Source organism: Purpureocillium takamizusanense, chromosome 5, assembly GCF_022605165.1.
Source record: "Purpureocillium takamizusanense chromosome 5, complete sequence".
Lineage (NCBI taxonomy): Eukaryota > Fungi > Ascomycota > Sordariomycetes > Hypocreales > Ophiocordycipitaceae > Purpureocillium > Purpureocillium takamizusanense.
In genome coordinates, this window is record NC_063072.1 from 1,738,035 (window position 1) to 2,729,646 (window position 991,612).

General features: G+C 59.0%; 290 protein-coding genes and 3 non-coding genes across 335 annotated transcripts in view; 150 read left to right on the forward strand and 143 right to left on the reverse strand.

The window, feature by feature from the left end:
* Positions 1-8,338: 8,338 nt before the first annotated feature.
* On the reverse strand, positions 8,339-8,659 carry JDV02_006108 (uncharacterized protein; the record flags this gene model as incomplete). The annotated part of the gene is made up of 1 exon (XM_047987462.1): positions 8,339-8,659. One exon carries the CDS (start codon positions 8,657-8,659, stop codon positions 8,339-8,341), a length of 321 nt encoding a protein of 106 aa, XP_047843447.1.
* Positions 8,660-14,438: 5,779 nt separating this feature from the next.
* Positions 14,439-14,760, forward strand: JDV02_006109 (uncharacterized protein; the record flags this gene model as incomplete). Its single annotated transcript, XM_047987463.1, has 1 exon — positions 14,439-14,760. A coding segment is annotated over one exon (322 nt), but the record flags the coding sequence as incomplete, so codon positions are not given.
* Positions 14,761-14,962: 202 nt separating this feature from the next.
* On the forward strand, positions 14,963-15,469 carry JDV02_006110 (uncharacterized protein; the record flags this gene model as incomplete). The annotated part of the gene is made up of 1 exon (XM_047987464.1): positions 14,963-15,469. The coding sequence occupies one exon, from the start codon at positions 14,963-14,965 to the stop codon at positions 15,467-15,469; it is 507 nt and encodes a 168-aa protein (XP_047843449.1).
* A 12,196-nt stretch (positions 15,470-27,665) lies between these two features.
* On the forward strand, positions 27,666-30,154 carry CCT3 (T-complex protein 1 subunit gamma). The gene is made up of 6 exons (XM_047987465.1): positions 27,666-27,903; positions 28,011-28,077; positions 28,168-28,376; positions 28,436-29,026; positions 29,080-29,717; positions 29,781-30,154. Exons 1-6 carry the CDS (start codon positions 27,879-27,881, stop codon positions 29,871-29,873), a joined length of 1,623 nt encoding a protein of 540 aa, XP_047843450.1. The 5' UTR covers positions 27,666-27,878; the 3' UTR covers positions 29,874-30,154.
* A 32-nt stretch (positions 30,155-30,186) lies between these two features.
* Positions 30,187-30,831, reverse strand: JDV02_006112 (uncharacterized protein; the record flags this gene model as incomplete). Its single annotated transcript, XM_047987466.1, has 1 exon — positions 30,187-30,831. The coding sequence occupies one exon, from the start codon at positions 30,829-30,831 to the stop codon at positions 30,187-30,189; it is 645 nt and encodes a 214-aa protein (XP_047843451.1).
* A 1,035-nt stretch (positions 30,832-31,866) lies between these two features.
* JDV02_006113 (uncharacterized protein) lies at positions 31,867-34,260 on the forward strand. The gene is made up of 3 exons (XM_047987467.1): positions 31,867-32,231; positions 32,301-32,756; positions 32,820-34,260. Exons 1-3 carry the CDS (start codon positions 32,177-32,179, stop codon positions 33,869-33,871), a joined length of 1,563 nt encoding a protein of 520 aa, XP_047843452.1. The 5' UTR covers positions 31,867-32,176; the 3' UTR covers positions 33,872-34,260.
* An 86-nt stretch (positions 34,261-34,346) lies between these two features.
* Positions 34,347-42,652, reverse strand: JDV02_006114 (uncharacterized protein). Its single transcript, XM_047987468.1, has 2 exons — positions 35,666-42,652; positions 34,347-35,605 (listed from the first exon to the last, which is right to left on the reverse strand). The coding sequence occupies exons 1-2, from the start codon at positions 41,282-41,284 to the stop codon at positions 35,387-35,389; spliced, it is 5,838 nt and encodes a 1,945-aa protein (XP_047843453.1). The 5' UTR covers positions 41,285-42,652; the 3' UTR covers positions 34,347-35,386.
* Positions 42,653-47,814: 5,162 nt separating this feature from the next.
* GLR1 (Glutathione-disulfide reductase) lies at positions 47,815-49,922 on the reverse strand. The gene is made up of 2 exons (XM_047987469.1): positions 49,450-49,922; positions 47,815-49,352 (listed from the first exon to the last, which is right to left on the reverse strand). The coding sequence occupies exons 1-2, from the start codon at positions 49,713-49,715 to the stop codon at positions 48,092-48,094; spliced, it is 1,527 nt and encodes a 508-aa protein (XP_047843454.1). The 5' UTR covers positions 49,716-49,922; the 3' UTR covers positions 47,815-48,091.
* Positions 49,923-50,832: 910 nt separating this feature from the next.
* JDV02_006116 (uncharacterized protein) lies at positions 50,833-55,905 on the forward strand. Its single transcript, XM_047987470.1, has 5 exons — positions 50,833-51,463; positions 51,538-51,689; positions 51,755-54,597; positions 54,665-55,316; positions 55,400-55,905. Exons 1-5 carry the CDS (start codon positions 51,436-51,438, stop codon positions 55,427-55,429), a joined length of 3,705 nt encoding a protein of 1,234 aa, XP_047843455.1. The 5' UTR covers positions 50,833-51,435; the 3' UTR covers positions 55,430-55,905.
* SEC6 (SNARE-binding exocyst subunit S6) lies at positions 55,765-58,711 on the reverse strand. Its single transcript, XM_047987471.1, has one exon. The coding sequence runs from the start codon at positions 58,466-58,468 to the stop codon at positions 56,156-56,158; it is 2,313 nt and encodes a 770-aa protein (XP_047843456.1). The 5' UTR covers positions 58,469-58,711; the 3' UTR covers positions 55,765-56,155.
* A 312-nt stretch (positions 58,712-59,023) lies between these two features.
* JDV02_006118 (uncharacterized protein) lies at positions 59,024-60,550 on the reverse strand. Its single transcript, XM_047987472.1, has one exon. It carries the CDS (start codon positions 60,490-60,492, stop codon positions 59,170-59,172), a length of 1,323 nt encoding a protein of 440 aa, XP_047843457.1. The 5' UTR covers positions 60,493-60,550; the 3' UTR covers positions 59,024-59,169.
* Positions 60,551-60,856: 306 nt separating this feature from the next.
* JDV02_006119 (uncharacterized protein) lies at positions 60,857-64,635 on the reverse strand. Its single transcript, XM_047987473.1, has 2 exons — positions 63,692-64,635; positions 60,857-63,631 (listed from the first exon to the last, which is right to left on the reverse strand). The coding sequence occupies exons 1-2, from the start codon at positions 64,085-64,087 to the stop codon at positions 61,334-61,336; spliced, it is 2,694 nt and encodes an 897-aa protein (XP_047843458.1). The 5' UTR covers positions 64,088-64,635; the 3' UTR covers positions 60,857-61,333.
* An 11,677-nt stretch (positions 64,636-76,312) lies between these two features.
* Positions 76,313-77,001, forward strand: JDV02_006120 (uncharacterized protein; the record flags this gene model as incomplete). Its single annotated transcript, XM_047987474.1, has 2 exons — positions 76,313-76,372; positions 76,510-77,001. 2 exons carry the CDS (start codon positions 76,313-76,315, stop codon positions 76,999-77,001), a joined length of 552 nt encoding a protein of 183 aa, XP_047843459.1.
* Positions 77,002-78,125: 1,124 nt separating this feature from the next.
* Positions 78,126-79,900, forward strand: PRN1 (RNA pol II transcription cofactor). Its single transcript, XM_047987475.1, has one exon. It carries the CDS (start codon positions 78,614-78,616, stop codon positions 79,862-79,864), a length of 1,251 nt encoding a protein of 416 aa, XP_047843460.1. The 5' UTR covers positions 78,126-78,613; the 3' UTR covers positions 79,865-79,900.
* Positions 79,901-80,888: 988 nt separating this feature from the next.
* On the reverse strand, positions 80,889-83,157 carry JDV02_006122 (uncharacterized protein). The gene is made up of 6 exons (XM_047987476.1): positions 82,879-83,157; positions 82,228-82,347; positions 81,985-82,168; positions 81,813-81,928; positions 81,351-81,755; positions 80,889-81,294 (listed from the first exon to the last, which is right to left on the reverse strand). The coding sequence occupies exons 2-6, from the start codon at positions 82,306-82,308 to the stop codon at positions 81,226-81,228; spliced, it is 855 nt and encodes a 284-aa protein (XP_047843461.1). The 5' UTR covers positions 82,309-82,347; positions 82,879-83,157; the 3' UTR covers positions 80,889-81,225.
* A 5,070-nt stretch (positions 83,158-88,227) lies between these two features.
* RNR1 (Ribonucleoside-diphosphate reductase) lies at positions 88,228-92,043 on the reverse strand. The gene is made up of 4 exons (XM_047987477.1): positions 91,476-92,043; positions 91,253-91,410; positions 88,682-91,193; positions 88,228-88,628 (listed from the first exon to the last, which is right to left on the reverse strand). The coding sequence occupies exons 1-4, from the start codon at positions 91,492-91,494 to the stop codon at positions 88,585-88,587; spliced, it is 2,733 nt and encodes a 910-aa protein (XP_047843462.1). The 5' UTR covers positions 91,495-92,043; the 3' UTR covers positions 88,228-88,584.
* Positions 92,044-92,274: 231 nt separating this feature from the next.
* On the forward strand, positions 92,275-93,804 carry JDV02_006124 (uncharacterized protein). 3 transcript variants are annotated; one of them, XM_047987479.1, is made up of 3 exons: positions 92,275-92,507; positions 92,567-92,747; positions 92,807-93,804. In XM_047987479.1, exons 2-3 carry the CDS (start codon positions 92,687-92,689, stop codon positions 93,736-93,738), a joined length of 993 nt encoding a protein of 330 aa, XP_047843464.1. In that variant the 5' UTR covers positions 92,275-92,507; positions 92,567-92,686; the 3' UTR covers positions 93,739-93,804. The 3 variants fall into 3 exon arrangements, with proteins under 3 accessions (XP_047843464.1, XP_047843463.1, XP_047843465.1); XM_047987478.1 differs by having other exon boundaries at positions 92,570-92,747; XM_047987480.1 differs by having other exon boundaries at positions 92,570-93,804.
* On the reverse strand, positions 93,406-96,078 carry CHL4 (chromosome loss- protein). The gene has a single exon (XM_047987481.1). It carries the CDS (start codon positions 95,346-95,348, stop codon positions 93,819-93,821), a length of 1,530 nt encoding a protein of 509 aa, XP_047843466.1. The 5' UTR covers positions 95,349-96,078; the 3' UTR covers positions 93,406-93,818.
* Positions 96,079-96,527: 449 nt separating this feature from the next.
* JDV02_006126 (uncharacterized protein) lies at positions 96,528-98,624 on the forward strand. The gene is made up of 2 exons (XM_047987482.1): positions 96,528-97,256; positions 97,820-98,624. Exons 1-2 carry the CDS (start codon positions 96,956-96,958, stop codon positions 98,353-98,355), a joined length of 837 nt encoding a protein of 278 aa, XP_047843467.1. The 5' UTR covers positions 96,528-96,955; the 3' UTR covers positions 98,356-98,624.
* JDV02_006127 (uncharacterized protein) lies at positions 98,561-99,411 on the reverse strand. The gene has a single exon (XM_047987483.1). The coding sequence runs from the start codon at positions 99,167-99,169 to the stop codon at positions 98,609-98,611; it is 561 nt and encodes a 186-aa protein (XP_047843468.1). The 5' UTR covers positions 99,170-99,411; the 3' UTR covers positions 98,561-98,608.
* Positions 99,412-99,469: 58 nt separating this feature from the next.
* On the reverse strand, positions 99,470-102,779 carry JDV02_006128 (uncharacterized protein). The gene is made up of 3 exons (XM_047987484.1): positions 102,457-102,779; positions 100,635-102,271; positions 99,470-100,526 (listed from the first exon to the last, which is right to left on the reverse strand). The coding sequence occupies exons 1-3, from the start codon at positions 102,693-102,695 to the stop codon at positions 100,219-100,221; spliced, it is 2,184 nt and encodes a 727-aa protein (XP_047843469.1). The 5' UTR covers positions 102,696-102,779; the 3' UTR covers positions 99,470-100,218.
* Positions 102,780-103,210: 431 nt separating this feature from the next.
* Positions 103,211-104,643, forward strand: JDV02_006129 (uncharacterized protein). Its single transcript, XM_047987485.1, has 3 exons — positions 103,211-103,646; positions 103,712-104,253; positions 104,327-104,643. The coding sequence occupies exons 1-2, from the start codon at positions 103,316-103,318 to the stop codon at positions 103,990-103,992; spliced, it is 612 nt and encodes a 203-aa protein (XP_047843470.1). The 5' UTR covers positions 103,211-103,315; the 3' UTR covers positions 103,993-104,253; positions 104,327-104,643.
* Positions 104,644-105,484: 841 nt separating this feature from the next.
* Positions 105,485-108,783, forward strand: JDV02_006130 (uncharacterized protein). 2 transcript variants are annotated; one of them, XM_047987486.1, is made up of 7 exons: positions 105,485-106,485; positions 106,898-107,373; positions 107,444-107,820; positions 107,892-108,015; positions 108,078-108,157; positions 108,225-108,455; positions 108,520-108,783. In XM_047987486.1, the coding sequence occupies exons 1-7, from the start codon at positions 106,392-106,394 to the stop codon at positions 108,536-108,538; spliced, it is 1,401 nt and encodes a 466-aa protein (XP_047843471.1). In that variant the 5' UTR covers positions 105,485-106,391; the 3' UTR covers positions 108,539-108,783. The 2 variants fall into 2 exon arrangements, with proteins under 2 accessions (XP_047843471.1, XP_047843472.1); XM_047987487.1 differs by having other exon boundaries at positions 107,892-108,455.
* A 780-nt stretch (positions 108,784-109,563) lies between these two features.
* On the forward strand, positions 109,564-111,742 carry JDV02_006131 (uncharacterized protein). The gene is made up of 2 exons (XM_047987488.1): positions 109,564-110,213; positions 110,296-111,742. The coding sequence occupies exons 1-2, from the start codon at positions 110,072-110,074 to the stop codon at positions 111,438-111,440; spliced, it is 1,287 nt and encodes a 428-aa protein (XP_047843473.1). The 5' UTR covers positions 109,564-110,071; the 3' UTR covers positions 111,441-111,742.
* Positions 111,712-115,657, reverse strand: JDV02_006132 (uncharacterized protein). Its single transcript, XM_047987489.1, has 4 exons — positions 115,642-115,657; positions 115,076-115,432; positions 113,265-114,957; positions 111,712-113,176 (listed from the first exon to the last, which is right to left on the reverse strand). Exons 2-4 carry the CDS (start codon positions 115,280-115,282, stop codon positions 112,623-112,625), a joined length of 2,454 nt encoding a protein of 817 aa, XP_047843474.1. The 5' UTR covers positions 115,283-115,432; positions 115,642-115,657; the 3' UTR covers positions 111,712-112,622.
* An 869-nt stretch (positions 115,658-116,526) lies between these two features.
* Positions 116,527-119,235, reverse strand: rsd1 (Phosphatidylinositol-3-phosphatase SAC1). 2 transcript variants are annotated; one of them, XM_047987491.1, is made up of 5 exons: positions 118,387-119,235; positions 118,009-118,314; positions 117,501-117,947; positions 117,123-117,442; positions 116,527-116,937 (listed from the first exon to the last, which is right to left on the reverse strand). In XM_047987491.1, the coding sequence occupies exons 1-4, from the start codon at positions 119,001-119,003 to the stop codon at positions 117,184-117,186; spliced, it is 1,629 nt and encodes a 542-aa protein (XP_047843476.1). In that variant the 5' UTR covers positions 119,004-119,235; the 3' UTR covers positions 116,527-116,937; positions 117,123-117,183. The 2 variants fall into 2 exon arrangements, with proteins under 2 accessions (XP_047843476.1, XP_047843475.1); XM_047987490.1 differs by having other exon boundaries at positions 116,527-117,947.
* Positions 119,236-119,535: 300 nt separating this feature from the next.
* Positions 119,536-121,885, reverse strand: SCS7_2 (4-hydroxysphinganine ceramide fatty acyl 2-hydroxylase). Its single transcript, XM_047987492.1, has 2 exons — positions 120,262-121,885; positions 119,536-120,204 (listed from the first exon to the last, which is right to left on the reverse strand). Exons 1-2 carry the CDS (start codon positions 121,017-121,019, stop codon positions 119,814-119,816), a joined length of 1,149 nt encoding a protein of 382 aa, XP_047843477.1. The 5' UTR covers positions 121,020-121,885; the 3' UTR covers positions 119,536-119,813.
* JDV02_006135 (uncharacterized protein) lies at positions 121,577-125,318 on the forward strand. Of its 2 annotated transcripts, XM_047987493.1 has the most exons (4): positions 122,229-122,503; positions 122,563-122,590; positions 122,652-122,812; positions 122,867-125,318. In XM_047987493.1, exons 1-4 carry the CDS (start codon positions 122,387-122,389, stop codon positions 124,085-124,087), a joined length of 1,527 nt encoding a protein of 508 aa, XP_047843478.1. In that variant the 5' UTR covers positions 122,229-122,386; the 3' UTR covers positions 124,088-125,318. The 2 variants fall into 2 exon arrangements, with proteins under 2 accessions (XP_047843479.1, XP_047843478.1); XM_047987494.1 differs by having other exon boundaries at positions 121,577-122,812; positions 122,867-124,083; positions 124,143-125,318.
* Positions 125,187-128,041, reverse strand: PTC6 (Protein phosphatase 2C 6). Its single transcript, XM_047987495.1, has one exon. The coding sequence runs from the start codon at positions 127,617-127,619 to the stop codon at positions 125,631-125,633; it is 1,989 nt and encodes a 662-aa protein (XP_047843480.1). The 5' UTR covers positions 127,620-128,041; the 3' UTR covers positions 125,187-125,630.
* Positions 128,042-130,155: 2,114 nt separating this feature from the next.
* JDV02_006137 (uncharacterized protein) lies at positions 130,156-130,650 on the reverse strand (the record flags this gene model as incomplete). Its single annotated transcript, XM_047987496.1, has 1 exon — positions 130,156-130,650. One exon carries the CDS (start codon positions 130,648-130,650, stop codon positions 130,156-130,158), a length of 495 nt encoding a protein of 164 aa, XP_047843481.1.
* Positions 130,651-135,077: 4,427 nt separating this feature from the next.
* JDV02_006138 (uncharacterized protein) lies at positions 135,078-136,405 on the reverse strand. The gene has a single exon (XM_047987497.1). It carries the CDS (start codon positions 136,349-136,351, stop codon positions 135,458-135,460), a length of 894 nt encoding a protein of 297 aa, XP_047843482.1. The 5' UTR covers positions 136,352-136,405; the 3' UTR covers positions 135,078-135,457.
* Positions 136,406-140,418: 4,013 nt separating this feature from the next.
* JDV02_006139 (uncharacterized protein) lies at positions 140,419-144,120 on the reverse strand. Its single transcript, XM_047987498.1, has 5 exons — positions 142,726-144,120; positions 142,611-142,665; positions 141,416-142,537; positions 141,048-141,343; positions 140,419-140,980 (listed from the first exon to the last, which is right to left on the reverse strand). The coding sequence occupies exons 1-5, from the start codon at positions 142,814-142,816 to the stop codon at positions 140,661-140,663; spliced, it is 1,884 nt and encodes a 627-aa protein (XP_047843483.1). The 5' UTR covers positions 142,817-144,120; the 3' UTR covers positions 140,419-140,660.
* JDV02_006140 (uncharacterized protein) lies at positions 143,153-144,023 on the forward strand (the record flags this gene model as incomplete). The annotated part of the gene is made up of 3 exons (XM_047987499.1): positions 143,153-143,239; positions 143,311-143,494; positions 143,573-144,023. Coding segments are annotated over exons 1-3 (636 nt in total). The 5' UTR covers positions 143,153-143,238.
* Positions 144,121-144,268: 148 nt separating the features above from the next.
* On the forward strand, positions 144,269-146,376 carry JDV02_006141 (uncharacterized protein). Its single transcript, XM_047987500.1, has 2 exons — positions 144,269-145,413; positions 145,509-146,376. The coding sequence occupies exons 1-2, from the start codon at positions 144,519-144,521 to the stop codon at positions 146,102-146,104; spliced, it is 1,491 nt and encodes a 496-aa protein (XP_047843485.1). The 5' UTR covers positions 144,269-144,518; the 3' UTR covers positions 146,105-146,376.
* FTR1 (high-affinity iron permease) lies at positions 146,344-147,766 on the reverse strand (the record flags this gene model as incomplete). The annotated part of the gene is made up of 3 exons (XM_047987501.1): positions 146,344-146,637; positions 146,753-147,394; positions 147,611-147,766. The coding sequence occupies 3 exons, from the start codon at positions 147,764-147,766 to the stop codon at positions 146,344-146,346; spliced, it is 1,092 nt and encodes a 363-aa protein (XP_047843486.1).
* A 4,259-nt stretch (positions 147,767-152,025) lies between these two features.
* On the forward strand, positions 152,026-154,399 carry JDV02_006143 (uncharacterized protein). The gene is made up of 4 exons (XM_047987502.1): positions 152,026-152,603; positions 152,687-153,266; positions 153,417-153,642; positions 153,806-154,399. Exons 1-4 carry the CDS (start codon positions 152,268-152,270, stop codon positions 154,077-154,079), a joined length of 1,416 nt encoding a protein of 471 aa, XP_047843487.1. The 5' UTR covers positions 152,026-152,267; the 3' UTR covers positions 154,080-154,399.
* A 365-nt stretch (positions 154,400-154,764) lies between these two features.
* Positions 154,765-156,980, reverse strand: pis1 (CDP-diacylglycerol--inositol 3-phosphatidyltransferase). The gene is made up of 3 exons (XM_047987503.1): positions 156,121-156,980; positions 155,625-156,001; positions 154,765-155,556 (listed from the first exon to the last, which is right to left on the reverse strand). The coding sequence occupies exons 1-3, from the start codon at positions 156,308-156,310 to the stop codon at positions 155,167-155,169; spliced, it is 957 nt and encodes a 318-aa protein (XP_047843488.1). The 5' UTR covers positions 156,311-156,980; the 3' UTR covers positions 154,765-155,166.
* A 3,580-nt stretch (positions 156,981-160,560) lies between these two features.
* URA3 (orotidine 5'-phosphate decarboxylase) lies at positions 160,561-162,891 on the forward strand. Its single transcript, XM_047987504.1, has one exon. It carries the CDS (start codon positions 161,439-161,441, stop codon positions 162,540-162,542), a length of 1,104 nt encoding a protein of 367 aa, XP_047843489.1. The 5' UTR covers positions 160,561-161,438; the 3' UTR covers positions 162,543-162,891.
* A 365-nt stretch (positions 162,892-163,256) lies between these two features.
* JDV02_006146 (uncharacterized protein) lies at positions 163,257-166,384 on the forward strand. Its single transcript, XM_047987505.1, has 5 exons — positions 163,257-163,612; positions 163,713-164,471; positions 164,521-164,678; positions 164,738-165,268; positions 165,339-166,384. Exons 1-5 carry the CDS (start codon positions 163,466-163,468, stop codon positions 165,991-165,993), a joined length of 2,250 nt encoding a protein of 749 aa, XP_047843490.1. The 5' UTR covers positions 163,257-163,465; the 3' UTR covers positions 165,994-166,384.
* Positions 166,385-167,047: 663 nt separating this feature from the next.
* On the forward strand, positions 167,048-170,094 carry JDV02_006147 (uncharacterized protein). 2 transcript variants are annotated; one of them, XM_047987506.1, is made up of 6 exons: positions 167,048-167,707; positions 167,954-168,142; positions 168,236-168,283; positions 168,416-168,701; positions 168,817-169,559; positions 169,669-170,094. In XM_047987506.1, exons 1-6 carry the CDS (start codon positions 167,618-167,620, stop codon positions 169,777-169,779), a joined length of 1,467 nt encoding a protein of 488 aa, XP_047843491.1. In that variant the 5' UTR covers positions 167,048-167,617; the 3' UTR covers positions 169,780-170,094. The 2 variants fall into 2 exon arrangements, with proteins under 2 accessions (XP_047843491.1, XP_047843492.1); XM_047987507.1 differs by lacking the exon at positions 167,048-167,707 and having other exon boundaries at positions 167,741-168,283.
* Positions 170,095-170,476: 382 nt separating this feature from the next.
* SEC65 (signal recognition particle subunit) lies at positions 170,477-172,086 on the forward strand. The gene has a single exon (XM_047987508.1). The coding sequence runs from the start codon at positions 170,855-170,857 to the stop codon at positions 171,788-171,790; it is 936 nt and encodes a 311-aa protein (XP_047843493.1). The 5' UTR covers positions 170,477-170,854; the 3' UTR covers positions 171,791-172,086.
* A 111-nt stretch (positions 172,087-172,197) lies between these two features.
* JDV02_006149 (uncharacterized protein) lies at positions 172,198-176,517 on the reverse strand. Its single transcript, XM_047987509.1, has 2 exons — positions 175,980-176,517; positions 172,198-175,930 (listed from the first exon to the last, which is right to left on the reverse strand). The coding sequence occupies exons 1-2, from the start codon at positions 176,379-176,381 to the stop codon at positions 172,319-172,321; spliced, it is 4,014 nt and encodes a 1,337-aa protein (XP_047843494.1). The 5' UTR covers positions 176,382-176,517; the 3' UTR covers positions 172,198-172,318.
* Positions 176,518-177,244: 727 nt separating this feature from the next.
* Positions 177,245-179,493, reverse strand: RFG1 (slightly ste11-like protein; the record flags this gene model as incomplete). The annotated part of the gene is made up of 2 exons (XM_047987510.1): positions 177,245-179,019; positions 179,181-179,493. The coding sequence occupies 2 exons, from the start codon at positions 179,491-179,493 to the stop codon at positions 177,245-177,247; spliced, it is 2,088 nt and encodes a 695-aa protein (XP_047843495.1).
* A 1,408-nt stretch (positions 179,494-180,901) lies between these two features.
* On the reverse strand, positions 180,902-182,982 carry RVB1 (RuvB ATP-dependent DNA helicase pontin). The gene is made up of 3 exons (XM_047987511.1): positions 182,102-182,982; positions 181,648-181,979; positions 180,902-181,433 (listed from the first exon to the last, which is right to left on the reverse strand). The coding sequence occupies exons 1-3, from the start codon at positions 182,828-182,830 to the stop codon at positions 181,301-181,303; spliced, it is 1,194 nt and encodes a 397-aa protein (XP_047843496.1). The 5' UTR covers positions 182,831-182,982; the 3' UTR covers positions 180,902-181,300.
* Positions 182,983-183,837: 855 nt separating this feature from the next.
* Positions 183,838-185,334, reverse strand: JDV02_006152 (uncharacterized protein; the record flags this gene model as incomplete). The annotated part of the gene is made up of 1 exon (XM_047987512.1): positions 183,838-185,334. One exon carries the CDS (start codon positions 185,332-185,334, stop codon positions 183,838-183,840), a length of 1,497 nt encoding a protein of 498 aa, XP_047843497.1.
* Positions 185,335-186,921: 1,587 nt separating this feature from the next.
* JDV02_006153 (uncharacterized protein) lies at positions 186,922-188,043 on the reverse strand. The gene is made up of 2 exons (XM_047987513.1): positions 187,724-188,043; positions 186,922-187,580 (listed from the first exon to the last, which is right to left on the reverse strand). Exons 1-2 carry the CDS (start codon positions 187,782-187,784, stop codon positions 187,117-187,119), a joined length of 525 nt encoding a protein of 174 aa, XP_047843498.1. The 5' UTR covers positions 187,785-188,043; the 3' UTR covers positions 186,922-187,116.
* A 283-nt stretch (positions 188,044-188,326) lies between these two features.
* On the forward strand, positions 188,327-188,901 carry JDV02_006154 (uncharacterized protein; the record flags this gene model as incomplete). Its single annotated transcript, XM_047987514.1, has 4 exons — positions 188,327-188,329; positions 188,415-188,524; positions 188,667-188,748; positions 188,884-188,901. 4 exons carry the CDS (start codon positions 188,327-188,329, stop codon positions 188,899-188,901), a joined length of 213 nt encoding a protein of 70 aa, XP_047843499.1.
* A 10,325-nt stretch (positions 188,902-199,226) lies between these two features.
* Positions 199,227-202,886, forward strand: SOK1 (Protein SOSEKI 1). Of its 2 annotated transcripts, XM_047987515.1 has the most exons (2): positions 199,227-199,804; positions 200,035-202,886. In XM_047987515.1, exon 2 carries the CDS (start codon positions 200,177-200,179, stop codon positions 202,160-202,162), a length of 1,986 nt encoding a protein of 661 aa, XP_047843500.1. In that variant the 5' UTR covers positions 199,227-199,804; positions 200,035-200,176; the 3' UTR covers positions 202,163-202,886. The 2 variants fall into 2 exon arrangements, with proteins under 2 accessions (XP_047843500.1, XP_047843501.1); XM_047987516.1 differs by having other exon boundaries at positions 199,227-202,886.
* Positions 202,887-206,128: 3,242 nt separating this feature from the next.
* On the reverse strand, positions 206,129-209,797 carry JDV02_006156 (uncharacterized protein). The gene is made up of 2 exons (XM_047987517.1): positions 206,812-209,797; positions 206,129-206,758 (listed from the first exon to the last, which is right to left on the reverse strand). The coding sequence occupies exons 1-2, from the start codon at positions 209,320-209,322 to the stop codon at positions 206,663-206,665; spliced, it is 2,607 nt and encodes an 868-aa protein (XP_047843502.1). The 5' UTR covers positions 209,323-209,797; the 3' UTR covers positions 206,129-206,662.
* A 1,446-nt stretch (positions 209,798-211,243) lies between these two features.
* On the forward strand, positions 211,244-211,359 carry JDV02_010888. Its single transcript, XR_007157338.1, has one exon. It is a non-coding gene; the product is annotated as a 5S ribosomal RNA (ribosomal RNA).
* A 685-nt stretch (positions 211,360-212,044) lies between these two features.
* Positions 212,045-213,306, reverse strand: JDV02_006157 (uncharacterized protein). Its single transcript, XM_047987518.1, has 2 exons — positions 212,741-213,306; positions 212,045-212,661 (listed from the first exon to the last, which is right to left on the reverse strand). The coding sequence occupies exons 1-2, from the start codon at positions 212,993-212,995 to the stop codon at positions 212,098-212,100; spliced, it is 819 nt and encodes a 272-aa protein (XP_047843503.1). The 5' UTR covers positions 212,996-213,306; the 3' UTR covers positions 212,045-212,097.
* Positions 213,307-214,360: 1,054 nt separating this feature from the next.
* Positions 214,361-217,982, forward strand: JDV02_006158 (uncharacterized protein). The gene is made up of 5 exons (XM_047987519.1): positions 214,361-214,827; positions 214,939-216,496; positions 216,555-216,813; positions 216,870-217,142; positions 217,215-217,982. The coding sequence occupies exons 2-5, from the start codon at positions 215,718-215,720 to the stop codon at positions 217,383-217,385; spliced, it is 1,482 nt and encodes a 493-aa protein (XP_047843504.1). The 5' UTR covers positions 214,361-214,827; positions 214,939-215,717; the 3' UTR covers positions 217,386-217,982.
* Positions 217,983-218,139: 157 nt separating this feature from the next.
* Positions 218,140-221,705, forward strand: JDV02_006159 (uncharacterized protein). Of its 3 annotated transcripts, none has more exons than XM_047987522.1 (4): positions 218,140-218,765; positions 218,830-219,344; positions 219,427-220,774; positions 220,886-221,699. In XM_047987522.1, the coding sequence occupies exons 2-4, from the start codon at positions 219,139-219,141 to the stop codon at positions 221,492-221,494; spliced, it is 2,163 nt and encodes a 720-aa protein (XP_047843507.1). In that variant the 5' UTR covers positions 218,140-218,765; positions 218,830-219,138; the 3' UTR covers positions 221,495-221,699. The 3 variants fall into 3 exon arrangements, with proteins under 3 accessions (XP_047843507.1, XP_047843506.1, XP_047843505.1); XM_047987521.1 differs by having other exon boundaries at positions 218,286-218,761; positions 220,886-221,705; XM_047987520.1 differs by having other exon boundaries at positions 218,286-218,761; positions 219,427-221,705.
* Positions 219,284-225,864, reverse strand: WDR88 (WD repeat-containing protein 88). Of its 2 annotated transcripts, none has more exons than XM_047987523.1 (5): positions 225,573-225,864; positions 224,648-225,515; positions 222,770-224,586; positions 222,648-222,704; positions 219,284-222,585 (listed from the first exon to the last, which is right to left on the reverse strand). In XM_047987523.1, exons 1-5 carry the CDS (start codon positions 225,835-225,837, stop codon positions 221,684-221,686), a joined length of 3,909 nt encoding a protein of 1,302 aa, XP_047843508.1. In that variant the 5' UTR covers positions 225,838-225,864; the 3' UTR covers positions 219,284-221,683. The 2 variants fall into 2 exon arrangements, with proteins under 2 accessions (XP_047843508.1, XP_047843509.1); XM_047987524.1 differs by having other exon boundaries at positions 219,284-219,670; positions 219,722-222,704.
* A 175-nt stretch (positions 225,865-226,039) lies between these two features.
* On the forward strand, positions 226,040-227,094 carry JDV02_006161 (uncharacterized protein). Its single transcript, XM_047987525.1, has one exon. The coding sequence runs from the start codon at positions 226,067-226,069 to the stop codon at positions 226,997-226,999; it is 933 nt and encodes a 310-aa protein (XP_047843510.1). The 5' UTR covers positions 226,040-226,066; the 3' UTR covers positions 227,000-227,094.
* On the reverse strand, positions 226,923-229,397 carry PTC5 ([Pyruvate dehydrogenase (acetyl-transferring)]-phosphatase). The gene is made up of 3 exons (XM_047987526.1): positions 228,528-229,397; positions 227,467-228,474; positions 226,923-227,409 (listed from the first exon to the last, which is right to left on the reverse strand). The coding sequence occupies exons 1-3, from the start codon at positions 229,181-229,183 to the stop codon at positions 227,298-227,300; spliced, it is 1,776 nt and encodes a 591-aa protein (XP_047843511.1). The 5' UTR covers positions 229,184-229,397; the 3' UTR covers positions 226,923-227,297.
* A 475-nt stretch (positions 229,398-229,872) lies between these two features.
* JDV02_006163 (uncharacterized protein) lies at positions 229,873-231,500 on the forward strand. Of its 3 annotated transcripts, none has more exons than XM_047987529.1 (4): positions 229,873-230,139; positions 230,196-230,435; positions 230,654-231,127; positions 231,192-231,500. In XM_047987529.1, the coding sequence occupies exons 1-4, from the start codon at positions 229,885-229,887 to the stop codon at positions 231,351-231,353; spliced, it is 1,131 nt and encodes a 376-aa protein (XP_047843514.1). In that variant the 5' UTR covers positions 229,873-229,884; the 3' UTR covers positions 231,354-231,500. The 3 variants fall into 3 exon arrangements, with proteins under 3 accessions (XP_047843514.1, XP_047843512.1, XP_047843513.1); XM_047987527.1 differs by having other exon boundaries at positions 229,873-230,063; XM_047987528.1 differs by lacking the exon at positions 229,873-230,139 and having other exon boundaries at positions 230,140-231,127.
* Positions 231,501-232,157: 657 nt separating this feature from the next.
* Positions 232,158-234,694, reverse strand: JDV02_006164 (uncharacterized protein; the record flags this gene model as incomplete). The annotated part of the gene is made up of 5 exons (XM_047987530.1): positions 232,158-232,685; positions 232,739-233,365; positions 233,418-234,353; positions 234,409-234,495; positions 234,572-234,694. The coding sequence occupies 5 exons, from the start codon at positions 234,692-234,694 to the stop codon at positions 232,158-232,160; spliced, it is 2,301 nt and encodes a 766-aa protein (XP_047843515.1).
* Positions 234,695-236,093: 1,399 nt separating this feature from the next.
* Positions 236,094-236,572, reverse strand: JDV02_006165 (uncharacterized protein; the record flags this gene model as incomplete). Its single annotated transcript, XM_047987531.1, has 4 exons — positions 236,094-236,119; positions 236,172-236,221; positions 236,279-236,484; positions 236,534-236,572. The coding sequence occupies 4 exons, from the start codon at positions 236,570-236,572 to the stop codon at positions 236,094-236,096; spliced, it is 321 nt and encodes a 106-aa protein (XP_047843516.1).
* A 190-nt stretch (positions 236,573-236,762) lies between these two features.
* JDV02_006166 (Ribonuclease III) lies at positions 236,763-238,185 on the forward strand. The gene has a single exon (XM_047987532.1). It carries the CDS (start codon positions 236,948-236,950, stop codon positions 238,007-238,009), a length of 1,062 nt encoding a protein of 353 aa, XP_047843517.1. The 5' UTR covers positions 236,763-236,947; the 3' UTR covers positions 238,010-238,185.
* A 1,012-nt stretch (positions 238,186-239,197) lies between these two features.
* Positions 239,198-241,312, forward strand: ATG37 (Autophagy protein 37). Of its 2 annotated transcripts, XM_047987533.1 has the most exons (3): positions 239,198-239,622; positions 239,719-240,016; positions 240,080-241,312. In XM_047987533.1, exons 1-3 carry the CDS (start codon positions 239,607-239,609, stop codon positions 240,627-240,629), a joined length of 864 nt encoding a protein of 287 aa, XP_047843518.1. In that variant the 5' UTR covers positions 239,198-239,606; the 3' UTR covers positions 240,630-241,312. The 2 variants fall into 2 exon arrangements, with proteins under 2 accessions (XP_047843518.1, XP_047843519.1); XM_047987534.1 differs by having other exon boundaries at positions 239,198-240,016.
* JDV02_006168 (uncharacterized protein) lies at positions 241,256-242,937 on the forward strand (the record flags this gene model as incomplete). The annotated part of the gene is made up of 2 exons (XM_047987535.1): positions 241,256-241,271; positions 242,126-242,937. The coding sequence occupies 2 exons, from the start codon at positions 241,256-241,258 to the stop codon at positions 242,935-242,937; spliced, it is 828 nt and encodes a 275-aa protein (XP_047843520.1).
* A 218-nt stretch (positions 242,938-243,155) lies between these two features.
* On the reverse strand, positions 243,156-245,985 carry NdufS1 (ndufs1 NADH-ubiquinone oxidoreductase subunit). Its single transcript, XM_047987536.1, has 6 exons — positions 245,790-245,985; positions 245,701-245,724; positions 245,594-245,645; positions 245,506-245,520; positions 243,542-245,446; positions 243,156-243,476 (listed from the first exon to the last, which is right to left on the reverse strand). The coding sequence occupies exons 1-6, from the start codon at positions 245,902-245,904 to the stop codon at positions 243,359-243,361; spliced, it is 2,229 nt and encodes a 742-aa protein (XP_047843521.1). The 5' UTR covers positions 245,905-245,985; the 3' UTR covers positions 243,156-243,358.
* Positions 245,986-246,499: 514 nt separating this feature from the next.
* Positions 246,500-248,968, reverse strand: JDV02_006170 (uncharacterized protein). Its single transcript, XM_047987537.1, has 2 exons — positions 247,547-248,968; positions 246,500-247,487 (listed from the first exon to the last, which is right to left on the reverse strand). The coding sequence occupies exons 1-2, from the start codon at positions 248,603-248,605 to the stop codon at positions 246,561-246,563; spliced, it is 1,986 nt and encodes a 661-aa protein (XP_047843522.1). The 5' UTR covers positions 248,606-248,968; the 3' UTR covers positions 246,500-246,560.
* Positions 248,969-249,084: 116 nt separating this feature from the next.
* JDV02_006171 (2-dehydropantolactone reductase) lies at positions 249,085-250,926 on the forward strand. 2 transcript variants are annotated; one of them, XM_047987538.1, is made up of 3 exons: positions 249,085-249,743; positions 249,866-249,995; positions 250,062-250,926. In XM_047987538.1, the coding sequence occupies exons 1-3, from the start codon at positions 249,423-249,425 to the stop codon at positions 250,769-250,771; spliced, it is 1,161 nt and encodes a 386-aa protein (XP_047843523.1). In that variant the 5' UTR covers positions 249,085-249,422; the 3' UTR covers positions 250,772-250,926. The 2 variants fall into 2 exon arrangements, with proteins under 2 accessions (XP_047843523.1, XP_047843524.1); XM_047987539.1 differs by having other exon boundaries at positions 249,085-249,995.
* JDV02_006172 (uncharacterized protein) lies at positions 250,908-252,042 on the reverse strand (the record flags this gene model as incomplete). The annotated part of the gene is made up of 3 exons (XM_047987540.1): positions 250,908-251,606; positions 251,657-251,838; positions 251,898-252,042. 3 exons carry the CDS (start codon positions 252,040-252,042, stop codon positions 250,908-250,910), a joined length of 1,026 nt encoding a protein of 341 aa, XP_047843525.1.
* A 7,734-nt stretch (positions 252,043-259,776) lies between these two features.
* Positions 259,777-264,573, forward strand: JDV02_006173 (uncharacterized protein). The gene is made up of 2 exons (XM_047987541.1): positions 259,777-263,486; positions 263,536-264,573. Exons 1-2 carry the CDS (start codon positions 261,059-261,061, stop codon positions 264,114-264,116), a joined length of 3,009 nt encoding a protein of 1,002 aa, XP_047843526.1. The 5' UTR covers positions 259,777-261,058; the 3' UTR covers positions 264,117-264,573.
* Positions 264,474-266,792, reverse strand: NOP2 (25S rRNA (cytosine(2870)-C(5))-methyltransferase). Its single transcript, XM_047987542.1, has one exon. The coding sequence runs from the start codon at positions 266,698-266,700 to the stop codon at positions 264,682-264,684; it is 2,019 nt and encodes a 672-aa protein (XP_047843527.1). The 5' UTR covers positions 266,701-266,792; the 3' UTR covers positions 264,474-264,681.
* Positions 266,793-266,958: 166 nt separating this feature from the next.
* On the forward strand, positions 266,959-268,004 carry JDV02_006175 (uncharacterized protein). Its single transcript, XM_047987543.1, has 2 exons — positions 266,959-267,360; positions 267,453-268,004. Exons 1-2 carry the CDS (start codon positions 267,250-267,252, stop codon positions 267,951-267,953), a joined length of 612 nt encoding a protein of 203 aa, XP_047843528.1. The 5' UTR covers positions 266,959-267,249; the 3' UTR covers positions 267,954-268,004.
* COF1 (cofilin) lies at positions 267,986-269,487 on the reverse strand. Its single transcript, XM_047987544.1, has 7 exons — positions 269,286-269,487; positions 269,136-269,186; positions 269,070-269,080; positions 268,717-268,900; positions 268,589-268,662; positions 268,484-268,532; positions 267,986-268,418 (listed from the first exon to the last, which is right to left on the reverse strand). Exons 2-7 carry the CDS (start codon positions 269,136-269,138, stop codon positions 268,278-268,280), a joined length of 462 nt encoding a protein of 153 aa, XP_047843529.1. The 5' UTR covers positions 269,139-269,186; positions 269,286-269,487; the 3' UTR covers positions 267,986-268,277.
* Positions 269,488-269,771: 284 nt separating this feature from the next.
* Positions 269,772-272,041, reverse strand: HSP60 (chaperonin). Its single transcript, XM_047987545.1, has 3 exons — positions 271,780-272,041; positions 271,582-271,723; positions 269,772-271,522 (listed from the first exon to the last, which is right to left on the reverse strand). The coding sequence occupies exons 1-3, from the start codon at positions 271,885-271,887 to the stop codon at positions 270,009-270,011; spliced, it is 1,764 nt and encodes a 587-aa protein (XP_047843530.1). The 5' UTR covers positions 271,888-272,041; the 3' UTR covers positions 269,772-270,008.
* Positions 272,042-272,800: 759 nt separating this feature from the next.
* Positions 272,801-274,351, reverse strand: JDV02_006178 (uncharacterized protein; the record flags this gene model as incomplete). The annotated part of the gene is made up of 1 exon (XM_047987546.1): positions 272,801-274,351. The coding sequence occupies one exon, from the start codon at positions 274,349-274,351 to the stop codon at positions 272,801-272,803; it is 1,551 nt and encodes a 516-aa protein (XP_047843531.1).
* A 1,003-nt stretch (positions 274,352-275,354) lies between these two features.
* Positions 275,355-276,521, reverse strand: JDV02_006179 (uncharacterized protein). Its single transcript, XM_047987547.1, has 5 exons — positions 276,415-276,521; positions 276,109-276,217; positions 275,995-276,047; positions 275,639-275,919; positions 275,355-275,567 (listed from the first exon to the last, which is right to left on the reverse strand). Exons 2-5 carry the CDS (start codon positions 276,202-276,204, stop codon positions 275,536-275,538), a joined length of 462 nt encoding a protein of 153 aa, XP_047843532.1. The 5' UTR covers positions 276,205-276,217; positions 276,415-276,521; the 3' UTR covers positions 275,355-275,535.
* Positions 276,522-276,951: 430 nt separating this feature from the next.
* On the reverse strand, positions 276,952-278,140 carry JDV02_006180 (uncharacterized protein). Its single transcript, XM_047987548.1, has 2 exons — positions 277,914-278,140; positions 276,952-277,839 (listed from the first exon to the last, which is right to left on the reverse strand). Exon 2 carries the CDS (start codon positions 277,828-277,830, stop codon positions 277,372-277,374), a length of 459 nt encoding a protein of 152 aa, XP_047843533.1. The 5' UTR covers positions 277,831-277,839; positions 277,914-278,140; the 3' UTR covers positions 276,952-277,371.
* A 611-nt stretch (positions 278,141-278,751) lies between these two features.
* On the reverse strand, positions 278,752-279,445 carry JDV02_006181 (uncharacterized protein; the record flags this gene model as incomplete). Its single annotated transcript, XM_047987549.1, has 2 exons — positions 278,752-279,186; positions 279,290-279,445. 2 exons carry the CDS (start codon positions 279,443-279,445, stop codon positions 278,752-278,754), a joined length of 591 nt encoding a protein of 196 aa, XP_047843534.1.
* An 851-nt stretch (positions 279,446-280,296) lies between these two features.
* JDV02_006182 (uncharacterized protein) lies at positions 280,297-281,089 on the reverse strand (the record flags this gene model as incomplete). Its single annotated transcript, XM_047987550.1, has 3 exons — positions 280,297-280,647; positions 280,721-280,954; positions 281,018-281,089. 3 exons carry the CDS (start codon positions 281,087-281,089, stop codon positions 280,297-280,299), a joined length of 657 nt encoding a protein of 218 aa, XP_047843535.1.
* A 2,968-nt stretch (positions 281,090-284,057) lies between these two features.
* On the reverse strand, positions 284,058-289,959 carry JDV02_010858 (uncharacterized protein). Its single transcript, XM_047992597.1, has one exon. The coding sequence runs from the start codon at positions 288,180-288,182 to the stop codon at positions 284,352-284,354; it is 3,831 nt and encodes a 1,276-aa protein (XP_047843536.1). The 5' UTR covers positions 288,183-289,959; the 3' UTR covers positions 284,058-284,351.
* Positions 289,960-290,158: 199 nt separating this feature from the next.
* Positions 290,159-292,062, forward strand: JDV02_006183 (uncharacterized protein). The gene is made up of 3 exons (XM_047987551.1): positions 290,159-290,736; positions 291,024-291,701; positions 291,773-292,062. The coding sequence occupies exons 1-3, from the start codon at positions 290,576-290,578 to the stop codon at positions 291,795-291,797; spliced, it is 864 nt and encodes a 287-aa protein (XP_047843537.1). The 5' UTR covers positions 290,159-290,575; the 3' UTR covers positions 291,798-292,062.
* A 396-nt stretch (positions 292,063-292,458) lies between these two features.
* On the forward strand, positions 292,459-294,313 carry JDV02_006184 (uncharacterized protein; the record flags this gene model as incomplete). The annotated part of the gene is made up of 4 exons (XM_047987552.1): positions 292,459-292,640; positions 293,034-293,297; positions 293,782-294,051; positions 294,136-294,313. 4 exons carry the CDS (start codon positions 292,459-292,461, stop codon positions 294,203-294,205), a joined length of 786 nt encoding a protein of 261 aa, XP_047843538.1. The 3' UTR covers positions 294,206-294,313.
* Positions 294,314-295,496: 1,183 nt separating this feature from the next.
* Positions 295,497-296,404, forward strand: JDV02_006185 (uncharacterized protein; the record flags this gene model as incomplete). Its single annotated transcript, XM_047987553.1, has 3 exons — positions 295,497-295,654; positions 295,869-296,231; positions 296,344-296,404. 3 exons carry the CDS (start codon positions 295,497-295,499, stop codon positions 296,402-296,404), a joined length of 582 nt encoding a protein of 193 aa, XP_047843539.1.
* A 185-nt stretch (positions 296,405-296,589) lies between these two features.
* UFD1 (ubiquitin fusion degradation protein) lies at positions 296,590-298,320 on the reverse strand. Of its 2 annotated transcripts, XM_047987554.1 has the most exons (3): positions 298,042-298,320; positions 297,656-297,979; positions 296,590-297,600 (listed from the first exon to the last, which is right to left on the reverse strand). In XM_047987554.1, the coding sequence occupies exons 1-3, from the start codon at positions 298,042-298,044 to the stop codon at positions 296,788-296,790; spliced, it is 1,140 nt and encodes a 379-aa protein (XP_047843540.1). In that variant the 5' UTR covers positions 298,045-298,320; the 3' UTR covers positions 296,590-296,787. The 2 variants fall into 2 exon arrangements, with proteins under 2 accessions (XP_047843540.1, XP_047843541.1); XM_047987555.1 differs by having other exon boundaries at positions 297,656-298,320.
* A 134-nt stretch (positions 298,321-298,454) lies between these two features.
* JDV02_006187 (uncharacterized protein) lies at positions 298,455-301,355 on the forward strand. Its single transcript, XM_047987556.1, has one exon. The coding sequence runs from the start codon at positions 298,634-298,636 to the stop codon at positions 300,041-300,043; it is 1,410 nt and encodes a 469-aa protein (XP_047843542.1). The 5' UTR covers positions 298,455-298,633; the 3' UTR covers positions 300,044-301,355.
* Positions 301,356-301,961: 606 nt separating this feature from the next.
* Positions 301,962-303,644, forward strand: GPD1_2 (Glyceraldehyde-3-phosphate dehydrogenase (phosphorylating); the record flags this gene model as incomplete). Its single annotated transcript, XM_047987557.1, has 2 exons — positions 301,962-302,307; positions 302,757-303,644. Exons 1-2 carry the CDS (start codon positions 302,179-302,181, stop codon positions 303,642-303,644), a joined length of 1,017 nt encoding a protein of 338 aa, XP_047843543.1. The 5' UTR covers positions 301,962-302,178.
* Positions 303,645-304,506: 862 nt separating this feature from the next.
* JDV02_006189 (uncharacterized protein) lies at positions 304,507-305,827 on the reverse strand (the record flags this gene model as incomplete). The annotated part of the gene is made up of 2 exons (XM_047987558.1): positions 304,507-304,936; positions 305,817-305,827. The coding sequence occupies 2 exons, from the start codon at positions 305,825-305,827 to the stop codon at positions 304,507-304,509; spliced, it is 441 nt and encodes a 146-aa protein (XP_047843544.1).
* Positions 305,828-306,324: 497 nt separating this feature from the next.
* On the reverse strand, positions 306,325-310,711 carry JDV02_006190 (uncharacterized protein). The gene is made up of 2 exons (XM_047987559.1): positions 309,032-310,711; positions 306,325-308,976 (listed from the first exon to the last, which is right to left on the reverse strand). Exons 1-2 carry the CDS (start codon positions 309,604-309,606, stop codon positions 307,143-307,145), a joined length of 2,409 nt encoding a protein of 802 aa, XP_047843545.1. The 5' UTR covers positions 309,607-310,711; the 3' UTR covers positions 306,325-307,142.
* Positions 310,712-312,918: 2,207 nt separating this feature from the next.
* JDV02_006191 (uncharacterized protein) lies at positions 312,919-316,197 on the reverse strand. Its single transcript, XM_047987560.1, has 2 exons — positions 314,973-316,197; positions 312,919-314,910 (listed from the first exon to the last, which is right to left on the reverse strand). Exons 1-2 carry the CDS (start codon positions 315,283-315,285, stop codon positions 313,151-313,153), a joined length of 2,073 nt encoding a protein of 690 aa, XP_047843546.1. The 5' UTR covers positions 315,286-316,197; the 3' UTR covers positions 312,919-313,150.
* A 516-nt stretch (positions 316,198-316,713) lies between these two features.
* RVB2 (DNA helicase) lies at positions 316,714-319,189 on the forward strand. Its single transcript, XM_047987561.1, has 3 exons — positions 316,714-316,825; positions 316,904-317,130; positions 317,207-319,189. Exons 1-3 carry the CDS (start codon positions 316,817-316,819, stop codon positions 318,384-318,386), a joined length of 1,416 nt encoding a protein of 471 aa, XP_047843547.1. The 5' UTR covers positions 316,714-316,816; the 3' UTR covers positions 318,387-319,189.
* Positions 318,845-321,008, reverse strand: JDV02_006193 (uncharacterized protein). The gene is made up of 3 exons (XM_047987562.1): positions 320,657-321,008; positions 319,369-320,572; positions 318,845-319,179 (listed from the first exon to the last, which is right to left on the reverse strand). The coding sequence occupies exons 1-3, from the start codon at positions 320,657-320,659 to the stop codon at positions 318,860-318,862; spliced, it is 1,527 nt and encodes a 508-aa protein (XP_047843548.1). The 5' UTR covers positions 320,660-321,008; the 3' UTR covers positions 318,845-318,859.
* Positions 321,009-321,574: 566 nt separating this feature from the next.
* JDV02_006194 (uncharacterized protein) lies at positions 321,575-323,662 on the reverse strand. The gene is made up of 2 exons (XM_047987563.1): positions 323,265-323,662; positions 321,575-323,194 (listed from the first exon to the last, which is right to left on the reverse strand). Exons 1-2 carry the CDS (start codon positions 323,335-323,337, stop codon positions 321,894-321,896), a joined length of 1,374 nt encoding a protein of 457 aa, XP_047843549.1. The 5' UTR covers positions 323,338-323,662; the 3' UTR covers positions 321,575-321,893.
* A 4,420-nt stretch (positions 323,663-328,082) lies between these two features.
* On the forward strand, positions 328,083-330,865 carry JDV02_006195 (uncharacterized protein). The gene is made up of 4 exons (XM_047987564.1): positions 328,083-328,801; positions 329,154-329,215; positions 329,369-329,639; positions 329,713-330,865. Exons 1-4 carry the CDS (start codon positions 328,430-328,432, stop codon positions 330,556-330,558), a joined length of 1,551 nt encoding a protein of 516 aa, XP_047843550.1. The 5' UTR covers positions 328,083-328,429; the 3' UTR covers positions 330,559-330,865.
* JDV02_006196 (uncharacterized protein) lies at positions 330,653-332,412 on the reverse strand. The gene is made up of 2 exons (XM_047987565.1): positions 332,093-332,412; positions 330,653-331,982 (listed from the first exon to the last, which is right to left on the reverse strand). The coding sequence occupies exons 1-2, from the start codon at positions 332,253-332,255 to the stop codon at positions 331,024-331,026; spliced, it is 1,122 nt and encodes a 373-aa protein (XP_047843551.1). The 5' UTR covers positions 332,256-332,412; the 3' UTR covers positions 330,653-331,023.
* Positions 332,413-332,548: 136 nt separating this feature from the next.
* Positions 332,549-337,054, reverse strand: SEC31 (protein transport protein S31). Its single transcript, XM_047987566.1, has 3 exons — positions 336,602-337,054; positions 333,057-336,543; positions 332,549-333,005 (listed from the first exon to the last, which is right to left on the reverse strand). Exons 1-3 carry the CDS (start codon positions 336,808-336,810, stop codon positions 332,961-332,963), a joined length of 3,741 nt encoding a protein of 1,246 aa, XP_047843552.1. The 5' UTR covers positions 336,811-337,054; the 3' UTR covers positions 332,549-332,960.
* A 76-nt stretch (positions 337,055-337,130) lies between these two features.
* Positions 337,131-338,041, forward strand: JDV02_006198 (Peptidylprolyl isomerase). Its single transcript, XM_047987567.1, has 2 exons — positions 337,131-337,634; positions 337,691-338,041. The coding sequence occupies exons 1-2, from the start codon at positions 337,314-337,316 to the stop codon at positions 337,823-337,825; spliced, it is 456 nt and encodes a 151-aa protein (XP_047843553.1). The 5' UTR covers positions 337,131-337,313; the 3' UTR covers positions 337,826-338,041.
* JDV02_006199 (uncharacterized protein) lies at positions 337,951-338,663 on the reverse strand. Its single transcript, XM_047987568.1, has 4 exons — positions 338,472-338,663; positions 338,400-338,415; positions 338,243-338,305; positions 337,951-338,183 (listed from the first exon to the last, which is right to left on the reverse strand). Exons 1-4 carry the CDS (start codon positions 338,556-338,558, stop codon positions 338,068-338,070), a joined length of 282 nt encoding a protein of 93 aa, XP_047843554.1. The 5' UTR covers positions 338,559-338,663; the 3' UTR covers positions 337,951-338,067.
* A 217-nt stretch (positions 338,664-338,880) lies between these two features.
* COX12 (Cytochrome c oxidase subunit 6B) lies at positions 338,881-339,432 on the forward strand (the record flags this gene model as incomplete). The annotated part of the gene is made up of 5 exons (XM_047987569.1): positions 338,881-338,935; positions 338,999-339,034; positions 339,097-339,209; positions 339,278-339,341; positions 339,398-339,432. 5 exons carry the CDS (start codon positions 338,881-338,883, stop codon positions 339,430-339,432), a joined length of 303 nt encoding a protein of 100 aa, XP_047843555.1.
* A 150-nt stretch (positions 339,433-339,582) lies between these two features.
* On the reverse strand, positions 339,583-340,850 carry JDV02_006201 (uncharacterized protein). The gene has a single exon (XM_047987570.1). It carries the CDS (start codon positions 340,593-340,595, stop codon positions 339,753-339,755), a length of 843 nt encoding a protein of 280 aa, XP_047843556.1. The 5' UTR covers positions 340,596-340,850; the 3' UTR covers positions 339,583-339,752.
* Positions 340,851-341,118: 268 nt separating this feature from the next.
* Positions 341,119-342,271, forward strand: JDV02_006202 (uncharacterized protein). Its single transcript, XM_047987571.1, has 3 exons — positions 341,119-341,224; positions 341,320-341,732; positions 341,845-342,271. Exons 1-3 carry the CDS (start codon positions 341,186-341,188, stop codon positions 341,888-341,890), a joined length of 498 nt encoding a protein of 165 aa, XP_047843557.1. The 5' UTR covers positions 341,119-341,185; the 3' UTR covers positions 341,891-342,271.
* Positions 342,272-343,732: 1,461 nt separating this feature from the next.
* JDV02_006203 (D-arabinitol dehydrogenase (NADP(+))) lies at positions 343,733-345,800 on the forward strand. Its single transcript, XM_047987572.1, has 10 exons — positions 343,733-344,015; positions 344,180-344,283; positions 344,347-344,351; positions 344,406-344,489; positions 344,546-344,650; positions 344,703-344,906; positions 344,959-345,142; positions 345,197-345,278; positions 345,329-345,426; positions 345,491-345,800. The coding sequence occupies exons 1-10, from the start codon at positions 343,981-343,983 to the stop codon at positions 345,631-345,633; spliced, it is 1,044 nt and encodes a 347-aa protein (XP_047843558.1). The 5' UTR covers positions 343,733-343,980; the 3' UTR covers positions 345,634-345,800.
* A 166-nt stretch (positions 345,801-345,966) lies between these two features.
* Positions 345,967-346,893, forward strand: JDV02_006204 (uncharacterized protein; the record flags this gene model as incomplete). Its single annotated transcript, XM_047987573.1, has 1 exon — positions 345,967-346,893. The coding sequence occupies one exon, from the start codon at positions 345,967-345,969 to the stop codon at positions 346,891-346,893; it is 927 nt and encodes a 308-aa protein (XP_047843559.1).
* A 934-nt stretch (positions 346,894-347,827) lies between these two features.
* HUL4 (HECT-type E3 ubiquitin transferase) lies at positions 347,828-352,419 on the forward strand. Its single transcript, XM_047987574.1, has 3 exons — positions 347,828-349,070; positions 349,126-351,195; positions 351,251-352,419. Exons 1-3 carry the CDS (start codon positions 348,482-348,484, stop codon positions 352,171-352,173), a joined length of 3,582 nt encoding a protein of 1,193 aa, XP_047843560.1. The 5' UTR covers positions 347,828-348,481; the 3' UTR covers positions 352,174-352,419.
* On the reverse strand, positions 352,226-353,414 carry JDV02_006206 (uncharacterized protein). Its single transcript, XM_047987575.1, has 3 exons — positions 353,325-353,414; positions 353,098-353,268; positions 352,226-353,020 (listed from the first exon to the last, which is right to left on the reverse strand). Exons 2-3 carry the CDS (start codon positions 353,259-353,261, stop codon positions 352,531-352,533), a joined length of 654 nt encoding a protein of 217 aa, XP_047843561.1. The 5' UTR covers positions 353,262-353,268; positions 353,325-353,414; the 3' UTR covers positions 352,226-352,530.
* Positions 353,415-353,620: 206 nt separating this feature from the next.
* GEP3 (Mitochondrial ribosome small subunit biogenesis protein) lies at positions 353,621-356,112 on the forward strand. The gene is made up of 2 exons (XM_047987576.1): positions 353,621-354,156; positions 354,221-356,112. Exons 1-2 carry the CDS (start codon positions 353,643-353,645, stop codon positions 355,909-355,911), a joined length of 2,205 nt encoding a protein of 734 aa, XP_047843562.1. The 5' UTR covers positions 353,621-353,642; the 3' UTR covers positions 355,912-356,112.
* A 180-nt stretch (positions 356,113-356,292) lies between these two features.
* On the forward strand, positions 356,293-357,394 carry YPI1 (Type 1 phosphatases regulator ypi1). The gene is made up of 2 exons (XM_047987577.1): positions 356,293-356,790; positions 356,903-357,394. Exons 1-2 carry the CDS (start codon positions 356,583-356,585, stop codon positions 357,187-357,189), a joined length of 495 nt encoding a protein of 164 aa, XP_047843563.1. The 5' UTR covers positions 356,293-356,582; the 3' UTR covers positions 357,190-357,394.
* Positions 357,334-358,236, reverse strand: JDV02_006209 (uncharacterized protein). The gene has a single exon (XM_047987578.1). It carries the CDS (start codon positions 358,125-358,127, stop codon positions 357,474-357,476), a length of 654 nt encoding a protein of 217 aa, XP_047843564.1. The 5' UTR covers positions 358,128-358,236; the 3' UTR covers positions 357,334-357,473.
* Positions 358,237-358,746: 510 nt separating this feature from the next.
* Positions 358,747-360,413, forward strand: SEC17 (vesicular-fusion protein S17). Its single transcript, XM_047987579.1, has 4 exons — positions 358,747-358,943; positions 359,042-359,165; positions 359,258-359,564; positions 359,637-360,413. Exons 1-4 carry the CDS (start codon positions 358,911-358,913, stop codon positions 360,049-360,051), a joined length of 879 nt encoding a protein of 292 aa, XP_047843565.1. The 5' UTR covers positions 358,747-358,910; the 3' UTR covers positions 360,052-360,413.
* A 187-nt stretch (positions 360,414-360,600) lies between these two features.
* Positions 360,601-363,460, forward strand: SYR1_3 (Arginine--tRNA ligase). The gene is made up of 10 exons (XM_047987580.1): positions 360,601-361,229; positions 361,286-362,130; positions 362,181-362,295; positions 362,346-362,433; positions 362,500-362,519; positions 362,602-362,714; positions 362,768-362,797; positions 362,851-362,911; positions 362,965-363,155; positions 363,217-363,460. The coding sequence occupies exons 1-10, from the start codon at positions 360,756-360,758 to the stop codon at positions 363,383-363,385; spliced, it is 2,106 nt and encodes a 701-aa protein (XP_047843566.1). The 5' UTR covers positions 360,601-360,755; the 3' UTR covers positions 363,386-363,460.
* A 229-nt stretch (positions 363,461-363,689) lies between these two features.
* JDV02_006212 (Glucan 1,4-alpha-glucosidase) lies at positions 363,690-366,646 on the reverse strand (the record flags this gene model as incomplete). The annotated part of the gene is made up of 5 exons (XM_047987581.1): positions 365,536-366,646; positions 365,302-365,449; positions 365,135-365,208; positions 364,921-365,052; positions 363,690-364,804 (listed from the first exon to the last, which is right to left on the reverse strand). Exons 1-5 carry the CDS (start codon positions 366,233-366,235, stop codon positions 363,690-363,692), a joined length of 2,169 nt encoding a protein of 722 aa, XP_047843567.1. The 5' UTR covers positions 366,236-366,646.
* Positions 366,647-368,182: 1,536 nt separating this feature from the next.
* JDV02_006213 (uncharacterized protein) lies at positions 368,183-370,980 on the forward strand. Its single transcript, XM_047987582.1, has 3 exons — positions 368,183-369,077; positions 369,138-370,444; positions 370,540-370,980. The coding sequence occupies exons 1-2, from the start codon at positions 368,258-368,260 to the stop codon at positions 370,289-370,291; spliced, it is 1,974 nt and encodes a 657-aa protein (XP_047843568.1). The 5' UTR covers positions 368,183-368,257; the 3' UTR covers positions 370,292-370,444; positions 370,540-370,980.
* Positions 370,914-374,011, reverse strand: JDV02_006214 (uncharacterized protein). Its single transcript, XM_047987583.1, has 3 exons — positions 373,095-374,011; positions 372,030-372,992; positions 370,914-371,892 (listed from the first exon to the last, which is right to left on the reverse strand). Exons 1-3 carry the CDS (start codon positions 373,828-373,830, stop codon positions 371,063-371,065), a joined length of 2,529 nt encoding a protein of 842 aa, XP_047843569.1. The 5' UTR covers positions 373,831-374,011; the 3' UTR covers positions 370,914-371,062.
* A 454-nt stretch (positions 374,012-374,465) lies between these two features.
* ARG3 (Ornithine carbamoyltransferase) lies at positions 374,466-376,209 on the forward strand. The gene is made up of 3 exons (XM_047987584.1): positions 374,466-374,971; positions 375,028-375,715; positions 375,770-376,209. The coding sequence occupies exons 1-3, from the start codon at positions 374,639-374,641 to the stop codon at positions 375,808-375,810; spliced, it is 1,062 nt and encodes a 353-aa protein (XP_047843570.1). The 5' UTR covers positions 374,466-374,638; the 3' UTR covers positions 375,811-376,209.
* Positions 375,884-377,123, reverse strand: ILV6 (Acetolactate synthase). Its single transcript, XM_047987585.1, has 2 exons — positions 376,219-377,123; positions 375,884-376,168 (listed from the first exon to the last, which is right to left on the reverse strand). Exons 1-2 carry the CDS (start codon positions 376,986-376,988, stop codon positions 375,988-375,990), a joined length of 951 nt encoding a protein of 316 aa, XP_047843571.1. The 5' UTR covers positions 376,989-377,123; the 3' UTR covers positions 375,884-375,987.
* Positions 377,124-377,789: 666 nt separating this feature from the next.
* JDV02_006217 (DNA-directed DNA polymerase) lies at positions 377,790-381,070 on the forward strand. 2 transcript variants are annotated; one of them, XM_047987586.1, is made up of 3 exons: positions 377,790-378,102; positions 378,178-378,475; positions 378,535-381,070. In XM_047987586.1, the coding sequence occupies exons 1-3, from the start codon at positions 378,043-378,045 to the stop codon at positions 379,887-379,889; spliced, it is 1,713 nt and encodes a 570-aa protein (XP_047843572.1). In that variant the 5' UTR covers positions 377,790-378,042; the 3' UTR covers positions 379,890-381,070. The 2 variants fall into 2 exon arrangements, with proteins under 2 accessions (XP_047843572.1, XP_047843573.1); XM_047987587.1 differs by having other exon boundaries at positions 378,178-381,070.
* Positions 381,071-381,565: 495 nt separating this feature from the next.
* Positions 381,566-389,117, reverse strand: JDV02_006219 (uncharacterized protein). The gene is made up of 6 exons (XM_047987589.1): positions 388,625-389,117; positions 387,745-388,570; positions 385,373-387,679; positions 383,985-385,307; positions 383,656-383,896; positions 381,566-383,594 (listed from the first exon to the last, which is right to left on the reverse strand). Exons 2-4 carry the CDS (start codon positions 388,403-388,405, stop codon positions 384,856-384,858), a joined length of 3,420 nt encoding a protein of 1,139 aa, XP_047843574.1. The 5' UTR covers positions 388,406-388,570; positions 388,625-389,117; the 3' UTR covers positions 381,566-383,594; positions 383,656-383,896; positions 383,985-384,855.
* Positions 381,734-383,887, forward strand: JDV02_006218 (uncharacterized protein; the record flags this gene model as incomplete). The annotated part of the gene is made up of 3 exons (XM_047987588.1): positions 381,734-382,313; positions 382,382-383,212; positions 383,277-383,887. 3 exons carry the CDS (start codon positions 381,734-381,736, stop codon positions 383,885-383,887), a joined length of 2,022 nt encoding a protein of 673 aa, XP_047843575.1.
* Positions 389,118-395,716: 6,599 nt separating the features above from the next.
* Positions 395,717-396,857, reverse strand: JDV02_006220 (uncharacterized protein; the record flags this gene model as incomplete). Its single annotated transcript, XM_047987590.1, has 2 exons — positions 395,717-396,716; positions 396,787-396,857. 2 exons carry the CDS (start codon positions 396,855-396,857, stop codon positions 395,717-395,719), a joined length of 1,071 nt encoding a protein of 356 aa, XP_047843576.1.
* Positions 396,858-397,162: 305 nt separating this feature from the next.
* JDV02_006221 (uncharacterized protein) lies at positions 397,163-400,078 on the reverse strand. Its single transcript, XM_047987591.1, has 10 exons — positions 399,587-400,078; positions 399,027-399,475; positions 398,917-398,969; positions 398,688-398,861; positions 398,402-398,610; positions 397,998-398,345; positions 397,746-397,941; positions 397,632-397,684; positions 397,498-397,567; positions 397,163-397,440 (listed from the first exon to the last, which is right to left on the reverse strand). Exons 2-8 carry the CDS (start codon positions 399,142-399,144, stop codon positions 397,661-397,663), a joined length of 1,122 nt encoding a protein of 373 aa, XP_047843577.1. The 5' UTR covers positions 399,145-399,475; positions 399,587-400,078; the 3' UTR covers positions 397,163-397,440; positions 397,498-397,567; positions 397,632-397,660.
* A 1,642-nt stretch (positions 400,079-401,720) lies between these two features.
* On the forward strand, positions 401,721-404,420 carry JDV02_006222 (uncharacterized protein). Its single transcript, XM_047987592.1, has one exon. It carries the CDS (start codon positions 402,671-402,673, stop codon positions 404,111-404,113), a length of 1,443 nt encoding a protein of 480 aa, XP_047843578.1. The 5' UTR covers positions 401,721-402,670; the 3' UTR covers positions 404,114-404,420.
* Positions 404,241-406,857, reverse strand: TRP2 (Anthranilate synthase). Of its 2 annotated transcripts, XM_047987593.1 has the most exons (3): positions 406,304-406,857; positions 404,775-406,191; positions 404,241-404,705 (listed from the first exon to the last, which is right to left on the reverse strand). In XM_047987593.1, exons 1-3 carry the CDS (start codon positions 406,313-406,315, stop codon positions 404,557-404,559), a joined length of 1,578 nt encoding a protein of 525 aa, XP_047843579.1. In that variant the 5' UTR covers positions 406,316-406,857; the 3' UTR covers positions 404,241-404,556. The 2 variants fall into 2 exon arrangements, with proteins under 2 accessions (XP_047843579.1, XP_047843580.1); XM_047987594.1 differs by having other exon boundaries at positions 404,775-406,857.
* Positions 406,858-406,881: 24 nt separating this feature from the next.
* JDV02_006224 (uncharacterized protein) lies at positions 406,882-408,457 on the forward strand. Its single transcript, XM_047987595.1, has 2 exons — positions 406,882-407,298; positions 407,414-408,457. Exon 2 carries the CDS (start codon positions 407,513-407,515, stop codon positions 408,224-408,226), a length of 714 nt encoding a protein of 237 aa, XP_047843581.1. The 5' UTR covers positions 406,882-407,298; positions 407,414-407,512; the 3' UTR covers positions 408,227-408,457.
* Positions 408,284-409,462, reverse strand: JDV02_006225 (uncharacterized protein). The gene is made up of 2 exons (XM_047987596.1): positions 408,936-409,462; positions 408,284-408,793 (listed from the first exon to the last, which is right to left on the reverse strand). The coding sequence occupies exons 1-2, from the start codon at positions 409,381-409,383 to the stop codon at positions 408,549-408,551; spliced, it is 693 nt and encodes a 230-aa protein (XP_047843582.1). The 5' UTR covers positions 409,384-409,462; the 3' UTR covers positions 408,284-408,548.
* Positions 409,463-409,658: 196 nt separating this feature from the next.
* On the reverse strand, positions 409,659-411,295 carry RPL3 (60S ribosomal protein L3). Its single transcript, XM_047987597.1, has 5 exons — positions 411,241-411,295; positions 411,100-411,185; positions 410,854-411,010; positions 410,125-410,798; positions 409,659-410,066 (listed from the first exon to the last, which is right to left on the reverse strand). Exons 1-5 carry the CDS (start codon positions 411,244-411,246, stop codon positions 409,814-409,816), a joined length of 1,176 nt encoding a protein of 391 aa, XP_047843583.1. The 5' UTR covers positions 411,247-411,295; the 3' UTR covers positions 409,659-409,813.
* Positions 411,296-411,610: 315 nt separating this feature from the next.
* Positions 411,611-415,292, reverse strand: SSN6 (glucose repression mediator protein). Its single transcript, XM_047987598.1, has 8 exons — positions 414,701-415,292; positions 414,435-414,638; positions 414,293-414,375; positions 414,057-414,236; positions 413,906-413,998; positions 413,693-413,849; positions 413,395-413,639; positions 411,611-413,332 (listed from the first exon to the last, which is right to left on the reverse strand). Exons 1-8 carry the CDS (start codon positions 414,840-414,842, stop codon positions 411,878-411,880), a joined length of 2,559 nt encoding a protein of 852 aa, XP_047843584.1. The 5' UTR covers positions 414,843-415,292; the 3' UTR covers positions 411,611-411,877.
* An 8,258-nt stretch (positions 415,293-423,550) lies between these two features.
* JDV02_006228 (uncharacterized protein) lies at positions 423,551-424,710 on the reverse strand (the record flags this gene model as incomplete). Its single annotated transcript, XM_047987599.1, has 2 exons — positions 423,551-424,268; positions 424,334-424,710. 2 exons carry the CDS (start codon positions 424,708-424,710, stop codon positions 423,551-423,553), a joined length of 1,095 nt encoding a protein of 364 aa, XP_047843585.1.
* Positions 424,711-429,208: 4,498 nt separating this feature from the next.
* JDV02_006229 (uncharacterized protein) lies at positions 429,209-432,535 on the forward strand. Of its 3 annotated transcripts, XM_047987600.1 has the most exons (6): positions 429,209-429,520; positions 429,709-429,725; positions 429,813-429,973; positions 430,156-431,349; positions 431,412-431,849; positions 431,909-432,535. In XM_047987600.1, the coding sequence occupies exons 1-6, from the start codon at positions 429,468-429,470 to the stop codon at positions 431,933-431,935; spliced, it is 1,890 nt and encodes a 629-aa protein (XP_047843586.1). In that variant the 5' UTR covers positions 429,209-429,467; the 3' UTR covers positions 431,936-432,535. The 3 variants fall into 3 exon arrangements, with proteins under 3 accessions (XP_047843586.1, XP_047843587.1, XP_047843588.1); XM_047987601.1 differs by having other exon boundaries at positions 430,156-431,849; XM_047987602.1 differs by having other exon boundaries at positions 431,412-432,535.
* A 398-nt stretch (positions 432,536-432,933) lies between these two features.
* JDV02_006230 (uncharacterized protein) lies at positions 432,934-434,701 on the forward strand. The gene has a single exon (XM_047987603.1). It carries the CDS (start codon positions 433,451-433,453, stop codon positions 434,225-434,227), a length of 777 nt encoding a protein of 258 aa, XP_047843589.1. The 5' UTR covers positions 432,934-433,450; the 3' UTR covers positions 434,228-434,701.
* Positions 434,658-438,261, reverse strand: JDV02_006231 (uncharacterized protein). Its single transcript, XM_047987604.1, has 2 exons — positions 437,701-438,261; positions 434,658-437,626 (listed from the first exon to the last, which is right to left on the reverse strand). The coding sequence occupies exons 1-2, from the start codon at positions 437,765-437,767 to the stop codon at positions 435,261-435,263; spliced, it is 2,433 nt and encodes an 810-aa protein (XP_047843590.1). The 5' UTR covers positions 437,768-438,261; the 3' UTR covers positions 434,658-435,260.
* A 3,078-nt stretch (positions 438,262-441,339) lies between these two features.
* ACS2 (Acetate--CoA ligase) lies at positions 441,340-444,890 on the reverse strand. Its single transcript, XM_047987605.1, has 8 exons — positions 444,715-444,890; positions 444,379-444,585; positions 444,275-444,298; positions 443,982-444,008; positions 442,569-443,731; positions 442,244-442,504; positions 441,777-442,181; positions 441,340-441,717 (listed from the first exon to the last, which is right to left on the reverse strand). The coding sequence occupies exons 2-8, from the start codon at positions 444,437-444,439 to the stop codon at positions 441,655-441,657; spliced, it is 2,004 nt and encodes a 667-aa protein (XP_047843591.1). The 5' UTR covers positions 444,440-444,585; positions 444,715-444,890; the 3' UTR covers positions 441,340-441,654.
* A 3,908-nt stretch (positions 444,891-448,798) lies between these two features.
* JDV02_006233 (uncharacterized protein) lies at positions 448,799-450,640 on the forward strand. Its single transcript, XM_047987606.1, has 3 exons — positions 448,799-448,934; positions 449,000-449,818; positions 449,908-450,640. The coding sequence occupies exons 2-3, from the start codon at positions 449,413-449,415 to the stop codon at positions 450,378-450,380; spliced, it is 879 nt and encodes a 292-aa protein (XP_047843592.1). The 5' UTR covers positions 448,799-448,934; positions 449,000-449,412; the 3' UTR covers positions 450,381-450,640.
* A 756-nt stretch (positions 450,641-451,396) lies between these two features.
* RFC5 (Replication factor C (RF-C) subunit) lies at positions 451,397-452,891 on the reverse strand. The gene is made up of 3 exons (XM_047987607.1): positions 452,755-452,891; positions 452,056-452,678; positions 451,397-451,995 (listed from the first exon to the last, which is right to left on the reverse strand). Exons 1-3 carry the CDS (start codon positions 452,839-452,841, stop codon positions 451,647-451,649), a joined length of 1,059 nt encoding a protein of 352 aa, XP_047843593.1. The 5' UTR covers positions 452,842-452,891; the 3' UTR covers positions 451,397-451,646.
* A 185-nt stretch (positions 452,892-453,076) lies between these two features.
* mrpl16 (39S ribosomal protein L16, mitochondrial) lies at positions 453,077-454,158 on the reverse strand. Its single transcript, XM_047987608.1, has 3 exons — positions 453,631-454,158; positions 453,431-453,572; positions 453,077-453,375 (listed from the first exon to the last, which is right to left on the reverse strand). The coding sequence occupies exons 1-3, from the start codon at positions 454,060-454,062 to the stop codon at positions 453,197-453,199; spliced, it is 753 nt and encodes a 250-aa protein (XP_047843594.1). The 5' UTR covers positions 454,063-454,158; the 3' UTR covers positions 453,077-453,196.
* A 78-nt stretch (positions 454,159-454,236) lies between these two features.
* On the forward strand, positions 454,237-458,000 carry rfc1 (DNA replication factor C complex subunit Rfc1). The gene is made up of 5 exons (XM_047987609.1): positions 454,237-454,535; positions 454,590-454,632; positions 454,682-454,726; positions 454,780-457,407; positions 457,466-458,000. Exons 1-5 carry the CDS (start codon positions 454,439-454,441, stop codon positions 457,764-457,766), a joined length of 3,114 nt encoding a protein of 1,037 aa, XP_047843595.1. The 5' UTR covers positions 454,237-454,438; the 3' UTR covers positions 457,767-458,000.
* Positions 458,001-458,392: 392 nt separating this feature from the next.
* JDV02_006237 (uncharacterized protein) lies at positions 458,393-460,639 on the forward strand (the record flags this gene model as incomplete). The annotated part of the gene is made up of 5 exons (XM_047987610.1): positions 458,393-459,015; positions 459,102-459,316; positions 459,563-459,705; positions 459,767-460,009; positions 460,121-460,639. The coding sequence occupies 5 exons, from the start codon at positions 458,393-458,395 to the stop codon at positions 460,637-460,639; spliced, it is 1,743 nt and encodes a 580-aa protein (XP_047843596.1).
* Positions 460,640-461,464: 825 nt separating this feature from the next.
* On the reverse strand, positions 461,465-462,268 carry mge1 (GrpE, mitochondrial; the record flags this gene model as incomplete). The annotated part of the gene is made up of 2 exons (XM_047987611.1): positions 461,465-461,896; positions 461,975-462,268. 2 exons carry the CDS (start codon positions 462,266-462,268, stop codon positions 461,465-461,467), a joined length of 726 nt encoding a protein of 241 aa, XP_047843597.1.
* A 467-nt stretch (positions 462,269-462,735) lies between these two features.
* RPN6 (26S proteasome regulatory subunit rpn6) lies at positions 462,736-464,523 on the forward strand. Its single transcript, XM_047987612.1, has 3 exons — positions 462,736-463,122; positions 463,195-463,277; positions 463,338-464,523. The coding sequence occupies exons 1-3, from the start codon at positions 462,941-462,943 to the stop codon at positions 464,342-464,344; spliced, it is 1,272 nt and encodes a 423-aa protein (XP_047843598.1). The 5' UTR covers positions 462,736-462,940; the 3' UTR covers positions 464,345-464,523.
* Positions 464,524-464,877: 354 nt separating this feature from the next.
* On the reverse strand, positions 464,878-470,051 carry JDV02_006240 (uncharacterized protein). The gene has a single exon (XM_047987613.1). The coding sequence runs from the start codon at positions 469,860-469,862 to the stop codon at positions 464,922-464,924; it is 4,941 nt and encodes a 1,646-aa protein (XP_047843599.1). The 5' UTR covers positions 469,863-470,051; the 3' UTR covers positions 464,878-464,921.
* A 262-nt stretch (positions 470,052-470,313) lies between these two features.
* Positions 470,314-472,209, forward strand: JDV02_006241 (uncharacterized protein). The gene is made up of 3 exons (XM_047987614.1): positions 470,314-470,932; positions 471,019-471,746; positions 471,819-472,209. Exons 1-3 carry the CDS (start codon positions 470,844-470,846, stop codon positions 471,926-471,928), a joined length of 927 nt encoding a protein of 308 aa, XP_047843600.1. The 5' UTR covers positions 470,314-470,843; the 3' UTR covers positions 471,929-472,209.
* Positions 472,182-475,148, reverse strand: MAK10 (N-alpha-acetyltransferase, non-catalitic subunit). Of its 4 annotated transcripts, XM_047987615.1 has the most exons (7): positions 474,870-475,148; positions 474,674-474,799; positions 474,548-474,615; positions 474,363-474,491; positions 474,065-474,295; positions 473,548-474,009; positions 472,182-473,491 (listed from the first exon to the last, which is right to left on the reverse strand). In XM_047987615.1, the coding sequence occupies exons 1-7, from the start codon at positions 474,898-474,900 to the stop codon at positions 472,244-472,246; spliced, it is 2,295 nt and encodes a 764-aa protein (XP_047843601.1). In that variant the 5' UTR covers positions 474,901-475,148; the 3' UTR covers positions 472,182-472,243. The 4 variants fall into 4 exon arrangements, with proteins under 4 accessions (XP_047843601.1, XP_047843602.1, XP_047843603.1 ...); XM_047987616.1 differs by having other exon boundaries at positions 474,674-475,148; XM_047987617.1 differs by having other exon boundaries at positions 474,065-474,491; positions 474,674-475,148.
* JDV02_006243 (uncharacterized protein) lies at positions 475,142-476,027 on the reverse strand. Its single transcript, XM_047987619.1, has 3 exons — positions 475,915-476,027; positions 475,677-475,791; positions 475,142-475,593 (listed from the first exon to the last, which is right to left on the reverse strand). Exons 1-3 carry the CDS (start codon positions 475,944-475,946, stop codon positions 475,519-475,521), a joined length of 222 nt encoding a protein of 73 aa, XP_047843605.1. The 5' UTR covers positions 475,947-476,027; the 3' UTR covers positions 475,142-475,518.
* Positions 475,861-480,023, forward strand: JDV02_006244 (uncharacterized protein). The gene is made up of 5 exons (XM_047987620.1): positions 475,861-477,082; positions 477,152-477,341; positions 477,403-477,995; positions 478,064-478,719; positions 478,790-480,023. Exons 1-4 carry the CDS (start codon positions 476,512-476,514, stop codon positions 478,639-478,641), a joined length of 1,932 nt encoding a protein of 643 aa, XP_047843606.1. The 5' UTR covers positions 475,861-476,511; the 3' UTR covers positions 478,642-478,719; positions 478,790-480,023.
* On the reverse strand, positions 478,750-480,072 carry JDV02_006245 (uncharacterized protein). The gene has a single exon (XM_047987621.1). It carries the CDS (start codon positions 479,865-479,867, stop codon positions 478,899-478,901), a length of 969 nt encoding a protein of 322 aa, XP_047843607.1. The 5' UTR covers positions 479,868-480,072; the 3' UTR covers positions 478,750-478,898.
* A 1,501-nt stretch (positions 480,073-481,573) lies between these two features.
* Positions 481,574-483,202, reverse strand: JDV02_006246 (uncharacterized protein; the record flags this gene model as incomplete). The annotated part of the gene is made up of 5 exons (XM_047987622.1): positions 481,574-481,908; positions 481,972-482,476; positions 482,535-482,669; positions 482,736-482,822; positions 482,891-483,202. The coding sequence occupies 5 exons, from the start codon at positions 483,200-483,202 to the stop codon at positions 481,574-481,576; spliced, it is 1,374 nt and encodes a 457-aa protein (XP_047843608.1).
* A 359-nt stretch (positions 483,203-483,561) lies between these two features.
* On the reverse strand, positions 483,562-483,903 carry JDV02_006247 (uncharacterized protein; the record flags this gene model as incomplete). Its single annotated transcript, XM_047987623.1, has 1 exon — positions 483,562-483,903. The coding sequence occupies one exon, from the start codon at positions 483,901-483,903 to the stop codon at positions 483,562-483,564; it is 342 nt and encodes a 113-aa protein (XP_047843609.1).
* A 730-nt stretch (positions 483,904-484,633) lies between these two features.
* ADE4 (Amidophosphoribosyltransferase) lies at positions 484,634-487,272 on the reverse strand. 2 transcript variants are annotated; one of them, XM_047987624.1, is made up of 6 exons: positions 486,670-487,272; positions 486,536-486,622; positions 486,373-486,419; positions 485,383-486,319; positions 484,915-485,330; positions 484,634-484,854 (listed from the first exon to the last, which is right to left on the reverse strand). In XM_047987624.1, the coding sequence occupies exons 1-6, from the start codon at positions 486,847-486,849 to the stop codon at positions 484,818-484,820; spliced, it is 1,704 nt and encodes a 567-aa protein (XP_047843610.1). In that variant the 5' UTR covers positions 486,850-487,272; the 3' UTR covers positions 484,634-484,817. The 2 variants fall into 2 exon arrangements, with proteins under 2 accessions (XP_047843610.1, XP_047843611.1); XM_047987625.1 differs by having other exon boundaries at positions 486,373-486,622.
* Positions 487,273-491,297: 4,025 nt separating this feature from the next.
* Positions 491,298-492,251, forward strand: JDV02_006249 (uncharacterized protein; the record flags this gene model as incomplete). Its single annotated transcript, XM_047987626.1, has 1 exon — positions 491,298-492,251. The coding sequence occupies one exon, from the start codon at positions 491,298-491,300 to the stop codon at positions 492,249-492,251; it is 954 nt and encodes a 317-aa protein (XP_047843612.1).
* Positions 492,252-493,611: 1,360 nt separating this feature from the next.
* On the reverse strand, positions 493,612-494,743 carry JDV02_006250 (uncharacterized protein; the record flags this gene model as incomplete). The annotated part of the gene is made up of 5 exons (XM_047987627.1): positions 493,612-494,117; positions 494,175-494,257; positions 494,331-494,415; positions 494,475-494,602; positions 494,658-494,743. 5 exons carry the CDS (start codon positions 494,741-494,743, stop codon positions 493,612-493,614), a joined length of 888 nt encoding a protein of 295 aa, XP_047843613.1.
* Positions 494,744-496,016: 1,273 nt separating this feature from the next.
* Positions 496,017-498,446, reverse strand: JDV02_006251 (uncharacterized protein). Its single transcript, XM_047987628.1, has 3 exons — positions 497,776-498,446; positions 496,777-497,717; positions 496,017-496,726 (listed from the first exon to the last, which is right to left on the reverse strand). The coding sequence occupies exons 1-3, from the start codon at positions 498,019-498,021 to the stop codon at positions 496,357-496,359; spliced, it is 1,557 nt and encodes a 518-aa protein (XP_047843614.1). The 5' UTR covers positions 498,022-498,446; the 3' UTR covers positions 496,017-496,356.
* Positions 498,447-502,322: 3,876 nt separating this feature from the next.
* On the reverse strand, positions 502,323-503,548 carry JDV02_006252 (uncharacterized protein; the record flags this gene model as incomplete). Its single annotated transcript, XM_047987629.1, has 2 exons — positions 502,323-502,811; positions 503,309-503,548. 2 exons carry the CDS (start codon positions 503,546-503,548, stop codon positions 502,323-502,325), a joined length of 729 nt encoding a protein of 242 aa, XP_047843615.1.
* Positions 503,549-513,068: 9,520 nt separating this feature from the next.
* On the forward strand, positions 513,069-513,629 carry JDV02_006253 (uncharacterized protein; the record flags this gene model as incomplete). The annotated part of the gene is made up of 1 exon (XM_047987630.1): positions 513,069-513,629. The coding sequence occupies one exon, from the start codon at positions 513,069-513,071 to the stop codon at positions 513,627-513,629; it is 561 nt and encodes a 186-aa protein (XP_047843616.1).
* A 466-nt stretch (positions 513,630-514,095) lies between these two features.
* Positions 514,096-515,126, forward strand: JDV02_006254 (uncharacterized protein; the record flags this gene model as incomplete). The annotated part of the gene is made up of 2 exons (XM_047987631.1): positions 514,096-514,346; positions 514,430-515,126. The coding sequence occupies 2 exons, from the start codon at positions 514,096-514,098 to the stop codon at positions 515,124-515,126; spliced, it is 948 nt and encodes a 315-aa protein (XP_047843617.1).
* A 730-nt stretch (positions 515,127-515,856) lies between these two features.
* Positions 515,857-517,578, reverse strand: TRM9 (tRNA (carboxymethyluridine(34)-5-O)-methyltransferase). Its single transcript, XM_047987632.1, has one exon. The coding sequence runs from the start codon at positions 516,897-516,899 to the stop codon at positions 516,093-516,095; it is 807 nt and encodes a 268-aa protein (XP_047843618.1). The 5' UTR covers positions 516,900-517,578; the 3' UTR covers positions 515,857-516,092.
* A 1,427-nt stretch (positions 517,579-519,005) lies between these two features.
* XYD1 (D-xylose 1-dehydrogenase (NADP(+))) lies at positions 519,006-520,992 on the reverse strand. The gene is made up of 4 exons (XM_047987633.1): positions 520,880-520,992; positions 520,510-520,744; positions 519,987-520,424; positions 519,006-519,927 (listed from the first exon to the last, which is right to left on the reverse strand). Exons 2-4 carry the CDS (start codon positions 520,574-520,576, stop codon positions 519,245-519,247), a joined length of 1,188 nt encoding a protein of 395 aa, XP_047843619.1. The 5' UTR covers positions 520,577-520,744; positions 520,880-520,992; the 3' UTR covers positions 519,006-519,244.
* Positions 520,993-522,499: 1,507 nt separating this feature from the next.
* Positions 522,500-523,877, forward strand: JDV02_006257 (uncharacterized protein). Its single transcript, XM_047987634.1, has 2 exons — positions 522,500-522,917; positions 522,994-523,877. The coding sequence occupies exons 1-2, from the start codon at positions 522,639-522,641 to the stop codon at positions 523,654-523,656; spliced, it is 942 nt and encodes a 313-aa protein (XP_047843620.1). The 5' UTR covers positions 522,500-522,638; the 3' UTR covers positions 523,657-523,877.
* On the reverse strand, positions 523,728-525,389 carry DYS1 (Deoxyhypusine synthase). Its single transcript, XM_047987635.1, has 3 exons — positions 524,743-525,389; positions 523,890-524,669; positions 523,728-523,830 (listed from the first exon to the last, which is right to left on the reverse strand). The coding sequence occupies exons 1-3, from the start codon at positions 524,956-524,958 to the stop codon at positions 523,765-523,767; spliced, it is 1,062 nt and encodes a 353-aa protein (XP_047843621.1). The 5' UTR covers positions 524,959-525,389; the 3' UTR covers positions 523,728-523,764.
* A 1,027-nt stretch (positions 525,390-526,416) lies between these two features.
* On the forward strand, positions 526,417-533,270 carry JDV02_006259 (uncharacterized protein). Its single transcript, XM_047987636.1, has 3 exons — positions 526,417-526,765; positions 526,945-530,791; positions 530,847-533,270. Coding segments are annotated over exons 1-3 (6,057 nt in total). The 5' UTR covers positions 526,417-526,763; the 3' UTR covers positions 533,055-533,270.
* Positions 533,271-533,674: 404 nt separating this feature from the next.
* On the forward strand, positions 533,675-534,379 carry DAD1 (Dolichyl-diphosphooligosaccharide-protein glycosyltransferase subunit dad1; the record flags this gene model as incomplete). Its single annotated transcript, XM_047987637.1, has 3 exons — positions 533,675-533,815; positions 534,003-534,065; positions 534,224-534,379. The coding sequence occupies 3 exons, from the start codon at positions 533,675-533,677 to the stop codon at positions 534,377-534,379; spliced, it is 360 nt and encodes a 119-aa protein (XP_047843623.1).
* Positions 534,380-535,193: 814 nt separating this feature from the next.
* On the reverse strand, positions 535,194-536,147 carry rho4 (the record flags this gene model as incomplete). The annotated part of the gene is made up of 3 exons (XM_047987638.1): positions 535,194-535,559; positions 535,614-535,817; positions 535,890-536,147. 3 exons carry the CDS (start codon positions 536,145-536,147, stop codon positions 535,194-535,196), a joined length of 828 nt encoding a protein of 275 aa, XP_047843624.1.
* A 1,576-nt stretch (positions 536,148-537,723) lies between these two features.
* Positions 537,724-538,471, forward strand: ELC1 (elongin C; the record flags this gene model as incomplete). The annotated part of the gene is made up of 4 exons (XM_047987639.1): positions 537,724-537,859; positions 537,929-537,977; positions 538,251-538,391; positions 538,450-538,471. The coding sequence occupies 4 exons, from the start codon at positions 537,724-537,726 to the stop codon at positions 538,469-538,471; spliced, it is 348 nt and encodes a 115-aa protein (XP_047843625.1).
* A 1,117-nt stretch (positions 538,472-539,588) lies between these two features.
* Positions 539,589-541,704, reverse strand: JDV02_006264 (uncharacterized protein). The gene is made up of 2 exons (XM_047987641.1): positions 541,309-541,704; positions 539,589-541,178 (listed from the first exon to the last, which is right to left on the reverse strand). Exons 1-2 carry the CDS (start codon positions 541,690-541,692, stop codon positions 540,768-540,770), a joined length of 795 nt encoding a protein of 264 aa, XP_047843626.1. The 5' UTR covers positions 541,693-541,704; the 3' UTR covers positions 539,589-540,767.
* JDV02_006263 (uncharacterized protein) lies at positions 539,776-540,907 on the forward strand (the record flags this gene model as incomplete). Its single annotated transcript, XM_047987640.1, has 3 exons — positions 539,776-539,893; positions 539,958-540,573; positions 540,650-540,907. 3 exons carry the CDS (start codon positions 539,776-539,778, stop codon positions 540,678-540,680), a joined length of 765 nt encoding a protein of 254 aa, XP_047843627.1. The 3' UTR covers positions 540,681-540,907.
* Positions 541,705-542,832: 1,128 nt separating the features above from the next.
* On the forward strand, positions 542,833-543,387 carry JDV02_006265 (uncharacterized protein; the record flags this gene model as incomplete). Its single annotated transcript, XM_047987642.1, has 3 exons — positions 542,833-542,952; positions 543,037-543,186; positions 543,325-543,387. The coding sequence occupies 3 exons, from the start codon at positions 542,833-542,835 to the stop codon at positions 543,385-543,387; spliced, it is 333 nt and encodes a 110-aa protein (XP_047843628.1).
* A 613-nt stretch (positions 543,388-544,000) lies between these two features.
* JDV02_006266 (uncharacterized protein) lies at positions 544,001-546,733 on the forward strand. The gene has a single exon (XM_047987643.1). It carries the CDS (start codon positions 544,165-544,167, stop codon positions 546,214-546,216), a length of 2,052 nt encoding a protein of 683 aa, XP_047843629.1. The 5' UTR covers positions 544,001-544,164; the 3' UTR covers positions 546,217-546,733.
* A 426-nt stretch (positions 546,734-547,159) lies between these two features.
* Positions 547,160-547,546, forward strand: JDV02_006267 (uncharacterized protein; the record flags this gene model as incomplete). Its single annotated transcript, XM_047987644.1, has 1 exon — positions 547,160-547,546. The coding sequence occupies one exon, from the start codon at positions 547,160-547,162 to the stop codon at positions 547,544-547,546; it is 387 nt and encodes a 128-aa protein (XP_047843630.1).
* Positions 547,547-548,357: 811 nt separating this feature from the next.
* DBR1_2 (lariat debranching enzyme) lies at positions 548,358-550,507 on the forward strand. The gene is made up of 3 exons (XM_047987645.1): positions 548,358-548,510; positions 548,572-548,673; positions 548,741-550,507. Exons 1-3 carry the CDS (start codon positions 548,457-548,459, stop codon positions 550,211-550,213), a joined length of 1,629 nt encoding a protein of 542 aa, XP_047843631.1. The 5' UTR covers positions 548,358-548,456; the 3' UTR covers positions 550,214-550,507.
* Positions 550,508-550,656: 149 nt separating this feature from the next.
* Positions 550,657-553,326, forward strand: JDV02_006269 (uncharacterized protein; the record flags this gene model as incomplete). Its single annotated transcript, XM_047987646.1, has 1 exon — positions 550,657-553,326. The coding sequence occupies one exon, from the start codon at positions 550,657-550,659 to the stop codon at positions 553,324-553,326; it is 2,670 nt and encodes an 889-aa protein (XP_047843632.1).
* A 591-nt stretch (positions 553,327-553,917) lies between these two features.
* JDV02_006270 (uncharacterized protein) lies at positions 553,918-554,691 on the forward strand (the record flags this gene model as incomplete). The annotated part of the gene is made up of 2 exons (XM_047987647.1): positions 553,918-554,299; positions 554,378-554,691. The coding sequence occupies 2 exons, from the start codon at positions 553,918-553,920 to the stop codon at positions 554,689-554,691; spliced, it is 696 nt and encodes a 231-aa protein (XP_047843633.1).
* Positions 554,692-555,330: 639 nt separating this feature from the next.
* On the forward strand, positions 555,331-556,556 carry JDV02_006271 (uncharacterized protein; the record flags this gene model as incomplete). The annotated part of the gene is made up of 3 exons (XM_047987648.1): positions 555,331-555,838; positions 556,016-556,108; positions 556,195-556,556. 3 exons carry the CDS (start codon positions 555,331-555,333, stop codon positions 556,554-556,556), a joined length of 963 nt encoding a protein of 320 aa, XP_047843634.1.
* Positions 556,557-556,999: 443 nt separating this feature from the next.
* DBR1_3 (lariat debranching enzyme) lies at positions 557,000-558,599 on the forward strand. Of its 2 annotated transcripts, XM_047987649.1 has the most exons (6): positions 557,000-557,176; positions 557,255-557,323; positions 557,563-557,726; positions 557,779-557,872; positions 557,931-558,064; positions 558,122-558,599. In XM_047987649.1, exons 2-6 carry the CDS (start codon positions 557,301-557,303, stop codon positions 558,361-558,363), a joined length of 657 nt encoding a protein of 218 aa, XP_047843635.1. In that variant the 5' UTR covers positions 557,000-557,176; positions 557,255-557,300; the 3' UTR covers positions 558,364-558,599. The 2 variants fall into 2 exon arrangements, with proteins under 2 accessions (XP_047843635.1, XP_047843636.1); XM_047987650.1 differs by having other exon boundaries at positions 557,255-557,726.
* Positions 558,600-558,858: 259 nt separating this feature from the next.
* On the forward strand, positions 558,859-560,250 carry ATP5 (ATP synthase F0 subcomplex subunit OSCP atp5). The gene is made up of 4 exons (XM_047987651.1): positions 558,859-559,088; positions 559,254-559,565; positions 559,667-559,759; positions 559,855-560,250. The coding sequence occupies exons 1-4, from the start codon at positions 558,924-558,926 to the stop codon at positions 559,966-559,968; spliced, it is 684 nt and encodes a 227-aa protein (XP_047843637.1). The 5' UTR covers positions 558,859-558,923; the 3' UTR covers positions 559,969-560,250.
* Positions 560,251-560,500: 250 nt separating this feature from the next.
* Positions 560,501-564,053, reverse strand: JDV02_006274 (uncharacterized protein; the record flags this gene model as incomplete). The annotated part of the gene is made up of 8 exons (XM_047987652.1): positions 560,501-560,849; positions 560,910-562,151; positions 562,209-562,668; positions 562,727-563,354; positions 563,482-563,578; positions 563,645-563,762; positions 563,820-563,858; positions 563,930-564,053. The coding sequence occupies 8 exons, from the start codon at positions 564,051-564,053 to the stop codon at positions 560,501-560,503; spliced, it is 3,057 nt and encodes a 1,018-aa protein (XP_047843638.1).
* Positions 564,054-565,794: 1,741 nt separating this feature from the next.
* Positions 565,795-567,797, forward strand: RER2 (diphosphate specific). Its single transcript, XM_047987653.1, has 3 exons — positions 565,795-566,571; positions 566,631-566,890; positions 566,947-567,797. Exons 1-3 carry the CDS (start codon positions 566,353-566,355, stop codon positions 567,584-567,586), a joined length of 1,119 nt encoding a protein of 372 aa, XP_047843639.1. The 5' UTR covers positions 565,795-566,352; the 3' UTR covers positions 567,587-567,797.
* Positions 567,798-568,405: 608 nt separating this feature from the next.
* JDV02_006276 (diphosphate specific) lies at positions 568,406-571,688 on the forward strand. Its single transcript, XM_047987654.1, has 3 exons — positions 568,406-570,069; positions 570,142-570,935; positions 571,017-571,688. The coding sequence occupies exons 1-3, from the start codon at positions 568,892-568,894 to the stop codon at positions 571,082-571,084; spliced, it is 2,040 nt and encodes a 679-aa protein (XP_047843640.1). The 5' UTR covers positions 568,406-568,891; the 3' UTR covers positions 571,085-571,688.
* A 4,034-nt stretch (positions 571,689-575,722) lies between these two features.
* On the reverse strand, positions 575,723-576,312 carry JDV02_006277 (uncharacterized protein). Its single transcript, XM_047987655.1, has one exon. It carries the CDS (start codon positions 576,184-576,186, stop codon positions 575,878-575,880), a length of 309 nt encoding a protein of 102 aa, XP_047843641.1. The 5' UTR covers positions 576,187-576,312; the 3' UTR covers positions 575,723-575,877.
* A 1,762-nt stretch (positions 576,313-578,074) lies between these two features.
* Positions 578,075-580,733, forward strand: JDV02_006278 (uncharacterized protein). Its single transcript, XM_047987656.1, has 2 exons — positions 578,075-578,928; positions 579,000-580,733. The coding sequence occupies exons 1-2, from the start codon at positions 578,445-578,447 to the stop codon at positions 580,334-580,336; spliced, it is 1,821 nt and encodes a 606-aa protein (XP_047843642.1). The 5' UTR covers positions 578,075-578,444; the 3' UTR covers positions 580,337-580,733.
* A 282-nt stretch (positions 580,734-581,015) lies between these two features.
* Positions 581,016-584,028, forward strand: VPH1 (H(+)-transporting V0 sector ATPase subunit a). Its single transcript, XM_047987657.1, has 5 exons — positions 581,016-581,226; positions 581,286-581,364; positions 581,422-583,452; positions 583,504-583,683; positions 583,743-584,028. Exons 1-5 carry the CDS (start codon positions 581,098-581,100, stop codon positions 583,913-583,915), a joined length of 2,592 nt encoding a protein of 863 aa, XP_047843643.1. The 5' UTR covers positions 581,016-581,097; the 3' UTR covers positions 583,916-584,028.
* YSH1 (endoribonuclease ysh1) lies at positions 583,936-587,659 on the reverse strand. The gene is made up of 4 exons (XM_047987658.1): positions 587,253-587,659; positions 587,062-587,159; positions 585,604-586,735; positions 583,936-585,531 (listed from the first exon to the last, which is right to left on the reverse strand). The coding sequence occupies exons 1-4, from the start codon at positions 587,403-587,405 to the stop codon at positions 584,137-584,139; spliced, it is 2,778 nt and encodes a 925-aa protein (XP_047843644.1). The 5' UTR covers positions 587,406-587,659; the 3' UTR covers positions 583,936-584,136.
* Positions 587,660-587,833: 174 nt separating this feature from the next.
* Positions 587,834-590,469, forward strand: JDV02_006281 (uncharacterized protein). Its single transcript, XM_047987659.1, has 2 exons — positions 587,834-589,352; positions 589,409-590,469. The coding sequence occupies exons 1-2, from the start codon at positions 588,116-588,118 to the stop codon at positions 590,086-590,088; spliced, it is 1,917 nt and encodes a 638-aa protein (XP_047843645.1). The 5' UTR covers positions 587,834-588,115; the 3' UTR covers positions 590,089-590,469.
* A 205-nt stretch (positions 590,470-590,674) lies between these two features.
* Positions 590,675-592,149, forward strand: NIT2 (Beta-ureidopropionase; the record flags this gene model as incomplete). Its single annotated transcript, XM_047987660.1, has 4 exons — positions 590,675-590,782; positions 590,872-590,964; positions 591,281-592,041; positions 592,104-592,149. The coding sequence occupies exons 1-4, from the start codon at positions 590,768-590,770 to the stop codon at positions 592,147-592,149; spliced, it is 915 nt and encodes a 304-aa protein (XP_047843646.1). The 5' UTR covers positions 590,675-590,767.
* A 3,729-nt stretch (positions 592,150-595,878) lies between these two features.
* On the reverse strand, positions 595,879-596,442 carry JDV02_006283 (uncharacterized protein; the record flags this gene model as incomplete). The annotated part of the gene is made up of 1 exon (XM_047987661.1): positions 595,879-596,442. One exon carries the CDS (start codon positions 596,440-596,442, stop codon positions 595,879-595,881), a length of 564 nt encoding a protein of 187 aa, XP_047843647.1.
* A 10,686-nt stretch (positions 596,443-607,128) lies between these two features.
* Positions 607,129-608,340, forward strand: JDV02_006284 (uncharacterized protein). Its single transcript, XM_047987662.1, has 3 exons — positions 607,129-607,590; positions 607,704-607,831; positions 607,911-608,340. The coding sequence occupies exons 1-3, from the start codon at positions 607,336-607,338 to the stop codon at positions 608,134-608,136; spliced, it is 609 nt and encodes a 202-aa protein (XP_047843648.1). The 5' UTR covers positions 607,129-607,335; the 3' UTR covers positions 608,137-608,340.
* Positions 608,079-609,579, reverse strand: JDV02_006285 (uncharacterized protein). 2 transcript variants are annotated; one of them, XM_047987663.1, is made up of 2 exons: positions 609,225-609,579; positions 608,079-609,135 (listed from the first exon to the last, which is right to left on the reverse strand). In XM_047987663.1, exons 1-2 carry the CDS (start codon positions 609,510-609,512, stop codon positions 608,314-608,316), a joined length of 1,110 nt encoding a protein of 369 aa, XP_047843649.1. In that variant the 5' UTR covers positions 609,513-609,579; the 3' UTR covers positions 608,079-608,313. The 2 variants fall into 2 exon arrangements, with proteins under 2 accessions (XP_047843649.1, XP_047843650.1); XM_047987664.1 differs by having other exon boundaries at positions 608,079-609,579.
* A 441-nt stretch (positions 609,580-610,020) lies between these two features.
* On the forward strand, positions 610,021-614,024 carry JDV02_006286 (uncharacterized protein). Its single transcript, XM_047987665.1, has 4 exons — positions 610,021-610,977; positions 611,039-611,373; positions 611,430-613,396; positions 613,460-614,024. Exons 1-4 carry the CDS (start codon positions 610,481-610,483, stop codon positions 613,592-613,594), a joined length of 2,934 nt encoding a protein of 977 aa, XP_047843651.1. The 5' UTR covers positions 610,021-610,480; the 3' UTR covers positions 613,595-614,024.
* JDV02_006287 (uncharacterized protein) lies at positions 613,923-615,599 on the reverse strand. The gene is made up of 3 exons (XM_047987666.1): positions 615,212-615,599; positions 614,753-614,924; positions 613,923-614,555 (listed from the first exon to the last, which is right to left on the reverse strand). The coding sequence occupies exons 1-3, from the start codon at positions 615,371-615,373 to the stop codon at positions 614,041-614,043; spliced, it is 849 nt and encodes a 282-aa protein (XP_047843652.1). The 5' UTR covers positions 615,374-615,599; the 3' UTR covers positions 613,923-614,040.
* A 434-nt stretch (positions 615,600-616,033) lies between these two features.
* On the reverse strand, positions 616,034-619,450 carry JDV02_006288 (uncharacterized protein). Its single transcript, XM_047987667.1, has one exon. It carries the CDS (start codon positions 619,160-619,162, stop codon positions 616,178-616,180), a length of 2,985 nt encoding a protein of 994 aa, XP_047843653.1. The 5' UTR covers positions 619,163-619,450; the 3' UTR covers positions 616,034-616,177.
* Positions 619,451-620,743: 1,293 nt separating this feature from the next.
* JDV02_006289 (uncharacterized protein) lies at positions 620,744-622,246 on the forward strand. Its single transcript, XM_047987668.1, has one exon. It carries the CDS (start codon positions 620,932-620,934, stop codon positions 622,051-622,053), a length of 1,122 nt encoding a protein of 373 aa, XP_047843654.1. The 5' UTR covers positions 620,744-620,931; the 3' UTR covers positions 622,054-622,246.
* On the reverse strand, positions 622,125-624,663 carry JDV02_006290 (Oryzin). The gene is made up of 3 exons (XM_047987669.1): positions 623,493-624,663; positions 622,949-623,426; positions 622,125-622,863 (listed from the first exon to the last, which is right to left on the reverse strand). The coding sequence occupies exons 1-3, from the start codon at positions 623,787-623,789 to the stop codon at positions 622,355-622,357; spliced, it is 1,284 nt and encodes a 427-aa protein (XP_047843655.1). The 5' UTR covers positions 623,790-624,663; the 3' UTR covers positions 622,125-622,354.
* A 182-nt stretch (positions 624,664-624,845) lies between these two features.
* On the forward strand, positions 624,846-627,591 carry JDV02_006291 (uncharacterized protein). Its single transcript, XM_047987670.1, has 2 exons — positions 624,846-625,741; positions 625,804-627,591. The coding sequence occupies exons 1-2, from the start codon at positions 625,334-625,336 to the stop codon at positions 626,968-626,970; spliced, it is 1,575 nt and encodes a 524-aa protein (XP_047843656.1). The 5' UTR covers positions 624,846-625,333; the 3' UTR covers positions 626,971-627,591.
* Positions 627,424-629,120, reverse strand: JDV02_006292 (uncharacterized protein). Its single transcript, XM_047987671.1, has one exon. The coding sequence runs from the start codon at positions 628,556-628,558 to the stop codon at positions 627,701-627,703; it is 858 nt and encodes a 285-aa protein (XP_047843657.1). The 5' UTR covers positions 628,559-629,120; the 3' UTR covers positions 627,424-627,700.
* An 874-nt stretch (positions 629,121-629,994) lies between these two features.
* On the forward strand, positions 629,995-633,121 carry JDV02_006293 (uncharacterized protein). The gene is made up of 2 exons (XM_047987672.1): positions 629,995-631,062; positions 631,118-633,121. Exons 1-2 carry the CDS (start codon positions 630,487-630,489, stop codon positions 632,819-632,821), a joined length of 2,280 nt encoding a protein of 759 aa, XP_047843658.1. The 5' UTR covers positions 629,995-630,486; the 3' UTR covers positions 632,822-633,121.
* Positions 633,122-634,190: 1,069 nt separating this feature from the next.
* JDV02_006294 (uncharacterized protein) lies at positions 634,191-635,316 on the forward strand. The gene has a single exon (XM_047987673.1). The coding sequence runs from the start codon at positions 634,263-634,265 to the stop codon at positions 635,259-635,261; it is 999 nt and encodes a 332-aa protein (XP_047843659.1). The 5' UTR covers positions 634,191-634,262; the 3' UTR covers positions 635,262-635,316.
* A 3,926-nt stretch (positions 635,317-639,242) lies between these two features.
* Positions 639,243-639,581, forward strand: JDV02_006295 (uncharacterized protein; the record flags this gene model as incomplete). Its single annotated transcript, XM_047987674.1, has 1 exon — positions 639,243-639,581. The coding sequence occupies one exon, from the start codon at positions 639,243-639,245 to the stop codon at positions 639,579-639,581; it is 339 nt and encodes a 112-aa protein (XP_047843660.1).
* A 308-nt stretch (positions 639,582-639,889) lies between these two features.
* JDV02_006296 (uncharacterized protein) lies at positions 639,890-642,311 on the forward strand (the record flags this gene model as incomplete). The annotated part of the gene is made up of 5 exons (XM_047987675.1): positions 639,890-639,930; positions 640,159-640,260; positions 640,329-640,912; positions 640,969-641,712; positions 641,770-642,311. 5 exons carry the CDS (start codon positions 639,890-639,892, stop codon positions 642,309-642,311), a joined length of 2,013 nt encoding a protein of 670 aa, XP_047843661.1.
* A 3,869-nt stretch (positions 642,312-646,180) lies between these two features.
* On the forward strand, positions 646,181-649,886 carry JDV02_006297 (uncharacterized protein). The gene is made up of 3 exons (XM_047987676.1): positions 646,181-648,271; positions 648,324-648,565; positions 648,623-649,886. The coding sequence occupies exons 1-3, from the start codon at positions 646,798-646,800 to the stop codon at positions 649,586-649,588; spliced, it is 2,682 nt and encodes an 893-aa protein (XP_047843662.1). The 5' UTR covers positions 646,181-646,797; the 3' UTR covers positions 649,589-649,886.
* On the reverse strand, positions 649,725-651,370 carry JDV02_006298 (Carboxymethylenebutenolidase). Its single transcript, XM_047987677.1, has 6 exons — positions 651,225-651,370; positions 651,100-651,142; positions 650,981-651,021; positions 650,741-650,892; positions 650,477-650,602; positions 649,725-650,380 (listed from the first exon to the last, which is right to left on the reverse strand). The coding sequence occupies exons 1-6, from the start codon at positions 651,286-651,288 to the stop codon at positions 649,955-649,957; spliced, it is 852 nt and encodes a 283-aa protein (XP_047843663.1). The 5' UTR covers positions 651,289-651,370; the 3' UTR covers positions 649,725-649,954.
* A 268-nt stretch (positions 651,371-651,638) lies between these two features.
* JDV02_006299 (Cystathionine gamma-synthase) lies at positions 651,639-653,485 on the reverse strand (the record flags this gene model as incomplete). Its single annotated transcript, XM_047987678.1, has 3 exons — positions 651,639-652,518; positions 652,617-653,368; positions 653,441-653,485. 3 exons carry the CDS (start codon positions 653,483-653,485, stop codon positions 651,639-651,641), a joined length of 1,677 nt encoding a protein of 558 aa, XP_047843664.1.
* Positions 653,486-655,055: 1,570 nt separating this feature from the next.
* Positions 655,056-657,411, forward strand: JDV02_006300 (putative NRPS-like protein biosynthetic cluster; the record flags this gene model as incomplete). Its single annotated transcript, XM_047987679.1, has 1 exon — positions 655,056-657,411. One exon carries the CDS (start codon positions 655,056-655,058, stop codon positions 657,066-657,068), a length of 2,013 nt encoding a protein of 670 aa, XP_047843665.1. The 3' UTR covers positions 657,069-657,411.
* A 475-nt stretch (positions 657,412-657,886) lies between these two features.
* SEY1 (Dynamin-like GTPase that mediates homotypic ER fusion) lies at positions 657,887-661,193 on the forward strand. The gene is made up of 4 exons (XM_047987680.1): positions 657,887-658,225; positions 658,375-658,809; positions 658,890-660,634; positions 660,685-661,193. The coding sequence occupies exons 1-4, from the start codon at positions 658,131-658,133 to the stop codon at positions 660,984-660,986; spliced, it is 2,577 nt and encodes an 858-aa protein (XP_047843666.1). The 5' UTR covers positions 657,887-658,130; the 3' UTR covers positions 660,987-661,193.
* JDV02_006302 (Ribonuclease H) lies at positions 661,069-663,240 on the reverse strand. The gene has a single exon (XM_047987681.1). The coding sequence runs from the start codon at positions 662,417-662,419 to the stop codon at positions 661,286-661,288; it is 1,134 nt and encodes a 377-aa protein (XP_047843667.1). The 5' UTR covers positions 662,420-663,240; the 3' UTR covers positions 661,069-661,285.
* Positions 663,241-663,720: 480 nt separating this feature from the next.
* Positions 663,721-666,722, forward strand: MIF2 (mitotic fidelity of chromosome transmission- protein). The gene is made up of 4 exons (XM_047987682.1): positions 663,721-663,982; positions 664,065-664,222; positions 664,299-665,870; positions 666,013-666,722. Exons 1-4 carry the CDS (start codon positions 663,912-663,914, stop codon positions 666,144-666,146), a joined length of 1,935 nt encoding a protein of 644 aa, XP_047843668.1. The 5' UTR covers positions 663,721-663,911; the 3' UTR covers positions 666,147-666,722.
* On the reverse strand, positions 666,595-669,900 carry YME2 (mitochondrial escape protein 2). The gene is made up of 3 exons (XM_047987683.1): positions 669,461-669,900; positions 669,135-669,398; positions 666,595-669,071 (listed from the first exon to the last, which is right to left on the reverse strand). The coding sequence occupies exons 1-3, from the start codon at positions 669,714-669,716 to the stop codon at positions 666,979-666,981; spliced, it is 2,613 nt and encodes an 870-aa protein (XP_047843669.1). The 5' UTR covers positions 669,717-669,900; the 3' UTR covers positions 666,595-666,978.
* Positions 669,901-670,041: 141 nt separating this feature from the next.
* Positions 670,042-671,063, forward strand: JDV02_006305 (uncharacterized protein). The gene has a single exon (XM_047987684.1). It carries the CDS (start codon positions 670,272-670,274, stop codon positions 670,980-670,982), a length of 711 nt encoding a protein of 236 aa, XP_047843670.1. The 5' UTR covers positions 670,042-670,271; the 3' UTR covers positions 670,983-671,063.
* On the reverse strand, positions 670,917-673,873 carry SSA2 (Hsp70 chaperone). Of its 2 annotated transcripts, XM_047987686.1 has the most exons (2): positions 672,977-673,873; positions 670,917-672,805 (listed from the first exon to the last, which is right to left on the reverse strand). In XM_047987686.1, exons 1-2 carry the CDS (start codon positions 673,721-673,723, stop codon positions 671,600-671,602), a joined length of 1,953 nt encoding a protein of 650 aa, XP_047843672.1. In that variant the 5' UTR covers positions 673,724-673,873; the 3' UTR covers positions 670,917-671,599. The 2 variants fall into 2 exon arrangements, with proteins under 2 accessions (XP_047843672.1, XP_047843671.1); XM_047987685.1 differs by having other exon boundaries at positions 671,400-673,873.
* Positions 673,874-675,388: 1,515 nt separating this feature from the next.
* On the reverse strand, positions 675,389-679,112 carry JDV02_006307 (uncharacterized protein). Of its 2 annotated transcripts, XM_047987687.1 has the most exons (7): positions 677,444-679,112; positions 676,523-677,381; positions 676,433-676,471; positions 676,318-676,375; positions 675,861-676,264; positions 675,756-675,803; positions 675,389-675,692 (listed from the first exon to the last, which is right to left on the reverse strand). In XM_047987687.1, exons 1-7 carry the CDS (start codon positions 677,653-677,655, stop codon positions 675,468-675,470), a joined length of 1,845 nt encoding a protein of 614 aa, XP_047843673.1. In that variant the 5' UTR covers positions 677,656-679,112; the 3' UTR covers positions 675,389-675,467. The 2 variants fall into 2 exon arrangements, with proteins under 2 accessions (XP_047843673.1, XP_047843674.1); XM_047987688.1 differs by having other exon boundaries at positions 676,523-679,112.
* Positions 679,113-679,503: 391 nt separating this feature from the next.
* Positions 679,504-684,026, forward strand: YAT1 (Carnitine O-acetyltransferase). Of its 2 annotated transcripts, XM_047987689.1 has the most exons (5): positions 679,504-680,225; positions 680,367-680,459; positions 681,124-681,525; positions 681,576-683,558; positions 683,616-683,876. In XM_047987689.1, exons 3-5 carry the CDS (start codon positions 681,273-681,275, stop codon positions 683,762-683,764), a joined length of 2,385 nt encoding a protein of 794 aa, XP_047843675.1. In that variant the 5' UTR covers positions 679,504-680,225; positions 680,367-680,459; positions 681,124-681,272; the 3' UTR covers positions 683,765-683,876. The 2 variants fall into 2 exon arrangements, with proteins under 2 accessions (XP_047843675.1, XP_047843676.1); XM_047987690.1 differs by having other exon boundaries at positions 679,504-681,525; positions 683,616-684,026.
* A 24-nt stretch (positions 684,027-684,050) lies between these two features.
* Positions 684,051-686,985, reverse strand: JDV02_006309 (uncharacterized protein). Its single transcript, XM_047987691.1, has 2 exons — positions 685,323-686,985; positions 684,051-685,251 (listed from the first exon to the last, which is right to left on the reverse strand). Exons 1-2 carry the CDS (start codon positions 685,757-685,759, stop codon positions 684,339-684,341), a joined length of 1,350 nt encoding a protein of 449 aa, XP_047843677.1. The 5' UTR covers positions 685,760-686,985; the 3' UTR covers positions 684,051-684,338.
* On the forward strand, positions 686,372-689,224 carry rhp57 (DNA repair protein rhp57). Its single transcript, XM_047987692.1, has 2 exons — positions 686,372-686,770; positions 686,832-689,224. The coding sequence occupies exon 2, from the start codon at positions 687,526-687,528 to the stop codon at positions 689,149-689,151; it is 1,626 nt and encodes a 541-aa protein (XP_047843678.1). The 5' UTR covers positions 686,372-686,770; positions 686,832-687,525; the 3' UTR covers positions 689,152-689,224.
* Positions 689,225-689,230: 6 nt separating this feature from the next.
* On the reverse strand, positions 689,231-693,155 carry rpc2 (DNA-directed RNA polymerase). Its single transcript, XM_047987693.1, has 4 exons — positions 692,883-693,155; positions 692,814-692,826; positions 692,644-692,745; positions 689,231-692,577 (listed from the first exon to the last, which is right to left on the reverse strand). The coding sequence occupies exons 1-4, from the start codon at positions 693,007-693,009 to the stop codon at positions 689,355-689,357; spliced, it is 3,465 nt and encodes a 1,154-aa protein (XP_047843679.1). The 5' UTR covers positions 693,010-693,155; the 3' UTR covers positions 689,231-689,354.
* A 1,342-nt stretch (positions 693,156-694,497) lies between these two features.
* On the forward strand, positions 694,498-695,063 carry JDV02_006312 (uncharacterized protein). Its single transcript, XM_047987694.1, has one exon. The coding sequence runs from the start codon at positions 694,526-694,528 to the stop codon at positions 694,904-694,906; it is 381 nt and encodes a 126-aa protein (XP_047843680.1). The 5' UTR covers positions 694,498-694,525; the 3' UTR covers positions 694,907-695,063.
* Positions 695,064-698,218: 3,155 nt separating this feature from the next.
* Positions 698,219-703,945, forward strand: JDV02_006313 (uncharacterized protein). 3 transcript variants are annotated; one of them, XM_047987695.1, is made up of 6 exons: positions 698,219-698,808; positions 698,891-698,911; positions 699,026-699,468; positions 700,262-700,436; positions 700,824-701,700; positions 701,765-703,945. In XM_047987695.1, the coding sequence occupies exons 1-6, from the start codon at positions 698,569-698,571 to the stop codon at positions 703,198-703,200; spliced, it is 3,192 nt and encodes a 1,063-aa protein (XP_047843681.1). In that variant the 5' UTR covers positions 698,219-698,568; the 3' UTR covers positions 703,201-703,945. The 3 variants fall into 3 exon arrangements, with proteins under 3 accessions (XP_047843681.1, XP_047843683.1, XP_047843682.1); XM_047987697.1 differs by having other exon boundaries at positions 699,026-700,436; XM_047987696.1 differs by having other exon boundaries at positions 698,786-698,911; positions 700,932-701,700.
* Positions 703,946-704,334: 389 nt separating this feature from the next.
* On the reverse strand, positions 704,335-706,171 carry RPL15 (60S ribosomal protein L15; the record flags this gene model as incomplete). The annotated part of the gene is made up of 5 exons (XM_047987698.1): positions 704,335-705,019; positions 705,142-705,298; positions 705,601-705,692; positions 705,765-705,842; positions 706,009-706,171. 5 exons carry the CDS (start codon positions 706,169-706,171, stop codon positions 704,652-704,654), a joined length of 858 nt encoding a protein of 285 aa, XP_047843684.1. The 3' UTR covers positions 704,335-704,651.
* Positions 706,131-707,383, reverse strand: JDV02_006315 (uncharacterized protein). The gene is made up of 3 exons (XM_047987699.1): positions 706,993-707,383; positions 706,812-706,925; positions 706,131-706,745 (listed from the first exon to the last, which is right to left on the reverse strand). The coding sequence occupies exons 2-3, from the start codon at positions 706,886-706,888 to the stop codon at positions 706,277-706,279; spliced, it is 546 nt and encodes a 181-aa protein (XP_047843685.1). The 5' UTR covers positions 706,889-706,925; positions 706,993-707,383; the 3' UTR covers positions 706,131-706,276.
* Positions 707,384-707,629: 246 nt separating this feature from the next.
* On the reverse strand, positions 707,630-713,633 carry JDV02_006316 (uncharacterized protein). Its single transcript, XM_047987700.1, has 4 exons — positions 711,436-713,633; positions 709,615-711,236; positions 708,901-709,555; positions 707,630-708,847 (listed from the first exon to the last, which is right to left on the reverse strand). The coding sequence occupies exons 2-4, from the start codon at positions 710,993-710,995 to the stop codon at positions 708,232-708,234; spliced, it is 2,652 nt and encodes an 883-aa protein (XP_047843686.1). The 5' UTR covers positions 710,996-711,236; positions 711,436-713,633; the 3' UTR covers positions 707,630-708,231.
* Positions 713,634-717,754: 4,121 nt separating this feature from the next.
* Positions 717,755-719,121, reverse strand: JDV02_006317 (uncharacterized protein). Of its 2 annotated transcripts, XM_047987701.1 has the most exons (2): positions 718,182-719,121; positions 717,755-718,118 (listed from the first exon to the last, which is right to left on the reverse strand). In XM_047987701.1, exons 1-2 carry the CDS (start codon positions 718,983-718,985, stop codon positions 717,996-717,998), a joined length of 927 nt encoding a protein of 308 aa, XP_047843687.1. In that variant the 5' UTR covers positions 718,986-719,121; the 3' UTR covers positions 717,755-717,995. The 2 variants fall into 2 exon arrangements, with proteins under 2 accessions (XP_047843687.1, XP_047843688.1); XM_047987702.1 differs by having other exon boundaries at positions 717,755-719,121.
* Positions 719,122-719,492: 371 nt separating this feature from the next.
* JDV02_006318 (uncharacterized protein) lies at positions 719,493-720,391 on the forward strand (the record flags this gene model as incomplete). Its single annotated transcript, XM_047987703.1, has 2 exons — positions 719,493-719,752; positions 719,854-720,391. The coding sequence occupies 2 exons, from the start codon at positions 719,493-719,495 to the stop codon at positions 720,389-720,391; spliced, it is 798 nt and encodes a 265-aa protein (XP_047843689.1).
* Positions 719,609-722,413, reverse strand: JDV02_006319 (uncharacterized protein). Its single transcript, XM_047987704.1, has one exon. The coding sequence runs from the start codon at positions 721,683-721,685 to the stop codon at positions 720,537-720,539; it is 1,149 nt and encodes a 382-aa protein (XP_047843690.1). The 5' UTR covers positions 721,686-722,413; the 3' UTR covers positions 719,609-720,536.
* A 4,022-nt stretch (positions 722,414-726,435) lies between these two features.
* JDV02_006320 (uncharacterized protein) lies at positions 726,436-731,050 on the forward strand. Of its 2 annotated transcripts, XM_047987705.1 has the most exons (7): positions 726,436-727,399; positions 727,506-728,091; positions 728,335-728,659; positions 728,721-728,936; positions 728,990-729,187; positions 729,244-730,727; positions 730,782-731,050. In XM_047987705.1, the coding sequence occupies exons 2-7, from the start codon at positions 727,624-727,626 to the stop codon at positions 730,869-730,871; spliced, it is 2,781 nt and encodes a 926-aa protein (XP_047843691.1). In that variant the 5' UTR covers positions 726,436-727,399; positions 727,506-727,623; the 3' UTR covers positions 730,872-731,050. The 2 variants fall into 2 exon arrangements, with proteins under 2 accessions (XP_047843691.1, XP_047843692.1); XM_047987706.1 differs by having other exon boundaries at positions 726,436-728,659.
* A 2,020-nt stretch (positions 731,051-733,070) lies between these two features.
* JDV02_006321 (uncharacterized protein) lies at positions 733,071-733,988 on the reverse strand. Its single transcript, XM_047987707.1, has one exon. It carries the CDS (start codon positions 733,560-733,562, stop codon positions 733,338-733,340), a length of 225 nt encoding a protein of 74 aa, XP_047843693.1. The 5' UTR covers positions 733,563-733,988; the 3' UTR covers positions 733,071-733,337.
* Positions 733,989-734,563: 575 nt separating this feature from the next.
* MRPS5 (28S ribosomal protein S5, mitochondrial) lies at positions 734,564-736,581 on the forward strand. Its single transcript, XM_047987708.1, has 2 exons — positions 734,564-736,055; positions 736,162-736,581. Exons 1-2 carry the CDS (start codon positions 734,744-734,746, stop codon positions 736,380-736,382), a joined length of 1,533 nt encoding a protein of 510 aa, XP_047843694.1. The 5' UTR covers positions 734,564-734,743; the 3' UTR covers positions 736,383-736,581.
* Positions 736,582-737,055: 474 nt separating this feature from the next.
* On the reverse strand, positions 737,056-737,619 carry JDV02_006323 (uncharacterized protein; the record flags this gene model as incomplete). The annotated part of the gene is made up of 2 exons (XM_047987709.1): positions 737,056-737,253; positions 737,443-737,619. 2 exons carry the CDS (start codon positions 737,617-737,619, stop codon positions 737,056-737,058), a joined length of 375 nt encoding a protein of 124 aa, XP_047843695.1.
* Positions 737,620-737,937: 318 nt separating this feature from the next.
* JDV02_006324 (uncharacterized protein) lies at positions 737,938-744,336 on the reverse strand. 2 transcript variants are annotated; one of them, XM_047987711.1, is made up of 2 exons: positions 743,926-744,336; positions 737,938-743,846 (listed from the first exon to the last, which is right to left on the reverse strand). In XM_047987711.1, the coding sequence occupies exons 1-2, from the start codon at positions 744,039-744,041 to the stop codon at positions 738,197-738,199; spliced, it is 5,766 nt and encodes a 1,921-aa protein (XP_047843697.1). In that variant the 5' UTR covers positions 744,042-744,336; the 3' UTR covers positions 737,938-738,196. The 2 variants fall into 2 exon arrangements, with proteins under 2 accessions (XP_047843697.1, XP_047843696.1); XM_047987710.1 differs by having other exon boundaries at positions 737,938-743,937.
* A 667-nt stretch (positions 744,337-745,003) lies between these two features.
* YHM1 (high copy suppressor of abf2) lies at positions 745,004-746,831 on the reverse strand. The gene is made up of 7 exons (XM_047987712.1): positions 746,663-746,831; positions 746,552-746,589; positions 746,450-746,491; positions 746,128-746,375; positions 745,881-746,058; positions 745,565-745,819; positions 745,004-745,492 (listed from the first exon to the last, which is right to left on the reverse strand). Exons 1-7 carry the CDS (start codon positions 746,727-746,729, stop codon positions 745,406-745,408), a joined length of 915 nt encoding a protein of 304 aa, XP_047843698.1. The 5' UTR covers positions 746,730-746,831; the 3' UTR covers positions 745,004-745,405.
* Positions 746,832-747,200: 369 nt separating this feature from the next.
* RPC82 (RNA polymerase III subunit C82) lies at positions 747,201-749,793 on the reverse strand. The gene is made up of 4 exons (XM_047987713.1): positions 749,616-749,793; positions 749,486-749,548; positions 748,700-749,407; positions 747,201-748,648 (listed from the first exon to the last, which is right to left on the reverse strand). Exons 1-4 carry the CDS (start codon positions 749,622-749,624, stop codon positions 747,479-747,481), a joined length of 1,950 nt encoding a protein of 649 aa, XP_047843699.1. The 5' UTR covers positions 749,625-749,793; the 3' UTR covers positions 747,201-747,478.
* A 253-nt stretch (positions 749,794-750,046) lies between these two features.
* Positions 750,047-751,896, forward strand: QCR2 (ubiquinol-cytochrome c reductase core subunit 1). Of its 2 annotated transcripts, none has more exons than XM_047987714.1 (3): positions 750,047-750,373; positions 750,430-751,500; positions 751,590-751,896. In XM_047987714.1, the coding sequence occupies exons 1-3, from the start codon at positions 750,098-750,100 to the stop codon at positions 751,683-751,685; spliced, it is 1,443 nt and encodes a 480-aa protein (XP_047843700.1). In that variant the 5' UTR covers positions 750,047-750,097; the 3' UTR covers positions 751,686-751,896. The 2 variants fall into 2 exon arrangements, with proteins under 2 accessions (XP_047843700.1, XP_047843701.1); XM_047987715.1 differs by having other exon boundaries at positions 750,430-750,604; positions 750,659-751,896.
* Positions 751,897-752,681: 785 nt separating this feature from the next.
* Positions 752,682-757,136, forward strand: PBP1 (poly(A)-binding protein binding protein). Of its 2 annotated transcripts, XM_047987716.1 has the most exons (6): positions 752,682-752,903; positions 753,086-753,202; positions 753,412-753,623; positions 753,701-754,070; positions 754,125-756,606; positions 756,671-757,136. In XM_047987716.1, the coding sequence occupies exons 3-5, from the start codon at positions 753,554-753,556 to the stop codon at positions 756,289-756,291; spliced, it is 2,607 nt and encodes an 868-aa protein (XP_047843702.1). In that variant the 5' UTR covers positions 752,682-752,903; positions 753,086-753,202; positions 753,412-753,553; the 3' UTR covers positions 756,292-756,606; positions 756,671-757,136. The 2 variants fall into 2 exon arrangements, with proteins under 2 accessions (XP_047843702.1, XP_047843703.1); XM_047987717.1 differs by having other exon boundaries at positions 753,412-754,070; positions 754,125-757,136.
* A 4,370-nt stretch (positions 757,137-761,506) lies between these two features.
* On the forward strand, positions 761,507-762,190 carry JDV02_006329 (DNA-directed RNA polymerase; the record flags this gene model as incomplete). The annotated part of the gene is made up of 1 exon (XM_047987718.1): positions 761,507-762,190. One exon carries the CDS (start codon positions 761,507-761,509, stop codon positions 762,188-762,190), a length of 684 nt encoding a protein of 227 aa, XP_047843704.1.
* A 1,061-nt stretch (positions 762,191-763,251) lies between these two features.
* JDV02_006330 (uncharacterized protein) lies at positions 763,252-766,247 on the reverse strand (the record flags this gene model as incomplete). Of its 2 annotated transcripts, none has more annotated exons than XM_047987720.1 (4): positions 763,252-763,431; positions 763,492-763,817; positions 763,887-765,252; positions 765,327-766,247. In XM_047987720.1, 3 exons carry the CDS (start codon positions 766,245-766,247, stop codon positions 763,807-763,809), a joined length of 2,298 nt encoding a protein of 765 aa, XP_047843706.1. In that variant the 3' UTR covers positions 763,252-763,431; positions 763,492-763,806. The 2 variants fall into 2 exon arrangements, with proteins under 2 accessions (XP_047843706.1, XP_047843705.1); XM_047987719.1 differs by having other exon boundaries at positions 763,492-763,794; positions 763,854-765,252.
* A 1,092-nt stretch (positions 766,248-767,339) lies between these two features.
* On the forward strand, positions 767,340-769,181 carry JDV02_006331 (uncharacterized protein). Its single transcript, XM_047987721.1, has one exon. It carries the CDS (start codon positions 767,554-767,556, stop codon positions 769,105-769,107), a length of 1,554 nt encoding a protein of 517 aa, XP_047843707.1. The 5' UTR covers positions 767,340-767,553; the 3' UTR covers positions 769,108-769,181.
* A 704-nt stretch (positions 769,182-769,885) lies between these two features.
* JDV02_006332 (uncharacterized protein) lies at positions 769,886-773,619 on the forward strand. The gene is made up of 4 exons (XM_047987722.1): positions 769,886-771,388; positions 771,484-771,831; positions 771,896-773,349; positions 773,398-773,619. The coding sequence occupies exons 1-3, from the start codon at positions 770,453-770,455 to the stop codon at positions 772,550-772,552; spliced, it is 1,941 nt and encodes a 646-aa protein (XP_047843708.1). The 5' UTR covers positions 769,886-770,452; the 3' UTR covers positions 772,553-773,349; positions 773,398-773,619.
* Positions 772,827-774,577, reverse strand: JDV02_006333 (uncharacterized protein). The gene is made up of 2 exons (XM_047987723.1): positions 773,464-774,577; positions 772,827-773,357 (listed from the first exon to the last, which is right to left on the reverse strand). The coding sequence occupies exons 1-2, from the start codon at positions 773,797-773,799 to the stop codon at positions 772,917-772,919; spliced, it is 777 nt and encodes a 258-aa protein (XP_047843709.1). The 5' UTR covers positions 773,800-774,577; the 3' UTR covers positions 772,827-772,916.
* A 321-nt stretch (positions 774,578-774,898) lies between these two features.
* TUB1_2 (alpha-tubulin) lies at positions 774,899-777,524 on the forward strand. Its single transcript, XM_047987724.1, has 7 exons — positions 774,899-775,610; positions 775,707-775,747; positions 775,816-775,842; positions 775,911-775,986; positions 776,056-776,586; positions 776,663-777,086; positions 777,138-777,524. Exons 1-7 carry the CDS (start codon positions 775,586-775,588, stop codon positions 777,361-777,363), a joined length of 1,350 nt encoding a protein of 449 aa, XP_047843710.1. The 5' UTR covers positions 774,899-775,585; the 3' UTR covers positions 777,364-777,524.
* Positions 777,525-777,751: 227 nt separating this feature from the next.
* Positions 777,752-779,102, forward strand: JDV02_006335 (Hydroxymethylglutaryl-CoA lyase). Its single transcript, XM_047987725.1, has 2 exons — positions 777,752-778,067; positions 778,129-779,102. Exons 1-2 carry the CDS (start codon positions 777,804-777,806, stop codon positions 778,957-778,959), a joined length of 1,095 nt encoding a protein of 364 aa, XP_047843711.1. The 5' UTR covers positions 777,752-777,803; the 3' UTR covers positions 778,960-779,102.
* A 270-nt stretch (positions 779,103-779,372) lies between these two features.
* Positions 779,373-782,655, forward strand: VMA2 (Vacuolar ATP synthase subunit B). Its single transcript, XM_047987726.1, has 7 exons — positions 779,373-779,751; positions 779,824-779,908; positions 779,963-779,982; positions 780,044-780,079; positions 780,136-780,297; positions 780,348-780,673; positions 780,743-782,655. The coding sequence occupies exons 1-7, from the start codon at positions 779,653-779,655 to the stop codon at positions 781,548-781,550; spliced, it is 1,536 nt and encodes a 511-aa protein (XP_047843712.1). The 5' UTR covers positions 779,373-779,652; the 3' UTR covers positions 781,551-782,655.
* A 1,890-nt stretch (positions 782,656-784,545) lies between these two features.
* Positions 784,546-786,809, forward strand: JDV02_006337 (Aldose 1-epimerase). The gene is made up of 2 exons (XM_047987727.1): positions 784,546-786,038; positions 786,122-786,809. The coding sequence occupies exons 1-2, from the start codon at positions 785,180-785,182 to the stop codon at positions 786,514-786,516; spliced, it is 1,254 nt and encodes a 417-aa protein (XP_047843713.1). The 5' UTR covers positions 784,546-785,179; the 3' UTR covers positions 786,517-786,809.
* Positions 786,810-787,017: 208 nt separating this feature from the next.
* On the forward strand, positions 787,018-788,757 carry DPH1 (2-(3-amino-3-carboxypropyl)histidine synthase). The gene is made up of 2 exons (XM_047987728.1): positions 787,018-787,418; positions 787,513-788,757. The coding sequence occupies exons 1-2, from the start codon at positions 787,166-787,168 to the stop codon at positions 788,703-788,705; spliced, it is 1,446 nt and encodes a 481-aa protein (XP_047843714.1). The 5' UTR covers positions 787,018-787,165; the 3' UTR covers positions 788,706-788,757.
* A 549-nt stretch (positions 788,758-789,306) lies between these two features.
* Positions 789,307-790,418, forward strand: JDV02_006339 (uncharacterized protein). The gene has a single exon (XM_047987729.1). The coding sequence runs from the start codon at positions 789,338-789,340 to the stop codon at positions 790,232-790,234; it is 897 nt and encodes a 298-aa protein (XP_047843715.1). The 5' UTR covers positions 789,307-789,337; the 3' UTR covers positions 790,235-790,418.
* JDV02_006340 (uncharacterized protein) lies at positions 790,330-790,773 on the reverse strand (the record flags this gene model as incomplete). The annotated part of the gene is made up of 1 exon (XM_047987730.1): positions 790,330-790,773. The coding sequence occupies one exon, from the start codon at positions 790,771-790,773 to the stop codon at positions 790,330-790,332; it is 444 nt and encodes a 147-aa protein (XP_047843716.1).
* Positions 790,774-791,202: 429 nt separating this feature from the next.
* Positions 791,203-793,043, forward strand: RPS6 (40S ribosomal protein S6). The gene is made up of 5 exons (XM_047987731.1): positions 791,203-791,328; positions 791,566-791,652; positions 791,770-792,132; positions 792,360-792,527; positions 792,620-793,043. The coding sequence occupies exons 1-5, from the start codon at positions 791,323-791,325 to the stop codon at positions 792,713-792,715; spliced, it is 720 nt and encodes a 239-aa protein (XP_047843717.1). The 5' UTR covers positions 791,203-791,322; the 3' UTR covers positions 792,716-793,043.
* On the reverse strand, positions 793,039-806,470 carry TOM1 (HECT-type E3 ubiquitin transferase). Its single transcript, XM_047987732.1, has 4 exons — positions 805,553-806,470; positions 793,945-805,489; positions 793,540-793,884; positions 793,039-793,479 (listed from the first exon to the last, which is right to left on the reverse strand). The coding sequence occupies exons 1-4, from the start codon at positions 805,598-805,600 to the stop codon at positions 793,385-793,387; spliced, it is 12,033 nt and encodes a 4,010-aa protein (XP_047843718.1). The 5' UTR covers positions 805,601-806,470; the 3' UTR covers positions 793,039-793,384.
* Positions 806,471-809,275: 2,805 nt separating this feature from the next.
* Positions 809,276-813,290, forward strand: JDV02_006343 (uncharacterized protein). Its single transcript, XM_047987733.1, has 5 exons — positions 809,276-809,905; positions 810,020-810,302; positions 810,362-811,587; positions 811,643-812,584; positions 812,654-813,290. Exons 1-5 carry the CDS (start codon positions 809,789-809,791, stop codon positions 812,714-812,716), a joined length of 2,631 nt encoding a protein of 876 aa, XP_047843719.1. The 5' UTR covers positions 809,276-809,788; the 3' UTR covers positions 812,717-813,290.
* Positions 813,202-814,548, reverse strand: RPS8A (ribosomal protein S8A). The gene is made up of 3 exons (XM_047987734.1): positions 814,468-814,548; positions 814,031-814,105; positions 813,202-813,942 (listed from the first exon to the last, which is right to left on the reverse strand). Exons 2-3 carry the CDS (start codon positions 814,092-814,094, stop codon positions 813,386-813,388), a joined length of 621 nt encoding a protein of 206 aa, XP_047843720.1. The 5' UTR covers positions 814,095-814,105; positions 814,468-814,548; the 3' UTR covers positions 813,202-813,385.
* An 801-nt stretch (positions 814,549-815,349) lies between these two features.
* Positions 815,350-816,422, reverse strand: JDV02_006345 (uncharacterized protein; the record flags this gene model as incomplete). The annotated part of the gene is made up of 3 exons (XM_047987735.1): positions 815,350-815,945; positions 816,018-816,162; positions 816,231-816,422. The coding sequence occupies 3 exons, from the start codon at positions 816,420-816,422 to the stop codon at positions 815,350-815,352; spliced, it is 933 nt and encodes a 310-aa protein (XP_047843721.1).
* Positions 816,423-818,508: 2,086 nt separating this feature from the next.
* TSC13 (Very-long-chain enoyl-CoA reductase) lies at positions 818,509-819,883 on the forward strand. Its single transcript, XM_047987736.1, has 2 exons — positions 818,509-818,587; positions 818,679-819,883. Exons 1-2 carry the CDS (start codon positions 818,554-818,556, stop codon positions 819,575-819,577), a joined length of 933 nt encoding a protein of 310 aa, XP_047843722.1. The 5' UTR covers positions 818,509-818,553; the 3' UTR covers positions 819,578-819,883.
* JDV02_006347 (uncharacterized protein) lies at positions 819,648-821,058 on the reverse strand. The gene has a single exon (XM_047987737.1). The coding sequence runs from the start codon at positions 820,869-820,871 to the stop codon at positions 819,879-819,881; it is 993 nt and encodes a 330-aa protein (XP_047843723.1). The 5' UTR covers positions 820,872-821,058; the 3' UTR covers positions 819,648-819,878.
* Positions 821,059-821,409: 351 nt separating this feature from the next.
* On the reverse strand, positions 821,410-825,548 carry SOG2_2 (RAM signaling network component). The gene is made up of 3 exons (XM_047987738.1): positions 824,587-825,548; positions 824,412-824,523; positions 821,410-824,344 (listed from the first exon to the last, which is right to left on the reverse strand). Exons 1-3 carry the CDS (start codon positions 824,976-824,978, stop codon positions 821,957-821,959), a joined length of 2,892 nt encoding a protein of 963 aa, XP_047843724.1. The 5' UTR covers positions 824,979-825,548; the 3' UTR covers positions 821,410-821,956.
* Positions 825,549-826,168: 620 nt separating this feature from the next.
* On the forward strand, positions 826,169-828,431 carry JDV02_010859 (DNA helicase). Of its 3 annotated transcripts, XM_047992600.1 has the most exons (5): positions 826,169-826,733; positions 826,797-826,915; positions 826,981-827,015; positions 827,075-827,419; positions 827,477-828,431. In XM_047992600.1, the coding sequence occupies exons 1-5, from the start codon at positions 826,654-826,656 to the stop codon at positions 828,272-828,274; spliced, it is 1,377 nt and encodes a 458-aa protein (XP_047843727.1). In that variant the 5' UTR covers positions 826,169-826,653; the 3' UTR covers positions 828,275-828,431. The 3 variants fall into 3 exon arrangements, with proteins under 3 accessions (XP_047843727.1, XP_047843726.1, XP_047843725.1); XM_047992599.1 differs by having other exon boundaries at positions 826,981-828,431; XM_047992598.1 differs by having other exon boundaries at positions 826,169-827,015; positions 827,075-828,431.
* An 88-nt stretch (positions 828,432-828,519) lies between these two features.
* On the forward strand, positions 828,520-829,425 carry JDV02_006349 (uncharacterized protein). The gene has a single exon (XM_047987739.1). It carries the CDS (start codon positions 828,621-828,623, stop codon positions 829,353-829,355), a length of 735 nt encoding a protein of 244 aa, XP_047843728.1. The 5' UTR covers positions 828,520-828,620; the 3' UTR covers positions 829,356-829,425.
* Positions 829,426-829,711: 286 nt separating this feature from the next.
* On the reverse strand, positions 829,712-830,395 carry JDV02_006350 (uncharacterized protein; the record flags this gene model as incomplete). Its single annotated transcript, XM_047987740.1, has 1 exon — positions 829,712-830,395. One exon carries the CDS (start codon positions 830,393-830,395, stop codon positions 829,712-829,714), a length of 684 nt encoding a protein of 227 aa, XP_047843729.1.
* Positions 830,396-833,279: 2,884 nt separating this feature from the next.
* JDV02_006351 (uncharacterized protein) lies at positions 833,280-836,543 on the forward strand. The gene has a single exon (XM_047987741.1). It carries the CDS (start codon positions 833,660-833,662, stop codon positions 836,312-836,314), a length of 2,655 nt encoding a protein of 884 aa, XP_047843730.1. The 5' UTR covers positions 833,280-833,659; the 3' UTR covers positions 836,315-836,543.
* Positions 836,544-836,947: 404 nt separating this feature from the next.
* On the forward strand, positions 836,948-837,019 carry JDV02_006352. Its single transcript has one exon. It is a non-coding gene; the product is annotated as a tRNA-Met (tRNA).
* Positions 837,020-838,485: 1,466 nt separating this feature from the next.
* On the forward strand, positions 838,486-839,775 carry JDV02_006353 (uncharacterized protein). Its single transcript, XM_047987742.1, has 4 exons — positions 838,486-838,673; positions 838,746-838,884; positions 838,974-839,229; positions 839,307-839,775. Exons 1-4 carry the CDS (start codon positions 838,532-838,534, stop codon positions 839,556-839,558), a joined length of 789 nt encoding a protein of 262 aa, XP_047843731.1. The 5' UTR covers positions 838,486-838,531; the 3' UTR covers positions 839,559-839,775.
* Positions 839,776-841,815: 2,040 nt separating this feature from the next.
* On the forward strand, positions 841,816-842,490 carry JDV02_006354 (uncharacterized protein; the record flags this gene model as incomplete). The annotated part of the gene is made up of 1 exon (XM_047987743.1): positions 841,816-842,490. The coding sequence occupies one exon, from the start codon at positions 841,816-841,818 to the stop codon at positions 842,488-842,490; it is 675 nt and encodes a 224-aa protein (XP_047843732.1).
* A 4,480-nt stretch (positions 842,491-846,970) lies between these two features.
* JDV02_006355 (uncharacterized protein) lies at positions 846,971-848,013 on the forward strand (the record flags this gene model as incomplete). Its single annotated transcript, XM_047987744.1, has 2 exons — positions 846,971-847,070; positions 847,181-848,013. The coding sequence occupies 2 exons, from the start codon at positions 846,971-846,973 to the stop codon at positions 848,011-848,013; spliced, it is 933 nt and encodes a 310-aa protein (XP_047843733.1).
* Positions 848,014-848,580: 567 nt separating this feature from the next.
* On the forward strand, positions 848,581-849,399 carry JDV02_006356 (uncharacterized protein; the record flags this gene model as incomplete). The annotated part of the gene is made up of 1 exon (XM_047987745.1): positions 848,581-849,399. The coding sequence occupies one exon, from the start codon at positions 848,581-848,583 to the stop codon at positions 849,397-849,399; it is 819 nt and encodes a 272-aa protein (XP_047843734.1).
* A 1,187-nt stretch (positions 849,400-850,586) lies between these two features.
* JDV02_006357 (Oryzin) lies at positions 850,587-851,933 on the reverse strand (the record flags this gene model as incomplete). Its single annotated transcript, XM_047987746.1, has 3 exons — positions 850,587-851,047; positions 851,101-851,551; positions 851,616-851,933. The coding sequence occupies 3 exons, from the start codon at positions 851,931-851,933 to the stop codon at positions 850,587-850,589; spliced, it is 1,230 nt and encodes a 409-aa protein (XP_047843735.1).
* A 1,735-nt stretch (positions 851,934-853,668) lies between these two features.
* Positions 853,669-856,448, reverse strand: JDV02_006358 (uncharacterized protein). Its single transcript, XM_047987747.1, has 3 exons — positions 856,041-856,448; positions 855,793-855,983; positions 853,669-855,734 (listed from the first exon to the last, which is right to left on the reverse strand). The coding sequence occupies exons 1-3, from the start codon at positions 856,245-856,247 to the stop codon at positions 854,213-854,215; spliced, it is 1,920 nt and encodes a 639-aa protein (XP_047843736.1). The 5' UTR covers positions 856,248-856,448; the 3' UTR covers positions 853,669-854,212.
* A 462-nt stretch (positions 856,449-856,910) lies between these two features.
* On the forward strand, positions 856,911-858,905 carry SIT4_4 (Protein-serine/threonine phosphatase). The gene is made up of 5 exons (XM_047987748.1): positions 856,911-857,495; positions 857,616-857,789; positions 857,865-858,054; positions 858,117-858,546; positions 858,599-858,905. Exons 1-5 carry the CDS (start codon positions 857,345-857,347, stop codon positions 858,788-858,790), a joined length of 1,137 nt encoding a protein of 378 aa, XP_047843737.1. The 5' UTR covers positions 856,911-857,344; the 3' UTR covers positions 858,791-858,905.
* Positions 858,877-860,775, reverse strand: CWC27 (Peptidylprolyl isomerase). The gene has a single exon (XM_047987749.1). The coding sequence runs from the start codon at positions 860,698-860,700 to the stop codon at positions 859,060-859,062; it is 1,641 nt and encodes a 546-aa protein (XP_047843738.1). The 5' UTR covers positions 860,701-860,775; the 3' UTR covers positions 858,877-859,059.
* Positions 860,776-861,316: 541 nt separating this feature from the next.
* ALD5 (aldehyde dehydrogenase (NAD(P)(+)) ald5) lies at positions 861,317-863,929 on the reverse strand. Its single transcript, XM_047987750.1, has 5 exons — positions 863,576-863,929; positions 863,102-863,501; positions 862,156-863,044; positions 862,056-862,078; positions 861,317-861,910 (listed from the first exon to the last, which is right to left on the reverse strand). The coding sequence occupies exons 1-5, from the start codon at positions 863,635-863,637 to the stop codon at positions 861,791-861,793; spliced, it is 1,494 nt and encodes a 497-aa protein (XP_047843739.1). The 5' UTR covers positions 863,638-863,929; the 3' UTR covers positions 861,317-861,790.
* Positions 863,930-867,863: 3,934 nt separating this feature from the next.
* Positions 867,864-868,555, forward strand: JDV02_006362 (uncharacterized protein; the record flags this gene model as incomplete). Its single annotated transcript, XM_047987751.1, has 2 exons — positions 867,864-868,296; positions 868,353-868,555. 2 exons carry the CDS (start codon positions 867,864-867,866, stop codon positions 868,553-868,555), a joined length of 636 nt encoding a protein of 211 aa, XP_047843740.1.
* Positions 868,556-868,820: 265 nt separating this feature from the next.
* JDV02_006363 (uncharacterized protein) lies at positions 868,821-869,039 on the forward strand (the record flags this gene model as incomplete). Its single annotated transcript, XM_047987752.1, has 2 exons — positions 868,821-868,871; positions 868,920-869,039. The coding sequence occupies 2 exons, from the start codon at positions 868,821-868,823 to the stop codon at positions 869,037-869,039; spliced, it is 171 nt and encodes a 56-aa protein (XP_047843741.1).
* A 729-nt stretch (positions 869,040-869,768) lies between these two features.
* CYP10 (Peptidylprolyl isomerase) lies at positions 869,769-870,351 on the reverse strand (the record flags this gene model as incomplete). Its single annotated transcript, XM_047987753.1, has 2 exons — positions 869,769-870,197; positions 870,274-870,351. The coding sequence occupies 2 exons, from the start codon at positions 870,349-870,351 to the stop codon at positions 869,769-869,771; spliced, it is 507 nt and encodes a 168-aa protein (XP_047843742.1).
* Positions 870,352-871,924: 1,573 nt separating this feature from the next.
* Positions 871,925-874,889, forward strand: JDV02_006365 (uncharacterized protein). The gene is made up of 3 exons (XM_047987754.1): positions 871,925-873,136; positions 873,234-874,118; positions 874,180-874,889. Exons 1-3 carry the CDS (start codon positions 873,050-873,052, stop codon positions 874,420-874,422), a joined length of 1,215 nt encoding a protein of 404 aa, XP_047843743.1. The 5' UTR covers positions 871,925-873,049; the 3' UTR covers positions 874,423-874,889.
* A 47-nt stretch (positions 874,890-874,936) lies between these two features.
* Positions 874,937-875,057, reverse strand: JDV02_006366. The gene has a single exon. It is a non-coding gene; the product is annotated as a tRNA-Leu (tRNA).
* Positions 875,058-875,202: 145 nt separating this feature from the next.
* SEN54 (tRNA-splicing endonuclease subunit sen54) lies at positions 875,203-877,107 on the forward strand (the record flags this gene model as incomplete). The annotated part of the gene is made up of 3 exons (XM_047987755.1): positions 875,203-875,287; positions 875,343-876,968; positions 877,097-877,107. Exons 2-3 carry the CDS (start codon positions 875,531-875,533, stop codon positions 877,105-877,107), a joined length of 1,449 nt encoding a protein of 482 aa, XP_047843744.1. The 5' UTR covers positions 875,203-875,287; positions 875,343-875,530.
* Positions 877,108-880,284: 3,177 nt separating this feature from the next.
* JDV02_006368 (uncharacterized protein) lies at positions 880,285-881,460 on the reverse strand (the record flags this gene model as incomplete). The annotated part of the gene is made up of 1 exon (XM_047987756.1): positions 880,285-881,460. The coding sequence occupies one exon, from the start codon at positions 881,458-881,460 to the stop codon at positions 881,062-881,064; it is 399 nt and encodes a 132-aa protein (XP_047843745.1). The 3' UTR covers positions 880,285-881,061.
* Positions 881,461-885,479: 4,019 nt separating this feature from the next.
* On the forward strand, positions 885,480-891,315 carry JDV02_006369 (uncharacterized protein). Of its 2 annotated transcripts, XM_047987757.1 has the most exons (2): positions 885,480-887,236; positions 888,777-891,315. In XM_047987757.1, the coding sequence occupies exons 1-2, from the start codon at positions 886,797-886,799 to the stop codon at positions 890,719-890,721; spliced, it is 2,385 nt and encodes a 794-aa protein (XP_047843746.1). In that variant the 5' UTR covers positions 885,480-886,796; the 3' UTR covers positions 890,722-891,315. The 2 variants fall into 2 exon arrangements, with proteins under 2 accessions (XP_047843746.1, XP_047843747.1); XM_047987758.1 differs by having other exon boundaries at positions 886,664-891,314.
* Positions 891,316-891,673: 358 nt separating this feature from the next.
* ZPR1 (nucleolar zinc-finger protein) lies at positions 891,674-893,226 on the reverse strand (the record flags this gene model as incomplete). Its single annotated transcript, XM_047987759.1, has 2 exons — positions 891,674-892,975; positions 893,047-893,226. The coding sequence occupies 2 exons, from the start codon at positions 893,224-893,226 to the stop codon at positions 891,674-891,676; spliced, it is 1,482 nt and encodes a 493-aa protein (XP_047843748.1).
* A 387-nt stretch (positions 893,227-893,613) lies between these two features.
* Positions 893,614-894,204, reverse strand: JDV02_006371 (uncharacterized protein; the record flags this gene model as incomplete). Its single annotated transcript, XM_047987760.1, has 1 exon — positions 893,614-894,204. The coding sequence occupies one exon, from the start codon at positions 894,202-894,204 to the stop codon at positions 893,614-893,616; it is 591 nt and encodes a 196-aa protein (XP_047843749.1).
* A 276-nt stretch (positions 894,205-894,480) lies between these two features.
* On the reverse strand, positions 894,481-895,253 carry JDV02_006372 (uncharacterized protein; the record flags this gene model as incomplete). The annotated part of the gene is made up of 5 exons (XM_047987761.1): positions 894,481-894,624; positions 894,739-894,861; positions 894,912-894,977; positions 895,037-895,151; positions 895,219-895,253. 5 exons carry the CDS (start codon positions 895,251-895,253, stop codon positions 894,481-894,483), a joined length of 483 nt encoding a protein of 160 aa, XP_047843750.1.
* Positions 895,254-895,473: 220 nt separating this feature from the next.
* Positions 895,474-897,831, forward strand: JDV02_006373 (uncharacterized protein). The gene has a single exon (XM_047987762.1). The coding sequence runs from the start codon at positions 895,551-895,553 to the stop codon at positions 897,717-897,719; it is 2,169 nt and encodes a 722-aa protein (XP_047843751.1). The 5' UTR covers positions 895,474-895,550; the 3' UTR covers positions 897,720-897,831.
* Positions 897,832-898,691: 860 nt separating this feature from the next.
* On the forward strand, positions 898,692-903,553 carry GDE1 (Glycerophosphodiester phosphodiesterase). 2 transcript variants are annotated; one of them, XM_047987763.1, is made up of 4 exons: positions 898,692-899,433; positions 899,507-899,625; positions 899,707-902,912; positions 902,970-903,553. In XM_047987763.1, exons 1-4 carry the CDS (start codon positions 899,417-899,419, stop codon positions 903,126-903,128), a joined length of 3,501 nt encoding a protein of 1,166 aa, XP_047843752.1. In that variant the 5' UTR covers positions 898,692-899,416; the 3' UTR covers positions 903,129-903,553. The 2 variants fall into 2 exon arrangements, with proteins under 2 accessions (XP_047843752.1, XP_047843753.1); XM_047987764.1 differs by having other exon boundaries at positions 899,507-902,912.
* Positions 903,554-916,438: 12,885 nt separating this feature from the next.
* On the reverse strand, positions 916,439-916,765 carry JDV02_006375 (uncharacterized protein; the record flags this gene model as incomplete). Its single annotated transcript, XM_047987765.1, has 1 exon — positions 916,439-916,765. The coding sequence occupies one exon, from the start codon at positions 916,763-916,765 to the stop codon at positions 916,439-916,441; it is 327 nt and encodes a 108-aa protein (XP_047843754.1).
* Positions 916,766-919,334: 2,569 nt separating this feature from the next.
* Positions 919,335-919,825, reverse strand: JDV02_006376 (uncharacterized protein; the record flags this gene model as incomplete). The annotated part of the gene is made up of 1 exon (XM_047987766.1): positions 919,335-919,825. The coding sequence occupies one exon, from the start codon at positions 919,823-919,825 to the stop codon at positions 919,460-919,462; it is 366 nt and encodes a 121-aa protein (XP_047843755.1). The 3' UTR covers positions 919,335-919,459.
* Positions 919,826-935,229: 15,404 nt separating this feature from the next.
* On the forward strand, positions 935,230-936,647 carry JDV02_006377 (uncharacterized protein; the record flags this gene model as incomplete). The annotated part of the gene is made up of 4 exons (XM_047987767.1): positions 935,230-935,304; positions 935,362-935,553; positions 935,606-935,685; positions 935,738-936,647. The coding sequence occupies 4 exons, from the start codon at positions 935,230-935,232 to the stop codon at positions 936,645-936,647; spliced, it is 1,257 nt and encodes a 418-aa protein (XP_047843756.1).
* Positions 936,648-939,484: 2,837 nt separating this feature from the next.
* YME1 (i-AAA protease yme1) lies at positions 939,485-943,142 on the forward strand. The gene is made up of 4 exons (XM_047987768.1): positions 939,485-939,554; positions 939,618-940,061; positions 940,135-942,147; positions 942,204-943,142. Exons 2-4 carry the CDS (start codon positions 940,035-940,037, stop codon positions 942,636-942,638), a joined length of 2,475 nt encoding a protein of 824 aa, XP_047843757.1. The 5' UTR covers positions 939,485-939,554; positions 939,618-940,034; the 3' UTR covers positions 942,639-943,142.
* Positions 943,143-943,412: 270 nt separating this feature from the next.
* Positions 943,413-945,447, forward strand: GRE2 (Methylglyoxal reductase (NADPH)). 2 transcript variants are annotated; one of them, XM_047987769.1, is made up of 4 exons: positions 943,413-943,773; positions 943,887-943,907; positions 944,161-944,382; positions 944,586-945,447. In XM_047987769.1, the coding sequence occupies exons 1-4, from the start codon at positions 943,752-943,754 to the stop codon at positions 945,347-945,349; spliced, it is 1,029 nt and encodes a 342-aa protein (XP_047843758.1). In that variant the 5' UTR covers positions 943,413-943,751; the 3' UTR covers positions 945,350-945,447. The 2 variants fall into 2 exon arrangements, with proteins under 2 accessions (XP_047843758.1, XP_047843759.1); XM_047987770.1 differs by lacking the exon at positions 943,413-943,773 and having other exon boundaries at positions 943,856-944,382.
* Positions 945,386-948,257, reverse strand: JDV02_006380 (uncharacterized protein). 2 transcript variants are annotated; one of them, XM_047987772.1, is made up of 3 exons: positions 946,925-948,257; positions 946,809-946,842; positions 945,386-946,747 (listed from the first exon to the last, which is right to left on the reverse strand). In XM_047987772.1, the coding sequence occupies exons 1-3, from the start codon at positions 947,190-947,192 to the stop codon at positions 945,514-945,516; spliced, it is 1,536 nt and encodes a 511-aa protein (XP_047843761.1). In that variant the 5' UTR covers positions 947,193-948,257; the 3' UTR covers positions 945,386-945,513. The 2 variants fall into 2 exon arrangements, with proteins under 2 accessions (XP_047843761.1, XP_047843760.1); XM_047987771.1 differs by having other exon boundaries at positions 946,809-948,257.
* Positions 948,258-949,297: 1,040 nt separating this feature from the next.
* JDV02_006381 (uncharacterized protein) lies at positions 949,298-949,699 on the forward strand (the record flags this gene model as incomplete). Its single annotated transcript, XM_047987773.1, has 1 exon — positions 949,298-949,699. One exon carries the CDS (start codon positions 949,298-949,300, stop codon positions 949,697-949,699), a length of 402 nt encoding a protein of 133 aa, XP_047843762.1.
* A 604-nt stretch (positions 949,700-950,303) lies between these two features.
* On the forward strand, positions 950,304-951,602 carry JDV02_006382 (uncharacterized protein). The gene is made up of 3 exons (XM_047987774.1): positions 950,304-950,549; positions 950,612-950,835; positions 950,899-951,602. The coding sequence occupies exons 1-3, from the start codon at positions 950,406-950,408 to the stop codon at positions 951,050-951,052; spliced, it is 522 nt and encodes a 173-aa protein (XP_047843763.1). The 5' UTR covers positions 950,304-950,405; the 3' UTR covers positions 951,053-951,602.
* A 212-nt stretch (positions 951,603-951,814) lies between these two features.
* On the forward strand, positions 951,815-953,418 carry JDV02_006383 (uncharacterized protein). Its single transcript, XM_047987775.1, has 3 exons — positions 951,815-952,330; positions 952,477-952,807; positions 952,931-953,418. Exons 1-3 carry the CDS (start codon positions 952,180-952,182, stop codon positions 953,385-953,387), a joined length of 939 nt encoding a protein of 312 aa, XP_047843764.1. The 5' UTR covers positions 951,815-952,179; the 3' UTR covers positions 953,388-953,418.
* A 2,288-nt stretch (positions 953,419-955,706) lies between these two features.
* Positions 955,707-957,348, forward strand: JDV02_006384 (uncharacterized protein; the record flags this gene model as incomplete). Its single annotated transcript, XM_047987776.1, has 2 exons — positions 955,707-956,246; positions 956,537-957,348. The coding sequence occupies exons 1-2, from the start codon at positions 955,997-955,999 to the stop codon at positions 957,346-957,348; spliced, it is 1,062 nt and encodes a 353-aa protein (XP_047843765.1). The 5' UTR covers positions 955,707-955,996.
* JDV02_006385 (uncharacterized protein) lies at positions 956,273-958,889 on the reverse strand. Its single transcript, XM_047987777.1, has 3 exons — positions 958,587-958,889; positions 956,506-958,515; positions 956,273-956,407 (listed from the first exon to the last, which is right to left on the reverse strand). The coding sequence occupies exons 1-2, from the start codon at positions 958,766-958,768 to the stop codon at positions 957,549-957,551; spliced, it is 1,149 nt and encodes a 382-aa protein (XP_047843766.1). The 5' UTR covers positions 958,769-958,889; the 3' UTR covers positions 956,273-956,407; positions 956,506-957,548.
* Positions 958,890-959,250: 361 nt separating this feature from the next.
* On the forward strand, positions 959,251-960,207 carry JDV02_006386 (uncharacterized protein). The gene is made up of 2 exons (XM_047987778.1): positions 959,251-959,444; positions 959,513-960,207. Exons 1-2 carry the CDS (start codon positions 959,309-959,311, stop codon positions 959,995-959,997), a joined length of 621 nt encoding a protein of 206 aa, XP_047843767.1. The 5' UTR covers positions 959,251-959,308; the 3' UTR covers positions 959,998-960,207.
* TRM12 (tRNA(Phe) (4-demethylwyosine(37)-C(7)) aminocarboxypropyltransferase) lies at positions 959,965-961,535 on the reverse strand. The gene has a single exon (XM_047987779.1). The coding sequence runs from the start codon at positions 961,386-961,388 to the stop codon at positions 960,141-960,143; it is 1,248 nt and encodes a 415-aa protein (XP_047843768.1). The 5' UTR covers positions 961,389-961,535; the 3' UTR covers positions 959,965-960,140.
* A 691-nt stretch (positions 961,536-962,226) lies between these two features.
* On the forward strand, positions 962,227-965,654 carry CTA8 (Heat shock transcription factor). The gene is made up of 2 exons (XM_047987780.1): positions 962,227-963,473; positions 963,531-965,654. Exons 1-2 carry the CDS (start codon positions 962,974-962,976, stop codon positions 965,278-965,280), a joined length of 2,250 nt encoding a protein of 749 aa, XP_047843769.1. The 5' UTR covers positions 962,227-962,973; the 3' UTR covers positions 965,281-965,654.
* Positions 965,655-966,054: 400 nt separating this feature from the next.
* On the forward strand, positions 966,055-968,944 carry RGP1 (Golgi membrane exchange factor (Ric1p-Rgp1p) subunit). The gene is made up of 2 exons (XM_047987781.1): positions 966,055-966,782; positions 966,839-968,944. Exons 1-2 carry the CDS (start codon positions 966,236-966,238, stop codon positions 968,761-968,763), a joined length of 2,472 nt encoding a protein of 823 aa, XP_047843770.1. The 5' UTR covers positions 966,055-966,235; the 3' UTR covers positions 968,764-968,944.
* Positions 968,945-971,085: 2,141 nt separating this feature from the next.
* On the forward strand, positions 971,086-975,137 carry JDV02_006390 (uncharacterized protein). Its single transcript, XM_047987782.1, has 2 exons — positions 971,086-971,365; positions 971,445-975,137. The coding sequence occupies exon 2, from the start codon at positions 971,797-971,799 to the stop codon at positions 974,842-974,844; it is 3,048 nt and encodes a 1,015-aa protein (XP_047843771.1). The 5' UTR covers positions 971,086-971,365; positions 971,445-971,796; the 3' UTR covers positions 974,845-975,137.
* A 593-nt stretch (positions 975,138-975,730) lies between these two features.
* JDV02_006391 (uncharacterized protein) lies at positions 975,731-978,577 on the forward strand (the record flags this gene model as incomplete). The annotated part of the gene is made up of 1 exon (XM_047987783.1): positions 975,731-978,577. One exon carries the CDS (start codon positions 975,731-975,733, stop codon positions 978,575-978,577), a length of 2,847 nt encoding a protein of 948 aa, XP_047843772.1.
* SPT14 (Phosphatidylinositol N-acetylglucosaminyltransferase) lies at positions 978,322-980,838 on the reverse strand. Its single transcript, XM_047987784.1, has 2 exons — positions 980,020-980,838; positions 978,322-979,940 (listed from the first exon to the last, which is right to left on the reverse strand). Exons 1-2 carry the CDS (start codon positions 980,499-980,501, stop codon positions 978,899-978,901), a joined length of 1,524 nt encoding a protein of 507 aa, XP_047843773.1. The 5' UTR covers positions 980,502-980,838; the 3' UTR covers positions 978,322-978,898.
* Positions 980,839-981,025: 187 nt separating this feature from the next.
* On the forward strand, positions 981,026-983,850 carry DBP6 (RNA helicase). Its single transcript, XM_047987785.1, has one exon. It carries the CDS (start codon positions 981,100-981,102, stop codon positions 983,821-983,823), a length of 2,724 nt encoding a protein of 907 aa, XP_047843774.1. The 5' UTR covers positions 981,026-981,099; the 3' UTR covers positions 983,824-983,850.
* Positions 983,630-985,688, reverse strand: JDV02_006394 (uncharacterized protein). Its single transcript, XM_047987786.1, has 5 exons — positions 985,458-985,688; positions 985,068-985,328; positions 984,934-984,962; positions 984,296-984,815; positions 983,630-984,187 (listed from the first exon to the last, which is right to left on the reverse strand). The coding sequence occupies exons 2-5, from the start codon at positions 985,095-985,097 to the stop codon at positions 983,942-983,944; spliced, it is 825 nt and encodes a 274-aa protein (XP_047843775.1). The 5' UTR covers positions 985,098-985,328; positions 985,458-985,688; the 3' UTR covers positions 983,630-983,941.
* Positions 985,689-986,246: 558 nt separating this feature from the next.
* Positions 986,247-988,424, reverse strand: JDV02_006395 (uncharacterized protein). Its single transcript, XM_047987787.1, has 4 exons — positions 987,732-988,424; positions 987,468-987,653; positions 986,884-987,396; positions 986,247-986,806 (listed from the first exon to the last, which is right to left on the reverse strand). Exons 1-4 carry the CDS (start codon positions 988,017-988,019, stop codon positions 986,618-986,620), a joined length of 1,176 nt encoding a protein of 391 aa, XP_047843776.1. The 5' UTR covers positions 988,020-988,424; the 3' UTR covers positions 986,247-986,617.
* Positions 988,425-988,974: 550 nt separating this feature from the next.
* JDV02_006396 (uncharacterized protein) lies at positions 988,975-989,286 on the reverse strand (the record flags this gene model as incomplete). The annotated part of the gene is made up of 1 exon (XM_047987788.1): positions 988,975-989,286. The coding sequence occupies one exon, from the start codon at positions 989,284-989,286 to the stop codon at positions 988,975-988,977; it is 312 nt and encodes a 103-aa protein (XP_047843777.1).
* Positions 989,287-989,802: 516 nt separating this feature from the next.
* JDV02_006397 (uncharacterized protein) overlaps positions 989,803-991,612 on the reverse strand; it is a gene marked incomplete at both ends in the record, with an annotated part of 1,842 nt that continues 32 nt past the window's right edge. Inside the window, 3 exons of the mRNA XM_047987789.1 lie at positions 989,803-990,194; positions 990,310-991,011; positions 991,542-991,612. The exon at positions 991,542-991,612 is cut by the window's right edge and continues 32 nt beyond it. Coding sequence (XP_047843778.1) covers positions 989,803-990,194; positions 990,310-991,011; positions 991,542-991,612 — 1,165 coding nt within the window. The remainder of the gene's footprint in view (positions 990,195-990,309; positions 991,012-991,541) is intronic.

Here is a 991,612-nt window from a genome sequence, read left to right on the forward strand (position 1 = left end):
CCACGCCTCGGAGCGAATCCATCCGGCCCAGCAGACCTTGGCATGGATCAAGAGTCGAGACGAGCGAGCCGTCCAAGCCGGGAGCCAGCCGCACGAAGCGAGAGCGAGTCGGGCACGCCGTTGGTTTGTTTTGGCGATGCACAATTGTCCGTCCGACGATGTGCGTGCATGAAAGGACAGCGTGGGTACTTGGTACGTACAGCACTACTAAATAGTGTGAGCGTGTACAATGCAGTGGCAGAGCATCGCCGACTGTTGAAGCCAAGGCAGGACCGACCCTGATGCCAAGAGTCCGAGTACGTACCTCCTGCACCTTGCGCACAGGTAAGTGTCAACTCTTCTTCCACAACAGCAGGCGTTGTAATTATTACGTGTACGTACCTCGCCATTGGCATCAACACCAGCCCCATGCAAGGCACCGCAGTTGCAAACGTGGTGGTCCCTGCACGCCAGAGTCCAGAGCTTCGACCGCGCGGACTCGTTCCGCCTCTGCTCTCTTCTCCCGCTCTTCCGCTGGCGATGGTCGTGCCAGCGCCGGGGCCCCGCGTCGTCCCGAGAGCAACTGGCGTGCCGCTCGTGTCTGTGTGTGGCCCAAGGGAGAGGTTCGCCGAGCAGACGGTGCCACGTTCTGGCCCTCGCGCGAACCTGCATCGTCATGTTTTTTTTCTTCTCCTTCGTTTTGTGATGATGCGAGCGAGGCCTGTGGCGGCTCGCCCGCAAACCAGGGTTGCTTAGGCCATGATGCAGGCAGGCAGGCAGGCAAGGAGGCAAAATGCCGCCTTGCCTGCTCGGGAGCAGGAGTGGCAACGGACAAGGGGCGATCTCCGGGGGAGGACAGGGTGTGCCTTGCACGGCTGCTGCTGCTCCTGCTGCCCTGCTGCCGCTCCTGATGCTGATGCAACTCCCAGCCTCACCTGCGAGGCCATGCGGCCGCAGCAAAGGCCGCGCGCCAGGAAGCGCCCAGCATCTGCATCGCCAAGGTATGAAGCAACGCCTCGTGCCAGGCGCCGCGTACTCTGCAAGCTGGCGAGGCTCGAGCTCGTGTGCCTGGCGGGCCACAAGCCGCAGGGCGCCTTTGCTGAAGCGTCGACCGTGTGGCAGGTGCGAGCACGAAGGAGCAAGGCTGCTCAGACCCCCAACGGCATCTCGGTGTTGGCATTGTGCAGCAGCAGTGGACACGAATGGCCCTGACTGCAGTATTCGGTCAGCATTGTTTGGCACGGTAGGTTGTCCGACTTGGGGGCGCACATGCGCATCACGGTTGAACGGCACTCACTCTCACATCTTCACTCATATGCCCTCCCTGCTGGTACAAACCAGATTCCATGTGCCGTGCTCCTCATCATCAAACCACGGCCGCAAGCCATTTCCCGCAGATCCTGCGCGGCCCCTGGCAAGCCGCGATGCCTTGCCCTGCCCTGTCCTTGCCCTGTCCTTGTCGGTCCTTGCCCTGACCCTGCCAACATGTTGCCCGTGGATGGATGGATGGCTCCCCCCTTGGCTCCAGGAGTTCGTTCGGCCGCCAGTATGCAAGGCAGGGGGGAGCTTGAGCCAATCATGGCCAGCGCTCGGAGAGTTGGGGCAATGCTCTCCCGAGTCGGACTCTGAACCCCGGGCGATATTATTTTAATCGATGCTTTTATGGGGTACATAGCAGCATGAATGGGCGCCTGGATTTCACAACTTCGTGTGCATGCAAGGCAAATCCACAACAATTGATTTCCCGGGCAGGGGCGAGGTTGTTGGGCTCGCAGGTGCACTTCCAAACGTCCTCGACAAGGGAACGGGGTAACTAGAGGGTGTGTCCGCATAGCCACGGGCGACACCGAGCTGCGAACGGGCCGTGGCAGTGAGCACGGTACGACATGAACGGGGCCCCGTGCTTCTTCATGTCGTGTCATTCATTGCGCGGACAGCATACCCTTGATTGAAAAGTTTTTTTTTTCCTTCTTCGTCTTTGGCCGTTCCCTTTTCCTTTGCCCCTCCACATCAAATCGTTATACGGCAGTACTTTAATCTACGGATCGGGGACCTGACTGGCAGGCTGCTGCTGCTGTGTAACGACAGGCAAATGTGCAACACCAAGGGAGGGGAGGCAGTCCCTTTGACGCATATGCACAATTGTGGATTCGCAACGAGCTGGAGGGATGTGATCATCCACCAAAGGGAACCATCCAGGGCAGGGCAGAGCAGGCCAGCCAAGGAAAAAAAAGTTTTTGAAATCTCTTGGCAATCGGCTGCCAGCAGGGCGATCTGACAAAATTGAGAGCCCCTCGAAAACCCTTTCAAACAATTTTATTCCCACACGCGCACACAGACACACAGACGCACACAATCTCTCTCCCTCTCTCAGATGCTCCTCCGCGCCCCACCAGGACCCGCCACGGTTGCTTCCTCTTCCGCGCCCACGGGGGGGAAAATGGGGGCCGCGAGCAGGGGGTGTGTGTGGACAATTTGTTTGTGGATCGTGGGGGGGACGGGGGTTGGGCAAGGCCCCGTTGTGCAGTACGCAGTGCAGTAGCAGGTAGTACTGCGGAGTTGTAATAACTTACACAACGTACGAAGCATGCATGTAAATTTTTGAAGATGGAACTTTGATGCAAAAGCGTTTTGCATTGCTTTGAACAGGAAGAGATGGTGCGTTAGTAGTGAGAGTGACAGTACTAGTAAGAGAAAGAGAGACCCGGTCAAGAAAAATTGTCAGACACCAGCTCCAAGCCGAGGCCGAGACGAGACGAGACACTGACGCAGGAACAGGAACGGGAAGCACATGGTCGCCTGCCCATCCGTCCGTCCGTCCGTGCCGCCGAGGCCGAGGCCAGCCGCGAATACCCACTCACCCGTCTCGTCGTGATGCAATGAATGCCTCACAAGTCGAAGCAACTCTTGCGTGCGGGAACGCTGCCCGTGTGGTGGTGGTGGTGGTGGTGGTGCCGGTGGTGGCATGCGAGTGTGCGTGTGCATGTATGCGTGTGTGAGTGTGTGTGTGTGTGCGTTTAAGTTTTTTTTTTGTTTTTGTGCCGCGTGCCCGCCGTCACTCCCATCAGTGCGGGTGCCGTTACAACCTCGGCCACGGCCATCCGACCATAAGCGCTGGTGGTGGCGTGCATCAAACAGACATACCTCGTACATACCAGTAGTATGTAGTATGTATGTGAGGCGAGCAAAGTGCACGTTTTTGCTTGCAGCCCCCACAGCCGCAAAAATGAAGCGGGGTTGCTAACGTGGTGTAGTGTTCTTATTCCATGCAAGGAACCGAATGGTAGCCCTCATCATCATCGTCGTCGTCGTCGTCGTCAGGGCGCCAAGGCAATTTGCACTATCACCAACACCCCACCCTTGGTTTGGTTTGGTTTGGTCTGGGTTGGCTTTGGGGTTGATGGGCATCGCGATCTTCAGGGGCCCCGCCGAAGCGAAATCGAAGTTTAAAATTTTTTTCTTCTTTCTCGTCCTTGTTTGACAGGTTCAGGAACCCACCGCCCAACGTGTCCGTGCGATAGTTTAGCTACCACGCAAACTCACGGACTGGGCTGCATACCAGTTACGGGGGCTCCTTTTTGCTTTTTCGGGGGGCCCAGACTGACGTGATTGGCAGTGTCTACGGGACGCCCCGCCTTGCAGCTGCTACTACTAGTAGCCAGGCTACATGAAGGAAAATGCCAATTCAAAAAAAAAAAGTTTCTCTCTTAGTTGATCTCTCGATCTGATCGCCATTCGTGGATCGCGGATGGAGCGCCTGCCAAACTGTCGATTCTGTGGAGACGGTGGATGGAGCGCCCAGGAATGAAGGATTTTCTTCGGCTTGGGGGTGACAAGGGCGTGGGGGTGGTTACCTTACCTAGCTGGGGGTGGACCTTTGCCCCAGACGGGCTTCCATCTCCACCGTCAGCTCTCTCTCTCTCTCTCTCTCACCGCTGACCGCCGCTCACCGAGATGCGATGCACGCCAAGAATGGACATGTGCAGTAGTTATAGTATTGCCCTGTACCTGGTGCATTGGTCATTGCAGTTCATCCTGCACCGCGGTTCTCGGGAACAGCCTGTGACTTTACCCATTGAGCCGGTTTACTTGTTTTTCGTCTGCCTGCCTGGCTTGCCTGCCGGTCGATCCAGAGCACATGCTGCCACCCAGCGGCGGCGGCGCCAAAAGCGAGCGCGCGGCGTGGCTCTTACATCAGCCCAAGCTGGGCCCTTCAGCACGAGAGCGTGGCCAGCTACTAGTAGGATGGTAGTTACTAGAAACAGCCAAAGGCAAAGAGATGAAGGCCTCGGGGAGAGAGGGAGGAGGGAGGGGCGTGTGTGTGTTGCTGGTGCGGCCTGACCCGTCTGCCCTGCTGCACACCATCTCGGTCAGCTCACCTGCGCCGTCGCCTTTTGCCCTCTCTCACGGGGGGGCTCGGCTCGCGACCTAACCGCTTGAAGACTTTTTGCTTTCCTCCTTGTGCGCTGCTGAGCGCGCGAGGCCATCACTGGAGAAGGGGTGTGGGAAGGGCATCGTCCATTCACGGTCTTCTTCCCACCCTCCCTCCTCCTTTCCGATCCGGGAGTGCCATTCGCTCCCGTGGGCTTAGCGTCGCACATCATCTGAGCCTCTTTCTGTCGCCGTCGCCGAGATGGGAGCGTGAGCGTGCGCGCGCGCGCACGCCACCCAGCGATAGTCCTTTCCCGTTCGGAACAGTCCGCAGGACGTGCAAATATGTACATATGCAGCGGCCACGAGGCAGGCGGCACGAACGGCGGCGGCGGCGGCTTCATCGGTGGTGGTAGCAATGTGGTGGTGGTGATGAACGGCTGACTGTGAACTGCGCCGTCTTATTCTGATGGCGCGGGCGCACGCCCCCCCCTCTTCCTCCTTCATGTCTTGTCGCTGGCAACCCGTTCGCCTCGTCGAGAGGCTCTGGAACCTTCTTGCTCGCCTCGCTTCCGGGAAGAGGGGGGGAGGGCGGAGCACGAACTGGGGAATTGGGGGACAACGGGCGCCGCCGTTGCACCGGCGTGACCTCGATGCGACCTGCTGCAGGAACCGATGGCTCGGGAGGAGGTGGTAGTGGTGGTGGTGCCAGAGGTGGAGGGAGGCCACCGGAGGTCCTTGGTGGTGGCTCTCACCGAATGATGGATGGGCGTGAGCTTCTCCAAATGAGCGAGCGAGGCCTCTCTTTTCGCCACTCGACATGGCACGGGGCAACACCATGCCCGTGTTGGGGCCTCCGTATACATACATGTGCATGCGCGTAGCAGCAGCAGCAGTAGTAGTAGCAGTAGCAGTATGCGGAGCAGTCTCCTTGTTCGGTCGTAACATCGTGCATCTCCAAGGGGCCCCCCCCTCCGAGGGAGGGCCACACCAACTGCCGAGTACGAAGACAAAAAGGGGACTGATGACCGGAGGCGGACGTGACATAGAATGGCATGGCATGGGGGCATGTGCGTACTCCGCACTCCGCATCACCGGCCGACCACTGCTACCTGACCCAACTACGTACTACTTCGTATGCCAAAGAGACGAAGTATGGGCAGAGTTACATTTCGGTCCCTCTGCGGGCTCCAAGCCCCCCAGTCCGAATGCCTCAAAGGACGGACGCATGCGCTTTGGTAACATAGCGTTAGGCAGGTACTCAATGTACTAAGCGCTGACTGCCAAACTACCTGCGCGACTCCCTTTCGGAAGTCCCGCCGACGGCTGGGCTGGGTTTGCTGGCATCGGGAGTTGCGAGCCGGGGCGGAGATTGATCCCAAAACTGGAACCATTAGTAGCGGAGTACTAAGTATGATACAGTTCCAGCATGTCGCCCTGCCTGTTTGTGAGGGCGCAGCGCGGGGCTGGGGCAAGGTTAGTAGGGCTGGATCGGCGTGGGTCCAACGGGACGACGCTCCTACGGAGGACGAAACATCCACACACGATTCACAGCTAGTACGAAGTACATACCCTACCTGCCTGGCACCGGACCAAAATAGCAGACGACACCAGGTCATCCCATCCTTTGATCCTTTCAGTGTGCATGTTGTGCCTCATCTCGCAGCGTCCCCTGTAGGGCAGTGGCGTCTCATCGCCGACCTCGGAGGTGTTGCGCACAACAACAACAACAACGACAATAACAACAACGCCTTGAGGGCAGCAGATCAGACAGACAGACAGACAGCCTGAAGCGTTGTACGACCATGACACGCCGGATACCAGTAACTACTAATCTGTAACGCCTGTGCAGAGTCAGCACGCTGTCCTGCACCTGCACCTGCACTTTGCTGAGACCGCAATCCGGGCGGCCCCAGCAGGGTCCCAGGCGAGCTGGGCCATGTCGAAAACGCCACGACCTGTCATGTCAGGTTTTCTGGCCCTGCTTTGCCGTCCCGCCCGCCCAACAATCGAAGAGGCGCCGCCGCGGGGAGCAGGCGCCACCAACTCGTGCGAGTCCTAGCGAGCTGGCACGCCCCCCCTCCCTCCCTCTCTCTCTCTTACGGAGGCGCCGTCGTCTGTCCTTCCCCTCCCCGGCCCCGTTGCCTATTGGGCGGGCGGGCTTCCAAACAAGGTCTTCCCTGGTGGTTGGGTATCGTGGCTTGCGTTCGAGAACAGGGCGTTGATGAGGGCGAAGAGGTCATCAGCGCCTACTTTGAAGGGGGCGCGGATATGAAAGGGGGAGGCCAACCCTACGGAGACGGCGAGAAGATGGCGCTTGATTGGCCCGTCGACTCCCAGCGCCCAATCTCGGCCGTTGCGAACGACGATGTGTTCGTCGACGGTGGAAGCCGACGTCCAATGATTGCGCGGCCCAGAGGGAGGGCTGGGCCAAGGTGTGCGTGTAGGTGTGTGTAGCTAAGTAGGTGGACGGTGAACGGTATCGGCGCCCATCTCGTCGCCCTGCACAATGTTCGCCCAAACAAATAGAGACAGACCAGCAAGAAGGGACGGACCCTTGGGGTCTCGACGGTGACAAGATTTGTTGAATGGGGGCGTGTGTGCAGTCCGCTCCGGCCACCGTTGCCTCTTCCGTAAGGAAAGAAACAAGAAAAAAAAAAAAGTCGACTGATAGTTTCTCCCTTGGCTTTCTTTTTTTTTAATCGTCTTACCTTCAGCGCAATATCGAGCATGAAACGAAGGGGTTTGCATTCCAAATCCCCCGATGGAAGCGCGTTAGAATCAGCCCACATCCCGAGCGTGGCAGGCGTGTGCGTGCGTGCGTTCCTCCCAACGCCCGCCCCTCCCTCTTCCCCGGCCCCGGCTGGCCGGCCGTCGATAGTCGCAAAATAGCCATGTGGGAAACAAGAACGACAGACAGCCCGCTGGGGGGGTCGTGGTGGTTCGTCGCGCATTTCGAAAAAAAAAAAAAGAAAGGCGTCTGATACAGTAGCCAGCTGAAGCTGATGCGAGACTGTCGAGATTCGCGCCAAGGCGCACGTCATGGAGTGCTACTACTGCTGCGCCACCACTGATGGTTCCGCGATTCCGAATTGCCAATATACTGACTGTACTCCGTACTGTATGTATACTGAATGTAGGAATTATGTTGTACGCAAGTAGGGTAGGTACTTGCCGAGACCCGGCGGGGGCAGTACTACGTTGAAAAGGAGCAGGGGCGGCTGCAGCTCATGATCGCTCGAGAACCCGCTCGCTCGCCAGCCGTCGTCGGTAGTGGTAGGTACGTAGTAACTTACGAAGTGGGCACCAGGAGCGGTAGTAGCGAGAATGCGCCATCCGAAACCGAACAGGGTTGATGATGAGCATCATCATCCGTCTTTCCGAGCAGTTGCGTGTGTGTGTCTCAGGCCACGACGACCACGACGACCACGACGAGCGGGCTTGGCGCTACATCCTAATGGGTCAGGTGCCTGGCCGGTCCCGAGGGCCATGAGCAAAAAAAAAGAGATGATGGTTCGCTGGCTGGTCTGGCCTTGTCTTGCCTGGTCCTGTCTTGTCGTGTCTTGGCCAGCTCTTGGATGCGTGCGTGCGGTATGTAAGTAGTCAAAACAGGTACGCAGAGGCAGGGCCCCTACGCGCGGCGCCAAAGCACTTACCTTAGTAACGCTAGTACATACGAAGTACGTATCGACGAAAATAGGGCTAGCCTGCGGAGCGGATGCCACACAGCTCGGGACCGACCACATGGGTCCCCAATTTCGGCCGTCAGTTTGGAGCGAACTCCGAGAGGGGACGACGGACGCTCTTTGCAGCAGTATCGCCGGCCAAAAAGGCACCAGGTAACTGCGGGTTGAGGACAGACAGGGCCTTGGCGTTGCTACTGTGCGTACTTGTGTATCGAGTCGTTGTTCGTCCATAGTAGGAGTACTTCGATTTGAGCAGACGGATGATGACGCACCACCAACCGACTGACGACAGCAGCAAGCAGTCACAGGGCTGCTGCTGACAAAAACAGAAGCAGCGGCAGCAGCAGCAGCAGCAGCAGAACGGACCACACACACACACGCACGCACGCACGCACAACGGCCGGGGCAGCCGAACGACGCCAAGAGCCCTCTCGCTGGTCGGAGCCGTTGCCGCCAGAGACATTCCTGCCTGTCTCGAAGCGCCGTCGGAAGCTGTTTTGGGCGCGAGCGCGCGCGCAAAAAAAGACAATTAAAATCAGTGCGCCCCAATTTTGGCGTCCGAATTCCAGAACAGGCGTGGCTTTTTCCGCCGCGGCGCAGGCGTCTCGTCCGTCTGTCTGCATTGTGTCTCAACAGGCCAGCCAAGCCCGCGTCAGAATTCAGCAGAGAAAGAGACTCGGAGCACGGGATCGAACCGTCGTACGTACCCTCCTTTCCAGGGCGCGGCGACTGACTCTCTGCCTCTCTGCACATGTTCCCAAATAGTAACAGCAGTCTCAAGCCCCGAGACGGGTTGATTCAGTCCCCTCGGGACCCCCTCCCGCACCAGCCACAGGAATCATCGTGTGGTGGTGAGTGAGGTTCTGGGCTCGGCCAGACCCCCTCCTCCGCTGCCCATGAATGCGCGCAACAACGGCAGAAGCGTGTTAGACAATCTGCGGGGCAGAAAGTCAAACCGGCAAGCAAGCATGCAATGACGGGCTGCTACGTACAGTACGGGCCAGGAGGAGGGACGGTTCAGCAGCAGGCACAGCAGATAACCAAAAGCGGAGGATTGGCTGATCTGTCTCTTGCAGCTGTGTGCCTAACAACAAGACAACAGTGTTTGTAACTCAAGTCTCTTGGGGGGGCGGGGCCCAGGTCCTCGTGGACAGCTGTGCAAAGTCCGGGGGAGGAGGTTGGGGTCGGAGTGTCGTGCCGACCAATGGTCCACAGCGCCCCCGCGAAGGTCTGCATGCGAAATGCTGCCGGTGCTGCTGCAGGTCAAGCAAGGTGCGTCAAGCGCGGCAGCGATGGCGAACTCGACTGCTTTCCTTTTTCCTTGCTCGGCTCGGCACCACGGTTCCACAGCAAAGCAAGCAAGCTGTCCGGCCGTTTATTGGCGCTGGTTCCGGTGCCTGATGGTACTAGTAGTTCGATCGTGCAGTAGTAGGACGACGAGGAAGAGGAGGAGGAGTGGCGTCTTTGAGCCAGGCCAGATGCGCTACGACAGCAGCAGCAGCCGCAGCAGCAACAGAAACAGCGCGGCCGAGGACGATGGATGGCAACGACGCAATCCTGCGTGACGCAAATGCAACGGAACATGTGGCAGCGTGGCCCGCCACGACCACCCACGAGGAAGGGCCCGTCATTCCTCCGGTTTGTTTCGTAATTAAAGGAGGGAGAGGGAGAGGGAGTACCGGTAGAGAAGGGTCTCGCGGGATGCCGAACGGGCTGTCTTGCTTGGCCCTGAGAAGCCGTTGAACGGAGAGAGGCAAGGTTTCGTCTCTGGCCCAGACATTGGATTGTTCCCGGTCGTCCACCATCGACCCAGCAGTGACTCTGTACCGAGATGTACGTACTACCTGCTGCTGTACGTACATACATGCGTTTCTTCATGGGCATGCGACGGAGTGCCGACAGCCGCATGTACGACCTGGTGCGTGTCGGCAGTGCTGTCCACCCTCCTCGTCTTTTGACACCCTCTGCGGTCCCTCCCCGTGTCTCGTTGCGCTACCCATCTTACACGGCCGAGTTCAATGGAGGCCGCAGCACACCGATGGTAGTAGATTTATTCACAAGGAGTAATCAGTCAATTTCTGCGCCTCGGGACGCTGCGCCGCGGCCGTCGCCCCCCAGGGGGGACGGCGTTGTGCTGCAGGCTTCTCTGGCTCCTCCTCGCCGCATGTATGTATGTATGCACGGAGGGAGCATGCATTGTATGTAACTTGGGGATTTACATACGTAACCCAGGGGCTCGTTGGTTGGCGGCGGGCATCTCGACTTTGCTTCCCATGAGCCCATGGTATCCAGACTCGGCGCCAAGGGGTGAACCGTGAGAAGCCCTCCAGTCTCGAGTGGAGTCGTCGGCACAGGTGGACCCCGCGTGCCGTTGGAGCAACGGGGCGGTTCGCTAACAAGGGAGCTTGGGAGGCTCATCAGTCGCGCAAGGGGCCGCTAAGCCACGGCGGGGCTAGCGCCCTCAGAAGGGCCCGTCTCGGGGTCCCTGGTCTCACCTACAGCATCGAGCGACGGGCGAAGTGGACGGGGACTGTCCCCCCCGGACAAATTAGCGCCCACCTGCTGGAGGATCACTAGCAGCAGACGGCACGGCAGCAGTGCGCGCCCAAGGAGAGTCGCCGTCTTCGAGCAAGAGAGAAAGAGAGAGGGAGAGAGAGAAGGGCATGGACATGAACGGCTTCATGTAGGAGTTGCTGCTCGGTTTCCATTCTCAACATTGACTGCGACGACGGATGCGCGCGGACGAGGGTGGTGGGTTAGGTTGGTCGAACGAAGCTCCATGCTGGCTTGCTCCTGCTTGGGCTTCTGCTGCTGCTGCTGCTGCTGCTTTCCACGCCCCCGTGCGTCCACTCATCGCCGCGCGCGCGCATTTCATCCATGTTCCTTTGGGCAACCGGGTACGACGCATTCCAGTGATTTCATAGAGAGGGGAAGGGTACGTAGGTAGGGGTAGGGTACTTGGTAGGATACGGCGGATACGCGGGCGTCAGGGTCTCGGTTGTCGCATGCTGCCGCGATTTGCTGCTGCGAGAGCCGCAGGTCTCGTTCTTTTGGCGCACGGAAAAACAAGCGCGGGTGACGGAGAGCTTGTTGCGGGCAGTGAGTGAGTGAGTGGCAGAGGAGCAGCCATCGTGCGGTGCAGTGCTGTGTGGTGCAGTGCGCCGCGACATGCGAGCGAGCCGCCGTTGCAACGGCCGCGGCGCCTTGTCCTCGCAGGCTTGGCGGCCGGGGCCGCGTTATGGAATTGGTGGGTAGTGGTGGTGGTGGCGGTCTTTGGTGGTCTTGCCTGTCGTTGGCTGTGATGGTTGAGGTGGTGGTGGTGATGGTGGCCTTTGGCCTTGGGTGCCTTGATGGATGGTGGTGGTTGTAGTAGTGGTGGCTGCTCCGTCGACGGCGCCAGGATCGACACCTCGCCCCTCGTCGCCCTACTGCACAATGTCGACCGCCTGGGTGGCCAGAGTGTCGGGCGGTGCACATGCCCGTCCGTGGGATGATGCCATGGCTGCATCGAAGGGGGGGGGCAAGGAGGGCACATCTTTTTCTTCACCATGTCATTCCATGCAAACGGCTCGTCCAGTTGATAGTAAGTCGCATGCCGGCAGCATGTAGAGATGCCCAGCCTGTTGCACATCACATAGATCACCCGCGCCCACTGACGAGTGGTGTGTCCGGCCGGACATTGCCACCACGTCCGCCGTCCCGGTCGTTGCTCTCTGCCGCTTCCAACGTTTTATGATCTAAGGGAAAGTAATTCTTTGGGTGAAACGAGCCGGCGATCCGGCGGCTGCGACGGCAACCACCATTAAGGTCCGACGATTGTTTTGTTGTGGCCCTTTCTTCGCTCAACCCTTTGTGCAGCAAACTGCATGCACGCGCGCGCACTCGTCCTAGCCAGACTGCCGTGTGACGGGAGCTACTACCGACTAACTCACTGCATATGTACGTACATACGTGTGCGGAGTGTATGTCTAGTACGTAGGTTACTAGGTAGGTAGTGAATGCTGTGTGTCTGAAGTCTGCCTCGATGTGTTATACACAAGTTGCATAGTCTAGTCTGTTACCTAAGGCATGTTTGAGCAAGTCGAGTTAGTGCCTGGCCACTCCCGCGAGCCACAAGCAGAGGGGGCCATGCAGCTCTGCGCGCGTCACTTTGCCTAAACCAGTCGATGGTGGCGAACCCATTCCGGGTCGCCGTTCTCTTCTCACGGCGAGCGACCGGGAGTTTTTCGCGGGCGGGCGGACGGTAGGGAGTAGTAGTAGACGAAAGGCTGCCTTATCGGACTCCGGCTCCGGGGTCTTTTCTTGCCCCATGATAATCCATGATAATATGACCGCTCGCTGTCTTGGCTTTTTTTCGCGTCCGGTGGCACCAAACGCTCACCGACGCCCGCTGAAAGCCCAGGGCCCCAGCAGCCGGCTGTGTGTGAGCGAGCAACCTGAAAGCGCACTGACTGCGGCGATGGTGAGAGGAAAAAGTCAGTCTCCATGGCCCCTCTTGATTGGTCTATTATCGTCGGAGTGTGCGCAGCGTGCGAGGATTTCCCCCCCCTCTCTCTCTCTCTGTCTCTCTCCCGAGTCGGGGTGGCTCTTTGAGTCACCTCGCGCTCCTCCCTTTCTCATCATCGCCGTGGGCCTGGAAATCACATCATGCCATCGTGAAGGAGCTGCGTGTTCCCGTGCGGGTACCCGCGGTGGGTGCGGAGTGGGGACCCTGAAGTAGTATTGAGATCACACGGGCAGTGGTCGTGGGCCGACTTTCTGGTATGGACGGGCGGCGATCGCGACATTTGACGTATGAGCACGACGTACGGAGATGCGCCTTCGAACAAGGGGCCCGGCACTTTTCACGCTGTTTTTTTTTTTTGCTCTCTGTCTCTCTTGCGTAAGGTACTGTAGTACGTACGCGCTCCATAAGTAGGTAAGTACGTACTGTAGCAGCCAAGGCGTATGTATGTATGTAACTTGGCATTTGCGTCAGAGAGATTGACGAGCATTGGCAAGCGGGCTCCGCATCGCTGCCGGTCCCGTGCCGCTGCACAATTTTCTGTAGCTTCTTTGTCCAGCAGCGTGCTTGTAGACGGGCGCGAACGGACACAGGCGACTGCACGCTGGCACAAAATTTTCTCTACTGCACATTCTGCCTGTGCGGTGCAGTGCCGGGCACTGGCACGGCGGTGCGTGGATGCGTGCGTGCGTGCGAGCTCTGGTGCTGTCCATGCTTCACCCACGCCAGTGTGTGAAAGCCCTGCAGCAACAGCAGCAGCAGCAGCAGACAGACACCCTGATTTCATGACGGGGAGGGGGCCTCGCGGGCGTGCTTGATGGGCTGGGCTGGGCTGGGCACGGCACCGCTCACACACACACACACACCCTTTCGGCCACCACCCAGCGCACGCCTCCCCTTTCGCACTCCCCGAGCTGCGCTTGCTCGCAGTGCAGCAGCGCGCCTGATCAGCGGATCGATGGAGGAAGAAAGAAAGAAAGGAACTTGGAAGGGGAGGAGGTGGTGGTGGTGAACGGAGAGGGGAAGGAAAAAAAAAAGGACGACACAGGCGAGCGCCGCCGCCGCTAGTGGCAGCCCAGCACGACCATCATGGTGCTACTCCTGCACCCTGTCGTCTGCTGCTGCTGCTGTTGCTGCAGGGCATGGGGGGAGCAAGAACCTGGAAGGAGGCTTGGTGGGCCAGGCCCGTCCATCCACCCTGCCGTCCTCCATCCAGGTCACCCACACCCACAGCGCTGCCCGCACGCCACTGAGCACCCCCGGCTGGTGCACGCCCCTGCCTCCTCCTCGTCGTCCTCCTCCTCGTCGACGATGCGCGCCCTCCTCCAAGACGGACCCCCCTTGACCACCACCCCCCTTCCCCACAAGCGTCACAGCCAGAGAGCCAGTCCCGAAAGTGGGCGTTCCGTCTGGGCTGGGCCATGGCCTGCCACGGCCGTTGCAGGCTTTTGCAGGTGGTGCTGGTGCTGATGATGCAGGCGGAGGAGGAGGCAGTCGAGCTGGAGCAGAGCCAGAAGCAGGAGCAGAGAAGAGCAGAGCAGAGGAATATGTACGTACGTACTGCCTATGCACTCACGGCGCTGAGTGAAGTGCGCCATGGATGGGCATGGGCAAAAATGGGCTAGGAGGGATGGGTGGATGTACCCTCCTGCGCAGCGCATCCCCAGGCAGGTACGCATCGGCGCTAAAAACTGCGTGCTTGTCTCGCCAAAAAGTGGTCATTCTGGCCAGCGCGCACACCACCGCTGCGTGCGCCCACTCGCTCGCTCACTCGCCCGTCCGCCCGCCCGCCCGTCCGTCCGCTCGCTGCCTGGTGGGTCCACTCCCTCCCTCCCTCTCATCCACACACCACTGGCACACACTCGCAGACACTCACACACGCCCACCTCTCTGGGTAGTCTGGCGACCACGCCCCCCCTCCCCCTCCCCAGAGAGCGCCCAGAGCCCAGAATGCACCTGATGGAAATATACATATGCATCTCGCTGCCCTCTTCTCCTCGACCCGACCCGACCTTCTCGCTCTTCAACCTCACCTCGACCTCTCGACCAAATCTTCAACTCCTCTCTCCTTACTTTTCCTTCCCTCTTCCTCCATTCCTTTTGCCGTTGAACCTCTGGACGTCTTTTGTCCTGTACCACCCTCGCCTGCTCCACCGTCCCAGTCATCCACCTGGAAGCCCGCTCGAGACGACGTCGGCGTCCCGCTTTCGCTCGCCTTGACTCACCGGCTCTCGACATCACACCCACCCCACCACCCCAGCTGGGTTGCTGCCTTGCGCAATCCACTGGTGCAATCCTGTCTTCGGAGCTCGTCAGACACGGGTAACGCTTATATACGGCCAAGTCGTCTTTTCCTCGACGACACAAGTCCTGCCCGTCCTCACCAACCACCACTTACCCTCTTCCACCACCCACCACCGCAATGGCTTTCGATCTCTGGACACACCAGTTCTGCCTCGCCTGCGACAAGCAGGTGCAGAGCGACGGGGCCTACTGCTCCGAAGCCTGCCGTCTCGCCGACCAGGAGAAGACGTCGACGCCGAGTTCGCAGGCCAGCTCGCCTGGCTGCTCTCCTCCCAGCTACGGCTACCCTTGGTCTACACCCGCACCCACCGTGTCAACGAGGTCAACACGACCCGGTCTCTACCTGTCACCACCCTACGACTTCCACAACCCACAGCCCTACGGGACCGCTCCCGTCCCTCGCGGCTACCTGAGCAAGCACGCCTCGGGCGAACGCTTCACCCCGTCTTCGTCGTCGGCCTCGAACCTCAGCCCATCGAGCTCCCACACCAGCCTCTGCTCCATGCAGAGCACGTCGTCCTCGTCCACGGACGGGTCTCGCCTGTCGGATCGATCGAGGCAGGAGCTTAAGGCTTACGCCATCTCCTTCGAGCAAGTCCGGTTACAGCGAAGGCGGTCATACTAGACGGCCCTTCGGTCTGACTATGCCCACGAAGCACCACAATAACACATTGTTTACAGCCTCCCCGAGGCATCACCATCAACCACAACGCAACTCACCACACATCTGATCTCTCATACCGCCATTGGCCAGACCGTGGCTCGAATCTCACCTCACACTACACACCCAAGATTTCTTTCCTTCCGTCACCTGTTGTATCAAAGAAGGAGCATCACTCGGAGCAATGCATACCCACACAAAAAAAGCTTTCATTCTTAATTTTTTTTCGCCCTGTTGTCTTTTTTAACGCCGCCCTTCAATTGGCTGGTGGCAAGCCTGTATCGCAAGGAGTTTTACGGGATGAAACTGGCATCGAAAGCGCTCTCGCAGCGGCTTGTATCACACGCGGAGACGGAGTTGACACAACATCAATGCTGACTTGCATGGCATGGGAGCAAAGGGAACGGCTACACGGGGAGTAGGTTATGACTGGGACACGATAAAATCCGCAGGCTGGAAAACGCCTGGCGCAGATGGCATTACGAGAGCGACGGCGCAGAACAGACCGTCTTAGGCTAGAGAGAAATGAAAGACTTGGGACAAGTGGCCATGATTTGGCCTCAGGACAAAGCGCGCGCATCAGGTGCATCAGGTGCAATTTGTGACTGGCATTGAAGACATGTGTTGCGCTCACGGGAAGCGAGATCAAACCTCGGGGAGGCTGTGGCCGACGATGCCACTCTCGTCCTATGTCTGCTCGTCTAATTTCTCCTATCCCTTGGTCTCGCCTGGACAGTTCAATTCTACCCTGATTCACGGTGCCGGAAAGTGGCGAATGCCAACCCGGTTCCTGTGCCTGGCAAAAACTCCTCAAGTCAGACAGACAGACAGACAGACAGACAGACAGACGACGACGACGGTGGTCCCGGGTCAAGTCAGCCCGAACAGCCTACGGTAGCCGACCCCGCCAACATGGCGTCTGTGTTGTTGGGTGTTGGTCTGGACGACATGATCCGGCAGTCTGGTTGCGCCCCCCTCTCTCCCCCCCTCCCCCCCTTTTCCTCGCTCGCTGGCAAGCCACAAGCGAGAGAGAGAGATAGAGAGAGGCTGGACTGGTGGTGGTGGTGGTGGCACGACGGGGGGCAATGACAAGACGACTTTTGCGCGGTGGTGGGCACTGGGAGACTACATTATACTTGGTACGTGCTAACTAAGTGTTAGTATGTGAGATGAAGCTTTTTGTGAGTTTTACTTGATGATAAGCTGCCGCGGCGGGCGGGACTGTCAAGATCAACTACGGCCCCAGGCGGAGGGTAGACGGACCACACGGTCCGGGGGAGGGGGCGCTTGGGGGGGACCCAGGTAGCCCACAAAAGGCAAGGGATCCCGCCACGCTGATTGGAACTACAAAGTGCAGTACGCACTTTCCACTGGACTACTCCTCCTCTGTATACTCCTCCTCCGTAATGTGGTGGCGATGGTGATGGCGACGACGACGAGAAGAAAAAAAAAAAACCAAGCGCCACATTGAAGATGCAGGTCGGGATTTGGGGCTGCGCATAGATTTGGGTGCGCCTCTCGAACCACTTCCACCACCCGTCGTCCTTGTTGGCCCCCAACTACATGGGCTGGATGGCGTTGTGGTATGATAATGGGTGAGTAACGGGGGTGCGTGGTACGCATCTGTAGGAGGTGGCGGCGGCATGGCGGGGGCCCACGACGCCGGCGACGGGTATGGTACATAGGTGGAACGCCAGACCCATGAGAGGGGTTTTTTTCTCTGTTCGTCCGCCATAGTCATGGAGTTGGCGGGAGGGCGGGAGACCTGACTTGGCTTGGGCGAGAGAGGGCTGGGTTGTTGTTGCTGTTGCTGTTGCTGTTGCTGTTGCTGCCCCATCGTGGGGGTGGCTGGGTGGGTCCTTCTTGCTGCTTCGCTGCGCCCCGGTTTTTTTTTGGGGCCGATGGACGGAAGGACGACGACTTTGTTGTTGTTGTTGTTGTTGAATGGATGGATGGATGGATGGGATGGCATGGGTTGACGATGGGCTGTGCAGTGCGTGGGCCGTTGGGCGAAACTGACAGACTGACGATGGCACCGGCGGCGGCGCCGCCTGTCCAGATTCCAGCCTTTCCAGACTCCCATGTCCAATGGACCGGTAAGTATCCACAAAAACCTTATCTCGGGGCCGGGGCAGGCGGCTGCGGCTCTGGGGCACAGAGCGGGCGCCTTCTCTCTCTCTGCCTGTCTCTGTCTGTCTCTCTCTGCCAGCGCATTCGCTATACATATACGCCACGCAACGGACGGGCGGATGGACAGACGCACCTATGCACGAGGCAGCGTGTAGGTAGGTATACTGTACTAATGCGGTGCAGCATGTCCCCCTTGCCATGCTTGAAGCGGCCCCGCCGCGATGGACCCTCGAGAAGGAGAAAAAAAAAACCCCCAGGGAGAGAAGATGATAAATCATTCGGGCAAAAGAGGAAGAAGAAAGAAAGGACACAAGGGGCTTGCTTGCTTGACGTGCGCAGGCAACTCCATAGGTAACTCCCCCACCCAAACACCAAGTATATGTGTGTGTAAGTCAGCGCGCCCGGCCGGCCCCCAATGGCAAAGGTCGGCCGGCCGGCACTATCCGTGGGTACACGTAATAAAGCCGGAGGAGGACACGGCGCGCAGAGGGCGTTGGGAGAGGGGTTCCAGCTTCAAGCCACTGAAGACTTGGGAAAAAGTAGTATAGAAGAAGGAAGAAGAAAGAAAGGGTGTGTGTGCATGCGCATGTTGTGTGAGGTGGCGACCGATGACCGGCGACGCCCTCTCTTCTCTTCTCCACACACTCTCTCTATCTCTCACACACACTCACTCTCTCTCACACACACTCTCGGAGTTCTAGACGTCTTGCGCGCGCGCGGGCGCCTTGACCACATAATGTCCGTCGCAATCCCGACGACCTCCGAGATAGCCCCACTACTACCCACCACGACGTCCCTTCCTCCCCCCTGTGCGTGCTTGGACAGTGGTAGGTGAGAGAGTGAATTGAGCAATACGTAGATAGTATCCCTTGAGCTCCAGGGATATCTGCCTACGCTCACGAAATGGACCAAGGCAAAGGAGGAAGAAACTGGCCTTGCTCAAACAAGTCTACGCAATCCCCACTCTCCCTGCGTTCGTACAGAGTTAAGAAAGTCACAGGGAGAAAAAAAAACACTTCGTTTCCCTCGTCCCATGCCATCATCCCTTGAGCTGAACCTTTTTTGTGGTCCAATTTACACTACGTATCAGTAGTATTAGTAGTAGTCGGCATTTGATGACGACAGTGAATCTTAAAATTGGAAAGAAAGAAAGACAGAAAAAAAAAAGAGCCCCCCCGGCGAGAATGCAAAATTTTTCTCTCAACTCAGACCCCCCGTTGAACCCCTTGTGTCATCGCAGCCTGTTTTTGGTCTCTCTGCTACGTATGTGACCCTCCAGGGGCCCCTTTCTTCCTCGTTTCGGTTTTTTTCTCTTCTCGCTTCTGGAAATTGCAAACACGCCTGTGCTGTGCTGTTGATAGACGCCCTTGGTCGGGGCAGCGCAGGTGGCGCAGTAGGAATTTCGCGTAATCAACGGCGCGAAGGGGGGGCGTGTGGTGAAGGAGACGAAGTAGAGAGAGAGAGAGAGAGAGAGAAGAAAATTGATAGGTAGAGAGGTAGGTACGTAGATGTTTGTTGGATTAGTTAGTAGATACCTAATGTAGGTACTTGCCTCCTCGGGCACGGGTGAACCCTGCAGCAGTGGAATGCTGGGGCTGCTGAAGCTGTGAGCTGTGTGAGTGAGCCGACGAGCCCGCTTTTGCGGCGACGAAGCGGGCCTGAGGGCGATGGTGATGCCGCTGGGGTCTGGTCTGGTGGTGGTGGTTTTGCAATGGTGGAGCAGCAGCAGCAGCAGCAGGTGAGGCTATGTATATCGTACATGCTAGATATCAAATGCACGTACGTTGTACGTACGTACAGTACTCGTGTAATGGCAACTGCTGCTTCTGCGCAATTGGCATAAGTGGTCGCGTGCTGAACTACCTAAAGGACTAGGTATCAACGCGGGCGGGTACTGTAACAACGTACTTCGTACCCTGCTACTTGGTATTAGACAGAAAAAGCCATTCGTAATAAGTCAATGTGCGTCATCGTCACCGTCGTCAAGGCGATACGCGATGGTGCCGCAGGTTGCGCAATCGCCAGGGCGCCATCCATGCCATCGTCACCGAGCACAGCTTTGCTGCGCTGCACCTAATTCATACCTGCCTTCCTGGTTCGCGCGCCTGCATCGCACATCACATCATCGCATCGCCGGGCGCCGCGTGTTCACGCACACCCTCCTCCCTCTCTCTGTCTTTATTTTAAATTTAATTTTTGCTCTCACACATATTCGACTTCCTACAGACCAATCTCTCCCCTCCCCACCTTCTGATATATCCTTCTTAGGTAGGTAGGTAGGTCAGTGGTGGTACTTTGTAGTAGCAGTGGTGATGGGTCGCAGTATTCTCTTCTTGGCCCCCCTCCTAACCCCGATCCAATACGATGATCGCCGGGAGCTCCCGAAGGCGCGAGAGAAACTACCTGTAGCGTTACCAAGAGGCTAGGATTCGCCCATTGCTACATACTACGACGAGCAGCAAAGAGACCGAAGAGACAACACGCCTCCCCTTCCCCGGGCTGGCATTCCACCCACCTCTCTTCGACAGCCAGCCAGTGTCTGGGGGGCGGAACCGTCACCAGCAGTGGGGGGAAGGAAACGGGTCAGACCTGTCAGACCATCTCGGACCACATCTTGGTTACGCACGCGCGAGATGTGCAGGAATCTGAAATTTGAGAAGCGAAAGAGAGAAAAAAGAAAGGAAAAAAGTTTTCCGCGGCGCCGCACGCCCGCATATGTACGTACATACACACACATGCACGCACGCACGAAACAGCGTGCCGCCTCGTTTTTGCCTCGTCGCCTTGTCCGTCGTGCGCGCACGCGTGCGGGAGCGGGAGAGCAGCAAAGAGGGTCCTTCCTTCCCCCAGTCTGTCGGCTGGGAATACCACGGCAGCAGCGAGCGCCCGGCAGCTGCCAGGAAGAAACACGCCATGCGACGTCGCACGAGAGAGGGGGCGGATGGGCGGGTAGACGGCCCCTCCCTCGACTTCCTCTGCAAGCAACAAGGGGCCTGCGGCGGCTCTCGTTGCCCGGGCGGGGGCGCCAAGGCCAGGCAGGAAAGCTCAGATACTTGGGTAGTTACTGGGTACGTAGGTAGTACTGAAAACAGTGACTGCATGCTTCGTGCGTACGGAAAGACATGCCATTGCAACTTCATCGGCGTCAAAAAGGGGAGGGCGTGCGTAACGCAAGGTACGTGGGCACCAACCGACATTCATGGGCACGTTCGTAGTACGTACGTACGGAGTACGGAGTACAGTACGATACGATACTATTTGGGGACAAGACGCTCTGCCCCAAGTTGGACCCTCTCTCGTCTCATCAGGGCGATCGACGACAGGGGAGGCAAGGGAACGAACAGGCGGCAAGGCGGGCAAGGGGATCTTTTCTTCTTCCCACTTGGAAATCTTACCAGGCACCAGCGGCGGCAGCTGCAGCTGCAGAGTGATACGAAAAAAAAAATTCTCCGCGACTGGGCTGGGCAGGGCAGGGGGTAGGGGTGCCGCTCAACTTCACTCAGTCATGTCATCCATCAACAAGGCACCATGGATGGCTAGGGTCTGGCCTGGTCTGGTCTGGCATCAGACCCCTGTCTGTGTCTTTTGTCTCACTGGGTGGGCGTTGAAGACTGGAGGGACTAAGTTACTTGCTGGTAATAAACCTCCCGCCTCACCAGCGAGTTCAGCTGCTAATACCGGAGCGGCCGATCTTGAAGAGGCGCTGCTGTTCGTTCCCGAAGCTCTTTGGCCGGGGGGCCCTTTCAATGATTGCGGGCGTCAAGGTGCAAGGAACATGCTCCTTCGCGGTTCCTGTTCGCACTTGTGCGGGCGTCACGCACAGCATTTCATGAGATTCGGCACTCTACACCGGACCGCTCAGCCAGCGCTAAGCTAGGGAACGCTGAAGACGAGAAACGGCAGTTTTTCGTTTCTTTTTTTTCATTCTGTTTTTTTCTTTCCTTTTTCTTCCGTTCTCTTCAGCGGTCCCCCCTGGCCGGCCGGCCCATGTCTGACACAGGACCGCATGAATGCATCTCCGATCCGATGGGCCCCCTTCGTCGTCCAGATCTGGACAGCCACCACTGCCGGTGCTACTACTGGTCAATAATGGTCAATATTCAACCCCAGGCCGCGGACAGCGTTACGTGTAAAGTGTATGCCCACACACGCGGGTGGCCGTCGTCACCTTGAGGGACAGACATCCACCGATGGGGACTGGAGGGGCGGCGGGCTGTTCCAGAAGCGCATGAAAACACGTTGCACAAGCTTACATGCCAACTCCTGCAGTCTGCCTGGCCGGGATCCCATGAGCAATTTGCCATGGATGGAGGCCCTATGGATATTGTCCGCTCGCTTGTTGTTGCTCAAAAAAAAATTCCCCCAGGGCTGATATGTGTGTCAACGTCGTCGTCGTCATCATCATCATCATCGCTGGTGCTAATTTGCGGCGGCTGCTGCTGCCATTGACCCCCCGTCCCCATCCCCTTGTCTCCGAGTCGCCCATCACACGATTTTAGTTCTTTTTTTCTTTTTCCTTCTCTTCTACTTGTGACGTGGTGTTTGAGCTCGCCCGTCGAAACGGGCACGCTGAAACACACTCTTTTGCCCGGCCTGCCCACACGTCCAATCACGATCCTACAAGACCGACTGGGGGGGGTGGGCGGGAGGAGATCTCCGTTCCCGGCATCATCCCATCTCCCGCAGGCGTTGTCGGCGACTCTGACACACGCGCGAGCGCCGGCCGTCCGTCCATGGGCGGCGCCGTAAGCGAATCGCCCGTAGGCGCGAGCTCGCGAAGCATAACATTGAATAAGGGCTCCGACTTTTCTAACGTTTGAACCTAATAAGTGCGTAGGTGGAGCAGGACGGGGACGTGGACGCAGTAAAAAGGGCAAGTCATACAGACAGACGGACGGACCAGCAGAGCGTCTGGTCGGTCCCCCGATGCCCTTGGTCGGGGGGCCCTGCATCTTGTTGCTTGGTGTTTGTGCATCTGGTGTCTCTCCCTCGTCGCACCCCCCCTTCCGGCGTCCACCGCGTTCGGTCCATCTGTCATTGTCAACCCTGTCCTGTCCCCGTTTTCCAGCTGCCGTTACGGATGCCGTGCCGTGTGCTGTGCTGTGCTTGTGCTGTGCCGTGCTGTGCGCGGTACATACATGTATGTACGTATGTGGGCAGCAGGCGTGTTGGCTCCAAGGCGAGCGAGACGGGAAACGCCGAACGGAGCGGGACGGAGGCCTGACGTTTGAGCTCGCGCCCGGCCGGTTACCAGACAGACATGGCCGCGTTCGAAACGGTTGGCTGTTGGTGGTGGGCCTTTGGCGTTGCGGGCCGAGGACGGCATATACCACGAATCACTCCCATTGACGGCGATGGCCATACCGTACGTACCTGAGGCGTGCAACGTGGACGAAACGAAATCGCCGCCGCGACTCGGCGCCCCCAAAAAGAACATTACCCGTCGTGGAGAACGAACTCATCCCGCCCCGGAACTCATACCCGATGGACCGTGAGACCACAGGATGAAGTACAGTACGGACTGACTTACTGGGGAAGGGGGGTTGGTTTCTTGTCTGCATCGTCGTCATCGTCGTCGGGCCCTGCCTGGCCTGACTCGGCCCGAACCTGCAGCGGCTCGCGGAGCGCAGGGCTCATTATGTTCGCGATGCCGCGGCCATTGGGTGGTGTCTCGCGGCACGTTTGTATTTCGCTCACCGTGATCCAACCACGTTACGAGGGACGCATCAACGACCGACCCCGTCACGGTGAGGCAACAATGTCGCCGCAAGGTGGACCAAAAGGACGGCATCATCGCCCCTATGAGACCCAGTGTTTCTGATACAGCTCTTGGCTCGGGCGTCGTTTCATCACCGGGCGGCGTGTGATGATGCTAGGCCAGGCCAGGCCCGCACCCGCCTCGTGTTGACGGTAGCTATGCACAGGCTAAAAAGCTAACCCTGAGCTGTTCTTAGGTTGCGCCTGAGCCTGAAGCATTCAGGCTGCACACGCCCGCAGGTACATTGATTCACCAAAGAGCACTGGGAAGGGAATCCTAGTGACAAGTGAGTAGAGCGGGATCAGCTTCCCGAAGGCTCCACAGAGGTTGTTGGTCGTACGTAAGGTATTGGCCTCCTCCTCCGGGCACGGTTGGTTGTGAGCAGGCCGGCCGGCAAATGCAGCGAAGCTCCGAGTCACGGCGGACCATGATGCAGTGCCGGAACCGTAGCCGGCTGCCAACACGTTACAGGCCACCGCAGCTGTATGATGAAGCAGTCTTTCTTCCCTAGGTAGGGGCGTTCCTGCGCGCGGGACAACCGCCAAGTGGTGCCAATGGCAGCAGTGCAGTTGCGAGTCTCCCTCCTACACGCGGGGCCTTTTTCCTCGCCGGCATGTACGTAATTCGGCATTGAGGAGTGTTGCGCGCGGCGGGAGCTTCTTATCAGTCGATCTACCTATGCCTCCAGTCCCAGACCCCCCTGTCGTGCGGATTCACGCGGCCGATGTGTTGGTTGAATGGCGGAGAACGGTTCTCTCTCTCTCGGCGATGGGGTGTGTGTGTATGTGCGATGACAGCACCGGGGCGGGATTGTGTCGCCCTCGTTCTTGTGTGTCTCGTCTGGTCTGGGGTGAGCAGGTTTCGACGTGGCCGAGTTGCGAGTCGCGCGGCCTGGAGTTTGTCGTGTGCCGCCGCGCTTGAAGTGGGCTTTGGTTTCGTCGGGCGACGACGCCCGATACAGCGACGACGCCTCGGCTGCAGTCTTTTGTTGTTGTTGTCAGTCAAACTGTTGCGAATCCTGCGGCCCAGAGGCTGAAAGAGGGCTCCAATGGATTGCTTCCCGCTGTTATAGGGGGGGTGTGAAAGCCACGACTCTTGCTTATTGCCTCATGGAAACCCGAGCGCCGGGCCGCCATGCGGCAGCAGTGGTTATCCATAACGCCCAGGCTCGTCTGGTCCCCCGTTATCCATAACGCCCAGGCTCGTCTGGTCCCCCGTGGAAAAGGGGGAGGGGGGTTCCGCTTCGGGCGTCAGTCGGGGACTCCCTTCTCCCCAAACCCGCTTCCGTACGGCGCCATCAATGTTTGTTTGGTTGCGCGGAATGCCACAGAGGGAAACTGCGTGTTCCCTCCATGGGAGGAGCTGAAAGGCGAAACAACATTACTTACTGGAGCGGCAACTGCCTCTTTGGACGAGCGAGACTAGTGTTGGGCTGCAAACGCGGCCTGAAGGGCGCGCTGATAGGGGGCCATCCGGGGAACGGGCAGCCATGCCAAGCCAAAGGTGCGGCTTTCGGTAGCTACGCGGCGGGCCCTACCTGTGTTGAGGAAATACATGCGTCCTGACGGACTGCACGATGAGGGTACGCTTCTTGTTGAGGGCTACGCCCTTGGGGATCGGGCCGAGGAGCTGCATCTTGGGGGCGGGTCTCGGGCGTCAGTGTGGGATTGAGCGTCGACGACTCAGTTGAAGGTGTGGCGTCTACTATGTTTGCGATCTTGGGAGAGTCCAATTGGAGAAAACTTGACGAGATGTTTTGTGTCGGTGATTTGTGGGTGATGGCTTGACACTGTTCACTGCTCGTCGTTACTTATGCACAGCAGGGGAGCGCAGGGTTATACAGTTTCCGGTAAGTAGGCCTTGCTGGTGGCGTTCCGTGGGCCTCTTGGTTTGGCGGTTCTTATTAGCGAGTACGTATGTCCTGAGGAAAGCATTTGACGCCGTAGAAGAGCTCCGGTCAGCTATGTTGCGCAGGCAAGGTGCTAGGCAAGTCCGTGTCTTTTGGCCTTGCGTCGCTGCGAGATGACACTATCGCATTGATGGTTGTCCAGCCGAATCACACGACTACAGCGGTGACTATCTTGCCCAACTGTATATAAGCAAGAGTTATCACGCAATACTCAATGCCAGTAACATACATAGGCTGTATGTGTGGGATGAACACGATGCACATGTTCTTGAACAGGCCAGGAAAGGTACCCGTCGAGGAATCGAGCATATTATTGAGCCAATATAAACATTCCGGTGACTGCAGTGAGCCGTCTCATTCTCGTTCTCTCGGGTAGCCAGGATGTGGGCTTTACCTGCGGCTGTCAGTTGCCGTAACTTCGTAGTGTTCATCACTTGAGAACACGGCAGCGCAGAGTTGCAAAGACATGCCTGAGTCCGCAGTTCATAGTCGCGAACTTCTCCTCTGTCCAGCTCTGGATGCTTCAATCTGTTTAATCTGTTCCACCGCTGCTGGTCGGTTCGCTACTCTCTAGCTACACTGGCCGCCCTCTCAGACGCGGAGTGTGTATCGGCGTCACGCAGAGTCTTGCCAAAGTTCATCTTAACTGATGGTGATTCATCGGTGCTCATCTCTTTCCTATGTTAAAGTAACTTGAAGATTTTAGCTAGCTGATCAACCAAGGCGCATGCTCAGTTGCTCTCTAGTGATGTCGGCTCGTGGAGTGTCTCTGCGAGGGATCGCATTCGCTTGCTCTTGGATTTTAGTGCTATGTGAGTCGTATGAGCCAGAGTAATTTCACGAGTTCCTAAGCGTAGGTCCATGGCTTAGAAATGAGGCAACGTTTGTTGTCAGGAGCCACACAGGAGGCTTACGGAGGGTGGTTGCCCATGAGGAACGCCTTCCTCTCCAAGTACGATTAGCCTAGCCTAGCTTCTTCTTCTTCTTCTTCTTCTTCTTCTTCTTCTTCTTCTTCTTCACATTACACACAAATGAGCTGTCAGATTGCATCTCTGTGCTGTGAGCCCTGTGCCACTGTCTTTTTCCCCCCCATCGTTGCACGCAAGACCTCACGTCTGTGTTGTCAACAGCGACCGTGAAAAGATTAAAGCCGCAGTCGCAACCTGGGGCGTCGGGTTTGCAGAAGTACAGACTGCGGTCTTCCCATTTCGCAAACAACATTGAGCTTAAACAGTCGGTGTAGCATACCTGTGGTAAAACACTTTAGGAGAAACCCGATTGAGGTGAGGTGACTCACTCATGGGCACCCAAACGTGAAGTGAGATGCCCGACAACTCGATGAGATCTTCATAGTCACGAGAAGAGGACTGATCGTTTCCATGCTCCGACGGCTAATGGCCTTCAACGCGGGTGTGTGTTCGGTGATGGAGTATGAATAAGAGAAACAGGATACACACTCAAAGGCCATGCATAGGGTCCGCCAAACACACTCCGGAGTCCGGACAATCACAGACTCATCACAGGCTCTCACTGACTAGTGAGTGCGTCTCGCCGAATTAGGGAGCCAAGAGGCTCGTTACGGGATAGCGGCTTTGCGTTGGTTCCCGCGTGTTGAGCTGACGGGATGGAGGCTCCGTGACTTATTGGAGAGGAAATTCCGGGATGACGGAGGACCGCCCAGCTCACGAGCACATGACATGCGATGGCTTGCTGCAGATGTTCCGGAGACAAACGCACTGGTGCAGGCGATGGGGCATCCTAAGCTGCAGCGATAACTTAGTCAAGGGGGGCCCGGAGGGATGGAGTTGTTGACGCCGTCGTCGTTGGGCCGCCGGAGTTTCGGAGAGACGTTGTGAGAGTCGCGTGACGGATCAGGACCAGACCAGACAGTCAGCCGCCGCGCGCTTTGCTATATTACGATAGACTGGCTCGCCGCGCACTCCCGATGCAGAGTCCTGCGTCGCAACATTATGTCCTCTCCTTCAGCCTTGCCAACCTCTGTGATCCCAACAACTATCGACACACTGGAGTGACAACGTGCTCACAGCAGTACAGACACAGACTAGGCTCAGTCAGGTCCAACCAGGCACGCAGCCCCCCGACAGGCATCAGACATATCGACACTTCTCGAAGCTCCAGTTGTTCGGCGCTAGAAAAAAGCCCCAGCTGGTCACAAGGTCTCGTCGTCTCTGCGCTTTGTTGAGCTCCCCGTTGTCAGTGATTGGCCCAGGGGTTTCCTGGACGTGGGGTAACCAATAAGTCGCAGCAAGCAATCTTGGGACTTTGCTTTTTTGCGGGACCGGGTTAACATGCACCCTTGAGGCGCGCTGGAGCTCCTCCCCGCCAAAAATCCCTAGGCGCACATCGTGGGAGGGAACTTTTCCGCCCGGCTCTCCGTGTGTGTGCGCGCCCCTCCAACCAACATCTCTAACACCTGTCCTACTCCTTTCCATCTCCTTCTCCCGCCCCCCCGAGTCCGACGAACACGCCTGTCCGTCCTCTCGAGATCCTCGGCGCGGCGCCTCACCCTCCACCGATCCCTCGACCGTCCGCTCCAGCGGCCAACGTTGCCCACCATGCAAGCTCCGGTGCTGGTTATGAGTACGTCGTGGTGGTGTCCTCTCCCTCTCCCCCCACGCGCTGCCTGCCGAGCGCATAGCTCGGTATCCGCCCGCCCGCCGCCCCGGAAGCTGACGCGACCATCGCAGACACCCAGAGCGGTGAGAGGCAGACCGGAAGGAAAGCTCAGCTGTCCAACATTGCCGCCGCCAAGACGTGAGTCGCTGCCTGCCTGCCTGCCTGCCTGCCTGCCTGCCTCCCTGTAGGCGCCCCTGCGAGCTCCGCTAATCCCCGTCGCAAACGCAGCGTCGCCGACATCATTCGATCATGCCTGGGCCCCAAGGCCATGCTCAAGATGCTGCTCGACCCCATGGGCGGCATCGTCCTGACCAACGACGGCCACGCCATCCTCCGAGAGATCGAGGTCTCCCACCCCGCCGCCAAGAGCATGATTGAGCTCAGCCGGACGCAGGACGAGGAGGTTGGCGATGGAACCACGACCGTCATCATCCTGGGTATTTCTATCGCTCCCGAGTAATCCTGTTCCCCCAAGGCTGACCCGCGCACCCAACAGCTGGCGAGATTCTCGCCCAGGCTCTCCCCCAGCTCGAGCGCAACATCCACCCCGTCGTCATCATCTCAGCCTTCAAGCGCGCCCTCCAGGACGCCCTCGATATCATCGACGAAGTATCGCTCCCCATCGACATCAACGATGACAAGGCCATGAACCAGCTCATCTCCTCCTCCATCGGCACCAAGTTCGTCTCGCGGTGGATGGAGCAGATGTGCGACCTGGCCCTCAAGGCCGTCCGGACCGTCACCTGGGAGGCTGGCAACGGCAAGACCGAGGTCGACATCAAGCGATATGCCCGAATCGAAAAGGTCCCCGGCGGCGAGATTGAGGACAGCAAAGTTCTCGACGGCCTGATGCTCAACAAGGACATCACCCACCCCAAGATGCGACGACGCATCGAGAACCCTCGCATCGTCCTTTTGGACTGCCCCCTGGAATACAAGAAGGGAGAGTCGCAGACAAACATTGAGATCACAAAGGAGGAGGACTGGAACCGTATCCTGCAGATCGAGGAGGAGCAGGTCAAGATGATGTGCGAGGCCATCATCGCCGTCAAGCCTGACCTTGTCATTACCGAGAAGGGCGTGTCTGGTACGTCGCATGGACAAATCCAAAAGACTAATTGGTGGCTGACCACATGCCAGACCTGGCCCAACACTTCTTCATGAAGGCCAACATCACAGCGCTGCGCCGCGTGCGCAAGACGGACAACAACAGAATAGCCCGTGCCACCGGTGCCACCATCATCAACCGAGTAGAAGACCTTCAGGACTCCGACGTCGGCACCCGGTGCGGCCTGTTCGAGATCGAGAAGATTGGCGACGAGTACTTTACCTTCCTCACAAAGTGCAAGGACCCCAAGGCCTGCACCGTCCTCCTGCGCGGCCCGTCCAAGGACGTGCTCAACGAGATCGAGCGGAACCTCCAGGACGCCATGGGCGTGGCTCGCAACGTCATGTTCCACCCGCGACTGTCGCCCGGTGGTGGTGCCACAGAGATGGCCGTGTCCGTCAGGCTCGCTCAGAAGGCTAAGGGCATCGAGGGCGTGCAGCAGTGGCCGTACAAGGCGGTGGCCGACGCCATGGAGGTCATCCCGAGAACGCTGGTGCAGAACGCCGGCAAGAGCCCGGTGCGCGTGCTGACGGATCTGCGGGCCAAACAGGCCGAGGGCAAGAGCTCGTGGGGCGTCAACGGCGACACTGGCACCATTGTCGACATGAAGGAGTACGGTGTGTGGGAGCCGGAGGCTATTAAGCTGCAGAGCATCAAGACTGCCATCGAGGTGAGATTCCGAATCCCTGAAGCTATGTTGCTAAATGTCGGGCACTAACACTGAACCCCTTAGGCTGCGTGCCTGCTGCTAAGAGTGGACGACATCTGCAGCGCCAAGAAGGCGCAACAAGGCGGCGCGCCGGGTGTCGGTGGTGGTGATGATTAAAGGGATGTCACGAAGCCGAGTGGCGGGGGCTGTTGCGAAATGGGACGATGGTGGAAGACTAGCATGAGTGTTTGCTCTGGTCATACCCCCTGTACTACGACAAGCGGACGAGACGGAGAAGAGAGCTAGACCACGCGGAGGACCCAAAATAGACAAGACTAACTAGGGCTTCAGTACAAGCCACCTAACTCAACGTAGAGTGGAATGCGCCGGCATGTGATGTTATGGGTATCATTGTATCAAGGAACGCTCAATATCGAGAATATATGCTAGCTCGCAGCCATGTCCACATATAGCCATATGGTGTCAAAGCTCAGTCATCGTCGTGGATGATGAGGCCTGCTGGCTGCGTCGCGGCGTTGGGAGCTTGGTCCGCGCCGCCTCGCTCTGCTCTGTCGTTCTTGTCATGGCCCGCGTGCTGTCCGTCCGTCGCCGGGCCGGTCCCTCGAGCAGCGTCGAGGCCATTATTATTGCCGCCGCCGACCGTGCCGCCCTTGCCCTTCTTCCCCTTCCTGGCCTTCATCTTCTCCCTCTTCTCCCTATTCTTGCGCGTCCTCTCGTCATCCCTGCGATCCCTCTCCTTCTTGAGGCGCTCAAACTCCTCCTGGCCCTTTTCCCTGCGCAGCTCCTCGTCCATGACGCGGAGGCGCTCGTACTCGCGCCGGCGCGAGGCCTTGTAGACGTGGAACTCGCCTGAGCCGGCGCCGGCGCTGGAGCCCTGCACATGCGCGACCGTCTCCGGGGGCGCGGCGGCGCGGCCACCACCGGACTTGCCGCCTCCTCCTCCGGCGGCAGAGGTAGCAGAGGGCGGGACGCGCACGGGGCGGTCGGGGTGGGCGAAGAGGGCGTCGAGGGAGGCGGCTTGCGCGGAGAGCGGGCTGAGGGCGCGTTTCTTGGTTGGGCGGTGGGAGCGCGGATCGGCGGAGGTGGGGACGGATTCGGGGCCTTCGCCGGACATGATGGGCGGTAGTGGTGGTGGTGGTGGTGGTGATACTGATGATGATGCTGAGCGGGTGGGCGAGCGGGCGTGCGTGAGAGGTGGAGGGAGTCGCGTTGGCCCCCCGTCTGGCCGAGGTGGACTGATGCGCGAGGCGGCAGAAAGGCGCGGAGTTTCGGTGCGTCGAATGGCCGCGCGGACCTGAGATCAAGGTGGCGAATGTAATGAAACAAGGCGCCAAGGGTGAGGGCGGGTGTCGGTGGTATACGAGGACGCAGGATCCCAAGGCAGCCAGGGGGAGGGGACGAGGTTGAGATTGTTGGCGATGAGGTGGTGTGGGTGACAAGGCTGGGAGGGATGGAGGAAGAAAAAACCTGAGCGCTGCTTGGTCGTGTTTGTTGGAGCAACTGGCGGCTGTAGTGTAAGCTAGCGGGATCCCCCACACCACGGACACTGCGCATCTAGCCGCGCTGGAGGGAGGGGCTGAGGCCACCCCTCCCTCCCCTAAAAAGGTACTGCAGGTTGTTAGGTATAGTAGCTTGCCGCACCATGACAGCCTGGCACCGCCAGGATCGGATGGTATGCATCCGCCCATCCATCCACACGGTCGTCGTTGGCCGCAACGGGCCTTGCGAACCACGGACTGATCGCGCTTTTCAGCGACGCACGCCATCTACAACCGGGGCGGAGGCAGCCCAGCATCAGAGGAGTACCAGTCACGTGGGCGGTTCCATTGCGAAAAGAGGTGCACCTGACCAACTGCAAACTGCACTGGAGAAGCGCATGGCTCGCCTTAGGGCGCGCTGTCGCCACTGGAAGACCACCAAACGCAACCCGTTTTGTCAGCAGCCCCCGGCAATGCATTCAATGCCCGTGGCGCCCGGTAGTGCCGGTACCTACGTTGCGGTTTGCCCCGAAGACCCGATGCCCCAACCATCACGGGGCGGGCCCCCCAGGCGTTTCAGGCGCCCGCCCCGGCACGGCAACCCACTGCGACCCGCGCGGCGCCTTCCACGGCGGAGGGGTCCATCCTATCTTTCTTTCTTTCCATTGCCTGCGACTTCCATTCCCTCTCCCCGACCACATCTTCCATCTTCTGTGCTTTCAGATACCCGACATCTTTTGATCTTTCGCAACCCCCTCCGCTCCCCCCCAGTTACGCCCTCCCCCGACGGAAGTTGTCTCTCCGTCCGCTCCGTTTTCCAAAACCGCTGCCCCGCCACTGTCTTGTGTAGACTACATCGCCGTCCTCGAACAACCCCGTGTCGAACGCATACAGTCACCGCTCCCTCCCCGTTGGCGAACTTCACCACCTGGCCTACCGGCTCTGGGAGCATCGCAGCCCCAACGGCCTCGTCCATCGGCCATGACGAAGCCGCGGCTCATCATCCTGGTTCGCCACGCGCAGTCCGAAGGCAATAGTGAGCCTTCCCTAGACCCCCCTCGACCACGCGCGAAGACTCCAGCCAGACCAACTGACACATGTGCAGAGAACCGCGAGATCCACCAGTCGATACCTGACCACCGTGTCAAGCTCACGCCCGATGGCTGGAACCAGGCGCACGAAGCCGGCCGCCGCCTGCGCAACCTCCTCCGCCCCGACGACACCCTCCACTTCTTCACCTCGCCGTACCGCCGCACGCGGGAGACCACCGAGGGCATATTGTCCACGTTAACTTCAGACGAGCCCGGGCCCTCGCCCTTCCGCCGCGCCAACATCAAGGTCTACGAGGAACCCCGCCTGCGCGAACAGGACTTTGGCAACTTCCAGCCGTGCAGCGCCGAGATGGAGCGCATGTGGCAGGAGAGGGCCGACTACGGCCACTTCTTCTACCGTATCCCAAACGGCGAGAGTGCCGCTGACGCCTACGACCGTGTGAGCGGCTTCAACGAGTCTCTCTGGCGGCAGTTTGGCGAGGACGACTTTGCGAGCGTATGCGTATTAGGTGCGCCCCTGACCCCCCTCACTGGTCACGTAGCGAACGGGTAAGCTGACCAGGCTGCCCAAGTGACGCACGGCCTCATGTCGCGTGTCTTCCTCATGAAGTGGTACCACTTCACTGTTGAGTACTTTGAGGATCTGCGCAACGTTGATCACTGCGAGTTCCTCATCATGCGCAAGCAAGAAAACGGCAAGTACCTCCTTGAGACGAAGCTGCGCACCTGGTCCGAGCTTCGTCGCGAGCGTGCTCTCACCCTCGCAAAGGATGGGGCTGGCAGCGGCACCGTAAGCAGCAGCAACAGTAACAGCAACGGCAATGGCAACGGCGCGGCCAAGGACGAGACCAAGCTCGAGCGCAACAAGACCTTCGTGGTAACGCGGCGCTGGGGCGGCTGCCCAGACGGCTGCAACCACACGAGTCACTACAAGAAGAGGCACGATCTCGAGGCTTTGCGCCAGAAGGACATAGAGCACAGCGCTCAGGCCAGCAACGGCAGCAGCAGCAACAACGCGGGGCTGACGATTGCGAGCCGGAGGCAGCAGCACCGTCATCAGCAGCTCATCAGCTCCGACGACGGCGACGACGAGCAGAGCGACTACCGCCCCGCTCCCACTGTCGAGGTCATCGCCACCCTCACCCCCGACGCGCCTCTGTCCTCACCTGACGGCACGCCCTCCTTCATCACCGCCGAGGACCGCGTTCGCGCCCTCAAGTCCCCGCACCTGCACGTCGGGCGCGACTTTGGCGGCACGTACTCGGGCCACGCCTCTCTCGCTGGGAGCGATAGCGACGCCTCTGAAGACGAGGCCCAGGAGCAGCAACGGCACCGTCTCGCGGCCATCAACGCGCGTTTCCGGCCACCAGCCCCTAACGGCGCCGGCGCCGGCAACAGGAGCTGTGGGACCAGGGCGGACGGCCGGGCCGGGGGGGAGAACGGCTCGGACAAGGGTTCCCGCGTAGGCGAGTTTGTCAACCGCCTTGGGGACGCACCTGCAGGCACCGACGACGCGCGCCACCGCGCGGACGCACCCGGCCCTGCGTCCGCGCACGACTCTGGCATGGAGGACCTGGACCGTGCCGAGAAGGAAGACCGGAGCATCCGGGGCAGCGTCTACTGAAGACGGCGAGGACGAATGCGACGCGGCGGCGGCGGCGGCGGGGCACCCACCTTATGGGCGTTTTGAAAAGCGCATCAAGTGATGGAATGACTGGCTGGGCTGGGCTGGGCTGGCTGGCCCTCCTTTGCTGCACCGACCAAACGATTCGAGAACCATGTTGGACGGACCTTTTGGCAGCGGCGTATATGCTCGTGAACAACAAAACGAGCATAGCGCACAGTACATGACAGTACAGCATAGTACGGGAACGGAGAAACGGGACGGGAATATGATGACGGGCACAGCCCGGTATAGCAGCGGCGTTGGGTCGAACAGATTACGTAGACGCACGTAACCGATGTCCTTCGGACCATGGATCAAATAAAACAAAATGGTACAAAGTGAGCGTGACCTGTCTAGTCGACGAACTCCCTCAGTCGGGCGGACACCGATGTGAATCAAACCTGGCAGACGAGTGTCATTATTCACGTGCGTACGTACACACACAGACACGCGCGCGAAGGCGGGAGGGGCATCCGTCCATCCGTCGTCACAGCTAGGCACCACGAAATGCACACCGACAACCAAATGCAGCAGCAGCAGCAGCAGCCCCATGCTCATTCATCATTGCATCCGTCCCTGCAGCTCTCCTCCTTTGCCTTTCCCGGCCCGTTCCCGCTGAGGGGGGTTGGGCGTAGCGTGTTGTTTGTTGTCGTTTACCTCGACTCTATCTATACATGACCCAAAAAAGAGGAGGAGTAAAAATAAAAAATTTGATGAGAACCTTCCCAGTGGTTTCTCCCTCCATCCCCCGCTCCCCTTGTGGCCCGTTGCCGTCCATCCGGCCATCTACTCCCCTCCCTCCCATCATCCAGCAAGCGGAAGGGTAGCTTCGCCGCGGGGACAGACAAGTTAAGGTAAACGGACAGGCAGACAGCGGCTCCAATGAGCCGCGTCAGGTGCGTCCGTCGTCTCTGTTCCCCCTTGCCACCGGTGTGTGCCCGGCCCCTCGGCCCTCTTCCATCGCTCAAACCTCCCGCGGCGCAATGCACAATGAGAAGAGGGGCAAAACGAGAAGAAGAAGAAAAAGAAGAACGGTAGACAGGAGGAAGAGCAAGATCCAGTCGACCCTCCTCCCTGCCTGGGAAACAATCATTGATCAGAAAAGGCAAGAAGCGCAGAACAAACCCCCACGCCTTGAGGCTAAACGCATGGCAGGAACGGGAGAGCATTCCATCGCGGAGAAGAAGAACAGTAAAGCGTTCAAGGTTGAATAGCACAAAGCCAAAATCTGTAAACCCCCGTGTCTCCGTGCTGTATGCAGGTGTAAACGAGACTTCGCTTTCCGCCATTCCTAGGCTTAGCTAGCTTCCAGCTGAATGTCACAAGCCGTTGCCACCAGGCAGATAGGCGCTGGAAGAGCCGAACAGGTATTAATAGTTTGTATAGCCGCCTTCTGGCCAGTGTTGTCTACTCTGCGCAGTAAGAAGGCGGCGGAACTGAAGGATGCTGAGGCGTCGACTCGCCCCTCCCCCTTTAGAAAAACTTGGCCATGGCTCTGCTCAAGTCAATAAAGTCGACTGGTTTCGTGACATAGTCGCTGAAACCGGCGCCTATGCATTTGTCCTGCACGTCAGACATGACATTTGCAGACAAGGCAATGATAGGGATCTTTGGCAACTGGCTCGCCTCTTCCCATTGCCTTATCTCACGGCACGCCTGGTACCCATCTTTGCGCGGCATGTGTAGGTCACACTGGTCGTCTGCGTTAGCCTTGCGCCCAAACAAACAACTTAAAGACGAGGTGCTCCCTACCAAGATCAAGGAGTAGTGGTTGTGGGGCATCGACAGGACCTTGTCGGTACACTCGACGCCGTCCACGGCAACGTCGACGTCCACGCCGATCTTCTTCAGGTACTTGATCAAGACCTTCTGGTTGACCGGGTTGTCCTCGACCAGCAAGACTCTGTATCCCTTGTTGCCCATGCGCCGTTCGATCTCTTGATAACTGGCCTTCTGGTTCTCCACCATCTGTTGCGCAGTAGACCGATTCCGATCCGTACTGAGGTCCCGTACTTTATCCGGATCAAATATGACCGCAAAGCGCGACGGCTTGACCGGCTTGTAGATAAAGGTTACCGAATTGTCCGTGAAGAGACGCTGATGCGGCGTGTCTGCGGCTTGCCTCAGCACAGCCTGGCGCTGCACAGAGTCGGAGAGGATGACGATGGTGGTCCTGTCGAGTTTCTGAGACTTGATGATCTGCTCCATCACGTTGATGATGGTCTCCGCCAACGGGAGGTTCAGCACAATGTGAGTAAACTTGATGGGGTCGTCACCGCCGATGAACTGCTGCGCCTCGTCGACCGTCCCCAACGCCGTGATCTGATGCGGCACGTCTTTGGGAAGTGTCATCTCAATGTGCTGCGTCGTTGCCTCCCGGCTGTGATACTGCGGGCAGATGATGAGTATGGAATACATGGGTGGTCTGAGATCAGGCGAGGGTTGCAGGGTGCTGTCAGGAGTCGCGGTGCGACCTGGCGACCCCTTGTCGAAACGCATCTCGAGTTGCATCTGAGAGAGATCTTGCCCACTGGCCTTGGCTGCCTCGCTGAATCGGGCCAACCCCGTGCTTGCTGTCGTGATGGATGAGGCGTCCGTGACGTGTGTCCGGCCCGAGTAGACAGACGCACCGGAACTACCGGCGGAAGTCGCACCCACGGCCGACGGCTCGATCTCGGCGGCGCCATGCGGCTTTCCTGTACCGCTCTGCACTTGTTGAACTGATGGAGCCTGCTTCTTTGATCGAGCCACGCTTTCTGACGAGCCTTGTCGGCTTGCGGTGGAACTGCTCGGCATCTGGTCGGGGTGGTCTTCGGACGTGGGGAGCGCAAACTTGGCTGTGAACGTGAACGTGGATCCTTTACCCAGCTCTGCACTCCCCTCCATCTTGCCACCGTGGAGTTCAACAAGCTGCCGAGAGATGACAAGACCAAGCCCGCTGCCGCCATGCTGTCGTGTGCTGCTGCCATCTATTTGGCTGAACGGCTTGAAAATCAGCTCTGCCTCTTCCTTGGAAAACCCGCGTCCGGTGTCGGTGATGGCAAACTGAAGCATAATCTCGTTCTCGCCATGTTTGGCAGAGCCCCCGGTGCACACCCGGCATCGACTAAACACCTCGCCTTCTGTAGTGAACTTGATGGCGTTGCCAATGACGTTGAGCAACACCTGCCGGATGCGGACCTTATCTCCCTTGACCCACGCGGGCACGTCCGCGTCCACGAGATAGTTGAGCTCGAGACGCTTCGCAATTGCCATGGTAGACACAAGTTCGTTGACATCCTCAATCAGAGACCGCGTATGGAACCACTCAAACTTGAGCTTCATCATCCCGGCATCGACTTTGGAGAGGTCCAAGATGTCGTTGATGATCATGATCAGACTGTTTGCGCTGGTTTGAATGGTGTTGGTGTAGTCGCGTTGTTCCTCATCCAACGTTGTGTCCTGAAGGAAGCTTACCATTCCCGAGATGCCGATGAGTGGGGTCCTGATCTCATGGGACATGTTGCTCAGGAACCTAGCTTTGGATTCCATTGCCACCTTGAGTTTCGTCTCGAGGATCTTGTGGTCATTGATATCGGTGGCAGAGCCAAAGTATGAACTGGCACCGCGGCCGAAGTCGATGGTATCGATTTCCACGCAGCGAATGAGGTGCCAGCGGTACTCCCCCGTCTTCGAGCGCAATCGAACCTCGGTTGTGTACGAGAGCCTGCCGCTCGTGTCGGTTGTGACCTTGATGATGCCCCTCCTTGCCAACTCGGTCAGGTCGGCAGGCGATATGAGCCCGTGGGAGTAATGCGAGGCAGACCTGTCGGCCGACTTTTGATCGGAGACTTGACTTGATGTAGAAGAGGAGCTCGAAGACCCGGGATTGTGAGCAGGCTTGCCTTTTCCAGGCTCGGGAGCTCCCCCTTCTTTGGACTCCTTCCGGCGACCCTCCTTCGGGAGTCGACAGCGAGCCAGGTCCTCTGGATGAACGTGGTCCATGAAGCCCAAGTTCATCGCATCGTCGAAGCTCTGGCCCGTGTACGAAAGCCACTGCTCGTTGGCAAAGGTAATGCCTTCATCTTCAGTGGCGGTGAAGATGATTTGAGGGATAAGGTTAGCCAGCAGGCGATGTTTCGCCTCCGATGCCTCAATCTCCTCTTGCCGAGCCGCCCTCAGCTCGGCAATGTGCTGATCATGGATATCCATGTACGAGCCGAGGAACTGCATGATGACGCCCCTCTTGTCTTTGGATGCCACAGCCCTTGCGTAGAACCACCGGTACACGCCATCGAATCGCTTGATGCGTACCGTCCTTGAGAACTGCTCTCCCGTCCTGAGCGAGTGGCCCCAAGCCTTCAGGTACCCTTCGCGATCATCGGCATGGATGCTGCCCCAGGGGTCGGCGGACAAGTCTGCGACTGTCTGGCCGCGGTATGAGAGAAAGCGGCTATTCACCCAGACGGTCTCTCCGGTTTGCGGTAGGGACACAAAGACATGAGCCGGTAACGAGTCCAGTATTAGACCCTTGAGCCTGTCGGAAGGCGGCGGCATGTCCACTCCCAGTGCCGTAAGAGAGCCACTGCGCGGCGGCGCCGATGGGGTCTGCGGCATCTGACGGTTGAGGTTAGAGCTAGGTGGGAGGGACTGGAAGGTAGAGGCAAAGTCTGCGCCATAGCTGTGCAGAACAGTATGGCCGTGTGAGGGGTGTGCCGGTTCGCCTTTTGCCGATTGGCCGAGTTTGTCGGCACCTTTGGCCGCTGCGTGATCGTTCAGGGATTCCGCCGCCGACACGAAGCTATTCCTAGTGGCGTGTTGACTCCTTGCCTGGCCCAACACTTCCTCGACCTCTAGCGTGGTCTTTTCGACGGGGCGGTCCACGTTCGACTTGGAAGCCAGGAAGAAGGGTTGTCTCTTTTCCCCAGGCGAGCTGTCCTTGGATCCCGTCCGCGAGATCTGGGCCCCTTGACCCCAGGTATCCTGTCTCGCAGAAGAGGGCCTTTGCTTGCTGCTGAAGTAGCTCTCGGCCCCCGGGACAATGGCTGCAGGGCTGCCGGCGGGCTGTCTCTTGTCAACGAGGAAGTTGAGGCTTCCCTGCTCCCAGCCAGGAGTCCCGAGCGGAGAGGCCGTGGCGCTCTTGGACACTCCAGAGTAATCGCTTGGGCTCGTTATGCTGCCGCCGAGAGACTGCTGCAGCGCGACGTCGCCAGGCGCCAAGTAAGGAGCGTTGTTGACATGCCGCGGGAATGGCGTCACGGCACCGAAGCCCGCTGTCGCTGGCCTACGGCGTTGAATTCCCGCCAACTCGGTTTCCAGATTCGTGTAATGGCGGCATATGGAGAAGGACGTAGCCATATGCGGAGCAAGGTGTTCTAAAGATTGCCGTAGATTGGACGGATACGGTATGATGGGGCTGAGTATAGACAAGATAGCGATGGGGGCGTGCTTGTCCTTTCGCAAATGATCAGGGGTCAGGCGCTCCGACTCGGGCGGCTCGTTCCGATCAGCAGACACGCCCTCCCTGTTGCGAGTGTGGGATCGCTGTTCCATTGCCGTGGCATCGAGCTTGAACGGCCGAGTGGGTCGAGAGAGCAGCACATGGGTGAGGGGTATATGCAGTACGGTCAACGAATTGTCGATTCCGATAGCTTCTGGAGGCCGCATGCCCGAGTACGAAGTTGGGGCCGAGCCGGGATTGAAGGAGTCTTCGTCCACCATGGCGTCGGTGAAGAAAGGATTCTCCTTCGGGTCAGCACGCACGGCGGGAGACGGGGCGGGTGATTGTGACCAGGGAGACGGCGGAGCTTGTTCATATTCCTCGTACCGCGGCGTGGGGGGCCGTGGTTCGCGGTCATCTAAGCACGATGCGATCGTGGCGGCGTTTTCTGCAGAGCTACTCTTGGCTCGCGAGGGCCCCGAGAACATGGAAGAGAGCTTCGATGTGGACTCGGATCGCTGTCTTCTAGGCCGCTTTGTCGAGTCAGCCGAGCTGGTCTTCGATCCCTGCTGCGCATCCGTTGCTTGCTCCTGGCCCGTAGGGTTGGTGGGCGGGAGGTAAGGATAGCTCCTCGTCAGCGCAACAGGCCGCCCGCGTTGGAGGACCCTCATCACACCGGCGTGGTCAATAAGGGGGTCCGCCTCATAATCCAAAGCCTGCAGGACAGGCAAGACCCGGCCCTGGCCTTCATACCGAGCCGCAAACGGCGTTTCCCAACTAGGGACTTGCTGGGCTTCGTCCGAAGCATCGTGCTGGTCCAGAGCATCCTTATTGAGCTTAACAAAGCCCCCGCTGACCCGACTTGGCTGGCGAACTGAGGGAAGATGTGTCTTGCTCCGTGTCAGCTGAGCGGGCCTTCGCATGGTGCTTGGTGTCGTGTCCTGCGATCTTTGTTTGCTATCCTCGTAGCTCGTGTATGAGTGTCGACTGGGCAAGCCAGGTCGAGCTGGCGTGGCCGGCTCAACCATGGCGTTCAAGGGAGGCAGGTTGTCGGACGAAGCGTCACGCTCGCTGCTTGCCATGGCGCTGCTTCCTTTGGCCATGTAGCCCATGCTTAGCTCGTCTTCGTAGTGTTCATTGTATGTCGCCTTCTGGCCCCAGGGGACGTTCTCGATGTCGGTGGTGTCCGCCGGAACAGCCAACGTGACGCGCTCAGCCTTGTATACATCTCGCATGATCTGAACAACTGTATTCCACCATGCGTCCAGGCCGGGCTCTGCGCTGAGCATCAGCGACAAGTCGTACAGATTGGGGGCGGGAAAGTCGAAGCTGTCCATTGGTGGGGAGGCGCCAGAGGGGTTGAATGTGTAGTTGGAGGCAGGTGTCGAGTTCTCGGAAAGCACCCTGTCCAACACGCCACGCTGCTCCGGGCCGAGCGAGTTGGGGAGCCTAGAGCCGGGAAGCGGTGACGCCAATGACTTTTGGAGAAAGAGAGGGCCGGTGTTGGGGGCTCCCATGCGCGGGAACGGATATGACGGTGTGCCCGCGGCGATTCCTGGCGTCACGCCGCCTCGAACCGTGTTCCCAGACTCGGTCGATGCATTGGTCGGCATAGCCAGATGAAACGATGAATTTGACACCGCCTCCTCCAATATGGGCGACACACGGGGTTTGTCGGCCTGCGTCAAGGAAACTCCCCTAGCCGACATCTCACGGAACTCCAAATCGCACGCAAGCTTCTCCCGGTATTCGTTTAGCTGCTGTTGTGATGCGGTCGAACGGGACGAGCCGGCAGGAGCATCAACACTGGCGACGGCCGGCCCCTTGGCCCTGGCGGGCGGAGTACCGAGGCTGCTTTCGTCGGGGCCGGCTCCAGCAGTCTGGACTGGAAATGGCGAGCCTGCGACATCGCTCGGCGTGGGCAAAGGATAGCTGGAGCGGCGTGGTGCCATGCTGCTGCACGCATCCCCGGGCACCCTTGCTGATGACGGTGATGCTGCTGGTGGTACAGAGCTCAGCGTTGCATGTCCATATCTCGCAGGGCGACTCTGTTCGGTTGCACTCGGCGGCGGATACGACTGGCGGCGTCGGTGGACGCGTCGTGGGCGGATTCGGTACGTCGGCTGCTGTCGAGGTTCCGGGCGCGTCTCGAGGTGTTGGCAAAGGCGATTTCCTTTTGTCGACTGCCAAAGCTGCTAATCCTAGCATGCGACAGCCAAGAGGGCTAGCGGTTCAAGTCGTCAAGGCGAGCAGGCAAGTGCGCAAGCAGGCGGGTGAGCAGGCCAGAGTGTCGCATGCGCAGGACAGGCCAAGGGCATGAGGTAAGCGAGCCAAGGACGCAACGACCGACGTGCGGTGCCCCGTGCTGGTACCGGCCCGCACGGGATCGAGGAGGTCGAGGAAAAAGCGCCGGCACCTAGAAAGGGAGAGAATATGGCGGCAGTGCCGAGGGAGGGAGGGGGCAACGACGTGGTCCCGTCAAGAAGGCGGCAATCGAGCCTAGTTGGCCGAATAGGGAGATGCAGCCACGCTCAGGAGCTGTGACGGATGAGATGCTGCTCCTGCTCCTGGTGAGCGAATCAGCGAGTCGAGTCGTTTCGGAAGATGCGAGGTGGTGAGTTGGGTCGTCGGCGCTCTGCTGCGAGGCAGAGTCGTCACGAGGTTGGACGGGGAGGATGGAGGATGACGCGGGCGAATAGTAGATGGGGGTGAGAAGAAGAGACGGTGGGCCGTCGGTCAAGGTGAGAGAGGGTGTGACGTGACGGGCTGGCGAGAAAATGGCGCCCGAAATGGAGTAACGGAGTACCTGCACAAGGGCAGCAGCAGCACTGTTTGTCTGTCTGTCTGTCTGTGCCTTTTGCTTTGGTACCTGCCCGTGTCAAGCGGTAACCTTATGAAGGTGGGAAGGAAGGCGGACGACAACGGCACGCGCCTTTCCGGGGGAGGGCGCCGCGAAACAGCAGCTTAGTACATACAGTACAGTACAGTACAGTACCACGTACGAGGTAGAGTTGAGGCGACAAGTCTGACTGACTGAGTGACGGTCCGTCGTCGTCGGGCAGGCCCAGCCGGCTCTTTGGAAGACCTGGTCACGCACGTACAGCAGGTACGTACGGTACGTACGTAGCGGGTGGACGGATCCAGGTGGGTATGGTCCCGTCCGTCGTGACGAGACGACGGAGGAGGCCAGGCTCTGGGACGCGCAGACAGACACACGGATGGGGGGTTGGAGAAACTGGGCGGCGGAGACGGCGCGCCGCAAAAGACGTGGACTGTGGACGGACAAACGACGGATTGCTTCGACTGTCGTTTGAGGGCAGTCGGACGGGATGGCAAAGCTAGGTGGCGCCTCCCCCCCCAAAACCAATCCAATCCAAGCCAATGGTGCGCGGCCACTGGCTGGCGGCGCTGGCAATGGGCGCTAGGGCCGACAAGGGTGGGGCCCGGGAGACTATGACGTAGGCGACAGGCCCTTCAGACAAACCGGGACCGCCTGTCCGGGGGTGCAGGGGGTGGGGAGGGGTCTCTGCCTCCTGCAGCCCAGCAGCGGACGGGCAGCCCTGATGAAGCAGCCCGCCCAGCGCTGGAGCGCGTCCATGCCTGTGCGGTACCTGGAGGGCTTGAGGTGCCGTGCGGTGCCGTGCAGTGCAGTGCAGCGCAGCGCAGCTCCATCCCTCCCCAACCCGGGGTATTTCGCCCAGTGGAAGCCAGCACAGGACACACACAGGCACCCGACGTCAGCATGCGAGCCCTCGCGCGGGCATGCGCCGCCCGGCATGCAGCGGCGGCTACAAGGCGGCTACAAGGTGGCTGCTAGGCGGCGTGGGACTGCGACTGGGACGCCCGGCTTCCATCGACGGCCCGAGGAGAACACTGCTCGTACTGCAGACACCCATGAAATCGTACCAGGGGGTTCCTGGAGAGGAGGGGAGGAAGGCAATTGACGAGAAAATTGCGACCCAGAGCAGCTACCATCATCAGTCAGTGACCGCCTACCACACGCCAGCCCATCCAATATGCTTCCAATCCATATCGTACCGCCCGCCCACGCCAGGCTGCCTTGTCGCTGCTTGTCGTTGACTGGCAGTGACTGCCCCTCCGGCGCCAGTGCTCCGGAGAGGCTGACGTCTGTCTGCGTGCCAAGTTCAGCCGCCTGGGGCGTCTCCAGCCCGTGGGGGCGGCGGGCATAACGTCGCGTGGCCGCCGCCATCGACGGCTGTCCACGTGCCGCAGCGGCGTTTGGCACGAATTAGCAGTGGCAGTCGGTACTACCTAGATAAGGAACTTACGAAGTCGGTTAGTGAAGACTACAGAGGTACCTCAAGATAATAGTCAGGATGCCTGGACCACTCGTAGTGCTTTGGTACAAGCGGCAGCTTGGGTCGGCGACCTAGCTAGGTACCTACCTTAGTAGTAGATGCCTTAGTACCTACCTTATGTACCTTGATTCGACCTTGCTTCCCACGCCTGCGCAGCTATCCGCCCCCCTCCTCCTTCTTCTGCTGCGCCATTCTTCTTCTTCGCATACAACGTCCATTCTTGATCCTCGAGTGCCGTGAGCGACTCACCGCACGTAGCGCTCGAAACCTTAGCCTGGCTCAAGTGCTTGCTAATAAGTGGCGGTCGGCATCCCCACCCCACGCATGCATGCCTCCTACATACATACATGCATGCACTGCAACCACCATCTCGGAAGGGTCCCAAGGCGGCTCACCGCGACTTTGCTCCAACGGCCATGTCGCATCCAAGGGTCGCCAATGCAGCCTGGCCTCTCCTGCTGCATCACGTCAAGATCCCGTCATCGCCGGCAACGGGCCAGCCCAGTCCAACAAGCCTGCTAACCCCCCCCCCCACACCACCCACCATCCAGCTTTCAGGAACCGGCCATCCGGCCCCGAGTCCCCGACGCCCGGCCCGGAGGCCATGGCCTGGTATCCCGATTCGACTGACTTGTTTTTGGATATACCACAAAGAAATGTTTGCGTGCGAAGTGGGCGGCGGCGTCTTGAGACCACGCATGCTGGACGACGGGACGATCCTTTGTTCTCGGCGATACGCGGTTGCCGTATCCACTCACTTAAATACCTTCGCCCCCATCGTCGTCAGCGTCAGCGTCAAAACCAGCCGCCTCCTACTCATACCGATACCTACCTAGTACCTAGCAGGCAGGACCTCGTACGTACTAACTTATGTGCTTGCTAACGCGGCAGTGCAATGCTTGACGACTGACGACACCGAGAGCTGTGCAAACGCCACTGTCCATCGAGTCAGTGCCTGCAGCAAGCAATCATGGTCGCATCTACTTCATACTTCTGGCGAACCCGTTCCTCTTGACATCCTCTGTGACAGGAGAATGGCGGCCTTCGTCTTCAGGCTGCCTGCCCCACGTCCGTCCCGTTGGTCCTCCACACTGGCTCAACATCAACAACAGAATATTGTGTGTGACGGCACGACATGGTTCGCGGTGCTGTTAAACATCGCATATATGCACACACACACACACACACACACACACATATATATATATATATATATGTGTGTGTGTGTGTGTGTGTGTATGTGCACATGGTCTTCCTACTACTCGCATCGCGGATGGGCCAGTCGCACAGTTTTCATCCTCCCGAACCGTCGTCGCAGTGCCGACGTATCTGATACCTTCCCCCCAAGACCATCTCTAGCCACCCTTGCATCCCGATTCCAACGCTGTTTCTGAGATTCTGGGAGGCCCAAGAGGCTGGATAAGCCAAACCTCCCAAGAGGCTCTCCTCGACCATGACGCAGAGGCTCCACCTGTCGGGCACGCATTTCGCGACGACAGCGGGCGAGTCGAGCCCATCGCCAATAAAATCATTAGAGAACAGGGGGGGGGGGGGGGGTCTCGCTGCCGCGGCCAAGCACAAACAACAGTCCTGTCTGTCGTGCGGCCAGCGTCTCACGGCAGGCCCATCGTTCGGTTCACGACGCACCCGCCCGGCGATCATCCGCAGCAATCTCCCGCTATAAAAGGGGGCTCGTGGGGGGAAGCGGCGCCGCTCGCGCCACACGACATACATGATTTAGCGAGGGGCCGGCTCTCACGACCGCCAGCCTGCCTGGTCCACGCCGCCTACCTGGTCATGTTTTACGGGTTTGTGTCGCACATGCACCCCCAGATGACCAGTTATGCCGGAGATGAGCCACACACAGTCATCAGTCAGTCCTCCGTCTCACGACCCCCGACAAACCTTGGTGCGTGTCTACCAGGGGTGGGGGGGGGGGGGCCGTCGCCCCTCGTTCGTCGCCGGGACACTTTCTAGACGAGACGACGATCCAATCTCCGGCCGAAAACCATGCACAGGAAAGACGCGGCTCGTGTTTGGTATCTACGTAACCGTTCCATCTCCCATACTGCTTCTACTCCTACCACTACCACGTATATTGTACTTCGTACGTACGTAGTACTTATACCCGAGCCATTGCTCTGTACAGAACGGTCCATCGCGCGTGCCCTTGACGGCAATCGTGTCAATCATCCGCAGGAAAACCGCAGTTACGTATAGTACGTATCGCCCGATCCCAGCTCGCGCCACATACTGTACGTACTTCGTATATGGCCCCAGCGTCCTGGGTGGCGTTGAGATCCCGCAACGATGCAGAGTGGCCACAAGCGACACCACCACCGCCGCCGCCGCCGCCACCAAATGCACCACTACGTATGTACACCACGCGTCCGTCGTCCAGGCCTGAACCCGCGCGCGCGGTCGGGGCGTGGTCGCGGCTCCCCCCTGGCCCCAGGGAGCGACTCGCGCGCGCGACCGGCGGCGACGCTGACTCGACACGGAGCGCGAGGCGGACGGAGGGGGAAAGGGGGGGGGGAGGCGACAATCGCGGCCCAGGCCAAGACGCCACGCCCCCCGGTTGCTCGCACTTCTCTCTGGCTCCGATACCGATGCCATGCGATGCCATGCCGTTGGGTCCAAGTGTCCGACGTCATGGCAAAGCACCAACAAATAAATACCTGCGACATGACGACGACGAGGGCAAAAGAAGGTGGTGACGTAGTAGTAGTACTATAAAGGCCTGTGTGTTCAGGGGGGCTTGGGGGGCATGGGGCAGCACGACGATCCGGCAAACGATAGTCCGGCTCTCCCGATCCCGAAGCCACAATGCTGCCAGAAGCTGTTTATACAGTTATTACAGTATAGTACGTGCCATCACGCGAAGGCGTAGCCGCGTCCGTGGTTTCAATGATGGCCGCAATGGCGGCGTTCAGGGTACCATTCCACGCTCATCAAGCGGAATACTTGATGCTACACTGCTACTACTATTACCTTGTTAGCACTGTCGGCATTTGATGCTAGCCCATCCCTGGTCTGCCACCGTTATTGAGGGTGACTCTAAATCGACACCTAGAAAGAAAGCCACGTACTAACCTACGTCGCAGCCCTATTATGCTTGGCGGCAGCATCAAGCGGAACCCCCGTCCGTCTCCATATTCTCCTTGTATATCATTGCATTCCTCCTGTTCGCGCTGACACGTGACGACGGATGCCATGCCCTTGTCGCGAGATCGCGTGGTTGGGGTGCAGCCAAAAATCCAAAAATAAAAAACGCATGACTACAAAAGACTAGTATTACTGTTCGCCCCTTACTCGTGCAAATTAGTATTGGGATACTACTAGCAGTATCACAGGAATGAACACGGTCCAGGGCCTCCCTTGCTCCCCTGATTCAGGAGCTGAAGCTACTACGTATATCAGTGGACAAACACGTGCGCGCGCCATGCTTCATGACGACTCACGAGTCACCAAGCTGCAGTGGGCCGACGAGCTGTGTCGTTTCCACGTGAGTCTCTCTGCCCGCCGGTTCTACTAGCATCCCTGTGCGGGATATCTTATAGCTGATGTCCAGACTCTATAGTTGGACTGACTCTCTTTCCTCTCTTCTCGCACCGGGGCAATCGTTCATGCAGAGTGGCAACGCGTGCCTGACCGGCGATGTGGGCACGCATACCTCTCTACCTCTCTCTAATGGCTCAGTTCCTTAAGAGCCGCCCCTCAGACACCACTCGGAGACTCCACGAGAGTCCATTCTTTTTCCTCCACGGACTATACATGTAGTGCCGCCGTCTGGCCCCCCTCCAGGAGCCGGGAACCCCGCCAGCAAAAAGTTTCTCGACGTCAAAGACGGTGGCCGCTGTCCGCTCGTCTAAACCCCAAACAGACCCCCTGTCCCGTCGAACGATATCGTCACTACCACCATGTAAGCACATGGACGACACGACGGATCTGTCTATCTAGGAGAAACGATCCGGCTCAGCGCTTTGAACCAAAGAAGAGACTGTACCGTCCCGACATACGGGCACGATTGTATGAAGGTACGCGCTTAAAGAGCACGCAGAATTCACGCCGAACTTGGCCGGCTTTTGCCCAACACATATGGCACAAGAGCGTGTCGGCTTTGTATGCCCTAGGAGAACTCTGAAGGAAGAGTCCAATTGACCGCTCGGACGCGTGGGGATAACATCAAAGCAGGAACCGCGTCAGGAAATCTGACCAGGATTTTGTATCGGAGCTATACAGTCATCATGGGCGGCCTGAGTGCTATGATGCACATGGCATAGTCGTTGACTCGTGCAAAGCAGCTCATACAAACAAGTATCTCAGATAGGGCCACCACCCTCATCCTCCATCCATTGCAGCGACAACACTCAAGTCCCGTCCCTGTGCTTTCTAAACACTCGAGACAAGCTCATTCCCATCTTGGCTCTCTATCGTCTATTACTTCAACGTCACCAACTCTTCGGCGCTCGTGGGGTGAATGGCAACACAACTGTCAAAGTCGGCCTTGGTGGCACCCATTTTGACGGCAACGCCGAAGCCCTGCAGCATCTCTCCGCTGCCCTGGCCCATGATGTGCAAGCCAACGACCTTCTCGTCGGGGCCAGTGGTGATGAGCTTGTAGTTGGTTGGGCCCTTTTGCTCCGGGTCCATCATGGCGTAGTACATGGCCGTAAACCCCGTCTTGTAGACCTTGATGTTATCCTTGCCGTACTTCTCGATAGCCTGCGGCTCCGTCAAGCCGATGCTTCCTACCTCGGGGTGGGCGAAGACGACGGACGGGATATTGCTATAGTCGAGCTTGGCCGCCTTGAACTCTGGCGGGCCAAAAAGGCGGTGCGCGAGCTTGCGGCCAGCGGCGATGGCAACGGGGGTCAACTCGACCTGACCTGTCACGTCGCCGAGGGCGTAGATGTTGTCGACGCTGCTGTTCTGGTACTCGTCGACAACGACGAAGCCTTTCTCATTCAGCTTAACGCCAGCCTCCTCCAGGCCGATGCCACTGGTCTCGGGCACGCGACCCACAGCCCAGATCAGCTCATCGACGTCAGATACAGAGCTCTCGTGTCCGCTGTCGTCCTTGTAGGTCACCGTGAGCTTGCCGTTGGCATCCTTTTCCACTTTTGTGGTGTTGGAGTTCTTGTGCAGGTGGACGCCGAGGCGCTCATACTCCTTGGTGACTGACTCCTGAATCATGGGGTCAAAGTGGCGAAGGAAGGTGTTGTGCCGGATGATCAGGTGTGTCTCGGTGCCGAGGGCGTTGAACATGCCTGCAAACTCGACGGCGATGTAGCCAGCGCCAACAATGGCCACCTTCTTGGGCTGTTTTTCGATTTCAAAGAATCCATCACTGTTGATGCCGAACTCGGCGCCGGGGATCTTGGGAGGCGAGCTCGGGCGGCCACCGACGGCGACGAGAATCTTCTTGGCGTTGACCAGCACCTTGGACCCATCGTCGAGGGTGACCTCGACCTGGTTCTTGGACACCAGCTTCCCCCAGCCGTGGAGGTACTCAACCTTGTCGTTGTTCAGGTTGCGCTCGTAGATGCCGTTGAGGCGCTTGACGTAGGCGTCACGCTTGTGCTTGAACGTGGTCCAGTCAAAGGGCGCCGTCTGCTGCACGGAGAAGCCATAGGCCTTGGAGTCGTGGATGGCCTCGGCGATGGCCGCAGCGTTGAAGGTGACCTTTTTGGGAACGCAGCTGCACAAGAGCAAGAAGGGGGCGTTGGTTGTCAGCCGCCACTCAAGCAAGCAAGCAATAGTACAGGCACAGCTGATGCGGGGGCTGCGTCGCTTACCCGACGTTGACACAAGTTCCACCCAGCCGCTTAGCCTCGACGACGATGGCCTTGGTGCCGAACTTGCCGCTGGCCATGCGGGCAGAGCCCAGGCCGCCGCTTCCGCCGCCGAGGACGAGGTAGTCGGCCTCCTTGGTTACGGGAGCCATGGTGGTGGTGGTGGTCGGCCCGGACGTGGACAAATGCCGGGAGAGTGAAGCTAGGCGCAGCGGAGCGGCTCTCGAGGCGTGGAACGAAGCGCGGGAGGAGAGGGCGAGTGGGTTCATCGACAGTGCCGGGGCGGACTGGACTCAACGGGGTCGACGGAGGGAGAAGAGGGGAGCTGCCGGGATAGATATACTTTGGCGGCATGCACGTTTGCGATGGAGGGGTTCAATGGGCTCGTGTGGGGTGGTAGCGGAATGACGTCTAATACTTGCAGACGGGATGGATGTGCTTTTTTGGGGGTTTGGATTTGTGAGCATGCACGCACGTACGCACGCCATCAAGAGAGCTGGGCCAACGAGACCGGCAAGCCCGACAGGCCCGAGTTTCGGCTCGCGGGAGCTGAGCAGCTGAGTAATCCGAGCGGCCCGCCTGCAAGAATGGAAGTGGTTCCAGAAGCTCGGAGGGGTGGGTGAGGTGCCTAGTGGGTGCCCAGCCGCGCTGCAGCTTGGGGTGAGGTGATTGCTTGATTGACGCCTTCTAGCGGGCGGCCGGCCCTGCCTTATGCGGATACCTAGCACTTCCATCAATGGCCAGGTGCCAGGACCCCCCGCCTGCATCCACCTCGCACACCAGTGCCTTGTTGAGCATGTCGATACATCGACCAAACAGACCTCGGGAGACGAGTCGCTGAATAGGCAACTCCTCGGCAATCCAGAGCTGCCCTGCGCGCCTGGCAGCGACGAGGCGGATTTGGAATCACTCGAGTGACGCCACGAAGCTTGAGGTTGAAGGGCAGCTGGTGGCGGCGACAGCAGCAGCTCATAGCAGCACATGTTGTCGAGTGTGCGTCTTCCGCTTCGCCCCGACTGCATGGCGGGTCCGGGTCGTCGCCGTATCCATCACCACGCACGAAGGAATCACCAGCCGTCGTCTCCCCGCACGGCAGAGAATAGCTGTAGTCACACACACTCCCACAGGGCATTATTATCCATAATCTCTAGCGTCTTTCGGACCAGAGCAACGCATCTTGCCAAATCCCAGGTCGCTCCTTTGCCAAGCCGGGACGGGCTACCCTACACTCCAGATGTCCCGCCCCAGAACAGCAATGCGAGCTTGGCGAGGTCAACCTGCTAGCTTAGTAGGCAGGAACTCCGTCGCCCCGCACCAGCTTTTCTTAGCGGCACGTTCTTAGCGGCACGCCGCCGCCGCCGCCGCCGCTACGACAGCAAAAGCACCATTGAAACGAACGACTGCACTGGCTTGGGTGCTGGTTGGGTGCCTCGTCCACTTAGGTTACGTACCTACAGCACGTCAGCCACAGGGGGGCATCAAATGGACGCGCCCGAACAGCAGCACTCAGTGAGGCACCACCTACCTCCTGCTGCTGCTGGTCCCCCAGGGCGGGCACGTCACTTCATCAGCCACGCCAATCACCAACCTCCACCAACCACCAACCACCTCAGCCTCCAGCCAACCCGGCCGTCCGACCCGTCGCCAGCTCCCCTACCGGCCAACCTAACCAACAACCTTAGCAGCAGCTGCGTGCTCCTCCTCCACCTCGGTCTCATCGACCAGCCCGTCCGCGCCTCAGAGTCGTGGCTGCCGTCTCCTGCGCGTGGCGCTTCCAGAAGGCCTCGACACCGCATACGCGTACCGACGCATCATCCCCTTACCGGACGAGCGTTGTAGCTGCGCCTCCCCCCGACCCGACCCGACGACGCTTCACCCGCCGTCACCGAGCACTGCGGCCTCGCATCGCGAGCCCAACCAGCTCACGCACACCTGCACCCGGCATTGAATCCGAGGGGACCGGCCGTGGCCCGGTCATCGTCTCGTGCCATGTCCGCAGAAAGCGGCGCTGATTCTGGTACACTCTTCTCCGGTGGCTTCCTTTGCGCAGCTGCGACACAAACCCGCTGACAGTCCATGTCGTTGGCACAGCAGCGCCCAATCTCAACCTGACGCCCGAGGAGAAGCGAGTCTACGGCGACCTCTTCAAACAGGCCGATCCCGAGAACCTCCGCGTCGTCACTGGCGATGCCGCCGTCACATTCTTCGATAAGACCCGGCTCGACTCCCGAGTCCTCGGAGAGGTGGGTGCCGGCTCCCGCGGATCTTGCCCCGTCTGCTGCCCCCGACTGACCACTTGCTGCTGCAGATATGGCAAATCGCAGACAAGGAGAATCGCGGGTTTCTGACTCCCGTTGGCTTTGGCATCGTCCTGCGTCTCATTGCGCATGCCCAGGCCGGCCGCGAGCCTCGGGCCGAACTCGCTGTTCAGCCCGCCCCGTTGCCCCGATTTGAGGGCATGCAGATGCCTGCCGCCGCCGCCGCCGCCGCCTCCCCGGCTCTCCAAGCTCAGGGAACTGGCGGCGGAATACGGATCCCTCCCCTGACGCCGGACAAGGTGGCTCAGTATACCAGCTTGTTTGAGCGGCAGGCGATCCAGGGAAATATGCTAGCTGGCGATCAAGCTCGGCAGATCTTTGATAAATCGGGAATGCCGAATGAGACGCTCGGCAGGATATGGGCGCTGGCAGACACGGAGCAGCGTGGTGCTCTTGTGCTGGCCGAGTTCATCATTGCCATGCACCTGCTCACGTCAATGAAGACTGGCGCGCTTCGCGCTCTGCCGACGGTCCTGCCTGCCGGTTTGTACGAGGCTGCCACGCAGCGCGGATCGATTTCCGGGCCTCGCCAGTCACCGACGAATACGGGACTTTCTGCCATTCCCAGGCAGTTGAGCGGAACGGCTCAACCACGTACCGGGAGCCCCCTGGGGCGAACCTCCCAGTCCGCCGGACCTGCTGGGGGTGATTGGGCTATAACGGCCGCCGACAAGGAGCGCTTCGACCAAATCTATGCCACTCTCGACAAGACGAAGAAGGGGTACATTACCGGTGACGAAGCCGTGCCTTTTTTCAGCCAGTCGAACCTGTCTGAGGAGGTGCTGGCTCAAATTTGGGATCTCGCCGACTTCAACAGCCAGGGAACGCTTAACCCTGACGCTTTTGCTGTCGCAATGTATTTGATCAGACAGCAGCGCAGCGGCCGCTCGGCGCCTCTCCCTTCTTCTCTTCCTGCCAACTTGATCCCCCCGAGCATGCGCAGCCAGCCCCGCCCAGCGGCCGCGTCTTCTGCGTTCGACCCGCCGCCCATGACCCAGGCCCCTCCACCGCAGCCCAAGTCTGCCCTGGAGGACCTGTTCGGTCTCGATTCGGGTGCCTCTAGCCCAACGCCAGCTGCGCCGCTTCAGACAACCATGTCCACAGGCGGTTCGAACGCCAACGACCCGTTCGCAGGAGGGTCCGCGGTCCTCTCGCCGTCTTCTCCCGTCCGCGGAGCCGCGCCGACCTCAACTTTCAAGCCCTTTGTTCCCTCCTCCTCTTTTGGAAGGGGCTTGACCGTGCAGTCAACAGGCGACAAGCCTGCCGTGCGGCAGTCGGATGATCTTCTCGACGACCATGACCCGGAAGCCAGCAAGAAAATATCTGGAGAGACAACAGAGCTCGCCAACCTTTCGAACCAGATTGGCTCCTTGTCCAAGGAGATGCAAGACGTCCAGAGCAAGCGGACCACGATCCAAAATGACCTGAATCAGTCCAACTCGCAGAAGCAAAACTTTGAGCAGAGGCTGGCGCAGCTGCGTGCCCTGTACGAAAAGGAAGCCGAAGATACCCGTGCCCTCGAGGAGCAGTTGCGGAAGTCTCGATCCGAAACACAGAAGCTGCAGGGCGAGTGCATGACCCTTGAAAGCCAATACAGGGACACCCAAGCCCAGCACCAACAGTTCCTCAACGCGTACCAAGCAGATCAGCAAGAGAACACAAAGCTGCGGGAGCGCATACGGGTGGTGAATGGAGAAATTGCACAGCTCAAGCCTCAGATCGAGAAGCTGAAATCGGACGCCCGCCAGCAAAAGGGTCTCGTCGCCATCAATAAGAAGCAGCTGGCGACGACGGAGGGAGAGCGTGATAAGCTAAAGACTGAGGCCGAGGATCTGACCAAGGCAAATGAGGAGGCCTCTCGACATATTGACAGCAGCTCTCCTGTTTCGACGTCTGCCCACGTCGCGAGTCCGGCACTGTCCAGCTCCAGTGGGAACAATCCCTTCTTTAAGAGAACGGCCAGCACGGACATCATGGGCGCATTTCCTCCCCCAGCATCCAGGGGCGTTCCCGACAAGTCCTTTGACGACGTCTTTGGCCCCTCGTTCCCAGCTGTCCCAACTAGCACCTCCCCGCCGCCAGCAGCAATGGCATTCAAGCAGCAGAATACGGGCAACTCCGTCGCAAGTGGTGCGTCGTACAACACGGCGTCGTCGACGCCACAGATCAGCCGACAGGGTACGCTGGCTGCAGAACCTCCGGCCCCTCCGGAGTCGAGGCAGATCAGTTCTAGCTTCCTGCCTTTCCCTGATCATTCAGAGTCACTATCGTCATCTCGCCAGGTGTCTCCCCCCGCATCCCGCGCCGAGGGCTCCGTGGCTGGCTCGGCAACCACGCCGTTGGCTGGAGAAGCAGCCAGTGCAGGCATTACCAAGGCCGCGTCTACCAGCGATGATGGCGACAAGACCGAACCGGCAAGTCCCGCGCCGACTTCTGGTGACGCGAAGGAGACCATTGCGGGAGAAGTCGCGCCCCAAACTACCACCTCTCCTGGCGCAGTGGAGTTTGGTAATACCGACCAGGCGAAGGCCAAGGCCGATTTTGACAACGCCTTTGCAGCATTCACCTCATCTAGTAAGAGTCAAAATTCCACTGCCGCGGATGGTGCGAAGACGCAGTCCGCCTTCGACTCCGAGTTTCCGCCCATCTCGGAGCTCGAGCGCGATGATGATTCCGACTCGGATAGCGAAAGGGGAGGCTTTGACGATGACTTCACGCCCACGTCGCCGAAGCACAAGGCGGACGGGAAGACGACCGGGTCGGAGCCGGCTCCTGAGGCCAAGCAGAGTGACGCGGCGGCCGCCAAGGAGCCTACAGACGGGTTAAGCCGAGGGTAAGTAAATTACGTGCCTCAGTGAGAAGACGGTGTTTTCCAGATGAGCGCTGACATCCTACTCCAGCTCCGAACAGCCCTCGTCGCCCGCCACAATCACCACTGCAAATGTATTGGCTGCAAAGCCGTCGCCGAGCGCCAACGATATTGCCGATGACATCTTTGGGTCTTCTTCCCTGCCGCCAGCCCCCCCGAGCTCAGCGCCGAAGAACACGGTGGCTAAAGGGGCGTTTGATGATCTAGACGACGACTTTGAGGGCCTCGAGGACGCCAAAGAGGGCTCGGCGGACGACGACTTTGCCAACATTTCTCGGGATGATTTCAATCCGGTGTTTGACAGCAGTCCTCCACCCAGCCAGACCAAAAGCGAGTCTACAGCGTTTGGCAACGAGAGCAGCTTCGACTTCGTTCCCTCGCACTCCGCCACCGGGCCAGCCGCCGGCGTTGGCGGTGCTCAGCAAAAGCCCGCTGAAAATCACGACTGGGATGCCATATTTGCCGGCCTCGACTCCCCGAACACAGTCACGCCTCCTGGAATAAGCAATACGGGGGCGACGGGCAACGATGACAAGAAGGATTCGCGGCCATCGGCGCCGGGACGTGCTCTCACAGACCAGGGAGAACACGACGACCCGATACTCAAGAACCTGACAGGGATGGGCTACTCTAGAGCCGACGCAGTCGCGGCACTAGAGAAATATGATTACAATTTGGAAAGAGTGAGTATCCCTGTCCTCCATACATGCGAATACCTAGTATGCCCTGGCTATTGACCCAGACGCTAACGGCTACGCCCTCTCAGGCTGCAAATTACTTGGCGAGCCAGTCGTAGGACTGCTTTCACGGCATATTGACCAGTTGATCTCGCTTGCCTCGGGGTCAGCCCCAGTCTATCCTGAGGCCTCCCATTCGAGAGTCTGAAGATGTTGTAATTGTCGCTTTCATGGCAGCGTATAGGAGGGAGCATTTCCTTTGCGCTGCCCTCATCGTCCTAGCCTTTGCTAGTGCTGCATCTTGAGCTGGGCCCACGCGGGGCTGCCGCGAGAGGATGGGTTGTTTGTTTGGATGTCGGATTTCAGACACAAAGACGTGTTGCCATTGTGTGTGTGTGTGTGTGTGTGTGTTGTGTTCTGTTGTGCGGCATGCCGTGGTGTGTTGTCAATAGTGTAGGCATACAGGCAGACAGAGACGATTGAGACGGTGGGGGAGTGGTTTCTCTTCCAATGATACTATTGCTCAAGTCGCTACTACTGCGAAGTACTCACGCACACTCTCTATCTATCGGGGGGCCAAACCGTCTCTTCAGAACGTACATTTCTCTCTGTGAGCATGCGTACGACTACTACTACCTGGGATCCCCCCCTCGCGGTTGAAAAAACAAACAAATCGTTGGTATCCTTGATGCGGGCAGCCCAATAACAGATACACCATGTCGACGGATATATCAAGGGCGGTGAGGGGGCGAGCGTGATGGAATAGAAGACGCCCATCGTCTGGCTGCGCCGTCCGCAAAAGTCCGCCTGAGCTCCCTCATTTGGGGATGGGGCTTTCGTTACATTCATTTCACCTTGCTCATGATGGTCTCGGGCCCCCTCGTCACGTCCATCTGGGCGGCCCTGGCCTTGACGGCGTTGAGCATGGCCCTGTCAAAGTCGTCCCTGGCGCGCAGGACGGCCTCGACCCAGCTGATCTGCAGGTCCCAGTACTGGGACTTGAAGGCGGCGAACTCGTCGGGGACGGCGTCCTTGTCGGCGGAGAGGAGGCGGAGGAAGGGCTCGGTGGCGCGCCAGGTCTGCTTGATGGCCTGGCCGACGTCGGGGTTGGGGAGGTTGTTGAAGAGCTCAAAGGCGGTGGAGATGTCGTTGAAGAGCTTGTCGCGGAAGGGGTCTGCGCGGCGGAAGCGGGCGCCCTTGTTGCGCACGGCCGAGAGGTAGTGGACGAGCAGCTCGTCGGCGAAGATCTCGGTGAAGATGTCGACGAGGGAGTGGTGCAGCACCTGGCGGTAGTCGTTGACGTACTCCTCAAACGTCACCACCATCTGCTTCATGGCCGTGTTGGGGTACCAGCGCGGCGTGAAGAAGTCGGGCATGACCGTCTTGAAGTCGACGGCGAAGACGAGCTGCGCGAACTTTGTGATGCACCAGGTGCTGAAGTCGACGTAGCCGTCGCGCAGCGCCGCCACCTCGTGGTCGGCGCGCTCGAGGTACGGCGGCGAGACGTGCGGCTCGAGCATCTGGCGGAAGCTCGACAGGTAGCCGAGGCGGTTCTCCTCCTCGTTGTCGTCGATGCAGGCGATCTGGTCGTTGGCCGTGGCGACGAGCCAGTCCTGAAGCGCCTGGAAGCCGTCGAGGCCGTCCGAGGTCCCCGTCCCCGTCCCCGCCGCCGCCGCCGCCACAGCCGCCATCTTGCCGGCCGACAACGACTCGTAGCGCAGGGCCTCGTCCTCGAGGAGGCGCTGCCAGGCCTGCTGGCGGGCGCGCAGGCGCAGGAACATGGCGTCGACGACGCCCTCGACCACGTCGGTGCGCTTGGAGCCGGCGCCAGCCTCGACCTGCTCGCGCAACATGCGCCACAGGGCCACCAGGTTCTTGGTGCGGAAGTAGCCGTACTCGTCCTGGTCGAGGTTGGAGCCCTCGACGTTGCGGTCGGCAAAGTCGCGCTTCTCCTGGTCGAAGATGCGGTCGATCCACTCGTCGAGGAACTTGATGATGAGCTGGCGGAAGTCGCGCACTAGCTCGGCCTCGCGGTTGTCGATGACGTGCGGCGTCAGGTCCTCCTGGCGGAAGCCCAGCTTGGCCATCTTCTTGTAGTACTTTTCGGGGAAGCTCACAATCTCGAGCGTGTGGGCCGAGCTGCCCTGGGGGTCCTCGACGATGCCGACGAGAAAGTCATGCATGAGCTGGTGGTAGGTGTCGGCGTACGTCTTCGCGATGCGCCACTTCTTGGGCATGAGGGGCGTCATGCCGATCTTGACGGCGTTGAGGTCGTTGAAGTACCACTTCATGATCTTCTCGAGCTGGGTGGCGTCGTCGAGGAACTCGTCGCGGGCCTGGTCGAACTGCTGCTCGGCGCTGAGCCGGATGGCCTGGAGGAACTTGTCCTTGTAGCCGCGGACCTTCTTGGCGCCGTCGGTGATGCTCTGGAAGCGGACCGCCATCTCCTCGTGGTCCTTGAGGGCCTCCTGCAGAGCGGCGACGCGCTGGTCGCTGCGCTCCTCGGCCTCCATGACGACGGCGAAGCGCACGACGAGGCCGTTGTTGTCGTTGACGACGAGGTTGATGAGGTTCATGGCGAGGATGCCGACGTGCTCGTCGAACCAGTCGATGGTGTCGTCGAGGCGGGCAAAGTAGTCCTCGAGGGTGGACTCGAGGCTGGGGTCGTCGGCCCGCTGGATCTGCTCCATGGCGTCGTCGCGGATGTTGCGCAGCTGCGTCAGCTCGTAGTGGCAGGGCAGCAGGTTGGGCATGTTTTCCCGGTCGTCGTCGTCCTGGCGCAGCATGCCCTCGACGACGGTCAGGCGCTCGTTGAAGGTCTCGAGGTTGCGGCGCATGGCCTCGACGGCGCCAAAGTTGCGGTGCGCCTGCGACACCAGGTTGATGCTGGCAAAGTCCTTGATCATGGTCTGCGACTCGGAGCACAGCCTGTCGATGCTCATCATCTCATCCTTGATCATCTGCACCGTCTTCTGGCCGTCGCTCAGGCCCGTCATGCCCGACTGCGTTGTCTCGAGCTGCTCCCGCAGGCCATTGCGCAGCTGGCCGTCGACGGCGCCCTTTTTCCGCGTGAACTCGAGCTTGAGCGCGGGGATCTTGTCGAGGTCGTCGGGGTGCCGCAGCAGCTCCGACAGCTTGGGCGCGGGTGCGTCGTCCATGATGTTGGCGGCGACGACGACGGTGGCAGCGGCGGAGAATGAGGCGGGCTGCTAGGCGCTGCTGCGCCGATCATACCATGGCGTAGGGTCGGTGCGAATCGGTGCAGAGCGCAGCGATTGTCGTCGGCGTGTGTGCGTGATGGGTAGGTGTGCGGTCTCGACGGCGGCGGTTGAATGCTTCACAGCTGGGTGGTGGTCGTGCTTGAGTCGGGGATTGGAAGGTCAGGGAGCGAGGCGGGCGGGCGCAACACGTGGAGTCGAGGGGCTGGCTGGTGGTGTCGTCCGCTGCCGAGTCGCGGCAACTAATAAGGGGCGGTTTCAGGGTGACGCGTGGGCGTAGCTGTGCTGAAGACGGCCTGTAAGGCAGCCCGAACAGGTACCTACAACACCTACCCGTCCAGCGAGGGGGCCAAAACCATGCGAACGCGCACCACTACTATGCTAGCTGCCGAATGACCTACGAATCGTCGTCGGCCAACATCAATACACTGCATTCATGACAGCTGGCTCCGGCAACATAGCAAACATTAAGAGAAATTGAACCATGAAAACTACAGAAGGTATTCTATGTAGTTGCGCATGTCGCACACTCACTACGTGGTGATCAGGTCTGCGCAACTGGGTATCTAATGCCGGGCGACGATATCGTCGCTGTCTGCACCGCTCGTGCCTGAAAGTATGGGATACAAGCTACCATGGCATCAGTCGGATTCGCTGTCCGTCCCGGAGCTGCTGGTAGAGTCCTCCTCGCCGTCGTCTTCATCGACGCCCTCTTCCAAAGCCTCTTCCCCCTCGCCCCCGGGTCCATCGACCGCCTCTTCGTCATCTTGCGCCTCGCCCTCCTCGCTTCCGGATTCAGCCTTCGCAACGTCCTTTTCGTCTTGTTTCCGCCGCTTCGAGGCCCTGTCATCACCCTGGTCAGTCCCACGTCCAGGGCCGGTCGTTCGTTTCTTGCCCTGCTGCCATGAGGAGGGCGCCGGCTCCTTCGGCCCCAGAGCGAAGCCGGCGGGAAGAGCCTCGCCGCTCTTCAGCACGTATACGGTGGGGAATTCGCGAACGGTCGTATTGGAGAGGATGGTCCGCAGGCAGTCCCCCGGCTCCAGCGACGTGACTGTCCGAGGGGCGTCTGATCGTGCGGGGGGCCCCGCGAGGAAGAACTGAAATTCGTGCCGCCGCGTCGTCGGCTCTGCAGGCGCCTTGGTATCCACGCCTTGTCCGGGTATCCAGCGGCCGGACGAGGGCTCCTGCACTGGGTAGGCAAGATAGTTCCAGATAGATGTATATGGCTGCTGCGGTTCGCTCGTTCGCTTGTCGCTCATTGCCTTCTTCGGCTGTCCGGTCTTGTCCTTGTCGCCCCGCGCTTCTTGGTATGCTTCGTGGAGTGGCACGTCCTCGAGTACCTTGGATAGAAGCCGCGTCGGCATAGTTCGGGCCTGGTGGTCGGGTGCGGATCGCTGGTCTTGGTCGAGCAGGAGCCATTCAACCTGCCAGTTGACGGTGCCGGTGCGGCGATTGAACGTGGTGTTGTTCTCCTTCTGCCTCGCCATGCCCAGAGGGGCGCACACAACGTGCACGTTGAGCTGCCTAAGCCTATGCGCCAGGTGCCGCTCGAGCCTCCTCTCTCTGCTGGCCTCGCCGTGACCGCCGCCACCCTGCCGTGGCACCATGGTCCTCCTCTTCCTCCCGTCGCGGCCCGTCGTCCACTTGGGCTGCATCACCGTCTTGGGGCGCAGGTCCTCCTCGCGCATGATCTTCCTGTCGTCGACCAGGACGCGCTGCGTCCGCTCCATGGACATGCCGAGGCCGTGCAGGAAGTTGTAGTCGTGGTTCACGCCGGCGACGGTGCGCAGCTGCGTCGGCGGCACGTACGTCGTGGGATCGCGCTCGCCGCTGCATTCCGACCACGCCTTGTGCTTCTTGATGCACTGGACCGAGCACGTTTGGATGTTGCACCGCGGGCACTTGTACTTGGGCGCGGAGACGTGACAGATGGCGCAGAGAGACGTGAGCAGAGGATCGGCCATGATGCGCGTTCCGTCTGGTGGGTGGGAGGCGGATAGACAATGAAAATGCCAACTGAAGCTGGATGGAAGAAAGAATCGCTGCGACGTCACTCACTGGCAACTTTTTTCCCAGGGTTGCTGTTGCAGCTCCAACAGGGGCTGGCGTTACGCTATTGGTGGGGCGAACATGCCCCCGCCGTACTCTTAACTACTGGCAACCCAGCAAGGCTGTTGTTACTCACACTCCCAACATTCAAGGCACGTCAGTTCAATCCAGATGACAATGAACGTCTCACAATAGCGCTCAGCTGGCAGCCGTGCAGCATTCACATGGGCATCTTCCTGTGGCAGACAGCCGATGAGAATCGTCAAGCCAAAAATCTCTCGCAAAAAAGGATTGAAATTCGTGTGAATTGAAAAGCTTTCATCGCTTTTATTTCTCCAACAAAGCAGTCCTTCCCCTCCCTGGGCGGTTTGTATTTGAACACAGTCCAAATCGAAATTCTCAACGGGAACCCCATGGCCCATGTCAAGATGCATACATATAGAGCATCTCACTCTTCTGTAAATGTACTATACTGTACTCGGAAATAGGTAACAAAAGAACGCCCAAGCGCAAAACAAGAGTCTTTCGCTTCGTCAATGGAAAGCATCCAAGTTCAAAGCCCATTACAAAAGCTTCGCATGAGCGGCACAAAGCAGGGGAATAAAAAAAGACAGCTCAGCGTGCAGGTATAGAGCATGTGCGTGATTGGAGTGTTCGTAAGAAAGAGAATCGATTCGCCCTATTGCTGGAATAGGTGCCCGTACGCTTGCGAAGGGGCTGGTATCTTTGGCAACAACACATCATCATCTCTGCGCCCTATCGCGAGCCTCCGAGGGCGCTGATCCGCGCTCCGGATGGGCGGTGAAGGAGCGACTCGGCGTGCTTGGAAACGAGGCCGTTCTCGTTCGACGCGCCGCCATTGTCGCTTCGGCTCTCCTCGTAATCCTCCTCCTCATCCTCGACAATCTTGGTCGGAATATCCTCCCGCGTCGAGTACTGCTGGCTCGACCGCTCCGGGGTCGTCGTGGCCGAGGCAAACGACATTGCCGTGCTGCTTCGGTTGGGGATCAGATCCGGTGTGGGGGGGATGCTGGATGCCCGTCCCGAGCTGGCTTGGAGGCGGCCCTCGTCGCCAGTCTCAGAGGTGGCGGTGGAACGCTCGTCCAAGCCGTCCTCGCTGTGAACGGCCGAGAGGCCGCTCTGGCGCCGCAGCGACCGCATCTCGGCATCCTGAGCCAGCTGCAGGCCCTCGACAGCGGCCTGGCACTGGTCCGCGATGTTGCGAACGATGTGGGCAATGGCATCCGTCTTGTCCTTGAGGTGTCGGTCTGCGACGTCGATGAAGCTCGACGACGACAGGCGCTTGCTGCTACGAGCAGGCTTGAGCGTCCGCGTCTCCTCGCTGTCGGCCTCCTCGGTTTCCTCCTCGTTGCCATATTCCTGATCCGCCTCGTCGGCCAGCTCATCTGGCTTGGTCAGGGACTGGATCAGGTGCTCCATGTGGTGGCTCTGGCCGCCAATGAGGCTGCGGAGATGCAGCACGACGCGCCTGGCCTCATCGCGCTGGCGCGTGATGGTGCTGTTGGTGTTGTGAAGCTGCGCAAGCTCCTTCTTGTTCCTCTTGCGCTCACGCTCGAGCTCCTCGGCAATCTCCTGCTGGAGAACAAGGGCCTCGAGGGCATCGTCACGCTGCTTCTCGGTGCCTGTGAGGCGGACAGAGAGGCGAGCGTTGTCGTCCTTTTGCTGGTCAATGAGACCCGTGAGACGACGATTCTCCCTCTTGTGGTTCTCAATCTTGATCTTGAGGTCCTGGGTCTCTTTGGTGAGCTGCTCGGCAAAGGCCTGGAATTTGAGGAACTGTTGTTTCCAGCTCTCGAGCTCCTCGACCAGGTAGTTATTCCGCTTGTTGACCTTGCTGAGCTCGGTGTCCATGCGGCCCTTGAGATTGATGAAGTCTTGCCAGGCCTCAAGAGCGTCACGCGAGTACTGGTTTCGCTCACGCACGATCTCGTTGAGGTGACGCATGGAGACCTTGGTCATCAGGGGCTTCTTGACTGAGCCGCCAAAGACAGCCTTGATGCCAGTGTTGCGGCCCATCTTTTCGCAGACGTGGTCCATGACGGCCATGACGGCGTCCTGGTTCCACCATTCCGGGTCCTGGATCGACTCCACCTCGCCGCGCATGACAATGATCTGGCCGGCTGGGACCAGCTTGCCACCACCGTAGGCAGAACGCAGGTGCTGCGGGACACCAGAGGGTGTGACGTCGCCGTTGAGAGCCTGCGTGAGGCGGGTGACAAACTTGTTGCGTTGGCTGGGCGTCAACGCCGTCGGAGGGCTCGACGTCAAAACAAAGTTGCGGTCCAGGTCAATGACCAGAGCGTCGTTGGGTGCGGTGAAGAGCGAGCGGCACTCGGCGGTGACACCGAGAATGTACGGGCCGGGCTCCTGGACAAGCTCCTGGGCATGGCGTGCATGGACAACGGGCACGTACAGGCCGCTCCATTCGTAGACCCTAACGCAGTAGCGAACAGTTTCGGCAGCGATGGTGAGCATTGCCGGGTAGTGGCTCACGAAGATGACACGACGGGTGGGCGAGATGGCTGCCTCGACCACACCAACAATGTTGGGAATGGACAAGCAGGTGAAGAGAGGCCACATGGCGAAGTTCTGGAAGCCGGTGGGAGACGACGGGAACTGGTAGCAGAGAGCATAGTCTTTCATGTCGATGCGGACAAGGTCGTTGAGCCGAGGGGCAGGGAAGCTCAGGATGCGGGACACCTCTTCAGCATGGAACAGGTTGGTGGCCTTGTTCCAGTGAATCCACATGCCACGGAGGTAGTCGCCGAGGAGGTTGTAGAGAGGATAGCGGGACAGGAAGGACAAGCAGTACGGGATCCAGTAGGTCTCGTCGGGGTTGTCATAGAAGTCGGGCTCGGTGCGTTTGCGCAGGTCACGTATCGTCTCCGCTCTCTTCTCGTCGGCGCGGGACCAGACGCGCAGGCAGATGCCATAGAGCGTGTGAGACGAATCCTGCTGCAGCACAAATGCGTGGTGAACACAGTGGGGCTGGCTGCGGCCTGTGCAGATTTCGACATCGTGAGGGAAGCATGCCTATAGAGTCGACTTGTTAGGAGACAGAGAGGCGATGGTGATGATTTGAGGGCCACTTACCCTCATGGCAGCATGGAGCGCGCGAGCAATCTCATTGTCTTGCTCGAGGCGAGGAGAGCTCCCCAAGATCTCTGGAAGCCAGAATTGACCGACGGCGCCCTTCATGTGGCTAATCTTGCCCTGGGCCGGAGGAGGGGCCTTGACCCATTGACTGGGCTCGCGGCCAACGCCGCAGACCATGTAGGCATGGGTGAGAGTTTTGGGCGTGCGCTGCTGGGGCTTCACGTTGAGCGTCGAGGGGATAGGCTGGGTGATGCGCGAATGCAGCGACGAGGTACGGCTAGGGATGAGCATGGTGTCGTTGGCGCCGCTCTGGTCGCGGGTGCTGGGTCGAGCATCGCGGTCTCCAGTCCTGGGGCGGGTGAAGGAGGCGTGGTTTGTAAGAGAGGGAGGCATCGCGACGACGGTCGTCGAGACAGACAGACAGACGGGTCCTTTAGGCCGTGGGGCCGATGTAGAGACTGACTTGACGGCAGAAAGGCTGCCTCTCGCTCGAATATCTCTCAGCACAGCGTCGAGAAAAGGGGCGCAAACGAGTGCGTTTAATGAGCCATTCGATAGCGCAGTAGGGCGATGGTCGGTGCGCGATGGCGGCTTGAGAGGAAAAAGCACGGCGTCCCGGGTGCGTGCAGACGGTCAAGAAGGTGAAAAGAAACGAAAGGCACAAGCAAATGAAGAACGAAGAAGCACGGTCAAGGAGGGGGACGGGTTTGCACGAGAAGTGCAATGGAGGTTGGAGGACGGGGAGAAGGAGACTGGGCGAGCAAGCGGGCGGCGGATGGGGGAAAAGGGACGACGACGGGGTCGGATGGACAAGGGCGGGCGGCGGGCTCGGATGATGGGCACGACGGCGGCGGAGGAGGAGGAGGAGGAGGAGGACTTGGAGGTGGAGGGCAAGCGGCGGCGCGGTCCATGGCGTTAAAATGGAGCTGGGGGGTGCCCGGTACATGGGTTGTGGGTGAATTGTCGACGAGGCGTGAACATGGGGGATCCCATCTCAGGGGCCCAGGCACCATGGAGTCGCATCCAATTGCCCGCAATCATTGGATGACCCCTGTCGTCGGGTCCAAGGTCCAAGTAGGCGGTACGCGAGCGGGTGCGGGCGGGCGTGGCCGTGGGGCGGGTTCTGGGTACCTGTTTCAGAGCTGCTGGAGCTCGGACGGCGCACACGACGACCCTTCTAATGATGGGTGGGAGGAGCCCGCCGTCCACTGGCTGCTGCTGCTGCTGCTCTCGGGCTTCCAGGTGTAAGGGTTGCCTCGCACTGCTCCCAGCTCCCCCCCCCCCCTTTTTTTCCTGCTGCCTCGCCGTCCGTGTCTCGTCTGTTCACCTGCCCTACCTGCCCCGCCCCCCCCCCCCCGGGACGAATTGCATCCCATCATCATCAATGAGCCATCTCATCACCTCCATCAGACACAGACACGGACCTCTAGCTACGCTCGGTGTCAACCTGACTCGAGGCAGACGGACGGGGGACGACGGGCCACAGCGTTGACGAAGAGCCTCGTGGAGCAGGTAGCCTGTCAGCGCCGCTCCGAGGTCTCGACGCACGCACACACACACACGCACACGATGGAGGGCGTCGTCGTCCGCCGCCGCCGCCGCAGGGACCCCCGGCTCGACTATCAAATTGGTATCGCCCCCCCACGGCCAATCGACGCTCGTGGCTGGCGGAGCGGCCCCAACACAGGAAATTGTTTCCTTCTTCCCCCATCCTTCCTGCGACGTTTCCGCCACGTCGAAAGGGGTGTGGTGCCTGCGCCCAGAAAGAAGCAACGGCTGGGCGGTGCGGGTGCAACTGCAGTGCAGAGACCTGAGCAGAGGCAACAGGGAAAAGAAAGCGGAGCGCGACGAGGTAGGTACTGCTGTACATGACATCCCTCTGCATCAACCAGCCATGCAAGGGCAGTAGTCATCGAATGGTGGGCGGGGCATCGCAGGAGCCCTCACCATCATCATCATCATCGACCAACACCGTGCTCGTCCCGCCAGGCGGACGCACGCTGGGCCTCTCCAGGGATCCGTCACGCGAACGAGGCGAGGCACGTCGCAAAGTCCAATCGCCCGGGAACTCCGCGGCAAGACCAAGCCATCAGAGGCCCAACAATGGATCGTCCTCGTCACCTTCGGTGAGTGGGCCATGATCCGATGCGGCAGGCACAGAAGCATCAAAGAGAAACCAGCCCCCCCGCTCCAATGTCGCCCGAAACAGGGCAGGTAATGTATGAACATGACGTACCTAGGAAATCCAAAGTATCAAGTATAGGGCAAGGACACGCACTATCAGTCACACGCTGACCCGACCAGACCAGGCCAACGACTGCAGGCAGACCCGACGCCTCCTCCAAACGCGCGGGAGTGCATACATAGGCGGTGCTCGCCCTGCAGTATGCCTATATGTAGGTATCAATTGGTGATCCTCTCGCTCGCTCGCTCGCTCTTCCCGGGCTATCAAGTCCCGTCGAAGCGAGCCGCAAAGCTGTCGCGGACTCCTCCGCGTGCACCCGGCCCGGCAAGACATTTACGAAGGTATTCCGCCATCGGCAAACGCGAATGCGACGCCACAAATGCACGCGAGACGGATGCGCGTTTAAATGTTCGGCAGATGGCGACTACAGCGGCGCATGCACAGATCAGTAGCGTATCCAGCCTGCGTCCCACTTATGGCGATCGATTTACAGTAGTAGTAGCATATACGCATCGCGCAAGAAGCATTATGGTGTCAAGGGCCTGCCCTCCTCTATCGACGAGGACAAGGAGCTTTCCCGTAGTAACTTATTAGTGTCTGCTACTGTATATATCTGGCCTCTGGTCCAAGAAAAATTTCCCGCAGCCATCCATGTTTGCGTGCTCGGTTGGCTCTTTGTGCGTCCTGGAAAAAATCATTTCGTGCTCCGCGATCGTGCATGAAACGCCATGCATTGAATCGGATCCGTCAAGACCAGCGGGCATCTGTGCAGACCTGTCTGTCTGGTCCTTGCGTCGTCCCCACCATTTCTGCAGCTCTCAAACGCAGGCACTGATGAGGGAGCGACGCTCCCCCTGATTCGGGCGAGCCTTCAGCCGACAGGGCTTGTCGTGGACACTTTCACTTCGACGACGACGACACGACGCCATGTTGCGGAGCCCTCTCGCTGTTAGGATTTCCCGCCAGGGTGAACAACGCTTCAGTTTGCTCCCCCTTTCCCAAGCAAGCCCGCTCCCCCTTACTGAAAAGGACATCAGTCGATTCGGGGGCATGGCGGCGCCCCGTCCGTCTCGACCCCGGGTTACGACCCCGGGTTGCGAACCCGGGTTGCGACCCCAACAAGCCACCAACGGGTTCAAGATGCAAACTGCCGGCTTGCCTCCAAGGGGGCAAGTCGTCAAAGTCTCGCCACAGGTACGGAGACATACATACATACATACATACATACATACATACATACATACATACATACATACATACATACATACATACATACATACATACATACATACATACATACATACATACATACATACATACATACATACATACATACATACATACATACATACATACATACATACATACATACATACATACATACATACATACATACATACATACATACATACATACATACATACATACATACATACATACATACATACATACATACAGTACTGTACACGCATTGCTACTACCTAGTATAGTGGTTGAAGACGAGCGGCGCATGGCTTGAGCATTCGGCCGCTTTATTATTACTACGCCACCACGTTGGAGAGCTTCTTCACTCGATGCCGACGCACCAAGTACGTACATGCATACTTCGTACGTACTAAGTGAACTTGGGGGGAGTAGGTACTATTCCCACTCTCGGCTGCTTTTCGTAATGAGGGAAGGGAGGGAGGGAGGGAGGCGGGACGTTGCAACCTCGCCAGTCCGGCACTCGCTTGCTGGGGAGCGGAGGTTAGAGGGGAGCACAAAGCAATTCTGAGACCGCCGGCAATTCCCCCTCTGACAAGACTAGACAAGGCTCGCTCCGTCGTCGTTGGCCTCCCCCCCCCCCCCGGCCATGCCGCCTTCCCTCCGATCCATCATCATCCCCCCCCCCCTCACCCCGCGCCTAGTGTGCCTGGGAACGACTCACGCTAAGGTTATTCTCCCGGGTCGGTCCTCGACTCGTTTGCCGGCCCGCCCCCCTTGGCCACGGGCAGCCATCGAGAGGGAGCGAGCGGGACGTCTGCGTCGTCGTTCCTCGCCGCCGCGAGCGAGCAGCTCCCGGTGATGCCGGTCAAGCCCCAGCCACTTGGTTGCCACTGATACAGTACACTCCGGAGTCACCTCTAATTTAGTACGTAATGATCGTTGCCGATGGCTGGTACAGTAGCGTGTACACACACCCGAACTGGTGAATATCAGTTGAACTAGATGTGACTGGTCCTCATGGCGCTGGCCTGCCGTTGCCACCATTCCGCAGCTCACCGTCATGGCGGACTTGGTAGATATTGATTACCGAATTTTCCATCCAACTCCGAAGTACGTAGCACATCGCGATTCTGTCCCCCGTCCGAAGGGACGAAATAGAAATGTTTGCCGATTTCCCTGAACCACGTAGCACGTTGAGGCTCCGTAACTCGTGTGAAGTGACACAAGCGTTGGTTGTGCGAAGTCCGAACCCATTGATCTAACTAACTTGGGTCGTCTGGACCTCCCCCGATGCCGTGAAACGATTCGTACCTCGTCGTCCGACGCGTACGAAACATGTAGGCTTGTGTCGCAGAGATTCGATCGTCCAGTCGTGCGCCGCGCCGCGCCGTGCCGCGACCTCGGGTCCGAGTCCAGCTCTACACACACACACACACGGGGAGCACGGAGTGGCTCTGAAGACGTACCTAGCCCTGCCTGTTGGGAAGTAACGTTAATAAGTGAATTGGGATGGCGCGAGTTCGGGGGACACAGGTTGCCTAAGACGCCCGCGACTAATCATCCAAGCCTTCGGAGGTATGGCATGAAAGCTACAGTGTAGGACCGGGTCAACGAGGCGCCACCCCTTGAGCGGCGTTCACCACCAAGCACCACCACCGCCCGACATCTAGGTCGAGTTGCCTCCAGAGCGGCGAGTGAGCTCACGAACGGCTGCCCGAAGCCCGGCATATAGGGTAGCTGAGTTTAGCACTGTAATGGGAAAGAGGTTGGGGGGTTTATGAATCACCAAGCGGAATAAAAGGAGCAATACTGTTAGTAAAACAAGGCTTATGGAAGTGAAGTAAGTATACGAAAATCTACTCATCTCGTCGTTACGTCGAAAATCTTGCGCGTGCTGCCCTAGCACTTCCCCCGACTCAACGCTGGCGTACTTATTGCAAGGGCTACATGGCTACGTAGGAGCTCTCCTAGAAATGCCGACGTCTAAACGCCACGAGGAGTGTCGACTCCGCCCAAAAAAAAAAGCCTTCGTCATTCTTCTAGAGTTTTGTTCGAAACAACAAAGTCATTTGCGTGTGTGTGTGTGTGTGTCTGGCAAAGGCCAGCCAGGCCCCCCCCCCCATAAAGTGTTCACGATGTCGGCCACACGAGGTCCTCTGGACAGAGGAAGGGTTGCTGTTGCTTGCGCCTTTCAGTGCGGCCATATCATTATCTTATGCGCGATTCAACGTACAAAGGACGCCGTGCTTGAGTCACAACATAGGTGTCAGTGTTACACGCCAGGCTCACAGTCTGCATAGCAGCCGCACTTTCAGCCAACATCGACGCCACGCGTCATTAAAATCCCGGGGCTATAGTTCTCCAGGCCCCGTTCTAGCTTTTCGTTTCGCTTCGTGCGTATACCGCCCGGTGCGGCGCAACGTCCCTGTTGCCATGATGCCTCTCCATACGTCGACGTAGGACAGCAAAACCGTCAAGCTTTCGGCTTCTCCCACCCATAACGGTAGCAGGCTAACCATTCAATGCCGAGATTAGAAGGAGCGGAACAATATGCCATCTGTCCGAGAAGACGTCCTTCTAGCCTCCTTCCCCGGCTGGGTTGCAGTCTTCGCTCGCAGGTAGCCCGGATGTGGGCTGCTACTACCTACCAGTACTACTACACACGCCGGACCGTTGCCGCTGAAGCTTACACAAAGACGTCATGGAGGGCACGCACATATCGCGGTTGTGAGAGTAGGTCGTCGTGTATAAAGGGCGCACAATCACATGTCTTGGCGCACAGTTCTTGCTGACTGCTGGAAAGGGGGGAGAACGTTTGGCATTGTGGGAGGCTGCGCACCGCATCACCGGCTCCCCGTCACACGTGAGACCATCCTCGAGGGACGCAAAGGCAGCCTCTGATTGAAAAATCCTGTACGAGCACACGTAACGCTGACTGGCTTGTCAAGTCTGGGAAACGGGCGGCTCCGAGGTGTGTGTGCCCCGGGAGTGACTGCAACCCAAAGCCAGGCCGTTTTCGCTTTCGTCGCCGCCGCCGGCCGGCCAGCCGGTGCGCCATGCGACAGAGGATTTGCACATGGGTATATTGGGATCGGGGAGGGGGGGCAGAAGTAAGCAAGCGCGGAGCAGAGGCCACGATCGTCAGCCGGGTAAAGAGTCAAAGAGGAAAGGGAAGAGGGGAGAGGGGAGAGGAAAAGGAGGGTTGGGGGGGGGGAGAACGGATGGATACTAGGAGGGGTATCGTGATGCAGCCACCAAGTTAGCACAAGGGCTTGTTGCCGCGAGGGTGATGGACCATGGCAGACCGAGCTTGTTGCTCATGCAGGAACCGCCAAGCCACCTGGACCCTGACATTAGGACGGGCGGGACGGACGGGCGCCAAAGATACGTAACTAGTACTTGATAGAAGCAGCACTTACATGAGTAGTAGTAGTCAACTTGACCGGGCCGAGGGGACGTTGGTTTGCGAGAGCTGTGGGATCTCGTGACGAGTCAGATATAGATACGTATGCTCGTAGAAACGGCTCGTAGGCCGATGAGCCCGGGTATAATAGCCGGATCAGTGCCCGCAGGCTTAGCAATGGAAGCGAGCAACGATGTTCCTCTGTACTTTTCTGTTATTACCGCCGCCGCCGCCGTCGTCGTCGTAGTAGTAGACGCCGGTCATGGGGCCCTTTGAAACTCGCACACACGGGGACAACCAGCCACTCTGCTTATTGCTCGCCCGCGCGTTACGGGAGTTCGGCACACAGAAGCCCGGTAAGCGGTCGAACGATGCGGCAGAGCCTCATGAATGTCATGGTTAGGTCATGCGATCCATGGAGAGACGCTTGCTCGCTTCCTCCATGATACATGGTCCCACGTGCGCCCGTGCAGCTCAGCTCACGACGGCGGGCCCCCGAACCCATGGCTCGTCTCTCGCCTGTTGAGTCAGTCTCTGAGGGCTCGACGTTTGACCTGACACGAGCTGCCAGTGGTGGTCGTGGTGGAAATAGTAGTAGTAACAGTAGTAGCAGCGTGGTCTGCCGGCTTGATGGGTCGTTGATGTGCGAGCCGGGAGGCCGGGAGGCAGGTGACAACCGCTAGGCGGCGGTGGGCAGGTTTGAGAAGTGACTCGTGAGTGCGTGCGCAAGTATGTGCGTTGCCGTCGTAGTCACAGCGGATAATGATACGAGCCGCCGAGGCGGGACAAGCAGCAGTGGAAGCGACGACAGCCGGGGAATCGGATATGCTTGCATGCTTGCTGCTGCTGCTGCTGCTGCTGGCGCTCCACTGGGGATGAGGCTCCACCGCGGCACGATGTAATGCGATGGACAGATGCGCGCGCACGAGGACATGGATTGCGGAGTTTTGAGGACCGTCTGTGAAACGTGGGTAGTGGGCAGGCGCGCATCATCGGCCGTGCCTGCCTGCCGTCTATCCGCCCAAAATGGGAGGGGGTTGTCTGTTTCATTTCCGCGATATTCCGCTGTATAGGTACTTCGTACGTACGTACTGCATGGACCCTTCTCAATTTCAATGGCTTTTCGGCATCAACAGTAAGATTGCCGTCCCTGAAGGATGAATGGCTTCGCAGAAAAGTATGTCGTCCCGAGGGAACGAGGCGTGGCAAATTCTGTACGCGAGTCTCGTGGATGGATCTCGGATGCCGTTGACATGTGCTCTCCTTACAAATCCAATAAAAAGTATACGTAAAAAAGCACATAAAATTATAATTTTTTTTAAAAAAGGAAAGAAAACAATGCCAAAGCAAGTGATGGCATCATCAGACTACGTGTTGTGCGCGTGTCAGACGGGAGTCGTATGATGCTACCGCAACCAGCCCGGTCAAAGGCATCCGAGCTCTCACCTCACCTCGCTCTGGGGGCCGGAGTTTTGTCCTTTCCGCCGTTGAATATGCTGATTTAATTCATCCAATACGTGCGTTGTCGCATGTGAGAAAGGTGTCGTCCGTGCTGCTGGATCGACTCGAGGCATGGCAATTGCATCCGATGATCTTGCGTCATTTGACGTGAGCCTCTGGATAAGGCTCCCACAAGCATGGTGCATTACGAAGTATGTACGTGCATGTATTCATGCGTAGCCATCGTTTGAGTAGTCGCGCGCGTTCTGACATGTGAAAATGTGGCTGGTGCAGCCAGTGCATTGCACGCCAGCCAGCCATCTTGCCCATGCCCATCATGCAGCCAGGGGGAGAGGGAGGTACGAGGTACGCACTACCAGATGGCAGGTGGGGGGAGCGGGTTCCTCCTTCCTCCACTGCCTTTTGTTGACGTCCCAGGTCCGCCCGTCTGTCCGTCAATCCCTGTCCGGTTTGTCGCCCGCGAACTGATGTCGCTGCTGGCCTGACAGGGGTTGCCGAATCGTCGTCCATCCATCCCACTCCCCGCTGCCCAACAACCGCCATGCGCATCTAGTTTATGTGCCGAGCCAGACGGCGCCGCAACAAGGCCGACGACTAACGTCGTAGTGCACAGAAAACGGGCATCCAACAGCACTGGAAGCAAACCTGTGCCTCGCCTCGCCTCGCCTCGCCTCACCTCGCCTCGCCGCGGCCTTGATTCGGTCTGTCTGCCGCTGCTAGTTTTGCCACCACCACCACCACCACCGACCGCCACGCGCGCGTTGGTTTTTCCTCCCAGCCCTCGGCACTGGCCGTGGCTGCAGCCTCGCCTCGTGGCCCTTTGCCTTCCCGAGGCTGGCATGCGCTGACGGAAGGGGAGAGAAAAAAAAATTCCACAGGCGCGGTTCGGTTCCGGAAGAGCCTCGCGGGTCCGCGGGCCGAACGAAGGACACCATCTACGACTGCCATCACGGCGACCGCGCATCGGACCCCCTTCCCGCTAGGACCTGCTGGTACTAGTACGTAGTTTTATTATCGTATCGTCGTAGAGCCACGATTAGCCGCACGAGCTGACTGGACCATCTCTCTGTCGCCCATCGGACTTTGGGAACGCACCTCATCAGTTAGTTGCCTGCACTTACCTAGTATGGACAGGGATCCTGATACCAAGACCAAGCCCGCTCGCCCGCCCGCCCGTTCCCGCTCTCCCCGGCCCTGGACAAAAGCCCGACTGGTGATGAATCCCTGCTGCGAGCCGCCTTTACGTATGCTTCAACACCGCCGTGTGTGCGTTGGGTTGGCTCCTTTGCAGATTGACGATGATGAAAGGGTATCCAGTGCGGGACAGCAGAGCTGCTCTCTTCTTCGGTACCGAGCCTTCGTCTTGGGACGCTGCCGCGGCATGGCACGCCACCGCGAAAGATTCCACAGCGGCTGGGGCGTGCACGGGTGGCAGGAAACGCCCCCAAAACACCACAACTGTCCGCACGGGCGAAGCGTCATGGCTTTGTCGGTCTGTGACGGACGTGCGTTGTTGGTGGCGTGGCAGCCCCCGAGCGACGACAACGTCGGTGGAAGCCCCCCCTCCCTCCTCATCGTCTGCCGTTCCTGGAGTGACCTTTACCATGGCTGATACAAGCAAGGGGCGGCGGATGGGCAATCGTTGCGCATCGCGCAATTCAGGATGTGCTTGCGAGCGAAAGCCCATCACGAGCAAGATGAGACGTCCTAATCGCGGTGGCGTTGTCATCATCGTCGTCCCCGCCCCCCACGCGGGCGATCTCCAGGGTCCGCCGCGTCTTCTCACTTGCAGAATGAGAGAGGCAGAGAGGCGGGAGACTGGTAAGGGGACAGTGATAGGAAGCGAGATACGCACGTAGCAACTCTACCATACAGTACTAGTCCGCTCGCCCCCCACGACCCCCCCTCCCGAGATGTATGGACGGCTCGTTCGCCCTGAATCAGTGCACCTTGCACACGAGGAGGAAACCCGAGAAGGGGGGTTGCGGTTGCTGCCAGTCCCATGGCCACGATAAGGCGACACTGCTGCCGCGCTGTTGCGTGCTTGCTTGACGCCGCGGGATGTCGTCGCATTCGTGTATGACGATGGAATTCGAGGAGAGCTCGCCCATTGCTTCGGCTGGGTTGGCTTATTGGTACCCGGCCCTGCTCCTCCGCCCTTTCTCGTTCATCAATTGACACCACTCTGGTGCATTACGCGCACCGGATGGCGCGGAGGGCCTGTGCCGGGCGAAGGAGACCCTGCGGCGGTTCGTCCGTCCGACACGAGGCATCCTCACGTGTGGTATGAAGAGTAGCTGACTTGTTGCTTCGTAGGATGCCTTGCCTAGCTAGCAGCCTCGTCCTGAGTCAGTGACATACGTACATGCTGCTACACTGACCATCAGCGTCCTGAAAGAAGTGCCGCACGGCAATGTTGGGTAGTGTTTGTTGAGCGAGGGCGTGCTAGTTTTCAGTCGGCGGCGGCGGCGGCAGCGATCGTGCTGTGCCGGTTGGTTAAGGATGGACGCTCACCAGCCCCCAAGAGGCAGATCTCTCTCTCTCTGTTTTTCTCTCTGTGTGTGTCTGTCTGCTCCTTGCTCGCACTTGACGCTCCCAACACAGACACATCGATCAGGAGGGGGTGCGCAGCGGCGGCGATGGCGACGAAGAGGCGCATCTTCACATGCCAGCGTGCCCACCACCCCCAACAAGTCAACCACCACCAACAACACAAGCGGTTGCGCAATACGTAAATAGCAGCTAGGTGCAGCAGCAGCAGCAGCAGCGCCAGTGTGGGCGTGCGGATGGAAGGGAAAGGGGGAGGGGTGGATTGGGATGGCTTCGGTGGCTCTGAGCTGGGGGGCTGTGGCTGATGGCGAAAGGACTGGCCAATGGCGGAAGGCCGGGAGGCCTGGCTGGCGCTGCGCCGGATCGCGAATAGATGCATGGATGCATGGACGGGCGGCATCGCATGGGGCCCTTTCCCGGGCAGGGGCAGTTCCTTCCTAGCGGCAGAAGCTGGAAGAGGTTGAATTGATAGCGGTAGTGGGCCCTTTTCCAATTCACTGGGCCGTAGATTACCTGTACTAGGTCCGTCTTTTGCCCGCTGGCTCGCCGGCCGCCCGGGTCTTGGGGGGCGGGGGCACCCAAGCCCGGGCTGTATACAGTATACAGGTAGTAGGCACACTCCCCCCCGTCGCCCTGTATTCCCTGTCCGCCGCCTCTGCCCGTCCGTGCTCTGGCGCCGCGCACTGCTCGAATGCACGCACTGCTTCGCGCTTGCAATGCACTGCTGCGGGTTCTGGCTGCCCACCGAACAGCTATGGACCATGGATGGGCAATGCAGAGAGTCGCCATCAGGGTCAAGGTGGAAGAGGACGAGGAGAGGGAGGGAGGGGGCGTGTTGGTCCGCCGCCTCACATGGAGAGCCCATTATCAATGCTTTCCATGCCAGTGGGTCGCCGCCCGCCGTCCAGGCCCGTGACGACGACGCCGATGCCGCCGCCGTCGTAGTGGATTCCGTCTTTCACGGGCGGGTTCCACATTGGTGGTGGTGGTGGCCTGTGAAACCCGTCTGCGACCGTGATGATGATGATGGAGCTCGATGACTGGGAGGGGGGCTCTTCTCTGGCTGGGGGGGCGAGGGGCGAGGGACCAGGGAGGCGGACCCGCCGCTTTCACATGCTGGCGCCGCCGCGTGCATGTTGTCATCCAGCAGTCAAGTTAGTTGTTGGCCAACAAACAAGGGCATTGACTGATTGCATGGGTTCCCGTTCTTAGGTGCTGACTGGCTGGCTGGCTGGCTCGCTGTTGCATGGCCTACCTGCCTGCATCCGGCTCTCTCATTCCCTCTCCCCAGTGTAGCAGAGCAGCAGCAGCAGCAGCGCGCTGCCACGCCTGCCAACCCTGGAACACAAGGATTTTTTTTTTGGACATTCTGTTCCGGGCCCCTTCCTTCTCTTGGCGCTTCCACTCCTGTGGGTGCCCGTGGATGCATGCATGTGTACATAAGGTACCCAAGTTACGTGCAGTACTTACACGCAAGCAAGCACACATGCTGCTGCTGCACCTCACCTCTCCTCTCCTGATAAAGTCTCCAGTGGCGCTCCCGCATCTGCCTGCCCACACCCCCCTCCCCTTCAACCTCCTCCAGTTTATTAGCCTTGGGCCTCGCACATTCGTATCTCGTCTCTTGCCCCCCCTTCTTCCTCCTCCTCTCTCCCTCTGTCCTCCATCAGTCAGTCAACACACGACTTGCCTTTGCCTACCCTCCAGTCGCACCGACGACAAGCCTCCCCTGTGATACCCTCTCCCCCCCTCAGACGCTAGTCGCGACCTGTCGACCGCCTGTCCTTTCGTCCTACCACCTATCCCCTCCGCAATGGCTGTTCATCAGGTCAACGGCGACGTGAGCCCTTCTCACCAGTCTGCCTTTTTCCAGGTATGCACAAACTGCACCCCCAGTCCTCCCTTCCCTTCAGCTTGCCGGCAGAATGCGATACTGCCCCGCCCTATACCTTGACGTGAGACGAAGACGACCAGGGACGCGTGGCTAACGAGGCGTAATTGCTTGTACAGCACCTCCTCAACTACCCGCTCATCAACGACGGCATCACCACCTTCAAGTCCAACGAGTACGCCCAGCGCTCCATCAAGCTCGGCGACTCGGCCTACCAGACCTTTGCTGCCCCCGTCCTCCCCTGGATCGCCAAGCCCTACGGCTACATCTCGCCCTACGTCCAGCGCGCCGACTCCATCGGCGACAAGACGCTCGACCGCATCGACGAGCGCTTCCCCGTCGTCAAGAAGCCCACCAACGAGCTCTACAATGACACACGCAGCCTGATCCTGCTTCCCTACAACAAGTCCATCGAGGGCCGCGACCACGTCTTCCAGGTCTACAGCAGCGAGATCAAGAAGGCCGAGCAGCAGGGCATCGTCGCCCAGGGCAAGGCCGCCGTCTCTACCGCCCTCGTCGTCAGCAACGAGACGCTGAGCTGGCTCAGCAGCCTGCTCTCCGCCAAGAAGGCCGAGGCCGCCAAGCTGGTCAACGAGAAGGTCCAGCAGTAATGGAGGCGGCGCGCGCTTGAAAGTGCCCGGGTGGCGAAGGACCGGGGGTCAGAGCAAGTCGCATTGCGCAGCGACGGGAAATCCCTTTTTTTTTTTTTTGCGCTCTTCAGCACAAATTCGCGCCCTCTTTGTCGGCGGGTTCCAAATATGGCGTTTGGTTGCACGCCAGCCGTTATGGCGGCCCGTCGATGCAGCCGCCATCGACGGGCGCCGTTGCGAACGGTGGTGCTGGCGGCTGGTTGATACTTATACCTTGGACTGTGTTGGGCATTGTTGCATCGTTTTTCTCATCTCCAGAAATCTCTTTACTTGTGCTTCGGGCCTTTTTGGAGCAAATTCGTTCTTGTTCTTGTTCTCCTTGGAAATGGCTCTGCTATCTCTCCCTCACGTCGCCACACCTGGGTCGGCGAAATGAACCGAACCCGCACCATCTTTGCTCATGAAGCTCTTCATAACCTGCATCGCCTACGATACCGCCGCTTCCCGTGTGTGTTGCTTTTTGTCGCCGGGCAAGAAAGGGGACGACGCGCATGCACGAGTGACTATGACTGTCCTTTGTCTGGCTTGGATCGAAATGACGACCTGAATGATTGGAAACGAAAAGACACAATGGAGGCAACCAAAATAAAGACCAAAGGAAGAGCGAATAGAATTTCTCCTCTACCGAGTTACAACCTTCTTGACCGCGTCACAGGACCATGGGACTGGCCCGCTGCGCCCTCACCAGCTGAGCTGTTTTACCTTTTGACATGTGATTGTTGTGTGATTGCGGGTCCCACGACATGGACCCTCTCCCTGGCGGAGGTTGAGCTGACAAGGTGTCAGGCTGGTGATAGTGGAGAGGGGGGGTGAGGGGCGTGTCGTTGCTGCTTTGTTTGGCGGCTGGCTTCTGATGAGGTGAGCGTCTAAAACGGTGCCACTGGAGCTTTGTGAGGCAGAGACGCGTTTCTTACAACTGAGCCACACAAGGCGTGACTGTGGCTGAGGCAGCCTTATCTAAGCGTGGATATGGGGCTTATGCACTGTGGCTGGTTGATTATCGGTACGTAGCGGACGCTAGCGCCCTCCACTCTCGACGTTCGCAGACAGCAGGCGAATGTGCTGATGTAACTTTGACTAAGGCTAAGTAGGTCGCAATTGGGGGGATCACATTATTTCCAATCGCTGACATTCGACAGCTTCAGCCAGGCGGGGGGAAGGGGGAAGTAGTTAGTAAACCAAGCAACTTTACTTCTTCCACGACCTTGGCTAATAAACAAACAGTTTGGCGGTGGCAGCTGCAGTTAGTTGATAAGAAGAACGGGCGTGGACCGGTGAGTTTTGTTTTCCCTTACTTAATCCCCCCTTCTTTTTGTTCTACTTAGTACTTACCACTAATGATGACAGACAACCTTTAGGGACCGAGACGTTGTCAAGCTTTTATCAATCATTTGATCTTGGTTTTTGGCTCTCGACGTTTTTCTTCTCTGGATTTCTAGGAGTGTCTGGTGTGCGCTGGTTGGAACACACACAGACACACACATATATACACATACAAAGTGAGAGACATACGCACACAGAGCAAGAGAAACCTGGTCTATATATTGCCGTCGATCCTCCCTGGGCCCCCCTGATGAGGAACTTCCTGGGCATCACACTTGCAATCTTCGTTGGCATCGCTTCGACCCTCGTCGCCTTTGTCGTGATCAACAACGCCTGCAGCTACAGCTACAACTACAACAACTACCACCTCTACAGCGTCGGTGACGTCTCTGGGCGGATAGCATCTCTCTTCAGATCGCTTCTGTATACCGACACTCGCGCAGCGACCTCGTCTACGTTGGCGCCGTCTGAGAAGAAGATTCAGCAACAGCAGCAGCAGCAGAGGCACCTCTCCTCCACAGCAGCAGCAGTAGCAGAAATGTCATCGTCTGCCACCGCCACCACCACCACCACCACCACCACCAAGATGGCCCAGCGCGCCATCCGCAAAGTCTTGCTCGCCGCCGAGCAGTCCGAGGGCGCGGGCGCGCGCGTCCGGCGCTCCATCGGCACGCCCTCGCTGCGCAACCTCTCGCCCTTCCTCATGCTGGACCACTTCTCCGTCCGGCCCGGCGCGGGCTTCCCCGACCACCCGCACCGCGGGCAGGAGACCATCACGTACCTGCTCGAGGGCGCCGTCGACCACGAGGACTTTGCCGGCAACCGCGGCACCATCCGCGCCGGCGACCTGCAGTTCATGACCGCCGGGCGCGGCATCGTGCACGCCGAGATGCCCGCGCAGAACCCCGACGGCGGCGCCAACGTCGGGCTTCAGCTCTGGGTCGACCTCCCGCGCGAGCTCAAGGCCTGCGAGCCGCGGTACCGCGACCTCCGCGCCGCGGAGATCCCCCGCGTAGACGTCGACGATGGAAGGGCCACCGTCAGGGTCATCTCGGGCCAGAGCCACGGCGTCGACTCGGTCAAGGACCTCGCCTACACGCCCGTCTGGATCCTCGACGTCGAGCTGCGCCCCGGCGCGCGCGTCACCCAGCCCCTGCCGAGCGGCTGGAACGCCTTCGCCTACGTCCTCGAGGGCGACGCCTACTTTGGCGGCGGCGAGGGCGACGCCCGCACAAAGGTCGCGCAGTACCACAACGTCGTCTTCCAGCAGGAGGGCGACGCCGTCCACGTCGAGGCCGCCGATGATGCCGCCGCGGGCAACACGAGGCTCGTCATCGTCGCCGGCACCCCGCTGGACCAGGAGGTCGTCCAGTACGGGCCCTTTGTCCTCAACTCCAAGGAGGGCGTGTACCAGGCCCTCATGGACTACCAGAGCTACTCCAACGGCTTCGAGCGCGCCAAGGACTGGCAGAGCGAGATTGGCAAGAGCATGAAGCATTGACGTGTGGTGGCAAATTGAGATATGGTAGAAGAAAACAACAATAATTGGGGTATAATGAGTGGAGTTTTGTGTGCTTTCTTGGCGGGAAATTGGCATCATCGTCTGATGTGTGCTTGTCTCATGTACGGCTGCACTGGTAGTTGCGCCATTATATATCTGGCAGGCCTTGTTTATCGTGATATCTCTGTACCATACGTTCTCATTCAGCTTTCAAGAAATAGAAGCAAAGCAACTCTCAAGTCGTGCCTCATATGTATATCAAGTCGTGAGACCATCGTACCAGCCAGTCCTTCAACGCGAGGACACAGCGCCCGATTCCACGATCCATCCTTTAGTACGAAGTCGTGTAAAACACCGCATCCCAGGTTCAGCTGTGGTATTAAAAAGGAATGCCCACCGCCTGCAACGTGCGATAAACCCAGCCGCACCCCCTATCTAACGGCAGCCGGTACATGATCGATCCTCTCGACATGACACGGGCTCACACGGACGTGCCTGCCCAAGGACGAGGACGGCCCGAGGATTCGCCACCTCACAGACCGCTTGAAGACCATTGTCGTCGCCGTCGCCGTCGTCGTAGTTCCCACTCGTCGTCGAGTCGAGGCCACTTGACATTCTTCGTCGGTGGGGTTTTTTTCATCGACACACGAGCCATTCTTTTCAACAAAGGAGCCCATTCTCATAATCGCTTTAGGGGGACGGTGTGGTAAGAGAGCCCTGACAGGAAGAAGTTGGCAAGGAGAAAGCTGGCCAAGGGCAAAGTCGGCTCAACCATGAATAAACGAGACTTTGAGCCAGGTCCGCCACATACAGCTCAGCACATCGTATGCTTTCCTCGCTGCACATTGTCTAGCCCCAATGTGCGTTACGTCAAGGCTGTGACGCTGTGTGAAGTGTCCGCACAAAAGGGTTCCCCAGCTCATGGACGCCCTGCCCAGCAGCTTCAGCTTTGCGCTTCATATCAAGTGTGCCAAAATTATTAATTAAGTCTTCTAACGAGAGCAAGAAGCAGACGCCGGGCACTCAGGCTGCTGGAGACGCCGACGCTCCTTGTTCCGGCAACTCGAACCACACGGGCGCCACACCACGTTGCGTACCAGAGAAAACAAGATCTTTGGTGCATTAATCATCACCCCAGTTTGAGTGAAAGAATCCATGTACCTCATTACCCCTCCGCAGCCTGACCTGTCCCATGTCTTGCCCACGTGCTCTACACTCCACATCGCAAAGATCTTCCTGGCGCGCGGTCGCACCCCGATGAACTCGTCGAGATGGCGGCCGAGCATGAAAAGGTATAGACGGGTATTTTGTATCAAACATGTGTAGCGTAACCATCAAAAATCGTACCAGCTCGTGGCTCTCTACAGGAGGAGAGCGGCGAGACCGGCGGCGGCCAGGATACCCACAGGAGCGGCCGTCTTCTGGGGAGCCTGCAAAGTTTCAGTCAATACAGATACTAGCCTTGTTCGCGTGACAAGAAACTTACGGCAAAGCCGGTGCTGCTCGAGGTGCCCGAGCCGGTGCCCGAGCCGGTGCCCGACGTCTGCGAAGCACCGCCGTTGCCTCCAGTAGTGCTCGAGGCGCCACCGCCTTCGGTGGTGGAGGCGCCACCGGTCTCAGATGCGGTGTTGCTTTCGCCGCTCGTCTCAGAAGCGCCAGCCGTGCCCGACTCGGTGCCAGAGCCAGAGGCACCGCCAGACTGGTTGCTGGTCATGGTGGTAAGCGTGCGGATGATCTGAGAGCCATTAGAGGTTTCGGTGGTGACGACCGCGCCTCCATTTCCATTGGTGCCAGAAGCGCCGCCGCCGCCGATGGTGGTCGTGGCAATGGGAGTCGTCTGGACGTTGCCATCAGTACCCGTGACGGTGCTGAAGATGGTGGAGACCTTGGCCTAATGTAAATGTTAGCTGGCGCCCTGCCAGGCGATGTTGGAAGAGATTATACGTACGTCGCCGCTGTTGCCATCACCGCCCTCGCCTCCAGTCTTGGTGGCGCCGCCGTTGCTCGCAGTGTTGGTGGCGCTGCCACCGTTGCCGCCGCCCGTGGTGATGACGACGCCAGCGCCTGGACCATTGTTAGTCACCGTGATTACGGCACTGTGGTTTGCGGCGTTGACATACCTGCGCAAATCTTCTCGCCGTACTTGACAATCTCATCCTTATTCTTGCCGTTGCAGACGGCCTTGGTGCAGTCGCGAAGGCCGTACATAAAGTTGGGGTTGGCGCAAAGGCACTTGAGATCACCCGCCTTGCAGTTCAGTTCCTTTGCCTTGTCGGCAGCCATCATGTTGTCGGCACAGGTTTTCTGCATGCCGTATCAGCATCCAAGAGAACAGTTCCTTGGGCCGTCAGGGCAACACTTACCGCGCACTGCTCAAGACTGGCCGTGTCCTGGGCTAGGGCCACAGCGGCCAGGGTGGTGAGAGCGACAATGACAGACTTCATTGTGACGTTGGATCGTCGGAAGAGACTGTAGAGTAGTACCTAGAGAGCGACTTAGCACGAATTGCGAGAAAGAAAAAAAAGGAGCGTGAGTGGTGAAGGAAGATTGGAGAAGGTGGAATGCAGGGAGGTGCTCTGGGGGCGAAGGCTTTTAGGTGCCTGGGGTTGGAATGGGCATCGGCTGCGTCGCTCGTGCGGGAGAATGATCGGCAAGGGTTGATTCAGACGAAGTCATCCAACACCACCTGATCCGATTTGCCTCGCCGCCGAACTCGTCGGTCGCGCCTGAATGGACACGGAAATCACAGTGAATGGGCAAATCAGAAGGCGGTGTGACGTTGCAGTGGTCTTGTCGAGACGAGATGGAGGAACGCAAGCAGGCAAGCAGCAAGCAAGCAAACAGACGGGCCATCCGGTGTGTGGTCTTGGATGGGGGAGGGCCATCGCGACGACAAAGAATGTTCCCGCCGCGTGCGAGCCAGTCTCGAACGACGCGTTGAGACAGTCCGACGGGCCGCGTTTGAGAGCCTCGGTGTGGCAGAGGTGCATAGCAGCAGCGAAAGAAGAACTCACCCGAGGATAGTGACCGAGATGGCGGACGATGAAGCGGCACGAGGCTATGAGGTTGCTGTCGAACAAAAGTTTGGTTTGGTGGAGGTAAACAGCGGGAGGAAGCGGAGAAAAGGGAGGATCGAAGGTAGGTAAGGGCTGGGAGGAGGAGGAGGAGGAGAAGGGCCACGAGTTTTATTTTGAACGGCAGGAGCAGGTGCGGCCTGGGCTGCAACTGCCTCGTCGCCCAGTAGCGGCAGCCAACCCACTCACCCGCCAGCTGGCGGGGAGGGAACACGGACAACTTGAAGGCAAGGCCAGGCAGGGCAGGGCAAGGCAAGGCAGAGGGACGACGCATGACACCCAAGCCAAGCAAGCTGGAAAGGCACCCACCCACCCATTCAGTCATTTAGTGCTACCTTGCGAGTCGTACTATGTCATAAGGCACTAACGTCACTACGTATATCGCTCCAGCGCACAACGTGGAAACCCCGGTGGGCATTACGTAGAGGCATGGAAGGTACACACAGACACAAACACAAACACACACACACACACACACACACACACCTAGGTACCGTCCCCGCCAAGGCACGGACAGACTCTAGGGCATCACTCGTTCGGACAAATGGCGGAATCTTGATTGTGCCAACTTGTGTTCCCGTCAGCCAGCCATCCAGCCTAGCGGGATGGGATGCATGGTGGGCACCCGAACGACCAGTCGACCCTCCCATCTTGGGCGCCCTGCCTTGGGCGATCGGCCGGCCAGCAGGCCATGGAGGCTAGCCCGCCGCCGCCACGGCGGTGTTGGGGGAGCTCGAGGGAGGAGCAATATCAGACAGGCCTAATTCATTGCAATACATTCGTGCAAATGCCACATACTACATTACTTAGTACCTTCCATGATTACCCAGCGGGATTCAGAACCCGCGCAAGCCGCCTCCCCGGCGCCGTGCTGCGGCTGCCTCTTAGCTACAGACTACCTTACGTACACGCAGTTGCGCAACGGCCGTCCCAGGCCCGTGGCCCTTCAGAGGTTCGCCGCGCGGGGCGAAGCAAGAAACAAGAGCCTTGCCCACAGACGCTCGGCGGGGGCCTCTCTGTGCGCCGGATCGATCCGGCGGCGGCGTCACGCTCTCTGCCATAGTCTGCAGAGGGGGCCCTTCGCCTTGCATGGGCCAGGCGCGAACGAGGGCAAATGAAGGAAAAATAGAGTGAGTGCACGGACGCGGCGGGTTGGAGGGGGGGAGGGGGGGGGGAGCCCATTTCAGAGGAGGGCGAAACCGCTCTCTTTGTGTCGCTACGTACGTACGGCCCTGTGGGCTGGCAACGTGCCGTTCGCGGTGCACAATCACTGGCTGGCGTGTCACGACGGCCTCGAGCAGCAGCAGCAGTGAGTTGGTGCTGGGGAATCGCACCGGCCTGCTAGAGTCCTGCTGGTTTCACGGGCAGGGCAGCGAGACGAACGTGGACGGCGACGCCCAAAAGCATGATGACGAGGTGGTGGTACGTAGGAGGAAGTAACTTGGGTGGTGATGGTGGTGTAACGACCAGCAGTTCCAGCAAGGAAACCACAAGTCGAAATGAGGTCTGAGGTCATAAGTCAACCAAGATCCATGCGGGATCGATGTGCGTCGGCATTGCGTGGAGCTAGGCCAGGGTGGGTGGTGGAGGACAAGGTTGGGGGTGGGACGGCGGTGTGGCGACGCGCTTCCCGGATTCGTCCCTCCTCCTGAACCCATGTCTTGGGGCCCGTTCCCCACCACCACCACCACCACCACCACCCACCACCACCGCCCTCCCGAATCCGATACCCGACGGCCGACCTTGTGTGGCTTTATTATTTTTTTGTTGCCCTTCCTTCCACGAACTCTCCCTTTCAATTTGATCTTGTTCCGATACGTCGTCACAATAGCACCGAGGCGGCCCGAGAGGATAACATTGGAGTCGTGGACGTCTAGAGACGACTGGCCCTTTTGGTGCGCCTCGCGAGGAGGCGGCCGGAGAGATGCTCCAGACGCCGCCCAGCTTCGTTCTGTGCCAGGCTGGGGCTGCATGAGGATCGGCACCTGGGGCCACCGCGCCGACAGACCCGAGCGAGCGGTCGTTCCTTGTTGGGCTGGCCAGGCGCAGGCTATGCCCAGCTGATGGGCAGCCCTCGGCGATCTCGTCTAAACTCTGCCACGTCCAGCCCGGTTGGGCCATCGGCCGGGCTCATCACAGCGGCGGGCAGAAGCAGGCAGATAGGCAGGAAACAACCCCGCTGGTTACCGAGTCCTTGAGTACCCTAGCTGAGATGGCATACTTGTCCACCTTGCCGGTCGGTGTGTTTGCGCAGTTTACTACGTACATGATAACTACGCAGCACGTCGTGCTGCCCAGAGCCTCGACGCCATCCCTCGGCCTGCGTGGCGCCGCGACGTGCCTGTGGCGCATCGACGGCGCAGGGAATGAGGGAGGCGGGCGGGCGAGCGGGGACCCGGCGACGTGCCGAAGCTGGCGAGCTGGCGGTCGTGGCGCGCGCGCGCTGGCAGTGCTGCAGGTAGCATCCAGCTGAAAAAGGGCCAGCGAGGCCGCCGTTGCGCCACACGCGGGTGGCTCAGCCACATTGCCCCAGCGTCGGCCACCTAACGTCATCATTGCTCCATATCGCCGACGGCTTTCACCATCATAATTCCCGGTCGGCCGGCCGGCCGGGCCACCAAAGTACCGTGCAATTACAGTTTTTGGTCCATTGTGCATGGAGGCGTGTAGTGTGTTTGTTGGTTCGCAACCGGTTGGCGGGCAGACATCAGGCTATCAAATGGTCATCGCCCCGTCGGCAATGGCGAGAAGCGAGGTGAGGTGAGGTCACCGTCACACCCGACGCGATTGACCAGGGAACGCGGCTTCCCTCCCCCTCCCCTCCCCTGTCAACGATGCATCTCCTCCTGCAAGCGCCATTGGCCAATTGGTTTTGGGGCACCGGGGGTTCTCGCCTGCCTGGCCTGGGTCTGGCCTTGTCTACAGACATGGTCGCGGCCTGGACGAGCTGATTGGCGACGTTTCAGAAAAGAAAAAAATCCAAGTCAAATGATCGGTTATGCTGTGATTCGAGCAACGGGCCAAGAACTGAGCCTATTCATCACCCTCACTTGCACGCACACACTAATTCCATGGGAGAAGGGGGAGAAAATGGCGCAGGTGTTTTTCCTGTCAACAAACAAACGCACGGTGTTTGCAGCCTTGATGTCGTTTTTGCCGCTGTCCCTGCCGCAAACGCAGGGCTTTGAAGGCCCGAGAATCACCTTTTAAATGAGCATGTCTGCCTAGGACCGCCTGGGGGGACGGACGGTCACAAACTTACAACTCACCTTATTACTGCTATCATCAAGTTGGCCCCGCTCGCCGCCCCTTGTCCGGCTGGACGTTGGGATTGTCCAGCGACTAACTTGCTAGCTAGCTTACATGAAAGGCGTAGCGCCAACAACCGCCTGGGTGGCCCCGCCCAATCACACTCGGGCGCTGCGCTACGGAGGAAGCTGGCTATGTTTGCAGTTGGAAAATCGGGCCAGAGTCCAGACGAGTCCCGGTGTAAGTGGACGGAGCCCGCTCTAGCGAATTCCCCTCCGGCGGCCTCTCCGTTGAGGGTCGTTCTTTTGGGGGCATGCTTGGACGTGATGTAGTTCTGTACTCTGTAGTTAGTGCTTTGTGGCAATAGGACCACCATCTATGTGGCCTTTGACCCAGGCAGTCGGTTCGCTGGGTGGGCTCTTCACCACCCATCAGTCTGCTCTGGTCCGGGTGGAAGGAAAGGGGGGGGGGGGTGGCGACGCATCCCACTGCAGCCAGCCCGCCAGCCAGCCAGGCGGATGGTTGTCCTAGTGGGCTGTTTGTTGACAAAGGGTCGACGAACAAGGCATGAACGAAAAGTATGGACATAGTACAATCCTCCGTTTGGCTATATAGAATACAGGAGTCACTTTCTCGGTCTCTGGCGGGGCGACACAACCCCCGGCAGTCGCCGCGTTTCCAGTGGACTCACCGCTCACCGTGGTTTGTACGAAGTAGGTACGTTACAGAGAAAGGTTGATGATGGCTGGGTAGGTTCTTCGGCTGCCTGTACTTCGTAGTGGCTATCCGGAGACCCAACCCGCCTTGCCCTTGCCTCGCATCGTCATGCCCGCAGCACGCACGCCACGCCACGCCACGCCGCGCGGGTGCGTTGGCAGCGGAACCGTGCCGCCGCATGATGCATGCATGCATGCATGCATACATACTTGGTACAATACATATGCGCCTCTTTGTCACCAAAGCAACCTGGCAGATCGAGTTTTGCCCTCCCCCGCCACCCCGCGAGCCTCGTCTACCCGCCGCCCGCCTTGCTCCCTTGTGGAAGGGAGCTTGCTTGCCTCGATGCCAATGTCCAAAGAGAATTGATTGCGGCCGTGGCATGTCAACTCTTGAACATGAGCTAGACAGCGCCTTTACATTCATCCCTGCCCCGCGAGCTTTGAAGCCCCTCAATGAAGAGGCATCCTCCTCCTCGATCAATGCCTGTGGCTATCTAAGTACGTTTATATTGCAATCCCGGGTTGTAGAACGGCGCTTCCTTTTTCACGGTCCGTAATAACGGCACGGTCAAGAGTCTCCTTCGCATATCGCAGTTCGCCCGCACACGCGAGTCCACAGCGGGAGGAACCAGAGAGCCAGCTCCCTCCGCCTCGCCTCTTCGTATTCCAGCCAAGCCGCCGTCGCCACGCGAGCGTGCGCGCGCGCACACACACACACGCCGTGATACAAATAGACGGGCTGTTGTCCGTCCACCTCGCTCCCGTCTCGCTGACTGGCTGGCTACCTTGGTACCTCGCGATCCGCCTCCTCCTCCCCCTCCTCTTTCCTACGGCGCCACGACCACATCCATCCATCCACAACCCGCCGACTCCTCCCATTCGTACACCTGTACTCATAACGTACTTCGTACACATTGGCACTTGTTCATACCTCGTTTTCCCCTCCCTCGTGTGCGACCCCCCAGGCCAAAACAACGATTTCTGTGTGAGATGCAAGCCCGTCTCGTGTTTCGGGACCATGTGGCACGAATCGCTCCTGGGGGGGCGCGCTCGCTCGCTTCTGGCCGTGTACAGAGTTCGTACATATGTTTCTCGGGACGGGCCCAGCGACAGACGGACGGCCTGGCTGCATGACCTTACTACCTGCCGTGTTTCGATTTGTGTCTACGACATGCACCTCGTCACCCACGGTTCTTGCTGTGGCGACTGGTCTCGGTTCACGTGGCTGTTTGGCACTGTGTCCTCGCAAACGCCTGCCAGCACCACGAATACCACGTCCAAGTTAACTTTGAGCCGCGAGACAACACCTGGCTTGATTCGTCGTCATGTAAAACTATTGTGGATTGACATGATAGATGGGACTCGCGTCAAGCAGTCTGCTATAAACTGTGCTAGCAATCCTTCGAAAAGACTCGTTCAATGTGGCAAAATGCAGAACCCGCAGACCGACCCATAATCCCAAGTAAAAGAAAAGTGTACAAGATAACCGTTACATGCGAGGGAGCAACTGCCCAGCTGAATGCTGCACCCCAGACTATGCTTCAGCTGGGGCAACTGCATGTCAGCTCTTCCACTCTACTACCACTATGCACTCAATCCATGCCCGTTATGCTCGTCTCGTCAACTGTCATTAATCCTTCGGCCCCGCGGACCCAAAAGCTATTTAACCCAACACCCTCTAGCCGCTGCACATGACGCAGGCCTCAGGGTTCTCAATGCTGCCTGTCAAGTCTGTCAGTACCTCGTCGCAATTGAAAATCATCGGGACCTCTTACAAGCAAGAACGGCATCGGAATAGATGTCGCGCTCTCTCCCCTCGCTGTCCTCGTCCTTGTCTTCGGACTGAGCGCCAGCGGGCTTCTTGCCGGGCTCGGCCAGTTCCTCGTCGTTGATCTTGTCAGAAGGATCCGTGGGCAGCACTCGGGGGCTGTCGCCGTCATCGACATCAGCCTTGATGGTTGGGGCCTTGTTTGGCGACGCAACGGGCCGGGGCTTCGCCTCGGCTGCCAACGCAGGCGGCGGCGTCGTGCTAGGCGTCGGGATGCCGTTGGAGCTCAGCGAGTTGCCCGCCTCCTCCTTCAGGTATGAGGCGCGGGGGACCGCAGACGGGGAAGACATGTAGCTGGTCCCGGCAGGAGCTGTGCGCTTCTTCAGCACCCTCTCCTTGCCCACGTTGGTATCCGCGACCTTCAGAGCCTGCTGGTCGACCGTGAACTGAATCGGCGCCGCAGCAGCCTGGGTGCGCAGGTAGTACATGCCAGTCTTCAGGCCCAGCTTCCAGCCGGTGAAGTGCATGCTGGTGATCTTGCCCATGGTGGGGTCCTTCATGTGGATGTTGAGGGACTGAGACTGGTCGATGAAGGCACCACGGTCGGCTGCCATCTGGACAACCTGTCGCTGCGAAATCTCCCAGACCGTCTTGTAAAGGGCCTTGATGTCGGCCGGGATATTGGGGATGTTCTGGATGGAGCCATTCTCCGCAATGATGCGGTTCTTCATGGCGTCAGACCACAGACCCATGTCCACAAGGTCCTTGAGCAGCCACGGGTTGACAACCTGGAACTCGCCAGCCAAGACGCGGCGCTGGTAAATGTTGGACGTGTACGGCTCGAAGCACTCATTGTTGCCCAGAATCTGCGACGTGCTGGCCGTGGGCATGGGGGCAAGCAGTAGACTGTTGCGGATACCGTGCTCCTTGATCTGCTCCTTGAGGCTGTCCCACTCCCACAGGTCAGAAGGCTTCACGTTCCACATGTCGAACTGAAGAATGCCTTCGGACGCGGGTGAGCCCTTGAAGGTCGAGTAGGGACCCTGCTCCTTGGACAGCTCGACCGAAGCCGTGAGAGCAGCGTGGTAGATGGTCTCAAAGATCTGCTTGTTCAGCTCCCGGGCCTCGGGGGACTCGAACGGCAGGCGCAGGGCCAGGAAGGCATCCGCAAGACCCTGAACGCCCAGACCAATGGGCCTGTGACGCATGTTGCTGTTACGAGCCTCCTGTACTGGGTAGTAGTTGACGTCGATGATGCGGTTCAGGTTGCGGACGACCACCTGCGTGACCTCGTGCAACTTCTTGAAGTCGTAGCAACCCTCCGTGTAGTCAACGAAGGCAGGCAGAGCGAGGGAGGCAAGGTTGCACACGGCGACCTCATCGGGCGCCGAGTACTCCACAATCTCGGTGCACAAGTTGGAGCTGCGGATGGTTCCCAGGTTCTTCTGGTTGCTCTTCCGGTTGCAGGCATCCTTGTACAGCATGAAGGGGTTACCCGTCTCCGTCTGTGCCTCCAGGATAGAGTACCACAGCTTTTGTGCCCGGATGGTCTTGCGTCCCTTGCCCTCACGCTCGTACTTCTCGTACAAGGCCTCGAACTCATCACCGTAGCAGTCGGCTAAGCCCGGGCACTCATTGGGGCACATAAGTGTCCAGTCGCCGTTCTTCTCGACACGCTTCATGAACAGGTCGGGGATCCAGAGAGCGAGGAACAGGTCACGAGCACGAACCTCCTCCTTGCCGTGGTTCTTTCGCAGGTCAAGGAACTCGAACACATCGGCGTGCCACGGCTCCAGGTAGATGGCGAAGGCTCCGGGGCGCTTGTTGCCGCCCTGGTCGACGTACCTAGCCGTGTTGTTGAACACGCGAAGCATGGGAATGACACCGTTGGAGGTGCCGTTGGTGCCGGCGATGTAGGAGCCGGTCGCACGGATGCGGTGCACGTTCAGGCCGATACCTCCAGCCATCTTGGAGATCATGGCGCAGGTCTTGAGGGTATCATAGATGCCCTCGATGCTGTCTTCCTTCATGTCGACGAGGAAGCAGGACGAGAGCTGGGCCTGGGGTGTGCCAGCATTGAAGAGTGTTGGTGAGGCGTGTGTGAAGAGCTTGCTGGACATGAGGTTGTATGTCTCAATGACCCGCTCGATATTGTCACCCCAGATGCCGACAGCAACGCGCATGATCATGTGCTGCGGACGCTCAACGATCTTGCCATTGAGCTTGAGCAGGTAGGATCGCTCAAGCGTCTTGAAACCAAAGTATTGGTAGTTGAAGTCGCGGTCATAGACGATGGCGGAGTCAAGCTCCTCCTTGTGCCTCATGACACATTCGTACGTCTCTTGCGAGATCATGGGTGATGCCCGGTCGTTGCGGGGGTTGACGTAGTGATACAGATCACTGACGACGGCAGACCATTGCTTCTTGGTCTGCTTGTGAAGGTTGGAGACGGCGATACGGGCCGCAAGGATGGCGTAGTCGGGGTGTGTGACCGTCATGTAGGCGGCCGTCTCGGCAGCCTGCGACGCGATTACTCGTCAGTGACGGCACGGATTGAGCGGAAGGGGGGTTCACGTACGAGGTCATCGAGCTGGACTGTGGTCACGCCGCCGTAGACGCCGGAGATGACCTTTTGGGTGATTGCAACAGGATCAACGTGCTCCGTGTCCAGGCCATAACACAGTCTGGACACGCGGGCAGTGATCTTGTCGAACTGAACGCGCTCCTGGCGCCCATCTGATTCTGGAGTCAGCTGGTGATCTTGACTGTGGGAAGGAGGGCAAGGTTGACGCTGCACATACCGCGCTTTCTAACGAACATGATGGTGACGACGCGGCACGGTCGGCCGTGTGAGGCGGCAGGGAGGTGTAGACGGCAACGAGGAGAGACTGCAATGCGGAGGCTCTTGTGCTGCGCGTGTCCAAGAGAGAACGAGCAGCTGCCACAACTGCAAAGAGATTGCAGAAAAAAGAAGAGACTGGTGATGCCGAAGCAGGTGAGATGTGGAGGATCAAAGGACGAGGTACGCGTGTGTCGATGGCGGGATGGAGGTTTTAAGTGAGGCGCGTGTTTTGCACGCGCGACGCCAACCCGCTCATTAGCGCGACAACAACCTGACAGCACAGCACGTTCCAGCAGCCCAGTCCATTAAAACTGGCCCCGCGCAGCCCATGCGAGCGCCGCGTGAAAGACAAGGGGGTTGCAGGGATCCGCCGTCCGCCCAGCCGGCGCCCTGGAGATTGATTCTCGGAGACCGATCGGTCACGGCGAATGCTCGAGCGTGCACGCCGAGCAAGAGGGGGGCCTTGGAATGGAATTCCAATGGGGCGTTTCCCTGGGGATCCGTTGAGTCTTTGTTCGCCCCTCGTGTGTGTTTTTTACGCGGGTCCTGCGTGTCGCGCATCCCTGCCGCACTTAAATGGCTTGCAGCTCCGTGGCGTCGCGCGGTCACGTGCAGGGCATCGTCATTATTAATTGTTTCCCTTGTCCAGGCAAAGACTCGGTAGTCCCACGTGACCTTTAGTGGTGGCCAACCCAAATTGGTGCAGCAACACAAACGAAACAGCACGCTGCTCTTTTGAGAAGTGACCGAGTTTAGGCGGGCGGAACGAGGCCTCATTATGACTTTTGTGACTCAATGAAGAAGAGCCCAGGCTTTTTTATGGCTTCGTGACTCACTCGTCTCTATGTTCTCAAGACTATTTCAACACAGAGTCATCTCACGCTCAAGTTCACCTCTTTTCGGTCAGGCACTTTCCATCACAAGTATGGCTTCAGAAACAGCCGCGGCCATCGCGCCAACGGGCGCGACTTACACGCCCAGATATGCGGATGTATGTCTCAACCAACCGCTCACCAAGAGTATATGACCTTCTGACGCCATATCATCTAGTAGATTGGCATCAATCTGGCAGACCCAATCTTCCGTGGCAGATATCATGGCTCTCAGAGACACCCCGACGACCTCGCCGCCGTCATTGGGCGGGCGCGAGAGGTTGGCTGCACCAAGCTCATGGTGACTGGCTCCGACTTTCAAAGTTCTCGAGACGCACTGAAGCTGGCAGATGAACATCGTGAGTGGTCTCTCGGTTTGGGTGTGTCAATGTCACGCACCTGCTCACAGCGTCTATAGCCGGAACGGTATTCGCAACTGCGGGTATTCACCCTTGCAGCAGTTCCATCTTCAGCTCAGGAGGACACTCTCATGAGAATGGACATTCGGTGCCTTGCGATCCCGACCCTTCAACCCCTGTTCCTGAGCACCACTCACCCTGTCCCGACAAGTCGTCAAGCGTCATCGCAGATCTCGCGAGTTTGCTAGCCGATGCCAGGTCGTCCGGGAAAGGGCACCTCGTGGCAATGGGCGAGTTCGGTCTCGACTACGACCGGTTGCACTATTGCAACAAGACAGTCCAGCTACACTCGTTCAAGTCTCAACTTGAACTGGCTGCCTCTATCTCCCCACAGCTACCACTCTTCCTGCACTCGAGAGCCGCGCACGCCGACTTCGTGGCGTGTCTCAAGGCCGCCTTTGGAGACAAGCTGGAGAGGCTGGAAAAGGGAGGCGTAGTCCACAGCTTCACGGGGACGCCCGATGAGATGCGCGAGCTCATGGACCTGGGCCTATACATTGGCATCAACGGATGCAGCTTCAAGACAAAGGAGAACTGCGACGTTGTCAAGGAGATTCACCTTGACCGGCTCATGCTGGAAACCGACGGGCCGTGGTGCGAGGTGCGTCCTAGCCACGAGGGTTGGCGGTATCTGGTTGAGAAGACGGCGTCCGAGGCGCCCGCAGCAAATGGCTCCGCGACGCCGTCAGGGCCCCCACAAAAACAGCCCAAGAAGAATCAGAAGAAGGAGCCGGAGGCTTTTGAGCGTTACAAGGTCGTCAAGAAAGAGAAGTGGCAAGAGGGTGCCATGGTCAAGGGTCGAAACGAGCCGTGCAACATCGAGCGAGTGGCCAAGGTCGTCGCCGCCATCAAGGGGGTGGAGCTGGAAGAGGTTTGCGAAGCAGCGTGGAGAAACACGATACAAGTGTTCGGACTTGGCGAAGAGAAATAGACCTTGATTGCAGCGTGTTGAGGGGTATCATTGCGTAGAAGTAGAAGTCATCAAACATGAGCGGCGCTGCGTTGCTTGCATCATAGTCCTGCACCCTTGTGGCCCCGAACCCGTCCGTGCCTGATGATCCCCGTTGTCACACCTGCTTCTCCAGTCATCCAACCAGGCATACGCTCGCCGTCGACAATACCCGCCTCAACCAGCTGTCGGATCCCCGCGAAGACATGCGATCCAACAAAGGCGACCCTGACGGTAGGTGTCCATCGGGAGGCCTCCTCCTCATCGTCGGTGACATCGACATCAACGCGGGCCTGACGAAGAGCGGCGTCGACCTTGCTCCGCCTCCGGTCCAGCGGTTGCTCCTCAGACGTCTCCTGTTCACCGTCTGCCTCCTGGCCTTGTGCTGCACCACGCGATGCAGGAAAAGGGTCCCGCATCAGAAAATCGGCCCTCTCCACCCCTGTTCCATCTGCGATTAGGCCACTGTTTCCGAAGCGGGCTTTCGCGACAAGCCTCGCCCTCTTGGCTTCACGCTGTTGCTTGGACGACGTCGCTCCCCTCTTCTGAGCCGCGCCAGGACGCGAGGAGTCTTCTGACAGAGCAGGCTTCGGCAACACAGTCTCTAGCGGAGACTCCTTGGCTTTCTCGTCCGAGTATATGCTCCAGCCGCCGCCACACGCGTTGCTCCGTCCCGGCCCGCGCTTGTCGAGCAGGGCGGACAAATTCCTGCTGGTCAAGCTAGAACTCTTGAGCGTATAGCGCTGTCGGGGCCGCGACAATGCCTTGGGAACTCCATTGACTATGAGATTGTGTAGACTCTTGGAATCACCGGCGCCGCCCAGGCCCGTGGATTGCGGCCTCGATAGATAGAGCGCGGGAGAGCCATCTGGAAACGCCAAGTAGACTGTTCGCGAGGCGCTGAGGTTTGCTGTGGCGCTGGAGGAATCCCCGGTCGTCATGGCCAAACTGGTGTTGTACGGAGAGTCGATGACGAAGATGCGGAGCAGTAGTAAGGGAAGGTCTTTGGGACGATAGAAGTGGTAGTGCGCCTTGACATCTGGCAGGACTTGGTGCTGAAGGTTTTGGAGAAAGGTCGATGGATGGAAGCGCGGTATCGCCAGACTCTCGTGGTTGACCTTGGGCAGCTCCTCCTCGCCCTCCGTGGACGGCGGCTTCAGGGGTAGAATGCTATACGCAGTCCACTTTTGAGAGGTAGGATGCTCGTCAAAGTACGAAAAGTCGACCATGGCGAGCTGGAACAGGGTGAGACCATGCCGCCAATCGCCCTCCAGCACGCGGCTGGCAACATCTCTCTTCGAGCCCTTTTGTTGCTGCATGTCCGAATAGAGCTCCCGCAGCTCGTTGACGGAGCGGCATAGCGGATACAAGTCGTCGGGGTCATCGTCATCGTCATCCTCAACAGTACCACGCCTGCGCTTGAGGTACGGCAGCGCATTGGCGAGCGAGTTTTCGTCAAGCCAGTCGAGGACCAGTGAGATGAGTGACTCGCGTGACAGGCGATTGAGAGCCTTGACGACGGCCGGGTTGGACGACTCGACACGGAGGGACGACGGCAGCCGCGCCTTGGTTGGTATTGAGAGCCGAGCCATCGCCAGAGGCGTTGCGCGTGCGCAGAGAAAACGAAGAGACGAGCACGGCAGGCAGACTCCCTCAGATTCAGGGATACTTCTCAATCGCCATGAGAGCTCAAGTTGCAGTCAACAACCCTGTGATAAGTCGGCTCGCCCCACCACAATCGACGCGACTTTGGATTCCCTCGAACCAGACGCGTCGCACACTCACTTCCAGCGGGCGGGTCTGACCGGCGGATACCCGAGTACGTAAGCACAGCAAGATGCACGTGATATTGATCCTCAGCCGCCATGCAGCATGCCGATAGGTACGTACCTGCCCCGACATGCAGAGGTAATGCGCCGCATGGTCTCTGGATGGAAGCAAACTACGGTACGGAACTGAATCTGCGCTTGCCGTACCAAATGACCATGAACGCATCCAGGAGTGTGTTGAAATAAAGCGTGCCGCAACAGAGCGGGCGATGCTTTTTTCTGGCTACTGGGCGGCTGGACCTGCCCGCTTGAGCAGCGGACCGATGGTGTGGTGAAGCATGTGCGCGGACCCCGGCCTTCAGCCCCGATCCCGCCCGCGGGGGGACGCCAGATTCTGCGTGATTAACTTTGCTTAGGATCATCGGACCGTAATGATCCAGATGCAGGGTCCCGTAGCGGCCGCTGGAAGGACAGCGTCGCCTTCCACCAGTCACCGGCCTCGAGCAAAGCACCTGAACTTGCCATGCTGCTGGGTGCAACCAGTCAAGAAGACGTGCAGAGCTGGCACCGCTGAGGGACAAAAGACGTGCGCGACAGTCTCATCAATGAAAAAGCGATCGATGATCTGGTGCACAGACAAGCCAATTGCTTCATCCAGGCGTCATCGAAACATGTGCTCCGCCCGCCGTTGCAACACTGGCGTTATTACTGCTGCGATGGAAGTAGAGTTGCGGCAGTCCTCGGCGACCGGCGCAACCGGCGACGGCCTTAATTACGCCCGGCCAGCAGCCCTTGTCGCGCTGATAATCCGACGTCGTAATGACTTCGACAAATGATAAGAAACCCGTGCCCGGAGACCCGGCTGCTCATTGGCCGCTCGGTCGTGGGCCGGTGGAGGAAGGTGGGGGTCCGGACTGTCGATTGTTAAGCACGCCTTTTTTGCGCCCCGCCTCTGGTCTGGTCTTTGGTGCCTGCGAACGCCTGCGGGCGCTTTCGGCTTCCCCTCGGCTTGCCCATTCGGCTCTGCCTGCGTGCGTGGCCTGACAAAACTGCCACTCATGACCCTCCCCCACCCGCTGCCCCGGCCCCAAGCCTGCCTCTCGACACTTCCGCCACCAGTCGTGAACCTTCACTTCCACCTGTCAACCACCCATCGATCTCCACGACAGCGTTGAACGCCCACTTCATCGTTTTCGACGACGACGCATCACCGCGAGTGAGATACAATCGGCAGCGACGAAATCCGTCTCTTCCGAACCTCGTTTTTCGACCGTGAGGCGACTTTTTCGGTGGCGCACGCACAAGTTCACCCCGCGCTCGCATTTGCTGGCAATTCATAGCCACGACGGCATCGCCGAACCGAACGCCTGCTCGGTCTATGGGCACAGGTTACTAGCTCTGATTCCCCATAAACGACAAATCACATCATAATGTCGACTTACAACGGACGACACGGCCCCAACGTGTCGCAATACCTGCGGGACCTCAACACCATTAGCCCCCAGGACACCACGGCCGCCGACGAGGGCTTCAACATGGAGGACGACCTCTCCCTCTTTACCAACACCCAGTTCTTCGACTTCGACTCTGGCCAGAACCTGGATTATCAAGCCCAGCCTGTCAAGGTCGACGTCAAGAATGCCGGCCGCCACAGTTCGAATGCGTCCGATGAGGCGACCACGGCCGCGCCCTCGGTCATTGGCGACATGCCCAACCTGGACTTTATGTCTGGTAAGTGCGGAACTACTCCATATGTCTACCTACTTTTCTTTTGGCAACGGTTGTCGTCTCTTCTCCGTCTGTTTCGACGGACCAGCCGCGGGGGTAATCGCAGCCGCTTTTGGCCGCGAAACTCCTGCGGGGTTTGCGACTCCTCCCGTTACACTTGCCCAAAGCGCAAATCACACAATATGCACCCTTGATTTCCCTTCACCCCCCGCTGCATCCTGCGGCACTGCTCTACCTATCAAGCAGCGATGCGATCGTGTCCGCGCGCTGGTTTGGTCTGACCAGACCGTTGCATGCCGGTTTGAGTGGGGCATCTCACACCAACCACATGCGGCTGACAAATGATCTGCGATGGTGCAATTCCTCGTGATCTGCCACCCGCGGCTCCTTATCGCGCGTCTGGTACAGCGCTATCAGCCGGCGCTGCCCTCCTGCGATAGCCTCACATACTTGCACCCTCCCTTCTGTGGAGCCTTGGGCGCTCTCATGGAGTTGTTTTGTCCTTTCAGCAATGGCAGTACCGCGGATTGAGTGGAGCTTCCCTGGCTAACCACCTTTTGTACCAGGCGACTTCAACTTCAGCGAGTTCAACAACGCATATGCGTCCCCGTCCATGAACACGTTCCCTGATGGTGCCTCATCTTTCCCGCCGCTGCAGCCCAACCACGCGCCAGTCCAGTCCCACCCGTCGCAAGCCCAGTTCCGGCAAGAAGCCGCCCGGCCCGGCGAGAAGCGCAAGGCCGAGGCTATGGCGGCCCCAACCCCGCAGCTCAACTTTGAGGAGTCGTCGCGCGTCGCCGCTGAGGAAGACAAGCGGAGGCGGAACACAGCCGCCAGCGCCCGCTTCCGGATCAAGAAGAAGCAGCGAGAGCAGGCTCTCGAGAAGTCGGCCAAGGAGATGACGGACAAGATCACCGCCTTGGAGGGCAAAGTGTCGCAGCTCGAGACGGAGAACAAGTGGCTCAAGAACCTCCTCGTCGAGAAGAACGAGGGCAGCGACGACATCACGGCCCTGTGGAAGGAGTTTACGAAGCACGCGACGGAGAAGACCAAGGCCGCGTCAGCCGCGTCCGGGGCCGAGGGCGCCAAGGAGGAGCGGTGACGCAGGGCAAAGCCGGGTTGAGCCAGAGGTGTGAGAGCTTGAGCCTCTGGCGGCGTTGTGCGGTTCAGGCGTTGTTTGCTTCCGGGTGAAAAGGGTCGGCAGGCTGGCAGACGCGCTGTGGGACAACCGAGAACCGGTTGGCAGTCGATGACGTGAAGGCTATATATCACCACATACATGACGCGAAGGAGCGCATAGAAAGCCTACGGGCTCGGAGTGGACGAGTTATTGTTTGCACGAAATACATAACGTTTCAATTGTTACTCGATGAGCTGTCACTAGCGGCCTGTGATTCCCGGAGAGTGGTCAGACGAAGCTTATTGCGCTTGCCCAGGATCCTGAGCGTGTTCTGCCTCTCTATGTCGGTCATCTCGGCCCAGTTTGATATCCTGGACATGGTGCCGTCCCGGTTGACCACGAGCGGCCCGAGCCCATCGAGCTTGACGGTCGTGCCCTCGCCGCTGACGTCTAGAGTGGTCACGTCGCTCCCCTGTCCAGGCGCCGGGAGCGCCTTGTCCGCCGCCACGGTCCCAGACGGGCGCTGCTCGTCTTGGCCCTGCTCGGAGCCCTCTTGAGACTTGGTTTCGGCAGACTGCTGCTGCTGCTGCTGCTGGGAGGAGGAGGAAGAAGAAGAGCCGCTCCAGGACGTGGTCGACGCGGCGCGGCTGTAGCCGGCGGCGGACGGTGAATCGGCCATGGTGGCGGGGAGGCTGAAGCTGGGACGGATTCGTGGTGGTGCACGAGGGGTGGCGGCGGCGGCGATGCAGGAGAGGCGGGCGATGCAGCGGGCGGCGTGGCGGGCGATCAGGGACATTACTATCAGGCGGGCAGGCGGGCTACGCGCCAGGCGGCGGGTAGGTTGCTGTGGTCTAGCTTGCGGGCTGTACTCGTGCGGACAACAACCTCTGAAGCGAGCGACGTAGAAGGGGATGGTGGCACGATGGCAGTGAACAAGGAAGAAAAAAGTGTCAGATCCCGAGCCTAGGGGCTGGCTGGCCGTTGGGATCGCCGGGCCGACAAAGGGTTGTGGCGTGCGCGAGGTGTGGTGTTGTGGTGGTGTTGATTCGTGAGAATGAGATTTGAAGTCTCCAAGTTTCAACGCTGCGGATGTCGTCGGTAAGTGTTGGGCGGCCATGTCTCCACCACGGCCCCTCCTCCCCCCACGGGCGCAACCAAAGCAAACCCCACCCCCTGGTAATTTTTCTCGAAGACCCTAGAAGATGGCATCGCGGTAGCGCCCGCACCAGGCAGCAGGAGATGGTATATGCAGGGAGGGGTTGCGGGCAGCGTTTCACGACATGCCTTTTTGATTCCACGGGCGCGCAACACTGCATGTGCAGGGAATTGGGTGCGGTATATATACGGAGTACGTACATTTTGACGGGTCGCTAAAAGGGGCTGTTGGCAGGCAGAGGTTAATTCGTGGTTCGCGTACTCCGAAGTTTCAGGCAGATACTTCTCTAGCGTCTCTTATTACAAGGCGCATCTCACGCCTCACAGGACCGGATACGAAAAGTTGCAAGTAAGTTAGTACGTTACCATCACTAGTAGGGCAATCATGGCGGCCGATGCTCGGCAGCATGCCATCCCAAAAAGGGCTGTCCAACAGAGACGGGGGGCCGTGGAAGGCCACCCGGGTGAGAAGCTCAAGGTGAACAGGACCAGGAGCTTGCTACGCTGCGTACTGCTTACCTACTCCCTACTATCGACTGTCAATGCTGGAGGTGCTGCCGCTGAGTGGCACTATCACTGAATTCGTTCCACCTCTTAATCGCGTTTCCCCCTTCTCGCGTAACTTTCATCAGAGCTGCCGTGCAGGGGGGCTTATAAAACTCGTGCCTCCAAACTCTGTCAAGCCGCTACTCATTTGTCACGACGCCAAACTTTCCATCGCCTGCCTGGTCTTTTATCCGAGGGCCCTGGCGGCGATAGTTGCACCGCTGCCGCATCAGGCGGTGGTGGCTCATCATCGGCGTGCTGCACCAATTGTCTGTTGAGGCCGAGAATATGAATCCTCTGACGGTGGTTCCAGTACCTCTGTCTCTCCTTCTCAGCCGCCTGCGCTGTCTCGCGCTCGGCTGCAGGGAGCCTGGTGATAGCATCTCGGATCTCCTCCCGCCGCGCGTACTCCTTGACGCGCTGCGGATAGGTGAAGCCGTCCGGGGAGTTGACTGTTGCGTTTTGCGGCTTCCCATTAGCACAGGCGATGCGTGTGATGAGATGGCAAGGAGAGAAAGTTACAGGAAGCAGTTACGGAAAGCAGGTAGGACGAAACGTACTGTCAGTGAAGAAGTCGTCGGCGAGTCTGCCGAGTTCCTCGCTGCCCTCGGCAACCCGACAGATGCCAAAGATTTCCGAATGCTCCCAATCGACGGCCGTGTCAGCGTCGACGAAGCTGGCTTCGTGCTCGCCGCCAAAGATGTCGTGCTCTTTGATGTAGTCGATGCTTAAGATGGCGTTGACGCTCAGTCCCTCCAGAACATGCCACTCATAGTTAATCGGGTAGTCGTCGTCCTCTCGCAAGGCCCAAGACGCCGTCGCCACGCCGAGGGTTGTGGTCTCGGATCCGTCCGCGAACCTGACCTTGATCCTCCGTGTCCGGTCGATATCGAGACCGCGGTATGCCGCATAGGAAGCAGCCATAGCCATGATGGTAGAACCCGTATCCGGAACCGCCACGCACGGCAAGCCGCCAACGAACCCCGCTAGACGTGCCTTTTCCTCACCCCCGTAGGCAGTGTGACCGTCTAATAGCCGGAGGGAGACTCTCTCTTGGCCAAACGGCCCGATGGGCACGTCGTTCAGGCGGCTTTTATGCCGTGGTGAAAATGTCCCCGTATCGCTCAGAAACTTGAAAGGGAGGATGAGATCATGCTCGAGCCGTGGCATGATGGCACACCGTAGAGAGTACGACACCCCGCTTCCCTCCTCGTCTGCGTAGTTGAAGTTGACCTGGACGACGCCAGATGATTCGCGACTTTGTCCGCACGGAAGCTTTATAGGCTTCCCTGCGCTCCCAGGTTCTGGAGTCAGACCCAAACGCCTCGCTCGCCCTTCTGATATCGCCACACAGTTGGCGCCCGTGTCAACTAGGGCAGATATGGGAGTGCCGTTGATGCAGCCGTCGACGCGCCATTCAAATTGGGTTTTTGGGTGCTGCAATGCGTTTACCCGCGCTTTGTTCGCGGAATACTGCGAGGCGAGACGCCGTAGAGTCTCAGAGGCGGTCCGATGCTGGCTAGCCCTGAAGAAGTCGTGATGCTCATGAAGAAGGGATCGGTGCAGCGAAATAATGGCTTGGTACTGAGCTTGGCTGAGTTGCATCGTCTCCTGCGAGCGATCGTACTCTATGCACTTGCTCTCGATCATGACTAAACCGGCGTAGATGCCCTTTACCTCGGCGACAAGCTGCTCTGGGGAGATGGGTCTCGTCTCGGGCTGCCTTATCATCTCAATTGCCGAAGAAGGCTCGACGGGGGAGCCACGGATCCGGGGGGTGGAAAGTCGCGTCCTCGTTTGTTGGGTCCGATGGGCATGGTTGGAGCTGGCGAGCTGCGAGTGTCTCGGTCGTGACGTCCTTTGCTGCGCGTCGTCGTCTGGATTCCAGAGTTGGCGAGCGGTTGGCCGGTTCTTAGATGCAAGGCCACGCTCGAAGTCACTGGCGACGCTCGGTCTCGCGCGGCTGCGGCCTGGGGTGGGTGGTGAGGAACGACGCTGCTGGGCCACCGAGGCGGGCGGCGAGCAGAGCTTCTTGCTGCGACGCTGGTTCCCCTCGCGTTGGTCCTCGTCCACAGGGTCGTCCTCCGGCCGCTGCAGTCCATCATCGTTCACGGCAGCCCAAGCACTGGGAACAGGACGCTTCCTGGCTGGTCTACCGACACCAGTGGCTTCCGAAGACGGGGCTGCGACTTCGAGTCTGCACATGCGAGGCCAACGTCAGACAGAGGTCAGGAGTCAGAATAGGTCAACTGGTGGAGAGGGCGGGCATCCTGCGCTACAAGAGGGCTGGCTGGACATGGCATTTCATGACATGACAGCACAGGAGAAGAGGCATAAGGCACAAGAGCATAAAGCAAGACGAGGGCATCAGGACAGGCTTACCGGGGATTTTGTATCGTAACATGCTTGAAGGCCTCCTCAATGTCCGCGTCGTCGGCCAGGGCAGGATGGCGGGAGACGTCTGCGCGGACATGGGCCTTGAAGGCGTCGAGGTCGGGCTGGATCTCGGCCGCGCAGAGTGGGCAGCAGCCTCTGGCAGCGGTCTCCTGCCGGGCTGTTTTGCGCAGATGGTGAACCCACCCGCGCGAGAGTTGTTCCATTGCTGGAGCGGGCGGAGGCATCGCGTATGAATCCGGGAGATTTGCTTCGACGATGTGTACAGTATGTCCGCAAGGCGGGGCAGGACGCGGTCGGGCGACGGGCGGGAGTCGCTACTTGCGGGATTGGTCCTTTCTTTATCTGCCTCTCAATCTGGATCTTGTTGGGACCAATACCTAAGGGCTTTCTTTCGCAACTATTCAAGATGGATAGTGTGCGGCGAGGCAGCGGCTGCCCCAGGTCGTCCTCGACAAGAACGAGGTAGAAGAGCTCCTGATCAAAAGGATCAGATTTGCAGAACACGACCTGAGGGTATTTGAATCCGCGTGACTTTCTGTTGAGGCCTCCTATGTATGTATACATTTTGCTCTGGGGCTGACATGTCTCGAGCAAAAGAACCACTTACACGCCCCCACGTCATGCGGCTGAGTGACCGTAATCCCAGTACTTGATGCACCACTGCGATTTCAGTGATGGCTTAGTATGCTGGTTGTGACGTAAAGGCCTGACATGCACATGTCGCGTGGACGAAAGGCGAGCCGCATCGTCGTTGTTATACGGTCTTCTGTGGCGGATTGTTCTCGATAGTTATTTCGCTTAAAGAAGTGTGCATGCCCGAGCCTTCAATCCTGCAACCTCACCCATGGCTTCAGACGCGGCGACGCCCGCAGGCTACGCACAGTGGTCATCCTGGATCGCTTCGGACCATGATGACGAAGGCCTAGTCTTTCGTAGGTTCGACAACCTCGCAGCCGTCAACCTCCTATATCTTCAGAGCGAGATGATGGAGATCGAGAAGCGTCTGGCCGCGATGGACCGAGAGTCTACCAGGAGCCTGAATCCGGACGCAATAGCAGAGACGTTCAGTCTGGAGGCCTTGGTAGCGCATTGCCAGCCGAATCACCCGCGACGGCCAGACGCGAAGGAGAGAATGGACCTCATACTTGAACTAAGGCTTAAGATTAAAGAATACCGTGTGTTATCCCCTCTTATACTTGATTGAAAACTCAATGAATTGATCCTGGACTAAGATGAGTAGATGAAGCTCTCCTCCTGCGAAGTCGCCTGGCGCAGCTACGACGCCCAAACGCCAGAGTGGTCGGGACCCTGAGTGATATGATGCGACAGGGCGGAATCTACAAGATTCAGGGTAAGGCGAGACAGTATCTGGAAGCCGAAAACGATCTCGTGGCCCTGGGTCCTGCAAGCCACGAAGACTATCTCTCGCAGTTCCTGAGGAAACGGCTGGCGCGTGCCGTATGCTACCTACCACACGATCCCACCCCCCTGTTCTTGCTTTCTTGTTGCGAACTGGCCTGACCCCTTATCCCAGGAGTCAGACTTGGACCCTGAAAAGCCGCGGATAGCACGCTTTGAAGAGGCCATGGTCACCACGATCCTAAACGTAATCACCATCGCTGTGGCCACTACCTTTCTCGTCGGACCGATCGTTATACTGTATCTGGTGCAGACGCCTTGGGTCAAGCTCCTGTTGGTGACCTTGTTCACTCTCGCATTCGCCGCAAGCGTTGCCGTCATCACGAAGGCGAGGAGGCCGGAGATATTCGTCGGCACAGCGACGTGAGTTCATCTTCATTCACTCCATCGGGGGGAAGGTGCATGACGCATAATCTGCTGACCAAGCTGGTTACAGGTACGCCGCTGTTCTTGTAGTTTTCATTAGCACCGGGAGTCTGTCTGGCGTTTAGGGTGTATTTGCAGTCTTGGCCGTCGGGCATGCAGACCACAACGTGACCCAAGCGGATGGATGTCGTGCTTGTCGCTGGGCACGCCTCACCCGATGCCGACGAGAGATCGCCGCTTGATGGAAGGGAAACGAGCGGTCCATATGTATTCGTAGCGACGGGGGCGGCGACATCCTTTCCTTGGGTGCCGGGAAGGCACGCGAGAGCGATGTTGTGGCCACTCATCTCGCCGAGGATGTACATGTTCGAGTCGCCTTGCCTGGGGGGGGGGGGCGGGGATGCTCATGATCGAGCATGTACGAAGTACAGACTACAGACAGCCCGTACACGCACGGTCAAGCGTCTTTTTTTAATCAACCTAGGCACGTTCTCCCACAACCCACCGACCCACCGCACCCGCGGTGACAATAACTGGGGGTCGCCCACTAGCATTGTAGCAGTTAGTGCTAACGGTACTAACCACCTCTCGTAGCCGTCCTCCCCCCCAGCAATGGGAGGGCCCTGAGTCGACACGGGGCGCAAATGCCGGGGATACACCCTCTGTGCTTCCCATCCCTGATGTAGCGCAAGGGGCGGCGGTGGGTTCCATTCGTTTGTCAGTTTGCCTGATGATGCCCGGCGGCCGCTCGTCCCTCGCCGTGCCGACTTTGCCGTCTCAGCCAGCACACATACAAGGACGGCCCGATGGCGGCGGCGGCCCTGCAGAAACGAGAAACACACAGGCATGGAAAAGCGCCGACGTCATCATGGGCGGCGGCGGCGGTGCGTTGCAGCCCTGGCATGCATTCTGGCTGGGGTCCTTGGAGGGCGTGCGTTGCGTTGCGTTGCGTCCCGAGCGGGTGCGACAAAAACCCTGCAGAGAGGCATTTGCTTGCTGCATCGGGGTGGCACGTATGTGAAACGCCCGTGTCAAGACGAGTGAGTGAGAAACAGAGAAAACATTGCCTCAGCTTGCGTGTTGGTTGGTTGAATGGTCGGACGAATCGTTGGTTCATGAGCGCCTCTGCCGCGGCGAGGCCGTCCGCGCGCTTCTCGTAAAGTGCCTCATCGGGAGGGGGGCACACTGTACTCCGTATATCCGTATCGCCTTTGCTTCGTTGGTATGGAGGAAACGCATCATCATCCTCTTGCTCGTCTGCCAGCCGCCTAGCCCAGCTGCCCCAAGTTCGGGCGTCGCCGGCTCTCGTCATCCGCACCGATGCGATGTGACGCGGGTGAGATGGCTGGCTGGCTGGCTGGCTGCCGCCAAACCCGTTGGCTGCTCTCAGCGAAACCCGTTCCATCGACAGTCCTTGCAGTCTTCGAACGGCGGCGGCGGCACCCGAAAGGAGCGTTTTAGTACGCAAAACCAAACATGGGAGGCCCATGCAGGCAGCGGCGGCGGCGGCGGGGCCGCGGGCGCGGTGGCCTAAAAACGCAGCCCAGAGCTCGGTGAAGCGGGCGCCCGCGGAGCGATCATTGCCCATCCATACCTTTTGCCTCGCCTCGCCTCGCCTCGCCTCGCATTGCCTTGCCTGACAGAGTACAGTACAGTACATACAGTACAGTATAGGCTGTATTAGTACCTAGCGGTGAATACCAGGCCCGGCAGCAACAGAGGTACTACCTAGTACTAAGCCAACTTTGGTGGTATTACACATATACCTGTCTGAGCTTTCTTTCCCTCCTCCTCTGGGAGAACAAAAAGCACCGCACGCCCTGATCGGCCTTGTCTCCCCTCCAGGCCGACTGCGCGCTGCATCTTTTGTCATCTTGTTTTGCTCCTTCTCACGCGGTCTTTCCTCCGGTGCCTGCGACTCCTCCACGAATCTGGTTTTCCTGCGCTGCTGCTGCCGCTGCTGCCGCTTTCTTCGACATCCACGCTCACCGTTCCTCGACCTCTATCCCGCGGCGGCGCATCGAAGGGATACCAACCAAGAAAAAAACCTCTCCCTCCACGCCCCTCACCTCATCAACAAATACCTCCCCCCCACGCCTCCAAGCGTCGAAGCAACGAGCAACCCTAAGGTCACCATGTTCGGCGGTCGCAAGTTCTCGGTGAACCGCCACACTGGCGTGCCGAAGCCGCTGATGCGTCGTTTCAGCGGCGTCGAGCCATCGGCCAACGGTGAGTGGCACCCAACGTATTTTTTTTTCTTGCCCCCCCAGGCTTTGAAAGTTGGAACCCCTGGGGTCATGGGGGCAGGGGAGAGAAAGCTTTGCAGGCTTGTGCGGATGCTGCGCGCGATGTGCCTGGCTGGAGTCGCGGTGAGACTGCAGCGGAAGGAGCTGCAACTGCCTTGCCATCCGGGCGGGTTACTACCCCTCCATCCCACCAAACACCGGGCAGAGCCGTACTTTTGGTAGTTGCAGCGCGGGCAGGTCTTGGCCGCAGTGCGTCGGGCTGTCTCGCCGCGCCACGACACCCCCCCCCCCGCAGCGCCTGCAGCTGCCGCGCGCAGCCCGTACAAGTTGACACTTCGCGAATGGGCCGTGTGCAAAAGGCCGTGGACGCTGACAGGGCTCTCTCCGTCTTCCAGAGATCCAATCCAAGATCCATCGCCAGTTTCGAAACGCCCACGAGGGCCATCTGCCGCACGCCGGCCTCGACGCGAGCCGATCCTCGACGGGCGTCGTCTGGTGCACCGAGCGCGCCTCAGAGTATGGCTTCCTCGAGGAGCCCGATGCCTGGGCCAACCTGGGCCAAGGCGCTCCCGAGGTCGAGGACGACATCTCGGGGTGCTTCAAGCGGCCCTCGACCATTGACATCTCCGTCGCCGCCCGCGAGTACGGCCCCACGGCCGGCATCCGGCCCCTGAGGGAGGCCGTTGCCAAGCTATACAACGAGTCGCACCGCAAAGGCAAGGACAGCCTGTACACGTGGGAGAACGTGGCCATTGTCCCTGGTGGCCGAGCGGGCCTGATCCGCATCGCCGCCGTCCTGGGCAACTCATATCTGAGTTTCTTCCTGCCCGACTACACGGCGTACAACGAGATGCTGAGTCTCTTCAAGAACGTGCGTCTTGTTTGATGCCGGTCCGGCGTGGAAATTGGAGGATGTCGAGCTGACGTGGAGAGCGATGCAGTTTGCGGCCATCCCGGTGCCCCTGAATGAGGAGGACGGCTACCACATCCACCCCGACAAGATCGCCGAGGAAATCGCCCGCGGCACCTCGGTCATCCTGACCTCGAACCCGAGAAACCCTACCGGCAGGGTCGTCGCGAACCCCGAACTCGCCGAGATCCAGGACATTTGCCGCGGCCGCGCCACCTTCATCAGCGACGAGTTCTACTCTGGCTACAACTACACGAGCAATTGCGACGGCACCACCATCTCCGCGGCCGAGAACGTCGAGGATGTGGACGAGGACGACGTGCTCATCATTGATGGGCTCACCAAGCGCTTCAGGCTGCCGGGCTGGAGAATTGCGTGGATCCTGGGTCCCAAGGAGTACATTAGCGCGTGAGTCGTCTCGTTGATGGATCGATCGGGTTGCGTAAATGTGCGGCGCAGCTGACGGTGTTGTCATCTAGCATCGGCTCGTGCGGAAGCTACCTCGATGGCGGTGCATGCCATGCCTTCCAAGAGGCGGCCATTCCGATGCTGGATCCCACGCTCGTGCAGAACGAGATGGTGCACCTGCAGCGCCACTTCCGCGTAAGTCGTCAACGCGCACATGCCACGCGCTCATGGCCCTTACTGACAGACGGGCTCTGTAGGACAAGCGTGACTTTGTCGTCCGACGCCTGCGCGAGATGGGCTTCGTCATCAAATACGTGCCCGACTCGACGTTTTACCTGTGAGTGCCTGCTGCCAAGTGTGTGTGTGTGGGCGCGTCGTCCTGGGAGCTGACGCTCTGTTTGTAGCTGGCTCAACCTGGAGGGCCTGCCCGATAGCATCTCGGATGGCCTCAACTTTTTCCAGGCGTGTCTGGAGGAAAAGGTGATTGTGGTGCCTGGAATCTTCTTCGACCTGAACCCGTCGCGTCGCCGTGACCTCTTTGACAGCCCCTGCCACCACTTTGTACGCTTTTCATACGGGCCGAGAATGGACGTGCTGCGTATGGGCCTGGACGGCATCGAACGTGTCGTGAACAAGTGAGTTTTGGTTGTCATACATGACGTCTGCATCGGGGACGCTTGGACTAACAATGTATGGCAGGCACAGAAAGTCGAATTAGTTTAGGACGAGGGAGGCTGTGGTGAAAGTATGTTTTGCCCAGAGGTTGTTTGAGCCACTTGTGCGCAGCATTTGAGAGAGTTTGGGCTGGGGCGCTTAGAGGTTGCATCGCAGAAATATGTGATGGAGATGGTTGAGTTAGTTTTGGCTCTCGTGATGGGTCCAAGTCTGTCATGTGTTGTCCCTGGGCCTCTTGTTTCGTACACCAAGGCTGTGCGTGAAGTGTATTCGGTAACATGGGCAAGGCACGCCCAACGATCGCCCATGCAGTATAGTGTTTGTCCATGTGTATCGTGGCGAGGCGGTTCCCCGGAGCCGCTGCGATGGCCACGCATGCGTTTGATTCCACATTACAGGTTAGAGCAACGACAAACGGGAACATGATACACAGATGATCCTGATGGCCGAAAGGGAGGCCGAATTAGCCGCGGCCGAAGCCTTGCCCGATGCTTCGGTCGCCCGGCCACCCAACCCGCCGCCCCCTTTTGGTTGGGGCGTAACAGCAGTCGCCCGGACTTTTGACGGTTCAAAAAGGGGGCAAAACAAGTGCAGGATTAGGAAGGATGATGAGTCTGGGGTCGACTTTGATTTGACCGAGGTCTGTTATCTGAGGGGGCTGTATGTGTGTGTGTGTGTGTGTAATGCACGTATCACGACTAACATACAGTATACAGGTAGGACTCAGGAGGAGGCACGGGTGTAACTACGAGGCAGTCTGCCAAGGCAGACGGCGTGTGACGCGCTGAGGGCGTGTGGCAGACGGTGGAGGGGGCTGTAGAGGGGCGGCGGTGTGGCGGTGGTCGCTCAGCTTGCAAGGTTAGGTACTTTGCACGAGGTACAGAATAGGTGCGTTGTAATGTACTAGAGGCAGTTGCGCGCTGCAAGCAGACGGACCCCGGGGTGGCCCAGCGGAGAGCCGATGTGGCTGTGCCAGGGGCGCTGCATTTCTCCCGGGGATGCACACGTGCGGGCTATCTCTGCGAAGCGCCGCTGTAGAGGTAGACCTGCATTAGTCCCCTGTTGCAATGTACCTGGTGAAAAAGCCCTACGTACCACTGTATCGAGCGCGTCGCCGAGACATGTCCGACTAATCTATCTACTTTGTGTTAGAGCCTCGCGATGCACAGGTGATGATGCTTTGACCGTCATGGCGCATTTTGAATCTACCTTGCAGGGGGCTTACGGAACGGGGTCGGGCGGGCCAAGCCGACCAAGATGCTTCGTTGTTTATAAAAGTGTTGCGGTCTCGCAACCAGCCTGGCTTGTTGTTGTTGACCTTCATGCTGATGAAGGAGAGACAAGCAAAGATAAAAACAACAGAACATCAACAACAAGACCTACAGCTACGAGGAGTGAACCATCCCGCGACGGCAAGCCTGTTGCGCAACAACAACAACAACAACATTGTTGAACCCCTCAAGATTAAAAGAAGAATCAGAAAGGAAAGGAAAAGAGAAACAGGGCAGATCATCAGCCGCCGAGACTACAGACCACCCTCTGAACAAACAAACAAACAAACAAACAAACAAACACCATGGAGAAGCTCCTCAGCCTGTCCCATCGCCTGTCCCGCTCCGGCGACAAGCGGTCACGGCGAACAGGGACCGACCGCGGCGCCCGATGCGCTTCCTTTGGACGGCCGCACGGCGCTGCGCTCGCGCCTCAACAAGCTCCAGGTAAGAAACCAAAACCCCACGAGTTGGCTTCTCGCACAGTAAGAGACGATGTCATAACTGACATGTATGGGAAAACGCACAGCGCGCTGTCGTGGTGCTGCCACCGAGACGCCCCCTCCGGCTTACACGCCGACGGCATCACCATCATCACCACAAACACCACCAGCAACGGCATCGTCCTCACCACCTGCGTATTCCGCCGCCGCCGACTACACGATGGACGACATGACGCAGGACGGAACCGCCACCAACGACGACCCGCACTACCTGCTCTACCTCTTCGACACCGTCTTCCTCATCGACGACTCCACGTCGATGCTCGGCCCGCGGTGGCGCGAGGTCAGGTCGGCGCTGCGCCAGATCACGCCCGTGTGCACGAGCCACGACGACGACGGCATCGACATTCACTTTATGAACCACCGCAGCAGCAGCAGCGGCGGCTTCTCCTCCTCCTTCGAAAACGCATCGTCTCAGAGAGTCGGTGGCGGTGGTGGCAGCAGGGCGCCCGGCGGCTACTACAACGTGACGGACCCGTGCGCCGTCGACGCCCTCTTCCGCGGCCTGCGCCCCTGCGGGCCGACGCACACGCGCGGCCGCATCGAGGACATTCTCGACCCGTACTTTGCGCAGCTCGAGCGCGCCGACGACGTGCGCGACGTGCGGCCCCTCAACCTCATTGTCATTACCGACGGCATGCCGGGCCCCTGGAGTCCCCCATCATCACTACCGCCGCGATATCACCATCATCATCATCATTATCATGGTCACCAGCAGTATCAGCAGCAGTATCCGTATCAGCATCAGCAGGGCGAGGAAGATGACGAAGAAGACAGCGTCATGCACAACCCGCACCTCCCCGGCCCCGCCATCGCCCGCTACGCCCGCCGCCTCGACGCCCTCGGCGCCCCCGCGTGGCAGGTGGGCGTGCAGTTCGTGCAGGTGGGCGACGACGCGGGCGCCACGGCGGCGCTGCGCGGGCTCGACGACGGGCTCGCGGCCCGGCACGGCGTGCGCGACATGGTGGACACGCTCAAGTACGGCGACGACGACTACAAGACGCTCACGGCGGGGGAGATCCTCAAGGTCGTGCTCGGCGCCGTGAACAAGCGGCTGGACAACGTGGCGAGCGGGAGCGACTGCGGGGGTCGGAGGTCGCCGCTTTCTTTCACTTCTTCTTCTGCTTCTCCTTCTTCTCCTGCTTCGACTAGAAGGCGGCGGGGGCTGTGATTTACTTGAGAGACTTGGCGGGTTCCAACGTTTTTGTTTTGGGGGGGTCTTTTTGATATGGGGAGAGCGGGCACGAGTATGAGTTCCAAGGGACTCGAAGCTCAGACAGTCGATTTCGTTGACGCGGGTCATGACAGCCCCTAGGTTTGGATCTGTGTGGGCAGACATACATACATAGATGGGCGTCTTCACAGTCGACATGGGGGGAATCTCCTAACAGCTGCCAGAACAAAAAAACCGCTCCTCACATGGATGAGCACAAAATGTACAAGTACTGATCAATATTATTCTGTCGACCTGGTAAAAAGCTCCTCAAGTCGCAGCTACCTTTCGCGTCTTTGGTGACGTCTCTGCCCGTGTCCGTCTCTGCAGGCACTCTGAAAGACCGAGCACACAAATCCCATTCCCGCCTCACTGCGTGAGACTTATCGTCGAGAACCGGACCGCACGAGGTTTCGCGCAAGCTTCCTCGAAGAACCTCGACTCTCTGCCCTCAGTACCGCGCTCATTTCTTCCGCTCTTTCCTCTCACGCCCTCCATCCGTCCATGTCCAGCCCGACGCCTACGCAACATGCGCTGCAGGCAAGGACGGCTGCCTGCATGTGCCCCTGATTAATAGCGCCGCGGCCAGGCTGCGTGGGTAGCCTGCTGGCCCCAGTTGCAAAAAAAGAGAAAAAAGTATAGTGGTTTGCCGATGGGACTGGAGTCGAAAAGGCTCCTACCTATATGTCTGTGTTGTTGTTATATAGTATGTTCGATGGTGATGCGCACGCGTATGCCTTGTCGTGGCATCGAGTGTTTCTGCTTCGGGACATGCGGCCCGAATACCAAAGAAAAAAGAAAGAGAAATGGAGGGAGGAAGTAGAGATCACCAGAGTCAAGAGTCCACGGCCTCCTCTCCCCTGCCTGGGCGTGACTCCTCATCTCGAACCTGAAAGCAGCTGCTCCAAGGCTCACTCACCCACCCCCTGGGTGGCTGTCTGCTCTCCAAATGCCATGCGTGTCCAAGCAAAGGCACACACGAAAAGGAAAAGGAAGAAGAAGTAGAAAGAGGGAGGCGCATCGACGAAACAAGGCAAAGCCCGCCATCGAGCTCCGCCACCAACTCGACTCCGGCCGGGGGCCCGGCAGAGCAAGCCGTTCTGTTCCTCTCCGACGCACACATAGGCCACCCCCCAACGCCTACTGCATACAAAACACGTCCGCCAGCGCGATAGAGTGCGCCGAGATGCCCGCGCCCGTGTCGTTGCGGCACGTGATGATGGGCGTCGTGACGAGCGCGACGCGGAAGTGCTGCGCCTGCAGCTCCGCCGGGTCCGTGTGCGGCCAGATGGGCAGCATGCTCTGCGACAAGAAGCGGCTGCTGATCTCGGGGAACCGAAAGTCAAACGTCAGACGGCTCGTCAGGATCTTGGCCGACAGGTCCCACGCCGACTCGGCCACTGCGGCGAGGTCGCGGCGCGCCTCCTCCGCCGCCACCGCTGCTGCTGCTGCCGCCGCCATGGCCGCCGTCTTGGTGTTGGTGTTGCTGATACCGCCGCCATTACCGCCGCCGCCGCCGCTGATGTTGCTGTTGCCCTTGTGGTTCATGAGCGGCTGCAGCGACGCGTACAGCGAGCGCGTCGTCTCCGAGACGCGCGACTGGTGGCACGACGTGCCTTGTTCGTTCCTGAGAACCTGCCCGATGAGGACCGCCTGCCGGTTGAGCAGGGGCTGGCGCGTCGCCGATGGCTGACCTATGCATATCACTGCCGTCAGAAACAGGAACAAAAACAACCCATCGGGTGCGGATGGAGGGGAACAAGAACAAAAAAAGAAACGTACCTGCCGTGGCCTCAAGCTCGTGGCTCAGCTCCATCAGCTCGCACGTCGTCTTGCTGTCCGACCCGGCCCACGCGCCCGGCACCCACACGCGGTTGACGACGTAGTCGATGACGAGGCGCGTCACGACGCACGCCTTGGAGTTTTCGTTGCGCAGGTGGAACTCGAGGTACGACGCTGCCTCCGAGTCGGACAGCGGGCGGTACGTGGTCAGCAGCGTGTGCCAGAGGCTCGTCCCTGCCAGTTGCGCGATGGGACCGCGCTCCGCGTCCGAGGCGTGGCGCTCGACAAACGTGCGGATCTTGGCGTAAAAGTCCATGATGTCCTCGTTCCACGCCGTCACCATCTGCGGCGTCAGCTGGATGGGCGCCGAAGGGCTGCGGTTGCCGCGTGACACGGGGGCAAACGACTCGGCCGGGGACTCGGCCTTTGCAGAGGGCATGATGCTCTCCGACGCGCGGCCGTATCGGTTGCCGCCGCCGCCGCGTCCTGCAGACGTAGGTGTCATGGCCTGGAACTGCGAGCGGTGGCCAAACGCGCTGCCAGGCCGAGCGATGGCCGCACCCTGGGCCTGAGGCTGAGGCTGAGACTGAGACTGAGCCGCGGCGAAGCCCGTCGAGGGGTAGAACTCGGGCGCTGTAGGGCGGTATCGCGGGAGCGGCTGGAAGTTGCCGGTTCCGGGCCTGGTGGGAGGCGAAAACGACGAGCCGCCCACGTTGCTGCTGCTCGTGTTGATGCCGCCGCCGCCCGAGACGGCGCGGTAGACTTGTTGTCCCATGGTCCAGGGGGCCAAGCGGCGCTCCTGGGAGAACGCCGAAGGGCCACGCGGGGGCATCACTTGTTGAGGCTGCTGATAGGGGGCGGCTCCGAACCTAGGCGGCGCGTGAACCGGGGGCGAGCGAGCCATGGGCTGAAACGCCGTGGCCGGCCGGAGCGGAAGGTCGCCAAAGGTCGAGCGACTGCCCAGTCCCAGGCCTTGGGTCTGGCTCTCGAAGGCGCCGGCCGTGGAATCGTCCTCTTCCTCCTTGATAGGGGACGTGGTTCTCTGAGTCCATGCAGTCCGGGCAGACGCTGGAGAGAACATGGAGCTGGCGAGGGATGCGTTGCTCGTCTCCTCGGTCCGCGTGGGAGTCTTTGAAAAGAGCCTTCTTTCGATGGCATCGATGCACGACGCCAGAGTCTGTGTTTTCATGTGAGTCCCAAGAGCGTTGTGATTGTTGTTGTAGGCACTGGAGCTGCCACCCGGCTGCCTCACCTTGATCAGCTCAGCCTGCGACGGGCCAGTCTGCCAGGCAGTTCTCATCGTCTCCTTGAGGGCCTTGACCTCCGTCATGAGCTCCTCGAGCACCGCCCCCGTCTCCTTGGCGCCGGCCTCGGCCTGCTCGCACTTGTTCTTCTCCGCCGCGAGCTCCGCCGTCAGCTGGCTGATGGTCTGCGCTTGATCGTCTGTCTTGGCCCCCGCGAGGTTGGCCGCGATGCTGATGCGCGCGATGGCCTTGTCCGTGTCTTCCTGGTCCAGGCTCAAGGTCACCACCGCCTCGACGAGCTGCGCCGTCTCCTGGTTGACGAGCGTGCCGACCTCGCCGATCTGCGCGGCCAGCGCGGCCGGCTCCACGCCCGCCGGCGCGGAGCTCACAATGGCCTTTTGCACGGCCGCGAGAATCTGCTGGATTCGCTGGCAATTTTCAAACGCGGGCTACATTGGAAGCGGTTGTGTCAGCCATGTGGCCCATAGTCACAAACATGTGTAAGGGGTCAAGAAACATCCCGAGAGAGGAGACAAGGGGCCGCGGCTCTCAGGGCAGTCAACTTACGTGCTTCTCGGCCATCTGGCGGAGTTTGGCGGCGCGAGCAGGGCCCGCGAGGGGAGTCGAAAAGTCCACCGTCAGCATGTTGCTGTCCGCGGTGGTGGCGGTCTGGTCTGGCGTCTGAAGACTCGCCGAGGATGATCCCCGAAGTCGAACGCCGTTGTCGGTCCGCTTGGCCGACGAGGCGCTCGTGTCGTCCGCCGTATTGGACATGACGCCAGAGAGAAAGAGGGAGGAAGACAAAAGCCCCGGGCACGGCTGAGACTGAAAAGGTTGTCGTCGTAAGTCCCCGCGTGTGCCGAGAAGAATCGACGGAACAAAAAACGGTCAGGCACAACGACAGGTTGTCCCGATGAAACGGCCCTGAAGCTCGCGTCAGTACCCAGTCGCCTATCGTTTGATGGCGATGAACGTGTTGAATGGGGTGTTGAAGATCCTGGACAGTGGGAGGGGGAGTTTGTGTTGGAGAAGAGGCGAAGAGGGCTCGGTGAGCCCTGGTGTCACGACACGGAAGCCTTTTTGGAAGCCCTCGAGAGGAACGAAGAGTGAAGCCTGCAAGCCGAGAGACTGACCTTTGTAGAGCTTAACGAGACAAAGGGGCCGAAACTTGTAGCTTCGTCTCGCGCGCGATTCTTCTCAACACGCGGTATACTTGTTGATCACTTCTCTCCTGGGATAGGTGTTTGGGGCGTGAGGGATGAGGGAGAAACCAAAGCGTGATCAAGCGCAAACGAACGAGAGAGGCGGTAGGGCGCGGAAGAAGGGCCGCCTACCCTCTCCCCGGGCCGCACAGCAGAGGCTGGCCTAAGAAAGGCTGCCGCTCGCAGCTGCGAGCTCCACGGGGCCGTCACCCGCCCGCCCGCCCGTCGCCATGGAGAGCCACCCTGCTGCTCCCGCTCTCCTCATTTGCCTGAGCAAGGAGCCGACGACCCCCATTTGTGTGAACAACTGCGCGCGCAGACCGAACTGGCCACTCTTTCACTGAGCTCGCGCAGTGCCACAAACATCAGGTGAATACGAGAACGAACCATCCTGTGAATCAGAGCCACACAATCGAAAGCGAGAGCGGCGTTTGCAGTGAAACGGCGGCCTGACGATCCGCTCTGCCATATCACCGGCGCCTGACCCCTGGCCCTCGCATGCCTGTGGGCAAGATGTGAGCCCTCTGAAAATCCTCTTGTTAAGAGTAGAGACGAGTACACTTGGGCGACCTATGGCGACCTGGGGAAGCCATCAGGCGTTCTGTGAATCGTGGTGTCTAGAGACCGCCGGCCGCGCAGGTCTGACATGCCGTGAACGAAAGCTCGTATGCTACAGCCACTTCAGAGACGGTCCGCAACGCAGGAGGGGATGCCTACCGTAATATCGCGTTCCGACAGTCACCCCACGCGTGCTCGACGCCACTTATACCTTTGTCACCGACAATCACCGTGATGTACGACGCACGATCATTGCCAAGGGCCAGTTGTGCACTATGTACTTTTGACATTCATTTCCTTTGGAAAATTACCCTAGTCGTCGGGCATCCAAGCCTACGCCCTACCCATGTACCCTGGAAAGCAAAATTCCCCTCCTCGGCCAACGGAAGAGGCTCACTCCTGTGTGTTCGTACAGACATCAGTGTGATCACTATGTGACCTTGTCACATGGCGAAGAGCCGGATTCGTTTGGCGGTGAGCTTGACGAGACTCCAAACCCAGCCAGATCCTGGATCGTGTAGTGCATATTGGTACGGCGGTTCCGATCATTGCGTGCTCGGTTGTCGACTTGGGTCAATACGTCGCTGGACAACCACTTAATTGGAGGAATGGCCTCCTTTCAAAATTCCACCATGAGATGGTAGCAAATGGGTATCAAGGTCGTGGCATCTGAGAAAAGCAATGTTAAAATCTCAGCCACAGACGACCAAGTGTTGGCGGGTTGAGCGTCGCACAAACGAAAGGAAATTTGGGTATCAAACATAGCACGCAGGGCCAGACCAATTTGTATCTGGGCGTACTGCACGCGGAGCACTTAGTCAAGACTCTGCAATAGTGGATTGGACGCTACAAACCTGTCGAAAACCTAGATGGAGCCGAAAACGGTTCTCCCCATTGTCAATGAGTTCATCAAGATTAGACGGCTCGGGCGCGAGAGAAGATGCTGCTGTAAATGGCATCAACGACGGGGGATGCGTTGATCATGCGACCTCCGAAGTAGCGTCCGTTGAGGCCCTTGATGGCGTTCTCGCCGCCTTGGACCTTGTCGAACTTGAGGTAAACTTCGCCGGGTGTGTTTCGGTCGACGGCAATGTGCACGACGCGACCATACTTGGCCTCGCACTCAGTCTTGACGTCCTCTTCGAGTTCCTGTATGAAGTTCTCGTCTTGCTCCCTGGAGTCACCGTCAGCGCTGCTTACCAGTGGAGGGGAGTAGAAATGCAACTACTTACTCGGCCGGGTCGTACATGTTTCGCAAAACGATGCACCGGCTCGCCGTGTTGACGTTGACCGGCAAGGGCTTCACGTCGACACGGGGCTTCGCAGCCTGGGCATCGTCTTTGCCACCGGCGGGCTCTTCGGTCCTGGCAAGCTTTCTCATCAACGCGTCTCGACTGTAGTTGTTGAAGTTCACCCCTGCGACATCGGTGTCGTCCAGCGCGCTGCCACCACCGTTTCGGTCATCACGACCGCCGGCGCGGTCGAACCCTGCGGTCGGACCGCGGCCGCCTGCACCAGAAAAGGCGGAGCCCTGGAAATTTCCATTGGGGCCGTGGTTTCTTGCGTCAGCACCTGCACCGGAGCGTTCATTGCCCAGGCCAACACGGATGGGACGACCGGCGAGCTCGAAATTGTTCATCTTATCCATTGCGTCTCGCGCGTTCTCCGCATCCTTGTACCTAACGAGCATGAGTTAGCCTCTCGTCACGTCTAACGCCAGGTACGTGGGGTCATCCTTACTGCACAAAGCCATAACCCTTGCTGCGACCGTTCTCGTCCATCAGCAGCTGGGCAAAGTCGAGTTCGCCAAACGGTTCAAAGACCGCCTCGAGATCTTCCTGCGTAACATTGAAGTGGATGTTTCCAATATACAGGCGGTGGAAGGGGGCAGAGCTAGATTGACCGCTGTCGTCTGGCTTCTTGACTTGACGGTTCTTCTCTGCTTCAGTGACCCTTACAATGATGGGGATGTTTTCAAGGGGTCGGCCAGTGAGTTGAAGAGCCTTTTGAACGGTCTCTACATCCTTGAACTCAACATAGCCAACACTGATGGGCAGTGTGTCAGCACGGGATGTGGGAGATTTTGATGAAGGGAGGGGGGGAGGGGGGGAGGCGGACCCTTTGGATCTTCCGCTGACGCGATCTTTGACGATCTGCGCCTCGATGACTGGGCCGGCGTTCTCCTCAAAAAACTCCTTGAGCTTATGGGTTCGAACACGGTTTGCGAGTTGCTGAACAAAGACGGTGCGGCAGTCACGCTCTTCGTCGTTGGGGGGAGGCGTGTGGGAGCGGCGCTCTTCACGTCCTCGGCCGTGGTCCGCGGGGCGGCGGTCAGAGCGGTCATATCGGTCACGTCGGTCGTATCGATCACGACGGTCGCGGCGGTCGCGTTCATCTCGATAGTGGTGGCGGCGAGGGGAGCGAGAACGGGAACGGCCGCGTCCTCCACGGTAGTAGTCTCCGTCGCGTCGGCTGTGGCTGTTGTAGTCGCGGCGACCATCTCGGCTGCTTCGATTTCCGTGGCGGCTGCTGTTGCTACCAGTGTCGCTGCGGGCGGCGTCATCGCGGCGGTGGCGGTGGCGGTCGTGGTTGTCGTCGCGGTGGCGGTCGGTGCCACGGTCGGAGCCGTGTTTCTTGTCCTCTCCAGCATGGCTTTCATTTTGCATCGCCAGCTTCTTCTCGTTGGCCTCCTTCTCCGTGGCGGCCAGTAAGGCCTCGACGTCCAGACTCGACATCGTGCTGGCAGTTGGCAACAATCTGCTCTGGGGATCAACGACGGTGAGCGACGTCAACAGCGCACAAGAATTTGGAAGGGATTCGATCCAGGGGACGATGTGGAGAGAGCTTTCACAGCGGGAGTAGTGTGACGATCAGGAAGCCCAAGAACTCCGATGGATGAATGTGGAGGTCTGCGGGAGAGGGGGAGCGAGGCTGCGTTTGCAAGACGGTTGACTGGCTGGGTCTTGTTGGAGGCAGGTGTGGAGCAGGGTGCTCAGAAAATCTTGGACGTCTTTGGAAGACCGGGGTGCGGTGCGCCAGTCACGTGAGCTGTGATTGCTGCCCAGCTGCCAACACCCATCCGGCCGTCTGCAAGCGGTGGAGTCTGCAGTGTGATGGACTGCTCGCAGTTGTCTAACGCGCTGGGCGTTTAGCAGCCGTTCAATGCCGCTGCGTTACCCGGATACTGTACGAAGGTAGCAAGCGCGTAGTAACAGACCCAGCATGGCACAGCAATGTATGACGGCCACCAAATCCTTACAGGTGAAGCGAAGAGTAGACTTTCTTATTATTAGTGCTTTAGTACATGTTCCTCAAACGGAAACATCCAGTCTCCATTAATAGTTTCCCCTCGATACCTGTCTTCCGTCGTCATACGTTAGGTACGTGATGCACTTTTCTGGTATCGTCCCATTGCTTTCGTTCGTTTGTCGCTCAACAATAGTCCAAACGAGTAACCTAAACTCCATCGAATCCATATTCAATTACACAAACGACAGGCGTGAATAAAAAAGGCCATGTGCAAAAGGCGACCCAAGTCGGGCTGCTTATTTGGTCTTAGTGAGAGGCTGCAGCTCTGTGCCAAAAATTGTGTCCCAGAACTTGCTGGTGACGCCAAAGCCGAGCTCGTAGTCGAGGAAGTGATGCTGAAGGTGGTACTTCTTGAGTTGCTTGTACCATAGGGGGAGATTCTCGTGGTGCAGGAAGTAATGCGTCAGGTCGTAGCAGATGTAGCCAAAGATGCCGCCACAGTACACGGCCGTGCCTGCGTACCAGTTGTACGCAAAGACGAACTGAGCCAGCTTCCAGAAGGGAGTGGCGAGCACAACAAAAAGCACAGGCGGCATGACTAGGCGGTACTTATCCATGGGCAAATAGTGATGGATGCCGTGGAGCAAGAAGTGCGCGGTAATGCCGACCCTATTGTCGGGGAGATAGCTGCAGGCCATGTTAGCTCACTCTCGCGACTCAATACGCTAATGCATTTTAACTCACTCATCGAGGTGGAAGAGGAATCGGTGCATGCAGTATTCGATAAACGTCCACAGGAACACACCGAAAACCCAGTGAGCGGCGGTAATGGCAGGACGCTCGAAGCCTTGGTTTGCCAGGTAGAGGCCGTAGCCGACGCACGGCAGCCAGATAGTGGGCACCATCCACCATGGAGTCTTGGTGAGCGGCTCGAGGAAGTTTCCAAACAATGGGGCCGAGTCGCCGCCCTTGTAATGTCGCGGGCGATGGACTTGATCCAAGTAAAACTCTTTGCTGAAGCCGCCGTTCCAGATCTGGAGAAATAGTGGCCGGTTGAGATCCAAAAACTTGTGCTTCTTGTAGTCCTGGGAGATGTCCGTTTCCTTGCTCAAGTCCTCTTCACAGGACATACCAGTTCGAGGGTGAATATAGGTTGCGGACGTTCCGGTAGCCGTGGAGCCATTCAACGTGCCGTTGGCCTCGGCCTTGGGATGCGCGGAGCCGTTGGAGCCCACAGCTTTTTCCGGGACCACGAAGCCGACTAATGAGTCGTCCAAAACATCGTAAGCCGCCTCCGAATGAGGATGGGAAGTCGGGTCCTTTAAGATTTCCTCGACATCCTTGCCAGCATACTCGAGCAGCAAGTCGCCACCGCCGGGATGAACGTCGACAAAGTCCGTCACATCATAGACCTTGGTGCCGATGGTAACAAAGCACGAGGCGGCGGACGCGTGCGATTCCACCTCGGCGCGAGTAAATGTCGGCAGCGTTCGGGACGGCATTGCGATATGTCGAGAAGTTCGGAAGGGTCGGCGATGTGGTTGGCAGGGGGGCAGAAACGGCCCGGCGCGAACAAGGACAGGAAGAGGCTCAAAGGGCGACGCTCACACCACCAGGTAGGAGCGAAAGGGGATAGCAGCGACAGTGGCCCTTTTAGAGCGCCAGCAGACAGACAGTCGCTATATCGTAGGGCAGTCTCGAGGCGTAGGATGACGATGCATCGTTGATCAGGAGATGTCGCAGTCGAAGGGTTTTTAATGAGCCTGCTGACCTAGCGCGTCCTTAGTGGCCGGAGGCCCCTAAAAGTCCGGGACTGGAGCGGAAGCCGCTTGCCGTCCAGGAGGAAGTGGGCTCACTTTCCACTGGGCCCCACTGTCGTCCGCCGTCTGGGGCTTGCGCTGGCAGCGTGGCACTGTCGGAAGCGTCGGGCGAAGCCGAGGCCTGGTTGGCGCATATGGCCAGGCTGAAGGAGAGCGAGAGAAGCAGGTGATGAGTGGGAGCCCCTTCAATGGACGACGGCCCCCCGACGAAAAAAGTTATGGTTCGCTCTGCCGCCTATCCCTGTCGTTGGTTGATCTAACTACGAAGTTCGCGCAATGGTCGGCAAATCCCCTTTTTGGCTCCGCCGTGGCGTCCTGTCGCGACTTGCTTCACTGTGTGAGACGAACAACAGATGTTTCGAAGAGCTGCCCGTCTCCGTAGGAGTGAGGAGGGGATGGATCATGCATGTGTCACAGGCTGCCGCCAAGACGAGCAGCCAGGCGTAAGAGGCACGGACCAGAGGATGAAGCTTGGCTGATGCGACTGGCAGCAAACAAAGGCAAGTGGGAAAGCGCCGAGGAAAGGGTGCTGTAGGTGCAGAGCTACATGTCATAGTCGCCCGCCGGTGGCAAACTTGCGATCGACCGAGGTGGGATACAAGAGGTGACGACACCATTGAATGCACAAGGTTAGCAAGGGAGCGCGGCCGAGGCGGCATCGCACGGGCACACACCTCGTTCTGGTACCTGAAGTTAGTTGCCAACTTTAGTGCCTCGTAGGTTCAGAGGTACAGTTCTACGAGGAATAAAACAGCTGAGCTGGGCGTCGCGGCCCCTGCTGGAAATGGAGCTGGAGGGGTCGATGGTGGCGGGGCACGCGCGCTGACGACAGTGCTCTATCATCTCAGCAAACCCGCCCGCTACATCCATACATCAAAGTGAGTTTCTGGAACTCGCACCAACCACCCAGCTGCTCTCCTCACCGCACAACTCGCAGCGTCTTTCACAGACTCGTTTGTGCAAAGCCCCCGGTGGCACACCAAGCCCGACTCATTCGTTGACTCTGTGCACCTCCAACATCCCCTCCGTCCCGAGCCCGTGCCGACACAATGTCGTCATTACCGCTGCCGCGGGGCAGTTGGCTCCTCGTGCTCTGCGTCTGCCTCGTCGTACTGCCAGGCAAGGCCGCCGCCTTTGGTGCCGGAAACATCCCCTCCATCGCACAAGTGCGTGCTGCAGACCTTCGTCCCTCCTCAAAGAATCCATTGCTGATGACGAGCGGCAGGTCGAGGGCCACAACTGGCGCCATGGAGGTACGGGTCGCCAACGGGGGGGCTGTGCGGGCTAATGCGAGGTTATACTGACAAGCGGCAGACATCGAGGATATGCTTGCCAGCCTCGCCTTCCTCCACGGGAAGAAGTGGAGTTCGATGCTCATTAAGCGCACGTACTTTGGCAACTGGCTGCGCGACTACTCGCAGGCCGTCGACGTGGGCAGCTTGAAGGGCGTCAATGCCGCCACCATTCGCATTTTGGTAAGACGACATACCTGGCCACGCCTGTAATTGCTTCGGCTAAGTCGATCCAAGGTCTGGGTCCTTTCTTTCATGGCATTTGGCTATGCCACGGACGAGTTCGAAGTCAACGAGGAACGCCTCGGCTGCTACCGCCCCGAAGAGCACATCGACAACCCCAAGGGCTACGCAGATGGCCTTGATGCGCGCAAGTTCGACCCGCGCCTCCGCGGCCCCGTCGATCCCGTGGAGACAGAAGTCGATCTCAAGACCGGCATGAAGAATTACATCGCCAACGAGACGGGCCACTGGGCTACCAGCGCAGGCTACCTCCGGTTCAGCTTTGCTCGTAGCATCCACTTCGGCCGACTGTACACCTGCGGCGCGCAGGGCAAGGGCAAGGATGAGAACCTGTGCGAGGCTCTTCGGTGCCTGGGCCAAGCTCTGCACTGCATGGAGGATTTTGGTGCCCACAGCAACTACTGCGAGCTTGCCCTCCGCGAGCTCGGATACCATAACGTGTTCCCACACTGCGGCACGCAGGCGGAGATTAACATCCACGGCAAGAGACTGTACCCCATCGTCACGGGCACGTTCGGCGCGGTCGACTTTTTGCACTCGGTCATCGGCGAGGCCAATGATCACTTCACCCAGTCCGAGGTTGACGAGGTCGACGTCGCGCTCAAGAATGCGGAGGCGGCCCGTGGCGGCGGCGGCTCCAGCTCCAGGGGTCTCTTTGACGGCTCGGGACCCGGCGACTTCATCTCCCTCATATCCAAGCTTCCAGACGTTGGCTCCGGGTATGCCGATCAGGCAAGGAGCCTGAAGGCTGCCTCGGAGGCTCAGGAACGAGAGAACCAGGAGCGCAGCCGCGCGGGAGATAACGTCAACCTCGTCCCCGGCATGAGCCCCAACTTCGACCCAGTCAAGACCGCGGGTCAGATTTACCCCATTCTCCAGTTCAGAGACAAGATCGTCAAGGCGATCAGCAGGGGCATATCCAAGGTCCCGGGTCTCGAGAAGCTCATTGAGCACATCAGCGAGACGCTCACGGCCTTTGTCCTGGGCCTCCTTGCGCCCTTTATCCGACCCATCATCAACCAGGTCTCCAAGGTCCTGAAGGACGGGTCCTCGGGCGTCATCAGCGCGAGCTCCAACTCGCAGCTGGAGCCGTGGGACAACCCGCGCTGCTCCGACCCGACGCATTCCATGCTGTCCAAGGACCACTTCACCAACATCCTGAACTCTTGCGCCGGTCGCGTGGCCACCACGATTCTTCAGTATGCTGTGCCGTAAGTCGATAATCTCCCTCCAGCTGCGTACAGGATTTGTTCTGACCCTCCCCCTCCAGACGCGTTCTCTTTGCGTGGGAAAACCCCAACGTCCCCGTTGACGAGGTGGTCAACGACGTTCTTCGCGCGTTCCACCACCCCGCTCTCCGCGACGAGAGCATCGAGATCCAGCGGGATATGTTCAAGACGGTCAGGATGTGGGCCGATGAGCACCCTCGCCGCAACCAGCTGGACCAGCTCCTGTCGTCCGAGTCGGTCAAGAAGGGCAAGAACCACGTCCTCAGCCAGCAGAACAAGGGCGGTGCCGGTGGCCACGGCGCCGGCGGCCATTCGCACGGCCCATGGGAGTCTCTGAGCCAGCTCGGCCACGGGAAAGTGTCCGGGTCTCTGTGGTCGCAGGTCCGCACGCGCGATCTCGACTCCATGGAGGGCCGCGACGGAGACGCCTCGGCCAACTACATGTCCTCGTCGCCCGCGCCTCCCTCCAGCCAGCGGCCGACTCAGCCGAGCTATGGACAAGGAGAGAGCGCATCGTACATGTCCCAGAGCGGCAACCTGCAGCCCGGTCCGCCAGGCGGCTATTCCGGCCCTTCACCTCAGCCTAGTCAGTATTATGGTGGAGGAGGAGGGGGCGGCGGCGGCCCCGGCTACAATCAGCCCCCTCCTCCGGGACCGTCTCAAGGATACGGTGGCCCAGCTCCCGGGGGCCAGTGGGCGCCTTCGGGCCCGCCGCCGCCGCCGCAAGGGTACGGCGGTCCGGGGTACGGAGGCCCCGAGTACGGCGGGCCTCGGCCGACGGGGCAGTATCCCCCCTACCAGCAGGGTCCTCCTCAGCAGCAGCCGCCACCCTCATGGGGCACGTACCCCGGACAACAACGCTACTGAGATGCGGATGGCAAGGCATGGCGCTTGGTGGAGATGGCGGTAACTTAAGGTGGGACTTGCAGGCTGATGGGCACGCGCGCCATCAACGACTGTCGTGAGGGCTTGACGAAAAGGAAAATTTGGCTATGTGTAGAGTCCTTGGCTACAGGAAGGCACGGGTTTTAGCCTGGAAAGTAAAGAAGAGGAAAAGGGAAAAAAATAAAGCAGCAAGGCTTTTTTGCATATGCTTGTCGTCTTGTCTATTCTCGTGGGACTGGGCTCTCTACCTGGCCAGCCGGCATGTCTGTACGCTATGTAGCTTCATTATGCAAGTCGTCAAAGAAGAAGAAAAGACTTCTTCCTCCCTCCCGTTTCGTAGTGTCACCCCCGCCCCGATCCCCTCTAGTGTTTTCCCTTTTTTGGGTGAACAAGGCTCTATACCGCCGTGGTCTCTAGTATACAGGGAGGAAGGGTTCCTCCTGGACGCTCGTCCACCGGACAGGGAGATATATGAGTGTGCGTGTGCGTATGTGTGTGGAAGTGGAAGTAAGCCAAATTCTCTCGTGTCATTCGTCGTGTCGTGTCATCCTTCCGGCCGCCATCCGCCAGAGAAGAAAAGAAAGAAGGGAGGAAAATCTCGTGTACAGGTTACCACCCCGGCGGACCCGCGCGCGGGGTGCGTTTTACCGCTTGCCCCGGCGCGGATCCTGGGCCTCGGCGCGGCGAATGTCGCGAATCTCCTTTGTGCCCAGGCTGCCGAGGCCGCCCTCGGAGCGGCGCTCCCAGCCGCCGAGGCGGACGACCTGGCAGGTGGCGTTGTCGCCGTCCCTCGACACCTCGGTGGCGTAGTCGACGACGCGGCGGGCGCCCTCGTCGGGCGTCTTGGCCTCCTTGACCACGTCGACAATCTCCTGGTCGCTGAGGGTGCCCGACACGCCGTCGCTCATGAGGACGAGGAAGGAGTACTGCGCGGGGCCCATGTCGACGCGCGTGATCTCGGGCTCGGCCGAGACGCCGATGCGCTTGCTGCGGATGTCGCCAAAGGCGCGGCTGTTGGCCAGCCCCGCGATGCGCTCCTCGCCGAAGCTGTCGCCCGACACCATGGAGCCCGCGGGCGCGTACCGGCGGAGGCGCCTACTCTCCGTGGGCGTCGTGGGGTGGTGGTCCGAGGTCAGGGGCTGGGGCAGGCCGGTGGCCGTGTCGCAGAGGAGGATGCGGCTGTCGCCCACGTGCGCGACGAGCAGCGTCGACTGCGCGCCTGGGTGCCAAAAGGGCGCGGGGGTTGGCGTCGAGATGAGGGCCACCGAGGCCGTCGAGCCGCCCTTGAAGCGCGTCGCGCCCCCAATGTTGTGGCCGGACGGCGTCGCATGCGGGGCCCCGAGGATCTCGTCGTCGTTAACGGGCATGTCCGAGTCGTCGGGGTCGACCTTTCTCGCCTGAGCCGAGACGAAGTCCAGATCGGCGCGCAGGAACGCATACGCGATGCTCGACTCAGCGGATATGGGCGCCTCGTCGCCAGGCTCGCCCTGGGTGGCGAAATGCTCCGGGTTGAAGCGCCTAAAGTAGCCCCCGATGGTGGTCGCGTACGCCTTGACGAGATCTCGTTCCAGTTGAATGGCCTTGGCGGTGTCCTGCACCTCGGCCGGCTCCGACTCGGCACTAGCGAGCGGCTTGCCGTGTTCGACGTCGCCCACCGAGCCGTTGTCGTGGTCGGGTACTTGCATGTCCTGCTTCACTTCTTCGGGACCCTTCATGTCCACCGAGCTGAGAGCACGACCTTTGGAGACTCCGACCCTTGCGCGAGCCGTGGCAGGCCCGCTCTGTTCACGGCCTGGCTTCGTCTTGCGCAAGCTGCTCTGTAGGCCAAAGTTCTTGGCTGCCTCCTCAATGTACCCATGCAGCTCGTCGCGGAGGAAATGCGCGCACTGGGTGCCGCCGTGGCCGTCGAAGACGCCAAAGTAGAAGATCTGAGGGTCACCTGACGCGCTGCTCGCGGGGGTGGCCTCGCCGGGCTTTTTCTTGACGCTCATGGGAGCCCTCCTGGCGAAGGCGGGGACGGCGATGATGCCAGCCTGGTCGGCGTCTTCGTTGTAGGGCCGACTGCCACGGGCTGAGTGGGAGCCGAAGTGGTGCTTGGCCCGCCGCAAAGGTATCCTGACCACGGTGAGGTCTCTGCCAGGCATGTTGGGCAGCGCCACGGCGGGCGACGAGCCCGGATCGGGCGTATGAGGCATCGAGGCGTCGCGGGGCAGCTTATGGCCCGGGCCGGCCGAGTTGTGCGCATCCGGGTGAAGCGACGACGACGGGAGGTGGGTGACGAAGTAGGTGTGGAAGCACTGACGTGCTGCTGCTGGTTGCGCGGGGGCTTGCGTGTGTGTTTGCGCAAAGTGTCGTGGCCCGGCGGACACGACGGCCTGGACAGGGGAACGGCCGACCCGATGTGTTCGCCGGGGGGCGGCGGCGGCGGGGTGCGACGAGGCCAGAGTCCGTCTCGTGACGACATCTCCGAGCTGTTGGTGGGCGGCAGCGTCATCGCTCGCGGGCTGAGACCGACGCGAGGCTCCTACCAGGGCAGGAGGAGATAGCGCGAGTATCGCATCATAGGAGGAGAGTCGAGCAGCCGCTCTCGAGGCGTTTCGACCGGCCGTCTGGGCGACGGAGGACGACGCCATTGTCGCTCGGAGGCAGGGCTGGGAGCTTGGCTGTGGCGTGCTGGCGTCTCAGCATCCCCAACGGAGTAGGAGAGCGAGTTGTTTTCGAGGCGTGCGGTCCATGAAACGTGGTGCTGGCAGCTCGCGCAAACCTGACGCGCGTGAATGTCTGAGTATGGGGAGGGGAGTGGTGATGAGGAGGAGGAGGGGGAAATCCCAAGATGCGGCCCCGGCCGGGTACCGGCGGCTTTTGATCCCAGTCGAGTAGTCGGTTGCTAAGAGCGCGCTCAGACGGCCGTCGGCGGAGGACAAAGAGAGGTCTGGTCTGGTCAGGAACGAGGGTTGCTGTGCGGGATGATGAGATGAAAGAAAAAGCGACAAAGCAAAGCAGCACAGGCAGAGACAAGAGTGACACCGGAGCGGCATGGCAGACTGGATGGGACTTTGTCTGGTGGCAGATACCTTTACGCCAGAAGCTCCGCCGCTCGGGCCAATCGGGCGACCTAGGTGAGCCAGGCAAGGCACCAGCCAGACTTCTGCAGCGCTAGAGGAGGGGCGCCTGGCTTAGCACCTAGGATAGTCGTATTTTATTAGTTCTCGTTATATATATATTATCCTAGCTACCTCGACTAGATATATCCTATTAATCTTGCTATATTAATAGTTCTAACCTTAAACTAAAGTATATTACTATTATTAGCTTATTGAACCTATATTATACGTTAATAAAAAAGCTCGCTATAAGACTACCTCTCTTTAACCCTTAAAAAAAGCGAGTATTAATATAATATAATATCGGACTTAAGCTTAATAATTTACTTATTTACCTCTTTAAGCTATTTAACTAAATAGCCCTATCTATTACTAATAGCTTTTACTCGATATCTATTAATATTACTAAAGAAATTATATAACGCTAAGAATAATTAATATTTTAATAAGAGTTATATTATATACTACGCGGCGAACTTTAGATAGGACCGCGTTACCGTAGCTATTAATACTTGTCTAGTCGAACGCCTCCTAAAAGGTAGCCTCGTAATGTTTTTAAACTTATCTAGTAGAACTTAAAACATTAGCGTATATATACTTGCACAGTAGACATCTGAAAGGAGAAGTTGAGTAACGTACCTAGTGTGGAGCGGTGTGCAGCCTCAGGCCTTGGTCTGAGGCCATATAAGAGATGTTATGTGTGGCTCCTGTGGAGTCGGCTCCCTTTTGCCGTTGGAGCCACACATATCTCAACACCTAGCTTGTGGGAACTTCATCCTGGGGGAGCACTCCCGTCTGAGGCTTGCAAATACGCAAATTGCGACAACTAAAATTAACAGGCGGTATGCATGAGGTGAGCGTAGTGCTCTGGTGGCCGTTTTTGGCTTGCTGGCGATGCGAGTGAAGTAGATTGCGGGTGGGAAGCACAAGTGAAATGCCGACCAGTGAAATCAATGTTCACACTCTAGCTCTTGCGCTGCCTCGCGATATATCGTCTCGGCCTCCTCGTATTTCCCCTGGCCCTCAAGCACGGCCGCAAGGTTGCTCATGCAAGCGACCGCGTCCGGATGCTGGTCGCCGAGCCTCTGGTTAGCAATTTGGCATTGTATGTGACAGCACGCCATTGGCCATTCCTTCCCTTACCAAGTAATCATGAGTGCTTCTCGGACAGCAGCCGATACGGCAGTGCACATTGTGCACTGCACACTACCGTGTTGATCTACCAATAGCCCACTGAGGCGCAGGGCGACCAATATGTACATGCATCCTCGCCAATTCTAACAACCGTTACCAAGTTACTCTCCTGATCATCAACGTTTTCGTAGGATCAGGGAATGACTACACATGACCAATCAGTATCAGATCGAAGCGGATATGGAAGTGGACATACCTGCACTCCGAACTCCAAATTCTCGTATCTCTTGACCTCTCCACCAGGCATTTTAAGGTCATAATGTATCAGCAGCGTTGCCAATATTAACTTGATCTCGCTTGCGGCAAAGAAACGTCCTGGGCAAGCGTTCCGTCCGTACCCGAACGTCAAGCTCGTCTTCCCGACACTCGTGAACTGACCATTGGCCGACACCGCCCTAACGCTCCCTGTTTCCTTCTCTCCGTCGTGAATGCCCTTGCAGAAGCGAAATGCGTCGAACTGATGAGCATTAGGGAAGTACCTCTCATCTGTATATACACCTTTCACCGGTACTTCGATGATGAAACCTGCAGGGATCTCTTGTCCATTGGAGAGAATAAGCGGTTTCAGGGCTTTGCGACGAAACGTAACTAGAAAAGGTCAGTACACGGAATACATAGATTGGTTCTTCGGAGCTCCGTTGCGACGTACCGCTGGCTAGTGGGTGGCAGCGCGTCGTCTCCTTCAAAAAGCTATCGAGCTTCTTCATGCTCTGCAATGCTCCAAGTGTGAATTTCCCATCACTCTCTTTTAGGACTTGGTGAGCTTCCTCCCGCAGGACGGGGATGAGCTCGGGTATAGCCACAAGCGTGTAAATTCTAGCAATCATCCTCAGCTTGTGTCCCATGGGCAACCTCTCAAAGCAGCGGGGTCTTACGCATTCACAGTGATAGCGGTGGAAGTATGTATGGCCGCAAAGCTGACATCCAACTGATGCTTGACTAGCTGCTCGTCGTCATTGATCCCGAACCGGCTCCCCTCGTTCATGAGCCAGTGTAACATGTCGTTCGGGGCTTCGTGGCCCGGCATTAAGGCAGCTCTTTTGCGGGACGCCACAACAGGCCTTAAGAAATTGTCCGCCTGCTTGACGCGGCGCCGAAGCCGTCGTACAGGAGGCAACCAGGGGGACACATAGGTGCGCAACCAGGGCGGGACAAGGGTAACGACGTACGAAGCCCTCATCAAGTCGATGGTGTAGTTGATGGCGGTCTCGATATACATCTCGTCGCGGCAGAGCTCGGGGCCAACGAATATGCGGCCGGAAGCCATGGCAGTAGTGCGCAGGATCTTGTTGCTCATGTTGACGTTGGTCCAATCCGATGACATGGGGAGCTCAGAATGCATGGACCTGATGACTTCGTCGGCCATGATGGGGAGGAGGCGGCCTGGATGCGAATGACGAATTACAATTCGTTCGTTGATAGTAAGAAAGTCAAATGTTGGGTTATGTCCTACCCAATGAGGGACTCAAAGCCGCAACTGCACGTGGTATAATAGCATTATATTCCACGCCTTTTGTGCTCCTACTCTGCAAGATCTGTGTGGAAGGATAGTATGCCTTGATGATTCGTCGGGGAGTTGCAAGCCGCGTACCTCGTCCAGTGCTTCACCAAAGCTCAAGATGTCATCAGGCAACTTTTTCAGTTCACCTAAGAGGTCGGGGCTGATCGTGATGGATTTATACTCTGCAATAAAGTCAGGAATCGACAGCGCCCGGGATCAAGTTCGTTATACTTTTGGACGCTGCGGTGCGCAAGAGTGCTTGCTTGATCTTTAATAAATCATTAGGGCGAGAGTAAACTGCGGTAATTGTTTGCAGAAATCACCTTGTTGCATTCCCTCGAGACCATTCTTCCAAGGCTGACGGCAGCAACACTCCGATTTCGCTTCTCTCGCTTCCATCGCCCCAAGCAAAATATTGAGTAGAAAACGAGCCGCAGGAATAAGAAAGTACCAAGGGCAATAAGGATCGCCACGACCAAGTTCCATCGTATCGAAATGGCCTTTTGTTCGGCGCTAACGATGCCAAATTTTGCTCTCGCGTCAAACAAAAACTTGGTCATTTTTAGCTTAGATTCTGCTAGAGTGTCAATATCGCCTCGTCGGCTTTCGAGGCAGCAAGCTCTGATGAAATTCTAGCATTAAGTCCGAGTAGTTGTTCACGTGCTATACACATGTGAATGTATGAGTAGGATACTCCGTACACACTAGGACGTATCGTTCAATTCAGAGGCTCATGAACACGTCAGAATATGACAGGCTATCGGATCACAACAAACCTTTCGGCAAGTATCGCCGGCACGCAACAGCTCTTTATGAGCGTGTTTCAGACACGGTGAGTCGGCTGGGCGGAACTCAGCCACGTTTCAAGACACGGCTAGGTGCGGCGCAGAGACAAGGCGACAGCAAAGGCGACAGCTGCACTATGTACCAAGCCACATCTTGCCGATTTCCCGTTATTCGAGAGGCGCCATATGCGGCCTGATGAGTGGACTCTATGGTGACGATGGCCCGACAACCTCCCTCGCCTGATCGCGCAAGTCTTCATGTTGTGGGTTACCTGCTCATGAATTGTTCGCCCTGTTCAATGTTGGTTCTGACGCAACATCGGCTACCGCCCCGTCTTCAATACACTGCCTGATGGCGAAAGCTTAGTCTCCCTGACAATGAGCAGGTCAATCTGTGACCTCTATATCTCAGGATGAAATGATCGCCGTGATGGTCAAGAGAGCATGTGCCCGCACTACATGTATGAATACCTCAGCAGTCTTGTGGCGTTTCCTCCGGTCCCCAGCAGCTTTCCTACAATGCGATCTGCTCACTATTTTCCGATTTTGACAACATGACAGGGGCGAGGTGGTCAACCCCAAAATTGTACTCCGTACCAGTCCATGTATGACACGTCGTCCAGCCACTTATATCTGAGAACAACACAGGAGACCTGCATCGAGTAATTGCAGCACCAGCCAATGAGGATACACGCTAGAAGCTCCATTCTGAGGCAGAACGAACGTTGCAAAAAGGCTTGATTCAAGCTCCATGAACCTGAATAGCTAGCCACCACGGCCTATTCACCGGTATAAGAGCTGACGGTTGTGTGTGGTAGCAGTATGATGTCAACACCAGACCCGGTCAACGGCGCGCCTGTTTGAGTAATGGACATCTCGCAGTTGAAAAGCTTTGCAGGGCTGCTGGCCGCGTCAGCCGGAATGCATTTAGTGTTCCTGGCGCTGGCAATCTTGTTCGCTTGGCGGCTCAAAAGAACTTGGCCGATTTTCACTCAGACCGCCTTCTGGGAGTCTTTGCCATGGGTGAAACGCACGCTGTTTGACCCCCGGGACTTCTTCATGGATCGAGCCGAATTTTTGAGGTCAGGTAAAGAACGGAGCTTGAACGGGCAGTTCACCTTCTGGTATGGACGCCGACACGTTGTCGCCCTGTCCGGTCTGGAACCTAGGAGGATCTTCCATACCGCACGCGGGCTGGACCCTGTGGCCGGGTATGTCCCAACCAAATGAATAGCACCCTTCCCACTGTGGCCTTATGCTGAGGAACTGTCAGCTTTATGGAACTCTTCACGGACTTCCCTGACCTCAGCCGTTTCCAAGGCGGAGATACCCGTTCTCTCATCGCCATACTCCGGCGATGCACCCACAGAGACCGGCTGATTACCAATTTGCACCTCCTCATCACCGACAACATCAAGTCTCTCGCACAAATCAAAGCGCCGGGGGTAATAGACCCTTTCGACTTCCTGCATCGTCTGATGTATAAGACGACACATCGGTTGCTGGGGTGTCACGACATCGCCAACGACCAACAGCTACTAGACCGCACGTTGGCTACATATAGTTGTTTAGACGAGAGCACTTGGCTGGAGCACCTGTTTCCTATGTTGCCGACCTGGGGGAAGATGAGGAAACTTTGGGCCTTTACGAGTCTCCATTGGACCCTAAACAGGATCATGCAAGGCCGGCGCAAAACCGGCAAAAGAGAAGGCGACACCTTGCAGATGCTAATGGACCAGGGCCTGAGTGACTTTTTCACCACCACTGTGAGTACAGCCTGGAATGTGTCGAAGGCCTCCTTTGTCGCGTTAACTTTCTCTCCCAGGGAATCATAGGCATTCTGTTCGCGAGTCTATCTAACACGAGCACCGGAGCAGCATGGTATTTATGCTACCTGGCGAAAGACCCTGACTGGTATGCTCAGACGCAGGCCGAGGTTGACGCCGTGGTCGAGAAGTACAGGAAGTCGCCAAACGATACCACGGCAGATATCTTCCAACGTCTGACGCTACAGGAGTGGGAGACCGAATTCACGTTGATTGATCTAGGTTTGCGGGAAACATTGAGATTAGTTGTGTCCGGAGTCTCCGTCCGGAAGAACATCAGCAGCGACATTACTATCAAGGAGACGGGCATAGTGATACCAAAGAATAGCCTCGTCGTAAGTTCCCCTAATTTATCCTCCCTCTACATCCCAAGCATGAAAATTACGGGGGCACGGTGGGTCGCGAGTCCCCAGATAGCCGCTGATTCTTTTTGTTATAAAGGTGTACGGCGTGGAAGATGTGCACATGGATACATCACAGTATCGATCACCTTATAAATGGGACCCCAGCAGGTATTTAGAAGGACGAAATGAGGGTGCTAAAAATGCACATTCGTATCTAGGATGGGGCGCAGGGCTCCATCCATGCCGTACGTCAACGATGAACTGCCCCCAAAAAGTTTTGCGACGACCATTGACCTTATGTAGTTGGCATGAAAGTACGAGCGCTCTGGGCCTTTGTCTCGACAGCAGCTAACATGTCTTACAGTCGGCTAAGCTGGAAATCACCGTGACAGTGGCTATGATGCTCTCACTTTTCGACATCGAACCATGTGATTGCAGGGGAAAATGGACTCAGGATTCGGTTCCAGGACTTAGTCGAAACCGCATAGGAGTAGGGCATCCGGTTGGCGATGCACACATTATGTGCAAACAGAGGCACTTTGAAGCCTCCTAATGAGCACTGCCCGCGACTTGATGCTGTCGGTCGTTGCATGGTCAAGTATTAGCAACAAGTAGCCAGTGTGCTAGAACGCATCATCGGGAGGTAAGCACAATGCCTTCGTTCTACGCGGAGACCTCTTCACATGAGACATGATGTCATGAGTGCTATACTGCCACGTGCCTTCGCCAGACCACCACAGAAGATGAGCGAATGTGGTGCCGCATCGTTGTAAGACTGATTGACACGTACCAGTCCGGTTAGATCAGTGGAGCTTCGTGAAGTCATGCCTGATAACGCCATTCAGAGTATGCCGGCTCTTGAACTGGTCCAGAAAGAACTTCGGCATAGAGCGGCAGGGCTGACCAATCTCACCCATTCGCTGAAACCGCCGCCGCCCTTCTACCAACTATTGAGTACAGGAAGGGACGGATGCCACGGCTCATATCTTCAATATGGGCCGGGCCAAACTTATGTGCTGCGTGCTTCTGCGGGTACCCGGCCAGCCATCCCAAGCCAACAAAGTCCGCGTGGTAGGTCAGCAGCCGAGGACGCACATCAAAACCAACAGCGTCAACTCTTCTGCATTTGTTCAAGTAAAAGTCCACAAAACTTTACCCGACGCCTCTCTAATGAAGCTGGCAGATATTCGCCATTAACAATCATGGCTCCCCTCCAAATGCCACCATAACAATCAGCCCTCCCGCCACAATCCCAATCATACCGGCATGAAGACCTATCCGTTCAACGATACTAAGTGGAACCGCTGATCTATTCTCCCTAGCCAGCTTCTGCGTAGCTTCGAGATAGCAATGTGATGTCAGAGACAACCACGTCATAACCCAAAATAATCCCAGGATTCGTTGCCACGAGGAAGGTCCCCGCTTTGACCGGTTGGTTCGATTTATGGCGTTTAGTTTGTTCCAGGCTTCCTGTAGTATATCCTCAATTATAAATCCCAACGTGAAGAGAGGAAAGAAAGTCATCGCCCCGGATTGACTAGGCGACACGCCCTGCATAGAATCTATCATCAGATGTAGAAGACCTGATAGAACAAATACTAGGAAGTTGTTAAGGTATCGCTCCATAAAAGACGGTCGATGGAGACCGAGAATATCTCTAGTGATGTGATTGGTGAAGGATGTGAATGGCCATCGCAGCGACTGGTGCCAGAACTTCCTAGGAGTCGTATGCTATTGTTAGGATCAAAGAAGACAGAATAAACAGGCTGCTCTTATGCGCAGACATCAACACAATAGAGGTATAGTCCCCTTTGGGAGAGGAAAAGAGGAATTGAGCGATATAGCAGACATACCCCCAGAAATTCCGCAGCGTGTACGCATCCCACATACTTCCAAACAGCGGCGGACAGTCGTCTGGTGCGGCTCCGCCCAGTCCAACAGCAATCAGAGTCGCAGTTCGATAAATGGAATCGACGAGCAACCTGGCAACTAAGAACCATGTAACCAGAGCTGCTGCGGCCCGTCTCAACCACCCTGCTAGGTCAACACCTCGGTATTGAAAGTCGTGCACAGAAGACTTGGGTGAGCCATCTTGAAGAAAGTGAACGTAAACGAAATCTAGCACCAGGTACTGCCAGGTAAGAATCGCTCCTTGCCGAATAATATAAGCCTTCCGTGGAAGTATACCCTTCGCTCGTCGGATGAGAGCCTTCGGGTGAGCAGGAACATTCTTGACTTGCCAATGAGTGCCAATACCGCGCAGGGCAATAAGAAATCCAAAGGTGGACCAGATCTGGGTGAGCACTGGGGATGAATCGATGAATACCTCTGCGCGTAGGAGATCTCTCCGATCTAGGGGATTGAGTACAAGTAAGTTTGCAGCTTGGGCAACAACAACAAAAACATGAGCCCCAGCTTTGCTGTAGTGGATGGGGCTGGTCGGAATTCTCTGTACCAAGCGAAATGCTTGATATGCAATCCATAGAGAACAGGGTATCCAAACATAGCGGAGATAGGACTGCTTAGGAACAAAAACGATGCATAAGCTCGAAAGCACTGTCTGCGCGATCCAGAGGCAACTGACTGCAGCAGATAATACGATGTCTGCCATTACTTCTAGAGAGGGCAGTTGGGGCTCTGAGGCACGGTTTGGGGGGGGAATTGGATGTGCTGGAATTTTTCTGGGACAGTGGCCACAAGCTGTGGCACGAGGCAGATGGGCGTTATTAGCAGCCCTTATGAACAAAGATGCGCGTTATGCCAGCACGAACTCGTCGGTGACTCAAGAGCTCAACAGCGCTTGAGATTGTTGCCAAATTCCCCTGTGGAACAAACTAGTTAGTCATCCCGTATTTTGGGCTGAGACATTTCAGTTTGACCGACCTTGCCGCCGGGGTTACGAGTTACGAGTCACGCCACGTCATCCTCGATATAACTAAGGCGGCATTTCGAGGAGTGCGTGACGAGGCTGATAGCCCGCCTATAACGATTCATGGTACGCCACCCAAAATTGTTTGATTGGCGCAACATGTGTCTCTTGTTGACAGACGAGAGAACTGAGAGGCGTGGGAAAGCAATGACCAGCACTAGTGCAACTACTAGGGATACTTGGCAAGCAAAACAAAGTTTCTGAGGTCACGCATGGCCACGTATATAGCCCCGTCCAGGAGGTTGCGTGCATGTTCAATAACCCACGGATCCATATGCGGGACTCTATCTAGTAGTAGATACCTATGCGCTAGGAGGGCCAATCGCGCGACCTAGGTGAGCCAGGCACCAGACCTCTGCAGCACAGGAGGAGGGGCGGCTGCATGAGGCTCCCGTCAGCACCGAGGTCCGCACAGCTGCTATTCATTAGTTCTCGCCTCACACACATCGCTGCGGCTTTCTTTAGGTATCGAGCTCGCGGTCTCCAACCTCAAACCACAGCGCAAGACTACGATCGACGACGTTAACACTCTGCCTGCCCTCCTCGAGTAATGCGTCGTGGTCAGACGGTTCTGCCGACCGCCATTGTCCTCTGCTCGACATCAACAGACACTGCTTGGCTGATTGCGCAACCTGAAGGAGCCTGACGTTCCAGTCCATCCAACCCGCGACCAGTAGCAAGGAGGATGCGTCGCAAGTCGTTGGATGCCCTTCCTTACACGAGATATGACGCTCCTGTCGGAGGATTCACGCCATTAGACATCACATTGATGGTGCTGATGCTGAGTGAATGCATCCACAGGTATTCGCTTGCCCGCCTGATTGGCACCCACATGGGTCCATGCGATTGCTGCCAATACTCGCTGATGTCCTTTGATGGAAAAGCCTACAGAGGAAGTCCAACTCCAATGCCCAGAAATGTTACACCCGCAAAGCAAAACACGAGTAAAAACACCAGCCACCACTGAAACCACACTTTCCCGAAAACCTCCGTCTCCAGCGGCTCCGTCTCCGAGGGGTCGGGCTGGGGTTTCAACCGTGTGATCGCTGCCAACGTTGGAATGACAATAGCGCTGACCCTGGTGTCCCGTGCTCGAAACGTCTGTGCCCTGCGCAGTCCAGCCCGCTGCGGTTCTGCCGATGCTGGGCGTGAAGTGTCGTGGTGTTGATGGCACGACGACCCATGTGATTGGAGCTGAATGCCTTGCACCTCAGCGCTGTCGTCGGTATTCGCCTGTGTCTCGAGGCGGGTCCATGTCCTTGTGCGTATGTCCTGCGAGCACTCCAATTAGCCATTGACCCGTGTAAAACATCACCGCCATCAATGACTTTTGCGGGCCAAATGAGATGAGCCATACCCCAGAGCTCCTCAAGAAAGGAAGATAGCGGTATCGCCAGGATTAAAAGTGGGAGGATTTGGCCAAAGCCCCATTTGCTCTCGTCGTCTTCTCGCCCTTGGCTGGGTGCCTCCCGCCGCTCCTCAACTATACCTTGAATAGCCGTGATCAACAAGCCGTAAACTCTCAACAAGTCCAATGCTCGCGACAGCAATACTTCTCTGAATGAAAGGAATGCTATGTTAAGAAAAGATAAAACTGCCTTTCTGACAGGATTCGACTGGGAAGCGGCCTGGTTGGCTAGCGATAGGCGTCTTGCCGGCCACCACAACGCGTAGTAGACCCAGCTTATGATGGTCTTTGTGGAATGCCATTCCATGATCTCGGGAAACAAAAGGAGCGTGACTGATAAGAGTCCCCAGAATAGGACAGCGAGCGTGACCGGAAGATAAAAGGTGTTGGGCGGGGTGTACATGTCGGCCTTCCGAGAATTCAAGGCTTCAAACTCGCACGAGACCGGCTGTCCCCAGAGCCTGTCCATCATGAAACAGTTGTTGTACGCGACGATGAAATACACAAAGCTCCCGGTAGATAGGCAGACGATCCAGAGGTACCTCCAAAGGCGCATATAGAGCGGCGTTGCTTTGAGCTTGTCGGCAATGGCAGAGAAGATGGCCTGGTATGACACAAAGGCCAGGATGGATAGCTGCGACCCTATGAAGTAGTGATACTGGGTTATGCTTTCGTGTGTAGAGTAAAGGACGATAAAAATCGAGGCGCCGGTGATGAGCTGTGTATCTGCGAGTGCTAGGCAGATCGATTGAAGACTGTCCTTGCGGACTGCACTGATGCGGCCCCACGCTCGGCCGAGAGACTCATGTGTCGACCTGGGGCATACCCAAACCACAAGCCGAAGCACTCCACGGCGAATAAATCTGGAGAGATTTCGGGCCTTTTCCTGAGCAAGCCAGTCGAGAAAGTTGTTCCAATCCGAAGGGACGATGCCGTCGACGAATAGATAGAGGTAGCCGGTCAAAAAGCTCGTGAGAATTGCATAAATGCAGAAAGATGTAATGACCTGCAGGATCAGCCAATGATTATTTCTTTGTCCCGGTGATTGGCATCACATACCCCTACACCTGCCTTGAGTAGAATCAGTATCGACTAGACGGGAGTCTTGATGCGCGATCATCGCCTGCTGCTGGCATTGAATGGTGCACTAACAATATCAGGATCACCTTTGAACCCGAGGGGGGACTCGGCGAATTCCAAGCAAGACATCGATTGATGCAAAAAGGCTCACGTGGGTAGTAGTAGTAGTATTAACGAAGGTACTTATGCGGTAAACTAGGTATGGTGATGATGGAACTGATTGGCGCCCGATCTCTGCCGGACTGAAGCCAATGAATGCTTGCAGGTCAACACTGGCTCCAGTCCCGGCATCACCTATCAAGAGTTTTATAAGCCCTCCCGTAGCGAGAATGGACGGTTTGGCATTTTAGAGAATATAGCCGGTGATCGGCGACGGTTGACCATTGCCTCTTGATGCAAAAAAGGAGAGGCAAATTGGGACGGCACGGCAATCAGACATTCAGCCTCGCAGGCTGACTGCCGTGCATCGGGGTCCCTCCCGCACCAGAGTGTTGCCCGCCCCCCATGTTGGCGGCATTGCAGAGCCCGTCACCAGTCAGTGTGATGAGGCCAACAACGCTCCATACCATGGGCGGGAACGCATCCAGGTTCCTGCAGCGGGTGATCCGGCGGGCGAGGGAGGCGCAAACCGAATCACCCGCCTTGGCTTGGTCGAGGCTGCATAGTATTAATGCGGAGCGGTCAATGGTGTCGATCACCGCAGGCATCGTTTGGCCGTCTCAGAACGATTCGCGAAGCGGCGACCGTGACAGCCTGTAGGTAGCATCACCGCCCTACAAAGTACGATGATTGGCATCCAATCCTTTGTCGACGAGCTGTTCGACACTTGTTGCGGAACCGCCATGTCTCACCGTGACCGTTGGTGAGCTGACGACGAGACGGGGGACATGGACAAAGAAACAAGAGACATACATCCAGGCCGACGTGGTAACGTTAGTATACCCGTTGCACCGACCGACCGTCTTCGCGGGCCGCCTCAGCACAGGTGTCGCTGTCCATTCGACTCCTGGACTCTGAGAGCAAAGCAGGCAGGCACCAGTACTGTCATCAGCTGACAGCGCCCATCATCTCTGTCGCCTTATCCATAGCGCACACACGGATCGCGTAACGTACAGACGCAGCAGGCCCAGCGTTGGAGCGACCTGGCGCCACACGCACCGCACAAAACCGTCTAGGGTCGGCCCGCCCTTGCCGCTCCCCCCCTGCCGCAGGGCCAGGGCGATCAACAAAATGCCCCGTGGCAGCGACCAAGAGCAACAGTGTTGTGTACTCCGCATGTACCGGGGAGAATCCGACCGCACGATGCAAAGAGAAAGGCTGAGCAGGGGTAACAATTCTTCCTTCTCCGCCTCATTAGCTAACCAGGCAAGGAGCGGCTACCCACGAGGGCGCTGATGACATCGTACGTGCCGCTGCCCCACAGCTAGAACCTCCGAAACCATCCTCTTGGGACGCCGTGGCATCTTCTCAAATCCCGGAGCTCAGGGTCTGCTCTTACTCGTGCTATGTACTACTACAAGACTTCTTTTGCTGCTGGGCCAAGAAGCCGTGAAACTCCGCGAGAGTGTCATGTCCGACTCGTTGGAAGAAGGCATGTGGTTCGTCCCCCGGAACCAACGACTCGAGCATCCTCCGCGCCGCCCAGCACTGCCCGTCGCTGTAGCGCTCGATACCACAGCCGGCCAGGTCGCCACATGCCCCCTGCCTGCTCTGGGCCAGGAACTTCCATACATCTTGCCATCGACGCAGCGCCCTCTCCAAGGCCGGCGCGCTCTCGGCTATGGTCGACATGACGTGTCCGGACACGATGGCGCAAGAGAGCCCTGGGTTCTGTCAGCGCGCGTGCGCTTACAACTGTAGACTCTGATTCAGGTAGCAACTCGTGCTTACCAGTTATGATCAGATACATGTTCGACATGGACACACGGCGCAGGGCGGCGACGTGCGAAACCTCGATGCTGTCTTGCATTAGGACGCGGATATAGTCGCTGACGGAGCGCAGGCTGTTCTGCGCGCTTGTTTCTTCTGGTTGGCAGTCTTTCCCCTCGGACGTCAAGAAAGATTCAGCATCCCACGCGGCTCCCGCGCCAGGCATATCCCCAGTCAGTTCGGATATGGTCACCAGCGGTGGCATGTGAAACATGATGCTTTGGTGCCAGTCGGCCATGGCTGTCCAATGGGCGATTCTGCACCGAGCGAGTTGAGCGATGGGTTTGTTTTTAAAAGAGATGGATGCGCTCCCGGGCCTGTCTGCTTACCGGATACAGCTTTGTTCTTGGACATGTTGTGCCCAGTCCGCGGCGGCAGTGGACTGCCTCATCGCGAACAAGCCGAGCCGTCGGACGGAGGCAACCAAGGCCGGCAGCCTCTGCGTTCGGATCCTCCGCCGGGTCGCTATATTATTGTCCATGAACTGTACATTGTTGAGCAGGATCGCTGCCTGCAGCGTCTCCAAGAGCTCGCCCGCGTGCACTAGTGACAATGAAGTCCCAGGGTAAGTGGACATGATATCCGCAAGCCGAAGAAAAATATACTCTTCAAACAGTCGCGCCATGGCCCACACGGAAAGGGCGTCATCTCGGGGTGGCGATCGCAGGGCCCCAGCAAGCGTCACGGCGAGCAGCAGCGTCGTTGCGGTGTGTGGCGAGCCGAACGAGGGGCGGTGGACGATAGGGACGTGATGGTGACTGAGGTGGAAGTAGGTCGCTGCGAAGCGGATGATGCTTTCGGGAGCGAGCACTTGCTTCGCGGTAGGTCTGTCGAACAAAGTGTGGTAACACGGATCGTAGGCGGCGAGAGACTGATGCAACTGGTGTAAATCATGGATGAGGGGCTCGGTCTTGTTTTGCAGTATTGCCAGTGCCTCTGGTCGGAATACGGGCGACGGCAGATCAGAGATCAAGTCTCCAGACGGGAACGGCACGTCGATCTCGTCCGTCTCAGGGTAACCCAGATCCATCATAAAACTGTCAAGACTGCGCAGGAACGCCTCCTCGGCAGAGCTGGTAGTCGCCATGTCGGGCAACGCAGCCGGGTCATCGTCCGCAAAGGACTCCAGCATGGTTGCGGCTTTCGGGTTCGTCAAACTGAGAAGGAACGTGGCACCGGATCTTGTCGTACCGCCGTCGGACTCCTCATCGCCAAGCTGAGACGACTTGTTGGAAGCGGTCTTGGCCGTGGATGCGTCTCTTCGCACCCGGGCATAACTGCACGTGAGACGGCGAACACAACACCGTCCGCATGGTTCCGCCTTGTCGCAGGTCACCTTGCTGCGGGCGCATTGCTCGCAGGATTTTGGTTTCCGTCCGCGTACTGGCTGAGGCAGCTGCGAATTGTCGTGTTTCCTGGGGCACTTGGTCCAGTGCTTGCGCAGGACGTCGCTTTTGGGCGCGCAAGTGTTAGATTCAGTCAAGGTGGCTCTTTGGAGCTGATGAGTGAGAGGTCGTTAGTCACCTGCGAGAGAATGTCTTCTCACAGCCATGGCATTCATAGCGTGAGACGCGATCGTCTGTGGAAGGTGGTAAGCGCTTGAAGCATCTGGCCGAGGACTTGGTCTATGGAGACTCACGAGTTGCTTTGTGGCGGGAGAGGTGGTTTTTCCGCGCGTAATGCTTGCCGCAAGCGGTGCAGCTGTAGGAACGATTCGCAGGCACCGGCATGATGCGTGCGGGCGCCAAACAGGGACGAGCCAGCCGCAGGCTGTTGCCCTTGCCTTGAGCCGGGAGGGAGCATGCATGGATGAGGTCGACGCGTGGTGGGTTTTCACCGAGCCATCCCGTGGTGTTTAGTGCGTGCTGGTGGGTATTTCCCGACGGCTGGCCATTATTGTGGAGTTACGTGCCGAATAAGAGCTACACCCGGACTGTGTAAGCTGTCCGGCACCGACACTTATAAGTCACGGCTCGAGCACCGCAAAGCCATGGCCCTGTCTTGTTCATGTGTCGAATCAAGCCCCAGGTATTCTAGCTTATTCTTCTACACCAGTCTGGCTCCCACGAAACAATCGACGACCAAAAGTTTTGGCAGGCAAACCTTCCGCCCACCGTCCATCGAGGAGTCCCCTAACCAGGTGTAAGCCACAAGTGAGTAGTAGACTCCGTCGGCCGTACCAACCATTTGGCAACACAGCTTCCAATACTTATGCAACTTGCAGTGAGAAATAGAGCTGCGCTTCTTGTGCAGAGCCGCACCCGGCCGCAACTTCACCGGCAACCCATGCTGCCCTTTGTTCGCTTGAGCCACACCCACCAAGCCGACGCCGATGTCTCCGATACCAGTCCCGGAACGATTTCAGGCCGGACAGCTCTGTCTGTGCCAAACACGGTCGAATACGCCCTGTATGTGTCCTGTTGCCCATCCCCACTGGACACTGTCCACAGCTGGCAGTCACTACTGTTCTCCGCTAACAGCGGCAGAACCACCTTGGATTCCCTCATCAACTGGGGTCGACAGTCTTCGCTGTGGCCTCTGACGTTCGCGCTCGCCTGCTGCGGCGTAGAGATGATTCAACTTTCCATGCCGCGGTACGACCAAGATAGGCTGGGCATCATCTTCCGGGCCTCTCCTCGGCAGGCCGACGTCATGATCGTCGCGGGCACCGTCACCAACAAGATGGCGCCGGCGCTGCGCCAGTTGTACGACCAGATCCCGGACCCGAAATGGGTCATCAGCATGGGCAGCTGTGCCAACGGCGGCGGCTACTACCACTATAGCTATTCCGTCGTCCGGGGAGTCGACCGCATTCTTCCGGTGGATGTCTACGTCCCAGGATGCCCTCCGACGGCAGAGGCGCTCATGTACGGCGTCTTTCAGCTTCAGGCGAAGATGCGGCGAACAAAAGTCACTCGAATGTGGTATCGGAGGTGAATGAGGCTTAGGGAAGTGATCACACTTTTGTGTTGGACGGCCGGTTGAACGGGCTTGCACTGTGACTTATACGGTCGATAAATGGAGAGAGGGTTTAGGTCAATTGGACGTTGCCGCTGTTGAGGAACGGACCCCTAGCTTATTAGTAGCGCCGCGGGTGGCAAAGTGGGTACCTACTAACAGCATGCCATGTCAGAGTGCCTCCAGTGCCTGACGAACCACATCACACCCAGCTAAGCTTGAGAACTTCACCGCACCTGCGCGCCGGACTCTGTGCTGTAGGCAACCTTGAACTCACGAACTCTTCGTATCCTCTACGCACAACCGTCGCCGCCACCAGACTCACACCATATACCCATCTGGAGTACCGTCCAGGGCCGCTTCAAGGGCTGGCATGCCGTTCTCGCACGCCGCACAAGACGCACACCCTCTCGTCCTCAGCAGCACCCGCCGCAACGCCCGCCACATCGCCGCCCTGCCCCCTCCCGCCGGTCCATGTCCGCAACGCCGTCCGTGGCCGCAGACGGAGACGCATCCGAAAATGCCAGCGCGGATGACTCCTCCGGCGTCGTCACGGTCGCCAAGGACGGGGATCTCGTCCTGGAGGTGACGTTTGAGACGTCTCCGGCGACCCTGAAGAAGAACCGACAGGCAGCAGCAGCAGGAGTTTCGACCGCCCCCAACGGCAGGCTCTCGTCGTCGGCCGCGGCCACCGCGCGACTCGGGCCCAGGCCGGCGGCGGCGGCGTCGACGACGACGATGAAGACGACGCTCAAGGTGGCGTACAGGGTGAGCTCCCGGGCGCTGAGCCGGCACTCGCGCTACTTTGAGAACCTCTTGTCGAACCACCAGTTCCGCGAGGCGCGGCTCGTCGCCGACGCGCACGCCAAGCTCTCCCTCGCGGGCATCAAGCCCGCCGAGGCAGCCGTCCGCGACCTGCCCGTCGTCGCCGTGGCGGATGACGACCAGGCCACCGAGGCGACGGGCCGGGAGCTCGCGTTCGAGGTCATGTTGAGCATCATCCACGGGCGGCCGGCGCGCAACAGCAACAACGCCAAGTCGCTCATGTCGTACGCCCTGACGCTGGCCATCATCGCCGACCGCTTCGACTGCGTCGCCCCCGTGGCCCGCGCGCTCAACCACGAGCTCAAGTTCAAGTGGCCCGTCACGAGCAACAGGCCGTTGGTCGACGACGCGACGGGCCACCCGACCCAGATCGAGCAGGTGTTGCGGCAAAAGGTCCTGGTCGCGTGGCTGCTGGGACAGGCGATGCGGCTGCTGCAGTCGTCGCGGGAGCTCATCATGAGGGGGTCGAGGCTCTGGAGCGCATTCCATGAGGCGGACCCGCGCTTGAGCGCCGCCTGGTGGAACTTGCCCGAGGGCCTGGAAGGTAGGTAATGCGCGCTCTCCTCCTCCTCCTCCTCCTCCTCCTCCTCCCGCCGTGGACGTGCCTCTCGTACGATGGCTGACGTGAACGCGTTGCAGATGAGCTGCAGTACAGGCGCGAGTGCATCCTCAACACCGTCTCGTCGGTTCAGCGCCACTTCCTCGACCTGTACTCGTCGCGGGACAGGCAGTGCAAGCTCGGCTACGACACCAGCGCCGCCTGCGACATCTTCCAGCTGGGGCAGCTCCACCGCTTCCTCAAGTCCAAGGAGCTCCTCTTCCTCGTCGACTACTCCCAGTCGTCGCTCGACGCCGTCCCCGACACGCCGCACCTCGACCTCGAGGAGCTCATCGCCACGCTGAGGCAGTGCCCCAACTACCAGGTCGACAAGCACCACGTCAACTGCGGGCCGCAGCTGCGCATCAAGGCCATCCTCGACTACATACGAACCATGCTCTCCGCCAATGTCGTCTCCATCTCCCACGCGGACTGGAAGAGGCGGCGCGCGCAGGTCTCTTGGAAAAGCCGCACGACGAAAATAAGCTCGACGGATGACGACAGTGGCACCACGTTTGCGTTCACTCGAGCTGTTGCTCATGACAAACGTCTGCGTTATGAAGGGGCGATGCATGCGGACCACATGGCGTTGAGCCTCTTCACGGCGGACGCGTGGGACTGGACACCAGAGGCCTGATGTTTCATGATACGACGCCAAATGTTTACAAGCAGCACTTCGTGCAGATATATTAGAGAGACGCAAATCCCACCCTACCGGTGATTGATGGCCCGGCAGGTCCTTCGTAAGACGCTAGATGCGGGGCAGGCCCTCTAGAGCCAACCGGGCGGGGGTATAGGGTCGAGAAAGGGGGTCTTCCATAGACACACAGACAGCATGTGTGGAATTAGAGCTGGTCAGAGGACGTTTGCCCCTCCTCAGACGCTTGCCGTCGTCGTCTTCTCCCGCAGGGCGCCCTTGGACTCGGCGACGCCAGCGGCGTCGCTTCCGCTGCGGCTCTCTGTGTCCGCAGAAGAGGAAGCGGCCTTGGCCTTCATCAGGGGCCAGTGGCCCTTGAGCTCACGGAAGCGCAGCGCGACGAACATGCAGATGACAAAGAGCCAGTACAGGTTGTACGAGATGACGGACCCGTACGTGGCCGAGTTTGTCCAGCCGAGAATGGCGTTGAAGATGCCCCAACCACCGTCGGTGGCACCGTCTGGCTGGCAGCACTGTCGGGCATGTCAGTAATGGGCACGGACTCGCATAATGGTTGGCGGTGAGGGAGGCACAGGGAAAGGAGAAGGGGAACAGTGGGAAAGGGGGCTGCAATGGTCGAGAACGTACGTTGACGTGCCACACGCTCTTGTCAATGTCGTAAGAGCCAGCGCCGTTGCCCGTCTCCGTGGCGTCGCCGCCGACGGCCTCGTTCCACTTCTGGGCCTCAAAGTGCCAGACGGAGCGGGAGAAGAGACCCGCGGAGACGAGGTAGAGCAAGCATGTGGAGGCGACGAGGAAGATCTGCAGCTTGGCCGTGGAGCCGCCCTTGTAGAGGAGCCAGCCGATGAAGCCGCCGACGAACAGGCCGACGACGACGGGCAGGGGCACGGCGTAGGCGGGGGCGGAGAAGGAGACGCCGGCGACGAAGACGACAGCCTCGATGCCCTCGCGCAGGACGGTGATGAAGGGCAGGGCGAACATGGCGTACTTTTCGAAGAAGCGCGCGAGCCAGCGGCGGCGGTTGCCACCCCTGAGGGGCGCCTCGAGGGAGCGGGCGAGCTTGACGCGCCACTTCTCCTGCATCTTGCCGATGCGCAGGAGGGCGACGCCCATGACGGTGATGATGAGCGAGGCGACGAGGCAGAAGGCGCCCTCGTAGTAGTGCTCGTTGGCCTCCCACGAGTTGCTGCCGACGGTGTAGAAGACGCCGATGAGGGCGGCGGCGATGATCATGCAGATGAGGAAGCCGGCACCGACGCCGAGCCAGATCTGTCGAGGGGGTCAACTGTTGTTCATTTTACCTTTGGTATATAATGGTGCGGCAGGTAGATGGGGTTCGATCCTCCCTCTCCTTTTGCCCTTTCTTCCCATCTTGACGACGAGACAAGGGGAAGTTGATGGAGGAATGCGTTCGTATCATCAAGGGGACATGATGAGGGGGCATGACGAGGCGTGTAAACTGATCTACTACTAGAAGGAACGTACCTGTCGCCGCAGCTTCTTGTAGATCTTGACATCGCGATTGGGTCCGTCGAGCGTCTGCTTAAGGAAGGCCAGCAGGACGGAGACGATGATGACCGTCTCAAGCGTCTCGCGAAAGACGATGAGGAAGACGGGGACGGAAAAGACGTCCTTGGCCATGATGACGGGCAGCAGGGCAGGGAAGAGGGATGCGCTGGGCGAGGAGAGGGAGGAGGAAGAGGAGGAGGGCGAAGAGGAGGATGTACTGAGCGCGGGCGTGTATGTGTGTATCTATCTCTCTGCGCGTCACAACCAAACCCCTCCGAGGAGAATGAGAAGGAAGCGGCAGCTCTGCTGCTTTAACGTGATGCTTGGACAAAGTTGTCCAGGTCCGTACACCAACTATGCAGATCGGCGGACAAGGAAGCGTCGGCCAGATCCTATAGACAGACAGCACCGAAAAAGACAAGAAGAGACAAACAGGCGGATGGTTGACAGAGAGACAGCATGCGGGCAAGTAGGTGACATGCCTGCCGGTGCCAAGCGACTCCCTGTCTGATTATCTAGTAACTCCAGTGCCTGGGCATCGGGAGATGGGATGGGCCATGGGAGGGGGGAGGGTCCAGGCGGGTGGGCGTGGGCGTGGGCGTGGATGTGGTGGTGGGTGTGGGTGCGCGGGCCCGCGGCGAGGACCGGGATCTTGATTATCTTAGTAGGGCATGTATTCCGCGGTAGAGGACGAGAGAAGGGGGGAGCGGCTTCGGATCAGATAAAAACAAATTCATGTAGAAAATTCTGGTTGCGCGCGTGGTGCGGCTGCTGGCCTGGCTGTTGGTCCCGTCGGTCCATGTGCATGGATCCAATGTGGAAGAGGAGGGGATCCGCTCCACGAGCCGGATTCATGGCATCGCATCCAGAGGCTCGCTCGCTTGTTGTGGTACGTAGCTCTGCTGGCTGGCCTGGCTGCATCGTCATGCCACCAACAACTTACCCTTGGCCCATGAGAAAAACCCACTACCATCGAAGCCCCCACACCATCCATGCGTGCGTGGACGATGATGATGATTATGATGGTGGTGGTGGAGTGAGAGGTGAATGGCAGGAAGCCTTGGAAGGCACCTGAAGTGTGCGCCCGCACTTTCTGTCATGGATGCTGCTGGGCTGTATGGCTTGGCTCACCGGCTGTCGCTGGCGTTGTGACGATGCCCAGATGGACGGGATGGAGATGGAGCATATGGAGGCTCCAGCTGCCTGTGGACTGGGCGTTTGGTAATCCGCCAAGTGGAGCGGCAGTGGTGGTGGGTGGTGCGCTGCAGGGCCCCTGCCTCGATGGAAGCTAGTAGCTGCTGAGGAAGGTGCCCGGGCTCCACTGCGCGGGCAGCTGGCAGTATCCCTTGGCATGGGCGATGATGGATGAAATCACCCCACCTGTCGCCGCCAGCGGGGTCCTACTCTCAGCGACCCAGGCAGCGCAGTCAGGGCTAGTAGTTATCGTCAGATCAGAAATGCCAGCCGCCAGTTCCGTCCAGCCCAGCCCAGCAGCACAAGGCAGGTATCCCTTCAACCACCGGTCATGGGGAGGGGCCAGTCCAGCCAAGCCAAGCCCAGCCCAGTGCAGTGGGGGGCAGCCTGGGCAGGGGTGCGGCCCTGGTGATCGCCGCAATCAATCAGTCAATCAATCAATCACTTGTTGATGGCTTCTCCCCTCCATCTGCCTCCTTCCCAGCGTCGACGGGGGTCTTGGGGGGTTCCCAGTGGCCCCCTGCCCTGGGCTGCACTGCACTGCCCGATGCGGCATCGCGCTGGAAGCCCGCGCCAATCTGTGCTTGGCACAGGGACCCAGCTGGTGCCGTTAGCGCGGCAAGCCACCGGCATCTTTGCGCCGACAGGATGGAGCGAGCGACTTCCATCATTCACGCCGCCTCGGGTTGTCTTTTGCTCGGTCCCTCTGCGGGCGGCAGACTTTGTACACGCCGCGCGCTTTCTTTCTCTGTTCGTCAATCTCTTGCCCTCTGGCTTGCGCGCGGGGATCCATTTTCAGCTGCTGGGGCGGCAAGCGCAACACCTTCCAGCTTTGGCGACAGAGAGACAGAGAGAGGGAGGAGAGCCGACTGATTCATCAAGGTTTTTCTCTTCCCCTTGCTCCCATCCCCATTTCGCTTCCCACTGCGTTTTTCTGTCGTCACGCCCCGGCTGGCAACAGGGGGAGGGGAACCTCGGCCTATTTAGGATCTTGGCGTCGCGGCCAGCAACAGCAGCAGCAGCAATAGCATTGACCCGACTAGGGACCCAACAACACACCATGGAGAGTTGTAGTAACATCTACCAGTCAGTCATGTCGATGTCTGTCCAGTTCACATGCCCGACAAACAACAAACAACAAACGAAGGAACGACGGACGGGGGTGAGGGAAATCAGTCCACCGGAAAATGTCAGTCTGCAATGCCACCGCCGTCCGCTCTCCGCGGGCGGGGCTGGGGCGAGGCCGATCGCAAGGTTGCCAGCCGCCTCTGCTACTACTACTACTACTGCTACCACCAGGTACCGATAGCGGACCGATATAACGCACCAGCTGCAAAGTAACCGCACCGCTCAAGATTCTCGAACCCTTCCCGGACACGGTAATAACGGCGTCGGCGAACAGATGGTTCATGCACAAGTCGGCGAATGTGTCCGCTTTCGATGTTTTCGTTTACCCCTCGTGGCTCTCTCCCTTCCTATTGTGGGACGAAAGAAAGAAGCAGAACAAAAAACAGACAAAGTTCCGCCGGATATCGTTCGACTTCCATCCTCGGGTCACTTGCTTTTGTTTCTGTCGTTGCACCAAACCCCGGACCGCTCCACACGACGCCGCATGGAATCCACCCCAACACAACCCTCCACCTCCACCACCACGTTTTCTCTCATCAACAACCGGGCGGCCATCATGTGTGACCGCGGCCAGAGCCCGCCCGCACGTCCGTCCTTCCAGTGATCCATCCCATCCATCCGGGATCGCAAGGCCAGGCTCGTGTTGGAAAAAGTTTTCCAGTCCATGTCAAGCAAGGCCTGGTAGTTACGTGCCAACACAACATTCCCTCGCTTGGGCTCTCCCCACTCCCAACCTGACTTGACTTGACGCCTCTGTGTGTCCGGTTGTTGGCGCCATAGTTAGCCCCGCTATCCTTACTCGTCTCTCTCGTATGTGGCGCCAACTCGTCGGCTTATCAGATGGGCCTAGATGCTTTCGCGGTTGGGCCTTCAGCCTTTTTCGTTGGCAGTTTATCAATCAGCCCCAAGGGGGGGAAGAGGGTCGTCCACATGCGGCGGGTCGGGTCCATCCATGCATGGCGGCGCCATCTTTCCATGCCCATGTCCATGCCCTTCCCCCCTTCCCCTTGTTCGCTTTCTCCAGCTTGCAGGATATGCTGTACCTGTCCGTACGACAAAGATTTTGTCGTCAGGTGAGAAGACGAGCACATCGACAACGAGGGGACTCGCTCGCCTACTCATGCCTATCCCAGAGCCCCCTCAGGAACCCAATCATACATCATTCCTTCAACTACAGCTCCTAGCTCCCCCTGGCTCAGCTGGCTGCCACTTTCTTTCTTCACCCCCCTCCCCCAACCTCCCGTTGCTGCAAAGGTTCGTCCAGCCTGTCGGTCCCGCTTCTGCCCGCTCGCGCCCAAGCAAGTTGATATTGAGTCACTCGTGTAAATGATCAACGCTATGCGTGTGGGGGGGAATTAAGTCTCGAAACCAAAACTTGCCACTTTCCATAATCCCTATCCCTCGTTCGCGGACACATCCGTGCCAATTATCACCATAGCCGTTCGCCGGCTCAGGCCATACCGCCGGACCAACTCCCGGCCGTTTACGAGCCACGGTCCGCGATAATCGCGCAAAGGTAAAGCACATCGAGTTGATCTGCCCCCGGTACGGTGCGCCTGGTCTCGGATACAAAAAAAAAACTTGTGTTCGATTCGGACCAAAGCCCGCATCCCCGTCATCGTTGTCGAGGTCGGTGAGATCATCAAGGACAAAGGGCGCATCTCTTGACTTCCCCACGGCCACCCTCCTATTCCAAGAGACTCCCTCGGCCATCCAGCTGCTTGAAGTTGTCACCGTCAACGCACACATAGCAATGGCCGTCTTCACCAAAGTGGCAGCCTTGGCCGCTGTCGCGAGCGTTGCTGCCGCGGCCACGGTCAACTATGACTTCAACATCACATGGGTGACGGCCAACCCCGACGGTGCGTTCCCGCGACCCGTCGTCGGCGTCAACAACCAATGGCCCATCCCCAAGATCGAGGCCGACGTGGGCGACCGCATCGTCGTCAAGGTCAACAACCAGTTGGGGAACCAGACCACGTCGCTGCACTTTCACGGCCTTTACATGAACGGCACCAACCACATGGACGGGCCCGATGGCGTCACTCAGTGTGCCATTCCCCCAGGGCAGTCCATGACATACAACTTCACGGTGAGTGCTGGCATGACAATGCCAAACGTTCTTCAGGACGTGTGTGTCTGATGGAAGCAGATCAATCAACCCGGCACGTACTGGTACCACTCGCACACGCACGCCCAGTACCCAGACGGCCTTCGCGGCCCGCTCATCATCCACGACAAGGACTTTCCGTACAAGAAGGACGTCGACCATGAGGTGGTCCTGACCCTGTCGGACTGGTATCATGACCAGATGGCAGACCTCATCCCCATCTTCATGAGCAAGAACAACCCCACGGGCGCGGAGCCCGTCCCCAACTCCGCCCTCATGAACGAGACGCAGAACCTCAAGTTTGCCGTCGAGCCGGGCAAGACGTACCTCTTCCGCGTCATCAACATCGGCGCCTTTGCTGGCCAGTACCTGTGGTTCGAGGGCCACAAGATGACCATTGTCGAGGTCGACGGCGTGTACACGCAAAAGGCCGAGGCCGACAGCGTGTACATCTCGGCCGCCCAGCGCGTCAGCTTCCTCCTCACCACCAAGAACGACACGGGCGCCAACTTTCCCATTGTTGCCAGCATGGACACGGTGAGCAGCCCTGATATATATATATATATATAAACACATATATATCGCGCCCCCCAAGGACCCCCCGCTGATGTGCAAGACAGACGCTATTCGACCAGCTCCCTCCCGAGCTCAACTACAACAGCACCGGCTGGCTCGTCTACGACGACGCCAAGCCCAAGCCCGACGCGGCGCTCGTCGACGAGTTCGACCCCTTTGACGACATGACGCTGGTGCCGTACGACGAGATGCCGCTCCTCCCGGAGCCGGACCAGGTGGTGCAGCTCGACGTCATCATGGACAACCTCGGCGACGGCGCCAACTACGCCTTCTTCAACAACATCAGCTACAAGCCGCCCAAGGTGCCGTCGCTCTACAGCGTGCTCTCCGCCGGCGACATGGCCACCAACGCCGCCATCTACGGCGAGTTCACCCACCCCTTTGTTCTCAAGAAGGGCGAGATCGTACAGATTGTCGTCAACAACCTGGACACGGGCCGCCACCCCTTCCACCTCCACGGCCACGCCTTCCAGGCCATCCACCGCTCCGAGGAGGACGCCGGCACCTACGACGACCAGGGCGGCGACCAGAACCAGACGTTTGCCAAGGCCCCCATGCGCCGCGACACCCTTGTCATCTACCCGACGGGCAACATTGTACTGCGCTTCAAGGCGGACAATCCCGGTATGTTGGTTCTCCTCCCCCGTTGCGCTATATCACCTCTCTACATCCGTCTATGTCTCCATCCCTCCATCTACCCACTTAAAACACACACACACACACACACACACACGGGACCGTCACGATGCAAGCCGCTTACACGAGGAACTGCAGGCGTCTGGCTGTTCCACTGCCACATCGAGTGGCACGTCGTCTCAGGCCTCATGGCGACCTTTGTCGAGGCCCCCACCGAGCTGCAGAAGCAAATCACGATCCCCCAGGACCATCTGGACGTCTGCAAGGCCGCCGGCCAGCCCACCGCCGGCAACGCCGCCGGAAACACCGTCGACCTCCTTGATCTCCGCGGCCAGAACGCGCCCCCCGATCCATTGCCTGCTGGGTACGTTCATTACACACGCGCCCGCGCGCGTCTTGCCACTGTCACACTCTTCTCCCTGTCCCAGCGTCTTCTACACTACCCCTCATTGCCCATCTTCACTCCTTATCCTCTTGTTACCTCCAAGCTCAACGTAGCGCTGACCTGTTGCCCCGTCATCATCCAGCTTCACCACCCGTGGCATCGTCGCCCTCGTCTTCAGCTGCGTCGCCGGCATCCTCGGCGTCTGCGTCGTCGCCTGGTACGGCTTCGCCCAGCCCGCCGACGAGGTGCCCCCCGAGGTCGCCCGCCTCATGGACGACTCGCCGTCGGACCCTAACGGCCCCACCACCACCGCCGCCACCGATGGCGTTCACGCTCGCGCGGCGGGCGAAGACGATGCCCTCGTCACCGTGGCGTCCGGCAGCGCCCAGCACCACCGCGCGACGGCGACGTCTTGACAGACGTAGGGGGGAAACGGAATTGCGCTTGTGCATCCCCTGGGGTGCTCGTCGCCTGGCTGGGCGTTCATTCAAGGAGAGTGCAAAGTGTCATCGTCACGTCGTTGTCGTTCTTGTTCTTTTTCGCGGCATACAGCAGCAGCAGCAGAGAGAGGAAGAGATGAAGACGGGGGGGAACAAGTGTAGCGGGAAGAAGAAAAAAACACGCATGAGCCAGGGCTCAAAGCATTGTAGAGGCCGCACGCCCAGCATGTCAGTAATAAGTTAATCCGTTGTTGCTAAGTAGTAGTAGTATATCAATGATACCCCCCTCTCGGGAGCCTTTGCCATCTCTCCTCCATCACAAGGGCTCACCCGCAGAAATCAAGACCACGTCGCTACAGTAGTAGTAGTCGTCGTTAAAGTATCTTTTGCGTAGTATCTATACAAGCGACAGAGCTTCGAAATACGTCAGGCACATGAACCCGCTGATAGATTCCGATCACAGACAAGATCAAAATAAAAGACACCACACAAAAAATTCCTCGCCCGAAGGCGGACTCTTTCGATCCCACCGGGGCGTCCGTTCATCATCTGCGCTTGCCCTGTCCTGCTCGGCCCTGCCCTGCATTGCGCTGCACTGCATTAGGCGTGGGCCCCCCCTCGTCCTCGCGCACAAAGAAGATCGATGGGAGTATCATACACCGTCATCGTCCACGCCTCCCGCCTGGACATCCCCCCACCCCCCGGGTTCCCTCGAGGGGGGTAAGCCACCTTTTTGCGCCGAACCATGCACGCACATCACGTCCTGCCACCACTCACTCGGGGGTGGCGGACCCCTTCATTAAAAGTGTCGGGTGCCCTCTCCGGAAGAAAAAAGTCCGGGGTCGTCGCGGAGGGGAGGAGGCACCCGCTAAGTTTGGTAAAATAGATGGCCGTCGGCCGCCTGGCACGTCTTCCATCGCGGCACGTCGTCCGCCTTGATCGCAGAAAGTACTGCACGACACACAGCTGGCGCACATCCCCAAGGAAGGATCCAACGCACGCTGTCGCGGAAGCGGGGAACCGCTCGGGGCGTCGTGCCCTGTCCCCCGCAGTCGTATCGTGTTTACCCAGCCTTGACCTTCCTGGGGAGGCCCTTCGCCTTACGCGACTTGATGTCCACTTCCGCGAGTGACCTGCTCGCCTTGACGAGCTGCACGACGTTGATAAACTGCTTCATGGCCATGACGGGGAAGCTGAGTCCGGCGAGAGCCCAAGGGATGTTCGAGTCCATCTTGTTGGCCCGGGCAATCTCGAGAGCGGCCGCGCTGAAAGGATCGGGGAACAGCTGCCTCAAGAGCGACGCGTTGACCGGCACACCGGGCTGAATGAGGCCGCCGCTCGATTCCTCGACGCTCTTAATGAGGTGTGGCGACAGGAGGGGCGACGAGAAGGACAGTAGGTAGAGGGCGATGAAGAAGAGCTCATTGAGGGCGCAGAAGACGAATAAGACGTTCTAGAGGCGCAGGAATCATTAGTCCTCCGCAGTTTGTGGGATCTGGGTTGCAGGCCATGGTCACCCACCTTGTTCGAGTAGTACAGGTTCAGCAGTCGACTCTGGCTCTTGTCGATGTTCTTGTGGCTCGAGTCGGCGCCGCCCACAACGAGGGTGGCGTACATGTGCATGTAGTGGCTGGAGAAGTCGAGGGCGATGAGGCTCTGAAAAATGATGGCCCACCGCGGGAAGGCCGAGGACAGGAAGACGAGGAGGCAAGAGGTGGTGCAGCGGTCGGTGACCATGTCGAGCACGGCGCCGAAGCGGGTCGACTGTTCGAAGATGCGGGCCGCATAGCCGTCGAGCGCGTCCAGCAGGCACGAGATGCTGTACAGCAGAGAGCACGTCCGCGGGTGCAGCGGCATGTAGTAGAGGGAGGCGATGGCGAGGACGATTCGCCAGTAGCCTGCGGAGAGGGCCGCGACGTTAGCAAGGTAGGGGGCGGACTTGCGCGGACTTGGGGCGGGCCGGCGGGCAGGAGGATGCGGATGCTGGATGCGGCGGATGCGGCGGGATTCGACGTACCGATGACATTGGGCCAGAAGAGGAAGATGTTCTCCTTGGGCTCGGCGTCCGACTTATCCGACGCGTTGTGGGCGACGGCGGCGCTGCCATTCATGGGCGGCGACTGGCGCGTCCCCTCGTCTGACGATGATGAAGGCGTTTCGCGGGCCTTGGCGGCCGCCTTGCTGCTTCGAGTCTGCCGGGCTGGCATGGTCGCTGCGAAACCCTATCTATCCAGTCTCTCGTCAAATTTGTGTAGTATATTGTTCGCTTTCGCTGTCGATGCGCCGCAGGAGGGGGTGCCCGCGCGCGGGTCGTGGCGGGCGATGCAACGGCGGGAGGAGCGTAACCGAGCCAAGGGGGGATTTGTCGTCCCACGACGATGATGCACGAGCGCGTGCGCGCGCGGAAGCGAAGCCAAGGAAAGCTGCTGGCGGAGCTTGCGCGGCGATGCGAGCGCGAACGTGAGGGAAGCGGAGCTCGCGCCGACGAAAGCTGTGACGATGGAAGGATTCTGCGAAGGAGCGGCGGGACGCGAGAGTGAGCGTTTTCGACGGTTGAGGAAAATGGACGAAGGAAAAAGACCCGAGGCGATGATGATCAGGAGAAGCGTCGAGGCAATTTGGGCCAAGGTCTGCGGGTGGATTTTAGGTTTCTCCAGACAGCATGCATGGGAGGGCGGCCTGCTGCTAGAGGTGCTAAAGCTCCACCCGACGGGACGCTGCGGCCGGCCGGCTGGCCCGGCGATACCTGGTCAATGGCGTGTCTTGGTAAGGCAGCGAGGTACCTAGCCGACCAGCTCCAATGGCGCGGCTTGAGGCCGCTTATCGCGCCGGCCATGCCGTCCGGCCGGCTAGAGATTCGTGGGTAATGTTTGCGACCCCAAGACTGCCAGCTGACGTACCTACCTTGTGTGGGCAAGGTAAGGTAACCTACTAAAGGCACAGTACCTTACCTAGGTAGCTTCAAGCCTACAGGAGCTGCAGCTTGGGCCTGAGGTGGTGAGCGGCCCGCGGACGCGGTGCTGGGGCAGACGGGACCTGGGGGTAGCTTTGAGCGCGCTATGTGTTGTGATTGGCCGAGGTTTCCGCCCAGTGGTCCAGTTAGGTGGTCTTCTCCAGTGTGCTCTGGCGGGGCAGACAGCTTCCACGAGCCCGCTGACAACCCGACTGCTACCAACCTCGGCATGCTGCGTGTATGATGGCACGGTACTATAGCGGGCAGTACCTTAGGTAAGGGATGATGCCATGGAAAGTCAGCATGCGAGTGATCCGCCATGCCTGCGGGCGGCGACACAACCTTGGAACAGTAGAAGGATTGCCCTTGCCCTGATGCGAACGCAAGCAAAACGGAGTGACACAGCGCCCGCCGGGCCCCGACAAACACATGGCCCCGAGACGGGCCTCGGAGCCATGCTCCGATCAAGGGACCCTGCATACGCACGCCAGAACGCAAGTGAGGGGGTCGACACTTGGGTTGGTGGCCTCATCAAGCAACACACACCAAGGATGAAAATCGGCGGCTGAGGTCATTGAATGGCTGGACTGCAACAGAAAGCACAACGGGACCCAACGCGTGGGGTTGGACTGGATGCGTAAAGCCGGTGGCCCTTTCGATCAACGCTCTCCGGGGTTGCCAACAGCCAACGGTTCGCCATCCGGCTGGATGATCGGCTGCCCGCAGCGGCGAGAGGCCTGTTTATCCAACCCCTTACTAACCTCAGAGCGAGGACGACTCCTGAAATCTACAGTGTCGCAACTACCTACTGTATGTACAAAGTACAATCCATGCCCGTTGTGGCCTCCGGCCGGGGGGGATGATGGTTGCCGCAACGTCCTGAGAGGTTGAAGCATGCCCGCATCGCATGCCCACGTCGGGCAGCGCGCCGGAAGTTGCCGACATGCGGTCCCTCGTTTGTGTTTGTGCCTCAGGGGCCAGTCTACTACTAACTTGGTGAAGAGGAGGAGCATGGGTGGGAGGCGGTCATTGTGAGGATAGCAGCTACGTACGTACATATGTACGTGCATACATTAGTAGCTGGCTTTTGCCCACACACGGTGAAGTGGTCAGCTAGTAGGCCTGCGGGGCGCAGAAACGACTTACATGCAATGCAGCCTGCAGAGTGACTGTTGTTGCCACGTCCTTTCCTTATCCCAGCATGGAGGACGGCGCACCTGCAGTCCACTTTGCGACAAGACGTTAGTTAGGTGGTTAGCCAGGCATTACTAGGTACCTAGTAGTCGTCGGTCTCGAACGAGGAGCTGCCAGAGATGCCCGCCTGCCGTACCACCATCGCTACCTTATTTAGTAGTGGGTAAGGTAGGTACCACTGCGCCGAGTAACTTAGTAGCCGCCTCACTCACTCGGCCTCTGCTCCGTGTGCAACGTACACCATATCAGATCAGGCGCGAGTCCTCGGGCCATCCATCCCCTTATGCTTCCATGGCAGCTCTCGATGCAACCCCAACCTTTCCTGCCCATCGGAGATGATGCAGCCGTTACGTGCAGCGGGGAGACATTCCGCAGGGCGGGCAGCGTGGACAGGAGCCAAGCAAGACGCGATCATCAGCGCATCCCCGGTTCCATCCTTCTGGCTGCCAACCCAACCAAAAGCCTTCCGTCCTTCCATCCATCCAACACCACCAGAAGCGCCCGAGCGATACCCCGGATCCCAAGGATCCGCCTCTCAGGGCCGGGTGATCGTCAGACCGTGCATACTTGAAGACGTGCTGCTAGCCCCAACGGGACATCGTGCAGTAGTTGACCTGCGTTGCAGTAGTAGTAGTAGCAGCAGCAGCAGGACCAGGACCAGGCTTGCCAGGACGAGGCAGTTGGCAGCGCATCGCCCGGTGGGCACGACGCCACGACACGGATGCTTGGATGCTTGGGGAGAAAGCCACGGCAAATGAGGCAAGGTGGCGACCCAAGGGGACTTCAAGGGACAGCACTGCACCATGGCATCCTCTCCCGTATCTTAATGAACACTGGCAAGGCTGGGCCACCGGCACCGGTCAAGGTAGTTTGACGAGCGGCGTGGGTTGATCAGCGCAACGATACAGCCGCCTGGTCGAGAGCGGGACAGCTCAGCTCGCCCGTCGGCAGCTATGATGCCGCTGTCTCGCCATCAGGAGGGGGAGGGGGCCTTCTCGCCAGCACATTCGTCCATTGCATTGCCATCACGACCCAGTCGGCGCCATCCGGCGGATCATCTGGCCGTATCATTCTCCGTACAAGGCCTCTGCAACTCCTAACGTATTGTACAGAACCGTTGCGAGTATACGGGGTCTAAACCATCGAGCACCAGAGCAGAGCCTAGACAGGGATTGTCGTCAAAGGCGAGGCAGAGAGGCAGCGAGCCGCTCCGTCGTTGCATCGTCGCCCCCTTTTAACTCTCAGCGAATAGGCACCTCAGCCGCCACCATCCGGAGTCATTGCCTGACCACCCACCTTGTCGACGACAAGGGCTGGCCGCCGCGTCAGACGTCCACAACTTCGCGTCCCTGCTCGTCTGTTGCTCTCTCTTTCTGATCGAGGACAACGCAGACTCGATTGGCGGTTCCACAGCAGCCTCGCCCGCCGCCCGCGGAGCAGGGGAGGGACGCAGGATGGACGGCATGGGCAGGCAGGCAAGGCAGGCAGGGTACGGTAAGGTCCACACGGTTGGCCGTCCGCGGCATTGAGCCAGTCAGCAGGTTTGAGGCCCAGATGGATGATGGTGGATCGATGCTCTGGTGGCAGCTGTCTGTCTGTGCCCCCCTGCCCTGCGCGGCGGAGGTGGATCTCGGTGGCCATCACATCACAGTGCATCCGCGCCCCGGGGGGGGGGGGCACCACCCGATTGACAGCCTCGAGTCCTCCTCTGCTTTGGAGGTAACTACCGCTGCTACCCCGAGAGCTGAAAGTCGGATGGACACTTGAGACCTCACCTCGTTAACGAGCGGCTGGAGCAGGCACATGACAATGGAGCACTTACAGCGATGCAGACCAGAATTGAGGGAATGGGTCCAGTACACTTGCGATGTACAGAAGGTACTAGCTCAGGGCTTCGCCCCTAAGGTAATTACAGCTCAGCTTGGGGTTTGGGCAGGCCACCTCACCTGACCACGCACACCACCAGCGCAGCACTTGAGTTTCCAGTCCGGGCTCACCTCACCTCAGGGACTTGGTCCTTGACTTGATGCAGTACGTCCACTGCCTGATGAGGTACAGTGTGGCGCGCCACACGATGCGCCTCTCCCCCCACCCCACCATCAATCCATCCCCCTCCATCCTCCCCCTCCCTTCCCACGGTAGAGATCCCCAGCCAGCCTGGCCTGCTGCCCACCTAAACCGCCGCCGGCTTTTGCAGGGTCCTAGGCCCATCTCCCTCGCTTGTACTCCGTATGTGCCTCTCCTATCGCCTTATTAGCTGATGAGCGACTCGGTCGCGCTGCCGCTGCCGCTGCCACTTTGCTGCTGCTACCTACTTTAAGGTACCTTGACTACTGCCACTACTCCTGTAGGTGCCGCACCGATACGCACCACACCGCACCGCACCTCAAAAATTCTTCGCCCTTTGTCCCGCCGCCACAAAGTGGGCGCGTCTAACAAATCCTTCGACCAATTTTATCATCGAAACCCCGATTGCTTCTTCTCGCCCCTCTGTGGTTTGATGTGACCACTGCCTCTCATTTCGTCGCCCCCCCCCCTCACGCGCGTCCTCTGGCAAGCCGGCGCGGTGACCACCGGCTCATGCAGGCAGGCGACTTGCGCCCGACCCGGTGTTGCTGCTGATCCATCTCATCCTCATCTCACTACTACAACGACTACCACCACCGTCGCCAACTCCACATCAAACGTCGAGGGCTTGCTTCGACATTGCCGCCAGTTCCCCTCCAACCCGGGGCCCTTTCACCCCCCCTGTTACGTTGCCCTCCGATCCCTCCTGGATCGAGAAACTTCTCGGCCTTGGAGGAGCCGAAATCGACTCCGTCCCAACTCTCTGTTGACCAACAGCTCGAGACAGCTCACGCCAGTGGCACGCCTCCCTGGTGGCCGGCACTCTTCATTTAGGTCCGGTCTCGCCGTCTCATAATAGCGGCGCCTCCGTGCCACCTGCTGCCGCCCCCTCCCAACTGCTCTCTTATACACGTTTGGACGGCCGCCACGAGTCAGAGCGTCTGTGTGCCTTAAAACGTGTGAGACGCCGCCAGCGCACCTGTGGCTGAACGTGCCAGACTTCGAGTCATCTGTCGGTGCAAAGGCCGCAGCTCGTCTTTCTTCAGACGACGCGGCACCCGCGATCGTCTCCATCTTTTCATCACCGGCTTTGGGCAGATCCTCTCGGCACTTCCACCGCAATGGCTCCGCACCCGACGCTCAAGGCCACTTGCGCCTCGAGGGCCGAGACGGCCTCTCATCCTCTCACCTCGTACCTCTTCCGGTTGATGGAGCTCAAGGCCTCCAATCTTTGTCTGAGTGCCGACGTCACAACGGCACGCGAGCTGCTCTACTTTGCCGACAAGATTGGGCCGTCGATTGTGGTGTTCAAGACGCACCACGACATGGTATCGGGCTGGGACTTTCACCCCCAGACAGGCACGGGTGCCAAGCTCGCCTCCCTCGCCCGCAAACATGGCTTCCTCATCTTCGAAGACCGCAAGTTTGGCGACATTGGCAACACGGTCGAGATGCAGTACATTGGGGGCTCGGCCCGCATCATCGAGTGGGCCCACATCGTCAACGTCAACATGGTCCCCGGAAAGGCGTCGGTCGCCTCGCTCGCCAACGCCGCCACCCGGTGGTTCGAGCGGTACCCGTACGAGGTTAGGACTTCTGTCACCGTCGGTACGCCTACTGCCGAACAGTTCGAGGACGCCGATACGGGCTCAAGTCAAGAGGGAGAGGCAGACAGGAACGAGGGCAAGCAACGGGCCGACGACGGGCGCAAGGGCAGCATCGTCTCCGTCACCACGGTCACGCAGCAATACGAACCCGCCAACTCGCCGCGCCTGACCAAGAGCATGGCTGGCGGTGACGAGGTTCTCTTCGCCGGAATCGACGAGGCGCCCATGACCAGGGGGCTGCTGATCCTGGCGCAGATGTCGAGCCAGGGCAACTTCATGAACAAGGAGTACACGCAAGCCTGCGTTGAGGCCGCGAGAGAGCACAAGGACTTTGTCATGGGCTTCGTGTCGCAGGAGAGTCTCAACTCGGAACCCGAGGACCAGTTCATCCACATGACGCCCGGCTGCCAACTGCCGCCCGAGGACGAGGACCAGAACGGGACGGTGCAGGGCGACGGCAAGGGACAGCAGTACAACACGCCACAGAAGATCATCGGCGTGTGCGGCGCGGATATTGCCATTGTCGGACGAGGCATCCTGCGGGCTGGCGACCCCGAGGAGGAGGCCGAGCGGTATCGGTCAGCAGCCTGGAAGGCGTACACTGAGCGTGTGCGGTGAGTGGCGTTGGGTTATGTGGAATGTGAGGCGTACGGGCAGGTATTTGGATCGGATTGTGAAGGCCGAGGACTTGGTCTTGATCTTGGCCGGTGGTTGTGGAGGGAGGAGAGTCTATGGCAGTACGTGTATCCTGGGAGGAGCCCGACGTGAATAATCCATCAACCGTCTCTGGTAAAGACGAAGTGGGTGTTATGGCAGGGCAATACTGCGGTACTGTCGAGCTCTTCGTGTGTTTATACCGTTTAAGCCGTTCATGCCTCTTGCCGGGCCCGTACCGTGTCTACAAGCAGGTCGAATTCGGAGCGCACATGCGTGGAGGATTTACAAAGTGTATTACTTCGAATATCGCAATCAGTTTTCTCTTCGTTAACCATCGAGGATCACGGCTGGCAGAGCGGTTGCCGTCTCCTGTGGTCGGCAGCCTCGACAGTTCCCCCGTAGTAGCCGCCTGCGAGTCGTGACCCAAAGGCTGAGGAGCAACGAACTGGCGGGACGGCTGGAACGGCTGACATCCACACACACACACACCCGGGGTTAAATCGCCGCGGCACGGAGTTTAGTCCCACGTTTGACGACAGCCCAGCACTCAATCGTCATGCCAGGCGAGCCAAGCAGGAGCGTCGCCGGCCCCACCCCGGACCCTAATTCAGCCAGCTCCTTCCATGTCTTTCAAGCCTCAGCTGCAACAGCAGCATCGGCGGTGGCGGCAGGAGCAGCCGACGTCACCTTGCACATACATACTTCGTACTCGTACATAGCCTTGCAGCTCTCTCGACCTCGCTTGGTGAAAGAGGGTCCTTTCCATACTCCTTCTTCTTCTTCAGCTCAACGCGCAAACAGCGGCACCCAGCCACGGTAGCAGCGTCCCAAGTTGCCGCCATATCGACGTCGGACGCGCCGGGAGGAGTGTGGGCGCAACAGGCATGGGCAGTCAGCCAGGCGGTCCGGGCGCCGCAACGGACGGCCCCTCGGGAGAGGGCGACCACCACCCACCGTCTGAGCGAGGGCCACCAAGGAAGAGACGGCGCATCGTCATCTCGTGCGGCGAGTGTCACAGGCGCAAGCAAAAGGTTTTTTTTTTTTTTTTTTTCGTTCGTATCTTGTTGCCGCGGCTGCTGCTGCAAGCAAATGACAACAGCCATCCCGTTCTAACCAAATGTCGTCGCGCAGTGCGATCGCGAGCTGCCTTGCTCCAACTGCCGGTCCAGGAACCGGGAGTCGGCCTGCAGCTATGACCCTGGGGCACCCACAGCCCGGGACTATGAGATGCGCAAACCCTCACCGGGCCGCCATGATGACCGAGGCGACCGCAAAACGGACGAGCCGCTGTCGTCCATGGCCGCCACCTGGGGGTATGGCCAGACCGGCACCTCAACAATCGGCTTCCTCAAGAAGATTGAGATGGCCGACGCTGACTACGCCGATGGCCCCGTGGTGGTTCCCTCCTGGGGCTCCAAGCAGCATAGCTTCGCCATCCGGGAAAAGTACAAGGGCCTCATCAGGCAGCTGCCCGCGAGGACATACGTCGACAAGCTCATTCGTCTGTTTCTGCACGAGTTCAATTATCAGTACTCATACGTCGATCCGGGCATCTTCTTCAAGCAACTCGACGAGTGGCACAGCATCCCGTTCAACGTCCTCTCCAACGAGGGACCCGAGGCTCTCTCGCCAGACCTGAGAGCATTTCCGGCCGTGCTGTTTCAAATCATTGCCACGGCCCTGCTTCTGATATCCGAAGACGAGCCGTCGGAATTCCAGGGCCTCAAGTACGCAGGGACCATGACTTTCGAGGACCTGGCGTCAGAGTACAGCGACTCTGGTGCTGCGATTGTCAATCTCTTTGGCAAGAAGGGTCTATCACTCACGACCGTGCAAGCTGAGTTTTTGAGAGCTTCCTTTCTGAAATTTACCGCCAATGTCACAGAGTCGGTCAGTAAGCCACGTCATTTCTTGACGATATCTGCTGACGCAACCCCAGTGGCACACGATCGGAGTTGCGGTCAGGGACGCGCAAGAGCTTGGCATGCATCGCGACAGCCTAGACCCAAAGCCCAAGGATGACACCCCAGAGGCCATTCTAGAAAATCAGTGGCTTGTCCAAAGACGGCGCAAGATGTACATGATGTTGGTCATGTGGTTCGTCACCCCCTCCAACCGACGCTCACAGCCTTGGCCCCTGCGCTGACGACGGATAGGGATATCAATATGTGTGTCATGTTAGGCCGACCTGGGGCCGTGGATGCGAGACACGGCTTGCCGTCGGTCCCCATCGACGTACCGGCGTCGACTTTCCAGTCAAAAACGGCGCTGATACAGCGGAATAAGGACGATGACCCACCGACACCCCTAACGAGGGCGCTCTGGCTCCATGAGCTGGTGTTTCCGCTTCGAGACATTCTCGATCTCGAGCGGGAAGGGCCGTACCCGAGAGACTTTAGCAAAGTCGACAGGCTTCACCAGGTTATTATGGGCTTGAACGACAGGAAGCCGGCTGCCTTCCGGTTGGAAAACCCAGACACGAGATGGGACAATGATGTCGACACGCATTGGATTCAACCAACTCGGCTCTATGTGGCGCAGCTACACGAGTTCAGTCTCATGGCGTTGCATCGGCCCTACATTTTTCATCGGAAAGAGAGTCGCATCCAGGCACTTCGTGCCAGCCTGGACTTGCTGGAGCTGCAGCGGCAATTCTTCGAGAGCCTGCCTCCCAGAGCATGGAGGAGGTAAGCACGCGCATGTGCCCGCGCGCCCGCTGGGCCGCACAGACGAGTACTTGAGGCTGACACGAAGCAGCTTCCTGCTGTTCTTTGGAAGCTTTGACGCGATTGTCGTCATCGCGGCCATTTATATACTATTCCCGCACGACCACCCGGAGCTGCGGGAGAGCGCGACGCAGAAGGTGTACTGGGCGATTGAGCGATTCGCGGCGATGCAAGAGCGCAACCCCTTGGCCAAGTCGGCACAGGGAGTGCTACGAGCGATCCTGGCGAAGCTTACGAGGGCGGTGGGCGGGCAGGGGGCGGCGTCGACGACGACGGGTGGCAGCAGCTCACAGACGCCGGGCGCCACAAGCCTCGGACAAAGCAGCGCGACGTCGGTCAGCCCGCCGAGCAAACCGGCAGTGGAAACGGGTCGGGTCGCGGCCGGTGCGGGGCCACCGGTACAGGAGGTAGGGTACGATTCGACGGCGATGATGGCGGCAGCCGACTGGTCACTCCCGCCGATGGACAACCTCGCGGCGATTGCGCCCTTGTTTCCCACGTCGGACCTTATCTACCACGACCTCACGGGGATCCCGCAGCAGGGCATGGTGGCGGTGCCGCTGGCGGTGGAGGGCGGGGACGACGCGTCGCTGGGCACGGTCGTGTTGCCGTGGCAGTTCGAAGGCGACTTTGGCGAGGACACGGTATGGCAGATTCTCAACCAGTTTCAGTCGCAGGAGGCGTGAATCGATATGTATGTACGACGTACGTAAAGGAGAGCGGGCATGACGAAGCGGCCTGCGAGCCGGGACCATGGGCCATGGGGCGTGGTGCAATAAGGTGAAACCGTTGATGATTCAAGGGGGTGGGCGGGAAGAGGCGCGCGCTTGCCGGGATCCGCGTGATTGGACTGTGACAGACTAACTTACTTGGTACAGTATGTGCGTTGCGTTTGCTGCGTGCGTGCGTGCGTGGGAGCGAGCGGGCGCGCGCGCGTGCATCCACGGCCAGCCGGCCGCCCCAACTGGTTGCGTCGTGACACGACTCTGATTACAAGTGCGTGTGTGCGTGGGTTTTAGTGCCTTAGGTACTGTACCACTTTGTTTATTATTAGTTTGGCCGGGAGGGGGGAGGGGACAGCGCTCGCGCCTACGTACGTACGTACGTTCTACAGTCGTACATACTTTTCGTAGCTATGTAGGTAAATAGATACTGTAGTACGAAGCATGCTCATACAGGGAGGATCCGCGAAACAGGACAAGATTCATGAGCGCGCTGTGTGTGCCCACGAGGAGGAGGAGGAGCCGCCGTCGGGCGAGAGCAGACGCAGACGCAGACGCAGACGCAGAGCTGGCAGAGAAGCAGAATGCAGCACACAGTACATGCAATGCAGCACGGGGGAAAGTGCTAGAGGTAGATGCGTGCATACGTGCGTAGATACTCTACGTACAGCACTTTATTAGTACTTATTTGTAGGTAAGCAATACGTGAGCAGGAGCACCAAAGTTGACAAAAAAACTCGCGGCTCGTACGTAACATATCGGTAGCAAGAGCCTTTCCCTTAACCCCCCTCCCCTCCCCTTCCCCCCCGGGCGCTTCGCTTCGCTTCGCTATTAGTACTTCCATGCTTCAGCAGGACCAGCACCAGCATCGGGCTGGCACGAGCCACGCCCGGGACGCGCGCCCATTGCGGGCGGCGAGGCGAGGCGAGCGAGAAAAGCAACCATGACGCCGACCCGTGAATCACGTTATTTAAACATTTATGGCCGCCCGCGCGCACAGCAAGAGAGAAAGGATGAGAAGAGAAGAAGGAAAAAAATAAAGGGTTCTTGGGTAACCCTCCCTCCTCCTTGGGTTCTTTTTTTTTTCGTGTCATGTCATTCCATGTATGTTGGATGTGCCCTCCTGTCGACCCGCCCGTCAAATCTCGTTTTCTCTCTCTCTGTTTCTCTTCCCCGATAATTACGTCTGCAGCACGCGAGATCTCATTTCCCCAGAGTGAGCAGGGGTTCGCCGAGTAGTCGTAGCAGCGGCAACAGGAACAACAACGACAGCGGCACCACCACCAGCACCAGCAATAGCAGCAATAGCAGCAACGGCGGAGGCGGCGACATCCCTTCTTCCCATCTGCAACAAACAGCATCTGCGAAATACATTACGCACATACATACTTACATACTACCACCACCACCACCACTACTCGTACAACAAGGGTCCCCCCCCCCCCCCCCTTTTTTCTTCCCCACCCCCGTCTTCTTCGTCTCTCGTCAAAACCACGATTACGCGACCAAAACGATTGCCAACGGCAAAAGCGAGAAAGACTAATAAAAAAAGAAAAGAAGAAGCAAAAAACGACTCGCGTGTTAAACCATGGCCGCCCTCGGACAAAACGTTGTTGACTTTGTGCAACGATTCCATAAGCTGCAATTGCAGCACGATACCAGCGATACTCTTATTCGGGTCCGTACTCACGCCCGCCCACCTACCCCCCCCAATCCCCACATACACGTCCATCATCCATCTCTCTCTGCTGGCGTTGGCTCCCCCGAGGCGGGTAGTAGAGGGGCGTTCAGGACCTCGCGGGGGGCCATCTCCAAGCTAGCAAGCTAGCCATTGTTTGCTTCACCGGGGGCAGGCAGGAAGCATGAAAGTCTTACACGCATGGGATAGTATAAAAGTTGGCTCACGCGTCGGTTCTTTTGACAGGACCTCCTCTTGTACTGCGATCGGATCGAAAGCAGTCTGCGGCTCCAGAACAAGAAGCTCTCGGAGGAGCTGGAGACGTGCAAGTTCAACCTCAGCGACACGGTCAACTCGAGACGGGACCTCTTGCACCAGCTGCAGACGCAGGAGGCGCAGACCACCTGGCTGGTAGAAGAGAACAGGTCCTTGAAGGTAGGCGGCGGGCCCATCACCGGGGGTTGGGGGCTCTCTCCGTGTGGCGGCTCCTCCTTCAAGAATGCAGGGCGCTGAGCAGATTCATGGCAGGATCGCAATGCATACATTCTGGTCATGATTGATGGCGACGGCTTAATTGTACGTCACGCAACCCCACCCCCCCTTTGCCTTGCTTGTTCGTCGAAAGACCCCCCGCCAGGCAAGCAGGCAGGCAGGCAGGCAGGCAGGCAGGCAGGCAGACTCTTCCCTTCTGACCATCCGTCTCAACAGTTCCGAGAGCAATGGACCCGGCAGGGCTTGGAAGGCGGCAAGAAGGCCGCCAAGGCGCTCCGAGAAGCCATCACCGAGCAGTGCGGCGACCGCGCAGACGACATCGAGATAGTGTGCAAGGTCATGACCAACATGGGGGCGCTCGGCAGGACGCTGGCCCGCGCCGGCGGCCTGGAAAGCTCCGTCGATATCAGGGACTTTGCCGCCGGCTTCACGAGCGCGTATGCCTCGTTTGATTTTGTCGATGTGGGCGCCGCCCCGGGCGCCGCGAGCTGCAAGCTGAAAGGTATGCATGCCCACTCTTTGCTGGCTGCAAGACAGACAGTCTAGGCGTCTGTTGTCGGTCGACGTTGTTTTTGCTGATTTTGTTTCCGACACTCGATGGATGCCGCCTCGTACAGATAACACGCGCTGGCACCTGCAAAATCAAAACTGCAAGCACATTTTACTGGGAATATCGCACGACTCGTCCTATGCCCCGTTTGTGAGCGAGATTCTCGAGGACGAGAGCACGCGACAGTGCATCACCGTGCTGGAGGGGGTGCCCGTGCCGCACGAACTGGCGTCGACCGAGGTCAAGATCATGGACATTGGCAAGAACCTCTTTCGCTGCGAGAGCCTCGGCAGCGGTATGTGCACGGCATGGGCCAACGGCGGCGGCGGCCCTCGGACGGCGAGCCCGGCGACGAGCGTGGCGTCGAGCAACATGATGATGACGCCGGGCAGCGGCAGCGGCAGCGGCAGCATGTCGTACGCCAACGTCACGTCGAGCGGCAGCCCGCCGCCGCAAATCACGGTGGCCCTGGCGCCCAGCAAGGCCTTCAGCCCGGTGACGCGGGCCAAGGTGCAGTACCAGCAGGTGCCGCCGCAGCAGCTGGACTGGCACCCGGGGGCGCGGGGGCTGGACGAGCCCATCACGGTGAGCGTGGCGGCGCTCGAGAACATCAAGAAGCGCAAGGACCACGACAAGCTGTGCAACAACCACTTTTTGCGCGGGCCCTGCACAAAGGGCGACTCGTGCATGTTTGTGCACAACTACAAGCCCACGGCCGACGAGATCAACGCCATCGCCGTGCTGGCGCGCCAGAACCCCTGCACCAGCGGCCAGGAGTGCGAGCTCGAGGGCTGCATCTACGGACACCACGTACGTTGTCATGCGTGTTTTTCTTTTCTCTTCCCCTTTTCCCCCCCCTTTTACTGTCTCGAGAGCGAGTTGACAGGCTAACAACGACGACGGCTGCCATTGCAAAAAGTGTCCGAGCATTAAAGACGGCGTCTGCTGCCACCCGTTTTGCAAGTTTGCCGAGGACGCACACCCGCCCGGCACAAAGTTTAGAAACTCGCATATCCGCGCCAACAGTTAGAGCACAAGCAAGAAACTTCGGATGACTACTACTCGGGTTCGTACCACAGCTTGAAGGGGCGGACCCGGACGGGCTCGGGCGGGGCTCGGGAACAGAGTGAGAGAGAGAGAGAGAGAGGTCAACGCGGGACCAGCTGGGGGACTGGCTCTTATAAAATGCAAAAAGGGGGCTATATAACTAGCTCAAGAACCGGAAAAGGTGAGGGGGGAAGAGAGGAAGGCGGACGGGGACGGTCGTTATACGTACAGGACAAGGCCTCGTTCGTTCCAACATACTTTGTATAATGTCTTCAAGTAATGGGAAAACAAGGGGGGGTTCTTATTTCTTGTTTGTGCCTTGCAGTCCACCTACGTACGCAGGGCCCCTGGCCGACTCAAAGCCCATCCATGCCTCATGCCACAATTCATGTTGGTTGGTTGGCCTTTCAGATGCCAGAGGGGTCGGACGGAGGGAACGCGGCGAGGGTCTTGCCTTGCCCGGCCTGGTCTACGCGGTTCAACGGCCTGTGGTTGCGAACCCGCGAGACTTTTTAATTGATTCAACGGGGTTGAGGTTGAGCAAGGTTGAGGTTGTTGTTGCCAAATGCCAATCCATCGATAGGAGGTGGTGGTGGGTGGAGCTTTGTCCCCCCACAGTCTGACGGCCGACCCCACCATTTATTTGCATGCTGGTCAAAATCCACCTCATCCTATGCCAGCACGACCACCACCAGACACCAGACCGCTGCGTGTGGTCCAAGTTTCAACCTCACCTCAACCTCAACCTCCTCGCCTTGTCCAAAAGACGACCAACTACGAACCCGCCGAATCCGCTCTACCACTACGACCGTTTGAGCGATCCGCCGTCGTCGCGCGCATAGATTTCTACCTGCTCCGGCGGGGCGCCTTTCTGCCTGCCTGCCTTTCTGCCTCCTTGGCTACTTACCTACCTTCCCTACGAAAGGAGAGGAAGGGGGAAGTGCGGGAACGCAAGGGAAGAGATCAAGAAATCAGGGGAGAAAAGACACATCACGAGGGTGGGCCAACGCAGAGCAAGCAGAGCAGAGAAGCAAGAGCACACAGCAGCACCAGCAGCCATGTCCCACCCCCGCGTGGAAGAAGTCTCCGACAGCGACCCGGACGCCATCTCCGACCCGGACGAGGGCGACATTGACGACTTTGTCGACACGGACATTATCCGGCGCGTCGTTCCCGACGACGACGACCAGGCCCGGCGCTCTTCACCGTCGCAGTCACAGTCACATCAACGTGCCGCCGCGCAGTCCCACATCCTCGACCCGGCCGACCTCAACCCCCTGCGAGCAGGCAATGGCGGCGGCGGCGGCGGCGGCGGCATCTCGCCCGACGAGCACGCCGCGTACATGGGCTTCCAGACGCTGTACCCCGTCTACTTTGACGCGACGCGCTCCCGCGCCGAGGGCCGCCGCGTGCCCGCCCACCTGGCCGTGCGCAACCCCCTCGCGCGCGACATCGCCAACGCCTGCTCCCGCCTGCGCCTGCAGACGCTCCTCGAGCCCGAGAAGACGCACCCCAAGGACTGGGCGAACCCGGGCCGCGTCAAGGTCGGCCTCAAGCATTCGTCTTCTTCCGTCGCTGTCGTCAAGAACAAGCACCACCTCTACACCCTCGTCGCCAGGCACCTCGCCGACAACCCCACCACGGAGAGCAGCGCCGGCCTGCGCCTGCGCGTCGGCGGCCAGCTCCAGCCCCCCGAGGGGAAGCCCTACCCGCGCCCCGCCGTGCCCCGCGGCTGGAAGATGGGCGACCTGCTGCCCTACCTCAGCCCCGCCATGACGGGCGGCGGCGTCTCCGAGAACCTCTTCAAGGACATGATGAAGGAGATGCAGGGCGGCGGGGACCCCATGGCCGCCCTCATGGCGAGCCAGCAGGCCGGTGCAGCCGGCGGCAGCGGCAGCGGCAGCGGCCTAGGTATGTTGGCGGCGGACGAGGGCGGTGCAGCCGGCGGCGGCGGCAAGAAGAAAAAGGACAAAAAGGCCAAGGGGAGGGCTTGATGGATGCACGGACGAGAGAGCCTTCCCTGCTTCCTCGCTCGCTGGCCCCTCCCCCCCGCGTGGACGAGGTTGTAGGTACCTTGGATGGTCAGTCGGCTGGTGTGTAGGGTTGTGCCGGGAGTGCGGTTACAGGACGGGCTCTGGACGTGGCAAGACATGTGGTCGATTGTTCGCCATGGATGCAGAGGTCCCATCAGTCAGATATATACCTCTGCGTGGGGGCAGAGTTGAGCCACCACGGACATGGTGCGGACCGTAAAACACACCTAAAATTCAAATCACAAAACGAGCACACCACGTAAATGCCTTGCTCCTTCCTGAATCAAGGTCATGCATGTGCCTTGTAGCATACGTGCTCAACGCTTCAGAGACCTCCCCCCACAACATGATCGAGACACTTGCAATATATCCGGTGCAATACATCTATATATACAAGTATAAACGCAATGTACGCCTCGCATCTTGTCTACGAGACCTCTCGGTCCGCTGGGTATCAATCCTTGCCTTCGTCATGCGCAGTACCCCATCTCATACGGCGGCGATCCTGCTCCCCTGCAGCGCCTCCCACTCGCGCGATCCCACAACCTGCACGCCATCTCTTCCGATGCCCATGCCGGCCATCATCGTCTTGCCGTCGCCGCGCGGCAGCCTAATCTGCAACTGTGCCGCCGGGTTGCCAACATGCCGTCTCGGACCGTCGTCCTTGCGAAGCGCGGCCGACTTCTTGACCACGGCGTCTTGCCACGAAGACAGCGCGGCGTAGTCCTCCATCTGCCTTGCGGCGTGGTACTGCGGCGTCGTCTTGGCCGGTCGCCACGCGAGTTTGTCCTTTGGCAGCGCCGAAAAGTCAAAGAGCGTCGCCGACGTCGCCACCTTGATCAGCTCGCCGAGTACGTCTTTGCCTTCGGTCTGGAGCAGCTTCTTCCGCTGCTCCGCGAGGCCCGCCGGCTTCACCAGAGGTTCGGCCAGCCAGTCGTAGCCCTGCTGTTCCTTGGTGCGAGCACGTCGGCTGTCCTCACGCAGGTACCGCACGGCAGATTGCAGGCTCTCAATGTCCCTCTTCAAGGCGTCCATCTCCCGAGCCGTTGCAACTGCACGTTCCTGCCCGGCCTTCATCCCTGCTGCATCCGCGCCGTCGGCATACGCCCGGCTGTCGCTCGCAATCTTCTTCCACTTGTCGCGCTCCGACTCGAGGTTCTTGAGCTCCCGGTCTTGCTTCTCGATGTCTTCCTTCAGACTCGTGACTTGCTCGCCCGACGCCTCGAGCTGCTTCTGCAAATTCGTGATGCGATCGACGTTAGCTTGCGCATCTCGCATGCGCGATTCCAGCGTCTCAATTTTAAGCACAGCGGTACTGAGGTGCTCATCACGCTGCGCAATTGTGCGGCGGGCCTCGTTATGCTCCTCCTTGAGTCGTCGCAACTCTTCCTCTGCGTCCACGGGCACCGTCTTGAGCGCCTTGAGTTCTTGCGATCGGAGACGCCAGGGAGCAGGGTTCATGTCAAACTCTTGTGACTGCTCCAGATCCGTAGCCAGCCCGGCCAGGTCAGTGACCTGACTGTTGACCGCGCGGAGCTTGGACAGGTAGTGCGATATCGAGTCCGTCTCCATGACCGCCCCCGTCTCCGTGGCAGCGGCTTGAATGACATCCTGGACCTCTTCGTGCGTAAAGGGCTCATTGCGGCCCTCATCCTGTGTGAAGAGCTTGTGGACGCTGTTGCCAATTTTTCGCGCCAGCGCAGCCAGCTCGAGACTGCCACTCTCGCATTGTTCAAAGGCCTCTCTCGTGTCTGGCGAAAGCGACAATGACCGCGTCTTGAGATCCTCCAAGGCTCGCACCGCTTTGCCGGCAATCACCTTGGTGCTCCTGGTCTGCGTAATGATCAAGTCGAACTGCTTGGCGAAATCGTGGCCAAGCTTGTAGTTGTCGGCCTCCTGACCCTCTGCCGGTAGCACGCGCTGCACCATGAGCTTCGTGGTGTTGAATGTCACGGCCGCGGATTCAAGGTGACTTTGAACAACCAGCGACCGCATGTGAACCTCGTCAGCAAAGTTGGACAGCCCACTAGAGATGTGAACCTCGGCGAGATGCGACATGAGAGCCACGGTGCGGTGCAATTCGTCTGCGCAAGTCTTCTCTTTCAGGTCGTCTCGTCGTAGTCCGTCAATCCAGACATTCAGCGCCCGCTCCACGGGCTCGAGCTCGTGTAGGGCATTCTGGTACTTTGAGAACCGCTCCATCGAGCAGTGGCTTATGTCGTTGACGAAGCGGTCGCACATGGCGGACACCCATACCAGCTTGTCAACAGCATCGCAGCCAGCAAAGACATCATCCTCATGACCGGGGTGGGGCTGGCCGCTGACACGCTCCCGGATGAAACCGTTCAGGAGGTTGGCCTTGAACGCAAGTCTGCGGAATCGCAACAGCGCAAGAACCGAGTCTTGGTCTTCCACGTAGGTGTCGGGCAAGAAGAGCCTAACAATCTCGAGATGTTTGCCTGCTTCCTCCGCTTCTAGCCGGCGAAGCTCCAAATCAATCGTCTTGACTTGTGCCTTGGCAGCGGAAAGCTGAAGCTTCATGTTGAGATCCATCATGGCTCTCGAGCGGTCATTGAGCTTCTCTGATTCACCCTCCGTGACTGCCTGAGAGGCCCGCATGTCCTCCAGGTCACCTTGCAAGCTGGTGACGAGCTCGCGGAATCTAGATAGGGTGTACTCCATGTCCTCGAAAGCCTCTTCTTGTTGGGCGGCCCGGCGTGCCTGCTCTGCAATGACGCTGTCCTTGAAGTCGAGGTCTTCTTGCATCTCTTTTTCGTTCTGGACATGGTTGGCTTCCAGCTCGTCGTTGATCTCTTTAAGGTTCTCCAGATCGTCGATGACAGCCTTGAGCTCCTCGATCTGCTCCGACATGCTCATGTTGCGGTCCGTGAGGTCCTCAATCATGTCTTCGGCGCCGAGGGCGTTGTCAAGCTGCTGGCGGAGATCATCAACCGCAGCCTCGGATTTGTCCAGCTTTTCTTTGGTCTTTGCATTCTCAGCCTTTACGGCGTTGAACTGTTTCAACTCATCCTCCAGTCCAGCGATCTGATCCCGAAGTCCCTCTTCTTGTTCTTGGGTTATGTCACGGAGCCTCAATAAGGCGTCACGCAGTCGTTCGTTGGTACGTTCCATCTGCAGCCAACCGGTGCTGGCGCGTTCCTCGGGCGTCATGCCTTTGCTGTACTCGGTGTTCTCTTCGCGCAGAATCTCGACTTCCAGCTCAAGCTCCTCAGTCTTTTGCTTGAGGGTCTCGAGCTCCATTTTCAGGACTTCGGCCGTCTCTTCTGCCATCTCTCGGTCCAGAGCGGCGAGTTCTAGTGCAGAGTCATGCTCGGCCTGCATAGCTTCCACAGATTCAAATCGGGCCTCGGCCTCCTTGAGCTGTTTCCTTAGCTCGGCATTCTCTTGCTGCTGCGGCTGATACTTTTGCTGGAGCTTCTGGATGATGGTCTCAAACTTGTCGCGTTCCCCCTGAACCTTGTCGAGCTGCTGAAGCTTGTCACGATCTTCGATTCGTTTTCGCTCGAGGACTCGAAGCTTGGCCTTCAAGTCCTCTATCTCTCGGCTTGCTGCGGTCGTGCCTGGGGTTCGAGACGCCGGTGCCGGTGCAGCCGGCCTCTTCGGAGGTGGTGTAGCAGATGTCCCGGGTGATGTTGCGGCGGCCATCTTCTCGAGCGCATTTGCCCTCCCCCGAGCCGGGCTGGTTGGCTGTGGTGCAATGATAGGTGCAGTACCCCTCACAGGCGACACTGGCGTGGTGTCGTCGGCCGAGCTGCTATCCCGTCCAGCTTGGGAATCGGCAGATGGACGGCGAGCAGCGTTGGGTTGGGAGAGTGCGCGTACACCTCCCGGCAACGCTCGGCCGGTCGACATCCGCGCAGTCACGGTGCTGGCTCTCGAAGTCACAGAGGATATGGAGGACTGTCGCGCAGTTCGAGTTGAGGGAAGTGCCGGTGGGCCCATTGAGGTCCGCTGTCCGCTTATTGAAGTTCGTGGCTTACTTCCGACGGACGAAACGCGAGCGTTCGAGGGTGTGCCCGTTCGCGATGCTGAAGAGCTGGAGGGGCCGCTCAGCTGCTTGGTGGGAGATTTTGCAGGAGACTTGATTTTGCGTCAGAATCATGGAGGCGGCCACTGTCAGGATGCTCACCCTAATGGCGCTCGTCGGACGAGACATCTTAGGCCCCGGGCTCGGACTTGGCGCGTTGATGCTCCGGCGCTTTGTCGAGGCCACGTCTCCGGCAGCGGCCGATGTCCTGCCGGACACGGGATTGAGGCTGCTCGGACGTGCTGGCTTCCGCGCCGCGGGAGGCTTTGCACTGGGTGGCTGAGCAAGAATGGTCACCATCATGGGCTTAACGAACATGCCATAGCCCATGGGACAGTCGAAGTAGCGCTCGCCTTGGACGCTGCCGTCGTTCTTCCCGGTCTTGTCCTCGAGCTCGACGCCGACCCATTCTCCCACCTGGAAGTGGGTTTGGCCGGCGAAGCGGACGATGCCTTTGCGGCCATCGCTGAGCTGGACCGTCTGGCCTGGTTTGAAGTCGGGCATTATAAGAGGCTGCTGAAGGGACGAGGGCGCATCGTGCCGGAGTCAGAACGTTGTGACGCTGCAGTGCAGGCCGTGGGCGGCGTGGATTGGTGACGATGCCGGGTCGTTGTTGACAATGAGGCTGCGCCAGGGGATGGTTGATGGATGGGGTGGGATGGGATGAGATGGAGCTTGGGTGGATCACATGTGGCTCCCCTAACATTGACAAAGAAACACGGAGACACTGGACGCGTTTTGGTGGACGCGCCCCATCCATCGCTGGGGTGCTATGCTGACCCAGCACTTAGCAGTAAAACAATACCCGGCCCCACTTCTCGGCCCCTGAAGCAGAGCATCGGCCAGGGGGGGGGAGGGGGGGGGGGGGCGCCCACCTAACGATTGATGCAATGGAGTACTAGAGGTACCTTCGTACTGTGCGAAGTACTGACGGGCTGGGCTGGTGCTCTCCTTCCCACACCAGCCGCACTTACAGGGCGTCTTCGCCCATCCAAGCAGGAGGAGCGCTACAAAAAAGTCGGCAACACGCACCTTCCGCCGATAGAGTAGAGGCTTTGATGCGAAGCGCCTAACCAAGGTGGCACTATCTACTGTAGATACTTTTATGGGAGCAATACCTACAGTACTAAGGGTGGCGGCCAATCTACTGCGGACATTTTGCACTTCGCATCGCATGGCCTTTTCCACCTGCACACTGGCAATCATGAACCATGCAGCGGTTGTGCAACACTTCAACGGTCATTAATTGGTCTCGTTACGTCCTTACAACGATGTCCTCCCTACAAGCTCGCAGGCTTGCCTGCCTCGCTCGGCACACAGCCCACGACATTGCGGTCGTTTCTGTCGACGTGCGGCATCGTGGGCGCTCATAGAGTGTCTGACCTCCATCCCTGAGGCAGCGTCTCGCGGAACGATCCCTCTCTCATCCATTCCATCACTTCAAAGGCTATCCTCCTCTCGGTGCCCTCATCCATCTCCTTATTCGAGGGCAACTTGACGAGGATCGAGCCCAGCCGCCGCGAAAGCTCGACAACCCTGCGACTGCCCGCCTCGTCGTCTTCAGCCGGCATGACGTGGACCACGAGGTCCGGACAGACAGTCCCACGCCACAGTGACGCCATCCACTGCCAATGATCCAGTGGCGAGTACGAGTCCTGGATTGGCATCGTGCAGGCGTACCTGTCCGATACTGTCAGGCTGAAGCCATCTCTGGCCAATGCCACCGGCATCTTAACGGTCAAGCCAGGTCCTTTGTCGTCTTCGGGCGGCGTGCACGCTTCGGTCGACCGGGCTTGGGCCACCACCCGCTCCCCGTCTGCCCTCTGGTCCTCGGCACTGGGGATGAGGGCCGTCTTCCCAGTGATATGGCGGCCAATTTGCTTCGACTTCTTCTGCCACGAGGATACGACGTCGAAATACGGTTCAAACGAATCGCCAAATTTGCTACCAGCACGGCTCAAGGACGACGCCTGCATCACCGACTCATGCTGAGGCGACTCGTCCTTCCACACCTTCAAGTCGATGTCGCCGCACGCCACCAGTGTCTTCTCGATAGCCGCGCCCACCTCTCGGAGCAGCCTCGCATTAGAGCCCTCCACCGCAATGAAAGCACCCCTTGTGACCCCAGGCCCAGCCTCCCTTGCCAGGGGCGGAGCGGTCCGACAGATGCTCGCAAGCACGGACAGCTTGCGGCTCAGGGGAATGGCCTTGATGCTGCCCTCCAAAGATGAGCTGCATAGTCCACGAGATTCTCGGGGGGGTGATTCCATGACGCCTGCCATGGGCAAGCTGACGCGACGGGTATCCAAGGAGGGCATACGAGACGGCGAAGGTGGCACCGACGACTGTAGGGGCGGCAGTCGAAGAGACTCGTCGAAGCCACTGTGCCGTCGATTGGACGGGTCTTTCTCCAGCCAGGACGTCGACGGCGATGGCCGAAACGGTGGAGGCATCGGGCCGCTCTGAGATCTCGGCAAATTCCCAAGCTCAGGTAGAGACGTTCGAACATAGGCATGAGCAGGAGTCTGCGGCGGGCCGTCTGTCCGCGCGACAGCTACTTCTCCGGGCTTCCTGCTCACATAACCGCTGAGGGATCCGTTGATGGGATGGTATCCACCCGCGTCGTTGGCCCGACGTCTCTTCATGCCCGGGGAGGTTGGCTCGCCATTCTCGACATCTCTGACGGATGGCAATTTGGTCGGAAATGGCAGTGCACTTGTTGGCGACTGCTCGAAGCTCGATCGGCGAGATCTGTCCGTGTCTGCTCGCTGGAGGCTGGGCCTGCCTTGAGATCCGGCCCCCATCTTGGCCGCCGGAGATAATGCAAAGGGCGTTGACGGCGTTTGCGGGGTAGCAGCGGCTCGTCCATGGCACTTTGGGCATCGACCTGGCTCCTCTGTCGGCGACGTGGTCCCCCATCCAGCCTGGGGCTTGTTCCCGCGGCGCGGCTGGTAGCGGTAGTTGGGGTACTGTGTCTGGTGGCGCTGCTTCTCCTCCTCGGCGAGGTTCTTCCAAGTCTGCTTCACTTCCTCGTCTTCATTCTTCCACTTCTCTCCGATGATTTTGGATATGTCTGGGTTGGACAGCTTGGGGTTGTCTGCCGTTACCTGCGCCTGGTGATGCTGGCGATACAGAATGAATGCTGGCCAACGAACCGTCTGTCAGCCTGGTCTTAGCTCAGAGCAGCGGCAAGCAAGTCTGGACTCCCACTTAGGGACTCGCTGACCACTCCATGCCCCATAACCACATCAATACGGAATGTCAGGCGCCGGAGGCGGGTGTTAAACAACGTCTTTTACTCACCATTTCGCGGCCTCGGGATTTTGGGAGCTGGTGTGCAAAGGCAGATGAGGTCCCTGGCGGTGTCTTGCCTCTGGGCGCCTGCGCCGCTGGCGCTTGGGGACTCTTGCATGCCGCGGTCGGCATCCACGGCGTGTATGGTGGAAGCCCGCTTTCTTGATGACGCGGATCGGAGAGGTGAGGGTGAGTGGCCCCCATCAGCCGCGGCGGCGATGCCAGCTGGCTGCTTGTACTGCTGTCCCAGGTCCACGTGACGGCGAACAGGAGCTCCGATGGCTTCCATGTGTCGAGCAGCCAGGGCGAGCACTTGTGTCATCGTTGCGAGACGCAAGGACGACGTGAAAAGGGCGCTACTGGCGGGCCGCGAGACGGTCTGCACTTACACCTGGGCCCAGCCGACAAGGGCGCTCTCGGCGTTGGGTCTTCGGGACGGGAAGACGACGACGATGAGTACGACGACGAGAACAATGAGAGTATAAGATGAGGACTGGAGCTCGACGATTGAGGACGGGATGAGCGGCGGTGGCAGGAAGATGCCAAGAATGAAGATGGAACGAGCCGTTGCCCGAGTGCCCAGGTCCTTTCCCTTTGTGAGAGGACGCTGGCATTTGGCCATTCACTCAACGTCCGCTCAGTGGACAATAGCAAACCCGGCTTCGGACAAGCTCGCTCGACAGGCCTGATCTCTCCGGCCCTTCTCTGCGTGCTGCGCTGCTGCCTTCAGTGTGCAGAGGGGCCAGTAAGATCCCCCCTACATGTCTCGGGAGTCCACCGGGGGGCGTCGACTGGCGTTCGCCCGCAGTCCAGTGAAGGTTTCTGGCCGGCGGACAAAGCGTGAGCTTGTTGCCTTTGTCTTTGGGGGCGCGAGCGTTTATCCTCTTTTATTTCCTCTCCGGACGCCGTTTCGACCTCGGTCGGAACGTTTCTGCGAGGAGGAGGGGGAAGAAGCCGGACGAAAATCGATCTCCCTCTTCCCCCTCCTCGCCCCCTGGCATCCATCCCGGCAGCGATATACCGCCGCGGGTCCTCTTCAACGCCCAGCCTCGAGGCAAAACCGCATGACACCCAACATTCTACCGTTGCGTCGCGCCTATTCGTCCTTGTCCGCGTCTCTCCGCTTCTGCAGGCTGGGCCCAACCTCGCCCTCTCCGCCGCAGCGGGCGACAATGTCGGCAGACGGGCCGCAGGAATGCGAAGCAGCGTCGGCCTGGAATGCTGCGCCCGCCTGAGACAAAGGACGAATGGCTGGCGCCAGCCCGAACGCGGTTTAAAGGGCCCCCGTTCCGCACGTGATGCTTGGAATCGGTCAATCGGTGAGGATGAGCCCAACGTGCGATCGTGGTGTGCTCCGCATGCGTGACTGACTTGCGTGCGCGGTGGTGCGTCCCATCATCTGCGCCCACCTCCTCCTCCACCACCGCCATCGCCAACCCCCCTCCCCGGACGGCGCCAGCCTGTCATGGTCGTGTGCGTGCGGCCCCCAAGCAGGCTTCTGCTTTTGTCTTGCGCCGTCTGTCTCTGCTGGTTGGCTTTCCAGGTTCCTGGATGTCTCAGCCGGCGCGCGATGCTCACGACGATACGCACCTCTCGCTCGCAGGCGCCTGCCATCCCATCCCCCTTCACCTTGGGCGCCGCTTCTGGGATGGGATGGATGGGTGGGTAGGAGGGGCGGGCGGCACAAAGATGGGCGAGGCGTCTTGTCATTTTTTTTTTACTTGTCTTTCCCCCGAAAAAGCTTGGAAGGACGCCAGAAAACCCAATGACAAGGCCCCTTGCCCCGTTCGGTGTTTCGCCCAAAGGGGGGGGAGCGGCGCCCCGTTATGGGCAATAGTATCGTCACTGTCTGTTTTTTTGGGATTCTCACGAGGCGTTGTTGTGCCCCTTCCCCCCGTCTCCCTTTTGGCCTCGTAAAGCAAGATAGAGTGAAAAACAAATAACCGTGAAAGTGGCATAATCTCCCCGGCGCCGGACCATCCGCCAAAATCAAAATCCCGTTGAAAAACCCTTGGCTACTCTTCGGGCCTCCGTCTCGCATAGTTACGCTTCCAAGTCTAAAGGGGTACCCTCTCTCTCTCTTCAGATTTATTTGTCGACGCGGCCGTCGGCTCCGCTTGCCTGGCTGCCTACGAAATGTAACCCCGTCCAGCCTCGGTGCTCAACAGCGTCGCGCTGCGCCGGGCGTCGAGGAACAGATCCTCGCACTCGGCCACGTCGGCGACGTCGATCTGGGAACGGCCGTTGGCCTTTGCGAGAATGCTGCCCAAGCCATGTCAGCGAGCGGCGCGAGCGGTCAACCAAGAGCGGTGAAGGCGGGTGAGATAGGGGGGGGGGAAACGAGGAAGGAGGACTCTCCGAAATCAGACCGGGCAACACCTTGTGTAACCGTTGTTGTTCGTTGGTTCTTGGCGTCGACTCCGGAGGCGGGTGGTATTCGAGAAAGTGGAAAAAGAAAAGAAAAAAATCAACTTACCTGGCAGGGGTCAGCAGCTGGAGGCAATACCGCAGACTGATGCGGACGCCGTGGTCCGAAATCTTATCGATGGCGGCGTCGCTGATGGAGACGCCCTCGGTGGAGGCGCGTATCCGCACAATCTTCTTGATCTCGTCGGCCTGGTAGGGCGCCGTGGGAATGATGAGCAGACGGGCCAGGAAGTCGGTAGGAATGCCGTGGGCCGCAACAATGTCGTCGGTGCCTCTTATTGTGCACATTCCGCGGTTCGACGCCAGCACCACAATGGGGGAGATGGGCGATTCCAGTGCTCGGTTGAGGTAGGTGAAGCACTCCACATCGAGCATGTGTGCCTGGTGGTGAAGACATGCGAGTCAGCGGCGCGCGCGCCCCCCTCCTGCGGGGGTGAAACATCCACCGCAGTCGAAAACAGCCAAGGGAACAGAAGGAAAGGAAAAAGAAAAGAAGAACATACCTCGTCGATGAACAAAACGCCCGGAACCAGCTCGGCCACGCCCTGGTCAATGTACTTGCTCACGACCTTGTTGATCTCGGCGCGCAGCTTCTCCGTGATCTCGGTCATCTTGGGCTTCATGAGCTGGCCCATCATGCTCATGATGTCCTGGCCGCCCTGGGGCCGCGCGTTGGCGACGTCGAGGTCGTGCAGGGTCACGTCCTGAACAATCTCCTTCTTCTTATGCACCTCGCCCTTGGGGATGGGCACGTACTCCTCGGCCTCGAGGTCGAACTCGGTGGCGTACGCGTCCGACCGGCCGACGCGCTTGCAGGCGCCCGTGTTGGCCTCGATGTAGATGACGTCGCCGACGGTGACCCTCTCCTTCTGGATCGCCTCGTAGATGCTGGGGTCCAGGCGCAGCTTCTTCTGGCCCTTGGCGCTCTTGAGCCCGATGAGCAGCGTGCTGATGGTCTTGCCGTACCCTCCCAGCGGGTTCTCGGCCTCCTCGGGCGTGAGCTCCGTGACCTCGCCCTCGTACACCTCCTTCGTCTCGCGGACCTTGAGGCCAATGGCCCTTCGGAAGTTCTCCATGAGCATCTCCGTCTTCTTGACTTCGGTCGAGTAGATCTCGCTGCCGACGATGGGGCAGAAGGGGATCTTGGTGCCGAGCTCCTGGCTGATGGCCAGCGCGAGGGCAGTCTTGCCGGTGCCGGGACCGCCTGCCAGCAATACCCCCCTACCGGCCATCTTATGAGCTCGAATCAGGTCGACGACGACGCCGCATGACTAGAAGACAGGCCGCCGCCCTTTGTCAGCTGCATTGGCCTCGATGGCGAGGCTCGTGACTTCGATGTGCAAGGTTGGGGAGCTTCGTACCTCTCTCGCGGAGGCCTGGCCCACAAAGCCGCCGGCCTGCGTCTCCGCGCGTCCATCGGACTTGAGGCCAAGGCCCTTGATGTGTGTATGCGCGGCCGTCCGGTTGTCGCGCTTGTTGCCCTTGACCTCGCTGATCTGGACCATTTTGGCGGTTTCGGGGCAGGCGCTGCCGGGGGCGTGTCAATCCGAGCCTGGCGTGCTGCGAGCTGTTGAACGAGGAGACGGTTTTTCTCTCAATTGCTTCCTCGCTATTGCGTGCTCGCCGTCAGGGCCGTTACGGGTTCGTGGATGGCGAATGAGGCTGGCGGCGATACACGGGGCGGCGAGGGTTCGAGATCTGGAGGTTTTTACCACTGGATGGGACCCCCAGCCTTGCAGGCTCTCTCTCGCCCTTGCGCGGCTGGCTGGCTGGATGGAGCCCCAACGGCGACCCACTTTTGTTCACGTGACGGCGTGGACGCGCGACGGTGCCAGCCACGAGTCGGCTCCAGGTTACCCTGTAGCAGGGGAGTTTTTGTGCATGATATCGCCTCGCTTCAACGACGTCCACTGCTTCCTGAAAACAATGCAGTCATCTCCTGGACAGTTTTTTTTAAGGATCTTATCTGCTGAGACATGATACCTTCCATTGGTGATTTGGGCTGGGGAACCGACAGTTGTTTGTCCAGCCCACTCTCTCAACTATGAACTGTAAGAGGCCCGGCGAGTCCCCTGGCTAGTGAAGGAAGCCTGTCGCGTGTCAAGAAGGTAACTAGACGTCAATCATTACCATAGGCAGAGATGCATTCGCGAAAAGCTGGTCACTTGCAGATTCTATCAAGTAAGCCCCAAAACTACTATTCAATCACGCTTCGACATGCAGAGTTCTTGCGAGACCGCTACCGCATCCTCTCCAAGTGTACACTTTCTGCGTTGCCGCCGACGCCCATGAGCATCGGCGAGCCCTCGGCCTCGCCACTCAGGTTGTTTTGTCTCTCCACGTCCTCGAGCTTGGGCGGCGCGGGGGGCTTCTTCATGAGGACGACGCCGATGGCGCTCCCCAGGATCAAGGCGCAGCCGAGGAAGCTCATGACGCCCATGCGGTGGCCAAACACCCAGCGGTCAAAGGCCACGGCGAAGAGCATGTGCGTGTAGACCATGGCGTTGGCCCGGTTGGACTTGTCGGCGGCCAGCCCCGCCGTGAGGAGGTACTGCATCACGAAGCCCAGGGCGCCCAGCATCAGCAGCAGGAACCACTGCTTGAGCGAGGTGGGCGTGATCCAGCGCAGCGCCGGCTGGCCGATGTCGAGCTGCGGCGCGGCGCACAGCGTCACGACGCAGATGACGGTGCTCGTCATGGCGAAGAAGTTGACCGAGATGAGCGGGTGCGCCCGCTTGCCGATGGAGCGCAGCGTCGTGAAGGCCCCGGCCGCGCCCAGAACGCCTAGAAGTGCCACGCCGACGGCCACGAGCCGCTCCTGCGCCGTCGTCTGGTGGTCCGCCCCCGGCAGCCCTTTCTCGGGCGGCTCCGTCGTCGTCATCGTCGTCGTCGAGTGATCGTCGCCGCCCGTCGAGGCCGTGGCGTCGGAGAAGAGGGCCGTGGGCTGCGCTATCAAGACGACGCCGAGGAGCGCCACAACGGTCGCCAGCTGCTCGAATCGCGTAAAGGGCTCGCGCAGCAGGAACCAGCAGACGAAGCCAGCGACGCCGGGCGCCAGAAAGGTTATGACGGTGGCGTCGGCCAGCGGGAGGTACATCATGGAGTACCACATGCCGAAGATGCCAAAGAAGCCCACGACGCCCCTGGCGACGAGCAGCCACCTGATTTCCGGCTTGCCGATGGGGAAGTCGGGAACTCTCATCCACCACATGTAGGCCAGGCAGCACACGGCCGTCAGGCTCTGCCGGAGGAGGAGCAGCTGGACGGGGTGCATGCCCTCGCCCTCGAGCTCGAGCAGGCGGGCGCTCAAGTTCATGGAGGCACCGAACAGCTGGGACAGCGCCACGAGGATGGCAGGCTTGTTGCGGTCCCAGAAGCGACCCCATGGTGATGTCTTGTAGGGCTGCAGGACTTGCCCGTGGGCCGGGCTGTACAAGCCGTGTGGTGCCGGGGAGAGTCTGCCGCTGGGTGCCGGACTCAGGGACAAGTGACGAAAGTGCTCTCCGGCGGTCGGGTGCAAGGCCTTGTTGTCTCGGCCACGACGCGTGTCCGGGGAAGGGTCACGATGATGAGACAGAAATTGCTGCTGCTGCTGCTGCTGTTGTCGTTCCATGTCTCTTGCGTCATCGTTGTCGTCGCCGTCGCCGTCGTCGCCGGGCCGGGAAGGTTCGTGTAACCGAGCCGGCCGGATCTCCGTACCGGAGAGCGGCCGACCGCCGTTGGGCTCAGGTTGCATGGTTGGGGTCCAGAATCAACAAAGGGCAGTGAGATATTACTACGCCGACGATTGATGGACTCTGAGCAAAAGCAAAGCACAACGAGAAGAGACAAGACTGCGCCATTAAAGGCCAAGGCAGTGAACAGAGCAGGCGTGGTTTCGCCTTCACGGCCGTGCACCGAGGTTGGACGACGACAAGTGGCTCTCTCTTGTCTCTCACTCTCTAGGTCTGGAGATGATGATGCGGAGGGGAGTAGGTAAGTCAAGGCGCAAGCGTGGACCCTGCCACACCGCCCCAAGTTTCTTGACAGGCTAGAGGAACAAACAGAACCGACATGCGCCCGCCCGGGCCCCCCGTTGCTTGACTAATGACGAACAGCCTAATATAGGAAGTGATGCCCGCCCGCCAACCTCTTTGGATATCTTGCGGGCCGTAGAGCAGAAGAGCAGGGGGGAAGATGGGGGAGGGGCGGCAGGCGGGAATGGTGATGGACCAGCAGCAAGCATCCCTTGTGGCCGGAGCCAGTCGGGAAGGGTGGCGAGTGGAAGACATGAATCCATTTTGCACTTTGCGCGCGTGCGCGATGAGTGAGGATGAGGAGCAGCAAATCAGGGGGCAGTTGGATCGAAAGAGGAGCGGGCGGGGCACAAATTCCACGCCGACTTCCTTCTGTTTGGCGCGCCCTCCGGTGAGGGGGGGACTCCGTCTCTCGCTGTTCGAAGTAAGCATTGACAGGTCGGAAGGATGGATGGATGGGGTTGGTGAGTCTTGGCCGGGGCGCAGGAAGTTAGCACAAACGTAGTCCCCCTCCCCTCGTCCCGATATCGCAACCGAGCGCGGCAGTCACAATCGGAGGAGGAGGGGGAGCGAACGGAGGCGGGGCTCTGGACTGGAGAGCGAAGCGTTGGATCCTTGTCCGATTACCGCCGCCGCGGGGGGCTGCTCCGCTCGGCCTAGCTAACCGGCCGATCTGCCCCATCACGAACCATGTCACTCACAGCGAGGCGTACCCTGTCAGTCAGCTCGTTGAAGAAATCTCGCTCCTTGTTGCAAGACCAACTCACTTTCCCCAACCACTGAGCAAAAGCGTTTCTTTGAGTACAGTACTCGTACTTGTTTCAAAGTTGGGTACTTTTAGCTAATGCATTATACTACATCTCATATCTACTTGGTATATGTCCCGTCACCGTGCTCGCCAGGCGACTAAAAATGAGAGACGAGGCACGCAAGCCGGGCACGGGGTTTTGTTTGGAAACCAACAAAACGCCTCGGGCCGCGTCTCCTCCGCCCGCCAAAAAGGTTGTTAGAAAAATGCGCACGGCCTCGACGTCTCACCTGCCCGCCCGCCGAGAGGGAGAGGGAGAGGGAGAGGGACGGAGAGGTCGTCACGGACGAGGCCACACCCACACACACGCACGGTGTTGAAGGTTTCATGTCGTTTCCCCCGGTACTGGCCGCGTATACGTACTTCGTATACTGTACAACCGTGTGGCTTTTATTGGTAGTATGCCACACCGTGCCGTGTCTGCTCGGCCGAGCCAAGCGAGCTGCGTGCTTACGTACTGAGCCACGCATATCGTCGTAGACGCAACTTCCAAAAAGATTCTCTTGCAGAGACCAAGTCTGTATACCGAAACGCCGCGCTACCTGTCCATGGAGCCCGCAGGCCGCCCTAAGGCCTGGATGAATGCCGGCCCCAATGAATGCCCAAATTAAACGAAACCCGCCCGACGAGTGACGGACACAGCCCACGAATCTCCAGCAGAACGCTGCCGCAGCAGACGGCGCACTCTCTCAACTCATCTCTTCTTCCCCAGAGCATCGGCCTCGGCCTCGGCATCATCGTCCGCCTCGCCCAGCTCCTCCTCCTCCACCCGCGCAGCCCCCGGCCCCGGCTTCCCGCCCGCTCCCCCCGCTGCCGCGCCCGCCGTCTTGTCGCCGCCATCCTCCTTCTCGCGCCTCTTCTCCTCCTCGGCCGCGTCCTTCATGATGTCGTCGTCGTTATCGCGCAGAATTTCGCGCGCCTTCTTGATCTCGCGCTGCTTCTCAAACACCTCCTGCACCTTGCCCAGGAACGCCGGGTTCTTGCGGAACGCAAACTCAAAGTCCTCGTACTTGATCTTCTGCCGCCCCGAGTAGTGCGCCGCCCGCGTCGCCTCGAACGCAATCGACTGCATGAAGTCGGTCAGGATCTCGTCCAGCACCCGCACCGTCTCCGGGAGCGGGTTCTTGACGTCGCCGTGCGCGTATAAGAGCTGCGCCACTGCGTTGTGTATCGGGCTTTCGTTAGCCTAGAGTGAATTTTTTTGTCTTTCAAAAAAAAAAACAGGAGGACAGGACAGAGCAGAACGGGACAGCCCGAAGCGGGTAGGTAGGTAGGTAAAAGGGTCGGAGGGAGAGGCGTACGCTCAATGTGCGAAAAGTTCATCTTGCCGACATTTTTGCCGGCTCGCGCACGAGGTTCCATGGTGACGAGCTGATGGGCTCTGGCGACGAGCGCCAGGGACAAATTTGTGTGATGAACGGTGCTGGCCGAGCCTTGTTGCGAGTCGCGACGGCGCGTCTCGGGGTCTAGTCGTCGTCGTCGTCGTTACTGAGCAGCCTTGAGCCGTGTGCAAGCCCCAGTGCCCGAAGCAGATGATTAGGCAAGGTCCAGCCTCGCAAAAGCGCAAAATGATGCAAAGTGCCAACTGCCCGTCGTCAATTTGATGAGGGATCAAATCAAGCGTCGGCGATGATGCTGCCCCACGAGGAAGCGCCTCGAGAAAGCGGCCCCCCTTCCAGGCGGATTCTCGTCGGCAAATCCTCGCTTCCCCACAGGTAGGTAGGCTGTACGTACCTTTACTACCAGCTAAGCTCCTGGCGCCAGCGACATCACAAGGAGGCTGAGAGGCCAGCATTCATCACCTCCAACCACCACATGTCGCGAACCGCATCTCGCTTCCCCCGCAAGCTTCACTCCCGCCCTGACAATCCCACACTACTGTGCTCTCTCAGCAGGCTTTCACAATGGTACAGTCGAACCCAGTATACTCCCCCGCTCGAGAGCGTCGCCCAGCTAACTCGACCTGTGCGCCTCTTCCCCGCCTCCTCCAAGACCGCCCTCTTCAACTTCCAGTCCTTGCTCCAAGTCATCCTCCTCCTGATATGCACGAGCACATACGTGCATCACTTTGCCCCGGGCATCATGGACCGAAACAAGAACGGGTAAAGAACAGCCCTCGCCCTCCTCCATCCCCGGCGTGTACGCTCTCTCTATCGTCACGCCGCTCCGAGGTGCAGTGTACCCCTTTGACCGGGACTCCCTAGCTGACTGGTGGCGCCGCGCCCGCGCGTGCCGAAAACCCAGGGTTATGGGCATCTTCTGGAAATGCGCCAGGATAGGCGAACGGCTGAGCCCGTATATCAGCATCTGCTGCGTCCTCATGGCGGTACGCGCGACACCCCCCTTTCTTCAATGATATATGCTAGATCTATCTCCCTCCTCTATCTTGCGGAAGAGTGGGAGCGCGCGCGCCCAAAAGAGAGGTAGAGATGGAGAGACCGCGACTGACGCACGATTACAGGTCTCCCTGTTAATCTAGACGCACACGTAGTCGCACACGCACACGACGATCGAAACGACTTTCGAAGGAACGCATGCTGAAGCCACGAGCTTGGAGTTTTGAAGCGTTGGTGGAAAATTGTGGTGCACGGAAAGTACACCCGATGCCCTGGGGGCTTTGTTTGCGCAAATGGCCCGCCGGGCGACCAACCCCTGATGCTCTACGGCTCGAGAGACATGCCGCCCAATATCTGCCCCCCGCCCCACCATCTTGGGCAACAGGAGCCGCGGTAGGGCGATACTTACTTAGGCGCCGCAGCGGCAGAAGGGCGGCGCAAGGTTCACTATCAAGTTGAGCACAAGGGACCGAGAGCTGCTGCCAGGAATACTCTGCCTGACTCCCTGGCGAGATGTATGAGAACGCTCGTCTACAGGGCGGCGCGTCCCCGCCTGCCACGGCGAGCAAGGGGGCAATTCAAGTTAGGGCGTCAATACACTCATAATCTGTTCATATGCTTTGGCCGGCGGGGGGCGATGCCATACATGGACTTATGCGAGCATCAGACGGGCAGCAAAGGTATCAGGATACCCTATATAAAACGATGAACGCCATCCCACAGGGGCAGCTCGGTGCTTTGCTCAGATCTGTGCTCGGGCGCCAGACTGTGTCGTCTGCAGCTGCTCTCCCTGTCTCTTTCTCTGTCTTTTTGTGGATATGATGCAAACGCAAACATGGGCGGCCGCGTCATGCCACCATCTGCCCACGCATGCATCGCCTCGGGGAGTTGTGGCGATCGCCGACGGGGGCGCCAGCAACTCAAATATATGCGTACGTCCGGCAACCGCCATGACCTCGATGACGTCGAGAAGCCACTCGCTCGGCAGCGCAGCCTCGATGGCCATCCCGCGTCATATCCACAATGTTGCGCCTCGTTTGCGATTTTGACTCTCACAAAGAATGTGGGATCCTCGAAGCTTCATAAAAAAGCCATTCGTCGGTTTGCCCGAAACCGGAAAGCGGGCACATCACCCACGAGGGTTTCCCTCCAAAAGGCTGTCCCGTCTCCATCGAGACTCGGGTTCTATCTAAACTCGGATTAAGAGGTACAAGGCCGTCCCGGAATGGCAAAGGGGCCAGGCAGGCTGTGCGTTCTGGGAAAGAAGGATGTAGAATGAAACCTGCATCTTGGCCTCAAAAAGGGCCACCCAAAACCCAAAACCGCAAATCAACTCACCCGCTTCCCATCATCAGGCTGTAACATGCCGCATGTGACAGTCGCAGCCCAGAAAGACAGAGCGTCGGCAAACTACTTGAGCGACGGGAATCCAATTTGTTAGGGGTGTGCGGCACAAGTACCGGTACATTTGGCGTGCCATCGGCGAGCGCATCAGCCAGATCCCCGGAATGGGCAGCCATATCTGTCAAGCTTGGCCGATGATGGAGCGCCGGGCACCCATTTTTTTTCCGGCTGGGCCCAAAAAAAAAGGGAAGAAAAAAAAACCCCCAACCTGCCAGTAGCAAGCTCAGTAGGGGCAGTAGGGGGTCCGGCACACTCTGGCTTCCAGAACAACCACCGAAGAGGGTTGCAGCGGCGACCGTGCTCGGCTTGGTGTCGTGGAGGCAGCGGCGGAGCCCTACGGCCCAGCGACCACAAGTCGAAACGAGACGGTGACAATGGGGCGGGGTCTGGCTGGGAAATCGCCTGCCGGTGCTGCACTGTGACTACTCGTAACGCTGTCAGAGTGTCAGCCATACTAGGGTTGTGCGCCTTTGGGGTGGTGGTGGTAATACGTAGTGGCCACGACGAGAGCCGCGATGGAACGCATCTCGCGCAGCGCCCAATGCAGTGCGACGATGTCAGGCCCGTCGCAAGGCCGCCCGCCCGCGTCGTCGTCGTCTCTTGTCCGCTCCCCTCATTGACGTCAAACCCCCCCGCGCCGGGCCAAGAGCAGCAGGACGAGGAGGCGCGACGGGACCACCGGGCGGTGTGCGCTGAATGCAACTGCTGCGCCCGTGGACTCCCCCCATCTCTATATGCACCTGTGACATGCTCTGGGCACGCCGTCTGGTGCGGCTCGCCCTGCCCTGCCCGGCGGTTTCGCCGCTGACGCAGCGCATGGCCCTTTTTGACGCAAGGACTCGGATCTCTGCTTACCTCGGGGCTGCAACAACAACGGGGGGAGGCCGGATGCAGCGGCGGCGTTTCGCCTTTACATCCGACGTGCTCGGTTCTTCGTTTCTTCAGTGCAACTCTACTTTCAGCTCACTCACGCGGCCGTGTGGTCCGCACCCCGGCCTTGTCTCCTGGCGACCAGGCTTGCCGACTTTATTATTGCAGGCTGAGCTTGGATCATGCATCGAACCCAAGCATGGACGAGGTACTCACACTTGTCCGGTAACGGGCTGGCACCGGACCGCCAGCAGAGATCTCGGGGGGGCCACGTGAGGGTCCGGGCCGGACCCAGAAGGGAGGGATCCAACGACAGTGGGACGACAACGTGGCTTGCCACCCCTTCCAGGCATCGGCTCTGGGAAAGAACATGTTGATGTGCTGTGGATGGGGGCGGAGCCCTCCATCCATCGTTCGTTCGGTTCCCAAGTGTCTGGGCCAGGCCACGAGACGAGCAGCCAGCTCTGGCTCACCCATTCCATTCCCCGGTCGGTCTCGCCCCAACATTGACCATGTACTAAGTTAGTGATAATTTACTTGCCACGGAGTAACCGCATGAGTGCGATGCTGGCAGGTGGCAACTTGGCAACTAACTAACTTATTACTTGGTAGGTGAGGCGTGCTATGGACAGGCATATCTGGCGGGCTGACATGAGGCCGGGCTCGCGAGTACTGCAAGGTACCTTCGCAAAGCCCTGCATACAAGGTAAGCGTCTTCGTCATCCGACACTTGCATGCATGACAGTGCCCTGCGCCTGCCTGCTACGTAGTTAGTAGATGCGAAATGGCTGCACGAAGCAAGGTGTGCGGTGTGGACGTTCGCATGGATGTGCAGAACGGGCTCGGAATCGGTACCGCATCGTGAAGAAAGCAGCCCGGCCGGCCCTTGCCCTTGTGGGCGGCCGCAACCGTCAGCACTGCCGGCGAGCCTCCTCCCCGGCAGCCTGCCTGTGATTCCAAGCTTTTTTGCCTCCTTCGCAGGGCACCGCATGCCGTGTAAGATTCATGACGCTGCAGCGAACCGTGCTGCGCAAAGCGCACATGAGACGTGTGTCACTCTGATGACGAGGCGTTCCTCTCCGACATGCGCGCGACAGCGCGGCGGCGTGAAATGGTCCGACTTGATATGCAGCTGTCGCAAAAGCTCCCTGATCCGTGTAATGATGATCGCTGCGCCTGCGCGCCGCCGTGGCGTCAATCTTCCGCGCAAGGGCGACAAGTCCTAACCGTCCCGGCTCTGCGCGCCCGGCTGTAGGGCCAAAGGCGGTGATGATCCCTTCACGATCCGTTGAACTGTTGCGCGTGCGTGAGGGCCGTCCATAAGAAGAGGCCTGGTGAGTGCTCGTAATCGTTTCACCCCGTTCAACGGCATCGCCGCCTTCTCACAGACCAGCATACGCAACCGTAGAACACACACCGTTGCCACCAAACAGAGACAGAAGAGGTGGTGCGCCCGCCATGTTAATTTCGTGTTGCAAAGTCATCTGCAAAGTACCGTCCACTGCACCCCGTGGTAACTCGTATCTGGCGTGCAGGTTGGGAGCTCTGGCCCGCCCCTACTTGGGGCGTTGGCGTTGGTCTTCAACCCTCTGTCGAGAATGAGGCCGTCAAACTATTGGCGGTTACGCAATTGGCCTGGGGGTCTTCCCAACTTCCGCTTCGGACACTGGCGGCGCGCATCGCCGCCGCTGTCCGGGACTCGTCACTTGCATCCGCGCTTGAACTGGGAGGCGCATGGACCATCGTCTGCCTTTCTCCTGGCGAGGAACCAGGCGCTGAGGCATAAACGCCGTCAAGGTGAGAAGCCCCCGACGGCTCCGGATGTTATGCGCCTCTTGGTCATACATACTTCGTAGTTAGAATGTACTCTGGCGCAAAGACCGTGGCGATCCTAACACAACCTTCACCAGGCGATACGATCCTGCACCAGAAAAAACCACTCACTACTATATCGGGGCACTTCATGTGACTCGCCGACGAAAGGGGCGCCTGCACGTAATAACCCGCTGGGCGATTCGTGGCTGGCCGTGCGTTTCGGGGCTTGGCGGGTGCCGCACTCTCGCCGCATAACTTTGACGCCTCGCCATATCTGTTTCTGCCCTCCTTCGTTTGCCAGCCCCGCGCGAGGTCGTGCACGGCCATGGCGCACCAGGGCGCCCGGCGTTGGTCACGCTAATAATATTGCGATCCCGTACCTCGAATCGACTAATCGACTCCCTGTGCCATCTTCGATATTAGATCTGATGGGCGGTCCGTCCAACACGGAGGGTAGGTCAAGTGCTTCGCAGGGACACTGCTGGTGTAGCAGTCACCATACCTGACAGTAAAGATATCCGAGTACGAGGAAGCTTGTGAGTTCCCCTGATAAACGCGTGCTTCGTAGGCCCAGCCCCGGCTCACTACAGCCTCTGCCCCACTTCAGGGGCTTTTGAAGGCGAGGGAGCACGGGGCGCTGGAAGCCGTCCGAGAGCAGTGAGTGGCACTTGAATTGTGATCCAGTGAAGAGGCGGCAACGTAGAGGCGGATGCGTTAGCTGCGGATGGGTATACTCCGCAGCAGCTATTGTGTCCTGAGAGCTGAGTTGAGGCTGCTGCTTTCAGGCGTTTGGCGGTGACCATGGGTGCATTGTCATTCCTGGCCTTGGACCCCCGGCCCTGGAATTGCAGATTGGAAGTTTCACGCCGCACTTGTCGGCGTGCGGGCTCCGCCCAACGGACTGTCCCCAGTCAGTGACCTGCCCGGTCAGCCCTTGCTCGTAGTCGCCAAAGCCAAAAAGCGTCAGGGAAGAGAAATGTTGCCGTCTGTCTGAGTCCGAGTCCCTGCCCCTTACCTAGTAGTTCATCTTTATCGGAAGGAGCAAAAGTCGTTTGCACATGTTCGTTGCTGCGACCGGGAGCCGAACGACGGCAGGCTGGAGATGAGAGCCCCTGCTGGGGCCGTTTGTTACGGATCTCTCTGACACCCAGCGTGGTGTCGGCCTCCTGGTGGCGGTTGAAGACAGCCGCATCTCATTACTCGTGACACCTCCACCAAAGTCGGCATCGCTCTGACTAGGTCTCGGCAATAAGGTCAAGGATAAATAAAGAAGAAAAACCGAGCCCCGCCCGCAGGGATGCTTGCGCATGACGAGTCGGCTGTCCAGCCTGCCTTTCGCACTGTATCAGTAACTGACAATATGCGGTTGGCCAGTTTGCTTGTGTTGTGTCGCCTTGTGACCAATTTCGTCATAGGAGGGATGTCAGCGAAGCAAGCATCACCTTGTCATTGGAGCAAACGACCTGTAAGTTGGACGCCGATCAGCTGGACCGTCAGGGCTTGTTAGACGATTTTTCGAGTTTGCCGTATCGGGAAATCAGAGAAGTCTGTTTTGTTTTGTTGCCGTACCACGGGTGAACAAGGCCGTATCGCCAGTATTGAGGTGAAAGACACCGCTTGATTCATACCTACACAGTACCTTCACTCGATGGACTTCAATGTGCAAGCGACCTCCCAACGGCCATCATCTCTTGGGCCTGGACAGGGTCGATGGCCTGCCCTCATTTAATCACTCGGGCGCACCTGCCAACCTGACGACACAGCAGGTCGGTCGGTAAGGTAGGCACGATGGAGGAGTGCGTGCAGCAGGTGTGTGTCGGCAGTCGGTAGTAAAGGTTGTGCGAAGTATTTCGTACCTAACCACTTCGTGCTGGACAAGAGTACGTAGGTACGTACTTTGCTCGGTAAAGGCATGGCCCCTCGGCCAGGCAGCCAGTCCCGGCGAGTCGGAACGCCCAGGAGGGCAGGAGGCGCCCACGGAGCTCCCGTTATTTTAGCTCACCGACGGTGCCCACTGGGCACGGCCCAATCCAGTAAGCAGCGCTTGAAAGGCTGTTTTCAATCGCATGGCAGGCCGCGATGTATCCGGCCCGGCGGCCGGTGCATTTTGGTGGTGGTGGCAACCGATGGCAGGCATCATCATTAGCCACCGTCTCTGGACAGGCAGCTGTGCCAAGTCAAGATGCATGCTCACATTGCTCAGCGCCGCACGCAGACGACCGCTGCACTGGCTATGCAGCCACTAGGATGCATGCCGCGGCAGCTGCGGGCAGCAGCCAAGTGTGTGAGCACCAGACAGTTGGTGGCGATGCATGCACTGCGTGCTGCGTAGTAATCCGTATCGTACCGCAGCCTACAGTACTGTACTGTACCAAGTACTTACACGATACGGTAATATGGACGGACGGCCCTGTCCTCCGCGGGGACTTGAAGCACGTCCAGTTCGCGCGCGACCGTGACAACCTGCGCCCATCCGGTTCAGCCTCGACCTGGCTCTCCTGTCGAGACGTTGCTCAACATGATTCTGATACAGCCGCCGCCGCCTGCCTCTACCTCGCCTCCCTGCATGCGGCCGGATTGGACGAACCTAGGAGGTCGCCAGCGAACTCACTAATTCACCCCGTAGGGCACCTAGGAAGGTGCGGACTACCCATGACACGCGCCAGTCATGTGTCAAAAGCACGCTGACACCCGAAGCACGAACGAAACTCGTGCCCACCCGAGGCGCATCGTGCGGACGTGCGAGTCAGGCTGTGACAGAACCACGAGGTGCTGAAGGTACAGCGCAGTACAGCGCCAGGCGGGAACGTGTATCAACGTTACTGCCTTACGTAGCAACGCGCCCGTCGGAGGCTCGGCTCCGCGGGTGAAAACACCGACCGAGACGAGCGATGGCAACATGCTGGCTCGATCATCAGGCAACCGGATGCGATAGGCATGGACAAGAGCGAGCAACAAAAGGGCCTGTCTGTCGGCTGGCTCGAGGCTGGGGCGCACCCAACAACTCACCAGAACGTGTGATGATCGTTCCTTGAGCTATTAGAACCTCGTCAAAGACTGGACGCCATCACAGCGGGGCCTCAACTTCCACCACCGGCGCGGCTGCTCAATCAATGGCAGCGTGAGGTGTCGCTGGGTGCCGCTGGATGGTCACTGCAGGGACGGTGATGGCGCTGCACGGACGGAGGCGGGGGGGGGAAGAAGGGGGAAAAAAGAAGAAGAGGTCAGCTGGTGCCTCGCTCGGCGGGACCATGGGACATGCATGGGACAATGACAATGGGCGAGCGCTCTCTCGGGATCTCGAATTATTTTTCCCCTTGCTTTTTTGCTTCGTGGTCTGTGGCATGACAGCAAATAAACACTTGATTGCATATGCACGTCACCCGGCCGAGTATGCACTCCTTACAGAAGGTGTAGTACCTGGTGCCCCAGGGCGGTCTTACTTGCGACCGACACTAGGAACCCTCAGTCATGCCATTGCATCGGGCCGTGTCTCTTGCTTCCATGATCGACCATACCTCACCTTGTTGCATATGGTGCCTTGCCTCACCTCATTAGCCACAGCACTCACTTTGGGGCCGTGGGGGAGGAGGGACGGGGGAGCTGCGCACTCATCAGTTGACCTGGACACGGCCAAAGCCACTCTCACCTTAGTACACCTTCCTCGTACCGACCGACCTTACCTTAGACACCCATCCATTTGCTGCCCCTGGCGCGCAGACGAGACATGCAAGGGTCGGCCAGGCACTCAAACAGCCTTGGAGGGCCGCAGATGCCACCGTGTCCGGCCACCATGCCAGCCAGGCGCGCGCGCCTTCGTGCCAGGTCGCCGCCATGCTCATGGGCCAATGCCATTTTATGCTAGGAGTAGTAACTTAGTATATGCGATGCCATGCGCATGCCTCCCCCCACGGCTCCTGTTGCGATGCTGAGGCTCTGGATGGAGCTGGCTGCTGTCCATCAATGGCGCCGCCGGATTCGCGTGCTTCTTCGTACTTCGTATGTACCGACCGCCGCAAGAGGATGATCATGGATGGGCATAGCATCCATGCCATGGGCCCCGCAGGTCCCTGAAAACAGCCCACCCTGGCCTGGCCTGGCCTGGCTGGGCCGTGGTTGGTGGATACTGGGAGAAGGGGTGTGTTCCGTGTGGTTGCCACCACATCCCGCGCATCGCGCATGCCATCCTTTCTCTGTCTGCCTCCCTTTGGCTCCCTGGCCGGCTGGCGCTGGGCCCGCGCTGCAATTTGTGCTCCTCGGTGGTGGATGGATGGATGGATGGATGGATGGATGGGGCGGGCCATTGCCGGTATGACATCCCTGTGTGTGCTGCGCTGCGCTGCAGAGACACACGACGGCGCGCCGGCCTTTCACAGGCCAGAGACGCCGTGCCTGCTGGGCGTCCAGGGCTCGGCCGCGTCTGCGTGTTGCGTATGTATTGACAAAGCGTCTGCGTCTCTGACATGCAATGCAGTCTGCAGTCTACTGCTACAATCTGCCTCCTCCTCTGCGGCAAGAGACGACAGACGCGCACGCGTACAACAGGCCGTGCGCCCGTGTCAGAGGGCGTCTGGCCGCGTCGCATCACATCGCATCGCATCGCATCCATCTCGGCACGGTTGACAGGCGGCAGACGTGATGGGAGTTGCAGTCGCTGCGGCTGGTCTGACGCCTTTCCTGGGCCTGGGCCTGGGATTTTGCTGGTTCGTGCCGCCGAGCCCGGCCCAGCCCGGCCCAGCCCAGCAAGTCCGTCTCTTGCTTCTTGCTCGCCATGTCTTGCAGTGAGTACCCAAGGCCAACGTTAGTTCGTCATACTGCAGCAATAATACGCCCAAGCAATATAACCAAGGCAGTAGGGGCATCCCCATGCGTTAGGCAAGTCCCTTGAACTTCAAGTTGGCATCAGAGTCGTCGCAAGGTCGGTCAGTCTGGACGGCATGTTAGTACTTGCTAGACAACGCCCGTCCCAGCAATCCGGCCCAGGTGCTGCTGGAATCTCCCATCACGAACGCAAGCTTCAGCACTTGGCGGTGCCGGCTGTCCAGGACTTTGGCACCTGCAGAGCACGGCGTCCGGCCTGCATGCTCAGCTGCTGCTGCTGACCCGTGCCTTCCGCCTGCGGCCGTGATGGCGCGAAGTGTCACCGCCAGACGACCGTGGCGGCGCACCTTGTGATGACCACATTTGCTCCAAGTGGCGGAAGGTAATCAAGAACTCGCTGGACCCAACAGCCACGATGCACGCTTGGTTCCAGGACCGCACTGAGTCGGACTGGGCGACGGCGTGCCAATATTACAGAGCTACTGTACTCGCCAAAGGCTAAGACGGAGGCGGGCAGGTACCGCTTCACGCCTCGCGGCCTGCTGACCTCCATCCGTGCCCTTCTGGCGCGGCGCAAAGCGTGAACCCGGCCGCCCTTGACTTGCTTGCCTGCCTGCCTGACTGACGGATTCATGAGGTTTGATGGTGGTCTGCTCTGGCAGCAAGGGCAGTGGTAGAGGTACGAAGTAGGTAGGGGGCGGGGGCTTTCGGGGAAGGGGGGAGGAGGCACCGCGCTCGCTGTACCTTGTTCCTACGCTGCCGCGGCGCGCAAGGCAGGTAGCGCAGGGGCAGACAGACGTGCACCGCCTGGATGGGTCTCAATGGACGGCTGCACCTCAAGTTCAGCAGTCCGTGTCCGCCGAGCTGGAAGTACCAGGCCGCAGGCGGTGGGTGCCCGAGGTACCTCGACCCGCTGGCGTCCCCCCCGATGGATCTCACTTCAATCGCTCCGTACCCGCCTGCTGGGTCGCTGGGTCGCTTGGTCCCCCCCTCCCCACTGTGCTGCTACCGTACCCACCGCGCACTGGCAGGCCTCCCTCACTAAGGTGTCGCGCGCCCGTGGCTGCACGCTGCCTGGGAATGGTACCTTGGCTCCCTGATGAAGTAGCCCTGGGGGGGTTGCTCGGGGTCGGCAGCGCCTCCCACCACCACCTCGGCCAGCGCACGCCCCCCAGAAGGTACCGATACCAAAGCGAATGCCTACCAACCAGACACCCACCACATCAACACCAACGCTGGGACCTGAGGCGTCTGGCGCTCCCTTCCCCAAAAGCCCAAGCCCCCCTACCGCGGACGCAGCGCCATGGCTCAGCGGACTTGACTCTGGCGGGCGAGCTACACCCACTCTCGCGCATGTCCCAACTCCTCCGTCCACCGACACGGTGGCGGCTGCCACCACGCTAGCACTGCTCATTGCTCGTCGTGCCCATGCCAATGGAACGCCCCATGTCACTCTACCCAAGTACTCGGAGGTCTCGCAAGTCATGCACATCGTCCCTGGCGGCAAGTCCCAGGCCGGGCCCTCCCCCCCCCCCTTCCTTCCTTCCCCGGGTGGTGGTCAAAGACTTGTCTTTGGGTCCCCTTTTTCTCTCGCCTCCCTCCACGGGCAGTTTTATTAAGCCATGCCATGGCCTCCGGGAACCTCCTGCCTTCTTTTACTCCTTCCCTCCCCCTTCCGTTTCGAGAACTTGCCTCTTTCTCTTTCTCTCGTGATCGATTCCTCTTTCTCTCTCCCTCTCCCTATCTTCTCTTGCTGTCTTTCCTTGTTCATTTGCCTTGTCTATTCCCCCCCTCCTTCGTGACACACTCATTGCTTGCAACCTCGGCTCGACACTCGCCCCGTCCGGCCCGACGACGCTGCAAAACCACACTCATTCAACACGTTTCCGCCTCACGACTGCGTCACGCCATTGGCACCGGATAGATTCACTCAGCGAGCGTCTGCGACTTTCGTCCAACTATAGAATACATCGACCACACCGCACATCCGCCTGCTGGTCGATTTCTTCCCCGTTTGCGGCGAATTCTTTCACCAACTGGGCGTGACCGTACAGTGCAAGGAGGGCCACTTACAGCAAACGTCACCCGAAACCCTAATCGTTTGTCGTTTGACGCCGCACTCTCACACCGGGAATTGTATGTAAGAACGGCAAACCGCATTCCTGTCCCCTTTTATTACGTCGGTGCCCAATTGCCAGTGGCTTCATGCTCGCTTGGCCAATTGTGTCGAGGACTCGTACTCGGGCAGCCACACGTAAGCCGCAGGGCCTGCCCGAATGAGCGACTGGCGGCGCATCTCCCTTTGTTTTCAGGCTTCTCGGTGGACTTGGATCTTCGTTGATGGCCTCACTAACACCATTTTTTAGACCGCAAACTCACACACGCTGGTATCTACTCCCGTCACGGTTCCCCAGCCGCTGGGAGACCATTTGTGTTCTCGCCTCGACAGGCGATAGCCCCTGCACACCATCCGTCAGATCCGCTCGAACGACTTCTGCCTTTGGAAACATGGAGCAAGGCTACGGAGGACCGGTGGAGAGGTCTCGGACCCTGTCGACATCTGGTCCTGTGCCTAACGGGGACGGCGAGGGCATGAAGGACACCGACGTCCAGATGCAACCTGCACCGCAAAACGAGCCCGAGGGCAGCAAAGTCGTGCAGCCGTCACAAGAATCTCCCCGGCGATGCGAAGGCGCTGTACGGACGTCGTCCCCGGCGTCCGCCGCCCGGTCTGAGTCTGGCTCGGCTAGCGCCTCCGACTCGGAGCATGCAAGGGGAGAGGCTACTTCCACTCTCACAGGCCGCAAGTCCCGCCGCCATTCGGCCCCGCAACCGTGGCCCGTGGAACCTCCGGTCACCCGCTCTACACTCAGTGAGCTGGACGTGTCCAAGATCATTCACAACCCGAAACTACGCCACGATATCAATTTTGATCCCGAACTGCATTTCCGACCGAACTTGGATGGCGAAAAGGGCCGCAAGAAGCAAGAAAGGGCGAATCAGTTCTGGAAAACGCTCAAGGAGGAACTCACCGAGTTCCTGATGGACCGGCCGTCATTTGACCGGAAACATGGTGAACGAAACGACTGGACCTTGCCCGCCCTGCTGAAGGCCGTCAAGGAGATCATCCAGACCCTGGTGCCTCAGCGCGATCGACAGTTTCTCGATGAGGGCCTGAACGTGGAGCTGCTGATGCAGCAATTCAACAAGGGCATCGCCGATTTAGAGAAGCTGGCATCGTGGCTGTCACGCGTCCTCAAGTCACACTGCGCTCCAATGCGCGATGACTGGGTCGACACCATGTATGCGCAACTAAGCAACGGGAATCGCAACGGTGATCTCGACGAACTCGTGACGGGCATGCGCAGCCTTCTGAGCGTTCTCGAGGCAATGAAGTTGGACGTTGCGAACCACCAGATCCGCTGCCTGCGACCCGTCCTCATCGAGGACACGACTCACTTTGAACAAAAATTCTTTCTGCGCAAGATCCAGTCTCGCAAGGTGGACGTTACGGGGGCCAGGCTGTGGTACTCTGACGCTGAGAGGACCTGCGACGTCCCACCGGGCACATCACAGACTTTCGGCGACATGGGCGTTTTCTTTGACGGGCTCACGCGGCTGCTGCTTCCGTCTACGCAAGAAAAGCGCGTACCGAGCACCTTCCTGTTCGACGAAGAGCGCATCATGAAGCTGAGGTCTGACGTACTGGACGCTATAAACCTTGACGTGTGCATGCGCATGTATGAGGAGCTCGAAGGTTTTGGGTCGCTCAATTACAAAATTTTTGGCGCTCGACGGGCAATGGATGAGTTCGATCGTTGCGCAACCCCCGAGAACGACTTCAACTTCAACACGCCTCCGGCAAGCTCTCGACCTTCGAGCTTGGTATTCAGCTCTGCTGGCTCGGCCTCCTCATCTCCTCGATCGTCAGTTGTCGTCCCGTCATATGTTGCTCCAGAGAATACCGAAGCCCGGACAAAGGCTCGCAATCTGTATACGACGCTTGTGGCCCTTTTGCAATCCGCGAAGCCGACGTCGCGACCACATGCTCGCTGGGAGGAAATGGCTCCTTCCATGGCTATTGAGATATTCCGTTCCACCAGTGCGCCCCATGATATTCTCCCGGCCTTTGAAGAGAAGGTTGTCAACACGATCACCACTGCCAGTTCCGATCTCTACAGAGACGTCGAGTCCAAGTTCCAGAGACGACTGATGGCAGAGCTGAGCGGCCGTGTGCGCGAGTTGAAGGCGCTTTCCGGCGTATCTCTCTTTGCTGTGGCCACGGGTGCCCGCATCCAAAACAACAGTGGCGTGTTGCAGACGAGTCGAGATACAGAGGCGCCTTCACGGGACGGTTTGGAGGAGGGCGGCGTCGAAGACATGGCGACCCGCCTCGCTCACCTCGGTATCCTGCATTGGAGGGTCTGGTCCCCACTCGTGTACGCCGGAGATCAGGACGAAATGGTTCTCGATGACACGCCAAACCAGATTTAAATGGACACCAACCAGCACCGCTTCCAGCTACATTCGCGCAGCAGAATGACGACACACACTTTTCAACCGCACACACCTCACACATACGCACACACACACACACACTTACACTCACATCCCACAAGGTTGCGCCCAGTATTATTATATCCCGCTACACACTAATCCGGCATGGGCGGCATCACCCCTCGGCTCGACCAAACCGTCGGCCATTTGCCATCTCGACCATCATTCGACTTTACACATTGGAGTTTTCGATACAGGAGTTCGAGCCATTAGACGCGGGGACAGAACAGGCGGCGGGACTAGTTTTTTATTTGCTTTTGGCGTCTGCATTATTCCCATTCGACATTTGGTTCACAGGCAGGCAGGCCGACCGAGTACTACATTGCGACATGCAGTTTCGGACAAGGCCCGGTTGATCATGGTTTTTGCGCTTTTGACAAGTCGGCGTTGAGGAGTGGGAGAAAATGACGGTTGGGTGCAAGGCACGCCGTCTGTCACCGCGTGGGCCCACGTCAGGGGCCGGCACCCGGTGAGGAGCAACTCGAGCATTTTTCTTGTAACATTTGAGGTGGTGATCAGGATTTTGATAGACTCGCGTGGCGGCTTCGGCCCCGGTCCTTAGCAGAGAGAGTAGAGAGACAACTTATACACCGATTAGGGGCATTGATGGATGCCCCCTGTCATCGTCTTCCATGTTGCCTCGACATGCTGTGATATGGCGACACAGAACAGTGAATGAAGGAAGATGCTTGAATTATACCCGACATAATGAATGATGCACTGACTGCATATCAGGTGTGGCTTGCGACAGACCGTTTTTGTCAGCTGGTTGCCCCTTTCGGCAGCAGTACCTTTGCCAAGTTTAGACGCACGTCTCGACAGTGAGTGCAGCGTGAGCCAGGTGCCCAGCAGACAACTCTGTTCTGTGCTTGGGTTTGTATGTGAACTGCAACCGTCGCTCTTGTCTCGAACATCCTTCTCATAAGAGGGTTCGGTATCCACGCTTCTGTCTTTCTGCGTGGAACCTTTAGCCTGTGTCTCTTCGTCTTCTCTTTACATACGCTATGTTCATGTACCCGGAGCGTATGCAGTCTCGTGGACGTGAAGGTGGTTCGATTTTTTTTAGAATCTATCTATTTTTTTTCTTCATACTTGACGAGTGCTGCAATTAAATACTAACTTACGATCTGCGGTGTGTGCAGCCTGAGTGGAAGTCGTGGTGAGTGACTGTGACTCCTGACTCCTTCATGGTCATGGTGTTGTCGTTGTCGTTGTCGTTGTCGTTTGTCGTTGTTGTTCCCCATTCCTAGTCCATGTCATGTTCGCTGACTAATGATTTGTGGGGTAGGTGGGGGCGCTTATTAGGTGTAAGTGAGAGTTGTCAGTGCCATTGAGCTGAGAGAGTGATAATTGAAACTGTTACAAAACTACGTCAATGTTATGTAAACTTACAATGAAGTTTGTTGTGACGGCGCCAAACAGCTTCATGGTTGGAGGGCGAGGGGAAGGGGTATGTATGTGCGTCTCATGTTCACCAATCCGCGTGTGTGTGTGTGTGTGTTTGTTTGTTTTGTCTATCTGCCAGTGTGCGAAGCCTGGCTGTCTACAGAGCCTGTCCCTCAACATTTCTTCTCCTCGTCTACCTGCACGTCTGCAAAGAAGTCTGTCTAGACGTCTTTCCTGTCTGCACGAGAGGCGGGGGGGGGGCGAATGGCAACAAAACAACCCCGCAAAAACCAAATTCAACATGCACGATGCAGAGCGCACGCGAGGCCAAATTTGTCTTCGCAGCTGCCGAACTTAAGGTGTGAAGTCGAGTGGGAGGACCCCGTTCGCACGTGGCAATCAGCGTGGCAGGAAGCAGCCTCGCGTCTGGCCCGTCATGGTGCGTATGTGTGTCATGGATCTGGAACAGTAGCGGAAGTAGTAATAGCAGCGGCGATAGTAGCAGTGGTAGTAGTAGCAGTAGTGGCAGCGGCAGTAGCAGCAGCAGCTAAAAGATCCGCGGCGGCACGACAGAGGTACCTTTTTGAGTTGCCGAGGGACTCTTTTGGGTTTTCCGCTTTATTACATGCCGTTGGTCCGATTTGGGGTCGTCATTCCCGGCCGAGCCCATCCGGGATGCACTCGTTCGTGCACGCACAGCGCGGGCATGCAAAGGCAGCCAGGCGGAGCGGAGCGGAGCGGGACGGCACGGCACGGCACTGCACGCAGGCGTGCATCATCATCATGTGCCGGGCGGTGAGGTTAAAAAGTCGCGGGTAACTAACTCTATGCCTGCAGCGAAATCCGGGGTAATAGACGCGTATGGGGGTCATCGTCTGCGAGTACGTATACTGCTTCTGTGGCGCTCGGCTGGGGTTCCCGAAGCCGACCCTTTCCCACGGCTCCCGATGCTGCCGCCCAAGTCTTGTTGTTTGACCACCGTGGGACGCATGTCATGGACACCTTTGTTTTTGTTGGTGCCGGTAACGTTGGGAGATGTATATATGTATACTATACGAATACGCCATTGCAGTAACAGATGACCGCCGCTATGCACCTTGTCTCAACCTCAACAGCTCCCCCCTGATCATCCGCAACACCGCACGTACGACTTCTTAACCGCGCTGTGAAAACGCAGCGCACTTTGACGACTCTTTCACATGCCTCCCGTGTATTGGGATTTTATACAAGGTCCTCGGTCGAGGTGGGGAAAGAAAGATCTAGAAACCTTGGCGTCTTCCGTTTCGTTCACTAATCGAGGCGTAAGTGGCATCAGCCTTGTCGTTTCTGGGTTTTGAGGCTGGTGCGTTGTGGTTGTGGAATAGGAGGAGGATATACTATAGGAACATAGGGAGGAGCCCGCGGGGGGGGAGTGAGCGGAGAGAAATCACATGAAAACGTAGAGAAATCACATGAAAACACGGAGAAACAACAGCAAGCGGCGTCTTCCGTGTATATGAGTCTCTGACTCTGAGTTACCTCTGTACTACTTACTATTTGTTTACGCCGCGGACACGATGACGGTCTCACGGTTCTTGTTGTCAGGCGCGTCAGATGCCCCAACCTACCCTCCCCGTGCACGAATGCAGGTTGCGAGCCTCCTATTCTAGCCGCAGCTGAGGCTGTCCGTGGCTGCTAATACAAACAAACCCCCCGAGGAGCCTGCCTGACTGCTACCATCAGGGCCCCGATTTGGGGTGAAACGCCGCATCGTGCCGCGACCTGCCGCCCCTCGGGAGAAGCCGCTGCAGCAGTCTGTCAGTGGGCGGCGCCTCCCACGCCCGCGTCTGCGAGATCGCGTATGCAAGATGCAATCTAACTCATGTAGGATCAAAGCATAAAAGTTACAAACAAAAACCGTTGGACGTGACTCCAAAGGCTGATATACCGCTGAGGCCAGGCTCACCCTCAAAAGTGATGACGTGCGGAGTTGGGGGTACTTGCTTGCTTCGCGCTGGGGGCTGCTGGGTATGTGCTGCTGCTGTGTATTCTGGTGTGATATATCTGGCTGATGACGGTATCCGTAAAGTATGCATTAGATGTGAAGCTTCTCCCGATGGTGAAGAGCCTGGGTCCGTCATGAAGCATATGTCCGACGTGAAGCATATGTCCGACGTGAAGCATATGTCCGTCGTGAAGCATATGTCCGTCGTGAAGCATATGTCCGTCGTGAAGTTTGTCCCGTGAAGTAGCTGTCCGTCGTGAAGCATATGTCCGTGGAAAGCCTCACCCAGCAAGTCCCTCCTTGTACCTCATCCCGTGGCTTCCTGGCTTGCTTGCTTGCTTGCTAGTGATATCGCCCTCGCTCAGTGTTGCCTAAGAACGCCCACCCCATCAAGGGACTCGCTCGCTCACGGCCGGGCCGAGCACAGCCATTCAGCCTAGTGACGAGGTATTCAGTAACGGGCAACAAGTCTTTGGTGTCATGGACATGGCCTCCTGGGGGTGTCGATTGCGGGAACAACACGACGCCATGAGCTTCAACATGTTTCTATACAAAGGAACTGGGGTTTGTTTCGGTTCCTTCTAAGCCCTACAGCTGTCGGGACCAAATCCAAAAGGTCCGTCCCCCCGGCCTCTCCGGCATCCAACCTCCCGGATTTCTCGCACCTTTTTATATCAAGACACGCGCCCCCCCTTTTTTCCTGACTGGCCTCCCTCTTCTCCCATCCCTCCGTCTCTTCTTCTTGTCATCCTCATCGCCCCTTTGAAGCCATTTCCGCGGCGTTGCCCATGCAATACAAGTCTATAATGCCCAAAGCATCCCTCGTCAAAAGCCCTGAAAACAAAAAAGAAGAATAAAAACCATTCCCCGAAATAGCGATATGTTACAAGAAGTGAAAATAACCAAAACGGCCGGTGCCCAATAGCTGGCCTCATAAAAATAAATATGATACAAGAGACCGAGTCGGTGTGAATGGATATACAAGAAGAGTGGGCAGACTGATCTCTCTGCGAAAGTGATGATCCAATGGCGTGCGATCAAGCGGCGAGGATGGCGTTCAGCAGTGGTTACTGCCGGGGGCTGAGAGGGCTCTTGCCTGGCCCTTGACTTCTTTTGAGCCGGCCGAGCTCCTCTTCCAGCTTGCGGCACCTTGCACGCTCCTCCTGAGTCTGTGGTCAGCAGCTGCCGCTCGGGTCGTCAACAAATGGTTACTCACTTTCAAGTCCTCCTGGAATTTCTTGCGCTCCTCCCGCATCGTCGCGCGGAACTGCTCACTCAGCATAGATGCCCCAGCTCCGGGCCTACCTCCTCCGGCAGATGCCTTTAGCCTCTCCGCATCCAAGTCCTCTTGGAGCTTGGCCATCCGCTCTCGTGTCTTCTGCGCGTCGACCTCGAAAGATGCTTTGGCGGACAGGGCCTCGTCCAACTTGGCTTCCAGCTCCAGCTTCTCGCGCTCCGAGCCGATAGTCTCCTTGGTGATGGCCTCCAGCTCCTGGACCGTCTCGCCGAGCTCCTTCTTGAGCCGATCGACCTGATTCTGAAGCTTGACGACCTCGGCGCTGGTCTTGATGGCCGCAACTTCTGCCGCGCGTTCTGCACGGGATCCATATGCGCCGTCCAGTTCCGCCCGAGCAATGGTCACCTCCGTCTTGAGCTCCGCGAGGGTCATGTTGAGCAGCTCCAGCTCGTCCTCCTTCGTTTTGATGGCCTTGGCGTTTGCCGCAAGGGTCGCCGTCTTTTCGTCCAGCTGCTGTTGCAGCCTCTGCGCGTTGTCGTCGGCGGTGGCCTTTTCTTGCGTCAGAGCCGCAATTTGCGCCTCGAAAGTGGCCAGCTTCTGTCCGGATCCTTGGTCATTTGCCTCGGCGGAAGCAAGTTTGCTCTGCGCCTCCTTCAGCGTTGCTTCAAGAGCGCTGATCTTGGCCTCGCGATCCCGAATGGCGGCTCCGGCAGCCTCGGCGGCGCCTGCTGAGCCCCTCTCCTTTTCCAAATCCTGCAGCGCTTCTGACAGCATCCTTTGCGCGTCCATGGCGTCCTTCTCGGCCCTCGACAGGAGCTCGCGGCTTTGCTCGAGCTCCTCCTGCTTTCGGCTGAGCTCTTCGTCCTTCTCGGCATCAGACTTGTTGTTCAGCTCACGCTGCTGCTTGATTTGTCTCTTCAGCACGTATTTCTGATCTTTCAGTGTGGATGCTTGAGAGTGTAGCCACTGCACCCTGGTGGCGAATGAGTTCAGAGAGTACTGCTCGTTCGTGTCAAAAGCCTCGTCCTCGGACATGTCGTCTTCGTCGGGCAGACCCTTGTCCAACCGGGACCTCTTACGGTCTTCCTTGCGTTGCTTTGCGTCGATGAATCCTTTCTGGATGCCGTCCCACAGATCGTTAAGCACAGGGCCGGAGTTGTTATCTATGCCCTTGGATAACGCACGGCCCAGTTGCGAGTCAGCGAGGCGAAGCGAGTCCTCGAGGAACGAGAGGCCGCCCTGCACGTCAGACTCTGCGGGGATAGGGGTGGGCACGTAATGAGGGTCAGAGGACATGAGCAAATCCCGAACTTGAAGATTCAGCGACTCGATCCGTTCGCCAATGTCCTTGCCTCCCGCGAAGGAGTCTTGCTCGGCTTGTACAGCAACGAGACCGCTTTCGAGGTAGTCGATCTGGCTCTTGATGAGTTCAGTAGGCTTCGCGTCCTGCGGCACGGTGTCTCCCGGCGGTTCCAGATAAGCGCTGTTCACTTCGGGATTGAACCTGACAATGGTTTCCCGTAGCGACATATTGAGGCTCTGAAGCTTTTTGATGAGCATGTCCGTCTGGCCACGCAGCTGCAGGTTCTCCTCTCGCACGCGGTCCATCTGGTTCTGCTCTCGGATGGGGGACTTCATGGGAATCTCGATGGCGTTTTTCCGGACTGCCCGCCCGTTTACGCTCTCGAGCGACTCCAGCTGATACAAGCTGGGATCATCGAGATGATGCTCCTCGCCGGGCTGATCAAAGCTGTTCCTGCTGTGCGAGTAGGTGTAGAGGCTCTCGGGGCTTCCTGGAATGCCGTTTGGAGGCTGGCCATTTTGCAATGGTGCCCTCCTCTGGGAGGCCTTGTGGGTGAGCTGCAGAATGCCGGCGGTATGCTCGAGCAAGCGGCGCTGAGGAATCATGAGCCGCTTCTCCAGGTTGAAGAGCTCCGCGGCCAACTCTTCGCATTTCTGCTCGCACGCTTCCCTTTCCCGCTCGGCTTCAAGTGCGTTGGGGTCGTCGGGAGCGGACGCGTTGGCGCCTCCGGGTCGGTAGAGTTTCGCCATGGAGACGGCCGCATCTCGGTATTTTGACTGGATCGCGAGATTCGTCCGGGTTGATTCGACACGTTGCGCGAGGAGCTGCGACTGTTTCTTCAGATCATCCACCTCTTCTTGCGTCAATATTTCGTAGCCCTTGCTGTCTGATAGCGCCGTCTCGGTGAGCAGGTGAACCTGAATGGGGTCCTTGAGGTCCACGACGGCCGGTTTGGCTGTCGCATTGCCGGTGGCCCCCTGCGGACGTGTTAGGGCCAATTGTCTCGACGGCATCGAAGAGGAGAGCGCGCTCACCAAGTTGAATCGCGGGGCATCGCGACCAAAGATATTGGGAGCATCTCTCCTGTATCCGTCCGGCGAAATCTTGCTCTTGGGGCTCGTCATCGGCGGCGACAGGGCGGAGGCCCCGTAGCCATAGGGAACGCCTCCCGCAGGATACCCATTCATGCCGGGCGAGCGATCCGCTTCCAACTCGACTGGTCGTCCGAAGAGGAGTAGTCGTTTATCATATACACATTACACAGGAAAGAAACGGCGGCCGTAAAATGTCGAGGCGGGTCAGCTCGCCATGCGTCGCAAGGCCAGGACGAGCGAACGGAAAGGCAGGGACCAGGGGGGCTGCGGACGGCCGCTTCTGCGTTTTGTTCACGTCGCCGAGTGAAGCAGGATGTTCGTCGCTAAAAGGCAGGCAGGGCAAGGCTCGATCGATGTTCGTGTATGTGTTTGCGACCAGGGGCGTGTGACCCGAGAGTGGTCGTGATGCTGGTGCAGGCCGGGATCGCGACGAAGACGGGTGGTCGGTCGGGGGTCGAGGAAGCAAGCGGGAATGGGGCCCAGCACTAACTACCAACAGTCGTGGAATGGGGGGGCGGGCAGGATCACGGGCGCCTGTTTGCCTGGGTGGGCGGGACAAAGGGTCGCGTCGCCGTGGAGGGTGGAGGTTTGTTTGATGGGCGGTGGCTGGACAGTTTGGGGCGACCAGGACAGTGGAGGACATTGGAAAAAGGAGGCCCGCCCTTGGGGGGCAAAGGGCAGGGCGCGCAGGCTGGCCATGGCTTGCTGGCGGGCTGGCGGGCTGGAGCGATAGCTGGTAGTAGCGCGCAGCGCCGCGGCGTAGCTGGGGGCGGCTCTGTGACGCGCGAGTCGCGTACCTACGTACCAGGTACTAACTTGGGTACATAGAAGTTGCGCCGTATCGGGGTACTAAGCCACGTACAGTACCTACTAAGGTAGGTACTCCATTCGGACCTCGGTACTGGCCCGCCACGGGTCCCCATCGCTCTCCGTCCGTCAGGCAGACTGCTTGGTCCTTCCACCCGTCCAGCCCAGCCCGGCACCCTTCCATGCTAGGTAGTACCAAGGTCCCTGGGTAGGCGCGGGCTGGGACGGACAGCCTGGAACCGCCAGCGGCTGCCCAGGCTGAGAGTTGGAGGCGCCTGGGCGGGCAGCTGGACATGGAGGAAATAGTGAGTGAGGTGTGGCGCGCGGGGCAGCGCACCGTCAAGCCCCGGGCCAAACAGCGGGCGGGCGGCAGTGGTCCAGCCCGAGGGGGCGTCCAGTAGCATCGCTGTGCCTGGACGTCTCGCGTGCGTTTGGTACCTACGGTAGTACCTTATTACCTGGGCGCCCGACGCCGGCATGGGCGGGTCATCCGTCAGCCCGCTGGAGCGGCAGTGCTAAGCGGGCACTAGTGGAGGCCGGGGTCGGGGGTGCCTGCCGCCCACCTTCAGCTTCCATCCATTGCCTGCCATAAAGACGGTGGCCCAGACCGGAGCGCCGCCTTTTCATCCCAATTCATCATGATACACGTGCGACGGTGGAGCGGCGGCGGTCCCCGCTGTCAGGTACCGAGTACGTTTACGTAGCACGAGGCGGATTGAGTGATGCCCAGTCTCCTGAAAGGGCGCCAAGCAGAGACGTCACCGTGGGTAAGAGATTTGACACAATTCGAGCACATACCCTTCCCCTTCCCACCGCTTCATGCGCCCGGTGAGAGCACGCACACGTGCACTGGACATGCTGTCCCCCTCGTCAACCTCACGCGACGACCGACTGCTCGACACCGTATGACGCGCGGCTTCCGTCAGGTCGCTCGCTCATCAATAAGCCTTGAGGCGCTGACGAGACGCCAACGCCCACATACCTACGTGCTAACTTACTAACGTACCTACACCTCGTTATGCATGTACTAACCTACCGTCTAGCGCATGCCGCTCCTCATGTTCGCCATGCCGTTGCGGATCACGGCTAGCACCCATGCCATGCCATGCGTGCATGGGTGTGCCAATCACCAATTACTGCGTGACGTGAGGTTAGAACCAGGTGTAGATACCCTCATATATAGAATAGGCTCGCTGATCAAGCACATACGACCATAGCCACAAGAAAATTCGGGGTCCCGTTCGCTCCCCCCTAGACAAGCTTGTGAGCGGCAGATTAGTAGTTGGGTCGGTGACGACCAGCGAACACCGGCTGTTGTATGTTTTTTTGGCCGTCCGAGACGATTTTTTGGTATTTTGTGATGGCGGGGGGTGGGGCCAATATAAGGCAATTTGCGTCGCCTTCCAATTGCTGCCCGTATGATGCAGTAGAAAATTTTCCTTCCAGCCGAAGGAAGCCCCGCGATGCGCCGAGCCAAGGTCCAATTTCCCAGCATCTCGGGACGAGATTGGGCACGACAGGGGGGGCATGAGCCGCCCAACCGAGAGAGGAAAACGAAAAAGAGAGAAGTAACAGGCACATGCGCGTCACTGGGGATAAGGTTGACCCGCGCGCTGCTCCTTGCTTGAAAAAGTTGCGCGGCAAAAGGCGCTTTGCGAGAGAAAGCAACAAGAAGAAGAAAGACGAGGCTCTCGCGGCACTAGGAAGCGGCACGTAAAGGGCGTGTGATCAGCTACGTACGTATTTCCCAGCTTCGCATGACGTGCCGAAGGTATGCTTGCTTTTCTAGACGGTGGGGTAAGATGACGTTGTGCCGTCTCTGTTGCGGTAGTGGTACTCACTTGACCTCAAGCGACAAGGTTGTTGGGACGGCTGTTGTGCTTCATCTGGATGTGCCAAAGACGAGATGCAGGCTACATGCTTGCCCCTCTAACCTCCACCAGGCATCATATAAGAGTATACTCTACTTGGCGATAGCAAGGTTAAGACGACACGACGCAGGGAGGGGTTGTGCTGGTATAATGTCATATCATTGCCTGAGGGGCATGTAAAAGCAACACGCTACAGAGCCTCGCGGAACTGATCTACTATCTGCTGTCCCATGGTGCGCCTTCTGTCCGCCTGCCCACCGTCGGGCTGGCCCTGCACGCCCGTCGAGACGCCCGTCGAATTCTCGCCCTCGAGCCTTCGCCTCAGCCCTTCAAACTCGGCGCTGCGTCTCTGGGGGCTCAGCCCGACCATCCAGCCGGGCAGCCGCCACGACATCAGCGCCACCGGCAGCACGCCGCCCCTCCACGCGTGCCCCACGAGCCACCCCACGCCGGCCCCGATCACCGAGCCGGGCCACTGCAGAAGGGCCAGGTGAAAGGCGATGAGGTACTGATATGTCTTGTCCGAGAAGGTGACGCCGCGGAAAGGCTCGCTCGTGGGCGGGGCTTGCGACGTGGCCACTCGGTACTTGTACATGTGCGGCACCATGGCGTAGAACTGGGCGAGGACGGCAAAGATGATGGGTGTCGGGCCGGCGGGCATGTAGTTGAAGAGGGTGGAGGACAATGGGCGGAGGACGGCCATGACGAGGAGCGGGATAAAGGCCGTCAACAGGTACGTGACGATGAGGAATGACTGATGACGGACGCACCACGATGGTCAGCTGGGGTGATGGACACGGTCGCTCGAGCGACAACGGGGCGGAGAGACTTACAGCGTACTTGCGAGGCCCCCACATGCGCTCGACAACCCTCATGTTGTAGAGCGACATGGCCGCAAAGAGGACCTCGGTCGAGTTGGTGTAGCAGGCCTGGTAGGCGAGAAGCCGCCAGAACTGCCGGTAGCGCCATAGGTGGGTGTCGATGAGGACGTAGAAGTAGTGCTTGACGTCGAGCATGCTCGCGGCGATGGACACGGAGACGAGCCCGAGGACCGCCAGGCGCGTGACGGGCGCATTGGTGAACGTCATGTCGGGCAGCAGCCCTCCTTGGTGAAGTCGGAGGAGTTGGGTTGTGTGGTTGCTGGCTCGTCGTGATACGAACGCCTCAGCGGCGGCGGCATGCCTTGTGTGGCTAGCTAGCTATCGTCTATGCGGCGACCGTCTGTCCGTTGACGTTGCTTTATTTCCCAATCGGAATCGAAATCGGAGTAGTTTGTGGTGACGAGGGCTGCGCTGCATTTGCAGCCTTGCGGCCAGGTGGGCGCAATCGGAGGCGGTTTGCTCGAACGTCTTGCGTCGAGGAAAGCTGGCCAACTGGCCCTTTGTCCTCAAACGAGCTGTCGTTCGTTAGACGGTCCGCTTTCGGCGGGGCGCCGACGACGACAGACCAGACGCGACGGTGGCATGATGACGAGCATCACGTGCAACGGCCCCGCTTACAAAGAGCAATTCGACGCCCAAACAACAGCCAGTGTAAATTTAGGGAGTGGGCGCACTCTGCTGCACACACGCGCAGGCGCGCGCCCCCCGCAGTGCGACTTCTAGATGGGGCACCTCAGCACGAAGCACTGGGTGGGCGGACGGACGGACGGACGCGGCGCCGTGGGCTTGCAGACGGCGGGGCTGCGACCGTTTTGTGTCTCCAGCGGAAGAGGAAGACCGGACTCATGGATACCAAGATGGTGCCCTGTGCGCAACCCTGGGGAACTGCATCCCAACACCAACTCCTCTCCCTCTTGCTCCGCGAAATGAAATGATTTGGGCATCCGGCCTCGGGTTTGTGCCTGCACCCTCCTGTCATGGCGTATATATGACATGCCACGCATCGAGTCTTGTGCCAGCAGGCTGGGGCGCGCTTCGTGAAGGGCCACCTTGGTAGACATGATGATGCTGGACAGGCGAGGGCGCACCGGGATCACGCTCCGCGTGGTTCTCTATCCGAGTACCTACAGGGACGCCATTCCCGGCGGGCTGGGACCGGACCCAGCGCCGTTGTGGCCCCCCTTGTAGGTGCTACAGGACAGGAACACAGGAAGCCAGCCCGGCCGGCGGACCGGATAATGGCAGTCTACTAAGGTCGGTTGGTACAGCACTAACCTCTACGTTAGCAGTAGCCTTGGGCATCTCGGGCTGGCCCAGCTACCTGGGCGCACGCATTGGTACCTGTACTTGGCAAGCTACAACGCTCAAGAGGCGGAGAGGGGCCGCGGAGCCCGCACGCCACTGAAGACTCGGCTCTTTAGCAAACGCTGTGCCTGCCAACCTAAAGGTACCTGTAGTAGCAGGTACAATATACAGGTAAGGTTAGTGGCAGCCGCTCATCGCACGCGGCCAAGGGGAAAAGGAAAATGGAACCGCGTCTCGTGTTCGTCTCGTCGTCTTCACCATCCATCCACCGTCTACCGTCCATCATCCATCATCCATTCTCGTCCCCCCCGCCCTTTTGCAGCACGGCGGGCGCCAGTGCGTACAACATACGACCAGACCCGCCAGGGCTCGTCACCATCGTATCAGCACCAACATCTGCCGGGATCGATTCGTCGTCGTCGTCGTTGCTTGGGACCTCTCTTTTGTGCAGCCAACAAGCATCCTCATCGTGCCCTGTACTGTACTGCAGACAAACGCAGACAACGCAGACGCAGACCGCCCCGTCGCTCTTCAGGCGCAGACACCTCATTCGCCTTCTCCTCCTCCTCCTCCTCCTCCTCCTCCTCCTCCTCCTCCTCGTGCCTGGCTGCGTTGCCTCGTCTGGCCTGCTTTGCTTTGAGCATCGCCACCGCCTCATCAGAGGCTCCAGACACCCTCCGAGGGGCCTGCCTGCCTGCCTCTCTTGCTGGCCGCCAGCGCCCGGCTGTGTCGTTGTACGTTACCATTGAAGTTGCCGCTGCTGCTCTTCCTCCTTTTCCCCTCCCATGCTCGTCCTATCCGTTTCGCGTCACCACCAACAACAACAACACCCTGCATCCATCTAGTCTCCATCGTCGCCCAACAACATTCGTCGGCTCTCCGCCCTTGCCGATGACGACACGGGGGCTCCTTTTAGACCTCAGGGGTTTGCCGCTGTGCATCCATCCAGCCTACCAGGTTATTAGTTGACAAGTCAGTTACGTACGTACAGAGTACCAGTAGCTTGCCTTTGCTTCGGCTCCGCCTCGCGCTTGCTACCTATGCACATAAACTTAGGCCAAACCCTCTTCTCCGCCCGCCGGTCGCTACTACGGCCAGCCCATAATCTATCCCGTGTAGCAAACCCTCCCACAATCACCTCTCCATCCGACATCGCCCTCTGTTCGCTCACCCTCGTCTTGCCCCTTTAAATATCCAGCATCTCTCACCGTGCCCTGCCTGCGCACCCCTGATCCCGTCATCACCGATTTACGCCACACGCACGCATACATACTCAGTCGTTGTCGACCCCAACTGACTCCAGCCAGCAACCTTGCCTGCGGTGCAGATCGTCCGCCGGCTCCAATTCGTCGACTGCCGTTCCTACAAACGACTACTAGTAGCATCGCCAACCTTTAGCGTCTGCCTGACCTGCTGTCACCCTCGGCCAAAACTCCATCATCAGTCTCATCATGCCTCTCGCAAACGTGGGCTCCCTCGTCCTCAACCACGTCGTCTTCCTCACCCACCTCGTCTACATCAACCTCGCCTTCTCCCATGCCGAGCCCAGCTTACTCATCGTCCTCTACTTTGTCTCCAAGCTGGTCGCCCGCCGCCCCGAGGACCTGGATCTGGACGCGGGGTCATGGCCGCCACCCATCGCGCCCAAGTGGTGATGACGCATTCTCACCGAGCCTCGCCCGCCATGTCACCCCAGTCCACCGGATATGAGTCGCCCACCGAGGAGAACCAGCCCCCCTTCTTCTCATCACCGTCCCCGGCGCCGAGCTTCAACCAATCTCATGCGTCCGCTGTCGTTGCATCAGGCCTCGCGGCTCACGGACAAGTCTCCCGCGCCCCCTTCACCTTACGGCCGCCGAATGTCGTAGCATCGGCCCCTGGTGGCCAGCCACATCCAGTCCGCGATCCCGGCCGTCGGGGCCCCCATCAATCAAGCCTCAATGGCATGGTAGAAAAGACGGAGACCCCGTTGCCCGGCGCAAGAGTTACCCTCAAAGACCGCATCGCCTGCTACCAGTGGACCTACTTCACCATGACCATGGCCACGGGCGGCATCGCCAACGTCATCCACTCTCTTCCTTACCAGGCATCTTGGGTCACTGGTTTGGGTGTCTTCTTCGTCCTTCTCAACGTGTCGCTTTTCCTGCTTCACTGCGTCCTCATCGCCGCACGCTTCTATCTGCGTCCGGGCAGTTTCGTCAGGTCCTTTACCGACCAAGTCGAGTCTCTCTTCATCCCGGCCTTTTTTGTTTCCATTGCAATCATCATGATCAACACGTGCGAGTACGGCGTGCCGCGGGCGGGCGTCTGGCTACTCAGGACCATGGAAGTCATGTTCTGGTTTTATGTGGCGCTGAGCGTCTTTGCGAGTGCCGGCATCTACCTCGTCCTCTGGTCAACCCTGTACGTCGACAAATAATTCGCACGGCTCACGTCGAGGTAAACCAGCTGACCGCGACAGCATCTTTCCCGTCCACACCATGACACCAACATGGGTCTTTCCAGCGTACCCTTTGTTGCTCACGGCTCCTTTCGCCTCCACCTTGATCGCCGCTGCCGAGACCTCAAGCCACACGCTGTCGCTCAACGCCACAGCCGTTGCCCTCGGTGCCGCAACGACTCAGGGGACTGGGTGTCTTATTGCCTTTATGATCTCTTCAGCCTTTGTCTACCGGTTGATGACGCAGAAACTGCCGCGCGACACCCAGCGGCCCGGTGTTGTGAGTCTTCTGCCAAGCTTTGAACGGACGAAGTGCATGTACTGAACGTAGCCAAGTTCATGTCGATAGGACCATTTGGCTTCACCGCCGCAGGCATTGCACAGCTCGGGAACCAGGCCAAGCAAATCTTTCCTCACGACTTTCTTGGTAGCGACACTGCCGTCGACATCATCAGAGTCGTGTCCATCCTAGTTGGGCTCTGGCTCTGGGGCCTCGCCGTGTGGTTTTTTCTCGTCTCCGTGGGCTCACTTTGGAAGTACGCCCGGTTGCGGAGCAGCCTGCCTTTTCAAATGACGTGGTGGTCGTTTGTATTTCCCAACACAGCATTGGTACGATGTCCCCTGCCTTCGGCCCGGCCTATAAAGCTTCATGTCGCTGTGGAGATACTTACCTATACTTAGGTCACGGCTACTCAGGTCATGGGCCGAGTCTTTCAGAGCAAGGGCCTGCGGCTCTTTGGCTCCATCATGACGGTGGCCCTCGTCGTCGTCTGGGTGGGCGTCTTCGTCACCATGATTAACTGCCTGCGGACGAGGAAGCTGTTGTGGCCCAAGAGTAGTAACAGTGCCTGAGGCAGGGGGGGCGACCTACCTGTTGTCACGATTCTGTGTCTCTTTGCATTTGATGACGTCTTCTTCGAGAAATGTCGTTTTGAGTACTGTATGTACTACTGCATTGGGCGGCGTTTTGTAGGTATGAGCATATGACGAGGGGCGGCGGGGGCGGATAGAGAGCATAAAGGTATGGATAATGTTATCCGGACAGACTGATAGTCTACAAAGGTATTCGTACGTGGCCGTACAGCTATTGCGTCCGAAGTGACTCTGCGCCAGCCATTTTTGGTGTGCGTGTGTATTACTTCGGGCATGCAAGCAAGGGGCAGCAGCAGTAAGTAGGGTGCCGCAATTGCATTGCACAACCGAATGCATAAGCCCGCTCAGCCGCGAGCTCTGCTGTCCTGGCCTGGGCATCGACCACAAATGGTCATCGAGAGAGATCTCGCCCGCTTTGAATGAAGGAGGCTGGCTGGCATGTTCATGTCCTATGTATGTATGGCCTCGAGTAACTTGGTTGTGGACAACCCACAACCCACTTGCGATACCAGCTCATGCACCACCACTGGGCCATGGAGGTGCGATTCGATTCGCACATGAGATGGGACTGGAAAGGTCCCCCCCCGGGGGGGGGGAGAGTACGGCACGAACCGCAGCGGCAGCCGCAGCGCTTACATGAGTTTGTGCTACGCCCAGCAGCGAGACGGGGGTAGTAACTATGTGATGGGAGCGTGTCCTGAGCACCTGGCCTTTCGATGCTCGAATCCTGGTCATTGGTCTATTAGCCGCCCCCCCCCTCTTCAAGTCGGGGTCGTTGGGCGGGCGACCCATTGATGATCGCCACTGCGAGCGAGCGGGCGGGGTGGTTTCCTGCACCGAGGAGGCTGCAGACGAATCGTCAGAGCCCGTAACAAGGTAGCGTGCTTACTCGCTCATAGCCACTGTCAACGACGACCCTGGGTGCGACGACAGAAGCCGGCTCTCGCTGCTGCTGCTGCTGCGGGAGTTGTTGTTTAGTTTGCCAGACGAGCGATCGGGCGAGCATTCAATGCGCCCCCATCAGAATCAGGTGCTCTCGTGCCGCGCAGCCCTGACATGATATCGGCGGTCGGCCTCTGTTGTCGCTGCCACCGCCGCCGCTCCTCGTGATGGCTGCTTCTTTCTCCTCGTCGTCGTTGGACCCGCTGGATCTCGCACAGACGGCCCTCAAGCGGGTAGCCGACATTGCCTCGTCGCTCGGCGTGCAGCACAGGCGGCCCGTGTGCGGGCGTCTCGGCGCCGAGCTCCTCCTGGCGGCGCAGTATCTCGACACAGCCGCGGGCGTGCCAGCACAGGAGGAGCGGCTGCGGCTGCGCGTGACGAAGCTACTTAGAGATCTCGCGACTATTTGCTGCGTAAGTATGCGTGCGCTCAACGCGGTGATGATGTTCCTTGGCGCTGATCGGGGGACGTTTCTCGTCAGTGGCATCGTCAGACGTCGACGCCGTCGTCCTCGGGCAACAACAACAACAACGATGACGGGCATGCGCTTCTGGACGCCATAGTACGGCTGCCGCCCGGGTCGCTGCTGTATAGGACGGCACTGGGGGAAATTGGGAAAGGGCTTCTGCGGATTACGTCGCAGACGGCCGAGGCCGAAAAGGCCATCTTTCACATCCAGAGGTTCACCAAGCGCGATGGCACCCACAAACAGCAGCGGCGGCGGGAAGCCGCCGACAATGAGTTCCCGGCGAAAAGGAGCACGCCGGCCGAGTATCCCAACCACATCAACATGCTGGCCTACAATGCCCTGCGGGAGCACATGTGCTGTTCCTGTCACTGTGATGGCGAGCACCTGACACGGCTGCTGCTGCGGCCGCCGCCGTTGCAAAACACCGCGCATAATGGTCACGTTCAATTTGACATGCTCTTCTCCGCACGAGCGTGGAAGGGAGCTGGATCTGGTCATTGGCAGGATGTGCAGCTGTTGGTGCCGCGGTACGTGCTTTTGGGATCTCCTCCCCGGCCTGACACGAATGGTGATAGCATGCGCCGGATGGAGCTGACCATATATACTTAGGGCGAAGAGGTCAAAAAAGCGAGCAAGAATCCTCAGTCTCGAGAGCAATGATGATATCCAGCCGCTCCCATCGCCGCCGGAGCCTCTGTCCGTCCGAGTTGACCACGGTCAGTTCTGCAAACTCATCAGCTCAGAAACCAGGTCACGCGTCTGCCTCACCGTTCACGACGGCAAGCTGCACAAGACGGGCTTCGATCACCTGAGGCAGATCGTCCAGCACGCGCCCGGCATCTCGCTCGCCAACCTGCTCAGGATCCATCACCTGTCAGCCAGGATGAAAGTGACGCTGGCGTACATTCTTGCACAGTCGGTCTGGCAGTACTACGATTCGGACTGGATGAAGACGGCGTGGACGAGCGAGACGATACAGTTCATCGAGGAGTGCGCCGGCGAACAAGGCGGGATCTTTGCATTTAAGCCCTACCTCTCCGTTCGCTTCGGCGACGAGGAGGACCCCCTAGCTGGCGAGCGCAGTACCATCGACGGTGAGATCCACCACTACCCGCGGGTTCGCGCCCTCGGGACCATGCTGGTCGAGATTGGAATCGGCTCGCCGCTCCCTATGAATTATTCGGCGCGCACCATTTCGTCGTCGGTGGCGGCGGCCGTGAACGAGCATCTGCTACAGGCCATACAGCACTCGAAGAACGAGCGCCTCTGGAGAGACTGTGACTACCCCGACTACCTGGCCGCGGTCAGCAGCTGTTTGCACCCTTGCATCTTCGGCTCCGCGACGTCCATGCCGGCCGTTGGCGGCGAAGGAGAGGAGCCCTTTATTCACGGCCTCAAGCGGCGAAGGGACATTCTGTACGACAAGGTCGTCTTTCCGCTCGAGGAACTGCTCCAGAGGACTCGATGGATGGACCAATTGACGTCAATCAGCCCTCTCGAGACACCCACCGAGAGCGTCCCAGCACATGGCGTCGTCGCTGAGCAGCTGCCGTCCCCCGCCAAAGATGCAGATGATGCCGGTGCAGCTCCGCCGGCGCAGACGGATCCGGAGAGCAAGAGAAAAGCTAGGCGCTGGCTCTTACAGATGCGGCGGCTTAACCATGAACTCGCAGCGGCGCAGGCGAAGCCGATCAGCCCTGCGGCCCGCGTCCGGATCGCTGTGCTCGATACCGGCTGTGACGACAATGCCGCCTTCTTCCTCCACTCGGATCATGGCTCTCGTCTCCAGGAGTGGAAGGACTGGGTCGACGAGTCGGAGCAGTGGCAGGATCAACACGGGCATGGAACTCACCTAGTATCTCTGATAATGCAGATCGCTCCGGACGCCCTCATGTATGTGGCTCGGGTGGCCAGGAGCCCCGATGAACTTCTGGGCGCGAGCGACAACGTAGCCAAGGTACTCTACTTGTTAGGCCCTCGCGTCGAGCCCGACACTGCCGACTGATTTGATCAAGTCGGGAAAGCCAGATGATGATGATGATGATGATGATGCTAACTGCACTTGTAGGCTATCTCGTGGGCGAGCAAGGAGTGGAGGGCCGATATCATTTCCATGTCGTTCGGATACGCCGAGGAGCAGCGCAACATCAGCAGGGCGATCCGCGGGGCGCTATACGAGCGCGACGATGCCGTCCTCTTCTTCGCCGCGGCCTCCAACTATGGCGCCAACGAGAGGGAAATGTTCCCCGCCCGACACGACTCCGTCATTTCGATCCGCTGCACAAACTTCGACGGCGACTTTGAAGGATTCAACCCCGCACGGAGCCAGGACGAGGAGACGGCCTTCGGCACGCTGGGTATGGATGTCCCGTCTTCGTGGCTGAGCACCCACCATCAAGCAGAGGAGTACAAGTCTGGCTCCTCGGTCGCGGCGGCCGTCGCGGCGGCCATGGCTGCGGGTCTTCTCGGATACGCAGGGCTCAGGTCGGGAGGGTGTGCATCCCTAAACGTGGCTGAGAAGCTCCGCACGCGCAAGGGAATGTTAGCCGTATTCAGGGCCCTGGCCACACCGACGCTGAAAGAGCGCTATCTATATTTGGCGCCGTGGAAATGGATGGAAGGCTCCGATGAGGTGCGATGGGCGACACTGGTGGCGGCACTCTCTCGTGTCTGCTGACGAGCGAGGGAGTCACGAACGTCGTGGGTTTTCGCGTCCCTGTTCCGGCTCGGCCAGCATAGGGCCGTCATCCACGAGGTGATTGAACCTAGTCTGATATAGACCATGATGGGAAATATGCGGTGGCATAATGACAATGAAGTGATTGATTGCAGTACGAATAACAATAGAACGGATAGGATGGGGGAGTTATACTGATGGGGCCCGCGTGACTGTCTTTCCTTTTTTTGCCTTTCTTTGTTGTATATGTTCCTTGAGGGTGGCCTCGTGGATATGCAATGACTGAAGTGTCTCGGCCGCGTCCGGACGTTGGGTTGGATCGGGATCGAGAAGCTTCTTCAGCAGGTTGACAAGCCAAGTCGGCAGATCGGACGGGGGGATTTCCTCCTGAATACCCTGCCAGTTGATAATCTCCTCTTGCAGCAGATGAACGGTTCTTGGATCCCCCAGCTCCGCGTCGGCGTTCGCATAGGGGAGTTCGCCAAAACACATCAAGTAGACAATCATACCCAGAGAGAACATGTCAGACTTGGTGGTGAACTCTCCGATGCGGCGGCGGCCGCTTCCGTCTCTCCTCAGTAACTCGGGAGCACAGTAGGAGATGTTGCTTGCGGTCCGCGTCGACAAGGCCGGGGTCGCGTCGGCCATTTGAGTCTCGCCGATGCCACTGATGAGACACGAAGTCCTCGTGCCTTCACAGTGCAACAGGCAATTGCTAGGCTTGAGGTTGCAGTGGATGATTTTGACCTCGTGAAGGTAGCTCAGTCCCCTCGTGATGTCTTGGAAAATCAAAAAGATCTCTTCGAGGAAAAACGGCCCATGGTTTGTTCCATGTTTTCTCGGCCAGGTGACGTTTCCATTGGAGGGGGCTAGCAGTCTAGCTCGGAGTGATTTCCGCCTCATCCTCACCCGCGATGGGTCGATGATGCGGTCAAGCAGACTCTCCGAGTTGCAGTACTGCAACAGTATGAAGACACAGAGAAGTCCAAGGCCAGGGTGGCTGTTGACCTTGACCTCCTCCATCCAGACGTGTCGATAAGACACCAGGTTCAAGTGAGATAGTTTCATCATTGACACGGCCTCGGTAAGCACTTGCGGGACATGATGTTAGCAAAGGTGACCCAACCCGCGGAAATAGAGTGTTGCCAAATACGTTTTTCCACACGAGCCCTATCGTCTCCAACCGGGATTCGCTTGCAGGCGAAGTGGCCTGTTCATAACATCAGCTCTTGTCTGCCGCACTGGATCACCACCACCGGCTTGTGGATTTTATACCTAAAGAACACCCGTCAATCTCGTGGCGGACAAGCAGAACGACGCCTCTGCCACCGCTTTGGAGCACACGCTCCTCGACAAAGAATGTCTTGAAGTAATTAGGACTCATTGCTTTTTGGCAAAAGTGTCTGTCGCGTTCGACCTCTGCAGTGCTCGAGTCCGAATCGACACGTCCTTCGACGGTACCAGAAGGCAATTTGACAGGGATATTGAGGTAGGGGCCGGTCATGACGCTCAACTCTTTTACCATGTCCATCAAGCGAACACGGTTCCGTGTAGCATCGTCCATTTTTGTTAGCTCGTCCATAAAACTTTCCAGCTCTTGTACATCACCCTGGGAAACAAATTTTGCTAATTGTATCTTACCCACGTCCTTGAGTAGTTCCGCATAGGCTAGGCTGCTCCTGTTTCTGTGAGATTCGACCCTAAGGGCAAACCTCACCGTAGTCAAGGCGTATTCTAGAGTCTCAATCTCGCCTTCGTGATCGAAACGCACCAACAACAATTGAGCATGAGTATCCACTGCGTGTGCAAATTCCGGAAAGTCCTTTGTCAATCTGAGCGCGTCCTCAATTATCATGATCGCATCGAGCAGGTGGTTAAGGTTGTGTTCTCTCTCGAACAGGTCTGAAAACAACTGACCGAAGCGATATAGCAGACCAGGAAGATTGCCGAATCCGTTCATATAGTCGTATCCATTAGGAAATTCTGAAATTGCTTCTTTGATGGCCACATGCGCGTTCATCAGATTCGTCTTGTCTCTGCTCCTTTCGTATCGGCTCAACTCCAGCCCGGCGATGCTGGCGTTGGTGTATGGGCTACTGGGCCCAAGAATCTCCAGTCTTCCTCTCGCAGAAAGACTGTATATCGTCTCCGCCTCTTCAAAATTGCTCATCTTGAGAAGAGCACCACCCAGATGGTATAGAACACTGAGGGTCTCTGGATGGTTACGTCCCAGACTGACCACTCTCCTCTGCAGAAGTAGTCGTAGGTCTGCCTCCACCGTAGAGGGGTCTTGCACCATCCTGGCCACTATCTCATTGAGCACGTCGTCGCGGAAAGGGGCATCATGTTCATCGTCCGTCATCGTTGGCACATCATCATCATCATCATCATCATGATTGGCTTCACTGTCAGAATTCGTACTGCCTCCGAATTCCAGCGGGCCTTCCTCCGTGGTCCATTTCTGCAGCTCCGCCTCCCGAGACGCAACCGAGTCGAGATTGCTGGAGCTCGATGCCCCAGAGCCATCACCAAAATACGGATTCGGGGGGAAATAGTTGGAGGCGTACGTCTTCTTCTCAAGGGATGGTCGCTCCAACTCCAGCGTCCTCGTTAATTCGCTCCTGACAAGCCAGTCATGCACCTTTTCGGAGCTTTGTTCAATGCGCTCATCATTTTCTTGGCCGTTGTCATCCGCCCATGGTAATGCCCTAAGCGAAAACGCGTGTACCTCTTTGGCGATGTGGTCGAGGAGCACGTCTCTGTCCACTTGGCGATCCTCGTCTCCGTGCCATCCGCACAGCGGGCAGCAACTGATTCGCACGGGAGCTGAGTGTTTGCAAAGGCTCATTAGGGCCGGGATTTGGCTTTGCGGTACCGACTCTGTATGTTTCCTCTCTGTGTGCGCGATGAAATCATCTTCGCTACCGAGCCATACGCCGTCTCCACAGATAAAACAGATCCAGTAGTCGGAGCTTCTGTGCTCCTTCACGAGATGTTGCAGCCAGTTTTCCTTTAGCGTGAATAGAACGTCCGGCGTGGTGCATTCGGGCAGCACGCAGGTGTAAGGGCAGACGTCCTCGGCGACATGTTTTCTGGCGTTGGGTTAGCGACATCTCTCCGCTGATTGTCTTTCTCGAACATTGGGACTCATACTTCCATCTGTTTCCTCTTGAAAAGGCCACGGGAAGTGTCTGGCAGCAACATGGACAGGTAAACACACGAGCATCGGGCTTCGTTTTCGGAGGGTAAGGGTATTCGAGGTCTACAATGGTCGATGACATGATTGTCGATGCGGCCCGTACCGACATCAAGGCTTGCGGCACTGCAAGCGAGTCGCTGACGGCAGACGCACTCGTCCCTGTTCTAAGGGTGAGGTTTATCGACGCACTGCCCACTCTCTCACCAACAGAGGCGGTGCTGGTGGGTAGAGAACCTTGTCTCACACTGACAAGCTCTTCACCGGTTTTCGGAGGGGGTCCAGTTCGCTCGACTCTCTGAGTCTGATACGGAGATATTGCCGCGTCCGGGTTAAGCCATGCCGAGTGCTGCTGCGCATAGATGAAGCGGTTGCGGCGCTTCAGGTTGCAGCGGATAAGCCGCCAGTGCACGGGGCTCAACCTACTCCGGTCAAGCTGGTCATCCAAGGAGCCAAGGCGCGTAAGAAACATTACGACCAGATGCCTCTCTAGGTCCTCGTGCTCTTTTGGCTGGAAGCGCTGATCGGCTTTCTGCAGCCGTGACCGTACGCCTGACTTTCGGACGGCAATACCGATGCGCGCAAGCTGGTCGAGCATCTTCTCAACGTTTTGCATATGTCCGCGCAGCGGGTTCCCGGAAGCCACCTGGCCGACTTCCTCATCTGAGCACGAGCCCGAGCTGGAGTCATCTGACCAAGGCGAGAATGATCTGGCGGGTGCCTCGCCAAGCGATAGCGAGGCCATGCGACCGCGAGCGGTTTCATCATGACTGGAACCCAAAGCGAGGTTTGGGGTCCCGGAGCTGGCTGTGGCAAGTTGAAGCCCTGGCCATAGCACTCAGCAGCGGTCTTTGCTAACTGCGGCGAGGGGATTGTTCTCACCTTGTTCTTTGCACTCATCGACCTCGCCGGCCAGCAGATGCAGCAGGTTCGCTATGACATCGCGGGCCTCTCGCTTGAGGGCGAGTCTCGCGTCGAGGGACGCTCGGTTGCTCGAGCAAGCGCCGACACCCGAGACCCAGAGGTTGAAATCAGCCAGGCGGTTCTCGGCCCACTCATCCTTCATCAGCGTCTCGACTGCCAGGCAGTCTGTGAAGCTCCGAAGGCACGCCGTGGTGGCCTCGTAGATGACTCGACTTGGCTCCATCGAATGACGCAGAGATAGACGGTGAATGTTATGAAACCAGCAGGCCACCATGCATCCGTCAGTCAGGCCGCCCACGGAAAGAGACAAAGGCCAATATCACGTCACGTGGGGGTCGCACAGTCTGGCCCCCGCGGCAAGCACGAAGCATGCAGCTGCTGCCCGAAGCTGACAAGCAGGTTGAACCCTCCCTCCTGGGAGGAGAGGAAACAACAATACAGGCAGCGTCACCATGGCAAAGCAACCAACATACTTGCTCGCGCCCAATTTCCGTTTCAAGCCAGGCACTGGTCCGATCGCGCTTGGCAACATCATCGCAGACCCATTGAGGCCGCATCGGGCGTTGACGACGGTCGGCGCGGACGTCCTGAAGAGCGCATACCCCCGCATCGAGACCATGGCCGACTACCATCGCACTGTGTCTCATAGCACCAGCCGCGACGTGTCCATGGCCGTGTGGGCGCAATTCCTGCAGACCGTCTCCGCCAAGATCTCGGGCGAGCACGGGACTTCGGTGCAGACGAGCTACACCATGGACGCCCTCGAGACCTCGTACTTTGTCACCGACCCGACGCTCGAGGAGATAGAAGCCCGCATCAAGGCCCCGCGCGTACAGGCGGTCATCAAGGCCGGCAGGATGCCCGGCCTGCGGCAGCCAGTGTACATGGTCACCGGCCTGATGGTCGCCAAGGCCTTCGCGGGCCAGCAGGACCGACAGAAGCACAGGGCCGGCGCGCTGGAGGTTACTGGCGATGTTCCTACTCCTGCTGGCGACGTAGGCCTAGGAACCAGCCTTTCCCGGTCCTTGGGCACGGAGAAAAGCGACTCGTGGGTGGCCGGCGAAGATATAGTGTTTGCCTATCAGCTGCTCAAGATTGAGCTCAAAGGCTGGAAAGGAACAAGGATCGAGTACGACGAGCTCAGGCATAAAGCCGCCTTTCTCAACAAAGAAAAGGATGAAGGCGATGTGGACGAGTATGATGAAGACGACCAAGGTGAGGTTAGGCTGCAGAAGATAGCACATGTGGAGAGTGTGGACGATATACCACACTCTAGGGACGTGGTGACCGGTGCACGACTAGTTCCCACCACAGTCACCATACGGAAGGAACTGCGAGGGTGCGACGCGCATATTCTCTGTATTTTGGCTGTCGACAACGTATAGCATGGGTTCGTATGTTAACGCCCATTCCCGTCCGGCCCAGTCCCGATATCCTGGGTAAAGTCGGTAGTGGACCAGACAACATAACCATGATGAACGCTTCGGCGCTTCCTCCGCGTCCTTCTTTTCAATATCTGAGAAGTCGCTGGCACGGCCCCGCGCTCTTCACGCTGCTCTGAAGAGTCAACGGGTACTATTCGAGTCAAGCGAGGCACCACGCAGATAGGGCCGTCAAAAACACGCCGACGAGCGCTAGAAAGCTCCGACTGTACGGCTGCGACCATTTGCCCAGCTGGGCCGTCTAGAGCTTCGCCTTGGGCTCGTCCGGCTGGGCCGTGGCGTCGAGGTTGACCGTCACCTCGCCTGTCTTCTCGCCCTTGCCGAAAAAGATGACTTGCACGGTCAAATCGTCCCTATATTACACTGTCAGAGATTTGTGCGGTGAGGTGGACCGCGCTCCTGGGCCTTACCGATATCTCCTCGAAAAGGGCGAGGGGAGGGTGAGGAGCGCCCGCACTTGCTCGTCATTGTTTCCGCCCAGTGCGTTGCGCACAAGATGCGTCGCGACGTTTTTGTCCTGGACGGTGAAGCGATCCTTTGCATCCGGGTTGATCCCCCACTGCTGCACGCGGATGGGTGTCCGCTGGCCGTCTGACCCGTCACCCTTGCCTTGCTCGATGGGAAGCGGCTTGTTGGCGGAGCCAAATATTTTTGCCCAAGCGTTCTCGAACTGCGAGCTGGACGAGCCAGCCGCCTGGGATTCGATCCACTTCCCGACGAGGCCAACAACTTCATCGTTGGTCAACATCTCCCAGAGACCGTCGGTGGCGAGCACAACGAAGTCTCCGTTCTCCGGCTCAATTTTCGTCGTAGTGATGACGGGCTCGGCTGTGACGTATGGCGGCGTCTTGAGCAAAGGAGATGGGCTACGACCAAAAAAGCTCTGGCGCAACTTCCCAGCAACGTCGCGGCTCCATTTGTAGACTGCATCACCAAATGCGCGAGTCGGCTCCAAGCCGCCCAGAACTCGGCCATTGCGGACCACGTTGTCTTCTCCGGGGTGTTCCTTGCGCATGCGTGCTACCTCGCTTGGGGTATTGCCAGTCTGGTCCTCTGATAGCGCCGTCGCCGTCCATTTGCCCGAGTCCGACCGCCGGCCCAGAACTGCGCGGGAGTCACCGGTACAGGCAACGCGTAGTAGCTTGCTTCTACTGTCGTAGAAGGATAACAAGGCACAAGAACCAGACAGCGCCGGCTGCAGCAACTCGGCGGCGACAGCCTTGGAGCTTGCCTTGAAGACCTTCTCAACGCTCTTGTGAACTATCTCGTGGTCCAAGCGGTTAAAGCCGGTCTTGATAGCCAGCTCGATAGCTTCCGACGTCGGCAGACTGGAATCTGAGGTCTTGTATGTTTGGTTGAGCTCCCTGGCAACGTAGCTAATGAGGCTCTCTCGAAGCGTCGCAGACGTCGTCCACCCTCTGAGCGGCTGTGTCAGTTGGATATGGTAGTGGAACAGAGGCGCACAACTCACGAGTGGCCGTCGAAAACGCCCCAGAACATCCAATCGCTGCTTGCCTCGGCTCCTGCTGCGCGACTAGGGACCTCGACAATCTTCTCCGCGTGGTCGTCCTCGATGGGGTCGTTGCTAGGCAGTTGGACCAAATCATACCTCGTGACGCCCTCGCCACGGTTCACCGAAAATGACTGCTCCAAGCGACGCAGTTTCTGCGTGGCCTGGTCGGGGGTCAACATCTCGACGATCCTGCGACCATCGTCCGACGTCGGCTTCAAGATGGGGCCCTCGCCCACGATAGTTCCCTGCCTGAGCTCGTCTGCACCGACGACTAGGACGGTGCGCGTCGGTACGGCATCCCCAGCCCCAGCACCGGCGCCCTGCTTCGAGGTGAAGCTCCGCGCGGCCTGACCGCCCGGGACACTCGACGAATTGTACGAGTACCAGGCGCCGTAGCCGACGACGAGGCTAGAGACGAGGGCGACGGGCAAGCGGCGAAAGTACATGGAGGACCTCAGAGGCTCATTGGCGCTGGGTTGCTGGCGTTGGGCTAGGTGGCTCGCGGAGGAGAAAAGGGCTCGGCGCGGGGTTCGCGAGGCGGTCCGAGAGAGGTTGCGGACGACGCTGAGGTATGTCGACGTGGTGCGGAACGCTCTGACAGCTGCGCGATGCATCGGGGCGGAGTGTCGGCGATGACGCGAACGGCGACGCTGGCAGACTGGCGACGGCGACGGGACGCCCAGAGCTGAGGCCGCGTCGTTGCTCTCGTGGTGATGGCGGTTGTGGACGCGCCTGATGCGGATCACGGGATAGGTAGCGCGCCCGCCGTCTGGTTGGAGGGGATCGATGGCAGATAGCCCGGACCGCTGCTGCTCGGGGGGTCGCTCGTTCTCGGCTCGTCTCACTCGTGGCGGTTGGCGTGAAGGGGAGTCGGGGCTGCGAGAGAAGGAGACCGAAAGTGGGCGCCGCTGGGAAGGTGGTGGGTTGCGGCAGCAGCTGGAGATCTGGAGGTGGCAGGTGCGCCTTTGATCGGTGCCTGTCAGTCACCTGTGAATCGCTGCGCAGCGATTGGCGGCTTACCGAGGGCGTGGACAATCGACTTCGGTAGGCACAAGTACCTGTACCGAGAGGAAGCCAGCTTGCAAGCAAGTCACCCACCGTGTGCGTGCTGCAGCTCGTGGGGCGTTTGCAAGCCTTCCGAGGTCAGCTCCCCAGGCAGCCGGTGCTTGAGGCCCGGGGTGCATGAAGTGGCGAGCGGAGTCCAGTGAAACCCCACTGCAGCTCAGCGCCCCAGCGCCTGATGAAGCGATTGAGGGACCTGGGCCCCTTCATTCTCCCACGGTTCGTGCATCCAGGATATTGCCTTTAAACTCACATGCTACATGGTACAATTCGCATTCTCACGCGGCACAGCATCAGGCAATCCCAGATCATTACCTGCTTGATACTAGAGCTTGCACGCAGAACCTGTGCTACAGAATTTAGGCCATGGCCAGAACCGCCCGCCCTCGGCCCCCGAGGTTTTGCCCGTCCAGTCCAGCCTAACATAATAAGGTACAGTGCCTACCCGCCGAAGCACAGTATCCCAGACGCAGGGACCCCCCGCAAGCCGACCCCCAACTCGTCACATGCAAGTCAACCTAACCTCATGCTCACTCTACTCCGTTGACTTATACGCGACACCAGGGCCATCACAGCCAGGTCACGTCCTCCTTTGCCTCATCTTCTCTTTACCAAATAATCGTATCGAGTCTTATCTACTCGAACAACGAAACCCCCCACTTCACACGACCCGCGCGCCGCAGCATCATGGCCCAGCCGCCGCCCACGGCTTCCGGCGCCGACCGCATCCGCTCACTCACAGACCAAGACGCCATCTTCCAGGCCTTTGACTCCTATCCCTGGAGCAAGGATAAGGCCTTCCTGGTATGTGTCCCGGCAATCCTCCAGACTTGCGCGCTCTCCCCCTCTCTTACCGTCCGTTTGGACTCATGCCGACGGCGGCTGCTGCTGCTGCTGGTCTTGCTGCCACCATGAACTCTCATCATCATCATCATCATCATCATCAACATCACCGTCACCGTCAATCCCTCCCAACCCGCTGGCTGACACATCCCCTCGCCACCCTCTTCCCCTTCCCACAGGCCGGCCTCTCCGCCATCCTCGGCGAGCCCAGTTCCTCGCCGGCCCCAAACCCGCAGGGTTCCCCCGCGGACATCGCCACGCACGCCCGCGTCTTCTACTACGCCCAGCGCATCGGCGTCCAGATCGACTTCGCCCAGTACCAGCGGTGGCTCGCCGACCACCCCGACCACCAGCCGCCGCACGTCGTGCCCCCAGGGTACCTCTCCTCGCAGCAGGACTCGGCGGATTCCGCCGCAGCGGGAGAGACGACGACGAGCCCCGCGTCGCCGCCCCCGACCCTCTCCTGGCAGCAGGCCGCCCCCAAGGCCGACCTCTACGTCGATCGCAGCGCTGTTCCCGCTTCCCAGTCGGCTCCCGGCGGTGCGGGCGAGCCAAACTACCCAATGGGCTTTGCCGAGATGCTCAAGCTCCTGCAGGAAGGGAAACCGATTCCGGGGATCAGGCAGATTCCCAACACCCTTGCTAGAGATCCGGTGAGGCCCCATAGGCATCTGCCCTTCGGTTCGTAGCTTGTATGCTTACCACATACTCGACCAGGGAGTGAAACCCGTCGGCTCACGAGCCGCCCCAAAGAAGCCCTGGGAGAGAGACGAAGTCATCGCTCCCCCAGACATGGACCTTCCCCATTCACTCGACACAGAGTTTCCGCCGCTGGAGAGTGACACTCCGGAGGCCCAAACCGAGGCAGTCGCTTCATGATAATCTTTCAGCATACATACCCCTCCAAGTCAAGACAGCAAGGGATGCTGCATTACAGGCGTTGGGACTTCGCAGCATATCACCGACTCAATAGCTTTTTGTCTACCAAACGTTGTCAATGAAAGCTACAAGACTCTTGCTTGTGGCATCAACGACGTGGCTCAGGCTTCTCTCACTTTATGCACCATGTGCCAGTGCTAAAGCCAAAAGTTTGCATTAATGAGCGTCTTCTCTACTTAACACCTCTAATCGACCGCCAAACTCTGTCGTGAGCCCATGTCGCAGCATGCGAAAGACCACAATCCTAGTCCCCGTAGACGTGCCCAGAACACGCTCTCTCGTCCTCCTATGGAAGATCACCTAAAGCCAGCTGGGCCAGTGTAGTCGACATCGAAGAGGACTCTCCCGCCTTGTGCAAGAGAACCTCAACGGTGCCACCGCCACCAGCAGCCCGCTCAGGCATATGCTGACAGGTCACCTATGGAATGCAAAGCCCCCTCGCGATTAACAGCTGCGCACTCCTCCATATTGCAAAATCCATAACCATGATGTGTCCAATGCACCCAGAGAGGCTGTAGCCAGCTGAGTGTAGGATGACGGGTGATCTGTAAATTACCTGCAAGGGAAAATGTTCCTAAGTGAAAGTCGACAAATTCTTGCTCGGTGGTCAGTTCGGGCAGAATAAGGAGAGACAAAATTGGATAGCGGTTGTAACGTAAGCCTGCCTCGAGTCGCGGTCCCAGCCATCTGCCTCGGGCAACGTGATGCGAAGCGGCATCCATGCAGGCACCCAACTGCTCTGGTTTAACGATACGCGCCCCCAAACCGAGGTCCGGGGCCCATGCGGCTGCCCATACCGGGTCCGACCCCGGGTCCAGGTCGAGTGGTCACCGCATGGTTGGTGCACAGCATGCCGACTCGCGAGCCAAACTTAGAGCCCCGAAGGGATACCATGTGCTTGCGAATGTGGGCAGCCACCATCTCGCGGTGCTGTGGGGTGGCGTTGTTGAGAATCCACTGGATGAGGTAGTTTCCGTACTGATCGCTTGCGATATCGATCAGAGGGATCCGGGTTCGATCGCGGCGGCCTTCGCACACCCGGTCCAGATATCTGCCGAGAAAGTCCGTGCCGCCGATCTTGAGGCACTTCTCGACCACCTTTGAAGCGAATTGATCGGTGCTGTACTCCGCAGCGTAGCGTATGACATGATCGATGGCTCGGCTACGGTCAGGGGGCGCGCCGTGCTCGCAGATGTGCTGGATGCACCAGTTTCCAAATTGGCCATGGGCGACGATGTCAATGTTTGCGAGCACTTCTTCGATGCAGGGGCGCTTCAAAGCCAAGGTCAGTACTACCTCACTGTAACTTCCACTGTCCAATTTACCTTGTCCTCTTCGAGGCAATTCTCAAAAATATTCTGGACAACCAAGCTGCCCGTCTCTCCAAGGGCAACCTCGTGCCACATGCCCCTCAGGGCTTCGTTGACATACTTCATGATCTGAGGCGGCGTCTCAGTCCAACGGAGCTCAAATAGTTTCTGCCACACATGGCAAGCATATCGATGGATGACAGTCTCTGGGATGCGGCGGAGAAGCTCATGTACCATGATTGCCTTGTAGTCTTCGGGTACGGAGTCAAAGGCCTTCTGGACCACGTGGCACCCAAAGGGGTCCATGGAAAGGTTCAGAGTGTTTCCTCGGATGGCATCGGCGATCTTGATCACCTGCTCCGGAGTTCCATGCTCAAAGCAGCGTTGAACCAGGAAGTTACCGAAGCGATTGACCATGAGGGGGTACGCCTGCGCCACGATTGCCTCAACAATCTCGTACTTTTGCTCAGGGCTGCCAACCTTGAGCTTCTGCTGGAGGAAGATGGATGCCTGCTGATCGTTGTTGCAGACTATCTTGTCCACGATATACTTCCAATTAGCACTGACGTTTTTATCAAGGAGCCGGCGATAATTCAGAGGTTCCGTCGCGGGAAGGTAAGTTGGCCCTTCAGCAGGTACAGCCTAGCGGATGTCAGTAGGAGGCTACACGAGATGGGAGTCTCGCTGCATTCACCTCATTTTTCCAGACCGCTTTCGAGGTGAATTCAGAAGCGTGGGGGGACAAGGGCGTTCCGATCGGTTGCTGCTGATATGGTGAATACATCCCCATTCCCATGGGGCCAAGTCCCGGAGGGGCATTCATGGGCATCTGAGTAGCCATTGGATCAATCTGGTTCACTGGTCCGGGCATCGCTCCGAAGCCACCTGTGTATTGATTCGGCGCACTCAACCGATGGTCGTAGCGGCCACCACGACGACCAGCCGGGGCGCGCATCATCTGCACCGGGTCCGGCGCAGCCCGGTCAGCTCGAAAGCTGTCCATGACAGGATACGATTCGTTTGACTCTCCAAAGGGCTGGCCGTAGCCTCGGCCACCAAACCAGTTTGCAGCGGATGGCTCACTGGCAGGGGGTTGGAAGGTGTTGCTGTTGGGAAAACCTCCCTTCGACGGGCCCCAGATGCCGCGGTTTCGATTGAGGGCAGTGGCGGACATGGCGTCGCTGGTATCAGACTGTGAATCGTCTGCCGGTGCCCAGGTTGGTTCTCGGGATACCAATGGCATGCCTCGCGGGACTGTGAAGCTTTGAGGATCGGTTTCCGCCTTGAATGACTTGGTTTTGGCCAGCTCCTGGTCCAGCTTTGAAATTCGGTTCTGTGCTTGGGCCAGCTGGAGCTTCAGTCTCAGAACTTCATCGGTATCGGGACGAGAGTCCTCAATAGCAGCGCTAGCAGGACGGGTGCTAGGGGTAGCCGCGGGAAAGACATCGGAAGCTGGGGTGATGGGCAACGAGTTGCTCGACGACGCATGCTCGACTGTCCTTGCATGAACCCTGGTAATTTTATCGTCTTCGGCGGACCTCAACGCCTCATTCTGTTGGTTGAGAACGGCTTGCTGCTCCGTGAGCTTGGCGAGTAGCTTGTCCATTGGATACGAGCCAGGAGAGTCATCCTGGTGCTCCCCGTCAGTAACATTCAGCAGGATACCAGCTACTCAAGGTGCGTACCACTGGTCCCGGCTGATTGACCAACTTGGAGCTGGTCAGGATGGCAACATTTCTGAGCATAGAAGGGGTCGAGCCATCATCACGCGTCTGTGCGGGTCAGCAACTGCTCGGCGGGTCTCTATCCCATGCACGAGAAACAGATGAGATGGTGGGATGCACTTACGCCTCCTGAGAACGCTGAAGAGGCTTGTGTACCAGAGGGAGAAATGCCGCCCTCCTGGTGGAGGCCTGCAGCGTGCTGCCCTCCTTGCTGAGGGGTCGGGCCTCGAGGCTCGGAGGCCGACATGATTTAGCCAAGACGGGGTGCAGGGGCGCGTTGCTGAGTCCCGTCTTGCGATGATTGAAGAAGATCGGAAAATATGGTCGAAATGGCGCCGCAGGAAGAGGCCAACGAGATCAAAGGCGCTGGGAGATGGTGAGCCCAATCGCGTAGAGGCAGAGGAGGATGTGAGTGTTTGTATTACGAGTTTTTGGAGAAGATGCCTCGAGACAAACCAAAGGCGTAGATGAGAAGGAGCTGACGAGGGCGAAAAGGAAAGAAGAGATGATTTGGCAGACGCGAGATGACACCTGACGGTGGAGTTGACCAGCAGGTGGCACTGGAAAGATGTGTGGTGGGTGAGGACTGGGGCACAAGCGAGACGACCGAGGAGGGAAGGTTGGAGTTTTTCCGGGGAAGGGAGACGCGGAAGGACAGAGGAGGTGCTCGACGAGAACTGGGCTGGCAGTGCAGTGCAGTGCAGTGCACCACTCCCAAGTGCGCGCAGCCGCCCGTGCTGGACCTAGCGCTCTGGAAAGCGCTGAGCTGACACGCGCAGCTGGCTGGCGGTGTTCAGTGCAAGGGCGAGGACTGAGCACCTCGCCCCAGCAGAGCCTGAACAGTTGCACGGGACCCGTCTCTTTTCGCTGCTTGGGTCGAGTCCCCTCAGCGACTGGCGCTGTTACCTAGAAGCTCGGGGCGTTGTCTTGTGCCAGCAGGGCGCGGCCCGGCCGCTCCAGCTCGCTCAGGTCCGGACGAGAGGTCGGCATCCGGTTGGCCCAGTGCCTGGTTCCTTTGCCAGCAGCTCCTTGGCAATTCCCCTATGAAGACGTTAGATGGCAGTCCACAAACCGCCAAAGGCAAGAGTAGCGCGAGATGGAGGGCTTGGCGCGTGGCCAATATGAGATGCTTGCTGGTCGCGAATGCCTCTCGGCTCCATCCCATGTTGGTATGATGCGGGTATGTGCCCTGCAGTAGTCAGCAGTGAATGATCAGCCCTATGAGTAAAGAACCAGGAGGTCTGCTGCAGAAAAATTCTGTACGCAAATTCTTACCTGCACGTTTCGATCATTAGCGAGATGGGGTCGCGGTGATCCAGAGATCCAACCCAGACCACCACTACACTAAGAAAGCCGATAACCTGGCCTCACGGGTATGACGCCCATGCAACACAAACCAAGTTCAAAGTACTGTTTATACGGCACTGCTCCAAATACTCTTCATCGTCGGCGTATGGTACAATAAATTTACAGTGTCCTCGCTCAACCGCTTCCCAGCAGCCCTCGCACGCTCTGTGGCGCCTTCGTCTATAGCATTGCCAGAGCTGATTTCTTGCAGTCTAGCTTGAAGCTCTTCTTGATAAATTGCGGGTATAGTTGCTCGTCTCGCGCGGTCCGAGAACATGCTGGCGTTCGGCATCTCGAGATCATCGTTTCTTGCCATGCGTGGCAGCTAGCTGGGGGTTAGCAATGAGCCCCCGATACAAAATCCATCATAGACTCACCTGGCGGCGCCTTCTTCTTCTTGGGCGCACTCTTGCCTCTTTCCTTCAGCCTGTTCCATGCATATGAGCGTGCTGCTGCCAGAAAGTGGTGATCAGAGCTTGCATACTCCTCAATGTACTCGAACCGGTCCTCTTCGGCGTCGTCCCAGGTCGTAAGGTGGGGTCCGAATTCGCGCTTCACATCCCTGATGGTTGCCGTCTTCCTCGGGTAGTATGCGGCGACGGCAGGGCCCTTTAATCGCTGTCGCAGGATCTTGTTGCCCATGCGGACTCCCTTAGGGTTGAACGTCGTCGCGAAAACCTGGCATTGCGCCTGAGCGCGGTCAGCTGCTTGCGATTGTATAATCACTATGCAGTCTTGCCTTCATCAATTCTACGATCCGTGCGCGAGGGACGCTCATCTTTGCATGGCCGATCGTGCTGTTGTTGCCGTTGTCGCCGATTTTTCGAGGTTGAGGTGAAGTCGTTCAGATCCTGGTCTGTAGAGCTGCCCCGGGCCATCATTGGCTGAGGCGATCTGTGTGGGGCGGCGGGCCAAATCCACCCAGCCCCACGACCCTCCAAGCGTCGCTTCTTAGGAAACTTGGTTCACGTCGCAAACAGCAGACTTTACACTCTGAGCCCTGACGCGTACATATCAGGCCACCAAGGGCCCAACACGCTCTTTTCGACGCAGCTTTCACGTGAGAGCATCTTGAAGGTTAAGACTTGGCCGCCGCTTACCTACTCACTGATTGCTTTAGGCTTTGGATCTCACTGGCGAGGTTTGGCAAGCAATGGCCAAACGTCCAGCCTCGAGCCTGGAGGCCGGAGAGGTCCTCAGTCAGAGCGACCAGGCGAGCAGTAAACGGCCCAGACAAGATGGGTCAGAGCTCACGGAGGATGATCAGCCGCGCACCATCCAGCAAAGCTCGTTCGAGTCGATGCCCGGTCTGACAGACTTTATCCCTTGGAAGTCTTCAGAGATCTCCTCGCAGCTGCCTCCACTGCCGCAGGTCAAGGATCCGGAATTAGAGAAAAGAGCATTCACTCATCCCGGCGTTCCCCGAAACGGTGAGGAAAGCTACGAACGCTTGGAGTGGCTTGGGGACGCGTACATTGAGCTCGCGGCCACCGGCCTCATCTTCAAGACCTTTGCGAAAACGTCTGCCGGCCGCTGCTCCCAGCTGCGGGAGCTGCTGGTGCGCAACACAACGCTCGCCAGCTATTTTCGACAGTACAACATGGCATCAAAAGCGATACTGCCACCTGAATTCCACGGTGACCGTGGCTTGGGACGGGGTAGATCGAGCGACAAGGACCTGTGCAAGACGCAAGCCGACATGTTTGAGGCATACTTTGGCGCTGTGGTTGCGTCGGATCCCCAACACGGAAAGGCGAATGCCCTGGCCTGGATCCGAACGCTCTGGGGCCAGACAATCAAAGAGAAGATTGTAGAGTACGAAAAGCAACATGGCGCATCTGCCGGCGCTGCCGCAGCAGCATCAGCTTCGGCGTCCGCGGCCGCTCCTGCCACGCCTAACCTCAAGCCCAAAGACAAGCTGAGAGCTGCCATTGGTGCGAAGGGCATCCTGCTCAGCTATCTCGACATGCCGGGAAACAAGAAGGACAAGAACCACGGCCTACCGCTCTACACTATCGGGGTGTACCTCGACGGTTGGGGTGAAACAAAGAAGCTCCTGGGCACCGGCACTGCGCTGCAGAAAAAGGAGGCGGGCCACAAGGCAGCAGCCCAAGCGCTGGAAAACAAGAAGCTGATGAAGGTGTATGAAGCGAAGAAGAAGGCGTTCCAGGAGGCTATGGCAGCTACGCAGGAAAATGATGGGTCTGCAGAGTAGGCCCGGACAGCTGGATTGGCGATTGTGTGAATACCCAAAGACGCTGCCGAGGAAGTGCCAATGGTGTGCATAGCAAGGCGTTTATGCGGTCAATGTCCGGATCCCTTGAAAGCAATGTCGATGAAGGATGAACATTACTGAGGATCGCTGATCAATGAGACCGTGCTGTATTGATTACGATAAACTGCATGTGCAGTGGCTCTCGAGTGACTTGTACTCGCAGGGCAACCATCTCATAGTGGGGGAAACGGACTGTCGGAGGATCGTCCACGTGCAGTTGCTCCGACGGCGCAACTGCCGTGCGTCCAGATGCGACAGGCTTTGCTTGTGCTTTTTGTAGCTGTGGTAGTGCTCGCAAAGAGACTTGAGTATATATTTTCCGATATCGCGACCTGCTTCACAGAGCAATGGCTTTGTCTGATGTTGAAAGAGTCGATCCGTTGTCCAAGCCGTGTCCGTGGGGCTACGCGACGGCTGTCACATGCCTGCCGAGACGGTCCCTCCACGGTCACCGGAGTAGGGTTAGGGTGGGTGACACCTTGCGTGGGCCTAGTAGGCAGTAAGTATGTACACTTGAACAAGACAACAGCGGGCTAGAGGGGAATAATAACAATGTGAACATGGCTCCATTTTGGTCTCACTTTTGCACAGCACAAGCTGCGTCGTGCACTGCATGTAAATGGGTGGGTGCCACGGCGTGAGACGCAGCAGCTGTTGTTGCGGTGGTAGCGGGATGCTAGGGTTTCGCGTGTACAAGGATGGGCGATCAATGCGCCTCTGATTCCAGTGGTCCAGCAGGCTGTCGGCGGCTCCAGCTTCAACGGCGAGCGCCCGACGCATCACAGACGAGTCATGGAACCCAGTGGAGTTACGTCCATAGAGGTAGGTAGGTGCAACACAGCGCCACACACGCCCGACTAAGCCCCACTGGAATCAACAATTACAGGTACGTACAACGTCAAAGTGCCTCGGCCGACGCTGTTGTTGTGCTACCGTACTGCTGGAGGTAGTGAGGCAGACGCCGCCTTTCGCCAGTGCCGCCCGCCCGTCACACCTGCTAATACCCTGGAAACGCCGCAACCTGCCCAGCTTGGTAGTACGCACCTAAAGCCAGGGCCTCGGCACGCCGCGTCGGAATGTCCATTGTTAGCATCATCGTTTCCAATAATTCCGTCTTCGTCCCAGCCCAACCCGCCCACCCGTGCCTCCGTCTCACCCGTCAGCCAGCGTCATCATTGCACCCGCGACACATCTCGACGGCCATTCCGGACCGAGTCCCCGACTGACTGACTCCCTCCCTGCCTCCCTCCATCGTCGCCGCGCCCAATACAAGTTGCACGACTCTTGCACCTGCGTCCCATCTGCATTTGACGCCGTATCCCGCTCGCCCGCCCGCTCGCGCCGCCCTCGTGCCGCCGAACCCCATATCCGCAAGGAGGTCATCGCGTTACACCACGGCTGCTGAAGGACTGGAGGCGCACCCGGTCCTCTCTTTTCGTCTCTCTATCGCACGTCGCATCGTCTGCGTCGATCCAGCCCGCGAATCAAGCAATCGTATTCATAGGGGGCTTGCCGGCGGCGAGGCACAGACGGCACCATGGCCGACTCCGTGGGTGCGTGGCTCGAATCCCGCCTCTTCCGCCCACCTCTACCAATGCTGTTCCAGGGGGCGTATCTCCTTGACTGACATCGTATGCCGTCTTGCATAGATCGCGTGTTCGTTCACGCCCTCAACACAGTCAAAAAGATACCCAAGACGGGTGCGTCGCGACCGCCTCCATCGGACCGATTACGGCTCTACGGCCTCTACAAGCAGGCAATGGAGGGGGACGTCGACGGCGTCATGGAGCAGCCCACGGCCGGCCCAGGGCTGACGGCGGAAGAGCTGCAGCGAGAACGCGACAAGTGGGACGCGTGGAACTCACAAAGGGGCATCACGCGCACCGAGGCAAAGCGCAGATACGTCGAAGCGCTAATTGAGACGATGCACCGCTATGCGACAACCTCGTAAGTCTCGCACTCGTCATGCCGACTTGACAAATGACACGTATTGACGCCCCGGGCCGTCAGGGATGCCTCGGAACTGGTCACGGAACTCGAATTCGTCTGGAACCAGATCAAGCACAACTCTTCGAGTTCGACGGGCTCATCCCCAAAGGCTGGTGGCTCGACCGGAGCCCTGCGGCAGTTCCAACAGCCCATGAGCGGGAGCGACGGGCCGATGAGGATCCTCAGCCCGATGAGTGAGCAAGACGAGGCCGAACTGCGGTCGCAGCGACAGATGGACCTCGAGGACGAGGCCGAAGTGGAGAGCGCGCGCAGCAACCGGTGGCAGCGGAAGATGGAGCGTGCCATCACGAAACTCTCCGCCGAGATCGCTGCGCTGCGAGAGCAGATCACGACCGGGCGTGAGTGGAAGTCCAAGAAGGCGCGCAGCTACCCCGCGTGGGTGAGCTGGCTGGCCTGGCTGGTCCTGAGGCACCTCGTCATCGACAGCGTCATCCTTGCCATCGTCTTGTTGTGGCTCCGCAAGCGAAAGGATAGGCGTCTTGAGGACCTCGTCAGGGTGGCTCTCAAGATTATTCGGGAGTACGTCAGAAACGTGCTCCCGTCCAGGTGATGAGCGGCAACTTTGTCAAGATGCAGACCGACGCTCAAGTCCGGCGGCATTGGAGGCAGACACTTCGCGCCAGCTCCTGCCACATGGTATATGAGCCCTGTGAGTCGCGTTATAGTAAGTCGCGTTACAGCATAGCGACTGGACTTGGATGACCGGCACGGTGGAAGAAGCTCTGGCCCCGCCAACTCCATCTCTGTGAGTATCCCGAACAGCTTGGTCCATCCCACGCGATGTAGTATGACCACTGCTTGCACCACTTCACGACTGCTCGTCTCCGAGGGGCAAGCCGCGAGGGGCCGTAAGAACGGCGCCCGGCCCGAGGCAGGCCACTTCATGGAGTGATCCCATTTGTTCAGGATATAGGAGACATTCAAAGAGGTGGGTTGGCACAGGACAATGGCCCATGCGAAGCAGGCATGTCTCGATAAATAGAGCGACACATGATGTATGATAGATGGCGAGGCTCCTCAGCCCAGACTCACTTCGGGCGCACGTCGGCGCGAGCCATGATGCAACGAGCACTGTCATTTACAAAGCTGAGCTGGCTGGTGGACGGCAGAGTCGAACAACACCAAGCCACTTGAGAAGGACAAAGTACATACATAGACTCTCCTCTCACAAACATCATGGCGGCCGCGGTTGGTCAATGAGCCCTATGCGGGCAGCAAGTCCTACACTTCCACTACGTACCACCTTGTCTACAAAGAACCGTTCTACCCACCCACGCGCTTGAGCTGTCGTTGCTGCTGCAGGTGATGTTGCGCATGCGTGTGACGGAGCTCCCGTCACACTGCGTGTCGGTGTGCCATGCACGCGAATATGACGAGACATTTTCGTACTACACAACGTACTCCGTATATACATACTTGCATACATCTTGCGCTGCAGCTTCATGGGCGGTCAATTGGTCTCCTGTGAGGTGAGAGCGAATATCCGACTTCCTTTCTTCGTTTCGTCTGTCCTTTCCTCCTTCCCAACCAACCCAACCCAATTCCCGTCCCCGTCCTTGAAAGGGGAAAAAGGATCACGGACCAACACACCAGCGTTTATCCCCTCGTCCATCTCGTGACAACCTTGAAGTGTCCAATTAGAACAAGCCTATTCAGTCGTGTGTGTGTGTTTGTTTGTGTGTTTACGTCGTTTTTGTGTGTGCATCATCGAACGGACAGACTTCGCATAGAGAGAGAGAGAGAGAGAGAGAGAGAGAGAGAGAGATCCAAGCTCTTCATGGTTTTGGTTTTCGTCTCTTCCATCCTTTTTTTTTTTTTGAGTTCAAGGGGTAACAATGAATCACTTCAGCCCGCGGTCTGGGCCGCCAGGTCCCTCTCGGGGTCCGCTGCAACCTCGACCTCAACCACATTCCCGAGCGCATCCCCAAGCGCAACCGCAACCGCAACCGCAACCACAACAACGGGGACAACCTCCCACCGCGCCGGCCGCGATGCTGCGCGGGCGAGACCGACATGCATCTGCTAGCAGCCTCCTGACACAACCAGCCACGGCCGCGGGTGCGGGTACGGGTGCGGGCGCGGCACATCCGTCGCAAAATCACCCTCAGCAACAGCAGCAGCAACAGCAGCAGCAACAGCAGCAGCAGCAGCAGCAGCAGCAGCAACAACAACAGAGCGGCATCCCCGTCCTCGTCCACCTCACGCCTGCCGCCTTCTTCGTGCCCCTCCCGGCAGACGTCGCGGCCACTCCCCTCCCCCCGCCCGCGGACCGCGTCGCCCGCCTCCGCGCCATCCTCGCCCGCCTCGACGAGCACGCCGCCCAGGTGCGCTCCAACGCAATCGCCCTCGTGCGCCGCGACTGCTTCCGCCTGCTGAGCGACGCCCTCGCCGATGAGCCCGACCATCCCGCGCAGCCACCAGACGATGCTGGCCCGCCACCATCAGCGGCAGCTGGCGGTGGTCCTAGCCGTGGCCACTACCACCACCACCACCGTCGCCACCACCAGAGGCATCCGCAGCAGGCCGCTGCCCCCAGCACCATCAGCAGCAGCAACAGCCTCACGCCCGAGGATTACAACGCCATGATCGCCAACATGTCCGCCCCCAAGCCCCTCATGAGCATCATAGGCACCGGCGACTCCAGCACCTCCTCGTCATCATCTCCCTCCAACCTCCCCCGTCCGGACTTCAGCAAGGTGCCCGACCGCTCGCACAGAGAGTTCGCCACCCACCAGATCATGGCGTCCGTGTCGCGCCTCCTCGACGAGCTCTCCCGGCTCGACCAGCACTTCGCCCACACCAGGAGCGAGTACGAGGCTGCCCTCAAGCGCGAGCTGGAGGCCGACGAGGCCCGCTAGAAGCGGGACCCGTTTGGCCCTCGCTCCTCCACGAGGCCAGCCGTCACGACTACTACCTGGAGGCCTTTCCAGCCGAAGAAATCGAGCCCGGCGAAGCCGCTCCGCTCGTGCCTCAAGCGCCGTCCCGGGGATACGTTCTGATGAGGCAGACGAAACATTACCAGCAGGCCACGTGGAGTCTCACCAAGACACCTGCGATGGTTCTGGCGGGTTCAAGACCGCAACCCACGTTACACAGCAACCAGCAGAACAGATACTGGTAACATGGGGTATGACGGAGACATCTCGGTAGATTATTTTACCCTCATCGCCTCGCCTCCTCCAGTACGACGTCCTATATGTACAAAGCCGATCCAGACACCACCGTCCCGCAACATGACGACGCAAGGGAAATCTTTCTATTTTGGTACAGCAGCACGTCTTATACTCCGTACGCGATCTGGCCCATAGGCTTGTCCTCCTCCATACCGGGTGCCATGAAGTTTGTCCTCGGGTCACCCGTAGCCTTGGCTGCGGAGCACCGGGCCATCGTCGGTGAGCTACAGATTGCGAGTTAGCATAAGAGCGAGCAAAGAGCGGGTCAATAGATATAAAAAAAACATACCTCCGAGAGATGGCATCTGTGAAATAAAAGTTGTCGATAACCTTCTTCAGCGGCGCCCCACTAGCCTTGGATCCCTTGTTCTGGTCCACGAGCTGGACCTTGCTCAGTTGCCGCAGGGCAACGGGCTCAACCACGTCGTAGGCAGCCAGCGCCGGGCTGATCTCCACCATGCGGTCCCGCACCGCAGCAACATCGTCGTACGGTAAGGGAGCACCCAGGAACTCGCTGGCGGCCCGCAGGATCTTCCAGTCGGTTCGAGCCGCGCCGGGCAGGGAGGTGGCCGCACGGGTCATCTGGACGCGGCCCTCGGTGTTGACGTAGGTGCCCGCCTTCTCGGTGTACGCGGCACCAGGCAGGATGATGTCGGCAATCTGCGCACCACGGTCACCGTGGTGGCCCTGGTACACGACGAAAGCGTCCTTGGGGATATCGGCCTCGTTAAACTCGTCGGCGCCAAGGAGCCACACGAACTTGGGCTTGGTCTCCGCAACGGCAGCGGAGGGCGTCGTGAAGCCAACCTCGAAGGCGCCGGCTCGGGACGCTTCTCTCTGAAGAACGTTGTAGCCGTCCCACTCCGCGTTTGTGAAGTTAGCAGCGTTCTTCTCGACAAAAGCGCCAACGGTCTCGTAGAAGGCCTTGGCGTCAACATGGTCGGTGACACCGGAGCCGACGATGATCATAGGCCGCTTGGCAGCCTGGAGCTTCTTGCCGAAAGGACCAGTGAGAGCCTTCTTGAGCGCGGCGTGGTCGGCACCGAGGTGCTCGAACTCAAAGGTAGAGTCCCAGGTCTCGCCAACGACACCGATCTCAAGGTCGGAGAGGAGCCATTGTTTCCGGATGCGGGCGTTCAATACGGCGGCCTCGTGGCGGGGGTTGGTGCCGACGAGCAGAATGCAGTCAGCCTCCTCGATGCCCCAGATCCGGGAGTTGAAGGCGTAGTTGGACCGCACATCAATGCCGTGGGCGACGGGCTGGCTGCCGGTAGGAGTATCCAGAGCGAGGTTGTCAGAGCCCAGCTTGTTAGCCATGTCTTTGGCGACAACCAGGGACTCGACCTCGGTCAGGGCACCGGAAATGATCTTGAACTCGTTGCCCTTGGGCTTCTTCTGCTCCCAGGCACGGGCAACCTCGGCGAGGGCCTCCTCCCAGTCGGCCGGCTCGAACTTGCCCTCTCGTCGGACGAGCGGCATGGTCAGTCGCTGGGTCTTGAGGCCGTCGCAGGCGAAGCGGGTCTTGTCGTTGATCCACTCCTCATTGACATCATCGTTCAGACGGGGGAGGATTCGCATGACCTCGAGGCCGCGAGAGTCGACGCGAATGTTGGAGCCCAGACCGTCGAGGACATCGATGGACTCGGTGTGCTTCAGCTCCCAGGGACGGGCGCGGAAAGCGTAGGGCTTGGACGTCAGCGCACCAACGGGGCAAAGGTCGATCACGTTGCCGGACAGCTCGGAGTCGAGGTTCTTCTCGAGGTAGGTACCAATCTGCAGGTCGTTGCCACGGCCCGTAGAGCCAAGCTCAGGCGCTCCGGCGATATCGTTGGCGAATCGGACACATCGGGTGCAGTGAATACATCGGTTCATTGAGGTCTTGATCAAGGGGCCAATGTTCTTGTCTTCGACGGCGCGCTTGCCGCCAATCTCGTGGAACCGGCCACGGTCGGCGCCGTACCGCATGGACTGGTCCTGAAGGTCGCACTCGCCACCCTGGTCGCAGATGGGACAGTCGAGCGGGTGGTTTGCGAGGAGGAACTCCATGACGCCCTCGCGGGCCTTGTGGGTGAGAGGCGAGTTCGTCTTGACAACCATGCCGGGCTGCACAGGCCAGGCGCAAGAGGCCACAGGCTTCGGGGCCTTTTCCACCTCTACCAAGCACATACGGCAGTTTCCGGCGATCATGAGCTTCCTGCGGGCTTTGTTAAATTTCGGCTCGTCGGGACAACGGGAAGGCGGGCAGATTCGTACTCATGGTAGCAATATCTGAGTACAATGTTAGCAGCTGCACCTGTCACATCCGAAAAGGGAGAACCATGAGCGGGGGGGCGGTACATACCTGGGAATGGTCACTCCAGCCTTCTCACAGGCCTGGATCAGAGCAGAGCCAGCTAGCCTGGGGTCAGCAACGAGGTCCGTAGCAGCTCGCCAATCGACGCGGCATACCTTCAATCGAGACCTTCTTTCCATCTGGCAAGGTGTTAGTACTTGTGAGCATCTCAATGGCTCCCCCCCGGTCTCGCGGTTCGCCTTACCGACTGTCAATTCGACCTCCGCCTGGCGCTGGGGCGTGGTCGCAAATGTCCGGGAGACGTTGGCGACCCGCCGGCCGGTCCGCCAAGCCGAACGTGCCAGAGACTGTCGAAGCATCGTGTCGCCTTGACGGAGTGAAGGGGGGCGGTGATGACGATGCAGCGCGCTGCGGGCGGGATAAAGGCTCAGTGGTTGACGTCGAGACAAGAACTGCTCGTCTCCTCGGGTGGATGGGAAGTGCGCCAAACACGGATTACCAGGTACTTTACCCCCGCTGTGATTGGCTGGCCGGCTCCGACGTGTGTGCCTGAGGCCGCCGCCGCTGCCACGCCTAGGTAGCGCGTGTGGAGCCCCAGCCAGCGAGCCAGCCATAAACCCCAGAAATTTTGCGGACAGCTTGCCTGCTCTTCTTTTTTCTCTTCTCTCACCATAATTGTACCACGGGCACATTTTATTGTAGGTGAGCTTGAGCCGCCTGTTTGCCTCGCAGGCATGCGGTCCTCAGTCGAGTCTTCCTCTATCTTGTGCTCCAGATTGATTTCTATTACGCCGTTTATGGAAGCATGGGAGAGTAATTTCGCTCCTTGACCGCTGCCTCTTACCGCCGGTCGTTACATTCCGCATTGATGGACTCGCTTGCGATGCTTCGCAAGAGGCGGGTATCCGTGAAAGCATACGAAGTACGCACGTGTGAGGTGCGAGGGCTGCGTGAGGTGCATGTTCTCCTGTTGAGCAGGTCTCTCTCTATTTAAAGTTGCCAGGCACACGCCACGCTATGAGCTGCAGCTACACTGGAGGGCCCGTTCAGTCCTGGGCACCTCGCCAACCCATCGCTGCTCCTCCTCTGCATCGCCCTTCCACGTAGCACCATTGAAGGTGCGCCCGTCCCAGGCCTCTTCGAATGGGTTCAGCGCCATGTGCATGATGCGATCAAGGACGTCCCTCTCGCCTTCCTTTTCGACGCGTCGGATGACCTCGTCGAGGATCCAGCCGCGAGGGACAAAATTGGGGTTGACCTGCTTCATCGCCTGCATGCGCTCCTCGTCCCGTGCCGGGGACACAGTGCCGTCACCGTCCTGCCAGTCAGCAATGATCCTTGCCCGCCACTTATCGAGCCAAGACGCGAGCTGATCCCGGGCCTCGCCCTCGCTGGCCGTCTTGGGCGGTCCCTCCTGGTGGAAAAAGACGGAGGCCTTTTCCTTTCGGGCCTCCGGGGTGGAGAGGTCCGCCAGCTTGAGGCCACTCAGGCGGCGGAAGAAGTGGCTGAAATCTAATTCGAGGGTCTCCATGGTCGTAAAGATGGCGCTGATGAGCTCGTCATAATCTGACTTTTGAGCCTCTCGAAGGCCCAGGCGAGCAGTCATGAGCCGCTGGTACTCCGCAAGGGCGGTAGCCTTATACTCCTCGCCGGTCTGCATGATGAGCTTCTCCGCACGAGAGACGATCTCCTCCTCTTGGTTCTCCTTGACGCCCTCGGCAACGAATGTCTCGTCGTCCACCATGGCCCCGGCACCTATCAATTCGCCAATAGCCTCTCCGAACCGGACGAGGTTCCACCAGATGATGGTAACCTGGTTACCGTAGCTGTATCGCAGCATGTGGTCGTCGTGGTTGGGTGTGTAGGAGCGATCAAAGGTATCCATGAACCCAAACGGTCCAAAGTCTATTGACAGGCCGTAGATGGACGTGTTGTCCGTGTTCTGGCATCATGGTTAGCTGCGCTACCGGCGCAGGGAGATGAAGGGAGAGCGGGTCATACCAAGACGCCATTCATGAAGCCGTACGCCTGCCAGGCAGCGACCGTGAGGGCGTTCCTCCTCACAATCTCGCGGTACAGCCTGGTAAACCTGTTTTCCGCTGTCTCATCAGGTCCTTCAATGTCTTTTGGCCCTAACCCACGCTTCGGCGCCGGCGACTGGTCTGGCTTTTCGGGGTCCGCAAGCCGGCCAGGGAGGTTTTCCCAGCCCCCAAAGACATCTTCGGCAATGTACGTGGCGAGTTTCCTGATTAGGTCCCTGTCTCCTCTCGCGCGCAAGATATCAAAGTTACCCAGCCGCAGCCACGACTGGGCGAAGCGCAGGACGATGGCCCCGGGCTCGATGGTCTCGCGCCTCACCTTGGAGTGCGGCAGGAGCGTGAGCGACAGCGCCCGGGTCGTGGGGATCTTGAGCGCGTTCAGGGCCTCGGAGACGACGAACTCGCGGATGCTCGATCGCAAAACAGCCTTGCCGTCGGCGAAGCGCGAGTAAGGCGTCAGGCCGGCGCCCTTGAGCTGCAGCTCGTAGCGCGTGCCGGACGCCGGGTTGGTCGTCTCGAACAGCGAAATGGCCCTCCCGTCACCGAGCTGACCAGCAAACTGTCCAAACTGAAAGCCTCCGTAGCACTGCGCCCACGGGTACCCCCCCTCGAGCTTCTCCTCGTCCCAACCGTAGAGCTTGTTGCCGGCGACGAACTGGCGGAAGTCGTCGGTCTTGACCTCGCTATCCTTGATGCCCAGGTCACGCAGGGCAGCGGGGCTCACGGCCAAGAGCTCGGGGTCCTGTTGCTGCTCGGGGCGCACCCAGGTGAAGAGGGCGTTGCGGACCTGCCGCGGGCCGATTTGGTCGCGGGGCGTCTTGTGAGACTCGGCCGGCGTCGGGAACCGGGCGTCAGGCGGGAGTGACTGCGTGAAGGTCCAGGACTTGGGCAGGTCCTCGAGCGACGAACCGGCCTTCTGCGCCATAAGATTGCCGTTCGGCTGACGCGCCGTGGCCATGGCGGACGTGGTTCGGAAACAGAGCCGTCGGGTCAGTCCGGGTACAGCGGCTCGGAAGAGCATCAACGGCAGATGTTTGTCGGCGTGTGAGCGGGACCAAAGTCAAGAGCGGATTATTGCGTGCGTAGATGCGTAGGATCTCATCATCCCATCATGGCACCGAGAAGATTACCTGGCAATATGCGGCCACGATAGGATGGTGGCAATGATGACAAACTGACGATGTATACTCAGAGGGTCCAGTAGTGTGGATTGACATCACCAACGACCGCGGCCCTGTTGGAGGGTGACACCCACTCCAGAGCCCGGTTCGACCCCACCATTGCGGCATGGCGGCCGGTGTAGACGGAACTAGCCCCCAACCAGTGTCGGGCATGTTCGCCAGCATGGCTCCAAGAGTGTCACCCATGGAAATTATTATTTCTGGTAGATGTCCTCGTAGAGGAACGGCAAGCCTCTGGAACCACATATAGCTGCCGGGAATAGCAAGAATGCAGACATCTCACTCTTGTGTTAGCCAGCGAAAGAAATCACCCGACCCAAGTTCCGTTCCGGACCCAAGTTCCGTTCCGTGTTCCGAGCTGCAGCTCGACCCCGCGATCCGGCTTGCTGGGTGTAGGGTGGCTGCGCCCTACCGCACTGACGCCATCGCCAACCTCCGAGACGACTTCCACCAGCAGTCGGTCATCTGTTTGGGGGTTCGCAGAGCCGTGCATGAAGTTTTGGCGCGTTGCCGAGGCCGGATCGCCCCCTGCACTGGGAAAACCGAGCTGCCAAATACGAAAGATGCGCCTTCCCCTCTTGACTGGGCTCATCTCATCATCAGGGTCCCAAGCCAAAGAAAGGTTGTTGTTAGTTGGGCGTCTGGCGGGGTAAATAAATGGGCAGATTCCCCCATCCAAGCAACGACATTTGCTCCACGACTTGTGTAGTTAATGGTCTACGGGGCCACCACAGCTCCGCAAACCGGACGCATTGCCGACTACTTCAAGTATATTATGTAGAGGCAGCCAGCCTCCTACCCCCACCAGTCTTGATAACCGGCTCTCTACAGTTCTCCTCCCCAGAGCAAAGCACAACAAGCAAGACGAAAATGAACTCCATCGGCTCCTCGTTCCAACCAGACGCCTCGGGCACCGCGCCCAAGCAAGGCCCGTTCCTGCCGACCCTGAAGCTCAACGACGGCAACGAGATTCCCCTGGTGAGTACCTAGTAAAATACACACACGCACGGCGATGACGCCATCGATGCATGCTCTCTCTCTTCCCACTTCTCCAAGGTCGCGATCCGTCCGACTGTGTATTGACCATCTCGTGCCGGCAGGTTGGATACGGTCTCGGAACCAAGAGGGGCAAATGGGACGACGCTGCCAAAGCCCCGCTGGACCAGTCCATCGTCGACGTCACCAAGGAGGCCATTGAGCTCGGCTACCGTCACCTGGACGGCGCCGAAGGTGCGCGCCCCTCCCCGCTGCGTTCCAGCCGCCATCATCCCAGCATTGACACAGGGCCTCCCCTAGGGTACGCAAACGAGGAGGAGCTCGGCGCCGCCATCAAGGCGTCCAAGGTGCCCCGCGAGCAGCTCTTCGTCACCACCAAGATCCACGCCGTGCACAAGAAGAATGTCGAGGAGGCCTTCGCCCTCTCCCTCAAGAAGCTCGGCCTCGACTACGTGGACCTGTACCTCCTCCACGGCCCCTGGTTCGCCGACACGGAGCAGGAGCTGCAGCAGCGTTGGGCCGAGCTCGAGGCCATCAAGGCGTCCGGAAGGGCTAGGTCCATCGGCGTCTCCAATTTCCTGCAAGAGCACGTCGAGTCCGTCTTGAAGACGGCCAAGGTCCCGCCCGCCATCAACCAGATTGAGTTTCACCCCTATCTGCAGCACGGAGACCTGCTTCCCTTCTTGAGGAAGAACAACATCGCCGCTGCCGCGTACGGCCCGCTCGTGCCGCTCACAACGGCCACCGACGGTCCCGTCAACGCGCTCTGGAAGCAGCTGGCGGACAAGTATGGTGTCTCGGAGTCGGAGATTGGGCTGAGGTGGTGCATCGACCAGGGATTGGTGGTGCTCACCACCAGCTCCAAAAAGGAGCGGTTGGAACGCTATCTCAAGAAGCTCCCGCTCATCAAGCTGACACCCAAAGAAGTGTCCGATATCGCGGAGCTGGGTCAGCAAAAGCACTATCGCTCCTTCTGGAAGGAACGTTTCGCCCCAGACGACAGGCGGTAGATGGCTGGTACATATCCACTACGGTCAAGATCGCAGGGGGCCGTCAATTACACGATTTGACGACCAGTCGGGACCGGGGAGTCATGTGCTTCCATCATTCAAGTGTGTGTTGTGCCTCGAATGTATTTCCCAATGATCATAGCTCATCATCCGAGTCCGTGTCATTAGCAGCAGCTGGAGCCCGTGCACTGGCCCTTCTAGTGGCAAACGGTAGGCTGCGCGGTGCTGGTGGAGGATCTTGCACCTTCTTCTTGGGGGGCGTCTTTTGTCGCTTGCCGCCTCTTTTGCCACCCTCTCGGGCTGCTTCTGGCTCGGCTGCATCCTCGTCGTCCACGCTTGCTGTAGATGCTGTGCCCTCGCTTGTTTCACCGGGGTCTGTGTCCTCGAGCTCCTCCTTGATCATGTCCACAACTCCGTCTGCCTCCCCATCTTCGGCGTTGTTGGATGCCCCCGCTTTCCTTTTCGCTGGGCGCGATGGGGCTGCACGTCGGGCAGGTTGGTCTTCCTGCTGGGGTGGTTGTGAGGTCGGCCGCCCCCCGTCGAAAGATGACGATGCAATGATCTTCTGCTGCTCCCGGATCTTGACCTTTTTCTCGTTGAGCAGGTCCCGGAACTTTTGAAGCAAGGCTGTCTCGTCGTCCTGTTTGGCCTGTACTAGGTCGTCGAGTTGTGACTGTAGTTCCGTGACTGTGGTCTCTAGCTCCCGATTTTTGCTGAGGCAGGAGGATGCCTCGAGTTTAGCCTGGGCCAGGGCGTCAAGGGTTACGTCGCACCACTGGAAGAGCTCAATGCCCTCTTTCCAATCGCACTTCAAGGTGATGTCGCCCAGTCGTTGCTGTCGGAGTTAGCCGCCTACTCTCCGTCGGCGATGATGCTTTGCCCTACCGTGATTCCTTGCACCTGCTTACGCACGGTGACCGCAATGCTGGACTCGGTCGAGACCGTGGTGGTCACTTGGATGTCATCAGGCATCTCCTGATTGAAAATGGACTCAAGAATGTGCTCCCATTCCTTTTCTGATACGGGGCAGTTCTTGACCCGAAGTGATGACACCCGGTCATGTTTCACTACGCGTCGATTGGTCAGTCAGTCTTTGCCGAAGCTCGATGATGGCGAGGGTACTGACAGGTGCACACGTACGGCGCCTTCACTTCGGTCGCAACGAGCTTGAGGTCCAGTGCCTTGCGGCCAGAGGATGTGACTTGGACGAGAACTGATGAAGACTCCTCATCGCTGCGAGGGAACTTGAGGACCCGGGCGGTGTTTGCCATGGTGCCGTCTCAAGTGTTTCAAGGATGTGGACAAGCCTTGACGGTTTCAGCAGTGGCGCGGGACACAGGGTACAGTATGATCCGTTGCCCAACAAGTGCGGCTGCTAATCTCAAGCCTGAGCGCGCAATGTTGACCAAGACCTCGGCGTAGGTAGCTGGGACGGCGCGACCAACGAGACGAGGGAGCGTGACGTCCAGGTGCGTCCGAGCACGGCGGCACGGTAATGCGAAGACAGGGCCGCAGGCTTGGAGAAGAAGAGGCAATAAACCTGGAGGCGTTCCGAGCCAGGAATGTTTGCTTCCTTGCGCGGGCGGCTGGCTGGTAGGTGGTGATGCTTCCTCATTTGAACTGCCCAGCTGAGCTGAGTGTGAGTACGGGTGAAACCACGCCGAAGCTGCAGCCCAGGCAGCAGAGCAGCGGGCTGGGACACACCGCCCGTAGCTCCCCGCCGCCAGGCACCTTCACGTCATTATTAGGTGCGTTTTGGTGGGGCGCGGGCGGTGGACGCCTCAGGCCTCCTCGAGGAATCGATGGACAATTCAAAGGGGCAGTAGCCTAACTACTTAGTATTCTGTACTCAGTAACTACCTAGTACACCTGCAAACGAAGCAGACTGGCTCCGGCTGCCGCTCGGATATCGGAAGACAGCGCTAGCGATTCGCAGTAGTAACCAGTAGTTATTCAGGCCCCCCCCATCCGCGAGGGCACCTATGGACTCTAGCATTTGAAGAACGCAAACTGTCTTAGCCCGGCGCCCGATGCGCCCAACAAGTCTTGTTCACGGCGAGAGAGTCGATTGGTTGACGCACACGCCGTGACTGCTCGGGACGGGAGCCATGGAGCGCGGCGCAAGCGATGTGACGGCGGAGCGGGAACAGGGCGAATTTGAATACATACATACGGAACATGGCCGGCGCATTCTACATCATCGCCCTCTACTCAAGACTGGCATTGGCCTGACCACTGACACCGACGCCGCTGGCACCTCTGTTGGACCATACATACCTCGTGAGGCCGGGCTATTTCTTCAAGTCTCAGGGGGCGCCTTTCTACATGTCTCACGGGTGTCGTGTCTCGTTTGCCTCATTGATTCTATCTATGCTCATGACCACCGGCCCGGGATAACTGGGACTCGTCCCACGGCCGCCCACGAATGATAAAAAGTCTTGCCCTCCGCCTTTTCTGCGAGTTACTAGTCGCTCCGCCGCCAAGCGCATCACTTAATACCTGCCAACGGACGATGAACCTGTCCATTCTGGCTCTCCTCGCTGCAGGAGCAACGGCTCTGCCACTTGCCCGTGTACTGCTCACAGAACACTAGCCACTTACAAAGCTAATCCGAGTCTAGTCGAACGCGAGAGCCACATCGATACCCCCCAATGACTCCGCCATACTCAAAGATGCGGCTGAGTTGTCTGCACCGGCGAATGCTCAGGCACACCCTGGCCTCATCGAAAGGAGTATAGGCCCACGACAGCTCGATCAAGTAACAGGATTTTTGGGAAGCTTACTAGGAGGGCTAGGAGGGCTAGGAGGGCTAGGAGGAAAAGGAGGATGATGACGACTAGAGCCAGGGCGAAAAGAGGAGGCGAGGTAGGACTTTGTTGAGGAGGAGGAAAAGAACGCAGTGGTAGGGGATCGGCTAGAGGTGTTGTCGGAAGAGGAAGTATAGGTAGAGGAGGCAGCGGCGGTCTTCAAGACTGTTGAAAATGCCCCGGGAACTTGGCCATGGAGTGATGAGGCCCGATGACGTGGTGAGCAATGAATATAATACTCATGGTGTCGAGGCGCCTTACTTTATACAAATGGACTCTGACACCCACACGGACTAATGGCAGTACGTAGTAGCAGCTCTGTCGTCCATTGGTGACGGGCAAGGCATCATCACAAAGTTTATTCGCACAGAGAAGATGCGCCAGTGAGGCATGGCGAAATGGCCCCACAATCGCGGCTCCCGGCCGACTGGTACGAAATACTAGGTACGGAAAACCCGCGACATTCAGGCCCTGCTCGGCAAGCCTCTATTAGCATAACAGAGGTAGCAAAATTGGGTTTTTGAGGACGCAGATAAAATGAAAAATGCCTCTTGTCCTCTTCTGGCAATAGAAAATTAGGTTAGACGAAGGGAACGGTAGGGGTCTTGAGTTATGCAGACGTCGCGATATATCTTCTACCGCCATACCTAAAAGGACGCATTTTCTTAGCATCTATACCTTTTCAAGCCATAAGGTAATCGTTATAGCGCTATAAAGAAACCCGCGCTTCGAAGGTACGGTTTCTTAACTAACCCTTCGTAATAACCCCTATCGGCGCGTTCCTCTATACTATATGCATTTTATATATATATAAGAGAGTAGCCTCGACGGCTCGAATTGTCTTACCTATCGCGCTATAATTATATATAAAGATATCTTTCTAACTATAGTAATTACGGTAACGGTAATTTTTATTCTTTCGCTAATAGCTTACGTTAAATACTACTATCGTAGCCTTAGTCGGTAGCCTCGTTATAATATTATGCGATATACCGGTTTAAAAGTCTCGTATCCTATATAAGGCTCGTAAAGTCGTTAACGCCGGCGGACTTAAAGCTACTCTTATAAAGGTCAATAATCTACTTAAAGGTCTAGAGTTAACTTTCTTTAGCCTATTTCAAATAGATAAAGAGACCTTCTATAAGCTCTATAGCTAGCTAAAGGTAAATATAAACCTAAAGTAATTACGATATTAGTCCTTAAAGATAAAGGTTATAATCTTCCTTTATATATATAGCTATAGGTAGGTTTAACGGTCTATAATAGCCCTATTTAGTATTAATAAAAGTACTATATCGATTATCTTTCGAGTAATCTTAGATCCTATACGGAAGTTATATATTACCTTCGTTCGTTAGCCTTTAAATAGCTTTATATCTCTAAGTATTGCCGAGTCTATAAAATATTATACCTTTACCGGCTATATTAGCGCTATTAATAAGACCTTAATCGCGGCTTAGATATTAAAGACTTATTAACGCTAGTTCTATAACTATAAGGGTAACTTAACGTAGAATATACTTACCGCTATAACGCTCGATAGGCTCTTTATATATATTCTTATTAGCGTAAAAGGTAATATAAATAATATAACGCTCTTATAAGTTACGATAAGTATAAGCTTTAAGGTATTAACGAACCGTTATTATCTCGGCGATTAAGGCTTCCCTATATCTAAAGGAATCCTTATACTTTTAGTTAGCATTCGTTATTATCTCGATAATTAAAGATATATACTAAATAAGCCCGCTAAAGTTAAGGAGCTTTTTAATCTTTATTACGTAAAGCTTCGGGTTATTATAGAGTAGGTTTTCGGTCGGCTAAAAAGGAAGTTTAAGATCGTAAGGTATAACCTAATAGAATACTATTTCCGCGGCTAGATAAAGATTATATATACTATAACGGGCCTCTAGAACTTTATTTAGCTCGATAGTAATATTAATACGTTATTTAAAGCTAGGTTAAAAGAAGATCTTAATTAACTATATAAGAAAGCAATTTAGCCGGCTAGCGAGATAGTAAAGGAGTTTCGTAATACTATCGTAAAGGATAACTAGGATATATATAAGGTATACCTTATAGATATAATAGAAAGCGAGGATATATTTAATAATAGCTCTAACGAGGAATAAAGAGGTTAAAAGGTTAAAAATATAGCTATAATATATTATATTATAAGGGAGCAAAAAGGTATACTTTATATATATTTAAACGGCTACTTAGCCTATAAGGCTAGCTAGCTAGCCGCCTATATAAAAAAGTCATTATCTTTATCGTTAATAAGGCCTACCCTTTTAACGCTTATATTAACGGCTTTATTAACGCCTATATTAATAGCTTTATTAATGCCTTTAATAAGTAGCCTTATCTAGCTATTAAGGTATGCCTTCTTTAAGGCCCTATTATCGCTAGCGCTATTCTATATAACTACTTAGTATCTCTCCGTTATAGTAATAGTAAACTCGACGAGTTAATATAGCTATAGCTACTTAAACTAACTTTTATAGTCCCTTAAAGCCTTCTCGATATCGTTAGCGCTAGGCTCGCGATTTAGTATTATAAATAAAGTCTATAACGATATTAAATTACGAAGAGATATAGAGACTAAATCTAACGAGCCTATAATACTATCGTCGATTACTTACTTCTTCCTTAGCCGCTATAACGACGATATAAAGCTCGTAGTCTACTTTATTGCCTATTAGTTAAATAACGAAGAGGTAACTAAAATACCCTATATAGCTAGCGTTATTATTAATACCCTTAATACCGGCGTTAGCGTTAGCGGCTATATACCCTTATTTCTAACTTTATCTTTATCTCTAGCTTCGTCGTTAGCTTTAGCTTCTTTAATAGTCTCTCGGGCCTCCTTTACTTATAAGAAGCTATTAAGATTAACTACTTCGATCCCCTTATCGTTATCGACTTTAATAATATAGCCGGCAATAGATATATTCGATAGGAAAACGGTATTATATAGACTTACCCGAGGTAAGCTAACTATACGTAATTAATACCCCTTCTCTTTAAATCTTTAGTTATATTTAGCCTATTACTTATCTATAGCCTTAAGTATACCCGTCTCTTCGTCGTATATATAGCCTATACCGTAGAAGTCTCTTATCTATAAGAAATAGCGATACTTCTTCTAAAGGTTACTATAATAGTTATATAGTCTCTTAACGGTCTAGTCTAGGCATAGCGATAGAAAACGGTCCTTAAGTAACGGTATAATCGTCTCTATTGTCGACTTTATATATATAGCTTTATCCGACTCGAGCCTACCTTTATTTTGAGCCTTACGTAAGAACTTAAGGAATAATATCGTTATCTCGGGCCGCTATATATACCTCTTCGAGGCCTTTTTTCCCTTAGTCTCGCTAGCTACGCTATCGTCGTTTAGGATAGCTTCGGTAGCGCTTATCGAAGCTTACTTTAGTCTCGCGGGCGGCAGCGGCGGCGGCATTAGTTCCGTCGGACTAGGCTCGTTAGAGACGTCTTCCGTAACGATAGATATCTCTTCTTTAGTAGCGGGCTCGGTAGCAACGGCGGCGCGGGTCTTCTTACGCGGTATCGTAAGGGTTATAGGTATGGTGTTTTGAAAAGTAGCAAATTCAATAACCCCGACAGGCGCGCCCACGACTAGAATACTGCCACAGCCGGTCTCAATAAGGAAGGTAGTGAGGGAAAGCATGCATAACGCGCTGACAGGGGTTGAAAACGGTACTTTAACCCCCTAGCAGCTTTTTATGCAGTGGGCCGAAGTCACTCTCTAGACCCCAAGGTGATGCTAACAGAGGCAGCCGAGCAGGGCCTCAACTGATGACGGGGACGTGGATCGCCTTGTCAGGCCTGGGGGAGTTGAGAATGACCCTGAACATTCGGCGGCATGGATGACAACGGGCAAAGAAGTCAAAAGATACGAGTGGGTGGTACCTGCGCAAGCCGCGCACCCCAGCGGGTCCCGCACGGGGTTGATTGCCCATCCAAGCCATCTTTGAACTGACGGTTGTGGCAGCAACGAACACAACCTTCGGCGGACACTCATCATCAGTGATGAGGGATCAGCAGGCGCGGTCCGTGCAGGCGGGCGGGCGGGCGCGCAGGCGGCATCCGCAGAAAGCAGAAAGCCGGGCGGCCAGCCACCGCTGCTGGGCCAGCCAGTGTCTGGGCGACCAGAAGGCACGCGCGCGCGTTGAAACCACGTGCCCGCCTGTGTCTTTGGCCTGCCTGCCTGCCTTCTCAGACATGAGTCAGGCTTCTTTTTTCCCTTGATCGCCAGTGCCCCAAAAAAACCTGCGAGACCCTCGTGCTTCCCCAATCCAAGGGTCCAGCGCACCGTGCATAAACGAGGGCTTGTCGTCGCTGGCTCCGGTGGGCCAGAATTGGGGCGCGTCGAGCTCGCGTTCTAGGTTGGGTAGCTTCTAGGCTTGTTGGAGACGCACGCGACCTGCTCGAGCTCCTGGTGGTACCAAAAGCGCCCTAGTAGGCCAGCGCCGCTTTTGGCCCCGACTGGCCGCCCCTCAAAAAATGTGCAACCACTCAAATGACCTCAGCTCCCGGCTTTTGTGAATGTTTCGGCGCATCGAGCAAATCGAGCGCACGTACGTGGTAGTAGTGGTTATGGCTCCTGACTCTCGCGCTGATCTGGCCGTGCTTTTTTGACTTTGTTTCTGGCGTGCCCGTCTTTGCGCTCTTTTCCTCAGCTCAGTTCCTTTTTCTGTCCTCAGGCAAAACCCTCGGGCCGGTTGGCGTGGAAGTCGGCCGAGATGCACTACTAATGCTTTATTTATACGTGTCCTTCCCGTTGCGGTACACGGGGTACCTTGTATGTATCAACGCGTATGCTCACATCATGCTCGTTCGATATATACGGGGCAACGCCGGTTTTATTTTTCAGGGCTGTTGTCGATCGCCAGGTCTGGACGCGGTTGTGCTCGCAATCGACAGGTCATCCATTCGCGGCAGCCTGGACTGTGGCTCACGATAGCATGAAAGTCGGCCACACCAACCCAAGCTCTGAACAGGCAGCCCCCGGAGCCTTGGCAAAGGGGCAGGCGGCCCGCGAGCAGCGTCACCACCGTCGTTTCGAGGCAGGTGGACGACGAGATGGGGCCAGAGGTAACCCCGGTGGTCACTTGGTGCTAGAGGTGAAAAGGAAGTCAAGTCGTACGTAGCAGCAGCAGCAGCAGTAGTAATAGTGCAAGCGCTTTGCACAAAGCAGCTCCGCAGCGACCCCTATTTCTTCTTGATCAGCGGCAGGATGCCGCCAGAAAGGTTTCGAGTCCACAGCGGCGAGACCCTGTTGATGCGACAACCGGCTTCGAAAAAAGATAGACGGACCGTATATGCGGGTCGACCGTTGCCGGAACCTACTAGTTGGACATGGTTGAATGAATGAGCTGCAGCAACTCGTGCTCGATTCGGATGCCGGGACTGGTAGCACGGGGGCGGAAGCGGTGCCGAGCGGCGTCTGGCAGAGACATACATACTGACGTAGCATACAAAGTACGCACGTACATACGTACGATCGCTGTACCTGCGTCCGGGGCCTCCATGGTTCGTAGTCAGCGGCCTCTTTCACGGCCAGGAGCGGCACGAGCAAGGGCCCTGGGAAGACTGGTGAGAGAGCACGATGGCCCGGCTGCCCGGCTGGCTGGCTTCCTCCTCGGAGCCACGGACCAGGAGGGGAACAGTTACAGATATATTGCTCGGTCAACGAGGCCAGAGCCAAGCGCACACGCCCCAGAGCAATCTCGCGTGCAGCCCCAACGTCCTAACCGTCGTCGTCGTCGTCGTCGTCGTCATCGTGGTACTCCGGCAGGCGGCGCCGCGGCCGCGAGCTAAAACCGACCGAGTCGCCGGGGGACACACACGCACACACACACAAGGAAAAAAGAGAGAGAGAGCAAGAGACAAAGAGAGGAACGAGGCGCGCTGGAAGACAGCCGACAGGCAGCCCATGGGCGGGTCCGGGCCGCCGGGACGGCTTGCGTCTCAGTGCGTCTTGAAGGCTTCGATATATTAGTGGTGGGCCGCTTTTGATTTGGCAAAGAAATGACGGTAATTTCGAGTCATCCGGGCAACCGAGCGAGGACCCCTAGATCCTGAATTCTTTTTTGACAGCGGGAGGGGCTTGTATTTCAAGAGGGCCCGCCCGCGCTGCTGCTCGAGTCGCGCCGCCGCCCGTCGCCGCCGCCTCGAGAGACCATACGACCTGTCTGTCTGTCTCCTCCTGATTCCTGCTGCTCGGCAAGAAACAAGATCTTCACTCCCCTCCTTCTCGTACGAGTGCGCATACGAAAAATTTCAAGCGGTGGTGTGGGCGCCGTTGCCTCGCTCATCTCCATCTTCGCAGTCCAGTCCATCCCAATTGCAACTGTCAAGACCACCCACGACCTCTCTCTTCGGCACAGCTCCCGCTTCCACCACTACCTGATAAGCACGACCGCCCGCCGCTCCCGCTGTCCCCCGCCGATGAGCTGCAGCTGCAGGTGCACATCGGACTCGTGCATTGACGACGCCCAAGGGCGGCAGCGACACTAGTCCGCACGCGGGTAGCGCTCAATTGCGGGGAGACGACCCAGCCCGGTCCCTGGCGCCCGCTCTCCATTGGCGGCCTGACCCGCGTGTCCAGGCACATCCCCTCGGGCGACGACGTAGGCACTTCCACTTCGGTTTTGCCCTGAGGCACCAACCTGCCTGCCCGCTGGAGCCGAGCGAGCCCCCTCCCGTCCCAGCCGGTGCTGCGTTTGCACCCGCACCCCGAGGCCGTTCCACCTCTGTTTTTTAGGGGCCTTCCAGGCGCGTTCTTAGCGTGCGCCCCACCGTTGCGACTCGACCAGCCAGCGCCGGTGCACCTGAACTCCAGCTGGCCCAACGCCTCCCACGCTGCCAGCCACCACAAGCACCGCACCGTTTCTGAGGTCGGCCCCCCCCCCAGCCTTTCACCTTTTCCCACAAGCACCACCATCACCAAACCAGCCTGCATCCGCCTGGCCTGACTTTGGGCCTGCATCATCAACCTCGCACCTCGACCTCCTGCATCCTGCGTTGCGCAAGCATCGCCCTCAGTACGCGAGCCGGCTTCCGTCGACAAGCCTCGGCCTCGTTTGCTCAGCACGGTCTTGTCGCCTGTCCGTGCTGCTTGGGGGCGCACTCGAACCCGAACCCCCCCCGCCTTTGACACCATTCACGTCGCAACCCTCGAAACACGACGGCCGAATCCAGCCGGCAGCATACCACACACGACCTCGCCTCGGGAACCTCGACATTTGCTCATTAGAAACGTCATAGAGCGTCGCTCAACACTCTCGCACCAGCTGCGCGGGACGGGAAAGCACTTCACTGGCTCATCTGGCGATTATGAGTCCGCCTAACTGACCTCCGTGTCGGTCGCACATGCAAGCAGCCTCAACTTGGACGGCTGCTTCGTAACTACTCGCGGCCCGCAGCACCACAACCACTGATACACGACATCATGGACACCCTACAACTGAAACCACGCCTGCCAGTGGCGGACGAGATTGAGAATTGGGATGACGACGATTTCGTGGTCGACGGCGACGAGCTGTCGTTTCGAGGCTCCGTCACCACCACCACAAGCACGAACCAAGCCCCTTCGCGTCGCCGTGACTCCAACTCGTCACACGTCTCACTTCGCTCCGATCTCGAGTCCTGGTTTGGCGAAGAAAAACAGCTCCACATCCCCGACGACGATGAAGCCACAACGCTCGACGCCATTGCGGCTGCAGAACATGCCGGCATTCCTTTGCCCAAGAATATCCCCTCGTCGGCACTTATGGGCGGTACCATCAAGCGACTGGGTGGGAGGAAGATTAAGAAGATTATTCAGGAGGACTGGGAGAATGATCTCGAACTGCCCGAGTCGTCCCAAGGACTGAAGATAAAGACAAAAGATGAATCTGAATTTCCAGAGTCGCTTAGACAAGTCAGCGCTGGCTCCGTACAAACGAGCCCTGCGAAGCTCAAGACTTTGCCTGGGATCACCGCAGGTCAGTTCGAGCGCAGAAGCTCAACACAATCAACCACGAGCGCCTTGTCGGCCGCGCTCAACCTCGACAAATTCAAGGACACGGACGACGACGACTTCTTTGGCGATGGCTGCGAGACTATCAAGGTCTCCAAGAGCCGACCCGCGCCGGAGCCCGTTTCCCTTGTCACACCGCCCACGCCAAGCAAGTCTGCCAACGCTGGCAAGATGAAGGATGCGGAGGATGATTTCGAAAATGATTTTGAGCTGCCTTCAGATGGAAAACTGAGACTGTCAAGTAGGAAAGACATCCCCAAGACACCTTCAGGAGGCGAGGATTTGGATTGGGGAGAGGGGAGCCTCGGCACCAGGTACGGCGGAACCCGCAGGGACGGACGGTCCAACAGAAGCTCCTCGGCTTCCGCATTGAGCCCGAGCGTATCAAGCTCCATTACGGCTGAGAGCGAGGATGAGACTTTTGATGGTCTTGTTCTCCCTGCCGGGCCGGTCAACTTTCGCGAGAGGCTGCAGCACCGCAAGAAGAGCAAGTCTCCAGAGCGGATCCCCGAGGAACCTGAGCCGTCTCCCAAAAAGACTACGTCGGCGGAGGCGGACCGTCAAGACTTTTTTGACGGGCTCGACATTGCGGATGGCAAGGTTTTTGACTCGGGAAAGCTTACGCTTCATCGCAACATCAAGATTAAAGAGTCGGCCCCCGCTAGCCCGGCCCGCCCTAAGACGGCCATCTCCTTGACCTTTACTAACAAACCAGCAACCCAAACTCGGATTCCCCGCCTGAGCCACGAGAGGGCACACTCCACGCAGCTCGAGCCCGTCTATGAGAGCGGTGGCTCCACTTTTGCCCATAGAGGCCTACGCTCGCAGTCGAGGATGGGACATGCTTCGCAGTCATCCGTCACGAGTCTTCCAACACCCACCACGACATCGCCCGGTCGTTCGTTCCCTCCCTTGACTCCCCAGCGCCGAGAAGTCGGCACCAGGTCATCTTTCTCATCTCTTCGGAACGAGCCGTCCACGACCAGCGCGCAGCTTCTCAAGCAGAAGCGATCTCTTCCTGCCGTGCGTGCTTTGAATACTCCTGCCAAACCGTCGACTGGCCGCACCTTTGACCGGCCGCCCTCGAGGACCGACAGCAACCGGCCACAGTCGTCGCTTCGGCCGAAGACGCCGGTCGAACGCCAGCGAGCTGGTATGACGGACAGTCCCGGCACCCAATCCAGGAGGACTCATCTGCCGTTCCTTCCCGCTGGGGCGTCCCAGTCCCAGTCCCAACATGTCGCGTCTAAGACGCTGCGGCAGTTCCGTCGCCACGATTCAGACAACGCCATTGATATCCGGCCATTCTCTCGATCGTTCTCTCGGTCCGGAGCGCGCTCGCCTAGTCCTCAACGATATCGGGTGGCAGCCGACACTTGGGAGCGGTTGAGCAAGCCCAAGAACAAGAAGCACTTTGGTGACGGGCATGAGCTGGACGGCTTTGACGACCTCCCTACCTCTCGAGAGGCCGAGACACGATATCTTAAGCAGCCTATCGTGGGCACCGCCAAGCCAGCTGCAAGGCCCAGGGGTTACCAGAACATCCTTCCTGACAGGACATGCACTCCGGCGCCCCAGACTCCGTTCACGGCCAAGCCATCGCAGACGCCCCGATTTGCTCGTGATACTGCCGCGAGCCGGATTGCTCGCGAGACGGCACGGGCCCAGCGTGTTCCCAGCAGCGGCCCGCTCGCCCCTGTCACTGCTCAAAGAGAAGCACAACTGGCGACTCGTGGCAATGCGGGACTCCATTCCCTTCTCCCCCAACCAACTATTCGTTCCAAGAAGCGCTCCAAACCACCTCAGCAACTCAAACCCCATCTCATCGCCAACCTCAACTCGGGCAAAGAGTCAAAGGGTAGGCGTCATCTTCCACCAACATTTGAGCTAAAACTAATGGATCATAGTCGTGAATGGAATGTTTTACAATGCCGAGACCTACCGCTGGGAGGGCAATGAGAACGTCCTGAATGCCTTTGACAATGCCCCAGCCTCGACCCCCTCCACTGTCTCTGTTCCCCAGCACATGATTAAGGAAAAGGAGGCTGCGACACCCCGTCCCGCATTGATCACAAACATTAGTGCGACAAAGGGAGTTCAGGTCGTGGGCGGCATGGTGTTCGATCCAGAACACATGTGCTGGTTGAAGCTTGGTGCACAAGGTAGTGCCAAGTCGGAGGCGGGCGACACTATGGATGGGTTCAACGCTCTAGACGATGATGAGGACGTTTTCAAAGACATCCCTGATCTGGAGGACAAATCGGCAGCCGACGACAAAGGAGACGGCCGATCGACTGACATCAAAGACGACTGGCTCGTGGGCGAGGAGTTCGATGTTGGGCCGGAGTTTGTTCGGCGGCAGCGCGAAGAGGAAGACCGTTGGCGCAAGAGGTGCGAGAAATGGGTTGGCCGCGGACTCCGAGACCGCGAGGTCTGGAGATGGACCATCCGCGACCTCGTCTCCCAGTTTGACGAGCTCACAATGTGAGCTTGGCGAACTGGACTCAACAACACAATAAAACTTCGCTACGATGGGGAGGCCGGCCGACTCGGGCTCGGCTCCCTTCCTTCACCTTTTGGCATCCCCGGCTTCACACACCACCGGGGTGCCGTATCGTTGTAATATGCATTGGGCGGCTGGGAACTCGAACAGGCTTGGGCGATAGAAAAAAACACGAAGAGAAACAACCACAACCAACAGACAAGGGCGATCCATCTCAGGGGTCGCCCTAGCATGCAAGGCAGGGTGCGAATGGGCACTGGGAGGGTTTTCACGACGAGACGAATGCAAATGATGACTGACGACCTCTAGTTACCTCTTTTTCGCATGGAAAGCAAAAAGACGGGGGGTTCTCGATGGGGGGCGCGGCTGGCGAGTATAATAATATTGACAGTTTATTGCTTTGCTGTGACATAGCACAATCTGACATTGGCTTGGCTTCACCAACAAATATGCTTTTTTGCCCGCACCGTTCATACCTGAAAAAAACAAGAACAACACCGTGATGATGAAATAAGAAACCAAAACGCCCTGGTGGTATTAAAGTGTACTTCTATTTGGACTGCTTCTTGGCCGCCTTTTTGTTGCTTCTGGGGTCCAGACCTCTCCTGCGCATGGCGTTCCTCCTGCCCTTTTCCATGTACTCCTTGTCCTCCTCGTCGTCCCACCCGCCAAAGTCGTCCTTCTTCTTTCTGGAGCCCGAGGCATCGCCATCCTCGCTGTCCTCGTCGGGGATGGGCGTCTTGTCGATGATGTCGGCGTCGTCGGCGGCCGCGGCGGCCCTGTCGCGGGCGGCCGACGTCTTGGGCGGGGTGGGGCCGAACTTTTGGAACTTTGCGACGTAGAAGCCGTCGACGTTGTAGGTGTGGGGGTAGTAGCGGCGGGTGAGGCGGAGGCTGGCGTCGAACTTCTTGCCCATGAAGCTGGTGAAGCCCTCGCGGCCAAAGGAGATGCCCGTATCGACGAGGCGGACGTTGGGCCGGCGGCTGAGGGCGTACTGGACGACCTGCTCGTTCTCCTCGACGGTGACGGAGCACGTCGAGTAGACGACGTAGCCGCCCGACTTGGACGAGTGGTTGACCGAGTCGATGGCGGCGAGGAGGAGCTGCTTCTGGGTGTGGGGCAGCTGCATGAAGTCCATCTCCGTCTTGTTGGTCTTGACGCTGGGGTCCTTTGCGATGACGCCGGTGCCGGAGCAGGGCGCGTCGAGGAGGACGCGGTCGAAGCCGCCCATGGGCTTGGGGAACTCACGGGCGTCGTAGTTGGAGACGATGACGTTGCGGGCGCCGAGGCGATGGATGTTGCCGATGAGACCCTTGGCACGGGCCTTGTTGGGGTCGTTGGCGATGATGATGCCCGTGTTCTTCATGAGGGCCGCCAGGTACGTCGTCTTGCCGCCGGGGGCGGCGGCCATGTCGAGCACGCGCTCGTTCTCCTGCGGGTCGAGCGCCATGCAGGGCAGGAAAGACGACGCGGCCTGGAGGATGTAGTGGCCGGCGAGGTACTCGGGCGTGGCGCCGAGGGGCACGTTGCTTTCAAAGATCTGCAGGCCGACCTTGGACCACTTGCCGACGGGCTCGAGCGTGACGCCGCGGTTGATGAGCGCCTGCGCCAGGTCGCGCCGGTGCGTCCGCAGCGTGTTGGTGCGGATGACGACGGGGCGCGCCGTCTCGTTGGCCTCGAAGAAGGCGAACGCCTCGCGCGGCGTGAAGAGGTTGTACAGCTTCTCGGCCAGGTACTCGGAGTAGCCGTAGTAGGAGCAAATGTCCCTGAGCAGCTGCGCCGTGTACTCGGACCGCGACCGGCCCTCCTCGGACAGGTTGGCAAAGTCGTCAAGCACCCTGATGTTCTCCGAGATTCGCGTGCGCAGGAGCTGCAGGTCGGGCGCTAGCATGGCGTTGGGCTTGCCGGCGATGTCGTCCTCGTCCTCGTCGTCGTCCAGGATGTGCGGCCTGTCCCCCTCAATGTTGGTCTTCATGGCGCTCTCCGCCAGCTCGGCGGCGTTGGCGGCCTCCTCCTCAGCCCTCTGGAGGTCCAGCTTCCTTGACAGGCCGGCAATGTTGGCGGCCGTGAGCTTCTCCTCGGCGTCCGACTCGTCCTCGTCTTCAGAGAAGACGTGCTTCCCCTTGCCGCCCTCCTCGTCCGAGTCGAAGACCGATGACCCCGAGTCTGAGCCCAGGAAGTCGTCGCCGAGCGCTGCGGGCGCCTCCTCATCGTCGTCTGATAGGTCCGCATTTTCTAGGTCAAATTCGTCGCCGAGTTCTTCGTCTGAGTCGTCCTCGAGGCCGGGCATGATCGTCTTCACCACAGGCTTGGATCGGCCATTGGTCTTGACCGGTTTCGCCTCCTTTGCCGGCTTCTTCCCGTTCATCTGTTTGGCCGCCGTGGCCGCCGGCTTCTTTCCCGCGGGCTTGGCGTCCGCATTCTTCCCCGTCCGCCGTCGCTTGTTGCCAGACGCTTCGACGGGCGCATCGACGGGCAGGCCGGCCTTGCGCTTCAACCTGGCAAAATGTTCCTCTGACAGGGCCTCGGGCGGGCCCTGTTTCCTGGCCATGCGGCGTCCGGCACCCATCGTGACTGAATTGGGTGGAAACGGTGGAAATGGGGAGGGGAGAGGGTTGGAGAGTTGAATTCTCCAGGCGAAATGCTGCAGAATTCCCAGCAGTGTCTCGTTGATGCTGCAGGATAGACCGCCCCGCCGAACTTTTTTTTCGTCAACTTGCGCCGGCGCAGGGGTCCGATACGATCGGCGAAACCTCGTATCAATCTGGTAGTGGGCCGCTCAGTTACATAAGCGCCCTTGGTGGCGCGCAACCACCACCGCCGCCACGGTGGAAGCTCCGCCGTGCGCCAGGGCGTTTGCCTCGTCGTCACTAGGGAGCCGAGGAATGAGACATTAGACTCTTTCTGAAGTTGAGAGGTTTCATCGTTTGTTTCTGAATTTTTAAGAGGAGCTATTGATTTTCGTCGTCCATTTCGCAGCTTTCAAAGTTTGGCGGTCGGTCGTCCTCCGGTATCCAATCTGTCTGCTTCAGCCCACCTTCAACCCCGCCTCGACAGCTTCCTGCAGCTCGCATACCGATTTCATTCAACAGCGCTTCGGCTACGAACCTCGCCCAGCATGACAGAAGTCGCATTTGCAAGGACATTTCTGTCCTCGCTCGACTCCCGTCCCGTCAAGCTGTCCCCCGATCATGTCGAGGACCCCAAGAACTTCCCGGCGCGGCCGCCGGTAAGACATCCATACCCCCGCCCCCCGTTGTGCGGCGCGCGAAGTGACGTGACATGCTGCTGTGTTTCGTGCAAGTTGCTGACTAGAGGCAGTATATACTCCCCCGGATGCCGCACGCCATGAGCAAGCCGACGAGCCTGGCCCCCGGCCAAGAGCGCAGCATCACCGTGACACTCAAGTCCCTGCGGAACCCGCCTCTCGACATCAAGCTCACGTCGCAACCTCTCGCTACGTCCTTCCTCGATATGAAGAGTGCCGTTTCCAGTCAGACGAGGATACCGGTCGACAAGATGAAGATCCTTCACAACAAGAGGCCCCTGACGGATAGCAAGATTCTCAAGGACATTGTTGGGGACAGCGACAAGGCCGTGGAGCTCGCCGTGATGGTGATTGGAGGCGCATCGGCCATCCCGCCAGAGCAACCTGCCGCCACTGCGCCCGCCGAAGCAACGGGAACTGCAGCGGTGGAGACTGATGCCTTCTGGGCGGATCTCAAGGGTTATCTGATGCAGCGGTTAAAGGATCAGGCAGCGGCTGAGGAGCTGTCGCGCCTCTTCAAGTCGAGTTGGGAATCGAGCAAGTCAGCGCCATAATCAAGATAAATAGTTGAACGGAAGCACACTACAATTTCTACGAGCCATTGGGGAAATCAGGAACCCTCGTCTCTGTGTTCTTTATTTCTTGGCGTGATATCAGAAGGGCTGAAAACAACAATTTGCATTGCGTCTCCGTCAACACCAGCGACCAAATAAAATGGTCCTCCCCCCAAGCACCGCGCACTGGCTTCTTTTTCACCTCTCACCGTCAACTCTGCATCATAATCATAGGCTTGTCATGTCTAGAGCCGAACACAAGGTAGTCAATTCATGCGCTCATATAGACGGCTTGTCCCGGCTGCGACGCCGAGTGGAAGGGGTTTAACCAGCAAGACCCTTGCTGACGACCTTGATGATGGTGTCGTACTCGATGTCGTCGGGGTCGTTGGCCTGCAGCTCGGTCGCAATGCCGGTCAGGGATCGCTTGAGGGCCTCCTTGGAAGAGGCGTAGATCATCTTGGGCTATTTTCAGGGAAGTAACAGGTCAGCCATGCGGCCCAGCAGTGGGTCTCGCGCCGTTCACATACCAGGACACCGGCATCATCGGGAGACCAGGCAATGAAAGTGAGCTTGTTTCTAGAACGAGGGTTAGCCGGGTTGCGAATCTGAGGTCGCAGATCTTAGATGCATACCGCACACCATCTCCGGAGGCCAGGTTGTACTCGAAGTCGTAGACGGCATATCGGGGGCCCTTGCCGACGGCGCCCTGCTTTCAGTCAGACGGAAGATCGCTGCCGCTAAGCTAACCAAACTGGCATACCGATTTGTTCTTGGAGGTGGCGTTGATGAGCTTCTCCCGGAAGTTCTCCCAGTCCTTGTCGGGGGATGCCTCCTCAACGACAATCTGCTTGTTGTCGTCCGACAGCTTGAAGACGATGTACTTGTACTTCTTCGCCAGCTTCAGGTCGTTGTAGGCAGTTATGCACTCCTGCGAAACGGTGGCTCTGAACATCGTGTTGCGTTAGTACCTGGTCGATACTGCGCCACTGCAGTCCGAGCCCGCCGCGCACCCTGCCTGCCCCCCCTTCATCGCCGAGGTGGGGAAAGGACGCGCAGAGAGGGAGCGAGGGGAGTCGGCGAAGGTTGCGCGATTGAAAGGAGGCGGCTACGAACCCGGATTGAGACTATATTGTCGAGTTAGTGGTCGGCATTGGCTGTTGAGGCGGGACGGCGACGTACCATGATTACGGTGCTCGTCAGGAGACTATGGTGGGAATGAGGGGTGATGGGCTAAGACATTGTTAGCTACCTCTTCTTGCGACGCTGCGGGGAAATCTGCGAGTCGCAAACCGCGCGCAAAGGCCCCCAAAATTGGTGTTGAAGTCTTACCGAAAGAGATATGCGATTAGGCGCCGCAACGTCGTGGTGCGAGGACGAAGCGGATGGGAAAGGGTGCGTCTTTACCGATGTATCCAGGAGAGGTGGAACTGGGCGGGTGTTTATTAGCAGATAGCTTGGAGGGGGGGGGCGCTGCCCAGCGGAGAAAAACACCACATCATCATGGTGGGGTTGGCCGTGAGATGCACCCCACGTGACTTTTCCGCAGTGCGCGCAACACAGCCTGACACGACGACCAGGCCAGGCACCAAGTTTCGGTGGAGGCATCCAGATAAATAAACACAATAGTGGCCGCGCGGAGGCAATGCAATGCAAGGCAGCTGCAGTTGATCCTTTCGGGCCGTGCAAACAATCCGAAGACCCTCGGCACTCTTGCGCCCCGTACTTCATACTTCGCCGCGACTACTTGGCATGGAAGGTTACAAGTCACTGGTGTCAGACGGACCATACACGCCGCGTCACGCGAGCTAGACTGCCCTCTTTTCTTCTCAACACAATGCTTTTCAGCTGTTCTACACCAGGCCTAGTGCTATATAATACAGGGACTCCAAGGTGTGCCTCAAAATCTGCAAAGGGGGGGTATGAAGACATGTCAAGAGATGGAGCGGAGATTGCAAGGCCACTTGAACCATCCACCGTAACACCGAATCCATGCCCAGTGATAATTCTTTTATACAACGCCGCGTCTGTCGTTGCCCAACGTCGTCACACACCTTACATCATGCCGCCCATGCCGCCCATGCCGCCCATACCACCCATGCCACCCATGGGAGGGCCAGCAGCCTTGTCCTCGGGGGCCTCGACGATGGCAACCTCGGTGGTGCCAAGCAGGGAGGCAACACCGGAAGCGTCGATGAGACCAGTGCGGACGACCTTGAGGGGGTCAAGGATACCGGCCTGGATCATGTCGACGTACTCGCCCTTGGCGCTGTCGAAGCCCTTGTTGAACTCGGCAGCGTACTCGTCAAGAAGCTTGCCAACAATGACAGAGCCCTCGAGGCCGGCGTTCTCGATGATGGTGCGAGCAGGACGGGTGATGGCGTTCTTAACAATGGTGATGCCGAGCTGCTGGTCAAAGTTGGCAGCCTTGACCTCGTTGAGGGCCTGGCTTGAGGCCTTGATAAGGGCAGTACCGCCACCGGGCAGGATGCCCTCCTCGACGGCAGCGCGGGTGGCGTTCAGGGCATCGACGAAGCGATCCTTCTTCTCACCGACCTCGACCTCAGAGGAGCCACCGACACGAAGGACGGCGACACCGCCAGAGAGCTTAGCCAGGCGCTCCTGGAGCTTCTCCTTCTCGTACTCGGAGGTGCTGGGGTCGGCAATGACGCCACGAATCTGCTCGCAGCGTTGGGCAATGGCGTCCTTGGAGCCCTCGCCGTTCAGCATGATGGTGTCCTCCTTGGTGATCGTGATGGACCCGGTGGAGCCGAGCATGTCGGCGGTAGCCTTCTCAAGCTTGACTTCGAGGTCGTCGCTGAAGACGGTACCCTTGGTAAGGACAGCAATATCACCGAGGATGGACTTGCGGTTGTCGCCGAAGCCGGGAGCCTTGACGGCAGCGACCTGGAGCTGACCGCGGAGCTTGTTCAGGATGCAGACGGCAAGGGCCTCACCGTCAATATCCTCGGCAATGATGACCAGGGGACGGCGCAATTGGGTGGAGGCCTCGAGGGCGGGAATGATGTCCTGAACAGCCGAGATCTTCTTCTCGGAGAGGAGAATCAGAGGGTTCTCGAACTCGACCTTCTGAGACTTGGTGTCGGTGATGAAGTAAGGCGAGACGAAGCCGCGGTCGAAGCGCATGCCCTCGGTGACGTCGAGCTCATCCTGCAGGGTCTTGCCCTCCTTGACAGTGATGACACCCTCCTTGCCGACCTTCTCCATGGCGTTGGCAATCATCTTGCCGACGTGGCTGTCACCGTTGGCGCTGATGGTGGCGACCTGGGCAATCTCCTCGCTGGTGGTGATGTCGCGCTTGTTCTTCTGGAGGTAGTCGACGACGGCATCGACGGCAGCCTGGATGCCGCGACGGAGGTCCATAGGGTTGCAGCCGGCGGCGACGTTCTTGACGGTCTCGGAGAAGATGGCACGGCCAAGGACGGTGGCAGTGGTGGTGCCATCACCGGCGGCCTCGTTGGTCTTGTTGGCGACGTCTGATAATAACCGGGCGCCGAGGTTCTCAAACTTGTCCTTGAGGGTGACTGCCTTGGCGACAGTGACACCGTCTGATAGCGGATCAGCAGAGCTCACAATGCCATTGCTTCCTGTCAATGGAGAAATTTACCCTTGGTGATCTTGGGCGAGCCAAAGCTGGACTCGATCAGGACATTTCGGCCCTTGGGTCCCAGGGTGGTAGCGACGGCCTTGGCCAGGGTGTCGACACCAGCCAGGAGGGCGGCACGGCCCTCGACACCAAACTTGAGCTCCTGTACGACGGGTTAGAGGCCCGATGTGAGGCACGGCGGCGCATTCTCGATCCTACCTTGTGGGCGAAGCGCAGCTGCTGGCCGAGGCCGGCTCCGGCGCGATACCGGGAGGCAGCCGAGGACAGAGCCGTGGCCCTGGCTCGCGAGCTCAGTGCGCGCTGCATCTTGCGTGTGTGGAAGAGTGTGTCGGAGGGGTGATTAAAAGAAATAAAGTGTTGTACAAGGAAGCAGGAGAAAGGAGTCGCTGAGCTGAGGCTGGGGAGATGCAGCTTCGACGGGACGTGGAGAGGGAGGAAGAAGAGGCTCGCTCAATTGGAGAAGCTCCCTCTGCCGCCCCAAAAAATTGCACGGAGACGCTCGGCAAAAATGTGTTGCCCGGGGATCGCGGCCTGCCCAATCATGGGGGCCCCAAGGCTAGCAGCGGCCCCACAGCGCATTCTACGCCGGGGAAGTCGCGAAGTAGCCTACTTTCCATGTCGTTCTAGAACCCACGACTCCAAGACTCCAAGACTCCAAGACTCCAACTATCGTCACATTTCTGAAAGGAGGAGTCGTCGTCAACGCTATGCGGACGCTTGTGTGGTGGTTGCGATGACCTGGAACGAGGATGAAGTAGCCTTCGGACCATTGACATTGGACTGCTGTGCGGCTGTAGCGCTCAGGAACTGGGAGGGCGGCGGAGACAGGACGAGGACCGTGAAGTGATCCAGTGTCCGCCCTAGCTACCGTCCACCGTCGAGGTTTTCTTGGGCGTTTTCTTCATTCAAACGTTAAACAACAACTTCATGAGACCTGATGTCAGTCTCGCAGTGTGAGACTTGTCCTGCCAGCTGCTCACCCAAGTCACCATCCCGTGTCAGTCATGCTATCCCCATCTACAACCCAGCACCGATCTGTCCCACCTACATCGTCAGAGGCGCCCATCAATAGTCACGGGAAACATCATGTTTTATTTTTTGGAACTTTTCTTATTCTTGTACCTATCTGCGACCCGAAGCCCGTTGTCCCCCGTTCCCTGCTCCATACACTTCCAACGCCTCCGGACTTTCGGCAGATAGGTAAAACTATTCCCGGCATTTACTTGCCCCCAAACTTGAATACCTTCTTGAAGAAGGCCTTAATTTTGTCGCCGCGCTTCTTGGCCGGCTTCTCCTCGTGGGGGAGCTCTGTCCCCTCCACGACCGTAGCAGCGTCGGCCATGTCGTCAAGGCCAAAGGTCTGGGCGTTGGAACTGTCGGGAGTTCCAACCTGCGTCTGCTCTGATCCAAACTCGACAGAGCGCTGGATATGGAAGCGGAGGACGTTGTCAAATGCCTCTCGCTGGGTGCCGACAACGACCTCGAGAGCGTTGCGAGTTTGGGTGTTTGTTGCTTCACGCATGGAAGCCTGAGCCCCCTGGAGATTGTTCTGGGCAGCATCTTGGACTGCGCGCAGAAGTGAATCATGAGAAATTTGCATGGCCTCCTGGATGGTAGCCTGGATGGTGCTTTGCACCATGGTCTGCACAGTATGCTGAACGTGATTCTGAATGGCATCTTGCACTGCATGCTGAACGGTGGTCTGAACAGCCTGCCGAATAGCATGATAGAGAGCAGGAAGTGTGGCATTTTGAGTTGAATGTTCCATGACATTGACAATGTATCCGGGAATAGCGGTAACCATCTGAGTCATCTGGTTCATGAGACCACTGACAGTCTCGGCAGAAGCGCACTGGCCATGTGCGTGGCCATTGTCATTGTTCTGGGCAATGCCCTGGATATTGCTGGTCTGACTTTCAATGAGGTTGAGCAGAGCACGGATCTGAGCATTGGCATTCTCAGAGTGCTGCTCGATCTGGCGGTACTGAAGATCCAGCTGGCGGCTGAGAGTGTTGTTCTGCTCATGAAAGTCCGAGTTCTCCTGGTTGGTGGCCCGGAGAGTCTGACTGAGGTTGTTGGCAATGAAACGAAGAGGAGCCAAGGCAGAGGCAAGCTGCTGCTCCACAGCGCTCTCGACGCTTTCCGCGACGGTCTTAGCATTGGACGAGGCGGTAGTTGGGGTGTTAATGTTGGGAAGGGGCGCGGAAGCAGCGCCATTCTGAACGGTAGCACCCTTGACGAAGGCAGAAGAAGCATTGCCAGTAATGCTGGCGCCGGGTCGGCAAGTTCCAATGGGAGCCGGGATGCTGCCACGGCCATCTTGCTGCTGACGCTGATTCATAACTTGATGGAATCCCTCAGTCCAAGGGCCATTGCTGACGGAACGACTGGACTGGTTACTTCCGGTCCAAACGTAAACGTTCCCGTTGCTGTCGATGGCAGTCTGAGGAGCAGAGACGGATCGCTGGTTGACAGATCCAGCGCCGCGGACATTGTTGTTGGCCACATTATTGGCGTTGTTGATGTTGTTGGAATTCATCTGGTTGTTGGAAACGGAGGTGCCATTGGCATTTGCTCCGGCATTGACAGTAGCAGCTCCATTGATGGGCTGAACAGGGCCGCCCTGCTGAGCAGTGGCGTTTTCTCCCTCAGAAGCGACGAGGTTCTGCTGAGAAGCATCGCGAGAAGGAGCCTTGTACACAGTGCTGGGAAGGCGATAGCCATCATCGTCACCTGCCGCTCCGCCAGTGTTGCTCGCCTGAGGAGCCATGAGGAATACTCGTTTGTGATCGAGTACGAGAAAGTAGTATGTGCGGTGCAGCTGTTCCGTCTGAACGGATATCAAGCCTGAAGGTTGAATGGGGTGTAAGACAACTGATGACTTATCAAGTCAAGATAGAACGTCTTGTAGTTGGACTTGAGTTGCTGTTGCACGAAGAGCTGTAGATTGGGACCACCAAGAGCTTCGCAGAGAAGATGGGAGATGGTGAAGAAGGAAACAAGAAGAAGTTGGGAGGGGGGGACGGCCGCAGGCTTTTCGAACAGTGAACAGCACCAGTCCCGGGGAAGAACCTGTTCACCACGGGTGGCTCGGGGCGTTGGGGTGCTGAACAGATGAACGGGATGAGGCTGGATCCCCCCCCCCAAGCAACATAAACCGGCAGTGAACAGCGGCCTCAGGGGCGTGGCATAGCCTGTAGAAGCCCGTCCCCGGGGCACTTCAGTGCTGTCCGCGCTGAACAGCCGAAGCGTTGCGAGTTTCGATGGTTTTGGGACTGCTAAGGTGAAAATTTCGATGCGCCAACGCTGCAGGAGAAAGTGCGGTGCTTTCGTGCTCGAAATGTTTGCCATATCAAAAGTCCATCCCATGAGCATAGACTTGTGCAGGCCGAACACTCCGCCACCACCCACGACTGAGAAGAGTTTTGAAAGTTTTGAGTTTTGTCCAAGGACGTGCTTGCTCTGAAGAATGCATCAGTGGCTTTTAATTTTTCCCAGAAGCGCCATGCTGTTACGACATGTGGTTGCCACATGCGCAGCGGTAATGGGAAACTTTGCGGGCAAGCAAAACCGCCGCCTCTGGCTGTTCACCGGGCACCAGGTACCCCGCGAAACGCACAAAAACGCACCAACAAAACCAACCGGGCTTTGCCCAAGCTTGTGTGGCTGGTGAATCAAGGCCTGAGGATGTTGAGTGCATTCACTGGCGAAGTTGGTACGTCGCAGCAGCGTTGCAAAAGCTGAGTTGGCAGATCAATTCATGATGGGTGGTGGGATGAAGAAGAATCTATCTGCACACAGGGTTGAGTCCCAACTATAAACGATTCCCCTTTCCGTGCCGTCTCCCTATTGCCAACCTCGTAGTCCCAGTAACCCCTATAGCCCCTTGTTCAGGCATCCCAAGCAATTCGCACCGCCGGCACCGAAATTTGCATTTTGAATTAGGTCCAAAATTCAAACTCCCACCTCGGTCTCGGACGGGGCATCTGTAGGGAGGGTTTAGCGTCTTTGTCCAGCTGATTTTGTACTGGGAGGAGTTCAGAGGCAGCAGACGCACCGGAGAGGTCAGACTCGTCCTTGGTTTCCTGCTTGACGACCTCATCATCGTCCTTTTCCTTCTTAGGCTTCGGAGTAGCCTTGGGAGCTGGCTCAGGGGCGGGCTCCTCTTCCTTCTTGACCTCCTCGCTTTTGATCTTCTTGGCGCTGACGGGGGTACTGCGAACGTTCTTTCTCTTGACTGGAGTCGTCTGGGGAGTCTGAACCGTGTCCGTTTCCTCAGACTCCTTGGAAGCAGTCCTGGCAGCGTGGGCCTTGAGCAAGCGCTCGTATCGTTTCTGGCTGTTGTGGGAAACGATGAGCGGTTGTGTGTCGTTGGCGGCTGAGATCAGGATCAGGGGGCATTGCAGGACTTACGCAGCGGCCTTGGAAACGATGCTCATCTCCTGGGCCACGGCTTCAAAGTTGGGCTGCGCAGGATGTCAGATGGTTTCACAATGTCGAAATAGCGAGCGAGGGAAAGCAACATACCTTGCCATTGTTGGCGTGCTTGATGCAGCAGACCAGGAACTTGACCTGCTCGTCGGCACGGTTGTCGACCTTGTTCGACGTGGGAGTGGTCGACATTTTTCGTGGAAAGCTGTGCTTACCATTTAGCTCGTGCAAACAACGAAGATGGAGGTTCTCAGTGCTCTGAGAATTTGTGCTTGGGGGAAGGGAGGAGAGAGATGTAGACTGTGCAGGGACGAAACTGGGGTCACGACCAAAACGCTGGCCAGAGGTGAATATGACGGTTGGGACGAGGGTGATTCGTTTCCCTGGATAAGAAGAACATACGCTTTAGCCTGATAAAACGAAGCAAATCTGAATGTCAGAAGACTGCAGAGGGATGCAAGGAGCCTAGACAGGTAGCTGGCGGTTGCAAGCGGTGGTAGACAGTGGTGGGTGCAGGAAAAGCAGAGCCCAAGCAACAGAACACGGGGTGGCAGAGCAGGGCTTTATAGTCTGGAAAAGAACCCGGTGGAATCAGACTTCAGGGTACGGACGGAATATTCGCAGTGCTGTGTCGAGTGGCCTGCTTGCTCCGAACACGTCTGGTCTTTTTTTTTCCGCTTCCGCCCAGCAACGCTGCATCACAGAGCGCCTGCTGAGCTCTCAACAGTGGAATTAGAATTGGACTGGGGAAGTCTGGCGTAGTGTGTTTGCTCTCAACTGGAGTCTGTTTTCGATATTGCAGATGCCGACCTCTCGCAAAAACATTGATTCAGCCTCCTCGTGGTATGTGGACAAGTGCTTGGCCGCTGCTCGCTCTTCACGCAGCAATCGACTGAACGGGCCGCGGAAGGTGATTCTCCTACAGCCTGCTATACATTAGGCTACCAGTATTTCATTTGCACTCAAGGCTCCTTTCAAAATATATGGCTAGATATGAGGGACGAAGGCTATTTTGTTACCAAAAGACTATGAGGTTTCGCAAATAACCTTAATTGTGCGGCGCCGTCGTGCAAACGGCCTCGGTTCGCCAGTCTCATGACAGAATTACATGAAAGACATGAACAGTAATGTTTCTCTGAACGATAGCTGGTATTAATTTCGGTGTCCCCGGTTGGCGTTAAAAGCTCAGCAATAACTCCTGTAGTCCAGCCCTCGTCCGAGACGCCAAATAACAGTGCATGTAACCCTTAAAGAATGCCGTGATAACACTCACCATGGGTGCCACAATCGAAATTGTTGCGCCGTGCCCGCAGACAACACAATGCTCTACTGCAAGCCCCAAAATTGATATTCCGAGGCTCAGTTGCCGCTATCAGAAGCCTCCAAGTCTTTCATGACCTCGTCTTTCACCTCAAGTTTGACCTCGTCTTTATCTTCGTTTTCTTCGACGTCGTCATGCTCCTCCTCCTCCTCCTTCTTGACGGGAGGAGCGGTGGCCTTCTTGCGGGGAGAGCGCGTCTTCTTGACCTTTGCATCGCCGGCCGATCCGGTCGCCGCGCCGCCCTTGAGCTTGCGAGGCGAGGGCGCGGGCGTCGTGCCGTCGCGCCAGCCGTGGCGGACAGACATCTGGCGGAAGCGCTCCTTGGCGCACTTTGCGTCCTTGAGGCCCAGGTCTCCGGCGACCTGGTCCCAGTTGGCGTCGGGCTTCTGGGTCATGTTGTCGAACAGGGCCTTGATGAAGCGGAGCTCGTTGTCGGTGAGGCCGTTGGGGGCGGCGTCGCCTCCGTCGGCGCTGACGGCGACCTTCTTGGGAGGCATGATGGGTTTCTGTCCCGAGTGTTAGCCCCAAATGTGAGTGCTCGGGTCTGGTGGGTTTGAGACGAAGGGGTGTCGGAACTCACTGTGGGATGATTATTGAGATTTGGACTGAAACGCAGCGGTGGATTTATAGTAGGTTTTAGAGGTCTTGGGAGTGATGTTCTGCGTTGTGGAAAGGATTTGTCCAAGGTGGCGCGCAGGTGAGAGTGGAAGATGCGCGGTGGAGGTGGGAGTTTGAGGTTTTGCAAAGGCGGTAAGAATAGCAAACCCTCAAACGGAACGCAATTTGCTCTAGAGCTCACTGGTGTGTCATGGCCATTCATGAGCAAACGAGGGACTCAGCTCGCTCCGGCATTCACTTGCCGACGACCAGAGTCCCCGGAACTTGCAACGGGGCCAGGCCTGGTGCAAACACTGCGGCACCCAGGTGGCGGTCAGTTAGCAAAACATACCTTGACACTGTGCGAGAGAAATGTCCTAGGAGCGAGAGCTGATATTGGGTAGCCACGCATGCTATAGGATTGTTCTTAATGTTGCCAGGACTGTCCAGGGAGACGACATCCCGGAGCATGATTATTTTGGTAAATAAGAATCACACAGTCAACCACAGATTGTCGAGCGCGGTTTAAAAGCACAAATATAGCGACAAAAGCCGCCATGTCACATTCGTACTATGATCCTTGCCCATGGCCTTCATTGGCAAAGTGTTCCCAAGCAAGCCTATCGAGTCGTGTCTGGTCTGGTTCCGGACCGCCAAACCCCCCCAGACTCCAATGTCCGTCCGTCCGTCCGGCCTCGTCAAAAACAAACCCAACTCCCAAAAAGAAATCAGAGCCGGTCTTAACTGTCGGATGAAAACAACGCAAGTCCATCACATCACATCGCTGCGAACAGGGACATACGCTATCGTCACGAGGAGTTTTAGAAGGGATCCTCAGTCTCATCCTCAGCCTCGGCGGCGGCGGCCTCGCGGCTGCGCATGATGGACTTGAGCTCCTCCTCAAACTGGGACGGGGTGCCCTCGTAAGTCTCGGACTTGACGGCGGCGGGCTTGCCGCCCACGACGGTCGCATCATCATCGTCGTCCTTAGCGGCGTCGGTCGCGTCCTTGTTGGGCTCTTCCTTCTTGACGGCCGAAGCGCGGGCGCCGCCGCGACCCTTGGCGCCGGTGCGGCCGGTGTTCTTCAGCACCTTGCTCGGGGTGGCTGGGCCGGCCGTCTTCTTCGGGGTGGCGGCCTTCTTGGGGGTGGTTGCCTTCTTGGGGGTCGCGCGGGTAGAGGTAGTTGCGCCACCGGCGCTGGCGGGCGAGTCGGTGGTCGAGATGCCAAGCTTGCGCTTGATCTGGCCGAAGCGCACCTAGTTCAAGGGAGCGGGTGGAACATGTCAGGTTGAAGCTTCTTGCTGTGCGCTCTTCAGGGGTGAGAGGAAGGAGGGGAGGCGGGCGGAAGGTGGATAATACCTTGGCCACTTCGGCGTTCTTGAAGTTCTGTTCCTCGGCGACGGCGGACCAGTCAATGTCGGCCTTGTTCTTGGTGTGCTTGACGATGGCGAAGAAAAACATGGCCTCGGCGGTGGTGGGCTCCTTCTTGGGAGTGGAAGCCTGTTCGTCGGCCATGGCTGCGGCAGGTAGGAAGGTAGCTGCAAATATCAGCACATGGAGTTTACGTATATAGCCTCACCATAATGTTAGATACTTACTTGGCTGCTGCGATAGAGACGAGAAGTGGTTTGCTGTGAGAGCAGTCGGGCCACGTGCGTTGCCGAAGAAGGTGGGTGGAACGCGTGGGATGTTGATGCGTGGTGCGGGTTGTAAGAGAGAGAAAATGAGAGTGAACGGGCCAGGAAGATGCAAGCCAGCTTTATCCTGCACCCGGTGGCAGCGACTAGGGCCACCAGTGAACAATATGTGCCAGATGCTGAACAGCTGGCGGGCTGGCCTTGGCCGTGCACGCAACTGGCACTGCACCGGCCGCGTTTGGCACAGTCTTTTGGTGGCGGTCAATACGCGTTGCCCTAGTCAATAGTGATACACGGCGTGAACTTGACTCACTAAGGAGTAAAGAAGGGACCAAACGCCATCTCGTCTATAGTGCGGGACGGGGCAACACTGGGGACGGGCAAGATCGGATGGGCATCAGCCTTGGCTCTCATGTTGATTCTATATACCAACAAGCAGGAACTAGAGTTCAAAAGCATCGACGTCCCTCCCATTAGTGTACAATTTGTTCTGCGACGCATTGAGGCCGGCACTCCCAGGCCATATCCAGGGGTCGTCAAAAGCAAACGCAGCCGAGCCAACGGATCCTCGGTTTCAAAAAGAAGTCGCGCGCCCTCGGGGTTGTTTTCTTTCTTCGTCATTAGGTCGTGAAAATCTACCAAACGCCACACCGAGTTTTTGGATTGTGATGTACGAGTCGTCGTTTACACCCGCGGCATCATTATGAGAGCCTGCTCGCCACGGGGGTATCAAAAGAGTTTTGGGTCGTGGAAGCGATCGCTCCAGTCCTGGCTACAGTCGATGAGGGACTGAGTCGCGCCAATGTCAGAGACGTCCTGGGTTTGGAAGTCGCCGGGCTCGGCACCGTAGCCGGTCATGTCATAGACCGGCTCGAAGGTGTCGAAGAGAGGGAAATCGGGGCTTGCGTCTGTACTGGGCGTGAAGACGGATGGGGGGTTGCTGGCACCATTCTCGACGGCAGCGGGATGAACCAACATCGCCTGACCCAAGTCATCACTGCTAGGAGTCAGGAACCGCGCTTTGCTGAAGTCGCCCAAGGTATCGCCCAGGTATGGCGAGACCATCGAAGCGGGCGAAAACTACGAGACCGCCATGTCAGTGTCGAGCAGGACGCCAGGCGGAAGAGCCATGGTCATGGTCACATGAACATACCTGTGCAAGCGGAGACTGGCTGGCGAGCGATTCCGACTTTATAATCGGCTCCTTCTTCACCTGTGTGTCCTTCTTGGGCTTGGCTATCTTCCCCTTTTCGCCGTGGCGGCTCCTCTTCTGCGGCTCGTGGCCAGTGACGGTGGCACGAAAGCGGGAGTATCGCATCCTGGCAGCATGCCCGTTCGTAATGGGCTGCAGCAGAACCGGATCTTGAGCGACTTCGTTCCAATCAATCTGCAGCAGAAGTGTGGTCAGAGACGTTGATCAGCCTAGGACGGAGCGTGCTGCACCACTCACGTCCTTGAGGTTCTTTTGCTTCAGGATAGCGAAGAGGAAGCGGGCCATGGCGTTGTCACTGTTGGGAGACATGACGGGCGGTTGAGACCTCTGTGGTGTTGACCGGATGGATGTGAAGTTGACGTTTGTTGGTGACGAGGGGTTGAGGCGGGCCCAAGGCAGCTTCAGACGCCTCAGCGATTTGTGTGGCCGCGGGCGGGGACCTGCCGACTGTGGTGACGCAGCTGTCGGGAGATAGTGTGTGTGTGTGCGTGTGTCGATGATGAATGAGGTGAGTCAGCGTGAATGTCGACTTTCACGGTGTCGGCGTGATAATGGGTGGGCGGCAGAACAAGGGCCGGTCGGAGGTAAGGATGCTGAGGCCGAGGCGACAGACGCTGTGTTGGATTAGTAGATGGGCGAATGGTCTCGGCCGATAAAAGACATGAAGCCAGAGAGGAAATGTTCCTGCGTGGCCTGAGGCACTGCACTAAGTAACAGATGGCAGGAGAGGAGGAGACGAAGCATTCAGGGGAACAAGCAAATGGGAGGCGAGGGGGAGGTGGTGGGATATAAGAAGACGCTGGGATTCGGATCTGGTCAGCCCGGGATCCGTCCATCCATATGTATGCACATACAGTATCCATCGCCGTCATGCCGTGATCCAGGAACATGGAGACGCACACCCCCCCGTGGGAGGCGGAGACGGCCACGCCCTAGGCTGGCATGGGACAGCCCTGGCATCTGGGTTGCCATTCATATCCATGCCTTGCCATGCCACGATGGAGCAACAAAGTCGGCGGCGGCAATCACCACCTCACACTCAATAGGGAGCCAATGGACAGAAACCAAGGGCGGCAGGCTGTCTGAGATGGGGAGGCTCCAGGCCCGTGGCTGCCTGGCCCGGTTGCCTGGACCACCCACCGCCCATCCGCGGGCTGTTCGGTCTCGCTGCCGAGTGCGCTGCGCTGCGCAGGGTCGGAGGAGAGCTGGAGGCGTAAAGTGGTGGGGCGACCGCGTAAAGTGGCTGCAGCGCTCCGCCAGTGGGCCAAAGTCACTCCCCCGCCCGCTAACCAAGACCGCTAGCGGCTGTGATGCGCCAATGGAACCCTGCAAGGCAAGGATGGCGAGCCTGGCCCCCCCCCCCCCCCCCTTCTTCCGCCAAACACTCGCTCAGGGCATTATCACGACCACCCGAGCGCCGTTTGACCTGGAATGGCATCATGCATGCCCATCTTCGCCGAGACGACCGACGTCGTTCCGCTCTGGAACAGCGACGACAACTGCCCTTTCAAAGTGGCGTTGTCGCGTTGCTGCTCCGTTCGCCAACTCGGCGCTGACGAATTGACCTTGTTCCGTCGCAGCAAACCCTCCATGCCCCGTAGGTCCGCAACAACCTAGCACCTGCCACGACAATCCGCGAGCGGCAACATCGTCGATGCACCGTCGACGTCAATTGCGGAGGACGTCGTCTCCATGCAGGCTAGACTGAAACCTCCGTGTGACTCATACGTACCACCACCCCAAGGGGAAAGGAGCAAGAGAAGGAAACGAGAGAGGAAAAATGCGGGAGGGTCAGATGCAGGTTCATCATTCCGTCAGCCCCGGCGCAACCGCTGCCGTTGGGGTTGGGGCGGTGCGATGCCGCGCTAGCTGCGCTTCGGCCGGGAGGGAGGGGAGGGGTCGTCCTCGACTGCTGGCAAGCCCAGCGAAAAAAAAAAAAAATGCGTTCAACAAAGGAGCGAGGCAGCCGTTGCCACGACCGACCAGACTGCAGTGTTGCGTGATGGAATCGCCGCGCATTCTATAATTATGTACTCGCGACAGCAAATGCTGTCGCACAGCGCGAGGCTGCTCGCCGGCAAGGTTCTACTCTCCCCTTGTGCGCCGCCGACAACGAGCCATTCTTTACGCTCGGACAAGACGACGCTTGCCGCCGAGCCTGTCCGTCGCCTCATTTCCCTTGTCCGTCAAAAAAGGGATGCCAGAAACTAAGTTAGAGTGTGGATGAGACGCCCCCTCCCCAGGCCGTGTGTATTTTGCCATCGCTGCGCCCACACCGACGATTGCGCAGCCCGGCGTCCGGCGGAGAGGGGCTGCGTCGCAACCCATCGCCAGGACGCTTCAATTGCAACTCGGCGGCGAGAAAGGCCCCGAAGATGCGGAAAATTTGTCAAGAGGCAAATACAGCGCTCGCGAACCATTGAGAGCGTTTTTGGAGGCCCCCATGGTCGGGGTGAGCCGCCAACCCGGCATCTCGTCGAGGAGGGGATGGGGTGAGGTGGTCGGAAGACGCGACGGGCGCGAACTTTTGCGGGGCACTGTGTGACGAAGGGGAGCGCCAGGTTGCCACGAACTCACGTGAGTCGGCGTGTACGAGACGGGGTACGTACCCATCCAACTGCCTGGCTGGGCTCTGCGGTCTGTGCTCTCTGCTCTGTCTGCAGAACAAGGCGAGGCGAGGCAAGGCGCCGCGTCTGCCGCCACCGGCCCCAGTCCCCGGGTGTTGCGCCCTTGCGTCCCGTCTGGTCCATTCCCTTCTGCAGCTCGAGATGACTCGACCGGATCCGTTCACGACCAACTAGCTCCGGTTGTTGGCAAAGGTCGCCTGCCATCTTCTTCGCAGGCATGCACTAATACATATGGAACAAGGTCGCTGGTATGACTGCTCTCTGTTCACGTAACCAAACTCTCGTGTTACGTCATGGCCTTGATGGCGGTCGCCGCGACAAAGCATTCGAGGCAACAGACTTCATACAACAGCAGCGGCGATGGATGGCATAAGGCGCGTTTTCACGGCACTCGTCGCGATCACGCGCAGTTCACAGGGGTGGCGACTTGCGGCGGCCAACCGCTGTGCCCCCATCCTCTTATTTCCTGCCGTAGCAACCGTTGATGCGTTTGCCTGCAATTGACCATCCGGCAATGTGCTCGACCCAACATGTTGGTGCTACTTTGTGCTAAATGACAAGCTCGGTGCTCCGTGTCCTGTGTCTCGTACCTGCATCCCCACGGCCCTTGCCACGCCGACCCTCTGTGAACTGAACTGAACTGAACTGAATTCCTACTCGGTTGTAGCCGCTAATTTAATGCGCAGCCATGCCCGGTGAGCGGGGTCTGGCAGGCAGCCGACGCGACCGGATTAACCTCCAGCCGCCCCACTTCGCCAGTGCAATGTAAACAAAGCCCCGACCAGCTGCCCCCAAAATTCCCGCTTTGCTCCTCAACCTCAATCTACATTTGCCTGGCCGCTCCTGCAGATCGTGGTTCTCTCTAATGCTCAATGTTTGCAGGCTCTGTCGAAGCGATATGCCTCATGTCTTGGGTCTGTGTACCTACAGTCTCCCCCCAATGCTCAGCTTTGTCTGGTTTGGGACGCGATCCTGAATTGCCCAAGGATCTCCGTCAGTTCCATGAACTTGATGGCCTTCGCGGCTGCTTTGCGCTCGTTCAATATGTCCCGGAGGTCGTGTCGTCCTGGAAGGTGGCCTAGTTCCTGGTGCCGGAGTTGTCGATACTTGCGGCATCGCAGCAGGACATGCGATACCGTTTGTCGTCCTTCCCAGCATGGGCAGCTGGCGTCCGTGGCGTCCGGTACTCTTCGGTTGAAGAGAAAGTCGTTGAGCCCTATCTTCTCTGTTCGCATCTGGACGAGAAGCGCACTCTGGCGCTTGCTCAACCCGTCGTGTAGCTGCAGGACCTTTTTGGTTGGCTTGGGTGTGTAGCGGTACGAGGTTCTACCTCGCTCCTCCGCCGCCCACTTTGCCGCCCATGTCCTTTTGGCTTCCTTGTGTGCCCACGTCTTCAACGTGGAATGAAGAGAGTAGATATCTGCGGGCATCTCTGCGCGCGGTCCCGCTGGTCCCCTCTCGCGCCATCCAGTGGCTTCTTTGGCCGCTTTGTCTGCGTCTTCGTTGCCTTGTACCCCGGAGTGCGCTGGGATCCACCGTATTTCGACCGGCAGGCCTTGCTCTCGTAGTGCTATGGTTTGTGTGGCAATGCGTTTCAGCAAGTAGGACCCAGACTTACCCTTAGGCTTGGCTGAGGACCGGATGGCTGCTTGGTTGTCTGTGTAGATGAGGACTTTGCTTCGCCTGTAACCTGCCGTTCTGTCCTGCTGTGCTATCTGCAGTGCTAGCGAGATGCCTTGCAGCTCGCCCGCGTATACCGTTGAGGTCTCCTCGTCTCCCATGTATGAGCTACGTGTTTGCTGCGTTGTTGGGCATACCGCAGCGGCTCCGATCTTGCCGTTGATGCCACTACCGTCGGTATAGATGTGCAGAGCCGCTGTCTCCCTTCTCATGAGGTGTAAATGTATTTTGCGCGCCTTTTCTGCTGTATCCTCAATGTAGACTCGCAGCCCTTGCCACCATGGCGGCGTAACGAACGGCTCGATCCTTTCCTGTTTGTCCATGTCTGGTCCATGCCTTGCTTGTATGCCGTGGCTGATTGCTTCTCTGGGCGTAGCTTTTCTTCGACAGGTCTGCATTGTATCGGCTACCCGACACACTCCAGTATTTGTGCGTCCTAGAGCTTCGACATTGTGTTTCCAAATCTGCTCTTCGACTGGAAGAAGGTGCATCTCGACGTCCAGTGCAGGTAGTGACGTCGCCTTGTAGGCGCCGCTTATGGCCCTAGCGGCCCTCCCTTGCAGACTTTGCAGTTTCTTTATGGTCCTGTTTGTGTAGCCCTTACCGCCCCATCCTGCGTTAGACCAGGCTGAGCATGCATACATCATCTGTGGTACTGCTACGCCTCGGTAGATGACACGCATGTCCCTGGTCTTGACTCCCCAGGCCGAATTCCCGAGGCTCGTGAGCGCGGCAATCGTGTTTGAGACTTTGCGTTCTATTTCGTCGACGTGTTGTTTCCAGCGCAGTGAGGCGTCCATTGTTAATCCGAGGTATTTACATGTTGGTTTCGGCCTGATCTCGCCCCACCTGGTTTGCACCGGCTTGCTCGTGTCGATTCTGGACGTTGCTCTCGTGAAGTGGGTCAATTGAAACTTGTCTGGAGCGAAGATAGACGCGTGACTTGACGCCCAGTCATCCGCTCTTTGAAGTGCTGTCTGTAGCATCTCACATGTTTCTTCCGTTGTGTCGGCCCACGCCAATATAGCAACGTCGTCGATGAAGCCCGTCGCAGCCGTGTTCTCGGCTTGATTGCATCGGTCCAACAGGTCTGCGTTGTAGAACAGGTAGAGGATTGGCGAGAGTGGAGATCCTTGCGGCTCTCCTGTCGTGAGTATATACGGTTCGGAGCGGAATCCGTCGATGCACAGTTCTGTTTGTCTCTCTCTCAAGAAGCTTGCGATCCAGCGGACTGTTCTCTCGTCGACCCGCCTCTTTCGCAAATTGTGCAGCAACCGTTTGTGTGAGACGTTATCAAAGGCCCCGGAGACGTCCAGCAGAAGTAGGCTCGCCACTTTGCCACGTTGGTTCCAGGCCTCGTAAATTTTGTCAATAACAAAATGGAGGGCATGTTCTGTCGATCTCAGCTTCCTGCCCCCCATATGAGTTGCAGGGAGAAGTTGGTATGTTTCAGCCAGGTAACTCAATCTTGTAGCTATGATGGCGTCCATGATCTTTCCGATGGTGTTCAGCAGCGCTATGGGCCGGTAGGCCTTCGGCACTGTATAGTTATCCTTCCCTGGTTTTCGTAGAACAACGGTCGTGGAGTTCCTGAAGTGTTGTGGGCAGTATCCAAGCGCCAGGCTTTGGTTGTAAATCCGGGTTAAATGGGTCCTAATCCAGGGTGCGGCTATCTGTAGAGCTCGGTTTACGATGCCATCAGGTCCCGGTGCCTTGAAGGAGGCTGCGGTACGGATGGCATCGTCGACCTCTTGCTCAGATATTTTTGGTAACAGAATCTGGCTATCGTATGCCGCATTGTCGATGTCTTCCAGGCTAGCTTCCGGTGGTTTGGGGAAGAGGGCCTTCCTGAGAAGGTCGGCCTTCTCATTAGGCGTGATCGCTGTCGCGGCGGTTGTAGGGTCCGTCAGTGCTGGTGTGACTGTGGGTGTTTGGCTTTGTCTAGTTCGTGCCCATTTGGCTATGCGCCACAAGGACTCTGGGGACTCTGCGGCCTGCTCTACTCTTTCTCTGTGTGCCTTGCGCAACGCCTTGCTGATGACTCTCTTCTTTTCGTTCCTCGCAATTCGGTATGCCTCCCAGCTTGCTTCGTCGTGGTAGCGGCTGTATATACGGCGTAGTCGCTTGGTTTCTGCGAGAATGGTCTTGCATTCTTCGTCCCAGCCTGCTTTTGACTTATTACTTGGGTGGCTTCGCGGTACACTTTCATCAATTGCAGCAAGCAATGAAGTGGTAATTTCGTCGACGTATGCGTCCAGTGCGGTCTTTGTTCGCGGTCTTCGTAGTGGTGGCAGCCGTCGCCGCAGCGTTTTCGTAAACGTTGCCTCGTCGACTGCCTTCCAAATCATTCTCGTCCTGGGCTGCAGCGGAACGACGGTCAGATCTAGCGCCGTGATGATGGGCAGATGATCCGAGTCGTGGCTAATCCCCTGGTCTATCTCGCACTTGATCAGTCTATCGACCAACCCCACTGTCGTGAGGCTGAGGTCGATAGTCGAGCGGCGTTCGGCTTCCTCATATGTGATTGTGCCGGCGGGTAGGTGGCTGGTCAGACTGAACTCATCCATAATTTCGAGCAGCTCCTGAGACTCTACATCTGGTCTCTGTATATCACTTCCACCCCAGCATTCGTGGTGTAGGTTGAAGTCGCCCACTATGACCTGCTCTTCTGTGTTTCTTGCTTCAAGCTCGGCTTTGAGCTGAGGTAGTATGCTTCGTCTATCTCCTTGAACTCTGGTGGGGTTGTATATATTGTGGATGACAATTTTGTTGGTTTCGTCCTGCTGCGTCTCTAGTACGAGAGTGCAGAGATCCTTGTTGACTTCGTGGAAGTGCCAAGTGGAGTGGTCGATGCGTTTGTTCACGAAGAAACACACTCTTGCCGTCTCCCCTTCCTCGGTAGATGGGTAGCATAGGTGGAAAAGCTCCTTGGCCGGCTGGTGTGTCGTCGCGCTAAATGGGTTCCTCCATGGCTCCTGAATGGCCAGAACGTCGTACTCCCGTATCCGTGGGTCTCTCAGCAGCGTCGCCATGACCGTGTCCTTGGACTTTCTTACGTTATACTGCAGTATTGTGAGTGTCTTTTCTGTGATCATTCCCTGTTGTCAACGTCCATTTCGGTGCTGTCTTGTGTCCACTGCATGTTCACGTCGAGGGCCTCCAGTGCCCGTCGCGTTTTCGTCACGGCTCGCCTTGGCCGTGCGTTCTCGGTGTTGACGTTAATGGATAGGTCCGCATTTTCGTTGCGTCCCTGGCTGCTTGTTGGATTCGGGCGCTTTTGCGTCTTCTTTGTTGGCGACCTGCTGCGACCCGGTCTCGCGCCCTGGGATTGTCGCGGCTCCAGGGGTGGCCGCCCTAGCCTTGGCGCCTCCTTAGGTTGACCTTGGATGTCGTCCATTGGGATTCGTAGCATTGGGATCTCTGGATGATATTTGGGTCGTGCCTTGTAGGCGGCCTTGATCTTGGCCAATTCCTCCTTCCTTGTCGGGCACTGGTTGTTCCAGGCCTCGTGGTCGCCTCTGCAGGAGGCGCACTTCCTGGGGACAGTTTCGTCGCTTTTCGTGGGACACTCTCGAGTCGAGTGATCTTGCGCGCAGTAGCCGCATGCTGTTGTTGCCTTGCACTGGGTTCCTATGTGGCCATATTTGTGACATCTGAAGCACTGTCTCAGACGGCACTGTCTGTCGTATCGTTCGCATTGGAAGACCTCGCCCTGCCAAATCAGTCCTTCGTCGATGATTCTGTTTGCGTCCTCTGCTTTCGCGAATTCCACGATCACAGATGATGCCGACTTTGTGGGCGATGACTTAGTGAGCCATCCGATATATTTGATCTCTGCATTAGGAATGAACGGTTTGTTGTCCTGCAGAAGGCCGTCCTTTACTTCGTCGAAACGCTCCATATCCATGGAGCTAGTGCGGATACCGTGTGCTAGTACGCCGTAGGTCAAGATGCGCACTGTGGCGCCGTTGCCGATCCTTTGTTCCCAGTCCTCTGCGAATTGTCTAAGAGCTTCCATGTCTGCGCTAGTGGCGGTCTTTATGCTGAGGTCACCACTTTTCAACTGATTCGACGAGGCTACTTTGATCTTGTTGATGTGCTCGTTGCTGCTTTGTTCGATAGCTCTGTCTATGTGCGCCTTTAGGCTACGTGGGCCCATCGCTCTGATGCTGGCGATGGTGACTGGGTCTCGGATGTTTACGATAACTTCACGTTGCGATTGGACTGGCGGTGCTCTGTGATTCACGGGGTTGTGCATGCTTGCAGCGAGCCCTCCCCTAGCAGCTATGGTGGCGTACGTCTGAACGAGGGTATTCTGCGGTGCGGCTCCTGCTGGCTTCATATCTCTTACCATTTTCATGGTTGCCTTGCTGACTTCCATTGCCTCCTTGGCCGCAACACTTGCGGCCCTGGCGGTATTGGCGTTCTCTTGTATGCTTACAATGGTCTGTTGTGTCATGTTGTTTGTGTTCTTGAGTTCGTCTCGGATGTCGTTCATGGCTCGGTTGGTCTTCTCGACGGCGGCCTTTGCTTCGGTCTGCATGTCTCGGATCGCCTCTCGGACGCGGCCCAGGTCGGCTGTACCCTGTAGTTTGACGATCAGGGACAGCGTCCCGAGGATTGAGTATCTGACTTTGGTTAGGTCGATGGGCGGTCCGTCTGCGTTGATCGACTTCAGTGCTGCCTGTAGGTAGGTGCTCAATTTCGCGGCGTGCTCTCGGTAGTCGGCGGGCCAGGTTTGGTCCTCAGGCCACGGGGTCGCCATGGTGCGTGCGTCGCACTTGGGCTATACGACGGGCACCTGGCTATCCAATTAACCTTTTGGAGCGTATTGCGGCTCGGTAAATGGCTATTGTTTCAAAAATTTCGTACTCGCTGGTGATGATGTTTTTTGCCGACCCTCTGTGCTGAGTTGGCGGCTCGTATCGTGGGGCTGTCGCATCGGCTAAACGCCGCCTCAGCTCCGGCTAAGCCATTGCATCGCGTCGCGTGAGAGCTACATGTCCACGCGACAACGCCCACAGAGAGCGCAACCTTGCCTTGGGCGCATCTTGGTTTTGCCTGGCACAATCTCCCGAGTTCCGTATCTATTTGGAGTGCAGATTGGCCCCTCAGCCAAATTATCCTCGTCGCGGCGCCGTCGCACAGGGCCATTGAGCTGAAAGGCGAGTGCCGGGAAAACAGTTGACCCAGCCTCCGGGGTCTCCACGTGCCGCGCCTGGGAGGCCGCGGGGGCCCTTCATTAACCCCCCAAACCTCCCCCGACAGCGCGCCACCCGCCCGTTCCTCACTATCAATTTTCCTATTGACCAGCCGCCCCTCCTAACACGACCTATCCTCAACCAGCTCTTCTACCTGCACCGGGCGCTGCAACCTCTCCTGGGCCACCACCGCGATCAGAGCGCTCGCTCTGTGTGATCGCCTGCCTGCCTGCAGCCAGACGGACGCGACCCACCAAGCATTTGTTATTTGTACGGCAGTCTAGGCCATGGCCATGAATAACAAGAACTGGAACGACCGCGCAGACAAGGACCTATTCTTTACCATTTTGTCAGTAAAGAACATTGGCGTCATCAGCGGCGCGGAATGGACCACCATCGGGAACCACATGCGCACGCTTGGCTATGGCTTCACCAATGAGGGCTGTCGGTGAGTTGCGCCCGTGTACATCTCATTTCATCTCATGGACAGGAAGCCCAAGTAGCTGTGCATGTCATGCAAGCGCATTGTCCATGCTGCGCCTGCCATGGTCGTCGCGTTGTTCGGCTACAGCTTGTCTCCCCAGACGGCCGTTTGCGCAGAGTCGACTCTGCTCCTGCATTCGCAAACGCAGGAGATGTTGAAGTGGCTCATCGCCTTCATCCATTGCTTGTAATTCGACGTTGTGGCGACCTCATTGATGGACACTCACCAGGCTGACCGTTCTCGACCCGCAGGCAACACTTTCAAGGGCTGAGACGCGCTCAGAACAAGGCCGAGGCCAACGGTGCCGTTCCCGAGACTACCCGGAGAGTCGATCCAACGCTGAACCCCATAACCAGGCGGCCCGGCCCAGGACGCGGCCGGCCTCGGAAACACCAGCAGGAGCAGGAGCAGGAGCAGGAGCAGCACAAGGACACGGACCAGAACTCACAGCAGGGCACGCCGCAAGACCAGCCGCAAGTCCCTTTCCCGGGGGCACAGTACTACGGCCACATCCCAGATCAAGTCTCCAGTGAAGGAGCTCAAGCCGCGCCAGAACATCATGGACAGTCGCCAGCTTTGAATGCTGGCGGTGACACGGCACCGCCTGAACCGGTAACGGCCGCTGGGATTGAGTCCTCAGTCCCTGCTCCAGCGACTGCCGCAGTCCATGCAGATGACTTGCCTGTGACCCATGAGGAAGAGCCTGACGCTGATGTAGACGCCGATGGCGCGGAGAGCGCCGGGCATCTGGACGCCACAGAGCACACGGTGCAGGACGTCGACGAGCATCCCGCCAAACGCCAAAAGCTGGATATCCCTGAGCCGGAACCGGAACCGGAACCAGAGCACGATTCAGCGCTCGATGACGAGGCGGTGCTCGCGCTTGCCGTCCACAACGGTGCCGGTCCAGGCGACCAATACGGCTCAGAGTAAGCAGCTATCCATCTGCTCTCCGCCGCTGCTGCTGCTGCTACTGCTTCGTCTGCTGACTTGGTGACAGGTTCGACAACTACGGCGAAGCCTAGCCAAGGCTTTCGCGATTACTTTAGCAACGCGATGTGCACCAACATCGGTATAGAGGGGTCTGACATTCCATTCGACATACTTACTTATCGGTGCTTTTCTCTTTTTCAAGGCCTTACTGCTGCAAATGGAGTTTGAGCAAATCTAATATTGGGCTGCGTTCTAATTATCTTGCATGGATGGATGGGGTCCGTCAGGTCGAAGTAAATGACGACAAGGGAGGGCCGCCGCATTGGGAGACCCAGGGGGGGGGGGGGACTTTCGCCCTCTCAGGCGTGGCAGTACACGCATGGTGTAACAACAGAGCCCTGAGCCGTTCGAGCGTGGGACAAAAGATACCTTGGCACTTGCTTGTTCAACGGGCCGGCCCTGCGCCTGGCCAGGAACCACTATCATAATCGCCTGCTCTCCGTCTGCCCTCGTGACCTTGACCCTCTCTCCCACATCATCACATCACATCTCCATACCTTTACTCTGCTCTTCTCTGTCTCTCACTCTCTGCCCCTCTCCCTCTCTCTTCCTCTACCAGCACGCGCATCTTCAGGTCTTCTCTTTGCGTCCCTGGATGCACCTTCGCCCCCAACACCACCCTAACTGAAGGCCGTCGTCATCGCCGCGACCGCAAACAAACAAATAAGCACAACGCGTTCAACACCCGTCATCATGCCGCCCAAGGGAGTCCCCAAGCAGCCATCGCCGTGGAGCAACGCGGAGCTCCTCGAAAACCTCACCCTGGCTCTCTACGAGACGGCGAAGAACGCCGGCGGGTTCAGCACGGCCGCCAAGGAGGGCGTCGAGGCGTTTATGAAGCAGCAAGGCCACGCCATTACGTGGGAGGCGATCCGGTAGGTGCAGTCCCCGAGTTCGATTTCCAGTCGTCGTCGTTGTCGTTTGCAATGTACGCAAGTACGCTATCATGGCTGCGTGCCCGCGCGCTGCGTGTATCTCCATCATCCCCCCCCCCCCCGGGGTGCCTTGTCAGATGCAGCATCCGTCGCCTTGCCAACTTTACCGGTGCTGCTCCCGCCACCTGTTCGTGAATGCCTGCCAGGGAACCCGGCCGGGGAGTGCACCGGGAGAGAATAACAGGTGGTGGTGGTGGCGACTTTGCCCTCCCGCCAGACCGCACTCACGTGTGTTGCGAGTGCAACGCACATTGAATCCAAAAACTGCACATCTCGTTCTGCACTCACCCTTCATTTCCTCCTCATCTCCCCTTCAACACCACCCGAGAAAAGCTGCAAACGCAACTGCATCGCCAAAGACTTGCCATCTTTCACTCCTCCTCCCGCCCCGTCTACCTTCAAACTGCACTCACCGCGATCATCATATCGAATATCCTGCGCAATGGGTGGTCGCCAGGTCCAGAGGTGGAATCCTACGGTTCACGAGGATATCCTCATTGCGATTTTCCAGCACGTCAACCTCTCCACGGTGAATTGGTCCTCGATCATGAACGACATGCGCGGCAAGGGCTACACCTTCACCGAGGGTGCTCTGCGGTATGGCCCCAGCATTTCTTGTTACTTGCGTGTTCGTTGCCATCTCGCCGCGCATTGGCCAACAGTTGGCAGCTGGTTACCTTGTCTGCCAGCTGGCCGTTCACTATATATTCCACTCCTCCGAGAGTGACACACCACACCTCCCTTTTTCCTCTCACACACACACTCGTCTCACAACCTTCAACCTCAAGCTCCCTGTCTCTACTATTGCCGCCACTCCCCCTGTACCAAGTCCCTTCCTCCCAAACATGTCAGGTCAGCCTGCCCGTGGCTGGAACGCCGCCACGCACGAGGCGCTGCTGCTGTGCATCATCGACGAGGTGAAGCCGAGCAAGGCTCTCTTCGCCAAGGTGACAGAGAAGATGCAGGACCGTGGCTACACCTATACCTACACGGCCATCATGTACATGACACTATCCTTTCTTTCATTGTTTCACTCTATCCCGTCTGTTGCCATGTCTTGGTCGCTGACTCCATGGTCTAGCCAGCACGTCCAGAAGCTTCGCAAGAACCGCGACATGTCCGCCCTCGAAGGCGCAGCTGAGGACAATGGCGCCACTCCGACCAAGCCAGCTGCTGCCAACAAGCGCGGCGGTCGCGGCCGCAAGGCCGTCTCCAAGAAGAACGTCCGCGAGTACAGCCCCGTCGACGACACGGAGGAGAAGCTCCAGCTGAAGCGCGAGGCTTCCGACGATGAGGATACCCTTGACGTCGAGACGCCTGTCAAGAAGCAGCGCATCAAGCGGGAGTACATGTAAGTAGTGGGCCTGGCTCGGGAGAAGAGATTGAATCATCCCATTTGGCACGTCCCCGTCTGTCTGACATGTTGGGACCGCAGGGAGGAAGACAACGAGGGTTTCGGTGCGGAGCTCGGCGAGGGCTACCATGCCGAGGCCGGCGAGGTCTAATCGTATTCTCCTTCCATCCTCCCCCCACCAGCGGCCATGCCGTCGTCTTTCATGTCGGTGCTGCGTGCTCGACACATTGAGAGACCATTCGTCCTACCGGAAAGGAGGATTTTTTTTTTGGGGGGGGGGGGGCGTACACATGGGCCCGGACTGGAGGAATGAAACGGGCAACGTGAATCGGCTGGCGGATTGCCTTTCTTTTGCATGGAGGAGGACCACCGAGATGGGATACCAATGATGGAGATGACGCGTGGCCCGTAGGCATGAGAAACATTTCGTCGTGCCACAGCTGTGAACTTCCAAACCTCGCTCGATGATGACGGTGATGTTGTCTGCCAGCCGTGACAGTGCCATGGGCAAGTCACGCCCTTCTCGGCGATTACACTATCTCTTTAATCGTTTGAGGCACCGTAGATGGAAGCCCAGCTGCTAAGGATCCTGCTCTAATCGCACTTGCAACCACAAGACTCAGCGTTTCTGCCCACCTCCCATCTGCCTACGCGGGACACTAACCCGCTGCAGCCAGTTCAGCCCCCTTCCCGTCCAATCGACCTGTGAATTGCAGCTCGGAAGAGCCGCGCCGTCCTGGCAGAACGCACATCTACGGAGACAGGGGGCCCACCTCTGAACAAGCGAGCACTTGTTTCGTGCCTGCGCGTTGCCTAGGGCCGCTCGCCAGCTGTCGCCGGCTGCCCTGCCGGCGCGTGTGTTTCCGTTTGTGCCGGTGCCTGTTCACTGGTGACTGCGTCACTGTGCTCGCGGCCCGTTCAAGAACAAGGAACCCCCCCCCCTTATTCGTCCCAGGTGCCGCTCTCGCCGCTGTTCAAAGCCGTGCCGCGTCTCCTCCGCGCGGTCGCGTGTCTTCTCCTCTTCCTGTTTGTTTACCTCTCCACCACGCAGCACTGGTCGGGCACCGCAGCTCCTGTGACAGACCAACCTACCTATCTACAACATCTATCAAAGCACTGTTGGTAAGTCCCCCGACCCCCTCATTACCTCCCGGCTGCCATCCTACTCAAACGACCTTGATCACTCTTCTATCCTATCGCTCTTCACTCCGAAGCCTGTCCCGTCCCTGGGGCTGTTGGCCAGCAGGTCCTCCGCCGCTCGCCGTCTCACCTCGCGTCACTCACTTCCATCGTTCGCACCACTACCACGGTACGGCACCCATCAGACTAACAAAGATTAGTTTTGCAGACGTACACGCGCACCCCCCTCTCCCGGGCACTCAGTCTGCCATCATCATCAATAAGCCGGACGTATTCAGAGCCGCCACCAGCCGCCGCCCATCATGGCCGCCGGAGAGAAGAAGTGGGACGCCGCCGCGGAGCGCGACCTCTGCGTCGCCATCATCATGGGCAACCAGGAGGGCCGCACCAACTACAACTGGCCCAAGGTACACGCCTTCCTCACCAAGCTCGGCTACAAGTTCACCAAGGATGCCATCTCGTAAGTCTTGAATCTCAAACCCCCACCCCTTTCTTCCCCTCAAACATCGACGACGACGACGACGACGACGACGACGACGACGACGACGACAACAAAACGTCAACCTAGCCTATCATGTTGTCAAACTGAGGAACAAATCCAAAACACTACGGAATCAAGTACACTAAAGAAAGAACAAATGCTAATGCAATCCTCTCTGTCATGCACACCACAGGCAGCACTTCACCAAGGTCGTCATGAAGGACTTCAAGGTCCGCCACGGCGAGGATCCCGTCAAGTCCGGCCCCTCGACCCCCAACAAGAAATCCGCAACCCCTCGTCGCGCCACGCCCGCCGCCGGTACAGCAGCAGCATCAGGCACGCCCTCCAAGCGCAAGACCCCGCCCACCAAGGCGGCAGCGGCCAAGTCAGTCGAGCTCGCCTCCCCCGGAAACGACGAAAAATCGAGCGACAGCGAGCCTCTCGCCAAGAAGCAGAAGAAGCAGAAGGTACTCAAGGCCGAAGCCGTTGAGGAAGAGGCCGCCGAGGCCTCCCCCGCCACCAAGAAGGAGACGTCTAGGGCTGCTCGTGCTCGCAGGTAGACGCGCCCCCTACCCCCTATCCCCCCATCCAACCAACCAACCCTCCCTTTCACCAAAACGTTACCAGGCAGGGTCGGATCATACTGACGCGTCGTCGTGGCTGTCTAGCCAGACGCTGGCCCCCGGATTCGACGCTTTCGAGGCTTGGCTGAAGAGCACTGGTAGCTGAGCGATGGGCATTGGGCGGTTCAGATGGGGGAGAGCGACAATATTGGATCCCAGGTGGTGACTGGTCAGATGATATTCAGAGGGTGGTTTTCTTTCATCCACGATTTCGGTTGCTCTCTGTTGTCCCCTTCCACGGTTCTCTACTGGGTCATTAGGGCACACAGGTTAGGATCAGTCAAGTATGGGGCCAAGTCAAATTTTCACTCCCGAGGCGATTATAACGGAACACATGTGACCGCTTATCACTTGTCAAACAAGATGGTGTATTTGGACGATCCCGGTTCCACGACGCCAGGGTCCAGCCAGTTGCTAAGGAAAGATACCTCGCTCACATGTCATTATTGACGCGAGTCCCGAACGCCATGCAGTCTCCCCTCTAACTCGTCATTTCGGGCGCCTCCCATCAAGCCTGTGGCCCTCGCTCGGCCCCTTCTTATCCGGAGCCTTTGACTTTTCGTCAGATTCTCCCTTGCGCTTTACTGTACCGCGCAAGCTCTGCCCTTGGCCGGCGAAATGTGGCTTCTCGGAATTCTCCTTGTCCAACTGCTTCTCCTCATCCGTTCTTACTTGCTTGAACTCGTAGCCAAAGAAGAGTTTGTTCGGCGGCAGGCGGAGGGGAGCCGGGGCGCCAGTCCGTCGCCTCGGTACAGCTGCAGGGTCGACAGGGACTGGCGTGGCTGGCTTTGGCGTCGAATTCTTGCTGCCCTTCTTCGCAAGCCGCTGTCCTTCGCCCAAGAAGTTGGTCGCGGCGCTGGTGACTGACGGTGCGATGGAGTTATAGTTGATCGCCTGCGCCATGGTGCCTTGACTGTGTACGACGCCTCCGGCAGCGATGCCTGCCCCTCCGCTTTGCGGTGTGCTGGTGCCGCTCTTCTTCTCGGGTTCGACATAGCCCACCGGTGGGGCAAAGTCGACCGAGACGTCTGTCTCGATCATGCAGACGCCCATCTTGTCCGTTTCTGGCTTGACATCCAGGACGGCCATTTCGTACACCTCGTCATTGTACTCGAAGTTGAAGACGTCCCCCTTGGTGAGAGCGGCAAAACTCCTAAAAGCCCTCTCAAGCACGGCCCTGGGGTCGCTTATCTCAAGGAAGTTGACGGACTGAGGCTGAAGTTTGACCAGCTTGGCTAGCTCCAGGGACGTGGTTCGGACTTGAATCATGTCGCCAACCTCCATCCCAAGTGTCTCCATCATCTGCGAACAAACGTCAGTAAGGGTGCGTACCTTTCTATGTGGCACTCGCACGAACCCATTGAGGAATATATGCTCGACCCTCCTCGGCGATGAACTCGAGGACACCCGCATGTGAGTGCTTGCCCTTGGCTCCGTTGATGAGTTCCATCAGAAGTGGCCACTGGACATGAAGCTTGGAGACTTTGTCCAAAGCAGACGGCGGCAGGATGATCTTGGAGCCGTAGTTGAGATCCGGCCGCTCGGTACCTGGGGCCATGATGACTGGGTAGCATCGGTAATACTCATCGAAGCGTTGGACGATCGGTCGACGCCCATGGCGGGCCATGTTGTACATGTGTTCCGGATTGCCAGGGTCGAAGCCCCCACCGAACGGCGAATACTGCAATGTGTCTTTAGATATGCACAACCAGTCGACGGAGTTTCACGGGCATCGCAACGAACCATGGTAGCTCGTTTGTGTGGCGAATCGCGATGACGCCAGGCCACGAGTCCAGCACGACACGAAGGGCGGGAGGCGCCTGATCTCGACAAAACCGAGGAAGCTGTGGAGTATGCGGACAGTACCTCGGAGGCTTTGTGTTAATGTAGGCTTCGCGAGCGCGTCGTGTCGTGTGCCGAGTTTGGAAATGTGTGTAGGTTTGAAGTCGGGCGTCGCTGGAGGCTGCTGCCGATGGGTGGTGCAGATGATGTGGAGTGGGTGGTTGTGGCGGCAGCGAAGTCAGCTTGGGGGATGACGCAGGCACTAAGGATAGAGCTCTAGCGGATCCCCGGCGCCAGATATAATCCGCCAGCCACTCACACTGCCTCTAGTACCTGAGGTGATGCACCCCCACTCGCTCGAGCAGAGCTTCCAGGGTCCATCACCAGCGCCTGCAAGCCTGCTTGTGCATCACTGCGCGAGCGCAGATCTAAACTGCGACTACCCCGTCCTCCTCACGCCAACATACGCAATTTGACTATTTGATCGCCCCATCACCAAAGACTACGGTTTCCTGGACCCTGAGTCTGCGTTGTGGCACCTGGCAGGATCGCAATGTCGTCACGCTTCTCGGCCGCGAGGCCAAAGCGAGCCGGCGAGAACTTCGCGCGAACGCACCACAACGAAGATGACCCCGACAGCAAACGTGTCAAATTCGACGTACGAAATCCATCGACCCTGGCACCGGACGCCCGCGAGGATGACGCGGTCCTGGATGCGGATGTCATCGGTGGAAGCAATGCCATGAAGCGTGGTGCCGTAAACCTCGATGGCTACGACAGCGATTCCGACAACGAAACCTTCAACGCGAGAGCCGCAACCCGGCAGACCGGCGATGTCAACTGGAACAAGCTTGATAATTACGACGCAAAGGGTGGTGGTGCGGACGGCAAGACGTCTGCAGCCAATGCCGAGGACGATGATGATGATGACATGTTTGCCGCAGGCGACAAAGAGGATGGTGGGAATGCAGAAGCGGAATCCGCAGACTTCGACAAATCTGGCCGCAAGAAAAAAGATGTACGATTCCTGGACGAGTCAAACATTCAAGGCCAAGAGGACACAAGCAAAAGCGGGGGTCACGTCAGGCTGGATGAGCAGGAAAGCAGCGACGACGAAGCCGACGTTGAGCTTGCCATACAGGAAGAAGGTCTGGACCAAGAAGTCGGCGCTGGCGGCTTGAAGCGCAACGCGCCCAAGGTGGAAGCCTTCAACCTGAGAGAGGAAATGGAAGAAGGCCGCTTTGACACAGAGGGTAATTATGTCCGCAAAGCCGGCGACCCCGACGCCCAACATGACAACTGGCTCAATGGCGTGAGCAAAAAGGACATGAAAAAGGCTGCAGAGGCGCACGAGCGGCGCGAAGCTGAGGCTCGGAAGCAGCGCATCCAGGAGGACGGCGTCCTGGTGTCAGATCTCCTCAAAACGCTTATTTTGCAGCTAGAGAAGGCCGAGACACCACTGGAAGCACTGGGAAGGCTTGGAAAGAACCAGGTCAAACCGGCAAAAAAGGTTCCTAAATGGAAGCTCAAGAAGATGAACAAGGGTGCGGACGGCATGGACGTCGACGCCGACGCCACCGAGGATCCGGAGCAGGCCCGAATCAAACAATCCATTAACACCATCACCGACGCGGCTGACAAATTGCTCAGCCGCGATTATGAGGACGTCTACGACCAAGAACGAGAGATGCTAGTTCGGGAGTATCGGCGCGAAACCGGTGAGGATTGGGTCGAGCCTGAGCCTCGCGAAAACAGGGAAGGTGGTGATGACGAGGCATCTGGTGACGATTTCGAGTGGGAATTTCGATGGACAGACGGTCGCGACGGCGGAGATACGCAGGGCCCATTTGACAGTGCCATGATGAAGGCGTGGCAAGATGCCGGCTATTTCGGTGAAGGCGTCGAGTTCCGCCGCGCTGGCGATGGTGGCAGCGGCTGGAGCCAGGCTGTCAGTTTTACGTGAGACGGTATAGGGCGGTCGAAGTTGCAGCCGCCGCGCTCACGTGCTCTTTTGCATAGATCGGGTACGGTAGGTCTCGGCGGGATCTGCGAGACCACCGTGATGCCGACGGTCACAGGGGGCGGATTGCTAGCTCTCGGATGGCGGAGGTCACCACCGCCTCGGCCAGCAGCGCTGCTCATGTGGGGACGACGGGAATAGAGCAAAGGGGGGGGCCTTCTTTACGTGAGTGCAGGCGATTCCGCACCGGGATCAAGGAGACAGTGCCGGCCGAGACGGGCAAGTAGACAGCCGACGAGAACTGGTTCCTGGTGTTCCCGAGCGAGGCCCGCATGGCCGCGGCTGTGGGCGGCTGTCGTCGCCAGCGGCAGCCCGTGAAGCCCCGGCCGCCTCCACGATTCGCACACGATGCACCCGATCCGTTGCCGTGCTGCGGGACGGCAGCCGCTGGCGTTGGTTTAGGCCCATGCAGATGCAGACCTGTGCCACACCTGGGCAATTTTGGGAAGATGAAGCCATCGTGAGACGGGAGGGCACAAGCAGCTTTTCTACACTGTTGACAGACAGTCTGCCCACGCGGGCGATTGACTCATTAGGGGGAAAATCGGTCGCCGGAAGCGGAGGACATTTTTGTTGAGTGATTTATCATCACTATTACAGCACGACACTGCACACCGCACGCGCGCGCCTTGTCGGAGCTCTGCGCCGACCGATAAGCACAACGAAACCACCCACGCACACGCACCTGGGCTGGGCGGGCTCTACCGCGGCGGTACCTCGACCGCGGGCGGTGGGCATCGGCACGGCTTGGTATCTCCCATGTTGTGGCGGGCACGGCGTACCCGCCGGTTCCGGTAAAAGACGCACCTCAACTGGGCTGCCAGTGGAGCGAGGCCAGCGAGCGTTCGTTTTGCTGGGCTGAGGTTGGCGGTCGTTCGTTCTAGCGGGTTGGTGGGGTCAACCTTGTTGGCGGGACTGCCGCCCACTGCCAGCCATTGCACGCACGAACATGACATGAGTTTTGGGCGGATACTGTACGTGGATGGGTGGTGGGCGTCATGGCGAAATGGAGGAGGGTGGTGTATGTTCGTACGGACCATTGGCAGCGCTTGGCGAGAGCATGCATTCTTTCACGCACGCCCTGCCTGCCTGTATGCCTGCCTGCGAGAGACGGAACATGAGGTTACTCGCGCGAGATAACGGCGGCATCGCGGAGGAACCAGGTTTAGGATACGATAGGTACATACACACAGCAGTGCTAAACGTCACAGCGTAGAGTAATGCGCCGCCTTGGACCCATGCCGCGACGCACCGTGTTTAGGAGACTGGCCACGGATGTCTTGGCCGGGCGACTCCATGGGGACCCATGACGACGTCGAGAACGAAGGGGTGAGGTCCAGTGCAGGACGAACATGCGTCCATGCGCCCAAACAAACGACACGACACAGAGTCGTCAGCGGGTGGGCGGATAGAAGCTTCTGTGGTGGGAAGCCTGCTCCTGGTGCTACTAATAAGGTATCAACCTGAACTTGGGTCTCCATTAATAGGAGCCCTGAGTCGGGTGGCTCGACTGGAACCCGACCCAGCGCCGTGGGTAGCGTGTTGTAGCGGGTGGTAACGGGCAGCAGCTTCGCCGCCTGTGCTTTCACCCACCTAAGGTACCTATCGTCCGGGCCGCCTGCGCAGTGCAGTACAGCATTACCTTAGTGCATTAATAAGGCAGCGCAGGTTAGTAGGCGGGCAGGCAGGGCAGGTACCTACGGTGGGTGGTGGTATCAAGGTACGAAGTACCCTCCTTCGGGCTCCTCGTTCGGAGCTCCTGGGTGCCTCCTGCCACGCCACTTGCCTTGCCATACATATTTTTCTTCCCCCTCCCTCCATCTTCTCCTCTCTCTTCTTCTCTCCCTCCTTCTCTTCCCATACCCTCCAAGCATCTCACGAGAGCCTCAGCCTTGCTTCCTCATCCCGCCACACAGGTATGTCCTTGACCCCACCATCACCGCCGGCAAGCCTACAGCGCCATCTGAGCACCAATTACCCCGCCACTGGTGCTGGCAAGCTTGCCCGCCGCCTCCCTTGCTGCCGCTGACGTGACCGGCTCCCTACCAGAAATCACCGCCACCCAAGAACAAAGCAAAATGGCTCCCATCAAGGTCGGCATCAACGGTTTCGGCCGCATCGGCCGCATCGTCTTCCGCAACGCCGTCGAGCACCCCGAGATCGAGGTCGTTGCCGTCAACGACCCCTTCATCGAGACCAAATATGCTGTGAGTTTTACCCCCTCGTGGTGGCGCCACACTCATGGCTGCCCCTCCCCCTCCATGCCGACCGACGCGCCTGCAGGCTGCCCCTCCTTTGCCTCAAAGTCATGGATTGCGACGCCCCCCAACCGTTGTCTCAACAACAAGAGAGAATTGTCATTTCGTCGTTGATTTGCTCTTACTGTCGCATGGGAGTGCTTGATCAAGCAATGGCTGGGACTCTTGCAGGCGGGGGGCACGCGTCGCGCGTTGCTCCTCAAATTTTGATGCAACCCAAGGGTCGCCATTTTGCAAAAGCTCCATGGCGGGGTTTTTGTTGTCGAATTGACCGCTGGGATGTTCTGCCTCAACCCCCCGCCTCTGGTGCTCGCGAAACCTTGCAGTGTGCCACTCACTCATTGCACCTCGACACAACTGTGGCGTGGACAGGTGACTGACTTTTTCTCCGTCAACAGGCGTACATGCTCCAGTATGACTCCTCTCACGGCAACTTCAAGGGCGAGGTCGCCGTCGACGGCCAGGACCTCAAGGTCAATGGCAAGAAGGTCAAGTTCTACACTGAGCGCGACCCCGCCAACATCCCCTGGAAGGAGACTGGTGCCGACTACATTGTCGAGTCCACCGGTGTCTTCACCACCACCGACAAGGCCAAGGCTCACCTGAACGGCGGCGCCAAGAAGGTCATCATCTCTGCTCCCTCTGCCGATGCTCCCATGTACGTCATGGGCGTCAACGAGCAGACGTACGACGGCAAGGCCGACGTCATCTCCAACGCCTCGTGCACCACCAACTGCCTGGCCCCCCTCGCCAAGGTCATCCACGACAAGTTCACCATCGTCGAGGGCCTCATGACCACCGTCCACTCCTACACCGCCACCCAGAAGACCGTTGATGGCCCCTCGGGCAAGGACTGGCGTGGTGGCCGCGGTGCTGCCCAGAACATCATCCCCAGCAGCACCGGAGCCGCCAAGGCTGTCGGCAAGGTCATTCCCGACCTCAACGGCAAGCTCACTGGCATGTCCATGCGTGTCCCCACCGCCAACGTCTCCGTTGTCGACCTGACTGCCCGCATCGAGAAGGGTGCCTCGTACGACCAGATCATCGCCGCCATCAAGGACGCCGCCAACGGCCCCCTCAAGGGCATTCTCGCCGTCACCGAGGACGATGTTGTGTCCAGCGACATGAACGGCAACACCAACTCTTCCATCGTCGATGCCAAGGCCGGTATCTCCCTGAACGACAACTTCGTCAAGCTCGTCTCCTGGTACGACAACGAGTGGGGCTACTCTCGCCGTGTCCTCGACCTCCTCGCCTACGTTGCCAAGGCTGATGCCGCCAAGTAAACGTCGCTGCTACGGGGTGCCGCGCGGCCGGACAGTTGATATGGGTACGAGGATATTCGGGCGATCTTTGAGACGCAGGACAGGTTTGCTCTGTTCATTCTCGACGTAAGAAAAGAAGCGACAAGAGAAGCTTCGTAAAACCGCGAACATACCAAAAAGATCCTCGAGGGTTGGAATCTGGAAACAAGTTCCGGCGCTGTGTTAGTGTAACGCTGAGGAATAGACGCATCCTTCCCATCCACCAAATGCTTCGTCGTCTTGTGCAGTCTTGTCGGTCTGTGACATGGGTCGATTTGTTCCACGCACCACGTCACCCCATGTCTCACTCACAATGCCCGCGCAAGACCTGAGCACGCATAGTGCGCCTGCGGTCAATTTTTGCAAGTTCCCAAAAGGGCGTGCGGCGCATATTTCCTGGAGCAGGAGTCACGTAGAGCACGAGTACACAGGATTGGAACACAGCCCTGAAGCCGGCGCAAAGCCGGTGGTGTCTAGGGGCGAACCGGCAACGGCCAAAGGTCATTTGTTTCGACAGAAGAGCCCACGAATCGACGACGCTCGAGGCACTTGTTCATTCTAAACAGTTGTCTATTCTACATGACGAACATATATATTGTAGGGGTACAAGAGCTCGTCGCCCACTCGCCCAGGGGCCGAATAGCCACGAAGAGTCTTCCAGACAAAAAAGAAAATGGAATAAAGCAACGCAATTGCGCCAGCGAAAGGCCACGACCCAAATGCTGGCATCAACAGAAAACCGCCCACTACTAGTGTAGGTGAATAGCAGGTGTGCGAGCAGGCAGGCAGGTAAGGTTGGTACTTTCGTTCTTCGTGGGAGGAGGGCGAAGAGAGAAGGCCCGGATCAAACTTTTCTCGTTTTGATGCACTCGCACCCGTGCTGGGAGACGCAACAATGACGTGTGTCCATGTTGACGTTAACGTATTTCCCGTCGGTGGTACAGGCCGCTCGCTGGTAGCATGCAGGCTCGGTGGCGGCGTCCACGCTGCACTTGGGCTTGTAAACTTCCACGCGGCGGCAGCGGTCGACGAAGCGGTTGACGAAGCGGATCACCGTGTGATAGCCCTTGCGTCGGCACCCGGAACAGCACTGCCCGTCGTCGCAGTAGTCGTCGTCGCCGCCGCCGTCGGCACGGGGAGAGAGGCGGTGGCGGGCGGGGACGTGGGCTTCTGCCGGGGCCATGGCCGTGCCGCCCGAGTCTCTCCCTGCCGAGGAGGGGGAGGAGGCGGAGAGGGCGTGGGCTTCGACCGGGGCCATGGCCTTGCCGGCGTTTCTGCCCGCCGAGTAAGGGGAGGAAGGGGGGAGGGCGTCCGAGGTGGCCGCCTCCAAGGAGGACTTGTGGGACGAGGAGGAGGGGAGCGAATGGGCCGTGGCGCCGCTGATGGGCACGGCCTGGCCTTGGGGAGCAGGGGTGGCGACGGCGGCGTCGACGATGAGGACGACGACGACGACGATGGCCAGGACGACGACGAGGACGATGACCAGGACGATGGGATAAGGCGTGGCGTGTCGTGGGCCGCTCGGTCAGTCGGTGGTGGTTCGTTCTCTCGCGATGTCGTCGCTCGCGGCCAGCAAGCAGCAGGCAGCAGGCAGCAGCAGCAACGACGATGACGACAGTAACGGCAACGGCAACGAGGAAGAAAGAACGACTATAGGCGACGGGTTCAACCCAGGAGGGAGTACGTCATGAAAGGGGGCGTAAGTAGGACGAGTACGAAAGAGAAAACAAAACCCTACGTTTATTCTGTCAAAAACCTCCCTCCCAACCTTCTTCTTGTTCTTCTTCTTCTTCTTCTTATTCGTCTTCCTCCTCCTCCTCCTTATCCTTAGTATCAAGCCCCCCCCCCCGGGGCCAGCGTGAGGCCATCGCACTATGGCTTCTACGAAGTACGTTTCGCCTTTTAGGTACTCACTCGTCCATGCCATTGCCGTGCCGTGCCCGGGTGCCCAGTGCACAGCGCCCGGGCGGACGACGTTCTTCTCTTGTCATAGGTGTGTGCGTGCGTGCGTGCGTGCGTGAACCGGACCAGCGAGGCGTCGTAACAACGGTGGAGGAGGAGGAAGGGGGGGCCTGGAGATGTTGTCGCAGCTCATATATATATATATTTGTATATATATGTATATACTCAGGCAAACTCTGTAGAAAGGCGCACACGTACAGCATACGTACCGATCAATTCGCCCTCGTCCTCGTCCTTGTCCTCGTCACTAGCATCAACGTCCGTGCCGGTGGTTCGTAGTGGTGGTGGCAGCAGCCGCCGCCGCCGCACCAACAGCAGATCCGTGCGACGAGTGCGTACGTAACTACCTTATATCTACCCGAAACCCGCTGTCGTCGTCGTCATTCTCGTCAACCCGTGAGAGACCAACCCGCACGGTGGGAGTGTCGCGACCAACGCCCACCTTCCTTCTTCTATCTCTCTTGGAGAGAGTCTCTCCTCTCAGCAGCGATCAGTCAACCAGTCAGTCAGCACTCAGCACTCAGCGGTCGGACTGAACAGATCAAGGTCGCGCGGGCGCAATGGACGCGCGGCAGCCCGTTTGAAGCGGCAGGGCGGGCCAAGCTTTCGACGCACGCACACACACCACCGTCCAGGCGCGTGGTGCAAGAGTCCGTCACGGAAAGTCAGAGTCACCGAGTCATCTGAGAGTCAAAGTACATGCAAGAGGCTAGGCTTTCTTAATATTCCAGACACTGATGGCCCTTGTATTCTCGTTCTGCCAACGTCCAGCAGGACGTCCGGCTATCTGCAAAACTAGAAAACAAAGCGGCGAGCGCGTGTCGATACACGCGCGGGCATGGTGGGATATCATCATAAGTATACAATAATGACGCCAGGCGTCCCAGCGAGCAACATGATGGGGAAGAAAAAAACAGGAGACCCCCTTCGTCCCTAGCGAAAAGACAGGTGCGGTGCTCAGGCCGTGACGAGCATCAGCGTTTCCTACGCCATGCCGACTACCACCGGGCGGATATCCCCCCTTCACTCGTCGTGTTCTTCCATGCGTTCCATGCGCTCTCCCCGTGCATGCCGGCCGTCCCAGCTGCCGGGGGAACCCCAGACGAGAAGAGTGTCGAGTCATGATGAAAGGGTAACGGTAAACCCCGTCCCGTGTGTCGAGGCAGCTGCGACTGGAAATAGTGACAGATGATGAAAAAGAGAACAAGACGCATTCTTCGCCATCTCAAACGCCGTGGTGTGACCACTTGACCTTCCTTCCTGGCCCTGGTCACTTGATATATGTCCCGTTGCCAGAACATCCCTTTGCCGTGGAAACGCCCCGCTCGAGACACAATCGGGAACTTTAACATAAAAGGGGACAGGAGACGCGGGTAGTTCCCCATCTCTACATTCTGATTCTCATAACGCGTGGCTTGTCGTTGTGGCGGTCCGCCTCTGCATATTTACCTCTTGTCCGTCTGTTGGTTTCGTACGGGCAAAGCCCATCGCCGGTAGCCTTGGGTTCAAAGCCCAGGCTCAAGCGTAGTCGCGTTGAATGGGCCAATACTCCAAGAGCATGGGGTCCGGCGTCCAGTCGACGTTCTCGTCCGCACACCAGTTTCGCAAGACCCGGAGTGCGCCGCCCGTCACCTGATCGATGGTGTACCAGGGCCGGAGCTCGATTCGCATCTCGGGGTCGTCGATGGTGCCGTTGAGCTCGCCGATCCAGGGCCAGAATCGTGTTCGCTTGCGTTCCATGCTGAGTACGACGTCGTACATTATGGGGCAGACGCCATCCATGTTAGAGGCGTACCGGAGGACCTCATCGATGCACGTACAGTGCAGCATTAGCAGCGCCACAAAGACATGCTTGCAGCTGTCGATGCCATCTCGCCGCATCTCGGTGTGCACAAGGTCGAGCAGCGGTAGCATGCTATACCAAGAGGCGTAATCGCCCTTGCGGTTCGAGAGCCGTCGAGCCAGGTTGACGGCCTGGAACGACATGGAGAACGTGATGATGCACTCCAAAGCCACCGCGAAGCCATACTTGGCCTTGTCCTCGCTTGGCCTTGCGGAGGGCCGGAAAATGCTGTCGGCAACGTGCTTGAGGCCCTTGGCCCGGAGTCTGAGCCGATCATGCCTCTCGTTAAGGATTCTGATGTCCTCGTGACGGTCCTGCCTGCCTGCTGCAGCACCCTGGCCGTTGGGGCGCCTGTCGGCGGCCGATGTCGTGGGCGTGGCGTTGATACCTTCGCCGGGAGTGTTGGCCATGGAGTTGCCGGAGCTGACGCGAGACATCGCGGTCGATCTGCGTGACGGTGTCGATGGCGTGGCTGCTACTCGAGATAGATGAGAAGCGTCGGACGGTCGTGGCTTCTTGGTGGCCAGTGAATCTGCTGCAGAGTCGGCAGAGCCGATGGGGCGCTTTCTGGCGGGAGGCTGGGGCTCGTCACCACTGCCCACGCGGTCGCGCTCGCGCTTGTCTCTGTCTTGCTTCGTCGCTTCCTTCCGGGTGGGCGGCGGGGCAAGAATCTGCTTGACCTCGGACCGCAAGTGCTTCGGTATGTCCATCGTCAAAAGGAGCCTACGACGCTGGACGAGCTTTGCAGGTGGCTCCTCGTCGCCGTTGTCAGGCGCAGGCTTTCTCTTGATTCCCAGCGCGTCTCTGCCATCTCTACCCTTGTCGTCCGAGGGCTCCGACGATGCCTTCTCGTTCCGTCGCAACTCAGCCTCCACAGCAGGTGGCAGCGTGGGTGACAGCAGCGGCGGAACGACTGCCTGCGGCCGATTCTTCTTGCTCAAAGGTTGCGTTTCGGGCTTCTTTGTCTTCGCAGCCGGGGCGGCGTCCCCGGAGTCGTTCCGCTTCTTCTTGCGAGCCATGGAACCCTCGTCATTACCACGAGCACGGTTCTGGTCGTCGAAACTCAAGTGCAGGGGGGATAGCAGAGGCGGCACGAACGGCTTGGGGGCATCGGGCTTGGTAGGGGTGCCGCGATCATTGCCACCCAAGCTCGGGCGGACGCCATTGATGGAGTCGCCTCGCGGACGAGCTCCGGGGGAAGAGTTGCGCGCGGAGTTGACGGCGCCTTTGAGAATGGAACGCCCATTTGGCAATGAGGAAGAGGCTGACAGCCGATCCTCTTTCGGCGGCATGCTATCTCGCGTGCTCGACTGATGTCTATCCTTGCGACGCTGCGCGTCGTCTCTATTCGATGATGGGGGTGGCGGCGGCGGCCGTTCATCGCCGGGTCGCCTATCGTCGGGCCTCGAACGCTTCTGGGGCCGCAACTGGTCCTCAATGTCGGCCACCCGCTTCCTAGCAGCTGGCGATGGGGGTTTGGGAGGCAGCGAGGGCGGCTTGGGCGGGAGACTAGATGCGACATTAGCAAGACATGGGGGTTGGGTGGTTGACGCGGTCAACGCACGTTGTGTCTGGGCCGTCGCGGGGTGGTCGTGGCTTGCCATCAAGCAAGGGTCGGGAGTCGAGGGCCTTGGACCCATCCAGCTTTCTAGAGTCTGGAGTGTATTTGTTTGGTTTGGGCTCTGCAACGGTGTATGGATTCGAGGTCGCAGCCCGGTCTGGGTTCGGCGGCAGCACGGCGCGGTCACCATCTGAGGACTTTTTGGCGCCAGCAGGCTCGGGTGGGGAGGCTGACGAGGGCGTGCCCGTCTTCTTGTTTTTGTAGTCGGTGAGGGACAGCTTCTTCTTCTTCTCTCCCCCGGCGGCCAAGGCGCTGACCTCGCGGGGGACGGCCTTGGGAGGCTCCTCGCGCATGTCGTAGTAGGGGCGCGTGAGCAGGGTGCCGCGGTCGGCCTGGGACACGAGGGTCATGTACTGGAGGCGGGTATTATGCCATTCCTCGAAGCGCGGGCGAGAGCCGGGAGCCGAGTCGTCTGGGCGCGGGCGATATCGCCAGTGGGGATGGTATGAGAGGTGATGGGGCTTGTCGGGCAAGATGTGCTCGGACAGCGACTCGACCGTCTTCGCCGCGGCATCCATGGTTTGCGGGGGCTAACCATGCCTGGAGGCAAGGATGCGCTGCGACAGCCGGCGATCGAGCGCGCGCACGGGGGGCGTACGGCGTGCGCGCTCGTTGATGTTGTGGTTTTGTAGTTTGGTGGTGGTGGTGGTGGTGGTGATGGCAGACGGCCTGGGTCGGTTTGCTAGTAGGCGACTGAATGGCGAGTTTCGGCAGTGATGGTAGTGAGTCCAAGGAGCGAAGACGGATCGCGCGCGAGCGAGCGGAGCGCAAGGCAAGGCAATGCGCCGAGGGAAGACGAGGCGATGGCGGCGATGCGAGAAGCGGTGCCGCAGCGACGACGGGGGGCGTGTCGGCGCGCGACGAGGCGAGGCGTGGAGTCAGGTTGGGGGAAGTGGTTGTTTGTGGTGGTGCGACAGGCGACGGCGGAAACGAAGCTTTGGCGTCGTCTGGGGCTCCACGTCCCGCGATAGGTGGTACTAGTGGTACCTCTAGAGGCACGGGCACCACCAGAAAAAGGTACGCACAGGTACGTACCGCGCCCACCCCGGAGAGCTGGGTACCTTAGGTACTGTAGGCTCGAACTTGGCAGGCGGACAAGGAAGGGCCCGGGCAGCAGCGGCGGCAGCAGCGCGCCCAGCCCAGACACAAAAAGACGAGACGACGAAAGAAGACAAGGATTGAAAAGAGCGGCGGGAGGGCGCAGGGGTCGCGGGCAGAGCCGCGCGATAGGTGTTTCTTCTTTTCTTCCGAAATCGACGATGTTGCCGCCGCGAGTCGCTGCGCAAAAAGGGAGCAAGGAGAAAGTAAAGAGAGAGTGAGAGAGAGAGTGAGAGAGAGTGTGAGAGAGAGATTGAGCGAGAGAGGGTGCGCGCGAGAGTGGTGAGAGTGTTGGTGTGAGTTGGCAAACGGAGGTGTGACGATGGCTCCAACGGGGAAAAAAGAAGTGGGCTGGCTGGCTGGCTGGCTGGCCGGCAGTGGGCGCTGAGAGAGAGAGTGCGTGAATCGAGGCAAACGGAGCCTTGACTGCTGGGCTGCTGCTGCTGCTCGGGGGCAGGTCAGCAGCAGCGGTAGTCGGTCGGGTGAGTGAGTGCAGTGCGCAGCGGGCCGGCGTTGCTGGGAGAGTTCAAGAGGACCTAAAACCGTATCGACACAATCGCACAGAGCGGCGCCGGCGGCTGCAGCCTCAGGCGCACGGCGTGTCGGGAGCCGCAGGCTTTGGGTTGGGTGAGTAACCTGGCAGTTACTTCGTCTGGGTGGCAGGCCTGCCGCTGACGCTCTCCGATGGCAGTGATGGGGGCCCGCCCGCTCTCATCAGCGACAACGGCGGCGGTGGCGGCGGTATTGGTGGTAACAGCGCCGGCCTGAGAGCGTGGGGGGGGGGCGTGGAGGCCGAAAGCCCAAAAAAAAAAAAAAGGAACGCGGGCAAGATACTGATGCGCACTGCGCCACAAGTATGGCATATTGCCTAGTAGTTACTACGTACGGGCAAGGGGAAACAAGACACGACGGGACCCCTGCCCTGTCCTGTCCTGTCATGATCTGGCCACCAGCTGACCGGGAGGCTGGAGGCTGGATGGCTGGCTACGAACCTGCTGCAGGCACCTTGCCCAGCACCTATTGAAGCACAGCGTTGAGAGGGAGGGAGAGGCGCTAGCAGAGGCGCATGATGATATGGCGATGGCTGCGGCCCCTGCTGACGGCGGCTTATTGGTACCTGGGTTAATTACGTACCTACCTTGGCCTTGGTAGGTTACTACGTAAGTGACCAGGTCCGTCCCCTTGGGTCGGTGAAGTGCGCGCCGCCGTGCGCCATTGACGACTTGCCCATCATCGCGTGTGCCGTTCATTGTCTGCATTGAATGCGTAGCAGCAACGGTGCACGTCACGCTGCGGGCCACCACTCGCCAGCCACCCCTTTCAAGGCTCTTGCCGAAGTCTACCTAAGTACCTACCTACAGTGGGTGCACTTTTCTACCTCCGCGGCAGTCTGCGCTCTGCAGGCCCCAGAATACGGATGCGGGGACGAAAACCCGCAACGGTTCGTGCCGTCGTTTGTACCTACTAATCCAAGTACTAACGTTACTAGATGTACTAACCGTTCCTCCGGGGGGGCCACCGAGTACAGAGGGGCCGTCGACCTGCCAATGCGCGCAAGACGGCCAAAGTGCCAGGCACGCCCAAAAAAAAAGAGGGAAAGAAAAGACCTGCTGGCACGTGGTACGTATCGTATAGGTAGCACGAGCACGGTACCGTTTCGGGCATTTCCCCACCGTCATCTCGGTGTGCAGCACGTCAGGAGTTGGGAACATAGTATCAATCGTTGAGAAATGTCCGTTTGCCTCACAGTCCCAGGTACTTCGTATACTTTCGTAGTGGGCGCAACTTCCATGGGGTCGACGACGACGGCTTGGGAAGAAGAGAAGCCCTTCCCCTTGAATTCTCCCTCCGACGAACGGCGGACATGAACGAGACAGAGACAAAATATTGCGGTGTCATGGTTGCGTGCCTGAAAAGGTGTAGCCTAGTGGTATTCGTATACATAAGGTACGTAGTATAGGTATATTGACCTTTCCACAACTCGGGCCATTGCGTGAAAAGTGGTGGCGTCCGGGGTCGGGTCGATCCAGCCGTAGAAGCGGGACCGCCGCTAATAAACAAACTCCTACCAAGTACAGTCCCTACCTAGCCACTAACCTATATATAACAAAAATAGGGCTCGTGGCGGCGTGTCGGGTTGGACTCGACGAATACGAAGGCAACTTGGCCTCCACCGGAGACAGCAGGGCAAGGCAAGGCAAGGCAGGCCAGCCCTATTCGTGAGTTATCTCGGCAGACAAGTGTCACCCGCCCACTCCGTACCAGTGCCCAACATACTACCTAGGTACCTATCTTGCTCTGCGATATAAAGTGTGTACGTATTCTTTAACGCATAGCACACTCGGGACTAGCATTGGCCGGGACATATGCGAAGAACCTACCAAGTACCCAGCAGGTAGTAACGAAACCAAAGTAGATCACTTACCCTGAGGCTGCTGTGCTCATTGCATCCCAAGACTACGACACAATGACGAATATAGAGCACAATGGTAGCAATGGAACCACGCCCACTTTGGATCTCATCGATTTTCAGAGGTTTCCTCTTTTTTACAAACACGCCGTGAGCCAATGCCGTCCCACGGGTGACCAGTGGCACGGGCGCATCGCACCGCCGCAGCGGGCAGCATGCAGTATCACGTCTTCGTCATACACTGCTTCGAGTACACATGTGCCTGCTCCGGGTGCACGCTTCACACATCACACCACGCGTCAGCAAGAATTCGGAGAAGCGCCTACAGCCTAGGCATTTGTACTCTAATCAAAAACAGGCATCAAAACCAGCAGTGCAACAAGCCACCAACCCGTCTTGTCCCAAGGAAGGGGTATATCCCGCAGCACCGTTCCTGCCAGATCCACACTTGCGCCTAAACACCAGAAATCTTGCCGCCATCGGTCCTGCTCATCACAGCTTGCCCTTCTCTCTCACCGTCTGACAAACACGCTACAGCGTGGAGAATCCTAGCACTAGGTTGGCACATGGCCCCCGTCTGACGGCAAGGGCCCTTCATGGTCCGTCTTGCGTCGCTTTGCTCCGCAACTTTCGTCGGTCCTCAACCGGTTCTCAATCGACTCTACCCGTGTCTTCAACTGCAAAACTGTACCATACCCATTGGGCACCACCTTGTTCATTTCGCCCAGGATGGCATCGTGCAGCTGACGCGTCGTAAAGTTGTTTTGCCATGCCTGCATGGTCTTGATCTGGAGCTGCAGTTCGTCAAAGAAACTACTTGAGTCGTCCTTGATAGCCGCTAGGCGAGAATCCACAGTACCAACCCTGCCGTCTAGCGATGCCAGATCCGAAGCTAGGCCCGACTGTCGTTCATTCTGCGTCTTGAGAAAGTCTTCACACTCCGTCTCAAGCTTCGCAAGGGATGATGCGGTTTGCTTGACCTCGCTGGCGGTCCTTAGCCTTTCGGCCTTCTCCGCGTCCAGGAAGTGCCCTATGTTGGCGCTAAGAATCTTGAGTGGCTCCTTGGTTGTCGACAAAATAAATGCTTCCAAGTCGCTACGCGACGAGAAATCCAGCACAGACTGTCGCTGCGTTTCCGGTGCGCTCGATTTCTCTTGAGTTTGGACAAGTGAGCTCCTCAGTTCTTCAATGGCGACCTCGGTCACTTGTCGATGCTCGATCTGCTCTCGAATGGCTCGCTCTTGACCACTGACCGACGCCATGAGTGATCGTATACAAGCTGGAATCTCGTCGGAGTCTTCCTTTGGCGCATCGGAACAAAGCCCTTGGATGAATTTTTCCATCGAAGCCAACTTGCGCCCAGTCCTTTCACCAGCAGACCCGTGGAGGAGTGACGACTCATCGTTCTGAGGCATGTCCGTTGCCGAGAGTCGCATATCGAGCTCTTCAACGGCATGATTGAGCTGCTCCCGTGTGACGAGATCCTTGACCCCCTCATTCACTATGGTGGCGAGCTGGGCCCTGTCCTTGTCGTCCAGTTCTCGCTGCTGCACTGGTACTCCAGCAACATGCTGGGCCTCGAGTCTTTCGAGACGTTTTTCTAAAGCTTCCTTTTGACTTTCGAGGCGTTTCTCAAGAGCCTCGTTTTGAGCCTTCTGCGCAAGCAGCTGCGCCTCGAGTTCTGCTATCCGACTTTGGCAAGGCGCTCGTTCTGATTCACACTCGTGATGCGAAGTCTTTGCCGTCTTGTTGTCGGACTCCAAAGCACCCGACTTGACGATCAACTGTCCAATTTCTCGTTTTATGGCTGCCGAGATTGACTGAGACAGTTTCTGAACCTTCTGATCCGCGGCATCTACTCTGGCGCAGCACTTGTCTCTGTCTTGCGAGGCAGCATCCTTTTGCGCCAATAAGACGTCGTACGCGCTGGCATAGTCGGCGAAGCTTGACTTGCAGCGATCGACATCGAACTTAATCTTTTTGAACTTTGCGTCGGCTCTCTCTCTCTGCATGTACCAGAAAAGCCTTTCGCATAGTGTGTCCACGCCGCACCGCACGGTCTGATCTAGCAGTGCAGTAGTAGGAGCAGAGACCTGGCTTGGCGCAGGGGGTGGCGCAGAGCCCTTGGGAGGCGGCGCCTTGGCCTGTTGGCGGACACCCGGTGACGTCTCAACGTTAGGGCCTCGTCGGTCTGGGGCGGGACCGTTGCGAACAGAAGAGGGCGCGGAGTCAGGTCTGATAGGCGGTGGCGAGCTGACTCTCTCGCTAACAGGACGACGAACGTTCCTAGAATAGTCGTCTCTGTGCTGTTCCACTACCCACGTAAGTGAATATCAGCTTGAGCGTTAACCAAACAGCGTGGACAGGGTAGCGAACCTCGAGCACCGTCACGACCTCGGTCACGAGCAATATCTCGATCTCTGCCTTGGTCTCGTTCATCGCCTCGATCTCGGCCCCGGCTTCGATTTCCTTCACCTTCCCAGCCCCTGCCCCGGGTATCCCGGTCGCGATCACGGTCGATTCCCCTATCCCTCTCCCGAGATCGGGACCGGGACCGATCTCGTCGGTCTGAAATCCGTCGGTCAGGTTCCCATCGGTCCGAGTTCCGTCGATCAAAGTCCCTTCGGTCAAAATCCCTTCGATCCGAGTCCCTTCGGTCGGGACCGGCGCGAGAGGACGCGGTTGCCATCTTGACACATGTGGCTGAGGCTCCTGAAAGAGGGCGACAAGGCAAAATGGAATAAAGGAGGGGAATAAGAGAGAAACCAATAGGAATACCGACGTGCTCGTCGAGTCCTGAATTTAAGGACGCGAGCCACTGGTGCAGTGCGGCGGGGCAACGCTTTTAGGACTTTGGAAAGCGTGACCCGGGGTCTGTTCCGCGAAAATAAACAAGGGTGACGCGCACGCAGTTGGGAAGAGGAAAGAGGCAGCTGGGCGGTGCAGCTGCGACCTGTGAACAGAACGGGGAGTGAATCTGAAGGTGCAGAGGTCCGCGCAACGCGCACGTGAGCATGGAAGGACAGAGAAGGAACGACTGGGGGGGAGTGCCAACGAAGGCTTGGGCTGCCGGTAGTTGCCCCGGGGGACGCGGTTGATAACACTGCAGTGGATTTATTGCTCCTCAGCCTTGATTTCCGAAGCATCAATCTCAAATACGCTGGCCGCGCTGGCACTCTGCGCTGGCTGCAGAGGGTGTGGCGAGGTGGGCGGAGCCGCCAGGATCTGAAAGTAAGGTAGGCCTTTGTACTACCTCAGAGGACGGCACCCGGGCACACCATGCCCATGCAGCAGATCCGTGACGGTGTCTGCCGCTGTCGAGTTGGTTGGGGGGTCGGTGGAGGGAAGGAGGACAGAGAGTGTCCTAGATGGCCAGTTGGATCGATACTCGAGGTGCACGTCCCGTTGGCTCCGGTTTTGAGCGTCAGCTGCTCATGCTTTGAGTGTTTTGGGTGCCGTCTGTTCAATCGTCACAAGGTCCGCTCTTGCAAGGGTGATTCGATCCCCACAGATAATATATCACCGGCCTTGCTTGTCGATTTGGATGAGTTGCGGCTATGTGGTCGTCATGTTGCGCTCAAAGGGAAGAGCCCGCAACGGCTCCACGGACTGAAGAGATGCGGTCAATATGCAAACCGATGAGGCGCCTCTAGGCTTGTCCCTCCTTGGGGCTGGTATCTAGATTCAGGTATCTTATCTCTGAAACTGGGTGCGACTGTACATGCATGTGGTAGGCGCCGTTCATGCCTGCTTGGTGGTGGGTGACTAAAACCGGTTCCAGGCATGGCAGCTTTCGACGTCCACAGGTTCATCCCAGTGGTATGGGGGTCCACTTGTCGCTGCAGCCCAGGGCACCTTACAGCCCACTGGACATCTCCAGCACTCCAGGGCCGCCCCGTCCTCCGCGGGCTCGGGCTGTCGTTTGCGTCAAGCGCGCTAGCCGCAGCGAACGATGGACACGCACTCCAGTGCCAACAGGAAGCGCTCAACCGCCTAGAGTGGGCCACATTAGGTCGGGTACCTCTAGCCTAGCGTGTCCGTCTCAGTGTCGCGCGGCGCAGGCACCTCAGCCAGCCAGCCAGCCTCGCAGGCTGGTGCTCCTCCTCCACTGCGGCTGGCATTTTTCCAAGGGCGACGACCCCCAAGGCTGCATCACCAACCTCACTCCCTCTCGCCCGCACAAACCCCCAGCTATCGCGCCGAGAAAATCACCATTCACCATGGCCGCAGTAAGTCGCCTGAAGCCGCCCAACGCTCTGCGCCTCGCGGGAGCTTGAGACTTTTGCTAATTGCGCTTCCTCACCCAGCCGCTGATGACCGTGTCCGAATCTAAAGACCTCCGTGGTCTCAACCTCATCGCCGCGCATTCGCACATCCGGGGCCTCGGCGTCGATGCCACCAGCCTCGAGCCTCGCGCCGCGTCGCAAGGCCTGGTTGGGCAAGAGAAGGCACGCAAGGCCGCCGCCGTGATTCTGCAGATGATCAAGGATGGCAAGATTGCCGGCCGCGCCGTGCTCATCGCTGGGCCGCCCAGGTAAGGAAGGCCTCGCGCACCCGCGACTCGTCGCACCTCCTCGACGCGAGCGTGCGTCGCGCTGACACCTCGGCAGCACCGGAAAGACGGCCATTGCAATGGGCATGGCACAGTCTCTCGGCCCCGACGTCCCCTTCACATCGCTCGCTTCGTCCGAAATCTTCTCCCTCGAAATGTCCAAGACCGAGGCGCTCACTCAGGCCTTCCGCAAGTCCATCGGCGTCCGCATCAAGGAGGAGAGCGAAATAATGGAGGGCGAGGTTGTCGAGATACAGATTGACCGGAGCGTGACGGGCAGCGCCAAGCAGGGCAAGCTGACCATCAAGACGACAGACATGGAAGCTGTCTACGATATGGGAAGCAAGATGATTGACGCCATGACCAAAGAGCGCGTCATGGCTGGCGACATCATCTCCATCGACAAGTCGTCGGGCAAGATCACCAAGCTCGGCCGGTCTTATGCCCGGTCCCGGGACTACGACGCCATGGGCGTTGACACCAAGTTCCTGCAGTGCCCCGACGGCGAGCTTCAGAAGCGCAAGGAGGTGGTACACACTGTGACCCTGCACGAGATTGACGTCATCAACTCGAGGACCCAGGGCTTCCTCGCCCTTTTCTCTGGCGACACGGGCGAGATCCGCAGCGAGATCCGCGACCAGATCAACACCAAGGTGGGCGAGTGGAAGGAGGAGGGCAAGGCCGAGATCGTGCCCGGCGTGCTCTTCATCGACGAGGTGCATATGCTTGACATCGAGAGCTTCTCGTACATCAACCGCGCGTTGGAGGACGAGCTGGCGCCGGTCGTCATCATGGCCAGCAACCGTGGCAACTCCCGCATCCGCGGAACCGACTACCGCAGCCCGCACGGCATGCCGCTCGACTTTCTGGACCGCGTCGTCATTATCAACACGCACCCGTACTCGGGCGACCAGATCAAGCAGATCCTGACGATCCGGGCGCAGGAGGAGGAGGTGGACGTGTCTCCGGATGCGCTCGCGCTGCTCACCAAGATCGGGCAGGAGGCGGGCCTCCGCTACTCCAGCAACCTCATCAGCACGTCACAGCTTGTGTCGGCCAAGCGGAAAGCCAAGCAGGTTTCGGTGGAGGACGTTCAGCGCAGCTTCCAGCTGTTCTACGACTCGGCTCGCAGCGTCAAGTTTGTGTCCGAGTCGGAGAAGAGGCTGATTGGCAACGACGGGGCCGTAGACCTGTCGGCGACGAACGGCACGGGCGAGGAGAAGATGGATCTGAGCTAGAGAAAGAGAGAGCCTGGAGGTGATGGGGCACGGGATTGCTTTATATGCGAGAGAGCTGGCTGGCGTTAATATTTGGTGTTCAAAAAGTGTTGGGGACGACGGAAGGACTCGAAAGATGTCCGTTTTCCCCTGTACCATACAAGGCCTGGGCGTCAAGGGAAGGGGCCGCAAAGAGACAGCGAGACGTGCGGTCGGTTTCGTCAGTTGCACACGCGAGGGACCCATGTCAGCATGACCCGGGTGATGACATGACACTGTTTGTCGAGCCCAGAGAGCATACCATGTGCAGCGCAGAACAGCACATGATTGGAAACTCTTGGGATAGAAAAGTCGGCCAGACGCTATCTCTCCAACTACTGCTGTTGGCCAATATCTACACGAACCAAGATTCTTGGATGACGATGCCCCAAGTTCGCCGCCGCCACCACCATCAACCGACCCGTCTCCCCCTCCCCCCTCCCTCCCCTGCCTGCCTACGACAGCACCTTGGGCTTCTGCCAGCGCGTCCCGTTCTGGGCCGAGACGACGAGGTCCCTGCCCTGGAAGTAGTAGACGCGCGTCTGGCGGGCCCAGGCGGCGGCGGCGAGCCCCCCGTCGACGGTGCCCCAGTCCGGGTCGCTGCTGGAGCGGAAGTCGGCCCCGGCGTCGTCGACGGGCTTGTAGTAGGCGACCATGGTGCCGCGGGAGGGCCGCGCGTAGAAGAGGCGCCGCGGGCTGAGGCCCGGGACGAAGACGCCGGCCATGGAGACGGAGGGGTCCCACGACGACCCGGGGGCTGTCTTGACGGGTTGGGCTGGGAGGGGGAGCCTGTTAGCGAAGCGTACTTTTTTCCTTTGTTGTCTTTCTTTCCGACTGGCTGTACTGCCGATCCGCAGCACGCCGTGCTCATAGGCTGACGATGCTTCTCGTTGAACGGCCTCCCGGGGGGGGGGTTAAGGGGGGAAGAGGAACAGGGAGGGAGGGAGCGGGATAGGAAACCTACCGCGATTCGGCCCCAATATGTCGCTATACTCCAGAAACTGCAGCTGATTCGTACTGTTAATGTAGTAGACACTCAAATCGTCCTTGGCCGGCCCATGCGCCACAATGGCCGAGCCCATGTGCACCCCCGTCCGTACCAGCGTCGTCGTCCACTCTCCTCCTCCTCCTCCTCCTCCTTCGCTGCCGCTGCTTTTAGTGTCCGCCCTATCGCCGTTGAGCACCGACAGGCTCCCGTCCTCGGCCTGGTAGTAGACGCGCACAATGCTGCTGCTGCTACCTCCGCCTCCGGCATCACCACCACCGCCAATGCGCAGGGCCGCCAGCCGCGTCCGCGCATTGACCCGGTGCGTCGTCACGTTGGCCGACACCACCGAGTTGGAGCGCGTCGCGCAGCCGTCATCACCACCACCGCACTCGAGCGTCGCCTGCACGACGCTGGCGTTGGTCCGCCCCGCGCTCGACACGTAAAAGAGCTGCGTCCACACCGTCGCCGTCGCCGTCCCGGAGCCGGAGCCGTTAAACGCCGCCGCCGCCGCCGCCAGCGCCGTGCCCCAGTCCGGCCGAATCGTCAGCTCCACCCGCCGCTCCAGCCGCGCCTCGTCGTCGCGTATCCGCCGGAGGAACACGTCCGTCGTGTTCAGGTCCTGGTAGAAGAGCTGCAGCTCCGGCGTCTCACCGTCGTTGGTCGTTTTCGCGGTCGACATCGACATCGTCATCGACACCGCCACGGCGCGCTGGCTGGGCTGGATCGGGCCCGTGGCTATCGGTGCCGGGCCGGTGCCCGTCCACGTCGGCTGCGGAACATCGTCATCGTTGTCTTTATCCGTGCCGCCGCCGCCGCCGCTACTGTCCCCTCTGGCGCGGCGCAGTCCGCCGACGACGCCTCCCACCACCGCCGCGACCATGACGACCGCCGCGACGGCCACGACGATGAGTAACGTCCGCCGCTTCAGGCCACAGCAGCATGTCCGTGGTGGCGGAGCGGCCGAGTCGTCCCCCGCCGGCAGCCCGACTGCCTGCTTTTCTGACGTGCCGTAGTATGCTTGTTTGTCGGCGTCGTCGCCCCTTTGCACCGCCTTCTCCTCCTCCTCGGGGAGAAGCTTGTCGTGCCCCTGACGGTCAACATGCTCCTGGTGCGCCACCTCGAGGCCCGACGAGGCGTAGTTATCCGTCACAATCGCCGTGGGGTATCGCTCGTCGTCGTGCTGGTGACCGTCAGCCAGCTAGCCAGCCACCCAGTTACTCACTCACTCTCCCCCCTGCCACCACAATGCGATGTTGGAACATACCATGTTGGAGTTAATCCGCCGTCTCCTGCCTCAGAGACTCTCTCACTCACAGCACAGCCAAGCTCATACCATGGAAGCACGCGCCACCAGCCAGCAGCAGTGCGATCAAGAGAGGGAGAATGGTGAGGACGCGGGAGATGCGAACCCTCGTCGCGAGCACCCAAAATTCGTGAGCGACGAAACCCACACATCGCACATCATCCTCGGCCAGCGGCTCAGCCCACTTCACGCTCCCATCAACCCGCTGGTTCGTCGACGACCCAAAGTCCTGCCACCCATCGTGCCAAGGATCGACAGACACACCACCAAGGAGCGGCACATTGCTACTACTCTGTGCAGTAAACTACTGCTGCCACAACCACAACCGAGAAGTAAACCACCAGGACGTATCCACAAAGGCCCTGGCAGAGCCGCCCGCCCCCCGTAAGCAGCATCCCTGTCGGCTCGTTCCTGGCGCGCGAGCCTCACCCGCGAGCCAATCTCGAGAGCCAATCTGGACACGGCGGCGCAGATTCGCTTGCGGCGGGGGGGGCGGACGCCTGCGACGCTGACTGACATGGACGAGCACAAGCCCCAGCCACCTCTCGTGCATCGTGCGATGCAGAGCTGCGTCATCGGGGCTGGCTTCGGGCACTCGTACCTCGAACCTTGCCCCCCCCCGTACAACAACAGGATGATGCAAAGCACCGAGAGTTGTCGGTAAAGAAAGACTGACGGGCTGGCAAGGGGAAACACCCACGGGTTCGGCCCGGCCCAATGTCTCGTCCCCTTGACTGTGAGTCGTCGAGGGATGCTCGGCCGGCTGTCTTTTGGGCAATCCTCTCCTCATTTGGCTCAGTCAGAGTGTAGGTGGCGCATGCCACAACGTCAGAACCACATCACCCGACAGCCGGTCGTGAGCAAATCACGTACTTCGTACTTAGACAACTTTTTATTTCTTGACCCCCTGTGCCAGACTGTGGGCCCCGTCATCTTCATCAGTCTCGCCTCCTTGTACATGTTGAAACGAGATCCGTCGCTTCCAATGCCAGTGCAGTATTACATAGGTATCATCATAGTAGAGCTCTGCACGCCTGCCCCCAAACAAAATCCGACCACCTGGTATCTCGTGCACAAGTGGGATGCATCCTCATAAGCCGCCAGTGGTAAACGCCATGGTATCCAGCCGTGGGGCCCGTTGCCCCTTCCATCAAACACGAAAAGACGCTCAAGCGGAAACATGTATCGACCAACCATCTCAGCTGCCACCGAGGGAGGCTACCTGCGCTGCCAAGTCCTTGTTGCCCCGGAGGAGGTCTTCGAGCCATTCAGCGGCCATCGCCAGCGTCGTGCTCTTGCTGAAGCCGCCGCCCTTGAGGCCGGGAACGAGGTCACCGAGGTCGTCAAAGCCCTCCTTGATCAGAGTGCGTCGCTTCTGCTCGCTCTTGATGTGATTCTCTCGCTTTTGCTCCTCGGAAAGGTTCTCGCGTGGCGGCTTGGCTCCATTGGCCGTAGACTTGCGCCGCCTGCTGCTTGCTGTTGCATCGGAGAGTGGCGAGGTTCCGTTTCGCTCCGATCTGGGCTTCCGCTTCTTGCCGGACTTGGACGAGTTGTCGTCTTCGTCGTCCTCGTCGGCGGCCTCCTTGACGTTTTTGCTCTTTCGCCTCTTGCGTGGCGGCGCATTAGGGTCGTCTTCGCGCTTGATGTAGTCAGAGCTGTCTCTGGTGTCCAGAGGGCTGCGGGCATTGCCGGGACTACTAGGCCGAGTGTTAGCAGCGCTCTTGTTAACCTCAAGGCACTCGAGGCATTTGAGCTGCGTTTGCTGCTGAGATTCGACTGACTCCTTTTGTTGCTCGGGGACGTATCCTTGTGGAGTGCCGAAGTTGGAATCCGACCCCCATTGGATATCGCCCAGGTTGACCTTTGGAACCGGCGTCCGTTCCTTGGGACCCCACATCCACTCGGTGAAGGTGTGGTCGTGCTCCGTCACGAGGCTGCTCTTGCGGTTCTCTTCCTTGAACTCCTCCAGTGGCTGGTGGCGAAGATGGCCCACGGGGTATCCGACGGGCCGCCTCGACTGCGGCGAGTCCCCGCCCTTGGACGAGACGCTGCCCCGAGGGTTGGAGCCGTTCTGTAGAAGGGTGGCGGCAGCACTGAGGACGTCGTCGGAGTGTTGTTGTTGAAAAGCCGGAGGCTGTGATGGAGGAGGTGGTGGAGGGGGCATCAGGCCGGAGCCAGACATCATCCTCTGTAGGTCGAGCTGGGCGTTGCTGTTGCTGTGGCTGGTGCCGTTGCTGGTGTAGCTCTGGTCGCCCGAAGAATCTAGCGGACCGGACTGGGGGCCGAACGAGGTCGCCGTCCCCATGAACTGGGGCGGCATCTCGAACCAGGCGTCGCTGAAGTTGAGGCCCTCGCCAAAGGAAGGCATGTTGTACTGGTTGGCCGTCAAGTCCTCGAAGAATGAGCTGAGAAACTTGGTGTCGGTCTCGCTGAGGAGCGGCGCCCCCGGCGCAGGATCGGGGGCATCGAAGAGAGCCTCCTGGGTCGGATCAACGGCATCTGCAGCGACGAGGCAAGCCGGTCAGTATGGAAGGCTCGGGGAGGAGGGCGGACGAGGTGGGCAACGCACAGCCGAAGGGTAGTAAGGGATCGGACTCAGGCTGCGAAGAACCCATCCTGGGAGCCTGCTGCACGGCGAGCATGAGGGCGTTTTTGTATCGCGCCGCACTGAGGGGTGGTCTGTCGGGTGGTGTCGTTCGTCGTGGCGTGGTAGTGGTGGTGGTGGTGGTTTTGGTGGTGATGATGATGGCGATGATGGTGGTGGATCACAAGGAATGCAAAATCGAGGGGCTGCGGTTACTGTTGCTCGGTGCCATGCGAACGAGGGAGGGTAGGTATGATGATGCGAGAAAAAGAATAAAGCCCGCGAGTGCCTAGAATATGTACGAGCACATGCTTGGGGTTGGGGAAATCCGGGGTAGTGGGCAGGAGGGCAAGGTGAGATGGAAGATCGCGGAGTGATCGAGGGGGGGACGAATGTGCTCGTTAAAGAGAGCCCGTGCAAGGCTGGGGCTCAGGGCACTAGGAGGTAGACAACCCAGCAGCCCGTCAGGTCAGGTCTGGTCAGGTCAGGTCAAGAGGCGTAATAATGGGGTGGAGGATGGAGCGGAGGCCAAGGTTGGAGGCGGTGGGGCGCCCTAGCGGTAGTAGCAGGAGCACCAGACAGCGGGCACACTGGAGGCGGCCACCTTGGGACACACACACACACACACACACACACACACACACACACCTGGCAGAGCCCTGGAAATGGGCGAGGCCTGGCGCATTTGGCGGGTGCAAGTACCTCAAGGTAACCACCACCACCACCACCACCATCACAACCACCACCACCATCACAACCACCACCACCATCACAACCACCACCACCTCCATCCATTCCCTGCTGGGCGGACAGGCGCGCCCAACGCCAGTCGCCTTTCATCTTGTTCTGACACCGCCATGGACGAACGGCGGGAGAGGAGGGATGGACCACGGCACCCGAATTGGGCCCAGTCGCGAGGATTTGGAAGCCCCTGCGAAACTCGTGCAAGTCATGGCCAGCGACAGCCGACGTCGAGTTATCCCATATGAGTTCCATGTTCGACATGGGCCTGCGTGGGCTCTGTCTCGTCCGTCCGGGGACTAGACTTTATTACTCGCTCGTGAGCCGGTCCTCATACACTCAAGATACCTTTGGATACTTGGCTCTCTGGCAGTGCCGCCAAGGCAGCTGAGGTAACCCCAGGTACGGGCCGGCGCCGCAAGTGACGCTTCAACGTACGAGTAGCTGTACGGGCAGGTACTCGAGGGCTCGCAGCATGGACCTCCTCCGAGTCCAGCGATGCGGCCGGACTGGCTGGGCATTTCTTCTAACGCAGGACGTGCATGATATAGCCCACCCCGCCTCTCTCTCTCCGCCGCCCCTCCCACCTTCCGTCCCCGCAGTCTCGTCTCCGTTGCTCCGTGGGCATGAACTCGCTCGACGTAATAACGAACCGACCACCGATGCTGGGTGCGTAGGACCGCATGGCAAGGCAAGGCCAACAGTGATCCAGACACGGAGAACACTTGCGTTGGTACGATGGAGGTCATCTATACAGTATACGGGTGCGATGGCCACCCCACCAGTGGTGACCATCAGAACCCCCGCTAAGCTGGTCCATTGCCACTGCCACCGCCGCCGCCGCCGCGACTCCCGTCACCATCGCGAACCAGACATCATCGCCAGGTTTGCGAGCGGGCCCTAATAAGCACGCCAGGAATGGATGAAGCGCATGGCGTTGGCGTCAGCCTCCGGGACAGCGGGCCACACCCCTGTCGGTGAGCGAGCTGGCGCGCCCGGAGGCTCCCCGGGAGGGGTGGTGCAGAAACTCCCGTGGATCGTACCCGCCGCCTGCTCGGTGGAGGAGGGTCGGTCCCGCTTGTCTGCTGGCTGGTCTGGCTGGGACTGTCCCCGGGTTGGGTTTGAGTCTTGACAGCCCAGGCTGGGGGATGGGCTGGGGAAACGGACCTTTTGGCTCGGATAGGCCGATATCGACGTAGCGGGTCCCTGAGCATCCCGTTCGTTTTCTGGCTCCTCCGCGCGCGTGTCATGTCCCCATCTGCCACACATCTGGCGATTGGTTGGACGAGCGCCCGGACATTCCCGCTTACCTTGGCTTCGCACATCGTGTTCTTTGCTGTCCCGACACTTTGCTGGCCACCCACCTCCCGAAGCCTCCGATGCGGGCACCTCGATACAGCGATGGGTCCCGCCCAGATGACGCATCTCTGGTTCTCCACGCCCCCATGCAGCAAAGGCGACAATCACATGCCAGTGCTCTGCGCTCTCCTTCCCCTCCCCTCCCCTCGTACGCACCGCCCGCTCCCCGCTGTCTCCCCAGAGCGGTGCAGATTCCGTCCGGTACTGTTCCGCAGCATCCTTTCCTTTCTTCACTCGACGCGGGTCTCCACGTCCATCCCCCCCGCCGCTGGGTAGCGAGTGGGGAGCGCTCGGGCGGGCTGCCACGAGTTTTGCTCGGAGGCCCGGGCCCGAAGGCTCGCGCCACCCAGGGATTCCTACCTGGCTTGGGATAATTGGGGGGAGTGCCGGCGTGAGGCTTCGTGTCTCGGGTCTGGTCTTCTGGAGGCGGGATCTCGCCCGTTTGGACTCGCTGCAGGGGGATGATGAGGATGGCAGGTAGCGCGGACATTGTTGGGTCCAGTGGCGATGGCTCACGCAGTAGTCTGGCTGGCTTGGAGAAGAGCATGCAGAGAGCATGCAGAGAGCATGGCCAGGTCATTACAGCCTGCATCAAGCCGGGTCCCAAGTCGCGTGGTTTGGGAACCGGTTCTGCGTCTGCGGTCCGGCGAGTGGAGCCCCTTGCTGGTCTTGTGCAGCGAGACCATGCAAAAGCAAATTAGTAGTTTGTGCGCCTTGAGCGTCCTGCCTGGCGTTGGCATGCAAGGCACGGGCGGCCATCAAATCTCGCCGTCCTGAGAGACTAAGGCGAGACCAAGAGAGGCGCTCTCAAGGGATACGAAGTCGGTACTTGTGCACCACGGCATGAGCCACCTAACCTCGCGATATCTCGGGCTGCTGCTGCTGCTGCTGCTGCTACACGTCGGTCGTTACGAAGTAACGTGTGTATGTAGGTAACTAATCGGTTGTAAGAAAGGCGGTCCAGTGCGAGGGCGGCGAGCAAGCCACCCGGCACGTTGATTTCGGGGACGTGTCGTGCGTGGCCGTCCACCACCCAAGATCGTCGTCGAGGCGTGGATGAGTGGGTGGGTGTGGTGTGTCGACGTCGACGTCGAACTGATGTGCATGCACAGTTGCACACGCACACACACACACGCACACACACACACACAACACGCGTGGCACACATGACGCTGCACGACCAAGGACGCAGCAAGAGGTGATACGTGTGAGCAGTTGGGTTACACCTTCCGCGCCTGCCCTGCCTGGGCAGCCTGTCCGTCACGGCGGTGTTACAATACCTGCAGCAGCAGCAACAGATAGATTCCCATACCTAGTAGTAGGCGGCGGCGTTCGTCGCAGGCACGGGAAACTTACCAACTACAGCGACAGCCCGGCAATCTGCGTTCCCCGCCCACACTGCATCCCGGTACCTCATTTACACGTCAAACTCGTCGCCGTCGTCCAATTTGTATCGCCTGACACCGGCGCCATGGAGCCCGTCCGGCGTGGCTGCACTGCCGGCGCCAGCGTGTTCCCCCGAGGGGTCGGTCTCATGTCTTCATTTCCATTTCCATTTCCATTTCCAGACGCTCGCCCGCCCGCCGCCCTGACCTCTCCTCTCTCTCCGCGTGCCTGCGTGGACAATTGACAGTGGACGCAGAGCGGTCCCAGACGCCCGGACCCGGACGTCGGCCGGGGGCGCAGTGCTCATGGAATCCACTGGCGGTGCCTCCCAGGTACCCTTGCTTGGGCAGATCTCCGGGCGGTGACAGCCCTAGCCTCCTAAGGTACTCCGTAATGCTGCTGCAGATGAGGGAGCGCAGTGGAGCGCAGTGGAGCGCGCTCCGTTACAGCCAACCTCACTGCAAACCCGCGTCTGGCAAGTCGACCGAGCGAGTGCGCTCCACCCCCTGCGCCGCGCCTGCCCATAACCGTCCGCCAGACTGGACCTACCTATCCATGCCACTATTTTCAGCAGAGCCCCGGCTGTCGCAGGGAGGGAGAGGACACCAACCTAAGATGAGATGGGAAAGCGGAAGGCCAGCAGCGGCCCTGCTGGAACCCGCCCGGGTGCCTTTCTCCCCCTTGTGATGACGAGAGCCCCACGACAGGCAGACCAAACCAAACCAAACCAAACCAGAGCTCGCTGACAGCCGAGGCTTGTGATTGCCGGCAGTTGCGCCTAAAGAGGGGGACCGCTAAGTTGGACGGAGTCTCGTTCAGCCAAGAGCCAACAACAAAGGCATCTCTGTCTCTGGCGGGAACGAGAGCTGCTATGCTAAGCGCGCGTTCGTTCATCGTCCTTTCAACTGAGCTTCGCCTACCCAAAAAGCCCCTCCTACCCCCGCAGCATCGAGGCCGTTCCGTCGAATGTTCGGCTGCCCGCAAGAGCGGATCAGGGTAGCAGCAGCAGCAGCAGCAGCCGCCGCCGCTCGCCTCGACCAGCTTGGAGGAACCTTCCCTAGCTAAGGAATCAACGAGCAAGCTCGCCTGTCCTGGAGCACGCGACACGTCACGACACAACACGCTACGCCACGCCGCCCTCGCCGACTTCACCAACGACCAAGGCAAGCGTCCTGCCTACCTACCTACCTGCCACCAGAGGAGGACTCCCCCCACCGGTGGCTTCTGCCCGGTCTCTGACGTCGTACCTTGACGACTTGCCCTCATCGCTCGCTGGGCAGGGGTTTTCGTTCGCGTCACTGACAGCCCCCCCCCCCTCTCTTGTCTCCCTCCCCGCAAGCAGCCAACCGCATCTCTTCGCCTTGGTGATCTGATCTGGTGACACTGCCAAGTACCACGAAAGTGAAGTAGCTGGTGCTTCCACTTCTCTCGTCTGCAAGGTTGCACGATTCCCCATTTACCGGCTGTGACGCCCTCGCACCGCCGCTAGTCCCTGGAGATCAGCCCGGTTTGTGCCGAGGCGCCGGGCTGTCGTCTTGTGTGTTGTGCGTACAGTTGCTGCATCCATCCATCCATGGTCAAGTCGTCGTCGTCGACGACAACGACCATCCCCGCCAGCCTCGTTGTTTGCGCGCAGCCGCTTGTTGCTGCAACCACCATCCGACATGCAGCAGCAGGCATCGCCCTCACCACCACCAACACGGCTGCGCCGCCATGCGGCTCGTGGAACGCGCCCCGGGAGCACCACCACTACCAAGAAGCCTTTCCCACTGCAGCTCCAGTCGCTTCCGCCGGTCCTGCGGCCCCTGGTTCGCGCCTACATCCTGGGCTTCGCATCGTCGGTGCTGCCACGACTCCTGACCGTCATCCTCCAGCACCTCTCCCGTGCGAGGGCCAAGAATGAAAACTGCCTCCCCGCCGAAAAGGACCACCGAAGCTTTGTCGACTCGGTCCTTCACGTCCTTCGCATCGGCCTGGAACCGCAGCGCTTCCCCACGTTCTGCGCCGTCCTGGTCGGCGGCGCTACCGTCTTACAGGTGCGACTGACTACTACCTCCGCCGCCGTCATCCTTCCGCTGTCATCCCTCCTCCTCCGTTCCGTTCCTTGCCTTGCCTTGCCTTGCCTGCCATTCCTTCCCCGGATCTGGGAACAGTCGAGATCACGCATCCGTCCCCGCATCACATCTGGAATCCCCCCCCCCTGGTGTGTGGGGTCCAAGGATTATTCCTCGACGGCGCCAGTCGCGTCCTTCTCTGATGCGGCGTCTCGGAGCAACCCCCATCCTCCTCTTCCTATTTTCGTAGCGCCCGCCCACTCACCGCACCTCACCTCACCACCCACTTGCTCAAACCACTCGCTGCCCGCTTCTGTCGGCTGATGTACCCCAGGAGCCCCTGAAGAGAATCGTCGCTCGATGCGCTGCAGGTCTTGGCGAGACCGCCCGTTTAAGGTACGTGTAGCGAGACCGTGCTTTTGTGTTTCAGGACCTGCAACTTCACCACCACCACCATCACCTTCACCACCACCACCGCACTACCTGCGTAGCTCCGCGGTAGGTTCCCGGCACCTAAAGGACTACTTGGACTGACAAGGAGCGCAACAGAACTGCGAGATGGCTTGCTTCGTTCTTCGCCGCGTGGCTCAGCCTCAAGCTTCTTCAGTCGAAGCAGCAGGCGCCTCGGAAGAACTCGTCGGCGCCTTTCCGGCCGCCCAAGCCGACTGATGATGATGCCGTCGCCCCTCATCAGGGGAAACTTGCCGGTCGGACGCTCGACCTGACGCTCTTTGCCGCGACCCAGGCCGTCGACGTCATCGTCGGCGAGCTGTGGTCCCGGCACAGGGCCCGGCGCACCGCTGCCCGAACATGGACAAAGGTATGATGCCACTGTGCGCGCTCGTTCACTCGCCGTGACGCGTCAGATGCTAACATGGCGGTTCTTGTTACAGGCGGAGCAGTTCCTCTCCCAGATGATTGACCCCCTCTCCTTTGTCGCCTCGTGCGGGCTCATCATGTGGGCGTGGTTCTACGCCCCGGACAGCCTGCCGCGGGGATACAACAAATGGATCACGTCGGCCGCCCACGTCGACCTGCGGCTCATCGAGGCTCTCCGCCGCTTCAAGACCAAGGAACTTCGGTACCGCGAGGAGACGGGGCAGACCTCCCTCCTTGGGTCCATGTGCGAACACTACGGGCTCCCGTACGAATGGGGCGATCCCACCAAGTTCGTGCCCTTCCCCTGCGACATCGTGCACATGGGCAGAGGCCCCTCGTGCGAGTACCACGCCTGGCGCCGCTTCTGGCTGTCGTGGAGGTGGTCCATGTACACGTACCTGCCCCTGGCGCTGGCCCTCCAGCTGCGCAAGCCTACGCGCAGCAGCCCCTGGCTGGCGCTCAAGTCGGCCTGCCGCTCCTCGGCCTTCCTCGCCACCTACATCACCCTCTTCTACTACGGCGTCTGCCTCGGCCGCACGCGCGTCGGCCCGCGCCTCGTCGGCACCGACACCGCCTGCCGCAACCGCATCGACGGCGGCATCTGCGTCGGCGTCGGCTGCTTCCTCTGCGGCTGGAGCGTCCTCATCGAGACGGCCAGCCGCCGCAAGGACATGGCCCTCTTCGTCGCCCCGCGCGCCATGGCCACCCTCCTACCCCGTCGCTACCCCCTCGAACGCCAGTGGCGCGAGACGCTCGCCTTTGCCGTCAGCACCGCCGTCGTCTTCACCTGCGCCGCCGAGAACCCCAAGCGCGTCAGGGGCATGATGGGCGGTATCCTCGGCCTGACGTTGGGACAGTGACGGGGCGCCATTCCAGACGACTGTCGTTGCGGCATCACGTTGAACCCTCCGCAGGGCCTCGTTGTACTATACATACACTACACAGTGAAGAGACTTTTTTGCGGTCAGCGATCAGCTAAGGCGGCGCGGGGCGGGAGTCTCGATTAGAACCGGAGACGCGTGGTGTGTGGCAGCTCACGCTCCTGCATCCCGTTCACCTAATGCATAATAATACAACATAAATCAACAGTAGACATGACTACGACTAATAACACTGAAATGTGCCATCCCTCAAGTCTGCCAGCCAGTCTGCCGCAGTGTGTGAAATGTATTATGCATTGTGGGCGAGAAAGAAGGCCAGATGACGACCACCACCATCACCACCACAACCATCCATTCCCGCCACCCATCCGAGCTTCCCGTAGTATAATAGTATACAGCTACTACAGCACTCTTCAGCCCCTACCCAATCCAACCCGACCCGCTTCACGACTTCCACCAGGAGCACACGCCCAGCACAAACATGCACGCCAGGATGTCGGCCCTCACCGTCGTAAAGATCTGCCCGTACCGCAGCGCCACCAGCAGGTACCCCCTGAACGGCTCGGGCACGAACCCGGCCACGGTCCAGAGCATGCCGGTGGGCTGCCCCCGCTGCGGGCCGCGGGCCTTGTCGAGGAAGAAGCGCGTCGTGAGCAGCACCGCCTCGCCCGTGGCGAAGATCCAGAAGAACATGAGCTTGCGCTGCTCGTTGGCGGCGTATTGGCCGTCGTAGTCGAACGATGGTGACGGCGCGCCGGCGGCGGCGCCGGCGGACGCAGGGTCGTAGCCGTGCGCGTGCGCGACGGCAACGTCGTGCGCGAGGGAGGCGCGCTCCCGCTCCAGCCGCGTGCCGGAAAAGGGCGTCAGGAGCGTCACGTACAGGCCCAGGCCCAGGGCCAGCAGCGCGTGCAGGATGCGGAAGAAGGCGGCATAGGCGTCGGGGCGGGCGGCCTGCTGCTGCTGCTGTTGCGCGCCGGGCATGCCGGGCATACCGGCGAAGGGAGAGGAGCCGGCGCCGCCCGCACCGCCCATCATCTGGGTCATCATCTTCATGAGCGGGTCGTCCTCCATGCCGGGCGGCAGGGCCGGCCCGTCGGGTCCGGGGCCGGGGCTCGGGCTCGGCGATGCGCTCTGCCCGGGGCGGTCGAAGCCGAGCATCATCTGCCGCAGCTGGGCGTCCGAGATGGACGGCTCGGCGCCCGAGACGTTGCGCCGAGACGGCGTCCTCGTTTGCGGTTCGTAAAAGTGCTCCGAGATGTCCACCTCCTCGGGGTCGGCGGCGGCGTGGTGTGGTGGTGGTGGTGGTGGTGGTGGTGCCTGCGTGCCAGACACGGAGCGTGACTTGGGCGACGATGCATCGGCTGCCACCGGGGGCGTGACGACGGGCGAAGCCTGTTCTGTATCTGTGATGACCATGACGCAGGTCAGTCTCCGAACTCTCAAGTATATATGATCCCCCTCTTGCGTTTCGCACGGAGGAGAGGGCAGGCAGGGCAGGGCAAGGTAAGCGCACCACCGACTACACGGCCGCCTATGCCGGTGATTTTGTTCAGGCGTGCCGAGCCGCCGGCCTTGATCTTGGCCTCGCGCCGCTCCTTGCGCAGACGGGCCTGCTCCGAGGCCCGCGCGGCGGCGGCGTCGGCGTCGTTCGACGTGGCCGCAGCGCTGTCCGCCATGGCCGAAGGGAAAGATGCAGGCGGCTTCGACCGATAGGTGAGGGCGGCGGCGTCTCGTAGGAGGATGAATTTCTTGCTCGAACTACGCAAGGAACGAGGTGGCGGTGGTGTAGCGACGGAGGGAGTTGAGGTCCGGGGGATGGATGGAAGAGCTGTCGTTGGAAGCTTGCCCCGAGGTGTGTGACGCCAGGTGTGGGTGCGGATGGAGACTCTGAGCTGGCGCCATTGGGAGCCCCACAGTGGACGACGACACAACACCTCACTCAAGGTTATCTACGAAAGCACTTCTGCAGCTCACATCGACCAACTGCGAATTGTGCCTATCTTCGCGCAACTACAATATCAATCCGAGGCCAGACCACTGTGACTCAACCCAGCGGTGCGAAATATGCCGCCTGCCTCAGTCCGATGCGTCCTTATAGGCACCAAGTCCAACCTGGCCTCTTGGAAGAGAGGGCCGCAATGGGCATGCTCGCCTGATCTGGCACGGCCAATGGAGCAGCCTATTTCGGCGTCCCTTCAGTGCTTGATGTTGGATCCACCGCAGGAATCAGTTTAAACATCCCTTGCTCTTTCATTCATGGCTTTTCTGCTTCAACTACCTTGACCATGCTTCTATCCCCCAAGGCCCCCTTCACCTGTACATCATTCGTCAGATCGTCTTTTGCCTCCTCCAGTATTTAACTGCTTGCATCAAGTAACAAATCAAGGCGTTGCCTTGCTCATGCTGATCAGTCGCTTCACGCCCACCTGCAGGTTGGGTTAGCACGCTTCTAAACCTTGTTGAGCACCATCGCTTACCATCCAGTTTCCGCACTCCTCCGTCTTGTCGCGCTGAATGTCCAGCTGGATCTTCTGAGCCGTCGCGTAGTCCTTTGACTGGATAGCCTGCGCAAGCTGAGAAAGTTGATCAATGGTCGCCGCTTGGACAAGCTCCTCGTTGTTCAAGTGATCGAACAGCAGATTCAGCCGCTTCTGCGTGTCCTTCACTTGCGGTGCAAATGTGGCGGGAGCCTTGGATGCAACCCGCTGCATGTCCTGGCTAAGTATATCGACAAGCCCCTGAGCGTTCGCAGGGATGTGCGAGCGATCACCGGGCGGGTGCTTAGCCTTTGTAGGCGGTGCGGCAGCCTTGGGCGGCGGCGGAGTAGGGGTTGCCCCGCTGCCCATTGGTGGTGGCCCGGTCGGTGGCGGTCCTTGGGGAGGCGCCGAGGGCTGGCTTTGGGGCGCCGCGTACGGGGATGGCGCATACTGTCCCTGGGGGGTGGCCTGCGTTGGCGGAGGTCCATACGGGTTCGCGGGGGGCGGGCGGCTGGCGGGACCTGGAGGCGGTGGCATCGTTCCCATCGGGGGTTGACTAGGTTGTTGCGGTTGCATCGATGGGGCTGGTGCGTATCTGTTGGAGGGCGGTGCACCCGACGGAGGGGCATTGTACGGCGAGGCCGTTCGAGGCACCGTCTGCGGCATATGCGGCGTCGGAGCGCCTGCCGCTGGCGGAGGCGGCGCGTACTGGTTGGCCGCGCTGGAGGACGGCCGCGGCGGCGGGGCCTGGAAAGACTGGGGAGGACCGGCCAATGGAGACTGCACCCGGGGCGGCGCCGGACCCTTAGGGGGTGGCGGCGGCGGGCTTGGTCGTTGTCCATAGGGAGTGGATGATGGGGGAGCTGATGGGGGGCCCGATGGGCTTTGCTGCCCGGGGAATGGCGAAGTGATGGGAGCCGAGCTGGGCGTCGGCCTGCGCGGAACGGCCTTTGTCACCACAGGGACGTCGTTCCAGACATCCATCTTCTTGGATTGAGAAGGAGGGGGCTGGGACGGCGTGGAGTTTCTCGGAGGAGGCCCGCCCATCGGGGGAGGCTGATGGCCCATGTTGGGATATCCGGTCTGATATTGAGGCTGGTAGCCACCCTGGGGTTGATACGGATTCTGAGGTGCCATGTACTGTTGCTGCTGCGGTTGCGGCGCCGGGCTGTGGGTTTGGCTCAGGCCGACAAAGGGGCTCGGCTGGGGAATGCTAGGTCCAAGACCAGCCTGCGGCGCCTGGTAGCCATAGGTCGGCTGCATTCTCGACGTTGCGACGTTGGACGTCGCTGACTGTCGTCCAATGGCGGGCTGGGCAGCAGGCTTCTTTGTTGCCATCTGTACCCGGCTCCTGGCAATCTCGGCCGCGGCGTACTTGGTGGGAAGCAGGTCCAGGTATTTCTGAGCGACTTCCAGCTGACCGTGTCCGGCAAGGATATCGGCGTACTCTGTATACTTGTCATACAGTGTCGCCAGCTTCCAGTCGGAGTCCTTGCTCTGCTCAGTGTCTTGGAACTTCGTCACCTGCCGGAAGACGGTGACCTTCTCGATAAAGTTCTGGAGCGATCTGGCGTGCACGGAGAAAGTAGAGTCGTCTGAGGTCTGCTTCATACCAGCTTGCTCCTCTTCCTCCAGTTCAGTCACCCAGATGTCGACGACCTTCTCCAACTTGGACCCGACAAGGTAGCAGAATGAGGCATCCTTCCTCTGGCCGGCCTCGCCGATGCGGTCGCCGAGAGCTTCGCAAAGGTCTGGGAACTCTTGTGGGTCAGAAAAGGTGCAAAGAATCGCCATGGTCTCCTTCCAGTTCTCCAGGTTCGCGTTGTACACGATGTCCCAGAGGTTCTTGCCGATGACAGAGCCAAGGAGACGCATGTAGCTGGGCATGCCGCTCTTCTTGGCGAGGTACGCAGCCTGAACCTTGTCCACCAGTTCCTGGCCGCCGCAGTTGGCGATCAAGAAGGCGTCGGCGATACGCTCCTCGGCAAGGCAAATGTCGCTGGCCTTGGCGAAGTTGCCCAGCATCAGGGCCCTGGTAATGGACTTCTCGACAGAGGTATCGCTGTCGCTGAAAAGGTGGAACGGATTGTCGGTCTTGGCTCCCTTCGTCGCGGCCACCCCGGAGAGGAAGTCATCGCCATCGCCATCGCCATCATCACCGGCCCAGAAGTCAGATTTTTCCTTCACGGGGGCTTCCACAGATTTAGCCTCAGCCTCATTCTCGCCATTCGCAGGCGCCTCCTTGGTTGTGCCGTTGGTGGCAAGCTCATCCTCCTTAAAGCCAAGGTACTCGATGATCTTGCCGCGAGGGTTGTCACCAACAAGCGTCTCCATGACCTTCCAGTCTGCCTTCTCTTCTTCCGTCTTAGCTTCTTGCAACCGATCCTCGCAGATTGCCGTCAGGTCGCCAGTTGCAAGAGCCTCTTGGAACTTCTCAGTGGCAGCTGACACCGCAGAGTCGATAGAAAACTGCGAGATTGTGACCTTGGAGCTGCGCTTCTGCCCTGGTTGCGAAGGCAGGGCCTTGAAGATGACAACCTTACCACCAAAGCCAAAGGAGGCGCCGATTGGTCGCTCAAGCCATTTCGGTGCCTTGTTCAAAGTGAAAGACGCGCCTTGGGGCTGAGTCTGCGCTGCTCTAAAGAAGTCCTCTCCGTCCAAGCTTTTATCCGCCTGGGTCTTGGCGGTGTCTGGGTTGGTGTTTTGCAGCGTCTGGATGGTGATTTTGCCATCAAAGCTGGCAGAGGCGGACAGGTTGGGGTTGTGCGGATTAAACTGAGCTTGGAAGATCCAGTTGGTCATTTCAGGGAGCTCCCCGAGACGTTCCCCCGTTTGCGGATTCCAGACAAGTGTGCGGTTGTCCTTGCCGGACGAGAGCAGGATGTCACTATCCTGGGAGCACCAAGACAGCGAGAGGACTCCCTGCTCGTGCCCCTGAAGGGTCTTCTCCGGCGCATTGGAGTTGCGCAAATCCCACAGCAAGATGACCGGGGTGGTGTCGTCAGGGGTTGCCGTCAAAAGCTTAGTGGAGTTGTTCGGGTCCCAAGCAATGGCGCTCACAGGTCTCCGACTGTTGTTGAGCGTGAGGGATGCCTTCTTCGTCTTCAAATCCCACACAGTCACAAAGCCGCTTTGTCCTCCAGTTGCCAGAATGTGGGAGACTTTTCGGTTCCAAGCCAGGCATTCGATATCGTCTGCGCGAGCTGCTGGGTTGCCGAGACGGAACGGGTTCGAAATGTCGTTCACATCGTAGATGAACAGCTCGCCTTTGGCACCCGCGGTGGCAAGAATTTGTGGCTTCAGAGGGTTGAACTGCAGTGCCTTGATTGGCCCCGTGTGCTTGGATGTCTGGGAAATCAGGGCGTCGGAGGCTCCAGCTTCCAGCTTCGCGGCATCCCAGAGGTCAAGGGAACCATTCTCGAGCGCGCCGGCAATGATGCCCTTGGGGTGGTCGGAGTCGGCAGGTCCCCAGGCAATGTCGTAGAACCTGTCTTCGGGGTCAGACACCACAGATCTGGTAATGAAGCCACGGAAATAACGCGTACTTGGCGTCAGTGGTGATGCTCGCCACTGGCTGAAGCTCCAGGCCTTGGCCCTGGTCGTCCAGGGACAGGTCCCAGAGCTCGAGCTTGCTCTCGTCAGAGAAATCGGCATCTACAGCACCGGCACGCGTGCCCGTGACCAGTAGAGGTTTGCCTGCGCCCGGCGACCAGGCAAAGGTGGCCGTTCGGGGCACTTCGCGAAGGCGCACCATGATGGCGGGGGTGGGTTACCGACACGTCCTGACGGGCGCCGAGACGGATTGGCCTGGTGGTGGGTTCGTTGGGACAAGAAATGTGAGGCAGATCAACGTCTAATTGCCAGGGCTGAACATGGGCGAGATTCGGAGAGGCAGCCCGCAGCTTCGGGTAGCAAAAGGGGAGGAAAAGCCGTCGTGGTGGAAGAAGCAACGCGGATCTGGCTTGGTGTGACCCGGGGCACGCACGGTATGATGCCAGATTGCAGGCTCCCTGGCTCCGGACCTCCTGAGCTCCAGGCCAGGGACACGACAGCGGCTCTCTAACAAGTAACAACCAGCGCCCTGAGGGTGAGGTGGGGTGTTGCTGTCACGTGATGTGCGCTAACACTGCTTCACGGTGAGGAACCCAGGCAGGCCAATTAGACCGACGACTCTTGAGGCGCAAGAACTCATGAGAGTGACAACTCAGCACCCAGACTTTCGCATCACCGCTGTCACGCAACCGGCAATCGTATAGGATGGCTGACGCCGCTCGCTGGAAAGCGACTATCTTCGTCGGCGGACTCGCGCCTACAGTCACACAGAGCCAGGTTTTGGACGCCTTTATCCCGTTCGGCGAGATTGTTGAGACTCAACTTCCCAAACCCGATTCGCGGAACTCGACAGATACCCACAGAGGGTTCGCGTACGTTGAATTTGAGGATGCCGACGACGCCAAGGAAGCCATCGATAATATGGACCAGTCCGAGTTCTTTGGCCGCATTCTCAAGGTTTCACAGGCAAAGGCGCCCAAGAGTGCAGAAGAGGGCCTAGGCAGCAAGAAAGCTATCTGGGAGCAGGTGATTGCTCCCGCTTTGATCCCCGCATCGGAGCGTATCGCTGATCATTCATGTAGGAAGGCTGGTTGGCCGAGCACGCTGGGACGCATGAGAACGGCACGACGAACGGCCATGACCAGGCCGTGGACGACGCGCCAGATCCCATGCAGGGGCTGGAGGGACTGGATGTTGCCGGACCAAAGCCTGCTTGAGATTTTACTGTTTCCTGTCACATTTTTGCATAGCGATGGCGTTGCGAGAGCCACGGGTTGTACGGCGAGCGATGGGGGTGGAGACCACCTAAATTCACGGTCGCGGCGCATGCGGGCAGTTGAATGGACAAGATCAACTCGTGCGATTGAGTCTCTGTTTGCCTTGTGGAGATATACAGTAATCCACCTTCCGCGACAAAGTAAAACATTGCTGGCGCGGGCCTTGGAGTATTTGACAGTTTCTAGTGCTCAGCTCGGCCAGAGGGTCCCTGCCGGGACAGCCGCAGGTTCTTGTCGACGAAGAATTTCCGGACGCTCGAGTAGCCGGCAGCACAAACAGCGAACCCGACGACGACGGCTACAGACATGTTGTCAGTGGTTAAATAGGCGTGTCGGGCCAGAGTGGGCGGTATTTACCGAGGGGAATCAGCTCAGCGGGGATTTGCTTGAGCTTGCGGAGTCGCTGGGAGACGGTGTGGCCTTTCGCAGTTGTCAGTCCTCGATTGTCGCATAAGAGCTCCAGGAGCTTCGGAGGGGTGCTAAAGCCCTTTGCGCTCCTTCTTTCGTCACGTACCAGCCTGGTCTTCCTTCTGTACGTCGATTCTGTTAGCTATGTCACGGCCACATCGGTCGGCGGGAACCCTACGGGAATGGGGCGCATCATCCGAGTCGACGGCCGGAACATCATCCGAGCCGTCGGCTGGAACGTCCTGAGAGCGGCGGTAGAGCGCATCGTGAGAGAGTGGAGAGGAGCTGGCAAGGCGCTTAGCAATGGTTGTGATTCAATTGGAAATTGTCGCCTTTCCGAGGTGGTGTTTGGAGGTTGCCGAACACCTGATGCTGCAACGGACCCGCTAGCGTCGTGGTTGCCTTATGTAATTGGCTATGCAACCTGAGGCACACAACCGAACACCCGCCAGCGCCGGAACATCCAGTCGTGCTGCAATCATCGACGCATCCATTCAACCTCATCATCCACCACGCCCGGAGCTCTGAATTGCCCACCCACCTCTCAGCAGAACTCCCAGACGTCCGCCGACGCGCATCAATTCACAATGGCAGACGACGATGGCCAGGAGCTTGTCCAGAAGCCCTTCAAGTTCGTGACTGGTATGGCTGATAATCCCTCCCTAAAAAATGAGCTGATCTTGACCCGAGGCTAACGATGCACAGCCGGTAAGCTCACCCGCGACCACCCGACGAGCGCGAGTGCACGAAGAGCACCGCGCCGCACGACGAGACATCGAGAGACTGACTTCTCAATTGCTCAGGCACGGACGCCCGCTTCCCCAACCAGAACCAGACCAAGCATTGCTGGCAGAACTACGTCGACTATCACAAATGCATCAACGCCAAGGGGGAGGACTTTGCCCCTTGCCGCCAGGTACGGCTCTGGCCGCTCAAGGAGGAACGCTCTCGACTGTGCAGCCGCAGATGCTAACACAGGTGTAGTTCTGGCTCGCGTACCGATCACTGTGCCCCTCTGGCTGGTACCAGCGCTGGGACGAGCAGCGCGGTAGGCACAACCTATGGCATACGTATGTCTCAGGATGCGCTAACATGACTCAACAGAGGCTGGAAACTTCCCCGTTCGGCTGGATGCTTAGAGGACTCAAATGTAGATTTGGTGATGTAGTTATTAGGGAACAGGGTGCCGGAGGGGATGGCTCTGCAGCAAGGCCTGCAATGTACTACTCGCACGTTCTTGTAGGCAATCGACACTTGCGGTTGTTATTTGATATCACAGGCGAGCAGTATGAGCAGTGCACAATTTCGATTGTAAAATGCAAGGCCGTAGGCAGGCGACCCCACTGGTATCAAAATGTCGTCGTGACGATCCCTTTCCCACCTATCCCGAACGCCGCAGAGAGTAAAGCAAATGCAGTTTGGCCAAACCCAAGACTCTTAATGTCCGCAGCCCAAACGCTCAGTCCTTTTTAGAGCCACCCTCATCATCGTCCGAGCTCATGAACTCATCGTCATCGTCGAAGCCAAAGAAGGTGCGAGGCTTGTCCTTTTCCGTCTTTTCAGGCTCAGACGGGGTAGATTCCTCGGAGCTCGATTTCTCTCCTTCGTCAGAGCCAGAAGCATTGTTGCTCTGCGTAGACACAGACCCGTGGGATGTGCTGACCAGGTTGTCCTTGTAATTGCCGGCCTTCATGGCAGCAATCACAGCGTCGCGCGTCCTTTCGCTGGCTTCTTCCTTGTCCTCGACCCATTTCCCGTCCAAACGCCCCTTTCCGCCGGCCTTAATTTCGGCCTCCTTCTGCTCAGATGCTTGAACGATTTGTTCCCACCGCTCCCGCCGCCTGTCCTTCTCCTTCTTTTCCATCTCCGGCTTGATGGCGAGATATTCGGCGAGGGCCTTGGCCTCGTTGACGGTCCTGAGGCGGCGCCCATCGAGGTTCCGGCTTGATCCGTGGTCGTCCTGGCTCTTCTTCTTCCGCGACGACATGCGGCCTCCGGCGGCGCGCAGCTGGGATCCGAAACCGCCCTTGCCACCGCACAGAGGGACAGTCAGGCGGAGGGAAAGGAACTCGTCATCGCTGGTGGAGAGATATGTTGACAGCGGGGCCTCGGACCGCTCCGGCAGTTGTCTGTTTGACAGCGTCGTCAGGATGAGCCTGGTGTCTGTGACGGGCAGTCTTTCGTTGATCTCGTCCCGGAGCTGTGAGATGGTCGTGGTCGCCGGGACCGGCACTACCAGCGTAGACGGTAGGCCAAGTCCCTCAAAAGTTGAAATGAGAACGTTGAGTTTGTTAGGAGCCATGTTGATGATGCGACGGCTGATGCAGTGACAGTTCGAAGTACGTCGTCGCAAATGTTGACTGGGCCTTTGACACCAGCGCTTTAGCGGCCGGGCGGGAGATGACTAATACACCCAAGCAGGTGAACAGTCTGGATGATGATCACCACCACCTTTGTATCCGTTTTGCCGCGACTCGAATAACTGAGGTGGAGACTTGCGGCACAGGGGGTCGATTCAAAAGTCGGGAGAGTTATACTTCTAAGTTGGTGTCGTTCTGGCTCGCGACGTCGAGGCTCTCAAAACAAGGACAAGTCCCACAGTAAAGTTAAGGCGTTGCGCGCTCAGTCGGACTCACGTGATCGTGTCCCACTTCTGAGCCGTGACAGTTGCCAGAATCGCTGCACCGCCACGAAACGACACCCTTTGCGCCGCATCACGTGCATATCCAGCCACAGCGCACAACAACTTCGGGGGCCCCACCACCTCGCTAGGTAGGTCGATTTTCTCGTAGGGTTTCCGCCCACAAATGTAATCCATTTTGAGACCTTTGCACCCGCCGCCCGAAAAACTGCCCATTTTCAACATCGACCTCAGCACCGCAAACCGCCACGATGTTGATTCCCAAGGCCGACCGCAAGAAGATCCACGAGGTATTTCGAACCCTCCCCGCGAGTTTGACGAGCGAGCGACTTCTCTTCAATTTCCTGCGTTCGGTGTGACTGATCGATGTGTGTGTGTGTTCCAGTACCTGTTCCGCGAGGGCGTGCTCGTCGCTCAGAAGGACTTCAACCTCCCCAAGCACCCCGATATCGACACGAAGAACCTCTTCGTCATCAAGGCTTGCCAGTCCCTCAACTCCCGCGGCTATGTCAAGACTCAGTTCTCTTGGCAATATTACTACTACACCCTGACCCCCGAGGGTCTCGACTACCTCCGCGAATGGCTTCACCTCCCCGCCGAGATCGTCCCCGCCACGCACATCAAGCAGCAGCGATCGCACGCTCCTCCCCGTGGCATGCTCGGCGAGGGTGAGCGCGAGCGCCGGCCGTTCGGCCGCGGCCGTGGCGGCGACCGTGGCGACCGCGAGGGCGGATACCGAAGGCGGGATGCTGGCGAGGGCAAGGAGGGTGGTGCTCCCGGCGAGTTCGCTCCTCAGTTGTAAGCTCGCCCCTCCCCGTCGGATTGCACGGCAGACGCCTTGAGGGCGGCTGCTCGGCCGGAACATGCGCATCAAGCAAACAAGGCAAAGCTAACTGGATATTTCTTACAGCCGTGGTGGCGTTGGCCGTGCCCGCGGTGGCGCTCCTCCCTCTTAAGCGATGCGAGTTTCCTTTGGGGTTTTCACTATCGAGATGCATGGCGAAAGGTACCGACATGTACTCTTAAAAATGAGGGCAATTCTTTACCATGAGAGTCCGCTCGTGAGAACGGCAGAGTGGGGGACATCGTGGGAGTTTGGAGGGTAGATCCTCGGGAATTCATTTGCATCAGGGTCAATGTTTACCGTCAAACGAGAACATTTCGCTCGGATAACCGTGACCGTGAGCGTCTGTCGCTCCTCTTTTGACGAAATTCGAGCTGCATGGTCCCGGCAGCTTCATCGCGACTCCGAAACGGGCTCGACTGCCATCAACAGTTGGCGAACATGCGCTACGAGAACCTGGCTCCTCGTAGACCATGCCCAAACACAGACGTCCAGACAGGACCAGACTGAACGTTTCAGCGGCTCAATATTTGTCCCCGAGAACCCCAATGGAGGACCTGCTGCTACGATGCTGTGCGCCGGTTGTTGAGCGTCGGGCCGGTGGGTGTCCCCACGTCATCCAAGACGCGGGAGGAGCGTGTGAGATGACGGGAAGTCCTTTGGCTCGCTCAACAAAATATGGCCCAAGCGGGCTAACGTCCGAACTGTCGCTGCCCGCAAGCCTGGTCAGGTTCCACAGACGGCAAGATCCTTGCCGCGAGCGCATTTGCATTCATCAGACGCCCCCGTTGACGATGTTCCCGACAACTCCCCGCCGACCCCGCCGGCAGAAGGTCCGTACTATGCGACGCCGTAGGACTACATATCTTGGCGTCCAGGTTTGTGGTGTTTCAGAGGCATCACATGACCCTGCAAAGAGCGGTGTCCTCTGGCGTGCAAAAGCCACCAGGGATGGCGACAGGCTAGCAGTGCAGGTGCCGACCGCGGGAGCTTTCCGGGATGCGGAGCGATTCGGGTCAAAAGGCTGATCCCACATGCTCAGGTGGTGATGACGGCACCTCGCGTCACACCCACTGATGCGGTGGTAGGTCAAGTAACTAGTATTTCCCAGGCACAGCACAGTAATCTGTCTGCAGTTCGGCAGAGACATTGACGAATTGAGTGCCCAGGGCCGGCCTCGGAGGATGCCTGCATGCCTTGTGTGCCTACCCCTCCCACCTTGCTTCGGCTTATCCTTGAAGCTGTTGCTCCTGTTGCGTCGCAGGAGCTGAGCTTGCATGGCCTGGGCCCTGCAGTAGTCTAGCTCGCGGCGTCGGTGAACAGCATTGTTGCGACCTTGCAGCAAACAATGATTCCCGCCTCTCAACGTGGGAAGCGGCTTGATGGTTGCTCATCAGACGACATGGATCCCGCTCATCTCCGCTCGGAGGCGACCCCGCGAGATGGTGGCGAGTTGCTTATCGACGCCCCAGAGTCCTGGCTAGGCACCCATCACCCCGCCTCGGCGCTTTCTTCGCACGCATAGTACTTCGCACCCTAGCCGGATATCCTTCACAACCAGTCGATGTTGGCCAGGGACGCGGAGGCGGCGGCGCACATCGCAGCGGGTCGAAACAACCAAGCTCATCCTCGGTCTACTCCAATAAGCAAAGATCTCCCTGGACTCACTTTCCACCCGCCATCCTACGTTGAGAGAGAGAGCAGCCACGCCTGTCGTGTGGAGCGGCTAACACTCGATGTTGGTGCTGGCTGGTGGGGCGTGGAGTGTGGACTGACCACGACAAGTCCGCAGTGTGTGCGCGCACCCCGTCTCAACCAGTCAGCCAGGTTGACAAGCGTCCGGCAATGCGGGAGGGATGGAGTCCAGAGTCGCCCCCCTGGCGTGTGCCATGCCAGAAAACGTACATAGAAATAGCGCTCGCCCTCACGGCTGAGAGGCGGGCCAGCTCGCTCTCGTCCCCATCGGCCGCCGAATTTCTGCTGTCTTGTCGAATTGAAGGTATTCCCACCCAGGTGTAGTGGCCTCGGTAGCAGCTGGCGGCCTGCTCAAAGTGGTCAGGGCGAGTTTGTGACGTGAAAGGGACTTGGTGGCTCACTGTTGTTCCTTTTCCCAGCTCCGATAAACAGACGTAGCGTCCCGTCGAACTGCCTTTGTTCGTCCACAGTACAGTACAAGACTGCAACCAGACACTTTTACCGAAGATGGCGTCCCTTCCCAAGGAGATGAAGGCTCTCAGGTACGTCTTTATATACCCGCTGCTAGAGCTGGCCCGGGGACCCTGTCGAACCATCAAGGTCCGCCGCCATTGCCCCCAACCGTCCATGCGTTGCGGCCTAGATGAGCCCCGTGGTTCGTGCAGCATGGAGCCTACTCCGCATTTCTCACTCACATGCTCTGCAGGTATGAGAAGCCCGAGGACTTTTCCATTGTCACGGTCCCTCTACCGAAGCTGCGGGACAACGATGTCTTGGTCCAAGTCAAGGCCTGTGGTGTTTGCGGCACAGGTGAGTTAGCTGCATGCTGATGATTCAGTCCGCATGGTGGGAGACTAACAGTTGTGTCCACAGATCTAGTATTGCTTCTCATGGCTTGTGTGCATTATTTAACGTTACTGACAGTGCGTTAGCACATCCACGAGGGTGAATTCATCGCCAAGTTTCCCCTGATTCCGGGACACGAGACTGTTGGCGTGATCGCTGCCATTGGCAAAGTATGCTCCCCAGTCGAGCATCGCAGCAACAAACGGTCCCTGACATGACTCTCCAGGATGTCAAAGGCTTCGAGATTGGCGATCGTGTTGCCGCTGATAACAGCGAGCTCTGCAACGAGTGCTTCTACTGCCGACGTGGCCAATTGCTGCTGTGTGAAAACGTGAGCTTTCTCCCAATAGAGGGCCTCGGCCACTATTAATCGTTACTCGCAGTTCAATGCCCACGGCGTCACCATGGACGGCGGCTTCGCCGAATACTGTGCCTATCCCGCCGCAAAGGTCTTCAAAATCCATAACCTGAATTGGGTCGACGCCACCCTCCTCGAACCCGCCTCCTGTGCGTGCCACGGTCTGGAGAAGATCCGGCCCAAGTTGGGATCTCACGTCCTCATGTTCGGCGCTGGTCCTACTGGTCTCGTGAGGTCTCTCTTTCTCAAAATTGCAGGATGTAAGCTGATAATTGCCGTAGATGCTTGCTCAGCTGTTGCGTCAGAACGGAGGCTGCCAGGTCACAATTGCGGCCCCTCAGGGTCTCAAGATGGAGCTGGCCAAGAGCCTCGATGCAGCTGACACCTATATAGAGCTGTCCCGCGAGAATCCTAGCGCACAGTTTGACAAGCTGAAGGCCGATAACCCATATGGCTTCGACATTGGTGAGTCTTGACGCACACCCCAGCTGTCGTTATATGGTCACTAACAAACTGCAGTCGTTGAGGCCACGGGTTCCGTCAAGATTCTGGAGGACTCTATCAACTATGTTCGCCGCGGCGGCACGCTCGTAGTCTATGGGTACTGCATTTCGAATCGTCGATTTATGGCGGAGTGCTAACCTCATCCAGTGTCTATGCCAACAAGGACAGAGTTTCGTGGCCGCCGTCAAAGATCTTTGGTGACGAAATTACCATCATCGGTTCCTTCTCCGAGACTTACATGTTCCGTACGTGCTCCCTTTCTGTCATGGACTTGCAGGAGACGTTGCTGACGGGACTGTTGGGATACAGCTGCCACGATTGACTACCTTGACTCGGGCAAGGTCAAGACCAAGGGCATCGTTAACAAGACGTTCAAGCTTGAGCAGTTTGGGGAGGCCCTGCAAAGCATCAAGGACAAGACTGCCATCAAGGCCGCGATTGTGTTCGACTAGATTGATGACTTGCCAGGAGGCGGCACGGAAGTCGCTTGGTGGATAGCTGCTTCAATTGACGGCGTATGAGCGTCACGGTCAATGCCACAATATGGGGGTGTAGAGTAGCATTTACTTAGGCCATAGACCTGAAGGGACGCGGTCGAAACCTGGCATAGACGATGAGGTCTCGCGTAGAATGCAGACTTATCGGAGCTCCGATTCACGGCCCTGCAAGCCGGTGTGCTTTTTGCGGCAAGTTGCCTGGATGCACCTTCCAACCTCTGTTCCTTCCTACATCATCGGCAATGCTGTTTGTGGAAAGAACAGAGCGTCTCGCACCTGCCATCCAACATGAACATTGGCGACTCTCCACTCTTCAAGGACATGGCACGTCCTGTGCTACTGCAGACCTCCGCGCCGCACGACACGGAGCCCAGGGCTCGTAGGGGCGCCATGGACTCGGTCGTTCAGTTCCTTCTCAACCGATCCCGAATAGACGTATCCAGAATCCGCATCGAGAGAGCAAGTGAAGAGTACGACGCCCAGCAATCCGTTGCCCTTCATTGTGCACGTCTGATTCACATTGGCAGCTCATGCGATCTTACCGTGGAGTTCCGTCTCACCAAGACTGGACCGATTAGGAGCACGGTCAGCGAAATGGACGTCAGCCTGGCCTTCAACGGCTTCTGCTTCGCCAGAATTCGACTGCCTACGGTGAGGACCAGCTTCTGGGGGGCCAATGTCAGGATCCAGGAGCAGCGACTACACATCGCCGACATGGCCACGTTCAAGTCATACATGCGAAGCATCATAATGGACGACGAGACCAACTTTCAGCTCGAGCAAGGGAGATGCACCGTGGCTGCTCTGGGGGTAACAGCGAATTGCGACTATCGCATGAACATACCCATCCGCGGCATGGGAGGGCCCGAAGCAAAGGTGCAAAGCTTAAAGCGCGTCGGTGAAGACTTGACAATGGTGCTCATCGTCGAGAACCCGAGTCCGGTCGAGGTGGACCTTGGAACCACGGTCTTTGCGCTTCGAAGCGGCTCCTCACAGCCGTATGCTGAGCTGAAGGGACCCCTGACAATCGTTCGAGGAAAATTTGGCTGTGTTCTGCAAGGCAAGGCCAGGACCGGGGCAACCTTGTCAACCAGAATGAGACTGACTGGCATTTGTGCGGAAGAGGTGTCGTGGTGCCGCGAAGCAGTGCCGTTCTTGGATCTGGCTGTTGATCTGAGTCCCGGTATCGTTGCGGCAGCAGATGCAGGGCATTGATCGATACTGGACTGTATGGGGCCGCATAAGTGCCATGACATGAAAGTCATGCGAGGTCTGGGCTCGTCGTGCGGTCCACGAGTCAAACCCCTGGGGAGTCAGAGCTGACTGACGTTGGCCACCTGTTTACAAAGCCCACATTCTCTTTCCGCTCCTACGAGATAACTACCTGGCACGTCTCTAGCAATGCAAAAAGAGAGCCGACCGAAATACAATTGGACGGCGGATATAAATTCCTTTCAATGAGGCTTGCACGGCCGACCATGACGCATGTGGCCGGTGAATGGCGCAGGGCGGTTGTGGGCGTCGTTGATACGTTGTCGGGTAGGCTGATCAAGACTTGGCGATGGATAGTTGCGTCGGGTACTACCTCAGTAGACATGGAGTAGTAGACCTTGGTGTCAGTGCCCCGCACGACGCCCCTCCACTGCTTCGTCCAAAAACCAAACCAAAGTTCCTAACGTACTACCAGATACCTATAGGTAAGCTACAGGTAGTAGAGGTTCCGATAAGGTACAGTATGTCCTGGTAGGTGGGCTTTACTTTTGCCCTAGGGCTTCGCGCCAAGGCGTCTGCAAAGTACTATCTCCCCAAGCAATAGATCCTCTGAGCCCATGCATCTCCACTGATGAGTTGCGCTGGGGAGTCCGGTCGAATTTTGGTTGGGCCCCGTCTGGTGGGCTCCCTGTCTGTCTGTGAACGTCAGTGTCAGTGCCGGCGGGAGTGGGTCAGGGCGGCATGCAGCCAGCTTGCTGTCTCTACCTTACGAAGTACCTTTCTCTTCCATTTCCTGAAGTGGGCTAGGGAAGCCTGGAGGGGGGACGATACCAGCAATTTATCAGGGACAGGTGCAGGGGTGTTGGGGGGAAATAATCCGCTTGATGGGCTTCCCTTCCCTGCCTGCTCTCGCTCGCGTGTCAGGAGACCTTGTTACCTATAATTGGAACCCACTTATTACGCACTCAGCGACGCGGATCGCGAAGTGCAAGCATTGCGACGACAGCACGACACGACGTTCTCCCAGTGCGCCGGTCGTGCAACTGCCGTCCACCAGGGGCCGTGCGGTCGCAATACTATCGTTACAGGCTCTCTCAGGCGGTCTGCCTAGTTGACGCCTCACCTCATTCGTACAGCCCGCAGCGGACAGCTAGCCGAACAGCGCAGCGCAGCCGCATTTTCAGCCCCAGCCGGAGCTGCAACTACTCTCCGAATTCCGCCTTTTTTGCGAACGAGTCTGTCTTGGCTTGACACGTCTTTCTCTCTCGAGGCCCAGCTGTTGCCTGCTTGCCTCATGTTTTGCGCCCTCTCCGTCCCTTCCCTGCTGCATAACACGTACTCCCAAGCTCGGGGCACCGCCGGAGCGGCCTCGCCTTGCCTTGGCGATTGCGCACCCTCCACACACTGGCTGTGCGATTGGAAGTACCTACTAACTTACAAGTTCCACGTCTTCCCTTTTCCACTCCATGCCACGGTCCTCGCCATCAGTCGCCCTTTCCCGCACCTCGCGCCCCAATGACGCTCGCTTCCAAGGTGGTGTCATCAGTCACAGCAGGAGCGCCTCGCGTCTGGCCCATCGTCGGCGGCGGGAATGGCTTCTCGAAACATGACCGGGAACAACCCTCGCAGCGGGTCGCGACGGCCGCCAAAGCACGACCTGGTCGCCCGTATCCACAATAGCGCTCTCCAGACGCCCACGGCCCTCGCCGGCCACTTCGATGTCTCTAGCTCCAACACCAATCCCGCCGACTCGTCGAGCTCTTCCGAATCCGACGCCCACACGCCCCGGCAGCGCAGCTCTCGCCCGCAGCACGCACGCTCTATGAGCAACCCGTTTCCTTCGCTCTTCAGCAGCACCAGGAAACGGACGCAGGATCACACGAGCCGCCCCGCACCCGACTTGCACCTTGTTGACGGCGATGACGTGGGCGTCATGGTTGGCGCCAACACCGGGAAGCCCAGGCCTGGCGCTTCCGCTGCGACCACCAAGGACTTCGCCACGGGCAACTGCATGACTTGCGCGTCGCTCGTCAAGTGGCCCAAGGATCTCAAGGTCTTCAAGTGCACCATCTGCTCCACTATCAACGACCTCGTCCCCGCCCAGGGCGACACACGCAGGAACGCATCGGCCGGCAGGGCTCGCGGCACTGGCAACGAGCTTCCTGGCACGCATCAACGAGGTAGCGTGTCCCGTTGTGATCCATTTGCCGCCGTGTCTGACATATTCCGCTCTAGGGGCTCCTATATCCCTACAGCACTCCAAGCGCCTGGTGCAGCAGTGCATCCGCTCGTATCTCGCCAGGAAGCTGTGCCCGAGGTCACGATCAAACTCGGACACTGGCTCGGTGAAGCGACCCAGTTCCCCGTCCCACGGCCCCCAACTGCTACCGGGTGATGCGGCAAGAGGCTACGAGAAGTACCAGCAGGATGGTCATGGGCCGCGCACGAGCAATAGCCAGCCACTGTCCGAAGCCAAGTACGTTTTCGACGAAGAGCCGACCTTGCGACCCAACCCTCTGCGCCAGAACAATGCCATGCCTCGGTCCTATTCCTCATCCTACCCGGAAAGACCTACACTGGCAGTACCATCGGTGGAGCCGAGCAGTGGTCGAAGCGGGCCGTCGACATCTCGAAACGAGAACCCGAAGCGCATATTCAAGCCCCTCGAGGACTACATCGTGTCTTGCTTCGGCTCCTTTGACTGCATCAACTCGTCCTTCTTGAACCAGTCCATTCGTCAAGCTGGGCGAGCCGGAGGCGACCACTTGATCCGAAGGAAGCCTGTTCCTCGTGAAACGCAATCCGCCCACAAGCCTCTTCCTGAGCTCCCACGTGACGCATCGTCACATCCAGACAATATGGTTGAGGGGCTAGACCCGAAGATGCTTCTTCTAGGCGACTTCGCGGAAAATGGTACCTGGTGGACCGGTGGTCAGCATGGCGGGAGTGCGGCCAGCGCCCCATCTGCGGGCAGGACAGAGCAGGTTGCAAAGGCGATCACCTCAGCCAAGTCTCCACATATGAATTGGCAGGAGCTAGAGGACTGGTATTCTTCCATCATTAACGCGGCTCAGGGCTGGTTTGCGATCTATGAAAGCATCTCCCAGGATCCCAACTTCCAAAATCCCGCCGAGCTGGGCCTCGAGGCACTGGAGCGCGACTTACTTGAAGCGCAGGCACATGTTCAGCGAGTCTTGCTTAAGGCTTCGGAGCTACTCCTCAAAAGACCTGGTCGGCCCATATCAGACCCCAGCAATCTTCGCTTTCTCCTGACACTCATGGAGAACCCGCTGCTGTACTCTGACGACCGGGTCTTTGAAGGCATTCTTCAGCAGGATAGAAACCTGGATTTCGCGCCTGTTCCAGCTTCGCAAAAGTCTTCAGGCCCCAAGAACGGCGTGCTATCTGGCCATCACTCCGGCATCATCAAGAGGATCATTGGCCTTTTGTCCAACTCGTCAGCAAACTGCCACAACCAGCTCATAGTCTGGTTCGCCAAGTATCCTCAGATGCGCTTTATTCGCACTAAGGACTTCGTGTCCGGCTTCCTGACATATCGCATGCTTCGCCAGGGACATAGGACCCATCGCACCGAGGTAGACATCACAGCTGGACTAATACCTGAGATGCAAGCCGGTAGGTCTGCTGGGGCCTATCTCTACGACGAAATTGGATCCGGCTCGAAGAAGCAGAAAGACACGGACAAGGTAACTGCCTACTCGGATGACTGGCAGGTCAAGGCTGCATCTCGTGTTCTCGCTCTGCTCTTCGCAGCCAACAATCTTCCCGGCATGAGACACGGAGACGAGGTGGTGACAAGCGGTGGGGACGTCCAGATTTCCGCAGTGCGCGATGGGGTGCGTGCTAGCGGACAGATCCTTCCGACGAGCGACTTTTACAATCTCATGATCGACAATGCCGATCTGGTCAAGGATTTCGAGGCATGGGAAGCAAAGAGGGCAAAGTTCTGTTTCTGCCAGTACCCGTTTTTGCTCAGCATCTGGGCCAAAACGAGGATCCTCGAGTACGATGCTCGACGTCAGATGCAGAACAAGGCGCGCGACGCCTTCTTCGACAGCATCATGACCCGCAAGAACGTGAAACAGTACCTGACGCTAGACGTTCGCCGGGACTGCCTAGTGGATGACAGCTTGCAGGCTGTGAGCGAAGTCATTGGAAGTGGCAGCGAAGACATCAAGAAGGCCCTCCGAATTACGTTTGCGGGTGAGGAGGGCATCGACGGCGGCGGACTGCGGAAGGAGTGGTTCTTGCTTCTTGTGCGCGAGGTGTTCAACCCCGATCACGGTTCGTGCGGGCGCCATGTACACTTTCCCGTGAAGCACACTAACGTTGTTGACAGGCATGTTTCTCTACGACGAGGATTCTCAGTATTGCTATTTCAATCCGTCCTCCTTTGAAACCTCGGATCAGTTCTTCCTTGTGGGCGTCGTCATGGGCTTGGCCATATACAATTCAACCATCCTGGATGTCGCACTACCGCCGTTTGCGTTTCGCAAGCTATTAGCCGCGGCCCCGGCCCATGGCCAGGGTACTTCGGCACACCCGAAACCGTCTATGAAGTATACGCTAGAGGATTTGGCAGAGTACAAGCCGCGTCTTGCGAAAGGACTGAGGCAGCTGCTTGATTATGATGGAGATGTTGAGGAGACGTTTGCTTTGGATTTCGTGCTCGATATGGACAGATACGGGACAACGGTGCAGGTGCCGCTCTGCCATGGCGGAGAGCGTAAGCCGGTAACGAACGGCAACCGACGAGAGTACGTCGACCTCTATGTCCGCCACATGCTGGATGGGTCTGTTTCGCGGCAGTTTGAGCCCTTCAAAAGAGGCTTCTATACAGTATGCGGCGGGAATGCATTCTCGCTTTTCCGACCCGAGGAGATTGAGCTCCTTGTGCGAGGCTCGGACGAAGCCCTCGATATTTCCTCCCTGCGAGCGGTTGCCGAATATGACAACTGGGGTACGCGGCAGCCGGACGGCAAGGAACCCGTTGTCAGCTGGTTCTGGCAAAGTTTCCAGGACGCTACCCCGGTAGATCAACGCAAACTGCTTCTCTTCATCACCGGCAGCGACCGGATACCTGCCATGGGTGCGGCCATGCTGCCTATCAAGATATCGTGCTTGGGCGACGATTGCGGGCGTTATCCGATAGCCAGGACCTGCTTCAATATGTTGTCGCTTTGGCGATACCAGTCCAAGGAGCGATTGGAGGCCATGCTATGGCGCGCTGTGCGAGAAAGCGAGGGATTCGGTCTCAAATGAGGCGACGCTCTGCTGACGACTTTACGAACCGTATGGCTGAATGATGTGTGTGGGATACGAAATTGTTACAGCCAACATTTGCCACTGAGCATTCGCGGCATGGTAGGACATGGATGCCACAAAATAGCATGGGACGGCGCAGATACATGGGGGTTTTGGATTATCGGGTCTTCCTGTCCCGTCTCTCTCTTTTTTTTTGTATGGCTGGCATAAGATAGAGGCCTCAGTGGTCACACATACACCCGAAGGTGCATGGTATATTTCAGTCGTGAAGCTCAATGTAGCTGTTGGTGATACTCCGTACATTTCTCCCACGTTGATGTGTAGACAGGGATATGATGCATGGCGTTGATCGCCTCATGACGCCTCTCGTTCGGCCATACCTCCCGCAGCTCGGGCCCGCTTGAGCATGTCCTCTTCCTTCTTCCGCTCGGCCCGCAACTGCCGTACACGCTCACGGTCAACGCCAGCCTGCTTCTTGAACGCCTTTAGGGATTGCATCTCGGCAATTTCCTCGGTTGTAGGTTGCAGAGCCTTCGCACGAGTCTCGGCGGCGAAGAAATCGAATATTTGGCTTGAGTGCTTATTCTTCATGTCGATGTGGACAACGCGCTCGTCTGAGGCAGGAGGTTGCGCCTTGGAGAGGTTGTTGATGGAGGAACCTGGCTGCGTGTGGGCCTTGGCGGCCGGGAGGTCTGCGGAAGGTGAATCTGCGCTGGGGCTGGTGGTTTTGCGGAGGTAGATGGTCATGGTCGGAGGGGAGGAGTTTTGATCGTGGCGGTTGACAATCATGGGGATTGCCGGGTTGTGATACTTCAGCCGGGGCAGGTATTCGCGCCAGAACTTTCTGAAGAAGCACGTTTCGGTGAGCAACGAAGCCTATACTTGCCCCCTCCCCCACCCAAAAAAAGACATGGAACGTACCTGGCTCCCATGTGGCCTCCATTAAGCTTGGTAGCAAAGTCCATGTGTATCCTAGTTACCTCCGGGGGGATAATGGCAGCGCCGGGGCCGCATTTTATGGTGATGAGCTGCGCGATTGTGTGAGGAAGAGCTTTGATGTCAGGCATGGGGTGGGCAGGACGCATTTACCCTCTGTTAATCGAGTTAGCAGCGCGCACGAGTGAGGCTCGAAGAGGGCCCAGGCGTACCTGTCTGAGAAGATTGAGGCGCGATCCTAATGTCCTCATCTTTGCGACGGGGCCGACGGTGGGCGTGTCGATTACGGCAGAGCGTTTTCCCTTGCGAAGCTCCGCGATGTCGTCGCTAGAATGGCACTCCGTCTAGAAAATCGACGGACCCCTGCCGGGATCCGGACCGGCTAATCATCCGGGCGTGTGAGTCGGCCACTGGAGTGGAGCCGACAGTGACGCCGCCAGGGACGCCTGCAGGGTCCGCTGGGAATTTTTTTTGGGAGAAGCCGTTGTCGCGACATCGTTTTGCCAACCACGACCACCGCAGCAGCGACCATGCATCGAGCAGCCGCTGCGCGATGGCTCAATCGGGCCTTGCGCATTGGGGACACGGGTTCGTTCACACGGCTGCCCGTATATTTGTGCCCTGCGCTTCGGTTTCCCGACTGCGGCGCCCTGTCACGCGAGCGGCGCGCGCCGCCGTATAAGTCGGCCGCGACGCAATGCCGCATGAACCACACCGAAGTCATTGCAAGCGAGCATGTCAGCGCGACACCGCCGACAGAGACGCCGACGCTCCCGGCTCGAAAACTGCCGGTGACGTGCAGCGGCTGTGGAGCCTTCACCCAGACCGACGATCCGCAGCAATTTGGGTACTACAACCCGGACAGCAAGAGGGTGCGGACCTGGCTGAGGCCGAAGGTATCCGACAGAAGGGTGGAGGAGGCCGAGGAGGACAAGATTGTGGACGAGGCGCTCAAGAACGTGGACAGCAAGCTGCTCGAGGAGCTTGGACTGAACACTACTGCCATGGTCTCTGGCGAGGCGGCGCAGGAGGTCGCTGCAGCCGGTATGCTTGGCCCTCACCTCACACGTATATGACGTGGCAGAAATGTTACTGACACAGAAGCCAGCTCTGACGTCTGCCCAGCCTCCGGTGTGCGACAGATGCCACAATCTCATTCATCACAGTACGACCAGCGACACGGCGAAGCTCACCATGTACCATCCCACCGTCGAGTCCCTGCGCGAAACGATCGAGGAGTCGCCGCACAAGTACAATCACATATATCATGTCATTGACGCCGCCGACTTTCCCATGTCTCTGATACCGCGGCTCAATGTGCTCCTGGGAGACATACCGTTGAGGTCGCGCAACCGCCGCTCCAGGTCGGACAAGTACCAGCATGACCGCAAGACGGAGATGAGCTTCATCGTGACGAGAGGCGACTTGCTCGCGCCCACCAAAGAGATGGTGGACGGCCTGATGCCGTACCTGAGGGAGGTCCTGAGAGAAGCGCTGGGGCGGCTTGGCCAGAGAGTGCGGCTCGGTAATACCAAGTGCGTGAGCGCGAAGAGGAGCTGGTGGACCAAGACGGTCAAGGAGGACATTTGGAAGCGGGGTGGTGCCGGCTGGATGGTTGGGAAAGTCAACGTCGGCAAGAGCCAGCTCTTTGAGGCCGTCTATCCAAAAGGTCGGGTGACGGAGGCTCAGCAAGGCAACTCTGCGGCCGGCGCGACACGCTCGGGAGACACTACCAGTGGCGGACCTGTGGCTGACGAGGTTACCCGACCAGACGAGGTGTGGGCGGACTTGAACGTTGGCGAGCTTCTCCCGCCCGCCCAGCCGGCACAAAACTATCCCGCGATGCCGGTAGTGTCGTCATTACCGGGGACTACGGCGTCACCCATCAGAGTCCCCTTTGGCAACGGCAAGGGGGAGCTCATTGATCTGCCGGGCCTGGCACGGAGCGACCTTGAGCTCTTTGTCAAAGAGGAGCATAGGCAATCACTCATCATGAAGAACCGGATCGTGCCCGAGCAAATCTCAGTCAAGTCGGGAAAGTCGCTTATCCTTGGAGGGGGCCTCATACGCATCACGCCAAGCACGCCCGACATGATCTTTCTCATGTATAACTTCACGCCTATCAAGGAGCACCTGACGAGCACGGAAAAAGCGGTCGAATTTCAGAAGCAGACGAGGCAGTCCATTGGCGTGGAGACTATTGCTCTGCCAGAGGCCGCTGAGAGGACCAAACTTGCCGGCAAGTTTCGGCTGTGTCACGATGTGACCAAGAAGCGTGCGGGACCCCTGACTCGCAAGAGTGCGGTTGGCCTGCAGGTTGACCGATTGCCTTTCCGCGTGCTCTCGACGGATATCCTGATTGAGGGTGTTGGATACGTTGAGATAGTGGCGCAGGTCCGGACCCGTGACTTTGAGCGGTGGTCCGCCATGCAGGATGCGGTCGATAGGCACGCGCAAAAAGGCGAGGAGGCACGGGGGGAATCAGAAGATGGCAGCCCGGCGGCATCAGATGACCCGTTCGCGGAGTTGACGAGGGATAGACGAGACGATTCGGGAGGGGAGCCGGTCCGCGCAACAGCTCGCCCACGACCACCTAAGCCGGACTGGCCGTCGGTGGACGTGTACACACCTGAGGGCCGATTCGTCGGCTCGCGTGTGCCGATTCACGGGTGGTTGAACAACAAGCCGCGCGTGCTGCCCAAGCACAAGAAGAGCCGGCCGAGGCGCAGCATGAAGGGTGAGAAGAAGAAGGAGAAGAAGGAGAGGCGAGGCGCAGCTGGCATGGGCGCGACGGAATGACCGTGTGAGACCCGTGTCCGTTTCATCGTTGACGTTGAAGACGCTTAGATACTGTATAACTACCTACCTGTACGGACGTTACTACCTTGTAGCTTAGGCAACATGCCCCTCTTGTGTGTCTGCGTATTCTTGGCGGCGACCAGGTGATGCCGGCACGGATTGACAGTTTGCTCCAGATTCACCTCGATTATATTTCTTTGACAGATTCGGAAACCCAACATGTGACGTCGTCAGTAGTTGGTGCTGCTGGAGGGGCGTTATGGCGGGCTTCTGCTAGCGCTATGCACCTAATCAGGTTGTGGTGGCGTCGAGCCTAAAAAGGGATCGCGGGGCCTTTGATCGATCACTGTCCACGACCTGACATGACGCGAACCTTTTCAACCTTAAACCAGACATTCTCCTTCCTTCCCTTTCTCATTGGGCGCCCGACACAACGCGCACCGTCACAGCTAGACTCCAGAGCAGACGTGTAATCCATTTCGAGGATTATAAAAGAAGGAGCAGTTCCGCCTGTCACTGCAGTGTCGTTCCTTTCCTCTTGGACCCTAATTACCTACAACCCGATTGCCACCATAGAAATCTCCCCACCAGCGATCTTTGACACCTCGCACGCGACTCCCGCAAAATACCTTCTTCTGCCGCGGCGACGATAAAGACGACAAAGGGCGATCATGGGCGATCGTACACAGCGGCGGGACAACACGCCGACCACGTCGCAGACGATGACGACGTCGACCCAGGCTAGCACGGACTCGGACTCGCGCACCGAGTCGCCGCGGATCCTGCGCCTGCGCGGCGGCCACACCTCGAGCGCCCGCTCGGTGCAGTGGGCCGAGGACGTGGTGGACAACGAAGGGCTCGGGCGGAAGAGCTCCAAAGGTGCGTGTTGCATGAAGGCAACTCCTCCCCGACGGCGACGTCTGCGTCCCCGCCGGCCGCCGCCGCCGCCCGATCGACGTACTGAGCTGACCGCTTGTGATTCTGCCTCCAGTGTGCTGCATATACCATAAACCAAAGGCCGTGGGCGAATCGAGCGACGAGTCCTCATCGGACGACTCGTCGTCCTCTTCAGACTCCGACTCCGACTCCGGCGCGGATGGCAAGAAGCGCAGCGGCGACGCCAAGAAGACGCCTGCGTGCGGGCACTCACACAGGCACGGCCGGCACCGGCGGAGGGACCAGGGCGATAAGCAGAAGCGACCGCCGAGCCCGAACGCCTACGAAAAGGTGCCCAAGTATAAGCCGAAGGAGGACCAGGCTCCGGCCTCGAAGGCCTAGTGTCGGATGTGCGGGAGTGGTCTGAGAGACGATAAGAGACTTGAAGACCGAGAGGTCGTGATATCCAGAACAGGGGCGTAACGGATACTACAAAGGAAGAAGCGCATACGTTGTCGTCACTAGCATTTCAGGCGTTCGTTGCATGGAGTATTCAGCGCGAAATATATTGCTTATGGGCCATGCATGCAGGAAAAGAATCCTATGCTTGAGGATGCCCTCCCTGAACTCATGGTCAAACATGAGGGTATCATGAGGGGCGGTATGTTGGACCTGTGCTGCTCTCTTTACGGAGCGCCGCCGTCCTTGCCCGTCCCGCTGTCCACCACAAAGTACTTGCCCGCCTTCTTCGATGCCGTAGCCAGGGCATCCCACTTCTCGGCCTCGGACTCGACCCTCTCCCTGACCCTCTTGGGCCGCCTGTAGTGCCCCACGAGCTGCTCCTTGTCCAGCGCGTCCTGGAGGTCCTTGAGGCCGATGGTCTGCTCGCGCACGCCCTCCTCGGTCTCGTCGCGGATGGCGCGCAGGGGCTCCACGCCCGCCGTGTCGACGCGCTGGACGGCGCGCACGAACTGCAGCTGGCCCTGCAGGGTGGCGATCATGGACGCCTCCTCAGCGGGGGTCTTGGGCAGGGGCAGGGCGGCGAGGCGGAGCAGGTGGTGAAGCTGCGAGGGCGTGATGGGCTCGGTGGGCTGGTCGCCGCGGAGGGTGCGAATGGACCACGTCGGCCCGCCGGAGAGGATGTCGGCGACGGAGGAGGAGGATGAGGACGGGAAGGACGATGGCGCGGACGGTGCGGATGCAGCGGAGGCTGCTGATTTGGTCGAGAGAAAGGCCGTGGACGTGGCTGCCGATGCTCGTCTGGTTGAGGTGCTGGAAGGCCGTCGCCGCTGGGTGACCAGGCGCAGGGCCTGGCGGCAGTTTCTGCACAAAGACATCATGTGTACAGATGATGCGGAGGTATGCGTATGTAGTTGCTGGTGAAGGTATCCGTCAAGTCGAACGGATCCCAATATGTGTTCCACTCGAGAGGTGGTAGTGGAAGTTACCTACTAATGAACCAGGCATGCCGTTGGAAGTGGACGGCGAGGAGGCTGGACAGGCAAAGCGGTCGACAGAATAAGCGGCACCGGTATTGCAACTTTGCGTGCGAAACGATCAAAGCGCCGCAGAAGTCTTCCATGAAAATTACGATAAAAGCAACAAAAAATCGCCGTCTTGCAATACGATATTAAATAAGTTCTTTAAAGGCGATCATAGCTTCCTTTTTTTATATCCTCTATAGCTATTCTGTCTATAGTAGAGAGGGCAGAGAGTGAGGAATTTCGCGGTGCCGCTTTTTCTGTCGACCGCTTGACAGGGTTCAGCGGTCACTACCAGCGAGGCCAGCCGCTGCAGAAGCTGCGAGGTCGTAAAGTACTTTCGTCCTCACCAAGTTCCCAGCTTTGTTAAAGTACCTTGGCGGGGCCAGCCAGCGGACTGACTAGGTGAAGACGGGATGCACCAGCGGCTCGGCTCCCCCTCTACCCCCACCGCTGCGCAATGGCTCAGGCATGACACGTTCAGCGTCATAGTACCAAACTAACCGCAGGTGCACCTGCCGACCCTCAACATACTCCTCCTGCAACCTCCATCGACGAAGCCACGTGTACTGGCGCTTCGCCTTCAACTCTGCTCTCCCGCTTCTCACACACGCACTTGGGAAACGCACAGCGTTCATCATCATGGCTCAGGATCCACGTGCGCTGCTGCAAAAGGTGCGACCGCCTCGGGCGTTGCCTCCGTTGCCATGCCCCTCCCCCGCCGCCGCATGCGAGGACGACTAAGCTGACCACTGTTGTGTCCCTCATCACAGGCCGAGAAGGCGCTTCAAGGCGCTGGGGGTGGCTTCAGCTTCTTCGGCGGGCGCGAAGAAAAATTTCAGAATGCCGCCGAGCTGTTTGTTCAGGCCGCCAACGCCTTCAAGATGCAGAAGCAGAGTACGTATACCTGCTGTGCCGACGTCGCGTGGGGGGGGGGGGGCGCGGACACCCGACCGAGAGCGCTTGCCGCTGACGAGACTGCAATATAGATGTCGAGGCCGGCAAAGCCTTTGAACAGGCCGCGCAAATACAGACCAACAAGCTCAACGAGCCCGACGACGCCGCCAACACCCTCGTCGACGCATTCAAGGCGTACCGCAAGGAGGACCCCCAAGCTGCGGCGCGGTGCCTCAATGTCGCCATCGACCGATACTGCTCAAAGGGCAACTTCCGCAGGGCGGCCACGCACAAGGAGAGCCTGGGCGAGCTATACGACCAAGATCTGGGCGACACCAAGAGCGCGCTTGAGGCCTACGAGGCGGCAGCAGGGTGGTACGAGGGCGATAACGCCAACGCGTGAGTTGAAGATCTTCCCGTCTGACGCGCGCAGTCAGTCGGATGTTGAAGTGCTGACGGTGGTTGTGACAGCCTTGCCAACAAGCTGTGGCTCAAGGTGGCCGACGTCGCCGCGCTCGATGGCGACTACAACAAGGCCATTGACAACTACGAAAAGGTGGCCGAGCAGTCCATCAACAACAACCTCATGAAGTACAGCGTCAAGGAGTACCTGCTCAAGGCGGGCATTTGCCATCTTGCCAGCGGAGACCTGGTGGCGGCGCAGCGCGCAATCGAGCGCTACCGCGAGCTCGACCCGGCTTTCGCGACGCAGCGCGAGCACATGCTTCTCGTGGACCTGTGCGAGGCGGTCGAAGCAAAGAGCCAAGAACAGTTTTCGGATAAGCTGTTCCAGTACGACCAAGTCAGCAAGCTGGACAAGTGGAAGACGACGATTCTCGTGCGGGTCAAGAATTCCATTGAAGAGGCTGACGACGAGTTTGCGTAAGCTGGGGAGAGGCGCAGGCAGGGTGCGGCTGCCAAGACAACATTGATACCGGGCGTTGGACGTATGATTCAAGGCTATTGCTTCAGGGATGTGACTACACTGGATGAGTTGGGACGAATGGGCGGATCATGTAGAGCAAATGGGCGGTTCCCACGCATCACATAACAAATGCCGATCAGTGCTTGGCTGTATTTTACTGATGGTGACGATGGATGCGCGGGCAGGGGCAAATTTCATGAACTGAGTCGAGCTCGAGGCAGTGATTCTATGTCCCGGGAGGAAGCGAAAGACAAGACTTGAGCAGCAGTGGGCAGCAAGGTATTATGGCTAGTCGTCGTGCTGGCGCATCGAGTTGAATTCGTAGGCGAAAGCTTGCTGGCCAGTGCCCGCTGGGGGTTAGACCGGCCCGCTGGGCGTACCAATCTTGGGTACCTAAGGTTTCAATCTGCCTTACCTCAGGCAGCGCGACGTCCTGACTTCACGCGACCAATTGGGCTTCATTACCCACTAAGAGCCAGTCGCTGCCTCCATCCGTCATCCTGCCCTTCCCTACCACAGCTAGTCGAGCACGGGTCATTGACAGTTGAGAGAGCACACGTCCCGTCACTATTCACTCTCTCGCACCGTGCCCGCCGCTCATTCAGATCGCAGCGCCAGTCGGTGCATAGGTTGTGGCCAGGGCTCATCCTTTAACGGCGTGCCCCATGCCGGCGTCGCACGCCTGCCGGCCGCTGCTCGCGCTTCCCCTTCGTTCTGCACTGGGTGCTGGCACCTTGTCCACTTATCTCGGGCGCCCCCGCCAATTTTTACCACCCCGCCAACCCTCCTCAAGGCTCTTCTTCCTCCCTCTACTACTACCCCACCATCGTCAGACTCACCGTCCGAGGACTTTTGCCAACATGGTGGCCGACGCGTCCTTTGACAATCTCGCCCGTCAGTTTGAGCACTTGCCGCTCATTGACCGGTTCGACAATTGTTACCCCGACATCAACCCCGTCGACATCTACCGCTCGCACATCACGAGCATCCTCCACGACATCACGGGCGTCGATCCCAAGATCATCTACAATGCCCTGCAATGGACCGCCACGCTGGAAAAGGGAGATTTGATGCTCGCCATCCCGGCGCTTCGCGTCAAGGGCAAGCCTGATGACTTGGGCAAGCAATGGCTGGACAAGGTTCGTTCGCTCTCGTCCGTTGTGTCGCTGACCTCGGACTGACATCCCGCCTGCAGTGGCCCGAGTCGCCTCTCGTCGAGAAGCCCGTGCAGAGCGGCCCATTCATCCCATTCTTCTTCAAGGCCGGGCCGCTTGCCAAGACAGTCATTCCCATGGCGCTGTCCCACCGAACCGACTTTGGCACCAACAACTCTGTTGGACTTCGGGACCAGAACGACGCCTCCAAGGGTCGCCAGCGCATGATCGTCGAGTTCTCGAGCCCCAACATCGCAAAGCCCTTCCACGCCGGCCACTTGCGAAGCACAATCATCGGTGGCTTCTTGGCCAACCTCTACAAGAGCGCCGGCTACGATGTTGTTGCCATCAACTACCTCGGCGACTGGGGCAAGCAGTACGGCGTCCTGGCCTTGGGCTTTGAGAAGTACGGCAACGAGGCCGAGCTCGAGCAGGACCCCATCAACCACCTGTTCCAGGTGTACGTAAAGATCAGCCGGGATGTCAAGGACGAGAAGGACCTTGCGGACAAGCTCAAGGCCGAAGGCAAGGAGGACGAAGCCAATAAGATCATCGACGAAGGCCTGGACGAGCAAGCTCGCAAGTACTTCAAGAAGATGACCCAGGGCGACGAAGAGGCCTTGGCCCTGTGGCGACGATTCCGCGACTTCAGTATCGAGCGATACAAGAAGACTTATGCCCGTCTCAACATTCACTTCGACGAGTACTCGGGCGAGAGCAAGGTGTCTGAGGACGATATGCACAAGGCTGCCGATAAAATGAAGGAGATGGGACTAGCTGAGGAGCATGACGGCGCGCTTCTCATTGACTTTGTCAAGAACATCCCTGGCAAGGAGGGCAAGCAACTCGGCAAGGCCATTCTGCGGAAGAAGGATGGCACTGCACTGTGAGTCAAGCCGCAGGTTACAATCCCCAACTCTTTCTGACTTGGCGCAGATACTTGACACGAGACATTTCCGAGCTCTTGAACCGCGAGAAGAAGTACCACTTCGACCGCATGATTTATGTCATCGCGTCGGAGCAGGACCTTCACGTCAAGCAATTCTTCAAGGTGATTAGAACGTCTTCGCAACGGCTAAGCAACGGCTGACAACTGTGTAGGTTGTTGGCATGATGGGCCATAAGGACATTGCCGACAAGTGCCAACACATCAACTTTGGCCTTGTGCTGGGCATGAGCACCAGGAAAGGTACGCCGGACTGATCCCCATACAGCGCCCGCAGCAGGGTGTAGTAGCTAACCACCCCTCACACAGGCACCGTCAAGTTCCTCGATGTAAGAGATATCTCGCATGGGCGGTTCAGCGTGCAGCGTTTTGCCTGATCCATAGTCTTATCGCTGCTGACACCATATCCAGGACATTCTCCGTGACGTCGGCGACCACATGCACGAGACCATGAGGAAGAACGAGGAGAAGTACTCACAAGTTGCTGATCCCGCAAAGACTGCTGACATTCTGGGCATCTCTTCGTAAGTCGCAGTTGGATTGTCAAACAGCTCTGATTCCGCTAATGCAACCACAGTGTCATGGTTCAAGACATGTTAGGCAAACGGTACGTTCTCCCACATAATTATGCCAGTGCAGCCGGCACTAACTGAATGGTAGAATCAACAACTACACCTTCAATCTGCAGAGGATGACTAGCTTCGAGGGCGACACTGGCCCGGTATGTCGCCCATTTGGGTACCTGCTTTTTGTTCAGCCTCTAACTGATAATAGTATCTCCAATACGCTCACGCCCGACTTTGCTCCATCACACGCAAGGCTGGACTCAGCGCGGACGACATCGCGACCGCCGATCTCTCTCATCTCACTGAGCCCATGGCGGTCAACCTCATCCGGGTCGTGTGCCAGTGGCCGGATGTCGTCTCAAACACGCTCAAGACTCTGGAACCCACCACCATCCTCACGTATGGCCTTTCTGTGTTCTGCTTACCCACATGGAGTGCTGTCACTAACATTTGTGCGTAGATATCTCTTCAAGATGACGCACATCTTGAGCACCAGCTACAGCCATCTCCGCATCGTAGGCAGCGAGCCCGAGGTCATGAAGGCCCGCATGGCCCTCTACGACTCCGCTAGGGTGGTTCTGCACAACGGCATGGTCCTGCTGGGTCTGACGCCGCTCGACCGGATGTGATGAAATTTGGTCTTTTATGATACCTCGAAAGATAGTGAAGGGTGGATGGATGACTGGAACATCACTAGACTAGACATCTGAAACATTTGATGTTTGCCTCATGACAGTGTATTCCTTCTACCTTGTCGCTGGTGTTGGCCTGCTGTCAGATAACGACAGGTCCTTGCAAGCCTAAACGTGTGTCCTCGCCTCGGAGTCTCCTAGAATCTTGACTAGAGGCTTCTCATCATCATTAAAGGGTTGTAGCATTCCTAGCTTATGAATAGGATTGGTGTCATGAGCAAGCCATCGCGGCCGGCGCACCCTAAGCCTGCCACTTGTCGGACTGGATGGCGCTCGTGGCGCAGGACTTTGGGACCGTGTAGGTGTGATTTGGATCCTTCTCCCAGGTTACCGAGCCGTCGGGATTCACGTTGATATACTTGTACTCGACGACCTGGCCGGCCGGGAGCGTCACGGATCCCTTCCACAGAGGGTTACCCGACGTGTACTCGGCAGCCTCGAGGGCCACCGCCTTGCTAGTATCCCAGTTGCCCAGGGCGCTGGTGTCGCCCACAATCTTGATTGTCTGTCCGTACTTTGTCGTCGCAAGCTCCTTGAACGTCACGGCGACCGACGTGGCTACCTGGCATGAGGACGTTGTGGTCGACGTGGAGGAAGAGGGTGGCACGCCCGTCGAGGGTGTCTGGGACGGGGGAAACGACGTGGCCGTGGCACTCGAGTAGGATCCCACGACCGACGTGGCGGAGCACGTGCCCGGAACGGACGTGGCCTTGTCATCTGCCCAAGACGGCGGCAGGACGCCGGCTCGGCGAGCGGCGGCCGTGAGGAAGGCGGCGTATGACCACGTGAGGTCGCGCGCGGACAGGGGGCCGCCGTCGTCCCGGGAGAACTGCTCGGCGAGCGACCCGTTGGCGGCGGCGTACGTGGCGACGACGTCGACGAAGCCGTCGGCGTAGGCGGACACGGCCTCGACGATGCTGGCAAAGGTGATGTCGTCGTCGGCGGAGGCGCCCCGCGCGTAGTACGTGCCCTTGGCCACCCCGGGGGGGCCCAGGTCCAGGTCCTGGAAGAAGGCGAGCGACGTGTCCGTCACGGTGACGGAGCCGGCGCTCCGCCAGACGAACACGGCGTCGTAGAGCTGCTCGGCGGCGGCGAGGGTGGTGAGGTACCACGGGTTGCCATTGTAGTAGACGTCCTCGACGTAGCGGCCCACGGCGGCGGCCTTGCCCCCCTTGCTGATGGCGTTGATCTTGTAGTGCGCCCGGAAGGAGTCGACGGTGGCCTTGTGGTTGGCGAGGGCCCTGTCGCTGCAGGGCTGGAAGGTGGCGGCGTCGCAGCCCAGCTTCGGGTCGAAGGCGTGGATGGACGCCAGGATGGTGTTGGCGTCCTTGCCGGTGCGTCCGTTGTTGACGTTGACTTTTTTTTTGTTTACATTTCGTGTGAGTGTGTTTTGCGTCCAACTCGTGTGCGGCAAGGTGTGTCTTGTTCAACGGGGTTGGGGGTGGTGGACCATCAAGGGAGAAGAAACGTACTGTTTGCCCGGGCGTAGCCGCCAGATGAGTCCCAGAAGGTCTGGAGGAAGCACAGAATCTGTGGCGCGACCGCGGCGTACGACGCGGCGGGCTGTCCGAGGGTGGCTGCTAGCTTGCTGCCATCGACGAGTGCTTGTTGCCGTGTAAGCCAAAGGGGGGGAGGGATCGTCGCAGAATGTCTGAGCGTCTTGGGAACATGGTGGGATCTACTCACCTCTGTACTGGTTGGCGACGGTGAAGAATGAGCTGCCGTTGACTTCCTCCCACAAGTCGAAGCCAGTATGGTTCCTGGGGACCCCTTTGGTCAGCGTACTGCATAACATAACGTAGTACTGAGATTAAAGAAGCAAGCGGGCGAGCGAGCAACATGTTGGGACGCACCAATACTGCGCAACGTAGTTGAGGTCGTTCTGGACGACCGGCCAGACGACCGTAGCCGCCGTGGAGGAGTAGCCGTTTTGCACGAGCCAGTTGGCGTACGTGATCATGGCGACAGCTCGCAGGGCTGGGCCGTCCCGCTGAGGCCGACCTATCGAACGGGGAGGAGGGTCAGAAATGCGTTCCCGTGTTGCTGCTGCTGCCGTTGTCCCTCTCCATGACACGGACGCAACGCACCCCATGAACCCGTAAAGGCAGTCAGGTCCGCGTTATACTTGGGCTCCCCGAGCCCTTGGCCGTCAGACAGCGGCCCCGAGGGGTCCGAGATGCCCTGGAGCTTCGCCTGGGAGGCGATGTACTCTTGGATGCGACGCTGCAGACCGGCATCGTACGCGGTGGTGAACCTGTCGACGATGGCCTTGAACACCAGGGCGCTGTCCCGGGTCCATGTGTAAAAGTCTAGTGCATGGGTAACGTCAGCTCTGGCCCGACGTCTTATCTTGGAAGGGGAGACGCGGCTCTGCTGTGCCGCAAGGTGAGAGGACATGGATGGATGGGGGGGCAGCGTTTTACAGTCGGGGTCCTGCATGCTGGGAGAGGCAATGACGGCACCAGAGGCGACCCCCCGGGCGTTGCAGCCGTCGGGCCCGATGTTGCAGAGCAGCTGCTCCAGGGCGATGGGGGTCTCCGCGGCGATGAAGGAGTCGACGGAGCGCTTCAGCAAAAGGGGCCGTCTGTTGGCGGCGCCGACGCGTCCTCCGAGGACGGTCTGGGCGGCGACGGAGCCGAAGAGCAGGGCGGCGGAGAGGAAGTGCATGATGGGCTTCACGAGAGACGCCGTGTCGTTGACGGACAGGCCGGGGAAGTCCTGGTCGAGCACCTCCATGGTGTGTCTTTTATATATAAGATTAGGAAACAGCCAGCATGCGGGGCGCATACAGCCGTGAGGAACAATGGCGGTCCAGCAGCAGCTCCCATGCAAGAGAGGCCTGCCTCGGCGACGTCTCCTGCGCGGACTTCCCCATGGGGCTCCCGTGTGAGGTTCCAACGGGCCGATATCGTGCGTTTACATGAAGCGCCGAGGAGCATGCGGGCGAGCGGGCGGGTGGGTGGGAGGCAGGGTTTGCCGGGTGAGGCTAGAAAGGTGATGCCGTCGTCCCTTGAGTGTATTCTTGGCTCGGACTCCCGTGAGTGAGGCTCACGATGGTGCGGTATGGGGGGAAGCTATCGCCAACAGAGAGGTGCTCGTAAGTAAGCTAAGGGCTAGCTATGCCGTCACTCGGCGGTATTGATGATCGACTGATGCGGCGGGCCAGGAATGCGACGGCTCCAAAATCGACAACCAGGAAAAGGGGGGGGGGGGGGGGGGAAAGACCAAAGATGGAGGGGGGCAATCTGTCCGGGGGGGTTGATGGGGAAGGAGCCGAGCCGGGCGTTCATCCCCCGCGATGACGATTTGGGATGTTCTGCGCGTTCAAGCCACGGCACATGCAGTCACCTGCATGAAGGCGCTATGCGCTTCGTACGATCTGGATGGATGAATGGATGGAATGGGCGCGGCGCCGTTGTGGGGTCGGACAGCAAACTCAACTGCCGCTCCCAAGCGCCGCCTGCTCCCCCATCATGTGTGGAGAGTCGTGTCGAGAGATCCGGGTCTGTAACCAGCACGACGCAACAAGATTACCGTGATAATAGTGACGAGAGAATGCTCGAAGACGAGGAGGAGAAGAAGAAGAAGAGGAGGAGGAAGAAGAGGTGGATTGAGACAACAAAGATGATCCGTGGCACGCGGCATGACAAAACTCGTGTGTCACAACAAGCAGCAAATACTTGGTTCGATAAACGCCGCTCCCAGATTTGGCCCTCGTGGGATGCTTCGTACCCTGTGTAACAAGGCACAGCCCGTCCTCAGCCGCCATGCCAACGGGCTTGGTGATTTCTACTAGATCAGAAAAAAGCATCTTGTCTGCCTTCCCGTTCGGCCCGTGTTGCAACATCGCTTACGGCTAAAGTCCAGGTATCGATGCATCTCCGGCGTCAACGGCCTTGCACCTAGGCCCGAACGAGCACCAGGACGACGGTGTTTACAACATTCACGTGCTGAGAGGTTCTGGACGGCCAACATCGCGTCCTCCTTCGGGGGCCGTCAAGACCTTGGTGCGCCCTCAAGCCACGAAGCCGAGGATAGTATGAGCCTCGACCCCAGACGGGCCGAACGCCAGGCACAGCCAGCTTGCGGAATTGGCAAAACGAGCAGGCCGTGCATGCCGAGTTGCTGCAGCTTCTCGCCAACCCTGTTCGCGATCGACGCTGCAAAACGCCTAGTGCTCTCGAGAGCTGTCGTTTGTCGGTCCGACGAAGCGCAGTTCAGCGCAACCCGGTCCAGCCTTCCACCGCCAATAGCTCCAACGAGCTCCTCTGCTCTCCGAACTGAAAATGTAGACAGGCAATGGTTTGCCCCAACCTCACCGACCGACGATCTCGGAAAAGGGGTTTGGAATATAGCGCCTCCAACCACCGACGGTCAAGCTCAAGCCGTCTTGCGACGACAAGCCGGACCGCCGGGGCCAGTTGTTCTGGGACCTGTCGATAGGATTGTGACCACCATAGCAAGTTGATGGCTCCATGGAGTTATCGAGCTGCAGAGCAGTCGACCCTGACATCCCGGAGGAGCAAGGGACCGCAAAGCACAGATCCGTGTTTGTATGTGAAGAAGAGAAAGGGAACAGAAATTTTGGCTGGCCGAGCTAAAAAGGGCACGCGTGCGCGGACGGCCCGGTGGGGCAGGGGCACGTGACACGGTGCCTCGTTTTACTCGTCTCTTGGCTTGAGGCTCATGTCCGCCTGGCTGGTCGTCTTATGTAATGCCGTCAACGCGTTTCGACTCGAATTCTTTCCACGCCCCGTGCTCGACGCGACCATCTCTTTCCCACGACGTGACGCAAGGACAGCCGAAGCCATGGACGCCGCGACTATCGAGGAGACGAACCGCATCCGCGTGTCGCTGGGCATGAAGCCGCTGCCAGTGCCCGGCGCCGACACTACGCAACATGACAGCAGCGACGCCTCCGACAGCGACGGCGAGCCCCCGGCGAGCACGCTGGAGACCCGGCAGGCCCAGGCGTACGACAACTACGCCAGCCACATGGAAGCTGAGGCTCTGAAAAAGAAACGGGAGGAGCGCGCGGCTGCCATTCGCAAGGCCCGCGAGAAGGCCCAGCGCTTTGCCGCCCTCGAAGGCCACGGGCTAGGCGAAGCTGAGCAGGGCAGTGAGCTCGACGCCAAATCATGGCTCATGGGCCAGAAGAAGCGCCAAAAGAAAATCGCAAAGGCTCGGCAGCTCGAGGAGGAGTTGGCGGCCGCGGAAGCTGCCGCCGCCGCCGCTGTCCAGTACACCTCCAAGGATCTTGCCGGTATCAAGGTCGCTCACGACTCCTCGGCCTTCCTCGAAGGAAACGACCAGGTCCTCACCCTCAAGGATACTACGATAGACGAGAATGAGGAAGAGGGTGATGAGCTAGAAAACGTGGATCTCCGGGACCAGGAAAAACTATCAGCTCGGTTGGACCTCAAGAAGCAGCGCCACGGCTACAATCCTAATGACGACGACGATGAGGAAAGGGGCATCCTCGCTCAGTATGATGAGGAGATTGATGGAAAAAAGACCAAAAAATTTACGTTGGATTCTGATGGCGCCATTGCCGAGCTGTCAGATATACTGGGGCAGCCGGCACCAAAGGCCAACAAGTTGCAAAGTGTCAGCCTGGACGATGTTCTTGGTGAGTTGAACCTCTGCTACCGTTCTTTGTGGCCATGCCAGCTAACATGTCTTGTCTCAGGCGACGCCCCCTTATCCTCTGACTACTTGGCACCATCAGAAATCAAGGTCAAGAAACCCAAGAAGAAAAAGTCCAAGGGCTCACGGCAACGACAACGTGATGAGGACGACTCCTTCCCTTTGGAACCGGTGGAAGCTGAAGAGAACTCTATGGACATCGACAACAAGGATGCCACGAGTGGTACCAAACGCAAAGCGACGACAGACACGTTTGTTGACGATGATGATCTTCAAGCCTCTTTAGCCCTGCAGCGGAAGTCTGCGCTGAAGAAACGCAAGAAGATGCGGCCAGAGGATCTCGCCAAACAGTTAAAGGAGCAAACAGACGAGCCATTGGACGAGAGTCAGAATGGCGGATTGGTAATCGGGCAGACCTCCGAGTTTGTCGCGGGACTCACCAAGCGTGATGAGGAGGAAGAAAAGAAGCCCGGGCGACAGAGGAAGGACGAGGCTCCAGAGAGCAGGGCTGATTGGCTAAGCCATGGTGATGATGAAGACCACCCAATGGAGGAAGCGGACAACGTCGACAGCCGTGACGGAACGGCAACGGAAAGGAGATCGGAAGCTCCCGACGACAACCCTATTGAAGAGGAGAAAGCAGTCGGAAGTGGCATGGGAGCGGCTCTGTCGCTGCTGCGGGAGCGAGGCTTAGTTCAAGAGGTAGGGGCAGACGGCACGCACGAGAGCCTTCTCCGACGCCAGGAGTTCTTGAGGAAAAAGCAAGAGCTGGAAGAGGAGCTGGATGAAAAGGCGCGGCAGCAGAGAGAGCGGGACCGATCAAGTGGCAAGTTGGACCGCATGTCGCGCGCTGACCGGGAGGAGTATGCCCGCCAGCAGAATGCCTGGCGTGATCACCAGCACTCGCGGCGCGTCGCGGAGCTCATCACGGCGACGTACAAGCCCAACGTGCAGCTCAAGTACACGGACGAGCACGGCCGCAGCCTGGACCAGAAGGAAGCGTTCAAGCACCTGAGCCACCAGTTCCACGGCAAGGGCAGCGGCAAGGGCAAGACGGAGAAGAAGCTCAAGCAGATTGACGACGAGAAGCGGCGCGAGGCTCAGAGCCTGTTTGACGCGAACCAGGGCAGCGCCATGAACGCCGCGACGGCACAGCAGCTGAAGAAGCGGAGGGAGGCGGGTGTCCGACTTGGGTAAGACGATGAAGAAGACTCCGGGTCGCGGTGCCCCAAGGTGCGCTGCCTCGACCGGACCAACCCAGAACGGACATGATTAGCAGCCAACACAAGCTTCCTCCCCGCCCGCTCTTGCGGGTTCGGAACGAACAAGAGAGACAAAAACTACCGAAAGGTGCATGATACCCTTGATTTTCTCTCTTCACCACTGCCATTCCGTTGGCCTCGTCTCTTTCGCTTGTTACTGACACGGCTCTGTGCTCTAACTAGACGCGCGACTGCGTAAGCCATGAATGAACACCCATGTACGGTGAGGGTTCTGTGTGTTTGCGTCCAAGCCATGATACCCTCACACACACACACAAGTACGCATGCACGTCGGTATCGCGCATGTCCTCGTACACTTGTTGAGACCGCGGCGGCATAAAGTTATGCCGCCGGGCTCGTTTCCCGTAGTCTGCCTGATCTTTGTGTGTTGAAGCGTGTGGAGTGAGTCTGCTGGGCCACTGTCGTGGCCATTTTCAGGCCATCTCGTGACAGGTCATTCATTGCTTTCACTGGTGAGACCTCCACCACCGAGGCGTCCCAAGTATCTTCTCATCCTACGATGAGCACCAAGCCAAGTCTTGCGAAGAGTTGGTTGTACATCTTTACTTTGTAGTCTATAAAAAGATAACCGCGCGCGCGCGCGCGCATTTTGTTTCATTCGCTATCCCAAAAACCTTTCCTAGATGTGTATACCTGTGCCCCCCCAAAACGCCACACAAAGATGTCAAGAGACATCATCTATCGTTCAGAGCGAAACCCTCGCGCCAATCCCCTTCCCCTCGTATTTCACCTCCTGTATCCAGTTCCCCACCCTCAACGTGACGTCCGCCACGGCGTCCAGCTTGAGCGAGCCTCCGAGGGCATCCTTAAGCTTCTCGAAGCCAACGCTGCTCGTGGACCACGTGACGGGCAGCCGCGGCGTCTGCGACAACCCCGGCGGGGCGTCAAAGGGCTCGTCGTGGACTATCTGGCCCACCGGCTCAGTGTGGTTGTAAAAGGCCGTCGCGTTGATGCGCTCTATGTGGACCGTGTTGTGGCGCAGGGGCGACGCGAGCGTGAAGGCCGCGGTCGATGATAAGATGTGGAACACGGCGTCGCGGATGAATCCATGGCTGTTGCCACCGCCGCCGTCGTCCCCTGGAAGCTTCACGCGAGGGGTGTTGACCGTGATGTTGATCTTGGACAACGCCTCGCCGATGATGGGCATTGTCGGGATAGTACCGCGATGCGTTCTGATCTCCAGAGTAGTGTTCTTCCCAGAGAGGTATTCTGACAACAGTCGACGGCTCACTTCCTGCCCGTGACTGCCGCTAAAGGCCTTGGGGTCCCACGTCGCGCTGACGCCTATATCTGCGTTGTCCCCAAGCTGGAAGTCAACATCCCTTGCAATCGCCTCTCCAATCATAAATCCGTGCTTCATAATATGAACGTTGATATAAGGTACTGTAGCCGTGTAAGGCGTAGGATTTGTCAAAGCAATCTTTGCTTGCAGATTTACACCTGATGTTGATGTGTTCATGATTCGTACGTCGCTGATGTGCGGATCAAGAGCCGAGACGGTGTCCCCGGGAATGTCTGCATACGCACTCATTAGCGAATCGACTCTCCGGCAGCATGTGGGACGTCCGTCAAGAAAACGCTTGGACGGACCGGAGGGAAGTCGGCATGGCCTCCACATGCAGACATACAAGACTACCAAATCGAGGACGGACGTTTTACTGGGACTTTCCCTTGCGCAGGGACGCCTTTCAGAACCAGTTTCCCGAGCACCGTCGCTACTCTGACGTCAACAGACGATTTGACATCAAGGATGATATCTTCGTCGCCAAATAGGAGCTTCTGCATCAAATCGCCGAAGATATCGCCGTCCGTGATATCGATAGGTGCGTCGGCGATGTGGGATGTGATGGTGATGATATCTTCGTCATTGCCGGAACCGGAGGCGATGCTCGAGTTTGCCTTTTGCCATTGGTCAAGGTTCAATTCGCCAAATTTCTGATCTTCATAGATGAGATCGCCGTTTGCTCTCAGACTGTCGACCTCGATGTTGATGTTCAGCTCGGCTGGGAGGCCCGCCAGGACCTGGACCGTGCCCGACACACGGGGCTTGCCGCTGGGGTCACTGGGGTCCGCAAAGGGGCTCGGCATCTTGAAGTCGACATCGGTGAGGGAGAAGTTGCGAATGAAATTACCGAAATTACGGCCCGGAAATTCGACCGGGACAGTGATGCTCTCCAGGAGCTCCCCGACCCACTCAGGGAGATCAGATTGCTCCGACGCCTTCCCACGCACAAACACTCGAGCGTCTTCTCCATGCAGGTAGTGCTTCATGAAGTTGTCCAGTGGAGAGAGCTCCGTGTCAGGGCAGGCCCGTGTCAGGGTCTCGGGCAGCTCGCGAATGACGCCTTCGGCCTCGGCCGTGACGTCTGACTTTGGCCGAATATGGATGATGCTCGTGACTGCAGACGCAACCTTGATGTTGGGCTCTGAAGGGTTGCAATTAGGGACGAGAACCTCAAAGGCCAGCGAAGGGACATCAAGGCCAATAGGATAGTCGTTGTGTGCGGTGATGGACACATTGGCACCGACGCCCATGCCACTCCCGTCGCCAAGAGGGACGTCGTGGAACACCAGGTTTTGAATCTTATACTCGGGAATAGAAGGAATTTCCTTGGCTGCGAGAGCGTTAGCCGGAGAACAGATCAGGAGGGTTTTAAACTATCTAATTGTCTTCTGTCCAAAATACAATGCTGCAAAGGTGCGATAGAGAGATTGACCTTCGAAAACCATTGTCTCCACCACGTCGTGTGTGCCCAGAGGCAAGAACCCGGACTTGAGGCTTAGCGACGCCGCCCCGTTGACCTTGAGTTGGTCAAGCTTGCCATCAAGCCACTCATTGACAATTTTGCGCATGAGTTCAGCATCACCAGGCGTGACATCGGCCACGAAATCCAGTTCGTTGTTGTGGCCGTCCACGAGATCCAGGGAGAGAGGCGGCACAATGGCTGAGCCGAGGAGAGCGTTGTCGTAGTTGGGGAGGCGCACATAGAGCCTCGTTTCCTCCGTGCCAAGATGCCTCATGATTCCCGTGGCGAGCCTGCCTATCCGGCGGGCATTGTCGTCGGTGACGCGCGCCCCATCCAGACGGAAGTTGGCTTGAATGCGGGCCCGCACGCCGTCGGCCGTCAGAGACTCGAGCGACAAGCTCGTGGGCTCTAGGACCGCAGCGGTTTCTGCGTATTGCTTTACGGCAGGCGGAACGATAAATCCAAGAACGATGATGACGATGACAGATGCTGCTAGGACCAGGATGGCGATGAGGGACGGCCACCTCCACTTGCGCTTGGTGCTGTGGTGCGCCTTGGTTGCGCTTGACGACGAGTTGCGGCGCTGGTCGTTGCTGTCGCCATCGTGCTCTGGTTCATGGTGGTTGGAGAGGAGAGGCGAGGACTCGTTCGGGGCTTGGTCGTCGTGCTCCCGCGCGAGGAGCGGCGATCGTTCAGTGTCAGACATCGTGGCGTCGTGCGGGCGTTGCCGGGTGCCAGCTCGAGCCGACTCACGACCCCGGCGTCGTCAACGAAGGGCGGTAGCAGGACGAAGCAGCGAGCAGAGTTGAGGAAAGACCAGGTCGTCTTCGAACGGGGTTAGATGGCGGAAGTATGGCGAAGGTTGGAGCGATGAAGCGGCGAGGATGACGACGACGATGCAGGTGTAAGAGGCGCCCGCAAAGGTCACGCTCCTAATGCCGCCCGAGACCCCAGCCGCTGGGCCGCTCGCTGATTCAGTGTCCCATCATCAGGCATGGTCGCCGTCGCTGGTTGGTTGACACGCGCATGGAAAGCTAGTCCTGAAAAAGACTAGCGCAGACAGCTTCGCCAGAACCCCAACATCGCTCCGATTGTCCACAGTGTGGGGTTTTGGGGGTTCAACGGGATGAAAACCTGGAAGGCAGCTCCAGTGGTAGGGGTACTGCTGCACAGCTCCCGTTTAGTGACCGCTTCAGTGGGCCTCGGGGCCTTTGCAGCCACTGATTGCGCTGGAGTGCCTGCCGTGCAACACCATTATTCAGTGGAGGCCGGGGTCGCGTGGCCCGTGTCGGAGCGTGGGCCGACAAAGGCCGTCTGACTCCCTCCAGCACAAGTGCCGGACTCGGGGGTTCCTCACTCTTGAAAAGACCATTCTGTTCCGAGCTGCTCCTCAGCCTCCTCCTCGGCCATTGAATCTCATAAATTCACTATAAGCCTGATTTAGGGCTTTCCATTGAGTCTATACACAGCTTCATCTCCGGGTCAGAGAGCTGGCAGCGGCACCCGTGTCCATCATGGTGCCCACGGCCTTTCGTGTCGCGCGAGGCGCCGCGAATGCCTTCCAAAAGCGCAGCTATTCATCGCAGACATTGGCCCCTAGGCATCTCATGTCCATCGGTGACCTGCAGCCGAGCGAATTCTCCAGCTTGGTGCGCAATGCGGCGGCGAGGAAACAGGCCGTCAAGGCCGGCCAGGCGCCGACATCGCTCACCACGTCGCTCACCGGCAAGACAGTTGCCATGATGTTCAGCAAGCGCAGCACGCGAACCCGAGTCTCGACCGAGGCTGCCGTGACTATACTCGGCGGGCACCCCATGTTCTTGGGAAAAGACGACATTCAGCTTGGCGTGAGTAGACTCCGGCTTTTGAGATGTGAAATCCACGCGCTCACGATGCCGCACAGGTCAATGAGTCGCTATATGACACGTCTGTAGTCATCTCCTCAATGACCTCCTGCATGGTAGCTCGTGTCGGTCCTCATTCGGATGTCACGACCCTGGCCCAGCATTCCAGCGTGCCCGTCATCAACGCGCTTTCCGACGATTTCCACCCGCTTCAGACAATTGCCGATTTCCTCACCATCCACGAGGCGTTCCCCTCGTCAAAGGGCTCCGATTCCGGCCTCGGCCTAAACGGCTTGAAGGCTGCGTGGGTCGGGGATTCAAATAATGTGCTTTTCGACCTTGCCATAGGATGCGTCAAGATGGGCGTGGACATTTCTGTCGCCTCTCCTAAAGGCTACGGCATCCCAGATTCCATGAAGCAGCTCATCCTGTCTGCTGCCAAAGGTGTCTCATCGCCCGGCAAGCTACTGGAAACCACGGTACCAGAGGAAGCTATCAAGGATGCCGATGTACTGGTCACCGATACGTGGATCTCGATGGGCCAGGAGAGCGAGAAGAAGAAGCGTCTCGATGCCTTTGCCGGATACCAGATCACCAACGACTTGGCTAAGCGGGGCGGCGCCAAGGAAGGATGGAAGTTCATGCACTGCCTTCCGCGGCACCCGGAGGAGGTTGCAGATGAGGTTTTCTACAGTCCGAGGTCACTGGTATTTCCTGAAGCAGAGAACCGGCTCTGGGCTGCAGTTTGTTAGTGTACCATCCCCGCCTGCCTGTGCTCCTGACTAACGATTGCTAAACCAGCTGCTCTCGAGGGCTTTGTTGTGAACAAGGGACGGCTTTAGAGGAAGTAAGAAGATCATATCCTAGCAGCATGCAAGGGTCAAAAAAAGGAGAGTGGAGTGCAAAGATGATGGCATCAGCAATTAGTTCATTCAAGTTTTACATTTCAACTATCAAATCCGCTACTCGCCAGACGCCAACAGCCGAGGAAGCCCCAGTTGTGAACCATCTTGGGTGACTTAACCAGGGGGCAGCTGGCTGATGTCGACAACCTCGTCAGCCTCCTTGACCAGAGGCTCCTCGCTGGGACCGTGCAGGGGCGATCGGGGCAGTGCCATCAAGCCAGTGCGAGCTGACTCAAGGATGCCGAAAGGAGCCACGAGCTTCAGGAAAGAGTCGATCCTTGACTGCTTGGCAGATCTAGTGAATTGTTAGTCTTAGTCGCTATGTCCGTGAGCAGGCCGACTTACAGTTCCACGATGCAGCTGATGGTGCTGATATCCAGAACCTTGCCGCCGAACTGGTGGGTAAAATAGGTGATGGTCTTCAAGTGCTCGTGCTTGTGTCGCAGGGCTTCACTGGCAGCGAGCTTGCTAGGGTGGAAGTCCTGGGCGGTCTCCTCAAGGGACCGTGTCTGTCGCTCAATGCCTTCCGGAGACTCGGGCTCGCCAGCCGTCATCTCGCGGTGGTGAGCCAGAAGCTCCTCAAAATATTCGGGCCCGAGAATGTTGATCTTGGCAAGAAGCAGCTCGCGCTGGACCAGGGCGGCATTGCTGTAGTCCAAGACAGCCCAGACGGGGACGAGATCCTCGAGCTGCCGCCTGGCTTGCTCAACAACTCCATCCTGGCCCGTCAGGACAATCGTCATGCGTGACAGGTCCTCGACCTCAGTATTGCAAACGACGAGAGAGTCGATGTTGAAGCCGCGGGCGGCAAGAATTCCGGACAGACGGGACAGCACGCCAGGCTCGTTCTGGACGAGGCAGTTGAGGATGTGCCTCTTGGGAGGGGCCATGGACGGCGTCGGCGTCTCATAGAGGATATTGGACACGGCCGCCTGGGCCGACCATGCGGGCGGCGCGTTGGTGACGGGCAAGGGCGCGGAGCGGTTTCGCAGGGCCTTGTAGGCAATGGCCGAGGTCGAGCTGCTGTTGGAGGAGTAGCGGACGGCGCCGAGGGTCGAGGTGCGCGAGGCAGCAAGCCGACGAAGCGGCGCGCTGCAGGACCGGAGCGAGGCCATCTTGCGATCAATCGAGGACACTTTCACCCTCTCTGATCAAACGAGATGCGTCGCGATGCCAGCTGATGGTGGCTCGGTGTCAATGGCTTGGAGGTCGTGAGTCAAATGGACGGCGGGCAGGGCGCCAAAAACTTGGTGGACCTGCTGGGGGGCTCCGAAATATCGGAGGCGGCCAAGTTTGTTGGCTGAGCACGGGCAAGAGCGCTCTCGGCCCGCACGACACAGAGGCGGACAGTGCCAAGTAGTAACGACTTCCCCGCTCACACGGCCCAATCTATTCCATCTTCGTTACGCATGAATTCAGTACGCAATGGCTTGGACCCTCGGTGACCTCCTATGGTTCGCTATTCTCTGAAGCCTCAGAAGCAGGTTGCATACATCGGGCCTAGGAGCCGCCGAATCGTTGAATTTCTGAATGGCCCTTGGTCATGAACAACTTACGTGGGCTGGTCGTCGCTGTGTCCGCAGGTCCGTAATCGGACGAAGGGTTCCCTCCCCCAGGTTGGCTGCTGGTAGAGCATAGTGGCCACCACAACGCTGCTCGATTGGCTTGCACTACAAGCGAGATAACCACTCCTAGAAAGTCTGGAGGAATCATCTGATACTCCTGTATTTTTGCGTTGACGTCAAGAGGAAAGGGAGAAGGCCCTGGCCGGGCTCTCCTTTGGCCTCGAGGGTAAAGGACAGTGCCACATTTCAGCTTAGCACGGTAGCGTCTGTAGGTCACTCAAGCGTCAAAAGGTTCCTCTGTATTATTATTGGCTTTGGTGCCAGCCATCGGTCGTGACTTCGTCCATACAACATCGAACACCCTGACGAACGCTCCCACGAAAAAGGAAACCCACGTACAGAACTTGGGTGCGAACACTTTGTGCGACGCGCATCCGTCAACCATCGTTGAGCGATATCGGGCTTTGGCGCGCGTCCTTCGCCCACGTTTAGAACACTAGATGCACGCAATTGCCAGTGAACGACGGGGACGGCATACACACACAACACCCCGCTCTGCTCCGTGTCTTCGCCATGATCAAGCACGCCAAGACTGTGACCCAAGATGAATGCGCACCCAAGAAAGCCGCCGAGACGTAGAGATCATCGCGTCATACTGCAGTTTGTGAGGCCTCCTACATGGGTTCAACCCTTCACTCTCAAGCTACAGGAGACATACTTACCCGTCGCGCCCGACTAGGACTATGACTGTTTCTACGCTCAAGTATTCGAGAACAGAAACCCGGCCTTGCGGTCTAAACCCCTTGGGGTCAAGCAGAAGAACATCCTGGCAACATGCAACTACAACGCGCGCAGTCTCGGGGTCCGCAAGCTCATGCTCATATCCGAGGCAAAACGCCTGTGCCCGAGCCTCGTTCTGGTAGATGGCGAGGACTTGACCCCATTTCGGGATACCAGCAAGACTCTGTTCAACTTCCTCCGCTCTCATTCCTGGAACGGAAAGGTCGAGCGACTCGGGTTTGATGAAGTATTCATGGGTAGGCCACTGCAGCCGCCCTAACCAGGAGTGCACGACTCGACTAGCTGACAAGACCAGACGTAACGGACATGGTTGACTACAATATTCTCTGCTTGAACCGTAACTCACTGGGCGATTCGTTCTTCCACCTGTCCGAGCAAGATCCAGAACGAGGCTTCCTGTGCGATCTCAACGCGATTGTCGGCTGCGTCGCCGGACCGGCCACTGCCCAGGCAGATCTCGACAACCATACCTATCTACGTCTACTTCTTGGGTCCCACCTGGCACACTACCTGAGAACGAAGCTCGAAACCGACTTTGGCTACACCTCAACGTGCGGCATCTCAACCAACAAGTTGCTAAGCAAACTTGTGGGCAGCTGCCACAAGCCTCAGAACCAGACCACCTTCTTGGCCTGGAGCGATGAGGGCGTGATGGCATTTATGGATGCACACAAGACGAGAAAAGTGCCAGGGCTCGGATTCAAGACAGCTATGCTACTGGAGTCACACGTTCTTGGCCAGGACGTCGACATCGACACTGACTCACACTCTTTCGACTCCCTTGTCACCGTTGGGCAGGTGCGTCAGCATCCGTCCATGTCACCAGCATTCATTGAGACTCTTCTCAAGGGTCCTGGCTCAGAAAGGGGGGTGGGAACCAGAGTCTGGGGCCTGCTCCATGGAGTGGACGAGTCAGAGGTCAAGGAAGCGAGCGACATCCCTTCTCAAATTAGCATCGAAGACACGTACAAGGGCCTCGAGACCATCCCTCAAATCACAGAAGAGCTGCACAAGCTCTCATGCTCCCTGATACGAAGACTGCGGGTTGACCTGCTTACCGCTAACTCAAACGCCGATGTTCCCGGTTGCCGCAAATGGATCGCGCGGCCTAAGACGCTGCGACTCTCCATCAGGTCGTGGCCGACACGCCAAGTGCCACATTCCACTCAAGCTATGAATTTCAGCAGAGCATCTCGATCAGGCCCCATTTCGCCCTTTGTGTTCGACCTCGAGACCGACATAGATTGTCTTGCGCAGCGCCTCGTAGCGGAGACACTACTTCCACTTCTCCGACGTCTACAAACCGAACAAGGGCCAAACCATAAATGGAATCTTCAACTATTGAATATTTGCGCAGCCAACATGGTTGCTGGAGCGGCGGATGACAAATTAGGGGTGGGGAGAGACATCGGCGACATGTTCAAGCATCAGGACGAGATGTTACGCCCGTGGAAAGTAACGCAACCCGCCGATGAGCCGTCTCACAGTCAGGTCGAGGACGGCACGAAACAGGTGTCGTTCGACGATGATGATTACGAAGGTGATGTAGCTTGGGACGGCGCGGCGCATCCTCAATGCCCGGCTTGTGGACACCCCATACCACACTTTGCGATGGCTGCTCACGCAAGGTTTCATGAGCTGGGGGGCTAAGGTTCTGGTCGACATCCGGAGATTCTCAACACTGATGTGTCGACCAATCTGAAAAACCTCCATTTCGAGCGTTGCTACGACTTCTCACATGTAGGGGAGGCATACACCTTGACTTTGAAGCGAGACGCTATTTCACACGGATGGATAACCGCATGGTCAGCCATCCTGCTTTGGCCAACGGTACAACCGTAATAGTCAAAGAAGCATGTGACGTTCGCAGCACACTGCACGCCGAGTAATTGGACGAGATCACACAACCTGAGGACGACGTATAGCTTGTTTCCCCGAAGCGGTGTGGCTAGGATCGAGCATTAACAATCTTTCCCCTCCTTAAATGCGATTTCCGGCGGAAATGGCACCAGAAGGGGGCTGGGCTCCGCGGCAACGATGAAATCACGCGCCAGTCGCAAACGTCTTGCTCGTCAGATCTGCTCCATAGAGGTGCGATGCTGTCGTCCCGCGTGTTACGTGGTGCCATACACACATACACACAAGGATAGCTCCCGATTCGAGCGAAAACCTAGTGGTTTTGTTACTGAAACGCTGGTGGCCGGCGTCGGTCATCGGGTTCGTGCATAGCTCAGCCCAGGGCGTCCAGAGATGTGCGTGATTCAGTGACCGTCTTTCGTCTAATCAACTTGGAAAGGAGCATTCTACTTCGTGTCGAGGCGGGTCTGCATTCAGCTAGACAATCACGGGATGTGATGCCGTTTGGTGCAACGTTTTCCGTTGTACCATTGAATCACCAGTGTGTGCGGAGGATGAGCCTTCTGTCGGCGGCTATCCGCAGGGCAACCATGTACCAGAACTTGCTGGGGCCAAGGTGCAGTGGATGCTCGAGAGGTGTCCCGGGAAGTGGGAACGACAGATTCCAGGTCATGTTCGTTTTGCCGAACAGAGAAGACGCGGGAGAAACAGATGGTCTTGTGCTTTTGTGGAAGAAAGTGAGACGCGCAACGAAGGAGGGAGGCATCACATTCATGGGGAGGGAGGCAGCACAGCGGCGCACGAAGCAACAGAGCACACGGCCAGCAACTCGCTCGCTCCTGCCATTCATTGTTGGACGAGAGCTCAGCAGTAGCAGTAGCAGTAGCAGTAGCCGTAGCAGCAGGATAATCGCGGTGGAATCGCATGGAGTGGCAGGAGCAGCGAACGCAGCTGGGCTGCACCTTCCCTCCGTCAACTCGACTCTTCCCTTCCCTCCCCCCTCCGTCATCGCGAGCCAGCCAGGGCAGCCATACATCGTATCCGCCCGTCCGTCCGCCTTCCGAACTTCTTCCCTCGAGATTGAATAAGCGCAGCCAGCCTCAGGCCGCCCTTCGCGAACACACTTGGGCCCCAGGCGACTGAACAGCACCATCCCTCTGACAACGACCCGGCGCTGCCCGAGCAGCTGCCACCTGCCACCTGCCAGCCAGATGCCAGCCCCAACTGCCATGGCCTGTTCGCAAACGGTTCCCTCGCACCTGGCAGCTGTTCCAGTGACAGCTGTGCTGCGACTTTTCTTCTCCCACTGAGCTGAACTGAGCGGATGGAGCCAGTCTCGCTTCCGCCAGCTGCACAGGTTTGCCTCCTTACCTCTTCACCTCCATCACCTGCCGTCTGTCTTCACCTTCACCCGCACACTACCCGCACACTCCACCACTATTTCCTTCTTTTGCCTCCTCATCAAGAGCGGGCTTCGTCTGGTCGAGACCTGCTATCCACGTTCGCGTGCACAGGTCTACATCCTGCATATCGAAACACTCTCTTCGAGCATCGGCCAGGGCCAGTGACCGGCGCTTGACCATAGCACTGTTCCTTTTCTCGCGATCCTCAACGAGACCCCATCAACAACTGCAACCATGGGTCGAGGAGGTCGCGGTGGCGGCCATGCCCCCTTTCGTCGGCCTGTCGACTTGACCGGCATCATTTCCGCCGCTGAGAGAAACGACTTGATCACTCTGGCTAATGCCATCACGGAAAAGATGCACAGCGACATTAGCCGTGTTTTCGACTCCCCTAAAGTGAGCACCGTTGACGACAATGGCGAAAAAAACCCCTTCCAGTCAATTCTTGTCGTCTTCCGTCGACATGAAGGCAACACGTCCGACAACCTGGGAGTCGCTGAACAGTCCCCTGCTATCCCTGGCGGCGATGGATCCAAGACGTATAGCAAAGTGCATGAGATTGTCGAAAAGGAGGAGAAACAGGCCATGACACCTCAGCTGGGCGAGCTCAGAAGAGAGGCCCTTATGTTCTTTCGCAAGTGGCAGCATGTGATCACTCAGAGAATCCGGGAGATCGCCGTCACCGAGCCCACCGGCCACATGCCGGGCGGCGGCACTCGTGGCCGTGGTGGCCGTGGCTCTCGAGGTGGTGGCCGCGCCCGCGGTGCGCGAGGTGGTGCTGGTCTGGGTCGTGGAGGTCTGACCCTGGCACTTGGTATGGTTTTGCGACGCCCTATATCCATTCTACCCCCTTCGACTGTACGGAGGCTAACCCAGCCCAAGGCCCGCCCCGTGTCCCTGTAAACCAGATGGACCGTGAGCTGGCCGCAGCATTCCCGCCGATTCCTACCACTCTGTGGACACTTCACGTGGAAAAGCGAAAGCTTCTTCTGCATGTGGTCCTCTTGCTTGTCCTGTCGCTCCAGGACTACAATGCCAACGCACGAGTCTTTCTTCTCAACCTTACATCTGCCCTCAATCTTTCCTTGGCCATCTATCATGGTGAAGAGCTTCGAATCTCTCAGGCCTTGGCAAAACTTGCTCTCGAATATGCTCCCCGGGACGAAGCCGGTCAAAGGGTCGAAGAACAGAAAGGCCCAAAGCGATGGAAGGTCGGATTCACTTCTCCGAGTCCCAACTCTACTATTGCTTCTGCGCTCAAGGCAGAAGGCATCGGAACCATCAACGACGGGCTGACCCTGAGCGTCGCCACCATTGCAGGGCTTCTTGGGCCCTTGGGAGAGTATGGGCACTTACTGGGTAACATGTTTGGCATCAACGCTGTTCGGCCCACTAGCAAGCTGCTGGAGGCATGCGGCAAGGACGTGTCCGATTTTGCCTTCCTCCGCTTGCACGACCCAGCCAACTCCGAATACCGAGACATGAAGGAGACTCCAGCGGCCGGTCGCCGTCTTCGTGTGGTCTTGGCCATGAGCGGATGCTATTCCGAGACTGAAGACCTGGTTAGACCCTGGCGTTTTCTTGGCCAGCAAACCGAGAGCTATGCGGTCAGATGGGACGTGACGTCTCTCACAAACCTCGGGAGCGCCGTCGAGACAGTCATCAAGAGCACCGCTTGGGCAAATGCAGCCAAGGAGATCAGATCGCGATCCCGTAAGAGGCCCCTCATCATCCTAGTCCACCAGTAACCCTCCAGAGGTTTATTAACATGCTGCAGTCTTCGCCAGTCTCCTGCACAATTCGTGGCCCGTCGCTCTACTCAAAGTGAGCAAGATCATTGATAATCCGTGGAACTGGGGGATGGTTCGAGCCGAGAAAGTGGGCGCTTTGCTCGCGGACGCTCTTGTGCGACACAAGTTTCAGGGCGAGAGATCGGTCTCTCTCATAGGATACAGCCTTGCAGCTCGAGCGATCTACACCTGCCTGATGGTGCTGGCCGAACGCCGCCAGTTCGGCTTGATCGACTCGGTAGTTCTCATTGGAACTCCAGCACCGTCCGAGAGCCGGGTTTGGCTGACGCTGAAGAGCGTTGTGTCTGGCAGGCTGGTCAACGTTTACTCGGAGCACGACTACATGCTGGGTTTCCTCTATCGCACCTCGAATGTCCACTTCGGAGTGGCGGGACTGCAGGAGATTCAGGGCGCCAACGGCGTCGAAAATCACTGCGTCAAATACCTGCCCCGAGGACACTTGGGCTACCAGGTCCTTACTGGTCAGATTCTGAAGGACATTGGCTGGGACTCTCTGGATGTGGATGCTGTCAAGGCTGATGTGGCCCAGCATAGGGGTTCGGGACGTCGAGGCAGGGGCAGAGGCGGCCGAGCCTAAACCGGCTTGCTGCGTAACATGAGCCACCACGGGGTTGGGGACGTTCGGGGGTCCATGGCAATGGGGTGGCAGGTTGGCGTTGAAGTGAGACACGCACCGTGACCATGGGATAAGGCGAATAAGGGCATGGCGTTAAAGTAGCTGCGAAATAGTCGCAGCAAAGATACCAATTTGACTTGATTGACGTAGTTTTCATTCCGAGAATGCTTGGTGTTAGGTTCCATTATCGAGGGTATAAGGCAGGTCTGGACTGCGGTTGTCTTGACATGACAAGACTCGTATCAGGCTCGCGTCATACACCACTATTCATACACCACTATCAGCCTGAATGGCCATGCTCAGATTTCTCCCCCGGTGCGAGCAAACTGATCTCGCACCCCGGCGCCTCCATTGCCTCTATATCATGTTCGTCTCCGGCAGGAAAGTACGGGACGGAGTAGGTGTACGAAGTAGGTGGGTAATGTGGTGATAACAAACCCACCCCAGACAGAGACTATCTAGCCGGCCGACCACTTGCGTGTACGTGTGCCATGTCGCGACTCTCGCCCCTCGTATCCATTGTTTCCTCCCCCGGCGGTCCCGTTTCTCTCAATCTCGCGTTCTCTTGAGGCCTGCCTGCCCTGATCCCACCCTTGGCGGGGGCATTACTGATCCGGTAGGCCTCCCAACATTCCCGACATGCTTTGTTCCAGGGGCCCGCTGGGCGAATATCCCTCAAAATGGTGCACGCTTACGCTCCCAAACCATGGACCTTGTTTTACACAATCGTGATGACAGGCCGGATAGGAGGCCGATGCGGTGGGGCGGAAGACGGTTGGTAGAAGGGTGGTGTTGTACATATGTAAGTGTGGTCTTACTCGTGAGTGGTGCCATGATGCGACTTGGTTTGCGTTCTGACATCTTCGCTCAGTCGTCTTGATGCTGACCATAGACATTCATGGCCGTGGGCAGGTGATACAGGCTCAGATTCATGTCGGTGGCGTCGTCCCGAGCATGCTGGGAACCTGCTTCCGCACCAGCCCTCTTGTGCCACGCTGTTCCATGCGCGGAACGCCTTGGATGGCCCTCGGCTCGCGCATCAGCGTGCGATCGAGACGAGATGGAATGCGGGTGACGACGGAGCGGTACTCCCCCGGAAAACTGCCTTTAGGCAGGGGCACCGATGCCGTGCGCCAAATGTGATCCGTCGTGTCAGTCAAGAAGGTTGGGGTCTTGCCCGTCGCAGTCCGGGAGGAGACTCCCAGGCCCCAGCCGTTGGCCGATGCACCATGAGAGGCCCGGATGGTCGACAGCCGGGACAGGCCGGACGACAGGCCCGTTCGGCCACGGGCCTTCTTGGCCATGATAATTTCATCGAAAAGCCGCACTGACGCCTCGGATGCGGGCTTCATCTCGCGGTGATGAATGAATTCATTGAACGCTGTGTGATTCCGGTTAGCCAACCAACGCCCAACACGTCGAAACGTCTGTTGGGCGACGACTCACCCTGTGTGTCCCGAAGCATGGTGGTATACTCTTGCTGATCGTAAGGCAGGCTCTTGATGAAGCCATCCATGTCGAAGGCGTACAACTGGCCGTTGTTCTTCTGCTGCCTCGAGGGCTTACCCAGGTACTTGCGGTACGTATAGAGCAGGCTGGCCATGCACCGCACGAAGGCCGCTCTGACGCGATCAGCGTGAAAGGCCTCTGGACAAACCAGCGAGACCTGCCCCAGGCACCTGCCATGGGCCCACGTCTTGCACGAGCTGCACTGATACATTCCGTCGCCCTCGGGCTTTTCGTCGCAAATGGTGCACGGCGACGATGCGTCCCTTGCATCGAGGCTGAAGCAGTGGCCTTCGACCCAAACGGTTGTTTCCGTGTTTTGCACCGGCTGAATCTGCATGTTGGGCATGATGGTAGAGGCGGCCAACGTCGACTGAGCATAAGCAGACGGCGCATAGCCGGCACCAAAGGATGACGTGGTGTCGACGGATAGGCCCGAGATGGAGGCGTTGGGTTGATGGCCGTTGAGGAAGGGCAAAGCCGGTCGACTGTTTGGATGGAACTTGTCGAGGCCAAACGATGAGCTGCGGCGTCCCTTCTCCTCGCCAAAATGGCCCGAGCGCTTTTCACGAAGGGTGGCAGTCAGGGCAAAGCCAGAATCACTTCGTGAAAGTGGCGTCGTTGGCATTGGTGGGAAGTGTGTGGAGACGGGGGAAACCGACGATTGCGGGCTCGTCCTGCTAGACTTGCTAGTCCCAGGCCTATCAGCCTTGCCAGTGTCGACGGATGAGACGGTGAATGCGTTGAAGACGGGCGGACGGATGTCAGTTGCGGGGTCGGGCTCAGCAAAGCTGGACGAGTTCTGCGTGACCCATTTGCCTAGCGACGTACGTGGCGGCGTCGGGGTGAATACTGAGCCGTTTTCCGAGGAGAAAGCGTCGTAGGGAAAAGACTCGATGGCGTATGGAGGCGGACCAACGGTGACACCGTAGCGAAGAGTGTGAGGTGCGGCAACCTGCAGAAGCGACATGAGCTTTCGACGATGCTGCCTGGGCAGTCGGTGCGGCTGCGACGTAGCGTCAATGGTGTCCCTGTCCAGGTCCACGAGGACGTAGTCATCATCTGGCAAATCTATCCGCTCATACCGGCGCTCGACACCGACAATATAGGGGCAGGGGGCCTCCAAAGCCGAGATGAGGCGCGCCGGCAAGACGGGAATGAAGATGCTGGCCCACTTGAAGGGGTAGAGAAGGTTGGCCAGGGCATGGCAGGCCAGGTGCAGCATGCTGGTGTGGGATGAAAGGAAGATGATGCGGGATTCGGACATGGCGTACTCGAAAAGCGCGACAACGTTTTCGAGCGAGAGGCACCTGAAGAGGGCATAGAGGTCGATGGTTCGGGACCCGGGAAGCTCGTTACTGGCTTCTTTTCGCGAGAACATTCTCAGATCCCTCACGCCCAGCTCGACCTGAGTCTTGGACCCCAACGGAGTAAACGCCTCGGTACACATGTTGACGACATAGCGCTCCAAGGGCTGCCATCGTCCGATCTTGGGGGAGCTGGGCAGTACTCTGAGGACGCTGCCGTCGGTCATGGGAACGAGGATGGCCTTGAGCCACTCCTTCCAGAATGCCATATTGGCAGGGTCGCGACCCAGAATGCCGTATGCCCGAGGGGCCCACAGTCCGCTCTCGCCTGCTGTGAGGCCCTCTATCTTGGATGCTGCGCCGTGCCTCAGCGGCCTTAGCATGTCTGTCATGAGGGAGATCTTCTCCTCGACGGTGCTGATTTCGTCCTCTAACCTGTCCCTGGCCGGGGATCCGGACGGGATGGTGGGCAACTTGGAGAGAAGATGTGAGAGGTGCGACCTTTCCCCAGCCAAGCGAACGCCCAAGCTCGCAGCCAGTTCTCGCTCTTCGTTGGACATGTGGCTCTGTCGCCACTGCTCGCATTTCGTCTCCACCTCGTCAGCAACGTCCGCCGTCAGCGCAGTCCAGATGATGATGGTGATGCCGTAAAGTTTCGAGTTGTCTTCCGACGTCATGGTAAAGCCATGCCATGTTGACCGCGGGCGGTCATCCGACGAGACGATTTGGATGTCGTTGGGGAACGCAAACATGGGCACGTAGTCGGGGAACTTGCCACGCCTGGGGATCTCGTCGACGGCCGTCTTGGGCGGATACCGGTCGAGGAGCACCGGCTCAAACCTGCGCTTGAGTGGATGCATGTCCGGATCGGTGTTGAGCGGCTCTGGCGGAGGAATAACTGAGTTGTAGTTGCTGAGCCTCCTGGCTGTGCGAACCGACGCTGCGACGGGTCTGTTAGTGGGAGAAGGACATGGGATGCGGAGGAGTTGGCTGGCTGTGACGAACCTGCCCTACTGGAAGCCCCTGGTCTTACAGAGCTGGGCGGCTTGCGCATGCTGTTCATGTCCCTAAAACTGATCTTGCGACGGATGCTACCCTTGATGCTCTTCAAGGGGCTGACTCTGCCGCTGGGAATGCTCTCCTCTGCACGGATTCGCTCGGCTCGGGGATTGACCATGGGAGGCCGCGCCTGGGTCTTTGCGCCTGCGGTGAAGGACAGGTCCTCCAAGAAGTTCTCCCGCTCGGCAGCGAACTTGAACAGGGCCTTGTCGAAGTCAAATTCCCCCATGAGGAGACCATGCCCTCCTCCGCCTTCGGCGGCGCTGCCGTTTGCTGCGCTGCCGTTAGGCCCAGGCACCTTGACTGCCTTGATCGTAGCACTGCTACGGTTGCTCCTGGTATTGCCGTCTGTCTCATCCAACGTGTGAATGGAGAAGCGCCCGTCGCTGGAGATTCTCGAGAGGCGATTGGCCGAATTTTGCCGCGAGTGGCGCGCCGCAGCCGTTCTTTGTTGCCCATTGACAGCGACTTCTTGAGGCTCGCCATCTTCGGTGATGGTGGACTCGACAGGTAGAGAGGCGGGCTGCGGCAGCTGGTCGTCGTAGCGAATGTATTCTACGCCGGCAATCCAAAAGTAGTCGGCCAGGGGGGTTGATGAGGCCTCCATGACATGTCAAGTTTGCTCGCGATCGAGCAGGGCGACTGGAGGTTTGGAAAGCCCCGAGGGTCAGAACGGGCGGGCGGAATTCCTGCCCTCTATCTCTGATCGATTCGGTGCGCCGCCGCCTGGACCCGTGTGCCGCGGGGGAAGCGAATCGGAAAAGGGTTCTGTCTAGAACATCCGTCAGAACGACAACGAACCTAAGACACTTGCGCCACCGCTCACCTCAACAGACGCGGGTCAAGCGAGATCCGCGCTGGGGGCGGCTGCCGAACGACTCGCCGCGGGCCCTGGTGAAGCTGGCCCTGAGCTGACTGGGAGAAAAAAAAATCGCGAGTCGAGACGAGGCCGCGACGTACGACGCGAAAGCAGGTGGAGGCGGACAGGATCGCCCACCCTGGCAGCCCCAGAGGGGAGGAGGGGGGTGTTCGTTCGCACCCGAAGGGTGCTGTCTGGCGCGGTTGGTGGGCTGCGGCTTGAGAACGGAGCGGGAGCAGTAGGAGGTATTACGGGGTGGACAAGGCTCGTTGGGGGTCGCGGGCGCCGCACGCGCGCTTTCGTTGGAGAGGGGAAGGAGGCCGCGGTCGGAAAAGGGGGAGCAAAGTATGCCAGAAAGAAGTGACAGCAGACGCGTTCCGACGATGCGCCTTGCGATGATCAGTGAATGGTTGAGGTGAGGTAAGAAGGCATGGTTGAAAGTGAGTGAGTCGGCCTGCCGTGCATGGGAGAAAAGGTAGGAGGAAGGTGCATCTCGCCGCAGGTACGAGAAGGCGCGGCGCTGCAGCTTCCCTCCCAGGTGGTACAGCACATGGACAAGTGGAAGGGGGGAGGGGGGGGGGGTGGGTTCGTTGGTCGTCGGCGTGTGTGCCTCGAGTTCAACCTGTACCTTACTTAGTACCTTACTGGGCACAGCACGGCACAGTACGTAGTACCTCTTGGAACCCCCACTAGAAGGCAATTGGGCTTGGCTTCTTCCATTTACTGGATGGAGGTGGTGGCGGTCGCCTCCAGGGCTGCCTGCCTGCCTGCCTGACCCCCTCGTGCTCGTCGGCCCGTTGGGAAGTTGGGAAGTTGGTACGGTGCCTTACCTTACTACCAATACAGTACCTAGGTACCTTTCTAGCAGGTAGTAGATTAGTATGTACCGCTAGCGGGCACTAAGCCAGGGCGGCAACCTAACGCTGAACAACAATCATGGATTGCCCGATTCCACGCCGACGGTTTGTGAGCAGGGGCAATTGATCCGACCCCCGGGCTGGACCGGCCCCTTTCAGGTTTGCACAGTTGAGGCTTCCACTCCGTACCTCAGTCTGCGAAGATCGGCGCAGGCCCAAAAGGGGGGGACGTTCATCACTCGAGTCCAAGCACGGCGACCTGGTTGGTACCGGCGAAGGCTTGGGTGCGTGGTACTCGATCGTTGCACCAGACCTCGCCCGGGGTCGCAACCCAGGGCATCCAGGTTTCCATTGAGCATCCACGAGAACCCCTGCTGCCTGGTCGGGTGCCTGCCTGCCGCATGGTATTACTGAGAGGTGTGTGTGCACGCGCGTGTATCCATGAGAGTGTGTCCACGACGGCCAGCAGGCAAGGGGGGCCCGCTGTGCAGAACGCGCAGTACGAGGTAGGCAGGTAGTAACCTTGCGAGGTGAGGTGGTAGCAGATGGCACTCGGGCACCAAGCCAGCGGCAATTGAGGTTCTACTATAGTTGACGTGCCTGGGCCTAGTAACCTACAAGTATGTATGTAGGTGCATTAGTACCATACCTTACTATTGGGTAGGTACTTGTAGGCACTGTGTCAGACCTGGAAAAATCCACCCCGTGCGTTGAGCGACGCAACGCCGCCCAAGATAGCCCCGTCTCGATGTAGTACAGGTAGCTCGAGCGGGCGGTCCGAGGCCTGGGGGAGAGCTGCTGCTGAGCATCGGTTTGGTTGTAAAGGTCCTCGTCCACTTTTGCAGCCGACAGACAGCTTTCCCCCTATGCCCCAACCTAGCGGCCACCTCGACCAAGCTACCCGTCCGCCCAGGCCCCTCTGCCCCGTCCCTTCTTTCCCCAAGTCCCCCAGCGTCCATGGATCCGTGGGTGTTCGGGCGGGACGCCCACAGGGGCCGCCAGAGGCGCCGTCCACCCACAGGGCCCATTGAGCGCCCCCAGCACGGATACCTCCAGGGGCCAAGACCTCCTCAGCCGGGCAGGCTGTGAGGTCAGCGCGCGCGAGCAGCCCCCTCCCCCCCGGAATAGGCTCAAGCCGTGAATGGTTGAATGGGAATGGAACCCGTCGAGCCCCCACCGTGGTGGCCTTCCATGGGGCCTGATGGCTTGCTTGGTGGCTGGGCGCTGGGCCTGCCCTGGGATTTTGGGGAGGGACGGATGCCCGGCTTGGTACGGTATCTTTCCTCGATGGAGGAGCCCGGAGTCCAGGGGTCGTCCCGAACCCCTGAGATGCACCCGTTTTAGGCGGCGCCTGGGGTGCGCTATCCATCGCTGCTCCCGCCGCCGCCGGCGAGCGCCAGCACATCCGCCATGCCCACCGCCATGCCCGTCCGTCTCGCCATGGATGGATCCATCCTTCCGCCTGTCCACTTGCTCACCCCACCCATCCCCGTTTGATCCCCATCGACCGACTTGGGCGCCGCCGCCGCCGCCGCCACCGCCGCCGCCGCGATGCTAGCCCGGGCGGCCCAAACGGCACCAACAACACCACGACCACCGGGACGAACCTCTCCTCTACGGTGCTAACGACCTAGCTGGCAGTCCAGCGCTTGGAAGCGCCCGAGGCGGCGAACTTTGCTGTCGGGTAACATCCACCACGACCCGACGCCCGACCAATTCACCCGTCCACTGGCGAGCCGCGAGCCGCTCAGGCCGCCTACTGGGAAGCACAGTCTGCTCTGCTCGTCTCCTCGTTAGAGATGTTCTCCCGGTGCGGCGGAAGATGGCAGCAGGAGCACGAGGCGGACGAGCCGTGGCGAGGCGAGAAGAGGCAGGGGTTCGTGGGCGCAATACAGGGTCAGGTCCAGGTGACGGACAAAGTAGGCAGCCCGAGAGCACGAATTTGGCAAAACAACCTGGACCCTCGCAGGCAGGACCCCTTTTACTAGGTGGCATCCAGATGCCAGGCTAGCTCTCGCTGTCGTGATCCCATCCACATCGACGTTTGACGACAACGACAGCCACGTATGACGATGGAGCGCCGGCTGGTGGATGCGGAGGGGCGAGGTGTCCCTGGCATCTCTGCTAATCATGCCCAGTCCCTGCCACGCCGAAACCTTCCAGCCCGCCAGCACCGCCTCGTCCCGCCGCCACCCTCGTCCCCGTAGCCGTCCAATGTTGACCAAAACGGATTTTGTTGAACAGGGCCCCCGGCTTCGCCGTCTCTCCACACAATGTCGGCGGGGGGGCTTACTTACCGCCCAGCGTTTCTGCTAGACAGACGTCATCCAAGCCGGGGCTCCGGAGGTCTTGGCTGTTGCCGACAACCCGCTGCCTCCTCTGCGTGTCGGGGAAGGATGGATGGCAGCGAGTGCTGGGGGATTCGGCCTGGCGTTTTCCTGTTCCGTCCCGGATATCGTCAACCGCGAGCGACATGCCCATCGATTCTGCTCCGTCCGGATTCTTGTGCACAGGCCGTCGGGACGCAGCTGGGCCCCTTGGGGTTGGAGCAGCACACCCGGCACACACATGGATCGGCCAACATCCATCCATTCGATATTCACATGGGACGAGCTCGCTCCTACTGTGCCAGCAACCCTTTTCCCGTCAAACGAGATGAATCCTGTTGGACAACGGGATGAACGTCCTGCAACCCACGTCGCGGCATGTGCTGCTAGTGTACGTGTAACGTGGGTTTGACACTGATGGCGCATGCTGAGGTGCGGTGTTGAAGTCGACCTGCCGCCTCCCACTCCCTTGGTGGTACTAGTTAGCACCTGCAAGGGCTCGAGGTTACGACACCCCTGTACGATGATGCCGTGCCTCCCCTGGGGCCGATCAGGGGCTTGCAGCATGCGAAGATTGACCACAGCTGACGGGCCGCCGCTGAGTGCAGCTAGCCTGGGGCCATGGGGAGGAGGGAGGGGCCCCCGCCGGCTGCCGCAGGATACGAAGAGCCCAAGCACGGGCGAATTGGAGCGAAGGGAATGCATGAATGGGCATGCAGGAACAGGGCCACTGACGGAGGAGGTCCAAGGTCGGGCAGAAGAACACTTGGGCCAATATGCACGCCGCGTGGGAAACCCGCCGCCGCCGATTCCAGCTGCTGTGTTGTTGCGACGAGGGGAGAAAGAAAAAAAACGACAACGATAACGCCACATGCAAGGAGGGAAAGGGCATGAAGGGCACAGCAGTGAGTAAGTGAGTGGGCCGACATGGATGATGGTTCCGCGCCGACGCACAGCACAGACGACGAGATCGTGATTCCATTGGCATGGTCAAGGGAGCGAAGGAACCGAGAAGGACGGGACAGCACAGCACAGCACAGCACAGCACAGCGCGGCACAGCGCGGCACAGGACCTGGTTCCCTGCTCCGATGCCCGTGATCGGCTTCAGATTCCCGGTCCCAGCGGCGGCGCCGGCGGGCCCACAGGCTTTTCTTTTTTGTTCGGGGAGATTTTTTGGACACGAACAGCGCGCAGCAATGTCTCGTCTCGCATCTGTTTGGGAGCTACGCTACCTTTTCGCACCCAACCACCGAGACGCCAAAGATGCCGTGAGCCTCCTCCTCCTCCTCCTCCTCCACCACCGTCATAGCGTCGGTCGGGTTAGTTACGGACGGACGGACTAGACTGGTTCGTGGAACGGGGTTCGGAACGGTGTCCGCTGCCAATAAGGTTTCTAGGGAAGGGGGGGGAGTCGGTCGGCCGTTGGAATTGTACGAGCGTGTCCAACCTGAGGGGCCGAGGCAAGGCTCCCGCCACGTCTTGTTGTTGTTGTTGTTGTTCTTCTCCTTTGACTTCTTCGTCTTCTTCGTATCCTCGTCCTTGTTTTCGTCCTTTTCGTCGCTGCTGCTGCTGCTGCTGCTGCCTGCGAGGACCGCCCCTTTCCCCCCCCTCCTCTGCTCGTTGATGACCGGGCGCCGCCAGCCAGAAACTTTAAAAAAGAAAAAGCATGGCCCTGTTTCAGAGTCCGGATGGTGCAACCATGCGAGCAGCGTGGATGGGGACGTGTCGGGCCCAACTTAGTAGTCCAGTCAAACGGGAGGAGGGCCAAGAGGGCAAAGCGGGCGGGAGAGGGGATGAGGAGGGGTTTCCAGCAAACTGGGCCGCCGTGCATTGCACCCATTCATTCCATCATTGACCCCCCACTCACTCACTCGCTCACTCACTGCCTCTGAGATTACGTATACACGGGCGCGGGCTGCTACCGTAGGTATTACTGTACCTTAACGACCCTAACTTATCCAGGGTACGTATCTGGCAGTACTAGTAATAGTAGTAACCAGAGATCCTCGTATAGCCACGGATGGTACCGTGTTAGTGCCGTCGTACGTGCGTATTTATTAGTATTAGTAGAGTCTCTCATCCGTGTCGCGTCCGTGCCTTACTTAATCTTTGCCTGTTTTTTTTTTACTTTCCCCAACTCCCGGAGCCGGCATGGTGTGTTCTGGGGGAGGGGGAGGGGGGAGATGATGATGATGTTGTAGTAGGTTGCTTCTTCGGCTTGAGACCCGGTTGCATCAGCACCCCCCAAGACTTGATCAACAATGCCAGCCAGGCGTTTGACCCCCTTCTGCCTCCTTCCTTTTCCCTATGCCCACTGACTAGTGAAAATACGTACCTACATGGCTCGCGTGCCCAGCCCAGCCCAGCCCAGCCCAGCCCCCCGCCAGCTTGGCTTGCCAGCAAGACGTCTCTAGGTAGGTTAGTTACTGCGTACCTTAGTAGTAGCTAGATGCGATGGCCTCTCAACAATGCAGGGCTGTAGTTAGTAGAATGGACCGGACGGACGTGGGGTCCCCGCCCACTCGTCGTCGTCGTCGTCGTCGTCGATCAATCAATTGATCGATTCGCATTGATGGAAAATGTCTCTTTGGACCTCTGATCTGCCACTACTAACGAACGTAGTATTTCACTTATCGCGGGGGCAGCGGGGTGTCTTTTTTTTTGTGGCCGCCTTAGTGCCATCGTCGTCGTGGGCGGGCCATTAAATATGTGCCTGCCTCTACGAGACCCCCTTTCCACCACTAACACTCTCTCTCCTACGTACATACGTACTCCGTACCTCATCTACGAAAGTAAGGCGAGGTACGCAAGGTAGTAGACTGTTTGGTTCAGTCACGACTTGAGACATTGTACCGTACAGCGCATGATCGCTTGCTCGCTTGCTCGTCCGCTCTCGCCTGTATCGTGCCTCCAGCCCAGCCAGACTTCAGAGAGGGACAAAGAAAAGCAAGCAAGCTATCCAACATGCTCCTTTTCTCACCTTCTCCGACACCACACACATACCAAGCCGTACGGTACCTGCCTACCACTACCGTAAGTTTATTGGTGGTTAGTGCGTGCGTATCTACGTCCGTACCTGAATACTACGACTATACTATTGACTACAAGTGTCTGTGCGGCCGCATGGCGCCGCGTCTCCTTTTTTTCTCTCTCCCCCCCTGCGCCATCGATCGCCAAGACGGGGCCGCCACGCGAGTCCTGCTTGCTGGAGCTGGGGCTGGAGCTGGAGCTGGAGCTGTTGCTCATCACCCCCCGGCTTCTGCAAGCTTCCCATCAACGGATACAGTACAAACGACCAAAAGGACACAGCCCCAATCCTGCTTGTGCTGGGCAAAGTGGCTGGCCATGAAGGTTTGCATCTACATAGCCTCCCCACCCTCTTGCCGCGGCCATCCAAGCCCGCCCTCCCTGTTCTTGGATCGTGCGTGTGCGTGCGTGCATGCATGCGTGCGCTCCTCGTGTTTGTGCCTCTGCCCCTGGACTTCACGAAGCGTGCCGTGCCGGCCTCAGCCGAACGTCCAGCTACCCGAAGGCTAAAATGACCCATCTGCAACGCCATGAGCAGGCAGGCATTACGGATGGTAATACGCGCAGTCGTGTCAGGCGAGGCGTGCAACACGGACATGTATCCGCCCGCCAAACTTGGGTAGGACGGGGCATGCCCAGTACTGGCAGCGTGCCCGCCCCCCCCCCGCGCGGGGCGTAATGACCGTCTTGCCACAGGTTAGGCAGGCAACAAGTAGGCGTCCGAAGGTCCTCGGCTTCCTCCCCATCCCTTCACGCCCCGACTATCCAAGCTCACATGTCGCCATGATGGCATTCGTGAGATAGGCAGCATGGCGGTCTGGGGTCTTGATCATGTCTCGAGGCCCCCTCACCGTGCCGAGACCCGCGCCCCGAGTCTGCCCGTCGAGAGAAAGCCCCTATTGCCCATCTCGCCCCTCCAGCCGATGCCCAACACGCCGAATGTGACTCTGCCATCGGCTCCGCGAGGCCGCGGCTGCTCCCCGTCCTCCGCTTTGCCATTGTCGGCCGCCTTGTCCACCTGCTGCTGCTGCTCGACCAGGAAGCACACCTGCTCCACCTCGCCGGGCTGCAACACGGGCTTCGCGCTCCCGCTCGACTCCCAGTTGCAGTCCTTGTATCGAAATCCATCCTCGAGCTCCATGGCCACCTTCTCCAACTGTACCACGTCCTCGCTGCAGTTCTCGAGCTGCGCCTCGAGCACCCACCTCTGACCGCCGCCGCCGCCGCCGTCGGTCTGCTCGCCCTGCTTGTGCAGCGACGTCGGCAGCGCGCCAACCTTTGTCCGCACGATGAGAGACGCCTTGCAGATAAACTGGTAGAGCTTCCTAAACGTCCGAGTCCGTCCGCTTGTCTCCGTCGCTTCGTAGTAGCTCACCGTCACGGCGAGCACGTGGTTCCCCTCTTCCTTGAGGTCGAATGAGACCACTTTCTGCAGCGTGCCCGCTGGTTCGAGGTCAACGCCACCTACGGCCACTGCGGCAGCTGCTGCGGCACCGGCCTCGCCGTGGGGCGGCGCGGGCCCCAGGTCGAGCTTGTGCGCCGCCCCGAGGCCCGGCGTCTTCATCTCTGCCTCGATGCGCACATCGCGGATCTGCTTGCCAGCATCGGGCGTCAGGTCGTTGTTCGCGCAGAGCGTGCAGCTAAAGGTCTCCCCGACGTAGGCAGAGCCAAAGGACACGGGCAGGTTGAGAATCGGGCTGAGGACAAAGGGCGCTGGGTTCGTCTCGGGCGCCGGGGCCGCGGCCGACGCGTAAGCGAGGGAGGCGGGTGCCGCGGTCGGAATCGTCCCGGGGACGGAAAGAGGAGGCTCGACGGGATACTGTGACACGAGAGAGGGGCGTGAGAGGCTGCAAGCCCCAACCTCGAGGTCAGCCTGCCGTCGCCTATGTAGTCGAAAGACCCGCCGGGGATACTTGCCGGAGCACCTTGACGGAGACAGAGTGAGGCTCCTTTATGGGGTCATGAGACGGATATCTTTGGTGGCTCATTTTGGCGTTCTGGTTGCTGGGCCGGCAGGCGGGGGATGCAGACGTAAGAGACGGGCCCCAAGTCTCGACGTGAGAGCAGAGAGGGAGAGAGAGCCAGTGCTTGCAGGGATATGCAGCGGAGATGGGGCGGACAAGGGCCGCCAGGGGCGGTGGGGGAAGCACACAGCTCTATCGATAAGCATTTCGCCCAGGGTCCGTCCGTATCTTCTCCACATACGTCACAGTTGTGGGCGGGGGTCTCACTCACTACGCACGTACTTGGTACTACCTAATCAAACAGTTCGACGTCGTACATACTACGGTACTTCGCATAACCTACTTCATGTCATTGCATTCAACCACGAAACTTTGTCTATACCTTGATGAGTTGCTCTTCGCCTCAAGTCGCCGCGCGATGGGTTGTTTTCTTTGAGCGTGAGGTCAAGTCCAGGCTCGACTGGTCGTGCGCCATCTCCATGCTGATGGCTACTATGCAAAGGCTCCTTTGTCTAGGTCCGGTCTATAAATCCACATCATCACCATGGCCGTTGTTGACCTGTCGCCTCGTATTCAACTTGACGGGTTTTTAGAATCTTTTACGTGTCTGAATGGAATCAGCTCATAGCTCCCGCCAGCAGCACTGCGAGGTCAATATACTAGCATTAGCAGACGGCGCCGTTACCAATCCAGAAGCATCCTCTTTCCACACAACAAAACAGTCGGGTGTGTCCCTATCCTTTGGTCAGTCTCGGGGCCTAGAGCCCACCCGACAGCAACGCAGTAGCCCAGTCTCACCATCCAATTACTTGCCCTGTCTCTCACCTTTACAAGCCAGGCGGAGGCGGGACCTACGGTGGAACAGATTAGTGGGCTGTTCGTGATTCCTTGCCAAAAGAGAACTTAACGCACAGCATTGTAGCCACCACTGCCCCCAGGAGGTGGCGGCGGCGGAGGATTGCCGCCCGGGGGAGGAGGCGGGGCAGCATCCGAAGGGGGTGGGGGAGGCGGCGCAGATTCACTGGGCGGCGGCGGAGGTGCCGCGGCAGAGTCCGTGCCTGACTGGCCCTGTGCCTGTTGCTGATAGTAGTAGTACCATGCAAGATAGCTGCTCATTGTTAGCCTACGTTTCTTCTCTGGCTCGACGCGTGCGCACAAACGTACTTCTGGTAGCCACCGTAGGCAGCATAGGGGTCCGCGCCATTCGCATAATACTGAGAGTACTGCGACCAGTCGGCAGAACCCGCGGTGCTAGCTGTCCCAGGAGCGACAGGAGATGATCCTGGAGGGGCCGCGTGCTCGGAGCCTTGTCGGCCGTACGAATACGAAGACTGGTCTTGCGACCTACCTCCGCCACGGTAGTGGTCGCCACCACCACCATAGCGGTCCCCGCCAAAGCCGCCTCTCTCGCGCGGGGGACGAGACTTGTGGGCTTCGTACTGCTCTCTGACTGAGCTTACCAAGTCCTCGCAGAGCTCCTTACCCTTCTCGACCATATGGGCATCGGGCCCACTGAGACATATTGTTAGCCGCTTGCAAGTCTGCGGCAGGTGTTATCGGAGACATACGTTACGTGGAGGAACATGTCCTCTTCGCTTTCGCGACCCGTGGCATTCTCGAGGTATCCAGAGCCGCGGCCCTTGATCTGCACTCGACAGCCCGTCTCGGACTGGATGTGCTTCACGTATGCGCCACCAGCGCCAACGATCTGGGCGCGGATGTTGAAGCCGGGAAGAGACTCGAGGCCAATGGTGATCTTCTCCTCTGGCCATTTACGCTGTCCAGAATTGAGCGTAAGCAATGAATTCGGGGCAAAAGACCAACGCCATCGACACCAGGACACCAAGGACTTACACGACCATACTCGTCACGCTCAACTTGCGGCTGCTGCTCCTGATCGCGCCGTCTGAAGCGGCGCTCGTCTACTAGCTGAGGGAGCTCTTGTTGGATCAGCTCGTCGATCTTGGCCACCGCAGCCTCCAAGCCTTCCTTGGTCCGACTGGTGACGTGAAGGTACAGAGGAGGGTTCTGGCATAGTCAGTAAGCCATTGTTCGTGTCGCGAATGACTGTGGCCCAACGTACCGACGGGGTGGCCATGCTCTTGTTCGGGTAGTAGCTGCCACGCGTTGTCACGTCTGGGGCTCAAGGTCAATCTTTGACTCGCAAAAGAGTCTCCCGGAATCGATACGTACCAGCGCCGGTTTCGTCCTTGATCTGTCGGAGGGAGGGTGTTAGTAGAGGCAAAGATGAGGGGGTTTGCATACGAAAGATGGCGGTGGCGCGCGAGCGTGGGAGCAAGCGGTACGTCATTCGCGACAGGTGCCCGCCGTGGGACTGAGCTGAGGCATCAGTGAGGATGGTTTGAGGGCAATATTTACCATTTTTTGGGTGGCTCCCTTGGTGAGCGTGTAGCGGTTGCGCAAGTCGTTGACCTCAATGTCCTTGATGTAGTCGCCGTCCGAGACGTACATCTCGCCGTCAATCTTGCGATGGGCGCCCGCGCTGCTGGAAGACGCCGGCGCCGTGGCGGAAGCCGCAGGCGGGGGGGACTGGCTGTCCGGCTTCTGAATGGGGGGGACGTCAACGTGCTGAATGCCTTTTCGAGCCTGGAGTTGAGCGTTGATTCGAGCGGCCGCGGCAGCTGCGCGTCCATCAGTCAGCACGACGCCGCCGTACGTACTGGGAGGGGGGCTTTCATTGCAGAGCAAATGATGCGTGGGGAGGAGGGAAAATTCGATCGATGCTGACTTACCTGCCGCAGCGGCGGGATCAACAGAGGGCGACTTCTTGGCCTCGGCCGAAGCGTCTCGGGGCAGCGGGCTACGATCTCGCGCGTCGGAGGTACGGCGGGCGGGCGGCGAGCGCGAGCGGCGATCGAAGCGGGAGGGCCTCTTAGGCTCGGGCTCCATCTGGTCGAATCGCGACCGCTTGGCCGTCGGGCGGTCTGCGTCGCTCATGATGGCGGCGGCGGCGGGCAAAGGTTGGTGGCAGGTGAGAGAGGGCTCGGAATCTCGCGTCGGCCTTGCTGTGTAACGGATGTTGAAACAATGCCAGGTGGCAAACGATGCGAGGCCAGATGACAGCAGTCGGCAGCCAAGGCCAGGGGGGCGGCAGCAGCAGCAGCAAGGCTGCGGCGCGTTGCAGAGGTGTGGTCGCACGAGGGTGTTGCGGTGACGGAGAGCCAACCTTGATGTCGAGGAGATGAAGATGCCAGAAAATTATAGTAGCGAGGCTGCGGTGCCTGTGCTGCCTGCAAACGGCAAGGTGAGTGGTCGGTGGATGGCCACGGCAATACTGTACTTCTTATTGCGGGTACGTACCGAACGATTGTGGGGCCACGGATGTTGCTGAGGCGGGCGCAGACTCTGGAGCAAACCGACCGAGAGTCACTGAAGTATGGATCCCATTCATTGTCGATTCGGCATCCTCTCAGCCTTGCATTGCAGCCTTGCGCGTCAGGCCGCTGTGATGCACCCGTGCCATGAAACGCCCAGGCTCATAGTAACAGGCAGGTGCTGTCCGGCGTCTTGATGCCGGGTACTTGCTTTGAAGCAAACGACGAAGAAGAAGTCGGTTGGCCGAGCGTCCGGCGTTGCGTGTGTCAGAACAACAAGCTCCTGCGGCAGACCACGTCGTCCATCGTCTCGCAGCAGGCGTAAGTTTTACCAGCGATACCATGAGAGCAGCAGCCGCAGCAGCAGCAGCAGCATCAACACCAAGTATTAGATGAAGGTGCCGCTTTGCACGCAGGCAGTCATTCTTCTTTTGTGGCCAGGACATTGTACATACGTAGCTTGGGTTCCGTTCGATCAAGCGCGTGCCGGTACGTATGCCGCCGTTTTTCGAAGACGGTCAAGGCCAGCAGGTCACTGCGCGGGACGTCGTCGCGCATTTGTCTGATCGTCATCGGTATCCCGCTTCCCGTGGCCTGGGGAACCGATCTCGAACCTTTTCTCGTCGACTGTGTTGGAAGAACCGTCCTTGACCACCCATCTATCCACCCCCCGCGCGATCGATGCGACAAACAACCAACAAGCGGGAAGCCGCTGATGATTGATGGCTTGCGTCCACTAGCCAACATGCAATGACTGGATTATGCCGCGGCTCGGTCGCCCGCCATAACGTACTTTGTACATGCATCGGCACGACGCGGTGTCGCACAGCAGGACGAGAGACGGTGGGCGGCGCCAAAGGATTATTAGGCGCGGTCCGCGGTCGTGCCGCCGGGAACCAGCCCAGATCAGGCATTGATCTCTCTCTCTGTCTTTCTGTTGACCCATTCGCCCTCTCACCTAACTTGGTCTCTGGTCATCCGTCCAGCTGCCCTTGTCGGCTGCATGTCGTTGTCTCGGCGATTGGGAGGCGGCCGCTGGGGGCAAGTTTGTCATTCAACCGGCTACGTACTTGGTAGTGCCTGCCACCTTGGTGAGATTCGCCAGCTGCACCTGCACCATCCAGCAGCTCGGGGAATTATTTTCTTCCTGGCAAAGAAGCAGCTGCCACCCAATACATTCCCGCGGCTATTCATTACCTGGATGGACTCCCATGCCTCATGGTCCACGCCGGGTGCTAGCTGGATGGACATTCTACCATGCACAACCTTGTCCCCACGCTCCTACTTATAAACGACCTGTCAATTCACTCCCATCTGCTTCCGACATGGCAGGACAGTTCGGGTTCTTCCCTCGTGTCTGCAGCAATTCAGGAGAGAAAAGGAAGAAGAAAACAGGGAACAAAAACAACATGGCGAGCACGATGCATGCATGCATGCATGGCAGAAGGATTCAGCCTGCAATTGCAAAACGCAGCAGCAGCCTCGAATCATGGACACGCCGACGCACCACCACCACCACCACCACCACCTCATCCTCCTCATCCTCCTCCTCCTCCACCACCACCACGTACCACCACGACACCACCCCCAAAACCCCGCGCAACAACAACAGCAGCAGCGAGGTGACGAGCTACAGAGCTGTGCATGACTTAGACGCCGGGCCCCCCCGCGCCCAACACAAATGGTGGACCGCATCATCCCATGATTGGCGTGCAGCCTCTCCAAGTGCGCGCCTCCGACCGACCTGCCCGCGGGGGGTTGGCGCTTAGACGCAGCTCGCCATATGGCACAAAGCCAACAACCAACCCACCCAACCAATGTCTTCAAGTCCTGCCCCGGGCCGCCGCCTTGCCCAAGTGAGTCGGTCAGTCGGTCGGGGAGCCAGGCTGATGACAGCAGCCCCATGTGTGCATGTCTGTCGTTGTTGCTTCGGGCGTCTGCGCGTCTAGATTCCCGCCACTATCTGCTTCATGCAGCGTTAGGGGCGCTTGCCTGCCCTTCAGCCCGGGGTTCCATGTTGCCTCCGCCGCCGCCGCATATTCCGTAACGACTCTCCCCTCCCCCCGGGTTTCTGTTCTAGTATATACATTGGTGTGCTTGCCCGACCCCGTTGTCGCCCTGTTGGTTCGTTGTCCGGTCTTGTGTTCTGCGACTCCCCGGTTCTGCTGCTGTTGCTGCTGCTGCTACTGCTGCTGCTGCCACTGCCGCTGCTACTCACATTGAACACTGCCCCGTCGTCGTCGTCGTCGTCGTTCTCGTCACCGTCGCCGTCGTTCCCCTCGAGGCAGGCAAGTTAGCAAAGCAGCGGCAAGTGCCGTCGTATTACCTAGTCCCTGGGCCTCTTGCAGTGAGGACGCCCTGGGCAGCGGCACCTCACCACCTCATCGACTATTCATTTCGTATCTCTCTTGCCTCCGTTCAGCCAACAACAACATCACGACGGTCTCATCCGTTTTCCGCTTTTCCTTTCGAGTAGTCTTTGCGAAACAAACCCGGTCGGCCATGGCCTCGCAGGGGACACCACCAAACACGGCCAAGAGGCCGAGGCTCTCTCTGCAGATCAGAACGTCATGCCTCTCTCCCTCCAAGGGACTGCGAGGAGGCCCCGTCAACCCCAGCGATCCAACGGCATTCAACACCCTCTCCAATGCCTACGTCACCGCCATCGAGAGATCCTCCGCCTCGTCATCGTTGTCGACGACGCAGTCAGAGCCCATCACCGCCATCAACACACTCCAGGCCTTCACCCTCGAGACCCCCGCCGAGCCCAGGCCGCCCCGCGTCTTCACCCCATACGTCGCCAGCTACCCCGAGACGCCGCTCACGGCCCTCTCCAACTCCCCGTCCCAGATGGAAATCAAGTTCCCCAGCACCATGACGGCCACCCCGCCGCTGTCAGCCACTGCCGACGCCAGCCCCGCACAGGTCTTTACTTTCTCTTCGTCGTCGTCGTCTTTGTCGAGCGCCGCGGCCAAGAAGGCACCCGCGACGTTGGCGTCACCTGTCGACGGCCGCCCCACGAGTAGCAGTATCACTCGCAGGAGGATATACGCCGGCCTCGCCGGCGGGGAGCTCCCGTACACGCACCCACGGAGCCTCCACAGCATCCTCCGCAACTCTCCCCTCCCACCGAGGACCGCCATCCCGCCGCCGTCGCCGAGGAGGCAATCGCTCCGGCTGCAGGAAAAGGCGGCCAAGAAAGTCGAGTACAACAACCCCCTAACCCAGGATATCATCACCAACACGTACGTCAAGTCTCACATCGATCTCTTGACAGACGATACGTCCCCCAACACCCCACCCTTGCCAACGGCGACGGATTCCGTCCTGGACGTCGCCCTGTCCTTCACCGCCAACGAACTCCGGGACGGCGGCCAAACGCCCGGCCCCTTTGAGGAAACGCGCCGGAGGATGGCTGGCCTGGGCGTGCCGCAATTGCCCTCGCCCGTAGAGAACGGCGGGCCGCGCAAGCGAAAGAGGGCGGAGAAGAAGCGTCAGTGGCGGTGGACGATAGGCCAGGAAGACGACGACGACGACGACGAGGGTGCGGCTGTCGTTACGGCAGTGGTAGATGAGACGACGACGACAACGACGAAGCCAGGAGACCCAACAGCGCCGTCGCACAAAGAAGGCAATCCCGCGGCAGCTGCCCCGCGGATAACGTACCTGGAAACACCAGCCCCCAGCATTGAGAGCGCCAGTTCCTTATCGGAGGCTGGCGATATCGACGTGGAAATGTCGGACACCAGCAGCGTCCTGTCTGCCGACGACCAGCGCGGCCGAGCGCGGCTCCGCGCCCCGAGCGAGACGGAGCCGGATCTCAAGACGCCCACCGCGCCCGGCAAGGTCAACAACGGCAGCCACGCTGCGGGGCAGAACCGCGATACCCCGATCCCGGAGCTGTCCGATAAGAGGGATACCCCGGTGCCGCCAGAGCTGGTGTGAGTGGTGGTGCGGCGCGAGGATGGAAGGGGGAAAGGGGGGAAGGGGGGAAAGGGGGCTAGCGAGGCGAAAAATTGTCAGCCAGGTGTTACACCGGGTATGCGGTTCACAAGGCGCATGGGATTTACAAGTATTGCTCAAGCATAAGCATGGCGGCGGCGGCGGCGGCAACGCATTCACGAAGACACGAATAACTAGCGCGAGTGCTCTCCTTGTTGAGGCACAATCAGGGTCCAGAGTAGTTAGCTAGCCCCTCCACCTCGGCCAGGGACAGCAGACAGGACTTAAATTGATACTCATATATGATCGAAATTTAATCGCCCGTTGAGATCCTGCCCTACTACTTTGATTTGGATTGTCAAGATCTATGTCAGAACCCGTCTAACCCACACAGATTTATATTCGCAACAAAGGACGCCTGGCATGCAATAGAACTGTTTCGGCTGTCACCTCCCGGCAGCCTTGGCAGCCTCCTGCTGTTGCTGTTGGTAGTACATTTCCTCGGCTGACTTGATGCAAGACATGTTGGCGCCCAGCTTGTTGATGGTCTCCTGCCACTCGTCGTACTCGTCCGAATCGAAGACGATACCTCCGCCTACGTTTTCAGGACAGGGTCAGTAGACATGAAGGGGCGCGTGATTTGCGTATAAGAACCAGGACTTACCTGCTTGGAGATATGCGACGCCATCCTTGGTCATCATGGTGCGCAGTGCAATGCACGTGTCCATGGCGCCCTCTACTGGGTTGCCATGCTCGTCCTCGCTGCCGTAACCAAAGTACCCAACCGCACCGGCGTATATGCCGCGCTTCTCCTTCTCCAGCTCGGCAATGAGCTCCATGGCCCGGACCTTGGGGGCTCCAGAGACCGTGCCGGCAGGGAAGACGGAGCGGAAGGCGTCGAACCTCGTCTTATCGGGCCGCAGGACGCCGGAGACCTGCGAGACGAGGTGCTGGACGTGGCTGAACTTTTCCACCACCATCAGGCGGTCGACGCGGACCGTAAAGGGGTCACCGACGCGGTTGATGTCGTTGCGGGCCAGGTCCACCAGCATGACGTGTTCGGCGCGGTCCTTGAGCGAGCTGCTCAGCTCGTCGGCGAGCCTCTGGTCCTCCTCGGGCGTCTTGCCGCGCTTGACGGTGCCCGCGATGGGGTGTGTGATGATCCTACCGGCCTCGCTCTTGACGAGCAGCTCCGGGGAGGCACCGACGATCTGGAAATCCTTGCAGTTGACGTAGAACAGGTACGGAGACGGGTTCACGGTCCGCAGGTGTCTGTATATGTTGAAGGGGTGTAGGCTTGTGGGGCGGGCAAACCGCTGCGACGGGACGGCCTGGAAGATGTCGCCCCGGACGATGTGCTCCTTGAGTTTGGTGACGTGCGCCTCGTAGCCCTCGCGGCCGACATTGGACTTGGCCTCCTGGCCGAGGACTATGGGGTCCTGCTTGGGTACCTCGACGTCGGGCGAGTTGAGCACCTCGACGAGCTCGTCGACGGTGGCGCGGGCCTTTTCGTACGCCTCGTCGAGGGTCCCGGCGGAGGGGTCCTCGGGGACGTTGACGTAGCTGATGACCTTGATGACGCCGAAGAAGCGGTCAAAGGCGACAATGGTGTCGAAGAGCATGAAGAGCGACTCGGGGATCTTGAGCACGTCCTTCATGGGCCGCGCCGTCTTGGGCTCGAAGTAGCGGACGCAGTCGTAGCCGACGTAGCCGATGGCGCCGCCCGTCAGCGGCGGGAGCTGCAGGTCGGGGACGCGGGCGACGACATGGCGGGCGAGCTCCTCCTCGAGGGCGGGCAGGGGGTCCGTCTCCGGGCCGTAGCCGGGCCCCGTGGCGAGGATCTTGCGCGGGCCGGCGCCGACGAAGCTGTAGCGGCCGACCTGCTCGGTGGCGGCCGACTCGAAGAGGAAGGAGTAGTCGGAGGAGGAGTGCGCCGAGATCTTGAGGTAGGCGGCGGACGGGGTGATGAGGTCGGACGAGATCTGGCGGTACACGGGGACGAGAGTCGGTCTCTTGCCGGGGCCCGTGTGCGGCTGGTCGACAATGGACCGGACCGCGTCGAGCGACGGGTGAAGGGCTCGCTGCGGCGCCATTGAGGTCAGCGGATTGCAGATGGCGCGAGCGGGAGCGTCCCGGGGGTGCAGGTGAGGTGAACGGAATTGGAGGGGGGGGGGTTCAGAAGTGAGTACTTACTGTGCCCGCCATGGCCAATGGGGAGGAACCTGTATTGTGCGTCGACTCAGCAGCTGGAGCGTCGTCACTGGCGAGGGTCAAGGGCGTTGTGAGTCACGGGCGGCCCGGCCGGTCGGTTTTCCAGGTACAAGACGAGGGGCTTTATACGCAGGCAACACAGTCCTCGTTCCGCAGGGGCACGAAATATATTGTTACCGTCGGTACAGTCAGTCGATACGAAAGCCTTGTTATCTAATCCGCAATTGAGCATCTCGCCGGGTCCGTGTCTGGCGATGTGGAGGGGTTCAGTCAGTCATTCATTCCGGCTTTTTTTTTTCTGGGTCGAAGGGTCCTCAATGGAGAGGGGGGTCCACGATACATGCCGGCCCAGCACACCTGAAAGCCGGTCCCGGTATCCGATACCTGGCCAGCCCTTTCCAGACCCTTGCCGACGTCGGTCTCGCGTGGTTGTCGACCAGCGACGACGGCCGCTGACCAACAAGCGGGCCCTGCGCCTCAGGAGGAGTCCGTCACCGCTTCCTTCGCGTGCATCATCCCCCGCCATCGTACATTCCTCCTCCTATTCTTCGAGGAATCACAACGGGCGTTTCAGTGCATCATCGTAGAAGACCAGGGAAGGTAGCACCTCGTTTGTATACGTATTGATTCGGCTGGTCACGAGGGCACGGGAGTGCACCGCACAATCTACCCCAGTCCCCGATCAACGCCGCGGTGAGGCGCGGCATCCTACCTATGGTGCCACCAGACGGTCCGGATAAGTCGTTGGCCGACCTTGCAGCATGTCCCATCACACTGCTGAGGGGCACCCGCAGCAGCAGGAGCAGTCACTTGGCGCCTCCTTCCTGACCTCATCATCCCAAACTCCTCCGTGAGATGCTGGCCCGAAAGTTACCACTGTCGCCTCACCGCTTTCATCTCCCACTTCATGTGCAATTGTTTCTCAGTATATTTCTTCAGTTCTCTCCATCACTCTAGACCTAGGTGTAAGGTATTTGGTAAGTCGGTGCGACCGTCTTCACTTCTCGTAGAGTAGCAATCGGCCCTAACTTTCATCGTCGTGCGGGTCCATCCGGTCGTTGGTTCTATAGGCTAACTACCCGATGCCGGTAGACTTGTTGTCCAGGGCTGGCTGTTTTAGCAAGAGTAAGATTTATTTATCGGCGGTGCCTTACTACCTTGCGACCGTCACCACCCTATTATACCGCTGCCATGTCTGGGAAAGAAGCTCAAGAGGAAGGGTGCATTGCCACGACCTTTGAGAGGAAGTACTATCAACGTGGGAGCGCGTTCATCAAGAGGAGCCTACGTCCTAATGAGTTTCGCACCGGATACCGTGGTCTTCACGTCCCTTGTCTTGGGAAGGAACGCCTGATGAACGAAGGAGAATCACTACAATTCGTACGACAGCACACCGATATCCCCGTCCCGACTGTATACTGCCACTTTGAAGATGACGGGGCATACTATCTGATCACGGAATACATCGAAGGCGTGAGCATGTCTGAGCTTTCAGAGGCAAAGAAAGCCGTCGTATACAAAGAGCTTGAAAGCCAGTTGTCGAAGCTGAAGATGCTAAAGTCCTACCGTATTGGTGGACCTTCAGGAATTGTGATACCTCCATATAGAGTTATGCGATGTATAGAGACCGACCACTGGGATCTACGGGTCTCGGACCAGGAAGAATACGTCTTCTGCCACAACGACCTGTCTCAACAAAATGTCATCGTCGACCCCGATACGCTCGGCATCAAGGCCATTATTGATTGGGAATACGCTGGCTTCTTTCCGCCCCAATTCGAATTTCCCTTCTACTCCAGGCTCGGCCCCTCATCGGCAATCAACGGCGAGGTGGATGATTCCCAAGATTTACTTCGGTTCCTTCGTTCTCAAGAACGCGCGAGTCACCTGACAGCGCAGGACTAGTACTTGTTGGAATAGCACAGCACGGGGAAGATCGAGACGCGGGGGGGCACCTCCCATCGAAAAGCTTGTTGGGTCCGCGAGGAGCAGCGATTCCGCGAGCCGGTGGCACAAATAAAAGCAGAGCAGCACCGGTTGCGACACAGACGACCGAGACCAGACAATGCCGCTCGATAGGCGGGCATAGTTCGCCAAGCACATGTTCTGGCTGGTGCACAGCAATGTACACTCGAGCTCCACGTATGCGTTCCGTGGCGGCGGCCATGAGTACCTACATACGTATCTTATATGACTCCCAAAACGTAGCAGCATCGACTTCAGTCCCTCAGCTTTCCACACCAAGGGCCTTGACGCCGACGATCCGGCCCTCCTCCCGCGTCACTACCCAGTACTCCACGCGCGTCTGGTCCCTCGTCACGCGATACACCCGCACGTCGTTGCCCCGGCTCGCCTCCCGCACCGCGTCGATGACCTTGCCGTACCGCCCGTTCGAGTCCCAGTCCAGCGGGTCCATGATGTCGATCTCGGCCGCGTTGGTGTCCCAATGGTGAATGAGCTTGGCGAACTCGGCTGGCAGCGCGCGAGAGAATTCCCGTCAGCGAATCGTCCCTTTCTCAAAAGAAGATGGTATTTTTCAGGCTTCGGGACAAGCAGCGGGCCCCCAAGAGTCGTTGCAGATAGGCAACCTCTGCGAGTTAGGGGGGAAACCTACTCTCGTCTGGCAGGTCGCTGCCCGAGTACTTGAGCGAAACCGCCTCAAACGGCTCGTCCGCGTCGCTCACGTACACCTCGCTCTGGCACACTTTGCTGATAGCACTGGGCGCCTCCATCCCCGCGTCCATGGCCTTGAACTGCGTCTTGGAGCCTCCCGCCGCCTGACTCTGCGCGTGCGCCTTACCCTCGTCCAGGTCCTTGTTCGCCTTGTCGAGAAACGCCATGTAGTCTTCGTCGCTCGCCATGGTTCTGCCGCGCGGGGCTGCTCGCCTGGCGGTGATCTGGCCACGGGATTGGCGAAGCTGACGGAGATGAGCTGGGGGAGGGGTAATGGCGATCGGAGCTGGGCCTCGTGGATGCGCAGCGCTGAGGAAGGCGCCGCCGGGATGCAGAATTGAGCGTCTGTTTCTGGTCGTGGTCACGCACTGCCTTGGACTAATCCGCATATGAAGTGCACTTTCGAGGAGAGTGGCTGAGAATGATGTTGTCGAGTGTGATGTCTGAGCATCTTTGGCTCCGGGTTGGGCTGCCCTGCTGGGAGCTTACAGGTGGGGTGACGTCAAGGTACCAAGGCAGGCGACACAGCCGTTGATCCCCACCAAAAATTTGTACTGCATATCTGGCGAGACTGACTGGGGTGGGGTTGGGCCACAGCACCACCGTACGATGACCTCGATTGCACAAGCGAGTACAGGACTTTGAGATGTAGACATCAACATTATTGGGAATCTCTTTTTATTTTTGTCGTTCGTCCCTCTAGCTGGATTCATTTTGTTCATCCCATTATGAAACCCAATCCAGCCCAACGCAAGGCAGAAACAACCCTCTGACACCGATGCAATGGCCAAGACACAAAAGGAAGCATAGCCGCCGCTTTTACGCGGAAGCCAGGTCCTTCTTGAGGGTACCCTGGTACTGCTTCTTCTCCGCCGGCGTCTGGAACGCGCCGTGTCCGAACTCGGACGAGGTATCGATCCACTTGAGGTTGATCTTCTCCAGGGCGCGGCGAGAGGTGTGGGTGAACATGGACTTGCGCAGGGTCATGACACGCTTCTTGACACCAGGGATGGAGCCCTTGAGCATGACGAAGTCGTTGTTGATCTCGCCATAGCGGACGAAGCCACCCAGACTGAGAAGAAAATGTTAGCAATTGCTAGTGATTTCGAGCAGGTCAGGCTGCAACTTACGGGGTAATCTTCTTCTTGGTGACATCGATCTCGGTAGAGGCGTTGTCCTCAGCATCGCCCTTACCAATGCGGTACACCTTGTGGTTGACCGAGGTACGGTGGTGGTAACCCATCTGACCAGCACGGGCAACAGTCCACTGAACGTGGGACGGGTGCCAGGCACCGATACAAGCAACCTTGCGGAGACCCTTGTGCGTCTTGCGAGGAAGCTTCTTAGTGCCCCAGCGGGCGGTGACACCGTTGAAGCCGTGGCCCTTTGTGACGGCGATGACGTCGATCATCTCATCCTGCTCGAAGATGGTGTCGATGCCGACGGGCTTCTCGAAGAGGTCCTTGCCGAAGTCGACCTTGTCGGCGACGGAGCCGCCGTTGATCTGGATCTCCATGAGGTGGGCCTTCTTCTGCTTGAGGGGCGTCTTGCGGATCTGGGTGTGGGCGAGGACGCGGACGACGGTGCAGTACTTCTTGATGCGCTCGAGCTCGCGGGTGATGGAGGCGCCGCTGCTCTCGGAGTGCTTCTTGGCGTACTTGGTGAAAGCCTTCTTCTTGCTCTTGTACCAGTTCTTGTAGAAGCGGCGCTTGACCTCGTCGCTCAAGTGCTCGGCCCAGACAGTGGTGAGGGAGCGGAGACCACGGGGAGTCTCGATGTAGCCAACAAGACCAACAACAATCATCTAGGTAAAGATGTTAGCCATAGGCACAAAGCCAAGCGGGCTGCATTGTTCGTACAGGTGGCGTATCGACGACCGTGACGGCCTCAACAACTTCCTTCTTGTTTGCCTTCGCGCCGGGTCGGTCGAGGTCACGAACGATCGTGGTCATACCGGCCTTGTAGCCCATGGCGGCCGTCAGGTGGACGGGCTTCTTGGGGTCATCCTTGGGGAAGCTGGGCAGGAGACCATGCGTTAGCAAATTTTCTTACGACTCTCGTCCTCAAAGTGTCACCCATGAGCCGAGGGGGGACCAAGCACTTACGACTTGACCTTGCCGCGGTGGCGGGCAGCGCGCTTCCGCGGCAGGAAGGCCAGGGAGCCATGTCGGGGAGCCTCGAACTTCCGGTGCTGTCAAAGCGCATCAGTATTTCCGTGAATGAACTCGTCGTCGAGATATACTCACACTCATTTTGGGCGGCTGGTGCTTGACAGTTAGTATGTAGAGTCCAAGCCTGTGTGCTGTGAGAGGACGAGAGGGTTTTTGAACAATTTGTGGGCGAAATTTTAAGCGAGACCAGCGAACAGGTAGTGCGTGGGCTGGTCCGTGCAGCGCGCTATCCCTGATTGGGGTGCCACTTGCTGGCCCACCAGGGCAAAAGTTTCACCGAGCCTCACCGCATTCTGGACCGAGTGTGGCGGGAATATTTCCCCAATCACGTGATTTCCAAGTTGCAGAATGCTGTCAAGCATATCTGCCAGGTGCAGAACAAACGTGAGCGGGAAATAGCCTAGGAGGCCGCACCAACTCGGTTGCGGGCTCCCTCCAAATGCCACGCATTCACGTTACGGGCCCCACCATTCAGAGTTAAATCCATCGAGTTGCTGAGAAGCTGCCGAGTGTAACTACCTACAGTAACGGATATCGTACGCGATTGGCTGTGTAGCCAAAAGAGACCTCATAAAGACCAAACCAACCACCCTGTCACCAAAGGCCGTCGGCCGAACTCCACGTGACAAAGGGAATTACATTTTAAGCGATGCAAGTGCAGCCGCCAGGGGAAGCCAGAAACTCGTCAAAATCAGCCGTACCTTTTCATGCCCTACTCCGTCTTGGGGACCGTGGCTGAGGAGCCGTTGACGCCGGCATTGGTGGGCGTCGTTGTCTTCCCGTCAGCCGAGCCAGGAGCCGGAGCGGACCCATTGGTAAGAACTGCCTTCTTATCGTCTTCGCCGCTGTCGTCGTAGTCCTCGTCAACATCCATCGTCCTCGCCGCTCTCTCGGGCTCAGCAGAGGCTGGGGCTGCAGGGGCGGGAGCGGACTGCTCGGCTGCGGGCCGCTCCTCCTTTGGGGCTGGCCCTGCAGACGCCTTTTCTTGCGAAACGCCTTGCATGGGTTCCGCGGCTTGTTGCATGGGTGGAAGCTGGCTGGGGCCAACTGGCTGAGGGTGATGCGCAGCCTCCGACGGATGATAGCTATCGCTGGCTGCCCGGCGCTCCTCTACCTTCCGCGGTTCCTCGACCCGGCGCTGTTCGTCAATGCGACGGGACTCGGATGAGTTGCGACGGTAGGCGTCACGAGGGGGAGTCGATGGCCGTCGATGTCTCATATCATCAAGGCGAGCGCGGTTCTCCTCGTTCGCCTGCTTCTTGGCCGCGCTCTCCTCCTCCCACTCACGCATCCGCTTTGGGCCAACAGACGGTGGACGATCATCCAGACGCTGAGCGGGGTTCTCCGGCGGCCCAGCTGTTGGAGCCTGTCCACCCTCTGCTCCAGCCTGGGGCGGAGCCTCTGGGTGGTGAGGATAGGCTGGCGGAGGAGGTTGGTGCTGGGGATACGCGGACTTGGGAGAGGGCATGCGGTTTTCATGAGCGCCGCGACCATCAGCGCGAGGGCTGTTGTTGGGCCGGAAGGGAGCCATGCCGTTGGGGGGAGGGTTGGCTCCATTCGCGGCGTGGGATGGAGAGGCACCACTCCAGAGGGGGTTGACAACCCGGCGATCACCACCCGGCGGCGGGGGTGGCCCCTGCTGCGACGGGGGAGGAGGCGGCGGACCCTGCGAATACTGATGACCGGCAGGTGCGGGAGACGGCCCACGACGCGCGGGGCCGGGGCCCCCGCGGCCTGCATCGGGATACTGCTGCTGTCGCATTTGTTGTTCCTGCTGAGGGCTGGGCTGTCGCTGGGGAGGCGGAGGAGGCCCGCGGAACTGCTCCCGGCCGTCATAGGGGTTCGGTGGTTGCGGAGGCGGGTTGACATTTGACAAGCCCCGGGCCCAATTCTCGCCGGCGCCGGCAGGCGGAGGCGGGGGACCCGAAGACGGAGGTTGCTGGGTAGAGCCTCCCCACTGAGGTCCAACAGGGCCGGTAGGACCCGCGGCCTGATAAGCGTGTGGGTGAACGTCGGCCGGCTGGGGCGCCGGGGGTGCGCCTCCATTGTTTCCACCGGAGCGGAGGAGCTGAAGACGGGCCTTGATGTGAGGATTGCCGGGGTCAAGCTCAGCGGCACGCTGATACGCGTCAAGAGCGTCGGCGATCTGGTTGTTACACGATTCGTACTTGAAGCCAAGTCAGATTTATAGTCCCATCGAACGCAGCAAGTTGGCAAACAGCAACTTACCAGTGTGCCAAGGTCATACCAAACCTCGGAGATGTACGGGTTCAGGCGGATGGCGCGCGAGTAGGCGTCGAGAGCATCACGGTATTGGTTGATCTGATAGTACAGCACTCCAATAGAGCACCAGAACGTGGGGTTTTTACCATCCCGATAGACAGCCTGCTGGTACGCCTCATACGCCTTGGGATACTTTTGCTGCGACATATAGCAGCGGCCAAGCAGATACCAGCTCTGGGCGTCGGAATTGTCTAACGCCTTTGTCAGTACACAAACCCACGATGGACGAGGCGGTGAAACTTACCAGCGCTGACAGACTTCTCCAGGTATTGGATTGCCCTATCCTGTGTTTCATAGGCGGTGCTCTGTTGATGGTGCAGCCAGCCCAACTGCTGCAGGACCTTGGCGTGGTTGGGTGAATGATCCAGCACACGCTGATAGGCGGCCTTGGCGCTGTCAAACTAGATGGAAAGGTTAGCGATCCGCATGAGATGAGCCTAAGGGTGTCATCACTTACGTCCTTCTGCTGCTCGTGCACATGGCCAATCTGGAACCAAATATCCTCCTGGGTCAACGGTCCAGGAGGAGAGTTGACGATGTACTTGAAGCACTGAGGGGGCGGTTAGTAGTCGCGAACGTATGTCCCTCGCTCGATGGCGGGGCCATACCTCAAGACTCTGGTTGAACTTTGACTGCTGTTTATAGATTATTCCGAGGCGAAAATAAATCTCGTTCGCCTTTTCGAAGTCGGGCTGGATTTGCATGACTTGGGAGAAGGCCTCTTCGGCATAATCGTAACTCCCATAACGATCATACAAAATACCGATGCCATACCAAAGCATTGGGTCCTACGGGGGGGTTAAACTGGGGATTGTTCGGTCGAATACTAGCAGGGTTTACAAACCTTGGGATCACGAAGGTTGACGAGTGCCTGTTGGTACGCATCGTACGCCTTCTGGAGGTTCTCAGTCATGAGATAGCAATGTCCTGTCGCAACAGTCAGTATGGTACCAAGGAATAGACTTTTATGAAGAACAGAGCTGTACCAAGGTTTCCCCAAGCCTCGCCATTGTTCTGTTCCAGTTGAACAATGGCCCGGAAGAACTCAAGGGCCTTGTCGAAGGCCTCACGGCCCTTGAGAAGCATGCCGATGGCGTTCATGGCGGCAGTCGAGCTGGGGTTGGCTTGCAAGGCGCGCTCGTAGGCATGCATGGCCTCGTCGGGGACACGAAGCAGTTCTGAGAAACTCCCTGGACTGCGAGTCAACATGTGATGAAGCCGGGGCGCCGTTTGCGCTCGAGGATGCACATACCAATCTGCAGCCAGACAGCCTCGTTCATAGCGTTTATCTGGTGCGCGGGTGCGAAATGGCCAGGCTGAACATTCTGCGGAGGGGCCACTTGGGCCTGATGCTGCATCTGCATCATGGTGGGCGATGGGTGATGGTTTGCCATTTCCGGGATGCGAGAGCGGGAAGCGACAGGCGTGGGCGAGGGACTCGGCGATGCTTGTGCGTCGCTGGCGGCCGACGGTTGTCGCTAAGTGCCGATCGATGGTGGCGCCAGCAGTGACGCAGCGACGGCGATGGAGGCCGCAGGCTCGCGGGGAGAGATGCGATGGAGTTCAATGCCTTGGTGGTTGGGTTGCCAGCGCAGAGGCGGTCGGCGCATGCACACAAGAGGTGGCCCGAGAAGCGCCCGCCACCGGGATTAAGCAGGGCACACGTCAAGGCCAGGCAGTGGGAAAATCGCAGAGCGGCGCGGATGCGGAAGCAGAGGCCAGTGGAGGGCACGCCGGGGCGCGGTCCAGAGGCGAGGAGCGGAGGGTGAGGGCGTCGAGGATCAAGTCTGGCCAGCGGCAACGAAGCCGTCTCGGGAGTTGGCAGAAATTGGGGGTGAAGGAGGAAGAAGGAGACGGAGACGGGTCATTGGGGAGAGGCTGTCCTGGCTGGTGGAGGAAGGACCTGCGCTGCTGGCCTGGCTGGCAAACTCCCCTTACCCATGAGAATTGGAGGGAACGGGCGCGCTACGTGCACGGGGGGGTAGCGTGGTGAAGCGAAGCGGGGCCACCCCTGCCACGCCCATCTGGACGGACGGAGGCTTATGGGTGTCCAGGTTGTTGACTGCGAGTGGGGCCGGGGGCCTTGAGCTGGGGTGCTTCGCTCGCCGCCAGGGCTACGTATCTGCGCTGAGGTGAGGTGAGGTCGGGTCGGGTCCAGTTCTGGAGCAGTGGGGTGGACCCGCGGGGGGGGGGGCGGCGCTGGAGGAAGCAGCACCAGGCGCCGGAGCCGGATGCTGCTGGCCGGGGGTTGGTAGGTTGGTTGCCCAGCGGGTTGGTTGGCACCTGGCGCCTCCCCTGTTGCCCTCCACGGGGTGCTGCCGCGGGACCCAGGCCTGCCGTGCGCTGTCGCGTTGTGCCCTGCCCGCCCTCCACTGTCCTCCATGCCCTGCCTGGGGTGGTTGTCATGCCCGTCCAGGCTGCCCTGGGCTGGGCGGGCCTGTCGGTCGCGCCCCAGCCTTTCTGCAGCTCACCACCGCTGCCGCCGCCGTCGCCGCCGCCTCCACACACAACAGCTCGGGGGGGGGCCCAGGGGAGGGGAGGGAACTGCCCGGCTGTGACTAGCGCGGTCGCGCCGGCAGCTTTATTTGCCCGTTGTGTGTCGTGCGCAGGATGAGCGGTGGCCGTGGACTCCTTGCGCCTGAGCATGTTCGACCGTCATAAACGGAGGTGCTGCAGGAAGTGATCGGTGGCGGGCGAGGCGAGCCTGGCGAGGCCAAACTCGACGCCTCTGTGCCGCGCAGCATGAGATGCGATAGCCGGGCATCAGAGACTGATTGCCTGCCTGGGCTGCATGTCGCTCGCTGCGCGGCGCCGGTACCACACACGCCTCGCCTTATGCCCACACACGAGCACACACACTCACTCACACTCACTCACACACACAGACGCTCGTCAGTCCACCCCGGCCCGGCGCGTGATCGTCAGAGCGTCCGTCCGAGGGCTCGTTTCGAACCACCCTTACTTACAGCCAAACAGTCGCGGCAACCGGAGGAAGCGCTGCCAGGGAGCGTTGCGGCAGCCTCATCACCAAGGCACGCAGGTCATGGCAAGGCAGGGCGACGCAGGGCCAAGGGCGAGGGGCAAAACTCTCGGCCGGCAGGCTGCGCACATGAGCGGGTGCGCCGCACCAAAGCACAAGAGACACCTCGCACAACGCCTGTGTGCCGACGACGGGCGTGCGACGTCGGATGGAGGACGGCCGCATGGCCGTCGCCGCCGTGAGCGCTCTCCGTCTCGACAAGCCGACGACTTGCCCGGGCGAGCGACGCCATCGGCGCACCTAATACTAACTAGCAGGAGCCGTCACCATCCCAGTCTGCGGCCTCATCCAGGCGCGCGTCCGGGTGTCCCCCTCCTCACATCTGCCGCAGACTGCTGCGCGTCCCATCATGTCCCACAAAGCTGCGAGTGCCTGGTCGCGCACACGCCAGATTCTGTGGAACGCCCTTTTTGGGTTGCTCCAAAGCAGCCGCGGGCACGGGCGCAGTTTGTGCTCGGTAAAACGACAACGAGGTGGGTGGTGCCGCTCCGCAATCGAGCTTCCCCCCCTCCCCGTTCAGCCGGCCAGCCAACGTGTGATGACGCTGCGACCCTGCGCGTGTTTGTCCGTCCCAAATGTCTCTATCTATCCGGTTCCCGTGCAAGCAACAACAGCATAGAGGGCTGGGCGGCCGGCCCCCTCCCTCGCTCCTATGTATTTCGTACTCGGGACTCCGTATACTGTACATGGGCGTCGAAATACACGTGCGTCGGCCTTCGTTGATAGATGTGAGTAAGGTGTGCCGGCCGACGGGCGCACCAACCACGCCTGGAGAGGCGCCGGGTGCCATTCACGGGTTCTGTCCGTCGTGCAGCAGCCCGCGCGGGCATCATCGGCAGCGATGCCCCCCAGGAACCTGCACTGCGGACCCGCACTGCTCTAGCCCGAGATGCCACTAGTACCACCTAGTTGCTGTGGGCTGCCCGGCTAAGTAAAGTACTAGGTACGTGCGTGTCATGGAGATGGAGGTGTCTCCAGCCCACTCCACATGGCAGGTTCACTTCCAGAAGCTGCCGGCACTGGTGCCTTCTGCCTGCCTCAAGCAGGCAAGAGAGCGACCGGGCATCATCGGGGAAGAGCAGCAGCGGCGACTTGCGCGATGGCGACAGTGACGCCGACACTGGTTCGGCCGCCGTCACTTTATTCACGTCACGCGGCAGCAAGGCCGGCCAGGACACGACGCTCAACCTGCTCGTGTGCGTTGCCGCAGACCCGCCTGCCCGGCCCCGTGGTGCCAGTCGTCATCCACGTGTCCGCACCGCCCTGCGGCTGCAAATGTGGTGTCCGATCCGCCCCATGATGAGGCAGGTGGTGAACGGAGCCCAACCCGGTACCGAACTGCCCGTGGTGAAGACTTCCGATGATGACTTGCACCAGATGCCCAAACATTCGCCCGAGATGGGCATCCTGATCAAATGTTGCAATATTCTTCATTCATCTAGAAGTTCCCCGTTTGGACCCCGCTGTCGCGAGGAGATTTAGGTCATGCCTCTCCCTAAGGCCGCTGGGACCATGGCGCAGGGTTTCATGTCATAACGTACATTACGTTTGGCTCCTGGGGCGCCACATCTCCGTCACCCTGGAACACTTAGCCGGCTGCTTCCATTTGAATCACCTCGGCCAAGGGTGAACGCAAGGCGCGACGGGAGCTTGTGCGCCCGTCCCCATTTTCGGTGAGCAAGGTGGAGTTCCATCGCACATTTGTTGGCGTTTCGCCCTGGACCTGTGGGTATGCCACTTTGGTCTAGTATCGCAGGGTCTCTCAACCGTCGGGTCGGCGGGGCCGCAACAGATGACGGTGGGTTTTCGGGCTTGGTTCCTGGACAGGATGCCCGGCCTATGTACTTGCTGCTACCTACTAGGTAATAAGGGCCCTATAATCTGAGCATGCACCAGTGACTAGCACTACTTTACTCCTCAAACTTCGTACTTGTGGCTGGCCACGAAGAAGTAGATACCCCTGGGCTGCAGGCCGTGGCTTGGAGGATTTTGGACCCGAGAGCCATGGTCCATGTTACGTACTCACAGAGTTTGTGTGCTGCGATGCAGAACATCTCCGTGCGCGATGGCACAGCTGTTGCTGAGCTTATTTGGCAGCTTAGTTCGCAATGCGCATGCTTAGGTTGGAGAAGCAGGGCCGGCCATCAGCGCGGACGAAAGCTTGCTACAGACACCTGCTGAATATTCGAGCGCCCCTGCAAGGCAGCGTCGACCCTAATCGCCGTTTTTGACGGCGTGGTGAACGCGCCCTGTGTCGGCCGCATTCCTACTTGCGCCTCGGTGTTTCGCGGTGACAACTCTTCGCCTCAGTCGCCATTGCCGATCATAGAATAGTTGGGCAGGGCAGTGCGGACGTGGGCATGTCAGAAAGAACCCTACGCCGCCAAACTGCGCTTCTGTCGGCGGCGATCATGCGCGCCACCAGCTTGTTGGCCAAGGCGAAGCCAGGTCAGAACGTCGAGGCCGCCCTGTCAGGCCCTGAGATAGGTGGGTGGCGTAGCGGAACTGACCGACACTGCAGGCGAGATCCAGACTCTTCGGGGGGATTTGTCCTGCACGTAGAATGGTAGCAACACAACCCCATCAGCAGCGCTGAACAGCCAGCCCTGCCCTTGCACTCGCCAGCTTCCCATGGAAAATGGAACATAAAACCATGAAGATCACCACAGCTTGCCGCGCCCGCCTCCAAGCACAGCTCCTCTCAACCCCCCCTCCAAAGCTGCGGCGGCGGCGGCGGTCGGCGGTGGGGCCTGGCCCTGGGCTGGGCTGGGCTGGGCTGCCTGCTGCGGGTGTCCCGTAATAAGGTAAGTATCCTGTGCAACAAGGGCAGGTTCAAGCTACTTAGGTAAGGTTGTTTGCCCCCGCCTGCACCTGCCAGCATCCATCCAATCCATTCATCTCTATCCGGGGCTCGGGGACCGTAGCCGCCGCTCAGGGCTGGCCCGAGAAGTGCGGCGTCAAACCTGTGCGTGCGCCCCATCCACCCGGGCACGCCACCCTGCAATCCGTGGCTGGCCGCCACGCGCACACCCTCCTCCCTCTCCCCCGGCAGGCCAGCCTGAGCCACGCCCCCTCCCCTTCCCATCATCCGTCATCATCATCGTCGTGGGCCTGCGTGCGGCTCCACTCCCTCGCATCCCCACACCAGTGCCGCCGCCGCCGCCGCCGCCCACAAGCAGCACGCACGCACGCACGCACGCACAGGGCACGGAGAGCACAGGCGACAGCCCAAGGAGGACAAGAAATCCATGCCCCTACACGAGATCCCGGACGGTCCAAGGTTCGTCTCCAACAGCCCAGGGGCCTCCACCATCTCGGCCTCTCTCCTGAGTCAACCCCTAGCGGCCGCTGACGTGCCACGCTCAGCCGCCGACGAATCTGGTCCTATTGTGAAGCCCGCACCGCACAAAAAGGGCTCCTCTCCCCGACTCCTGGTCAGCGGCGTCTCTTCCCTGGCCTGTTCTGTCCTTCGTTCGCAGAAGCAGATGGCAGCCCAAGAAAAGGTGGTGGTGGTGGTGGTGGTGGTGGTGGCGCCGACGGTGGCGTCTGCTCTTAGGCGTGCGGTTGCGTTGCGTTGGCGTCCGTCCATCTCCACCCCAAGAGGACAGAGCCGCTCGAGGGCATGAGGTGCCCGGCTCGGCGACGGCCCACAGGCTCATGCTCGCGCTCACAATTAGAAGGGCTCACTGCCGGCCTGGCAACACCTTGTGCCTACGTATCCATTGTCACGCTCCCGCCTCCGCCGCCATCGCGCTGTGACACCCCAACCGAAAAATGATCGCGAGAAGGGGGGCGGGCTCGACAAAAGTGACAGTCACAACCCCTCCACGCCATGTCGCCAGCCACGAGGAGCGCGCCAGCGAAGCAGCGAGCACGTCTGGTCCTTCGCCCTACCTTGGCCTCGCGCTGATCGTTCGATCTCGACGCGACCGAATGCGTCACTCGCCCGCTCCACGTTCGGTGACGCATCCCCACCCACGCAGCCAGCGCAATCCGTGTCTTCTTCCTCTTTGCGTGGAGAAGCCGCAGCCACAGCCAAGTCGTCTTGCACTTTGCCACGGGGAACGAAGTGTGTGCACCGCAATTGTGCAGCGGTTTCTTCCGCCAGTTTCCTCGCCGGCGCTTCACGCTCGCCCAAAAAAAAACTGTTTTGGAAATGCCACCAATTCTCCGCACCCCAACAGCACGCTCAGCGTGCTCGAACGCTGGGCCAGGGGCTACCATGCAGGTCCCATCTTTACGATTCTACGGGGCCGGTTGCAGCGGGCAACAACGTCTAGAGCAGACATATCTACGTCCAAAGCCGGCTCGCAACTGATGATGCCTCGCCGACGCCATAGCAGCAGCCGGTTCCTCCAAGCGACTCTCGAAGCACCGCGCATACAAGGTGGGCGTTCGTTCATGGGGCGCGACTTTGCTTGCGCAGGCATGCATGTTGCATCGTGCGTGTCCGCGACGATAGGCAAGGCAATTGCATCTTTTGTTGGCGCCCGATCATCTGCGCATCGGCCTTGGCCCCTGTGGCCTACGTTCAACGCAGGCGAAACCCCTGCAAGCACATCCGTCGGCTGCTGGGGACGCGGCGCGGCCCACTCCACCTCGCTGGAGGGTGGCATGTGGGCGCCCGTCAGTCGGGGCTACCCTGGGGTGCAGTGCAGAGCAAGAACGGCCGGCGGCGGACTGGCCGCGGTGCGCAGCAAATGCGCCATGGTTCTTCCTGGGTGGGTGATGATGGACGATGGTGGTGATGCCATGTGCGTGTCTCTCATGTCTGTCTGTTCCTTACCCCCCGCTGGCCCTCCATCACGGCCCGCCCGCCATGGTTGACTTGACGGCAGCCAGCGTGCGCACGCAAGCACGCACGACTGTCTGCCTCTGCTTTGCTCGGCTCTCAGCCCTGTTCGGCTCAAGAGGAGTTGCGTGTGTGACCCAGACCCTGGAATGCATGCCAGGCCGCCAAGACCAGTGTCTCACCGTGTAATGACCTGCCACGGGATGTTTTGGGGGGGATCTGCCGTGTGTTCAGAAAAAGAGATGCCCGCAGCCAGCCGGTGCTGCGTGCCACCACCCCCAACACAAGGTGGGTGGTACGGTGTGGTACGTACTTACGGAGTGGAGGAGGAGCAGGACGGACCGTCAGCTGGTGACACACACACAAAACCCCTGCCAGCGGTCCAGCCACATCGTCAAGCCCCCATCTGCCCGTCACCTCGCCTCCCGCAGCGCACCAGCCACAGCAACGCCCACCCACCAACAAAGAGTTCGGCGTCGAGGTGAAGCGGCGGTCGAAGCGGGAAGCCCCAGCGCAGGGTTTCAGGGGCGGCCGAGCTCCCTGCGTCATCCCCCCCCTTACCCGTCCCCCGTCCCCAGACGAGAAACCTGCAGTAGTGATTCGGACGACGCAGCCAACGGGCAATTCCTTTCGTCGCAACAGCGCTCTGCCGCCCAATCGTGGCATTGGAAACGCTCAGTTGTGGCTTTTCCACGCACATGACGTACATACGTACTTGGTAGGTACATAAGGCTCCCCGCCCCTCCTCTCTCATCCGTGCCCTCCCTCCCTCCCTCTAAGGGCTCCATGAAGCGACATTGGACGAACTCGAAACAACGACCTGGAGCAGCCTGGCCTACGAAGTGAAACGCTTGTGGAAAGCAAGCGCAAGGCCAGAAGGGAGTACCACCACATGTTTCGGCCGGCAAACCCTTCGCCGCTCTTCTCGTGCCCTCGGACATAAAAACAGCTACTCGTGACGCGGCGTCGCTGCGGCGGATGATGACGCTCGGCGACAAGCGCTGCGGCGGCGACAACGATCCTCAACCCCTCCCCCCCCGGGGCCGTTGTTCATTGTTTCCTTTTGTATGCGGCCGTTTGTGGCGCGCATGCGCGAGAGGAGAAGACATGGCGGAACATTCGATGTATGTATGAGTGTCCGCACGCCGCCGCCCCCGATAGCCACGGTGCTTGGTACCTTGAGACCAAAGTATCCCGTCCGTACCCGGTATATCGTAGAAGACCTCGGACCCCTTCCCCATCCAGGATCCAGCCAGCCACGGCGGCCGCGCGGGATTCTTCTTTGCTTTGCAGGCATCGCGCGATGGAGAAGGCGGCCCGGACAGTACGGAGGATCGGAGGCTTCCCTTCTTTTATATCATTGCTGCTGTTTTTTCTTCTTCTTTTATTTCTTCTTTTTTTTCCCTCCTGCCCGCGCAGCTTGTTTCTCCTTCTTCTCCTTGCTTCTTGTCCTTGCAGTACCCATCTCGTCATCTTACGCGGCGCCAGGTCCGCCGCCCGACCAACCGTCCGTCCTCTCGTGAAAGCTCAGACGAATGCTTTGTGTCTTTGTATGGTACGCGCTAGGCATGAGAAGGATGATCGTACGAATATTACGAAGTACATACGTATACTGTAGTCTCAGCATGGTCGCGTAGGATGTTGCTGAATCCCGGTAGAGGGGAAGGAGGGGCGGGGGTGGGCGGGCACGAAACGACCCGTGCCGACGGGTCGCTGCTGTCTTGGCACAGAAGCGGCAACAGCTCATCACCACTACGTATCGTACCTAGTAGTAATAAAGAACGCACGTACCACTAAAACACCAGTCCTCAAGCAACCCCCGACACGCGTCAGAAATAGAACGTCTAGAACGTAGGTAACCACGCGTTGCCGGACGGGAAGATGGGCAGCAGCAGCCAGCCGGTTAAAGTTCATTCGATTACCCTGTACCGCGCAGGCAGAAGAACCGACAACATGGCACATGTCCACGAAGCGGCCAAGCTTTCACGCCAGGACTTACACTTGCTCACAATGATCAGTAGAGTACGTGTATGAATTGTGCTCGCATTGCATTGTCGCTAGGAATGACATGTGACCGCCCGCCTCCCCGCTGCTCTCCCTGACATCGACATGCTACTACGTACTATATAGGTAGCTTGCCACACGCACATCAACGTTCATTGACCCCCCCCCCCCCCGGCCTTGGGTATCCTTGTACTAGAACATAGGAAAGGCAAACCGCCATGCGCATACGATAACCTACACACGAGCCCTCGCTACCCCTGTCGCCATCACTTCTTGCCAGGGTCATCGTCATGGTCCGGCTCGAACTTGGTTTCGCCGAGCATCTGGCCCGGCTGCGACGTCATGGCCGTCTGGGTGCTCGTCTGCGGCTGCGTCTGGACCGTCGGCCCCGCAGGTTGCACGGGGCCCGGAGCGGGCGCCCGGCCGGCGGCGCCGGCGGTCGCCGCGTTGAGCCTCTGGTCGAGAGCCTTGAGGGCGATGGCTCTCCTCCGCTCCGCCTCCGCGCGGGCGCTGCCAGGAGTGCCCCGCTGCAACGCCCGATCGCCGCGAGCAGCAGACATATCCGCCTGAGAAAAGGGCGTGCAGATGCGCATCGCGACGAGCACATCGAAGATCTGATCGGCCAACGCGGCCACAAACGGCTTGACCGGGCTCGGGAAGAACTCGGCAAAAGCAAAAGTCTCGCTTGCGTCACCACGCAGGGACGCCGGCTGCGACGAGTCGAGGTCGGGGAAGATGGTCTTGTAGAATCGGAGGTACGTCCAGCTCGTGAGGAGGCCGAATAGGGCGAGCCAGAAGGCTGCCCGCGACAGCAGCGGCGTCAGGGAGAGCAGGGTCACGACACCCATGTACACCAGTGGGAACCGAGGTACCCTCAGCGACAAGATGCCGCGGAAGAGCGTGACGGTATGCGCAGGAACGAGCTGGCTGAAGGCAACGAGGAAGGAGATTTGGAGGGATACGGTCCCCGAAATGACGGCAAGACTGCCGGCAGACCACACGTTAGCTTGCAGGCGTCGCGGCGCACGTGAGGCAAAGGGGAGTCTTACGTCCAGCTCTCATTCCTAGTCAGGCTGAACAAGAGAATCATGACAAGAAATGTCAGAACATTAGGGACCAGGCAGACGAGGACGACGAATTTGGCGAGCTCGGCCGAGGACCAGGCGCGCTCCAGGTACCGCCCGCCATGGTACAGCGTCAGGCCGGCAATGGCCAGGGTAAAGACGTTGCCCTCGACAAGCGCCGACGTGAGGAAGGTCCAGGGATAGACGAGGGAGAGCTGCGGCACGAGCGTCAGGTAGGGGATGACGATGTGTGCCGTCTCCGACCACTGGCGATACCGTATCGCGGCGCTGAGGAAGGACTGGAAAAGGAGCGCGCCGAGCAGGGCCCTCGTGACGGGCGGGATGTTTATCCGCGGAGGCATGACGGGCGGGCGGGCGTAGCGGGCAGCGCGCGTCGCTGCTAAGATGTCATCCGTCCGAAGGAGGTCGGTAGGTGGCCTCGCGTGGCTCGATATTCCTGGTAGCCAGCCTGGCGTTGTCGAGATATGAGGTTGGGAACTTGGGGGGCGGCGTAGCCCGCAGTCACGAGCAAGCTTCACAAGGAGTAGCGGGCCAGGCGCAAAGGCCAGCCTAGCCACATTGAGCACACGACAGGACCTTGGTTGCGGCCTCAGGCAGAAAGACGTACTGCGTACCCCTGCGGAGGTGGAAACGGGCAGCGACAGGTGCAAAGGGAGGAAAGCGCCGTCCCTATGAAATTTTTGTGGAAGCTGTAAGTTATTTTAGTCATATATAAAACACACTGACTCAACAGCGTGAAGCAGCATGCCGGTCGTGAGGCTCGCTCACAAGTCCCGAAGGTCCTGAGTGAGGCGTCGCGGAATGACGCTTTGGCGGTGCAGCTTCGATCACGTGACCAATGATCTCGAAGATGAACGGAAGCGGGACCGGCATACCGACCAGGGGTACTACCTTACCATGCCACCTACCGCGCCGCACCGTCCAACGGCACGGGTGGATCGCTGCCACAAGTTAGTGAATGTACGTATACTGTACGTCGCACGAACAACATTCGCCAGTCTTGAGACACCTGCCGGAGTCGAATTGTCCCCGATGTCCATGCTCTCTGCTGTGGAAGCCCACTCCAGCCCAGCCCACGTTGCCATTTTAAGGCTCAACGAGGGAAGCGACGCTGGGGCATGGCGACCAAGTAGTGGCTGCATTGGGCGGACACTTGAGCAAAGAAGGGGGAAACACAATGAAGGATTGGATGGGGGGCTTCTTCGCAGGCTGATGGTCCCAGCCAGGGGCTGGCCGGCTTGGGCGCTCGGGTGCATGGGCGGGCTCCTTTTTGGACGAGGCATCGAAGCCGCCAAACGGCATGGCGCAGCGCAAAAGGGGGTCGCCGGAAACGCCAGGTGGAGAATGCTCGCAGCCGCGCGATCGAGCTTGGCCATATCATGCTCCGAACACAGAACGGCTGCTGCATCGCCGACCGCACCACTCGGCGACGTGTGCCGTTTACGCACGGTTAAGGGTAAAACCCACGCGTGTGTGCCACTGTGTGTGCATTGCGTTCAGTGGGCCGCCAGGCCAGGGCAGCGTCCGTCACCACGGCCACGGTCTCGGACAAATCGTGTCCATCCCCGTCAATCCCTGGACTAGCCGGCAGAAACCACGCTTGGCCTGCTGGCCACGCTATCCCTGCAGATTTGTGCGACGACGCCTCTGGGGGAGTTTGCGAGGCTCACTGGCCTGTTGAGAGCGAGGGCCGCGCAGGTGGCGTCACCGCCCCGTGCAAGCCGTCGCAGATCGCTGCCCACCCCGTGGTGTGAGCTGCTGGGCCGGGCCGGTCGAGTTGCTGGGACATCGATGCGCGTGAGGCTCGGTCGAAAGCAACCTTCTTGCCCGCTTACGTGTCTACTGCCTTTGTTCCTACCTGCCTCTGCCGGGCAGCGCTGCCGAGCTGCGTGCGATGGTTGTGAGGCCATCGTCACCGGTTCTGGCCGCTGCATGTCAGGTGGGCGGATGGCAGCACGCGCGTGGCTTGCGTGGGGGCCGAGTTTTGCTGCTCGACGGGGAGCGCATCACAAGGCTCGACATGCTCGGGGTGAGTTGGCGGAGATTGTGCAGCTTCTGCATGCCAGTGTGCCACAGGACAGGGAACAGGCGCTGCAGCACGAAGTACGTACATGTACGTTTGAAGTGCAGGTGCTGCTGGCACAGCCGATCTGCATCAGTCTCAGATTCCGTAGAAACGCCCAGGCGGGGGACAGGTCTGTCTTACCTAGGGGCCTGGCCCAGCCTGCCCAGGCAGGCCTGGGGAAGTAAGCCGAGGGCTGGGACGTGAGGTGGTGCGTGGTGCAACTCGGCGCTTCCCATCACGGCGGACCGTCAATGGGCGCAGGCACGGTTGGCTGTTGGTGGTTGATTGACGGATGCCCAGGCAATTCAGTAGTGTACGATGCCTTACCTGCTAGGAGGAAGCCGGGCCATCCTGGTGAAGGTCGGAGCTCGTATAGGGTACAAAGTGTCCCATGCTTGCTACAAGTGGGACTCTCGTCACGCACGACATGGAGATTTAGACTGCCAGGGGCACAGAGCCCCGTGAGAGATGCGGCGCCACGGGGTGGGCAGGTTCGGACGGGCGAAGGCGCAGATGGTGACGAATATCGGTGGAACACCTTCAGCCTGCGTAGGTACGTTGTTCCGATTATCTGTATGCCGGTTGGTAGGTAGGTAGGTAGGCATGTGCTGCTTGCATGAGACGAGATGCAGTTTGACGAGGGGCCGGAAGTAATTATAACCAAACGCCAGCAGTACGTAGTAGTAGTAGTAGGCATTCGAAAGAGCCGTGCACCAACAAGTATCCATACCTCTTCCACTGCGGGCGGGCTGACCCAGCTGACGAGATGAGCTCCCCCGAGTGGCACGTCTCCTGTTTGTGTGCATGTCGCTGGGGCGGCGGGGGGTTCCATCGGCGTCTCGGCAAACGCCCGTCAAGCTTGCTCGACCACTCTATCTCGCCTTGGCGTGACGGCGGGACGAGGGGTGACCAACAGCACAGCCGTGCCTTGACGCGCTTTCGCCTGGTCCTGGGCCATGGTGCGAGAGGGAGATTCTGAGGCTCGTCATGCCCGATGGCGTGTCGGCAAGCACGAGTCCGATTTTATTACAGGTACGTAGGTGACCGCTGTGGGGGATGCGCGCGTGTACCGTTGTTCGTTGGCTGGCTGTGGGAGCCGCAGTCTCATTTGTTGGCGAGGGTCGGATGGAAGGTCTCGGGCGAGTGCTCGTGGGACGAACTGGAACTGCCGCCTCGTCCGTCGCCGCCCACGGCGCTAGCGCGACACGTTCCGCTCCAGGTGCGGACTAACGTAGTACCAGTTTTGGGTTGGATGAATGCTTGCTTGATTGATGACTTGGGGAAACGAAACCGCGACGCCAGACGGGTGGCGGATTCAAGTGGCTCGACGGGAGTACGTACTCACAAAACACCTCAGTACGAATTAGTACTTACCTAGGTATAGAGGTTAGTACCTTAGTTATGCAGTACAAAGGTACGAAGTAAGATGAGCCGAGAATGTGCCGTCAAGCAGAGAGTTCATGCCGAGGGTGTCGCTCAACCGTGTTCACTTTTGGGGACCAGCTGAAGACAGCAACAGCGACGGTGGCCGCCGCGTCAAGACAAAGACGGTTCCCCATGCGGCTACGTACGTACCCGCGCTCGTGGTGCATGCGATGCGCGGATGTGGAAAGGTGCTGCTGGCGGCAAGGTGTGAGTGAGTGCGGCGTGGAGCATCGCCACTCCAGTGTGTGCAGCAGCCCCATCGCAAAGGAAGGCAGGTTAGTATGGTACCTACGTAAGCAGCCTCAGGCAAGGCAATAACAAGGTACCTCGGCCCCCAGAACCCTCCGCAGGCGTGGCCATGGACCCTGTCCGTGCCCGCTGCTGCCAATTGCGCCCCAGGGCTGTCCGTCCGTCCCTGCCCGTCCGGCGCGCCCTCACTCCAACCATCTCACAATCTCACCCACCATGCCACCCACCCACACCCACGACGATTTGATGCACCCACGCACCACCACCGCCGCCGCCGCCACCACCCTTGAATGAGGTGCACTCACCCTCCCGAGAGGGCCAAGAGGCCCACAGCCCACGGGCAGTTGATCACTCACGGAACCTTGACGTGCTTTGCTTGAATGCTTGAGCACCCTGTCGAGTGCTCCGTGGCCCACTCAACCCTCTCCGGGCGCCAGTCGCCTGTTGCCAGTTGCAACCTCCCTATAGGTGCCTGGGCTGAGGCAGTTGCCGGTGGCTGTCGACGAGCGGGCGAACTCAACGAAGTGGACAAGGGGGGCAGCCCAGCCCACCCTCCACCACCCGACCCGGCGAGCCCCCCAGGGCCCAGCCAGGTGCCAGGTGCCAGGGTACTTGCCCGCTCGTACCTCCAGGGCTGCAGGTGCCTGTCCGTTCCTCCCAAGCCTCCTCCGTCTGGCTGTCTGCCGTCGTCTGTCTTGCCCACCGCCAGCCAGTCCGCCCTCCCGCCTCTTCTTCTAGTGTGGAACTGTCTGCACACGCCTGGCTGGCGGGTGTTGGTTGGCCTGCCCGTCTAGCGGAATCACGACGGGGAACGAATGGGGCCATGATGGATGGATGTGCCAGAGTCTGGAGTCCACGTAGAGTCCAAAAGTAGGTATGGGGTACGCGCTGGGCCACCAGCCAAGGCAGGCAAGGCCACACCAAGTCCAGGCCCAGCTGGGGGCGGGCTCCCGAGTACCACGGTACCCGCTACCTCTACCGGTCACAGCGCAAGGCAAGGTACCGCAGCCCCCGGTACCCTGCCTTGCCTCGCCTTGCCTCGCTCGGTACGCAAGGCCTAGTGAGATGTGGATTTCATCTCGCGCTTGAATCTTCACTCACTCACTCACTCCCGCAACCCTCACTTCTGCCTCACCCCAAACAGACTCGTCACCGCCGCTCCCGCCGCCGCTGCCGCCGACTTGTTCGCTCCCTGGCTGCCGCCTTTAGCTGCGAGGCTCGCCGTTGTCGAGCAGCCCTCGTCCGCCCGTTGCCTCCCTCGACACCCGCGCCGCTCCACACCCCGCCCATCAGCCGCGACCCTCGCCAGGACACCGCCGTGACACTGCCGCCACCTGCGGCGCGCGCGCCTCGCAAACCATGGTGGTGAAGGAGTTCCTTGACTCGGATAGAGTCAACTTTCTCATCTGGAGGTACGCTTCCGCCTCGGATCGACCCTCGCGCGCCTCCCCAGGCCGGCCCCAGGCCGACACTCTCCTTTCCCCCCCTTCCCTGCCTGCTTTGTCACCCTTGCTGGGCCCGATGGACGTTGATGGGGCACTGGTCCATCGGCGCCGCCCCCCGGCGAGACGTTATTTTTCGCTGACATTCCGGCACGCAGGTATCTGCTGGAAGGAAGTACGTGGCACGCCGACCCCGAAATGCACCATGACGCCAGCCTGGCAGTCCAAGCACTCTTCTAACCGCTTTTCACTCCCATTGCAGATTATCGCGAGACGGCCGCCAAGTTCCAGAAGGAGTGGCACGTCAAGGAGCCGCACCGGGACTTCGACTTTGCCCGCCACGTCAAAGGCCACGCCCTTGTTTCCGTCGTCAACCGCGGCCTTCTCTACTATGCGTTGGAGCGCGATTGTATCATCAATCAGGTGCGTTGTCTCATCTTTTTGCGTCGCCTGCGCCCGTGTCGAGCCTTGCGTGGCCGCCGCCGCCGTGCCTGCGCAACATCGGGCAATCTGGCCCTTGCTCATGCCCGGTTCCCGCTCCCTCCCCCTTAGCACGCGGCCGCAGACGGGGACGCAACGCCATTACTGACGCGGACGACGTGCAGCTGCCCCAGGAATCAACTGTCGGGGCCGAGTCGTCGCAGGTGGGCATTTTCGGACCTCTCACGGCGCCGCAGCTTCCTCCGACTAAGCGGGAGGAGGCCGACGACGCTGCAGTACCGGCCGGCGAGGATCCCGATGCGCTGAGAAAACGGCTGTCCGAGCAGCAGGTGCCGAATGGGTCGCCGGCAAAGCGCCCGCGACTCAGCAATGGCTATGACAACGGGCCCGACGCAGCGCCCCTCGCAACCGCCACAACCACCACCACAGCCACGACGCCCATGGACGTTGACCACCCGCCCCATGCCCTCGACGACCAGCAGAACCAGGACAACGCCACCAACCACGCCTACCCGTCACCGCTTGAGGGCGAGCAGCTGCCACCTCCTGTCCCGCAGACCGAGGGCCCCGAGCAGGGCACCCAGGTGGACAAGGTCGAGGAGCTGTCTCCTCTTACCAGCTTCATCCGCCTCACCGACGACGACCAGGAGGCTGCAGCCGACACGACACCGTCGCCCTCGCCCGCGGGCTCGGAGAATGCGCCTGTGCTGCTTCAGTGCGAGTGGAACCCCAAAGACCCATCCGTTTTGGCTGCTGCTGGCACCGACGCGCTAGCCCGTGTTTGGACGGTTTCGCGTGCCACTGCTCTAGAGCCTGGTCACGATCACGTGTCACCCCAAGCCCATTCGCTCATCGACGAGAACGCACCCAAAGCGACGACGGTGACGGCGCTCTCATGGACGTCGGACGGCTCGGCCATCGCTGTCGCGACGGATACAGGGTCTCAATGTTCTGTGAATATCTGGTCCCCCGACGGCATCCTCGGGCAGACGCTCGAAGTCACCGACGGACCCGTAATCAAGCTCACATGGAACCCGGCCAACACGGCCTTGCTGGCCATCTACCCAGCAAAGGGCGGCGGCGCGGTCGTCAGCGTCTTTTTAATACCTGCGGAAATCACAGTCACGTATCAGCTTCCAGGTCACGACATCGCAGCTACGCCACTCGACGGCGCCTGGACAAGCGACTCGGACTTCCTCCTCTGCGGCGGAGACCTGCTCCTCTGCCTCCGGTGCGTGGACATGAAAATTGTCCAAGTGCGCAAGTTCGAGACCAAGGACGACGACAGTTTTACACAAGTGCTCTTTGACTGGCGTTCGAAGCTCGCCGCGACGGCAAGCGACAAGGGCTCTCTCGATGTAGGACAGGCTTGATTCCACGATGATGAGTCTTGAGTGTCAATGCTGATTAATGTGGACAGCTGTGGGACGAACACGGGCAGCGTCGGTCAATACAGGCCCATCAAGGCGCAATCACGACCATGGCATGGCAGCCTCTGCCGCCTTCGCAACCCGAGGCCGAGGACGAGCGGCTCATCGCGACGGGTGGCGACGACTGCGCCATCCTGATATGGAATGCGCGGAAGCCCGACGCCAAGTCGAAATGTTTCTTGACCATGGACTCGCCCATTGTTCGACTTGCCTTTACGCCCGATGGCGCCTTCATTGCCGGGGCAACATCGCGGCAGGTGCTGATCTGGAAGGTGGACAACTTTGCCATGCCACGAGCGAGCTGGAAGCGGCCGCCACATCCCGGTTGGCTCAGCCCCAAGGGCTCGTCCGACACGGACGAAGAAGATGAGCATTGCTTGTGTTGGGATATGAGCGGACAGAAATTGGCTTATGGGTCTAATAGTAGAGTGAGTGGGCCAAATGGTGCCCAAGCCGATGCGACTGTCTGCTGACGAGATTCTTGAAGCTTGCCGTCATCAATTTCAGCCGGTAGCCAGACGATGCTTGGCTTGTTCGAAGTTCCGAGGCTCCGCGCATTCGCAGGCGATACACCACCACTGCGTGCCAAGATTCTGGGGCATGCCTTGGACGTGATGGCCGAGCACAGTGCTGTACGATGATGTGCACCTCACCGCTGCCCGAGGCTGCAGGCGAGCCTTTGTTGGCGTGGAGCACGAGAGGACGGCCGCGAGGGCCAAACAATGTCTATTGTGCTCCTCCGACGATGGTCATGGTCGTTGGGACCTGGTGCGATAAGGCACGCTGCCGATGCGTTGTTTCTTTTGTATACCGAGTGTAAGGCACGGATTAGCGGCGGACTTGGGCTAGGATCGTGACCTCGGGCCAGGTGACGAAGTGACGAGACTAGAGGACGTTTTGGAGTTCAGCCGCATGCATTGCTTATGCTTCGAGATGGCGCGGCACCGTTGGCAGGGCAAAGCCATGCCCGGGGGTAGGAATGGGGTTTCTGTTTGGGCCGTGCAACTAACTGTCTGGGACTTTGAGCGTGGGCACAGGAAAACGAAACATACGTGTCAGATAGTGTACTACAAGTATATACCAGGACGGCGTATAATGAGATGAATCATTCGACACATAAGGCGTGTATGATTGTGACTATCGCCTGAGTTGGTAGAAGCGACGCATGTCATGTTGTATATGCGAGCTTCATGTGTGGTGCCTTCGCATACGAATGTGAAGTCTTATCAGACAGATGTAGTAACTATTCGATAATGCAATACGAACATAGAATTTTGGACGGGTGTTTGAGCACCGTTGCATAAGGTATCTTAGGTACTAGGCAGGTACCTCTGACTGCACCTGCCTTTCCCATTGCATGTCGCGCACTCGCCTACAAGCAAGCACATACTCCGTACATAAAGAAGGGTACGTACAGTGCTAGGCGGGTGCACGCCACACGGGATCATGCAGCCCCCCGCCCCCACTCATCCATCAGTCGCAGTCCGCCCCTCGGTCTATTCTCCCGTCCATCCTGTATCAATCCACTCTCGGGATTTCATTTACCAGCTCTCATCGAGAACTCATTCTGCCTCGGCTCACGAAGTCGCAACTCTTGATACTCACAATCGTGCGGGCGCTCTCGTGCGCAGTAGCCCATCGCTGAAAGGTGGGAGGACGAGAAAGAGGGTGGGGAGACCATCCATTCACATCCGATTCACATCCCTTGATTACGTCGGCGGTACTGTAGCTCACACTGTCCAGCGCATCAACGCCAGACTGAAAAGGACGGTCACAACTACGACGACGACGACGACGACGACGACGACGACGACGACCAAGATTGCTGGATCCTCGCGGCCACGTTCGCTTCCCAACCCGTCCGTCGCAGCTGCGTAGGGGAAAAAGTGAAGACGGCTCGTTTGCACCTCGCTCGCTCGCCAGCTACCCGAGCAGACTGCCAGCTTGAAAGCCCGCCTGGCCGGGGGAAGGAGGACGTAATAGCGGGCAGCAAACCAAGACAGACAGACTCGCAGGGCCCGCCACCAGCATGTCCTCGTCCGGGGCCGGTCATCACCACCACCAACACCCTCATCACCCCCTTCACGGTGCGGGAGGCAGTGCGGCGGCAGCGGCATCGTCGTCGTCGTCTTCGCCCGCGTACCACCTCCATCATCATCATTTTTCATCCCCATATGCCGCAGCCCTCGCATCCGCAGCCGCAGCCGGCGCCTCCGCGCCCGCCATTCACTCCGGCTCGGAGGAGCGGAGCGAGGATGAGTATGACGAGGACGACGTGACGCCCGGGATGCGCGACCGCCAAGCTCGCGGCAAGGACCCGTATAAGGGCACGGGCCACAGCGACTCTGACGAAGACGAGGATGAAGACGGGGATGATGACGACGATGGGGATGAGGGGGATGACGATGATGGAGACGAGGAAGACGACGAGCTGGAGGTGGGCAGCGACGGCGTGACGCGGAGGCGAATGAGGCTCGGGAGGGGGTCAGTCCTTCTCTTTCACCTTGCCACCTTTTCCTTCTTTTGCCCCCCTCGCTTCGTTTTCCCGGCCAATGGATATGAGCTCACTACTGACCTGGGAGAAACAAACAGTATCAAGGCAGAGCCGTTCGAAGACCGCGAGCGCAGGGGCTTTGCCCTCGCCGTGCTCGACAGCCCCGAACAGCTGATGATGTACGCCCAGGGCGCCGGCGACGTGCGTTTTGCCAACTCCTTCCCTCCCCTTTCCTTACTCGCCCTTTCCCAACCCCCACCCTCGCCCTTTGGGCGTCACTTTGGGCGTCACAAAACAAGCCCATCCAGCTAGCTGACTACGGCCGGAAACCCGGCCTGCAGAGTATCCCCAGCCAGCGGCGGCGCTTCAGCGCCATGCTCGCCGGCTTCGAGCCGCTGCCCGCGTCGGCCGACAACGGCTTGTCCGGCGGAGGGCGCTGTCCCCGCAGGAAGAAGAGGCTGCTGCTGCCCCATCAGCAGCAGCAGCACCAGCAGCGGAGGAACGCGCGGGGCGGCAAGAAGAGGGCTGGATAGAAAGGAGGAGTACCGGCATGGGAGCTACGGGGCACGTGGCAGACGTTGTTGTTTGGGATTGGCATCGAGTTCGGGTTCGTCCCGACTCCCATGCCATGCCATGCCATGCCATGCTATGCATCATGGCAGCCACGACACATGAGAATGAGAAACACGCATAATAGGCGGGTTAGCACACGACCGTAATGGCAGTTATGAAACATTAAAGAGTCATGACACAGGGGTCCCGTGAACCGTCTCTTTCTTTCTTTAGCCCATCTATATACGGCGGGTTCCTAACGCGGGAGACTGGGCAGCACCAATCACCGTCGGGTACACCCGCCTCTCGACACCCTCGAGGACAACGAGGAGCACCGAACATACAGCCTATGTGCATACATACCTACGTACAAGGTTTGTACGGAAACTTTTGTACGAGATGAGGGGCGGTAGGTCTGCCTGCGTGCCTGCCTGCCTACTCGTCTGCCTGTAGTGGCTGCCCATAACCGGGAGAGAAAAAGGAAAGCCATGAGGCGCGGGGGAAACCCGTCTCCGCGATCTGTGTATCCAACATCCCCTCCCCGCCCGTATTGCCGATGCCGCGGCGCTGTATCCCAAAAACAAGTAGGCAACTTCTCAGTGCCCCTACCAAAAAACGCCTGTGTGATGATGATTCGTGATGCCCTCAGGGAAGAGAGAGAAAAGCCCCATTGATCTGCCTGCGTGTATCCAAAAAGAGGTATCTGAGGCAAAACACAAGCAATTCTTCTTCGAGCCCAAAAATTCAATAGATACAACGATGAAGCCGGGTTCCGTATTCCACTGGTGGTAGTTTATGCGTATCTCATGCTTCGCTGTCGGTTCAGCCACCTATCCCCGTCGCCGGCGGGTGGAGGCGGCGGCGGCGGCGGCGGGTACGCGTAAAAGTTCTGATGAGGGCCCTGGCCGCCGGGGGACTGCGCCCATTGCTGCTGCTGGCCCTGGTTCCATTGCTGGGGTCCGCGGTTCGGTGGCCCGCCGTGGTTGAACGACGACGGCCAGTTTCTCATCTCGGGCGGTGTGGGCTGCTTGCGGCGGTATGAGCGCTTGCGAATGGCGCTCACGATGCAGCTGAGGATGGCGATGAGGATGAGGCCGCCGACGACGGCCACGACGGGGATGAAGATGGACTTGTGGTTCTGGATCCAGTCGCCAATCTCCTTGGCCGTCGACGCGCCCTCGCACGCGCCGTTGGAGCACTTGCCCCCGGCGCCGCAGTCGGTTCCGTCCAGGAAGTTTTGATTGTACGTGACGCATTGGTTGGGCCCCATCTCGGGAGACGTGCAGGCGAGCAGGCAGCCGCTGTCCGGGCAGGCCGAAGTGTTGTTCATGCCCGAGAGGCTGCTGGCCATGTTCTTGCACTGCAGGTCACGCGACGTGCACTGGCCCGAAGCGCACGAGAGGCCGCTACCGCACGAGTCGCCGTCGCTCTTGTGCTTGTCCTCGGGGCAGCTGGCGTGGTTGCCGGGACAGACCTCCTCGACGTCGCAGACTCCGGTGCTGGCCCGGCAGACGGTGCCGTTGGACGCAAACTGGCACTTGTCCGTGCAGCAGTCTTCGTTGCTGGAGTCGCATACGGCGCCGCTGAGGAACTTGCACGTCTTGGGATCGCAGCACTTGTTGTCCTTGCAGCCAGCCTCGCCGCCGCAGTCGCAATCCTCGCCGCTCTCGACGATGCCGTTGCCGCACTGGCTGCCCGTGATGGTCTTGACGTTTTTGTTGTCCGTGAGGCAGTTGCCCTTGATCATGTTGGACTTGAGCCCCGAGCAGATATTGCCGATGCTGCACGGCGAGAACTTGGTAATGCCCTTGCCCGTCGAGGGGTTCATGATAAACTTGCCTCCGGCGTCGCAGCTGCTGCCGGTCAGGGGACAGCACGGCTGCTTCGACATGTCGGCAGGACACGTGGAGCTGGTGCAGTCATGGACCGCCCCGAAGGTGTGGCCCGTCTCGTGGGCAAAGATCTGCCACTCCGTGTCCGTCCGAACGACCACATTGGTTGCGGCGACCGTCTCGTTGTTGCCCTTGCCATCGCCGTTGTCGCCGGAGCCCGTGCGACACAGCTGCCCGCGCCAAGCCAGACCGACTGCAGAGTCGGTGGCGCATTTGGTGAGCAGCGACCAGTAGGCGTTGTCGTCCTGGAACTGGCCGCGCCACTTGGAGAATGTATTGAGGCGGTCACTGATGGTCGTCTGCGGCCCGCATGCCACGTTCCACGGCGTCGCGGCGGCGGCAGTGGCGGGACACGCCTTGTCGAGAATGGTGAGGTTCTGGATGCCCAGCGAGATCTTGAAGGTGCTCTCGTACACCTCGGACGCTTTGTTGACCATGCCAATGACGTTCTTTGTGAGGGCCTCCTTGTTGTCAAAGCCCTCCCAGTAGTTGCAGTCCGTCGCGATGCCGACGAGGGCGACCTTTCTCGTGGTTGGACAGCCGTCGACGGAGCCAATAGAGCTCACCAAATTCAGCCCCGAGCCACTGCCACCACCACCGTCTATCGATTGACGGCCAAACAAGGAACGGAATTCGACGGCACGCAACATGTTGCGGCTCTGGGTCTCTGTATGAAACTTGCTGTTGAAGTCGAGGGTGTCGGCTTTGCAAAGGGGATCGTCGCCAACGCTTCGCTTCAGCTCGTTGTGCTCGTCGGAGGAGTCCATGACGTCCGAGTCGCGCCATACAACCATACGTTCCTCACCGTCGGGCAGGATGTCGATGAGGGGATCGTCGTCGCCCCGGAGCTTCAAGTATTGCTCCGCCGTCTGAATGTGGTGGTTGTCGCCGTCAATGCGGAACGCGCCGTCAAAGACGGGGTGGTCTCCATCGCGATGTACGGTCACCCGCGCCCAGCCGGCCTTGGACCAGCCCCCATGGCCAGGCCGCTCGATGAAGGCATCGCCACGGTATACCCTGTGATCCGTCCTCGGCACCTTTTGCACCTCGCGGACGATGCCGTCCTGGCCCATGATGGTGATGGCGAAGTCGTCGTGGAGGATGTCATCGTTGGGCTCGAGGGCCAGTCGTATGCTCTGGCGCCCATTGTGAAGGGTGAATGTGAGGTCGAACTTGGAGAAGGCGTGGACGCGGTGGGAGGGGGCTTTGATGACGGGGTCGTCGATGAGGGAGACGTAGCCGACAGGGTTTCGCTTGACGGAGTATGCTAAGCGCGGAGGAGGTCAGTGCGATGCCGCGGAGTGACCACCTTGCGGCGATGGCGGCAGCATTGGGACATACCCAGCGACGAGGAAGCACACAGCGCGACGCTGGCGAGAGCGGACGCCAGGGTCCGCAGCGTCACCATTGTCACGCCGATGATGGACAGAGTCCCAGGGGATGGGAGAGAGGTGAAGGCGGCGTTACTACTGCATCCAGGCTCTTTGCAATATCGATGGCTCCGTTGATGGGGATCGTTGGAGATGGAGAGGCGCCGAGGTTTGCGTCAACCCGGCCGGCAAAGGACGGTGAAACGAGGAACGGGCGAGACGGTGAGCGAACCGAGAGCGGATGTTGGTGGTCGGAGGGTTTCCTGCGGACGAAATGCGGTATGTATGAGAGACGCTGGAATGAAAGCGAAACAGCAGCGCAGCACAGTAACCGGCGGGAAAGCTGCTTAAGAAAGAAGGTATGCAGGAAAGCCGGGGAGCAACGAGGATGAAGAGACAAAGAACGAAAGGTCGTAACGAGCGAGAGACGGCGGGCCAAGACAGGCAGACTAGCAGACGGGCGGATTGTCGACGGAATCCAGGGTGGACGGAGGAAGGCTGAGCACTTGGCCGGGGACGACGGAGGGCGGAGGGGGGGGGGGGGACCACCGCCACCCATCCAAGTCATCATCCATCCAGAGACGCAGCGCAACGCAGCGCAGAGTAGCGTAGCGTAGGCGTAGCGAGAGCGATGGGTGAGAGTGTCAGGGGGTGGGGGAGCGAGCGAGCGTGAGAGGCGCCGGGCCCAATGGGAGGCGGCCGGCAGGGAGGCTTGGCTGGAGGGGGCTTGAGGAGGCCACGCGGTCGCGGGCTTCTGTTTCGCCGCCCTTTTTTCTTCCCGGTCGGGTGTGTTCGTCCGTCTAAAACCGCCATGCACCCTTGGCACTTGGCGGGTCGGTAAGGCACGGTAGTGACTTTCATGGTACAGTGGGTTAGCGGTGCGTGTACGTGTGCCTTGTGTGTGCCCGTGGGGGTTTGCAGGCTGATTCAGGGCCTCTGCTTTGCGCCTGGAATTGTCTACGCAGAGCACTTTTCCATGGCTTGCCGCCTGTACTCGAGCAGGCAGACGACGACGACGACAACAGGCGGACAAGCCGGCAGCGGCTGGTGGTGGTAGTGGTGGTGGTGGTGCATGTGCTGCGCCGCATGCGGACCGATGGGTGGGTGGATGGATGGGAAACAGTCAGGTCCCGAGATACGTAGTCAGGGATCGCAGCTGTCGTTCCGGCATGGATCAATCAAGCAATCCACGCAATCCGTGCATCGTATTTCTTGTTTCCTTTGGCTGCGGCTGCTGCTGGCCACCTGGTGGGAACTGCCATTGGGGGTACGAACGTGCGATGTAAGAACCTCTCCCGCAGCGTACGGTAAGAGGCAAGGCAGAAAATCTCACCCAAAAATCCATCCAATCCAAAGGTATTCCATTTAGTAGACTGCGCCTGCCGCTATACCTACAGAACACACTATGATCCCAGCGCGTCGAACAGTACCCAGACATTCAGTCATCAGTGGCCCCCCCTGCCTCGGACGATGCCCCCGAAAATAGGCGCCCGTATAAGGCGGGCCAAGCCCGATATGCAAAAAAGAATGCACGGGTCGCCCGACCAGGCCAACCAAGCACCCGCTCGCTTGTTTACATGGATAAGGTAGTTAGTAGGTAGGTGCTTTGGCTGCTGTACTCGGTACCGGCAGACGGGGATTATTACGCACGCACGCACGCACGCACAGCCAGCCAACGGCTCGCTCCCGCCGAGCCCCCCCCCCCGACTCCCCTCTCCCACGGGCCGTTGGTAATCCATCATGTCCATCCATCCAGCCGCTTATGATCCCCGCACCTGCAGCGAGCCTCCGAGAGTACAGCAGCTTATTATTGCTCGGCATTATTACAGCCTCTCGAAGCGTCATCCCCTCTTTGACGATGAGACGCTCTCTGCATACACACACACACACCCAAACATGCCAATTGTTTCCCCTTTGTAAAAAGGAAATGCCCTCGCCAAGTCCCCCTCTCCCCCGTTTGGATGGGCAAGTTTTCGGTCCTCTTTTTCTCATGCACGCTTGGGCCAATGCCGGCTCCTCCCGGAAGCTCAAAGAGGCGGGAGAAGGGGGGGGGGGATCCTCAATAATAAGAACAAGGGGCGGCTCGCACAACACCCGCGCAGCAGAGGCTCAAACCGCAACGGTTTTGACGGCCGCTCCGGACCCGCTCCGTCCCTCCCAGTTGTTACCGCTCCTGCTGCAGCGAGCCAACACCGACCGTCTGCTGCAAAAAAAAAACATCTCGGCCAGGCTGCTTTTGCTGGTGTTCCGTGGCACATACTTAGTACCCTACGTAACTTGCGTTCGTGGGATCCCCACCGCCGTGGAACGCATTGCAGTCGCGCCGGAAACCTGCCAAGGCTCTCTTCACCTTCGTCGCGGTGCTGTGCCAAGGACGGCTACTGCACCACCAAGAGCCGGCCCCATGGATGATGATGAATAACCACCCTTGTGATCGCAGCCATCCATCCACTGGAGGAGGCTCCGTAGCAGTACTAAGGTAGTAAGTCAGAATCTGCTGCAGCACCACCCCCGCGCTGGCGACGGAACTGTTCCATATCCCCTCCCGAACCATAAGTTGGGCATTGTATTGATTGTAATACGTAGCAGCCCTAGACCAAAATAAAAACACACCCTGTCAAGCCCATCATCATCATCATCTTCTCACTCGCAACGGAACCACCGTAAGACCTACCGCAATGGCCATGACAGACATGGGGGAACAAGACACACAAGAAAAACAAGGCCCATCTACCTAGCATGATGATTCCATCCCACTGTCCGAACCCCCCCATCCCAGCCCCAAGGTCCCCTTCACCCCCCAACGACCACGTACCACGCACTCGTCAGTCACACCCGTCCGTCCTTGTCTGACAACGCATCGGACGCGGTGCCGAAAGGACCCCCCTCGACACCATCAGGGGTGCTGAGCCACGCTTGGCCCACGACAGCCCACGATGCCCCAGAGTCAAAAAACTCTCCTTCCGCCGTCAAGGAAGAAAAAGCGCTCTGCTACACCCACTGTAATTCTCATTCGTGCTCACTCCCACACCTCACACACCTACCTCACTCAAGTCACTCATCAGTCACACTCACTCACTCAACACCGCGCCTACGTTCTTTGCTTGCTTGCCCTTTCCTTCTTTTTTCTTCTCCGGAGAGAAACCCACCGATGCACGCACGCACGCACACCCACCCACCCCATAAGCCACGCTTCCCCGTCGATGACGACGACGACGACGACGACAACGACGTCGATAGTCTTGACTCTTGTCTGTCCCACCACAGCCACCAACCCCCCGCTGTCGTCCTTGGCCGACGTCGTGAGTCCCCCCCCCCCCTTCACGACTCGAGTCCCATCGCCGTGAGGCCAGACCTCGTGAATCGCGTCGTATTCTAAATCCGAGCCCTTAACTCCGCTGTCGTGCTGTACTGTACTGTGTTGTGCACTCATTTATCGTGGTATCTGTGGCGAGATGGACATCCTTGTTGCAGTCGCTAGCCGGGCCTGGAGCCGGGCGCCAAGAGAAGCATCCACCCCAACCTTAAACGCTATCCCAACGGCCGTCGTCATCCATCCCGTGTCCTCGATCGCTGCTGCAGAGTATGGGGGCCACCAGTTTGGATTTGAGCTTCGTCAATTCTGAGAGCTGGACAGTAGCTACAGTACCGTGCTATTCACCTACTACATAGAATCCGTCGCTGGCTGCTCAGCACTCCCGTTGCGCGTCGTCCAGCGCCACCACACCAGCCCACGTGTAACCCACAAGACCAACAACTCACATGAATCATGCAATGCATGTCCATGCCTATCCAAAAGCCCGAGGCTGATTTTGCTTTCATTTCCGTATATCAACAGCGCGCCTCGTCAGTTGGTCGTAAGTAATCACAATAATGGTATCAGCTCGTCAAAACAACCCGGGTCAGTCCGTCAGGGTCTTGCTTTTCATTTTCCTCGGGCCTCATGGACCGTCTTGATGATCTTGTCGACAATGCTGGGGTCCGAGAGCTGCGCACGTCGTTAGCCCCTGGGCCCGGTTACGGGGTTCAACTATCCAAACGACTTACCGTTGTGATGTCGCCGAGCTGGTCCTCCTCGCCCGCCAGCACCTTTCTCAGGATACGGCGCATAATCTTGCCACTTCGCGTCTTGGGCAGATCGGGCACGACGTAGATGGCCTTGGGAGCGGCAAAGGGTCCGATGCTCTTCCGCACCTGCATGATGAACTCCTTGCGCAGCGCATCGTTGATCTCGTTGCCATCCTTGACCGCTACGAACGCATTGACGGCCTGGCCGGTCAGCTCGTCGGCGACACCCACCACAGCAGCCTCAGCCACAGCGTGGTGCTCAATCAGAGCAGCCTCGATCTCAGCCGTCGACAGACGGTGACCGCTGACGTTGACGACATCGTCAACACGCCCACGAATCCAGTAGAATCCCTCGTGATCGCGGCCGGCACCATCACCGGTGAACTGGCCAAGTATGTCAGCGGCAGTGACGACCAACATTTGAACATTCACAATGATGAACGTACATAGTAGCCCTTGTACACATTCAAGTAGGTGTCCATATACCGCTTGTGGGCGCCGTACACGGTGCGAGCCATGCTGGGCCAAGGTTGCTTGAACGCGAGCACGCCGTCGACGTCGTTGCCGTGGATCTCTTCGCCCGAGACGGGATCGATGATAGCAGGCTCGATGCCAAAGAAAGGCAACGAAGCGGAACCAGGCTTGGTCGGGGTGATGCCAGCCAGGGGGGTAATGACGTTGGAGCCCGTCTCCGTCTGCCAGTAAGTCTGGGGGCTGTCAGTATTTCCACCCACGTACGTTTCTTCGTGTTGTCGGGGCCAGGAAACTCACATCAACAATGTGTGACTCCTCCTTTCCAACAATCTCAAAGTACCACTTCCAGACCTCGGCAGCGATGGGCTCGCCGACGGAGCCTAGGACTCGGAGGTGCTTCATCTCACCCTTGACGTGCTCGTCGCCGGCACGCTTGAGCAGGCGAAGGGCGGTCGGGGCGACGTAGAACTGGGTGACCTTGTGCTTGTCGATGATGTCCCAGTACCGCGAGAAGTTGGGGTAGGCGGGGGTGCCCTCGAAGACAACAGTCGAGACGCCGAGCAGCAGAGGGGCGTAGACGACGTACGTGTGGCCCGTGATCCAGCCGACATCGCCACCGCAGAAGTAGCGGTCGCCGTCGTGGATGTCAAAGACGTACTTGCCGGTTATGGCGGCACCAAGCAGATAGCCGGCGGTTGTGTGCATGACACCCTTGGGCTTGCCAGTGGAGCCAGACGTGTAGAGGAGGAACAGGGGATCCTCAGAGTTCATGACCTCGGGGGCGATGTAGCTGGGCCACTTCTCAACTTCCTCGTGCCACCACAGATCACGGCCGGCCTGCATGGGCACGTCGGCGCCGGTGCGCTTGTAGACCAGGACGCCGGTGACACCCGGGCACTGCTTCAGAGCGTCATCGACAATCTTCTTGGTGCCGATCAACTTGCCGCCACGCTTGCCCTCGTCGGTGGTGATGACCACCTTGGACTTGGCATCAATGACGCGGTCGCGCAAGGAGTCGGCGGAGAAGCCGGCGAAGACGACGGAGTGGACGGCGCCGATGCGGACGCAAGCCAGGATGGCGACGATGGCCTCGGGGATCATGGGCAGGTAGATGGCGACGGTGTCACCCTTGCGGACGCCCATCTGCTTCAAAGTCCAGGCCGTCTTGGAAACCTGGCGCAAGAGCTCGCCATACGTGACGTTGCGGCCATCCTCGGCCTCGTCGGCCTCATAGATGATGGCGACGCGGTCGGGGTCCTTGAAGGCATGGCGGTCAATGCAGTTGTACGAGGCATTGAGTTGGCCTTCGACAAACCACTTGACATCGCCGTCGTCGAGGGACCCGCTGGAGACGGTCTCGAAGTCGCGGTACCAGGTGAGCAGGTCACGGGCCTGGGTGGCCCAGAACTTGGTGGGCTCGGTAATGGACTCCTTGTATAGCTTCTGGTACTCTTCGAGGTCTGCATGGTGCGGGTAGGAACACACAGTCAGCGCGTGCCTGAGCAAGGGGGTGGGCGGCGGACGAGCGGAAGAGCACGGTGTGGGAATGGCGTCGGGCGGCGCGACCAACCACCGAGGCCGGACGAGAGCACGGTTGGCGACCAAAATCCAGGGCGGCAAGGCGCCGAGGACCGGCGCTGGTGCCGGTGGTGCTGGGAGTGCTGCGGCAGGCGGGGCAGGTACAGTAGGAGTAGGGTCTGGCAGACTTACTGGCAAGGTGGGGCTTGCTTGGGTGCTCTGGCAATCAAAAGGCGTCAGCTTTCCATGGATGCGTCAATGGGGGTACCACGCGCGTTTCGGCCGAGCTTTGACGATGCAGAATGTCGCGACTCTGCTCGATCACTCTCCCTCCCTGTCTCTTTCTCATGACGTGGTCGCTATGAAAAGCCATGACCACGCACGGATTCATCATCTCTTCAAGAGAGAGAGAAAGAGAGAGGGACGGGGGAGGAGGGACGGGGGAGGAGGGACGGGGGAGGAGGGACGGGGGGAGGGTGTCATACTCTCCAGCATCTTTTGGGGAGGATCTGCGCAGAAAGAGACAGGCATGTTAGCGACACGGCTTCTGGCTTCTGGCCTGGGTCTGGCGCCCTCAATTGGATCTTACGGAATGTGTCCACCTCGTGCGCCTCATGGACACGAGGTCCCTTCTGCTCGTCGGCGACCATTCTTGCAAGGCGGCGTGTTTGTGCGCGCTGGGCTTTGTGCGAGGCGCTGGGAGAAGGCGGTTACGCGGTTGCGTTCTCGACGCTGCTGCTATGGTTGCTGCTGCTGTGGTGCTTGCGCGCAGTGCGGGGTAGCTTTTAGTAGCTACCTAACTTTTTGGGGGGGCGGCTCCCTGTCAGCGGCTGGACTGGATGCGTTCGCTGTGACGTTGCGCCGGCCGCGAGGCGCACGACAGGAAGTATAAGTCGGGCGTGACGAAAGAAAAGGTCGCACGTACTTTGGCGCGCGCGCTTGTTCACTGCAAGACGCGGTCCGACGGAACAGCGTTCTGCAGGACAAGAAACGTCTTTGGCCGAGTGTGACGGCAGTGGAGGCGGCGAGTGGGATGAGCGACGACAACAAGGAGTGAAGGGATGAGAGAGATGAAAAGAGAGGTAGTGGAGGAGAAGGAGGAGGAGTAGGAGTAGATTCGAGGAAGTAGTCGAGGAAGAGAAAGGAGGGTTGCGGCGGAATGGTGGGGGCACGCGAATGTCTTTATACGGTGGTGGAGGCAAAGACGACGGACCGGCCTGGTGGTGGTGGTGCGGTACGGGTGCGGGTGCGGTGGTGCGGCAATGGGGATGGATGTCTCTGCCGGAAAGATGGAAGGCTGTGACAGCGTGCCGACCTTGGCTTGCCTTTTAGTAGCATCGGCAGGTGGAAAAGGCACTGATCAGAGGTCTGGTCTGTTACTACTAGCACCGTCAGTCAGATGGTCGCTCGGATGCAACGCAGGAGACAGGAGACAGGGTGCTGACCTGCTACGTACAGTACCTCACCTTGTTAGCTTTTCTTGCGACACAACACTCCAACACACAACACACAAGGCAAGCAAGCTACTAAGGTAGGCCATGTCAGGTACCAAGCGCACACGCGGCGATGCAGACGGGGTGCTAACGTATGTACATACTCTTCGCAGCATGCACGATGGGCCTGGTCCCCGTCCACTGATTGCAATCCTCGCCGCATCTACCCAACGCGGCAAGGTTCCAGTGAATGCATGTCGCGCCCCGTCGACGCGGGCAACAGCGACCACCTCATCAGCGGGCCGGTCAGTCGAATCGAGCCCCGGTGGGTGCCGGGGAGGAGCCAGAGTGCAGACAGTCACTTCAAGTCGTTACCCCTCCGTGGGGTAAGTACTGATGGTGGGTGGGCGGGCTGCATCCTGTTGAGGAATGGGACGGGATGGGTGGCATTGTGGGTAGGTTGGCAGATGGGTGGGCGTCCCGCCCGCCGCTTATTGCGAGGAGCAGCGTCATCCATCAAGCTTCTCAGTTGCTTCCACGCCCGTCAGTCCCAGTCCCAGTCACCTCACAGAGCACTCTGGACAAGCATGCCCAAACAAGTCGGTAGGCTAGTACCCAGCGTTCCTGGTTGCACCTGCGTCACGGGAGGTACCTACCTACTAAGGTACAGTATGCTACCCCAGCACCAACCAGCACGAGCACAGGTCAGGCCAGATTATAACTGCCCTGCCCGCTGCCGTTTGCCCAACTTGCTTTTGCCGATGCCACACTCCGGAGCGAATCCCATCCTGAAGAAAACCATGTCCGCCTCCAAGAACACACACAACCTCCCCCAGCGAGCAAGCCGCCAACCTAACTTAACCGAACCTAACCAACGACGCGCTGGGCAATCCAATCGCCATCCGCTGCGGCACCCCCTCCGCAGGTTGGCTCGGGCAGCCGGGGCAAAGGGTGCTGGCGCCCTCCTTGCCCCAACGCCGCCACTGTCGACGCCCGCACGTCTCATCCTTTCCCCCGAAGCCAGGGTTCGGTTCCGTCTGCTAGCTCGCCCTCACCCTCCACTTTAACCACGGGTATTTGTAACGTGAGGCAGAGAGCGTCGTCCGGCGGTGCACAACCGCCCGTCCGTCCACCGCGAGCGGAGAGCCGGGACACGCCCTCATCATTCCCTTTGCCTGGGTCGGGTCCCCTTACCCAGAGACAACTTGCCGAGGATCCAGCTTTGGATTACGAACCAAATTCGCGGGGGTGGGATACGGGCCGTCGCCTCGTCCATCTTCCTTCACCTCGTCGCGGGGCCTTGAAGATTGGGCGAAGGGACCGCGGGGGCTTCTCGCTGGCCGCCGGGGCTGCGGATCGCAGCGACCTGGCCGTCTGCCGCGCGAGCCACGCCGGGGCTGCCGCTGAAACGGCCCCCATCCCACGCGCCATGCTCTGTCACTCTCTGTCCTTGTCGGTGCCAGGAGGGGGCCGCTTGTTCGTTGCTGCGCCGCTTCATACAGTCCTTTGACGTCGTACTGTACTCGATCAACATTTGACACTTGGCACAATATCGTACAGCACGGTACCGCACACTATGCCCCAGGATCTACTGCAGCGCGTAGGGGATGCATCGAGGTTGTGGTGGGCTATAAAAGGATCTTGACTCAGCTACTAAGCGGCTGCAGCCAACCTGCATCTGCATGTTCGGGCTGGCTAGGAAAGCGCCTTGCTTGCTCGTTTCTCCTGCGGCAAGGATCGCCCAGCACTCCGTCCGCGACGTCGTACAAGCACGCGTGCAACCAGAGTTCCAGACGTCTGGGCCGTCAATGGCAACCGACCTGCATCGCAGGCGGCGCAGCGCAGGCTCGTCAAGCCGAGAGGAGAGGAGAGGCGAGGCAAGATGGCAGGCGATCGAGGCCAAGCCATGCTTGCCATGGCTGCTGCACAAAGACGGGCCTGTGCCGTGGAACCCGTGGTCACAGCCCTGTCACTTGTTGGAGTACATCCCATAGCCAGCCGCAGCCTCCCCACTCTGTTGTTGCATGCACTCTGACACTAAACCACTCGTCCACATCGCTGCCCTCTACTCTCAATGTCGATACGGCGCGCCGCAATTCGTCAAGCCTCTCCACAACCCTCGAGAGCCGCGTGGGCGTCTACGGAACGTAACCCTGCGCTGTCGTCCCTCTCTCCGCACCTTTTCAAACGTCGGACTTGTCACAAGTCAGAGAAGAGAACCCGGGACGGCCCATGCCCACAGAAAAAAAAAACGCTCACGCTCGGTCAGGAACCCGCCACAGCTGTTGTTGTCTCCCGCGCTCTGCTGGTGCTGGGCCTCTGGGAATCATCGTGGGGCACACTGGGTTGCACAGACGAAGTGAATTACTCAATTCGTCCGCCCGCAGTCACAGATTTGCCCGCGTGGATGTAACGAGACCACTCGTTGACGATGCCTACTCCATCATTCCATACGGCCCATCTACCTACCACCATGAATCTTACAGTGCGCGGGCTTGATTGCCTAATTGCCCGGCAAAAACTTCGGCTGCGGTCTATGGTGGCCACTGTTTGCGCCCCAGAGCGCAAACTGCTCACCTTGTGCTTCCTGGCCGAAGTCGTGGACGGCTTGGGACCCTTCGATGGCCCGTCGGTTTCAGGATTGATGTGCTCGCTACACGTACGAAGTAGTACGTATGTGTGCAACAGACCTTGTTCAGAAGCCCCTTCCTGGCCTTTCCCCGCATCCGATATGACCTCACTCAACCGCCCCCAGTTTATGCTGCATTTCTTGGCCTGCGTAGACCTGGACGCCGAGTCAGGGCGTCCTAGCATGCCATGTCGTTTACCCGGCCGCCCCGGACTGTCCGTCATTGGCACACGGTAACTTAGCTCGGAGGAGAGTCTGGGAGCAGGCTCGGCAGCATGGGTGAGGTTGGTTTTGCATTGCGCCCGCTGCTGAGCCGCCCTCCGGCTGCCAATAAGCTACGCCAATATATGAAGTAGGGGTATACACATACTTCGTAGACCCGAGATAAGCATAGTTGTGCGCGGGCGCCCGGGTTCCTAGGGATCGCCACATCCGCCCAGTACGGGGGTACTTACAAGTATGGAAACACGATGCCGAGTAAGACGCCTCTGCCGCCTGTGGCATCGACGATTGGAGACGATGTTCCCATGACCTCCCGCGCTGCGCCACCGACAGCGTCCTTGCGCCTCAGGGCTGAGGGGGGGGATGGCAAGCCTGGGACGATGAACCCAGCCAAACTCACCCACACAATCTTTCACCCCAGCTATCCGTTTTCCACGATGGTGGTTTGGCGTGAAGCCACCGGCGTCAATGGTATAGCCACTGATGACGAGCTGCTCCGGACCTGATTGCTGTCCTACGCAAGCCCTGCTGGAAGGGAATGTGGTCGAAAAGAACATGATCACACGTATGTCTACGCAATAATTTGGCTACTTAGTGGAAGTACGCGACTGGGTTGACTGGAGGGTAAGCAACGCCGTCTCCAGGGTAGGCTGGCTTCTCTAAGCCCAGAACGTGGCGCGCTCACCGAAGCCCCCCCTTCCACCCCTCATTTGTTTGCCGTCGCTCGCCAACGTACCAGAGGCGACGGTCCTCGCGAGGGCGTCCGTGCTTCACGCTGAACTCAGGGTTTGTCTTGTTGGGTTTGAGCAGCTAAGCCACGCCAGACGTGCATGCTGAGGCACCCCACACCTACCTCGTAAGGTTAGATCTTGCCAGCCTTATAATTACTTGCTCCCTTGGCAGCGTGCTAATAATGGAACATCCAGATCAGATAGTCAACAGACTCCTCGTTCTTGTCGAGAAGACGACGCATAGACACCTGACAGAAACGGCTCGCGCGCAGCCTGCTTGATTATGCCCACCAGGTTTATGTACCGCTGTACTAGCGCGGTCAAAGCACAGCACCCAGTCGTGATGAGAGAGGGTGGAAGGCCGGCGCCTCCCAGAGCACGAACCACTCAACTCCCACAAGTCCGAGATGGACAAAGACGGATGGCGCAACCGGGGACAACACTCGGACCAACAAACCCACGATTCGTGGGCGTTGTGCCTGGCGCCAAGGGCCCCTTGAGCGGATCTGCTGCTGCTCCTTGGTTTTCACCCATTCTCACCATTTCACCCTCGCTCGCCGCTTGAAACGACAACAACGTCGGTTATAGATGTGTTGCCGCAGACTCCGATGGATTTCACCATCATCACCATCGTCCTGACGCTGGCATCCACAGCCTGGTCAGCAAGCCCGCTATGCTACTGGCCTGGCGGGGGCGTCGCCGTCGGCCAGTTCCCATGCGGCACCAGCGGCCACTCGACGTGTTGCGGGACGGGCTACGCGTGCCTGAGCAACCACATGTGCCAGGCGGTGACGGACGAGGCCTTGATCAAGGGACCTCTGTACGCGCGCGGAGCCTGCACGGATTCCTTTTGGGAGAGCCCCAACTGCCCGCCCTTTTGCAAAGCCGTCGGTTACGATGTCATGGACGGGCAGCAGGTCATGCACAAGTGCGACAACAGCGACCGCGTTTTCTACTGCGAGTCGTCGGCAAAGCCTGACTGCGAGCACACCAAGAAGGTGATTGTCGAATCTAGTAAGTCTCAGCCCTTCTACTTCAAGGCCCGTGTACCAGTTTATATCTCCTTTGTGAGATGCGTGGCTGACAAGAGGGGGGAACTATAGCGAAGCCGACGGCCCAAACCACCATCACGGCGACCATGCAGAGCCTCGAGACGACTGCTACGGGAGCGTCGACTGCGACGTCTGCAAGCTCGACGTCGACGTCGACGTCAACCGCCGCGGGCGGCGGCTCGTCGGACGGCAACGGCGCGAAAATTGGCATTGGGGTCGGCGTCACACTCGGCGGCCTGGGGCTTATGGCGGGCCTCCTGGCCCTCTTCCTCGTGAAGCGACGCCGTGGAGGCCGCAGGTCAGATGACAAGTCCGAGCCGACCATCCCCGTGCAGGAGCTGCCGGCCGACCCCTTGCCGCCCGCGAGCGTCTCCATGCCCGCCTCCCCGCCTCCTCCTACTTCGAGTCCTCCCCCGGCCTTTTGGCCGAGCGACTGCAAGACGCCCTTCCCGCCTTACACGCCCTCGTCGATGACGACCCTGGAGCCCTGGTCGCCGAATCTGCAGGAACTGCCTGGGCACTGACGACGCCGACGAAAATCTTTTTGACCAGACCTGACCTGACCCCCTGGGAAGTCGTCGTAGAAACAGGTGGCGGCTAAAGAGTGGAAACAGACTCTGAACTGCTGCTAATATATCTTGTGGTTTGAGAAGGTGCGGGCGTTGGGGAGCGGCATATACTGTAATTCATGTACTACATTATTACGATTGCAGATGTGGCATCACGAACAGTCAATGGGGAAACATGACGGTGCTTCCACCCGCAGCTCTTGCAAATCAACACGTTATAGAAAGTCTTGTCGTGAAACCCCGTCCTCGTCATGCCCCCCTCACGAGTGTCCACTGCCATGTTGGCGTGCGACGCGAAACACGCTCCCTGGCGGGATCACGGGCGCGGGGCCACGCAGTGTGGCAACATCTCGGCCCTCCCTCCCTCTCCTGCCCGTCACTGCTCAGAGCCTGGCTTGAGCGTCCTGCAGGCGACGCCGCCCCAGGACGATAGACGCGCTGCGCGCGAAATGCACGGGACGCGCAATGCCCTCCCCTCCCTCCCTCCCATACCCAAGATCCAAAAGCCCTACCTACGTATTCCACGTCCCTGTACGAAGTACCGAAGTAAGCTGCAGTCCAAAGTCCCCACCGCCGCCTCCCCGGGGCGGGATCATCGGACAGGCTGCAAGCCAGGCCGCTGCCGTGTCTCCCTCTCTCCTGCATCGATGTGAGTTGTGACAAGCGCAGCAGTACGTACTTACATGGAAGTACGAAGTACTAGGAGAGGAAGAAAGTCCCTGGGCCCTTTTGTCTTGGGACTCGGCGGGTGGTACGCATTGGGCGTTGCACAGGCGCGAGACTGCACGAGGTAATGCATGTCTGACATCGCCGCAGCGATGCATGCGTGAGATGTGGGAGACGTGTTGACGCGCGCGCGGCGGCAAGAGGTGAGACGGTGAGGTGGCGTCACAGGACGTCTTACTGCCTGACGAGTGTTGGTGATGCCCCTCGATGCGAGAGGAAAGAAGCCTGACCATGCAAAGCCTGTGGACGATTGCAACTTGCATATATTTGCCAGATCATGCTGTGTACATGGGGGGATGGACGGGTCGGTAACTAGTACATAGGTCGCGTTGTGCAACGATGCACGGCCTCTGGCCACGATGAGTTCCTGCCCGTCCCGAGCCAATGCGGCTCCAATAAGTTTTGTTTTGAAATCGAGTAATTGGATGCAGAAAGCCAAAACACACGCCAGACTCCGATACCTCCGCCACGAGACTTGTTGGTCCGCTTCCCCTGTTACATGTCCATGCTCATCAGGTACATCTCGAATATCCGCATAAACTTGGCCACAAACGCCTCGAGGTGGAAAATGACCTTGGTGCCCGTCTTGATCCGGTGCTCGTAGAAGGCTGACCATTGGATCACCTCCCTCTTGAGCCCGTCGTCGATGAGGGCCAGAAGCTTGAATGTCAGGGTCTTGAGGATGGTCGTCGGCGGGATGCAGTGCGTGAGCAGGTCGTAGAGTTTCGACCGAACTTGCAGGATCCTGGCGGGGGTGTGCTCTTCCATGATTTCCTTGGCGATCTGGCCGATCAATGCCTCCCAGTCGGCAGGCGGAATCGGCGTGCTTTCCGTTACTTTTTCGCTGCAGAGGTCATGTTAGTCAGGACCCGTCTCTACGAACTGTTAAGGAACAGCAACCTACTTTTGCGCATGGACGGCTTCGTACATGAGGAGGGCTCTCCGAAGATTTCGGCCGCTATCCTCGGCGATGCGTCTGTGCAGACCCTTGACGACCTCCCAGCCCTCCTTCTTCGCCGACTGGGCGAGCACGTCGCATATCTCCTCGTGCGTCGGTGCCGCGACTCGCACCAGCAGCGTCCTCGAGCGAATCGGTGCGATAATGTTGGACGTTGAGTTTGCGAGGAGGATCAGACGCAGGTTGGGCGAGTACTTCTCCATGGTGCGACGCAGCGCGGCCTGGGCGTCGCGCGTGAGGTGGTCGGCCTCGTTGATGACCACCACCTTGAACCGCTGCTTGGCCGACTGGTCGACCTGCTGCGTCTGCGCCACCTCCTTCAGGAGGTCCTGTACGACGACTCTGTCGTAGTTGCCGACGTCAGAAGGGGTGATTTCGAGGTGGTAGATGGAGGCGACGATGTTGAATTCGAGCTTGCGGTTACTGCTCGTCTGGAACACGCGCGCGTCGATCTTGATCTTTTCGACGCCTGGGCCGTACAGCTCCTTGAGCGTGGCCACAATCCTCGTCTTCTTGCCGGCGCCTGAGGGACCGTACACGAGGAGATGGGGGAAGTCGCCGCTTTGAGCCTACATTACGGTTGTCAGCGGCAGTATGCGCAGGGCCGGCCGTGCAGGAACGACGACGAGGTGGTGGTCGACTTACGAGCGACCGGAGCCGCTCCGACAGCTCATTGTGATATGTCAGAGCCTCGAGCGACCGCGGCCGATGCTTGTCGACGATGAGGGCCATTTTTGCGACGCAAGGCACCCGTGCTGGGAGGTTGAAGCTGGCGCGGTGGGTTTTTGGTTTCGTTGGAGACGCGTTGGCGCGTAAAGTGTACTGTAAGGCAGGTGGGCTGGGCCACGGTGGAGATGGTACGTACTTCGCACCGCTGGGGTTGAGTATCAGCCCGCGGACTCCACTATACCCTCAAGACTGGACCGCTTGACCCCCAACTAGAGTCGTGACGCTGACCAAGTACTATGCCTAATGCTTTTATCTGTCACTACAAGGTCGATGGTTCAAGTTCGCGGCCTTTATGGGCCTCATTTGTTACAAAATATATGGTACATGACCGCGCTTTGGTATGAATACAGCTAAAAAATCATCGTGATGATTCGGAGGTGCTCCCAGCCTCCGTGATGGTGGTCGGCGAAGAAGCCTCCAGCAGCTCGGCAGGCGCGATTTGTCGCCTCGGTCTCTTGAGCTCCTCCAACGTAACCCCGTCGAGCTTCGTGATGCCCACCATCGGCGCATCTCCCCTCTTCACAAACTCCCATTGGCCTGCGGCATCGTCAGCGCGAGTCAATTTGACCACAAATCGTGCATGAAGACTCACCAGGCAACTTGTTCCCCGCCAGACGGAACGCATCCCGCACGATCTGCTCGTGAATGCGTCCTCTGATCTCGAAAAGGACTTGGCTCACGGCCATGCGCGTCGCCCAGTGGTCGAAAGAGCCCTTGCCTTTACCCATTCGCATCTACCGGGGCAAGTCAGCAACTATGCTCGTTCCGCCTCGAGCGCAGCTCAGTCCGTACCTCGTTACCGCTCACGTAAACGCCGACGTTGCAGCATTTTCTCTTGTAGAGCCGGTATTTCTCGCCTCGGAGCCGCACCTTGATCGTATCCTCGGCCATTTTCAGATGCTTAGCGCTGATTCTTCGGTGATGGTCGATCATTCGCAGCCCGTAGTCGCCCCATATGACCGTTGTGCCCTTTGTCGAGCCGCCAGTTGCGACGCGCGGACGACCCTTGGCCATCTTCTTTCTGCGATCCAGGCTCGGCTCCAGCCAGCTGCCCAGGACCGGGGCCGTCGTAGAGAAAGCTCTCGCATTCTGGAGTCGTGACGGCGCGGCGACCGTTCTCGATGCGTGCTGAATCGGGGCTCTGAGCTGTCGCAGCGGCGAAGAGCCACTTAGTCTCAATCCCTGGAAGGCATTGAGCAATGCCGTCGTGCTGACGGACTTCATCGTGGCGGCTGGTCGTATCGTCGTTGAGGCTGTTCGGCGTCGAGCTCCGGAAAATCTTCCCCAGCAGGTCAAGCTGAGCGCCGTCAAACCGCTGACTCATCACGATTAGTGGTGGTGGTTCATAGGCCTAAATTCTCAGGCCCAAGGACAGGCCAATTAAGCTCAAGTCACGGACTTCGCGTCAGCTTCGCGTCCTGCTGCGGGTCTGGCGTGCACGTCACCAGGCCATCAATTTCCAGGCTGCCGCGCTGCCTTCAACGACCGCTCTCGGGCATCAGGCAGCACACCGCCAATGGTGATAAAAGGACCCCGAGGTCCCGACCCGAGACTTGGAATTGGCTTTTGAACATCCGACGACGTCAATCTCGGGGACGAGATGCCTGACATTCGGTCGTTCTTTGCACCGAAAGGTGGTGCGGCTCCTCCAAAACCAGCTCCGGTCAAAAAAGAAGAGGCGCCAAAGGTTAAGCGAGGTATGCTCTGCGCCTCGAGCTTTTCATGTCGTCGCATGCTAATTACGCTCAAAGGTCGCAAAGTTATCGAAGATAGCGAGGACGACGAGGTTGTTGAGTAAGTTCACATTGATAGCAACATCGACCCCTCGGCTGACCCTGAGCAGAGAGAAGAAGCCCGCAGCAAAGGCGGCACCGAAGAAGAAGAAGGCGTGAGTTTGTGCTTGGCCGCTAAGCGCAGATATACTCTCTGACGCTATCACAGAGATGTCGAGCCCAAGGGAGTTGCAATTTCTGCCGACGATTATTTCGCTTCGACCAATGACAGCAAAAAGCCCAAAGTCCCAACGACTCCGAAGAAAGGCGCAAGCAGGGCGCAGGTGAAGGAAGAGGTCCCGGTTCGGTCCAGTCCTCGAACAAAGCAGTCGGCTTCAAAGTCCGATGCTCCCGCCGCAAACGGCACTCAGACAAAGAAGAAAGCGGTTTCTTATAAGCAACACAAAACGGAGGACGATGACGCATATATGGAGGATGCAGACGAAGATCCCGATGACATATATGCCGCTGACGCCAAAGGACGCAACAAGCGCAAGAATGACGAATACGTTGAGTCGGATTCCGAGGACGAAGTTGTCCCACAGCCTAAGAGAGTTGCGTCTCGCGGGCGACAGTCCGCTGGGACAAAGAACGTAAATGAATCTGCTAAGGCTGAAAAGACCACAGCTGCCGGTAGGAAGCGTAAAACCCCCTCGCAGGACTCTGATGAAGAAGAGGAAGAGGAATTGCCCAGAAAGAAGCCGACCACCGCGAAATCCCGAGCCCCAAAGCCCAAGAAGGCGGACGACCCTGAAGATTCCCAGATTCAAATCATTCTGGACAGCGTCGCCACAGTCCGCCCTCCAACGCCTCCGCCGAAAGACCCCAATGCCAAGTTCGACTGGCGGAAAGCAGCTGCTGGCGGAGGCAATGCGTCGGCCCAACCAACAGGCATGGCCGACGTTCCAGAAGGAGCCGAGGAGTGCCTCAGTGGACTTTCGTTTGTCTTCACTGGTGTTTTGCAGACGATTGGGCGTGACGAGGCCCAAGCGCTTGTCAAGCGCTACGGCGGCAAGGTGACTGGTCAGCCGAGCAGCAAAACAAGCTTCGTGGTTCTTGGTGAAGATGCTGGTCCAAGCAAATTGGCCAAGATCAAATCACATGGCATCAAGACCATTGATGAGAACGGACTCTTCGATCTTATCCGCAAGCTGCCTGCGTACGGAGGATCGGGCAAGGGAGCACAGAAGGCGCAAGAGAAGAAGAAGGCTGAAGAGGAGAAGGTGAAGCAGCAGGTGGCGGAGATGGAAGCAGAAGAAAATGCCAAAAAGGCGGCCGAGGCAAAGGCGGCCAAGAAAGCCGCAGCATCTCAAGGCGCTACCGGACGAGCGCCACAACCTACAACAACAACTGTTCAGCTGCTGACCTCCAAGTATGCGCCGACACAGCTTAGCCACATCTGCGGCAACAAAGGCCAGGTCGAGAAGATTCAGTCTTGGCTCAAGAACTGGCCAAAGTCGAAGAAGTACAATTTCCAGCGGCGTGGTGCAGACGGCATGGGTGGAGCGCGTGCTATTATCATCTCTGGCCCGCCAGGTATCGGCAAGACCACTGCTGCGCACTTGGCTGCCAAGCTGGAGGGCTATGACGTCCTGGAGAGCAACGCCAGTGACACGAGAAGCAAGAAGCTCGTCGAGGCTGGAGTGAGTGACGTGATGAACAACACGTCGCTCTTGGGGTACTTTGCGGGCGATGGAAAGGCTGTGGACACGTCGAAGAAGAAGATCGTCCTCGTCATGGACGAAGTTGACGGCATGTCTGCTGGCGATCGAGGTGGCGTTGGCGCATTGGCGAAATTCTGCAAAGTTACGGAAGTCCCCCTCATCTTGATCTGCAACGAACGCAAGTTGCCCAAGATGAAGCCTTTCGACCATGTCACTTTTGACATCAGGTTCAACCGGCCGACTGTCGACCAAGTTAGATCCCGGATCATGACCATCTGCCACCGAGAAGGGCTGAAGTTGCCCGTTCCCGTGGTCGACGCACTCATCGAGGGCAGCAACAAGGACATCCGACAAATCATCAACATGATCTCGACGGCGAAACTCGACCAAAGTAGCATGGATTACGACCAGGGGAAAGCAATGACCAAAGCCTGGGAGAAGCACGTCGTCTTGAAGCCTTGGGACATCTGTCAAAAGATGCTGGCCGGTGGGCTGTTTGCCCCCGCCAGTAAAGCAACGCTCAACGACAAGATTGAGCTGTATTTCAACGATCACGAGTTCAGCTTTCTCATGATTCAAGAGAACTATCTGCGCACGAAACCCATGGCATTGAACGGCAAGGGCTACACGAAACGGGAGGAGAACCTCAAGGCCCTGGAACTGTTCGATAATGCGGCGCAGAGCATCAGCGACGGTGACCTGGTGGACCGCATGATCCATGGTCCGCAACAGCATTGGAGCCTGATGCCGACCCATGCCATTTTCAGTACCGTTCGTCCTGCCAGCTTTATCGCCGGACAACTCATGGGTACCAACTTCACGTCTTGGCTGGGCAACTTCAGCAAAACTGGTAAACTGGGCAGATATGTTCGAGAGATACACTCTCACATGCGTCTCAAGTCCTCGGGTGATCACAACGAAATTCGCCAGGAGTACATGCCGGTTTTGTGGAATCAAATGGTCAACCGACTGCAAAATGAAGGGACAGACTGCGTTGACGATGTCATCGAATTGATGGACAGCTACTACCTTACACGCGAGGACTTTGACGCGATCCAGGAGCTCGGCGTCGGGCCGATGACGGACGAGAAGGTCAACATTGAGACGAAGACGAAGGCCGCCTTCACCAGAACGTGAGTCTTATTGTTCCTTGCACCGTTCTGCGCACCACTGAGCTGACACGCGACGCAGATACAATGCCATGAACCACCCTGTGCCCTTCATGAAAGCCAGCAACGTGCTGGCCCCGAAAAAGCAGACCAAAGAGGCGCCTGATCTGGAAGAGGCTATTGAAGAGGAAGACGAGGCGGACGTGGCCGAGCCTATCGAAGTTGACGACGACGAGATCGACTTCAAGAAAGATAAGTATATCAAACAACCCAAGGCGAAAAAGCCGGCCAAGAAGGCCACCAAGAAGTCCAAGGATGCTGCAGACGATGACGGCGGCGAAACCAAGGCCAAGACGGGCAAGGGAAAGAAGGGAAAGAGATGAGCCCGGAGTGAGGGCACTTTTGCATTTGTATTGAATATGCATATCTTGCCTTGGGCGCGTTGTTTCGAGTCTGCAAGCCGTGCGTGTGCATGAGCGGGATACGATGTTGGAGTTACCGGCGCAGCAACACGTTACTCAGGTTCTGGCGCCAATATCAACATAGTTGGACCTTCAGCGGTGTACCCCCTGCATGTGAAATCTGAACCATGAGAACAGGGCAACCAGCGAGGCGGGTGGTTGCCCTGGTGCCTGCTGGTGTGCGCTCGAAGCAGCTGTTCGCACAGCGCCACGGTAACGAACCGACTCTCTGCCGGTGGCCTTTTGTTGTTCTCGTACTTCCAGACGCGTCTGCACTTGCACCAGTCCTACCTCTTCTCTTCTGTGCATCCCACGCGCAGCTACTTGGACTCCGTCGTCACAACCTCACCGTGTGTGGCTGCTGCAAGCCGAGATCTCCATCCGCTTCCAAGGCGCGCTTGACACTTCAAGCTCACAATCATCGATCTACTCTTGAACGCACAGCTGCTTGCAACTGAAAAGGTTTGTCATCTCTTGCACGGAAGTGTGTCCATTCGACCGGGCCATCGCTGAACCTTGACAGGTGTACGAAACGAGCACGCGTCACGATGTCTTCGTTGGGCGACGGCGACGAGCATCGCAACCCGGATCAGTCTCTCATAGAGCAGGGCGTCCACTACAATCAGGGAGGTGGTTATTCTATGGGCTTCGCTGCCGGTCAGGTCTCTGAGGACGACCTCATCGATCACGCCATGGAGGCGGACGACGGCGACCCCCGTGCCCGTGCCACTCTCGAAGGCCTTTCCCTCAGCGATGACGCTGCTCCTGCGGGTGAGCTTGACTACGGAGCTGAAGATTTGGTCGCTTCCTACACCGAAGGCGAATATGCCATGTTTAATGACACGGCGGCCTTGTCGACCCCGAAGACTGTGAGATTTGCCGACGAGCTGGAGACGGTGATTCCTCCGTCGCCCGACTACTATTCGACCTCGACCTCCTCCTCCTCCTCGCCCCTTTCGGCGTCGGACAGCGATGAGCCGTGCCATCGGGTCGAAGGCTGCACTGAGAATACGATCGACGGAGGCGAGTGGCGCATGAGCAGCTCGATGATGATGGCGTACAGCGCCATGCGCGGTGGAGAGAGCATCACCGACTCGGGCTCGGCGGATCAGGCGGCGACTCATCCCGGAGTGTCGACGGGTGAGGCCAACATTTTTGCGCATCATGCGTCGTAAGTATCTTCTTCTTATTCTTTCCGTTTCTCTTGGATTTGCTTCCTGCCAAAAAAAAAAATTGTAAATGCTAACGCGTTGTCAGATCGCTTACGGCGGACGCTCGAAAGTCAGACAACGACAACCCAGGAACGCAGGATATCTTTGCCATCACTCGCCCAGACTATGAGCACCTGACTCTCCCCGCGGGCGCGGCGAACAACAACATCAAAAACGATGACAACAACGCTGGCCTTCCGGAACACATCGTTCAGGGCCTCAAGCGCCAGGCGCAACTCGAAGGCAAGCACAGCATCGACGGTAAAGGAGCCCTGCACCCCATCAAGAAGCCGCGGCGTGGCACTGACCGAGACGGTTCGCACCCAGTAGTAGGCCCCTCGGATGCCGAGTTCTAGAGCAGCCCGGATCAGGAGAGGCAGCCGGAGCCATCGTTTGCCGGTAAGCGGACCATAATCCATGCCGCTCAGCGTCAATGATGAGCCAGAGAGCGGGCACGCAACACAAAAACCCCCCAAACTAAAACATGATGTTTTTTTTAAATTGTAGAGTTGTATGATGTGTCTGATGGCGAGGACGACGTCGCGGACGGGCGTATCTCGCCTTGCACGTTCCGCCTATGGGCCGACGGCGCCGCGGAAGAGAGCGAGCGCGCTGGTCCCCATGAGGGAGTAACTGAACAGGTCGATGATGTATGTGTTTGCATTGTCTGGCGCCTCTGGGTGGCGACGATGGACTAAAAAGCGCTGTTAGGAGATTGACGATTATGAGTTGGATTCGGCCGTTGCAGAGGCGGGCTCTGATCGCGACTCTCCGCAGCAACATGACGACGCCGAGGAGGAGGCCAACACGGTCTGGCCGCCGGCTCGCTACGCCGGCAATCTTGATTTTGAGTTCTGGCTGGAGAGCATCGCGCCGGCCGGTGTCGTCAGACACTACCCTCGCCCGGTGACCATTCCCGCACAGCAGGAATACTTGAGCGTTCCCATCACCGATGTAAGTCCTGTTCTTCTTCTTTCACTACCCTCTTCCTTCTCCCCCTTTGTGTACAAATGTCCTAGAGCCCTGAAGCCGACCGCTGACTTGGGGTTCGTTTCGCTCTCGTAGGAAGAGATCCAGGCCGCGCTCGCCGCCCCGGACCTCCCGGAGGCCTTTGACGGCATCGCGCCCGAAGACGTCTACGAAGAGCTCCAAGACCGCCACCAGCGCCTCGCCGCCGCCAACCTTGCCGTCACCGACGCCATCGCCGCGCAGTGGACGTACGCGCAGCGCATCAACCGGCGCGCCCTGCTCGTGCAGCAGGCCGCCCGGGCCGCCGCGGCCGTCGAGCAGCGCGCAGAGCAGCAGCAGCAACTCCAGCAGCAGCAGGACCCGGCCGGCCGCCGCCGCAGGGAGGTCTACCGGTACGTCGAGGCGCGGCTGCGCGGCGTCGCGGCGCACGCCGACGAGGTCGAGGCCCAGGCCGTGAGGCTGTGGACCGAGGTGACGGACATGATGCGCGTGGACCGCGCACTCGGACAGACGGCGCTCGACCTGGCGCGCGCTGTTGGCTTGACCGGCCGTGATCTGGAGGAGGGCGATTTGGACGCGTTGTGTGAGCGCGTGATTCAGATGGGTCGCGAGTGAGAGAGCCTGAGTGATGCGCATGCTTCTGGTGAGAAGCGAGTGAGAGAAAAAGGGGGGGTTTGGTTTGGGTTTGGGATCGTTGTTTGTCAGGAGATGCGGAGACGACGACGACGAGCTCCTATGGCGTTGGATGAGAGCGCGGCTCAGTCCAAGACCGTTGTTTGATCTTTTTCTTTTGCGGAGGCGAGAGAGTCGCCAGGACGGATGGGCCCTTGGGAAACGGACGAAAGCGCCTCAATGTCAAGACTGGCCCGGCCGACATTGCCTTGTATCGCGTCTGGGAGACGCTGCCTATCCCGCGGTCTGCCGTCTTGCAGGGACTTGGTGGCGTCAATGTCCACGTCTTCAAAGGACTGGATCCCAACAACTGTGGACGACGTCAGAAAACAGTAAGGGTCATAGTATGGATGGTGGTATACACATGTGCAACGAGTGCACAGGGTGGATTAGGAGTAGTAGGTAGTCTCGCGGGCGTCCGTCCCGACCTGGGGAACAGGGGCGCGTCGTGAAGCAGGCTGCATGAGCATGTACATGGAAAATACCACTGTCCTCCCGAAACCCTTTGCCCCTTTTATTCTTTCGAAAGGTTGCATCGCCGTCTTTCTTCTTCTTGGTCCACCCGCCATGCAAGACGCAAAAGCTCGAAAACGAAACGTAAATCCACCGTCATGAGAGGAGCATGATGTTACATCTTGTCCAACAACGCCGGCCCGGATAATCCCCGACAGTAACAGTATATAATAGTACAATGGTTCGGTTTTTGGTGGTCCGACGACCCGCGTAACGGCACGGGCGAGCCGTTTATTCATGTCATAAGCGACTCGTCTAGCTGTTCTTGACGACGCCGACCTTGGCGGCGCGTAGGACGCGGCCGTTGAGCTTGAAGCCCTTTTGCTGGATGTGGAAGACGGTGTTGTTCTCCTTGTCGGGCTGCGGGGCCATAAAGGTGGCCTCGTGCTCGTTGGGGTTGAACTTTTCGCCCTCCGGGTCTAGCCGCTCCAGGCCGTGCTTGGCGAGCGTCTGGAGCAGGATGCTCTCCGTCATCTTGAGGCCGTCGTACAGGTTGACGAGGTCCTGGTTAACGGCGGCGTCGAGCTTGTCGGCGGGCACAGTGGTGAGGGCGCGGTCGAGGTTGTCGACGCTCTCAACGAGGTCCTTTGCGAACTTTTGGATGGCGAAGTCGCGGGCCGTTTTGACCTCGCGCGCGGTGCGGTCCTGAAGGTTGCGGAAGTCGGCGACGGTGCGCATGCACTTGTCCTATTCTCTCTTTGTGAGCGTGCCGTGTCTATAGTAGAGCTCCTATTTGCAACAGGTCAGGGGCGGGTGAGAGCGAACCTTCCACTCCTTGGCCTCGGTCTCCTTGGTCTCAAGCGTCTTCTTCAGCTCCGACAGCGCATCGGCGTCGCCGCCCTCCTCCTTGGTAGCTTCGGGCTTGTCCTTGTCGCCCTCGGCCGGCGTTTCCTTGGCCTCGCTGTACCAGCGAGCAACGGAAGGCTGGGCTGCCCGGGCGGCGAGCGGTGACGGCACAGCGGACTGGAACTGGGGCCGTAGCAGGGGCTTGCCGGCGGCGGCTAGCCTTGGGGCAGAGCGCAGAGCTCTGGAGGAAGAAGAGAGGACTTGTCGGAGCATTGTGGCTAGGCTGGGGGAGATGTGTGTCGAAAGGGGTATCTAGGAGGCGGAATTGCGGTCAATTCGTCTCTCTGGCGGCTGCGAGGACGAAGTGGAAGCTATCGCGTGAGCGGCAAAAGGTAGCAAAGCAGCTTCTTGGAGTCGGCCTAAGACGGGCGCTGAAATTTCAACGCCGGGTGCCGGAGGCGGGAGCACGGGAGGCTGCGGATCAACGACGGGCCGCCATAGGTGGTGCACTGCTCTGCTCGCTAGAAGCGGAAGGAACTCAGCGCTGCGGGAGGAAGGAACCTTGCTTGGTTGGAAGGGAGCTTGGAGCGGCGCCCCGGTTTTCCGGGAGCCGCCATTGCTTGCGCTGTGCCAGCCAGGTCCCGCCCCAATGGCTGACGCGCGCTGTGGCTACCTGCTGCGAGGCTGGCTGAGGTGGCTGCCGACACAGCTCAGACACTGACTGACTGGCCTGGCTGCGACTTGCACATCACCACCATCATCACCATCACCGCCTCATCAACCGTCACCAAAAAGTCTGCCCTCTGCAGCCACCGACGACGCAGCGGCAACTGATCTCGCGCCACTGATTCTGCGTGTCATCTCACTCGCACCTTGTCAGTTCCTTCTTCGCCGCCGCCGCCGCGCCCTCGCCTGCCCGTTGCGCCCGAAGAATCCACATTCACGATGGCGGCCGGCGACTCGAGCCGGATCCAGGAGGCCCAGAAGCTGGCCAAGACGGATCCTCGGCAGGCAGAGGCTATCTACAAAGATATCACCTCCAAGGCGCCCCAGGCGACTTCCGATGCCGCCACCAGAGAATACGAGACGGCCTTGATAAGCTTGGGCGAGCTCTACAGGGATGAGAAGTGCGTCTCCCCTTCCGTGCCGTGTGCCACCCGCGGGAGCCTCGCAGAGACGGACCGCTGACACCTGGACAGGAAGACGCAACAATTGGTAGACCTGGTGCGCGAGAGCCGCTCCGTCTTCTCGTCCTTTGCCAAGGCAAAGTCTTCCAAGTTGGGTGCGTGCGGACCCTGACGCCCTCGCTTGGATATAGTGGCTGACTTGTGCGCTCCCTCAGTCCGGCAATTGCTCGACCTCTTCAAGGACATACCAAACAGCACCGACACCGAGGTATACGTCACAAAAGACTGCATCGAATGGGCCACGGCCGAGCGCCGCGCCTTCCAGCGCCAGGACCTTGAGGTCCGCCTCGTTGCCCTCTACATGACCAAGCAATCCTACTACGACGCCCTGACCCTCATCAACGGCCTCCTGCGTGAGCTCAAGCGCCTCGACGACAAGCTTCGCCTCGTCGAGGTTCAGCTCCTCGAGTCGAGGGTCTACCACGCTCTCGGCAACATCCCTAAGGCCCGCGCCGCCCTCACCACCGCCCGGACGAGCGCCGCCAGTGTCTACACGCCGCCCATGCTGCAAGCCAACCTCGACATGCAGAGCGGTATGCTCCACGCTGAAGACAAGGACTTCAACACGGCATTCTCCTACTTCATCGAGGCCCTGGACGGCTATCACAGCCTCGACGAGAGCGCCAAGGCCCAGGCGGCCCTGCAGTACATGCTGCTGTGCAAAATCATGCTCAACCTCGTCGACGACGTTAACCAGCTCATGGCCTCCAAGCAGGCTGTCAAGTACGCGGGAAAGAACCTTGAGGCCATGAAGGCCATCGCCCGCGCGCACTCGAACCGCTCTCTCGAGGAGTACGAGCGCGCCCTGTCGTCGTACCGCTACGAGTTGGGCAGCGACGCCTTCATCCGCAACCATCTGCGGCGCCTCTACGACGCCATGCTCGAGCAGAACCTCATCAAGGTCATTGAGCCCTTCTCCCGTGTTGAGATTGACCACATCGCCAAGATGGTCGGCCTCGACACCCAGCAGGTCGAGCGCAAGCTGTCCCAAATGATACTCGACAAGGTCATCATCGGCGTCCTGGACCAGGGCGCGGGCTGCCTCATCGTCTTTGACGAGGCGCAGCGCGACGAGTCGTACGACGCGGCCCTGGCCACCATTGAGAAGTTGAGCAACGTCGTGGACGTGCTGTACACGAACCAGGCATCCATGCTCGAGTAGACGGACGGCGGGGAGCTTGGAGGGTCCCAGGGCGGTGGCGGGGGAAAGCGGGTGTCTTTTGTACTGTATCATGTATGTCACCGGTAGATATGCGGCGTTGAACAAGGACTCACCCGACGAGCTGCGTGGCGTGGCGTGCAAACAGCTGCGCTGGTATCTCATCTTGTCTCTTTCGTGAGCGCCTTGACGTGGCGTGAATGTGCTGGATACTCGTGTGACGTGATGGGTATCGGTGGCTTGTTCCAAGGATTCAATATAAACCAGGGAGGACGCTTCAATTGCGAGAAAAGGTATCTCCAAACAAGTAGCTAGATACAACGGATTCCAGGCTGAGAGACAAAAAACGATACGGATGTGGTATCTCGACAACCAAAACGAAAAAAAAAAACACAAAAGCTGGCAGCCCAATCTCCCAACCCCCCTTAAAGGACGAGGCATCATCATACACCCCAGACATTGCTGAGACCAGGCGAAACGCCTCGCCTCGCTTCGTCTTGTGATGCCTTGCCTTGCATCCTCGTTTCCTTTGCATATGTGTCTGTGCGTGCGCGATTTCATCATTCATCATAATACGTCGTCAGTGAAACATGACCGTGGTCGTCGCGGCGGCGGCGGCGGCGGCCCCCTTCCTCTTCCTCTGCTCCTCGCCCAGGATGAGCGCAAACAGGCGCTTGGCCAGGGCGCCCTCGTCCCAGCCGCCGACCTGCGCGCGGAAGGCGTCGACGCAGTCGAGGTGCCAGCGCTCGAGCCGCATCGCCTCGCCCTGGCTCTTGACCGTCTTGCCGAGGTAGCGGTCGGCGCGGCGCGGGTAGGGCGTGCGCAGCGGGCCCTGCCGCCGGAGCTGCAGGATCGCGTCGAGGAGGAGCCAGTGCCTGCGGCTCCAGACGGACAGCGAGAGGGGCCCTTGGTCGTCCTCTTCGTCCTGCTGCTGCCGCTGCTGTAGTCGCTGTCGCCGCTGCTGCTGTGCTTGAGCCGCCCGGGATGGCGCCCGCTTCTGGGCTGGCGGTGGTGCTGGTGGCTGTTGGGCCACGGCGTCGGTCATGAAGAGGTCCTCCGTGTCGTCGCTGTTGCTGTTGGAGGTGCTGTTCTCCTTGTCCTCCTCTGTGTCGACCTCGGGACCGGCTGCCTCGGAGCCGGAGCCGGCACCTGCGACGACCGGCTGCGAGTCCGGCTGCTGCTCGGAGAGAAACGAGCTGGAGATGCGACGCTCCTGGCGCACCCTGGCCTGCTCGGCCGGCGAGAGGACGCTGCTCGTAAACTCGACGACTCGTCCGGGGGTGCGGGGCTTCAGGGGCGACCGCAGGCTCGACTTTGTCGGCGACGCGTTCTTGGGAGGCAAGGGCCGGAGCAGGCGGCCGAGGCCGGGCGACGACTGCTCCTCGCTGGCGTTGGACGTCTGCTGCTGCCAGCGGTGAATGTCTTCGTGGGACAGCTGCATCCTGGGCGGGGTCTCGGTGATGGTGCGCTGTGACGAGGGCTGGAAGAAGGTCTGGCTGGCCTGCCTGGGCCGGGGCGTGAAGTTTTGCTTTTGCGACACCGTGATGGGCACGGAGATTCTCTCTGGGGTCGCGGGAGACGACGGGTCGGCCTCGACGGGAGGTACAGCGACGACTGGTGGCGGTGGCGGTGGTCGTGCGGGTGATGGTGCCCCGACGGACTGCTGCTGAGACCGGGCTGGAGAGAACAAGTCTCTTCGCGGACTGCTGCTGGGACGAAAGTCCTTCTGCGGTATCTGGGGGAACATGGAAGTCGTCGGCATGGCCGCCGTTGGCTGGGACGACGTCGCCTGGCCGGGCTTCGATCCAGATGCAGACGCGTCGTTGCCCTTGATAGCAATGGTGGCCTTTGCTGGGAGGAACTTTTGTGCCAGCATGCCGGGGATGGCAGCGGGGGAGGAGAAGAAGGACGAAAGCTCGAAGCGGCTGGCCTTTGATGCCGACTCGGGGAGCGCTGCTGGAGCTGTCGCGCCCTCCTTTTGTTGTCGTGATGTCCTCAGCAGCGAGTATTCATCCGCCTCGCTGGGCTGTGGTTGCGGCGCGGCCTGCTGCGGTTGAGGAACGGCGGGAGTGTCTCTTGCCAACAGACTCGCTGCTACCCCTGCGGGCTTGTTCCTCCAAGGGCTTGCTATCCCGCGGCGACGAAGGCTAGCCGCTGTGGTCGTCCTCTTCCCAAACGGCTGCTGCCGAGTCGTCTTGACCGGCGACTCGCGCTGGGCCTCCAGCTCCCAGATGTCCGTCTCGTCGTCTCGCACGCCCGCGCTCAGTTCGTCGGGCTCGTCCACAGTCTCGTCGGTCTGTCCATGGGACGCGGAACTCTTAATCGCGCCGATGGTGGACGAGTGCGAAGCGTGCTGAAGCGGAACGTCTCCTCTCAGGCGTGGGCTGATGGGTCCTTCTCGCACGATCCAGCTCATGGCCTCGCTTGCCGGGGAGATCCGGATGGAGCTGGCTGCCGACTCTCTTGAGCGAGGCCGCTGTTGCTTCTGCGGCGAGGCGTGGCCTCTCGCAGGTGATACCATGTGACCACCACGGGCCTCATCAGCAAGAGTCTCATCCTCGGGCCTTTGTCCTACGGCAGCCTCTCTGACCGGGCTGCTCGAGGCAGCTACGGGCTCGCCAAAAGCCATGGGCTGAAGAAGATGCTGCTGCTGCTGCTGCTGCTGCGGGCTCTTGCTCCTGTGCTGGCTGTTTTGGCTGTCGCGCGAGCCGTTCCACGACTCCTTGCTGCCGGAACTCCTGAACGGGCTGCCTAGCTGCTTCTCCCGGCCCTCGGGCGATGGCGGATCCGAGGTGATGCTCTGTAGCATCCGCCCAGCCCTGACAATGGCAGACAGAGCGGGCCGAACCGTCTTGTCCTGCAAGGTCTCTTGCTGTAGCGACTGCGGCTCTTGCAATGGAGACGAGATCTGCTGAACCGGAGTCGCGTCGACCGAGTGCTCCGACGCGACCACTGCCGCCTCCGGGGATCGCTCTGGCTCTGGCTCTGGCTCTTCCTCCTCCTCCTCCTCCTCCTCCTCCTCCTCCTCCTCCTCTTCCTCCAGAGGCTCTGCGTAGTCGACGGGTTCAGTCTCAGCCATGCTGAGTCTTGAGCCAGCAGACGCCTCCGCGTCAGCTTGGGATTGCACAGGCGAGGCAAGCTTTGAAGACGCCGTTGATCCTCGCACCGACTGCTCGGGCTCGCTTTGATCCTCGGCGTCGGGCTGCGAAAGGGTGTCGTCTGGCGTCGGCAGGCGACCGGCGTCGGACCGTGCTGCGGAACTGCCAACGGACGGGGCAGGCAATTCTTGCTCCTGGTCTTGTTCCTGCTCGTCCACTTCCACGTCGGGCTCGAGCTCATGCTCAACAGTCTCCACGTTGTCGTCATGATCGTCTTGTTGTTCGTCCGTTCCCATCTCGTGCTCGATGGCGGCCTCATGACTACTGAGCATGGCCTCTTCCTGACGATACCCTGCTTCGTCCAGGTGCAGCCGCTCTCCGCCTGCCTCTTGAAACGTTTCTTGCTGTTCTTCCGCTACCATCTCCACATCCTCCTGCTCATGGCCCTCTTGCAGCTCGTCAATCTTCGTCTCACCAGCTGGACCCTGTTCATCGCCGACTTGCAACTCGTCAATTTCCGTCTCGTCGCCAGCTTCCTGCTCTGCCGTGGCAAGGTGTCTCCCCGGCGTAGCAGCCTCAAGGATGTCCTGCGGAATCTCGGAGAACGAGTCGTCATACAAATTTGACGCCTCCGCATCAACACGAGGGGACCGCGCGTTTGCGCGACCCGACTTGGGCGTGCCAGACGCCGCCAGCTTCCGAGGAGACGGAGAGCCTTGCGCTTGTTGTGTTGTAGCTCTCAGCACACGGTACCGAAGCGGAGAAGAGGCGGGACCTTTTCGCGGGCTGCTGGACCATCTTGGGGCCGGGGTAGGCCGCGCGAAGCTCCGAAGTTGCGGGAGGGCAGAGGGAGGGTCGCTTGAAGCCAGCTCATCCCCATCTGCGTCTGGTCCCGCATCTCTTTGTTGCCGAGGCAGATCCATTGCCGAATGTTCCTCCCGGTTATTGCTGCGAACCTCAATTCCCCCATGCGGGGGATCGGAGCGTGGAGAGTCCAACTGTATTGCGGCGGCCTCCTTTTCTGACTCTGGCGCCGCGACCTGATCAGGCGTTTCCCTTTGCGCAACGCTCTGCCGTAGAGTCTCGAGCGTGTTGTTGATGATGAGGCTCGTCTCCTCACCGAGTTCCTCCTCCTCGGCCGCGGGCGCTCTAGGGGGGATAGAGCTGTTGAAGAAACCCTGTAGGGATGGGATTGAATCCATAAAAATCATGCTAAAGTCCTCTCCCTGGGCAATGGTGTCGTTGGTGGCACCTCCGGGTTCGTTGACAGAGGATACGTCGCTTGGCGCGGGAACAAGGTCGAGATAGTCGCCAGCCTGAGAGCTGTTGGCCCCGACTTCGCTCCGCCTTCGCTTGTGCCGCGGCGAAATCGAGGCGCGTCGCGGCGTTGGCGACTTCGGTGCCAGTGGTTGTCGCGGCTCTTGCGCCGCTGCTCTTGGTGTCGCATCATCGTCGAGTGCATCCATCCACATATCCGGCTCCGGCGCATCGTCGTCCGACGCCGGTTCTGCCAGTGGCGCGTAGCTCGCGGCTTCCGAAGGCGCCCCCACGAGCTCCATCTCGTTTTCGCTTGGCGCCGCGACTCGGGTGAATAGCTGGGGTTGGCTGTGGTCCGCAGCCGCATCGGCGAGCTCGATCAACTCCTCGGGCGCGAGCGCATGCCGCCTTCGCTTGCTCTGTCTTGTCGCACCGGGGGTGGTCTCTGTGCCTGTCTCGCTAGGGGGCTCGGGCGCAGGGTTCTTTCGAGGTCGTCCCCGTTTGCTAGATGTTGGTGTGGGAGCAATTCCGGCCTCGGATGGAGCTGCATCTTCGTCGTCAGTCTGCGCGGTCCGGGGGCGTCGCGGCGTCCTGGTCTTAGCAGGAGTGCCAGCTCGCCTCTTGGCGGCGCTGGGCATGGGCGTGCCGTTGGACTTGCGCGGGCGGCCCCGTCGCCTGGGCGTAGCGGGCGCGTCGCCGAGGACGTCTGCCTCTTCGGTGGTGTCGCGCAGGGGTACTGTCGTGGTGGTGACAGCGGGCGTTCTGCGGCGGCGCGTCACGGATCGGGGGGTCGGAGACTGGAACAGCTTGCGCCGCGGGCCCACGGTGGCAGGTTCGTCAATGCCCGCGGCGGCGGCGGCGCCCCCCTCAGTCTCGACGGTGACGAGCAGGCGCTGGGGGGATCTCCTGTCGCCGACCTGCAACTCGAACATTTGCTTGCGCGGGGAGCTGCTCAGGGCGACGAAGCGCTGGGAGCGCTGGCTGCGCGTGACGCGGCGCGTCGCCGAGGAGGGGGGCGCGAAGAAGTCGCCGCCGGGCAGGGTGTGATCGTTGAGGGGATCCGGCGACGACATGATGTCAGCGCTGGGCGTGGCAGGGTCGACGACGCTGTGCCAGCGCAGGTTGAAGGATTCGGGCTGGGAGCCGGAATACCGCGGCCGGGGCATTGGTGGCGCGTGAGGATCGTCGTCGTCGTCGTCGTCGTCGTTGTGGGCAGCGGCAGCGGCAGCGGCGGAGGAGGAGGAGAAGCGTTATCGATTTCGTCCGACATGGAATGTGGTCGCCGGGCGGTGGGCCGTGACGTGAGCGGCAGCAGTCGGCAGGCGAGAAGGGAGAAGTAGCTCAAGGGTGCGTGGTGGCGGCGGGAGAGAGCGCGTGCGACATTCTCACGTCTTCGCACGGCGGGCGGCCAACCAGTCGGCGTGCGTGGGGAGTTTTTGCCCAGGCGGTGTTGTGTTGCTGTTTACTTTGCTTCCCGATTGGGCTAGCGTGCAGACGTTGTCTGGGTCAAGGGGTCCAGTCAAGCGGGATGAAAGGCTCCACTACCGGGTAGGCGACTTTTGCCCCTAGAAGAAATAGAAGGGTCGGCCGCCTCGTTCACATGCGAGCGAACAAGACAATCGACACACCCACACCCGATCCCGACCGACCGACGCTCTTCATCCCGTCCCACTGCCGTGCATCCGCACATGTAGGTACACACATACACACACACAGCAGTCGGAAGAGCGCATGACTTCATTTCCGGCGCCCGCATTGTCAAGGACCCGAAAAGCGGGACGCAACATCCCGCCTGGCGCCCCGCCCCGCCTAATCAGTCGGCTTCTTGGGAGCTGCATCCATCCATCCATCCATCCCACCAACGACCACCACCAACGAAAGCCACAAGGGACCTCGGCTCAAGCAAGGTGCCAGGGAACGAAACCACTACGGAATTTCGTTTGATCTTCGCCCTCAATTATTCCATTAAATATCTCGACGCGAATTCTGCTTCGGGCGCACGCGGGTTGACCTGACGGCCCTTCCTTTTTATTACCCTTCCCTTCCCTTCCCTTCCCTTGTAATAAAACCACCCGCTTGTCACTGCGACTCACCCCCGTCGTCACTCTCTCCACCCTCTTCATCTACATCTGCAGCGCGTCATCGCCATGGCAGCCAAGGCCCCCATCCCGCAAAACGACAATGTCGCCCACGCCCTCGCCGGTGCTGGCGGCGGCATCCTCTCCATGGTCCTGACGTGCGTTTTCGGCCCCCCCCCGGGGAATCTTGTCCCGCGCTCCCTCTTGCGCCGCCGAGACTCTGACATCACCATCACCATTGTAGGTACCCGCTCATCACGCTGTCCACGCGCGCGCAGGTCGAGTCCAAAAAGGCAGAGACCAAGTTCGTCGAGGCCGTCCAGAAGATCATCGCCCGCGAGGGCGTCCCCGGCCTGTACGCGGGCATCAACTCGGCCCTCTTCGGCATCAGCGTCACCAACTTCGTCTACTACTACTGGTACGAGTGGACCCGCGCCACCTTTGAGCGCGCCCGCGCGAGCAAGAAGCTCACCACCATCGAGTCCATGATCGCGGGCGCCATCGCCGGCTCCGCGACCGTCATCATCACCAACCCCATCTGGGTCGTCAACACCCGCGTCACCACCCGCAAGCAGGATGCCGACGGCGACGTCGAGGCCGGTGGCGCCGTGGCTGCCAAGCGCTCCAGGGCGCCCTCCACGATCGGCACCCTCATGGCGCTCCTCAAGAACGAGGGGCCCCAGGCCCTCTTCTCCGGCGTCATCCCCGCCCTGGTGCTCGTCATCAACCCAATTCTCCAGTACACTCTCTTCGAGCAGATGAAGAACTACGTCGAGAAGAGGAGGAAGGTGACGCCCACCATCGCCTTCTTCCTCGGCGCCCTCGGCAAGCTCTTCGCCACCAGCGTCACCTACCCGTACATCACCGTCAAGAGCCAGATGCACGTCGCCGCCCACGGCAAGAAGAAGGAGGGCATGTCGCAGACCCTGCATCGCGTCATTAGAGAGGAGGGCTACGCCGGCCTCTACAAGGGTAAGCGAACGAAGCTTCGGCGCATTCTTGCGCATCTTCCTCGCACGGTTTGACTGACCTGAGATTCCCCAGGCATCGGCCCCAAGGTCACGCAGAGTGTCCTGACGGCAGCCTTCCTCTTCGCCTTCAAGGACGTCTTGTACGAGCAGACCATCAGGCTCCGCTCCCGCAAGAGCGCGTAAGCCTTTTGCAGAGCCTAAATACGGTCCCATGCGCGCACCGCTACGCACCTTGCAAGCTGGAGCCTGTAAACCAGACAAGACCACCCAAGCCCTTAGCGGCACGGCCAGTGGATATTTAGGAACATAGTCTCGCCAGAGACGATGCAACTGTATGATGACATGTGCCAGGGGGAAGTTGATACCACAGAGAGAGGAATAGAAATTGGGCTCGGGATTGGATACTACAGGATGTGCATCTACCTACGGTAGTCGTCTTAGACCAATGTGGACTTGATTATACCTATTTATGCAATAAGCCTCCACGGCGCTCGTGTCTCACGGCGCCACTGGGACAATCTTTGGCACGATCCACCACTCGTGATACGCCTTGTCTGGAGTCGGTACCTCGGCCTTGATCCCCAGATGGCTACCCTCGGCAGCCTGCTTCGACAGCGCCTTTTGCACGCTAGAGACCGCGATACCCGTGGCGATAGTCGATCGTAGGGCACCTTTGACCGATGCAGCCCATCGGTCGTGGGAGCCGACGGAGAAAGACTCCTTGGCTGATAATTTGCTCAGCGCCTCGAACCCGCGCTTAGCACCCGCCACAGCTCTCTCTGCGTACTCCAGCAGCTCCTGCAACGTAGACTCCGACTGCGCCACGCCCGCGGTGAACTGGTGAAAGTTGGGCAGTGCCGGGAATCCGACGGCCACAAAGGGCTTCATGCGCAAGTCGTACCGCAGCTCGTCGTTGCTGTATGGCCTGGGAGGCGGCTTGACCAAGCCGAGGCGGCCCAAGACGGCGTACACGCAGCACAGCGCGTCGGCAAGCTCCCAGGTCACGGCGGCGTCGAGCAGAGACAGCCGCGTGTAAGCAAGGGATCTCTGCAGCTGTTCGTCGGCGTTGGCGTCAGCCATGGGGGCCGGCTGGGATCGGGCCTCCTCAGTCTTGTGAACGATGAACCCCTTGATGCGCTCCGAATGCTGTAGGCGGGATTTGGAAAGGTAGTTGAGGTACCAGTACATCCCGCCCAGCTCATCCGGCTGATAAACCTCGAGCTCGAACCCCAGCTGCACGATCCATTCCATTTGCCGCAGCTTGTAAAGGTAGGTCCAGGACGACAACGGGAGCGCATACGACTCGACCGGTGGGGCGCTCATGGACGGTCGATGTACCAGGGGCGTCTCCTTTGTCTTGACCTGCAATACTTGATCAATCTCCTCGGCCTCGACCTGGAGACTCTCCCATTCTCGGATCGTGTGGCAGAGCGTTCGCCGCACCCGGCTCCTATTCTGGCAAGCGGTCCTGAGTATGTCTAGGAACGGCTGCGCTGCTCGTTGTCTGAAGAACTCCATTTGCTGCGACATGGCGAAACGCGGATCCTGCACGACCTCGATCTCGTCATTGCCGCGGTCCAGGAGCGGGCTTGCGGGCATGGAAATGATTGAAAAGTCGTCGTCAAGAAGTTGGCGAATGCTCATGGACCCCAGAATCTCCATGGCGTTGAAGAGAAAGGTCTGCAATAGTGTTCTCACATAGACCAAAGGCTGGGGCTTTTTGGCTTGAAAGGTAAGAACGAACGTCTGCCCAATGTCAGCATACCAGTGTGACGTGAGTTGCGTGTATCGAGCCGGCTTACCAAAAGGCATTGCGAGTCGACGTAGTCGAGGACACTGATGACTTCCAAGCCATCTGCGAAGAGACGACTCAAGTGGTCAAAGGCGGCGTCGAATCCCAACTCGACTATCGGTCGTGGAGGCATCGTGCTCGCGAGCTTGCGCTGAAGCTTTGCGCTGAAGGCCTCGTCCACCGGCTTGGACAGGGCGTGTGTCGCGTTTATGCTTGGTAATACAGCTTGTGCCTCTTCCCAGAGACGTCGGGCCTTATTTGCATCTTTGACATACTGAGGGCATTCTACTGCCTCCAGAAATAGCCACCGCAGCTCCAAGCGGCTCGTGAGAGCGTCAACCAGCTCCTCATCAATTAAGCCACGCTGTGAGGCAACAACAGCCTTTGCTTCAGCGAGCGTCAACAGAACGTCACTGGTGGGTATGTTTGTGAGCAACGTGCGATGGTACGTGTTTGTGACAAAATCTTCTTCCTGATTTCCGTGGTCAGTACCGGCTAAGTGACAAGCGAGAATAGGAGCGTCATGCCTCGTAAAAGTGCTCCGACTTGATGCGCTCGTTGACGTAGCTGCAGACTTTGAGCATGCCCAGACAATACGCCCGTAGAACCAAGAGCATCGGGTGTCGGTTGGCATCAAGATTTCCACGTCGGACAAAGTAAGCCTGCTCTATCGATGAGGGTACGGGCATCAGAAGAGCCTCGACGTAAACGCTGGTGAGGATTGTCTGCGCCAGAGGGTACCCCAAGTGCCAGGACATCTGAACCAAGTGTGAGACGAGCGATCATGTAAGCTTCAAGAGGTAGTGAGAGAGTGAGAGAGCCAACCTCATGGCAAAGCAGCTGGTCCATGACACCGAGAACCTCCTGAGCGTCCAGGGCACGTGATACGTCGAACAGCTCCTCGAACTCATCCCCAGGCTTGACACAACCACTGTCCATCTTTGGATCCATAATCTGTCCTCAGTTAGCCTTGCAGGTTCATTATCAGGAGCTATCGGGGTAAAACAAACCTCGAGGGCAGAGACCGACTCGAAAAGCGTAAAGAAGCCATCTTTGACTAGCTCTCCGGGCGCCAGTGCTGCAAGGGACACGGTTCAGCATCGACGTCTGGCGAGGAAAATCTCCTTGCCACTTACTTTTGGCAGCCTGCGCAAACTTGTGCGTTATGTCGACGGCGACTATGCCGGGGCTCGTGATGTTGGGCGGCGGGGCCGGCTCCGGTTCAGCAGCATCCTGCTGCCCCAGCGAGAGCCTCGCGATTTCTGCAGGCGTGTCAGACCGAGGGGGGAACTTTGGCGGCGGCGGCGGCGGCGGCGGGATCCGCAAACTCACCGTCCGCTGCACCTATACCATATTCGGCCATTTCGATGGACGTGCTGCTATAATAATCCCCCCATGGGTGGCGGCGGGCGAGACGGGAGGACGATGGCGAGGTGTTTGGTTGGCGGTTGGAGTTGGTGAGTGAGTGGCCAAGCGCGGGCGCTGTAATGAGGTGACTGTCACAGAGGGGCTTTCGCCTAAGACTGCGGCAAGACGAGTTAACGCCGCCATCGGCGTCAACGACGTCGATTGCATCGTTCGCGTTCTGCGCAATTTTCTACTGGCGCCGAGTTTATTTTTATTTATTTTCGGTCCTCAACTGCAAAGCGCACCCAAATACTTATTGTTTGCTGTCCTGCAGCAGAGCATCACGTTGCAGTAAGGAGGCTAGAATATCACGCCACCCACCCCATCCTGAACCACAGCACAGCAGGTCATTGTCGCCAAGACAACGCAATCAATCGACTTTCCTCTTGGTAGATTGTTGTCTATTGCAGCAATCGTTATGTTACAAGGGTAGAGGCGCCACGGGACCGAGCTACCCAGCGTCACCGTGCTTGTCTATCGCTTCGAATGCATCCGGCGCCGTCCTCGGGACTCACGTCACAACCAACCCACCCGCCAGAAATCCCTCCCCTCCGCTTCCAAGGAGTCGATTCGATTAGGATGAGGCGCTCTCGGCCATGGCGGCGGTGTTGGCGCTCGCAAGGTCCTTGACCTCGCCCTGCTTGCCACCCTGCGTGAGGTAATTAAGGCGTTAGCTGCGATCCCACGCCCGACCCGTCGTCTCGTCTCGCTCGGCGCGCATCGGCGACGTACCTGCCACTTAGCGAAGCGCAGCTCCATCTCGCCACGGCGCTCGGCGGCGATTCTCTTGTCCTCCTTGAGGCTGCGGCGGACAGCGCGGGCCGCGATGGCCAGGTAGCGGTTGTAACTGTTTCGGCAAGGCCCGGTTAGCTTCGTGTGCACACCCCGTCTTTCGCTCGTCGGGGGTCGCGGCGCATTGGGGGGGGGGGAAATTGGGTTCGGCGCTCGGAAGGGGTGTCAATTGACGTACGTCAAGCCGGCGGCTTTCCACGCAGCAGTCATTTTGGCGGATTGGAGAGGTTGCGTTTGGGGTTGAGGAAGGGAGTGGTGGTGTTGCCGATGGAGCGCTCGCCAGAATTCATCGCGGCCAGGACAAGCCGGTGGGGCCTGAGGCAGCAGATCTGGGCAGCATATCTGGGCAGCATAGCACGTGACTTGTCGACGCGCCCACCAAGCACATGCAAGGGTGGAGACGTCCACCATGGACGCCAGCTCTTCTGCAGTCCTGACTCTCGGCCCAGCTGAACCCTGGCGGGCTGTACGATGGCAGTGCCAAGATGGGATTAAGTCGACGCCATGATTCGAAGTTCTGGCCAAAGGCCCAAGCGGAGCGGCTTTCAGCTACGGGAGCAAATGCTTAAATTCGATTGATGGGCAGAGGGAGCGGAAGTGTCTTTTTTTTTTTCATTATTTGTCGTGTATCACACACCCTATCGTGCGGCTCGGTGCCTTGCACATTCTTCTGAGAGGGGTTTCCTGGGCCCTGATTCCTCATATTGGCACGGCCGTGAGCGTGCCTCTCCCGCTTGACGTCCCTTTCGAGTTGTAAACTCACTCGCAGCCTGCAATGTCGACGACACCGACGGGCAGGCGGCGCGGCCGCCCTCAGGAGTTCACCCTCCCAGACGGCAAGAAGGTCATCGTGTCGCTGCCCGAGGACATGGACGCCCTGCGGCGCAAGTACGGCAACAGCGAAGAGCTGCAGACCGAGGTGGTGATCCAGGGGTCCGCCGAGCACGCCAACTACCTCCGCCAGTCGCGAGAGCATCACGAGCGGCGCAAGGAAGCGTTGCGGAGCCGCCACGGCTCTGCCTTTGACGAGTGGGAGGACGTAAACGGCCAGCTCAACTCGGTGACGGCGGAGTTGGAGCGCCTGTCGAACCAGCAGTCGGGCTTGGGCGGCAACTTTGGCAAATTTGGCTTCGACGCGGCGCTGCGCACCTACGACAGCGAGCGCGACGACGGGGCGGGCTCCTCGGGCGCCTCCATCTCGGAGCAGGGCGAGGCGCGTCCCGCCGAGACCATTAAGCTCTTCAAAAAGCCCGTCGTTAAGCAGTGGTTTCATCGCGGGCTGCTATGGCGTGCGTCGGAACAGACCGAGGTCATGGCCATTGAGCTCTTTTTCGACCTCCTTTACGGTGAGATGAGAGGCCCGGACCTTCCTTGCGTGCGTGTGCGTGTGTTCGTCCTCTGACTTGTTGTCGCAGTCGGCATCATCCACACCAACGGCGAGCACATGACGGAAGAGCCCAATGGGTATGAGCTGCTCCGCTTCTCCGTCACGTTCATCATGTCGTGGAAGGTGTGGACAGACATCACCTTGACGTTGAGCTGGTTCGAGTCAGACGACGTCTTTACCAGGCTAGAAATCCTCTTCATGATTGCTTGTCTGCTGGCGTGCGTTTGCCCCCCTTTCCTTCGATGCCTCGACGGCGAATTCAGGAGCTGACTCGAGCAGTTTCACGACCAACATGATCAACAGCTTCAGCGAGGACCCCAGTACGAATACGTACATGCAGCTCGTCGCCTACTATCTCGCGGCGCGCCTCTTCGCGGCCCTTCATTTCGCGCTCACCGCCTTCACCCTCCCCATGGTCAAGGGGGTCATGATCTGCAACGTCTTCAACATACTCGTCCCCGCCGCCCTCTGGATCGGCAGCATCCACGTGGAGATGCCCGCGCGCCTGGGCCTCATCTGGACGGCCATTGTCCTCGACCTGTTCGGCGCGGGTGTCTCCCACTCGTTGTTCCGATGGGCGCGCTCCGCCGGAGCGGACTCGAAGCTGGGAGCCCGGCTGAACCGCGTCTTCGAGTTCTACCCGGCCATGAACATTGAGCACAGAGTGGAACGCATGAACGCCTTCGTCTCCCTGGTGCTGGGGTACTCGGTGGTCAGCATCTTGTTCCAGAGCGGCGGCGGCTACAGTGTCAACGCGTTTTTGGGAAAAGCCGTGATGGGGCTTGTTCAAGCCTTCATCTTCAACTGGATCTACTTTGACGTTGACGGGAAGAACCTCAATTTGCACGCGATTCGTCGGTCCGCCAACACCGGTATGTCAAAATTCTAGCCGTGGAAGAACGTACATGCATATAAGGAGCTTGGACTGACGCTCTCACAGCGATTCTGTGGCAGGTCGCCCACCTCCCCTTCATCATGGGCTATATTGTAGCCACCTCGGCCTTGACGACGCTTGTTCTGGCTTCAGATGTGGCCAATGCCAACCCCGCTGAGCTCGCGGAGCCCTACTCGGGGCACTCGGAGGGCCACTTTGGCAACGCCGTTCGCTACTTCTACTGCCAGGGCCTCGCCATCGCGCTCCTGTCCATGACGGCCATCTCCCTGAGCCACGACCACCGCGCCCCGGCGACTCTCCGCTGGGCGAAGAGGTACAGGCTGGCAAACCGCGTCGCCGTCTGCATCATCCTGTTCCTGCTGCCGCTGGCGCACTCGCTCGACTCGCTCGAGCTCATCGCCACCACCCTGGGGCTGTCGGCCTGGGCCCTCGTCGTGGAGCTCTTCGGTGACTCATGCACGGACGACCCGTTCATCGGCGAAAAAGGGGGCTGCCACGTACGATACCTGGCGAGATGCAGCAAGAAGGACATGGAAAAGGCGGCGCTGGCAGAGCCCGACGCTGCGGGTCGCCGGAGCGCAGACGTCTTTGCGCTCGACAGGCACGACAAGACGGCGGCCTAAGGGGCACCGGGTTCACGGCTTGCACTTGCAGCTATCCATGCGATGGGTACTGGTGAGCAATCTGGTATTGTTCGAAAGGTGAGAGACGAAAGAGATGCTGTCTATGAACCCCCCCCAAGATTGATAACTTGCTAATACGTAAAATCAGAAAAAGAAAAAGAAACAGGTATCTGCGTCCATTCATTCATAATCGCTCCACGCCCGCGTCCGTCGCCCGACGCTTGACTAGCCGCCCGGCGCATCACCCATGACGACAATCATGAGGCAGCACCCATGATGACAATCATCTGGTGCATCCTCCGACGGTCGACCTCCTTCTTAAGCATGGTGATGCAGCTCGCAATGACAAAAACCTCCATCTGGTGGGCGGCGCCCTTGATGTCGGACCAGCCGCGGAGGTCCATGATCAGGCGGCCACCGTTTCCGGCGGTGCTCCCGCGCGAGCCCTCAGTGCGCAGCTCCTCGTTGCGCACCAGCTGCGCGACGCGGCGGCGGCGCTCCTCGATCTTGTTACCGCCAGCGAGCGCCACGACAGTGACGAGGTCCAAGACGAGCAGGCTGTTGACTCCGCCGGCGGCCTTGCGCTCGGCGCGGCTCGCGTAACGCCACTGGAAGGTGCCGAGGTGGGTGCGGACGTCCTGGGCGCGCGTGCTGCAGCCGCGGTTGCGCACCTCGTAGACCTCGTCGCAGGCCACGTCGCCGAGCAGCTCGATGCGCGGGGGGCGGTTGGGCCCGAAGCGGTACGTGGTGCTGCACAGGATGCGCTCGTCGCTGGGCTCGTCGCCCGCGCGCACCAGCACGCAGTTGCCCGACCCGCGCGTCGACCGCAGCGACTCGTACGCCAGCGGGCCGACGGCGCCGCCCGTCCCCGGCAGCACGCTGTACACGGGGATGGGCACCGGCCTGGTCGGGAAGGGCAGCGCGATGAGCGGCAGGCCCTGCGTCTCGATCTGGAAGGCGGCGGTAACGGCGCCGAGGCCCGCGGCGCCGGGGACCGTTGTTGGTGTTGCTGCTGCGGCGGCGGACGACGACGGTGTGTCGTCGCCGGCGATGGAGTCGTACGCGGGGAGGGAATCAACCGACGTGGTCGCCGAGGGTGCGTAGCCGCGCAGCTCAACGTACTCGCCGTCGGTGGCGTCCTGATACTCGGGCGGGAGCGAGGAGCGCCGGCGGCGGAGGAGCGACGCCCCCTTGCTCTGGGAAGGGTGGACCTCTACGCTCGTCATTGCCGCGGCGGTGACCTTGGGGGGTATGTAGTATGTGCTTCGGGATCCCGTCGTATCGAGGTTGAGTTGCGGTCGAGGGATGTCGTGTAAGTCAAGCAAGGAGGCTGGCTCAGTTGCTGTCGAGTACCCCGAGGTGCGGGTAGATAATACGATGACGATCAGTGTTGCTTGATGCTAGCAAACTGTTTGTTCAAGTTGTTTCTTGTATTACAAGAAGACTCTCTCTGATATCTCCTGAAATCCCAACGTCGCGCCCGTCCCATCTATATACCCAAAAACTTCTGACGTCGGGCCCCCTGTCTCCGTCCTCGTCTGCATCGCATTCCCGAATCGACCCCTCCATCGTCAATCCACCAGCAGCCTCAAACTCTCCCCCTGTATTATTAGCTCGCCCGTGCTGAGAAGGGTGCCCGCCATGCCGGCTGCGCCCCCACCTCTACAGCACGTTTCCTTTACGCCCCGGACCCACAATCGCTCAACGCGAAATACGGCGGCGCCCTCGCAATCCTCGTTTACCCTTTTCAACCCACCTCACCCACCCCACCAACATGGAAGCTTCCCAGCCCAGCCTTGCCAGCCAGCCCATCGCTGCCTGCCTGCCTGCCTGCTGTACCACACCGCCACCGCCCCGGCCAGCCGGCAGTCGCCCTCATTGGTCCGCCGCCATCAATACGACCGATGCGAAGTGAAGAGAAATGCAATAGCCACCGGCAGTCGGTGCAGTCTCACCCATGATGACTGTACGTACCTCCACGGGCGGCGGCAGGGCAAGCCAGCGGGCGCGGACATGGCTTGCAGGCACGCACATGTCCTTGCTACACTACAGTATAGTGCACGCCTAATAACTTAGGTGCCCTACCACATTGCAAGTTTAGTACATACCTGGCCGCTGCGGCCCAGGTGCATCGCGAGGCAAAACCAACCTAACATGGAACAAACCTTCTAGAACGTTCCCGTGCATCCCGTGACATACTACTGACCTTTCTTTCATACAATGTATGTATGCACTTTACGGCGTACGTTGACCTCATGTCCCCTTGCCCATCCAGGCACACCCGCTGCCGCCAAGCATCACGATGATCCACGATGCTCGGTGTCACAGACCTACGACGATGACGGCGGGTTTCCCAAGGAGGAGGGAGGGGGGGAGGGGGGATGGCGACTTGCCTCTCTTGTCAACCGCTCTGGCTGTTGTAGATCAAACGTAGTAGTGCTTGCTCCTTCATACGTACGCTCCTCTGAGTCCTCTCGCGGGCGGGGGCTCATCTCAATCTACCTGCACGGCGGACGCAAGAGGAACGAGAGCCACGGCATGCATGTCGTAGTAATATCAGCCACAAGGCGACTGAGAAAACCGTCGTCATCCTTCGTTCCCTTACCCAAGTCCCCAGCAGGGGCAAATGTCCCCTTGTCGGGCTGTTGTTGCAGATACGCACGACGGAGTGAAACGGCCCCTGCAGGACGCCTGCCCAGGTCCACCGCCGTATTCGTCGGCTTGACAGACAGCGTCACATGAGATGCACAATCGCGGCACCTGATATTGAGCATTACCCGTCCATCGGGACTGCCTGACCAAAAGTGTCACTCCCACAAAGAATTCCTCTGCCAACAACGCCTGACCACGACCATTCGCCCGAAAAACGACCACGAGCCCGTATCATATACACACGACGCCGCCAGTCTCGTCCATCAATGGCCCACGCTCCTCATACCCGCTTTCCAAAAAATGACATGTCCCGATCCAACTGCTCGTCTACCCACATCGGCCACTGGTTGTATAGCTGGTGCTCGTAGTCGACGCGCGCGTTGAGGTACTTGAGCCATCTCACGAATCCCGGATCCGCTTCGTCCTCCTGCTTCAGGGGCATCTTCTCCCGCAGGTCGTGCTCCCGCTCTGTGATAAACGCCATAATCTGCGCCAGCGCAATCCAGTGCGTGTGTAGTAGCACAATCGTCTGCCGGTTGAAATTGATGAGCTCCTGGAACGAACCGTGCGGCAGCATCATCCACCAAGCGTATTCTCTCGAGTTGGCCTTGTACGCTACGTCGACGAGTCCGCGTCAGTATCCACGACGGCGACATCATGGCAATCCAGGGTACATACCATCAAAAGAGTTTGTATAAAGCTTCTCCGCAATCCCAATCAACTGCTCATAGTATTCCACCTCGATGGGATCGACACAAAGCGGCCGCAGGTTCGAAATAGCTTCTACCGCACCGTCCACCCAGCCTCTCTCGATCAACGGCATGTCCTGCATCAGTGGCGCCATCAACTCGTTTTGTTTGTCGTTGAACAGCGTCGTGAACAATGGTTTAATGCCCTTGAACATCATTTGCATACCCACGATTAGAATGCCGCGGATGAACGTCATGTACTCGGCCAGCCCGTCGTCCAGGCTCACCGACTGGAACGTCAGGGCGAAGCACGTCGCGACCAGCGCATTGGCCTCCTCGTATGTCGTGTCGCTCTTCGACGCTTCGCTGAGTCGCTTTTTGATGGCTTTGATGGCTTTGATTCGGTGGTTCATTGCTGCCGTCACTAGGCTGCTGTCTGTGGGCGTGAGCGACGAGGCCGCAAAGCCCAGAATTGCATGCATCAGGAACTCGTGCTGGTTTCCTGCAGTCAGCGACATTGTCTCGAGTCGTCCAAAGGAAGAAGTCGCATACATTGTGGGCTATACAGGGGATCTCGTGCGTCCAGATCTCCTCCTGCCTAAGCGGGTGATGTGGGTAGCACTGAGTGAGGAAGTGTTGGAAGAAACGCATGTCCTGCAGGCTGAAGAGTGGGATCTGATTGTGAGGCTAATTTTCACAGTGTCAATGCAAGTCACAGGCTTTTTACGAGGGAGGCGGCCGTATATGTCCTACCTGATGTGTGATCTGGGGCATGGAGGGGTATTCGCACTTGAGGCCCGTCTTGACGCAGTGTCCACAGGCCGGACGAGTCTCTTGACACTGTGAGACGCTTAGCTGGGCCGCTCGCTCCCGTGGAGAACAAGCGCTGGGTTGAGCATCGCGCATACCTTGATGCGCCGCCTCTTGCAGTTGTAGCAGCCGCGGCGGCTCTTGGTGTGGCCCCGCCTCTCCAGCCTCTGCTTCTGCGCCGGTTGCCGGCGTGCGACCATATCCGTGGCACCGCTCGCCGTGCTTCTATTGTCGGAGCCGGAGCTGGGCGGCGTTAACTTGCCCGACGACTCGGACAAGTGCCCGCCGGAGTGGCCGCCGTGCGACGGATCGTGAAAGGGAATATCCTCGCCCTGGAGGAATGACGAATAGTCAAATTCGGGTGGTTCTGGGTACGACAAGAGACCCGGCGAAAACTGATGCATGTCCATGGCGACGATGTCACGGCGTAGGCGAGCGGTGAGAGTATTGAGCTGGCGAAGTCGCTGTGCGCGCCGGTCGGGAGTGGTGGGATCGCAGATGCGAGGCGGAGGAGAGTCGATGGACTCATTCACGGTTGAGAACTTGAGACCAGACACAGACCCGGCAAGAGGCCATAGCCCGTCACGTGTAGCCAATCAATCTAACCCTGCGAGCGAGTCTAAACGGGAGACGGATGACAGCCGAAAGACCCCCCGGTCTGGGAGTTGATGCCAGAGGCGTAAGAGTGGCAGCGAACCGGGCCATCAATACCCCGGCTACCATGCCATCACGCCCTGTCGCGCGGTAGCTATGAGGGGGCTGCGGCGACTCAGCCCAGTGGGCCGCGCAAGGCGCCACCTCTGCTGCCAGCCCGCGGGGGCGCCTGGTCCGTTGCTGTCACTCGCCGACGAGGGAGGGTGTGAGCACTGAGGTCCTTGGGATGAGGCTTGACGTATGCCCTGTGGTTGACCGTCGACGTCGAAGCACGCCCGGAGGGATGGTCAGGGCGCAAGGGGTTCGCCGGCTTGGTGGGTTCGGTCGGAGAGTTCCCATCGCCCGTCTGATGGCCGTCGGCCGTGGGCTTGCGTCCTGGAGTCGTATACCACGGCTTCTTTAATGGCTTCTTCCCCGCGCCGTGCCGTTGCAGAGAGGCGCCGGGCGCGCTGTGCATCTTGGTGACAACCTCAGTCACCCAGCCAAGCCCATGCCGGGGCCTGCGGCCAAGCACCTGTCCACCTGTTTCGAGGCACCTGCCTGTCTTCAGCCCTGCTGGACAGCGGGCCGGCTGTCGCTGGCGCTGAAATCGTGCAGTACTACACGCTTCACAAGTTAGCAGAGAGTCGGGGGAAACGGCACAAGGTTACGGCTAGCGTCAAGAGGTGTCGATCATTCCTCTGGCGAGCCACCAGAGCAACCGTGACGTCGGTATCTTGTTCGTCCTTCTTTCGCTGGGTTTTGTGAAGATGACATCGAATGCTTTGACGGGCGTCAGTGTTGTCGCGTGGCGACGTCCTGGACTTCAGTTGTGGCGACAGCCGTGGCCCATGGCTCGAAACAACCTTACCTTACGCAACGAAGACCGGCAGATGATGGCGGTCTCGATCCATAGGTACCGGCGCATATTGTGTCTCCAATAGGCAAGACCAGGGCATTTTGGCACCTTGCGCCTTCTCCAGCAGCCCGTAAGCAGACACCACCACGCTGAGCAAGGTCGCGCTAGCACAAAATGGGCATTAACGTTGCGCGTGCGTTCCATCTCTAACGCGCCAGCGGGCCGATGTCGTTCGTCGTCTGTCTGGGCTGTTGTGGTAACTTGTAAGACGACAGGTCTGTGTGCACGCTCCTCGTCGACAAAAGTAAGAATCACACCACTACATTCACACTAGGTGATGCGGCTTGTACTCATAACTTGACTTGACATGCTTGGTTCGTGGTCTAAAACATCAATCCAGTACTCTGCCTCGCCCCTGTGGTGTGCAAACAAACGTGTGACACACCACGCCCTCATACATCTGTGACTGACACCCCCGCTTGGTACTACTACGTCCTTTCGGTCGTTGCCAACCCGTTTCCGTCCATTGCCTACTATCGAGTTTCAGGGTCCATCGCCAGGTTGTGGAGCCTGATGAAGTGACACGTCAGCAGGCAATTCGAAAACATCAAGCATGGCAGTGCATCTCACCCAACGTCTTCACGGTGCTCGGGGCTACGGGGCTCCATTCTGACAGTGACGGGGGTCGTCATGCCACCGTTCCCATTGACAACTGTCGGCGAGCCGTCGGCGGCCGATCCGACCGGCCCGCTGTTGCCAGCAATGGCCGGCTGATGCGCTGCCTCAACGACAGTCTTGGACTTCTTGCCCCGAATCTGGTTCAGGTGGTCGAAGTAGCCGTCCGGAACCAACGTCTTGTACTTGCCGCAGAAGACACCCACCTCAAAGTCCTTGATCTGACTTTGCGGTGAGGCTTCCGCGCACGCAGCTTTCAGGTCCTCCAGGTCCTGATAGATGACGTCGTCCGCCTTGATGTGTCTCGCAATGTCGTGCCTCGTCTTCTCATGTGCGATGAGCTCCTGTGGGCTGGCCAAGTCGATGCCATGCTACTCCAAGTTAGCTTCTGTAACACGCCCAAGCATGTCAGGGATGGCTTACAATGTGAGGATGCGTGATAGGCGGGGCGCAGCTGGCGAAAATGACTTTTCGTGCTCCAGCTTCCCGCGCCATGCTGACAATCTCCCGGCTGGTCGTGCCACGGACGATGGAGTCGTCTACAAGACAAACCACGCGGCCCTGGAACTCGGAGTCCATGGCGCTCAGTTTCCTGCGCACACCCTTTTCGCGAGCCTTTTGCCCCGGCAGGATGAATGTTCGATATACGTATCTGTTCTTGACAAATCCGTTGGAAAACGGTTTGCCGAGTTGTTCTGAGACGATGGCGGCGGCAGTGTTACTTGTCTCCGGGACGGGGATGATCACGTCGATTTCCTTGATGCCGTCCTCTCCCAGCGTATCCTTGAGCTTCTGGGCCAACTTGACACCCATAATCTGTCGGCTCTGGTGGATAGAGATGCCATCCATGACTGTGTCCGGCCTTGCGAAGTAAACGTACTCGAAGATGTCAGGCGAGTAGGCCTGCCTCTCCGCAACCTGATGAAATTGTGGCTTGCCTCCTTTTTGAATGAAGACGGCCTCACCGGGGAGGATATCGCGCATATTCTTGAAGCCCAGCTGTCGGAGTGCGATGCTCTCAGACGCCAGCATATAGTCGGTGCCACCTTCGACGGTGGTGGAGGGTCGGCTGCCCATAATGAGCGGACGGATGCCGTATGAATCCCGGAATGCAAAGATACCAAAGCCGGCAATCATAGCCGTGATGGCCCAAGCGCCCTCGCACTTCTCATATGTACGCGACAAGGCCTTGAAGATGTCGTCGACGTTCACTCGCGCCTTGCCAGTGTCGTTGAGCGCGTTGGCAAAGACGTTGAGCATCAGCTCACTGTCTGAATCGGTATTCACATGACGGTGGGCCTCTTGATCGAGGTAACGGCGCAGCTCCGGGGCGTTTGTGATATTGCCGTTGTGGGAGAAGCTTGTCACGGTCAGCGGCTGCCAGAGCCATGCCATTTGACGACGGGTACGTACCAGATGCCGTAAGGCGAGTTGACATAGAATGGCTGAGACTCGGCGCTCTTTGTGACAGTCAGTGTCTGTGTTACGCATCGCGAAGACAGCAGTCAAAGTTCCAGTTCCAACTTGGAAGGTGACTCAGTGATGCCGGTACTCCCAACTCGTGGAGGTAACATACCGAGCTCGTTCCCGCGGTAGGGTAACGGAGGTGGGCGATGCCCATGTATCCGGGCAAATCGGCACAACGCTTGCCATCCGCAAAGACCTAGTGCTGTTAGCGACATGTCACCAGACAGTTTGGGCGCAACATGCCTTTGCTACCATGCCGTTGCCCTTGCACTGGTATATTCTGCCGCCAGACCCACAAGTCGTGATGCCGCAAGCATCCTGACCTCGGTGCTGGAGATAGTAAAGGCTCTCGTGCAAGTCAACGGCCGCCTCGACGCCGGGCGAGTCGGTGTCGGCAAGGATTAGCCCGACAATGCCACACATTGTTTGATTCGGTCGGAAGCGCTCGGGATGATGCTGTCGGCGGCTTCGGATGATACGGCGGGGAGACGAGGCGCTCCGTAACTAAGCAAAGCGCTTTGCGACAAGTCCGACGTGCAGTGGTGCTGGCTGGTGGTACGAAAGTTGCAACTCGACTGAGCGGGGTGTTTGACAGCGACGCCGAGACGGCGGGTGGTGTCGATTGTCTCGGAGAAAGACGTAAGTAGAAGTGAGACTCGGTACTTGGTCGTCGCGGAGGGGCTGGACGGGGTGAGGGCCGAGAGAGGGACGAAGCGCGTCGAAGGGCCACGATCAGACCGTCACGATGCTTTGAGCGTGAGTGCGTTGAGCTGAGGAAACAGACGGTGGCTCGAGGGGCGGGACCTGGAACCTGGTAGAATACGCAACGTAGTCCATGGTTGGGTTGGGGCCCGAACATTCTGGCGGCGACAAATTTTTGGCATTTTGGAGGGGTTCTTCCTTGGGGCACGCGCTGCATGAGCCGCCGCCGCCGCCGCCGCCTCCGCGGGGCCAGACGCTAAAATAACCCGCAAATAAAGCCCCAATGGCGGGTCCAAGGGGAAAGCGCATCTTATCGGGGCGCTTCGGAAGCTTATCCATTGGCTTATCCGGGTCGTCGGGAGCCGGAACCCCTTGCCGCGGGAAACCGCGTGCGTGTGCCCCTTCCCGCGACTCGTGGGCCGCGTGCGGATGGCTTGCATCGATGGCAAGAGAGCTGTCGATGTAACCTGCCAAAAGTCCAAAACGACTCGCATCGGCAAAAGAAGCCCCAGGAGATTTGTGTCACCCAAGGCGTCGACAGATTGTGCCACCCTTTTATACTTTGACATGGCGGCGCGGATACCCTTGCACTACTCGGCGTAGCTGACATTTCCTGTGCGAATCGCGGTCAGTGCGATAGACCAATGCAGCTTGAGGCTTGAGCGAGAGTTCATTACTCACTCATCGTTAGCAGTCGTCTCTGTTGGCGCACAAAGAGACGCCACTCGCATCTGCATCGTGCTTCGTGCGATTCAACGGCCGCCGATCGAGGACCATCGGACGTCGCGTCGTCGTTCAACCTGCAAGCCGCGCTGATCCGGGTCACTACCCGAAATTGGCGCCTTTGATAAATCGAACAACGAGAACGTAGAGGGCATCTTCATCTGCTTGACTGACGACCCTGTACCTTATACTGTGCATCCCATCCAAGGTACCCTCCACGTGGACTCCGGATAGAGAGTCTATGGGTTGCGATAAAATTGTGTACTCACACGGGGACAGCATTTTCAGCAGGAAATAGGAGTTGCATACTTGGGATACTTAGCATGTGCATGTGCTTCGGCGAACCGCGAGTACTATTGTCGCCTCACCTGCGCTCCGACGCACGCTGTGCCTCGTCACACCGCTGCCGAGAACCGTCGCCGCACAAGCCTACCGAGCCGGCGAGCAGTATGAGGTCACACAGCGTGGGGACAACCTCGGACTGCAAGTTCCGGTTCCCCGCCCCGTTGCGACGGTCCGAATTTTTGCATATGTAGAATCTCAGCAATCGGAGCGAGTGCAACGCTTGACAGGCAAATACAGAAGGAGGCTGGACTGCCGGTGGCGCATGCTGCTTGGCAGACTTTCACCATTGACCCGCTCGTCAAACCGGTGGGCTTTTGATCCTCTGCCAGCTGAAGTCACCGCGAATTCCTCTACCGATTACTTCGTATTCGTACATCGCCATCGAAATAGGCCCTGGCACTGACCAAGTCTTCGCTCTTTGATAGTCGGAACAAGCACTGGTATTTCGCCAGCGGGAGATCAGCACGCTGGAAGCGAAATTGCACCTGCTGTGACGACAGAAATCGTCAATGGCACGCGAACGGTATTGACCTAGATCACCCTCTGTCAGTGCTCTACTGGGAGAACGTGACACCCGTTGGCATGAACGTTTCCGTCCCGAATCCCCGAGCTCTGCCAAGAGCCAGGCTGAATTACGAAGTACGTAGTACGAAGTATGCACTTGTGCGAACGGATGTTTTCCGGCCGACGCCGGTTCTAGAACCAGGGCAGCGTGGGCGACATGGTTGGTTTTACGAAGTAGGTCAGTTCTCCTCACCTCAACGAAACGATTGGTGCTGCGCCGACGCCAGGCAGTCGCTGTTGGCTCCCCGAAGGGGGCCTCACCGTCCTTGAGTAATAATAAGCTGATATAGGAGATGCGGCACACACTTGCAATCTAAATACTGCCTCCAACGCCACGCGTTCAACTCATGAGACGCACTCAAGCAACAGTGTACTCCATGCGTTCTGGGTAAACAGGCCTGGAATTGGCGCTTTTTTTTTGTTTATTAAAAGGAGTAGCCCAAATCGCCGACGTGGCGGTATTTTTCGGAGATGTGACACGTCGCACGCGACGAAGATGCCGCCTCAGGGTGAGCCGAAGTCAATGACGACTCGCTTTTCCGTGAATAGCTTGGATGATGGCTCGCTTTCGACCGTGGCACGAAACAAGATGGTGACCCCCTGCTCCTCGAAGATGCTGACCATACCGAAAGGAGATGCGAAAGAGGCCCGACTTGTGCCCAATACAGCAACAGTATGTACGAGCTGTATCCGTCAGAATGTGGCGGACGGCTGACCAACGGAGCGGACCGAGGCGCATACGGTCGTTCTCGGATCTCATGGCCGCACCGTTCTTTGCACAATTGTTCCTCCTCGTTACAAAGTATGATAAGTGCAATCTGGGGGGGCCTGTTTGCATGGGGCCGCATGGCAGAGGTGGAACGCGCATCAAAGCAGGACCAACAACGGCTGGAAGTCATATAGGTCGCGCCCTGAGCAGCCTTGAGGAGAAAACTGCGGTGAGCACTTTACCGTCATGAATGAGGGCAGCATAAGTGCTCGATTTACGCGTTGAATTGTTGCCGGGGTGTCAAGTGTCAACATCTTAGGTGAAAGGAACAGAGGTTAGTTACTCGACTGGCGGCGAGGTGGCGGTCCAACACGCCACGCCCCCTGGACAGAGACGAGGGCCAACCAGAGGCCAGTGCCTGGCATCAGTGGCTGTACCAACGACCCTTGATATGCAAATTCCTGGGGTTGGCGGGGCCCCTGCAATGTTACCGCAGCATCCTGTGCTGCAGACGCGACCCCAGCCGGCCCGGCCGACGACGACATCCGTCCAGTCGCCCACAGCCGTCACAGCCCGAGTTTGCTTCACAACAACAATGTATGGAGGCCGTTCCAGATTGAGTGCGGCTATTGGCTGCTTTTAATACAGGCAGTTGTCCGCCTAGAGGCAACGGGTGATGTCGTCTCGCGAGATTACGTTTGCCACGCCGACGGTGGCCTCTGTCGTTTAAAGTCTTGGGGATGAGAGCAGAAGCTGCTGCCTCATGACTGTTGCAGTGTCAACAGTTGTCCCTAACCTTAATGCTGTAGCTATCTTTTGTTCTTCGAGCGTATCCGTCAACGACCCGTTGGGCCGGTGCTCGAGAATCGAAGCATGGCCCTCCCCACGGCCCAGGCCTCGCCGGTCGCGTGGGCCGTGATGCCACATTTTCGGCGCAATTCTGGCACGCTCGTGCCGGATAGCAACCGTTGTGATCAGTCTTCTGCGTGTGTGTTGCAAGCGGTCAGTGCCTCGAGGCTACTTGTGCGGTGGCGCCTCTTCCGCTTCTGCGTAGGCACAGGCCATGGCTTTGGCTTCCATCTTCAACGAGAGATCTGGCTAGGGTGTCGTGTGTCGATGAGAGACTTCGCGATGCTGTGTGGATGGAGAAGGAGGCTGTTTGCACACCATTTTACCCTACTTAGTCCATTGTGTTGGACATGCAGGAAGAGGATGCGTAAGATAGCGAATACTGTACTTGCTTGCTGTGTAGGATAACAAGAGTTAGATACCAGTACCCTGTCGGTACTGGGAAATGGAAACATATGCTAAACCCGGCGAGCCCTGTTCAGGAGACCAAACCTCCAGCACCGGCGGCTCTTCTTCCACAGGCAAGTGCCCGTCACCCAACAGCCGGTTGCGCCTGCCTTATCAGGGGCATCTCCCGCTGGGTACGACGCACAGTACAATGTCGCGCCTCGCCTTATTGTCCACCGCCCATTCACAGGGCTCCTCCTATTTACTGCTTTCCCTCCCTCCTCGTCCTACACTCCATCGTTTTTCCTCTGATTATATATTTGCGCACTCCTTCGCCCTCGTGTTTGGAACAATCTTTCGCTCCAGCAACCGACAGTTCGTTTCAACCCAGCCGTCTTTCTATTTCCTGCTTGTGCCCGTCATCCCCTTCTTTCTCTTCAATCTTCTCGTACTTTCCCATTCGAAAGCAAGGTAGGCAGGTGCGAGCGCATGCACACCCAAGTTTGTGAAGTATATCAAGGCTTGGAAGCAATGCTAATCACGTCGTACCCTCTTAGATACTGAAAACCGACTCCATTCTGAACAATCCACGATGCTCGCCAAAACTCTTCTGGCCCTAGGCGCCTTCGCATCCTTCGCCGAACAGGCCATCGTGCTCCCATCCGAATACCACCTCAACGTAGTCCGCGACGAAACCGATGTAAAGCAGCCGGTCGAGGTGGCCCTCAATCTCGAGCTTGATGCCGGACACGAGCCCACCACTGATGAAACTGCCAACGAGGTGCCCCGGGCCCTCGCAGCTCAGGGCGACGACAATGGCAACAACGCGACAGTCGCCTCGATGTCCTTCTCCAAGCGCGGCATGGTCTTCAACGACGCTGGCATGGCTAATGCCCTTGGCGGAGCTTGTCAGAAGTGCGGCTGGGGCTGGAACTGGGACCAGACTCCCAACGGCTTCGACGGCAGATTCAGCTTCGTTCCTATGCTCTGGGGAGACCGTCCCGTCCACACCAACCGCTGGGCCGCCAATGCCCAGAGGGCCATCCAGAACGGCGCCAAGGCCTTCCTCAGCTTCAACGAGCCCGACAATGGCGGCCAATCCAACATGACTCCCGAGGCTGCCGCCGAAGCCCATATCAGGTACATGAATCCCTACGCCGGCAAGGTCAAGATCGGCGCCCCGTCCATCACCAACAGCGGCGCCCCCAACCAGGGCGTCAACTGGCTCAATGCCTTCTTCAGGGCGTGCAATGGACGCTGCCGTGTCGACTTCTGCCCCGTCCACTGGTACTCGGACGCCCAGTGGGCCGACACCCTCATCACTCACATCAACTCAGCCTCCAAGGCATGCGGCGGCAAGCCCGTCTGGCTTACCGAGTTTGCTCCCACCGGCGGCGACGTCAACGGCTTCCTCCGCAAGATGCTTCCCAAGCTCGACGGCCTCGGGTCTCTTGACGCCTACTCGTACTTTATGGTTTCCCAGGGCAGGCTCATGTCGGGCGGCCGAAGCCTCAGCAGCGCCGGACAGCTCTACGCCACCCTGTAATGCGTTGCGACGCGAAAAGGACCCGGTTATTTCTTTGTACACTAGCCAGGCGCCGTCTGGACGGCTTATCTTTCTTCGATCACATATTCTGCTGGCCAAATCGCACGGTCTGCGGCTGGTTCATCTCTTCGCCGTACATTCTTTGACTGATCCACCTTCAACGCCCCGCCAGGGGTGCAACGGCTCAACATCTCGCGAGGCATATATCGGCGAGAGATATCAGGGGACTGGGACTGCACGCCGCGGAGGAAGTCTTCTGGATGCTTGCGTCATCTTTGGCGAGATGCGGCCCATTTCCATATTTGTTTGTGCAGGAGAGGGTGGTGGCATAGGGGCAACAGACACAGCAAGACGGCGTGTCGGTGGTATATAGATTGCGAAAGCCACTACCAGTACATAGCCACACACACAACCCTTTAGAATGGAAGCACCGGATCGGTACCGGATCGGTACCGCCCATGCTGCATTGCATGCATGCATGCATTATAAGGCCTGCGTCGTACAAGGTATAGAACGGTGTTGCTAGTATCCCCGCTTGTCTCTCCGTTGGCCACACGAAGTCAAACCGCGCAGCCTGCTGCACCCCGCGGGCTCGTTGAGAAGTCTGGGACCCCGGACCCCTGGATACCGCAACGTGGGATGAGACCTGCATCATGTACGTGGAAACCGGCCGTCATGCATCTATCTAGTACGTGGGTAGTATTTTATTTACTACGATGCGCGCGTGACGGTCACACGCCCACTTGGTTTTTTTGGTTTTTTTTTCCCCGGGGGACAACACGAGTCGGGCTCCAAGCCTGACGGGGGAGACTTGCTGCAACAAAACGAAGCACACGTTGTACGTACTTCTTTGTACGTGTCGTAAAAGTAGGTGGGCGATGAGCTGACATGTGTGCGTGCGTACCAACTTACGTAGTGCGAAGACACGAGCGCGGGCAACATCACCATTGCTATGTACCCTGTGTATGTACTGCATCAAGTACGTACGTATTTGAGTTGGCGCGTGTCCGTGTCTCGGCAGCTCCCGCGGCTCCGTCGTGTGAGACAAGACAAGAAAAGACACATTGTATGTACACACACGGGCTAGCTTGTGCCGGCAAACTTGACGTGAGCAGCCAACGGGCACCCGTGACAAGAAGAGCGTCATTGCTGCACATGACCCATCTGACACAAGCTTTTGAGAAGAATAGGGGATCTCTAGAGGAGCGGAAACGAGTATATACAGAAGGTACAAAGTAATTAGGATCCAAGGCTTTGCTATCCAGCACCGTTTCCCAACAGTACGGCCGCCGCACTTCTCCAACCGCGCGATATCTGCCACCGTTCGTACAGATTCAAAAAAGCCCACGTCATCAAATCCTTAGGGATCTGGCAACGGATGGCTTGACTTGGAGCCAACGTCACCTAGTGGCTCTGCCACCAAAGTGCCCGTTGCCGCGGGCTTCGGAACGCGGTGGTTATCAGGAGTTGGGGTGCCGCAGCTCGGTTTCAGCGGTGGCGGATACTCGGCAAATCTCACGTCGCCGCTACGTCGCGCCTTTCTGTCGTACGCCGAGGGAATGTTTGGCTCACCCTGGTGCCTAATCCTCGCCGTGGGGATAGCTTCACCCAGCACCGTGGGGTCCCCTGGGCCGTCCGTGGAGCAGTCACGGGAAAACGGGGTTTGGGGCGAGCTGGGGGCGGATACATCGTCCATGGTTAAGAGCGATCTCGTGGCGTAGTTGCGTGGTGTCGCGAGTCTTGTGGAGCTCGGGGTGATGCAATCGGGAGGGATTGGGGCTCTGTGGCTCGAGGATGCTGTGCTGGACATGGCTCCCGCGTTGTCGCGGGAAGTGACCCATTGGATAATCAAGGCCGAGAAAAGAACTGGAACTCGACGTTAGGCCTCATCGAGTACGAGTGCTAATGTCCATGGTCTCATACTGTCGCAATTGCAGCACATCAGACATACCCAGCCGGGCTCTCCGTTGAGCGCCGTGAGAACCGTGAGGTTGCTTCCGTCGGAGCTTCAAGTTAGTATCTCTGAGACAGGTAAGCAAAGGGGCGAGGACTTGCACAATACTGCTGGTCAGCGTGCACAAAGCACCGACAAATGTCCTGACTGCAACTATGCGGAGGCGACGGTTTGCCGGTGTGCGGGCCATATTCTTGAAAGTGTACAGCTCTGCCCCGTGTCAACGGTGTCGATTCGCGCGCCCTTGCCCTTTGCTCAAGGATACTCACTGCTTAGCGGTATGAGAAACAGGAGCGTCAAGTACACATTGGCGATGGCGTCAAAAGATATGAGAGGGATCATGGCCTGGCTCTTCATGCCGATGATGCAGTGCCCCTCCCTCAGCTCAACGATGCGGCTACGCCCGTCAGCAATTCAGGAGGACAAGGAGAAGCACACTTTGATGAGCTCACAATACGAAATTCGGAATCGCCACGATGATGTACATGCTGAGCATCCCACACGAGTTGAAGAGGTACAACTTGGACTGTACCCTCATTTTCGGAGTCGCGCGAATGATGTGCTGGCAGTTGCAGTTAGAGAAGTACTTCGCGCCCAAGATGGACCACGCACGCTTTTCTCAACCAAGAAGAGGTAGATGAACTGAACGATGAGGTCAACAAGTAACTTCGATCAATGTCTTCGAGATGGTGTTCCGGGAATCTCACAATCTGCGACGCGTCTCCGTGTCAGCCGGGTGTTCAACGTGCCCATCGGGGGGTTTCTGCTGCCCATCACCTTTGTCGTGACGTAGCACACAAGGCAAAGCAGTATGGCGCTGTCGCACGTCTCGTGGCTCGCGTTTATACCAAGGGCGTGCTGCAGCGTGGCCGTCCCAAAGACGAATAGGTACGAATCGATGTAAATCGCAAAGACCACTGGCATTTGTCAGGCATCAGCAGAGGCCTCCCTCTCTGTCGGGAAAACAAGCTGGACGGCGGGGAAAGCGCGAGGTCACTCACACCAGGCGACAAGCGGCAGACGGCGCCATGATCGGATAGCCAACACCCTCTGCGCTGCGGGCGAGTCTTAGCACAGGGCAGCAGATCTTGGGGGGCCGGGGGGCCGGTGAAACCGGTGCGAGGAGAGAGTGAAAAAGCTCACTGAGGAATAGAGTGAGGATCGTCGTGGCCGCCAGGGACAACACCATGCTCGCGATCCGACCCGCCTCGGGCACACTCACAGGCGGCACGCCCGCTGTCGGCGGTATCATGTCCTCATCGAGTAGGAGACGAGGCGAAGCGGCGACATGTGGCGAGACTTCACTGAGCTGGTCGAGCTCTAGGTCTGGGGGAGGGTTCAGGATGGGCGGACGGGCGACAAGGCAGGCCAGATCGTTGCTCAGGGTCGTCCCAAAGAAGCGAAGAGGTTTCAATAAAGACAATGAAGAGGGAAGACAAGTCAAGAAAGCAAAAAGGTAGCTTCAAAAGGCCCAAATGCTGCCGTCGCCTTGTCGTAAGCCCTTTTAGCCGACAGACGTTCCCCTGATCGAGAAGGAGGGCAAGATGCTTTGCCTCTAGGATGATGGGCAAACAAAGGATGTCCACCTCGCTCCACCAGGGCGCGGAGACGAGTTGCGCGACCGGCCAGGGCGGCGATTATCTGCCACAATAACGGTTCGTGCCGTGGCCGTGCCATTAAACAGGTAGGCACGCTTTCTATAACGAGCAGGCGTGGACAGGAAAGCAGAGGAATGGCATCCGAGGTCGCCCCTGACGCCTGTGATACATGCGGTGGACCAACGAAGGAAGTGCGACTCAGCGGCATGGCTACAGTGCTTGATGCCGGCAAAACACTATGGTAAATCAATGGCACATGTACTCCGTATACATTCATTCTGATTCGAGCACAACACATTGCTCTCATGTGTCAAGCAACAAACGCCGTGCCATGCTCCTCAAATGCTCCTGTGCCCATCCCGTGTTCTGAATGTCCCAAACGCCTCCCATAACAGCGCAGCCCAAGATCGAAACACGCCCCTCGCCCCCTCCCCCCTCCTCGGTCTTTACAAATTCGCCGAGAAACAGCGAGGCCCGGCCGTTGATGGGGTCCAGCCCGCCAGACCTAGGCGGTTAACCTCGCACAGGCTCTCATGCCGCTCGCGTAGCCTCATCAGCCTCGACTTTCCCGGTGGCGCTGGGCAGGCTGGGCACGGGTCCGAATGCGAAACTTGTCCTTGAGTTTGTCAGTCAGGCGTGCGCCATGCGGCCTGTCGCTTGCATCCGTCGCCTCCGTGTCGTGAGCCTCGTGGCTGTGTTCGTTTCCCTGTGCCCTCATCTGTCGGAGAGCTTCGATTCGCTCCTCCACGGGCGCTTGCCGCAGCCTGTTGACGTCAAATAGGCGCGACAACCGGTGGCCATGTGTGCTAGAGGAAGCGTGCTCGTCTTCGCCTTCCATGGCCAGGGGTGGCGCCAGGGACTCGTTGTCGCCGGCGGTGGAGCCTTCGTTGGCGTTGCCCTGACTAGGTCGAAGATCCAGTCGGCTAATTCACGTTAGCAGCCGCTGCCGACTCTCAGGTTTCACAAGACTCACCAGAGCGGACATGTCCCAGACACGTTGACCAGCCAGGGGTCGACGCAGTGGGGGTGGAACTGGTGGTGACACGGCAAGACCCTGACGTCCTCGCCCACCTTGAAGTCTTCGGTGCAGATGGAGCAGCCTGGGTGGCTGTCTTCGCCATGCCCGGCGTCGGTCAGGGCTGAAGAGTTGCGTGTGGACCTCGACGTCTCCCCGCTCTGTCGCCTAGACCCAGGAGCGGCCGCTGCGCCGGTGGCGGTGTCGGGCTGCTCCTCGTTGACGGATCGCTGTGTGGCCGCGTCGTGACCATCCGTCGTGGCCGTGTCCAGCTCGAGTTCAGGGTCCGGCTTGGTAGGCTGCTGGTTCCCAAACTTGACAATGGGAATGGTGTCGAGCACGGCACGGGCCAGCCCCTTTGCTCGGCTCTGCCGGGGCCGCCCACCGAAGGCGCCCCTGGGTCCATACCTCTCGGGGTAGCGGTGCGCTCTTATGGCACCCGTGGCGATGATGATGAGGAACAGCAGAGTGATGAGGCCCGTGATACTATATAGAATGCTCATCGCCACCGCCGAGTTGCTGCCTCCACTGCCCGTGTCGCCGCCGCCGCCGTGGTTGTCGGTCGCATTGCCAGAGATGAGGACCTTGACGTCTCGCCCAGCTCTAGTGCCATTGAGGAAGCTCAGGACCTCGGTTGCCTCGCCCGCGTCCGCCATGGTCAGTATGCTGGTGTACGGGAGGGAGTCGGTGTCGCTGATGGAGCACCAGTTCTTATTGGTGGAATAGAGAACGATTGCTTTTGGCTTCTGCTTCATCAAATCATTGAGCATCTTGTCAGGGTTGATGAAGCTGTCATCGCTCGGCTTGTCGCAGGATAGATATGCGACGTCGTCGTGGTCTTTGATCTCGTTGTAGTTGGTTACGTTGGCGGGCTTCATGTTGCCGTATATCCGGACAATCTGTCAGAACTCCCACGTCAGCAGCGAGACTTGGTATGTGGCGGCCGAGGCAGCTCACCCCGCGAGCCGGACTCGACTCGTTGAGGCCAAGATTCGACGTCAACGGGATCGTGGTCAGTTGCAGCCCCGGCTGAGACGACAGCGTCAGCTGTAGGGCATTGTTGGACGCCCACTCCGGAACATCGCTCTCTGCCTCCGTAGTAACGCCTCCATCATCGGCACCGACAAAGGCAGCAGCGAAGAGCAGCGCGAAGAGCAGCACCATCAGCCGGCTGACCCGGTCCAATGACGGCGCGGCGGCCATGGCCGATCGGAATGTCGCGAGGAGCCGATGCTGCTGGGGCGATGTCGGGCCGTGTGCGGACAGCGGCAACGGAAGGCGAAGAAACTGATCTCAGCGTCCGGGAAATGCGTGCCAGTGGCGTCTGGGGCGAAGGGGGTGGTGGATGGGTTGCGTGCGTATGGATGGCGCAGGCGACGGGCAAGTCGAGAGGAGCCGCGGAGGCCACGGGCTCGGGCTCTCTGTTAGTGTGAGACGAGCGACGACATTGGGCGAGTGATTGGCGGTGCCGCAGCTGGATTCGCCTGCGGCGAGACTGATTAAATCAGGCGCAAGACGGCAGGGACGGAGACGGTGTCGGAGTCGTAGGAAAAGGTTGAGCAAGAGAAGGGTGCACTAGGGGGGGGGGGGGAGGGCGAGTGGTTCGTGCGGTCGGGAGGAACTGCGCGATGTCGATGCAGGAAAGCGGATGGATCGAGCCCAGAGACGGATGGATGGGACCAGGAGCTCTCAGCGGGTAGACTGGAGAGAGAGAAGGGGGGGCGGGGGGGGCGGGTGTTCACCAGTGCCATGGATTGATTGATTGCCTTGCGGGCGGGTGCGGTGCGGCACAGGCGAGCGGGGAGCCGATGGAACGGCCGGCAACCGGCGCAGTGCTGGAAGACCTCAAGACTTGGGGGGGGGGGGCCTCATCATGGAACCGGCGGGCAGCAGCAGTGACAGTGGAAGAGTGGCAAGGCAAACCGCCAAGCCAGCCAGCCAGCCAGGGGACAATGATGAGAGGCGCCCAGGCGAGTCGCGGTGGAGCCCACCCGCGCCACCTCCACGGGCTAGAAAACAGCCGCCGTGGGGGCTCGCTGCGAACCTTAGTACTGTAACCTACTGTACTACCAACGCTACCTAGGCTAGGTACTAAGGATCCATTGCTTGGCCAAGGCTCTAAGCGGGCATCGAAGAGCCTGGGTCTTGAGGTACTTGGTCGCAGCAGCCAGCAGCCGCCCACAGCGCAGGTACCGCACCGCACCGCACCGCACCACCCGGGGCAGCATCCCGACGCCGCCACCTCAACCTTGTGAACGCAGCGATGTCTGGGCATCCAGCGCCCGCAACCACTAACACACAGCGCCGAGGCCCACGGTGCAGCTGCCCACCGCCACGACACGCTACCGGCTGGGCGCGAAGACTTTCTCGACTCAGGCTCTACCGATTCATGGAAAGGGAATTATAAAGTACGTACGTCAGGACCGAGTTAACAAGTTGCTCCGGCCGACGGGCCCAATGGTCGTCAGTCGGGCCCGGGTCGGCCGGCATTGACCAAGGGCGCGGGCTGGGCGTCAGAGATCAGTCAGTCAGTCGGTCCGTCACCATCTACCAGCCAAGCAACAACGAAAGCGCGCCCAGCCCAGCCCAGCCCAGCGGCGAGCGGGCGTCTGTCTGTCTGTCTCTGTGGTGCGTCTGGTGACAGCCGAAACCCGTGCATGCGCGGTACACGTAACCAACTATTGTCTTGGCCGGAACCAGGTAAAGAAAGCTGCGTGTCTACCACGTACATGCAAAACTCATCATTTTTTCTCTTCTAAATCATCGTCAACTCCGCTGTTGCTCGACCGCTCATCCGGCACTTTTTTTTTGCATACACTTTCCTTCCATGTCTCTGGTACAGCAAGTCAGACTCATCTCTCCCCCTCTCCCAAAGTGCCGGAGGAGGCGGCGGTGGGTGGCCCCATCCATGCGTGAGGGCAACGACTGAACGGATGGGCGGCAGCAGCAGTCGGAGCGCTCGGGAGGAGAGAGGACGGTGGCGGTCGTCATATCCATCGGTCGTCAAAAACGCTCTCGTGACCCAGCCAGGGCAGGGCAGGGCAGGGCAAGGGCACCATGGAATCATGATTACCACGACGCGAGATGATGACGACGGGAAACGTTGCCGCCACGCAAAACGCGCCTGGCCCAACCAACCCTGTTTCCCATCCCATCGCGTCTACGTCCATGTACAAACAAGCGTTACCGAACCCGAACGTTGAGTGAGCACGGCTCTGTGCAGGGACAGGTAGAAAGAAGCGGCAGCAAGCTGTAGTAAAAGTTCATAGCTTGTACTTGCTTGGCCTCCCATCAAAAGGTCGACGGACGGACAGACAAGGCAGTCTTACCAACAACAAAGGCGAAACCCCCCCCCCCCCTCCCAAGCACACGAAACGGCGGGCCCCCCATCCGCCGCCCCTGCCACTACCACCACCACCACCAACCATCAACCACCTCCCACAGCCAGTGCCGCAGAAGCCAGCAGCCGCTTTCCGAGTGTTTGGAACCTCCATCCCTCGCTCGTAGTGTGTACTCGCGCCAACGGCGACTGCATGCGCTTCACCTATTGTCATCGTTGTCGTCGTCGTCATCGTTACACCGGTTTCCCCCCCCCCCCTCACAACGGCGTGATCCATCGCCGCCATCCCCTTTTCTCACTGTGTGTTCCATCGTTATATGTGCGCAGTCGCGCGAGAGGAGAGAGATAAAAGAAAGTCCGCAACCACTTACTTTGTTCATTTTAAACGGAGTCTCTTCATTTCACCCTCATGCACCTCTGCATCACCTAGTGGTACTACTACTTTGCACTACGTACGAAGTACATCGTGACAGCGCGCGCGCACGCGCAAGAGCCTTCCTCCCCGTCTTCCGTGTCTACCCGCGACCTTCAATCATACTACGACGTACTTACTTCGTACCTATCGAGCGTTGGCCCCGACAAGAGTCGCGCCCCCCCCCCCCCCTCCCCTCCCCCTCCCCGCCCGTCCGCCCGCAGTGTGCGAGACAAGACTCGTTGTTGGTGAGACTTCCGACCGAGCCCACCTGCCGGCGTACATACGTACGTAAAACTACAACTACCACTGGAGAGTGTGAGACCCTCGAGGGCCCACGAGACTGGGCTTCGCAAGACCAAGGAGGAAACACAAGGCTTGGGCGCCCCCCAACCCACCGCCAACAAAGAATGCCCGCCGCCCTCCTAGTAGTAGCGGGAACGGCCCGGTTTTCAAGACCTCGTAATGACGACTTACGACGCCCTCTCCTACTAGTAGTACTAGGTAAGTAGCAGCAGTAGTAGTAGTAAGTAGCGGCTGGAGGGGTAGCATCTCTTGCGCTTGGGCTGTCCAAGTACGTAACGGGAAAATGAGAGAGACCGCGTAAGAGCCAGCCTGTGTTGTAGGCGGAGCTCATTTGTTGAACGCGTTTCGACGCCGTGCCATGGATCCGACCAACGGGCGAGGTGTCGATTTTCCAGACGACGGCGCGCATCGTCTGCGACACGGGGTGGCCGAGCCCGAGACTTGCTTCTAGTCTCATGCTTGCGCATGGAAGACTGGGACTTGCCTGGCGGGATGCATGATCGAATCGTCCGAGTAATGGCAGGAGCAATTCTGTACTATCGTAAGTTGTCGACAAGTACAGTATATTGTATGCGGCCGCAACCGAGCAACGCATCTCGACTCCCACTTGCCGTTGTCGTCCGGGCCCCGACCTATCCGCCCGGCCCGTCAAGTGCCGGGTCTCGGAAGCGCCCCATGCCAGCCACGGTACGCACTTGGCTGCTTCACTCTTCCGCAACTCACGCCCCCTCTCTTCGCCCGTGGACGCTGAGGTAGGTGTTAGGCGGGCACTGCACAGATCCCCCACGGTACGGTACGGTACTCACGGACGATCACAACGGACACTGTTCCACGCCAGCCAGCCTAGTCGTTCCCATACAAAAAAGCACCGCGCGACGAACCGTCGTCCCGTGCGCCCGGATTCGCCGCGGCCGCCGCCACCTTTTTGCTGCTCCTCGAGGGTGAGGTTAAAAGCAACGAGCGCAGCGGCCGGTTTCTTTTGCCACGCGACCATGGCCCCCATGTACGTGGCCCTTTACGCCACACTCCCGGTCGACGGGTTCATGTCTATCAGACGTACCAGGTTGCATGTCGCGGCAAGACAGGACCAGCGGCGCATGTCTGTTGAAATAGCAAGAAAACAGGCGTGTCGTGGCCTGGATCCGACAGTGGCGCCCAGTGTCGTCATTAGTCACATAGCCCGGACTCCATGTATAAATCTGCGGACCGGGAAGCACAAGCGTTACCCCAAGTTATGTGCGTGGGCTCGTATAACACTCGTGGATATGATCGACCGCAGCCTTGAGCGGCGGTGGCGTGACGCGGCCACTGCCGAGGTGACTGGTCAGGCATGTCTTTTGTGTGGCGTCGGTGTGAGGTCGTCCGCAGCATACCGCACCCTCCCCCTTTTCGCCCTCCCCCTTTTCGCCCGCCGCCCAGCGTACCAAGGCGTCCCGGCCGGCCTGCTCAAATCTCTTCCATGTCCTCCAAGTCATCCAGCGGTGGGAACTCGCCCACCTCGACCCTCTCCGGCCGCACAAAGACACCATGCTTGAGCTCCACTGGCTCGCCCCAGTATCGGGTTCCCGCGATGCTGCCGTCGTTTTTGCCCACCGGCTCGTCCAGCTGCACTCCGACCCAAGTTCCTCGGCCCGAGGGGATCTCATTGACTTCGCCCACGTATCGGACCACGCCGCGGCGGGCGTCTTCGCCCCCAACCCGGCACCGCTTACCCACTTGGATGCCGCGGCGGCGCACCTCGTCGTCTAGGGCTGCGAGCTTGGCCTGCTCGTGGTCAGGCGCGTTGGGGTCGAAGCGGCCTAGCTTCTGCGCCTTCTTCCATGCCAGCACAGAGTCCGTCTTCTTCTCGTACTCATCCTCGGGCATCACGTACTTGTCCACCCCGGATGTGTCGGTGTAGTTGGGTCTCGCACCCGGCGGTCGGGCATCTCCCACCTGCAACGCGACCGCTCGTCGTCAGCCTATGTTCTCGGTCATCCCACGCACCTTCGCGGCCAGAGACACGCCCGTAGCAATGCAGTAGCGGAGATGGGTAGTGATGCGCGTTGGACCTGGCTGGACGCATGGACAAAGCCGTCGGCTGGGGAAAGCCTCACGCCGACCGACCCATGCACGCCTCTCTGGCCCTTCTCCTTGCTCTCTCTCTCTCTGCGCGCGCAATGTGTCGCTTCGGCGTCATCGACACGGTTGGTCATGCGGCCGCTTGCCCGGTCCGCTGCCGCAAAACGCCTCGACAGCCAAGCGTCGCATCGATCCAGCAGGCAGAGCGGACGCATGAGACATTTTCCGACATGCACATAGGGCAGGACGGTGAGAGCTTGGCAGCACGGGAACGACGCTCGTGGCCGGGAGGAAAACCCAGGATCCTGGACGACGTCCCGTCACGCTGGGGGCGGGAGCAAATCAGAATGAGGTAGAGGCCCAAGACTTACATGCAGCTCCGCGTAGGGAGCCAGGGGGAAGCTGGACAGGCGCACGCTGTCCTCGTCGTCTCCGTCAATGAGGACGCGCTCCGCCCCCGCTGACGGCTGGAGACTTAGTATCTGTGACGAAGGGGGAATGCCGGTGATGGTCTCGAGCTTGGCGCGCAGCTGCGTGATGGTCCACGAGGGCGTGATGCGGCGCTCCGAGGCCGCGTTCTCCGAGATGACCTGGAGGGGGACGTCGGCCATGATGTCGGTGTCGATGTCGATGTCGATGTCTGCTTCCTGCGACAGAGAATCCCCCGTTGTAGTAGTCCAGCCCGTGATGAGAGCAGTTTCAGGACGATCGATGGCCCGTCGTCGTGGGGCGCGTAGGTCGGATGGACGTCGTAGCCTTGCTGGTCTCGGAAAAAATAGAGTGGGGTGGGGGCCAAAGGGGGGGAAATCAGGGTCTCCCCTCTGGACGCTTACAGAGCGAGTGGCTCACAGAGCGGTGCTGCCGTACAGTACGAAGTACCTACGTGCAGGCAAAGCAGAACAGAACAGGCCAAGGGAAGGCAAGATGAGGCAAGCCGGAACGGAGCGAGGGTGTTTGTTTGTCGTCAATGAAAATGCTTACCTTGATACCTTATGGTATGTAAGGCAAGGCAAGGTAAGGAAGGTACAGTCAGTCAGTCGAGCCACGCTCTCCCAAACAAGGTCCCCGAGGTATCAAGTACCGCGCCATGTCTGCGGAGTTGGTTCCGGTGCATTATCATTGGACCCCTCATCAGTTGGACGGGCAGTCCGTCATACTACTTACTAACGTTACTGATCAAGGCACCACCTCACCTTGGCCTCTGGAAACCACCCACGGCGCACTGCGACTCTGAAACTCTACCGCCTACCGTAGGCACTGCAGGTAGGTAGGTAACTAAGGCATAGCAGGCCCAGTAGCCATAATAAGGCACCTAGAGCAAGGCGATAACTTGCCGCCCGCCCGCAGCCCCACGAACAAAGTGCAAAAAACCTACCCCTGGATTAGTACATAGCATCTGCCATGTTGTTGCTTTTGGTGCCTGTTCGAAACACATAGCCACCATGACCTTGCCCATACCTCGGACATGTCCGTGAAAAGGGGTGGGAAGAAGGGGGGGAAGTTCCTTGGTCTTTCCTGAGACTCGGCTATCATGCTCGCCGAGTCGGGACGAACCACCCTAGAGCTCTCCAAAAACGCCAGCACGCTCATCATCGTGTTTCTCGTGGGCATCATCAGCGCCAGGCCTCTGCGGATCGTGCCCGGCAAAAATGGCTGCCGGGTTATTTCGTACATACAGTACAGTTCGTAGTAGTTCCAAAGGTTGAGTGAGTCAGTGAGCACAAACGCACCGCACTCCCCCCCCCCCCCTTCCCCCGCTGTTCATTCACCATCTCAAACTCGACCTCACCTCATTGTTTTGTCTCGGAATGGCGTCATTTCCATTTGCCCGCTCCAACAGCACGTGCTGCCCCGTCCGTCCCTTGTTGACCGTCCGTCCGTCCATTGGAAGCCCGGTCCAGCCCAGCACAGCCCAACAAGACCCTTCTTCGGTTTCCTGTATCAGCCACAATGGCGAGCGAGCGACCTCATGGCAACCAAAACGATCCCGCCTCACCCCATTTCTAGACCCTCAAGTCAGTCAGTCAAGTGAGTCCGTCACTCGGCGAGTGCCGTTCATCATCAAGGAGCAAGTAAGCAATCAAGCCAGCAAGCCTCGTCTTTGCATTGGTTTCCGTCGTCACCGCCCACCACCGTTGCCCTGTCCTTTGTCCATCATCGTCACAGTCGCACAAACCGCGTCTGCTGCTCGGCAAGCAAACTTTACACTCCCCCGTCCGACCAACCAACTGCCCCAACCATGCAAGCTCTTTCTTTGGGTTTGGGTTGCGCGCTGCCGCATCGTCGCCGCCGCCCGCCCGCCCGCCATGCAGAGACTCTACATACATACATACATACACTCTTGACGTAGCAGTCACAATGCAAACCGCTTTGCTCGGCCGTCAGCTCGGCCCTTGGTGTCATGCTGTACGACGACCAGCCCCCAGGTATTGAGTACCGCCCGCGCCCTCCCGAGGTGCTCCATGCCATGCCGGACAACAGCTCCGCTTCGTGAACCCATAATATCGCATCCTCGCATCCGGTGGGCTGGTTGCTGGTGGCCAAGGCCGACCATGCGGCATCGATGCAGCCCGCCCGCCAGCCAGGCATTGATGCGCCGCGCCGTACGAACACGCGCAGCATGTTTGAAACCGCAGGTGAGCAAACCACGATGCGCTACTTCGCACACAACGTATACTACAACAGTACAGCACCTGTGCCCATGCTGCGGGCGTCAAACCGAGCGACCTCGTCGCCGGCCACGGCTCTCAGAGCCCTGAGTGCAACCCCATCTGCCTTGCCGGTCCGCCGGTGACCCGTGTCGCCCTGGCATGCTGGCCTCGGGCGCCTGTTGCCGCTGCTAACATGGAAGCGGTCTGCCGCCCATTGGTCCAGACGGTCGACACATCACGATGCTGCGCTGCAAGAGCACAACTCTGAAACATCCCCCTTTCACGTCCACTGACAAAAAAGTGGTTGTCTTGGCTGTCAACGTGCTCCGTCTGCCCCCCCCCCCCCGCCCAGCCTTCTCGTGGTGTCACCCAGACATTGGGTAGGAACCGAGATACGTACGCACGCCTATGGTGCCCCAAGGCATTGCTTTGCATGGAGCAATCTCGAACCAAGAAACAAGGTAAAACGCCCAAGTTAGAAAAAGCAAGTCGTCCCCGATGACTAGCGCATCATCCTACCGCCGCCATGGTGAAACGGGACAGCGAGCCCTCAAGAAGAAAGCCTTGACGGCCCAAGCACCATCAATCAGTTCGCGGTTTGAACGAGCGAGACGACGGCCTTTGTGCGTCTTGGTACCTGATACTGACACCCGGGAGATGCCCAAGGTCAGGAAAAGAGAGGCCTCTCACCGCCACGTTTGCGCGGCGAGTGGGCTGAACCGCCGCCGGCGTCATCGTCGACTACGTTGGGCTGAGCTGCGTTTGCCGTCGAGCACGCACCTGTGCTTTCTGACTGCGCCCCAGCACGTCCCTTGGAGTTCTGCAGTCGTCGTGCCAGCTGCCTCGAGGCGGTGGAGGTTGATGTCCTGTGTGCGGCGTGTGGGGTGCCTGTAGCGCCCGAGTTCGTGATTTCTCTTGCCGTGGCGGCGTTCGCATCACCTTGTGCTCACCGATTCCATGGGCGACGGATGGACTTGGAGGCGCCATGCCGAACCTCACCTCACCTTGAAGATGACGTCGGATGTTCGCACGGGGGGTCGAGCCGTCGCTCCGCGGAGCCGTGCCGTGGGCTGCCTGAGATCAGAAGTGGGTGTCTGTCATGCATGCTGGCCAACAAAATGCGTACGAAGTACATGGCCTACAACTACTTCGTAGTAACTCAGTAGGTCCTTGTTGAACAAGTTGGCGCTTTCCTCACCGGGCCGCCTCAAGCCCGCCTCCGGGTTCGTTCTCTCCAAAGCCACGTATGTATGTGTATGGGAGCCCAACGGCCCATTCACCCTTTCTCTAGCCTGCGTAGCTCTGTGGCAAGTGCGCCAAAGGCACGTGTGGGTGTGTGAGTGTGTTGGTGCGGCGTCGCTTGTTCGCGGTCGCTCCCCAACAGCCGCACGCCACCCTCCCGAATTAGTACATGGGGAACCAGCCTCGCGCAACGATAGGCCACGGGAAGGCGGCCGCCGGCACTGCATACATATGCCTCGACTCACTTGACTTGGCTGAGTGTGTCGAGGCTTCCAGGCACGACGCCTGAGCAACGGGGTGGAAACGCTGTGCCTAAGAAACACTCGTCCAAAACCGTCGCAGCTTGCACCAAGTATGTAGCCCGACCAGAGCATCTTGTCTTGCAGAGACGGTCCGAGGGAAACAGTTGGCCTCCTCCCTCGGGCATGTCCTGCGAAACGGAACGGAGCAGGCGTGACGACTCATCGCCGCCATCGTCGCTTGGGCATCAAGATTTGGGTTCGCCTTTGCGCCTGAGGCACGACACCCACGATGCCACGCATCGCATTACACTAGAGCCACGGGACGGCATGACCGGGAGCGACGGCCACTCTCGCCGCAGTCGGTCTGTCGTTGCCAATGATCGACCTCTCTATATGGCAGCGGGCTTCGCCTCAGTCGCGGCTTACACGTGTTAACCCGGTGATGCGTTTTTGGCCGATAAGGCGGTGTCGAGTCTGCTGCCCTGTCTAGCGGTCACGGAAGAGGGGCTGGTGCTTGCTTGCTAAATATGTGTGTAGCCACCACCCTTGGACCATGTGGCGTTGGTGCTAGGGGGACGCTGGATTGTAGGTCCGGACGGAGAGAGAGATGGGGGGAAGGGGGGGGGGGGGGTCCGGTCCCGTTGGCAGCATGGAAGCAGGCGGCTCCCAGGCCCGGCCAGGCCAGACCAGGGCGGCGCTGAAGCGGGATGCGTTCGATCTCCAGTGTGATGACGCTGGTAGCTGCATCCATGTGAAGCGCCAGCGGGCGCCGAGCGAAGGCTCCAACCTGTTGGTTGCAATGCGCGTGCTCGGCCTGCATGTTGGTGGTCCGGGGGGCATGGCGGTGATGAACAGGCGTTCGTGTGGCTCGCAGTTTAATCGATGAACCCTTGGGCATCCCTGGTCTGACGTGGACACGGCGCCACGCACCCGGCGTCCGCCCACACACCCACCCATCCCATCCCATCGCGAGCCTCCTGCTTCGCCCTCGAGGAGGATTCGCACTCTTGCCTCCCGCAACGTGTTACGGCTGACCGCCATTCCCACGCCGCGCCTCCACGACCGGTGCCGTGTTGCCTCCTTCCGCCTGGATGGCGCAGTCCCGTCCGCCCGCCGCTTTGTCTTGTCCTCGAGCCGAGTTGGGGCATCAAGAGGCCCTTGAGGGGGACGGTGGTGCTCCTCCAACGGAACAAGATGCGTCGTCGCGTCCGCTCGAAACGGCAGTGCCGACCACCACCGCAGCGGTTGCTGCTGACCATGAATAGTACGTATGTACTGTATGTGTATCCCCGGGAGCAGGCGATGGTGGCAGCACCTTGATCTGGGTCGGGCAAGCTCCAGCCGAGAAACATGGCTGTGAAAATAGCCGTCGGTGCACAGACGTCGATGTCGGCTGCGACAGTAGGTACATACATAGTGCGTAGCTAAAATCCCATCCGATCAGAGGAGCATCAAAGCTTCTCCATGGAGGACGCCCGGGCAGGCTAAGATCGGTTCCCCATGTCATGCTGCTGCCCGGGCCTTGCACTCCACGAGGTTGCAGACAGGCTGCAGGCTGCGAGTCTTTTCACACGCGCGCTCGACCTCGATGCGAACACAGCTGCTCGCAGCGCCTGCCAGAAGCAGACGGCCATGGTGGATGATGCACATACAGTACACACAACGTCGGGGTGGGCGTTTCTGGTGACAATGCGGCAGCAGCCCGGAACGGTGCCACAGCAGCCAGGAACTGCAGATGGTGCGGGCCAGATCTCCGGCGGCCATGGACCGACGAGGGAGCGTCCCGGCGGTGAAGGGTCAGCCGCGCGTTGCCGTCCAGACGCTGACACGCCCCCCGAGCAAGTCCTGGATCGCATCGTGTCGCATCGCATCGCTTTGGTACTGGTCCGCTGCAGTCCGTCGGGGGTTCGTGCCCCACACAAGGACCGGTCAACGGCATTACTACTACTACGTAGCAGTTCCTTTTCTTCCGGGGCAGCAGCTTTTCCTGGGCAGTTCAAACGCGAACGCACGGGAGTCGGTGCCGGCTCCGTCGTGTGCTGGGGCCCCTTTCGGCGCTGCCCGGGAAGAAGGTTCGTGTCGAGTAGAGTGCTAGACCAGACGCATCAATAGACCTGCGACGCGAGGATTTTTGGCTCGCAATTCCAGGCACACCCCTCCTTCCTCCGTTGGACGTCAGGCAGGGTGAGGTGCTTGGTAATACGTACTCGCTCGGCGCAGTAAAGCCAGACTGGACCTTTCAATGCCTTGCGTCGCGAGACAGGGCCTTAGTGTTCATGGGCCGGCAAATATCTCACCCTGCTATCAAAGGCCCTCTCCCCCCCTCCATATCGCGCCTTGTTGCGTGGCTTCCATTGTAAGGAAGTGCATGCGACACACACAACAGACACATCGCAGCTCCTGCACCCCCCCTCCCGAGGCTGGTGGCCATGTCGCCCTCCACGGCGCGATGACGATGGAGCGTGGCCAGCCAGACACAAGGAGGTACGGCATCTGGAGACACGAGCATGCATGGCTTCGTGGCCATGCGCTGGCAACCGAGCGAGCGAGGCTCTGGCCTGGCCCTGGCGGCGGCGCCCGAGATGGTAAAAACTGGAGCGTTGGAGGGGCCGACTGCGAAGATCAGCTGCAGCGCGGATTGCGAGTGGAGGCCAGGGGGCTGCCGCCAGGGAGCCGACACGCGCTTTGTCATCGGCTGCTGGGAATCGCGACCGAAACGTGTGCGTCTGGGAGAGACGACTTTGTTGATGCTGAAGATTGCACAGCGCGTACCTAAGTACTGTGCATGCAACACTTTGTACAGCGCGGGAGAGAGACTAGTATGGCGGTTTGAGAAGAAGAAGAAAAAAAAAGGGTTGAGTCGTGCAACCAGAACCGCCAAGGCCGAGCCTACGAGTAAGTCGCGTGCAACAACAACATGCTCGTCTGGCATCTGGAAGTCGCAGACGGGGCGAGTGGTGGGCGAGCGCTTGCCTGTTTCGCATCTCGTGTGCGTGACAAAGCGCTGGTACCAGGTACCGCTGGGGGCCTTGGCTGGATCTCGAGGGGCAGGTGGCAGACCGTGGAGGGTCGCCAACGACCACTTACACGTCCAAAGTACCCGGTACGAGGCCAACCCCTCCACGAGTGCTTCGTCGTCGACGGGCGCGGCGCAACCAACGGCACCAGTCCGCACGTTACTAACGTTTGCATGGAGCACAAGGGGAGTGAGTGGGAACCTCAGTCATCCAGTTGTCACAAAGGTCGCGCCAAACAAGACGCGCAGACGAGCTTGGAGGCGTCTTAACGTACAAAGTAAGGGGCCGGGATGCCCCCTCCGGACCTCGCGGCGCGCGCTCTGGTTTGTCTGTCTGAACAATTCGGGCTGGGCAATCGTCGCAGAGACGGGGTCAGAGTAAGCCTGGGTTTGCGGCTGCAGCGGGGCCACCTTGCCTTGACCCAACATCAGGATCGCAGAAGGAATTATACGACGCATGTCTGATGTGAGCACCGAAGCGCATGGCGTGGCCCAGCAGGCGGCTCATTCCATAGTATTGCCTTGTCGGTACAGTACCTACGAGGGCCTCATCCTCATGCGCCCCCCTAAGCCCGCCGTGATCCGCTCAGCGGAACGGGCGCAGGTCTCGTGCCCGTGCGCTGGGGAGGGCCGACCCTCTCCCACGCCTGTGCGCCGGCGGTTGTGCTTTGTGCGGATGCTGGCGTTGGTGTTTTGGCCCGTCCAAAGAAAGCAAACGCCCCGTGGCGGATAAGGCCAGCACCGCCTGGAAGTGGCGGGCTCGAGCACAGGAGCAGCTGGAGAGAGAGCGTGAACACCTTGTTCCCTGCCCGCCTTCCCTGAGGACCTACCTGTAGGTAGTACCTCCCAGGTAAGTAGCTACTTGGGTAGGTACAGAGCAAGTATGTAAATGCAAGCCAGCCTTTGCCTTGCCGTTGTCTGTTCTTACTTTGCGCATTATGGGACCGGTACGAGTGGGCACATTGAGACTACCGAACAAGATGCCTTAGAGCCAATAATTACTAACCAAGCACCTCATCGTGTACAGGCCATTACGATGAATTAATTCATCGAGGCCAGGATTGGCGGCCGTTGCTTCTGCTAATTTACGTACCTAGGTACTACCTTAGCCAGGACGATGATTGCCACTGCCGCGGTCGCTGTCGTCGCTGTCCGGTGTCTGGGTAAGGAAGAATGGAAGGAAGGAACGAAGGGGAGGGATGGGGATTTTCGGGAGAGGGGTGGAGAACCAAAAAAAGAGAGGAGGGGGGGCGTGTCTGCAGCACAAGCCTGACAGGTACCTGACGGGGTCCTGCCCGGCCTCGCACGCAGCGTAACTCAACTGACTTTGTCCACACTGATGAGGCATGAGCGACCCGCGAGATGGTAATCAGGTCAGAGCATTATCCCTCCCCTCGTCGTTAATAATTTCTGCTTTTTACTTTTCCCTCTCGCTCGCTGTCCGTTACAACTTGGTCGCCAGCCTTGGCCTCACATCCTCGCGCATGAGTGCCGAGGGCCCGTCTTCATCAATCAAAACCCACTGGCAGGGGGGGACATGGACGCTCGCATTCATTCCATTTACTACCCAGGGCACTCGAGGTCGGTCCCCTCCCCTCCCGGCGGCGCTTCACGACAACGCAAGCACACAACAACCATCATCCCGTCATGTCCAGCAACAGCCCCAGCCGCTCCAACACGCACGTACATACCTATGTATGTACACGCAACAGGGGGGCACCGGACACACAAACGCCAGGCACCAGATGGGAGGCGCCCGCGACCAGGCGGCTGACAGGCACGCTGACAGCTGTTGGGTGGCGTCCAGGGCGCCCTCAGGGCCATCCAGGGCCTATGACGAGCCATCTCCATCGGCGCCCCGTCCCGGCCAAACGGCCGCCAATCCGACGCACACACTTCGCCACGGCGGCGCACAACATTCATGGATGGCACAGCGCAGCACACACACGCACAGCACAGCACATTGTTAGAGCACATGAGAGCAGAGGAGGAGAGGAGAGCACAGCGTAGCGTAGCGCATTGCTGCACCGCGCGGCTTATTCCACGGGGGGTGGCCGGCCCTCCTTTTGCGCCTCGCAAACGGTCGGTGGTGAGAGGTAGCGAGGGGCGTTCAACGCCGGTGGCCCACGATGCACCCGACCCGTGGCTGGGCCCGCTCACTCACTCACTCACTCACTGCTAGCCTTCGGCCCACGCCCCTCCACTCCCTCCCTCTTGATGCAAGAGAAGAGGGACCCCCAACCTGCTGGGCTCTTCTCACACACCCCTCATCATGCGTGTCTCTCCATGCTCTGGCTTGACGTTCATCATGCATAGGCAGCTAAGGTTGTTGAACTTGGATAGCCCTATGCCGGCCCACGCACTCTGCTCACGTCCGGCCCGGCCTTGCCAACGCGGCGTTGTATCGGCGCACCAAACCCATGCGTTGCTATACTTGGGGCTGCCTGAGGTGCCTCCATGCTCACTCACGCGCCTCCCTCCCGATCCCAGCAATGCCAGCAGGGCAGGCAGGGCGGGCGGGCGCCAGAGGCCAACCTTGGCTCTTCTCATCTGCCAGCGAGGCATTCGTTATGCTGCCCCCCCCGGCCTCTCCCTCCTCCTCCTCCTCTCATCCCTCCCCCCCCCACGGTTCACCCTCGCTGGCGTCGATGAAGTGCGTCGATGCCTGCCAGGCCGAGCCGGGCCCCTCCAGACCTAAAGACCCAGCCTGCTGGGGCCCTTTTTTGCTTTCTTTTTCGCCTCGACCGACCGACCCCTGCCCCCGGCCGTCGCTCTGTCGCCGTGCCGCCTCGAGCAAGACGTCGCGCAAGGAAGCGTCAAGTACCAGCAACCTCTCGGCCGGACGTCCGCCTCGTCCCTGCGCCGTGGGCAAAGGACCCCTGTCGGCGTTGGTGCCCCATACTCTCATGCTCGTAGTAGGTAGCCATACGTACGGCCCACGCAGTACCCAAGCCCACCTCGTCCATCCATCCATCCGTCCATGGCTTGGCTCGCCGGCTCGTATACATACCTATCGTCCCCTCTGACGTTGTCCCTCGTCTGCCGGGGCTGGGGCTCTTGCAAACCCTTCGACATTGTGCCGCCACCTGATGTCTGTGTCTGCTTCGCGGGAACCTGGTCTGGCCTTTTAATGTACTCGTACTGGCCCGTTGCCGCTGCTCACTCTGCTTCATCTCCTGCCCATTGGTTGACGACTGCCCGGCCGAGACCAATCACAACCCCAAGCTGGCCTCCAAACACGACTCCAGGAGCCGTTGTCTACTTGGGTCATCCCCAGACACAGACACCTCCAGAACGCTTCCGTTTCTTCTCTCCTCCTCCTCCTCCTCCTCCGCCTGCCCTCATCTGGTTCCCTCTGCTACCTGCCCCGAACTGGGCTGCCGAATACCAGTTCAGAGGCGCAGGCACTCAGCCGGCCAGCTCCAGCTCGCACGCATTCTCATCTTCGCCAAACGTCTCGCCGACTCGAGAGAGCTTACCTGGAGTCACCCGCCGGCCCAACGCGAGCCCGGACCTAGACGAGGACCCGACTGCCGTGTGATCCTCCGGAAATACGCCCATCGCTACACCAAGGCAGCTATTTGCTGGGTCTCGCTACACTGCGTCGCTTGGACAACGCAGTTTGCCCCCCAACCAAGTTCAAGAGCAGCCAAGGCCGCGCCTGGCAGCCAGTCGCGGAGCTGGCCCAATTCAAGAGCCAGACGCTGCTCTGCCTCCCGCGGGCGGAGCCCTTGTTCGACGTCATTCCCAACAGCGGCGACGTCGCCCTGCACCGCGGCTCCTGTGCCCCAGCCCCAGGCCCGGTTCCGTCACGCCTCGCAGGCAGCAGACGGCAGGGTCACGTCTTCAACGTGGATATCGGCTCCTTGCTCAAGCGCTCCGACTCAAATGAGTCTTCCGCGTATACCCAACAGCCTCGATCCGCCCTCGTGCCGCCATCGACGGTTGCCGCTCCGGTTCATGGGCAGCTGCCCGCGCAGGTCGCGCCGCCTGCTGCGCCCGGCCCGATGCCCAACGCCAGGCGCAACATGCCTCCCCTAGCATCTGATCAGCCCGTGAAAAAGCAGAGCAAATGGTCACAGGAGGAGGATAGCCTCATCATCGAGCTCAGGGGGAGTGGCATGAAGTGGGAGGACGTCTCCAAGCGGCTGCCCGGCCGCAGCGCCATAAGCTGTCGACTCCACTATCAAAACTACCTTGAACGGCGAAGCGAGTGGGACGAGGAGCGCAAGAACAAGCTGGCAAGACTGTACGAAAGGTAACGTAGTTCGGGCATCTTCCTCGTCCACGCAAGGAGGCTCGCTTCGTAGCGTCGCGACACGCTTGCTGACATGGTGACAGGTTCAAAGCAGAGATGTGGGCCAAGGTGGCCGAGGAGTTGCAGGTTCCATGGCGGGCGGCCGAGGCCATGCACTGGCAGCTCGGAGAGGTCGACATGGCCCGCAGAGCCGGCGTGGTTCCGTTCTCACTGGCGTCAGGCAACGTCGAAAACACGGCGCGAGCGGCAGGACCACGGCCCACGGCCCACTTCCAGCACCAAGAAGGCCTCGGACATCACCTGACGCCGCCCTCGCCGCGGTCCATATACGCGCGAAACCCCGGGCTGTCTGTCATGCCGGTAGGGGTCGGACAACCCCAGCGAGTCGAGAGTTTACCACCGGCCCCCCCTCCGCCTCCACCACCGGCCGCAGCCCCTGGGCCAGGATTTCCTCCTGGAATGCCGCAGGAGCACGGGGAGCTCTACTACACGTCTGGTCCGGGTCTCGCGCCCATCCAGACTCAGGGGCAACCTCGCAACCCGGGCCCGCTGCCCAGCCTGGCCGAACTCACGACGGGTGTCAGCCCCTACGGAACCCCTATCGAGCGCCCGCGATCCGGACCAATGGGGCCAGGTCCGGCCCCGGGCCCGGGTCCGAAACATGGGCCAAGCCTGCCGCCGGCGCCGGGTTATCTTCCCCCAGAGCCCACCAGGGCCAAACGGCGAGCGAGTCCAGAAATGATGCAACGAGAGAACAGCCACAGAAGGCGAATTGGATGACACCATCCGCCTCAGCATTCGGCAGCGAAAGAGCGAGGGAGAACCAGGCACGGAATAGAATGAATCCCAAGGGACCCGACGCCGCGTCTGCGGAGTCATAGATTTGAAGACGGGAAGACGGGAAAGCAAGAGGCTGCGGAATACACCGGGACTGGAGGTTGTGTTTTTTTCCCATTGCGAGCGAGCCAACGATTTTCATGTCGCATTTGTCCACGATGCATCGAGCGAAAGGGTCCACAAGGCTCCCGAGAAGACGAAATTCTGGGCTGGAGCGAGGTCACGGGTAGGAGCACGTTTACGAGTCCATCTTGTACTGATAGAAGGTGTTGGTGGCGCACGACAAAGGGATGATGGTCCCGGGCTTTGGGCATTTTGACATTACTTTTGTTTTGCAACTCTGCGGGCGGTGCGGGAATGGGGGGGTTCATGGGCTATAGAACCGGTCGCCAGCGGTGGCTAATGGTTGCGGCGCCAGTTACACCGCTTAGATCGATCATGGGAGGGCGATTCACCCCCTCCATAGGTACCTTAGGCTTGCTTGGTCGCCGGGGGTGGGTGGGGGGTTTGGGGGTCTTTGGGCTTGCGGCTTTGATCGTCGGAATAGATAATGACAAATATGATCTTGCATGTTATGACATGGCCGAGGGAGGGGCAGGGCGGCATAGAGTGAGAGACATGGGCACCAAGCCGTGATGTCCTATGCGTGCCGTTTAGGCAAACACCCTCCATACTACTATAGTACCTAAGGTAGGTAAGGTACCAACCCAGGTATTAAGATGTGACGTCCGAACCATTGCCACTGCGTCCCTCTCCGGCAATGCGGTAACTAAGCACGTACTCTTGTGCTACTGACCGCCGCCACCTTCTTGCTGCCTTGGGGCGGCGCAGTGACCGACGCTTGACGTGGACTGGCGCGGCATCATGTCTTTGTTTTTCTTTATTTTGATCCAAGAGAGACGACGACTACTATCTACTACAAATCACCCACCAGTTGTCCTTTTCGTAGCCGCTCTCGCAGCACGTCCCGCCCGCGGCGCGCACGTCCTCGTCCAGCTCACCCTCGCGGTACAGGTGATAGTAGCGCTGGAAGGTGGCGTCGGGCTCGCCCTTTCTGCGCATGACCCAAGGCACCAAGGTGTCCTGCTGCGACGACTCGTCCCAGCCGCGGCGGCTGCTGCTCTGCTCCAAGGCCCAGGCGTAGATGAGGGCGCGGGCCCCGGGCCCCGGGTGGAGGCAGGCAAGAAGCGCGGCGATGGCCTCCTGGCGACGATGGCGCGTGGAGAGGTGGTGGACGACGGCGATGCTGATGACAAAGTCCACGGCGGCGGGGCGGTAGGGCAGGGCGAGGCCGTCGGCCACGGCGACCTCGCCGGAGTGCCGGGCGGCGGCCAGGCGCACGAGGGAGGCGCTGCGGTCGGAGCCCAAGATGAAGAGCGAGGGGTTGACGGGCAGGTACTTGCCATTGCCGCAGCCGACGTCGAGGCCGATGCTGCCAGGTGGCTGGGAGAGGAGGAAGCGCTCAACGAGGGGCCAGGGCTTGTGGCGCGTGGCCGAAAAGTGCGGCGCGATGGCCTCGTACACGCTGTGCACGTGCGTGTCCTCGTACGCCTCCGCTGTCTCGGGAGGGTTATTCGGCTGCTGCATAGTCTCTTGGGACATCCCCCGGCCTTCTTCAGAGACCATGGGCGCCTTTGATATTGGAGGCCGAGGCTGTGCGTCAAGCTGCGCTCCGGTCGGCCCGTCCCCGGATGAGCCCAAGTCTAGCTGGCTCATGGTCCCGCTCCGACGACGCTCCTCCGCGGAGCAGATGGACAGAGGCCCCTCGGAAGCTTCGATTGAAACCGCCTCCGGTCAATGCTCGCGCCGTAGATCCGGACGGGGTGGTGTGTGTAGGTGGGTGGTGCTGGCCTCGCAGCACATATGCCAGACACGTGGGCCGCGGCTGTTACCTCTGGCCACGTATTCGACTGAACGTCGAGATGTCTTGGAATCCCCGGAAATGGGCTGAGCTTCCTTCTGCGGTTTCCGGGCAGTTACTTGGCTCTCGGGGTGCTCGCTCGAACAGCGGGCTGCCTTTCGTGCATGCGTCTGTGACCTGGTTGCATGAACGTTCATCAGCGGAGGGTGGGCGCCAGGATGGATTGGTGTCGGGGTCCCTGATGGATGATGATGGATGGGTGGTAGGGACAAGGTGGAGCCGGGGTGGGTGTCGACAAATTCCGGCAGTCGCATAAAGTTGGATCGCAGCGCCTGAGATTACACGCGCCGAACCATGCGCGGCAGAGGGTCACGCCGGCACGGGAATCCTTGCGCGACGTGCCTATCTGGCTCGTGCTCCGGATCGGAGGGCGCGCGCTCTCTGTCTCCCAGGCCCACGGATAGGCGCAATCCGGATTCAAGAGGATCAATGGATGCGAAAAGGGGGCCGTCTTTGACTGCGCGTGAAGCTCTCGGGACAAGAGGTGTGGTTGAAAATGCGTCACGTGAAGCTGGGCGCGCCGCGGATGTACGTACCTGCCTACTGGCACATGGGTACGTACCTACGAAGTACTTGTGAACAGGCAGGTGCGTGCTCAAGCGGCCGTCTGGCCAGGCGGCTCAGGAACGAGGGAACCTGGCCGGGAAGGAGACGGCCGGCCCGCTTGCCCGGAGCCCAGACCGTTCGTGACGGCAGGGCAGGAACGGTGGGCGCAGCACGGAACCTCCACCGGAAGGCGTGACCCAGCCAGCAGCCCCAGCAGGTCACCCACCCGACAGGAGACCAGATCCAGCAGGAGACACGGGCGGGGGACCCAGGAGCCCCAGCGGAGGCAGCAGAACAGAACCCAGCAGGGCTCCGCAACGATGGGATCGAAACACCATGCAACTATCCCATCGTCCTACTTAACCTTTTGCCGAGTCAGCATTGAAACGGGGCCTGCGATTCCGAGCCACACGCCGCGACGTGTGGGAGGAGGAGTGTTGTGAGTGAGTTTACACGCACACACGCACACGCACAAACACGTATACGTACGAGTCGGCGGCATTAAAACGGGCCACGGGACACGAGACGTCGTACAGCGAGGCCAAAACGGCGGCGCCCATGTCAAGTGCACGCGCGAATCAAGGGCCTGTCGCGGCCGGCACTTTGCCCCGTCAGTCACTCTCCGGGTTTGGTCGTGCTCGCACGGCGTCTAGGTGGACAGTCAGCGGCGGTCGTCGTGTGCGCGCTCGCTCCCTCCGTTGAGGCAGGGGGTAGAAGCCCTATGATGGAGCGGTTGACTTCCAGTCCGACTTCAGGCCCGACTCTCGAGAATGCCCACCCGTGACGGGGAAGGGGGCGATTGGCAAAGGCAAACCGGAATCCTACGGCGCACGGCATGGTTCACGCCACGACACCATCCCTGTCCGTCCCCAAAGTTCAAACGCTCACGACCCCAGAGCTTCATGCAGCTCAGGCCTGGGCGGGACGAACGCGAGCCACTCCCGCGCGAAACAAACCCCCAACCCTCCCTCCCTTTCCCCCTTCCCGCCCTGTGGGACCTCGGGCGGACGGTCGGTCGGTTGACGGGCCAAAGTATCCTGTACTTGGGCGCCCTCGCGCAATGTACCGACTACAAGGCTTGCTGCGTGTGACAGAGTTGCGATCGCAAACACCCCTCCTTCGGCCCCGTTTCTTCGCAGGGATCGAGGAACATTCCGTGGCTTTGAGTGACGTTACAGGGGTCCAGGGCCATGCATTGCCAATCTCCCGAGATTCGGCCAGCCCGAGTCGCCCAGTCAGTTGGGTCGACGAGCGGCTCCTCGAACGCATGGACTTTTGACATGGCAGCCGGCGCGTCAACGCGGCGGCGAGCAAGCAAACCGCGTTGAAGATGCATGGGGCAATTAACAACACCCCTCCGATCCGCCGAAATGAAAGTCTTTCGGGGCTTATGCATATTAAGTACATAACGTATATTATACAGGGTGGGACGACGACTGCTTCTGAATTTGCCCATTGCGTCTTCAGGCCAAAGACGGTATGTGCTATGTATAAAAGTATTGAATGCAACAAGGTGACGTTCATGCGCCGCCTCTCTACCGGATCCATACTCATCCCGTTCCTCTCTTCCAGGTTTGTGCAATGTACTGGCTCTTTACTGATTTCCGGTGTTGAGTGGGCTCTTGGCGTCGTACACGTCTGTCGTGATGAGCTCCGGGTACTCGACACTTCCCTGCTTCAACACCTCCTCCATTGTCTCCATGATGACAATGCTCTCAGACCACGGCAATGTCGCGCTCTCCTTCTTGCCATCCCTCACGCAACGGGCGCACTCGTCGGCCTCCCAGAACATGCCGTGACCCCAGTCCCGCTTGGGGTCCTTGGGGATGGGGCATTCGACGACGTCGACCTTACCCTCCCTGCCCTTCTTGATGACGCGGAACTCGGTCGGCCGGAAGGCGGGGTGCGTGACTTGGATCTCGCCCTTGGAGCCTTGGATTCGGATTGCCGGAGCTGTGGAGTTGTCGTCGGGGCTGCTGGCGACGAGGATGGAGGTGGTGGCGACGCCCATGCTCCTGTGGCCGGGGAACTGGCAGATGATGCTAGTGGTCTCGTCGGCGCCGGTCTTGTACTTGTTGATGGCAGCGACGACCTTGGGAGCCTCCTTGTCCTTCTCCGGCTGGACGTGGTAAAGGGTCTGAAACACCCAAGTCAGGGCGTAGATGCCGAGATCCAGAAGAGCGCCTCCGGCGAGGTCCTTGTTGACCATGCGATGCGTGTCAGGAAAGTTCACCGTGCCGTCTTGGCCATCCTTATTTTCGTTGAAAGACAGATCGGCTGCGTCTGTCAGCATGCTGTCGTGTTGTGCAACGCGAGTTCTGCCAGCTGACACTCACCTAGGGTCCTGTAGACGGTACCAATCTCGCCCGAGCTGATCAAGTCACGAATCTTGATGCTGAGGGGGAAGTAGCGGGTCCAGACCGCCTCCATGAAGAAGAGGTTCTTGGATCTGGCCTTTTCGACCAGCTTCCGCGCCTGGGAGGCATTGACGGTGAGGGCCTTTTCGCAGAGGACGTTCTTGCCGGCGTCGAGGGCCAGCATGGCGTTCTGGAAGTGGTGGCTGTGGGGGGTGGCGACGTAGATGATGTCGACGTTTGGGTCGGCGACAAGCCCGGCGTAGGAGCCGTACAGCTTGGCCGATGCCGGACCGTCAATCTTGGTGACGAAGGCGGCGGCCTTGTCGACGGAGCTGGAGGAGGAGACGGCGACGATTTCATGGCGGACATCGTGGACGTCGCGCGAGGCAGGATCGGTGAGGAGGTCCTTGCAGAAAACTGGGCGGTTGTCAGCGACGGCGACATCACCCGGGCCGACGGTGATGGGTTTGTTTGGGGGATGGGTCGGGAGGTCAGGCCGTACCCTCGGCGATCCAGCCGGTGGCCATGATGCCCCATTTCAGGGTGTGAGGTGCGCCGGAAGAAGCCATTGTGGCGGAGCGGAGCGGTCAATAGACGGGGGCGAGGAGGGGCGACGGCAATTGAAGAGTAGGGAGCGTATATGAGGAATGAATGAGGAGGGAGATCTGCTCTCGGTGAAGCTCTGGAGGGGTAGAAGGTGCCGGACGGCTTTTATGGCTTTACGATCCCGACACGAGCTACTAATTTGGTTACCGTTGTCACTAGTAGTACGGAGGGGATGGAGGGGATGGAGGCGTCGGCGGTTTGTGTGGAGCGGGACCGCGATGGAGAAGCTCATGGCTACGTACGTACACTAACTTGTTACTACGTACTAGCTTGCAGCTCGCTCCGTGTAGCGTCGCGGTCTCTCTCAAAAGCAGAGTGTCGAAAGCTCTTCGAATCTATCGTGTTGTTTGTCACGGGGAGGGAGGCTTTAACTCGTGTTGCCCCGGTGAGTTATTGCCGTCGCGGACCAAAAGGGCATCCGTCGGCTAATGGAATGACGAGCCGCGCGAAAGCCACGAAGCGCCCGCCAGCCTTTCTGCGCGCGTTTCTTACTTGCTCATTCTTTTAGAAGCAAGCACTCCCGGTCCTGACATGCATGCACTGACACCGGCGGCCGGCACGCCGTATCATTGGCGCGGGTGGCTTTCCTCCCACATGGGCGTGTTCTTCAGCGTCGACGAAGGTGATGGGCTTGGATGCGATTCGGAGTTCCAGTGTTATCTCGCACTGACCGCCGTACATGCGCGATTCGCGAAATTCTGCATTTGGGTCTCTCGGCTTCTTCCCGTGCCGGGCCGAGGATCTTTGGATCAACAAATCAACTGCCGTTCGGCGTGGCTCTTTTGCTTTTATTACCCGCTCTTTTCTCACCCTGGCGTTCTCCATACGGCATTCGGGGGGAAGCAGCTATGAGGCGGCGCCGGGTGCGGCGAGGGTGAACCTGTCCGGACGGTCGGTCGTCGAATGGGAGGGGGGGGATAAAAAAGCTGGAGCAGTGAGGGGCTCAGACTTTTTTTCTGCCCTTCCTGAGCAGATAGATGGTGGGGTAAAATTGGACGGACGGGAGGGGGAGGGGGAGGGGGAGGGGAGGGGAACACACAGTCGCGCGCGGTGGCGTCGACGTCATGAGTTGTTCAACGTTACATACCAAGTTTTCTTCATTGGGAATCAGATGAGTCTGGCTCTTTCGTACTAAGGCTGCAAAAGGTAGGTTGCTCTGTACGGCGCTGGGTGATTTGCGGGGACGACTTATAGGGCTTGCAAGCTCTCTGCTGTTGACGTATTCGTTTCGGGTCGAGGGAAGCGCAGTAGCTGGCATACGTGCGGCTGTTGAGGCTCTTTCTTGTGAGTTGGTCGTGGGCTCTGCAAGTATACGGGCTTTAGCTACAGGCAACTGTGGATGCTACAGTACGTACTTAGTTAGGTAGCCCATCTCTTCTGTGGTAGGTAACGTTAGTATGTAAGTTGATTTTCGTCTGACGACCAGCAGATTCCGTTCGCATGGGGCCTGACGACATGTCATCGCACGCTGGAGGCAGAAGCACGTCAAGTCCGCGACGACATACTCGTATGGCAGACATGAGATGTGTGAGGACGGCTGCCCTTGATTTCAGTATTACTATCCTAAAAAGAGATATCACGAATGAAGGAACAGGTTTGGAAGGGCAGGTGAGTCGAGTTGGCGTGGGAGGCTGTGGAGCAATCGCCTGACTCAATTGAATCGACCAAGCTGGAAGTCTGCAAATAAAGCCAACCACAAACACAACTGGATGAATTTCATCTCACAAGGTCTACTGACTGTTCAAGGTAGACGACAAAGATTTGTTCTGAGTGAGGGTGTTAGATGGGCATGACTAAGACACCATCAATGATCAAATATACTGTAGTGGCAAGACGTCTGTGTCACTGGAGGCACTGGTATTTGAACACTGAGTGACCACCAGCATCCCCATCCCAACGTCCATTCAACCCCAGCATCATCCCCGCCCCACGCCGGCCTCCTTCCAGAACCCAGCATCACACACTATAGCCAAATAGTAGAAATTCAACTAGGTCCATCTGAACTCACAGTAGCCAATCGCCATCATGGCTCCGCCCGTAGCCGCCGCCATCGGCGCGCAGGCCTCGCGCCTCGCCAAGGACCTGCCCCTCGGCGGCAGCGCCTCGTCATCGACCATCCCCAGGCTCGTCTACGGCACGGCCTGGAAGAAGGATCGCACCGCCGACCTTGTCTACGCCGCGCTCAAGGCCGGCTTTCGCGGGGTCGATACGGCCGCGCAGCCCAAGCACTACGACGAGCGCGGCGTCGGCGAGGGCGTTAGGCGCGCTGTTTCTGAGGGCATCGTCAGGCGAGACGACCTCTTTGTAGGCGGCCGGCCCCGTTCCCGACTCCTCACTCTCATACTCGTGGCTACGTGTGCATCTCTAACGAGGTGTCCAGGTTCAAACCAAGTTTACGTCGCCCGGGGGCCAGAACCACATCACCCCGTATGACCTCGACGCGCCTCTCGTCGACAAGGTGCACCAGTCCGTCCAGTCGTCCCTCAGAAGCTTTACGCTCAAGGGCCAGGAGCCGTATCTCGACAGCCTCGTGCTGCACTCGCCCATGGACACCGTGGACGAGACGCTGACGGTGTGGAAAACGCTTGAGTCGTATGCACCGCACCGCATCCGTCACCTTGGCATCTCCAATACGACCCTGGCCATCCTTGATGCCATCTACGCGCGCGCGTCGGTCAAGCCGGCGGTCGTGCAGAACCGCTTCTACGGCCAGACGGGCTACGAGGCGGACATGAGAGCCTACTGCCGTGAGAAGGGCATCGTGTTCCAGGCCTTTTGGACCATTGGCGCCAACAGGATGCTCGTGCAGAGCATGCCGGTGGGGTTCGTCGCGCAAAGCGCCGGCGTGGATGGCGTAGCCGCGTACTACTCGTTGATCCTCGGCTTGGAGAGCATGACGGTGCTCGATGGAACGACGGACGCGGCACACATGACTGCGGACCTGGAGGGCATCGAGAGAGTCGGCTTGTGGGCCGAGGGCGACGGCGCGAGTGACTGGGAGCAGGCACTGGCGGCCTTCAAGACCATGGTAGGAGACATGTAGGGAATGGACGACAACGCGACCAACGCATCACAACGACAAGCTCGGGTGCTTCCGCTTTTACAAGTTTGAATCGTCTTCATTCAGTCGTCATGGAGTTTGGTGATGCGTCTATATGTCCTTGGCAAACGTGTTGGCAACAATAAACGGGAAGCAGGCGGTGGCTTCAAGATAGACCTGCAGCAAAGTTAGTCCCGAAAGCGAACACCCGTGCTGCGGAAAGGAAAAAGACATGCCTTGACGTTGTCGGCCCCAATCTTGATCTTGCCCCACGATACGGCCTCGTCGGGCCTCGCCCCCGCGTCGCTCCCGTCAAACTCCTGCGCCGTGTTGATGTAGACGGCCGACTCGGCGCCGTTGCGCATCAAGCACGCGTTGCAAATGTGGTGCTTAACCAGGCCGCCGCCGAGGATAATCATGCCCGCCCGCTTGGCGCGGATCGCGATGGTGTTGATACGGCGGATGTCCTCGACAATGTCGATCTTGAGCTGCAGCGGCGACGCCTTGAAGGTATGAAAGTAGAGCATGTCGCCGAGGCTGCCATCGGTGAGGGCGGGGCAGAAGACGGGGATGTCATTCTTGTAGGCCCAGTAGTAGACGGAGCGCTCGTCGTTGATCTCCTTGCCGAGGCGGTGGATGACCTTGGAGGGCGTCCAGTTGATCTCGTTGTCGGTGCCCTTGCTGGCCTCCTGCTCCTCGAGCATCTTGTCCAGGATGGGCACGACCCAGTCCTCGAAGGCGCAGTAGTTGGCGTTGGGCACGAGGAGGTTGCCGATGCGGTTGAGGCCCTTTTTGCGCAGGTCGGCGCCCACGGCGCTGAAGGAGCTCATGTACGTGTGGCCGAGGCACTTGATGAAGTCCTCCTCTATGCCGCCTGCCGTGGTGACGATGCACGAGACGTGCTTGTGCTCGACCAGCCAGCGCAGGACGCCTCGGAGGCCCGACGATATCAGGTTGGACGTGTAGCCGAGGAAGATTGTGGTCTTGTCTCCCGTCTCGGGATCCCTCCACGCCCGCTAGTTTTTTGATGATGGCTCAACTCAGCCAACGAACCTACGACGCGCCATGATCGGTGTGGGCAGCACTCACCATGTCGTTGATGATACGTATCGCCTCAGCCATGGACGAGGCCTGGAAGCCCATGTGGCGCATGCCCTCGAGGAGGTCCTCGGCGGTGACGGGGCCCTTGAGCTTGTTGAAATCGAGCTCCTCGACCTGCTGCGACCCCGCAGGCATGGCCTCCGACTTGACTAGGACGGCATCTTTGGCCCCCGTGAGAACGGCGCCGTCGGAGTTGCTGGCCATAGCCACGCAGGGAAGGGTTTATGAGAGGCGCGGTCGCAAGTTTTTTTTCCCCTTGCCCGTTTCCGCTGGCGATTTTTTTTTTGGCGACGCCTCGAGCCGGGTCAAGAAAAATGGCTGAAAGGTTCGTATTATATCAAGCCGTGATGAGAAGATTAGCACGTGCCAGGAACCGAAGATTTGACCGATACGGCGCTGTCACAATGATAAAACAGTAAAGTGGAACGATTGTGAATGACACCGTCGTAGTCGTCGATGGACCGACCTTTGGGAGTTTTCGTGCCGTCCATCCAATGCCCCGTTCCGTGTCTAACCTTGGGACGCGCCGGCGGCTCGCCCAGCGGGCTCGGGTGGCCACTAGAATGGCGCGCCCACGCAGCCACTACCTAGTACGGAGCCGGCGGCGGCGGCGGGCGGCGGAGGCGGCGGATCGGGGGCAGGTATACTGTACACGGTACTGCAGGTGAATCAATCCGGGCTTCCATCGTCTCGGTCGCATCGCTTCGCCTCAGTAGCCGGACGTTTGTCTAAAGAGGTACAAAGTACCCACGGCCCGGCCTTGCCTGCAGCAGGCAGATTCCCGTTGGGAAGCCCGCGACCGGGGAGCGAGCCTGGATGGAACGAGCGATGGGACCGTATAGTACATCTAGGGGCTCATCTTGTACTGACACGCAGCGCTTAGGTCTGGGGGTGCAGGGAACTGGCTGCAGCCTGATGAGCGGCCCACCTGGGGGCACCAGCTACTGATGCTCGGACTTTCAAGGTTGCGTTTGTCATAGAAGCGATGGGACCGCCTCAAGGTTTCTGTTGGTGCATGTGCGTGCGCTGGGCTGCCCGAGGCGCCCCCGTTTGGCGGCTTGCATGCGCTACCGCTGCCAGTTCAATTGGTGGCCCTGGCAGCGGCAGCGGCAACGGCAGCGGCAGCAGCACACTGGTAGCCATGAACCCCCGTACCAAGGCACGTACATAGAGGCACGAAGGGAGGCACTAACTTATCAGGTACTAAGGTAACCTGGCGTCGGGTAGTACGTAGCACCAACAGCACGCCTCGCACGAACGTCGCTGCAGTCAAGGCAGTGAGCCAACTGCAAATATGAATAACGGAAACACGGGGGAAGGCTTACAATGCACGCCATCTTCGAAACCGTGAGCAGACTATGTTCCCTCGCGACTTCCAAGTCTCTTTCCGCATGACGCCGCTGTGCATCGCATCCAAACCCTTCCTTGCCGTCCGAGTAGACCGAAGTTGAAGGCATCGTCAAGTGATGATTGATGCCCCTCCTCTTCTCCCCCCAAAAACCAAATGGAACCAAACGTCGAGGCCCAGCGGCCACCCCGCCCAAAACAGCCTAGCGCGCGGCGGCAGTTTGGCCTGACCCAATCCAACCAAGCGCCACGCGATCCGGGCGTATTTTGAAGGGCTGACGGCCGGCAGGACCACCTCAACCTTCAATCCTGCACCCCATCCCATTCACCCTCACTCTCAGTATTCATTGCCTTGGGCCCCTGTGCCAGCTTGGCGACCCGCCCGGCCTTGAAGCACGCGAGACCTCGCCGTCGAGGCAGTTTACAGCCCTTTTGGACGTCCCTGGGGGTGCCGCCGCCGTCACCTGCTGGTTGCCTGCTCTTCACGGGGCGCGCCACTGCACGGCCTCGTTCATAATTGCCGAGGGTCAAACGCCGGGCCTCAAACCTTTTCTTACCTTGTTCATTCTGACCTCCTACGTCCACGTCTCCCTCATTCCCCTTCCCGGATGGGACCATAGCCACCTGCGCATCGAGTGTTGGGCTCCTGCCCGCCATACGTTATGTACGTATTCTCCAGCCTGGCTTCCTAACTCTTGCCATGCATCGAACTCCTCGCAGCCGTGGTCAAGGCCGTAACCACCGCGGTGGGCGCGGCCGCGGTCAGCGCGCGGGATTCTTCGGGACTGGCTGGGAGCCGCCCGGCCCTGGTGCATATCTTGCTCACAACATTTCACCCCTCAGGGCGTCCAGGTACTCCAGGTACGAACCCGACCGCCGGTCGAGGTCTCCTAGAGATCGTTCGCCGGACCGTTTCGACAGGAACTCGCAGTATGGCGATGGAGACAGGCGGCGCTCTTCAGCCGAATCGCGACCAAACGCGCCGGGCTTTCAGAGCCGCGATTCCTTCGGCCGAGAGCCCCCGCGCGGGCCTAAGGCGCTCGTCGATGCTCCCAGCGGCCCTCGCGGCGGAGGTTTTGCCGGCGACTTCAGAGGCGGAAGGGGCCGCGGTCGTGGACGAGCCTGGCCCGCGAGAGATGAGTCTCGGGATCGCGGTCGAGAGAGGGACATGGATTACCGAGACAGGTATCGCGACGAGAGGAGTCGAGACCGTGACCGAGACAGAGATCGAGACCGCGACCGAGATCGAGACCGAGATCGTGACCGCGACTGGAGAGAGACCAGAGAATTTCGATCCCGACGCTCTCCTCTTGGCCGAGCGCGGTCGCCAGCTCGCGACTTCAGAGACCGAGACCGAGATGGGTCCGCCATTGCCGACGCCGACAGGTCCCGACGCGGGTCACGGGACGGCGGTCCGCCTTCTGCAGGCTCTACGTCCTCGGATCCACAGTTTGGGATGCCTCCCTTTGGGCGTGGCGGGAGTTTCATGCGTGGTCGCGGCGGTAGAGGCGGTAGGGGCGATTGGTCCTCGGACAGAGGCCGCGGTCGTACCCCATATGATGAGCGAGGTGATCGCTACCCTCGGAGCCGATCTCAGGAAGGGCGATGGGGCCGAGATCGAGACGAGCGGGACCGTGGCGACAGATATCCTCCCGAAGCCGATGCGCGACGAGACCCTCGCGACGAACGAGAAAGGGGCGAGCGCGACTTGATACGGCCCAAGAAGGAAGCGCGGCCGTCCATCTCCCAGGAACCCTCACAGGTCCGCGACGTGTCACCCCCACCCGTTGCACCTTCGGCACCGGCGTTTGGGTCCGTGCCCAGTCGTAGTGCCAGCGGGAGTGACGCCCCGGCGGCTTCTTCAGCCACCGGCAAACCTCCTCCGACCGCTCCGCGTGCGTACAGCGAGCGACCTGTCTCCGCCGGCCACGACTCTGTCCTTCCGACTGGACTGTCCCGAAAGTCGGTTCACGATGCGGCTCAGATACCTGTCGGGCCGCGGGCGCAGCAATCTCATTCGGGTAGCAAGCAGTGGGCCAACCCCAACCTCAAAAAGGGCCCGCAATCGCCACAGAGTGCCAGACCGCAGACCTTTTCGCAGACTGGACCGGCTTCTGTACGTCGCGAAAGCTCTCAAATCGACCATACTGAGCAGAGTCGACCTCGGAGTAGCGATGCCAAAGCGGACTCTAGGCCATCGGGTTTTGAAGACAGGTCTCGGTCTCACTACAGCGCTGAACCTGGAGAGATCGTTAAGTTCGAGCCCGAAACTCGGGACCAGGGCGATTACAGAGACCCAGGCGCAAAATCCGCCTCTGCCGGCAATTCTCCTGCTTTTCGATCCTTGTCCAAATTTCCCAATGGCAAAGTCGCGGAGCCAGAAAAGCCGAGCAAACAACAGCCCGTGGAGGCACCGAAGCGACGTCGAAGAATGCCGACTGTCCCAGTTGTACGATTCGCAGTACCTGCCAAGAAACCGCCGGTGCAAGAACACGACTCCGAGTCGGACGATGACGACATGGCCGATTACTTCGATATGGAGATACAAAAGACCGAGGCCGAGCTCAGCAAACTTCCCAAGCCAAGCCTCCCCCGCGGCGTGGTGGCACGATACGCGGCCATGTCCCACGGTGCGATGGCCGAGTTGCTTAGCAAAAGCGAGGGCTTGACCGAGATGCTTGGTGCGATTCCCGAAGAAATCCGTGTTGCTGAAGTCAAACCAAGCGAGCAGTTGCCTCCTAAACCCAAAGCCGACAACGAGACGATGGCGCCGGGTTCGAAAAAGGAGGAGCCGACTTCGTCCGACACGCTGGCCAAGGTGCCTGAGCTTACAGAGGCTCCCGAGCCTCAACCAACGACAGATGCAATGGATATCGACGTCCCAAGCGCCGATGCACCAGCACCTGAAGTACCGCAAATATCTTCGGCCGAGACCAAGGCGGATGCGGAGGCAAAGGGAAGCAGTGTTGGTCCAGCGCCGTCAACGAATGACGTTGGTGCCGGGTCCGCTGAACTTTCGCGACGGTCCGTTCCATCGGAAACGACGGGTGTCGGGTCGAAGCCCCCGAGTACTCCGTCGCAAATCCCGGACGAGGACGATGACGAGACCGAATCCGAGGACGAGGCATTCGTGGATGTCGAAACGGTGCGCAGGTACATGAAGACGCCGCCGATCGATAGTCTTCCGAACTACTTCACTGGCCAGGATTGGTCCAAGGACGAAGATTTTCTCGCCACACTCGACTCCGATCCTGTTGTTGACAATTTCGTGGCCAAACATCTGGATAAGATACATATTCAGGAGAAGGAAGAGCAGATCAAAGCACAAAAGGCATACGAGGACAATTATGTTCAGTACCTCCACTTCACCCTGTCCAGCGACCCCATCGCCGTCAAGAGTCGAGACAAGTTCTCCGTTGCAGCCCCCGTGCCTGAGGTCCCTGGTACCGCGACTCCCGAACCCGTCCCGAAGCCAGAGGGACGCGGCGCCAGAAGATTTGCCTCTGAGCGCGATTTGGAACGCGTGTTGCAGGCATCCATGCGCGAAGACGAGGAGCGCAAGGAGCGAGAGCTTCGGGCCCAAAAAGAAAAGTACCGCAGCGAGAAGGAAGCTGTGATCCCCGACATGTACTGGGATGCCGAGCAGCGGGCAAAGGCACAGTACACGGATCGCTCAGGATACACGCCTGTGGAACGCCTTGTTTCGGCTTGGCAGGTGTTGCCCCCGGTCAACAACTTCACGGCAGAGGAGGCGGAGCTCTTTGAGAAGGCATATTTGGAGTTCCCCAAGCAGTGGGGCCGAATCGCCGACGCCGTTCCAAACCGTGACTTCCGCGCTTGCATACAGTATTATTACCTGATGAAGAAGGAGTTGAACCTTAAGGAGAAACTCAAGAAGCAGCCAAGACGACGCAAGAAGGGTGGCCGAGGCAAGCAACGATCTAGTGCATTGGTGTCGGAGCTTGGAAATGCAGAGCAGGATGGGGAAGAGACACAGGACACTGGGGACAACGGGGAACGGAGGCGACCACGACGCGCCGCGGCGCCCACTTGGGGTTTCGAGCAGCCGGCGACCGACAGCGAGAATGCGACTCCCGCTGGGACTCCTGGTCGCCGCGGGGCATCGGCCGCGGCGAGGGCAGAACAAGGCGAGAAGGTGGACGGCAGAAAAGGCAGGCGTAAGGCTGCCAAAGACAAGGAGGCCAAGGGCGCGAAGGCGGGCCAGAACCTCGCCGCTGCGGCCACACCGTCGTCTGCGCGCGGGCGCTCGCGATCCAGCTCGCGCGTGCCGCCCAACATTGAGGCTCCGACGCCAGCTCCGGCAGAACCGAACCGTGCGCCTGCTGCGTTCGAGCAGCCGCCGGCCCATGCTGGCATTCAGCCCCCGTTTCCAGTGCAGCAGCAGCAACAGCCCGTGCAAGCTGCTGAGCGGCCGAAGCCCCTTGCCGCGTCATCCATCGCCGAAGTCATGGCAGCGCCATCGTTGCGGCCGGAACCGCCGCCACCGCCGCAGCAGCCGTCCATGACTTCCTTCCACCTGGCTCAACCCCAATCTGAGCGCAAGACGACCACGCAGGCCTCAAGCTACTGGAGCGTGTCAGAGGCGAACGACTTTCCGCATTTATTGCGGGCTTTCGGGTCGGACTATGCAGCTATCGCCGCCCATATGGGTTCCAAGACGGCCGTCATGGTAAGTGGCAGTAGTCCTTCGTTCCCGCTACAACCGTCAATCTAACTCTCTATAGGTGAAGAATTACTTTGTTCGGCAAAAGGACCAGGGAAAGCCTGAGTGGGAAGCAATAGTCCAGGAGGCGGATGCCAAACGAATGCGCGGTGAGAAGCGACCTGATCCGCCACAACCAACCGCTGGAGGGCGAGGCAGGAGGTTCGAGAACACAACAACCGTCCCTGGCACATCCAGACCTCTGGCGGTTGCACCCGGAGTGGACGGTCATGGAGAGCCCTCACAGGCGAAGATGGATGTTCAGCCTCAACAGGCTCGACCCCAAGGGTTCCCGGGATATGGAGTGCCGATTGCACAGGCTCCTGCCCAGCAAGCTCTTGCGCAACCTGGACCCCAGCCCGGGCAGCAGCCGATTGCTATGCAGCAACACCCCGCCGCCGCCGCTGCCGCCGCCGCACCTCCGGCATCGCAAGCCATGTCCCCCGGCAATCGCCCCCTCCGTGCGCCGCTACAGCCTTTCGGTTTCCCTGAGCGCGAACGCGAGCCTGCTCCACCGGCTCAACAACAACAACAACAACAACAGCGGGCCCAACTCCCTCAGAAGGCTGGGAGCTCTGCGGTACCAGAGCTTCGCGAACAACGACCGCTTGCGGCTGCGCAGCCCCTCCCAGCAGCGCATCAGGAGGCGATGATGGAACGACAGAAGATGGAGATGCAGCAGAGGGAACGGGAGCGAGAAATAGAGAGAGAGCTCCAGCGCCAGTCGGAGCGCCAGGCCATGAGGATGACGCAGCAAGAGGCCGAGCTCGCTGCCCAGCGCCACTACGACCCGTACGGTCACCGCCAGCAGTCGAGCCTCGGGGGTGGCCCAAGGGAGCCCCTGTCGCTGGCTAGACCCCCATCTCAGGAGCCGTCTCGATCTGCTGCTGGGCAGCCGTATCCCCCTTCTATGCAGCAGCAGGCTGTCCATGCTGCTCGGGGCATGATGGGCGAGCTTGGCGCTGCTCAGTCGCCGCCTATGGGCCCCAACCCCGGCAGGCCGGCCTCGTCACTCCAGCAAAGGCAACCCCCTGGGCCCGGCCCGGAGCCATATGGCGTTGCGCCTCCAGCAGCGCCTCCGAGCCGACCACCAGAACCACGTAAGACGTCCAACATTATGTCTCTGCTAAATGACGATCCACCGCCCACGGCGAAGAGAGTCAGCGATGTTGCGAGCACCGCTGGACACTCGGCGACACCGCCACCGCAAGGCATGGGTCGCCCTCCACCTGGGCCGGCGCCGCCATCGCAAATGCGCCGCGAGCCAGAGCCACAATACTCTCCCTATGGGCGAACACCATCCGGCGGCCCAAGCATGCCTCCGTTAAAGCCGACGTACGGAGGGTCTCCCAACCCCCCACCGCCAATGGGTTCAGCCGCTTCGGAGAGGGAATATTATAGACAGCATCCATATCAGCCACAGCCAGGGCACCACAGCAGTGGCACCAACTCGCCCCAGACGTCACAGCGCTATCCACCCCCCGGACAGCCAGGCCAGGGCCAATATCCGCCACAGAGTGGCTATCCCACGGCATACGGAGGTGGTGGTCAAGTGCCCCACGCGGGATCGCCTCCGCCGCCACAATATGCAGTACACCAACCCGTCCCACGGGGTCGTGAGATGCCCCAGGGCGGGCGTGACAATGCATGGCCGCAGCAGGGCCATCAGCAGCAGCAACCGCCGCCGCCGGCGATGCAGCAAGCAACTGGGTGGCCGACGCAGGCCACCAAGTCTCAAGCTCCTCCGCCCCAGCAGTCATGGCCACAACATCCGTCCAGCACGCCGAAACCGTCGACGCCGGCGCCAGCATGGTCTGCCGCGCCGCCGCCTCAACAACCTCACCCCATGAGCATGCGGGACGAGCGCGGCGCATCGATGTACGGGGCCGGCTCTCAGCCCCCGCAGCACCGCTACGGACCACCCGCTTCTCGAGGACCGGAACAAGTGCCCCCGCCAGCACAGGCATACCCTCGGTATGTCTCGACACCAGGACCTGTCGGACCGCGAGACCCAAGGGAGCAGGGCAGGAGTTACACACCGGGTGTGTATGACGCACGCGGACCTCCACCGCCGGCTCCTGGGCAGGCGTACCCAGGACCGGACCCGCGAGAGCTGTCGCTCCGAGACAGCCGTGACCCGCGCGATCCTAGGGATCCCCGGGAGATGATGGCCAGGGGGCTCCGGCCCCACGAGTACGAGCGCCATCCGGAGAACCGATACGGACGATGAGGGAGCAAAGGGTGGGAAGAGGGGCTGCGACAGGTCATTAGACGGCTATGATGACTTACTCTTGTACAAATGACGAATGAGGAGGGGGCCAGGCGGGCTTCGGGGGAGGGGAACTGCGACGGCGTTGGACAGGGAAGGTGTATTGGACAAGCGGCCGACTTGGCTGCATGGAATTCGTGATGATGGGTGTGGCTTCTTACTGGTAGAATATGAAAGCGTACTACTGTACATGTGTACTGGACTAACCTGGCTGGCTTTCTGTGCATGAATGGATGCTGGTGGCCATGGTGAACTTGAGATCATGTTTCAGAGGAGCCTTGAGTTCCACCCCCACCAGCCCAAGAAGAGCCGCCACCGCAGGGCCCACCAGCAGCGGAGAGCTCAACCTAGCAGGCGGCCCGCGGCGCGTCATGGCCGTCGCGACGCGGGGTGAGAGGGGGGAGGGACCACACTGTACCTAGAAAGTCGCGAAAACGTCGACGACGCAACACAGCGTAGCCAGCCATCCACGAACCTGCCAAGGCAGCCAGCCAGCATCGGGCTCTGTCAATCTCAGTCAATCCGCCCTCCGGATCATTCGTCCGTCCTCTACATTGTTTTCCCTCTTGTGCCCTCCCTCCATGGCGTCATCCCACCAGCGCTCCGCCTCCACCGCCATGGACGCGGCGCCGTCGGGAGCGCGCGATCGGACGACGACGACGACGACGACGACGACGTACTTTGAGCAGCACCGCGAGGCGCTCATCGGTGACATTGCCATGGTATGTATGCTTGCCTACCTTGGCTTCCCCTTCCCCTTCCACTCTTCGCCCCTCGTCGTCCCGCGCGTCTCTTCTCTGCCGCCCCTCTCCTTATGCCTACATTACGACGGACCGGCGTCGCCCAGCCCATTCCAATTGACTAACCGTTTGGCTGGGGGGTGGGAATCTTGCTCCCCCTGTGATACAGAGCTTCGAGCACGTCCTCGCCAACATCAATAAGCTGAACCGGTCCCTCGAGGCCGTCATCGCGGTGCGTCTATTGACCCTCTCCTAGCCTGCCTACATCCCGCCTACTCGCCCGCGCACGCACGCATGCACGTACGCGGGTGGGACAAGAAATGCGACAGCGGCAGCGGCAGTACCAGCAGCAGGGGCTGACAGTAAAGGGGGAGGGGGAGGGACGTGCAGGTCGGCAACGAGTTCTCATCAGTCGAGGCCCTATGGTCGCAGTTCGAAAACGTCATGGCAAAGGACCAGGAGGGGGCCGACAGTGGCAACAGGCCGCAGGGCGGCGAGCAGCAGCAGCAACGACAGCAGCAACAACAACGCGATGGCGAGCGGTGAAGAGCCCAGTCTGCAAGGTAGTTGGTGGGCTTGGGCGATATACCCCGTGGCGGATCGGGTCTGCGAAGAAGCACACGCGAAGCAACCACGACACAATCTTGTTACGATACCAAAGACACACACCCAATTATAAAGGTGAAATTTTATTCCCCTATGCCAGTTCCGGGGGCGGAAAAAATACAAGGCAACGCAGGAATCTTCAGCAGACAACAAAAGAAAAGCAACTGCATCAGAAAAGACGAGGCCAAACAATGAAGACGACAAAAACAAAAAAAAACAAAGAGCAAGCTCGCAGAAATGTTCAACGTCTCGTCTCTGGTGAACCGACTAGCGGTCTCGTGTGAGCCGCCGTTCCATATATGCCCACGCCCATGCCCATCATGCCCAGCCCATGCCATTTTCCTTCGGGTCCTCGCCCCTCTGTACGCCGGCGCGCGGCCATGGAGGAGAGTCCGCGCTCTTCAGATATATTCATACTACGCTCAGCAGAGCGACAGCGCAGCAGTTATATACCATAACTCTGGGACAACGACGCCGGTGTTTGCGGGAGCAGGTCTCGTGGGGACTGCCTCGCGTCGGCCCGGTGTGTCGTCAATCCCGTCTTCCCCGACCTGCAGTTGCACCATGGCAACGGTCGGGGGCTCGTGTTGTGTTGTGTGTGTCCGTGTTGGTCGTAATAGGTCCAGTCGTGAAAAGACAAAAAATTTCATGCAATGGTCATTACAAGTCTGTAAAGGGCCTGCAAGTCAAGCACCCAGGCCATACGAGGCCAGTGGCGCTCTCTATACCGCCGCGGCCAAGGCGCAGGGCGCGCTCAGAGGAACTGACACTTTCTCTTCTTGCGCCTCGGAACGCCCATGCCAGGCAGAGGCGTCCGTGAACGCTCACCCGCAGAGGTCCGAGGCGGTGCCATGGCTTCCTGGTTCCTTCTGTCGTTGGCGACGACAGTGAGGATGGCGCGCTCAAAGATCTCGTCGACGCCGCGCATTTCCTTGCTGCTGCACTCCATGTACTGGGCACCCATCTTCTTGGCGACAGTCATACCTTGCTCCGTGGTGACGGGCGTAAGACCCTGGGTCTTGAGCATGTCGATGCATGTCTTCTTATGCCGCAGGTCCGACTTGAGACCGACGAGAACGAGGGGCGTGTAGGGGCAGAAATGGAGCACTTCAGGATACCACTGTGCTGGTCAGTAGGGCAGACGAGGTAGATGGGAGCGGTGCGGCACCCATACCTTGTCGAGGACATTGTCAAGTGAGTTGGGGCAGTCGATGGCGAAGCAGACGAATATGAGATCCGTCTCCGGGTACGAAAGCGGCCGCAGCCTGTCGTACTCTTCTTGACCGGCAGTGTCCCACAGGGCGAGCTCGACTGTCTTTCCAGTGGGGGAGTGCGTCGGGTAGGTGATGTAGTTCTCAAACACAGTAGGGACGTATTTCTGTCACGGCGCGCGCGCCCACTGTCAGTCAAAGTCGGTGCAAAGATTTGGGGCATGTTTTCTTGATCTCACCTCTGGGAAGTAACCTTGGCTGTAGCTTATGAGAAGGCAAGTCTTGCCGCAGCCGCCATCGCCGACAACGACAATCTTCTTGGAGTAGGTGGGCGCCTCGGTGATGTGCGTGCCAGCGGACTCGCGGCCCGAAGAGGAGCTCATAGTTGTGCTGACGGTGCCTTCGCTGGAGCGTGTGCGCTGGTCGCGACGCGGCGGCTGGTCATATGCCGCGGGGGCGTAGTATGAGTTGTTTTGTTGTTGATACGACGCCATCATGCGCGACGATGTGTGTGAAGGGAGGAGGCCTGGAGAGGCTCGCAGAAGTGAGTCGACTGCGATGGGTCAAGCCGGCTGCGCGTATGGCTGGCGATGGGATTGATGTCTCCGAAGCGTCTGCTCGCGCGCGTCTCCGAGCGTCAAGTTAAGATGACGTTGCTGCTGCTGCTGTTGCTGCCTACCCGTTGCGATCTCCACCGGTCGTCTGGCCGCCCGCGTGTTTTTCCTGGTACGGGGCCGAAGCGACGTCGTCCGGGCTGGGCAAAAGCTTGTTATGAGGGAGCGCAAGAGAGGCTGATGGTGGCGCTTCGAGAAATGAGATGCGGGTGGCGGCGCGATAGTTGTTGGTCAAGCCTCGAGGAGGATGTGTGTGCTTGATGGAGGGGGTGGATAGGTATGTTGACGGGGCCGCGACGAGGCAGATGGAGTGGAGATGGGACAGATGGCCGGCGACACGAGGAAGATGGAGTTGGTAGGATGGAGATGGGGGGAGGGGGGAATCGGGCGGGCAGAGAATGGAGAGATATGGGGGCGGTTCCGCGGAAGAGAGAGGGAACGAGAGACGATCGATCGAGGAGACGGAGCGACGACGACCGTCTTTTTGGGGGGCGGAGTGGGGGGAGGAGGCGGTGGTCGCCCTTGCCCTCGCGCAGGGCAACAGGTGGGACGCAGATGGAAAGATACGAGGCGAGGGAGACGGCCAAACCCGACAATAGAAGGGTCGGGAGGAGGGCAAAGGCAGGCCTGTGCCGCGACGGGTTGCGGGTGTGACGAGGCGACGGACACGAAACATGAGATGGAGGTGTAAACACGTTGGTGGGGCAACGCCGGGGGAAGAGGGGGGGGGGGGCCATCGCCCGTGGCGGTGGGGGGGATGATTGGCGCTGTTCCTCAGGAGTGGTGGCATCAATTGTCCAGCGTCAAAGAGCCTCCCCAAGCGATCAAGGTCGCCGCCTCCACTGGGCTGGCCGACACCTGGTTCCAGCCATGCAGGGGTCGCTGCGGGCTCCATGGCGTGCCTAGCGGGCGGGGCAACCAAGTCTTCTAGGAGGGGGTTCCAAGGCACTGGGCTCGCTATGAAGAAGGCCCCTGGCCATGGATGTCCACCGCATCAATGTCCTAAGTTAGTGGAGTCTACCGCTGTTGCTGCTGCTGCTGCTGCTGCTGCTGCTGTTCAGGTTCGTCTTTTTTGCGCGCTCCACCGCAAACAACCACCCTGGAACAACCCACCCAGCGAACCGACAGTGGAGTGATGGAGTGGACGGGAGGCGTGGGCTTGCCCTCCAGCGCTCGCCAGGCGGGCTGTTCCCCCCCCACTTGTCATGTGCTGTGCCACGGGCAGGCAGCGAATCCATGGACACCATCCTGGATACCTTGGCCGCCTGCCCTGGACCGGCGCGGTAAAACGATTCGCCCAGCCGAGACTCCACCCGCAAAGTCGTCCAAGCTCCAACCGCACGCAAACTTCACACACGAGCTCTCTCTTCTCGCAACTCTGCCAGCAAATCTCTGCGTCGGGCACCCCTCGCGTCCAACCGCCGTCCCTTCCGCTCCTTCCAGGCGGCCAGCTCCCGTCATGGCGACGACGATGCAGGCCCTGGCGCCGCCCAGCAAGTACGTCACGCTCGTCTCGGCTGATGGCTTCGAGTTCGTCGTGTTGCGCGAGGCGACCATGGTGAGCCCGATCCTCAAGGGCATGCTCGACCCGAGGAGTGCGTGACGACTTGGATCCTTCCTCTTGCCCTGCTCCTGCCAAGTGACTCACCGCAGCTTGCTCGCAGGTCAATTCGCCGAGGCCAAGAACGCGCGTTGTGTCTTTCAAGAGATAAGGTGAGCGAGCAACTTTCCGTCTGCACGCACGCACGCACGCACGCCCGTCCGTCCCCTTCCCATGGGCTGGTATGACGAAATCTTGGCTTCGCTCATGACGGGAGCCGCCGCCACGCTCTCACTCACTGGCTGGCTGGCTGGTTCCTCGTGATTGTCTCAGCTACACTTGACCTGACCTCGGCCTCATCTCTGGCCCCCCCAATTTCTGCTCGTCCCCGTTTCGCTGCGACTGGTTGCCCGCGGCGAGAGCTCGCAGCTGACGCCCCAACGCAGCGGCATGGTGCTTGACAAAGTGGTCGAGTACTTCCACTACTGGTACAAGTACCGCGACAGCGAAGAGGTGCCAGATCTGGACATCCCTGTCGAGCTGTGCCTCGAGCTGCTAGCGGCGGCCGACTACCTTGGCTTGGACCAGTAAGCCAGCTTTCTCTCGCCGTCATTGAGGGCCGCGCATCCTGACGTTTACGGGCAGAGCCAACATGAGCATGAAGTAACCACATACCCAGGGGGGCGTATCGTGGACACGGCGGCGTTCAGGCGTTTTGAGACACTCCTACTTGATAAACGGTTAAACCGGGAATGAATGACGATGCTCCAGTTATCCAGGGCGCTCGATCCCCGCGACCAGTGACGCAAACGTGAAGCGTGATGGCACCATTTCAGCATATGCGTTCTGCTCCTCTACTCCTCCGTGGGCCGAACGTCTATTAGAGATGGAAGATGAATGTACCTCCCCCTCACTCTGCGTTGCTCAGTTGACGCATTGGGTTTTCGCTTTTTCTGCGGGGACACATTTCCGTCGTGATATGGACTTTGACGTCTGAGTGACAGCGTCAAAGTCTGCGAACTTGTATACGCCCAGCTATTTGGCACGTGGACTGTGTCTGTCACGGACACCGATGTGCGGTGGCGCCTGCTGTGCGCCAATCTTAGCCCCAAGATGTGCATGGTGACACGATCATGAACGGGCCAGCAGGCCGACGACTGCGGTCCGCAAACCTGGCACCCGGGTCTGGACCGTTCCTTTGTGTCTTGCATCGTGTTGCCATATCGCTCCACGTGTACAACCCCGACGTCACTCGGACATCGTGGTAGGCGTCGCCGTCGATGTTTCAAACGCCAAGGTGGCTTGGGTCAAGTGCTGGTGTAAAGCGGGTCTTAGTTGACGAAATGAGAAATAATGACGACTATTTGAGCGGTGAGATGGCCATGTGCACAAGACCGTCGACGTTGGCCGCTTCACTTTCGTGATATTTATATCAAGTCGCAGTCATCCGGCCAGACGAGCCTGTCGCGGCTATTAATGTACTAACTTGATAACCGAGCCCGGCTCTGCTTTATGAGAATTCATGGCGCCACGGCCTACCGTCATCGCATTTGGTGGTCACGATTTTGAGGTGGACGATGTTGTAGATACTCATAAGGTCCACGTAAAGGTGGTTGAGAGGTGAGATGTCCCTGCAGAGCGCATTCATATGCAATGGCACTCACACCCACGTCTACTCTGCAGAGACGGCGCTGTTGCGGCGGCGGATGCCCTCTTGGCTGCCAACGGCCGGACGTACCACGGATACAACTCGGGCAGTATGTCTCGCTTCCTTTCTTTTGCTCATCAACTGTACTGTTGTTAACACGAAGAAGCATACTATCTGCTCAATGATGCTGTTGGTGTTGGACAGTCGTTACGGTCTTGAGCCGGGGTGCTGACAATCCATGCCACAAAGGAGGAACAGGACCGCCTCGGTAAGAGACCCGGCCCTGCAGATGCGGACTGTCATTGATTTAATGCGCTCTAGATATGCAACATGAAACCTGCCTGCTCTTGCTCGAAGGAAAGTTGGGCCTCGCTCCCGTGGTCGAGCCCAAGTACGTGCTCGATGTGGCGACTGGGACCGGTATCTGGGCCGTCGAGTACGGTATTGCCCCCTCGCCCCAAAGCCGGCATGCTGTGAGACTAGATGGCATGTTGATGTGAAACAGCTGAGAGGCATCCCGAGAGCGTCGTCGTCGGCAGTGACCTCAGCTGCATCCAGCAGGCCTCTCGCCCGCCCAACTGCTCCTTCGTGCAGCATGACGTAGAGCGCGACTCATGGGAATTGTTTGGCCGCATGTTTGACTATATACACATGCGCTTCGTCATCACCTGCTTTGACGACACCCAGGTGGTTCTGCGCCGCTGCTTTGACAATCTTCGCCCCGACGGCTACATTGAGATTTTTGACGTCTCGCACGACCCCATCGACTTTGACGGCTCCGCCCGCGGCTCGACTTTTGAGCGTTGGACCCATGAGATCCGCCGGGCCGCGCTCAAAAGGGGCCGAGACCTTACCGAGGCGAAGCAGTATCCGGCTTGGTGCCGCGACGCGGGCTTCGTGGACGTCACCGAGGAGCTCATCCCGGTGCCGTGCGGCCCCTGGGCCAAAGACCCGCGACTCAAGGCCATCGGGAGGCGATGGATGGTCACCTGGACGGGCGTGCTGAGCGCGCTCAGTAAGCTCTTCGCATCCGAGGGCTTGGTGCAGGATGGTATCGAGGGGCTCCAGGAGGAAGCGATGCGCGAGTGTCTGGATCCAAACATTCACCTCGGGTTTGTGCTGTGAGTCTTCACCAACCTGATGACAGGGCCATCTCCTCTGTTTGTTTCATTGACCAACGCTCCTTTTCATATTTAGGCGTGTTACGTATGGACGGAAGCCAGCCTAGAGGTCTTAGTTGATGTCTCGGGCGTCGCTGCTTTCTGTCAGCAAAGCTGGTACGAGCTGGTCGCATCGCAACATCCCAACGAGTGCTCTAGTGTTGTCCTTGTCGTATAGACACCTCAAACTCTTCTTGTCCTTCTTGTCCTTCTTCTTGGATAATCACCTCAAACTCCTGCTGCTCCCTCGGCTGGTTGAACAGGTCCCAGGCGCGGTCCGCGATGAAGCGCGGGTTCAGCCGCTTCTTCTGCGGGTCGACGACGCCGCAGACGGTCACGAGGCCGACGTGCACGCCCCTGGGCCCAAACTTGTGCTCCATCGACTGCGCCATGTTTCGCTGGGCCGCCTTGGTCATGGACAGGACGAAGGCTTCCGGGTCGGGTCGGTGGGGGAGGTGCGAGCCCGTGATGAGCAGCGAGGGCCGCGCGGAGGGGTCCGTCTCGGCGAGCTTGAGGAGCTGCGGGACGTAGTGCTTGGCCGTTGCGTGGAGGCTCGTGCACGTAACCTGCCGCCTGTTAGTTGACTGACTTGAGAGTTTCGTTCCATGGACACCCCCTCCCTCCCGATATAAGGCCTCGGGGGTCTCAGAGCCAAATGCGTCGAGTGGAAGAGACGAGAAGAAACAAAACACGCACCTTGAATTCCTGCTCCATGTCGACCTCGCTCGTCTCCAGCAGCGCCGAGGGCCGGACCGTCGCGGCGTTGTAGAAGACGCACTCGGCGGGGGAGCCCATGTCCTCGTCCATCCTGTTGAGGGTGTTGTGGAAGGCGACGTGGTCGGTGATGTCGGTCGCGTACGTGCCGACGTGGACGCCCGCGCAGCCTTCCTGCTGCTGCTCGACAATGGCGGCGCGGTCCCTGTTGAGCTTGGCCTGGTTGCGCGCGACGAGGGCGACGCGGTTGAAGCCGCGGGCGGCAAAGGCGGCGGCGACGTGCGCGCCGATGCCCGGCCCGGAGCCGATGACGACGAGCAGGCGGTCCTTTCGACGCGGTGATGGCGGCGGTGGCGACGACGGCATGGCGGGCGGGCGGGCGGGCGAGTGTCTCGTTCTGTTGAACGTTTTGCCGAAGCAATAGTCGACGATATCGCGGGTATGTGTACGCACGTGGAGGGCTGAAGACGGGGGGGGGGGGGGATCATGAAGTAGCATCCCGGCGTCGCAAGTGACGCCACAGCGTCGTACGTGATGGAGACTTTCCCGGCTTGCCTGATGGCGTCAAGCCCGGCACTCCCGGGTTGGCCTGCCCTTTCTATGTACACGGAAGCCAAGCCCGGCGAGCTGCTCAAACGACGCGGAATCTCAACCTGGCCGACGGGCTTATTCAGGTAGAGCCACCATGATGGGCGCAATGCATTTACAATCCCTTGCCTGGGATTCAATCACATGCCGCGTCAATGACCGTCAACGACGGCGACGACAAAGCATGACGTCGGCTCCGAACTTTGCCCCACTAATGCTCTCCGGTCCGGAAGACCCACCCGGAGATGACCCCCGGGGTCGCCCCCCACCTTCACTCGGGCGAACAACAGCAGTCGCCCGACCCCGCATCATCCCGGCAAGGCGTCCGCCGCTTCAGCCTGATCATGGCACCAGCCCCGGGGACATCATGTTCATGGACGCTCATGGGGAGAGCATGCATGACACACTTCAAAGTCGTTCCCCTCTTGTCCCCGCAGCAAAGTCTGGTTCCCTTTTTATGATTCTTCTCCTTCATTCATTTTTTGTGCTCTGTTCGTCTTCTTTTTTGGGCGCTTTTCCTTTCCGCGAAACGTGCTTGTAGCAGTCTGTTTCGAAAACAAGAGCCCGAGTGGGTGCGGGTTTCACGTTGGCGATTCTTTTGGTGGGTTCGTGGCTCGTGCTATGCCCGGTTTTGCCGGCGACCTGGTTCGAAGAAACCGTTGCTCGAGCCAAAGTCGGCGCACAGAGCTGACTTACACGCAAGAATAGACATCAGACAGATGTGAAGAGTGTCATGTATAATTTTAAGACGGCTTGAAGTATGTTTCGACATCGATATAAACCCAACGTGGAATGTCATCGTCGGCCATGACTCTTTTAAAACTCGTCAAGTTTGCACTCATCAAAGCGTGGCCCAAACCCGTAAACAGCACCAAGCACAACTTATTCGAAGCCTTTGTCAGAGGAGAGTGAGACAATATGAAGCCCAGTCTCAGCGCCGTCGTGTACATCCTGTTCGCCGCAGAATCGGTCTCTGGCCGAATCCTCAAGAGGCGATATTACAAGAGGAATAACGAGGAGTATTGGGCTATGGATGGTGTGAGTTGGGCAGCAGACTTCCGCCCCCCTCCCCCCCCTTGGGACTGTTTCTATGCTGACGGGCCCCGCCATGAACTTGACCAGACTTGCGACGCCAAGACCAACATGTGCTCGTACAGAAAGACGTGCCACGGCGGTACAGAGTTTTGCCAATTCCCGGGCGAGCGCTGGGAAAAATTGCACTTTGACGCCAAAACATATCATAAGCCTTGTTTTGATGGCCCAAAGGAGAGGGTACGTTGAACCAGAATAGTGTCGCCAACGCGTCCTACCAGCCCCGTTCCGAGGGGTTAGGTTGGCGGCTGACAGTGCCGAGTGGCGGTCCAGCAGACAGCTCAAGCTATGATGAGACCAGCTAACAGCTATGCTTAGTGCTACCGGACTGGCGACTATTGCAACGGCCACGGGGAGAAGCATGCGCAGACTTGCACGTAGACGGGCGAGAGGATGGGCGGTGATGGGATGCCTTGGCGAGGGCGTATCGGAATTTGGTGTTTGTCTGCAACAGCCACGGACGGCTTCTCCCGAGGCATCGTTGGCGTACTTTACTTGTTATGGGGCACGCACAAGCAGGTGAGCGGGGATGAGCAAGGCATGGGATGACGTGGGTAGCGGCGATCTTTCCTTGCGTTGACATCCCCCCTCTGCTCGTCAATGTTTTATACGCTGATGCAGCAAATTGGGGGTCACTTGATGTGTATCATAGGGAGTCACTTATAACAGTTCCTACTTTGGTCATGACCGGGCTGTTCACCCCCATCAATCAATCCCCCCTGCACGGCGCTCGGCCCTCCCGGCCGCGTGGATGTAGGACTCGGTTCCCGGCAAGTGCTGACAGGCGTCCAGGGTGCGCCCTTGGGGGCAATGGGGCTCTTCTGCCCCGACCTCTGCCTTGCACATGAGGAGTCCTAGGCAACAGAACAGCTGCCTCTCCGACTGGGTGAGGTGAGAGGCTCTGCGCCTGATTCGGGGACGCCATCCGGATGCGTCTTGGGCCGAGTGTGCGCGGCCTATATAGGCAGGGTGCTGCCGCCTTGCATGCGTTTGCCTTGGCCCAGGTCTATATAAAACAACCGCGTCGCCCCTCCCCGTCTTACCCATCTTTCACATCAACATCGGTGCTACGCTACAAGAAACATTAAAAAAGAAAAAGAAGAAAGAGAAGCACCAAAAAAAGACAGCAAATCAAGAACCTCATACTCCCTCGTCGCCATGGCACGAGGCAAGCTGTCAGGTCGGCGGATCCAGCGCCCCGAGGAATTCTCGGATCCTCCCGACGAGGAGGAACAGAACGAGATGAACGCCCTGCTCACAGAAGAGGACAAGCAGCGGCGCCAGGAGCTCGAGAAGGCGCCCATGCAGGCCGAACTAAAACATCTCGAGAAGCGCTGGACCAAAAAGGGCCGCGGGTACATCACGGAGCCCCGGGACGACGAGGAGCTGCCCGACGACAAGTTCAACTGGTACGACAAGTTTGCCCTGTGCGTGACGCGTCGTTACAGCCGCGACAACAGTTACGTCGATAGCACGTCGCTGCAGGTCAACTCGCCGGCCCTCAAGAGGGTGCTCCGCAACGTCATAGGCCATTACCCCGGCGTATCGTTTCACACAAACGACATCTCAATCCCGTTCCCACCTCGCTGTCTCTATCACTACCGTCCCGAGTTCAAGGCCGAGCTGGAGAGGCTCGTGACCGAGGATCCCGACTCGGAGGCGGCGAGGCACCTGCCGATCCTGATTGACTTCATCAACGAAGAGTTCCACGACACCATCGTCGAGGGGGACAACCTCCGCGACCAGGGGCTCATATCGTATGAGCACCTGTGGACCATCTTCAAGCCGGGCGTCTTGGTGTACAGCACCAAGCTTTCGCAGCCGCGAGGGTTCCAGCTCCTGTCCGCCGACTATGCCTGCGGCAGCTGCCCTGCGCTCGAGCTCTCCGTCGAGTTTGTGGACTTTGACGGGGACGGGTTCGGCACGCGCCAGGCAAGCCTCAAGATCCCGGCGTTTGGCGGGTCGGCGCCGATCCGAGGGCTCAACGTCATCCCCCTAGCGTGCAGCCCCAACGAAGCCGTCATCAGGAAGCGCCTCGTCGAGCGCGGCCGTCGGTGGGAGGCCCACGCCGGCCAGCACTTCCGCCACTACCAGGGCATCGCCATCGACGTGGATGGAAACCGGTACAACATCGACTCGAGGGTCATGATCGACGCGCGCACGTTCCACCGTCTCGAGGCGGACCATGCCTTTGGCGTGTCGGCTCTGAGCGACGGAAACAGCGACTGGTCAGACGACGAGGCAGAGCTGATCCCGACGGAGAACAAGGACTCGTTCCCCGCCCTGACGGACGAGCAGTGCCTGATGGCGGCCTCGTTGGTGCGCGGCTTCTCCATGACGGAGAAGAAGTTCCTCGACTTCTTCATCGACAACGTCTCGGACATTGAGTGGAACACCAAGTGCTTCGAGCAGCTCGTGCTGCCGCAGAGCCAAAAGGACCTCGTGCAGGCGCTGGTGGACGAGCACACGAAGCGCGCGACCGACCCCAACTCGGCCTTTGAGGACATCGTCAAGGGCAAGTCGCGCGGCCTGATCCTGGTGCTGCACGGGCCCCCGGGCGTGGGCAAGACGCTGACGGCCGAGTGCGTGGCCGAGTTCAGCCAGCGGCCGCTGTACATTGTCTCGTCGGGCGACCTCGACACGAACCCGTCGGTGCTGGACGAGCGGCTCGGCCGGACGCTGGACCTGGCGAGCACGTGGAAGGCGGTCCTGCTCATCGACGAGGCCGACGTCTTCCTGGAGCGGCGCTCGCTGCACGACCTGCAGCGCAACGGGCTCGTCAGCATCTTCCTGCGCACCCTCGAGTACTACTCGGGCATCCTGTTCATGACGACGAACCGCGTGCGCACCTTTGACGATGCCTTCAAGTCGCGCATCCACGTCCCGCTCAAGTACGGCGAGCTGCCGGCCGACTCGCGGGCCAAGATCTGGCGCAACTTTCTGGGGGCAGTAGGGAGAGAGGGAGGCAGTCGCGGCGACGGCAGCGGCAGCGGCGGCATGTCCGCGTACGAGTCCATCGGCGACGCGGGCATCGCCACGCTGGCCGAGGCGCCCCTCAACGGCCGGCAGATCAAAAACGTCGTCAGGACGGCCAAGAGCCTCGCCTCGCACAAGAGGCGCAGGCTGGACCTGGAACAGCTCCAGCAGGTCATGGAGATCCAGATGGCGTTTGAGCGCGACCTGGACGGGGCGGCCGACGGGGGTCGTTGACGTCGCGGATCGTCCCTGAGGAGAGGGCGCTTGGGGCGTCTGCATGTCCGAGCAGCGGCCCTCCCTTTTTCCCCCCCGGGAGGGAGGGGGCCATCATGGTCACCCGCAGCTCAGACAACTGGCAGGGCGAAAGTACGTACATGCGTAAGTGGGCTGTGTATCGCGCATGGGGCCGGCGGCTTGTTGCTGCGTCGAGTATCTGTGACAGGTTACTGGCACGCAAACCGCGTTTCCGGCAGGGTTGGAAGGGTTGAGCACAGCTCGCCACGCGGTCGGTACCGCTGCCAAGCTCCTGCATCGCTCAGTCAACGTAGGAGTTTCCCTCGATACGGTGGCGTGTTGCAGTTAGACAGTCGGTCCGGAACACGTCTCACGAGTCCGGGGTTCCGAAGGAGACTGAAGGGCGCGCAGCATAGCATAGAACAGAAGACGTACAGGATCCTGCCGCAACAGGCGGTTATGTATACCTCTTCGTGATGTCACTGAACATGGCAATGATATATCTGATGATCGGCAACTTGCAAGCAGCCCGAGGACGACGGGCTGAACATGAAGTCGCGTGATTCGTAAAATCGGCTTCCTGGCCCATTGAGCTTGTCAAGCTGCCTTCCAGAACTTTGTGCAGCATCGCTGCGTCGTGGAATATGTTGAGATGTGCGGAGGCAGCGCAGTCTGTCTGGGCCGTGCCTACGCACTGATGCTTTGGAGGCATAGACGGTCGGCTCGAAACGCGGACTCGGGCTCTCCTCTGTTCCCTTCAAGCACCGTTGGCTTCCTAGCTTTTCATGTATATAAAGACAACGGTGAGCCCGTGTCGACTCTCGTACCCTCTTTCGTGACTCAGATCATTATCAAACAATCTAATCCGGCTACTCTTGTATATAAAACATCAATAGTCCTCTAGTCGCCCTCTCTCTAGCAACAACACTCCTCAGCCGTCGCAATGAAGTCCTTTATCGCCATTGCTGTCTTCGCCGCCGCGGCCCTCGCCTCGCCCCCGGCCGATGAGATCTGCGCACAACAATGCAACGCGGCCTTGGATAGTTGCGTCGCGGCCGGCCAGGCCATCGCAGACTGCACGGGCACGTACATCAACTGCCTCGGCTTCAACCCTTATGATCAGGTGCCCTTCAAGAAGCCCACAGCTTGCCGCAAGGAGACTGAGGGGGCGTGTGCCGTCAGGTGCAACAAGAACATGGACACCTGCGTCGGGGACGGCAACGCCGCCCAAGCCTGCACCCAGACTTACGTCCGGTGCCTTGGTTACAACCCCTACGAAAACGTGCGATACAAGAAGCCGACGGCTTGCCGTGCTTCCCAAAACAACTAAGCCGGCCGGCTCACTATGGTTATCCGCAAGCGCGGGTCGCAGGCGGCAACACCATCAAGAGCTACACCCATACGCACGCCCTGTGCCTCGGGCACAACCCCTATGACGAGGCGCCGTTCAAAGAGCCCGCTTCTTGCCGCAGATAGGAGGATCGAGGACGAGACTGAACAGCCGTCGTGAAGCGTGAGGGAAAGGGGCGAGGCCGCAGAAAACCCAATATATATGACAATGGCACTGGCCGATTACCCATCGGCTGTCGAATGTGGACGGTTGCGGCTAGGACGATGAGGTGGGAGAGAGCCAAGCTGTAGTCAAATGCAAACTCGCAGAGGCCAATACGATACCATCATAGGCATCCACGTTCTGTCGAGCAAACCTTGCCGGGTCAAACAGACGATTTGCAATGACGATTGGATCAAGCCGCCCGTAAAATGGCTATCATCTTAGCAGGACTTATTGATGCAACCCTCTGATTCCCGTGGCAACGGAACGGGCAGCGACGACACTACACTCACGGATCCCCAGGGAGGGAGATTGATAAAGAACAAAAAGATAGGGAAAACATGGAGATTCTCATTTTAAATAAAAGCCCGTGTCATGGAGAATATGCCCAAAGCGAGGCAGGTGCAACTCCGGCTCCAGGGGCACCTGCCGTTCCAGTGGGGGATTTTGCCCCAGTGTAAATTGACAGTGGAGGCAGGTGCGGTCAAGGGGTGCAACTGCCACCACCTCGCGCCTGCCCACCCGCCCAGTACCAGGCAGCACCAAACAGTGCTGCTCACAGTGCTCAGTGCTCACCATCCAGTCGTCCCGTCTCACCGAAAAGTCATCGTCAACAAGCCCCCCATCATCCCTCCCTCACCACCGCAAACTTGACGCCCGGCACAAAGCCGAGCCCAACTCACTACCCATGGCCGCCAGCACTTTCGAGGCGCAGGGCGTGCGGGTTGCTGTCGAGGGTTGTGTGAGTTGAACCGTCGTACCGATTGATTCGTGCTTGCACGCGACTGACAGACAGCCTCTAGGGCCACGGCACCCTTCACGCCATATACGACTCCGTCGCACGCTCATGCAAGGAACGTGGCTGGGATGGCGTCGACCTGCTCATCATTGGAGGCGACTTTCAGGTACGTTGACCTCAGTGCGCGTGCGCTTTCCTCGATTCAACCCTTGCGTGTGCTGACTACGCCTCAGTCTGTTCGCAACGCCTCGGACCTGACGGCCATGTCTGTTCCCGTCAAGTACCGCCACCTAGGCGACTTTCCCGAGTACTACTCCGGGGCCCGGGCTGCCCCCTACCTCACCATCTTCATCGCCGGCAACCACGAGGCTAGCTCTCATCTTTGGGAGCTCTACTATGGCGGCTGGGTTGCGCCCAACATCTACTATCTCGGCGCCGCCAACGTCCTGCGGTTTGGTCCTCTTCGCATCGCTGGAATGTCCGGTATCTGGAAGGGACATGACTATCGCAAGCCACACCATGAACGGCTCCCGTTCAACTCGGACGATGTCAAGTCCTTCTACCACGTCCGCGAGGTTGACGTCCGCAAGCTGCTGCTGATTCAGTCGCAAGTCGACGTCGGTCTGAGTCACGACTGGCCGCGTGCCATCGAAAAGTATGGCGACTCGGAATGGTTGTTCAAAACGAAGCCAGACTTTCGAGCAGAGTCCAGAGACGGATCTTTGGGCAGCGTCGCGGCAGAGTACGTCATGGACAGACTCCGTCCACCGTACTGGTTTTCTGCCCATCTCCATGTCAAATTTGCTGCCTTGAAAAAGTACGAAGAGACGGGCGGTGATCTCGGCTCTGCAGCAAACAGCAAGGAACCTGAGATTACCGTACAGAAAGATGCCGAGCCCAATCCCGATGAGATTGATCTGGACATGGATGACGATGATGCTGGGACCACGGAACCCGCTGTCAAGCAAGACAACGCAGAGGCCGGTCAGGAGGACACGAACCAAATACCTGATGAGCTACGGGCTCAGTTACCCGCATCTTTTGCCCCTCCACCACCACAGCGGCCAAGACACACGCCGGGCCAACCAGTTCCTCCGAGCATCGCCAACAGGGAGGTTCGCTTCTTGGCTTTGGACAAGTGCCTCCCCAGACGACAGTACCTTCAGCTGTGCGAGCTTGTCCCGTATGATCAACAGGCGCTGTCACGTCATCCTCCTCAAGACTCATCGCCTCGCTATCGGCTTCAGTATGACCCGGAGTGGCTCTCTATCACGCGAGCATTTCACTCATCCCTCTCAATTGGCGACCGAAATGGCCAGGTAGCCGAGGATCTGGGAGAGGACAAGTATTTGCCACTGATCCACAAAGAGCGAGAATGGGTCGAAGAAAATATAGCCAAGCCTGGAAAGCTAGATGTGCCAGAAAACTTTGAGTTGACGGCACCGCCTCATGTCCCCGGGAGTCCAGAGATTGTCCATGAGCAACCGGAAGAATACACAAATCCCCAAACCGCGGCATTCTGCAACCTCCTGGGAGTCAATAATCTCTGGGACGCCACTGACGAGGAAAGAAGGGAGAGGAAAGAATGTGGCCCACCGCCGTCTGTTTTCCGCGGAGGGCATCGTGGCGGAAGGGGTGGTAGAGGTGGCAGAGGCGGACGAGGAGGCGGTAGGGGACGAGGGCGAGGCAATCGAGGACGGTGGTAGGGCCTTCGACACCAGGTGCCGAGACACATGTTTTATTCTGGCGTATGGCATTCTTGTTTGGAAGATTGGCGCATGAAGTGACTAACACGAGCTCGTATCAAGAAGGGGGAGTCGGAGCATGGAATACGGTCAGGCGACAGCATAGGGTAGGTGCTGAGCTGGGCATTTGAAGCCTCTAGGAAGGATGTGGCTGTTGACAGATACAACCAGACAATGTTGAGCGATTGGCTCATGGCCAAGTGGCACGACCTTTGATGTGTTCTCTGGCGATCGGCTGTGAGTGCGAGTTGGAGGCGAAATATGCGACGGCGCATTCAGCCGCGGGGACGCATCCCTGACGGCGCATCGACAGTGACCCGTAAAGGCTGAACAGCAGCGCAGCGCGCTAGGAAGTAACAAATAATCTCTCCCGAATCGCCGACAACGCGACGAAAGCGGAAGCCATGCCAGAATCATTGCCGTACGTATACTCACCGCTGCCGAGCACCTCGCACATCCGGTTGCTGAGGCGCGAGGACCCTGGGCCTGATGGGACGCTGCGCTTCTCGCTCACGACGCGGCACGTTGGCGACCCCAAGGCGCCCGACTACCACTGCCTGTCATACACATGGAGCAACCCGTTCGCCCACGGACGGTACTTCAGCGAGCATTTCGAGTCGGTGGCGCCGCGGTACGAGCCGGGGAGCACGGTGGCCGTCGAGCTGGACGGGCGGACGCTGCGCATCCAGCGCAACCTGCACGACGCGCTGAGCGAGGTGCCGCGGTCAGCGTACGTGGACTACCTCGACAGGCCGCTGGCGGCGACGGGCGGCAGAACCTATCTCCACGATGTCGTGGAGGGGGGCGACGCCGAGCTGGTGCGCGAATGGCTGTGGAATGGAGCGGCCGTGGACAACCTCGACGATAGGGGCAGAACGGCGTTGCACTATGCGGCGGGGAAGGGACGCGTGGAGGTTGTGGAGATGCTCTGCAGGGCGGGAGCTCTACGTGCGCGGAGGGACAAGGAGGAGAAGAGCGCCTCCGACCTGGCGAGGGATGGGGGACACGACGACGTGGTGGCCCTGCTCGAGGGGTTCGCCGGGCAGCAGCCGGATCCCCTGCCTCATGACTGCCAGTCTCCGAGGAACCCTGCCCCGGCCGACAGGTTGATATGGGCCGACGCGATATGCATCAACCAGGCCGACGTTGACGAGAAGAGCGCGCAGGTCAGCATCATGGACCGCATCTACTCCAACGCCGCCTACGTGGTCGCCTGGCTGGGCCCGCCGGACGAGCGGTCCTCGCTCGGGCTGCAGACGCTGAGCGCTCTCAAGGAGCACCTCGACGCCTTCAGGGCCAGCCGGATCGAGCCCTTTGGCGGCTACGACGGGGCCAATTACGAGGAGGCGGGCGTGCCCTTGATCCCCTGGGCCGGGTGGGCGGCGCTGGCGAGCATCTACCAGCGGCAGTGGTTCCGGCGGGCGTGGATCGTGCAGGAGGCCATCCTGCCGCCCGTGCTGCTCATGTACCTGGGCGACGCGTACGTCTCGTGGTACGACCTGGGCGGCGTGGCCGACGCGCTGCGGCACAGCAAGGCCAAGCTGGGCGCGAGCGGCTCGACGGCCTTTGTGCCGCTGCACGACGCGGCCGTTGCCGTCGAATGGAACATGGGCGAGGTGCACAAGTACCGCACCAACAGGAACAGGGCCCTGCGGAGGGACGTGGATGCTACCGCCGGGAACGAAGAGGAGGAAGTGCGGGCATCGAGGTCGCTGTTCGTGCTGCGCGAGCTCGTCTTCAACTTCTGGACCTTTCTCGCCTCGGACCCCCGGGACAAGGTGTTTGCGCTCTACGGCGTCGTCAACGCGTTTGCGGAGCGCCGTCTCCTGACCGACTACCGGCTCTCCCTGGTCGACGTATACACGGCGACGACGAGGCAGCTGATCCTGGACGCGGGGAACCTGTCGGCGCTGTCCGCGTGCGTCTACCCCGTCCAGCGGCGCGACGACCTGCCGAGCTGGGTGCTGGACTTTAGCCTCCCGGGGATCAACGGCGTGCCGGACATCTTCTCCGCCGACAAGGGGCTCGAGTACAGAGCGCCGAGGGCGGACGACGCTCGCGTCGACAGCCCGGTCCTCGGTGTGCGAGGTGTGAGGATCGGCATCATCACCGAAGCGGCCGGGCGGCCCAACATTGGACCCTCCGGGAAGCTGCAGTTCGACCCGTCATGGCTCCAACTGCTGCTCTCCATCCGAGCTCAGGACGCCTACGGCGAGCAGCCCGTCCTGTCCGAGATACTCTGGCGGACGCTGTGCATGGACATGTCGTCGGGGAGCCTCTTCGACTCCAAGGTCTACGGGGCGCGAGCGCCCGACGAGTTTGGCGCGCAGTTCAGGATGTTTATGCTCCTCATGATCCTGGCCGGGGCGGACCGCATGGTGCTGGACAAGGTCGGCGTCGAGCCGAGCCCGCAGAACGACACGATGACGGTCAGCACCCTCCCGTACGACCCCATGGAGGCGGACATGGAGCCGACGCTGGCGGCCCTCGACGCCGTGGCCGCCGCGCAAGACGGGGGGCCGCCCAACACGAACTACCTGCCGAGCCGCGAGGAGGTGCTGTACTTTTGGGACAAGCTCGAGTGCACCATGGTGCGCAACACGGCCGTCGACGCCGACGGGGGGCCGCACGACTTTTACGTCCCGCCCGAGGTGCGCGCGGGGCGGCAGCGCATCGTCGGCGGCGGGTACGTGGTCCGGGGGTCGCGCATGTTCCAGCGCTGCGAGGGCTTCGCGAGCGCCTACAGCAGCGTGTACGGCGGGCGGCAGCTCGTGGCCGTCGACGGCGCGTACCTGGGCATGGCCGCGCTGTCGGCCGCGCCTGGGGACGAGGTCTGGGTGCTGCCCGGGCTGACGGCGCCGGCGGTGCTGAGGTCCATGTCCATGTCCGGGTCCGGGTCCAGGTCCAGGTCCATGGGCACGGGGGAGGCGGAGGCGGAGGCGGAGGCGGAGGCAGAGGAGACGCCGCCGCGATATCACTTTGTGGGCGCGTGCTATGTCCACGGGCTGATGCATGGCGAGGTGGCTGCCAGTGGGCGGGGGCAGCCTGAACTGTTGGACGTGGACCTGGTGTAAAGTTGGACAGCAGCCTCAACCTCTGAGGAGTTGGACCGTCGTTGCGAGATGGATGTATCGGCATTGACAGACACCAGCGAGTCAGGTCCATTACCATGCGGGCCCCTCGAAGCGAAGCCGACGATCGCAGCCGCCGCTTCCATGGTGCTGTCAATGTCAGCTGACCATCCCTTTCTTCCTGCACCGAGGTCGTTGGGCCCTCATTCAGGGCCGAGGCTCATGAATAATCGAAGTGGGCTCCATGCACGTCAATACCTGGCATACCTCTTGACCGTCAGGCCGCTCGCGTCGCGACTGGTAGTAGGCCCACCAATCGCTATATCATCAGTGGAGGCACACCGCGGGGGACGCGGAGATTGGGGGACGGACTCTACAATACTATACTTCGTATAAGCCTGAGGGAATAACAAGCCCGCGCCCGAAACGGCTATACTGGCCTATGCCCTTGATGGTACTGATGTGGAGTCTGGTTGTTCCATCCCAAAGCACCGGTTCCCAAAACCAACTCCGTTCGCCATTCCTTCTTCAATTCTTTCGTCCCAAGCAAAAAGAGTTCAGCTGAAAGACGCGAAAAGCTCTTCGGCAGCAGCAATGCCATCAGACACTGCTGATCCGGCCGAGTCGGGGATACTGTTCGTCCTCTCCGACATCGTCGACACGGCGACACTCTCACCCGACGTATACTCCGAGTGGTATGATATGATTCATATTCCGGAGGTACTCAACACAGGAGGCGTTGCCAGCGCGGCGAGATATATGCTGTCGGATGGCGCAGGCGATGATCAGTATCCCTATTTGGCCCTCTACGTCATACCGGACATGAAATACCTCAACAGCGAGCCATTCAAGTCAATACGCGTTCATCATGAGATGCTTCCTGGTCCTAGGCACAGTATCCTTGACCTTGCCAGGTTTGACTTTGGGCGGTACATTCGCGTGCAAGGTCTCCCAAGCCAGCCCCTCGCGCAGGCCGGTATGCCACCACGCCTTGTCTTTTGCGACCGTAAGAAAAAGATCGACATTTTGATGCTGAAGCTCGCAAAAGATTTAGGTACGGGAGCAGATCTAGTGACTCTCGTCTTCAAGTCGCCTCGGGAGGCCACGGCAGCCAACGGTTGGACCGTCGCCAACTACATACGGCCCGTCATCGACGCTGCCAAGATCTCGCACGTGCAATGTTTCGGCAAGCTGAGCGAGAGCGCAACCGGTTCGTGGTCTTTGGGGGATGATGCAGAAAGTGGGATGGTTGAGTACCTGATTCTATGCTACGTTGGAAAAGGGGTGGAAGAAGTCATTCGGCGCCACGCACCCAAGGATTCTAGAGTCTCTAGTTACCGCTTGCTCCGGTCGTTTAGCAGGGACTAGTATAGAGAATATGTTTCTGGTGTCTCGAGTTTAACCTTGGCCGTCTGCGTTTCTAGCCTGCTGCCACGATTCATGTTGCCGCCTGCATTACGTGCCCTAATCAATCATAGCTACATGTAAAACTGGCGATACTGTCCGTGGACACGGTGCCCTGGCAGGAGGGTGTATAGCGTACACTAGAAGAGACTTGTAAAGGAAGCGGTCGTTTCTACTTCCTACCCCATGAGCTGACATGAATGTGGAACAGCAAAAGCTGAGACAACGCGGCTTGATCAGTAACCTATATCAAGTCGGCCGAACCGCGAGATGGCGACGATGCAACGCTGACAAACTCAGTTCGCGTCTCCGAAGCTACACGTCCGACCCGAGTCTCAAGGTAGCACTGGGTATGGACTTCGCGAGACGTCGCTCCAGCCGGGCGGCAAGCGTGCTTCTAGAAACGTACCTGGCTAGTAAATCAGGCACCTCGGTAGTCGCTCGCCCCGGATGCTTGCCTACCTAGCCCCGGCTGGTCGTGGCCTTGGTGTTGATCAGCACTCACTGGGATATAAAGGAAGCAGAAGGACCGGAGCTGCTTGCGCCACGACTTGCTCATCATCACAAGCCCAAACAACCATACGATACATCCAAACGACTACAATGACTGACCCAAAATCTCGAACGATTGCAGTGCTAGGCGCCACTGGTAACCAAGGGGGCGGGGTGGTGCGGGCTCTTCTCACCCGACACCCGGATCTCTTCACCATCCGTGCCATTACACGCGACCCGAATAGCCCTGCCGCGCAGCGCCTTCTTCACGAGCACGAGGGAAGCGGCAGGCTGACCTTGGTTCAAGGTGACGTATACGACGTGCAGAGCCTGCGCCTGGCGTTCAAGGAAGCCCATGGAGTTTTCGCCGTCACAAATCACCGCAGTCCAGAGGGGGCAATCAACAGCGAGGAAGACCTGCGACATGAAGTGCAATCCGGGCGCAACATAATTGACGCCGCAAAATACTGCAATGTGCAGCATTTCGTGATTAGCAGCTTGCCAAACATCAAAGAAGCAAGTCATGGCCAGTTCGGAAAAGTCTATCACTTTGACCACAAGGATGAAATTGAGGTCATGGCCCGCTCGCAGCTGCCTGCCGTAACGGCCTTGTTGCCCGGTATGTGTGCATGTGGCGCGCTCACGTATTGAAGGAAGAATCACGATCTGACGCGGGGGCTCCTAACAAAAGGCCTGTTTTATACGAATCATTTATGGGAGCAGTATACTCGAAGAGAAGGCAAGGAGACCGCGCTGTGAGCCCGATGGACATGTTGCGGAAGCTGACGGACGATAGATGATGGGACTGTCCGATTTTGCGCTGCCATCCCCGGCAATGTCCAGTCAGAATGGGTGGATCCTGGATACGACATTGGTGTCTACGCGAGCGGTGAGCATGCATACATACAGATGTGGCGGGTGGCCGGCTATTGATGTGACAACATGAGCCGTCGTGGCTAACGCAATTCACACAAGAGGTGTTCGCAAAGGGACCAGATCTAACGAGATCTAAGCGTTACCCTGTGCTTGGCCAAAAGATGGCTTTTGCCGACTTCGCCGACATCTTCACAAAGATGACATCTCAACTAGCATATTTCGATCCCATCTCGGTCGAGGAATGGGGTGACACTGTGACGACCCAAGTCGGCCCGGGATTCAACGAAGACATCAAAGAGATGATTGAATGGATTGCCGTGGCTCCAGTCGATAAGATTTGCTATGGCACAATGGATCCCTCTGAGGATTTGTCACGCGAAGACCTCGGCCTCGAGGCGTCGACTTTTGAGGACTGGATGCGCAGGTCGCAATGGGAAGGGCCGCCCAAAGTGGTCCGTTAGTTGCGAAGTATAGTACGAAGTATATACTGTAGCGGTATGCAGCTTCAAGTCGTCAGAGAGGAAGACTGGATCCAGTATAGGACAGGACAATGCAGTCGTATTGAAGAATCAAGTCCGATTTCTGCAAACAATGCGCTTGTTTCTCCCACACAAGTCATCACATAAGAACACTATACTTGGAATTTATACACGGTACTACTTGTAGGTGCCGCAATCGCAATCACAGCGCAGGCACCCAGGTGGGTACGAAGTACCTAAGAAGGTACCTACAGTATGGGTACTACCTTAGGCAGGCTGCGACTGCCAGCCCCTGGCAACCAACCCCCATGTACTTGGTACCAATCAGGAAATGCCGTAAACAAGCAGCCCAGCCCAGCCCAGCCCAGCAGCGCCCAAGGAGGGCCAGGGCGCCACACGCTATTCGTACCCCTGCATCACCATCATCATCATCGCCGCCGCCGCCCTGCGAGTGCAACTTACGCTTCATCAACAACACCGCCATCATCCATTACCACCACATTGCTGTGCCTTCAAACTGTCGTCTGCATCGCGCTACCCCCGCCCGACACTTGCGCCCTGCAGGACACGCCGAGAGGACTGACGCTTCCGCTGCCGCGCAGGTATGTGCCCTGTGCGACCGTTGCTGGCGCGCCCCTCGCCGAGTTGTCATTGTCCCGCTAACCACTGGAATGCCGCAGGCCTCGACATCACGACCCTTTGTCGGCGCTGCCCAACGTCGCCGCCATGGCTCAGTTCCTGACCACAGTGTTAGTTCTCTCCCCATCCTCGCAAACCCCCCATACATAGCCCATTCTCGCAAAGCAAACATCATGGGCGCCGCCGTCGCCGCCGCCGCGTTTCGCTACCTGAGCCCCAAGTCGGTCGTGACCATGTCGCGCATCGACAACACCATCATCCCCGTCCACGAGGACGGCTCGGCCGGCCGGCCGCTCTCCGACGCCTCCATGGACACCATTGCTAACGTCCAGGCCCTGGCCGACTGCAGTAACCAACGGACTAAGAATCAGTTCCGGCCGCGCGTCGGCAAGGGTGGCGCGACGAGCTACCAGCTGCGACAATATGCCGAGGTCACATTGGGAGGTGGCAGCCTGAGAAAGGTTGTCAAGCTGCCCGAGGGCGAGGACGAGAACGAGTGGCTCGCCGTCAACAGTAAGCAGGGAATCGCCGCACGACAAATGGTAGCTCGCTGACGTTGCTACAGTGGTCGACTTCTACAACCAAATCAACCTGCTCTACGGCGCCATTACTGAATTCTGCTCTCCGCAGTCATGCCCCGAGATGAAGGCGACCGACGAGTACGGACCCTCCCCACCACATCCCCCATGTCACGGATGAAGCAGCTGACGAGTACAGGTTTGAGTATCTGTGGCAGGACAGCGAGAACTACAAGAAGCCGACCAAGATGCCCGCCCCGGCGTACATCGAGCAACTCATGACGTGGGTGCAGGCCAATATCGACAACGAGACAGTGCTGCCGAGCAAGATTGGTTCGTTGTACTCCTAGCAATATGTAGCGGGCGACGGCCAGGCTGACTACCATCTAGGCGTACCGTTTCCCAAGTCGTTCCCGGCGCTGGTCCGCCAAATCTTCAAGCGCATGTACCGCGTCTACGCACACATCTACTGCCACCACTACCCCGTCATTCGCGAGCTTGGTCTCGAGCCGCATCTCAACACGAGCTTCAAGCAATACGTGCTCTTCATCGACGAGCACGGCCTGGCCAGCGGCCGCGACTACTGGGGTCCCTTGGGTGATCTCGTGGACAGCATGTTGCGGAGCGACTGAGCCGCACGGGCAGGCATCTCTCTCATTGAGGGACGCATGACTTTGTATAAATAGTTTTGGGAGCTCCGGCGTTGTGGCTTTCAAACATGATGACGGATATTAATGCTTGCAAGAATTGGCAGACACAATAGAGTCAAGGTTTCACTTTGTTTGCCGTGCGGCACTCTGTGCTGCTGCCGATCAGATCATGTCAAATTCCATCTGCCGATGTTGAAATGATGAACCAATGATCCGGGTTCGCTTCGTTGCGGCCTCAGGATGAAATGTGACCACGACCAACGAGTTCAAAAAAACACACAACCCGGGCTAGGCTGGCCCGTGGGTATGGTGGGCGTAGCCACACAACAAGGTGCCTCTGGTGGTGGTGGGCCGGTGGTAGGGGCAGCTTGGCGTGGTGGCAGTCGTGGCTTGTTGCCTTATGTAATAACATTGGTGCCTCACAGCCGGCAAGGCATCCACTTCCAAAATTGCCGACCGCGAGAACCTCAACCGCCGAGCTCCACGACTTGCCTCTCCCACGTCGAACCCTTTCCTCGCCAATTCTACCTCCCACGCCCGCCATGCTCTCCCGACAAGCCCTCCGTGCCGTCCGGGCCACCGCCCCCCAGCGTGCCCTCCCCATGCGCGCCGTCCCCGTGCGAAGCTTTGCCGCCGCCGCCGGCGGCACCGAGGGCCAGCCCCCCATCACCGTCTTCGGCCTCGACGGCACCTACGCCTCCGCCCTGGTACGGCCTCCCCCCCTCCCCTACCCCCTCTGTCGCTCGGAATAGGCGCGGCGGACGGCCCCGTGGCCAATTGATGCAGTGGCCGCCCGCCGGCACGCGTCGTGCGTGAAAGCGCTGGGGGAGCCCTGAGACTAACGACGCTGACGCCTTTGCGCCAATTTACAGTACACGGCCGCCTCCAAGTCGTCATCGCTCGACCCCACGGCCAAGGCGCTCGCCAACCTCGGCACCATCGTCGACAAGGACGCCAAGCTCTCGCAGATCCTCGCCGCCCCGACGCTGACCCCCGAGGACAAGTCGGCCATTGTCGCCGAGCTCAACAAGCACGCCGGCGCCAGCAGCGAGACGGTCAAGAACTTCCTCGACACCCTCGCCGAGAACAACCGCCTGGGCCTCCTCCAGGGCGTCTGCGCCAAGTTTGGCCAGATCATGTCCGCCGCCCGCGGCGAGGTCGAGATGACCGTCACCAGCGCTCAGGTACGGACCCCGCGTGCCCGTCGACCCCCTCCCCATCACGGAATGGTGACGCATCATCATTGATGGGCGACATGGCATATGGCTAACGAACCAATAATCAGGCCCTCGACAGCAAGACCCTTTCCCGCCTCGAGACTGCCGTCGCCAAGTCCTCCTACGTCGGCCAGGGCAAGAAGCTCAAGGTCACCAACCAGGTACGCGAGTGGCCCCACCCGGGAACTCCCGATACCCCAAAATGGGCAGCATCGCCAAATGTTCCCGAGATCAGGCACTGACGATTTCTTTCCAGGTCAACCCCGACATCGTTGGTGGGCTCGTCGTCGAGGTCGGTGACCGCACCATCGACCTCAGCGTCTCCGCCCGCATCGCCAAGATGAACAAGCTCCTGACGGACACCCTGTAAATGTACCAACCAAGACCTCAACCGCATGACCACCATAACAACAACAACTACATCTTATTTCCTCTTTTTGCGTCAAGTCCTCCCTCCAATCTTGATGTCATGGCGGCCCCTCGTTCGGGACCCGAGCAAGAAGCAAAGCGGAGGGGGGCAACGGTTCGAACACCCCTCGGTGGTGGCTGGACCGTGCCGGCGCGGGTGGCCTGGGAGGCTGCCCGGCCGTGTAGAAGGCTGTCGATAGTGATATGAAATAGAAAGCATTGTCTCGCCTTTCTGAATGCCTATGACGAATCTGCTCTCAGCGTGCCACCTTGTCCTTCCGGCGAGCAACGCATGTCGCCCCAGTGTAGCCTGAATGGTGTAGAACGATATATGTCAGTCTATCTATATGTATCCGTTTTTAATAAAGGCGCCCCCGGACTGTATGCTCTCCATTATTCGCCTCCCGTCTAGCGCCGGGCCACCCGCCGCTACCTGCCACCTCCAGTCCCAGACATAATCTATTCCCGACGGTACAAGATATCCAAACACGTTTTCAGGCCTTCGTTTCGAACTCATCTTCATGCTCAAAGTCGCCGTTTTGGGTCTTGTACCGCGTTAGCTGGTCCGCAATGTAATGATGCATGTGCTCGTCGGCCTCGGCCTTTTCTTTCGACCTGGTATCGTCGTGAACGGCCGAGTCAGCATCGTCGTCCGCGCCGTTGACGGACGTGTCAAAGTCACTGCGGGCGCCTATGGAGCGGGCTATCGAAGACCGGCGGACATGCCGCAGGCCGTTCGAGCGGGGGGTTCCGCTGTCGATGGTGCGCTGGAACATGTCGTCAAAGTAATGCGCCATGGCGACGGACGGCGTGCGAGGCGTTTGCGGCAAACGGCAGTTAACACTGCACGAGCTGTCAGCGATTGTTCAAGAGGTGGGAGGGATGGTTCGTTGAAAAACTTACCCCGTGTCGTGAATCATCCGCGCAATCAAGCCTGTCCATCCGCACTGATGTGACGCGCCCAGGCCACGACCCGAGTCACCATCGAAGAATTCGTAGAACCAGAGGTAGTCCTTCCAGTGTTCATCGAAGTCGAGGCGATCGTCTCCATGGTTGACGCTTCGTCGGCCGTCGTCTTTCCGCGCGAAGAGGTGCTGAAGACGGTGCTGAATTTCCTCGGATACCTTGCCTAGATGCATGTAATCGCCACTGCCTGTAGGGCACTCGACCTGAAGTTCCGGTCCGTAGAAGAGGAAGAACCTCTGGAGAGACTCAACAAGCAAAAAGTTGACACACAGCCAAATCGGCCCTCTCCAATTGCTGTTGCCACCGAAAAGTCCAGTGTCGGAGTCTCCCGGCACGTATCCCACACAGAACTTCTGGCCGTTGACATCCATAGAGTACGGGTGTTCCTTGTGATACTTTGACAGCGAGCGGATACCATGGTCGCTGAAAAACTCATCCTCGTCAAGCATCCGCTTGAGAATTTTCTCCAGACGATCCCTGCTGACGATGGAGAGCAGGATGCGGTCGCCCTTGCCCCTCTTCCTAATACTGGCCATGTTTCTCTCAGCCAGATCGACCCGGTTGTGCACGAACCATTCGACCCTCTTCTTGAAGGACGGGAGCTTGTTTATCAATTCTGGTTCCAAAGTTGTTGTGGCATAGAGAGGGATGAGTCCAACCAAGGACCGAACGGGGAGCTGCTCGATCCACGGGCCGCCCCAAGAGATGGCGTCGTAGTAGAAACCATCTTCCTCGTTCCAGAGGGACTTCTCGTCCTTGCCCGCCCGGAAAGTCATGGCGTCACTAATGAGGATAAAGTGTTCAAAGAACTTGGAGGCAATGTCCTCATAGATGCGGCGGTGCTTGGCCAGCTCGAGGGCAATGTTGAGCATGGACAGGCAGAAGAATGCCATCCAGCCGGTGCTGTCCGCCTGTTCCAAGACGCCCCCGGTGGGCAATGGCTCCGACCGGTTGAATAGGCCAATATTGTCGAGGCCGAGGAAACCGCCCTCGAAAACGTTTTTGCCATCTGTGTCCTTTCGATTTACCCACCAGGTGAAATTGAGCAGTAGCTTTTGGAACACACGCTCGAGGAAGTCGAGGTCCTGACGTCCATACATCTTCCTCTCAATCTTGAAGACCCTGAAGGTAGCCCAGGCGTGGACAGGCGGGTTCACATCACCAAAGTTCCACTCGTATCTAGATGAGGTAAGCATGGGCGTTTGAGACGTTGCGTGACTTCAAAGAGGGACTCACGCTGGGAGCTGGCCGTTCGGGTGGCAGTACCACTCCCTTGTGAACAGGTCGAGCTGTTTCTTCGCAAAGTCGGGGTCCAGCATGGCGAGCGGTATGCAATGGAACGCGCTGTCCCAGGCTGCGAAGAATGGATACTCCCAAGAGTCCGGCATCGACAGGATATCGTCACAGTACATGTGTTTCCATTGCGAGTTGCGCACTCCTATGCGATCCGGCGGGGGTGGGGGCATCGACGGGTCGCCGTTAGCCCACTGATCCCAGATAAAGTGATAATGCTGCTTTGTCCACATCATGCCTGAGAAGGCCTGCCTTTGAATATTTCGCAGGTCATCCGTCATCGGCATGGGGCTGATTCTGTAGTAGAATTCGTCGGCCTCTTCTCTGCGCTTTTCGATGATGTCGTCGAATTCCTCTTCGTCCAGGAAGGTCATGTCCTTCTTGGTGAACCGGAAACGGACCACTGCGCTCGTTAGCCGGGCTTTTATATGCATTGTGTGATGTTGGGAACAGGGTCATACCTGCGCACGCTCCAGGGTCAACGCCCCCGTCCTCGTTGAAGTTGAACCACGCAGCGCATTTGGTGCCGGTGTGAGCCGGGTTCACAGCCGCCTTCTCTCCGTCTACAATGTACCTATGGAAAGCATCCTTGACGTAGGGCTGCTTGTTCTCCTGCTTGTACAAAGCCTTGAAGTTGGTGTCATTCTCCGTATACATCAGTTCGGGCAGCACGTCGTCTCCGCTTGAGCCAACTCCAGGCGATGGTGACAGGAGAAAAAAGCGCTCGCCGAGGTCATGGTGATTTGACTTGGCGGCGGTCTCCGTATGCGTCGCAATCGAAGGCTTCTTATCCTCTGACTCTCTGCCCCAGCTCCAGGTGTTTCGAAACCAAACTTGCGGGATGATGTGAATCGGGGCGGGGTCAGGCCCTCTATTCCACGCCGTGACGCGGAAAAGGAGTTCGTCGGGATCATCCGTCTCTTTGGCCGTTTCGATGAAGATGTCCCAGTACCTGTTGTCGTCGAACACTCCAGTGTCGATGATTTGGTATTCCTTCTCCTTTCGCGACCGGCGAGCATTTTCCTTGATAATATCCTCGTAAGGGAACTTTTTCTGGGGGTATTTGTACAAGAATTTCATGTAGGAGTGCTGTTGTAAGGGTTAGCCATCGTTGCGGCAATTGTTGCTCCCGGAGCGGGATCGTACCGTCTACGGAGCGAGATATATTAGCACATTACGCCTGGCCGTTAGATTGTATGATATCATTGGTACTGACTGGTGTATTGTCAAGGTGAAAATGGGCTTCCTTGACGCTCTCTCCATGGTTGCCTTGAGGGTTGGACAATCCAAATAGGCGCTCTTTCAGAAAGTCGCTATGGCATGTTAGGCATGAATTTTTTACTTTTTTCGCAATGTTATCATGGAGTTTTTTCGCGTACTCTTCCTCATTCCAAAAGCTGAAACCAATGTTTTGTAGGCCATGCGTATCAGACACGCCGGCGATACCGTCCTCACCCCATCGGAAGGCTCGCGATCGGGCGTGGTCGTGGGGGAAGTCTGGGAGTAGAAGTTAACGGGAATCGTCGGATGCAACGGACGAGGTGTTCAGCATACGGCTCCAAGCGTCTCCGTCGGCACTGTAGTCCTCTCTCACTGTCGACATGTCAGCTTTATGCCTCATGGCAGGCGTGCAGCGAAAGCTCGCAGCGGCGGAGGGTGGTTACCTGTCGCCCATTGGCGTTCGGCGACGTAGGGTCCCCATTTCTTCCAGTATTTTGTGCGCTCGCGATCCTCTTTGAGGCGTTTCTCCTCCTCGGTGAGGTACTCGTGGCCATCAAAGACCACCATGATGGCGGCGCGTGCGAAGGCGGGACGCGGGAAGCTCTCTGCACGGAAGCTTTGGAGACGGGAAGCGGGGAGCTTGGAGTATCGTGAACGGCACAGGCAAGCTTCGTGAAGTTGCCAGACAAAGTGCCAACACGGACGGGAGCGTTTCCAGGGATGTTGGGGAGGCAATTGTTTCGCAGAGGCCGAGTTTTACGGAGTTGGCGGTCTCGTCATGACATCGACGATGGAGTTGGCGACTAGCTGCAATGGACGGCACTGCGTCGCCAGCGTGGGGCAGCAGTCGCTACTGCTGATACGGGCGGCGGGGCATTCTGGCTATTTTGCTTCGAGTGGCCACTGACAGGCGGGCTGGGATGAGGTGGGCTACGCTGGTTCGCTTGTTGGTAGCGGCTGCCGCATGTGCCAGTGATAGTGCCGGTGCCGGTGCCATTTTGATGCCGGCGGGCGGAAGCTGCGCGCGCAGTGCGACCAGCTTAGCGTTGGCTGGCTCCTGCCTCTGATGCCTTGCACACGAAGTACCTGTGATAGTGTGTAGCTTGGAAGGCAAGTCAATACTCCTATCATACTAGTACGCAGCGTGCGGAACGATGGGACTCTTTTTGCACAGCAACCCCCGCCTGCCAAGTTTCTGCGACGCAGTTGCCATGCGGAGGTGCTTCGTGCTCTCACATATAGGTACTAAGTACCCACTATGTCTTGCTTTACCATAAAAAGCTGCCAGAGGAGCCACAATGCGGTTCTGCGGTGCGGCAACTCGCAGATGCAGATTGGTGGAGATTCGACGTGGTCGGGATTTTAACCAAGCATTCCTATTACTCCGTCCCGCTGCCCGCCGAATCGTGGCAAGCGGAGAGGCTGGCGAGGTCGAAGCCTTGTTTACGGCGCGGAAAGTACGGAAACCGAGCTCCGGGTTGTCCAGCACGGCACGAGCACCTGTTGCTGACGACAAGGGCCGTGTTGCGCCTCGGAACCGTGCGCGCTCGTCGAACGTCCCACCGAGCCTCACCGGCTGCTGGTGATGGATAGATAACTCGAGTCGTAACAAGTTCACGAGCCAGCTTTGTAGATAGAGGTGTCACAGTGCCCACCGCGAGAGAAGTACATCTTCATCATATGTAGGAAGTCCTTGGCTGTCCTGGCCCGCGATTCCACGTAGGCGACTAAGATTAGATGAACAAGTGCTTGCACCAGTTGGCAAAGATGCGGCGAATACCCAGCTCGCCTTCAGGGGCCGACCTTGTAGTCGGCCCCTGTGCTTTGTTTGCATTCACGAAGTACGCCGAGGGACGAAGACGAGTGCGGGACGCGACTCGTGCGTCGGTGAGCATGACGTACACCGGCACGCACGCTTTTCCTGCGGCATGTTTCGTCAAGAGGAGCGATCATGGTCACCCGATCTTCGGCGCCGCGTGGCAATGCGCCTCAAGTGCTACAGATCTGAGCCACGATAGGCGGAGACGGGACAATCACGGCCACACTTGGCGGGCCCAGCCGGCCAACAAAGGAAGAGATGCTATGCAGTCTGAGATGGACGTGAAAGACGTGAGCTGTTCATGTCGCTATCCACCTCTTTGTGCCGCGCCGGGCGCCCCCAAGAACGCTCACAGCATGTGCACAGACCTGTCGACAAAGTGAACTTCAAAAGGCTCCAGGCACGAAAACATGGGGGTGCTAGCGAGCCGTTTCCATAAAGCCAGCGGGCTGCCCACCTCTGGGTACGAAGTACGAAGACCAACGTGCATGTACCCCGTAAGCCAACGAGGGCCGCCATATACATCGCCTGCCACAGCCACAGGCCTTCTGACCAAAGCTTGAAAGTGCGAGTTCAGGTGGCCCAGCGCCGCTCCCAGCAAGGCGTCCAATTGCGGCTCGCAAGCACCGCCTCCAGCCCGTTTTCGAGCAGCCCCCCCTGCGACCACCCAAGCCCGCCATCCTTCAGCGCCAAGGGGCCACATTGCCCCGAACAAGCTCTGCGGGACTCGGGAGCCCGTCTGCTCCCGTCGCGCCTCGTCAGCTGCAGCCAAAACTTCCCATCTGCCCTGGCCACCACCTCTCGACACCTCCAAGACACCGCCAACACTGCCCCGGGCTGTCGTGGCCTCTACTCCTTGGTCTCCTTCCCCTCTTGCCGCGTACATCGCCCCATTGCCGCCACCCTCATCCTACTTGCGACGATGCTGCGTAAAAGCGACGCTTCCCTCACCCGCTAACCTCAAGACCCCGTCGCGTTCCTCCCCTATTCCGAACGCAGCCTCGGCCCTCGTTTCCTCCAATCGACGCCCCAGCCTGCTCGCCCATCATGCCCAGCTCCGTATCTTTACTGCGCCGTCTGATCCTCGAGTCGCCGCCAGGAGAATGGGCTCTGAACCAGCTTCGCAGCCTGCTTATTGGTGCTCTGCGGCAGGGGCCTATTCCTCAACATGTCGCATTCGAGATGGACGGCAACCGGCGTTACGCCCGATCGCATCGAATGGAAACCGTTGAGGGCCATCACCGTGGCTTTGAGGCGCTCGCCCGGGTGAGTACCTTTCGTGCTAGACTTTGCGATCCGGAGACCTAATTAACGCCGTTCCCCAGATCATGGAAATCTGCTACAGGTGCGGTGTCAAGGTCGTCACCGTCTACGCATTCAGTGTCGAGAACTACAATCGCCCCAAGCACGAAGTCGAGGGGCTTATGCAGCTGGCCAAGGTCAAGCTAGAACAGCTGACCACGTACGGAGACATCCTCGACCGCTACGGCGCGTGCGTCCGAGTTCTCGGCCAGCGAGAGATGATACGGGAAGATGTCCTGCAGGTTGTGGATAAGGCCGTGGCAAGGACGAAGCACAATAACAAGTACGTTGAATATGCGCCGCGCGGACCCTACATGGTCGCGGCTAACATTTATCCAGGGCCGTCCTCAATATCTGCTTTCCGTACACATCAAGAGCCGAAATCACGACCGCGATCAAGTCGACGGTCCAAGAATTCCTGGCTCCCCCGCCCCCTAAGAACACGCCATTCTCACCGTCGCGCATAAGGCAAAAGATCTTGTCCTCGCAGCTTGATGGACGCGACCCGTTACCTACAATCCGGGATGATTCGCCGGATGATTCAACCGCGCGGGACGGCGACGAGGCAGAAAAGGAGGCCGAGGTCGATATGGATGGTGGGGACTCGTCCTCGGCAACACTACCACCGGACTCGCCCAAGTCACGCCTGTGGTCAGGAGAGGGCTCATACAGTGCGACCAACCTGCCCAATCCCGAGAGCATCACGGTGGAAACTCTCGAGAAGCACATGTACACCTCCCAGGACCCGCCTCTGGAGCTGTTCGTCAGGACTAGCGGCGTTGAGCGGCTCAGCGATTTTATGCTGTGGCAATGCCACCAGGACACGCATCTCTTTTTCTTGGAGTGCTACTGGCCCGATTTCGACCTGCAACATTTCATCTGGGTCATGCTGGAGTGGCAGTGGAGGCAGAAGCAAAAGGAGCGAGACGATAATGCAGAGCGGGCGAGAAACGGCAAGGGACGGCGGCTGGTGGAATAGACGTCGCATCGATACCCCAACGGTTCTTTTTAGCGGCTGTGCATGTCCTAGGAAGGAGCATGGGTGCTGGCAACACCCTTGGTGCTGTGCAGGGGAGGGGTTCGCGAGTGAGGTTTCATAGCGTCGTTTCGTCTTGTCTCTGCGCGTCCGGTTTGGCGGCGCCAGGTGTTCAATTACATGAAGTCACACTTCCATGCATCACACGAAGTCAGGTTCCTGCTCTTCGCATTCAATTGCTCATGCGCATAACCTGGCGGGCCACCGTGGGTCCGCCGTGCCCGTTGCGCACCAGGTGGGCAGCACGGTGGGTTTTGTCTCTTGTGGCCGTGATGACGACATGCGGGCGCACGTTATCGGCGAATAAAGCTTGCCAAAGCCGGCAGCTCATCCTTCCCCAAGCAGCCAATGGAGTGACAAATCTCGGTGCTGTGCACCTCGCGAACCTGGCATGCCCTGTCGCGGCAAGACACCTAACGTGCGCCCGAGGCAAAACCAGAACTCACCTGCTGTGACGAGATGGTCAGCCCATACTAACCACCAGCGTTGCCAGGTGCAGGGTGATAAGATAAGACGACGACAGCTGAGCGGGCGCGCGTATGGAGGCCAGCAGGCGCCGGACTCGTCGCGGTCGCAAGCAGGTTCCAATCGCTATGGAGTGGGCCCCCACCACCTGTCGGCCTAGCACCCACCACACACAGGGGCCTGAGGCCCCCGTTAGTAATTGCTGGAGTGCCCGCCGGAGGCACCTCCAGGGCTCATGGAGGCTAGCTTGAGCCGTGCCCAGCTGCTGTGGAGGCCCGCGCCCGGGCAGGTGCCAAATTCGAATGGAAGAATTGGCTAGGGCGGGCGGCATCTGATCTGCATCTCTCGTCGTTCCGGCTCGGTCGTCGTCCTCCACCACCACCACCAGCACTACCACGCCAGGTGCACCACCGCTTCCTCCCGCTCTCCGTCTTCCTCTCTCTCTCTCTCGTCACCCGTCCTCGCCACACGGCTTACCTTACCTTCATGATCCCGTCGACCGGTTGCTGGGCCCTTGCAAGAATGGACTAGACTATCCTCAATCTCAGGGCCTGCTTCTGCGTTATTCTTTTCTGAATCGTCTTCGCCTTTCCCTCGTTCTCGAGAGCCAGCCCCCCCGCCACGAGCGCGGAGAGACCGACAAGCAAAGCCGGAATCAGCCTTCGACTACGAGAGACACGACGCTTCCCCTGCGAGCCCTCGCGACCAACTCGAGCAATCCCCCCCGACACGCCCACGACCCCTCCCTACCACCGCGTCGCGACCGCCGCGCTCCTCCACACGATGAAGTCTGCCAGGCCGTCCCTTGCGGACGCCCCAGCGCATCGCAGAGCCCAGCCTGTCCGACAAGCGCGCACCAACCCGTCGCGAGGACCGGCCCACGCTGGCCGTCACGGCGGCGGTAGAGACGCAGCCGGCTCAGGCCCCGCGGGCGACCAGCCCATCGACATCTTCCCGGCAATCACGCACTTCGCCGACACCATCACCGCGCTCCCCAAGGAGCTCGTTCGACACTTCACACTGCTCAAGGAGGTCGACGCCAAGCTCTTTGGGCCAGAAGACCAACTTTTCAAGCTCGTCGAGCAGGCCGCGAATGCACCTGCGCCGGAGCCTCGACATGCCAATGACACTGCTGGCGTCGGCGCGTCCTCTTCGGCGCCCATGAGCACACAGAACAGCTCCAGCGGCTTCGGTTCCAGCCGTGCCGTGCGCTCGGCTCCCCCGTCAGACGGACCCAACGCCGCCGCCCCTAGCAGCGTCTTCGATCCGGCGAATATTCCTCGCCGCCAGCTCTTCCGACAGACGGCTTTCAAAATCCAGGAAATGTTGGTGTCGCTCGAGGAGAAGAATCATGTAATATCGACTGCCAATGAAGCCCTGAACCGGCAGCTTGCCCGCGTCGAGGACGTGTGGCCCTACCTTGAGAGCGAGTTCAGTGACGAGGCGAAATGGGGCAGCACCACACACTGGGCCTACCCAGAGAACCGCAACGGCAAAGCAGCCCACGCCGAGCGCGCCCGCCGTGATGGCGCCGCTGCCATCTCCGCTGCCGCTCAAGCCCTCGCCGAGGAAGCTGCCGCTAGAAGTGATGCGAGAAAGCAGGCAGTTCAGGCGAAACGGAACCAGAGAAATCAGCATCACGACTCCGACGCTGACGATCTCGCCGCTCGCCACAAAGCAGAAGGCGGCAAGAAATCTCAGAGCAGCAAGTCGAGGAAGGTCGCCGAGGCTAATGTCGGCCTGGGCATCTCTGGAGCGACCGCGAACGGGAACCCGCCGCCAAAGCGACGCAAAGTGGAAAAGACCACTAACGGCGGAGAGCCCATGGAACGTGCCATGAGCAGCGTCTTTGGGAACGCCGCACCCAAGGCCAAGACGAGCAGCCCGCGGGGGACACCGGCGCCAGATGGCCCTAAGAAGCGCAAGGCTCTACCCACTGGCAGCAGCCAGGCGAAGAAAAAGCCAGTACCCTTGAAACCTCTAAGCGCTTTTAAGTATACTTTATCATTATGCTAACAGATATTGCGATTCAGGAATGGCATGTCTCCCTCGATTGCTTCCTCGCCGGTCATGGGTAACTTGCCCGAGCCCAAGACACAGGCACGCGCATCGCCCGCACCTAGTAGCGCTCCACGGCCGGCGTCCTCGCGTGCACGACAGAACTCTATATCGTCCAACGCGGAAAATGGGAGGGCGAGGGCGCTGTCTTCGGCGTCGATCAAGCCCAACGGCAAGGAGTCCGGCACTCCAGACATGGCCTCTACAAGCGGGTTCCCACGGCCCGCGAATGAAGCCAAACCTGTCAAGGAGACCATTGTTCCACTTAAGCCTGAGACGATCAAGAAGGAGGCGGACCGACCAGACAGCAGCTCCAGGCCGCCGTCCACTGCAGGGAAGAAGGACAGCAAAGACGAAACCGAGAACAAGAACGAGCCTGTAGCACCACAGCCGCAAAACACTGCAACAGTGACAACAAAGAGCGGCAGGGCAAGCAAACCGTCGACTCCGGCGCTGGCAACCTTTCAAGAGGCGGCTCGGCCGCGATCATCCAGGAATACTGATAACGGTGGGGCGAGCAAGAAGAGCCATAAGAAGGGTGGCTCCGTTGCACAGGCTCTGGCACCACAAGTCATTGAGTCTGACGCAAACAGCAGCAGCCTTCAGGGCGACGAGGACGATGATAACGACATCGATGCAGACGAGCCAACGTACTGCTACTGTAACAGCGTCAGCTACGGCGAAATGGTGGCGTGTGACGCGGACGAGTGCGAACGCGAGTGGTTCCATCTGCAGTGCGTAGGCCTCAAGGTCGCGCCAGGCTCGAAGAGTAAGCATTTCCCCATGTTTGCAACTACTGCGCTCCTTTATGTCGCGGTCGTCCGTCCGCTGACACGGGGCGGGTCTACAGCGAAATGGTACTGCGAGGACTGCAAAAAGCGCCTCAAGATGGGAGACAAGAAGGCCGGCAGCCGATAGACGAGGAGCGGCCGGAGTCATTGAGGCGGTCTACGCCGAGTGTGAGGCACAGTCTACCGCCCTGACCTGGCGCACAAAGCAGAGCACGCTGGACACGGCAATGATCAGGCGCATGAGCGATACTATCGACTGCACCTTCGCATTGCTCCAGGATTTATTCAGACACGAGACGCATCCAGCGCTGGAGACGAAAAAGGCCCAGCCACTGGCGCATCACAGCGGAACCAGGCGCGCTGTACATTGCAAGAAGCGTCTTGAGTTTTGAGCCGTTATTTCTTTACATGCAGCACGCACGTCCCGCCTCTTTTTTCCATTCATTTTTCGTCTTCTTTGTTTTATGGACACTGCTGGAGTTTACGGATATCCGGAGCTGGGGGAGTCATTGCTCTAAGCACAAGGGCAACAGGTCTGTCCAAAGCGTTGATACGATAGCTGGAAGGGGGGATCAATGGGACCCGCCTCATCAGAACAAGAGGCGAGCTGCAACCACTTCAGGATGGAGGGTAATGTCCTGGAATTTGTCCCAGTCATGGGGTCATAGATGCACAAGAATGTACTGTTGACCGGGAATTGACGAAATAAGTCGGTGTGATGGATAAAATGCTTTCGCGTCGCTTCGCTGTGTCTTGGTAGCATGTGAGACCCGTCACGGCGGGCTGCTCAGGTCCGCCCACAACCTCCGTACCCCGGAACGACGCAACTGTCGACGATTCCGATGCGGGTCATCGCCTAATTACCATTATGTAAAGGCGGCCGCTGACTTGAACGAGGTGGGCGCAGCTCCCCACGTTTTGTTGTTGGGGAGCATGGGAGGCATGTCGGTTCCCACGCATCAACGTACTGCACGTACTGCATGTACTGCACGTTGACTACTGCAAGGGAGGGCGAGGGCCGGGGGGAATGGGTAGCTATGGAGGTGGTGGTGGTGGTGGTGGTGGCATCGTGAGCCCGCCGCTTCGGCCCAGATTCCAGATAGTACATGGATGGAGCGAGTCGTCTTGTTTCTTCGCCTCGGGCGCTTCGACGGACGGACGGACGGGCCACACACGGTACGAGGACGATGCCGATTACGTACTGCAACCAGCGAGCTCGGTCGGTCGGATGCAAGACAAAGGGGTAATTCTTTCACGCCGCGGGCCCCAACAGTCCGCCAGCCAGTCAGTAAGTAAGTCAGTGTTTGCCATGCAGAGGTGTCCCATGCTCTCTCATTGTCCGTCCCGTCTGTCTGTCCCAACGGGGAAGGCGGACGGCCAAGGGAGGTCCGCCGCCCGCACGCTCGCACGTACCTGGTAGGTTTGTGGCTTGCCGAAGAGCCAGCCTACCTTGGCCGGGGCCCCCCGCGCGTCGCCGCCCCTGGCTCACTCATTGGGGGCGGAAGAAAGGGGGGGGGGGGTGCCAGGGAGCCATTGACCCCGCGAAAATCCGGGGGGGGGCGTGTCGAAGCGCAGGGCCGAGAAGGCGCCTGGAACGCGGTCAGCCCCTGGACAGAGACGCGGTGGTCGAGGTCAAGGCTGTGGTGTAGGCGAGCGAGTACGGTGGCATGAAGGTACTCGGTTCGAATAGTTCCTATGTATGTACAGATGCCATCGCGCGGCGCCCTGCCCTTGGGAGGCAGATTCTGAGAGCGGCCGGTTGGTCGTCTCCATGGTCGCGATGGTTGTTATCTGCAGCGCTGTCGTCATAGTATAAAAGATCATAGCATTTCCAGGACGAATAATACGGCAAAGGCATCATCATCAAGCAGGTCGGCAAGAGAGTCGTGGCAGCAAGACAACTTACGTCAGAAGGATGGATGGTCCTTGAGCAGCAGCAGCAGCAGGGTGGGCATGCCAGTAAGACCAAAAAGCAAATCACGGTCGCGATATCGGAAACCCTGCGGTTCCGTCAAGTCGTCCCCCGGGTCTTCGGGCTACCACTCTAGTTGGTATGTTGGTGCAGCGAAACCGCAGATGGGCCGTCCTTTGTGTCACGCCAAGGCAGGCAAGGGGGTAGCTGGACGTCCTGATGAGCAATGCTGTGCGCGCACGTCGTGACGGAGGGACAGATACTCAGGTAGCACGGAAGATGCAAGATGGGCAACAACAGCATTACTAGTAGTGGTAGCGGCGGTGGTGCCAGCGGCAGTAGCTGTAGCAGTACAAGCAGCAGCGGGCAGGCAGGGAGGTGTGCGTGCATGATGACGTCGAGCAATGGCCACAATAAACAGTTGCTGTCTTGCAACGCCGCCTCGGCAGTCTCATCCGAAGGAGGGGGTTTGGCCCCCCCTCTGTCTGTAGGCCTCACTTCTGGAGAGAAAGCCCGGTGGGCAGAACCACGATGACAGAACGGTCGCACCGCCGACAACGACCCCGTCCACGCATATCATGGAGCAAGGAGAGGAGAAAGAAAAGGCTAAGGGCCCATCAATTCGAACGAGCCACACAGATGCCCCGAACGCTGCCGCGTCTGCAAGAGAGTCGTCCGTCCCCGAATCTCGTACGTCGTCGTCTGCCTGATCAGGAGAGACGACACCTTTGGCCCGATGGAGACGATGGTGAGCCGGCGAGACGAAGACGTCGACCGACCGTGCCAACTCATCAGCAGATCAGTGGTCTCGTGACCATTGCCTTGCCTGGCGCGCGCAGGGGATTGGAGGAGCCGTCTCTGGGGCGCCCTCGTGACATGGCCAGCAGGCTTCGGCTCGAGCGGCTTCTCAGCTGTCTCCTCCAGTCTCTCTCTCTCTCTCTCTCTCCTCTACCGCGGTCCTGTGCCGGCGCCTCGTTCTCTCGCCCACGCACGCACGCACGCACGCACGCAGAGCCGTTAGTTACCTGCTCATAACGTACAGTGCCTACCTACCCATCGCATCCCTACCCGCTGCCGTGACCGGACGAGTGCGACGACGATGCATATATTGAATGAGACCCCGTGGGGCAGCGTCTGTCCAACAAGAGACCCTGCATTGGCAAAGACTTGCGGTGAGACGACAGGCTTCGCCGACGACGACGACATGCACGCCGGTCTTCGGTTCGGGGAGAGAGTGGGAGCAATAACATGCTGCGCTCCGTTAGTACTGACCTACCAGCACACCAAAGGTGCCATGCTCCAGCTCCAGCGCCTTGTTACGAAATAGCAGGGAAGTATTAGGTAATTCCGTGAGCGGTTGATCCAGCGTACATATGCGGGCGGGCTGGGCATGCCATGGTGGGTTTTTTCCCCTTGAGTTTCTCCACAGCCTTCTAGCGCGCAACGAACCAACATCCATGCCATGCCCAGTCATCAACGACACAACCTACCTAGTCAAGAGAAGCGCGGCTGGCTTCGGTTCATGACCGCCTGAGACGGGCAAGATGTCGGGGGAGCCCGCCTCGGGCGCTACGTGCGTAGGTACCTTGTCTAACCCTCTAGCGCGCGAGCGCGGCTGCGGCGCGGGGAGGAGACGACGACGACGACGACGACGACTACGACGACTGATGACTCCGTCCCGCATCATCTCCACTCTTCGGCCGTCGCTCGCCCGCCGGGCCCCCCATGTGCCGTGTATACGAGGGAAGGTCCGTCACAGAGGGTGAGATGAGCAGCGGCTCATGTCGCCGTCGTCGTACGGCGGAAGTAGTACGTAGCGCCATTCGGGCACGACGGCAACGGAGCAAACCAGATTCCAGGCCGTGGGGTCCTCGCCCGGATCACCGGCTCGGTCGTGCGACGAGCGTCCCGCCGTGCAGGCACGTTGACAAAGACAAAGGGGGAGGGGACGGGCACGCAATTTGAAGGCCAGCTGCTCGTACCTCCGTGCCGATGGCTCCGAATTCCGGCTCGGTGCTCCCGTGCGCAGGGCTTATCTGGACATGGCTCGGCGTCTTCGGTGATGGAGCTCGGCGCACGTCAGAACGGGCACCTCTCCAGCGGGTGCGTTCTACTGTCTCAGCATATAGGCAGGCATGTGGGATTGAAGCACAGATAGGCGTCCGAGTCACTCGACAATTAATGAGACCACCACCGGGGTGCCCTACGCTGCCCTGCCCTGCCCTGCCCTGCCCTGCTGCACTTCGTGGGTCGTCATGACCCTGCCTCGCTGAACAGAACCATCGCCGCCCATCATGGAGAACGAGCGTTGGGCAGCCGCTCCGGCCACCGGAGCCGCTATGGAGCGATGTCGCAGACCTTGCGGCTCTGTCTCGCAGGCCCCAAGGAGCGGCAAATGCAACGTACATACGACGCTGCGGTCGGGGGGAGAGCTCTTGGCAGGTCACGAGGGACCGACAACAGGGCTGTGCACCGAGTGCGAGGCGCCCCAGCACCACCCAGCGGCTCGTGCCTCGTACATATGTTTGTGACGACAGACCACGAGTTTGTGCGAGGGGTATGGGCCGTAGTATGCTTGTTTGTACCTACGGAGCACGGGATGCAAGCGATGGTGGTTGGCAGCGAGGGGCTCGCACGCGCTCGCACGGGGGAGCCGGACTCCCGACGCCATGTCGCGGGACGCTCCCCTTGCGACGACAGAACGCAATGAATGGATGGAGGGCACGGGGCTCGGGGGGGCTAAGGGGGTAGGGGGGGACGGAGACAGACGGCGAGCGAAGCCGGTGAATCCGCTGACTGGCTGGTCGGGTTGGCGGTAGTATGTCACTGTTGTATATGCAGTTCCCAATTCGAGTCACTCGGGCCGTCGTCGTCGTCGTCGTCGTCGTCGTCGTCGTTGTCGACTGAACACTTTCAATACCCGAGTGTGTGGTGCGGTGCGGGGATCCAAGAGTAAAGAGTGTGTGAAAGAAGACCCTTGCCCAAGTTGGAATTTCCATTACCACATCCTAATGCTCGCCTTGTTGGCTGGATGACACGGCGTGGCGCCGCTGAAGTTGAAGGGGGGGGCCGCAAACCGGGCGGCGCTCTTTCTGCTTCCCCGACACAATGGCGCCCCCGCGGGTGCTGCTGGGAACGCTGGCATTGAGCAAGACGTGCCGACGTTGCAATGTTGGTGACCAGTGTGGCTGGTGTAGGTAGAAAAAGGTGGTGTGTCGGCGAGTCGCCGGAGCAGCAGTGCCAGCAGGTGGAAGAGGAGGAGGAGGACTGTCGCCGCAGGGGACGGACCCCGCTGGCGACGATGTGATCAGGTACATATACGATGAAGGGGATGAGGGGGTAGCGTTTTGTGTGTGTGTACGTGTGTGTGTGTATGGTTAGCGTATGGATGACCGGGAAAGCTCTGCACGAAGCTGATGTGTCGCAACGTCGTTGGAATCTTGTGCAAGCTGGAGACCTGGCGATGACGACGATTTCTTTGCCCCCGCGCCTCATCATCATCAATCAGATCATTGCCAAAACAACCAACGCCCTTTTGGGGGGGGGGGCGTCCCGCCGGACCGGGCAGCAGCAGCCGATGACGCCGCAGCGCTGGCAGCGAACAGCGCTCGATTACACCCCCGGCAACCTCGGGAGCTCAGGGCAGATAGCTGGCAGGGCAGGGCAGGGCAGGCGACTCCGTCCGGGGGCCTTTCAAAGCCTTGCGCCTGACTCCCTGCAGCCAGGAGCATCCATCCATGATGTGCGCTGGACGGAGCGGACGGTGCGGGCGGGCGGGCGGGCGGCGGCGGCGGTGCACTGCAGTCCGATTTTAGGGCTGCTGCCAGCGGGATGGGGGGCGAACCAGGACGTGGCACTTGACCTCGCCTCACCTCACGTCACTGTATGCGAGCAGCATGCGACAACCTTAGCTCGGCCCAACACAGGCGAAGGGGGGAAAGAAAAAGGCAGCAAGCACAAGGCAACGCAGGCAAGGTGCCTTCGGTATATCGGCATGGAGTACCGTGGCACAATAGCATAAGGTACCTATAGCATGACCTAGGTGAAGTACTACCAAGGTTGATAGTAGAGACTCAAGTACAGTATACTAGGTAGCAGTTTACTGTGAGGTGCCCTATTATGCGCCAATGCCACCGTGCAACACCGCACACACGCAGGGCACCGTCGTACCACGATACGCGAGGGGTGCCCGTCCTCCACCGACCCTCGCGTTGCCTCGCCTCGCCTGGCTCCGTCACTGCGCAAACTTGCGTCTGGTGTCTGGAGAAGCGAGAGGCGGCGCCATTCAGTGCCGGGCGGTGGCAGCACTGAATGTAATAAGTCGGTCGTCCATTATGTGGTGCAACTGTACATGCCCGTACTTGGCAGGGCAGGAGACGCGCCCATGGGCAGGACCGGAGAGCCGCCCGCATGCAGAACCTCACCTTGTAATAAGTTGGCAATACTACCAAGTGTGCCTTATGCCGGGCGCGCGACGTGCATGCTGCGACGGGACTCTCCACCCACGAACTGGGTTCTGCAGTGCACTGCAGCAACATGAAGCACCAGAGGCGCGTTGTGTGTTCCTACTGTATGTACTTGGACGACTGTCGTCTCGTCCATGGAAATAATAAGCCTCCCGCCCTGACAAGCCCAAACCCAAACCCGGACAAGAAAGAATGGCCCCTCCCCCCCTCCCCGCCCAGCAGTGCGTGCAGGTCTCAGAGCCAAAGTAAAAAAAACCAACGAAAAGGGCCGTCGGCGAGGTGCTCATGTGACCGCCGCATGGAGCGCGCGCTGGGTTTCCATTACCAAATCCTTCCAGGTTCGGCGCTACCGGGTCGCGCTAAGAGGCCAAGGCGCGGTGCCAGGCCAGCACGTTTTGCGCCCCCCGGTCGCCACCAGGAGCCCGGGGGCCTAGAGGAAGCGCCTGAGGTGGGCTGCATTGGGGGGGGAGGGGGGGGCTCCCCTGCTGCCGTCCGTGTGCCAGCAGCAAGCAGCTCTTGTTTGGGGGGCGGGGGGCAGAAGTGGTGTGGTGTCTGGCAGCGGCAATCCATCCATGCCACCATCTTGCACCGCAGCACCGGTGGCGTCTGTGGATCCCTGTCGCCCGCCCGCATGCATTGGCTTCCCATCCAGTTCCCACCTTGGACCCAGAACACGACGGACAGATGACTTATAACCCAAATTCTCGGCCAACGAAGAGAGTTACCACCACCACAAACCAAAAATCCGACCCGACCTGACCCTGACCCTGACCTGATTTGACCTGACCTGACCTTTGTCCTGGCCCGACCCGACTCGACTTATTTCTTTCTCTCCCACGCACACACGACCAGACCGGCTCGCCTTTCTCTCCATCGTCACTGTCGCCGGAACTGCCGTCTCTGACTCGCTGCCCTCGAATCGCCATCCGCCTTCTTTCTCGACTCGGGCGCCCTCCTCCCACGTCCGCGGAAAACGCCCTTCTCGCCAGGAATCAGCCCGGACCGCGCGCGACGACCCGCCATCGCGGTCCGAGCACGCCTCTCTAAGCGGCAGACGCGCCTTCAACACACACCTAGGCCGCTTCCTCGAGTCCGTCCCTTGCTCTTACATGGCCGTGCCCAACGGAGCCGGGCCCCGACGGGTGCTTGACTTCGACACGTCCATGATGATCAAGTCCAGCATGGCACGGGCTCTTTCTCCATCCGACACCGGCTCACGATCTTCCTTCTCCTCGGTCCGCGAGAACGACGATGGCCTCGCCCAAACCTTCACCCGCTCCAAGGTCTCCTCCTACATCGACGCCCCAGAGGATGTCTTTGACGAGTCGCCCACCAGCGAGCTTGCTCAGCCCAGCTTCCAGCCGCCCCTGACCCAGCCGCAGAGCAGGCTCCATGGTTTTTGGTACCCCTCGGACAGCTTCAAGGGCTGGAAGCAGATCCCCATCAAGGGCAAGACGGCAAGCCGCAGCTGCGAGGACCTCAGGAAGCTGTGCATGACCTGGGACAATGTCCCCGAGGTGACCCCCAAGAAGCTCGGTGGCAGCGCGCTGCCGGGCCAGTCCACTCTGGAGCAGCTTCCCGGCGAGGTTTTGGGTGCGTACACAAAAGAACCCTGGCCTCGCTCTTCCTCAAATTTCCTCGATCTCAAACTAACCGTCTGACAGGCGTCATCATCGACTACTTGGTGGTAGAAATCCCCCCCAATGGCCTCACTACGCGCAACACCGATCTCATGTCTCTCCTCTTGACCTCGCGCGCCATGCACGCCGCCACCCTCACCACGCTCTACCGGCACATCACCATCCCCCACTCGCGCATCTTCCGCAAGTTCCTCGCCACCATCAACAAGTACCCCGCGCTCGCCACCATCGTGAGGCGCATGGACTTTAGCCACTTCAACCCGTCTTTCATGTTCTCCACGGCTAGCGAGCGCGCCCAGGCGCGCAACCTCACTGCCGACACGCTGGCAGAGTGCCTGGACCTCATGCCCTTCCTCCAGGAGTTCCTCGCTCAGGAATACATTGACGACGACCTTGGTCCCGCCGTTCTGAGGAAGCTGTTGTTTGAGATGCCTCAGCTTCGGGCTCTGGACATTTGCGGCTGCTCGACGACGGCTTTCAAGAACTCGTTCAAGACGATCCTCGATGATCCTTGGCCTGACATGCTCTCCATTACGCGGTTGTCGCTTCACAAGTGCATCAGCCTGCCCTCCGCCGTCTTCGAGAAGCTCCTCCCACGCTTGGGGCGCCTCACGCACCTCGATGTCGCGGGGACGCACATCAACGACGAAGCGCTGCAGATGATTCCCACCACGGCCAGGCTGACCCATTTGAATCTTGCCAAGTGCAAGGACCTCTCCGCCGAGGTCGTCATCAAGTTCATTTCGACTCATCCCGCTGCGTCGAGCCTAGTCTTCCTCAGCCTCGCTGCTGACGCTACCAACCACCTGCTGCTCGGCAAGGACGATGTGGACGCGCTTTTGCCCGTACTCCCACCCACCCTCAAGTCCCTCAGCCTGCGTGGCAGCAGGATGCACAGCTCCCACATGCCCGAGCTGGTCCGTCTTTCTCAAACGCTCGAGGAGCTCGCCGTGGGACGCGGGCTGGACATGAGCGACATCCATCGCATCTTCAAACACGGTGACTCGTTCCTGCAGCACAACCTTCGATACCTGGACATTTCCGAAATCGACACTATTATTGGAAGCGCTAGCACTCTCCTCGCGCCGGCGTGCGCCCCGCTCGGCGTCATTGAGATCGAAGAGCGCGCCTATGAGCGCGCGGCAAAGCTCAACAAGAGCCTCGATAAGGTAGGCTGGACGGCCAGCGAGTTCGGAAGCCGCTACTGGCTGGTGCGAAAGCCGGCGCCCGGGACCGTGGCGGAGAACCCGCGTCGGAAGTGGAAAATGGGCGCCGAGAGCTGGGGTATGAGGAAGATCCCGGTCGCCGTCGCCGAGGTCGGAGGCATGTATGGGTCCTTTATGTTTGGCCGGCGGCTCTGATACCCTCGCATTCGCAGCATGTACGAAGTATTTCGTTGTTTATCGTTGGTTGCATCGCACGACACGCACGACAAGGCGATACGACTCGGACAAAGGCAGCAGCAGCATCATCGGCGCATCTCTCTACTCATGCTTCTTTTTTTTTCATTTGGTGTTTGGGAGGCTAGGAGATACCATCAAAACGCATTTGCTGAGTCGATACCTTCGGGGGGGCCTCAAAAGGAAGACAAAAAGGGTCAACCTCGCGAATTCGGGTTTGCAGACTGTATGTTGTTAATGGGTAGCGTTAACCACTCAGTAGCGTTAAGCACGATCAAAACTACCTAGTAGCCAGGCATCCCTGTCTGTGATGTTTTCGTAACTTGTCGATGCAAGGCGCAAAAATGCCTGATTGCTGTAGCTGAAAAGTTGACAGATCACCGAACTCAAAATATCCGTAGCAGTCCAGCAGCACCACTTCAATTGACATGTGCTTTTAGTGGTTTTCTTTTGTGCAATTTACGTGGTTTTGGGACGTAAAGGTGCGTACTGTCAAGATGCCGGGTTCGTATAGCTGTGCCTCTGATGGATGGAAGGCGTGACGTCGCTCACGACACGGGATCCATCACGTGATTGAGCCGGAACAACGAGTCGCCCGCGCGTCCAGCGGATCAGCTCCTGCGCCGCCTCACCTGGGAGTCCACAACCACACCTGGCTCGTTGACGAGCTCCAACTCAACTTTCCCTTCGACCGAGCCGTTTGGCGCTTGAGCTGCATCGCCATGGCTCCCAACAAGGACACGCCGTTCCGCTCGGCGGACATGAGCATGGTGCAGCTATACGTCTCCAACGAAATCGGTCGGGAGGTCGTTACTGCTCTCGGCGAGCTTGGACTCTGCCAGTTCCGAGACGTGAGCAACCATGACACAACAAGCCCTCGGCCACGGCGATGACTGACTGAGGTATACAGTTGAATGAGGATGTCAGCGCATTCCAGCGAACGTATACACAGGAGATCCGACGCCTAGACAACGTCGAGAGGCAGTTGCGTACGTCCGCGCCCGGCAATCACTGAAGGCCCGCACATCGTAGCTGACCATCCGCAGGATACTTCTATGCTCAGATGGAGAAGGCCGGCATCCCGCTCCGCAAGCTCGATCTCGACAATGAAAGGCTGGCCTCCCCGTCGACCTCGGAGATTGATGAGCTTGCCGAGCGAAGCCAGAAGCTCGAGCAACGCGTCTCGGACCTTAACGACAGTTACGAGACCCTCAAGAAGCGCGAAGGCGATCTCACCGAGTGGCGATGGGTCTTGCGCGAGGCGGGCAGCTTCTTCGACCGTGCCCACGGCAATGTCGATGAAATTCGGGCCTCGACTGATAACGACGATGCGCCCTTGCTCTCCGACATCGAGCAGCATCACCAGGCCCCCGAGGTCGAGAGATCCTTCTCTGGTATGAACATTGGGTTCGTCGCGGGTGTCATTGCGCGTGACCGCGTAGCGGCCTTTGAGCGCATCCTCTGGCGCACGCTGCGTGGCAACCTGTACATGAACCAGTCGGAGATTCCCGAGCCCCTGATCGATCCCACCAACAACGAGGCCGTCAACAAGAATGTATTCGTCATTTTCGCCCACGGCAAGGAGATTCTCGCCAAGATCCGCAAGATCTCCGAGTCTATGGGTGCTGAGGTCTACAATGTCGACGAGAACAGCGACCTCCGCCGCGACCAGATCCACGAGGTCAACGGTCGTCTGGATGACGTGCAAAACGTCCTACGCAACACTCAGGCCACGCTGGAGGCCGAGCTCAACCAGATTTCGCAGTCGCTTTCGGCGTGGATGGTGCTCATTTCCAAGGAAAAGGCCGTCTACAGCACGCTCAACCTCTTTTCGTACGACAGAGCTCGCCGAACTTTGATTGCTGAGGCCTGGTGCCCGACAAACGACATGCCTCTCATCCGGTCCACACTCCAGGACGTGACCAACCGCGCCGGACTCTCCGTGCCGTCTATCATCAACGAGATTCGAACCAACAAGACGCCGCCCACGTATCTCAAGACGAACAAATTCACCGAGGGTTTCCAGACCATCGTTAACGCCTATGGTACTGCCACGTACCAGGAGGTGAACCCCGCTCTGCCCGTCTTCGTCACGTTCCCCTTCCTCTTCGCCGTCATGTTTGGCGACCTGGGCCATGCCATCATCATGCTCTCAGCTGCGCTTGCCATGATCTACTGGGAGAAGCCGCTGAAGAAGGTGACGTTTGAGCTTTTCGCCATGATCTACTACGGCAGATACATCGCCCTGGTCATGGCTGTTTTCTCCATCTTTACCGGCCTCATGTACAACGACATCTTTTCCAAGTCCATGACTCTCTTCCCGAGTGCCTGGTCGTACGAGAAGCCCGATGGTTGGAAGGAGGGCGACACTGTCAGTGGCGTGCTGAACACGAAGGGCTACCGCTACCCCTTTGGTATCGACTGGGCGTGGCACGGAACCGACAATGACCTCCTCTTCAGCAACAGCTACAAGATGAAGATGAGCATCATCCTTGGTTGGGCGCACATGACATACTCGCTCTGCTTCGCGTACATCAACGCGAGGCACTTCAGGAAGCCCATCGACATCTGGGGCAACTTCATTCCGGGCATGATCTTCTTCCAGTCCATCTTTGGCTATCTGGTCATTTGCATTCTTTACAAGTGGTCAGTCCAGTGGATTGACTTGGAGAAGGGCGAGACGATTGCCCAGCCGCCGGGCTTGCTCAACATGCTCATTTACATGTTCCTGCAACCAGGCACCCTGGACATGCAGCTTTACCCAGGACAGCAGTATGTGCAGGTGGTCTTATTATTGCTGGCCTTTGTGCAAGTGCCTATCCTGCTCTTCCTCAAGCCGTTCTACCTCCGCTGGGAGCACAACCGTGCGCGCGCAAAGGGTTATCGTGGCATAGGTGAAACGTCTCGGGTTAGCGCCCTGGATGGTGACGATGAGAACGAGGGCCTGGTCAACGGGCACGGAAACAGCTTCGACGACGACGGCGAAGGCGTGGCTATGATCTCCCAGAACATCGGCGAGGAGCACGAGGAGTTTGAGTTTAGTGAAGCAATGATCCACCAGGTTATTCACACGATTGGTAAGTCAGACGCCTTGCATTGTTTGGAATGCACATGCTAACGGGCCTCAGAATTCTGCCTCAACTGTGTCTCGCACACTGCTTCCTATCTGCGACTCTGGGCCTTGTCCCTTGCTCATCAGCAGCTCAGCGTCGTCCTTTGGAACATGACTCTTGGGCCCGCTCTGGCCAGACCAGGCATCGTGGGCGTTATCATGATCGTCGCCTGCTTCTACCTCTGGTTCTTCCTGAGTACGCCTGACCCTGCAAACATCGTGCCTTTTATCAGTATGCTGACCACATCATTACAGCCATTGCCATTCTGGTGTGCATGGAGGGAACCAGTGCCATGTTGCACTCGCTGCGACTGGCGTGGGTCGAGTCGTTCTCCAAGTTTGCAGAGTTCGGGGGTTGGCCTTTTGTGCCGTTTTCGTTCAACTCATTGCTGGAAGAGTCAGAAGACTTGAAAGAATATTTGGGATGAGACGGCCATGACCATGGAGATGCCGTGCTGCATTGTTTCTTTTCTTATCGTGTAGACCTAGCCCTAGCTAGCTAGCCCCTTTGTATCATATCATACAAGCAATGCATCCCTAGACTCTTGTCTTGGTCCAAACTGCGCCTTGATTCGCTCCGTGGGCCCTGTTAAGTGACCTGCAAAAAATCCGTACGTATGGTGCGTAGCATGACCAACGCCGAGGAGGCCTACGCCCAGAGCGGAGCCGTGACCTCGACCGCACGCTCCATAACTGCCCTAACGCGGTCGGCGAACACCTTGTTGTTGCACTCGACCTCGAGATCCTCGAGCCAGACGGTGGCCTCCATCTTGTCCACCTTGATGCGCACGCCCGGCACGGGAATGCCCAGCTTGTGCAGCCGCTGGATCTCCCTGCTGCGCCGCTGCTCCAGCTCCGAGTCGGCGTTGGTGTCCTCGTCCATGGCGTCGGGGTCGGCATTGTCCTTGCCCTCCGCCTCTTGCCCCTGCTCCTCCCTTTTCGTCTGCGTCTCGGCCTCATCCTTGACACCGTTGCTCTCTTCCTCCTTTTTCGCCGTGTCCTCGCCGCCGCCGCTCTCGCCATCCTTCTCTTCTGCTACTTCCTCCTCCTTCATGGTGGCGTCTGCCGGCGCAGACGAGGGGTCCTCGATTTTGGCCACCGGTGCGGGCGCGGGCGCGGGTGGCAGCTTAGGGTTCTCGACGGGGGCGACATTGTCGGCGCCAAACTGCGCCTCGAGGAACCAGAAGAGGCGCTCGAGGCGCTCTGCGGGGGTGCAGTTGGCGTGCGGGTTGCGGCCGTAGGGCGGGCCGTCGGGGCTGCTGCTGTCGGCCTTGTCGTCGCCGTGCGAGTGCGAGTGCTTGCCGTTTGCGGCGGAGCGCTTCACAGCGGCGGGGGAGCTCTCGACGGAAAAGAGCACGGCCATGACAGAGTCGGCGATGCTATCGTTGAGCATGTTGCCCTCCCACTCGAGCTCGACCTCACCGTTTGTGCGGTATCTGACGGTGATGCAGCCCATGACGAGGTACGCGGCCACGAGCGTGCCACCAACCTCCTCGTCCGCGGCCTCTTGCTTCATCTCGTCGTCCTCTGCTTTGCCGTCGCCGTCGTCGCCGCCGGTCCCCTCCTTCGCGGCAACAAGGGCCTTGGCGCCACGCATTTCGGGCAGCTCCTCGATGGCGCCAAATGTGCCCTCGAGCGCCCAGCGGATGAGGTCGATGCCGGCAGCGCTGAGGCGCAGGCGCTGCTTGCACATGATGGTGGTGGTGGTGAGGCCGGCGTACTCGCGCAGGTCTTCGGGCGCCATGAGGGAGAGCTTGAAGTCGTTTTGGACGAGCACGCCGGTGACGAGCGGCGCGTCGGCGGGGGCAGCGGCGACGACGGCGGTCCCTGCGTCGTCGGGTCCGGAGCCGTAAAGGAGCGACGGTGGCGGGATCGAGGCCAGCTTGCCGACGACCTTGGCCGTCTTGTCGCCCTTGAAGGGGATGCGCAGCTCCTCGCAGTTGCGCGGCGAGTAGACCTTGACCTTTGCCGTCTTGCTGGCGTTGAGGGAGAGGAGCTTGGACTTGAGCCGCATCATGTTGTGCTGCTCGCCGTGGACGAGGATCTACGCGAAGGAGTTAGTAAGAAGAAAGTGGCTGTGGCGCAAAGGGGGCAAGGGGAGCGCATCAGAACGTACCACTACTGGCGCCGCAACCTCTTCGATGAACTCGCGATTCTCGACGCCGTCAACGTGCGCGGCAAACGAATACTCGGCGACGCTGCAGCGGCGAGGAATGAGCACCTTCTCCGAGTCACCTCCAGGGGCCCTGCGTGCGCCGGCGATGCTGCGCGACATGACGGCCTGGATCTGATCGGGCTCCTGCATGATCTGCCTCGCCATGGTGCCCTCGACGCTGTAGCCCGTGATGATGACGCCGTTCTTCTCGCTCGGTGCCCAGCGCTCGAAGAGCTCTCTGCTGACGCCGCTCTGCAGCATACCGGGGCTGGCAAGCATGACGCAGCCGCCCACATCGTCGAAGCGGTCGAGGTTCTTGAGCGAGCGGATGTATTTGAAGTCCCAAGGTCCGCCCTTGCCGGCGCTGTCGCCCGCGGCCTCGGCCTCGGCCATGCGCTCGCGGAAGAGGCGCTTGATGTTATCGTTCATGGCGCCGACATACGTCTGGTACACGACCATGCACTTGCGGGCCAGGTTACTAGCGTAGTAAATGGGGTACTTTTGAAACTCCGGGTGTTTTCCCCAGTACTCGTCGAGGATGAGGAGTAGCTCCTGCGCGCGGCCGAGGGCGAAGACGGGAAGAAGAGCGCGACCGCCGCGGTTGAGTATGCTGGTGATGGTCTTCATGAGGGCCTGCTCGCGCTCCAGGCGAGGGACGTGCGACGCGATGCCGTACGTCGACTCGGTGATGAGGACGTCGATCTTGACGCCCTTGGGCACCTCGGCGGAGACGAGATGCCTATCCTGCTCGCGCGAATAGTCGCCGGTGAAGAAGATCCTGAGACCAGCAATCTCAATGAGGAACATGGCCGCGCCGAGGACATGGCCGGCGGGGTAGGGGGTGATTCGGATGGAGGAGATGGTGTGTGTCGTGTGGTAGTCGATGGCCTCGATCTGGGGAAACGTGTTGAGGTGGTCCTGTTCCGTGTACACGGGCTGCGTCGTTGGGTTCGACGACGTGTTGCCCACGCGGACGCTGTCTTGGATGAGCCACTTGTAGATGGCCTTTGTCGGGTGCGTCATGAAGACGCGGCCCTTGAAGTTTGTCTTTGCGAGAACGTATGGTAATGACGCCGCATGGTCGACATGGAAACTAGGATAGCTCGTCGTCAGCGCTGGAGTCGGGTGATGTCGTTGGAGACGGTGATGGAAGGTAGAGCGGATAGTGGGCTCAGTGAGTCATGGCAGCCAGGACGGGGCGGCATCACGAGCAGCAGCGCAAGGACAAAGGATGGGAAACTTCTTGTATTGATCTGGCATAAAGGACGGATGCCCGCCGAGGCTCGAAAAGGTCGCCATCGCAGCCGGGAGCGACGCAGCGGCCGAGCCCGAAGCGTCCGTCCCATCACAAGATATACCATGGTTCCCCGCCACCGGGCCACAAGTCGCGGTTGGGAATATGCGTGGGCTTGAACTTACTGGCTAATTAGGAGCACGTCGACTGTACTAAGATCGAAGTCGTCGTAGAAGGGCAGCGCGGCGAGACCGTCATACGCGGGATGTTGGCCGGCGTCGAGCTATCCGGGGCGGAGCCTTGATGTCAATAACTCAAAAGCTACAACGAGTATGGATCGGTCGCCTGCGATGCAAATGACAGACGGGAGACGTACCATGACCGTCTTCCCCTTGTACTGTATGATATGGCAAGACCTGCCGACTTCGTTGCCGCCGCCGAGGCACAGGAACATGAGCTCATCGGAGGGGTCGACGGGCTCCTCGACAGAAGCCGCGTTCATCGCGGACGCCTTGCGCTTCGACGCCATGGCTGCTTGCGAGATCAGGCGTGGCAATCGTGGGATGAGTTGTGTTCAAGGGCGGCGTGAAGCTGGCTTTGCTGGTGGAATTAACGGGTAGTGACTCCTGAACGTGAATGGTGCCTTTCGCGGCCGCTGCAGACTGGCGACGCGCGTGCAAGCAACGATTCAATGCAGCGCTGAGCGCTGCATGCTACAATTGTTGTGTCCCGTCAATATAGCGATATTGGGGCGGACAATCGTGTATTGTGGGAGAGCTCAAGTCCGTTTGTCGTTGCAGGTCCAGCCAGGCGTGACGAGGCTGGCCAAAGTAAGACCGGATAAAGCGCGGTTCGACCGCCCATTGGCTGCACCGGCTCTGGGAGCTCCTTCTCACGTGACTTTAAATTTACGCAAACCCCCTCCGGGAGAGGCAGCTCCATCTTCCCTCTCGGTCAAGCAAACCTCCACCCTGCTCGACGACGCTCTCCTCCGCCGCCTACTTGTGCCTGTCGCATCGCATCAGCATCAACGACCGACTCGGTGGCGCTCACACAGATAACTGCATAGATTACACGTGTCTGACACGTCCTCGCGCGTCGGATGGGCCAAGCGACCTTGATCGAGGCAGGCTCTGTTGCCTGCTAAGTTCGCGGCCGCTGGCCACCCTTGCCGCGCCCTTCGCTCGCTCACGACCTCTCGCCGCCGCGATAGAACCGCCACGGCAAGATCCCGGCAACATGGCGCAGCCTCAGCACCAGGCGCCGCCCCCGCGTGCCTTCTCGCCTCCGCAGCACTCGCCATCACCGGCCGCCGGTACCCCGTCGGCGTTCGCCTTGCCCCCGAACAAGCGTGTCCGGACCGATGGCCCGCCGTCTCAGCCCGGGTCGCCGTACGCGCCCTCGCCATTTGCTGCGAGCCCCGGCGCTGCTGGCACGCCTCCGATGACGGCCGCGTCACCTACGTTCTCGGCGACTCCTCCGCTGTCTGCCACATACGCGACGCCATATACCAACGGCGCCGCGACGCCGGGCCTGAACCTGCCTGATGGTCGCGCAAGCAGCGCCACGCCCGTACAGATGCCACATGCCGCGCCTCCGCAGATGGCTCAGCCTCAGTATACCAACGCCATGATGACTCCCATCCAGCAGGCGGTCGCGTCTCCCGCCCCGTCCGCGAACGTTATGGGCCCTCCACAGCGCCCTGCGGATAGACCCACGAAAGATTATGAATACGACGTCACGGATTCGTTGGCCGGGACGGGAATCGATTTGCGCGCCGAGGAGCAGTACATGTCCGACTTGTACTCGAATGCGCTAGACTCCAATACGGCCGACGCCAGGACGGGACTGGCCTACAACCAAGCCGGTTCGAAGTCGACTTTCTACGGCGCAGGGCCCGCCAATCAGCCCGCCGAGCCGACGTCTACGTCCAACCAGGATGAGCTCGCCGCAAAGGCCGCCGAGCGAGCCTGGGCTGAGTCGTCAATGCGGCTGGCCGTGCAAAGGACCCAGGAAATTAATGACCCTTTCCTGTTGGTGGCTCTGCTCCATCAGCGCGCGGACAAGATTGCCCGAGAGCATGGCATCGGCCTCAACCTGGAGATGAAAAACCCGCAGCCTATGGGCAAGATGAGGCTGCCAGAACAGTTCCCCCAGCCGCAAGTCACTGTCCGCATGGAGCCAGGCCCCGACTCGGCCATGGTCCAAACGACCGGCTCCTACATTCCGCAGGAATCGTTCCTCGTCGATCAGCTCGCCCTTACGTCGATTGCGACAAAGCACAGGTTACGCGGCCTTGTGGAAGAGGCTTGCGTGATTGCCATTCATCGGCAAAAGACATCCCACGGAGACGTGCCCAAAGAGTGGGAGTCTGCAGCTGCACCCATGAACGCCGAGGTCTTGGAGCCCATGCACGAGCCAGGTGAACCCATGGATATGGACTGTGCCGAAGACCCTGGCACGAACCCGTTGAAGCGTATGCAGTATCTTGGTAATTTCTGTGTCGTGGTATGGCTAACACTACGTCAACAGGGTCCGCCGATGCAGCGATGCTGGGCGATGGCGCGTCTCCACCACCCGTGAAGAAGCTCCCCAAGATCGGAGGATCCAATGCCACGGTACCGATGAGAGAGCGAGCCAGGCAGGACCGCGAGTGGGAAGAGGCTCGGCTTCGAAAACGCCAGCGCCGCAAAGATGGCGGTCCAGATGGGACTGCGACGCCGACACGAGCAGGCAGCGTGGCTCCCGCAACACCTGGATCGGTCGCGCCGGAACCGGAGAAGGCGATGACCAAGAAGGAGATGAAGAAGAACCAAGCCTTGAAGGCAGCGGAAGCCAACAGCCACGCCAACCAGAACTTGACCAGCAGCATGTTTGCAGGTCTCGGCGGCAAAGGTGGCTTATTCGGGAAGAAGAAGACGGGCAAGACATACGACTGGATGAATGTCGGCCGAAGCGGCAGTGGCGCAAGCACCCCTACTCGGCCAACGCCCGGGCCCAAGGGCGCGAGCGGGATGCCTGGCACGCCGTCCGGAGCCAACCACCCCCTCACGACCGAAGGCCGCAATCGACTCGGCACGTGGCGTGAAGACAAGGAGAAGGGCAAGAACATCCAACTGCGAGACTGGGTTGTGGTCCTCGAGAGAGACGGGCGAGAATCCAAGGCCCTGTCAACAGCCCATTCGCAGCTGGACGCCTCTCTCCCAAGATAATTTAGAAGCACGGACCAGAAAATTGGATGACGACGGTGCCGCTACCACCACGTGGAAAAGGGGATACCAGGTGTGGGCATGGGAGACGGGGGGCTTGCGGGAGATACCCATCGCCGTGCATTGGTCTTTTGATTTGATTGTGATTTTCGTTAGCCCGGCGTTATACCAGGACAAGGTTGAAGTGGCTGTTTTTCGACAGCTTGGGCGACATGTCGAGCTCATGATGGGAACAGGGGCACGTGGATCAACGCCTACGCGAGTGAGAGAGGGCGAGAGAGCGCTGGTGTCAGCTTCGGAACGGAGTAGCTGGCGCCTCACAATACCTAGTCGAGTCGAGGGCTAGGAACCCGCGAGGAAAACGTCATACAACTATTAAGATATGGCCATTGACGATGCGATATGTGTGAAGCATGGTTTGTGACTCTGGCGCTGCTGAGGTTGTGCGCTGGGGTCCAAGACTGCCCAGAGGATTTGTCGTTGGAGGGGGTTCGCGACTTCCCAGCCAGGCGTCAGTACTGTAACCACAGTAAGTCGTCACAACGCTTCGCCTTATTAATAAGCGGCGACTCCTCTTTCAACCTCACCCACCCTCGATGCGCACTCAGGCTCATTTCCGTGGCTCAACTCACCCTAAAAAAGCCAACTTAGACCAGAGAAATCTTTGCATCCCGAAAACGCCATGGCAGTGCTCGCTGTATGTCCAGGAGTCGAAGACACGGCCCGCCGGCTCAGGCGATGCGAGGCGAGGGGCTGAAGGAGGGCGTGCAGCTAACTCGTTGACAGGCCGTTGGGCAGATCTGCGCGACGGGATCCCTCAAAGCAAACCTAGACCAGTGTGTGAGGCTCGTCAACAAGGCCGCCATCGGCGGGGCAAAGGTGAGTGAGAGTGAACACGCTGATGAGACGGCGCCGGTAGACTAGACATCTCCAGCTCTCTCCACCGACGAGCGTCGGTGGGGAGACTGTTTCACTGACGTACACCAACCGGTCTCTGCCTGGCATTGTTTTGATTTCTCGATCGCGCATCGAGATATTGTGAGACATCTGCAGGGCGGCGGCGCGGAGAGTGCCGATTCTGTCGGTACCAGAGACGAACCAACCCCCCCGCCCCCTCCCCTCCGGCCGACCCTCGTTGAGAGACATCTATGCACGCGAGCGATGGCATCCACTGACCTGCCCTGTTGATCCTCAGATACTGTTCCTGCCAGAGGCTTCAGACTACATCGCGCCCGACGCCCAGACCTCGCTGGAGCTTGCGGTGCCGCAGTCGACGTCGCCGTTCGTCCTGGGTTTACGTGCCGCGGCGAAGCAGCACTCGATCGCGGTCCACGTGGGCATCCATCATCCTTTAGAAACGACAACGGGCGGACCGGTCCGAAAGCTGCTCAATCGTGCGTTATACATCAACGCAGACGGCGCCATTGTCGAGGCGGCGACGTACGACAAGCTTCACGTGTTTGATTACGGGTCTCTCAAAGAGAGCAACACGGTGCAGCCGGGGACGAGGCTCACGCCTCCGTTCGAGTCACCGGTGGGCAGGATAGGCAGTCTCATATGCTTCGACGTGCGGTTCCCCGAAACGGCCATCGCCCTGGCGCAGCCGGGCAAGTCAAGTCGATGGTTCAGTCGCCCCGCACAGATCTTGACGTACCCCAGCGCGTTTACGATCCGCACCGGCGAGGCACATTGGGAGACGTTGCTCCGGGCGCGGGCCATTGAGACAGAGAGCTGGGTGGTCGCCGCCGCGCAGGTCGGGCAGCACAACGAGAAGCGAGCGAGCTACGGACGGAGCATGGTCGTGGACCCGTGGGGCACCGTGAGACTGCGGCTCAAGGGCGTGGTGGACGCCCGCGGGGAGGCGGAGGAGGGGGCCGTGGGGGAGATTGGGTTCGTGGAGATGGACATGGACGTGGCGGGCCGAGTGAGGGAGAGCATGCCGCTGCAGAGGCGAACGTAAGTACGACCGTATACGCCGGGCAGTCGCGAGAGTGCAAACTGACAAAGTCACGGCGCAGGGACGTGTACCCCGAGTTGCCCGGACGGGCGGACGGCGCGGACTGATGATTGGCGACGTCGGCACCCGAGGCCGGGATGGGATGGGATGGGATGGGATGGGATGGGAATCTAACAATGTCCCATGTAGGGCATGCATTGTGCACAAGAATGCATGAGCATTTGTGCCGCCTCTCGGCTGCCCCCCCTCCACACGAAGTGGCCGGAATCTGCGCTCGCCCCCGGATTTCCAGACAGTCGGGAAGACCCACCGAGCGAGGTGCTAACTTACGCCCTGCGTACACGTATCGAGGCGAGGCGTGCGGCGGTGCTCGACTGACCTCACCTGGTACGGCCGTCCCGCGTCAGGCAGTGTAGATGCCGCGCGCATGGCACTCTTGACGCGCGCCGGGGCAGCGGAAAACAAGTCAAGGTCCATAACCAGGACATGGACGCAAACTCGGCCGCCACCTGTACATGCACGTGTGTCGTGGAGTTGCTACCGAAGCCGCCCACCCATGCGCGCGCGTGTGTCCGTACAACACAAATGACAGATACGAACAAGTGCCGAACGGGCTTCTTGGCCTTGTTGGTGCGGCAGAACACATGGGCAGACGCGCGATGCGAACGAAGCATGATGGTCAGGAAGAAAGAGAGTTTGCCACGAGGCCATGTGGCCCACGCCCCGCGCCCTGTCGCGTGCGGCCGGCCGTGCTACATTGCGGACCGCAAGGGACGAGGCTTTGTGATACGGTGGCTCTGTAGTTGGTGATGGCTTCATCGGGCGGACGAGCTGCAGAGATGCCTGTTTTGCTTCTCCAAGTCTCTCGTCTCCCGCGGCCCAGCTAGCCCACCGAGGGTGAAGAAGCAAGCGCCAAATGTTGGTTCGATTCAATCTAGTGTTTTGCTACAAAGCACCGTAAGGACTCGGGTCCATCCGTGATGGATACCTAGCACTAGCAAAAAGCCACACCGGGTCAAAGGCGCCCAACATGGCGGCACACCGAAGGTGGTACCGGACAGTCGGTCCCAAACCTTTGTTTTTCTTTTTTGTCCTTTCCTGCCCCTTCCTTTCACTCGCTTGGACCATGATGGGGCTGCTGGCCCTCTCTCTCTCTCTCTCTGTCTTTCTCTCTCTCATTCTTTCTTTTTCGTTTTTGGGGGAGCGCTTTCCTTTTGCCATTGCCGCCGTGCCCCGCCTCTCCAGCCGGCCAGCGACCCGTCCCGGCCTCCTGGGTCCCGCGCCGCCGCGCAGGGCAGGGGAGGGGGGACGAAGAAGGGAGGGGCGAGATGGGGGTGAGAGGGGCGTACGGACGGGGGCGTGCCGCAAAAGGGGGGGGGGCGCAAGCGGGTGGGTTTGGGGAGGGATGGGGAAGGGGGGGGGCCTTGCATTAGCAACGCGGCAAGGGAAGCCGGTTTGAGTGGCTGCATGCTGCTGCCAGATGCGACTGCATGACGCTTGGGCGCGCGCGCGGTGCTTGTCTTGCTTGCTTGCTGCTGGGACGAAGGGCTGCAGAGCTGCTGCTACTGCTGCCGCTGCTGCTGCTGCACGATGCGAAATGCGTGATGCGAGATGCGAGATGCGAGATGCGGCATGCAGCAGGGCAAGCAGGGCTGGCTACGGTACATACATACTTGGGCTTGGGTAGTAGGTGGCCGGCCAGCAGGGCCAATGCTTGGGCTGCTTGAGCGCCGACGAGTCAACAAGCTAATGAATGGATGAACGAATTGATGAATAGATGGATGAGCGACCTACTTCAAAGGGCATGTCTGCCTGCGTGGGCTGCACTACTACGCGCGCAAGGTAGTCACTGCGCACCCACGATGCAGCAGCAGCACGAACAAAAAGTACTAGGCAAAGAACGCACGTACGTACGTACCTTGGCACGCCCTGGAGCGCTGCAGAGGGTTTTTTCCTTTAGGCACGCAGATACCTAGGTAGGCAACTACCGTACCCAGCAGATCTGCTGCTGCTGCCTGTGTAAGACGCCTTGTCGCTACCTTACCCTCATGGGCGACCGTTTGTTGGTTGCTTGCTTGCTCGGTTGCTTTCTTTCTTGCTTGCTTGATTGATTGACTGATTGATTAATTGTCTGCTCGGCACCCCAGCAGACCGACCGCCGCGCACCCCCCGACCGACCGAGCCGACCGAGCGTACCTGAGTAGAGTAGGTACGTCGTCCTGAGAAGTCTAGAGTCTGCCCTGAGACCGGACTCCCCCCGCCGCCCCCCATGAATCATCACCGTCACCCATCAGCACCACATCATGACACACGCACGACACACGACGACACACGACGACACACACACCGAGGGTGAAGCGGCCTTGGTTTGGTAGTTAACTGACTTAGTAGGTACAGTAGTACTCAAACTCAAAGCCGACGTAGTCGCACGCCCTCCTCGCCTCTTAACCCAGCCCCCGTTCCCCTCCCCCCCTCTTCTTCCCCCTCCCCGGGTGCCCGGCCCCCCTTACCTTACCCTCCCGCCCGCAACGCAACGCAACGCACCGTACCGTAACTACCGTAACTACCGCGCGCGCATCAGCTGGCGTCATCGCCAGGGTCCGCGCGCGCAGGCCGCTGTTTAGCAGCAGCAGTCAGTCAGTCCGCACGGTAACTTTGGTACGGAGATGACGCAGACCTCTCTCGCCCACCTTCCCTTGCGCTCCCCATGCCGTCTTCACTGGGTACTTCTCATTGCTTGTTTTTTTTTTTTCAGCGCGTCCTCGCCCCCCCGCCCCCCCGCTCCTATCCCCCTATTCCGAGGCGCATACATATGCATCCATCTACTATTCGAAGGAAATCCTCAACGTCCTTACAACACAATGTCTTGTTTCTCTGCCGCGAGTTACATTATTTCCTTGTAGCTGAGCACCGTTAACTGCTATATGCTACTACAAATCCTACTTCGCACGCACATGCTACTACGAAGTACACATGTGTGAATTCCATCCATCTCGGGCGTGACACCAACCCGGAGGCACCTCTGTCGTCTGATGGACATCAATCATAGAGATGCCTCACCGATGGCGTGCTCACACTCCCAACTACGCACCGTCTTCGTCGTCTTCTTCGTCGGCCCCACCGCTAGACATAGGTAGCCATTGAGTGAGCGACTAGAAAGAAACAAGACCACATATGAGCCCCCCAGGCGCTTTACTTCGATTACGCATACAAGTTACATACGCACTTATTATACACATGTCGTGCTCTCCGTCCCGTCACCGCGCTCTACCACGGCCCCAACGGCCCCAATGCCTTTCTTCCCCCCCCCCCCCTTCCGCAGCCTGGTCAAGCCACACCCGCCCTCCGCTCCCGGCATCTTGGGCCTGCGTCGCCGATCCGAGACGGTTGTGGCGGCGGCGGCGGCGGCGGCGGCGGCAGGCAAGCAAGCAGGCAGGCAGGTGTTCGGTCGGACAGCATGGCAAGGGCAGGGCAGGGAAAGCAGCAGGAGGGGTGGCAGTCTTGCCGCGCCATCGGTGCCCTGGTGTGCGTGCTCTGGCGAGTCTGGCATCTGGCCGCCGTTCACCAAACTCAAGTCTGAGACTTTGACTCGGCCGGCGTGTCTACTCGTTGTGGTACGTAGGTAGTCGTCACCGACCCCCCCAAAGCCCCCTTTCTCCCCCATCTGTGCTGCTGCCCGGCCCGGGCATTGTCGCGTCCCTTCCAAGCCCGCCCCCGCTTTGTCGATCTCCCATCGTCTTGTCACCTGAGAGAGCCTCGTCTTGGCGCGTTTCCGTCCATTGCAAACGGCCTGGGCCTTCATTTTGTATCTAGTCTGATAGGAAAAGAAAAGCCAACTATCTAGGGTCTCTTTCTCGCGCGTACCCAAGTGCACCGCACGCTGAGACCCGCCCCATGGCCAAGAGTCGACCCGAATCTTCTTGATCCGGGTACTGTACATTGTCGAGATTAAGGAAAGGGGGTATCATCCAGCCCACATCCTGAGTCCAGCCCAGAATTTGATCGAGCTGGTCGGCTTCTTCGTCGTCTCGCCTCCGCCTCGTCGCCAGCGCGGCTTGCCCGCGAAAATCGTACACAATCGCTCGAGACTGGCCCCCTCGTGACGTCGACGCCGGCGTGCTTTCGCGCGACCGGAGAGATGATGACGAAATGAAAAGGGAAAATAACCGATCCAAGCCAGAGCCCCAAAGTCTATATGCGCAAAATATCACCAGTCCGTTTTTCCCTTCCCGTTCCCATTTCCCATTTTTGAGCCACCCAAATCGCAACGGCAGGAAAGAGAAACGATAAAAAAGGAAATGAGCGCCTCGTCCATGGCTCAGCCCAACAAGATGCATCGGCCAGGCCTGCGGCACTCCGGGCCCTGTCATGAGCGGACGAGATTGCCTGCCTCTCGGCATGAACCCCGCCGCCTGTGGCCGATCCCAGACATGTCGCGAAATGGCCGGATCTGCATTCCGTTGGGAATGCACCCCTCCTAACGCGGTTGGCGCGATGTCTTGAGGGGCGAAAAGATGAAATATGACGGGGCAAGTTGCCTAGCTCGGCAAAAAAAGAAAAAAGGCAAAGAACGAACAGAAAGAGCAAGGAAAGAAACTCAAAAACTTCCCGAGATCCTCCGTCTATGGTCAAACGCCGCACATTCAGCCGTGCCAGAATTGTGAAGACAGAAACTTCCACGCGTGTACTGGAAATGCAAATCGTCGAGCATTGTGTGAACGGTCCTTCTTTTGGTGTATCTTGCTGCTGACAAGCAAGGTGGCTCCGAAGCCGGGGTGTATGTATACAGACGACAGCAAGTTGATTAAAAGGTCGTATCAGGAAAAGCGTTATACAACATTGGTACAGTCGATGACCGTCAGTGAGGCGGCCGAGGAGAGATGCCAGATAAAAGTGGCTGCGTTGGCTTAAAGAGCATCACCGCGGCTGCGGCCGAGGCGGCGGCTTGGGGACGCCGGTTGTGTCGTAGGCACCGCGGCCCATGTTGCAAAGGCTCGAGTCCTTGTGTATCATTGTGACGGAGGCGGTCGTGGGGGGTAGGTAATGGCGCATGTGCTGTCAGCCGAGGCGCAATGTTAGCCAAAGTGATCCCTTGACACCAAGCGAAACGACGCCGACATTGCGACTCTTATACGCAGACGCGTTGGCTTGACTCGATAACGGAGTTTACTGGTAGGCAGAAGGCTCATTTCAACGGCGAAGCGAGTCTTGCCTGGAGGCGAGTTCGGCAGGCCAACACGAGTCGGGCGGATGGTAGCAAAAAGCCTACAAGCGACAGTGACTCACAAAAGTAGATGCCGTGGTGTGACCGCGGTATGAGGGAAGCTTGCCCAGGAAGGGGCAGCGGAAGCGGGTTGTCGAGGAGACGAGGCGGATGCGATGTTCCCAAGGGACTGAAAGTCGAGGGACAGCCAAATCGGCGGCCGATTTGCGAGCGCGGCCAATATTACTGGGCTGTTTCGGGAGCGCAGCTGTGGCAAGGGAAGTCGTGGTCAACGAGGCGAGTAGATCGGCACCGGAGCGTTGGGACGAGGCGTTACACGAGCCAAGATGCTGTCGCAGATGTGGCGTGTGACACGGGAGACCTCGGTTCGGCAGGAAGTTGTTCTGCACGAAGCGGATAAGATTTGGTGTTGTCGGGGTACAACAGGACTTGACGTAGTCGCTGGTAGCCTAGGCTCCCGTATCGGCTCTACTTGCGGCCCGTTGATTCTCGAACTTTTTGTTGCTCGCGGCGTGGGTAGACGGAGCGTCACGCAAGGCGAGGCGGGTGTCGCAGGCAAGTACACGCAGCGCAGTGGAGTGGGTCGCGCGGTCGGGAGCGAAGCTGCGCGGAAGTCGAGTTATGGAGCGGTTGATTAGGTGGACAGGTTGATTATAGCAGTGCAATAGCAGGCAAGAAGGAGAGCAAGGGCAAAGAGAAATGAGCGTGCAGGTGCCCCGAGTGAAGCCGACGACGGACGATGAGCAAGAAGATCCAGGGGAGCGAAGGGACAGTGCAGTGGCAGGGAGGGAAGGGCGCTTTTGTATATCAGGGCGCAATCCAAGTGAGAGGAAAGCGCGAGACAGAGACAGAGCGAGGAAAGAACGGACCCAGCCTGCCGTCACCTCACATTTTGGAGGAAAGAGTCAGGGCCCTGCTCGCCCAGACCAGGGAGGGAGGAGTGGCCAAGGGGGGCGTGCCGTTGGTATGCATCGAGGCAAGGTACCTGCATACGGTACCTGCCTTGCCTTGCCTCGCGGTTGGGGGGGGGGGGGGGGTGGGGGGTAGAGCCAGGCATGTACAAGGCGTGTGTGGCGTGAGTTTATCCCATCCCAGTTGGCGCGGGAGGGCCTCCGTCAGGCAGGTACGTGCAGGAGGTGGTACCTTATTACCCTCCAGGGGCCTTACGTACCGCAAGGTCAGTACCTACAAGAAAGGCAACGCCCAGGGGCCTGACACTGACTGGCCAGGCAGGCAGGCACGATGGCAAGGTACTACCAAGGTAAGGTTGCTGCCACCCAAAGGTACTAGTAGTGCCTTGTTCCTGCGTTTTCAGGTCTGGCCTGGTCCTTTCCGGCGCTGCTTTTTGCGCCGCCTCGCTTTGCTTTTAGGTCGCTTCACAATTTTGCTTTGCCTGTGCTGCGGTGCGGTACCTAAGCCGTCCGTGCTTTCTCCCATGCTGCTTGTCTGTCAGAGGCGGTCTCATCGCCCAAGCCTGCAGCGTTGCGGGCTGCACGATGGCTCGCCCCTTGGACCCTCGGCCCTTGGCGACAATGCTCGTAAATAGCAGCCTCCACCAGGGCGGCCTCGCCAAAAGCAGCACGTTACGATGAGGCTTGAACCTCACCGGCGGGCCAGGCGGTCGCGCAAAGGGGAAACGAGCAGGCAAGCAAGCAAATAGCTGCAGGAGGCGCGGAAAAGGGAAAGAAAAAACTTTTTTTTCCCGACAGTGGCCCGGGAGACTGGGAAATTTCCCCTGGACCCTGTTTTTGGCGGAATTGAGAGAAGGGTAAGGAGGCATCCCTGTCTTTCGCATCCAGCAGTCAGGTCAGCCAGCGGTACTGGTGGCCGCTCAACCCGAGGCCAATGGTCGCTGGATGGAAGGAAACTGGCTGGGGAAAGGCGGCAGCATCCAATACCCATCCATCGGCCATGGCGTCAATCCAGTCGTCCCGGTCAGCAGAAGCCCAGCCACGCTGCTCCTGCTGCATCCTCCTGTCGCCGCCGCCAATGGGCTGTCTGGGCAGATGCTCGACCCGAGACCGCTGCAACACGGAACCGCCTATGGACGTCAGTGCCCGAAGGAAGCTCACATTACTCGTTCGTGTTGGAGCGACTCGCAATCGAAATGCTGGGGCCTGCTGCATGGGTGATGGCGTCGGGCCTCCTGCCTGGGTGGCGATCTGCCTAGGGCAAAACGCTGGTGCTCGTTTGGAGAGCCGTGCAATCCGTGCCCCGGCTCTATCATCGGGGTACATTAGTACCTTTCTTTGGGTACTAAGGTAGCCGCTCTGCCACCCTACCGCGTGCAATTGCAGCTGCCCGCACATGCGGATACAAGTTGCCTCTCCCGCCATCCTTCCCAGCGGACGGGTACCGTAGCTTAGCGGCCCCATTTGTGCCCCGTTAGCTTGGCTTAGCCAGGCACAGCAATGATGAGAGGCCGCTAGCGGGCCTTGCCTTCCAGGCTGGGACCCATGACGCACGGCGGGTTCTGGGGCCGGCCAGTCGGGGGGCCGTCACCTCGGACCATGGAGGCAGGCCAGGCCGTTGATGTGTGCCCGCCCTGAAAGTTAGTAGACTGGAGCCCATGAATTAGGTAAATTTGCTAACTTTACCAACCAAAGAGCACGGCAACTACTAAGTTACCAAGTGATTTGGCAGGTAATGATTATTGTAGTTTGGATGAGGCGACTCAAGTGCCGCCAGTCCGCCGGCCGTCTCTCGCAAATGGCGCTCGTTACAGCGTCCAAGCGTGTCCGCAGGCATATTGGATCATGCCGCGGCGTTGGCGTTCGCGTGGGCATGGGCATGGGTTGCTTGGGTAGGTAGTACCTTTACTTCCTTCCCACATCCGTCCGACCTTCAACTGGCGTCTACCCCCCTCCCGGTAAGACAGGGGTTAGCCAAAGGGGGATTTTGGGGGGGGGTGGCCAACATTGCCCAATCCACCATCGGCCGCCAAAAACACACAGCGACGCAAACACGGGAGCGTGACGGGGGGCCGGCTGCGCTGCCCGGAGACCTGGTCTGCCTGGGTAGATGGAGGTGCAGGGTTCTGAGGTTTCTGATCGCAGAATTCGTCAGTCTCACTTGAAGAGGGCGCATTGTCTCCCCAAATCTAAATCTGAGGACAGGATGCCGGGCTTTCAGAGTTGCTTTTTTGTCTTTGCTGAGGGCGGTCGGTTTGTCCCGGTGGTACCTGTCCTGCTCCAGTGCAGGTCTCCTTGTCGACGAACGCGATCGCCCAGTCCCTTGCCTTGCCTCATCAACAGGCAAGGTAGCGTACTACCTTAGTACCTACCTTAGGTAAGGTACCCTGGGTGCTACTAGGTACCTAGTAGATATTGCTTGCAGACCGCACGGAGCACGGGGTAACGTCCTCGCCATGGCCACCTGGTACATCACCCATGCCAACTCGACGAACGCACCGCACCTGCTGTGTGGCAGTTGAAACTGCAGTACAGGTTCAATGGAGGCAGGAGCGGCTTGGTACCGATCAATGACGGGACGGTGCCATTCTCCACCTGCCATTTCTCGCCTCTGCTGATTTCGCGACTAATACGGCAAAGGAGTGGCGTAGCGCTTGGTAACCCTTGCCATTTTGCACCTTTGGTACTGCACAGAGTACCGACGTGCAGGGCAAAGGACTACAGGCGTCTGTCTTTCATGTCTTTACCCACCTACTTAGTACTTCATATGAGAGAAGGACGCTTGCATTGGCGCGTCATCCATCTCGGAGCGCTCCGAGCTCATGCGTTACCCTCATGCGCACAACGCCCACCCGATGTGTTGAGCTTTACAAGTTGCGAACGTGCAAGTGCTTCTTACGATGCAAGCAACCACATTACCCTTTTAGGTACCTGCCTTAGGTACTAACTTACTGTGGGCGCCTCCCTCAGCTAAAGGACGTACTGACTGGTACGTACCTTACAAAGGCACCCAAGGTTGTGCTAAAGCTACTGCATGTATATAAGGAAGGAACACGCAGGACACGTCGGTGAGGCAAATGGGATGCTGCCCCCCGTTCACCTGTCGTCGCATGCGACTGCTCTTTCCCGTCCGCCCGCCCCTCCAGCGGCAGCTGTTGGAGAGACGCAAGGACGCACTGCTCGCCGATCTATCGGTTGCCAGCTGTCTGGATGCATCGTCCGGTTCCATTCAGCGCCCCTCCCCACCGCGCCTTGCTTCTCCCAAACGCCAGGCCAGGTTGACAAGGAACCTGATTCGGCCGCCCAGTCTGTCGGTTCCAGCCGCCCACCGGCGTCTGCCCGGGTAGGCCCCGTTCTCCTGCTTCCGCCGTCGCTTGCTTTGCCCACGCCAATCGGCGGGCGCCCGGTCCCTGCTTGATTTCCCGTGCAAGGATATTTTTTGTAGGTCGGATGGCATTGGCATGGCATGGCATGGACATGACAGGACGGGCCCAGCAGCAGCAGCGCAGCAAGGGTACAATCTGCGGACACCACGGCCACAGCAACTTGACAGCAGCCTCTGTTTTGCTCCCATGTTGCTCGACTCAGGCTCCCGGCCAGCTTTGCCTGGTACATACATACGTGTGTGTATGTACGTACGCAAGGTATGTACTCTTGACGTTTGCCTGTGTATCCGGCATGCCCGTCTTGTTGTACAGGCCTTCCCGTCCGTCGCCGACGCTCCTTCTGGCGAGCCACGATAGCTCCCGGTTCCGCGCCGACCCGTTCGTTGCTTTGGGGCGTGGCTTCTGACATCGGCCGGTGCGCGTTTACACCCCTTTGGCTGGCTGGACTGTCGCACTTTGCGTCGCGGCTGATCTCACTCTTGCAGATGGATGCGAGCTTGTCCGTCGACAGGGCCAAGCATTGTGGGCAGGTCTCGCTCTGTGCGATCCCCTTGCAGCTGTTGTCTGCTTGCGCCTCGGAGCCGAAGACGGGAGCTGACCGATCCTAGTCTCAGCTACTATCACGAACCGTCAGGCGGAGAGCTGAACTTGAACCGACTTTCGAGTGCCAGCTTCTGGAGGAATCCCGGGCCTGGCAGCGCGACGTAGTGTCCGCGAGGTCATGTAACGACAACCGGGCAAGCCGAACAGTGCAACGGCGTGCGGGCTCCATGGCCGTACCCGATCCGCAAACATCACAACACAATACGTACATCCTTGAGGCGAGCGATGGTGCTGTACAGTACCTATACACGACTCCTAGGAGCGGGCAGTGTTCAGGTGGCCCGCTTCCCCAGTGGTCGTTTGCGGGCCACCCCCCGTTCGCTCCAGCGACCCGGCTTTCTGGGTCTTTCCTCACGCATCCTGGCAACCCTGGCATCCCGGCTGGACTGGACGTCTTTTTTGCAGCTGTCCCGTCCGGACGGCCCACGTCCCGGATTGTTCGACATGTTGCGACCCGTCTCATTCTCTCAGGGACCAGCCTACGAAAACTCTGCGCTCCTTGACTCGTCCCTTGCATTGCATCACACAGCAGTTGGTGATGATACGGGGTGCTGGGGGCCATGATGCAGCCTGCATCGAAGCCGAGAACCAACCAACACCACCACCACCACCACCAGCAGCCCAGATGGCGTTGCCCCGACTATTGATTAGTAGTACGACAGCAGCAGCAGGACACCACTGCTTCGTACGTACCACAACGGCTGCGAACCCTCTGGCATTGCTACCGTAAGTACTTACTGTGCTGTACTGTATTGCACACACGGGGTACGCATACCTATGTACACCAAACATACCGGTTGGAGCAGCATGACGACGGCAGGTTGGTCCAAACAGACCGCGACCGAGTTGCTATTTACGGGCGTCATCCTGACATGGGTGACATCGAACAACCGCCAAGACGCTGCCAGAGGCACTCCCATCGCGCGCATAACCAGGCACTACTTCGTTCTGTATAAACAGGAATGTCATGGAAGGCGACTCAGACGCGTGGCTGTTCAATGTGGCAAAGGGTTATACTCGGTAGGCTGCGACAATGTATCCGCATCACACAGTTCTCCGTTAATGAATAGGCTGCGCAGTGCCACTTCTATCATGGTTTCTATCAACGCGACGGGGGACGTCTCATGCTGAGCGCATTGCCCGTCGGCCCTGATGAGCCCAGTCATGCTGGATCCACCCGAGTAAGTCTCCGACCTGGGGGTGGCAGCCTGGTTGCGGGCATCAGCTCGATGCAGGTGATAGTAGCCAACCCCAATAAGCAACGCCCCCATTGACGTATGTACAATAATAGCTGGCGTCGTGCCGTCTTGTCATTGACAAGCTCAGCTTCCGACTCAGCCTCGCTTTATTCCGAGCAATCCCAAAAAAAAGGGCTCCAGCAGCAGGCAGCCCACCAAGTTGAGAGTGCGTGCATAAGCGGGCCTCCTTTCCCAGAGCACCGTTCTCCTAGCGCACCCAGAGAAGGCGCGACGACTAATGATTGGCGCCTAACATGCAACTGGCCGGTGCTGCATGTCCATGGACCGCCAACTCGAGGCGCAACGAACGCCCTGACGGGCGCAGGAACGACGAAGAGTGTTTGCCTTGGAGCCAGGAAGCTGCAACGTCGACAAGTCCGTGCAAACCGCCAGGGCCATGTTCGAGGTACATACGTCTGGTGCAAAGGCATTCGTCGCATGAGATTAACGGCGGCCTCTGAAGAAGACGGCACGTAGCCCATTGTTTCGAGTTTGCTGCCAGTCCCTTGAATCTTCAGGGGCACCCCCCGGACGCCAGCCCCCACAGCCCGGCCAGGAGACGCGTGGCTTCCGAGCTGGGCTAGGCTGATGCCTCGGAAGCTTTCTAGAAAAGCAGGGGTGGCACGAATCCCAGTGGTTGTTGGCTGCGTTCAGCCAGTCCTGACAAGCACCACAACACAAGAAAAAAGTCCCTTGGGCTGCAGCCCGCGGGTAAGCATGTGCTGTTTGTCCACCCGCGGCTATCTGGTTGGTAAGGACCACATACTACAAAGGGGGGGCTGTCCGACCGCGCTGGTCAGCGACGCTATTATGGGTGATGGGGATTGCACGCTCGCAGCTTCGGCGGCTGATGCTCCCCGGGGCCAACACCAAAGAACCTTAACAATTCCTCATGACCCGGCTGGCGCGGTTGTGTTCTTACGGCGTGCCAGACATGGCCCTGCCTGGCCCATGAAGTCGGGGGCGCAGAAGTCGCTCATACGTGGTGAATGGTCTCACCAAGCGAGTATGGCGCGATGAGGCCCGTGGCACCGTAGGACTAGGTCAACGTATCCGTCGGCCATGCCCCTCGCCTGTCGATATTGGCCTTGAAACCACGCCAGGGTATTTGCCCGGCCAGTGGCTGAGTTCTCGCAGTCCATGGGCGGAGAGCGACGGCCGGGTCCCGGGACCTTGCTGGTCGTCAGCGTCTCATCGGAGTGTTGAGGCTCGACGCTGTTAGCCGATAGGTGGTCACGCTGTTGGCTGGTTGGTGCCACGCTCGACATTTTGTGCTGCCAGGAGGACGGCTACGTATGTACATCGCCACGTACGAATACGTACATATAGTACTCCTCCGCTCACGGTGTGTGAGTTGTCTCATGGACGGGCCTTTGGCAGCCGTGCTGTCGTCTTGCTCCCCCACTCGAGGGCCGCCGCAGGGGCATTCCTTGACTGCTCGAATAAATGTCCTTTTTCCGTCTCAAAATGGCCAATGTGTCATTTTGAGCAGCATCCGCAACGAACAATCGTCATCATATGCCACTTCGGAAAGCACCAAGAGCCGCAGGATCATGGCGTTGTTTCGGCGTACATGCAAACCTAGGCCGGCGCGATGCGGCGTTCGCTTCCCTACCCCCGGGGGGGTGCGCTGGGGCAATCATCCATGGAAGCGGAGCTTGGGGGGCAGTTGGCAGAACCCCATTGCGATCACTTTGACAGACATCGTAGCGGAAAGGCGCACAAACGGCACGGCGCGATGCTGAAGCCCCTGAGCTAGAACGACTGATTCACGGAGAATACGACGTTTGGTCCCATCAAGGCAGATCCAGGTACCGCGTACGCACAACGATCCGCAGACTTTCCGCCTGACTCGGTTGGGGCAAATCAGTTGTAAATTGAATGCCATTCTGGAGGGATTTGGTGACAATCGTTGAGCCCGGACGGCTGATCCCTGTCGGGTCTCGTTCCCTCTTGCCACGAGCACAAGCCTTCTCGAAAGCTTGGGGTGCTGAGTGGAGTGCATTAGCATTGAGTCTTGACGTGCCGTAAGGCGTACGTAGTTAGTATGTACGAAGTACTACTGCCACAGCGATGGAAGCCCGACAGCCCCATAGTTCTTGATCGGCTCGCGCCCCGTGTTGGCCGATGACATGCTTGGCGAGTTCGTCAATCGTCCAACTCACCGGCCTCCGGTCATCTCGAGTCACTGGCGGGCGGGCGGGCGGGTAGCTGCCACGGTTGTATTTGTCTACTTGGTAACTATATGCATACTTCGAGTCCCAGACGGAAGCTGTCGCGCGCCATGTCTTCGCCGCCTGCGGCATGGCCCTAACACGCACAGGGAGACGGAGACTGAGGGAGAGAAGGATTGCTGGGCCACGCTGTCTTGTCCGCATCGCCCCGGCGCGGCCCCATCACACACAGCGTCACGGTGAGGCGGCGGGACGAGGCTGGCGAGCACAGCCCAGCGCAGCCAAACCCCAAACCATCGTCAAGCCGACCCCGTTGCGTTGCCGTCGCGCCAGTTGGATGGGGGGGGCGCCGCCGTCTGGCTTTCATGGCCTGCCGGGGAAGCCATCCGCCAGCAAGCATACCCTGTTCCACGACGACGTCGTTAATTTTAAAAAATTTTCCCATCCCAGCCAAGTCAGCAGGCAACCCGCCCTCTTTTTCCCTCCCCTTTCGTTTCTGGCCTGGCTTGGACACGGTCCCTCTTCTCTGCCCGGTCGAAACGTGGGTGCAGGGCAAGGGTGCTCAATCCGGCAACTGGTCTTCTGGAAGGCCGCCTGGGAGGAGGAGGAGCAGCCCTGGGTGTCTAGGATCGGCCGCCTCTCGCGTGCGGGCCCGCGTTGCCGGGGGGGAGGGGAAGGGGGGGAGGCGGCCCGCGTGTGTGTGATTCCCAAAGAGATTCGTCGTTCACGCTGGGCCACGTGGGGTGGGCATGGTGGTGACTGTGTCACCGAAAGAAGAAAGACGGCGGCTGCTGCATATTCGACGATGCAGGTTTGCTGCGGCTGCGTGTCATCTGAGTGACCTCGGTGCCGCAGGTGGTTGGTGTAGAGTCGCGGCTGAAGCTTCTTAGACATGCGCACTCGTTTCCTACAAAATACTTTTGAGTGTGATTGCTTGAGTGGGATGACACTGGCGGTTATAGTGGTGGTGCATGCACCTGCCAGGATGTGTTGGTATGGGCAACGGCACAAGATGTTCCACCGCCACCATGAGACTCCAGGCGTAACCGACGACGCAAGAAACCAAAACCGACACGATGATTCAAGATTCGCATGCCGATTAACCGCCAAAAGAAATGCTGTTCCGTCTTTCTTCGGGAGGCCGGCAAAGACGGAATCTTCCTCCTTGACTGAGGACGTGTTGGATACAGGGTAGATGAGTGTTCCAGGCTCGGGCGGACATCGACGTTGCCCAAGCGAGAACCATGAAAGTGGCGGCGATCCATTGCATGGAGCGGAATGTGCTACCTGACAGGTCCAACTATACTCACTGAAGGAGACGTTGCGAACTTCCCCTGGCTTTGCTGGACGAGATTGCGAAGCCTTTCTTATACGTTCGTGAAGGAAGCTTGAAGTGAGGCCGTTGTCGCCTTGTCAAATAGTGGAGTACTCATTATGCCGCGGAATGGAAGCATGATTAGGGGTATCTCACTAATACAAGCTGACAATCAGCTCTTCTGGGTGCCCGCCCCACACATGGTCCTGCCAAGTCGTCAGCCGTGCTGTCCACCCCGCCATCCGTGACGCAGCTCCTCCTATCGTGACATGCGACGCAAACAGCTCTCGAGAATCCCTTGATTGATTCACCCTGCCCGACGAATTCCGCAGGAGCCTCACCCCGTTGACGAGAAGCAACGAACAAGCTACCTCCGACCGACCGCCCGCCGAAGACGGGGCACGCAAGCGCGCCGCGCGGGACAGCCAAGGCCGACACAAACATGTCCATCATCCAGCAGCACACGAGCGCGTCGCTCAGCGACGCCTGGCGCACCATCAACATCGACGCCCTGACCGAGGACTCGAGCGTCAACTTCGACACCTCGACGCTACACCCGCCGCAGCCGGAGATCTCGGAGGCCGAGGTGCGCCAGCTCGCCGGCCAGGTCAGGCAGCTGCTGAGGGGCGGCGACGCCGAGGGCGCCCTGCGAGGCTGCCTGGAGACGCCCGTCTACAACGGCACCGACGGGGCAAAGGTGCGTAGCAAGCCGCAACCAAGAAACAGAAGCCCCCCCCCGGAGGCTGTGGGAGCCGACGGCGAAGCTCGAGCGGAGATCAAAGGCTGACAATGCGTTGCGCGCGTTGATAGGAGGCTCACCTGCAGACGATCATCGAGGTCCTGCAATCCATCAAGGCCAGCGATATGAGCCCGCTCCTGCGCGGGATTTACGAATCCCCCGGCGGAAACGAGTCTCTGGACGTGCTCATGAAGTACATGTGCGTTCATACGGCGCCGACCCCTCCCCCCCCCCCCCAGACAAAGAGGGATTTGAAGTCGGCGGCTAACGATGCGCAGCTACAAGGGCATGGCAATGGGGCAAAGCGGAGGCGCCGGGCGTACGCCCTCCAAGGTTACGCCGCAGTCGACGGGCGGCTTCAGCCAGATCGGTGCCCGGCCCGGAGTGTCCAACGAGCCCGCAACGGCAGCCATGAGCGTCCTGCTGAGCTGGCACGAGAAGCTGGTGGACGTAGCTGGCCTGGGCTGCATTGGGCGGACAATGACGGACTGGCGCAGGGTGTAGAGGGGGGCGGGCGTGTTGGCAGATGGTGAAATGGCGCATGTTATACGGATGGACAGCAAAAGATGTAGAGTCGCTGCAGGGCACTCGGCGTTTCCCCCCACTATTCTACATACACCATGGTCGTCTGGCATCGTCTTTGATGCCTGTTGGTACAGCGCTCCGCGCCCCACGGGGCACTTACTTCTTTTCCAAGATATCCTTCAGGTTCAGCTCGCCGCTTCCTCTTGCAAGCGGTTTCGGCTGGTTCTCCCCCTCGCGCCAACCAATCATGTATATGATCCTAAAGGTTGCTGGGATGGATCCGTCCGGGTTTCCATGTAGCTCCCTGTATATGGCTTCGTTGGCCATGAGCACATCCCGTCTGATTGGGGCCATCTCGCGACCGAGGATGGCATTGTTCTCGCCCATGGATTGCAGGTCTTGCATCAGCGCAAAGGTGTCTGGGTAGTCGACGATGATGTCATCGACGTCGACGGTCAGCATCTTAAAGCCGGCCTTCTGGAGCAAGCCGCCCACATCCCGGACGTCGGCCAGCGGGGAGACGTGGGGGGAGATGCCGCCTCTGCGCTCCTGCTCTGCGAGCTGGAGGGACGTGCGCAGTTCGAAGAGGGTATCCCCGCCGAGCATGGCCCCGATGAAGGGGCTGTCCGGCTTGAGGACGTGGTTGATTTGCGACAGGATGCCGGGGAGGTCGTTGATCCAGTGCATGCTCAGGGAGCTCAAGACCAGGTCGAACGACTCTGCCTCGTAGGGGAGGGTCTCCTCGTCTTCGAGCACCTGTCGCGTGATGTTGAGCTTCTTGTTGAAGTCGAGGTCCGCATCGCGGTATAGAAGGGCCTCGGACGAGTCGGCGGCCACGAGCTCTGATATCCGCGTCGCCAGCGGCGGTGATTCCGGCTGTGAAGGATCCTGGTCCGGGTTCTCCTGGACCAGAGCCCGCGCAATGTTGCACGAGTTGGCCCCGAGGTCGAGGACGCGGGGGAAGTGCCGGTTGATGTCCTGGAGACGGGGTGTCAGCACACGACGGGCATGTGTCTCGTGATGCCATGATGCCATGAAATTAAATAGGCCGAACAGCGCGCGCTCACCAGCAGCCGATCCGTGAGCCGCAGGGCGACTTCGTCCTTTAGGTAGTCGGCCTGGCGGCCCTCTTCAGGCTTTGAGGCCGCGCGCTCCTTCTGGAGCCACTTTGTGCGGCGATTGAAGACCTGGAAGCGCGGCGCGCCACCGGCGAGGACGGCGTACGACGAGCGTTGTTGGCCGTTGAACTTGGTGATGACGGCATTAAGGGACGGCATTGAGGGGCCGCTGAGCAGGGGCAGGCGTTGCCAGCCCTTGCCCAGCAGTGCCGAGGCTGGCCACGCGCATGGCGACATTACACGACGCCGGTTCTGCAGAGCGCGTGCATCTGCCGACGGAGGAGAGGTCGTCGATGACGGGATGACGCCCGCGCGCCGCGAAGTGGGAGCTTGCTGTCGCGGACTTTTGGAGCAACCTCTATTGGACGGCTAACCCGGGCATGGTGGGGCATGGCAGAGCGGTGATGTTCTAATTGGCCTCGCGGCATTGCCTTCAGGTTCCCGCTGCGGTGGTTTGACTGCCCGGCCACAGGGCGCGTGCCGTGGTGGAGGGGTCACCCAAAAATGGCTGTTAAAACTGGCGCAGCATGCCCGCGCTGGGCATGCACCCCCGGGCCGGGCCTTTGGTGGGTTAGGTGCCCGCTAGAAGCCCTGCAGGCTGTGCTGAAGGGCGCTGTACGCGCCCGCCCATGCCGCCCTGCCCATTGCCCACGTCCGGGCAGTGGAGGGTTGCACCGGTGTGCCCGGGTGGTCCAATCCCATCAGCACCGCCGCCGCCCGTAGCCAGAGCTAACAACGACCTGGACCACGGTCCATGCCTCCGCTCCCTTTCTCTAGCATCACGACTCTCGCCCGCTTGACGCTTGCACCGCCTGCGACCGTTGGACGGCTGCAAGCTTGGCCATCGCATCGACACGGCAGCAACGTTCGTTCGCGCAGGCCGCCAGCTGCACGTTTGTCTCGGAAGCACGCCGCTCCCTCAACCGTCAAGACCCATCCGACCGACCCAGCCGCTTCGCACACGACCCCAGACAGACCCTGCAGCGGCAGTGACGACAACGCGCGCCGTTGACAAACGGTTGGGAGCCAACGTCGACGCCCTGCTCGAGTATGCCAGCGCTTCAATTTCCGACGACGTAACTGAGGATCCGGCCTCTCGTAACGAATTCCTGACGCATTCTACTTCTGCCGCCCTCGGGCTACCATCCACCGTCGACACAATAAGGGGGTAACCAGGCTGAGGGGCAGCCGCCGTCGCCACCGCCATGTCGTCCTCGGGCACCGGCTTCCTCGGCCGCTCGAGCAGCAGCAATGCCAACATGCGCGGCCTGGTACAGTTTATTGCGGACCTCAGGAACGCTCGCGCCCGCGAGCTCGAAGAGAAGCGCATCAACAAGGAGTTGGCCAACATCCGCCAAAAATTCAAGGATGGCAACCTGAGCGGCTACCACAAGAAGAAATACGTCTGCAAGCTTCTATACATTTACATTCTGGGGTGGAACGTCGACTTTGGCCACCTCGAGGCCGTCAACCTCATCTCGGCCAACAAATACTCCGAGAAGCAGATCGGTTACCTCGCCATGACCCTCTTTCTTCACGAGAAGCACGAGTTGCTACACCTCGTTGTCAATAGCATCCGCAAAGACCTGATGGACCATAATGAGCTGTTCAACTGCCTGGCTCTTCATGCCATTGCCAATGTGGGCGGTCGCGAGATGGGAGAGGCCCTGAGCGGCGAGGTTCATCGGCTCCTCATCTCACCGTGAGTACTCCTGCTTTGCGCTGAATGGCGCATGTCCCCGTGCTTACGCTGTGCTCTGCAGGACCTCGAAGCCGTTTGTGAAGAAGAAGGCTGCCTTGACCCTACTTCGGCTCTATCGGAAACATCCCGACATTGTCTCGCCGCAGTGGGCGGAGCGCATCATCCACCTGATGGACGATACTGACCTCGGCGTCGCGCTTTCCGTGACCTCGCTGGTCATGACGTTGGCGCAGGATAACCTAGAACAGTACAAGGGGGCCTACACCAAGGCGGCGGCAAGGCTGAAGCGCATCATTATCGACGGAGAATACACCACCGACTACCTCTACTACAAAGTCCCCTGCCCCTGGTTGCAAGTCAAGCTGCTCCGGCTGCTGCAGTACTTTGCCCCTTCTGGTAAGTACTTTAGCGAAACGGGACTGGTAATTGAGGGATTCTGACTCTCCGGATAGAAGATACCCACGTACGGGAGATGATCCGCGAGTCCTTGGAAAGAATCTTGAATCTCGCCATGGAGACGAACAAGAACGTTCAGCAAAACAACGCCCAGAACGCCGTCCTTTTCGAAGCAATCAACCTCATAATTCACCTCGACACCGAACACGCACTAATGAAGCAGATTTCCTCTCGCCTTGGCCGCTTCATCCAGAGCCGCGAGACCAATGTACGGTATCTAGGCCTGGAGGCCATGACACACTTGGCAGCGCGCTCAGAGACGCTGGGGCCGATCAAGCAGCACCAAGATATTATTCTCGGTTCTCTCAAAGATCGTGACATCAGTGTCCGGCGGAAGGGGCTTGACCTTCTCTACAGCATGTGCGACTCGACCAACGCCCAAATCATTGTCGGCGAGCTTCTTCATTATCTGCAAAACGCCGATTTTGCCATTCGCGAAGAAATGGTGCTCAAGATTGCGATTCTCACGGAAAAGTACGCGACTGACGTGCAGTGGTACGTGGACATTTCGCTGCGTCTCATCGCCATGGCCGGGGACCATGTTAGCGATGAGGTCTGGCAGCGGGTCATCCAGATCGTGACAAACAACGAAGAGCTACAGGTGTATGCCGCCCAGAATGCCCTGCAACACATCAAGTCAGAGCACTGCCACGAAACGTTGGTGAAGATTGGAGCCTACATCCTCGGCGAGTTTGGCCATTTGGTCGCCGACCAGCCGCGGTGTAGCCCGATCGAGCAGTTCATGGCTCTCCGAAGCAAGCTTGCGGGCTGCTCCCCGAGCACTCGCGCCATGATCCTGTCATGTTTCGTCAAGTTTGTCAACCTCTTTCCAGAGATCAAGCCGCAGCTCCTGCACACCTTCGACGTGTATACGCATACGCTGGACTCGGAGATGCAACAGCGAGCATGCGAGTACTTGGCCCTGGCTAGGATGCCTACGGATGATCTCTTGAGGACTGTTTGCGATGAGATGCCACCTTTTCCGGAACGAGAGTCGGCACTTCTTTCTCGCCTTCATCAGAAACACGCCAACACCAGCGACCGGCGAACATGGGTTGTTGGCGGCAAAGATGCCAACGCTGACGGCACCGAGCTGGGCATGGCCAAGACTGGTAGCCTTAAGAGGACTTTCAGTGCCGCTGTACCCCTGAATGGCGGCAAGGGGGGCCATGGCGGCGGCACCAACGGCAACGCGAATGGCGCCACGGATCTTGCTGGGCTGGACATGAATGCGCCAACGCCATCCGAGCCCAAGATGCTCAAGCCACCTAACCTCGCCAGCGCCGCGCATCTCTCCCCTGGGTGGGAGGCAGGCTTCGATAGACTCATCCTGCGGTCGGAAGGCGTGCTATACGAAGATGGCCAAGTCCAAATCGGTGTTCGGTCTGAATACCGTGGGCAGATGGCCTGTCTCATTGCCTACTTCACGAACAAAACTCCTGGGGCCATGACGTCTTTTACGACGACGCTAGACCTGGACGAAGCCGAGAAAGGAAAGCTCACGTGGGATGTCAAGAACCTCCCCGAAAGCACCATAGCCCCGGGAGCCCAGTCTCAGCAAGTGACAATGTTTGAGTCGAAGAGGGTGTTCGACAAGAGCCCGACGATTCGAGTCAGCTACCTGGCGGGCGCGCTGCAGGCGCTCACACTGAAGCTGCCCGTAGCTATTCACAAATTCATGGATCCTGCTGACCTGTCTGCTGAGGACTTCTTCAAGAGGTGGAAGCAGATCGGCGCAGGCCCTCGCGAAGCACAGGAGATCTTTGGTCTAGCTCCGGGTAAGGGTAGTGGGAGAGAGATTACGGAACGGTTCGTCAACAAGACGATCGAAGGGTTCCGATGGCGCGTGCTGGACATGGTGGATCCGAATCCCAAGAATCTCGTGGGGGCCAGCGTGTTGCACACCTCGGAGGGGGGCAAGTTTGGCTGTCTCCTGCGGCTGGAGCCGAACTACGGTACTCAGGTGAGTTGCGCTGAGGTGATGGGACACGAGTTTGAGCTGTTCAGTGCTGACCCAGGATGGTAGATGATCCGACTGACGATCCGAGCCACTGACGAGTCGGTCCCATCTGTATTGCTCAAACTCATGCAGGAGAGGCTTTCCGCGGGGCAGTCGACACGTGAACAGCCCGGAAGCCCAACTTTTTCGTGGGATGCCTAGGTGCTTGTTGTGAGTGTCGTTGCGGCCTGGTGGCGACAGAGAGCCACGACGAGGAGAGAGAAATGGATCGCGGGAAAAGCACTTGTGGCGCGTTTGAGGTCTAGGATGATGGGCGGCGCGAGGGGCGTATGCATTGATGCCTGGGGCTGGGGGAGTCGTCGGCACTGGTGGAACATGAGTTGGGGACGGAAGGACGCCAGGTCGGTAGCATCGAGACGCGAGGAAAGTCACGGCGCAGGTACAGACGGAATTGCACTCCGGCGAATTCGAGGAAGCGAAAGCCGCCATGACACCCGCGAGACACATGCCAACATGTCGGTTGCTGCGCCCGCAGAATAGCTGCAGTCAACGTGGTCCAGGACCAGTCCGAGCCGGACAGGCGCTTAATACATTTGGATGAAATCTATCATATACATTATTAGGTTCTTTGCCCTTCGTTTCATCATTCAGTCCTTGATCTTGGCGTCGGCCTTTGCCGGCCTCTGGCCAAAGATGGTGCTGCCGACCCTCACCTCGCCGCTGCCCATGGCGATGGCGCCCTCGTAGTCCTCGCTCATGCCCATGCTGAGCTCGAGCCTGTCCGGGGCGAGGCCGAGCTCCCTGGCGACGAGGTCGCGCTGCTCGCGGAGGGCGACAAAGTCCTCGTTTTCGGCGGCGTCGGCGGTGGTGGCCCTGCTGCGGGCGATGGCGCCAATGGTCATGAGGCCGAGGAGGTGGAGGCCGGGCCCGCAGTGCTCGAGGATCTCGCGGCAGAGGGCGACGGTGTCGGGGCCGGGGGCGCAGCCCGACTTGGCGTCCTCGCCCGAGGTGTTGACCTGGACGTGGACGGACAGCTTGGGGAGGGAGGGGTCGGCGGCGAGGAGGGCGGCGCGGGCCGAGGAGAGGAGGCGGGCCTTTTTGAGGGTGTCGACGCTGGAGACGCAGAAGAGGTTGGGGATTTTGGCGAGGGTTTTGCAGTGGCCTGGGTTTTTCCATCAGTCGGTTGCTCATAACTTCAGCCCGGTAGATAGTTGTGTAGTAATAAGAGGCTTGACTGCTCTCTGATTATAGTGACTTGCACGGTGAGAGATGAGGAGGGTCAAGGCAGGGGGAGGGGGGGGTTGGGTTGGGTTGGGTTGTTTGCTGTGAAAGTCCCGCTCGTCGGTCCCCCCAACGTACCAGACTGCAGGCCGCCGATAAAGTGCCACTGAATGGAGCGCGGCAGCAGATCGGCCTTTTGGCTCAGCTCCTGGGCGTAGTTCTCGCCAAAGTGGGCGTGGCGGGCGGGATCCTGGTGCAGGGCGAGGATGTCGTTGGCGGGCTTGAGCTTGGACACGGCGACGAGGCGGACCTGTGGGCGAGCGCCAGTCAGTCAGTCAGTCAGTCATCAGTGAGTTTGGACGGACACGCTCGTCAGGATATCGAATGGTATGAGGCGTGGATGATGGGGGAAAGTCGTCGTATAAGAAGACGTCGTGTGCAGAGAGCAGTGCCAGACGGGATGGGAGCGCCACCACTACTACCACTACCACCAGCGTCCCTCGAGAGAAGAATGAAATGCACATTGAAACGGAAGCGGCAGTGGGAGGCTGAGCAGCATTTGCACATAAAGACATGATCGAATATACGAGGACTCACATTGCGGCCGCCGGCCAGGGCGGCGAGGCGGTCCTTGACGGCCGCGAGCTGGCTGGCGAGAGCCTGAGCTCTGGCGGGGTCGACGCGCATCTCGTGGGCGGCGGCCGTCGTCGTCGATGTCGTCGTCGTCGTCGTCGTCGGCGCGGCAGGCGGCTCGCTCATGGCTCCCGTCGGCTCGGCTCGGGATGACGACGAGCTGTGCTGTTCTTGCGGGCGGTGGCGGCGGCGACGGCGGTGGTGATGCCCGGGGTGGGAGGACGAGTCACGGAGCAGTAGCAGCAGTAGCAGCAGTAGCAGTAGTAGTGGTATGTCAGTGGTATGTGAATGTGTGTGTGTGTGTCTGTGGAAAGCGGGCGAGTGTGACGTTGGGAGTGAAGTCCAAAAGTCGACAGACGGGGTGAGTGAGTGGGAACATGGGAACATAAAATGCGGCCCGCAGCAGCATGGTGGAACGTGGGGTTTTGCCCGTCCGGTTTGTAATGTTAGGCCATCAATCATTATCCTCCCTGTACTGCATGCACGTAATACATAGCACAACCAAAACCCTCCCTCAGAGGGCGCGGGCCCCGCTGTTTTGGGTGCATGCTGATTATTGGCCGTGCTGTAAGCGACTCTGCAGCGGGCATCGCCAACAGCATCAATCAATCACAACTCAAGCTGTCTTTGCAACGTACACCAAGTCGCTCTTTGGCGGCGGTCCAAGCATCACCGCAATGCCATACGGAGGAGCGATGCATGCAATGCACCAACGATTTATTCATCCATCATTCAAGGGGCGTTTGACAAGGAAAGCTGAAAGGCCTCCATGGCGAGGCTCAGATACGTCGTCACTTAGTATGTTTACGTTTCCAGACGTCTCAATGCGCCGTGCTGCAACTATGATATCCAATCATGCTGTGCTGTCGGTGTCCTTGATCGCAGAACCGCCAGTACGCTATAAAGAATCGCCGCCTCGCCGTCAACACACTACGCCAGCTTGACAAGCATCTCCTCGGGCCGCGCCGCCGAAAAGGCGCAGTAGCTCATCTTGCCCGCGCCCACCCTCCGCGACACGCCGTCGACCGTCTTGAGAAGAAGCACCTCGTAGACGTCAAACACGCTGATGACGTGGAACCGATCCTTGTCCCAGTGCGGATCGCCGTCCTCGTTCTGCGGAGAGCTCGACGACGGCTCCGCCGCCTCATTGGGTACGATGAGCTTGCTGGGCCCGAGACGCCACTCCTCGTCCATAAGCGACGACTGGATCTTGCGCGGCTCGTACCCCCAGTAGGCGTCCCAGCCCGGCGGCGGCGGCGGGACGTGCGGCAGGCTCCCGCGCGAGATGGCGGCAAGGTGGTACTCGCTGCCGTCGCCCTCGACGGGGAGGGCCGCCTCGTTGTTGAGGGTGAGGAACCCGGCGCGGTACCCCTGGTGGTAGACGATGCGCTGCCATGGAGGGCGGTAGTTGGCCGAGCGAGACTCGTCGTTGATGCCGAGCTGCAGGAACCGGTCCTCGAGTTTCATCTTGAACGTCGTGTTTTGCATATCGCAGGGAACCAGCGGCACCACGTGAGCGGAGAATATCAGCACGCCGTTTGCGTCCGGGCGGTCGGCAATGTCCTCGCCTGGGAGGGTGACTGGGTAGGTGAACCTGACACCGGGGTAGGCGTCGTGGGAATAGATGTGGTGGTTGTACTCCTCGTCGTGCTGCACCACCCAGCCATCCTCGTCGATATTGTCCAGGTGGCGAAGGGAGTCAACGTCGAGCTCCCTCAGGAGCAGCTTGGCCTGGGATATTTTCTGCGTAAAATCCTGCACCTCCTCTTCCGTCTTATCTCCTGCGGCGTTGAATCTCTCAATGAACCACTGCGGGCTCTCCCTGACGAACCACCGTATGACGGCTGCGGAACCCCAGAGCACCGAGTTCTTCCATCCTCTCCCGCGGTAGGACACTTGCCCTCGCCATGCAGCCCACGACCAGCTCGGGAAGATTGCCCTGTTGTCCCGAGCACGTCGCGTGAGGGGCTCTTTAGCCTGCCAGAGCAACGCCTGCTCGAATGCAAACTCGGGCAGCCCAAACCAGAACTTGGTGTTGATGCCGTGCCGGACAATGTGCTCCACGCCAGAAAATGCGTCCACGGCGTCAGACTCCCACGTCAGCTTGCGCTTCGTGTAGTCGTCTACTGCGCGGCGATATAGATCCCATGGCGTCGAGCCACCGCCCGTATCACCTAGCGAGCCCATGAAGTCGCGGGGCGCGTCCACCGAAATGTCAAACACGGGCGCCATCTTGTCTCGCTCCTTCGCCGCCATCTTCATAAAGTCTTCAATGTCAATGTCCTCGGAAATCATCATCGTCGCGCCTGCGTTTCGTGACGACAGTCCCACGTTGGCAAACCGACTGAGTGAAGGATGTGCCCAGGCCAGGTACATGAGATCAGACTCCGCCTGATCCTCGATCTTTGAATGCCGGAATGCCGGATCGGGGGTCGGGGCGGTCTCCTCGAGCATGACCGCTCCGTGGACGCACTTGAAGACCATTTGCGAGCGTGTAAAGTGAACCGCCCGCGTCGAGAGCGCCCGCTCCTGGAACGTCCACGCTCGTGAGCTCCACACCGAGCTTTCCAGGTCGGGGATCGGTTGACGCGGATCGTCGAGGGCCACGGCCAGCGTCATGCCTTGGATGGCTGCCACGTCCTGTGCCACCTGGCGGTGGGCGGTACCCATGCCGGGAAGACCATCGTGCGGATCGTCGTTGGCGGACGCAACGATGGTCAACGCGGCGCCGCCGTAGATGGGACCCATCTTTGATATGATTCTGGCCTTGTCTGCAGGGTCGTCCTGCAGGATGCACAGGGCGTCGACCCATAGATACCGCAGGCCTGCCTCTTTGGTGACCGTGATTGCATCCTTGATCGTCTGAGGCAGAGAAGCAGCTAGCAGCCCATTGGGCGCCTCCAAGCTGTCTCTTGTGGCGGTGGTGTACTGCGTCTGACTGCCCTTGCCCCAGACATATGACAGGCAGGCGTACCGGCATGGTGTTTTCACTTGACGGACGCGGAGCTCGTCCGTATCGATGACCCGCAGCGATGCCATGTCGACGGGCTCGAGACCCTTCTCAGAGGGCTGATGAGTGTCCACGCAGATCTGGAGCCACTGCCTCAGTCGATCCATGTCGGCTCGATCCTGCTGCACGCCTCGTCCCGCCAGAGGCTGCTGCGGGTCGTCTTGGACCTTTTGCACCACGAACCTGTCGACCGTCTTCCCCAGCCCTTCAACCTCAATCTCCAGCCTGAGGGCGTACCCCGGGCCCTCGTCGATGACGTTGATGTAGAACTGGCCGAGCTCAATGCCATCCTCCGTCATTCGAGATGCGATTCCGCCCTCGATGATTCGGCGGCGCAGGAGTCGACAAAAGGCACAGTTGTTGCCCTGCTCTTGCATCACTCTCCATAGGCCATGGATGACGATCTGGGTGGGTAGCGAGGGCACGTTGTTGCCCGGGATTCCGCGCTGGCTGAACAGGACCCCGAAGTCGAGGTGTCGACACATGTCGCAGAGATAGCCGGGATCATCCTCTTGGAGAACATCCGGGTCGGCGATGAACCATTCGTGGTCCAGCAGCGCATCGGAACTGTTAGACTCCCAGCGCTTCACAAAAGAATGATGCTTGTACTGCTTAAACTTGCGGCGTTGTTCCTTGGTAGCCTTGGCGACCACAGCGTTATCATCGCCGTCCTCATCGCCATCGCTCTTGAGACGGATGGTGAGGCGCTCCAGGTCCTGGTCTGAGAGAATGTCGACGTCGTGCTCATTCTCGCTCCGGGGCGCCTTCATCGCCGCCATGAGTCTGGCCCCTCGCTGTGCCGAGAGTTGGAATAGGTCACTGCGATATGCAGCATCCGGGGCGGCGGGTTCCTGGCTCGAGGTGCCGGCCTCGGACGAAGCTGCCAATGCCATGGCGTCGGACATTCTGCTGGTGTCTTTCTCCTGATTGATCAAGTTTGTGCTTCAGGGACAAGGGCGAGCAAGGTGGCTCAACTTCGAGTAGACTGTATTGAGCTGCGAGTGAGAGGCCGCCGGGGCAGAGACTCGCGACGCGGGTCGTGTACACGCATCTCTTTATACATTCCCAAACGATCTGTATGCCGGGCGGAGATGCATGTCAGACTGCCGCGGAGCAGCACGAAACAGGCTATGGATGGGCGGAGCGTGTCAGCATTGGGTAGCAGAGAGCGGCGATGGTTTGAACCCATGTTGATGTGACTGTTAGGCAACCAGTTGCCTTGTGTAGGGAGTAAGTACTAATGTAGGTTGATCGGGAACTACCTATACGTACCTAGCTAAAGTTGCCCGTAACAAACCACCCCTATAACAGGTACAGTACTAATACTAATAAGCTGCTGTACTGACCACAAATGTGCAAGGTCGGGGTGGCTCCGTGGTCCACCCCGTCCCATCAGCCCGGCCCCACGCGGCGCAGCAGCGGTGCTGCGACGTTGAGGCTCCGCGGCCTCCAGCCCAGGGCTCGATGGGGGCTTTACAGGCGCCGCCGCCGCCCACTATCTGAGCACACCCACTGCACGCAGCGACGGCGGCAGCGCATTGGTAAATGAGTTTTGCTATTGGCAAAGGAAGAAAAGTCTAGGGGCAAAGGTGTTCCACTTTTTTTCGGGTCCGCGCCCCACCCCCATGCCACGCCAGCCATTTTTGGTGCGCAAGCATGGGACGAGACCGGCGCGCTGTAACGCACGCCGACATCTCAATTGAACTTCAATTAAACTACATCGTCATAACGCAGCGCCCGCGCCCGCGCCCGCGCCAGCACGCCGGCAGGGCTCAATTCGCTCGAAAACGTATTTCCTCGCGATGTTACGATATCGGAGCATTGTTATTCCGCTCCGGGCTAAGCCTGTGCCCGTGACCGCGCCCGTGACTGCGCCTGTGAGGCGCCCGCGCCCGAGCCCGTGGCCCCGTCTGCCCCTTCGCCGGCAGGGCCTAATCTACCCAAAAAACGTATTTCCGCTATTTGCTCGAGATGTCATGATATCGGGGACTCGTTTTTCCGGGCCGGGCCGGGTGCCCGCGCGTGCTTAGTGCCGTCGCTGCCGTAGCTCGTGATGCCGCTGGTCGGGGTCAAGCAGCCGCGCCGCCGGCTACCTCGTGATGCCTTATTCGTCATCGTCGTCGTCGTCGGCAGCAGCAGTCTTATTCGAAGGGCGTCGCGAGAGAGCTATTCGATGGCATCGTGGGCATCGTGGGCATCGTGGCCGGCTCCGTAGGTGGGTGGCTTTGAAAGGCGTTGGCCACGATGTGCGAATTGAGGCAGCTGCTACGCGCCCTATCGTGGGGTGGCCGGGCGCTAGCCCCGGCGGCGAACGGCATCCGGGTGTGGCAGGCTGCGCGGCGCGGGATTGGTTACAAAAAATTAAAAAGTGGAACACCTTTGCCCCTAGACTTTTCTTCCTTTGCCAATAGCAATCCTCTTGGTAAATACAGTATACAGGGGGATCGGCTTATTGTCGGCCCCCCGCCATCTTCATTCAGCTTCGCCATCAGTAGTACCACGTATAGCCCGCCTGGCACCTCCACTACTATTCGTCTCACTGTTCATCACGCCCACGGTCTGCCTCAACACCTGTGACAGACGACCACCTCCGCATAGCGACTTGCATGGGCATCGCCCATTCGATTCTTGCGCACCGAGGAAGCGGGGGGCTTGACAGCAAAGGCAGTCATCTATGGCCTCGGACCTGAAGCAGGGCCGCCGGCGCGCGGCTTCGACGGCCTCACAGCGCAACGGCCGCTCATCATCATCGGTGGCGGCCAAGGCCATCATCGAGCCAAAGTCGAGCCACACCGCCGACGAGTTTCTGCGAGACTTTCTCAATCCGTCCTTTGACCCGGCCGCATATCTCAACGCGACGCTGCCGCCATTGGCCCAGAAGCCCGTCGCCGCCGCCTCCTCGGCAGGGTCTGACGCGGTGCCCCTGGCCGAGCTGTCGGCGCAGGCGCAGGCGCTGCTCTCTCAGCTCAACGCGCAGACAACGAGGCTGTCCAACACGCTGACGCAGCTGACCGACGACATCCTGAGGAGTGGCAGCAGGCTGGCGTACGAAGTGGAGCTACTGCGTGGAGAAACACTGACCCTCTCGGAGACGATGCATGAGACTCTGCACGAGGACATCAAAAAGTTTGTCCCCGGTGGCCTGCCGCAACGAGACGGCGCGTCAAAGGTGGCTAGCGGAGGAGAAGAGCAGCACACCACTACGCCGTCTGGGGACGTCGCCACCGTCAGTGGCGACGCTCAGGACCCCGAGTACATTAAGCAGCTGCAGACGCTGACGCTGGTGCGGTCACGCCTCGAGTCCGTCATCAAGACTTTTGGCGACGCCATGGAGTTCTCCTTCCCACCGTCCGAGGTCTCGGTTAGCTCCGGCTTCCTGTCCGTGTCGGCGCCGGAGCCGGGCTCGGAGCAGCAGAGCTCCGAGGAAAAGGGGCAGCAGGTGCTCAGGGGCCTGCGCGACGAAATCTCCAACCTCCTACACCGCAGCGACGACCCCGTGCAGGGCATCGAGCGTGCGGCGACGCGCATCGAGGAGCTCAAGGAGCTGACCACGGTCTGGCGCGGCACCGCCGAGGAGAAGGGGCGCAGTAGGTTCATCGAGAGCCTCGCCAAGATGGTCGAGGACCGGCACCGCGAGCTGGTGAGGGACATGGAGCAGGCGGCGAGGCGCGAGGGCAAGGCAGCCCAGGAGACGGCCGCGGCGAAGCGGGCCGCCGGCGGAGCGGATGACTCCAAAACGCTGCCGGGCGGGTTTGGCTTGATCAGCCAGCTACAAAAGCTGAGAAGCGGACTATAAAAAAAGTCTACCACATTACCGCAGCTTGCATGGAGACATGAACCTGCATACAATACGACCACAGAGACATCCTTGTGTAAGTCAAAGTGCTATAAAAGGATGTGTCGGGCCAGGCCTTCAAGGGTCGACAACGAACTGTCCCCCTGCGAAACCAACGAATCGATGATTCAATCTATCAACAGGAATTACCGTGTCTATCGAAACATGTGCCCCGGCACTTCTGGAAATGCCGTAGACGTGATTAGCGTGTCCCTCGCCAACGGATCGAGCAGGGTCAGCAATCGTTGAGTGAACGCGACCTTTAAGCTCTGCCATACTCCTTCGTGCAAAACCGGGGCAACGGATCACACGTCGACTTGCCAATGTCGAGGCCATTGTGCGCAAGCGTATTGGGGACGTTGGCCGCCAGCCCCTTCACCGCGCCCTCTAGACCATGTTCCAAAAGGGTCTTTACCAGTTCCTTGGGGTCCTTGTACTCTCTGCGGCCAAGCTCTATGGCGGCAAGGCCGGCAACGATGGGGGCGGCCGCCGAGGTACCGCTGGCCGTGTGTGACCGGCCCTCGGTGTGAGAGAGGGACTCAATGTTCACGCCGGGCGCGTGGAAGTAGACGTACGGCCCGTGGCTTGAGAAGTCGGCCTTGTGCCAGCATTCATCGACGGCGCCGACGGATAAAGCGTAGGGACTGCTCCCAGGGCTGGTCTGGCGAGTGTCCTTGCCGTCATTTCCCGCGGCGCTCACCAAGAGCAGGCCATAGTTGTGGAGAATCTCAATGGCCGCGTCCATGGCCGGAGAGGTTTTTGTCGCAGTGCCTGCTCAGGTTAACAGACTAGTTCTTTGCTTGACTCAGGAGACATGGGTATAAGGGGGGGAATGGGGAGGGGGAAAGGGACATACCAAGCGATGTGCTTATGACTGCGCGTCCGAGGAGGTTGTACTTCTTTGAGTGCTCCATGATAAACTGCATGGCCGCTACAAAGCCGGAGGCGAATGCATCGTCCACTCCCCCTACCCCTACTCCTCCTTTTTGTTCGGGCGTGACGGCAATGAGTCTAGCTTTCTTCGCAACGCCGTACGTCTTGGAACAAACAATGCCGGCGACCCAGCTACCGTGGGGGCGATTGTGATTATACTTGCCGGGGTTGTACACCTCTATGGCGCGGCCTTCGAACTCGCTGTGCCTCACGTTGATGTTGCTGTCGATGACGTACACGTAGGCGCCCTGGCCTGCGTTCTCCTCGTCGTACAAGTACTCTGGCGCGTGCGTGAGGTGATGCGGGCAGTGGTGCGAGATGGAGCTCTGGGCCCAAGTGCTCCCCTCCTGTCGACGGATGCGGCGGGGCGACAGCGGTAAGTCGACTTCGACGCGCCGAACCTGATCCGCGGGTCAACAACGGTGACACGAGGCGAGTGATTCGCTCCGTAGGGTGAGCATGCTTACGCTGGAGGAGTTCTTGATAGCGTCGACGGCATCGGGGTGGAGCTCAGCCACATAGGCGTGGAACGAGTCCCCGAGCTCGATCCTGTCCACGATGCCCGTGTGGTTGAAGCCGCGGCGTCCGATGGTGCTGTCGTGGATACCATGCGCCCAGTCAATGTGTGAGTCCACGTCGCGGGCGCTGATGCCTTCCTTCAGCGTGATGATGTATCGGACAGAGGGATGGGGCACTTGATGTTGGTCGTCGCCGGCGACAACAAGGGCCCAGAGCAGGCATGTGAAGCGTTGGAGGGCAACCATGATGAGTCTTGTGTTCCCTCAACGGTCCTAGAGAGAAAGTGGAGGAGGGATCAACCTGGTTTTGAACAGAACAAAACAATGTGAAGAAACGAGCGGAAGGGGGGATGGCCTGATCGCACACCAGCCGAGTCCAGGTTGCTGTACAGCACGAGACACTCGTTATATATTTCTTCCCATTGTGGCTCGACGCCGACGAGCAAGATATCTCGCGACTTATGGTGTGTACCGGATTTCTTTGTTGCCCCCCTGCGCCTCCACATTGCGTTGGTGTATTGAATGGTCCTATTCAATGTTGACCCGAGCCGAACTTTACTTCGCAGACAATAGAAGAACACGCCCTCTCTGCCACATCACCTCGAGAACCCCCACGACCGCGTTCAAATTTGGAAGCCTCGCTGCCTCAGGGCGATTGCATTGCGTTGAAATATCAAATGCTCCCGTTCCATATTGACCCAAGCTGTATCGAATTTGTAGAAGAGATGGCCGCGCACTCTCCTGCCTGTCGTCTCGAAGAGGCCCGCCCCCACGGCCATGGTCAGGCTTGGGACGATGAAGGGGCCATCGAAAGTTTGGTTCATGATTTACACCAAACAAACTTTGATCCAAAGTATACTGCATTAGTGTCAAAGATTTGATGCTGGCGATGGAAACGGCCGCGCCTCGGGCCGACATGTCAAGCAGAGAGAGTTGCACCCAATATTGCGCGTGGCGTGTTATTGCCGCCGAGAGGTGACGCGCTGGCCTTGATCTACTCCCGACGCCCGCCCTTGCGTCGGTCATCATGTGAAAGGAAAGAATATACGCAGTGCTATTCGGCGTAGAATAGCCGAGGTGCCTGATGAGTTGCCATCGAAAACATTCGCTTCTGTTAAAGGTTGAAAGACAAGTACAGTGCAGCACAGTGCCAGCCGTCCTCCCGACCGGCACACAGCATCGACGGCCTGGCACTGTGTCCGCGGCGTCCCCTTTCGGGACCAGCCGCCCGCCCGGGGCAGGCGGTGAAGCCGGGGCGCACTAACACCAGCCCAGACGCCGACGCCAACACTAACACGCGCGCGGCCCCGTCAATGGATGGATGGCGGGCTGGCAGTACTATTCAATGCGGTACAATCGATCACACTGCGACGGGCCACCCTCTCTCTCTCTGGCTGCCGGCTGACCTTTTCCCCCTCGACTGCAACAACACCATCACAACCACCACCATAGCACCGCTCCTCCTGGTTGCGCACCGCTGCAACGTCGCCTTCTCTCTTGCCAGTACAAGCTTTGCCTCGCTTCCTCTGTCTATTTTGTTAGGCAAGCCGCCTTGTTCATTCCGCCTCCGTCTTTGTCTCGGCGCCCGCAGGGCTCAAGTTTTGCCAACCGCCGACGGGCAGCTTCGCTTCAAGCAACCGGGGCAGAATCCAAACCGGCCCTTCCGGCCCCGTGGCCCCTCGCGACAGCGGTCCCCTCCTGCGACTGCCTCCCTGCGGCTGTGATCCGCTCGGGAGCTCTGTCTATACTTCCTTTCAAACTCCATTCGCCGTCTCCGACACCGACGCGCAATGGCCGCCAGCGAAGCCGCCGTCTCCTCCGCCCTCGGCGCAAGGGCCGAACGACGCTCGCCTCCCCCGACCACCCAATCCAAGCGAGACCGCAAGCGCCAGGCCGTCTTGGAGCGGCTCGCCGCCTTGAACGACAAATTCCAAGATGACAAGGACTCGACCTACCGCGACCAGCTGCAAAAGATCCAGTTCGAGATCAACCACATGCAAAAATTCGACCCCTACGCCAGCGACGCTCTCGACGTCGCCGCTCGGCTTCAAGACGAATACAGCCAGAACATGGGCACGCCCATGCATGCCGAGTCTGCAAGGAGTCTCATGGACATGGCCGGCGTCCAGCTGCCCCAGTTCATGTCCGACGTCCAGGACCTGTGGGAGATTCGCGACTTTTCCCTCACGCAGGCCAAGGTGAGCCACGACGCAACCCGCACAGCGACCGATCCGTGCTAATTACATGCCTCTCTCTGCAGAACGAATACGAGCGCAAGGTCCAAGAATTCCAAAACACATTTACGTTCAAGATGGAGACGGCCAAGCGCGAACACGAGGCGCTCAACAGCACCATGCGGGACCGCCTGATCAACCAGCTCACCAACAAGAAGAACCGCCTTGTTAAGGAAAAGGAGGCCTTTGAGATTAGTGAGACCAACGCGCTGCTTCTGCATCCCTCGCAGTTCAGCCTCGCCAACCCGGGCAGCCCCGGCGGCCACCCGGGCAAGCGCACCACGCGCAACCGCAAGGAGGCCGACGACTTCTCCGACGGCAAGAAGCGAAAGCGCAACGGCGGTGAGGACGACGGGTCTCCCGCGCCGTCGCGTCGTGCGCTCGACCCCAACAACACGACGCCCTTTTGGCAGTCGGAAAAGATGCGCAACGAGGCCAAGAAGCGCGGCGCTGATTACAGCATCGGCAGCCTCTTCACGGACAAGGAATTGTCGATGCACTACAACACCGCCGCCCTCGCGGCCCACAAGTCCATGGTGCGCCATCGCGTGACGGGCAGCGACTCGTCGCCTGAAGATAGCGACTCAGGCGACGGCGAGCAAGCTTCTTCAGCCGCCATGGAGCGGCAGGTGTCGCACCAGACCCGGAGCACTCGCGGCAATGCCAACCAGAATTTCCTTGACGACAAGCTTCTTGGAATTGAGGGTGTCACGAGCTACGAACTCCCTGCCAATCTGGACCTCATGCACTCCCAGGTGGATCCCAAGATCCCAGTCGGCCAGCCAAGCTACTACCTGAAGACGTCTCTCAAAGCTAGCAGCGAGAACAGCGCTATTCCACAAACGCGCGACGACGACTTCAAGGCGGATATGCAGATCATCGCGGCCCTCAAGCAGTACGACCAAAGCCGGAAGCCGGGCAGCCACTTGGACAACCCCAAGGGTCCGCGCAAGACGTTCGAGGCGGTCTCGACGCCCTATAAGTCGGGCAAGTACCTCGGCTTCGCGGCGTTGGCTCGCGACCCGGCCGACCTGGAGAACTACGCCGAGGTTCTTGAGGAGGCTGCACCGGCCACCAGCAGCCTGCGAGAGACGCTACAGCCAGCCAGCCGTCAAAGCAGCGTCGGCGGCGGCGTGGCTATGAGCCGCCAGGGAACAGCCGGCAGCGGCCGCGGTAAGCCGCGCAGATCTTGATTGATGGAATGAATGCACAACGGATATACCGTCGGCTATCTGGATATTTCGTTGCATTTACGGTCAGTAAGCGTGGCGTCTCGGTTGCTGTTCTTGTTGTTGGCCTGCCGAGCGGGACTGTATCCAAACGCGATTTTGGGTCTCGACGGCATGGTTCGCGTTGTATGTTCCGTTCTCGCCTGCCGTAGTGGGAGGTCATCCGTCTGTTGAGTGGTGGAGACTTGCCGTCAAACGTGCGAGGTCTTTTGCACAATTCTGGCGCGGCGGTTGGGATTTGATATGACCGCGTGGGATCTACCCCTTTGGTCGCACCCGGCCCCTATTCTTTGGGTTCCACTGGCTCGGCAGAGCGGATCAGGTTTCATTTCGTTTGATTGTGGCCCATTCGGCTTCTGTCTTGCGTCTGACGTTGAGGATTTCGTCACGAATACAGGGGGGGTTACGCTGTGCAGTGGTGGTTTCTATGCCCGACGGTCCTTTGACCGGATGAAGCCGGCGCACTACCTACCTACCGGACATTGCGGAGTGCCGCGCACCACGGGGGACACGGGAAGCATGTGCATAGTAGCTCAATCGGTAAGGACCGGTGTCATCAAAGATCTTCCATTACTTGAACAAGGGTGCTAGCTGTGAAACCTGGACGGTGACTAATGTCCAACGCCATCCCCTCGTTCCCGCATGTTCTATCATCATGTGTATCATTCATGTCATACAAAGCGTTTTGCAGGTCTCAAGGCCCAAATACCAGCGCGCGAACCTCGATGCTCTCACGGCCCTCGGCGTCGGGCCGGGTGCGGGGATCGACAAAGGCCGAGTGCGGGACGCGGCCGCCAATCTTGGAGCCGGGCTTGAGGGACTCGCTGTCGAAGCACTCGAGCAGGATGCGCTCGCTGCCCGTGATGCCGCTCAGGTAGTACCAGCTCTGGGCAGGGTTGTGGCGGATGGCGGCCGTCTGGCCGAGGTAGCCGTCGGCGTAGCGGTGCTCGATGGGGACGACGTCGGCGTCCTCGAGGGTCGAGGTGGAGGCGAAGGCGAGGGGGAAGGACTCGACGGGGTTCTTGTTGAGGGGCCGCCAGACGTTGACGATGCGGTAGCGGCCGCGCAGCAGGGTGTCGGCCTCGTCGGCGTCAAAGTAGCGGCGGACGCGCTTCTCGACCGAGGGGGCCGTCTGGTCGATGTGGACGCGGGTGACGGGGCTGCGCTCGGCGTTGGGGCTGGCGCGGCGGATGGTGTGGTCGAAGATGCGCACCTTGTTCGCGCCGGGGACGGCGTCGAGGAGCAGGCGCTCGACCTCGGGGTAGTAGTTGCGGCGGATGGAGTCGTCGTCGACGAAGTCGCGCTCGGCCGACTCGGGCACGCCGCCGAGGACCTGGAAGGCGTCGCGGTCGAGCGTGAAGTCGGCCTCGCGGCCGCGCAGGTCGCGGATGAGCGTCGCGTGCTCGGCGTCGGAGTAGTTGCGCTGCGGCTGGCCCGGCGGCGGCGTGTTGACGAAGTTGAAGGGCGCGGCGGACTTGTCGGCCGGCGGGTGGTAGTAGTTGAGGGTGGCGGTGACGTCGCCGCGCGGGACCGACGAGGCTGTTACGGCCATGATGATGTGGCGCGGCTGGCTGGCTGCTTGGCGTGCTTTATCGAGGAGAGAGAGTATGTTACGTTGCGGGCGACGACGATGCGGCTGGGGATGTGCGAGGGTGCGTAGTGATATATAGTAGACTTGTGATGATGGGTTTCCCGCTGAGGGGAATGGCGTCTTGTTCTTGGCGGCTGGTGCCTGAGGGGATAGTTTCTACTTTGTTCGTCGCCGACTTGTTGATGTGCTCTTACACGACTAACCGTAGACGCTGTGAGATGGTGACGGGTTGTTTGGTGGTGATGTTGGACCACCTTTATACGGCGCAAACGTCGCGCCGCGGCCTCTGCGGCGACATGTCGACATTGGTCGATTTCCCCATTCCCCCGTTGAAGATTTCAAATCAGGCCCAACCCCTCACGCACTTACCCGTGCTCAGCGCGACGGAGACTCATTGCCGGCTCTACTTACTACCCGCAGAGAGTCAATTAGAGTGGTAGTCTTGCCCGTCGACAGGGCGCGCCATGAGCACGTCACTTCCGGTGGCGGGGGTGCCGATTCGCCCGGCCGGCCGACCGACCCATTTGTAAGGGCGTGGGGGATTAGTAACGGACGTTTCTTGACCGTTTGAGCGTGGCCGGGTTGGCGGTGCTGACGTCGGTCGGGTCGGTGGGAGGCTACCGGGGGGAAGCATGGCATGCAATGCACGTGGAGCGGCCGATTGCGTGCTGGGGCAATGCGCACAATGATGATGAAAGTTAACATGGGAATTTGATGGAGCCCGCCTGCAGTAGATTACGGGTATAAGCGGGCGGGAGCGGCGGCATCCCCGGGGAGAGGGGAGGGGGGGGGGGAGGAGAGGCCGTGGAGCTTCAACTACGTACATTTACTACTGTGGTGCTGAAAGCCCAGTACGAAAAAAACGTCATCTTTCTTATCCAAACCAACAACCGCGAGTCAGCCGCGAGCATCGACGCAACATGGGCAGCGTCGCGGCTGCCCAACCCCACGCAATGCCGAGCCGGGGCTGAAGTATAGGCTGCTCGGTGCACTCATGTATCTACAAGGTACCCCGCGTACATAATCCGTACGTACACGATACTCTGTGCAACGAGTTGGTCAAGTCTGAGGCTTCGCTCTGGAATGCGCGCTTTTGCGCATCGAGCAGCGAGGAAAAAGCAAATCCAGATTGGGAAATACGAGTACTGAAGCCAATTGGCCGGCCCAACTATGCCCTCTTCCTCCAACATAACGACGGCGCCCGATGTTGGTTTCCCTGCCTTTCAGCTCCCACATTGCCATCGCAGAGCTCGCTCTTCAGCTCTCATCAGCTCCTGCCCACTGCGGGCCATCAGGCCCACCGGCATTATTAGGCAGTCAAGGCCCCATGCCCCCCCCCGATGGGCAGTCGGCAGTTGTCGGCGTTTCAGCTTATATACAGAATGCGGGGGGGGGCGCGCCGCGTGATCGAGTGCGAGCCCACCCCATCCTCGCACTGTATCACGGCCCCGGGCTCTCTGCAGGCGATACAGTGCGCCGTCCGCGGACCCCTGACCGCTGTATTTTATCCCGCTTTGCCCCAGCCTTTTCGGACCTAATTTACAACCTCATGTCCTTGTCCTCGTTGCCTCTCGCCGTCACCGAGCGCGAGACCTTGACCTACCCCCCCTTCCTTCTTCTCCCAATGGTCGGCGCTCCCTCCCGATAGGCCCCCGGTCACATTTCGTCGTCCGCCATCCTCCCGTGTGCGTCGCACCGCTGTCCCGTCGGCAGCACGGCTCCGGAGCGCCGTCTTGTGCCGTCCCGTCCTCCGGATCTCATCAGGGGCGTCGTCGCCGAAGGGGGAAAAAGTCCCACCATCGGCTCCGGTCCGCAACGCTTCGGTCGCCCTGGATGAGTGACGTCCTGTGAGACCCGTGTCTCTCGTGTAGCACGACGGACCGCCCGCGATGCTGTCTCCTCATGTGGACCTGGCCAGAAGCCAGGCTCCCCATGAACAGCACCGCTATCACCAACAGCACCAACAGCAGCAGCACCAACAGCACCAACAGCACCAACGGCAGCAGCAGCACCACCACCACCGGCAAGAGCACAAGCAAGAGCCGGAGCCGGAGCAGCAGCTGCAACATCTGCAGCAATACTCCGCCGACGAGTCGACGGAAGCCGTTGCTGCTGCCAATGACGCCATACGTTTTCAGTCTGGATTCACCTCTCGTCCCGACCTCCCCGACAGGAATGTCACCGTGGACACCATCGAAGACGCCTATGTGCGCTTCATCTTTTACTGCAACCCCGCAGTGCGCCTGAGCGTCGACACGGACACGCTCAGAGAGGCCTTCCGCAACCCCCCCAAGAGCGGCGGCAAGGCCTTCCACCCCTTCGCCATCTATGAGCTGGTTCGCAGATTCTACGCCCATGAGATCCGGACCTGGACCGACCTAACCATTATGCTCGGAGTCGAGCCCCCCGATATTACCAAGGACGAAAGCTCACAGAAAGTTTCTCAATATGGTGTCCGTCTAAAAGTGAGTTACAATCTACCGCCATATTCGACTCAGCCTGGCAGCACTAACAAGACAGAAATGGATGAACTCGATGCATGTCAAGGCGTTCTTCGAATATCTCATGGACATTCCCAATGACTATTGGACCAATATCCCCACCGATCCCAACCCCGTAGCCTGGCCTGTCCGCGACGGCGTTGCCATCGAGGATGACATGGCCCTGAGGGCTGTAGTGCCTGAGATTAGACCCAAGAGAGGCCGCAAACGACCAGATCCTGACAGCGGGCCCGGACCAGCGGCTCGAAAGCAGAGGAAAACGCCGCCATCTGCAGTTGACGGCCACAATCATGGCGCGCAGCCTTGGTCGGCTCACCCTGACGGTAGACCAGAGATGTCCGCGGACACAGAACGCTCCACCAACGGCGCCAGCTATGGAAACCTACAGGCGTCACTCGGCCGATGGCCGCAGTCTGCCGTGACGCCAACGACTAGAGGCACGTTCTGGGACGACGCCCTTGAACCTCGGTCGGCTGTCACGCCGTTGAGACCGCGGCAGTCTCATCCCCGGAGAGGCCCCAAGAATGTTTCGTCGGCGTGGAAGACGGGGCCCCACGACATCGGGGGGAAGCTGAGAGGACGGCCACCGATCCATCGGACTCCTGTGGAGAGCAATGCGCCGACTAACCAGCAATGGAGACCGACAAGCCAAGATGCCCATGACGCCAACCCCGCGTACCCGAGAGCGCCAGAACATTACGACCATGGCCACGCCCAATATCAGCCAACCAGCCAACCCCCCCTGGGTGGCCACGTGCCGCCTCCAGTGTCGCTGCCGCCTGCAATGCAGCACCAGCATGCCGCCAATGAGGGAGCACGACCAGCGAAGCCCAGCATATCGCTGCAGGTCCCAGAGCGGCAAGGAGGCTCCGTCAGGCTGGCTACACCACCACCCCTTCCGCCTCAGGCCCGACCACCAGAAGTCCACATCAACGGCCAGCCCAATGGTCAAACTCACGAGCGAAGCAACGCGGAGAGACCATTCGCACCGCCAGGGGCTACCGACTCTGACCCAAGTCAAGGGCCATCAAGGTGGCAGCGTTTTGCCAAGGAGGCGACGGATGCCTATGAGCAGGCCGCCAGCCTCCCCGGTACGGGGTGCGACCCACCTGTTGAGATGCCCGAATACTATTTCGAGAGGATGGGGGATCGCACCAACGTGGATGGACTCTTGGCCTACTTTGTGCGGTCCATGACGGACTCGGAATGGCTGGATGCCGAGGGAAATCCAGGTGAGCCGGCGGGGATCGAGGAGTCAACCGCCATGGTCAACTCGATGCTGCAGAACATGTACAAGACGTCGACGTCTCCGCAGGCCTTCCTCATCAACCTCGCGGCGCTCGCGGGGTCCATGATGCTGGTGACGACCCGGCCCAAGTGCGCACGCATGGGCGAGACGGACGGTACGCACGTGTACAAGTGCGACTGGGAGTATCGCTTCGGCCACGTCAAGGGCAGCTTCACGATGTCGCAGTACGTGCCGTCGACCATGTGGAAGCCAAGCAAGGCAGAACCCCATGCAGGCGACAATCAAGCTCAAGGGGCAGGCGACGCTGGCGCGGGCGCCAGCGGCGATAAGGAGCCGGAAGTGCCCCTGTCCGCCGACGAGTGGAGGAAGAAGTACCAGGCCTTGACCGAGGAAATGTACAGGCGCAACAAGGAGATACACGACCTGCGGTCCAGGGTGATGTCGTCGCTGGGGCGGGAGTGGATGGAGACGTGATACCAATTTGTTTTGGCGATGCATCATGGCGTTTATTGTGTGAACTAGGCAGCATCAACGATGGAAACCGGGCTGTCGGCACCAAGCAGTCCCAGGCTCGAGCGGCTGCTCGTCCTGCACATGCATGCGTTGTCGCAAGAAAAGATGCATAACGAAGCACCGCCCCCGCGTCCCGTGTATTGTATACTAGTTACATGAATGCCTTCTGTGGTGGCACCGATTGTGAGTGTAGGAACCCTGCATGGATGAGGCGTAGCGTAGGCCACCACCTCCGCGACGGCGCATGCAGAGTTGACAGGGTAGGAGAGTTGCAGTCGTCGCCCAGACGGCGATGGAGTCCGATTGGCGAGGGACGGTCATCAGCGGCTTGGAGACCGGGGGGCCGTTCTCTGCCCGTGTGTCAGAAGTTGGGGGAATATTCGACCGCCCGCCCCGATGGATGGCCCTTCAGGCACCTCCGCGAGCCCGCTGTCGGTGCATGTGAGCAGTGATAATAAACCATGGTGGCTGGTGGTGGTGGCGCCAGCGCGGACGTACAATGTATGGCCTGCGGTTACAAGAGGTTCAACGTTGGGAGAACATGCATACATATACGGCTGCCTGGTCTGTGCGGCGGACGCCTCGCTGCGGGTTGTGCCGCTCGCGCGCTCTCTCTCTCTCCCTGGATGCACGCACAGACTGGCGCCCGCCCCCTGTTGTCGAGACAGACGGACAGACTGGAGAGGACAGATGGGAGGAGGGAAAGGGGGGGGGAGAGTTGGGGGCGGGCTGCTTCTCGCGCGGGCTTTTGTTGGTCATCGGTGATATGAGGCGGACAGATGGGCAGACAGACGTCACATTGTTCGTTTGTTTGACGCTCGCTGCATTCCAGGGATGGCTGTGTGAAGTACGGATGGTTGTGACGACCGGATTTGGACGCGTTCCTATTCGGGAAAGTTGTCGTGCTATGCTCGTTCTTCCTGGGCTGCTGCTGTGCGCAGCGCCTTATTAGGTAAAGGGGATCGGTTTTGGGTGGGGTACAGGCATTGAGGGTACATAAGGTACCTGGTATAAGGGACCCTAGTACCTCCCCCCACGAAGTACATGCACCTGTGGTGTAAGAGTCCCAGGTTGTGCCTGAAAACTCGAGGCTCTGACTCCTGAAACGTAGGGAACTCGAGGTCGTCTGCTTCATTACTGCTATAGTGTCAAGACCATCTTTCGTAGGGGATTTGATGCAACGGCCGCAGTTTCTTAGGTGCTGCACGTGATCATCCCGGTAGTATAGTACGAAGTAGTCTAAGCCTAGAAGTCGAGGCTTGAAGGAAAGACGACGGCCTGGATTTCCAGGACGTCCAGTCCGGTGGTGGCACGTCTATTTTACGCGTGAAATGGCGTCAAACTTGCAGCAGGTTGAAAGGGAAATACCACTACCTCGAAGACACATGCACAAAATAGAGCAATGCCCCAATTACCAACATTGGTGTTCGTCCCGGGCGCATGGCACAAGCCGTCATGCTACGACAAGATCATTCCGCTGCTGCAGGAGAGGCACAAGCTGAGGTGCATCGCCATCACCTTGCCGTCCACGACCGGGGACCGGGACGCCACCTTTAAAGACGACCTCGACGTCGCGCGCGAGGCCATTGCCGGCGAGACGACGCGGGGCCGCGACGTGGTCGTCGTCGCCCACTCCTACGGAGGCATGGTCGGCAACAGCGCCGTCAAGGGCTTTACACGGCGGCCGCGAGATGCCGCGGGGGCAGAAGACGACGACGACGGCCACGTCATCGGGCTCATCCTCATCGCGTCCGGCTTCACCTTCACGGGCGTCGCCTTCATGGACCCGTTCCTGGGCCGCCCGCCGCCCGCGTGGCGCGCCAACGCCGCGACGGGCTTCGCCGAGCTCGTCGCCGACCCGCGCGACCTCTTCTACCACGACCTGCCGGCCGACGAGGCCGAGCGGCGGGCCGGGGAGCTCGCGCCGCAGAGCCTCCGCGCGCTGTTCGAGGGCGGCGAGCACGCGTACGCCGGGTGGCGCGACGTGCCGGCCTGCTGGCTCGTCGGCACGACCGAGGACCGGGGGCTGCCGCTGGCGGTGCAGCGGACGCAGGTCGGCATGGCGAGGGCCATGGGCGCGCGCGTGGAGCACAGGGAGCTGCGGACGAGCCACTCTCCGTTTCTGAGCCGGCCCGAGGACACGGCGAGGATTGTGGTCGAGGCTGTCGAGGCGTTTGCGGGTATACCCGTCGTCGATGGCGGCGGCAGCAGTAGCAGCAGTACCGCGGCGGAGGGGGAAGGGAGAGGGAGCACTCAACGGGAGGAGGACCTCCCCGCGCCGAGGCTTTGGCAGCCCTTGACGTGGTTCCGCTTTGGCCTGCCGCTGGTGGTTGGCCACATGCTGGGGAGAAGTATTCTCGTCTTCCTATGGGGGCGGAGACTCTGGAGGTCAATATGGTAGTACTACTAGTTGATCAGCATAAGAGTGCCGTGTCGGAACAAATACTACTCTCCCCTCCCCCCTCTCTTTCTCTCTCTCTCTCTCACCCCCTTGTCAACGGCCGCTTCTTCAAGGCAGTTGAAATTGCGGGATAGACATGGGAAGAGGCAAAACGAGCCTCTGTTAGTCGTTGCTAATGTTCTCCCCCCCCATTGTTACGTATTAGTGACAGACAGGGTCAGCTGGCAAAAAGTGTGTCTAACCCATGTAAGTCACGCAAAAACCACAAAGAACTATTGATAAGTAAAAACCCACGGACACACAAAATGGGTGCTGCACAGAATCGGAGGGTAGTTTCGCCTCTCTTCCGCCTCGAGTAGGTCTCAGCGCTCTCAGCCGGAGGATAGCCTGTGCCTGTCTCTCGCGCGCGGCGGAGAGAAAGAAAAGAGGGGGGGCTGTGCCGAGACACGCCGACGACAAAAGTCTCATGGGACGGCGCGAGACATGGTAAGCAAAGGGCAAGGCAGGGCAAGACAAGGTATTTTCGGGCACGCGTGAGAATGGACAACACGAGACACAGATGGATAGAGAGAGGGAGAGAGATGACGAATCTGCATGCCTGTAAGCATGCTGCTGTTTGGCGGGACATGACAGACGGGGGGGGGCAGCGTGCTTCGGAGTGCCGCTCCTCGAGTTTTGAGTGGACTGTGATTATCATGATGTCGACGATGATGACAAAGGTGATAAGAGGGCGAAACAGAAAGGGGCCAGTTGCGCTTTTGTGGTGTGTGTGTGTGCAACTGGGCCCGAAAAGAAAGGTGATGAGACGCTCGGCAGACCGCGTTGGAGGCCAAGGACGGATGGGTGGATGGACGGGCGATGGGCAGTGAGTGCTGGGGAGGGGGGGCCCGCAGAGGCACAGAGTGCAGCGAAGAAGCCGTCGCGTGAGTTTATGGGTGATGAGCCGCCCCCCTGCAACTTTCCCCCCAAGTTGCTGTTCCGTTTTGGCATGTCGACAAGTCGGGCAGTAAGCCCGGCCCCCCGCATGCATCAGTACTTAGCATTGCCGAAGCACGACGGCGGCGGCGGCGACTGGGCAGAACGGGCACTGCTGCAGTTTGTCCATTGCATACCTTAGTACCTAGGTACTAACTAGGTAGGTACGTGCATTACGAACCTGCCATGATCAGTGTACTTGACGTGTTGCTGTGCTGGAGCAAAAAAAACCGAGCTATTGCGTCTATAGTACTAGGTACTCTCTCTTCATCTAACTCGGCCGCCACCCTGCCTGCCTGCCCGTCCGTCTTTCCATGTGTGAAGCGCGTACTACAGATAATAATAAGGTACTAGAGGTAACTACCTACCACGCAGATGCCGATGGGAGCGAGACAGCCGCCCCCTGTATGTACCAGTTTGTAACTTAGTGCCTTCACGTTTGTAGCAATCCGCCCCGCCCCCGCCCCGCCTGTCACCGGCCTGGGCCTGCTGAACGCTACCTTAGTTACCTCCGGATCTCGCCCAGGGTCGTCAGCCCAAGCAAGGACCCGGGCGGGGCGATGCTACCCTGAAAAGCGTGCGCGCCAACGTGCTTCGGCATGTGCTCGTAGCGTTAGCAGCATGCTCGTCCTCGTGGGTTATTAGGGCTGCGACTTTGTCTCCCAAGGAAACTCAAATTAACGCTCAACGACGCCGGCCGCAAATCATCGCAAAAAGAGGGAACGGGGACAACGGAAATCGGTTGGTGGCGCCGCCCGAGGTGTCGCCGCTCTCTGCAGCGCATTGTTCCATCGTCCCATCTGCCGACGCACCTCTGTCAGTCCTGGAAGCCCTTCAGTTGTGGTCGTAGGTCTACTAAGAGGTACTAAGATAAGCGCGCTGTTAGGTTGTCGGTAATGCTGTGCTTGCTTGCTTTGTGCTCTTGGTGCCGCGCTTAGAGGTACCTAGATACAGGCGCAGAAGGTAAGGTGCCGCGAGATACGAAGTACGGTCTTCGTACTTCGTACTCAGGTGTCAGATGTGCACAAGGCGGTAGAGTTGAGGTGTGTCTTCGCGGCCGTGCCATAAATAGGCACTTGGGCAACTAAGTTAGTCGTTACGTACGCGGCCAAAAGGTTGGAAACCCCCAACGCACTGGCCGGAGAGTCGATGCGCTACTCGCGATGCACGCAATGGCGCGGCGCCCCCTTGAAACCAACAGAGCGGTCGAGGTCGCTCATTTAATAGCGAAACTGCTAGCGCCCTCATGCTCGGCGCTCCTCATTTGAAAAAAAGATTCGTGGATGCTGTCTTTTCGGCAGTTTTGCTCATGGTCTATTGTCGCCCCCGGCACACAATAGTATTAGTAGCTGCTACTTATTACCTCCGACGCGCTGCTCGCTGGCGTCGTCGCCACGGACGGCCGGCGGGCTCAGATCACTTGTGCTGCTGCTGCGACTGCTGGCCGCTGCTCCTCTCGGGCCCTCGCCAGTCCCCTGACGCAAAGCCCGAGAGGAGAAGACGCCCGGGCCACGCATCCGCGATGGCGCCAAAACCGCCCGCGGCCAAGGCTAGCAGGTTTGCCACGGCCGACGTGTGAGTGAGTGTGAGTCTGTTGGATGGGACATGGGGGGGCTCCTCGCCAACACGCGAGGACGGCAGATGGCTCTTTAGCCTGGCCCGCACAAATGCGGGGCGGGGCGAGGAAAGACACGGCTTGCTTGTAAATCCCCCCCCCCCCTGGGGCCCGTCGACATGCCGGGGGAGGAGGGGGGGGAGGGTTTTGGAGAGGAAGGAGGCCTTGCTCCTGGTGGTGCTACCATGACGTGCAGTGCAGTTGGTCACCGGCGCTCACGGTAACGCCGTCCAACTCTTGAGCATCATCGACATGAGGATGGACGGATGGGCTTACCGAGAGATTCCAGGGATTGCCTCCAACTCCCCTCCCTCCCCCTTTCTCCCCCAAGCCCCCCTAATAAGTCCTGGTGCGTGGTGCGCTGCCGGGTTGCCTTGCAGGCAAAAGCCATGCGACGGCGGGTGGCTTCCTACCCTCCGATGGCTCACCTCGAGTCGCACAGAACAAAAACATGAAGCAGTAGGAGCGGCAGCGGCAGCAGCAGCGGCAGCGTATGTCATACTTTGTGCGACGCCGACCGAACGCGCGAGGCACAGCCAGCCGCCGCCTCTTCTCCGAGGTCCTGGCCTGTAGGTTGGTCCGTCCGATCCCCGTAGTAAGTAGTACAGGGCGCCACCCCTTCCCTTCCCTTCCATCCTTCTCTCCTTTCTCGTTGCAGCATCCATCCCATCTGGCCATCCATCAATCTGTCGTCCGCAAAGGTTGCTCGTTGCTCGTCGCTTGTTTGCGCCCAAGGTGCGCCCCGTCACAACGCCGCTGGTGGTGGCGCCAACCCTCGAGCCGAGCCAAGCCAACACCAACAAAACACCACCACCCGACCGACCGTTCGTCGACAGATCACCGGGTACCGCCCGCCCCGGCTACTACGTACCAACAACCTAGTTGTGGAACGACTTGGGGCTCAAGACACCGACGACGACGACGCCGTCGACCACGAGGCAAGGCAATCAATCCGTCTGCCGCAGAGCCCAGAGGCAAAGACAGAAAAAGTAGCAGCACCCTCCTTCTCATCGGGGTTGCGTGCAGCATCGGACGCACCGAAGACGCAAAGTCCAGCTCTGGGCCCGCTCATCCATCCATACTTGCGTGAGCCCGCCCTCTGTGCTTCTGCTGCCGCTGAGGTGCTGCAATTGAGGTCGGATTCTGCCGCTCCACTCGATCCAGCAGGTCTTCCAGACATCCATCGGCCCTAGGACGACTTACCTTACCTTAATCACCAAGCAGGTCGCTACCTGAGGTAGGACTAGCGCAGCACATCCCCCAGCGCCCGCCCGCCCGCCCGCCTCGAGCCCTCGTCCAATTGCGCCTCGTCCTCCCCAAGGAACCTGCCGAAGGGCCTGCGGTGACACAGCAGGTACCCCAGCTGGAAGAGGTACCTGTCGTAGTACCTTATGCTCCATGAGGTGCCTGCCCTCCACGTTTTCCTCCCAGCGTGGGCGAACCCCCTGGTAGCCCCAGTCCGTCAGTCGTTCTCAAGGACCCCCCCCGCCGTCAGTGGGCCTGCCTCGTCTCTTCCGGCGGCGCTCGCTGATGGTCCTGGCCCTGCTGAGGATCCCACCCCCGGCCTCGACTTGCCGTCCCGCGTCCTCCTCTTTCGACCTCACTCTTCCGTCTTCCCACTCTTCCTTCTTGCTCTCTTTCAAGCCTCATGCCATCACCTCGACAGCTCTGACTCTGGCCTCGCCTTCCGTCTCGGGCGCCGGCGGGATCTGACCCATCCGAGTCTGTAAGACAAACCGGCCCGTCTCTAGGCATGGCTTGCCGCCGCGACCCAGCAGCACCAGCAGCACCCGCGAGACCCTGATCCGATCCGACCGTCTCACCTTCTCCACCTCCATCCCGTCCTGTCGCGACGACTTCCCCGGATTTCCATCATCACGAGCCTCACCCCCGCGGCAGCGGCAGCGGCAGCGGCAACGCCAACGCCAGCGGCGGCCACGGCCACGGCCACGGCGGCGGCGGCGGCACCACTACCATCACCACCACCACCAGCGGCAGAGCACGAGAAGCAGTAGCTGTCGCTCCCACCTCTCCCGCCATGGCATCACGAACCGACCACGTCGAGGTCATTCATCGGAGGTAATGTTCTGTGTTTCATTTTGGTTCCTGGCACCACGACGCTCGACCGTTGCATCGCATGCCTGTCCCGCCCACTACGGGCCATGCCGCAACGGTCTGGGGTGGCATTCCATTCCATCCAAAACCTTAAACTGTCTCCTCCGAATTATTCGGGCGTCGCGGCCCTCGGCCCTTCTATACTAGCCGTTAGGTGCCCATTTACTGACGCCGTATTTTCGCGCGACGCAGCCGCTCCGAGGATCGCCATGTGTACTCTTCCTCGACCGAAGCGGGCTACCGTCCTCGCGGCCCAGAGCCCTACGTTAACATCAATTCAAATATCGAAGCAAAGTATGTCCAGATCCCCTTTGTCGCATACTTGCCCGCAATGCCCTCTTAACCTTGTCGCCGCCGCGCAGGATCAAAAACCCTCTCATCGGCATACCGCGACGGACTTTGCTCGCCGATGTCGACAAGTTCTGCCGCAGGAAGGGCCTCGAGGCCCATCGTCGCATCCTCCGTAAAGGCGCACTGGTTGCGCAGGACCCTACTGGCTACGAGGACATCACAGGCGAGGAGGCCCTTACCGACGAGGAAATAGAGTCTCTCCGTGACGAGGTGCTACACAAGTGGCGCATCCCTAGGGTTCTGTATCTCACCATCATCACCTGTTCTATCGGCGCCGCTGTTCAAGGCTGGGACCAGACCGGCTCCAACGGCGCCAATCTCGACTTCCCGAGAGCATTTGGTATCGGATCAGCTAGCATCCACGATAACGTCATCGTCGGCCTCGTAAATGCGGCTCCCTATATCGGAACAGCTCTCGTTGGCGCTTGGCTGTCTGATCCCATCAACCACCGTTGGGGTCGCCGGGGGACCATCTTTGTCGCCGCCCACTTTTGCCTGTGGCCGGTGCTCGCAAGCGCTTTTTGCAATACCTGGGTGCAGCTGTTCGGCTGTCGTCTGCTCCTGGGCGTCGGCATGGGCACCAAGGCTTCTACTGGTAAGTGCGACGTTGTCCAGCTACGACTTGACATTGCGCCTGACCCCCACGGACAGTACCCATATTCGCCGCCGAGAACTCGCCGGCACCGATTCGAGGCGCGCTCGTCATGAGCTGGCAGCTATGGACTGCCTTTGGTATATTTCTGGGCACATGCGCCAATCTCGTCGTCAAGCACATCGGCCCGGAGTCGTGGAGATACCAGCTTGGGTCGGCTTTCATCCCCGCTGTGCCCCTCGCTCTTCTCATCTACTTTTGCCCCGAGTCGCCGCGTTGGTACATCAAGAAAAACCGCTACTTAGATGCACTACACTCACTGCTTCGCTTGCGCAATTCACCAGTCCAAGCGGCCCGGGATCTATACTACATCCACGTTCAACTGCAGGTCGAACAGGAGTTCATCGGCCATGGCAACTATATAGGCCGCTTCATCGAGCTGTTCACGATCCCTCGCATCCGCCGAGCAACCCTCGCGGCGTTCGTCGTCATGATTGCGCAGCAGATGTGTGGAATCAATATCATCGCCTTTTACTCGACTACAGTCTTCCGCGATGCCGGTGCGAGCGACTTTAATGCCCTCCTGGCCACCTGGGGCTTTGGTCTCATCAACTTTCTCTTTGCCTTCCCCGCCATCTGGACTATCGACACCTTTGGGCGTCGCTCACTGCTATTGTTCACCTTTCCCCAGATGGCCTGGACGCTTCTTGCGGCTGGGCTCTGCACGCTTATCCCTCCGGGACCCGCACACATAGGCATGGTTGCTTTGTTCGTGTACCTCTTTGCTGTCTTTTACTCGCCGGGTAAGTGACTGAACTAAGGTTGGGAGTCAACTGAAGCTGGTGCTGATAAAGACGTAGGTGAGGGCCCGGTTCCTTTCACGTACTCGGCCGAAGTGTTTCCCTTGTCGCATCGTGAGGTGGGCATGGCGTTCGCCGTCGCGACATGCCTATTCTGGGCATCTGTGCTGTCCATCACGTTCCCGCTGATGCTGGCGCAGCTGGGGGTGCGCGGAGCCTTTGGACTTTACGCAATGCTCAATATCCTGGCTCTAGTCATGATTTTCCTGGCGGTCCCAGAAACGAAGCAGCGTACGCTGGAAGAGCTCGACTACATCTTCGGTGTCCCCACGAGGGTGTTCGCGCGGTACCAGGTTACCAAAGCACTACCTTGGTGGTGCAAGCGGTGGCTCCTATTCCGGAAGAACGCCACGCTGGAACCCCTTTACCAACTCGACGTGGCGGAGCACCATGAAGAAGAAGACGAGGTTGCGAGTACAGACAATGGATACGAAAACGACAAGGCGAGGGTGGAGATGAAGGACATTGTGGGATTCCCCAGAGGGGCGAGTGGGCAGCAGCCGACGCAACCACACAGCCCGTCTCCTCGGACATCGGGATGAGGCGACGACTGTACGAATTTATTTGGCTCCTTCTGCCGACAAGGCTCGGCACGCGGATTTGGGCGTTTTGGCTGTAGGCATTTAGCGATCTGGTTCTTCATCATTGGCTACGATACCAGGGGACAGAGTACGAGAGACGGGCGCCGCGGAGTCATGCGCCACAGGCACGATACCCTTTCAACGCCCTTTGCGTTGCGGCGTTGACGCCAAGAATTGTCATGTAAAGCCGATCGAGACCTGAATATTTTGAGATGAGCAAAGATGAGCCGAGGTGAAAGGACCGACGTGGTTGTCAACTCCAGATCTCGAATGGGATCGCCGTGATGCAATGGGGGTCATAAGTAACGCCAAGGCCAATCGATCGCGGAGCCTTCGGATAACCGTAGCGAGGAGTGCTGGGGCGATTCGCGTCAAGCGCCTGGATGACGCGGATCTGCCCTGTGTCTGCAGTGATGGGTCTCGCGAAGAGAAGCGTTGTGGGGAGGGTTGGTTTGGCGACGTCAGGGGCCCACCGCCATGTGCGATTTATACTGCAGTTGCACATACTAGCACGAGTGCAGAGTTGACTTGGGAACACCTGGTCTTGCGAGAGAGAGAGAGAGAGAGAGAGAGAGAGAGAGAGACGGGCTGGCTTGGCCATCCGGAGGAAACATCTTGACGTAGTCAAATAGACTGTGTGTGCCCTCGGATGATGAGGCCGAGAAGGAAGGCGGCCGCGGCGTGTGGCCGAGCGAGGTTCTTAACTGAACTACTTCTCTCCCCTTGGACAGAGGGAGGGAAGGAGCCATTTCCACGTTGACATTTGAGATGCCCCAGTTTCAGCCCCAGCCGATCAGCGCCGCACCGGGGGCAAGGCATGCATGCAGGTGCCGATCGCATCGCTATTGACAAACACTCTTTGACGCGGGAGAAGAGGTTGGGACTTTAGCCGGGGTGCTGTCCGCGCGACGCGTTGCACATGTGCAGTAACATTTGGGAGCTCCCCCGCCCTGCGCCGCGCTGATCGGTTTGACGCACGGCGCGGACGGGGCGCGGCCGGTACGGAGAGGGGAGGGGGAGAGGGGGATAACCGCGGCGACCTCGGGGACTGCTAGGTTGACGGATACGTAGAAGTTTTGGTTTTTTCTCTTGCCGACTGGTCTCACATGCCGCTTCTGCCGCTTCTGCTGCTTCTGCTGCTGCCGTCGGTCGTGGATCGGGCTGTCACTGATGATGGGCAAACTCGGCGTATCCTAGGCGGCCGGCTGGCCGGCTGCGTGGCAGGCTCGCGGGCACCACCATCCCCAAAAGTACAGTCAGTTACAGCAACTCGCAGTATTTTCTTCTATGCCCTATATAGGTAGAGTTCTAGATTGGGGGGGCGTCTCAGGCACACGGCTGACTGTTCTACGCGCCGAACTCAAACTCAATCGCCCGCGGCGTTGCAAAGTGAATTGGGTTCGTTATATTACACGGAATGACCCAAGCCACGGCTGATCCAAGATTTTTTTTTATTTGAGGAACATTGCTCTCGGTTGGCTACAGTACGTATTTGCAAACAATCAGTATAGTTGTAAACGCTGAATCGATGATTCCGTTTCCTCCCGTCCCCCCTTTTCCCTTTGCCGGGCTTTGCTCATGGTACATACCCGCGCATCCGCGCAGCTGCTGTTGTTCGGAAGGTGAGTTAGTAGGCATCGGACGGCTTCGCCGTCAGACGTCATCCTGTTCGGCTCCGGCTAGCACAGAGAACCACAAACCCCCCGGTTGAAAGCTTGGCGCACGGAAGATAGAGAGTGGGGGAGCTCTTCCGTGTTTGTGCCGCACAAAACCTAGCGATGTCCGTGTGTGCCCCGGCGTTAGGTCGTTGACGGTTGGCTCTAGCGTGCAGCACGGCGGCGGGGGCACCCACCCCGTTGTGCTGGCGCCGTGGCAAAGCCTTCACTCGCGGCACTGTGTGCTGTTGGTTGCCCCCCCCTCCCCCCTGCGCCTGAAAATGAAAAATCCAAGCGGCGGCGGCGGCATGTGTCTGGTAGCTGCTGCTTGCGCGCTGTGGGACGAGAGGGCTGCAAAACAAAAACCCACAGCGGATCGCAGGGGATAGAGCTGAGCTGGACGGGACCCCCCTGTTCGTTCTGGGGAGGTCAAGACGCAGGGGTTAGAGAGAAGGGGCGGAAGGGGCCCTTTTTCTTCGCCCGCTGGCTGCACTAACAGACGGGATACTCCGTTGCTTGATGGGCCGTGACGTGCAGGCGGCGATTGCAAAATGTCATCGGCCAAGGAAAGAACCAAATCAATTGACATAGATACGTAAAGATGACACTTTCAGATGGGGCGATGCGATGGAGGCATCAAAGACCACTGCAAAAGCCAATCGAGTGCAGATGGTACCTATGGAAGCAGGAAGGAGTATCTTGGCCTCAGTACCTTAGTACTACTGTAACCACAGGCATAACAATGCAGTGCATGAAAAGCATGCCTGTGCTCCTGTCCCACGTTCTTCCGTGCGGCACCCAACGATGCGCGAATGGGGCGCGTCCCAAGTGACCTGCTGCGAGTCAATCAATCAATCAATCGAGCAATCAAGCATGCCCGGGTTGGTGGGCTTGTCCCAGGAAGGCCGCAAAAGCCATGGCGGCCACAGGCACAGAGAGAGGGGATGAGGGGATCACACATCATCAGCCCATCGAGCATGACAAGGCGAGGCGAGGCGTTGATGCGTAGTTCCACAAACAAAAGCTATAAAAAGAAGAGCAAGATTGATTGCTCATCAGGGATCTCGCGGCGCGGCAACCGAGGGCTCACTCCACTGGTGGTAGTACGTACTACCAAGATGTATGAAGTGGCCCTGCGTCTTCATCTCCTTTTCTTCTCCTCTCTAGTCTGGGGGAGAACACAGTGCTGCTCAGTTGTTCCCCTTGCCTTACCGCGTCTGTGGCAGCATCTGCTCTTCTTTCTTCTTTTCTTTCTTCTTTTTTTTTTTACACCAGTCTCTGCTGCTCTTCCTCATTAATTTGCCATGGAAGTTGGGTGCGTCAGTCCAAAACCTGCACTAGGATCCGCCCACCCGCCCCGTGCCCCTGTGGCGCTGTCAAGGCACTGTCTCAGAAGCTGCCCGATGGCCTGCGATGAGGTCCCTCCAGTGGACAGACGGCCTTGACTTTTCTGCACAGTCAGCGGGCCAGGGGCAAATTCATCGGGGGGCCGTGGCGGATGTGGGACCGGTGGACCCCACTTCGCACACCCCATCCAGTGGACCCCTGCGCCATCCGCGGGAACCCTTGCTCGGTCGCATGCAAGCCTCCCTCCCACGGTCACACCCCTCCTACTCCTCCTCCTCCACTGCGGTACGCTGTTGCGCCTGGCTGGCAGCTCGCTTGGATGCCATGCGTTGCTTGGCTCGAATTGCCCGCTTGGGTTTGTGAGATGCGGCCATTGGAGAGCGGGAACGCGGGAAAGCGAGCAGTGCAACCCGCCCAGTCATGATACGTTGTTGGTAGTGCGTAGTCGAGCGTCTGTATCGAGCATCATCTCGATTACTAGTCTTTTCCAGCGACCTCGACCCCGCAAGAATTTTTCTGTAGGTACCTAGATACAAATTATTACTACGACGGCACAGTACCGCCAACTTGAGCGAGCGTTGGCCCATGTGGGCGGGCGCCTCACAGCCCACCCAGCCCAGCCCAGCGCTCTGGGCGTGGCGTTTCAGTGGGTGAGCTGTGATGTGGGCACCCGACCCGACCCAGACACAACCCAACATCAGTCCGTACGGTGGGGACGCTCGTGTTCCTAGCACCGCTTTCTAGCCTGCATAGCACTGTACTGTCACTGTGTGCCCCCCAGGCGCAGCTGCGCGATCCGCAAAGGAAAAAGAGATCATCATCGCCAGTAATGGCCAGCCTGCGTTTCACCCTTCTCTGATCCCTCTCCCCTCCACATCCTCGCACCGCGCGCACTGCGAACCGTCCGTCCTTTCTTCTCCCCACCTCTTCTGTTTGTCTCTTTTCCCTCTGTCACACGCTCTTTCGTTGCGTCCCCTGCCTCTCGCTCTTTGCGTCTCCTAGAAACAAAAAAAGACGTCGTTTCGTGTCTTCGACGTAGCGCACCCCCTATCGACGCTCGGCATCGTCAACGACCGAGCTCCCTCTCCCGTCCTCCCGTCCCTCCCCTTTTGCCGCGGCCCCTGCACGACCGGTCTGAGGACCGTGAATCGTCAATTCTCGGAGCTCTCCCCACAGCTAGCCGTCAACCTGAAGCAGGCCTTCAGCGAGCTGCTTGACGGAACGGCCATCCTTTGTGGGATAGCCCGTATCACGACTGAACGATTGCCTTTAGACGCGAGCCAGTATACCTTTTGGCCGCAAATCACGACCCTGGAAGCATCTGATACGAAACATCATTCATCGGCGCACCCACCAGCATCTTAGCGCCCCCCTTGGACAGGAGCTGAAATCTAGCACGACGACACTGTAAAGAAGAATCGTCCATCCACCTAGCCGCAGGCCCAATGCAAAACAGACACTCCTCCCGGGCCTCACGATCCTCGGGCTTCATCCCTCTCGGCGGTGGCGGCACCTCCCGAAACGAAATGGACAACGGAATTCCCCTCACCACCGTCCGTAGCAATGCTTCCACGGGCGCCCGGAAGCCCATGATCGGCAACTCGACGAGCTTCGAGTCTTCCCAGACGGCAAACGAAAAAGGCGAAACGCACCACCGTCATGCTGGCCGCCGGAGGAAGCAGGGCAACCTCGGCCGCAGCGGCACTGGCGACTCGGAAGACGTGAGGCTGAACGCCATGGGCAGGCTCTACGCGAAGATTGTCGGCTTCTCCGTCATCACGCGCTACATGGTCTACGTGGTGCCGGTCGGCATCCTGCTCGCCGTCCCTCTTGTGGTCATTCCCATGGTGGGCGACAAAGACGGTACGCCTCTCGGATCCGTCACCAAGAAGAATGCCAAAGGCGAGGATGAAGTCACCGAAGGACCTCCCCTGTTCAAGCTGTTCCTGTGGATCGAAATCACCTGGCTCACGCTGTGGGCTGCCAAGATCGTTGCCTTCTTCATCCCCAAGATCTTCATGTTCTTCTGCGGCATTGTCAGCAGGGGCGTCCGCAAGTACGCCACGATCCTGAGCAACCTCACCATCTCGCTGTCGCTTCTCCTCTGGGCCCTGGCAACATGGATCACCTTCATGAAGCTCTTCGAGGCATCCTTCAATGCCGACATTCAGTGGGTCGTCGTTCTTCAGCGTATTTTCGGCGCTCTCTTCGTGTCGTCTGCGTTGCTGCTGGCCGAAAAGGCCATCGTCCAGCTGATTAGCGTCTCGTACCACCAACGATCATTTGCCAACCGAATTAAGGCTTCGAAGCGCGAGATCCACTTGCTCGGCCTTCTCTACGACGCCTCGCGCACGCTTTTCCCCATGTACTGCCGCGAGTTTGCAGACGAAGACTACGTCATCAACGATAGCATCGAGATGATGTTGAGGAAGAAGGCAGGTCGCAAGTCGAATGGCGCCGCGACGCCCATGAAGCTCATTGGTGACGCTGCCCGTCTTGGCGATAAGGTGACCTCAGCCTTTGGAAACATTGCGCATGAGATTACCGGGAAGCAGGTCTTCAATCCCAACTCGGCGCACTCGATTGTCCTGGAGGCTCTCGAGAAGCGTGTGCCATCAGAAGCCCTGGCGCGCCGTATCTGGATGTCCTTTGTCCTCGAGGGCAAGGACGCGCTCTACCTTGAGGACTTTCAGGAAGTCCTCGGGCCCGCGTACAAGAACGAGGCCGAGGAGGCGTTCAACGCCATCGACAGCGACATCAACGGCGACATCAGTCTGGACGAGATGGTGCGAAAGGTGGTAGAAATGGGCACCGAGCGCAAGGCCATAGGCGAGGGCATGAAAGACATTGGCCAGGCACTCCGGGTCTTTGATAAGGTTTTGCTCTTCGTCGTCTTCCTGCTGGTCATCTTCGTCTTCCGTAAGTCCACCGATCTGAATACGTGACATGCCCAACTGACGAGCTGGCGCAGTTGTCTTCTTCAAGAGCAGCTTCGTGACGACAATCATTAGCGCTGGTACCACGTTCCTTTCGCTGTCTTTCGTCTTTGCCGTCACTGCCCAGGAGTTTTTGGGATCCTGCATCTTCCTCTTCGTCAAGCACCCCTTCGACGTAGGCGATAGGGTTGAAATCACCAGCACGCAGATGATGGTCGATAGAATCTCTCTCTTGTACACTGTCTTCACCCGTCTGGACACCATGCAGACCGTCCAGGTAAGTCTTGGTTCTTTGCGTGGGGTCCCGGCGAACACGGCTGACAGCATACTCCAGATCCCCAACATTCAGCTCAACAACCTCTGGATCGACAACGTTACTCGCAGCAAGGCCATGTCGGAGACGGTCGAGCTCAATGTCTCTTACGACACGTCGTTTGAGGACATTGAGCTGCTTCGCACTGAGATGGAGAAATTTGTTCGCGCCCCGGAGAACACCCGCGACTTCCAACCCGACTTCAACATCAGCGTCGGCGGTGTCGGCAACCTGGACAAGATGCTCCTCTACATTAGCATCAAGCACAAGTCTAACTGGCACAATGACAAGGTTCGCGGCACTCGCCGGTCCAAGTTCATGTGTGCACTGGCCATTGCGCTCAAGAAGATCCCCATCTACGGCCCCGGTGGCGGTGCTGAGGCCCTGGGTGGACCGACCAACCCGACATACTCTGTCGCCGTTACTGATCAATTTGCCTCTGCTGCCCGTGATGCGGCCGCGAAGGACAAGGAGACGGGCCGTATGGTCCCGACGCACGTTGGCCAGACCCAGGAGGAGGCCCGCGAGACCGAACAGCATGCCGTCACGGAGCTCAACAACCGTCCTTTGGTGGTCGAGACGGAGGGCCTCTGGGACCCAAGCGAGCGTGACGATCGATCCCCCGCCGGGCATGGCGCATCGGACGATCCGCGCCGGTCCAGGGACATCGAGTCTGTCCGCAACGAGCTTAACCGGGCGAGCACCCGCGGCCGTCGCAGGGCTGGCGAGGGCCTGCAGAATCTCACGCCGACTGATAGCCATGCTCCCGGCCACCACCAGCATGCCACCAGCCCACGGCTAGAGACGTTCGACGAAGAGGCACGGACTGACATGCCGTCTACGTTTTACGACCTCAACCGCGGCCAGTCGGACGCAATGGCGCCCTCCGAGGAGGATGAGCAGGGACTTTATCCGAGCGGCTCGCAGCACATGCCACATAGGGGTCCGAGCTACCGGGGCCCGCCGCCCAGCCACGGCCAGCGCTAGTATTCGATCGCATGATGGGCTGACGCATAGAGAGGAATGAAAATGTATCTTGCAAAGCATATACCCAACAACCCTTGGGTATGGACCTGACGCGACGCAACGGAGTATTTGCATTTTGACACGGCATATGGTGCATTTGGACTATAATGTGGAGGCATAACGCGTGCCGCGCAGCAAGCAGCTGCGGACGGGCAATGCTTGGCCGGATTGCCTACTGAGGCATCGCCGACAACGATTCGGCTGTAGAGTTTTACGAGTGTATCTTCACGATACCATAGATTAAAGGAAGAGACGAGAGTATTTTTACCACGATGGGTTCGTTGGTGATTATTACATTGATGCCTTTTTCTCCACTACGCAAAACATTCAGCACACGTGCTCTGGGGGAGGAACCGCTCCGTCACGGGGTCCGAGGTCCGTCTTGAGAACCCTGCCAAACAGCTCAAGCAGAACCTCGAAGCAGACCTTTGTGACGGCGGGGTCGTAGCGGCCCTTACTCAGCTCGTCCCTGATGAAGGCGTGCTGGGCCCAGGCGAACTCGTGGAAGCTAAAGACGACGCCGGCGTCGCGCAGCTTGGCGCGGATGAGATCGCGGCCGGCGTCGGGGACGTGGGTGTCCTTGATGCCGAAGATCATGGCGACTTCGCCGCGCAGGCGCGAGAATAGGTCGAGCGTGTGGGCGGAGCCCGGAGGAGGGGCAGCGGCCGCGTTGGGCGCCTCGTAGGGGCCGAGCGTGCGTGAGTGGATGTCGGTGGCGAAGTAGGAGACGCAGGCGGTGATGCGCGGGTCGAGCTGTGTGGAAAGGGGTCAATTGTTGTCAATGCGGATGAGCCGAGCAGACAGGAGAAGACACGGAGAGAGGATCGTGAGAAGGGGGGGTTCGCGTACGGCAGCGCGGACCGCGAGGTGGCCTCCCAGGCACATGCCCGTGGCGCCGATGAGGCCAGTGCAGGTCGAGAGGGAGAGGAGGTGGTCGACGGTGGCGCGGGAGTCTGCGTCGTACGAGTCGAGGGTCTGTCGATGGGACAAGGGGTGGATGTTAGTAATGGATCTTACTTCTTGCGTCATGTAGCGTGTTGCCGACGCAGCAGGTATGGCGAGAGAGACTGTGCGTATGTGAAAGACTGAGTGAGTGAGTGAGTGAGGGCAGACCTTTTGAATCTTGAACTGGTTCCCGCGATCTGTATCGGCGGCGTCGTAGGCCAGCGGCTCGGGGCCGACAAAGTCGTGGTACGACGACGGGGCGGCGACGATGTAGCCGTGGCCAGCGATTTGGCGGGCGAAGCGGGCTACGGGGCCGGTGACTGCGATAGAAGCGCGTTGATCAGCGCTTGGTGTGCTTGTGATGGAGATGGACAGACGGATGGCGGGGGGCGGGTGTGCAGGTCGCACCTTGGTAGATTTCACTGAATAGACAGACGCCGGGGAAGCGACTAGCAGCGGGGGGGTTGGATCAGTTACTGTCATTGGTATCGAAAGTGAGAGGGAGGTATGGTCTTGACACGACGTACGCCTTGGGATATCCCGGGATCGTCGGGTGGAAGACGTAGATTCCTGCCATGGAGGGGCATCGTGTTAGCTGGGTGGATGGGGGTCTCGGTAGGTGATGTTCTTGTAGGTGTAAGGGGGGACGTACGCATGGGGCTGTCCTTGCCATTGGCAGAGACGGAGACGTCGACGTGGGATTCCTGGATCAACATGGTGATGGTGGTGGATGAGCGAGTTAGGGTTCGCGTTTGGGCGCGGTTGATGTGCAAGTGAGTGAGAGGGGCAGTGAGGTGAGGTTGGAGTTGATGCATGGAGTCTACAAAGTAACAGAGTAGCGAGGATGGCGGGGCAGCGGCCCCGGAGCAAAACCTCCACCTATCAACAACACGCCAGTGATGGACAATTGTACAACCTCATGTCACTGAATCCAGCTCTTGCACGACTGGCATCGACATCAATTGCGAAACGTCTACCATCACCGTAGGCCATAATTTAGGCCGCATATGTTTCACCTAGCAGCCAAGATGCCAAAGTCCCGCCCGGCCCAGGCACACCAAGCAACCTACAGACCGACTTGCAGCTCCGCGGCGTTGAGGGCTTTGCCGATCGCCGCACGCAGCAGCTCGCTGTCCTCGACGCCGATGCTGATGCGGACCAGGTGCGCGGGAACGCCATACTGGCCCGCCCACTCCAGCTCCGAGTAGTGCGCGAGCACCGTGTACGGGCAGACGAGCGTGAAGCTCGTCCCGAAGCTCGGCCCCTTGGCCAGCTCGAGGGCGTCGTGGAAGGCGACGGCGGCCTCGGGCCGGTGGAAGCGCACCGACAGCAGGAAGCCGTAGCCGGCACCGGGCTTGCGGAACCTCTCGTAGCGCTCCTGCGAGGGCCCTCCCCACGGGTACAGCACCTCGTCGACGAGCGGGTGCTCGCGCAGCTGCCCGACCACGCGCCGCGCGTTGGCGCTCGCCGCGGCGACGCGCGCCTCGAAGTCGGCGCTGTTGGCACGCAGCACGAGCACGTCGAGCGGGAACATCGTGTCTTCGTACCGTCCGCCCAGCGCCGCGCGCAGGATCCCGCGCTGCCGCGACCACGGGCTCACGACGATGCTGCCGCCCATGACGTTGCACGCGCCGCTGAACATCTTGGTCAGGCTCGAGCTGACGAGGTCGCAGAACGGCGCCGTCAGTACGTTGGCCGGCGTGCCGATGCTGTCGTCGACGACGAGCACGAAGTCGTGCCGCACCGCGAGCCCGTGCAGCCGCTCCAGGTCCACGAGCTTGAGCTGCGGGTTGGTGGGGAACTCGGTGAAGACGGCGTCGATGCGCCCGCCCGCCTCGAGCTCCGCCTCGAGCGCGTCGAGCTCTGCCGATGAGGCATGGCCGTAAAAGGCGCTGCCGAGGCCGAGCACCTTGCTGAGAACCGCCACTGTGTCGACGTTCAAGAAGCTGTGTGGCGTCTCGTGTCAGCAGCTCCGAGCTCGTCCGATGCTCAATGACACCAGAAACGCGATATCCATCCGTGGATTGTGAGGGACGAAACCTACCCAAACATGACGATCCGATAGTCTGGGCGCTCGTTGGCCAGCATCCGCAGGACACCGGCCGTCTGCGTTATGGCCGCCATGCCGCACTGAAACAGGAACACGTCCTCCGCCGTCGCCTGGACGTCCTCTGTTGAGTACAGAGACGCAATGTGACTACGCATGGCGTCGGCCGCCTCCCTAGCCTCCTCCACCGGCAGTGCCTCGCGCCAGCTACGTGTCGCCTTCTCCGTTCTGGACGCGAGAAACGGGGCATTGTGAAGCCAAAACGACGAGAAACGGCTCGAGACGCCGTAGCCCGTGAGCAGCCAAAATTGAAAGGCGACGCGGCCCAGTGGAGCGGGATACGCCACTACGTAGACGTGCCCGTAGGCATGGTCATCGTAGGGGCCCGACGTGGACTCCTCGCCGCGTACCTGCTCCAAGTCGCCATCCAGGGTAACGTGTGCGATGCGGACTAGGTCCTTGCTACCACCAATAGCGTTCGCAACCTTGTCCAGATGTCCTTTGCACGCCCTGGCCATGCGTTCGCTTGGAAACAGCTTCACGGCCTCCTTTGGGGGGACTGCCAATGCCGGACCAGAGGTCGACTCCGCCGCCGCTGCCGCCCATACTATCAGCTTCTTCTCGAGGTCAAGCACGTCTCGGTGGATGTTGAACCGTGGGTATCCGGCCTTGAGGGTGTCGAGTACCTTGGCGTCGTTGCGGATGATGGATACGAAGTGGTCCCATTGGGGCAAGGAGACGCTTATGGCCTGGAAGAGAAAACAAACTGGTCAGTCAAGTCGAGCATCGCGGGGGCAAAATAGTGGTTATTCGGCATTCACATGCTCATCATTGGCGGGCATCGCCTCTCCAAGTGCCGTCGTCATGGCTTCGGCTAGTATCTTCAACTCAGGGGGGTGGGTAAGCAAAGGTGTGCTTCCCGACTTCGGCCGTCTCTCTCACTTATTCACTCATTCACACGCACACTCACACACAGACTCGGATCCGTCTTATTATAAGACATTGAGATACCTACAGTCACAGTTACCTGGCGTAACTTTCTAACCCCTTGTTTGGCTGCTGCGCCCCGGAACCCGGAGCATGACATGAAAACAGAGAGAGCCGCGTTGCTCTGCCGCCCGCCGGAGAGCCACTGCTTGGTTGATGGCCGCCTTAGGCCGTTGGGTGCCTCACGACCAATCTTTTGCAAGTTGCGCGAGCCAGCCGAAGGCCATCCAGCCAGCTGCCAACATGGCCTGTCGATGTGTGTAACTGCTACCCTCCCCCACTCGAGCCGTCCTGCAGTCGCACCGCTTTCAGACCCGGCCTTGATGATAGCCCCATTGTTTTCTGGCGAGTCTCTCGCACGCTATATGTCGTATGCATAAACTTCTCGATCCGGCACGAGGGCATGACGAGCTCGGCGAGATCGCGAAGTGGCAACCAGGGCTTTTGCCTTTCTGACCCCTCACGTTCCTCACGCCCAGCTCTTTGGCTTTGAAGCACCGAACCATCTCGACACTCATTGCAAGGCCACTCGGCCGATGTGTCTACGAACAGGACGATATTTGATCCTCCGGGCTTGCGTCTCATCGTGCGGATGATACTGAGCTCTGCGCACCGCTCGTCATCCATCACTGCAGAGGAATCAATGCCCCCTATGTCTTCCAGTCTTCCCATCGCAAGGATTCACAGCTGTCAGCTCGGCGCCTTTGCTTCACCCGTTACATGTTCAAGCTCTCAGGCTTTCAGCTAGATGGGTTGTGCGGGCTGGGCCTCATGCATCTGCGGTGGAAGGGGCGACGGGTAACCCTCACGGTCACACAGCAGCTTTGGAAGACGAACAAAGATGTGCGACGTCATCCGCGAATAGGCCAAGCATGCGTCCATCCAAGAATGTGTTCGGTTCCAAGTGGCAACTCATGTTTGCGCGGGAAGACTCGAGTCTCGGGGCTCGGCTCGTTCTCTGTCTCGCACATGTGCCAAGGCGGGACCTCGTGTACATACGGGGATAGGGAACTTGCATCGCATGGCTGCCGCGTCTGGCCTTGCCTAGGGACATAAGATCTCCATACCGGTGAGCCCACGGCTTCAGTGGTTCCGGCTGTAAACGCCGCGGATTCCCCATTAGGGTTCGCCTCCAGGCTTCTCGTTTGCAAGGCGAAAACCAATGCAACGTATCCCGCGTCTCTACCGTCTCGCTCGGGGTCGGAGCCTCTCCGTGACCCGGTTCGATATGAACGGAAGAGAGTCGCGCCCAAGGCTTTACATCCTCGACCAAGACGGGCTGAACCTTCGATAATAATTACTTAAGCCTCTCCACAACATTGGCCGAGACGCCTTTGGTTCACTGCCTCTGATCGTCTCTACCGTCTGCATATAGCAACACGAACAGACATAATCTCAATAACGAGGCCCCTCTAAATAACCCTGGCACCTCACTACGCGGAACTCGAAATGCAACAGCCTGTTGCAAATGGAGTGCCAAGCGGCCAGGACAGTGCGTCCACAGCGCCATCGAAAGGAGCCTCCATCACTGAGAGCGACCTCGACAAGATATGGGGCTGGAATAGCATCGTCCCAGCAGCTGAGGAGCGCTGCGTCCATGAGATGATCCAACACCAGGCCCAGGCTCGGCCCAGCGCACCAGCCGTGCATGCCTGCGATGGCAACCTCACTTACTATGAACTGGACCGCCTTGCCACTGTCCTAGCCGACAAGCTCGTCGACCTCGGTGTCAAGCCAAACACGTTTGTTCCGCTCTGCTTCGAAAAGTCGTTGTGGACTACCGTCGCCATGCTCGGCGTAATGAAGGCCGGAGGGGCGTTTGTGCTCCTGGATCCGTCACTCCCGGAGCAACGCCTCCTGTCAATGGTCCGCGAAGCCAATGCCAGGCTGCTTGTGTCGTCCGCCGGCGAGCATGCTTTGGCCTCGCGGCTATGCCCGGATACTCTAGTTGTCGACCATGGCTTTTTCCGTGAGACCGTGGACCATCCGTCCACTCGGAGACTTCCTGACCGCGATCCGAATTCGTTCATTTATCTTGTGTTCACGTCGGGGACGACGGGGGCTCCCAAAGGGGCAATCATCACGCACAAAAGCTCTGCTTCCGGACTCCAGCACCAAATCGACAGCCTACGGTACACGACTGAATCGAGGGTTTATGATTTTTCAGCATATAGCTTCGACATTTCAATTTACAGCGCCCTCACAACCCTCGTGGCTGGAGGGTGTCTATGCGTTCCCAGCGAGCAAGACCGCAAGTCCAGCTTGGCGGGAAGCATAAAGTCGCTGAGGGCAAACACGATATCTCTGACGCCGTCCGTCGCCCGGTTACTTTCCCCCGACGAGTTGCCTCAGCTAAAGACGATGATTTTGGGTGGTGAGGCGCTCCATGTTGGAGACATTGAGCCATGGTGGGGTCGTGTGTTCACAGCCTACGGACCAAGCGAATGCACTCCGACGAGCATGATAAACCCCCATCCGTCGAGCCTGGGTGAGGCGTGCCGACTGGGACGGGGCTTCGGAGTGGTGACCTGGGTCGTTGACGACCGTGACCACAACGTCCTGCTCCCAGCGGGTTGTGTCGGCGAACTCCTGCTTGAGGGCCCCTTGGTGGGCACCGGCTATCTCAATGACCCGAAGAGGACAACTGCGGCGTTTATCGAGGACCCGGTCTGGCTGCTCCGAGGTTCGGTTGACCAGCCCGGGAGGCGCGGACGACTATACAAAACGGGGGACCTAGTCAGGTACGCCGAGGACGGTAGCCTGGTCTTTGTCGGTCGCAATGACTTGCAAGTCAAGATCCGCGGCCAGCGTGTCGAGCTCGGTGAGGTTGAGACTGCGGTCCGTATGTGTGTGCCTGAAGCGAAGCAGGTTGTGGCCGAAGTCGTGACACCCGCGAAGGACGACGCAAGCCCAGCCCTGGCCGTCTTTGTTCGGATGGGCGACTCAAGCATCGCCGAGTCTGGTCTAAGCATGTTGTCCATCACCCAAGACTCGAGGAGAAGGCTAGAGGAGCTCCTGCCAAGCTACATGGTGCCAACGGCGTTCTTCTCCATCCGCGAGATGCCCATGACGCCGACCGGCAAGACAAACCGACGGCGGCTGCGCGAGATGGGCGCGTCCTTTTGCGAGGAAGCTGGGGAAACGGCAGACACGACACCAGGAGGATCGGCAGACGACGGCGCGGTGATTCTGAAAGCCGAGCAACCGGCGTATGCCTTGGCACAAAAAGTGGCTGCGATGCTGCCGCCGTGGCGCCAGCGCGACGTGGCGGCAAACGGAGAGTCGGGCTACGAGGACATCTGTCTATTCCCGTCTGGCCTCGACTCGATCAACATGATGGCGTTGGCGTACTTTATATCACAGCAGTTTCAGGTCGAGGTTGACTTGGAGGTGTTGATGGACCCGAGTACGAGCATCCGCACGCTGGCCGGGGTCGTGACGGACCTGCAGGCCGCTTCATAGATGACAGGCTCTGTGTAAATGACGAGGCGTTTCCCTCTCTGGCTCGCGAACCAAGGTTCCTCCATGTCACGACACGCATCGGGTGAAGTATTGATGGTGGTGCAGCCTGGAGTCATGCCGAGGTGTCAGAAAGCCTGCGGGAGACGACGACCTCACCGTGATGAGCTAATTGTTCTTTCCGGTCTTCCTCCGCCGACGCCGTAATGGCGTTTTGGCGGGCGACGCAGAAGGCGGAGGCGGTGGATCGTGTCGTTCCGGCGGCGTGGAGGCGAGAAGCGGACATCACAGGTGGCTGAAGAAGCGACTGTTCCGCTGACGACGGCATGAGCTTGGGGTTTGGTGGGGTCCATGGATGGCTTGTGGGCCGTGGCTGGTAGGAGGTGCATGTGCGCAAGCGTGAACGTGAGCGTGAGCATGAACAATGAACATGTGGTCCCTTGCTTGCATATTTTGGTGGTACGAACAAAGTATGTTATTAGTGGTGGTGGCGGCCCCGCGGCCAGATCACAAGGTCGCCATCGTCCCATGTTCAATTCTCGGCTCGTTGGAGCGAGAGGTGGTCTCAACTTACAGCGGCATCGGCACCAGTCGGTGGCCCAAGTTGCCCGCCCAGGGCTTGCTCGCCTGCCCGCCCAGCGAGAGCTTGATTGACGCTGTGGGTAAGGTACCTACCAAGCCGACCTGTCCGGGCCTTTCAGCTACGTACCTTCATAGCAGCAACCCAGCATAGGTAGTGGATGGGGCTGCCGCTTTCAGGCCTTTGATGCATGGTGGCATGGAGGCTGGAGACCTACAATCTGCCACCTGCATCCGCTAATGCTAATAATGCTCGCTCAATATTACTGCATCCCTGCATTCCTCGGCCCGTCGACCACAACCATCACCCCTTTCATTTTCCCTTCGTCGTGCTCTGCCCCCCAGCCTGTCCACAGCAGCTGCACAGCGTCATAGGTTTTCATCTTCAGTTCCCTCCTGATCCTCCCCCCTTCCTCGTCGCAGGACCCATCGTCGGCCGTCCACCACCCGCGCCCATCCCATGCGTGTCCGCCCCTACACGCCATCATGAACGGCCACTTCTCTGCCGTCGGCGACAAGCCCGGGGGCGCATCCAGCTACGAGCATGGCGTCCAGGTCATTGACGAGGACAAGGAGTTCAAGTGCGCGCGCTTCATTCCCCCATTCCCCCCTCGTGTCACCCTCGCGACCGTCGTCAGGAGTAGAGGACGAGGTTGAGGATGACGACGAGGACGGAGCAACAAAGAGCCCAGGCTAACATGCGCTTGCTTGCTTGCTTGCGTGCTTGCAGTGACAACCTCAACGACTATCTCCGCCTCAGCCACGTCGCCGAGGCCGGCTTCAACTACCACCTCATATCCGTCTTCGGCTCCCAGTCGACGGGCAAGTCCACCCTGCTCAACCACCTCTTCGCCACTCACTTCTCCGTCATGTCCGAGACGGAGCGCCGCCAGACCACAAAGGGCATCTGGATGTCCAAGAACCGCCGCACCGACAGTCACATGGCCGACAACATCCTCGTCATGGACGTCGAGGGCACCGACGGCCGCGAGCGCGGCGAGGACCAGGACTTTGAGAGGAAGAGCGCCCTCTTCGCCCTCGCCACCAGCGAGGTCCTCATCGTCAACATTTGGGAGCACCAGGTCGGCCTGTACCAGGGCGCAAACATGGGCCTGCTCAAGACCGTCTTCGAGGTCAACCTGCAGCTCTTCCTCAAGGACAAGCAGTGCGTCTCTCCCCCAACACCCCGCAGCGGCAGCCCCTTATTAGGGCACGCACCGTCTCGACTGACAGACAGGCCCTTAGATCCACGCCCCGGTCCCTCCTCTTCTTCGTCATCCGCGACCACATCGGCAACACCCCCCTGTCGAACCTTCGAACCACCCTCATCCAAGACTTGACCAAGATCTGGTCCACGATTTCAAAGCCTCAGGGGCTCGAAAAGTCCACGATAGAAGACTACTTTGACTTCGCCTTTGCTGCTCTCCCGCACAAGGTACTGCAGGAGGACCGGTTCAAGGCCGAGGTCCAGAAGCTAGGCACGAGGTTCACCGCGGGCCACCGGTCCGGCAAGCCCGACGGCCATGGTGACCACGAGCTCGAGGGGGGCGTTTTTCTGCCCGAATACCACCGCCGAATTCCTGCCGACGGCTTCTCCGTATATGCCGAGGGCATTTGGGACCAGATCGTCAACAACAAGGATCTCGACCTGCCGACTCAGCAGGAGCTTCTCGCGCAGTTCCGATGCGACGAGATTGCGCGCGAGGTCCTTGTCGGATTCGACACGACCGTCGCACCTCTCGAAGAGCAGCAGAACGAGGCCGTCAAGCTCGGCAAGATCCTAGTATTGGGCGACCTCGGCACGACCGGCAGCGTGGCTCGCCAGAAGTGCATCAAGGCGTTTGAGACCCAGGCAAGCCGCTATCACAAGGGCACATATACGCGAAAAAGGCAAGAGCTCGAGGCCAAGATCGATACGAGACTCAAGACGTTGTATCTGGGCCAGCTGGCGGCGGCGCACAAGGCGGGCGTCGCGGCTTTCAGCGAGGCCGTCACCCACAAGGTCAAGGCCGGGCAGAAGGCGGGGGGAGGCTACGAGTTCGCCGAGATTGTGGCAAACGAGAAGAAGAAGACGCTCGACATCTTCAAGACGGAAGCCATGGGCCTCGCCATGGAGGGCGTGCCGTGGACCAACTTTAGGTCGCAGTACCAGCTCTTCGAGGCCGAGCTCGACGAGGTCAGCGCAAAGCTGCGCAAGGAAGAGATGCGGCGGCTGGCCACGCGGGTCGAGCGGTGGGTCAAGTCGAGGTTGGGAGAGGCCATTGGGCTCGAGTTCAACAAGCTCGGGTCCGGCCGAGCTGGGTCCGGCGCGCCGGAAGAAGGCGAGCAGCCGACGGAGAAGGACCTCTGGGACCGCATCTGGAGCGTCTTCACTGGCATCGTCGGGGAGGCTGAGGGGCGGTTCGCAGAGCGAGCCAAGAGCTTCGACGCTAGCGACGACGAAGCCGAGGTGGGCATGTGGCGCCTGCGCCGCAAGAGCTGGGTCGGCCTGCGGGAAAAGATTGAAGAGGAGGTGATGGAGGGCAACATCCTCCTCAAGCTTCGGGAAAATTTCGAGGATAAGTTCCGCTACGACGAGGCTGGCGTGCCACGGATATGGCGCCCGTCGGACGACATTGAGGGCATCTACACCAAGGCGCGCGAGTCAACACTCACTCTCATCCCGCTGCTCTCGAGGTTCCGACTGTCAAAGACATACGGCCCGCCGAACCTGCCGGGCTTTGTTGGACCCCAGCCCGGCGGCGTCGAGGTCGGGGACGAGGAGGATCTGGCGCCCATCGGCGGTGTGGACGAGGAAGAAGGCAAGAGCCTCGAAGAGGAGATGACGGTGCTGAGTGAGAGCAAGCGGCAGGACCTGGTTGTGCGCTTCAAGAAGACGGCCGACGGGGTGTACGTCGAGGCCAAGCGTAGTGCCATTGGCGGCGTCGCGCAGGTGCCGTGGTACTTTTACGGCCTTCTCCTGGCGCTGGGCTGGAACGAGATCTTTATGGGTACGTCCCTCGTTCCCAGGGTTGCCGATCGTGCTAACAAGGGAGAACAGTCTTGCGCAACCCCTTCCTCTTTATCCTCATCATCATGATTGCAGGAGGAACGTATGTGGCTTACACGCTCAACCTCCTGGGCCCGATGATGCAAATGAGCAACGCGGCCCTGAACCAGGGCGTCGACATTGCCAAGCAGCAGCTGCGCGACTTCATCGCCAACTCGGAGACGGCGAGGCAGGCTCTGGCTGTGCCGGCCAACAGCAACGGCACGCGCGAGGACATTGGCATGGACGACTTGGACAGCAGCGGCAAGAGGACAACGACGAGACGGGCCGAGGAGCACGATGACGAGATTTGATGCACTACGAGCGATTCCGCCGCCTGTAGGAAGAGGACGCGCGGGTGACGTCGGGACGACGGGTTGATATGATGATGTCTAAGACGGCTTAAACGGGGTTTGATCCCCCCTCTGCCTACGTGTAGAAAAAGCTGTGCCGGGTTTAGGCGGTTCTAGTCTATAAGTACATTTGATATCCAACCAATCCTTGACTCCTGCTTGTTTTCAGTATGATCCCTGTATACCAAGTGCATAATATGACCGCAACGCCGTGAAACCTTGGAATTCGATGGCAAGGAAAAGGGGGGCGGCGCAGGTGCCTAGAATGCCTCGAGGCCCGCCGGCGCGCCATACCACGCGCCCAGCTCATTGATCTCCTTGTCTGCGGGGCCTGCAGTGAAGAAGTCGGTCAGGCGACTCGTCTCGCCGTCGTCGTCGTCGAGGGGCCACTCGACGCGGATGCCGTTGTTGCCCTTGGCCTCGAGCATGTCCTTTGCGGTGCCCCAACTGAAGCGGCACTCGGGACCCCATCCGAAGAGCGGGTGCATGTTGTTCTTCATCCAGCCGACGCAGCGCGCGTCCGAGGGGTACCCGGAGCCCCAGGCCATGGAGGCGGCGCCGTCTTCGCCGTTTCCGTCGCCACCTCTGGCCCTGTAGAGCTCCTCGAGGGCAGCGTCGCGGGTGACCTTTGCGCAGACGGAGGCGGCGCTGACGCAGGGGTACAGGCTGTCGGCCTTTTTGGCGACGGTGATGCGGGCGGTGGGGAAGACGCGCTGGAGCTTGGCCTGGTAGGCGGCGGGCTGGCCGACGGTGTCGACGTAGATGTGCTGGACGTTGACGCCGCGGGCGTAGACGCCCTTGATGAGGTCGACGGTGGCGTCCATGGCCTGGGCGTTGAGGTTGTAGGGGGCGGCGGGGCGGAGCATGCCGGCGGCGATGTCGCGGGCGGAGAGCGAGGCCGTGGCCCAGCCGCACGAGGCGTGCAGGTCGGTGCCGGGCGTGCAGAGGGCGCGCATCAGGTCGGAGCGGAAGGCCGGGGTGAGGACCTTGGAGTCGTCGAAGCGGTGGGCGGGGGAGCGCAGGAGCGGGTCGGAGAGGGCGAGGGGGAGGAAGAAGACGCCGTAGACCATGGGGCCGAGGACGGGGCCGCGGCCGGCCTCGTCGACGCCGAGGGCGCAGGGCGGGCCGGTGGTGGTGCTTCTACTGTTGCTGTCGCTGTCGTCGTCGTCGTCTTTATCGCGGTTGACGTTGTCGGACATGGAGGAGGAGGAGGCCGGTGGCAGGAGGGAGGGCGGGATGGGCGAAAAGTGCGTAAAGGAGGCACCCGAGAGGAGAGGCTTGCGGTGGACCGACGGCGGCACATAGGTCGACGAGGAGGGGGACGGAGGCGAGGCGGCGCTGGCGGCGGCGGCGGCGTCGTCGTCGACGACGTCGACGAGCATGGGCTCATCCATGGTGTGTCGTTGTCGTCGGGGTGGTGGTGTCCCGGGCGAGTGAGCCGATGCGCGCGGCGCGGCGCGGCGCAACACGCAGAGGATGAGCGCGCGACGACGGGAGGGAGAGAAGATGGCGCTAGTCGTCAATATGGTGCGCGAGTGCTCCAGCGACCCGAGTCGAGTCGAGTCGAGTCGAGGGTAGGGTCGGACAGGGAAGCAAGAGAGGGAGTGCGAGGCGGTGAGGGAGGAGCGGAGATTGGCCCAGGACAGGATAAGAAGATGATGTCGAGAGGCGTTGAGAGGAGGGAGAGGAGGTTGTGCGAGAAGTGGATTGTCGCAGTTGGAGCGACACACACACACACACACACACTGACTCGGTCTGTCCGCCGTGGTTAATTGGGGCTTATATTAAGTAACAAACATCAGGGTTATTAGCTTTGGTGGTGGTGGTGGTGGTGGTTGATGGGCAGAGCGGTCGCCCCGCGACGCGTCCGAGACGCGAATTAGGTCTAGCGAGGGTCAATCCAATCCATCCATCCATCCACGACTGTTAGCGTGTTTGCTTTTTTTTGTGTGTAGAGTGCGTGATGTTCCTGAGTCCAAGAGAGGCAGGCAGACAGACAGGCAATTACTTGCATACATGGCTGCTGTTGACGCGACATGTCGGACAGCAGCGATATCGAAATGCACATGGTAGAGTGTTTCTCAGGCGCATGCAGGTAGTAATGGTTAATGGGTGGGTTTCCGCTGTGAGACGGCAGGCGGGACGCGCATGATGGAGGCGGTCCGGTTCCCCTGGGCTTGTGCTCTCGGTCTTGGTGCTACGTGCAGTTGCGCATTGAACGGCGGGGTCGAAAGAACCATGAATGGAGAGGCTGCGTCGCCTTCTTTCTTGCAAACTTTTCTCTTCCTTTGGGAATGTGGCATCCATGCGAACGACTACAAGGGTTGATTTACTGATGTGAGGGCTAGGTATCCTCGTAGATGGGCCATCCAATGATACGGTACAGTACCTTACCTACGCAGCTCATCGCAGTGGGCACCCGGCGGCATGCAGCACCACCAGCACCAGCCGCCCCGACCTATGCGGGCCTCCCGTACCCGCGCGCCAGCGGGCACCTGGAGGCACTGGAACGACTGCTGCCCGCTGCGGCGCTCAACCCCAACCCCCAAACTGCCCTGAGGTACCTACAGTAGGTACCTACACTCGTGCCCTGTGCTGTGCCAACCACCACTGAGGGGCTGCCTGGCGCCCGCTGGCTGCCGGTCAATCTTCAACACGTCAACAAGCGCGTCGTTGTGACCCCAAACTTTCCTCACCACCACCAAACTTCCTTCCCGACCCAGCTCGTGACGCCTCGCCCCGACGCCGCCGCGCACACACCACACCGTACCCCTTCGACGCAACCTCCTGCAACGCGCAGCAGCAAGTGCATAATCGCAGGATACACTCCCCTCCCCGCCTCGATCCCACGCGCGGGACTGCGCGCAACCATTGACTGCCGCCACCATGGCTCCGCGCGCGAGGCGCGGTGACGCCGTTCAACAACAGGCCATCCACGAGTTTGGAAAACAAGGCCGGTATGTTTCTGTCGCCCCCCCCCCTCGTCAGCCTCGCCGCTGCTTCCACGTCTTTCTTCATACTAACCTACCGGCGCTTCAGGAAAACGGGCGTCTTTCTCCCCGACGATGGAGCGCGCGACGAGCACGGCATGCAGCCTCTGGAAGCCATCTTTTCGTCGCCGCGCAAAACGAACGGCGCACACCATGACGATGACGACCAAGATGATTCTGGCAGCGAGGACATGGAACTAGCATCCAGTGAGCGAAACAATTTCCGCCTTTCCCTTGGGAATCCTCACGGCGCGCTACTGACCGCTCCGTGTTCGTCCGACAGGTGGTGGCCCCGGCCCGCGAACCCTGCTACGGAACCAGCGCAACACCAAGCTCCCCCTTCCCAAGAGCAAATCGCCCCTCAAGACGAACCTGAAGTCCCCTGCGCGTAGGAACCCGCATATGGAGCAGCGTCTTTCTTCTCCCACCCGCCGCTCCCTTGGCGGCGACCGCGACACCACCGTGACCCGCCGGCTCGACTTTACCGGTAAGCCCGATAAGTCGTCCAAGCTCGGCGGTGCCAGGCCAAAGGTCAACGGCGTGGCCAGCAAGAGGCGGCTGCCCTCCTCTAGCGATGACGATGACGAAGACAACGACGACGAATCGATCATCGGAGGCCACACCGACCTGGCCGTCGACGACATGGTGGAGCAGTCGCTGCAAATGGTCGACGCTATGGGCGGCGACGATGACAACAGCGAGCTTGGTGACACGCAAGTCAACGAATCCGCGCACCAACTACCCGAGGCGGACGATGACGACGAGCCCCCGGTGAGGAGACCCAGGGGAAGACCGCCAGGCTCTAGTCGCCCGAAGCCGAATGCTCAACAGCCGCCACCAACTAAGAAAAGGAGGTCGCTCAGGGGCTCGACCGGCGGCGACGACGTGGGCGGCACGCGACAGGAGGAAGAAGACGACGACGACGATGAGCCACCGCGGCAGGCCAAACGCCCGCGGACAAAGGCTCCGTCCGCTTCCAAGGCAGCGCCCGCACCGACGAAGCCGCAACGAGAACCGGCCAGCAAGGCCAAAGGGGCCAAGACGACCAATTCCAACCCCAACCCCAACCCCAAGGAAGTTACGCAACCGGCGGAGAAGCCAAAGGCAAAGGGCCGGCCGTCCAAGAAGGCCAGGGCGCTGGAACCGATCGGAGAGGACGCAGGGGAAGCTTCCTTCATGGCCTTGCAGCGCGGGCCCCCTATGCCCAAGTCGCGCGGCCTCGTCTCGGTGCGCCGCGACCCCGACGCCGTGAGCCAGACACGGTCCGGCCGCCACTCGTACCGGCCCGTCGAATACTGGCGCGGCGAGCAGGTGATCTGCGAAGAGGAAGAGCAAAACGACGCCTTCCACCGCGATGAATTCGTTGTGCCAACCATCAAGGAAATCGTCCGCGTCCCACACGAAGCGCCGCCCTCACGCCGCGCGCCGCGCAGCAAGGCCCGCGCTAATGCCAAGGGCAAGAACAGCCTGGCCGTGGTCGAGGACGAGGAACTTGAGGAGTGGGAGCTCAATCCGGGCACCGTGACGGGCGAGATCGTCCTGTGGGAGCCCGAGCACGAGGAGCACCCGCCTGCCGACGACGAGCCCGTCCAGGTCATGGACGACCGCATCGCCATCTCGGCCGACGCCATCCAGACCTCGGACATCAAGGACGCCACCTTCCGCTTCGCAAAGACGCTCACCATGCCCTTTATGGGCGCTGGCGTCGTCGATCTACCCCCCGGGGCCGAGAAGCGGCCCAAGAACTCGCGCAAGATGCACATGGTCTTTTTCGTCCACTACGGCAAGGTCCTCGTCACCATCAACGAGGCCCAGTTTCGCATCTCGGCCGGCGGCACCTGGTTCGTCCCCAGAGGTGAGTTCTGGACTCTGCCCCTTTGTTCTTCCCACGATTTTCCGTTCCCCCTTTCCGCACCTCAACCCCCTTCCTGTTCAGGGGGGAGGGGCAATTGTTCATCGCAAGAGAGCTGTGCCCTGGCTGACCACCGAGACTGCAGGAAACTACTACAGCATCACAAACGACTACGACAACCCCAGCCGCATCTTCTTCGCCCAGGCTTGCGAGGTCCGCGCCCCCGACCCAGACGCCTCGCAGCTGCACAACGACACGACGGGCGCCCTGGGCTACTGAGAGAGAGGAAATCCGATGCCGCCGCCGCCACCATTGTGTTTGTCACCTGCGATCCGCCGCCTAAGAGAGAGGGGGGGCTTTTAACCCCGATGGCCCAGTACATATTATGCTCTCTCATCTGCCCCCCTCTCTCCCTCTCTCTCTCTCCACCTCTCCCACTGGCGCCCACCACCACGCCCGCAACACCACCACGCCTTTTGACATCCAGAACGAGCCTCTGTTTGCGTCTTCTCATCTTTATTCATCTTTTTGTTCGAACCATCCGGAGTTTTGGAGGCCAGCGCGAGGGGGAATTGGTAGGGGGAATGGCGGGGTTTGGGTGCGCGCGGGGTGTCGCACCCTGTTTTTGTCGTTGTGTGGGCGGGGGGCGGCGAACGGGCTCTCTACTTTTGCCCTCCTCATCCCCTTGTTTTTTTGTTGACGCGTCCACGAGATGATTGTACTACTGTCCAGCCCAGTTTGCTTCGTCTTGGTATCGTCCATGCTGCTATGTCATTCTCTGCGTGCTATATATCCAGTCAGACAATTCACCAAGGCGCTCATTCGCCTCATCCCCGTGCGGCGGGCAGATTTGAGAATTCTTCTCTCCTTGTGTGTGTGTATGTGTGTAATCATCATTATGTCTTCGGGTGAGTAGCGTGCCTCGCTACGGAGCAGTAAAACCAACACCCTCGTATCTAACACCCAACCGTCCGACCTGTATCACCCAGAACAACAGGTGCAAACGCCGTCTCTCACCAGCCCGCTATACATTACGTAGTATACAATTGCGATTCGCAGAGGCAGACAAACCTCAGCCTCCCAATCAGCAGCAACACGTCAAAGGTCGAGGCTAAAACTCCTCGTTGAGCACCTTCTTCAGAGCCGCCATCTCCCGATCCAGCTCCGCAATCTTCCTCTGCGACGCGTCGAGCTTGCCGAGCAGGTACGTGACCCGGCCCGCCGTCTCGTTGGTCTGACGCGGAAGCGCTCCCAGCAATGTGAGCTCCTGCTCGACCGAGCTTATGCTCTTTGCCTCCACCTTGGACAGCTCCGTCAAGGCGGCAAGGTCCATCTTGGCCTTGAGCACGCGGTCGCGCACAAGCACGGCAAATGCGGCTTGGTGGAGGGGCTTGCCCGCGCGGACGAGCTGGGGCCGGCCTTGGTGAGACTTCAGCGAGATGAGCTCCGAGCTGGCTAGGGCCTCGAGCGCGGCCTCGCCATCGGCGGCCGAAGGGGTCGTGGAAGATGCAAAGGCCGGTGACATGAGAACCTGGTTGTATCTCAACGATGGGGCTTCGGCGAGAGCCTTGACGACATGCCAAGCCTGCTGCATGGAGTACTTCTTCTCTTCGCCCGCCTTGGGCAGGAGGTACATTTTGACAATGTCCGTGGCACTTTCGCCCACAATTTCATCCATGGCTTGTCGCGGGCTCTGTCCGGCCTTGATGCGTCGCGAGAGGAACTCGAGATCTGTCAGGCGACCCCCAAGTGTCTCGATGCACTCGTCCAGTCCATTAAGGTTGTGTTGGGCCCGGAGCGTCTTTTGTTGGCCTTCCTTGGTCTCGCTGGCTTCGCCCTCCAGTCGCTGTTCCTCTTCCAGGCGGCTAAGAACAAAGTTCTTGGCCACGCTGTGATCGAGGTCGCCAAGAGAGATCGTGCGGAAGACCCTGTCCGGCATGGCCTTGGACAGTGGCTTCGAGTACGCCGAGTCGCTAGTCAGGAACACAACGTGCGCGACGTTGTTTTGCACAATCGTGGCTGCCCACTCCGCAATCTTGTCGTACACAAAAGATTTGTCATCGTTCTTATGTAGAAAATTGTCGATGACGATGACAGGTCGTCGCTCCGGATGAGCCTCAAGGAACGCGTCTTCGGAGAGCGCGGCATCCTTGTCCTTCTTCGACCGCCCAGAGAGCGCCACCTCCTTGAGTGCCGTTGCAGTCGTATGAAGGATGCTGTTGACCTGTGATTCCAGCGTCTCGGAGAATCCTGCCTTGACGCCCGTTGTGCTTTGCACAGCAAGATCCACCATGCTGCTCAAGCTGTTGGCCCACGAGAAGATCGGTCGATATCCCACGGCACTGGCTAATCGCCTCAGCGTCCCGGCCTCGCCGCTGGCATCCACAATAGGCCGGCAATCAATCATGAGCACGTTCTTGCGTCCAGGAAGCGCTTGGTCCATGACCATCTCCACCTTGCCGGAGCCCCTTGGGCCAGTGACGACGATGAAGGTATCTGAGCTTCCATCGAGCCATCCTTGCAGCTGCTCAATGACATCACGTCGATGGTTCCAAACGGTACTCAACCCTTCCATGCGTTCCTTGTTCTTGCCGCCGAAGCTGAAACTCCCTGTTTGAGACTTGAACCACTTGTAGAGGCGGGATTCGGTGAAGCGGAGGGATTGTTGAACATGAAGCTTGACGAAAAACTTGCGGATGGGGTCAAAGACCATGACTGAGATGCCCGCAATGAGGGCCGCGACGATGGGGATGACGATTCGTGGATGATTGGTGAGCCAATTCCAGATGCTGTGCGCTTTGACGCGTTTCACGTACGAGAGGCGCAGGACCGTGCCATCTTTGCCTCCTCCCATGCCGTCCGTCACGACGAAGCCGTGGAGACAGTTGCGCGCCATGATGGCGTCTCTTATCCTTGGGAAGCCAATGATCGCATGCCTCGGCGTCTCCTTGGAGTCCCAGGCCTGAGGGAAAATGTCGGCAATCTTGCCGTACCGACGGAAGAGGCTATACAGGATTTCTTCAGAGAGCTCTGCCGGGGTTTGGCCCGGTTCCTGGGGAACAAATTCGACTCTGACCAGTGATGACGGAAACCTATAGAGGTCTTCGAGCCACGGAGTGCCCCTCACTAGACGAGCCTGAATTCCACGAAAGGGGCTGAACCACGGTTTAAGCGGGCGCTCAGTGAGTTTCCGCAAGAGAGTACCTGCGGGCAACGATTAGCATGCCATGAGCACAGCGCGTTACTAATGATGAAAGAGATACATACCTTCAATCTCGGACGGGCTGATGCTGGGATCGTACTGCACCTTGACGAATGCACCGCCGTCCTTGAGCCTGGGCATGATTTCCGTGACTTTGAGTGACATGTCGGCGGGTATGGCCGACTTGACGAGCCGGATGGGGTCCATGATGCCCAGGGACGAGTTCTCAAACCGCCGGAGAAGGCCTGCTAGGTCGCGGTCAGGCTCAGCGGGCATCCTAAAAAAAGCGGGCAACCTGGCCAAGGAGCTCAGCTTGATTGGGAAGAGGTCTGTACGCGTGTCACGTTAGCGAATCTTGGGTGCCCGAGGGCCAGCATGAGGAGAGACTCACTGTCGAAGAAGAGAAGCGACTCATTATGTTTCACCGAGAAGTGGCCCGTCTCTTTTTCCTCTGTCGTTGTCTCAGCGGTCTTCGTCGTGGTGCTCTCCCACGCGCGACCCGCGGTGCCGCCGACCTTGAAGCCATGGTGCACACGGAGCCGGGGGCTGGTCGTGGTCGCGAGGATGCCCAGACGTCGGAACACTGCGCTGGGCGGAGTTGCGCCTCGCCGGAGCGCCAGCGACGCAAGGCCCCCTGTTGGTATCATATCCCTGCCACCGTCGCACGGCGTGCGGACAACGATAGGTAGCAGAAGGAAAGTGAGAGGTGAAGGAGTGGTGGGAAGAAGTCGTCCCGATCACGTCCACCTTCATTCACACATCATGGTGACGGTTGGGAGCTCGCTCCTTCCTGCCCCGTACGCACACTCTGGCAGAGCTCCAAAGCTCGCTCCACTGCCAATGAGGTCATAGCATTGCCCACCCGCGGGGTGGCTCCATAGCTGGTCGGGCCCGGCAACTCCTTTATCCGGCCCGTCGAATGCTGGTCGCGGTCCAGACTCTGGGCTTTTGATGCCCAAGACCGCGACGACAGTTTGATGGTATGTCGCTGAAAAGCAAGAACATCGGAATAACAAAGCCAGCACGTTATCTGGGATTCTATTTTCCGTATTTTCAGACAGTCTCCCAGAACTAAGCGACCGAAATCTACCCAAATTGCGCCCGTCGAGTCGAGCGCAAGTGGAACTAGACTTCAGCCATCCTAGACCACCATCCTCCTACCGCGTCTCCTCGTCCACGACGCTCGCTGTCGTCAACGCACAATGGGCTGGCTCTGGGCATCACCCTCGGCGCCCAAGCCAACCGAGTCACCACAAGACGCACGCGCCGAACCAAACCCCCCCACAACCGCCCAGACGGCCGCCCCCAACGAACCCGTCGACCCCGAGATCCAAAAGTTCTACGACCTCTTCAAGAACGACGAGTCATCATCACCCTCCGACTCAAACCCTTCCGAACCCGCCAACGACCAGAAAAAGTCCACGTTAGCCTCATGGCTCACCCTAAAAGCGTCCCCCAAGTCCTCGCAGGCGCCGCCCGAGGCCCCCATCGGCGACCCGCTCGCGGAAGCCCTCCTCCCCACCGACATGTCCTGCCGCCAAGCCTTCGACCTCGCCTGGTCCTGCAACTCCCTGGGCGGCCAGTTCAACGCCGTGTACCGCTATGGCGAGATGCGCTCCTGCTCTGATCAGTGGGACGACTTCTGGTTCTGCATGCGCACCAAGTCGTACACTGGCGAGCTCAAGGAGAAGATGATCCGCGCCCACTACCGCGAGAAGGAATGGCGCAAGTACGGCTCCGGGAAGCCCAGCTCAGAGGATATCTGGGAGAGCCGGAAAGAAAAGGTGCCGCTGGGCACCGCCTTCACTGAGAGGGTTGACCCCCCGACGATCGGCGATGACGAGTGGCGGACTGCCGAGGAAGCCAGGAGGAGGGCGGCCCGAACAGAACTTGGGCACGACAAGGCTTCATGACGGCCGAGAAAAACCACATCATACCATTATATACCATATACATAAACCATCACGCAAATCAGGCGCGTTTTCTCTGCTCCATACGATCTGACAAACGCCTGTTGATGTTATTTATTCCTGATTGTCCTGGGTGTGTAACGAGCCGGACGACAAGAAGAGGACCTTGTTCGTTCTTGTGCCTAATTGCACAACTCACCGGTGTATACTCCGCTTGATCACTGGCTTCTGGACTCGAAGCCATCATACAAATTTCCACGACCACGTAACAGATAACCTCCTGCTCACCGGTTGCGCCAGCCAGGCAAACACACGTATAACCAACGTGGGTAAATGTCAGCAGTCACTGGGATTATTTCCCTCGCGAATTTCATATCAGGAGATCTGGATCACAACTACTGCCACAGCAATAGAGGGCTTTGTGTAGTCTATGCCGTTGAAATTTTAATTCCTTTGCTCATTAAAGTACAAATGCAGGGGTGACCACCCTGTTTTCCGTTCCCTGTCATAACCATTGAAAGTGCAACGCAAGCGCAAAATCTAATCAGCTCGTAATCCCTGAACCCCGTGAACCTCCGCATCGTAAACGCATTACCAATTTGGAAGGGGTATCAAGATATTTAGTCGACCTCCTCGACAGTGGGACCGTCGTCGCCGCCAGCGCCGCCAGGGGGGCCACCAGCACCGGGGAAGCCGCCGGGAGCGCCACCGGGCATGCCACCGGGAGGACCGCCCTCGGAGCCGTAGAACTTCATCATGATGGGGTTGGCAACGGCCTCAAGCTCCTTCTGATGCTCCTCATACTCCTCACGAGTGGCCTGCTGGCTGTCGTCGAGCCAAGCGACAACCTTGTCAATCTCGGTCTTGAGGGTCTCCTTGTCGGCGGCCTCAATCTTCTCGTCGACCTTGGGGTCGGACAGAGTGTTGCGCAGAGAGTACGCATACGACTCGAGACCGTTCTTGGCAGCAACACGGCGACCTTCGGCCTCATCCTCGTCCTTGTACTTCTCGGCATCGGCAAGCATGCGCTCGATCTCCTCCTTGGACAGGCGGCCCTTGTCGTTGGTGATGACGATCTTGTTGGACTTGCCCGTACCCTTCTCAACGGCGGAGACGTTCATGATGCCGTTGGCGTCGAGGTCGAAGGTGACCTCAATCTGGGGCACACCACGAGGAGCAGGAGGGATGCCGGTAAGCTCGAACTTGCCCATCAGGTTGTTGTCCTTGGTGCGCTGGCGCTCACCCTCGTAGACCTGGATGAGCACACCGGGCTGGTTGTCGGAGAAGGTGGAGAAGACCTCGGACTTCTTGGTGGGGATGGTGGTGTTGCGGGGAATGAGCTTGGTCATCATACCACCAGCGGTCTCGATACCAAGAGACAGAGGCGCGACGTCGAGAAGCAGGATCTCGTTGGTCGACTTGGAAGAGGTGTCGCCAGACAGAATGGCAGCCTGAACGGCAGCACCATAGGCAACAGCCTCATCGGGGTTGATGGACTTGTTGGGCTCCTTGCCGTTGAAGTAGTCGGCAATAAGCTTCTGGATGCGGGGAATACGCGTGGAGCCGCCGACGAGGACGATCTCGTGGACCTGGCTCTTGTCGATCTTGGCATCGCTGAGGACGCGGTCGACGGGCTGAATGGTGGAGCGGAAGAGGTCCTGGCAGAGCTCCTCAAAGCGGGCGCGGGTGATGGAGGTGTAGAAGTCGATACCCTCAAACAGGGAGTCGATCTCAATGGACGTCTGGGCAGACGAAGAAAGAGTGCGCTTGGCACGCTCGCAGGCAGTTCGGAGACGGCGCAGAGCACGAGCGTTGGTAGACAGATCCTGTGTTTGAAAGTTAGCTTTAGTACTTTGAAAAAGTGGGGACGGGTCGCTGTCGTATCCGGCGGTACTCAAGTTGCTGTCGTGCCCGGCGTTGCCACCATGGCCGTCGTTGCCAGCATTTCCCGAGTTGCCTTCGTGTCTGGCGTTTCCCATGTTTCTGGGAGATCTCACTTTCTTAAATTTCCTCTTGAACTCCAAGACAAAATGATTGACAAGACGGTTGTCGAAGTCCTCACCACCCAGATGAGTGTCACCAGCGGTGGACTTGACCTCGAAAATGCCCTCCTCAATGGTCAGGAGGGACACATCGAAAGTACCACCGCCAAGATCGAAAATGAGGACGTTGCGCTCGCCCTCAACCTTCTTGTCCAGGCCGTAGGCGATGGCGGCGGCCGTGGGCTCGTTGATGATACGCAGGACGTTGAGGCCGGCGATGAGACCAGCGTCCTTGGTGGCCTGGCGCTGGCTGTCGTTGAAGTAGGCAGGGACAGTGACGACAGCATTGGTGACCTGGGTGCCCAGGTAGCTCTCGGCAGTCTCACGCATCTTGGTCAAGACCATGGAAGAGATCTCTTCGGGGGTGAAGGTCTTCTGCTCGCCCTTGAACTCGACCTCGATGGCAGGCTTGCCAGCCTTGTCGGTGACCTTGAAGGGGAAATGCTTCATGTCGGCCTGGACCTCAGCGTCGTTGAACTTGCGGCCAATCAATCGCTTGGCGTCGAAGACGGTGTTGTGAGGGTTCATGGCGACCTGGTTCTTGGCGGCATCGCCAATCAGACGCTCAGTGTCGGTGAAGGCAACGAAAGAGGGCGTGGTGCGGTTGCCCTGGTCGTTGGCAATGATATCGCATCGATCCTCGCGGAAGATGCCCACGCACGAGTACGTGGTACCCAGATCGATACCGACGGCGGGACCCATGATGACGTTTGTGTGTGAATACGGCTGTGATGTGTGGAGGGGGGTATGCTGCAAACAAAGAGACGGCGAAACAGCGAGCCAATTCAATCAATGAATTGAACTGCGTAGAAGAAGGAAGGTGCGATGTGTGCGGGTATGAGAGGAAGGATGAGGGAAAAGAGTTTCGGGGCGAGTTGGGCGGTTGTGAGAGGCATCTAAATAAAAGAAGGCGGGCGGGCTTCGATGTGCTTCTACACTGTTCCAAGCCAGCCCACCAGAAGGTTGCAGGGGGTGCCGGAAGGCTCTGGCAGCCACTGGCGGCCGCTGTACCCCGCTAGAACCGCTGGCCAGGCAGCGGGCGACCCGGGCGCCCGTCCAGCTGGAGCGCTTAACCGATGAATCAATCCACCAATCTCTGCAGTGACGATGGAGCTGCAAGGGTCCTTTCGATGCCGCTCGTCACTCGCTCGCTCACTGCCTTTGCCCGGCGCCCTTGCATCATCATGGCCGCTGCCCCCCGAAGCTGCTGGTGTGCCTCCAGAGAGTGGGGGTGTCCTTTTTTTTTTTTTTTTGATGTCATGGCTGCCCGTCGAGAGCTCCCGAAAATTCCATGTCGCGGGGCACCGTCGTCACCTCTCCAAGTCGCCGGAACCTTGTCTCACCCGCGGAATCAGGCGGTCTGCCAGGTAGCACATACCCGTTGCCCAGGTGCCTGCCCCACCTGTACCCTCTGGAAGCTCGACGATCAAGTTGGTCGCTTGCTGGCTGCCCTGCCCCTCTTTTCCCGTCCCCTCCTCGTCCGCGTCGCTCGCTCACACCACCAAGCTCGCTGCCTCACTGCCCCTCCAGGTCCCTCGCCGCCGCCACCATGATCGCGAGGGGCGCTGCACGATGAGACGAGACGACCGAATTCTGCGCAAGCGAAACGGGCACGCCCCATGCTCTAAAGGCCCAGCCGGCATTCGACTCGAAACCAACCAAGACGAGCGAAACTCGAAGCAACATGCAGCATGGCCTGCCGAGCTGACAATGGTGGCAGGCTTTTGGTCCGTCCACTCGCCCAGCGCAATTGAATTTTCGCTTCCCTGAGCTTCTGGTGGGTGGCGAGGCAACGCCTCCTTGACCCGTTTTGGTGGGCCATCATCGTCCGTCCGTAACCCGCAGCTTTTACACCGGCGGGGCCATTGTGGGCGCCATCTGCATGCGGGAAAAACTGGGATCGCGCCAAAACTGCGTTGGCACGGCGAATGATGGACCCTGGTGAGGTGCCTCCTTGAGTCCTTGGGATCGGTCTCGTCTAGCCTAGCACTCTCCTCGAAGCTCGTTGAGTTCCCCGAGCTCGAGCTCTGGATGCTCGAGATGTTCTCGACGCCCTCTCAATGCAACGCTCCGTCGTAATCTGGTGATTCTCCCCCGTCTTAAATTCCAATTGTCGGTCACAGTGGAAGCTTCTTCTGCTAGTGCAACCGCCGACCGCGCAACGTCAAACTCAGTTTGCCCTGAAATGGCATCCCAGCGAAGAGCTCCCGAGAGGTCCGGAAGCTGGCAAAGGACGGCAGGAAATCGCCGATGCCATCATGGGCTGAAGGCTGGTGGCATGGATCACGCATGTTAAAGTTGATAGAGCCGCCGCTCCCGCCAGAGTACACATGAGCACATGAAACGGATGTGGCCCGAGAGGCGTGAAAGACTCAACGGGGTTACTCCTCTATCAATGGGGGTATCTAACACAAAGGGAGGCCCGCAGCCGACGTACCATCCTCTTTCAGGCGGGAGAGGCTTCGTTCAGCGTCGTCTTGAGCCCTTGTCTTCCGCCAGGGCTCTCGAGCCTTATTCCCGTGTAATCCTCCGCTCGCATCCGGCGGCCCCTCAACAGATTCCAGAGATAGGGTTTATCGTAGACGACATCTTGGCTTCCGTCACCATCGTCATCGACCGCCGACTTGCTTCCAAGCACCACGTTTCCGAGAAAGAAGCAGCAGGACCAAGACTGGTAGAATGGCCAAGTTAGCCCTTCGGCATCCCATAGTTGCCCGCAGCTCGGGGTACCTACCAGGACCATGAACGGAACAATAGCAACAAATGCCCAGACTACACCCATCTTCTCTTCCGTTAGCACCTTCACGCAGGAGAAGCAGTCCGAATAGTTCTCGCTCACCTTTGCGTCGTAGATTGCCTGCCGCCTGGCTCCTTCGGGCAGCTCTCCCAGTCTGGAGAAGTCGCTGTGCTTCGAGTCAAGCCCAGACGTGTTGTTGAACACGGTCGACATGATGGTAAGACCGATGGTCCCGCCAAAGGGAACAGCAACAGCCATCAGCCCAATGACCGCCGCACGGTGGGCTTTGAAGATGCCAATGCCATGAAGTGGCGCAATCATAAACCGGAGACCCATGCCGCAACCGACCAGCGCCATCATGCCGAATATCGTTGCCGTTCTTTCCATATACAAGGCCCACGCGAGGACTCCAACACCTACCATCTCAATGATTGAGCCCAGGAACAATGGCGGAAACGTCATGCGCGGCCAACGGTTGCAGAGGATGGAGCACAGGTAGATGCCAACTGTCACGATCCATGAGTATGAGTGCGTTCGCAACTGGAACGACGCTGCTCACCTCCAATTCCTGGCGTAAAATAGAGCAACTGAAGGCCTGCCTTGTCTGAGCTGTTCCCCTGTACAGCCAGTAAGCATTCGCCATGTCAGGTGCAATCTCGGGATGTTTTCCATACCTTGACTGCGATAAAGTAGATGTTGCAAAAGTAGAGCACCTATGGCTTTCAGCACGAGGTCCTCTTGGGAACATGAGGGTAGCCGCCTACAGAAAACATGGCCATGCCGGTGGCGCACTCGGTGTAGAAGATCAGCCCAAGATCCCGATTCGTCAACATCGCCCACGGGATCATGGCTCTCTGCCACGGCATCTTCTTGGACAACGCCCGTCCTGGAGAAAGCATCCTCTCCCACGCGAAGAAGAAGCCAACAAACAAGCATCCCACGACAAGAGACACAATCACGGCAGCCGAAGCCCAGGGATAGGTCACGCCGCCCCATGTCAGGCCGAGGATAATGAGGCCAAAGCCAATGACGAAGAGTGCCTGTCCACCCACGTCGACTGTCTTGAGGCGCACCACCAACTTGGCGCGACGCCCAGTCTCAGCCGTCTCGTCGAGCTCCGGGATCGGCTGTGGCCCCAAGAGCTCCTTGCGTAGGACGAAAAAGATGGCCAGCAGGGCAACGGCGGCGATGGGGAGGTTGATCCCAAAACACCATCTCCAGTCGGCCCTCGTCAGGTAGCCGCCGACGACGGGGCCCATGGCGTAGGAGATGCCGCCGACGAACGCAAAGATGGCCCAATTCTTGGCGTTCTCTCGCAGGGTGACTCTGTCGGCGAGAATGGTGCGAACAACGACGTTCAACCCGGCGGAGGCAATGCCTTGGAAGGCGCGACCAAGCAAAAGGACGGCATAGGCGTTGGTTGGGGCTCCCGTGCACAGAGCGCTCCCGACCATCATGATGAGTACGGCCGCGGTGATGGCGGCGTATCGGCCAAATACATCGGCCATCAGGGCCCAAAACGGGATGAACGCAGCAGAAGTGAGGTTGAAAGCCGAAACGATCCAATTCTGCTGGGATATTTCGTTGAAGTCGCTCGCGATCCATGGCAGTGCGCTCGCGATACTTGAGATCAACGAGTCAGAGTAAGCAAGCCAGGTGAACTCGCATGGGGTACGTGTGCGTACATGGTGGCATCAAGCGCTTGCAGAGAGTATGGCCATAGCAGGCCAAAGATGATTTTCCATCGGTATTTTCTCACTTTTGACTTGTCTGCCTTGCAGTCCGGGCATGTTGCGGTTTCCGGCTCTTGTCGGTGGGGACACGTCCTTGGGGGCGGTTTTGGGGACGATTCATCGCGCGACGGGCTGAGAAACTTCTTGTATATGTAGGTTGCCATTGTGAGCGGCACCGGAGACCCTTGGTGCGTGTTGAAGAGGTGCGATGACAAGCGAGAGGCTTCACTATACTAGAGTCGCGCGTGTGATGGACATATATAGTCTAGATGTCCCACAACCATTCTGCCTCAGGGCGGAGTGCTGTCACAGTAGCCGCCCCGGCCACATCATGAGCCACGACAGTCAGGGGTATAATCTGGGGGCCTTCGGCCAGCATTACGGGTCCAGGCATGCTTCGGGATCTTGCACCTCGAATGAGTTCCCAAAGGGATGTGTCGATTCGAAGGCAGAGCCACAACCAGATGGGGCCATAACCAGATGATGGACCAGGGTTCTGGCCATAGGGCTGTGGCTTGATGCCGCAATGCCGTCGGTCAGTCAGGGCGAGGGATGGCATAGTGGGGCTTGCCGAGTTGGCCTCGCATGACTATCCTGATTGGGAGGACCTTGACTGACGACGCCGATGATGCAGCCCCAGGAAGACACGCAAGAGTTTGGTAGACTAAGCACGCTTGACTGCTCTTTTACCCGTTATCCTCACTACAGAGAATCACGCGCGATACAATCGTCCATCGTCTTTGTCTGATGTCGCCTTGCTCTGCTCGGACAGCATCACTCCGTAGGGTTACCATGGGCGTTGAGGCTGGTGGATGGAAAGGTTCTCTAGCGTCGAGGCTGCGCATTGGGGCTGATCCATGCTCAACCGGTTGAAAGACAGGGACTCAGCGCAGCGAGCCAGAACGCGAAGAATACGCGGTGCCTGAGGGCTGGCAGCGACCGGCTCCACCTGGAGAAATGTCAGCCTTCGGTGTGACGGGACGGTCAGCGCAGAGATATGCGGAACACGAGCCATGCGATGAGAACGGCCCTTCGTTCAAAAAGACGCCCGGCTGCAGTAGCCCCTGCCGCCCGGTCCTGCCCCCTCTTGCCGCGCCCAGAGCATCCCGGTTGGCCTCAACCGACCCGGGAATTGCGGGGCCCAGGCGGCTGCGGCTCCGAGGGTGAAGCAACACGGCCGAGGGTGGGGTCCGTCGCCCCCCCGAGCCAAGCCGGGTCGTCCACCAGTCACGTGCCAAAGCAGCTGACCAAGAGTCAGTCAGTCAGAGCCTGGAGCCCCGTCACTCTCGGCGGTGCGGATGTAATGACGAAATTCTAGGCCTCCAAAGGAAGGCCGCCACCAGCCGACTGCTCCACGTTTGGTTGGCGTCCTTTCGTCCGAAGCCCTGCGCACCAGCCAACGGTGCTGCATAGAGTCGGCCGGTCTCGAGCTGGCCCTTCAGAGCCGCTTCGCAGATTCAGAGTCGTACCAAGGCCGGAGAGTCACGACGAAATTTGACGACGCCCAACAGCTAACTTACCATCCTCCGGGGCGCGGGGAAAGGGCTTTTTGCTGCAGCATATAAATTGTACATTTCGGTCCCCGTTGAGGCCGCTGGGTAGCGACCCTGCAGAGAGGGTCCCAAAAAGAGCTGGGCACCGTGCTGGCTATATCAACAGTGATCCATGCTGGCAGTGCGGCCGTGTCAAATGAGCTGGCTGGCTGGCAAGCCACGACGTCAGCAAGATGCAGCGACGCGACAGTGTGGACGGATTGGTGCTGTCATGTTGACGTTACAGCGTGACCGTGACAGTGACAGGTTTCCATTGAGAGGGGCGGCGGATCCATCCAGTGCAGCCCCGTCCCGTCAGGCCCAGGCAAGGTAGGCAGCCCTCCGTTGCATCCTGAAAATCTCGACACGGCAGGAGCTCCGACTGCTGCGCATGCGTCGTACCTGCCCCCAAGAAGTAAAAAAAAAACTACCCACGTGACGGACAGTAATGAATGAGGACACTCGCAGTTTGCCTTGCAACGTCTCCTCTCTCGTCATGCATTCCCTGGATTCGACAATGGCTTTTGACACCGCTACAGCACACCTCACCACCCTCCAACGAGGCGAGAGCCGCTGCCTACTGTAAACCGAGTGTGGAACCTGCCGCCATACGGATCACCGGGCGTCCGCGTTTCAGCGCGCGCCAGCAGTCGGTCCGCGAGCTACCAAACCAGCCCGGCCCAGCCCAGCCTAAGCAGGCCGGTCCGCAGACCAGTCACAGCCGCCAGATTAGGTCGCATTACGCTGTTGAAAGGCACCCTTCTTCATCAGTCCGGTGCCTGCTCTGCTCTAGCCCACGATTACCCTTGCCGGGGCGTCGCGCCTCCACGGCGCCTGACAGCTCCCCCCACTGCCGTTCGTCCACGCGCAACGAACAGCCGAGATCCCTTTCGCCCGAAGCTCGCTCTGCCCGCCCCCAACTTCTGCGCTGGCCATTCCTGGCACCGGCCCGCGCCCGCCGTCCGGAAGTGACGAAGCCGACAGCTACTGGCAGCCCGGCGGTGCGATCGATACAGTACTTACATTAGTAGTGCCTACTTGGGTACCTTTAGGTAGCGAACGACGCAACTGGCCTTACGTACCTACATACAACGTTGCGGTCAGCCCTTTGCCAGCAGCCTCCTGTGTCCAACCGTCTTCCTCTTCGACACATGTGAGTGCGCGACGTCTTGGTGACCCCCATGTCGCACCCATGACCACTGGTGGGCTTCCCTCTGTCACAGCTTATCCGCGTTGGCACATGTACGCAAAACCACGCGACTAGCAGTAGTCGCACATCGCACGGCAGCACATGCGAAGCCACCTCTCGGATCAGCCGCTCACTGACTGCCTTTTCCGTACAGGTCCTTTCCCTACGTCTCCTTCCGTCCCGTCGATAATTCCCTGCGTCTTCTAATACGCACCACGGCAGCCCCGGTGTGGCTCCGTTACCAAGGGTAGGTTGAGTGCCATATCAGCTATTTCCCTCGTTGTCTTCCCTGTCCATCAGAGTCGGTCCCCGGCTCCCCCCATTGCCCCTCCCCCACAGCGACGGCTATTGCTCCAAGTCGTATTGACTTTCGGGCCTCCGGAGGAGGACTCAAGCGAGCACTTTCCCATGAGCCGTCTCCCGCCTCCCCCGGCCCACGTACCCCAGTCCACGTCTGCGTCTGCCCAGCTCTCCCCAAACATCCTTCTCGATCCCGTTCCTGGGACGGTCCACTTGGAAGCACGACATTACCTCTTGCACCCACGGAGTTTGTCAACCAGACAACACCACTGGTACCCTGCGGCGACCAGTTGCGGGGACTCCGCTCCACATCCCGACCATTGCCGTGCCTGGCAGCTCTTATATAACCTACCTCCCATCCCTTCTTATCCCCCCCCTACCCTCACGTACTCGTGCTTCATTGTTCGATAGTACCGCAACTCAAGCTGAAGTTGCCACATACACAAACCCGGCCAATCGTGGTCCAACGAGCGAGTGTAATGCCAGCCTACTACCTTCAGGACTGCCACTACTTCTACCGCACCGCTCTGCGCGGTCTCAGCATCAGCACCAGCGTCTCGCCGCTCTACTCATAAAATTTCACGGACTTGCTGACAAGATGACCGCCAAAGTCCGCGTCTTCAGTCCTCCAAACTCCCTGGCAGCGCGGCTGGCAGAGCCTCCCGCCGACCCAGCTACGCCCCGAAGTGTCCCAGAGCCTCCGGCTTCCGTCTCGTCACGTCAGCCTCTGAACCTGTCATCGGCTTACACCAGAGTGCCCATGGCTACCCACAGTGCGCACAAGGAGGGCGGCATCACTTTTGCTGCCCAAGACAAGCTTCCCAAGCTCCCCATTCCCAACCTCGACGACACTTGCAAAAGATACTTGGAGGTTCTTGCGCCACTTCAGGCCCCCCGCGAACGGGCTGAGACGAGACATGCCGTTCAGGAGTTCCTCAAACAAGACGGGCCCGATTTGCAAGACAAGCTCAAGAAGTATGCCCATGGCAAGACGAGCTACATCGAGCAGTTCTGTAAGTGGACCCCCTTGGCCAGCATACGTGACTATGGCTGACAATGGCAGGGTACGACTCGTATCTCAACTTTGACAACCCCGTGGTCCTCAACCTGAACCCATTCTTCCTTCTCGAAGATGACCCTACGCCGGCGAGAAACAACCAAGTCACCCGTGCGGCTTCACTGGTCGTGTCCGCCCTCGACTTTATCCGAGCTGTCCGAAAAGAGGAGCTTCCTCCCGACACGTTCAAGGGCACGCCGCTCTGCATGTACCAGTTTTCTCGCTTATTTGGCACTGCGAGAGTGCCGACCGAGAACGGCTGTCAAATCGTGCAGGACCCGCAATCAACGCATATCGCGGTCATGTGCCATGGCCAGATCTACTGGTTTGATGTCTTAGACGACAACTCCGACGTTATCATGACCGAGAAGGACATTGCCATCAACCTACAGACAATCACCGAGGATGCCGCTCAAATCCCGATCCAGGAGGCTGCCAAAGGTGCTCTCGGTGTCTTGAGCACGGAGAACCGCAAGGTGTGGTCTGGCCTCAGAGACGTTTTGACGAAGAACCCCGGCTCAAACAACGCCGACTGTCTCAACATCATAGACTCCGCGCTCTTTGTCCTCTGCCTTGACTACACGGAACCACCCAACGTCGCAGCATTGTGTCAGAACATGCTGTGTGGCACAAGCGAAGTGAAGAATGGAGTTCAAATCGGCACCTGCACCAACCGCTGGTACGACAAGATGCAAATAATTGTTTGCAAAAACGGCAGCGCAGGTATCAACTTTGAGCATACAGGTGTGGACGGCCACACCGTGCTCAGATTCGCCAGTGATGTTTACACAGACACGATTCTCCGCTTCGCCCGCTCCATCAACGGCCAAGCACCCACCCTTTGGGCATCAACAAGCCCCGACCCATCCAAGCGAGACCCCGAAAGTTTTGGCGATGTCAATACCACACCACGGAAGCTTGAATGGGACATGATTCCGGAGTTGAGCATAGCTGTCCGCTTCGCCGAGACTAGACTTGCCGATTTAATCGAGCAGAACGAGTTTCAGTGTCTCGACTTCGGGTCTTACGGCAAGAACTTCATCACCTCAATGGGGTTCTCGCCCGATGCATTTGTGCAGATGGCTTTTCAGGCCGCGTACTATGGCTTGTACGGCCGCGTCGAATGTACTTACGAGCCGGCGATGACCAAGGTGTATTTGCACGGCCGCACCGAGGCTGTTCGGACAGTTTCAAGCGACTCGGTTGACTTTGTCCAAACGTTCTGGGCAGACAATCCGCTCGAGCAGAAGATAGAAGCGCTGAAAACTGCGTGCCAGAAGCACGTCAATCGAACGAAGGAGTGCGCAAAGGCCCAAGGCTGCGATCGGCACCTGTATGCCTTGTTCTGCGTTTGGCAGAAGTACGTCGATGACGAGATTGGCAGCGGCATGAGCAGCTTCGGCCAGTCTAGCCCAGTAGATGGGTACTCACCCGTAGGCAGCCCTGAGAAGGCCTCAAGCATCTCATCCCTGGACGGTGTCGAAATAGGACGCAGCAGGGAACGTGGCGATAGCACCAACTCGCGATCACGAGACAGTCACCCTCTGCCATTTATATTCGCAGACTCTGGCTGGGACAAGCTAAACACGACGGTTTTGTCGACATCAAACTGCGGCAACCCGTCGCTCCGGCACTTTGGCTTCGGCCCGACCTCAGGCGACGGCTTCGGCATCGGGTACATTATCAAGGATGATTCCATTTCTATTTGCGTCTCGAGCAAGCATCGCCAAACGAAGCGCTTTGTCGACGCGCTTGAGAGCTATCTCCTCGAAATTCGACGGATCCTCCGTGTAACAAACCGCAAATCGTCGACAGCCAAGACCAGTCGGGCACGGGAGGCAGAGGAATCAAGGCCAAAGCCCGTCGGCCGGAAGTCACGTGGCCGGCTCGTCACCGGTCTCGAGACGGTGAGGACGCCTCGATCCCAAGACGGGTCGTCGCTCGCGGAGGAAAGCATTACAGCCAGTGATGACGACGAACTTGGAGGATGTAAGTTTGCAACCACCCAAGAATGATACTGCACACAATGCTAACGCGCATCTCCAGACGGGTTCTTTGACGCGGGCATGCTGCGTCAGGCACTCAAGGCACGGGATCCCGCGGCGGACACGAGTGAGACCAAGGCATCGGAGCGGGCGGCAGTACAGGCCCGACGAAGGGATGTGGGCAAGAAGCTTCGCTTAACGACGGAATGATGATGAGCGTGTTGTATGAATTGTAGCTTTTGGGCCTTGTGCGCCGTGGGGGATTTGTTTGTTGGATATCGATTGCCAAAGCCATAGCCGGATATATTGCACCGCAATCATATGGCCCAAGAACCAAGTGCGTTATCCCGAGTTTGCATCTCCGGCGTACAAGCTTGGCTTGGATGTTGCTGAGAATGGCCATGCCCACAAGTCGGTTGCGGTCCAAGACATACCTGGTCGCAACACATTGCCAAGCTCACATGTTTCGAAGAGAAGGTACAAGTGCAGAGCTTGCAGCATGATTGCTCAGACGCCATATATGCACATTATATATATATGCCGTGAATGATGACTCCCTGTACGCCGCGTCGGGCTGTCCCGCAACTGTGACCCCTTCTAAAAACCCAACGCCAGACCTCACAATGGATACATACAACATGACGTAGAAATACACTTCCTCCCAAGAGAATTAATGTCCCGTCACCGCGGAACCAAGACCACGAGTTTCCTTTCCCTTTTCGGGAGGGGCCCTTTGGGGTGGTCTCGTCATCGAGCCAATGACGCGGGCCTCCTCGCTCTCCGCTCAGTTGAGCTCATGCATCTGGCCACGGTGGTTATCCGATGTCTGTGCGGATGCCTCATAGATGACGGGCTGCTGGGGCTGGAAGCCGTGCGGCGGTGGCGGCTGCTGCTGCTGCTGGGGGCCCGGGCCAGGAGCCGGGTAGCCGCCCCATTGGGGCACGCCGGGGCTCGTGCTGTTCGTGCGCGGGTCCGTCATGTGCGTCATGTGCGAGGCCGTGGGAGATGTTGGGGCGAGCGACGGGTCGGCGGCGGCAGGATAGTATCCACCAAGCGGCGGCGGCATGGTCTGAGGGTACTGCTGGTTGGGAGGGAGATAGCTCTGGACAGAAGGAGCGTAGTTGGGGTTGTAGTACGACGTGTGCGGGCCAGGCTGCTGCTGCTGCTGCTGCATCATGCTGGGCGGCGGCACGCTTGGGTGTTGCACGGGAGACTGTTCCATGGGCGGGCTCGCCGTCTTGCCAGCATCGGCCTGCTTCTTGCCGCGCCGTAGGCAGAAGAAAGCGATGATGCCGGCGATACCAATCGCGGCGACACCACCAACGACACCTCCGACAATGGCTGCCACGGGCGTCTTCTTGCCTCCGCCGCCGCCGCCTCCACCACTGTTGTCCTTGTCGCTGCTGTCGCTGTTGCCAGAACCATCGGTACTGGTGGTGGCAGCCGCTGATGAGGTTTTTGACAGCGCGCCAGATGGAGTTGGGTCACCGATAGTGCTCTTGCCCGTCTGCTTCGTGTTGAGAAGTGAAGTCGACGAGCCCGTCTGCGTGATTGTGAAGTAGGACCGGCTGATGGTCTGGCCGGCGAAGGTCGTGAAGGCCTGGTTGGCCAAAGAGTCGCTAATGGCCGCACACCAGTAGTCTGTGATGCCGCCAGGAAACGCAATGGTGTTGCAGAATTTACTCGCCGCGTTTGTGCTTGTTTCTTGCGTTAGTCACAAAAAGGGTAGAGCGAACGGCAGGGTGAGTGAGCAGAGGGCAGCGCATACCACTTGAGCACAAGAGTGTCCTGAGCGCAGCTGTCGCCACACTTGCTCGACGAAACGATGTCGTTGTAGTCCATGCATCCGAACCGGAAGTTGGAGCCCCCGTCGTTGTAACACATGACGACACCGGAGTGAGTCGGCTGTGAAAAGACGAGGCCGCATGTCGCGCTAGGGCCACAGGTGTAGGCCCAGCTGGCGTTGCCCGAGATGTATCCGCAGGTGTTGTCGGGGGCCACGGCCATGGTCAACTTATAAGACGTCGAGTCCTGGCGACGCAGCAACTCGTGCATGCTCGGCGGCACTGTCGGCCTGGGAGACATGCCGTCCGCAGGCAGGACGACCGAACGCGTGGCTTGGGGTATCCGCGCGACAAGCCGGGCTTCGACGGCCGTCGATATGCACATGGCCGCCAGAGCGGCCATCAACTGAGTGACCTTCATGACTTGGTGACTTATACACAACAGAGGAGAATCCACCGGAAGGACGTGACGTGACGGATGAGGCTACCGAAACGGGCAAGACAAGAATAAGGAGAGGAAGAAGAAGCAAATAAACGAGCGAACAATTCTTCAATCCTCTTCTCCAGACCGAGGGGGGCACGAGGCGGCGGGGAGTTGTTTTATTGCGCGAGACACCACGAATGGTTCAACCCCGGTCCCCCATCATGGCGGCGGCGGCGGCGGCGGCGGGACCTCATCGCAACTCGAGCACACCCGGACCATCCCATGCAGCCCTGGCCTAGCGCCTCGGGCGTCAGGAACAGGCATTGGCCACGATGGAGCGCGATGGTGAATTGAGTCGTGACGGGAGGCATCAGCCTCCAATGGACGGTCGTGGAGGAGCGAGCGTGGCTTGCAGGAGCTGAATTTTAAACGGGTCCCGACAACCGTCTCGCCCCGACCCAGGCGGATCTGCCTGGTCTGCGCGCAAAATCAGCCTGCCGCCAGGGGAGCCGCTTGACGTGGCTGCAAATGGCCAGGGTTTGTGCAGCAGGCAGGGTCTCTCGTGTTAGGACCGGTGCTGCAGCATCGTCGTCCCCCGCGCGGCAACTACCCACAACAAAGATTGCCGTAACTCGTACGAAATACGCACGCGAGAATGGCTTCCCCCTTTTCGGCGTCATCGTTGCTGTCGAATGACCTTGCTATCCAGTTCAGAGGGCGTGAGAGCCATACGGCTCATACTGCATGCGCCTTTGGCCGAAGCGGCACGAGGAGATTGTCATCCGAACCGTCATGTTCGATATGGGTCCACGGTGGGAAAATGATCTGCGCGTCGTCCTGGGGCTTTGCAATGCCGTCAACGGCGCGCCCCCAGTTCGTGGCTCGTGGCCATTTGGTGTGCCCACAGGACCGGCGCATCCTCGTTTTGCGGCGGCATGACAGCGAACCTGCTGCCGGCGCCGGCACGTTTGACGCCACGAACCAAGTTAGGCGACCGGCTTCGAATGGGTATGAGTGAGGTCCATGCTCCATCAGTCCCTCCCTACCCATTGTCCTCACATCTCGTCAGGCAAGGCAAGGCAAGCCGCCACCCGAGACATGGGTGTGTGAGTTGAAGACAGCGACACCAGCAAACAAAGGGGTCGTCTCTTTCGAGTGGCCCGCCCGCAGACAGACGCAGGTCGGGAATCGGGTCAATTTGGAGTAAGCATTGGCGGCCAAGTGCGAAAGCGGCTGTGAACCAGAACGGACAAAAGTGGGCGGCGGGGGAGACGGACGTCGAGCCGTGGCAGGCCCCCCTCCAGTCACGTGGGTTGGCGATGCCCAGGACGCGATTTGGCGCGGCGTCACGACTGGAGCTGTAACCGCAGGGTAGCTGCGCAGCATTCGACCTCGTCTTGATGCGCGCAGAAAACAACTCGAGAACGGAGTGGGTTGAAGATTTGACATAGAGATTTGTTGGATTATTGGATTTCTCTTAGGTTTCTTCGTCTCACAAACCAACGTGGCGCGTTGCGCGTAGCGCGTAGCACGGCCTGTTGGCGAAGAAGCTCTCATCCTCCACGCCTCCTTCCATCGTCATCGACCTCACCTGAGCACTCTTGGGCAACGGCACCAGCGCCCTCGGCCTGACCCTGCCGCCCGCCCACTCCAAATCGCCAGCAAAACACGCAATCTCGCCTCTCCAAGTCGCGTATCCACGTCGAGATGCGATAAACAGCCCGCACACTGGACACGCCCCCTCCCGCCTCTCCCCATCCCCCATGACGGACCTGTTGCGCATCCTCCCGTCCTTCCGCACCGCGCCCTTCTCCGCCCTGCTCCCCGCCATCGAGCAGCATGCCCTCACCACCGCCGAGCTCCTCGCCCTGCACCCGGCTGACATCGCCAAGCAGACGCAGCTCCCGCTGCTGGACCTTAAGCGCTTCGTCGCCGCCATCCAGTCGTCGCTGGTCGACGACCTGGTCCCGGAGCAGCTGCTCGTTGGGCTGGACGACGACGACGACGACGACGACGACGGGCCCGGTCATCAGCACGCCGCGAGCATCGCAGACAGCCGCGGGAAGGAGGAGAAGGGAGAGGAGGATGACGATGGAAGAGAGGGAGATGTTGCGCCCAAGGGCACCCAGGATGACCCCGGCGCAGTCGCGGCAGAGCAGCAGCAGGAGCAGCGGCCGCCGCCGCCATCGCCGCAACGACAGATGACGCCCGGCAACATCCCGTGCGAGGCCATCAGCACCCTTGACGACGGCCTCGACGCCGCGCTCGGCGGCGGCGTGCCCCTCGGCTGCATCACCGAGTTCGCCGGCGAGAGCGGCGCCGGTAAGACGCAGTTCCTCCTCTCCCTGTGCCTCGCCGTGCAGCTGCCGCCCCCGCGCGGCCTCGCCAAGCAGGCCCTCTACATCTCCACCGAGTCCGGCCTCGCCACCCGCCGCCTCGCCCAGATGCTCGCTTCCAACCCGGCCTTTCTTGCCAGGAACGACGCCGACGCGCGCCCGCCGTCGCTCGACAACATTCTCAGCACCGTCACGCCCGACCTCGAGTCCCAGGACCACATCCTCGAGTACCAGGTCCCCGTCCTGCTGTCGCGCCACGACATTGGCCTCGTCGTCGTCGACTCCGTCGCCGCAAACTACCGCGCCGAGTTTGAGCGCCAGGGGTCCCGCGGCTCTAACATGGCCGCCCGGAGCGCCGAGCTCATCCGCCTCGGTGCCTTGCTGCGCGACCTCGCCCGCAGGCACAACCTCGCCGTCGTCGTCGCCAATCAGGTCGCCGATCGCTTCTCCTCGTCTTCCCTCTCGCCCGGTACCATCCGCGGCCGCGTCCACGCCGGCGCCGTCAGAAACGTCGCCACGACCCTGCAAAGCACGCAGGACAGCCCGCTCGCGTCGCGGAGTGACAAGGGCCCTCCGCCCCTTCCCCTCGCCAGCACGCCGCCGCCGCCCTCCTCCTCTGGCGCCGCCCCCTTCTCCTTTCCCGACGACGGCCCGCCACCTGCGCCGCCCGCCCTGCGGCTCGACCACCAGCAGCGCTGGTTCACCGGCTGGGGCGACGACCCGTACTCGTCGCAGGCCCTCAAGACGCCTAGCCTCGGCCTCGTCTGGTCCACTCAGATCTCGTGCCGCGTCGCCCTATTCAAACGCCCTGTCTACGGCCGCCCGCGGAGGGTCGCCGCGCCGCTCCACGCGGACGACTACGACGACGGCGACGACGTCGCTTCGCGCGAGCCAACGCTTAAGGCGTGGAGGAGATGGATGAAGGTCGTATTTGCGCCGCACGTCGCGGCGTCGGGGCGGGGGATGGACGGAGCGGCCGAGTTTGAAGTAAATATGGGCGGCCTCAAGTCTGTAAAGCCTAAAGCGAAGCTCAAAGCGAAAGGCATACACTGAAGCCTTGCTGCGCCTTTAGTTCGCAAGGCTTACGAAAGGTAGTCACATAAGATTAGACGAATCACGCCAGAACAAGAACATGCCTTAATGGTTTTACATTTGTGTCGTCGAAGTCGCTAAATGCTGTCGATCTAGCTGTACATGTCCCCTAGATGCCTCCTCCTCCACGCCAGACCTTCCATAGTAGCTCCCCCGGCGACCCATCATTGTGGGTGCGGAAACTCGTCCTCGAGCTGGAGGCGAACACCAACGTTCATGCTGATGAGCTCCTGGACCAGCAACTTGGCGGCGTACGGCATGGTCATCTTGGTCACCTCCCTCGTGCTCTTGCACGTGTGGCAGTAACCGCGGTATCCAAACAGACCGCACTGCTGGCAAATGTCAATGTCCACGCTGTCCGAGCTGAACATGAGCCGCTCCAGCAACAGCTGTGACGCTCCGTACGCGATCAAGCAGTCGCGCTCCATTTCTCCCAGGCGGAGACCACCGTCTCTGGAACGACCTTCGGTCGGCTGCCGGGTCAGGATGGCCCTGGGGCCCCTGGAGCGAGAGTGCATCTTGTCTTGCACCATGTGCTTCAAGCGCTGGTAGTAGATGGGGCCGTTGAAGATGTACGCCTCCAGGGGCTCGCCTGTGAGGCCAGAAGTAAAGTAGTCCTTGCCCTCCCACGAAAAGCCGTGGTCGAGTAGGACCTGGCTCATCTCCTCGACCGGATGCGACCGGAAGGCATCGCCAAAGCCATAGTCCTTGCGGCCATCGAGGATGGATGCCTTTCCTGTTAGGCATTCCAGAAGCTTGCCGACAGTCATTCGAGACGGGAAACCATGAGGATTCATGATAATGTCAGGTGTCAGGCCATTATCCGCAAATGGCATGTCCTCATGGTCAACAATGATGCCCACCACACCCTTTTGACCGTGACGAGACGAGAATTTGTCGCCCAACTCAGGACGGCGTGTCTGTCTCGTCTGGACCTTGATGACTGTGGTATCCTTTTCCGTCTGGGAGATCATGACCTTGTCAATGTAGGCAGGATCAGGTATGCGGTATGAAACGGCGGAATCGCGATATTCGCTGGGCCCCCGATCCATACCGATGCCGGTGGTTGTGAGGTCAAGAGGTGTTTCCTTCTTGACCATGACTTCTCCAGACTTGACTCTGTACCCGACCATGGCAAGGCCATCATTATCAAGGGCCTCGTACTTGGCTTCGCGCTGATTCGTTGCGCCGTTGATTGGATCTCCTATTCGCTCTCTCCGACCGTTCGGATATTTCTGCAGTTCTGTGGTGTACTTGCGGAATACCTGGCACCGCCCGAAACCTCTGTCAATGGACCCCTTGTTCAGGACGAGGGCATCTTCGATGTCGTATCCTGAATATGACATGACGACGACAGTGGCGTTTTGCCCTGCAGGAAGCTTGTCGTAGTGAATGAGCTCGATAGTCTTGGTGATGACCATCGGCCGCTGTGGGTATACGAGGGTGTAGAGTAGTGTGTCAATTCGGTTGAACTGATTATATGCAATGGCTCCGATGGCTTGTTTACCCATGGCGCATTGGTACGTGTTTCGAGGCGACTGGTTGTGGTGAGGGAAAGGAATCAGACCGGCGACGGCACCAAGCAGCGTGAACGGCTCAATCTCCAAGTGTGTCGTGCTTTGCGTCACCTGGTCCTCGTAGAGCGTGATAAGTGCGTCGTTCTCTTCGTTGACATCAAGGTATTCCACGATGCCCTTAGTCAAGAAGTCGTCAAAAGTTGCTTTGCCCAGCTGCAGCAGCTTGAGGTGCTCAGGCTTGAGCTTTTGTTGACCATTTTTAACAATAATGTAGGGCCGACAAATGCGGCCTTCATCGGTTGCTATATGAACAGCGTTGAAATGAGAGTTGAGGTTGATGCTGACGAAGGGAGATATCCATCCTCGTCGACGCATCGTCCGAAATTTTGACGCAAACCTCTTGGGATATCTTGTCAACGCAAATGGAGTACCGTTGACGTGTATGATGTATGAGCCCTCACGATGCATCTCGGCACCTGAGAAGTTGCGAATGGGCTCGACACCCGTGTCGAGGGTGAAGATCCACCGCTTGATTGGTGTTTCGTCAATGTTCGTCGTAATGTGTGTCATGAGGGCCAAGTTCTTGACGAGACCGCAAGCTTCACCTTCTGGTGTATCCGACGGACACAACATACCCCACTGGGACGGTTGAAGGGCTCGGGGACCCGACACCTTGCGAGTCTTCTCGAACTGACTGCTGATTCGGGTCATCATGCCGAGTGCACTGATGTAGCTAAGGCGGCTGAGGACGTGCGTGACGCCGGCTCGGTTCATGTTGAAGCGCTTGACGCTCCAGTTTCCTGTCTGGATGGCGCGATTGATTCCCAACCCGATGTTGTTCGCATGATTGCTGATCATGTGCACTGCATCGAGGGGAACTGCTCGGTTGTTCTTCTTCAAGAACTTGTCGATGGACATCTTGACCTCGACCATGAAGCGCTTGAAGAGATCCTCGAAGAGAAGTGAGAGGAGCTGACCGGCCAGCTCCAGGCGCTTATTCCCCACAAAGTCCCGATCATCGACCAGCTTCGAATCTTGCGAGGCCATGAGAACTCTCCGCGTCATCATGGCGACGTATATGGCCTTGGGATAGAAGTCAAGCCCTTCGATCGGAACATGGGCAATGACCAGATTGGCCAAGGCGTCGAGTCCCTCCTCCACGTTGTTTCGACGAACCTGAGGGCCGAACTGGGACCGTCGCGAGCCCATCTTGACGCGGGCGCCAATATATTCCAGCGCCTGGTGCTGAGTGAAGACGCCGACCTTTGTTGCCTCATCAAAGTTGACGATGAATTCGTCCTGGTACCTGCCGTCCGAGCCAGCCACCAGTTGCATGATCTCGTAGTCTGAGAGGCCACCCAAGGCCTTGAGCACAATGACTATGGGAATACCTTCGACAAGGACGTTGTGTGTGAGCACAATTCTGTCCTTCTTCAAGGTGACGTATGTCTTGGACTTTCGTTCGTGCGTCGAACTGGTGACGGAAGCGGAGATGACGTTGTTCTTCTCGTCGGCCTCGACAATGACGCGGTTCTTGCTCAGCTGTTCCTGGATCAAAATGACTTTTTCTGTGCCATTGATGATGAAGTAGCCGCCGGGGTCCAAAGGACACTCGTTCATGGCCTCCATCTGAGCATTATTCGCACCACTGAGCCTGCATTTGGAGCTCTTGAGCATGACGGGCATGCGCCCCAACGGGACACCCTTTCGAACGATCTTTTGCTTGTCACGGATGTAGGCGATATCGACCAAAATAGGCGCGGCATACGTCATGTCGCGTAGTCGGCACTCCATGGGAGTCACCTCGGTGCGGGACTTGGCATCGTTGTAATCTTGCCGGCGCGGGCGGCCGACGCGAATATCCGTGAACCTAGACACGGCAGTCAGCGATGGATTCATGCGGCGCAACGTGGTTGACCAGGATAGATAGTCCTACTCGAGCCAGAAGTTGCTGTCGACATCGCTCCGAATGGTGCGGTTGGTGCGCACAATGTCCTTGATCTCGTGCTCGACGAAGAAGTTGTACGAGTCGATGTGCCTATCGCCCGGGTCAGTACAACCCAAGGAAGCGAGCCCTCGGACGCGCTGAGTGGGAAAAGTGCGTACTGTTTGACGAGACCTGGCGCAGTGTTAGCTATGCGACGAGCGAGAGAGACGACCACCGGGAGGTCCTACCCTTGACCTTGAGGAATGCTGGTAGCAGCTGGAACTTGTCCTCCTTGGTCGATACAGGGTCCGTAAGCTTCTTGCCGTTGTAAAATGGCTCCAAGAGGGCCTCGAAGCCGTCGTCTACGAATGGCATGTTGGCGATTACCACGGGAGGAGCATCTACAGACCCGCGCGACACGGCGGTGCCTGCGGCTCGGTGGTTTTGAGAGTCGCGATGTTCGTCGGTTGCCACGGGATATTGCAGTAGAGTTGCGAAGCAAAAAAAGTACAGAGTCGTCTTGCAGTCACCGCGATAGGCAGGTGGGGCTGGCTATCCGACCGGAAGGCGCTCAGTGGTGGGGGACGACTCGCAAGGTACGAAGTACCTTAGTACCGTTCGCGCTACACGGTAGTTACGGTATACTTCGTACTTAGCTGCTCCGTCCATGCATCCGCAGCGCGGCGTGCCGGAGAATTTCTAGACGCAAACAACACTGCGGATGGCTAGGACCTGGCAGGCCGAAAGTGCATCTTCGGCCATCAGCAAATGCTTCGTACAAAGTACGTTCCCATCGTAATGCCATTCACTAACAGCATCTAGGCGTCATCTGAGGTGGGGGTCTGTCGCCGCTGCCCCTCGTGCGCACACACCAGCGAGGGCAGTCTGACTCCATCACCTCCAGCACACATGCAGCTGCATGCCGTGTAGACCTGGGGCCAATGCAAGAGCCGTCCTCGAGACAGCCAAGCTCCAACGCCGAGGCAGTGTCAAACAGGCTCTTGAAGTATGCAACCACCCATGGCTCGATAATATAAGGTTCTCTCCATCACGTGCCAGGCACAGCCCTCACTTTAACCCGGCGAATTCACACAAGGTTTTTGATTCCGAGGGGCCCTTAAATAGACTCAGGAATCACTCCGTAACATACAGTTCGACAGACGGTGGAAGAGAAAAATGTAGCGTTCGCCTGAGGGCCCCCTCGCCTCTCATACGTGGCATCTCTTTGTTGGGCGACGAGTCATCTATGCCCTGAAGCGACCGACTAGCTGGCGCGAGAGCCTGGAGCTCATGGGCGAAGGTGGCGCCCGCCACCAAGATGGAGGCACGCGAGCGCCAGGCCGCATCGTCATCCCTCGGTGTCGGAACAAGAAGCCATTTCGCCGGTGAAACAAGCATGCGTCGAAATACACGGCCACCTCTGTACTTCTTCCACCGCTCGGCCCGGGAGGGGTTCTGCGAATGATAAGCCGGTCCATGCCGACCCGACCCCGCGCCGATGACGATCATCCCCTGCTGCCAACAACAAGGACGTTGCGCTTCTCTCGCTGTGAGCCGGAATGCCTTCATTAGTAGGAGGCGCTCTGTGGACCGGCGACAGAAGGTGGCAAGCAGGGTCCATGACCGCTGCGGCGCAGACAGGCGTGAAATGGACTGCAGGCTGCAGAGATTGTTGTGCTTGGTAGGCCCCTCCCTCTCTGTATCCGCAGAGTTACGTAGCAGCCTTTTTCCACATCGCACGTAGGTAGTAGTACTGTGATTCTCCGATTTCGCCAAGACGAACCAGCCCTCTCTGCCTGGCTGACGAAATGGCATCCGATCTCTTGAGAAGCATCCATGCTCGCGTGGAAGCCAGTGCGGAGCCACTTCCTTTCCTCCCCCCCTCCATTGAATGTATTGGGCGCCGCCCAACCACCTCAGCGGCGTCCTTTTTGGCGTGGCTGGCACAGATGGACCCTCCAACGACCCCTCCCTCCCTCGTCCGTCCGCCCGCCCGTCCCTCCTCAGGTTCAAGAAGGCTGTCAAGACATGCCATGATGATGGTGGGACGGCAAGACGGAAGCTTTGTTGTGGTGGTGTCGCCTCCCCCAACCCCACATGGCCGGCGGCCAAGTTCAACGACTTCTCCACTCGGCGGCAAGCCATTCAAAAGTCGGTGAAGATGCCGGACAGACGAGTCTGCACAGCACCGCTGTCCTTCTTCTCCAGAGACCAGGCGGCCAGGGCTGGGCGAATCTCAGGACTTTGGACATGCGTCGCCGTGTGTGCGTAGCTATGACGCCGCCGACTTCACTGGCCGAGTGTAGGAGGCAGATCTGATAGGACAGGGTAGGGCTGCAGAGGAACAGGACGCCCGCAGTTCGGTGACAGAAGCAACCATGGGAGTGAGTACCCGGCGGTAGACGATACATGTGGTGACCTGCTGGGCCATGTCTGCCTGACGAGCGGCGACGACGCTGCATCTCCCACACACACAGTTCGGCAGGGCAGCAAACTACCTACTCAGTTCGCGTTCCGGATTGCTATCGCGAGGGCGACCTTGCTTCGAGACGGTGGATCGTGGCCATCTCGAGACCGCCCTAAAATGCCTCGACCAGCCATCGAAACTACGCGCGAGGGGCAAAGTAGCGTGTCGGCTGCGCAGAGCGCGCACGAGCGCCCAAGTCCTCGCCCTCCTCGATATGCATACCATCCACCGCTCGCCTCGATCCGGGTGCTCGGCCGTGCAACCGTCCGATCATATGTGGTTGACACGCTAGGGTGACATGATCCACTGACGGAGCATCCAGGCCTGCGTGTAAGGGAGCCGCACGCCAAGGCGGCCGTCGTCGACGACAGGGCACGGCGACGTCTGCCGCTGCAGCAGCCGCAGCGAGTTCGGCTTCGCTCCGGACAGGATAAGTACCAAAGGGGCGGCGGCCTTGGACACACAAGAAGAAGAGCCTCTTGACCAGGCAAGTTTTTGATATTCTGGGTTGGCAGTGCCTGCCAACCCCTGCCCGTCGGCACCGTCTCGTCAAGCCTCCGTGATCGACGGGGCCGGCTGTCAGGCCGCGAAACAACAGTATCTACAAGAGGACGCTTGGCGGTTATTATATGCGTGTGACTTGTATTGGCTGGGCGGTTGGGTTTGTGACCAAAGCCCTGGCCCAGTGACGCCATCCAAACCGGATTCTGTTGCCTTGGGCGGGGGGAAGGTAGGTAGTGTTGCCCCTCAGATGGAATCAGGAGAAGCCGCTGAGTCCGCTGCCGGCAGCTTGGGGCCTGCTCAGGGCGGACGGTCAAGCCAAGCACACAATTCATGGCGCGGGAGGGTTAGGTGTTGTGCGAGTCTTGGAAAAAGAGCCAGACTTCCAATGCTCCCCCGCCAAAGCAACACCTCTCTCCGAGATGCTATCTTTTGGTGGCTGATGTGCGAACTGGCCCTTTCCGTTGGGCCCGAGGGTGATTTGCTGTCCTGCAATTTTTCTTCTCCTCTAGAAGGCTGGGGGACGCATAAAGTTCCCCAGAAAAAGTGTTTCGGCGGCGTGGCTGGCGACAGCTGTCTCGCAGGAATTAGGGCTAATAGTATCCGTAAAAGTATGTACTCGTAGATTTGAGTCTTTGCTAGCCAGGCCAGGGTCAGTGGGACACGCAGGGTCCACAACTGACGTCGCCTATAGAGGTACTAACTAAGGTAACTATTTGGTGAGAGGTACGTATGAAGTACCTTGCTTGGCCGCAGAAAAGAAGGGGGAGGGGGGGGGGGGCGGCATCGAGGAAGTGGGCCGGCAACGCGAGACGAGAGGGGCAAGTGCAGTGCGACGAACCCTCTCGGAGAAGCGAAAGGTTATCAATTACGCGTCCTAGATACGGATCAAAGCAATGAATTCGATTCCCGACTTAGCTCATCGACTCCTTGGTCAACTCGGTACTGAGGAAACACCTGCCGGTGAAGTCTGGACGCAGTTGGCAGAGTGACTGTCTGGGAAGGGTGTACAAAGTACTAGCAAGAGGTGCCACGCTCGCCGCCTCTTTGGGTCGCCTGCAGCCCACGAGCAACGCGTGTGTATACGTATCAAGTACGTTGCCGGTGCGGCAGCACGACCAGCGGCAAGTACGTTGCTTCGGTAGACTTGAGAATAGATGGATGTGAAGTCTTGGTGACGTGTAGGAGCGATACAGTGTTGCCGGCTTTCTGCGCCGCGACGGCTTCGCACAGCGTCGACAGCGACGCGGACACAGATGGCGAGGAATGCCCTGCTTGTGCTCGTCCTTGGATGGTCCGGTGCCCACTGGCTCCGAGATGCGCGTGCAATGTGTCTATGCGCTTTCTTACTGAGTAATTTGTAGATGCCGCCGCCACCACCACCACCACCAAACCCCCGCCCCCGACTGGGCTGTCCGCAAGGAGCGGGTGGCCGGACCTGCCAGGGCGGTCCAACTCATCACTAGGCGGGCGGTTACTGGGCACCATCACCCGCACCCTATTTGCTGTCACTCTGTCGCTGATTTGCTGTTCTACGTTGCATGAGATGCTTGTCCCGCTGCTGTACCCAGCAAGGCCGAGGGCCAAGGCACGAGGCGTCATGGGCTCTGCTGAGCAAAGGTTGTTAGACAGCTGGGAGAAGGCGAGCTAGTAAAAGTATACAAGTAGTAACGTTGGTAGGAGCTCGACGCTTCGACACTCTGAAAGCAAGTACCCGGACCACCTTACCAAGTGCTCAGGGGCCGTCTCGGAATAACAGCCAGAAGCCATGCCATGGAGCATCATCACCCACAAGTCATGTTTCGCAGACGACCCAGCCCGCCAGCCGATGGGGACCCCTCCTCCGCTTGGCTGATCCGTCTGTGTCTCCCGAGCGAGTGCTGCGTGTCTCTCATCAGACGTCTGCGCCCTGAGTTGCGCCGCCGTATGCCCGATGATTGGGTGCCGCCGAGATCTCGTACCTTTGCAGGGCAGTGGCCCGAATACAGAGGTACGATACGGAACCTAAGGTACCTTAGTACTGCAGAACTTCAGTACCTGACCTACTAATGACTGGGTACAGTAGAGGTAAAGTACCTTCAAGGTTGTCCCCGATGCGTGTTACCTGTCCGCTCCACGGGGGGGGCTCGCGTCGCCATCGGGCGGATTGCTAGTGCGCGCGTCGCTGGCCAGCGGCCGGGTACCGAGTACGAAAGGGGGACGCGGCCGAGCTGGTCTTGTACCTCCATGCCACGCTGAAGCTGGACCCCGAATGTGCACCCGACCCTTCCTCGAACCCCCCCCCCCCCCCTCCTCTCCTCCCGTCCCAAGCCCCTTCCCCCGGGCTCCCAACCTCACCTGATGAGAGCTGGAGGTCCTGGCCCGAGTACCCCCCATGTACGTATCCAAGGCAATGTACCTAGCCCAGTAGCCAGTACTCGCACAAGGAGGGTACCACCTTGCCTTCGGCGCCCCCCCCCCCAGCCGCCAACCACGACGACGACGACGACCCGCCTGTCGCTCGCTCTAGGGCGCCATCCCAGGGCAGACGACAACGCCGCCGCCGCCGCCGACGAGCCCCCGGGACCACCGTCGGGCACCCCTGTCGTCCACCGCCCAGCGGACGCACCCTACAGCCCCGGACAGCGCCAGCCCAGACCTCACCTCTTTGCAGGTCGTGAAGTGGTGGCCCTGACAGAGCAGACCAGAGCCCTCTTCACCAACCCTCATCGTCGACCCCCTGTCTCCTGGCCTGGCCCAGACCCATGCCCACACAGGCCGCACCGACTTGTCCAGTTGTCCATCACCCCGCCTCCCGGCATCGTCGTCTTGGTTCCTTTTTTGCTCTGTCCTCCACCGGGCAGCGCCTGCTGACTTGTTGCGACGCTCCTTGTCCCATGCCGGCAGCGACATACGAGTAGACGGTGCCAATTCGGCGTGTACGAGTCCTGTCCTGCCCTCGCCCCTCGACCACCATCGCCACCGCCATGGACGAGCTGCGCTTCCGGGCCCAGCAGTCGCCGCGCAACGAGCCGCCCATGGCCAGCTTCGTCTCGCCCCCTCGCAATGGTGCTCGCCTGCCCCAACAGGGCCCCCACGACCAGCGCGCCAACATGCCTCGACGCTTCACCACCGACTCAGGCCGCGTCCCGACCCTGTCGTCGGTCAACTCCAACATGAGCTCGCCACAGCGCGGCCCGGGCCTCGACGCCAACCCGGAATATAATGTCCGTCCCTGTGCCCCGTCACGTCGACCTCGGAGCGTCGTCTGGCTGTCCAAAGCATGTTGGCTAACTGTCAAAGCCGCAGACGTTACACAAGGTTCAGCTGGTACGCTACCCAGATGCAAGTGCTCAACCCCTGCCACGATGCTGGACGACCATACAATCTGGGAGGGAGTCGGAAGCGAGAGTGACCGGGCCAGTTGCTGACCCATACCCGCAGATCGAGCAGAAGAAGTTGGAGTATGAGCGGATCCGAGAGCAGCGCCACCGTTTCGAGCTGGAGATGCAGCGTCTCGACCAGCGACAACGACGCGAGGCCCAGGAGCTCGCTCAGATGGAGGAGGAAATCGGCAGACTGGCCGGCCATCAGTCTGAGCCGACGACCCCGCCCGAGTATCGCGACAACTCGGGCTTCCCATCCATGTTCTCGAGGCCGAATCGTTATTCCATGTCGAGCTTGGCTTCTCCCCCGGGCTTGTTCAACCGCCCTGCTCGTTCAGGCTCGCAGTTGACCTCGCCGCCCTCGGGCCTCATACAGAACCGGTACGGCTACGAAGAGCCGATGCCCTCTCGCTCTGTTCCCACCACTCGTCGAAACAGTGACGACGAGGAAAAGGAGGAGGCTGTCCGTCAGGACCCGACTAGCCACAGGTCAACCAATGCGTACGTGCCCCTGCCCCCCCGTGCTTGTTGTTTTCCCTCGAATTGGTGAATTCCACTTTGCGTTCGTCAACCTGCTACTTCTTCTTTTCTGTGCAATTTCGACCACGCGCATTACCTGGAGGGCCTGCATAGTAGAGCTCATCACGAGTGGCGGCGTGACTCTGCTCCAGGCGATGCGCAGGGTAACGGGGATGTGCACTGCTCGTACCTCTAGCACCGTCTGGCTTTGGGTCGATGACCAGCGCATCAACTGGGGCCTGTCAAGCTTCCACGGCCCGGCTCACTGGACCCAGAGTGCAGGTCAACGCCGAAACTCTCCTCCAACACAGCCTGTGCTCCTCGTTCGCGAGGTGCACCTGAAGTCTCGAGCGAGGCTGCTACTGCATTTGCGACGGGACGTCGTCGAGTCACAAAACATCGCAAGAGGCTTGCTGCTGCCGCTCCACGCCTGCCTCTTATCAAATCGCTGTGTCCGCCGAACAACACAGCCTGTCATTTACCCTCCTTGTCGCCGCTTTTCTTCCTCTACCTCCCTGCCTCCAGCACACCTCCTGCCAGTGCAGGCGCTTTGTTGACCGTGCTTGACCCGCCAGAAGAGCTCAGCTTTCACTGCAATTACCTGTGCACCCGCGATTGCTGCCTTAATTGCTCGAATGCCTCAGCACGGTGCACCGCAGCCATTGCGCGCGAGCCTGTCCGCCTCCACCCGCACCAAGGGCTCGTTGCATCAAACATCTTTCAACTTCATGCTTCCCACGCGAGCTGATGCACCACTGACCGACTCCGCCAACAGCTTGAATCGCTACTCAATGCCGGTAACTCGGTCGCGAAACGGATTGTACGACATGAATCTCGACCAGACCAACACTACGCGCTTCCTGTTTGGCGACGAAGAACCCAAGGCGCTCCATCGCGGGCAGACGCCTGACGAGCATTTCCCCACTCTCGTGAGGCGGGAAGATCAGATGGTAAGAGCGTTTCTTTTCTCTCTTGTTCTATGCGTTGCTGTGCCTGTTGCCATGGGGCTGGGGCCACGCTAGCCTCGGGTTGCTGTGACTGTGCTGTTCACGGAGAGCAGTCACTGCGCACAGGGGGCCGTTCTCTGCTGCTTGGCCGATTCACAGCGAGATCAAACCCTAGGCGCCTGAGGCTGCGAACCACGTCTGATGCCCCGGAGCCTTGTTTACATGGCCAGTTCCCTCATCCCGTCGCGCACACCGCACGCACGCCTCTCCCGCCCTCTCACTTCTGCATCGCTGCTCCGCAACATTGCAGGCGCTGTGTTGGGGGATCTCCTGTACTTCTACCACGCATTGTCATCACCCTGTTCTTCTGACATTTGTGTTTTGGTCCAGCTTTCAGCGTCTTCTGCCGCGCTCGATCTTGCGCTCTCCCCGTCTCCTAACCCTGAAGCATCCGCCATCAACCGCTGGAGTCGTGTTAACCATCACCGCCCGCAACAGAGCCTCTCGTCCATCAACGGGGTGTCTTCGGCCCAGGCTGGGGACCTTGCAAGCATCGGCAGCCGACCGAACTCGCTTCGCCACTCACTTGATCTCAAGTATATCTCGGAGAACGCGATCGAGTCGTCTGGTGGCATCATGAATCCGTCCGCCAACCACAACATGAACACCACCCCGCCCCGACTGCAGAGCTCCTTCTCTGCCAATGACGTGCCTACGGTTAAGAACCCGGCAGGCGCTGCTATAATGGGAGGCAACGCAAACAACCATGCTCAACAGCATTTCCACAATCACAACGCCAGCATCGGCCGCATCCCCGCTGGTGCCCTGCCTACCCGCGGTCATAACCGCGAGCTGTCGAGCGACAGCAACGCCAACGGTGGCCGAGAGCAAGCGGGCGGCTTCCCGTCCATCCAGTCCGCGCTTCATGCTAGCGCGCCACCATTTGGCCCAAGCATCACGTCGGCAGCGCCAACATCGAGCGCTTCGGCCATCTCGTCGCCTACCAGCGCAGCCCCTACAGGCCAGTTCCACGGCTTCTTCCCCACCAATGGATATGCTCCAGCTGGTGCCAACGGCGCGGGAAACTTTGGCATGCCGATGCTTGCAGCGCAAATGCAGCAGATGAACATGAACGGCGTCAACAACGGAAACACGGTGTACCCCCCTCAGAACTACACCGGCTACGGCTCCATGCCATACAACCCGGCCGGTCAACGTGACAGCCAGGCACGTGTGATCCAGCACCGCCGCCAGCTGGATAATGAAGGTCAGTCAAAGCAGCTACGCCACCCCCCCAAACGCACTTATGCTAACTTGATCAAACTTGGCAGCCATGTCGCGGTACCACAACATGCCTCTGGATTCGTTCCGAGGCCAAATCTACGACCTGTGCAAGGATCAGCACGGCTGTCGCTATCTTCAGAAAAAGCTCGAGGAACGCAATCCGAGCCAGGTCACCATGATCTGGGAGGAGACAAACCAACATGTCATCGAGCTTATGATGGACCCGTTTGGTAATTATTTGTGCCAAAAGCTCCTCGAGTTTTGCAATGACGACGAGCGTACCGTTTTGATTCAAAACGCGTCACAGGACATGGTCCGCATCGCCTTGAACCAGCATGGAACCAGAGCTCTGCAGAAGATGATTGAGTTCGTCAACACTGGACAGCAGGTCCGACTTATCATTGAGGCCCTGCGCTTCCGAGTTGTTGAGCTCATCCAGGACCTCAACGGCAATCACGTCATCCAAAAGTGCCTCAACAAGCTTACCTCGACCGATGCCCAGTTCATCTTTGATGCGGTTGGCAACAACTGCGTCGATGTGGGCACGCATCGACACGGATGCTGTGTGCTCCAGCGTTGCATCGACCACGCCTCCGGCCACCAGAAGTCTTGGCTGGTCGACCGCATCACGGGCCATGCTCGTGTTCTCGTGCAGGACCCTTTCGGCAACTATGTCGTTCAGTACATCATCGACCTCAACGAGCCGAGCTTCACGGACCCTGTCGTCCAATCTTTCAAAGGCTGCGTCGGATCGTTGTCTCGTCACAAGTTTAGCTCCAATGTGATTGAGAAGTGTCTCCGATGCGCTGGACCCGAGTCCAAGGACATGATTGTCGACGAGCTGCTTGCTCCGCAGGAGATTGACCGTAACTTGCGGGATTCGTTCGGCAATTACGTCGTTCAGACGGCTCTGGAGTTCGCCACGCCACATCAGAAGTATCGCCTGGTCGAGGCCATTCGCCCGCTTCTCCCACAAATCCGCAATACTCCTTACGGGCGTCGCATCCAGGCCAAGATCGCCATGTACGACAATCGTGGGAGCGCGGCTTCCAGCGGCCAGGCTACCCCTGCCGACAACACCCAAGGTCAGATCCCCATCCGTCCCGGTCATGGTCATACTCGTGGCATGTCTGGGAACGCTCCCATGTTGGCCAGCAATGGACTCGCAACCAACGGTGGCAGCTTGTCAGGATTGGCCGCGCAGGGTATGCGTCAGAATGGCCCGATTCATTCCGGCACCACGGCCTTGGGAGCCCCCGGCGCAACGACGTCTGGACCGGCGCAGTATCAGCCCGCCCAGCAGCAGCCGCAGCAGCCGCAGCAGCTGCACACCGTTCAACAGCCCGGTGCTCAGCAAGGCCAAGCAGAGCAAGGCCACATGCAGCCTGGCCCTGTCCAGCAGCCCCAGTTCAGCCAGATGCCGCCGGCCGAGTACACGCCGAACAACTCCTCGACGGACACCAGCGAGGCACGCTGGGTGTAAACTACCTTCCCTTCAAGTGTACTGCCACCCAGAGGACCATTTGCTTGTACAACGGTTTTCATGATCCTCTTTCCAGGCCACTGGGTGGCATTCTCATGCAGCACGGTTACGACACGGCCATGACTTGACGATTTTCCTTGCTCCGCGTTTGCAATGAGCCGCGAAGAGCAAACCTTGACGCCAAGACCGTACGTTTGGCATGATAACACGACGTCTCACTCTGACCAGCACAGCACCCTCGCGGGAGCTTTGTGTGTACATTACCCAAGGAAAGGAAGTCTGGAAACGAAAACGCTCACCGGTCCACATCCATCAAACTCTTGCACTAGAGAAACCGGACCGACAACGGCATCCTGTATGTGTACTAGGATCGTCACCACATCTCCATCGGCATAGACGAGCCCTTGAACTCTTTTTTCCCTTTCCCCCTTCGATTTTCGAATTCTCTGTTGTTGTTGCGCCTGCATCTTGCCTCTTTTCTTCTGCAACATGTGCCACGCCATCTGCATTGATGGCTTCGGCCGACGAGAGACCATGAGAGCGTGCCTTCTTGCCATTGATGTCGCTTATTGCGGCATGTTAGCGGGGGAAGGAAGGACGTCTGGACTCGGGGACCGGCATTAACTTGGGGGTGTGCGCGCACGTTTGGGGTAGAGACGTCGTGCTGGCTGGAGGCTTCTCCGGGTTTCTCTTTTTTTTTTCTCGCGGTGTTTGTATGAGTTTAGAGACAGAAAAGAAATCGACCTTGCTTTGTAAGAAAAAAAAACAGAGGCTCGTTCGTGCATACTTGTGTGGTCCTCGACATGACTTTTTTCCTGACGGGTGGACTGAGCGTAATGCTAGGATAATCGCTCGCACATAGAAATTTCTAGTGACGCATAAGGGGCAGCCCATTAAGATATTACTCATATACCGAAGCCTCTCTGTAGTCTCATATGTGCCTTCCACAGGCCATGCCTTTGCAATGCTAAGCTTGTAGCCCAAAGCTCGTAGCGATTTGCCAGGGGTCTCACGCGGAGACAGGACAGGCCTAGCGGGGAGGTGGTGCGTGGCTTAGGGCTCTTCGAGTCCGAGCAACTCGGAAGTTGGAACATATCATGTATGATATACCACAGCAGAGTGACACAAGCGGAGGGAGTGAGTTATCGCCGTAGACTTTCGTCAACTACGGGAAACTATAGTGTTCTTTCATTCCATAATTTTTGTGTGTGTATCAGACTACCAGACGTGAAAAGGCGCTCCCAATCGCGATCCCGTTCCACGCAAGCATGCATGCAATCCCCCAACCAAACACCGCGCCTAGCACCGGGCCCGCAGCCGCGCCGAGGTAAGAAGCCCCCGAGGCGGGAGCAACGACAACGTCGCGCGTCAGAAGCGGCACCACAGCCGCCACAGCCTCACGCACGCCCTGAAGAGTAAGAGCGACGGCGCGCGGCAGAGCGACGAGACGCTTATCGGTAGCGCCACAGGGACAGGGTGTTGTGGCGCTTCCAGGTCTTTCTGCGGCCGGCCTTGGTCTTGTTGTAGCGGTGGCCCTTGTTGAGGCCGCGGGACTTCTTGCCGGTGGCAGTGAGGCCGCGGGACTCGCGGTGCTTGTGCACGGGGTTGACGATCCAGTTGATGCGGGGGTCGATGCGGATGGCCTTGTGCTGGGGGTCGACGAGGATGACCTCGTAGTACTTGTAGGTGGAGTCCTGGTTGATCCAATACGAGTTGAGGACGCGCAGGTTGGCGCAGCGGCGGCCGACACGCTCCTCGGCGGTGGACTTGAGGGAGCGCTGGTACTTGAGCTGGTTCACACCCTGGTTGGTGGGCTTGCCTGCAGCGCGAATCCACCGGTCAGCAATCTGATGCTTTTGCCACACCGTGATGTGCTGTCAAGCGCTCTCCAGCCATGCAGGCCTCGGAGACGCTGGCAAAGTCCTAGGTTCGTGGACATACCATAGGTGGCACCCTTAGGGACGGGGCGCTTGCGGCCACCGCGGCGGACGCGGACGCGGTAGACGACATAGCCCTGCTTGGCCTTGTATCCGAGGCGGCGGGCCTTGTCGGGGCGCGACGGGCGCGAGGCGCGGTGGATGACGTTCAGCTGACGGAACTATAGCACTCTCAGCAAATGTTCAACGAGTGTATAGTATGGGACGAGCATCTCGGCGTGGCCTCGCCGGCTCCTTGTCCCCTTCTCCCGTCTTCCCTCACTGTGTGTGCGTGCGCGCGCGGCGGCTATCCCGCTACCAGATCCATGTGGAAACCTCGTCTCGGACAAGAGGGTATGCGGCAGCACCAGCAGCAGCGGCGACGACAGTAGAGATATGTCGGACAGAGAGGAACTCGTTCGGCCACGATCGATTGCTCGTCCGGGAGGGAGAGGGAAAAAGTCGACGTCGGGTCTCAGCATACCTCCCAGCAGCGCACGCGCAGAAGGAAGCGCATCACATCGGACTGCTTCTTCTTCTGAAGCTCCTCGACATACTTGAGGGCACCCATCTTGGCTGTTGAGCAAATGTCAGTACGACAGCAATTCGTCTTTGTCGACCTGAATCGGGCGGAGAGACAGCACGAACCGGATTGTGAGGTGAAATTCCTGCCGGTGGTTAGTAGTGGTGAGAGGGAGGAGGAGCAGAGGTCAAAATTTCCACAAACTGCAAATTCCCGGGCAATGGTGAAAATTGAAAGCGGTTTGTGGGTTAAGCGATGGGCTAGTCCCGTTCTGGCCTTAGGGCGCTAGGCCTTGCCCCTCACTGCCCTCAGCAAGGCACCCGAGGTGACCGTTGGGACACTGAGCAGCTTAGTCATCCATTGACCCACTCAGATGCTGGTTCACCGGCTTGACTGGGCCCTCACAGGCCTGCCATGTTCTCCTTTTGCCGCTCGTGCAAGGCGGGATGAGTGGGCTGTTCTGCGTTGCACCCCAAAAGAAAGATGCACTTGGATGCAACAGCAAGTCGTATTTCGAGGATTCCACACTCATATGCATGGGCCTAAGTTGTGCCATGTTTGCCCTCGATTCCAAAACGAAGCTCAAGCATTTCAAAGCTCAGACCTTACCACCTCACCACCATTTGTGTACATCCCACTACTCAACCTCCATCGGCAGCAGCTCGGCCGCACTACCAAGCAACTTCACAACCTTCCGTGCCATCGTACCCCATGTATCTTCAATGTCCTTTGGGATAGCCCCTTCGAGTAGCTCCGATGCAATCGCATCGATTTCGTCTCTTGTTCGTCCGGCGTCCCTCTGGGCTCTTGCCATGACGATGCCATTCAACGCCTGAATTGACATGGTCATAGCGCGATGGTTCAGTGCCCTCAAGTCCTTGACGTCCTGATTCCAAGACTCCAAGTTGGGTTTCTTGATCCCAGTAGGCCGTCTATTGAATTCCTGATATTGCCTCGCTATTTCAGCGCAGGTCTGCAAGCATTTGCGGGCCTTGATAAACGTCTCATTGTGCTGCGCTCCTTTGGGAGGACAGCCACCTGGACGACTAATGACCGCCGAAATCTCTGGAGGCAGGTCTTCGATCGCGGGAACGCATTTATCGGGTCTTTTAAATGCTTTCATGTCAGTGGCGTGAGGGTGCTTCAAATAAAACAACTGGGAAATGACTTGCGGTCCAAAAGTCAGCTGTTCCTCGACGAGGTTGCACAATTCCTCTGCCTCGTTGCGGGCCGCCAACTTCGCGTCCATAGCGCTTTGGGCTTTCTTTGAGTTGGCGAGAAAGTTTCTAGCACAAGGCGATCAACGTGAGCGGCTTGCCTCCCGATTGACAGAGCGGCAACGGGTAGCGGAACCTGCTACTTTCTCTGCCTTCATCCTCGCTGGAGCTCTCTTCTTGTGTACGCGGTTTCTTCCTTGGCTTCGCGACCTTTGGCGCTGCGCGTGCCCTTTTTCGTGATGCGGGCGCTTCCTCGCCGTGTGGTTCTGCGGTGTCGTCCGCTAACGATACAATCAACAGCAAATCCTTCAGTGATACAAGACTGCCTACCCTTCGCAGCTCGATTCTTTCGTCGTGTAACGGGTGCCATTGTTGTGCCGATTGGAACTCTGTAGAGACAAGAAGGTAGTCGTGTTGTGTGCTTTGTTTAAGAGATCGCGACGGCTGTTCGACTCAGTTGGTGAATCTCAACGGGGCCTGCGGTTGAGGGCACAGGAAAGTAGTTGTGAAACAATTTTCGAGCAGCGTCAAGGATGGGATTGAGTTCTCTCCGCCAGAGTTGCTCCTTCCATATATAACGTTGGATCAGGTGATGTGCGCTGGCATTCCCGGGCTGACAAACACATGCGGCAGGAGCGATGGAGCTGCCCGAGTGCTGCTGAGAAGCCCACGGAGATCTCCCTGCTACATTGTGGCCTGGGATAATCGCCTGCTTGGACGCAGCTCATGCAACTTTGTTATCAACTTTGAATGGAGCGGTTAATGGGAAGAATCTCTTGAACAAGGCCGTCCCAAGGCCCAATTAGTGCAGTCCCAGTCCCAGAACACGCATGGAAGAAGACTAGAACGAAATCTTTTGTCATACATGACTTTAGCCATACCCAAGCCGTATCCCTTTTGGTTGCGTATTAGTTACAGCGTTCTCATGTTTGTATACTCAAGCCTCTGTCTATAATTCTCAGCCGTTGGAAGTAAGCAATCGATACGTCCTCTGTCTTCCTGAACCCCAATCCCCAGTCTTGTGTCATTGAGCCGTATCGCAGCCCTAACAATCTTGAATGGAAAAAAAACGAATGACAGGTCATGAAAAAAGAACCGACTGAAGCAAAAGGTAAATCAAGAAAACAACCCGTTTCCCTAAATGTTTGGGACGGTCAAAGGAGTGTGTGTGGTGGCGGACGCCGGCCCACATAGGCAAATGTTCTGGTCGGAAGGCCGACCCGCGCCAGGGAGTCTGTCTGGCAGACCGGCACGCAAATGCAGGGAAAACTCTTTACTTGAATAGCAGTCGTAGTCGCAACGCCGACTGAAAAAAGATAAGAGGGGAAAAGGTGGGCTTGGACCACCTCTGAAAGCAAATGTTTTTCAGGGCAATCTAGTGCGTATTCAAGGACAGACCCTGGAATGCCGAAGCCCAGTCGTTTTGATGAGAGATTGGTGACGCGCCGTGGCCATGAGGTGTTGGACTGGGGATCGTCTGTCCCCCGGGAAGCCGCTGGCGAACCGATTGGAGGTCCACCGGCTGCTGGAAGCCTGCGTTGGGGAATCCCTCTAGGCCTGGAGATAGACTAGGGGCATACGCTGGGTTGCTTCGAGCGTTGCCGAAGGCGCCACCTCCACCAAAAGCATAGTTCGCAGTAGGATAGGCAGTGGCTGGAGGCCCTTGCCTGTCTCCGCCAAACGGCTGAGAGAAAGCCGGACGAAAGCCGCGAGCCACCTGTGGTGCTTGGCCGAAAGCTTGTGACGACTGTTCCTGGGCCTGCTGGTTTTGCTGGCGACGCTCTCCGCTGCCGGGTCCTCGTCCTGCGCCCACGGCACCTGGCCCAACACCACTGGGCGCTTGGATGCCCAGAGTAGGGCTGGCGAAAGACGCGGGGTTGATAGCCGACATCCAGATTCGAGTCTTGTAAATCTTGAAGAGATCAGTTACAAGAGAGTTGAAATTGATGTATGAGTCGGCAAAGTAGTAGAAAGTGAGCTTTTTCCAATCCCTACGAGCACGTCAACACTCTGGAAAGCCATCGTCTGCAGTGTGGTCACTTACATTTGGAACTCGGCATCGAGGATCTCCATGTTGAGGCCATGTTCCTTCACCTTCTGCATGCAGACTCGCTTGGCCTTTGCCTCCTGACCTTCCTTGTCGCGTAGTGCGTGGATTTCGTGGTTTTGTGCAAGGCGCTTGATGAGCTTTGGACGGAGCTCGCCGGCATTCGGCTCTTGAACGTGATGCTGGCTTGGGGGGCCCATCCCGCCGATGGCGCTACCCTGGAGGCCGTTGGAGGAGGCCAGCAGACCGGCACCACTCCCCTCATTGGCCGCCGCGGCACCTTGCGAGTACATCATGAGCCACTTATAATGCTCCTCAGCATAATGCTCCTTCATTTCCTTGGCTGTCTGCCAGTCAACGTTGTCCTTGGCTACGGTGCCGAGGTCTGTCCCCCGATCAGCCTCAACAATGACCAGGTCACCTGGCTTCACCGTCAGTCCAGTGCCTTCCTGTATGTAGAATACATCGGCCCTGGCACACTTGAAGAGGACGACGTGGAGGAGCTGGTTGTGCCTCGGCTGGGCCATGCTGTAGACATTGCGGTGCGGTGACGGGGCTCTGTTGTGGAACTGGTTCTGGAGACCAAAAGATGAAGCGTAGGGGTTGCCGAACGGAGTCTGCATGGCACCGACGCCGGCACCATACAACGCTGCTGCTGATTCACGCGGTCAGGTTTAGCAATTCATGTAACACCTTGGAGTGGGAACGTACGATTGCTCGTAGAGCCGGGGAAGCCGGGTCCCTCGGGGAAGCCAGGGACAAAACCTTGCGATTGCTGGCCATCGGCGGGGTTCGCATCCAGGGTCGAAACCGAGTCGGCGATTGAACTTATTGAACCCTGACGTGTGGGCATATTGGCGAAGGAGTGGCGACGACTCTGAGATATATCGCCAGTGAAGTAGCTAGGCGTGCTAGACCAGAGTGCCTTCTTGAGATTCATGCTGTCCTTGCGGTTTTCCATGCCGAGGGGCGCCCGGAAGCCGCCGCCGCCGCCGCCGCCATATTCGCTCATGCGACGGGCTGCGGAACGTCTACCGAACGGATAGGTCGAGTCCCCAGCTTCGTCCAACTCGTCAATGGCATAGTCAGACTCCTCGGGCACGGCCTCGCGTAGCGGATAGCCGTTCCCAAGGTAGCCCGCCCCTGTCGAGGCGCGCGGCCGAAGACGATTAGTATACTGTTGCTGTTGCTGGCGGAGCATGGCGTTCTCGCGCGCCAGCATTTCGATCTTGTTTGAATCCGACATCTGGTGGAATGATCCTTGCATGGAGTCTGTCGAGCTCTCGTCATCATCATCCTCCACCTCCTTGACCTTTCCTAAGACGGAGCCATCGTTCGCCATTTCGCTCAGCATGCTCGGCCGAGATGGCCGATGTTGCAGAGCGGAGTGGCGAGCACGACCCAAGACAGTTGATGAAGTCATGGACGCTGGCACAGCATTGTCCGGCTCCAGCTGTCCGACCGAGTAGGACTGAGAACGATATGTTTTCGGGGTCGGGTGCAGAGGAATGGCGAAGGGTATCTGCGAATTGGGATTCGGATCACGTCCAGAGGTAGAGGGCTGCGCCATGCCAGCGTCGGGCCCAAAGAATGAGGAGCCACCGCCTCCTGGAGGTACAGTCGAAGTCGGCGACGGTAACACCTCTGTGAGCCGCGAAGGCACATCCTTGCGGTCATTCCATATTCCGGTTCCCCATGAGAAGGTAGACGCGCCGGAGCTGCGTCCCATCACAGAGGAAGTGGAGTGTGAGCCCCAGGGAACGTTGCCGCTCTCGGCGGATGGGGTGCTAGGGTGTGAACCCGTTGGAGACATCGAGCTGCTCGCAAACGAGCCCTTGCGAGGGCGAGGCAGAGGCTGTGAGGTAGTATCGTTGAGCCACGAAGACCGACGGACTGGCCTGGGCGGCTGAGAGCTGTTGGAGGTTTGAGAAGTGTCAGGCCGTTGTTCGCTCTCGTCGTCAGAGCTCGCCAAAGCTTCAGAATCTGGCGTCGAGGTTCGTGCGTTAACTTTTTCCAGAAGAGAATTTTGGCCGGTCGTGGCAGGCGGGCCGAGCTTCGATGAGCGGCCGGACCTGAGGGAACCGGTGCTCATGATCAGACTTGGCGACCGAGGAAGAGGGCAATAGTAGTACACGGGGTATATGTGGCTAGCGTAGGACGTGGACGACAGGGAGGGAACTCGATGCGTACGTCCCCCAAAGTGAGAAACTCAGTATACGACGAGTACGCAGTCTGTAACGAGTCTCGACGGCGCTTCAGAAGGGGTGAATGTGGACGTCAGTCTAAAGTACGTCGAGGTTTGGTACGTGAAGGCGTGAGAACGTCGGGGCAATCTGTCGGGTGGTCAATTTCGTGATACTCTGCAGACACCACCAATGGCCAATACGCCGCCGACGCATTGCGCACGCCTGCGCGGGTTTCTCGCCAGCCAGGCAAGATAGCTCGACCATTTCTGGCCAAAGCAATCCGGCCCAACGCCACCCAAAATCGGGTAATACTCATGGGTCGACAGGAACGAGGGGATCGGCTCACCAGAACTGAGTATTTTGGAATATCTCTATCGTTTGTGGGGGAATCCAGGGAATCAAATCAAGCTCTCTATGTCGTTTTAAATTGCCCAAGTGGTGTCGTCGCGGAGCTGGTAGTGGGTTGCGAGTTCGCTGTCTCTATCCAGGACAGCAACGCGGCGATGAAGCACTTGGGGAGCAGGCGCTCTGGTCGTCCAACGATTAGGAGGGTGATGTGGTGTAAGGGTATAAGAAAACGTCTAAAACACTGCGTCTAAACCCAGGGCCCAAAAGGAAACAATCCGAACGGAGATGACGGGAAGATCAAGTACACAGGAGCACTCCCATCCGCGGCTGTAGCGTGAGTGTGCGGCGTCTTGGTCGTCGCAGTCGTTGATGAGGTTACTTTTGGGGAGCGGCGCGCCTACTTGGCTGGCATGTTTGGACGAAGGGCCAAACTGCGCTTCCCAATTTGCGCCGAAGCAGCCCCGTGCTTGTCACACCGCGCGCACGTACACGAGAGGGGCCGCCGGCAACAGCCTCCAACTGGTGATGCGATGCGATGTAGGCGCGACAGGTACGGCGAGGACCTGGTGGCGAAACCTGCAGAATCTTGCGCTCCTGAGGCGAGGGTGGCGAGTGAGGTGAGATGGCCTTTGATTCAGGCCTTGCTCGCGAGCGGGACGCGGCGACGACGGAAGTCAGCTGAGGCCAGGAGGGTCGAGCGTCGCGCACCAGGTAAATGAATGGCAACGAGAGGTCGAGAAGAAGAGCGGCCTAGGACGTCGCGCGCGTGTGCTGCCAGGAGCAGGCGAGAGAGGAAAAGACGAACAGCGGGCGTCGAACGAGGCCAGAAAGCGGGGGAGTGGGCGGCGATCAGCACGAGACCCCGGGGGTGGTGCAGAGGCTGGCCTGTCGGGAGTCTGAGATTGACGGAAGGTGAGGTTGAGACTGGAGGGTCCTGCGGGACTCGCGGTGGCGGGAGCGATGCGCCGGAAGAGGGGGGGGGCACGATGGGGAGCCTGCTGGCAGTCACCCCCCAGCTCTCCCGTCCGTCTGTACTAATGTACCTAAGATGGCAGCGGTGCGGTGCGGTGTGGTGCAGTGCGGGCACTGGGGTGGGCGACTCGGTTTGTTGGAGTGGAGGGCGCGGCACGCTCTCCTGCAGGGGGGGGCTACCTAGGGGGCAAGCCGCCGCTCCTCAGTGAACGGGGTGGGTGAGGCCGGTCGGGTGGTTGCGTGGGTGCCGGGGTCGCCCAGTGTAGGTGGCCGCACACAAAGGGGGGAGCTGCCCGCTGCTCAAGGAGGGACGGGATGCTGGGCAGGCAAGGTAGTCTGGCCAGGCAGCGCAGCATAAACGGGGAGCAGGCGAGTTGTAATGACGGATGGCCCCAGCGCCAGCAGGTACCTGCAGTGAGGCACTGTATCGCTTCACAGGCGATCCGGTCGAGAGGAGAGAACACAAAAAGGCAGTATGTAATGAGAGGGAGGCTTGCTCTCGCTGGCAAGTAGCACAGTCGGAATGTCCCGAGGGAAAACCAATGCGCTGTCAGTGGTGATGGTGGTGATGCTGTGAGACAGGCCACGAGACTTTCTGCTGCGCTTTTAGAGTTTTTGCCTTGGTTCTTCCCACTTTCTCCGTGTGTCCACTGCAGGCGAATGAGGCAGAGGTGTGCTCGACTGAGGTGCGAGGCAAATAAAGGCCGGCCTAGATTAGACAACAACGCGGGCTGGGTGAAGCGTGGATGCGGTGGAGGAGAGACAGGGCCTTGAGCGCATGTATCAGAGTACTGCGCGTAAATTTCCCGCGACGGAGTCGCTGTCGGTGACAAGGCGTGTTGTTGGGTACCAGATATTGGGTGGAGGGAATGTCTACCTTGGCTTATTCGCCCAGGAGGCCGATCTTGGTTTCCCCAGAGTCGGGCCCGAAGCGCTTCGTGGGGCTGCGTGGAGGCGGGCGATGAGCCTTTTTGAGCGCACTGTGTGCGGTCTCCGGGAACACCGCGGCACGGACAGAAAATGAAGCCGCGCGCGACAGGGGGGTTGGTGGGCAGAGGGATACACCACGAAGTTGAGGGCCAGCAGGGCTATTTAGACTGTCAGATAGAGGTCTGGGGAGGTGGCGATCCGGATCTTGTCGAGAAACACGGAGGGGCTGAGGGCAAGGAGGAGGAGCGGGGATGCGGCTGGTGGGAAGCGGAGCGCCTAATAATGGTAGCTGCTGCGTGAAGCTTCACAGCTGCGCGGACACAGTAGGGAACTGTCTTTTGATATGCTTTTCGTGCTTCGATTCGGGGCCCCTCCTTCGTGGCTGCAGGCGCGGGGACAGATGGAGACTACGACGCGGATATGGACAACAAGGCGGTCTCGGAAGCTTCCAATGCCCGTGCAGACATGCTACGATGAACGAACAAACGAACCAGCGGGCGAGTGAGGAAAGAGAGCTTGACGAGGAAACGCGGGGAATCGGTAAGTTTGGCAGGCACACGTACACACAGTAGCTGCCGACGACCGGACGCCCTAGAGAGGTCTGGTGGGCTTTCTGGCGCTGGTGGTGCCAGGTTGTAGTGGTGCATGAGTGGTGGATGGAAGGGTGTTGGGGGGATGGAGGGGGGGCAGCCTGCCCGGCCTGTCCTGCTTTAGGGTGCCCGGGCACATGGTGAAAGGGGGGGGGGGGGGGGGGGGGGGGGGGGGGGGGGGGGGGGGGGGGGGGGGGGGCTGCTCTGTGGGTGAAGCATGGCACCACCTGGGACCAACCCGACCAGCATGGAAGTGCTATACAGTACGGCAGGCCTGTGTACGGCGTGCCTTGTGTATGCTCATTGAGTTGAACCTCGGACAAGGTCCTTCGTCCAGAGCGGCCTGTGCCAGCCCGTGGCTCACGGCAGAACTGAGCCTGTCCGGGTGCATGCGCGATGCCACGACCATAAGGTACCGCGTAAGATGAGCTGGTCGATGCATCCCCCCGGAAGCGAGCGGTGGTGGGAGCAGCACTGGGCACATCTCACTACCATCTGTAGCAGGTAGTACCTACCACCAGGGCAGACACAGCACAGTGCCATCCATGGTGTCCCGCCCTGGAGCCCTGGGCTGCACTGGCTCACCGGGGCTGCGTCCTTCTGCACTGGCCACCTCTCCTGAATGCGATGCGAGGCCCCGCCATTGGATGCGTTGATGGATGGTACCTAGGTACGTAGCCCATAACTTCCAAGTCCGCCAACCCTTGCCGCCCACCCCCGCCCCCAGACAGAACCCGTGGACCCCTGTTGGCAGCACGCCAGCCGCTGCTGGAAGCGGATTAGCGCTCGCTGTGAGGGGTGGGGTGGGGAAGCAGCCTCCCGTCCAGTTGAGAATGGGATCCTGTAGCGCTTGTCGTCCACCTACCTGGTAGGCTCCCAAGCTCAAGCGCTCCACGACCCCATCGTCTTGTGAGAGGCCCTCCCATCCATCCTGTTGACTTGTGCCTCGTCATTGCCGTCGAAGCTGGGCACCTCTTGTGGAGACCTTTGGAACCTACCGGTGGGCTCTCGTGCGCATCCATCTTGTCCCACAACACCACCTCTGTCGCTACATTGATTGCTTGCATGGGCCAGTCGGCGTTGGGCAATGCAAGGCTGGCCCGGTCCGCTGGCTTACACCGCGCCGGCCGCTCGTCTGCAGCTTTACGAACAGTCCTGGGGGCACGACCAGGTGCGTGCGTCGAATGGAACGATGTCGCCGCAACCCTCGATGCGAATCGGATGCCTCCAAACGACCGAGAATGACGGACGTCGTCCTCGTCTGCGACCCAGTCTACATTCTGCAGCATCTTTCTCCATGAGCCACCTACACCAGATTGTCGTCGAAACCGCGCTGTCGTGGCCCGAGCTTCCAACCCAGCTTCAACATCATGGCGAGACATCGGCCGGCCAGTGCAGCCAGAAGCCAAAGGCATCTGCCTGAGCAAGCCACGGCCGTTGGGGCGCACCGGCTAGCAAAACTCAGGGTCCTCCAGCTGATCCAAGGGGGTTGAGAGTCGACGCCTCCGGGGCCGGCCATATACTACTTGACTTGCGCCTAATAGTGCACAAGACAAAGAAAGCCCCCCGGAGATTGGAATGTGCACGCGACGACGGCTCAGACGCATGAAAGACGACGGCACCTTGTGCAAGGAGAAGTCTCGCTGTTTCAAACCCAGCGCGCCTGTGCAGAGCACCATGATTCAGACACGTGAACCTCGCATGGCACGCAGGGGTACCGTGCTGGCAGCCGAGCTTCTCACACAGTACGGCGGCAAGTCGCATGTCCTTTCCCCGCCCTACCTTACTTTACCTGTAGGTAGGTAGGTTCTCGGGTGGACGACTGGCTTGGCTGGTGGCTCCACGGCGGCCCCCCCCCCCCCGCCTTGTCAAACTATCAAACCAACATAGCTCGAGGCTGCTCTGGAACATGGATTGACGACTCCAGCGGCGTCATCATGTCATGACAATCTGCTTATTTGCCGCCGAACGGCAGACAAACTCAATACCAGCCGCATCGTGCGACCCCCGCCAAGTCCTCCGGTCATTGTGCTGGATGCTACCACGCACGGCTGACGCACAATCCGTGGCAGCGTCGTGAGAGTGCGTATTGCGACACACCACGGCCGGCCATTGGGTGGGGGGTGGTCGGCTTCGATATTGCAGTCAGTACCGGATTAAATCTGAGCCCTGTTACTAGTCGACCAGGCTTCGTGCTCAGGCAGGTCTGGCTTGTCAGTCGCGATGCCTCGCAGCTTATCGACTGACGACACGACCATGACGACCTGCACATACAAGCTTCGACCCGACCATGACCACCGAGTCAACGAATGGCGGCCAAGCAGCCACTGGCAGTAGTTTGCGATCCATGCTGACCGTCCGTCCATGCGCCCCTGGTCCATGCACGGCACACAAGTTTGGGTGCTCGCAGACATCCACCTGACTCACTCGTACATATGTATTGCGGCACGACAGCATGCGACCTCGACGGCGCCGCGCACTGAACCCAGTGCGCCCATCGACGATCCCTCGCTCTGCAGTCCCCCTCCGCCCCCCTCTCCCTGGGACACCCTCGGGCCTGCATGGCAAACGGCCTGGACCTGAACGGCTGTAACAGCGACAGTGGGGCTCACGACCGACCACGGTACTTCGGTCGGCAGCCTCGCAGCTATAACTGCGTGGAACAGGCGCCCTTTGGAAGATTATGGCTATCTGGAGAACAAGCCGCAGGCGACCCTGCGCGCGGGTCGCTGATGCAGAGCAGGCAGTTTAACACCGGGAGAGCTTTCACGTCTGAGCCGCCAAGCGGATCGTCACCCCGCAATCGCCCAAGTGCCAGGTTCCAGAACCCCACTTCAGAATGTGGCTTTCGAGTCACCTGCCTCGCCATCCGCCCAAGTTGCTTCTGCAACTACCAGTTAGTCGATCCAAGAGCGGGCAAGGTTGACGCGGGGGGATGGATATCGCTTCCGGCGCGGGTCAACATCCTGCCTAGCGTTGGCTCGTGGATCGCCAGCCGCGTGGGCTTGCCATCGACCGAGAGCCTGCTACACAGACGTCTGCATGAAGTCACTGAATCACGCCCAGGCTGTGGCTGTGGCGCTCTTGCCGACGCCTGGCGTCTCATCGGTTCTCGATGCTTGACCAGTGTCTCGTCCCCGGGGGTTGCGGATCGAGCATGGCTTCCGGGATTGTCAGGTCCTTGCCGAACGCCCCGCTGGTCTCGAGGGAAAGGGCCCGCAATGTCCAGGGGCGTGTGACCCCGGAGCCGTCGGGGAAGGGATGGCCACGGGATACTGATCTTACCTCGGGTCTGCATCGAGCGCCGCACCCTCGCAACACGTATTCGAGGTTGCATACTTAGGGCTCAGCCTGTCCGATGCACAAGCCTTGGGACTCAGCGGTTTCCCATCATTCACTTTAGCCTCACGGCTGCAGAAACTCCACAGAACTCTCTTGAGGAAAGGGGACCTCGTGATGCCCAGCGGGGTCCCGAGCCACTGGCATGGCCCTGCCCAATGTCTGGCGTCATTCCGTGAGGTGCCTGGGATTCAGAGCACTTGGGCCCCTCATTGTTCATCGCACGGTCGTAAGCGGCCCCCAAATGCAGGAAGCAGCCACATCCCTGTTACCCCGGATTTCTCCTGGCTGGCGGAGGCGCCTGCAATGCAGGTTCCCAACACTGGGGCGTGATCATCCGTGGGATTATCAGGTCATACCGCTTCATCTGTTGGGCGGCGCCGACGAAGCCCACAGCAGCTCTAGCGCCCGCTAAGCGACTCCTGGGCTAACTAGTGCTCTGCAGAATGCGGCGAGGCCGTCACGTTGACGACGGGCTCATCCCCTGTAGAAACCAGGCTCACATTCGAATGCCACCGCGGTTCGCGGCACGGACTGGACGCTGTTGGGCCGCTCACATAGGCTACGTAGGGCATGACGCGCGAGGCTCGCCAACGACGTCACGTATTGCCACAGAGATATGTCTCGGCTCCGGGGTATCATCCATTCTCCACATTCTGAAGCGGTTCTTATCGTTATAGTATACAGGATTGTTCACTTTGTGGCTTTGTGCATGTCACGCCCGACTCTATGCAGACGACGGCTGTGCAGACTTTTGCTGCTTCAGCTTCTCCTCGAATTTAGCAAACTCTTGCATGGCAATCTCCTCCTCCTGGTCGAGAATTTGATGCACCCCTTTGACCTCTTCTATCTGTACAGTAGGTTGTCAGTAACGGAAAAGCACACAGGGGGGGTCCGAAGACCAATGTCTTACATAGTGCATCAACATGCCCTCTATGCCATTTTTCAGCGTGACAGTACTTGAGTCGCATGTCCGGCAGGCTCCGCGCAGCTTCAGATTGACGTAGCCGTCTTCGAACCCACGAAACTCAATGTCGCCTCCGTCTTCCTGAATGGCAGGCCGGATGCGAGTCTCGAGAAGCTCCTTGATCATGCCGACGACCTCATCGTCGTCCTCATTGTAGGCCAGGCTGTCCTCCTCGGCAGCCTGGTCGCCTTCCCGTCGCTCGGCGACGTTGACGATGGTCTCGCCCGAGGTGATGGCCTCCGTGATGAGGGCGAAGACCTCGGGCCGAATGTGCGCCCAGTTGGCATCGCTCGCCTTGGTGACGGTAATGAAGTCGGCACCATAGAAGACAGAGGTGACGCCATCAATGTTCATGAGCTTGGCGGCCAACGGGGACGGATGCGGCGGCGAGATGGTCGCTCGCGGGTTGAGGTACTCGATGAACGGCGTGTTGAGCTCGGCGGGGACGACGCGGTGATTCGGGAGGAACTTGAGGGCGTCTGCGTTGGGCGTGTTCTCGGTCTGGATGAAGATGGTGCGCGCGCCGCCGGCACCCAGGCTGGGCGCGAGGTTTCGCTGTTGGTGTTTCAGAGACGCCAGCGTCGTCGGTCGCAGGCCGCTCGCGCTCAGGACGGCGGGCATGGCTCTTCCGGACGTGGTGCTGAGTTGCCGAGCCCATCTCGGCGCAGCTCGGACGTGGTGGTGGCATCTGGCTGCTGGCTGGGTGGCGAGGGCGCGGGTGAGCGCCCTCGGTGTCGTCGCCGCGGACATTGTTGACGGCTGGAGTACCCCGTTCCTTCTATGGCTTGCGATGCAGCGAATGTGTGAAGCCGGAGGTTATCAACGGCTCGTAGGTTCGGGTGCTGCGGCAATATACATGTGGTTTCAACGTTGAAGGGAAGTGACGTCGAAAATGTTTCTGGGGAAGTGGGCTCTGGCGCAGTGCGTCAGTCAAGCCCCGAAGGCGGCGCTTCTCGGAACTGCAATTAGTAATGCCAATGCCTGGTCAGGCCCACTGCTGGAACTCCCCCACCCACAGCGCAGGCAGTGGAGGCAGGTGCAGGAGTCCACCCATGCTGGCCGTGCTCCTTCGGCAGCGGCCAGCTCTGCCGGAGGGCGGGCACTTGCTCGGCTGCGGGTCCGTTGTTTTTTTCCCCCAAGCAGTGCCTGAGCTATCACCTCGCCTTGCGAAATCTGCAAACGATCGCCCTTCTCTACTGACTGTCCACGGTCGAAAGCACCTCCACGCCGTGCCCTTTCGAGCCCCGAGAGACCGCAATGATCACCGCGGCGGCCTCTCCTCCTCCGCCGGAGCCGGGCTCGGATCACGAGGCACAGCGGGGACCCTCCGACATCGCCACCGAGGCCAAGGAGCTCAACGGCAATGCCGCGATCGCCGAGATAAAGACCGAGCAGACCATCGACGTGGACAACAATGGGGAACAGGAGAAGGCTACCGTCAAAAAGAGTCCGGCAATGTGCGGCATTTGCGAGACTATAGTGTCCAAATACAAGTGCCCACGTTGCTACTTGCCCTAGTACGTTATTGATCATGTCGTTAACAAGCATCAGACATCTTGCCGCACACACGCTCCGCAATGCCCCGGGTCGTCGCTGACAATCAACTGCGTCACAATAGCTGCTCCGTCGCCTGCAACAAGATACACCAGGACAACCATCCTCCAGACACGAAGCCCAAGCTCGAGCCTGCCCAGGCTCCAGAACAGGCTCCCGCCACGTCTCTCCCTGCCAAGCCGTCTGGCCCTCCGAATCCCTTCTCGGCGCTCGACAACTCTGACAAGCTCACGTGGCTGTTCCGCAAGTACCCAGACCTACCACAGCAACTGCTCGACATCCACGCCGAGACGCAGCCACCGCCTGAGGACCCTAGCAAACAAATCCCAGCGTCGCTCATGCAGGGCGTCGCCAACCCGAGGAGGAACAACTGGACTCGCGATCAAGGTATCAAGAAGGGCAAAGCGGCCCTCCGAAAGGCGCGGCAGCTACCGGGGAAGGCAGGAGAGGCGGTCCGCGAGTATTGCACGCTCATTAAGATGCTCCTCAACGAAGACGAAGCCGACGACGGCGGCGCCACGGCGACCCTCCAGCGACAGTTCGCCCAGCAAGATGCAGAGTTAATACGCCAGCTGATGGAGGAGGAAAAGGGCCGCCGTTGAATCTTGCGGGGCGAGGATGTTTGTCTGAGTCGCGGAGCTGGAGCCTTGGAGGCGCCATCTTAATTCAAATCTATCGAGCTTTTATGCAGCCGGTCTCGTGGAGACAAGGTAAGAGGTCTCGAACCCATGGTTGGCAAAATTCTTCCTAACGCTTGAACCGCGCAAAGAATTCTGCAACCGGAGATTTGGGCGATTCCAGCGACCCTACCTTTTCGTCGGGCGGAGAGGGTGTCTTATCCTCCTTTCCATGCTTGGTGAAGCTTCCGAGGCGACCTCGCAGCGTCCATTTGGATTCTGGCTTTCGAAGTGCCGGAGGAGATTGGCGCGGCATGTTGACAGGTATCGCCTGGTTCTGCGCCTCATCGCTCTGGGTCCAGTCAACGCGCTGATGCTCGAGTGGCCCACCAACAACATCGTCGTCTTTCCTCGGATCACTGTGCTCTGCCAGAGAAGGTATTTCGCAGGAAGCCCTCGGCTGGGGGTCGGCCTTTCCTAGGATGCTGCCTGTGCTCCTCCTTCTGGCCTCCTTGTCCGTGCTCTCCTTGTGAGAGCTGAAGTGCGTTTCAAACGTCCGCCGCTGCGGGACAAGCGGCGGCAGCTCATCGACTTCGCCCGCTGTCTCCAGATGTACCGGATGCTGGAACTGGTTGCGCTCGTACTGCCGCTCGCGTGCATTATGTGCCCTCCGAAGCGCCTGTGCCTGTTCAAAGGGGGCAGTGTCTGCTGTGATGCCCGCCATCTCCCGGCTAGCGTTAAGGCCGTCAAGGTGGAACCTCATGGCCTTTTTGGACAGCTTGTTGGTGATATGCCTCTCCGATACGGTCTCGACCGTCGTCGTCCGGGTAAATTGCGCCGCCGCCACTTGGGGAACGTACGGATGGCCATGGGTATGGCCTTCGTGGTCCTCCTTTTGGGTCGAGGAAGACGAGTTCTTCGAAGCCGTCGAATGGAGCCTGTTTTGGTGCGGCTCGTCTCCATCGTGTCTCTCTGTAGCCTTGGCTGGTTGCACAAGAACATTTGGCGGCTTTGCCTTAACTGTCACTCGAGATGAATTGTGCCGCGTCCGTCTCTCGGCTTCAACTCTGGCCCTTCTCTTCCTCTCCGAGTGTGCCTTTTGCTCAGCGAGCACAATACGAAGCCTCCGCGAGAGGTCGTCGGCATCTAAGGGTTGAGGTTGCGACGGCTTTGACTTGGGCTTGTGGTGCGCGGGCCTAGCGGGCCTGAACGCTGGTGCCGCAGCCATGGCAGTTGTCCCCCTGTACTCCCGTGGTTGGTAGCTCATTGTGGCGAGCATGGTGCGGCGCGCGGGCAATCCGTCTTCTGAGCCTACCAGCCGTGCTCCGGTGTTGCTGCCGGCCCTTGTGCTACCTGTTTGCGTGGTAGATGGCGTCGTGTCGCCCGGCAGCCGGCCGGGTTCGGGGCCAGGCGGGGTGGTGATTCAGGAGCGCAGGGTGTCTCTCTCTGACAAGACAGGATACGCTGCCGGGGAACGGAGAGGACAGCTAGCTAGCTCAATATAAGGCGGGTGTTGTTGGGAGGCTTTCATTCGTGTACAAACGGGTATCTGTATCTTCAAATTGGCCGGTCACTCGGAAAACCGAGAGGAGAAGCGTAACGGATTCGCACTGTCGTCGCCTAACCATGCAGTAGACGTGCCTATCGCACAAACGCAGCCGCCGGAGCTAAATTTACAAGTACGCGGGTACCAGCAAGGCGGAGTTTGCTTCTCAGATGAGTCGCGGCTGTCCCTGCCGGACTCTCGCAGTCGACTCGTCCAGGAATTGGACTGCCCCTCGGTTGGTGACGCCGGGTATTCGTTATAGAAGGAGCGAGGGGCCGGTAGGGGTGGATTCGCGTGAGCAGTAGGGTCCGCAAGCAAGGGGTGAAGGGTCCCTCCCCCCGTCGCAAACCAGCGGAATGCAAGGGAGAGTACAGCCCAGTTCCAACTTTGTCAAAGCACGCCGCCCGCTTCTCGACAGTTTCGATCCATGTGTCCGAGGCAAAGCAAGGGGAAGAGAGGCGCTGGAAGAAAGAAGACGGTGGGGGTTTTGGGGGGGGGGAATAACGGTCTTGAAGTAAGGGAGGATGAGAGAGTGTGTGGGAGGAAATGGGGACAGCCAAAGGGCGGGACAGGGACAGGAAGAACTATAACACCTTTTTTTCTTCTTACCTGTTCAAAGCGGGCAATGCAACCTTCGTCTACCAACGGCAAAGAGTAAAAGCGAAAAAAAAGAGGTTTCGCGAGTTGGTAGTAGCCGGGCGGGCTCGAGCGCCTGACCACTTTTGGTGCCGAGAGGGTCCCCCCCCCCGGCCAGCCCTGACAGCCCTGACAGCAACGGAATGGGGATGATGAGACAGCTGGGGAAATAGATTGACCAAACAAGCTACGCTCCCGGTACTCTAGGAGGTGCTTAGTTTAGTCCGTATAAAATACTAATGAATCACCAGACTCGATGAGCTGGGCGGGCAGGCGGGCACAGGCGGCGGCGGCTGCGGCGGCGGAGAAGGAACCGCCCCAAAAGCCCACCACCACCAGCCATTGCCGCCGCCGAGGCACCCCTCCCAGGCAAGCCAGGCACGTCCCATTCGGCCCTTGGGGGCGTGTGAGAGACTGGAGCGAGTCGCTCCCATCCACCATCCATCCACCCACCCATCCGTCCGTCCGTCCCCGCGTCCGGGCGTGGGCGTGGGCGCTTGCTGTTGGGTTGGTCCCCGCGGCCCGCTTGCTCGCTCGTGCTGGAAGGGGACGGGGGCGGGCACGCGATCAAAAACAGGTTGGGAAAGGAAAGAAAACCCTACATTTTCCGTACGTTGCGTGCGAAGCACCTACACGTAGCTGGGAGAGCCTACTAACCTACCTGCAGCAGCAGGTTTTCCCCCTCCGCAGGGCTGCAACCCCTTAAAGGGGAAGCCGCAAAGAGTGGATGAGGGACGGAGGGAGAGGGGGCGTCGTCGGGAGAGGACACCATTGAAGCCACGTTCCGCCTGGTTTCGGTCCATCACCTCTCTGTAATATTGCTGGTTTGTAGTAGCGGGCGCCTCATGAGTGGTGATATCAGGTGATGGGAGTGAGGAGGGAGGAGGAGGACCGGCCCAACACAGGTTTGCGGCCCGTGCAACTCGTGACGGGAATCTCCACCGGCACCCAGCTGGATGGATGGGGGGGGGGGGAAGAGGCGCCATGAGGCTTGCAGCTGTCGAAGCCGAAGACAGACCGTCAGCGGGGACAGCCTAGGTTGGAAGGGCGCTGCCGCTAGTTAGGGGACACCCCGTGGAGGGAAAGGCGATGCCTGGCCCCGCCACAATGTTGGCGCGCCCACCCGCCGGCGCTTAGTATAGAGGGCACCACCACCACCACCACCATTACCTCACCGGGGCATCTTTCGCTGCCACCATGCACAGCGTAGGTTGGTTTTGTTATGTTCAAGGTTCACGGTCAGTATGCATGTATGTACTGCAGGTGCGGTGCCTTAATGAATTGCACATTGCATCAGGGCGGGAAGGGGCTCTTGATATATGCTTGAAGAAGCAGTTGACGGGCGAAATAATTTTTCCTGTCCTTCTCTTTTCCTACGCGATGGCAAGCATTTCTCATCACCCAAGGTACTTACCTACCTACAGATGGCGGCGTTAGGGCTCTACGCCAGGTGCCTCTCTACTACTACTCTGCAGCAACCTACCGACAGGGCAGAGACAGACAAACACACGCTTCTACAGCTGCCACGGGGTCGATCGAATACCTTGACTGAATACTTGGACACCTGGACATCAACCGGAGCTCCCAAGGGATTCGCTGTTCGAGTGCTGCAGCCATTGGTCGCGCACAAAAGCTTTGTGCAGAAAGGCATCGGTGCGTGCACGATGCATGAACCCTGGGGCTGCAAAGGCAAATACATCCTTGGGTCAGGTGCATACCTACCTACTTGGTACAGCCTACCTGCGTGAAGAAAGAAGTTGGCACAGATAGACGGCACTGTACTGCACGGTTGTGCATGATGCACCAAGAAGCACATGCCCGCCACTAAACGGGCAGACCGACCACTTGCTCCTCAGCACATATGCCGCCTCCATGACATACCTAGGTCGTCTACGCCAACCCAAGGCACCCTGTCCCTTCCTCTATTTTAGCTCGACCCGTGGACGAGGTTACCTGCCAGCCCGCAGACGTCGCGACGGCGCAAACCTCTGCGCCGAGCAGCACGCCTCGGGCCCAAACTACTAACCTTAGTACTAACCTCTAGGTAAGGTACGTGACTGAAGTCCCCCACCACCCAACGTTTCACCCGTTCTTGCTGCGAGAATGGCCCGGCCGGCCGTATCCTTGAGCGCCAGCCCAGCGTCGCATCGCGCCTCCGCCCGCGTCTCAACGATGCCGGCTTACGAAATACCTGCCTGCTGGGCCCGTGCGCCACCCAAGTTGTTGTTCCCAGTCCACAGGCCTGCCTGCTTGGCCGTTCCTTTCTAGTTACCCCCTCGTACTACTACGTTGAGTAGGTACGAAGTACATACGTCGTAGGTCCGGTTCTCGCCGCAACTCTATCCACCGTCGGCAACGCGCGTGGCAGGTCACCGTGGTTGCGTGGCTGGCTTGGCTGGCTTGGATTTTGAGTGGGGACTGTTGGTAGCCCTCGGGGTTCGTTGCACAAACAAGCCGCCCGGCGAGGGTAAGCGAACAGCCAGACCCTTGCAAGACCCAGTCGATAGTGAGTCCAGCTCGGGTTGTGAATGAATTGCCCATGCAGGGGTCAGTTCCTCGGTAAGTCGATCAATCTTTGTTTCCGTCTTGGCACAGCAAACCTTACCGACGCATATCTGTCAAAATAAGTGCTGTCCAACAAAGCCAGCATTGTCTCCGCATCCCACTTGTGGCCGACTTCGGAATGTCAGCCTCATCATTAGTCAATGTCAACAATGCCAGTGTAAATCTACAGCAGCCGCAGTCACAGTCTACTCGGTCCGAGGGCGAATATGCGAGAGCGCCTAGATCCAGAGCATATGCAACCTTGCGCCGAGCTCCCTCCACTTTGGGTTCATGAGTTGGAATGCCGGATCGGGCTTCTGCAGGCCTTGACATCCCGTTCGTTCAGTGAGTGCTCGGATCATCGCGGCCCTCCTACGACAGCTGCAACTTTTGGGACGACATGATGGCGGCGCTGTCAAGCTGTGGCCAATTCAGGCCATAACATCGGAAGGGCCCCAAGTATCCACCACACCACCCTGCCAGATCTGGATGCCTTTCCGCTGCGCGGAGGACTGGGATCGAGCATGTGAGACAGCGGGGTCGGCAAGACACGATCGAAGTCCCACCAGCATGAACGCGCTTGCGCGGCATCGTGGATGCCAAAGCCTCGCATTCAGAGACGACCTTATGTCGGAATGTTGGCAAGACCCTGCCGAGCTGGAGCTTGTAAACCAGGGCCTGCCACGCTTTTCTGCTTCGTCTGCTCCCATAGTGCCAGCTCAAAGGTGGCGCACCAGGAGAGTATTCCTCGTTTTATTAAATACCAAGAAAGTTGCTCGCGGCTCCTCAGCCCGCGGCTTCTTCAGCTTTCAAGACGGCCTGATAAATTCCACAGAACATGGGTCACGATCAGCCCGTGTGGAAAGTGATCCAGGGTACGCATTTGATACAGGGCCAAATTGCCCGCCGCCATGGGTCGGCCCACGTGGTCTCGATCGATGCAGGGCCCCAGATGGGTACCGTAATCATGCGCTCTTGGTCGGGGTCTCCTGAAGGGATTCGCAGTCGCCTTCGCAGGGCAACAAGGGTCAGGGGAAGAAGGGCAAGACAGCTGAGAGAGGGCCAGACGGGAACTCTCACAAGGCAGCCGTACGACGAGGAGCTACTACGCTGCATAGCTGAGCTCTGCGTGGGGCTCGGGGTCGGGGTGCCGTCGATTGGCCAGGGCCACTGACAGCCTTTGGTGCTACCGCCGTCTAGCGAAAGCCAATTGATGGGCGAGGACGGCCAAGCATCTAAAAGCAGTCCCTAGTGCGTGCGAGCAGAGGTCTGAGATGAGAAACAAGAAACAGATCGCCGACCTCGAGCACCAGTCGGAGACGCAGACAGGGTTGGATGCTGATTGCTGATGCTGCCGGACGCGGTGCGAGATGCACGGCAGGTCCAGCTGTCCTCCGCTGCGGAGCTCCTTCCCGGTGTTCGTTGGCTCACCTCAGTCGAGGCCGCTCTCCATTCTTCCCCCGCCTCCTGCTCCTCCTCCCTCTGCAATGTCTGTCTGCATTCATTACTGGATGGTAGTATAGAATCAAGGCGCTGCCAATATTGTCCTCGCCAAGCATTTACCCGCCCTCGTCGAGCCTGCGCCTCTCCCTCCGCGAACGCAGGGCCGTACGTAGTACATACCTGCGTCGTGCCTCGGACGGACGACATTGGGTGTCATCATGGCCCATCCAATCCATACCTAGTGCCTGAGGAAGATAGCTGTCAGCGCCTGCTATAGGCACTTGCTCCCGCTCCACCAAGCACATCCCATCGTACCGAGCGGACACCCGGACCCTCACAGCGCAAGACCGGGGGTCTTGTCTAAGACGAAGAGAGGTAAACACCCGTGCCTTGGTCGATCGCACCGGGGGAAATCTAGGCAGCGACTGGAGGAAGACAGAGATATAAGCTGTCCTTGCGCGAGCGAGCCCGTCCCCGCCCGAGTTATAACGCCCTCGCTCCCAGCTGTTCCCACGAATAAAGGCAGCCAGCCTCAACGGCAACCAACAAAGCCTCGGAGATCCTACCACTAGTCCCTCGCCCCTGGCCGAACAGGAACGGTCGAGAACCATTTGAGAGCAGCTACCGATGCGTCAGCAACCCTCGTTATGACAAGTCGACGTCTCAGCTGCGCATCACATCGCATCGAGCACCCGTGCTCTTGATCAAGCCAGCTCGCCAACCCGGAAACCATTCCTCCATTGCTTGTTGATTCGTGCGCCGCGACAAATTTCCTAGCACCATCTTCATCGTCGTGGCTGACCCGGCTTGTCGATTGCAGGCTGGTAAGTGGCCCTCTTGTCCAGTAGTGTCCCAGTGGCTTTCGCCATCAACCACAAACGCCTCAGCGGTGTGCGCTTCTCCAACTCGTCTTGGGTCCGTCCCGCAAAGGTCTGCCAGCTTCATTTGCTGTTCGATCATCTTCTCGCCGCCGCCGCCGCCAGTCGCTGCCTCCCCCCCATGCCACCACCCACGTCCCCTTCGCGCCGCTGAGGCCGCGATCGCGATAATGACGTCCAGCAATGCCAGCTCCCGCGAAGCTCACAGGACTTCAGACGGCCCCAGGCCCCATAGGCGCCCCTCCGGCGCCACGTCCACCACCTCGCCCCGTCCCTCCGCATCCGCCGCCCGCGACTCGGCCCAGAGCAACGCGACTACCAGCGTCTTTTCGCGCACATCCACGTCGACGGATCTGACGGCCAACTCCAGCGCGGCTTCGTCGGCCGGCGGCCTGCTTCCGTCCCGCACAAGTGGAGGCGATCGCGATTCCTTTGTCTCCATTGTCGACGACCCCTTTTTCCATCGCCTTGGCCCCGCCATCGACGAGAACGACGCCGAGACACCCCACCGCGAGCCGTCATCCGAAGACGAATCTTCCTCGACCGATCCTTACGATAGCAATGACAACGACAAAACCCAGCGCTGGCCGCCTCCACGTCGAGAGTCATTAACTATTGGCCCTTCGCAATATTACTGGGTAAGCTGCAAAAAGCAACGCGAATACTGAGAGCGGGTGGACATGCCCCTCATGAGCTCTGCTCATGCCCAGCCAGCCCCTTCGCCGCGAGCATCCGTCCATTGCGCGTCGCGCCCCTGCTGGCGACCCGCGCTGACAGGGGTCGGCGGAGGAGCTCCGGCTACATGGCCCCGGCGCCCGGGGACGCATGGGTACAAGTCTTGAAATGCAGGAAAGCTGACGCCTGTCTTCTGCTTGCTTCAGTCCAAATCAGGCTCCGCCATGGAAAGCTACAACGTTGCCGTCATCGGCGCATCTGCCGTCGGCAAGTCGACCCTCATACAGCGTGTCTTTGCGCTGCCACGGCCGCCCATATCGAACGCCTCGACCGTGCGCCAAGTCGTGGACAATGTCGCAATCATGGTCACACTGCTCGAGCTCGATCTCGACCACTTCGAGTTCAGCTCGGCCGAAACAATACAATGGCCAAAGCAGATCAACGGCCATATCATTCCTCGGGTGGATTCGGCAATGATTCTTTACGACGTCACCAACAAAGAGTCACTGCTGCCACTTCGCGACGTCGCCAGTATGCCTGCGCCCCCTCTCAAGCTCCTTGGGCTCTTGAGCTGATGCGATGCACTATATAGCGGCTCTTGCCAACTCTAGCCTTCCCGCCGTTCTTGTTGCCTGCAAATGCGACGGCGTGGAGGAGGACGACGAGTGGGAGGTCCAACCAGACAAAGTCGCCGTCCACGATGTCTTCAAATCGTGCATAGCTAGCTTCAAAGTGGCCATCACGAAGCCCGATGCGTGCCGAGCGTGCTTACAAACTACCTTGAGAGCTTCTATGTCTAATCGAAAGGGTGAGTAGCTGTCGTCTCCCACGTACGGGCCCCTGTCCGTTGACCGTTTCTAGATGACAACGGCGAGACGACGTCACGAAGACGAGCTCGATCAGCCGCCAATCTGGAGGCACCCGACCACACCGGACGACCTCTCAGCCAGCACAGCAAACACAGCCGAGCTAGCTCCGACTTCTCAGCTTTGCGCGGCTTCTCTAATACACAAGGCGCCGACTCGCATCGGGCGCAAACTTCGAGGAGTCCGCGGCCAGGTGCGATTACTTTTCTAGAGGTCGTTAATTGTGTTTCAAGCTCATTTGGACCACAGGTTTTCGATTCGACAGACCAGGGGGTGATTCATTCCTGGAGCTGGAGGAGTCCGAAGGAGACTCGCGCAGAAACTCTGACGACATTCCGTTACTACAAAGGGGCGACGATGCAATTGTGGAGAAGCAGCCGAAGGTTGCCGGTTTCACTTTCGACGAGCTAGTAGACCGGCTGCTTGCAATGCGGCTGTCCAGGGCCGACAACAACTTCTCTGACATCTTTCTCTGCCTGTATCGAAAGTTCGCCGCGCCCGGCGAACTGTTTTCCGCCATCCTTCTCCGGCTAGATCGAGTTCGTGACGACAAGACGTCCCACTATCTCACGAAGACAGCAACGCAACTAAGAATCATCGAAGTTGTGGCCAAGTGGGTATCGCTGTACCCCGGCGACTTCGCTCGACCCACGACGCGCCGCAACTTGGAGGACTTCATCAAACATCTTTCGACGGAGCCGGTGTTCTCCTTGGCTTCGCAACAGATGCGGCGGAATCTTCAGCTCAACGTGATTGTCGATGATGACACGGGGTGGGCAAACGCCGACGACGCAGGCGATGAGCTTGCCAGCAAGATCTTGTCCAAGGATCTGAACGAGCTGCCGACTGGTGTTGGCGGCCTTCAGCTTGACGAGGAGGCAGGCGGGCGGCCTTCAAACAGCTCCGAGGCTTCGGTTCCTGACAAGGCAAGCACGACAGGGTCGCAGTTCCAGTTCAAGTCGTATGAGGAGTATGAGAAGGCGGCAAGCCACTTGGAGCCTACCGACTATCTGCCCATGAACAAGTTCCGATACCACATCTTCATGGATATGTCGGATGACGGTATTGCCGATGAACTTACCCGCATCGATTGGATCATGTTTTCGTCTATCCGCATCCGCGACTTCGTCCGCCACGTCAGTTTATCCAGCGCGCAGAAGGAGAAGTGCAAGAGTTTGCGAAATGTGAACCGCATGATCAACCACTTCAACCACATCGCCAAGTGGGTTGCGAACATGATACTGCTCAGGGAAAAGGCAAAACACCGAGCTCAAATGCTGGCCAAATTTATGAACATTGCCGTCAAGCTGAGGCAACTGAACAACTACAACGGCCTGGCTGCGGTGCTGGCTGGGATCAACGGGACGGCCATCCACCGGCTCGCCCAGACGCGAGCTCTAGTGCCACCCGACGTCCAGAAGCGCTTCGCGACGTTAACAATCTTAATGGGTACGCAGAAGAGTCATTTCGCGTACCGATTGGCGTGGGAAAACTCACCTCTACCGCGGATACCTTTTATTCCTCTACATCGGCGGGATCTTGTATCGGCGGAGGAGGGCAGCAAGACGTTCGTGGGACCCAACGGCGATCGCATCAACTGGAAGAAGTTTGAGGTGTTGGGGGAAGTCTTACTGCCGATCATGAAGAGCGGCGGCACAGCATACCGAAATCTCAGCAAGATTGAGAATACCCAAGATCTGATACTGGGATGTCGCATGCCCACAGACGACGAGGTAAGTTGCCAGGCAGCACAAAGCTCCATGGCTGGAGATGCTGACAGCGCGCAGGAGATCTACCAGCGGAGCTTGCAGGTTGAAAGCAGTTCGTCTGGCCCGGTGGAGCCGAGCAAGAAGAAGTTTCCTTGGTTTGCTAAGTAAGGCCTTGCGTGAGCCGGACATGGATCTGATACGGTCGGAAGCGGCGTGATGACTGAATGATCTTCGGGACAGTTATGAAGACCTCAGGCAGGTCGAGATATGACGACTTTTCTAGTTGGAAAAGATAGATGCATCGTTTGCGAAGAATTGAAAGCGAAGCATCCTGACGGTGCGGCATTATTCTGTCGAGTCGACTCGCCTTGTGGGCATGCATGTGTGCAAAGGCGAAGTTGGCCTTGAGCTGTTTAGGGGTTCTCCATGCCTCCTGCCTATTCTGCTCTTGCCAACCTGGCAACGCCACGCCGGGTGGCTCTTTCCAGCTGGCAAGGCAGCCCAGTGTCGAACCATCTGTCCTCTCGCCTTTATAAAGCTGGGCTTAGGGACAGAGATTAAGAGAGGTAGGGCCTCGAACGTAATTGCAGGAGGAGGCCTCACCCGCCGTGAATCAACCAGTCTAGCCGTTCTTTGGGCAGTCTTCGCGTCTCGCCATGCAACACGCCACCGTTTGCCTGCCGCAACTGCGCCTGGCCAGCAAGGTCGACAACGTAGAGCTCCTTGTCAGGAGCTCGCTGACGCTGAAGCTTCCTGCAGTGCTCGGTCGGCCGCATACCAGCACCCAACTTTTAGACTTGGTCGCCCGCGATGGGCTCTGGATACGGCAGGCCGGTCCGTGTCATTTGTACGTCTCCGTAACCGTGGATGGCCATGCGCTCCTGGATCCGAATGGCGTGGCGCAGATCGCGCAGTGGGTGGAAGGATGCGAGGTAGGGATTCATTCACTTCAACACTGGAAGGCGGCTTCCAGGAAGCAGTCACCCCGTTGCTGACCTGCGGACGCCAGGTATGGGAACGTCTGGGCTGTCGCGTTCAACACTGCGCCGACTCGAATGGTAGCAGCTGTTCGGATATGGTCTTCTCCATCCAACATCCCGATTGGTCGTCCGGCTTGGTCGCCCCTACAGGCGCGTCTATCGCAGACTTTGGGCTTTGGTCTTGTTCCCTCGAATTCACTGCGGCGAAGGCGACCCAGCAAGAGACCAAGCGCGCGCAGAAAAAACGGAAGCTGTTGAGGCGCGAGAACGACCGTGAAGCCAGAAGCGACGGTCTCTTTTCCGAATTCTTGACAGAGACCGATCGAAAGGCTGTGGAAGACTTTGTGCGAAGCATTAACCTGCGCCCGAGAAGCGACACGACCCGAATTGATGCCACGAGGAAGACTCAGCGTTGTGAGTCAATGCCGGAACTGTTGGGGTCTGCAGGTGCCCGAGACCTTATTCAGGCAGCCCTGCGAACCATGACCATTGGCCGTAGGGGTCAGGTAAAGGGAGTGACTTGGAAAGAAGCTGCTCCGTCGCATTCCCTCGTTGATTTGGCACCGGCTGTTTTTCATATGCCGTATCTAAAGGTTCGTACCATCATCAGATCCAGGCTTTCAAGCCGTGCTTACCGAGTCGCAGGAGATATCGGAGCGAGCCAAGTTACTACCAGTGATAGCAACATCCCTGGCGAAGCTTATCACCGCACAGTCGCCGACCCTGAGGCAAAAAGTACATTCACTTGGATTGCCACCCAGTCTAGAGTCCGAACAAGGCCATGCGCATGAAGGAGTCGACACTGATAGCTTGGAATCAGGCATCGAGAGAAGGGTCTGGGGCATCCTTGTATCAACGATCAAGCCGCGATACTTAGCAGCTGCAAGAAAAGGCGCGTCAGACGCCCTAGTACCAACAACAATGAGAGATGAGCTCGAGCCAGATGTAGGAGGCAGGCCGCTGGAGGACAATACCACCAAGCGACCGACGGTGATGACATATTTTGACGAGGACGATGATATAGCCATGTCGCTGTCCGGGTCATCGCTCGTGTACAGCAGCCCCAGTGCCGGCTTCCAGCACAGAGAGGTCTCGCCTTACACATCTGGAAGCTCTGGGTCCGAACGCATCCTTGCGGCTGCGCCGTTGACTATGGATACATCGTTAGTGGAATCGGAAATGCACTCGACACTGTTGAACGACCAAGTACAGAGCCAATCGTATCGGCACTGGCCTGCTTCGAACCAGGTTGGAGAGCGACGTATGGATGGCTTTGCCTCGGGACACGGGAGATGGGAACAGCCACTGATGCTGGATTCAGATGCTTTTGTCGATGTGGATCCAGCCCTGCATCGTGATTGATGTCACCGATATGATTTGCATCGGGTTGTGGGAATCTGTCAAATGTATTAAGTGCAACAGGAGAGGTGCAACAAACAATAGCTGTCGCCCAGTCATCGCTTGCCAGCAAGACGAGTCAATCATGTAGTGTCTAGTGTTTAGTCCACCCAACGCCAAAATAAAAGGTTGTGGTCGCTATTTGAAAGCCATGAATACCACAGGCGGGCCACGACAGAATCCAATAAGGTGCCCCGAGACAGGAGATCGGTCCTCCAGAACGGGCGCAGTCGTGCAGGTGCGGTCGCGCCACCTTTTACCTTCTGGCGGGGGCAGCCTTGCCGTTGTCCTTGGCCGGCTTCTTCTTCTTCTTTTGCTCGGGCTTCAGGGTGGCGAAGTGGATGTACCAGATGAGGGCACACTGGACGCCCAGGCCGACGAGGACGAGGATGAGAGTGACGAAAAGCTGGGGCTGGTCGTTGAGGACGGCGACGGCCTCGGGTGTGGCACCGACCTTGCGGAGCCACGAGAAGTCGGCCATGGCTGCTGGGAGCTGGCTCGCGCGCACACACACCCAGATGGCTGGTGCGCTGCAGCGGGATGCAGAAGTTCGCGGGGTGGGAGGCGGGTTTGTCGTTGACGGCTGGTGGTGGTGGTGGTGGTGGTGGACGGTGCTCTGCTTATGAGGCTGTCGTCTGCAGACGGATTTGATGAGGCGAACCAGCACTGATAGCACCCCACAGGCAGGCAGGCGGGTGGATGGGCTGAATACAGAAAATAGGTAGTAGACAAAATAAGACGACTAGAATCACAGCCTGCACACGGTGAGGGGAAGAACAAGCGAGAGAGTGATCAAATGGATGTGCACGCAGGAGGAGAGTGGACGAGCGAGCATCATCAGCAGCATAGGAACGACCCCGCGGAACGGAACGGCGGGAGCGAAGCGCCGGCTGCTTCGCTGCGGTCGGCTGCGGGACGCCGAGATGCAAATGCAATCAGGAGGCTGCCCTGAGACGTTTCACTGGTGCGCCAACCTTGTCAGAGCTTGGCGGCTGGATACGAAGTACAGTGCAGTACGAAGTACAGTGCAGTACGAAGTACACATGCTAACGTATGGGGTGCTCGGACGCATACACACAAGGTAAGTAGGTACATTGGACGGGGTGTGATGCGTGCACACAAAGAGCTGCCAGTTCTTTATGAAAGAATAAAAATTCGTGCATGCTCCCTGTCCAGGCGTACGAGCAGCCAGCACGCGAGAGGTGGTGACGTTGGCACATGCCGCGCGAGGGAGGGGAGCATGCATATACGGAATCACAGAGCAACAAGGGCATCGAAGAGAAGCAGTGACCCGCGCGGAACGGCTTCTAACGAAACATGAAACAGGGGCAGGCTGGTACCGTCTTGCATCACATGATCATTCACGTGGCTCTCCCGTCCGAAGGCAGGTGCCCCCATGTCGCGCTAGTACCAATCGGGACACAACATGTCAATTGGAGGCATCGCAGTTCTCTTTGGAGGCTCCAGAAAAATCTCGAGCTCGTGTGAGAGCGCTCACATCACGATACTATCACGGCCAACCCGCCCTTCCGCCCCCCCCAGGCGCCGTTCTCGACGACGCCAACACGACGCGGCCCCCGTGCCCACCGCCCACGTATACTGCTCTTTCTAGCTTGCTCGCCTCAGCGGCTAGCCAGGCAAGCAGCAGGCAGTTTGGCGGCCATGAGCGTCGCACGCCGGGCAGCACATGGCCTCCTCGGCCGGTGCCTCGCCCCCTCGACGCGCTCCCACCGCCCGGTGCCAGCAGCCGCCGGGCCCGCGGCCGTCCAGCGCGCCGCTCAGTTCCACAGCTCGGCGGCGCGCTCGAAGCGGCGGTCACGGTTCCGCAACGTCAAGGCCGAGGAGCTGGGCCTGCTGAACCCCGCGAAACTCGCCGAGTACCGCGAGGAACACTTCCCCGAGTACTCGGAGCAGGACCTCGAGGCGCTGAAGAGCAAGTACACACCCGAGCAGCTCGAGGCCCTGCAAGCTGGCGAGCAGGCCGTCAACCCGGACGACCTCGTCTTCCAGGGCCGCCTGCGCGACGACCCCTACCGCCCCAACTACGTCGAGGACTTCACCGTCCTGGACCCGAGATACGACCTCAAACCTCAGACCGAAGTGACGCCCCGCGAGCCCGAGTGGCCCAGTCGATCCAAATGGAATGCTCTTCACGCCTTTCGCTTGGCCAAGCTGGTGGCGACGAAGGCAACGGACCAGCATCAGCGCGCCCATGACCGCGCCTTGGTCCGCGCCCTGCGGAGGATCAAGGCTGGTGAAATGGGCGAGGACCACTACATCGACCTGACCATGGACGAGCTCAACGACATGGAGAAGGACCCGGAGCTGTTCCAAAAGCACTTGGCCAACGAAGAGAAGGAGGCCGAAGTGGTCGATGAGGCCGACCCCGAGTTTGAGGCCTTGTGGAAGGAGCGGAAAGCTGAGACGAAAAACTTCGACAAGCTGTTCGACGAGGAGCTCGCGAAGGAGAATCGTAACATACCGGACCCGGTGATCACCAACCTGGAGCTCCTCGAGAACGGGCCCGCAGGCGCCAGCCGCGCGCACTCGGCCGAGGCTGTGGAGCTAGGCAAGGTGCCTGGCGTTGAGGGCCTGTACAAGTCGGCCGTGGACCCCGAGGACGAGGGCCAGGACGACTCCGGTTACTACCAAGAGATCAAGCGCCTGACGGGCCTGAGCCTGAAGGACCTCCAGTCCATTTATAACAAGGTGCTCGTCACGCGTTGGGTCGCCAACCAGACGCGTCTGGGCAAAGTCCGCAGCTCCTCAGTCGTCGCCATCGCCGGCAACGGCAACGGCCGCCTAGGCATAGGCATTGCAAAGTCCACTGAGGCCAGTCTGGCCGCCGAGACGGCCCAGCTGCTGGCCATTCGCAACATGAAGCCCATTCGCCGCTACGAGAACCGGACCATCTACGGCAACGTCAGCGCAAAGGTGTCGGGCACTGTCGTCGAGCTCTTTGCCCGTCCGCCAGGTAAGCCACCATTTTCATCCCACCACCACCACCACCCCCCCTCCTTTCCTTCCTCTCCTACTCTTTCCAATCAATGATCCGGGGTTCTAATCCCACTGTTCCGCAGGCTTTGGCCTCCGCTGCCCGCACCGCATCTTCGAAATGTGCCGCGCCGCGGGCATACACGACATCGCGGCGCGCATGCCTCGCTCCAAGAACCCCATGAACTCGGTCAAGGCTGCCTACGATGCGCTCGTCAACCAGCCCGACCCGGAGGAGATTGCCATTGGCCGCGGCAAGAAGCTGGTGGACGTGAGGAAGGTGTACTACGGCGGCTCTGTACACTAGGCGAGGGTCCGGGAAGAGACGGAGAGGGGATGTAAGACGGGGTCTTTGATTCATGGCGGCGCGTCATGAGGAACGGCAGCGCGGCCGGGCGTGCGTGCGAGCGTGCGTGTACACTACCAGGGATGTCTGTATATTGTCGACAGAGGAGCCAAGGGAGACAACGTAAGATTAACTACCAAGACGTCTTGTCCAAATGCTGCTATCATCAAATACTCGTCGTGTGGAGCCATCAAACGCCCACCGCTGTCCGAGTCTCGTGTCATTCCGTAGGGTATCAAGAATTTATAACCGAAATCGCCGCAACGCCAATCCCATCCCCTCGTTCATCGTCGTTGATGTTGCCATCCTTGTCGCCGTGCCCCCCAGTTCCTCCACACAATGCTTCTCCTCCTCTTCCTCTTCCTCGTCCTCCGCCTCATCCTCTGATCACCATCCATGTTGATGGGTCGACCCTCCCCTTGTCGAGTCTGCTATTTTCATGTCCTCCCCCCCCCCCCCCCTCCTCCTCCTCTACTGACCGCCGGATTCCGCCCTTGTTTTGCCCCTTCTGCTTCCCTTCTCTTTCCCTCTTTCTATTTTTGTGTTGTGTGTTCAATCGTCGTTTCAAAATTTCATTTTGATTCCCTTTTGTCGGTCCCCTCCCCCCTCCCTTTCTTGATTTACTAGACGTTTTCTACCGCTCGTCGTCGTCGCCGCCACCGCCAGGACCGCCGCCGCCGCTGCCCCAGTCAATCTCCTGCTGCAGCACGATGCTGTACACGCTCGCCTTGAGGAGCGTGAAGGCGAGGCTCGTCTTGCGCTCCAGCTCGCGCAGGCCGTCGAGGATTTGCGTCGTGGGCCGGGAGGCGAGGTCGTCGAGCACCGAGGCGAGCTACATGGAAATCCTCCTGGTCAGCTACTAGTGCTTTGATTCCTTGGTCCTGTTCCTATCCTGCCCTTTGGTGGTGGGTGTCTGCTCTATCCGCTTCCCTTCCTTCCTTTCTTTCTTTGGTCTTTTTCTGGGGAGAGGAGGGATGTGCTGTTTCCTCGGTTCAAGAGATTGGAAGTGTTTTCTTCTTACCTCCTTCATGTTATTGGCCAGGCGCTCGTACTCGTCCAGCACTTCTTGCTCGAGGGGCGTGAGCTCCGGCGGGGACAGCAGGTTGTTGTTGTTGCTGCTGCTGTTGTTGTGATTGCTGCCGCCCGCGCTTGCAACCGCGCCGGCGCTGTTGCTGTTGCTGCTGCTGCTGTGGTCCATTGGGCGACGAGGAGCGTGACGCGGCTCCTTTCGCCGTTGGCGGGGTGGAAGGGGCGTGCGTGACTTGGGGCCGGCTGTTGGTGTGGTGCAGTGGGTTGTTGTTGCTGTCGCGTGTGATAATGGGAGAGGGAGAGAGAGACGTGAGGTTCGTTCGCGTGGAGTTGACTTGGCGGCGGTGGTGGGATGGATGGTGGGGTTGGCAATACCATGGCCAGACCCTCCCCCCCGGCACATGCAACAAAACCATGCCATGTACACAGACACACAACACAGACAGGCAACGCCTTAACATGCATAACCCATGCGCCAAGGCATGCATCGTCTCCAAAAGGTGTAGTAAACTGAATACTTGTTGTTTGTTACAATTCAAAGCCATCCATCACACACGTCATGTACTCGTCATATTCCATCCGTCACGGATCATGGACGTAAACAAACACATAACCCAAGACAAGACAAAACCCAACAAAACTGAACGCTCAAGGCGGTAAGGCAAACAATCTCGATCTGTACTAGTCCATACAAGCAACATACTGTGTATCCTTCACGGTTGAAGCGCATACCCGTCTCCCCCCCTTCACTGGCCGTACAGCACGAGGCCGTTCTCGGCGCCCAGGTCGGTGCCGGTGTCGGTGCCCATGACGCTCCCCGTGTAATCGCTGTACTCGTCGCTGTATTCGCTGGTCCCGGCCTCGGACCCGTCGTACTGATCGGTGCTCGACGTCATCACCGTGGTGCCCATGCTGCTCCGCCGCAGCGTGCCGGTCTCGCTGTGCACGTCGTCTTCTCCGTCGTCGTCGAGCGTCGAGTCGAGCACCGTCGTCTCTTCGCCCGCAAAGTCAATCTCGGCACTTCTCTCCGGTTGGGGCGTCTCTGGCTCTTCCAGCTCCTCCACCGTCTCCGCAACGCCGACATTCTCCTTGTCCTCGGCGTCAAACGCCTTGCCGAGGCCGCCGCCCCAGCTGCGCTTCCGCAGCGCGTTGGCGCCCGCTGGAGTCCGCACGCTCTGGCTGCGCTTGACGAGACCTGACGACATGTTGCTGTGCATCTGGCTGAGAGACGCAATACGTCTCGCGGCCCCGTTGGACGTCGGCGGCGCCAGGTTGCGCTTTGCCTGTAGCGCCATGTTGACTACCGCCCGGGGCTTGGGCATCTCGGCGGCCTCTGCGCTGGCAGGCTTCTTGACGCGCTTGCGGCTCATGTTGTCACGGTCCTTGCTGGACTTGGACATGAGCAGGACTCGCGAATGGTCCATGACGCCTTCCATGATGCGTCGCTCGAGACGTTCCGCGCGGTGCTCCATCTCCGAGAGCTCCTCCTTGCGCAGGCGCATAGCCGTCTCGAGCGAGGACACGTCGCCTGTGAGCCTAGTCTTCTGACGGATGAGACTCTCCTGCTCCGTCCGGAGGCCCATGACGCTCTTGCGAAGTCTCTCTTCTTCGTCCCTGAGGCTGAGGATGGACGCCTCAACGTGCTCCTTTTCGGCCTGCCGGCGCTCCAGGGAGATGACCGTCTCTTGCAGAGACTTCTCGCGGTCCTCGTGGTCGTCTGAGATGCGCTGCGTCTGAGTAGACAGGAACTGAGAAATCTCCGCAGCCGTGTTGACGACAGACGCGTGCACCTTGTCCAGGGTTTCAAAGCGCGCAAATGCCTCCGTTGCCGTGGCGCTGTGATCGACAAGCTTGTCCAGCTTCTCGTGGACACCAGCGTCATCGTACTTGTCCTCGACCAGCTTGTCGAGCTTCTCGTGAAGCATTGAGTCGTCATACTTGTCCTCGAGCAGCCTACCCAGCGTCTCTCGGACCTCGGTGTCGTCGTACTTCTGCTCCACCAATTTGCTGAGCGTTTCCTTTACCTCCGAGTCGTCATACCTCTGCTCCACCAGCGTGTTGAGCTTCTTCTGCACCTCCGAATCATCATACTTCTCCGGAGGAGGCAGCATGGGCTGCTCAGGCGGCTTCGACTCCACAATCTTGTCTTGAAGGTCCGTGGCAGAGGACTTGGAGTGCTCGTAGTGCTCTCCGACGAGGAGGAGGAGGTCCTTGACGGCCTGCAGGATTTGGGGCTGGTATTCTTTGACTTCGCCCTGCAAGCCCTCGACCACTGCGACGGCCTGCTGGATATGCTCCCGCGTCTGCGCGTGCTCAGACTTGCCCTCGGTCTGGTGGTCCTCGGTCCGAGAAGCAAGCTCTTCAACCTTTTCGAACACAGTCTTGGAGGCTTCCTCCATCTTCTCGAGCGAATCCGTGACGGTCGAGCCCAGAGCATCAATCAGCAGCTTCAGCTCGTCCGCGACCGCCTTGGTTCCGACAACAGCAGCTTCCGTCTCGATGTCACGAGCCTCGCCCGCCGCCGTCTTTTCGTCGAGGGTGGTCTTGAACTCGTCGTATTTGGCAATGAGCTCCGTGACCTTGTCGTCGATCTTGGTGCTGATGCTTTCCGTGGCTTCCTGGAGCTTCTCGTCGGATTCGAGCCTGGCACCAGCGACCACTTCCTTGGACTCGTCGAACTGCGTCTTCATGGTGTCGAACATGTCTTTGAGATCCTGGCCGACGTTTTCGTTCTTGTCAATCTTCTCGCCCATCGATTCGAGGAGCTTGCTGAGTGCCTCGACACCAGACGCCCCCTCCTCGAGCTTGCCCTTGATGGCCCCTTGAAATTCCTCCAGGAATGTCTTGACTTCGGTCACTCGGTCCGCCACGCCAACAATCTCGGCTTGCCGGTCATCCTGAGCTTTGGTCGATGCCTCGGAAAGCTCTTGGAGCTTCTGGTTGGCCTCCTTGACAATGTTCTCCATGTTTGTGAGGTCCTCCTTGTTGGACAGGGCCGCAAAGTCTGTACCTGTAAAGCCGTCGAGGGCCGTCTTTATCTCGAGCACGACCGTTTCAACAGCCTCAATGTCCGTTTTGGTGGCCTTGTCGTCATTTTCGGCTTCCTTGTCCGCGTGCTCCTTCAACTCGCTCAAACCGACAGTCAGCTGGGTAAGCAGAGTTTCGAAGTTGGTGAGGTCCTCCTTTTTGGAGATTGCTCCCAGCTGATCGACGATGGAATCCATGGTCTGCTTGGACTCCAATGCAGCGGCCTCTACGGCATCGAGCTGCTCCTTGCGCACAGCTTGCTCGCCGTCAATGAGGTCGTCGAGGCGGGCTTTTGTGTTCCGTAGGATTGTTTCAATGGCTTCGACGTCGTCCTTTGTCGCGACATCGCTGGGGACTGGAGCAGCGTCCGACGCCTCCTTCTCTGCTGGTGCAGGGGGCTCTCGAGAAGAGATCTCTTCGACGCCCTCCTGGACGTTTCGAAGCATGTCCTCCAGGCGAGCCAGGTCCTCCTTCTGTACATTGTCCGCTTCCGTTTCCGGTTCGGAGCCCATAGCCTCGACCTTGATCCGGAGCTGCGTGATGAGAACCTCGAGATTTCTGATATCATCTTGCTTGACCATGTCTGCCGGGACGACGGCCTGATCCGACCCAAGATTTTTGACCGTAGCTACTGCTTTGTCATTGCTGTCATCGCGCAGCGTCTCAATGTCAGACCTGACGGAGTCCAGACCAGCCTTGAGAGCGTCCAGAATCTCATCGTTAGCCGTTAGGTCGACAGGCTTGTTAGTTACTCTGTCGATTCCGGCTCGAATCTCGTTGAGGCCATCGTTGATGGCATCCAAAATTTCGCTCGTCTCGGGTCGAGGTCTCAGGATCTCCTGCCTGAGGCTGTTGAGGCCATTCTGCAGTGCATCGAGGACTTCGTGGTTGTTGGTTGCGGTATGCGGCGTCGCAGGAACCATTGACGAGTTGACAACGTCACGCAAGCCATCGAGCTCGGTTTGGAGCTGCTCACGCGCGCCATCGTTGGCTTGCGTAACCGCACGAGAGAGCTCTTCCTTCATCTCCTCGACAGTCCTGGACATGTGCTCCATGAGCTCCTCATGTCCACTCGTGCCGGAGACGCGGTCAACGTAGCTCTCGATGGCGATGCGGAGGTTCTCCAGACCATCTTTGGTGGCGTCGAGAACCTGTTCCGTGTCTCGACCATTGGCCGCGACATTGTCTTTTGCCTCTTCGGAGACCGCCTTAAACTCAAGCTTCATGTACTCCATAATATCTTGGAGACGCAATAGAACTTCGTCATTGTCGGATTGCGCTCTGACGACGGCATCTCCACGGGGAAACTCAAGCCCTTCTAGCCCTTCCTTGACTGCGTGGACCATTTCCTTGTGCGTCAAGTCGTTTCCAATCGCAGAGGCTGCCACCGGGAACTCGAACTCTTCGAGGCAGTCGCGGACAGCTTCGATGATCTCGTCCCTAGACATGGTCGCCGAGGTGTCCATCCGCGGCGGAACAAAGTGCTTCAGACCTTCGACGACGGCCTGGAACACTTCATCCCTGGTGGCGCCAACCGGGCCTCGATCGCGAGGCATGTACTCCTGGATGCCTTCCTTGAGACAGGTAAGAACCTCGTCGCGCTCCAGGCCAAGCTGCTGAACCTCAATCTCGGGCTTGTAGTTCTCCCAAGCGTCACGCACAGCCTCGATGACATCCTCTCGGCTCAGATCGGGCATCTCGCCGCGGGATGCCTCGTTGTCTCGAAGGGCCGCACGCATGGCGTTGTAGATCTCCTGATAGTCGATCAGGGTCTTCTGCGAGGAGGCAGATGCCTGGGACTGACGCCGATGCTCGCGAAGGACGTTATTCAGCTGCTCCTTCATCTGTGCGAGACCCTCGTCAATCACTCTCGAGACCTCGTCTTTGCTCGGAGGGTCGGACTCCTCATCGGTCTTGACGCCCATCTTCTCCAGGCGCTTTCCGAGCTCACGTCCCATCCCCAGGACCTCGCCCCGGAGTTCACGCACCAAGGCCTTGACCTCGGCCGTCAAACCACCGCCCTGCGCGACGCTATCCTTGACCGACTGAATAATCTTGATCAGGTCTTCATTTAAGAGTCCGGCGCCGCGCCCGGCTGATGCTGGCAAGCTGCGATTCTCGCTGCTCTGAAGAAGACGCTCGACTCTCTGGGTCATGGCCGTGGTGGGAATAACATCGCCGCCAAACTGTGAGCCGCGCGCAGACACATCTGGAACGACTGCGCTATGCGACTTTTCTCGAACGAAGCGAGCGAGATCGTCCACCTTTGAAGCCGTCGCCAGCCCGGACACCTTTTGCGAGAGCTCGTGAAGGAGGCCGACCAGCGACTCCTGCCCATCCTTGGTGCCCAGACCGCGCAGGATCCTTTCCAGTATGGCGACGGAGGCCGGGCCATCTACGCCCACAAGTGAGGGCGTACTCACGGAGGCGCGGTCGATGGATTCGGCGAAGCTCTTGGGTGATGGTATTCGGGGCAGCTGGAACGACCCCCTATGCGGCGGCGAGGTACAGTGAGGCTTATTGTCAAGGAACAGCCCAGAGTAGTGTTCGCGCGAAGAGATCCTGCTCGAAGCCTCGCTCACGTTACCCATCAGGTCCCGTAGGCTCCTGCGGATGTCTTCGTCCCTGGTATTGGTGGCCTCTTTGAGGCTGAGAAGGTCAGTGGCATTGTCGCGGCTGCGCCTGCTGAGCGCTGAAAGCTCCTTTTGCAGCGATTGGGCGATGCCAGTGAGGTTGATGATTTGACCGGACAAGGCCTCGATGTTTGGAGTGCCTTTGCTAGAGGTCGCGCCATTTGTGGCGCCGGAGAGACCCGGCGTAGCCTCTCGGGATGCTTGTTGGATGCCCATGTTTTGAAGAGCAAGCATAGTCGACGACTGCGGCGGCGTATTCTCTCCCAGGATGCTCTGGGGAGGCGGTCGGCGGACCGTCGGTCGAACAATTGGGGTGAGGCTCGGGCCAGGACCCGGGGTGGAGGTGTCGTGCTCGATGGCGCTCTCTCGGAGCTGGTTGGTGTTGTTGTTGTTATTGGTGGTGGGCGTCGACGGTCGGTCGTGCCTATCGAGGGATCGGCTGGGTGAGCCAGGAGTGTTTCGCCCGCCGTCGATCATGAGACTCATGTCCCGGACGGTGCCAGGCTGCAGCGACTGCATGCGACGGTGGCCCTTGATCATGGATTTCTCGGGGGAGCCGTCTTGGACTCTCTTGGCCAGGGAGGGGACGACGGCGGCGGTGTCGCGCGCTCGCTCGCTCAGCGCAGCATGGGCGGACTGGATGGCAATGCTAGTGCCGGCCCGCGACGAGAAGCTGGGCGACTGCGGGTTCAAGGGCAACGGCGGCGGTGCACGTTCAGGGTCGGAGCTGTCCCACCTGTCGGGCCATCGCCAGTTAGTAGAGATGTCGGCCAAGGCGGAGCAACGAGGAGGGTAACAAGAGCATGTCCACGCACATGGGAATCAAGGCTCGGCTGCCATGATCAGAAGAGGCAGAGTGTTGATGTTTCAGCCGGTGGTCCCCGTCGGACCAAACCGACTCTCGGTCCGTACTGGCGTGTGACTGTGGCATCGTACGTTCGGACTAGTACTAGTCGTCCGCAGTACGAGATGAGTCTGCTGGAGAGGGCGGCTCTGGAATGCCAGGCGCGAACGTCAAGAATGCGGACGGGCGCCCGCTACCACGCTTGGGGCAGCTCCAATGACGTGCGCGTGGAGGGGCAGCAGTAGCAGCAGGAGGAGGAGGATGTGTGTGCGTCTGCCTGCGGGATCAGCGCGGCGGGCGAGATGGAGCACTGGGTTGCTCAATTGAGGTTGCGAAAGGCTGGCTGCTCGAGCAGGATGCGGAGGGAGCTTGGTGTTTAGGCGGGCAGGGTTAGTAAATAACACGAAGACCATGGCAACTTGGGGCGCTACAAGCAACTGACTACTAGCACTGCATACGGGGGAGCCGCTCAGCCCTCACCTCAAACAGCCCATGCCTACCTCAAGCTTAGTTAGCTCCCGTCCCAAACAATGAAACCGCTGGCAACAGCACAGCACAGGCCCTCGGCAACCTGCAGCTCGCGGGCGGCGGATGCTGCTGCTCTGGTTGGGCGCCGCCGCCCGGTGTTGTTGTGCCACACCCGCAGCAGCCACTGGTGCAGTGCGGTCACTGCGGTGTGTCCACCTCACAGTGTGCTGGCGGCCGGGGCGGGCTGTTGTCCAGGGCAACGGCGCGTGGCGGGTCACCGCGCTGATGTGACGCCGCCAATCGAACCTTACTTTGAGCTCCCTGCTGCCTGAGAGGTGGCAGCGGTGGTACCACTGACTAGACCAGATTGAAACAGCCCAAGGGTGCCCCCGCGCGCCTCGCCGAATTCGTTTGTGCCACAGGCACGAAGTACCTTCAAGGTATCTCACGCGCAAGACTAGTGAGGTAGGTACCACCTAGGACACTTCAGTTTTAGAAACCATGCCACTGACTGTTGTCGACCAGGTCTCTTCTCTCCAGCGTCGTTCTCCTGCCAGCAAAACTCGATGCCGAATTTTCAATCAGCGAGGCGCAACCGCATATTGGGCGTACCTAAGTGTTTTGCGAGGTACGAATTAGGTGCAACGCAGTGCAGTCAGTGCCTCGGACACGCTACACCTAGGTGGGCAGCAGCATCCATCCGCAGCTCAGACCACGGCCCAGACGCCACGGCTACAGCAATGGCCACTCCGAGGTGCCACTCGCCCGCGCAAGTCTTCGTCACATGTCGCTGACTCCCATCCGTGGAGCTGAGTGCTTCTATAATACGAGGGTACCCAAATACACAGTAACGTCCCCTCGGCCGGTACTCGCCAACGCCCAGTTCGTCCACTCCGTCCTGCTCCGGCAAGCCGCTGAAACTTCTATGTCCCAATTACAAGATTTTGTTTTGTCCTTTTACATTACCACGACGACGGAACTTCTCATCGCTTGAAGGCGATATCAAACGCCGGAATGAGCGTCTGCGCGAGCCAGAACGAGAACACCAGCTTGGGCCCCGTCATGAGCAGCTGCGCCGGTCGCGTTAGCCTTTATTACACGCAGCGAGCCGTATCGTAATTGACGGGCCAGTGGCCACTCACCTTGGGCACCAGGCCCTTGAAGAAGCTCGAAAAGCCCTCCTGTCGGGCCATATTGGATAGGATGCGGAAGCCACTCTCCGGGTTGTCAAAGTTGCGATTCTGGATGCGCGTCTTGATCACATCGAGCGGCGCGGAGACGACAAGCGATGCCGACGCTCCGGCGATGGACGCTACAAAGTTCTGGAACCAAGACGCCTTGTTGTAGTCCTGAAGGTGGAACAGGTACTCCTTGGCAAAGGCCGAGCCACCAAACAGCTGATCAAGGCCGGCAGTCAGCATGTGAGACATCACCAACGCAACGCCGGGTTCAACGCACAGCAAAAGAGCCAGGGGCATTGCGGGCGGCTGTCCAACCCCAACCACGGTACAGGCCAAATCCTTCGTCGCGGACAATCTTGAGCACACCCCGGCCCTTGAAGGCCTCGGGGTTCGTCTGGCGCTTGATCTTGAGGACGTCGAGGGGAAGGAGGACAATCTCGCCGATTCCGATCAAGCTGTCGAGAGAGGTAAGGTCAGTCGTCTCGCACATTCTCGCAGAACATTGCAGCTGGAGCGCGCCTCACCTGCCGGCCGTCGAGTGCATAATGGCCTTGCCCGTCTTCTTGCCGAAAGCCGCCTCAAAGTCCTTGCCGTAGTGCTGCGCGAGAAAGTCGCGCGCCACGGGCTGACCGCCATACTTGTATATCCGCTGCAGCACCTTGTAGCCCGCGGCGTAGCCCAGACCGGGAAACAGGGAGAAGAACTTGCGGCCAATGGGCGCGCCGGCCTTGTCTTTGAATATGACCTGGTTAAGCTGGCTGGCGTTGGAGATCTGCGGCAGTGCAATGCTCAGCATTTGAGTTCTTTCGGTAGCAAGCTTCGAGTCGTGGGATGCATCCCCCTTACCCGAGTCTGGTTGCTCATCAATCGCTTCGCAATCGTGTCGACCTATGCAAGACAATGGTCAGCGCCATGCCCGGGCTGTCGAATCTCGTGGGTTAGACGTACGGGGTGGAAGACGGCCAGCTCGGCGATACCAGCGGAGCCTGTCGCGAAGCATCGTAGGTCAGCATATGCACACATGTGCCGACCGTGGAGGGGGGCCGCCCAAGTACTAACCAGAGCCGACGATTCGGGCCAGGCCCGATTCCTTCTCGCGGCCAGAAACCATTGCCGGGGGCGACATGATTGACAAATTGTGGGTGAGGCGGATGAGGATGTCGCGCTCGTCCCGAAGGTTGTCGAGGTGGCCGCGGCAATTTCAACGCTGAGGAGCGCCGCCTTTGGGGGAAATTTTTTGATGGCGGCCGGGTCTGCTTCTCAAGGCATGGGACAGGTAGGTACCGATCTCGGGAGCACGCGACGGGGCGGGCGGCGGTCCAGCGGTTCCTGGGGGGGGGCGCCAGGGTCGGCAGGGGGCTCGGCTGCAGTGGGTGATGGGCAAACGAAAGGACCCACTGATGGGATGTCGGCGCGGGTGGGCCAGGAGGCCCTGCTTGAAGCACGAGTAAAGTGTGCCGGGCCTCGCGCGAGATGATGCATATCACAGACGGCCTGTCTACCCTGCGGGTCGCTCAAGCTATAACATCCTACAAAGCACCACGTCTCCCACCGCAGAGCACGTCGATGGCATGGCTCATCTATAGCTTGGCGTCTTTTGATTGAGAAGCCAGTCATTCTCTCCGTCCTTGGCCCTTGTTTCCGGATAAAGTCGGTCACATGTTGCACTCTAGCTCAATCTTCACATGCACAAATGTCACCCCCAACTATCCGACAAAACATCCAACAAAACGTAACCATCTACCATTTCTCGAGGAACATATCTCATCGCCCTCGGCTCGAATGCTAGCTCTTGGTCGCCAGGGCGGGTCTTCAAATCCTTGTTCAATCCACCGGCATATCCATGGTCGTATGCTAAGCTACGGGCCTTCAGCGTCAATAATCCCGAAAGACTGCCACCATGTCGTCTAGCCTCATGACCTGTGCGATGAGTTTCTCTTGGTCCTCCAGGTGCTGGTTGTACGTGTTGTAGTGCTCCGCCCCCATCACCTCCTCCTCCTTGCCCTTGACGTCCTTGCGCTCTACAAAGGACAATACCTCCCTTTTCTTGTACTGCTCCACCTGGAGCGTCTGCAAGCAGCGCAACATGGCCTTGTAGACATCGTCCAAAAGCTGGGACTGCGTGCGCTCACCATCAAAGAACCAGAAGAACATGGTTCGGTTCGCCAGCCGGCTGTTGTCCTTTGGCACCTCTTGCACGTCGACAAGTCCTGCCATTTGCATTGCCAGCATCTTTCCCTGCACATCCGACTTCTTCATTAGTGCAGCCGTGGGCAACATCTTTTCGTCAAGCTTGCCCTTCTCTCTCAGGATTCGTGTCAGGCGCAGACCATGGCGGCCGAACGATTGCTCAATGAATGCGTCGAGCTCTACCTCGCGGAGACTCTCCATGAGCTGGCCAAAGTCAACTGTCCACTGGCCTCTCCCATGAGTGCCACAGTGTCGAACGAACCGATGCTTTCCTTCCGCGAGGAGCAACAGGTGTTGTCTCATCTGGTCAAGTCGACTATCCTTCGACGTCCCATCGTCCTCAAACTTGACTTTCGTTTGCCGTTCGCCATTGGGCCGCTGCGTTTGGTGATTGCTCTGTGCAGGAAATCCATCGTCATCGTCCGATGCGTCGAAATCACCTCCATGGCCATTGGAAAGGGGTCGCGGGGCCCTTGGGCGGGCCGCTGGTCTCTCATCCGAGTCATCCTCAGAATCACTCTCGTAGTCGAGCGGCGTAGCCTTGATCTTCTCGGCGCTTTGAAAGTCGATCTTATCCTTGGGTGCCTTGCCTATGCCGCTCTGCACGTTGACACTCTCATCGAGATGCTCCAATATTTGGACCGACGTCACCGCTACTTGCTGTTGACCACCTGACTGGTCGCCGATCAGAGGGTCCGGCTGACACCTCGGCAGCTGCGCTGTCAACAGTTCCAACAAGGCACGGTATATCTGGCCAGTGACCTCGCCGACGGTGTCCGCGGCAAATTCCGCCAATCGCTGGTTGCGAAGCTGGACCAGGCACTTCTCGTGATTGACACGAACTATGATATTGGGCTGCCAACTATTAGCTGGAATCCCCGGAGTCAACGGTAGCGCGTAACCTACGTTGAGTTGGGCGACCTCGTCAAAAGGGTCGTCGACGTGGCTTGCGCCGTTCTGGAGCTTCCTCTTCTTGGTGACTGGGCCATTAGACTGATCGAGCTGCCGCTTCAACATTTTGCCCTGATCGCGGAAGGTCCTGAATCGGTCGATGATGGCTGTGTGTTGTTCGCCCTTGCTCTTGGTAGCCTTTTCTCCAGGACCGGTTTTGGTGAGCTCCGTCTCAATCTCGCGATACACCTCCGCCGGATTTCGAAAGCTGTCGGGCCGTACAGTCTCGACAATCTCGGCCTGAATGAGGCGGGTCAGGACAGCGTTGAGGTGATCTTCAGATTCAATCAGCCCGGATGTTGATTCGTGCGTCCCGTTGGCGCGCCCATTGGCCTTTGGAGCCCGCGATGAGAAGGCATGAGTCAGATCTGCGACACGGGCATAACCCAGCTGCATCAGCGTCTGGACGAGGTCGCGTTCGGCGGTTCCATATTGGCTGTCGATGACCTCGAGGATCTTGCCTGACCGGACGAGGCTGTAGCAGGCATCGGGGTTTGTTTCGTAGCTGGTGATTCTGGTATCGGGATCTGTGTAGTGGTAGAGGAGATTGTGTTGTAATAGGACGCCGAGGCCATTTCGCAACTGTCGTGGGCCGAGAGACGTATACTGGGCTAGCTGCGCGATGCTTGATCGCCCTTTGGTAAAGAGGGCAGCGAGAATTCGCTACAGAAAAGGTTGAGTCAGCCCCGCCCCATGACGCTGCATCACGTCGCCCAAAGGATGCGCAGGAGAGGAACATACTGATGGAAGCTCGCCAAAGAGATCGCTAACTAGGAGAGCACAAAGCTCGGCTGCGTGTTTTGTCTGCGGGCGACAGGTCAGCAATGACTGTATGGATCATCGATCTGGAGGGGTCGCAGGCGGCACTCACTACAAGCATTGCTCTGCTCCTAGAGATCCTCTCACTATCTCTAGAGCTGCCACGGAGACTACCGGGCCGTCATTGAAGAGTAGCGGTCGAAGGATGGGCGGCGCCGATAAGGCGTGCGCAATTTCGGCGCGCGGAAGCAGAGGAATTGAATAGTCGTGATGGTTGGCGATGAAGCAAGTGCAGCCCACCTTGGTCGCATCCGTCAATTTTTCTGCTGGTGTAAGTCGACAAGAGCTTCGAGGTGGGCTGGTCGGGTACGGGCTGTCGCACAGTATAACTCGAGTCCCTCTTGGCGGACCACATGTGGGTGAGATACTTGATGAATACTTTGCTGCTGAGGCTCCCCGGCGCCAGCCAATCAGCAATCACGTGATTCTCGTAGTCTTCGCCGGTGCCGAAAATTAGACGGGAGCTGGTTCGACGAGGCACATCTTGAGAGATCAATTGCTTCACCACGCCGGCTGAAGGACCGCACATCGCCTATGCCCCTATCCTCGACCATGATCTCGAGAACCTCCCTCGCGAGAACCGCGCAGCAGGTCGTCCGGCGCTCCTGCAGCGTGCAGCCGCTCCAGCGCCGCGGCTTTGCCGCCGCCGCCTCGACCGGCTCCTTCGACACGGCGGACGTCTCTGGCCTCAAGGTTGCTTCGCGGGACGGCCATGGCCCGACGACCGAGCTGGCTATCGTGGCAAAGGCCGGCACTCGTTACCAACCGCTGCCCGGCCTGACCGTCGGCCTTGAAGAGTTTGCCTTCAAGGCGAGTCGCAGGTCGATTGCCGAGGATGACGGGATCGTGAGCTAATTTGCCCTTAGAACACGCAAAGGCGATCTGCCCTGCGCATCACGCGCGAATCCGAGCTTCTGGGTGGTCAATTGTCTGCCTCGCACTCCCGAGAGGCTCTTGTCCTCAAAGCCAGCTTCCTCCGCGAGGACCTGCCGTACTTTGCCGAACTCTTGGCTGAGGTTGTTTCCATGACCAAGTACACCAGTGAGCCGCGTCGCCGCATCGCCATTGGGGTACCAAAGCTAAAGACAGTTGCAGCGCACGAGTTTCACGAGGATGTTGAGCGTGTTCTGCACTTGAAACAAGCCGCTCTCAACGCCAATGTGCCCGCTCTCGCCCTCGACAATGCCCACGCTGTCGCCTTCCACACCGGCCTCGGCGCCCCCGTATACCCTTCGCAGTCGACCCCCCAGAAGTACCTGAATGAGGAGTACATTGCTAGCTACGCCGACGTTGTATACTCCAAGCCCAATATCGCTGTCGTCGCCGACGGTGCCTCGCCTGATGCCTTGTCCAAGTGGGTCAGCCAGTTCTTCAAGGACGTCCCGGCCAGCTCTCAGAGCGGCCAGTCGCTCAAGGTTGAGGCGTCCAAGTACTACGGCGGCGAGCAGAGGACGAACCACGCTGGTGGCAACTCTATGGTCATCGCCTTCCCCGGCTCCGACAGCAACGGCTCGAAGCCCGAGATTGCCGTCCTCGCCGCCTTGTTGGGTGGCAAGCCCACGATCAAGTGGACCCCCGGCTTCAGCCTGCTCTCCAAGGCCACTGCCGGCTCGGCTGGCCTTTCGGTCTCTTCCGCCAGCCTCGCCTACTCCGACGCCGGCCTGCTGGCTGTTCAGTTGACTGGCCCCGCCGCCGCTGTTCGCAAGGCTGCCGAGGACACTGCGAAGGCGCTGAAGAGCGTTGCGGATGGCTCGGTGAGCAAGGAGGACGTCGCCAAGGCTGTTGCCAACGCCAAGTTCGACGCCCTTGAGAAGGCCCAGTTCCGTGGGCCGAGCATTCTCCAGGCCGGATCTGGCCTCGTGCACAGCGGCAAGGCATCTGACCTGGCTGCCCTGGCCAGCGGCATCGACTCTGTCACCGCCGACAAGCTGAAGACTGTAAGTGTTCTTTTTTCTTTGCTTTACGGGCGGATCCCCATGTTTGCGCCATTTTCTCAGCGCAGGCCGGCTAACCTTGTGTGTAATAGACCGCTAAGGCCCTTCTGGATGGCAAGGCCACCGTGTCGACGGTGGGCGACCTGTTCGTGCTGCCGTACGCCGAGGAGATTGGTCTGCGGGTATAGAGGGATGCTGGCATGGACGCGAAAAGCTTGTACCAATAGTTGTCGAGGTGGTCTAGACGGTGTGATTGGGGACCTCATGCCTGTGAATATCTGTAGTAGAAATCCCCTTCGTTCACATGGCGTTTCCTTTCCTCTATCTCTTGTGCCATATGCCGCAATTTGTTGGCTTATTTACAGGTACCTAGTACCTATGTAAATTGCCCTACCAGGCTTGGTACCGCAGTGATCACTGAAGGGTCCTCCAGACCAACAAGCGGGCGTTGATGGCGAAGACGTGGACGGCTGCTGCGGCGGGGCCGCAGGCTGAGGTACGGAACAAGGACGAGTACGAAACTGCCGTGTCCCCACGGCCGAAACTCCGAGCATGTCCTTCCGGCACCGCGAAGCTTCTTGTCACAGCCCGAAACTGACGGGGCCCATGCTTCCCGCCATGCTCCCACGTCGGCCTCGCGCTGTGCCTTCGACCTCGGTCGGTCACGTCGGGCCACAGCTCTACGCCTGGATGGGTGGATGGGCCACTCGTGCAAGCTCACACGAGTGCGGATCGGGAATCGGGATGGCGTCAGTCCATCAGGCCTGGCTCTCCAAGGGCCGACGAGTGCTGCCCTGCGCGCCCTCAATGCGCCGTGTTTCCTATTGTAGGGCCATCGTGAAAATGACGGCGGTCTGACCTCCAATAGCTTTTGGAAGCCGTTTGGTCACCTCCTCTTGTACCCTGACAAGGTCCTGCATTTTAGGGGTAGCACGACCTGGCGCCCGGCGAGTCGTGTGCTGCCCGAAGGGACACTGTGCCCACGAGCGGGCTGGGCGGCCTGGCGCGCACACGTTTGCTGCGGGGAGGACGGCTGGGATTGGCGTTGCTGCGCAGCGCTGCGGGTTGCGCCACAGTGTCCCGCCGCGAACATGCTCCCGCCCTCGCACGGTGGACTAGGTCTTCCGACAACCGTGTGCCCCGTGCCTCCCACCCGTGTCTGCCCACCTGGCTGGCTGGCGGCCCACCACGCTTCTTTGTCGTTAGTCTAGCAAGAGCGACAGGGTTGGGGAAAACAAAGCCTCATCCACCACCTCCACGGGCAAGCCTCCTCGCCTTCTGCCGTCTGCAATTTCCATCTCTTCATGCTACTTTGGCCCATTGCGAGGCATTCGTAACAGCGACGAGCTGGGCGGCACGCCGGAGAGCCATCCCGCCTCGGATCCTGTCTCTCGCTTTGCCCTCAGGTGAGCCAAACCATCCATCGCTGTCCTCTCTCCTCGATGCTGCCGTGCTGGCCTCGCGTCGTCTTTGGTACCGACCGCCTTCGTCCGCTCTCAGAGCAGCCCAGGCAATACTGCGTCGTCAACTGCGCAGCTCGAGCAGCTGCATCTGCAGCGTCCGGGAACCCAACTGACGCTTGTCCCAGGCCGCGTTTGGAGTAACCCGTTCCCTGCGAGCCTCCGCACTCCTAAGGAGCCCGATCGCACGACGACACCTGTGCCTCACACGAGTGCCACCAGATTCGCTGGACACAGTCGCAAAGGTTTGTGGCGAGATAAATACACTCCGTCCAGGCACTCTATCCACCTGCGCGGCGTTTGGTCGCCACGAGAACTGGCCACCTTTGGCCATTTCCGCCTCGTTTATTCGACTGCACAATAAATCCCATCTGTGGATATGATCCCCTCCTCCAACATCTCAAATTCCACCAGTAAAAGGCTGTTCGAGCGTACTGACTCAATTTTGCGATAGAGAAAGGCGGACATCGATTGTCTTGCCGATTTGTGGCAGGGCGAAAGACGAGCCGTTTCATCGTCGATCGAAGGCGGATTGGCAGCTGGTGAATTTGCACCATCGTCTTCAAAGTTGTTTCGACTGCGGGGGTGATTTAGTCATGCCTCTTCCTAAGAAAGAGGGTGCGTCTGGTGGGGGTGCGGCCAAGGTCGATGGCCGCAACCAGAACGGTATGCCCCCTCTTGCTGCTCGTCCTCCTTGTGAGGACACGGGCAAGAGCTGTGGGCTAACAAAAAGCGCCAAACAGGAAACCGACAAGGTTTTCGCACCGACACCGCCATCTCCAACAGCCGTTTCGGAAACGAGCGGACACTGCAACCATGGGTCCCCGACTCTACTGATGGCGTCGACGGTGGTTTGGAGGCATCATCCAGCACTGGTCACTGGGATCAGTTTGCGGAGAACGAGAGGCTGTTCGGCCTGAAGACGGATTACGACGAGAACATCTACACCACTGCCATCAACAAGAACCATCCGCAGTATAAGGAGAGAATAGCGGCGGCCGAGCGCAAGGTCAGAGAGATCGAGCGGAGTGCTCCTGTTACGGCCCATGTGGCCGAGGAGCGCATCATGGATTTTGTTGGTGGAGGTGCAGGGGGCGACAATGAGGAAGACAAGTTCGTACCTTCTCGATATCGCGGAATATCGCTCCCCTAACATGTCTGCAACAGATACAGTGGCGTTCGCCGACAAGAATTCCCCCCTCTGTCGGCTGGCGGTCGCGAGAACCGATACACGCCTCCGGCGAAGAGAGCTCCGACCGGCCAGACCACAGTTAAGGGTGCGCCTGTTGACCCAGCTATTATCTCGTCGCAGATCAAGGCCCAACCCAAGAAGCAGTCACCAGCACCAGAGCAGCCTCGTGAGCCGACTCCTGCTGGGAAGAATGGCGTCTCGCCTACCCCAGAGGCCCAAAAGACTGCACAGCCAAAGGTTTCCGATGACAGATCGGCGGACGCAAAGCCGACGTCTGGTGCTCGTGAGTCCAAGACGCCAGAGGCAAAGTCCACCGAAAAGGCGGGCGACAAAGGCGCCGCATCTGGTCCCTCATCTGCGGCGGCCTCCACTCGCAACGTGCCTGCGCAAGCCAAGGAGGGTACACCAAGCGCTACGTCTACTGTGGAGCGTGATGTTCTCAACTCTTTCAAGTCGTTTGCCACTCAGCAACGGCTCAATGCCGAAAAAGTTCGCAGCAGCAAGGCACGTGCGGACAAGGAGGTCAAGTTGACAGAGCTCAAGAAGTTCGCAAGTAGCTTTAAGCTCTCGACCCCTGTCCCTTCCGATCTTGTCTCAATCATCGCCAAAGATCCCGCGAAGCAGAAGGAGATACAGGCAAAGGCCATGAAGAACGCCGAGGAGATGAAGAAAACCAAGTCCGACGTGGGCAGTAAGGACAACAAGGGACAGACTGCGCCGAAGGACGCGCAGCCTAGATCTGCGGAACCCGCGACAGTCACTCCGTCCACCGACAGGCCTGCTCGCGCGCCTGGCGCCCCTCAGGCAGCCGGAGCGGCAGCCACGAATAACAGACATGCCGGACCTCGCCAGCAATACCCTCAGCAGTCTTACCACGCGCAGGCTTACAGGAACACCCGTGGCGGTCCGCCCCACGTTATGCCGCAGCAGCAAACCGGCAATCTGGCTCAGCGACTGCGTCACATGGAACAGCAGAGATACTCCCAGCCCGTCCCGCCTAACCCCCACCAAGTCGGCCCCGATGTTCGCGCACCACCCACTGGCCCGGCGAACAACACCGATGCTGGCTTCAACCGCAGGCTTAGCGGAGCCCCGGCTCACATGGGAGCCAAGCTCAACCCCAACAGCCACGAATTCAGGCCCAGCCCGTTCGCGGCTTCCTTCAACCCAAACAGTCACCCAAGCGCCGGCTCGAGCCCACGAACAAGTGTGAACCATGTTTCCGACAGCCCTGCCTCTGCCACGGCCCAGGCGGGGCAACTGATCCGACGAAAGACGAAGGCTGTGGATGTCGGGAAATGCTACATCCTGTCCCACATCAAGACGTTGACCCCCCCTCAGGGACGCAACTGGGACGACAACGGCGGCCTCCGTCCGTCCTACGACACGCTACCCACCTGGCGACAGCTTCAGGACGACGAGAAATCGGACTCGACCATGCACCTTACGTACAAGGAATATTTCGAGCGCCAGCCATTCTCCAATGCGGCCATGAGCACGCCCAACCCGCCGCATGTTGTTCCTCAGCTGGCTCATCAGCACCAGCTTCCTTTTCATCTGCAGCACGGTGCTCACAACATGGGTCCTCGTCAATCGCCGCACATGCCCCCCATGCAGATGCACACTCCCCAGCAAGGCCCCGTGCCTCACCCTCCCTTCGGCGGCGATGATCACCGTATGATGCACTCCAACTCTGCCCAGTCCTTTGCTTCCCCACGCATGGGACAGCTGCCCGTCGCGTACCCGGCACAGGTCACGTACGGACAGACCATGTTTATGGGGCCGAACACACCTCAGATGGGACAGTACCGGAACTTTTCGGCCAACCCACACTACGTGCCTCAGCAGGGACAGATGGGCGGACCCATGATGATGCAGCCTCAGTTCATTCCTGGACCGCAGGGCATGGTGGCTGCTCCTCAGATGATGTATCACGGTGGACACCCGCAGTTCATGCCACCGTCGGGACCTCCCCAGCCGATCCCCGGCGCCAACGGCTATCCAAGTCCAGGGCGACCGGCGGCCCCGGTCATGATGCACCAGGGGTCACAGCAGGGTCAGCCAATGTACGGAATGAGCCCAAACGTACAGTATAACCAGCCAGCGTACGGACCGGGCCAGCCGACCGGACCGAGCCAGTAATGGCGAAGCCGCGTTGCTGGCACGATGCAACACATGGCAAGCCCCCATGAATGCCCAAGGCGGCACCAGGACCAGGGCACGGCGGCTCTGGATTGCAAAACATTGGCGTCGGCTAGGTGCCGGGTGCCGCTTGGAGTAGCTGGGATGCCGGACGACGACACGGCGTCCATGGCTTGAAGAAGGCCGTGTCTAGAGCCCACACGCTTATATGTTTCTTTGATTAACATGGAAGGCTCAGAGGGCACGAGCGCCTGGTGTCAGGATTTATTCACCCGAGCCCAGCTACGCATACGACAACGCTCCCCTACTGTGATGGTAGGTGCCGTCCTGCGTCGGATACGTCCCGGGACCGCACTTGCTGACGGTCAGCGACTACTAGCTTTTCGGCACCGGCCGCGAGCCGGAGCGGGAATGCGTCGGATTGGGGGCGCGTGTTTTACGAGGGGGGTTTGGAGAGAGGAGAGACGAGGCATGATTTTGTTGAAAGCTCATGGCAAGGGTCGTGAGAGGAGGGAGGTGGCAGGCAGTAGGTAGGAGGCCGTGGACGGGGCGGACGCGGAGAGCGGAGAGTGGAGAGCGGAGAGAGGGCTGGGGGCTCACTGCAGCATCTACACGTAGTACCTGACAGGTAGTTGTAGGCTGGGAGCAAGAAGTCACATGGAGCAGAGGTTACGTTACCGTCCGCATGGCATGGGTGAGCTTGGCAGCGCGTGGCGAACGTGGGTGAGGGCGAGCGCGTCCTGGTACGGCCTATAATAGCGGCATATTGAACCGTAGTTCTGGGGTAGTGACCTACCCGATCGGTAGTTGGGGTGGCAGTGGAAGCAGGAGACGAGATGACGGAGGGGGATGGATTGTGGGGGTGCGCGGGTGCGGGTGCGGGTGCGGGTGCGGGTGTGGAGGTGGCGGCGGCGGGAAGTCTGTCATGGCGTCGTCTCGCATGATGGAGCGAAGGGGGCGGACGAACCAGACGAATGTACATAGGATTAGACGCCCGCCGGAGGTGCAAGGGTATACCGCCAAGACGTTTGTGGCTGAAAAGAAGGTTACAATGACCTACGATGATCGAAAAGGGGGGGGATCGGGTCGCGCATGAGCCCAAGACAAGATTGAGAGATAAATGACTGAAGTGCAACCAGGCTTGGGCATGGATATGGCACGAGGCATTCTTGCGGGAGCGGAGACGCGGCAAAAGCAGACAAACAGGCTTTGTCCCTGTGATGCGGCGCGGTGCGACGCGATGTGATGCGATGCGGCATGATAGTCTGCGATGCGATGCGACGCGACGTGAGGCTCCGGCAAGCATAGAGTGAGTGCGCTCGCCCCGAGGAATTCAAGATCCTGGGGTGCAGATGACTGACTGACCTGCTTGTGCAGGGTTGCAGTGTGGACGAAGAGGAAGGGGGAGAGGAAGGTTTCAAGGTACTGTACTACGCCATAGGGAAGAAACGCCGCTTTGGGACACGCGTGGAGTAGGATTGCGGGTATGCAGTTGTGACGTTGATGACGACGACGACGACACAGATAGACGGACGAACGGACTCGGGGGGAAAGGATGGTGCCCGGTGGTGTTCGGCCGTGAGGACGACGGGGAGCGGCCGAAACGGGCGAGGTGGTATATGGCGAGCTTTCCTCTGAGCCTCTCCGCGACATAGACTACGAAGTACAGTGGTACGTATGTAATATTTTGTAGTCAAGGATATGTAGTGCACAGAGTCATAGACCACGTAGGGAGTGAGTGCGACGGGTCGTCGGGGGGCATCGTCCCACGGTGCGACGAGATGGGCTCGGTTTGCCGCTATCTTCCCCGTTTTCGCAAGTCAAAACTCTTGTATTGCTGCTGCACTTGCGGTACAGCGCAACGGGAGAAGAAGAGATAACGCAAGTTCAATGCTCCTAAGGTGGGCGGGGAGGAGCGCTAACAAACACCTTGTCAGGTTGCGAAAGGGGAAGGAGGCCTGACGAAACGGGGACGGACGGGGCGACCAAAGGAAAGAAAAGAGACGTTGCAACCCGGGCGTGGCGGTTGACGAAGCCGGAAACACCAAAAGTTGGTGGTGTGATGCACGTGGCGGACTCGTGATGCCCCCCCCGGCGGGGGGTTGGTTAAAGGGGCCGAGTGACGTCGGATGCTATCGAGTAATGGTAAGGCTTTGCACGATGGGGTGGGCTGGCTGCAAGAGCGCGAAGGGGCGGCGACTGATGGTAAGCGGAAGAAGCGTGATTCAAGATGTCTTCCCCCCCTTCTTGCTGCCTTTGCTTTGCCTCTGGAGTCTGGATGCGTGTACTTCGTACAGTGAGTGGGTGTACTACCCTGTGGTGGTGGCAGATAATAATCCCCCACCCCCGTGGTGAATGGGGCGCGGACCTGACGCAGATCATCGGTTTCGAGCAAAGGAAACAATGGTCGGTTGACTTGGTTTGATTTGATTTGGTTTGGTCTGGTTTGGAATGGTTTTTGTGCCTGGCAGTCCGCCGACGACGATTGGCTGTCGGGGGCCCGCACGCGGCGCGACGGACGGACGGACGAGCGCCTCGCCTCGCCTCGCCTCGCCTCGCCTCGCCCTGGTTGACGTCTAACTAGGTAACTAACGTTGCTAGTCTTGTTGTTTGCTTGTTGGCAATGACTGGACTGGATTCGGCAGCACCGGCGCTGGACGCTGATCAGGGCAGCGATCCCTGCCCGAGCATGAGCATCGGAGGTCGCACTTGTCGCATCAGTCAATTCCATTTGGAGGCCTGCGGAGGACGTTGATGAGCTTTGAAACCGGCCGTAACTGGGACAGGGGGTGGGTTTTCTCTACCCTGTCCTGTCACTGGATCCATATACCAGAGCCTTAGTACTCACGTTATAGGGCTACTGTAGCGGACCTGCCTTTGTACTTGCTAGTGGTTCAATTGGTAGTAGGAAGTAGGAGGCTCACGTTTCACAAGCTTGGCAGGCACGACCAGCAGAATGGACAGAGTCAGCTCTGGCATATACTGTACTGTACCACAAGGGACGAAGTACCTACCTAGGTACCTACTTACGAGGAAACATACCAAGTACAGCATACGTAAGTAGGTACCTAAGAATAACTTGCAAGGCAGGAAAGACCCAGCCAGCCAGTTACCGGCCAGCCAATCTGCAGGGCAGGATTTTGCAACACGAGTCGGCATGTCAGGACCGTCTCCTCCTCCTCCTCCCTCCCCATCCATCCATCCACGGGCCTCTTTGCTCCCCCGTATTTTTCTTCTTCTTTCCTACTAGGTTAGGTACTATAGGTCTTTGTTCCCTCACCACTGCCCTGGCGCCTTGCTGTTGGCTGGTCTGCTGGCGTGACGACTCGTTTATCCGTCATAGCCGTGGCCTCACATGTCGTCTCGTCTCGTCTCGTCTTGACTCGCATCGGAGCTCCCCCACTGGGGGCATCACCGTTCGTCCAGCGTTTCATCAACAGGCACTCGATGACGGCTTGCGCACACGGGCTCGCATTGGCGCCGCCACAAGCGCCAGCGGCGTTCTGTACGTACGGGAGCGAGCGAGCGCTGGAGCCCAAGGTTAGATCCACACGCAGAACCAGTCTTTGGTTGACGTCTCTATCGGCCAACTCCTGGCCAAGATGGTAGGTACCGACTTGCCTGCCCCCATCATCTACGGTACCATTACAGTACTGTAGGTGCCATGACCAAGTAGATGGCGGCGCCATAGGTACCTTTCCCAACTGCGTCCTCCGCTTCACGCATACGAAGTATAGGTACTGTACGTCTCCGCCACCGCCGCCGCCGTCTCTCCCTTGTCTTCGCCGTGACTCCCCAGTGGCTCGTGTCACCCGAGCCCCGATCCGCTGTTGCACAATGATTGGGTGGGGCCGACGGTGGCTTCCGCTTCGCGACGACGACGACGACGACGACAACGACAACGACTAGTTTTCGTACGACTACGTTCTGTGACCGAGCTAGCCAGCCAAACACACCACAGACATGGACGGCTCTGTCCAGACATCCCAACGGCCGGCCCATCCCATCCCAACTCTGAGACAGGTACCGTCCCGCCCGGTAGTAGCTTGCCCACTCGCCTTACCAACATCGCTCCAACTTTGGGTTGCGCCCTGCGCGTCTCCCGGCGATCCCTCCGCGGCCCTGGCTCCCGTTGATGGCCTGCCCCCAAATCACGCCTAGCCCAAGCTTCCTGTAGGATGCGCAGCATGGATGATGGTGGTGGTCCGCGGGGAAGCGATGCTGTTCATGTCTCGCCCAAGCACGAACACCACGCGACCTCAACAGCGGCTCGGGGGTGCCTGGAGACACAAGACCGGCAAACAATGAGCGTGGCGTCTCCCCAGCTCCAAGCGGTTTGCGTCGACGGCGACCTCGGCATTCTTTCGTCGTCTGTGCCCTGTAGACAGTCGTATCGCACCAACAGTCAGGCATCTCACTCGTCGTAATAGTTGTGAGTAGCGCGTTTGTTTGGCGAATGTAAGCAAACAGCGGCCTTACGACGACCTCTCGCAAGCCATCACAAAGAAGCCGTGCGGACCACCCAAAGGGAGCCAAAAACAGAAGCTTGGGCACCTTCGGCTCGCTACAAGCCAAATACATGCAGCCAGTGCGCCCCATGTTTCCGGCAGCTGCAATATTTCTGCCGGAGACCCGAGGCCATTGGGCCGAGAGCAACATCCAGGCGACAAGTGCGACACGCGCCCCCCGGCACAAAGGGGCTTCGCCGCTCCCCCTACGTGGGGGCTCCTAGAAATGAATGGGGTGAAGCATAACCAAACGTTACCTGGACGCGGCTCAGTCCCATTGTCGCCTCCTTGTCAATGGAGCCGCCGCCGCCGAACGGTTGTCTTCGCCCCCAGTGCTGTACCCGCTTGCTCCTTCACTCTTGCCGCTGGGGACTCTTGATAGGCAAGGAACTCACCGAAACCTATGGCTTGCTCCCCAGATTCACAGCTCTATATAAGTCACCCGTCTCCCTTCTCCCAAGACGACCTCTTTCTTTCTTGCCTCTCACATCTCGACAAGCCACAGCAAGTCTGTTCTTCGCTTCTTTGTTCTTCATTCATCAGCTTTTCGGAGCTTTCGATCCTTCAAGTCCTCTCTGTATATAAGCCTCTGCCATCAGCATCGCCCAGTCGCCCTGCTCAGCCTCGACCACCACTCACTCGCACAACGCACAAAAGCTCACCAAGGAAAAATAAAAAAACACCACCGCAAACTTCCAACCCTCATCATGAAGTCCTTTGCGATCCTCGCTGCCTCCCTCCTGGGCCTGGCATCCGCCCACATGGAGATGAAGAACCCCCCGCCTCTGCGGTCCCAGTTCAACAAGTTCACCACGAGCGTCGACTACGACATGAAGAACCCGCTGAGCGCCGGCGGTAGCAACTACCCTTGCAAGGGCTACCACACGCTCCTCAACACGCCCCAGGGCCAGACCGTGGCCGACTGGACGCCCGGTCAGTCGTACAGCATGACCATCACCGGCGGCGCGGCCCATAACGGCGGCTCCTGCCAGGCCTCGCTCTCCTTTGACGGCGGCAAGTCGTTCAAGGTCATCCACTCGTACATCGGCCACTGCCCCGTCGTCGGCGACTCGAGCTTCCCGTTTACGGTTCCCAGCGACACCCCCGCGGGCAAGGCTCTCTTCGCGTGGACGTGGTTCAACCAGGTCGGCAACCGCGAGATGTACATGAACTGCGCCTCCGTCAACATCGTCGGCGGCGCCAAGAGGATCCGTGGCTCCTCGGAGGCCCGCGCCGACCCCATCGGCAACCGCCCCAACGCCTTCGTCGCCAACGTCGGCAACGGCTGCACCACCGCCGAGGGCCGTGACACCAAGTTCCCCAACCCCGGCCCGGACGTCACCCAGACCTCGGACCAGACGCCCGTTGCGCCCGTCGGAAACTGCAAATAGGAGATTGCCCAGGGACACGACGGGGGCAGCAGTGGCGGCGGGAGCAGTGACACGAGCAACCCTAGTGGGGGCGGCAGTGGCTGCGCTGCTCGTCGGACCTGAGACGACATGGCATGTCGCTCTCCCTCACTGCCTCTTCTCGACTAGGACGAGGCACCATCTAAACGTGGGGTGATTTCAACCAGTACATATTTTCTGATTTCAAACCTGAGGGAGAGAGAAAATGGGACCTCACATAGCTGTACATACACTTCGAGTCTTTCGTTTCTGCTTTTTCGGTAAACAAGACGAACAATGCATGGAGGGAGGGGTGGGGGAAGTTGAGACTTGGTTAGCAGGACTAGCTGAGAATATGAAGTCATGAGGACCACCACCACCACCACAATCCTCTTTGCGCGCACGCATTTCCCATCCATGGCCATATGGAGGACTTGTCTTTGTGATGCAAGCGAACTTGTAATGCGTGTTTTCCTTGCTGCTCACGTGTACCTTTTTGTTTGTTTGTTTGTTTGTTTGTTTGTGTGTGTGTGTGTTTTCCTGCGTGTGTATGTTTGTGTGGCTGACGACTGCGATTGCCGGCCCAGATTCTCGTCTCGCATCGGACAAGCCGACGGCGACGACGGCGGCGACGCACATAGGTACTTTTCGTGGTACGTACCTTTGTATGCGAACGAGCACGCGGTACTCCCCGCCTCGAGTGACGACAATCTATTTTGTGGCGGGGCATCCTTTTTGTTCTTAGGCTACCTAGGCTTTGGACGACGATTGTACGTATTAGTTAGAGGGATGTACTTGAACAAGCATGGTGTCCGTGTAAGCCGAAACGGGAGAGGCTTGGGCAGTGGTTTTCTCAACGGGCACAGACGGGCCTTGACCACACACACACACACACACACACACACACACACACACACACACACACACACACACACACACACAGGGACGACACGACACGTGCAGCTAGCGGGCCGTAGGTTGCTGTGTGCCGTTCGTACATCCCTGCAGCAAAACCATGTCATTAGTGACAACAGTTCACGGTCGGTGAGCCTGACGCTCCATTCCCGCAAAGCACCATCAATATTTATTTGACATTCATTATAGCATGGCTCTTTGAAAGACAGGACTGGGTGCATCTGGTCTTTACTAATAAAATTCCACATCGTTGCCTTGATTCAAATTTGACACCTCTGGAGCCTAACTCTGTCATTCGTCCTCGTCCGATACGTCGGTGACAGTCATCTCTACATAAGCGTCAGCATCTTTCGTCAATCCCAGCCCATCATCTGCTTGGGCGATTATACTTCTCGTGAGGCTCCTTCCCCGGTCTGCGGACCCTGTCGAATCGTGTTCCTGGGGACTTGAGGAGACGTTTGGTCCCACATTTGACATGGAGGAATGATTGCTCGTAGGTAAGGCCGGAGCAGTGCTTGTACTTGGGCTCCATCGGATCTGATGCGGTGCTTCGGCATGATGCCGCCGTAAATGGTACCAAACAGGGTGGTAACCCCCAGTGTACGGTATTATATCCCAACATGGTGAGTCTGGTGAGGCATTGACTTTTGCTGTGGCCTTGGATTCCAAAGAGGCGCCCTGAGTTCGAGCATCTGTTTCTTTGTTTAGAATCGGACTGCCTTTCTTTAGCTGCGGATCCAAAGTGACTCACAGAGTTTCGCGCAGATGAAGATTTGTTACTCACCGGCTGAGCTACCCTCGCCTCTGGGAGCTCGTGTGTTGGCGGCTGCGTCTTCGGTCTCGTTTGGAGCAGGTTCAGTTTTCTGAGTGACCTTTTTCGAATCGCCGAGCAAGGCATCTTTCTCACGGGGTGGATGCGGCCCGGGGCGCTCACGGCTTGGGCTTCGATGCCTAAATATTGTTCCGTTGACCGGTTCTGGCAGTCGTCTTCTGTCGAGCTGTTTTTCTGTGATATCCCTAAATCGGTATGGCTCACGCGCGAATTCTATTGAGCCCCAGTTGTTGCTCCAGCCTATACCCGTTTCGCGCCTCACGAACTCGCTCATCTCCGGTGGGAGCAATCTGCCGTAAATCTCGATGGACTTTTTAAAGGATTCGGTAGGATATTTCCGGTGCACGTTGTGTCCTTTCAGCTGACTCGAAAGGGCTCCTCGAATAAAGTCTCGAGCAAAGCAGGCTGGTGGATCAGACAACGCGTCTCGATCGACCCAATCCGGAAAGCTTTTCAGGTCTTCAAGTAGTTGGCGTTTGGAAGCGACATCTCCGGAGATGAGATACTTTGACAAGCAAGTCCACAGAAAGCCACGTCGGTTTTTCTGCACGGAGTTTTGCAGATGGGAAAGCTCTTCGAAGTAAGTCTTTGGATCCTGAGAGACTACAATTAACAGCTCCAGGCAGAATTCTTCCGTTTGGTAGTCCTGTAGCTCCCTGGACAATCTCCAAGCCATGATTATGGGCTCCTTTTGTTCCGGAGGCACGCCAGGCATCTGCCAATTTGGGTTCTCAATGGTGGCTGGGACATAGACCGGAACCCCCAGCCCCCATGCGAAAGTCAATCCTGGCGCGGATGCGTGACGTTCGCTGACGGCACCTTCAAAGCTTCCGTATTCAATTGAAACCAAGCCGGCCGCTTCAACTGCTACCCACCTTGCAAAGGCCCGGCTCTTCAAGCACCCGATGTGGTTCAGTTTCAGACAGTGGGCAAGAGATTGGGCGTCGCTCATCCACTGGTCCATCATTTGGAGCCTCCGAGGGTTGCGAAGATTGCCGCGAAGCACAGAGACAATAAGGCTCAACAACGCGAGAATGGTAGACTCGTCCGTGTCGCTCATGTCGCTCACCCAGTCGTCGAGGAGGCGTCGACTATAGCCAGCAGTGCCATAGATTTTCATCATGACAGTGTCTACGCTGAAGTTGAACCATGGGATGAGCGCGGAGAAGAAGTCATGAAAATCCCAGATACGGCCTTCAGACAAAAGCTGGCTGTAAATTTTCGGAATGCTAGGAAGCTCTCGCGTGGCCAGTCGGGGGCCAACGTTCCAGGCTCTGGCTTCGCCCAGAATGTGCGAAGCAAGGCAGAATATTTTGATCTGTTGACTCTATTCCGTCAGCTAATTATGATTGAGATTGCGTCAGAATAATGTCGAACGGGGTCTCTCCATACCTCTGTGGACCCAGCGTTCTCGTCTAGGTTTACAGTCCGTAACGCTTCTTTGGCCACATTGATAGCCTGATGAATTGTGCCTTCACGGTACACCAAGTATGTCGTCTCCAATAGATCCCAGTTGAGGTGGAGCAAGTCGAGTTGCTCCAATGCGACGGCATCGGGCTTTCGTAAACAGCCGCGAGCTCGCCTGCCGTACGACCTCCGCCTGTTGAACAATGCGCTCCTCGAATGTTCCGGAGCCTCACTTCGGAGCTGGCGACACGGTTGACCGAATACCGAATGAGGATTGAGAGCGCCAAAAGACTTATAGTCTGACATCTCTAGCAGCATTTCGGCGTACTGCACAAAGACGAAAGGCTGTGCTTGGTGGTCTGCCAAATTAGCCTCGAAGTAGCTCTTGGCGGCCTGGAAGTTCCCAATCCGCATTAAGCGGGAAAAGTCTTCCAACTCATCACCAATGTCGTCAAAGATTGGGAGGTCGATATGGGTCGTAACATCTTGGGGGCAGTCGGCATTGAAGCAGGTTTGGAAAAGAACTTCTTTATCGGGACTTTGGTTTCCACGAGCGACAACAGCTGAGTTCGCGTCGCGGCTGATGAGTTGGACATGGCTTCTGCCGTCATAGTCATCATCTGACAAGGACTCGTCGACGAAGCGCTCGGTAAAATTGAAAGGGTTCGGCGCAGATGGCGGTTGGTCGTTGCGGCGGCGTGAACGGGATCGCGAACGAACGGGCTCGCGTTCCACAACAACCCTGGCATGCTGCTCGAGCGGGATATAATTGACGCCGCTAGGGATATCAAAAAAGCTATGACCCCTGGACGGTGGTCGGCTGTAGAGGTTGGGACGGGGGGATGGTCCGCGTCTTCGAGCACGGATGTCGACGTCGTCGTCGTCATCGTCGCGATAGTAGCTCATGGCGTCGGGTCGAGTGCCAAATCAAGCCATGCGATTATTCCTTTCATAGAGCGCTTTTTCCAAAGGGGCGCGCGCATGTGTTGTTTTTCACAACGAACATGATTGGAGGTCGAGCCGATGCAAAATCAACGCTGCTTCTCCCCAGCGGCAAGCCTCGACTTTCGCGTTACGGGGAGTCGGATGGGGACAGCTGGAGGGCTAGAGGAGAGCAAAGGACCTGAGGGGCTTCTTGGGGTGGTGTTGAACATCGGAGCTCCGGAAAATGAGATAGATCGAGAGAGGTCCTTGTTGTAAGCCGAGATGGATTGTTCAAGATGCAGGCCTCGGGTACTGCGTAAGTCGACAGGAGAGGCCAAGCTCTGAAGCCGTTCGTAGACTGCCTAACGTTGAAGTCAGCCACTGCCAGCCCCTTTCAAACTACCAGCTCCTGCATGACTGCTGCGTTTGGCAGGTGCAAATGGACTGCAAATGGGCGGGCCGCCCCCAATTACTTGCAGGCAGGAGCGGCCGCCCCCAAAGCACACGATCCAGACGTACCTTACCTACGACACTTCGTACTTCGTACTACCAGGTATCTCGTGCGTTGACTGCCCCAGTGCGCTTCACAGAACAGTCAACGACTTATTTTCACGGATAAGGTGGTGCCTTCCTCGGCGCTACGTCTTGTACGTCCTTCGTACTCCATTTTCGTCTTTCTCATCGACTGACGTGAGCGTTAGCCCGACACACACAATGGCTGTGGTTGTACCGGGAACAGACATGGCTAGAGTGATGAGAAAAATCACGAGTGCGCCTCAAGGTCCTCCGGCAAAGCTGCGAGACATGCAGAAGGGGCTTGGAGTCATTGGTTGATCCGTCGCGGGCGGGTAGGAGCTGAACAACCTGTTCGGGCCACAGCATGAACGTGCATGCTCTAGATGTCCGGTTGCGCAAGGGAGAGGGTGCTTACGCCGAGCAATGCACACGAGAAACCAGGGGCTCAAGTGTCGAGCAGCCCCGTGCAGCTAAGGCAAGGCTGTCTAGAGGGTCTTTGGAGCGTCAGCTCCTGTGCTTCGCCATGCCCGGCATGGATCCTTTTGTCGTCGGCCATTACCCCGACCCCAAACATTTAGTCGTCCACCGAAAGATCTCAGCACGTAGAGTTCTGCCTCCATTGCACCTCCGCTGGGCGACGCAGCCTCTTGCATCGGTTCTCACAGTCATCGTCCTTTCGAACGTTGGGCGTCTGTTCGTAGCTCACTCTAATCCTAGAGCCCTTTGACTACTACTTATATCTCAACTATTGTTCCACCACCTATCAAGACGAATGCCTCAACAAGATATGGCTGCCGTCGACACAAATATCGACATACTTCCGGCAAAACCATTGTTAGGCAAAGGATATCGGCCAGGCGGTAAGGTGCGGAGTTTCGGCCGCGCCGACTACGATCGGTTCCGCAACCTCTCTCCATGGTACATGTGTGCTGGCGAAAAGGACATCGGTTCCGTTCACGTCGATTGCCGATTGCTTCTGAAGAAGTCAAAACTGGGTGTCTTCGACTGTGGAGCCCACGAGCAGCCCGGGGGTATAATCTACTTCAATTTGGACATTTCTCAGCCCCGCGACTGCTCGCTCTCGGATGCCACCGTCGAGATCACGTTTGACCAGGAACACGCGTCGCTCAGACAGCAACAGATCAAACCAGTTAACCCCCAGACCCTCGCTGCCCCCGTGCAGGTGGCGACATGGGGCCCTACGAAGCTCACGGGCGAAAAGCGGACAGTGACGATCGAGTCCGACGCCAATGGAACGGCATCTATACAGTTCCCCGGGGGCGGCATTGGGGGCGTTGGGATGAACAAGAAGAAGACGGTCGAGCGCTGCAGCCGCTGGACGTTGAACAGTTCCCTTGTCAGGGGAAGGACTGGCAAGCTGTACCAGGGCCTGAAATGGTCACTGGCGGCAAACAAGTTCGATGGGGGTTCGCGACCCGGCGGCAATGTTTACACTGCCTTCTCCTTCCAGTACAATGGCCAACCTTTTTTCATGAAGATCAAAATTGAGGGGAAGCTCGACCAGGCCACTGACCGAGTAAAAGAGAGGGGGAGAAGGCTAGGAAGAACGATTAAGAAGCACTTTGGACCACGCCAGGGTCATGCAGAAGATATTTGCACAACCCTAATTGGATCGTGCAGTGAGAGAGGTCTGCAACTCAATAGGCTTGCTGACGATCTGGAGAGAGAGATGGAGATGAAGAACTTTATCAACGGCGTCCCGATCGAGATTCCGGATGCCCAAACGGCAGGTTTCTTCACGGTCAAGACGGATCGCAGAGCCCAAGACGACCACCCTGCTGAGCCGGAGACACCTACCAGCCAAATACCACCACAGAAGGACAGACGACCATCGCAAGCGCCCGACCTCTACGCGCAAGGTCCTTCGTTTCCCCAGATAAAAGCCCTGGAGGAAAATGACGGTTCTCGAGCGTCGTCTCGGGAAGATCCAACAGCGCCTACCCTCGTAAACCTCTTCAACGCAGAGCAAAGGTACTTTAGGCCTCCCGCCATCCGATCCGATGCCCCAAAAGCGCCCATAGTATCTCCCCAGGAGGCTACGAAAAGCGAGGGTGAAAGCAGCAGGTCGCAGCGATGGGTGGAGGATGACAATGCTGTCCAGCTTTTTACAGACGGCAGAGATACACGGCCGGAGACGCTGGGGATGATGGCGAGAATGTTTGGGTTCACAGCGGTGCGCCTGTTCTTGCAGCTTCTGAGTGAGCTCCTCTGTATTGAGTGGCGGCCGTCGCAGAAGATCAGGCTCATGGAAGAGGTGAGAAGGAAGGGTGGCCGAGATGTTCGGCGTAACACAGTGCAACCCTGACATGGGAGGCTCTAGAGCTTTAGGCCGAGAATGTGGAGGGTGATGCTACCGTGTAAACGCAATGAACGCACAGGGGATAGTCGACATCCCATGCTTCGTACCTCCCTTATTATCATTGCCTGCTCAGTATCTTGCCGCACTGTCAGTACGTCTAGTAGCCCGTACAAAGTAGGTATAGTCAGGTGATCCGAGGTCTTTGGGCTTCGCACGGACACACACATCGAAGGCGCCGTGGGGAAGTAGGGGGGAGGAGGGAGGGGTTATTTTCAGGCGCGAGACAGTGAGCACTTGGGGACACAAAGGAGCGGCCAGCCGGGTGAGGGAAATAACAAGCGAGGACACGCGTGCGCGCGCATGGGCCTTGATATTGACCAAGCTGGGTTGTTGACTCTGACGGGAACCACGAGCTGCCCGAGTGATGTCCTCGCGCGTTGAGCGTTCCGTCCGCTGCCGGATCGGCGTTGCCGATGTTGTTGAGAACTTGGGAGGAGGGACGCGACGCCTCACCAGGTGCTGCGCCACAGCTGGGAGAGGCCGACGACGGAGGGACAAGCACAGGCACAACCCGGTTGCTGTTGCTGTTCAGCCGCTTTTATCAGCGAGGAACGGGCTTCTGCGGTTCAGCTCTAGACGGGCGGCGGTGCACAGTCCACGCGCGCAAACGCCCGCGCGCCCCGCCTCCCCTCTGTCCATGTGCTGCCCCGCGCTGCTTCCAGCGTCATCCCCATCGATATTGCCCACGAAGTGCTCACACAGCTGTCCTGTATCAGAGGCGCGTGTCGTTGGGAAGTGATGCCGTGCCGCATCACGGTTCACTACTACCCGTTCGGCACCCATGCGCGTTGTCGGGCTGCCTGCGTGCCTATGGACTCCGAGTCGTCGACCCCTCGGACGACGACCAGCAGCCCGGCAACGGGGTCGATCAGGGTCCAGTCCAGTCCAGTCCAGTCCATGCCTGCTTGCACCTCAATGCACTACGTACTCTATTGATGCGTTCCACCCCCGATTTGTCCGGCCCGCCTCCAATGGCGACGAGTAAAGTGGTCCCAGTCAAGGAGCATGCCTGCCTCGGGGGGGTCGCGATGGCGCGGGTTCCGAGATACTTGCTCTTCACACCGCAGAGCGTAGAAAGGAACGGTACGGTACGGTGATGGTGACGACGGATGACGCTGGTGAGCGGGCGTTGCTCCCATTCTGGGCGGTCATGCGGCGTCATGTGGCTCCTTGCGGCGCATACGCACGAGTCCCAGAGACCATGAGAAAAATGTTGGAATAGGTGAGAGTAGTAGCTTCGTAGGCCTCCCATGGCAGTAGGTAGGCGGGCAGTGGGCTGGATCGGACACGAATGATACCTAGATGGATGGGCTCCTCGGCTCGATCGTGCCCATTGATTGTATCGGCGACGCTGTGGTGCGGCAATCCAGGTAGCGGGCAGCGGCACCAGGGCACGGTGCAGTACAGCACCTCACAGCGCAGGTGGGCTGCTTCCACTGCTTCTGCCTCTTGGTTGCCCCCCCGCCACTCGCCCAGCAGTGGAGGCCCACCACCACCACCCAATCCGACCGCCACGCCACGCCGGCATATCATCCCGCCTTCACCTCTCGCTCCCGCCATCCTCCTCTTCTCTTACACGTTTGAGCGTCCCTCTTCCCGCCCCCCAAATCCGCCCTCTTTCCTTCCTCGCCTCGGCATCTCGTCAATCGACGACGGGTCCCCTCCCGCCCTCGCGCGCCCGCGACGCTTGCGAATTGACACGACCCGCGCACCGCCACCCAGCACCAGTCACGTCATCGCCTTCTCTCTCTGTACCCTGCCCTGCTCTCTACTAAGGTACATACCTACCACCCCGCGGAAGGAAGAAAAAAAAGGCCACCCATCGCTGCCCGCAATGGCTGGCCCGACGTCCCCCAGCACCGAGGGTCCCACGTTCGCGCCCCCGAGCCTGCCCGCCGGCTGGATCGCACAGTGGGACGGCGCGAGCAAGAAGTACTACTACGTGCAGCTCGCGACGGGCGTCTCCCAGTGGGAGGTGCCCACGCAGGCCGTCCACCAGACGGGCAACACGCCCGCCCATGAGTCCGCCGAGCACCCGTACGGCCAGCCTCCCCCTGGCGGCGTCGGCGCCGGCGCCGCTTCTGCGGGCGCGCCGCCGCGGCCCTCGGAACTTATCACGCATCCCGACGGCTCCCAGACGGTCAAGCACCCCGACGGCACCATGGAGCCTATCATGGCCGACGGCTCTAGGGGTTTGGACGGCCCCAATGGTGACAGAGGCCTTGGTGTAAGTCCCTCGCCGCGTTGCCCGCCCGCCCCTTCCACATCTGCTACCGCCTAGGCCTTGACCCTATATGGACATTGGTGCTGACAGACTGGCAGAGCATGGCCATGAACGCCCTTCTCGGCGGAAAAGGCTCGGGCGGCGGCGGCGGCGGCGGCGGTAGCCACGGCAGCAATCCCCTCGGTAGCCTCGCGAATCAGTTCCTCGGCGGCGGTTCCCACGGCGGTGGCGGCGGCGGCGGCGGCGGCGGCGGCAAGAACAATGCCGCCGGCAAGCTTGTCGGACAGCTGGCATCGAACCTCTTCTCCCCGTCCAGCAAGCCCGAGCAGCCGCAAAACTACCACGGCGGACAGAACACGGGCCACGGCCAGCACCAGGGCGGTCTGGCCGGCGCCGTCTTTGGCGGCGTCGCCCACATGTTTGGGGGCAAGGAGTCTCACGGTAGCGTACGTTCTCCGCAGCAGCATGGCAAGAGAGACACAGACGCGAGCTGACAGCTTCATGATACAGGGTCAAAATTACGGCTATTCGGGCGCCGGCACCGGCAATGCCTATTCGGGCGGCGAAGCCCCGACGTACCACCCGCCAGGCTCCGGTCCGTCCTCGTCCACACATACACCCTCCGCCTCGCAACCGAGTCAACACCAGCAGCAGCAGCAGCAGCAGCAGCAGGGCTCGTCCCACCACCAAAGTTCCCCGAGCCAGGGCCACCAGCCTCAGAGCCACCAGTCGTACGGCGCCCCATCATCCGGCGGCAGCCAAGGTCACCAGCCGCCGCACACCCAGTCCCCGTATGGTGGGGGCCAGTCGTACGGCGGCCAGCATGGCGGCCAGCACGGAGGGAATGGCGCATATTCCCATCAGCCTGCGCAGCAAAGCTACGGCACGCCTCCCGCTGGCGGTCATCAGCCGTCGTATGGGCAGTCCCACCAGGGCGCTCCCTCTAGCTATAGCCAAGGACCTCCTGGGGGCTACCAACAGGGCCCTCCAGGTGGCTACGGCCAGGGACCATCGGGCGGATACAGCCAGGGTCCACCCGGCGGATACAACCAAGGCCCCTCTGGAGGGTACGGCCAGTCGTACTCTGGGGGACATGGTGGCCAGCAACAACAGCAGCAGCAATATGGCGGCCAAAACCAGGCGCCGTACCATGGCGGTCCCTATTGAGTGGTCAGGGAGCTGCAGGTCATAGAATCAACTCGACGTTTGGCAGCCGCGTTCACTCAAGTCCAGGCTTGATCCATGTCGAGAGCAGCTGGAAGCCACCGCCCCGTGCCCTGTCGGGCGAACGAGCACGGGATTACTCAGGGTGAGTGTTGGGCGAGGGTTCAGCCAGTCGTGTGCTACATCCTTCGCCCGTGCTCGACGTCTGCGACGATGGAACGGTCGACCATGAAGCATCTGTAACGAATTTTCGAAATGAGGTGTGAGCCTTTTGCGTCGTGTATATATCGCATGTGGTCGTCCATCAAAGAGTGGCGGGGTGAAAGACTGAGGAGAGTGGAAAGTTTGGCAGCAATGAGCTTAACCGTTAGTTTTTCTTAGTCTGCTTTAATGTCTGGTCTTCCGAGGAGCCGGCAACAGACTGAAGACGGGATGCGATCCATCTTGATGCGAACCAGGTGACGACGCCGACGACGATGAGGTAACCCACGGTGGGCATAAGCGACTGATTGGCCAAGTTAAACACGAAAGGGTCAAGCACAAGATCTACCAAGACGGGTGGAGGGTTCTTCATGAGCTCGACATCGTCGACAAAGTAATCTGCCGCGGCGCGAATGTGGACAAGTAGCACAGACGCCTTCCGCGCCCCCGACTTGTTGGATGAAGCTTTATGCGGCGCGGGCTCCTGCGCGTCCGACTTGTTGCCAGGCTGGCGGGAGGCGGCATACTCTGCCAGGGACTGGATAAGCTCGGGCGTGTCCCAGACGGTGTCGAGCTCATGCGAGTCCAACGCGAAGAGGGTAGGTTCCTACGCAGCAAGCCATCGTCAGCAAACATTGACATGGTAGCCCATCTCATTCTTGTTCTGTTCTGCCTCCAGCGAGGGGGCAGGCGGAGGGCAGGTATAAACGCACATTGGCGGCCCAGGAGACATGGAACTCGTAGCGCTGGCCCTCGACCAGGTTGTCGAGCAGTACCCACGACGAGCGTCCCTGGGACGAGTTGCCCTTGTCGACGGGGAAGACGCGGTCGAGGGTCGTGCGCAGGGTGAGCGTGTCGGGGGTGAGGGCGTGGAGGTTGAGGTCGGCGAGCGAGGGCTTGGCGAGGGGGGTATTGGCGGGCGTGGGGGCGTCGAAGATGATCTTTTCGACGTTGGCATAAACGGTCGTGGACGCGAGGAGAAAGAGTAGCAGCTGGAGGAGCAGCAGCTGGTGCTGTGGTGGCCGTGGTGCGCGGCTCGAGGTCGCCATGATGCTCGTGGGTGGTGGTCGTTGGTAGCTATTCCTTGATCGTCGGGGGGGAAATGCTATGAATTATTGCGCAATGGAGAGACGACGGAGGAAGAGAGGGAAGAGGGCCGGCGGCAAAAGAGACAATGGGAGGGACCGTTGAACTGATGCGTCGTCGCGGTACAATGGCATGGGTCGAGGCGCGGGTTGCGAGCTTGAACAAGGGTGCTTGCGCTGTAGTGATGGCTCCATCATGGTTGGTGGTGGTGGGACGGACCAATCTAACGTGAGCGGCCCCGTGGCGCCGTCTGGACGCGTGGCGGGGCGTTGGGAGCAGTGGATCTTTTGAACTTGATGCCAGGAGAGCTGTCGCAGCTATACTGGCCAGGCCGCCGCAAGTACCCCGCGACAACACTCTGGTGGGTGGTCCAGGATCGGTTCGTCCGTCATCCCAAGGCCGCAGAGACCTCGCTGAGTAGCCTTCAGTCGGTCATGGCAGCTCATCCCAGACGTCAGGTTTGGGACTTGCATGTCCGCGCTCGGGACGCCTTCAGTTGGGCCTGATCGCTGACAGTTGTTACGGATAGAGAGAGCGACAGTGAACGTGAGATCAAAGAAAGAGCGTGTGCGTACGAAACAGAGGACCTCAAAAAAACTTGACTGTGGGAACGGGCTGTTTATTCGAAGCTTTCCATATACATTAATAAGAGTAGACGAAGTCCAAGAGTGACGGCGGCACGACCCCCGGCCCCGGACATGCTTCAATTCAAATTCATTTGCCGGGGCATCGACAAGCACGGCCACCCAGACGAGCGGCAGTTGTGCGGGAATGGAGGTTCCGAGGCATGGATGTCTCGGCCGAGGGTGCAAACTGGGAAACAGTTGAGGGCAGCGAGGTTTCGGCTGTGACTTTCCCGCCGAATAAACAGGGGTTACTTAAGGTTTGATGGTACTGAAGTACCCAAGGTACTGCCCAGGTATGAAGTTGTACTTTGTAGGCACCCTCTCGCCGTTGCTCAGGCACCACGCCAGACCCAAACGGCGACGCCTGGCAGAATCGGGCCACCTCCGGGGCTCGAGTTGCTGCCTCTCGGGAGGCGACTAACCTACATAAACGGCACCACGCACCACGAAGTAGGCATCGAGCCCCAGAAGAACGTTCGTGGTGCTGTATGTTGTTTTTGTCGTCATCACCTCGCCCGGCAGTCTCACAGTAGAGAGTCACCGACTCCTCGGCCAGCTTATTAGGAAGATCCGTAACTTATACACTGTCCAGGTGGGCTCGAGCACAAACGCGGCGCACGGAGAGCCGCTGATGAGAGAGAGACAGAGTGAGAGAGAGCGCTAGAGCGGTGAGCGCCCAGCAGGGACCAATTCGCAGACGCGCTTGCCTCGTTCGAGACACGCGCCCCTGTCGTACCATCAGCAGCCGACCCGACTCGCCCAGCCAGCCAGTGGGCAAAAAGTCAACAAATCCAATCAGTGCGGCCCCCCCCTGGGCCAAGCAGAACACGGCACCACAGCGCACTACGACGCACCTCAACCGAACGCACCAGCACCGCAGCTCCCTCGCCAGGGCCCCTCCTACCCCTGTCGCCCAAATTTCCCCCACCTATTTTCTTCTCCCCCCGTCCCTCGCACGCACCCCGAAGCACCTCCTCCCAAGCCAACCTTCACCCGTACCCAACCCGTGGCGAGCAAAAATCACAGGATCCGGTCTTGCGACTCCCTGCGTTCGTCCATCTCCTGTTTCCACCTTACATTATCCCCAGATACCTGAGAACGTGCTTCACACAAGTCCGTCATCATGCGTGAGGTTATCAGCATCAACGGTGAGCTCTAGCTTGTGCCCCTCATCTCCCGCACGCGTCTCGGTGCCGCCCCTTCACCGCATGTCCCGCCACAGCTGCTGATATCGTCACCCATAGTCGGCCAGGCTGGTTGCCAGATTGCCAACTCCTGCTGGGAGGTACGTTGTGTCCTGCATCGCTCTTTTGCCCCCTTCATGCTCGAAATGATGCTGACTTGCGTCTCCAGCTGTACTGCCTCGAGCACGGTATCCAGGTAAACATGCACTCCGATTTGTTGACGCGGCTCCGCTCGGCATCGACTGACCGACCGCGACAACACAGCCCGATGGCTACCTCACCGAGGAGCGCAAGGCCCAGGAGCCCGACCAGGGCTTCAGCACTTTCTTCTCCGAGACTGGTACGCGTCTACGCTTTTTCTACGCGTCTTCCGCGCCCGACTCGGACTGTCTAACATATTCGTGAATAGGCCAGGGCAAGTACGTCCCTCGCGCCATTTACTGCGATCTTGAGCCCAATGTCGTCGACGAGGTCCGCACCGGCCCTTACCGCAACCTCTTCCACCCGGAGATGATGATCACGGGCAAGGAGGATGCTTCCAACAACTACGCTCGTGGCCACTACACCGTCGGCAAGGAGCTCATCGAGGGCGTCCTCGACAAGATCCGCCGCGTCGCCGACAACTGCGTTGGTCTCCAGGGCTTCCTCGTCTTCCACTCCTTCGGCGGTGGTACCGGCTCCGGTTTTGGTGCCCTCCTCATGGAGCGCCTCTCCGTCGACTACGGCAAGAAGAGCAAGCTCGAGTTCTGCGTTTACCCTGCTCCCCAGACCGCCACGTCCGTCGTCGAGCCGTACAACTCCATCCTGACCACCCACACCACCCTCGAGCACTCTGACTGCTCCTTCATGGTGGACAACGAGGCCATTTACGATATCTGCCGCCGCAACCTGGGTTTGGAGCGCCCCAACTACGAGAACCTGAACCGCCTGATTGCTCAGGGTAAGCATGACTTCTCGCAGCGGTCACGCAGCGCCTTGTTGAGACGAGGAACCCGACGCGCTGACCCTTATCCCAGTCGTTTCGTCCATTACTGCTTCTCTCCGGTTTGACGGCTCCCTCAACGTCGACCTGAACGAGTTCCAGACCAACCTGGTGCCCTACCCCCGTATCCACTTCCCTCTGGTTGCGTATGCCCCCGTCGTCTCGGCGGCCAAGGCCGCCCACGAGGCCAACTCGGTCCAGGAGATGACCATGTCCTGCTTCGAGCCCAACAACCAGATGGTCAAGTGTGACCCCCGTCAAGGCAAGTACATGGCTACCTGCCTGCTGTACCGCGGCGACGTGGTCCCCAACGACGCCCACGCTGCCGTTGCCACTCTCAAGACCAAGCGCACCATCCAGTTCGTCGACTGGTGCCCCACTGGCTTCAAGCTCGGTATCTGCTACCAGGCTCCCGAGAACGTGCCCAACGGCGACCTCGCCAAGGTCAACCGCGCCGTGTAAGTATTCCCCGATGCGCTGAGTTGCATACAAAGGCTGACGATGCATAGCTGCATGCTTTCCAACACGACCGCCATCGCCGATGCTTGGAGCTCCCTGTCTATGAAGTTCGATCTCATGCACTCCAAGCGTGCGTTCGTGCACTGGTACGTTGGTGAGGGTATGGAGGAGGGCGAGTTCTCCGAGGCGCGTGAGGATTTGGCTGCTCTGGAGCGTGACTACGAGGAGGTTGCCGCCGACTCGATGGGTGACGACGAGCTGGACGCCGAGTACTAAGCAGAGTAGCCGAGAGTCGTGTTTGCAGAGGTCGCGGCACTGTTGATTCTACACCAGATCAGGCCTTTTGTCATACCCTGGACTTCACATAAAGGGTGTACTTTTCTCTAGGTCACAAGCCACTCCAGTATTTTAATGTTCAGAAACAAAGATGACATGCCCGATAAATGTGTGAGGTTGACGGCTAGCACATGGCCAACAGAGGATAGTATTCCGTGCTCGGAGGTGTGTGTGTTGGCAATTCGGCTTCTTGTCGTGAGCTGGGGCGACGCGGCGGCGACTCCGCGCGGGGTGCACCCGCCCGCTCGGCTGATTGCCGGACCAGCCGCCTGGAGCCGACGGTACGCGGGTTCCAACAGTTGAACCGGCCGCGACCACTCTGCATCCCCACGGACTCTCTTTGACAACAAAATCGTTGCCGGCAATTGAGCAGGCTCACGATGGCTCTCCTCCGATCGGCCGTGTGCAGGGCCTGCAGGCGATCCCAGTTCCAGCTGCAACGAGGCTTTGCGACAGCGAGCTCTCAGCAGGCCACTGGCGGCAATCGGGTGAAGCTCGTCGAGGTCGGACCGCGTGATGGCCTGCAGAACGAGAAGACAATCATCCCGCTCTCCACGAAGATCGAGCTGATTGAGCGCCTCGCGAGGACGGGCGTTTCGACCATTGAGGCCGGATCTTTTGTTTCTCCCAAATGGGTCCCTCAGGTATGTCGCGGAGAGCCATCAGACACAAGCTACAGGGCACTGACGACAGCTAAACCGTTAGATGGCCAACTCGAGCGAGATCATGGAGCATCTTCTTCAACAAAAGGTGCAGGCTCCCGTCCCATTGACTTGGTCGTTCCTCGCCCCGAATACGAAAGGCCTGCAGAACGCAGCCACCATCCTCAAGCAGAATCCCGGCACCTTCTCGAGCCAGCTAGACCCGAGCGACAAGCCAGCCCTCGAGGTGGCCGTCTTCGCGGCTGCGACCGAGAGCTTCTCGCAAAAGAACCTCAACTGCGACATACAGACCTCTTTGGAGCGCTTCAAGGCTGTGATACAGGACTCCAAGGCCCTCGGGCTGAGGGTGCGGGCCTACATCTCCGTCGTCCTGGGCTGCCCGTTTGAGGGGTTCGATGTCGACCCGCACAAGGTGGCCGAGATCGCCACGGACCTGCTCGAGTCGGGCGCGGACGAGATCTCGCTGGGCGACACGACAGGCATGGGCACAGCGCCGCGGACCAGCGCGCTCCTCAAGTGCATGTCGGCGGCGGGCATCCGGAGCGAGGACATCGCGATGCATTTCCACGACACGTACGGCCAGGCGCTGGTCAACACGGCGGTATCGCTGGAGCACGGCATCCGCACGTTTGACAGCAGCGTGGGCGGGTTGGGCGGCTGCCCGTACAGCCCGGGCGCGACGGGCAACGTGGCGACGGAGAACATGGTGTACTTTATGGAGACGCTGGGGATGGAGACGGGCATAGATCTGGATGCCATGGCGGACATTGGCGCGTGGATCACGGGGGAGCTGGGCAAGGCAAACGACAGCTCGGTAGGCAAGGCGGTGCTCGGGGCGAGAGCCAGGGCAACTGCAGAGGCCACCAAGGCGTGAGGAGGATGGACGGCGTTGGACGTCGACGCTCTGATGCATTGTCTTTGTACCAAGATATGTGTGACTCAATCAGGTGTTGCTCCATGTTTGAAATCCAGCAAAAATATTCAGAAAAATAAATAAATACAGTAACATATTCAGAGAGCTCAAATTCCATCGGCAAGGCCAACAGCTCTTGTCATCCCCTGACCGGCGTGAGCTCCAAGGCAGCTCCAGTCATGTGATGTCACTGTCGCGATCGGGGAACGCAGGCGTGGGTCCAGCTCCAGCGTGTGCCATGCCCACTGGAAACAGCCCGCGCATCGCTGTGAGGCGGGTGAGAGAGAGTGGAGTGGAGGATGGACGAAAGGGCTCCACCATGGTGCGGCCAGCCAGCCAGCCGGCCAGCCAGCCAGCCAAGCTTAACCTCATCAACCTCCTGCAACCTCGTTTCGGACCGCAGCTGGCGAGGCTCTCTTTTGCTCGTCCTTCCTCGAACGCCCTGTTCCCTCCGCCCGCTGCCACTGCTGCTGCGCCAGACTCGAGTGCCACGACAGCGGCTCATCCTCTTCCTGTCGCATCCCTCTCGTCCTCCGCCGCCGCCGCCGCCGCCTTTCCCCTCGTCGCCCTGGCCGGCTCCGTAATCCCGCCATCGTCCGTCGCTTCGCCCCGCAGAGCCAAGCGCCCTTTCGTGAGCACGTTTCCGCCGGCACCATGACGGACCCGCGCGACTCATCGTCCTACTCGATCGTGCCGAGGATTCGGTACAACACCGTCGGAGGTGTCAACGGCCCGCTGGTCATCCTTGAGAATGTACGGATGGAGAGATAGGCTCGCTCGTTGTTGTGTCGGTGCGCCTGTGGGCTGACGCCGCCGCCGCTCTAGGTTAAATTCCCCAGATACAACGAGATTGTCACCTTGACGCTTCCCGATGGCACCCAGAGATCCGGTCAGGTCCTGGAAGCACGAGGTATGCTGTGGAATCAATGCACTCCTGCTTGACTAGCTGGCTAACCGCGGACAGGCGACCGAGCTGTTGTGCAGGTACTTCAGCCTGGCTGCTACATCGACGAAACGCCGGCGAGTGCTAATGCCAGCCGTATAGGTCTTTGAGGGAACATCCGGTATCGATGTGAAGAAGGTTAGCCAGATAGCTCGACCGCCGAGCTCGGATGTAGGAAGCTGACAGCCGTGCAGACCAAGGTTGAGTTCACCGGCTCGAGCCTGAAGCTCGGCGTTTCGGAGGACATGCTTGGTCGCATCTTTGACGGCTCCGGCCGTGCCATCGACAAGGGCCCCAAGGTGCTTCCCGAGGATTACCTCGACATCAACGGCAGCCCTATCAACCCCTACTCTCGTGTACGTCGAACCCTATACCGTCGATCAGGGCGTAGAGCTGACGGACGCAGGAATACCCCGAGGAAATGATTTCGACCGGTATTTCCGCCATTGACACGATGAACTCGATCGCCCGTGGCCAGAAGATCCCCATCTTCTCTGCCTCTGGTCTGCCTCACAACGAGATTGCTGCCCAGATTTGCCGACAGGCCGGCCTCGTCCAGAAGCAGGGCATCACCAACAAGGGAGTCCATGATGGCCACGAGGAGAACTTCTCCATCGTGTTCGGTGCCATGGGTGTCAACTTGGAGACGGCCCGTTTCTTCACGCGCGACTTTGAAGAGAACGGTAGCTTGGAGCGCACGACTCTGTTCCTCAACCTGGCCAACGATCCTACGTAAGTTGAAGCCTGGCCTCGATGGGGCAACGCGGCAGTGGGAGCACGTAGCAGCTAACCAGTCGGCAGTATCGAACGTATCATCACCCCTCGTCTTGCACTCACGACCGCCGAGTACTACGCCTACCAGCTTGAGAAGCACGTCCTGGTCATCCTTACTGACCTGTCGGCCTACTGCGACGCTCTTCGTGAAGTTTCGGCGGCGCGAGAGGAAGTGCCCGGTCGCCGTGGTTTCCCGGGTTACATGTACACTGATTTGTCCACCATCTACGAACGAGCCGGGCGCGTCGAGGGACGCAACGGATCGATCACGCAGATTCCCATCTTGACGATGCCCAACGACGACATTACGCACCCGATCCCCGACTTGACGGGATACATTACCGAGGGCCAGATCTTCGTCGACCGACCGCTGTACAACCGCGGCATCTACCCGCCGATCAACGTGCTGCCGTCGCTGTCGCGTCTGATGAAGTCTGCCATTGGCGAGGGCATGACGCGCAAGGACCACGGCGACGTTTCCAACCAGCTGTATGCCAAGTATGCCATCGGTCGCGATGCGGCGGCCATGAAGGCCGTCGTCGGTGAGGAGGCGCTGTCTGCCGAGGACAAGCTGTCGCTAGAGTTCCTGGACAAGTTTGAGCGGCAGTTCATCAACCAGGGCGCATACGAGTCGCGATCCATCTACGAGTCCCTGGACCTTGCGTGGAGCCTGCTGCGCATCTACCCCAAGGACCTGCTCAACCGAATCCCGGGCAAGGTGCTCAACGAGTTCTACCAGCGAGCACAAAAGGACGCCAAGTCCAAGGGCAAGGCGCGGGCGGACGTGGCTGCCAAGGACCAGCAACAAAACGAGGAGAACCTGATTGACGCATAAGGGAGGCCAGTGAAAGAGAGAATGTGTGTGTTTGTGTGTGTGTCGCGCGCCCAGACAGGGTGCAATGCAGTCCTAATAGACGCCACGGACGGAGGGCGGTAGCAGCGCAGGGGGTGGCCACTGTCATGTGTATAAGTCGGGCTGGTGGAAGCGTTCCTACCGTTCGAAGTACTACCTCTTTTCCTTGCCTCCATCTTTTCTTTTTGGTAGGAGGGACAAACAGCAGCTTAACATGATGCATTGAACAGGCAAGAGAGGTCCGTAGAGACGCCACATGGCGCGGGAGCGTTGCGTCGTGAGGCAGACATTGGTTGTGCATGCGACGTCGGACAAGGAGCGGCAGCCGGCTGTTGCCGGGGGCAAGGCGAGGTGCGCCTCGTCTGCTCGTGAGTCGTGAGTCGTGAGCCGAGAACCACGGTTGGAGAAGGGTGGTTCGAAAGACAGAGAAAGGCGACACGGGATACGTGCGGTTGTCAGCTGCTGCTGCTGTACGTAGTAAGGTGCGGTCGGAGAGGCGCTTTCGGGCCTTTTTTCCCCTCCCCCATCTTCTTTTCCTCCCCCACCCCTGCGAGGAACCGCAAGCCGTTGTAGGTACATGCCGCGGCCTCGTGCGCGCCAACATGGAATGGGGTGAATGAGGTCGGGGTTGGGAGGTAGGTTCAGCCCACGTCCCGGGCACGCCCCTGCCCCTCCCCCATTCCCCATCCCCATCTCCACCCCCATCGCAGCCGCGCCATGACAAGACCGATTCACCGAATTGAAGACCGTGTTTACCCCCCCGTCCGGGGCGCGGCTGGCTGCTCACTCACGGGGTCGCTTTACTGGAAGAGGGGGCGCTTGGGTGAGTGACAATGTGTAAGCACGATGGTTGCTTGTAGCTGTAGCGATTGCAGCATGGTTCGATGGAGGGGAAGGAAGGCAAAGGATATGAGTGAGATGATGTCTACGAAGGCGGCACGTATCGATCGTATACGAATAATACTAGGTGGTTACATACTACACGTCGTCCGCCGTTGGTTGGTTGGTTGGAGAGAGATAGGCACGTAGGGCACAGGAAGCAAAGGGTGTCCTGGGCGACGACGATGCTTGGCGAGTTCGTGTTGGCTGCCTGCCTTGGGTACGATATAGGGACGTACTTCGTAACTACTATACTACTACTAACACAACCAAGCGAGATGTTCATGCCCACATACTTTCACTACGAAGTACTGCACACTGGACACGACATATCAGGCTACCTGGTGTATAGATGCAAGCGTATCTTCGTGCCTTCATAGAGCCTGGTGCGTGCGCCAAGGGCAAGCGGAAGTGTCGTCGTTCCTCCGCTGCCGGTTCTCTCTACTAACACGAACAGTGACAGTGGCGGCGCTAGGCATCCATCCTCTCTCCCTTGGTCATTTGCTGTGCGACAGCGGTGGCCGTGAGTTGATGGATGCGTACCTACCTACCAAAGTAACGAAACTTGCCGACAGTGCCTAAACAGGTACAGTTCGTAGTATGGAGTGGATGAGGCAGGAGGGCTGGCCTCGCGCGCGTTGTCGCTGCGGGCGCGCTCCGATCTGATGATGGCGATGCCGAGGCGGCAGCCAGGCAGGCAGGCTAGCCGGTGGGTGTCACGGCACGGCGGGTGGTCGGCCGATGACACCCAGCCATTAGTAGCTAGGGGATAACTACTAAAGAAGATGGCTGCTGAGAAGGGGCCATTCCCTTTCTTTTCCCCCGCACAAACGAGCAAAGCTTCTGCCACGGACCTGGTGGACCCTTGCAAGCGCAGCGTGGGGATGGGGTTGTCCAAGGCTCCTCCGTTCTGCCGCCACGCGCACGCATCCGTCCTCCGTTGACCCGGCGGCAGCCCGTCCGTCCACTGACTCCCCCCTCTGATCAGGCTCAATGAAGATGTCGTCGTCGTTGGCCGTTGTTGCTCATGTTAGTTGTGGTGTTGTTGTTAGTGAGCTGACGGGGTTTCGCTCCCCTGCCCTGGCCTGCCCTATCTGCCTGGGGGGGCTGTTGGGCCCAGGATGATGGCGCGCCGCGGAAGGGCTGCGCATTGGAGCGCATGTAGGGCGCGCGCCGGGTAGCTGCCTGGGCGTTGGCGGCCGGCGCTCGGACGACCCGAACGTTGGCCTGATGCCATCCATGGTTTAATTGGGGAGGCTCCGTAGAACAGTAAGCGCTGTAAGGGGGGCTGGCCACCCGGATGATAGAGGGAGAGAGAGGCGGTTGGCTTTTGGGTAGGCGCTGGCACTGGCGTTTGGCGTTGGCCTGCACTTGGCTCCTTGACTGCAGTGGCCTGGCGTGGCCTGGGTACTACCTTACAGAGGGTGTACCTACCTTGGCGGCGGGCTGGGCTGGGGGGGGGGGGGGGCGCCGCCCGGGCCGAGCAGACAGGGGGAGCCCATTGATCAATGATGATGATGATTATGCAGGTGATTGAGTACCTGGTGTGGAGGAAGCTAGTAGCTGTGCTTGCTTACCTTGCAGTACGTACTGAACATGCATCTCCAATTCTCCATGGATGTTGATTGATACATACTCCGCAGCAAGGTGAGCTCAGTTAGTACCTCTTACCTTTTGGCGTCGACAAACCCCGGTCTGGGCGTGCAGGTGACATCACACGGGCACCGCCAGCGCACCCGCACCCCGCGGGGGGGAAGCAGATTCTCGACACCTCACTCGCACGCTTGGAGCGAAGGGGATAAAGATCGTCACCGCCCGTTTGAACCATCACCAACTTGCACTACCTACACTACTTGACTACTACTTGGTAAGTACGCGCTGCAGTGCACTGCATCCGCACTACCTACCTAAGTACCTACGCACTTGCCAGAACCAACAGCCAGCCGGGTGCAACACCACCACCACCACCACCACCACCACCACCACCTCGAATCATCCTTCCCGGTCAACACGCCGACGAAGTGGGCAGGCTTCCACGCATGCGCGAGGCCGAATCTTGCGCGACCTGCGAGGCTACCCCAGCTCGGTCCGGCGCTGCTGCTGCTGCTGCTGCTGCTGCTGGCGAATGCGGGGAACAACACCCCGGACAGCGTGTGAGAGAGAGAGAGAGTGAGAGAGTGAGAGTGAAAGAGTCTGGACGAGAGAGATGGAATGTGCCATGCATTGCGTCCCACTGGGGGCCATGTGCCAAAGGTCCAGTCAAGATGCCGATCGCCACGCCCGCCGGCCCGCTTCGGGGTGGGCTAAATTGGTCCTACGCACGCACGAATGTACTTCGTACTACGTACCTACATGCGAACCAAGGTAAACACACACACACACAGACGATCCCAAGGGCCTTACTGATGTCTCGCCCTTGGAGATGAGGGGACCCGACCCCGGGGAGGCCAGCGTCGTACCGGTCATGCTATGCACCTCCGATGGACGTCGTGGTTCGTGCGACTCGTTATAATAAACAACAAATCTCCTCCTCCTTCTCCTGCTCCTCCTCCTCCCCTCCGTCTGCCCTCCCCCCCAGCAGTAGCCCGCAAGTCTTGCCGCGAGCCTCGCCCTCTCCCCCGCCCTCTCTCTGTACACACGCACAGGAAGGCCGAGAGTCCTGTACATAAAGAGCGCCGCGCCGCCCGGTCGACCTCTGACCTGCTTGGATCGTCACCGTCATCATCATCATCATGAAGTGGTCGTCGAAGCTCCTGGCCCTCGCGGCCCTGCCAATGGCGCTGGTGGCGGCGGACGGCGACGACGCCTCCGCCTCCAGCAGCAAGCCCAAGCCGGACAAGGACGGCAAGTACTGGATCCACGGCGACGGCATCTCGGCCGCCTTCATCCCCTACGGCGCGTCCGTGACCAACATCCTCTTCAAGGACCAATACGGCATCGAGCGCGACCTGGTCGCCGGCTTCGACAACGCCACCTACTACGGCGTCGACAAGCAGCACCCGCACTTTGGCGGCGTCCCCGGCCGCTACGCCAACCGCATCAAGAACAGCACCTTTGAGATTGACGGCAAGAAGTACAAGGTCAAGGCCAACGAGAACCCCACCAAGGAGCACCCGGACGGCCTCGACACGCTGCACGGCGGGCCCGACGGCTGGGACTGGCGCAACTTCACCGTCCTCGCCTACACCAAGAACAGCATCACCTTCCAGATCGTCGACCCAGACGGCAAGGAGGGCTTCCCCGGCGAGGTCGTCTCCTGGGCCACCTACACCCTCAACGGCCGCGACTGGGACTTCAAGCTCGTCGCCCTGTCCACCACCAAGAAGACCCCCATCATGCTGAGCAGCCACACGTACTGGAACCTCGACGGCTTCGCCAACAACGAGACCAACACGGCCCTCAACCACACCCTGCACCTGCCCTACAGCGGCCAGCGAGTCGGCGTCGACAACATCCTCATCCCCACCGGCGACATCCTCGCCAACGCCAAGGGCTCCGTCAACGACTTTTGGAGCAAGCCCAAGCAGCTGGGCGCCTCCTTTGGCGACAAGGACATTGTCAACAACTGCGGCTTCAACTGCACCGGCTATGGTAAGCAATCCACAGTTCCTGCGTCCCCCCTACCGCAGGGTTGCGAACAGAAAAATTCACCGGCTGACACTGCCCGACCACAGACAACTGCTACACCATCAACCGCCAGAGCCTCAGCCCCTACGACTGGCGGACCTCTGGCCCCGTAGCGACCCTCTCGTCCGAGTGGTCCGGCATCCAGCTCGACATCTTCACCGACCAGGACGCCTTCCAGGTCTACGGATGCCAGGGCCAGAACGGCAGCATGGCGCTCAAGAAGACGCAGGGCGTCAAGACGTCCCGCAACGGCAAGGACTTCCCGCGCACCATCGCAAAGTACGGCTGCGTCGTCCTCGAGGTCCAGGACTACATCGACGGCATCAACCACCCCGAGTGGATGCGCAAGCAGATCTGGGGCCCCGAGGACGGGCCCTACGTCCTGCAGGCCAAGTACAGGTTCAGCCTGACGTCGGAGCACAAGAACAAGTGCGACAAGTAGACGACGCGCCGTCACCAGGTGTGGGGCTATTTAATATTGTTGTTATCACCTGCTTGGCTGCGGCCGCTGCCTGTCAGCCTGCCAGCCAGCCTGCCGCCGTCGACGATTTTTTGTTAGCGCGCGCGCCCGCGAAAGGGAGGGACGGTCCATAGTGGTGTTTTGCTACGCGGCCGGCGTGGTGGGTACATAATGCTTCAGACGTCATGATAGGCTTCTCGGTAATGATTGACATGCGCCGCTTCCTGACGACAAAGTCTCGGGCGAGCACTTATAAAAATAAAGAGAATTGGCCAAACGTTGCGTCTTCGTCCGTCCGTGAGAGTACTGTAGTGTAAGTGAGTTGGGAGGTCGATGGGTAGGCAGGCAGGCATGTTGCGGCCGCGCGCGCCGACTTACAAATTCTCTCTTATTCATTCATGCCCACCACCAATCGAATTGGGCAGCGGACCCAGAAAAACTTGGGGCAAGGAAACCGCAACCCGCTCACTCACTTTGACGGCTCGTCAAACCTCGTGCGTGCGTACTCACTCATTCACCATTGCCAACACACCATTGCCGCTCTCGACTGTCTGAAACCCTATATATCTATACTTCGTCAGGTCTCAAGTGAGAACCCCTCCCGAGACACACACATCACGCCCTCCGGAGGATGGAGGACGACCGGGCGCAGGTCGATCTCGGCCTCGCCGCCGACATCGAAGAGTCTCAGATGATGGCCCAGCAGCAGTCGCAACCACAATCACTCACCCCGGAACAACCCTCGGCGACCACTTCGCAGGACGCCGCCACCACCACAGTCAGGCAGCCGAAGAAGCGATTTGTCGGGAGACGAGCCGCTGCGGAAGCGGCTGCGGCCAAGACCGGCGGAGGAGACACGACCGGCGAGAGTGGCGCCGTCCAGCGTCAGTGATGATGACCCATCCCCATCGCCAGCACCCTCCGAGTCTCACACATGTGACCAACGTCTCACAAACTGAACTGACACCCTCACGATAGCTGCAAAGCCCCGCCGGCCGCCGCGGCTGCTCAACAGGGTGCCCCAGGAGATCCTGGACGACCCCGACCTCAAGGAGGCCATCGCCCTCCTGCCCGCAAACTACAGCTTTGAGATCCCCAAGACGATACACCGAATACGCTCGTCGGGCGCCAGGAAGGTGGCGCTCCAGATGCCCGAGGGCCTCCTGCTCTTCGCCACCACCATCTCCGACATCCTCACTCAGTTCTGCCCGGGCATCGAGACGCTCATCATGGGGGACGTCACCTACGGCGCCTGCTGCATCGACGACTACACGGCCCGCGCCATGGGCTGCGACCTGCTCGTGCACTACGCCCACAGCTGCCTCATCCCCGTCGACGTCACCAAGATCAAGACGCTCTACGTCTTCGTCGACATCAGCATCGACACGGCCCACCTGCTGGCCTCGCTCGAGCGCAACTTCGCCTCGGGCAAGACCATGGCCGTCGTCGGCACCATCCAGTTCAACGCCACCATCCACGGCGTCCGCGGCGCCCTCGAGGCCGCCGGCTTCCGCGTCCTCGTCCCCCAGATCGCCCCGCTCAGCAAGGGCGAAATCCTCGGGTGCACCTCGCCCCGCCTCAGCGACGACGATAAGGTCGACCTGATCCTCTATCTCGGCGACGGCCGCTTCCACCTCGAGAGCATCATGATCCACAACCCCAAGGTCCCCGCCTACCGCTACGACCCCTACTCGAGGAAGCTCACGCGCGAGACGTACGCCCACGACGAGATGCAGTCGGTCCGCATGGCCGCCATCCGCACCGCTCGTACCGCGAGGCGCTGGGGCCTCATCCTCGGCTCCCTCGGCCGCCAGGGCAACCCGCACACCATGGCCCTCATCGAGCGCCGCCTGACGGAGCGCGGCATCCCCTTTGTCAACCTCCTGCTCAGCGAGATCTTCCCCGGCAAGCTCGCCATGATGAGCGACGTCGAGTGCTGGGTCCAGGTCGCCTGCCCGCGCCTGAGCATCGACTGGGGCTACGCGTTCCCCCGGCCGCTGCTGACGCCCTACGAGGCGCTCGTGGCCCTCGGCGAGAAGGAGCAGTGGGACAAGCAGCCCGGAGGAGGCGTCTACCCCATGGACTACTACGGAAAGGAGGGCCTGGGACGGACGCGGCCGGCCGTACAGGAGAGCGGCACCCCGGCTACTGCTGCCGTGGGAGCCGGGTAGATTGCTATTTATGTACCACGTAAATGAAAAATGCGATCATGATGATCACGATGACTATGACGATGATGACCATCAAGTACGAGTGTTGAGAGCGAAGGGTTCTCCCCGATTAATACTACCACGACGCTCCGTAGGGCTCCTGCGAAAAAGCGTTTTGCTGGCCACCAGCAGCACCACCACATATTCATGCACTCCGCTCAGCACCCGGAAGGAAGGGCCCACGCAGTTCTGGCCCGTATACCTCGTACACGCGTGGAGACGATCTCGCCGTTTAGGCACGTGTGTGTTTATATGGAATGGGCATGGACGTGCGATTTTTCCGTACCTACGTCTCACGTCGTCCCTCGACGTCGCGGCAGTGTGAGTCATCAGTAGGTAAGCTCGTGTTTCGGACTGCTGCACTGCGCTTTTGGTCTCTTTTGCATGCGCCGATACAGAACAATTTTTAGACGCCTCGGAGAGCATCACACACACACTCACACACACACACATATATAGAGAGGCATTTGTATTGAGAGCGTCATCTACAAGCACCTTAACCCTGGGAGCCTAGTGAGAGACTGAGACTACGCACAAAAAGACGAGCCTCGGAGCCCTTTCACCCGCGCCTCCGGGTCAACCCCTCCCTCCCAATGGAACTCGCCCGGCCCTTCATCGCCGCCGCGGGCCTGACCGACGTCGAGCCCGTGGCCCAGGGCCTCGAGTTCAACGTCTTCAAAGCGCGCTCGGCGGCCCACGGCCGAGTCGCCCTCCGCGTGCCCCAGCACCGTGTCTTCCGAAACGTAAACGACCCCAGCAATGACGCCAAGGAGCTCATCGAGCAGGAGCTCAAAATCTACGAGCTCCTCCGCGGGGGGCCGGTGTCGGTGCCGACGCCGATTGGGCTCCTCGAAGTGGACGACTACCCGGCGATGCTGAGCGAGTACGTCGACGACGACGGCTCGCAGGCGCCGCCCGAGGAGCTCGGCCGGCTGGCCGCGCTCATCCACGCGACGAGGATGCCGCGCGACTGGGACGTCAAGCTGGTGGCCATGGACGGCGGCACGGATGCGCTCAGCGCGCTGGTCGATAGGATGGGGCGGCGCTTCGAGCAGCTCGCCCGAGAGGAGCCTGGCGCCAGACGATGGATCCCCGCGCGGAGCGACTTGGAGCCAGTCGCCGACGGCCTCAGGTCGCTGCCCAGTTGCCTGCTGCACATGGACCTCCGCGACGTGAACCTGCGGGTGCGTGACGGGAAGGCAGCGGCGGTGCTGGACTGGACGAACGCGCTCATCGGCCCGGCGGCGATTGATTACTTTCGCATCTTGGAGCTCAGCCAGCCGGGGGACGCATTCGTCGAGGCCTACTCCCGAGGGGCGGGTGCGACGCCGCGGGTCACGCCAAGGCAGGAGACGTTTCTGCGCCTGGACGCCGCCTTGATGCTGGCACTGGTCTTCATATCTGAGGCGCCTGATCCGGACAGGCGTGGGCCCAGTGTCAGGCGGGTGGAAGAGCTGGTCGCGCAGTTGAAGGATCTGAAAGAGGATTGACGAGACCACCTGGCTCCAGCTCTTCAGTCTTGGGGTAGATAGACCACTAATTGTCACTGACGGTGAGGATGATGGGCGAAACCTCCATCCCTGAGCTATTGCGCCACGCTCGTGTTGACCGGCTCGGGACGATTCGAAAAGAGCACCTTGTACTTGATAATCTCCACCACCTCGAGGTCGTCGCCCTGCTCCTCCTGCACGGGGCTGCCGCCACCCGCCTTGCTGTTCTCCCGGCGCCGGCGGACGACGGCGACAGCGCGGGGCAACTTCTTGACCTCGCCCGTCAGGCGCTGGTGCTGGCCGACGTAGAGGTGGACGCGCTTGGTCCAGGCGGAGCCCTCGGTGCCGGGGACAAAGTCCGGGAAGTCGAGCCGCCCGACCTCGACGTCTGCGAGCGTCTCGCCGTCCTCGCCGGCGGGGAGGTTGATGGTGCCTTGCAGCTCGACGAGGGCCAGGCCCGACGGCGTGTGCAGCAGCGGCGGGAGCGGGCTCGAGGCCGGCCGGTCTGGCTTGGTAGGGGGGAAGAGCTTGGCGGACATTGTTTGTGTGTGCGAAGGGCTTGGTCAAAGAGTGGATGGATGTTCAAGAGCAACTTTCTTATGCTATGAGGGGGGAGGAGCGGGGTGATCTTGATCTAGACGCCGACAGTGACACAACATGGCGCTGCTCAGCACACAAAGAAAGTACCTGCCCGATCTGTGAGACGCGACACTGCACCACACCAGCACCGCCGCACTGCGTTGACAAGTCCAAACCGCGTCTTCTTGGTGGGGGCGGCACAACTTCGCTGTTGTGGCGCACCACGCGGACACCAGCCACAGCGCATTTCACGGAAAATCCACAGGTGGGTCAGCATGTTCTTCCGCCCCGGCGGTCGCCAGAATGCTCACCCCATGATTGGCCCACACCTTTTTTCTCGCCTGCCCACGCTCCCAGAGTGCGAGAGAGAGCGTGGAACCCTAGCGGCACACACTTTCTTCTATTTCGCCCAAATTTTACCACCGCCTCCTTCTCAAACCCGCCATCACCAACCCCGAAACTTCAGTCAGCCAGGTCAAGTCAACTTGCACCACCACAGCACTGGCAAGATGAAGGTACGGAACGCGTCCCTTCTGCCCTCCCTCACGGATCGAGCTTGCTCCCTGCGACGAACACGACAACGCCGCCGACGCCGCCGCCTCTGCGATGAATGGCCTCTTCAATGGCCGTTGCACGGTCTCTGTTGATGGTTGCACACCGCGCGGCGACGGCGCTCGGTCTGGCGCTCGGTTTCAGTCAACGGCAACGACAAGAAGAAACATTGAACCGCTTTGCTGACTTGGGAACCATAGTTGAACATCAGCTACCCTGCCAATGGCAGCCAGAAGCTCATCGACATCGAAGATGAGCGCAAGCTCGCCGTCTTCATGGAGAAGCGCGTACGTCGATCCCTGCCTATGCGACCTCGAACAAGCGCCCGCACTCCGCGACGTCGAGGCCCCCCGATCTTTTCGAGCCAAGAGAAACACCCGTGCTAACGCAAGACTTCTAAACAGATGGGCGCTGAGGTCCCTGGTGACTCCGTCGGCGACGAGTTCAAGGGCTACATCTTCCGCATCACCGGTGGCAACGACAAGCAGGGTTTCCCCATGAAGCAGGGCGTCATGCACCCCAGCCGTGTCCGCCTCCTGCTCTCCGAGGGCCACTCCTGCTACCGCCCCCGCCGCACTGGCGAGCGCAAGCGCAAGTCGGTCCGCGGCTGCATCGTCGGCATGGACCTGTCCGTCCTCGCCCTCAGCATCGTCAAGCAGGGCGACAACGACATCCCCGGCCTGACTGACGTCGTCCACCCCAAGCGCCTCGGCCCCAAGCGCGCCACCAAGATCCGCAAGTTCTTCGGCCTCACCAAGGATGACGATGTATGTTTCACCCTGCACCCATACTCGATCATCGCCTGCCCGGAGCTGCGATGGAGGTCGTGGCAGTCCGGGTAGAGTGTGAGATGGACCGCCCCAGGCGCGGAATTCGCTCCCCCTTTTCCTCGGACGGGACGGGGGGAGGTGAAACCCGTGACTGGGGCGGGAGAGAGTACAAACAAAACTTTTGAAGAGACGCCACGAGACTAATCTTCGCTGCGGCGGTCTAGGTCCGCAAGTACGTCATCCGACGAGAGGTCCAGCCCAAGGGTGAGGGCAAGAAGCCTTACACCAAGGCCCCCAAGATCCAGAGGCTGGTCACCCCCCAGCGTCTGCAGCACAAGCGCCACCGCGCCGCTCTCAAGAGACGCCAGGCCGAGAAGGTCAAGGACGAGGCCGTGAGTACACCCACCAGCACCACCTATCCACCCCAGCGAACGTGGATTCGTCGCAAATAAAAAGAAAATGTCGTAACTGACCCCTATTGCAGAACGAGTACGCCCAGATCCTGGCTAAGCGCGTCGCCGAGGCCAAGGCCCACAAGGCCGACGCTCGCAAGCGACGGGCGAGCTCCATGCGCAAGTAAGCGTTTTCGGCGTTTTAATGAGGAAAAAGTGGAAATCATACCTTGGTCCCCGGTCTGTGGTTTGCATGCATTGGGAGTGAGGATCTCTCGGTCTCGAATTAGGGGCCAAAATCACGAATGTACTAGAAGCATTTCGGGTAAATTCAAATGCATTCATGATGCCATCTACACGTCCTGCATTCCTGGGAGCGTCCCGCTTGGACGACTTTGCCTGCCCCCTTGGTATTGTTGTATTATCCTACTATGCGTCATGCGGAAACCCGCACTAGGCATATACGGTCTCGATGCTTCCGAGCACCAACAAAACACGGCCTGAGCTTGAGGTGGCATCCTTTGTCTGCTGTATTCTTGCTTGTCTAATGCTTGTGGCCAATTGGCCCTACTCTACACTCCAATATGCCTAATTGCCACCATCCACGGCGCTTCCCAAGCAACCCAAGCAGCCTCTGAGACCTGCACTTCTCAAAGACTACGAGATAGGAAGTTTGAGAGACCGCGCTCGCGGGCATTCCAGTCCTTCCCGAGGCCATTCCCTAAATATTACATCCCCGAAAGGGAAAGTGCAAAGTAACACAGCAAACCAAGGAGTAGTGTCCAGCTCGGGACTCCCATGCTCCCAACGCCTGAGCGCCATGGCACGCTCGGGCTTTGCCTCCACACGTCGTCTATTTAGGCGAAACCAAAGTACTCGCTGCCTTGTGTAATGGCTTTGACGAGCTGCGAGCGCAACATGTCGTAAGTCTCGTACTCGGGGAGATCGAGCTCTGTATTTGCATTGTTAGCCTGGTGCTCATCATCGCTGCAATAGTAGGCGGGTTACTTACGATTGAAGCATGTATGCGACGAGGGTAGTCGGTCTTTGCTACCATAATCGCGATGAATGTTGAAACGATTCACACCATTCATACCCTCCAGCTCCTTAAAGCCATTGAGAGGGACTTTGCTCGTGCCGGTGACGAACTGCAGAAGCTTGGCTCGCTCCTCCTTATCAAGTGATCGGACTGCTCGCCAGAACCACTGAATCTGCTGAGAAGACGGCGTGTAATTCTGGTATTCCGTGTTGCTCTTCCAGTCATCAATGTCAATATCTGGCAGGCCCGAGATCAGGAGTTCCAGCTCCTGCTCGCTAAAGATGGAGATCAGGTTGGCAGGAATGATTTCATGGAAACCTGCTCAAAGGTTAGCCCCGACCCATGAGGAGGACCATCTGAGCAGATGTGGCAGCTTACCCTTCAAGAAATTCTCCATCTGCTCCTTTACCGAGGACAGAAGCTTGTGCTCCACCACAAGGCGGACGTACTCCTGCTTGTTTTCCTCCGTCACGGATATTTCTCGACCGTTTGGAACGAGGTCGACCACGTTGGTAACGCCAAACTCATCATCCTCAACTGAGAATGTCTCCGTAATGATATCAGTAATGTCATTGTCGAGCATCCAGCAAAGAGATTTGTAGTAGTCTGGGTCGAATGACTCCATGTCCTTGACCGACACCGACTTGCCCAAAATGCGCTTGTACACCGCTCGGCTGAAGAAGCAGTCAAGCAGGCGGCCCTCATACAGGGCTTTGCCTATGATACGGCCAATGAACTTGAAGAACATCAAGTGTGCCTCGTTGACACCGCTGAGCTTGTTGGGGTGGAACGTTGTGCGGTCTGAGGAGACGGGGATGAAGAGGGCGTAATTTGGATCGAACATTTGCCGCGCCAGGACTTGGAACCATTCGCGCGTCACGCCTCCAGCATCAACACCTTCTTCGCCATGGAAGCGGATGTTCAGCTTGCCGAACTTCATTTCGTCACCGGACTTGAAGTAAAGAGCCTTGAACGAGTCGCGGAAGACCTGGTCGCGACGGACAGACAGCTGCAAGGCTGGGTACGAAGGGCGTCCGTTGCCCTGGCCCGATCGCGAATGGACGCTGCGGTTGAAGTAGTTCCGCTTGTTGTCAAACTCAAGGACCTTTGGATTTTTGACCAGCAACGCAAATGTGCCGGACATGAGCTTCGGGTTGTTGCGCACAAGTTCGTTGAGGATGCGTCGATGCTCTCCTGTGAAATGGAAGAAGAGGTCGGCTGTGTAATGCTCGGCATCCGGCTTCGGGGCGGCCGTGTCCTTCGTCCAGGGCTCCTTGGGCTGCTCCTCTGCGGTCGTGTTCTTACAGACCACCATGAGGGACTCGATCAAGGGAAGCAAGATGGTGGCGACGTTGAGCATGGTCTCTCGCTGTCGAATGGCGCTGAGGCACGCGCTCAGCTTTTCCCACATTGATGGGAAGGTCGAATTGTGGTACAGCGAGTCGACCAGGTACTTCTTGTCTTCCCCAGCCGCCGTGTCCTTGTCATCACCCGTCTTCTTCTTGCCGTCAAACAGATGATCCAACGCCGTGAGCACGCGGAGCAGTTTGTTTTGCTCGGACGCTCCCGGAGAGAACTTGACTAGCGCGAGGCCTTGAATCTCTGTCCCGTTGGCTGCTTGATCAATGTGCGGAAGCAGATCGTCGAGATCTGAGACGATGTTCTCGCTCAGCAGTCGGGCTTGGCGGACAAGCTCTTCTCCAAATGCTTCTTTGGCTCCCGGAATCGCGGAAAGGTTCTTGATGGTCGAGATCGTGTTTTGGAACGTCTTGGAGTTGCATTCTCTTGCGACGAAAATGCGAACGACCAGAATCAGGTTCTGCGTCGGGATGATGGGCGCCTGCAACTGCTTTGGTCTCTTCGAGGACTCTTTTGCTTTGCTTTCGTCCTCGGCGCCGGGCGCCTTTTGTTCCTCGCCCTCGTGCTGAGCAAGCGCAGTTGTAGCATCGTTGTTGGGCTCATCTGCTGCTGTTTCTTGGCCAGCACCGGTCTCTGGTTTCTCACCACCAGCCTCGTCTGGCTTCTCAACCACTTGAGTCTCCTTCCGGCGACGCTCAAGGTTTTGCAAAGGCATGGTGACCCGGTTTAGTAAGTCGGCAAGGTGGGTCATAACCAGCGAGCTTTCGGTGACGAGCTCACGGTCCAATAAGGTCAGCAAGGAGTTGATGGCGTACTTATGGGCCTTTGAATCCTTTGCTTTGCCTTTTCGACTCAGTGCCCTCTTCAAAGTGGAGCCGACGATTTCATGCTCCGTCAAGAACAGCCATGGGATGTGATGGCTCCTGGTACAGAGGTCGACGAGAAGATCCAAGCATTGCTGAACAATGAGCAGAGGCGAGGTTTCCGAGTTCGGCTGTGTCGTGGAAGTCGCTCCGATGCTTGTCAGCGTCCGCTTAAGGGTCTGAGGAGTCTTCGGCTCGTCCTTTTCCTTGTGTCTCCGGGCCTTCAACGACAGCTGGCCAAAGCTGCGCTCGACGGCGCTCATGTCGATGCTTCCCTCTTGAAGAATCTGCAGAATGCTGCTAACAACCTCGAGGCGGTTCTGTCGATTCTCGCAGACGTCCGCAAAAACACTGAACAAGTAGTTGCGAATCGAGCCCTGCTGTGCAATGAACATGAGTCGCAGCAAAGTTGCAATGCCGGACTTGTCCAGCATCTGCACCACAGTGCGGCGCTGGACCTTGTTCTCGCTCTGCCCCTCAGCTCCGGTACCAGCCGTCACTCTGGCTCCGCTGGGAGGTGTTCTTCCGGGTGCGACAATGGAGTGGATGCCACCCTGCTGGGGAACAGGCGCGTGCTGCTGGACAAGTGCGCGAGCTTGGGCGGCCAACTCCGGGGGCAGCTGATCCATGAGATCCTCTCCCTGGTCGATGAGAGCCTGTTCCCGCAACTCTGGCGGGAATGTGAGAAGAATGCTGGCAGGAGACATCTCGGCGGCGGCGGCGCTCTGGCCACCTTGCGCCGGCTGCCGTCGGCTCCCCTCCCGTAGACGTCGGCGTTCGTCTTGTCGTTCCTGCTGAGCAATTTCCAAACGCAGCTCCTCGGGAAGAGCGTCAAGGAATTCCTGGAACACCTCCGTGGACTCTCCCGTGGCGGCCTCCTCGCGGGCTTGCGAACGTCTCTCGCTTACAGTCTGAGCAATGACCTCCTCTCTGAACTCCTCGGGCAAGGCGGCCAGGTAGTCAGGGTCAATGCCTAGTTCCGTGACATCGACTTCTTCGCCCCTGAGAGTGGTCATTACACGTGGCTGGTTGGCAGCAGATGTGCTGGTCTGAAGATCACTTCCAGCCGTTGCAGTGGGCTCCGTGCTTTCGATGCCTTCCATGACACCGACTTCAGTGTCGGCAGCCGATGCTGCCTGCTCACTGGCGGTGTTGTTGGCCGCAGCGGCCTCTGCAGCGGCTCTCTCGGCTGCCTCCCTCTCCTCGGCTTCTTTCTTTTCTCGAGCGGCCCTCTCCTCCGCTTCCTTGGCCTCTCGAGCCTTGCGCTCCTCATCGCGCCTCTTCCGCTCTGCCTCCACCCGCTTCTCGATCTCGGCCTCCTCAGCCTTGAGCTTCTTCTCTCGCTCTATGGCCGCTGGCGTGAGGTTCGCTACGATTGCATTCGCGAGCTTGCCGGCTTCCGTGTTATGCGCCGAGCCGAAAATCATCCGAGCCTCCTCCTGGTAGCGGTCCATTGTTGACTCGGGCGCGAACGACACTGCCTGGTGGGGTTCTTGGGTCGACGAGCCATCGCGACGCTGGTCGCCTCTAGCCCAGCGAGACGTACTGGCGAGCTCTCGTGCCTCGCGCACACCACCAGGTCCTCCTGTAATCTGGAAGTGAAACGCTTGGTTGCCATTGCGGCCCATGATTGGAAGAAACTCCATCAGCTCGCCCAAGAGACCCATAGGCCCATCGATGACATGCCGGCCAGGACCAAATCGAAGAGATGGCGAATGGGAATGGCCCACCCGTGGTGCGCCATCGGCGGCGTGGTCGGTACGTCGCAGGAGAGGGTTCACACCGTCCTCAGCATTCGGCTGTGCACCGGCGGGCCGGTGGCTGCGAGAGAAGTAGCTTCGGAAATCCAAGTGATCCCGATGCGCGCCAGTGTTGAAGCGGGGCGGAAACGGGCTGCGTTCCATACGAGCGAGCATGGGTCTCCTATGACTGCCGTCGAGGACGAAGAGCGGACGGTGCCCGTCATCCATATCTGCGTTCAGTGAGTCCCACCCGAGGCCAGACGGCATGTGAGGCATCTGGTCCTCGGGGTAGTCATCATCGTATATGTATTCCTCGTCGTCAATGTCCTCGTCGTCATCGTCGTCGTCTTCTTCATCGTCGTGACCCTCGTCCAAGTAGTGATCGTCAAGGCCGAGATCTTGCTCGTATCCCTCGTTATCGCCGCGCATTATTGCCCGTGCCATGTTGTCTAGCAGTTCATGCGGTCCCAGGCCGTGGATGTGGGCTTCCTCTTCATCCTGAACCTCGGCGTCATAGTCGATATCATCGGCTTCTGGATCTTCTGCGTCTCCAGCGTCACTCTCACTCTCCCATCCAGAGTCCCCATCATCATCAACGGGGTTGCCTTCTTCGTCCACGATCTCAACGCGATCCTCGACGTCTTCCATGTCAGCCGAGTCCATGTCGTCGTCTTCGTCATCGTCGCTAGTGTCATCGTCATCCTCGTCATCATCCATGATGACTTCGACGACTCCGGGCTCGCCGTGGAGACCTTCGATCTCGCCCATGCCACTCAACTCCTCGTCATCGTCGCTAATGTTGTCTTCTCCATCGGAGATATCATCATCGCCGTAGTCCATCTCGTCGTCGTCATACTCATCACCGTACATGTCTTCGTCATCTTGCTCATCGTCCTCTGACTCGTCGTCCTCGCCTCGAGGCTCGAGCATTCCTAAGGCGGAATTGCGATACAAGTCCGGAGTCTCCTCCCGATCGTCATCAAGGTCAGACAGAGATGATGTGGAAGCAAACTCCTCGTCGCTCTGGTCCACCGCCGTTAGATCAGACGGTAAAGAATTTGACAAGGGCGAAAGGCTAAGCTCCTTGGCTGTGGCCGTAAGAACCCGCAGAACACGCAAGATGTACTTGATTGCGCGTTTGACGCCAGGGTAATTGAGGCTGATTTCCGCAATTGACGATGTCAGCTTGTCCACGAAGCCCTTCTCGTACATGAGGCGCCGTAGCTGAGCCTGAGAACGAGACTGCGCTTGGTCGACATTTCGAACGCCTGAGCTCTGCTCCTTGTCCTTCTCGCCTATCATGTGATTCATCAGCTCAGCTAGGCCTTGCATTCGAGAGTAGCGGGTCTCCAAGGGCTCGTCGGTGAGCGGAGCCTTTTCATAAGCTTTGAGGACCGTGTCCAACACGAACTTTCGGACAAAAAGGAGGTCGCTCTCGTCGTCGTACGCAAATTTGTCACGGCTACGCTCCACAGGCCGCTCAGCGGTCTTGGAGACCAGCGCTACCAGGACCTTCTGCGTCAAGGAGGAAGTGGCAGCTTTCTTCTTAGACGCAATAGTATCTGTGGCTCCATTCAAGTTGCCCTGGCAGAGCAAGTCGTAGATGAGGTAGTTGAGAATACTGGACCTGGGTTTGATAGGAGTATTGTTCAACAGCGGCGGCGCACTGCGCTTGAAGTTGATGAATTCAACCTTGGTCCTCGTATAACTCTGGAGAAGCTCGGCCAAGCAGCTCAACAGGAAGCAGCGGTAGACGAAGATAGGGTGTTCCTCTGCTTTGAAGACGGGTTTGGACAGCTTCTTGTCAGATTCATCCATCGTAACCTTGTCTTTAGACAACGAGCCCGCGGCGGAGGTGCTGGTCTCAGGCTCGGGCTTGCTGTCCTTTGCCGCTGGCAATGGTTCCTTATCGTCGACCTCGCGATAGTTCACCAGTTCACACAGCAGGAAATGAATGACCCCGTCGGGGTTCTCGACGACCGGACGCTTGCTGTCATGATGGGCCTTCGGTACGTCTGTCATCTCCTTGTCCCCGGCCTCCGTAGACTGCTTGATGTCCTCAGTTGCCGTCTCGTCGGGAACTGGCTTGGAGTCGGCGGCCGCTTCTCCAATTGCCTCCTGCGTTTTCATACTCAGGCCAGGAGATCGTGTGTCGTCTGCTGGCGTCACCTGCCACCTCGAGAATTGGAGCAGCTCATTTGTGACATCGACAAACAGGTCAGGTGCCCGAAGCGCCACAGGAGTCATGCTATGAAGATATTGTGAAATCTCCAGAGTCCCACGGTGCGTCCTCTGCAGGGTCGGGAAGTCGCTTCGGATCTGTGCACGCATAATTTGCTTGATGATCTCTTCGTCCTCGACGACATGACGGAGAACGGTCACGATGTAGGCCGTCAATCTTGTCTGCCGGAGACGCTCAGAGCCAGATCCTGAAAGTTGCTTGGCCATGAGGAACAGGCGCTGCAAGTTCCTCTTCTCACCGACAAGCTTGGCGGCAGCGCGCTTTCGGGTGAGAATAACCAAGACTCGCAAAACGGCAGTTGCTAACATCTCTTCCTTGCCAATTCGAGGCAGAAGTTCGAGCAGAGAAGTGAGAATATCCTCTCGTTGCTGGTCGCCGACGAGCACAGATCCCTTGTGTACGACTGGTGCCGCTACTGGTTCGTCCAACGAAACAGGAGGCTTCCACTGCGCGGCGACGGGCCGTTCGTCACGGCACAGCAAGGTCTCAACAATGAGCAGAATGTATGGGATCCAGGGAGGTAGCTCATCTGTCGAGGAAGAGGTGGGTAGCTTCAGGAAACCAACGTATTCGTCAACCTTGTCTCCCAGGGTCTCGAGGTTACGCTCGAAAAACTTGTCATCTTGAAGCAGCAAAGCCAGCAAGTGGGCATATGCGGCGATGCATTTGCCATTCCGCTTCTTGTCCTCGTCATCGAAGGCGAGCGACGACAATGCAGACGACACCGTGGGCCCGACATCCTCCTGAGCCTCTTGATTTTGCCGACGTAGCACCACGGCAGTAATGAGATCTGACACCTCGATGGCAGTCTCCGGATGGGCCCGAATGACGTCCAGGCATTGGTCGATCAAGTTGTTTTTCAACTTTTCTCTCAACGAACCAAGGTTCTTTTTAGCAGCAACGAACTTGCGAACAACTTCTGGTTCACCCGAGTCGGCCACAGGTGCCGTAGGGGTAGACGATTGCACGCGCTGCCCCTCGTCAGCGGTGGCATCACCGCTGTCCATTAAATCGTGCAGCCCCTCTGTAGCCACGTCTGGTAACGCATCCAGGGACATGCGATCTACATCAGACAGGCTGGGACGCTCGCTTGAGACGGCTTCGTTTGTCGATTCATCCTGGTCGTTATTTGCCGGCTCGAGAACAGCAAGAGCCGAAACGTCGGCGTCTTCGGGCGGGATAGGGTTGCGTGGACCAGCAAGCCCGTCTCTATGGGCACGGCAGTATTCTGTGGTACCTGTCATGTTGCCATTGGTCCTGTACGCAGCCTCGTGCGCGAGACTCTCTTCATAGCCATTATTCAGTGTCTCGGCCACGACATTGCGGTGCGGTTGCCAGTCGAAACGAGCGTCCGTGTATCGAAACGGGTCAAAGGGCGGAACGGTCTTGGATAATTGCGGCAACTCGTGCTCGCCGAGGGAAACCACTTTGAGAATGTCAAGCAGTCGCTTGACAGTGGAATCCGGAACGCTCTCAACCAGATTCGAGTCCCAGAGCTCGACGATCGCCGGCATCGCAATGGCGCGGAATTCGACAACGACTTGCTGCAGGGCCAGACCCGAATGTGATCTCTCGCCGTTCCAGGGGTGGAGATTGAAGAAGTTCCCAGTATCCGTGAGATACTTGCCGTTGAGCAATATATGGTACAGATCGAGGACTTTCTTCAGCCCAAACGCTGCGACCTTGCTTTTTGACGACTCATCATTGTTATTACCAGGTACCTGACGGATGGCGCGAGCGAAAACTCGAAGCATCGTGTTCAAAACATCCAAGCCGCCTAGCTCTTTGAACGCAAGGAGCACCGGCATAATGATGTGCATGCTTGGACGGTCGCTCTGCCTGGTCGGAGGCTGGTCGATGAGCATCTCGTGCACTGTGTGCAGCATGATGATCCAATAATGGAAATCTTTGGAGGACGGTTCTGGCATCATGACTGAAGGCGACAGATGAGCTAGAACGCAGTCGGCAAGGGCCTTGGCTATTTCGAGGTGGCGACATCTTGTGAACGGCTCAGGATGTGATGTCTCGCTGCGCCGTGGTAGGAGCGATCGCCCCAGCGCTTGGAACAATGGAAATGAAGTCGGGATCATGGGATGCAGCAGCACTCTCAACGTTTCGTAGTTCTGAAAGCAAGGGCTAGCTTGCTCTTGCTCCGTAGGTCGTCGCGGCGTCGTCTCGTCCGCCTTCTCGCCTAATCTCCAGTTGCTCGTGCCGTTGATAACATCTGGCAGAGATGCCGCATCGTCGCCTTCGCCCTGGATCTCTCGGGAGTTGGTGCCACCTACCGACGGCTGCCGCCTAAGCGACCAATGCTGTGGGACGACCGACAGCTGGCCAGCTTCTTCGGCCAGAACACCCCGTAACAAAGGACCAATCGATTTGACCAGCGCCAGATAGTAGTCATAGACATTCACCGGATAGAACGAAACATTGTTGTTCCTTGAGGTAAAGAAACAATCAGACGCGATCTTAAGCAGCGTCTGTGCGTTCAACAGTGCTTTGATGATTCTGGTGCCCGTCTTGACAGGCTCCGGGAGATCCGCGCCATCCTTGGGAATATCCAAGTCTCGGTCCAGGAACGCGGCAAAGTACGGCGGAAGGGCCTCAGTCTTGGCACCTAGAGGCTTCAGCACGTCGATCGCATCTTGGGCGCGCCGCAACAGGGAAGGAAGAGCGCGCATGGGAGATTGCTCCACCAGCTGCACCACAACCTGAGTCAAGCCCCTAGAGGCGGCCGTATCGCCAAAGGCAGCAGGGAGACTAGGCGATTGGCAGATGTCAAGCAAAAGCTCGATTCCACCCTTCCGGATGAAGTACGTCTTGAGCATTCCGTTTGACAAGTAAGCTGTGAGGAAGCTGGCAAGCGCGTGGATGTATGGCGTAATCGACTCTGTGGCAGCTTCGGGCTCCTTCTCGACCTTGGCCGCCGGAGCTGCGTCTTTGGGAGATGCAACATCAGCCATATCGACGTCCAGATCGCCGGTGGACGCGGATTCCTTGCCTGTGGGGAGTGTGTTGACATCTTCCAAGCTCCCAGTCTCGGTGACCGTGAGTAGCTTGCCGCCGGCCCTTGTGAGAAGCAACTTGGCACCCCATCCAGCTGTGCGCGCCCTTTCAAGGCCCAGGAAGCGCACGCGTGCCACCATGTCGATTACGGCGTTTGATATCGGCGTCCGCAGCTGGGGGTGGTGACGGGCGAGCTCGTCAAAACTGCTGCCAATGGTGTGGGCGAGATCTCTATCCGACTGCATGCACTTGACGTGGGTGGAGCTTTCGAATATTTGCAGGTAGCTATCAAAAGCCCGCGAGGACACGACCATCTTCATGCCAGTGTTGTTGAGAGAGAGCGAATTCAACACCTGGGGCACAACGCTCATGGCCTCTGCCGAGGCCAGGATACCTGCGGCAAGTGGTCCACGTCGTTCTCGACGCAGTGCTTCGTCTGGAGGCGGATGCGGTCGGTTATCTTGTTCAACGATGGAGTTGATGGCATCATCAAGGGAATCGTCATCATCTTCACTGCCTTCCTCCCCCTCGTCCCCCTGAGTTTGTTCGCCGCCCGAGTGCAAGTCGGTCACAGAACTCCCAGTGATGGCCTCTAGGTACGTCTTGACCATGCCCGATTCCGAAATGGCTGCGAAGCTGGTGGGATCGTTGTTGATGAAGTCGCTCAAGATTGTGACAGTGTGCGTCCATACGACCGAACCGAAAGACTTCTTGTCTTCCATTATTTCACGCAGGCTGCTCAACAGGTCAGACTTCTCGGCCAGATTTCGCAGGAGCCGGTCGGTGTTGGCCCCATAGGTGTACGAATTAGCCATGATGTGGTGAACAAACTTGAGCAGCCACTTGAGCGTCTGCTGCTGATAGAAAGGAATCAAGTAATCAACGGCGCTGGACTGCTGCTCCGGCTTCAAGCCTTGAGAGGCTTTCAACAATGTTCGAGCGTCGCCAACCGCATCGACAACCAACTTAGCAACAGCATCCAACCCATTTGTGCTGAAGAAGGCCGTGAAGGCATTCTGGTATGTCCATATCAGACCATCCACGAACGCCAACACCATGGCGTGGTGGCGCTGAGCGATCTTGGACCGGATGTTGAGAATCTCAACGAGGATGTCCATGAGGCCGGCCGATACCATTTCATTGCCGACACGAGTAGCCATGGACAGATGTAACGTCAAGGAAAATAAGTTGTTTCGCCATTCATCCGCCTCAGTGACATGTTCGCTGTCATCATCACCACTGTCCTTCTCCATTCCGGCAACGGCTTTTCGGATGACATAGAGTAGGATTCCATGGTTGACGTTGGCGTTGAGAGCTGACAGCACGTCCTGGCATCTGGCGTGAAAATTCGAAACTGCCTCCATGAGAGCAAGTGCAATGGATTGCAGCCATAAGGGCACCTCGACTCGGCCACTGGCAGACGGGTGGATGAGCTCTGCCAGCTGATACACCAACTGATAGCGTCTGGTCTCATCAATGTCCTGGCGAAGCACCTTCTCCAAAAAGTTGGATTCGGTGTGGATGTATGCCAGGTTGGTTATGGCGAGTAGGCGCGTGGCCAAGATCTGCCGACGGGTCTCAGACGACTCAAACAAGGCCTTGGCAGCGCGCAGCCTGTGGAACACTTCGTACTTGGCGGCAGCAGGCATGTCCTGAGGACAGCGGGACGTGAGATCTGATATGGGGGTCGAGATGACAGCCGATCGAGGAATATCAAATGATTTCTGTCCTGGGGTGACGTGCTCTTCGGCAACAGCTGGTGTTCGAGGCCCCAGGGGCGACGAGTCCTCGCCGGGGGCGTTGCGTGTTCTCGGGGTATGCTGCTGTGCAGTCATGGTGGAGCTCCGTCGCAGCGGCGTTGGCGTTGAAGGAGCCGACGTGCGACCATGATCCACAACAGCATCGTTGCTCGGCGCCGTCTCCTCCGGGTAGTAAAAGACCCGGACATCGGCCCAATCCTTCCAGCCAATGTCGTCTGAGGACACAAGGGCGGTGAGGTCGTTTGCATGCATGGAGGTGGCAGCTCGAGCGGCACTGCTATGCGCTTTCTCTTTGCCCTTGGCAGACGCGGGGGTCGCATTGGGCGCGGAGTCGGCGAGGCTCACGATGGGGGTCTTGACAAATGGCAACGCAATTTGCTGAACGCGATCCAGGTCGATGTTGTAGTGGTTCGCCAGCAAGGCGGCACTGATCTGCCTCGAAGGGCTGCCGAAACGCTTGACGGACGCTTGATAGCGTTGGGCCAGCTCCGACCCAACTTCGAGGGTGACAATGAGGATAGACAGCGATGTGCTGTTCAAGAGATCGTTCAAATGGGCGCTGCTGGCGTAAATGCTTCGGTTGCCGCAGTGTTCGAGGAGCATGCGAGTGAAGCGCAGGACGGCTTCCACTAGCAGCCTGTCGCCGTCCGACGCAAGTCCAAGTTGCTCCAACTCACGCACATCCCACAGCTTCTCGCTGCTAAAAGGCGTATCCTCGGCATGGTTCGAGAGCATCTCAGCTCCGAAGTCGCGCGTCTGGGGGCCTTCATGCAGCTTGTAGGTCTTGCAAAACTGCCCCAATATACTGTCGAAGCGGTTGAGAAGAGGTATCCAGTGATATAAATCGCCACGTCCAAACGGCCATCTCGACGGAAATTCGGAGAGGTGCTTTGGCAAAGATGGCAGTGGGAGGGCTGCGGTGGTCTGGACATAGTTACGAAGCCAGGGCGACTAATCAGGCGGGGTCAGAGACGGTGTTCTCGAGGGGGGGGATGCGAGAGGGGGGAATCTCACCAGCGTCTCCCTATGTTTGGGCTGCATCGTCTTTGTTATCTTGCCCATGGTGAAAGCAGGAGCGGCAGAAGCCGCGGCGACGAAAAAAACAAGCTCCCCCTCCACTACAGGCGGCCAGCCGGCCGGAGCAACAACGCTGCGCGCAAAGGCGAAGGGCCCTCAGTCGGACAGTTGCTGGTGCGTGTCCTTGCGTGGCGGCTGATGCTAGAGCGAGCAATAATGTAGGAGGGCAACTCGTCGGTTCTGTATGAACGCGGGGGGTAGTGTCGTACAACAGGCGTCCCAGGCTGGGGAGCGCACAGCACCGGAAGAGGGTCTCGAAAGGCGTCGACAACGGCGACTCTTTGCACCGGAGTATGCAGTCCAGGCCTCGGGCAGGTAAACGGAAGGGGTCTGGTAGAAGACGCTTCGACGTCGTTCCTATGGCCGAGATCCAGGCGATGGGCACGCAGCCAGGCGAAGCAGGTCCACTGGGTTCCTTGACGAGTGCAGGTCGTCCAGGAACAGGGCTTGATCCGCGAGGCTCCGGCTCGACGCAGGCGACAGTGCAGATTCAAGCAAGCCGGTCGTGAGGCTTGCTTGGACAACGAAGTGCGGGTTCGGTGAGCGTCATGCACAGAAGAGACGGTGCCGTAGTGGTGCTGGTTGGGACAGATGGGTGTCGGCGGAGAAAAAGAGGTGCTTGTGCTGAGGTGGTGGACGTCGAAACGTCAGGTTGGGAGAAGTGGGCCTTTGCGTAATAGGCGTGGACCAGCGATCGGGCGGTGGGCAGTGGAGACCTGGAAGTTCAAGGTTGGCTCAAGTCGGTGCCTCATCAAGGGACGGGCGGCACTGGACACCTCGTGAAAGCCCCAGTAGTAAAGTACCTTACTGCCCAAGGTACCTTACCTTATTTACCGAATGTCCAAGGCAGGTGCGTGTTGCGTTGCCGTGAGCCGCCGGACGGAGTCGGCTGCAGGCAGTGACGCAGGGGCGGGCACTCACTCATTGTAGAGGTACCTCACCTCGGGTGGCCTGTTATCGCTGCCAGGAAAGGTCGAACAACTTGTGGCAGTGCCAACACGTCATTGGACTGAAAGACGCCAAAGATATATCGAAACCACTGTACTTGATACAGTGAGCAACTGCAACTCCCCTACTAAGATGCCCAAATAAGGTACGGTACCTTAGTACTAGGTAGGTTAGTACCTTACCTACCTACCTAGCAGTAAGTAGGTACCTGATCTACCTTAGTACCTTCAGAGGCACTTCGGTCCTGCTGATGGTCTGGGGGCACCACCGCTCCGTGCGAACCTTCAAGCTTTTAAAGTAGAAGCTCTACCTGAGGTACTGAAGCAATTCCCCGCCGTGGAGGTGGCTACCTCGATCCACGGATCTCATCAAGTTCTCAACACCACGTGCCCGACATCTGCCCCAGCCAGTCTGCGCCCATCGGCAGCACGACCCAGGCCAGGCAACCCCATAAAAGATACCTGCGTACCGGCGACTCACGCGTACGCATCGAGACACAACAAGCACCCAGGGCATCCTACGCACAGCGCCCTTACTACCTAGTAGTAGGCACCCGTCTACCTACTCGAAGGACAGCATCGGGCTGTCTTGCTGTGGTCGACAAGAACCGCGATTCCTATCAGGGCAAGAGAGAACCCGACGTCGTGACGCCTGCCACGGCCGCCTTGCAGGACCTTTGACGATCCATGGATGTGGACGACTATTCGAGCCACGCGCTGTCCGCGTCTCGGGTGGCCCCTGGCGCGCCTCTCCGTGAATGGCCTATGCCCGTTTGAATGCGGCTGCAGTGCCGTGCATCTCTATCGAAGCCTCGCGAGGCACAGAGTTTCCCTATGGATGCGGGCCGGTCCTGCTTGCTTGCCTCGCCAGCAGTGATGATTCATCGCGTCTCAACATATGCGTGTTGCCGTCTTGCATACGATGCTTGTCGCACTTTGTTTGATGCCCGGTCTTTCACAGCACTACGACGCCATCATATTGTGACGTGGGACGGATTGACTTTATCTCGATGGCGCCCAAACACCTCTTTTGTCACTCGCATCGGGTCGCCGCTCCATTGTCAGTTTCCCATTCGGCCTGGTCGCGCGTGACTCTGCCCACATTGACTGCTTACTTCGCTAAGCATCCCTACCCTGGACTATGCCAAGGACCTTGTCGGCTCTGCGACACGAACCATTGATGATGTGCTGTATGATGTGCAGTGGGGGTACGGCAAGCGGTCCTCCCTTACGAACTCGGATCTTCTTCCGTGGCGTTGGAGATCGGAACTAGGTACTAGCAACAGGGCTGCTGTCACATTGATCTTGTGCAACAACCAAGTTAGCGACTACAGCATATGCATGGAGCAGCGAAACGTTGCATGACATAAGGTATGGCATGTTAGCCGAGGTCGCCAAAGGCTTCGACTCAATGTCCTTCCCCTCGTTGTCGTCTTCGCGGTGCAGGTGGGCAAGGAAAGGCATGGATGCATTATATCTCTGCTCGCGCTGAGCCCTAACCCCGCGTCTGGTATTTGTGCCACCGTACGTTAGTGGTGAGGTGCCGTCACGTTCCATGCCGGTGATGGCCCTGTACGCGCTCGCCATCGACCCAGTCTGCGTCGCGATGTGAGACAAAGTCGCAGGATGCTCCGCCTTAGGGGGGGGAGTGTCACGCGATGCGATCATTGTTCCTTGTTGCTGGGGAATGGGGAAGCGCGCCGTTGCGAACATGAAGCCGAGTAGAGGCCGTGGTGGCGGTCATTCCGTGGTGTATTGGATCGGGATGCCTGCCTCGCCCAAGAATGATTGTATATTATGCCGCCGTCGGTTTGCGACTTGAAAGAGAAAACAAGACCGTCCCGTTGACCGCCAGAGGCCACACGCTGGCACGGGGTCTCTGGGCGGCCCCATGCTGTCGCCTAATGAGAGCCATATGCTAAGGTACCTAGTACTAATGGTTGCTGCGAGCAGGGCCCTCTTTGGCTGGCGGTCCAGATGCGGTGCAGGCCTACGACATACAAAGTACTAAGGGGTCAGGTGGTGTGCTGGCGACGTGTGTACAAGCGCAGGTACGGGCAACTGTGCACGTTTGCTGCAGCGGGCAAGCCATGGAAGGATTTCACACGACCCGACGGGAGGGAGGGACATTCAAAGCAGCGGGCATCTGTCCTGCTTCCAGGTTCCAGGTTGCTTCTACAGTCGCTGGTGCCCAGGTGGTGGTACGAAGTTAGGATGTCATGGAGTGGAGGTCGTACCGCCTGTGGCCACTTGCTCGCCCTGCGCTGACCGCTTGGCCACGGAGCAACCATCCCATCCACACACGAAAACGCCCTGAAGACGGATGGATGCGTTAGAGGGGCGGGCAGGCAGCCAATCCTGGAGACGCGGCCCACTGAAGCTGCCGAGCAAAGCGGGCCTTTTATGCCCCCACCAGCACCAGGGGGAGCGGCCCAGTGGCGGTCCACCCGTTGTTGAGTATGAGTGGCTCCATTGTTTCGTCGCAGTTAGTACCTGCGTAGCTGCAGTTTCGCGCAGCAGCAGGTGAACCGCCTGAGATGACATTGGCAGCTCCCAATTACTGGACCTGGCCTCCTGAAATCACGTATGCCCCTCGCGAGCCGCCTGACTGGGGAGGCAGAGGCAACAAGAAAAAAAAAGTGGAAGGCGAGCACCTGCCGCTCCCTGTGCTAAGCCAGGCTAATTACTGTCAACGAAACCTCCATGCTAACAAGACCAATGCCATGCCCCACGGCATGTGCCATGTGCCCCTAAACTTGTCGTCCCCCCCTAATTCGTGCTGTCGGAGCTCCTCCCCTCGAACTCGTAACCCTTCACTCGCCCACTCTACTCTGTCTCTCTCTCTCTCTCTCTCTCTCTACCTTACTCCCCAAGGGCGACTGGCACATTTGACTTCTTACCCTCGATTCGAGCCTGCGCCGCCCGTTCTCGACCCCATTCTTCGCCGCCCGCCCCTGCGCGAGCGACCCAAGACGACATCGAGCGAAATTCGAGTTACCCACTGGGACCTCACGCCACGCATCCCTGATACCTCCCCTTCAGGCAGACTACTCTCGTCCACGAAACGGCCGACCGGCGAACGACAGCGTACAACATTCATCCCTCACCAGGAGGTCTCGAGCGCCACAAGGTCGTTGCTTGATGGCCACTGGCTGAGCTGAGGCAATCCCCTGTTCACGTCTCCTCCCTGAACACCCGGCTGCCTCGCCGGGGAACCATCGAAGCCATGTCTAAGCAGGACGACGACGTGGCCTCGGCGGCGCAAGACAGTCAACAGAACCATCAAGCACAAGAGTCAAAAGATGTTGCTGCCCCGTCCCCACCGGCCTCGGAGCCAGATGCTGTACGTCCCTCTTCCCTGCTCCGCAGGTGATGGAGTTGCGCGCGGCACGGACCATCGACTGCTGCGCTTCCCGACCGCTGCCCTGCATACCGTTGCTGACTGCATCAACCGTAGGCTGCCGAGAATGACTCGTTTGAAGATGCTGTCGACGCCGTGTCCGTGCGGTCCCTGACAAAAAGATCTGCATCCGCCAGCAAGAGCCCGCCACCTCCCGACGCTGAGCGAGACACCAAGCCCGATGCGAACGACGACACTGGGGATGGTCGCCGTGACTCGTCCGGGACTGATACCAAGCCTCAGCAACACCGGTCCTCGTCGCAAGTCTCCAAACGCATATCGCACGACTCAAATCTCGATAATGTCGATCTGGACGATGAAGCCCCGGCCAAGGCCAAGGGTGAGAAGCTTGTCATGCTGGAAGCCCATCCAAGAGACGTGAGACTGACTTTCGTGCAGAGTCGCACAGCCCTGTCGAAAAAGAACCGTCCGGCAGAAAGCTGTCTCTGGGCGGCCTCACCAGCGCTTTGCCCTCCATGCCCTGGTCGCCCCAACCCGAGTCGCCCGCAAAGAGTCCGAGACCACCGTTGGCCGCGGTTGCCTCACCGCCTCCAGAGCCCAAGCCACAACCTCCCACCCGAAAGCTTACAAGCCCCTTCTCGTGGCTTTCGCGCAACACATCTAGCAAGGACAATCAAACCTCTCCACCTGTACAAGCATCCACGAGAAGGAATACGGCTAGCTCCATTGCGACCCTGATGAGCAACCCGGAGATGATGTTGAGCCGTTTGGAGGAGGAGAGCGAAGGTACGCCCAATGGCAAAGCCGCCCCGAACCGCGAGAGCCTCAAGGACAGGTTTAAAGCAGTCCGTATGCGAGAGGAGGCTGGCATTGCGGGCGGCGGCGGGGGCTCAGATGGGGCCACCGATGCGCTAGGCCTGGTCAACCAAGCTGGGGATGCCTCACCCACCGAAAAGACCCCTACACAATCTCTTCCTGGGCCAGACAAGGCGCTGGCCCCCGGGACAGCCTCGGGTGTCAATGTTGGCCCGTCAGCCATGCCGGACACACAGGTTGACTGGGATCTGTGGCAGTCAGTCGTCTATGAGGGACCTGCCGCAGTAGCCCGCACCAGTGCCGAGGAGCTCAACAAGGCCATCGCCACGGGAATACCCCATGCCATTCGGGGAGTTATTTGGCAGGTTCTAGCACAGAGCAAGAACGAGGATCTTGAGGCGGTTTACCGAGAGCTTGCAGCGAGGGGCACGGACAAGGACAAGAACAGACAGAGCAACAGCACAACGTCGAGCACAGTCAGCAATGGCAACCTCAGCACACACAGCGGCGACGCAGCATCCTCGGCATCATCCGTGCACTCTGAACAGTCTGCCGGCAATGGTAGCATCTCCCCGAAGGGAGAAAAGAGCGCAGAGGCCATTGCTAAAGCGCAAGCTGCAGCCACTGCTGAGCGCAAAAAGCGAGAAAAGGAGGATGCTGCGGTATTGCAGAAGCTGGAGAAGACCATTCGCCGCGATCTTGGGGCCCGTACAAGCTATTCGAAGTTTGCGGCCGCCGCCGGGCTTCAGGAGGGCCTGTTTGGTGTCTGCAAGGCCTACGCTCTCTTCGACGAGGGGGTGGGATATGCACAGGGCATGAACTTTCTGATAATGCCCCTGCTTTTCAATGTGAGTGCCAACCCAACTAGAGATGAGTGACTTCAGTCGCTGACAGAATTTGCAGATGCCAGAGCAGGAGGCCTTCTGCCTTTTAGTTCGCATGATGAACCACTACCGCCTCCGGGACCTCTTCATCCAGGATATGCCGGGATTGCACATGCACCTCTACCAATTTGAGCGACTGCTAGAGGATGTCGAACCTGCACTATACTGTCACTTACACAGGCGAGGCGTCTCACCACATCTTTATGCCACACAGTGGTTCCTGACATTGTTCGCGTACCGTTTCCCTCTTCAGCTGGTGCTTCGAATCTACGACCTGATTCTGTCCGAGGGCCTGTCGGCAATCCTCCGCTTTGGTATTGTGCTGATGCAGAAGAACGCCAGCACGTTGCTGGCTATTTCGGATATGCAACAGCTCACGACGCACCTTAAGGACAAGCTCTTCGACGTGTATATCGACAAGGACCCGAGCCAAGGAAGCATTCTCGAGAATGGTTTCTTCGGAAGCTCTAGTTCGAGCATGGACAAGGAAGTGTACAGGGCAGACCAGCTGATCAGGGACGCCTGCGAGGTTAAGATCACGCCCGAGACACTGAAATTGTACACGGCCGAGTGGGAAGAAAAGACAAAGGCCGAGCGAGACCGCGAGATAGAGCTGCTGGAACTCCGCGCGGCGAACCAGAACTTTGCCATCCAGGTCCGGAAGCTGGAAGAGCGCGTCCAGGTGTGCGACCGTGAACAAGCTGCCCTAGCCACGGAGCTCGTGCACACGAAGGTGGAGAACGAGGAGCTGCGGGACGAGAACGAGAGCCTCAAGGGCCAGGTCCGAGAACTGAAGGTTGTCATCGAGCAGCAGCCTGCCGAAATTGAAGAGAAGTGGAACATGGAGAGGGACGACTTGATGAAGCGGAACGGGAACGTCCACGAGGAGAATCAACGCCTGGAGAAGGAGATGTCCGAGCTGGAAGAGGAGCTTGTCCAGACGAAGATGCAATACGCTGAGGTACGTGACATCCCCTATCTCCCCGGTTGCGGCTAGCACATCATTTACTAACATTGGATCCACGTGTAGATCAACTCGCAGCATGAGGCTCTGACTCGCAAATGGGCCGACTTGAAGCGTCAATTTTCGTAGGCGTAGGGGCGGAGTGATGGAACCCGCTCCCATACCTGGGGTCGGGAGCATCAGACAAGACAGCGCCTTGCTGCAATGGACCACAGGTGTCATTCGCACAAACTCGGTCGTTTTGAGCGCGCGTTTCTCTCACACAAGTGTCATCGTGTCGACACAGGGTGCTCTGTTTGTAAGATGAGGCGTCGGAAGCATTATCTGGCGCGATGGTCGTGAACACACGATTCAGGGGCCTTTTCTGCCCCGAGGGAAGAAGAAAAATCCAAGGCATGAAACGTTTGGAGGCATTCATATGTCGATATCGGTGACAAGCAGTCTCAGCCGAGGACAGCGGCGTCTGGCGACATGTGACTAGAAATGTATTGTTGGTGAGAAGCCTTCCGCTTCTGCCTTGACTGGCAGCCAAGAGCGGCCAAATAACTTAGGTGGTCACTGGGGGACAAAAGGTACACAACGACCCGTTCAATTTGAATGCGCGTGCCAAGAGTGTCATAATGTCTTGGTTGTGAGAAATATCTTTTTGATTCCTTATGGACCCGTCCCGATGCTTATGAAGCTCTTCATGCCCTGAAACGACAAGACAGCGAGAAAATCCTTGAACACCATACCAAAGGGCCACACATCGTGCCCCCTCCGGCCCCGCACCATCCCGACAGCGGCCTTTCGGCTCGCTTACTTGTGCAGCTTGCGCTGGTAGAAGGCAAGCTCCTCACCCTCCAGGATGTAGCCGTCGCAGCGGCCGGACTGGCCGGGGCGGCTGGAGATGATGGCGTAGAGACGACCAGCCTCGAACTGCTTCTCAACAGCGGGCTCGACCTTGCCCTGGGAAGCGTAGCGGGCGGCCTGCTTCTTCTCGACGGCCTTGCTCTTCTTGGTCTCCTCCTCAACCTTGCCCTCCTTGGCGGCCTGGGCCTTCTGGCGTCTACGGCCGATGGGCTGGCCGTAGTGGGCCTCGTACCATTGCCGGAAGGGGGCAGCGTCGATCTGGACGACGGCGGAGCGGGTCAGGGTATTGGTGCGGACAAGCTCGTTGTTGGAGGGGTGGTAGGCGACGACGATGACGCGGGTCTTGCGGGTGCAGCCCTCGGAGGCCCAGGCGAAGTTGCCCGAGTCGAGGCGCAGGGCGCGGTACTTGTGGTTACCGCCGCGGGTGCGGACGGTGTGGATGCGCTTGGCGCCGATACGGGTGTTGGCACCCTGGCGGCCAGCCTCGAAAGCGCGCTTCTTCCCTGTTGGCAGAGGTCAGAACGTATGATCTATACGAAGAACCATACGGGCTTTCGATTGTATGTATATTGTATTTCTTGGATTACGCACGGTAGTATGCGCGCTTGGCACCGGAGGCGGAGCGCTTGTGGCGGGAGTCGCGAGAGATACCCATGATTGCGAGCTCTGCGGGACGAAGAGTGTCAGCACTCTGCTTTTCTTTTTGCTTCTATTCACGATAACCCCGACAAGGGTCGAGAGAGAGAGAGAGGTGGGAGCTCCGAAGGATTGAGAGGACCGGAGAGGACGGAGCAAAGGCGAGCAAATGCCTGGTAGACATAGACGCCCACATGTAGCTAGGAGCACGAGATCGTTGGGGTATCGAAATCGCCATCAAGCCCGCGCGGCCGAATTGAGAAAACGTCGCGATGTAGCCGGTGACGGCTGCCTCGTCTTTCTGCTCGTGGTTGTGCTCTGCGCGCGCGCGCTCTCTCTCTCTCTCGTCTTTCGTCGCGATGGTGTATCGGAAGGATGTGGTGTCGTCTTACCTGATGAATGGTATAATCACCAGTGCAATCGAATTGTCGGCGGATGTGGGAGGAGTGAACTTTTCGACGGGGGACGATGTTGGAGGGCTGAATTGCAACGAAAATTGTGGTTGTGGGCACGGGGGTTTCGCTAGCGCCAGGTACGTACCGGTCTCTCAGGGCTTCTCGGAGGGTGCGTTAGTCCGGGTGACCCTATCACGTGCCATCGCGTTGATGGGCCGCCGTTACAGGCGACGACAACTCGATGACTAAGTGGGGAGCTATTCCGTTTTGGGGGCGTGGTGTGTTGTCGGAACGGGGGACCCGTGCCATGCACCACAATGTTCTCTTTTTCAACGTCGAAACTCTGAAACGGTCTTTGTGATGAGCTCGTGGTTGAACTGCTACATATGGCGCACGTGAAGCGTGCTATGCACAGTGTTCGTATCGTACATTTGCTTCTCCTTTTTTAATTTGCGCCACCATGGCGCAGGCCTGTATGCTCCTCCATCCATTAGACATTATCCTGAACGTCCACGTGACGGTTCCTTTTGCGATCCATAGGCCCTGCAAGCTTTGCTCGCGAAAGTGCTGATCACCATTCTCAGCTCCGCGGCCCATCTGTAACTTCACTCAGGCGTCGTGAGCTACAAATCGGAAAGGGAGTTGCCCTAGTCAGTGTCAGCTGCTCGCAAGTGCTATCTCGCCGCTCGACTCAAAAGACCAGCATCCCCTCAGGCCGGAGTCTACCTTGCCACAGAGTCTCTGGTACTTTTGTCTCTCATTCATTGCGGTCAGAGCCGTACATTTGATCGAGTCAGCTGAAGTTGTTGCTAATATATATGTGTCTGTGTTCCGACAGCCAGGAAAGGTTCAAAGCTATGCGTGGGCGTTGTGTAGGAACTACCACTCTTCGGGTGGCGAGGTGGGCAGAAGTAAATGCGAGTTGGGGACCGGCAACTTGGCCTGCCAGCGGATGGTGCCATCGGGATTGTAGACGGCGTCTGGATGGGCCTGGGCGTAGCCGGGGTCGACCACGTTCATGCGCGGCACGGGCAAGGCGCGGCCGTAACGACCGACTGGCGCTTCTTTGTACTCTGCCATCGTGGGCCAGTCGGCACGCAAGTGTTCGGGAGTCGGGTCGTTGTTGTTGAAGCAGTTTGGCGCGCCCAGCACTGGGGAGAAGGCGGCGCTCAGCTGCCGGCCGCCAAACAGCGGGCCAACTTTCACGTCAGCCTGCTCCTGCTCTTCTTTTGTGAGGCCCGAGTGCTTCCTGCGTTCCGCGGTGTTCTCCCGCTGGCGAAGCGTTGCCTCCAGCTCCTTGCGTCGATCCTCGGCAAAGGCGGCCTTGTGAGCGGCCATCTCCGACGGGCTCTGCGGGATGAAGGGCGACTTGTCTACCCCGATGTGGTGAAGGTTTGTCATGAGCCGAGAGAAGGCGGCGCGGTCTGTCGCCTCCTGACTCATCCATGTCTTTGACTGTGACCACGATCCAGGATCTAGACTTTCGGTCAACTCAGGCGACTCGTGTAGGAGCACAGGTGTTCTCAACGGCTCGGGGGGAAACGCACTTTGCTGCGTCATATGCTGTGAGTTTTGCGCTGCCGCACCGAACTCTGGCTGCGATGGATCGAAAGCGAGGTTGGTGGTCCCTGGCTGATGTGCAACAGGGAAACCGTGGGTCGCATTGATCGCAACCTGGGTCACATACGGGCTCTGTAGGTCGCACCGTGTCAGCCTAGAACTCCCTCAAGGGGGTGCGTACAGGGTGTTGGGTGACTTACGGCATACTGAGTCCGAGGAGCAGGCGTCTCTGCAGCGGCTTGGCTGGGTTGGACGGGAAGCAGGTCCGCTGACTGAAGCTGCGTGTCACTGTGTACCGCGAGCGGCTGCTGATGCTGCTCTTGTTGCTGAGCTAGATAAGGAGTCAGATTAGGGGCAGGTTGGTGCGGTGCAGCTGCGAGGCCCGCCAACATGGTATCGAAGTATTGGGCGCCTTGAGATGCCGACCGTAGGTGTCCATCGTAGTAGTTCGCCCTGTAATGCATACCTGAGTTTCTAGTATCGGTTGAGAAGCTTCGCGCATGCTGAGGGACGGCACCTGTGCGGGAGCTGTGGGATTCTGTGCGGCGCCCTCTATTTCGACGTCCGCCTCGCTTTTGAGGTTTCTCGCTCGGGGCCGAAGGGCTGCTCACGGTGCCCTGGGACAGGGCTGTCTGACCGGGTGCATTTTCCTCTGCCTGATAGTCTCCGGATCGAGGAGTACCGAGGGCACTGTGTGGAAAGGGTAAGTGTGCGTATGAGGATGAAGCCTCCCCCTGAGCCATCAAGTGAGGTGGAGGGGCGTAGCGATCAGGAAGGTTGGTGTTGACGGACTGGAAGCCGTGCTCGCTGGCAAACGCTTCCATCTGTCTCTCAGTCGTAAAAGAGTGGGATGGGTACCTTTGATGCTGCGTGACCTGAGGCTCTGGGCCTGCGATACCGGTAGCCATCGCCGGACCAGTAAATGGGTCCGTCTGGTCGTCACCTATTGCAGGATCAGCCACAAGTAGATGAATTTAAGGGAGGTACTAGCACTTACCTTCCAGATTCAACTCCGAGTCACTGTTTATGGCAGCTGGCAGCTGGGTCTGATTGTAGTAGTCAGCACTGGTAGAAGGGGGGTATGCGTTTGGCCATTGCTGGGCATGAGCCCGAAGGGCAGGATAACTGCCATAGCCGATATATCCCGCATTTCCTGACCAAGAGCGATAGTCTGTTGACTGGGGAGGGTAATTTGCAGTCTCTTGGGGTGGAAAACCGGGGTGGTTTGGGGCTTCAACGACCGGCTTCGACGCGAGTCCGGACGCATGGTCCGGTGTTGCTGTTGGGCTGACGGCCTGCTGGGCAAGAACCGCCAGCTGCGCATTATGATCCGCCAACTGTGAGGCGTTTTTGTTCGGACTGGTCAAGGGGGTGAAGTTGGGGGCGAGCGGATTCATCCTAGGGCTGGGTCCCCAGGGAAGCCTGGGGTCGGTGATTGAGGGGGTACTCGTTAGGCTTTGTGAAGCCACAAAACTGATGCTCAAGAGGCCGCTGGCTTCGACAGACGTGGCAAAGAGCCGAAAGCTGCGGGTATAATGAGCCTATTGGGCGGACTTGGCTCGAGATGGGGGAGTCTTGGGTAAAGGACGAGCGATAGCCGCTTCGGTTGGGATCAGCGTCGTGGTGCGAGACGAGGCACGAGACTGTGGAAAACGACACAAGAAAAGAGAATGTCGGCGGTGTTTGGGAGAAGGAAGTTTGGTATGATTCACGGTCGCGCAGAGGACATTTGAGGCGAGCGCGTCGCGAACAGGCCGTCATAGTGGTTGCTCCGCGGCAACGGGAGCGATGCCTGAACAGGCGCCTGGGTCACGGGACGTATTTGCGCAGCTGTGCGCACGAGCATGAAGGTAGTTCTATTCATGTGTTTGAGCAGAGAATTTCGAAGAGCAATGAATTGTGGTGGAGAGATTGCTTGAATAGTAGTTTTCTGATCTCATCTCATGTCAAAGCTGGTCGCGGCCGGCTGGGCGTGTAAGCTAGAGGTGAGAATATGTGCTTTATTGATGTCATTCATGAACAGTCAAACTCGAAGATCCCATTGATAAATAGACCTCCAATAGCAAACGGTGAGTTTCAGCTGATGAACAAAGATCTCAGCTCTCTGATGCAGAGTGTTTCGTTGCCATCGCAAGTTGTTGTAAATGCCATTTTGGGACGACGTTTCGTCAAGCCGCATCCCTGTCCAGTAGGGCTGGCGGGGCCCCACTTGTCGTCACTTGCCAAGGTACCTCTAGCAACAGTACGAAGTACCTGCGGCGCGAAAACCCTCAGCTTGCGGCGCGACCACAGGCTAATGAATGCTGACAGGTAATTTGCCCAGAAAAAAAAAAGAAGAGGTGCAGAGCACCACCGAGGTACGCTGACCTTCATCACAGCCAGGGTGAGGTCACTGAAGCAGGTACCTCCAAGCTTCGAGTACCTACGACATAGCTAGCGTCTGCTCCCCCAACCATCGCACCTCGCTCGACTCTGCATCCTCAACATCGCTTGACCACCCACCCCTTGAGCCGCGCAGCAACAATGGCGCCCACAACGCTCAGACTCACGAACCGCTGTACGTGCACGCGCCTCCCTCGTCACGAGCACCATGCGCGTCCCCTGTGTCCCTGTGCCTGGGCAATTGCTAACGAAAGAGCCCTTTGCAGCGCCCAAGCAGCCCGTGAAGCGGCTCCCCGCCTCGGTCGAGCTCCCTGCCGAGGCCACCGTCGAGGACCTCAAGAAGCTCATCGCCCAGACGTCCAAGGTTGGCGACTTCAACCGCATCGGCCTTTTCGACCCGACGACGAAGAAGACGCTCAAGAACCGCAAGGCCCGCATCTTTGATGAGCAAAACGTCAGCGCCGCCGGCGAGGTGCTCGTCAAGGACCTCGGCCCGCAGATTGCTTGGCGCACCGTCTTCCTCATCGAGTACCTGGGCCCGATCCTGATTCACGTCCTCGTCGTCGCCGCGCGGCCGTACATCTACCGTGATGCCGGCGCCACCCCCGAGGCCATGTCCTTCACCCAGTGGCTCAGCTTTGGCATGATCGTCGCTCACTTTGTCAAGCGCGAGCTCGAGACGCTCTTCGTACACAAGTTCTCGGCCAACACGATGCCAGTCTTCAACATCTTCAAGAACAGCGTCTTCTACTGGGCCCTGTCCGGCCTGCTCTGTGCCTTGTCCATCTATCACCCACGCTCCCTGGCTGCCCGTGCAGACCTCCCCGTTATCGACGCTGTCGGCACCGCCCTGTACCTGTTTGCCGAGATGGGCAACGCCACGGTGCACCTGTACCTGTCGTCGCTGCGGTCGCCTGGCGGCACCGAGCGCCAGATCCCCTCGGGCAACGGATTCGGGCTCGTCACCTGCCCCAACTACATGTTCGAGATCCTGGCGTGGGTGGGCATCATTGTCGCCAGCCGCGACTGGGCCGTCGCCGTCTTCATCAGTGTGGGCGCTGCGCAGATGTATACCTGGGCGCGGGGCAAGGAGAGCGCATATCGCAAGGAGTTTGGCGACAAGTACAAGAAGAAGCGCTACGTCATCCTCCCCGGCTTGCTGTAAAGCACTGTTGTAAAGTAGGGGCGGTTGACGCCACATGGCCGCTTGGGCAAGTCAAGGAGTGGAAGTGTGACTCTGCTATGGGAGGATAAGCCTCGCTGCTACCAGCGTCGCAAGTGTGCAACTACACCAAAAGAATGAGAGTGGGATGTGCTGGGGCAGAAAAGGGAATACATAACGTATTGATACAATGGGCATGGAGCGGGTTTGAAACGGTATTTGATCGTGTATTCGTTGCGCGAGCTTGGCCGTGATCATCATTCATCGTAATCGTCATACGGTGCGCTTGTAAGCTTCCATCATCCTAGGTCACGTCTTTGGACGAAGAGCCGGTAGAGAGAGACGCAGTGTCGGATCCCTTTGCCCTGCCTGTCCCTGTACTTGATTCGGGCTCCATGAGACTGCGGCTCGTGTCGGACCAGGCGCTGCGCGTGCCGTCCGCGTCCACGGCCATGGCGTCCGTCTCGACGTCCTTGCCAGGGGGGCCGCCCCTTCGGCCAGCCAGGTCCAGATCCACATCCATTTCCTCCTCAGGGCCGCCGGCATCGGCACGCTCCCTCCCACACTCGCTACAGCTACAGCTGGTGCAGCTGCTACCGCTGCCGCTGCCGCCGTCTCCACCGTCGTGGTCGTCATGGTCACTACCGGCGCCGTTGGCCAGACGGACCGTCTCCTCGAGGACGAGGAAGCCGCGCTCGAGGACCTCGGCCCAGTTCTGGACGTTGCCGAGCTCCTTGAGCCTGCGGGCGGCGGCGTCGGCCTCGCGGGCGAGGCGCTCGCGCTCATGGCGGAGGGCATCGGCGGCGGCGACGACGTCGCGCTCCTGGCGGTCGAGGGCGGCGGCGTTGTCGTGCAGCACCGAGGCGCGCGTCTGCAGCTGCGAGTCGAGCATGTTGCCGATGGAGGCGACGACGGCGGCGCGCGCCTCGGCGACGTGCCGCTCCGACGAGGGGGAGGGGAGGTGCGGGTAGAGCGGCGCGAGGGGCGGGGAAGAAGGGTGTGATTGTTGTTGCTGTTGTTGTTGCTGCTGTGTGGGCGTCTGTGCCTGTGTTTGCGTTTGCGTCTGTTGGTGTTGGTGGTCGTCGTGTAGTGGATGCTGGTTTTGCTGCTGCTGCTGCTGCTGCTGCTGGAGGGCGTGTTGTGACAGCGACGTGGGCGGCGACAGGGACCTCGACGTCGACGTCGACGTCGCCGTGGCCGTGGACGTGGCCGTCGTGGCCGTCGTCTGGCGCGGCGACGTCGATAGTGACAACGACGGCGGCTGGTGGTGGTGCTGTGCCGATGACGAGGAGGACATGACGATGATGGTGATGCTGCTTGTTGGTGTGGCGGTTGGTGGCGATTGAGAGAGAGGGCGGGGGCACGCGGGAACGCAGGCAGTCAATGTCCGATGAGGGAAGAGAGTCAGTCCCCCGGGGAGGGGGAGGGAAGACGGCGGCGGGAGAAGGGGGATGATAGTAATTACGACTATGTGTGACGACGTTGGCGACGGGGGTTTCTTGAACACCACACACGCGCGGGTGAGAGCGACCAAGAGATGCATGGACGGCGGACCACCTGATCAACTCCCATGTGTCGGGCAAGGTACGCAGTACTTCGTACCTACAGTCTACATGCAGCATTCAATTGCACACACACATTGGCCGGGGGAGGGGCGTCGCGCGGCGGGGTGCATGAGGCGTCTGTCGCCTCTGCTGCTGCCGCATCAAATGAAAGCGAGCGAGCTGCCTCCCTCCCATCCATTGCAACAAACTTGCCATGTAGATGATACGAGACGGCCGACTGCTCCGGCAGATGCAACAGCTAGCGCGCCATTAGCCAGAGACTCGCCATGGGTTACACATACTCAGCATCAATTGGCCTATCTGGATATTACATCTGCCCCAAAAATCTAGCAATGATATAAGTTACGACGCCACCCGGCATCCTCGAGTGTCGCCTCCATGAAGCCCATTCCCCGCAACCGTCTTTTGGTCCTTTAATGCCCGCGTGCGCAATGTATACCCGTGCCAATCCATCCGGTCAGCCCACTGAGAAGCGCGAAACCCAGCCGTGTGCCGCGACATGTACAATTGTAGCTGTAAGTCCGCTCGACTTGGCTCCTCGCCAGCACGCATCTCCAACCTACAACCCAAAGAGGGAGGAATAACATCAACAACAACGTCCGGGTCCCCAAACTCCAATGCTATGCCATATAAACAAAAAAAAAAAACAAGCGATAAACCAAGAGAAGAACCGAAGAAAACGCCCCATGACTACATTGCGCTGTTTCTCGGTGTCGTCGTATCAAATGTGGGTTTGCCTGTAGACGAAGCACCCTTCTAATCGAGGCCATCTCGTGAGCGAGATAGCAAAAGCCCCCAAAAGCTACCTTTCACCAGACTAGATAGCCACCCTGCTGCCGTTCATGCGTGGAGGCACGAGCCCCAGTCCGCTGTTGGGGCTGAAGGCTGCCGACGGCGGCGGCGCGTTGCCATCCGACGACATGGACGAAATGGACGACAGCGAGTTGAAGCCAGAGTGACCCCGGGTCATGGTTCCGCTCCGCGACATGGAAATGCCCGGGTTGGCGATGAGCGCGTCTGCTCGATCAAAGACATTCCCATGGAAGGCAGCGGCAAAGGCCGCGCTATGAGGCGTCGTTGGAACCGTCGCCTGCATGGCCGGACCGAGCGCTGCACTCTGCGGGGTGATCGGTAGTTGCGCCTGCGTCGGGGAGGCGCTTTGAGACGAATACATTCCGCCAAAGCGAGCCTGATTCTCGCGCTGGAACAGGTACTGCCACGGTGACTGCGTAATGGCGTTGGTCGTCTCCTTGATGCTCTGCTGCACCGGTCGCAACTTGGTTCTCGTTTCCGGCGGCAGCGGGATCGCGTTGGTCCCAGCCTTGAGGAGGGACAACATGGCCAGCCACGCGTCGACGAATTCGAAACATTGGCTCCAGAGGCCAAGTTGAGTTCTAGCATTGGGATCTTTGAGCTTGATCATCGACAGCTTGTTCCGCAAAATCTCTGTCTGCTGTATTGTCGCGTTGACGCTGCCGAGCAACGCCTTCCACTGTCCTAGAGCTGCGGCCGGGGCGCGATGCGCAACGGCATGCCGCAAGCCGCCCGTCAACTGGACATGGAAGTTGGGCAGGGTGCGGAGGACCACGTCGATCGACTTCTGAAGAGACAGGTAAATTCGGTCGAATTGTGCATCGTCTTCTGAGAAGTCGATGCTGATGTCCCGGCTATGAATGGGCGGGAACGGCTCGCCCGAACGAGGAGTCGCCGACGTCATGATCGCAGTCCGACCGCCTCCATTGAGCTGCGGGACAGGAACGTTTGTCGCCACTCTCAGATTCGCAGGGTTGTGTACGACCGTACCATTACGGTGTCGCGCAAAACCTGGTCGCTCCGCAGTTGGAGTCGCAGTGAGCTCGCGGTGATAGGGGCGTATAGTGTTATGGGCGTTGTCCAAGTTCTGCTGCGTCCAGTGCCGGGGCTTGGCCTGCTCGGCCGTGACTGACGCCAGGGTCACGCGGAGCTCCATGATACTGTTGTAAAGGCACATCAGGAGCGTCCGGATATAACGGGCGTCTCCGTTGTCCACAAATGTATCGATGTTGTCCGCCAGGAGCGTGCACACATGTCCGTACGCACTGACGAGAGTCTGGCATGCGCGCAGGATGTGCTCGTTCTCGCATGTGGCGTACTCATCGCCCTCGGCCACAGCTGCGTCATGTTTTTGAACCTCCTCCTCCAGTTCCAAAAGGTGAGAATTAGTATTGTAGACTACAATCTCCAGGCTCGACCTCTTCGCAGACCCATCGTTGGTCAGCGTCATGAGTGCTTGGATCATCGGGTGTATTTGGAACACAGAGTAGAGAATGCCCTTGGCCGCTTCGATGATGGGGTCGAAGATCTTCGATTCGCGTCGGCGTTCGGGGAGAACCGAGAGCCGCCGGATGTATGTGGGATGCTGCATGTGTGGCTCGGTCGGTGTCGCGGGGCTCTTGGCAACAGGTGGGTTGCCCTGCATCGCTGAGCCATGGCTCAAGCCCCGATAGTGGCTGAATCGCACATTGGCCTGCGTCTCGTCCAGAGTCCCGAGCTCCGACGTCTTCCTCGTTACGACGCCCATGCGTCGATTCCGTCCGTCGGGCCTGTCAGACCGCAGTAACGATTCGGAGTTGCTGCGAAGCCTCTCGTTGACGTTGCCAATGGTCAATGGCATAACCCCAGGCCGACGGCCAGAGGTGCTTTGTTGCGATAGGCCCCGGTAGTGGGATCTCGAGGGAATGGGTGGTGGCCGTGATGTGGCGTTTGGCGACCGCATATCGCTACCATCAGAGCCGCTGATCTTGATGGGAAAGCGGCCACTCGCGGCTCGCTTGAGTGGAAATCGTGGCGTCTCGGCACCTTCGCTAGACTCGTCGCCGGTACCCTCCGCCTCCATGCGCCCGTTGATCGCATACTGGCGCAAGTACTTCTTGATAAGCGCAGTCGTGGCCACGTCCGTGACCTCTGCATCTCTTGAACTGCCATCGTTGGGTGGGCTTCCGCTTTGCGGTTTGAAGGTATGCATGGGAGGAAAGCTAATCGGATTGCCCTCCAGCTTGAGTACCTGGAGCGAAACCATGTCCGCAAGGCATAGGGGGAGCTCCCGGATCTGGTTCTTTGGTATCGAGAGGACTTTGAGAGACGACAGATTCACAATGTCGTTTGGCAGAACCCGGAGCTGGTTGCGACCGAGATCGAGTATCTCAAGAGACCTCAGGCCGCATAACTATACTTGAGTTAGCGCAAGGTCCAGAGCAACGCCTCATGCATAGCATTCGAGTAGTTTCTCATACCGGCAAAGGAAATTCCTTGATTTGATTCCCCCTGATGTTCAGGTATCGTAGCGACGTGCACTCAGAAAAGCAGGCTGGAAGAGAGGAGAGCTGATTATGCGACAAAGCAAGTCTGTCCACGTAGAAATGCGTTAGCAGCTTGACCTTATCTCAAGGTGAGGTGGCATGAACCGACCTTTCCAACTCGTCTTTGACAACATCGACGACCTCCTCTGGCAGCTTGTGAATATTCTTGCGGCTCAAATCAATGGTAACGCCGGACCGGAGCCCCGGCGCAACGGCTCCGGCTTCCGCGGCTTGGCTCTTTTCACTTTCGAGGGCGGTCCGCATGGCCTCGCGGGCAAGCGAAATGACCTGCGATGGCGTCAACGAGTTCGAGGCCGACAATGTCGCGTTGGAGGAAGCGTTTCGCAGGTTTGGCATGGGCGGGAGCGGCGGCGGAGGGCCGTTGGACGTGGCAGCGGAGTTCGGTACCGGGCGTCGTCCGTGAGCCGGGTTCTCGGGGAGGCCCCGGAGAGACGATGCCTGGGCGTTGGACGGCCCGGGCATTCGGTTCAACCGGTCCATGGCGATGAACGTGGGCGAGCTTCGCACGCGCGATGCGGATGAGAAGGAAGGCTCGCTGAAAGTCGGTCGATCGAAGGGGAGGCTCGGTCGGGTTTGGCAGGATGTGTTTCAGAGACCCCTCTGTCCCGCTAAGGCTGGTTTCTCGAGTCTCAAGCCAGGGCACGCGAGTCCGGGGACGTTTAAACCGATCGGGGCTGCGACGGATTGGCGGACGCAGCGCGAGATGGCATTGTGGTCGGGAGGCAGCGTGTCTGGCTGCTGGCGCAGGTTGATCGGGGCTGTGATGGCGCCGCGATGATACGAGTCGGCGCCGACGGGCGAAGGGCGCCACAGCTGTCAATCACAGCCACCGATGCACAGCAGACAGGCGATTGGGCGGCAGTAGCGGAATCGCAAAGGCGAGCCTGGTCAATGTCGGATGCCAGCGGCGGCTGGGTTGGGCATGTAGTGCAGAATGCGGCTCTCCAGATGTGGTTGAGAGCACCGATGTGCGGGATGGACTAAGGGAGAAGAGGTTCCAGAGACTAGAGGCAGGTGCATGTGAGGTGCCCACGCGAAACCCCCTAAAACCACGGCTGCATGGCTGGTGGTGAGAAAGGGGCGGTAGCGCAGCCGAAGGCGAGGTGGCTGGCCACCACCAGCATACAGTGTGAGGACGCGACGCACTGATGCCCCCTTTGCGCGCGCACAGCATGCCATTAGCTACTACGGCTGTCATTGGTCTGCGCTGGGGGGGGCGGATGCACAGTGCGCCGTCAGCGTTCGGCACCCGACGCAGCGAGTGGAGGGCGGGCATCAATTGACCCAGCTCAGGCAAGTCAGGCTTGGGCCACCCAACTGGCTGACGGGGCTTGGGGGCCTTGCTGAAGCGTCCATTGCTGCGCCCCAGCCGCTGACCCGCCGGCGCTCCTCGGCGTGCCTGGCAGCCCGACAACCGGGGCTCCCATCACACCTCCAGGGCTCAGGCCAGCCAGCCATGCCTGGCAGCCCAGCACAGGCAGGTACGGTACACTGCCAAGTGGGGGGCCGCTCGTGGATTGGGCCCGGGGTGCGCTGGAGGCGGAAAGGCTGCCTCCTCCCTTGTCAGCGACAGCGACAGGCTGCCACCTCATGCAAGGCACGCCCAGCTGCCTCCGCGCCCCGCCTCCAGCTTCTCGGTGCTTCTTTTTTTCTCTAGCTCACGAGGAGGTGCCGCTCGTTATCCGCGATTGAAACCGAAACAAAAAGGAAACAACAAACGCCGCTGCTCTCCTCCGAGCCAGGGGGCCCCTGGTGCTCGACGTCGTCCCTCCCAGCCAGCCGCATGAGCATCCCGCCCTCGCCTGCGTTCCCTCGAGCGCCTCCCGCTGCTGCCGTGCAACGGCCTGGACGGGAGGGCGACACAGTTCGTGTCGGCCTCGATTGGCTGTCAGCGCATCGCCCGACACCAACCAGGAGCAAGCACGTCTGATTCTTCGCCCAACGCTTTGTCGCCAAATACGAGGTCCCGGAGCCGCTCGCCATTGCCGACGTCACGTCGCGGCCTCAGTCGAGGGAGAAGGGGTAGGCGCGGTGCATTCGACGTCTTCTTTTGGCTACCAGCGTTGTGGAGGCGTCGTGTAAGTAGGTTGTGGATCTCGACGCGTCGACGCAACAGCCTCGCCGCGATCTGCCCCACGGCCGAGGCCCTTGCATCATGCCGGCTCTGCAGAGGACAAACTCGTGCACGGACATCGGCTTCACCCTTCGGAGACAGTTTCAGAAGGATGCGTTCCGGTTAGTTTTGTTCTGACCCTCCACAGACGCCCGTGAAGCTGGCTTACACTGTATTCTCGCAAGGCCGCATCAGCGAGAAATCATCGAGGCGGCGCTCAGTGGCCACGATGTGTATGTGCAGGCGGCTACCTCTTTCGGCAAGAGCCTATGCTTTCAGCTTCCAGCCGTCGTGGATCAGGGCAGCAAGTGGCATCCATTCCTCTGTATCGTCAGAAGAGTCAAGGGGCTGACTCCTACATTACCACAGTCACAATCGTTGTGTCGCCGTTATTAAGTCTGATGGTGGGTGGGACGAGCCTGACTTGTGGCATTCTTGGATGCAACTGACGGCTAGTCATTAGATTAACCAAGTGGCGGCCTTGCGGGCGTCAGGCGTCGATGCGAGCTCTCTCAACGGCGATACGCCGCGCGACGAAAAATTTCGAATCCATCGTGACCTCGAGACGGGCCACCCAAGGACTCGTCTTTTGTATGTGACACCTGAACTGTGCTCTCGCCCTGAATTCCGCGAGCGCCTCAAGCTAGTTTACACGCAGAAGGAACTGGCCAGAATCGCTATTGACGAGGCTCACTGCATTTCGGAATGGGGCCATGACTTCCGCAAAGACTTTAAGCGGCTGTCGTGGTTTCGAGAGACCTTCCCAGATGTTCCCATAATGTGTCTCACGGCGACCGCAAACCCGCAGGTACGTCAGGATGTTCTCGGCACGTTGCGCCTCGACACGACGCCTGAGCGCATAAAGACCTTTCTCATGAGCCCGCAGCGCGGCAACCTCCATCTTGAGATTCGGTATACCCGAGATGAGGAAGACAATAGATTATCGGATTTCCTGCGTTGGATACGTGGCGTATATGAGCGGCGGCGGGCCGAGGCTCGACGGGCAGAGCTGGCTCAGGTGGGTGAACGGGCAGACAGCGTGCCTGGCATTATCTACACAATATCCCGAGATGAATGCGAATCGCTGTCGGCTGCGCTGCGCCACGAAGGGGTCGGAGCTCGTCCGTTTCATGCAAAGCTGCCGAAGGAAGTCAAGGAGCAGACGCTTGCCCGGTGGATCAGGAACGAGCCTGGATACGATATCATCGTGGCTACGACGGCGTTCGGAATGGGCATCGACAAGAACAACGTGCGATTCGTCGTGCACTGGCGCATACCAAAGTCGTTTGAGGGCTATTACCAAGAGGCCGGCAGGGCTGGTCGAGACGGCAACGCCAGCTATTGCTTCTTGTACTACAGCCGCGAGGACCTGGAGCGGGTGACGCGCATGATTCGCGGCGATTCCAAGGACGGGTCGAATCAGGAAGCGCGGCTGCGAAGCCTCCACTCGCTGGCGCTGTATTGCGAAGACACGGACACGTGCCGGCACGCGGCGATCTGCAAATACTTTGGCGAATCGGCAGTGCCCGACTGTGATTTTGCCTGCGACTGGCACAAGGATCCAGACGACCTCGAGAAGAGGTTCGTGCGTGGCCTGGCGACGGAGGAGTGGGTGAGCACGCAGGCGATGCAAGGCACGTACGACGGATACTATGACGAATGACGATTTGTTATGCCGAAGCCTTGCAGCGTGAGACGCCGAGGCACATGAGTGCGTATGAGTGCGGTAAGAAGGTCAGCCCAATGTTATATAGAACGAATAGTGCTGCTCGCACAGATAGAAAGTGCTGGCCGCACCGATATTCCATATCTTTCTGACTCAGCGCTCCCTCCCCGCTATTTCCGCGCCCTGGCAATCAAGACGACAAAACAGTCCCTTGACCTGCTAGTATCCTTCTTCTCGGCCTACCGCCTTGGCACCTGGCGTGACGACAATTAGACTACACTGCGGCCCACGTTGTCACGAAGTATCACCCATTAGCCGGTAATGTTTCCGCCAGACTTCAAGCATGGTTACGAATAAAGAGCTGAACGACCGTCGCGAGCCGGGCTGCTGCGTTGTACTCGCCGACAAGAAGTATTTCCATGTTGGGGATTGGTTCATGAAGCGCACACTTCGACGACACGAGTGGCAATCTGTAGCCAATGACGTGACCATCATTCCGCCAACTACATATCCCCAACGATGGAAGACCGACGCTGCGATTCTGCCATTTCTCCGACAGAAAACAAATATTCCGCTTCCACGGGCCGAATGTACATTCGAAGACGATGGAGCCTTCTACTTCCAGAGCGCATATGTAGAGGGCGTCAGCATGAGGGAGCTCAAGGAAGAAGACAAGAACGTTGTGGTGCGGGAGCTAGAGGAGCATGTGTCAACTCTGCGGCGCCTAAGATCTGACACCCCTGGTGTACCTGGAGAATCACTCATGTGTCCTCCCCAACGGGTCACCAGCAATCGATGGAAGATCAATAGTTGTTGGCGGCCGCGGAAGGAGAAGGGGGAATATGTCTTCTGCCATAACGACCTTGGACAACACAACGTGATAGTGGATCCCGGCACACTCCAGATAAAAGCGATCATTGACTGGGAGTTTGGCGGGTTCTGGCCTGAATGGTTTGAAAGGCCGTTCTGGAAGCGCCCAGGGCCTAGTGCGGTGCTTGAAGGGGAAGAAGACGACGTGCAGCGATGCCGGGACTGGTTGATCACCCACTGTGATGAGGTGATAATGCCCGGTCCCTAAATACTGCAGAAGCAAATCTGCAGACCTTTCGCTTTATATACTTGCTGCCTCTATATTCTTCTGGGCTTGCCGAAGAATGTCCGTCATCAATTCATATAGCCCCCAGCTCAACGTCCTTTCAACTCTTACCATTTAGGAAACGTAAATAATACGCACTTGCGGCAAGTCTACGTTTGAATGTAATAGCTATTGCGGTGGTAAGGATATGAAGCTAGATTAGCCTGGAACCAAGCGGTCCCATACCTAACAGGACCTGGGTGACAGCCTATCTTGCTGGAGTCATGGTCAAGACAGCACTTGCTCAACGTAACAAGGCCGAACAGAGAGATGCAATTCAATCTCGTTTCCGACATGACTTACTCCTTTTTTCCTTCCTTCTGAGCTTGCTTGCGGGCGATGAGGACGTTGAGTCGACGAAAGGAGCAGAGACCCTCAAAGAAGCAGCTTGAGACCCAAGCCCACCAAAGGCCGCTACCACGATCGACACCGTGCCGGCGCAGCTTCCTGTCGAAGAGGGCGCTCTCGGTGAGGTGGATGCCGACGACGGGCAGGAAGAGGACGCGAGTGAGCCAACGGAAGTTGACGGCGCCGCCGGGGAAGTAGGCGTCGAGGAAGGTCCAGGCGGCGGTGCCGGGGAGCAGCCAGGGCAGGGAGATGAAGGAGCCAAAGTAAAAGACGACGGCGGCGAAGACGACGGCGTCGAAGCCGCGCGGGGCCAGGTACTCGGTGACGTAGATGTCGCTGATGCCGAGGGCGCGGCGGGCGACGGCGTCCATGTCGATGATGCGGGCCTTGGCGTCGGCCCACGAGTCGAGCGGCGGGTCAAAGGGCACTGCGTAGTCGCGGCCGGAGGCGGTGCGGATGCGCATGCCCTGCAGGGTGAGGTCCCGGATGGAAGGGGGGCCGGCGGAGGCGTCGCGCGGGGAGGCGCCGGCGTAGTGGCGGATGTAGTGGCCGAGCTCGCGCGTGTGGGAGTGGTTCATGTGCGTGATGATGCGGGCGCGGCGCTCCTCGTCGGCGGCGGAGGGTGGCGAGGCCATCTTTCGTCGGCTTGGTGTGACAGGAGCTTGAGAGTGTAAGATCAGTTGGATGCCGGGATGTATCGTGCTGGCGGCGGCGGTTGGCGGGCTCTGGCGATGCGCTGCAGGCTAGCTAGGTAGGGACGGCGGCAGACGAAAAGTGATGTTGGGATGCTGGCGGTTCGGTCCAATTGCCGGACAGACAGAGGCTCAGGCAATCGGGTCAGGGCGAGGCTCGTCAACAAGGTTTCTCGTGCGGCCTGATGGACCGAGGCCAGGAACGAGTGGTGGGGGAGGGAACCTAAGGGTCGGGGAGGAGAGGCGCATCGGTGGTGAGTGGAGGGGCAGGACCCGTGGAGGGCCCGCGGACGCACGGGCGGAGCAATTCAGGGCACCGACCGCCGCTCTGATCTGCCCGGAGCTTTGGGCGACGTTTGAATCCTGAACTCTCCCGTCCCCGTGCCGCATCCTCCAACACGGAAGGCCTATGCGCTTCCCGTTCGACCTGTCACAGGTGTCGATGCACCACGACGAAATAAAACCTCATGGGCTACGTGGCCCCGGCTACGCACAGGACTTTTAAGGCATCCACCTGTCCATTTGCAAATCGAGGCACATGTGAGAACACCATCCGACCTTGGCAGCAGGGCATGTTCCCAGATGCCAGGCAGGGTTCCTTGCCATGTCCCGTGCCAGGACACGAGGGATGGAGGGATGGGAGGGATGGGGAGGGGGCACGCCCACATCCATGAGGAGCCGCCAGTCCATATTCCGTTGGCTCGTGACGGGCTCGCGATGCAACTGATTGATAACGGATCGCCCAGCCGAGAGACTCAATAGTGGCGGGTTGACTTGCAAGGGGGGCGTGGTCCATATGTGTGTGTGCGCATGGTGGGGAAGGAGGGAGGGGCGGCGACGATGCAAAACGCGACGACTGCGCGAATGGCTTGTGCCTTGGCCCGGAGAAGCAAGATGCTGCTGGGTCCCTTTTAATACGTAGTACTACTATTACGGAATCAGTAGTACCTGGTAGCTAGACACGCGTACCACGCAAGACACGGGCGGACCGCGCCTTGGCACCCAGGATCGAGGGCTTCCATCGCCATGGGCATCGCTTTGCGTCCCCCTGCTGGAACCGAGAATTAAGCTCGCGAGCAGTGGAACCCATATTATGTGTCGAGGAAACGCATTCATCGCCGCCTTGGCTTTGATCTCAAGGCGGCCCTTGGTGTGCCGCCGGATCGTGCCTGGCTGCATGAGGTGGCGGCGTTTGGTCCATCGGGAGCCACAAAGCTCCTCGCCAAGCGGCGCATTGGTGCGCTTTACTCGCTCACGAGGTGGTGAGGCGGAGTCGCGAGACATTTCGAGAAGAAAGGGTAAATGGAATGCACGCACTGTAAGTTATGGTACAATACTACAAGATTGAGTTCTTTGGGGTGGGTGCGAACTGTTGCATGGCGAGGGCACTTGCCTTCAAGGTTGGGGCGGCTTTTTGGGGCAAATTTGTGTCGGCGGCGAGGCCCGCCCCTCCCCCCTCTCCACGACGCGAGCTGTCTGAAACCACGATCAGTCTACGAAGCACGCCTAGGATTCACTCATCAATACGGATGCCACGGGACAGGCCAAGGATTCTGGGAATCAATTCTATATCAATTAATACCACTTGCCATCCTGGCCTCACCGTGAGCTGTCGAGGCTGTGCAGCAGCGCACAGGCGGGCCGGCGGACTGGCCAGGTGGCAAGTTGCGAGACCGGCGGCCGTGAGCGGCACGCGGGTTTCCGTTTCGGGACCGGAGTGGAACGCCGTTCCTTATCAATCAGCGGGGGAAAGACGACATCGCGACACCCGGCGCCGCGCGGTGGCTGCTTCGTCCCAAGCCCACCACCCGCCGCGCCCCCGGCAGCCCGACCCACTGCCACACTCGGCTGCGGGTCGTTTGACGCACCGGTCTGACCACCCACACCAGGAATCGGCGTTTGGCGGGGTGTCAGGGCCTCGTAACTGGGCGCCCTTGGCCGCCGGGGATCCAATCGGGCCCTGGTCGGGCAGCGCCCATCTCTCCCCCAGCGCCCGCCTCCGTGGGACCCGCTGGCGGTGAGTCAACGTTTTCCCCAATTGCCCCCTTTCTCGCGGGCAGGTATGGTACTATTGTACAGTGTACTCCGTACGAGTACGAGGACTGTGCTGAGCCTGGGCGAGACGGAGACAGGATTGCCGGCCAGCTTGCGCGCGCATGGGGCAGCGCTAGACATCACGGATCCCGTACGGGAATGAGATGGCACATCCTGCGTCGTCATGGCGGGAGGCGAGCGAGACAGCAACGGCCGGGTGGGCGGCACGCACGCGGATCTGCAGCCGGTGAACCAATTTCACGGACAAGGAGGCAAACTACGTGAGGGATCGTGAACAGTCCAAACACACTCTACTACTACTTGCTTGCCGAAGATGGGCTGGGAGCCGTCGCTTCCGAATGGCACCGCCTTGGCCTTGTTGGCGGCGGCACTTGATGCGAAGAAACAAGGGGACAAAGACGTGGATCTGAACGCAGCTGGCGCGCGTGTGGAGGGTCGCCGAGCAGGATTCCCAGGGATGGGCTGGGCCTGGATGGACTACCTCGTAGTTGATTGCTTCCATCGTTTGGGTGAGGTAACGAGCGCCAAAAAGTTCAGGTCCAGCATTTCTTCATGGGCTACTCGCTGCGGGCTTCCTATTTGGGGAGTTGCAAAGTCCGTCCGACGGCCGGGGCTACGTACGGTATGTACTACCTACAAAGCTGGGGTACGTACTGCACGGTGCCGGTGCGTCAAAAACTCGGTCGCGGGCCGGCCAGGTTTTATCAGATGCTGGGTTTAGCCCAGAAACGCCTCAAGTCACCGCCGTGGATGGCGGCGGCGGAGTGCGTGGGCCGCGTGGTCGTTGCCTTATTTATTCAACGGCCGGCCGGCCGTTCCTGTTCGCGGGCGTTCCGGCACGTTCGCGCTTTCACTTTTCTTCGAGCCACAACGTCGTCTTACCGTCCGTCGCCAGCAGTGGAGCGTTTCGGTCGCACAGAGACACACCAAGTGCGCACGCATTGAGACGGCCAATGGTCTGAGCAGTCCACGACGAGCGGGCGATTCGTCCTTCATATTTGTTTTCCCAAACGAGCATCGCGCCGACTTTCCCTCCCTGGCCTTAGGCCCCCGACGCTCGGAGCTCCGAGCAGCGCGTCGCTGAGTCATCCGTCCCCCGCCGTTGCACAGAGCGTGGCGTCGCCGCGCTCGTAACTCCGCTCGGCGTTTGCCATGGAAAGTCCGTTGGCGCAAAATCTGCACCCATTTTTATCAGATCAGATTGATAAAGAATCCCTTTACAACTGGCCGGGCCCCCTCACCTCGATTGAGCCGCGTCTCATCCTTGGACACAAACGTCGTAACTCCGACGACCACCGCACGGCAACCTCACCGACAATGCCTGACACTGAGGAGCGCAGCGAGAGCCCCGAGTCCGACGCAGGCGGCGGCCCTCGCACCGGGGGCTCAGGCGGCTCAGACCAACCGCCCGCCCGCAAGCGCCAGCGCGTCCGCCTGAGCTGCCTCGAGTGCCGCCGGCGCAAGCTCTCGTGCGACCGTGGCTTCCCCTGCGAGCGCTGCATCAAAAGCGGCACCCCGGACCGGTGCAGCTACGAGGCCCGCAACGGCGAGGTCGTCAACGCCTCCTCCGGCGTGCCCCCGCCCTTTGCCCAGCTCGACTCACGCCGCTTCGGCATCGGCGCCGACGCCGCCGCGGGCTTCGCCGCCCGTGAGGACCATGACCGCATTCGGAGGCTTGAGCATGAGATCGCCCAGCTCAAAAACCTCCTCGCGCGCCCCGGTGCAGGCGCAGGCGCAGGCGCCGGAGCGGCCTCCTTTGACGGCAGCACCATCGCCGGCACCAACTCACCCTCAACCCAAAAGGATGACGCCCTCGACGCCGACTCTGGACCCCGCCCTGAGGTCCAGGAGTGCATTGAGGCCAGCAACATGAGCGGCGAAAAGGGCGAGCTGCGGTTCTTCCGCGGCAAAGGCTTCCGCACCCGCTACTTTGGCCCGCACAACGCGAGCATGGCCTTTGTCGAGCTCACCGGCCTCTGCCCCTTTATGAGGGAGACGGCCGACGAGTGGCTGCGGCCCGTCATTCTGCACGACCGCAAGGACCGCAACCGCCGCAAGGAGGAGCGCGAGATCATCTTTGAGCAGCCCGATGCCGAGCTCATCGCCCTGCTCCCCACCAAGGAGGAGACGGACGCCCTCATCAACGTCTACATGGACCAGTTTGAGCAGGTGCACCGCATCGTGCACATCCCCACGTTCCGCAAGGAGTACGCCGACTTTTGGACGCCCGACAGTAAGCAGCGCTACGCCGCCTTTACCGCTCTCATCCTCTCCATGATGGCCGTCGCCAGCTGCGTGCACACGCACGAGTCGCTCAAGTTTATCGGCATGATGTCCAACGCCCGACACATGGCCGAGAAGTGGATCGACGCATGCGACGCATGGCTCTCACGCCAGAGCCAGAAGCACCGCAAGCTCATCCATTTCCAGATCGCGTGCCTGCTATACCTGGGCAAGCGCGTCAACACCATCAAAAAGAAGCGCTTCTGGACCGGCGCCGGCGCGCTGATCCAGGACGGCATCTCGGTGGGCCTGCACCGCGAGCCCAGCCACATGGCCGGCAAAATTAGCGTCTACAACCAAGAGATGCGACGGAGGATCTGGACGACGGTTCAGGAGTTTGACATGCAGGCCTCGTTCGACCATGGCTTGCCCACACTGTTGAGCCAGCTGCACTACGACACCAACCCCCCGCGGAATTTGGACGATGAGGACTTTGACGAAGATACGGCCACGCTGCCGCCTTCGAAGCCGCAGAAGGAGTACACCTTTAGCTCGTTCCAGAATCTCGCGCGGCAGAGCCTCATGCTTCGTCTGGAGCTGAGCCGGCTGCTGACGGGACCCTTGTCGGACATTGACTATGATCAAGTCATCCGATACACCAACGATCTCACTCAAGAGATTGACGCCCTTCCGTCGTGGGATATGAACACGGACAACACCAAGAGCAAGAAGAACCCACTCATCGCTTATACCCTCCTGCACGTGCAGCTGCGGCAATACATCATCCCGCTGCACCAGCCCTACCTTAAGCTGCGCAAGCAAAACTCAAAGTACCAGTACTCGGAGATTATCTACTACAACGCCGCCCGTGACATTGTGCTCCTGCACGACAAGCTCTACGAGCAGGGCATCCGGTCCCTCAACTTCCTGCGCGAGGACGCGCTGACGACTGCCATCAACCTGTGCAGCGTGACGATGCTGCAGCCGCGGGGATCAACCAACATGATCATGATCAACTCGCACCACACGCTCAAGCTTATCGAGAAGTGCATCGCCATGAAGGAGGACCGGCTGCTCCGCTGCGGCAACAACGAGCCGTGGGGCTACTCCATCATGTGCTCAGCGCTCGGGCTGCTCGAGGCGCACCTGGGCACCAAGACGCCCGAGGTGGCCAAGTCGACGTCGGCGGAGCGGTTCGTCAACCTGCACTATCGGCTCCTCGCGAACCAGGAACCGCCCATCTCGTCCGGACAGGGCCCGAACACGCCGCTGAGCGGCGCGGCGGCGACCATGTCGGCGCCGGGGCTGGGCCCGGGCCCGGGTATGGAGGTGCCCGACAGAGCAAAGGTAACCACTTCCAGTGCGTCGCGCCGCCTTGACAGTGGATCTGACGCTTTACCGCAGTCTGTGACGCCGTTCGCGTTCAACCCGGCCATGTCGGCGGTGCCAGTCGACCCGGCGACGGGCGCGGCTCCGTGGATCCTGGGTGGGGACCAGACGCAGCCATTCAACCTGGATCCGAGCCTGGAGTTGCTGGGGCTCAATCTCAATGAGATTTGGGGCGAGTCGTGGGAGCTGGGATAGATATATAGATATACGTGTGCATTCGGGGCGGAGTGCCATGTCATCGACTTATTTTCTGGGGGAGAGCGTCGTGTACGAAAGAAGTATATATTTATCGCGTGGACGGACGGGTACAAAGGTTTATTTATGGGAGATACGAAGCGACGAAGTTATGGCGTTTGGGCAACCATCATGTACAACAGAAGATACCAGATATTCATCGAACCTCACGGCTCATATTGCAACACCCGATGCGTGTTCCCAGCGAGTGAGTGCACGAACTCGTAACATTGGAGAGCGACGACCTAGGCTTACTCACCGTCGGTGTCGGCAGGGCGTGTTTTCAATGAGACGAGACGTGGCCCACATAGAGTTGATTTGAGCCAGGTGGCGCACCAAGCAAGCAAGCCAGCACACACTGCGGAAGGAAAAAAAAAAGGTCGAGCCGCGCTTTCCCCCCCACCGCAGAACAGGGTCATGAAAACATGATTGTGACTCACGGGGGGGCTCTCTCACTCTTCAACCCGATGCCGGCGCACAGGCGAGTGCAGGCACGCCCCCCCCCCTTCGGTTCCTTTCTTATAGCACATTTGCTCGAGCATTTTTCAGCAAGAGCCACTCGAGCCGCCAAAAAGCGGTTCCAGTTAAGAGTTCAGCAACATAGCTCAGGGGAAGAGCGACGGGCTCATAACCCGTAGGTCCCTGGATCGAGACCAGGTGTTGCTAACGTTTTTTTGTTCTTTTATTGTTTCTTTGGTCGTTTGATGAACATGATCCGTGTTGTTGGATTTTTGTGTTTTCCCTTGCGTGATTCTTTCGGGGATGCTCTTTTTTACGAGGTTAGAGTTGTTTTTTTCGCTCGCCATGTTGGTGTTGTGATTTCCGGACTTGTGCATCTCGCTTGAGGGTCTCGCCAGCCGCCTCGTCACCCACCACCACACACACACATATGTGCAACACCGAAAACTACGACTTTGCACCTAGTATTGTCGGGTACGAGTACTAACCGCGATGCTGGCTGCCCGCTGGCCGAACCTCTTCAACCTCACCTTCGGGCCAGCGCACACGCGTCAAATGCAGGCCTATCTATCCGCAACCACCTGAGCAGTCGGACGACGACATGCAGCGTCTTGTCGTGATGATCGCTCGGGTTGTAGGGTAGGGAGGGAGGGCCGCAGCTCGCCCAGCAAAACTCGGGGGTCCAACCGAATAGTGGAACAAGACGTAAAGCAAGCACCTGCGGAGAAAAGGAATGAATCCGGAGAGTGTAGTAAAGATGGCAACGCCTTGGAGGCAGGCACGCTTCCCGGTAAAGGCGCAGCGTGTGAAGCACTTGGTGTTCGTATCGCCTCGCGTTTCGGCAAAGCGTGCCGGATGGCAGTGTGGCGCCGGCGCGACGCTCTGCCTCTCAGCGGCCACCCACCCTCGCCTCGTAGGGCTGGGACTCGAGCGGCTGGCAAGTCCCCCACCGCATATCCGTCTGCTTCGACGTTTCCCGTGCGAGACTTACTCTTGCACGGGGTGTATCGACAAATGCCGACTTGTTGGTCATGACGGACGTGTGTAGTACTGCAACGTGCGGCGGCGGCGTCATCTCGTGGCATGGTCCCCAATCGGGTGATTCGAAGCCAGATCCTGCGAATGAGCGATCAGCCGCAGCTCCAAGCAGAGCGGAATGGCATGGAGATGACGGGCGCCAGCCACACGGCGCGCGCGTGGGAGCCACGGAGGCTCAGGTTTCTCGCAGCATCATGTCCAAAGCGGCTTAGCCCCGGCAGCGCCAGGGGACGATGCACATAGGGAGTGGAGTGGAAGGGCTCCATCCCGCTGGAAGGTGGCCGGAGCGGCAGCGGCAGCGGCGGCGGCGGCGGCGGCGGCGCTGGTCCCGTTTGGGCACGATGCTGCGAGAGTCGCGCGGGACGGCGTCACGGCAGCGCTCGCCCCAGGTCCGCACGGGGCAAATGGCGAGGAACGACGAGAGTATATATATCTATCGATCGCGAGCCGGTCTGTCTGTTGCGTTATGCTAGAGGGGAGAGCCAAGGGCGAAAAGCAAGAATCAGAATCAAACAGTGGCAGTCCAAGATTGCTTGCTTGACACTTTGCGCCACGACAACCACTTACTATCTCTTACCTTATTTCCCTACTACGTTCGTACGTTGCGTGCACTTCGTGCGTGCGTTGCGGCGTCCATCTCAACACCACTGCCGAAAGACAGGCGCCCTCGACAAACACGTCATGCTCGACCCTCATACCAGCCTGGGCATTGCCCAGATCGTCTTCTACGCGCCGATGGTGCCGCTCGCCATCTACCTCATGAAGCGCAACGGCAGGATCCGCCCGCGCATGGCTTGGTGGCCACTGATACCCTTCTCTCTGAGTTGGTGTCCCCCCCTCCCCAAGAAGAGTCGGTGACAGAGAAACTTGACGACTAATAAAACGTCTGTGACAGTGAGACTTGCCGGCGGACCCGTCATTATTGCCCTGGAAAAGAACCCCGAGAGCCTCGGCCTCATCATTGCCGCAATCATCCTCCTCAACGTCGGCGTCATCCCGCTCATCGTCGCCGACCTGGGCCTCACACGCGTCATGTACGTGCCACGGCCCCTTTGTGGCCCCGACATCAGAATACATCCTATCCTGGGCACATGTAGACGATGCTAACTCCCGTCTGTTGCAGCCTCATGGACAACTACAGCCACAGCCCCCACTCGAACCGCATCGGCGGCCTGCTCCGCGCCACCTTTGTCATCGCCGCGGGCCTCCTCGGCGCCGGCGGCGGCCTCGGGTCGCAGACGTCGGCGGACCTGCGCGACGTCGGCCACGGCCTGACCCTCGCGGGGTACATTGTCTTTGCCGTCGAGCTGGTCGTGCTGACGGCTATGCAAGTCTACTTTTGGCGACGGCGCTCCGACTACCTCGAGAGTAGCCGGAAGGTGAGTGATGACGAGAGACCCGACAGGCCCGGCCTGGCAGGAGACCACGGAGTCGACGCACTGACATGCAGCCACAGGTCCTTTGCGGCGTGCTCCTAGCGAGTCCCTTCATCATGGTGCGCACCGTGTACGGCATCCTCGTGGTCGTGTACCAGAACAACGGCGCGACCAGGTGGAACCCCGTGTACGGCTCGGCCGTCGTGTTTGCCTTTATGGGCTTGCTGATGGAGTACATTGCCCTGTGCCTGTACTTATATACGGGCTACTCGATCCACCCGGGGCGGGGGCTGCCCGTTGAGCCGGTCACCGTGCCGGCGGGCAAGGTCTGATCTGATCTGAGGTCGGATGCGACCACGGCAAGGAGCAGGAGGAAAAGGAGGAGGAGGAGGCGCCCTGGAAAGGGCGAGGATCGACAGTGCTTGATGCAACTGGTGTTGGTGTATCGTGGTTGTTTGTGCTTTTTTGGGCAAAATGATTGTCTTTGATGTTTCATGATACCAAGAGGCTGTTCAAAGTAAAATATTGACAAAGAGACTGCTGCATGAGGCAGGTTATCGTCTTTGACCCCAGGTGCATGGCCAGCGGGACGGAGCCGACTTACAAAGAAAGGCTGGCCCTACGTTGTAAGCAGGCCAGCCTAGCCTAGCTTGACAGGCCTGCAACAAGCCCGTGCCAACCGAGCCCGCTCGCATCGAACAGGAACAGAAAAACAATCACTTGCAGCGAGCGTTGCATCTGTGGAGATCCGCCACGTTTCGCAAGACGGCGAGCATGAAAGCGGCCAGACGCCAGGTCACCGCAAGCCAACTTGGACTCCTCGTATGCAAGGCAGCCGGGGGCGTGGGGTTGTGGCGTCCAGGCAGCCCAGGCAACCCAGGCCACCAGTGCGACACCGAGGTGCGCGGCGTTGTTCGCACGGTCTGCGAGCAGCTCTGTGGCGGCCGCCCAAGGCATCCATCACCTGCGGTTTGATGGTTCGGTCAACCTCCAACACCGAACACGGCTGCCCTACTGACACAGTGCGGAGACGGAACCTCACCCACCACCGACCGAGGAGCCGTCAACTGACCCTCCCAGCCGGAAAAGAGAGGGGACAGATGGGAGGGTCGCCTGGCCACACGGCGGACCAGCAGACGCGCATCACCTCCCCTCCCCATCCATCCCTTCGTGGCCACGCAGCCCACTCATCATCCGTCAACCGCGAACCGTCCTGCCTGGCCGCCCGCCTGGCCGCCCGCCGACCACTCGGAAATCTCTGGGACCTTGCCAACGCACCGCCCGTTCCCGTTCGTGCGCTGCCGAACGCGCCGCCGTCCCTGCGTCGCCCTTGCAGAGAGCTCCCAGTGGGAGAGCGAAGGTGTGCTGCCATGACCCCCTTCTTGGGCTGCGTCTGAAAGAGACGAGAGCGGCCGTTCCCCGGCTCTCCGTTCCCGACATGTCGCGTCGGGGCAGAGGCAACGAGCGGGCAGGGCATCAACATGCCCAATACTGCACTCAAGTGCCCGAGGTGCCCCCTTGTTTGTCACCGACGGCTGCCTCTCAGACATAACCGGTAGGCTTATTCGTAGGTGCCTGCACAGTTAGCACCGACGGGTTACTGGCGTGTGACGCCGAGCCGTGTGTGGCAGCATGGCCCCCAAGTTCAGCCTCGTGCCACACTGCCACCGAGTCGGCTCCCTCGCCACAGAGCCTTGCGTGCCCAAGGAGTAATGAGCAGTCCGCTTCAACTTGGCTCCGCTGACTTGCAGCGACGAAGGGGCGGCGAAGCGTACCGAACACCGCGAACCGTTGTCTCTTTCTCTCGCCTGTGCGGGCAGCTCGTCCTCTACCAACTTAGAACGCCCGGTCGCCAACGCCGGCCCACGCCTGTACTGTACACCCCTGGTCGATGCCCGCCCGCGCTGGCCCCTCAGCCACGAACGGCGTCTTCTCTACACCTTGACCCATTTCCGGCCATATGGCCAAACCGCGTGCCCCCGTCTTTATTCCCATTCTGCTGCTCCCTACCATGCAGCCGCGAGCAGGCCGGGCTCGCCCTCCACAGCCGTTCCTGGCAGCGGGTGGTTGCTGGGCGCGCCGAGTGGCTTGCTTCTCTTGTAACGAGGGGGGGTGGAGTGAGGCTTCTCACACTTGATGGCTCGACGTGACCTCGCTGCTCCATATACATGATCTCCCGTCACCGTCGCCTGCCCATCTTTGTTCGATCACCTGCGTTGCCCAAGTGCCAGCTCTGATTCATATCTTCGGCTCGTCTTCAGCTCATCGTGAGACTTGCAGCCTGAGTCTGTCTCCCATGGCCTATACGCCGTGTTGAATCGTTCATTACTTTAACAAGCGCTCTCCTGCTTTGCTTTGCTTTCAGAGCCCTTCTTTGTCTCTGTTTCTCTTTGTAAACGCTCACTTGTCATATAATCGACCTACAAACCGCCTCTAGAACCCGTCTCGGTTTCAAACAGACGGGTTCGCGCAACATCACACAAACGGCGTCCTCTCGCCGAACGAGATCAAACCGCCAACGTGGGTGCCCAGCAGAGCCAACCCGGCCTCCCCAAGGTCGACATCCCCGACCTGCCCGACCTCCCGCGAATGTCGCGCCGCTGGTACTTCGAGACGACACCGGCCGGCAAAGAGCAGTTTGTCTCCATCAAGCGCTCCCGCTCCCATCACCACCGTCGCCACCACCACCACCACCTCGACCATGACACGGTTCGGGTCAGCCGTGACGAGTGGAACCGCCTCGTGGAGCGGGAGCGCTGCCTCGAAGAGGCCAACAAGAGCCTCGTCGCCGAGGTCAGCGCCCTAAAGGCCAGCCTCTCCGCCGCGCAGGCCGAGGCCCACCACCTCTGCCACGTCGTCGTGCCCCAGCTGCAGGGCCAGATCAACGTGCTCCTCGCCGACAACGAGGCCCTCCGCCGCTCGCTCGACAACGCCGGCAACAGCTCGTCCAAGCACTGCCACGAGCTCGACCGCCTCAAGGACATCATGGCCGCGCTCGAGAAGGAGAAGTGTGCCCTCGCTGCTGACAACGCGGGGCTCAAGGACAAGATCAAGGGCCTCGCCAAGCAGCTCGAGCAGGCGTGCGGCCGCCGCGTCTCGGACCTCCTGGCCGACATCGACTACTGGAAGGACCAGATGCGCTATTGGAAGTGCAAGTACGAGGACACGAGGCGCCGCCACGACGACACGTGCGGCATGCTCGAGATACGGACGGAGAAGATGAGGGCGTACGAGGAGATTCTACGGCGCCGCCGCATCATATAGTCGGGGCAGGACCAACCGCTGGAGGGACGAAGCGTGCCGCGACATGGGGTCATGCTCGGAGAACTGATGACGAACACACCAGGCAGGATGGTAAGTGCCAAAAAACCCATTTAGTCGTTGCCTGGTTCCAACCACTAACGGCTTTGAAGACGCTGGTTGCGACATGAGGTGTCCTAATGTACTTTTCGCTGCATTTTGCAAGCATTGAAGTCGAACGGTGGATGGCGGCGAATACCGCGCACTGCCTGTGCTCTCTGCTACTGCCAGAGCCTCTCATAGATCTACTGCATAGTCATAGCCTATAGATGACGGTATAAATACATTTTTTTTTAACGAGCAAACGCTTGTTTTGGGGGCGCGTGTCGCTGCCTCGTGATGGTGGCACGTTGGTTATAAAAGGTTCCCCGTGTAAGTGAGTGGAGAGGTCATGTGAGACGCGCCCCAAAACGGGCAACGCCAAACGCCAACCACCAGCACAAGCGCGCGAACATACCTACACACTTATACGAAGTACGTACCTAGTAGTATGGGGACGGGTAGACAAGGTCAGGCTCGCTGCTAATAGGACAGGAGGCCTCGCAACCGGGCGGATGGGGATTTCTCCTTCCTTTTTCTTCGGGTTCGCGCGGGACGGGACGCTCGGAATGTGATGCATCACGTCGGAACCAATAAAGATCGATAAGATGCCGCGCCGGCGCCGGCCTACGTATGTGAGCAGGCAAACGAGTACCTGTTCAAGGACATTTGACGACGTGCAGAACACGGTGGGCGGCGCGATGCCATCGGTGGGGTGGGCTGGCGCGCAGGTGTGGGAGGGAACCAACCAGGCAGGGGGGGGGGGGCAGAGAGGCAAGCAAGAAGCAGCAGCAGTGCTGACAGCGGCGGCGGCAGCGGCGGCAGCGGCGGCGGCGGCGATGATGGGATTGACCGGCTCGGCCGCGCGCTTGCCAGCCAAGCACTCCATCGCGCATATTACTAGTTGCGTAGTCCTAGACGCCTGCGCCTAGGTTAGAACGATTAGTAGCCGCGTTGAGAAGGGGGGTGGAGGGGGATTGCGGTTCCTTGGCGCAAGGTTCCTTGTGAATCTTGATCTGCCCAGGTGACTAACCCGAGGACTAACGCTGTCTGCGTGATCTGATGAGCCTTTTGTCATCAGGCATCGCTGTCTGGTCGCCATCAGCCTGATTACTTATTGAAGGTCCTTTGGTCAGCAAGCGCCGCGCGTTCCGCCCGCGCAGAATGAAGGGGGGGTGTCGTTCGGGCCGGGGCGGAAACGCGAAATAGGCGACGATGGATCGTAGCACTAACGTAGCAACTTAGTGTCTGCGGCTATGGCGTCTATCCTCCGCTACTGCACGCAGTGCCTGGTTGAATGTGCGAGGAGGAGGCAACCGGTCCCCGCGAGGGATTGACGCCGCGGCGGTGACGGCTCTCAACGAGTAGGTTCCTTTACTTGTGCTCCTGCTGGGGACTAATGAGCGCGCATAATCTGCATGACGACTCTACAGCATCGCGCAGATGGAAGAAGATGCAGACATAGTACCTATGGTGAAAAAGTAACGAGGCTGTTGAGAGCTAGGTACCTATTCCAGGATGCAGAGCAAGTACCTGCGTTACACAATGACGCGCGTGGGGTACATGTCGCTTTGCTTTGCTCTTGGCTGCCCAGTCATGCCGCGAGCAGGTGACCGAAGAGGAAAGAGGTAAGCCGTGGCTCGCCGCTGGTTGGAGGCCGCCGGGAGAAGGCGGGTCCTACGGGGCCGGACGCGGGTGAAGCCGCCCGCCCGGGGACGGACGGACACAAACGTCAACTGTGTCACAGCGTGCAACACTTGCCGCAAGTTGGCGTGTGTCACCACCGGCATGCACGTTGTGCGGCATCGAAGCGGAAGCGCGGAGCAGCAATCGCGTGCGTGGCTTGGGCTCCCGAAGCGCGACACTGGGAGGGTCACATCTTCGGTCAGCCCTACGCCTCGCGCCCCAAGCAAGGGATCCCATCCCAATTGTGGCTGGGCCCGGAGACCTTCGGGGAGCACGAACAAGGAAGAAGGAGGGTGTTCCTGCTCCGACACCCTCGTCCCTCCTCCTCGCCGCTCATGGCCGTCGCCGGCTTCTCACCGAGCACAAGCAACCCCACCGTCTTGCGGCTTCGATGGCTTTCTGCGAACTGGCGCGCTGGCGCTGGCGCCTGCGCCTGCGGGCCGGAACGACACGAGTCTGACCTGGATGGGCCTGATTGTGTGCGCGTCCCTGGCAACGAGTGGCCGACGGTGCCCACCGTGGTGCAATCGTGGCTGGCAGGAAGGCTAGTACGAAGTAGTAGTACGAAGCACTCCAGACTGCTTGGGCGTGGCCAGTGTCGGACCCCGGGGGGGAGGAACGTCGACGCCTCACCATGCCATGCAAACCGCTCGTGGCGGACGCGTCTGTGCAACGATGCACGTCAAGTTCTCGACGCTTCGCTTCGCCGGCAGGTCCCGTCCATGGCGACGACCATGATGAGTCACCACGTCACCGATGTCGCGGCAGGGCCGTCGTCATCGCGTCACCTGCCCTCCCTCCATTAGTGACCAGGCAGGCAGAGGGCTCGCCCTTTGCGTGGCGATCCGCCCAAAGAGGGCAGCGGTGCGGCTGCCAGGCGAGGCGGACTGCCTGGCGGACCACGTTGGGGGCCGAAAGGGACGAGGCAACCTGCGCACACGGAGCCTGCGGACCAATGGTGTGCCTCGATGGTGGGATTCGTGCTGCTGGCGCGCCGAAGCCTTTTTTCGACTTTGGCGGAGGAGGAGGAGGAGGATGGGACGATGCCTGCTGGGGAGGAAGGGGGGGGGGGGGAGGCAGGAGTAGGAAGAGGTATCGTGGACCGGGCAGAGGTCCCGACGGCACAGGGCCATTGCGTGGGCGCCGTTCACGGCGGACTGGACACTGGTACCTGCCGGTTCAAGATCGACAATCGCCTCGGCGCCTTGACCGGGGTGGTCTCCGGTGGGCTGGGCGCGTGAGATTGACGGTCTGGCTGATGATGTGCTGACGGGGAGCGGGCCGTGTGCAGCAGACATGACGATGGCGAGCATGGTGTTTTGCCCCGGGCTAGGCACCGGCGAGTCCGTACCTCAGGGAGGGGACTTCAGCCTCTAGCGACGAAGTACAGTGGTAGGACCGTCCACTAGGTAAGGTACGCTAGAGAAGTGGCAGGACGACACCCGGGGCAAGGGCGGCAGGCTGGCGTGGGGCATGTCATGGAAGGAAGGCAAGCTGGCGGCGCCGCTGATGACGCCTCGACCTTGCGCTGTAGGGGTACAAGCAGAGTCCTGGACAGGACGCCCCAGGGCCCCCAAATGCCCGGGGGGTTTCCGGAAGGGCGGGGGGGGGGCTCCTGGTCCCTCGCTCCCGGCCACTGGGCGCGGCGCAGCGCAGCGCAGCGCAACACAGCCTGGGTGGCCTGGCGAGGCTCCTGGCGCTGCCCCGTCCATGCTATGATGGATGGACTGCTCCGAGTTTGGCACTTCCATTCTCAGCGGCCGTGGACGAGGCGCGCCACCTCTTTCCATCCACTTCCCTTCTCCAAATGGATCCCCTTCGTCCTCCCTTGTCCATCGCTCACGCACTCCAGCACACAAGTTACAACCCCCCCTGCCCACCCCCAGGCAGCAAAGGCCCACGGCTTGGCCTCTCACTGCCGGCTCAGACCCATCCGCCCGCCAATCTGACCGAGGACCTGCCTGGCGACGGCGGTGGCTGCTCTTGCGCTGAAGAGAAAAAAAAAAAATCTATACATACCTATCTTGTCGACTCCAAACAGCCTCCGTCTTTTAAATACCTTTACTTGGCCTGCCTTATCGCGTGGCTCTTCTTGCCTGGTCGTTCCTTCGCCCAAGCCTCTCGTCGAACCCCGTCGTTCATTCTTGTTCGTCCTCGCCGTTGACACAGACCCCGTCCACCCTTTGGTAACTCTCTCTTGCTGGGGCCCCGCGAACCGCAGTGCCACCACTGTTGCCCGCCAGCAGACAAAACTGCCGATACCCGAGCGAGATACGCCTACCACTAAGTTACTACCACCACTATTACCTACGACGAACGAAGCCAGTACCGACCGACCAGGGTCCTGTCCCACCAGCTTGCGCGCCTGGTTCTCCAACGTTCCTGATTTGCAAACCCATCTATCCTGGGCGTGCGCGGCCTCAGATCCCCATCGGCGCCGTTTTTGATTTGGACTGGACGTCTTGCGCGCGACACCCTTGCCCTTATTCTTTCGCAGTCTTATTGCCTGGCGCACGCCAACCAGGCAGACGCTCTCGCTGCTTTCCACCCAGTTGGCTTGCCTACCTCCCTACCTACCTTACCTGGGCACCCGACGACCCCAACCCATTTACCTACCTACCAACCCTCTGCGACCCGCCCTCGCGCCGCAGTTTTCATTTTCACCTGCTGCTGCTGCTTGACACGAGACTTGGCCGCGCACCAAGTCTACTTCGCCGCCATGCCCTCTTCCTCGTCGCACCCGGCCTCAGGCCACCACACCTCGGCCAATTCCAGCAGACGCACTCACCATAGCTCGCGGCCCGGCCAGACAGCGTCAGGTTCGTTGACATCCCTGTTCATGTCCAGTCCCTCCCTCTAAAGACAGACCCTGGCCCTGCATCGCCGTGCCCGTACGTGCGCCGAACTGACCCGTCCCGCCCAACTGTAGAGTACGCCGAAGAAGTCATGGAGCAGCTCAAGAACGCAAACACGCAGCTCAACAAGGCCAACTCGGAGCGCGACCGCTACAAGCACCTTTATGAACAAGTATTGGCCAAGGTGTCCCAATCCAACGCCGCCAAAGACGACTTCAAGGCCCAGGCCCAGTCGCTCAAGGAACACTCCGCCTTACTGCGCGCCCGCGTCCAACAGCTCGAGGATGAGAATGACCAGCTGCTGTGCGATAACGAGTTGTGGGACAAGGACTACACCATGCTTGAAAAGAGCTACAGTGAGCTCGCCTTGCAACACGACACCCTGCTGGCGTCGATGCCGGCGTCATCATCGTCGCACCGCATGGCCACCCACCTGCCTGAGAAGCCCAAGCGGACCTCTCACCACAAGAAGAAGTCGTCGTCTTCTTCGACGCGCAGAGAGCACAAAGAGTCGTCGCCCTCGTCGCGCAGGAGCAACAATAGCAATGGCGACAAGGACCAAAAGGACCGATTGTCGAAGCGCTTCGAAGAGAAGCGGTCGTCCGTGAGCGGGAGCCGGGGCTCGCGCCGGGAAAGCTTCATTGAGGGTTGGGGTCCCGCCTCCGGATCGTCAGCACCGGCTGCTCCACCCACGGCCGGGGTCACAGGCCGGTCGTTTGCTGGCTTCGCCACGTCGGGCCTTGGCCAACCTCCGGCCGTGTCGCCATCGTACAACAAGGTGTCCTTCTCCTCGGTGCCCCGGACCGCCGCAAACCCGCTCAGCCCTGGCCTGTACAGCACCACGGCGCCATACGACGGCGAGTACCACGACGATGGCAACTACCATGTGTACCCGGTGACGCGGTAGGAACATTGCGATACAATGCATTGTCTCAAAACGCCAGGCCCGGCACACAGCGGCAAAAGGTACCCCGGCCGGGCTGCTTAGCGGACGAGGTCCACTGTTTCCGCCACGCCGGCGCCGCGACCCAAGAAGCTGTTGCTCGTACTTCGTACACGTCGGTGTTGTGTTTGGTGCGAAGTGGCTGGAAACTGGACCGGACCGGCCTTGCCTCAACTGGCTTGTCCGACACCGCCCTCTTGGATCGTCAAAGCACTAGCATCGGAGCGCCGAAGACGCCTCCTTAAAGGAAGCGCTATAAACCCGTCGGTGGACCGTCATCGCCCTCCAGTTGTCCTGATTTGCAACCCCCGCTGTCGAACAATCCCTGCCATCACATCCGGCTCCGACGCTGGAATGTGGCCCTGACCTGACTCACCTGCCGGAATTCCCTTTTGAGCTGTTATTACCACGATCCCCGCTCCATTGACTTTCGCCGACGACACTCCCCGCGTCAACGAAAGCAAAAACCTTCAACTGCCTTTACCTTTGCAATCACTGCGGCCTTGGACCTTTACCGACATCGCCCCGGCCATGAAGCTCTACCCTAGCCTTTCCGATGATCTCGCCGCCTGGGCGCAGAGACAGCCCGTCTTCTTCACGGCATCGGCAGCTACGCATGGAGCGCACATCAACGTATCCCCCAAGGGCCTCACCGACACGCACTTTGCCGTCCTTGGGCCCAACCGATGCGCTTACATCGACCGCACAGGCTCTGGCTGCGAAACCATTTCCCACGCATACGAGAACGGCCGCCTGTGCCTCATGTTCATGAGCTTTGGAAATGCGCCCCGCATCATGCGCATCTTCTGCCGCGCCAGCGTCGTCGAGTGGGACCAGCCCTCCTTCCCCGAACTCGTACGAAAGATTGCCCAAGACAAAAGAACAGCATTCGATGGTGCTCGCGCTGTCATTGTTTGTGACATATGGGAGGTGCAGACAAGTTGTGGCTTCGGCGTGCCACGTGTCAAGAAGGCGCTGTATGCTCCTGAAGAAGAGGGCCCACCGACCCCGGTCGAGGATATCTTGCGCGACGGTTTTGAGCCGGACAGAAAGCTGGATGAGCTTGCCGTCTTTGAGGCACGTCCGACCATGGACCACTGGGCCTCCAGCAAGACGCAGAGCAACACCCTTGTCGAGTATCAGGGCGTCAACAACGCCGACAGCATCGACGGTCTGCCCGGCCTGCGCAGCGCCCGCCGCGAGAGGGGGGAGTGGCTTTGGGTGCGCGACTTGAAGGCTCGCATGAAGCGCATTGGTGCCGAGAGGGAAGCCGTTGCCTTTGGGTTTCTGCTTGCCTTGGTCATGTACTTTGCTCTGGTGGGCATTTCCAGTCTCCCGCTCAAGCTCTAATCGTGCGGTGTACTTGTTTAGTGTTTGATTTTGTTGTAGCTGTGTAATCTCTTGGGATTGTGTATCGTGGACATGCCCTGTTGACTTGGCGTTGTGGAGCATCTACATTTGATTTGGCCTGCGGCAAGGGCCTTGATTTGGACATGGGACAAGATGATTTGGATAATACCCGCTTCTATTTGGCAATAACACTAGGCAACGATGCTGTTCACAGGGAAAAGTGCTATGAGATGGCATGGGTCCATCAAATCGCTGCTTTGAGTGCACGTCTCGTTGCGCTGAGGATGCAGCGGCCCGCCGCTCGCGATAACCTCAAAACTGCTGGCGTAGGTAGCCCTGGTGAAAGCCACAGCGCAGCGCCTTGATCAGATTGAATCAATGTAGTTGGCCATTCGGTTGCTTCAAGATGCCAGATTCCGTAGATAGTCTCTAGCAAATAGAAGAACAAGGCTGTTTGTTCTACCGTCGTGTCTCTCTCGGGCAGTGCAGTGCAGTGCAGCCACTCCCTTTTATGTGACTCCATCGGGTGCTGTTAGTCTCACAGAGAACACTGAGTCCTCAAGAAGGCTGCCGCCGCTGGGAAGTGTACCCAATCTTGCAGCCTGTCTTGACGCTCTGGTGGGCTTTCTCCTACAACTGAAGCCAGACCCTTTCCTCGTCCGCCACGGCCGCCGCTTTCTTTCTCGCTCGACCGGGCTGGCTGCCCTGATGAATACTGTTGTTCCCCCGGAGAGTCGCAGCCTCACGGGTCATTGTACAGCGTTATTGGTTCCAGTCCGGTGCGGATCCCATCCCACCCGTTCGACGACTCTCTCTCCCATCAGCTCCTCCACCTCCCTCTTCTGCGCGTATCAAGACGGTCCAATATGCGTAAAACTGCCCGTCTCGGTGGTTCAAGGCCACGACGGGAGTGCCCGCTGGGATGGGATGGCTGGATACATGCCACGATGGCGCGTTCGCTGGGTGCTACGCTCCAACTAGCCCAGGATGCGAAATCGCGCCACAGCACTCAAAGCTACCATGGCGAGACAAAGGCCATAAAGTGCCCAACACGGTTCATTACTGCCTAGACACGAGTATTGACTGCGCGACGGTATCCAGCCCTAACTAACTTAGTACGCCAAAGCTGCGACAAAGGCATGTCATAGGTACAAGCATCCGCCTCATCCTTGCCACCCTCGAAGGAACTAGTGGTTTCCGTTGTAAGCAAGCAGGTTAGGGGTTTCACCCTTGATGCCGGTGATCTTGTCCTTAGTGGCAAGATCCTTGATGCGCTTGATCAAGGCGGCTGGCGTGTTGATGTTCTCGAGAACAGCAAGGTAGATGGCGAGACCAGCAACGTGAGGCGCGGCCATGGAGGTGCCGGTCGAGGAGTTGGTGGCCGTGGTCGAGCCGATCCAGGTAGAAAGGATGTCCTCGCCGGGCGCGTAGATGTCGACGACGCTTCCGTAGTTGGAGCCTAGCCGGGAGTTCTCAGACCATACAGCCCATGTGGCATTGACAGCGCCGACGGTCAGAGCGTTGGGGGCGGAGGCGGGCGAGGTGTGGGCAGCGTCCTGGTTGTCGTTGCCCGCGCCGACGACGGTTAGAATACCGGAGCGGAAAGCGCTGTCGACGGCGTCGTTCACGGCACGGGAGACGGGACCACCTATAACGAGCGTTAGGTCTAATGTAAACCAAGTATGCCCTAACAAAACATACCAATGGACAAGTTGATGACCGAGCGGGCCTGGCGTTTCTTATCGATGATGTCCTTGACGGCCCACTGGTAGCCGTCTAGGAAAAGGGAGATATCGGTATATCCGTCGTCGGTAATCTGGACGTCGATGATGGAGGCCTTCTTAGCTACACCGTAGCTCTTAGAGGCAATAATTCCAGCAACGTGGGTGCCGTGGCCTAGAAAGTCTTCGAGCGCGCTGCTTATACCGGCGGCAGCGTGGCCCTTTGAGGCACGGCCCTCAAACTCGACATGGGCAGTGTTGACTCCGCTATCGACGACATAAGCGTATGCGCCCTCGCCGGCACTGCCGTCGTAAATGTAGTCGAGAGAGCCCGAGTTGCGGTGCGAGATTGAGCCGAGGCCGTGGGTGGCGCCAGACTGGGTCGCTAGACCAAACAAACTAAAGACTTGATCTTCTTCGACGTAGGCGACCTAGTCACGTCAGAAGAATTCATTCATGCATCCACTTCATGGGTCGACGACGGAGTATACGCACCTCATCCTTGTTGCGAATCTCCTCAATGGTCGCGGCGTCAAACTGGCCCGAGTACCCGTTGAAGCTGCCGATCTCGAACTTCTTGCCGAAACCAGCGAGGTCGAGATTGTGGCGGCGGCGGCGGCCGATGCTGCGAGCGTGAATGTCGCTAACCCACTCGAGGTGAGAGTCAACATCGCGGGCGGTGATTCCGCTCCTGAGGGTGACGATGTACTTGCCAGAGGCAGACGGGATAGTAGCAGGAGTGGCGGCGGCAAAAGGAGCAGCAGCAGCAGCAGCCGCCAGCAGCAGAGCTGCGAGGTTCTTGAGAATGGCCATTGTTTGTGTGAGTCGATGGACTGCCCTCTGACGGATGTTGTTGGGATGAGCACAAACCTGGATAATGGAAGAATGAGTCGGTGTCTATAGATTATTTTTTTTTCGACGTTGAGTCTTTCTTTAGCTATAGTGAAGGGTCATTTACTCCCTCTTGTCCTCCAGCTTCCTTATTCGCAACATACAAGCAACTTTAGACGGCCCATAAGTTGTGAATCGGGACAAGCTACCGTGTAATTTCGTAATATTCGTCTGCGCCCCGCTGGGAGGGCAACCCCCCCCCCTGCCGTCATACCATATGGGCACATTACTTGACGGCACGAAAACCGTGGTAAAATTCTCACGACGTCATGGCATGATTGGGCATATCGACTTGAAACCGAGACTCCCACTCTATGGGACATGGGACGGATTTTACGAGATTATACGGTAGCACGTTTGTGGGAGGCCAGAGTCCTCGAGAGCACATCAATGTAGCCTACTCTCAGCGAGTATGAAAGATCAAGCAGGTCGTCTCTATTCGCAACTCTTTGCGTGCAGTGCTGTGCTCAGACTACATAGACTTCAAAACTCGTATATACTGCCCAGTTGCCGCGAGAGCTATCCGTTGCCGGATAGGGTCCGTGAAAAGCCAAGCCTGCCCGCCGAGGCGCCCCACGCCGGATGGCACGCGCGACGCCTTGCAATCCTCTTTTGGGGCATCGGGCCTCGTCCAGCCCTCTCCGCCAATCCACCAAGTTAAGAGGATCGGCCCACTCCATTACTCGTAGCAACTCATCTTCTACATAGAGCTGTATAGCGTGGAAAGGGGCATACTCAACTAATAACACGAGCGGATCTCGTTGTTCCCAGGCAGACAGTGGCCAACCTCTTTGACACACCAATGACAGGGAGCAGTCCATTTGTGCAAAAGGGCTGACTATAGTCGGATCATAATCTTAGTTTTGGTGCATTATAGCGATGGTTTCATTTTCTGCGCGACTCACTTTTCGAAGCTTAACCCAAGCCGGGTTGGCAGGCGGCGAGTCCTGCTCGGGTTGCTTTCTCACTTGCCTGCAGTCGGCAAGTAAAAGCTTTGGTTCGCGTCGTAGGGGACCCAGGGCATTCATTCCTTAGCTCTGGGGCAAGCTGCAAACTCACAGGACTATCCGTCCGCGAACGATGTCTCCTACCTCGAGTTACTCACACTATGTTGCATCAAGGGCTTACTGATGCAGGGTGCACCCAGATGCCCCAGCTCAGACACGGCTCGGTCGGCGAAGTTGTGCGCCACCTGAGAGACAACTCGACAAAGGAGGGCGCTACAAACACGGCATAGATATGCAGGACGGCACGTCTTGCTCGGCAAGTATCTTCGGCGAGTACATCGTAAAGCCTATCTGTCTGTCGCGCTCCTCGTGTTTGCCGCTCTCATACCCGTTGCCTTTGGCTCGACTCGCGGTTTGCTCAGGGCATTGGCGTTTGGTGGATATCGTCGACATGGCTTGGGCAACACTCAAATGCAGATGGCGAAGGGATCAAACGGTGCTGCCAGTCGCTAGATGCATCGTTAAGGTCGCGACGAGGCGGCTCGCCCAAGGCATCTATGTATTGCCTAGTCAGCTCGCGCGACCCCACCGGAGCCAAATCCGCATCTTCCACCGAGTCGAGAGGAACTGGCCGCCTCCCATAGCAAACGCTGTGCTCTAGAAGTGAGGCTCAAGAGAGACCACGTGTAAGCGAAGTCAGTCACAAAGTGTGGCACGGGGCAATCATATTCAGTATGCATGACTTTCGAAAATCATGTCTGCACTATCGTGAATGAGCATGTCGCGTACACAAGGCACGCCCTGCGGCGATACGACTGCGCATTCCTAAGGCGCATTCTGCAGCTCGCCCAGAGGCAAGCATCCAGTATGTAGTTGCAGCTGAGGTTTCCTCCCATTTCCCGCTTCATCCATCTGTGGCTGCCCACTCCCTTGCATCGTTCCGTCGGCCTCTCCATATCTTGCATTTCGATGACAAGACAGCTCGTCATCAGCTGCCAGCTCATGGCACAGGGGCTGTGTATATCGGCAGTGTCTTCTTTGTCTCTTTATCGTCATCCATTGAGATGCTCCGCGGGTATCTTCTGGACAGTGGCATTTCACGAGCCCTTGCGCGGGCCATTCGAGTCGATAATTGCCTGCTGCACAAGGCAGGGCGGCCTGCGTGAAGCGGCCGATAGTCCCGATACCATTGAATCGGATCCTTCTGGGGTTCGCTAAAATAATGCCATGGCACTGCATCTCCCGCAGGATTAATCAGCCACCGGCACTGGCAGCTGGAGGAGCAACAGCAGGGGTAGACTGGGCGTTGCCCTGTCCGCCTGACTTGTTACCGCCGCCGCCGCCGCCTCTGCCTCGACGACCTCGTCCAGAGCCCTTCTCTGCATTCGTGGATCCCGTTGAGGCATTGACAGAGGCGGTGGTAGCTGGCTTCTTCTCCTTGCGTTCGAGGATCTGGATTGACGTCTGAGCGACCTGCACGGGGCTCGCGGCCACGGCCTTGACGAGACCCCCGTGCTCCGCAAAATCCACGTAGGCGAAGCCCTTGCGCTTGTCCATGTCGACAGATGTGACGGCGCCAAAAACTTCGAGGGCTTGCCTGAGCATGGCTTCGGTGACGCCCTGGGACGCGCTGGCGTGCTTTACGAACGCGCGTGTTGCCCCGGGGGACACGCCTGACGACTTCTTCTGCGGGGCCGCCGCCTTGCTGTTCGCGGCCTTGGTGTTGGTGGAGGACGCGGCTGTCGACTTGCCATTTGGTGTCTGAGGTGTTGCCGTCTGGCCATCAGTAGCCGGTGTCGCTATCTCGGCCTCCACCTTCTTCTTCAAAATAACTGGCGCGGCCGTGGTCGCCGGCAGTGAGGTTGAGGGTGAAGAAGCCTCGGCCGCCTTGCCTTTCTCGGCGCCCTTGCCGCCGCGAGCTCTGCGTCCAGACGGTTGCGAGGCCTTCGCGGCCACCGGGCTGTCGGGTCGACTTCTCGGTGGTTGTACAGTCGAGTCTTGGGCCGCTTGAGCAGCGTCGCTCGCGGAAGTAGTCGGACTGTCCTTGGCCGATGGCGCCTTCGCATCGGCTTCGGCTTTAGCGGCGTCGTGTCTAGCGCGGCGGTGGGCGCTGCCGGGACTCAGGCCCAGGTCTCGTTGCAGGATCCTCGCGGCAGCGGCGATGCCAGCGCGGCGACTCTTCGGGGCATCTGAGGAACCAGCAGCAGAAATTTGGCTGGCCACGTTCTTGGCCGCATCGGCAGCTTGTTCCGTGGCCGCCTTCTTGCTTAGGATCCTGACGGTTTCCTTGGGAGCCTTTTCGGACTTGTCGGCCTTGGAATCTTTGGATCTCTTCTTGGAATCATCATCCTTGGAGCTGGTCTTCTTGGAAGACTTGGCATTTTTTCCAGAGTCCTTGCTCTTGTTCGCTTTCTTCTCCTTGAGATACTCGACCAAGGGGGTGGTCGTGACCTTGGCTTCCTCCTTGGCCTCGTCAGCGTCCTCGATGTCGATACTCTCGCGAAGCGGGACAGGATTCGCGAGGCCCTCGAGAAAGATCATGAACTCCTGATCCTGATCGATGGTTCCCTGACGGGGGTCTGTGCGCCGCTTGTTGCTTGGGATCTTCTTGTACGGGGAAAACTCAAGAGAAGGAGGGCCGACGAGTGAAGGATTAGTAAAAGTCGCCTTGGCGTCTTCCCACGTTGCAGATCGAACGACTTGGCCAAGGGCCATGATGTCGTCTTTGCGTGTCAGATGGAGGTATGCACGGCTGGGGCGTGACGGCTTGGAAGGACTATATGCAACGCGTTAGAGCTGTTGTGAGGGAAGACATCCTATGAGAAGAAACGTACTCTGTTGAGACTTTGCCGGGGTTGTACGACAGCCAGTCGACCTTGCCCTTGTTGAGCTCCCAGTCAGGGCCTAGGATGGCAACACACTCGGCCATGGTCATGCCGGGTGGCAAACGTCGGATGACAAGTTTCTCGCCTTCATCATGAACCCTAGGCTTTGAGCGCCTTGGGGGCTCCGTCCCGCTTGAGTTCTAGTAATCCCGGTTAGCGGACTAGCACAGTTTTGATGAGGCGGCGGGCATACGTGCCTTGGTCGCGTCGGTATTTCTGTCTCCAGAGCCCTTGGCCCTGGACGGCCTGATGCCTACGGCCTCGGCTGATGATGCCTTGCCCTGCAGCGTATTAGCAGGTGCCGCGAATGACAGGGGCAGCGGCGGGGGAAATACTTTGCCTTCGGCAGGCTGAGGGACGCCGTTGGACCTACGGGTCAAGACCTGTGGCCCCGGGGCCGACATTGCGCGGGCCGTCGATGAATCTGGCCGATGGCGCAACTTGCAGCTGGAACCGGGGTGCTCGCATTGGTGAGACCTCCGCGGGTGGACGGTCGGGCGGGTGAGAGGCACTGTGAGGGCGGATGGTGGACGATGATGAGGGCGTGTTTGTGACGCTGCACTGGCTTTGGCGGGTGAAGGTCCGGCGCCCCACCACGAATCGAGTGACTCCTGGCGGGCAATGAAAGGGAGGGAAGCTGGAAACTGGTGAGGTATGAGAGTGGGCCACAGGGGGCTTTGGCGGATCGCCCGCTGCGCATTTGGTATCGGATGGCGTGCGTTATGGCGCAGGGGGTACTTGACGGGTCACGTGGCCTGCCTGCGCATCCGATGCCTGCCCAGTGTGTGTGTCGACGACCTTGGCTTGGGTACCTACCTACAACTCAAGCCAGACGCCTCAACCCAGGCAGTTCGTGCCGTACGGTAGGTACCCTCCCTATGAGGCAGTACATGGAGCCCACCTCGTACCCCCTACGCTCGCCAATGCCTGCACTACCGCGGGCCCTCCAGCGGATTTGCGGACGGACAGAGCGCTGTAGCTACCTAGGACCCTGACTGCCCTGCCTGCCCGATCACCAAGCCTGGCCTGCTGCAGGCCCTTAGTAATTGTCGCTGCAGCTGTGAGAGGGGAGACGGGAGAAGCATCGTCCAACTTCACTCTCCGACACTGTCGCAGCATCTCTTCATACAGTACCTCGGATGAAGCGCCATCTATTCGTATTCAGCGTCTAACATCATTTTCATCGCCTCAGCGCCGCCGCGTCCGGAACCAGGGCAGACCACCCGGAGTTTAGGTACCCAGCAGGCCCCCTGCGCTGTCCCGACAAACTCCCGTCCCGATCGAGTCCGTCCGACGACACGCCCCCACCCTCGCAGCCAGCACGGGCCAGAGCCTAAGCATCCATCGTAGGTACTGCACGCCCCTGGGCTGCCCAGCTTGCCCCGACCACATCAACCTCCCCTCCACGGGGCCATCGCCATCAACCACCCCAGCCGCGCTCCCGCTGGGCTGCAGATACCGCCCTCGTCTTCGCCTCGCGGCGTGCCCGAGACCCGTCGCCATGGCGTCCACCGTGCCCCGACCGGGCCCTGCCAACCTCACCCCCAATGCCGGACTGGACGAATGGCTCGAGGAGGCCAAGCAGTGCCACTACCTGCCCGAGCGGGCCATGAAGGAGCTATGCGAGAAGGTCAAGGAGATTCTGATGGAAGGTATGTCGTCGTCGTCGTCGTCGTCGTCGTCGTCGTCGTCGCTGCATGCATGCGCGTCCTATCCGTGCGCGCCTTTCCAGGGTCTGCCGCCCGCTGACCACGAGCTCTCGACACGTGCAGAGTCCAACATCCAGCCTGTGTGCACCCCCGTCACAGTCTGCGGCGACATCCACGGCCAGTTCTACGACCTCCTCGAGCTCTTCCGAGTCTCGGGCGGGATGCCCGGCGAGAACAACGTTCAGCCCCCCAAGACGGCCACCACGGTCATCACATCCGAAGACATCGAGCCACCGAGTGAGATTACGAACCCCAAGCTGCGAAAGAAGCTGCGATCGCCCATCCCAGGCGTCAGTGCTGATACCCAACAAGATGCCGCAGCCCGAGCCCCAGCGGCCGACACGTCGACTGCCTCCGCCGGCTCCAGCCCTGGTTCCGGCCCCGTGCCCACGGTGACTTCTTCCCAGAGCGCGGAGAACAGGTTCATCTTTCTTGGAGACTTTGTGGACCGCGGTTACTTTAGCTTGGAGACGTTCACGCTCCTCATGTGTCTAAAGGCCAAGTGCGATCTTCCCCCGTCACCAGGGGCCTACGGAGGATGCCCTGTTGCTGACAGCTACGTAGATATCCCGACCGAATTGTTCTCGTCCGCGGCAACCACGAGTCGCGGCAAATCACCCAGGTGTACGGCTTCTACGAAGAATGCCAACAAAAGTACGGCAACGCATCTGTCTGGAAAGCGTGCTGCCAGGTATTTGACTTCTTGGTCCTGGCCGCCATTGTCGACGGCGAGGTGCTCTGCGTGCACGGCGGTCTGAGTCCGGAGATCCGGACCATTGACCAGATCCGAGTCGTCGCCCGCGCTCAGGAGATCCCTCACGAGGGGGCTTTCTGCGATCTCGTGTGGTCCGACCCTGAAGACGTCGACACCTGGGCCATTAGCCCTCGCGGTGCCGGGTGGCTGTTTGGTGACAAAGTGGCGACCGAGTTCAACCACGTGAACGGCCTCAAGCTGATTGCGCGAGCGCATCAGCTCGTCAATGAGGGATACAAGGTTGGCGATATTCGATGACGCACCTACAGAGGATGGCGGCTGACTTTTGCAGTATCACTTCGAAGAGAGTTCGGTGGTGACGGTTTGGTCAGCGCCCAACTACTGCTACAGATGCGGCAACGTTGCCTCCATCATGTCTGTAGACAAGGATCTGAACCCCAAGTTTAGCATCTTCTCGGCGGTGCCGGACGACCAGAGGCACGTGCCGGCGAGTAGACGGGGGCCGAGCGACTATTTCCTGTAATGAGCGATGGGACTCTTTCAAGCATCGGGACGGATTGGGCTCTAGATGTACACTAGCACACGGTTGAGATATCCATGACTTGTGAATGAATGGCAACGCATAATGGTTGTTTGGGTAGCTGGCGTTCCCGTTTTGAGTGAGTGAGTACCGTGGCCAAACTCGTTGGCGATGGGTCTGTCTCGGATCTCCTTGTCCACTCCCTCAAGAAACTTCGCCATGAAAAGCACGCCTCACGCTACATAGCAATCAATCACACAGCCCACTGGCTCTCACTTGGCGCCTCTCCCCGCCAGAGACGCCGCGCGCGCCATCTGCGCGTTGCGCGCCTGGTCCCTGGCCTGATCCCACGCCCGCCCACTGCCCCCGGCTCGCGCGTCCCGTTCCGCTCGCTTCTCCTCCTTGAGGGTGCGGGCCTTTTCCCTGGGGTCAATCACGACGAGTTCCTCCTCGGCCTTTCTGCGGTTACTCAGGTCCTTGCCTAGCCTGTCTGCCGCAAAGGACAGCGAGTGCGACATCCAGCCCTCGTCGTCGCTCTCCTCCTTGTCCTGCTTGTCCCACGCCGTGCAGCTCTGGCAGTTGGCGATGAAGTGCAGGTCGCACAGCTCCGCCTCCTCGCCCTGGTCGTCCTGGGCGCCGCCGTCGGCCTCGGCCTGCTTGTCCGTGCCCTGCGCCTGCTCCTTTTCCGGCGGGGCCTTTTCCAGCCTTGATTGGAAGGACTTGAGCATCCGGAGAGTCGCCGAGTCTTCGTTGCTGATCGCGTTGCTGCCCCCCGGTCGTCTTTTGCGACCGCGTATGGAGGTCTCGGGAATCATCGACTCCAGCGTGGACTTGGGTCGCTCCTTGACGGGCTGCTCGGTGTGCATCATACGTCGCATTGACGCCTTGATCGCCGCCAGTTCCTCGTTTGCCCTTTCCAATGCCGATTTCTTGGGAGGCTCGGGTTCTGGTGATGACTCCGGTGACGGTTCTCTAGGCTTTTGCGTTGGCGTTTCCCTCTGCTTTTCCGAGGCATCGGCCGCGCCCTCCTCTTCAGCCGCCGGTGTGCTCTCTATTGCGCTCTCTTTGGTCGGCTTATCGGGCTTCGGCGCCTTTTTCTTGATAGCTTTGGGCTCCTGAGGCTCCTCTTGGGGCTCTTCCGCGATTAATCTTGTATCGAACTTGGCTTTCTTGAAAACCGGCTCCTCCTCCTCTCCCTCTTCATCGCCGAAACTCAGCAGCTGCTTGCCACCCCTTCGCTTCTTCTTCTTCTTGTCTTTTGCGGCGGGCGGCTTTGTCGGGGCTCGTGTCGCTACTCTTGTCCGCTTCTGCATATCCTCGAATGGGTTCACCAAGATCTCGATTCGCTCGACCTTGACGGCGTACAGCGGACGCTCCGAGCCCGGCTCCACCTCGGACTCACCTATCTTGGCGAGGTTGTAGATCGTGTCGCCGGCCACGCGCCCAAACAGCGTGTTCTTGCCCGTCAGCTCCTCCGTCTTGTCCAGCGTGAAGAAGAACTGGCTGCCGTTGGTGTCCTGGCGGCCCTCGTTGGCCATACCCAGGAGGCCGCGCCTGTTGAACTTCAACCTCGAGTGGAATTCGTCTTTGAAATTGATTCCCGTCAGACCCGCGTTCTTGCCGTGCCGCTGATCCATCGGCCACGGGTCCAGGTCGCCGCTGAAGGCGCCGCCATCGTATATGGACTCGCCGCCGTTGCCCGTGCCCGTCGGGTCGCCGCCCTGGAGGATAAAATTAGGAACGAGGCGGTGGAATATCGTCCCATCGTAGTAGCCGTCCAAGCTCAGTTGTAAGAAGTTGCGACAAGTCAGAGGCGTCTGCTTCGCGAAGAGTTCGACCTGGATCTCGCCGAGAGTCGTGTGGATGATGGCCGAGGCCGTAGGCTGCGGCTCGAGGTTGTATAGGGACGACATGGCGGGCGCACTCGAGATGCGGTAGGTGGTGGCAGTGTACGCACTGCGGGCGTTTCGGTGTTGCCTCGTTTCGCGTTGGAGCAGTTGGAGAGAAGGCTGAGAATGATCGTCGCCCTCCAAGGAAGCTATACCTATCGATAGGGGCCCCACTTATTTCGACATCAAAGTGCCCGTGAGCTACAACCGCTCGTCGCTCAAGAACAAAATCATCGGTTTCTCAGCAAATGTGAACAGCGGCCTGACCGCCACAATCTAAGCTTCCGCTTGATTTCTATTCGTCATCGTGAGAGTGCCAAAGGCCATCGTGATTCTCTATATGCAGGGCAGTAGATGCAACCACTACTCTACAAGTCGTGAAGAGGGCGATTTTGTCCTCTCTTCAGCTTCGTGAGAAGCTCTCCTAGAGCGCCTCTCGTACAGCCTGGTTTGAACGTGGAACTGCCTACGTACGCACCACAAATCTGTGGGCATTCACCTCCAAAGCCCCTTGTTTGGACCGACCGAGGGATTCGCCGCACAGGGAATCCATGAGAAGGTGCAATCAAACATCGATGAATGGCAATCTCTTCCAGTCTGGTCGAGCTATCGCGGTCGGGGTTGGCTAAAGCCTCGACTGCTGCGTAGAGGAAATTCGAAACTGGCACGACCCCGAAGCCATTGCGATGTTCGTGGCACTCATCGGCCCGCATGCTGCGACCGGGTTCGGAGTTGGAAAGCAGGCGAACCCGTGGCAGGCGCCACTGCGTATCGCAAGACTGGGAAGGAGCGACCCCATGCCGCAAACCGTTGAATGAAGCGGGTCCGGGCCTGGGCCGCTTGAGCCTCAATTGCAATTTGGCGACGACCTCCCGCTTCGAGAGCAGTGAGCCCAACCAACAGACCGTAACGCGGTAGCCACCGTCAGCCTTTTGCAACCACCGCAACCAGCGCCTGAATCATCGAGTATTACTCTAGCCGCCCATATGTTAAAAGAGGTTTTAAGTTCATTCATTTGCACCTCCCTAAGCTTTTTCAGCTTTTCAGAACGATAAATTACAATAGTAAAAGCCCCTTATACTAAAAAGCTTCTTACGCTAAATATACTCAATTTTTAGCCAAACAAGGGGCCTCCGAGCCGGATAGCAACAGATTTATGCTGGGTATACTCAGATAGCGCGGCTTGGCCTAGTTCTCGACCAAGCCCAGATTCCTTAAAACCGCCGAAAGGAAGCTATTAAGCTTATTAGCATGCTTATTAAATTATAGGAGGCTGAAACGATGAAAAGGAACGTATTTTGATGAGTATTAAAAGGGGGGGGGGGGTTTGGCGAGAAGGCGGCGAGGGGGGAAGTTGCGGAACATGATGTAGGACTTACAGCGTGGTTCAGAAGGTTGTAGCCTAGGTGTTACAGCGGTTAGTAACGGTACTGGACAGCCCCGGAAGGCGCTGTAGTGGGCGCCGGCGAATTGACTTACAGTTGACCCAGACAGTGCCGGCCTTCAGGGCGTTACTGACGCGAATGGCAGTGTTGAGGTCCCGAGTATGGACAGCAGCGGCAAGGCCGTACGAGGTGTTGTTGCCGAGGGCAACGACCTCATCCTCGTCCTTGAACTTGGAAATGGCGCAGACGGGACCAAAGATCTCCTCCTGCATGATCTTCATGTCTGGGCGGACATTGGAGAAGATGGTAGGCTGGATGAAGTAGCCCTTGTCGCCATGGCGCTCACCGCCAATCTCCACGGTGGCACCCTCCTCCTTGCCAGACTTGATGTAGCCCATGATGCGGTCGTACTGCAGCTGACTGACTTGGGGGCCCTGGAAGGTATCGGCCTGGAAGGGATCGCCGACCTTGTTCGCCTGGGCGCGCTTCTTGAAGGCCTCGAGAAACTTGTCGTAGATGCTCTCGTGGACGAAGATACGGGTGCCGGCACAGCAGCACTGGCCGTGGTTGAAGTAGATGCCGAAGTTGACCCAGGAGATGGTCTGCTCGATATCGGCGTCGGCGAAGACGATGTTGGGGGACTTGCCGCCAAGCTCGAGGGTGACCTTCTTGAGGTTGGAGGCGGCGGCGGCCTTCATGATGGTGCGGCCGACAACGGTGGAACCGGTGAAAGCGACCTTGTCGATATCCATGTGGGAGGAGATGGCGGCACCGGCGACCTTGCCGAAGCCGGAGAGGAGGTTGAAGACGCCGGGGGGGAAGCCGGCCTCCTTGATGAGGTTGGCAAAGACGAGACCAGACAGAGGCGTCTGCTCAGCCGTCTTCATGACGATGGTGTTGCCGGTAGCCAGGGCCGGGCCGATCTTCCAGGAGAGCATAAGCAGGGGGAAGTTCCAGGGGATGATCTGGCCGCAGACACCAATCTAGAAGACACATTAGCAACTCACAAAGCATCGCTACAGCATGCGTGGGTAACGTACGGGCTCCTCGCGGGTGTAGTGGAACATGTCAGGGGCAATGTCGAGGGTCTTGCCCTCCAACTTGTCGGCCCAGCCACCATAGTAGCGGATGCAGCCGGCGACGGCGCCGACGTCGCCCTTGGCCATGGTGATGGACTTGCCGTTGTCGAGGGACTCGACGGCGGCGAGCAGGTCGAGGTTCTTCTCGACGAGGTCGGCGAGCTTGAGCATCAGGCGGCCGCGCTCCTGGGGAGTGACCTGGCGCCAGGTGGTCTCGAAGGCCTTGCGGGCGGCGGCGACGGCCAGGTCGACATCCTTCTCGGTGGCCTCGCAGACGGAGGTGATGACCTCCTCGGTAGAGGGGTTGATGACCTCGAACTTCTTCTTGTCGACACCCTCAACCCATTCGTTGTTGATGAACCTAGGGCGTGTGTTAGCTTGGTGCTGCCGCGGCCGCTTCGACGCCAGGTGGCGATTCTTGGTCTGTCGACTTACAGGCCGATGGGCTGCTGGTAGGCGCCCGTAGCCGGGGTCTTGAGCTCGACGGTCAAAGACATGGTGGCTTCGTCTCGGTGGGTATCGAATTACAGTAGCAAGGAGTCTGATGAGGGCACGAGGAGGAGGAGGCGATGTAGAAATAGAGGAGAAGAGGGAGACTGCGCAAGAAAAGACAAGCCGACGGGAGTTGACTGGCAGCGGCAGCAAAGTCCTTATAAAGGCGGGGAACCCGTTGTGCCGTCCGTGTCGCCTCCCCCGCAGTGTGAAGGCCGAGCGAGGGGCGACGCTATCCGAACAATCTCGACGGGCGGACGCGATGGGGCAACGCCACACAGGGGAGGGGGGGAGACAGAGGCGGGGGGGCGGGAGGGCGGCCGGATCCAGAGGCGGAAACGGACTGGGAACATGGAACGGAGGAGCTCCCTGGCAACCGCGCGCTAGACGCCAACAGACTTGTCACCGAGGCATATGTAGGGCACCCACGATAACGCAGCAGCAGCAGCAGCAGCAGCAGCAGCAGCAGGGCGCAGCACAAGATCGGTGGGATGGTATTATGTCAAGCTCCGGGGAGAGCTTCTAAGAGGAACTTGCCCCTCCACCAGGGGGGCCTTGGGGGCGCTCTGAGATGGATGGTGTTTGGTGGCAGCGAATCACGCACGACGCTCCGATGCCGCTGAGACGCGATGCCACACCATCCGAGGCCCAACGGTGGAGATTCCCCGCAGAGACGCGGCCAATGGCTTGGGATTTTTGCTGGGGACTGCCGATTCGACACGTAAAAGCTCATCCGAACGCGGGCACTTGTGGGAGAGAAATCCTCGCGCGGGCTGCACCTGGGGGCACGGGGTGGCGGCATGGATGGCGGCGGGGGGAAGGGGAGGGGACAAGGGGTGGCGCTTTTCCCGTAATGTGGCGACAGTCGTTTGTTGCACCTTGTGCTATCACGGCAGATGGGTGTGATGATGATGCTCGGAGACGCGACGACATGTCCGCTCGATTTTAATTTTTTTTTTAATTTTTTTGTGCTACGTGACGATCCTTGATGTGCTATGCAGCATGCAACGGTCAGCAGCTCTCCAGCCCGCGGCAAAAGCTTGTGCGACGCCAGTTGACTTGATCGTACGGAGGCCTCGGTGTGCAAGGTCCAGGCAAGTTACAACAGTCCAAGAATGAAAACGCGAGCCAGTACGAAGTACACGACACATCCCCGTCTGTCCGGGCGCCGACTGGACACGCAGATGCGGAAACCCCTCTCTTCTTCCCTACCTCCCTCGATGCACCGCCCGCACGACAACACAACACAGACATCTCGCTCGGACAGACACGGAGCCGCTGACCAAAAACTGGTCCAGATTATGCCTCCTTCCTGATCGCCATGGTGCTGCGCCGCCGCCGATATGGATGGATGGGCTCGCACGTACTCGCGCTGTTTCGAGGAAGAGTAGACGAGAAGCCATCCATCCATTCCGCCTTCTCCCGTTCCAAGCAATACCGAGGCGGAGCGGCTATGTACATATGTACGAAGTATGTACTCTGTGTGTCAACGGGCGACACGCATCATCCCGGCCAACGAGGCAACAAAGACCCGTCGGAAGTGAGACCAGACACGGCCCCGGTGGGGACCTGTGCGGGCTGGACGCGGGACCCGAGTTGATCAAAAAAGAAAGTGCTGACGCCGAGAACCCCGCAACCGGCATGACGATGGCCAAACGATTTGTCCTTTAGTCAACTGCCTTTGCTCTTGTTGGGGTTTCGAAAGGGGCCACTCGGCTCTTTCGTATCGAAAGTCAGAGTTGCACCCACAGACTTACATTGATGCTCAACAGTTTACCAGCACAGCACATTGTACAGGACGCGAGATACGCGCAAGGCCGCTATGACATCAAGTTCAACGACCAGCCCAAAGATTCACCCTAGCATCTGTTAATGCCGACGTCGCCCATCGGCCTTTAGCCCACTATCGAGTTTCGCGTGCTCGGCAAAGCGCCTGGCGAGGAGGCCACCCACCCCCAGCCCAGCCAGACCTCAAGGGTCAAGAGACATCGTTGGTTACCTATTACCCCTCCGCCCCACCAGCGGTTCCGTCTCGTGGAGACCCTGCTCGCGTTACATCCCACCTCCATGCTGCCGTTCCTGCCACTAGTTGCTCCTCCGTGACAGTGTATGTGGTTGGGTCTTGCCCAGCTGCGGTGAAGTGTGGCTGCCTCGGCCTGCATGCCCGCTGGTCCTAGCGCCCAGCCCAACCTCGACATCCGCCTCCCCGGCCAGCCGCTTCTCTTCAGGAAGCGTAGATCTGCTGTGATGTACCTGCTGCGTGTGTGCAGCTCTGGGTGTCCGACAAGGTGTCCCGTCCCGTCTCAACATCGTGGACTTTCCTTCCCGCCGCGCCTAGCGCGCCGCTTACGAAGGCCTACTATCTCATACGGTTCTTCTTCTTGACGCTCTGTTCGTGTCTCAAAGTCTGCATGGTACGGCAGAAACACCCGGGGTCCTTTGTTCGTACTCGAGCCGTCGTGGCCATCGCCACGGCTGGTCAAGTCTGGGGCGGCGAGCCGTCACGCCACCGGTGCCCGGCTCTCAGAAGCTTACTGTATCTGGAATGGCTGCTTATTCCAATGCCCATCAGTCGAGCCTGGCAGGTCTGCATGCCGGGACGGCGATTGACGAGTTGGTGGCTGGGCCCCGCCCTTGCTTGGTAGCAGCACTAAACATTGATGCCCGGATGTCCTGCAACAGGCACGTGTGCAGGACATCCGACGATGAGGGGTGTTCTTTCCAGTGTTGGTCGTGGCCATGACCCAACGGCATTCTGCCTTTAGCGGATCTTGACACCTGCATGCTCTGCGCATCCCTTAGTATGGGACGGGCCGAGAGTGAGCACGTACATGCAGTCCTGCCTCGGCCATCCTCTAGACCGATTGTGATCCTCTCGCCTCCGAGCCATGATGTCCTGCTTGCGTAGATCGTGTCGGTCGATGCAAGATGGGAAGTACAACATCCAGAGCGCTTGCATAGCGGTGTCCACATGGTGGCGGGAATGCCGGAAATGCATGGCACCCAGATGTGAGAAGCGTGTCCGGATATCAGAGGAATAGGCTACTAGGTAACACAAGCGGGCTTGCTTACTTTGTAATACTCCTCATCAGGCCCTGAGGCCCACATCCTGGGCATTTTGATGTCTTCAACGCCGGCTCGAAGAAGCTCTGAGTCCCGTCCCAAGGCTGTCATCACGGGCCTCCTCAACAGCGCAACTCGCAGATACCCATGTGCGTATCGAACGCATCAGCAATCACTCGCCATACCGGGCACAGAAATGACCCGCGATTGCAAAGAGTATGTTCTAGGTCCAAGCACGTGAGACACATACGCGAATAATCATGCTCACTCCAAGTGACTAAGAAGTGCTAGCTAGGATCGCCATCGTCCTAACTGATCAATCTGACCTAGGCAGTATCCGTTTCCTCGAATCCCCGGCTATCTCAACTCAGTTCCTTCAAAGTAAACGACTGCCGCATGAGTGGTGTACGAAGCACTACGGGCACGACTGGAACCCATCAGGGCCAATGCTGGGCGATATCCCTCCAAACAGTCTTGCTAAGCGCCCGGTGTTTCCCATGCTCATCTCAAGAATTCTGAGAAAATTGAACATATACCGAAGCCCTGTGACTGTGTGCTGGTTTGGGCCCGTCGCCGTGCCCTCCCAGTCGGCATGCCTCGCGCCTTCACAGTCATTGCTGCCAACAAGGCATGACGAGTTGCACAAAGCCAAACCACACCACCAACCGCGCACGCAACACGCTACTGCGAAAGCGATCCCAGAGAACTCAGCCAGTACCTAACGCGGAATGAAACGAGCAGCTGCAAAGAGATCAACATCCAAAAGTCTTGCTGTCAATTGATGAGCATGATGTCGCACGAGATGATGACGGCGGTTTCTGCGCAGCGAATGTCAACGTCAATTTTCGCCCTCAGTATTGACCCCTACCCCCCTCAAGAGATGAATTCAGGCACTTGCACTTTCTCTATTGTTAAAGTGAGTTGTGCGGGCTTGTTCTAAAGAGTGCACGTATGAGCTCGAGGAGGCCGCCCTCAGGCGCCCGAAACTGCGCGTTTGCTCCTGCCACTTTCACGCGCGGCGCACCTTCCTTCCCGCTTCCCATTCACTGCTCTCCCACGCTGCCTTGCCACACAAACCCGGAACTTGAGAAGGCTGAACCCTCAACCTTGTTCTTTTCCTTCTGCCCTTCGCCTCATCTATCAAGTCACCGACGTCGGGAACGCAGCCATGGCTGTTATATCAAAAATCCCGGGCTTGTCCGTCAGCGTCGCAGTCAACAACGAAATCGCGACAGAATACTCTACCGTTGAAAGCGAAATCAGCGGTTCTATTGACGGGGAGGCTTCAGCGGCTGGAGATCGAGGCGAGCACGTTTGGCCCCGTACGACAACGTACATTGAATCCTATTCGGGTGCCCCGTTTCGCATCGAGGCGACATTCAGCGCTGGTTTTCAGACTGCAGTTTCGAAACACAAAGATCATGACGCCATCTCCGTTGAGGTATACGTCGATGGAACTTGGGTGACTAGCGGGTGGGCCTATTTGGAGTCGCTCGGCAAGGACGCCCCGTATGTCATCCCAATAGAGAACACATGGACACAGTCAGAGACGGGCGGCCTGTTGGAGGAGCGCCAGTTCGCATTTGCGCCGGTATCTAGGGGTAAGTCTCCCATCGAAATTTCCGTTCCGCTGTATGCTGATTGTAGGTGATCACAGTGGACGATGCGAGCAAGCAAAAGATCGTCGAAGACTCGAAGATTGCCGAGTCCTTGGGTGAAATTATTATCGGGATTGATTTGATGACCACCGTGGACGACGACTTCTTCGACTACCCAGAAAACGTCGCCAATCCGGCCGGCGTGTTCAGCCTGGCGGAGAAAGCAATGAAGGGAGCGGCGATCTCCCACGGCACGTCGTAAGTTCAACACAAGTCTGAAATCGAAACCGACAGCTAGCTCAGAAGGAGTAGGTTCCCTGTCGCCAGAACGGTCCCCACGGAAAGAATGCAAGGGTCGGAGAATCATACCTTGATCGGAGACTTCGTCTTTCGATATCGATCTCGAGGTAGGCAGGCTCCAACAACGCTATACACATGCAAACTAACAGGTTGAAGATGCCCTCCGCGAGGAAATGATTCTGCGACCGTCGCAATCTCCACCTGGTGCTGAGCCTGATATCAACACTATGTCAACTGTAGAGCTTCGCGCCTTCGCCCAGAAGTTACTTCACGAGAGAGTAAGTCCACTGACCTGACCTCGAGTGGTTCTGGCTAACAACAGTTAGGACTCGCGACCCCTGAAACGGGAGGTCGACATTGAAGACGTGGTGGAGTGTGAGGGACGCAAATACAAGCTTTTGAAACAGGAGAACGGCGAGGAGGCGGTGGATCTCACCGAGGACTGAGATTTCACAATACTATGGACTCAGCGAAATTACTTCGCAATGAGACAAAAAGATCCAAGGACAGGATTACAATCACACTAGGCAAGAAGTGCTTTGGGTGATGGATAGCTCTGAATATAGTCGCTGAAAGCGGTCGATTCTAGAGAAACTAGACAGGATTTGCTTTTCAATAAATTCTAGTTGAAATCTGGATCCAGTGTTTGGGTGCCACGTACTCGAAGAATCACCAAGTCCGTGCCAAGTTGAATGTAGCCATAAGTCGCCTAGGCCGAAACCTGGCGAGGGATCACGCACGGAATGTTTCCTATCTAGAGGCGTTAAGATCCTGAACCTGCACTGCCCCTGCTCCTGCCTCACTGTATGACAAGAGTTGATCGACAATTGCCCGTAGAGGTGGTTATAAATCACCTCTTATGGAAGCCTTTATCCAAGCCATTGTGGTAGCGTCTTTGTGTTTTGCGGCGAAGCCATCAGGTGAGATGGCGCCGGTCCACGACAGCGCGCCTTGCTGCTTGAGATGGGCGAGATCGCAACCAGCACAGATCTGTATTCTGACCACGCCCTGGCGAGGTCCGGGTCCTCTGTATCCCGAACCGCCCAAGTCAGCTGATGAGCAGTGCTGCCATGGAGTCCGGGAAGCGTGAGCCGACCGACTGTCCTTTCCTCGAGGCGTGAGGCTCTTGGCATGGAGGCAGCTCTTCATCGGATGCATGTTTCGGTGTATTCTCTTCACCCCGCCAGAGGATTTGCATGGATCGTCACGCGTTCGATGCGAAAAGGCTCCTTGGGCCGGCTCTTCTTGTCCACCTCGACCTTTTCCATCTTGGCGAGCGTGGCGAGCGACTCGTCGCCGATGACCTTGCCAAAGATGGTGTTGAGTCCGTCGAGATGGGACGCCTTGTCGAATGTGATGAAGAACTGGGAGCCATTGGTGCCGGGTCCCTTGTTGGCCATGGAGACGACGCCGCGCGAGGTATGCCGCAGGGTGGGCCGGATCTCGTCGTCGAAGGCACCGCCCCAGATGGAGCGGCCGCCCTTGGGGTTGCCGGCGGCCGGGTCGGGGTGCGCAGGGGCGCCGGTCTGGACCATGAAGGACGGGATGAGGCGGTGGAAGGGAGACTCGTCGTAGTAGCCGGACGCGCAGAGAGCAAGAAAGTTCTAAGGGCGACGGAGGGGTTAGCTGCTGGATCGCGGTCGTGGTGCGGCGCGGGGGGGTGCATCGCCAGCCACGTACCTCTGCCGTATTGGGGACGCTCTCGCAAAAGACCTCGATCTTGAGGTCGCCCAGGGAGGTGTGCAGCGTGACGGACATGGTGGCTGCGGACCGTCAGCGGCGCCGGATACGCGACGGGTGCTGCGACGGACAGGACTGGCGATGGTGATGGCGAGGTTGCAGTGTCAAAAGCCTGGCGCAAGCCCCGGAGGGACCAAGCTCGAAATCTGAGGTGGGCCCCCCGCGATCCGTGACCGGCGGGCCGGGGCTAGGCCGTTTAAGGCGCTCACGGGCGGCTGCTAAGTACCTTACCAACTTACCTATAGCACTGCACTAGGTAAGTACTATGGTACGATAGGTGTTATCCAGCAGGCACCAGCCTCCCAATGGAACCATGGAACATTGAACCTCGGGGCACCTCATGCTTCCATGGTTGTTGTCAGTGTCGGCCCGCCGCGGGGGGGCTCCTCTTGCACCCGTGCGGCCTTGCGTATAAGTAGGAGCAGGAGGGGTCTAAGAATGGAACGTCAGGGACGGGATGAACGCGCAGGCACCTGGACGGCCATGGCTCCGAGCGCCGCAGTCGCACCAGTCTAGGGGCAGGGGGAGGCGGAATTCGGGGGTTTGAGGAAACATGTTTTATCTGGTCCCGACGCGCCGGTTGGCAAAACATCTGTCGCTTACATGGACTACACTGCGAGGCGCATGGAGGAGAGTGATGCCAATGGCTGGGCGCCAAAACACACGGCCTTTCCATCCTCCACTGGAGGAACCCCCCACCTTCCAAGGCCGCGCGGTAGGTTACTCTGCCCACCCAACGCAGATTAAGCTGCCTCGGGCTGAATCGACGACCTGCCCGTCGCCGCCGCCGCCGACAACGACGACGACGACGAAGACGAAGACGGCGCGACGTATGTGCGGCGGTGACCCGAGCTGGATGCGGGCTGACGCGGGGGCGCATGGTGCTAAAGATGATCAGTTCGCCCGAGCTGTGTGTGCTGCTGCTGCTGCTGAAGCAGGCTCCAAGATTCGAAAACACGGGGTCAGTCTCACGCCTTGTCCCTGGGGCGATTACTGCTCTGCGCGCCATCCATCCACCCACCCACCCTTCCTCCCCCAAGCGCAAAGTTGCCATGTGGCAGACGGCCAGCCCGCCCTCTCGAACAAGCAAACCAAGCCGACCCAACCCAACGCGACCCACGGTACGGCAGGACAGGGCTTGCTGTTGCTTGCTCGCGTGTTTGGGAGTGGTCAGGTTGCGAGCGAAGCCCTTTGGGCGGTGCGCGCGTGGGCAGCGAGTGCATTGGCGGTCGGAGATGACACGACGTGATTGGCAAAGGGGGGTGTTGATGGCTGACGAGCGCAGGCAGGCAGGCAGGCAGCCCACGGAGTGGCTACGTACGTACTTGCAGTCCCTAGGTTGTAAACGTCACCTGTCGTCCAGGTAATAGAGGGACATTGGGCCTTCCATGGCAAGCATGCGGGATTGAAGTTAATCGCGGGGCTGGCCTGCAGTGCACTGCACTGCACTGCACTGCAGCCAGCGCTTGGCCGGCGCCCAAAAGAGCCTCCAACTCCACCACAGCAGAGGCGCAGGCAGTACCTATACCTATACGTAGGGTGCCTCCAGCTCTGCTCCGAGGTACCAAGGCCTGGGCAGGCATGGCAGTGGCCCGTCAACATGAATCGCACGCCCCGGCAACGTGCGCCCCCATCTGCAAACACCAAGCAACGTGCTTCGCGATTGTCGCTCGTCTTTTTAAGTTTCGGCTGCGTGTTGTTTTCCGAAATCCCCTTTGTCACCCTCGAGCGTCTGTCGCCCACGTGCCGCTTGCGCCAAAACAGAACCAGCAGCAGCAGCCTTGCCGCCGTCCAGGTCTCTCTACCTTAGGTTTCCATCTTTCCAGCTTACCTACCTAACAGGCCACCAACCGTCCTGCACTGCGGGCACCTAATAAGGGAAATCTGGAACCAACCTGCCCGAGTCTCTCTGCCGCGCCTCGAGCTGGAGCTGGAACAACCCTACTGGAAAGCCCCCGCCCTCCTCCTCCTCCTCCTCCTCCTCCCTCCTCGGCGCCGCGCGGTGGCTCTTTCAGCCGGGACTCGGACTGCGCAGCTGCTCGTCTTACCTTACTAACGTCAACCTAAACCTCCTCCGCGTCGCTCAAGAGCCGCAATCCGCCTCTCCCGCCGTCCTCTCTCGCCCCAGCTTGCTCACGCACCGCCCCGGCGAGCTTGCATCCCGGCGCTCCACTTGCACGGAAAGCCTGACATCCGTCCGAGGACGCCTCCCGACCATCGCTTACGCGACCCTCGCTCACCAGCTGCCTCCGGTCCTGCGGATGCGACCAACACCCCCGCCGCGCGCAACCACCGCTGCTGTCAGGAACATCCATTCGCGACGCTGACATCGACCTTCCGTGCGAGGACTCTTTGTACGGCTACGACGGCGGCTACATTCCCTCCGCACTCGGCGCGTGCCCTATCCTGCTTCTATCCCCTCCGTCTGACCGACGACGACAACGGCGACGATACCTACGCCTCATTGCGTACGTACCACATCGGCGACCATCCACGCCACCCTGCCCTTGTCCCCCCGCCGCATGCCCACGGCATCACGCTACATGACGATATCGCCAATTCCCACCGCCCGCTTGACGACGACGACGACGACGACGACGACGACGACCGCAGCACCTCTTGCCGGCGCACTCCGACGCCCCTATAATACATCCTCGCCCCCAGCCGCTGCCGTAATCGTCGGCGAGCCCGCGCTGGCGGAAACCACGACGTCATCATGGCCTCCGCGCCAGCCAGCGTGAGGGTCTCGGGCCCTCCAAACAGTAGCTTCCTCGTCGGCTACCCTGGCATCTCGGCGACGTTGGTATGCTTGCGACCGCACCCTGTCCTGGCCGCACACCGGAGCCCCGGCCGCTCCCCCGCAGACGTGGTACAAAAGAGCCAATGCTGACAAGTCGCAGCCGCGCATCGAGGGCAAGGTTGAGATACGCCCCGGCCAGGGCTTCTCCATGCCGGTCCCCGTATCATTAGTGCGAATATGCTTACAACGGCGCGAGACGATACATCCGGATGCGGACAGCCTCACCAAGAGGCATCTCGGCGCTCCCCGACGAGAGGCGACTGACGTGGTGGGCAAGGAGGTTTTGCTCTTCCGGTGCTCCACGGGAAAGGAGGCCGAGAGCGTAATTGCCATGGACCTACCGTTCGTGCTCTTCATTCCCTTTGGCAGAGGAGGCGAAGAGACCAACCGCCGAATACCTCCGGCCTCATTACAACTTCCGAGCCGGACCGCCGAAACATACTACGAGCTTGTTGTCACGCTACAGCAGGGCCACAGCAACCAGTACAAATACAGCTTCCCCGTGCCCCTGCAGCGCTACGACACCCTGTCAACGTTTGGCATGTATAACAAGCCCGAGACGAAGCTGGTCACCACCGACAACGTTGTCCACCTCGGAATCAACCTTCCGCGGTGGAGCTTTGGGCCCAGCGACCCCATTACTGTATACATCAAGCTGTCCCCAAATGTTGACTGGATGAGCAAGGCCAAGCGAGTAACAATCGAGAAGATTACTCTGACAATCGAGGAAGAAATCACATTCAATCCCGAAGGCGACGAGCCCACAAAGAAAGTCAACAAGCTATCAAAGCAGGTACAGGCTGTCAAGATGAAGATGCCTGAGGCCGGGTACGCCACCAACATTGGCTTGGTGTTCCCATCCAAAGACCTCCGAGATCCAGACGGCATCGTCAAGAGGGGCAAGCCGGGTTTTCCTCAATACGAGGTCGCCACGTTTACCACCACGTCAAGTCTGTACAAGATTGAGTTTTACGTCAATATCAAGGTAAATTGCCTCCATTCCTTTGCGGCACGGCTCTCCTTGACTCTTCTAATTGCGTCAACAGGTGCAACTAAGTGGCGCTCGAGATGTGACCCTGCGGCAGCCCATTGTTATCTGTCCGTTGGACCAACAAGGGTGCAAAGAGGAGATGGAAGCCATCGAGCAGGCTGCCAAGGACGCGGCGCTCGTCGACGCAAACAACCCCATGCTACCGGCCCGAAACATAATTCTAGCCAGCGATCGAGATTCATTACGCGCCCTGGGGTTGTGCATGGTTGGCGGGCAGAAGAAGCCCTTTATTGATTGAAGAGTTGAGCGTGGACGGCGGCGGCGGCACAACGACCGAGCACAAAGCGGCTGGGCTACGTGGACGTGTACATGGCGGACGGCGCTCTATACCCTTACGAGGCGTTTGAAGCCCTGGTTGGGCAAGCACTGGAGGAGGACATTTCGTCGACTATATTCTGCCGAGGTATACTCGGGGCGTTTGGAAAGGCGGAGTTGGCGATTGCAGGTTCGATGGCTTCTCCCGCCGCTTATAGAGCGGGTACGGCGGGCATGATTGGAATGGATATACCGAATTCATGTCTCTAGGCGGCCTGGAGCCATACGAATATGCTGATGAGCTACGCGAGCATATCTCGTGGAGGATCTATTGACATCGACCCAACGCTGGTGCGGAACATGTGATGAACCATGTTCGAGGAATGAACGATGCAGGTGCAGGTGTCGTAGTTTGAGTTGAAGCTGGCAGGCAGACCAAAAAAACCAAAGTGATAATTCATAAAACAATAGCACGGATGCAAAAAAATAATTGATGTTGGGAGCCGTAGGGATCGAACCTACGCGGGCGATGCCCATTGCGGTTCAAGAACTGAGCGTGCCACCATTTCGGATGACGACTTCCTAAACACAACGCCTTAACCACTCGGCCAGACTCCCATAGTGTGAGTGGCAATTCGTCGAATTTAGACACTATAAGGGTGGACAAGTGCTCCGACTGGGACTACGGCTTGGTGGACCCACCTACTCACCGAAAAGCAGAGTGGCACTCCGACGTGAACCATTCATGACTGCTACGTTTAGAACTGAGAAAGGACCACCACAGCGTCGGACAACCCATGCTCGATTGAGATTTTTTCATCATTTGATGAGGGAGATCCGCTGGAACGGTAAGTGCGCTACTGGTGTCGCGGCGGCCACGTTGGATCGCTGACACTCAGGCAGCTCGCTTTGGGGCCTTGTGAGAACATCTGGTCCGATACTGGACCTCACCATCGGCCACCACCCACGACCATCTATCCCTGGGCTGGCCCAAACCTCAGGAAACAAGCCAGACTACAGGACAGTCCAGCAAAGCAGACACGCCGCTCGCCCGTTCCGCTCTGCCATAGGCCCCGGAAGGAACCGCAGGCATGCCGTTCGACGACGACGACGACCCGCTGCAGGCGCCTGGCCTGCCTGCCGCCCAGCCCATCGCAGGGGGTGCCGCGCGCAACCTCGAGGATGAAGACGGCATGGAGGACGATGGGCTGCCCGACTACAAGCTCTTTGCGGCCATGTTCGAGAAGAGGGGCGTCTCGAGCAAGACGATCCGCAAGGGCGAGAAGGACTTTGAGTCGCACGGCACGCGCGCCCAGGACGGCGCCCTCGAGGCGAGCCGCCGCGCCATGGAGGAGGTGCTCGGGTACACGCGCACGCACCGCTCCGACGCGTGGATACGGGCGTGGTACTTTCCCGACTGGTGGACCGTTGAAGCCGCAGACCGTCTGGCAGCGCCGGCGCCGGCGCGTGCTGCCACCACTGCTGGAGCCGCCGGCCGGGAGCAGAGCGGCCAGACGCAGCCTGATGCCTGGCTGGCGGACCGCGTCGTCGTCATGGAGCACGAAAAGGGCAGCTGGATGAAAGACATTGGCCGCACCGTCCCCGGGAGCAAAGACCGGCCAGGAGTCGGGCGCCTGTGGCTGCTCCCCGAAGAGGCTCTCTACCTCGTTGAGCGCGGCACCGTGGACCTGTGGTGGCCGGACCTGGAGCTGCCGGAGCTGCTTCCCGTGGGTGAGATGCCGTCACCGGGTTATGGCCACGACGATTACGATGTCGGGCTGCCACTGAGCGTGGAGGCGGCATACTCACTACTCATCGGCTACGACGGCGACAGGGGAAAGACGACTCTGGCGAAGTACCAGGTATACACGCATCTGAAGCGTGCGGGCTTTCACATTCTACGAGCGCCGCCGGATGGGTCATCTACGACCGAGGATAGGGACGAGTTGCAGGGCCGTTCGCCGCGGCAGAGTCTCTGGCAGTGGCTCTTCTCGTTCGTGCCGAGCTGGGAGAGAAGACCGAAGCGCGATCCCATGGGGCCCCTCGTTTCTCCCGGGCTATATCGCTCCTACGGCCCCATCTACCAGCGCCTCGCGCTCCTCCCACGACACAAGCCTAGCCCGCGCCGCCCAGCGTCCAGTCACAGCGGGACGCAGGAGCCGTTCCGGGTACACTACCACGTGTGGAAGCCCGGCGGCGCGCCCTTTTCCAAGAAGAGCCCCCCGCCGCCCGACTTCCGCATCGCCGTCGCCGACACGGCCGAGTCCGGGGTGCCGACGCTGGAGGAGGTCGACGCGCTGCTGGGGTCGACGCCGTGGAGCCCGCCGGGGGAGTCGATGCGGGGGCCTGGCCGGCTGTACCAGCGGCTCAAGCACGGGTACCGCAACGTGCTGGTGGCGGTGGTGGACTGCGGGCTGGTCAACTTCATGAGGTTCGGGGAGGCGGCGTTTGGTGAGGAGAGGCTGTTTGAGCGGTTCGATGGCGCTGGTGGCGGCAGGGGCGGCAAGAAGAGCGGCCGGGGCGGCGGCGGTAGAGGGCGAGGACGGGGAAGGGGGAGGGGGAGAGGGAGAGGGGGGCGTGGTGGTGGTGGTTGATGAGCCTTGTTTGTGTGTTCAAAGGCTGGTGAAATTTCCCGGTCGCGTTGACAGGACGACTAGACAGGCATTGAAGCGAAAATACCATTTGAAGAGCGCCAGCACAGTTGTGGCGCCGCCGACCAACAGGCCCGGGTCGTACGACCTATGCCCTTTCACACCCAAGTACAAGATGCCATGCGGAGAGAATGTGAGCAGACCTGCTGAGACTCCGCAGCACACATTCACAAGATACAATATACAACACATACATCAAATATACACCAGTCAGGTATACCAAGCGCATACAGTCCACCCTAGGCAAGTCGTAGTAGACTGGTTGGCAACCAAAAGTGCGCGACTTAAAGGCATCTCGGCACCACCATGCAGAACCCAGAAGTAGCAAGCCGCCACCGAATGGTCTAGCCTGCGAGAACGCAAGCAGTACATACCGGTAGGCAATAATATCAAATGGCATATACGTAGTAATCTTGTAGGTGGCATGCAAGTACGTACGTATGTATGTACATCTGTATCATGTGGCTCACATCTCACATGTGCCGTGCTGCGGCCCGGGCTCCCGCCTCCGCCCGTCTTCTTCACACCTTTGTTACCAATTTGACTCGCCGTACGGTGTGCGGTGCTGTAGGACGGCTCGTGATGGTTTCTTGTGTGTGTGATACTTGCAAAGAGCCCCTCTAATTCTGTGTGTGTGTGTGTGTGTGTGCGTGCGTGCGTTGCTCGCTACAATATCGGGCGGACGCCTCATAGAGTTGAGAGGTTGCAGCAGACATGAGTAGCTGTTGAGTGAATGTTAGTTAGTCCCCCTTTTGCAAAAACAAAACAATGACTCAGTTTCTTCTGTTATTGCCGTCGGTCGCTGCCGGACCTGTGGTTTGTTTGCTGACTCTGTTCATGTCCCGAGCGAGACGCATGCGTGTGTAGAGTTTGGTTTCACAGGCTGCCGAGTCACTCCCTCCCTCTCTCCGTCGCCCGCTCTGTGAGCATCGCATCGAAACGCGCGCTTCGCCCCGGGGCCGAGCAAGCTTTTTTTGGTTCCTTTTTTTCCTTCTTTCTGTTACGCGGGTTGATTCCACCGGTTTTGTCCTCCAGCTTGTGATTACTGGGCACCCTCAGCCCGTAGAGAAAAAAAGCCGTTGAGGAGAGAGAGTGGTGGCCCGGCCCCTCCCCCCTTCCCTCGCACAACGGGCATCTGTGTTGCCTGACCAGTGAGTGTGGCACGCACGAGCGGGAGGCGTGATCCGCGGGTATTGCTTGCTTGCTTGCTTGTCATACCCTTTGCGGATGCGGTTTGACGCTGGCGAGCATGCGGGCGTGCATATGACTTGTGTTGGTCTGTGCCGTTCTCTGCGCTTCTCAACCTTTTGTTCTCTCACGTTCTCTCTCACACACATACACACATGCGCGCTCTCACTCTTTCTCACCTACGAAGTAGTCTCTCAGTCGCTCTCTGTCTGTTACAGTAAGCATCCCCAGACACATATAGATACACGGACACTTTTCCACCCCTTCTCTCTATTGATGAGCTGTGCAGAGTCCATGGGGCCGCACGCCAGGGCCAATGTTGATGCATGTGCTCAATCAAAACGAGCGCGAGGCCTTTTGCGCGTGACGATTTACTTACCCCCCCCCCCCTTTCATCAGAGTTGAGTAACACGATGCCGGCGCACAGATGAAGGAGCAAGGCCCCCGAAGAGTCATGTCATGTAAAAGACGCTGCTGCCTACTACATACAAATTTATGACTATTGACTTACTTCCAACATACCCGCCTTGCCTCGGCCCATACCCTAAAGGCCTACTCCTCGCCTCAGGTGAATTGAGCTTGGACGTTTCGGGCAATAGGCCCCCCCTCCCAGTGGAACGGACGGCGCCGGGCGCAGATCCCGTCTCGGATCAGGGCAACGATTTGAGTGATCCGACAACCATCGTCGCAACCGCGGTCCTTGCCTTATTACCACCCAACCTACACACATGGCACTACTAGTCATGCCCGGTGTCACTACTCCATCCATACTTGGTACTTGTTGACAGTACATTACTGTACAGCAGCAGTAGTAGCAGCAGCTGAAAGAGTAATGGTAGCGGCTTTCGATTACGTACGTCGAGAATCCCGCTCTGCGGCGCCCCCCCCCCCCTTCTGTCTTCCCGCGGGGTGTGTGTCATTTCTGCGCAAAAAGATTTGAGCGACATGACGAGCTATGCGAAGCGAAAGCACGCGGCAATTGAATCAACCTTTGACAATGATTCGGCACGCTGAGAGGGAGGAGGTTGGTACGTAGACGAAACACATTATCAAGGGGTTGCGCTGCCTACCGTACTGTCCCTCGAGTTGAGCACATGGGCGTTTGCCAAACGACCCACTCGGAAGCGATCCACGGCCGACGAGGACGGCAGAAGACAGGGCAATGCAGAGCAGACAGGGGGGAGTGGACGGCCTTGCCGTTGGTTTCTTTATATTAAAATTTGTGTCGGGTCGGTGGTGGCGGTTGGCGGCGGCGGCGGCGTAGGCGGCAGCTGCTGGGGTGCGGCGTCCGCGTGTGCGTGTTCCAGGTTCTCATTGCTGCCAGAAGGACACCCCGGTGCGAGTTGTCAGCGGGTTGGGAAAGTTCTTTTGGGTCCCTTTTTTTTTGCTCTCTCTCTCTCCAAGTCGGGTGTTCCCCTTTTTGCTGTTGGCGCAGATGCAGATCAATAATAATAATATCGCAGGCACCCCGCGTAAAGAGAGAGCCTTGAGCGGGTACTAAGTGGTGGTAGCTGTATTAGTAGTACCTGTTAAGGCAGGCCCTTTCTTTCCTCTGGAGTCCTGCGGTCCTCATGTTGCAATCATGTCCCCGAGAGAGGAAGAGACAGAGAGATAGAGAAAGAGCAGCAGACAAGATTCCACACGCGAGACCTTCACGTTGGTTGGGTTTCACACCGGCTGCAGACCGCGAACGGGCAACCAAGGCGAGCGAGGGTCAGTCAACTTAAACTGATGCTGTGCTGTGCTGTGCTGTGCTGTGCTGTGCCGTGCCGTGCCGTGTCGCGCTCAAACAACCTCATCAAGCAGAACGGCGCTTGTCCAGTCGCAAAGAGGGCGGGGTGGTCAAATGATGCAACATGGCACGAGAATGAGTTTCGCCCAGACACACAGCCAGGGCCGGGATTGGGGGGACGGGGGCAGAGGAGACTAATAATCATCAAATCACCAAAATCACCTCATCATAACGCCAAATCCAACCATGCACAGAAACGCCTTTTTTTTTTTTTACATGTACTTTCCACCGCCGCATCCCCTTGCTCTGCCACGCCCAAGAAAGCAACAAAAAAAAGGCGCAAAAAGACCCCTCGGACATTGTGTATTCGTACCTGTTGTATGTGCATGTACTATATCCCTGGCTTGCCGCATTTCGCATTGGTGGTGGTTCGAGAGCACTCCCGGATGCGGTATGTTGTCAACACAACAAACAGGGTCTCTCACGCTTCTGCCTGCTCCTGCCCCCCCCTGCCCTCATGTTTCGCCTGTTTGTTTTCTTTTGTTTGCTAACTGGCCCTTGCAAGCAAGCAATCGAGCAAGCAAGCAGGGCCAATTATTAGCACGTGCGCTGTCACAGATACTACTAGTATTGTATAGTAACTTAGTTAGTAGAGCCGACGGGAAACAACCCACAACCGCGAAAGTGTGCGGCGGGCGGCGGCGCATGGCGTTGACGTCGACGTCGTCGACAGGCCAACATGAACCGAACCTGAAAGCGGCCGCGTGATGGCAGCAGCAGCAGCACGTACCAACTGTAGTACTCGCCCACAATGCAAGAAAGAAAAAAGTCGTTGCGGGCCCTTGTGTGAATCAATCATTCAGTCATCAAATCATTCAGTTCAACAAAATTGTCCTCGCGGCGACGCCCATCACCATGGGCTCGGCCCACGCCTGCGGCGCGCCCATCAGCCATTCATGAGACACCATCTGGCCAAGGGGAGGGGCGGGCCGCCACAATTGAGAGACACACATGCGCGCGCCGGCTCTGTCGCGTCGCTCGATCCGACTCGCTAGTCGCTTGGGGGGGGGAGCAGACTCGATTCAAGTCGGTGGTGGCAGCGGGAAAAAAGTGGCAGAACAGGGTTACTTTCAATGCGACGCGGAGGCAAGTTGAAAAGCCACCGGGAAGGAAATACGAAACTACCAGGAGACCGATTGTGGAAGCAGAAAAAGAAAGAAAAGGTAATTATGGATGAGGTTGACATCTCGAGCTTGCAACTGCCGACAAAGAGGGCGTTGATGACGACAACGAAGAAGAAGATGATGACGGCCAAAAAAAAAAAACCTGACCGCCATCCTTTTCTCAACACTTGGACAGTCCCCCAATGTTCTTCTTGGAGTGGCGCCGGGTCCAGCTGCTGCTGCTGCTGCTGAGTCTGCGTTGTCGACGGCGGGGACGACTGAAACATTCATGTCTGAATGATATGCTTGCTTTCCCCCCCTCCCAATTGATCTCGCTCGCAAGCAAGCCCAGCAACAAGCCCCAGCTACCTACTAGCGGTCTGATGATACCAATTCAGCATTGACCTGGCCTTGGCAACCTTGGACAGCTGAACAAGGGGGGGTGGGCGGTGCGCCAAATTGCATCTCCTTTGTCAGTTTCTCATGTACAGTAACGTTAGTATGTACTTTCCTTATTCCTCCCCAACGGGACACCTTGAATGAGAGAGGGGAGGGGGGGAGGGGAGAGAAAGCCTCCTTCTGCCAGGCCAGGACATGCCCATCCCTGTCTCTTGCGTCTAGCCGTACGCAGTTGTTGCGGATCCCCTGCTCTCTCGAGTTCGTGCGCAATAAAGTTTGGCGGCGCGCATTCCATTGTGCGCACGAAGTCTAGTAGCGTCGGCACATGTATCTCTCGAGTCGACGAGAAGTTGCGAAGCAACTGGACTGTACTCGTCATAATCTCTCTTTGATGTTTTTGGCAAGTACTCTACTATGTAAAGCAATGGCACTGAACAGCACAGTACAAGAATGGCACTGCATGTACCGCACTGCGTACGTAGTTGCATGGGAATCTCGTACGATTGATTACTACAATGACCCGTGTCTGAGTCTCTGCGCGATCGATTGATCGCTGGGCTAAGTTGCGTGACATGTCCATTGCCCACCAGACGGCCATCCCCACCCACCGCCTCACGCCTCACCAACCCTCAAATATTGGGAAGCTTGTTTCCTTCCCCCTACCCTTGCCGTCAACTTACCAGCCACCATCATCATCCTTCCGCACGCCACAACTTCCTCTGACCGACGGCAAGCGCGTTCCGGCGCGGCGGCGGGCGGGTTGGACAGAAGGACGGTTTGCGGCACAATAATGATGGATGGTAAAGGTGGGTTCCACTGACGGGATCAAGAAGAGAGAGAGAGAGAGCATTCGATCAGGAAACACAGGAACCCGTGTCCCCGACAGGGATTGGGGCAGGGGGGGTGCTGGCCGGGGGCGCACAGCGCATGGCATGCGAATTACGAAGAGCGTACGGGTGGGAGCAACAACAACAGCCCTTGGAACTCGAGGGAGGGAGGGTGTCCCGCTCTTACGCCGACTATTATCGTAAGCAACAGGAGCGAGCAGCACCGCATCCAGCCATCCTCGCAAGGTACCTATGCAATTCGTTGCTGCGCCCTTGCTTTGCTGACCGTATCTATCGCTGGCGGGCCAGCCGCCGAGGGAAGTAAAAAGACAAGATTGGACGAGTTGCATCGTCATGGCCTGTAATCATGGTCTCGTCACCCTGCACACTAACTTGCTGCTCAGGCGCCGATTGGGTGAGGCGGCATTTTCCTACTCTGGCTCTACCATTGATAGTAGTAGTCGTAGGTCTTTTGTGTGTGTGTGTGCGCGCGCGCGTGCGCTCGCTCGCGCAACACAGTATGATATGCGTGCCGCATGTGGTTTCCCATGATGTCTGTTTGCATCTTTGCTCCAGTCTCCCTACTATTATGCGCGATTGCGCGATTGCGCAATGGCTTGGCAACAACGCGCACGTCAATAGTTGCTAGTCTAATAAGCCTGCGCGTCTGTCTTTCGGTGAGCAGACTTCAGAACTGTTGCGTGCGTGCGATAGACGAGGCAGGGGTGGTAGTAGTAGTAGTAGTAGTAGTAGCAGCAGCAGCAGCAGAAGGGAGGTGGTGGAGCAGTAGTATGCGTTGCACATCACGCGCGCTCACGCGGGTGGGTGGGCTTTTTGCCCCATCAATGCCCATCTCAATAAAGACACGAGGAAAAGGATACGAACGAGCAAGAGGCCGAGGAGAAAGGGGGGAAGGAAGGGGAGGGGAAGAAAAGGAAAGATAAAAAAAAAAACGCCGTTTCGAGACTGAACGATGGACAACGACCCCACCCGCGCCGCGTTGCTGATCCCCTTGGACTGTTATGGGCTCTGCGGCGTCATGTGTTTTGTGGTGTTGTCATGCACAGTGGGCGACATGGGACCTCTCAAACTCAACCCGGCGTCCGTCGGCGGCACTTGAAGGGGGGAGGGGAGAGCGACAAGCGAGAGAGGAGGGCAGGTGACGTTGTATAGGCACGACGTACCGTAGCATGGATGCGGTCGATATTGGCCCATGGATGCAGGCGTCCCTTGCTGTTGTGTCCTTTTTTCTTCTCTTCTCTGCTTCAATATTTCGGTGGTACCGCTGCTGCGCCTGCGGTGTGGCTAAGGACAGTACACTGGTCTGTCGAACGCGAGTCGATTCGTGGCCCCCTCTTTGCCTTTCTCTCTGTCTTTGTCTCTCACGCAGTTCCGTCATTTTCAAAGTAGGCAAAGTACCGTACCGGAAAGTATAGCCAGAGTTGCGTGTTTAGTTGGGTGCGATTCAGCACCCGAAACCATTCCAAGTGCTAAAGTTAGTACATGAAACGAGAACGAACAGACGTGGCGGCGCGGAACCAAGCTTGTGTGGTACTAAAAGTACTTGTTATTACTGTTGGCTGAAGGGGAGGGAGGCCTGCCTGTTGTCTTGCCTGCCTGCCCGCGGTTGCCTGTCGGTCTGGTGGTGGCATCAAACCAAGCAATCAAAACGGGCCTCTCAGTTGGTTGTTGGGGCCTTGGCGTGCCATTGAGCGAGCCATGAATGGACCGATAGTTGTCCCCTGGGGCGATGAATCAGAGCTCGGGGTAGCATTTTGCGTCGAGACGATATGATACATACATAACGTACGTACAGCAGACAGCACAGCACATGCATGCGCGTGCCCCCCAAACATGAGAGAATATTATGTGTCGAGAGACGGATGACGAGGACACGGACTGACTGGGGGAGGGGGGGGGCCATCCTTGTTCATAGTCGTGTCATGCTCTTTCCAGGTTTTTCTTTCTCACACATCCCTAGGTGGTGGCCGAGGGTACAGTACCTTACTACGTACTGTACCGTACGTAAAAGCAGCACCGCCCTGTAATCATATGGTCATACTACTAATAAAAAAAAACAGAGTCAGTTTTTCCGTTCTGGGCGTTCCAAGCTCAGGTGGCCCAGGCTTTAGTATCGCACCGCGAGCCAATGGCGATTGAGCCTCGCCCGGGGGTGACGGAATCTGCCTTTGGGGTCCCTCGAGGGCCTCCTGGGGCCACCTGGTTCGGGCCGGAAAAGAAAGAAGGTGTCGGCCGCGGACTTGCTTGCGTGTTGTGAGGGCATTGATGTTCATGTATATTGGGCTCATTGAAAAGCTTGGATTGGATTGAGGCGAGGCGAGGTGCGTTCAATGTTGCTTGGCTGCTCCAGTCCAAACATGGAGAAGCCTCGCCGCAACTGGCAGGTGGAGAAGCAGTGGTAAAGAGCAAAAAAGAGAGAAAGCCCATTCCGTGTTGCAGGACGGAGGTCGGGAAGCGAGGGAGGAGGGTTTTGATGTAGGCGTGTGTACTCGGGTACTCGTCTTTGCCCAACCTTGCTGGATGCACACATGGCAGTCATGGAAGGAGCAACCAGACAGAGGTAGTAGGTAGGTACCTTGAGGACTGCACCTTACTAAGTACATGTAGGGGTCTGCCTGAGAATCAAGGTTGAGGAGTGACCGACGGTGCTTTTATGCTTTGCATTTGGCAAAAGAGGTACGTACCTCTTAGTATAGCAAGTCGCGGCGCCGCTGCTGCTGCTGCGGTGAGGCGAGGTGAGGTGTTCGGTCGCCCATCCATCATTATCATCATCATCATCGGCCCGTTCATGCACCCTCTGTCCATCCATCTGCGTATCTGAATCCACAAGCACTGCCTCTTCTCTTCTGCTGCTACGTACCTGTTCTCCCTCCTTGGTGTCCTTTTGCCTCCATTGTGGCCGCCACAACCCCAGGCACCAGACGCAAGACAATTTGGTACTAGAAGGAGTAGTAGGAGGAGAAGGAGTAATCGTAACCAAGTTTAGTAGTGGCACTTTTTCGTACCCATACATACGTGGTATCCCCCATCGTCCCATCATCCTGCCCGCCCCCCCCCATGACACCCTTTGCAAATCATTCGTCCCTGCGCTCGTCCTTGTAAAACCTGTCTCTAACCCGTCATTCCCGCCGCCCCTGGCGCGCCGCCGCCCACCCCAGGCTAGGCGCAGGCCAGGCCAGGCATCCAGACCCCCTCGTCCACCCATGCGTGCGTGCCATGGGGGAAAAAAGGTTCAAGTCATCGTAGCTGGTCCTCGTCGCTCTTTGGCTGGCACATTGTGCGTGGGTGCGTGCGTTGGTGCGTACGTGCCGGCGCCGCCCAGGCAAAATTGCCCACACTGCTGCTAATCTCTCTTCGCCGTAACTCTGTTTTCAGCGCTCTCTCTCTCTCTCTTTTGGTCTCTCTCCCACACACAACCTGTCTCCCTATCTCTCTTTCACGTCTTCCCCCCCCCCCTCTCTCTCGTGTGTTTGCACGTTCGAGGGCCAGTCTGGTGTCGTCCTCTTTTGTCTTTTCTCTCTCACACACACCAACCCACTCCCTCTTCTCCCACCACGACGACTACTACCACCCACTCTCTCACTACCTTGCCGTGCCTTATCTCTCTCTCCCTCTACCTCCGACATTGAACGTACTTGCGCTTCCATTCGCGGACGCAGCGGCACCACCCCCTTTCTTGTTTTGGTAATTCGGGTCCCCGGCTAATGCGGTGCTGTGCTGGACTGGACTGGACTGTCTGTACTTGTTGTTCCCTGGCCCCCTTCAACACGCCTTGTCCAGCTTCGCTCCGGCCTCGCCGCTTTTCCCGACCGTCAGAGAGTGCAATTGTCCGCTGCGCTGGCTGCGATCGTCCACACACGTTCACGCTCAACTCTCTCTCCCACCTGCCCACCCACCACCTCCCTCGCCAACAAGCACGCACGCACTTGACGCCCATTAATCCACGCCCGCACGCGCGCACACACAGACACACGCATCATCACGCCAGCGCACGCAACTCTCTCCCACACACAAGACTTCTACCGGGATTGACCTCCCCCGTTGCCACCTCGCCCTTCCGTTCTTGGCCTTGTCAGCATTTGTCTTGTCCTGTTGTCCACCGCCTCCCAATCAGGCCAGACGTCGCTTAATATCTTTGCATCTCCACATCACCCCATCTTACTTCGTACTCTTACCTCTTCGAGTTCGCAAAAAGGGCACGGCTCAATCAGCTACTGCGCCATAGCTCGCCGCCCCCCCCCATCCCGATTACACAATCCGCCGCCGGCTCTTCCCACTCCATTGACAACCTGCCGGCTCATTTGCGGTTGACGTCTCGTCTTCTTTTCGTGTGCAATCCCACACATCATTTCATCGACAGCGCCGCCGCCGCCGCCATGGAGGAACCCGCTGCCGAGAAGCGCAGCGTGTCCACGCCGGCTGCCGACGACGACGACGACGCGAACAAGTCGTCTACTGCTACTAATCACCGCACCGCGTCGCCAGCGCCTTCAGCCAAAGCTGCCGCCGCGCCCGACGCTGCAACGCAGGCCGCAACTCTGGCCGAACGAGAGGTAGCCGCGGCCAAGACGGCAGCCGAGCAACAGCAACAGCAACAGCAGAAGCGTCGGGACGCATCACCGCAACAGGACCGCCCGCAGGCCCCTACGCCGCCGGCCGAGCCGCGGCTTCATCAAGAGTCCCAAGAGGAGGAGCCCGAGGCCCGTTCTTATGAGCGGAGCACCAGCAAGCCTCTGGTTGAGTCGCCAGAGCGTGATGACAACGACGACAACGACGGTGATGAGCGTCCGCCGACTGGCGCCGCTACGGACTCTGTGTAAGTTTCGGTTTCTCTTTTACAACTATGCTGCATTTCCAATTCGCATGGCCGTTTTCGTCTTTGTCGTGAGTGCCTCGAGCACGGAAAACCTCCACATTCCCTACCTTATCTATGGGACGCAGACTGTGTCGATTGGCATGCGCCAGTTGCTGCTGCCAACCTAAGCAAGTGCTGGGAGGTTACGCAACCTTGCAAAACCACCTCACAGCGCAACTCTCGCTCTCTTGCCACTCCGAGCGAGCACGCAGATCTATCCGGCAGGAACGTGAGCGCTCCTGCCCTACTCCGCTCTGGACTATCTGCTCCTTCCCTCTCGTGGCCGCCACTTGCCCCAAAAAGCAAGCGTGCCAGTGGCATAAGGCAGGGAGGGTATCGGTACTTTTCAGTCGCGGCATCAGGCGCCGCTTCCCACCTGAGCACTGCCACGGCTGCGCACTCTATGGTTGGCATTGGGTTAGTACCCAAGCCAAAGTACCGCTACCATTGAAGGTTTTGCTGGCTGGCTGGCTGGCTGGAGTGCAAGTGCGTGCACGGCCCAAAAAGAGCGCCGCTTCAGCCCACGCAGTAATTGCTGGATCCATCCGTTCAGTCCCCGATTCATTCCCCGTTGAGCTTCTTTCTCACCTTGCCCTCTCACTCTCACTCTCTCTCCCTCATCCCTCCCTGAACGCATCACCTCGGGCAACTCGTTGGCAACTCGCATCTCTGGCAATACACTTCCCTTGACACCAAGGTCCGTCTTCGAGCAATCTGCTTGCCATCTGCCGCTCTCTTCGTCGCCCTTGTCTGCCCGAATCCGTCTTGTCAGACGTCGAGTTGGTTGCGCCTCTCCGACTGCCCTGCCCACAGACCATAGTTGCCTTTGCAACCAACCACAGGTGTCACCAACAAGGGCAGAGTGAGTAAGGCCTCGCCGACCATTCGGGTTCTTGTTTTTGCCCTCCTCTCGCGCTATTTGACTTTTAACGGCTTTCGTCATCAGCCTGCGGGTCGAACCAGCCCCGGCGCTTTGCCGCCAAGAGTCAACTCGCTCAAGTGTCGGCAAACCTCAAAGAGACGCTCGACTCTAGCGGATGCCCCTGGCGTCTTTTCCTGGCCGTTGCGCGCCTGAGCGACTGTCTTCGACGTTGCAACCGGCTGGTCTTTTCCCCCGTGCCACTTTGGGCCGCGCATCCATTCGTTGGGTTCTCGTCTTCAACCCCGTCGTGGCTTGCGTTTCGAACCTGTGTCACCCCTGCGCGTTGCACCGACTTCAGCCTGGATGGGAGCAAGCTGTCTGCTTGTCATTGCTTCCGTTCTCGTCTCTTTGCGCTTTTTCTTTCCCTAACCTCATTCCGCCTATTTGTCGCTAGTGGCCCGGCCGCTGAAGCCTGGTGGAGCATTCGTTCTTCACCAGCCACCAAGAGACTCATACACAGCCCAACCATCTCGTATTAGTTTGAATTTGGACAATGAAATCCGATGACAAGTGTCGTCACCGCGGCCCAGCCGATCAATCCAGCCTGTCTCCAACTACAGCAACTTACATACCCATCAGGCAGCCCAACGGCCACAAAAGCAACGGCGTGGCCGAGGACGGAGAGGCGGAGAGCGAACTGAGCGAACCCGACAGCAATCTTCACTCGCCACCCACTGCGGCGCCTGTCGCTGACCCCGAAGACGAGATAATCGTCGAGGCCCGTGCCGACAAGGAGCAGAAGCCCCAGGTCCCCGCACCTGCGCCGGCCAACGAGGATGCCGTAATGGAAGACGCCCAAGACGAAGCTGCAGTCTCTCATTACCCCAAACGGAAGCGCACCTCGCTGTATCCTGACCTGAGTGAGACTAAGATGGAAAACTCGCAAACGGCGCCCGCTGCACCAGCTGCTCCCCCCACCGCCAGGGACGCCAGGAAGCCCAGGGTGCCTAGAGAAACCTCGGTCAAGGCCGCCCTTCTTGGCTCCTGGAGAGATTCCCCCGTTCCCGAGCCTGAGCGCCGACACGCTGTTATCGGCTTCATCGACGTGCGCGAACGGCTCCGCACCCGCGTCCAGCCACACACTACTGCCGGTGACCCCATTGACGACTATCGGCTGCCTCCTGGGCCTGGCGGCAGCTGGGTCACGTTCGAGCGCATTGTCTTCGCCGAGCACCTGGTCGGGCTGGATCACTCCCAGATCAAAGAGTATGTCCGGCTGGTTGCCCAGATGCAGGCAGGCCAGTCAATGGAGATGTCAGACGAACAGCTCGTCAGAGAGGCCATAGCCTGCGCCAAGGCAAACCCGGCGTACGAGAATCCCGTCGTGGCGCCCTCGATTGCCTATGGTTTGGAGCTGCCTGATCGCGGATCGTCTCGCCCCGAATCAAAGCGCCGGAAGACGAGCACGGGCTTTGCCGCCATCAACACCAACTCGGCTGACGCTGCCACACCTCCTCCAGACTCGGCAAAAGCCTTGACTCCGCCTCAGTCAATGGCGTCGCACCAGACTCGCTTCTCAGTCGACCCTCTCCCAGGAACCCGCCCGACACGCATCCTGCTCGGATACTGGAAGCCGTCCAGTGAGCCTGATCCCAGAGATCGACACGCCGTCTACGGGATCCTCGGACAGAATGACATGTTCAGGGTCAAAGTGGTTCGAGAGACGCGGGACGGTCGCTACGTCGACGGCAACTTCCCGGTGGGCGCGGGAGCCCTCTGGATTCAGTACGATGAGGTCGAGTTTGAAGACCACCTCAAGGCTCTCCAACGCTCTGAGATCAAGGAGTACTGCCGCGTCCGACAGTACCAGCTTGATAATGGCGAGACGCCGGACCAGAGGATCGAAAACGAGACCAAGGCGGTCTTTGACGCACAGGCCCGTGCCGGAAGCGGTCTCAAGATTTCTAGTAACGCAGCGAGCTTCAGCACAGTTGCGTCTGCCGGCGCCGATGGTGACGCGACATCCCGGTCTGGCTACGGCGGTCATGAACTGCGTCAATCTCGCAGGATCGAGCCCCGGCCAGACGGCCGTAACCTCCGCCATTCCCTCAACGAAAACGATTTACGATCGACTCAGCAGCGCGCCCAGGTCAGTGGTAACGCGGCCGCCCTCGAGCGAACCAACGCCATGGCGCGGCGGGAACTCGCCAGAGCCGAGGCCGCCCAGGTCCGCGCCGATCGTCACGCTACGAACCGCGAGCGCGCGGCCGCGGCTGCAGCTGCTGCAGATGCTACCACCGCTGCCGCTGCTGCCGCGGCCGCGACGTCTGTGTCGATGACAAACGGCCGCGTCCTGTTCCACGAGTCGGACGATGTGCAGCGACTCAACGACGTCTGGGAGCGCCAGGAGACGCTGCGTGTTAAGGCCGGCGCAGAGGAGGCCAAGTTCTACGACGGTGTCAAGTACGAGCGCAAGCCTACCGGCCCATTTGTTGGCAAGCTCGTCTCGCAGGGCACCATTATCAACATTGAAGGCGATGACTATGTCGAGTACCGTGTTCTCCTCAAGCCCTCCTTCTTTTAATAAGGTCACCATCATCGCGCCTCGCATCGTCCCGCGAGGCTGCTCGGAGAGTGTCGAACTCTACTTACGTTGACAGCGCTGATATTTTCAACGCTACTGGGGACGGTACGGTACAAAAAGAGAGGATTTCTGTCTTTCTTGTTGGCGAAACTAAAATGGAACAATGCTCGCGCCGCGTTCTTGCGTCTGTGGTTTTGAGATCTTCAACTGTTTCATGCGCGCGGTACACACGGTCGAGGGACACAGGCGTGGTTCCTGCCAATGGCTTGCTGGTTGTGTTGTTTTTTTGGTCAGGAACCCCTATGTCCACTCACTCCTCTATCGGGGGCTTGTCGGTTTCCTCTAATGGGGTAATTCTTACGCGATGGGATTCGCGCGGCGGTTTATGTTTGCACCCAGAGCGTGTATGCGACAGGAGGGCTTGCAAGAAAGAAACCCCCTCCCAGGGATGGATGGGCGGACTGGTGGGACCGCGGGGTTTCGCACGGTGACAATGGAGAATGGAGTTACGGGAGACGGAACACGGTACTTATACCCGGTAGTTGCTGTTGTTTCCCCCTCAAGTTTGAGTATAATTGAACCTGCATGAAGTCATTGTCATATATGTACGTGACCGGTGAGAGTGCCTTTGAGAAGACCGTGAGGTACGAAGTAGGTGCCCGCCCACCCGCTTGAAACATCTTAGCAGGGCAAAGGAACGGTGCATTCGGCGGAAACGAGGTTAATAAACGCTCAAAGGTTTGTTATTCATTCTTTTCTCTATCCGTGTCAACATCATGACCCGTGATGTTCAGATATGCTAACCAAGACAAATGCCCAACATGGCTCTGTACATGAATGTGTATGTATGTATGCACGCATGCCTGCTCCCCACCCCAACCCGACCGACTCTCAACGCCCAGTTTCTACCTAAACACCGGCCTGCCTGCCTCTTGAACTTCTTCCCCATCATTCATTGCGCCGGCGCATCCTCTGCCCCCGTCTCGGCCGCGGGCTCCTCGTAACCCTCCGTCTTCATGTCCTTGAGGCCCAGCTCCTCCTCCTCCTCGTCGGTGCGCTCATACCTCTCCCGCTTGATCTTGGGGTCGGCGCTGGGATCGTCCGTGTTGGGCTGCACGAAGCTGCTGGCGAACGGGTCCGTGAGGATGACGGTGAAGGGCCGCCGGCCGGCGATTGCGTCGTCGAGCCCCCCGAAGAAGTCGTCCCACTGGGCCTTTTCGTCGGCGCTGAGGGAGTCGCCGCCGTCGGTGCCGGGGGTGGTGTTGGACGACGGCTGTTGGCCCGCGGCGCCATTGGCCTGGAAGATTTGACTGCGCAGGTCGTCGCGCACCTGCGTGAGGAGGCCCTCGACGGTGGTGAAGCGACCGCCGAGGGTGCCGGGGTTGACCTGGAGCTTGAGCTCGGGGCACTCGAGGCCGCATGTTTCGCTCTTGAGAATGTCGCGGGCGAGGTCTGTCGAGTCCTCGACCGTCAGGGTGATCTTCTCGCCGAGCTCGGGGATCTCGCCGCCCGTCTTGACGTCGTTGGAGCGGTAGCCGCAGTCGTCGCAGACGGTGGACATGAGCACGACCTGCTTAAAGTGGGGGATGTCCACCATCTTCATGTGTGTCGTGCACGGGTGCATGCATCCGGGGCACGACGCGGGGAAGCTGTAGACCTCGTTGGGGATGATGTCGCCGTCGGCGGTGAGGCCCGGGTTGGACAGGCCCGCGGCGCCGGCGCTGTCGCCGAGGCCGAGGGCGGCGTTCTGCTCCGGCGTGCGAACAAATTCGCGCTTCTCCCACTTGCCCACCCCGTCCTTGAGGTCCGGTGCGATGAAGGAGTTGCCCGCCGGGTCGTCGACGTAGACGCGGAAGGGGAACGACTCGCCCGCGAGCATGGCGCGGCCCTTGGCGATGATCTCGGCCACCTTGGGGAAGACCTCGGGCATCTGCTCCTTGCGCGCCTCCTGTCCCAGCTCCAGATCGTCCATGACGGTCGTCAAAAGGCCCTCGACGTTGGTGAGCTGGCCGCGGCCGGCGGGGATCTCGAGGTCCAGCTCGATGAACTTGACGACGGCCGTGTCCGACTTGACCACCTGACGGCTGAAGTCGGCGAGATCGGTTAACCGCAGCTCGTAGTGCGTGCCGCGCGGCTGAACGGTTCCAGCAGCCTGAATCTCGTTGTTTTGGGTGTTGCAGTGTTCGCAGGAGAAGGACATGATGACGACTTCGCGGAAATATGGGATCGCGGTGAGGAGTAGCCGGGTGACACCCTGTCTCTGGTCAGCATGTTGCTACCCGCAGAGTGCATATCAACTCATTATTAGGGTCCTTCAAGACTTACATTCTCTCCGCAGTTCATGCACAGGGACTCAATCTCCTCAACGGGTTTGCGCTCTTCGTCCTGGTTCGTCGGCTCGCCATCGGTCGCGGGCGCAAGCTTTTCTACCTTGCTCCCGATGGATTCAAAGAACTGCTCTGGGTTCTGGGTGTCGACCACCTCCTTGGGCTGGTCGGAAGACATGTTTTCCGGGTTCGCTATGCGTGCTCTGGGTATCTCGGATGTTGGTTGCGTCGTCGAGAAGCGGCGGCGGCGCTGGCGGGGAGGGTCTTTTTTGGTGGAGATGATGCGGATGGAGGGGCTCTGAATTTTTTGGAGGGGCAAACAGTGCAGCGTGGTGTCATTGGGCGCCTGTCCGTCTGGGGGAAGTGCGCTAGAAAGTTCGCGACGCTGCGCGTCCGCAGGCAGGCTTGTTGATTGCGCGGGCAGACAGCAAAACTGGCAGACGGACGTCTGATGTCAGTGTGGCGCGAGCTCTTCCATGGTGCTTCCGCCGGCCGAATCGCATACAGGTAGTTTGCCGTGCGCGTCGAGGCGATTGTGCTACCGACAGCGACAGGAACAGGCGCCTCACTTCTTCATAAAGTCGGCCAACGACAAAGACGGCGTCGGTTTCTGCTGGCTGGCGAGAAGAGCCTGCAGACCACCTTTTCGGTTCTTGGCTCGCTTCTTGCTGCTGGCATTGGCGGACGCCTTGAACGATGCTGCCGTAACCGGGGGCTTCTCAGTCTGTTTCGCCGCAGACGGTTTTGCGACTCGCCCACGCACGGCGGCTGGCCGTTGCCCTAGACTGACCCTCGTGATGCGATGGCAGCGACCGCAGGTCAATTCCTTGGATGGTCCCTGTACGGCCGCAGGCTCTTTTGCTCGTGACCGCGCCTCGCCAGTCGACCGCTTCTTCTTCTCCTGGCGATGGGCATTGGGCCGCTGCAGCCTCAGCGTCGTCTCCGCGAGCCCGGGCACCATGATGTGTCCGCAGGCAGAGCAGACGTGCTGTCGCTGCAGCTCATGCTGATCCAGGTTGTTGTGCAACATGAGGTCCGCTCGATGCCTCATCAGGTGCGCCGACGCGTCGGGCGCAGTGTCCCGCAACAAGTGCGCTGCATCGTTGAGGAAGTCGAGGTCCCTGGCAAGCTGCTGCTGGTGCCCCGAAGATGCCATGGCGGACCGCGCGTGCCGTGATGCGCGCTCCGAGTGGGTGCGAGTTTTGACGATGGATGCAAATACGGAATTGCTGCTGAGCAGGGCCCACGGCGGTCTGTGGACTGACTCGGGCTAGGCGTGCGGCTAGCGATATGCCGGGCGTGGGCCTAGTGCCACGGCAGACCTGTGGACCCCCTGTGCTGTTGCTTCGACACGCTCATCGCCACCAACAAAACATTCACTGGCACGTCTGACGGTCACGAGGACACTTTTCATCCCAAACGCAATGGTTGCCTAGGCTCGACGAATCTCCCACGTGATGTCCTTGATGCTGACCTCCTCTCCGGCCTTTTCGTCGTAGTCGAACCATTCGCCATCGACCAACTCGATGCCTGTAAACTTGGTCCCAGACTCGAGGCCCTCGGCCAGCCAGTCCCCCTGCAACACTTTTTAGCAGCGTTCTGAAATAGGAAAATAGACTGTGACGACATGTGTCGCAGCCATGCGCTTCATAGTAGTAGCAAGGGAAGGACTTGGACGGTTTCCACATACCTCTGGCTTAAACTCCACGAATTCCAGCCCGCGGCAATCAAACTCGATGATCCGCTGGGCTTTGGCAGGCTCCGACTGCTCATACGGCTTCGGGGCAGCCTTGATGGAGGCTGACGACTCTCGCTATAAGACGTTAGTGGTCTGCTCGTATGCCGGGACTCAAGAAGCATGACCTTGCAATTCTTGCACTTCCACACAAAGTTGGCCTCGCCGCGACTGCCGCTCATCTCGTTCGTCTCCTAGTCAGGCCAATGAGTGAGCAACCATCCGGGTTCAAGCCTGGGTGGCCTCGACCTACAAAACGGTTCACGCCCACGTAGTTGCTGTGCGTCTCCCTGCATGACGTACATTGCACCTTGAACATGTACCAAAACGGGTTGTCCTGGCTGTCGTCGGGCCGCAGGTTCGTCACCCTGGAATTTGTGAGCTTGGCTTCAATTATGTAGCCGCAGACAGCGACAAAGCAATTGGGACCCTCACCCTGTGAGCTCCGCTTTCAATTCAAGCGCGAACATGTTGGAGGGAAGAGTAGCCTCAGCAAGTTGCTAGAACGACGCCGAAACTTGGTCCAGTTGAAGTCTCATTAAGCAGCAGCCGGTCGTCATCGCCCGTGTCACAAGCTGTTTGCGTGGTGGGGGGAGGGGGGGTGCTCCGGCGATCACGTGACTCTGACCATCCGGCCCGGAATTGCCCTCGCATTTCTTCGAGCTCGCCTGACCACCAAATGGCCTCATGCCGACGACCACGGCGCCCATCCCAATTGAATCCCAACAACCGCCACCTCTACGCCAGTCTCTGCAGATGCCACGGTGATGCAGTCTCTGTGGTCGAGGGCCGCAGCCCAGGCTCACCGCTGCGGATGCCGGACCTGCAGCACCGCTGTCGGCGCCGCCGGGAGACGAACCGCGGCTGCTGCCCGTCGTCGCAAGCCGACCTTTGCCGAAATCTTTACCGCGTGCTACAGCTCCATGTTTGCAACCGCCGCTATTGTCGATGCAGTGAGGAAGGAAGATCGCAGAAGGGAGCTGGATCGGCAATTGGAAGAGGCACGCCAGGAGCTGTCGGATCTTCGAGACCGAGGAGCTCCCGAAACCCCCAAGCGCCAGTTCCGCCCAACCGACCTCACCATCGAGCAGATGGACGCGCTATGGCGCAGTATCAAGGACATCTACAGCAACCGGCCGTATATGAAGGAGATTGACAAGCCGGCCACGATCAGCGCGTCGGAATTGGTGTCGAGCCTGCAGAGCGAGTACTACGGCTGTCCGACGGACGCTTCTATGCGAGCATCCCGACGAACAGACTACGAGCGCCTGGAGCAAGCAATCATGGCTGAAGAATCCGACAACGCCATTCTGTCGCGCGAATCGCGGAACAAGCTGCATTTGTTTCACGAGTCATCGAGCATCGAGCATCTTGTCCAGCAGCTCCTTCGCCGAGCAGAAATCATCGACAAGGGAACGTCGCCGAGTCCGTCGTTTGACGAAGCGCGAGAACTGGCGGAAAAGGGATGCCCCAACTTTACTTTCAGATCAATCGACCCAGGGCGAGCAAAGAAGAACACCGCACTGCTCAATCGACGCCTAAGGTCCTTGATGGACGCTCCGCAGCTTGGGGTGAAGGAGAGGATCGGCCGGGTCTGCTATAACCTCCTAGTCTCAGCGCATCCGCCGGACATGCATACATACAACACCCTCATTGTCGCGTTTGACAAGGCCGGATACCATGCTTTTGCCGACGCACTGGTCAACTCCTTCTTCCATGAGCGGCTCCTACGACCAACGCCATCTACCTTTGTCGCCATCCTAAATCACTACAAAGCCACGAACAACCACGGCAAATTCTTGCGCGCACTCGCGTGCCTCACAGGTGCAGACTCCAAGACCGGTGCCAAGATCGGCAGACGGCACGTCGAGGACATCGAGAACAGCCCTATATTGCAAAAGTGGGCAGCCGACACGAGACGTCGAACTCGCACCGGAGATTGGGTTTGGGAACACGTTCCCTTGAGCAGCCCACTTGTGGAAGAGGTCATCACCGGTCTGCTGCAGTTCAGGCTTTTTGATCAGGCGGCCACCTTCTTCGTTACCTGCATGAGGTTCGGTGTCGTTGTGAGCACGTCCATAGTCAAACAGATACTGGACGAGTTCATTGTTGCCTTGGACTGGAGAGCGGCGGTCCAGCTCATACGCGGCTTTTCGAATGCGAGCCAACTGTGGAAGTCACTTCTGCTAACCGGCAACGAGACTACAGATTCGTACCTGGTCGCGAGGATCTACACCCTGTTGGATCTGTGCGGCCTGCAGGGCGCGGGTTCGCCCTGGTCAAAGGATCTCCTCGCCAACCTGAATCTCTCAGAATCCAAGCTTAGCCGGTTCCTTGAGACTTTGGAAGAGTCGCGACGGGAGTTGCAAAGGCAACCTGAGGGCGCGACGGCCGACCAGTCCGTACAGGATAATACGCTCATTGGCCGGTCGGCGAGGCGGCTGCTCCAGTTCGAAAGTCTATGGAAGGAGTACGTCTTTGTGAGGAAGACAACGGCGTCCATCGAGAGCAAGCTCCTCTACCCAGAGCTAGGCCCCGAGCTCCGCGCCGCCATGGCATCGCACATTGGGTCTGCGGCTGTTCGGCGGTCAGAACTACTGGCCCAGGATCTGGCGGCGGCGCTGGCCAGCGGGAGCCTGTTGGGCCGCCAAAGGATTGGCGCTATTGAAGAGTGTCGGAGTTTTGAACAACCCAGATTTGAGGACCGAGAAGCCCGAGACGATATCATCACTGGCACTGCAGCGACTGCCACGCGCCGTGCGCGCGCCGGAGGCAATGCGTCAAAGAGGAAGATGGAAGTTGCCGCTTATAGGGGGCGACAGGGTACAGATGGGCTTGCAGTGACGCCCAGACCCAAAAATCTGCTGGCGTGGCCAGCGGTGAGCCGACGCGAGGTGTATTACTCGGACGGGCGCCAGTGGGCGGTTGGGGCCTAGGTTCTCCGATTGTTGATCACGTCATGTATCGTACTGTACAGCACAGCATCTCTGTACATGATGCCTGTAGAGGGAGACTATAGTGAATGACGAGCGATTTCTTTGTCCGTTACCTTGGCGATGTCAATCGCACAAGAGATGGCCACGACGTCGGAGCCACGCTTTGAGGTTGCAACGAACGCTGCACCCGAGGCTGCCTTGCTGCCAATGGCAGGCCAAGAAACAGGCAGGCGGCCTGCCATTGGCAAATGAGAGGTGCAGCAGACGATTGCTGTATCACTCGTGTTTTGTCTTTTAAGTTGGTAAAGTTGCTTCGCCGGGTCGCAGCCGAGGGCGCTCGGCCTCGATGGCATGCGCGGCGCGCGCGGCGGCTGGGCCAGTCACGGAGCGGTGCTGGTCCACGGTCGCCAATGGCCGGCCCAGAGTCGCCGGCGGGCACGGCCGGAGGCACCGGAGGCACCGTTCATGAGGAATGCGCCATCATTGTTCGTTGGTCGAGGGAGGGCAATGCACGTCTGGGGAACATGCCACCCGGCATGCACTGTGTGCCTGGGCGCTCGCTTTGGGGCCGCAGCTGGGAGGGAGGTCAAGCTGGGGGAGCTTTGGAAGCTAGATTGATTGATAACTTCATGTTGATATTGATCGAGGCCTGGGCAGCAACAGACGACGGCACAGTGCCGTGACAGTGGTCCGGGGGCGGTTCCGGCACCACCTGACCAGCTTACATGGAAAGGGCCAAGGCGCTAACAATGGTCAACAAGGTGCCTGGAGCCGCCGCCGTTACAGTGCATTACAGCGCCTCTACAGTGTGTCATCGCACGTGCGTCGCGCTGGCCAGACTGTGTCGGTCATCTATTATTAGGCGCACGCCCCTCGCGAGACAAACTACCACCCCGGCTCTCGCGAGATGACTCGGCCTTCCCCACATGGATTCTGACACGGCGGCCTTCTCTCGGGTTCGTCTACCGCCAGCACCAGACGCACGCATCAGCTCAGCTCTTTTCCACCCCGAAAAATCTCTTTCGCTTCTTCGGTCTTTCGTCACGAGGAGGGGAAAGGAAAAAAAAAGTGGACGCGAGTGCAGATTTATTTTGCCGGCAATGTGTCCAGCCTCGTCGTCGCCGTGAGCTGCCTCTGCGCAAGCAGCGCTGCGTCGAAGCATCATCGTTCGGACGTCTGTCGAACAAAGAGCAAAAAAGAACAAAAGTTCGCCGCCACCCCCGCCGCTGCCTGCCCGCGCGCCCGCTTTGCAGACCTTGTCGTGCTGCTGCTGCTGCTGCTGCTTGCTGCGGCACTGTGGCTCAGGCACGGTCTCACGATACTTTCAATTGGCGCTGGTTAGGGCTCTCGCTTGGTAAACAAGCTCTGCCGGCGGGCTGGACCGGTGGACGGACTACTACTACGTACTGCCCGGTCGTCTGGACGGCAGGCAATTCAACCTGGGGAACTCGGACACACAAAAACAGATCACGCGACCTCGTCGCCCTACCGACCTTTATTATCGTCGCTCCTCCGTCGTTTCGACACGTTCCAGCTCATCCCCTTCTCTCTTCCCCCCCTCTTGCTTCTTCTCATCGGTTCGTCGGCGGCGTCGAGGCACCTCGTCTCGCCCCAGCGCGTTCTTGGTTGCCGTCGCCGCGCGACTCAGTCCTGTATCCTCAGCCCCCACAGCACCCCAGGGCCAGTGCACCTGCACCATGAAGTTTGGACGGAAGTGAGTCTGCTTATTGCCCCAGAAGCTCTTCAATCGCGAATACATAACATTACTAACACGGCTCCCCGCCAAGCCTCCCGCGCAACCAGGTGCCGGAGTGGGCGTCGTCTTACATCAACTACAAAGGCCTGAAGAAGCTCGTCAAGGCCGCGGCGGACAAGGCTCGTAACGGAGAGGCAGTAGACCCGGCAGGTGGGCGGAACCCCCTGTTGACCGCATCTCGTCAACATCCCCCGAGGGGCTGGACCCTGATCCCCTAACTCAACCCTGCAGAACTCTTCTTTGCCCTCGACCGCAATCTCGAGGATGTCGACTCCTTTTACAACAAGAAGTATGCTGAGGCGTGCCGTCGCCTCAACATATTGCACAACCGCTATGGCAGCGTCCCTGATGTCGTAGCCACTCTCGACCAGGACGAGGTGGAGGAGGTCATGGGCGCTCTGCTCGAACTCCGAGCGCAATTCAGAAACCTTCAGTGGTTTGGCGAGATTAACCGCAGGGGCTTCGTCAAGATCACCAAGAAGCTTGACAAGAAAGTCCCCGGCATCTCGTCCCAGCACAGCTACATCTCCACCAAGGTCGACCCCAAACCCTTTGCAAAGGACGGCAACATCTCGAGGCTGCTCAACGACATCAACCGCTGGCTGTCCGTCCTCGGCGATGCCCAGAACTTGGATGACTCCAAGTCGGATCGCTCCACGCGTTCCCTGGGACGAGCCTCCGCAAAGGCCATGCTGAACCTGCCGCAGGCGCAGCTCGACGTCCTTGATCAGGCCGTCCGCACTGGTGAAGTCGAGGCGCTCAAGGCTGGCTTGGCTGAGGCGACGGTTGGGTCAGACTTGCAGATGCAGAGTCTGCTGCTCAACTTGCTCCAACGCTCCATCTCAGCCCGCTCGAGGAAGTGCATTGCGCATCTCCTATCGCAGCTGAAGAGCCTCGACGAGCCGGACGACATCAACGGCCGCAACTGCATCCACCGTCTCGTCATCCACATTGGAAGGACCAAATCCTCGCCTCAGGACGACGATAGCGTTAGCGCATATCCCGTCCCCGTCGGGTCTCACTTCACCAACAAGCATCTGCAGCCGGCGGTGTCGTCTACCGTCCCGGTCAAGGCCATCAACACCAAGGAGTCCAATCTCTTGAGCCAGGATGACGAGGCCGTACAGCTACTCATCTTTCTATTGGATCAGCTCAGCCCTGACCAGAGGATTGCACTCAAGAGCCGGGATTCGTTTGGTCGCCTGCCCCTGCACTATGCTGCCCAATTCGGATTCGTTATCATCTGCCAGATCATCATGAAGAAGATGCAAGACTGGAACCAGTTTGATTCTAAAGACGGCATTGACGCCCCCGAGTGGCAGGACCTTGAGGGCTTCGCGCCGCTGCACCTCAGCGTCATTGGGGGTCATCCCTTGACGACGCAGGCTTTGCTCCAGGGCGAGAACTGGCAAGGAAGCAGCGAGGCCAAGGTCCAGCTCCGGAAGACTGTGCCCAAATCGGGCGCGGTCCTGGCGCTGGCCACAAAGTCCAACTATGAGCCCATTGTCGAGATGCTGGTCAAGGCAGGTGTGGACATCAACTGGACCGACAAGACGGGCGAGACGGCGCTGCACGTCGCCGCCAGGTTCAACCACGTGGGCTGCGCTCGGATCATTGTCAAGGGGAGCGCGTCCCAAAAGGCCGACCTCGAGATTGCCGAGAATTCCTACTCGTGGACGCCCCTGCACGTGGCTGCCGTCGACGGCTCCATCACTGTCGTGCAGCTCCTGATCGATAGCGGCGCAGATGTGTCGCGCCCGGACGCCTCCGGCTGGACTGCAAAGGAACACGCGGCGCTCCGTGGCCACATGGACATTGCGCGACTGCTCGCTGCGCACACAGACGAAGACGAAGCCGCCTCGCGCGTTGCCGCCGGGATGCAGCAGCCCGGCAACTCGCCCGAGAACTCTTCCATTGATGAGCGACGCTCTAACGGGGCGAACGCCAACAGCGGTCCCCGGCCAGCTGAGCCTGTCAAGAGTTTCGGTCACCGCTATCTGACAAACGAAAGCCTGGTGCTCGTCAGTCTCGGGTCGATGGACATCCGCAAGACGACGGATGCCGTCCACCTGGACCGTGTCCCTCTCACCGAGGCGCACAACACGCAGCTCGACACAGCACTTTCCGTAGTCATCAGCGCCAACGGAGCTGCGGGCGAGGCGACGGTCGTTGATCTGCCGGTCCATGAGAGCATCGCGACGGAGCCTGTCGTCTTCACGACGCAGGATGCCACCAGCGTCAAGCTGCTCTTCGACATTGTCCCGACATACTCTGGAGGAAGCGGAAAGAACAAGATCGGGCGCGCCGTGGCACTGCTGTCATCTATCAAGCCGACGTTAGGCACCCAGCGGATGAACCTCCAGGGCGACGTCTGCGTTCCCATCATGTCGAGCAATCTCGACGTCATCGGTACCGTAAACTTCAACTACGTCGTCATCACGCCCTTTCACCACCCAAACATGGAGATCACGTCGCGGCAGACGTACTGGAAGAAGATGTCGTCGACGATGCTCATCGGTCACAGAGGCCTCGGCAAGAACCTGACTTCCAACAAGTCTCTGCAGCTCGGCGAGAACACGCTGCCCTCTTTCATCGCAGCGGCCAATCTGGGTGCCCAGTACGTCGAATTCGACGTGCAGCTCACCAAGGACCATGTGCCCGTCATCTACCATGACTTTCTCGTCAGCGAGACCGGCATCGACGCCCCCGTCCACACGCTCACCTTGGAGCAGTTTCTGCATATCAACCCCGATAAGGGAAGGGATAGAATCCATCATAGCGGGCCCAAAGTTGCCAACGGACGCACGGTTTCGCCTCGGCCAAGAAGCCACAGCTTCACGCCCAAGCGTTCACAGTCCATGGGCTACGCCGGGAGCGGGCACGCGGAGATGGAGGAGCGCATGAAGCACACTCGGGACTTCAAGGAGAAGGGCTACAAGGCCAACTCCCGCGGCAACTTTATCCAGGCTCCGTTTGCGACGCTGGAGGATCTTTTCCGCAAGCTGCCCGAGGAGATTGGCTTCAACATTGAGATGAAGTATCCCATGCTGCACGAGAGTGAGGAGCACGAGATGGACACGTACGCGGTCGAGCTGAACTCATTCTGCGACACGGTGTTGTCCAAGGTGTACGACCTGGCCGGAGAGCGCCACATCATCCTCAGCTCCTTCAACCCAGACATTTGTCTATGCCTCAGCTTCAAGCAGCCGTCGATTCCGATTCTGTTCCTCACCGACGCGGGGTGCAGTCCGGTCGGCGACATCAGAGCGTCTTCGTTGCAGGAGGCGATTCGGTTCGCAAGCCGCTGGAATCTGTTGGGCATCGTGTCGGCGGCAGAGCCGCTCATCAACAGTCCGCGGTTGGTCAAGGTGGTCAAGGAACTAGGGTTGGTGTGCGTCAGCTACGGCGTGCTCAACAACGACCCAGCCATGGTACAGGTATGTTTTCCATGCCATCTATAGGTCGCTTGTGTTCCGAAACTAACGGCCTGGCAGCGACAAGTCAAAGAGGGCATCGACGCTGTGATTGTCGACAGCGTCCTGGCGATTCGCAAGGGCCTGACGACGGCTGAGTCGGCCAGCGGAGAGCAAACACGAACGGCAACTACTCCCGAATCAGAGGAGGGGCTCAAGACGTTGGAAGAGGGGCAGTGATGTGCATACGAAGTATTTGCTTGCATTTCTGGAGCGGGAGCCTTGGAGGAAACGTCTTTTCCTCGGGCCTAATACAGCATACACTAGCAGCATGTGATGAGCAGGGACCGGCTTTTTGCAAGGGAGACATTTTCGCAGTAGCAGGATTCGTTAGACGGCTGAATCTGTCTGAGGAATCCGTGTTGACGGCGAGACGACACTCCAGGTTGACGGATTCATCATGTATCTCGGAGCTGACGGACACAACAATTCAGCGGTTGCGGACCGCGAGACAGGGACTGCACCTGCTCGCCGGGTCACGCACAATGACTCGCCCCCTTGTTGATTCTCTTTTCCCTGGTGTTTCGCTAACGACATGCTGCTCGCCAGTTGCTACGTAGCCACCGGGTGGGTATCGAGCCCCAAGTCCCGTCACCTGATGCGATGCGTACGCGGCAAGCATGTGCCCAGCCAGGCTACGTGAGTGATGCTACCTAGGCAGTACGCACTGATGAAAAGACGCGAGCTACCTTGACCCGTATGCATACCTATATGTGTACCTTCCATATATCTTTATACGGACAAGGCTGCATACGGGTTCGCGCAGCCGGCGCTCCGCGACCCAGAGTCTGCCCGAGTTTGGGATATGGCCTGGCCAAACCCAACCCCCCCTTGACCCCTACCTTTATACACCGTCCGTTCAAACACCTCCTGCGTGCGCCCGGGGGGATGCGCTGCCACCACGCACACATTGCGTGGGCAGTGGCAGTGCCGCCATTCGTCTACGCACATCACATGTACGAAGTACATCCCATCCCATACAATCTCACTCTTAAGCACAATAGTTACGTACGACGTAAGAAACCCACGCTGCGCACCAGGGGTTCGTGTCTCGGGGATGTTCAGAGACAGGGGCGGGCGACGGGCCGCGTGTGTCGGCCCGGCCGCCCGCCCGCCCGGGGGCTCAGGACCGGACCGCACCGGACCGGGGGGTGTCAGTGGTTTGCCTGGCAGCGCAGCAGGATTTTTGAGAATTTTTTTTTTTGTTTGTCATTGACAGTTTTACATCATTTCCCATGGGATACTTGTAAAATTGCGGTGTTTGTACATGCATGCATACATGGGTGCGGAGCATGTCGTCAGTGAGTAGTTACGGTACGTAGGATCGGGCAGGGTCCTCGGACGGGCGGGGCTGGGGCTGGGGGGGGCGCGTTCTTTCTCGCCAAGGTCGCACGATAATGACGATGATGCCGGTGACGATGGTGTTGTTGATGATGCCGGCTGGGCTTGGCTTGTCTTGGCTTGGCTGCTTTTTTGCCCATGAGAGGCGGTACGGGGAATCGAGTCGCGGCGGCGACGACGGCGATACCCGACGATGGACGACAGAAAGAGGCGAGATGAAGTGTCGGCGGCGCAGCGACAATGGAGTTCAATGATTCGGGGCTCAGCTCGGCTCGGGTTCGTGTACGGTGTGACCATCGTCATCGTCCCATGTCCCGAGTGGAGAGGAGGAGGGGGGGGGGGGCTTGGCTTCATCCTGTTGCACTCATATCGCGGATGCACCAGTTTGTAGCCGCCGCCGGGAGACTTTCTTTCACCCCCCCTGCCCCCCCAATCCCATCCATTCCGTCCCATCCCCATGCTACTACTGCTACGTACTACGTACTACGTACCCTGCTGCTGCGCACGCCACGCATCGGGTCCTTTTTTTTTCTCTTTTTTTTTCTCTTTTTTTTTTCTTTTCTTCTTCTTCTTCTTCTTCTTCTTCTTCTCCCTCGTGTCCCTCCTCCTCCTTCTCGTCGTTGCATGCGCCCCCCCGTCTTCTCTTTGGCTTGCTTGCGCATGCTTGCGTCCCGCCCTCGTGGCATAGGGTGGGTGTGTGTGTGTGGGTGGCGGCGGGCGCGGCGAGACACTGGGAGGGAGGGGGGGGGACGCTGACGCGCACCAAGGCGAAAGAAGAGAAGAAGAAAAAGAACAATAATCTTTTTATCAATAGGAGACGCGATGTACGGACCGGCTGCCGGGAGGATGAGTACATGTAACCACCTCAAGAAGTACCGATGGAGCCTTCTTTTGTTTTTCCCTTGGCGGGATGGGATGCTCTCCTTCCCCTCACCCCTCCTGCGTCCTCTCTCTACAATTTTTTCTTCTTTTTTTTTTTGCTTTTCTCTTCCCTTGACGACACCAGTCCATTCATCTGATAAATCAATCCTCCTCTTGTCTCCTCCCTTGTTATCCCTCCCGCCATTTATGTAAGAAACGTCACAGCACTAACTTGAATTGAGTTGCCACTAACATGGAACGGCTCGTACGGTACGGTAGTTGGTTCCGCGCGGCCCGGCGGCATCGACGATTTGAATCGGGATGGTTTCAATGTATGGATTACCTACGTATGTACTGTACGTGCTGGGAAGCCGTCCCCGGTCCGAACGAAGAAGGGGAAGAAAAGACCAAACCAAGTTCCGTATCGCTTCGGATGCTGTTCCCCTGGGCCCCCGAGGAGGAAGGGGGGGGGTGGCGGCGCTGTTGCATCTCTTCCGTATCTGGTTTGACCGAAAGGTGTCTGTAGTACTACTATATGTGCATATACTACTGTATATATATGCGATGGGGCGTCGTTACCTTTTCCACCTGAACTGATCCTGCATTTGACCATGTATGTACCAGGCTGCCCACATCAAGTTGACATTCTGACCAGGTACAAACGATACCTGCCCGGGGTACTCGAGGCAAAAGTCCCCCCCCTTCTTGCCCCCACGGCTATGCTTCACCATCTACCATAACCACCACCGCCCCTTGCCTTTGCCTCTTCTTTTCTTTTTCTTCTCCTTCTTCTCTTTAGTGTTGCACCCTGCCATGGTCGTCAACGGGAGGGAAGACCATGAAGGGCCCCTTACCGGTGGACTAGGCGGGCCGGCAGTGCCGAAAAGAAGAAAGGAAAAGAAAGAACCGAGAGGGACACGAGAGTGGGGGGCCGGCTTCGACGATGGGAAATGAAAAACCCCTCAGATTCCGTAGGCCCGTCAGATATGACAGCTTTGGCGACGGCGTCGTCGTCTTTGCCACACAGTTAGTAGTACTACTCTATCTGTCAGGAAAGGAAGGGAGGGGGCGTGCCGTATGAGCGCCTACGAAAAAAAATAAAAAAAAACTTCGCTCTCTTTTCGTCTTGTCCCTCGGGATGGCTAGTGCTTGTTCCTTCGCTTCGTTCGTTTCGCGGCAAGGTTGCGGAGTGCGTCTGGTGTTGTCAATCTGGGGGCGGGGGGCGACGGCGGCGGCGGACGGGGCAAAGCGGATACTATCGTTTGCAACTGCGTAGTTGATGTCAGTTGTCATTATTCTTGAGTGAAGTCGTATTTTGCTGCGTGTATCTGCGCGCGCTCAGTCAGACTCCAAGTCTTTCTTCACAAACACACACACACACACACACACACACACACACACACACACACACACACACATTATCTCTCTTTGCTTTGCTATCCCAAAAGAGGATCTCGACTCCCGTGAGCAAGCCCGTTACCGTGGGCCAAACTGTGCTCGTGATCAAGTGGCGAATCCCCCCCTCCACCGGGCGGCTCGGCGAGGGGAAGAAGGCCATGTGCCTTTGCATGTCTTCGAATTGAGGTTACTCACGACGGCGGGGGAGGGCAGGTCCGTGACTGACTGGCGGAGGCAATGGCTGCCTTCATTTTCTTTAGTGGTGGTGGAGCAGAGAACACGCGCCGTGGTAACTAGAACCGCCCCCAAGAGAAGGAGGAGCCCACTTACATGCAAGTCTTACACACACGTTGTTACTCTTTACCCTGAACACGTACGACGATACCCCTGGTGTTTTTGGACCATGGAGCACTTTATTGTAGACAACGCCCCCCGCCGGCGCGCACGGCTGCTGCTGCTACTACTGCTACTACTGATGAATCATATATACTACCTTTCAAAGGACCTGCTAGCGTACATAGGTACGTCAAAGTATGTATGTACGCATGTATGTGCGTAGCAAGCGGCAGTTGACGCGGCAAAACAGCAACAAGGAATACTCTGAAGCGGCGGCGGCGGCGGCCACCATGGTATCATCTCCAGTAGGTGGACGGAGAAGAAGGTCCTCCCCCTCCCCTCCCCGTCCTCCCCTTCACCTCCACCCCTGCTCCTCTGGTTCGCGGCTGCCGGCCGGGAAACCACAAACATGGGCGGACAAGGGAGCACAGACTACGGAGTCCGATGATGCAGGATGCCATGTACGTAGTACTGTTGTTATACTGTAGTACATATGTGTGTATATCTTGCCAAAGCAGTCGGGCAGATCTGCCTCATCTGTGATTGAGCCCGAGCGCGGGTGGCACGACATGGCCGTCCGTCCGTCCCTTCACTTCCTTCTTCCCTGCTGGTCCCCCCCCCCCCCCCCCCCCCCTCCTCTGCTCCTCCCAGTTCCCCTGGTACGATGCGGTACTGTCGATGCGGTACGGCACGATGGGCGTCCAGGCCAGCCCGGGTCGATGCCCGCTCTGCCCTGATGTGACGACCGCGACGTCTCTTCACGTTGCCCCCGGCAACACGTACTTTGTATGTACGAGGTAGTAGTAGTAGCAGCAGTACTACGTAGGACAAGTCTGACCTCTCTCTCTCCCTCCCTCCCTTTCCGCTCCTCGACACGTCCCAAATGCCAAAACCCACCAATCACTCCCCCCTACCCATCGTGGCCTCCCCGTGGTCGTGGTTGCAACGACGCTGTCCCGTCCGTCCGTCCGTGCCGGCCCGGCACCGCCGCCGCTGCCGCCGCCTCCCGGACCCCCGAAGAGTCCGTCGGTACGGCAAATGACGACGCCGCGGATTTCGTTCCGCCCCCCAAAACCATGGAGGCGCGAGAAACCGCTCCCTCCGCCCTGCATTCTGCTCGCGCGCGCGCAAAACACCCCCCCCCCGGCATATTTTTTTGTTACAGCAGCCGCTGAGATGACCGGCCAACCGGACAGCGGGCTGTCTGCTCTCTCCATGAACGGGTTTCCCTCCTGCAGGGGCCTTGGGTGGATGGATGCTACTATCGACCCGCGATGCTGCGCACTTTCTCCTCCACAAACCAAGCTGGCGAAAAGCTTGGCGGCGCAGCATGGCCAACCAACTACGTACAATGTATGTATGTATGTATGGTGGCTGGCGTTGCGTGTAAGTCGTTTCGTCTAGATCTTCACGGCGGCGTGTACTGTATGTTGGTTGTCCTGTACAGTATCGTTAGGACGCCTCTCGCCCTTGAACAAGCCGTCGTCGCCATGTGGCTTGCCTGCCTCTCTCCCTTGTTCCATGTCTCACGCCCTTTTCCTTCCACCACCCACCCACTCACCACCTCCTCTGGCCTGTCGTTTGCATTTAGACTCGCTCGCCTCAGTCCGCGAATGTGGTGAGGCTGAGAGGTTCGGCATGAAATCCAGTCCTCGACCTCTCGGCATTGCTTTTATTGTCCAGGGCTGGCGACGCCACCCCCCTCCCTCCCTCCCTGCCTTGCCCCGGTCTTTCTATACCCTGTAAATGTGGCGTTTATCGCGCCGTTGGCGCTCCCATCACATATCATCTTTTTTTATCCTTCTCCAGCCCTGCCTGCCTGCCGACTGATGCCGTTATATTCGTCCCCTCTCCTCTTTTCCGCTCAAACGCCGCGCGCAGCCGGCTCGTACATGTACTGGGGTAGTATCACGCTTTGCCTCAGAGCCTTGGAACTGAGAGGAGTCAACGACAAAATAGGAAGGCCGTTTTGTCGGCCCGGGTGCGGCTGCCTGCCCCATGTTCTTCGTTGCGTAAGCGTTCCGCCATCGTCAAACGATGCATTCATGTCCTCTGCACCCCTTGGCCCGTGCCAGATGACCATATGTACGTATGTACTTCGCAGCGTGTAACAAAGCCCGCAGGGCTGCCTGGTATCCCTGAGCGATCCAACCAATTCCATCGGCGGACGCCAAGATTTAGGCTCTTGGGTCTGCCGACGCCACACCCGTTAGGCCTTGTTTTCGCGAAAGCGGCAGGGAGGGGAGGAAAGAAGAAGAGGAAGAGGAAGAGCCAACAGTCCTTTCAGAAACGATGCCGGTCTCGCGAATGTCTTGTGAGGCCGCGCAGGACCCAGTGTTCCTCATCGGCCACGATCCTTCCACACTGTGGCAACCGGAGGCCTGCCCATTATTGAATTCGCCGGACGACCTGGTTCCTGTCTCCGGCTTCCTTCCTTTCTCTTCTTCCAGACGCACGTATACCCAAACGACATTCCTGCGGTAATTGGTGGCATATTGCAGGCTGAAGTGTTCATGGCGAGCATGTTCAGTCCCTCTCGACAACTCCAACCAAACCGTGTCATGACGTAACTATTTGAGCGACATGTGAAGCACGCTACTTGTCGCCCCAACATGAACAACCACGGGTACTAACGTTAGGTAGTCTGAGTCTCTTTAATTGGTGATTTCTCAGATTCCTGGCGGCGCCACGGTATCTGCCGCGCTGATCACGACCTGTGTGTCATTGACATGGTCCTTCGGCAGAATTGGGCAAGAGGCGCTGGCGGGTGATATCACGCTCATGCGCGTCGGCAGGTGTGGCAGCAAGGGGGCGGCTGGCTTTCTCAAGCCTCCACGTATCTGTCCAACATGAGCATATCCCCCCCCTGGTCGAGTATCAAGCAACAACCCCAGATTGCGCTGAGGATTCCCATGCACTCCGTCGACACCCCCACCAACAACCGACCATCGCAAGGGGGGGGGGTTTAACTCAGCTGGCGGCTGCTATGCCCACGCATGTGTGCCGTCGGAAAGCCTCTTCCGGTTCGATGGGATGCCGCGATGAGACTTGTCGCCGACACTCATGCATCCTCCATACATGCATCTTGTGCTGTATCTTGCATGTGAGCTTCCACAGACGCAACCAACAACAGACGGAACCTTGCCTCAGCCCGCCAACGTGCTTCCATCTCCGGTCTCGTCCTGGTTCTCGGCTCGTGCAGGCGCGTCCATGAGGGGGCGCATGTATGCAACGCGTCGTACCGAGCAAGTGGTGCCCATGGTCTCGAGTCCATCCATCGGCCTTGGTTGATTCATCTCGCGTGAGACTTGACACGCCACTTCACGCATGCTGTATGGCGGCGCAGGGAGTGTGCACTATGCACTATGCCTACCCTTCCCCATCAGTGCATCGTTTCAGGAGAGGCATACCGGGAGAACGGCCAGACCGAGCCGTCCTGTGATGGTGTGAATTCGTCTCAAACGCCTCTCGCCTCCTGCCTCACGGCAACGCTTCCGGACTATAATGACCCTGCGCAAAAATGATCGGTAAGTGCCCGTAGTCGAATCCGCAGCAGATACCAAACCTAGGAAGCGACGGCCACATCTGTTGAACAGCGTCGCGCAGGGTTGTCGGCCTGACACGCCCCCAGACATGTATCCTGTCGATAGTCAATAGCTTGCCCACAATAGTACGAGTCGCATCCCGCATGACGCACACGCTTCCCTCTATAGCTAAGGGAGGGTGGTGGGCAATGATTGGTATCGAGGGCACTGACGACTCCCATGGCAGACGCGAAGGACGCATTTCCGCAGGAATGGGGCGGAGCATCTGTTGGCCTCAAGTCAGTGCCTCGCATCCAAAGCCTGTGAATAACGAGGCCAGACTCAACACTGCGGCCGGAGTCTTTTGCAACCGGCCACTCGAGATACAGAACAGGTAGGCGCGAGTCGTGGCCAACCCGGTATACTGCCACTCGGAGAGGTTGTGTCACTGTCGATGCTCTTCCAGAACGCGTCACGAGTCGAAAAGATGTAACATCGCGTATCTCATATCCCTCAGTGCAGTGAGGCGTCATATTTGCGCCAATGTCTCCTTAATGAGCTTGTTGGAGCGGTATATCATAGTCAGCAAAGAGCTATGGCCGATCCTAGAGACAAGTCAGCGTCGAACTCATGAAGGTGGGATACAGCCTAGGGGTACCTCGACAATTCGGCGTATGTACATGTCAACTAGGTAGGTATAGTCGGCATGGAAATGCCACGGAAGCAGGTCGTCTGCAAGCGAGGTTAACCGTTCCGTCCGATACAACCACCCAAATCTTCATCACAAAAACAAAGATGTGTCGCGCACCAAGCTAACGTAACGCAAGGATTGAGTTGTCGCCCCGGAGGCGCGAGAGTGGCCATGTGCCGTTCCGAGAAAGTACAGAACACGGAAATTGAGGCTCTCATTGTATACATGCTCAAATGTAGGTCATATAAGCATGGACTCTCCCGCACGACAGTTGAGGCGCTCCCATTTTTGGTAGAGGGGCGAATAGCTGGACGCTTACACGAGGTCCGGGCAACCCTGGACAGATGTAAATTCTGCAATTGCATTCGCCGAGCCCTGCATACGGTATATGGTTCGTAACACCGACTCAGTGAGGGCTGTGCGATGCCTTCACTCCCGATCTGTCAAACAGGTGTGAGACCCAAGAGCGTGTCCGGCGCCGTGAAACCACAATCAGTCTCATTAGGGGGTTCAGGGGCTTTGCTCTCCCGTGTTCATAGAGGTCCCAGATCCAATAGCACGCAGATTCGATCCTATTTTCCCAGCGTAATTGGACAAGATGCTCCCTTCTTGCTGCTGCACGGCAGCTGTTGTTGTGTCGCACCGCATGTCTGCGCCTCGCCGTCAGTCAGCGCACCAAGGATCCCCGATCGTATGTATAGCCAGAAATGGGCAATATGCTTCCTACCGAAGGACCGCTTTGCATCTCTGTCGCTGCCATGCATGTCACTGGGCGTAGGTCACTCTCAGCAATCTCGGCGAGATTGGAGCTTGTCGGCCTGCCAAAGACCCCTGCCCTCCTGGACTCGCGGCGGCTATATGATGAAGTTGCAGATTCGAAGGTAGGAGTTTACCTTCAAAAAGCCACTCGGCCAATACGTGCTGCTGTGTTTCGAAAGCAGCACGGCGAGTAATATGCCAACGTTTATGCTCAAGGGAACTCCAGCTTGGTGCGATTGCAGTGATGAGCTCGACAATACTTTGGCGCTCAGCGTGTTGTATGTTATCTTCGTGCGCGTTTGACTTGCGTCGTAAGATCAACTATTCTTCTCGAGTTAATACTCATTCAAGCATTTGCTGCTGCACAACCGCCCAGTGAAACTTGACGCTGCCTCATGGCCACTTGACCCGCCGTCTTTTGCGCTACCAGGTACTAAAAGATCTCGTTTTCCTGTAAGGCGTGGCGGTCGAAGACTCGTTATCGTATGTGGTCGCAAATTTCCCCTAGGTTGCCTGTGTCAGCTACACAGACGGTATAGCGCGCTGGATGCAAACATCGCCTTTGCCGTGGGACATTTTCATTGGATTTCGATTTCCCCTGGCTACCTTTCAGGTTATTGAAACGACCCATTTTCGATACCCTGTGAAAAGGCGGACTAGCAGAAGCATACTTGCTGCTTTTTTAGGATTCGAGGATGCGGCAGCCAGCCTCCGGTGCTTGGCTGTGACAGTAGCTTCTCACTGCCAGGCCCGAACCTCCCAACTATGACAAACAAAATGTCCCCGCCGCTTGGTTTCTCCTATGAGAAACGAAACGGGCTGTCAATTGTCCCTGTGGTCCCTCAACCGTCCGTTGATGGTTCAAGGGTCTCCCTGTTCCTGTCGACACATCGTGTGTGGGGAGGTGAGCGCCACGGCGCCACCAGGCCCGCAGTACCAGACTTCGATATCCCTGCAACTAGACATTACGGTGCGGCCGACACCATTGTCGAGCGCGATATCCGCTTACATCGCCGGGCCTTCTTGCCCGCCACGGTTGTCATCGAGGATCTTCAGTCGGGTCGGCCTGTGCGGAGCTCCGGGTCCAAGGACGACATCTCGGTTCATGCGGACGCGCAGGCGATCATCGGCCTTGGCATAAGACCATGGATGCCAATAGCATAGCCTGCCCACCGGAGCCGAGGTAGCAACGCTTGCGCCAAAGCTCACCGACGCCCGTGGGTGGTGCGTTCCAAGACAACAATGGCAGCCTCGACCTGGCTGACTCGCGCAACGAGACACAAGTCACCTGTCAGAGTGATGATCCGTCGTCGGCCTAGTTCAGCGCTACGTAGTTGATAGCCTGGCCCGGGCTGACAGCCCTACCGATGTAAGTTGGTAATTGCTCGCTGCCGAAAGGTGACACGCGAGGCTCGGGTCTGTGAACGCTCATGATCACCACGGGTTCAATAAGCGACCAGTGGCGGATCGCGGTAGCTCCCGAGAAGGTCGGGCCAAAAATTTCCAATCTCGCGCACCAGCTTCTTGTCACATCGCCGAAAGAGCCATTTTTTTGTCGACAAAGGGTATCATGTGGCATCGGTGTCTTTAGGCAAAAACCGTCAGGCGGTGGAGGGCATGAGTCCCAGTCGAGTTAGTCACCGTTTCGTCGTGATCCCAGCCGTATCTCAAGGAGGTATCTGGCTTTGCCTGAGAAGAGGAAACGAACCTGTTCCACCAGACCTTTCCTTGATGTAAACAACAAAGGAAAAGCCTGACTTGGCGGCCGCTCCAGAGGTGATCAAGTCTCCAACAGAACCACTCGGTTGGATTCCAATCATTTTGTGTGCCGTCTGGACGGGTCAAATGGGGCATGATCATCTGTGCGGAAACCTCTGACGCTCCCCTGGCGCGTCAACCTCCTCTCGGGGCACGACAGCGGACGGCTCGATATGCTGTCCGCGGCCAGGGTGATGCGCCTCGTCAACAGCCAAGTCCTTCGTATTCCATGGCTGCGAATAGCTAGATCGCGTCCCTGTCCCCTGATGCTCCTGCAGCTGCTCGAAAGAGTGGCCGGTTCGCGACAAAGACTCGGCTGAGCCTCTGGCGGTGTCAAAGGCAGAGCACAGCGTGCAGCCTGGTAGACCCTGACGCTTGCCAGCTGAGAGCCGCTACGCTTCAGGTGGGAGGTCCCTAACTAATCTCCTGGCTTCACATGACAAGTCCACTGTGACAAGGTACGGCTAGCAGCGACCTGATGTGTGGTGGCGGCTGTGCATCGTGCAGGCCGAGTCGGCAGCGTAGCCGGGACTCTGGTCGCCTCGGGCTCGGATCTCGGGTCCTACCGCAGAAATCTCCTAATCAGGCAGCAGGTGCCTGTACGTACATACTCGTGTGTAACGACAATGGGTATGAGCCGTCAGCCGATGACGACGGCCCCTCTACCAAACAATGTCGCCGCCGTCTCGGGACGTGGGGGGAGGCGATCGAGCCACGCACTGGACTGGACTGGCCCGCATCCGCATGTCCAGCAGCGAGCGACTATCGGTGGGAGAGGCGGACTCCAGCTAATGACCAGCCCGTCCGTCGTCCATCCTTCCCGTCACGTCGCGCAGGCGAGGCCAGGAAGGCAAGCAACAGCAACGGATGAGGTCCCTCATCGTTCGTCGCCAACGTCGGTGCCTTTCGGGTGGATGCGATTGGTCGTGAAATGCGACTGGCTGCTAGCAAGTACCGGATCGCGCCATGTCGTCCCTGGTGCCATGAGCGAAGGCCGCCCACCGGCGATGCCACCGCACCAACAAGCGCAGGGCGCCACTTTAATCGGCACATTCCGCCATCCAGTTGGCTGCCCGGCACTCGTCCGAGGCACTGCGTTTTGAGTTTCTGCCGCTCCTTGTCCAGGCCCAGGTGCTGCTGTCATCAACAATACCGTGGACCCTGCATCGTGGTCGCTGACCGCCGTCCGCATCGCCTGGTCGCGCCGCTCCTATCAATGAGACTTGTCCAAGCATCGCTATCTCCCGAAGACCCCCGTTTTTCAGTTGAGCCCGTGCAAGTCAGCCCTCGCGGCCGCTGTGTCGCGGCGTAGGCGTCTGTTTCACCCTGACGCAGGGTGCTCGTGCCCATGGATCCAGAAGTCTTGCCTTGTCGTAAATCGGCCACGACGCAGGCAATCCGCCACCGCAAGCACACAGTGAAAGCTCGCACCCTCAGAGGCTAGATGCAACCCTGGCGCGGTGGGTCCCCGTGTCGACTCTGCACGTATGTAACTATGTCGTAGGTACGTTGTCAGTTGTCGCCCGTTGCTACCTTGACAGCTTCCACAGCAATGGGCACGCTTTTGGCTGTCGACTCCATGTGCCTTTTGCGTCAGCCCCGCGTGTCCTAGACCTTCTTCTAACTTGGCCACCCCCTCATGTATAAGCCGCTGACGGGCATGCGGGCACAGAGTAGGGCTTCTGATGCGGGCTTGCCTAGTAGATGCATTGCCGAGTCATGGGGCGACCAATTACCCAGTCCGCCACTCAAAAACGGCCTGACGATCGCATCCACATACATGCCAACTGCAGAGCCGAGATTAACTACCGGAAAGACGCAATCGAGTCGCAAGCCACTGAGTCCGGAGCTGTCTTCGGGGTCGTAGTTCAAGCCGCATCCTTTGAGGTATGACCACCAGTCGGGTGTCGTGTCGACAAGCCAGCATGATCGCACTGGATCTCGTTTCGCCAGGAGACAGGCCCGTTCGATCAGGGGTCAAGGCTGCAGGTCGGCCCCATATTCAAGGCTACTTAGCCATCTCGCAAACTTGCTCTACCAAATGTGATGAGCCGCCGTGGCGTGGGTATTGCGCGATATCGCCGTTTGTACCGAGACCGCGTGCAGGCATTGATCGTGGCCATTGCGAGAGTTTTGGTCACCTTGGAGGCTCATCAGACTAGGAGTACGAAATATGTACTTCTCTTCCTCTGTCTCATGCGAGGCCCACTCATCCGAGTCACCCCATCCAAGACCTCGACAGACAGGGCAGTGATTACAAGTCCGTGAGTGGGTAGTCTTACTAGCATCTCCAACACTGCGGCAGAGGAGCACCAGCGCAAGCAGTCGCCGCTCGATTGCGCAGAACCGTTCGTCGGCAGCCTTTCGCACTGGCCATGATGAAGGCCCGCGCCTCGAGAATCCCAAATACAAAGGTGTGCATGAGTTCGGACCACTGGCGTTCATCTCATGTTGAAAACACACGCGCGGGTATCGAGCGCACCGGCCGCGCGGGACGGACCTACACCCCTTCATCATGGTCCCCGCGGTAGCGTGGCAGCTGATCCAGTGCGCAGAAACAGCTACACCCGCAAGGGTCGCACGCCATCAATGAAACTGTTGCTCAAGACCATGTGCTTGACAAGCTCGCATCTTCCTCGCTGCTGTGGTCGTATTCAGTACGAGGGGCGCGTCCCGATGCTAGGGAATTCGCGCCACCACTGCTGATTCCCGTTTCAGTCTACACCAGCTCGGACTGGTCGCTTCGACTCCTTGTCAACGACTGCGAGTCAATTGAGATTGTCAAAGCTCACAGCCGGCGACAATGCCGACGGTCGGGCAGACTAGACTCGATTTTGAACCTTGCCCGAGATGATCTGCTCTGTCAAAACGTGGCAATGACGCCCATGGCGGAAACGGCGGGTGATGGTGGTATTTGGGGCTGAGGCCCAGCGCCAGGGTTGGCCGAGAGCCTCAGGCGAGGTGTGGGTGGCCGCCGACTCCAGCCAGATGCCAGGGACACTGTTAGGGGGGGGGGGGGGGGGGGGCCGCACGGCGGAGCACAAGCGCGGCGTCGTCGCTGTGGCGTCGTCGTCCTCCACACTCAGTTCGTCATGGTGGGCAGCAGCGAGGCGTCTGAGCATCTGCGACATACGGCACGTGGCACCCATTTGCCCTGAGCCAGTGTTTCGGCATCAATGATCCAACTCTCACAATCAAGACGCCTGGGAACCATCCCAAGGCGAGATGGGTCATGACTGGCAAGCCAAATCGTCCAAGCCCGATCACAGAAGAGCAAGTCGTCAAGACGGGCGACGTCCGGGTCTCCGACTGATGACGTCTGCGTCGGCGAATGTACCAACAAAGCAACAAGGCAGTAGAGTGAGGGCGCAGGCGGGTTTGCGGGGTCACGATGGCTGAAGCCGGAGCAGGTAGTCGCCACGAGAAAGACAAGGTGCGAAGAACGGCAAGACGAGCGGCCAGCACAGAGAGAGGCTGGGAACGAAAGGTAAGTGGGTGTCAGGTCAATGGTTGATTGATTGATTGATTAATCGAATGACTGGCTTTTGGCAACAAACGCCGTTGCATAGGGGATGGAGGGACACGAGTCTCGGCCAGTCAGCCAGGGGGGCTGCCGTGCCACGCTTCAGCTCCGACCTGACCAGCCTTGGTTGAAGAAGGTAGGTACGGGTCACTTCAAGAGGAGGTGCTACCCAATGTCCATGATCTTCAAAGTACTTCGTACCTAGGTACCCTAGAAGGTGGTCACCAAAATTTCGGGCCACCACCCCCGGCTTGTGCTGTCTTCCACGGTTTTGTGCCTGAGGACATCCGATTACATGTCCGGTGAAGTCAATCGCGCCAGCTCCAGGCAGGGAAGTGACTGCCCTGCGGACGCTGCGGGCTGGGCGTCTGGGACGCGCCTGCCTGCGCTGCACTGCCCGTGACCCCAGCCAGGTCCGTGTGCGGGCATGGATCAATCAATCGAATCTGCGGCAACCGCGCCAGAAGCGGGGAGGAAGGAGCCATCGAACGCAGCCGTGGCCGTGGCATCACCCATCTCAAGCCCCTGCAATACGCCATCTCAACTTCGAGACCAGCCACAGAACAAGACGAAACAAAGCTGTCTCTCCAGATGGCTGGCTGACTGCCTGCCCACCTGGCTGTCAGGGCCAGACCGGTCAACGCGCCCATGCATGTCGGTTTGCGCCTCCGATACGGACTGTATCCACGACACGGAGAAAGCTGCCAAATCCAAAGCAGCACCGTCCTTCCTTCGTACAGAAGCACCGACAATGACAGGCCCGATGTGGGCATAGACGCTCATCATCTGCAGGCTAGCGGCGCTTGTCCCGGCTGCCAAACATGGGGAGGAGGAGCCTGCATGCTTGCATCTCCGAGCCACACCTAACTTGCTTGTCCCCAGGTCAGAGCAGCGAGACGACGAGGCGCACCACGGGAAGGCAAACCCCCCCAACCCCCCCCCCCCTCTCAAACAGCGCTACGATCAGCGGCGTAATTTTGGCAAGCTCCGAAAACTGCGTGCACAAGCTGGCCCTAGCAACGAACCCGGCCTGGCAGCCAACGAAAGGTGCCGATTCGGGCCCGCAGGAGCGCGACGTGGGATGGATGGCTGGAGCCGTGGTGGCGTGCGGCAGACGGCGGCGATGAGCAGGGCCCCCGACTCGTGGTCGACTGGGGTCTGGCGGGAGTCGACAGCGCGGGGTCGACGGTGACGCCTCTCGTTGGTCCACGGTCCTCACCCTGTGGTGGCCAGCCCTGACGCCAACAACCAGAGCGAGCTGGCCCTTGAACTCGTGCGTTCGTCGTCTACAAAGTACGGACCTAGCACTACTACCCTACAACGGCCGGTGCGCGGTGGCAGGACGCTGTCAAGATGCGATTGGGGGGCGAGCTGGACCCGACAGCTGGGCAAGGTGTGCACCTTTGTCTCAATCTTTACAATGCCATGGTAGGATCGACCGCATGCCGGACAGATCGTGGCAAACGGGGCCGTCTGAGGAGTCCTTGAACTTTGATCTTGCCAACTTCCAGGCCAGGCTCAACCGTCAGCCCAGAAACCAGTCTATCGCACGCGCACGAGACGAACCATACCGAGCCACGACAAGGATACTCCCTCCCCCCCACTTCCCATCGGAGCCGACGAATTCAGAAGCGCAATGGCGCATCACAGACCAGACCCAGGAGGCGTATCGATGGCCGCTGCCCACCGAGACTAGCTGCCGTGGCTACTGTTATCCACCGATAGCTGATTTGGCGTCGTGGGCAGGCGAACAAGTTTCTTGGCGGAAGAATGGGTGGCAAAGGAGAGCCTACCGACCTTGACCCGTGCTATCCACCCACAGTATGTCTGATTAGCTCGCGACCACTTGCACCCCTACTGCGTCTGTGAGCCGCCCCTGGGAGCTGGGCATTGCAACCCTCTGAAGCAGATCATCTGCCAAGCGCCTCAAGCAAACGTCGTGGCGGGACACAGGCACCAGAGGCCAGGGGGTAGCAGTGGGGTTCTTGCTCACGGGTCTTAGCTGCCAGGCATAACAGAGTGTCTTCGGCTCCTGTCAACGTTGAATCCAGCGGAGACTTCGCATAGGCCCGATGGCACCAATATCCACCCACGCCAAGGACCCGTTTGCACAACTGGCCCTCAAGGTTCTGCCTCCTGGTTCAGCCTGACGGAGACGTCAACATTCCGAAGCCCCTCTCTTCAGTGAGGTGGTAGGGAAATCTCCGGGCCAGTGGCGTGGCCGGCGAGGCCAGACTAATTCGTTGCAGACCTTTGTGCCGGCAATCACCACTGTTTCAGCTTGCCCGCCGTAGGTCAGGACCAACTGTCGTTGTTCCTGTTATCCGGCAATTGTCCGATAGTTTTCATCACTACCATGCCTGTTCTGACTCTCCTGGTACATGGTCCAGTGGGCCGTGACAAGAGGGACATGTTCGTACTGACCGCGAAAGTGACGATGCATGACGATTCTTACACGACGGGCTGGCTCAGTCGGCTCTTCGCGAGGCCATCGCCTGACAGGTTCAACAAGCGTCGTATCGTTGGAAGCGAAGAAGATCATCGTTACCCTGAAACGCGTCGACGGAGGGTAAGCGGCGCCGATGATGCGGTCCATGGCCCGGTTGTGTGAGCCAAGTGAATCGGCGCATGCCACTCGAATGCCCGCGCCTTGCGACGAGGAAACAGGGGACTGCGATGGTGTCATTGCTTGCTCGCTCGTCAAAGGTGGGCCCGTATCTCGTACAGGGGTGAGAGTCGGCGGCAAGACGTGACTTGAGTGCCTGGACCGGCCTGTAGGGCAGGGCCTGGCGCCCTTTGGCCGCAGCGGGGTGATGAGAGGCTTAAGGTCTTGGGTTTGATTACCTGCGTTAGCGGCCACGCAGTCTCTTCTTACACAGCGAAGCTAAAGGACGCTGACCCTAAGGTCAGGAGGGATGATGCTGCTTGCTGTGCAGATCGCTGGCGCCAATCGGTGGTAACATGATGTTTGACGAGGAGCCTCGACGGAGCGGCCCTGTCGGCCCCCTTGGCGATGATGCCTCGCAGTACCTACAAGGCACGCTCCCCAGAGCAAACACAGTGGATGACTCGTCGCATGCCCGGTGGACGGCATCGCACCAGGCCTGTGCGCACCCATCATACCGGTACTCTGCACAGAGTTCGGGAGAATGCAGCGCTCAGCAGCGAAGACGGACACCCGAGCCAGCCAGCGCTGGGCGTGTCAATCCCGCTTCGGCCTTGGCCGCACAGCGACTGCTGTGGCCGGCAGGTCGTCATGAACCCTCATCAGAAGGAGATTGTGTGACGCCACGCCCCTGGTCTATGTCTTGCATCCGTTGCTCCGGTCTAATGCTGCTTCGTCGATGAGGCGGCCTGCAGCTGACATAGTTTCGCAGTCTCGAGTGCAGACACGACTCGCCGCGAGGCCGGCTGCAGATCGCCCCGGACTGAGGCAGATGGATGTACAAGAGCATCAACGGCGTTGCATCAACGGCCTGCTCCAGACAGGAAAACACGAACAATGTCCACTTTGTGGAGGCGGACGAGCTGTCAAGCGATGCGGGTGGAGCGAGGGCGACAGTACATGAGGACGTATGTATCTACGCAGGCCTTGGGCTCCCGCTAAATTGATTGGCAACAGACGGGTGAGTTCCGGCAAGGGTGCATGAGATACTGGCACTCGCAAACACGACTGCGCCATTTGTTTGGGCTTTCGTACTGCGGCGCAAGACCGAGATGGGATGCTCGCGCCGCGGCAAGTTGACAGCCGTAGAGTCTTGACCTGATTGAGACTGGAGCTCGGGTAGAGAGCGCATTGCCGCGTCGTGCTTGGATGTTGATGGAGCACCGTCCAAGTACATCGTGGTCGCATAGAACTTGTAGCCTCCAGGTGCTGTACGTATTGATCAACGACAGGCGCTGTCCCGGCATCGGCCGTAACGTACCCCGCGGGCGGCGTTGCGTTCTGCCTCTGCGGCCTGACGGGGAGGACGAGAACGGGCGTCATGCTCTTGGTACCTACAGCACAGCAACCAAAGGGTCCCCTTCACCCCTTTGGGACACGATGCCGATGAAGACAACCCAATCGACTGGCTACCTAGTTACCGATGGAGACTCGAGGCACTACGTACTTGGAGCTTGCCGCTGGGCGACCGGTATCAACTAGGCCGACGGGTTAACGTGCGGGAGGAAACACGACCGACGGCTCGGAGCCAACGCCTTCCGCCATGTGCTTGTTCCACTCATTGTCTTGGTTGCATGACACAGCTGCTGCCTCGAGACCGTTCCTCTGGAACGCCCTTCTCGGCCACCAGAAAATGGCGTTGGCGCAGGACACGGATGGGGCGTCTGGGGACCCAGAAACGGGCTGCTTCCCAGGGCCATGGGTGCCCGGCCATGGCCCAGCCCAGGTCCCCACGGGCGTCAGCGGAGGGCAATGCCGGTTCTGGGCTGGGGCCCACCGTGTCTCCGGAGCCAGATGATCTGCAGAGCGTCTCCGCTTTGCCGCCGCCGTGCCTTTCACATGAGCGAGGGAGAGCCCGGGGCAGTGGGGAGCGGCATCGATGTGAATGCCGGGTCCCATTACCGCCGGAACGGAAAGCTTCCACGTTGCCTGTCCGCTCAGTGATTGGGTTGCCAACCAAGGCGCCTCCTGGGTAGCGTGGGGTTACATTAGGTGGCTGCCATGGAACACTTCCCGACTGAAACCTTGTGAAGAATACACCATTCACCTGCCACAGTCCGTGTTGAGTCCCGCGTGGCCATCATGGGCTGATGAATACTGGGCGAGCCGCGGCGCTCAACCCCTGATTCCATCCATGCTGGTGCCGATCCGTTTTGACAAGGCCCGGACCAGCAAAAGTTGACGTTGACCACATTCGCTGTTGCACCCAGCTTAGATTGAGTACAGAATATGGCCGCTTAGCTTTCGCACGGAGTTTAGACGCGCGACGATATGACTTTTGCCTCTCGGTCGAGACGCCGCCGAGGGAGGCGAGTCGACCCTTGCGCAGCTGAGTGAAGGCAAGGCTAAAAAAGAAGCGCGATTGGGATCGAGCAATGGTCTTTGAGGGCGAACGGCAGCAGCAGCAGCAGGCAGCTGGAGGGCTGCAGCTGCAGCCTTGGCTAGCGGGTTCCTTTGAAGCCTGGGCGCCACAACTTAGCTAGAGCACTACTAGGTAGGCCTGAAGACAAACGTCGGGCTACTGTGGAGCATGGCCGAATCGAACTTGAAGCCGAAGAGCTTGCACCGACGTGCAAAAGTCCGGCAGTGGCGACGGGGAATTGAAATGGGTTTCGCGATGCATACACATCTCGCATCTAAGGCTTGGTGCAGATGCAGATGCACGGGGGTAAGGCTCGTCGACCCCAGGGTCCCTTAGTACACAAAGTGCGTCGCCACGGTGTCCTGGTCTCATGGGCCCTCCCTTTGCCAATTACCGAGAGCGTTCAGCCGGATCGAAGATGCCCCCGGCACAACACAAAGTGCAACGCCGGCCAAGGACAATCGCAACACCAGCCCACTGAGCAACGGTGAGGCCATCGTGACGGAGATGGGAACTTTCAGGGTCCGTTCAGAGCCACGTGGGGTGTATGTACGTATCGTGGCACGATGCGCTCCCAATTGCCAAAGTAGTTATGACGTGCAAGATATACGCTTTGTTGGCGGGCTTCCTATCTGGATCGGCGCCGAAGCAGCCAGCAGGCAAAGCACCCACCGTTGACCGTTGAAGGTGACGACCTCCACTTGCGGTTACTTGGTGGGTTCAAGTTGGCCAGCTTGCTCGGGAGCGCACGCCTACCTACGCCAAACGAGGGCCCTGGTTGGCGCCCACTGGTCCCGCCTCACGCGGGTAGGTGGGTGGGGAATGCAGCTGGCGCCAGGCCGCAGGCCGGACGTCTCCCGTGATATTTCCTCGGGGACCGGCAACCCCCCCCCTCCTCTCACCCTCTCTGTGTTAGTAGCAGGCGCGATGCATAATTAACCTTTGGACATGAGGCGTAATTACCGGGGAGGCAGGTCTGAACCTAATCGGCCCCGGTATCGACAGGAGGTGCTCGGGATGGAGGGCTTGGCCGAGGCTGTCTTGTCTGCCAGGGGGTGCGCCTGCAGCAAAAAAATCGTATGACTTGAACTCCGTGGGCGGAGATGGGATATTCCCAGATCGGGTAATGGGTCCTAAGAGGGGCGGGGACGGGGGACGGGGGACGGGGGACGGGGGACGGACTGGGCATGGGGGAGGGAGGTGGTACATACATAGATAGGTACGTAGTAGTGTGTATACCAGTAGATTGTACGAACACAGTAGTGACCCTGTGATAGGGTATCCCGGAAGAGCATACAAGGCATGTTGCACGTACGTTTTAGACGGCTGTGGTAGCAAAGCCGTTTCATGATAACCTTTGGACGCTGTGTTGCAGTGGCCGTGATGATCGACATGGGGTTATTGTGGCGGCACGTGGCGGGACGTGCAAGATCTCGGGTGTGCGCCACGGTAACTACTAACTTACTACTACTACTATTACTAGCAACCACAACGACAAGGACGACAACGACAACGACCATATCGCGGGAATAAACAACACCAGCCGGGACATGTCTAAATCCGTCCGATCTCCGGACACGTATGGGGAAGGTGCGGTCAAGTCCCGATGGTGTATGTACCAGCTCATCGCGTGATTGCGCACCAGGTTAGTAGTCTAGTGCTCAGCTGTAGCAGTTATCGCGTTTGCTTGTTTCCTTCCTTCTCCGAGGATTTCTCTATCCCGGCCGTTGTCCTTTTGTCGTTGTCGTTGTCGTCATTGGAGCGGTGGTTCTATTTTGACTTTTGTTGAGGCGGTGGCTTGACGGGGCACCTAGCCTAGTTATTACCTAAGGCACTACCTACTACTACTGGCCTTGCTTGACTTAGTGCCAATGGTACTAGGGGGATCAGTTTGAGAGCGTGGCTCATGTGCCCTCTCCTCGGCGAGCAGGAAGGAGGAGCTGGAGATACTGTGGGCAGCCAGTCACGAGCGCTTGGAACGATGAGGCCGAGCTAGCTAGCTAGCTACTAACTTGGCTACCAAGGCGGAGCTTGGGAGGGCGCAAGACAGGGGAGAGAAGGACATGAAGACAGATAGCAGTAATAGTAGAGAAAGAAACCTTGATAATCCTGGCGCGTGTGTCTCCGTGGACGGTACAGGGACGTTGAGGAATTTCAAACACAAACCTTGTGTGGCTGGGTGTTTGGGCGCTGGCCTGCGTCGAGGCGAATGTCACAAGGGGGGGCGCAAGCAGGGTGTGGCGCTGGGACATAGTACACTACGACTACCACCTACTACGGGAACTCGGCCCGACGAGCTTGGGGGCTTGCGACCGCGGGCGGTGGGTGATGCATGCTGGGCGGCCGGGCAGGCGGGAAGGAGGCAGAGGTAGAGCATGCACTTGGGTTGAAAGTCGGAGGAATACGATACTGTGTAAATAATTTGAAAGGAAAAAAAAAACAATCAGTAATGACCAACGACAGGATAAAGAAAATCAGAGGGCGGCGACGCGCGCGCGCGCGCTCTGTGTTGTTTCGTTTGGCCAACGTTTTGGTATTTGCACGCCAAAACACGAAACTCGGCATGGTGGTCGTGGGGCAGTTTTGCCTCGGCGACAGGGCACAAGAAAGTAAGGTGCTGACTAACTATAGCAGGGTGGGCAGGCGGGCGGGCTTTGCCGTACGTTGCGTTTCGCCTTGGTGCAAGTAGTAGTAGTCCATGGTTGCTGTGGTGGAGGTCGTTTTTGCTGTACGTAGCAGTAGTTAGCTTGAGAGCCTTTTCCATCTTGGTCTGTCTGTTGTGGGGGGGAGAGGTGTAACTACTCTATAGTGTGAATGTGTGTGGCGGGTGTGTTTCTTCACGATCGTCTTGTACAAAACTAGTCGAGGTAGTGAGTCAGTAACTACGTACGTGCTCTACAGTCAGTCCGTGGCAGTTTGTTGTAGAGACGCGGGAGCGAGCGCGCGAGTCGAGTGCAAGACAATGTTTAATATCGCCAGGAGCCAAGCGGCGGGTTCGTCGGTCTCTCGTTGGCGGGAGGGGCCAGCCACGTTCAGGTAAAGGAGGGAAGGTACTTTCACGTCTCGGTGATTTACACATGTTCACCGTTTTTTTTGTGGCTGCAGTACGTATGTACGTCCTTGCGCCTTGACCGAGCCAACGCCGCAGGTACGGCTTCGGGGAACGTCCCGCGATCCTGGTTCGTAACTTGGTGTTTGGATCGTTGTGCATCCTTTTTGTCTTTTGGTTGTCACTCGCCGAACGGTTGTCATCGCCGACGTTGTTGTCGATAGCGGATCTGCTGCTGGGGGTGGGGTAAGGTACCTAGGTAGGTACTGTAGGTCGCGGCCGTGGCGGAGAAGAAACAGAGGGGCGCAGGGCTAGCCGTGGTGGGCTTGTAGATTCATTGAACGGCCGGGCTGGGCATGCCCCCCCCCCCCGGTTCTTCTGCGCGCACACGGCGAGTCAGCTGCCCGCGTGGGCTGGCGCACTGGACCGACCAGTGGCCCAGGGAAGCGGCCCTCCATTCCCACCACCTCCTCCCCCACCCCAAACGCCCGTCGGCCGTCATTTGCGCCCCCCACTCCCCCGTCGAAACGGCTCTCGTCGTCGGGTAAGTGGGCGGACGGACTGGCCGGGGGGCGGGCATGCGATGGATAGATAAGGTAGGGAAGAAAGGTAGGTAGGTAGGTAGGTAGGCAGGTAGGTGATGATAGACGGCAGGCGGGTAGGCGGGCGAGCGGGTGAGCCAGCGTTTTGAAACATTCCCGGGCCTTTTTGGTGGTTCAGGTTCAGGGCGCACGGTGTGCGGGCGTCGACTAGAGCACCTACCCGTGCAGCGGGACAAGACATCGTCATCTTCAGCAGCAGCAGTAGCGGTGGCGGCGCTGTCGGCGACTACTACTTTGTACTCGTGAATCATCTTTGCGCCGCCAGGGAGTGCGCACTCGTGTTGGTATTGGCGCGGCTAGGTACTACTAACTGCTCTTGCCCCAACTGCTAGGTACAGTACTGTAGCAAGTAAAGTTGGAGGTGCTGTTGTTGCTCCCCACAGGGGCAGCCAGCTTACACCTTGGCTACCTGTAGATGCCCCCTCTGCGCCTTACCTTGGGTACAGCCCCCCCCCCCCCAGCCCAACCTACACACACCTCACTGTACTAAATCAGCCTGCCTGCAGGGAAGCGCGTGGTGGTGCTTGAGCAGAATGGGGGAGTGGAAGGGGCGCATTGTTATGTATGTATGTACTAGTGGTGGTGTATATCCATGCATGCAGACACTGGAGTTGCGCACAGTCTCGGGACGACGCGACACAACGCAGGAACCCCCGGCCCGGGGCCGCTCAACCCCATCCATGCCTCCCCCCATCGAGTTACTGCTATATGCAGGCGCACAGTCTGAAGACTCCGGCAGCCCCGGGCCGGGGGGGGGGGGAGGAGCATCAAGGCGAGCATGCACCGCACGCACGTACTAGGCACGTTCTAGGCACGCAGAAATCTCCCACGGGAAGGGGGCACGCGAGCGCGAGCGAGAGGAGGCGCAGGAAAGGTAAGAAAATGATGATAATTATGATAAAAAAACGCCCGAAGCCGCGGTAAGCGACGCTTATTTCTGGGCTGCGATCAGCACCACGGCATTGGCTCTCGGTGGTAAGGTAAGTGTATGGCCGCCCACCGCTAACTAACGCCGTTGCTCATGCGCTTGCGATGCAGACGTGCGGGCGACCCCAGGGCCAGGCCGTTCCCAAACCCACTACGTCCCTCTCCTGTCTCTCTTTCGCACACGCACACGCACACACGCACGCTATCCCATCCTGTTTGGGCGTGAGTCGCGGAGCACTCAAGCTAGCTAGCTAGCCAAGTACAACGTGTACGAGGCAGCATCATGACGCCGTGCGTGCCTGGTCCGGCCGGCAAAGAATTTGACGAGGGCTGGACCAGGGGGGCGGGGGCGGGCAGGGGGGTATGCGAGCAGCATCGAATCGTGTGTGAGAGGCGTTGGGCCACAGGGCTGTTACAACCGATACCAAGTACAGAAGAAGCCGGGCAAGCCACGCAGAGGTGCCGGCAGTGAAAGAAGAGACAAAGACGTTGTGAGTCTCCATGTGGCGGGGAGGAGGTGGAGGAGGAGGAGGAGGAGGAGGAGGGGTGCGTGGGAGCAAGGCAAGCCCTCCACGAGTCCATCCATCCATCCTTACGTACGTATCCGCCTGTCTCTCTCCCCAACGTCTCCGCCTGCTGCAGGCCCCGGACGCTGCCAAAACCGAACAGGGGTCTGCAACGCGGGCGACAGGGCTGGTGGGAACATGTCTAGCCTGCCTCTATTTCTTCATCTTTGGGGGAGCTGCATCCAGTGAAACTTGCTCGCATTGTATGTACGAAATATGCAGGTACCTTAAGTAGCCTTGACATCTATCTACCCAATCTTCCTCCCGCCGACATGGGAGAAATAAAAAAAAATCCCTCTCCTGTTGGGTGAGGAGGAAAAACAAAGAAGCCTGCTTACCAACTGTAGAGCCATGAGTGCATCGACGCTGTCAAGGAAGAAGGCAAAAAAGACGCGAGGTCAAGCAAGGCACTCAAACACGAATGGCGAGGATCCCACGGCCGAGGACGGGCAAGATTGGCAAAATGTGCCATGAATCCATCCGGCCCGTCCGGGGTAACACGAGTAATGTGCGTACGTTCGTACTTTTGCACGTCTTGTACGAGGTACGCAGTTGGGTACTCAAGCTACAGTTGGCAGTTTACCTAGTAGCATGTATGTAGGCGTTGTAGGGACAATGCTGGACCTGTTGTTACAAGCCTGCCTGCAAAACCAGTTGCTTTCTAGGCTGGAGATGCGTCGGTTTCAAGCAACAGGCGAGCTGATTAATGGAACACCGGCACTGCTGATTGATATGATTGATGTAAAGTGCGTTGCAACCCTCGGCCTCTTCCTCCCGGGTTATAGCGGCCCGTCCACTATACCGACACGCTTCGCGACGTGGTCCGTTTTGCCCTGCCCAACGTGTCGTGTTTGTCCGATGCTTGTTTGTAACGGCTTGTCCCTGGTGGGGGAGGGGCCCTTTCGCCCCTCCCCCCCTCCCCTGTGTTGTTGGCACTACACTGACAATGGCTTTTTTGCCCGTTTACCCATTCTCTCTCTCTGTCCCTTACACACACCCTTTCTTTGGCTGGTCCCGCTTCCGCTTTCCGCTCCCGCGGGCCGCCCGCCCGCGTCCTACCTATCATCGTCCTGTGGGCGAAAAGGGATGCTGCAGTATAGCAGATTCGGGGAGGGACTGGGGCTAGCTTTTTTTTCTCTTCCTTTCTTGTTTGCCAGCACAGAACGCGGGCCCCTGGCGCAGCCCGGGGAGCCGCCGCCCGGGGTCGGACGGAGGAATTACGGGACGGAAGTTGCGACGGCGGCAGCGGCAGCGGCAGCGGCATTGCATCATGGGAGTTGCGCGACGAGCGCGGCGCCACGATGATGCGGGCCCTTCGAGACCGGGCCCTCCTTCCCCCGTCCCGCCCGCCCGCCCGCTGTCCGTCCGCCGTCCGAACCCCGGGACGAAGGGCCCGCAAGGAAACACTAGGTGAATCCATGGAGGGCGCTGAAATTTTTTGAGGATTGTGGCCCGTAGGTAGGGTACATATACTAACTGCACTGCACCGCACCGCACTGTATTCGTATATACATCAGGGATTGCAAAGCGAACAGATCCTTGGAGTGGGAGACGGGCGTGGGGGGGGAGGAATGCGACAATTAGGGCGAGCTAACGAAAAGGAAATATCCTAGGCCTGGCGCGGCGCGCGAGAGAGAGTGACATGATGAAAGAGAGGTCGACGGCCCGCACGTCACTTGCAGCAGCAGCAGCAGCAGCAGCAGCAGAACGAAGCAGCGCACCCGCCCGCCCGCCTCGTCCGGCGGCCGGACGGGCCCCGCGTTCATCGGGTCGGCGTTGGGACCGGGATTTGCCTGCCTGCCTAGGTCGAGGCTACTTGCGCAGTCGGCCGTCGCACCGCATTGATCTCGCCGCTCTGCCCGCTCTCTGTCTACCTTCCTTACCTACCTATCCCCAACCCGGCCCGCCGCCGTCCGCCGTCCGCTTGCATCACTCACCCCGCGAGCGAGGCGGCCCAAAAAGCACAGCAGCACAACAAGGTCGCATGATGGTACACTGCATTGCATGTGCGTAGAGTGAGCGAGTGAGCGAGTTGATGAGTGGCCGCTCAGCGTCAAGGCCCGTAAATCAATTTACTAGACCAAGGTGAGCATGGTGCGAAGCAAGCACCGCCCGCCAGGATCGGGATTTGCGCTGTCAAACCATAACATGCCAAGGTCTGGGTGGAGGCTCTGCTGGAGACCGGGCGGCACATCACCCGCTCCGTCCTGCCGTCCAGCCGGGTGCGTTAGCAGGCAGGCCGCGTGTGTCAACAAGTGTAGCGCAGTCAGCGCCGACCTAACGCAACAACAACAAAAAACCCCCATTGGGCACTGCAAACCGCGCGCGCACGCATGTACGAAGTACGTGCTTCACGAATGCGAATTACTCCGTGACCCATGCTATGCCATGCGAGCCGGTACGCATTGTGCGCGGCATCCATCCTTCCCCCTCCCCCCCCTCCTCCGAGATTCCCCGTTGTTTGGGTCAAAGGGCTCGAAATAGAAAGGAAACACTAGGCACATAATGAAATGCCGAACCACAAGAACTGGCGGCTTGGTACGCGACCGCAGGTTGCATCTGTCATGGATGTAATAAGGCACTGCTAATAAGGACCGCACCCTTAGGTAAGGTGGGGATCAACGCTTGGTAAGGCCGCCCGCCCAAAGTCCGCTGGGGCTGCGGCTCCGTGGCGGCACCATCACAGTCGTAGCAGTAAGTACGTAGTAGTCATCGTCGTCGTCGTCGCTGCTCGGAGGCACCGTGATGCCGCAGCGCGCGCCCATCTCTCCTGGGGGTTGCGTGGCGACGCCATGGACGGATTGGGTGCCCTACGCGACCGTGGGTTCGCCTGAAGCGATCGCTCACCTTGGACCATGACGGGAGGGAGCCTCCACGCCCTCCTTCCAAACCAGCCCGTGGGAGACCTCGCCCCAGAACGCCAGGATGCCACCCAGGCCAAGTCGACACACCACACTTCAACACACTCTCGCACACATACACTCACACACCTCACACCTGAAGCCGGCCCCCCCGCTCCCATGGGCGGCGCCACCACCAACCCGTCCACTGCAGCCGCCTACAGCGCCCCGCCGTTCCATGCCCGACAGTGGAGCTATTGACACCTGTAACGCCGCTGGCCGCGCCAAACGTCTAGGTACCTTACAGTGCAGCTGCCCCGGCCGCGCTGGACTGGTTGTCGTCAGTGAGGAAATGGCCCTCGCCTGGCCCGGCGTCGGAAGCCACCTCAGGCCCGCTGAGTCGGATCGCGGCCGAACGAACGGGGCCCTACCGGTGGGTGGTGGGCGTCACCTCCCCTCCCGTGAGGTGAGGCCCTCTAGGAGGCTGTCCAGGCGAGGCCCTCGCCGGCCCCGGACATCTCTCATCACCCCGCAGCAGCATCTGCATGGCGAGTCGAGGGGCACCGATAGCGTACTTTCCACCGTCAGTCAGATTGCGCCCCCGTGGCGCGCCCTTGTCCCGCCTTGCATTGCTGTTGGAGACCGGGACAACAACGACGACGACGACGACGACGACTGCAATGACGTTCATGGCAGTGGCCGACGTGCTAACTCAGTACGTAGGTGGGTAGGCGTGTACAACGATTCCCCGCGCTGGTGCCACACCGACGCAGGTACCAGCCAGGCAAGGCCTCTGCTCCGACGACTCGCGTCCACAAGGCCCGCCTCAGATTTGCTTTCCACGGTCCCGTCTGCCATGGTCCTCCAAAGTAAAGACTCCCTCATCAGGGCGACTTCGCCACCGCAGCAACACCTCTTGCTCGCTAGATGGCCCGGCGTGCCCGTTGCTTTGCTCGAGCGGCTGGTCCCCCACCCGCGATCGAGACGGGGCGCGTTGGGACGCCTTGGCGACGGCGGCGACCTTTGTGATCCGTTTGACGGGCCCTCTTTGTCGCTCGACCCCAGATCCTGGTCCCAGTATGGCTTCAGTCGGGTTCCCTGGTCCCTGGAGCGAGAGGCCGCAGACCCCCCCATTGTGCAAGCGGGCGGGCGGGCGGGCGGCCCAGAAGCCTCTTCCCGCCGGTGGTAGGCAGGTGAAGAGAAGGACGACTCAGCGGCCATGACACAAATGCCACGAGGAAGACGGCGCTCCAGGGGGCCTGCGACACCCATTTCCGCCATCGTCGTCGCGCCCAAGGATGGCGGGGGCCCTGATGCCCAGCCCAGTGCCTGCGCCTGCCCCCCATTGCCCGTGCTGTGGCGCCCCTCATCCTGTCCGAAAGGAGGAGGTGACTGCCTCTGTCTGTCCGTCCGTGAAGGCGGGCCCGACAGAAAGAGCATGCTCGAGTCCGTAATGAGCGTCATGTCGAGTGGGTGCTCGCACCGAGCACGCACACATGTGCGTCTGCTTCGTGCCACGACAGAGGGGACGGCGCCTCTTCGCAAGTCAGTGGGCCAATCGGCAACCCAAACCCTCCTGGAGAGGCTGCTGGCGTGCCACCACATGTCGACGGTCCACGGTCGTCGCCTTCATGGGCAACTTCCGACTAACACGGCCGAGACGGGCGCGCGCGCCATCGCATCGACACGCCAACGCCGGACTCAACCTCCGGAGCTCTCTTACCTTTGACTGACCTGACCTGACCTGATCTTTGCTGACTGAAGTCGGCGTCTGGTCGGTAACGTAAAGTCAGTGGGAAGGGGTCACGCCAGGCCAGCGGCGCACTGGATCGGCCTAGGCGGGACTTGGCCAAAGTCTGTCTCGTTGTTTTCCTTTTCCTCGCCGATGCGGTCCTCGATGCCCACACCACCACCCTCCCCTCCGTCGTGACCCTCCTCCACTGCGCGTCCAATGTCCAAAACCCACCCGCACCACCACGTCCAGCCGTCTGGTAAGTTTAGGTACGTACCGGCATGGCTCCCCGAAGACTGGCCTGGCTAGCCTGGGCATGAAGTGGTCACGGGTGGTGTGGGATGTTTTTTGGGGGGAGGGGTGGCAGAGGGTGTGGGGGGGCCGGGGCCGCCTGAGATACCGGGTACCTACCTACGGGAATTGGGGCAGCCTTGCCTGGAGCGAGATGGAACGCCCAGAGCAGCGACCGCGAAAGGTACCTGACTGCAATACCTGGCAGCAGGTACCAAGGTACTCACCGGCTTGTACCCAAAGTGCCAAGGGGATCTCGACTGGGCTTAGCGCGCCCCTTCCCCCGTTATGCCGGGAAGAGCTCCTGGCGGCGCTAACGCAGGCAGGGCAGGGGCGCAGGGGTCCCTTTCCCATGAATCCATGCTCGCTTGGATAAGTGAGGCATGAGGCAAGAGCGATGGGAGAGCGGGTGGGCGAGATGGCATGGCCGACCTACCTTGCCTTGCCTTGCCTGCCTGCTATGCACACCTCAGAGCAGGGCAGGCGCATGGCGAGCATAGGTGAAGGCAGGTGCACGGCGGCAGTGAATGGTGAGGTGACTTCCCCCCCCCCCCCGGTCAACAACCCGTCAGTCCATCCAGTTCGGTTCGTTCGGTCCAGTTTCCTTGCGATGCGGCGTGGTGCACAGCAATGAAGTCTACCTACACGAGTACCTTGCCTTGCGCAACTGCCAGCGGTTGTACATACCTTACGTACCTTCTCTACTCTTACCTTCCTCCTCGGCATGCACGTAGTACCTCTACTACAGTACTGTACTGTATGTGGTATGAGTATCCACACCCCCTACCCCGGCCCCCCGAGAGACGGCGGCGCGCGCAGCCAGAAACGTCTCCAGTTTCCTTTGCTCACTGACGCTCTCCCATCCCATCGCGTTGCCTCCCGTCCGCCCATCGATTGCGCACTTACACACACCCGTCCTGCCCTGACCTCATCGTGGCCTTTTTGCCAAAGTATCCTAGCCACAAACCATGTGCTTGTCGTTCCCGAAAGCCAAAGTGTCTGGCGAACGGGCTGCCCGCGACTCGATGCCGACCTGACGAGTCCCCACCTCACGCTCCAGCATTACCCGATTCGGCACCCTCCCAGCTGCTGGCTCGGCCAAGTCCCATCGCCCGCCACCCCTTCCACTCCATCCACACAAAGTGTGGCATCGTGGCTGCTGCCAGCAGTGCGCGTTGCTTCTTTTCTTTTGGCCTTGTTTTCTTCTTCACCTTTGAGTCTCCCTGCATTCAGAGGTGTGCCGTCTCTACGCCTCGTGGTGCAAGTATATAGAAGCGCTTCCTTTGCCCTCCAAGACGTTAGTCACTCTCTGCATGCATTGCCCGTGACGGCCCAGACGCCTCCATCAGAAAGAACGGCAGCAGCAAAGCCCCGTTCTCCCTTGTTGCCCTTCACCTTGCTGCGTGTAAGCCACTGGCTCATAGTCGTCGCCCACGCCCCTTTTGCCAGCGTCAGTCGTCAACGCTGCTCCAACCACCGCCAGACGAAACACTTCACTTTTTGTCGGTCCCTTGTCTCGTGAGACGCCAATATCATATTTCGCCTGCTGGTTCAATCTGACGCGCCTGCCCCCGAGTCATAATCCCCAGGCAGACAGATCCTCAACGGGCCAGGCTGATCTCCGCCCTGTTTCTTTACTCGGCGTCACTGCGCCTCCCCGTCTTTCTTCTTCAGACGAGCGAGTCCCTCGCGAAACCACGGTGACGGGCCACGACTCGCTGGCGGTAGGCTTCATTGGATCGATACGCAGCGACCTGTGTGACCTTCTCGATCCCGATTTTTTCTGGCCCAGGCTGAACCAGCACAGCCAGCCGCCCTTGAAAGGAAAGGACCGATATTAACACTCGACGAGCCCAACGAAGAAAGGGCCTTGTTGCGCAGGCACCTTGGAGCTCAAGACTTGCCCCCTTCACTCACTCACTCGCCTGGACCTGACTCGGCGCGCGAGACACGCCCCTGATAGACGACGACGGTCCTTGCCCGACGCAAGATAGCACTGCTTCCGACAAACTTATCGCCGTTTCTATCTGCTTGACGACTTCGCCGCACAGTCGTCGAAGCGACCCTCTTCCCACGATCGTCATATCCGCTGCAACGACAACTGGTCTATGCCCTCTGCTCTAGCCGCTTCTGTAGCAGATCCTGGCTGGACCGTGCCCGAGCGCTCCCACGATTGCCGCACCCACTCCTGGTCGACAGCCCACGGTCTTCAGGGTCTGTGACCGGCCGAAAATAACAAGAACCTCTGCTGGTCTACCCACTTGACACCACCCCAGGGCTATCATTCTCCTCCTTGCCCCTGGACCCCCGACCCACCACTTTGATCCAGAGTTCCACCACCCACCCCCCCTGCCTCCCGACCCCGATCATATTCCACTGCCTGTACCTACCTTTTCGCCGGCAAAGCCTCAGGTGGACTCTGCCGTACACACCACCTCCGTCAGGTACACGCCTACAAGTACATATCGAGCCCTCTGCGATAGCCTTCCACCACCTCTCCCGTCCGTTGCCGTACATACATAACCTCCTCCCTCTTCCTCGACCCCTCTCCCCGATCTCCTCCATCACCACTTATATACCCTCCCTCCCATACCCTCATTCACTCCCTGCCTTACCACTCGTCCCTTACCGTTGCGTCTCTTCCTCCTCCTCGTCTCAATCACTCGTGTCTCTGTCTCTGTCCCTGTCTCAGACACCAGGCTCTTCCTGAATTCGACCGTTTCTCGCTACCCCAGAGACTACGCCGGCGCCATCACAAGCGCAACAGCAAAAAGAAAGCTCGACTCTTTCTTGTTGCACTTGTCTGACCATTATCGACGCCGTTGCTACTCGATTGCATCAACTCGGCCCGGATACGTCAGCAGTACGGACCGCTCACTACCGGACCATCCGCGACCATCCGCTTCAGGGTCCTTCAGTCATCCCTGTTTATGACGGTCTAGTCCTCGCCCGTCACCTGGCAATTCCTCATCAACCATCTCATTGCCATAACCTCCGACAAAACAGACACAGAATACAACGTCTCCCGGCCTGAGTAACAGCCAACGCACACCGCCATGGAACTTCTCGAACTCGTCGAGTACGAACCTACGACTCGCCCTTTTCAGTGCGACTGGGAAACATGCAACAAGGCACGTCTTTGCTCTCCACGGCATCGCTGTACAGCGCTCGCTAACCCCGCCCCTCAGAGCTTCAACCGCAAGTCAGACCTTCAAAGGCACTATAGGATACACACGAATGAGCGTCCTTACATGTGCTCTACCCCTGGTTGTGGAAAGAGCTTCATCCAGAGGAGTGCTCTTACAGTCCACATCCGAACACACACTGGCGAGAAACCTCACCAGTGCCAGCACATTGGTTGTGGGAAGAGGTTTTCTGATGTACGTGACTCCCCTGCGGACCCTGTCGACCTCTTGACTCACCCTTTTGCAGTCTTCTAGTTTGGCTCGCCATCGACGCATTCACACCGGAAAGCGCCCTTACAAGTGCGCCCACGATGGTTGCCTGAAGAGGTTCGAAACCACCGACCCGCACTCCGCCATCAGTGACACTGACACGTCCTAGCTTCTGCCGAAAGACGACCATGGTCAAGCACCAGCGGCGGTCTCACCAGCGCGGGCTACATCCGAATGACTTGTTGGACGACTGCACCTCGGAATCAGACGGATGCGAGTCGCCTCCCACTCCTACACAGTCCTCTGTGTCCTGGCCAGGTCACGGCCCGTTGGCCTCGCACTCGTCCTTGGCCCAAGCCCACGCCATGCAACGCGCTGCCTCGTTCGCCGACTTTGGCCACCACATGAACTACAACATGGCCCAGCAGTTACCCCATCGCCACAGCGTCGCCGCCGAAGCGCAAGAGTACCACTCGGCCTCGCCCCATGGCCAGCAACAGGGCCTACAGATGGTACAGCGCACGGCCAGCATGCCTCAGCACTATTACGTTATTGAGCAAAGCAACCCTGGCATTGCTACCATGAACACCACAAACGTCCAACAAGCATACATCCCTCGGCAACACGTCGAGCGGGCCAATATCGAGATTCCCTACTCGGGGGGCAGCGTCACGTCCTTGAGCAGCAGCCCAGGCAGCTTTTCGCCAGTCTCGGGCAGCAGCCCGACAATCCCTGAAACCATGTACACGCACCAACCTCCGCAGGCACCGGCGTATGCCATGCAAGCAGCTTCACCCGTCCAGCAGCAATCCTCAATGGTCCAGTACTCTCAGCAGATGCCAGCGAACATGCCCAACCAACCGGCGCAGCAACCGGCGCAAAATGCGCCTGAGCAGTACCACCAACCCTCACAGCCCGTAGCCGAGGCCTGGTACCAGTACCAGGCCCCGGTAGAGGTCGCGACCATCGGCCAGCTCCCGCCATTTGGTTCAGGTGTGTACGACCTGTACGGCGGACCGAAGATCGAATTCGAGGACCCAACGATGCAACTTCCCAGCACTCGCATCGAGACAATGTGAGAGACTACAGCTGCAAATGTTCGAGGATTCCTCACCCCCCTGTACAAGACTGGGGCTTCTTAGGGAGCCGCTGTACAACTACGTTTCATCAAAGACTACCTAATCCCGCATTTACAACATTTCTAATGTATTGCTCTTATTTCAATGTGGATATACCACCTGGGCGACAGAGAATCACACATACAGGGTGCATTCGTCGCCCCTCCGGCTGCAGGATGCGCTCGCCCCGGTGCTTCAGCTGGGGCGGTCTGCTGCAAACCCCCCTCCGGCAGCATGAACAACATCATCGACTATCATACTACCATGGCGTTGCGTTATGACTGGCTACTGCGAAGCCCCATACCGATAAGTCATATTTGGCGCAAAACGGTCTTTTTTTGCTTTACGATAACCCTGGGCGACTGGCTTGGACGTGTAAACGATTTTCTCCACCAAGACGGTCGCGCCTTGCGAACGGTTGTCCTCGTCTGTGGACTGGGACAAGTCTTGATTGCGATTGTCAGGCGTGCCGCCGCAGCCTGCGATTCCCACAGCAATTTCAACATGGCACCGGTTTAGCCGGGTGTACCTGGTCACGGCGCCGCAGCACCGGGCGATTCAGGGTTGCAACCCCGGGTGGGCGCTCTGGACAGCCATGGGGATGCTTGTTGTCTCTTGTGGCCTCACGGACGGCGGACGGGACCTGTGGGATGGCGGCCGCTTGGCTGGCATCTGACAGACATGGATCGGCGGCATTTGGTGGAGTTGGGGTGCGGGTTGGGTGATTTGGCGGGTGAATTACTCGTACTGGATGGCTAAAGCCGAGATGGCAATTAAAAAGAGAGGGGGGGGGTCTCTCTTGGGGGGTTTATGGCGCCGACGAATTGGCCTGCTCATGGGAGTTGCTTGGTTGGACTCCTATGCTACTATTCTGTACATGTACAAGTCACAACAATGTGTGATTGATTGCGACTGGCGTTTGTTGCCTGCTACTTCGTGCAGCCGTCTTGTATAAGTGAAGCAAACATGACTGGGCCAGTTCGGTTGTTGGACTGATACTACGTAGGCAACATGAGGTCATTACAAGGGTGTGGACCGGCTGGTATTACTTTTGCGGTGTCGAGCAGCAAAAAATCGGCTTGTCATATGAACAAACGGCTGGGGGCCCAACTGCTTAGATAGATGTGAGATGGGATCGGATCGGCGCGCGAGTCAGGGGTGCAGAAAAGACGTGCCGGGACGACGGCCCAACCATGGTGGCCCTTGCCTAGTTACCTGGCGTGCGCAGCAGCAGCAACAGCATCAATTGAGTGAGAGGCGCGCGTGTCTCCACTGCGGAACATGCCCAGACTGGCGTCTACTCTTGTTTTTTGTCTGTTATTGCCGACAGAGCACATGTGAGCGCAGGCGGGGACCAGCAGGGGGGGAAGGGCCTTGGTGGAGGGGCGGGTGGGCGGGCGGGCGTATGGATACATACTGACAATGGTGGATGTCAGTCATGCATTCAGTCAATTTAGGTGTCCATCAGGGCAGCCCGAAAAGGCGAGAAGGGGGGAAGGTGGGTCCCGGTTGGATCGGCGAACAGACTTGTCAACAAATGCGAACGGAAATTCATTTGGGCGGCGGGCTGGATGCGGAAGCGAGGAGGAGGAGGAGGAGGAGGAGGAGGAGGAGGAGGAGCTTGCTGGGGAGGCGGATGTGACTGGTACGAAATATGGTACAACACATACTTCGTACCGAGGTATGAAGTACGACACTGGGTGGTGCCTGCGCGGATGAGGAGGAGGAGGAGGAGGAGGAGGAGGAAGAGGAGGCGGAGGCACTTGTCTTGCCGGCTGGGTACACGGGTGGTAGTGGTGGTGGTAGTAGTAGGAGTAGTAATAGAGGTAATAGTGGTCGGGTTTTCCCAGATGTTTGATAGAATACAGACTCGGTATACCTTGTTGACATATACTACGTTTCTATATAGGGCGCAGCAGTAATGCAGGCAGGGAACCAGGTTCATGTGCGCGAAGGATAAGGTATCTGGCAGTAAACACCGATGCCACATAATACCACCTCAGCTAGTACTGTACCTTAGGTACGGACTCTGAGCAGTGCCATCCTGGTGCACTACGTACTAATGCAAGGCAGCCATGAACACACCCTGGCTTCCTTCCTTCGTACGCACCCAGTATCAAGGCAAGGCCAGACACTTTCACAGGGTTCCATCCGGCCGGGCTGGCCCCGGCAGTTGGGGTCCGGACCAGAAGGGCCATCTCGTTCGGCCGCAGCGATGTTGTCCATTGCTGGGTGCATCCATCCATCCATCCATCCACTTGGGGGCCGCCGCCGCCGCCGCCTGCGGCATGTTGCGAGCAATGCGCACATACACTCGTCTAATAGAGTTGCTACTATACATACATACTGTTAGGTGCCTCGGATTGGGAGTACAATGAGCAAGTAGTATTGCCGACAGACCAGGAAAAGCCCAGCAACCCGAAGGAGGGTGGGAGGGCGGAGGAAGGGGGGCTGAGGTGAGTCAATTATAGGACGGGACGGGTGTCGCGACGGCAGGTACGGTACGGTACGGTACGGAACGCGGCACGAAGCAATATGTAATTGAATGTAGTACTTGTTTGATGCACCTAGACGGACCGTTTGAGGGGCGTTGACTGTAACCTCGACCTGACATCAAGCAATAAATCTGTGGGGACACATGCTGGGGTGAGGAAAGAGAGAGGAGAGAGAGATTGAGGTGAGAGCGCAGTGAGAGAAAAAGAAGGGTGGACGTCCAGTGTAGGGGTTCAACGGTCTGAGGTTGACTGTCAGTGCTGCTGTCTGTCGGCCTCGGCCGAGCGATCCAATTCCTGGTGATTCGGTCAGGTGACCTGCGGTGCTGGCCTGCTGGCCTGAGGCTACAGAGAGCCTCCCCCAAGTCGGAGTTCGGTGGGTGTGCCGTGCCGGCTTAGGGGGAAAAAACGTGACTTGTCTGCTGACTAAGGCTCGGAGAAAACCAACGCATGACGATGTCGGGCGCTGTTGAGACACGGTTGAGTGAGTGGCAAGTCCCGAACACCCATCACCGCACGCACGCCTCTTCATCACGCTTGCTCTAGTCGGCGTCGCCCTCGCATCGCGCCGACACCATGCGAACGGCGAGGTAGACGCTCTTGAGACGATCCTTTTCCCCCGCCGCCGCCAACCTCGTCCGGAGACGTTCCCTGCCGCGCGCGACCCTTTCAGACCTCGCGGCCCCTCGATCGAGCCGCCACCACACCGGGCCGCACAGGGACCACAAACGTCATCGTCACCTGACCGACCGGTGCCTCTCTTTTTAACCCCTGCCCTTTCGACTGCGACTCTCCACCTAGTGTGCATCTCCTGGGGCGCCGGAACTGAGTCGTCGGGTAACCTGACGAAGCCGTGATGGCTTTCCAAGGAGCGCTGCTGCCGGTGAGTCAAGCTCGTGACCACGCTCCCCATCATCTTGCTTGAGGCGGGTCATGCTAAAACGTCCTGTCCTTAGAACATGGCGGCCGCCGCTGCGGACGCCTGGCCCTCGGTCGCAGGCACCCTCGCTGCCCCATGGAGAAGCGCTGCCCTGTCGTCCCGGCACGCGGACCGAGCTGCGTCGGCGAGACACCAGGCCGTTGAGCAGCCGCCGAAGCAGGCGACAAGTACCCTTCCCGACTTTCTTCAAGATCCTAGTATACGATCGCAACTCCTACCGAAAGTATCCGGCACCGTAACCTCCACGAGCGCCCAACATGCCGTGCTGAACTTGACCCGCGTCGGCCTACAGGCAGCGAACCCGATATTGCGACGCCCTCTCTTCCAGCCCCAGATGTCTGCCACGTCTGCACTTGTACGCCCGTTTATGCGCTCTGGCTTCAGCACAATGGTTACGGCACGGAACATGTCCTCCTCTCGCCTTGGTTTGAACCTGCGGGCTACTGGCATGCCACATCGGGGATTTGGTACCTCGAGCGGCATCTCGCGCAACCAGCTGGCAACGGTGGAGGAGTCGGCAAACAGGAATCCCGGCAATGCGAATGTGCAGAACGCATTCTACCAGTTGCTCCTCCGAGCCAACATGCCCGGCATCTTGGTCGAACGCTATCAGTCCGGACGTTTCGCGACCAACGCTGCGACCGAGGAGGCGTATAAGAAGGCTATAGCGGCCCTCAACGCCGGTACCAACGCAACGGCAGGCTCGGTCGGCACAGCTTCGTATGCTAGGGGTCCATGGTCCGGCCAAGACCAGGTCTTCGCTGGCTCTGCAGCCGGTGGAAGCGGCGCGGCCAACTCCATGGGTGCCAAGGGAGAGCCCATCCATGTCGTTGTTCAGGAATCCACCCGTTCGCTCATCTTTCGCTGGGTCAAGTTCTTCGCCACGTTTGTCGTCGTCACGTATCTCTGCTTCGCGGCCGTCACCATTCTGATCGAAACACTGAGCTCTTTCCGCCGAGGCCCCGGGGCCAAGAACGAGTCCGAAGTCAAGGCTGAAAAGCAGACAACCCGGTTTAGTGATGTCCACGGTTGCGACGAGGCGAAGGACGAACTCCAGGAGGTGGTCGAGTTCCTCCGCAACCCCGAGAAGTTCTCTGACCTGGGGGCCAAGCTGCCCAAGGGCGTTCTACTCGTGGGTCCTCCCGGAACGGGCAAGACGCTGCTTGCCCGAGCCGTCGCCGGTGAGGCCGGCGTGCCCTTCTTCTACATGTCCGGAAGCGAGTTTGACGAAATCTTTGTCGGAGTTGGCGCCAAGCGTGTTCGGGAGCTGTTTGCCGCCGCCAAAGCCAAGTCACCTGCCATCATCTTCATCGACGAACTGGATGCCATCGGTGGCAAGCGAAACCCTCGGGACCAAGCCCACGCCAAGCAGACGCTCAACCAGCTGCTCACCGAGCTGGATGGCTTCGACCAGGACACCAAAATCATCATCATGGGCGCGACTAACCTTCCCAAGCTTCTCGATAAGGCGCTCACGCGCCCTGGCCGCTTCGACCGGCACATCAACGTCGACCTGCCGGACGTGCGGGGTCGCCTTGCAATCCTGAAACATCACGCGAAGAAGATCAAGTGTGCGCCGGATGTCGACCTTGAGGCGGTCGCTGCCCGGTCACCGGGCCGCTCCGGTGCCGAGCTGGAGAATATGCTCAACCTGGCTGCTCTTCGAGCGTCTCGTGCTAGGGCGACGATGGTCTCCAAGCAGGACATGGAGTGGGCATATGATCGCGTCACCATGGGCGCCGAGAGGAAATCGATGGTGGTGACGGAGAAGGAGAAGGAGATGACGGCATATCACGAGGCTGGCCACGCGCTGGTGCAGCTTTTCGACAAGGATAGTTCCAGCCGGCTCTACAAGGTCACGATTCTTCCCAAGGGCCCTACCTTGGGCCACACGGCGCAAGTCCCTCAGATGGACAAGTACTCACACACTGCTGCCGAGTACATGGCCAACATCCGCGTGCTGCTCGGTGGCAAGATGGCCGAGGAGATGCGCTACGGCGACGACAAGGTGACGTCGGGCGTGTCGAGTGTGAGTCTACTTTCGATAACAAGAATGGCTTGGCCATGTGTGTTAACTATACACAGGACCTAGAACGGGCGACGGACCTCAGCTTCATGATGGTGACGCTTTTCGGCATGTCCGACGTGCTGGGCCCTGTCGAATATGGCCGCCGTTATGAGAACCTCAGCTCCGAGACGAGGAGTGTGATCGAGGGCGAAGTCCAAAAGGCGATGAAGAAGTCGTACGAGGACGTTAGGAAGTTGCTGACGGAGAAGCGCAAGGAGCTGGACCTGCTGGCCAAGGCGCTCATCGAGTACGAGACTCTGGACAAGGCCGAGGTCGAGATGGTGATTCGCGGGGAGAAGCTGCCTGGACGCACCATTGTGCCCAAGGGACCGCTGGTCCTGCCGATTCCGGACGACACGCCCCAACCGCCCGGGCTGAACGGAGTGCCTCACCCGCACCCGCCGGAGTCGCCTGCGCCTCCCGCTCCTGCCAAGTCGTCGGGCGCGGACTGAGGACTCGAGAGCGGCGAGGCTGGGTGCAGTTGATTCGCGTGTTGTCTGGGTAGGTGGGTGGGTGGCAGCCCCATTTCTCGGGCCTCTTCGACTCGACGAGTCGTAGTGGAGGACAGAGGTTCGATTGGCTACGGCTGGTCTGCTGCTTGCAGACGAGTTGCTGCATCATGATAGCCCCCCCGCCCGGAGCAAAGCAGAGGTGGGGACAAGCGAGTGCCTGCGGGAGGAGTGGTGTAAGTTGCTGGACCACGATTATGCGGACAGCGTTTGGTCGGCGCCAACAGTCATCCACGTGTATAACTGTCAGTCATCTGTGTGACATAAGCTCGCATCGCAATGCATTATTCCATTGAGTCACGCTCAAATCATCTCATCGGCCATGCGGAGTTGCGACGTGAATGCCAAAGGAACTTGTCTGTGTGTCTTGGCAAGGGCCAGGCCACCCAGCTGTCTGAGTAGTCAAGTACGTATTATCTTATATTCGTATGAAGCACGTAGCTCGGACTGCTTGACTTGACCCCCGTGGTGACCCCCGCGCGGACCCAGTTCTATGTAGCGCCACCGCCAGCCAGACTTGGACGCCGCAGGAGCGGCATCGCGGACATGAGGTAAGGGGGGGCCGCGGCGCTCTGCCGGCTCCCAGCCCCCCCGCGCCTCCCCTAACATGGCGTAATCGAAGTCAAAGGCCAACAACGTAACTACGTATGGGGGGGAGGGGGAGGGGGAGGGGGATTCCTGCGGGAGGGCGCGGCGCGCGCCCACGCACGAAGGCGGGGAGCGATCCCGGACGGACGGCGGGGGTTGAAGGTTGATTTCGTGGGCCAGCCAACAACGACCGTTTCCTTCATTCATGCTTTCTCTACGGTACTATCCCACCCCTTCCCTCTGTCTTTCATAGTCTTGAAAAATCACCTTTTCGTTGCGCCGGGATTATTCGCTCTACGACCCTGAGTCCTGACCGATTGGACTGATTGTTTTATTTTATTTTATTTTTTTTGATTGCCTATCTCTCTTTCGTGCATCTGGAGGGAAGAAGGAGAGAGAGCCCAAGGATCGTCAGCGTCTCAGTTTGGGGTTCTTGACTCTTTTGGATCGGCTGATTTGGCAGCAAAGATGACGAAGATTTTGGTCACTGGTGAGTCTGTTTTTTATTTCCTTTTGCTGCTACGCTCTACGGCTTGGAGCGAGCTTACGTTTTAAGCTCGTGGTGTGGTGATAGAAGAGTGAATGAACGCTGACGATGAACAGGTGGCTCGGGCTTCATTGCCGGTAATTCCCCTTCCGACCCCCCTCCCCTTTACTCTCCTCCTTCTACGCCTCCAACCACCGCGCAAGAGCCAACCACCCTCCTCCTCCTCCTCTTCCCCCTTCAATCCCCCAGGGGGAGGGAACATAGATGGGCGGCGGCGGCACGGCAGCAGCAGCAGCAGCCGGGGGGGGAGGCTTTTCCTAACTTTTCACCTTCCCACGACCGCTCCTTTATTCGGTGGCTAACCACCAAACACTGCCTGCCCCCCAACAGCGCACATCGTCGAGCAGCTACTCGCCGCGGGCCACACGGTGGTGACGACGGTGCGCTCCGAGGACAAGGCCGCGCGGCTGCGCGAGGCGCACGCCAGCGACAGGCTGAGCGTCGCCATCGTGGGCGACATTGCCGTCGAGGGCGCGTTTGACGACGTGGTGGCGAAGACGCCGGGGATCGAGGTAGTGATGCACACGGCGAGTCCGTTTCACTTTCGGTGGAGTACGTTTCTTTTTCCTCTTTTCTTTCCTTTTTGGGGGGTTCTTACTCTTCTCCTCCTCCTTCGTCTTCCTATTTTGGTGTCGACCTTGTTTGTTTACTGTTATGCTCTGTGGCTTTCTATCCATGAATCATCGTGAAAGGGGGAGAGGAGGAGAGGGGAAGAATCAAAAGCCCGACTGACGAACCCTACTATGCACCCACAGCCGACGCGCAGACGGAGCTCATCGACCCGGCCCTCGTGGGCACCACGTCCATCCTCCGCGCCGTGCACCGCCTCGCCCCGTCGGTGCGCCGCGTCGTCGTCACCTCGTCCTTCGCCGCCGTCTTGACCGAGGCGCTGCTCGGCGACCCCGGCACCACCTTTGACGAGTCGTCGTGGAACCCCTCCACCATCGCCGACGTGCACTCCTCGCCCGCCACCGCCTACCGCGTGTCCAAGACGCTCGCCGAGCGCGCCGCCTGGGACTTTGTCGCCCGCGAGCGCCCGGCCTTTGACCTCGCCACCGTCTGCCCCCCCATGGTCTACGGGCCCCTTGCCCCAGGAGGCGGCGTCGCGTCCCTCGACGCCGTCAACACGTCCAACGAGCGCTTCGTGGCCATGTGCCGCGGCGCGTGGGCCGCCGGCGGCGCGCCCGATACGGGGCTCGTCACCATTTGGGTTGATGTTCGCGATGTGGCCCGCGCCCACGTCCTCGCCATGGAAAAGCCCGACGCCGGCGGCCGGCGGCTCTTCCCCGTGGGCGGGCGCTTCTCCAACCGCCGTCTCGTCGACATTGTGCGCGAGCGCTTCCCCGAGTACGCGGACCGCCTCCCGGGGCCCGACGTCCCCGGTGGCGGGGCACCCCCGGCCGACAAAAACTTCAAGTACAATAACGACGAGACGGTCCGCGTCCTTGGCATCCAGTGGACGAGCCTCGAGGACAGCGTCGAGGGAGTTGTGCGATCCCTCAAGACATACGGGCTGTAGGGGTAAGACAAACCAAAAATTGGTGAGGGAACTTCGGATCCGCAGATGGCATCATCACCAAGTGTCGTTCAATTAAAGAATCAAGTCAGGTATCGCTGCTCATGCCCATTACTATGCGTGACCGTCATCATCATCGGCACCCTCTCTCCCTTCCTCCTCATTACTCACTTGTACGTACCACCTAGCCGCTCGAGTTCCCCCTCGTCCATGACGGGGCTATTAAGCTCTCTTGTTCGCGTCGAGGTCACGACAGACGATGGAGCCATGCCGACGCTCCCTGGTCCGCTGCGCCCGCTCCATGTTCCCCAACTGCGGTGTGCCTCCTGCACTGGCTCCTCCATAAGCTCGAGCAGCAGCTCGCGTGACCCTCCGGGTGTCTGCGACCATGACCCGATGGCCACACCGATGCCCTCCCGCTGGCGTCTCGTCGACGGACTGACTGACGGGCTCCGCTCCGTCGGTGTCGAAGGCAGCGCCCTTGTCGGTGGCGGACCAGGACTCGCGATGCTGAAAAGGTCCAATGATGTTTGCTGTCGCGGCGTTCGGGGTGTCTGGGGTGGCGATGCAACGTTGCCATATCGCACCGTGCCTGTTCCAGTCGTCGCAGTGCCTCTGGACGTGGCCACTCTGAGAGACCTGGCCCCCGTCTTTAAAGAACTTGGTCGAGCCCTGTGTTTCCTTACTCCTGGCGATGTAGGCATGTCCTCATTACCCGTGACGATGCCCTGCGGAAACTCATCCATATCGCTGAGTGGCCAGTTGCTTCCTCTTGCGAGGAACCGGCGGTCTCGCAGTCGCGCAGGTGGCCTCAGCGGCGAGTCACTCGGATTTGTTAACCTGGGCGCAGCGGACAGTAGGGGCATCGGGGACCCGTGCGCCCCGATTCGGCTATGGTCGTCCTTGCTGCTGCTGTTGCTGTCGCCATGAAGTCGGGCCCGGCGAGCCTGCCGCCTGAATCGCAGATACCACACGAGGACGAGGCTGGCGAGGATGAAGAGCACCGCGGCGGTCGATAGAGCAATGGTAATCTTGGCACCGATGGAGAGGCCGGTGTCACGGCTGCCACGGCTCGCGGCGATTATGACAGCAGGTGGATGCAAGCCGGCAGCGAGCGACGGATCCCTTATGGGACCGCCCGCTATTGCCGAGGATGCAGACGAGGGAGTGGTGATGCTGGCACTCGCAGGCTGCAGCCCGGCCATATCAGGTGAATATCTGCTCTCGACTTTTGCCAGAAGACGCTTGAGTAGGCTCTGGGAATAGGGCCCATCTGACTTGATGGAGGCTGCAGGCGTTTGTCGGCCGCATGGATGCGGACCCTGTTCATTTGCGGGCGTTGATTTCTTGCTGAATATGGCAGGCGGAGGTCCAGGATCTGTCAGGGAATATTGTCCAAGCCTGCGCAGGCCACTTAGGAAAAATTCGATGAAATGACGTCTGAGGAGCAGGGATACGGTACCTTGAGCAAGTGTCAATGAGCCAGTTGACATTGGCTGGAAACGTGTCGGCATGAAGTGTCAGCTCCCCCGAACCCGGCGTGACGGCTCTCATTCCGCCCGGGGGCAGGGCACCCACGATCTTGGCCGCGGTCGGTGCGGTTTTGAACGCCGCATAGCTGATGGTTGCAAACATATGCGGCGCGGAGCGCTTCACTGGCGTTGGCACTGTCTGAAGACAGCGCCTGGCACGATTCTTGAAGCGTTTCGTTGCGCGACGACACGGACTGAAGCAGGCGGCGGCGGCAGGCAGCAATACACGAAGGGACGTCTGCTACGCCGACAGTCAGGATGCCCCGGCGGCTTGGGCCACACTTCACGTCGGGTATAGCGGTGCTGCGCGACATAGCCACGGTAGTGGCAGGTTCCGAGGCTGGGCAGGAGTCGAGATGGAGGGTCAAACCTGAGGAGCCTCAGAGTTGGCCCCGGGAGACCCATCTAGCCGGTTCTGCGACAAGGCGTCAAAGGGAAAAGCGCAACGTCCAAAGGAGCGAGAGCCGTCGTGGAGAGGGAGCAGGCGTCTGCTTCTATGTTGAAACGAAAGCCCGGCCCGAAGGTGACAGCAGCCGTGGCATGTCTCGATGCCTCGACGGACGGCCCAGGACAAGGGCACCCGGCCAGTCGGGCGCCACATACGACGGCGACGCACGGGTCCGCGACGGTGACGGACATGGTCGAGAACTCGAGCGTGACGAGGCTGCGGTGCCATGAACCGTTCGGGCCTGGTCGGGAGAGTCGCGGGTTACACGGCTTGCTGGGCTCCCGAGGAGGGCTCGTCTGTACGTTGATACTTTTGTAGGGAGCTCGTCCGTCTCATGTCATCTCGAGCGACCATGGCACTGCAAGTGGTCCCACCCTCCCGCACCAGCAGGTGGCGCCAGATGCTGCTGACAGGACGGGTCCCCAGCATCGAAGCCATGTGGAATCTGCAGCGCCCGCCTCCCCGGCAGGGGTTCCGGCCCCAGAGACTGCCGTGGTTCGTCGGCGGCGGCCGAGTGCTGTAGCTCCCGTCACAAGGGGGGATCACTGCTTTAATTATCAGCACTCTGCTTGCCTGCCCCCTAGGTGCTCAGGCAGCGACCCTGCGGCTCTGCCTGCCACGTCAGGCGGCGTGGCACCTCGACTGGCCATTTGACGAACGGCATTGGGCTATGGCAGGCCCTGGCCAGGGGTGCGGCGACATCGGCAGTGTGCCCCATCAGCCGCCCGGGTTGGGTGATGAGCGTCGTCCGATAAGGCCGGTGATGTCGGGATGGCGGCCCAAGGACGCAACGGGCACTGCTGTATCGTACAGGCACCGGTGGAGAGCGGCCAATGGTTGGCTGCGGAGTGATTTACAAGCAAGGGTTGGTTGGTAATGAGGCGAGGTCGCATGTAGTGAAGACGTACAAAGTAGAAGGGAGAAAGAAGTGATGACGCTCGGATGCGGTGTGACGGTAGCCAAAAAAAAAAAGCCTTTCAGGGCGGGAGGGCAGAACAGAGACTGGTCGGGTCCATGGAGCCCAGGAGTGGAGGGCATGCAGTGGATACTACTAGTACTGTACCTACAGTACCTACCTGTAGGATGCTTACAGTACTAAGGTAAGATGGGTGGCCCGGCATTCACCCCCCAAGGCTTAGTAGATTCAGCTGGAGGGCTCTAGGGCTTAGCGGCCTGGGGTCACCTATAGCTGAGGTTACTAGTTACAAGGTATTCGACGACAACAACAAGCGACGACCGCCGGGTAAGAATTGGGATGGGCTATGAAGTATACTGTATTAGTTGGTAGGCAGTGGAGACTGCCTTGCTCGTGTGGCAGGGGCAGGCAGGCCCAGCTGCTCGTGCTTGCCTTTTGCGTACGCGCATTGAACGGCAGGCGCGAGTCGTAGGCACCACGCACGCACGCAGATACTCATACGCACATCTACCCTACCTCGTACGCAGGCAGCCTTTACAAAACACCAACGTAGCTACACCTCACTTTGCACCTGTCGATGCCGTCCAGAAGCGAGACCTCCAATGCAGCGACGCGTGTTTGCTCACGTCCAGCTCCCTCCTCCGTCCCTCCAGCCAGCCTCGGCGGTAAAGTAGAAGACGAATTGTCCAATCGTCCGGCCTCAGAACGACTCGATCGGCCGCTCGTACTCGGCCCGGCCCTCGACGCAGCTCTCCACGGGCAGAGGCCCGTGGGCAATCACCTCTCTCCGGGCCCTGCTGAGCGGGCGTGAGATGACATGGGCAGCGTCCCCTATACGAAGTACGAAGCACCAGCATGCCGTGCAGGGCACTCGTACTCAATTTTTCAGCGCCACGTGCGCCCATCACCGTCGACCTCAGGGCAGTCATACCTCAACTTGACTCGGGAGCGAGGCCCACCAAGACGGGCATCCGACGTGCCATGGCGCTTGCGCCCACTCATTGGCCCAGACGGCCAACAATGGTACGAATGAGGTGTCTCAGTCGCCGACGGCCATGGAGGGCCGGGGCACCGTCCGACCTCGCGGGGACAGCGAGACATTCGCGGCCCGGGGAGGCCAAAGCTTGTCAGACCAGACGCAACGGCCTGCGGATTCCTCTCTACGGTACCCTTCCCTCTGTTTCTCTGCCCCGTTTGCTGTCCGTCCGTTGATGGCGGCATCGTCGCGGACGGAATGTTCGCTGCCCGGCGGTGTGACGAGGCGACAAGCTCAACAAAGGCCCGACACGAGCGCCGCGACCGAGACGCAGCCTCCCGTCTTGCATGCGCCGTCGTCGCCGTGTCGGAATCGCAAGGCCCCGTTGGCGCCAGGCAGCCAGCCTCTGGCCCTCGACTTAGCAGCAAAGTATCCAAGCGAGGCGGCTGCACACGCACGCCACATGGTTGCCCGGCACTAGACAGCCTGCCATGGCCGCAGCCCCAATCGCACGACACGGATTTGACTTTAAGGTATGTCAAAACCATCGGCTTGGGCAAGTAAATGGGGGTCTTTACTCCCCTCCCTACAAGTAAGGGTTTCCACCGAAGGTCTCTTGCTTGCCATGCCACAAGGCCAGCCGCTTCGGTGGCGTTAAGCAAAAAGGGCCCATAAAGGTTCACAATGCTGGGCATTGGCAGGACTGCGATGGTCGTGACCCGCTACACTCGCTAGCTATTGATGCGCTGCTCAACAGCTCTTACAGCTCGTCAAGCTTTCTCGGGCTATGTATGTTCAGCCGCGAACCTTGACACCAGCGGCGGCGTCTGTCCGTTTCGGCCATTGGCTCCGTGCCATTTGTCGAGACAACGTCTACCACAATCCGTCTCGGTCTAGACCACAGAAAGTGCGGTTGTCCGGCTTCGCTTTCTCCCCTGCCCTGATCCGGCAGGAACAGCTGATGCGACGTGGAGAAGTTACGACATTGTTACATCACTCCAGAGAAGTGGTCAGCTCACTCCGAAGCGGATATATGAATGCGCCGTGGGCACGATGCTCCCAGTCACGATGGTGGATGCGCGACACAGAGTAAAGCACGCACCGTGATACCCAGCAGACAGATCATCTAGCCGAACCTACAGTCGAAAAAGAATCAGAAGGACAGAAAGACATACAGGCAGGCAGAGATGGCTCACGGAACTTTGCGAGCGGTGGCAGCGTTCTGCCACTTCATGGTTTTCGCGTCGGCAGCAATCGTGACGGGTCTCGTATCCGCCTTTCTCGACACTTGGTCCTTTCGGGGCTACCGCGTCGTCTTCCAGGAGGTCATTGTACGTACTACGATGCCTGAGTCGGAGAGGTGTTGCATGAGCTTACCATGAACTGTCGACAGGCCGTCACAACCTTGGTGGTATACCTGTTTGCCATGTTTGTGCCGATCTTGAAGTCGTACCGGGGCTTCTTTGCACCGGTCAACTTCATCTTCTCGTACCTATGGCTGGCGTCCTTTATCTTCTCGTCGCAAGACTGGAGCGGACGGCTGTGTGCGCAGACGTCGCTGAGCAATGGCAGGTGTGCGCAGAAGAGGACAGTGGAAGCCTTCAACTTTATCGGATTGTGAGTATGGTGGTGCGGCTGACGTGACCTGCTGGGGCCGCATTGCTAACGGTTGAGGCGCAGCTTCTTTTTGATCATCAACGTCATCTTTGAAGGAATTCTCCTGTGGAGGTCGCGCGATGACTCGTATGTCACGCCTCCGCCGGCGGCCAAGGAGCGCCCTGGGACCGGAGGCACGGATGCGAGCGCGCCATCGGCCGCGCAGAACCCGGCTTGATGAGGGCTCAGGGAGGGGTTGCTGGCCTGGTCCGCTCAGTACAGGGCATGGAGGCAAGGCAACCTGAACTGGGAGTGTGCCTAATGTGGTTGATTGTCGAGTCGCTTTTCGCGCGGGTGGTGATGGTATAATTTCTAATGGTGAGTTGGTATGGCCATTTTGCAGGCCGAGGGTCGACGACGTAGGTGCAGTTAGTGTATTCAATAATGCTGTGATGACGATGGCGATGGTGGTGGTGATGATGAAGGGTGTGTAAGAAGTAAGCACCAGTGGGCAGAATGCATGTTTGCATACTATGCACGCACGGGCGGATGGGCGGCAGGGGAGACGCGGGCAGTGAGCATCGTCACCTTTTGCAGCCCAGCCAACTTCGTAGGGGCTCTCACCTGGCAGCTCACTTACTCACCATCTCACCACCTGAGGTGTAAGTGACGGCAGGCGGGCGGGCGCCGCTCACAGAGCCCCGCGGCCGCCTGGTAATAATAGTGCTAACTGAGCCCACATATCATCCCTAGTAGTAGAGATGCCCATCCAGCATGGAACCCACCCACCCACCTCGGTCCGTCGGGTGTCAATTCTTCAGTGGACAGCCCCCTCCGCCGCCGCCGGGCGTCTCTGCCAATGGAAACGTCGGGACTTACCTATGCTAAGCCTCAGCCTCGAACCTCGGCCCCGCGTCCCGCTCGCTTCGATCCGGGGTAATAATAGGATTGATTGATTGATTGCTGGACAGAGAGCCAGCCTCGAGCATTCGTTTGCCCACAACGACGGCGACATCTCGTCCATCAACACCACCAGGCGATTCCCCCGTGGCCCCTTGACTTTTGAAAATCATCCAAGACTCCCTCGTGTCTGTACGTTCGTATCTGCAAGCAAGCGTGCGCCGCCTCCGCCTGGTTCTCGAGGGCCGCCCACCACGCACGCGTGTTCCCTCCCCATCTTTGTCAAGTCAGTCCGCTATTTGCATCCCGGTTGTGCGACGGACATCGAGTACCATCTGAAACAGACAGCCCGCGGCAACAAACAGCGCCGGCTCGTCATCGTCGGGCGCGCCCCTACCCCTCTCAGTCATCATAGTAACAAGGTCGCTCGTCTCAGCAGCAACAGCAACAGTAACAGCCTCCATCATGGCCGACCAGCAGCAAGACCCGGGGCGCCGCATTCAGGCCATCGGCCAGCATCTCCAGCCGCCGTCACCGTCGGGCCTCCCGCCGATCCAAAGAGTAGCCGCCGGGTCCAGCACCCCACGCGTCCAGGGCAAGGTGGCCATCATCACGGGTACGTATCAAGTTGCAACCCCCCCCCCCCCCTGTCCGTCCATCCGTCCGTCCCCCGGGACACACTCACCTGAGGAGAGAGAGGGGGGGCGGGGGCTTTGGGGAGAAGACATCATCGTCATGCTCATCACACACATGAACAAACAGGCGCCAACTCGCCCATGGGCATCGGGCGCGCCTCGGCCCACCAGTTCGCCGAGAGCGGCGCGCGGGCGCTGTACCTGTGCGACTACGACGGCACGCACCTCGAGGCGCACGCGCGCGACATCACCGCCGCCTTCCCGGGCGTCGAGGTCCACGCGCGCCGCTTCGACGCCGCCGACGAGGCCGAGGTCAAGGCCGTCGTCGACGACGCCGTGCGCCGCTACGGCCGCCTCGACGTCTTCTTTGCCAACGCCGGCGTCACGGGGCCCCTTGTCGGCTTTACCGACGGGAGCGCCGACGACTTTATGTCTGTCTTCCGGACCAACACGCTCAGGTATGGATGGATGGATGGCTGGCTGTCTTTCTTTCTTGTAGCTGTGCCGTCGTCACACGGCGTTTGTTTCTTTACGGACTCGGTCCGCCCGCAACAAAAAGGCTGACGGAAATCTTGTCCCAGCGTCTTCCTCGCGGCCAAGCACGCCGCCCCGGCCATGGGCAAGACGTCGCCCGACAAGCCCGCGCCGGGGGGCAGCATCATCGGCACGGCGTCGGTGGCGGGCCTGCGCTCCAACGCCGGCTCCGCGCCCTACTCGGCGTCCAAGGCGGCCGTGGTGTCGCTGGCCCAGACGCTGTCGTACGAGCTGGCCGGCACGGGCGTGCGCGTCAACGCCCTGTGCCCGGGGCTCATCGAGACGGGCATGACGGCGTTCGTCTACGACTCCGCCCGCGCGCGCGGCCGCGAGGGCCGCATCGGCCAGCTCAACCCCACCAGGCGCGGCGGCCACGCCGACGAGATTGCCCGCGTCGCCCTCTTCCTCGCCAGCGACGAGAGCAGCTACGTCAACGGCCAGGCCTGGGCCGTCGACGGCGGCCTGAGCGCCGGCCATCCCTTTGTGCCCGGCCGCCTGAGCTGAAGTCGTCGGTTCTCGGGCCGCGGGGGGGGGGGGGGGATGGAACACTTGAAGCGAGAGTGAGAGAGAGAAGGAGGGCGGGCGGGGACAGAAACCGATGAAGCATCACGCACTTCGCGCGTAGCATATACTACATACCGTTCCTCAAACCTCGCCATTGCAGATTGTGAGCGAGCACCGACACTACCCGGGCCTGTACCCATCGCGCCACCATATATCCACCACGTGCCGGTGATGCTACGTCACCTACGCCAAACAGCACGCGGACAGTCATGAACTTGAAAAGCGAGATCGTGCCATATTCTTCGTCCTGCTTATCAAGCGAATATTGAGCGTGACATCCGTGGGGGGAGAGGAAGAGAAAGAGAAAGAACGAGAACTGCAGGGAAACAATGAGGGGCGCGCCATCTCGTCCGCATATCTGACTTTCCTTCCACTTGGCCCCTGAGCGGCAGCGGCAATACGTACGTACGTACGTAGCACCACCACCGCCCTCGCCAGCAAAGCACAATCTTGATTCTTGAACAACACACATCTCTCCCTCTCTCTCCCCTGCCTGCGTGTCTCCCCTGACCAATGACCTTGGCGCCGTTGCGCATTATCAAGCATGACGCCCGCCCCCCCCCCCCCCGTCCAGTCAGTCCCTGTTGTCATTTTCCCCGCCATCCGCATACCCTCCCTGTCCAATGTCAGCCAGGGTTCCCCCCCGCGGACCCAGAAAGAGAAAGAGGAAGAGGGAGACGAACCAAAAAAAACTCGCGAACTGCGCTGCAGCAGCACAACCACCCCCTTCCCTGGTTGGCGCATCGGATATCCCACACGCGCCGAGTAGTCGCATCCTGATCCTGTATATGTACGGTCATGCATACCTATACCAGTACGTAGTTAGTTTGGTCAGGTAACTAGTAAGCACATGTATACTAACGTTAGTATGCACCTCGGAGGCTCAAGGCCTGCCCCCCCGTGCCCCTGTCCTGTCTTGGCTCGCTTGTCTTCTCTTGGCTTGGTTCACGTAGATACGTACTTACAGTCGGGATACGCGAGCCTATTTTCGACCCAACTACCGGGATTGTATCTCTTGTGTTTCTTCCCTGTCTCTGCCGCCTGCCCACGCCCACATCGCAGACAACGCACCTGATCCCCCCGCCCCTAGTACTAGTTGACTTAGCATCCCCATCAACGAACCGTCTGTAATGTACCTACATGCAACCTACCTACCTACCTACCTACCTACCTTACGTCCCCGAGTCGTTTTTGTCTTCCCCAGTTCGTTCGTCCTTTATGACAAGAAGAGCGCGCGCGACCAAGAAATCAAACAATCCCACCTGCTCTTTTTGGCTGTCGCTTGGGTTTCATTATGGCTTGTGTTGTTATTCGCCCCCTCCCCCCAATGGGAGCGGTGATGATGCCCGTCCGGATGTTGGGAACTTTTGGGCGGTCCCGGAGCTGTGAAGAAGACGGATTCTCAGGGACGCTAACTACTAAAGTTGGATTGCCCTTGGGGCCTTTTTTTTTTCCTTTGGCTTTTCTACGGCCAGAGGGGTGGCGACATCTACTCGCGATGTTACTGCGGCATATGCATATGCAGGCTTTTACCTCCAGCGTTTACAGTATATTGTGTGTATTTCAGAGGGATGTTTTGCCCTCTGAATCGGGGTATCGAGGAAAGATCCGTCAGGGTATACTACGTATGTACCGATTCTACGACAAGAGAGTCCGAGCAAACGATAGTCGTTCTGGGGTCTCCCCTCTCCACCCCGTTCGTCTATGCCAAACGGCCCCGGAGAGATCGCGGGTGGGACCCGGGCGGAGGATCGCGCCCGCTCGACCGCTCGCCCGCTCGATTTCGCCATCGGGCGGAGGGAGGGGAGGGGGAGGGAAACCAATGCGTCGGCCAAGAAAGATCAACCGTGGATGCCCACGCCTTCCTTTTCCGCCCTTTTCGCGCCCGCGCCCGCGCGAACCAGAGAAAGAATAGAGACGCAAACAGCGGTCGGGGCTACTAGTTTCTCCTAGATCGCGGCCTCTCCCACAGGCTCCCACTCGAACGTTGCAGTCGACCACAAGTTTTGCGATGTGTGGCTGCTACTCCGTGGAGAATAACCGGGGGGGGGGCGAGCGCCATGCCATGGCGGTGCGGAGTACCACAGCGGAATATAGCAGCATGCATGGGTTCGTCTAAGGAGAGAGAGTTGCTTCGTACGACGACGACGATGACGGCGGCGGCGGCGGCGAGGTACGGGATGTGGGAGGAGGAGGAAGAGGAGGAGGAGGAGGAGGACGTGGGCCATTATCGTCGTCAAAAGAGTATAAAAGAGAGACGATATCCTCGCTTCCCGACCCAGGTAGGCCCCTTAAGCTCACCCAGCCTGCCAAAGACAGACGAGGGAATCTTGATTGGGTGCTTCTCGAGAAAAGACGTCCTCTTGTTCTTCTTCCTCCTCCTCCTCCTCCTCCTCCTTCTTCTTTCAAAGACCAGAGACGAGGACGACGACCCAACTTGTTATTGGAGTACACTCCCATAAGAAACTTACTATTATTACTTGGCATTACCACTTCGGTCCAACTACCACTACTACTAACAACACCACCGCAAGCAACCCAACGTACCCATGCGGTCCCTCTCCACGACGCTCGTCGCCCTGCTCGCCTGCGTGGCGGCGACGGGCGTGCTCGGCCACCCCAGCTCCGAGGAGGACAAGAAGGCCTTCTTCGAGGCCCGGAGCCGCGTCGTCGCGCACACGAGGCGCTCCCTCGAGCGCTGCGCTGACTCGCCCGAGGCGCGCGCCCTCGAGGAGCGTGCCGTGGCCCGCCGCTTGGCCAAGGCGGAGGAGCTGCGCGCAAAGTACGGCCTGAATAAGGGTGAGTTGACCGAGAAAAAAATGTTCCACGTCTTTTCTTGTTGTTGTCCTTTTTCTTCTTCTTCTTCTCCTATTTGTCGTGATCTTCCTCTTCTTCTTTGTCTCTTGATGAACTCGTTGTTTGATCGTTCTTCTTGTTCTGCTCCTTCTTTCCCCTTTTCTCTTTCCCCCCGGGACATGTCCATCAGTAAAAGTGATGCTGCAGAGGAACGTAGGACGAGGATGGATGGATGATATTGTGTCGAAGAGAATCTTCTTACTCACACACACAACTTGTCGCCTTTTCTCCAGACAAGCGCGACAGGCAGTGGTTCCAGCACTACAACAAGCTCTCGCATGACCTGTCGTACAAGGGCTACAACCTCCAGACGCCGGCCAAGACGCTCTTCTCGTCCAACACGACGTGCGCCCTGGTGCCCGAGACCATCATCGGGCCCTACTACGTCGAGGGCGAGCTCATCCGCTCCGACATCACCGACGGGCAAAAGGGCGTGCGCGCCCACGTCGACTACCAGTTCATCAACATCCGCACCTGCAAGCCCGTGCCCGACCTGCTCGTCGACATCTGGCACTGCAACGCCCTCGGCGTCTACTCGGGCGTCTCCGCCCCCGGCCAGGGCGGCCTCGACACCACCTACGGCCGCGGCGTGCAAAAGACGGACTCGGACGGCGTCGTCCAGTTCGACACCATCTTCCCAGGCCACTACGCAGGCCGCGCCACCCACATCCACGTCATGTCCACCGACCACGCCCGCGTCCTGCCCAACGGCACCTTTGAGGGCGGCACCGTCCGCCACATCGGCCAGACCTACTTCGACGAGTCCGTCATCAAGGCCGTCGAGGCCACCGAGCCCTACAGGCGCAACCCGGCCCGCCGCACCACCAACCTCCAGGACTCTTTCGCCAGCGACCAGGCCACGCCCCAGTACGACCCCTTCGTCAAGCACGTCTACCTGGGCAGCAAGGCCCAGGACGGGCTGCTCCTCTTCCTCTCCATCGGCATCGACCCCGACGCCGACTACAACGAGTGCCGCACGCCCGCAGCCCACTGGCACCCGGGCGGTGGCGAGGACCTGCCCGACCCTCAGTTCTGCAACATTTGAGCGTGTCAGCCTGTATCTGTGCCCTTGCCTTCTGTAAATAGCACCTTGAGGCTGGTATTCCGGGGCTGGCTCTGGAAGTAGTGCAACCCGACGGCTCAATAGTCGGGGACCAGCTGAGGACTCGGGAGCGAAAACGAAAAAATTGATCACGCCCATCGTACATGCAGTCAGTTGTGCACCGTTCGTGTTGGCGTCACCCGTCAGGAATCGATGTCCATGGCGCCGCCGGCTGTCATGGCCTGTCCAATCCTTGCCAGGATCTGGTCCTTCCACGCGGCGTAGTCGGACAATCGTGACTCGCTCAGGAAGTCGTACTTTTCCTGCAGCATCGTATCCGCGCGCCGTGCAGGTAGCTGAGCCTCCGAATCGTCATGGTCAACCTCGCCAGCTGTGCCCGTGTCGTCCTCCCGTGTCGAGTCGACCACATCGACGAGGCCCTTGTACCAGTCGCCGGCGAGCCAATCCGTGTCGTTGACGTGCGCCACCGCGGTATCAAACTCCTTCGACTTGACGGCTCTCCAACCATCCCATGCCTCGCTCTCGTTTACATCCTTGATGGTGACATGGTGGCGTGCCTGAGCTAGCAAGCCGAGAATCTCTTTGCGCAGTGGGACGTAGCCCTCGCGGTCGATGGCGTCCCCCGAAGTCATGGCTCGGACACGCATGATGACGAAGAAGTAGATGGCCGCAGCCAAGTCGGCGATGTGCTTGCTCACCCACGGGTCGTCTGTCCTCCGTCCAGCGGGCGCGACGATGGACTCGACGCCGGCTAACACGGTCGGGGCCAGCCTTCGATTCTCCATCTCGGCACACATGTAGCGAATAGTAGGGCGGATCCACGGGTGCAGACCGTCCTTGAGGGCGGCTGCGTCTCCGCGGACGGTCGACTTGGAGGGCGTCACCTGGCCGGCTTGTGAGGGCTGCCGGAACTGGGCCAGGCTCGACTCTTTACTTGGGGTGCCTCTCGACGGCAGCTGACGGGCGCTGGACGCGGGCGAGGCACCCAGCTCGCGTTTCTTGGAGCTAGGAGTGCGCAGGCGTGAAGACCGCGGTGTTCCAGACGTGTTGGGCAAGATGTTGTCCAGGTGCGTGTAGAGCCGCTTGTAGATGCGCGGAGGGATGGGCGGTCGAGGCTCGATGGGGGGGAGGTTGAGGGTTATCTTGAGGCTAGACATACATACAGTATTGGGTCAGCAATCTATGGCGACGCGAGGAGTTGGGAGCACTGAGAAACGTACCGATCGCACGCAATGTTTGCGCAGGCATAGTGACGACCAACTTCTTCTTCGGCCTTGAGGGTGCTGGCTCTGTTGCGGGACTGCGCGAGCAGGGAGCCGGCGAGCTCGACGAGCGACGGGGGAAGCTCTGAGCCGTGCGCGGGCATCAGCGACAGCAGCGCCAGCTCCAGCTGTTTGCTCATCTTGGAGATGCTGGGGAGGCGGGCAGGGCGTGTGCGAAGGCGGATCGAACTGGAGGCACAGGTGACGATGGTCGAGGGCAAGATGGACGTTTGTTTAGTACAGACGCGAACTGGGTACAACTAGCTAAGTTGTGCTGAAGTCCGGTTGACGCGTTGAGCAAATCCATTATTTAGCGACGAGACAGCGGGCCGGTCCCGCCCCCATAGTGGTGCCGTTCCTCCGGCCCTGCAGGGGCACGGCGCAGTGGGACGGGCCACCCGGCGACTCGTTCGCCCGGGATTCGCTCGGGGCTTCTGATCGGCCTGCGGTGGGCATCGCATCGCATCTCAGTGGCAGACTCATCATCATCAACCCCGTTCCATCACTCGAGGAGCGCAACGTCACAGGCCAGGGACCAACCTCGTCACAAGAGGCGTGACTATCCTCCTCCATCCCACTCTCACCCACCCGCACCCAGCATTGATTGCCAAAAAAAACTACGCGACGCCAATTGAGTGCAGCCAAGCCGCCAATCGCCCCAGGACCACGGTTCGCCCACGATGCGCACAGCCGTCCTCTACCCCTTCTTCTGCGCGCTCGCGGGCCTGGCGCTCGCCCACGACGCCCGGACAGGCTCCCACTTGCAGAAGCCCATGGTCGACGAGAACGCCGACTGGATGACCAAACACATGGCCGGTATTGTCTCTCCATCTCTCCACCCCTCTCACCTTCTTTCGCGTATGTGCTGATGGCCCGACTGCCAGAGGAGCACCACATGTCTAGCTGGGACGCCGACTCCTTCTTCACCCTCCACGACTACAACGCCGACGACGTCTGGCAGGCCGACGAGCTGCTGCGCACCTACGGGCTGTTCGACCAGTCCAACAAGGACGTCTCGGGCGACCGCCGCGACCAGATTACGCGCGAGCTACTACACATACTCGACACGGACAAGGACGGCGACGTCAGCCGCGCCGAGTGGAAGGCCTTTGCCGCCAAGGGCCACACCCTGCCCGACATGGGCACGGGGCCCGGCCACCACGGCGACGACGAGTACGAGTACGAGATCCATCACTGGGAAAAGTACCACGACGAGAATACGAAGCTCGAGGACCTGACGCACCCCGAGGACATTGAGCACTTCAAGCACCACGAGGAGATGGAGCGCGCGCAAGAGGAGCAGGAGGCCATGGACAAGAAGGCCATCGTTGAGGAGAATATCCCCCTCAAGTTCCGCAGGCAACACTAGATGGGGCATCAGCAAAGAAATGGGTACAGACAGATGGGTCGTCATTGGCGTTGCAGGACTGGCGCAGGACGGCATGTGTTGGGGGGGCGCGAGGCTTGATGCCGTGTACATAGATGCCCCTTGTATCATCGTGGCATGTACGTTTAGACCCTGGTTATATGCACATCAAAGACACAGTGCCATACGCCAGGTGCAAACGTCTTGACCAGCTCCACGTGCTCTACAGCTGCCGACCGGCCACGGCCCTCCTCCGTCTCGCCCCAATCCGTAAATCGCCGCTGGATCTCGTCCCGCCTCGTTTCCGTGTCGGCGGCTCCAACATTCTCGTGCAGATGAAGCCACGCCTCGCGACTCCAGCGCGCCATCTCCCATGCCGGTCGCCATGTCGGCTCACTAGACGGCAAGTACCCGCAGTTGACGTGCCATACCATGCGCGCCGCCGCCGCCGCCGCGCCCGTCGCCCCTTGCAACTCCGCGACCCTGCTCGCGGCATGCTCGTTGCTCTCCAGGAACACGATGATGTCCTCACGGCCCTCACCGCCACTGCCGTCTGGTTCGCCGCGCCTGGGCCGCACCCATGACCGCGTCGCGCGCGCCGGGTCCGCCGTGCCGCCCTGCACGACCCTCACGCTCCGTCCGTTGGCCCGCGCGCCGCGCCGCAGACCCTCGACGCTCCACGGGTTGATCTCCCAGCATAGGACACGCATGCCCAGCGCCGCATAGCAGAGTACAAAGTAGCCGATGCCCGCGTACAGGTCCAGTGCCCAGACGTCGTCGTCGCCATCGCCGCCGCCGCCACCACCCGCCTCACCCGCGACGGCGCGCGGAAACTCGAGCAGCCGGGCCTTCTCCTTGACGTTGCCGCGGCTGAACATGGTCCACCGCGGCGCCCACGTCTGGTAAATGCCGTTCTGCTTCGTCGAGACCCAGAACGCGGCGTCAAAGTCCGCGGCCGAGGGCGGATCGTGTGCCGGCTGCGCGGGACCAAAGTCCCCAAACAGCATCTTCAGCCTGCTCGGACTGCGCAGCACATTCTCCGCGTCGCCACCCTCGCTCTGTAGGGGAATTCCCCCGTTGATCGCGAGGTTCGTCAGCGTGGTTTTAGCGCTCTTAGACAGCTCGTCTAGGATGAGGCGCCACAGACGTTCCCGCGCCTCGACGTCACAGCGCGCGAGCGCCCCGACCCAGGCCGTGCCGCTGAAGCTTCCGGATGGCAGCAGGACCATAGGCTCGTAGACGGTGAAGCGCTTGGGGGCGCTGTTGATGAGAGACTCGCGCCATGCTTGGGGCTCGTTCAAGGGACCAGTGTTGAGGGTGGTGGTCCATCGCTCCACCGCCGCGCGGATGGGGTGAACTTGTCGTTGCCGCGGCTTGGGCATATTTGAAGCCATTGGCTAAGCGGGATATTCTTCCGATTCAAGGCATCGTTCGTTGGCGTAGGTAGTTTGCGATGCGACCATCCACTCTCCAGGTACGAGGTAGTTATTCGTACTTGGTAGTTTTACGTTGTCAATGCTGAAGTGGATCGAAGTGGTGTCAGTCAGGATCAATGGAATGGACCCCACCATGGATGTGACGGGTAGACACGAAAGTACTACGGTGGAGTTCAAGCGCCCGCCACAGTTGATCAAGGCGCAGGTCGTCGCAGCCTGCAGGCACCAAGCTTGCCAAGCTACCGCTGACGACGAGAATATCGGTACCTTACAACACTACAAAATTAGTAGTGAAAGGCTCTTTCCCAATGATAACGCAGAGCAACACATGCTCTGCTGCTATACACTCATGTCGTCTGCGCTGTACATGTTTTAATACTTCGAATATATATACTGTCCCTTATACGCGAGTGCTGTGTAATGTACGACAGCGGCGGCTGCAAGGAGCTCGGGCCTGTGACGATTGAGCGACAACACCATCACCGGTAAGCCCAAGCCCAGGCCGGCGTCACGTGGCCAGAGGGGCTGTCGCAATGCAGGGCAGACAGGCAGTGCAGTGCAGTGTAGCGCAGCACAGTGTAGCGCAGCGCCGCAGAAAACGGGCGACACTGCACCCCAACAGCAGCCAGAGGAGCGGGCCACTGATGAGGTGGGGTCGTGGAGTCCAGCGGCAGGTAGAGGTGGAGCACGTCTGGTAGGCCATTAGCGGCAGCAGCGGGCAAAAGATACGTACCTCTTACGCTGCAGTGCTTTGCAGTTTGGACCGGTCCGGTGATTTTTAGAACTGCTTGCCCGTACTGCCACCACATGGCGTAAACCCAAGATTAATCCGTCAACCGTCGCTTCGTTCGCCCTGTTCCTTGTCCTCACCGGCCCGCCCTCCCGTCCTCCATCACGGAAGAGACGGATCGCTGCGGAGAAGCCTCTACCGGAAGCCCAGCCCCTGCTGACGGTCGCGGCCATCCCCCGCCATAAACTCTACGCCCGCCAGCTCGCGACGCTTCACCACGAAAGAGCCTGTTCACACAAACTTCTCGGACGTCCGCGTCCGCCTGGCCATTGTCGATAAGCCTGCAATTGCGCCATCACGTCCTTCGCCCCCAACGTGTCGCTCGGACGAGCCGCCAGCACAGCGCCGCCACGATTGCTGCACTTCGCTGCGGGGGAGCAGAGCCGCACTCGCGACGCCTTGCCGCCTTGACGGCTTTGCCTTGTACCTACGAGCGTCCTCATCAAGCTCCGTAGCTTCGTGCGCACGAAGGTTGACAGAAATTGTGTCATCGACGCGCCTGGTATCGATCAGACTACATCTCGCCCGCGGCTTCCTCTGCCTCCGAGCCCTCGCACGGCCCGACGACGAGGTCACGGCGAAGACTCGACTGTCGAGTGCCTGGGGTCCCACTCTCCTCCTACATTTCTGTTCTCCGATCCTTCCCATCGCTTGCACGAAAATCCGAACGCCCTCGCTTTTCTCGCGCCTGGCGCGACCCCAGTCCAACCCCATAGCACCGAGGTCTACGAGCTACCCACGACCGACCGCGCCATGTCTGCCCAGAATTCCCGGAAGCGCGCGGCACCCGGCGCGGCGCCCGGTGCGGTGCCCGTGGCAGCGTATCAGCAGCGTATGCAGCAGCCGTACATGGCGGACAACAACGTGGGAGGAAACGATCCAATGATGCGGTGGAATGGTGCCGCCGACGGTACTGACTTTATCGACCCGACGGCGCACGCAGCAAACCAATATGGCCTCGTCCCCACGCAGCCGCAATTTGGGCAACCCGTTCCGACGCCCTCCAACTCTCTCACCCGGCGGCCCATGAACCAGGCGCTCGTGCCTACCAACCACCGAGCCAACTACGACTCTTCCGTCGAACCATGGGCTGGCTTTGGCGACGACAGCAATGCGCTTCTGCAGCAGAACAATGGCGAAGGCCTGGTGGAGCAGGACAACGTCGAAGTGCTCGAGGACATGGCCGCCAAAGCCAAGCGTGAAGCGCAGAGCAAGCGCAAGCAAATCCCTCCTTTCGTCCAGAAACTTAGCAGGTAACACCCAGAGCCCTAGACTTCATCAAGGTCGCTCCATGTATTAACATCGTCCAGCTTTCTAGAGGAGCGAAAAAACGAAGACTTGATTCGGTGGTCCGAGAAGGGTGACTCTTTCATTGTTTTGGATGAGGACGAGTTTGCCAAGACCTTGATTCCGGAGTTGTTCAAGCACAACAACTACGCTTCCTTTGTGCGACAGCTCAACATGTATGGCTTCCACAAGCGCGTGGGCCTCTCGGACAACTCGATGCGGGCCAGCGAGCGCAAGAACAAGAGCCCCAGCGAGTACTACAACCCGTTCTTTCGGCGCGGGCATCCAAATCTGCTCTGGCTCATCAACAAGCCCAAGAGCGGGAGCAAGGCTAACAAGAAGGGGGCTAAAAATGCTGAGGGCGAGGCAGAGAGCGACGAAGATGCAGGACAGGAAGAAAGCCCCAGCCAGGGGCAGGGGGCCTCGGCTGCTCCAGCCGGCCGTTCGCTTCCAGCTGCAGAAGCGCCGCCTCTGCAGAAGAAGGAGATGGCCGTGATTCGAGAAGAGCTCAACAAGGTCCGCGAGCAGCAGAAGATGATTCTCGGCGCCATCACGCAGCTGCAACGGAACAACAACGATCTGTACAACCAAGCGATGATGTTTCAAAATCAGCACGACCGTCACCAAAACTCCATCAACGCCATACTGAATTTCCTTGCCAACGTCTTCCGCAAGACACTCGAAGATGGCAGTCACCAGAACGTTGGTGATATCATCTCGAGTATGATGACGAACCAGGGCAACCAGCCGTCCCATCAGCAAGGAAGCGTGTTTGATCTCGGCGATTTTGTGCAATCCCAAGTGGACCCCGCGTCCAATATGAGCGGCACTCACAAGCGAGCGCGTGGCTTGCTGCCTCCTATTCCTAACCAGACTGAAGGCGTGAAAGCAAGCAGATCTCCTTCGGCCGCCAGCACCCCCTACCATGCGGTCGGAGGCCAGAATCCAGAGATGGGAACGGTGACGGAGCTGTTGGATTCGGACACGCCGCCGACCCTTCGTCAGGAGTTGGAGACGAATCCGCAGGAGCGCATGATGAAGATCATCAACGACCACAACGCTACCAACACGTCAGGAATGGATCTTCCCGAGGCGGCCAAGCTCGTAGCCAACGCGCCCAATACGCTCAACCATGACCAGCAAAGCAAGTTGGTTGACTTGATGTCGAGACAGACGTCGTCGCCATCCTCTACATCGCCTACACCTACCCCATTGCTCAGCGGAAAGGTTCCCGCTGCCGCACCGGCTCCCTCCGGCGCATCTTCTGGTGTGTCGCCGCCGCCGCCGCCGCCGCCTGCGTCTAGTGCGGCTGCGCCGTCCCTCTCGCCAATCTTGCGGTCTCCAACCATGCAGCCCCCGTCTCTGAATCAGATCAACGCGAACCAAGTCGACTTGGGCCAGCTTCAGAGGCTGCAGAGTGAACAGGATGCCAAGATCCACGAGCTCAGTGAGATGTTGGGCCCCCTTAGTCCGTCGGGCCACATCCCCGGACTCGGTGACGGAAACGAGGCCTATTTTGATCCGCCAAATGTCGATTTGGATCAGTACTTCGACAGCAACGCATTTTTGAACGATGCAAATTTTGGGGGCGACGGCACCGACTTCAATTTTGGACTTGACCATCATGACGCGCAAAATCCGCTTGACAGCGATAAACAGACGAACACTGGCAAGGACACGCCTAGCCCTACAGGCACGGAGGAGATACAGCGGGACGACTTTGGAAACGACAGCATTGGCAGTCGCGACAACAAACGGCAGCGGGTGGGTTAGAGACATACCCTTTGGGCTGGGGGTGGACAAATTTGGGTTTCTGTAGATACCGCCCGTGGATAAAAAGGGATTACGGACATATGGCACTGGCGGTTATGGGCATCGAATCGGCGAGGGAGACCCGCCTTCCATTTGATATTCAGGGGGCGTTTATAACGGGACATTTGGTCACTCGGCAGGGAGTCCGGGAGACAGTAGGGATTACCACAGCGTCGGGGCATGCCGGTCAAATGGGCACTGCGGGTAGCCGTGCGATCGCACCGGAGGTACTGAAGATTTGGACGAATACACCACGGCATCCGAGGATTTGACTACACTTGGGCCAGTCTGGCTGGCAGTCACTGATTGATCCTTGTTAAGAGTCGTATGCTGATGAAAGTGGGAGCAGGTGAGGCTTCCCCCACCCTAGTCGCTCAAGACGTTCACGTCCAGCCCCCATGTTATTGCATAGAGGCCTTAGGTTGAAAAAGCATTCCATAAAGAGATATGAAGGGAAAGGAATGATTGGTGACGACAGGCAACTTACCTGCCATGGGCCGACTTTCCTGTCGAGGATGAAGTATATAGGGTAGGCCATTCTTGCCTGGCGGTCTCAGTTTGGGTCGGCGGGCGTGCTGCGCTGCGCTGTCTCGGGTGACGGGACCCATCCCCGGCCGAGCCCCCGCCTCCCCCCTACCCACCCACCTGAGTTTAGCTTGTACTTTTTGGAGCGGCCCCGTCGCCTCCTAGTAGCTGCAGGCGGGCCGTTCTGTCCCCTCCAAGGTCTAGGCTCTGGACAATGGCCAACTTCCATGACGTTGGTTGACGCTGCTCCAGACGTCCACCATCGCGCTCTCAACACCCCCAACGCCTCGCGGAACCGCCGCCACGACGGAGATGAGAAGCCCGCGACCGCGTGAACGCTCGCCCGTCGCTGTCCCACGCTGAGCGACCTCCTAGCCGCCCGCGTATACCCATGCCAATGGCGCCCGACGGCCCCAGCAACATCCGTGTCTTCGTGCACTGGGCCGACCAGACCGTCTTTGCCGGAGAGGACGTCAAGTGCACCGTCACCTTCAAGAACGTCGCCCCGGACCAGAGCCAGCAGCAGCGGCAGCGGCAGCATGCGCAGCAGCAGCAGCAGCAGCAGCAGCAAGGGACCGACAGGCACAGGAACGGCCGGGCCAAGGCCGCCGCGAGCCTCACTTCTCCGCCCCCCGCCAGCTCCGGCAGAGGGCACCGCCGGTCAGCGCTCTCGCTGAGCATACCCGGGGCGGCTGCGCACAGTCGGTCGGGCTCGATACAATGGCCGCATACGGCGAGCAGCGCCGAGTGGCGGACGGGCCACAACCATAAGCGTTCCCTCTCCATCGTCTCGATTGGATCCGCCAGCACCGTCGACGATCATGCCCAGCGGAACGAGAGCCACTCGATGCCTCAGCGCCCGCGCCGGGGACACAACCGTGCTGCCAGTCTGCAGATACTGCCTCGTGGCCAGCCGGTGCCGTCAGGCCCAAATTCAGGTAGATCTCCTCGGCCCTGCCTAACCTCCCAAGAACAATGGCTGAACTTCTTCGAGCAACGACGAGGCAAAATAGTTCGCCCTTGTTCAATGCATCATACCCCCCCGATCGTTTCGGCCGACAGACAGGAGCATCGACGGTGCCCACCACACCCCATCCCGGAGGGCTTAGGCGATCGCCGAGAACATCCCCGAATCTCATGCCGGAATTCCGATTTCCTGCCACATCACCGTCCGAAGCTGACCCTCAACAAAGCCCGCGGAAGCCCCCTGTTGATGGTCTGTTGAATCCCAAGAGCGGCGGTGGCGATCACAACAACCTCGCTATGCGACAAAAAGACCTACCCCTAAGTGCTATAGACAGGCCTGCGGCGCGAATCCTGTCGAGCACGAGCATACCCGGAGGAACACCGCGTAGTAGCGGCGAGTTTTACTCCATGAGCAACAATTCATCAGAGACGCTGGCATCGGAATACGTGGCGCACCCGCTCACCAGAGGGCACGGGAGGTCGCCGCAACTCCGGCGCAGCTTCGGTATGATCCAGCAGCAGTCACGAGCGCCGGAGTCGCTCATGATGGGCTATGCCCAACTTCAAGGCTCCTTCATGCTGGACGGCTCACTTGTCAGCCTGGGACCCTTCGAGCAAGTCAAGAAGAAGGCAGCGGTTGGCGGCAGAGGCGGCGGCGTGATTGGCGTTGACTCGCAGAGGAGAGAGAGCGGACTGCTGCGTGGTTTTGGCTGGAGCAACATTAGCAGCTCCCTGGGCGATTTTCTGGGTGGTGGGGAGTTGAGCACTATCAAGGAGATGCGGGGAGTCGCAAACTCAAAGTCCGTGCCGCTCCTGAGCACGCCGCAGTCTATCCTCTTCGTCGACCTCCAACTGGCTCCAGGCGAGAGCCGGTCTTTTGAGTACACGTTTAAGCTGCCAAAGGGCCTCCCGCCGACGCACAAGGGCAAGGCAGTCAAGATCTCGTATAGCCTTGTCATTGGCACGCAGAGGGTCGGCGGCGCCAAGGAGCAGCAGGTTCGCTCAGTCGAGGTGCCATTCCGTGTGCTGGGAAGCGTCAACAGCCACGGGGAGATCTTGGGCCACGACTTGATGAACCCATACGTCTTGTTGCGGGACGAGGCCATCGTAAAGACGCTTGGCAAAGGCAAAAAGTCACACGCTGACCGGGGGCCATGCGACTCGCCGGCAACGATGAACGAATTCCTAACGTATGTCGATGAACTCCTTACGCGACCGCGAGACGAAGTTGGCGGCACATTGTTATCTCCGACCGAGAGCCTTGGTGGTGCAGGACGGCAGTCTTCATTCGAGGATACTACTAGCGCCAAGGAGGCCATCCATCTTGCCATTATGAGGAGCAACCAGGCTGGGGAAGGACAGCAGAGCCCCAACCGGTTCGAGATTGCGCGAAACGGGCAGCGTGTCGGTGTTGTCATGCTCACGAGACCGGCATACCGGCTGGGCGAAGTGGTCACCATGGCCATTGACTTTACCGATGCCGACATACCATGCTACGCAGTCCATGCGACTCTGGAGACGTCGGAGAAAGTGGACCAGTCGCTCGCCCTGCGCTCCGAGTCGAGCATCCACCGCGTCACAAGGAAGATCTATGTAGCAGCGTCGGAGGCCGCCCTCTACTCACGACGCGTCGTATTCACGCCAACAATCCCGATATCCGCAACGCCCGAGTTTGTCACGAGCGGCGTCAGCTTCGAGTGGTCGATACGCGTCGAGTTTGTCGTTCCGTACCAGGGCCCGCAGGGGCCAGACACGGGCGAGCCGCGGACGGTGCACCCTCTTTTGGAGCAGATCTCGCAAGACGAAAAGGGAGGGCTCGTGCTGGTTGCCATGGAGAACCTGGCGTGCGAGAGCTTCGACGTATCTGTGCCGCTGCGCGTCTACGGGGCCGTGGGTAGCGGGCTGGAGCGCCTTGAGCGGGATGAGGCCGCCGAGGAAGGGCTGGTAGTGTGAAGATTACGGGCGGGCGACGGAGTTGGGGGTTTAGCTGGCACATAGATAATTGGATACACGGCGCGGCTCGGATGCCCGCTGAAATACGCGTTCGCACATGTATATGGACCTGAGCGTCCATCGTGAAACACGGCGGCCAAGATGTGGACATGAATTCGAACGCGACAATGGCTTGTTCGACGTGGTACTATGTGCGTACTTGTAACTCGCCATGCGCCGAGGCGGCGAGGTGAGGCGCAATTGCAATCTTGCCATCTCATGGAAAAGCCGGGAGCGATTCCGGGGAGGGACGGGGGTACGGCAGGGGGGAGAGCTTGGACGTCTGGGGGCTTAACTTGGGGGAAATGAGCAGCGTTATTACGCGAGGCGACGTCCTGGGCGGCGCCTGCGTATCATCAAACGAGACAAGATGGAGGCGGGAGGCCTAGGCAGTCAATAGAAGTGCATGTGCATGCGTTATGCGCCTCGGAATGGCACGACAGCACAAGGAGAGTGAAACAGTTACGCCTTTTCCTGGTAGAGAGATGTGTTTTAGTGGTGATTTCGGTGGTGGTGGGTGGGAAGCGAGAGTCAGATCAGATCAGGGCAGCAGCAGAGCCAAAAACGCGAACAAGGACCCGAAACGAAACGAAGGGGGACCGACCCTGCTGATACCGTACCGTTACGAGATCAGCCCCCGCCGCCCGGTGTCGCGTGGTTCGAAGGCGCGTCTGTCCCTTTTTCCTCTTCCTTATCACGAGCTCATTTGAATGGCAGGGTCGAATCGAGCCAACTGCAGACAGACAGACAGGTCCGGCGATCCGGCAATTGGCCGTGGCTGGCCGGGCCTGTCTCCATCGCTTGCCCCAGACCCATGGGGGTCAATTGGAGCTGGTCTGGGCTTTGCCGTCACAGCAGCAGCGTCAGCACGTTGGCAAAGAATGGAAAAGGATCATCGTCATTTTACTGCGCTCGGCCTGGGCGCCAACGCACAGAGGGATCAACGAGCGAGCTACGTGTACTCCGTACAGTGTGTACTTGGTAGCCTCCGGGGGCTGCTCACCCTCTCTCGGTGTGGCCTGCTGCTGAAGCCGAATGGCTGCCCAGGCGCTGGGATCCTGGGGCGATCACCACGACGGTGCGGCGTGTGGGCTGAGGTGACGAGAGTTCTGGGCCTGGGGCTTGCCAGGGCGCGGTGGCCAGACGGGCGCGCTTTCATGGTCCTTGGCTGCTGCGTGGTCGCCGGTTGCTCTGCTCTGCGATGACATGCTGGCCTGTGGTATCAATCCATTCGTGTGCAACGTGAGGTAGGTACTGTATAAAGTAGGAAGTAAGTATGTACTTCGTACGTACGATGGATACGGATGGCTGTCCAACGCAAAACGCCTTTTCCATACTGCAAACGCGGTTGGCGTTCCCGTCAAACGCGACGTGATGAAGAATACCACGTAAAATGGCAAGTCCCGAGCTCTTCTCCCGTAGAGGCCAGCGCATTGGACGCCCTGGGGAGATTAAAAAAGCACCTGGTAGGTAGCTGCTGGAGCGCGCAGGGCCTGACTCCTCCCGCCGGCTCGGGATGCCTCCAGTCTGGAACAAACGTCCCAGGTGGTCGCACCGCAGCGTCCGCCACGACGCCACCCATGCGTGGAGGACTACGGCGTTCAAAATGGCACCTCGTGCACTTCGTATTCTAGCTCAAGGTTTCACTCGCGCTTTCGGATCAGGCATTGGCCTCGCAGGACCCGGATCAATTGCGCCTGGGCGAAATATGGTGTGATTGCTCGCCTCTCCCGACGTCGTTTGTCTTCCTTGTGCGCCAAAAGGGCGCTAGCAGAGCTGGGGGGGACGACGCTCAATTGATGGCCCGGCAACAGCGGCCGGGAGGGGCATCAAGGTTGGGGCGCAGCCCAGTGCTGTTATAGTGGGCCTGGGGAGCTCGAGGTTGGCGCTCGGCACGGGCCATGAGGTTGCCCACAGCGTCCCCCCCGTCACCCCGCCAGCACCAACAGCCCTCCTCCAGAGCTCCACTACCAGGTACGAAGTACGTACCTGTACTGGCGCACACCAGGCAACCAGGGGGAAGGGGGGGGAGGGCCCTGTGACTTACAGGGCACCTCCAGCCTCGAGCCCCGGCCTTGGGGCTCCATCGCGCAAGAGCTCCATCCGACTGGACGGGAGCTGCCAATCGTCCCCCGTATGCGAATGAGCTGTGGCCCAGCTTGCTGTGCTCTGCGTCAAGGCGAGCCGCATCCGGGCGCCATCTGCACCAGGGAAGACGCTCCATCGTCCAGCCCAGCTGCAGCTGCCGAACCAAAACAAATGCTAGGCGTGGCACCCTCACCTCCTCGCCTCGCCTCACCTCATGCACAGGTGACACCCGACGGGCCTCAACACCACACCCGCACCACCCACTGCCGGTGACCCGTTTTCTTCGCCTGCAACACGCCGCCTCGACTCCACGGCTGTCCTTTCCGCAGCGTCGCGGCCGAGCCTCTAGACCAATTGGTCGGTTTGCAGATTTTTTTCCCTCTTCCAAGCCGAATTCCAGTCCTTCCAGTTTCCTTTCCCGCTGCTACTACGACGCATATTCTCTCTCCGCTTAATTCGTCCGCCGTAGGCTGCTGTGAGTGCTTGCGGAACCTGCTCTTCCTTTTGCGGCACCCGTCCCTGCATCATCATCGCTGACTTCACACCGCGTGCAGTCGTCCCCAGCCTGTCCTCACCTCACCTTACCGCCTTTGCTGCGACACGCGCCGCTCGACGGCCCCGGCCAGACATTGACTTACATTGGCGGCCCTCTCCTTTGTCACATTTTGCACCCGACAATCGCGTCTTCGAGGGTGCTCTGGAGTTGCTTTGTTTCTTTTGACCCCCCGTATTCCTTTTTCTCGTCCTTTGCGGCCTCGTCTTGGAGCCCCCGCTCCCGCGGTGCTACTCGCCCACCACCCGCACTCTCGCCTCCTGCTCGCCAGGTTCCTCAAATGATCCCGCGGCATTCCTCGCCTTCTCCGTCAACGGCTCTGAGGCACCGCTGAGCGAGTCAATGGCGACATCATGGCCGCTACGCCATCCAACAACCGCCTGAAGCTCACACCGTCCAATTCTCCCTTTCTTCCTCGACCGGTCAGGACTCCTGCCCGTGGCCGGACCACGCAAGAGTCCCGCCTGTCCCTAAAGAGAGTCGTCGGCACCACGTGTCGCTCTCCGACCGGCTTCGACACCGTCGACTCCTCCTTTGCCTACATCGCCGGTGGCGCCGTAGTGGTGGTGGACGTCGACGGCCAGCAGTATTCGCAGCGCTTCTACCGAGCCCGCCCGGCCGCGGTGCCCGTATACTCCGTCACCACAGCCCCGAATGCGCCTTGTACGCCTACGGCAACGACGCCCAAGGCCAACGACAGCCGCAACCGTGTGGCGCCCAGCTTCCGCGACTCTCAGTGCAGCCCAGGGGACTGGGGAGACTCGCCCGGATTGAAGACGTGGACCAGCAGGGAGCGGATCAAGGCGGCTACATGTCTGGCCCTGAGTCGGGACGGCAAGTACTTGGCCGTCGGCGAGACGGGTTATGGCCCGCGGGTCTTGATTTTTAGCCTTCAGGACGCTTCATCCGATATCCCTCTGGTGTCCATTAGCGAACATGCCTTTGGTGTAAGAGCCGTGGCATGGTCCGCAGACTCCAAGTATCTTGCCTCCCTCGGCGCGGCCAACGACGGATTCCTCTACGTTTGGAAGATTGATCCTCGGACCGGCGCCGCGCGGCTCTTCCAGCAAAATCGGTGCACGTCCTACGTCAGGGACATGGTATGGATGGACAATACCCTCATCACCCTTGGCGTCCGCCACGTCAAGGTCTGGAGAATCGAGGGCGGCCAGAGTACCTCGCCTTCAAAGTCCAGATTTGCAAACGACTCGACGTCCACCCCACCCACGGCGCAAAAGCCTCTGCCCGGGCGCAACATGCTCCTCGGCGACCTTCTGGACGCGACCTTTAGCTGTGCCGCGGTGGATGGGAAGAGGCTCATTATCTGCACGGAAGCAGGAGACGTCTGCGTACTGGATCACGATGACAGGCAAATGAAGCTCGTCAGAGTTTTGAATCTCGGGTTTGCTATCACGACCATCACCATACGCGGCGACGTGGCATACGTCGGAGGCAAATACGGACACTTTGCGACGCTCGACGTCCCAGGTGTCATGGATGGCAATGCGGACAGCATCCTGACGAGTACAGAGGCGTCCGCTGGCATTTTGGCGCTGGGGTTTCTCTCGGACAAGCTAGTCACTATCGACTCAAAGCAGTCGATCGACGTTTGGAATCCTGACTACCTGCCTGGTCAAGAGGCTGAGGCTGTCATGCATATTCCGATACCGGGACACGGAGAGCCGATTGCAGGCGTACATACGCTAGGGCGGCCCAACAAAGCCAACGCCGTTTTTGCGACGTGGTCCTCTAACGGAAACGTTACCTACTGGGACATCGAGGGGGGGATTCGATCGTCGATTGAGGTACCCCTCGATCCTGCCGAGCCCGACTCCGAGCTTGAGCTGGTGAACCAGCTGTCATGCGCACAAACAAACAAGGATGGGACGCTCCTAGTGACGTCGGACCGATTTGGCATTCTCAAGATCACAGAAGTCGACACAAAAGCCTGTCTGCTGGACACGAAAGCACATGCATCCGAATGCATCTGCATCAGCATCTTCGAGGACGACTCCAAGTTCATCATGGCGTCGTGCGGGCGCGACCGTACAGTGCAGCTGTTCCATCGGCACTCGAGTGGCAGCATCGAGCACTTTCAAACTCTTGAGTTCCACGCCAAGGTTGCGCACGTGCTGGTCCCCTCCGAAGACAAGGTGATTACGTGCTCCCTAGACAGGACGTTGCAGATTCACGAACTTGTCTCAAAGGAGGGAGAGCCAGACACCTTAGCGGCCATCCCCACCAGAGCTATTTCGCTCAAGGCGTCACCGACATCAATGACGCTAGGCTCCGACAATAGAACCATCTTTGTGTCCCTACTTGACCGGTCTATTTGCCAGTTTGACCTGACTACCGGGCGGCAGCTCGGCTACTTCAAGTGCCTGGATGAGAGCGGCGCTGAATCGGCCACACTGGAGTCGCTCTCCATCGGGCAATGGGCGCCAAAGGATATGGACTACCTACTCGGCTCTTCGAATACGGACAAGTCGGTGAGGATTTATGACGCCAACTCGGGCACTTTTCTTGACCGTGAATGGGGCCACACTGAGGCCATCAATGGCGTCGCCTTGGTGGATGACGATAATGGCACGCAGAAGATTGTGAGCGTCGGATCGGACGGCACGATCATGATATGGGCCATCGATTTAAACGATCCTACGCCACGGTCGATGAGTAGGGATCCATCGCCGGTCAAGGAAACGACGTCAGGCCGGCCTACGCTGAGGAGGATCTTGTCCAAAGCAGAGCTCGCGGAGTTCCAGCGTCCATCGCCTTCGGGCGGCAGGCGCTCGCCGCCACGGACACTCCAGCGCAGGTCTTCACGGGTGAACCTGGTGCCGGGCGCCACCAACGCACGAACGCCCACGGCGTCTTTCCAAATGAGCCCTGGCAACAGCACCATTATGGAGGATACGCCGTCGCGGCGCCGGCCTTCTCACGGCAACCAGGCGGAAAGCCCGCCACCCAGCCCTAAATCGCGAGTCGCCAGGGCGCCATCCTTGCCGTCATTGGGCTTGAATACGGCTCGGAAAAAGTCTTCCCCTAATCTTCGTGGCTTCGGTTCCCTGAACATGGCCACGGAGCAGGCCTGTCGTACGCTACGGGCGTACAGAAAAAAGCTCTCGTCTGCGGAGCCCATCACCGCGGATGTGCTAACGGAGCTGGACCACGAGCTCCGGCTGACTGCTGCCGCGCTCGGCGATCGGGCGATACGGAGCAAGGCGATGAACGAGACGGTGTTGAGTGGGCTGCTGGACCAGTATTCCGAGCGGCTCGTCACCCTACTCGACGAGAAGCTGCGGCTCACGAGCCAAGCAAAGGAACGGGACGACGGAGACTCCAATTCCGGCGAAGAGCGGCGCAGAAGCTCCCCGGACACGTCGAGCACGTCGTCGCCGTGACATTTCTTTTGATTCCATGCTTTATTCTCCAGCTTTTCGACATTGCTACAAACGCCGCCCTCTGAAGAGGGTTTGGGGCAGGGTTAACGGCGTTGAGGATTGATCAGCCATCTGGAGCAGGCGGCGAGTGGACGCTTGCCGTGGAGGGAGGTGTGCGCTCATTGAGCTATTCTCGTGATATGATACCATGGGTCAGGAGTTACGGATATCGACTTATACGTCTGGCTTAGAGTACAGGCCTCAAATACAGCCCGTTCAGAGGGTCGGTACTCATTGATGAAACTGAAACTATGCAAAAGAAATGATCCTACTCCGTGACCCGACTGCTTATGTTGCAGCATCGCCGTGCAGCATTGTAGATGTCCCAAAGAGGCACATCGGTTTGCGCCAGGGTGGTTGCTCGAGGGAATCACGTGATAGCACCGCAATTCAATGCCCGTCGGTGGACGGTCCGCCGAAATTCTCCCTCTTCCACCTCCCAAAAACCTGCCACCCATCCGCGCAGCCTGCAACTAGCCTACGATCACGTGATAAACAGGCAAACGGTTGCGACCTAGAAAAAAAAACATCGCGACAACGGTTCGAATCGTCGCATCGAGGACGAGCCTCAATATCCACGAATAGTCGATGAAACAGCCGGGAACGACGTCCTGAGACTCAGAGGCACCGACCGAGGCCGCGTACACGCGTTTGGCGGATCCGGAATGACGTAGTCGATCGCGAGCGACCTGTCGAAGGGAAGCCTCGAAACGCAAGCGCGGCGACGACACCGACGCGGCGCGCGCGCGCTCACATCACCCGGCCTCCGCAATCAACGCTGGCGCCGATTCATCTCGCCGCGAAGCGCGAAGGTCCCCTCGGCCGCGGGCGAGGCGGGCCAGGGGGCATGAATAACCCGGCAGCCTACACGCCCCTCGAGTCGCTGTTCCTCTTCCAGGCGCTGCTGACGCAGGGCCTCGATGCGACGGCTTTCGTGCGCATCTCTGAGGGGCTCAGGGGCAACTCCCTTATTCGGGATGGTGCCACGTACGACCCGGCACGCCTGGCGCCCGAGGCGCTGCAGCAGCTCTTCCTGCTGCTGCTGCGCGACGAGGTGAGGAGCGAGGCTGACAGGGCGTCGGACGGAGCCCCCGATGCGTCAAGGTCGCCCAACTCGCGGAAGAGGAAGATTGGAAGTCCTCCGCTGCCATCGCTCCAGGACGCTTACAATCACCTCGAGAAGATCCCGACGCTGGTGGACCGACTGTACGCGCGGTATCGCGACGGTGTCGTCAAGGAGGTGCGCGAAGACGAGAGGCGGTTTGGTACCGTGCAGAAAGAGATCCAGCTTCTGGAAAAGGTCGAGAAGGAAAGGCTCGCCTCCAAGGCTGCCCAGGGAAGCTCACCAGCACCAGCCGCGCGCGACGTCAAGGTCGGCGCCGGCGCGCACGCAGCGAGCCCATCTCACGTCCCGATCGCACCAAACGCGACCCCGGGCGTCAAGCGCGGCCCGACACCAAATACACCAGTCTACCCGCCGAAGCCACCCACGGTGACCCCAGTACAGACACCAGTCGTGCCGCCGAGCCACCCACCGGTTGCAGCACCGTCCGCGCGGCCGGTGCCTTCGCCCAAGCCGTCCGCTGGACCTGGGTCCGTGTTACAGCCTCCGGCCGGCGTGCCGCACACCGGTCCTCGAGTTCCGCAATCCCCGGCGCAGCCTGGCAAGCAAGCTGTCCCTCCGCGTCCAGACGCGGCGAAGGTTGCCAAAGATGCCGCGCCAGGCACACCACAGCCGGTACCTTCACCTGCCAGCGGTCTGAAGTGGGAGAAGCCATATCAGCCACCACAAGCCGGACAGGCCACTCCAAGTGGGCAGCAGCAGCAGCAGCAGCAACCACAAATGGCAAACGTACCGCCGACTGCAACGAGTCAGCAGAAGCCCTTGCAGCCTCAACCGCCGCAGCCCATCCAGCCGGCGCAGCAACAGCAACCCCTGGTGGCTCAACAGCGACAGCAACAACAACAATACCCGGGCTATCCACCGGGCCACATCCCAGCGACTGCACAACAAGCACGTCCTGCTGGCAGGCCCGTTTTGGCGTCTCCGCAAGGGACAAGTCAGGTGCCAACGCCGTTACAACCCGCACCTCCTCGGCCAGCAGGAGTCGCTTCGCCGCAAGTTCGTCCTCCGTCGACGACACCCGTGCTGCCGCCCGGAAGACCCATCCAACCGCAGCAGCCTCAGCTGCAACAACACGTTCAGCAAGCTCACCCGCAGCCTCGACCTATTGCGGCTGCATCTCCCACGCCACCAAAAGGCGCTGCTGGCCCTCACGTTGCACCTCAGAGATGGCCTCAAGCCCAAACAACCCCTGCCCAGCAAGGACAGCGGCCTTCCCCTTCAGCGTCGCCCGCACCTCTGGCTTCCGCAAAAGAGAAACAGTACACGTCTCCCTATACCACGCAACCCCCCCGACCCGCCATCCCAGAGCACATCATCCGCCAAGCTGCTGGAACCCCGGCTGTCAGGCGGCTCAGCCCTGTGGCCGCGCCCACCACGCCGGGGGCGACAACACCTTCTTCTCTGACTCGCGGCTTCGGCACCAAATGGGCATCGCAGTCGACACCTTCGACGCCAGGTCCTGTTGTTGCCGAGCCAGAAAGCCCGGCCTACGAACCCGTCAGCCCTCCTCCGCGAGATGCATCCATCGTGTCCGATACGCCGAGGACCGGAATGAGGAAGGTGATGCCAAAGCCTACGCCGCAAAGCGAGGCGCCTACATCGCGACCCCGGGGTCGCCCGCCGCGCAATGCCCGGGCGAGCGCTACGCCTTCAGTTTCGAGGAGGAGTCAGTCGGTAGCGTCCCAGGCTGATGAGCTGGCGTTGGACCATCACTCTATGCTCTCTACGACCAAGATCAAGAAGGAGGCAATGACGCCGCGGGCGCACGACGATGCCGGCGACACCACAGCGGACGAGAGCGTGCACGGCCGGCCACACATGGCCACACCAGGCAGCGTTTCTTCTCGCCTCGCGAAAAGGAAGCGACAAGAATCACCACATGAGTCGACACCGCCACTGAGCCAGGTGCTTTGGACGCGAGGCTTTACGAAAGTTTCGTCGTCGGCCCTAGATCAGATCTCGAGCCATCGCGACGCCAACATGTTCGCAACGGGGGTTCGTGAGAAGGATGCGCCCAACTATCGCCAAATCGTACTACAACCCCAGGACATCACGTCTATACGGGCAGCGATCAAGCAGGGCAACAAGGCAGCGATCCAGGCGGCCTCCAGCCTCTCAGGAGGAGACCCTGGCACCGCGAGCGTATGGCTGCCTTTCTCCGAGGACCTCGTCCCGCCCAAGGGCATCGTCAACAGTGCACAGCTCGAGCGAGAGCTGGTGCACATGTTCTGCAACGCCATCATGTACAACCCGGACCCGGACCGCGGCCCCGGTGCGGCGTTTATGAAGCGCTCTCAGGACGAGGAGGAAGAGGTGGTTGGGTACCACGTTGACGAAAACGGGGTGGTCAAGAATACGCGCAGCATGTTCGTCGAGGTGGAGAAGCTGCTGGGCGACCTGCGCAGCGCCGAGAAGGAGCGCGGCGTGCCTCCGCCGCTGTCGGCCACGCGCCAGGCGAGCGTGGCGACCCCGGCCGACGACACGGCCGAGGACGAGGACGAACTGGCGGGAGACGGCGGCGCGGCAGCCAGCATCGGGAAGAGGCGACGGATAGGGACGAGGGGTTGACGGCTGGGGTCGTGAGGATGGTACATAGCCCAAGGCAGCGTCAACGCTCCGGTGAGAGCGCGCTCCTGAGCGACTGTCAATGTATCGATGTGTAGATAGCGTGCAATTTCTACGACCACCAACATCCTCTCAAACGCTGCGTCGGGTATATTAATGTTCTAAGGCTGTCTCTGCTCTGAGGTTGAGCGCTTGGAGCCAAGGCTTTCTCCCCTTGCCTCGGAGACCTGCATTATCATGCTCCTCCCGAGGCTATTATTACCAGCATACAAAGTCTTTCATTCAATCCGTAATTATTATCGTCAGGTCGCTGCTGGGGCTCGTTCAATCCAACTTGGCCGTCGCGCCGTGCGAGCCACTGGACCTGTTGCTCGCGGCGGCGGAGGCGGCGACACCGGCCTTCTTGCCGTTGCCACCGGGGTCGAGCGTCTTGCGCGGCCAGTCCGGGCATATGTCAATGTTCTCGCGGGGGAACCACCACTCGAGGAAGAGGAAGAAGAGGTAGTCGATGACGACGCAGAGGCAGAACAGCTTGCCGGCCCATATGCCGCAGCCGTAGTAGCGCTTGAGGCGGTCTATGAGGGCAAAGTCGCGGACGCGGCTGCCACTGTAGCCGCTCGTGTCGAAGCCGTAGAAGTCCTCCTCGGAGATGGCGCCCGAGATGCCGTCGTAGACGCGCTCCGTGCGCAGGGCGACGTTGGCCCACGAGTACATCTTGCGGACCTGGTCGTGGAACCTGTCGGTGCGGACCTTGCCGGCGCGGACGGCGGTGATGGCCTTGCCGGTGGCGAGGACGAGGTCGTCCTCCTCGGGCTTGGCGAAGGTGGTCATGTGGGAGGGCAGGACCTCGGGAATGCCGCCGACCTGGGTGCAGACGACGTACAGGCCGCAGCTGGCCGCCTCTACTATGACGGTGCCGAAGGCCTCGGTGAGGGAGGGGTGGAGGTAGATGTGGCCGCGGATCATGACGTCGCGCACGTCCTCGTGGCGGATGGGGCCGAGCATCTCGACGCGGTCCTGGAGGACGTTGGTCTCAATCATTTGCTCGAGGTCGATGGCCTTGGGGCCCGAGCCGGCGATGATGAAGCGCGTGTTGGGGTGGTCCTCGAGGATGCGGGGGATGGCAGCGGTGAGCAGGTCGGTGCCCTTGTTGTAGAAGAGTCGGGAGATGATGACGATGGTGATCATGTCGTTGGGGCCGAGGCGGTTGGGCGACGTCTCGGGGGCAAAGGTGACGGCGCCGGTGGTGCTGGACATGGGGGAGGGCGGATAGTCGCGCGGACGGAAGCTCTCCGCGACGATGGCATTGGGGATGACGGAGACCATAAGAGGGTCCAGCGAGGCGCGCAGGACGGTATTCTCTTTACTGCGAAGAGGTGTCAGTCGGATGAGAAGTCTCGCGCAGCGGGTCATGATGAGAGGGGGGGGGGCAAGGGATTAATTACCACGTGTGGCTCACGCATATGCTGTGGTCCACGTCGCTGAGCGTAAACTTGAGCAGCTTGTTGGTCAGAATGCTGGCAGCGTCGGCGAAGCCAAAGAGAGAGTGATCGGTGAAGACGGCGCGCAGGCCCATGGTGCGGGCGTGGAGGATGCCTTCGTGGCACAAGCTGCTGAGGCTGCCGTGGCCGTGGACGATCTCGATGCGCTCGCGGATGCAGATGTAGCGCAGCATGGGGAAGAAGGAGAAGACGGTGGGGAAGGTGGTGTGGCGGTAGATGACGAGGAAGGGCACGTGGTAGACCTTGACGCCGTTGGTGAGGTAGCGCACGCCCTTGCGGTCGTCGTAGGCGTGCGTGATGATGATGACCTTGTGCCCGCGGTCGATGAGCTTGCTCGAGAGCTGGTAGATGTGCGACTCGACGCCCCCGGGCTGCGGGAAGAAGAAGTCGCTGACCATGGCGATGTTGTACGTGCGGCGCGCCATGGTGAGCCGGGCGGGCGGGCGGGCGGGCAAGCGCGCCGCCGCCGGGGGAGTGAGGGTTGTGGTGATGTGATGACGATGGCGCGTGTTCAAGTTGGATGAGAGAGCTGGCGTCGTGTGGAGCGTCGTCGCCGACGAGGCCCGGTTGCTAATGGCCAGTCCTCTGGAGAGTTTTCCTTCAGCGGGGGCGGATGGCGAGGAACTCAGTTTATCGATGTCGCGTAGCGTGCCAAAGCGTGGACATGAAGGCCGGTCGAGAGTGCAAACGTGTGATGAGTGTCCGGAATCTGGACGGACGGTGGTTTAGTTACTTCGTAGTGGCTGCAGGTCACTCCGCTCGCGATCTAGGTACCAGAACTCGGTGCCGCCTGGGCGAGACAGGGGGTGCGGTAGCACGCACGCAAGGCATGTTACTTATACTGGGGCTAGTCGCCGCGATACGACCGGCGGTGGGGTCTGGCAGAACCGCGATAAGGCCCGCCACCGCCTAAATTTTTGGATGAGCTTCCATCATTGCTCACCTCGCGCAACCTCCAACTTTGCACGCTTCCGCCTCAGCCACGCCTCCGTCACTCGCAAGGGGCCAATCGGTCTCGCAGCCATGTATGCGAGATACATACCTCCGGCAAAGGGCGCGAAGCCCTCCTCGGCCCCCACATCCTCACCCGTGCAGACTCGACCAGCGGCTGTGCAGGCTTCCCCTGCTGCGGAGCCCCGCGATGTCACGAGTTACGCCCGCTACGTGCCCCCGGCCAAGTCTGCACCAAAAGAGCCGGAGCCGACTCCGACAGTGCAGTACTTTGACGATGAACCCAGCCCGCCGAAGCCCAAGCGCAAGCGGGACGCAGAGGAACCGACGGGCCCGCAAGGAACCAAAAAGACAAAGACGGTGGGGGATGCGCCGGCCGCAGTAAAGGCGACCACCAGCCCGACAGAGCCGAGTGGCGATGCCGCGCCCAAGAAGAAGAAGAATAGGCGGAAGCGCAAGCAACGGACGAAAGCAGCCGAGAGCGACTCGGACGACTCTGATGCTGAGGCACCCCGTCCCGACACCGTGTCCGCCAAGACACCCGATGACGGGGACATACAGGTGGACGTTCCCGCAGCCACAAACAAGGAGCTGAAAAGGGACAAACAGAAAAAGAAGAAGGAGAAGAAGGCAAAACATCAAGAACCGGAGCCTATACTTGAAGCCGAAGTCAGTCCGGAGCCGCAGCAGAAGCCCGATGATGCAGCCGCACCGGAGGGAGAAGACGATGTCATAATGGCGGACGCGGATAACGTTGCCCAAGACACAGAGATGGCTGCACCGGAAGAGCCGGCGCCTTCACAAGAAAAGAAAAGAAGGAAGGAAAAGAAGAAAAAAGCCGTCGAGATTGATCCCGCCGAGGAACAGCTCCAGCGGGAGCAGGAAGATGCCCGTCACAAGGCCGTCCTCGAGCGCAAGGCCAAGTCCTTGAAGCTGGCACAAGAAGTTCGCAGAGAAACAGATGACTCCGACCAGGAGCCCGAGGAACTCCACGGCCTGGAACCCTTGCCGCAGCCCAAGGTTGTCGAGGATGAAGAAGTCAAGCCTACCTACGACACTCTCCCTGCATGGCTGGCGAACCCTACCCGCGTCTCTCAAGATATGCGCGCTTCCTTCAAGGACCTCGGAATACCCCCCAAAGCCGTACGTGTTCTAGAGCAAAAGGGGTTCCCTGAAGCATTCGCCGTTCAGACAGCTGCGATTCCCCTTTTGCTACCTACGAGCAAACACCGCCCTGGGGATGTCTTAGTCTCTGCCGCGACCGGTTCCGGTAAAACGCTCGCATATGCCCTGCCCATTGTGCGAGATATTAGTCAAGGCGTTGTCACGAGGCTGAGAGCTCTTGTCGTGCTGCCCACGCGAGAGCTCGTCAAGCAAGCACAAGACGTCTTTGAAGTTTGTGCGAAGGCTTTCGACGGCGACGAACGCAAGAGGGTCCGAATCGGTGTGGCTGTGGGTAGTCAGTCGATCAAAAGCGAGCAAGAGGCGCTTATGAGCAGCGAGTCCCGTTACGATCCAGAGGTCTACCAGGAAATTCTCAAGCAGTCACAGGAGCAGCGACGTCGGAACGCCACTATCGCCGACATTGACGAGTTTCTTGACCAGGGAACGGAGGAGCGGGATCCTCGGCTTGGCCTCTGGGACGGTCAAGTCATTGATCATTCGTCCAGCGTGGACGTCTTGATCTGTACCCCGGGTCGCCTCGTGGAGCACATCGAACAGACACCGGGCTTAAGCCTGGACTATGTACGGTGGCTCGTGGTCGACGAGGCCGATAAGCTCCTGGCACAGAGCTTCCAGGGCTGGCTCGACCTGGTGATGGAGAAGTTCCAGGTCGACCGGTTCAGCGCGAGGGACTTTCCGGACATGGCCTACTCGGGCGTGCGCAAAGTGGTACTTAGCGCGACGCTGACGCGCGACCTGAGTCTGCTCAACCAGCTCGCCCTGCGGCGGCCGCAGCTTATTGTGCTAGAGAGCGACGGCAGCGTTCCAATCGCAGAACACACCTTGCCGGCGCTTCTCCAAGAGTTTGCAATCCGCGTTCATGAGACGAATCTCAAGCCGCTGTATCTTCTGGACCTTCTGCTTGGCCCGTACATGAAGGCGGGACTTGCCGATACTGAGGTGAAGGACGTTGCAAATACAAAGGATGTCGCCGAATCAGAGTCGTCGTCAGATTCGAGCTCCGACTCGGACAGTAGCTCAGAGTCGTCAAGCTCCGACTCGGACAGCACTTCCGACTCTGACTCGAGCGCCGACGAGCCGGCCAAGCCGCCGGCGAAGTCGCAGCTCCCGCACTGCCTCATCTTCACCAAGTCCAACGAGTCGGCTCTCCGTCTATCGCGACTGCTCGCCATCCTAGACGACACGCTATCGGCGCACATCAGCACCCTCACGTCGACGACGCCTACGCACATTCGGCGCAAGACGCTGCGGGCTTTCTTGACCCCTTCGTCCCCCATCCGCCTCATCGTAGCGTCCGACCTGGTGGCGCGTGGCATCGACATACCCAAGCTAGGACACGTCATCAACTACGACCTGCCCGCCAGCGCGGCCGGCTACGTCCACCGCGTGGGCCGAACCGCGCGCGCTGGCCGGTCCGGTTGCGCGTGGACGCTGGTCGGCGACGAGGAGAGCGGCTGGTTCTGGGGCAAGATTGCCAAGGGACAGGGCGTGAGACGGGCGCAAAAGGTCGAGCGGACCAAGATCGATGAGATGAGCGAGGAGCGTGTCCAAGACTACGAGAAGGCACTGGCTAAGCTCGGAAAGGAGGCATTGGAGGTCCGAAGAAGATGATAAAACAAGTACCACGAAATAAATAACAGAAACTCCAAACGCATCGCTACCGTATATCATGCGGCTCATAGTTCCGATACGTGCCCGTGTCCGTGCAAGTCGATGACCCAACCACTGCCTAGCGACTTCTGGGCGGATTCCCTTCCTCGACGGGTCTGACCGTGGGCGTCGGCTGCCTCTCCTGGAGCGCGCCGTAGCCCTGTGCCTGCGGTGGTGGATCGGGGTTTCCATCTGCCTCGTGTTCCTCGTCGGGAATGAGAAGGGACTGGCTGGCAGTGTCGTCGCAGTACGGCTGCTTCCAATCTTGGGTGCGCAGCGCCGTCCACCACTTAGTGCGCTCGCGCATCAGGAGGAGGCCGATGATCTGCGCGTGGCGTCAGAGGTCAGTCAGTAGGTGTGTCACTACGAACCAGGAACAGTTTGCGCTCTGAGTGTACGAAGCTCGTCAATGGAAAAAAACGCTCCGTCTTACCTGCATCAGACCGACGACGAGGACAACGCCAAAGTCGACAGCCGAGGTGATCTGCATGGCGCTCTTCCAGGGCGCCTCGCACGAGGCGACGCGGCCATAGACGTCTGCGCAGGCGCGCGGGCCGTCGTCAAAGGGATAAGCGCGGTCGTCGACGGCGCGGAGGCCGCAGCAGCGGTACGTGTCCTGGATGAGGCGGATGCTCTGGGCATCGCGGGCGTCGTAGAGGCGGCCCCACTCGTAGTCGACGAGGTAGTCGAGGGCGGGGGAGGGGACGAGGCCCTCGAAGAGGAGGGTGGCGAGGACGCTGGTGACGACGGCCTGGAGGCCCTGGAGGAGGACGGGAGCGAGGCGCTCGAGGGCCGAGTGGTCGCGGGGGGCGAGGGCGCAGGCGTGCGAGTTGCGCAGCAGGTTGGGGTAGATGTAGGCGTTGAGGAAGGCGGCGATGGGGAGGACGACGGCGAGGACGGTGATGGAGGACGAGAGGGGGAGTGAGAGGTGCGCCGTGTGGAAGTGGACGACGCTGTTGTCCCTTGTGGTGTCAGCAGCTGGTCCGCGATGCTAGTGGTGATGGTGAAGCTGGGGTGGGATTGGGATTGGGGCGGAGGAGGGTGAAGAGGAGGAGCCGGAGGGCAACGTACACGGCGACGGCAAAGAGCACGACGCTGGCCTGTGTGGTGTTTGCGGTTGTTGCGGTTAGCATCGTCGTGATGAGCTTTCTGGGGCCGCCGCAGATGAGGGACGAGGGTCGTCCGTCAGGCGGCGGGCGACTTACAAGCATGTAAAAAACGCCCGGGTTGAACATGATGATGGCTTTGCGGCGGCGAGGTTGACGACGACGATGACGACGTCGACGACGGCGGGCAATCAATATCGTACCCCCGCAACTGTGACAAAACAAGACCTCGTCAGGTGTGTCTCTGTCTGACACCGACGAGGGCAACGAAAACAGGCCACGGCGGAGGGGGGAGAGGCGGTGTCGAGGGGGCAGAAAAGGGAGTTTGGCGGGTGTATGTATGTACAAAGTACAAAGTGTCTTGTCTCAGCGATCAGCCCATTGGCCCGCAGGGGGGGAAGAGTCCCATGGCAGGCCGAATTAAAATTGATGAATTCGATAAATTAATACACATGCGCAGCAAGTAGGTACTGACTGTACTGTGCCTACCTAAGTTACCTTATAGAAGGTGACGAGCGAGCCGTTGGCCGCCGTGTGACCAGCTTGTCTTGGACGAGCCCCGCGCGCGCTCTGTCCCTTTACTTTGTTGTTTGGCTGGCTTGCCCGGGAGGATCATCCGGGTGGCATGGTGGGTGCATGAGTGTATTGTCAGTTGTCGGTTGTCGGGCGTATATATATGTAGGTGGGGGAGTAAATGGCTGGCGGCGTCGCATCCCGACGTCATATTTGTGTAGTGAGTGGTGCGTGAGGCGCCAACGGCGGCGGCTGCCGCTGCCGCTGCTATGGCGGGGGGGGGGGGGGGAACACGGGACGTCCAATACGGCCCGCGCACTGTGACCCTATGAGCTGGCTGTGCGGCTGGAGGGACATGCTGGACAAGGTGCGCCTTGTCCAGCGTTCTCACCTCATGAACCAACAAGGCCAAGAAGAACCAAGGCATTCATACTTTGTATGCACTGTATTTCCAAGTGCTACCATTCTGCTGAAGCGGGCATCCAGGATTCGATCCAAGTCTTGATGCCGGCACTCGTGACCGTATAGTTCGTACTACATGGGCCGGCATTCTGCCTGCCCGGTTCGGACGAGATTGGTGATAAGTGATTGATTGCCTTTCGGGGCGCTGGCCCGCAGGTCATCGAGAGCCGAAGCACGCTGGGTTAGATGGGTGGGTGGTAACTAGTTACGCAGCTGTCGTCTCTGCATCCGATTAGGTAGGTAACCGATGCCATGCGCGGCGCGGCCCATGACGTGTCCAAGTCGGGAGCTGCAAAATGCGTCCCTGCTGCATGTCAACCCTCTTCCGTCTGCTAGTCGTCGTGAATCGTGATGCATCATCATCCATGGCGGCACTGGTTTCGATCAAGGACCGGACAACACAAGGGCGGAAAACAAACCACCACTACGAGCTACTTGTCCACGAGAGCATCACGTGTGAAGCGGCATACACGTAACTTGGCAGGCACGAACAAGGTACTTACCCCAGCCAGAATTTCATGCATGTACAGTATATGCATCATCCCCTCTCCTACTTTGACACGACAACCACTTTGACCTTGCCTTCCAGATACCACCATCGAAACCATCAACAGTGCAATGGGCCCGACAGTCGGCATCCTCGCCTCGCCCCTCCCCGTGCCCATACGCGTGCTCTACGCAGCATTGTTGAAGAGAAGGAGATTCTTCGTGCCCCTGGGAACACCCTTGATCGCGTTTCGGTGTGCCATCTCGCGCATGAGGCTGCACAGCGGTGCGCTGCCATTGATGCCGTTGAGCGCCCCGAGATACGCCGCCACGCCGACAACGTGAGGCGCCGCCATGGACGTGCCGTCCGCTATGCCCTGCCCATGTGTTGATCTTGCTGTCAGCAGCTCGCTCCCCCCCCCCCTGCCGAAGTCGAGGACAAGAGGAAACTTACAATGGCTCCTCCCGGTAACGTCGACCGAATCCCCGCTGCCGGGGCCAGGATGTCGATGCGCGCGCCATAGTTGGACTCCTTGAACCAGGAATCGTCCTCGGTGCTGCCCCCTACCACACACACCGACTCTGCCGACGCCGGTGATCGCAACATCGCCTCCCCTCCTTGGTTGCCGGCTGCGACCCCGACGAATATGCCGGCCTTGACCAGTTTCGAAGCCGCCTCGTTGGCTGCCACCGATGGCGGACCGCTCAGGCTGAGGTTGACGAAGACGCCTTTGGGGCAACTGCGCTTCTTCATGTCCCTGAGCACCAGGTCGGCCCCCGCGATGAAGATCGACCCTGGGCTCGAGCCCGAGTCCCCCAGGATCTTGACTCCGTACAAGCGCGTCTTCTTCGCCACGCCATACGTCTTGCTGCCGATGATGCCCGCGACATGCGTACCGTGGCCCTCGCCGTCGGTTGGCTCATCTTCAAAGTATGAGTGTATCTGCTCGGCCCTGCCCTCGAATTCCTGCTCGAAGGTAAGCCGCTTGCCGTTCCCCTGGGCAAACGCCCCGCTGCGATAGCATGCTTATGACCTACAGGATGAGTGAAGTCGATGCCGGTATCGAGAACGTAGGTGCAAGTGCCTTCTCCGGCGCTTTCGTCGAATATGTACTTGGACGCCCCCATCTTGTGGGCCGAGATGCGGCTCAGGCCCCAAGGTGCGTCTTTTTGCAGTCTGAAGCGGCTCGGCGTGTACTTTGAATCGTGCTCGATGTATTCGACCTATGTGCGTGTGTGCTATCAGCAAGAGACAGGCTAACATCAGTCGACTAATGACGTTGATCTCTGCCAAAGACCTACGTCTGGATGATTCCGCCAGCGTTCCAGTCCAGCCGTGTCGAGAGTCGCACTGAAACCAGGGAACACGGTTTTGTAAACCTCATGTGCCTCTTCTTTGATGCTGTCCATGAGGGTCTCGACCTGGGCAGCCGGGATGTCGTCTCGGAGCCTGACGATGTATTTGTCGGCAAGGATTGCGGCCGCGTCCCGCGGTCTTAAGATGGGCGCTGGTTCAGCTCTCTTCGTGAGAGAATGAACGGTTGCCGCATCTACCAGAGGCAGCATCCAGAGAAGAGTGTGCAAGTGCATTTCGCGGGTAGTAGGTGACCTAGTCGACTCACACCGCTATCTATCAGGAAGCTCAGGCTTGGTTTCGAGACACCAGGAGTAAATGTGAGTCGTGAAGCTGATGGGCAGAAAGGCTCGGCCTCCTGGCGGCCATGGCCATCTATTTAACCTCGTCGCCAACGGAATAGGTACTGCGGCATTGTAATAGGCAGTCATGGAGTCGAACAACCTACCCCAGCGGCGGCATCATCGACACGCCGGGTTGTTGCTAGTGCGACGCCTCCTTTACGGTTTGGGGAACCTCGACGCGTTTGCAACACCCATTACCAGAAGCAAGCTCCTTTAGGAACCGAAAGCTCAGGTATCAGGCGACTGGCGTGGTAAGAAGCGAGGCGTTGCCCGCCCTCTCGGCAGTCCTGAGGCACGATACAACCGCAGTGATGGTCATGCCACTTGCATTCCGCGTGGTTGGCAGGAGCATCTACCAGTCTATACACGTGCCTTCAGTCTTGCACGCCTTGTGCCTGCATACTGCTGGCCGCCACGGACTACCTATGCACGGCTCATTTCGTCTCAAGCCCTGCAGCCCGAAACTCAAACACGCGATCCCGACGCGGACGCCACTTTTGATACGCGCAGTATTTCCTGCACATGCATGACTGGAAGGAAGGCGCTGGCGAGAATGATACCTGGACCCGCCGGCTAGCGAAGTCCGGTCAGTCGCTTGTCCGGGCTTACAGAACGACACCAGAGATCAGGTTATCGATGGCATGGATGCCAGAGATCAGGTTATTGATGACATGGATAAGACGTGATCGCTTATGAATGTTAGATATACGCGAGTGTCTCAAGTTCACGCGCCAGTCATAATAACTCAAAAGCCACTGACAGTTGATGGCGTTGCAGTGGTACTGGGGTAGCGTGGGCTCTAACCGTCCCTGACGGAGAGCGGAGCTCGCCGGCAACGACACGGTCATTAACCGGTATGCTCACGACGGAACTTGTTTCCGTGGACACTTTTCGAGTCGTCAACCAAACCTCTTACGATCTCGGGAGACGCGTGGGCCTTGACGAAGCGAATGCCTCGGGATGGTGGAATGAGTTGCCTTGTCGCAAAACCTGGCGACGTGCAGATCACCTTGGGCTCATGATTACGAGATGCATTCGTGGACATGTGAGTAGCTTCTTCGCGCGACTGTATCGAAACGCGTGCGGAGCTTGGGGCGCGGTGATACGGATCAACGGTCAGGCCGGCATTTGCCTCGGATTCTGCACAGGGACAACCCATTCACGCCATGGCCTCTTTGGCTAACGCCTAGTAGGCGACATGCCTAGAAGTCTCGTTGGTCCCTGCTGGGGGTCTGTCATTTCTTGGTACGCGTTGTGGCGTCACCGTTCGATAAAGTCTTGCGATTAGGGGAGATGCTTTGACTGTCTACCACCTCGCGAAAACCGCCACCCAAGTATGTTTGTTTGCTGATGTGTGGTGAAAACCAAAACTCAAGCAGCATGTTTTGCAGCCTATACTACCCTTGATACTATTTCGTCCCGATGCACCACGGCAAAAGAAGGTGCAGTCTGCATTGGACTTCCACCACAGCCAATATTGTGGCAACCATGTTGACAATTTCCTTACCTCTGGGATAAGCACAAAACAGAAGCCCAGATCATGTTCACTCGCTAGCAAGCCAGCTTTGACCAACAACATCTGCATGTTAGCACGAGGCTTGCTAAAGTGACAGAAACAGCAACGGCAGAGAGCAAGAAAACACGGAAGAGGCACTTGGGGACGCACCATAAACACTCACGCAAGGCCTCCAGAACCGCGAAAGGGCGCGCCGAGGAACCGATGGCGCACGCACAGGGCGTCTATGCCGCGGCCGTCGACGTCCCTGCCACAGCCGTCGACAACGCAGCGCCGGTGTCGGGCGCACACGGAAACGGAGCCGCATGCCGCTGCGCCGCGGCCGCGGTGCACCCTGCGCTGGCACCCGTCGCGCTCACACTCATGCCCGCGGCAGTACAGCGACGTCTCGCCGCGCACGGGCCCGTCGCAATTGCGGTCCCGGCACCGGTGCTGCGTGCAGTAGTCGCAGTCACGCTCGGCACGCCGGCTGCAAATGCGGTCCGGTATGGGCCCGCTTCCGGTCCGGAAATGGCAGGCCCGGGCCGGGGACCCGCTCCGCTCCGCCGCCCCTGTGTGGGTCCCCGGAGATCGGAGATCAGTCAGCTGGAGTCCTGCTTCATTCACCGCACCGCCGCTGCACGGAGTTTCCCGCAGCAGTTGTTGCAACTCTGCAGAGTAGCTCACCTCGCACACGGGATCTTGGCCGCCATCTACCATGGCCATCTTCGTCGTCATCGTCGTCGTCCAAGTCGTACTCATCGTCATCGTAGTCTAGGTCATCAAGCTCCTCGTCGTCGTCGTGGTCGTCGATGGTGTCTTCGAACCGAACGCCGGGTGATCGTGACCACGATGAGCGCCGCCGCCGCCGCCGCCGCCGCCTGTTCCAATGCGCGTCACACCAGCCGCTGTTGACGGCGCGCTCTCCGCAGTCCATGTGTGCGCAACCATGCTCGAGGCAAAAGCGCCCGCTGGCGAGCTTCCTGTGCGAGCAGACGCGGCACTTGTGCTCGAAGCAAAAGTTGGCCACTCCTGCAACTATTGGTCCCAGGCACTCACGTACCTCGCACTCGTGGATATTGCAGTACTGATGCCCCGACAGCGCGCGGTGCTCGCACGCGTCGAAGTCACATGCCCAGCCGCTGCCGACGCCGCCGCCGACACCGTTGCCGCTGAACAGGCCTTCGTGACGCACGCAGTAGAGGCTCGCGCCGCTAATGACGCCCTCGCGGCAGCCCTCGGATCGGCATGTGTGGTTTCGGCAGTAGTCGCTCCGTCCGCGCGCCTCGGTGCAGTTGTGCAAGTGGCACCGGTGCTCGTCGCAGCGCCTCATGTCTCGGCCGCCGAACCATCGGCGCTGGCTGCGGCACCCGTCCTCGACACAGTTGTCTGTCATACGCCACCTTGGGTCAGACAACATGTATACTGAATGAGCATGGTAGAGGAGGAAGAGACCACCGACGATATGGCCAGCAGAAACGATAGTCGCCGACCCGGCCCTCCCTCACTTCTTGCATGCACCTGGCCCCTTCGGCTGACCCCTGACATCTGATGTCTGTAGTCCCCTCTCGCCAACCCCCGCGCCTCGCCGTCAGCCCCTTCTTCTTTTCATCTTTCTCTCTGTCTTCTCTCTTTACCGTCCCCCGGTACTGTTTGCCTGACTGCCCATGCCGCATGCTCGCATGCGGAACAGACAAGCCCATGGGCAGGGACAGGCAGCAGGACAGGGAGCCGGAAAAACAAGCGGACAGGGGGGGGGCGTTCGCCGCGGCGGCGGCGGCGGCGACGGCAAGGCAACAAAAACTCACGCTCTTCACAGTAACTCGGGTGGTTGACACGAGGCAGGTCACACACCCTCCCCGTCTCGTCAAAGTACAGGCACGTGTGCGGCCCGCAGTACAGGGACAGCTGGTACTTACCCGAGCCGTGGGGCCCCCTGACGGCGCAGTTGCCGTGCGGGCAGCGGTCGCTGGGATGACTGCAGCGCGCG

What these genes read in the sequence shown, in the direction of transcription:
- JDV02_006190 (XM_047987559.1), bottom strand. Translation starts at nt 309,606, where the DNA reads ATGGATGCCGCGGCGAAGACGGTCGAGTCGCTGTCCGAGCACATCTTG. An exon ending in CGCGACGGCCCAGACACAAC is followed by an intron (nt 308,977 to 309,031) that starts GTGCGTTGACCG and finishes TGTCGCATCTAG; the next exon opens with TCTCCCGCCCAAGCCGCCCT.
- JDV02_006394 (XM_047987786.1), bottom strand. Translation starts at nt 985,097, where the DNA reads ATGTTCAACCCGGGCGTTTTTTACATGCTT. An exon ending in CGGGCGTTTTTTACATGCTT is followed by an intron (nt 984,963 to 985,067) that starts GTAAGTCGCCCG and finishes AACACCACACAG; the next exon opens with GCCAGCGTCGTGCTCTTTGC. An exon ending in GTGCTCTTTGCCGTCGCCGT is followed by an intron (nt 984,816 to 984,933) that starts GTACGTTGCCCT and finishes AAGGGACAACAG; the next exon opens with CGTCGTCCACTTCCACACGG.
- JDV02_006278 (XM_047987656.1), top strand. Translation starts at nt 578,445, where the DNA reads ATGGCCGTGCCCAACGGAGCCGGGCCCCGACGGGTGCTTGACTTCGAC. An exon ending in GCTTCCCGGCGAGGTTTTGG is followed by an intron (nt 578,929 to 578,999) that starts GTGCGTACACAA and finishes ACCGTCTGACAG; the next exon opens with GCGTCATCATCGACTACTTG.
- JDV02_006199 (XM_047987568.1), bottom strand. Translation starts at nt 338,558, where the DNA reads ATGCGCTCTACCGCCGCTCTCAGGACGTTCCAGCCGACGGCTCGGATG. An exon ending in CGCTGAGCTGATTCCCCTCG is followed by an intron (nt 338,184 to 338,242) that starts GTAAATACCGCC and finishes ACATGTCTGTAG; the next exon opens with CCGTCGTCGTCGGGTTCGCT.
- JDV02_006124 (XM_047987478.1), top strand. Translation starts at nt 92,361, where the DNA reads ATGTTCTCAAGACTATTTCAACACAGAGTCATCTCACGCTCAAGTTCA. An exon ending in ACACGCCCAGATATGCGGAT is followed by an intron (nt 92,508 to 92,569) that starts GTATGTCTCAAC and finishes ATCATCTAGTAG; the next exon opens with ATTGGCATCAATCTGGCAGA. An exon ending in GAAGCTGGCAGATGAACATC is followed by an intron (nt 92,748 to 92,806) that starts GTGAGTGGTCTC and finishes CAGCGTCTATAG; the next exon opens with CCGGAACGGTATTCGCAACT.
- JDV02_006126 (XM_047987482.1), top strand. Translation starts at nt 96,956, where the DNA reads ATGTCGACTTACAACGGACGACACGGCCCCAACGTGTCGCAATACCTG. An exon ending in CAACCTGGACTTTATGTCTG is followed by an intron (nt 97,257 to 97,819) that starts GTAAGTGCGGAA and finishes CTTTTGTACCAG; the next exon opens with GCGACTTCAACTTCAGCGAG.
- JDV02_006229 (XM_047987602.1), top strand. Translation starts at nt 429,468, where the DNA reads ATGGTGGTGAAGGAGTTCCTTGACTCGGATAGAGTCAACTTTCTCATC. An exon ending in GCGATTGTATCATCAATCAG is followed by an intron (nt 429,974 to 430,155) that starts GTGCGTTGTCTC and finishes GACGACGTGCAG; the next exon opens with CTGCCCCAGGAATCAACTGT. An exon ending in GCGACAAGGGCTCTCTCGAT is followed by an intron (nt 431,350 to 431,411) that starts GTAGGACAGGCT and finishes TAATGTGGACAG; the next exon opens with CTGTGGGACGAACACGGGCA.
- JDV02_006264 (XM_047987641.1), bottom strand. Translation starts at nt 541,692, where the DNA reads ATGCCGTCGTCGCCACCGCCGCCATCACCGCGTCGAAAGGACCGCCTG. An exon ending in ACATGGAGCAGGAATTCAAG is followed by an intron (nt 541,179 to 541,308) that starts GTGCGTGTTTTG and finishes AACAGGCGGCAG; the next exon opens with GTTACGTGCACGAGCCTCCA.
- JDV02_006222 (XM_047987592.1), top strand. Translation starts at nt 402,671, where the DNA reads ATGGCCTCGCAGGGGACACCACCAAACACGGCCAAGAGGCCGAGGCTC.
- RFC5 (XM_047987607.1), bottom strand. Translation starts at nt 452,841, where the DNA reads ATGGCCCTCATCGTCGACAAGCATCGGCCGCGGTCGCTCGAGGCTCTG. An exon ending in CGGAGCGGCTCCGGTCGCTC is followed by an intron (nt 452,679 to 452,754) that starts GTAAGTCGACCA and finishes ACCGTAATGTAG; the next exon opens with GCTCAAAGCGGCGACTTCCC. An exon ending in GAAGCCGTCCATGCGCAAAA is followed by an intron (nt 451,996 to 452,055) that starts GTAGGTTGCTGT and finishes TGACCTCTGCAG; the next exon opens with CGAAAAAGTAACGGAAAGCA.
- JDV02_006351 (XM_047987741.1), top strand. Translation starts at nt 833,660, where the DNA reads ATGGAAAGTCCGTTGGCGCAAAATCTGCACCCATTTTTATCAGATCAG.
- JDV02_006141 (XM_047987500.1), top strand. Translation starts at nt 144,519, where the DNA reads ATGTCCGCAACGCCGTCCGTGGCCGCAGACGGAGACGCATCCGAAAAT. An exon ending in CTTGCCCGAGGGCCTGGAAG is followed by an intron (nt 145,414 to 145,508) that starts GTAGGTAATGCG and finishes AACGCGTTGCAG; the next exon opens with ATGAGCTGCAGTACAGGCGC.
- JDV02_006191 (XM_047987560.1), bottom strand. Translation starts at nt 315,285, where the DNA reads ATGGCAACCGCGTCCTCTCGCGCCGGTCCCGACCGAAGGGACTCGGAT. An exon ending in AGGTCGTGACGGTGCTCGAG is followed by an intron (nt 314,911 to 314,972) that starts GTTCGCTACCCT and finishes TTACGTGGGTAG; the next exon opens with TGGAACAGCACAGAGACGAC.
- JDV02_006349 (XM_047987739.1), top strand. Translation starts at nt 828,621, where the DNA reads ATGGTTACGAATAAAGAGCTGAACGACCGTCGCGAGCCGGGCTGCTGC.
- SIT4_4 (XM_047987748.1), top strand. Translation starts at nt 857,345, where the DNA reads ATGGCGTCCACCGTGCCCCGACCGGGCCCTGCCAACCTCACCCCCAAT. An exon ending in CAAGGAGATTCTGATGGAAG is followed by an intron (nt 857,496 to 857,615) that starts GTATGTCGTCGT and finishes CGACACGTGCAG; the next exon opens with AGTCCAACATCCAGCCTGTG. An exon ending in CGAAGACATCGAGCCACCGA is followed by an intron (nt 857,790 to 857,864) that starts GTGAGATTACGA and finishes ATACCCAACAAG; the next exon opens with ATGCCGCAGCCCGAGCCCCA.
- JDV02_006395 (XM_047987787.1), bottom strand. Translation starts at nt 988,019, where the DNA reads ATGCACTTGCACACTCTTCTCTGGATGCTGCCTCTGGTAGATGCGGCA. An exon ending in GCATCGACTTCACTCATCCT is followed by an intron (nt 987,397 to 987,467) that starts GTAGGTCATAAG and finishes ACCTTCGAGCAG; the next exon opens with GAATTCGAGGGCAGGGCCGA. An exon ending in CGTTACCGGGAGGAGCCATT is followed by an intron (nt 986,807 to 986,883) that starts GTAAGTTTCCTC and finishes ACACATGGGCAG; the next exon opens with GGCATAGCGGACGGCACGTC.
- JDV02_006170 (XM_047987537.1), bottom strand. Translation starts at nt 248,605, where the DNA reads ATGCTCTTCCGAGCCGCTGTACCCGGACTGACCCGACGGCTCTGTTTC. An exon ending in GCTTCATGAATGGCGTCTTG is followed by an intron (nt 247,488 to 247,546) that starts GTATGACCCGCT and finishes CCATGATGCCAG; the next exon opens with AACACGGACAACACGTCCAT.
- JDV02_006298 (XM_047987677.1), bottom strand. Translation starts at nt 651,288, where the DNA reads ATGTTGATCCAGGAATCCCACGTCGACGTCTCCGTCTCTGCCAATGGC. An exon ending in ATCCCGGGATATCCCAAGGC is followed by an intron (nt 651,022 to 651,099) that starts GTACGTCGTGTC and finishes CCCCGCTGCTAG; the next exon opens with TCGCTTCCCCGGCGTCTGTC. An exon ending in ACCAGTTCAAGATTCAAAAG is followed by an intron (nt 650,603 to 650,740) that starts GTCTGCCCTCAC and finishes TCCCATCGACAG; the next exon opens with ACCCTCGACTCGTACGACGC.
- JDV02_006233 (XM_047987606.1), top strand. Translation starts at nt 449,413, where the DNA reads ATGGATTTCACCATCATCACCATCGTCCTGACGCTGGCATCCACAGCC. An exon ending in GAAGGTGATTGTCGAATCTA is followed by an intron (nt 449,819 to 449,907) that starts GTAAGTCTCAGC and finishes GGGGAACTATAG; the next exon opens with CGAAGCCGACGGCCCAAACC.
- TRM9 (XM_047987632.1), bottom strand. Translation starts at nt 516,899, where the DNA reads ATGAGCCAGCTAGACTTGGGCTCATCCGGGGACGGGCCGACCGGAGCG.
- JDV02_006203 (XM_047987572.1), top strand. Translation starts at nt 343,981, where the DNA reads ATGGCGTCCCTTCCCAAGGAGATGAAGGCTCTCAG. An exon ending in GGCACGCTCGTAGTCTATGG is followed by an intron (nt 345,279 to 345,328) that starts GTACTGCATTTC and finishes AACCTCATCCAG; the next exon opens with TGTCTATGCCAACAAGGACA. An exon ending in CTCCGAGACTTACATGTTCC is followed by an intron (nt 345,427 to 345,490) that starts GTACGTGCTCCC and finishes GTTGGGATACAG; the next exon opens with CTGCCACGATTGACTACCTT.
- JDV02_006339 (XM_047987729.1), top strand. Translation starts at nt 789,338, where the DNA reads ATGGAACTCGCCCGGCCCTTCATCGCCGCCGCGGGCCTGACCGACGTC.
- CHL4 (XM_047987481.1), bottom strand. Translation starts at nt 95,348, where the DNA reads ATGGCTCGGCTCTCAATACCAACCAAGGCGCGGCTGCCGTCGTCCCTC.
- JDV02_006157 (XM_047987518.1), bottom strand. Translation starts at nt 212,995, where the DNA reads ATGACGTTCACCAATGCGCCCGTCACGCGCCTGGCGGTCCTCGGGCTC. An exon ending in GGGGGCCTCGCAAGTACGCT is followed by an intron (nt 212,662 to 212,740) that starts GTAAGTCTCTCC and finishes GTCCGTCATCAG; the next exon opens with TCATTCCTCATCGTCACGTA.
- SYR1_3 (XM_047987580.1), top strand. Translation starts at nt 360,756, where the DNA reads ATGCCGGCGTCGCACGCCTGCCGGCCGCTGCTCGCGCTTCCCCTTCGT. An exon ending in GCAAGCAATGGCTGGACAAG is followed by an intron (nt 361,230 to 361,285) that starts GTTCGTTCGCTC and finishes TCCCGCCTGCAG; the next exon opens with TGGCCCGAGTCGCCTCTCGT. An exon ending in GACATTCTGGGCATCTCTTC is followed by an intron (nt 362,715 to 362,767) that starts GTAAGTCGCAGT and finishes ATGCAACCACAG; the next exon opens with TGTCATGGTTCAAGACATGT.
- CTA8 (XM_047987780.1), top strand. Translation starts at nt 962,974, where the DNA reads ATGTCTGCCCAGAATTCCCGGAAGCGCGCGGCACCCGGCGCGGCGCCC. An exon ending in TTCGTCCAGAAACTTAGCAG is followed by an intron (nt 963,474 to 963,530) that starts GTAACACCCAGA and finishes AACATCGTCCAG; the next exon opens with CTTTCTAGAGGAGCGAAAAA.
- JDV02_006225 (XM_047987596.1), bottom strand. Translation starts at nt 409,383, where the DNA reads ATGCGGATTAGTCCAAGGCAGTGCGTGACCACGACCAGAAACAGACGC. An exon ending in CAGCGACCTGCCAGACGAGA is followed by an intron (nt 408,794 to 408,935) that starts GTAGGTTTCCCC and finishes GCGCGCTGCCAG; the next exon opens with CCGAGTTCGCCAAGCTCATT.
- JDV02_006156 (XM_047987517.1), bottom strand. Translation starts at nt 209,322, where the DNA reads ATGAATGGGTATCCTGCGGGAGGCGTTCCCTATGGCTACGGGGCCTCC. An exon ending in AATTCCAGGAGGACTTGAAA is followed by an intron (nt 206,759 to 206,811) that starts GTGAGTAACCAT and finishes CCACAGACTCAG; the next exon opens with GAGGAGCGTGCAAGGTGCCG.
- JDV02_006202 (XM_047987571.1), top strand. Translation starts at nt 341,186, where the DNA reads ATGTTGATTCCCAAGGCCGACCGCAAGAAGATCCACGAG. An exon ending in ACCGCAAGAAGATCCACGAG is followed by an intron (nt 341,225 to 341,319) that starts GTATTTCGAACC and finishes TGTGTGTTCCAG; the next exon opens with TACCTGTTCCGCGAGGGCGT. An exon ending in GGCGAGTTCGCTCCTCAGTT is followed by an intron (nt 341,733 to 341,844) that starts GTAAGCTCGCCC and finishes TATTTCTTACAG; the next exon opens with CCGTGGTGGCGTTGGCCGTG.
- JDV02_006194 (XM_047987563.1), bottom strand. Translation starts at nt 323,337, where the DNA reads ATGCTCGCCGTGCAGCAGGCTCCCAGGATGGGTTCTTCGCAGCCTGAG. An exon ending in TCCCTTACTACCCTTCGGCT is followed by an intron (nt 323,195 to 323,264) that starts GTGCGTTGCCCA and finishes TCGTCGCTGCAG; the next exon opens with ATGCCGTTGATCCGACCCAG.
- GLR1 (XM_047987469.1), bottom strand. Translation starts at nt 49,715, where the DNA reads ATGAACCCACTCGCCCTCTCCTCCCGCGCTTCGTTCCACGCCTCGAGA. An exon ending in GGAACTTGTGTCAACGTCGG is followed by an intron (nt 49,353 to 49,449) that starts GTAAGCGACGCA and finishes GCTCTTGTGCAG; the next exon opens with CTGCGTTCCCAAAAAGGTCA.
- JDV02_006343 (XM_047987733.1), top strand. Translation starts at nt 809,789, where the DNA reads ATGTCTAAGCAGGACGACGACGTGGCCTCGGCGGCGCAAGACAGTCAA. An exon ending in AGCCCCGGCCAAGGCCAAGG is followed by an intron (nt 810,303 to 810,361) that starts GTGAGAAGCTTG and finishes ACTTTCGTGCAG; the next exon opens with AGTCGCACAGCCCTGTCGAA. An exon ending in TAATGCCCCTGCTTTTCAAT is followed by an intron (nt 811,588 to 811,642) that starts GTGAGTGCCAAC and finishes CAGAATTTGCAG; the next exon opens with ATGCCAGAGCAGGAGGCCTT.
- JDV02_006113 (XM_047987467.1), top strand. Translation starts at nt 32,177, where the DNA reads ATGACGAAGCCGCGGCTCATCATCCTGGTTCGCCACGCGCAGTCCGAA. An exon ending in CGCGCAGTCCGAAGGCAATA is followed by an intron (nt 32,232 to 32,300) that starts GTGAGCCTTCCC and finishes ACACATGTGCAG; the next exon opens with AGAACCGCGAGATCCACCAG. An exon ending in TGCGAGCGTATGCGTATTAG is followed by an intron (nt 32,757 to 32,819) that starts GTGCGCCCCTGA and finishes AGGCTGCCCAAG; the next exon opens with TGACGCACGGCCTCATGTCG.
- JDV02_006166 (XM_047987532.1), top strand. Translation starts at nt 236,948, where the DNA reads ATGGCCAAACGTCCAGCCTCGAGCCTGGAGGCCGGAGAGGTCCTCAGT.
- JDV02_006163 (XM_047987529.1), top strand. Translation starts at nt 229,885, where the DNA reads ATGCTACATGGTACAATTCGCATTCTCACGCGGCACAGCATCAGGCAA. An exon ending in CGACCCCCAACTCGTCACAT is followed by an intron (nt 230,140 to 230,195) that starts GCAAGTCAACCT and finishes ACGCGACACCAG; the next exon opens with GGCCATCACAGCCAGGTCAC. An exon ending in GCAAGGATAAGGCCTTCCTG is followed by an intron (nt 230,436 to 230,653) that starts GTATGTGTCCCG and finishes CCCTTCCCACAG; the next exon opens with GCCGGCCTCTCCGCCATCCT.
- JDV02_006231 (XM_047987604.1), bottom strand. Translation starts at nt 437,767, where the DNA reads ATGGTGACGCTGCGGACCCTGGCGTCCGCTCTCGCCAGCGTCGCGCTG. An exon ending in GTGTGCTTCCTCGTCGCTGG is followed by an intron (nt 437,627 to 437,700) that starts GTATGTCCCAAT and finishes CTCCGCGCTTAG; the next exon opens with CATACTCCGTCAAGCGAAAC.
- SEC31 (XM_047987566.1), bottom strand. Translation starts at nt 336,810, where the DNA reads ATGGTGCGCCTTCGCGAAGTGCCCCGAACGGCCACCTTTGCCTGGTCG. An exon ending in AGCATCACCACTGACGCCAA is followed by an intron (nt 336,544 to 336,601) that starts GTACGCGTTATT and finishes CCCCGAAGACAG; the next exon opens with GTTCTACGACATTGCCTGGG. An exon ending in AGGAGTGCGGAAACTGGATG is followed by an intron (nt 333,006 to 333,056) that starts GTAAGCGATGGT and finishes CCCAACCTGCAG; the next exon opens with GTGGGCGTGAAGCGACTGAT.
- CCT3 (XM_047987465.1), top strand. Translation starts at nt 27,879, where the DNA reads ATGCAAGCTCCGGTGCTGGTTATGA. An exon ending in AGCTCCGGTGCTGGTTATGA is followed by an intron (nt 27,904 to 28,010) that starts GTACGTCGTGGT and finishes CGACCATCGCAG; the next exon opens with ACACCCAGAGCGGTGAGAGG. An exon ending in TACCGAGAAGGGCGTGTCTG is followed by an intron (nt 29,027 to 29,079) that starts GTACGTCGCATG and finishes ACCACATGCCAG; the next exon opens with ACCTGGCCCAACACTTCTTC.
- DBR1_2 (XM_047987645.1), top strand. Translation starts at nt 548,457, where the DNA reads ATGGCCGCCAGCACTTTCGAGGCGCAGGGCGTGCGGGTTGCTGTCGAG. An exon ending in GGGTTGCTGTCGAGGGTTGT is followed by an intron (nt 548,511 to 548,571) that starts GTGAGTTGAACC and finishes GACAGCCTCTAG; the next exon opens with GGCCACGGCACCCTTCACGC. An exon ending in TCATTGGAGGCGACTTTCAG is followed by an intron (nt 548,674 to 548,740) that starts GTACGTTGACCT and finishes ACTACGCCTCAG; the next exon opens with TCTGTTCGCAACGCCTCGGA.
- ARG3 (XM_047987584.1), top strand. Translation starts at nt 374,639, where the DNA reads ATGGTGCCCACGGCCTTTCGTGTCGCGCGAGGCGCCGCGAATGCCTTC. An exon ending in AAGACGACATTCAGCTTGGC is followed by an intron (nt 374,972 to 375,027) that starts GTGAGTAGACTC and finishes GATGCCGCACAG; the next exon opens with GTCAATGAGTCGCTATATGA. An exon ending in CCGGCTCTGGGCTGCAGTTT is followed by an intron (nt 375,716 to 375,769) that starts GTTAGTGTACCA and finishes TTGCTAAACCAG; the next exon opens with CTGCTCTCGAGGGCTTTGTT.
- VPH1 (XM_047987657.1), top strand. Translation starts at nt 581,098, where the DNA reads ATGGCTCCCAACAAGGACACGCCGTTCCGCTCGGCGGACATGAGCATG. An exon ending in CCAGGTTATTCACACGATTG is followed by an intron (nt 583,453 to 583,503) that starts GTAAGTCAGACG and finishes AACGGGCCTCAG; the next exon opens with AATTCTGCCTCAACTGTGTC. An exon ending in CTACCTCTGGTTCTTCCTGA is followed by an intron (nt 583,684 to 583,742) that starts GTACGCCTGACC and finishes ACATCATTACAG; the next exon opens with CCATTGCCATTCTGGTGTGC.
- JDV02_006119 (XM_047987473.1), bottom strand. Translation starts at nt 64,087, where the DNA reads ATGCCTCCCTCTCTTACAAACCACGCCTCCTTCACCCGCCCCAGGACT. An exon ending in CGCTCCATGCTGCCATGAGG is followed by an intron (nt 63,632 to 63,691) that starts GTAAGTGGCCCT and finishes TCGACTCTATAG; the next exon opens with GCATGCTTCCCTCACGATGT.
- rpc2 (XM_047987693.1), bottom strand. Translation starts at nt 693,009, where the DNA reads ATGCCATTCGTAGACGACGGCTTCGAGGCCCTCTTGGAGCCATTTTAC. An exon ending in GACAGCAACTTCTGGCTCGA is followed by an intron (nt 692,578 to 692,643) that starts GTAGGACTATCT and finishes TGCCGTGTCTAG; the next exon opens with GTTCACGGATATTCGCGTCG.
- SEC17 (XM_047987579.1), top strand. Translation starts at nt 358,911, where the DNA reads ATGGCTCAGGATCCACGTGCGCTGCTGCAAAAG. An exon ending in CTTCAAGATGCAGAAGCAGA is followed by an intron (nt 359,166 to 359,257) that starts GTACGTATACCT and finishes ACTGCAATATAG; the next exon opens with ATGTCGAGGCCGGCAAAGCC. An exon ending in GAGGGCGATAACGCCAACGC is followed by an intron (nt 359,565 to 359,636) that starts GTGAGTTGAAGA and finishes TGGTTGTGACAG; the next exon opens with CCTTGCCAACAAGCTGTGGC.
- SEY1 (XM_047987680.1), top strand. Translation starts at nt 658,131, where the DNA reads ATGAACGGCCACTTCTCTGCCGTCGGCGACAAGCCCGGGGGCGCATCC. An exon ending in GACGAGGACAAGGAGTTCAA is followed by an intron (nt 658,226 to 658,374) that starts GTGCGCGCGCTT and finishes GCGTGCTTGCAG; the next exon opens with TGACAACCTCAACGACTATC. An exon ending in CTCTTCCTCAAGGACAAGCA is followed by an intron (nt 658,810 to 658,889) that starts GTGCGTCTCTCC and finishes ACAGGCCCTTAG; the next exon opens with ATCCACGCCCCGGTCCCTCC.
- JDV02_006385 (XM_047987777.1), bottom strand. Translation starts at nt 958,768, where the DNA reads ATGAGCAAACAGCTGGAGCTGGCGCTGCTGTCGCTGATGCCCGCGCAC. An exon ending in GCAAACATTGCGTGCGATCG is followed by an intron (nt 958,516 to 958,586) that starts GTACGTTTCTCA and finishes ATGTATGTCTAG; the next exon opens with CCTCAAGATAACCCTCAACC.
- PTC6 (XM_047987495.1), bottom strand. Translation starts at nt 127,619, where the DNA reads ATGGCGTCGTCCTCCGTCGCCCAGACGGCCGGTCGAAACGCCTCGAGA.
- GEP3 (XM_047987576.1), top strand. Translation starts at nt 353,643, where the DNA reads ATGCATCGAGCAGCCGCTGCGCGATGGCTCAATCGGGCCTTGCGCATT. An exon ending in GCAGGAGGTCGCTGCAGCCG is followed by an intron (nt 354,157 to 354,220) that starts GTATGCTTGGCC and finishes CACAGAAGCCAG; the next exon opens with CTCTGACGTCTGCCCAGCCT.
- JDV02_006224 (XM_047987595.1), top strand. Translation starts at nt 407,513, where the DNA reads ATGTCTGGGAAAGAAGCTCAAGAGGAAGGGTGCATTGCCACGACCTTT.
- JDV02_006180 (XM_047987548.1), bottom strand. Translation starts at nt 277,830, where the DNA reads ATGCCTCCCAAGAAGGTCGCCGTCAGCGCCGACGGAGGCGACGCCGCC.
- JDV02_006292 (XM_047987671.1), bottom strand. Translation starts at nt 628,558, where the DNA reads ATGGCCGTAACAGCCTCGTCGGTCCCGCGCGGCGACGTCACCGCCACC.
- JDV02_006305 (XM_047987684.1), top strand. Translation starts at nt 670,272, where the DNA reads ATGGGCTGGCTCTGGGCATCACCCTCGGCGCCCAAGCCAACCGAGTCA.
- RGP1 (XM_047987781.1), top strand. Translation starts at nt 966,236, where the DNA reads ATGCCAATGGCGCCCGACGGCCCCAGCAACATCCGTGTCTTCGTGCAC. An exon ending in GCCGTCAGGCCCAAATTCAG is followed by an intron (nt 966,783 to 966,838) that starts GTAGATCTCCTC and finishes AACTTCTTCGAG; the next exon opens with CAACGACGAGGCAAAATAGT.
- JDV02_006266 (XM_047987643.1), top strand. Translation starts at nt 544,165, where the DNA reads ATGGCACGAGGCAAGCTGTCAGGTCGGCGGATCCAGCGCCCCGAGGAA.
- JDV02_006369 (XM_047987757.1), top strand. Translation starts at nt 886,797, where the DNA reads ATGGAGGAACCCGCTGCCGAGAAGCGCAGCGTGTCCACGCCGGCTGCC. An exon ending in GGCGCCGCTACGGACTCTGT is followed by an intron (nt 887,237 to 888,776) that starts GTAAGTTTCGGT and finishes CATACCCATCAG; the next exon opens with GCAGCCCAACGGCCACAAAA.
- JDV02_006135 (XM_047987494.1), top strand. Translation starts at nt 122,663, where the DNA reads ATGCTTGCCAGCCTCGCCTTCCTCCACGGGAAGAAGTGGAGTTCGATG. An exon ending in CCGCCACCATTCGCATTTTG is followed by an intron (nt 122,813 to 122,866) that starts GTAAGACGACAT and finishes AGTCGATCCAAG; the next exon opens with GTCTGGGTCCTTTCTTTCAT. An exon ending in ATTCTTCAGTATGCTGTGCC is followed by an intron (nt 124,084 to 124,142) that starts GTAAGTCGATAA and finishes CTCCCCCTCCAG; the next exon opens with ACGCGTTCTCTTTGCGTGGG.
- JDV02_006259 (XM_047987636.1), top strand. An exon ending in GTTCCAAGACGGCCGTCATG is followed by an intron (nt 530,792 to 530,846) that starts GTAAGTGGCAGT and finishes AACTCTCTATAG; the next exon opens with GTGAAGAATTACTTTGTTCG.
- ADE4 (XM_047987624.1), bottom strand. Translation starts at nt 486,849, where the DNA reads ATGTGTGGCATTGTCGGGCTAATCCTTGCCGACACCGACTCGCCCGGC. An exon ending in CTATCACGCATCCTCACATT is followed by an intron (nt 485,331 to 485,382) that starts GTAAGCCATCCC and finishes AACTTGGAGTAG; the next exon opens with CATGGCATCGACTTGGCCAG. An exon ending in GAGCACCGTGAAGACGTTGG is followed by an intron (nt 484,855 to 484,914) that starts GTGAGATGCACT and finishes TCACTTCATCAG; the next exon opens with GCTCCACAACCTGGCGATGG.
- JDV02_006332 (XM_047987722.1), top strand. Translation starts at nt 770,453, where the DNA reads ATGATACCTAGATGGATGGGCTCCTCGGCTCGATCGTGCCCATTGATT. An exon ending in ATGGTGACAGAGGCCTTGGT is followed by an intron (nt 771,389 to 771,483) that starts GTAAGTCCCTCG and finishes ACAGACTGGCAG; the next exon opens with AGCATGGCCATGAACGCCCT. An exon ending in GCAAGGAGTCTCACGGTAGC is followed by an intron (nt 771,832 to 771,895) that starts GTACGTTCTCCG and finishes TTCATGATACAG; the next exon opens with GGTCAAAATTACGGCTATTC.
- JDV02_006276 (XM_047987654.1), top strand. Translation starts at nt 568,892, where the DNA reads ATGAAGTCTGCCAGGCCGTCCCTTGCGGACGCCCCAGCGCATCGCAGA. An exon ending in AGCAGCCAGGCGAAGAAAAA is followed by an intron (nt 570,070 to 570,141) that starts GCCAGTACCCTT and finishes ATTGCGATTCAG; the next exon opens with GAATGGCATGTCTCCCTCGA. An exon ending in GGTCGCGCCAGGCTCGAAGA is followed by an intron (nt 570,936 to 571,016) that starts GTAAGCATTTCC and finishes GCGGGTCTACAG; the next exon opens with CGAAATGGTACTGCGAGGAC.
- SEC65 (XM_047987508.1), top strand. Translation starts at nt 170,855, where the DNA reads ATGTCCCACCCCCGCGTGGAAGAAGTCTCCGACAGCGACCCGGACGCC.
- JDV02_006217 (XM_047987586.1), top strand. Translation starts at nt 378,043, where the DNA reads ATGAATGCGCACCCAAGAAAGCCGCCGAGACGTAGAGATCATCGCGTC. An exon ending in ATCGCGTCATACTGCAGTTT is followed by an intron (nt 378,103 to 378,177) that starts GTGAGGCCTCCT and finishes GCGCCCGACTAG; the next exon opens with GACTATGACTGTTTCTACGC. An exon ending in GTTTGATGAAGTATTCATGG is followed by an intron (nt 378,476 to 378,534) that starts GTAGGCCACTGC and finishes TGACAAGACCAG; the next exon opens with ACGTAACGGACATGGTTGAC.
- JDV02_006390 (XM_047987782.1), top strand. Translation starts at nt 971,797, where the DNA reads ATGGCCGCTACGCCATCCAACAACCGCCTGAAGCTCACACCGTCCAAT.
- JDV02_006219 (XM_047987589.1), bottom strand. Translation starts at nt 388,405, where the DNA reads ATGGAGGCCTCATCAACCCCCCTGGCCGACTACTTTTGGATTGCCGGC. An exon ending in AGGGGCTTCCAGTAGGGCAG is followed by an intron (nt 387,680 to 387,744) that starts GTTCGTCACAGC and finishes GACCCGTCGCAG; the next exon opens with CGTCGGTTCGCACAGCCAGG. An exon ending in CATGCTTCGGGACACACAGG is followed by an intron (nt 385,308 to 385,372) that starts GTGAGTCGTCGC and finishes GGAATCACACAG; the next exon opens with CGTTCAATGAATTCATTCAT.
- JDV02_006149 (XM_047987509.1), bottom strand. Translation starts at nt 176,381, where the DNA reads ATGCCCGACTTCAAACCAGGCCAGACGGTCCAGCTCAGCGATGGCCGC. An exon ending in GTCCGACGAGCGCCATTAGG is followed by an intron (nt 175,931 to 175,979) that starts GTGAGCATCCTG and finishes CGCAAAATCAAG; the next exon opens with TCTCCTGCAAAATCTCCCAC.
- PRN1 (XM_047987475.1), top strand. Translation starts at nt 78,614, where the DNA reads ATGAGGAACTTCCTGGGCATCACACTTGCAATCTTCGTTGGCATCGCT.
- WDR88 (XM_047987523.1), bottom strand. Translation starts at nt 225,837, where the DNA reads ATGGAGCCAAGTCGAGTCATCTACGAGGCCACCACGGCGTGCCTTCGG. An exon ending in CGATGAGTGCAAAGAACAAG is followed by an intron (nt 225,516 to 225,572) that starts GTGAGAACAATC and finishes TGCTATGGCCAG; the next exon opens with GGCTTCAACTTGCCACAGCC. An exon ending in TCAAGAGGAAACAGATGGAA is followed by an intron (nt 224,587 to 224,647) that starts GTATGAGTCCCA and finishes ACCCAACGCCAG; the next exon opens with AAAACATGTCGCCGAGGACG.
- JDV02_006130 (XM_047987486.1), top strand. Translation starts at nt 106,392, where the DNA reads ATGTTCGGCGGTCGCAAGTTCTCGGTGAACCGCCACACTGGCGTGCCG. An exon ending in CGTCGAGCCATCGGCCAACG is followed by an intron (nt 106,486 to 106,897) that starts GTGAGTGGCACC and finishes TCCGTCTTCCAG; the next exon opens with AGATCCAATCCAAGATCCAT. An exon ending in TGCTGAGTCTCTTCAAGAAC is followed by an intron (nt 107,374 to 107,443) that starts GTGCGTCTTGTT and finishes AGAGCGATGCAG; the next exon opens with TTTGCGGCCATCCCGGTGCC.
- JDV02_006335 (XM_047987725.1), top strand. Translation starts at nt 777,804, where the DNA reads ATGGCTCTCCTCCGATCGGCCGTGTGCAGGGCCTGCAGGCGATCCCAG. An exon ending in CTCCCAAATGGGTCCCTCAG is followed by an intron (nt 778,068 to 778,128) that starts GTATGTCGCGGA and finishes CTAAACCGTTAG; the next exon opens with ATGGCCAACTCGAGCGAGAT.
- SOG2_2 (XM_047987738.1), bottom strand. Translation starts at nt 824,978, where the DNA reads ATGGACCGGTTGAACCGAATGCCCGGGCCGTCCAACGCCCAGGCATCG. An exon ending in GTCAAAGACGAGTTGGAAAG is followed by an intron (nt 824,524 to 824,586) that starts GTCGGTTCATGC and finishes CTACGTGGACAG; the next exon opens with ACTTGCTTTGTCGCATAATC. An exon ending in TCAAGGAATTTCCTTTGCCG is followed by an intron (nt 824,345 to 824,411) that starts GTATGAGAAACT and finishes ACTCAAGTATAG; the next exon opens with TTATGCGGCCTGAGGTCTCT.
- JDV02_006331 (XM_047987721.1), top strand. Translation starts at nt 767,554, where the DNA reads ATGCCTCAACAAGATATGGCTGCCGTCGACACAAATATCGACATACTT.
- JDV02_010859 (XM_047992600.1), top strand. Translation starts at nt 826,654, where the DNA reads ATGCCGGCTCTGCAGAGGACAAACTCGTGCACGGACATCGGCTTCACC. An exon ending in TTTCAGAAGGATGCGTTCCG is followed by an intron (nt 826,734 to 826,796) that starts GTTAGTTTTGTT and finishes TATTCTCGCAAG; the next exon opens with GCCGCATCAGCGAGAAATCA. An exon ending in CGCCGTTATTAAGTCTGATG is followed by an intron (nt 827,016 to 827,074) that starts GTGGGTGGGACG and finishes GCTAGTCATTAG; the next exon opens with ATTAACCAAGTGGCGGCCTT.
- JDV02_006116 (XM_047987470.1), top strand. Translation starts at nt 51,436, where the DNA reads ATGTCCGCAGAAAGCGGCGCTGATTCTG. An exon ending in ACAGACGGGTTAAGCCGAGG is followed by an intron (nt 54,598 to 54,664) that starts GTAAGTAAATTA and finishes ATCCTACTCCAG; the next exon opens with CTCCGAACAGCCCTCGTCGC. An exon ending in ATGATTACAATTTGGAAAGA is followed by an intron (nt 55,317 to 55,399) that starts GTGAGTATCCCT and finishes ACGCCCTCTCAG; the next exon opens with GCTGCAAATTACTTGGCGAG.
- ALD5 (XM_047987750.1), bottom strand. Translation starts at nt 863,637, where the DNA reads ATGTCTTTGACCGTCGAGCTCAAGACCCCGGCTACGGGCGCCTACCAG. An exon ending in CGGCACTGTCTGGGTCAACT is followed by an intron (nt 862,079 to 862,155) that starts GTAAGTCAATTC and finishes TGTAACACCTAG; the next exon opens with GCTACAACCTTCTGAACCAC. An exon ending in ACAACCTTCTGAACCACGCT is followed by an intron (nt 861,911 to 862,055) that starts GTAAGTCCTACA and finishes TAAGCTTAATAG; the next exon opens with CTTCCTTTCGGCGGTTTTAA.
- JDV02_006214 (XM_047987583.1), bottom strand. Translation starts at nt 373,830, where the DNA reads ATGTCTGACACTGAACGATCGCCGCTCCTCGCGCGGGAGCACGACGAC. An exon ending in GGAGACAATGGTTTTCGAAG is followed by an intron (nt 372,993 to 373,094) that starts GTCAATCTCTCT and finishes ACGCTCTCGCAG; the next exon opens with CCAAGGAAATTCCTTCTATT. An exon ending in AGGGAAAGTCCCAGTAAAAC is followed by an intron (nt 371,893 to 372,029) that starts GTCCGTCCTCGA and finishes GTGCGTATGCAG; the next exon opens with ACATTCCCGGGGACACCGTC.
- SSA2 (XM_047987685.1), bottom strand. Translation starts at nt 673,723, where the DNA reads ATGGGTCCCGCCGTCGGTATCGATCTGGGTACCACGTACTCGTGCGTG.
- JDV02_006321 (XM_047987707.1), bottom strand. Translation starts at nt 733,562, where the DNA reads ATGGCCGACTTCTCGTGGCTCCGCAAGGTCGGTGCCACACCCGAGGCC.
- YSH1 (XM_047987658.1), bottom strand. Translation starts at nt 587,405, where the DNA reads ATGGCGTCGAAGCGCAAGGCGTCCGCGATGAACGCGGCTTCTGTCGAG. An exon ending in ACAAGGGGAAGACGGTCATG is followed by an intron (nt 587,160 to 587,252) that starts GTACGTCTCCCG and finishes CGCCCCGGATAG; the next exon opens with CTCGACGCCGGCCAACATCC. An exon ending in AGGTTGCGGCGCCAGTAGTG is followed by an intron (nt 585,532 to 585,603) that starts GTACGTTCTGAT and finishes TCCTTCGCGTAG; the next exon opens with ATCCTCGTCCACGGCGAGCA.
- JDV02_006320 (XM_047987705.1), top strand. Translation starts at nt 727,624, where the DNA reads ATGACGTCCAGCAATGCCAGCTCCCGCGAAGCTCACAGGACTTCAGAC. An exon ending in GCCCTTCGCAATATTACTGG is followed by an intron (nt 728,092 to 728,334) that starts GTAAGCTGCAAA and finishes TGCTTGCTTCAG; the next exon opens with TCCAAATCAGGCTCCGCCAT. An exon ending in TTCTATGTCTAATCGAAAGG is followed by an intron (nt 728,937 to 728,989) that starts GTGAGTAGCTGT and finishes GACCGTTTCTAG; the next exon opens with ATGACAACGGCGAGACGACG.
- JDV02_006198 (XM_047987567.1), top strand. Translation starts at nt 337,314, where the DNA reads ATGGCTGACGCCGCTCGCTGGAAAGCGACTATCTTCGTCGGCGGACTC. An exon ending in AGAAAGCTATCTGGGAGCAG is followed by an intron (nt 337,635 to 337,690) that starts GTGATTGCTCCC and finishes TCATTCATGTAG; the next exon opens with GAAGGCTGGTTGGCCGAGCA.
- RPS6 (XM_047987731.1), top strand. An exon ending in GCCTCACCAAGGATGACGAT is followed by an intron (nt 792,133 to 792,359) that starts GTATGTTTCACC and finishes GCGGCGGTCTAG; the next exon opens with GTCCGCAAGTACGTCATCCG. An exon ending in AGAAGGTCAAGGACGAGGCC is followed by an intron (nt 792,528 to 792,619) that starts GTGAGTACACCC and finishes CCCCTATTGCAG; the next exon opens with AACGAGTACGCCCAGATCCT.
- HUL4 (XM_047987574.1), top strand. Translation starts at nt 348,482, where the DNA reads ATGGCTTCTCGAAACATGACCGGGAACAACCCTCGCAGCGGGTCGCGA. An exon ending in TCCTGGCACGCATCAACGAG is followed by an intron (nt 349,071 to 349,125) that starts GTAGCGTGTCCC and finishes ATTCCGCTCTAG; the next exon opens with GGGCTCCTATATCCCTACAG. An exon ending in GGTGTTCAACCCCGATCACG is followed by an intron (nt 351,196 to 351,250) that starts GTTCGTGCGGGC and finishes CGTTGTTGACAG; the next exon opens with GCATGTTTCTCTACGACGAG.
- JDV02_006129 (XM_047987485.1), top strand. Translation starts at nt 103,316, where the DNA reads ATGGCTTCAGACGCGGCGACGCCCGCAGGCTACGCACAGTGGTCATCC. An exon ending in GCTTAAGATTAAAGAATACC is followed by an intron (nt 103,647 to 103,711) that starts GTGTGTTATCCC and finishes TAAGATGAGTAG; the next exon opens with ATGAAGCTCTCCTCCTGCGA.
- JDV02_006284 (XM_047987662.1), top strand. Translation starts at nt 607,336, where the DNA reads ATGTCCATCATCCAGCAGCACACGAGCGCGTCGCTCAGCGACGCCTGG. An exon ending in ACGGCACCGACGGGGCAAAG is followed by an intron (nt 607,591 to 607,703) that starts GTGCGTAGCAAG and finishes GCGCGTTGATAG; the next exon opens with GAGGCTCACCTGCAGACGAT. An exon ending in GACGTGCTCATGAAGTACAT is followed by an intron (nt 607,832 to 607,910) that starts GTGCGTTCATAC and finishes AACGATGCGCAG; the next exon opens with CTACAAGGGCATGGCAATGG.
- JDV02_006171 (XM_047987538.1), top strand. Translation starts at nt 249,423, where the DNA reads ATGGGCAGATTCCCCCATCCAAGCAACGACATTTGCTCCACGACTTGT. An exon ending in ACGGCAACGAGATTCCCCTG is followed by an intron (nt 249,744 to 249,865) that starts GTGAGTACCTAG and finishes TCGTGCCGGCAG; the next exon opens with GTTGGATACGGTCTCGGAAC. An exon ending in TCACCTGGACGGCGCCGAAG is followed by an intron (nt 249,996 to 250,061) that starts GTGCGCGCCCCT and finishes GGCCTCCCCTAG; the next exon opens with GGTACGCAAACGAGGAGGAG.
- JDV02_006337 (XM_047987727.1), top strand. Translation starts at nt 785,180, where the DNA reads ATGAAGTGGTCGTCGAAGCTCCTGGCCCTCGCGGCCCTGCCAATGGCG. An exon ending in CTTCAACTGCACCGGCTATG is followed by an intron (nt 786,039 to 786,121) that starts GTAAGCAATCCA and finishes GCCCGACCACAG; the next exon opens with ACAACTGCTACACCATCAAC.
- JDV02_006139 (XM_047987498.1), bottom strand. Translation starts at nt 142,816, where the DNA reads ATGCCGGTGCCTGCGAATCGTTCCTACAGCTGCACCGCTTGCGGCAAG. An exon ending in CAAGAACAAAGCTGTATCCG is followed by an intron (nt 141,344 to 141,415) that starts GTAAGCAGACAG and finishes CGCTCGGTGCAG; the next exon opens with AATCGCCCATTGGACAGCCA. An exon ending in CATGTATCTGATCATAACTG is followed by an intron (nt 140,981 to 141,047) that starts GTAAGCACGAGT and finishes GACAGAACCCAG; the next exon opens with GGCTCTCTTGCGCCATCGTG.
- JDV02_006158 (XM_047987519.1), top strand. Translation starts at nt 215,718, where the DNA reads ATGGCCGCCACCCATCGCGCCCAAGTGGTGATGACGCATTCTCACCGA. An exon ending in CTCGTCCTCTGGTCAACCCT is followed by an intron (nt 216,497 to 216,554) that starts GTACGTCGACAA and finishes TGACCGCGACAG; the next exon opens with CATCTTTCCCGTCCACACCA. An exon ending in ACACCCAGCGGCCCGGTGTT is followed by an intron (nt 216,814 to 216,869) that starts GTGAGTCTTCTG and finishes AACGTAGCCAAG; the next exon opens with TTCATGTCGATAGGACCATT.
- JDV02_006143 (XM_047987502.1), top strand. Translation starts at nt 152,268, where the DNA reads ATGGCAGACCTCATCCCCATCTTCATGAGCAAGAACAACCCCACGGGC. An exon ending in TTGTTGCCAGCATGGACACG is followed by an intron (nt 152,604 to 152,686) that starts GTGAGCAGCCCT and finishes TGTGCAAGACAG; the next exon opens with ACGCTATTCGACCAGCTCCC. An exon ending in CCCGATCCATTGCCTGCTGG is followed by an intron (nt 153,643 to 153,805) that starts GTACGTTCATTA and finishes GTCATCATCCAG; the next exon opens with CTTCACCACCCGTGGCATCG.
- JDV02_006382 (XM_047987774.1), top strand. Translation starts at nt 950,406, where the DNA reads ATGGCTCACGGAACTTTGCGAGCGGTGGCAGCGTTCTGCCACTTCATG. An exon ending in TCGTCTTCCAGGAGGTCATT is followed by an intron (nt 950,550 to 950,611) that starts GTACGTACTACG and finishes AACTGTCGACAG; the next exon opens with GCCGTCACAACCTTGGTGGT. An exon ending in GCCTTCAACTTTATCGGATT is followed by an intron (nt 950,836 to 950,898) that starts GTGAGTATGGTG and finishes GTTGAGGCGCAG; the next exon opens with CTTCTTTTTGATCATCAACG.
- JDV02_006128 (XM_047987484.1), bottom strand. Translation starts at nt 102,695, where the DNA reads ATGCCTCCGCCCGCTCCAGCAATGGAACAACTCTCGCGCGGGTGGGTT. An exon ending in GTTACGATACAAAATCCCCG is followed by an intron (nt 102,272 to 102,456) that starts GTAAGCCTGTCC and finishes TCGCATGTGCAG; the next exon opens with ACTCGAAGTCGCAGCCCCGT. An exon ending in CGACGACTTCTTCACTGACA is followed by an intron (nt 100,527 to 100,634) that starts GTACGTTTCGTC and finishes AAAACGCAACAG; the next exon opens with TCAACTCCCCGGACGGCTTC.
- JDV02_006173 (XM_047987541.1), top strand. Translation starts at nt 261,059, where the DNA reads ATGGACACCCTACAACTGAAACCACGCCTGCCAGTGGCGGACGAGATT. An exon ending in CTCGGGCAAAGAGTCAAAGG is followed by an intron (nt 263,487 to 263,535) that starts GTAGGCGTCATC and finishes AATGGATCATAG; the next exon opens with TCGTGAATGGAATGTTTTAC.
- COF1 (XM_047987544.1), bottom strand. An exon ending in GCCTCCGGAGATGGTGTGCG is followed by an intron (nt 268,533 to 268,588) that starts GTATGCATCTAA and finishes CCCTCGTTCTAG; the next exon opens with AAACAAGCTCACTTTCATTG. An exon ending in CCGATGATGCCGGTGTCCTG is followed by an intron (nt 268,419 to 268,483) that starts GTATGTGAACGG and finishes CCCTGAAAATAG; the next exon opens with CCCAAGATGATCTACGCCTC.
- JDV02_006353 (XM_047987742.1), top strand. Translation starts at nt 838,532, where the DNA reads ATGCTCGACCCTCATACCAGCCTGGGCATTGCCCAGATCGTCTTCTAC. An exon ending in ACTGATACCCTTCTCTCTGA is followed by an intron (nt 838,674 to 838,745) that starts GTTGGTGTCCCC and finishes CGTCTGTGACAG; the next exon opens with TGAGACTTGCCGGCGGACCC. An exon ending in ACCTCGAGAGTAGCCGGAAG is followed by an intron (nt 839,230 to 839,306) that starts GTGAGTGATGAC and finishes ATGCAGCCACAG; the next exon opens with GTCCTTTGCGGCGTGCTCCT.
- MAK10 (XM_047987615.1), bottom strand. Translation starts at nt 474,900, where the DNA reads ATGGCCGAATATGGTATAGGTGCAGCGGACG. An exon ending in GTTTGCGCAGGCTGCCAAAA is followed by an intron (nt 474,616 to 474,673) that starts GTAAGTGGCAAG and finishes TGTCCCTTGCAG; the next exon opens with CACTGGCGCCCGGAGAGCTA. An exon ending in AGTCGGAGCACTTTTACGAG is followed by an intron (nt 474,010 to 474,064) that starts GCATGACGCTCC and finishes CACGGAAATCAG; the next exon opens with GAAGAAGATTTTGTCACAAA.
- rsd1 (XM_047987491.1), bottom strand. Translation starts at nt 119,003, where the DNA reads ATGTCGAGTCTGGACGTCGAGGCCTTACTGGCCGCCACGGAGAAGGAG. An exon ending in GTCAGCGGAAGATCCAAAGG is followed by an intron (nt 118,315 to 118,386) that starts GTCCGCCTCCCC and finishes ACTGCCCATCAG; the next exon opens with TGTTGGCTATGTTGAGTTCA. An exon ending in AACATGTACGACCCGGCCGA is followed by an intron (nt 117,443 to 117,500) that starts GTAAGTAGTTGC and finishes CGGTGACTCCAG; the next exon opens with GGAGCAAGACGAGAACTTCA.
- NdufS1 (XM_047987536.1), bottom strand. Translation starts at nt 245,904, where the DNA reads ATGCTTCGACAGTCTCTGGCACGTTCGGCTTGGCGGACCGGCCGGCGG. An exon ending in GGAGGTCGAATTGACAGTCG is followed by an intron (nt 245,725 to 245,789) that starts GTAAGGCGAACC and finishes ACACCTTGCCAG; the next exon opens with ATGGAAAGAAGGTCTCGATT. An exon ending in AAAGAAGGTCTCGATTGAAG is followed by an intron (nt 245,646 to 245,700) that starts GTATGCCGCGTC and finishes ACCCCAGGCTAG; the next exon opens with CTGGCTCTGCTCTGATCCAG.
- rhp57 (XM_047987692.1), top strand. Translation starts at nt 687,526, where the DNA reads ATGACGGACCTGTTGCGCATCCTCCCGTCCTTCCGCACCGCGCCCTTC.
- JDV02_006287 (XM_047987666.1), bottom strand. Translation starts at nt 615,373, where the DNA reads ATGAGCGAGCCGCCTGCCGCGCCGACGACGACGACGACGACGACATCG. An exon ending in CCCTGGCCGGCGGCCGCAAT is followed by an intron (nt 614,925 to 615,211) that starts GTGAGTCCTCGT and finishes GCTCGCCCACAG; the next exon opens with GTCCGCCTCGTCGCCGTGTC. An exon ending in TATCGGCGGCCTGCAGTCTG is followed by an intron (nt 614,556 to 614,752) that starts GTACGTTGGGGG and finishes GGAAAAACCCAG; the next exon opens with GCCACTGCAAAACCCTCGCC.
- GRE2 (XM_047987769.1), top strand. Translation starts at nt 943,752, where the DNA reads ATGACGAAGATTTTGGTCACTG. An exon ending in TGGCTCGGGCTTCATTGCCG is followed by an intron (nt 943,908 to 944,160) that starts GTAATTCCCCTT and finishes GCCCCCCAACAG; the next exon opens with CGCACATCGTCGAGCAGCTA. An exon ending in TCCGTTTCACTTTCGGTGGA is followed by an intron (nt 944,383 to 944,585) that starts GTACGTTTCTTT and finishes ATGCACCCACAG; the next exon opens with CCGACGCGCAGACGGAGCTC.
- URA3 (XM_047987504.1), top strand. Translation starts at nt 161,439, where the DNA reads ATGGCTCCGCACCCGACGCTCAAGGCCACTTGCGCCTCGAGGGCCGAG.
- JDV02_006114 (XM_047987468.1), bottom strand. Translation starts at nt 41,284, where the DNA reads ATGGCACCACGCCGCTCCAGCTATCCTTTGCCCACGCCGAGCGATGTC. An exon ending in ACCACTACTCCTTGATCTTG is followed by an intron (nt 35,606 to 35,665) that starts GTAGGGAGCACC and finishes GCAGACGACCAG; the next exon opens with TGTGACCTACACATGCCGCG.
- JDV02_006313 (XM_047987695.1), top strand. Translation starts at nt 698,569, where the DNA reads ATGGACGAGCTGCGCTTCCGGGCCCAGCAGTCGCCGCGCAACGAGCCG. An exon ending in AGCCACAGGTCAACCAATGC is followed by an intron (nt 699,469 to 700,261) that starts GTACGTGCCCCT and finishes CTCCGCCAACAG; the next exon opens with CTTGAATCGCTACTCAATGC. An exon ending in TGAGGCGGGAAGATCAGATG is followed by an intron (nt 700,437 to 700,823) that starts GTAAGAGCGTTT and finishes GTTTTGGTCCAG; the next exon opens with CTTTCAGCGTCTTCTGCCGC.
- ILV6 (XM_047987585.1), bottom strand. Translation starts at nt 376,988, where the DNA reads ATGGCCTCGCTCCGGTCCTGCAGCGCGCCGCTTCGTCGGCTTGCTGCC. An exon ending in ATCAGCTGCATCGTGGAACT is followed by an intron (nt 376,169 to 376,218) that starts GTAAGTCGGCCT and finishes ACAATTCACTAG; the next exon opens with ATCTGCCAAGCAGTCAAGGA.
- RER2 (XM_047987653.1), top strand. Translation starts at nt 566,353, where the DNA reads ATGCCCAGCTCCGTATCTTTACTGCGCCGTCTGATCCTCGAGTCGCCG. An exon ending in GCTTTGAGGCGCTCGCCCGG is followed by an intron (nt 566,572 to 566,630) that starts GTGAGTACCTTT and finishes GCCGTTCCCCAG; the next exon opens with ATCATGGAAATCTGCTACAG. An exon ending in AGGACGAAGCACAATAACAA is followed by an intron (nt 566,891 to 566,946) that starts GTACGTTGAATA and finishes ACATTTATCCAG; the next exon opens with GGCCGTCCTCAATATCTGCT.
- RPS8A (XM_047987734.1), bottom strand. Translation starts at nt 814,094, where the DNA reads ATGGGTATCTCTCGCGACTCCCGCCACAAGCGCTCCGCCTCCGGTGCC. An exon ending in TGCCAAGCGCGCATACTACC is followed by an intron (nt 813,943 to 814,030) that starts GTGCGTAATCCA and finishes CTCTGCCAACAG; the next exon opens with GGAAGAAGCGCGCTTTCGAG.
- JDV02_006293 (XM_047987672.1), top strand. Translation starts at nt 630,487, where the DNA reads ATGCTGTCTCCTCATGTGGACCTGGCCAGAAGCCAGGCTCCCCATGAA. An exon ending in AATATGGTGTCCGTCTAAAA is followed by an intron (nt 631,063 to 631,117) that starts GTGAGTTACAAT and finishes CTAACAAGACAG; the next exon opens with AAATGGATGAACTCGATGCA.
- JDV02_006386 (XM_047987778.1), top strand. Translation starts at nt 959,309, where the DNA reads ATGCGCACAGCCGTCCTCTACCCCTTCTTCTGCGCGCTCGCGGGCCTG. An exon ending in GATGACCAAACACATGGCCG is followed by an intron (nt 959,445 to 959,512) that starts GTATTGTCTCTC and finishes CCCGACTGCCAG; the next exon opens with AGGAGCACCACATGTCTAGC.
- JDV02_006358 (XM_047987747.1), bottom strand. Translation starts at nt 856,247, where the DNA reads ATGTCGGCCCCGGGGCCACAGGTCTTGACCCGTAGGTCCAACGGCGTC. An exon ending in GAAATACCGACGCGACCAAG is followed by an intron (nt 855,984 to 856,040) that starts GCACGTATGCCC and finishes CGGGATTACTAG; the next exon opens with AACTCAAGCGGGACGGAGCC. An exon ending in CCCGGCAAAGTCTCAACAGA is followed by an intron (nt 855,735 to 855,792) that starts GTACGTTTCTTC and finishes CGTTGCATATAG; the next exon opens with TCCTTCCAAGCCGTCACGCC.
- NOP2 (XM_047987542.1), bottom strand. Translation starts at nt 266,700, where the DNA reads ATGGGTGCCGGACGCCGCATGGCCAGGAAACAGGGCCCGCCCGAGGCC.
- MIF2 (XM_047987682.1), top strand. Translation starts at nt 663,912, where the DNA reads ATGGCTCCGCGCGCGAGGCGCGGTGACGCCGTTCAACAACAGGCCATC. An exon ending in GAGTTTGGAAAACAAGGCCG is followed by an intron (nt 663,983 to 664,064) that starts GTATGTTTCTGT and finishes CCGGCGCTTCAG; the next exon opens with GAAAACGGGCGTCTTTCTCC. An exon ending in CACCTGGTTCGTCCCCAGAG is followed by an intron (nt 665,871 to 666,012) that starts GTGAGTTCTGGA and finishes CCGAGACTGCAG; the next exon opens with GAAACTACTACAGCATCACA.
- JDV02_006243 (XM_047987619.1), bottom strand. Translation starts at nt 475,946, where the DNA reads ATGACTGCTGCGTGGAAAGCCGCCGGCTTGAC. An exon ending in TGGAAAGCCGCCGGCTTGAC is followed by an intron (nt 475,792 to 475,914) that starts GTACGTCAATTG and finishes TTGCCGAAACAG; the next exon opens with TTACAACCGCTACCTGGCCA. An exon ending in TGCGCTTCGCTAAGTGGCAG is followed by an intron (nt 475,594 to 475,676) that starts GTACGTCGCCGA and finishes TACCTCACGCAG; the next exon opens with GGTGGCAAGCAGGGCGAGGT.
- YPI1 (XM_047987577.1), top strand. Translation starts at nt 356,583, where the DNA reads ATGGGCGATCGTACACAGCGGCGGGACAACACGCCGACCACGTCGCAG. An exon ending in CGGGCGGAAGAGCTCCAAAG is followed by an intron (nt 356,791 to 356,902) that starts GTGCGTGTTGCA and finishes TTCTGCCTCCAG; the next exon opens with TGTGCTGCATATACCATAAA.
- JDV02_006312 (XM_047987694.1), top strand. Translation starts at nt 694,526, where the DNA reads ATGTATTGGGCGCCGCCCAACCACCTCAGCGGCGTCCTTTTTGGCGTG.
- JDV02_006131 (XM_047987488.1), top strand. Translation starts at nt 110,072, where the DNA reads ATGGAGAAGCTCCTCAGCCTGTCCCATCGCCTGTCCCGCTCCGGCGAC. An exon ending in CGCGCCTCAACAAGCTCCAG is followed by an intron (nt 110,214 to 110,295) that starts GTAAGAAACCAA and finishes GAAAACGCACAG; the next exon opens with CGCGCTGTCGTGGTGCTGCC.
- JDV02_006244 (XM_047987620.1), top strand. Translation starts at nt 476,512, where the DNA reads ATGTCGACGACACCGACGGGCAGGCGGCGCGGCCGCCCTCAGGAGTTC. An exon ending in CTTTTTCGACCTCCTTTACG is followed by an intron (nt 477,083 to 477,151) that starts GTGAGATGAGAG and finishes TTGTTGTCGCAG; the next exon opens with TCGGCATCATCCACACCAAC. An exon ending in ATGATTGCTTGTCTGCTGGC is followed by an intron (nt 477,342 to 477,402) that starts GTGCGTTTGCCC and finishes TGACTCGAGCAG; the next exon opens with TTTCACGACCAACATGATCA.
- JDV02_006179 (XM_047987547.1), bottom strand. Translation starts at nt 276,204, where the DNA reads ATGTCGACCACTCCCACGTCGAACAAGGTCGACAACCGTGCCGACGAG. An exon ending in ATCGTTTCCAAGGCCGCTGC is followed by an intron (nt 275,920 to 275,994) that starts GTAAGTCCTGCA and finishes TTCCCACAACAG; the next exon opens with CCAGAAACGATACGAGCGCT. An exon ending in GGACGAGTCTGACCTCTCCG is followed by an intron (nt 275,568 to 275,638) that starts GTGCGTCTGCTG and finishes CCCTCCCTACAG; the next exon opens with ATGCCCCGTCCGAGACCGAG.
- SSN6 (XM_047987598.1), bottom strand. Translation starts at nt 414,842, where the DNA reads ATGGCAAACCATCACCCATCGCCCACCATGATGCAGATGCAGCATCAG. An exon ending in CGAGGCTTGGGGAAACCTTG is followed by an intron (nt 414,376 to 414,434) that starts GTACAGCTCTGT and finishes CTGTTGCGACAG; the next exon opens with GACATTGCTATCTCATGACT. An exon ending in GGAGAAGTCTGTCAGCGCTG is followed by an intron (nt 413,640 to 413,692) that starts GTAAGTTTCACC and finishes CAAAGGCGTTAG; the next exon opens with ACAATTCCGACGCCCAGAGC.
- JDV02_006286 (XM_047987665.1), top strand. Translation starts at nt 610,481, where the DNA reads ATGTCGTCCTCGGGCACCGGCTTCCTCGGCCGCTCGAGCAGCAGCAAT. An exon ending in CATCGGCTCCTCATCTCACC is followed by an intron (nt 610,978 to 611,038) that starts GTGAGTACTCCT and finishes TGTGCTCTGCAG; the next exon opens with GACCTCGAAGCCGTTTGTGA. An exon ending in GCAGTACTTTGCCCCTTCTG is followed by an intron (nt 611,374 to 611,429) that starts GTAAGTACTTTA and finishes CTCTCCGGATAG; the next exon opens with AAGATACCCACGTACGGGAG.
- RPC82 (XM_047987713.1), bottom strand. An exon ending in TCTTTGGCGAGCTTCCATCA is followed by an intron (nt 749,408 to 749,485) that starts GTATGTTCCTCT and finishes CCTTTTCTGTAG; the next exon opens with CGAATTCTCGCTGCCCTCTT. An exon ending in ACGAGGTCGCCCAACTCAAC is followed by an intron (nt 748,649 to 748,699) that starts GTAGGTTACGCG and finishes AATAGTTGGCAG; the next exon opens with CCCAATATCATAGTTCGTGT.
- JDV02_006365 (XM_047987754.1), top strand. Translation starts at nt 873,050, where the DNA reads ATGGCCTCCGCGCCAGCCAGCGTGAGGGTCTCGGGCCCTCCAAACAGT. An exon ending in CTGGCATCTCGGCGACGTTG is followed by an intron (nt 873,137 to 873,233) that starts GTATGCTTGCGA and finishes GACAAGTCGCAG; the next exon opens with CCGCGCATCGAGGGCAAGGT. An exon ending in AGTTTTACGTCAATATCAAG is followed by an intron (nt 874,119 to 874,179) that starts GTAAATTGCCTC and finishes TTGCGTCAACAG; the next exon opens with GTGCAACTAAGTGGCGCTCG.
- JDV02_006294 (XM_047987673.1), top strand. Translation starts at nt 634,263, where the DNA reads ATGCCCCAATTACCAACATTGGTGTTCGTCCCGGGCGCATGGCACAAG.
- JDV02_006373 (XM_047987762.1), top strand. Translation starts at nt 895,551, where the DNA reads ATGCAGTCTCTGTGGTCGAGGGCCGCAGCCCAGGCTCACCGCTGCGGA.
- JDV02_006347 (XM_047987737.1), bottom strand. Translation starts at nt 820,871, where the DNA reads ATGTCCTCCTCGTCATCGGCACAGCACCACCACCAGCCGCCGTCGTTG.
- JDV02_006257 (XM_047987634.1), top strand. Translation starts at nt 522,639, where the DNA reads ATGGCTCCGCCCGTAGCCGCCGCCATCGGCGCGCAGGCCTCGCGCCTC. An exon ending in TCAGGCGAGACGACCTCTTT is followed by an intron (nt 522,918 to 522,993) that starts GTAGGCGGCCGG and finishes CGAGGTGTCCAG; the next exon opens with GTTCAAACCAAGTTTACGTC.
- YME1 (XM_047987768.1), top strand. Translation starts at nt 940,035, where the DNA reads ATGGCTTTCCAAGGAGCGCTGCTGCCG. An exon ending in TCCAAGGAGCGCTGCTGCCG is followed by an intron (nt 940,062 to 940,134) that starts GTGAGTCAAGCT and finishes TCCTGTCCTTAG; the next exon opens with AACATGGCGGCCGCCGCTGC. An exon ending in TGACGTCGGGCGTGTCGAGT is followed by an intron (nt 942,148 to 942,203) that starts GTGAGTCTACTT and finishes AACTATACACAG; the next exon opens with GACCTAGAACGGGCGACGGA.
- JDV02_006316 (XM_047987700.1), bottom strand. Translation starts at nt 710,995, where the DNA reads ATGAGCACCGGTTCCCTCAGGTCCGGCCGCTCATCGAAGCTCGGCCCG. An exon ending in CCCCGGCTCTACGAGCAATC is followed by an intron (nt 709,556 to 709,614) that starts GTACGTTCCCAC and finishes GTGAATCAGCAG; the next exon opens with CAGCGTTGTATGGTGCCGGC. An exon ending in CTCGATGCCGAGTTCCAAAT is followed by an intron (nt 708,848 to 708,900) that starts GTAAGTGACCAC and finishes ACGTGCTCGTAG; the next exon opens with GGATTGGAAAAAGCTCACTT.
- ACS2 (XM_047987605.1), bottom strand. Translation starts at nt 444,439, where the DNA reads ATGGTCGCCGACGAGCAGAAGGGACCTCGTGTCCATGAGGCGCACGAG. An exon ending in GCACGAGGTGGACACATTCC is followed by an intron (nt 444,299 to 444,378) that starts GTAAGATCCAAT and finishes CTTTCTGCGCAG; the next exon opens with ATCCTCCCCAAAAGATGCTG. An exon ending in AAGCAAGCCCCACCTTGCCA is followed by an intron (nt 443,732 to 443,981) that starts GTAAGTCTGCCA and finishes CGCACCATGCAG; the next exon opens with ACCTCGAAGAGTACCAGAAG.
- JDV02_006127 (XM_047987483.1), bottom strand. Translation starts at nt 99,169, where the DNA reads ATGTCCCTGATCGCCCGCCACGCCGCCCGCTGCATCGCCCGCCTCTCC.
- PTC5 (XM_047987526.1), bottom strand. Translation starts at nt 229,183, where the DNA reads ATGCATCGCGCAGCTGTCAGAGCGTTCCGCACCACGTCGACATACCTC. An exon ending in GGCGTTTTCGACGGCCACTC is followed by an intron (nt 228,475 to 228,527) that starts GTGAGTTGTGCG and finishes ACAGCCGCTCAG; the next exon opens with AGGGTGGACGACGTCTGCGA. An exon ending in CCCTTTTCGAGGAGATATCG is followed by an intron (nt 227,410 to 227,466) that starts GTAAGGCCCAGG and finishes AGTGTAATATAG; the next exon opens with GGACGATTTGACCGTGCAAG.
- JDV02_006251 (XM_047987628.1), bottom strand. Translation starts at nt 498,021, where the DNA reads ATGGCCGCCGCGCCGTCATTGGACCGGGTCAGCCGGCTGATGGTGCTG. An exon ending in AGTCGAGTCCGGCTCGCGGG is followed by an intron (nt 497,718 to 497,775) that starts GTGAGCTGCCTC and finishes GAGTTCTGACAG; the next exon opens with ATTGTCCGGATATACGGCAA. An exon ending in TCTGGGACATGTCCGCTCTG is followed by an intron (nt 496,727 to 496,776) that starts GTGAGTCTTGTG and finishes AACGTGAATTAG; the next exon opens with CCGACTGGATCTTCGACCTA.
- JDV02_006195 (XM_047987564.1), top strand. Translation starts at nt 328,430, where the DNA reads ATGCAGCAGCAGGCATCGCCCTCACCACCACCAACACGGCTGCGCCGC. An exon ending in GCGGCGCTACCGTCTTACAG is followed by an intron (nt 328,802 to 329,153) that starts GTGCGACTGACT and finishes GATGTACCCCAG; the next exon opens with GAGCCCCTGAAGAGAATCGT. An exon ending in CTGCCCGAACATGGACAAAG is followed by an intron (nt 329,640 to 329,712) that starts GTATGATGCCAC and finishes TTCTTGTTACAG; the next exon opens with GCGGAGCAGTTCCTCTCCCA.
- SCS7_2 (XM_047987492.1), bottom strand. Translation starts at nt 121,019, where the DNA reads ATGCCGTCCCGAACGCTGCCGACATTTACTCGCGCCGAGGTGGAATCG. An exon ending in TTCCTCTTCCACCTCGATGA is followed by an intron (nt 120,205 to 120,261) that starts GTGAGTTAAAAT and finishes CATGGCCTGCAG; the next exon opens with CTATCTCCCCGACAATAGGG.
- JDV02_006209 (XM_047987578.1), bottom strand. Translation starts at nt 358,127, where the DNA reads ATGATGTCTTTGTGCAGAAACTGCCGCCAGGCCCTGCGCCTGGTCACC.
- SPT14 (XM_047987784.1), bottom strand. Translation starts at nt 980,501, where the DNA reads ATGGCGCGCCGCACGTACAACATCGCCATGGTCAGCGACTTCTTCTTC. An exon ending in ATATGCGTGAGCCACACGTG is followed by an intron (nt 979,941 to 980,019) that starts GTAATTAATCCC and finishes ACCTCTTCGCAG; the next exon opens with TAAAGAGAATACCGTCCTGC.
- JDV02_006159 (XM_047987521.1), top strand. Translation starts at nt 218,516, where the DNA reads ATGGCTGCTTCTTTCTCCTCGTCGTCGTTGGACCCGCTGGATCTCGCA. An exon ending in ATCTCGCGACTATTTGCTGC is followed by an intron (nt 218,762 to 218,829) that starts GTAAGTATGCGT and finishes GTTTCTCGTCAG; the next exon opens with TGGCATCGTCAGACGTCGAC. An exon ending in CGAGCGACAACGTAGCCAAG is followed by an intron (nt 220,775 to 220,885) that starts GTACTCTACTTG and finishes CTGCACTTGTAG; the next exon opens with GCTATCTCGTGGGCGAGCAA.
- ATP5 (XM_047987651.1), top strand. Translation starts at nt 558,924, where the DNA reads ATGCTCTCCCGACAAGCCCTCCGTGCCGTCCGGGCCACCGCCCCCCAG. An exon ending in TGACCGTCACCAGCGCTCAG is followed by an intron (nt 559,566 to 559,666) that starts GTACGGACCCCG and finishes ACCAATAATCAG; the next exon opens with GCCCTCGACAGCAAGACCCT. An exon ending in AGCTCAAGGTCACCAACCAG is followed by an intron (nt 559,760 to 559,854) that starts GTACGCGAGTGG and finishes ATTTCTTTCCAG; the next exon opens with GTCAACCCCGACATCGTTGG.
- JDV02_006193 (XM_047987562.1), bottom strand. An exon ending in CATATTGGGGCCGAATCGCG is followed by an intron (nt 319,180 to 319,368) that starts GTAGGTTTCCTA and finishes TCCCCCTCCCAG; the next exon opens with CCCAACCCGTCAAGACAGCC.
- JDV02_006290 (XM_047987669.1), bottom strand. Translation starts at nt 623,789, where the DNA reads ATGGTTGCCCTCCAACGCTTCACATGCCTGCTCTGGGCCCTTGTTGTC. An exon ending in CTATCAAGAACTCCTCCAGC is followed by an intron (nt 623,427 to 623,492) that starts GTAAGCATGCTC and finishes CCCGCGGATCAG; the next exon opens with GTTCGGCGCGTCGAAGTCGA. An exon ending in AGTCATAAGCACATCGCTTG is followed by an intron (nt 622,864 to 622,948) that starts GTATGTCCCTTT and finishes TAACCTGAGCAG; the next exon opens with GCACTGCGACAAAAACCTCT.
- JDV02_006277 (XM_047987655.1), bottom strand. Translation starts at nt 576,186, where the DNA reads ATGTACCTGATCACATCGTCGCCAGCGGGGTCCGTCCCCTGCGGCGAC.
- TRP2 (XM_047987593.1), bottom strand. An exon ending in CGTCGCATATCTCCAAGCAG is followed by an intron (nt 404,706 to 404,774) that starts GTAAGTCCTGGT and finishes CTGAAAACGTAG; the next exon opens with GCGGAGGTATCGTCTTCGAT.
- pis1 (XM_047987503.1), bottom strand. Translation starts at nt 156,310, where the DNA reads ATGCCAGCCCGGCAGACTCGAAGCAGCAAGGCGGCCGCCAAGGCCCGC. An exon ending in CTTCTGGCCCAATGTCATCG is followed by an intron (nt 156,002 to 156,120) that starts GTACGTCGAATC and finishes CCCTCTCCGCAG; the next exon opens with GCTACTGGCGAATCGTCCTC. An exon ending in ACCTGTACTACTCGAACAAG is followed by an intron (nt 155,557 to 155,624) that starts GTGGGTGACCAT and finishes CTGCGCCTCTAG; the next exon opens with AACGTCTTATTCGTCTTCTG.
- TOM1 (XM_047987732.1), bottom strand. Translation starts at nt 805,600, where the DNA reads ATGGGCAAGATAACAAAGACGATGCAGCCCAAACATAGGGAGACGCTG. An exon ending in CCAAACATAGGGAGACGCTG is followed by an intron (nt 805,490 to 805,552) that starts GTGAGATTCCCC and finishes CCGCCTGATTAG; the next exon opens with TCGCCCTGGCTTCGTAACTA. An exon ending in GTCGCATACATGCTTCAATC is followed by an intron (nt 793,480 to 793,539) that starts GTAAGTAACCCG and finishes ATGCAAATACAG; the next exon opens with AGCTCGATCTCCCCGAGTAC.
- JDV02_006289 (XM_047987668.1), top strand. Translation starts at nt 620,932, where the DNA reads ATGGCCTCGGACCTGAAGCAGGGCCGCCGGCGCGCGGCTTCGACGGCC.
- JDV02_006324 (XM_047987711.1), bottom strand. Translation starts at nt 744,041, where the DNA reads ATGCCACAGTCACACGCCAGTACGGACCGAGAGTCGGTTTGGTCCGAC. An exon ending in AGCCGAGCCTTGATTCCCAT is followed by an intron (nt 743,847 to 743,925) that starts GTGCGTGGACAT and finishes ATGGCCCGACAG; the next exon opens with GTGGGACAGCTCCGACCCTG.
- XYD1 (XM_047987633.1), bottom strand. Translation starts at nt 520,576, where the DNA reads ATGGCTTCTTCCGGCGCACCTCACACCCTGAAATGGGGCATCATGGCC. An exon ending in CACCGGCTGGATCGCCGAGG is followed by an intron (nt 520,425 to 520,509) that starts GTACGGCCTGAC and finishes ACAACCGCCCAG; the next exon opens with TTTTCTGCAAGGACCTCCTC. An exon ending in TACCGTCTACAGGACCCTAG is followed by an intron (nt 519,928 to 519,986) that starts GTGAGTGTCAGC and finishes TGACAGACGCAG; the next exon opens with CCGATCTGTCTTTCAACGAA.
- JDV02_006241 (XM_047987614.1), top strand. Translation starts at nt 470,844, where the DNA reads ATGGCAGCCAAGGCCCCCATCCCGCAAAACGACAATGTCGCCCACGCC. An exon ending in ATCCTCTCCATGGTCCTGAC is followed by an intron (nt 470,933 to 471,018) that starts GTGCGTTTTCGG and finishes TCACCATTGTAG; the next exon opens with GTACCCGCTCATCACGCTGT. An exon ending in CTACGCCGGCCTCTACAAGG is followed by an intron (nt 471,747 to 471,818) that starts GTAAGCGAACGA and finishes GAGATTCCCCAG; the next exon opens with GCATCGGCCCCAAGGTCACG.
- RPN6 (XM_047987612.1), top strand. Translation starts at nt 462,941, where the DNA reads ATGGCGGCCGGCGACTCGAGCCGGATCCAGGAGGCCCAGAAGCTGGCC. An exon ending in GAGCTCTACAGGGATGAGAA is followed by an intron (nt 463,123 to 463,194) that starts GTGCGTCTCCCC and finishes ACACCTGGACAG; the next exon opens with GAAGACGCAACAATTGGTAG. An exon ending in GGCAAAGTCTTCCAAGTTGG is followed by an intron (nt 463,278 to 463,337) that starts GTGCGTGCGGAC and finishes GCGCTCCCTCAG; the next exon opens with TCCGGCAATTGCTCGACCTC.
- UFD1 (XM_047987554.1), bottom strand. An exon ending in GAGCATATATTCCTCAATGG is followed by an intron (nt 297,601 to 297,655) that starts GTTCGTGCGAGT and finishes GTTTGTTCGCAG; the next exon opens with ATGATGGAGACACTTGGGAT.
- JDV02_006175 (XM_047987543.1), top strand. Translation starts at nt 267,250, where the DNA reads ATGACAGAAGTCGCATTTGCAAGGACATTTCTGTCCTCGCTCGACTCC. An exon ending in ACTTCCCGGCGCGGCCGCCG is followed by an intron (nt 267,361 to 267,452) that starts GTAAGACATCCA and finishes GACTAGAGGCAG; the next exon opens with TATATACTCCCCCGGATGCC.
- JDV02_006201 (XM_047987570.1), bottom strand. Translation starts at nt 340,595, where the DNA reads ATGGCTCCTAACAAACTCAACGTTCTCATTTCAACTTTTGAGGGACTT.
- SOK1 (XM_047987516.1), top strand. Translation starts at nt 200,009, where the DNA reads ATGGCCTCACTAACACCATTTTTTAGACCGCAAACTCACACACGCTGG.
- mrpl16 (XM_047987608.1), bottom strand. Translation starts at nt 454,062, where the DNA reads ATGAAGTCCGTCAGCACGACGGCATTGCTCAATGCCTTCCAGGGATTG. An exon ending in TTTACGTGAGCGGTAACGAG is followed by an intron (nt 453,573 to 453,630) that starts GTACGGACTGAG and finishes TTGCCCCGGTAG; the next exon opens with ATGCGAATGGGTAAAGGCAA. An exon ending in GGCGGGGAACAAGTTGCCTG is followed by an intron (nt 453,376 to 453,430) that starts GTGAGTCTTCAT and finishes ACGATGCCGCAG; the next exon opens with GCCAATGGGAGTTTGTGAAG.
- YAT1 (XM_047987690.1), top strand. Translation starts at nt 681,111, where the DNA reads ATGACCGCCAAAGTCCGCGTCTTCAGTCCTCCAAACTCCCTGGCAGCG. An exon ending in GAGCTACATCGAGCAGTTCT is followed by an intron (nt 681,526 to 681,575) that starts GTAAGTGGACCC and finishes TGACAATGGCAG; the next exon opens with GGTACGACTCGTATCTCAAC. An exon ending in TGACGACGAACTTGGAGGAT is followed by an intron (nt 683,559 to 683,615) that starts GTAAGTTTGCAA and finishes GCGCATCTCCAG; the next exon opens with ACGGGTTCTTTGACGCGGGC.
- JDV02_006187 (XM_047987556.1), top strand. Translation starts at nt 298,634, where the DNA reads ATGTCGTCACGCTTCTCGGCCGCGAGGCCAAAGCGAGCCGGCGAGAAC.
- DBR1_3 (XM_047987650.1), top strand. Translation starts at nt 557,387, where the DNA reads ATGGGCGCCGCCGTCGCCGCCGCCGCGTTTCGCTACCTGAGCCCCAAG. An exon ending in CGAGTGGCTCGCCGTCAACA is followed by an intron (nt 557,727 to 557,778) that starts GTAAGCAGGGAA and finishes ACGTTGCTACAG; the next exon opens with TGGTCGACTTCTACAACCAA. An exon ending in AGTGCTGCCGAGCAAGATTG is followed by an intron (nt 558,065 to 558,121) that starts GTTCGTTGTACT and finishes ACTACCATCTAG; the next exon opens with GCGTACCGTTTCCCAAGTCG.
- TUB1_2 (XM_047987724.1), top strand. Translation starts at nt 775,586, where the DNA reads ATGCGTGAGGTTATCAGCATCAACG. An exon ending in TGAGGTTATCAGCATCAACG is followed by an intron (nt 775,611 to 775,706) that starts GTGAGCTCTAGC and finishes CGTCACCCATAG; the next exon opens with TCGGCCAGGCTGGTTGCCAG. An exon ending in GCCTCGAGCACGGTATCCAG is followed by an intron (nt 775,843 to 775,910) that starts GTAAACATGCAC and finishes GCGACAACACAG; the next exon opens with CCCGATGGCTACCTCACCGA.
- JDV02_006291 (XM_047987670.1), top strand. Translation starts at nt 625,334, where the DNA reads ATGGCCGCCAGCGAAGCCGCCGTCTCCTCCGCCCTCGGCGCAAGGGCC. An exon ending in TTTCCCTCACGCAGGCCAAG is followed by an intron (nt 625,742 to 625,803) that starts GTGAGCCACGAC and finishes CTCTCTCTGCAG; the next exon opens with AACGAATACGAGCGCAAGGT.
- JDV02_006288 (XM_047987667.1), bottom strand. Translation starts at nt 619,162, where the DNA reads ATGTCCGACGCCATGGCATTGGCAGCTTCGTCCGAGGCCGGCACCTCG.
- PBP1 (XM_047987716.1), top strand. Translation starts at nt 753,554, where the DNA reads ATGCCTCTTCCTAAGAAAGAGGGTGCGTCTGGTGGGGGTGCGGCCAAG. An exon ending in CGATGGCCGCAACCAGAACG is followed by an intron (nt 753,624 to 753,700) that starts GTATGCCCCCTC and finishes AGCGCCAAACAG; the next exon opens with GAAACCGACAAGGTTTTCGC. An exon ending in GGCGACAATGAGGAAGACAA is followed by an intron (nt 754,071 to 754,124) that starts GTTCGTACCTTC and finishes TGTCTGCAACAG; the next exon opens with ATACAGTGGCGTTCGCCGAC.
- RVB1 (XM_047987511.1), bottom strand. Translation starts at nt 182,830, where the DNA reads ATGGCCGGTAGGGGGGTATTGCTGGCAGGCGGTCCCGGCACCGGCAAG. An exon ending in GCGTTTTGTTCATCGACGAG is followed by an intron (nt 181,980 to 182,101) that starts GTATGTTCTTCT and finishes CTTCACCACCAG; the next exon opens with GCACACATGCTCGATGTGGA. An exon ending in CAGCTGCTGACCCCTGCCAG is followed by an intron (nt 181,434 to 181,647) that starts GTAAGTTGATTT and finishes TGGCTTGGGCAG; the next exon opens with CATTCTCGCAAAGGCCAACG.
- JDV02_006206 (XM_047987575.1), bottom strand. Translation starts at nt 353,261, where the DNA reads ATGCGTCCTGCCCACCCCATGCCTGACATCAAAGCTCTTCCTCACACA. An exon ending in GGAGGCCACATGGGAGCCAG is followed by an intron (nt 353,021 to 353,097) that starts GTACGTTCCATG and finishes GTGCTTCTTCAG; the next exon opens with AAAGTTCTGGCGCGAATACC.
- DPH1 (XM_047987728.1), top strand. Translation starts at nt 787,166, where the DNA reads ATGGAGGACGACCGGGCGCAGGTCGATCTCGGCCTCGCCGCCGACATC. An exon ending in CGAGAGTGGCGCCGTCCAGC is followed by an intron (nt 787,419 to 787,512) that starts GTCAGTGATGAT and finishes CCCTCACGATAG; the next exon opens with CTGCAAAGCCCCGCCGGCCG.
- JDV02_006146 (XM_047987505.1), top strand. Translation starts at nt 163,466, where the DNA reads ATGGGCAGTCAGCCAGGCGGTCCGGGCGCCGCAACGGACGGCCCCTCG. An exon ending in GTCACAGGCGCAAGCAAAAG is followed by an intron (nt 163,613 to 163,712) that starts GTTTTTTTTTTT and finishes GTCGTCGCGCAG; the next exon opens with TGCGATCGCGAGCTGCCTTG. An exon ending in CCGCCAATGTCACAGAGTCG is followed by an intron (nt 164,472 to 164,520) that starts GTCAGTAAGCCA and finishes ACGCAACCCCAG; the next exon opens with TGGCACACGATCGGAGTTGC.
- JDV02_006319 (XM_047987704.1), bottom strand. Translation starts at nt 721,685, where the DNA reads ATGCTCGCCACAATGAGCTACCAACCACGGGAGTACAGGGGGACAACT.
- JDV02_006118 (XM_047987472.1), bottom strand. Translation starts at nt 60,492, where the DNA reads ATGGCCGATCCTCTGCTCACGTCTCTCTGCGCCATCTGTCACGTCTCC.
- JDV02_006240 (XM_047987613.1), bottom strand. Translation starts at nt 469,862, where the DNA reads ATGCCCCGGCCGCGGTATTCCGGCTCCCAGCCCGAATCCTTCAACCTG.
- rfc1 (XM_047987609.1), top strand. Translation starts at nt 454,439, where the DNA reads ATGCCTGACATTCGGTCGTTCTTTGCACCGAAAGGTGGTGCGGCTCCT. An exon ending in GGCGCCAAAGGTTAAGCGAG is followed by an intron (nt 454,536 to 454,589) that starts GTATGCTCTGCG and finishes TTACGCTCAAAG; the next exon opens with GTCGCAAAGTTATCGAAGAT. An exon ending in AAGGCCGCCTTCACCAGAAC is followed by an intron (nt 457,408 to 457,465) that starts GTGAGTCTTATT and finishes CACGCGACGCAG; the next exon opens with ATACAATGCCATGAACCACC.
- JDV02_006302 (XM_047987681.1), bottom strand. Translation starts at nt 662,419, where the DNA reads ATGGATGAGCCCATGCTCGTCGACGTCGTCGACGACGACGCCGCCGCC.
- JDV02_006245 (XM_047987621.1), bottom strand. Translation starts at nt 479,867, where the DNA reads ATGACGAGCGTAGAGGTCCACCCTTCCCAGAGCAAGGGGGCGTCGCTC.
- JDV02_006297 (XM_047987676.1), top strand. Translation starts at nt 646,798, where the DNA reads ATGCAAAACAGACACTCCTCCCGGGCCTCACGATCCTCGGGCTTCATC. An exon ending in GCTGGTCATCTTCGTCTTCC is followed by an intron (nt 648,272 to 648,323) that starts GTAAGTCCACCG and finishes GAGCTGGCGCAG; the next exon opens with TTGTCTTCTTCAAGAGCAGC. An exon ending in ACACCATGCAGACCGTCCAG is followed by an intron (nt 648,566 to 648,622) that starts GTAAGTCTTGGT and finishes AGCATACTCCAG; the next exon opens with ATCCCCAACATTCAGCTCAA.
- JDV02_006122 (XM_047987476.1), bottom strand. Translation starts at nt 82,308, where the DNA reads ATGAAGTCTGTCATTGTCGCTCTCACCACCCTGGCCGCTGTGGCCCTA. An exon ending in GTGATGGCAACAGCGGCGAC is followed by an intron (nt 81,756 to 81,812) that starts GTACGTATAATC and finishes CATTTACATTAG; the next exon opens with GCCAAGGTCTCCACCATCTT. An exon ending in CGAGCAGCACCGGCTTTGCC is followed by an intron (nt 81,295 to 81,350) that starts GTAAGTTTCTTG and finishes GAAACTTTGCAG; the next exon opens with GCTCCCCAGAAGACGGCCGC.
- RPL3 (XM_047987597.1), bottom strand. An exon ending in CGGTCGTCGATACGCCACCT is followed by an intron (nt 410,799 to 410,853) that starts GTACGAACAATG and finishes ATCTTTACCTAG; the next exon opens with ATGATTGTTGTTGGTCTTGT. An exon ending in ACCAAGAAGAAGATTACCCC is followed by an intron (nt 410,067 to 410,124) that starts GTAAGTTGCAGC and finishes TTTTCTTCTCAG; the next exon opens with TCTGGGTGGCTTCGTCCGCT.
- GDE1 (XM_047987763.1), top strand. An exon ending in AGAGGCAGTAGACCCGGCAG is followed by an intron (nt 899,626 to 899,706) that starts GTGGGCGGAACC and finishes TCAACCCTGCAG; the next exon opens with AACTCTTCTTTGCCCTCGAC. An exon ending in ACGACCCAGCCATGGTACAG is followed by an intron (nt 902,913 to 902,969) that starts GTATGTTTTCCA and finishes ACGGCCTGGCAG; the next exon opens with CGACAAGTCAAAGAGGGCAT.
- JDV02_006317 (XM_047987701.1), bottom strand. Translation starts at nt 718,985, where the DNA reads ATGTCCGCGGCGACGACACCGAGGGCGCTCACCCGCGCCCTCGCCACC. An exon ending in AGGGCATGTTGATGCACTAT is followed by an intron (nt 718,119 to 718,181) that starts GTAAGACATTGG and finishes CCTACTGTACAG; the next exon opens with ATAGAAGAGGTCAAAGGGGT.
- SEC6 (XM_047987471.1), bottom strand. Translation starts at nt 58,468, where the DNA reads ATGGACGACGCACCCGCGCCCAAGCTGTCGGAGCTGCTGCGGCACCCC.
- JDV02_006281 (XM_047987659.1), top strand. Translation starts at nt 588,116, where the DNA reads ATGGCGCAGCCTCAGCACCAGGCGCCGCCCCCGCGTGCCTTCTCGCCT. An exon ending in TGGCACGAACCCGTTGAAGC is followed by an intron (nt 589,353 to 589,408) that starts GTATGCAGTATC and finishes CTACGTCAACAG; the next exon opens with GGTCCGCCGATGCAGCGATG.
- ATG37 (XM_047987534.1), top strand. Translation starts at nt 239,703, where the DNA reads ATGCCGTCTTGCATAGATCGCGTGTTCGTTCACGCCCTCAACACAGTC. An exon ending in CACCGCTATGCGACAACCTC is followed by an intron (nt 240,017 to 240,079) that starts GTAAGTCTCGCA and finishes CCGGGCCGTCAG; the next exon opens with GGATGCCTCGGAACTGGTCA.
- YHM1 (XM_047987712.1), bottom strand. Translation starts at nt 746,729, where the DNA reads ATGTCGCCCCCGGCAATGGTTTCTGGCCGCGAGAAGGAATCGGGCCTG. An exon ending in ATGCACTCGACGGCCGGCAG is followed by an intron (nt 746,059 to 746,127) that starts GTGAGGCGCGCT and finishes CTCTCTCGACAG; the next exon opens with CTTGATCGGAATCGGCGAGA. An exon ending in ATGCCCCTGGCTCTTTTGCT is followed by an intron (nt 745,820 to 745,880) that starts GTGCGTTGAACC and finishes GGCCTTGATCAG; the next exon opens with CTGTTTGGTGGCTCGGCCTT.
- JDV02_006383 (XM_047987775.1), top strand. Translation starts at nt 952,180, where the DNA reads ATGGCCGACCAGCAGCAAGACCCGGGGCGCCGCATTCAGGCCATCGGC. An exon ending in CAAGGTGGCCATCATCACGG is followed by an intron (nt 952,331 to 952,476) that starts GTACGTATCAAG and finishes ATGAACAAACAG; the next exon opens with GCGCCAACTCGCCCATGGGC. An exon ending in TTCCGGACCAACACGCTCAG is followed by an intron (nt 952,808 to 952,930) that starts GTATGGATGGAT and finishes ATCTTGTCCCAG; the next exon opens with CGTCTTCCTCGCGGCCAAGC.
- DBP6 (XM_047987785.1), top strand. Translation starts at nt 981,100, where the DNA reads ATGTATGCGAGATACATACCTCCGGCAAAGGGCGCGAAGCCCTCCTCG.
- CWC27 (XM_047987749.1), bottom strand. Translation starts at nt 860,700, where the DNA reads ATGTCGTCCCTATACAACCTCGAGCCGCAGCCTACGGCCTCGGCCATC.
- JDV02_006147 (XM_047987506.1), top strand. Translation starts at nt 167,618, where the DNA reads ATGGCCGCCCTCGGACAAAACGTTGTTGACTTTGTGCAACGATTCCAT. An exon ending in AAGAGAACAGGTCCTTGAAG is followed by an intron (nt 168,143 to 168,235) that starts GTAGGCGGCGGG and finishes GATTCATGGCAG; the next exon opens with GATCGCAATGCATACATTCT. An exon ending in GCTGCATCTACGGACACCAC is followed by an intron (nt 169,560 to 169,668) that starts GTACGTTGTCAT and finishes CATTGCAAAAAG; the next exon opens with TGTCCGAGCATTAAAGACGG.
- JDV02_010858 (XM_047992597.1), bottom strand. Translation starts at nt 288,182, where the DNA reads ATGATCACAGAAAAGACACTCACAATACTGCAGTATAACGTAAGAAAG.
- YME2 (XM_047987683.1), bottom strand. Translation starts at nt 669,716, where the DNA reads ATGATACCAACAGGGGGCCTTGCGTCGCTGGCGCTCCGGCGAGGCGCA. An exon ending in GTCGCTTCTCTTCTTCGACA is followed by an intron (nt 669,399 to 669,460) that starts GTGAGTCTCTCC and finishes ACACGCGTACAG; the next exon opens with ACCTCTTCCCAATCAAGCTG. An exon ending in CAGCCCGTCCGAGATTGAAG is followed by an intron (nt 669,072 to 669,134) that starts GTATGTATCTCT and finishes CGTTGCCCGCAG; the next exon opens with GTACTCTCTTGCGGAAACTC.
- TRM12 (XM_047987779.1), bottom strand. Translation starts at nt 961,388, where the DNA reads ATGGCTTCAAATATGCCCAAGCCGCGGCAACGACAAGTTCACCCCATC.
- JDV02_006307 (XM_047987687.1), bottom strand. Translation starts at nt 677,655, where the DNA reads ATGGCAACCTACATATACAAGAAGTTTCTCAGCCCGTCGCGCGATGAA. An exon ending in CAAGCGCTTGATGCCACCAT is followed by an intron (nt 677,382 to 677,443) that starts GTACGCACACGT and finishes GTTGATCTCAAG; the next exon opens with TATCGCGAGCGCACTGCCAT. An exon ending in AGGCAATCTACGACGCAAAG is followed by an intron (nt 675,804 to 675,860) that starts GTGAGCGAGAAC and finishes ACGGAAGAGAAG; the next exon opens with ATGGGTGTAGTCTGGGCATT.
- JDV02_006380 (XM_047987772.1), bottom strand. Translation starts at nt 947,192, where the DNA reads ATGTCGCGCAGCACCGCTATACCCGACGTGAAGTGTGGCCCAAGCCGC. An exon ending in CACCGACCGCGGCCAAGATC is followed by an intron (nt 946,843 to 946,924) that starts GTGGGTGCCCTG and finishes ACACGTTTCCAG; the next exon opens with CCAATGTCAACTGGCTCATT. An exon ending in CTCATTGACACTTGCTCAAG is followed by an intron (nt 946,748 to 946,808) that starts GTACCGTATCCC and finishes TGGCCTGCGCAG; the next exon opens with GCTTGGACAATATTCCCTGA.
- JDV02_006315 (XM_047987699.1), bottom strand. Translation starts at nt 706,888, where the DNA reads ATGGACGCGAAGTTGGCGGCCCGCAACGAGGCAGAGGAATTGTGCAAC. An exon ending in GAACAGCTGACTTTTGGACC is followed by an intron (nt 706,746 to 706,811) that starts GCAAGTCATTTC and finishes AGCATTTAAAAG; the next exon opens with ACCCGATAAATGCGTTCCCG.
- JDV02_006309 (XM_047987691.1), bottom strand. Translation starts at nt 685,759, where the DNA reads ATGAAGGTCACTCAGTTGATGGCCGCTCTGGCGGCCATGTGCATATCG. An exon ending in GACACTCTTGTGCTCAAGTG is followed by an intron (nt 685,252 to 685,322) that starts GTATGCGCTGCC and finishes GCAAGAAACAAG; the next exon opens with CACAAACGCGGCGAGTAAAT.
- HSP60 (XM_047987545.1), bottom strand. Translation starts at nt 271,887, where the DNA reads ATGCAGCGCGCACTGAGCTCGCGAGCCAGGGCCACGGCTCTGTCCTCG. An exon ending in AGCTGCGCTTCGCCCACAAG is followed by an intron (nt 271,724 to 271,779) that starts GTAGGATCGAGA and finishes CCCGTCGTACAG; the next exon opens with GAGCTCAAGTTTGGTGTCGA. An exon ending in CTCGCCCAAGATCACCAAGG is followed by an intron (nt 271,523 to 271,581) that starts GTAAATTTCTCC and finishes ATCCGCTATCAG; the next exon opens with ACGGTGTCACTGTCGCCAAG.
- JDV02_006161 (XM_047987525.1), top strand. Translation starts at nt 226,067, where the DNA reads ATGGCAAAGCAACCAACATACTTGCTCGCGCCCAATTTCCGTTTCAAG.
- JDV02_006132 (XM_047987489.1), bottom strand. Translation starts at nt 115,282, where the DNA reads ATGTCCAATACGGCGGACGACACGAGCGCCTCGTCGGCCAAGCGGACC. An exon ending in GCCAGATGGCCGAGAAGCAC is followed by an intron (nt 114,958 to 115,075) that starts GTAAGTTGACTG and finishes CTTCCAATGTAG; the next exon opens with CCCGCGTTTGAAAATTGCCA. An exon ending in CGAGCTTGAGGCCACGGCAG is followed by an intron (nt 113,177 to 113,264) that starts GTACGTTTCTTT and finishes TGATATGCATAG; the next exon opens with GTCAGCCATCGGCGACGCGC.
- RNR1 (XM_047987477.1), bottom strand. An exon ending in CAGTCCAGCTCGATGACCTC is followed by an intron (nt 91,194 to 91,252) that starts GTACGTGAACCC and finishes ATCGCGTCGCAG; the next exon opens with GCTGCCGAGACGGCCGCCTA. An exon ending in TTCCGATGCCGTTCTTGCTT is followed by an intron (nt 88,629 to 88,681) that starts GTAAGAGGTCCC and finishes CAGACTTGACAG; the next exon opens with GCAGCATTGAGAACCCTGAG.
- JDV02_006138 (XM_047987497.1), bottom strand. Translation starts at nt 136,351, where the DNA reads ATGGCAGACATCGTATTATCTGCTGCAGTCAGTTGCCTCTGGATCGCG.
- TSC13 (XM_047987736.1), top strand. Translation starts at nt 818,554, where the DNA reads ATGGCGCCCACAACGCTCAGACTCACGAACCGCT. An exon ending in GCTCAGACTCACGAACCGCT is followed by an intron (nt 818,588 to 818,678) that starts GTACGTGCACGC and finishes AGCCCTTTGCAG; the next exon opens with CGCCCAAGCAGCCCGTGAAG.
- JDV02_006196 (XM_047987565.1), bottom strand. Translation starts at nt 332,255, where the DNA reads ATGGCGGACAGCGCTGCGGCCACGTCGAACGACGCCGACGCCGCCGCC. An exon ending in AGGCGGCCGTGTAGTCGGTG is followed by an intron (nt 331,983 to 332,092) that starts GTGCGCTTACCT and finishes TGGTCATCACAG; the next exon opens with ATACAGAACAGGCTTCGCCC.
- JDV02_006285 (XM_047987663.1), bottom strand. Translation starts at nt 609,512, where the DNA reads ATGTCGCCATGCGCGTGGCCAGCCTCGGCACTGCTGGGCAAGGGCTGG. An exon ending in GGCTCACGGATCGGCTGCTG is followed by an intron (nt 609,136 to 609,224) that starts GTGAGCGCGCGC and finishes CCCCGTCTCCAG; the next exon opens with GACATCAACCGGCACTTCCC.
- VMA2 (XM_047987726.1), top strand. Translation starts at nt 779,653, where the DNA reads ATGACGGACCCGCGCGACTCATCGTCCTACTCGATCGTGCCGAGGATT. An exon ending in CGCTGGTCATCCTTGAGAAT is followed by an intron (nt 779,752 to 779,823) that starts GTACGGATGGAG and finishes CCGCCGCTCTAG; the next exon opens with GTTAAATTCCCCAGATACAA. An exon ending in GCGACCGAGCTGTTGTGCAG is followed by an intron (nt 779,983 to 780,043) that starts GTACTTCAGCCT and finishes CCAGCCGTATAG; the next exon opens with GTCTTTGAGGGAACATCCGG.
- JDV02_006213 (XM_047987582.1), top strand. Translation starts at nt 368,258, where the DNA reads ATGGACGCCGCGACTATCGAGGAGACGAACCGCATCCGCGTGTCGCTG. An exon ending in CAGCCTGGACGATGTTCTTG is followed by an intron (nt 369,078 to 369,137) that starts GTGAGTTGAACC and finishes GTCTTGTCTCAG; the next exon opens with GCGACGCCCCCTTATCCTCT.
- JDV02_006183 (XM_047987551.1), top strand. Translation starts at nt 290,576, where the DNA reads ATGGCCATGAATAACAAGAACTGGAACGACCGCGCAGACAAGGACCTA. An exon ending in TTCACCAATGAGGGCTGTCG is followed by an intron (nt 290,737 to 291,023) that starts GTGAGTTGCGCC and finishes CTCGACCCGCAG; the next exon opens with GCAACACTTTCAAGGGCTGA. An exon ending in GGCGACCAATACGGCTCAGA is followed by an intron (nt 291,702 to 291,772) that starts GTAAGCAGCTAT and finishes ACTTGGTGACAG; the next exon opens with GTTCGACAACTACGGCGAAG.
- JDV02_006221 (XM_047987591.1), bottom strand. Translation starts at nt 399,144, where the DNA reads ATGACGTACCGCTTGCTCCCACGCTCGCGCGCCACCGCCATCTTTCGT. An exon ending in AGCGTGACGAGTATGGTCGT is followed by an intron (nt 398,611 to 398,687) that starts GTAAGTCCTTGG and finishes AATTCTGGACAG; the next exon opens with CGTAAATGGCCAGAGGAGAA. An exon ending in GCAGTGGTGGCTACAATGCT is followed by an intron (nt 397,685 to 397,745) that starts GTGCGTTAAGTT and finishes GTTCCACCGTAG; the next exon opens with GTCCCGCCTCCGCCTGGCTT.
- RVB2 (XM_047987561.1), top strand. An exon ending in CTCATCGCTGGGCCGCCCAG is followed by an intron (nt 317,131 to 317,206) that starts GTAAGGAAGGCC and finishes ACACCTCGGCAG; the next exon opens with CACCGGAAAGACGGCCATTG.
- QCR2 (XM_047987715.1), top strand. Translation starts at nt 750,098, where the DNA reads ATGCCCCTATCCTCGACCATGATCTCGAGAACCTCCCTCGCGAGAACC. An exon ending in TTGAAGAGTTTGCCTTCAAG is followed by an intron (nt 750,374 to 750,429) that starts GCGAGTCGCAGG and finishes ATTTGCCCTTAG; the next exon opens with AACACGCAAAGGCGATCTGC. An exon ending in TTCCATGACCAAGTACACCA is followed by an intron (nt 750,605 to 750,658) that starts GTGAGCCGCGTC and finishes AGACAGTTGCAG; the next exon opens with CGCACGAGTTTCACGAGGAT.
- JDV02_006153 (XM_047987513.1), bottom strand. Translation starts at nt 187,784, where the DNA reads ATGGAACCTCGTGCGCGAGCCGGCAAAAATGTCGGCAAGATGAACTTT. An exon ending in GAACTTTTCGCACATTGAGC is followed by an intron (nt 187,581 to 187,723) that starts GTACGCCTCTCC and finishes TACACAACGCAG; the next exon opens with TGGCGCAGCTCTTATACGCG.
- JDV02_006333 (XM_047987723.1), bottom strand. Translation starts at nt 773,799, where the DNA reads ATGGCGACCTCGAGCCGCGCACCACGGCCACCACAGCACCAGCTGCTG. An exon ending in ATGTCTCCTGGGCCGCCAAT is followed by an intron (nt 773,358 to 773,463) that starts GTGCGTTTATAC and finishes CTTGCTGCGTAG; the next exon opens with GAACCTACCCTCTTCGCGTT.
- MRPS5 (XM_047987708.1), top strand. Translation starts at nt 734,744, where the DNA reads ATGAGCGTCGCACGCCGGGCAGCACATGGCCTCCTCGGCCGGTGCCTC. An exon ending in GCTCTTTGCCCGTCCGCCAG is followed by an intron (nt 736,056 to 736,161) that starts GTAAGCCACCAT and finishes ACTGTTCCGCAG; the next exon opens with GCTTTGGCCTCCGCTGCCCG.
- DYS1 (XM_047987635.1), bottom strand. Translation starts at nt 524,958, where the DNA reads ATGGCCAGCAACTCCGACGGCGCCGTTCTCACGGGGGCCAAAGATGCC. An exon ending in TACGTATCATCAACGACATG is followed by an intron (nt 524,670 to 524,742) that starts GTGAGTGCTGCC and finishes TCAAAAAACTAG; the next exon opens with CGGGCGTGGAGGGATCCCGA. An exon ending in TTGGGGCCGACAACGTCAAG is followed by an intron (nt 523,831 to 523,889) that starts GCATGTCTTTTT and finishes ACTTTGCTGCAG; the next exon opens with GTCTATCTTGAAGCCACCGC.
- JDV02_006230 (XM_047987603.1), top strand. Translation starts at nt 433,451, where the DNA reads ATGTCCTCGTCCGGGGCCGGTCATCACCACCACCAACACCCTCATCAC.